General features: G+C 44.5%; 2 protein-coding genes, 1 long non-coding RNA gene and 1 pseudogene across 7 annotated transcripts; 1 reads left to right on the forward strand and 3 right to left on the reverse strand.

Annotated features, from left to right (window-relative positions):
• Positions 1 to 81,754: 81,754 nt before the first annotated feature.
• Positions 81,755 to 84,465, reverse strand: LOC142803190 (uncharacterized). Of its 4 annotated transcripts, none has more exons than XM_075888292.1 (3): positions 83,921 to 84,465; positions 83,204 to 83,248; positions 81,755 to 82,645 (listed from the first exon to the last, which is right to left on the reverse strand). In XM_075888292.1, exons 1-3 carry the CDS (start codon positions 84,000 to 84,002, stop codon positions 82,485 to 82,487), a joined length of 288 nt encoding a protein of 95 aa, XP_075744407.1. In that variant the 5' UTR covers positions 84,003 to 84,465; the 3' UTR covers positions 81,755 to 82,484. The 4 variants fall into 4 exon arrangements, with proteins under 4 accessions (XP_075744407.1, XP_075744405.1, XP_075744402.1 ...); XM_075888290.1 differs by having other exon boundaries at positions 81,755 to 82,651; XM_075888287.1 differs by having other exon boundaries at positions 83,204 to 83,326; positions 83,921 to 84,448.
• Positions 84,466 to 123,478: 39,013 nt separating this feature from the next.
• On the reverse strand, positions 123,479 to 761,251 carry LOC142769015 (uncharacterized). The gene is made up of 6 exons (XR_012885600.1): positions 760,602 to 761,251; positions 580,548 to 580,670; positions 412,396 to 412,466; positions 279,752 to 279,815; positions 124,338 to 124,401; positions 123,479 to 124,257 (listed from the first exon to the last, which is right to left on the reverse strand). It is a non-coding gene; the product is annotated as an uncharacterized LOC142769015 (long non-coding RNA).
• LOC142761791 (5-hydroxytryptamine receptor pseudogene) lies at positions 293,260 to 299,011 on the forward strand (annotated as a pseudogene). Its single transcript, XR_012894008.1, has one exon. The product of XR_012894008.1 is annotated as a 5-hydroxytryptamine receptor pseudogene (transcript).
• Positions 761,252 to 817,844: 56,593 nt separating the features above from the next.
• LOC142766113 (uncharacterized) lies at positions 817,845 to 818,846 on the reverse strand. Its single transcript, XM_075867964.1, has one exon. It carries the CDS (start codon positions 818,844 to 818,846, stop codon positions 817,845 to 817,847), a length of 1,002 nt encoding a protein of 333 aa, XP_075724079.1.
• Positions 818,847 to 937,500: the final 118,654 nt, after the last annotated feature.

A 937,500-nucleotide genomic window follows, 5' to 3' on the forward strand; every position in this document is an offset into this window, starting at 1 on the left:
CACTCTGTCCCGAGTTTCACTGTTATGGCTTTCTCCATCTCCCTCTCTCTTCTCGTGAGCTCGCTGACATGAATGATCGTTGTCGGCTTCGCACTTGGCACCGGAGTGCCGGACGTATATGGAAGAGGCTGTGGGCGTGAATCGGATGGGGTGAAGTAGCAAAAGATCGTTTTCAGGGCGAGGCAGCAAAAACAAGCGACAGTGAGAGAAATGCCGTTAGCCTCAAAAGTCACGCAAGGCATGTGCAGCAGCGGACAGTGAATTTAGAGTAATATACGCAGGGAAAAGCAGGCCCACACTAAAATGATCGTGAAAGAAAAATGAAGCTGCCCGTTTGTAATTTTTCCTGCTTCAGTATGTATGAGACATGCCAATGCTGAAACACTTCGGCTCAATATCCCGTCTATAACTATTGATGCCCGTTTGAAATCTCAGTTTTCTCGTATCCATAAACGACCATGTGGTCCTACCGGTCACCACAGGCACTGACATGTGATGTCATTGGTACGTAATGGTAAGAGAGGTTATCTACAGAGCATCAGCTTGCTTTTACTTCAAAACGATATTTTTATAGGAACCTAGGAGAAAAAAGAACAACACTGCAATTTCCGCGCTCTGAGCTGTGTACAGTGTGGATGTAAAGCGAGTGGTCTGCTTAGTTAAGCTTTCAGGTTCATCCGGGTTTTCTTCACGAGTTGCCTTCGGTCACTCGGTGCAACTTCCGAGTGTTTTCCTTGCTGGTGGCGTTAGCTTGTTTTACGGCGTGTGTTTGGGTGACTTAGTTTTCGCTATGCCTTTTGTGTGCGTTGTCGAACCGGGCCAAACAACTTGAAGAAGTTCAAACAACGTTCATGACGAATTTACGGCACCGCAATGTAAACAGTATGACGTTACGTACCTTGGTCAAATATGGCTCTGAAAATATCACTGCGTTGTCATGTATTGAGGAGGGAGGAAACTGTTCAGTGGCTGACCTAATGTGACGTAAACTGTACAGTTGAGGGAAACGTGAACTCGCGAATGAAATTTGTGCTTTTATAGCTTATAGATGAACCCAGACAAATGAAGAAGTCGAGGTGTAGTAGTGAATGAATGGCCAGAATTTAAATTCACGTGCAGTTGATAATTTAGGGAAAACGTTTTACCACCCCTTTATTCGATATTTCCTTATTTTTGTTTTGTTTTCTCTTTAATGAGTGTTTAATGTGGCACACTTTTGGCAAGATATCTTAATATTTATTCAAAGAGTCTGAAGCGCGCAATTTTTTTCTCACATTCAGCGCATATTATGAAAGTTAAGCGAACATTAAATCTACAAGATGTCTACCAACCGAAATAAAACGCGAACAAAGCACAAAGAAACCCCGAGAAGTGATCGACATGAGAAAGCGCAAAACATTACGTGAATTCAAAACTTAAAAGATAAACAAGCGTAAAACGAAGACCTGTCCCTTTCTGAAGTGGTCCTTTCAGCAAGGCCGCACGTGTTCAAGTGGGTGCCACAGTTCACCATAAAAGCGAGATCCTGCGCGAAACACGCCAGCATCATTCTTCGAGACCCCGAAGAGAATGTCTATACCATAAATTTGGAAAAATAAGGCCTGTTCTGATATAATTTCTTCTCATGTTTTACGTCTTGTATGCGTGCAAAACGTTTTAAACAGACGAATATTCAGGTAGTTTGGGTTTTCGTTCTCCATTTTTCAAACTACCCCACCTACTTTCTCAGTGCAGTGTGGCATACCGGTTCTTTTAAACTGGTCAACATTTCTGCCTGCCCGTTCTCTTTCGTTCTTCTGTTTCTTTGCAAAGCTGCAGATTGAGACCATGATGTAAAGTATCGCTTGCAATTAAAGTAGAGAAAGAAGTGGAAGGGGCAGACTAGAGTTCCTTAATCTGGAACTCCATGAAAGTGCTTTTACGACACCCACTGGCAACATTAAATCGAGCAGCATAGAATATATACGTGCCTTCGTTTTGTCAGATGTCTACATACTTTTTTTGTTCTTAAGTGTCACATAAAGCACTCACCTTCAACGAATTCGCGAGGCTGTTGACGCAAAATACCAGCGTCACTGATTTACGATGAATGACGGGTTCAGCACAATGTGCAGGACACTATTCACTTTTCACAAACAAAATGACCCCGGTCGACGGCTCTATACTGGGCCTGTGCGACCTCTCCGAAAGTTGGGGCCGCAAGAGCGCCTAATTCTTCTCCAACTACCGCGGTTTCCGGCTCGACGGAGGGCCTTCTGCGTCAGAACAAATTGCTCTCCCGAGAACGCGGAAACCTAAAGCGTAGAGGCATTCGTTCTTTCTAAATGCGATCGGTGCGGGTCGCATTAGAGAAGGGCCTCGGCACCGCAGCGTTGGTGGCGGTGCGCGTACGAACGTATGCACAGGCGCGTTGGTGCGTGCAGTTCGGGGTGTTGAGCTAACGTCGGTGTGAACGGGGTGGTTAGACGGAAGGAGCTCCAGCTGCATCGTGGGTTCTAACCCTCGGAAAGATGTAGAGGAGAAGGAGGGTGTGCTCGCGGCTCAAGAAGCCGCCAAAGCCATTAGAAGGGAGCGCGCTAGCGCCCAGCGGTTCTCGGCGAGGTGCCGCGCGCTCCGATACGCCTGCCCGGCCAAGCACTGCCACTGTGAAGCTGTAATGGCAAAATATAAAAAAGGGGAGCTGACCGAATCCGCTTGTGTAGTACATAGAGAAACTCAGGAAGGAGGGTAGAGAGGAAGAATGAAGAAAAGCGGCAGCAAGTTTGTAGAGTAAAAGCGCAGCGAGCTCCATCGTGTTTAAACCGAAGCCGCAAGCCATCGATCGTGACGGTGTCGCCCATGCTCGCAACTTGCGGTTTCTGAGTGACAGAGAAACAGAGAATTGGCGAAGGAAGCAACGCAAAGAAGATGAAAACGCAACAGCGGATGAAAGCTGAAGCGGGTCAGTTTTTTTAGGGGCGAAGCTCCTTAAGGCGTGCGTTTGTCGATCCTCCGTCGTTGTCGCACGTATAGCCACTCGGATGCGAGATGGAAAATGCCGGTAGTTAGAGTGTTACTAGATTGACGCTTCGTTCCACTCATCATCTTTCACTACGTGAATATGCTGTATTTTTTATGTATATGAACAGCGCACCATTGTGTTGAGAAGCCGAGCTTCAACGAAGGCTTGAAGAGGGCCGTTAGGTCGCTCAGCTGCAGTTCGCAAAATTATCCGTCTTCTGTTTCAAATAAAAAGCCAGTCACCTCTCTTGCGGTGCTACGTTTAGATAGAGGAATTCAATTGAGGTGTTCAGCGACAAAACTTCGATAAAATCAGTAATTGTGAAAGCGGCCTTGAAACTTTTTGTTTTTTCTTAAGCGGCCTTGCTGTTACCGGCGTTATTGAGCGGCCCCATATATGCATACATCGGCTGCATGGCGTTGCCTTTTCTACCAGTTCCAAAGACGCATTCGAATAAAAATAAAAATGGAGTTCAATAAGATGCAGTCGCACAGCGTTATGATATTTAGTTTTAGCTTCGCGTTTCCGTTTGTTTCGAAGGAGCGTGACTAGATGACGCAACTTCGCGACATATGACGTGACACGTTACCTGAGCACCGCACTGACGTTCTAATGGCCCTGTATACGAAAGGTACAACGAGCAGCGAAAGATCAACGCACAAAAATGACTTGTATATGCGTGGATATCATTTCGATTATTTTCAGCTGAGCTTCGCGTTGACGTTTTTTTTTTTGCTTTTGCAAACTCTCATTATATTTTACGCAGTATATGGCAAAGGACATGTATTGCGTCTAGAAGAAAATTTTTATTCAATAGTTTTAGGGAGTAAATGTGTATTTTCATACTTATATCTTGTTTACAGCTGGTTTAACATACACTTCATACTTCAATCTTGTTTACAGCTGGTTTAACATACACTACACTATTGGGCAAAAAAGTGTTCGCCAGGATACATTTCCGTTAGCGGATGGTCAAAAATTATATCATCATCATCATCATCAACATCATCATCATCATCATCATCATCATCATCATCATCATCATCATCCTGGCTACGTCCAGTGCAGGACAAAGGCCTCTCCCATGTTCCGCCAGTTAACCCGGTCCTGTGCTTGCTGCTGCCAATTTATACCCGCAAACGTCTCTGGGAATCCAGTTAGTTAGCCTTAATGACCAGTGGTTATTCTGTCTACGCGCTACATGCCCAGCCCATGTACGTTTCCTCTTCTTTATTTCAACTATGATATCTTTAACCCCCGTTTGTCCCCTAATCCACTCTGCTCTCTTCTTGTCTCTTAAGGTTACACCTACCATTTTTCTTTCCATTGCTCGCTGCGCCGTCCTCAATTTAGGCTGAACCTTCTTTGTAAGTCTCCAGGTTTCTGCTCCGTAGCTAAGTACCGGCAAGATACAGCTGTTATATACCTTCCTCTTGAGGGATAGTGGCAATCTACCTGTCATAATTTGAGAGTGCTTGCCGAATGTGCTCCACCCCATTCATTCTTATTCTTCTAGTTACTTTAATCTCGTGGTTCGGCTCTGTGGTTATTATTTGCCCTAAGTAGACATATTCTTTTACAACTTCAAGTGCACTATTATCTATCACGAAGCGCTGCTCTTTTCCGAGGTTGTTGTACATTACTTTCGTTTTCTGCAGATTCATTTTAAGACCCACCTTTCTGGTCTCCTTGTCTAACTCCGTAATCATAAGTTGCAATTCGTCCCCTGAGTTACGCAGCAATGCAATGTCATCGGCGAAGCGCAGGTTACTAAGGTATTCTCCATTAACTCTTATCCCTAACTGTTCCCATTCTAGGCTTCTGAAAACCTCCTGTAAGCACGCGGTAAATAGCATTGGAGAGATTGTGTCCCCCTGCCTTACACCCTTCTTGATTGGTATTCTGTTGCTTTCTTTATGAAGCACTATGGTAGCAGTTGATCCCCTGTTGATTTCTTCCAGAATGTTTATATATACTTCATCTACGCCCTGATTCCGCAGTGTCTGCATGACGGCTGATATTTCTACTGAATCAAACGCCTTCTCGTAATCTATGAAGGCTATGCATAGTGGTTGGTTATACTCTGAGCATTTCTCTATCGTCTGATTGACAGCATGAATGTGGTCAATTGTTGAGTAGCCTGTTCGAAATCCTGCTTGTTCCTTTGGTTGATTGAATTCTAATGTTTCTTTACTCTGTTAGAAATTACCTTTGTAAATAGCTTGTATACTACAGAGAGCAAACTGATCGGCCTGTATTTCTTCAAGTCCTCGTCATCTTTCATATGTATTAAGATGACGTTACACATGCATACGTCACATGCATACGTTAAAATATATATATATATATATATATATATATATATATATATATATAACGGACGAAGATGAAAAGTAAAGAGCCGACTGACCCATTAAGGGGAAACCCTTTCCTTACGCATGCCGTCACGAACCCCTCCCGCCACCACGGCGACAATCTTGGGTGGGCCGGCACACGTCGAGAACTGACCAGCACGGGATAAGAACCGGATGTGGACGTACACGGACATTTGGTTTCGTTCTCAGTGTTGACAGTGGTTCTTCCTCTTTTTTACTTTCTTTCTTTTTTCTCTTCCTTTTTTATTTTTTTTTCTTTTCGTCTTTTTTCTGCTCTTTTTTTTTCTTTTTTTTGTTCTCTCTCACTCTCGCAAACATCTTTCAAGGCGAAAGGGACGCGGAAGCAACGATGTTTGGAAATTCACGTTAGCATAACTCATCCCCTGATGAAGGGAGGGCCCCTCCCAAAACTGTTGGGAAATAAATATATTTATCCTGGTTGACAATGACAACGCTTACGTTGTGCCATATCCCATACCTTCACGAAGACTAACTGGCCCGTTGAAATATTACTCCCACTATATATATATATATATATATATATATATATATATATATATATATAAATATATATATATATATATATATATATATATATATATATATATATATATATACGTCACTTAATTGTCGCTAGCATATATATATATATATATATATATATATAGGTATGGGATATGGCACAACGGGAGCGTTGTCAACAACGATAAATATATTTATTTCCCAACAGTTTCGGGAGGGGTCCTCCCTTCATCAGGGGATGAGTTATACTGACATGAAGTTCCGAACTTCGTTGCTGCCGCGTCCCTCTCGCCTTGAAACATGTTTGCGAGAGTGAGAGGGAACTGAAAAAAAAGGGGGGGGGAGAAAAAAAAGAAAAAGAAAGAAAAGAAAGAAAGTAAAAAAGAGAGGAAGAACCACTCTCAACACTTCGATCTCAGTGTTGACAGTGGTTCTTCCTCTTTTTTACTTTCTTTCTTTTCTTTTTTTTCTTTTTTTCTCCCTCCCCTTTTTTCAGTTCCCTCTCACTCTCGCAAACATGTTTCAAGGCGAGAGGGACGCGGCAGCAATGAAGTTTGGAAATTCATGTCAGTATAACTCATCCCCTGATAAAAGGAGGACCCTCCCGAAACTGTTGGGAACTAAATATATTTATCCTTGTTGACAACGCTCCCGTTGTGCCATATGCCGTACCTTCACAAAGACTAACTGGCCCATTGAATTATTACTCCCACTATATATATATATATATATATATATATATATATATATATATATATATATATATATATATATATATATATATATATATGTATATATATATATATTTATATATATATATATATATATATATATTATATATATATATATATATATATATATATATATATATATATATATATATATATATATATATATATATATATATATATATATATATATATATATATATATATATATATATATATATATATATATATATATATATATATATATGCTAGCGACAACTGAGTGACGTTACCTACGAAGTCGTCCCGGATAGCCCAAACTGTACAAGGCGTCGCCAGCACCGACATGAACTTGTGCACGTAGTGCGCATTAAGCCATACGTCAGCGAGTGACTCTGCGGGGCACCGTCGCTTGTACAAAGTGACTTTATGCGTGAATCACTGGCTCAGCTATAGCATCGGGTGATGCTCTTTTAAGGGGAGGCAGGAAAAGGCCACGCTCGAAAGAGACAAAGAACGAAGACGATGTGCGCGTCAACAGTCTCACGGAAAGGGGCACTGAAGAAGACGACGTGCTTTTGTTTAGGTCTCTCGCTCTTGGTTTCTGCATAAAAACACACGCCGTCGGTTCACGGACTCAACGTCTCGGTGATCTATTAACGTTGAACCGCGACACTGGTGGAGGCACTGGGTAGAAAGCCTCCGATGCTCAACACCCCTTCTGGGAGCCGTTCATTAAGTCCCGACAGGCAGCCACCTGTTACGACACAAGTGCACCGCTTCAGTCGGCGGTTGCTAGGTCTCTCTCCTGAGCTTACCTCATTGGACGAAAATTCTACCAGGCAATACGTACCTCTGCCAATGGCCTCCACCAGCCAGCCACAGGTGATCCAAGGGGTACAAAGCAGCCCCGTTTCCAATCCAGCCCAGGTAACACTTCTTCAGCCACTTGTACCTGATCGCTTCAGTGGTGCCCAACATGAAGATGTTGACGATTTCCTTGAGCATCGCGAACGCGTTGCCGATATCAACCAGTGGAATTCTTAACAGAAGCTCGCCCGCACGTACTCCACTCTCGATGACAGCGCTCACACGTGGCTTGAGAATCGAGAAGGCCGTATATCGACATGGGATTAGTTTCGTCAGCAGCTGATTGACACCTTTGCTGGCGTCTACCGTGGAGATCGGGCTCAGAAGATGCTCGATTTAAGGCTTCAAAAACCTAACGAAACTGTGGCAATGTTTGCTGAAGACGTGACGCGCCTATGTAGTAGGGCTGATCCCAATATGTCCGAGGAAAAGAAGTTGGGCTTCCTTATGCGTGGTGTGAAAAAACAACTGTTCGCCGGACTTGTGCTCAATGCCCCAACTACCGTGGCCGATTTTATAAAAGAAGCCACTGCCATTGAGCGTGCTCTGCACCAAAGATCGAGGCAGTATGATCACTCGTTCACTACCACCCCGATCAACGCCACTTCAGTGACTCTGGACAAGCAGGGCTCCCTACGAGACTTCATCAGAGATATTGTCCGAGAAAAAATTCAGAAGCTTTGGACTCCTCCAGGGTATACACCAGTGACCGCCGTTGCCGCAGTCGTTCGTGACGAACTTGGGCACGCTTTTTATGCAGCTGATCTCAGTCGCGAGCAGCGTCAAATAAATTACGCCGACGCGGTCCACCGTCCACAACCCGTCCCGCCTATTACTTCATACTACCAGCCACCTACAGCCGCACCTTCTCGAAACCTTTGCAGGAGGCTTTCAGACGTCGGCCCATGTCTCCTACGTCTTCATACCAGCAGCCTTACTCACCACCACAAGAGGACATGGGACGCCCACAATTTCGCAGAACAGACGCTTGGCGCACTGTCGATCGGCGCCCTCTTTGCTTCAAATGTGGTGGTACCGGCCATATAGCTCGCTATTATTGGTACCGCGACACGTCGCTTCGCCCGTCCCGTCCAGGATACGACGATCGCCGTGCCAACGCCGACTACATTGTTCGCCATGACGACCCTGGTTTTCGAAAACCTCCAACAACGTGGTCTTCCTATCACGATGTGCTTCGTAATCACCAGCCCAATTGCACCCACAGGTCACGCTCTCCATCTCCTACTCAGACATCGTCACTGAATCAACGTACTTTTGCTGACCTTCGGAAAACAAGGTTGCCGAGCCCTTACCGGGGAAACTAAAGGCGTACACCTTTTGGGGTAAGGTTGCAGCTCGACCACAAGACGATAAAAAGTCCCCAGTACTACCGCTACAGAACGACTCGACGCCGACGAATATTAACAACGACGAAATGGTGAGCGCCGACCTCAATGTAATTATTGATGGAGAGCAAGTGACAGCCTTAGTCGATACGGGTGCTGATTTTTCCATAATAAGTGTCAAGCTGTCCGATCAACTTAGAAAAGTAAAAATACTATGGACAGGACCACATATAAGAACAGCGGGTGGTCAATTGCTGCTCCCTACTGAAAGATGAACAGCAAGAATCAGCATAGGAGATTCTTCTTTCGTCACGACTTTCATCGTTGTCCCCGAGTGCTGCAAAGATTTAATTATAGGAATGGATTTTCTCAGGGAGCATGGCGCAATAATGAACATCCCGGGCCGCGTGGTTTCATTTTACGAGAGTGCTCGTCTGACTGATCCTACATCACCAGAGCACAAATCCTTTCGTCTCAAAGACCACAATATAGTCGTGCCGCCTAGATCATGTATCAGGTTTCAGTAGCATGTGACGTACCATTTGATGGTGAAGGAGTCGCCGACCAACTAACCTCGCTGCTTTTCACTCAAGAAATTTCAGTACCAGGAGGAATAGTCAATGTCACCGAGGGCCGAACGAACTTGACGTTTACCAATTTCACCTCCGAGCGTGGCAATATATATATATATATATATATATATATATATATATATATATATATATATATATATATATATATATATATATATATATATATATATATATATATATATATATATATATATATATATATTTATTTATTTATTTATTTATATATATATAGTGGGCATTTCTTACATACTTATACTGTTCTTATCCCTGCATGATCATAATCACCATCATCCGCTTGCCTCTTCCTCATGGCATCATCATCGTCTTCGTCTGTGGACTGGCTCTGCCCGTCCCTTATGCGCGAGTATATATATATATATATATATATATATATATATATATATATATATATATATATATATATATATATATATATATATATATATACCATATTCGGCTACACGCGCACTTTGTTTTTTCAATCCAACACCACTCCTCCCGAATTGTTGAAGTCGAGAGAGAACTGAATACGTTGTTTATTTATTCAGCAATCTACCAGCTCCTTGCTTTCTGCGTCTCAGACCTCCTTGAATTGTTGGCGTTTCCTTCTCGCAGCTCACGCAGGAGCGGCATTCGCTTTTTTAAAGACATGTTCTGTTATATTTCACTCGATTCAGTCTCTTATCTTACGGTTACCGTCCCCTCAACAAATGTTGAAAGTGTGAACGGAGTAATGTAGCTCTGGAGCGATGCTTACGCAATGTTGTTGAACTGCCGAACATTAACAAGTTCATCCGGTGACAGTGACATTTTAAAGAGGGAAGTATATATATATATATATATATCAAGGACTCTAGTTTTGTGATCAGTTTTAATGATACAGAAATACCCGTAAGTTTCGCTGGTTTCCTAACTACACCTAACGTAACTTCTCCCCCTTAGACAGCGCAGTAGTATTCCTAGGTAATTATCGGTGCAAAGCAAAGATACGCTCATAAAGTGTAAAAGATGACGGGAACTCATGTTTTCCATTAGAATCTTTTCACTTGACGAATTTATTATTTTTATATATTAACATCCTAAGAACAATAACAATACAATCTCTGCTAATCACAAATCTAGCTGTAATATCCACTGAAAGGATTACCTGTTACATTCCTTGAGGTGCGGCACTTCCAAAGAGAGTTGGCAACTTCTTTTCTTCCCTATGGTGCACTTGAAACACAACACATTGTGATTATATTGTCGGTAGGGTGTTAACTATAGAAGGTCGGTAGTAGCTTTCCAGTGGGGTTAGTGGGGTTTCCAGTGGGTTTAACGAAAAAGGAAAAGCGTTACTTCAAGAAGATCCCTAAGCATTCAGTAACAAAAGCAAAGAGTTATTTAGTAATTCAGGCAAAGTGCACAGGTCCAGATATTATCATAACGAAACGAACACCCAAAGGTGTGTTCCGTTACTCGTAGCGTAACATCGATTACCGGGAGAAAAAGAAAAAGGAGGTACATTCTGCGGAAACGCCGATGGCGACGTTACGCCTGCTGTTAATACGCTGCTAAAGTGAACTGCGAACAAGATAAGAAAGTCGCTCAACCAACCCGTTTCAGTCATCTTTTGCAACATCGATGCGCAAACTATCTACGCAACTGGGAGCAAAAGAGAGAGAAAAAACAGAGATTAGAAAAAGTGAAAAAAGAAATAGCAGTGAGCAGGTTCCATAACCGTTCCGCCTTCTTCGTCTCGATTCTTTGATCATACTTTTTTTTGCTGCTTCTTTTTAAATCAAAAAGGCACGTCGACCATTTCACTGATCGCCTCGTTAACTACACGCTACTTCAGAAGGAGGAAATCGCCGCGCGACCGACCGTAAGATCGTTTCCGAAATCGTGCGACGAGCAGTTTGGATCAATATGACGATGTAAGTAAACACAAAGAGACGGTCCGCGACACGGACGAAAAAAAAAAGAGACCCTAATACCTCGATTCTGTAAATTGCGACTGACGACCGAAGGCACCGCCTCGCTCCTTACAATATATAGAGTTGGAGGTTCACATTTCATCCGTCTCGGCCACTTTATGAGAGCTGACTTCGCTTTGCTACCCTTTTCCCGTTCCCTTCGGTGTCCACTTTCAACGTACTACAGTATTTTTTTACCACGTTCTATGTGGTACCTTCGCTAAAGCGTGAGTAATGAAGTCGTTTGCAGGAACAAGATATGGCGTCGCTCAAGCACCGAAATGGCATCAGTAACTGGGGTTCCTTGTTTTTTTCTTTTGCTGCGAACGGACGGGCTCAGACAAATATGACAGTGGGTGCGTTCTATAAAGGGGCAAAAAGAGAGATTTGAAACGACTTATCTTGTCGAGTTCAAGCATTTCTATGCGTGCCGTAAGTCATGCAAACGTTTACTATGTTTCATGAGTAAATATGTACGTTCGATGTCCTAAAGAAAATGCAGTTAGTGATTTCTATTTCTCGCTTTACACGCCTTTGTCCACGTGAATTATAACATTTATATTGACATCTCGGCGGGGAACTGGCCTCTGTGAAATATCATTTGCAATAATGGCCTAGTTCACGGCCGAAACTTTAATAAAGACACTTTTTATTCGTGCGCAAAAAGCTTATTGCCGGCTGCAGCAACACTTTGTCCTTAACTGAGTATATTGTAATGAAGAGAAGAAGACACAACGACCATATGCTGCAAGTACCTACTGATGTCACTCTCGTCCTCTCGCTCGTCGAACGCGATAGCCAAAGCTCCATTGCCGCTCATTATCATTACGCTCGGCCATGACTGCGAGTGTGTGGAGCTACCGAACTTGTCTCTGGAGGGCGGCACTGGGAGTGCCATGGGGGTCTGTCATGAGTTCGCTGTGACTTGTCTTACAGAAATGGCATGTGCTCTAGAAGATGACACTGACTGTGTCGTGCTGGTCATCACAGGTCTCGTCCATGCCGGTAATGAATGCAGTCACTTGCAGAATACGGAGCTAGCGCGTGGAAGTGGCTCATGTGGAGTGGTCGTCTCCGTTGAAGGTCATCGTGACGACTACCCCTTCGTAGCTTAGAAGACATAACAGCGCATTTAGAACGCTACCATCACTAAGTGCGCTGAGCGGGGTCGTCGGTGCTGTTGGAGACACATGAAGGTGCAATGGCGTGTGCAACTAGACATCTGCTACATCGCTGAGCAGTTTTTGCGTGGAGAGTAGTTAGGCGAATCATGCTCCTGCGGTGTTTCTGTTGCGTGACTTGTCATCAAGTCGACCCGGCCAGGAGTTTTGTCATAAGCTGGAACCATAACCTACAGCGGCAGATCTTTTATGCCATCGTCCTTGGATAGGATGGGCACTTGCGATTTTTTTGTGGAGGTGGCACTTGGTAACAGGAGAGCGTTCGCAACCTTGGCCAATGGCTCTAATTGTGTCTGGAGTTGATGTGGCTCCTCACAATGGGCCAAACCAAGAGTGGTAGTGTTTGCTTCGTCACCAGCTAGTAGCGGATTACCCACACATTATGTGTCATGGAGGCAGTGAAGGGGGCATATTTCTGCGTTCCACTGCCTATGCTGTGCGTCTGGCAGGTGGTATCTACAGTTGACAATGAGTTGGCGGCGAGGTAGTTGCAGTCACTTGAATGTGGTTAAAAGACAATGATGCATCGGTTACACCATTCATGCCGGGACTGTTGACATACGCCACCACATTCTCGTCATGCCTTGGCAGCACCACGAAGACAGTCAATGGCGATAAGCCATTTGTGATACTCCGGCCAGGTATGGAGGCTGCCGAGGGAGTCGACGGTCTAAATCCGCACAAAAGCGGCGTCCTCAAAGACGTGAAACATTGATAGTTCATAATGAGCTGAGCGACGGTTCTCAGGTGGGCTGGCCTCAAGTTTTTGCGACGCGGCCGCAGCCAACAAGGCCTCTCAATAATCATAGCTTCACACGAGTCGGCAGGATGAAGACCTGGCAGCCACTTCATCAACCAGCCGTCACCATCGAATACCTCAGCAAGACGTAGTGACCGAATGTGGACCACACAACTGTTCATCCCAACTCTACATCATGACCAGCATCATGACAGCACCGTCAACTGACCTTGACATATACTAAGTACACCGAATCAGCGGACGACGGACCCTTACAGGACTGGTTCAACCTAATCGAGCTCCACGCCACCGCTGCATCCTGGTCGGAACGGAAGATGGTCACACACTTCAGCGACCACGTCACCGGTGAGGCATTCAAATTTTACCCCACCCACATCTTCGAGAACGATGAGTCTTGGAAAAAAGATTAAAGAAAAGTATTATTACCCGTTTCAAAGTATACGATAAAGCTCTGTCCACATCACATCAGCGGAATGCTTTCAACTCACCCATCACAGTTACGCGAAGTCTTCCCGCAGTAAGCCTATTTTCTAACCTCAGAGAAAATATACAACCATTGTATCATCATATGACCGTTCCGAAAAAATGTCACGCATTCGAACACCAACTGGTAACTCGCGCATCGCAATAAATAAGGTAAAACCTCCGAATACCGAAAGAAATTTAGACCATTTCGCCAAAAAACGGAACCTAAAGCCGGCTTTCCCAAGAGCTCTGAAATTGGCATGTTCAACGTGTTCACTGCACCACAACAGTTCAGATGTTACGGAACTTTCCGAATCCCTTCATGCTTCGTGTCACACACAAGGCCCAGACGGTTTCGAACGTGTGACGGCATTTACGCGTGACGAGCTGGTGAATCCGCACAATACCAGCCCACACCTTTACGTTCCGGACAAGAGTCTTTCCAGAGACATTCTCAGCTTAATCACGCTGCTAAAAAGAAAGACATATGCCATGAAAATCACCTCAAGCCATGTCTGTTGTGCTCTCATGGTAAAGCGATAACACACATGCGAGTCAAAGCACTGCAGAAATTTTGAATCCGCCAACGCTGGCACGTCGTCACCTGACAGAAGCATTTACAATCAATGATGACTCACAACCATCTTGGGAGCTTTCTCATCAGTCTGCCACGCTTCTTTCATCGTAGAGTATCGAGTACCAACTATCTACTGATCACATCATCGCACAAAGAAAAGGAAACTCATGTTCCTGAAAGATACCATCTGACAAACATTCGCAACAAAACGAGCAAATTCAACAAAGCCAACGCCGCGAACCCCAGGCACTACAGCGCTTACTCGAACAAAAACAGGAAACAAGCGAAACCTCATCACGAGTACACTTGTGGCTTAGTCAGAGACAACACCAATTAAAGAAGCAAAGACAAAGTCAATGCCTAAACCATAATAACAGAAAGCAACCTCGACAAAGTTTTCTGCACCAGTTCTCAAGGCCGTGTCTATGATTCAACAAAGTGAGAGAAGGCCACAGAAAGCTACGAAACAGACATGCAGCCCCCACGTGTACAATGAAGGAACACAAGCATCGTATCATCAGCTTCGGTTATCGCACATGCAGGCTGCAAGCACTCGTTCTGTCTCAGCCACGACACAGAAAGCAGCGTCTACGGCGGAGAACTCGGTGCCTACGACATCCGACTCTCAAATGCTACAAGGACTTCCACCCTTGTTCATTCCTCGCAAGAATTGCTGTGTCATCAATCATTTGTACCTTCAAGCCATCCTTCTGCTGGCCAGAACGCAACAGTCAACCTCGCCCACCGGAGTTGTTATATAATTCAGCGGATTGCTCCCTTGGCCTTGAAGATTTATTGAGATTGTAGAAATCTGTGCGGGACGTCAAACTGTGAATTTGGGCATTATTTTGATTATTATCTTCTTGAACTTGTTCGAACCAGTGCCATCTCTCGCGGTGAGCGGGAATCATGTGACGTATGATGGCATGGTTGGAGAAGCCGAGGAAGAGTAAGTGCTTAATGAAATAAACATGGCGTAAGAGCCAGGCCATGTGTCTCAATCTTCATAGCGTCACACGCATGTGACGTATAAAGCGATGGTTGGTAGAGGCCAAGAAGAAAGAATGAGATGGAAGAAACATGGGGTATGAGCCAGGCCCCGTCTCCCAGTCATCATAGCGCACGTGCGTGCGTGCGTGCGTGTTTGTGTGTGTGTGTGTGTGTGTGTGTGTGTATATTATGAATATGAGAAGTAGCTTTTTAGGTGTTATATTTTAGATAAACGTTTTGTGTTGCCTATAGGGCCCTTCCAACTTTACGCACCCAAGTGAAACTGTATTGAGCTAAATAGATTATATGACTGATTTCATCAAACACTGCAAAACGTCTTTTTTTAATCTTAAGGTTTTACTCTTTCCTGACTATGATATACTATTTATTTTTTGTTTTGTTTTTTGTTTTTGCCTTGGCGAGAAATTGCAATATTCAGCGTGTTCATCGTTTTTAATACCAAGTAAAAAAAATTTTCTCGAGTAATATATATAAACGTTTTGTGTTACTTCATTCAACGAATAAAATATTTCGGGAGCGAATGAAGCAAAAACATTGTCGGAATATTCTGACAAACTATTTTGGGCTCATATATTGCAGTTTAATTTTCGCAATGTAGCGGTTCAATTGAAAAAAAAAATGGCTCATACATAGTATAAATGTTCTTAAAACATGCAGAAAGTTTGAAAAGAGTAGCTACCGATTTAATGTAAAAAGCAATTTTATATCTGAAAAAACGACAAAGTTCTACGGCGCCTGCCTTTGCCTCACGTTTACTGGATAGTACTTTTCGGCAGCGAATAATACATTTCATGCAACTGCTTGTCACTTGTTTAAATAATATAGCTTTGTAGAATTTTGAGAAGTTCAATAATGATAATCCAAGAGAACTGTGTGTTTTATCTTGCATAACTGAAAGGCAGGTTGCATTCAAACACTTCATATTTCCAAGAGCGGAATTAGTATGCGGCCGATAGCCTGCAATAAAGTAGCGGGGCGTTGTGCTTGTCTTCCAATAATTATTGCTCATAGTCTTCTAATAATTATTGCTCATAGCCTTAACATTCAATACCGACATGTTTGATGTACAGTTTACCCATGCTGCTTTTAAGGCGTTTCAGACGTAGGTTTATGCGTGGATGCTTACGACTGGTGTGCATGATGAAATGCTGTATCCTACTTATACGCGTTAGAGAGAATTCGATATGGTCCCCATAAGTGACACTTCAGTGATATTTTTAAGGAGGCGCTTTAACATTTTCGTTCCCCTATTTCCTAATGATCTGAAGGTCTTCAAAAATTTTTAAATAAAAGCCCGACTGGTAAGGGTGATGTGCTATTAAAGTTTGCAACAGCTCGGAGCTATTAAAAATATGGATGAAAAGTATAAATGACAGACCGGAAATTGCGAATCGAAGTTCATTGCGAAAGCGACTACTTTTTCCCTTTGCCTCAGCCAGCGTTCGTCAACTGCCAAAGCTGAGAAAGCGGTTTATTGTGGACTTCACGATGCACGCCTTCTTAAAAACAAGTGTTCCCTGGTGGGATCGCAAAAATTGAAGTACGTCATTTCTGTCATCGATGTGACATCATAATAAGGGACGCGGGTAACTGAAGAAACTGAAAAAAAAAACTTCAGACAGAAACCAGGTCTGAAAATTGAACCCACTTGTTTTCTCGCAGTCATTTGTTTTACCATCATGTGTAAGAAAGAGAAAAAAAAGGAAGAGCCTGTCACACTGTGCCTGTCACACTAGTCACAGTCACAATATCGATATAAGCCATGAAAATTTATATCTATTACAAAAACGAGCTGTGCGATTAATTGAACTTCTACCTTTTCGTTCGCACACAGCCCCTTTTTTCGAAAAACATAGACTGCTAGTCATTAATAATATCCGATATAAAAAATTAGCAATGATTATATATCGTGAAGTTAAATCTAATCGAATTGAATTTTTCAGGAAGTATCACGAGCGTAACCACAGTCATAATTTACGACATATTAGTTTCAAGAAAGACACGCTTCGTACAAATTACGGTACACAAAAACTAACTTACCAAATTCCCCACTTTCTTAATGAACACCCCACTGTGATGGCATTAATTGAACAAAGTTCCTCCATTTATGTTTTCAAAAAGAAGATACACACATTCCTTCTAAAAACTCAAACAGATTCTCATACCTCTTTCGATTCATTTTATTTTATGTAACTTTTATGTGCTGCTGTGACTTTATGAATTTTTTTTTTTTGCTTTTGTCTGCCTGTTTGTTGTGCGTAAATAGTCTCTTATTATTTCTTTATGTGCTAATTCATAATTGCTGTTCATTTCTTTGTTAATACTGGCTTGATGTAAAAAAAAAAAAAAAAAAATTGTAAATGTTTTTTGATATTGTATGTATCTCAATTTCTCAATTTTTGTACTGCTATATATAACCTGTTTATGTATGTGTGTACATAGGGGGTTGGCGCTTTGTCAGGCTTTCTTTGCCTTTACGCCGATCCCCTAGGCAAACTGTGTACACGGGTTGTCTGAAATTAAATCAATAAAAAAAAAAAAAAAAAAAATGTGTGCAGGTCATTTGTAGCCTTTAGCCGAGGCATAGTGATTCTCACATGAAGGGAACTCAACTGAAGTGAATTAAAAAAAAGCGGTTTTTCTGCTGAGAGGCGCCGAAACGGCGACCTTTGGATAACGCGTCCCACGCTCCACTGCGTGAGCTACAGCAGAGCTGGTGTCCCGTGCACATTCTTGTGTATTTTTTTTTCTGTGCATTTAATTCAGGAAACTTTATCGAGAGCTGCTCGTAGACACGACGGCGAGTGTGGAACAAAGATTTTTTTCCCTTTCAGCTGGCGAGACGCAGCACGTAGCCTTATACAAGTTGTCATGAGCAATAAAAACCTGCATAAAAAAAGCAAAATGGCTGCCAACAAGTCTTAAAGAAAACCTTCGTGCTCATAAAAACTGCCCTGCAGCAGTAAAACATAGGCGAGAAATCGAAGCCTAATCCTGAACCAAGCACGCGTGTAATCCCTTATTACTTCACGTACGCACGTACGTACGCCCGAATAAGCAGTATTCTCAAGCAAAGAGCTTGGCACACTTGTTTCGCCATTATGTGTCAAACTAGATGAAGGCGACCCCGTGGATTACGCTAACTGCGTTCTTGTAACGCATTTGGCGTGGAGATAACTCTGTTTTTGGAGCTCCACATTTCTTATAGAAACATTGTTCAGCTAGTTCGGTGACGTTAAGCCACATTAAGTGTTGCCGTCCCTGCGTTGCGCCACGGCCTTGCATTTCGACGAACTTACGTAGTGAACGGCGCTACGGTGATTTATCACTCACGAAGTAATTTGTCACCTGACACGACGTAATACCTTCTTCTGACAAAGCGGTCTTACGTCTAGTTAGCGAAAGCTAATACTCTGAATGACTACCCCTTCTGGAAAGCGTAACTTTTTTACTGTAGCCCGCACGCTTCCCACTTTTATACTATGAATTATGTTTAAGACCAAAAACGAACTTACGAGACGACCGTAAATTCTGTGGTTAATCTGGCAAGTTATTTTAAGGAAAGCAGAACACGAATAATAAAGATGTTTTTTTTCTGCTAAAAGGGGCTCTACGAAAACTGTGGCTCATGCCTGTCAGCTAAATATCTCAGTGACCTATGGCCTTACGCATGCCGCTAAATGTTTTCAGCCATGGGAAAATGAAGAAATAACCATTCAACGTTATTACTTAGTTATTATTAGGCCACGTGTGTAATATCATGTTTAACCATGCTACATATGCTGAAACGCGAGGTTAATGCAAAAGTTTTTAACGAAATTTTTAACAACCATTGTTTACGAAGTGCAGGCGCTTCATATATTGAATTCCTCTTGACACAACTTTCCCGCATCACAACGAATATAACTTGCTGCTTCTTGCTTCGTTTTACTGAGGACTACTTTGCATAACAGCTGTACTTATTGTGCTTCGTTCTTAGGATAATGATGACCACATTATTCCTTCGCCTTTAATTATATGTACCATCAACACCGTTTTCTTTTGTGTGTAACTGTCATCGACCATCGACCACCTTTCGGAATAAATTTAAGTTTTGCTGGTGTGCGAACAGTGGGCGTTATTGGCAACGTTATCCAAAGTTATTTGAGAGGACAATTGAGCATTTTCTATACGTATGAAATGTCTAAACAAGTCACTGTAAAGCTTCAACCTATTTATTTATTTATTTATTTATTTTGGCATACTGTTGGCCCTTAGGCAATTACGATGGTGGGTTACCGTTATTACCAGCACAATACTACACAAAACAACCTTTTATTTATTAAGCAAGCTTACAAACAATGTTAACATAGCAAGAGTTACAACATAGCCCAATTAACATGGATATTTCAAGAAATGTCCTTCTTTCAAACGGAACTGAGTGAAATGCAGCCTTATAGCTTATTTAGACAGCGCGACAAGGTGTATGTTGAGCCAGAGACCACAGACACGGTGCATTACAACGTCCCGTTTTCTTTATCTGTTTTTTTTTGTCTGCTCCATTCGATTTGTTCAAACCATGCCGCAGCCATTCCGATTCGCCACAGTGCTGGAGTATGCAAGCAGCGTCGTGTGTTATACGTACAGCGGGTTCTCTTAAAAAAGAAAAAAAAAGAAAACAAGAATCGTGTCTTGGTCAAGTTGTAGCTTGTGTACTGATTGAAACTTCGAAATGGCATGCCACAATGACAGAACATTCGAAACCGTGGCGAGATTTTGGAGGCCTAGGAAGTAATACATATGTGTTTTTTCTTCTTTAGCCTAACATTCACCAGCCTCGGGGACGCACTTGAACTGCGTAAACATTTCTGAGATGTCTAGTCTGATTTGGTACACCTTGCGACCGTTTAACCATGGCTCGGTCGAGTAACGCGTGCCGGACGGCATTGCAAAGCAGTGAATACGAAAAAAACGACCTGCGTGCGCGGAAAGCGCAGGACATTCACAGCTAACGCCAGAAGAGCACAATTTTAAGAATACGTTGCAAACTGTTTCAGAGCTAATAATGCAAGTCACCTTGCTAGGGGCCCATTGTGACATATATTCGTGTGGTGGCTGATTACAATGAATTATGGCTGGACCGTTTTTAGCAGCTTTTAAGTATTCATCAAACCACTCGTAACGTGATTCATATTGTGCGACACCTTGTTACACTATTCGCATGCCGTGACGCCTTGTTGTTAGTTTGCTCTTCTACCACGGTATATTGCACCTGTTAACAAGTTTTCGACCGTACATAACGCTTGAATATGGGTTTGAAGCACCGAATCGTCGAGCACCGGCATCGCTAGGTGGTAGAATAGTGGGCTGTCATAGAGCAGACCCAGGTTCGAACCCGTTTTCATTTTGCATATTTTTCATTTCATTTTCATGCATACTATTCATTTTGTTTTCTTAATCCGCGTGATGGAGGTTACGGACTACCGGTGGCGGTAAGCAATTACGGCAACGTTGTTGCAATCTCGTAACAGCTTTCGCTGTGAAACTGTTTCGTGTTATTAAGGCTTCCTTCGAGATTGCAGCTAATTTATTGAGTGAAACCTGCCGGAGCGCCTTCTGGGGGCCCACGCTCTTACTGTTCCATTAGTGTACCGGTGGACAACAGGTGGCGATACTCCCAGGTTTGATTTGATTGACTGATATGTGGGGTTTAACGTGCCAAAACCACCATATGATTATGAGAGACGCCCTAGTGGAGGGCTCCAGAAATTTTTACCACCTGGGGTTCTTTAACGTGCACCCAAATCTGAGCACACGGGCCTACAGCATTTCCTCCTCCATCGGAAATGCAGCCGCCGCAGCCGGGATTTGATCCCGCGAACTGCGGGTCAGCAACCGAGTACCTTAGCCACTAGACCACCGCGGCAGGGCGATACTCCCAGATTTATAGAAAAGCACACAAACTTGTTAAAGCTAATGCTCGTTAAAAAACGTCGGATAGTAAAACTTTCTGACCATTCCCTCCCCCTACCCCTCACTCTAAGGTGTTTTTTCATAATCGTATTTTGGTTTTTGGATGGTTGTTTGATTAATATGTGGGGTTTAAAGCCCAAAACCACCATATGATTATGAGAGACGCCGTAGGGGAGGGCTCCGGAAATTTCGACCACCTGGTGATCTTTAAGGTTTTGGGACGGTAAATTTAAGATACTATTATATTGCCTTGTATATGCTGTGCTTGCTACGCAAGATACAGAGCGAAACCTTGCTTGGGCCAGTTGGTTCTTGATTATTTAGATTGATTTATAAGCGCAAAAAAGGGAACATTTAGAAAACACACACACACACACACACACACACACACACACACACACACACACACACACACACAGTGCAGTTTGTGTGTGTCTTTTCTAAAAGTTCCATCCTTTTTGCTTTGTGTGTCTTTTCTTAAACTGCCGTCTTTTTGTGCTGATAAATCTAAATACAGAGCAAAGTGAGCATCATTGACCAGTATATATGTTTATTTACTGCATAGGCATCTCAGAAGGCTGCCCCAAGCCACAATGGACAAATGGTGGCTTTGATGCCAACACAGGTAGACGAGCATATGTGACACCGGCTACTTCGATGCTTCTGCACAAACGATGGGAAAGTTTCAAAGCCCTTGCAGTGAAATATCCCAAGAACATTGCAACGTCGACCATTTTGATAACGTTGAAAGTGTGATGGGCTATGTTGCAGTCGCTCGCGAAGCATTTACAGTTGCTGCTTTTGAAGAGGAGACGTCTGCGATTCGTGATCATGCGCAGACCCTCAAATAACTGGCTTATTCCGGAAATGTAACGATGAAATTCAATATCGTGCCCGTTCGAAGTCTGCCCAAATTGAACCACGCGGTTAGAAAACTACGAAACTCGCAGAACAAAGAAACAATCGACAGTATTAGCCGCATGAAACCATAGCACATGCAACCTAAGCATATCTGTCGCGAGCTGAAAATTGGAAAGTGTTGTTGTGCCACTGAAGAGAAGTTAAAATAGGTTTACTCAGCTATACGTCTACAGGTTATATGCAACATTCATGTACTACATTAATAAGAACAGCAGACAAGACTGCCAAGGAAAGTATACGGGATGGTATTATTGGTAATTGTAGTGTAGACGGGAAGAAAAGTGGACAAAAAGATGACTTGCCGTTGGTAGTGACCAGCAGCTTCGGTGCCTGCCCACTGTAAGTCATCTTTTCGTCCACTTTCCTTCTCTTTACATTCCATTTGCTACTAAAAACATCCCCGTATCTAACGTGGTTGCTTGGGCGAGTTTGTACGACATAATTCACATAAAAAACAGCGCCAATAACGAGGGACAAGAAAAGAAGGAGACAGACAGCGGCCCTTCCTTCTTTTCTTGTCTCTCGTTATTGGCGCTGTTTTTTATGTGAATGCCCATCTACTTTTCTTACTTCACCAGCAATATGCCATGACGTCTTGCACGGAAATGATTTTATATATGAATTGTTTACATAGAATCTTGCGAGAAACGAGAGTGCTAGTGTTTTATTGCACTGGTGGCTAAAAGCGATCACAAGTGCAGAAAATTAGTATCACTGTGCACACTGCATGCACGTTAGCTTTCACGCAATAAAGAACTATTGTAGCCTGCTTATTGTGTTGCCCGTTGTCTATTCTGGACCTCGCATCACTTCAGTATTTGTGTTCTAAGAACAAACAAGCGAACGAACGAACTCCCAAACTGATTCGCCGACTAATCAACGAATGAGTCAACAAGAAACCACCAGTATAAATGCACACTTTTCCAGTATAAATGCACACGTCCCTTTCATCAGGTGAAAAAATAGACATTCAGAAAGAAAGAGCCACACAGTTTACACCTAATACATTCCTGTCACGCATATTTTTGCTCTCGGTGGTTCACTTGAAGGAAAGAACGAAATAATGTAAGTGAAGCTCACTCAAATTTGAATGGCGACGCACAACCAAATAAGGCGATGCATTCAGTCATACAACTGTGGCTGGAGAGCCACGGGGAACACGATAGCGTCATCGTCAGGCGCATGGCACCTGCAATCCCCGGCTCGCATTCCCTATGTGTACGCCCGAAGGAGATAGTTGCAGATATCAGTTATTTGAAAGACAAATTTATTTTTTTCTGTTTTTCGTTTCCTAGCTCTTTTTCCCTCCTGTTACCGCGAAGCTCATATTACACGCTTTTAGAAAGCTCCCGACAGTATAAACGGTGAACAAGCTTCGAAATACACACGAAGCTTTTTTGAACGTTCACTGATGTGAGGTGCCAGTGTAATCGGGAAACTGCGTCATGACAGAAAAAAAAAGGGGGGGGGGGATTGTCTGAAAGACTCGCATTCGGAACACCTCGCCAGAATAACTCGGTCTTCTACATCCTGCCTGCAGGATGCAACGCGCTAGCCTTGCCTTTTTTGATACCGACCTTGTTGATTATATGCTTTGTTTGGTCGCCCCACTCTCCTTTTTAACTTACACGTTTCTGGGCCTATCACACCGCGATCACCTGTGGTTTAGTTTGCGAGGTGTATTGAATATTTTTGGTAAGGCATTTGGGCGCCGGTATTTTAGACGGTAAATTCAATGTTTTCTTGTTCTTGTATGTAACGACGTGGAATAATAGGGCTGGGAAGCATCGGGTGCCCGAACGCAACTACTTCTATGCGCATTCGTCCACCCTAAAACTGTTAGTTTAGCTGTTGGAGATCTAAAACACGACAGTTACCAGCCCAGTATGGCTGCCCGAACCCATCCTTAAAATAGTCTATACCTGTGAGCAGCCAGCAATATTAGTAGCCGCCTTTGTGTTGAGAGCACGTTTGTTTGTTGCTGAAACGTAAGACCTGAAATAAAGGTTTTGAATATAGCAAGAATGGTTTGCAGTGTTGTGTACTTGATTTTGCTAGGTGTTCTTCAATAATTCTATCTCGCTGATCCACTGGTTGCGGGATCGAATACCGGCCACAGCGGCTGCATTTTCGATGGAGGCGAAAGTGCTCGACACCCATGCACCTACATATTTAGGTGCTCGTTAAAGAACCTCAGGTGGTCAAAATTTCCGGAGTCCTTCACCATGGCGTCTCTCATAGTCAAATCAGGGTTTTGCGCCACTAAACGCCATCAATTATTATCAGTAATTTCAATTTTATTGGCAGAGCAAAAAAGCTATGTCTGTGTTTGAGATAGCATTTGAAAAATCCTATTAGAAAAAACCTCATTGGGCTATGCGACTGATTACGACTCAATTGGCAACGTATCACTTTGCTTCGCTGCAAAAGACGTCGAAAGACGATAGTCTTTTATCTGGAGGCGCGGCATGAGATTTGGTGTCATGTGGCAGTGATGTGAAGAAACGACAATGTTTTTAGAACGCGTGCACACTGTTTAACACGTACGAATTGATTTTGCGACTCAAATATGCGTAATACTTTCTTCTCTATCGACAATGTTCACAATTATGAACACAGCCATCAGATGAAGAAGGGTGGAATTTGAGCACGGGCATAAACTTTCGCCTGGTGACTTAATCGTTGGACAGACATTAACACAGGCAGACTAAAATTTTTGCGTTGACGTATCCCAAGAAAGACTGTCGTCTTTAATATACGGTGAGTGCGGCACCATAAAATCACACGCAGTTTTACGAAAATACGTAAAAGTTAAAGATTAACTATAGCGGTCACTCATTATATGATGCGAGGTGTTCGAGATCAGGAGGAGGATAAAATAAAAAAAAACGAAGAGCGAACAGCCGCGCTCCCACTTGGCAATAGAATGCTGGGAGAAGTGCGTCGAGGGATTGAAGAGAAAAAAAACAACAATAGAAAATGTGTTGAGGATGCGTCAAATTCATGTTAGGAAGCCTGAAAACCACATGGAATTATGTTTAGTGCCTTTCACGACCTTTGTCTCACGCTAGAAAGAAGTGTGAGAGCACTGCAGCTGTTCAGTGAAGTTATACCACCACCTATAGACGAAGCTCTCCGACAGAAATGCGAGGATGTTTAGAGCTCTATCTGAGTCTTTGAAAACTGGTAAAACGAAGGCAAGTATTTTAATTAGGTTAACACCCTAAGCGCCTCATCAGAGAGCGTGCAGTAGAGAATATCGCGTGGGCTCACGCTAAGAAATAGAATCCAGTGGTCAAGTCGGATTAGAACCCAGGCAGTTTGCACGGCTATTGAGCCACGCCGTAAGCTCTTGAAGCTTCTTCGCAAAAAGATTGCACAGAAGGTGTACTGTCAGTCGTATGGCCACGTTAACCCACGTAACTGCACGATGTAACCATAGAAGAACACTAGACATAACACCAATAAACACATATAAACTGTGTAACGAGAGATCTTAGTTTAAAGCTGGCCACCTAGTACAGGAGGAATAATACCCGTGCCACACGGACAGAGAAAATTGCATTCACCTACTAATGCCTTCAGATTGAAGGTCATTCCCACGATGCCACACGGATGATCGAAATGGCATTCGCCAAAATGCCATTCGTCACCTAATGCCATCGCCAGAACTCATTCAACTGAGAAATACGTACTCTCGACGGTACAGCTGATATAGTAATTGTATAAAGCGACATTTGATTCGACTGGAAGAAAACTTTTCGCGTATTTTATTGAAACATTGCACTAATCACCTAAACAAGTACCCAAAAACTTATCTTCAGCTGGTAGACGCTGTAAAATAAATGCGACAGGCATCATTTTCTTTTTACCCTGCGGGTCTGACTAGCTGTGGCTTAAGTTGCTACATGGTCAATTGCAACGTCGTGCAACAAAGTAACGAATCAAATCAAACAGCAGCGTAATAAGCTTATTTATACATTTATTCATTATCTGATGTGTATGAAGCTTGTAAACACTCGTTAATTTTTTTATTGCTGGTCACCCAATGCTTACGAAGAAGTTGCTGCGATCGACATCATCAAGTCAAATGTCTTTCGCTTTGGACGTGTAGCAGCTCCGCCGAAAAAAAAAATGTCATTCGGGAACTGAATGCCTTCGCTACCGAATGTCATTTCATGGGTCTGTGTGGCACGAATATTAGCCATAATTTTTCACCATTATTGCCAGTCAGAACATCCGCATAGGGTGCATGCACGTAGGCGGACGTGCTGTCTTACAGACGCGTAGTGATATATTCGTTACTTCTCAACACAATCATGAATTACGCCAACACAATCATGAATTACACTTTTCAAGACCACTTGCTGAAGGTTCTCTGATGCAGCTTAGACCAGGCTCTAAAGCCACTCTTGCAGCTCAAAGGGACACTAAAGGCAGCTATTAAGTCGATGTTGGTTGTTGAAATAGCGGTCCAGAAACCTCGTAGTGTTACTTTTGTGCCAATGAAGTGCTTATTTTGAAACAACATCATGTTTTAGTGGTGCGCATCGAGTTAGCGTAGTTCAAATTCCCAGCCCAAGCCTAACGTCTCACGTCACTGTTGCTGTGCGCAATGTTGCCCGGCTTTACTGCGTGGCCGCCACACTAGTAGCAGCAGAACGAAAGCAGCAGGAGCCACAGCAGAAACAACGGTTTTCAGCAATTTTCTGTCATTGACTCCGAGATGGCAGACGTTATTGATTCACTTTGGGCCCACTAGATGGCACGACTTGTCCAGTTTAACCAGGCGAAAATTGAACTTTGATCCACTCGCACAATTCCTGATGGTAACGTCCGGTGGCTATTTTTTACAAGAATTAAATAGAAACGAACAAGCAGCGTTTTATTACGTCTCCTGATGGTCGGAAGGCTTTATTTAGTGCAGCTAGTTTGATTACTAGTAATTAACTGTAGGCGGTACCCCTGAAGTCATCGGGATAATTTTGCGAATGTCCTATCGTAACACATGTGTTGTCGTGCATTTACCTTGATTTCTTGGTAAGTAGGACACTGCAGGTGATAATATGATCGTTTTAGACGTTGTCATACATTGAGATTTCACTATGACTAAAATTGCTATTTGCCTTCAGTGTCCCTTTAACCACGCAGATTGGCTTTCACCTTACATAGCCGCTTTGGACAACAAATGAAAAAAAAAAACCTATGAGTTTTTGCTATGGTACGCAGCAGAAAGCACAGTTTATTGCGGTAATATGGAATAAACTGCACTTCTACATAGCCTGGTGATGCTTAAAACTTTGCAGTGTCTTCTGAAGGTTACCCTTTTCATTCAGCGAGTGATTGTAGAGACATAGCCTTTCTATTCTCGTTAACCCTGCGTTAGGTTTAGCATTACGCAATGGTTCACGTAAACACCACCACATAAACGTTACCTGTATTATCTTTATGAACATAAATACAACGCAATTGATCCGGTTACGCATGCGATATACTTAATACCTAGAGCAACATCACGATTCGGAGTATAAAACATAAAGCCATACGTTGTAATTCAATGTAGAAGCATTTCTGGACATGCTAGTCTATAAGGCACAATAAAACAAGTGTAACTCAATGACGCATTGTTGGGCTTCCTGAATGGCGCTTGACATTACCCAACCGCTCTTAAGCTACATTCACTGAATACTTTGCTCCTTTTGCAGCTTATCTCACATCAAAACCACATTGTTCACCTATGTCGCATGCACTCCCCTTATTCGGCGTCGTGAACCTGCAGTACCGAACGGCGCGCCCGTATCTGCGTGACAACGTGTTTCCTGAAAGGGAAGTGGTCGGCCTAGTGCTTTTATTTCGCGTTGGGAAAAGCGGCTGTTTTAAACTGCATAAGGTTTTATCCCCAGATAACTCTGTGTACGCAGGTCAAAAAGTGCTTTTACGAGGGTATTCTGTGCTTAACGGTCCGACAAATTTGAACGTTTCCTGGCCAAAGTACAATGGGTGCGCGTTTATATAGTGCACGAGGCGTGAAATCCTGCTCCGAATGTGAGTACGAATGGCGTTGGAAGGACGTGCACGTCTTTGCTTCATCTGAAGTAGCTTAGTGCAGCCAGTTCCAATTAAAGTACGCGGTAAACAACGTCTACATAGAAGAATGGTTAGTTGGGCAAGTTGATACTTACCCATAAGTGTACTGCGCAAAAGAACGGACAGAAACACGAAGTATAAAAAAAGGACATGCAAGCGCACACTATCAACTGAAGCTTTATTGCAAGACCAAGACAATAGATAAAGGCGAAAAAATGAATAGCGAAGAAGGGCAAAGGGGGAGGAGAAAAATGCACGAGGGGCCCAAACGACAAAACCTAGGCATCATCAGGAATAGCACGCACGTCATGCAAAACCTTGATAGGTCAACTGCTTATCGTGTGTGGTCACAGAAGTAAAGCTGACGCACAACTCAGACATCTTGTGAATATTCGCAGCCTCAATAAGCTCGCGCACTTTTTAGTTTTTAGGCCGAAATTGCACAGAAGTGTCATCAAAGAGCGGGACGCAGCCGCATTCCCTACAATGGGCTGGTAAATGAAAGTCCGAGTGGCCTTTCAGGGAATCAAAATGTGCTCGGGGTCTGACATTTAGACAGCGACCTGTCTGACCCACGTATGCACAATTGCATGACAAGGGTATGGAATAGACAACACCGGTGATACATCATACATAATTTTGAATCGGACTAACATTGCATGTATCTTGCGACTCGTCTATCTGCTTTGGCACACAAAGTGGATAACTTGTACCTGGCAGGAATAACCACTCGGACATCACATCTTGAAGCCACCTTTTTTAGGCGGTGGGTAAAACCGTGAACATATGAAAGAACAGCAAAATTATTATGCTTTGCCTTCTCATCCAAGTTGCAACCGACACTTGGGCCTCCTTTTATTTTCTTAATCAACTTTTCTCAGACCTTTTACAATACATCCCAAGGAAAGCCTGCTTGTCTAAGTTTTTGTACCTGCCGAGCAAAACTTTTTTCAACTAAATGAGTGCAGGATTTCTGCAGTGCAGGGCTAAAACAAGAGAGTGCAATTGCATTTTTAACCAATTTTGTATGACCCGATTTATAGTTCAGCATAGGTTTCACAGACCTAGGGGTGTAGCACCAACACACATGCGTGGGCGAGAACTGTAGCTGAAGAATAAAAATTGGATACATTGGTCCTTCAAGTATTCCGAATTGAACTTCAGGCATAAACCACACTGCTCGTTTCTGTTTAAAATACCTGCTGACATGTCTTCAGTTCCCTTGCAAAAAAAAAACAATGTAGTAATCGACATAATGGAAAACGACATAACTGAGGCCTGTAAAACCAGTTGGAGCACCCGATCACCTCTACTTAGAAAAATATCGCCTAAAACCGAAGTCACCTTCGATCCAATACGTACACCTTTCTTCTGCAGGTACATCACCTTGGAAATAATTTAATAAAGAATGCGCTTTACTTTTTCATAGTCATGTGTATGGTAGGATCCTAGGTTACGAATGCTTTCACGAAGAACCAAGTTGAATGAGGCCGTTGTATCCGAAAATTTGTTATTCAACTCCGGAAGGATTCATTTTACTGCAACTTTTTTTAAGGATACTTACGCTTTTGTAGTTCTAAATGACCTATATAGCTTAGCAACATTGTTATAATTGTAAGCTAACTTGTGCTAGCGTGGTAACGATGGAAAAAGTACGTGCTTAATGTGTTTTCTAAAACTAGCACGTTAACTATACTCTCGTTAGCATGAAGGGGCGTTCATTTCGGAATTCATAGTTTTTGTAAGCTTGTTTTCATTTTTTACAGGAATGTCTTCAAACTTTCACCATACGCCTACACAGCATGAACCTGACATCAGCAAAGTCCTGAACCCTTAACCACTCGGCCACCTCGCCGACACAAGTCCTGAACCCTGACTATTCTCTAAATTATGCAAAATGCAAAGATTCGCGATTCAGCTTTTCCCACTGGTGCTGCTTTCCGCTCTCGCATTATGCAGCTGGAATAGAGTAAACGAAAATAAACTCCAAAAACCCGCCGTTCAGCGTGTTTTAATATGCGCTCTCTGGTTGCCACACTTGTCATTTTGCTTTATGACGACGCCTTTCAAATATACTAGAAGATTCAGAGAGATGAGACTTCGTAGAAGTACACTTCACCTTTCTTCTTTTTCTTCCCCTATTCGCCGAATCATTTATAAAGTTGTTTTTTTTATTGTTTTGAGCGTTAGTGAACTCTCTACGCAATTTCGACTGCAGTACTTGTAAAAAATTGACTTTCCGGGCATGCAAACAGAGAAGAAGTGGGAATGCAGAGATGATGCAGGAATTATTGGAGCGAAAAAAAGGTATAACAAAGGCATTCATTTTTATGCCTTGATCATGCTATGTCTTATGCAAGACCGAGAAACATGGTCCAGCAGCAGCAAAAAGAACTTGCGCCTTTGTACTCATCTACTGGGATAGTACTAATAAATGACAATACTATAAGGATATGACAAAAAAGTCCAATAGTAATGGTTCATTTTGCCTTAAAGCGATATCTATAAATCAGTTTTCAGCAATTTTTTGGACGTGTGATCTATGGTTACGTACCAATAACTTGGCATTTACACTTACTTTACAGTTCAATTGGATTTAGAACATATTTGGCTTTCTGTTCGCGACCTACGCACATTAACTGGCTCTACATAGTCGACCACGACACTTCTTGAACTAAGTGACAAAAGCGCACTTCCGGAGCGTCCAACGTAAAGGCATCATTGTTTTGTAACTACAATAGTTTGATAATTTCCCCGTGTCATACAGGACACCCATGCCATAGACATCTAATAACAAAGTAGTAGGTTTAGCATGGCCAAATGACGTTGCGATTGCTATCAGCAACAAATTGCTGACATCTTTATAGGCGAATACGAAACAATCAATGCAGTGCGTGAATGGAACGTCTGTAACTTCCAGCCGTTAGGCAAAGAATACATACAAGTTATCTCCGGAATTTGATCACGGATGAAGTTTAGAAAGATAACCGAAAAATATTTGTTTAAAGTCATACTGCACAACATAGGTCAGCAAAAAAGGAGGACGCGGTCAGAAACACCCAGAAATACTGCTTGCGTTTTAGATCTTCTCGGACTCGCCCTCACCGAAATTTTCTGTGTTTAGAAAAAGTAGTTAACGATTTAGAGTACTAGTTGCTCTACTATGGAAGAGCTGTGTGCCGTCCCTGCTAAAACACACCCCTGTTGACCACCTTTCGAACTGCTGATGAATGTAATTTGTTTGTTCCACCGAACTCACTCTAACCTAAACTGATCAACATATTACTCACCCGGACTCAGTCACCACTTGATGAGTCAGCTCCTTAACCTAGGCTGAACAATGCTTCTTCCTGTAAACAAATGATATAAAATAATGTGGCAACACAAAACAAAGAAGGATAGTCATTTTTTCTTAGGCGTTTCTTAAGCTTAATAGATATGTTAAAAAGGGCAGCCATTGCCAAAAAATGCCGACAAAAAAGCTTCCATTCTTTTGTGTTCAAATAAAGAAAAGCTAATGTTAGTCATTGTCAAGCAAAATATATATCTTCAACTTCTAGAGATGCTGAGACGTCTTGACCATACGTCGACATACTTTAGGGCAATTGGGGATTATTTTTACCATTGCCATCATTTTCCTCACAGTTGTAGCCGTCTTTTATGCGCCGCGTTGCTAGTATAAAGGCGATGTTTATCTCATAAACTCGCACTTAACAGTTCGTTTATTTTGTTCCTTCTTTTCAATACTGCTTGAAACAGTCGTGTCAGCTCTGTCTGTAGACGTGCACAGAGGGATAAACTAACGATAACACATCAGCCAAACGTAAAGTCAATTTTTCAGACCAGCCTTCAAAGAGCCCGTTGTAAGTTCTACTGGGGCAACTGGAAGTCTATAGCCAAAAGTTGGCAACTGAAAAGAAATATTGCTAATTTTTGAGAAGGAAAGCGACTACTATGCTATCTTATTTTGTCGAGAAGCGAGTGGCCTTTGTGCAGATCTGAGATACAATATGTGTACTCTTTAGATTATGTGATACATTGTGTTCGCTAAATGGTGATGAAGAAGTATACCTCAGCTTTTGTAATAAGTTGGAAGCTTTAAACGACTGACTCAGTACGCAATTCACGTTGTGTGGTGCCTTGTTATTCTACTCTTCTACCACGCTATGTAATACACATATTAGCGTAATTTCTTGGTCAAAATGACGCCTGTATAGGGTATTTTTGTGAAGCCACCTCAAGAACCGGCATGGCTGTTCGTAGTATATTGGAGTGGCACACAAATGGCATAGGTTCAAATAGCACGCGACCCTGATGTTCTTTATTACTTTGCGTGACAGAGGTGTCAAACACCGATGGTGGCAGCGGACCACTAAAAGACCAAGACAATTTCTTGTGATCTCATAACAGCTTTAGCTGTAATGAATATAATTGGAAATATTCCGTATAATACCATGTTGCTTAATCTAAAGAAAAACGAAAGATAAGCAAGCTAACGCAATGCGTTAGCTTGCTTATCTTTCGTGAAAGTGACACTTATGAACGAAAATGAAGGCTTCGTAAACTAGGCTCTTGGATTTAGTGTGGGAATGCGTTCTGCGTTTTTTTAGCGCAAAAGAACGCCACTAGAGAGCAGACGGGACAAAGCTCTTTACCCTGTCGTCTACCTTGTAGTGTCGGTTCACGCTAGGAAACCACTAACAAGATGATCTTTATGCATTTGAGCCTGAAAGTCTCTTGAAGGGTTTTCAGCCCTGCTTTCGCACATTTGCCTCAGTTTTGACGTACAGATATGTTGCTTGTCATTATGTCTTGGAAATGGGGCTTCTGGGGTATGCTGATCTAGCGAAGCACGCTATAACCGACAAAGTTGTATCCAATGAGTTTATTGACCTAAAAAGAAAATGAAGGTTACAGATGAATTAAAAAATTCTGCTGTTTTTTAGGTTTTTTTCTTCTGGGTCGGTTCATTGAAAGTTCCAATATTTCGAATCGTTTCTTCATAAAATCTCTATAGAATCGATGTATTTTTGCATATTTTTCACATATTTCTGTAATAAGCTAAAATAAACATATAGATTCAATGTAATTACAAACAAAACGCTTGACTAGGGGTTTCAAGCCACTGTTCTAGCATTCATTCCACATTGTTGCCTAAAGTTCATTCACGAATCAGCCGAAGCACACACGGCTCTTTAGTTTCACGAAGCAGTGCCCAATGTAGAAGTTACCACTCTGCTACTACAGTCACACCTACGCGTTCTATTTAAAACATTGCATCGTTAAAGTCAGCAGTTTCAAGTTGTAAAATCTCTGCTCATTTCCTCGGTCAAACGCGCGGGTTAGTATGCGCAAGCTTATCAATTTCCTGTCCATGAAAATGCTATGTCGAATGGAAAAAAGGCCTCCTGTATAGGCTACAGCTTATCTTAACAGTAGCAGGCGCATTTCCCCACATAATCGTTGATGCTCCGGACTTCCATTGTTCACCAGTCACCCTCGCAAACCCAGAAGCGGCAATCCTTGGCACAAGCGAGTGTAGATAAATCGGGCGTCGATTCGATGTCGCTACGCCCGTCCGCTCTTTGGGGTCCCAATTTTCTGCTTTATTTTGCAATCCTGTAGCTTCCCGCATGTGCACAGATTTTTCGCTTTGTCAAGCCACCTATTCGCAGCCCGATTTTAGCGTTGTCAGTTTTTGTTTTGTTTTGATTCCTTGTGCGAACTGCTCAGTAGGTCCAACTCAGCCTGCCGGTTTTTTTTTTCTTTCTTCATCACTTTGTCGTCGTCTTCTGTTCTGGTTCGCCGAGCTTGCGTCCTCGAGAGGCGCGCTGCCATGCAACTCCCCCTCCCTCTTCACCTCCCTGATGATGGTCTTTCAGTGGGCGGCAGTAATCGCTGTTCATGTAAGAGCGAAGTACCTATCGATGGCCAAGATGCAGCCGCCTCATTGATCCGAACTCCGAAATAGAGCCACGCTGCCGTACGCCCAACCAATCAAGGTCAATTAGCGATTCCTTCTTCGCGTCCGATAATCTATAATGGCGTGCCTAAGCGAAGTTGCATCTACCTTGCGACTGTGCGCTTAGATGGTACTGTAACTCGAGGACGGAAATTCTAATCTACGCAGAAGTAAACGCCACAGCTAGAACGCCGAGTGGTACAGAGCATGTGTGGGCGCGCAGATCCATATTCAAAATCTGCGCATATACGACTACGTGAAGCGTATGCCCTCGGCACGCGCGGTTCTATTATGTTTGTGTCGTAAGTTTTCGAAAAGAGAAATTCATGTTAGAAGGGCGCGTGCAGACGCACCGAGACTTCATGAAAAACAGCCCATACCAATAACACGTGGTGTTACGGGATCGTTGCATATACTTGCTATAAAGTAATTGCGCTAGAGCGATAGCACTAATAAGAAGCCAAAATATGAGCTGGAGGTCGATGGAAGAAAGACGCAGAGTAAAATGACAAACTAACCAGTTTAAAGAATTGTTTACCGAATGTTTCGGTAGTGCACTACCATAACGTTGCTAACCTAACCTAACCTAACCTAACCTAACCTAACCTAACCTAACCGTTGTCATTTAGAATGCACCATGGTGCATTCTAAATGACAACGAAATATGATTCTTGTTCCACTTTTTGGTGAGTGACCAGAAATTTGTATAAACGTTTCAGGAATTCGCATAAAATATAGGAATACGTATAAACTTTTCGCACTAAGCAATGCAACGACACCAGTTACCACTGTGACAGCAGTAAATAATAACTATTTATATTCACAAACACTTTTACTATACCACTACTACTACTACTACTACCACTACTACTAGTAGCACTACTTATACTACTACTACTACTACTAAAAAGATAAAATAATGAAGTAACTTAGTCGAAACCCGAAAGGAAGAAAGGAGGAACAACAAGAGAGATGGCAGTCAAGACACGACCTATATAAACCGTATCGGGCCAAACAACTCTATGCTGCAGTGATAATCTACGTCATTCTCCTCGCTGGATGACAGGTGCATTAAGGCACACCAATCGAGGTGATTCGTAATGCAAAAAATGAGTTAACGGGGCTTTAAGGGCATACTAATACGTGGAACACTTGCACCAGCACTTGTATAAAAAAGTAAGGGGGGGGGGGGGGGGGCTAGTTTCACAAGTTAAAAAGAGTGCAGGAATAGACTACAGCCCATGCAAAAACAAGTTATCTCACTTCATTTCTACGTACATAGTATTTTCCAACGAATAGAGGCACAATAATTGAACAACAATAGCTTAAGGACCAACAGAGTGACAACTATTAGGAAGTTGACGTGCATGTATATTTAAGGAAAGCATTCCAGCATGCTTCGCCGTAAGTACCATGGATATCACTCGAGGGCTTAAAACCCGAAGTGGGAGCAGGAGTGTGGCAGTCGTTCAAGCCACTCCATGATTAAGTGCCCGGTCATGCTTAATCGCTGACGACATGACAGGCCGCGACAGCTAATTAAGAGCTCCGGTGCCCCCATGCTCAAAGGCTCGAGTTCAATTCTTCCGCCATGACGGACGCATTTAGATGTGAGCCGACTGCAAACAACCGCGTGTACACACATTTAGGCACCCGGTAAACACGGCCATGCAGTCACAATTATTCCGCGATTCCCCCCCCCCCTACAGTGCGCCTCGTAATTATATCATGGCTTAACCGCGTCAAGCTCCAGACGTTAGTTAATTCGTACCGTGGAGACAGGCACTGCGAATTAGGTGATTTGGTGCAGGATATTATTGCATTGCTATAGTGCAGCCCAGTTTGAGCATGAAGAAAAAATGCCACAGTGGAGAAGCCCTAGCTCATGGTGTTGTTTGTTTTTCTCTTTCTTCACTGTTGCACCTTTTCTTCATGCTCAAACTGACCTTTCCTATAGCAATACGCAGAGCAAGCACGTGTAGCTAGGAACAGAACTTTCATAAAACTTAAGGCAGTCTTACGATGCAAACCTTAGTCGAGAGCCAACAAATTCGGAGCCGCTCGTTCAAAATGGTCGCTCAGCACTTGCAGGTCAGTGAGCTCCAAGCTGGACAGTGGCGATTCCCACCACTTGACCGTGTGTGTTGGTGTTAGTCTCATTTGAGTGTGTGTAAGGTGTGGGGATGCTTTTAGCAGCCAAGGTAGTTCGAAAAAAAATTTCAAAATAAGGTTTATCTCCAACTAAAAAAAACGCTCTGAAAAAAGGAGGAAGCGTCAAAGGAGTGAAGAGGAAACTTGGGATAGGCAAAAATCGGATGTATGCACTAAGGGACAAAGAAGGCAAAATAACTACCAATATAGATGGGATTGTTAAAATAGCGGGGTGATTCCACGAGAGATCGACACGGGTCCAAAAGTTGATATTTTAGATTTCATTGAGTATAGATCCATCGCTAGGGGGCCGTATAGACCAACGTTACTAGATACTTTTCCAGTTGTCAAACTCCGCCGCGGCGCGTGACGCTTTTCCATTGAGCGCCGCGTGGGGGCGCGCGCGACACGATTGGCCCGGTTCGGTGAGAGGTGCAACCGCGAAGGAACCGGCCTGCGAGCGCAGAAGGCGACCGCATCGTTCTGCTCGAGTTGTTGTGCGCGTTTGCTTTTGTTTCCCGTGTATAGACGTAAAATGTCGATGACTGCTGTGACTGTGTAGTGAGAAGCAATGCCCCGTTGCTTTGTGACCGGCTGCAAAAGCGGCTACGACTCTGCGAAGAGCGCAGCTGAGAAGAGACTCTGAGATGAGACTGAACTCGTTGATTCTGTTGTCGTGCTCTACAAACTTGAAGTAGAAAACTCAGTTCCCCGAGTCGGCAAGGCAGTGACGTTGTCAAGCGACCTTTGTCTCTCAGTCATTGCGAATGGGCGGCTTGTACCGTCAACTGTGTACACAGGATGCTCGCACCTGGAGGTGAAGTCATTGAATGACCTAACACGCTTGCTGAGCTATGTGGAAAAGCTAAAGCCATGTCAGGGCTTTCCTGCCAAGCTTTACCCACAAATATCATCTTCGTCGGTAGCAAGTAAAGAGGGTGAGACTTGGCGACGCAAAACATGCACCACGCTGAGCTTGGATGCCACCTGCACAGAATGCAAAACGTTGGGTAGACTGTTTTTGATGCGCACGAAGAACTCCCAAGTGCGCAAACCCAGACCCAAGAGTAAGTGCATGAAAACGCTGCGCCGTAAAGTGATCCGAGCAACGCTCAAGAGAGAGAGGCTGAGCAAAGAGCTGGCTTCTATGGAAAAGCAACTTTGTAACGTGACTGAAGCTAAAATTGAAAGTGTGCTTCATGTTCTTCCTGCAAAGCAGCAACTTGCTTTTAAAACGGCGGTAATGGCAGCAAAGGCAAAAATGAAAAACGGAAGGCGTTATGACGACGAATGGCTGATGACATGCCTGTTGTTGCAAATTTCCAGCCCAAAAGCTTACACCTTGATATCAGACATGCAACTGTTGCCCCTTCCCACTAAAGCCCACTTGCGTCAAATAATCAGTGGCATCCCATGCAAGTACGGGTACAATGAAGTTGCGCTAAGTACAATTAAGGCGCACTTCCAGGGCAAGAGTCACATCAGAAGGTGCACCTGTGCTTGCTTCTGACAGCTACCTAACCGACTACAGGAGCTTCAAGCAAGGCAGCTTAAAGCATCCAACACAGAAGATGTTGACGTTTTTTAAAATAGTCAGCAAAGTAGTTTCAGCTTGTCTGGACAAGGAGGATCTCTGCGGGGACATATTTTGGAAAGTGTTGGAAGAGTTGGAGAAGCACCACCTTTCTCGACTCGGCTGTGACCAGCACAATTCAGCATTCACGTGCCAACTGCTGAACTTTTTTATCATCACCCGCATGCATTTCTTCTCGCGGGATGTGAACCGCCGCCTCGGAAGCAGCCAAAAAGTGGCAATAGCGAACAAAAAGGCCCGCCTGCTGTGAGCAATCAGGCAGCAGCCGAATAAGGTTCTTTGAATGTGTGTACGTTTGTGTTTTAAGTGTGTGCTGGCGCGTTACTTTGGCTCTTTGGATATGTGAAGCACTCCTGCTTGTGCGTAAAATAAATGTTTGTCAGGGCGTGCATACATTTCGTCGGCGTCCGCTGCTGAGCTAGGAGCCGGGCTGCTGCAAAGGTGAGTACGAGCGCTTTGAGTTGACGTTTTTCTCTTGTCCTCGCCGGTAGTTCACGCTTTCAAGAAGCAACTTGTTATACCAACTGCCACAAGCAACCACGCGTGCGAGTGGGCGTGATAGTGTGCGAAAATAATCTAGCTGTTACGAACCAACGTGCTGACGCACGTTCGCGATACGCGGTGCTTTCTTTATCGAAAGTTCGCGAGCAATACAAGCCGCCCAGTCTGCGTTTTCCGGTTTTCTGTATAATAGCAGGCAACTTGTCTCAAATAGAAGGAAAATGTTAGCCGAAAAAGCATGCAGAACCTATGAACAGCACCCGCTACTGCGCTGAACTGCAGGGGAAAGTTGCCTGTTCAGCTGCGCGCCGACGCGCTCGATCGGGCCGACCGTGGCGCGAGCGCCCCTGGCGGCAGTAAACAGAGAGGGGTCAAGTTTGTGCGGCGGTCCAGGCGGAGTTTGACAACTGGAAAAGTATCTAGTAACGTTGGTATAGACCAGACGCGTCTCGCATGGGCTCCTGCTTTTCGTGCTTTTTAACCCGAAACAAGGCCAGTGACGAACCCAAGAGTTTTACAGCCTCAGCCGCCAAGACACGAGGAATCGGCGGACACCAGCTTCTTTTGGGTGAGTGCATTCTGTCTCAAGATATAAGACTTAATTCCCGACAAGCGCGTCCAGTTTATTAAGCCTAACGCCAAGTTCGTTCCTGAGCAAAGCCGCGCGGCGCGTGCACAACGCGCTCAGGCCTTCCTGACGGCACGGCGCGAGCGCTCGCGCTCACCGTGGCGAAAAGCTTAGAATGAGCAGAGACGCAGCCGCAGCAAGCGAAATGCAAAGAAATCAGCAAGACGAAAGAAATACAAGGCAAACTGACCCAGTGGAGGCAAACAAAACAACAGAAAATTCGTGGACCTATGACGCTGGCAGTGGCAGAACAATTGCAACGGAAAGCGCTTGGATCACGAGAAATAAGAAAGACAAGAAGGCTGTCGCCAATCCAAGGTCACCGGCCAACCAACCCACAGAGCAGCCACCTATCAATGAGCAGACGCTAAAGTCATCACCAACGCAGCAACAACGCAGGCCCAAGATGCCACCTCTGCCGCTCGATGACTTCAAGATCGTCTACCGCCCGCAAGCAGGTCTTGACCTCGCCAAATGGAACACCGTCGCTGTCACGCATGCCATCGGCAGAGTGAGTGGACTATCACAGCAAGACTTTAACCACAAGGTACGCGTACAAGTCCAGAGAATGGAAAACCTAATCATAGCAGGCACCGCCGCCAAAGAAGACGCCAAGAAGCTGGTAAGCATCCAGAAAATACAGCTTGGAGGAAATTTTTACACTGTGAACGGCAACATCAGAACACCAGACGATGTCTCCAGAGGCGTCATCAGTGGCTTGATACCCGGTACGAGCACCGCAGAACTCATGGCTGGAATTCGCGCACCGGCAAGATACACAGTTCTTCATGCCCGAATGCTAGTTCAATCGACCGCGGCAGTCGTCTTCTTTGAAGGACCGCACGTTTCCTACTACATAATTTTCCAGAGCGTAGATTTCCGCTGCAGACCATATCGTAAATCAGTGCAGTATTGCCGAGCTTGTTGCAATACGGGTCACCGCCAGGACGTCTGTCCGAAACCTATCCCGGATTTCTGCTATAAATGTGGCAAGGCCGGACAAACGCAGGGACATGAATGCGCACCCATCTGCAAGATCTGCGGGGAAGGGCACGAAACAGCAAGTAAAGAATGCAAAAGGAGACTAAAGCCAAGTCCACCGCCCTTCAACGTAAGACAACAGCGCCTCAACAGGCTTCAAGAAATAGACAACAACTGGAACGCCAGCGGAGAAGAGTTCCCTGAGGTTAGCATATCGGCCGCTACCTCTAACAGTAACAATGAGGGCCGCGTCTCCACGCGCAGCAGTTCCAAGTCAAAATTGCGTTCGAGTTCGCGCTCCCACTCTCGCACGCGTTCCGTCTCTGCGCGCAGTAGATCCAAATCAATACTGCGTTCCAGTTCGCGCTCCCGCTCTCGCACGCGCTCGCGTTCCGTTAAACGTGCGAGCTACGCTGCCATGGCAAGTGGATCTAATGACCGCAGCAGCTTAACCTCCTCGAAGTCGGACACCTCATCCATACAGGGTCTCGAAGATAGACTGAAAAACCAGCAAGAAAAGCTCCAGAATCAGCACAGCCAACTGCAAAGCCAACAAACTCTCATAAATAAACTGCTTCAGAGTCAAAAACGACAACAAGAGCTCATTGACAAACTACTTGAAAAGTGCACGCATCAGCAAGGACATTCGGACAACGCAGAACAACAATATCAAGAACAAGCAAACTCAAGCACAGAGCCGGCAACGACGCTGACCAAGGTAGGCGTCCAAGCCCTAGTGAACGCAAGGTGCACGATATTCGAAGAATCTTTCATGAATAACATGCACGCCACGATGGAAAAGATTGTCCAGTCTGCAATAGAAAAAACAGCCTCAATGTTTGAACACAAGATCACTACGCTTAATGCCAAAATTGATGGAATTGCTGCGCAAGTCAACAATTTCATCGCGCACGTGAAGAAAACTTACGTAACCATGGCACAGTTCGACAGCTTGAACAACCCACGCCAAATGACTCGGAAGAAGGCACGAGCGAACAGTCACAATGCCTCTCGCTCAGTCTCGCCGAGTCGCGATGGCAGGCGTGACATCGAATCGATTGAAGATGGCAGTCCCTAACCATAAGTATAAGAACCAGCATTCAACTTTACGCATATGGCAATGGAACTGTCGGTCATACCGCCCTCGACACGCAAGCCTACAAGAATTCATCAAGCTTAACCAACCAGACATCATTGCACTTCAGGAAACCAACACGCAGAACGTACGACTGCAAGGCTACACGACCTGCGCACAAACCCATCGAACTGCCATACTTGTCAAGAAAGCACTTTCAACGCAAAAACACGAAATCGAGGACACTCAAATAGAGCATACCCTAATAGAGATTCTGCCGGAACGAAAGACGCAGCAAAGTCTTTTCATAACCAATATATACAGCCCCCCACGAGACCAACTACCAGACTTCGATCACTTCATACGAGAAATCAGGAAGCGCACAAATGGCCACCAGATCATGATAATGGGAGACTTTACCGCCTCTCACACGGCATGGGGCTATCATATCACCACGAGGAAGGGTTCTAGAGTGCACGATACTGCTCAACATCACAGACTAACCCTGTGGAACGACCCTCTTCAGAAGACGAGAATCGGGAACAGCGTCTCCAGGGATACAAATCCAGATCTTACATTTACGACGAACGTCACTAGGGCAGAGTGGAGTGTGCTACCGGAAACTTTAGGTAGTGATCATCACATCATCCAACTCTCCGTAGCGCACACTCGTAAACAGACCAAGACTGGAATAGCGCGGTTAACGGAATGGCAATACTTTAGGAATGACCTCGACGCTGAAACCATCATAATCGACATTGAAGACTGGTTTAAGAATGTGCTCAAAATAGCCGAACGCTACACTAAGGACATACAGCTTGACGTCTATACACCCGCCGTCGACGCGCATCTCCTCCACCTTTGGGAGGCTAGAAGAGGACTTCTAAAACGGTGGAAGCGGCAAAAACTAAACAGAAAGTTATGGAAACGCATTTCCCTCCTCACCGAGCAAGCTCAAGATTATGCGAACCGATTGGCCAGGCAGAACTGGCATGCTTTCTGCGACAAGCTGCAGGGGGCTCTGAGCACCAAGAAAACCTGGCATCTGCTACGCACACTTCTAGCCACGCAACCCTCCAAAGCAGCACAGAAGCAGCACCTTCAGAGGCTTATTCGAAACTACGCCGGTACAGAAGAACACCTCCTAGAAGAATTACAAAAGAAGCTCTGTGGCGATGCACCCACTAGGGCTTCAATTCACACCAATGAATACGCTGGCGCACCAAACACTGAACTCGACCGGCCCTTCAGCCTGGCTGAGCTGCACACAGCCCTAACGAAGTTGACAAGAAATACCAGCCCCGGAATAGACAGGATTGTCAACAAGCACTTACGCAACCTACCGCACCAGGCCACCACGGCTCTTCTCCGTTATTACAACGACTGCTGGGATAAAGGAGAGCTACCTGCGGTATGGAAGCACTCGGAAATCACCATGATCCCTAAGCCTAACAAACCAGTCGGCATCGAGAACCTACGCCCGATTTCTCTCACCTCGTGCGTGGGAAAGCTGTTCGAACACATGGTGCACGACCGCTTAACCCAGTACCTGGAAGATAGTGGACACCTACCGGACACCATGTTTGGCTTCAGGCAGCATCTTTCGACGCACGACGTGCTCTTACTACTCAAAGAAGACCTTCTTGATCACCTCACCCATCGAAGTAAGTACTCCATACTCGGAGTTGACGTCAAGGCGGCCTTCGATAACGTCAGCCACGACGCGATCCTCAACAACCTCGAAGGCGTTGGCTGCGGCATTAGAACCTACACGTATGTCAGAAACTTCCTGACAGACCGTACAGCAACTGTGGGCATATGCAACATCCGCAGCAAAAGCTTCCAACTACCGAAAAAAGGAACGCCGCAGGGTTCGGTCATCTCGCCGTTACTTTTCAATGTGGCTATGATCAATCTGCCAAAAATTCTCGACAAAATACCTGATTTACGGCACGCGATCTACGCTGATGACATCACGCTCTGGACCAGGGCTTCGAACACTGGGAGACAAGAGACCTGCCTACAAACCGCCGTAGATGCCATCGAACGGTATCTCAGAGACTGCGGTCTCTGCTGTGCCCCCGAGAAATCCGAGCACCTCGTCCTCAAAGCGAGAACAAGAGGCAGACCCCCTCTATACGACGAGCCCGACCCTAGCGTAACGCTGAAAGGGACCTTAATTCCAAAAGTCGAGACCCTGCGAGTGCTTGGAGTTCACATCTACAAGGATGGATCGGGAGCTGCCACCATACCGAGACTCCAACGGACACTATCACAACTCACGCACCTCGTCAAGAGGATCACGAATCAACGAAACGGACTCAAAGAGCACGACACGCTACGTAAATTGCAAGCCCTGTTCACCGGCCGCATTACGTACGGCACGCCGTACCTAAATTTGAAAACCGCTGAAATTGAAAAACTTAATATCATGATAAGAAAGGCCACTAAAGTAGCCCTGGGACTTCCGCCAATGGCCTCTACCACACGTCTCCTAAAGATGGGCGTCCACAACACGTGGCAAGAGCTCATTGAAGCGCATAGGAATAGTCAGCTGGAGAGGCTCAAGCTGACGCCCACGGGGAGGTCGGTGCTCCGGTACCTCAACTACAGCGACACGTTCATCGCCGATGCAGACCGGAAAAAGCGCATCCCGCTGTACTTTAGAGAGTCGCTGTCCATCGCACCTATTCCACGCAACATGCATCCTACTTTCCACAAAAGTAGACGCAAGGCTAGAGCTAACGCTATTCGACGAAAGTTCAAGCAAGACCCGGACGCCCGCTACACTGACGCAGCCAAGTATCCGCATAGAAACGCGTACGCTGTCAGCGTCGTCGATTCTCAAGGCCGAGAATTAGCGTCAGCCACAGTCAACGCACTCAATTCAGACGCCGCAGAAGAATCGGCAATCGCTCTAGCAACGATAACATGTACAGACGCCGCGGTGATTTTCACCGACTCACAAGCCCCCTGCAGGAATTTTGCTAAGGGCCGTATCTCATCCAATGCCATCAATATTTTGAAACGGCGAAGCACTCCACTCCCATACACTTGTGTATTATGGGTACCAGGACACGAGGGTCTGCAGGGAAATGAAGCGGCCCACGCCGCTGCCCGCGAGCACGTCAGCCGGGCTGCCCCCTGCCCACAGGACATTCGACCCGTCGTTGAAGAGACGGAAGTTGTTCAAAACACCTACTCGTCGTTACTCCAGCATTACAGGCTGGAGCGACGAGTATACCCTCCACCACACCCAAAACTTACAAAAGAGGAAAGCGTAATACTGAGACGCCTGCAATGCAGCACATACACACATGGGGCCCTAATGCACCGTCTCTACCCAACGAGATATAGCTCTATTTGTCCGCTTTGCAACGTACCGGACACCCTGGCGCACTTGCTTCTTGCATGCCAGTGTATTGCCAGACGTAACCTGCAACAACACACGACTGATAACGAAGCAGGACGGACGAACGAAGACCTAACCGAAACGTGGGAGGCGAAGCTCGCCCTCGAGGACTTGGAAGAGCAACAACAACTCGTCGCCAGGGCCAAGAGGGCAGTAGAAGCCAGAGGGTTCCTGGACTAAGGAGCCCTCCCACCTCAGGGTGACATCGGGCATTGCTCGGAACACTGTTTCAAAATAAACGTTTACTTCTCTCTCTCATTGAGTATATTATATTTCGTGCACCTCTCACCAGGTAGCCCGAAAGTCAACTTCGTTTTATGATTAACAGCATAACTTACGAGAAAAAAAATATCAAACTTCACCAACACGGAGGCACCAATTTCGTCACCTGTCATTTTCGAAAATTGCAGATTTTATAAAAAGACAAATATTTTTGTTTCAAGGAAGATATTTTTTACCTGAAATGCATGTCTAATGAAGAATGAATTCATACGATTTCAAGTTTGTAGACCTTAAGAAAATAGCTTTTAAAAATGTCTAATATTGTGAAACAAAATAATGCAACATGTTTTTCTATATTACTGTATAATGTTCTTCGGTTGTCTATTTACGAGATTTTAAGAAAAATCGAAGATGGGGTTTTTTATTATTCAAATTTCAGTGGAGTGCACTTTTGCCAATATGAGAACTTTGAGGCGTTATATAAAAATTTACATTTGCTCTACGGCAGCAATAATTTATGTACCTAATGAACACACTATATCCTTAAAACGTGTCAAGTTTGAAAACGCTGCTTGCATTACTTTCGGAGGGAAAAAATGGGGAATACGTAACTTATTTTAAACTGTCGCAAAATCAGACATTTTTAAAAGCTATTTTCTTAAGGTCTGCAAATTTGAAACCGTATGAATTCGTTCTTCATTAGACATGCATTTCAGGTAAAAAATATCTTCCTTGAAACAAAAATATTTGTCTTTTTATAAAATCTGCAATTTTCGAAAATCACAGGTGACGAAATTTGTGCCTCCGTGTTGGTGAAGTTTGACATTTTTTTTCTCGTAAGTTATGCTGTTAATCATAAAACGAAGTTGACTTTCGGGCTACCTGGTGAGAGGTGCACGAAATATAAACTCAATGAAATCTAAAATATCAACTTTTGGACCCGTGTCGATCTCTCGTGGAATCACCCAGCGGAGCAGTTTACAGAGATATATACAGTGGCCGGGAAAACCACGACCTTACTACTATAAGAACTAGCAGTAACCCATATGACACCCGACCAGTAATGACAGAAGAAGTCAGAAAAGTCTTGGAGAGCATGCAAAGAGGCAAAGCTGCTGGTGAGGATCAGGTAACATCAGATCTGCTGAAAGATGGCGGACAGATTGTGTTAGAAATACTAGCCACCCTATTTACGTGGTGTCTCCTTACGGGAAGAGTACCAGAGTCTTGGAAGAATGCTTACATAATCTTAATACATAAGAAAGGAGATGACAAGGACTTGACGAATTACAGGCCGATCAGCTTGCTCTCCTTAGTATACAAGCTCTTTACAAAGGTAATTGCTAACAGAGTTAAGAAAACATTAGAATTCAATCAACCAAGGGAACAAGCAGGATTTCAAACAGGCTACTCAACAATCGACCACATTCATACTATCAATAAGGTAATAGAGAAATGCTCAGAGTATAGCCAACCACTATACATAGCCTTCATAGATTACGAGAAGGCGTTTGATTCAGTAGAAATATCAGCATTCATGCAGACACTGCGGAATCAGGGCGTCGATGCAGCATATATAAACATCCTGGAAGAAATATACAGGGAATTAACTGCTGCCATAGTACTCTATAAAGAAAGCAACAGAATACCAATCAAGAAGGGTGTAAGGCAGGGGGATACAATCTCTCCAATGATATTTACCGCGTGTTTACAGAAGGTTTTCAGAGGCCTAGAATGGGAACAGTTAGGCATAAGAGTTAATGGAGAGTACCTTAGTAACCTGCGCTTCGCCGATGACATTGCATTGCTGAGTAACTCAGGGGATGAATTGCAACTCATGATTACGGAGTCAGACAAGGAGAGCAGAAAGGTGGGTCTTAAAATTGAACTGCAGACAACAAAAGTAATGTACAACAACCTCGAAAGAGAGCAGCGCTTCGGGATAGGCAATAGTCCACTTCAAGTTGTAAAAGACTATGTCTACTTAGGGCAGGTAATAACCGCGGAGCTGAACCACGAGAGTGAAGTAACTGGAAGCATAAGAATAGGGTGGAGCACAATTGGCAAGCACTCTCATATCATGACAGGTAGATTGCCACTATACCTCAAGAGGAAGGTATATAACAGCTGCATCTTGCTAGTACTTAGCTAGGGAGCAGAAACCTGGAGACTCACAAAGAGGGTTCAGCTTAAATTGAGGACAACGCAGCGAACAATGGGAAAAAATGGTAGGTGTAACCTTAAGAGAGAAGAAGAGAGCAGAGTGGATGGGACAAACGGGGGTTAAGGATATCATAGTTGAAATCAAAAAGAGGAAATGGACATGGGCCGGGCATGTAGTGCTTAGACAGGATAACCGCTGGTAATTAGGGGAACTAACTGGATTCTCAGAGAAGGCAAGCGGGTTAAGGGGAGAAAGAAGGTTAGGTGGGCAGATGAGATTAAGAAGTTTGCAGGTGTAAATAGGCAGCAGCAAGCACAAGACCGAGTTGACTGGCGGAACATGGGAGAGGCCTTTGTCCTGCAGTGAACGTAGTCAGGCTGATGATGATGATGATGATGACGATGACGATGATGATGATGATGATGATGATGATGAAAAAGATTACACGCAGCGATCCGACCCTGGTGCGAAGAAATGCGCGTGCTTCTCTCGAAGTAATGCATTGCAACAAAGCAGGCAAGCTGCGCGCAAGAGCTTGTAGTGTGTGCCACCCAGCATTATTCTGCCCGGCGGGGATCAAGAATTTCAGCTCCTACATTCCAGAACAACTTCGCAAGTCCATGGCATTTCGTCCTAAAATGTCGATGCACGCAGGCGCGCACCAATGTGCACCCATTCCATAGTGACGTGATGAGCAGGATCACCGGTAACTCCACCTACGCAGAGCATTGCCGAGTGCATGATTGGGACCGTGTTTTCAGGTCGGGGAGGTGATCGAATGCCACTCGATCTTCGGAGTTGGCCTCTCTGAAACTTGATTGTATTGTACTATAGGAAAAAATAGTCATGCGTTTACCTTTTACAGAGGGCTCATTTCCAACGTATATGACCTTTTAAAGAGACACTGTAACACCAAAAAAGCCGAAGGACAGTTTTTTTTCTTAGAATAAGCGTTTTTACAATAACTGCTTCTATGGCTCTTCTCAGCCGTGCAGAATGACACCAACTGTCTGGCCCCACGGGCTTACGGCTTGGCTAACTCGGAATCACGCTATCTCTAATAAGCCTATTGTCAAACTAGAAAGTTTTAACAAAAAATTTATGCGTCTGCAAACTTTTTCTTCTTAGTTTTTTGTAGGTAAATGACGACGTTGAAGATGGTGATAAAGCTAGTGATGAAATGCATCTTGTTGAACTATAACACACATGGAAGATTTTTTTATTTGCGTCATGACGAGTATGACGTCATTGATATAGCGATAGCGGCAAATGGCTGTTGCTAATTCTTTTTCAGGGTCAATGGTCAGCCCGTGTCACTGATGTGCTATAGCCTACGCTGAGTATATTAAAAAAATAACATATACCTTTTAGCCGGCAATTTTCAAGCATATATCAAAAGAAGCCTGTAAAGGATTGAGGACAAATTAAAAAAAACTGTAAAATTTGAAGAGGTCACCTGATTCAACAGTGTTCCTTGATGTACCATAATAGGAAGCTTGCTTAGATCGTGAAGCAAATGAGCAAATGCTGAAACCACAAGCTGCTCTGAAACATTGTCATCTAAATGTCTCACCGCATTAGCGTTGGCAAATGCGATGACTGAAGGTGAAAACAGAGATATACGGATGCAGGTGGAAACAGAAACGCCAAATACACACAAAAAAAGAACTTTTGATTTGAATGTTGCCCCTGCCAGTTCGTTGCCGATAGAAGGCTCCTTCCACGTGAAGACACGCTAATCGTTTCCGCATAGCTCCCATCATTAGGCATGCACTTTTTTTATTTTTTACGCATCAGGACAGCCTCGAATAAAAAGCAGCCATGCGTCATGCAGTTACAAAGGGACGCTGTGGCAAAATCAATCAAGTGCGGCGACCGTTAATAGAACAGCGCATATACTGAAAATGACCTCAAACCAAAACGTCGCTAACAAGCGCATGCCCACAGACTCGGGCATGCCAGCCCTATAGCGCATGAATTGCCCTCGCATTCCCACATGCGACGGTATTCGCGCGTCAACGCGTTAGCTTCTGCTGCTGCGCGCGCTTCCGACGGTGTGAGCCAACACCATCTAGAATTGCGTGAGCGCGGGCCCGCGTATGCGGTCGACGCGTCGGGCGCGGTCTCGACTGGCAAATATGTTCGCAGAGCGGTGCCGACAAAGAACCGCCAACGACGCACTCTCCGCTTTGTGCGAGCGATCATGCAGCACAAGCCGATGTTCATACCACAAAAAAGAAAAACGATGCCGCTGGCGTTGCTTGCGCGTAGCGGCGCATGTGGGCTGGTTCAACGGTAATTGCGTTGGACGATAATGGGAGTAATTGAGGGTTGGCCGCAAGAGAGGTTGGTTCGCGCTAATAGGCCACGCTACGGTGACTGGCCATGCGCCCAGCCTTAACGCGTTAATTACTACGCCGAAACGAGAGAAGGGAAGGGGTGCCCGCGAAAAATGGGAAATGTGGTTTACACACCTGGATGCAAGTTAAAAAAAGGAAAAAAGAAAATAATGTTTACGTTAGTCAAAGGATGGATATCGTCTATTCAGGATGAAGAGCCGAAAACAGGCTGCCGTTTCAACTCCGCTTTCCTGACAATATTGTACTGTGCTAAAAGCGTTCTCGTAATCACACTGATAACTCATAGTTCTCTCCTCGGCCTGCAGCAAAGCGGAGCCTGTGCGATGCGGAACACAAACTCGTGTTTGGCGTTTTTGCAGCTACCGACTTTTGACTAAAGTTCATGAATAACTATTTCGTGCATATCTGTGTGCGTGACTGTACGAGTTGTGCTCGTCTGCTAGCCAGAAGGTCGCGGGTCCTGGCCGCTGCACTTCGACGGAAACGAAATGCTGGAGGCCCGTGAACTGTGGAATGCCGGCGCGCGTTCAAGAACACCCGACAGTCAACATTTCCATAGCCCTTCACTACAGCGCACCTTATAATCTTATCAAGGTTTTGCCAAGCGAATCCCAAGATATTATTAATGACTGTGCGTCTCAATCGTGTGTGTTTGTGATCATTGTGTATACTATAGTCAATGCTCGACATGTCAAGTAGGGAGCGACGTGAATAACCTGGCTAACGTCTCCAGTTGCAGTAAAAGTTTGTTATGTGTGTGTGTTCTGGCGATGTAGGCCTATATACGGGTAGAGAAAAGCTTTGCACGAGCAGCATAACAGTACTTCGCAGCTATTCATGTGATCAGAGGATACGAAGCCGAGCATAATAGAGACCCGCTTTCTGCGGACTTACCACAGGTCTGCAGTTAAGGTGTCCTCGCCACCTCTGTGAAACAGGCCTCAGGCCTCTTTCACTTACCGTGTGGTCGGTCCGCTTGCCTACATTGCCCGGAGAGAGGGCAATGGGTTATGTAAAAAGATTTTTTTTGATTAGGTAGTATTAGGATCTTTTTGTTTCGTTCGTTTTTTATGCCGTGCTTCCGCAAGTGGAGATACAAAATATTGTGTTGGAGGGAATATTGATTGTTTCATGGTCCTGCGCTTGTCTTCTTGTTTTCTTCATCTTCAGTGTTTAGTTACTTTTTGTTGCGCCATTTCAAACTCATGAGGCATGGAAAAAAGAGACAAAAGGAAAGAGGTAGACACGGAGAGATGTAACAAAACCAAGCGAGCCAGTAAACTGTTGAACCCCTCAATAAAGAAGGCCCTCAGGAACGGAGTTATCACGGCAATGTCTAAATCCGGCCATCCCAGCGAACATCCATATAGATCAATGGATTAACCCCCCTCTCGAAAAAAAAGAAATTTAACAAAAGCAATCGCGCTAAATCGTGAGAATCAGCAACATTTTTTTTAACCACTTAGCCACTTGGAACCCTGAAATTCGAACATTGCAGCACCCCTCATTTGCCATGTCGGGCACACACGTTTTCACCAACAAGCTGATGTGAAACCCTTGCTGTTCACCATGGCTGTTTGTCCAGTGCTTCCACGTTCCGCGCGTCTGTCACCGTTAGTCCTGTGCTTCTGTCACCGAAGTTTGCAGTACTGACTTCGGGAGCAGTGAGCTTACCTTTTTTTTCATGATACACGATTGTCCTGTTAGTACGACAGTGTGCGCTTTTTTGTCCTTCATTTTTCTATGATTTGGACACGCGCATTTGATGTTTGAGAACTTCCCGTCTCAGTAACTTGAAACATCGTAGATGCTTCTGGAACCAGTGCGCATTTTAATGGTGACAGTCCCTTTAAATAAAGCTGAGGAGAACATACGGAAATGCCTACACTTTAAATAACACCCACGAGACGCTCATTCATTGGTATCGACTATTTTGGTCATTAGCGTTCTACGTAAGCTAATGGCTACAAGTATTTAACGGTAGAGGTCTAGTTCCTAATACATATATGCTGTACGAGGTTTCCGGCGCATTGCATACAGGTGCTGCCTCTGGTCTTGGAAGTAATTTCAAAAGCCAGTTTGTCCCGTCGCGATATCATCATTCTACAATGCCATGAAAAGAAGACAATTTTATTTGCCCGAGGAGGTTTAACAAGCTAGAAAAGAGACGACAGTGAAATATTGGTGGCAAAGCTGTTATGAAGTTCTCGAAACAGCTCGCCTTCATTTACCAGGCATTGACGCAGTGCGATTGAGGCTAAATCACTCATGTAGATGAACATCAAGATAGGATTTATTATAAATCCTTGTGGTACTCTTATATTGAAAGTTTTGGGGCCTGAGAGCACGCCTGAAACAGATACAACCTGAGTACGGTTAAGTAAATAACTAGAGATGAGTTTTTATGACGGGCCAGTTATACCGTAAGTGAGCTTGTTTAAAAGAATAACTTCTTTCTTTCTCCTTTTCTTCATTTTTTCTTTTCTTTCTTTCTTTTTTTTTTTCAAATCAAAGGCATTTCACTTTTTTCCATCTCTCTCGCTATTTGACGTCACAATGTCGGGCATGATCTCTGGGCAAAACATCAATAGGGTTGAGCATGCCCTTTACATTCAGCTTTATCAATCAATCTGTTACGACAAAGATAACAAAACCACTTCCTTGAAGTAATGCAGTATCGTAATGCAGTTGCAGTAATGCAGTAATGCAGTTGCAACTCGCTCACTGGGTCTTCTTACAGCTCCACTTTGAATAAATGTTCCCTGCGATGAAAAGCACTCACGAGTACGCATTTAGTGGTAACTAGAGTGAGAGAGTGGGGCCGACTCACTTCACTTCATTAAAAGATGCTCAGTAGATATGGCGCTTGGGGAGGTATAGCTGGACATCGAGGCGCAAGAAAAAGTAAAAGAAAACACTAACGTATTATTGCGAAATGCAGCCTATCAAGAAATATTGGCCAAAAATTGGGGCCTAATGAAACATCGACTAGAACTTGCGCACTTGAAATCGATGAAGACGACCTTGGTACTTTTTGCCCCCTTTCTCTTTACAGCACATAATGTTACGAACGGATTGCTTATTCGCATATTCGGTACGACGTAGTTTGTAAAGATTATAATGACAGTAAGAATGTTAACGTGCTCACGCAAAAACACGACGGCAGTTTAGCGTCTCGATTAATGACGGATAACATGACAATTCCAAAATATTACATGAAAATTCAATACTGTGTCCTTTTCTAGTACGTAATGGCTGAACTTTGTTAAGTGCAAAACAATTAGGTGTGTGTGCCACTAACTGCAGGACTAAATATATGTGGACGAAGCTTTATATCGCTGCAACGTGATCACGATGTATTTGCAATAATATTACAAGTAGTGAAAATTTTGCGATGCATTCATTAGTGATAAACAGTTGTTCTTTTTTTTGCGTCATAGTGAGAGCAAAGCCGGTGCAGTGGGTCTGGCTTAACGTATTAGAACATCTGTCGGCTTTTAGTACAGGTACTAAAAATGTTGACCCAGCAACTGTAGTCAATGGGGGGATACCTAAAGAACTCGGTCACGAAAATGAAATCGCATCACATGCAGTGAAGTGTTTGCCAAGTGCACAAGTGGTTTCTTCTCACTTGAATCAGTGCTACCATTGTATACACAAAAATAGGTGCATTGCACATGACAAACTGTTACAGTACACCTCGGACACAATAATAGCAATTTGTAGAATATGGCTGACTGTGAAACTTGTGAAGCTGGAACATCATAGATCTGCATACGTGTCATTATGCGGATCGCAAATAAGCAATACTACCGGTTGGATATCGCAGCTCAGAAAAGTGCCTATGATGAACCTCAATCAATTGTGCGTATGCCTGCAGGATTGCTCGCAGAGACAATCGCCCCGCACTGCACTCGATCAACTAAAAAAGAATCCTGCACGACAGACAAGACTACGTCGCAGAACAAGACTGTGCATGTGTATTATATATATATATATATATATATATATATATATATATATATATATATATATATATATATATATATATATTTCTTGTTTTGACTATTATTTTACTGCCTCTGTACACGATTGCAACCGGCTCCTCTCCCAGCAGATTAAACTCCCTGTTTTTTTTTCTTTCATCCATTTCTCTTTTTCTGAGTGATAGATCGTAGGAGACAATGCATGCATAGTTTTCAGGGACTGAAGTAGAGTTCCTGTAGTATCTTAAGATAAAATACGCAAATTGCGGACCTTTTTTACGCTGCATGTTAAGAATCGATTCAAGTGAACTACATTACCACAATTGGCTGCACGGATTGTAGTCAAGCTCCAAGAGTATTCTCTCGTCTGGCACAGTAAAGGTCAGGCTCACAAAACTTCCGTTTCGCGAATGTTATATATTTTGTTGAAAATCAGCGCACATGTTGCGTCCTCCCTTCTGCTGTGTTTGTGCCATTGTGCTCAGTATTACCTAATGTCTTACAAACAAGGCCGCATTTCTTCCGCTTAGTCTGCATTTGCGAACTTGCCGCACTTGTGATACGCGCAGTATCATGACTTGGTAAAACATTATTCGACGAATACTTCCGAAGTAGTACGCTGATTTGCAAATGCAGACCCGAATTACCGCAACTGCAGGGGAAAGCAATACTTCCCTCGCAATCATTCACCACTTTTCAAAATGAACCGCATCCATTTACATACTTCGTTGTGACTTTTTTTCACGAATACCTTATGCAAATGACAAGTATTGTAAAAATATCCTCATTAACTTGCATGGAGTGCAGTTCACATCGATTGCATTCATATGCGCCTAGGTGATAGGCAGGCTCGACATGCTGCGCTTGCTGTATTTTCATCTTGCGGCGCTGCGTCACGCCAACGGAGAAATTAGGTATCGACCGTGGCCCCGAGATGTCGTGCGTCATTAACACTTCTTTTTAATTCACACTTTGTGTTCTTCGCGTCTCTCATGAAATGTAAACAAACACAGTGTGCCAGGAGGGGACACCGCTGGCCTGATTTTCTTCGCCCTATCTAAGGTGTTCCGGCAATCAGCTCACGTGTGTTTGCTTGGGACGTGCCCCACCCGACCGGTTTCTCTCGGACTAACTGCTATGAGTGTTTCGTATCATGAGCGCACGTGCTTTGCCCCTCATCTCTTCTCGTCCAACTGTTGCCACTGCAATGTACAACCGGCATTTCATTACGCACTGTTTGCTTCCAATTCAACAAGTGTCTTAGTTTTACGTAAAGACTTCAGCTGGAAACAAATTAAACGCCATGGAGTGGCTTGTAATTTGTTTTAAGCTATAGTTGTTGAGCTGCTGACACATTAAGCAATATTCAGCGCGAAGTGACACATGGGTGAGAACGGACACAACACGCGCGCTAATGCGGGTGTTGTGTCCTACCTTCTCCTGTTTGTGTCACTGTGCGCTAAATATTGCCGATTATCTCACCAAAAAACTGAATTTCTTCCCTTCACACAGCAAAGTTGCCCAATTTCTTGACACTTAAAGTTGAGAAGTTTTCAGGCACACGTTAGCTCGCGTGTAGTGCCGCATGTTTTGTAGTGTGAAAACGCCACATGTATAGTATTACCCGCCGTTTTATAACGGCTTGCAGGATGCAGTTTTCAACACAAAACTGTTTTGTGCTTGGGTCCACCAAGACTTCTGTAGCGTATTTTCACCAGGGAAATGATGTAGAAGAAATCTACAGGATCAAATGGCGAAGAAAAAAATTCTGTCAGTTGAATTCAAAAACACGACTTCTCAGTCCACTGGAACACATGCCGGACGGGCCATCCACTGTCCTACGGACATTTGTTTCTTTATTGCAGCATGTAAGAATCCATGCACGATCGTCGCTCACCCTGGAGGTTTTACAAAGGCGTCTTTTATATCTCACGGTTTCCTCTGGGACTGTCTTTGGTTGGTGGGGTGGTGTCACCCTCTAGGAGCGGTAAATTGAAGTCATGGAACGTGATTGTGTCCGGTGCGATTAAATCCTGCGACACGTTGCTGCTAGTAGATCACCCCATTTGACGTGTTTGCAATTGCAGAACTACTTTAGTCATAAATCCCCTGAATAGCGTCGACCTCGCTTATAGCATGCATCCGTACCACAAATAGGTCTGCGACGCGCGTTTCCTTCACCTGGCCGTTAACTCCGCGTTTCCCACTTACGCCCTTCACGAGAAAAATCGAGGGTGGGCTACCGGGCCGACACGATACGCGTTGCGTTTCCATCCCATGTGGCCGTAGCTTTCAGTGTATTTATCATATCGCGAGATGGTGACCCTAGCGAAGTTCTGCGCTCAACCAGTAATGCTTTTGGCTGCCACACAACCTTTTCTAATAACGCTCTCCCCGTGAGCTGCCACAGCTATGATAATGGCTTTGTTGTGCGCTGTACGCGCCAGAAGAATCCAGCGAGAAGAACACGATGTTGACGCATCAAAGACGAAATGGTCGCGCCTCTTCCGGTTCGCGTTTACCAAAAAAGCTTAAGACAAAATATATACCTGGTGTTATAGCAGAAACAACGTCTGTCTGTCTGCTTTCACAGTTTGTTTGAATATGAACATTAGTCGCCGGGATAGAGATGTACGTACCATCAAGCGTCAATGCGGGATCTACGTTAAATGGTGCTATGGCTGCCAAGCGTCGTTACAAGTTCTTTTTTATCAATGTACAGTAAACACTTCACTAACTCCAATGACGGAGGGATGAAGCACATTTTTTTTGCTGACAAATGCTACATAATATTGCAAAACCAATCTAGAAAACTTTAGAGAGAACAAATCTGGTTTATTATACGGCTGATCTCCGCTCAAGTACCTTATAACATAGAAACATTGGAATGCAGCGCACAGGTGTAGTGAATATGGTGCTCCGATGTTAACCTTTTGGTCTCAAGGACAAATGCTGCACTTCGGTAGACGCGAAGAGGCTTGTGTGCTTAGATTTAGGTGCACGTAGCGGCAACTTCCGGAGTTCTCCACTACGGCGTCTCTCGCAGATATATGGTGGTTTCGGGTTTCGTGGTATTGTGCGTGCGCGCACGTGTGTGCGTGCGCGCACGTGTGTGTGTGTGTGTGTGTGTGTGTGTGTCAGTGTCTATCTTCTGTTCCGTGATTAGTTGACTTGCATTGACTTTCGAAGTGCAAATATTGGGGAGAGAATTTCTACCCCACACAGAGGCCTATTCAGAATAAACAAGTGCTCTCACCAAAGTCGTGACCTGTGTAAGCCAGAACTGTGACATCATGAGCATGCTCTCATGAACCGAACTCTGTTCACATAAGTTTGTAGGCTTCGCGAGATCGCAGAGGCATTTAAATATAATGTTGAGTTTTCACTGGAAACTAGGCTAACATGTGGCTATAAAGCGAATAGTTAGGTTTCGTTCATCCTACAATGCGGTATTGCTCTTCTCTTTTTTTCTTCTTAAGCTCGACAGTTGCACATATACATTTGAAGTCCGTTTTCTTATTTAAACTCCTGTGGAAATGCTCAAGATCTTTGGGCTGTTGTGTTATTTTGCTTTAACGCATATTGTGTTCTGCTGGATGACATACTTCGGGCCTTTCGCATTTTGGATTTTTCGAAATGGTATGTTTGGTTTTTCGAGTTAATTGAAATATATGATGTCATCATGAAAGCACCGACTCACTTCTACATATTATTTAGACAAAATTATTTTGCCTAAATAAGATGTAGAAAAATTTCTTCGTGGAATTTTTTCCTAGCGCAAAATTTTCTTTTGTTCAAACTTCTCAATTATGCACTATGTGTTCATTCCTTTTTTTACGTTTTGCAAGTAATAAGGCTAGCTGGCCGATGTGCCTGCATCATATGAAAGAAATATGCCCATCGAACACGCTGTGTAGATGGTTGCACGCGATAGTTTTATAGGCTAGCAACACGTTATGAATGCATTACTATGAGACTTGCCTCAAATATTCGCTGAGATACTTTCGCTGTATGTCGAGATACTTTTGCTGTATGTCGAGGCTGACATACTTTCGTTGTATGTCGACAAAATCAACAATGTCTTGGCGGCGTAATAGAAAGAATGACAAGTTGCGTAGGACAAAGAGTGTAATCGTTGAATAAAAATGTATCCAAAGCATTATTGCCATCACGACAGCAATGTTCTGGCTTATATTTACACATTAAAATATGGACCTTGAAAGGTCGTTGTTACTGCGCGGCATTGAAAATAAAAACGTAAGTGGTGAACTTGACTTAAGGCACATATTTCTGACAAGATGTAGTGGTGAACGCGATTAAGGTGAGTGGGCTGTTGTGTTTTGTAGAAGACAGTAATTATGGACGATGGTGGCCTAACCATCATGCAGTAATGAGAGCTGGCCCTCTGTCATTTAGGTTAAATTGGGTGTTAAAATCTCAACATCCTTGACGTCTTTCAAATTTGCTGAAATTTCGTACAGCACAAATTTCTCAGGACGCTCAACACGCTGCCACAATGTGTGCTGAAAAGTAGTCATCATGCACGAGAACGCATTGCATAAGTTATGACCGCGTTGCATAAAATTTCTCCCTTTCCCAACAAATGTGTTCTTTAGAGTAAAATTGCATAGCAAAGAAAAGGGAGTGCATGTCGCAAGAGAGTAATATTACGGCCAGGGGAGGAACGTGAACCTCAGCAAAACGCACGGTAATGCAGCATGGAAGAAAACACATTTTTGTGTGTGTGAAATTCTGATGCGTCGTATTAGGGTCTAAATGGAGCCTCGCAAAGGTGACCGACTTGGCAGAAGGCGGTCGTTCATAAAGCAAAAGCGTACGTCTGACATTTACGTCTCGCCATTACCCTCGAAATGCTCTGTCTTTGACCTTCATGACCCAGGCTAGTAACTCATGACACACACACACACACACACACACACACACGCACGCACACACACACACACACACACACACACACACACACACGCACACACACACACACACACACACACGCACACGCACACGCACACGCACACACACACACACACACACACAGACACACACACACACACACACTCGCACACACACACACACACACACAAACACACACACACAACACACAACACACACACAACACACACACAACACACACACAAACACACACAAACACACACGCGCGCGCGCATGCTCGCTTGTTTGCGAGCTCGGCCGTTATGAACATTAATCACTGCTAAAACGTTATTTGCATGCCCCCTTTTTTCTGGCATACCTCCTTTTTATCTATTTTCCACAGTTTTCTTCTCTTTTCCTGTCGTGATTTTTCTTACTAATGCAGCGTAGCAAATAAAAACTTGAGCTTCAGTCAAGACAACTGCAGTTTGCTGATATATGTATTTTCAGACACTAAATCAAACCGCAGCAATTCATAATGTTATTTGAATGTGAAAAGAAGTGAAGAATGCAAGCGCACATTTCTAATGAAGTATGAATTCAGTTTGTCTTGTATAGCTTGTTTTGTGCATCCTGCGCTATATGCACTTCCCAGTGTCATCATAGACCAGCACGAACTCACATTACTTCTTATTCTATAAACCGAAGATCTTCTTTTGAGTTTGCTTCACCACAATAAAACTATTTTAACAGTGGTGCAGTCTTCAAAGGCGGGTTCTTGCTGCAGAACGAGTAACGTGGTGCCTTGCAGGGCATGGTCGTCAAAGAGCCCGTGTCACAGAAAAGTCACCATTGACTTTGGCAGCGTTGACCATGCGAGAAAATTCAAATGGTTTCAATTAATAAAAACAAATGTTTGAGGAGGCATTTTTTCAGGTAATTTGCGCGGCACTCAAGTATTCAACTGCAGAGCCGCGCAATTGCCTGCAACTGCTAGGGGAAAAAAATACTGTTGTAATGTTGGGCAAGAATTTGCATTTGGAGATGCAATACTGCGTTGCAGAAATGTGCAATCGCAAAAGGGTGTCACAAATTATCGATTATGTTATGAGTGTCTCATTCACAGTCACAGCACGCACAAAATGTCACATACGTGGGTGTGCCTGTTGCCGTAGAATCGCGGAAGGGATACTTCGCAATCCAAATTGCAGCAGACGCCCTGTGTGAGTTCATAAAGACTGATGTCACGCGCAGAGCCATTTTTCTAATATCAAGATTCAGGCTTATGCCGAGAAAGAAATCACGTGAATGGCACCTGAAATCGCTATTGATTTCACTCTTAAAGGCCTTCAAACCGCACCGAGTTCAATCGTTTGGAAATTGTTTCTTTCTCGCCTTTACTACCCTTTCTAAGAGTGCTTATCCTTCTCGCCACTTAATATTTTTTTCGTGAAACGCGTGGAAAAGCTGCAATAAGTGTTTATTTTGCGCTTTTTGACTATACGATTGCTGTCTCTTCCTTGCGCAGTTGCAAACGTAGAAAACGAAGGGAAATTTGTTTATCACACACAACAGTCCTGCGAGACAAGGAAGAACGGGCGTGCGACTGCCCTAAAAGGCAATATATATGACATTTCAAAACAGATATCTCTCATTTGACTAGTGTATCGACCAATCGAAAGCTTATTTCATCCTGACGTCATGTGAGCAATCAGCTGACCTCATGAATAGGGTAGCGAAGACGGTAAATGCCAAGAGGGAATAACCAGCTTCTTTTTGGTATTTTTATAGGCTGTTTAGGGGCTGTTAAAAATTTAGGGTTCCATGCAGTTTTTTTTTTGCAATAAAGGTGCACGACGATGCACACAGTGGTTGCGGCGGCTGCATTTTTGATGGAGGCAAGAATGCTGTAGGCCCTTGTGCTCAGATTCGAGTGCATGTTGAAGAACACCAAGTTGTCAAAGTTTCCGAAGTCCTCCTCTACGGCGTCTCTTATAATTATATGGTGATTTTGGGACATTGAACTTCACACAATATTTTTACGTGGAAAGTGGGTTGGCACAGTGGACAAGCCACTAGACTATGAGTCATCCAGTGTAGAGCGCCAAGTTGAGACGCCTCTAGCCCGAAAAAAATGCACGTCTTGAGCAGCTCTAGTGAGCACGCTATTCTAGTAGCCACAGGCTATGTTCACACGCTCTAAACACCGAGAACAGTCTAGACGATTCCTTTCCAAATGTACAGTATTCATGCGAAGACACCTGCGTGATTGCTACAGTGTGCGAGAGCTTAGATTCTGGAATGCGTTAAACAAGCTTGTGTGCTCAGAAGCAATTGAAGTACGCTCCGAGAAACAGCATTTGGTATCACTCCAAGTATTACGAATCCGAAATATAGGCGACACGGCAAGCTGGTGTCCTCTGGATAATAACTTTGGCAGTCAGCTGGTAATACAACATGAGCAGACATCGGAATTTTTCATGCACTATACAGCTTTGCAGTCATTTAAACGCCATATAAAATTCGCCACAGCGGTTTGGTAGCTATTATTATTATCCGCGGGCCACCATTGAAAACGCAACTAGTCCATATGTGTTAATTTAGGTGTGCGTTCATAAACATAAGACGATCTAAGTTTCCTGAGCTCCTCACCATTGTGTCCGTCATACGCAAATTGATATTTAGGGATGTTAAGCTTCAATAAAGATTAGTGTATTATCAACACTATGTATAAGCTAAATTACACTGCAATAGGAGCATTGTTCTCTTATATAGTGTTTCTAAAATGTAGCTTGTTTGTTTGGAACCAGCTACTTCTTTTCAATAAATTATATGAGAAACAATCTTAGCGAATGCAACAAAACAAAACAGAGGACCACCATGGCACGATGCAGGCCAATGGAGGAACTTTATCCATTAAAGTGTGTTCAAAACAATTCAAGAAAATTTTGAAAAACTTAAAATCTCAAGACACGGGCTCTAGAATATGCCCATGACTTTGGGGTATAGGTTTTTAGAGCTGACAGAGCGAGAGACTACCAAATTACTGTGTTCAAGAGGCATTTATCCTTAGGTATGTTTAAACATGTTGTGGGTACTTAGGTGCGTATGAATGAACAGATGAGCTTTAGTAGGTTCTTCGCAACGTACTTTAGCACGTTGCGGGCAACTCCCACGTCGTAAAAGAAAGATTAAGCCTATTTGCTGCTTCGCGGGCCCGTTCAACTGCCCATAGCTGTTTTTTGAGTTCGAAGCTGGCAATAGCAACCCCGCCCCCTTTCAGGAAGGCGTGATGACTTCACACAGCGTAACGCAGGGCACGGCCAGAGCATGTGTTCCAAATTAGTTATACCATTGCAGAAGGAACATGTATTTTTAGGCTGTATTTCGGTATACATCTAGGGCAATAACGCGATGTTAGGTTACACTCCAAATAGAAGAAGCCTGAGTGTCAGAGATTGAGGTCAAGCTTTCTGCGTGGTGGTGAGTATTGTATGCTTATAATACAATACACGTTTCTTACTAAACAGCTGTCACACCCTTCTCTTTAAGCTACCTGTGTTACATAAATGATATGCCCCTGTTTCACATGTCATCATGTTTTGGGTCTATTTTTGAAACGTCTCGTTCAAAAAATTACCGTATTCAGCAACCAAGCGTGTAGTTGAAAGTGAAATCCGCAAATGTGCTTTCTTAAGCATCATCGCACCGTTAACATCACACGGAAAGAAACATCAACGTAGAGAATGTGAAAAGTTGGCCATCGCTCCTTTTCTTCGCTGCCTTTATTTTTTTCTGTATTGGTAAAGCACCAGAGTTTACTGCCTAAACACACCATTTCGGATATCTCTAGGTCCAGCCATTATGCAAAGGAGGCCCGGTAGTCGCATGTGATGATCGGTTAGCGGTTATCGCGTGGGCAACAGGCATTTCGCCATGCGCACCGAACTATGCCTGGGCCGGTGGTGTTCGGTTATTCACTGCGGTATATACTGTCTGATGGCTGCTTCGGAACTGCGCTGCGCGGAAGAAGTTTATCTAGGCCTTATGAGTATTCTGCGAAGGACATTCTTCATAGTTAATAATGGTTCCTGCGTATGTTCTAGGCACCTGGCTTCTGAGGAAAGGTTTCACCGCTTGACTACCTCGAGTTTCCCGATCGAGGTTTGCGTGGAAGTGGTGGTCCCGCATTGTTAACGCGTTCACATTTTGTTATAGATGGCAGTTCGATTCGAAACACCCTTTGAAGGCCGTACATTTATACAAGCAGGCTTACGCAGACGGCATTTTCTGACAAAAGTAGCTATGAGTTTTTAATTACTAGTTAACACGCTACCTGCATCGAATAAGTCAGCACTGTAACTTTAACACAGACGTAAAAAATTTTAAGGCTGGTAAGTGTTCAGTGATAAATTTAAAACTTTCGGTACGATTTACGTGAAAGACATTAGCACAATGAAGGTTAGTTGACCATAACTTTGTAAAACTCATTAATTCAAAATACGATGCCAGATATATATATTACGTCGTCAAAAACTAAATGAAGTAGCCAATTTTTGGTGTAAGGAGTAGGAAAGAAATAAATGTAAAGTGAGAAGATTGTCTAGCATCATCCCTTGAAAAATATGTGCGTTATAATACTACCGCACATAGAAACAAAGACAAAAAGCAGTTATAATTAGCGAAAGTATGTGAATCAAGATATTACTTCTTTCTATAAACAAACCAACTCGTTCGAGCAGGTCAATTTTTTCGACAATGCGCCTTTTCTTTATCCTTTTGTTGCACTCGCGAACTTCTCCACTTCTTGGTTTCAACACGCAATTTTTAAGTTCGTAACATTTAAGAGCGTCGGGCTGTCGTACGCTATCCTGTGCTGTAACATGCTGACGTTTTTGCCCAGCACGTCAAGGATAGCGAGAGTGCACTCGTGCCAAGAAAAATTATTCTTCCTCGTATTTTCCAAGCGCTCTGATGATGATAAAAGAGCGCTCACTCGCACAAAGGAGCAGTCTTCGAGTGTGTTGATTATGATTCCCTATTTTCATCAGCAAAAAAAAAAACAAGAACTAGTCCACTTGGCATAACGCAGAGAAAATCCCATATATGAAAAAGACACTACATGTGGGTCTTAACGTCTGAAAATCACCATTTGATTACGAGACTCTGTAGTAGAAGACTGCAGAAAAGTTTACTACCTTGGGTCCTTTAACGTGCTCCCAAATCTGAGCACACTATCCTACAGCATTATCGCCTCAATAAAAAATTCAGACGCTGCAGCTTGGATTCGATACTGCAACCTGCGGGTCAGAAGCCGGGTACCTTAGCAACTAGACCACCCCGGTCGGATCACATATAAAAAGAGATGAAAATGTTCAACATACATGAGATGGAAAGATAGAAAGAGAGAGAGTGAGAGAAAATTTGGCAGAAAAGTGAAAGAGCAAGAACAAAGAAATTGATAATGAGGGTAATGAGAGATATAAATAAAAATCAAATAAAGAAAATAAGACAGGTCAAAATGAATCAATCGTGAATTTATTGACCTAATTTTTGACTTCGCAACTTGCGCAGCTTGTAAATAGAGTCACACGTCTAGACAACATTTAGATCTCATATTTACATCTGCTCCGGATAACACGAAAACTTCAACCTATAACCTTCGGTTTATTGTAGACTTACTTCTGTCCCCTGCGTTCGAGATATCTGCATGTTCGCAAAACGTAGTACGAAAACATATTCACAACTACAGTAAAGCAATTTATGAAACCATTAACCACGGCCTTAAAATGTTTGTTATACTTTCTTTCTATCGTTCTCTTTTCGTTCAGTCACAGAAAACTGGTGTTTATTTGAACATAAACTAACCGAGTTTGTTCATGCTCACATACCACGCATCTCGCTTAGAGTAACAGTATCTAAACCATGGTTCTACAGATCGCTGAACGCTATGAAAAAAAACTAAACTGGCTGATCCCACGTACAGTGGGAATAGATGATAGGCAAAGCACAAGTTTGATATGTCACATTATAATCAGCACAACGTTATGATGTGGACGCAACTTATGCCACACGTGACTTCCATGTCATGATTATCATGCCTAGACGTGCTCTTTACCTCATTTGTATATTCACGTCACGTGATACCAAGTTTGGTATACGTGCAGCTAGAAAAACGGCTGCGAGCATGCTATGAGCGTTGTATATGTAGTCATTTTACATGACACGCATATCATCATTATTATGTTAAGACGTGTCCTTTACCTTCGTAACTCATTCACGTCATGTAATACCAAATTTTCTATATGTGAAACTAGCGAAATCATAAGCGTGGCATGTAGTCATGTTTTTACACGACACGCATCGCCCTTCAGTGGTGTAGTGAATAAGGTACTTGGCTGCTGACCCACAGGTCGCGGGATCAAATCCTGGCTGCGGCGGCTGCATTTTCGATGAAGCCGAAAATGCTGTAGGCCCATGTGGTCAGATTCGGGTGAATTTTAAAGAACCCCAGGTGGCCGAAAGCTGAAGAGCTTTCCACTACGCCGTATTTTATAATCATATAGTGGTTTTGGGATGTTAACCGTCACATATCAAATTAAATCATCACACAACACACATGTCATTATTATCATGTTTGCACCAGTCGTATACCCTCGTCATCCACGCGTCTTGTAACACCAAATTGGGTAAATGTAAAGCTGGCAAAACGGCCGCGCGTGCATCATGAGCGTGGCAAGTAGTCATTACTTACATGACATGCACGTCATGATGTACACGTAAAGGTCTGTCATGTATGTTAAGCATCCAGTCATATCATACCACGTGAGTTTTGCAACATATCATGTGAACGAAACCACTGCAAAAGCAGCAAGACCATGAAATATAAATCGTGACATTCGTCGCAATATTTGATGCTTTTCATGTTATAACTATTCAATTATGTTTGTCATACAGTCATGTCATCTCATACCAATTTTGGTATTGATACCATTATCCAAACAGCCAGGAGAGCTAAAAGTCGTAGGCGGCTAGATAGATAGATAGATAGATAGATAGATAGATAGATAGATAGATAGATAGATAGATAGATAGATAGATAGATAGATAGATAGATAGATAGATAGATAGATAGATAGATAGATAGATAGATAGATAGATAGATAGTTAGATACGGACGGACGGACGGACAGACAGACAGACGGACAGACAGACAGACGGACAGACAGACAGACAGACAGACAGACAGACAGACGCATTTAAAATGCCTGATGACAAATAGCAATAGGCCCACATGCTTTTTGTAAGCTTCACCACAGTAATTACGTTTGTGCGACAGAGCACGCTCTACAGGCACAAACTACCCCTGGTGTTTGGTCAACAAAGGCTGACTTGCACGCCTCCTTCGTTATTTGCATGCTTTGCGAAGAAAATGAGGAACTCTAAGCGTCAAAGGCATTCTATTGTTAACATACATTTACTGAACAGACAGACAGACAGAGCGACATACAGATAGACAGAACGACAGACAGACAGACAGACAGACAGACAGACAGACAGACAGACAGACAGACAGACAGACAGACAGACAGACGCATTTAAAATGCTAGATGACAAATAGCAATAGGCCCACATGCTGTTTGTAAGCTTGACCACAGTAATAAGTCTGTGCGACAGAGCACGCTCTACAGGCACAAACTACCCCCGGTGTTTGGTCAACAAAGGCCGACTTGCACGCCGCCTTCGTTATTTGCATGCTTTGCGAAGAAAATGAGGAACTCTAAGCATCAAAAGCCTTCTATTGTTAACATACATTTCCTGAACAGACAGAGAGACAGACAGAATGACATACAGACAGACAGAACGACAGACAGACAGACAGACAGACAGACAGACAGACAGACAGACAGACAGATAGATAGATAGATAGATAGATAGATAGATAGATAGATAGATAGATAGATAGATAGATAGATAGATAGATAGATAGATAGATAGATAGATAGATAGATAGATAGATAGATAGATAGATAGATAGATAGATAGATACGCTCAAAGTTGCTGAAGTTCGCTTCCGAATACTTTGAAATGCTTCGCATTTAACAACTTCTCAAGGCGGCAAAAGTCAGGGGCACTCTTTAAGCTCAGGCACAATATTGGTCTGCAGAAAAAAAGTACTCTCGCACCCTTCGTGACGCTAAATACAAGTTTATGCCTTGTGACCTCCAATCACTCATCAAAAAACAACAACAAACAGTTCTAAAAATTCATTCCCGCTCTTAACAACGTAGACGATAATTCCTTGGGGGATAGTGACGGGAGAAATATGGATTCCAACGATTGTGCCACCTTGTTTAATAATTATTACTAAGAAGGACCATTCCAACATTCCATCTGCAGAAGAAACTGATTACAGGCACATGTAAATCGTCATTACCGCGGGAATCTCAGCACTCATTAAACATATAAAAATTTTGACGCACGCAGGCGTCGATGGTATTAATACTGAAGTTCTTAAACAAACTATTGCATCTATTGCCATCACACTTGCCCACATCTTCAATCAATCACTGTCAAAAGGCGAGATATCACATGCAGAAAAATTTGGTGAAATAATACTTATATTCAAATCTGCCAACAAAGCTGATGTTTGTAATTGTCGCTCTATATTTCTAATTAGCGTGCCTTGTATACTGCTCCAACATGTCATTGCATGTATTATCGCTGAGCAACCTGAAGCTAACAATTTTTTTTATTGGAACCAATATGGGTTCATAAAATGTTTTCATGTGACACTCAACTAATGAAATTCATATATATATATTATTCACTTTATTCACCTAATCTCTAAACTATCGTATTTAAACGAAGATTCCTCTACTTTATTTTGGATCAGAAACTCTCTTTCAATCCGTAAGTAGTATATCATTGCTATCTCCTTCTCATATGCTCTAACAGGTGTAACCCCGGGTGTCCCCCAGGGTACTCAGTTGTGTTACCATCGCAACTACCTCTGTAAGAGACTGAATGAACTCTTAATTCACGCCATCTAGGTTAAGACATACGCGGGCCTTCAACGCTGACTCGCAGTGCGCACATACCGAAGGACTGAAGACGCACATTCCTCAAGCTCTGCTAACGTAAAATGAACCACTGCGTCCAACAGTGGCCGGGCCGGGGTGCGGGTGGGGGTTCGCACTATTCCACACTCCGAAATTTTTAAATTTTTCTGGCGTATTACACGGTGTTTCAACAATGGAGTGCAATAGTGTTTAAAAAAAAGCAGCAAAATACGCTATTTACTCGCTGTTATGGCAGTTGATTTTTCTGTACCGGCAGGCATCCTACTAGCCTTGAATACATAGTTAAGAACAGTAATTGGGAGAGTTAGGTTAATTACCTTTTTATTTAGTGCAGTTAGGCCATTAAGCAAAATGGGAGAATTGAAGTGTTTCATGTGAAGAACCGATTGCCGCTTTCAGGTTTTGGAAAAGTATCCTCTAGTAATGAGTGTGAAATGAAATTCTCCCCAATTAAGGGCCAAAACCGAAACCAAAACACGAATGAGCGAAACTGAAATGAGAGAGCGTGGTTACATCAACCATCAACAGACTTTGTTGTGTGAGTGTGTTGGCTGCGCTCGCAATTACAGCACGCATGACGCACATATGTTAACGAACGGGGGGAAACTGCACCCCAGTAACCGCTGTTTTGAACAGTCACGTCAGTGTAGTCAATTGCTTGTTGCGCTCATCGGTTTGTTGGTTGCGGCTTCACCGCAGAATTTAGCATTTTATTATTTTATGGTTATTACTAGAGGCCCCTTTTCCAAAATCCTAAAGTGGCAATGGGTTCTTCGTATCAATGACTTCCATTCTGTGATTTGACTTGACTGCCTACCTCCACTAATTAAAAATTGAATTAACTTAGGTTTCCTATTTACTGTTTCAAGTGCTGTCTTCAACCCTTCTAAGATGTCTGCCACTACATAAAAAGTAACTGCGAAGACAGCGAGGAAATAGCGTCTTTTGTCAATTTTTGAACAATATTGGACACATTTTTTGAAACACCGTGTATATACACGCACACATGCAGATGCACGCACAAACATACATGAAGTATGGTTGAACCCCCTGCCCCACCCCCACAAGAAATTTGTGGCTACGCCTCTGTTGTTCACAGGTACAACTTTTGCGTCGCGCGCAGCGCCACGAAAATCCCTCTTCCCATTTTTCTGCTCCGAGATGCCCTCTCAGCTCTTTGGGCAATGCCGACTATCATTCGTATGCTTCTTACTGCTCTTTCAAAAGATAGATAATTGTTGTCATCGATCACACGCTAAGCAGGGACTTCACCATCGAGATCTTCGACGGCTATCAGTGTTGCCTCTTATTTCACACCCGACACTACGTCGTTGTACAGCCCGGCGCAATACGTGAGCCACCCAGTGACCGAAGGACATGTATTTTCCTCTGACGTCGTCAGCATTCATAGAGACATGCACGGTCTTTCATCGGACCACCACAAGTTAAAAACATGAAATGAATGGCTCAACAGAAATATCTAACCAAACATCCGGTAATATCATGACAATGTACGTCACTACCACCTACTAAGACAGGAGCCGTGTGGCGTACACGCCCAAAACACTGCTACGCGACTACGACTCGACTCTCTCCTTTGTTCTATCAATAAGGACTGAAGGCCTCCAGCACGTTATGCGCAATACCTTATTTCCACGCTTATGCATGTGAGTGAGTGGACGGCAGTTTCCCAAGCTGCTTAGCGTTTAAAAGTCGCCGGAGAGCCCGATCTCACGCCACTGCTGGTGCGCAGCGTAAAATGCGCTATCAAGATCTATCGAAATATTTTAGCGTCGTATCCCCGTGATTGAGTTATATGGCTCTGGACTGGTGCCGGTTGTCGAGCCACATGAGCTTTCTTCTAATGTACTAAACAACAAAGTCGACACATGAGATTGCGCATACATATCTGCCAGAGCCTTACTATTATGGCCTGTGCCGTGCTGTTCTGCCCGTAATTCTCCAGGATGACTGTTTCGGAAGGGAAAAGCGTCACAGCTTGCTGAAGTAGAGAACGCTGCTCACGTAAAAAAAGACGATTCGGCAACATAAGTTTTGCGCTGGTTCTGTCATTGCTGGTCAGTCTCTAATAGTATAGTGTGTATTAAAAACTCTTAATTAAAATAAAAATAGCTTTCTTCATGCTTTCCAATATTTTCTTAAAAGTTATTCAGTTAACTGCTGATGCAGCAGTTAACTAAATAATTACTTGGCTCCCCTTTCTGTGTTGTTTAAATAATGGGTAGCGTAGTAAGAAATAATAAAACATTGAAAGCTTACTTGCTCCATCTTCAGAAACGAAACAGGCACTGCAGCAAAGATTCTGGGTGCAACGCTTTAGAGAAAAAACAAGCGACTGATCCTTCAGCAATCACGCACAAGTGATAATAGTTGCTGGAGTATAACATACCAGAACTACGATATGTTAATGAGGCGCGCCGCAGAGGAGGACTGGACTGGAAAACTATAGCCTACAGGCTGCACCACGTGCTTAGTGCGTAGCGGGCGTCTCTCATTCTATGTTGCGGCTGAGTGGAGTGCCTGAAATTTCAACCATCTGGGATTATTTTCACGTAAATATACACCTACATACAAGCATCTATATCTAATTGGCCCAGGACTCTCTACTATCTCGAAATGCTAGAGCCGTGGTCAAAGTTAAACCACTGTTCTTTGTAACGGCTGCCGGGCACCATGACGACGGACAGAAACTCTGTAAAAGCAAAAAGGAAAAAAAATAGAAAAAGTGTACTTAGGATTAGAACACCCGCCTCAAACTGACCAGGCGCGAGCTACAAGCTTGATCACTCAACCAACTCGGTTATAACGCTAGCCTGTCGTGTTGTGATGAGATTAGAGTTATCAGTGATACTATTTTCCAGTACGCGAGTCGACGCGACTCTAGTGCAAAAAAAACTCTATTTTGAAACATGTTTTTGTCCCGCATAAACAAGGTTGTGGGCTCAAATGAAAGGCTAGTTTTTGTACTACTTATATCTATGAGAGATTTGCAAGTCCCTATCTAGTTTTGTTAGACGGCCTTTGCTTGTCGCGAAAATCAAGTTGTGATTTCGGTTACTTTCATAGGGTTCCATTGTGTAAACTTTATTTTTGTCATGGTAACAAATTCAGAAGCCCCGACGTTAACGATGATGCATTTATTAGGTGAAGTACAGCGACTAGAACTTTTTCCTTTGAGAAATTTTGGAATTTTAGCCTCTGTGATTTTTAATCGTCGAAAAAACGACCCTGTATTTTTGAAAACGTGAGAACTTCCTGCTGTGGGCGCTAAGAGAGCTTATTAACGAGTGTACTTGAAAGCTAAATATGGTGTGCTATGGGTTTCTTGTTATTTTTAATTTACATCAATGACCTGTCATCCCATATCTCCTTTAGGACGATTAGATCATCTATCGCAAAAATATTTAATCGTCAGATGACCTCGCTTTTCAGGAAGACCAATATCGTATAACTAGTTGGGGCTCACACTGCCAAATGACGTCTAGTACTGATAAATACAAGCTAATGACCTTCAACGGCGGTATCATTACACTCTTGATAACTATCATGTGAGATGCACATCATCGTAACATGACCATAGCGTGCATCTTTCTCCCTTACTTTCATGGCTTACGTTTATTGACAAAAATTAATCGCAGGCCTCCCGCATTCTTGGCTACTTCAACCGTAACCTTCACGGTGCTCTAACATCGACCAAACCACTTGCATAACTTAGCTTTGTTCATCCTCAACTTTTATTCGCCTCATCAGTTTGGTCACCTGATCAGGCCTATCTCATGAATGGCCTTAAACGTGTGCGAAACTATACCAAGCTTTTCGTTACTAAATATTACAGCCTACACTCCAATATCACTCACATTAAATTTGTCTACACTTCAAAAGCTATTGGAGAAAAGCTACGCGGAAAGAGGACGCAAGAGAGGGCTCAGCTCGGCGTTATCAAATTCTCGTTTGAAAACATACACACAAAAAAGCTACTGAGGGAGCTGCAATGTAAAGCATTGTTTCGAAATAATATAAATGCGTGCTACCGAGAGATGACCCGGCAAATATGTGGCGAAGAACATATACACCACGTCAAAATTCACATTTTTTTTCATTTCCAGACGGTTTTTCGGCAACATTGCTTTTCCACCAGTCTCCTCTTCTACCAGACTCATTCCTTTCAAGAAGGGCCGAAAAGGCAAGCTATCGTTATCACTGCAGACGGGAATCACTTGCTTCTCCGAGTACAGCGGCTACTAGTCCTACGGCCTCTTTTGGGAACTCACCATTGTCAGCAAGTGCCACTTCCCCCCCCCCCCCAGTTTTTCTCCTCCAATTTATTCAATGCTTTCTTTGTTTTTTTCGCGCCTCCCTTTTTTTTACTCTTATCAAAGGGAGCGCGCGTAAGTCTTTTCGGAGAACTTAAGGCTTCCGCACGCCACCTGGGTGTACTCTGCTTCAAATATGCATGAACCTTGAGTGAGTACCGTCGTGTATTCTTCTACGGCCCCTGGCTCATATTTCTATTTGTAGTCTCACGTTGAGAAAGAACGAAAGAAAAAAAAGAAAGAAAGGAAGGAAGAAGGAAAGAATGAAAAAATGAAAGAAAAAGAGAGAGAAGAAATAACTTGGCTGGTGCGGAAAGAAAAAGTATTAGAAACGAAAAGTGACACAAGCTGTATACGTTAGGAAAAGAAGATGGAGGAAAAAGAGCACCATTTGGTGCTAGCTTCGGCGGAAGAGAGAAACAAAACAAACAACAGCGGAGAGCAATAACAATTTGCACAAATCGCACCCAAGCCTTTGTTGCGTGAACTGAGCCCGACGATGGCGTTTGTGTGCCATTGAGCCAATTGTTGCGACCATGACGTAGACGCATATAGAAGCCAGCTGCGAGAATCTCAAAGCCGCAGTTTCACTCTCGTTGAGTTTTAGCCCTTGAATGTGCACCTCTAGTGTTTCTGGAATATTCGAGAAGCAGTTTAACTTGAGAAAATTTTACACAAATGTTCATGTTAGTGACAAAAAAATATACACTCTAGATTCAACACGTCAATTCTCATCATAAAAAGCAGATTTCGTTGAGCCTCCTACTTTCACATGTCCCGGAGTTATTCGAATTGTTACCAGGCGAAGGAAACTGTTTGTTTGAGGGCATCAAATATTGTAACGCAATAGTTCATATAAGCACTAGCCTTATGGATAGTACTGGTGAGGTAAACTTGACCCTGAGAGAAATAAATAAAAGATGGTAGGAGGGCTTGTGGCTGAAAATAAGGGAGCATGAACAAAAATAGACAAGAAGTCCAAAAAGCAAGATTACTTAACCCATACAAAGCTAAGGCTACACAAAGCTAAGTTATACGTATATGTGAAAAAACAAAAACATAGTTCAGGTAAACAAGGCTAAGGCAGAACTGGGCTTCCCGGCTCACAGGTCATCGTCTAATTACAAACGATCCATACATCCATCCAGGTAGGCCGTTTCGTTTGACACCCAAGTGAATACGTAATTACCATTCCAACACGTATTACTGATACCACTTCTACTCCATTAGACTTGTTTATCACAAGTAGTACAGACAGTACGTTACAGGCAGGCGTCCTGCGGGCCCAGATAAGTGATCATTTGCCCATATATCTAGTCATAAAAAAACATAACCAATGTAAGGAGTCAAATCCTTCCTGCCGTTCACTTTCAACAAATTAATCCGCGAACGCTATCTTTATTTAGAGAGGAAATTAGAACTCTAAATTGGAACAACGTTCTATCTAGTTCTTCTGCTGATCCTGCTTATGATTGTTTTATTCATACTCTATGTTCTGTGTATAAAAACATTTTACTTCCAATGCTTTAAAGAGACGAAAACGGGCGCGCAAACCTTGGATTTCTTCCGTAATACTCAATATGATAAAAGAAAAAAAATAGCTTGTATCAAGAGTTTCTGATAAAGCGAGACCCGGATAAATTTAAAGCTTTTAAGTTATACAGAAATAAACTCACTAAACTACAAAAACAAGTTAAACGCGATTATCACTTCAAGATGTTTGACGGTGTCATCGATTCTAAGCAATTATGGAACAAACTTAATGCTATTATATCTACCAAACAAGTGTCTAATGATATTAGTGAGCTGGGAATCGAAAATAAAATATACAAGGGCGCAGTACTAGCAAACATATTTAACGAGTACTTTACCTCACTAGTTGACAGTAGTCATAATTGTGATTCATCAGGCTATTTGTTTCCTGCTTTAAATAATTCTGTGTTTGCTAATCCTACAGACGCGTAAAAAGTCATCAGCGTTTTTCAGCATTTCAAATCGAGTAAAAGCGAGGACATAGATGGCTTAAAATTAAAACCTATAATATACATTTTAGATCTCATATGCGCCTGCTTAGTACATATTTATAATCTCGTGTTCACCACTGGCCTGTTTCCTCAGAGAATGAAAAACGCTAAAGTAACGATTATATATGAGGGTGGGGACAAAAGCAATTTAGGAAACTACAGGACAAATTTCAATTTTACCAGTTTTCTCTAAGGGGTGTGGAAAACTTATTTTCATTCGGTTATCTAATTTCTTCAATAAACACAACATTATTACGCCGTCACAGTTCGGTTTTCAGTCAGGCCTCTCAACCGAAAGTGGCTTACTATACCAAAAGAAATTGATTTTAAGAAATATTGAAGCAAGAAAACTTACCCTAGGAATATTTCTAGATTTCTCGAAAGCTTTCGATAGAATAAACCATGAAATTATGCTAGAAAAACTTGACTGTTATGGAGTTAGCGGTACCATTTTAGCTTTAATTAGAAGCTACTTATCTAATAGGAAACAATGTGTATCAATCAATCGAGAGCTATCATGATCCATGAACGTTAAGAATGGTGCACCTCAAGGAAGCAATTTGAGACCACTATTATTTAATATTTTTTATCAACGATATTGTACAAATTGACAGCTCTGTGGAGTATTTAATCTACGCAGACGATACCAGTATATTTTTTTCTGGGGAAACGGCTGATGACCTCATTGTTTCTGCTAATGAAATACTAAATAAAATATATGCCTGGACTGTGGCAAATTCTTTACACATTAATTGCTCTAAAAGCAAGGCTGTACTGTTCCGTGCGAAAGCCAGGTCATCCGAAACGTCTCACAAACTAATACTTAATAACGTTGAAATTAAACTTTGTCAAACAGTTAAATCTCTCGGTTTCCATTTTCACGAACACATGGCATGAAATTACCATGCCGAACACATTAGTCACAAACTTTGTAAAGTTTCAGATGTGTTGCGTCGATGCCAGAGCATACTACATGTGAAACAAAAAAATATTAGTGTACAATGCTCTTCTTTTTTCACATTTACACTATTCCCATCTGGTGTGGCATACACGCTCTAAAGCATCTCTAAAGAACCTGGTCGTGTTTAAAAAAAAAATGCCTTGCGGTGCATTAAAGCTGTATCCTATAACGCACACACTGCTTCAATATTTGCAAAATACAGAATTTTAAGAATTACCCGTTATTACGAATACCAGCTTCTGTCATCTTTTAAACCAAAAATACGCAGAGGAAGTATCTTTTTACGCACCTTGGCCACCTTGCAACAAAATCCTGCCAGTCGCGTTACTCGGTGTACGGAGACTTGGCACGTACCTTGTCCTCGCACAAACTATGGATTTGAAACACTACGTTACCGCCTTCCAAGTGTGATGAACAAATGGAAACTAACAACTGATAATCTGCGTATATTTCGTAAACTGAAATGTTAAATCGGATGTGCTGATTGTGTTGTAAATCAATGTTGGGTGATTTGTGCAATGGTTATTCAGTTTTTATTCTTTCAAACATTGCTTTGTTATGAATATTTTTGTATCTATTTGATAGTTGTCATTCTATTATTTGCTCTCATGGGCCACATGCGTGTTTCCTTCTGTATTGTCGCTTTTCCGCTGCCTGTAATGTTTGTACTTTTTGTAAATTTGTAGTTTAGACATTTTCTGGGTGAAGGGGCTAGTCAAGCTGTGAAATGCAGCTTTTTCCCATCGCACCAAACCACGTATACAGTGTATTTTCGTGTACTTGTCACGTGGTTGAAGAAACTCGAACTCAAAATTAAATATTAAACAGAAAATTAAAAGAAATGATAATCCTGAAGTCAGCTATACTATTAGTGTATGCCGGAGGCCGCCTCTCGTGTTCTACAATATTATTGCAAGAAATTACTGCGGAAAAGCACGAGATAGGACGACATCTAGAGTAAATTGTTGGAAAACCACTCGTACTTATGTGTTTTTGTGTTGTCAGTGTCAGATTGTTTTTTTTCTTTTCACATATTAGCTGTGATAAAAAACTTCGCTTGTTATAAATTCGTCTCCAATGGCTGGACCAAATATATGTGCGGTGGTTGTCGTACAATCGATGATAGACCGATAGATAGACCGATAGATAGATAGATAGATAGATAGATAGATAGATAGATAGATAGATAGATAGATAGAAAGAAGCGAACCTAACTTTGCGACCAATCGGATGAGGTCGTTGTGACAGCAGCTTTAATTGTCACTTTTAATTACAACAAATGTGTGGTGTTCTGTGTTCGAAAGAAATACAACATTATCATTCTAGATGTGTAGAGCCACAAAAGTAAAACTAGAAGACCAGTTTTAGGTCACCGCATAATATTACACGTGTTGTGGGAAGTTAATTACGTTAATTAAGGCTATTGAAATAAAAATGACATGTTCAATAAAAGGTCAAGTTCCTGTATTGTGTAGGCATAGCACGATGCTAGGTATGTTAGTTTAGATGTTACTTTGACTAAGCGATATATCCGATAAACGATGAGGTGCCTGAACTTCACTCCATACATAGAAATAACACATAGGCAGTGACAAAAGTGACAGCTACGCTCGAGCTAGTATTGCATCGGACAACAGCAGAAAATAATGAAATGAGGAACGGAGAAAAATGCTGACAGAAACAGTGATGCTGAAGACCGTTGTGTTAGCAAAATCACAAAAATGTTTAATGTCCTTTTTACTACCTTGAAAAAAATGTCGAAAGCACTACTGCGTCTCAAGCATCGAAAAATGAAGAAAAAGTGTAGGATGAAGGGATTAGAATTTTAAAATGCGAGAATGACAAAATAGTAAGGCGCATTTTGGTTAAGGCGCCAATGTTAAGGCACGTAGAAAGGGCAACTGAAGAAAAAAAAAGAGCTAAAATTTAGGTTAGTGCCGTTCACTTAGAGGAAATGTGTGCAAATGTTCTTGTTGGCTTTTGAGTGATTTTTTACATCGCTTTCTTGCACTTGGAAATTTATTTTCTACAAACAAAGACTAAACAGCTGTCGATTGTAACTCGTTTTTTCGAATGCTGGCACAAATGGTTGCACGACTTTTTTTTTCTTGCGGTGTTGCATTAAATACGCATATGTGTAACAAAAGTATTTTGCTAAATCACAGCATTGCAGGCGGAGATGTGTCGAAAGATGATGTTTTACTAGAACAATCTAGAAAATGCTTACATTCTAGCTTACATAACTGCAATAACATACTTTTGCTTGGTGGCTTATGGGTATTTTTCTTATCTGCAGCTATGCGGTGGCGACGCTGCTTGGCTAGCGAAAAATCTCACAGAAACTCATTTTGTCATCCCATGATGTCTTCACCAGCGGGTAAGCATTATATATATATATATATATATATATATATATATATATATATATATATATATATATATATATATATATATATATATATATATATATATATATATATATATATATATATATTTAGTAAACTCACCTCGCGTCATCTTGCTGGTGCTCAAATGAACACGCTTAAATGCTGCCGAGCTCTGCGTACCGCCAGCGATAAAGGTGTGTATGAACAGCTCACTGTTAGTTTTCTGAGTAATCTTCACCATAAAACCAAGTGGTTAAGCACCGTACACTGCATATTCAGGGATCGCAAGTTCGATTGTTGGTGACGAAACGTTTTCTTATAGTCCTATAGTTTTTTTTTTAATATGAGTTCTTGTACATTATAACCATATCCATGACGGAAATGTGTCAGCGAGGTTTAGGAGAACATCAGCGTAAAAAAATATTACTAAATTAGTGTCTCAGACATATTAATGGAATTCAATATTGTAAGAAGAACCAGTCTCTGCTGTATGTTGCCGAATCGTGTACAACTTGTTCGTCCTTTTCACCGTTCGGATACTCCAAAACGTCAATTATTTGGCTCATGCGACTATTGGATAGCTTTCTGGGCCCGAATTCACAAAGCTTTCTCTTTGGCTACGCATTTTCTTAGCCAACTATTCTCTTATCTGGAGGGATTACTATAGCGCGGGTATGAATTTAACTTATTTGGCACTTAAGAGGGCAAGGAGGACAGACGATAGCCGATGAAACGACAAGGAAAGAAAGAAGTGTGTGCCGATAATATCAAGGTAGCACGCAAAGCGTCTAGCATCGAGAGTATACGATGATAGCCAATGATTTGCTGCATCTAAGTTTCAGTTCCACGAGCGTCTGCTACAGCGCTTACGGGATGCCGCGTACGTTGTAATAGACGTTTTGGTGGGCTGTGCAAAGCCAAGCACTCGCCTTTAATCAACGACTGTAGCTAAAAAAAATAATTGCTTCATGGCCTTAAGCCACCGAGCAATCCATGCACTATCTCGCCAAGTACAAGTAAACAACACTCCAGGTGCACCACATAAATGAAACCACACATAAATCGATGCATGCAATGTTTGAAAATGTGCCTTGAATGTCTTCCCTTATTTAAAGCGACCACTTACCTTACATTTCATTGAAGCTGCGCTGCTACTTAACTAATTCGGTGCTATCTAGCACGGTATAGTGGTGAACGTAAGGGTGTTTTGTACCTGTAGTCAAAGGTAGCCTTTGTTACAATATTTATTACAAGACACATGAGCGACTTTGGTGCCTGCAGACGAATTGTGCGGAAATAGATAACAGCTGTAATCAAATGAAATTGTGAGCGCAATTTCGCTGGTTCCATGCACCGCAGCATTTTTATAAAGCCGGAATGCGAGAACGTGCATACGCTTACGCTTAGGTATATGTCTACGTAAAATGAGGGAGACTCGTCGGGATGTGTCTCAGTGCTAATGCTTTTCACAAAACACGGTGCAAATATTTCGTCCAGTGTTGTTTGAGTGCGCAAACAAAGCAAGGGACGTGTATACGAGTCTTGAGGTCGAGAGACGTTATCACACGTGCGAAAAGGATGAAGAGAGAGAGAGAGAGAGAGAGAGAGAGAGACTCTCGTTTCGGCTTCGCGAAAGCTTGAAATTGATAGATAATAAAGACAATTTTCTGGCCCAGCAGACGTCAGGGAAAGTCTCCGCAAAGCAGCGTCGGACGCTTCGAGAGCATAAAAAAGAGGAGTACGCGTTATATGGGAGTGACAGCCACTCAGAAAGCGAGATGAAGTGTGACTGTCCTTAGATGTGAGAATCATTGCTAATTAGGAGAGTTGAGTTAATGAGCTAAAACTTTCCTAAATAACGATAATGGAAGCAAACTGAGCATTCATCCAGTGAAAGTGACACTAGTGACAGTGAACTCATAATAGTTGATTAGCGTTGTCACCGGCTGGTATATATTTTCATTTTCCTATTTATATTTGGCAAACTATGAGAAGGTAGCCTATGTTAGAGCCGGCTATCCCAACGTCATGACAGTAATGTACAAGAATAAATAGCGCACGGTTATAGTCACACGTGGCGGTTTCTATCTTCTAGTAACCTTGGGCAAACGCATTCTAACTATTTTTTCTATTTTTGACAAAGTTTCACCGGACGTTGTTGCATTTGGCTTCATTCGAAGGAATGACGATATATCAGCAATATGGCGAATGCAAGCACTGCTGCAGTGGACGAGTGGTTACAGCGCTCAACTACAATTCGAGGTACCTGGTTCGATTCGCAGAATCACTGAGCACTTTTTTTTTTTCAAGAGGTTGCCCGGCCTGACATTATGCGTGGTGGCGGGTACTAATTTTTTGAGTAGTAGGCTTTCGCACTTGCTTCTTTCACTCCCCTTTTGACCCAAAAGCGCTGTACTGTGCTCCTTCAAAAATTAAACAAGTCAGGGTTCATAATTTTTTCCTCCATTCTCTCTTATCGCAAAAGTGTTCAGTGCTGAAATACCAATTTTATACCTGGTATATTAATTTTCACGTGTTTGGATATTCGACCAGCAATCAGTCTTCACGGTGTTTTGAAGAAAATCTACACATGCAGTGAGCTAACTGCTTGCAGCCAAGTTGACTGCCTTTGTAGGGACACGCTTTCGTGCTAATTTGGTGGGCATCATCACATGCAGCAAGACCAAAGAGCACGGACAGTTAGAGCTGACGCGAACAGAGTGATTAGTTTGTGTCTTCTCTCCCGCTATTTGTCATGCTGCACGCTTCAGTGTAATGTCGCTGTGAATGGTTAAAATGAACTATAGCAGTTAATCGAGTTCTGCTGAGAGGGTCCCTACTGTCCAGAATGGAACAGAACAATGGCAATATAATTTGTGTGATAAAGAGATACCCTGCTTTTGGTTACTAGAATAAATTTCTAAACTGAAGTTTATTTTTTATTAACAACAGTTCCAGTGCAGATGAAAGGTGCATGGACAAAATTCGTGTATTCAGCTTGACTAGGTTTGTGACCTTAATTGTAATTGCGTACCGGTATCACCGTATGCATAAATATCACACACATATACAACGACGGGTGATAGCTTGCTTATCCTGATTGAAATTGAAAGGTTGAAATCGACATATTCAACCAATGCAATGTGTACGAGATATGCCATGTAGAGTAGCTATGCTCTAAACTAATCTTCGCAGGCTCGTTCCATTTTACCCAATTTCTTGCCCATGACTGTAGGTTGGTAAATAAAACAACTGCTTCGAACACACATATTCTGTGTAAGGTTACATTTATTTTTATGCAGTACAAAATAAATTGAAATATGTAATGGCTCAAAAGAGAAATAACTAGAAACAAATTCAGCCATATCATTACCAAACTTACTCACCAATGATAAATGGATTCTCATTTAAAAGATACACACATACATACATACATACATACATACATACATACATACATACATACATACATACATACATACATACATACATACATACATACATACATACATACATACATACATACATACATACATACATACATACATACATACATACATACATACATACATACATACATACATTCATATACGCACACACACATATACATATGTACACCCATACATACATACATACACACACTCAGGTGTAAATATTAAAATGAATGGCTATAAAACAACAATTCTAATAAACTCATTTTGAATATACTACACAAAGTAACTTACGAGAGAAATCCACCGGCACTGTTATGTCTGAGCACGGTGTTTCTCGAACCATCTCGCAAAAGCTTGATGCATGGTTTTCCGCTGATGCCCAGTGACAAGCACTCTTTATGAAAAACACTAGAATAAAGCCCTTGACAATGTCATGCTAAAGAAAAGGGCTGTGCATCAATATTTTGTATATGTCTGCAATATCACTCTGTTTATTTACATAGCTTGGCTCATTCACAACCCACTAACAAAGCATGTTAGGACACTTGGGCTGAAAGTTGGCACAGCGCGAGTAAATTCTAGACAATACATGAATAATACAATTATAAGCTACTAAGCTCCTTGGTGCAGTGTTTATATTGACAGCTATAGGTGCCATTTCGTTTCCCCAAAACATTTCTCAAAAGTAGAATCAACTTTATTTAGCTAAATGTTTCTATTCTGGTGCGTCGTGGTGGCTAAACGGTGGAAGTGACTTTTTCGGCCAAGAAAACAAGGACCAAATATTTTTCCAGTTCGTGAATTCACCCCATGCTAACATTGAGGCAGCTGGTAGGAGTGCTTTTGGAGAGAGGAAACCACCACTTTCCCACCAGTTGTGGCCTTGGGTAGCTACTTCACTTGGACAAAAATGATGAAAAACACTCCTCAAGAAGACTTCAAAGTTTGCACACCAACACAGTTCCCATACAGCTGTCTATTAGTCTGCTTGAAAAATATTGAGTTTACTGGTGGGCAAAGACTGTACCCTATGTGAGGTGATGCTCCAGTGCACTGCATGTATGTCTTGCTGCTGGCCTCAACTGCGATGTTGCTCAGCACATATGTGTAAAATAACAACTAATACTATGCTACTGCAAAGTAATTATGTGTCATTTGCATAAAACAGGGACCACAATAAAATAACATAACATTTGCCTTCACAACGTTCAAAAACTGTAAATAAATTTCCCCAGAATTTTCACAGTTCATGTGAGGATAGTAATATTGGTTGTATACACATTCTTACTTCCACTAACAAACTATTTTAAGATGCCAGATTCAATATTAGAGTATACCAGTACTTTTGTAGGGCTAAACAATTGTACAGGCACCTAGAAAAACACAAGTGAATGCATGCTATAGCTACATATAAAAATAAATACTTTTATTTCTAGTCTGAGTAGAGCTGCATAGATGATAAGTCACTTGCATTACATTATGAACAAACCTATCCGAGCAAAGTATACATTTAAAAAGTTACACTTACACAGGAGATAAGTAGACTGTTGAAGGACGGACAGGCAGTGGGATAATACCCAAGCACTAAAATCTACTGTTAAGATATACTAGGAGTAGTGATGATCCTCTTCCTTCCAAATAAAATAATCCACATAGATTCACTTCCCAGAGGTTATACACTCATGGCATCATTGGTGCTATACAAATGAGTGTACACTGAAGGATTACATCGACTAAGTACATGATTACTGCATCCATGGCTTTACTTCTTGTACTACAAAGAATGCAAACACAGTTACCATTGGCGACCATGGATGCTGTGATTTCTGGCATGTAAATGTAGAGACACGCAGGCACTTAACACACATGTTAAAAACTTCAGCTCAAAAATATTTGCCCACTAACACTACAGCAGCCTTTAAATTCGTGTCATAGCTTGGTATCTTCCATGCAAAAGTTAAATAATTTCGAATGCAAGCAAAGGAACTGCTGAATAATGCACTGCTAAGAAGTTAAGCAGCAGCTGCTCCTGACATCACAATGTGCTCTTTCTGCTGTTGTAAACTTTGAGCAGAAGAACAGTCACTGGCAGTCCCTTTATACTTGTTGGTCTTCTGTGCTCTGTTCTTGATACACTGTACATGACCGTGGAGCACCGAACCCCTTGTTACTGCTGGAACTTAGAAAAATACAGATCATTGTTACAACCATGCTATATGCAAGAGTGTATAGTTGTCAATTATGTGCTCATATTTACAGATATTGTATTTTCAGAAGCCAAGGACAAGCCTCAACACACACACACACACAAACAGTGAAGGCTGAAAATATATTTAATATGATACAAGAGCAAAACCACAATGTTATAGATGAAGGCATAAAACTTCTGACAGGCATAAAAAGCCAATAGAGTTTCTTTTATTTCGACTTTACACTAGTTGCGAGAAGTAGACCACAAATAAGTTCACTAAGAAACACAAGTTAGACTGCATTACAACACAACAGCCAATGTTGATAACTTTACGGCTGTCTAACATAGCCAGCTCACTATACCGCATATAGGAGCAAATGGGCAGTCTAGAAGACACAAAGAACTTGTGGATTATGAGTGTGCTTGTTACTGACATCTATTATTCTAAATGAAGAAAACCTTTCAAAAATGCACTTCATCAGGGGAAATAATCATACGCAACAAACACAACGGGCTCCTACAGGTGCCACCAACACTCACCATTATTGTTGATACCAGTGTCTTGCCGGATGGATATGCTGTGTCCTGCACAGAACACCAAAGGAGCGCTCCATGACTTGGATTGCATGTGTGCTAGCTGCATCGCTCTGCTGCTGAAATAGGCTAGCCACAGACAGAGAAATGATAAGCCATGGCTTTGAAACACACTGAACGTCACCTTTAGAAATCAACAATGCATACTTAGGTCAGGTACAATTTGTAGAAAAATATATATCACTATGCAATCGTGGTGAACATGTTCGGCTGAAACACAAGCAACAGCACTGAGAGATAAAAAGCTACATTAGGTAAAAGATGCAGTTACTGGCCCTATGTCATCTGAGGCTTCTTTCAATAGGTCTTTCACCTTGCAAGTTGTGAAAAGCCAGGCAATTTTCACCCACTTGCTATTTCCTTCCAGAGCACTTGATCCACAGAGGGAGTCACAAGCTCGAGAGCTCAATAAGGAATCAAAGTATTTGTGCTCGTTTCAAAGCACAAGCTTTTGAGTCTCAGATTATTGGAGTTTCATTCATAAGCTGCAGGCTTTCAGCTTTCAAAATTCTCAAGTATCTTGCAATTTAGTTCTGTAAATGTTGAATAAGAATTATGTGTAAGAGTATTACAGGTATCCACTGAAAGCAACCATGCTTGGGTTTTCAATTTGTGCACAGTAAGTGGTGTTCACGTAATCGTATGTATTAAAGAAAAACTAACCTTGCAGCCAGCCGTTAGGCAGTTTTGTGCCCTCGAAGCTCCCAAGCAGATTGCAGTCCTTCCAGATGAGGCTGCCATGCATGCTTCCACGCCAGATCCGCTGAATGATAACAGTCCGAGCAGTGACATAGGCTTGCACAGTTAGGGAGAACGTGTCCTTCCTATTTTTGTACAGGTGCGCCAAGTAATGATGAGGATTGATGTGCCAGAATGTGCAACCGATGCACCACAGGACCTTAACAAACCAATCTCTGCGATCTGTGAAGAGCCAAAAACGAGATATTTAAAAACAATCATTAAAGCACTCACTTCTAATACTTATTTGAGGAAGCTATCACTTCGTTAAAGTGACCAAAATCTGCTATAATCACTTTGAAATAAACTGAAGCCTCATGTAAAATTTACGTACCGCAATATATATGTCCTACTGAAGTTTAGTACTACCACAGTGGTAATCGTCTATAGAACTAATTTTCCAAAATAACATAAACTTTTTAAGTGCAACCTGGCTCCTGAAAATAAATTCACATTAACTTTCCAACTATCAAACGTGGTCAATCGACAGGCCCAACCTCATAATTAAACAAGAGCTCACTTGTACCAATTCACAAAAAACTTTTTATGTATTTGCTTCATAATATATGTATGTATATAACAGTAGTAGTAAATTTTTCATGCTTCAACTTACCATACAGAAACATTACATCTGATGGGCTTAAAAACTTGCACACGTTATAGAACTGCGTGAATTATAGTACCGGTAAAATTTAGTTCTGCAAGGTGAACTCACCGATGGCAGCATTTAGAAGCCGTCGGTGTCATAAGGAACCAAGTACGGCCAAGAGGCAAAGGGCATCTGCAGACTGGAAGCTGCCAATGACAGCAATGAAGGGCTGGCCAGGCGTGCACGTCCATTGATAAAGTGTAAGAACTGGCCATGACCGGCTGTTGTCAAGGCTCTAGTGCCGTGCAAAACGATGGCCAGACGAACTCGGAAACCTGTAGTTAGGCGATATTGGCCTACAACTTCATCCAAAGCAAGGCAGCGGTGAAATCTTTGCTTTTTTGGGGGGCTGGAGGGAAGCTTGACGTTCACGGGCTCTCGCTGCTACATAGAACTCTCAATTTGTTACCGAAGAACAGTCTAGGCGCGCTTCCATTAGGACTATGGTTCTCACAAAAAGGAGAAGTGACGGCTTAACAAACAAAAGCGCCAAGCTGCCGCACCACGACTTCGCAGGGCGAAACAGTTATCAACGCTGTCTTTCAATTTTCGGTCACACGAGCACAGCTTGTTCACAAGTCTTGGAACGTCAACACAGCAACACTGTTCACAATGAACATCGTTTTACTCTCGAACAGTACATTGCTCTCAGGTAAATAGAAGCGTACGGGCTAACTAGTGGCGAAGCAAAAACCGAGCGCGTAGTTCATACGTTTCCGTACGTACTTGGGGTCACTCAGGTAACGTGTCAAAACGCTGTCAATCCGAAATGTCGCACAGCACCAAACTGAGAGACTGGAAAGTCAAGCGAACGAACTGTTACCGGCACACAAACACACATTGCAGGCTTCTCGAGTGCTAGTTGCCGTCGATACATCGACGCCGATCCCCGCTTGATAACCACACCGACGCACAGGCTTCGCTGCGCTTCACCGTACACCATTGCACTGCCACAGCTTTCCGCACTGCTTACACGCACCGAAAGAGCTGCTGTAATCACAACACATCCGGTCAAACGCTGAAGTAACTCGTGCGAGAAGCGTTTGCTGAAAGTCGCACCGACCGATAGGCTGTTTACGACGCCATGTTGTTTTCGACAACTGCGCAGCACATAAGATGATAAGAGAGCTCTTAGAAAGTACTTGCACTATTTTCACGGCGTGACAAAATTTTCTCTTATGTGCGAGGGGGGTGATATGACGAACAGGACAGGCGTGCCAGATGAAAGAAGTGTTTTGGCAACGTCACGGAGTGAGCTGATGTAGAGGGTACTGCTTCACAACCAATCACAAGCTGTGCCTGTCGCCCGAGCCGTCGTCTGCTCACGTTTGTCGTCTGCTTCGATCAGAGCATGCGACAGGGGATTCGCCTTCGCAACGCTATTATTCTCAGGTCAAGTGGTCGCTACGTCGCACAAAATACATGTCAGTGGCTCGCTCTACTTTTGAATGATGTTCGTGCGCCAAGTTAAATGGCTGGCAATTGACGCAGGGATGAATTCAGCCAAGGTTTGCTCCAGAATCGTGAGGGTTTACATATTTTCGGTGTCATACAAAGTTACTAGGGTCATTTCATTCCGATTGCTTGCCATAATATCACGGTCCATATCGGTGTCTGAACAGTGAAGGTGAAGATGCATGATTTGTTTGTAGTTCCATGCGTAATCACGCACACCCCTAATACGTTTTGGTTTACAAAGTACGCTTTGTTCCAGATCGTCTCAAAGTGTATCGACAGCTGTATTTCAGAGATCGCAACCATTGGAGAGTTAGAGCCAATGAAAGTACACGAGAGCACAAAATTTAGGAACCACTCACTGAAAACTTCCTCTCTTTTTTATTTCCAATAGCGTGCAAAGAATGTGCTCCCATTAACCTCTTTGGTGGTAATTTCCACCAATGAGGCAAGAATCTCGAGCCGCACTTTTAATTGGATGAGATGGGGCGCAACACAACAACATAACAAATAAGGTTGATCCTATGCCATGTCGCGTTCGAATGCACCGACCATTCACGTATCACATTGGTTTTCATCCAACCACAAATCTTTACATGAGTAGTTTTATGCCATTGACGCCCAATAGAATTCTTCTATTACTGCGACTTCGAACTTATTGGACGATGGTGGTTGTCAACACCATCCACTGCGTACAAGGAAACAACACGCGAAGCTCAAAGCGCCGAAAGAAATAAAGCGCACCAGCAGTCATCAGGCAGCCCTTGATGGGCGTGAATTAACTCAAAACCAGCCAGGGCACCTAAGTATACCGCTGCGGCACAGGTTCTAAGTAGCCACATTGTTCCTAAGAGTGGTCCAGACCACTCTTGGGATTTTCTCTCAGCCATGCTGTTTTTACGCACAATTTCGCTTCGTGAATCCACTTACGAGCACTATTCGGTGACGTAAGCAAATATAGCAACTGCATCACCATCGCTGACATGTTCCCGGGCAGTCACAGCGCGCTTTATTTGCAGCGGCCGATGTGACAACTATGGCCTCTTACGACGTTTTTTCGTTTCGTGAATCGACTTACGCAAGAAAATTTCTCTTGCACAAAAATGTTTTCGTAAGTGAGTTTTGTGAATCCGGGCCCTGGTTATTTGCTTTGTAAAAAAACAGTTCATCCTGATTTCAAATCCCAGACCTGGATAAATTTCTTGTGCCCTAGGAAGCTTTTTATTACGATAGCACTTATAAGGACAGCCCTGCCGTGGTGGTCTAGTGGCTAAGGTACTGGGCGGCTGACCCGCAGGTCGCGGGATCGAATCCAAGATTCAGCGGCTGCATTTTTGATGGAGGCGAAAATACTGTAGGTCCATGTGCTCCAATTTGGGTGCAAGTTAAAAACCTGAGGTGGTCGAAATTTTCGCCGCCCTCCACTATGGCGCCTTTCATAATCTTATGGTGGTTTTGTGACGTTAAGCCTCACATATTAATCAATCGCATATATGGAGAGTCTCGGCTGGCTTTTTGCCAGGGCCACCACCATTGATCCCTCTATATATATATATATGTGTCTATAAAAACGAAAAAGCAAGAAAGAAATAATACAGAAAAATACTCCAGCGTGCGGAACCGAACGTTCGACCGCTGAATTGTGAGCACGAGGCATCAGCCACGAAGGAGCAACTCGTTCAGCATTCAAATAGCAAGCTATTTATCTTTACCACTAAGCGCTTGCTATACGGACATCTCGGGGGAACTATCGTGGTTTCAGCATTACCAGCGAGATGGCGCAATGAGCGCCTGGCGCCTGATCGTCACGACGCGGTGGCGTGCGCTCTTATCTCCCACGCGTAATTTGCCCCGCGGAGAGGGGACGCTCACGCTTGCGCTCGTTTATATCGCGGTGGCGACAATCGTACGCCTTGGGCTTCCGTGGTAGTTACCAGGCGTGGTAGTTACCAGGCGCACAATAGTGACTGCACTCGTTGCACAATTTCCATTTGTCAAAAGGGTGCGCTTTTGAGACACAGCGAAGTAACAACTGAGAGAATTTTTCGCGCCCATCTGTACCTGTGACTACGTTTTGTGCTTCATTTGTGCTTGAGAAACGCGGGGCACGTTTTGATTTGCTTGCCACTCTTCGCGTGGCTTTCCAATTTGTTGATAGCGCGTTCATTGCTTCGCCTTTGCGGCAAAGCTGTGACTTTTTTTCCTTTTGAAAAATTCGTACAAACTTTCTTGTGCGTTTGTGCTTCAAGGGTTTGAATGTCGAATTCTAACTTTCCCAAAAACCGTGTTTGAAATAACTCGATTGCAGTATGTCGCACACAACCCTCACTTTGTCAAGATGTTTCGCTATTACAGAAGCTGAAACACACAATGGCTTGGCAGTGCACAGAATGTTTGTCGCGAAAAATAATACGGAACGGGATCTTATAAACATTCAGTCCACCATATTTCAGACTATATGAGGTATTCTTGGAAAAGCTTGATATTTGAGCTGGAAAATAACCACTACTTCAGGGTTAGGAAGTTTGGGTATGAACTATGACTTTTGATATATAACATGGACGGCCGTAACACATTTGTGAGTTCTGCTTTATTTGAGCAACGCACCACTGCCATTTGTGTAAGGATTTTTCATGACGCTTTTCTGTATTGATCCCTTAGCGTAGCTTATAAATTACTGAAATCTAAGCCCTGTCTCACACCCTTTTTATTATGCACTCTTTAAGTCAGTGAGTTCTTTTCCTCTCATTTTCCACATCTTATATCGTGCCATTGGAGGGTAGCTAATCAAAAGCTTCTGTTCCAGTGAAAATGTCTGCCTTTTTCAGATATATATCTTCCTCATGAAACAAGGCCAAAGAAGTGATCGAGTTTGTTTCGCCACATGAAGGCTCTATAGGCAGTGGTGCACTCTTTACACGCAAATTTGTGCATAGCTGTGCGGCAACGTTCACGCACGTTTGAATGAGTGCATTTGTCGTTAAATATTCAACGTCGTTGTCGCTGTCATAATTGAAATCCACAGCGTCATCGGTTCACGAAAAGTCCCAATGGTTTGAAAGAAGTAAATGATCAGTGCGAACGACGCGACCTTTAAAGTACCGGTATTTATGGTAGCAGTTGGGGTAGTGCTGTTGATAATCTTCACGATGCTGATAATGCTGATAAAATCGTTACACCGTACGGCTTTCGTCTTCTATTTGTCTTAGGCGAATGTGCAAGAAAATTTTCAGTTTTGTGAAAGAGCTTCTACCTGATAAGGTTCAGTATTACCGGCAAAGAGTAACTTCGCAGTTCAAGCATATTTTTAGAGGGCAGCTCATAGGCTCCCATTCTTGCATTGAGTGGCGTCGCCGTTGGCATTGTTACCTATGGCGTAACCGACAGAGCAAACGGGAACAAAACAGAGCGAACGTGAAGTCTCTAAATATCTAAGCTCACCTTCCTCCTTGTCAGGCACGCCTTTCCCTTGGTAGCGGTTAGGGAGAAAATAGTATATTCTTCCTCCGTCGTAGCGCCTCATGCGCATGCAGGGCTGGAACGTACACTGCTGCAGGCTTCGTTTGTCGCAATGAAGCTGTACTCACTTCCCTCGGTTCACGACGGCTTCAACGCACAGAATGGTGTGCGTAACACTTGAATGCTGGTAGTTTCCGTGGCAACATGTAACAAGGGTTCAAGTGCTGCAACTGCGCATAGCCAATACTGCAAACGCTTTTGGCATTGCATAAACACGAATCTGCACTCAGAATTCGCATGAGCGAATTTTATTTTCAAAGCTAAGTTTGATTGTTCCCTTTATGTAGCATATGGTTAGGGCGTGCAAAATATGGCTAAAGCTGCCATGCTTTAACTGAACTCGGATACACAAACAAGCGTAAGTACAAACCTATGTATGTCAATGCTTGAGCATCCGTGTTTACTGAACATTTTCAACGATAGCTGAAAATGTTCAGGGACCAGTGAACACGTGAATTGTGAGCGATGCTATATCTAACTTTCCCGATAACCACATTTACTCTTCCTTTTAGTAATTTCACGGCTACTAGAAAGTAACTAATGTTATTTTTTTCTGTTTTTTATATGTGAGGTAGTCAACAACCTAAAACCAACACATTGCGTTAAGAAAGAATAAAGGTATTTTGTGGTTCTTTTCTGCTATAGATCTCCTTTGCCATTCAAGAGCCAGGCTTTCGGCTGATTCTACACAATCACTGCCGTCGGTGTTCTCGCTGTTAGAGGAGCAAGGAGTTCAATTAATCCCCACACCTCCCTAGGTAGTGACTGATTATGGCCATATATAAGATCCCTTTGAAATTTAGCTTTACGCAAGGGAACTCCAGCAGACCGACCATCCGCCTTCTTATCAGAATCCAGCACGCATTCACTTTCTCTACGTCTGCCGATTTAATTCTTTTTTTCTTTTTTCTCGTCAGCTTTATTTTCATCCGCCCCGGGCTAAATCAACGAGCTCGGAGACGAGCATTGAGCCCTCCTTTGGAATTATTCATTGCTCTTTTTCACTTCACGCTGTTTTATTATACTCATACGCTCAGATTATTTTATAGAGTATACGCTATTACGGCTGCGAGCCAGAACGATCGATGAGATTTAAATATTAAACAAGAAGGTGTTCAATATAGGATGAAGACATGGAGGGATTATGTACAAATTTGAAGTGAATAGGGGGACAAAAAATAGGCCGCGTGAATTGGAAATAAGTTTAGAACGATGGCACTTGTGAAACACGTGGCGAAAACTAAAAGTGTGCCAGAAGGTGAAAAATAAAGAAATGAAAATAAACGACGAAGAGATACGAGAGAGATGTACGCTATGACGTTTCGAATTAAAAATATCAAGGAAAGAATGCAAAGATAAGTTAGAGAAAAGAAGCGAAGCTGAAAGTTGGAAAACAGGACAGAAAAATAGCAATAAACGTTAGATGGTGGTGTTTTCCCAAAACTGAGCGATCGAGGACGACGGAAGCTCAGAAGAATACGGTTAATAACGTGAAGACCAGGGTCACACGCTGATGCTTATTTTGTTTCTCTGTTTCTTGTTAAGCGCATCCCCCCCCCCCCTTTTTTTTGCGCTTGCCTAGTCTCTTGGGAACCTGCCACTGCCCTATTGCTCTGACCTCCGATGCGGAAAAAATGACCAAAATAGACCTTGCACAATCAATCTTCTCCGAGGCAGATCGGTCCCTTGAGGTGGTCAATTACGGCGTCGTCATTACGGCAGATGAAAAAAAAAAGCCTGGTGACATTTCACCGTTACCTCGAGACTTTGCGACTGGTACGTGAAAAGGGCGGTATGTGAAGGCCATTCATTTGTCTCACCAGCCTTCATCTTGAGGAGTAGACGAAAACCAAATACACAAAAGAATGCCATAAGAGAGAAGTGGGGCAGACGAGATCACTATTTTTATTGTAAATAGGATTGGGATTGCTTTTTTGTTATGTTATTGACAAATAACTGAACCAAGCTGTTGAAAGCAATGGCGCGCATGCTTTGCGATATATTTAGCACAAAAGCGTTCTGTTCAAACGTAGTTGGTAAAGTGCGTGAAACCCTCTCGAGAAAAAAAAATAAATATGCGCCTTTGTGCAGCTCAATGGTTACAAAAGGTGACGAATGAAATTAATAGGTTTTACTTTGTCTCACCTTTAAGCTTCTTTGCCGTTCGTGATTATTTAGAGGCTTCAGCATAACTCGGAAGCACCATTATCAGACATTTATTTGCCAGCGCTCTCTATGCCAGTCCTCTCTGCATCACCAATGGAAATGGGGCAATCGCTCGAACGCGGGACATAGTGAAAATTCAACACAAAAGCTGAAATTTTCATTTGGAACCCCACAGTTGCAGCTCGCGACTTCTGCTGGAATAGCTATCCTAAACAGGCGCTCGCAGTCAAGCGCTGCGATTAACGGCTTCCGACCAGTGAGATCTGTACAATGTAGTAGAGAATATCGAAAATTCTCAACCACATAGTTTCCGAATGAGATACGGCATAAAGACTGAAGCTGACTAAGCATCTTTGTTGTGAAAGCACTTGTGAATCTCAGGTGAACATCGGACTTCTTTGTGTCACTCCTAAGGATTTGGGGACACGTATACGTAGCGCCAACTCTCGGCAACCGCAAGTACGCACAGCTGGAACTGAATGGGAAAGAACAGACACGTATCATTATTGTCAAAACGCAAAAAACTTATTGAAAATGACTCCCGGGTATAGACAGCACAGACTCACTGGAACAGTTTAGTAATGTTTGCAGTATTGTAAGACAAATACCACCTAATCACTGTCTAATAGAAACCCATGAAGCCGCATTCCAAATCGATAACCTTTCTGAGAAACTTCTGGATGGTAGTGTGATAGTGGAATGTTGACAGAATGTTGCAGTGTGTCTCTGCTGTATATAACCGGAAGTCATTTTTAGTAACTCTGATTTTTTGTAAGACGTGACTTTAGAGCCAACGTCCCATTCTGTGGCCGGGTATTGTTGCCATCGGCGGTAGGTGGCACTTTCCGCTCATGTCCCGTAATACTTGTGATGCTGGTAGCCATGGGTCAAAGGAACATCCTGCGCCTATTCGATCAGTCTGCCAACTGATAAATTTTTGGCGTCCACGAAGTGTTCACTCATGGTTAATAGAGCACCAATGCGTCGTCGGTTAGCAGTTACTGTAGAGCGCGTTTCCATAGGACATTTGAATATAAAAACGATCTCGTCGTCAACGCTAGTGTAACAAAGCTTGCGCAGCCAGGCTGACCTTTATAAAAGTTTCCACAAGCACGTCGATTCACCTCGATGGGTGCTTTATGAATGCCTGTCACGCTTCTACCATCAATCACCCACCCTTATAAAATGCGACCTTTCATGTCGTCCCCTCTAGGGCATGCCCGTTCGTAGTTGTTGTGAGCGTGAGTTTTCCTTCATTACCACTCATTATGTTTCTTTTGTATACCGAGAGGGCCCAATGTTATGTCTGCAGGCTTCCACTCTCAACTGGTGCGTGACGATTGATCTGTTTAGTACCTTGTAACGCCAAATGCTGCTCAAGAAAGACATGTTTGCGTGTGAGGGCGTTCTTTGTCAGGATAAACGCAAGACCTTTCACCAGCGGCTTCATGTAATAGATTCGGATATCTGAGTGGTCAGTGCGACTGGCTTCCTTCTTAACCTTGACTAGTTTCTTCTGAACATGATATATCCCAATGCCCCGCCGTGTTGGTCTAGTAGCTAAGGTTCTCGGCTGCTGACCCGCAGGCCGTGAGATCGAATCCCAGCTGCGGCAGCTGCATTTTCGATGGAGGCGAAAGTGCTGAGGCCCGTGTGCTCAGATTTGGGTGCACGTTAAAGAACCCCAGGTGGTCGAAATTTCCGGCGCCCTCCACTATTGCGTCTCTCCTAATCATATGGTGGTTTTGAGACGTTAAACATCACATATCAATCATATATCTCAATCGATGAAGAGGAAAACTGGTCGTGTTCACGTGCGCTATAATGTACGTGAACACGACCAGCTCTACACCACTACTTTCTAGGCTGAACCCCACTAATTTCACGTGAACCTGATATAGCCCAATTGATGAAGGTGAAAACTGGTCATGTTCACGTGAGCTATAGAGTACGTGAACACGACCAGCGCTATACCGCTACATTTTCTAGACCACTATACTTTGTCTACTTTGCCAACTACTTCGTCTCGCCCGCTATAGTGAGCCGAACAGAGTAGTAGTCTATACACAGTTTTATAAAGTGACCTCTATATCGGTACGTGGGCCACACGTTCCAAATATTTTCGTATAAATAAGGTCGAGTTGAGCTACGTGCCTGTAAAATCAACTCTTCTACGTCGAGTTGGTGCAAATGAAGCCATCGCACTAACATGACTTCAACTTAGAGTAATATTGTTGGTAAATTTTCATTTATTTGTGCCCCAGGGATTGCTTTCGCCACGTGATGAAATGGAGTTTGAGGATGAGAAGGTTGTCTTGCAATGAGAACATTGTAAAGGAGAGGACAAAAGTATAGATACACACATAACCATTTCTTAGAGAACAGGTTGGGGACACAACAACTTCAGCTCCACTTCTGAAATGCAATCTCTTGCTTGTTATCGCCAAAAAGTAAAGTTTGCTTGATCATCACACGCAATTATTACTGTGGGTTTACTACTAAACTTATCTCCGAGGCAAAGACTCCTCACTGCATTGACGTAGACGTCAGCAAGTCCTTCGCATTACGCTAAGCAAATGACTACTGGGCGTCTTAGTTATTGCGTGAAACAAGACGATTATACTACAGCACTCATGATCTGAAACGAAACAATTTAGGGATAAGCAATTCACTGACTTTCGTCTCTATCGCAGTTAGCTCGTGTCACAGTGGCGCAGTTTTCACCTTAGTGCTTACATCCGAGCCAACATGACCTTTTTCCGTAAAGAGACTCGTGGAAACGTGACGTCGTTATCTCTATTAACTGCGCATACAAATCGATCGTAATACCAAAACTTGTGTTGTCGCCTTTCAATCCGTGAGCCCCATACCTTTTGACTATCTTTCTTTTTTGTTGCACCAAAGCCGACACGGTAAAATGTTACACCTGTCCGTATCTAACCTGTCACTCGGAACACGTAGCAGCCGCGGCCGCCGACCAGGACTATGATACGGTCCGTTTACGCAGCTCGCATTCCCGATCAACAATTAGCTTAATTAAAGAAGGCCCCACGTTATAGCCTCCGCGATTGCGCAGTGCACCGCCCGACGCCTGCCCTCTGCCGTTCTTGTTGTATGCACCGTGCATGTCAATGGCTGCCTATAACCCGTTGAGAGATGCATGCACGCTCCCATTCTCACCTAACAGGCTGACTACTGCCAAGGTCAACCTAATTGGAACTATCTTTAGCCACTTCGTAAGCAGGGTGCTTGCAGTGCACAGAATGATGTGACCTGCAAATGAAAGCTTCGTACAGCAGGCTTTCGCGACCTTGTCAGTTGCACGTTATTGAGCGAGTGGGAGACAAGTGCACACCTAATACCAATCCCGTATCAGCATAAAGAATAGGCAACACCCCAAAAAAGAAAGTATAATACGCAGAAAGCTCGGCAGACATACGTCGAAAAGTCGTGTTTCACAAAAGCTTGGGTTTTCGCGTAGGAAATGATGTGGTAATAGCATCAGCGCGCTTTTTCCCTCTGATTTTAGACCATCGTGGTAGTGTTGTGCACTACATGTATTCACTTCAAGTTCTATTTAACGTCATACCTGAAGCATAGCAACACTCCTTTTCGAAAAGTTAACACAGATACAGACAAAAAAAGTTGGCACTCTACCCACTCTCATCATTGTGTTAAAGTAATTGCAGCTTAATAACACATATTCTACTGGTGCCCTAATTTGTCTCGGCCGAGAAAAGTGAACTGGACCTCGGCTGATGCTTTGAATGAGCATTAGCTTCATTTTCACTGTACGCCTTGTTTTGTATGACAATGAAACTGAAAACAATTCGTTATGTCAAAACGTTTACTCTGATAACATTTCCTGAGAAGTGATTTCGTATCTCTTAAAACATATATTTCGCTCTGAACTTCCACCACATTTGAAAAACTTTGAACGTAAGCGTCCTCTACACACCTGACGAGTCAGCAAAGTTGACTTATCAGTCTCTCGTGCTTTCTCAACACTGTTTTTTTTTCAGGTACGACATATATAGGTTAATGAATATATATTAAAGGTGAGCTTCAATTGTAAAAGGGAGTTTCACGTCTACTAAAAAAATAAAGATTAAAAACATTATCACAAACATGTGACTGCTACTGGTAATGCATACTGCTACTGGTAATGCATACTGGTAATGCATACAAAGCACGAGCCTTACCTATAAATAATAACGCAGTGTGCCACTTGAGTGATATCTCTCCTTTGTGTAAGTGCTGAATCGTTATACCCAAACTATTCCATTATTGTTGTCTCTTTTATTTGTTCTATTGGCAAGCTTTGTCAGCCGTTCCAGAGTTATCTCTGCACCCGCTATTGAATGCGTATTTCCTTCGCTATCATTGAGATTGTGACAAAAAAAAAACAAAAACACAGTGAATGTTTCTCTATAACACGGAAGTATGCAAAGGTGAATATATATGTATGTTGAGAGAGAGAGAGGGAGACACAAAGGGGAAAACCGATATGGTCGTGAAGGGGTCGAAAACGCAAAGCGAGTTTAAAGCTTTCGGCAACAGCAACAACATAATAAATATATTTCGTCAATTCGGTCGGTGAGCAGACTTTATATACGCGCTAGAATCCGGTCGAAAAATCACCTAAGCCTTCACTGTGCTGTCGCTGTTGCACCGAGGGTCTTGTATTTATTTCTCTCTCTTTCCCTCTCCTTTTCTATATATTATGAGAAAGCGCTTTATTCTTGGCGAGCTCAAGCTGGCACACACTGATGATATCTACAGATAAGGAAATTATACAAATGATGATGACACGTCCAATTGATAAAGAAGAGTCGGTGACTGCGCTCACACTAATTCCCCGTCACGCTGGAAGCGGCCTCCTGGCCGCGCGAGCGACAATATTAGAAATTGCGTCGGGTGTGCAGTTTCAGCCGAGAAACGTGCACATTTTCTCTCCCACGGCAACGGTGGTCGGAGGGAGCGTTAAGTGGTGAGATACGGTAATTAACGGGGGACGTTTGTTCAATCACCGTATAAGGCCTTATAAAATGACTGAATAATTTTTCACATAAGCCGGGCACACGCACGGGAGTCCACAGAAGAACTTCATCTCCTGGTGAAAAGGTGACAGCCCGGTGAGTTGAGCCCTAGCGAGACTTGCGAGCTTCCTGAGAGATGCCGGTGTTGATTCGGGCCAGATGACGGCAGTGCTCGAGGCGAGACAAAAATTGTGTGGATAAGGGGCTTGCTAAGGTAGCAGGAGCCGAAAGGAAGGAGACGTCCAGAGTTACACTTGGAGAGCGGCCATGGACCAGTAAATAGGGAGAAAAGCATGTGGTGCGTTGCGTAGCTGTATTGTAGGCGAACGTTCCGAAAGGCAAAATGGCGTCCCAGTTCGTGTGGTCCGGGTTAACGTACATGGCGATCATGTTCGAGAGGGTACGATGAAAGCGTTCCGTCAAGCCATTTGTTTGAGGATGATAAGTAGAAGTTGTTTTGTGGATGGTGTTGGCGGCGCGTAAAACCTCAGCAACAATAGAGGAAAGAAAGACCTTGCCGCGGTCACTGAGCAGAACACGTGAAGCTCCATAGCGTAAAAATATGTTACGCAGAAAAACATCAGCTACTTCAGTGGCTGTACCAGCGTGCAGTGAGGCGGTTTCCGCGAAACGAGTGAGGTGGTCAACAGCCGTTACAATTCAACGATTTCCATTGGAGGTCACGGAAAGGGGGCCGTACAAGTCTATCCCGACGACTTCGAATGGCAAAGCGGGACAAGGAAGAGGTTGGAGAAAGCCAGAAGGAGCAGTCGGGGTTCGTTTCCGCCGTTGACATAAGGCACTCGAAGAAACATATTTGGCAAACGCGGATGAGAGGCCAGGCCAGGTGAACCGACTGCGTATTTTGTTGTACGTTTTGTGATAGCCGAGATGCCCAGCAGCAGGATCATCGTGGAATCTCTCAAGAACTAGACATTGTAGACAACGTGGTATAACGGGGACCCATTTGTTTCCTTCAACGTGGTAATTATAGCGATGTAAAACACCATCGTGAAGCTTGAATTTTTTTAGTTGTCGGCGAAGTCGGGCGTTCGGAGGAGTGGATGTACCTTCTAAGCGTGCTATTATGGAGTGGCAGTAAGGGTCAACGCGTTGATGCGACACAAGGGTAGAAGGGCGGGCAGATCTTAGCCAACTGAGACCTGCGATGGGTTATGCTGCGGTGGAAATCGGTGACGGTGGGCTATTACGGTTGGGTAGAGGGCTGCGAGAGAGAGCATCAGCATCTTGGTGCTTCTTACCAGACCTGTAGATGCCATCAAAGTTGTGCTCTTGTAAACGAACCACCCAGTGGCCAAGACGACCCAATAAGTTCTTTAGCGACGAAAGCCAGCACAATGCGTTGTGGTCGGTGACGACTGTGAAGTGGCGGCCGTGGAGGTATGGATGAAATTTTTGTACCGCCCATACAACAGCAAGGCACTCTTCAGTTATTGTATAATTTTTCTCGGCAGCAGTCAAAGCACGACTGGCGTAAGCGATGACACGTTCGCGTGCGGTGTTGTCACGCTGCAGTAGAACGGAACCGAGACCATGACCACTGGCGTCAGTGTGAAGAATTGTGGGTGCACCTGGATCGAAATGACATAGTACCGGGTCGGATGTCAGGGCTTGCTTAAACGCCAGGAAAGCCTTTTCACAGTCTTCAGACCAGACGAATGCCGTGTTACTTGCGAGCAGTTGATGGAGCGGAGAGGCAAGCCTTGCGAAATTGCGTATGAAGCGCCTAAAGTAGGATGCCAAGCCGAGAAAACTGCGCAGGTCTTTTTGACGCAACGGACGGGGAAACTCGAGGACGGCGGCAAGCTTTTCAGGATCCGGTCGAATACCGTATTTGCTGACTAAGTGCCCTAGAACCTTGATCGTCTTGCTTGCGAAGGTGCATTTTTTCGTATTCAGCTGTAAACCAGCTTTTGCAAGAAAACCTAGGACTTCGAGACGTTGTAGATGTTGCGAAAAGGTAGACAAAAACACTATGATGTCGTCTAGGTAGCATAAGCAGGTTTTCCACTTCAGGCCACGCAGTACGCTGTCGATCATACGTTCGAAGGTAGCAGGCGCGTTACAAAGTCCGAAAGGCATTACGTTAAATTCATATAGCCCATCTGGGGTGGTAAAAGCCGTCTTCTCTTTGTCAGATTTGGACACAGGTATTTGCCAGTAGCCCGATCGCAGGTCAAGGCTCGAAAAATACTCTGCGCCATGCAAAGAATCTAGTGCGTCATCAATTCGTGGGAGAGGGTAAACATCTTTGCGCGTTATTTTGTTGAGTGCCCGGTAATCAACGCAAAAACGTACCGTTCCGTCTTTCTTTTGCACAAACACAACCGGCGAAGACCACGGACTTGAGGAAGGACGTATGATAATTCGTCGAAGTATGTCTGATACGTTTTCCTCGATTATCTTCCTTTCTGCGAGAGACACGCGGTATGGGCGCCGGTGAATTATTCGGGAGCCGTCAGTCTGAACTCGGTGAGTCACAGAAGTTGTCATACCAAGGACAGCGGAATGAACGTCAAACAAAGGGCGATGTCTGTTCAATAAATTCAGCAATTCTCGACTCTAGGCTGCTGTCTTATCAGGGCTTATTGTCACCGATAGAGGAGTGGGAGAGTTGAGTGGCGGCGTGCTTGGCTCTGGTAGGTCTTCTTGACTTGGAAGCGCAACAATTGCAACGGGATGCGGGTCAATAGCGCATGTGACTGTTGATCCACAGGGCAACAATAAGGGTTCGGGGTTCTGGTTTAACGCAGTAATAAAAGCAGACCCTTCAAAAAAAAACGAATAAGGCCTGGAATGATCAGAATGCCTCGATGTACCGTGTGGCCATAATGTAGTAGAAGCACGTCAACATCCACAATGTTGCTGCAATCAACGCTAATTACTTCTTCTTGGGATGGCCAAAGAACATAATCTGAAGTGGTGACGAGACGAATGCGCTGTTCGGGTTCCGATGCAGAAGAGTCGGTGGGATTGAGGTGGATGAGGCGCTGACGACAAGATATAGAAGCGCGTGCAGACGACAGAAAATCCCACCCCAAAATGAGTTCGTGGATGCACTCACGGAGAACTGCAACAGAAATATGATGACGAATACCGTCTATAAAAACGCGAACTGTATACTGGGCGAGTGGACGACAAATGGCGTTCGTCGCAGCACAGAGAGACGGGCCCGAATAAGGTGTTGTTACTTTGCGGAGACGGGAGCAAAGGTCAGAGCGAATAATGGAAATAGCAGCGCCAGTATCCACTAGAGCTTCGACGCGTATATCTTCGACTAACACTGTTAACAAGTTCGATGGTCTGTCTGGAGGAATCGCTGGCTGTCCGGTGGATGCAGTTTTCCCTCCTAAAACTGCATTGGGGAGTTTTCCGAGTGGGCATTCAGGACATTGGAGGCGGGTCGCAGAGGCGACACGGAACGGCGATTGGGAGATGGTGAGCGGCGGCGAGACTCACAGGAGTTCACAGGCAGACCACTACTGTGGGCTGGAGAGGGCGAACGCTGAAAAGAAGACCAGTAAGGCGTGCGCCGGTAGTGCGTGAGTGGACTGAAGCGTCCGCGTTCCTCTGGAGCGTAGCCACGTTGCTCGTCCTGTTGACGCCTTCGGCAAAAGCGAGATATATGGCCCCTATAGCCGCAATAATAACAGATTGGGCGTTGAGGACGTGGCATGGCGTATTATGGCTGTGGGCGCATCGGTGGTGACACCGACGCCACAGGTACATGTTCATTTGGTGTAGACGCTGGTATAGTGGTGGGTGCTGAGAGCGCCGCGACTTCTGCGCACGTTGGTACCTGACGAGGTCTGGATTCGGCGGAACAAGGTGAATGTGATGCAGATGCAATCTCTTGCCTAATGATGTCCCGCAAGTTGGTTGGAGCTGAGGCTAAAGTAGACGGTGGGGCACAGGAAGAGCAGTGCCCATGAAGCTCCTCACGAACGATGTCGCGGACCAGGGCACGGATGTCGAGGGCCACAGGAAGACGAATGTCCAAGGCATCATGGCAAAGACGAAGAGACTGAAGTTCTTCTAGTCTCTGGCATATGGTGACGACATCTTGAGTCGTGGTAGGGTTTTTCGACGCAAGGGCGTTGAATGCGATGGTATTTATGCCTTTGGTAATATGGCGTATTTGTTCGCTTTGAGGCATAGCTGAATTTACACGCTTGCACAAGGCAATAACATCCTCAATGTACGAGGTGTATGATTCACCCGCTAGCTGAAGGCGTTCAGCAAGCTTCTTTGTTGCTGCTTCGGCGCGGACACTGGGGGAACCGAAAATCTTACGGAGCTGCCGTGCGAATGTGTCCCAGTCGGGAAGATCTTAGAAGTGGTTCCCAAACCAGGTTTTTGCAACATCAGTTAGGTAGAAAGGGACCGTACGCAACTTGTGTAGAGTATCCCACCTGTTCAACTCGCTGACGAGGTCGTGGGTGTGTAGCCATTCTTCAACGTCATCCCCTTTGAGACCCGAGAATACTGGCGGATCACGCTGGTGCATGGCTGTGGATGGCCAGGGTCGAAGGCGGAGGCTGCACTAGGCTGGTGGTGTCGGATGGACCAGGATTGTCTTGAACTGCCATGGCAGGTGGTAGTAGACGACGACCACAGCGGAACTCCGGTGGTAACGTGCAAGAGGACTTGGGGATCGAGAAGCACCGTCCACCACTTATGAGGAAGAACTTTATTCGAGGCGAACTCGAGCTGGCACACACTGATGATGATATCTACAGATGAGGAAATTATACAAATGATGATGAAACGTCCAATTGATAAAAAAGAGTCGGTGACTGCGCTCACAACATATATATATATATATATATTGTTACGAGGTTGGTTGCTTCTGAGCGAGATGTATTTGCAGAGTAAAAACTACAGGCAAGAGACACAATGGCTGATTGGCCCAGTCGCGCGCCTGTCAGTCGCACCTCTTCCTTTTCTTCCTCTCCGTAGCAGGACCCCCGGGCGTTGGAGCGCCGTCTCGGCGAGAGTCCGGAGAAGTGCGACAGAAGTAGGGTTTCAAGCGCGAAACATGGACAATGTCAACTAGTGACGAACTTGGTGACGTATTGGAGTGCAATGGCGCTATCTCGTAGGTTACGTCGCTAACTTGACGTAAGACTAGGTAGGGTCCGGCGTATCGGGACAAAAGTTTTTCGGAGAGACCTACACGGCGACACGGTGACCAGAGGAGCACGTGGTCACCTGGGGCAAACGTTATATTTCGATGCCGGTGGTCGTAGCGGGCTTTTTGCATATCTTGTGACCTGGTGAGGCGAGACTGGGCAACTTGACGAGCCATGTGAGCCCGATCAATGGCTTCGCGCGCGTACTCGGAAGGAGATGGCACGAGAGGCAAGGTGGTTTCAAATGGCAATATGGGGTCGCGACCATATAAAAGATAAAAAGGCGAGAATCCCGCAGTGTCATGTCGAGAGGAGTTATATGCGAAGGTCACATAGGCCAACGTTGTATCCCAGTCTCGATGATCATCGGAGACGTACATCGAAAGCATCTCTGTGAGCGTGCGGTTGAGACGTTCAGTTAGGCCATTAGTTTGTGGGTGGTAGGCGGTAGATAGCTTATGGGCTGTAGCACACGATCGAAGGAGGTCATCGACAACTTTGGACAGGAAAGAGCGGCCGCGGTCCGTAAGCAGCTGTCGGGGTGCACCATGGTGTAAGATGACGTCATGAAGAAGAAAATCCGCGACGTCAGTGGCGCAACTGGTTGGCATGGCCTTTGTTATCGCGTAACGGGTCGCATAATCTGTGGCGACGGCAATCCATTTATTTCCTAGTGTCGTCGTCGGAAAAGGGCCAAGAAGGTCGAGTCCCACGCGATGAAATGGTTCAGAGGGGACTTCAATTGGGTGAAGATATCCAGCTGGCAGCAAAGAAGGTCTTTTCCGGCGCTGGCAGAGGTCGCAAGTGGCGACATATCGACGTACGCTGCGGTACAATCCAGGCCAGAAAAATCGACGTCGCACGCGGTCGTATGTGCGGGAAACGCCGAGGTGTCCCGCTGTTGGTGCGTCGTGAAGTTGTTGAAGTATGGCAGGCCGTAGATGACGAGGGATGACAAGCAGAAGCTCAGGGCCTTCAGTGGTGACGTTGCGGCGGTAGAGGATGCCGTCATGCAGCACGAACATACGGGATTCAGCGTCATGGCTGTCAGACTGGATGGCGTCGATGATAGTGCGCAATGACTCATCCCGTCGTTGTTCGATGCGCATATCGCTGACGTCTGTAAACGCGATTACTCTGCTCTCCAGGTCAGGCGCAACGGGATCAGGAGGATCTACCGGATATCGAGAAAGACAGTCTGCGTCCTTGTGCAAACGGCCAGACTTGTAGCTGACGCTAAACGAAAATTCCTGAAGCCTCAGAGCCCAGCGAGCCAGACGTCCAGTCGGGTCCTTCAGAGAAGTCAGCCAACAGAGGGCGTGGTGGTCCGTAACGACAGTGAAAATGCGACCATATAAATATGGCCGAAACTTGGCGACGGCCCAAACTAAAGCTAGACACTCTCTCTCGGTGATGGAATAATTCATCTCCTGGGGAGAAAGCAGGCGACTGGCGTAAGCTATCACGCACTGTCTACCGTGGTGCCGCTGAGCGAGAACTGCGCCGATACCGTGGCCACTGGCGTCGGTGCGAACCTCTGTGGCAGCAGAAGGATTAAAGTGGGCAAGTATGGGGGGCGTAGTTAGGTAGCCGATGAGAGCGGCGAACGCTTGAGCCTGCTCAGGGCCCCATGAGAATGTGGTATCCTTCTTCAGCAAATCTGTCAGTGGCCGGGCAACGTCAGCGAAGTTTTTCACAAAACGGCGAAAGTAGGAACATAAGCCGACGAAGCTACGGACGTCGGATGTAGAACGGGGCACTGGAAAGCTACGGACGACGCGGATCTTTTCGGGATCTGGTTGGACACCATCGGCGTTTACAATATGGCCCAGAATGGCAATCTGACGGTGACCAAATTGACACTTCTTGGAATTGAGTTGTAGCCCAGCTGTTCTGAAGACTGCGAGAATTGCAGCGAGACGGGTCAGGTGGCTATCGAAAGTAGATGAAAAGACTATCACATCGTCTAGGTAACAAAGACAAGTAGACCACTTGTAACCACGCAGGAGAGAGTCCATCATTCGTTCGAATGTGGCAGGGGCGTTACATAGTCCAAAAGGCATGACCTTAAACTGGTATAAACCATCTGGTGTAATGAAGGCCGTCTTCTCGCGGTCCATTTCATCGACAGAAATCTGCCAGTAGCCGGACCGGAGATCTATAGACGAGAAGTATGTAGCCCCGTGTAGGCAGTCCAACGCGTCATCGATGCGTGGTAGCGGGTACACGTCTTTTCGTGTGATCTTGTTTAGGTGGCGATAGTCAACGCAGAAGCGCCAGGTACCATCTTTTTTCTTCACAAGGACGACAGGGGAGGCCCAAGGACTACTTGATGGTTCTATGACACCTTTGTTGAGCATTTTGTCCACTTCTGCTTGGATAACTCTACGCTCAGTGGGGGAGACACGATAGGGGCGTCGGCGAATAGGACTGGCGTCACCAGTATTTATACGGTGCTGAACAGTGGATGTTTGCCCTAGAGGTCTGTCGTCGAAAGAAAAAATGTCGGTATATGACGCGAGAAGGCGATGGATGTCATTGGCTTGCGCAGGGTTGAGGTCGGGTGCAATCATCTTCGAGAAACGATCTGGCCGAGAACAGGTGCTGTTCGCTACTGGAGACTGAAGTAAATCAATCTCGGTGGTGAGCGCTGCTATTTCGAATTCGTCAGCATTAGATACGCTGGCCAAGAACATGCCACGAGGAAGCACTTGAGGGCACAAGCTGAAATTGAGAAGTGGAAGCGAGGTACAATTGTCAGTAACAGTCACAAGCGTATGGGGAATGGCAATGTTGCGGCTCAAGAGGACGTCGGCGAGAGGAAGGAGGACATATTGACCATCGGGAACTTGGGGCTGTGCGGTCAAAACGACGAAGGTGGCTGCCTGAGCTGACAGCCGCACATCCTGAAGAGAGCACAGGCGCGGCGGGGCAGTGGGGGGGTCAGCGACTATCTGAGGCAACTCTAGCTGAAGAACGCCTGTAGCACAATCGATCAGAGCAGAATGATTCGACAAGAAGTCCAGGCCTAGGATAATGTCATAAGGGCAGTGGTCAATCACGGCTAAAATGACAGAAGTAGTGTGGTCCTTTATACGTAAGCGGGCAGTGCACAGACCGAGAACCATCGGCGTGCCGCCATCGGCCACACGGAGCATTTGTGCAGCCGCTGGTGTCAGAACTTTCTTTAAACGTGTGCGTAGGCTTGAACTCATGACCGAAATGCTTGCGCCGGTGTCGACAAGTGCTTGTACAGGTTCGCCGTCTACTTTAACGTCTATTACACTTCGTCTGGTGGGAACGGAAAGAGGATTTGCTGCGGAAGTCGTCAATGCAGCACCACCTCCGGGGGCTGCATTTCTCAGTTTTCCGAGACAACGCGGCCGGAAGCCACGGGGGACGAGAAGCGCCGTGGCTGCGGCGAACGGGACGATGGGCGACGTGTTTGCGGCGATCGAGACTGGTGCCCACGTGGTGAAGGCGAGCGGCTGTACCAAGTGTTCCGAGAATGGTCAATGGCATTGGGCTCTTCGGCAGGTGGAAAGGTGCGGGCGGTATCGTCGAAACGGGTCATATTGGTCGTTGCGCGATGTGCCGAGGACCATGTGTTGCGGCAGTAACGGGCAATATGTCCAACGCGGTGGCAGTTGAAACATATAGGGCGGTCATCTGCAGTTCGCCACTCAGCCGGGTTGCGAGTACGTGGAGAAGACCGTCGGTCGGAGAAGGGCATCACGAAAGGGCGTTCGCTGACTCTAGGCGCGGTGACATGGCACACGGAATGCACTCCGATGTTTTCAAGCTCCCGGCGCACGATGGCTTGAACAAGAGGAACAGTAACAGGAGTGGCATCGGTACTGCGCGAATAGAACGCCGAGGGCGCCATAGCTTCCAGTTCACGACGAACAATGCGTGTAAGGTCTCCCGGCGGCGATGCACGTTGTGGTGTTGACTGGTCCTCGCAAGTAGATGTTGCAGCGGTGTTTGGGAGTCGAGCGAATGTTTGTAGAATGCGGCGACTTTTCACTTGCTCGAACTGACGACACTCTTTGATGATCGCGTCTACGGTGGAACAGCCCTTGCACATCAGGAGATTGAACGCGTCGTCGGCAATCCCTTTCAGAACATGTCCCACCTTGTCACCTTCTGTCATGTCGCTTTCGGCCTTTCGGCAGAGGGCCAGCACGTCTTGAATGTAAGCGAGGTATGACTCCGTAGGGGATTGGGCACGGCAGGCCAATTCCTTTTTGGCGGCGATCTTCCGACTGGCGGTTTTGCCAAACACCTCCCGCATCTTTGCTTTGCATTGGTCCCAGCTTGTGAGTTCTTCTTCATTGTTCTCATACCACACCTTGGCCGTGCCTCTCAAATAGAACAGCACATTAGCCAACTGAAGTGTGGGATCCCATCTGTTCGGCACACTCACTCGTTCAAACATGGCCAGCCAATCGTCAACGTCGACGCCATCGGTTCCGCAGAATGTACCGGGATCCTTGAGAGGCGTGAAAACGTACGGTTGCGACGCCATGTTCGTCGGAGACGCTGACGTTGACGCGGAGGGCTGAGCATTGGCCATGGCTGGAAGGGCGATGCGACGTCCGCTGCGGAGCTCCGTTGCCTGATGGTTACCCAGCACCTCTCACCAATATGTTACGAGGTTGGTTGCTTCTGAGCGAGATGTATTTGCAGAGTAAAAACTACAGGCAAGAGACACAATGGCTGATTGGCCCAGTCGCGCGCCTGTCAGTCGCACCTCTTCCTTTTCTTCCTCTCCGTAGCAATATATATATATATATATATATATATATATATATATATATATATATATATATATATATATATATATATATATATATATATATATATATATATATATATATATAATGCGATCTAACAGACAGTAATGCCAAGGTTTGTATAGGGAAAGTTATCAGAACAAATGGAAAGTAAATAAGGAGAAAGAAAAGTGGGTGAAAAAATAACCAGCCGTGAGCAGGAATCGAACCTATGACCTTTGAATAACGCGTTCGATGCTCTCTCTCTCTCCCTCTCTCTCTCTCTCTCTCTCTCTCTCTATATATATATATATATATATATATATATATATAGAGAGAGAGAGAGAGAGAGAGAGAGAGAGGGAGGGGAGAGAGAAAGCCTGGAGTAAACAGGAAGGTGGAACACCCATGCTGCAGTGAAAAAAAGAAGTGAAAACCTCTTCAGGGCTGAGAACTGTGGTTTCCTTGCGGGACCTGCTTAAAGGCAATTAGCGAGACTCATTAAGCTGCGTGCCCCGCCTTTTTAAGAGCGGTAACGAGCAATCACGGGTCCTTCTCACAGAATCGATCAAGCGCGGTGCTCTGGGCCGATGCTCATTATCGTGACACAGCTATCAAGCGGCGGAATAAGAATTAGCGACGAATCTAGGCTTTGTGCTTGAAATTAGTTGGTTTCCTGGTTGGTTGCCGGTTCATTTGTCTGGTGTAACCTATTACGAGGAACTGGCCACTATTGCCTGAAGGAAATTCAGACGAGCGTGTCCTCTTGGCGTGTGTTACAAGCATTTTTGAAGCAATCCTACTTTTGGAGTATTCAGTCAAGGCTAAAAGCTTGCTTTATTAGTTGCGAAAAGCGCTAGCTAGCAAATGCAACGGAATTTTAAGCTACGTATGCAGAAACGCTCTTTGACATGAACTTTAGTTGCCATCGCCTTCAATGTAGCACAAGCGCGTTTCAAACGCATGGACTGTCTTGAGGCTGTAGCAATTCAAGTTCAAGTCTACGACTGTTTCTGTATACGAGGGTAAGTCTGCTAATGAACTTACTACAAAACTTACTTGAGGTAATGCCTGAGCTAGCATCTATGGAGACCCCGAAACAGGTGGCTTGAGCCTGAGTTGGATTGCCGGTTTCTTCATGTATTCGCACACACTACATCTTTCTAGCTGTACATGTCTTTGACAATATCCGAAATATTTAAAAAAAACTTCGTTTCGGAAAAACGATATATTGCAGTGATTTTACGATGTAGCTTCTCCATCACCACTGTGGAAATTTTAAGGCCATCTGAATATGCCGTGTAAAGAGCATCAACATATTATAACAACTGATTGTAGTTTTATTAAAAACGAAGAAACTGTACATGAAAACACTTGGGTTGGCGTTTAATGTACATGGCCAAAAATAGTACTATCATCTATGCTTTACAAAGTTCTAAACATTTCTAATAAGACAGATCCGAGAAACGCACTTCTCGAGCATGAACGCTGAATATTCAATACCATTATTGCTTATTTCATCATCTATAGATAATCAGTTTTACTGTCGCACTCAATTGAGGGGTACTTCAAAAGCGCACCAAGCGCCGAACGAGATAGGCATCAACTGGTTCAAGTGCACCATTGATCGCGTGTATGAATTGCGCGCGCCTTTAAGTTTGCGTGACTGGACATGAACGCTCTCTAACTTTGGCACAAATTTTTGCATAATATATGTAAGCGTTGATGCCGAGAAGACACTTTATATCCCGCACGTAATTATGTGCATAATGTTATGATTCGCCAAGCTTAGCTCTATTACAAGGACGCAATGTCGATTGTTGATCAGCACTTGAAATTCTAAAACGGCCTAAACTGTAGGGAGATGTAAGTATGTACATCATCTTGAAAAGGCCGGCTAATGCTGTTCATTGGTTTCGTAAATAGCATAGCATTTAAGCTCTTCTATGAATGGAAGCGTACAGCAGTCCAGAAAAATTGCAGAATGTTTTCTGCAGCTGACGGTGCATTTGTCGGTGAACAGGGCTGAAAACTACTTCAATATTGTCATTGTAATAATGTTGATGTGGTGATGCATCGTCATTCACTTACATGCGTCATGCAGGTAAGATTAAGAGTAGTCTAATATAACCAACAAGCAATCTGCTCACTATTTTTGTAACCTGTGGTCGCCCTGATACTTCAGGCAATATAGATAAGACTCGCGTGATTTTCCGTGTTTACCAGGGACGCTGAGTTGCCGCTACGTCAATTCTCACTCTCACGACACTATATTATGCAATAAGAGAGATCCCCGTTTTCTTTTTCTCGGTGAGATTATGACAACGCAGCGTTATGGAGCTGACGAGGGCAGCAGTGATATTCAAACCTAAAGGAGTCTGAATTGGTTTGTGAAAGGGCCAAAGCCATAAAGATGCCAACTGGGTAGAAGGTGTAGAGAAAAGTAGACAAGGAGACAAAGGCAAGCAAAACCAGGGAGGTTAAGCAGACGCCCCACCGGTTTGCTATTCTTCGGGGGAGGAAGAGGGATAAAAGGAGTGATAACAGAGACAGACCTAGATAGAGATATGGACACAATACCATGGTGTACACCGTATACAAAACAAAGGTGGTAATGTGAAACAAGAACAGGGTGTGTGATCAACACCCCCACCAAATAGTACCGCCTATAGCATTGATTATTTTTACCCATAAAGAATGGGGTCATAAGGGCGCATAAGCTTTATACCACCTCTGTCAGTAATGTCGAATCAAACTGCAAAATTAAAGAAGCCTGTATTAGACGAACAGGAAAACGTTGCCGTAGACGTTCGATGTAAATGGCAAAAAATATTATTACCATGTGTGTTCGTGACGGTACCCTGGACGCTTACAATAAGATGAATCCGAGAAATAGACGCCTAAAGCATGAACATTTATTAATAAATGCAATTACCCCTAATTATTTTGTGTTTAGTTAAATTTTGTTATTTTCGTACTCCTTCGGGTGATATCATGACTCCCCAACCAAGCACCCAATCAGCTAGAAATCAGCTGACTCTACTGCGCCATCGATTGCATGCATGAATGGTGTGTGTCGGTTGACTTCCGTGGCTTGGAATGAGTGCTCTATAATTTTGGTAGAGAGGTTCACTTAGTATGTGTAATCATTTATCCAGTAAAGTTACCTTATGTACCGCACGCTCTTTATGTGTATCGTGTTAAGTATTCACTTTGCCTATAGCTGTGTTAAAATACATCACATTTTCGATTGCTGGTGTGCGCTAGAGTTCTACAGCTACCTGAAATGCAGTGTGAGTTAAGTAAACTCATACTCTCGACAATCGGACACAATGCTGTGTCCTTTACGTTTTTCGTCCTGCTGTCAGTGCTAGCTGTATCAATTGCCACAATGATCACGACAATCTTCACGAAAGACGCCCACTGATTCCGTAAACTACATGGCACATGGCTGGGTGCCTTTAACCATCCTCTTCCGAGTACAGAAGCGTAAGGCAATTTGGCGGAAAATAGAGAACCTCAAAGCTTCACTTTTAAGAGTTGAAAGCGATACCGATATGTTCTTCTTAGAGCATACTTCAACCACCTGGTGCCTACTTTTTTTTGTGTGTAACGTTACTCGAGCAGTTTGAATTGTCTATTACTACAATGTAATTGATAAAGTTGAAAGTGGTGTGTGTGATTGAAACGTTCGAATATGGCTCTATTCTGTGTAGTGGTTAACATGCTTTAAACCACTAGCTACCATTTGCGTGAATCTTTTCGAAGTTACTATGTACCCACTACGTGGTCTTAAGGGAATACTTGTGGTAACGTAAGTGCCTTTTGTGTCGGGCAGCCGGCTTTAAGCAACAAAGTCATCACGAAAATCCGATGTTCTGATGCCCGACCACTTGTACCACACAATACCACTGTGTGCACCACCCAATATCTCCACGCAATACTATGTGTTGTATTGTAAAGCCCATATAAAGAATGTCGCGTGTTTAAAGCTTGTAAGTTATTTTCACTGCATTTCCAAGCAGATGAAGTTATTTTTACTGTGTTTCAAAACAGAGCTGTAGCGGCGAGGTAGAACATCTGCTTGCCATGTAGATGGTCTGGATCGGATCAGAACTCATACCTGGAATTTTTTTGTTTATTCAGTTTGCATCTTTATTGCTGTTGTCGTCACGTACAACATGATGACTTCTCGCTCACAACTGACTAACCTGAAGCCGACATAGACGCCGATGCCGAAATTATTGCGAAACGAAATCATTAACGCTATCACGTTATAATTGCGCGATGATTGCGCCTGCTGGCCGTGTATACCTGCACTGATTAATTATTGTAGTTACGAATGGGCGCTCACTGATTTATCTTCAGCAAAACATTTGTGTTCTATAGAAAGGATAAATATTGGAGACTTCCCATTCTTCCTACGTCCACTGGGACAATGCAGGCAACAGATTATGCTTGCTTTATTTTGGTTTGTTCACGAGAGACGCCGAACGTTCTTGCGACAACATTTTTCCTTGCTAGTGACAGATTTGTGCGCTAATACATCACCACCGAAAAAAAAATCGGGGAGGCGTTCACCAGAAAAAAGGCGAGCCTTCTCTTTCATGATGCAACTAGGACAAATGAGCGCTACAAAGCTGGTAACCACACATGGGGTATTTTCACTTAAAATGATGTAATTCAACTTGCCAAAAATCATGCACCATAAGCATGTAAACTGGTTAAAAAGAATTACGGCATATTCACGGGGTGAATGATGATGAATGGGCGAAGCTCCGGAGGGATTCATCGGTAAACTGTGAATCTTCCGTGTAATTCGCCCAGTCGATCGTCATGTAAAGACGTGAGAAACGCTGTGTGTGTATATACACAAATCAACTTTTATTTGTTCTTAGACGATGGATGGCTTGCGATGTTTCTTGCCTCGCGCGCTCGCACATCGGGATTCTGTCTGCGAGCGCGCGCTGCTGCCGCCTTGCGCTCTCTCCGCTGTGCAGCCTTATCCATCCGGCGACTCCGAGCGCGCGCCAACAGCGAACGGATTTTATTACAACGCTCCCCCTAGCGTACGTCGCCGCACTAAATCGAACGATTGCCTTCAACCAATGACACGCGCCATATGTGACATCATTCCTATTTTATAAGATCTCGCGTCTTTCATCAACTACAAGTACCGCTTTCTAGTTTATAACATCTTGCATCTTTTCATCATCAGCTACAAGTACCACCATTTAGTAAACACTACAAGAACTAAACGAGAGGTGGCTACATACAGGAGACGGTACCGCCATCTAGTGAACACTGCAAGAACTAAACTAGAGGTGGCTACATACAGGGGACGGTACCGCCATCTAGTGAACACTGCAAGAACTAAACTAGAGGTGGCTACATACAGGGGATGGTACCGCCATCTAGTGAACACTGCAAGAACTAAACTAGAGGTGTCTACATACAGGCTACAGGGGACGCACAGCCCACGCCCTAAGGAGCTTCGCCCCTAAAAATACACTTTGCTGCAAAACCGTAGAGCACGAATGTTGAAGTGAAGGCACTGCATGGTGCTTATTCAACCCCTTCCCTCTGAAATACCCCCCCCCCCCTTCCTTAAATTCGAACGTTACCTTGTTTAATTTACTGACTGAGGAGGGAGCTATAAGGACACACAAGTCCTATACCACTGGTATCAAGAATGTTGAACCAAACTACATACTAGAACAGTCCACAATAGACGAATAAGACCCAAGGCTATATTCGTCATAGTTGAGCAAACTCATCCAGAATGTTTTTTGATATTCAGTTATCTAAGTTGTACGCTAAGAAAACGTCGGACAACATGGCGCATTTACGGAGTATTTCTGCCACACAACTCTATGCTCATCAGGCTTGCTCGTTTTTGGTTTCGTAAAAACCCCGTTGTCGCCACTTTCTATTAAGAGTGCATGTCGTGCTCACAACGCGCACCTCATTTGTGACCGCAAATAGCTGGGACCTTGGTTTTAAATAAAGCAAAGAAAATATGCGAAGTAGTTGACAACTGATGTTGTATGGAAAGAATAATGCCCCGATACATGATATAATTGCCAGATATACGCATATGGTAGCGTTTTACAATACCTAAGCACAATAATCCTTTTTTCACGGCGCTAAAGGTACGCGTACCCTCTGCTGAGAAAGTACGCAGGGTAGTAGGCAAAACAATTTCTTTAAACTTTCCTACAGTGCTTGTCTCATTGAAAAACTTTATTTATCTGGGTGTTGCGCACTGTGTTTTGTGTGCTATGTATGTTGTGCATTTTCCCGCTTGGCGTGTCCCCGTCATTCTTCTTCACGCTTTTTAAAAATAGCATGCTGGACATGCCACCGGAGAACCTCTCCTGCAGTGTTCATTATATGACCTTCCTTATCTTGCTCTCTCTTTCTCTCTTTTCCTTTTTCACTGAGCGCAGCTATGCCGTAATCTTGCACATTGCGAGTCGCAGGCAACGGAGGAAAGTGCCAACTTGCATAGGAACTTTCTTTGCACAGAACATTGTTCATAATAACAATATAACACTCGTTCAGTATGAATTCCTCGAGTGCGTTTCTCGCACTGTAGTGCCAAATTTAGGGATCAGCGTATCTGATCGTATCAACATTTTCATTACGATTCAAAAGAAAGCGCTGCACGTAAATTAGATAAAAAATTTGGCAGCATATCAACGGAGTGAATGACGGAGAGGGGGGCGAACCATTCGTCCGTCCATTCGTTCTTGCTTCCATCTGTCCATGCGTCCGTCTGTGTGACCGTCCTTGCGTCCATCCGCCCGTCCGTGCGTGCACCTGTTCGTGCGTCTGTCCCTGCATCCGACCATGCATCCGCTCCTGCGTCCGTTCATGCATCTGTCTGTGTGTCCGTTCGTCCATCTATTCAACACTCAAAGTACCACCATCTCGCATCTTTTCATCATATATTCCCCATATAAAAGCACCGCCATCCAGCGAACATTCCAAGGACTAAACGAGAGGTGGCACACGCACACTTTCTTACGGCTTGCGCTTCGGGTCTACTTCCCACCTTTAACCACCTCGAGTTCATGGTATATACTAGTTCACTGTATTCATAGCACTGCGGCCCAACGCTCGCTAAACCTTTCTAAAACCAAAGAGGTTACGCTCACCGAGTATAACGTAGCAACCTTTTCTGTCAGATAGTGCTCAATGTACATGCCAATGGCTGCTAATAGGGATCGCAGCGTGCGCGTTAACTAAAAGCCGAATGCTCCTGTCTCTCATTCCCCATTAGCAGCCATTGGCATGTACGTTGAGCACTATTTTTCATTGTTCAATAACGCACAGAAAAAATATCTCACTTGCACTACCTTGGAGATCAAAATTCTATACTTGTTACACACTACAACGGCTACGAGGGACAAATGTGTGTCGCTATAAGGAGCTTCGCCCCTAAAGAGTTACCTGCTTTGTTACGCTCAACGCAGCCATCAATTATTTAAAGAAGAGGCAGGTTTCTTTTACCCTTCAATTTTGAGCGTTCATCCAAACTTGACGTAGAGACCTTTGCCGATCTGGCTATGGCATACGCATATCATTGCATGAATATTCACGAAGTACGCTCTGTACTGCCCAAACGTTAACGGATGGATAAACCAAGGTCCTTGTTAAAATTTGTGTTCTCAAATGAAACGCTGTTTCGTTGAAAATAAATAACAGGGCATGCACGGTAATTCCGTGTTTCCTCCTCCCCATCACTCGCGACGGTATGCAAGCCATCAAATGAAAAAAATCCATATTTATTGAGACTAATTCTTGCCGTACAACATTTATCACGCTAAAATTAGGCATCTGCATAATCCTTCAACCTTAACGCGTATCCATTCCTTTCGTCTGTTCCTATGGGCTTCGTGCAACGCTCCATTCACGTCATCACCGAAATCAGCTGCCCGGGAACGCTGGATCATACAGGAAAGCGCTGAGTCAAACAAAATACATTTACCATGTTGAGTCTAGGGGGAGTAAAAATAATTAGCGTTGCCCGCAGTAAGTCACTCAAGCATGAGTCGCATAGCAGAGCTGGTGAGCTGGTGCTGGTTTGGCTAGGCTTTTAACTATCTCACCTCTTTTCATTCGCACCTCTTACAGTGATGTCGACTTTATTTATGTCTTTGTTTGTCTTGATCTATTTCTTTTGCTTTCTATCTGTTTCTCTTCTTTTCTTACTCTTTATATCTTTATTTCTCCTAGCCTCCATTCTCTCTATATTCCTTCCTTCCTCGCCTTTTCTCTCTCTTCCTTCTTCACTAAGTGTATTTTTCTCTCTGATTATCTCAATTTTTTCTTTCTTCTCTTTTTTTCTTCCTTTCTTTCTTTCTTTTTTCTTTTTCTTTCTCTCCCGTCGCTCTGTATCTTTTTTTTTCCACGCCATGTTTCACTCCCTCTCTTCCTCTGTTTAAATCCTTGCGAATACAGCGCACGTTATTAACACCAGACCGTGAAAGCTTTTCGGAGCTCTATATCACGGCGTCTCTCCTGATGTTTTCGTGGTTTTGGGACTTGAAACCCAAGATATTATAACCCGTTATACCTGCTTAGTATACAATACTACGCTTTTCAAAGCTATGATATGCTCCGCTACCACGTCTAGATAGCCAAGTAGTTATGACGCCCTTTTTGAGATTGTTGGTAGATGTATTTGGATCTCGTTTTGCAAGAAAAACGTTGTCGACAAACTTTTCTCCTCGACTTTCTCTGTCTTCATTTTTCTCGCTGTGTGATTGTTTTTTCGCCTCACCAAATTTTAGCTTTCCACGCCATGAAAATAGGCACACGTGTTCTGGAAGTGAATCACAAGTACGTCGGTTCATGATGATAATTCTCTGTTTACGACACACAAAAAACATCACGCATAAACCAACTGTTCTTTAAAAAGAAACATCAGACAACATTCTTACACAAATTTCCGACAGCAGCCTGCGTATACAATAAAAAATAAATAAATAAATAGACACAGAAAACATAAGAATTACTCCAGCTGATAACTAATACTCATTTCATAATTTTTCATGGCTAATACAAGGAAAGCACTAGAAAAACGTTGGAATAATTTTTATAATTACATTTTGTTATGAAAAGATATCATTATTCCTTGGTTTGACTGAAACAATAAGAGTAAATATATATAATTTGAAAGTAAATGAAGAAATACTGAATTTTTCGCCAGCGTACTTGCAATATTAGAATCGCTCGATCCGTTAGCAGCACAAACTTCAATAAAGCTTTCCTATTTTTTTTAGGCAAGAGCAGTTTTTAAAGCGATCTTTAACAGTTATTTGAAAGAGAGCATTCAATTGCATTTTGTTCGAGTCATTCTAACAGGTTCAGAAGTAGAAGTGGCTTCGCACTACTCGTACTAAGCCTTCCTTACACAAAATAGATTTAGACAGTCTATAGACTGTTTAAACACGTTTGTAAGAAATATGTCTGAATCTCTCTTTGTATGGCTGAAAAAAGCCTCTTTGTTCGGTCACCACTTTCTCCTTCTTTCTTCCTTTCTTTATTCCTTTGAATCTTTTATTGTTTTTCTGTAGTTTCTTTCTTTTTTTCTAATCCTATGTAGGTTTCTTCATATTTATTTATGGCTTTATTTATCTATCCGTATATTTCTTCTTGCTTCCCCTTTTTCAGTTTTAATACGTGATTTTTGCTTGCAGTAGGCCAAGCGATGGTGATAGCATGCAATCACAGCCCCCGACAGCCCAGGCCACAAAAGTACTTTGCACTTGAAAAGCAAACAGCCATCAGTGAGAGGCCTTCATTTTACAGAAAATGACGCAGCATTACTACTATCCCATTTCGTGGTTAATCATTCAGTTGTGTGAAGCACTTCATTGAACTGATTCATACAATAAGAATACCTTGATACAACTACATTGACCACTCACGAGATACAAGAGCTTACAACGTACTTTCCCTCAATAAAAAGGTAACAAGCTTGGCACGTAAAAAAAAGTTCCAAAAACAGCAATTCGTGTAGCGGGAAAAACATCCAAGAAATAGAGAAATGATTGATGTGATAAAATTTTCCAAGGAAAATAAATCCCATGAACGAAAAATGACAGAACAGGGAGGCACCAGAAAAAAAAAAACTATGCTACTATTTCATAGATGTCTGAATCTTTCTAGGGCACTCTGACGCCCGCACATTCAAGACAGAACTGACGTCTAAAAATCCCAATGCACTCTCTCAAATGGATATACCTGACATTGTGATAGAATATAAGCTTAGGACAAGAGGGCGCATCTTTTCGCGGGACAAAAAAACACAAACACGCCGGACAAAACTTTTTCTATTTTTGTCTCAGTGAATCCAATCGTTTTTTTTTTTTTGAGGAACTCGTATTTGCATCAGTGAATGCAGCATCTGATATGCATTGCTTTGCCATCATACTACGTTATTGTTTTATGTCTGTGCCTGTATGTATAGTCTGAAACCTCTGGTACCACGGGAGTTTCTCGCTTGAGTGCTCCAACAGATTCGCCCCGTCAGCCATCAGCAACAATGCGATGTTGTTAGCTTGTGTCGCCCTTATGGTTGTACGTTATTTACTTGAGTAACGACGCCGGATGATAAAAAGGGCTGTCAGTAACCTTGAAATAATGCGGCTGCGGAGAATGAAACAAAAAAAAAACATTTTTTGCCATTAGTTTGAAAATCAAAGCTTAAACTTTTTCTTTCTTAGCGGTAAATGTTCTTAAGACTTAGCCTTGTCTTTCATTGTGGTCATGGTATGAAACCATTGTGTAGGCGAAAGATAAAAAAAAAATTGGTCTTACGATAGACTTCAATGTAGACATAGGCGAATTATAAGGTAAAGAATCTCTGTTCCCAGCAAAAATAACCAATTGAGTACAGTATTAAGGCGTCAATCTTTAATAAAATGTGTTTTAGGCTTGTCAAGGAAACCTGTAACACAAAGGCACACGTCGGGAACTAAATTCTCGAACACATCACCCGTATTAAAATACGAAAAAATGACAGGCAGAGAAAGTTGGAAGCTTGCGATGGGAAAATTCGTGAGGCTTGAGGAAAAGAAGTTCAGTTGCCGAAACGTCAGCTTGACGCTACCCCCGTTTGCGGATTTTTTCCCCATTATTTAATGGTATCTTGCCACCGGTAAGATAGTGCGTTGAAGGACTCTTGTTTGCATCGAGGCAACTTATGGCTCTCTTTTATTGGAGTGCCTAGAGTGCTCCTATGCGATCACTGTTTTTTCTAAACATTCACTTTCGAGGCATATACTCCACTCTAGAGATTTCGCAAATGCTCTTTCAATTGTCTGAAACTACTGGAAGGCGAAATAAACTGAAATTTCTAATACACCTATGGCACTGAATTTACATTATGTATGGTTACTAACCAATATGATACCCAGAGTTTCGCCCACTCGTAATCATATAATTTTCCTAGATGCGTGGAACTTTTTCTTTTATTGCCTCTTTGTATTCATTAACACGAATGCTTATTAGCACGTCAAACGGGTGGCGCGATCTCTTTTTAAAAAATGTAAATCAACACAGCAACATTACACGCATTGTATTCCATTTGAAAGTTGCACAAAACAATATCATATGTGCCCAGAACCCCCATCCCCTTCCGCCCCCTCCAAAAATCGCAGGCTTTCTTACGCCATCACGTAAGACCAGTAGACAGGAAAAGCGATCTCTTCCGTTTTCTTCGTAGTCAATGTGTAGACCACGCCTGCCTCTCCCCTTCCTAAAGCTTTCAACACCTAACGTGCCTTTGCACTACTTCTGTGCTCGGCCCACCAAGCGACCATGCCATGCCATGACGTCGCCTTCTGACGTGACATCTGCGTTATGATGACGTCCTAAGCTTTTCAAGTGTGTGTCATCGTGATAGAATTACATGTTTACATTTTCAGTTGATGGTGCTTTCTTTGCGACATTATGGTTGAGACAAGAGAGAGACTGATAAAATGAAAACGTTTGGAGGTTTACCTGGAAAAAATAACCGGTTGGCTACTTTCTGTAAGACCTGGGAAATAGCGGTGCTAGCCTGGTATTCTGCCACTGACCCATGCCAGTGCTTGGAACTCATTTCTAAACTGGCTTTAGGCAGGCTTGATGTCAAGAAAGGAATCGTGTTAAGGTGAGTGATAAAGCGTTTTAGACCATCAAAGGAACAACCAGGCGTCACACAAGGCAAATTGCGTAACGAGTGGGTCATCCTATGTGCCAACCAATTAAAAACTTGTTCTTGATCACCTAATAAATGTGGCTTATACCCACTTTAGGCACAATTCTTTATCTTCGTCACCCACCAAAGGAAAAAATTGCACAAAATTTATATTAAGTGTGTTGCGGATACCACGCATCCGCAAGGAATGACGAAGTATAGCATAGTGAATGCTGTCCTATATACTACACAAAAATTGTGATTATTTAGGGCGTAGTGGTAACCCAGCAAGAGTGGTTGTAGTAGTTACCCAAAGAGTGTTTAGAAAAGGCTCTGAAAGGCTGCTGTGACTGTGGTGCGCGTTCCGCGCAGGCCTGGCGTTTATTTTTTTTTCTCGCAATGCATGATGGCAGTCGATTTCTTGCCTCCTTAATTTTTTTTGCTGTTGTTGTACAACCCGAATCGCTAAAAATCACGCGGAGCGTGTTGTTGAATTTCGCGGATGAGTAGTCAGCCAGTAATCTCTGACTCGGGCTCACTCTTACGCAGCGACAACACCTCGTGGCCTAGTCACAACCAAGCGCAGCGACATATCACAACGGTGCCTTCCCGATATTCACGCAGACCACGATGTACCGGTCGCATCGTTTCTCTTCTCGGCTGTCATTTCTTCGTTTGTTACGTCCACTATCACGTATTGTGGTCTTTCTCACTCTCCTTTTGCCACCTCCTTCCGACAACTCGTTCCCTATTCCACGCCACCTATACGATATAGGCACGACAATCCATCACATCGGGCAAGGCGTGCATGCAAAGCGAGAAGTTCGAGTGACATTGGGCACGCACGCCAATATTGGCGTGGGAACCGAACGACGCATGATGAGGATATTCGCTCGGAGAGAGTGACTGTATGTGGCGATGAAAAGGACACCACCCGTTGACAGCGAAGCCTAACCGACTGACATCAGCCGCTCATTCGAAGGCAGCCGTGCCTGTTGTCGCCTGTCGCGGTGCGCTTGCTTTTCTCCGCACTGAATTCATATCTTCTTTGTCATCTTTGCTGCAGTCGTCGACTGTCACGGCGTGCCTGACATCCGGACCAGATGCATGCAAGGCTCAATCTCTGGCTGTACAAGCCGGGACAGACAAAAAAAGAACGGTGTACGTTTCTTGTGGCGCTTTCTCTCTTTCCAAAACACTGGCCTCGTGTCAGCCGCGGACGTCTGACGTCGTGGTAGTCAGCTGTCTCCGGCAACGCCTCAGCTTATCGGCAACAAAGAAGTGTGGGCATGCTAGCGGTATACGTCAGGTGTATTTATGACGACACTTCTCGGAGGAAATAGAAGGCATTCTAGAAACTCAGAAAAAAAAAAAAACGACACGACAGTCCCAAGTGTAAGTAATCACCCATTGCGGCTGGACTCTCCTTGATAGAAAAGAGAAACATATACGTCTAATGCATGATATTGTAAATTTTGTTCGCGCGATTATACTGTGCTCACTGAGTTTGAACGCGTGATGCAATCCCACGCCAAATGGGGCAAAGTTTAGAAGGACATAGGCGATTATCTACGTTCCTACCTGAATAATGCGTTCCAGTTTTTGTTCCTTGGAGAAGAAACACATCGTTTGTCAAAGCAGCGTGCGAACGTTTGAATTGTTTAAGTATAACTGGGTCGAGTTTCGTCAATTCAACTTGAACGAATTTGGAGCGTGATTATGTTGAGCTGATCTCAACTCAGTGTTCTCGTGACGTGAAGGAAGACTAGCGCGACTCGCTTTTGAAACAAAGCAATGAGGCGACGCCTACGAATAGTTCTGCCACAACTTGTAGCGAACGCTTTGCCACAAATGCAAGAGTAGCTACACTAGCTTAAGCAATCTCAGCACAGATAATCTCTCGCCTAACATGTCTGTGATTTCCGAGGAGACGTTGCTGTTAAGCGCACAAACGAGCGTAGCGTTTGTCAAACCACGAAATTAGCCCCGGCATTCTCTGACCAATCCTTGATTTGTATTCTACAATATCTGTCGATTGTTGTAATGCAGAATTCGTGAGTACAATCGCTAGCGAGTGCCAGGGAAAGAATACAATAAAAAAGCAATAAATGCACTGTTTCTTAACGTCGATACCTAAATCATTTACGGTATTTTCCAATTATTTCTGATTTTTGTTGCGATTTTACGCACTGAATGCGAAAAAAAGTATACTGAATGCTAAACCAAAGCGTGCAATGAACGCATTATTCACATTTCGTCTGCTTTTCTTTGCTCATTTTCTTTGAGCGATTGAATTGATATGCGGAGGGACATCAGCCACTCCGAAACCTCGCAAAAGCAATTACAAATCTCGGCCGCAGCTTGATTTTGCAATTACCGAGATCAGACCCTTCCGGGGAGATCAAGCTAAAAACAAAGACCAAGGACAAAAACCACCTGGTTTTGAGAGTCAGCAAGCCAAAAGAAAAAAAAAACTAAGGATGGAATTAGGAAGAGTAAAATAATAGTGTATCGGAAAGGGGGAAACTTGCTCGAGAATGCCGCTGGCACGGAGGGCAAAGCGAAGTGGTTATACACCTTTTACTTTGATGTCTAGGAATAAAATGAAAAACAGCCTTTGTTTTTTTCAAGCGCTAGAGATGGCGAGGGAGTTTGAATGGAGACTGAGAAAACACAAATGTGTGATTGAGGGAGACGGCATCAAAAGAAAGGAGGACTTGCTGAAAGCACGTCATGGCTGCAATAAATCTAGCAACTAGGGAGGAACATGCGTGTCTAAGGGCTCTCAAAAGCGGACCATTCAAACGGGAAAGTACGTCTTAAGGTGACACAGATGAGAGTGCTTCATTCTATGTTTTCCGCATGTTAGCTTCCTTACACGGGATTGTTGCTACGAAGAGTGCACCTGCAGGTACCATGATAGTTCAACTTCGTAAACCAGTAGTTGAGAACGTTAAACAAGTTCTGTTAAAACCCGTTGTTTGATAGAATTGATTAATGTCAAAGTGATACGTGGTTGGGATAATAAATAAGGTAATATTTTTTTTACAGTCTACGTTTATGACACTTCAAGGTGAGGCTGGCAGGTGAGGACAACGGACGAAGGAAAAGCACAGTACAATATGCTTTGGACTTTCCCCTTTTATTGAACGCGTATATTTGCCCACGGTGGTAACGTAGTTGCGTTAGTCGGCTGCTGACGGAAAAGTCGTGGCTTTAATCTTGACTTTGGCGGTAGCATTTGAGGGGTTCGAAGTGTGAGAGCCCCGCATAACGTGCGGTACCAGCTCACATTAGGGAACAATGCATTTGTCTTATTTCCCGCAGCCCTACACGGTGGCGCGCCTTGTAATAGAATCGTCTTTTTGGTATGGGAAATCAGCGTTAGATTTTGATTTGCTAATATAAGAGAATCACAAAAAAGCAAACCTCAAATACATTGAAAATGAGGAACAAGGTAAAATGTCAAGTACATTTTCGGTTGCACGTCAATATGCCGCATCATGTAAACCCGAGCAAGTGATGACGTATGCCGATGATCACGGGCCACAGGAATGGTATCGTTAGCGAAGCGGCTATATTGACAAAAAAGTCAGTATATGAATATCCGAGGCATTTTTGCCTACACGTTTTTCCTTGCTGTCACCATCCCATCCGATCATCATCATAAAGCCTTACCCGATATGGGTTTCGCTCAGGTGCTTCGCAAGTCACACTCGACGCACCGCTCACCGACAATTACGCCATGGCGACTCGCCTGAAGCAGATACAAAGTGCCAGCTCCAGGTTGCGCTGCGGCCACGGCTTATACGATAAACAGAGACCAGTGTCCCCAAAAAGTGCTTATATTTGTTTTCGTTTTGTTTTTCAATGGGACGGCAGCGACGCGCTGAGCGTATAACCATTCTCCCCTCGCACACGTTCCACCCAGCCGTTCATTAAAAGCGTGAGATTGCGGCCGCGCGTTGTCGACGGTATCGGTCTGTTGGGAAACCTGACAGTACGTCCCGAGCGAGACGCTCATCTAATGAGTGTATTTTCGGCGCCCTAAATGAACCTGACGGGTGAACGTCGAGTGGTGGCCCGGTGGAGCTTGCACCGTGTGGAATGAGCTCCAGTGTGAGAAGAAAACAAAAAAAAAAGAACGAGGCTCAAACTACACACTTCGAAAAAACCTTCGTGTCTTCTTCTAAAAGGGTCACGTCCGCTTAGTCCTCATTCTCGCAAGTGCCTAAACCATTAAACAATAGATTTCATATGCCTCGCTTGTTTTTGCTACTATACCTTTTTGCTACAGTTTTGTCAAACCACTTTCTGCTTTTGTCACCCCATAGAATTCATTAAAATATGCCCAATTCTTCAAGAAAATTTGTATTGGGGCGTACATATGCAGCTAAAACACGAAAGTACAAATACATTATCTGTTCTATTCTGTTCCAAATTATTATCTGGACAGGTTGAAATTTATTTTACCTTTGCCGGTATACTTTTCTACTTTCTGTAGCCCAAAATGGTTGTTCGAACGAAGAGTGCGCCAATAAAGAAAAAAAAATAGTAAATAAAACAAAATGAGGAAAATAGCGAGGACATGACACCTCGTTAGCAAACAAACTTTCGGACGCTCTCACTTTTGTTACTAACAAATTACTGAATAGCACATCACTGAACACATCCCCTTGACCACGCCACCATCACAGGTGCTTTAGTGCTGTTTCCTCTTAGGAAGATTTCCAAAAACTTCCTTATTTTGCTAAACCTGCTACATGCATTATAAATTTTACATTATTTGAACGTCGAAATAGTTTTCCAGAGCCGGTCATTCAAGGTCTATTCGCTGTTCTATATAGGTAGTGTGATTGTGCGATGGCACCCATCAAGGTGCAATTGTACAATAGCAATACCTATATAAACATTCCGAGATAAATCTGTCTTGCGGGGAAGGAATTGGATTGGTCCCGAAATGTCGGGCTCTCCCCAAATTTGGCTTCAGCCATTTCACCCTCCTAAATCATACTGATTTACAACCTAAAACGCTTCCTGAACCAAAAGATGAGCTTGTGTAATAAGTAATATTACAACAATCTGTCACCAGAAACATTGCCTTTAAACGCTATTTAGAATTGGTTAGACCACCCTACAGTGCAACATGTTTTGCTGAATTAGCTTAATTCGTTTGGCAGGTGACTACAGATTGTGCATTTGAGGCGTCATTCTAGCGTTATAGAATAAACCGTAATGGCAGCTAGAGAAGCGCCGATGTTCGCTTTGTCCAGCTTAAATTTGTCTTTAGATTTGAAGTGTTTTATCCGGCACCTGCAAAATAGACCATCAAATATCATGTAACGAACAGTTCCGGGTCAACATTGCTTGCAAAAAACTTCTAGAATGCTCACCGCAAGTAGAGATGAACAGAATGCGCCACTTTACCATTTAGTCATTGATGAAGCCATGAAGGCACTGAAAAAGACGTCACAGAAAAAAGAAACGGTCGTATGAAAAACAAGCACTTCGTCGCAAAGTAGAGGGAACGTTAGAAAGGAGCAATTCATCGCACGTGATTCCTCAGAGTGTCAACAGTGCTAGGTTTGAATACTAGAAGATTCTACAAAGAAAAAAAAGTTAAAGAATGTAAAACAAATTATCCTAGGGTAATTATTAAACAAAATTATCCTCGAGGGTAATTTTTAGATCATCAGGGAAGAAATGTTTAAGCCAACCAAGATAATAATCTTGTTTTCGAAAAAGCACCACTTGGATGTATCATAACTATTTAGCTCATAATGAACACATGTGTTTTCTATATATGAATCTAGTTGACGAAACCATTACAATCGAAGTAGATGCATTTTGGAGAGAATAAATTCAAGCGCGCAACCTGACGAGGAAGGTAGACACACTGGAGCTAATTTGCAAGACTTTACTGAGGTCCACACTGCGTGCCATATTTATGTAACTTGTGGCCAGATGACTTGTAAGAGCAGTCATTCAGAAAATCAGTGACCAATTAATTTATGAAGACAATGCGAAAAGTATTATAGCAAAGGGAGGATATGAGAATTCTTTGAGTGACTACAGGCACATTTTCAATTTAACTTATCTTCACAAGACAAGCAACTGTTTATACGATGAAGATTGACAGAAAATACTACGTTCTTGATTGCTACCTATGCACAACAAAACTTCGTGTTGCAGACACTGAAGTCATTGTGTTTCCCATTCAACATTCGCTTTCCCACATGCTGTATTTATACGCTATGTCCGGGTCATATTATGGTGAAATATGCGGCACCTATTCAGTTCTTTTGTTACCGCGAGAAAATGGTTGTTTTTCATATGTCTCGAGAAGATCAATTTTGCCAATTTGAACAGTACTCCAGCACGCATTGAAGCAACCAAACTTTGCACAATGAAGAGGTTTTTCTAAAAAATATATTTTATATTGAAACCAAATATTAAAAAAGAAACATATAAGAAGTGTTGAATTTGTCGTCGCCAGCTGGTTAATAGTGCAATAAAAACACTTTACATGCAAAAATATTCCAAAGAAAGAAAATTCAGAATGTACAATTTGTAAATAAATGCCCCAGGAAACGTATAAAGAGTAGTGAATGTCGTACGAAAATGTTTCTGGTCACATAGACAAAGAAAATCAGACCCGATTTCTGCTTCGTTTCTCGTGCCATGCGTTGAAGCATTGCGTGGCTTTTGGTGAGACGCAAGTGTACTTGCACACTTTTTTCAGTAAATATTTGTCTTGCGATAAAAGTTTCTAGGTGTCTTACTATAGATGGACACCCGAGATGTGAATAACTCCTCTATAAATGAGATCTCTAATGAACTTCGGTATTTCGTCTAGAGTCACCTCTTCCCATAGGCCACCTCACATTGCATAGGTTGTCGTTCCAATATATGTATCCAGGCTTTTTTCTTTGCATTTTTGCGCATATTGTACGCAGTTCTAAAACGTTTCACACTGCTCCGTAGTAAGGGCCAGTATGTGCTCCGGGGACCTCCTTGTCATTAGGAGAAGCTCTGCAGTCAGCGCCAGCACACTGCGTCTCAGCGAAGTGTGGAGCACGCACGTAACCAGAGGGCATATAAGGCTGTGCACAAAGGTAAGAAGCTATAAGCGCTTTCGGCGGAATAGACAACTAAACAAAACAAACGCACGAAGGGCTGCGGATGTCTCAGGCTGACGCAAAACATCGTCGCCATAAAACTTGAAAGTGAGGTGCTCTCATCCTCGAACTTTAGGCTCGTCCTCACTCAGTTCAGGTGGGGTTGCAAGACATTTTCGAGCAGCGCGTGTGTTTTGCATAACTGATACGCACTCATGTGCGCATGACGACGACGTCATAGAACCACCTATTGGCACTAGATGTAACCCTGTGTGTCTGATATAACAATGCAAGCAAAATCAAAGCTGACGAAAACTGTCAAAGAACCCCACCTCCACAATTTAAACACTTGGTGAACCTTTGTAATTACTTTTTGTAGAGCAAATTTTGCCTGACTCCTAGGAAAACCTTTTTATTGATTATGTAGCACAAATTTCTGGCAATTATTACTGCTCAAGATAGTTCATATGAGAAGCTGAAACTGTAATTGAATATATGGCTTGCAAATGTTATTTTCATTGCAGAACCTCGATGTTACTGTAGCCTAATAGAGACGCACACGCACTTCTGTGAGGTTCGCCAGGCTAGCACACTTTTCCAACAATACACGCCCATTGGTTCGCACAATAGTCTGTCGAAAATTTATGTCGTCAAAGCGGGCAAGTTCAAATGAATTATGATAGGTTAGTGGCTGGACGCACGACCATTTTAACCACCACATATTGATGAACTAGAATTTACAGTCGCTCGTGACTAAGAGATCACAGAGGCTTGTCTCCTGCGTAAAATTCTGTGCGCGATACCGAGTGACTGAACACTTTGAACGAAAAAGGGCAAAAGTAAGGTTGCGGTTTAAAAACGTTTTATTATTAAATAAAATGAGGCGCTTTTCAACAGCTTCACCGCGAATTCAGAGTTCATGGTTGCTGGATGGTTTGCCAAATCCAGTAAGACTACGTCGATCTTGACATGCATGGTTTGTCTTCTCCCAAGAAATAATCTTACCAAAAACCAAAAATGTGCAGCAATGCACACTTTTAGCGTACCGTACACTAATCCCAAAGTCCCACTAACCCCCACTCCGGAAGAAGAAATTGTACATATATTGAAGTGCACAGGTAATTCCATGTTGAGAAAATACTTGATTGTTAGCATGGCAGCTTGGGAAAAAGTATGGGCAGTGCCGCTAACTATAAAGCGTAAAATGTAAGACACTGATACACTCCGGCGCGCTTCGAAATGCAAGTGTCACTATTTGATACCCGAGCTAACTTTTAATTTCTTCACAGCATTATCGCATAGATGCTTTGAAATAAAAGAGTATGAAAATGCTTTACAAAACTCTGTTGCGCAACTTCAATGATGAGATGCAGGAGTGCCGCATTCGTTCTCTTCACGTTTCGCAAGGTCTTTCTATTTACTGAAGCTAATATCGAATACGTTGTCGACGAAGTATGACAGCCAGATCACCAGCAATACTCAGGCCCAAACCACTTCGCTCATGGTTGAAAAATAGCTCTTTAGAGCCTTATCTTGAAACGCGGTGCGCAGTGCAAGGTGTAGTGAAAGGCAAGATTTAAATTGTGCTCTTACATCAGCTTTCATTGCCATCTTGCGGTTGTCTACATAAAAAAAAGTAAACGTGAATTTCCACTACCACTATCGAGGTTCGCTGAACGCACAAACTGAACGCCATATTCTTCAGCATACCGTCAATTTCCTTGAGCGTTTTTTTTTTGTCTCGTGCAAGAAGCGTCTACATTCTATATACGATGTATCCATACGTTCAGGAAAAAGCTTATTCACTTTTTGTCTCATCTCAGGAAGAATCAATCAGTCTTTCTTTTTGTGTTCATTGTATATTCCCTGCCTTCCTTGATGATTTCGCCCCTGTGTCTTCAAAAAGAAATAAAGAAAGTAAAAATGAGGTAACATTTTCAGCCTTCGTATTTAAAGAAACAAATACAATAAATAAATAGGTCGACGTTAGAGCGATACGTTTACCTAACAAGAAGTCTTGATGAAAGCTTCCTGCTCGTCATTACCTGTCCATTCATCTCACAGAGAGTGTTACTTTTTTGTTTTTTATAACCTTAGAGTGTGCGTTACGCAACCATCGAATCTGAGCATCGGCGCTGAACGAGTAGGCTTAAATAGCTCTATATAATAGTAGTAAACTACCTCCCAAATACTCTTACAGATGCACCCAAGTAAACTCAAATGCGACACCTAATTTCTTTTCTTCTTCGTCACTGTATCGATCACCCTCTCGCCTCCTCTTTCCCATCCCGTCAGAAGTTTTCTGCAGCTTGCACGGCCTCCTTGATTGGTGCTCTCTTGTGCTGCTCATGACGTCATCTGATGACATCATCACCGATCATTGTGGCACTATACCTCGCTGGTCACCTCTACTAGCCCTAACATTACGCCTGGAATAGCGCATTTGAAATCAGCCACCAGCAACAATACCATAAGCCCTCTTCTTTTTTAATGCGAAGCATTTTTAAGCGAACTTCGACGAGTTTGATCTCGTATCTATCTATCTATCTATCTATCTATCTATCTATCTATCTATCTATCTATCTATCTATCTATCTATCTATCTATCTATCTATCTATCTATCTATCTATCTATCTATCTATCTATCTATCTATCTATCTATCTATCCATCTATCTCTCTATCTATCTATCTATCTATCTATCCAATTACGTCTGGTTGCCCCCATGATCACCCGCTTCTCTTGGAGTGAACCAAAATTAGTATGGGAGGGTGAGATGGTTGAACAAAATTGACGTGCTAATAAAGACATGAATAATATGACGATTCCGTCGCTTACGTCGTCAAACACTTTCCACCAAACAGTTGTACATACCCATGGACGAGTATGTGCCACAGGTGATTGACAGTTATCCCAGGAACAGCGAGAAGACACATGCAAATTTTTAACGCATGAACGTTTAAAAAAAGCTGACATTGGCAGTGTTGACCGAAGGAATGCAAAGTATCTGTCAGGCTCCCAGCAGGAAATGAACCCCAGCATTCTGCTTGGTAATCAAGTATTCTACAACAGAGTGACACCAGGTCTCGGATATACTTTTGAAATAGACCCAAGTGTTCTTGAAACGTCAAATGTGGTTCTGGTGCTGGCTATCAAATTTTATAAGCTATACATATGTATATATTCCTATGATACAATCTTCACGACGGGTTACCTTCAATTTTCGGTGCGATTCGCTGAAGGCGATTTATGAAGCAGTGTCCACGGCTACCATCCTTGCGAGCAACAGCGCTTCATATCAGCTTATCGCTTCTGCAGTGCTAATGCTCCTGTTCCTGCTGGCATCGTTGTGCAGTAAGTGTACACCACTGGTGCTATAAACATCTGAAACTATTCAGCGTATGTTTGTGCGCGCAGCATTGCGTCATTTTATAACCTGTCGCTCAATGAAAAAATTTACATGGTCACCTTTTCTCCACATGCTTCGCATATTATCGATTTCCAAGGTACTTGAATCGGCCGAATTTTTTTTTTCTTTTAAGCTAACACCCTTCAATTTTAGGTGCCTCCACTTTATCGGTACATGTAAAAAGTGGCTTTCCTTACTGTGACGCAACATAAACACGCGCATTTCGCTTTGGTCTTTATAGATCGTTAAATGAAGTGACCGAAAAGCTTTTCTGGGTGCAACGCTTGCTGCTACTATCATAGTCTTGAAAGCACCGATCCGTGAAGAGTTGAGCCACACTACCAAGATCAGACAATCCAAGCAGTATTCACACGCAAAAATTGTACCACAGACTCCATGGACGACCGTTCAGCTGTATACGAATGCTCGCGCTAGGCAACAACCTCTAAGATAACGTATGATCACCCGATTTAAAATACCTTAACCATTGAAAGCCTCTGACATTTAAAGAGAAGTACGAAATGTGACCGGCTATGAGGCGCCTGCGTTTATAATTACAGCCAAGAATACCAACTTATATCATTTTCGCGCGTATGGTGCTGGTACATAAACTGAAAAAGTTCACTGCATTTTGCACACGAGTGCATCTGACAACATCAAAAAATTTTATTCTCGTGAAATGTTGTTAGCGCGCTTCAGCAACGCTGGTTTTCCATGCGATACGTAAGTACAGCAAGGTCGGCACGCAGCTTCATTTTCGCACAATAAATCGATTAACCATTTCGTTTTTCTTTTCAAGTTGCTCTCCGCAATGAACCTCTCGCGAGGCTAAAATATTCAGACAAACTTAAGCAATAACCACACCGTACGGTAAATATACAGGCGGTGCTTGCGTAGTTGCCATATGGTGAACCGATACAGCTAAGAGTGAGAGAGATAGAGAAAAGAAAAGGAAGGCCGAGGGGTTAACCAGATATTGGCATCTGGTTTGCTACCCATTACGGTGGGTGGGGAAATAGGGGCAAGAAAGAGAGGGTAGATAGAGAGAGAGAAAAAAAAAAACGCTCGTGCACTCATGAGAAAACAAAAACATACACAGGAAGGGCGTTCTGGCCACAACCGTTCAGAAAGGCTGGTCGATCGCAAAAAGTGCAGTAGCTCTTTCGGGTCCTTCTTCTGTGAAGTTGCATCTTGTCGATATTGTTGAATTCTTTCCTCCGTCAGAGGTTGATTATCTGATTGATTGATTAATTGATAATTGGGGTTTAACGTCCCAAAACCACCATATTATAATGAGAGACGCCGTAGTGGAGGACTCCGAAAATTTCGACCACCTGGGGTTCTTTAACGTGCCCCCAAATCAGCGTACATGGACCTATAACGTTTCCGCCTCTATCGGAAATGCAGCCGCCACAGCCGAGGTTGATTATCTAGTTTGCTGAGTTCCTTGCGAAGGCATAGTCATTGTCTACTATACTGTAGGCACTCACAAGGAACATGTTGGATCGTTTCTTCTTTGCCACAGTGGCCACAAGCTGCGGTGTCCGCCATACCAATGCGGAAATAGTAGGCGTTGGTAAACGCAACGCCCAACCACAGCCTACATAAAATTGTCTGGTCTGCTCGGCAAAGCCTCGAGGGGACTTGAAGACTTAACATAGGGTCAAGCGAGTACAGTCAAGCATGCTTGAAAAACGGCTGATTCCATTGGGATGTGGTTTGCTGACGAGCAAGCCAGAGGAGCTTTCGTGCAGCATCTGACGTAGTACACAATAAAAAAAAATAACGAGTAAAAAGGCTGTCTTTTTGTCCCACAACAATTATCGTCATCAGGCTTGCGTGCGCTTCCTTTCTTGAAAACTCGGCGCTGGCCACTTTCCTATCGAGAATGCTATGTAAGCCTGATAATGCGAATGTCAATCGTGACCGGAATGTACCAGGCGGGGGCGATAGCGCAAGGATGGAACACAATATAGATGACGATTATTGTTGTAGGACAAAACGACACCCTTTTTACTCGCTCTTTTTTTAGAATGTAGTATTTCACGACCATCTGCGTAGGCTGAGCGGGCAGCTTGATCGGCCCGTTCATTCCTGATGATTCCGCTGTGACTGGGTAACCACTGAAATGTAATTTGGTGCCTTTCCTCAGTCAGGTGGTGTAAAACCTCTGCTATCTCTAGTACTAGAGCTGCTCGTGCGGTCCACGGCGTAAGGCTGAGAGTAGAGACTGCAGTGCCGCTTTCAAGTCGCAGAAATAGTCCACTTGCCTGTAGGTTGATCAATAACAAATCGCAACGCGGTATGAAGCGCTGCCGATTCTGCTGCCGTTGATGTTGTTGCGCGGGTTGTCTTGAATCTATTCATCATGACCACCCTTGGTATCACGACTGCTCCGGTTGAGCTGTTCGGCTGAACCGATTCATCAGCCTATATATATATATATATATATATATATACATATATATATATACATATATATATATATATATATATATATATATATATATATATATATATATATATATATATATATATATATATATATATATATATATATATATATATATATATATATATATATATATATATATATATATATAGATAAAATAGATGATCAGAGTTTCTTCCGGCTACCGTAATAAAAGTTATAAACTTCGAGAATAGTGCAGTATAGGAAACAAAACAATAAAATATTTATTTATTGTGTTATTGTGGCCAGTAACAATGCCAGAATTACCCGCTCGTTTCCGGCGGCTCTCCGTCGCTCCTTTCTAGTTTCTCTCCTTCTTCTGCTTCTTGTTGTCTGTTGCTACCTCGTTCGCCCGCTTGTCTTTTTCTCTCTCTCTTTTTTTTGGAGGGTCTTTAAACTGTGAGGGTGACCCTCTGCTACGGGAACTTGTATCATTTCACTTACATCCTCCGAAGAAGGCTGGTCCACCAGCCGAAACTGTTAGGATTAAATAAATATTTTATTGTTTTGTTTCCTATACTGCACTATTCTCGAAGTTTATAACTATATATATATATATATATATATATATATATATAGATATATATATATATATATATATATATATATATATATATATATAGAATCTTGATATTTTTCATACAAAAGAAGTAGTGTGAGATGCTTATGAGCCAATGACAACAAAGTGGCTTTTTAATGGGCGCCAGGTATGGTAATATTAATAATTGGTTGAGCGAGGCACCATGGCGGAGTCACAGTTCTAGCGGCAGGAGAGAACGAAATTGTGATCGACTCGCCATGTGCGGTCACTGTTTTGCAGTAAGATGTGCGTGGTTGGTCCACTGGTAGAGAGGCTAGATGATGTCGAGGAGTTCGAATAAGGTGTCGTATATGTGGCTCCAGCACTTCAACATTGATGTGGGTCTTGATGAGGTGGTTCCTTGTGATGGCAATATTTGCCGCTGTTGATGCACTTTGGGGCAAGCCTAGACAAATCCGGAGTGCTTGAGCCTGGACACTTAGAAACATTCGTATACTTGTTTTACTTGCGTTGGTTAACGCTTGTAGGCTATACCAAAATGATCCAAGGAAAAAAAAAACCTGTATAGTTGCAACAAAGTGGCTGTGGACAATCCCTAGTTTTATTCAGCGAAGAACTTGAACAAATGGCAGATGCCTGTCAGCTGCCTTTTCATGTAAAATACATGTGGGCTCCATGAGAGGGCTCTGTTAATTATAACACCCAGGAACTTGTACGATCGGAGGTAGAGTATCATTTCGCTGTTTATTAGAACGCTGTAATTCTGCATTGTTTTGCGCGTAAATGTTACAAGTGCACATTTCTCAGAAGAAATTTCCACACCTCGTTTACGGAGGTAAATAGCAGCTTGAGTGGCCGCTCTCTGCATTCGCGCTCGCAGCTGTAGACGTGTTACTGCAGACGTCCGAACGTATATGTCATCCGCGTACATTGAAAATCTGACATTACTTGGCTAAAACACTCGATTTACTATACCAACTTGTCTTCACCTAGTAGGCGCATGCAAAATACCAATTATGGTCCTTGTCTTTTTATTTTCTTGTTATCTAATGGTTTTTTGGGACTATAATCACTCTAGCTGAGGAACCGACCTGTTCACATGCAATGGCGTGTTCACATACCTTAGGAGTGGTGAAGCGTGCCGCATCGAGATAAATACAGTACTACTCCTGCCTCAAACGTTGTGTTGAGGCTTCACAACATCAATAACACAAAAAGTCGTTCAAAAGAACGACGACCGCACACTGGCCTGGATATCTCCTCTTCTGCCCAGCCTCACGTTCCCGTTGATGGATGAGGCCGCTGAAATGGGTGGTGCACGTTTTTTTCTCTCTAAAAGTCGGGTTCCTTTCGCCGACAGCCAGTTTTTGCCGCATTCTCTGAATAACGGTGTGCATGCCCACTGTTTCTCCGTGCTTTACTTCTTTCTGAGAGCTCGTACAAGTGCGTGTGGTTGTGTTTGGACGAGGGGAGAGAAGAGGGGAAAGGGTGCAGACTGTGTGACGTAGTACATAAAACAGACGGGCTTCTAACCTCGAACATAATCTATAATGCGACCTTCACGATACTGCCTGCACGCGCAGAAAGGTCGAAAAAAAAAACAGTGCGGTTTTTTTTTCCTTTCGCTTCTTCGACTACTCTACTTCAGTGTTTATCCTCTACTGAAGGTGACGGGGAAGAGGGGGGGGGGAGTGAAACAAGACCCTGTTGTGGGGACCTGAAAGCGAGGCAAATGTTGGGTAGTGTGCGTGACAATGGTGACGGATGGATATCGCAGTGCATTCGTTTTGTTTTTATTGTTTTGCGAATATCTAGATGTATTTTTTTCTCGCTGGTCAAATAATAACAAACAGTGAACAGCCAGAGATTGAATGCGGAAGAAATGAAAAGAGAAGATGGCGCAAGCTAAACGGAAAAATGGAGAAGCCTGGCTTGCGAGAAAGCGGGCGAAACAAATGGAGCACCCCGCTCTCACATAGTTTGTTTTGCCCGGTCATCTTTACTTCTTTTCTTTTTTGCAGAGTATAGTTTGACCAGCTTCTGCAGTGACCGACGGCACATGGCGGCGGCCGCGCAATATATGTATGCGTTTATATGGCATACGGATCTGCCGTGGCTCGCAGTCGTTCTCCGGAAACTCCTGTTTTGTTTTTTTTTCTCTGTCCTTTTCGACTCTGCCAGTATATTTCGCACCATTTGTCACGGCCGCATATATACTTCATTGCGAGCGTGACACTCGCACTGAAGTTGTGCTATAGGGAAAGTTCCGAGGCATTTGTGTGTGTGTGTGTGTGTGTGTGTGTGTGTGCGTGTGCCTGTGCGTGTGCGTGTTTGTTTGTGTGTGTGTGTGTGTGTGCGCGTGTGCGTGTGCTTACGACCAATGTCGACGCATGTGGCACTCACAGCGTTCGTAACTGCGATGCAACGTGTGGCGGACATCGGCTTTTGGTTTTAAAACTTAATAATTATTTAGTATTTTAGAATATCCCTGGGAATATTACATTACGTCATATTATAACTCACACGCGTTATAAAGAGCCACTTATCTCCTTTCTCGTATCATCTCTCTACTTTGGAAACTGGATAGGTGTTGCCAAGTCTGCACAGTTATTAGCTGATGACGAAAAGGGGTGCGCACGTGAGAACGCACAAGCTAGGGGTCTCTATTATGAAAACGCCAACACCCAGCACTTGAATTAACAAAAATTTAGGTTTGGAAGTGATTTTAGCTAGTGACTGCTAGCCTTCGCTAATAGAAAATTCGCTGTGGCCTAAAGGTATGCCTGAGGGTGCGTAGGAAGAGGTGCGGTAATCTTATTGTAAAGCTTGTTTCTCTGTATGGTTACGCATCTCGAGTCGTGCGGCTAGTTTTTCCTCCATCACCCAAGCGCGCTGCTTCCCCTTGATTTTGTCCTGACAAAGTCTGGCTTCTTTTAAACAATCTAAATTACTCTCTATATCTGCCAACGCATCCCACGGAGCCACCAACCCTTCTACATGTAAGATGCAACGCTGGCTCCTTCTCTGTTTATAGAACGCGGTTTCACTAGCTCGTCCTCTGTTATGCAACGCGGTTTCACATTGTTATGCATCGCGGTTGACGTCATGCCAGATGGCATGGCGCGCAGCGCTGCTAGATGCGGTGGTTTCAAGGCAACGGTTCAGCTTGCGATGTGGTCACAGGTCACAGCAGAACGGTAAGAAAACGGTGACTGTAGGTTTTGCGACAATATTCACAGGCTCCGTCACGGATTCGCCTAAAATGATTCGGAGGCTAAAATGACTTCGGGTAGCACTTCTCTGACCACTACTATATTGATATTATTAATAATGACCATCATTTAGGAAGCTGCAAGTGTCTATTTCATAGAGCGCTTGTACCCTTGTCTCAAATTTTCTATTTGTTTTACCAGCAATTCTGGGAGCTGCCGCTCCCTCCTTGCGAGAATGGATGAAGAAGCTTCTCAGGATTTTCGAGGTGGACAACCGCTACGTCTGGCAGCGGCTAGGAAACGTGGGACCACCTCAAGTGACACAGCCAGCGAGGCAACGGAGCTCTATTCCGACGGTTTTGAGTCATCGGATGACGACTACATAGTCGTCATGAGCCGCAATGCAAAATGAAGACTGCTGCGAACATCGTCGACGACGTGTGTATCCACCGTGCAGGCTACCGCGCAGCGTTGGCCACACACTATACTCTTCATGGCTGTGGACCCTTCAGCCAACTTACGGCGGCTTAACAGGCAAGTCCTCTCTGCATACCTCGAAGGACTCGCTCCAAATGAGAATAAAGACGTCAGGATCAACTCACAGAAAAATGTTCTGGCAGTTGATGTTCTACACCGTAGTGCGCTGCAAAGCCTACAGAACATCTCGGAAATCGACAGAGTCACAGTTAAATCAGTGATTCCCACTGACTGTAAGGGCAGTGTTGGCGTCATTTATGACGTGGACATTTCCATTCCCTCTGACGATTTCCCAATCTTGATAAAGCCAACTACAGACGACATCCTCATCAAGCACACCACAAGGCTTGGTCAGTCACGATGCCTGAAGATTGTTTTTAAGGGAGACCGTCTTCCCCCACACGTCAAAGTTGGCCACGTTCGCCATCAGGTGCGTCCATACATACCGAAGCCCCTACATTGCTTCAGATGCTTCAAGATCAGACATGTAAAAGAAGTATGTACCAGCAATGTCGTGTGCCCGCGGTGTGCCGAACCTCATTCAGAAGACACCTGCCACGAAACTGCGTTCAAATGCTCCAATTGCCACGGCGCTCATAAAGCGTCGTCTAAATATTGCCCACGAGTGAGAAATGAACGCGCGGTGCTGAAACGCATGGTGCGCGACAATTCAACGCACAGGGAAGCCGCTGGTACTGTCAGGCAACATCGGCGTCACCACAGAAGATCATCACGCAACGTGACATCTGCCGATAGAGACCCGTCATCTCAAGCAAGAAGAACTGGCCCCCCATCGTCAAGCTCTGTGAAGACGGACACACCGAAAACAGAATCAGGGTCAAGACTCCCACCTCGTGAAGAGTGGCCATCACTTCCATGAACACAGCCTGTTTCAGAGGTGCATCAATCCCCGCCAACCTTGATTGCCAGGTCATCAACATGTCAGGTCATCAACTGAGGATTGCCAGGTCATCAACATGTTGCAGACCCTTATGAGCGCAATGCGCATGCTCCTAAGCAACATGAACACCCCATCAGCGCAGAGCGCACTCCAAGTGCTGGACACTTTGAGTCCGGTGCTTGCAGCTCCAAGGTAAAACGATGGCCCGCAACATGTTATCCTTTCGAGAGGGTGTCAAGAACGCATCTGTCCTTCAGTGGAATGCCAGAGGACTTAGGGCACGTATGTCCGAGTTCCGGCAATATGTACTCACGAACCAGTTCTCCATAATTGTGATTTGTGAACCGAACCTGTCAGCTCAGATGAGACTGTCTGGATGAGTGCTTTATGTCTTCTACCCACGGAGAGCGCAGCAAGGTCGTTGTGTTCATACGGCACGACTTAACTTTTGTTCATCACCCTGTACCCCCTGACGAAGAAAACCAGTACGTTTGCCTAACCGCAAAAAACAAGAAGACCACATTCACCATCATCGGAGCCTACATACATCCATCAAGTCGTCTAGACCATGAGCGCTTGCGCGGAATTTGGAATTCAACTTTCGAGCCATGCGTGATAACTGGTGACTTCAATGCCCACCAATACTTATGGGGAAGCTCCAGGGTCAACACTAGAGGTAGACAGTTAGTGTCTTTCGCTTCTGAATGTGAACTTATCCTCGTGAATGACGGCAGCTCTTCTTATCTGCGCGCATCGGCCTATAGCAGTTGCCTGGACCTCACTTTCGTCTCACGCTCGTTCACACGCAGAGTGCACTGGTTTTCGGATTTGGAAACAAGGGGTAGTGACCACATTCCAACATACCTGAAGATTGACTGCTTTCCAAGTGTCAAGTCCTCCAGAGCCGTCCAGTGCACCGATTGGCAAAAATACAAGTTATTCATGGAAAACTATGTTGGCGCCTCACCTTTCAACCTAGAGGACGCAATAAAGAGTGCCCTACAGTCAACGGCGCGTTCGCTTCCAGCGAGCTCATCTCGCACTGATATGGACATTGATCTCGAAGAAACTCCGAGCGATTTGTCGTCGTGCAGAACGACGTTATAGACGCAAGAGGTCACTTGATGATCTGAGAGTGGCCAGACGGACACAAAAGAAAATACATCGTCACATGGACAAGTTGGACAAGCAACGATGGGTATCTTTTGCGAGTCTTTGGATCCCAGAAAGCATCTGTCACTAATCGGGAGAACTGTCCGGGGTCTTCGTACAACCATTACTCAGCGCTACTCATTAAAATCTCTGGCACTTCACTTACGCTGCGAAGAGATTGATGGCGCAGATTCTTTCTGTCGAAGGATTGCCTGTGGCTCAAATTCCACTGGGACAAAGACGCCCGACTTTTCTGTATCCTCACGTGATCCCCGAATGGAGATTTTGTTTTCAATGGACAAACTAAAGGCTGCGCTTGCTTTGTGTAGACGTTCTTCAGCGCCAGGACCAGACGGCATCACTTACCGTGCTCTGTGTCACCTAGGAGATCAAGCTCTGCAGGCACTTTTGCAGCTGTACAACGACTCCTGGCAAACTGGCATGGTTCCACAGGAATGGAAGTCAAGTCGCCTGATTCCACTTCTCAAAGCCGGCAAGTCACCCTTGGACATTTCCTCGTACCGCCCGATTGTCCTCGCGAGCTGTGTGGGAAAAGTTATGGAAAGGATGATTTTAACGCGTCTGGACTGGTACTTATAGTTCTACAAAACATATCCAGATGCCATATCCGGGTTCCGACGTGGCCGCTCGTCAATTGACAATGTAGTTGACTCGGTGACATAAGTAGTACACCAGAAGGCCTGCAAACGGTTATCTGCTGCTCTGTTTCTTGACGTTAAAGGGGCATACGACAATGTCACCCACGAAGCCATTCTAAGCGCACTAGAAGGAGTGTGACTCGGTGGCAGGATATATACGTAGGTTCAGAGCTACCTACAGAATAGATCATTTCACGTGCAGGCAGAGAATGGCCCGACACCCGAGTATTACTGCAGCCGAGGAGTCCCGCAAGGCGGAGTGCTAAGCCCGACGCTGTTCAACCTAACACTCATTGAACTAGTTGGCAAGCAACCAAGCAGTGTACGACTTTCCATTTATGCTGATGACATCTGTGTGTGGACATCAGGTGTGACTCGACTTCAACTTCGCGCTCGACTTCAGAAGGCAGCATCAGTGACATCGTACCACTTACGCAAACAAGGGCTTGAAATCGCAAGTGAGAAGTGTGCAGTCATGGCTTTCACCAGAAAACCAATGTCCGCTTACGGCATATCAACTAACGGGCAGTTGGTGTCATGCAGCCGGAGTCACAGATACTTGGGAGTCGTAATCGACCGAAACCTGTCTTGGACATCACACGTAAACTACGTGAAAAAGCGGCTGACTGCCATTTGTCACTTATTCAGGTTTCTTGCTGGGAAAAGTTGGGGAATGTCTGTCGAGTCTATGTTACAGCTGTACAAGGTATTATTTACTGGATTCCTGCGGTATAGCTTACCTGTTATATCTAACACGTGCAAAACGAACCTGCGCACAATCCAAAATATTCAAGCCCAAGCGTTTAGGATATGCCTCGGTTTACCCCGATGTGCATCGACAGCTGAAACAATTGCCATTGCACAGGACTACTCGATCATGACGCACATCACCATTGAAACGATGCGTACGTACCTCAGGCAACATGCTAGGAATCCTTCCCACCACTTGGCAACCCTCGCTACTGAGAGGCCCCGCACGAAATTTAGTGCAATTGTCTGTGCTCATCGTGCGTCATTTACGTCAGGTTTTACGCCTGCTGAGAAACTGGTGTATCCTCCGTGGGGCCTGACACTTCCACAAGTACGTGTTTCTATTCCAGGAATACAGAAAAAATCAAATTTGCCTTCATCAGCCATAAAACAATTGAGCTTGAGCCACCTGCACGAAATGTACAAGAACCAAGTGCTCATATACACCGATGGTTCAACCAAAGCGTCTGGTTCTGGTGATGCGGTGGTGATTTTAGCTAGAGGAATCACTCTGCGAATCAAACTGTCACATGTAACTACGTCCACAGCGGCAGAACTTGCGGCTTTGCGTGGCGCCCTAGAGTACATCAAATCCCAAAGACCGAGTAAATGGGCTGTGTTTTCCGACTCAAAACCAGCCCTACAGAGCATGCAGTCAGTCCTTCGACGAGGTCGCCAAGAACAATTAACTTACGAAGTTGTCAAGCTTGTTCACCACGTCACAGAAACAGGCCATGAGGTCAAGTTTCAGTGGCTTCCTGGCCATTGTGGGATCAGTGGCAATGATTCCGCCGACAATGCCGCTCGCACATCGCACCAAGAAGAACACACCCTTCCGATTCCTTTGTCAAAGACTGACGCTGCAAAGCAACTTCGTCCCCTGGCACGTAGTCTGAGTCTGCAGGAGTGAAACACCCCAAGCATAACACATACGAGACTATACCAAATAAACCCTCGACTGGAACTTCGACCTCCATCCGGACTTCCTCGACGTGAAGCTTCACTTCTTTGTCGCCTTTGGTTGGGGGTTGCCTTTACAAAAGCATGTAGAGCCCTCATCGGATTGACTGACAATGCGGAATGCGCCGTCTGCTGCACCAAAGAAGACATCGACCATCTGATATGCCATTTTCCTCGATTTGCCTCTGAAAGACAGAAGCTTTCGGACGCATTGCGACAATTGAACGATCAGCCACTCTCTGCAGATGCTACTGGAATACCGTCATCGCCTTTCGTCGGCTCTCTGCCGCGGTGGTGTAGTGGCTAAGGTACTCGGCTGCTGACCCGCAGGGCGCGGGTTCGAATTCCGGCTACGGCGGCTGCATTTTCGATGGAGGCGGAAATGTTGTAGGCCCGTGTACTCAGATTTGGGTGCACGTTAAAGAGCCCCAGGTGGTCTAAATTTCCGGAGCCCTCCACTACGGCGTCTCTCATAATCATATAGTGGTTTTGGGACGTTAAACCCCACATATCAATCAATCAATCCTTTTGTCGGCTCAAAAAGCAGTCAAAGCGGTCTTGTGCTTTTTGAGGACTACAGGCCTATGTGACCACCTTAAACTTTTGTGTAGTGCCACCGCTGCATACGCGCCCGCCGATTGACTGACAATCCTCCTTTTTTTCTCTCTCTCTTTCTCTTCTCTTTCCTCTCTCTCTCATATTTATGCTCCCTTTTTATTCCCCCAGCGTAGGGTAGCAAACCGGGCATGTGCCTGGTTAACCTCCCTGCATTCCCTCTTGTTGTTTATCCCCCCTTTAGGAAGCTGGAGAAGTCATGTCAGAGGAAGCGCACTAGCTGTAGGAGTAAGATTGAAAGGTTGGGCGAGTAGAAATCGACCAGCACGTGGGAAACCAGCATACACGCAAGCGATATGTTCTAGGTGCCGATATTGCTCATAACTAATTATAGCGCAAAGCTTTGTGAAAGCTTAGAACAAAAAATTGACGTGATTTGAATAGATTCATTCTAAGAACTATCCAGAGATAAAAAAAATACGAAGGACACAAGAAGTGCACACAACACGCGCTGACCCCAGGGATTTTTTTAATCATAAATACACAAAAAAGTAAACAATAGACGTCATCGCATCACGTTACACATGCTTCAAATGAAAATAAATTTTCTGGCTCTAGACCATTAGTTAAACATGCGCAGAGCGAGTTCCGTGCCGAATTCTCTGGTGCAATGAACAAATATTCGTAATAAATGCGAAGCATTTCTTTCCCCATGTCACACAGGTCCCGTTAATTAGGGAGGCGATCGCCGGTATGATTCCTAGGGCCGAAGTATCGGCCCCCCGAACCGCACCACGAAAGCGTGGACAACTTAGAAGTGGTCCTTTTTGGCGCGCAAGCGGACGCCGGTTGTGGCCCAAAGAACAAGTCAGAGCCGAGAGTTGATAAACAAAACAGAGTTATATTCTCAGTAACAGCAGATCAAAAACAATACACAAGTATGCACACTCCACAATAGTTGAGTACAATATGTGTCCCTCCAAACAACGTGCTACACAGTACAATCAGCCACACTCGAAACAACGGACACTGACAACAATACGCACTACAATGCAGTCACATGCATTGAACAACCAAGACACTTCAAGACTAAAGATATATGAAACCTATTCAGTCCAAAGTTCTTGGAACAAAAGTCTGGATGATACTCTTCCGAGAATCACTCACTCAAAGTCCAGCATTGTCGTCGTTCCGCTGCCCTCAAAGTTTCTCATCCAGGAAACATTGCCGAAGTTTCTCTTCCAGGAAACCTGGCGTCTTCAATTGGCCACTCTCCAAGCTTCAAACTTCTTCGCCGAAAACACGTCGGCTTCTCACACGCAGCTGTTGCCACGCGTCTTCGCTCGATAGCGGTAAACACACACTCTTGCCTGTAGCTCGAGTCGTCACCCCTCAGGTGGAAATCATCTTCTTCTCCTGCTTTGTCTCTACGAACAAAACCTTCGCCGACTACACGGCGGAATCCCTACGCGCTCTGGCGCTAACTTTCGTCTTCTCCTTCGAAGTTTCTCTTCCAGGAAACCTCACGTCTTCTCCTGCTTTGTCCCTACGGACAAAACCTTCGCCGACTACACGGCGGGATACCCTACGCGCTCTGGCGCTAACTTCCGTCTTCTCCTCCGAAGTTTCTCTTCCAGGAAATCTCACGTCTTCTCCTGCTTCGTCCCTATGGACAAAACCTTCGCCGACTACACGGCGAGATACCCTACGCGCTCTGGCGCTAACTTCCGTCTTCTCCTGATCTCTCGTCTCGGCTGCTCGATTAAATACCTTCCGCGCGAGAATCCAGAAAGTTCTCATCATTTCGTCGGCGCGATGCGCAGCGAAGGCTGGGGGGGGGAAAGGTCGAGACGATACGAGGCCCGTCGGCGTCGGATGACTCAACCCAGCATTACCATGCCTCTTTCCTTCTAGAAATTTCGAGTGCTTGCTCGGCCGCCAATGTGGGGTGAGGAGGTTCGTCAGCGAGCCCACGCTTCCGAGGGAGAGAGTCGCGCGCCCGGGAGTCTTTAAATGTTTGTTTTCTTTTCTCTTTTTTTTTATCGTTGACCTCGCGGCGTCACTCCGGCGTTTCGACGCGAGAATTCGGCAGCACGCCCTTTTTGAGCGCTCGTTTTGTGACACTGCCCCCACTTTAAGAATATTATCTCATAATATTCAAGACCACACAAACGAGCGCGAACAGTCACCACACACTCTCACAGACTCTAACACAATCCGTCGCTCATGACACTTCACATTCACAATAGATCACTGAATACAATTTTACATTGTAATTCAATTCTACAACACATGAAATATAGCCACAGGTACATGATTGCAACACTCCATCACATATTCCAAACAATACAAATGTACAAAGTTCTCTCATTACAACAATAGTACAATACTCTACATCACATAACCGTAACAAACATTTTGACTCGCTCGACATACAGTTGTGACACAGAACAACAACCACATTAACTTAACATATAGCACTGTCAAACAGAATCCGGTTCGACCCCAGCACTTATCCTGTGTATTTCGAGCTGTACTTGCGTACTTTCTTGTGGTGCTCGCTCGGTCTCTTCCTATTGTTTTTGCTCGTTTTGTTCCGGCGAGCCCCTTCCAACGACGGTATCTGAGGTGGCGTCTCAGCCATCGTTGTCACTTCCGACACTGCTAACGGGTCATGACGCTCAACCGATCCTACTCGGTTATTCACCCGCTTGTTCACGTCCCGACGTTTGGCCTGGCTGGACAACTCCGTCACCTTTACACTGTCGGTCGGTTGAGGTCGTGCCGACGTAAGTCCAGCTGCCCGGCCCGTGAACTCATTCAACATGATCATCTTATCATTCATTGTCTCTTGCACTGCGGCTTCACCTTGGGCTCGAATGAGATCCGTCACGGGATGCTCTTCCACTGTATCTCGCGGCCGCTGGGTTGGCGAGGGCTCTATCTTCGGGTCTTCCCCAAAAAGTTCTGGATCATTTGGCCCTCGCGCCCCGTCGATGTTTCCGATGACGAGGTCGTACAGGGGGGTCGTCATGCATAAAGCAGTAACCTTCCCGCTGAAGTACGGGGTTTCCACCTCAGTTTCTGCTTCGGGAAGCATCCAAACCGTACGGTCAATTAGGCAAACCGGTTTCGTTTTGCCTGTTAAATCACTTTTCCGCACCAAATTTCTTCGCACGATAACAGTGAAGCTACTGGTATCTCTTAAAACCGTAATCTTTTTGTCCACAACTTTTCCAGGCAGCGTTGGCATTCCCTTCGAAACACCGGTTAACTGTTTTGTCATTACAGCACCCACAATAGGGATTTTGTCCCCATTTTTCAACTCTACAAATCTGTCGGTGACGGCATTATCCTCGGATTTCGGTGCTGCTAGCACACAGAATACCTGGTGAGTTTGACTCGCTCCGTTTCGACATGCGTCTGCTTTGTGCCCAGTCTGACCACACATAAAACATTTCACAACCGTGGGGCTCATGAAGTTAGTTCGGCAGTTTTTAGCACGGTGACCTACTCGGTTACACAGAAAACATCGCGGAATGCTCTCCGGTGCACGCATTTTTTCTTCGGGAGCCGATTTCTTCGAATCTTCAGGACACTCCTTCTTGACCCTGGCCAAATTAGTGCCACCTTGCGCTTCCAAGAATTGATCAGCTAATTCAAGCATGTCCTCAAGTGACTTAGCTTTCCTCTCTTTCAAGTACAGCGACAGGCTTGGGTGGCAACTAGTAAGAAATTGTTCTCTAATTAGGAGCTCTCTAAGTTCATCGTACTCCTGCGCTGTCCCTGAAAGTTCAATCAATCTGTCGAAATAATGGCAAAGTCGGGCGGCATACTGCGTAGTCATCTCCCCATCAGCTGGCTTTGCTGTCCGAAATCAATCCCGGAATCCTTCCACAGTAAATATAAATCGCTTCAGCAAAGCAGCTTTCACATTTGCATAGTTGGCTGCATCGGTCGGCGTCAGCCTGCCGTACACACTGAGCGCTTCACCACTCAAGCAAGTACTCAAAGCAGTTGCCCATTGATGTTCCGGCCAATTCTGGCTCCTTGCAATCGTCTTAAATCTATGAAGGTACGCGTCAAGGTCGTCCTTCCTCTCATCAAACGCTACGAGCAGCTTGCTTGGGTTCAAGCGGAAGCCGTGGTCTTCCCGTTCGCTGCTTTCAACTCTAGCTTGGACCGGAGTTTCACTTCGCTGTTGCAAACGGAGCCGCTCGAGTTCCATCTCGTGCTGTCACTGCCGTTCCCTTTCCTCTCTTTCTTCTTTCAGCTGTCGCTCTTTTGCCTCTCTTTCTTCTCTCACCCTTTCGGCTGCCAACTTTTCTCTCTCCAGCTACAACTTCAATTGCTGCTCTCTTTCTTCCTTCGCTCTCTCAGCTGCCAACCTCTCTCTCTCCACCGCCTCTTTCTCCTTCTGGCTTACCCACTTCCGCAGTTCGGCGACAGAAAGACCCATCTTCTAACCAAGAGCTACTAACTTTTTGAGATCCATGGTGTCTCGCAAATAAAACCTTGCCGCGTGCAAAAAGTATCTGCCTAAATCAGTCTATCGGAACAATCTCCTGCTTTTGTTAACGAGAACACTGAGCAACACACAAAATCGTTCCGATAGCACTATCAACAACTCGAGCCTCTTTCTCACTGCTTTGGACACACTGTGCACCAAAAGGTCCTATCGCGGACGCCAGAAAAATTGTCACACAGGTCCCGTTAATTCGGGAGGCGATTGCCGGGCTAATTCCAAGGGCCGAAGTATCGGCCCCCCGAACCGCACCACGAAAGCGTGGACAATTTAGAAGTGGTCCTTTTTGGCGTGCCAGCGGACGCCGGCTGTGGCCCAAAGAACAAGTCAGAGCCGAGAGTTGATAAACAAAACAGAATTATATTCTCAGTTACGGCAGATCAAAAACAATACACAAGTATGCACACTCCACAATAGTTGAATACAATATGTCTCCCTCCAAACAACGTACTACACAGTACAATCAGCCACACTCGAAACAACGGACCCTGACAACTATACGCAATACAATGCAGTCGCATGCATTGAACAACCAAGACACTTAAAGACTAAAGAGATAGGAAACCTATTCAGTCCAAAGTTTTTGGAACAAAAGTCTGGATGATACTCTTCTGAGAATCCCTCACTCAAAGTCCAGCGTTGTCGTCGTTCCGCTGCCCTCGAAGTTTCTCTTCCAGGAATCCTCGCGTCTTCAATTGGCCACTCTCCAAGCTTCAAACTTCTTCGCCGGAAACATGTCGGCTTCTCACACGCAGCTGTTGCCACGCGTCTTCGCTCGATAGCAGTAAACACACACTCTTGCCTGTAGCTCGAGTCGTCACCCCTCACGTGGAAATCACCTTCTTCTCCTGCTTTGTCTCTACGGACAAAACCTTCGCCGACTACACGGCGGAATCGCTACGCGATCTGGCGCTAACTTCCGTCTTCTCCTCCGAAGTTTCTCTTCCAGGAAACCTCACGTCCTCTCCTGCTTTGTCCCTACGGACAAAACCTTCGCCGACTACACGGCGGGATACCCTACGCGCTTTGGCGCTAACTTCCGTCTTCTCCTCCGAAGTTTCTCTTTCAGGAAACCTCACGTCTTCTCCTGCTTTGTCCCTACGGACAAAACCTTCGCCGACTACACGGCGGGATACCCTACGCGCTCTGGCGCTAACTTCCGTCTTCTCCTGATCTCTCGTCTTGGCTGCTCTATTAAATACCTTCCGCGCGAGATTCCAGAAAGTTCTTATCATTTCGTCAGCGCGATGCTCAGCGAAGGCTGGGGGGGGGAAAGGTCGAGACGATACGAGGGCCGTCGGCGTCGGATGACTCAAGCCAGAATTACCACGCTTCTTTCCTTCTAAAAATTTCGAGTGCTTGCTCGGCTACCGATGTGGGGTGAGGAAGTTCGTCGGCGAGCCCACGCTTCCGAGGGAGAGAGTCGCGCGCCCGGGAGTCTTTAAATGTTTGTTTTCTTTTCTCTTTTTTTATCGTTGACCTCGCGGCGTCACTCCGGCGTTTCGACGCGAGAATTCGGCGGCACGCCCTTTCTGAGCGCTCGTTTTGTTACACTCCACTACAGCACTTTTATCATCTATCTATCTATCTATCTATCTATCTATCTATCTATCTATCTATCAGTCTACGCGTGGCTGCTTCCGTGATCACGCGCATAACTTGGCGTGAAGAAGATTAGTATGGGATGGTAAGATGGCTTTACGAATATGACGCGCTAGTGAATACATGAGTAACGTCACAATCCCATCGCGTACATGGTCAAATACTTTCCGCCAAACAGCTGTACATACTCGCGGGTGGGTAAGTGCCACGGGCGATTCGCTCTTATTGCATACAAGGAAACACAGTGACACAGAGAAAAGAGGGAAAGAGTAAGCTGGCAACTGCCACCTGGAGGGCAACACACCTGCTCACTCTTTTGGGAGGAAGAAACCGAGGAAACGAATATAAGAGGGGAGAAACAAGAAAAAATTGGGAAGTAAAAAAATTAAGAAGACTCAGACAAGTAGAGTAAATAATTAAGAAAAATCTCACTATAAAAAGGTGGCCTGGTCCGCAGAGGTTGCTTGTGTCAATCGCCGCCAAATAAACACCAGATTATATATACAATGAGGGACTCGAAGCATTTCGTGGGGTCGTGGTGTCTGTACACTGGTAAGATCCACACGCCATCACCATGCATCGGGAATTGTTGTGAACGCCCGCGAAACCTGAAAGTCTGAGCTCATCATTTTTTAAATTGGCTTCTTGGAGAGCTACAATATCTGGTGAATTCTTCATTGCAAGGAGCATAAAAATGAGGTCAGCATGGCGCGGTTGAAGAGACCTGAAGTTCTATTGCAAGGCACGTGTGGACGGAGCTTGCGACGGGTGTTGATGTTGCTTTCAGTGAGTACTGTCAAGAAATAGAACGGGAGCCTCCAAAAGTTGTTTTGCGGCTAACGCTGCTGGCGTTTGACGACCGGCTACGATGGATCTGATGACGTTAACAAGCATCTTAAGCATGGTGAGAAGTTGGGCATCATCGTTAAATGGAGCCATTTCTTGCGCCTTGTTTACAGCATTTTCTACAGCAGACATGGCCTTGGCGGAAGCTAGTTCTGACACTTTATGAGGCGTGATCTTTGCGGAGGTTGTGTCCGACGGCTTTGATGGAAGCGCCAGCCACGATGTTGTCGAAATGCTGAAATTGCGCTTCCCTCCGCGCTTCAATTCACTCTGACTGTACTATTCATTGGAAGGGGAGTTGCATGCTGTGTTGTGCCATTTCCAGCTACTTGATGCGTTCTATGGCTAGGCATCTTTCTCCCGATGCCATCGTTTTAGCTTTTTCCTTCAGGACCTATCATTTTTCTGTTTAGCTTGGGACAATCTTTGTTTGTAGCCTAGTGTTCGCCATTACAGTTAGGGCAGCGAGATGTTGCACTTTAACAAATTTTTACGTTGCGATTCGCGCCACCTTTAGCGCAGGCCAATACACTTGTGCAGAAACCCAGTACAAGCTGAAGCTTGAGACATTTGCAGTATTGTAAAGGTTTTGGTATGAAAGGTCCGACCAGGCACCCCACTAGTTCTGCCTTTATGTGACTAGGTAGCTTTTCGCACCCGAAAAGAATCTTCACACACTTTGAAGAGCCAAACCTTCGAGTGTCGTATACACAACAGATGAGAAGATGGTGCAAATCCTGCTAGGTATATCTCAGCCTTGCAACGCCAATGCTTGGGCTCTTATTCCACATGGTGCTAATATGACAGCTGGTGTTATAGCAGATGTAGACCTAGATTTTTCAGACGGTGTTTTGAAAAGTATGATCGTTTGCACACCACGGTAAGCCCAAGAATGACGAAAACAGACATGGGTAACTTTAACGCGTTAGCGTTAAGAAAAAGCCGAGATTGGCTGCGTTGACCCGAGATATGTAAAATAAATGTCAGGCTCCCAGCAGGAATTGACCCCATTATTCTGCTTGGTAATAAAGTATTCTACCACAGAGCGACACCCGGCCTCGGATTTACTTTTCAAACACACACCAGTGTTCGTGAAACGTCAAACCTGGTTGCAGTGCTGGCTATTAGGTTTTATAGGCATTACACATGTACTCCTATGATACAACGATAAAGCCGGGTTAACTTCAATTTTATGTGCAATTCACTGAAGTTTATTCATGTAGCAGTGTCCACGGCTACCATACTCACGTGCATTAGCACTTCGTATCAGCTAATCACTTCTGGTGTTGCTAATAGATGCTGTCAGCATCGTTGTGCAATAAGAGCAAACAACTTATTATATGAACATCTGCAATCGTTTAACATATGTCTGTGCGCGCAACATTTGTATTCATATCTAGCTTCATCTGATAGCGTGTTGCTCAATAAAAAAATTCAACACGGTGACCTACCCTCAGCATGCTTCGCATAAACGCGAACTTTGGCATACATTTGCTTAATACAGCATTCGCTTTTTTAGCGTAATGAGTTGTGTGCTTTTGTTCACACGGGCGCACATTCCGCACTGACTGTTTGGGGAGGAAACAACGGTTTACACTCCACAGCCCTTGGAAACAATTTTGAAGTGATTTAAAAGCTTGTGTGCATTGTAAATACAGTGGTTATTTTTTGTTTTCCGCTGCTTTCAGTGGGTGCTGTCTTTTGCAGCTGTGATTTTTGGACTATAAATTTTTCGCATGCTATAGCAAATGTTCCGATCCTATTCTTGGCGTAGAAACTATGGTGGATATTGTGTACGCATGTTCTTTTTAGTCTGTACAATTACTGTATGAGAGCGTGGTTTCTTGTTTTATAAGCTCAGGATGGGTACAGAAGATATGAAGCGACACACATTACACGAACCCACGGTACCATGTGGAAAAAAAAACATCTTGCCGAAAAAATTATCGACGATTTCCACATAAGGAGAAAGAACGAAAGACATGTTAGCCAGTCATCGATGAAGCTTTGGAATCATCGTCATCATAAACATCATCATTACTATCAGCCTGGCAAGGACCACTGCAGGACAAAGGCATTTCCCGTGTTCCGCCAGTTAACTCGGTCCTGTGCTTGCTGCTGCCACTTTACAGCCGCAAACTTCCCAATTTAACCTACCCACCTAACTTTTGATGTACGTAGCAATGCACATAAAGTTGTAAAAGAGTACGTATACGTAGGACAGCTAGTAACCGCGGATCCGAAGCACGAGATTGAACTAACTAGACGAATAAGAATGGAAAGGAGCGCAATCAGCAAGCATTGTGAAATCATGACTGGTATATTGCCACTATACCTCAAGAGGAAGAGATATAACAGCTCCACCTTACTGCTACTTACCTATGGAGCAAAAACCTCGAGGATTACAAGGAGGATTCAACTTATGTTGAGGATGACGCGCCGAGCAATCGAAAGGAAAATGATAGGGGTAGTCTTAAGAGTCAAGAAGAAAGCAGAGTGGGTTAACAAACAAAGCGGTCTTAAAGATATTATTGTTCAAATAAAGAAGAAGAAATGAGCGTGGGCCGGGCATAGGTAGCGCGTGGGCAGGACAACCGCTGGTCATTAAGTGACAAGATTCCAAGAGAAGGCAACCGAGTGAAGGGGAGACAAAAAGCTTTGGAATGAAAAATGCCAAATGTGAATATTTGGTCAGCAGGTGAGGTAATCTGACACACAAACAAAAACAACTTGTGTTCTTGTTTAGATAAGAAACAAGAACAAGAAAAGTTTTTTTTTTCGTTTGGAGCTGATGTCACGTGACATGGTGCATTTTCTGTTTAGTTTTCTGTTGTATTTCTGAATACAAATCAGTTGGCAGTTAAAGCTTGTCATGTGCACCTCTGCCCTCCTTTGTCCTTTGTTTGATCGCTGTGCACCCCTAAGCCCTGTAATGAGTTCCCAGCATTCATCAACCTACTCGCTGCGCAATTCACACCCTGCGGCGTCATGTGGGATTCCATGCATCCGCCGCAGCAACATTAGCTCTGTCAACGTGACGTGACACCGGACATCGCGACCATATACGGTCTTTTTTCCTCAGAGACTTTTCACACGCGTGGCTCTGTGGTGGAATATTTGACTGGCCCCCATACTACCTCGATGCGAAGTCAGTTCGAACCCTTATTTTGTTTCTCTGATTTTTATCGCAGTCACGTGAGTTTTGATGCACACCTCATTTGTTTTTTTACGGCGAGCGTCTTTTGAGGCACTCAAGGCTTTATAGCCTTAATATGCACAGATTCGACAATAGCTCATGGCTCGTGGAATAAACAACTGGTGAGTTACTTTTTTTAGAGGGGAACGTTTTAAGGAGCCAGACAGACGTATGCTGTCATGGGCTCTAGTATGCAACATACATTATGCCGCCGTCGTCGCATGGCATAACGCTCCATGTGTAATGCTCTCAGAGAGCGCACGTTCCACACCATTAGGAAGTCTGACACCTCAACAGGGAACCCTTTTTTTAATAAATGAATATTAAGAGAGGTTGGTGACAATGCGTAGTGCCGGTTGCTCCTCTTCTCTTGCATAAAAATTGACATCGCATATTTGGTAGCAAACACAATGCTATACACAGATACTTAGCACAACACTTACGCAATGAGTCCACGTTTTTCAATACTGAAACGTGTCCACACCAGACAGAAACGTGTCCACACCACACCAAAATGTTTCCATGCCATACAGAGTTTGTGAAAACGCAAGTATTCATGCCAATTCACGTGTCCACACAAAACATGAAAGTTCTCTAAAATGGCAAAGGTGATGATGTAGTTTAAGTATTGAACTGTTTTTTACAAACGTTTGCTCAGAAATATTGTAATGAAACGGAAAAATATGGTTATGAAACATGTGACATAGAAAATCACGCAAAAAATCAAATAGAATGAAAAGAGAAAAAAGAATAGAAAGAAAAACAGAAAAATAGAAAAAGAAAGAATATGATGTAGAAACAAAAAGCAAGCTGGAGAAAAATAAAGTAGACTGCCTAGCTGCGCAATTTCCTTCGACTTGACTCTTTTATTGAGAAGCTGCTTAACCGGATCTTTCTTCTGTGAATTCGAGAACAGAGCTTTACCATTCTCCCACACAGACCGAGAGGTGGCTTGGATGCCACATCACTCTTCTTGTTGTGGTAGTTACCCAGACAGACACCCTTATCAATGCGATTTTTTTCTCTTTATTCAGTTTTTTTATTGGTAGGATATACGCATTAGCAGCATTGTCGTTCATATTCGGCGCACGGCGTTTGCTGAATTGCTCCACTGCTTGACGCTTATAAAGAGAGAAAATTGACGACGTCTCAACTTTCTTAATAACCGACTGTTTGCGTTCGACATCTCTTTTTTTGTGCCAGTTAGTATGGTCAGAAGAACTTTTCTGTACCTTAACAGGGACCCAAGGGAGATAAAGAGAAATATCCAGATGTTCATTAACACATCTTCTTGTTTGCCACCTAAAATTAGGACCCGTGTATCGTGAATCGCAAGAACAACTAATTGTGGGCGAAACCGATGTGCCCTAATTCAGCTTTGATATTGTATTATCAATGATGTCCTTTCTTCAGGTCTCATATAGGTATTGCGATGTTCCATAGTTTCTATTTCTTCTTATTTTCTCGTTTATTACTGCCAAGTGGACACTTTCCGTCATAGTACAAGAAAATTCAACGCATTTTTTCTCATCGTATTTTCGCTCCGTTTCAATAATGAACTTATTCCTGTGCGATTTGTGACACGAGTGTCGTATATACTACCTCTACATAAAAAAATTTGTCTAAAGTTAATCATCAAAACATCAGAGCCTGAGTCAGTAAAGACATCTTACACTAGAGTATTACTCCTAAGAGAAGCTTTCAGCTATAGACTTGTTGCTGGACATTCTATTATCCGAATTTGCTGGCCAATGGCAAAGAGTGCTTACAATTGTTAGTGTCGGCAGGGTTTTTTGTCAAAGGCAGAAAGGCGTCACAACTGGGAATCCACGCGCACTAAAGATTGGTCGAGTCCGAACGAACGTAAGCTTTGCTAGCAAAGCCTAAATGAATATTAAGCCATTACGTGCTTCTGACAACGGCTTGTCGATCGTTCCCGGCTTTACAAGGCTTAAATGTTAAGTAAACATTTCTCACAATCCAAGGTCTGGTGCCCTCAACAGTCAATATTATTTACATTAACATCTCCTTATCAGAACATTACCATCAAATATATTTGCAGTTCAAACATTGACAAGGCTTGACTGACTGGGGGCAAATATTCGTACACCAAGATTAAAAAAGGTGCAAGAACACGATACACAAATGAAGCATAGGTACACGAGGACGAACGCCGGGCTTGCAACACACCTTTCTTCACGTCGTCTCACGCATAAACACAGGCACGCGGTTACAGAAAAAAGCGAAAAGGACACGTATGACGCTTGCCTATATATGTGTGTACCCTTGACATTTTGTGTGACCACGTGTCTGTGTATATGCCTGAGCCGACGCGAATAAAGATATGTTGCGATTCCGGCACCCGTGCTCGTGTACCTACGCTTCGTTTGTGTATTGTGTTCTTGCGCCGTTTTTAATCATGAATCCACACCAGTTTGCTCAACTGTTCCTCAACATGACTCATAAACTATTTTCATTTCCTCTTTTCCTAATGCGTTTTGCATTTTTAGTTGGTTTAAAAAAGAAGTCAATATTCAAAAATGGGTTTTGGAGGTATCCTACACACTTCTGACATTTTTATGCTCTTACAGTGCACGTTGATATTACAAGAACTTAAGCAAAACGTAAAATGAAGCAAGGTTGGCTCGTGAATACAGTCCTGAAGGCGTGAGGCAGTCGTTTCGGTAGTGTAAAAAATAAAGGCACATTCATAAGAGAGTGTACGCAGACAGGATGGGTGCTGGCGTCCTGTCTACACCGACAGGGGCGCCGATATCCGGCTATAAAACCTACTCTGAGCCTCCTTTTGCATGATTAAGAGGGGTGGCCCCATATTCAACCCCCTCTCTGTACAAATGCCCATCCTTACAACTATGAACTCTCGAACACTTGGAACCAAGCTAGAGAGGCCTAACGTGGTATAGTGTGATAATAAATTACTACAACGTGGGAAGAAATTAGAATATCACACCAAGAACGACAAGCACTTCGATATATATGTATACTTTCAGCATACCACAACAGCACAAAGATTATTATTATTATTATTATTATTATTATTATTATTATTATTATTATTTGATTTGCAAACACGTATACACAAGGACGCAGAGGAAAGAGGATGAGAGCAAGCTGGCAACTGCCACCTGGAGGGGCACTACGCCTGTTCTCTCTTTCAGGAGGAGGAAAGAAACAGAGAAAACAAAGATTAGAGGGGAGAAAGAGGAAAGAACATCAGGAAGAGAAGAAAAAATTACGAAAACTTTGACAGAAATCAGTTGAAAGAAGAGAGAGAGTTTATAAACGGGCGGCCAGGTCCGTTTGGCTCATAAATGTTAGGGAAGCTCGGTGGGGCTGGTCGCGTCGGGAAGCACTACCACTCGGAAAGAGGTAGTCGTGTAGGGTCGTGCACTTGAGACCTAGGAATTTATATTCCTTAATGTGCAAAGACCGCTGCGTAGCAAATGTGGGACAGTGCACTACGACATGCTCAAGTGTTTCGCAGGAGCCACAAGCTGCGCACAGCGGGCTGTCCACACGCCCTTGACGGTGTAATCGTTCACGCACCAGCACAAGCCCACTCTTCGTTTGTACAACAGCGCTCGGGAACTACGAGGCAAGCTACGGCCACGAACACGGGGAGGGAACGATCCATTCGCCACACGCTGGTCTGGGTGCTGCTTTAAGAGGTGTTTGCGTTATAAGCGGACGAACGTTGCCCATCGTACATAGAATTCCCGGACAGTCACAGTCATCATGGTTGCATGACGAAGCAAGGCGATCTGCTTCTTCATTGCCCGCAATACCCATGTACAAAGGTACCCACTGTGCAGCTAGGCATACCTCACATGACAGAATATTGTTAATGGATTCCATGATGCTGCTCAGTTTAGGGCTGTCGGTCTCCTTGCTGGTGAGTCTGCTAAGGGCAACACGAGAGTCGGTGAGGATGACAACCTTCGATGCTGGTAACCTTTCTTGTACGTACTTAAGGGCGACATCAATCGCGGCTAGCTCGGCCGTCACCGCCGATGAGGGGTGTGGTATTTTCAACAACCGCCTGATATCGGTTGAAGGGCACAAGAAAGCTGCAGATGCGCTCAGGCCATCGCTGCGTACAGAAGCGTCCGTAAATTCTTTTGCATAGTCATCGAAGTTTTTAAATAAGTGTGAAAGGGCTAATTGGTATAGTTCCGAAACAGGTTGGTCACACTTTTTGCGTATTCCTGGAATTTACAGATGGGTAGGGAAGACACATGGTCTTTGCTCTGTCAATGTTGTCAAATGAATGGGTTCACCGGAATTGCCAGTAATGTCATTGAACAAAGCCGCCATTTTACCCGTTTGAGAAAGTGGGTGCTGTAACAGCCTGTTAAGAAGTGTCTTGCTATGTGGGCTCGGTTCAGACGCTCAATATGATGTAGCGCTCTCTGGTCATCTTGCAGCCTTAGCGGCGACTGGTGTGCTTCAGTCAGTAGTGGAATGGATTGTGCTTCACGAGGTAAGCCAAACAATACTCGGAGGGCAACACGATGATCCCGTTCCAGCTGAGACATTAAAGCAGGCGGCACATTCAAGACTGGCAAAGCATACATCACGCAAGGGAGTACAGCTGAATGGTAAACCTGTATTGCCATCTTCTGATCAATGCCCTCACCCCTATGTCAAAAGACAATGCCAGACATCGTTCCGTAACAATTTTATATGGACCTCCATGTGAGATGGATGAGTAAAAGTTTACCCTGGCCGAGCAGCGTCATGCACTTAGCCTCTGTTACAGTTGCACTGCACCAGGCGAAGATGGTGTTACGTACCAAGCCTTGCAAAACATTGATGAGGTCTTTCATCAAGTATCCTGGACGAATACAACAAAGTGTGGCAAAAAAGTCTGATTCCTGCTGAATGGAAATCGTCTGTGGTAAGCCAATTTCAAAGCCTGGTCGCCCTGCACAATTCCTGAAGTCATACCGGCCAATATCATAAATTCTAATATTACGAAGCTGATGTAACGTATGGTGCTGTTTCGTGTGGACGCCAGATTATAAAAGCTCACTTTCTTCCCTCATGTCATGAGCGAATTTTATTGCCACCATTCAGCTCTCGACAGCATAACAGATCTTGTATCATCGCTCTAATCTGCTCGAGCAAACAGAGATTTAGCATATGTTCTATTTCTTGACATACAGCAAGCGTTTGACTTGGTGCCACATAAGGCGATTATTTGTGTACCAAAGAATGGGGGAACTTTAGGTTGTCTGTTACACTTTCCCCTTGATTTTATATCTGAGCGCACAATGAAAGTGGGCATTGGAGTAGTACAGAGTCAACCTCGCGGTGTTAAATGTGGCGTCCCGCAAGGCAGCGTCTTGTCACCGCTTCTCTTTAACAGTGTACTTGCAGGACTTCCAGGCCGACTACCGCAAGAATGTGACTTTTGTATGGGCACAGGGATTTATTATCATGACATCGCACTCTGGGTCAGTGTCCGTCGCACCATGGTCCACGTCTTCCTGGTATATTACGGCGAGCTCTGAATGCAACTTCAGAATACTTGGTGGAAGTTTGCCCGCAGGTTTCACCTGCGAAGTCAGCTGCCATCGCGTATCATCCAAGGCAACGCGCTCTTCAAAGCCGCAGCAGGCTTTACCTCGGAGACACACCGAAACAGTTGGTACACCAACATCGCTACCAGGATCTAATAATCGATGATCGCCTTTCTTGGCACCCTGCTGTTAAAACTGTGAGGCGAAAAGCACTGCACAAAGATGGACGCTCGAAAAAAACACACGACAAGCGTGAACTAACAATCGTCATAGTTTTCCCGCGCTTTTTTTTTCATTAGAGGAACGCGCTGACAATATCCACAATGCGAAAACCGACGCTCTCTCTCTTTTTTTTTAAACTGTAGCACATGGATTGACCCCTCTGCGTCTCCTGCCAAGCGGTGGCGTCTGACACCTCGTGTGCTCAATGCTTTTTATTTTGTTATTTATGGGTGAAGCTTTTTACGGTGTAGGTATGTTTATCTTAACCCAGACGACACCCCACTAGTAATGATGGAAGAAGTCAGAAAATCTTTGGAGAGCATGCTAAGAGGCAAAGCTGCTGGTGAGGATCAGGTAACATCAGATCTGCTGAAAAATGGAGGACAGATTGCGTGAGAAAAACTAGCCACCCTGTTTACGAGAGGTCTCTTGGCGGGAAGAGTACCGGAGTCTTGGAAAAATGCTAACATCATCTTAATACGTAAGAAAGGAGATGAGAAGGACTTAAAGAATTACGGGCAGATCAGCTTGCTCTCTGCAGTATACAAGCTATTTAGAAAGATAATTGCTAACACAGTAAAGAAAACATTAGAATTCAATAAACCAAAGGAACAAGCAGGATTTTGGCCAGGCTACTCAACAATCGACCACATTCATACCATTAGTCAGGTAATAAAGAAATGCTCAGAATATAACCAACCACTACACATAGCCTTCATAGACTATGAGAAAGCGTTTGATTCAGTAGAAATATCAGCCTTCATGCAGACACTGCGAAATCAGGGCGTCGATGAAGTATATATAAATGTCCTTGAAGAAATCTGCAGGGAATCAACTGCTACCACAGTGCTTCATAAAAAAAGCAACAGCATACCAATCAAGAAGGGTGTAAGACTGAGGGACACAATCTCCCCAATGCTATTTACCGCGTGCTTACAGGAGGTTTTCAGAAGCCTAGAATGGGAGCAGTTGGGAATAAGAGTTAATGAAGAGTACCTTAGGTTACTGTGCTTCGCCGATGACATCGCATTGCTGAGTAACTCAGGGGACGAATCGCAACTCATGATTACGGAGTTAGACAAAGAGAGCAGAAAGGTGGGTCCTAAAATTAATCTACAGAAAATGAAAGTAATGTAAAACAACGTCGGAAAAGAGCAGCGCTTCGAGATAGGTAATAGTGCACTTCATGTTGTAAAAGACTATGTCTACTTAAGGCAGGTAATAACCACGCAGCCAAACCACGAGAGTGAAGTCACTAGAAGAACAAGAATTGGGTGGTGCACATTTGGCAAGCACTCTCAAACTATGGCAGGTAGATTGCCACTATACCTCAAGAGGAAGGTATATAACAGCTGTATCTTGCCGGTACTTAGCTATGGAGCAGAAACCTGGAGACTTACAAAGAGGGTTCAGCTTAAATTGACGACGACACAGCGAGCTATGGAAAGAAAAATGGTATGTGTAACCTTAAGAGACAAAAAGAGAGCAAAGTGAATTAGGGAACAAACGGGGGTTAAGTATATCATAGTTGAATAAGAAGAGAAAAGGGACATGGGCCGGGCATGTAGCGCGTAGACAGGATAACCGCTTGTCATTAAGGGTAACTAACTGGATTCCCAGAAAAGGCGAGCGTGTTAGGGTTAGACAGAAGGTTAGGTGGGCAGATGAGATTACGAAGTTTGCGGGTATAAATTGGCAGCAGCAAGCACAGGACCGGGTTAACTGGTGGAACATGGGAGAGGCCTTTGTCCTGCTGTGGACGTAGTCAGGCTGATGATGATGTCTCCCGTAGTTGTTTATCATAATATATGTATATATATATATATAATATATATAATATATTATATATAATATATATATATATATATATATAATATATATATATATATATATATATTAATATATATATATATATATAATATATATATATATTATATATATATATATATAATATATATATATATAATATATATATATATTATATATATATATATATATATTATATATAATATATTATATATATTATATATATATATATATACATATATTATGTATATATATATATATATATATATATATATATATATATATATAATAATATATATAATATATATATATATATTATATATATATTGTAATGACGAAAACCGAAACTGGAACTCTCTCTGGCACAGACTCGCATGCTAGGAAGGAAGAGGAGGAAGACGAAGTCAGAATAAGAACAGCCGGCCTGCAGCAAAGGCGTTGTCTCTTATTTCTCGTCGTTACAATGGCGCAGTCGACGAAGAAAACGGCTTACGTCTCGGTTTCGTCATCCAGAACGCCCGCCGACGTGCAGCCGCGGTAAGCGTCGCTTGAGGACGGCGTCAAGCCCTCCTCGGCAGCTGTTTACTGACACCACCGTTCGGGGACGGCGTCAAGGCCTCCTCGGCGGCTCCAGCACCCGTTACCGGTACCAGTTCACGATAAGGAACGCCGTCACGCTTCTTCGCTGATGGAACCCGCAAGGCGTCCGTCGCGGCCAGCATCGATCCCAGCACCGACGGATGGCGTCCAGGCCTCCGTTGTGGTTCCGGGAAACTTGTCCTGGGACGCGACACGGCGCGGCAACCATGCGCACGGGCCTCTCTCACCTAGGGATGGCGTACATGCCTCCTCCATACCTGGCAACCTGTCGGCGCTTCAAGCACCCACCGTGTACGGCGTCGAGGCCTACCCGGCGGCGCAAGACCGCTTCATCTACGCCACAGTACCAGGTCACAACTCATCACACGGGTTCCGCTTGCCTGGGAATGTCGTTGACGCTTCCAGCGCCCTGGAACCCATGTCCACGATTCCTACCACAGCTGGATTTCCAAGGGACGCCGTCCACGCGTCCTTGGTCAGCAATTGTACCACCTCGAGTACCGCAGTCACTGTATCCTCCGCAGAGGCGGGCCTTGGCTCTTCGTGCGGATCACACGACAGCGCAGCGGAGCTGCAGCATACCATCGCGCAACTCCGCGTCACGACCAACGCCCTCATAGCGTCGAGCTCCCAGCTATGTCCTGCCATCTTGCCAACATTGTGCGCACTCAATGCCATGTTGGCTGCGGCCGCCTCACAAAACTTCGAGGTAAGCTCGCCCGAGAACCGTCGCAATCTCGGGCGTTCTCTCACGGAGGTATCAGAGCAAGTGAACTGCTTGGCGTGGGCACATTTCGGAGTTTTGCCCGCAGTCCCGCCATCGCCGATTTCCTTCGAGCTACCGGAGTTTCGCGGCTTCCAGGACGATGCCAAGGAATGGGTGGCAACCGTCAACGCTGTCGGAGATCACGCAGCGTGGACGGACCAAAAGAAGTGGGGCATGGCCATAGACCGCCTTCGGAATGCTGCCGCGGCTTGGCATCGATACGAAGGCGTGCGGCAGACATCCTGGGTGGACTGGAGTGACAAGCTCATAGCTGCTTTTGGACGGAGTCACCATCACCTCTCCACGACCACCCAGTCTTACGCGACCGCTACCGAGAATAGATCCCAGAAGGAGACCACCCTCGCGGCTTCAGCTGTATTTTGCAGCTTCCCGACAGCCAATTTAACCACCTACCCTGGGACGAACAACCCTACAGTGTTGACCCTCACTTCGAAGCGCCATCTCCTGATATCACGTCAGTCTGTGGCCGAGTGTGCGGACGTCTGCCACACGCTAAGCGCCGCCTCCTTCAAAGTCACTGTCAGCAAAGACCTACCAGAGAAGGTAATACTTCCGGTTAGTGACAGGTCATCTGACAATGAAGGCTCTACTGCACGTGAAACTATAGGAATAAGCAGCTTGAGCATGAGTCCGACAAAGGCAGTGCTGCAAGAGCACGCGTTGCCTCTCAAGCTGCTTATTCCTATAGTTTCACGTGCAGTAGAGCCTTCATTGTCAGATGACCTGTCACTAACCGGAAGTATTACCTTCTCTGGTAGGTCTTTGCTGACAGTGACTTTGAAGGAGGCGGCGCTTAGCGTGTGGCAGACGTCCGCACACTCGGCCACAGACTGACGTGATATCAGGAGATGGCGCTTCGAAGTGAGGGTCAACACTGTAGGGTTGTTCGTCCCAGGGTAGGTGGTTAAATTGGCTGTCGGGAAGCTGCAAAATACAGCTGAAGCCGCGAGGGTGGTCTCCTTCTGGGATCTATTCTCGGTAGCGGTCGCGTAAGACTGGGTGGTCGTGGAGAGGTGATGGTGACTCCGTCCAAAAGCAGCTATGAGCTTGTCACTCCGTGTAATGACGAAAACCGAAACTGGAACTCTCTCTGGCACAGACTCGCATGCTAGGACGGAAGCAGAGGAAGACGAAGCAGAATAAGAACAGCCGGCCTGCAGCAAAGGCGTTGTGTCTTATTTCTCGTCCTTACAATGGCGCAGTCGACGAAGAAAACGGCTTACGTCTCGGTTTCGTCATCCAGAACGCCCGCCGACGTGCAGCCGCGGTAAGCGTCGCTTGAGGACGGCGTCAAGGCCTCCTCGCCGTCACGCTTCTTCGCTGATGGGACCCGCAAGGCGTCCGTCGCGGCCAGCATCGATCCCAGCACCGACGGATGGCGTCCAGGCCTCCGTTGTGGTTCCGGGAAACTTGTCCTGGGACGCGACACGTCGCGGCAACCATGCGCACGGGCCTCTCTCACCTAGGGATGGCGTACATGCCTCCTCCATACCTGGCAACCTGTCGGCGCTTCAAGCACCCACCGTGTACGGCGTCGAGGCCTACCCGGCGGCGCAAGACCGCTTCATCTACGCCACAGTACCAGGTCACAACTCATCACACGGGTTCCGCTTGCCTGGGAACGTCGTTGACGCTTCCAGCGCCCTGGAACCCATGTCCACGATTCCTACCACAGCTGGATTTCCAAGGGACGCCGTCCACGCGTCCTTGGTCAGCAATTGTACCACCTCGAGTACCGCAGTCACTGTATCCTCCGCAGAGGCGGGCCTTGGCTCTTCGTGCGGATCACACGACAGCGCAGCGGAGCTGCAGCATACCATCGCGCAACTCCGCGTCACGACCAACGCCCTCATAGCGTCGAGCTCCCAGCTATGTCCTGCCATCTTGCCAACATTGTGCGCACTCAATGCCATGTTGGCTGCGGCCGCCTCACAAAACTTCGAGGTAAGCTCGCCCGAGAACCGTCGCAATCTCGGGCGTTCTCTCACGGAGGTATCAGAGCAAGTGAACTGCTTGGCGTGGGCACATTTCGGAGTTCTGCCCGCCGTCCCGCCATCGCCGATTTCCTTCGCGCTACCGGAATTTCGCGGCTTCCAGGACGACGCCGAGGAATGGGTGGCAACCGTCAACGCTCTCGGAACGACTGAAGAGCAGAAGTGGGACATGGCCATAGATCGCCTGCGGGATGCTGCCGCAGCATGGCACAGGTACGAAGGCGTCAGGCAGCAGTCCTGGGCAGAATGGAGTGCAGCCCTGATTGCCGCTTTCGGACGGATTTCCTGTGACTCCAGCAAGTCCAGCTCGATCTTCCCCGAGGCCGAGGATGGAGCCCAGGCAGCGCCCCGCCTCGAGGCTGCAATCGTTCGTTGCAGCTCGTCAACGGAATGCTGCCAGGAGTTCCCTGCTGCTGACCCTGACCGAAGTGGCTGGAATCCTACACTACAGGTCCCGGACTCTGCATCGGTATTCGACCTGAAAATACCCCCACCAGACCTTCGTCCGGAGATACGGCCCTCGCGCTCGTCGTCTGAGGACATCGAGGCACTCAATCCTATTGTATTAGACACAACTGAACCCTACCAGACCACGATGGGGCCAACGCTGTTGACTTGGACAAGATGCCGCTAGCAGGAGATACAGACTCCTGCAAAGTGGCCGCGTTGGTTTAATCTCGTCGGTTTGAGCATCCTGTCGCAGTCGTGTTACAAATGCTGGAAATAGTCCACGCTGCACCGTCACCTGCTGCACTGAGCGTCGACGCCTGCGTTGCTTGCGGTGTGGCAAGGGGCGTCGGGGTGTCTTTGTAGTCATCTGAGAGCCGAGTTCAGGTTGCAGCTTGAGAGGCAACGCGTGCTCTTGCAGCACTGCCTTTGTCGGACTCATGCTCAAGCTGCTTATTCCTATAGTTTCACGTGCAGTAGAGCCTTCATTGTCAGATGACCTGTCACTAACCGGAAGTATTACCTTCTCTGGTAGGTCTTTGCTGACAGTGACTTTGAAGGAGGCGGCGCTTAGCGTGTGGCAGACGTCCGCACAATATATATAATATATATATATATATATATATATATATATATATATATATATATATATATATATATATATATATATATATATATATATATATATATATATATATATATATATATATATATATATATATATTCACACAAGGGGGAAGTGAATTAGAGACTAAATGAGAGCCAGCCAGAAGGAGAGACACATTGCAGACCCCCACACACACTGAGAAGTCATTTAAAATAAGTTGGTTCAAGGGGATGGAGAGGAGTAACTAATGGATAAAATAGGAAAGGTACAACCGCGAAATACAGCGTACGCACCAGCTCGCCTAACACCAGCTCGGATGTTTCTCACCGCACAAGTCTAGGTCCGAACAAGTCTTATCGAGGAACCAAGCGAATGTGATAAAACAGAATGCAAGAAGCTGCAGCATCGACAGTATCATGCAAGAGTTACCACCACCGCCACCAACCAAAGGGGTCATCGTGCGACAAGGGATGTGAGAAGGGCTTGTGCCGCCATGAAACCATATAGCGACGGAGTTCGCGGTGGCGCGAGATTAAGCCCACTCGCGCCACTGGTCCTTTAATTAATTTCCACTGCAGCCCCGATTTTTCCGGTCTGGCGAAGCTGTCTGCAATTTGTGATTGTGCGGGTGTGTGTGGCATCACAGAAACAAGCGTGCAGAGAGGCAATGCACCCACTCTGTTGGCGCGTGTTGTGTGTGCGCGTGTGTGCGCGTGTGTGCATTCGTGCATGATATATATATATATATATATATATATATATATATATATATATATAGAGAGAGAGAGAGAGAGAGAGAGAGAACTGGTAAAGACTCCCTGTATGGTTAAGTACAATTTCCTCGTGACAGCGTTAGAGCGCTCGTTTCGCAGAAAGTTTGTTCATGGCGTTGACGTCGCTGGTTGGGAGCTGAAAACCTGTGAAGTCCGTGAAAAAAACTTGAACACACACACACACACACACACATATATATATATATATATATATATATATATATATATATATATATATATATATATATATATATATATATATATATATATATATATATATACAAGAGCATGTGTTACACAAGAGCATGTGTGTTTTTGGGGGGTCTCGAATATTGACATATATAAGCGCGCGATTTTTATGCCCTGTATTCCCAGACGAAGGCCGGTCCCACGGTCGAAACGTCGGACTAAACTGTGCTGAAACGTTCGTTGTGTGTGAATTACTCCTTTTTCTATACTATCAGAGCCTGCGTGATACTTCCTATAATCCCTATATATATATATATATATATATATATATATATATATATATATATATATATATTCATCCGACAGAGACGCACCAATACATCGCGGTGGTCTACTTATACGCTTGACAAAATAAACTACCGACATACTAAATAGAGGGATGTTGTATAGTCCATGCCAGCCAGATGGTCGTGCTCAAAGCCATTACGATGTCAACACAATGGTTAGCAAACTAGACTGGGTCGAGGTAATCTAATTTGTCCCTCAGTCTGCAGAGCAAACAGTAGCCTACACATCGGCCTGCTACGAAGACTCAGATAGAGGCTCTCAGGTGGAGCAACGACAAAAAAGTGAATGTCTTAAAATCAGTAGTTACTTCGAAGGCACGATAGTAGGCGGTAGCGGAAAGAGTACATGAGTTTTCTGAACAAGTATTACTAGGGCTATTCTACTTTCTGACAAAAATAATGGAAGAATGAACGACTCCGTGCTCTTGCAGATGGCGCTGGTGAGCGCCATCTTCGTAGGCTATTGCTGAAAAAAGAAAAAAAAAACATAGATGAAATTGTTGTATCAAAGAATTTTCAAAAAAACACATGTACTAAAAAACTGCTGGAAGTAATCTTGGAACTCAAAACGCCGAAGAACGCGATTGTGGCTTTGGTGGCCTAGATTCTTCTTGTTTGCACTAGAGCTTTCGAGCAGTTGATCTATAATGGGGAACGGGTGTTTGCACTGCGCGTAATATGGCGGCTGACGCTGGTTGCTCAACGTGCAAGCCGTTATGAAACAAGAAAAAGAAACAAATCATGAAACAGGCCAGCCGGAGAGCACGGATTATCAGATTCACCATAATGGAGCTTCAGAAATATTAGATATTGACCAAACAAGTCACATTTAGGTTTTGATTTCTCAAGGGAAGCAGGAAAAAGAAAAACAATTGTTTTCACATAATCCGTTGTAGATGTAGGGTGCTTTTCAAAAAAGAACTGCGCCACCTATAGCGTTAGAATGGGTGGTGATAATTGAATTGCATGCCATATCCATATAGCTTGGAAGGTACATATAGAAGACGGACTATTGAGAAAACTAAGCTAAGCGTATGATAACCATAACAAAATTTATTTAATAAATGTAACTCTGATGTTGCAGTTAGCTCCGGCGATATAAGTATTTGAAAGAACATGAGAATATAATTGCACCAGTGCAGCCATCCTGCGTAACCCTTAACTTGGGTATTAGCTTATTATTGAGGTGATTGATCTGTTGATAGCGCACATAAGCTGCTCACTTCCCTTGCACGTAACATGCTCCCTGCATTCCGCTTATTGTTCAAAACATTAGTAAAAGCGTGCTGGTTCTCTTTTATTTGTTTCTGTCGCACATTTTCAGGACTGTGTGGTCGATAGGTAGACATAAGGTGCGAGCCAAAGCTCATGAGCTGCTCATCAAGTGTGACGGCTTAATGTTCTCCCATAGTAGAGTGCATAGTACTCTAAATTGTTGACCATTTTTTTCTAAACACACTGCACAATAAACTCAGTTGGAAGTTAGCGCTCGTATTCTTTGTGTTTATTTTTCGTCGTTCCAAGCTCGCGCTATAACATTCGTCATTAGCAGAAGATTTTGGAGAAACATGTTTTTTTTTTCGTGTCTGTATACACAGTCAGAAGAAAACGCCCTTGCGGCAACTGCATCCATATTTGAGCATATTCATGTTGAAGGGGCTCTTTATTTAGAGATTTACCCTAATGTCGGATCGTTATCACGACTGCTTTTAAAACATACGACTGTAGTTTTTTTTTCCGTGCTACCACGTTTCGAAGAACGATTGACGGTCGTTTTAAACAGAAGGTCTCATGCACATTGATGAAAGAGGAATGTCAGGTCATTTCAGCAGTCCTTCCTTCCGTTTTTTTTCCTTCCTTTCTTCCCCTCTTTGTTTCTTTCTTTCTTTCTTTTTTTTTTCTTTCTTCCTACTTTACTTCCTAATATGGAAAACGTACAGCACGTACATCTTCTTTACCTCCTTTTAAACAAATTGTGTTTTCTTTCTCATTTAATTCTCGCTGGGTGCCTCAGATCGTCTTGTTTGTTAGTTTCTCCTTCTTTTCGTATATTCTTCAATTTTGTGTTCCCTCTTTCACTATCTTTTGTCTTTGTAACTTCTCTCTTCTATTAACTCTTACTCCCCCTACTCTCTTCCCCAGCACAGGGTAGCTGAAAACTTCCTAACCTTCCTGTCCTTCTATGTGTTCATTTGTTCTTCCTCCCTTGTTATTTTGCAATCTTCGAATTAAATATTAGTTATAAAATATTTTTACAGGCCGTTGTTTCATTTACCAACATACAACAGTACATTTAGGTGATGTCTCGCCACCACTCCTTTCATTTATTCTATTCAGAGTTATGTCACTGTCTACGTTCACACTTTATTTACCATAACAGTAAAAACACACACAAAATTTAGAGCTCTCTCAGCCACTCGGCATATTGGAATTCTCGCACTTTAGCTAACACGGCCGGATGAATTACGAAACGTGTCGATCACAAAGTCACTACGTTCTAATGCGAAAATAGGTTTGGAAGTATAAAGGAACGGAAATGACGCATAAAATATATCCAGAAGGTAGTGACGTGCTTACTCTTTCTTTCACGAGATACATGCATCATTTATGCATTGAATGAGACCCCCTATCTGTTGTTCTTTCGAAACTTTTCTATGATGCCGGTATTCGTGGTGTAGCGGGAAATGTGTTGATGATCTCGATGTATGGATTGGAAGAGCGAAGTCAACCCCCCCCCCCCCCCCCCCCCCATAAAGGTTGAATGTAAACACGTGCTTCTTGAAGAGGTGAATTTCCACAGCACCAGCAGTTTCTTTTCAGCGGACTTTGGAGGATCAGTGGCTGAACGGTGGAAATCTTGAGTCCTAGGATAACATTGCTTCTTAAGGCTGGCTTGAAAGCCGCGAGGGTATCTTGCGAATCGATGAACGAATAAAGAACTAGAAATAAACACCGGAAAAATCAAAAAGCTAAGGTAATGTAAGCAAAAGTAGGAGTCGGACAGCGTGGTATCACCTTCATTGCTGCTATGATGGGCAAGTGGATTTTGCAGCGTGGATCAGGGATTTTCAATGCACAGTAAAGCTTTTACTAGGAATGCCACCATGGCGCAAGCCCAGGACTTCTGTAACGTCATGAAAACGCGTCACATGCACAAGGAGTTTTTATTGTGAGGACGGCCCCATAATTCTTACTCAGGTAATACTAATAAGCTATGAAATAAAAGCATCTCCTGGCCCCAGGAAATGCTGCCAGGGCTCTTTATTATATATATATATATATATATATATATATATATATGCAGAAGAATAATTTCGGTTGCCGCAAGGTTATAAATATGAAAGTAGATGCGCTTTCACATAACAACTGTTTATTGTGCCGACGTTTCGACGGGAACCCCGTCTGCCTTGAAAAAGACGGGGTTTCCGTCGAAAGTAGGCACATTATGTGAAAGCGCATCTACTTTCATATATATATATATATATATATATATATATATATATATATATATATATATATATATATATATATATATATTTATTTATATATATATATATATGATTTGTGAGGTTTAACGTCCCGAAACCACGGTATGATTATGATAGACGCCGTAGTGAAGGGCTCCGGAAATTTCGACCACCAGGGGTTCTTTAACGTGCACCCAAATCTGAGCCCACGGGTCTACAACATTTCCGCCTCCACCGGAGATGCAGCCGCCGCAGCCAGGATTTGATCATATATATATATATATATATATATATATATATATATATATATATATATATATATATATATATATATATATATTTATATATATTGACGCATGTCTCTATGTGGACGAAAACGATGATGGGAGATTCACTGGACACGAGGCAGTTGGTCTATATATATAGCTCACTCGAGAGCGAAGAAGACGATCTTGTGGCTCAGCTGTTTAGAACACGCTGCCTTCGTTGTCTCAAGTTGTACCTGTGTTTTGTTCACACGTTGTGCCGCGGCAATATATATATATATATATATATATATATATATATATATACGTGTGTGTGTGTGTGTGTGTGTGTGTGTGTGAGGAAAAGTAGTGTATACCTAAGGGCTCGTTTTAGATGCGGAGCATCTTATACTCGCGCCTTGTAGTGCGCCGTCCGCACCGCTTCTCGAACATTCGACAGCTGACGCGCGCGCATGCGCCGTCGCGCCGTCGCCCACTCTTCCACCATCTGTGCATTCCTTCCTCCTCTACACACCGCGCGCGCTTCACTCCTCCACCATCTGTGCACCCTTCCTCCTCTACACACCGCGTTCGACATCTACAATTCTCCTGATTCTCCAGTGGACGCGCATGTGGCGTCGCGCTTCGAGAATATTCAACAGCTGACAGTGCATGCGCCGTCGTGCTGTATATATACTCAAGGTCGGTGCTCGCTCGCTCAGTTGCCGCTCGTCGGTTGGTTTGTACGGCGCGTCGACGTCCAAGGTCGCGGTGAAATGAATTCCAACGAATCCACAAACACAATGATCGACGTCCCTTCGACCAGCGCCGCCCTTTCGCATACGTGTGTACGTGTTCACTCCTTTAACACCCCCTCCTACAACCACGTTAACCAATTTAGCCATCGACCCAAGTAAGTCGCAATTTAACACCCCATTTCACAACCACGTTAACCAATTTAGCCATCGACCCAAGTAAGTCGCACTTTAACACCCCGTTAACCAATTATATGGTCCGCATCCTCCTCAGTGTTCCCCCGAGGGAAGCTGCGGGCAATTTTTTTTTCGTATTAATGAGATCTAACAAACTATAACACCAAGGAAAGTATAGGGGAAGTTGTTAGACCAAATTGTAATGTTATTGTGAAGAAATAAAAGTGGGTACAAGATAACTTGCCTTGCGCAGGAATCAAGCCTGCGACCTTCGATGAGCACGTTCGATGCCTTACCACTGAGTTAACACGGCGGCGATCGCCCCAGTCATTTTATTGGGTATCTATGTCAATTTAAACGTGAGAGTGTAAGTAAGCGCCACGAGTAGCCATGGCGGCCAGTGTGGCACACTCTTTATGAGCCTGTTTGGCGTCACGTAACACGTGAACTTATTACTAATTGGCAGCTGACCAATAGTCCCTCGTACACAACCTAAAGACACCGAGTCTGCCAGTATGAGATCCTCGTTAATGAATAAGGGAATTAGGTGTTTAGGTAAGGGCTAGTTTTTTTGTGTTTCGACACAATATTAGTGAGATCTAACAGACAATTAAGCCAAGGAAAGTATAGGGGAAGTTATTAGAACAAATTGCAGTGTTATTGTGAAGAAACAAAAGTGGGTGCTTGGTGTACTAGGATAACATTATCGTTATTCGAAAGTTGCAGGTTTGGTTCCCGCCCACGGCAAGTTACTTTTTCACCCACTTTTCTTTGGAAGCTTTGGAACCGCTTTTGAAGCTTACGAAGTCTTCGGAAGCTTTGTAATATCAATTGGTTAGGCTGGTGTGGTCTGAGCTCCGGTGAAAGAAATACATTAACGAACTACCTTTATGATAGCCCTAGCAACCACATGTCAGAAAATTGTCTACAAATCTGCAATTTCTTCAGTAATCACCAGTTAGTTAAGCAGCACGATACTGATATACGAATGATAACACACGCGCAAGCAGACAGTCTCACCAGCGCGTGTTTATGAACGCACACATAAACGTATATATGATCACCAGCACGAGAAAGGACCATATTAGGCAAATCTGCCGGTCTATACCTTAGCATCTATAGGGTAAATATTTCATATTTTTGGAAAGAAATTGGCACACCAGTTTTCAGCAAACAGATAAATTGAGTGAAGTGAGCTGAAAGGTCTATGCTAAGTCACGGCCCCATAGGCAACAAATAGCGAAATAACTGGCATTCGCAGAAAAGCGAGCAAGCTTGAAGAGTCGGAGGAGTGGCTAGTACATAGAACAGGTGGTATAAGGAAAAGTAGGCTCCACACTCTTAAAGAGTGCCGTTCGCAAGCTGAACTTAATGGCGCATCTTCATTAAATGTTCTGAAAAACTGCGTAAGCTCCTTCTTATATACTTGTCGGCCCTTTTTCTCGTGGCTGTCCTATATGCAAATAAGCCTGACGGATGAGACTCCATTCCACCCTGTGTTCATGCATGAGTGCCTTGGTTAGTTCTTATTGTCGCAAAGGTTTCTTACACCAGCACACGCATGTCGTTCGATTCCTCCCTTTTTCACCCTTGAAATATTTTCCGCAGCCGCTCAGAATAGCAAGAGTTCGCGAACACACTTTCTTCCTATGTCGGTGTGAATTTTAGTGCTGGATGCCTATCACGTATTCCCACAAACATCTTGCCCAGTTACGGCCTTCATAAATTATCCAATGCCAACGCCATGCCGCCAAAGCAGATGCCACTACATAGAGCGTGTTGTTAGGCAGACTACAATGTTATGAAGACGGAGACAGTGTTCATATAAAATGAAGCAATGTTAGATTATCTTCTAACAAATTACAGCGCTAGAATTATAAATAATTTTGGACCATGTTCTTGCATGCTGTCCTATTTAGACGCCAACAAACTTTTCTGTTTTATCATTACTTTTATGAAAGGAAAATACACATATCTGCATATTTTTCTTAATCGCAACGATGACGAAGTTTTCTAGAAAAGTTTGAATTTCTTGCCAGAAAGGAGCAGCCCTCTGCAAAACATAGGGCAAGCCATTCTTTACACAATTACACCTAGATCCACAGGTCGACACTTTCCAACACCCAACCAGCCACTGTCCAATATTCTTCGCCATGTGGCTTCCTCGAAAAATTCAGGTTCTTCGAACATACGGCAGGAGGTTGAAGAAAATTACTCCTCCTCCCCATCCTTTTATTTAAAAAAACTCTTAGTAAACGCTGAAGGGTGATATGAAAACTACCAGCTCAGAGTCTTCACACCACTATTGTTTAGCTGTCTCAATTCGTTTCTCTTGAATTTAGGCTCTCCAATGTGACAAAATACTCAAAATCATTCCAAAGTTACCAAGCTATGGTTATTTGTGAAATACAAGCCTACATGAAAATTTGCAAGTTTATGTATGTTTGGCATTTAGATACCTAACATCACTACCCAAATTAACATATTGAATACATAGTTTCGTAAGAGCACTATCGCGGTAGTGAAGCTGACACTTGAGGCACATGTCTCGGATTAGCCAGGAATGCAGACATTGCATCATATGCCGAGGGTTTGCTATAGCAATAAAGAATATTGAAATCCCACGTGCTGGTGCTATAAGCGAAGTACATTGAATTGTACTGAAAAAACTTGCTTGAGCTGTACAGAAAGGAAATAATGTCGACGAATATGCATGCCGCGTCAGGTCTGATAGGTATTTTCTCCATCAGCAGATTGACGGGAAATCTCAACTGATTGGCCAATGTTTGAGCTCTAATTGCTTTGAATGGCTGTGTTGCGAAATGCTGTCAGAGAAATACGGCCCAAAAAAAAGAAAAAGTATTTAGAGAAACTGCAAGTTTCACTTATTCGCATCGATCAAATCTGAATAGAAGAAATGTGGCGGTGTGTCGAAAGGAATATTGTGAAATATTTGCGAAAGATGCATAGAAAAATAAAAATGGGTGCTCACACGCAATGAAACCACGTCATTCACTCAGTCTGAACTGGCATGAACACTTAAAAGAGCGAACAATCATTAAAAAACGTGGTTACTTCTTTATGGCGAACAGGCGAGAGAAATCGGTGAAGTTAAATTCAGTTGGGTTCCAATAAAAAATACGAGAACGTGTTGATAAAACAGTTCTATAAAATTTTGGACGCTTCTAGCATAAATTTACTGTTCCCAACAATTCAATTTCGTCGGCAAAACTTCGAAAGCGACAGTTTCCTTGTTCCAAAAAAGCAACAAAAAAAAGCACCACGCCACTCTTTTTCCAGTAGCTCTTTTAAGCCTAAGCCTATATGGCCGAGGAATTCCTCGTACATAATATATAGCCTTTCCGCAAAAAGCATCACTGCACTGTGTGTTTGGACTGGCGTTGTGTATGTTAGGCTCGCTTGTGTCGTTTTGCCCGCATCCGCCTTGCTTCCGGTTTGTGTTCCAGTTTTGTGCTTCCGCTCTGTACCTTTCCTTCATCTGATCAAAACTGAATTACAGCGCCCAAGAAAAAACGCTCTCGAGTGTTTTCGCTCTTTCGAAAGAAAAACAAATCGAAAGCGAATCAGGCTCTCAGAATAAACATACAAAAACCAGCCGCCGTAAGTGCGGCTTGCGTTGTTGGTTTGGAGAGAAGACAAACGCCTGTTTCTCTAGAGCGCCTAATGATCTTTCAGCATCTGCATGCGAGCTATAGGAAGCGAAATAGATAGTTAGAAAAGGACATACCACTAGGAATACACGTCCACAAACAGCAGTTTCTCTTATAGAAGGCTGAACGCCATTCGATATGTTCACGCCACGCGCGTACACTTGTACTGCTTAAAAGAGAATCGTTGATAGTCGATATCCAAAGCATGCACAATACGTATAAAACGGGCTAAGAAAAAACGCAAAATTGTGTACACTTACATTCGCACAAGCACACACACACACACACGCACGCACACACGTGTGCAGACGGGGCTCTGTTAATTTTAAAGTCTGGCGTAAACACCACGGCTCACGTCAATAATATGTAATCTAACGTAAACCTGAACCACCTCTCACAATAAAAGAAACTTGCGCACGTGTACTTACAGCAAAGTGCATGAGGCAGTGGTATAGGTATAGTCCAAATTGGTGCAGCGGAAAAGCTCACTGGATTTTCTTCAGACAATAAAACAGCAAAAGCACCCATCATAAGAGAAAAGAAAAACAGGCAAAGGTAAATAAAACAGATACATTTAAAAACTGTTCTGCTAAACTTAAAGAATAACTACAGTTTTGTCAGGACAAATAATAAAATATGAACGCGATGCTTAACTCAATATTCGTAGTTTCGTCAACTCTAAGCTCCTTTAACTAGTGACCAAGGCAGTGTGGTCACTTTTTCCCCCTTTCCTCATATCTTGTGTTTTCACACTTTTGCTATAATGAAACTTCCCCACCGGGAAAGCGATTGCTGAAATCGCAAGTTTTGCACACGCAGCAGTCGATATGTTGGGAACTCCACATGACAGTGCCGCTGCTTTGGTTTTGTGAATACTGGACCAATGTTTTTCTGTTCACAATAGCCAATCAGAAGCTCTGCAATTCATCAGACATGCACTTGCGTTCACCAGTATTCTTCTTCTTCTTAAGCGCGAGTTAAACTGGGTCTACCAAAAGAAAAGCGAGGAAATGGTCTTTACGCGGCTCGAAAACTGTCGACCATCAGCTTGCAAGCACTGTTATTAAGCTTGAAGAAAAAAATTTAAAAAAGAACTGTAAGGTTCTTGAATGACGACGCCCTCAAGTTTACCTGCTGCCAAGTTCCAAAATTCAAGCTGTTCTTTTTATAGAACATAATGATGAGGAAAAAAATAAAGGTTATCCAACAACTTCACGGCAAAAAAAAAAGTTGTTCCACGCCCACAGTGCAATCTGGCTCTTTTATTTGGGTACGGCCGAGGCTGGATATTAAGGTGTCATAATTCACCCGCTGAATAGTAGCTGATTTATGTGAGCATGGCGAGAGCAGAGAAAAAAGCTCAGTTCTCAAAGTGTTCAATTGGAGAGAGTGCAAGAAGCCTGAATAAAAAATGTTCACGCCATAATGCAGATATTTAGAATATTTGTAAGAATAAAAAAAAAAAAAGACATGTCTCGATAAGATAGCTTGGAACGAGAAATACTCATAGCGCAACATACGGTGTGGGTGAAGTTTTTTGTAATCACCATCATTGCGAAGAAGGCATTCAAATCTTAAATAAAACTCAGAAAGGATCACTGCATCACGCTTCAGGTCTAGTCCATGTAATCTAGTCTAAGGTTGCTGTGTAATAAACAATCGACAGTGTTTATACGCTACCGCAATACAAAAGTGGCCTTTGGCGTGGAGAGATGCAAAATACTGCAAATATTGAAATTTAAAGTTCTAGCGCTGTTGTTGCAACGAAGAATACCTGCACACGAGTACCAAAACGAGAACTGCTGGTACGCGCGTATGAAAAACAATTTCTCAGAGATCGAAAATAATGGAGTCGCTTGCGTATTTGGCCTCGATAATAAATACCAAGGGGAGTCTTTCTTCCCTTTTTTCTCCAACATCGCATTGCATCCATCCTTTATGGTTTTTAAAACGGAAATAATGAGAAAAGGCTCATTTCTTTTCTTTAAAATCGGATTACGGCGCGTTGCATCTCAAACATGTTCATGCGGCTAGAGTGACAAGGATATGACATTGTCGGCTTATCGACCACCTCAAAGACGTCGCACACAGACACAGATTCGAACAGGAGCTCCCCTTGCTGAATTAATGTTGTACATTTTTCCTTACCGATGATTAAGACTTGCAAATTGCGTCGGCAACGAACGAAACCCCCAACGAACTAATAGATGGATGGATGGTTGCAAAACTTTATGGCAAGCCCTAAGGTGTGCGACTTCGCATGCAGCGGGCCGCTATCGTTGTGGGACAGTCAAGCCAAGTCCGACTTCTGCATAGTGGTCCCTCTGGACAGAGTTTATTTTTTCACGACCGGTTTTATCTAGCAGCTTGTTGTACACAAAGCACATCAAATTTCCGTACTTACCAATAAACTGATGTGCGCACTAATATTAACAAATATTCACATCAAATCATCAAACCCAATTGTATACAATGTACAAACTTCTGTTATATATACCAGGTTTTCACTTTCCACAGTCCTGAATTGCACGCTCGACCCTCTTCAACGTCACTTTGGTTTCTATATTTCAACGCAACATCTGCGCCCTAAAATTATTAATAACATTCCACACCCCCCCTCCCTAAACAAAAAGTCATGAATGAAGCCATGCAAGATTTCACTTAAGCAACGACGAGCCTACTGCGGAAAAGCTATAATAGTACTATGTAAACGAAATATTAAAAACCATAAAATATTTATTCGGCCCTTCAGTGGTAATCACCTGAAATTTGCTTCTTGTCTCTTATAAAAATCTCATTAGCACTTTGCACCATGTAAACAGATATGGTGGATGATAAGACACGTAAGAACAGCCTACCTGACCAATATCAATTCGTAGACAGCACCTTGAGTGGATTATTCGTGCTTTGTACAGCAGTCTAGATGCTCTTTATAAAATTAAACGTCAGCGAAAAAAGTGCAGGAAGTGAGAGAGATAAACTTCCAGCCGAAAGACATGTAGCATAACCTGAAATTGAGTACCCAGCACTTGAGAAGTGGCAGGGTGACACATAGAGAGAGAGAGAGAGAGAGAGAGGATAAGGTTGAGTGAGAGGCAGGGAGGCCACCTATAAAGGTAAACAAAAATTACGACATATTCCCAAAAGGAAAGCCCAATGGAATGCAAAGCAGCAGCGTTTTGCACCGAAGCGATCGGCGTTTTTCACTCGTGCTTCGTCGGTGTCGTTGGTCTACCGCTGCCGACGCTGGCGTTTGGCTTCCCTGGCTCGCGCTTCGTCAATGTTGCAGGCGTGATGTCACCATTCTAGAACGCAATCAGCTCTGCTTACCCTCGCAACGCCGGTGACTGCCGGGTTAGGCCCATCGCAGCGTCGGATTTTTCAGCGGGTGAAGGAGCTTCGCTTTCCGGGGTCGTTTCAATCGCGGATAAACGAGCCGAAAGAGTGTCCACTCGGTGTGCTCTCAAACGTTGCTAGCGATGGAGCAGGTGAAGACGGAGACAGGTGACACGCGGTTAGCGCATGGTAAGCGAAGGAGAAAGTGACGTCACCGTGCACTGCGAGGGAAGGCGTGATCTATTTGGCACCGCTGCAACACCTGCAGCGAAGGGAGCGTGGTGTGGTGCGTTGGCACAAAGACATGGATGGACAGCGTTATACATTCTTGACAAAAAGCTGCTGCGCATGTAATATATAGAGAGAGTACGAAGATCGACAGACAGACAGACAGACAGACAGACAGAGAGACAGACAGAGAGACAGATAGATATATAGATAGATAGATAGATAGATAGATAGATAGATAGATAGATAGATAGATAGATAGATAGATAGATAGATAGATATGGCTGAATATTTGAGCTGCAACTTTGTTGTCGCTATTAGCAAGGCCGCTTTGAGTTGTGTAAGCTTGAATATTAAGCGAGTATATTGTGTTACTGACTTACGGCATGTACAGGAAGCTGCTATACTATTCTTCTTCTTTTTCACTTTGATTCGACTGCATTGAATTATGCCCAGATAATACTGCAGTCTTCCCGGACGTGCTCTGCATTAGGCTGAAATAACGGAAACTTGATAGTTCATCGACGATCTGTTCTAGATCATGAGCTGTTCCAGAGCTTACGCGAGTCAACGGGTGTATGCTGCAAAAAAATTCAACAAAAGCTGACACTCCACCTCATAAAAGTTCGGGAAAACTAGCAACTTCTTATCGATTGATAATAAAATAGTGATTGCCCCTAAGGCCTGCACATAATTATCCGTGATGTGAAAACGAAGTAAAGCAACAGGCTGCAGGTTAATTCAAGTAAGAATGCTGAAAATGGGCTGTCACTTTTTGTTGCAAGCAGAAAAAAGAAGAACGCATAAGATTGTACAGCTCTTTATCGCGGGACGACGGTGTCTTTCCCCTCGCAACAGAAAAAAAGCGAGAAATAAATCATGCGTACAAAGCGGACACAAAACGAAAAACCTGAAGGGATAAATTTTGATCGGAGAGAAAACTGTGGGTAGCTCGACTGGCAGCTGCCAAGAAACTCATGAAAAAAAACACCAAAAGTTATAAACCCTGAGACGTGTAAATGGCGGAACGTATCTTGAGCAGCCCCGTAAACGTAGAGTTGGGCTGCAAGAGTGGCAATCGATCATTGAGGAAAAAGGGAAGCGAGCCATCTTTTTTTGTCCGCTGTTGACGTCAAGTCATTAAAGATTGTTGCTTCGCGGCACCAAAGCGTGAAACAAACATCGTTTTAAGCTCATCCGTGAATGAAATAACAATCAAGAGAGCAGCACAAAGCCGGGCAATGTGCGCTGTATGTGTTGGTTGTTGATAGATGCGCGTCGTCTCTTCGTATGACGAAGTGAACAGAACGATACAAGAAAAAATTAAGTGCTTGTTTTTCTTTCGCTCTTTTCTTTTCTGTAAACACAACCTTAATCAACGCCAATAATGAGGCCAAGGAAACAATAGGCGAGGTCATTCGTAGTCGTTAACAAGGTTGTAACAAATTTGATATTTATAAATGTGAAGAGAACAAAAACGTAGAATGCGCAAGTTATCGCGGGCAAGCATCGTACCCACGAGCTTAGCATTGCGTGCCGGATTCTTTCCGTGTCTTGGTTTTGCTGTCTGTTTTCATAAATAACCACCATAGGTACTCCCAAAATGGTCGAAATGGGAGAGAAAGAGACAGAAATGGGGATAATTTAAATGCGTTAACCGTAATTAAAATGCAGTGGTGGTTAAGGGCTGTATGGGCACTCGCCTACAATGCGGGACGTATTGCTTTAGATTTCCATGCAGCGCCGCCAAGAACTCGTCGTGCTTTCTGTCGCAGTAACTCCAGGAACCACGGCCTGGCACTCATTCTTGGGTATATTCCATTATCAAAAAGGCTGCCTCCCCTTTATTAATGTGAAAGCGTGAAATGCCTCATCACTTGTGAAATTAGGCCATCAACGTCAGCGCCATGCGGCTTCGCAGACGAATGACGAAAAATAATCATCCTCTCGAAGTAAAGGCATGACGTCAGAGATGCCAAATTTAGTGACACCATTGTGAGGTCACCATACTATTATGAGGTCACCATTATGAGGCCACGTACCATCACCTGATGACGTCATCGCTGCATAACCTTGTCTCGTTGAATAGTTGCAATCATCGAGTCAGCGGTGATTGCACCACCACTTCGCTGGCTGTACAATACTACATCAGGCGAAGAAACCTATCGATAGGTAACGAGCAGGATCATTACATCGACTGAGAAAAAAAGGGATCGCTTTTATCTTCCAGTAGTCTCAAGTGAGGGCAATAAGAACCTTGAGAACATTTCCTCTTCCTCCCGTTTAATTCTTCACTCCAACTTTTTCTCCCCGAAAGACGCTGAACCGTCTGCCCTCGTGTTCTGTGAAATTGACGTTTTCTATCGCCTAAAATTAGGACTAACCATCCCCAGTTAGAGTGTGCCCATATTCACAAGTTTACTAGCAGCAATAAAAATTGGCCCCGTATCTCCATGTTACACTGCAAATGTCGTCAAAAGATGATAGTCTTGCGTCTGGAGAGAGTTAACAAAACGTTTATTTGATGTTCTGCGCAAGAAAATTGATGAATAGTATTTTGAAGGTGCTGCATTAGAGAGCCTTGAGTGTGCAGCAGAGGCTAAAGAGCGAATCAAGTCACGTCACATGTGAGACATGAGCGCTATCTTGCAGTTATCGTGAAAAACGAAGCGCGCGGCATGCGCGCCTGTCTGATAAGGTGTAAAACGCTAGGCGACGGGTAGGTGCCACCACCGTGTCGTTTTAGCAAACCGTTAAGAACACTTGCCTTTCTGTGCAAGCGTTGCATGGTCAGCGCAGCGTGATAAACGCTACGGTCCTTAGAATTACTTACGTATGCCATTTCTATAGAAATGACACATATACGTGATATATTACGTATGCCATTTCTATAAAAATGACACATATACGTGATATATTTTTTAATATATATTAATATATATTATACGTGACACCATAACAACACATGACGTGTTGTTATGGTGCCTCAGATATGCGCAATAATTGCTTTTTAATAGACAATCGCACAAGTATGCGCTTTGAACCTTGAGCAATATTGGTGAGCGCTGCGGATGAAATCCACCGTTTGAAGTATCGTTTGGTCACTTTCGTGTCGTTTAAAATACAGTTTTAAGGGCAGACAAACAGAAAACTGTACAGATAGACAGACCAAAATTTTTGCATGAAAGATCCTCAAAAAAGACTGCCGTCTTTAATAATGAAACTGACGTATCTATTTCTAAGAATCACGACACAGAAGGCCCGCCCCGGGGCTCTACCGAGGGCACATTTGTCTTTTTCATTTCTCTTTATCTAAATGTGACCACTTTGGTCAGGCGATCAACTAGGCAGCGCTATAGCGACTCAACTAAGGGGACCGCTTGCCGAGATCGAAAGACCGGGCCCGCTAATGGTAGAGAAATTTCTGTGCTTCATTCTTCGTGACGTGTTCTGTGATCGTTTTTATAACAATTTTCTTTCAGTACGTTTAATAGTACGCAGACATCGAGCATTTTATTTGCGATGCGGTCTGTATATGCAGCGAACCCTTGATTTCATGATCGTTCGTGGACCAGCGACAAATGCTGTCGAAACAAGGAAGCTTCGTTGCGATAAATGAATTACTCTCCATTATCTAAGGAAAACTACAACACAACAGACAGTTGGTAGTGACTGTACAAGTATTATGCACACAAGTTTATACAATACGTCTGTCTCCATTGAGCAGTCAGCGCTAAGCACAGGTCGTCAATCAATTTCGAACGAGGCAGCAATGTGTTTGCTTATGCCGTCAGATTAACGTGTGCCAGTACGCAGAGTGCATTGTGGGTACTTTATTCTGAGCAAATATTTGTTCTGTCCAACTCTTTTATTGTATATTGTTTTGATCCTACTCACCTTGTTTGGCAGAGGTTTTTATTTCGGTTTTTTTTTCGTACATACGAGCCATGCTACCAAAGTTGCTTGTATCCTGTTTGAGGTGGCCCTTGCATCTTACGATAATTTTTTTTTATAATTCTTATTCATACTAGAAATATATACAAAAATACATAGAATGTTGTTAAAAATGAAGGAAATTTTGAATGACCTTAATTGTTGTCTTATGTTGTTTAACGCTGCATCGGTCGATAATGAAACTGTCGAATTCAACAGACCGGTGAAAGAGTTTGAATTGTTTCCACAGCCCCACCTTTACTGAACGTATGTCATCGCGGCATCATCATAATCATAATCCGCAATATCACGATTGTCATCACTCAGTTTCTCTCCAATTGCCTACATTTATTTTACGTAGAGACCAGCATGAAAGCATCTCCTAATAAATATCTCACAGTGCTTCACTCAATAGAAATTAAACGCTTCATAAAGTATCGCTTGTAAACAATAGAATAATTTTTAAACATGTAGTTTAGTTTTTTTTTTTATCGCATTCTACGCACAATAACTCAAGCAGATATGAATACTCTGACTACTAAGTTTGGCAAAACATAACAACACTACGTAATTACAATGTTTATTTACACATTTTCATTTGATTATACTGCAGGAAGAAAAAAAACTTGAAAATACCTAAACGTATTAATTCTTGAAAAATAATGTAGTAAGTCTATCATGTGTGCAGTGATGTGCTCTTCTTTTTAGGAGCAGCGAGAGCTGTAGAGATGGGACTAGAACTATATTGTAAGTGTTCAGCGCCTGTGCAGTCTCTTCTTCAGCCCTTGTCTCTAGTTTTGCGCTGTTTTTAGATGACAAGCAGTTTAAGGAACAATCCAAAGAAACGGTGCATATTTTTTCTGTTTTCTCTATTTTAGGCTTTTATTTTTCTGACGAAGCCAACAGCAGAAACTGCGGGAAAGACAATTTGTGACCTGATATTGGCAATAACTAGCCTCTTTCATACCCTGGAAGACTAAAATAGAACGAAGGGATGAAGTAATGAAAGAAAACCACATGCCATCACACCTAAACACTGCCGTTTGTGAGTGAATCACGCAGTAATATATCACACTTTGCCCAGTTCACTTCATTTGAGAACCAGTGCAACACAGAAAGTGTTCACAGTTCACCTCATTTGAGAACACAATGCAAACAGAAAGTTGAAGCGTGAGGCCCGCGCACGTGCCAACTTTTCCCATAAGCGCTTGAGCACCCGTTGGGGCGCTAGTGGGCTTGAAAAAGGTCTATAAGATAGGAGTAGGCGTTCGTGAAGGTCACTCCAAGCCACAGGCGGCATAGAAGAGTCTTCTCAACTCGAGATATTCCTGAGGAAAGACGAAGCTGGAAATCGGGATCGAAGTTATGCAGGCACGCGTATGTGAATTCTGTCAAGCTTCACTGTACCAGTGTGAGATCACGCGCAAGCTGCGTCGGTCCTTGAGAACGGGATAGCTGTGTATTGAGCACCGTCGTGTGAAGATCTAGTGGCCTCATCTGCGCGGTCATTGCCATATATAGCGCAATGACCTGGTATCAACTGATACACTGTGCTGTGTTGTTTCTAGATTGCTTGGTGATGAAGAAGCCTTATTTCAGCTACTAACTGTTACTGACATGCTTTGGCCGCAAATAACACTCACACAAAGTAAAGAAACACTCAACGACAAGCACAAACAGCTTGTCGCTCGTGCTTGTCGGAGTGTTTCCTTACTTTGTGTGTGTGTTATTTGCGGCCAAAGCATGTCAGTAAGCAAGTACCAACTAGGCCAACAATCAGTATTGCTACTAACTGTTAATTAGGTCCATGGCAAAAAGATGACGTGAGACATTAAAAAGCTGCCTTCAAGTCCGAGAAGATGGACCATGATTCCGAAGGTTCTTCAACTTAAACTCCAGAGCTGCACGTGTGGCGGCGAGTGGGAGAGGGACTGTGACAGGTGGCCAATGAGGATCCGTGGAGCACCGTGACGTCACGTAAAAGGGAGGTGATGTCCGGGCAAGTTTGGACGCACTTCTCCGGACGGGGAAAACCAACGCATGACTTGCGCCACACACACATAAAAGGCCTGGCGGGGAAACCCCGGTGGCCATGGCCGCGAATCTCGAGCCACACAGGGCCAGCGCTCACGATAGCGCGGAAGCGAGGTTCCAAAAGGGAAGGGCCTGCTCAGATCTTACGCTTGCAGTAAAAAACGAACACAAATATGTATAGGTAATCATAGCCCAAAACGATTTTTTTTTGCTGCTCAATGTTTGTTTTGAATAATAGTTTTAACACAAAACTGTTTTATGCCGGGGTCCACCAAAAGATCCGTGACGTATTTCCGTCGCAGAAGTGGCATCGAAAAAGTACGCACGGTAAGAAGAGAAAAGAAAGTTTGGTCTATAGGGTTCGAACCCATAATCTTTGGGTCTACGACAAACGATGCCGGGCATGCTATCCACTGCATCATGTCCACACTTTTTGTTCTTCATTGCAGCATGTACATTCAAACAACATCAAGCAACAGTCATGTCTACTCACTCTATATGCATTAAAAAATGCGCCCTTTGTATCTACCACTGTCCTCTCACTACGTTCTTTATAAAGTGCAGTACTTCATCATGAGTGTTATGATAACCACGGTACCCGCCATTCGGACCTTCAGCGCGTCGTTGGTAAGCGTCCACCCTATTCAGCGCGTTCCAATAAAAAATTGCAATTTTATCAACGCCTTAACACACCTCCCCGATGGTGACGTTAGTTTTACCCCGGGCGTCGGCTTCGCTCATAGTTATTTGTCCCTTTAAAACAGCTCTGCAACGCCCACTGGTTTCATCTGGCTCACGGTGTCAGACACAAATAATTTATGTGGCTTTAACTTCGTGTTCCCCACATATAAGCTCGCCCCGTGAACAATCGCAGCCGGCAAAAGGAAAGACGTCACGTGCGTTGCGTTTTACAGCGAAAGCTGTTATGAGATAACTTTTCGGGTCACGCGCAGTTACATGTTGTCCGCCGCCATGTCACCGCCACCATCGCTGCCACCACTGCCACCACCACTGCGGTCCGTAACCACATCATGCGAAATTAGAAAAATATGGCAGCATATCCACGGAGTGAATGATGGAGAGTGGGGCGAAGCATCCGTCTGTCCATTCGTTCTAGCTTCCGTCCATCCATGCGTCCGTCTACGTAACCATCCATCCGTCCATCCACCCATCCGTGCATGCGTCTGTTCGTGCGTCTGCACGTCCATCTGTGCGTCCCTCCCTGCGTTCGTCCACGCATCCGCCCCCTGCGTCCATCTATGTGTTCATCCGTCCATGCAACCATTCGTGCGTCCGTCCACGCATCTGTCTGTGTGTCCATTTGTCCATCTAGTCAACCCCACAAGTACCGCCATCTCGCATCTTTTCATCATATATTCCGCATATAGAAGCACCTCCATCAAGAGACAATCCAAGGACTAAACGAGAGGTGGCACACGCACACTTTCTTACGGTTTGCGCTTCTTGTCTACTTCCCACCTTTAACCACCTCGAGTTCATGGTATATAGTAGTTCACGGTATTCATGGCACAGCGGCCCAACGCTCGCTAAACTTTTTCTAAACCAAGGAGGTTACGCCCAGCGAGTATAACGTAGGAACCCTTTTTTGTTAGATAGTGCTCAATGTACATGCCAATGGCTGCTAATGGGAATGAGAGACAGGACAAATCGGCTTTCAGTTAACACGCACGCTGCGAAGTTTTTATTGTTCAACAACACACAGGAGAAATCTCCCACCATGCAGCACTACCTCTCAGGTGAAAGCGTAAGACATGTTACGTACTACGACGAGGAACAAACAGGTGCCGCTTTAAGGAGTTTCGCCCCTAAATAACCTTGCACCAATGACAGAGTGGGGCTTGAATCCGGGTCTGCTGGGTACCAGCCCAATATTTTACCTCTGAGTTACGCCGGTGCTTGTAACTTGTCAAACTTGCCTTAGGCAAGCATGACCTAGCACCAATGGAACAGTGGGGCGCGAACCCAGGTCCGCTGGGTGCCAGCCTAGTATTCTATACCACTGAGCTACACCGGTTCTTGTGAGTTGTTGTCAAACTTGCCTTAGGCAGGCTTGATGTCGGGAAAGCCATCGTGTTAATACGACTTATACAGCGTTTTAGAACAGCGAAAGAACAGCCAGTCGTCGCACAATGCGTATAGCGTAACGAGTGGGCCGTCCAATGTTCCAACCCATTACAAAATATTGTCCTTGTTTCTCTATTAACTTTGGCACATACCCACTTCACCTTAAAGTCCTCATCGTCGTCAGCCACTGCATGGACAATTGGCACAAAATTTCTTGTAAGTGTTAAGCGGGTACAACGCTTCTCAGATGAATGACGAAAAATAGCATAGCAGTTGCCGGCCTACTACCGAAAAGCTTATTATTATTGCCCTTGTGGGCACCAAGCAAGTGTGCTTACAGTAGTTACCCAATGAGTGTTTTGAAAAGGCTCTAAAAAGCCGCTCTTCTAGCTTTCGCTGTGACTGTGCTGCGCCTACCACGCAGGCCTGGCATTATTTCTGTCTTTGGGCAGTGATATTTAATTGGAAAATGGTGTGACTAGACGACCTTAGCCCAAGTTCGGCTTCCGATTAGTCATGATCTCTGGCTGTTACTATGTTTTCTCTGGGTCGGCTCTCACCCTTAACAACTAGAGCTACCACAAGCATATAGGACCACAAGGGTTTGCTCAATCATAAATGATGGATGTAAGACATTGGGTTAGAGACGTAGATATTTCCACGTTAAGGAGTGCTATAGCTGTCAAACATCAAGAGACTTTGCGTAAGCTTTTTTCATCAATGTACAGTAAACATTAAACTTCTCTTATTTTCATATTTTATCGGTTCCTATGACGGAGGGATCAACCATGTTTTAGGGCCGAAGCTTCTTAGGCCATGGATTGTTCCCTCCTTCGTACGTCGTATGTAGTCACCTCTAGTTATTGGCTTGCTCAATAGATGGCGTTGTGCGTATACGTCCTTCGGAATAATATAACAAGATGGTGTTAGTGGTTTTCAAAAGATATCCATTTAGTGAATGATGACGAGTGAAATGAACCCTCTGTTCGAGTATCCATGAGTCCTACTGTCCATGCGTCCGTCCATACGTCCGTGCGCCCGTGCTTTTGTCCATCCATCCATGCGTCCGACTGTCTGTCGGTCTGCGCATCATTCGGCCCGTCCATCCATGCGTCCATCCACCCTTGCTTGCGTCTGTCCTTCCGTGCATCTGTCCGTCCTTCCATGCTTCCGTGCATTCGTCCATTCATCTGTCCATCCATCTGTCAGTTCATTCCTGCGTCCATGCTTCTGTGCGTCCTTTCGTGCATCCATTCTTCTGTCTGTCCGGACATCTGTTTGTTCTTGCTTGCATGCGTCCATCTATGCGTCCATCGATTCGTCCGTGCCTCTGTCCATCCATCCATGCGGTCGCACTGGTGGATGAACAGATGAACAGACGGACTGACACTTTGCCCCTCTCATCGTCATTCACTCCGTGGATATCCTGTGATTTCTTAGGTTTTTTTTTTGCACCAGAACTCATACAATTGCAGTGGTCGAGATGATATGACTCTTCACCCCTTCACAGAAATTTTATGCAGACAGTTAAGGGGTTCACTTTTCTCTTCTTTTCCCTTTAGGAATCACATAAGAATCACATAAGAAAGCTGACCAAATAAATTTGTGCAACTTCAAACGTACAGCGAAAAGTGAAAGAGTTGCGAGGGATGCTCCGGTCTTTCTCACAATGTAATATCGAACTTCTTGTTTGATTTCTTTTTGGAAAACGATCAAATTTTGGTTTTGAGGTCTTTTTTCGCGAAGTTGAACTTCTGTTTTTCGGCATGTATTCGCCTTGCGCATGGATCGTCGTTTAAAGTTTCTTCATGCCATTTCGTACAAACAACTAAAGTTGTGCGAGATTAAGGTTCGCAGCGTGCACTGCAATTGTACATGAAACGTGAAATATTGCACGACGCAAGAGCCCACTGAGGTCATGAAACTTGAGTAGCCAAAGAGGAGTCTCACAGCGCCTGTACCTAAAGTAGAATTGAAAAAATCACGTCTGTTCCTCGTTTTTGCTAATCCTGGCTTCACACGTAACGGGTTACTATATATAGTAAACAGTGACTCAGTTTAGGCTGATGAATTGCACCTCAATATTGCTAATGTCGCAAATTTCATCATCAGAGGTTCATTAATAAAGGAGAAAAACGACGTTGGAGTTTCGTGTTTAAATTTCACAGCGACATCTCCGTACGTGACGCCTCTGACTTCAAAATGTACTTTTCGTATTTTCCCGATCATAGCGCGATGAAATTTCGCCAAAATTCGCATGACCGGTCTATGATGCCCTGAGATAGCCGTATAATTTATTTCTACCATATACAGGCTACGTATAGAATAGTAATTTCTAATATATATATATATATATATATATATATATATATATATATATATATATATATATATATATATATATCAGTGGGAGTAATAATTCAATGGGCCAGTTAGTCTTCGTGAAGGTATGGGATATGGCACAACGGAAGCGTTGTCAACAAGGATAAATATATTTATTTCCCAACAGTTTCGGGAGGGGACCTCCCTTCATCAGGGGATGAGTTATACTGACATGAACTTCCTTGCTGCCGCGTCCCTCTCGCCTTGAAAGACGTTTGCGAGAGTGAGAGGGAACTGGAAGAAGGAAAAAAAGAGAGAAAAAAGACGAAAAAAGAAAGAAAAGAAAGAAAGTAAAAAAGAGGAAGAACCACTGTCAACACTGAGAACGAAGCCAACTGTCCGTCTACATCCACCTACGGTTCATATCACGTGCTGTTCATGTAGACGGACAGTTGGCTTCGTTCTCAGTGTTGAGAGTGGTTCTTCCTCTTTTTTACTTTCTTTCTTTTCTTTCTTTTTTCGTCTTTTTTCTCTCTTTTTTTCCTTCTTCCAGTTTCCTCTCACTCTCGCAAACGTCTTTCAAGGCGAGAGGGACGCGGCAGCAAGGAAGTTCATGTCAGTATAACTCATCCCCTGATGAAGGGAGGTCCCCTCCCGAAACTGTTGGGAAATAAATATATTTATCCTTGTTGACAACGCTCCCGTTGTGCCATATCCCATATATATATATATATATATATATATATATATATATATATATATATATATATATATATATATATATATATATATATATATGATAACCCCTGAACAACCCTATTATGCCTTGAGCGTTCATAAGACTTAAGCGGCGCGGCGCTACACTCGAACGTTATGAGAGGTGATTAAATTAGCGAACTCCACTCGTCGTTACGTCCCCGCCACCCGTAATAAGCGTTATTTTTACGCAAAGTGCATCTGACGCTGAAAACTACGATGGAAGATAAGTGTGACAAAGCTGAGAAAGAAAATGAAGCTTTTATACTTAAACGAGACATCGTCTGTTTATCACCCTATTTCGTTTAAAACCGAGAGAGCGTGTCGCGTCAGCACTAAGACTGAACAATAAAAAAGTACCGTAACAAGATTTCATCAGATATATAATTGCGTGCGTTGCTTGAACAGTATGGGTTACTCAAAATCCCAAGCCCAAACACTGCTGATGGTTAACCAGAGTGAAAGCTTTCTTAATCTTTTTCAGCTGCATCATTCGTGGTTTTACCATGGCAGAAACCAAGCACTAAGAAAAAGAAAAAAAGCGCTTAAAGACCACCTCCGAGGGGGATGTTTTCGGTGATCAATACTTTCGTGCATTCGCGCGTCGTATTGAGAAAAGAAAATTGCGTATTGACCGTTTGAGACCCAACGGAGCTGCCGGCCATTAAATAAAGTGGGCCGGTAGTTTGGAAACGCCCCAAGAAGGAAACATTTGGGAACATGGTACTGGCCCCCAGTCTCTAGCAACAGGCTTGGCTTTTGAAATGAAACTAACGCAGCAATAAAGAAGTTTCACACAAGAATTGCCTTTCTGGTTTTTGTTTTATTTATCGTTTCTTTTACACTGCCTGGTCATAGTAACATCACAGAGTGGTAAGTTATTGCAATAGAGTTTTCGGGAGTTCCACTCTTTTAGGCAGAGCATCGCGAACCACAAGCTATTCTCGCTTACTTAATCACAGTAAGCGAGCCTGGCATAGCTTTGCACACAGGAGAACACATAATCAGATTTTATAGGCTACTTTTTTTCGCAAAAGACATACACAAAAGCGTAGTGCAATGTTCTCGTATAAAGTTTTCGTATGATGTTTGTTGGCCGATTCGTGAGTGTTTGTATTTCAAGTAGAAGTACAACAAATTTATTGATTGGTATGTGGGGTTTAACGTCCCACAACCACCATATGATTATGAGAGACGCCGTAGTGGAGAGCTCAAGAAATTTCGACCACCTTGGGTTCTTTAACGTGCATCCAAACCTGAGCACACGGGCCTACAACGTTTCCGCCTTCATCGAAAATGCAGCCGCCGCAGCCGGGATACGAACCCGCGACCTGCGGGTCAGCAGCCGAGTACTTTAGCCAGTAGACCACCGTGGCAGGACAGAAGTACAACAAAGGTAAACGGCTTATCCTTCTGTTCATGTTAGTCGTGCTGATAATAAAACAGGCGGGAGGAGAAAATATGCGCAAGAAACTCGCACCGAAAGAATTCTTTATATAGCTGGTAGACTGATAAATGCGTTGATTGGTGCTCACATCCAAAGTAATAAATGCTTCATTGAGAGTGGCAGCGAGATCAAACTACAAACTACAATAACAAAAAAGCCCCCATTCCATTATAGGTTTTGTTAGTGAACGTAGTCGCCCAAGAAGAAACAAAAAGTCTTCAAAACATTTCTTAATAAACTAAAATGTTTGTTGTCATCGCTGTTACTATACGTAAGTAACAGTGAAAAAGGAGGTGAACGTTGCAAAAAAATTATTGGTATAACCAAATAATATCGAGATTCGTTACAGATTGCGAAAAAATTTACAGTGGAACATTTAGAAAGCAGAATGACGGTCTTAAATGTATTTTTTAATGTCTTTGAGATACAGCCCGTTACATCAAGTGTAAATCACCAGCACGTTACACCAAGTCGAAAAAACAATGCGTCATGCACTTTCATCACATTGCGGTTCATCTTTGATGGCAATGATTTAGTATTTTTGCTAAAAAAATGTTCACTCCGAGTTCTTGTCGAGTTCTTGCTCAAGTCACCGTCTATTTGTGTCGTGTTTGGGACGGACGAGCAACAGGTGATGCTAAGTTCGAATCGAATAGAAAATTTATAATAATAATTTCATACAAGTTCATTGGTATAACTAGGAAAAAATTTTTCAAAGGTCCCGGCAACACTAAATAAGCGAGTCATTTTATTCAATACTTCTGGAAATGTGAAATTCACTGATGTCATTGGGCATGGGGAGATGTAACTTTATGTCAACTAAACAAGCCAGATCAGTTCGGGGCTAGAGTGACACACGATGCCTATTTTTGAGATCAGAAGTGAATCACACGTAAACGATGACATTAGCCGGGTGTTTTGATTAGTTTTACACGACAAGTCACACGTATTGCTCATATGGTCCCAGTAACGCTAATGTGTGCCAAAAATTATAAACGTGCTGCTTATACTTCTTCAGGTAAAATTACTCCTGTTTAAAAAAAATAAATCTTGAAAACAATTAAGAAGCGATGCTAGGGGCACTGTAAAACTGCCATTTCTGTCACTACGAGACCACTGTTCTGGTATGAATCCATGGGACGCTTGAGGTGATTGTAAACGGCCCTTGACGTTAGCGAGATAGTGATATACGAAGGAAGGGGGAAAGAATTTTTTAAGAAATAGAAAGAACATAAAAGTTAGCTTCGCAATTGTTTGCAGCTAAGGTGCATCACACATGCAGTAGCTCACGAGAGAATGAAATAAGGAGGGATTAAAAAAATAGGCAGATCCCACACACAGTCGGAACCGATAATATGCGAAGCTCGAATGAGAAATGTTGATATGTCACTTTTAAATCAGCACAACGTTACGAGGTGGAGGTAAATGATGCCGTACATGACTTCCGTGTCATGATGATCATGTTTGCATGCGTCGTTTACCTTCGTCATCTATTCACGTCACGTGATACAAATTTTAGTATACGTGGAGGTAGCGAAACGGCCGTGAGCAGGCTTTGAGCGTGGTATGTTGCCATGTTCTTACATGACAAGCGTGTCAGGATTGTCATGTTTGCACTGGTGATATACTTCGCCATCCATTGAGGTCACGTAACATCGAATTTGGTATATGTGAAGCTAGCAAAACGGCCGCGAGCGCATCATGAGCGTAGCATGTCGTCATGTTGTTACAGGACACGCATCTCATGTTTATTATGTTTGAACCAGTATGATACCTTCGTCATCCATTCACGTCCCTTAATACGAAATTTGGTATAAGTGAAGCTAGCGAAACGGCCGCCATTGCATCATGAGCGTGCCATGTAGTCTTGTTGTTAGATGACACGCATGTCATGATTATCATGTTTGCACCAGTCACATACCTTCGTCATCCATTCACGTAATGTAATACCAAATTTGGTATATGTGACGCTAGCGAAACGGCCGCGAGCGCATCATGAGCGTGGCATGTGGCCATGTTGTTATATGACACGCATGTCATGGTTTTCATGTTAGGGTCTGTCACTTGCGTTCGCCATGCAATCATGACATACCATACCAGTTTTGCAATATACCACGTGAACGAAACCCCCGCCAGGGCTACTGGATCATAAAATGTAAATCATGGCATTCATGATATTCATGTCATGATTTTCATGTTACGTCTAGTCAAATATGTTCTTCATACAGCCAGCTCCTCTGCGGTAGTCTAGTGGCTAAGGTACTCGGCTGCTGACCCACAGGTCACGGGATTAAAATCCCGGCTGCAGTGGCTGCATTTCCGATGGAGGCAGAAATGCTGTAGGCCCGTGTGCTCCGATTTGGCTGCACGTTAAAGAACCTCAGGTGGTCGAAATTTCCGGAGCCCTCCACTACGGGGTCTCTCATAATCATATGGTGGTTTCGGGACGTTAAACCTAGCATATCACCATCTTCATACAGTCATGTTATGTCATACCAAGTTTGGTATCGATACCATTATCGAAACGGCCAGGAGAGCTAAAAGTCCTGGGTGGCTAGATAGATAGATAGATACGCTCAAAGACGCCGAAGTTCGCTAAGAAATGCTTCGCAGTTAAAACAGTAAAATATGAAGTAAAGATTGAAACAAAAGAAAAGATTGAGACACGGTGGCAGGTGTCCGAGGACGGGCCACCAACCAGTTAGAGCTACACGGCGTCAGGCGTTCGCAGACGACGGACTGATTGGCGACATGTACGCTGGCATCGGAGATAACGGACGACACAATCATTCAGCACGGAATAAATTAGGTCCAGAAAGAAAGTTGTTTTGGCGTCTATTGCTCCAGTTTTGAACGGTGAAGACCAGTCCCATGAGTTTCCGTGTTCCGATTTTCCTTTTTTTTTTCGTATAAGCATTTACACGCAGTCTAGCGCTAAATAGGGAAATCGAAATACTGCTGCTGGGCCCCCTTAGGTAGTGAAGTTAAAATACCCAAAACGTATCTCCATTATTGTCACCCTATCATAATAACCTAACTAGTTTATTAAAATCAGAACAAAACGAGCCCACGCATATATATACCTGCAAGCCTTGCATTTAACGAATAAAAGATTTCCTTTCCACACTCAGGGCTGCTCCAGCTCATTGGGATTTGGCGCTGATGCCATAGTTCCAGAAATACGTTTAAGCTGGTAAAAAACATTCCTTCCGGCTTGAAGTTTTATCTTCCACACCTCGCAGATTGCATAATCATCTCTGTTTTGCTCGCATGTACAGAAGCGGTCACGAATTCAATTCGTCGGCGCTTCCTTGTGTCAGTCGACTGGGGAATGCACTTCCGGATTCAAGTGTGTCACAAAAAAATCCTGATATCTTTTATCGACTCATCGTTTCGCATTAGTATGCATAAACTTGCTCAAATGTAAACATTTTTTTCTTTCTTTCTCCTCTTGTTATATATGTTTCGTTCGTTCTTATTTTTGAATTTATCATTTCTTTTCGCTAACTTCTTGTACTAGTTTTTTTTTTTTACTTTGAATCCTGCGGAGTTTACCAAATGTATCAGTTCATGTTCTCGGTGATTTGTTTGAAATGTATACGCATTGTTAGCCAATCTTTTAATGTGTTTATGAAGCTACGTGTGTACTTTTTAGACATGATTGATTGATTGATATGTGGGGTTTAAGGTCCCAAAACCACCATATGATTATAAGAGACGCCGTAATGGAGGGCTCCGGAAATTTCGACCACCTGGGGTTCTTTAACGTGCACCCAAATCTGAGCACACGGGCCTACAACATTTCCGCCTCCATCGGAAATGCAGCCGCCGCAGCCGGGATTTGAACCCGCGACCTGCGGGTCAGTAGCCGAGTACCTTAGCCACTAGACCACCGCAGCGGGGCTACTTTTTAGACATTTCTTCCTGTAAGATAATACGCATTCACCATGTGTGATGAATGGATGAATGGATGTGAAATTAAATTTCTTACCTTGAGGTGCACGACTCAACGTGCAGAGGGTCACTCCCACATTAGGACAGTCAGGCCAAGCCTGACCGCCGCACCGTCGGCCCTCTGGACTGCCCACAGGTGATCCCCGACACCAGGGCTCTTGATAGCAGATAACTACTTTTTATCATTCGATCGGTCCGTGCACCGCAACGACAGGCAACGCCAGAGCATGTGGTCCAGGCTAGCGAATTCGTTGCAGTGCCTGCAAGAGCTAATAGGATAAATGTGGGGATAAATTTTCTGCATTAGAGCCGGGCTAGGATACGAACCCGTCTAGAGTAGCCTGAGAGTCAAAGCCTGCGCTCGATTTAACTTATTGTAAGAGGATGGGGAAAGTCTGTCCTGCCGAGATAAAAGTACTAGGTGATTTCATTATAAGTGGTTGGTTGATCTTTGTTCTCCACAACTGCGGGCTGGCGGGAGACTTCTCTATGGTGTTCGCACATAGTGTGGGTGGTGATGCTTTTCCCCTCACATACTAGATGGTCAAGGCATCACCACTCACACCATGTGTGATGTTTTTTCTTGTATGTGATGCCCCCCACCCTCACTAAATGCCTTGAACTAGGCTTGTAAGGAATCTTTAAATGAAGGAATATATGTGAAAATCCAGATTACAACACAGCTTTTAATTCAAACTTAGTGTCCATTTCTCGCCGGACCTCTGTTTTGGTAATATTAGAAATTACGCAATGTTTATAGAAAAGATTGTTGTCTAATCTTGTCTCAAGTATAGATGAAGAAACTGGTACACCTATGCAGACAGCAGTGGAGTCATTGCGCGCTCTTCTGGCGAAAGAGATGACTGTCAGCAGAAGACTCGCCTCACCGCATAGCGGAGGTGTCAGTGCTCGAATTTAACGGCAACTCGACCGAGGCTGCTTCCAATGACTGAGGCATAGATTGCGTGGATGTCGCTCTTTTCGCAAATGTTCGATAGTGCAAACTCCCAGAGCCAGAGTGCACTGGCAGCCCCACCGCGGTGGTCTAGTGGCTAAGGTACTCGGCTGCGGACCCGCAGGTCGCGGGATTGAATCCCGGCGTCGGCGGCTGCATTTTCGATGGAGATGAAAATGCTGTATGCCTGTGTGCTTATATTTGGCTGCATGTTAAACAACCCCAGGTAGTCAAAATTTCCGGAACCCTCCCTCCACTGCGGCGTCTCTGGTAATCCAATGGTAGTTTTAGGACGTTGTACCCGACATATCAATCATTCAGACAGCCCTGGCCATCCTGTGTTTTTTATATGTGCTTTTCTTTGGAGTTTTACGGAATACACGCGTGTACGAGTAAAACACGAATGGTGTCTTTGACATGGTAGAGAGTTTTTTTCATGTGTGCAACGTAGACGTACTCCATGAAGTGTATGCTTGCTTTTTCTGTACTTGCGCTGCTCTACAAGGAGAGCTCTCGGGGAAATGTTTTATTACGTCTTGATAAAACTAGAACTAGAGTTGATATATTTTTTTAGAAACACAGGCTACCCTTACTAAAATCAGTTACTAAAATCACCCAGTTTGAGATCATAATGCCTTAGCTTTTTTTCGTTTTCTTTTTTTTTCGAGTGACGATATTGTGGGTAGAGGGTGAGCGTACAATGCAGGCACGCTATAGCAAGATGGCGTGGGTACTTTTTTATTTGTTTGTTTGTTTGTTTCTTTCTTTCTTTCTTTTTTTATGTTCGTTCATTTGTCGTTTCACAATACTCTAAGATTGTTCTGATTCATTTTTTTAGTTTTCCGAACCTCTCAAACAAGCACTGATTTCTAATATAAGTGTGCGTGTGTTTAGGCCCATTCAAGGACAATCTTCGTATTCGCTAGCTAAATAATATGTAGAATCTTTGAAAAATCGCACTTGTGTTCATCGGTGCGTCCAGAAACTGCGATGATTGGATGAAACAGAACAGTTTGGCCATCCTGTTGCAGTGCGCACCGGTGCAATTTGTTGAATGCGCCAGTAAACTTACACATGCTCACCATATTTCATGCATAACCACGAGGTGGGCGTATAGGAAATAACTGCTTTATAGTCGAGATGTTAAAATGCATGTGTCTCAATGTCCGTTTCTTCTTTCGCTTCATATTCTAGGTAACACCTGGAGGCGCCAGTCATCTGCTGAGGAGTAGCAGACGTGAGAAGGCAAGTTATTTATCCTTTGTATGTCAAGAATTGTAATTAACATGCCGAAATGCAGGCGCATTGGAGTCTGCGTTCTTTGAATCTGTATAATACATATATAGGCACAAACTGTGTCAGGGGGTGGCGGGTTCAATGTATGCATGCTGTATAAGAGTGAAACCTGAACCGCCGTCTGCAGCTCATGTGCGCCTCATTCAGTGCCTGTATAGTGGCACAGCACCACGTTAACGAACCTCAAACAGTATAAATCTTAATTTACTAACCGCCCCTTGTGTGACATGTCAATGGCTACCATCTGTCACCATTGAGATGTGAAAGTGAAATTAAGATAGAAAAAAACATTTGCTCGGAAAATGAAAAGTGAAAGTATGCCTAACACGTTTGCTTTCAATAGGACAATGAGAAAGAAGGAATTAAAACAATCAGGAATGTTGGAGAAAGTTAATGGACACATTTGCGATTCAGCACGAGCGTTACAAGACTGTAGTCGCTAAGTTAACGAGCTCTAATGACTTGGCTATAACAGAACTCTGGAGTGCTAAAATTACATTGGTAATTTGGGTAACGTAAACCATTCAAATAATCAAATTAAAACGACTTATACCTAAAACAGCCCCGAGTGATTGGGTGCTACCCATCATTTTCAGCGCAATGAGTGCTTGTTTTCTGGCTTTCTTCGAGCTTCATATTTATATACCATATAGAATGCAAATCAGCATCGCGAAGTGGAAGTGCCTATAATCCCCGCTGTGCCAGCATCCGTAGCGTATGCCTTACTTCAAAAACTGCTAGCATCGCGGAAAACGAGGTGCAGGTGGCCGAGGCCTTTTTTAGAGAAGCAGCGTTTCTGAAGTAGCTTTTCGTTGAACAGGGTCCGGGTATGCAATCAGGAAAGTTTTAGTCGTAACCGGAGTGCTTGAATGCCGCGTGGTAATGGCGAGTTTCAATTAGTGAAATGTTCACCCGCTGAGTTTTCGTATAGAGAGAAGCGCCGTTCGCACACGTGTAGCTGCCGCAGGCGTACCACGCATTGATTGGTCGATTTCGAGTGAGCGTGTTCTAGAAAAGCGGCGAGATAGGGCCTCTTACAATAGCGGCGCGTTTTCAAACATTTAACGCTTCTTGCGGTGTAATTCTGCTTCTGAGAGAAGCAGGAGAAGATGCAGCCGCTTTTGGGTGTAAAAAGATGTGTTGCCTCGTTCTTGAGCCTGAATGAGAATGAACAAGACGTTTCGCTCAACATACACTGCACCGAGTTTAATAAGGTTCTTGCATGCCGAACACGCTGGGAGGCGAAATTCATAGACTGAATTCGGGGTCAGACGTTTTCGCAAAGTTGACGAGCGTCACAAATGAATTAAACTGCCATGCAAGCACTACTGCGCTCTTTGAAGCTCAAAACAAGATAGGAGGCGCACAAACGTCCCTTTGATAATTGCGAGCATGTTTTCTTTTTCTCCCAAAGACAGTTTACCGTTTTGCTTTCGCTATCCTCTCTAATCTATTTCTCTCCTCTTGATTCATAGATTATAGTCTCTCGTCTATTCCAGTGCTCTTTTTTCGTGTAGGAAATTAGAAGCAGTTTTAACGCATGTTCAATGATCTGCACATGCATTTGCTTAGTGTAAGATGGTCACAAACGGTATATAGCTCATATTCGTCGCTCTAACAAATGCCACTGCCAATAACCTGTACGCTTAATTGACAAACTCCGTAAAAAGACTGTTGATTATGCGGCTTGTACGCCACGCTCCACGAAATAAGTTTCACTCAAACAGAATCTGAATGATAGCGCGGACCCAGAGCAAGCAATTCCTAGGTACACCGTATCTCAGAAACTCCACACGCAGGAAAAAAAATATTTTGTTCTCTTTCCCTTTCAGGGCGAATGATAACTTCATACAAGGCTCATGTACGCTCCTCAAACAGGAAACGCTTGCTTTACGACGCTCTGCGGTGAGGTACAGAAACGCTGCCACGCATGCATGGCGATCGAAAGCATTCAATTATGGCGTTCCCACTCTCTTGTATTTATGTGGAGTGGTGCGGAATTCCCGCAAAATATGTTTATATCAATTTCTTTTCCTTGTCACAAAACTGTACCGAATACATAGATCTCGTGCTTTACGTAGACTGCCGAGAGCCCCAAAGTGATTGGCGAGTTGATCAAGCTTCCATATATCGACTTCACAACGAACACAATCGAGGCTTGTCAGTTGTAGCGGAGTACGAGAATTCAAACAGCAGCACTCGTTTCAGCCCATTCTCATCCTACCAGAAAGCAGGCATTCTGAACAACCAGGCACCAGCGGGGAAGGGAGTCTTCTTGCAATCACGTGACCCGCAGGACGGAAAAAATGCGCCTTCGGTGTGCGTGCGTGATTGCGTTGATTGAAAAGTCGAAACACGGCCTGCTTTCAGGTTCACCTCGAATCTACCGTATACCTATGCGAGGGCTGGCTTCAGCCGACGGGAAAATCAATCTTTCGGTGAGCGCAGCTCATTTCGACCCAGCGCTTGCTTCTCCGGTGATCAAATCGGTGAATGCTTGGCACTGATGACGATGACGACTAAACGAAAGGAAAAAAAAGTGCGCCGTACGAGGTTGCCAGCCTCGGAAGTAATGACTATCAGCTTCGCTTAATAAAGGCCTGAAAATTGACGAAAGGTTTGTTGTATTCTTGTACAGCTGCATCTGGCCACTCTTAGTGGTGAAATGCATGTGGAAAAAAATTTCTTGTAACAGCTGATATTGGGATTCACAATGACATCGCGAATAATAATGTCGCAGGTTCGGCTCCTGCCAAAGGCAAGGTATCGATCACTTTGTCCACATTTTCTTTGTTTCCACTTTCGATCACCTCTAACAACATCTCCTGTGCTTTCCTTGCCCTTTTTACTTAACGAATAAAACTACCCCTTAAGTTTGCACTTCTTTCGTACGTTGTTTGTAAATTTTACACCTCATCTTGCTGTACAATCAGTAAACCAGACACACACGTGCATCAACAAAATGGTGAGCTAGTGATGCTTAGCGTTTTTTTTTCTTTTTTCCCACCGGGCACGCAGCGTATGACCCTAATTTCGCACTCTGATACGCTGTGTATGTCATAAGCGCTTAAAATAATTACCCCGACTTTGTTTTACAGTACTGATTGATATGTGGGGTTTAACGTCCAAAAACCACCATTTGATTATGAGAGACACCGTAGTGGAGGACCCCGGAAATTACGACCGCCTGCAGAAATTTCGACGTGCACCCAACTCTGAGCGCACGAATCTACAACATTCCCACCTCCATCAAAAATGCAGCCACCGCAGCTGGGGTTCGCGGGTCAGCAGCCGAGTACCTTAGCCACTATAGACCACCGCGGGGGGGGGGGGGGGGGAGCGCTCTTTCACAACGCTAATTTACCCCAAACGTTATGCCCGAAGCGTTCCACAATTGGTTTTGCCGCACTGAGACTGAAAAGTGGCCATCGTTGTAATCGCAATGTCTTCAATAAGCGCTTGCGGAGCTTCGCCATCAAAATTTAACAATTTAGTTTCGATCACAGTGTGTATTCACGAAGCATGCGAGGAAGCAGTACATGGCACATCAACTGCACGTCTGCGCATTATTTATGGCAACTCCCACAGCACTCTTCCCTTTTTGTATGCTCCATTTCCTTTCTTCAAGTTCAGAGTTGCAAAGCAGTCGCGCAGCTAGCCGAACTCGCTGCCTTTTTCTTCCTCCAACTATCCCGCACTGCAATGATGCTTCATCGTGTCCGTATGCTCTTAAAGTCGCGTCCGTACGCTCTTGAACATCGATTCCGAGTCGGGCTGCGTGCTTCTACAGCGGGACACCGGCGCAGACTGAAGCATTAGCACGCAATTTACGTCACGTGCCTACGATCAGTAATAGAGAGCAAATACTCAAGAACACATAAAAAAGGGTATAGAGCAGTGGTCGTGATATAGAACCTTTCCTTGGTCCTTGGTGCTTTTGCGCTGCGTTATGGGCCGAATACACACAAACCAATGTTGCACAATCTCGCCCTAGTCGCTACAGTGTACTCGTAACAATCGCGTTTTGCTACGCATCGCCACTTCACGTTCTTGACGGCACAACAGGGGAAACGAATTGGCCAAAAGACACGCTTTTGAACCACGCGAAGCAGTGGAGCTTGCTATTTTCACCAACGTGCTCGTTCATAAACTTAGAGCCTGAATTCAGCGTCCTTCGCGAATATGCGTAACGGCCCAGCCTCGCAAAAACGCTTGTAACTTGCACCGCTCACAGCTGTTTTCTTACTTTGCAAGAAACCGTTCTTCCGCATGACCAAGTCTTGCGCAACTGCGATCGTTTACTGCTGACGCAACGCGATCGTGTTAGATGAGGAAAGAGCGCGCGCGTTTACGAAAGACAAGTTATACGAGATTTCGGCCCAATCGCTCAGAAGTAATTGACTCCCCGGTTCAACGACCTCAGGCAGTGACGCGACAGAAAGGCTATAAATTTGCTACTGCACGGCTGCACAGACAGATGGGCTTGAGGTAGAAGCTAATATGCGCGAATGATAAAAATATAAGGTGGCAGAAGTTTAGACTAACTTCGACACTCGCCTGTTTACGAGTGGTAGTTCTACGACGAGAATTTTTTGATTCAAAGTTTGCCTGACATAATAATCCTCAGGGATGCGCCACTGAGTGGTGGTTTCTCGCAATAAATTGACTTTAATTTTCTTCCATATAACTCAAGCTTTGGCAACGAGTGTTTGGAGAGATTGCATTGAAAATTTGCTTTCTTGCATTTGAAGCGGAAACAAAAGCATTCTTACGAGCTTTATGAAGCTTCCAGCCTTAGTTTTCATTTTAGTATACTTCACAGATGAGCAAAATGTATTGACGGAAGCTCCTATTCCAGGATAGAAGTAAATTACGAGTGTGCGTGCCGTGGTCACACTTCGGGTAAACAAAAATAACGTATTCTGACACCCTTGTTTTATAGATTACTGCATAATACCTTGCTTAACGGTACTTTGATTTGAAAAGATTTTATATGTTCGGTATTCTGTATCGACATTGGCACCTTTCCCTGCATGCATCTGAAGAATACTTACCAGTGATAGCGTATATGTGCACAGGAGTAGATTAAGAATGACGTAGTGTATTAGATTTATTCTTAGACTTTTTATTGTGACGTCGGGCTACGTTTTGGTCCCGAAAAATTTCTATGCGATCTTATTTTCACGACAATGTGATGGCCCCATTTTATATCAGCGATTCAAAAGATTGTAGCTTTTTAAGCCTACCTGGTTGACAGATGTAAACACGATTAGGTTATATTCGGCTTCTTTTCTTATTTCGCAAATGCTTTCGTTGTGTTGCTGTGCTCATTAGATATATTCTTTACATGGCTTGCATATTTATGGCTAATTTTCTATAACAGCGTGTGACATTGGAATAAAACTGGCTATGTAAACTAAGTCAAACCAGCCGTGTTTTTGAGCCTATATATAAGCTTACTCAAGAAGGCTGAGAGTGTCTGTACACAAATATGCTTGCTTTGCCTCTGTGTACTGCTTATTCAAATTTGCATTTTGAGTTTAAAGTCGTATTGTTGTTCCGAATTATCTACTGAAAGGTAAACTAAAACCCCACCCCAGGAATGCGTAGTGCACGTAACAGGAGAATTTTCCCTCTGCGGCTCAATTGGAATTTGCTAGCGGCCTGGACGAAAAGAACTCTGCTTGCGAACTAGCTTTGCGTGCTAGGCGGCTGTGACACGACGGCCACTGCGCACAAAAGCACAGACAGGGAGCCAAATGGGAACAGTCTCTTCAAAGATGGAACCGACTGCAACGCTGTCTCTTTTCGGTGAAAGAGGCAGCTCGAAGTGGTGCCAACTCAAACGTAAAGATGGGCATCCATGCCAGCCGCGCCAGAGAGGTACCCTGTATGGCGCTGCTTTTGGCACGTGCCGTCCTAACGTGGATTGGTTCCCCGCTAACTAGAGATCCTCGTTGGCCCGGTAATCCGCTTAGTCACCCCCATTCCTCATCTCTGCAGTCGACCGTATCAGGCGTGCTGCCGACTCCGCTCAGCGTCTAGCGTTGCATTAACGGTGCCCTCGCTTCGCCCTCTCATGCTCCTCGGGTGTCCAGCCTCCCACGTCGCCAGATAGGAGGAAGAGCGATGACTTCTTGACGAGGCCTTAAGCGCCACAGAGATTCTGCGAGAGGACTCCTGGAAGATCTCGCCTCGAGAGTATACAGTTGACCGATGGCCGCCCGCTGACGTCTGCCCCTCTTCTTCCTCCACTTCCCCCCTTTCGTTTTTAGTCGACAATCATCTCGGCTTCTCCCTGGTGTGCTCACTGTTGCTTCAAGCTGCAGCCATTACACATCCGCCTTTTATGCCTCCGCATCCTGTTCGCGAAGTTTTGGGTTATGTTTGTGGTGCTTGCTTTTAAAGCTTAGCGAAGACACTTTTCCACCGTCCAGAACCACCAGCCGCCAACACGGACTCGTTCTTCATCGGTCGCACTTGGCTTGTACACTCAGACCATCATCCCGCTGCCCTTGATGCGTACATTTCACACATTCACTTGCAGGCAATGATATTGTTGTACGTGCAGTCAGGAGTAGCGTTTTATGACTGCCTCATGAAACCTATGAGAACATTCATGGCTTCGAACTGCTTTCAAGCGCGAAAGATTGAGACTCTTAACTGTTTCATAGAATCGTTTACCGAGCCCAGTGCTTCCCGTCGTTTTGTATGTTGACTATGTAGAAGGTTATTGACCACGTTCGTTGTATCCAGGTGCTTTACAAAAAAACAAACTTGACAGGAAGGACGCTTAAACAACGCTTGCGAGTCCCGATGGCAAACCATGCGAGTAATTCATGATGTAGCGAACAATATTAATAATCATCCAAGTGACAAAACAACTCAAGCTGAGCTGTAGCTATGTCGTGAGCCTAATTAAATTGAAGGACTTGGTAAGTAAAATTTGAAGGAGTGTCAATACTTTCCTTGGTGAGCCCCAAAAGTTCTTGGTTCAAGTTGTGTTTGGCCTCGCTGTGTACTGAGCATTGTTTTCCTTATTGTTAAAGCTGCTTATAGCAATACATACGAGCAACACAAGAGATGATAGTGGGGCAGAGCACAGGCGCAGATTTAAGCTACACATGTATACGATTTTAAAGAAATTAAAGCAGTTGTGGGTACCGCAAGCCGTAGCCTCTTCTTGCGGTGTCTTTTTTGCCCCTCAAGCATATTTAAAATGAGCATATACCAAGTAGGCCAGCAACAAATTCACTCAAGCTATATTTTTAACGTGTCTGCAATGCGTGTTTAAAGTTTTCAGGCTTTTCCGAAATTTCTTGAAAGCTTGAAAGAAAGAATCATAAGGCACAGCTGCCTGCTAATCTTGCAAGGCTCGTAGTGCTTTTTGTTTAAAATAAATGGTAGAGATGGAAAGTTAAGGAGGTGAATTATTTGAGGATAACTAGCTTGAATAAAGCTTTGGAATCAATAAAAACGTTTTGTTCATAGACTTATTAGGGAGCACTGTCCTGTGAAGCGTCGTTTAAAGCTGTGTATGAGATAAAGAGAGAGAGAGAGAGAAGGGGGAAGGCTGAAAGCGAAGTATAAAACAGGATGAGAGACCATCAGTATACCTTTAGCAGGTCACTACCCTCTCCCCTGAACGCCAAGGAGCACCTCTCTCCTCATGTAGATGATGTTACTGTATAGGCTATCTTTAGCTAAAAGTAGCATACTAACACAGATTTTGCAAAATTTGTGAGTGCCAGAAAACCCTCGAAATCAGTCGGACCAATTATCTCTGAATAATAATAATAATAATAATAATAATAATAATAATAATAATAATAATAATAATAATAATAATAATAATAATAATAATAATAATAATAATAATAATAATAATAATAACTTTTCTGAGGGTTTGCAAGCGGCAAGGCGTCCTATTAGGCCAATAACCTATTTATGTCCACCCATTCTGTTTTCTCCTGTTGTCAAGCGCCCCGACGTGATGGTCTAGTGGCTAAGGTAATCGGCTGCTGACCTGTAGGTCATGGGATTGAATCCCGGTGGCGGCACCTGCATTTCCGATGGAGGCGGGAATGCTGTAGGCCTGGGGGCTCGGATTTGAGTGCACGTTAAAGATCCTCTGGTGGTCGAAATTTTCGGAGCCTTTCACTACGACGTTTCTCTAATTATATGGTTGTTTTGGGACAGAGTGTTCAGAGTGTTCAGTCCAAGGGACTCCGAATTTGCCTCGGCTTGCCTCGTAGTGCGTCGACAATTGCTACTGTATAGCTATCGCCGGTGACCACCTCATCACGACACATATCGACGTTGAGGCACTCAGGACACATATAAGGCCTGCTGCTCGGACACCTTGCCACCACCTAGCCTCTTTACCAGCAGACAGACCACGTTCATCATTTTGCCAAACGGTCACCACATATCGCGATTTTTCGCCAACAGGCTTCACACCCGCCGCCACGCCTTCGACTTCTCCCTGGTGCCTGACTCAGGCTAACATCAGGCTAACTATACCTGGCATCCAGAAAAAAGCAGATATGTCGTCACCTGCTCTTAGACAGCTTGCTCTGCTATTGTTATACGAGACGTACCAAGGCTGTATACACGTATACACCGACGGCTCTGTTTTAAAGAAGAGTTCAACGGCATCATTTGGTATACCGATAAAGGACACGACAAGAAAATTCAAGACCTCCCACCTTACGACATCAACGGGAGCAGAGCTCACAGCTCTTCGTGCCGCATTGCAATGCATCAACGACCAACAGCCACAAAAATGGACAATTTTCAGTGACTCAAAGGCGGCACTGCAATCCCTTCTATCACCTTTACGCCACGGCCCGTACGAACAGCTGGTATATGAGATTGCAGAAAACACTCACCAACTCATTGAGGAAGAACATTAAATAGCCTTTCAATGGCTCCCAAGTCATTCTGGAATAATTGTTCAATAAACGGGCCGATCGAGCTGCCCGTTCTGCCCATACTGAAAGCGATGAAGTATCAATTCCGCTTTCCAGAACTGACGCTGCACGGAAACTCCGCATGCTTGCTCGCAAGCGCACCTCGTCACAATGAAACGAGTCACATTTCATCTATGCACGGTTAGGTACTTTGGACCCAACTCTTAGTCTTCGAATTCCTCCGGAATTACGCCGACGAGACTGTACTATGCTGTGCAGATTTATGGTTGGGCGTCGCATTTACCAATGCGTACGCGTTCCGCATAGGAATGGCTGAGACTGCTGCATGCGACCATTGTAGCAGTGATGAAACAACTTGGCACATTCTGTGTGAATGCCCAAAATACTGCTCGCAGAGACAGCCACTCTGCAATGCACTAGATGAACGGGACAACCAGCCTCTTCGGAAGAAAGAATCCTGCGCTGCCGACAGGACTTTATGTCGCAGAAGAAGGCTGTGAAGGCACTCCTGCGCTTCTTGCGTTCAACCGGCCTGTCCAAACGACTGTGATCGGAACTCCCTGAATGTGTGCGCATGTGGTTTTTTTCGAATTTATTTTTTATCTCTCTATTTCTATCCTTTTTCCGACCCTTTTCCCCACCCCCGTACAGGGTAGCAAACCAGTTCGTCTAAATTAACCTCCCTGTCTCTTCCTTTTATTTATTTCTCTCTCTCTCTCTTGTTTTGGGACGTTAAACCTAACGTATCAATCAACCAACCAATCAAGCAATCCTGTTGTCAAGCATTGAATAAGAAAAGAAAGCGAACGTGAATGGTTATACACAACCCTGTTTCAACTTATTATTTGCGACAACTAGGATGATATACCATAGTATCCGGCCAATTTTTTTTCACGACGTGACTCACAAAAAGGGCGCACGAATCAAGTCATTAGTACCAATCAAGTCGCTGTAAACAAAACGTTATTACGTGGTGCGATGCCCGGCGCGCTATTAATTGTCGTCGATAGCGGAGTTCAACCAGCCTTGCAGAACGCTGACGCGATGTGGAGAGAATCGCGTCTTCCGAGTGAGTTCGCGTATAAATGACATCAAGTCAATGCTGATCCGGCGATAAGTCAATCAGCATCAGCGGTGATTGCGAAGGGTATTAAGCCCTCCGCCCCGAAGCTCGGCTATCAGATGCTCACTCTCCCTCCCCCCCCCTGTTAACGTCAGTCTTTACCTTCGGTCGTCCAATGTGTAGTTGGTAACCCTGAGGCGAACGTTCTCGTCTTTTTGATAGGTCCTTTCAAGAGGTTCTACTTTTAAAAGGTGACTGAACTGTAGGTTGCGCTAATGAGTACAATGACTTGGGTCCGCTAGAGCAATCGCAACAACCTTGAGGGCACTTGTGTAATAACCAAGCCACGAATGACCCAGAAAGAGTGAATATTAATTGAGCACTCATAGACAGTAATGCAAACACGAGACATTTTGACTCAATGTTATTTGTAGTAAATGTAATGTAACCGTTATTTTGTCCGCCTTTTTTACGTCGCCCACCTCCAATGTAAAGTTTGATACGAAACATTTGAGGATGTAATAAATAAAAAATAAATAATATCTTACACTAATATACAACAGCGGGCATTGTTTTGCATGTGCGGTTGAAGCGCGTGTCAATGCAAACTTTTCCTGCGGAATTTATTTAAATCGTTCTGTTGTTCTTTAAGCTACGCAATCGCCTAATTGATTCTGAAGAGGAAGCGCGTTGCGTTTCGCTTTCTTGCAGCCTTTGCACTCTCCTGCTTTGTGATTATGGCGACCGTTTCTCTTGTTTTCTTCTGAAATTGAGGTTAAAAAGTGGTGGACATAAGGTTCACAGTGATGGCTCAACACGGGAGTAATTCTAAATAAATCTCCAAGTGTGATATTTTTTCCATGCTGAACGTAATTATGCAGCGATGAAGGTTATAATAATGGTTTACAGGACTGCGAGAAATAAGTCAATTTTGAATCGCATCATGTTCGTCCTTTGTCAGTTACGATTTTGTCGTAACCATCAAGAAAGGTAGTCATTAAAATGTATAAAAAATGCAAAGATTTTTTCGAGTTGATGAGTAAAATATTAGACGTGATTAAAGATATGTGGACATTTAACTTATGTTGTTTAAATGTCACGTTGATCCAAAATGATGCATTTCAGAACTATATCTCACCTCAACTTAGTGGAAACTATGGGCAACAGTTATTGCACAACTACTGGCTGCGCCTAATATACATGCAAAACATTCTGGGGTGGAGGCATAGCCAGAAAGTTTTTCGAAGGGGGCGGGGGGGGGGCAGAGTTTTTTTTTTTGTCGCACCTGGTACGCCAGTGTTCTAAGGCTTTACGTGGCAAAAGGCTAGCCTGATTAGCTCATTGTAGTGAGGGACTCGCGATAAATTTTCAGCGCATAGAGGATCTTTTATAGGCCGATAAAGCACTGTGAATCTTTTTGCGTTTTACTCGCGTTGATGCAGGTGCTGTCCGCCGTGGTGGCATAGGGGTTTCGGTGCTTGGCTGCAGACTCTAGTATCACGGGTTGGATCACAGGCCGTGGCTGTAACATTTCAATGGAGGTGATATGCTAGAGGCCTGTTTTAAGTGTGATGTCAGTACGAGCAAAAAAAAAACAAGTGGTTGAGAATTTTAGAGCCTTCCACTGCAGCGTGCCTCACGTTAATTCTGTGGCTCTGGTGCGTAAAAACCCAGATAGTGAATTGAGGCTTCTATGGTTGGGATCAAACCCAAATTTTTATATTGTTAAGCATGGCACCTGTGGTGTGCGAGGACACAGCAACTGGTGCTTTGACGTGGGCCATGGCCCCTAGCACTCGTGGTTAGGAGTTGACACTTTGACATACTTACACGTAAAACTTAGAAGCCTCAAGCTTTGCCACATGTAAAGTCAGTTACAACTTACGACCCCGGACCTCCGAAACGAACGCCGCAACCGGTCGTTTACACAACGCAAGATATAGTCGGGGACAGTTGGTGACAACGGAAATAGTCAGCGATAGTCGGTGAGTCAGAAATAGTCGGTGACAACGTCTTCTTCGGGACTCATGACATCAGTCCGGAATGCACTCCGTTCGGTGCAGGCTCGTTTGCTCCCACCTTTGGTGAGGAAATGATGCGGACTTCTTAAGTGGCATCCAAGTGTTTGTAGGTTGGTAGTCAGTCTGTCAGTACATAAACATTATTCAGGTTCTAAAGAACTACAGGTATACTGTGAGTCGCGCCCACGTTGGAGCCGGAAGACCATGGTCATCCGCCCGTTAGCGGGACCTTTGGACAGTGTTAGGGGCTCGAGGTCGATGATAGGTACGGCGGGTTTTCTTTAGGGTAGCTCGCTCCCCGCCGTCGTCCACATAGCCGATCTACACCAGTGAGGGGACGCGTTATAAAGGGTTATTTACATGATAGTTGAAGATGAAACGGTGAAAAAATTCAGCGATTATTTACATAAAGTCTTCGGCTTTTATAGCCCGTCGTCTCCTTACACGGAGGTTCGAAGATTGCGGTGACTACTCTTGCCGCAAATCAAGCGATGAAGTCTCAGTGGTCCACCCACCGGAGAGGGTGAAGAAATCGGGCCACTCGTGAGAATAAGAACGTGGGTGAAAATATCCAGTGGTTATCACGAGCGCACCACACAAAAGACGCACCTGGCCCACGCCTTCAAGACGTCGCATGGCGAGGTAGTATGGCCTGGTGGAGAAGAAAAGTTGTGCTCCTCCAGGATGATGGCCGCTGACACGAACGTCAGCAGCGGTCCAAGGCTGCGTTCTCCTGTGTTCCGGAACTTTCTCGAACATAGCTGTCCAGGTGCTCGTTTCCTGAGGACGGCCACAGCGACGCCTTCCCACGCTTCCGAACTGTCGGCGCTTTTGTGGCGACATCGCGTACTAGGCTGCAATAGCCGAGTCGAGAGGCACACTTCATGAAAACTGCCACAGTGGCGCCGTCTCACGCTGTCCGAACCCGATCCAACAAATGGTTGTTCGCAAAACTTGCGTCGTGTTCCACGTAACAGCACACTACGAGGCCTACCTAGAGGACAGCGTCGTGCTTTTCGCTTCCGCCTGGGTGCCGATATCGCGGAGAAAGGCTCACAGACTGGCTCCCGCACAATGGCGTCTGCTAAGACGAACTGCCGGGCCAATTGTAACAACAGTTCGTGGTTGTTTCTAGAGATCACCGCTTTTGAAGGCCTCCTCTAAGCTCTCTTGTTTATTAAAAGAAACGCGTAATAATGCAGAGCACTACCAAAGCAACTCACAATTCAACTTTATTGATATCAAATCCTATCTTTACAATTCTTCGCATTTTCGCAAATGTGTCCAATTTCGTTCTACAATTTATTGATGAAATACTTATTTTGCTTTTGCTGGTATGATCTTACGTAACACTAAAGGAGAAAGAAACACGCAATATTATCCAATCCCGTGTGCCAATGAAATTTTTGTGCAAGAAAAAAAAATATTAGTGCAGTGGGATCAAAGGCATTGGGGCCAAATGAATGTCCCCATGGGGAGAAACCAGAAGTGCTGCCCAAAGCCTTGAACATATTCATGTATGCAGATTACTGATGCATATGGACGTCCCACAAATCACTAGAAGTGATCGAACATCGGTTTCAACAAGGACTAAATGCAATAAGTAATTACCTCAAAGAGTAAGGCATGCAGATTTTTCACGCCAAATCTGTAGTTCTGCCATTCCCGAGAAAAACAGTAAAAAACTTGAAGCTTTTTGTGGATCGCCAGAGAATCGAAATCGCACGAAAGCATAGCTTCCTTGGCGTTACTTCAGATAGCCAACTCAGATGGAGTCAGCATGTTGCTGATCTAGAAAATCAAGTGAACTGCACTGTAAATGTTATACGTCGCATCGCGGGAACAAAATGGGGCGGTACATCAGCGTCTCTACTCCACGTCCATTGTACACTAATCCGACAGAAAACCGCCTACTCTGCGCCAGTTCTTCACATCTCTAAGACGTCGCTACACCGACTTCAGCTGTTACAAGCCCGAAGCTTACGCATATGTCTGGGGGTTCCACAGACAACATCAAGTTCTCTGACATAGGCTGAGGCAAGAGAACCCAACTTCATAGTAATTACAAATGTGGAGACATGTCGGCACCTCTTTCGTCTAGTCACGCAACACCCTTCCCATCCGCTCATATTCAACATCGTGAACCGCGCTGGAGCGCAAATACACCATGTGTACCAACAGTACATTTCCCGGCGTCCTGTGTCGACACATTGACCACTGGACCAAAACTACCCGCCATGGCTCCTTCAGCTACCAACTATTGAAGCGTCAATAGAAGGACTTCGCAGCAAACATGAAATGCCAATCGTTGCAGCACAGCAGCTGGCATCACATAATTTGTTCGACAGGTACCAAGGATACACTCACGTGTACACTGACGGCTCCGTCACCAAAGAGAGAGCGACATCAGCATTTATAATTCCGGAATTGCACGAAGAATATGCATGTCGGTTGGGCCACCTCTCCTCTTCAACAACGTCGGAGCTCGTAGCGATTTTGCTAGCCCTAAGCTTTATTAAACTGTTAACGACACCAAGAAAATGGGGTGGTAATTACAGACTCTCTGGCAGCACTGGCATGTGTTGAAAATGCCACATCAATACACATTGATGTGCGATAGTATACGCTATATTAAAAGAGCTCTCAGAACCTACGAAGTCGAGGCATCGAGTGGCATTTCAGTGGGTTTCCAGTCACTGCTAAATTAAGGGAAATGAAATGGTGGATGAGTTGACGAATACCGCTCATAATTCTACGCAAACGTGCCTCATTCCAGTATATCAATATGATGTAAATAGAATTTTAAGAACAACAAAACGTGAACTATGCCTGTCTACCTGGTTCACAGACAAAAGAAAGGAATCGATCCTATATTCTGTTGATCCTAATCTTGAATACCAATTAGACCGTGACCTCCCAAGACGTATCGACACAATCTTTCATCGCCTACGACTCGGAACTGCTTACACAAAGTACTTCCTACTTAGCATTCAGTGCGCAGCATCGTCAGCATGTTCATGCGGCCACGACGCCGAAAATACCTGTCACCTCTTGCTCGACTGTCCGAAACACGACGCACAACGAAAGTGACTAGAACAGGAACTGCGTAAGTTAGATCCCGAGCGGCCATTTGCGTTGAATAAAATACTAGGTCCATGGCCATCCCAAACAAATGGCAAAGCAATGGAGGCGCTGCAACAGTTCTTCGAGGAAACGAACATTTGTGACGGCTATTGGGTGGACAAAAGTTAAAAGTGAGCGAGGCGTCTACATGTTTGATCTGCTTATAGGAAAACTTTTGCTCTCGCCCATGTAGAGCTGTATATATGCTATTGATTTTTTTTATATTTTTTATTTGTACCAATCACGTAGAAAGGCGTAGCCGTCGCCAACTAACGGTGACAAAAAACTTCATTTATTTTCTATTTCAATAAAAGAAACAGAGAAGGTGGTGTTGACCGCAGTGATCGATCTATCCTAGAAAACTAAATTGCGGGTTACTGGTTCGATTCATGGTGGTCATACTTCGATGAGAGCTAAGCGCAATAACATCCTTGTATTTAAACTAACGTGCACAGAACCTCAGGTGGTCAGATTAATTCAGAGCTTTTAACTCTACGGCGTGCCTCATGATCCTATCGTCAAGGGGTTCTAAAGGTTCTAAAGGAGACCCAGTAACATTGACAATCTCATGCACTTAATCGTATAAGTTTACTGTCATAATATTCGATTCATAGCCATAGGTAAAATGAAATTCCGAAGCGTGAAATGTTGTTACATGAATACTAGCTCATGTCGTGCAGTGTAGTTTACCTAAATATCTTTAATGGGAACAGAGTGTGTTTTAAAAAGGACAAAACAAGAGACTGCTTGCTTTTTGAACCTGTAAATAACCCCTAGGTCCAAAAACTGTAATCAAGAAAAGTATGTGCAATTTTGTTTTGTGAACATGCTGCCGCAAGAATTTCGCGAATACGTGCGATATTAGAGAAGTTACAGAGACTAGAAAATCCGTTTCAACTGGTTTCAAAATTTCCCGCGGCCCCGCCACCCTTCTCCCTCACAGTAAGGAGAAGGCGTAGCCCGTCATCGTGGGTGGTTTAGATCAATCTACGAGCTGCGGGCTATGTGAAGTCACCGATCGGCGACTTTGCGTCCCTACGCGTGAAAGAATCGGTCGGGCGTAGGAAAAGAGCGCGGGAATTACTTTCCAAAATGGAGGGTCTGCGCGGCGCGCAGCGTTGTAATATTACAGAAAAATATTTGCCACGGTCTACTCTATCAATTACCTAGCTTCAAGGGGGTGTAAAAAAACGTCGGAGCCTCTTGATTGGCAATTTAAAACACAGCGCCTTTGAGCCTAATGAACAGTTTGCAATAATCTGCTAGGAGGCTTTCCTGTAAGGGTTGTTTCCAACCAAAAACACTCGTTCACTGACTGCTTTCCCCGCTCATTGTGTTTTGGCCTTTCCCCTTTTTGACATTTTGTTGTACTCGCGTGCCTTCGCTGCAATTCGCAGAGGTGCATTATGTTGTACTCACGTGCTGGAATTCGGAGACGTAAAAGCACAACGAGTGAGAAAAGCAGTCTGTGAGCGAGAGTTCTTAATTGCAAGACAAGCCTTACAGAAAAGCCGCCTTTCAGACTATTGCAAACTGTCCATAGAAGTCTCAATGGGAGAAAAAAAAAGAACGTCACCGATGCCATCGATTTGAGCACGTCATCAGGCTATTTTCATGCTGGTGCGACAATAGACCTGTAGTATGTTGATTCCAAAGAAAAAGAATGCGTGTCTGCTAATATAGGAGTCGTAGTTGTGGGCAATAATCCACGTTCGGCGCATATCTCTCAACAAATGGGCAGCCTGTGATGAAATACTCTACGTGAATAGCTTGTACGAGGCACTTCAAACAGTGCGTTTCGTTTTCAAAAACACAATCACATCGAATCACCACTCTACGGAGGCCTTCAGCTGGCTCGAAAATGAACACCTCAAACTCGACGCCGTATTCTCTGAGCTCCATCTTCATCACAACTATCTAGTGCTAGCTCGAACACATTTATTGAATGAGAACCCAACTCCGCGAAAGAAGTGCAGCAGCTCTGCCAAGGCCTTTTATCTGACTTTGTGGGCGCTATTCAAGACCACCGTCTTGCTTACAACAAAAGAAGGGGGTAAAATGAATAAAAAAGTTAAGCACGTGGTTGAATTGAAGACGTCGACGGCTTTGACGTTCTGTGGAAGCCATGAGAGCTTCCTTTCATGTGCCAGGAGCCCTTTAGTGTAATTTATGAGGGTTTTGTTTGAGAAACGTGTGTTGTGCAGCGGGGCCTCACGCGGCTGCCTCAGCTCACAGATGCAAATTATACGCATTTGTAGGTTAGTGACAAAGCCGAACAAACGGCAAGAAAATCGGCGCTGCGGCCGTCCCTTTCTGAAAGACTATGCTCCTCTATGGCCGACGCCTCCGCAGCCCATCTTGCGTCTAGCGCACGCGGCGCAGCAGTCATTGTTCCTCACGCTCGCCTCGAATCCTCGTAAAGCTCACCAACGGCTGGCGGCTTTCGTCTCTCCTATATGGGGTGTAAAGCTCGATGTAGATGACTATGTCTCCTGGCAGCTCCTGCTGCACGGGCGGGCTTTTTGGTTCCGCCCAGCCTTCCTAATGAGCGTTCCGGGTAATTACCACGCCGGGAAAGAAGGGCACGCGGGGAGGCTTGGCTGGGCATGCTTATGATGATTTCCCGTTACCAGTTTATGGTTCACTTTTCCTGTACTTGTTCTTTTGAACGACGCATGTTGGTTGGCACTGTGTGGGTGCACTTTTACTTGTTCTCAACCTCTTGCGTTAGTGCGTCGCGTTAGACCGTGTGGAGTCCGAGTGCGCTTCTTATGCTGCGTACTGCCTCCACTGTATACGCAGTTGCTGCTGCCCTACAAGTTCTATAGCCGGCGGCAGCCTGTTGAGGGAGATAATCAATGGAAGATGCCGCACGCATAGCCCAATGCAGGTTGCTGCGTCTGCCGACAATGCGCTGGTTCCCACAAAGAAAGGTGCGCACGTGGCAATGACTCTGCTAAGCTCCAGCGTCTTTGTACTTGTGCTCTTTAGTTCGCTGGAGGTGGGCTGTGTTTCGCGTGCCTAATTAAGGAAACATTTCTTCCTCTCACAATATTTCTCTCTACGCGTCTTTCCTGTTGACGCTTACCGGAGAAGATTGGAAGCTCAAAACGACAGACATTCGTTTTTATTGAGCCGCAGTAGATTGAGGACTTTATGCTCAGGGTTCCGCCAAACAAACGCTGCCAAGTCTTTGCGGTGCGCGTCTCGAAGAAACGTGACACTGCGTGTTAAAGAGTTAGGATTTATATCGCATTGTCGTTCAAGGCGTAAGAAAATACCAACATGACACGCATATTCTCAAGAGAGATTTGAAGGGTTTGATGTAGGTGTGTGTGCATACATTTCTAGTCAGTAGCAGGGCTAGAGACGACGAAAGTTAAATAAGAAGGTATGACAAGGCAGTTCAACATAGATATTTTAGGGGCGAAACTCCTTAAGGCATGGGTCTGTACATCCTCTTGTGTATGTAGTAGTAGGTAGCTACCGGTGGCACATACCCGCTCTAGAGCGGGTATGTGTTAAAGGGGTTGTTAGGTGGGGGATGGCGGTACTCAGGAGTGTTCACTAGATGGAGAAGCCCACATAAACGTACTGGAAGAATTCTACAAGGAATGCACAGCCGCCATTGTTCTTCATAAAGAAAGCGACCAAATCCCAGTAAAGAAGGGTGTAAGGCATGGAAACACGATCTCTCCAATGCTCTCCAACCACATGTTTACAGGAGGTTTTCAGGACCCAAGATTGAAATTGTGGTGGTTTGGGCTAGTTGGTATGATATGACGATAGTTATAGCGCGAGAACATAACGACGACAGAGAAACAAGGAGGAGACAAGCGATCATCTCCTTCTTGTGCTTTGTCATCGTTCTGTTCTCATGCTATAACTATCGTCCTAGATTGGGCATAGTTATTGATAAGAGTTAATGGAGAGTTTCTTGGTAACCTGTGAATTGCTGATGATAATGTCTTGATAAGTAATTCCTGGGGAGAAACCACAGCTTATGATTACTGTACTGAACGCGGAAAACAGAAGAGTAGGTGTGAAAACTAATATGCACAAAACTAATGTGCAGCAGTCTCGGTAAAAAAGACCACTTTGCGATAGGGGCAGTTACGCTGAAAGCTGTTAAGAAATATGTCTACTTAGGACAGGTAGTAACCACGCAGCCGAACCATAAGAGTGAAATAACTCTAATAATTGGGATATGGTGGATCACAATCACCAAGCATACTGAAATCATGAATGATAATTTTCCACTAACCCTGCAGAGGAGGGTATACAACAGCTGCATTTTGCCGGTACTTACTATACGAAGCAGAAACCTGTAGGCTTACAGAGAGTCTTCAGTCTGAATTAAAGGAAACGCAGCGAGGGATGCATAGAAAAAAGATACGTGTAACCTTAAGAGACAACAAGAGAAGAGGGTGGGTGAGGAAAGAAACCAGGTTTAAGGGTATCATAGTAGAAATCAAGAAGAAATGAACAAAGGCCGGGCACGTAGCACGCAAGCAGGATAACCGCTTGTCATTAAGGGTAACTGACGGGATTCCCAGTGAAATAAAACGCACGAAGGGGAGATAGAAGAACGGGTTGATTAGCGAATCATGAGAGAGCCTTGCAGTTCGTGTAGTCAGGTTGATAATAATGATGATCATGACTGAAACGCTGCTGTCATTTTTCCCGTGTGGGATTCATTTACGTGCACCTAAATCTAAGCACACAGACCTCAGGCATTTGACATCCAGAACCGCGATAGCCGCGACCATGTTTAAACTCACGACATTCGAGACGATTGCCGTAACCATTGCATTATACTACGGTTACTTATTCTAAATCTAAACTATAATCAGGAATTGAAAAATCGCAAAAATATGTCACTCTCGCAGCGAAAAAGCTTGGGCACGTTGGTGTGGGTGTGCCGTGTTTTCGAAATATTAGGCTTGACGCTCTTTAAATGTTGTGGCAGAGTGGCTAGAGAAAAAAGAGACTTTAACCGTCTCTGCTAGAGGACAGTGTAGGAAAGCGGTGTACTCGTTCAAGCGCTTTCGCTTGACTGCCGATATCACTGACCACGCCACTAGTGCTACATGAAGTCAGGCTTTGGACTAGTTGGTTTAGCATTATGAACTACAGGTCACCGGGGCCTTTGTCAAGCCGTTGCACGGCTTTTAGCCTTAGCGACCTTCCAGTTTTGTCCGGTAAATAAAATAAAGTTTGAAAGTTTAAAGCACAATTAGCCCAAATTCAACATGGAGACACAAAAAGGGGCACTGACAAGTGCTGATAGTGCCTCTTTTTTGTGTTCCCGTGTTGAATTTGCACTGTTCGTACTACATATAGTCATATGAAGTCAGAAAACAGGTTTTGGTGTGCCAGCGGCGAACGCCGTTAAAGCTGCAGAAATTGCCTCCAAAAGAGATCTTTGAACTCGCATTTTTAGGGAAAAAACACAATCCATAATCTAAGCAAACCTAAAGACTCATATCCCAAATGTAAGGCGAGATTCCTCCAGAGGTCGTAAGACCTCAGAACTTTATGGTGGTGGTCGGTCCACTTCGCTGCACCGCGTGGGAGTCATTTTCGTCCACTGTAACAGCTGTCTGGGCGCTTCAGTTTTCATATAGAGAAACAAGTTTTATTCGTATTTCTAATTCCTATCTTTTCTCGTTCTTTTCTTTATTTGTTACACTCGCGAGCTTTCCCTTTAAGATGAACGTAAGATGTACTTTCAATAACTCTGGGTTTCCTTGGCCAGCTGGCTCTGCACTACAGGCAAGCTGGCTCACCACTGCTCACCACCAGTGAACGAACTGCGTGCTGTAGGCGCTCTAATAGAACCGGCTATGAGTATTGGCTCCACGGAGTTTAACGGCCTAGAGCGATCCAGGCTGCCAGAGGCACCGTACTGAAGAGATCGGAAAGGAAATTGAGCTTGTGCTGTTTTTTTTTTTTTTGCAAGCACTGATGTCACACAGTTCGTGTTCCTCTAGCATTTCTTCTTCATTTAAGCGTGACCCCGGTGGCCTCACTCGAAGCCATGCTTTTCGTGTCATGACCGAGTGCCATAATTTCTCCCGCAACATGCCTAATATTACGTCCTGCGAATGCCACTAGAAAGTTGACGCGCGTCGTACTATCTTACTTTGAGTGGTGCAATGATTGCAAGTGTGCTTGTCACCCAGATGTTCTCTGCATCTTTTGTGAAGCCTATAAACGCAAAAACCGAACGAGGACCAAGAACCCACAAATTAGCAGGGCTGACTCCATCACGTAATATTGACAGGACTGATGTCATGGCATCAGCGTTGCTATAACAACACCATGGGGACTATCTCCTTCGTGCGCCATGATGCGCAGACAAAAAAGGTTGTACTCTATGAACGTAGGCGTTTTTACTGTGTGCATGTTGTATCAAATTATGGTGGTCGCAAGAGTGTTCTTTAAAAAAGGAAATGGCGAATACATCGATCTATTGGAAGGAAACCCAAAAAGACGTATAAGCAGCACAACGCTATGAACGCACAAAGCCAATCTTGCGGATTGTGTTTCTAAGACCCCTTCACCCTCTTCAAAAGAAAAAAAAACAATAAATACATATTTCGAACAGAGGGGAACTGCACGCACAACTGAAGAAAAGGCACTGCGTTTCGCAACTGTTATAAACTGGGTGAGGCATGTGATGGTGCGAGTTCTGTGCTGAACTTAGAAGAAGTGAATTGGAATTCCCCTTTATTGAGACTGAGCTTTCGCGTCGTCACGTCTGGACGTTAATAAAAGAAAACGCGGAAGTTTCATCAATGGTTTCCCCAATACCCTTCGGTGCTTTGTGGATTTCGATTTCCAGGCGTCATGTGCCCGCATTAGGACCGTATGAAGGCTCGCGGGAATTTCGGTGGCAAGCTCGAGGCATCAATTCCTAGACAAGGGTGCGGTAATGAAACTGCCTCCACACGGATCCAAAAGAATGCTTTTTTTCTGTGTTTTTACGCTTAGATTGGCTAAAGATAGAAGGAAGATCCTGTCCTGTGAGGTCTTGAGTTGCGGAGAAGATCGATAACAACGCCATTTGGCTAAAGTGAGTGAGAGAAATGCAGACCCAGATGTAAAAACCTTTGCCTGTCTTCTTGTCGCTTGCGAGACAAAACGGGAAGACTGAACACTACAGTTGCGTTGCCTTCAGAAAGGAAAGAAACAAGCTGGAAATAGAAAGTGAGATCAAAATAAGAAAACACGTAGCCACCCTTTGTCCATTCTGCGACCTTACATCAGAACGAAAAAATCCGCAAACAAATATTGTAAGCCGTAATCAGTCAGCCATAACGTGTGACGAGGCGGGGCGGCAGTTGACGCCACAGACTCTGCATTTTGCATCGCACAGACAGTTGCTACAAAACTCTCAGTATGCAATAAATGGCAACGTCAGGGCGTCGTATTTCAGCAAAGGCTAAACGTGGTAAGCCTTTAATTGTTTTTGTCTTTCGCATCGTTTTCATTACGATGTTTTGAACTAACCAGTGAAAATTAGCAGGCTAGAAACCTGCTTTCCAAGCCGACCTCTCCTCATTCTCCTAATTAAACATATTCTTCTTCTTCTTCAACCAACCAGCCAAAAATTTCACCCTAGAAAATGTTCTTCTACGTCGTGGCCCCGGCGCTGAAGCAGATTTCAAAGTTTCTGCAATATACAGGAATACCTCGCCCTTTTGAACAATTATTTTGCATTTTCCACAATCTCAAGAGAGATTTGCTATCGGTACGTATATATGACCTAATGTCTCGCTTCAATTTCGCCGCAGATAAATTTCACCACTTCAGAAAGATATATATTACTTTATTATCGTTGAACGAAATTCTGTCATAATGCACACAGGCTCTTTTTTCTAGAAAGTCTGGAACGAAAACCTCAAAAACCGCAGTTTTCTCGCTACAGGATCCATCTGTATAGATCTTTGTCCTCCAATTATGCCTTTTATCGAAGTTAACATGAATTTGTGGTTAGGCTGCTTTACTGCTGAACCGCAGGTCACGGAATCAAATTCGTGCAGCATTTTCGATGGAGGCAAGATTACATGAATCCTGGGTACTTAGATTTAGGTGCATGTTAAGAAAACCCTGGTGAATTAAATTTTTGAACCCCTTCCCAACGGCGCCTCTCATGATTATATCGTGGTTTTGTGACGTTAAATTTGAATAAATATTATTGTTTTATCAAAACAACAGAGCACCATTCGTATGCTACGTGCCGACTCTCTTAATTGCGTTGATTTTTTTTGCTCGAACTAATTATAACAGATGGTAATATATTTAACGAGAACATTCGGTGCAGCCAGAGAATGTCGGGTGGAAGCAAACGCACGCGTAGCGTGCTGCTCGAACTCCCGCCGTCGGGAAAGTTTGGTTAGTTTTACGTCCACGCGAAATCGTTATACGTGCAACCGGAGCAAATAGGGTGGGTTTCGAATTTCTACGAGAACATCCGATGATACACGCGACCCGCATACAGGCAGGCCGCTATCCAGACGATCGTGTAGGTCGCGCGAAATTGCAGTGCCCGCAGGGAACGACTCGCACGCCTTCTTCCCTTTCTTTGTTACCTCCGGGGAAACAAGCGGCTTTTAACCGTGTCGTTAAAAAAAAAAGCACCGCTATGGTGGCTCAGTATCAATGCGGGCTATCCGCCGACGCACCGACGAGTACGCTTTGTGCGGCGTCAAACGACTTCATCCCCGCAATGGCTTGCGTGTTTGTGGGACTTCGGTGTGTGCAAACGAGCCGCCCACGGTGACGATAGCGAATGGAGGAGCCGTTACTAGCAGCTGTCGAGTGATGGCTGCTTCGCATTTGCCCGCTTAGTTTGTGGAAATATAGGCGCACGTTAAACTGACAACGCCCGCTTTCCCACCCCGCCCGCATTCTTTGCAACGCTTGCTGGTAAAAAAACAAAAAAACAAAACAAAAAGTAAGCTTCACAACTGGAGTGAGACATTCATTTGAATGCGTACATCTGGTGGAAGAAGAAAAGAGAAAGAAACAAAAAGGAAATGCAGGGAGGTTTAGCAAGCTTTGACAAGGTTGTCTACACCATACATAAGCTGGGGAGAAGGGTATACGTAATAGAAAAGGTAGAAGAGAAAGAAAAATAGCAAAAACGCGAAGAATGATAATTTACTTGGTTTGAACACGCCTATTATTAACTTGCACTGTTAGGTCACAGGCGCTCGTGAAGTCCGGTCATCTTCAAGATGCACAAAAGGGCTTACGGGGCCTTGTGCATGTACATATGCGAAATTGTGATCCACCTTCCAAAGTACAAGGATCTCGTTTTACAAAAGTAGCCTTGCGTACATATGAGGGATCTTGGCTTCCCGTCCGTGTCACTGAGTCAGGTAGGACGGCCAGAGGAAAATATTGTCCTCCAGCGTCTCCTCACAACCGAATAAGGTACAAGTGTAAGTGTCCACGCTAAGATGCTGTCGTATTCTTTAGAAGCCTACATGGGAAAGGTCTATGGCTGGGCGTATTGGCGTAGTATAGTTCAAGTTGCATAGCTTAACAATTTGCTAGAGACACAAAGAATACATAAACACATACCACTCTGTCTCTTCTCGCTGCTTCTTACCTTCAAATATACAGTGGAATATGTGTTACTGTGTAAGCGCAGATGAATTGGTGAAGATGCGAGTAATAAAATATGATAATGTTTATATGTGCCACGCTCCTACGTATGATAGAGGCGCAGACACTCTCAAGACTGTGGAATGATCCGTCTAAACATTTAATAGCAGATATAGAGTAAAACAACGAAATTTAGGAGCTTTATCTAAACATCTCGAATGTTTTATAGCATGATAAATCAGACGCACACTAGTTGCAACAAAAATATCTGCTATCCGTGCTGCACCACGCTCTGGAAAGAGACTCAGAATACAGAGTGCATACAATAGATTGTGGCAAGTGATAAAAAAAGGTCACAATTTCGGCATAAGGCCGAAGTAATGAATGCGACAGCAACAAATGGGGCTGGTATATGAAGTATGGCCAGGAGATGATTTAGAAACCATTCGAAACGTAACATGGTCGATTGTGCTCGAATTTGAGAGTAATGCAGTAACCACAATATCTAAAGAGGTGTTACTCTGAATATTTGACTGTGTGACGCCCGACAGGAGGCGAAGTGCAAGTTCGGCATTGAGAAACGTGACAAGTGATTGGTTTTTACGTCGAAGTACAATACCGTTAGAGTCATCAGTAAATATCACCGGCAGATCCTGCAGGAACGCAAGACAAAAGCTGTGCAGGAAGAAGTTCACGACGTCAATCATAAAGGTTCTTGGTAAGATGTACACTGTTGCGATGACGAAGCTGTGCAATCTTTCAATGACGCAAGCGTCAGAACAACTCATCTGAGGCAGCGAGTTGAGTTGGCCCGTCTAAAGTGATAGTAGCTGCGCGGGTTTTGATAGGAGGCGGATTCACGGGCATGACACGCGCAGCCAATTCCCGAAGATTCCTGGGCTTGATGCAAGCAATTTTTGCTGTTTCTTCAGAGTGTAAGTGGTACCAGAGACATTTTGCAATGCTCCTTTCATCCAACTGAATGCGCTTCAGTGAACCCGCCTCCTCCATTGATCAAGCCATCGAATACGTCAATATCTAGAGAAACCCAAACATAGTACATGCCTTGCTCAAGAATGTTTTTTTGTAAGTTCATTGAGAGTAAGCCAGTGGAAAATGGTGTATATACATTGCTTGCCGTTATTGTGATAGACAGTACAAGCGGCGGGGCCTTGTTGGTTAATGCAGCTCACTAACGAGCGATAAGTCACTGGTTCGAATGTCTGATGGGCGCCCTAGAATTTTTTCTTTTGATCTATTTTTCTGGGTGGGACACACACACATGCACACACACACACACACACACACACACACACACACACACACACACACACACACACACATATATATATATATATATATATATACGTGGTTTATTTCGACGTTTCACCCAGAGTCGGGCTTTCATCAGGATTGAGGGTACAGTTTGTTGATGCTCAGCTTTAAGAAAAAACAATGAGAACATAAGGTGGACTTCCGTGGCCGCCCCTTTCACCCTTTTTCTTTTTTCCTCTTCCCTTCTTCCTCAATCTCTCTCCCGTTTTTACCTCCTTTTTTCTGACGTTCACCTTTAGGTTGTCCGCGGTCTGCTTATCCTTCCTTCCACTAACGTGTTGTTCCCGACCAGACGGCACCGCATGGCTCTGGCGGCTCAATGTGGGGGAAAAGAGCTTTTTTTAAGAAGTTTAAGCTTTTCACTATACTCAGCTCCTCGTGGACATCTCGTCGTTGAAAGAGGGGCGCCGTGCATTGCCGCAGAGACTGGCAAGCGTGTGCAACGTCAATTCTATCCCGCTTCTGTACTACGCATGCAGTAGGGGCCTCCCGATTGCGTACAAGGTTGTTGTTGGGCGTGTCACTCTTGGCAGAATTAATTGGATAGTAAGGTAAAAACAGAAACAGGCGACAGCTGTACTTAGGAAGAATAGTTATACTTGGAAGTATTTTCACTTGTCCAGTGCCCGTCGCAGCTGCAGTGCTGTGAACTCAGTTATTATTGTCATTATTACCGTCATTCTTTTCTAATGCTGTAAGTGCTGCAAGTGTACGCGGTATCTCTTTTATTCCTCTATCGAGGGTGTTAAATCGGTGGATGAGGTATGACTCTCGTTGTTCACGTTCTCGGTTTGATTTAAATCCTGCTTCTATGAGTGTTACTGATAGTTTCTCGAATGCATGGTCGGGAAGGTTGATATGTTTTGATAGAGGTAGTCTTATGGCTGATTTCGCATGGGCTATGTGGTTAATGAAACGAATCCTAAATGGTGTTTCTGTTTTTCCGATGTACTGCATACAGCACACGTTGCATTCGAGTAGGTATACCACGTTAGAACAATCGCATGTGTTTTCTCGTATGTCAATCGAAAACTTAGATTGTGTGCTGATTTTTTTGTCTGTTTCTCGAATTGTTTTACATACCAGACATCGTGACTTCAAAACTCAGCATCAATAATTAGGGACAAAGTATTGATTTGAGGGTGGACAAGTGTGTCTTTGAGGTTGCGTGGTCATCCGTAAACGCCACCTGGACTGGATGGAAATGCGTGTTTCATACGTTCACTTTGTTCCAGAATGTTGTAATGTCGTTCAAGGATTTTATTTACGTTGGAAAAGTTTGGGCTGTGTGTTAAGCAGAGGTTTGTTCGTTGCGGGTCTTCTTGCAACAAACAAACCTTTGCTTAACTTATAGCACGATCTGCCTATGTGCTATATATATATATATATATATATATATATATATATAGAGAGAGAGAGAGAGAGAGATGAAATAGATGATTAGAGTTTCTTCTGGCTACCGTAATATATATATATATATATATATATATATATATATATATATATATATATATATATATATGGTACATGACGGCAACGTCAAAATTCAGCCGAAAGTGGCCATATAATTGCTATCACAATAATTACAGAGTGACTGAAACGAAACTTGGTGACTTAAAAGGCCCTAAATATTGCAGTGGAGAATGCCCACCTATCAAAGTTTGTTGCCGCTAAAGGTCATGCCTTACCGTCACAATGACGTCCTAATCTCCAGTGGATGAAGTCGTTAAAGTGATGTCGTGAATGCTCTGACCGAATTCTCACATTTACATGGTCTGAATTTTAGACCACAAATTTTCTTCGCTATTCAGATTAAGTCATTTGTATGAACAGAAAATTCTATCTCTTGCTTCTCATTGCGTCTAGTTCCCTTCCACAGTGGTAATTAGCAGGTCATAACTTTCATTTCACACGACATCCTGGTTTGACTACTAAAATGAATATGTCTGGCTCAGGCTCTTGATCGCTGCCTACTTTGTGCAATATATTGCTGCGGTTGTTAGTGGGAGTGAGTGAGAGTTTATTAAAAGGCAGAGAGGTCGGCCTGAGCTAGTTCGCTCAAGCCTGCTTCTCTACACAGGGAATAAGGGAAGGGGGAAGGAAAGAGGAATGAAGGGTGATGATGGGGACATGAAGAAGTGGTGCATGTGTACAGTAGCCACTCATCGGCCATACCATGCTGTTGTCAGAGCTAGTGTATTAGTCAATGCAGGAACAGTGAAGAAAACTGATAGGACGTAACTTGGTACCACGAGAATCGTAACACGACACCGTAATTTGCCCACAATCGTAAAGAAAAAGCTTTTTTTTTCTTTTTGTCACTTGACACCAAGGCCCTTATCGCCATGGTCTCGCCGCCCCTGCACAGCGCACCGTGTACTGGAGCGTGGCTGCGGTTGGCGACAGCCACGCCTCAGCACCCGCTGGTCTCGCACTCTCAGCCGGGCTCTCCTCAAACAATCCATTAGCGAGATTCATTAAGGATTCGGCTTAGCGAAACACTCCACGCTGAACCGAGCAAACCGCGTTTCAGGAAATAGGCGAGGACGCACGGCTTCGAATTTCGGGACACAATTGATCGACCGTATACAGGGATTCTTCGGCACCGCCAACGAGCATGCTCGTTCAGATGACGGCTGCACGGAGGAGGATGGACGGAGACCTTTTGTCTGATGGGCGCAATTCCGTTGTTCAGCAGCAGTTTCCCCGATCGTTTCCCCAACTAGGCGCCGACAGAAAAGAGCAATCATGAAAGAGCGCCGGGAAGAAAGCGCTGGTTGCGTCAGTCGACGCTTTTCGACGTTTTCGATGCGGAGTTCGGGTGCTTAGCAAAGTTCGCACGTCACTGATTGCACGAAGAAATTCCATGTACGACAATAAAACCATGATGACCAAGGTCATTTAAGCAAATGTTACACACATACAACTGAGGTAAACTTGCATCGCGTGGTTGAACCTCTTCTGAATCGGAACTGCTTTGAACATAAACAGCCACGTAGTCGACAGCGACTTGGAACAAATGCGTGGCACTCCGTTAATGCCGTTATGAACATTGTGTTCTCCAAAGTTGCAGTCTCGAACAACTTGACGAGAACTCGTAATGATGACGCAATACGTATTCTACGCCATGCATTTGCCGCCCTTAAAAGTCGGCGTGTCCGTATTTCTAAATGATGCTTAGCAAGCTGCTTTGTAAAAAGCTGTAGTTGACGAAACATTTTTAGAATTATCCGTGTTTCTGGTGAGTGAGAGGCTTTTGTAGCTTCAGAATTTTTTATTTGCCCAGAGAATCAGTTCTTCTCACAAACGTATCGCGTGCAAGATATAGAGCTCAGGGCAATACTCTTTCGTTAAACTTGTGGTTACACAACAAGCTCGAGCCTTCTGACTTAGCTGCACCTTTGTACACTGTTTCTCGAATGACACACCATGCGTTAAGATCATCTGTAGATGCCTTCCGCTGTTATTCGATACTGACATTAAACTATGAGCCTTGCAAAACTGGGCGTCCGCGCACATTTTTAATCCTCTGTTTCTGTCTCTCCCCTCATGTGCAAAACAAGTTTCGATCTATCATTTAAGTGTGACTTTTTTGTTACAACTGTTACTTTTCATGTGATAGTAAGTATAATAAAGTATACTAAAATAAGAAGGATCCTGACATGTCCGTCAATTCTAAAGCTCACTGGATTAGCTGAGCGAATAAATTTCGACGTAGACAACAATTCCACTGCAAAGCCACTATCATCATCATCAATTTTTTTCACCCGTGTTCTAAAAAAGGAGAGCTCGCTCTTTGAAAACATTACCGTTACACAAAACGGTAATGTTTACAATCACCGTTACACAAAACGGTAATTAGAGTTGTCGTAACGGCCGTCCTGATGGAAGTTGCTTCTGCTTGTACTGCTCGCCATTTTGACGTAGCAGAACAAATGATTAACAGCATTTTTTTATGCAAACTAACAAGGATCGGAGACACTGAGGAGACTTATTTCGAATAGGAGGATACCTGAGAAGAGCTAAGGCTCTCGGCTCGCGAGCTTCGTAGAGAGCTATACTAACCACAAAGTTCGAACTTTATTCCTCTCACCCCTTCCCCCAGTGCAGGATGGCAAACCGCATGTGCGTCTGGGTGACCTCCCTGCCTTTCATTTTTCCCATCCTCCTCCTCCTCGATACTTTTGAAGCACGCTTCTGCTTATCAAGGGCACTCATGTCCCCTTTTGTGAGTGTCAGATAAAGCTCACGCTTTTTGGATTCCGGTGGATTGACAAGGTTACTCACACCCAGGCGTATTATACGTTTATGAAGACCAAGACACCCCATTTGAATTCATCGAAGGCTGCAGAACTCGCCCCTATACGTGCAGCACTAGAGTGTATCGTCGTTGAAAAACCTTCGCAAGCTTGGTCCACCTTCTCGGACTCGAAGGCAGCTTTTCAATGTCTTATGTGACCCTTTCGAAATGGACCTAAAGAGCAGATAGAGGCTGATATAAAGTTTCTTCACCACCCAGTAATAAAAAAACAGCAAAACATAGCGTATCAGTGAATACCAAGTCTTTGTGTTATATATGCAGAAGAGGCCACAAGATCTGCACATGACACCATTCTGAAGAAACGACGCCGCCACAAAAATTCGTTCGCCGGCATGTAACCTCATACTGGCCCCTTACAACTCGATGGAATTCGCAAACGCTCCCTCACATAACTTGAATCTCGATCTTAAGCTCTGTCTTACCTCGGGAATATTTCGAGCTGATAAGATACTTCTGTGCAGCCTTTAGCTTGGCGTGGCCTTCACGAACGCGTACTCATCTTTTATATGAAAGACCAGCACCTCTACTTGGAATAACTGCAGCTGCGAAAAAACAATCACCCATCTTTTGTGTGAATGTACCTATTCCAACGCGCCAAGAAAAGAAATTACTGAAGCTCTATATAGATTAGATGATAGCGTTTTGCCAGACCACAAGATTCTCGGTCATTGGACGAGTGTATCCTCATCCCAGCAGGCTTTGAAAGTTTTATCACATTTTTTTTGCCGTCAAGGTATTAGAGACGAATCTTAGTGCAACATTATCTTTAAATTTGTTTTTCCTCTTTCGCTGTTTTTTGTCCTCTCTCCGTTTGTAACATGTTATTTCTATCCTTTCCTACTCCGTTATCCCCTTCCGCAAAAGAGGGTAACCAGCCATTATGCAAACTGACTAACCTACCTGACCTTCCGTCTATTTCTTTTTCCTTCTCCTCTTGCAGAAGTGGAGGATCGCGAAGCTTTAAGGCTACCGTTTGTAGGCACTCTCACAATTCTAATATTTTTGTATATCTTAGGCTTGTTCTTCCTTTCTCAAGAAATATGAGTGTGCATTGTTTTTTATCTGAAGCGTTTGTTCATACACACCGCTTAAAAGACCCATCATCATTAGAAATAGTAAATCCTTAAGGTAGTTTTTTCACCTACTAGTACTATTACTACCATATTCATCAGGCTCACGAATCTGTAATGAGAATTCATGGGTGCTTTTGAGATAAGCATAACCATTTACAAAATATACAGCTTTGAAACTTAGTAAAAAACAAAAAAAAACAAAATACCAAATGCACTACAGGTCGTTATCGCCGGAAATATTATGTCTTTGAAGCCAGCTCAAAAACACTGCATGAATTCTTAATGGACTTTATAGATATTCCTAAAGTGGGAAGTTTAATGCTGAACGATGTTCTTTACATTACACTAGAACATACGAAGTAAGAATACACAGAACGATGCTGAAAGGTCGGGATATTGTAACGTTACTTTTTGCTGCATATTTTCTTGAAACAGCAGCGGGGCTATTAAGCATTCTCGGTAATCGGCTTAAGGCCTGAATTTTGAATTAGTGGCACGTCATCCTCGTAGCACTTGAATGCTTTCCAGTACAAAATGGAGAAGGCGCTGGGAGCTTAGTGTTAGGAAGACTTACTCACATTCTAGTAGCATTTTGAAAAATAAGGTGGAGTGCACAATTGTCATCCTCAAATATTTATTGTTTGAAAGCGTGAAACAGACAACTACCATATTTTGAAGCGGATACTTTTAGGCTCCCATAGCTTAGTCATTTCCACATCGCTACCGCATGTCGTGGCCTACGAGGCACCTTAGCTAGCCCAGCTGGTGCGTCAAACGACACAGAAAGTTTGAGGCCGCATTACCTAAGCCGAAAGCCACTACAGTAAGCGTGTGGCCTAATCAGGTTGTTACAATGACAAGTACACGTCGTCAGAGTAACTTGAGTCAGAGTAACTCGCAAGGCAGTAGTGGTGTAAAACGTTTTGCGGTTCTTCGCGATACACAGGGCATCCAAACTATCAGACACCATGAATTAAAGAAAAAAAGAACGGCGTCACGCAAAAGGAAACTAGTAGATATTGCTCCCAGTAAATTCAAGTATCCACCACTAATTTTCGCTACTGAAGTTCAATAAGTAAAATTCGTATTTATAAGTAAAATAGTACTGACATAATTATAAAAATTTCAGTAAGGTGTAGGACGTATGTAGGTATGTTCAAATCACATTAAGCAGCGTCATTTTTCTAGAGTGTACTAGTTCATGCTTATTTGCCTCACGTAAAGGAAGCCTGCACTCTCACCCGCAGATGACAGGAACGCCCTCAAATAAGCTTTTTTAAGCAACCGTTTTGCAAATTTTCCGATGAAAGAGACAGCATCTCGCACTTTGGAAAAGTGTACAGGTTGGGTGCGAGCATGCGTGGCCTCTATGCAGGCATTCATACCACTCCACTGGATGCAGCTATCACTATGCAGATCTCGCGGGTGACTGTTATATCTGATTACGTGGTGGTAACGCTGTTCTGATTACGGCCTGACTTTGTAAGACAAAAGCGGCGCGTTTTTAAAGACGATAGCCTTTGTTGAGGACCATTGACGCAAAAGTTTTGGTCTGTGTGTCTGTCTGTCTGTCTCTCTGTCTGTCTGTCTGCCTGTCTGTCTGTCTGTCTGTCTGTCTGTCTGTCTGTCTGTCTGTCTGTCTGTCTGTCTGTCTGTCTGTCTGTCTGTCTGTCTGTACACTTCTCTGTTCGTTCGCCCTTAACGATACCATAAACGGTACCAAAGTGGCCAAACGATACTCCAAATCACCGACCACATCCGCAGCCCCCACCAATATTGCTCAAGATTCAGCATTCATATTTGTGCGATTGTCAATTAAAAAGCAATTATTGCGCGTATCTGATGTACAATAAAAACACGTCAATATTCTGTATGTGGGTCTCTTACTAGAAAAAGCATACATAAGTAATTCTAAGGACCGTAGCGTTTATCACGTTGCCCTGATCATGCAACGCTTGGACGAACAGGCAAGTGTTTCCAACGATTTGCTAAGACGACACGGTGCTGGCACCCGTCTCTTTGAGTTCTACACCTTATCACCTCCGCAGCGGGCGCACAGGGCGCTCGCGCTTCGTTTCCCGAGATAACTGCCAGATAGCGCTCATGTCTCGCATGTGACGTGACTTGATGCCCTCGTTAGCCTCCGCTGCATGCTCGAGGCTTTCTAACGCAGCACCTCCGGTATACCATTCACCGATTCTTTTGCGCAGAACATCAAATAAGCGTTTTGTTTACTCTCTCCAGACGCAAGACTATCGCCTTTCGACGACATTTGAAGAGTAACTTGCAGATACGGGGCTAATGTTTTTTTTCGATAGGTGAACTTCGATAAAAAATGCAATTATATGTATTATTGGAAAGAAGTGTATATTTAAGGGCTCGTTCTTCCGTGTTTGACAGAATAATAATGATATCTAACAGACAATAATGCCCAGGAAAGTATAAGGGAAGGTAATAAACCTATATAATAGTAATGTATATGTGAAGATATAAAAGTGGTGAAAAGATACCTTGCCATGGGTAAGAACCGAACCTGCCACCTTCGAATAACGCGTTAGATGCTCTACCAACTGAGCTATATACCATGACGGCTGTTCCCCAAGCCACTTTATGGGGTATATATGTGAATTAAACGTGGGAGTGTCAATCAGCGCCACCAGTAGCCATGGCGGCGAATGTGGCACACTTTTTATGAGCCTGTTTAGCGTCTCGTTGGACGTGAACGTATTACGAGCGGGCAGCTGTACGTGGGATCTGCCGAATTTTTTAAATTGACAATCACACAAGTATGAACATCGATGCTTGAGCAATATTGGTGGGCGCCGAGGATGGAGTCGGCCGCTTGGGGTATCGTCTGGTGCCTTTTAGGGTACCGTTAGGGGCGGACAAACAGACAAATGGACTGACAGACAAAATTTTTTGCGTCGAAGGTCCCCAAAAAGACTCTTTAAAAAAATTCATGCCGTTTAGTTATCACATCACATGTCTGACAGTGCCCGACAGCAGAATATGGAGGAGTGCTTTATAATCTTCCACGCACACAGGGAGAACTTTGAACAAACAAGAACAATATTTGACAAGTCTGTCCACACTTCGAATAAACATACAGATTTTATCGACAGCTTTCGGAATCGGAAAGACGATGCAGTTGTATAGCATCAAGAACAGGCTGTCAGCCGAGGGAAGTTTTAGGAGATTCAGAATGACGAATATCTTAAATTTCCCCCTTGACATGTTTTTTTTTTCTCCACAAACATCCGGTGAATAATGCCAATGTTTGTCTTCCCGAATATTTGTTTGTTTATATGCTGGCGTAGTAGTAAGAGCTTCCCGCTAACCGCTTCACAAACCATGAACACACTGGTATAAACATCGGTGCCTTTCAAATAGCGTTGCGTGCACAGGTTTTCCATCGAAGAATTGAGCGGTTCTCATTGATTTTGTTTCTCGCCGCAGATGGTAAAAAATACACGTTCTAAGCAATCATGGAGGTTCAATAAATATATAAAAAAGGGTTTTAAAAATTGAAAAGTATAAGTAAAAGTAAAATTGAAAAGTAAAATTGAAAAGTAAATAATCCGGTATGCAAACAACAAGAATTTGGTTGCAATTGCTTTTTATATTTTAAAACTTCTTTGCGACGCACGTAAGGTTAGTTTGCATTGAGGTAAATGCGCAGATCACGCACTGCAATTAGCAGCAAAAAATAAATAAAATTTTCTAGCGTTACCTTTCTAGGACGCCACGTTGCCGCGTAAAAAAAGCGAGAGATATCAAAAACAAGAATAATAATCGTTTTAATTGTAAGACAATGCGGGACGTTTCTACATTAGGCGGGATTTTATTTATTAGCATTTTTTACGTTCACTGCGCAGCTATACAGAGAAAAAAATATATGGCAAGGAAGGTTCATAAAACAAGCTAGTTCTCGAAATATTAAAACGAGTCATGACGTAGAAGCGCGAACAGATAATCCATTCAGTCATGCGAATGAGCACAGCCACAAGATATAAAGAATGAAGTTAGCGTCAATGTTCTGACTGGTGAACAGATCTGTTCTTGAAATTCAGCAGATCCGACGCTCTGAGGTAAATTGTGGAATTGGTTCCGTGCCAAGCTGTCGGCGAGTAAATTGTCTGTGCTGCATTTTTTTTTTTGGGGGGGGGGGGGGCTTGAGCCAAGCCTTGCGAGGTGGATCGATGTGTTTTAGTACGTGTGGTGGTAGTGTGGACATCTTCGGCGTGCTTAGAATGTCTGACACATTGACATTTAGAGCGTGACTTGTGGTGCGCACTCATATTAGAGCACTCATATTATTCGTACGATTGAAAGGAAGAGCACTTTATAGTGTGATTATGTGATTATCACCCGTAACATTTGTTAGCGTACTCAGGCGAGGCCGAGCAACACTTGAATATAGCTTGCTTGATCAAAGGATTGAAAACGAAGTTTTCGTAAGCCTATCATAAAAGCGGAGACAATACTGGCACCACAATTAACGTAACGCGATGTGACGTCTTGTAGGTGTTCATTGCTTCGCTATAAACTTAGGTAGCGGGTACTGCAGACCCATTTGGCATTGCACTGGTGTTACAAAAACAAGAGGTCTTTATCCAAAACTTTCAGGCCAAGTCTGGCTCTTTCAAAAAGTATCTTACTGTCCCGCAGATTGCATGGAATATGTTCATACTGAGGTCTTGATTTTTTTTTAATTTTGTGGGTCAATGCAGCCATGGCCGATTTTTCTTAACGTCCTAGAAATTCAGCGATCAATGTCTGTTCTTCCCGTTACTGAGTGTTTGTTTAACTGTCAATCACTTGTTGCGTACACACGCTTACTGCGAGCCGTAGTATATGGGTATGTGCTCAGAAAATGCAGTTAAGTACATCATGTGTAAATATTGCAGATAATGCCACAGAAGAAGTAAAACGTATTTAAGACTGATTAAGGTAGATTTCTGTTGAGGGTAGCCTCGTGCTTGATAAAATGAACCACGAACGAAGTACTGAACTCAGGATATTTAGCCATGAATGCTTATATTTATGCAAAAGCCTCACATGTCGAGGGGTGAAACTCAAGAAACACAGATTACATCTGATAATCCCTGAATACATAGAGCTGGCTGTAGGTCATGTCTGAGGGCTGTTAAAAGACTTGACTGATCTTTACAATCTAGCGGATCTAATTGATGTCTACAACACTTTCAAGTGTTTCTCCTTCTTATCTCTTCTGCTGGTTTTCTTTCTGACCACACTCCTTTCTAGCCATGGGCAGGGTAACAAACCAGATAACTCGTAGTGCTATGGTAGCACTGACGGCGCTGGGGTGAACGCATGAATGAATGAATGGCTACTCTACCTTGCGCGGCCGTGTTCTAATCTTCTGCTTACTAATCATTAATTCAATCGGTCAAATATTTCCCTCATTATTGTGCATTATAAATAATAATTTGGTTCATCCTGGAACAACGGTCTTGTGTAAGATCATTGAAATGGCAAATAACAAATTAAGACAATGCTTTTCACTCACGAGAATAATATATTCCGCTAAAAAAAACCCAACGACACGGCTTCTGAGGTCATGGTTGCACAGGCGTAAACCTTATTAAGGTTGTTATATTCGCTTGAAGCGCACATTTTGCGTAAAGCCTGAGCTACGCAACCTCTAACAGGGACGGGCAATCCATGAAAGTCAGTATCAGAAGCCGTGTCAAGTGGTACGAGACTCCGGCAGAAACTTGACGGCTCGCTCGCAAAAGAACGTGCGCATGTCATATTACCGTGGACGCACTGCCATGTCAGCGAAGGGATTAGAACATTCGAAGGGTGCTTTGAGATCACTACTCTTAAGATAGACGAACGGTAAGCACTTCTTCTGGGTTGGGATTTTTTTAAGACAGGGAAACGGTATAAGGCAGGGCGAAACAAAAATTCATTCGTCATATCGAAGCAAACAATTCTCGAGGATATGTACCACGAAAATTGGGAAAGCTCTACTCCTTAAAAAAAATTAATGGTATTCTAGCTCCTTGTTTTAATGGTCCGGGCTGGCCCCGTATATGACCTTTTATTAATAATAATAATAATAATAATAATAATAATAATAATAATAATAATAATAATAATAATAATAATAATAATAATAATAATAATAATAATAATAATAATAATAATAATAATAATAATAATAATAATAATAATAACAATAATAATAATAATAATAACAATAATAATAATAATAATAATAATAATATATTAATAATAATAATAATAATATTAATGATAATATCAACTTAGTAGAAATAATGTAAAATAATTGTTGGGGTTTAGTCTACCAAAACCATCACGTGATTATGAGAAACACCCTAGTAAAAGGCTCTTGACATTTTGAGCGTCTGGTGTTCTTCAAATTGCATCTAAATCTAGATACACGAGTCGCAAGCATTTATGGCGCCCTCTAAAATAAGGCAACCACGATCACGATTCGATTTAACGGCCTGTGGATCGGCAGCAGAGCACCATCCTTTTTTGGGGGGGAGGGCTTTATACTTTCATCAGAGAGTCAAGGAAACCAAAATATAATTAACGTGTCTTTTTAAAGAGAGTCAATTTAATTGACAAATAAAGACGACCTGAAAGAGTAGCATATACTTCTCTTTATGTTTCTACTGCACCGCTTAGAACGAATTAAAAGGGTGTTCCACAGAGGCCTATGAAGGGTCTCTCTTTCTACCATTAAATAAGACACGGCACAAAGGATAGGCTGTATGGATCTCTTTGTCCACCTGTATCTTGCACGCGGCTCGATGGCTGCCTCACAACGAGCATAACCATAGAGTTACATAGTAAGCGTTTACTATGTTACTCTATGGCATAGCATTGCGCCGCTGAAATAGCACCGCTTTCTGGCCGTACGGAATGAAAATGAAATGCATATCTGAATGAAGCAGTAATCATGAGACTTGGGGTTTCCAGAGGTGAGTTTAAAAAAAGCTTTCTTACTAATCAACAGTCGCTACGCAAGGACGCTTTAAAGGTGTGAACTACGCGATGAAATAATCAAGAAACACTGTAAATATTTTCAGTTCGAGATACGGCAGTGAAAGCGCAAAATTTTCAGCAATAAGAAGTCAACAACTCAGTCATATTGTTTGCACTCTGGGAATAAAGAAGGCACTATTTATTGGTATTGCTACTGTTCACAATTCGATTTTTCTCTACCGATGACATTGTGTGGCGCATTGGCTACAAAATGCGTAAACACAATGTATGCTTTTATCCAGGTGCTCCTATCTTGATTGTTGTGGTTGAGATGAAAAATGAGGAAAAATCACACTGTTAAAGAAGATGTGGCGCAGGTACATCACGTCTGAACAAATGTGTTTCTGAGCGCATGAATCTAAAAGAAGCTATCCCTAGGGTTCTCTCCCTAATTTGGCAAAATATATGTATGCGAACATTGTTTACGACAGTCAGAGGGAACATTTTTCGTATTGAGGAACTCCGATCTAAGTGCAGCGAAATTCATTGATGAGTCTATATGCATAGGTTTGTGCTTCTTCCTTACATTGCGAGGGCAATTATTTTGCAAGTGAAGACGAGTTGCAGGTGCCTCGCATTAACTTCAAACAGTCCTTCTTTACAAAAAGGCACAACAACAAAAAAACGCTATTGGAAACTAAGGTAACTATAATACCTTCGTTACTGCTCTCAAGGAGTGAATGCACTTGTAAAGCAAACAAAGCACGCGTCATCCTTCCTAAAGATGCTTTTATTTGTAACATGTTAATGCATGTGCAACGAAAGTATGCATTTGTTTCTTTTCCGCCTTTTTATATAAGGCAGCAATGTACAATAAGTGTCCGCTTTTCACTCTCTGCCAACGTCGCTTTAGTTAATTAACATTGCTTTCTTGTGGCAAGTGCCAAATAATATATTAATGACGGAGGGAACAAACACAACAAACAAAATAGAGCATTCAAACAACATACTTGAGCAAACACTGATGAACTTTGCCAGGAGCGCTTAACAAGAACAAGAACAATAACGTGACGCAAGCGCTGAACATCGCAACCAGTCCGGGTGCATCTTGTTTGCTTCGCGATCTCATCGCTACACAGCGGAAGCTGCATCGCCGCGAGAGGAAGGCCGTCCTCACAAGGGCAAACTTAATCGGAAAAAATAACAGCGCCATCGGCACCAACAAGTAACAGCACAGTTGGGAAGGAAGCGAAGCGAAAAACAGAGGAGTGTCAACACGCCAGGGCAAACAGCGTGGAAGGTTCTTTCAGTTTCGTTTGGCTTGTGTTCCAGTGAAGCGGAAGTGTCCCCGCATTCAGAGGCTGAACTTCTGAAGCGAAAGAGGGTGACAACTTTTGTAGAGAAAGCTAAAACCAACATCAAACATTAGTCACATAACACATCTAAAATGGAAATTCATAGCCCGCCTTTATTTGTATTGATGCAAAGAGCTTTTGCGAACGTAAAGCAACAAGCTATCGTTTAAGCGGAAACTAATAGACTGGTAGTTTATTGTTTGGAATGCTGAAGTAGAAGTATAGTTTACAACAGACACAAGGTAATCGAAAATGCTACTACATTATATTGCGTCAAGCTTGCAATGTGTATGTCAGAAGTTTCAGAAGTTCACTTGTCGTAGCGATAATGTCATTGTGGCGATTACAGCCTTATTGACAAAGCTCTAATTCTTGAGTTTTCATGAAATATTTTCCCATTCTCGGTTTACCTATTCCCTCCAGTCTCTGTTTGCAGTAAGTAGCAAAAAAAAGGTATAACCCAGCTATCGCTTCTCAGTCGGAGAAAAGAGAAAAGAAAAAAGTTGGGAAAAAAAAAAGGGACGGGTATGCTATAGAACATTTCTTCTTTCGTTGGCATCCATAAATATTCGGTATAAAGGAAAAGAAAAGAAAGAAAGATTTGAAATCTTTATACGCACCCACAAGGAGGTTCGTGCGTAGATTTCGTTTATATGAAAAGACAAAGCTAGGGCGAACAAAAAAAAGCAGCTTTGTACCGCAAGAACGCGTTAAAAGAACTCGATTGCGAGATTACCGTGGCAGTTAGAGGTGTTCCTTCACCACTCATAATCTTTGAAAATGTGTTGTGAAGTTGCCACTCCAGAGTGGGAATCATTCCGGAATGATTACACGCTGCTTGCGCTGTTACGCCCAGCGCGAGCAGGACCGAAAGGAAGGAGAAAACAGTGCCAAAATGATTGATTGATATGGGGGGTTTAACGTCTCAAAACCACTCTATGATTATGAGAGACGCCGTAGTGGAGGGCTCCGGAAATTTGGACCACCTGGGGTTCTTTAACGTGCACCCAAATCTGAGCACACGGGCCTATATTTCCGCCTCCATCGGAAATGCAGCCGCCGCAGCCAGGATTCGAACCCGCGCCTTGTGGGTCAGCAGCCGAGTATCTTAGCCACTAGACCACCGCGGCGGGGCATAAACAGTGCCAAAAGAAAGGAGAAATATAAACATATTGTCACGTGGTCGTGACGTGGCCGAAGACAGGAGACTTCGTGTTGGGATTTAACTGTTTATTTGGGCGAACCTGTGCCCGGTAAACGGAAAGTCCAATTACAGCAGCAGTCTCGCACAGATAGCAGTCTCGGACTGATAGCGGTGAACGGAGCGTCGGCCTTCGATCAACAACTGACAAGCGGCGAAGTGCGTCGGCATTTATACTCCCACCGTCGAATGTTCTAGCGCTACGGCTGGCGGCGGCGTACGTTCCAGAACAATCTGTACCATTCGCACAGTGGGCGTGATCTTATCGAAATGATCTACTACAGTCCGGAACCCTCTCGAAAACTGCAGGCGCGGTTTGCGCTGAGAATCGTGTGGTGTTTTGGGACGATAACAAAAGCTTGGGAAATGGAACGTGGCAATATAGTCCGAAATACAAAACAGAACAGTGCGTTTCATAAGATGGCGAATAAAAGATAAAAAAATGAAAATTAGTGCAACAATGCAAAAATGTTGATTGATTGATTTGTGGGGTTTAACGTCCCAAAACCACCATTTGATTATGAGAGACGCCGTAGTGGAGGGCTCCGGAAATTTTGACCACCTGGGGTTCTTTAACGTGCACCCAAATCTGAGTACACGGGCCTACAACATTTCCGCCTCCATCGGAAATGCAGCCGCCGCAGCCGGGAATCGAACCCGCGACCTGCGGGTCAGCAGCCGAGTACCTTAGCCACTAGACCACCGCGGCGGGGCAACAATGCAAAAATGTTCTATGCATCGCTTTCTCTGGGGTACGAGCTGGCTACATGTCAATTTAATTGCACGCAGAAAGAAACATTCGCAGCATATTCACCCTTAATTACTCTGTCAGTATTTGCGTCTGCATTGGTATGAATGTCAATGCGAACATGTTCAAAATTACCCGTTCAGACCATCAACAGCACACCAAAGAAGTGTACCTACTCCAAGTTGCCGAATATTTACTAGAACTAACGGACAATATCGCCATGGAAAGCATGGGGGGATGTAATAAAAAGCAATTGTAACGTAAATGGGAAGAAAGAAAAGTGAAACAAAAGATAACTCACTACGGGAAGGGACCGAACAAGCGACCTTTGAATAGCGCGTCCAATGCCTTACGACTGAACTAAGGTGGCGGTAATACACCCGTCCACATTATAATGCGTACATGCGCACTTAAACGTCGGAGCGCTAGTCAGCGCCGCGTGTTGCTATTGCGGCGTCAATTATATTTAGGGCGATGCACTGAGCTGCCCGTTTCTGCGTTGAGCTGCATCATCATTGGCTTCCATGTTGTCGGCGTAACTGATGGAGGTCATGAAACACAGAGTCCGTAGATATCCCAAGCCTTAGCCTGTGAACTTTCATCTCTTTGTGTAGCTTATAAAATATTGAAACCCGAGTCATTCCTCTCAATTTTTTCCACCGCACATGCTTCTTTTTTGTCCATGCGTTTTCAATTGTATCACTTTCAATCTTTCTTTTTACCTTATTGCAGAGTATTGAACCAAAAGCTTCAATTACTGTCAGAGCCATTTCTTTTTTCTGATTTATATCGCTTTCAATGAACTAAGCAAAAAGATTGTTAAGTTTGTTTCACCTCAAGAGCACAATATAAGCAGCGGTGCATCTTTTACAGGTGCAATGTCGCGTTTCTGCACGGCGACGTCGGCGCTTACTAATGCGATAGCGTTGAAATGCACGTGTCGCGGAAAATGCCATGTCGGTGTCGATGTCGTCTTCCACGTCCGCGGAATTGTCTGTGCGGGGAAAAATTCTGATGGATGCAATTAATAAAATTAACAGCGTGGGTAGCGACTCACACGGCATCTCAAGTTCCGGCGTAGATGGTATTGCTAGAGGGGGGGGGGGGGGTTGCGCTGATGGTCGTGATGATGATGACAATGCTGTGATAAAACAGCCGAGCTCAATGGCTTTTGTCTTGAAGTAGTGTTAGGCGAATTCATAAATAACTTTGTGAGTTATTAGCAAGAGCTCCAATGTGATAAGGTTTCATTGACGTCTACAAAGAATAACTTTAAAGCTCAAGCTTGTCGTTAGCGCTCGGATTTTAGGCGTCTGCTATTGCTTTAAGCGCCGTCGCTGCTGGCGTTGTCATCCATGTCGGAGTAACCGATACAGCGACCGAAGATTATATCAGTAACGCGATCATTAGCCTCTGACCTCACTTTCTTGCTCTGTCATGCGTACTGGCCCCTCCGTCGAATATCATGCGGGAGCAGGGCTGCCACGTGCACCGTGGCTCGTTTCGCTCGTCGTTATGGGGCTGAAGGATTTCCCCCAAGAAAAGCATAGTAAACATAGTTTCACTTGGTCCGCAACGGCTGCAGTGCACAGAATGGTATGCGTAGCACACAAGTGCTGGCAGTGACCCTTGTGGCAATGTAACGAATGTTACATTGCTACAAGTGCGGATAGCCAAAATTTGAAACACATTTGGCGTTGCCTCAACATGAAGTCGGCTTCGGAATTCGCATTAACGTGTGTGGTAATCGTCAGCATTTTTTTCAAACACGTGGAAGTGATCTCTCGCTCCATTACAGACACACTTAGGAATTATCCCGACACGACAGAATAGTGAAGAACACTACCTCTCGGTTTTTGTCGAGCGGCCATGGTATGGACAGCTAGCAGCATTCTCATAGTAGGCTAATTATTATTCTGAATATTTACCCTTCATTATGAACAAGACCTTTCATGGTAGAGTGCATAGTACAAGAAAAGGTCACCCGTTTCTTTCTAAACACGGACCGATAAATGCTTCGCAATTGTTGTCAATTGCTACGTCGGACAATCAGGGACACTTACGCATAGCTATCTCGTAGAAGATAGTTTGGTGCTCGAAAGCATTCTCACTTCTCCTGCACGCGCGAGTATTCTCTTTGCAGAAGCACCGGCAGCCAACTGTGGCATTTCCGACTGGCAGACAAAGAAAGAGAGAGGAAGACTAGGAATATTACGGAGATGTTTACCGCAGCAAGTAATAACTTTTTCCTATGGAGCCGGAAATGGTGTAGGCTCGTGCACTCAGATTTTGGTGCACGTTAAGAAACCCCAGGTGGTCGAAATTTCCGGAGCCCTCCGCTACGGCGTCTCTCATAATCATATGGTGGTTTTGGGACGTTAAAACCCAGAAATCAATCATCAAGTAAAAACTTTGCTACCGTGTTCTTTGGCTGGGGAACGGAAACGTAAAATATTGAACGCTAGAAGTCTGCGCAAGCAAGCCAGCAAATATCATCTTAGTACAGAACAGCTACTGGGAGGAGGCGGATACAAATTTTCCTATAAAAACTTGAGGAGAAAGAGGGGCAAAAGAATGAAATGGCAAGGGTCAGACACGTTCCCAGTTCGCATTGGAGAAATAAACAAAGGTGCGAAAAGAGAGATGGGCAAAATCCCGCCCACGTTTGGGAAAGCATGTACTTTCTATGAGTAGAGCTACTAGTTAAGTATCTCTCACTATTTCGATCACAATGGGACACCAATTGCATTCACCATAATTCTCATTCATCATAACTACTCTCAGGAGCTCGAACGTAGGTAGGAGTGTTTGCTTAGTAATCGTACCCATTAAAAGCAAACTTTTTATCCCTTATTTTTCTTAAAACAGGTGACCCGACAGTAGCTGCATTTCTTATAGGCGTGAACACCGTGTTGTCATTCTCTTGTGTCATATCCATCTCGACCGCACTATATTTCTCGCGCGGAAAAATTACCAAACTTTGTTGTCTCTGAACATAGCGATACTGCCCCACCGTGGTGGTCTAGTGGCTAGGGTACTAGGTTGCTGACCCGCAGGTAGCGGGATCGAATCCCGGCACCAGCGGCTGCATTTCCGATGGAGGCGGAAATGATGTAGGCCCGTGTGCTCAGATTTGGGTTTACGTTAAAGAACCCCAGGTGGTCGAAATTTCTGGAGCCCTCCCTTATGGCGTCTCTCATAATCATATTGTTGTTTTGGGACGTTAAACCCCACAAATCAATCAATAAATCAACAAAGTGATACAGGCTTGAACGTTTCGCACAATTTCCCTACGTACTTTGAGAATGCGGGAAGTTAGAAAATGTTTATATGCAAACGTTGTTAGGACCGACCATCCGAATTGCGAAGCAAGTCTGGTTTTCTTCTTTTTTTTTTGCAACAATATCCACGGCTCGTCTCAGGCAATATTGCGGGGAGCACAGTGGTTCATAGAATTATTCCACAGTCTTGCGGCTAACTTCATCAGCTATTAAGATATTCCATTCGGTAATAGATTGTGAGAAAAAAGGGTGTTTAAACAAATCAGTTCTGCGGTTGTACCGCCGTACTTTAAATTTGTGATTATAACGAGAGGATGGATAATGTGCTGGTTTGAAATACTGTGATGGATTAAAGCCCGTTTTCATTTTAGAGATAAAATAGAATAGTTTCAGTCTTAGATTGCGTGTTCAATCTTGCAAGCATTGCCAATTAAGGTCTCTCCTTATACATCGAGAGGATTCACTACGGTGATACTTATCCAGACGAATCTTGCTGCGATTGACTGACTTCGCTCAAATGCATGAATATGTACTTTGTCAAACTGATCCCACACATGAAAGGCTTATTTGAGTATTGGTCAAACGTAGGCATAATAATCGGCCTGTTTCACCTCTTTAGTTACATGTTTAGGATTTCTTTGTAAAAAGCGAAGGGCACTTCCAGTTGTGCTGAGAACGCTGCACATGCGTTCTGGCTATTTCTTATACTTCGAAAATGGGACACCCAAGTACTTGTATTTGTCTTCTTTACTCATGACTTGATTGTTTAGCATGTATAATTTATAAACCTATTGAATCTCTTAGAAAAAGGGGTACGAAGACAGTTTTTAGTGTTTTGTACCATGTAAATATTTCTACACCATACGTTCATGTGAATAAAGTCATGCTGAAGTCATCCTGAAGCTTAAGTAAACAAAACACTGTATTCTGCCATCATTTGATGGTGTATTTCACATTCTGTGCAGTTTCTACATTAAAACTTGCTTGTAGAAAACAGAAAAAAATTTAATCGCGTTTGACATGTTCTTATATCTTTTTTTACCATTTGGGGTCATCAGAGTAGCTCAACCACATCAGTGGCACGTAGAACACGACATATGGTGATTGAGTCATCACGCGATCTTGATGACAAAACTCATCCTGGGGATAGCGGATGCTGCAATGAGAAGCTCTACTAAATCTTTCATTTCATTTCACTTTATTTTCAATTCCAACATGATAGAACAAAAAACTGTTTGGACCCATAGCCAAAGGCTAGAATAGGGTCCAACGATGCGGTACAAGATCACACAGTATCCAAACGATAGCACAAGGCAACAATAGCACATTTAGAAAAACAATAGAACAAGGCATTGAATCAGGATACAAGATGCTAAACATTGCGGATATAGTAAAAAAGGTTAGGCATTGTAACGACATGTATTGTCAGATACTCGAACTTGGGTAAGATAACAGAAACATCTTGCACTCGTGTACGCCAAAGACAGTTTCGAAACGGTGCGTGAGCTTTCTTCGGGGCTATATTTTCATACATAGGCTCATGCTCACTCTCTTTGGCGCTGTCGGTGCCAGCTGTATGACGTGGATGCCAGTGTCAAGACGTGCGCTAACGTAACATGTCCTCCGTGCCGTCCCACAAAGCTTATAGCTTCGAGTTCACCACTGGCTCCACTGCTCTCAACGAATTTGTGAAATATTTACGACAAATATTTAGTGAGGCAGTTAACTACGATGCAGAGGTTATTCGGTCATTAAACAAAGAAGTGGGTCGTCTGCGGGCGTGCTTATCGCGTGAGCAAACAAGGGGTGGGGGGACACTTATGATCGCTATGCTATTAGGGCAACGATCAGCGCGCGGCTGTTGCTCCCACAGCAGGCGGGAGCTTCTATAGGCTGCGCGTTTAATAGAAAAATATGATGCCAAGAGTGCACCTGGAGCAGTCGTCCACATATCGATGCCCTTTACTCAAAACAAAGGGCGATCAGTGGCTACACACGACGTATAGCGCTTAAAAGCAGCATGCGCTGCACACTGAAGGCGCTTCTCATCAATGTTGTCACTGCGCACGAGCCTTGTTGTGGTCATTAGCTGTGGCCGGGCCGCAGGAAACTTGGTTACTACTTCGGAAGTGCATGTTTACTACATTTGTTAATGCTCCTAAAAACTCTAACCTTGCTTAGTTAAACATTCAAATATGTTGCTCGGAGCCCTCCACTACGGCGTCTTTCATAATCATATGGTGGTTTTGGGACGTTAAACCCCACATATCAATCAATCGAATATGTTGCTATCGCATTGATTGCTTTCCCTTTTGGTGAAACTGTGACTTCTTCTCGCTGCATTGGCAAAAACGTAATATCGCTGTTGGAGCATGACCTTCCCTTCTCTGCACTCCCTCCCCTACCCCTATGGTAACTTCTCATGTGCACTACTACATGCACCATTCATGTCACTCATGCCGCTAACCGCAAACACCACAACGGCTGCTATCAGAATACCCGCTGCCTGGCTGACCCACGTCCGATGAGCAGGTAGCGGTTCGCGAGTCACATTAATCACTCGGCACTTGTGTTGAAGCAGGCCGGAGGGCGTAAAAAAAAACTTTTGAATATATATAGCGCATCACAGAGAGTCGTAATTGCATAGAATGTTAGCAGAGCGAACGCAATCAGGAAGTTAAACAAACACGGAGGGCAAAGATATTACAACGAGCGTAGGAGAAAACGCTGCACGCCAGCTATATAATAAAACAGCGCAGTGTGAGCCAAGCTTGCTCGAGAAACAGCGGAAGTGATTGGCAGAGCCGTCACACACTATTGTTACACGTAATGACAGCAGTGGCGACCCCATAGTGGAGACCAAGTACCACTGATAACCATTCGGTACGATCGCCTGCATGCCGTGCCATCGCACACCGAGAAACGCCACTGCACGATACTTGGGTGTTAGGTGCAGCATGGCAACGCGCGGGAAACGTACGCGTTAGCGCGGGTTATATATACTAAAGTAAAGTGTGGGATTGGGCTAGTTGGTAATCCATATAAAACTTCTAGGCGCGTAAAACTTCAGACAACTAACATAAGAGACAAGGACTGCGCTCGTCCTTGTCTCTTATGTTAGTTGTCTGAAGTTTTACGCGCCTAGAAGTTTTATATATATACTACGCGGCGCAATTACCAAGCACGGCCTCGAAAATCGCCGGAGCGCGGGATATGAAGCGAGCCCGGTGTAGTATGGCTGTATATGTATTCACCGTAGCCTCGGAACCCGGGGCGGGCCCGTCTCATCCCAGGGTTTGTGTGGTGCTCAGTGGGAGGCGGTATATGCGAGTGCTTTTCCACCACCGTTCCGCGTGTTCTTTTCTTGTTTTTGTTTTTTAAAGGCACACGCGAGGTCAGCCGTAGTGTATGCGCTGATGATTCGCGGAAAGTTCCTGACTGGAAGGACCTGGGCACCCTGATTGCGGAGGCGCAGCATGAAACTTGTACGCCCGACCTTGTGATTTTAAATGATGTTCCCGTCACGGAGGGCTTTTTTAGAGAATGAAGAACGAGACGGGAGGTTGAGTTGCACAAAAGTCATTAAAGTACGTCTCTGTTGATTCTCTGCAGTGTAGGTCGTTGACGTAGAGGTTCAGTGCCCAGACGTTTTAATCTGCATCGTGTGTGCGGCGTTCGAGCGGCCGTCAGCCTAAATGATTGCCCGGAGAAATCTAACCCCGCGATTGCTTTTCTTCTGGCGGGAAAAAGAAAGGAAACAAGTGACTGTATATTGAGAAGCTCGTTGGTCCCTGAATAGCTGACGTGTGTGAATACGAACCCGGGAATTCCTTCATATCCTTTAAATGATATTTATGTTACTGTAGCTTCTTCTCATGTTTACTTTGTTGAGCACGTTGAAACTTTCTAAACACATCAATGCGTACACTAAGCACGCATTTGAGGAGTACTCGCGAAGTATTATTACAATTTTTTCGCGTTCGTATAGTTTGCATGTTTTAGACACGCCATGTGCACGCGAAAAGGCACGAAAAAGATATCAGGGCAGAGCATGATTGCTGTAGAGTATGGCGAAATTGATGTTGCTGCTCTAACAGCTGATTGTTTACATGAATTAGTTTAGCCGCCACTGTCAAACACTTTCCGTCGTATAGCGGGCAGCGGTCATCAATTCGACAGTTTACACCAACGATGGTCCTTGTTGGGCTTTAAAAAAAGTGCTAGTAGAGTACCGTGAAACTATATGAGATAAAGCCAGAACAGCGGTCATCACTCTTTTCAAGTTGTTGGGGAAATCAAGAGAGACAAAGAAAGACAGGGTAGCCTGCTATAAATAAACCCCCGTGTCTATGAAAGATAAGATAAAGAAAACAATACACTGCACGTACGCGTGGTTTTTGTTGCTTCAAGCCTTCCTTTTTTTTTCGGAATCAGAATAGCTGTCTTCAAGGGCTCACACACAAGTGTGACAAAACCAATATCAGACTTCAGACTGCCCTGTGAAGCCAATTGTTAATCTATTCCTATCAGCTCAAGAGTGCTGCGAACATCACGTCGTTGATATAGGGCAACCTGTGATGTATTTTTAAATAAAAAAATAAATAAATAAATTGTCACTAGAGCTTGGTGACTGTTATTTTTTCCACTTTGCTACTGGAACATGAAAAACATCACAACTAATTATCCTAATATTCATTTTCAATCTTACGTTTGTTAAGTTCAGAAGTTCTCATTTCAACAAAGCACAAACACACATCACAGTGCTCACTTCAATGTAGTCCGCTCAAAATCTGTTGCTGGTCGAGGCAAACAGCGCAAAAAACGAAGACATAGCAAAATAAAGACCTTCCTTTACTCAATCTTTATTTTTTGCACTGTTTACTTCGACCAGCTCTGAATTGTTAGCAACTTGCCAGTTTTCAATAATGCAATATTTATCACAAAGTCGACCTAAGAGGATTACCCTAACGTAACTATTTGGTTCGTAATACGTCAATAGAGTTCCTTACATTAAAAAGTGTTCCTTTAGAAAATGTTTGCCCTTATTGACGTCTTGCTTCCTAATTTTGGCTGCGCCTGAAGTGTTCGACTACAAAAGACCTCAGGATTAGTGCAACGTAAGTCATGCTCGTTGGTTAATTAAGCATGGAACGTACACGGGAGAATGCTGACAGTTTATTCGCACAGAAACAGAGACTGCACTGTTGCAAAACGATTGGATACCGCTTGTGTGCTTAAGTTGCAAAAGCAACAAGTACACTGTGAGCAGCTATTAAAAAAACACTCGGAAAGATAATTTTTAACTCACCGCACCTAACTGTAATTTGCGGAACAATACAGCGTGTGCTAGAAGCAAGAGATGCAGGCTCCTTGCCTTTGTGATGTAGCAGGAGGTACCCTGTTCAATTGAATTTACGTTATGAGTATGTACGAGGAAGGCCACGCAATAAATACTTTATAATAAGATAGACCCACTCACACAAATAAGCAACACCTTAATTTTATGTAGCGGTCCCATGCTACCAATTTCCCACAGAGCAGGTGGCCTTCAAAACGACTGCGAACTTCGTTCTGCTGAGCACCACGCTAAAAATGCACTTGTACCTATTTATTCAGTAGCTGCCTGGCGGCAGCTATTCTATGCATCCCACAGCAGTGGCTGATGCTCAACTATTTCACAACGGCTGTGGTGAAAATGTCCTGCGTTTCTTGACCTCTTGCTTCCTAATTTCGGGAGCAGGAGAGCTGCCTTCAAGGGTCCATCTCAAACATTAAACAAAGGTTGACACGGAGGTCACGGAATTGAATCGCGGCCGTAGCGGCTGCATTTCTGACGGAGGTGAAAATGTTTGAGGCCAGTGTACTTACATTTAGAAGCACATTAAAAACCCCAGGTGATTTAAACTTCCATAACCTTCTTGTACGGAATTCCGCGTAACCAACTCATGGTTTCCGGATGTAAAACCTTAGCAGTAATTATCCGCGTGATAGTGTGGTGCCGTTTTCAATGAATGAACAAAGCTAACGCCATTAATACGATTCACACGTCAGATGAATGCTTTTCAAATGCTACTACTGTCATACCGGCCTACACATTACATATTCTGCTAGCTATAATTATAGAATGTTCTGTATAATCTGAGAAGTTGCCTGGCGGGAAGAAAAAAAATACTGCACCTTAATCGACAAAAAAGCTACAAATATCACGTTATAAAAAGGGTTCAATTAAAATGTTTCGCTGACTGTGAGTTTCTCTATTATATACAATACGTTTATTTACACTTTCACGACTGCTTTAGAAATCCGGACATCTGTGTTCATTCCTTATCGTAAAGTCTCTGTCACTGTCTCTTAAATCACTGAACCACGCCAAACTTACCATTTTCCTGCACTTTTTCATTCGTCACGCGCTTCGCCGTCATGTCTTTCAAGGGGTAGTCTTCGTCTAGCAAGGGGCATTCGTTCCGTTCCCCGAACATATACGCAGGCGTCCCAGTCACCCAGTCTTTTCCGTGGGAATGGGCGAGTGCTGCTTAAAGACTTGGCCATGGTTCAGGAGAACAGAAAGATCTTAACATCTTTGGTTGGAAGGGGAAGAGCCACAACATAATTTGCGAACATTCACTGTCCTTGTGCAACAGCAAGTTAGAAAGTAATGCGACTAAGTTTAAGGACGAAATTGTATCTCATGAACGAGTACTGTATGGGAGTTTTATTTTCTAGATTTTCTCTACCTAAACAGCTGTTATCTTTGTTACATCGAACGACACAAGCCAAGCACATGCGCAGCCAGGAAACCTGTTTGACCAGAGTGTTTCCCATTTCCGTATACGAACAGGTGGCAGTATTTTGTATCTAAAAGCAGTGGTTACGCCTGATTCAATTCGGATTACCACATCACCGTACTTCCACGCACTTCATTCGCCAACGCTAAGATTAGTTTCCTAACTAAGGGTCGAGTATCGCTTCTGAAGCGAGAGACTAAGTTACTGTACTTTCCCTTTCAGCTCACTAGTTGACTTCCTGCGTATCAGTTTCTTTCGTTGCTTCTTCAAGCCTAGGTAAATTCGATACCTTACCATCCTATGGTCACTACATCGTACCTTGCCAAGCATTTCCCCATCCTGCACGATTCCTACATGTAAACTCAGTATGAAATCTATTTAGTTCTGACTCCTGCCATTAGGCCTCCTCTATGTCCCCTTACAGTTCACTCGCTTTTGTTAAAAGGTACTTAAGATCCGTATAGTATTGCGTTCTGCAAATTGAGTTCTCTGAACTCCCCTCCGGATTCTAGTACCAATGCCATAAATACCCCACTGCCTGGTCTCCAGCCTGTTTCTCTCCTACATTGGCATTGAAGCCGCCCACCAGTATAATATAACGTTTTTTTTTTACCTCATTCATTGCAGATTCCACGTCACCATATAGAAGCTTTCAAGTAATACGTCATCATGGCTGCATGTATACCTGTACCACCTTTATTGTGTATTTCTTATTAAGTTTAATTATGATACCTGCCACTCTTTATTATTGTTAAATTATTCTTTTATGTTACCAGGTATACTTCTGTGAATAAGGACATCATAGTCGAAATCAAGGAAAAAGAAATGTTCATGGGCCGGGCACGTTGTACGAAGGCAAGATGAACGTTGGTCATTAAAATCACAGACTGAATTTCAAGAGAAGAGAAGCAGTTGAAGAGAAGACAGAACGTGAGGCGGGCAGATGAAAATAGAAAGTTCGTGGGTATAAAGCAGCAGCAGCAAGCACAGGACCGAGTTGATTGGCGGAACATCGGAGAGGCCTTTCTCCTGAAGGGGGCGTTGTCAGGCTGATGATAATTATGCTCGTCATGATGATGATTACGAACTCCATTACTCTGTGCCACACGTGCCAGCATAGGTGCACTGGTATCACCAGGAATTAATTTTATACACCTGCGCCGATATGACAATGTAAGCGGGTGAGCTAGTAATGAAAAGTAACATTTATTTGTATGTATTGGTGCCATTGTTAGGGGTACGAGCGTGAGTTCCAGACTACGTATTACTATGCAAACGCTAAATTGGTTATGGGGGAATTCGACCAATTGTGGTTATTCTTTCAGGTTAACCACCTGAAAATACAACTGCGTGTTGCTGTGTACAGTAATAAAAGATAGCATAAAACTGATTCTGCTTTCACGCATGGTAATGTACGTACGCAAGCTTTGTAGTATAGCAACACTGAATGTTCTGAGTTATTCGTACTATAGGTTTTGCACTATGTCGTTATGAAATTTCTTGCCTTCCATTATTCTTTCCTTCTATGTTTCTCCTTCTTGAAAGGGCAGGCAGCCGTTGCACTTCTTCGAGTGGCAGCTGCCAGCCTCTTCCCTCCGTATATTTATGTGTTCTTGTGTTCTGTGTATTCAATTCAAATAATAATAATAATAATAATAATAATAATAATAATAATAATAATAATAATAATAATAATAATAATAATAATAATAATAATAATAATAATAATAATAATAATAATAAACCTTTTACAAGGTCCAATGCTTGCGCTCATGTGGAGATAATCATATGGTTAACTTCCTGATGACCAAACCAATTATTCATAATATTAGTATTAACATGACTCGAAATATCTGAGCGTACCATTGAACGTGTTATGCTATTTCTGTACAGTGCATTTCAGCTTCGTGGACGGTGCAAGTACGCTGCGCAGCTGCTAAGAAAATGCTGTCGAAATAACGCGTACTATAGCTTCTTGAAAGCCCCCAAGTACTTCATAGCGCTGCGCTAAGCGCACCACGCATCCGAGCATGGCACACAGCGCAATCAGCCCTTTCATTATAAGCTTCCAGTGATGGCCACCATTTCGGTTAAACGCACTCTATTGTCCAGAGAAAGAGAATTCTCGTCGCGCGCACAGTTGGTGTTACCCGCAAAGTTTGAGCGAGCCGCGACATCACATCCGCGAACACTCCGCATTAAAGCATAACGTGTTGCCCAAACTTGGAAGTGGAGTTGAGGGGCGCTGAAGGTATAGGTGTCTTGTGGTGACTTTCCACGAATCCACATTTACCTCATGTCTCCTTACATGCTGCGTGATGCTATATCGCATGTTTAGCGATGCGGCCACCTGTCCCCACCAGTGAAGCAGGCCGCTTCAGTTAAGTCATTGCTAGCCCAAATAGAGAAGTCTTTTTCCTCGCTTTCATCCCTTCCGGTCCAATAAGACGCAGGCATATATAGCGTGCCCGGTACGCCGTTCCATCGAAACAGCTCAGGACGGACAGCGCGGCAAACGAGTGGAGCGTGAAAGGCGAAGAAGGCGTTAGGCCGAGGCCTTAGGCCGAAGAAGATTCGTGGCCTCCTCTTCTGAGCTTTAGATCGTCAGCACGGTGCTTAGTAAGCCTCACGACTCCTCGAAGTTTTGGCCCTTCAGTGAAGATGCTTCTTGCGTGCCACGAGAATTTGCACCGTAGGCAGGGAATACAGACGGAAGAAGCTCCCCCCCCCCCCTCGTGAAACGCTGTTCGGATATCCATGCATGACAAGCTGAGCCTACCCCGTCTTGATGTTTTTATTTTTCTCAGCATTCCTGGGGAGTATTACACTAGCTTATATCACTGTTTGTTTTTTGTTGCCACACTCGTAGTCTGTGCTATAAGCTGTAGAAGTAAGCATCGAGGGTATAACCTCTAAGCTGTCTTTCATCACAGCCCTGCCTTGCTTGGAGTAGCGGCTTCGGTGTGTGGTAAATCAATGTGATTTCATTTCAGAAAGTGTAAGAACGCTCGTGTACTTCACTTTGGGTACGCCTTCAGAAAACCAAGAGAGAGAAAGAGAGATACAACTTTATTTTAAGAAATCAGTCAATCGCGTGATGATTGCTCATCACCCGTAGCTGTCAGCCGGAATCCCTTTAGACACGGGAGCAGCAATGGCTTGACTATGATGTCTTGCTGGACGGTGGGGTCTGGGCTTCATAGCAGGGCCTTTCACGACTGTACAGCGTATGAACCATTGTTCTGATTCAGACATGTCCACACCATGCAGATGGAATTTGCGATCCCATCACAAAATTAGCACTGATACCGGAGAACTTCTCGGTGCCATCTATTGTAGAGTACCCAGTTTGGAAGAAAAACTTGCGTCAATTAAAGATCAAAATTAATCACTTGTTGATAATCAAACTGCATCTTTTTAGCATCTTTATTTACTGCATAACTGACACTTATCTTACACCAGCATGCAGGACACATAATTACAGCGCCAAAAGCCGCACAACGCACCAGGAGCAAAGACTCGTGAAGGAAATGATACCCTACGGTACAGGCATATATCACACCGAACTGGAACTTCATTTGCATGTTCATTTGTGTTCGCGATAACGTTCACGAAGTTGTAATATTGCGCCATCGTTTTCGCTATTCCTGCTACATAAAAAAACTGTATTTGACATCATCGCAACGTCGTATATTCTGTCTCATTGGCTGATATTTCAATAACAACAAAAATAAAGGGCAGCTCTCACAAATGAAGTTTCACTATACCACTTGGCGATGTTGCCACTTTTCTGAACTGCTTCGGGCACGAATAGGTGAACAAATTTAGGACATACACAATATTTCAAAATGCAAACCACATTTGGTCGCCCCTAACCTGCGGCGTTCGCTTACTCAGTTTCCCCTCTCGTATAACAAACCAAGCACATAAGTTTAAAACGAAGTGAACCAGAGCTCTTAGTGCTGGAACGAAAGTAACAGCAGCTTTTATTTCCTTCTCGGGGACAGTCATATTTCACGTTGTTCGATGTATCTGGTCCTGCCCTGGTGGGAGATATAAAAACAGCCACCGTGATGTAGTAATTGTGCGAGTTCTAGGTCAGGTCATTATAACGTCCTGTTGTCTTTTTATTCAGTTCCATTTTTGTTCTCTAGACTTTTGCGGGCAACTTGGTCGTTCGCAAATCGATTATCACATCTTAGCTTACTTCGTGTTTTCCGGGTTCCTTTTCTTTCTTGGTTTGAAGCTAACAGCCTTTCTTTTTTCTATAAGAGATCTGTTTGTGCGTTTTATTAGTTCAAACACGATTGATTTCGCTGCGCATTCAACTCTGGTTTAAGTGGAGGTCTCCCGTTTCGTTCTTTTTTTTTATGCGTGTTGATACATTCGACGAAGATTAGAAGAAACTGTCGCTTGTGAGTTCGTTTTGCCCTTTGCTGTCTGCTTTTGCTAGCATTACGTTCAGCGTAAGAGAAGCTGTGATTGACTAATATGGGCAATTCTAGATCTCGGGCTTTTCTACTAAAAGCAAACCTTCGCCCTTGACCGCTAGAACTTTGTAAATGGTGTTTACCGCAACAGCGTGTGGCTTGCGCTATTTCATCATTGAGATGCAGGCGACTCGGGTGAACGGTTCCCTGCACACCGTTACGCGTAGCTTCAAAAGGTATGGCTCAATGGGAGTGGTGCAGTGACAGTGAAGGAGAACAATAAAGAAGGGAGTTGCAGTGCTAGAGTAAAGCAGTGAAAATGATAGGAACAAATTGAAGTGTTTTACGAATTAAGGCTAGAAATTATAGCTTTTGCGGATTCGATCTCACGTAACTCAGGCGAAACGCTGGTTCAGCGTGATACGGCCACTGCAGGGATCGAAATGGTTTTAACGCGATAGCATTAAAGAGCTTGTTTCACAGAAATTATGGCATAGGTGTCGGCGCCCTTGGTTGTGAGTGAACGAAACAACGAGAACGATGCAACAGAATAACAGTTGATAAAAAAGAACCATCGGGCATTGATCCAGGGTTCTTTGAGTCTGAGTGGGGATTGAACCCGGGTCATTTGCGTGGCAAGTGCATGTTTTACCACACAGCCTCACCTCTTCTCATAAAAAGAGTAAAAAGAACTGCTTGAAAATGCAGTGGAAACAGCTTTTATGCAAAACAAACACACGCGTCCTGTATACATTCTTCACAATGCAACTTAAAATATTGCAGTTGTAATGCGTGGTAAAAGCGTTCATTGCCAATGAGCTGCAGGCAACGCACGTGTCGCAATGTTGTCGCATGGACGCTCCGTGCGACAAAAATGTCTTACTGTTTTCGTAGCTGCTTCAGCCGCGTTCGTTCCCATTGCTTGAACTCGCGCGTGGAGCGTACAACTCGTTCGGCGGCGTTGTCAAGTTAGGCCTGATACGAAGCATGACGGCAACGACAACGCAAGTACCTACTGAGAGCCGTTATATGATTGCTAGTGGAATAAAACAAAACTACCTTCATTCGTTGCTCGAAACTAGTTGTAGTAGTTCGAAAAGAATCAGCAAGCCTAGTATTGGTAACTTCGGCTCAGTTTGCATGCAGTAGTGGCGGAGACTTGCGACTCCCTCTATGGAAATTGCATAAACGGTGCGTTTCAGTGCGCTCAAGCTTACATGTATGCACATTTTCGTGCTGTCAACTAACATTTCTGCGGTGCTGCTGTAGCACGTCAGCTAAAGGAATTGGTCGGTACCTTGATCGTTCCTTCTTCCAAAGGTATAATTTAGGCAGACATTGACCACTAGCTGCTGTAAAACTAGGAGGCGCGCTGAGCTAGTAAGCCTTGTTCAAGCAGGCTGTTATATTTTGCTTTGAAAAGATGCTGCTTTATACAGCTCTGAATCTGCTGCATAAATGCTGGGTATTTTGTCCAGCAAATGAAATTATGTGTTAGAGCATTTACCTGTGTAATAACAATGATATTAAAGAAAGGACATATACGTAGACGGCAAAGTGACGTGTAACAGCTTTTTACGTAATTCTGATGCTTGAAAGTGTTCCAAATACATTTCATATTTTATGCATATTACCACTAAGTGGTTAATAAATTCTAACAGCGTGAAGCGAGTGAAAAAATCATTTCAAATGTTGCTATGGTAGGGTACTCATAAACAACAACGACTAACAATACAACAAGTAAAAATTATGAAATGGGGAGGCCACCACAGAAGGGCATAATGTTCACGATGCTTGAAAAGTTCCAAACGACATAAGTAGGCACGCAAGCGAGATATTTATTCAGACATCCAATAGATTATGTACTTAACTTCATCACAGCTCACGGTCTTCCCGAGAAAGAAAGTTGGAGTCATAATCACTTTATAAATAATAAAAGGGAAAGACGATTGACCTCCATAACATTCTAATGGGATTCTTTTTAGCCTGAAAATATTAAACATAATTTTTTCAGAACTGTATGAGCGCGCCTGCCCGGTGTGTGGTGGCTCACCATTGCTACACATTTTGTAAGAATTCCTAGCCCGACATAAAATTTACATGCCTCTTTAGGTCAGTAAAGAATCTGACCCGGAGGTACCACTTGCACTCTATAGGTCGCGTCAGGCAGGCGTCAGTAGCCAGTGGAACCCTGAACTTAGGGCGTCCCCCATGGAGCTCACGACACTTTATCCCAAACCCTTGCCAATTAAGTTACTCTCTCTACATATTCATTAGTTTTGGGCATGTCACCATCAAAAATGTTTACCGCGATTTGCCATGCGTGCGCCCAAATGTCGTTTCTCGACCTTAAACGAGACAACTACTAAATTTTCCCAGCGGATCACGCGCTCTTGGACACCTACAACTATGAACTGTAACAGTTAGAAGTTTGGTTGACTTCTTTGGACTATGACCAAAGCGAGATTTTTCAAACACTATCACTTTCACTCGCATCTACAAATGTAGTGAAGTGCACATTCCTGAACGCCCAGCGAGAGCCAAAATGGCGTCGTGTCTTGCGCTGCGGTAGCGCCATTTCTGTAGGCGATACATAGGTAATTCATTCATATTTCTGCGACGTGCTTGGCTTAAGCAAAGCCGTGCAAACATAATACATTGCAGTATTGAAGGTGGTTTTGAGCTACTAACGCTCTAAGGCTAATAGAAAGGAAAATTGAATAAGTTTTGTACTAAACGTAATAGGAGAATCTACAACGCACTGGACCTTGGTTACGCCCTGCCCAAAGCACCGCTATTGTACATTAGAAGCACAATCCCAACAGAAAATCTGTTTGTAGCCCGTTAATGCGTGAGTTCAAATCAATTTACTGAACACTGCAGACATGTGCACGAAGCCGTTTACGTGGGAAACGAAAAGCGGCTAAATTCAAGCAGTGGGCGTTAGTAAAAAGGTATCAGATTTTTCTTCTCAGCGACATAAGATCTCGGTTAAGTCTGATATATAGATTCGCTTTTCAGCCGCGCATTGCAGAAGGCTTTCAGAAAGAGCTTCTGAAAAATCTGGTTTTACACACAAGCTTCAACCGAGAATAGAAGCTTCGTTTCTAAGCTAATAACGTAGCGCGTCTTCTGAAAAAAAATCATGTTTCGCGCAAGCTTAGACCGAGAATGGAAGCATCGTTTCAAAAATAATAATGTTGCGCGTAAAAATTGTGAGACACAGGACAAGGGAAGGGACAAAGGGAAGCGCAAACTTCCAACAAAACTTATTTCGAAGAGCGCACTTATATATAATCATGAAATGCAAAAAAAACAGACAAAATATTCTGAAACCTACAGTTGCCATACGCGAAAATATGCAACCTTAGGAAGGAGACTTCTTCTTGACAAAGCCCGAAAGAGCGAGTGCTGAGACAGTTAAGCCTTAATTTACAAATCGTCTCTTCCTCGATATTCTGCCTTTTTTGTGTTTTAAACAACAATCAACGTTCTACGAAAAAGTGGTTTGCGGCCACACATGCTGCAATGCAGTGCCGAAAAACCATCGCGACAGTTACTGATGTTGCAAGCACGCTCACAGAGCTGGTCATTAATACAGCGGCCAATTTCCCCTTTGTAGTGCTTTCCGCATGAAATAGGTATCCGATAAATTATGTTCTCTGCACACGTGACAAGAGGGTATTGTGCCTTTTCGAACAATAAACCAGTACGTCAACTTTTTCGGGGAAGAAAAAAAAAACCCTTTACAATGACCCGCTCCTCGGCCTCTTTCAAGTTGGAGATTACATGTAGATAAGGAACTACAGAAAGCTTCTGAGGCCTTACTGGCTCAACCTGGGGGAGGGCTTGTTTCGGGTCTCAAGGCGCTTGAAAAAATTTTCCGCGACAGAAACCTGTATGTGAGAGGGGTAGCCAGCACTGTTCGGAAATGTTATGGTTCCAAGATTGTGAATACACTCTTCTACGCAACTAAGATTATTAATGAGGCAGGTTCTGGTGTATCGTCCAGTAACACTTTAGAATTTTTATTATTTTATTTGAAACCTACCTATGTCCAAAGAACGTTAAGTTTCATTTTCAATAAAAAGGGCATATGTATCGGGTAATGTGTGGTTCTAATCTTAGGTGACTTGTTTTAGAACCGTTACAGGTGACTTCTGTTACAACCGAATCCTGCGCATTTTATGGCGATAGCAATTATTTGAACACTCTGGGCTGGATTGCGCCGCCGGCGTCGGCGTCATGCACCGTATATGCATACGTATCTATATATATTAAAGCGCAGGAAAGAAAAAATCCAAAAAAAGACTCCGGCGCACGGAATCGAAAGTGGAACCTCCGCGTAGTGATTGCGAGGTGTTAACCACTGAACCACCGAGGGCTACCCCTTTCAACGCTCAAACGGCAAGCTATTTATATCTACCACTTACCGCTGTCGGCGGGCATCTAAGGGGGGGGGGGGGACTATTATGTTTTCAGCATTATCAGCAATGTGGCACAGTGAGCGCACGGCGGCTGTCATCTCTCACACAAGGGCATTATCAAGGCATGAAGAATTTGTAGATGAGGGTATAACTGAGTCCGCACTCCCCCTCTCGGGATTTTTCGAGAATTGTGCTTCCTAAGATTGTGGATTTTCACGTATGGCATTGCGGTCTTCAAAACAGTTTTGTCTGTTTTCTCGCATTTTGTGAGTATATATATATGAACGCTCTTCTAATATAGTTTGCCAGAAGTTATCGCTCCCCTTTGTCCCTTCCCTTGTCCCATGTCTCACAATTTATACGCTACACGTTATTAGTTATGTATTACCAACACTATACCGAACTTCATACTCTTTTCGTTTCGATAGGAGCTGGAGTTACTGATGTGTTTACTGTGTAATACTACCAGTACATACAGAGCTATTAACATGCATCTGCAGCGAGAGTATTCCACTCGCATGCAGGCACGCAAACGCACCCACCACACACAACCACCCGCCCTCAACTCTCCCTCCCCCCCCCCCCCCCCCACACAAACGGAAATACCAACGAACGGCTACAAAAACATGGTGGAGATGCCAGCAGTTCAGCCTGTTCCATTTATTTTATTCCTACGACTAACGAGTACATGTAATTTTTCCGGCGACCGCGTGACTATCAGCCGAAAAAAGTACCAGAGCGAAAGTGTGAAGCCTCGCACCTCTCAAAGGGCTCAAAGCTGCCTATTTGACGGGAACTCGTGGCTGCTGGAGGCAATATATGAGCGAGTCTTTTCATCTTCGCAGCAGAATATCACACTCCGGAGCGCCTAAGTACTGTTCCTGCTTGAGGCACGACACACAAATAAATTGCCTCCGGCAAAATAAGAAATGTCGTCTCGCCGGTGTTATATAAGAGGAATGTGTACCGGAAAATTCTGTCAAACAGCACACAGGCATAAGTATTGCGGTCGAGGTGCTTTAGAACACATGGGTCTTCCCGCGGAATGAATGAATGCATAAAGAAAGAACACACTATACTGCTAGTATGTAACTAGGCTAGGATTAGCGATGCGGTAGGTATATGTAGGACACAGCATGAAATGCAAAAAAAGAGAGGCAAGGAAGAATTAAGTGTATGAAGCAAGTATCTGGAAGAAAGTTGGTTTGCTACATTAAGTAGGCGGCCAGTTTTACGATTCATTAATATTAAACGTTCACTTGATACTTCGCGCTGGCCTCCGGCTGTTTCATCACCGCTGTTTTCTTTTACGCAGTGTACCAAGTTTATGAAGTACAATCTTGGCCAATCGTGCAGCGTAAATATGAGGAGAGGATGAGTAGAATTAAAAGAAGAAAATAGAAGGGGGAAGTAGACACAAAGCGCATGCACTCAAGCACTGCTGTTCATACAGCAGCGACCATGGCACTTTATAATTGTTTATAAAGGCTTCATTAGCACACTGACATTTCTCCACTGCTACGGCTAATGAGCTCGCCATTCTCCGTCCTTCTTGGTGTCAGCAGAATTGACAGCTTGTATTAGTGATCATCTGCCAAAAACATATATTTCATAGGTTTCACGATTATTCAAAATTAAGGGAACCGATAGCTTAGAATGACGTACTTTTGAAGTTACAAACAGTGGGGAACTGTGAGATGTGAGACACAATAATGAACATTTTATATCCCAAACTCGACTGTTCTTTGTTGTTGAGTTGCTTCTTTGCTTTGTAGAAAACTCGGTCTGCTCTTCTGCGAAACCATCGCGCACCATCTCTGTGAGCTTCTTCGTTTTCACAGTCAACAATCAGTCCTCTCGGTTGTACCAGATCAGCACCCCACTTTTCCCTCTCTCACAACAAACGAATTTCCAAGGTTCCGACCTCTTGAGACTTCAACGTGAGCCGTAAGAGAGACTGTGATTTATTTTCCAAGAAATGTCCGACGCAATGACACATTGAGATGGTCAGTTAGTATTGTTGTGTGTTATTTTGATTGGAAAGGCCGTAGTCGTACTGACTTTGCACCGCATTCATTCACGCTTCTCTTGTGCTGTTTTTCTTGCTTTTTCACAAGCACAGGGTAGCTAATTAAAGATTGCTTCTGGTTCACGTTTTCTTCTTCTCTTTACCTTTCTCTTTCTCACTTCTCCCTCCCCCTAAGCTCTTAACATTCATTAATATCATACTAAGCGACAAAATCTGCAACTGAAGAGGCAGTTTCTCAACAAAGAAAAAAATCACAATTCTCAAGCTGTCGTAACGTAATCTAAAAACTATACTTGGGATACGATGTAAATGTTAGAGCATTACAAGTTTTCTGAGAATGGCTTAATGTTTCTGCACATAACGTACATCATGACGTCATACGCCTGATTGGATAGCCTCGGTCAACGGTTCGCTTCTTTGTTTGTTGATGCCTTCTTATGTAGGCTATTTGCTGACATGAAATTCAATAAAATACCACGTGCACTACCATGTCTCTGCCACACTACGCAAATGCTTCGCACCGAACGACTTTTCTTAGTAGAAAAATTGCCACAGTTTTTAAATACTGATTTTTTTTCTTTTGCTAGAGGCTCGGCAGTATCATATTCTCTTACGCGCTTGGTCCCACAAGCAGGAAGCCACTCAGATATCGTACGCAAATATTGACCCTTACGTGGCCCGTGTTTTTCTTTGGCTGATAAAATTTGTTTAGAAACATGCAGATACTACGCCTTCTACGGATAGGGCTCCTCTAAAACTTTACAAAGCAAGCCCACCATCACAAAAACGCGAAACGATGGAGCTGTAGGCAGCTCATGACGCGTTGCAAGGAAATTGCGAATCAGTACGCTGAATTCGGAGGTGGGACTTGGCGGCCTGCATTGCTGCTGGGTATGTCAACAACACGCCACCGACTCGCGCTGTTCTCTAGTAAACCATGCCTGCTGGGTTTATGTCCAAATCGCAGTATTCGTGCTTGATACGCCAGGAGAATCGCAAACACTCGGCGACGGAGGCTCGCACTACCATCATTCATAGTGGTCATATTGTATTCCTTCGAGACCCTTGGCCGCACTTCGAGTTGAACTCGTTGAAGCTCGGGTGAGTTAGCGTATTGACTGAAGAAAGATAAATACAACGCTGGAGTTGTTTTGAAACTGCTCAGTGTCACGAAGTTACTACGATGCCTCACTAAAACCCACGCGAGTATTGAAATTACGTGGTGCAGCAGTGCCGGACAGTTCCCATCTGTGGCACTGGTAAGTAGTTATGGCAATGTGCACTACGAATTTCACTGCTAACAAACAAGTCCGAAGACACATTATAACTAGCATTGCAGACCAACAGCACTGCAGACCAGGTTTCCAGACCAACTATGTAATGTGGGGCGGTGGTTGTCGAAAACTTTCTAGACACACCTCTGCTGCTTTGTATTCTCACTGAAATGCTGGGTCTTCTCAGAAAATTCATGATGATCTCCTCTCTCTTTGCTAGTGGTATCATATTTCCGAAAAACTACACAGTGCCTCGAATACAAAATCAGCTTCGTCGCCTGAAAAGGTGGTGCCACAACCTGGTTAGTTTAATCTGGGGGCGTTTAATCTGCATAAAGGCACATAAAGAGGTTTACAATCATATCCTATTATTTCCTAGTCTTTTGTGGTGGTTTAACTGGCGTGGAAAATGATCTCATTTTGCTGATCAGCGAGTACTTTATCATTAGTGGCAATCATTACAAGTTAACGACACTGTGATGTTTGAAACCTGGTAACTTGATGAACAAGCTACCAGCAAGCTCAATAACCTGAGACAATGACACCTTCACAGTTGTGCTGAAATGACCCCATTACAGAAAAAATATGAACACTAAGCCCTGTAGGTTACATCTATTACATAATATGCATGCATGCCAACTTCTGAGACGCAGGTGGCTAAGCTAAGACGTTTGTTCTACAAAACTGTCAGCCCAATTGTCCCCTTAGCCTAAATATGACCGATTCCCAGACATGAATGTTGCGCATTTCAAGAAGTTCATTAAACCTGTGAGGAGTGTTTCAAAATAATGAGCAGCATGCTAAAGTATGAAAAATATAAGAGAAGGCACTGTTTTTACTTTACGCGATAAGCTAGCTATGTCTTTTTAATATACTCGCCAGAGCACCGTTTACGGTATTATACGAGATATTTCAACTATGACATAGGTAATAATCAGGCAAAGTGCAGAAATTCAATTGCATACGTGCACACATACATGACGTATAATGTCAACGGAGCTATTGTGCTGAGAAAGAGACCACATAAAAAAACACGGGGCGCCCTGTCCTTTTTCTGTGGCCCCCGTCTTTTCAGCGCTGTGCCGTCAGTGAAAGTAACCGACCTACTCGCCCAAGAGTACCGTCTTTGACGTATAAGATATTTATTTTTGAATTAATGATATCTACATATATATAAATGTCAACGCCTTTTGCAGAGGTGTGCCTTCGCAAGTGAAAAAAAATCACAGCATATCCACGGAGTGAATGATGATGAGTGGGGCGAAGCGCTGGAGGGTTTTATCGCTAAAATGTTAACCATCAGCGAATATTGCCCACTACAGCATCAAAGACGTGACAAACAGTTTACGTATTTATACAAGAAATTTTATTATTGGTAAGTGGTAGCTGTACGTCGCTTCCGTTTCCCCTTCATTATAACGGCTTTATGGTCGGTGAAATGATGGATCGGGGATTGGGCGGAGCGGGATGTTTGCGAGGACGAAGTAGTGGGCAGTTTGCAAAGGTGGACTTATAGGCGGTCACGTAGAAACAAGGCATAGACAAAGTGGGAAAATTTATAGTTCTCTATTGCGCTCCTGCATACAAGTACACGACCATCTTGCTGGCCATCATATTGGCTACTTCTCAATAGTATTGTCTTTATGGTGGCTGAAGTGGTTGATCGGTGATGGTGTGTAGTGCAATGTTTGCAAGTTGGCTACGTACACCAATGGAGTAACGACAGACCCACACCCTAAGGAGTTCGCCCCTAAATGTTCACGATGCTGTAACGGCTTCAGCCGTAGTTTCCCAGGGATGTACAGATGCGTGTTCTGGACATCTATGACATTAAATGAATATAAAATGTGCATAGAAATGTTTTCGCTGTGTCAGTAAAGTTGGAACTTAGAAGTGCCCAAAAAAGAGACGCAATATTTTTTTCATATTAGCAAATTGTTCTTTCCAAATACCAATATCTCCAAGCTTCACCACGAGAACACGCTTCGTAAGGCAAAAAAAAAGCAGGAAAATGGAACATGTCAGTCACCGCTCTTCAAGAGTTCCGCACCAATCACTATGAGGTCACCGACTTTCATAGCATTTGCTAAAGCTTACGTAACTTTTATTTAAAAAATGTTACACTGTTGTCTGAGTGAACCGCGAGACTTAAGATAGCCAAATTTCAGAAAATATTTGAAGTATCCGAGAGAAGCTGTCAATACTTCACTGTGAAATAAAGAAGAATAAAATTTAGCTTTGATTTTCTCTTCTATTACTCAACCTGTGGTAGCGAAATCACCAACAGAAAATTTTCCAGACAACTTTTTTTTCAGTCTAGACCATATTTCAACGATAAAAAGCGGAGCTCACACTTTTTTCCTCAAGAAATATGTTTTCTTCTTGAGGCTTATATAGGCTCAGACTAACACAAAATTTTCCTAAACAGGACTCGCACGGACTAAGACTCATTCAATTTTCGCTCAACCGGACTCACCGCGACTCAAATTCACCAAATTATTACAGACCCGGCGTCACCCAGACTCAAAATCACGGCCATATGTAAGATCTGCGTGAGTATGAATGAGTTTAATCAACAGGGAGTGCGCCGACTTATTGTCTAGACTGATTAATGTTTTTTTCACTCAACATTTTTCTTGTAACGGAACCGAAAATTAATTTCGGTGGAGCGAGAAAAAAAGAAGAGTACAGGCCTTGGAGGCGAGATTCCGCTGCCCATATAGATTTAATCTCGTGGACGTGTACAGAGCCCCACATTCGGCTTTCAGCACGTTATTCATCCGCCCCATCGCAGATTGAATTCGATAGATTGGCAGCGCACACTGGTCGACATGACTGGTCATCACGGAAACTTAAAATTTAGGACAAGTACCCGAACTGCAGAGAATGCTTAAATTTGTCCCGCGGCGGCAGAGTGGTGAAGATATAGGGCGCATGTTTAAGTTACGCATGTACAGCTGCTAATTTCTGTAGTCTTGCATCGTCAGAGCTGTAAACAGAACGTTCAAAGTGGATTTTATTTTCTTGCTTGATGACGCACCGGACCACTTTTTTATAATGCTATTAACTGCGTTATACCATTTTTATTTTGCATCCTGACATGTTGAGAATAAAATGTCTCCACTTTATTTGTAACACTGTATTGTAAGAATGCGTTTTAGACAATAGCAAAACGAATGCGAAGCAAAAATATGTACACAGAAAAAATTTATCAAGTTACATGCTATAGAAAACCATCGAAAAGTGACGGTGTAAGAGCCAGAGTGTCTGGGTTTGGCTAGTGAGATTGCGTAATGTGAAAAATCTGCCAATGACTTAAAAATGTGCTTGCTTACACACCATCGTCATTGCTATCATAACTTTGGGCATTATGATCATCTTCATCATCAATTCCTTCGATTTATTCATTTAAGCACTCCTCCCTCTCATCACATTACCAGCATGACAACTCCTTCACCTCTTCTGCCTACTACATTACTATCTACTGCTGTTACTACCACTACTATACTATTACTTAGAAAATGACGTAACAGGGTAATAGCGTACACTATGATAGTTTCCTTGCAGAACAAAAACATTTCAGCGTCTAAATGGGGTCGACACGCAATTAAATTCAGAAATACTCAAAGAAAACCAATTTTGTTTCTAGGACATCAATATTTCGAAGCCTATGTAGTACCGACATCAAATCAAACATGGAAAGCGGCCATCATTAGCAATGGTAAAGTGCGCAACGTTCATTTGTAACTATTGACAGGCGCTCATAATTCCGCTTTGACAGCACTGCGCATTTCTATGGTAATGACTGGACGGTGTGCAAAATACTATTTATAAAGCTTGCCGCTGTGCGCACTTAAATTGACGCCTATTGTACAGCACGGTTCACTCTTAGAATGAACACGCGAGTCTGTGGCCGGTGGTCTGCAGAGCGCTAACTGCTGGCGAGATTTTGAAATACGACGCATGCGCATTGCTTCATCAAAGTGTTGCGCGCCCCGCATCGTCTGCTACTTTGCCCACGCACTCGGCCTGCGCTAGCAAGCCATGAGCCCTCGCGCTTTTTCCTACTTGTAGCTCTTTTCTATTGCACGCATCTCCACGAAGTGAATAATGACGAATGGGCAAAGCTAGGTTTTGAAGTTTTTAATGTCTACGTTTAAATCGCCGTCTAGCATGAATTGTCTGTACTTGTAGCTGTTTTCTATTGTTCCGTCACAATTATGACTGATATTAGGGTATTGTTAAAACATTTTTGTGTCTCACACATGTTACTCGAGCGTTGTCCCATATAGTGTGAGTTTGGTGACAAAGTGGCAGTTTGACAAAAAGAGTCGACGACAAAGTGTGGTCCTAACGTCCCTAACGTCTAAATTGAAGATCTAGTATATGGGGTTAGAGGCGTTGTATACTGCTCTGTCACAATTATGATTCATGTTAGTTTATTCTTAATCTATTTTGAGCCTCACATATGTTTCGACTATACCGTGAACGTTTCCCGAGCTTTTCCTGTATATTGAGAAGTGACTGACATAAAGTGTGTCGACGACAAAGCTAGGTCCCAAGATCCTAATGCCTACATTTAAGTCGCCCACTGATGCAAAGGGTGTGTGCTTGCGGATATTTCGCAATAACCTGGCACAATTATAATTCATATCAGTCTATTGTTGAAGCTTCTTTTGTGTCTCGCATTACCCGTACGTCACGCGAGCGTTGCCCCATGTAATGTAGCCATGACATATGAACAACAGAGCCCCGACGCGGTGGTCTGGTGGCTAAGGTACTCGGCTGCTAACCCGCAGGTCACGGGTTCGATTCCCGGCTGCGGTGGCTGCATTTCCGATGGAGGTGGAAATGTTGTAGGCCCGTGTGCTCAGATTTTGGTGCACGATTTCGGGACGTTAAATCCCACATATCAATCAATCAATCAATCAATCGATCGATCGATCGATCAATCAGATGAAAAACAAACAAGCTTTGCCCCTAAAAGCTCTCGCGTTTGCTCTATTCACTGTCACCTCGGTAAAACGTTTCACTATCTCGTGTACAGTCTACTGCGAGATTGTCAAACGTTGATAGCGAGAAGTGACCAACCGAGGCCACGGGGCAGCGAGAACTGCGAAAATGAGCACCGGAAAGGGCACTCCACGTACTACCTTCTTCTTTTGAGCTGGGGTCCAGTGCGACAGCCGAGAAATTTTCCGATGACCGCGGAGGAGAAATGAAAATAAATAATAAAGGAACTAAATGAGAAAGGGTGGATATCCAGGCAATGTGGGAGGAGGAATGAAAATAAAAGTCAAAGTTTTGCCACAAGGGCGAAGCAATAAACGCGACAGCAGCAAATTGGAAGGTCACGTGCAGAATGGAGCAGATCGAGACGTGCCCCACGTTTCTCCCTCAAAAATTGACGCACGAAACGTACTCACAGGTTCAGAAGAACGCAAATAAGCGTCTCATTTGTTACTTCGCTGTGTATGAGAAGCGCGCTTTTTTGGCAAAAGGAGGCTGTGCAACGATTGCTGTGACCTTTGTGCACCCGTACCTACAAAAGAACTGTCCCGACGAAACCCATAGGCTAGCCAAGACGTACGATTCTCCCCACTGCAAGATGAGGGCGCGCGAACGAGCGTACATATCCTTATTCTCTCCGCGGGCCAAAACACGCGTGAAAGACGAAAGCCGCCCCGTGCTCACTGCGCCATCTCGCTGATAATGCTGAAAACACGATAGTCCCCACCCCACCCCCCGAGATACCCGCTCACACGGTAAGTGGTAGATATAAAATAGCTTGCCGTTTGAACGGTGAAGAAGATACCTCTCTGTGGCTTAGTGGTTAACGCCTCGCAGTAACGACGCAAAGGTCCGACGTTTGATTCCGCGCGCCAGAGTCTATTAAAGACGACAGTCGTTCTTGGGGACCTTCGACACGAAATTTTTTGTCTGTCTGTCTGTCTGTCTGTCTGTCTGTACATTTGTTTGTACATTTGTCTGTTTGTCCACTTTGAACGGCATCGGGTACTTGAAACGGCCGACCCCATCCACAGCGCCCATCTATGTTGCTCAAGGTTGAGTGTTCATGCTTGTGCAATTGTCAATTAAAAGCAAATATTGCGCATGTCTGGGGCACCATAACAACACGTATACATTCTGCATGTGCGTCTCTTACTATAATCCGCCGCGGTGGTCTAGTGGCTAAAGTACTCAGCTGCTGACCCGCAGGTCACGTGTCCCGGCTGCAGCGGCTGCCTTTCTGATGGAGGCGGAAATGTTGTAGGCTCGTGTGCTCATTTTGGGTGCCCGTTGAAGAATCCCAGGTGGTAAAAATTTTCGGAGCCCTCCACTACGGCGTCTCTCAAATTTATATGGTGGTTTTGGGACGTTAAACCCCAAATATCAATCAATCAATCAATCAATCTCTTACTAGAAGAGGCATACATATGTAATTTTAAGGACCGTAGCGCTTATCACACGGCACTAACCATGCAACGCTTGCACGGAAAGGCGAGTGCCTCCAACGCTTTGCTAAAACGAAACGGCGGTGGCACCTACCCGTCGCCTTGCGTTCTACACCTTATCACTTCTGAGATGGGCGCGCACACCCGTCTCAGAGTCACGCGTTTTGTTTTGTAAGGCAACTGCCAGATGGCGCCTATGTCTCACGTGTGACGTGACTTGATGTGCTCATTCGCCTCCGCTGCACGCTCGAGGCACTCTAACGCAGCGCCTCCAGAATACCATTCACCGATTTTCTTGCGGTAAACATCAAATAAATGTCTTCACACGCAAGACTCTCTCTCCACACTCTCTCCACACGCAAGACTATGGTTTTTCGACGCAGATTACATGCAGATACGTGGCCAACTTTTTATCTGGATTTTTTTTCTTTCTTGCGTTTTCATATATATAGATACGTATACATATACGGTGCATGTCGTCGACGTCGCCGCCCACGCCGACACCGGCGGCAAAATGCAGCCGAGAGTGTCCATGTAACTGCTATCACAATAAAAACAGAAAATGACAAAAGACATTTTCCCGCCCGCATGACGATAGCTTTTATATGTTGATGTAGTTAATCGCAAGGGAGAAAAGTCGCTGAGAAGTTCGACTGAAAATGAGGTTTTTTCTGCGTGGTACCAGAGGCGTAGCAAAATGAATTTGTCGACCTTCCTGCCTGGGCATTACCGTCCATAGAAGGCCAATAGAAATTTAAGCATGTATGTACTATATATATATATATATATATATATATATATATATATATATATATATATATACGCTTCTCCGTGATATTTTGTGCCTTCTTGCTTTAATTAAAAAGAATGTTTAGTTACATTCCCTTTTCTATTTCACAACGGCTGCTGGAGGCAAAGTACTGTACGTAGGTGTGCTCATATCTGGGGGCACGCGAAAAAATCCCACGTGGTCAAAATTTCCGGGGCTCTTCATTAGAGTGTCTCTTATCATCACATGGAGATTTTGGGACGGTAAACCCAAGATATGATCATCTATTGTACAACGAGCTATCCATCTCTCAAATGAAAGCGACCAGCTGTAAGAAAGTGATTCAGATGAAAATCCAAATCTAGGTCAGTATTGACCTTCGTCGTCACTTATTCGGAGACACTATGATCTATGGCCTCAAGTATTCAAAATGAATCCATCGAAGAGCACAAGACTTTCTTGTCTTACGTCTTGTTGCACCTAGAGCCATCGTTTTGAGAGAAAATAACAGGTAACTTGTACCAGGAATATACGGAAGTTTGCAAGGAAGTGCTGATCACGCGACAAGAATAAGCTTGAATTTCATGCTTCCACATTGAAAGAAGTCGTAATATCGACAATAAATATTGCAGACAAAACGCCCCCACCACTGTAGGTTTATCCAACAAAGCCCATGTTATTGTGCCGATACGACGTTGTTGTCCAATCATTTCTGACATGAAGGCGCCTGGTCATTGTCTCAATGAGGAACGTTGGCGTGAGACGGCTAGTATTGGACGGGGCGACTTAAGTTATTAATTATAGTTTCCTGTATGGTCACCTGGGTTTATCGTACAAGCAGTGTAAAAACAGTGCAATAACAACAAAACGAGAAGGAAGGCTGAAATAAAATACCAATATTTCAAAAACATTATTGAAAAGCGATATCATAGATAATGTAAACATACCCGCGTATCGCAACACTGAAAGGCGTTAAAACGAGAAGCTGTCACAAGGCGTCGACACTGGACACAGAGAGTAGCCCATTACAGTGACAACTGTGCAATAAGGAACAAGGCATATAAAAAAACACAAAAGACGAGCGCTGACTTACAAGTGCAGTTGATTTCCGAACCAAAACAAAGTATAAATAAAACAGCACGTGAACAAAGATAGCAGGCCAATATTTGCAAAAAAAATCAACATGTGACATCAGCCTACATCACTTTCGGTAGTCACTCACGTGGAACAAATAGTGAACTTGTGTGTCCATCAAAGCAATGGATGGTATGCTCACGCAGTTATTGCCATGTCTCGAAACTTCTGCAGCCTCGGTTATCTCAAGCGTTCATTGAGAACCACATCGCTCCACCACTCGAAATCTTTTAAACAGCGCTGTGCACTCAGGAGTGTCACACAGGCTGCAAATTCTGCGCTTGGCTGTACTTCTTCCTATCCGTTGTCCCTTATTGCGATGTTGTCAGTATAACGGACCACCAAATTGCCCAAAAACTCGCACTCTTAAGATAGACCAATTTGAAAAGATTCGTTTCCGTGCTTCCAGCTAAATGCAGTTCGTGGGAGTGATCTCAGCCTAATTTTTATCTCTTTCCCGCGCTCCCGTTCACAACCATACGTGTTGGGTAACATCTGCAACTCTCTCTCTTTCGCACTTAAGACGATCAATGCGTGACAACACGTACCTTGCACCACCGTTGCATCACTTTTTGTTTTCTCAACTTTGACCTGACCGACGATCACCCTGATCGAGGTCGGCACAATACCGGACCCATGTGTGCGAGATGGCGAGCCACGCATGAAAGAAAAAAAAAGAAAGGAAAGGGGAACGCATTAGATTGCCTGGGGAAGCTACCGGGGTGCCTAATAGATAGGAGCCTCGCCGAGCCGTAATTGATCGGTTCAAGTAGATTGACGCCTCGCGGGACGGAATTGCCTGCAGCTCCACCGCGATAACCACGGCGTTTCGCTTTTCCTTAGTTATTGGAACAGCATAGGAGAGGTGGGTGGGAGCAGCGTGGCCGTATCTTGCTGTCACGTGTGAGGTATGGGATCAAAGGTTCCATGGTGGCCCCTTAGGCACTGCTACTAACTCATTTTTGTGTCGACGGCTGACGAGTCGTGCAGAAACCTTCGCGGCCTCAGCCACCTGTCGGCTTTTCATATTCACTGCGGTTTTGGTTTTTACTCCATCTCGTTGATCGAACATTTCAGTAATAACGGAGAAAATGTGGCGAACCTAACAAAGATGAAGAACAAACTGATGTCGATAATGAAGTATGAGGACAAGATAGAAAAATAAAAGAGGGGGAGGGGTGGACTGCCACGGAATCGTGTGTAGCTATAGCTGTGCAGTCTTTCTATCTGCGTGCTCCCGTAGCGTGTATCTTGTAAAACAAGCCCGGCCGAACTGAGCAGGAGTATATTTTAATTGGTGAACCTAATCAGATTTGACCGAGCGAGAGAACCGCGCTGGATGCGCATCGCACTTCCCTCTAACTAAATGAGTCAGTCGCAGATGCCTTCGCATTAAGAAGTTGGAGATAAAGCGGAGAGGATGGTACAGGGGGAAGTGGGTGGCGTATCGTATACAGGTAAGCGCTAGAAGATAACTCAACCGAGCAGCGCCCACCTGTACTTGGCGCGATCAGTGCACCAGTACACGGCGGCGAAGCCCTCACGACTCGCTCGCAGCCTCTGGGAGGCTCTATAGCCACCGCAAAAAAAAAAAAAAAACTATTTGCTCCCGATTCTTGTTTCATTATTCGCACATGTCGTCTTCAGGCTCTCTACGCCCGCTTGTTCTTTTGTTGCACTTTTTGCGAATTTCATCTTCTGTGCCAAATTATTCTCGCCTTTGTTCACCAGCCGTTCCTTTTTCCTATTTACCAGCTCACGTGCTTGAGAAAGATCTTCCGCTGGCTTTGGTGTACCGCCACCGTCTGATCCCAGTGCGGAGCAGGCAAATCCGATGGACGGCCAAGAAAGAAAAACGAAGGGCTCAGCGAATTTCTAATCACTCTGAATTCTGCGCCCTTGCTTGTTGTGAACCTTTTCTCTTTTATATTTTCATTATTTTCCCTGACTAGCTCACCACCCTATGGCAAGATAGAGGCGGTGCCAGATAGCGATGTGGAGCCAGTAATGAGAACACCTGCGGTACGCCGACGAAGCTCACTGGACAGACGAGCTTGAAGCCGAGGAAAAGAATTGATTTTTTTGGTGCGTATCTGGAAGTGGGCGAGGCCAGTGACGCGGCAGAGCGTGTCAGAGACGGCGAAAGTGTATTGGAGCGCAAAGGGTCGGAGAAGGTGGTGGCGGGTCTTCGTGGTACCGGGCTTGCTTGAGCGTATATGTGCGGTCACTCGAAAAACGAAAGAGAATGCTTGTGTGAGTGTGTGTGTGTGTAAGCGTGTAAGGACGCAATGAAGAAAAAGGAAGAGGGAGTATAAAGGCCAGGAATTCCCCAGCGAGTTGGGCTCGCGGTCTCATTTCAAGCTTGAAGCAACGGCGAACATTGAGGTTGGCAGCTTTCGGACTCCAGACGGCGACTTGGGCAGACGTGGTGCTTTTGCTGTCTCGCGTTGGCGGCTCGTAGCCTACACTCGAGGGGTTATTGAGGCCTTCAGAATCTCCACGTTTAGAATTAAGGCGTGCACAAAGAGAAGCCACTGTTTGAGGTTGATGGTCAACAGTGCAGGTGGCGTGGAATGTTAGTGCACGTTTTCTTCACACTTGGCTCTCCTGAGAATGTCAGCTATCGGTGGATCCCGCCGCACTGGTGTTTTTGATTCGGCGTCGTTAATTACCGACTGCTCTATCCTCTCACCAAGTCCTCTTTCGTGGAACTGTGTTTGCTCCCTAGGACTATCTGGCGTGGGATGTTCAACGAACCTGTCTCTACTAGCTCCGTAGAAAAATATGTATGGTAACTAATTACTTCAAAAGCCCTGTGTGCCCGTTATCAGATGCTTTGTTCACACCTCATTTGGTGTTTTGTGGTATGCTTAAGGACAAAAAGCTTCACTGTTCAAACAGTCTAGAGGTACATCCTCTCGCAAAATGTACTTACGAGGTAACCGGCTTAAATGTATGAACTTGTGGACTCTAGATAACGTGCTGTATTACCATTTCGCGAGGTAATGGCAGGTATTTTATAGCATTTAGTACAGGACACTTATGTAAAAAACAGTAAAAGTAGGACGACAGGGCTTCAAAATGCCGGCGCGTTTACTGAACAGAACAGTTGCTGACTGCCACTATCTATCGGCGCTGATGGAACAACATTCGACCAAAATAACTTCACTGCCTATTTGGTGTCAACTTGCTGACGTAATAAACAATTGTCTGGCTTGACGTTCTTTGATGACGTAGGAGCGCTGTAAATAGCCCAATAGATTTGAAGCGGACCGCAAAGTTGTTGCTGGAGATATACACCACTGATGTTATATAGACAGAAGACGTTTTATTTAAGTGCGGGCGTGGGACAATACTGTATAATTGTTTAAAATTCGTAGCAGTCTAGTAGTTCAAAATAAACACCATGTAAACACGTTTCACGCAAACCCTTTAAATGCCTATCATTGTAGAGTCTAAATGATAAAAAAGAGAACATGACGCGAGAATATTGAGGCAAACAGTAAAAGAAAACAGGTCCTGTATTCGCATGTTACACTGCAAATTTTGTCGAAAGACGAGAGTATTGCGTGTGGAGAGAGGGAACAAAACATTTATTTCATGTTCTGCGTAGGAAAATCCGTGAGTGGTATTCTGAAGGCGCTGCGTTAGAGTGCCTCGAGCATGCTGCGGAAGCGAACGAGCGTACAAAGTCACGTCACACGTGAGACACAAGTGCTATCTGGCAGTTATCTTGGAAAACGAAACGCGCGCGCTGTGCACGTCCGCTTAGGAGGTGATAAGGGGTAGAATGCAAAGTGACGGGTAGGTGCCACCACCGTGTCGTCTTAGCGAAGCGTTGGAAACACTTGCCTTTTTGTCCAAGCGTTGCATGCTCAGGGCAACGTGATAAACGCTACAGTTTTTAGAATCACCTATATATTTTTTTCCAGTAGAAGACGCACATACAGATTATATACGTGTTGTTATAGTGGCTTAGATATGCGCAATAATTGCTTTTAATTGACAATCGCACATGTATGAACGCTGAAGGTTGAGCAACATTGGTGGGTGCTGCGGATGGGGTTGGCCGTTTGGGGCAGCGGCTGGTGAAGTTTACCATACCCAGTACTGTTAGAATAGACAAACAGACAAAGCTACAGACAGACAGACCGAATTGTTTGCGTCGAAGTTCCCCAAGAAAGGCTATCGTCTGTAAAAAACTAATGTAGCATACAGACAATTTACCAGCAGTCTAGCACTTATTTCAATGTATGGCCCATTCACAACCAAAATATGCGTAATTCGGCAAGTTTTTTTAGAAATCTTATAGTTCGCCTATACAGACAACTTGCATTTATTACGAACATTTGCCATGCACGTAAATTCAAAGTACCGCTAAAAATAAAAATAAAACATGAACAAACAATATTCTGGGCCACCCTGTAGGGCTAAAACAGCAAGAAGACAATCCATGCTGAGAATGCTGCGTATAGCTCATATCGCGGCACCGTTCACAATCAAATATTGAATCAATGCTCAAGCAGCGCCAGGTGTCGGCCCACAGCTTAGAAGTAAACGCATTACAAGTTTCTTACAAACATTTTCGATGAATATAAATCTCATGGGTCTCGACAAGTCAAACAAAAACTAAGCAAGAATATTCGTGTTAACATTGAAGGATAGAGGAGGCACGAAAAAGTGTCACGCCTCTCAACCTTGTTGAGGAGAGTAGACTGAACAGCAGAGAGATTATGCGAGTAGCAAAACAGAAGAGGGGAGCAGGTATTTGGAGGCGTCTGTTGAGACACAACAACGGCGTAGGCGAGGAGCCAATGCTTTACGCCAATTTCTGGACAGGACCTTTAAGTGCGGTTCCTTGTCCCAGCTCAATGGCATTCTTACGAGCCACTTCGGAGGGCCATCATGCACTATGCTGAAAGCAGCGCTAGCTGATAACGCCATCCATCAATGCCCGGCTCACCGCCAAGAATGCTATCGGAGACACCCCTGAGAAGATGCGCCGCATTCGCAACACATAATGCTCAAGCATGACTACCGCGTCGAGACAGCGACTCGTGGAGATCAATACGATCGAGACTTCGGTATCCACCCCCTCCCCCCTAACGTTTTCCCTTTCTTTCTGGCCAGTAGACCCGGAAGTATGAATTGAATACGCTTCAGTGTCAGGGTTGCGAACAAAGTGGGAGCCGTGAAAAACAACACCCACTCGTTATGGCGCGATCACCGTAAGCAGTGGCGTGGTCATACGCGCATCGCATGGCATGAATGTCACTTGAAGAGGATGGGCGTTCACTGCCCATTCAGTTTGTTTTGAACGGGAGTTGGGAGAATGTGCGGATGGAGTTGACGGCTGTCAGAGTCTGTTGATATATTGAGCGCTGATGGTCACACTTGTTCACGGAGCGAAGGCGAATGGGCACACAAGGTGATACTCTGGCGAGAAGCCTTCGTTGTTGTACGAGGTTTGTCACCTCTAATAATAGACGTGAAATATAGGCAAGGTTGGTAAGGTTTGTTTCGAAAAAAAAATAAAGCCCCTACCAATGAGAATATTTGTCAAGCTTCTGTGGTGTTTGCGGTTTAACATCTCCCGCTTATTGTTTCGTTCTTGAAAGAGAAGGAGAACTGAATGGGGGGCAGAGAAACTTTCTACGCTGAGCTAGGAGAAGGTAAAAAAGCATGAAGAAGGAGCACAAAAAATAACTAACATATCAAAAAGGAAAGAGTAGGAGCACGGCACTGCAGTTCCCCCATTACGTCAATGCTATGCAATGACATCAATACAAGCTTAACTGTTTTCCAGTGCGAGGGAAATTCAGGTCAGCGTTTTTTTTTTAACTGTATGATCTGGCAGGTGGCTGCCGTCAAATGCTTCACAAGAACACCTAAACAGCCTCACATAAACACACTTTGCAAGACGACAGAATGATTTTTTCCTCACTAACCATCACTACCAATCCAACAGGCGTTCTCTCCTCCTCATTACTTATTCCTCAACAGCTCGTGTAAATTGTCAGCACTAAGTGCCGAACCCATCAAGCTTTCACTCTTCTCGTCCACGCACTGTTATGAACACTTTAACTGGTTGCATGGCAAAGCAGTGTAAGGAAAAAACATCGTGTATATAGACAATTCGAGAGGATAAGCACTATATAGACGTCACGCGAATAACTGTTTTTGCGTCATGAAGAGCTCCACAAAGACGACAAATGCCAGGACAGAAAAGGGTACTCATTTTGTGTTGTGTGTGTGTGGGGGGGGGGGGGGGGAAGGAGGGCGTTCCTTCGGAACCTGGTGATGCATGGGAAAAGCGGGGCTTTAAAAGATATGGTTAGCATTCATTCCGGCATTGTTTTTGTCTGAACTGTGATTACAAGGTATTCTAAAGCATCCATACATCAATGCTAGGGATATTTTCCCATCAGGGCATTCAAAAAGACGTCTTCTACACGGAATATTTGCGTTTTTTATTGTCAGGGTATTTACTAAGCGGAATTCTAGAACAATACAGTAGCTTTCTAACCACAAGGCTCTTGTGAGTAATTTAAGGCCGATCTGCAAAAACATATCTGTCAAGAATCTCTGGAGGCAATTTCATGCCCTCCTAGGGTATTATGTAATAACACGAATGATTTCCAGGCACAAGGAAATGAAGGCAACTAAAACAAACGCATCGCACTCTTTGTCTGCCACCCATAATCCATTCGCGCTATATTGACATAACATCATACCATCGAATAAGAACCAGCCGATTTTTTTCATCACTCCTAAGAACTATAAAGCATCGGTGGTACACCTACTGGTGAAGGTATGTTTGCTCAACTTGCCCTAGAGACAAGGCGAGAATAAAATTAACATCTTGACGGCACTCGGTAAGGGTGCTAGTGTGCGCATGGTGGAAATTTCGTAGTAAACTTGGTGTCTGAACGCCATGAAAAAGTAAACTTGGTCCATTGTGTGTTCTTTTTTCTCGTTTTCTCCTGCGCTAAATGACTGCCTAGTGACTACAAGCAGGGTTGCAATCAGTTTTCACACCAGGTAAATATTGGTACTATTGTTCACAGTGGTGTTCGAAAGCACGCAGGTGTTGTTTAGCTAGCCATGCCAACGTTAACAAGAAAGCCGGCACCGCGACTATATTCCACCAAGGGGGACTTCTGGGACGAGAGAGAGAGATAAAGATGCAAGGAAAGGCAGGGAGGTTAACCAGACGCACATCCGGTTTGCTACCCTGCACTGGGGAAGACATAAAGGGGAGAAAAGAGGTTGCAGAAAGATGAGAAGGTAGACACAATCACGAGCACACTCAGGGAGCACACATAGTCTACAGGCGGTCGCTCAGGTTTGTTGACTTAAGGTAAAGTAGCAGTGCTTTAGTTGCTTTCTGCGCAACTGAGGCAGATGCCCAAGGTCCTAGTATCTTCTGCACACAAAATGGTAGGGGGTCAAGTCGATTCAAAACCATTCGGAGCTGGCATCGCTGTGTGTCGTAGCAAGCGCAGCTGCACAGGACGTGTTCGATGGTCTCTTCAGCTCCGCAGTAGTCGCATGTAGGAGTGTCTGCCATACCAATGCGAAAGGAGTACACCTTTGTAAATGCAACACCCAACCAAAGGCGGCATAACAGTGTCGCATCGGAGCGGGAAAGTTGTGATGGTAGCTTTAGCTTGAGCGAAGGATCCAGTTCACAAAATTGACACCTTTGGAAGCTGGTAGACGACCAGAACGTGCGTGTGAGATCTCGAGCCAGCAGGTAAAGTTGTCTTGCTGCATCATTCCTTGATAGAGGAATTGGGACTACACGGGTTTCTTCATGGGCTGAGCGAAGTCACTATTAGTTTGAACGAGGTGATCGATGTAAGTTGCTTACGAATCCCAGGTCAGAGGACCTGCTGCTGGTAAGTAGCCACGATTTTATTGGTATATATGGAGTTGTGCTTTGTGACTTTTATGTAAGAAGCTCTTCAATAAGTACAGTATATCAAGTTGCAAGCTTCAAAAGAGGTTCAGGTGATCAAATTGTGCTCATGATGGTAAATGGAGCCGTCATTTACACGATTTTCCTTACAAGAACAACAATAACATATTATGACAACGGACAACAACGCCATTAATAGGAAGATGGTGATAGTGGTAGTGATAGCGAAAACGACTATGACCGTGATGGCATGATGAATGTGGTAGTGTCATTGTGACGGGGCACAAAACAGGTGCACGTAAAGGGTTTTAATGACGTAGTGAAAATGATGCGTTGTCAAATGATGGCCAAAACTGACAACTACTCCAATAATAATCCGTGCAGTTAGAATGAATGTCACACTTTGCCTGAGCTGTTCTGCATGTTTAATTTGTTACAAGATTATTTACGTCAATGTCGACTACTGACTATCACATCAAACGTTTATGGTTTACATCACTATTCTACTGGTTCTCTAAATTCCTGATATTTACTTCGCATCATCTCTAGTTATATCGTGGAAATATTCTCCAATGTGCCACTGTGCACATATTTTCTACAACAGCTCAGCGCAGAAGAATAGCTGCTCAAGGTAATAAATAATAATCTAAGTTTAGAAAAATAGTTCCTACGGATCTTCCAGTTCAGCAAAGCTATATGCAGCACTATGTTGAAGGTTGCTAAGATGTGGAAACTTGTTGTGACAACTTAACACATCCAAATATCATGACATCTCTGTCGCTGACTGAAGAAAGAAGGCTTTGCTACACGGCAGCGATTGCAGTGTTGAGCGAACAAGAAAACAGAAATTATACCTTTATTTTTCTACAAAAAAAAGCGCTGTCACCGAGAAAAGGCCAAACGACCCTAACGACCTTGTAAATATCTTGAAGAAACCTTGTAGTTAGCGTTTCTTTCTGCGATAGCGGTTTGCGGCGTTTACTACTGTGACAACCGAAAGTATGCTTCTGCGTATACATCGCCCAAATAAATTTCGACTCTTTCGCTGATTGGCAAGTTGGTGAAGTGAGATTGCCTTTTATTGCCACAGTGGCCGAGTGAACGTAACGCAGTGGTCGTTATTGATTGCGCAATGATCAGGGTTGGCAACTTGCGTTGTACCGCGTAATAGATCAAATTTAAAAGGAGTGCCCTTCAAAGGTAGGTGCCGCTGCTGTTCATGGACTTTCTGACGTCAAACGGTATATAATCATAAGAGAGGTCTACAATACTACATAAATTTTTTTCACGTTAAAAATTCGGATTAGGGAACTTTTTTTTTGCCCTTTCATACTCCTTTCTTTATTTTTTAGATTTTTTTCTGTTTAGCTGAACCATCGCGGAATTCGGCAACAAAATTTTATGACGACTATAATGTAACTGCTCCTCATAATTTTTAGATAAAAAAAGCTTCGATGCGTGTACATACCATAATTTTTAGTTTTTTTTATGTATATAAAAATGCACGGACATCAGGCACTCAAAATCCCGAGCAAGTGCCCCTTACGGTCATAGATGGAGGTGAAGAGGGAGGGGGACCTGCTCGCTCAGGGAGAAAAAATTCGGCAGCAAAAGAGCCTCTAAGAATAAACAGGCACACACGTGGTTCTAATGAAACGCTTTATTGCATTTCCATTCACTCTCGCTGGGCAAATAAGAGCAGTGAGTGAAACAGCGGTAGCGATGGCAGAAGAAGAAGCCGCATATCTGATATCTCCCGAAGAAGAGAGGGGGCGCCTGCTCGGGTAGAGGCGCTTGCTCAGGATTTAACGGTATGGGAAAATGTTGTTCGTAAATACATGTCAATATGTATGTTCGAATTTATAGAGGGGAATATGTGCACACGTTTCATATGCGTAGACTCGGATACAGAAGTGTGTATAATGTGTATCGTATTTTTTTCTCAGTTTACGCGCATGATGTGTACTTGTTGTCAAGCCAACGGGGCAGGAACCCCGTCAAGTTGCTTTTGTACAGCTATTGGTTCCTTGCTCTCATACTATTTAAATTTATATTTCTTTGAAATAGAAGGAAATGCCAAAAAATCTTGAAACTTGGAACTGAAAAATTCGAATCGCAATAATTCTGTTTCTAGTCGCCTTTGTTTTACCTCCAATGTAGGGCAGCGAACCAGATATTCACAAAAGTAACCTCCATACTGTTCTTTTCTTTGATTCCTTTCTATCAAATAGGTGCCGAGAAAAATGGTATCGCAATAAAATGCGCATCGTAAAATGTCTTCTTTTGAGAGACGCACGTATTCCGGTTTTCTTGTTAAATATATAATAAACTAAAACACGTGTAGAAAGACACGCAAGTGCGAACTTGCTTGTGGTCACCCACATAAACTTTGACGAAGTATTTTTGCACAGCTCTCCTCCCGTACCTGAGACAGGCCTTCAAGTCTTCCCGGCGAGTAGCGAACTTGAAATCTAGGCCCGAAAACGCGGTTCAGTGGTTCGAAAAGAAGCCCGGTGATAAGCACGCTGATGCATAAAACATACAACTCAACTCCGATCTATCGGAAAGAGCACTCGATATATCTACACCGCAGGAAACGCCGGCTCATACAGCATTTCCAGCTGCTTCTGGGAAGGGCCTGTAAACGTCGAGCATTTTATGTTATTATTTTTTTGCGGCTTGCGACGCAGCTCGCGGAGATGCCTTAAGAAATGCTTGAGATGGATGCGCGTTTCATTGATTTAATGCGTTACTCGACCATGGCATGGCATGAATTATTCATCTTGGAGCGGATAAGTTGCCGCATCCATCAAGGTGCGTTTTTTCGATGTTGGAGTGGGCGCCGCGTAGCGTCGATTTTCGCTTCTGTTATCTCCCCGATCTAAATACTGGCCCATTAGACTGACACGGGAGGCGCCTGGGTGCGTAAACAGAGTGAAAAAACCAGAAAATTGCGGTTTATCAAGGCTTTATATCTCTACTTTGCTTGTTGCGCTCATGGTTTGTGTTAAGGTCTACTTAAGTTCGACCTAACGTCGAACTCAGAGCCATCGTGCAGTATTCCAAATGCTTCAGGAAGATGTTTTTAAACACAGGTTTTTGACAGCAAGTAAATCAGTCAAGGAGCCTGGGAAACCTTACGAACGAATGGTGACGACTGCAGTAAACTTTGTGAATGTCACTTCCTGAAATAGCGGCCTCCAAGTATTTTATTTCCTAACTGTTCGACACAGTAATACCATGGACTGTACTAGTTTTTGCGACACTTTATAGAACGACACCCTTAACCAGCTAACTATAGAATGTTATGCGATGGCACAAAATAACCTTGGCTTATCACGATTCCGCTAAGTCAACATTATCAGCTCTATTGAATATCCCCCACGCTTACCTCATTATTATTGTCTCACAGGTGTAATTTTACTATGTTAATATTGTAAGTTGATATGGCAATGGGATGATTGATACGTGAGCGAAAGGAAGCGACGTTGAACATAACCACCAGTTCAGAACTGGGCTAGAGAACAACAATCTCGCTGACACAATGGAAGTGTTTTTAGAGTGAAGAGCTTTCACTTTGATAGTTCAAGTTCCGCATTTCCGTTACTTCTTCTCCTGACATCGAGTTCACCTCGCTTTACACTTGAGTACTTGTGTCTTTCAGATGTCATTGATCATCACATTTAGCTTGGTTTTGAACTTCCTGCACTACACCCAAATGTGTTCGAGACAAAGTGTTCGAGCGAAATGGTGAAGTCTAGCACAAAGCCTCAGACCAGCGAATCAACATTAGCCCTTCGAGATCGCGCCTTTCGAGGGCTGGTGGCCAAAAATAACGGCATATTCGAGCAGCGCTTTGGCATATCTGCTTTATCTGCTTGAACACTTGATAAATGAATCAGATTCTCACCTGATTGATGACGTCTACGTCTTTCGCGAGCGAGACCATTCGAAGCAAGTTGAATAAATCACGTGTCGTGTCTGAAAATAAATCGAAGTGGCACGCTCCATGCTAATGAAGCATCAGCGGCCGCAACGATTAGCCCAGACAAAGCTTGCTGCAAACACGGTGTCAGCCAAATATCTGCTAATTGGATCACTACGAACGTGCACATATAGAAGAAAGAAAAGTTTCCAAGCAAACCATCGTCACCTATTAGTGCAGAAACACTGCTTACCTGTAATAAGTGGCGGAAATACACAAAGTAGGCTGTACTCATGTTGGAAGTCGACATCTCAAGGCTGCATAAAAGAAGCAAGAAACAAAAAAATATACTCATGCGAATCAAAAGCGGGGGCATAACCCCAATACTGACGCTTCGAATGGTGGACCGAATTAACAGCGAGCGAGTTGAGTGATTACACCAGTGTTTTTTTTATTTTTTAGTAGTAGTGGTAATTTATTTTATTTATTGAAATGCAAGAAAAAAATGCTTCTGCAAAAGTCTTTTCATGCGCACGACAAAGGCCTCTGCAGTTGTAGTTTACTACAGATACGCAATTTTTGTTTTTGCAGTTACAAACAAGCAAAGCATAATACACTTACGTAGTGGAGATATGCAAGTCATACGCATAAAAAGAGACAAAAAATATGCAGGAACAATACTGAATACATCGTATACCATAATGAAACGACACACTATCCGAACACAAGTGAATATGTCACAGCCCAATTGTACCTACGCTTTCTACACAATATAGATTAGCCATGATAACTTATTTCTCTTTTATCAAACTTTTTTCAATTTGTTTTTAAATGTCTTTAAACTGATGTCAAACTGCACGCCATTTTAAAATTCATTACCCATTTGCGTTAATTTGTAATGCAGCGTATGTTTTCCACAACTTGTCCTGGTTCTTGGTAAACTGTTTATGTTTTTTTTTAGCAGGGTAACGTTAGTCATTTCCGTTTTGCTTACACCACTTGTTTTGGTGTACCACTTGAAGCAGTTTAAAATATAATATTTAGTTTGCTTTTAGCACTTCACGTTTATGAAATAGCACTGAAGTGCGCAAATGGTTCCATCTACCCTGGTAATTTTCGTAACAGTGAAACATTTCCTTTCTCGCATTATAAGTTTGTTATATTTTTTCACTGTTGTCGTACCCCATGCTGGTACGCAGTAACAAAGCCTCGAACGTAATAGGGCTTTGTACTTTTTTTCAGCCACAGAGGAATGAGGGAACCAATTCTGTACATGCATCCAACCGTTGCCAAAAGTTTTTAACTAAATGATTATTGTGCACGTTCCAAGTTATGCCTTGACTAAACAGTACCCCAAGAAATTTTTTTATGTTTTTTCTTGTTTTATAGTGTTCCTATCGAAGCTTACCTTCATGTCATATTTGACATACCTATTTACTGGTCGAAATATATTACATCTCCACTTCTTTGCATTCAACTGTAGTTTGTTCGGTTTAAGTCAGTTTAAGAGTGGCGTACTGTATACATTTTTTTCTAGTTCTTTAGAGTGATTTGAGATAAAAAAATCACTTGATGTCGTCTGCATACAATAATAGGCTCTGGTGAGACGGATATACATACGATATTGTCATGTCGCTCCAGGGGGTGTCGACAAGGTTTATTGACGTCTAAGCAACAGGGCTCTAACCAAGCGCGTCGGTTGGGCTTGTTTGCCAGAGTGGGGGCCCACGCGCACTTCTTTCTTCTGTGTCGTGTGAGCCTTCACCTTGGCATACGACCCACTACTAGAGGTAGGTGGCAATATGAATTACATAAAGCAAAACAAGCGAAAGGCCCAGTATAGAGAGAGAGAGAGATAAAGATGCAAGGAAAGCCAGGGAAGTTAACCAGACGCACATCCGGTTTGCTACCCTGCACTGGGGAAGGGATAAAGGGGAGAAAAGAGGTTGCAAAGAGATGAGAAGGTACACACAATCACGAGCACACTCGGGGAGCACACACAGTCTACACGCGGTCACTCAGGTTTGTTGACTTTAGGTAAATTAGCAGTGCTTTACTTGCTTTCTGCGCAACTGAGGCAGAAGCCCAAGGTCCTAGTATCTCAAGCACACAAAATGGTCCGGGGTTAAGTTGATTCAAAATCATCCGGAGCTGGCATCGCTGTGTGTCGTAGCAAGCGCAGCTGCACAGGACGTGTTCGATAGTCTCTTCAGCTCCGCAGTAGTCGCATGTAGGAGTGTCTGCCATACCAATGCGAAAGGAGTACACCTTTGTAAATGCAACACCCAACCAAAGGCGGCATAACAGTGTCGCATCGGAGCGGGTAAGTTGTGATGGTAGCTTTAGCTTGAGCGAAGGATCCAGTTCATAAAATTGACACCTTTGGAAGCTGGTAGACGACCAGAACGTGCGTGTGAGATCTCGAGCCAGCAGGTAAGTTGTCTTGCTGCATCATTCCTTGATAGAGGAATCGGGACTGCACGGTTTCCTTCATGGGCTGAGCGGGCTGCATCATCGGCTAATTGATTTCCGGTAATTTTATGGATTAAGCTACCCTTGCAACTTATGATAATATCGGTTATGTGAAATCAAGTTCATCTATTCAATTACTGCACAACGACCAATAAGAAAAGGCAGAGGTGTAAAACCCAGCTTGGCATGACCTGGTTACATTTTCAAAAAGATAAAATATAGTGCAAGAAAACGATGACGAAAGATTGAAGGTTTTGCTCCAGGCAAACGCTGCACTATTTTAAGACTAACCAACCCGACTGTTACTTTTGAAGGTCGAAAACTAACTGTGCTACTAATTTCGCGTCCATTGGGAGCCGATGGCTAATATGTTCTTGCAGCCGGCAGCACCACTATATATGCTCCTTTTCATGCTTCCATGCACATGCACAACTCGTAAGCCAAGAACATGTGGTAAAATCATGTCATTGGTTTTTTCATTTATGCGGAATGCTATGCTTGTGCTGATCAGCAAGATGCAGACACCGACAGCTCGAAGCGTGTTGCAACTTCTTGACAGCATCACTTCAGTTCTCGTAAGCCTTCAGAATCCTGCTGCTTGAGAACGCAAGCTGCACATTCATGGCTTCACCATCGGCAAGATTTTAGGTGTATGGAACCGCGCATACACGTTAATGCGACGAATGTGCTCAATTGATTAAGACACGGATGTGACTCACCGTCGGTGATGTTAAGCACATAACTGCCGTTTTGTCAACGGCATGAGTGATATTCCTCTTCCTCTCTCTCTCTCTCTAACATTTATTCCCTTACCCCTCCACACCAGGCTACCAGGCTCAATCATAGTTAACCTCCCTGCATTTTTTTCATCCTTATTCTCTCTCTCTCTCTGAATGCTTGACGGTGCCACATAAATGAATAGTTGCTCGTATATAAAGTGTGTTCATAATAAAGAGGTGCGAAATGTTGTAACAGCATGACCTTTAACATAGAGACTCTTGCCGCTAAGACACAACGTAGTGAGACATGTGGGGAATAAAGTAGCAGTCGTTGCCATGAATCAGGGCATGTGAGGGTGACCGCATGCGCAGGAGAGAGCAGATGTTCATATAAAGAGCACCGCAAAATTGATGCGAGAGCGCATGGGAGGAATGGTGGCGTTCGCATCTCAAAGTTTGACGATTAAGCGATGCGTTATGTTGTCGTAAGCTTTATAACGCATAGCTTAATCGTCAAACTTCGCGACAGAGTTCCACAAAAACACTTCATCGGATTCACTGCATCACATCGAAAGCAGCTGGAGCTCGTACACATGTAGCTCGACAGCTAGTCCACACAGTTCTGCAGCCAAGAATTTTATTCCAGGCGCAATTTTAACGGTTAACTTTAGCCCAGTTGGCACAGTTTGAGACTATTAACTGTGATGCTATGCGCGCAATACCAGCGTTACCTCGCATCACTCCCATGCCAACTTTACAGGAGCACGCCCAGCTTAACACAATCGCAGAGCTGGTTACGCGAAGAGAAAAACTCGTGAAATCAAAAGGCAACTTATACCGGTTGTTGCTGCGTTGCATGCTCACTTTCAACATGGCTCTCGCATTGACAACCAGCCCGAGTCTATGCCTCCCTGAGAATTCACAACCATCACATCTAATAAAACAACAAAGTTACGGCGCTCCCAAACACCATCTACAATTGGCGAACGCTCCATCATCGAGGCCCCATGCGCTAACACCTGCAAACTATACACAGATGCTGCTATTCTACAAGACGGCGGAAAGACATCATTTCTGAGTAGTATACGCATACTTTTGTCGGAGGCAACCAGCGTTATCTATCTACGGAAGCCACTCCTCTTGTGATAGAGCTTCAACCTATCCACGACGCAATCCAGGATGCTACCTCCAAGCTGCCCACAATTAGGCAGATGGACGTATACACTGATTTCTTAGGAGCTATTAAGGAGCTCAAGAAAGTACTCAAGGCAATGGAGATCTGCGAAGCGATTCATAAGCGGAACCATAATACGGCTACTTGCGTAAAAGTACATTGGATTCAAGGCCATGCTGCGAACCCACACAACATTGCTGCTGACCAGCAGGCGCACTGCCCTCCAGACATAGACTTTCCAGCCATTCCCCTTTCACCTCAGCCCCTAAACTTACTCCATACCCGTAAATATGTTCTCCGGCAGGATACACGTGCTCTCATTCCACTGTGTGTCTGCTCTCTCCCCCCTCACCTTTCTAGAGAAGAGGAAGTTGTGCTTAGGAGGCTTCGGGCAGGGGTGGCCCTTACACCGGCCGTTATATCGTCATGAAACTGGTCACCTTTACGAGTTGGTGATACGTGCTCGTATTGTCCCACTCCTGCAATGCAAGCAGATATATACCACCTTTTACGGACATGTAAAGGGTTGCAGCCAGAACGCTCCCGTCACCTCGCTCAAGCCGGCCTTCACCACAGCGACACAGCCAATTACAACCGCTGGATACATGAAAACAGATTCCACAAGACAATACTTCACTTCATACACAACACCGGCCTAACAGCACACATTTACCACAAAAATATTATGCCTCAAAGGCAAGTCTTCGACGCAAGAAAAAAAGAAAGCGATGCGTTATCCCATTTCTCGAAGCAAAAGGTGTTAAACCGGCCGTAATTTAGCGCATTTGACCACCTTGCGTCTAATTGACTGAAAAAAAGCATCTAAAAGCAAAACGCTTAACTCGGACGGCTATCTCAAAAACGTTGTGAAAGACTGGGGCTCTTCTCGGCCGCGAAAATTATGGGAACAAGGCATCCTTCAGATGATTCATCACTCAGATCGTTGCATGCTATCGGGTACCATAGTGTGAACTTTAGATAAAGTTTTCATTTACAGCTGCAGTGTCATCTGGTACATTTTCATTTGAACAGCCCTTGTATTAGAAAACACCCTCAAACGATCTATGATGAGGGGTTGCTTATGGCCGCGGTCGAGTGGTGGTTCCACATGGACGCTGTCTTGTGCTGTATTGTGTCGCGTACCTATACTTTAATATTAATATTTGTGTTTCGACGCCCCAAAACACCGACAATATTATGAGGAATTCCGCATCGGAAAGCTTCAGAAATTCAGGCCAGCTGGGTTTCTTTAAAATACACTGAAATCTAGCAGTAATCTGGCAGTAATCATTCTGCCTTCATTGAAATCCAACTGCAGCAGTCAGGATCAAACTCGTGAACTTCGGAACAGCAGCAGGGCACAGTAGTCACCGCACCACCGTGGTGGGCTTGTACTTGCTGATTGTACGTTCACTTCATGGTATTTTTGCGGTGCTACATGAACAGAAGGTGTGCGAAGATCCTGTTTTCATTTTTAGGGTCTTGAACTAATTGTAACGTCTGTTTTTTTTTTTATCCCTGTGGTCGGCTGGGGTGCTTACTCAAGAAAATTCGACAAGTTTTAGCGTTCTGGACACCTGTATTTTACGGATATTTGCATAGCTCTAATTTGTTTCAGAATAAAACAACAGCAAACTACTGTCATGCTTACCTTACTATTGCTACCTGTGATACAGTAGTGCGGTGACACAAGCTTTTTGTGTGTGTGTGTTGCCACACAAATGCGCACTCAATCTTGGCTATCGCAAAAATATTTTCTCTCCAGTGCAGCAGTGCCTTATCTTTGTTCACTTCATCAAACATCCGTCGGCGAAAACAAACCAAAATTGTTTCGTCGGGGGGGGGGGGGGAGAAACACAGTGTTTCCCATTGAACAGCGTCGGAAGGGACTTCGGAAGCGAGAGGGAAACAAGAATAAAATCCGTTTGGCTTATTTCGATTTCGAAGAAACATCGTTTTGTCCTTCGTTTCTTGTTTTTGTCGTAACTGTTGTTGCGTACCCGCTTCGCAGTGTGCGAGAACGCCGGGAGCAGAACGCGGCCGGCACACTCCAGAGACACAGTAAATAGTGGCCCGGCGCCCAAGATAGCTATTTTTCCGGCACTGTGAGCATGGCCAGTCGGAGGCTCACCCTCCGTTTTCTGTCTCGCTCGAAGCAGAACAATTGTATATAGAGGAAACAGTGAGCTTCAGAGGACAACACAACACAAAAACAACAAACTTCTATGTTATTTCAAAAAAAAAAGTGGGAAACAGAGAAACGATTTGTTCTAGCTCGTGAAGTGGCCTCATGTTTACGTTTGCCCTGGACCGTTTGTTGCGGCAAAATAAAGCGCATCACCTAAAAACAAATACCATGCTTATATGATGGGACGCATCTATTCCTAAACAATTTGTTCGAGGCCATTTGTTCAATATTTAATTTGAAAATAGAATTTTCGTTAATTGGGCTTAACTGAGAGTATATTTCTTTATGTCTTCGCAGTATGACCTATAGGTGTAACGCCTTGACCAAAGCCATCCGATGGACCTATTGAATTGTTGAGCTCTCGGAGCTATTCCAAGGACTTTAAGGTTACTGTTTTTTTTTTCATGACGACACTAAACGACAAAATGAGTACGTATAAAGTTTGGTTTCATTTTTGTGAACCGAAATGCAGGTTATGGCTGAAGGACAAAGACCTTTTATTAGGTACTTTAATGGCTTATTTTTCGCTGCACAAAATCAGCGCTCGTACATCATGCTGACTTTATCAAGGTATAAAGTGTTCTTATCTTACCATCAGAGATAATTTCTACAGCCTTTTCTTGCAAAATTGTTGCAACTTTTTACGTATGAATGACCCGCAAGATACTAATAAATTTGAGATTTATATTAGACTGATACATTTAGATTGGTTATCAAGGTAGCAGCACTAACAAGGTTTGTGTACATATACACCTTTCTGAAAGCGTTAGAAATAGTTTCGGTCTTTGTGCCATGAATGCGTCAATATAGGCTTGTTTAAGCTCGTGCCATAAGTAGCAAGTATGATATCGTGTTTTGATGCTTCAACTACTGTGATTAGGCAATGTATTGTGCCCCTGTCCTCACACATTACTCCTGCTGAAATCTATAGGGGCTTTGTAAATAAATAATTAAATAGGTAAAATGAATAAATATGTAAACATACCAGTTCTGCGCACAAACGAAGCTTGATGTGCGCAATACGAGTCCGGATTGAACGTTCTTCACGCTAAGCATACCTTGTGATCCTTAATAGGGTATTTCTTATCCAACCCTGAAAATAGCAACCGATTACCCTGTGGCTTCACTACGTCTTTTTGAGAAAGCTTGCAGGACTCTGACATCATTTCAACTTTGTATCATTGTGCTCTTCTTGATATGTGATGTTTAGCGTTCCAAAAGCACCATCAGATTATGAGAGATGCTGTAGTGGGGGGCTCCGGAAATTTCGACCACCTGGTGTTCTTTATCTTTAACGTGCACTCAAACCTCAGCACACGTGCTTACAGCAGTCTCGCTTTCATCGAAAATGCAGCCGAGTACCTTAGCCACTATAGACTACCACGGTGGGGTGGTTGTCCTCTTCTAATAAATGAATGAATGTATCATCAAATCGAAGCATTACTGCCCCATTTATAGGAGTGCCTTGGGTATGTCCCCATCCTACACACGGAGGACTCGAAGCATGAGATCATTGTTGTTTACTTGTCTCCGCCTCGGCTTTTTTCTTCTTTTAGGTGTTTCAGTGGACAAACTACGTTATTAACGTTAGTTAATGCAATTTGGATATGTTCTAAACGTAGGGGCATGAAATATGTATACAATTTTTCATGCACTGAAGGATATGTTGCTATAGGAGGCTTCAGGTGCAGGCGACCATTAGAACGGCTGTCAATTAACGCAATAGCGCTAGAGAGCTCGTGTCGCAGAAATTGCGCCAGCGGTGTCGGCACCATTGGTTGTGAGCTAAAAATCGAGAAAGAAGCAAATAAAATAAACCATAACATTCTTGGTACCATTGAAGATCGAACCCGGGCCATTCGTCTGGCAAATGAGGTGCCCTACCACTGAGGCACAATATTACTAGCAGCTACTTTGGGGAAAAAACACTATACAGAAATGCCACGTAATGGAAGGAGTCTCATTAACACATTTTGTTCTACAGGTGGCACGACAAAACGAGCCCATACAGCGATATGTAGGTGCATTTAAAAAGCCATCAAATTTCGTCGAAAAAGGCCGAGATAGTGCAACCATCGCGGCTAAGAACTCGCAGGAACTTTCAAAACTTCTCTAAAAATAAACAACTATCTCCATCTAGCGGAAAACATCTAATTCATTTCCAGAGGCGTTCATCAAGAAAACAGCAAACGCTAAATAACGCGCTGCCTCCTATGAACAATAGTGAGACTCTTTACAGCCTCCGAGATGGCGAGCACACGGTGTGTATCTTGGAGGCCATGTGACTCTTGCTTAAGATCAAAAACCGGTGTGTACCAGTCGCACGCTCACCCACTTGTGTGTGTGTGTGTGTGTGTGTGTGTGTGTGTGTGTATAGGTGTGTGTGTGTGTGCGTGTGCGTGTGCGTGTGTGCGTGTGTGTGTGTGTGTGTGTGTGTGTGTGTGTGTGTGTGTGTGTGTGTGTGTGTGTGTGTGTGTGTGTGTGTGTGTGTGTGTGTGTGTGTGTGTGTGTGTGGATTTCGCTATCGCGTTCAACTCTTCAAAACGAAGCTAAAGGGTCCCCCATTTTTTATTTGTTACATTGATACTCAACAAAAAGAGCTAGAGGAGTAAAAAATGAAGGCAGCTTCGCCCTACGGGCAAGCGGAGTTGGGCCGCCCCGCCGCGGTAGTCTAGTGGCTAAGGTACTCGGCTAATGACCCGCAGGTCGCGGGTTCGAATCCCGGCTGCGGTGGCTGCATTTCCGATGGAGGCGGAAATGTTGTAGGCCCGTGTGCTCAGATTTGGGTGCACGTTAAAGAACCCCAGGTGGTCGAAATTTCCGGAGCCCTCCACTACGGCGCCTCTCATAATCATATGGTGGTTTTGGAACGTTAAACCCCACATATCAATCAAAGCGGAGCTAGGCAGTATACTTTGTTTCTTATAGGTTTTTCTCTCTTTTCTGTCTTTTTTTAAATGCGAAGCATTTCTTGGCGAACTTCGGCGACTTTGAGCGTATCTATCTATCTATCTATCTATCTATCTATCTATCTATCTATCTATCTATCTATCTATCCATCTATCTAGCCGCTTACGACTTTAGCTCTCCTGGCCGTTTCATTCATGATATCAATACCAAACTTCGTGTGGCATAACATGACTGTATGAAAAATATATTCGACTAGTCATAACAAGAAAATCATGACATGTATGTCATGAAAGTCATGATTCACAATTCATGATCTTGCAGCTCTCGCGGTGGTTTCGTTCACATGACATGTTGCAAAACTCGTATGGTATCACATGACTGCATGGTGAAAGCAAGCGACAGACCCTAACGTAGAAATCAAGACATGCATGTCATGTAACAACATGATTACATGCCACGCTCATGATGCGCTCGCGGCCATTTCCCTAGTGTCACATACACCAAGTTCGGTATTACAGTACTTGAATGGATGACAAAGGTATGTGACTGGTGCGAATATGATAATCATGAGATACGTGTTATGTAACAACCTGACTACACGCCACGCACATGATGCGCTGGCGGCCGTTTCGCTAGCTTCCCATGTACCAAACTCGATATTACGTGACGTGAACGGACGACATAGGTAAATGACATATCCAAACAGGATAATCATGATATGCGAGTCATGTAACATGACTACATGCCAAACTCATGGTGCGCTCGCGGCCGTTTCGCTAGCTTCACATATGCCAAATTTTGTATTACGTGACGTCAATGAATGACGAAGGTATGTGACTAGCGCAAAAATGATTATTATGAGATGCGTGCCATGTGAGAACATAACTACATACTACAGTCAAGGTACCAATACGTTTCGACGTGACGCGGTGTGCGTGCTCGCTGGCGTTCATTTCGTCGCGTCACGCTGGTCTTGCGACGCCAGGCGCCGGTCTTGCCATATACTCACAGGCGTGTGCACCCTTCATCCCTCTTTTCTTCCACCCCTCCCCTTATCCCCTGTGTAGAGTAGCAGGCTAGAGCGAACTAGCTCAGGCCAACCTCTCTGCCTTCTAATAAATTCTCACTCACAGGCGTGTGCCGTGCTGCGTTGCTTTGACGCATGCGCGTTTGATCGCGTTCGGCGTCCCTTCGTCACGAAAAAAGGGACACGCAGTGTTGTCTGGGTAACGCATCGGCGCGAAAAGCAGCGTGGTACAAACATGATAATTCTGACAGTCGTGTTATGTAAAATATGACAACATACCACGCTCATAGCGTGCTCGCGGCCATTTTGCTAGCTCCACGTACACTAAATTTGGTATCACGTGACGTGAATGGACAACGAAGGTAAGCGACACATTCAAACATGATAATCATGACAAGTAAGTCATGTACGGCATCATTTACCTCCACCTCGTGACATTATGCTGATTTTAAAGTTACATATTAACCTTCCTCATTCGTGCTTCGCATATTGTCGATTCCCACTGTACGTGGGATCTGCCAATTGTTTTTCACTGTATACTTATACTTCCTTCTTACTCTCCATTGGTTTCTTTTTCTTGATATATCTAATTTTCTTCCTATTCTTGCATTTCCTTTTTCTTTTTTCTACTTTCTTGCTTGCTCGCTTTCTTTTAGTTATTTTTGTAGTTGATGTGGTCTTTGTTACTCCAGTTGACGATCGAATGCGACAACATACGACAGTCCGGGTAGCTAGCGTGCTCCGCACTTACAAGGCCAGAGGAAACTAGTACTTCCAGCCCGGTGCTAAGTTGTGACCATATTTACTATTTAAAATATCTGCAATATGACAATACGCTCATATAGGTTGCAGTAGTTGCGCAGATGCGTCGGTATACGAGCCAATTAAATATGGAATGGCTTCTTTCGGATGTCCTGATGATGGCCGTGTAGTGGATTACCGCAGGCGCATGCGGGTATGCCCTGGCCATTTAGGTCAGCAACTGCCTTGCCTGAGCTTCCCTCGCAACGTCATGACGTATTTTTATCCCTTGCTCAACAGATCGGTGCCTCTCAGATACGGAAGACAATGCCCCGCAGATTCCTTATGGGAAGTAGTATAGGGGCTCTTTCCGAAAACGCAATCGGTTACAGGAACTAATGCGGAAGGTTTCTTTTTTGGAATTCTTGAAGAGCGTTGCTTTCACAATTGCAGTTTGGTGATTAGTCAGCAAGGAGGGGGCCCGCACGCCGCGAGGCTCTGCCTGTACCATCAGAAGTTTTCTGAACAAAATTGCAGTGTGATAGTTTGTGCGTCGCTGATTTTTTTTTTACTTCCGCTGAGCTGCGCTTTCGTCACGTATGCTGGTACGTTGGCACGGAGATGCTCGCCTGGCTGGATCCTTCGCGCGATTTTTCCTTCCATCCCTTGTCTCTTTTTGTGACCAGAAGTGCCACAGACAAATATCAACACTATCCCACAGGCATACAGCCTTTCGATTGCCTTGGCTTGCTACAAGGCGGTGAGGGCACTTTGCAAATGAAATTAGCAGGTTCTCGTGCATTTTTCATTCCCTTGTTTTTTTGTCTTTTTTTCGCGTACGTGAGTACGCAAAAAAAGAAACAAAAAGAAGAAACAAAAAACACGTGAACTGCTGCCACGGAAAGTTCCACGCATGCGAAAGCGTCTATTTGCCTCAGGTTACCTTTGTCGCCTTCCCTGTGTACTCAAGCGACCTGGGCAATTATAATATTCATGGGACGGTTCTTTTACTGTTGTAATCTTCAATCTTGGATGTCCTGATGCAACTTTTTCTTTCATGCCCCTCTATGGTTAAATGCATACACACCTTCTCCTGGTGTTTCTTATCCGCTTGTTGTATGACACGAACAGCTGGCAAAAACAAATTTTGGTTCTTTGTAAGTTTTTTTAACCTTTGCAGATGACTAAGCTGATGTACATTGAATGAGAGGCGAAAGAGAAACACTAAGGCTTACCTAGTATCGCATGTATAGAAAAAGTATGCGAGAAAGAATTCAAGTGAACAATACTAAAAGTCATCAACTTTTCGGGTTATCCGGACAAAGGCGTCATTTAATATTTTTCTCTTCGTTACTAGAAAGGCTATCATTCTAATATCAGTAGGATGCTTTTTTTATTTGTCGCACTCTGAAAGAAGGCTATGCAGATAAATTATGACCGAGTTAATCAATTATATATATGCAAACTAGATTCACACATTTATTGGATATGCGGTGCCTCAAGTATTAGCAAGCTCCGTAGGATATGCTTGTCTTCTTTAGTAGTGCTCTGAAAGAAAGCCTTGCATATGAATTGTGATAAATATTATTGGTTGGCCCATTCCACAAAATAAGCACACGAAAAATAACTTTGTTGATGAAAGACACAGAGTGCTCGTAAGTCGAAAAAGATCGCTTTGTGAAACCTTTTGACTCTAATTATGTATCTTTAAGTAAAGCTGTCATAACTCAGTGGATTGCACTGCAATCGAAGTTATGATTTTTTTTTCTTAGTGTGCTCAAGAGGTTAATCAGAAGTGCTGAAGCCAGGATGAGTTGGTCATCCATGGACTTGGCTTGTATTAGCGCGGTAGATATAAGAAGAAAATACAGCTTTCCTTCTTAGATGTACCGCACTATTATAAGCTGAGTATTAGGATATATTGTACCGCGCTAACACAAGCTAAGTCCATTGATATTGAGTTCTGTCGGGTCTTGTACGTAACTCTATTATGCCACCTACTTGTCATAGCAAGTTTATCATATGTCTCCTTTCATATAGGCTCAGTTCCCGTCACCTTCGGCTGCTCTCTTCAAGCATGGTAGTGCCACACTCTTTGATAGGAAAACAGAAATGCTAGCGTACCATGATTCATTTCGTTCAAGTTCATACGGCCCCTGCGCCCAAAAGGGGCACACAAACCTACACTAAAGTAACTCAAACAGCTAGTTTGGATACAATAAAGAATGTATTGCTCCATGCATAGCCCCACTTTCTGTGCTAATAACTGAAAATATGGTAGAGTAATCAGAAGCACAAATTAACAGACGCCTGTAGATAATGGTATTTGAAAATGACGAATATCCCTTCTCACTTGCTCTGCAAGCACTTCCTAGAATTCGCATATGTGATAACATGTGAACATTATTGTGCAGTATCCTTCTTATAATGTTTTCGACGGTATGAGTGCTCAATTTAACCGTGCTTCTTCCTTGCTATTTTTTTTTTACATTTCAGGAGCAGTTCAGGACATGAATGGATATGCCAATGCTGCAGTGGACACCAACGCCCGTAGGAACTTACTGAAGAGAGCCAACTGCCGACGTAAAACTTTGTTTTTGGGAACGGAAACGCCGTGTGGAAACGATAATTCATCGTGAGGAAAAGCGACGGAAAAGACATTCGTGAGAGTAGAAGTCAATACGAGAGGTGGCCATGAGCGTCAGAATTGCTCCGGTCACCACTGAGTGGCCAGCGGTGCTTGTGGGCGCCAACCCGCACTATGCCAGCGTGCTCGTCGAGGGTGACGACACCGGCCACCAGGACAACTGGAGCAGCGCTCAACAAGACCCGTGGGTGGCGAACGACACGACCAGCATGCAAGCCAATCTCAGCCAGTCCTGGCACGAAAACCTTCCGGTTGTAATAACCGTCTCCCTGCTTCTCTGCTTGGTGATCATAGCCACCGTGATCGGCAACATCTTCGTCATCGCAGCCATCATCTGGGAGCGCAACCTGCGTACCGTCAGCAACTACCTGGTGCTCTCGTTGGCCGTTGCAGACTTGATGGTGGCTTGCCTGGTGATGCCACTGGGTGCCGTTTACGAGGTGACGCGCGAGTGGAGAATGCCACCGGAGCTGTGCGACGTGTGGACGTGCTGCGATGTGCTGTGCTGCACCGCGTCCATCTTACACTTGCTCGCGATCGCTGTGGACCGGTACTGGGCGGTGACCATCGTGGACTACATGCGGCAGCGGGACGTTCGGAAGGTGGGCATCATGATCTTCTTGGTGTGGAGCGTGGCCTTCGTAGTGTCTATAGCACCGATCTTCGGCTGGAAGGACAAGGACTCGCGCAGCCGTGTCCTGCACGAGAAGAAGTGCCTGGTGAGTCAGGACGCCGCGTACCAGGTGTTCGCCACGTGCTCCAGCTTCTACGTGCCGCTCATCATGATCCTGCTGCTGTACTGGCGCATCTTCAAAGTGGCCCGCCAGAGGATTCGCCACAAGCCCGGAGCCAAGGCAGTGCTCATAGTTCACAAAGAACCGTCGACGTCGTCCGCCGTGGCTTCCAACGAGAACACGCCTCAGCACAATGCTACCGTCGCGAGCTCACCCGTGCGCAACAGCAGTAATCAGTCGTCGCCCAGCAACGGTATGAACAAAGCCATGCATGGTGGCATCGGCCGCCTTCTCGTGCTCACGAAGCGCGAGAAGAAGCACGTCGAGGAGACGATTGAGTCTCGGCGGGAGCGCAAGGCAGCCAAGACGGTGGCCATCATCACCGGCGTGTTCGTCATGTGCTGGCTGCCCTTCTTCGTCATGGCGCTCGTCATGCCACTGTGCGAGACGTGCGACCCCGGAAAGCTGGTGTTCAGTTTCTTTCTGTGGCTGGGCTACGCGAACTCGATGATAAACCCGATAATATATACCATATTCAGTCCTGACTTTCGCAACGCCTTTAATAGAATACTGTGTGGCAAGAAGCCGCCCATGAGATGACAGGAATGAGATTGCAGATTTGCAGCGGTTACACTGTTGGTTTTTTATCAAGCTTCAGGCCACTCTTGGTGACCTCTATATATGAAAAAAAATTATAACACGTTAACGCATTTTCGCCATCACTTCTGTCAAAGATATTTTTGTATTGACCCGCTAGAACAGAGTTTAAGTAACACTGCACATTTGCTTTCGCTTTTGTGCTTTTCTCGAACCACACAGCTTCAGTTAGCCAAGCCCGGAATGTATTTCATGTGGGTGTCGGGTGGCTTCTTCATGTAAACTATAGTAAGACACTACCCCTATCCCGTAACGAAGCAAAATTGCTAACGCGTCCTTTAATGCATGTGGCTTTAGCCTTTGGGGCTCTGGCGAAAGTCACAGACACTCCACGTAAAGGGTAACTTTGACTTGCCCAAAATCCTGTTGCCTCACACCGGAATCCTGTTGCAAATATCAGCAGGTTCAGATTAGTATATCAGGTCAACAGTATAAAGGGTGCTCAGCTTCCTTGATATAACTTTTAGGTTAGAATTCTTCTGTAGTGATTGCGTTAAACCTGGTGCCAAACACAGCAGAAATGCCCTTGGCAGACTATTCTGCAAGTTTTGTGGGAGGTTCCTACAGCGCATGGGGCTCTGCGCTGTTTGTTAGCCTCCTTCAACGCGCCTTTCTCATTCGCTCAAGCGCAGCGCTTATCACTAAGCACATTCTCTTCATCGACACCTACTCTTCAAACTTGATTACCGCTTTTTGCTTGCATTGCATCGCTGGTTGTTAAAATTTCTGAAGTTTTTGTGAGGGTGTTCATTCATTTGGAGAGTGTATTTTCCGAAGCCACAAAGGCTTCTCCACCAACTCGTCAAGAAGCGCACATGGGCAAGCCTATAAGAAAAAGTGACGAACTCGTTCAGGGGCTGCTTCGAATTTGTCAAGGGACAATGAATCACGTCGTTTACCACGTGCTGGCTCTTCGCCTCACTGACATCAGCGAACGCAGTCAAACTTCCAGAGAAGTGTCCCAGCTCCTCATCAATGTACAGTATATTCATTGTGATATTATCGGACGTCTAGTGTTTGAGTGACAGAAAAAAATGTCTACGTCTTGTCATGCCCAATATGACTGTCACCGTGTAGCAGTTGCACTTTCGGTGATTCGCATTTTGTTGTATAACAATGTCACTGGTTAACCATATGTGTGTTGAGCATCTGTATTTTTCATGTTTTTGTCGCTATGAACTCGCATATTGTACTCACTCTTCTAAAGGTACTAATGTGATACGTTGCCTAACCATACACCTTTTTTTCGGGTGTCCTCGATGTCCCATGCCCTCGTCAATGCATGCATTTGCCCTCTCTAAATCTACTGAGCCCTACGAAGCCGACGTATATAAAAAGCAAGAGCATCGTTTCTCGTGGAGGTAAGTTTTTTTCCAGCAGATGTTAAAAACCCGTACGACGACAGCTTTCGTTATAAGCACACTCGGAATGTGTGTAAGAGAAATTATTTTATAAGGTATGCTGGCATTGTACGCCTAATGATGTCCTTATTATTCTTTAGGAGTGCTAGACTGATAGGTACAAATTCACTGGTATCTAGAACACCCATGCCACCTAATAATGCAAGGATAAGAAACATAAAAAAATAAATTTAGGCGTATGCAACGGTTGAGTGTGCCGTTGCTTACAGAACCGCGGCAAACAATGTGGGTGTTCTTTTCTCATTGAAAAATGAGGAGCTCCTAAACATTTGAACATGAAGACGAAACTGTTCACACAAAAGTCAAGAATTTTCCGCAATGCAATCAGCTAAATCAAACTTTAAAAAACATAGGACATAAGGTACAGTTCTCGGCGAATGAATTATGAGACTCCAAGCGAGTGGTTCTTGGCGGTAAGGGGACGGTGACAGCGAGAGGGCTTTTAAGGGGTGGTTACTGTATACGGAAATTCAGTCTGTGGTGCGCGGTGGACTGCTACAGTCCTTCGAACACATACGGCAAACCAGTCTGTGGTTCGCGGTGGACTGCTGCAGTCCTTTGGAACACGCGCCCGCCACCAGCTCCAGTGGTCTCACGTGGCATGGCCGTGATCGCAGCGCAGTATTATTGCGATAGCAATTACATCACCAGCGAGAGAGCGTGAACAGCGCGCATTAGAGGCGCTTTAGTTACCCCGCTCCTTGCGATAGGCGCTCTTCCTACCTTTAATACCTGTGCTTTGCCCTACGATGTGTGTTCACCCGTGTGCACGATTATAGAGTGATGGGGGCGGTTTTGTACGCCATCTCTTCACCGCTATGCTTGGAGTTACAAATCGCACAAATGTAACTTCACTCGCTGCAGCAACCACATTTGCGAGGAAAACTGACCACTTCGAAAGTCACTGCAGTTTGCGCTCGTCCAATGCGTGTTCTTTTTGGGGCGTCCTTTGTGTTTGACAAGGGCGCTCAACATTTCAAGCTGCCTTGTTGTACTTCGCTTGGCATTCCAAGTACATTCATTTGCTTCTCGCATGTGGTGACAATGGGACTTTTTTTCTGGGTAAGGGGGACACACCATGGCAAGCAATGATATGCTGGTACCACCAAGAAGCGAGACTGATCGGTTGCCTACCGAATGCAAGGACCACATGTCACGAACAGCGTCACGCTCCTCATCAACCTTCCCGCCTTCAGCGACGTTCTCCGAGTGTCATGTTTCAATTGCCGAGTACCGTACTTTTAGAAGCTAGCATAGCACAGCACAGCTAGTTTTACGTATTATATTAAGCGCAAATTGAAAAATAAAACATTAGGATATCAAGGTGCTTGCCTCAGTAATATTAACATAGTTTTTTCTATGCCACGCTAAGAGTTTCCTCCGCACAAGCTTTATTACCAATGCGATGTTCATAAGAAACAAAAGCTGTTACGCCTCCCGTATAGAGAAGGCGCTCTTTCACGTCAATATTTTAATTTCTTGTAGACAGTCTTCTTATCTGTCGAAGCATCACGCCGCGTACACAGTAACGTGTGATATTCGTTGCATTATTGAAATGACGATTTCCCATCCCTTGCTATACAAGACACTCGCTTCAAGTAGTGTCTCAATGTAGCTGCATGCTTTAAACTGGCAGCTTTCCTATGTAAGTGCTTGAAGGCGTCAGCAGAGCAGGTACGCGTAGGAGCCGAATGGTGGCATGTCCAACAGTAAATACTCAAACCTCTCCATCAGCATCCCGTATCAGACTTAGCGTCGACCATCCTGTTCGTTGTGCTCCAAGTTGGTTACCTACATTTATCCCCTCAAGACTCCCGCTGTCTTCCTGCATAGTAAGAGCCTGTTGACAAAGTGTTTCCCTGAAAAAAAAAAAGAGCGCGCTTAGCAAAGTGAGCAGTACCTAAGTAGCAAGACTGCCAAGGCTTTTCGCTCAAGAAATTTCAAAGCAGTCGTGCTATGTAAAGTTGGCATTGTCATTGTACAGTAACATATAGCTGTTCGTGGTTGTCAGTCTCTTCGTGTGGGTGTGAGAATGAGTGTGCCAATGGATGTGTTGTACGCCAATTTATCGTCCCCTTTGACTGTGCTGCTCCCTGAATCTTCAGTGTACATGCTCAACTGACCATATTTATTTTTCGGTGAAACACACTAAACGAGCAGCATTTAGAAGCGTGTTTGTGGTAGCGGGAATGTGCAAGCAACATAGAAGCTGACATGACTGCTTTCTTAGAAAGTAGGCGGGATACCAATACTGAAAATGTTTCAATAAAAAAGAAGCATTAAGTTCGGCCCGTTTTACCACGAGAATTACCTTGCTTGTAAGTTTACTGTCTGCCCTCCAAATGATGATATTCACAAGGAACGTCATGTGGTGACAAAAAATCGAGTGATCGTAAAACAAAGCGGTAATGAACATGACAAATAATAAAGCTTAGAAACGCGCGGATGATATTATTTAAAGTTTTTAAGCAAAAAAAGATGAAACTATGAGATAAAGAGAAATGAAATGAAGTAACCGGAAAAGTAACTCGACGTCGATGTGTACCGAACCGACAACCATTGATTTGAATGATGTGGATTCGGTACCCACCTGCGCCGAGTAATGTTAGTTGTGTTATGTTTATGTGATTTATTATGTTAGCTATTCTATGACAATGACACATTATATTGGCACAGTGTGTTTTATGTGCCCTCTCATTGACATAAAAAGTGCAAGGACCTCTAGATTAAAAGGAGAAACACGTTTTGGTGTAAGATAGTGAAAGGGTACTTTTTGCAACTTTTCTATGAATATTTAAAGGTAGTGTGGCAGTTTTTTTAGTTTGTCAAGCTCATAGCGTCTTTTTGGGGAGTGGGGGGGGGGGGGGGGGAGAGAGAGAAAAACTATTTATTGAATGAAGCTTGTGAGGGAAGCTGGGAGGGTCCGTTATTCCAGCAGGAACCCTATGGCTTGGACAGCCCACCGAGCTCGAGCGACGAGTTGACGCTGCTCGACCAGGTCTGGCTGAGAGATCGCAGCCTCCCACGCTTTGCTGAGGGGGGGAGTAAAGTTCTTTACAGCGCTCAAGGCGCAAACAGTGTCATGGCGTGCCATTTCCTACTATTATCGCGATGGAGGTCTGTACGAGGTTTTGGTTAATCGGTGTTAAAGATGGACGCATACAGCAACATGAACAGGAACCGACGAACAGGAGTGGATAGTGCGTTTGAACCTTTTGGTTATCACTGGCTCTTGTACCATTGACGGTTATTTCATGGTATTCCAAATGTCTTTGCGTTGCGTACTCTGCTTCATCTCGTGTTTTGTTATTCTGTGTCCCATGATAAATTGTGTATTTTTTTTCTTTGATTGCGATACGTGTATCACTAAATGCACACATCTTTGTGTAGCAGCATGTGCGTTTTAATGAAGCAGGTTTTTTCAGGTGTCGGAGCGATGGGGAATAATAGAAGCATGCGACTGTTCAAGGCGCTGAAGTCTGACTGCCTAAACTCATTTTGTTAGAAAAGAGCATGTACGGCACCGGTTCTATTCCCAGGATTGGCGGACAACTGTATGTAGCGGCGCTTCTCAGCAGATAGCAACGATGTACTGTCATAGCTGACTGAGAATTAGTTGGAAAAATCAAACCTCTTGAAAAAAGCTTCGATTTTCATATGGCAGATACTGAGTGGAAAGTTTTCGTCAAATTGCAGCATCGCTTTACAAAGGACGCGATTACATGTGTTTTACAAATTATGTGTGGTGTGCACTTATCTGAGTGGTGTGGACATATTCCTGTATTGAAAAACTTGGGCTGAGTGCGTAAGTGTTGCGCTATGTATAGCCTTTTGTGTGTTATCTAATATGCGGTGTCAACTTTTGCGCAAGAGAAGACGAGTAGCCGGTGCCACGCCTTGGCACCAACCTCTCCTTAAATGCACTTAACAAAAAATAAAGTCATGACTTACAAGAAATATTAAGCACCGCCCATTTGAAATACACGGGGCCCCATTGTAATATATAAGACAACATGGGAAGCGTCAAGTTTTGTATAGGGACACTCTCATTTGACTAGATTATTCAAATAAGACTCTGATGTATAGAACCGGGAGGCATTTTCGATAACAACCTTTTTTCGCCAGATATTATTTCTCTACGCCAATTTTTCATTCAATTAGGGCCAGCCTCCATTTTTTTCAACAAAATACGGTGTTCCTTGTTCATGCAGACAAATCCTGGTGATATTTTTGCGCGATATTACCGGTATAATTAGATGTCAGTGATTAAACCATAAGATATAGTGGTAATACGTGATGTGCCATCGCTATTGCTTCAGTTTCGTACAAATCAAGGTAACGACAGCTTGCCTCGAGGTGCCGAAAGGTCACGCGTGAAAGGGTTCATGCAACAGAGTGACTTTCTGAATAACTTGTTGCAAGATTATAGTCGGTACATGGTGCGAAGCGTGATTGCCACTGAATTACCGAACGCAGTTTTATCAGTGGTAAGAACGATTATGGCTCCCCCTAAAAAATATGCGAATGGTCGGATATTGACCAAATATGTGGAATATTTGTTTGTAAGACGAGCTGTGTTCCACATATTTTCCACTCGGAAGGAGATCTTCGCTATTCCCACTTTCGTTTCACTTTCGGGGTAATTGTAGAGGTTCTTTTTGGCAAGGACGTCGGAAGGTATTGTCTTCTTTTGGTTGCGTAATACTCAAGTTGTTAATAAACTCTCCCGAGTAAGCACGTACGTATTTAATTGTTGAACTTCTTATTGCTTTTATATATGAATGTCAGTGTATGGCAGATTGGTATGGTAGAGTCGCATGTATAATGATGACATGTAGAATGAGCATGTAAAATGCAGGATACCGAGATCTCTTTTCAGTTCTTACAATTTGGAAAAAGATATATCGTAATCACAGCCATTGAGGCTGACAGATGAAGTCACATCTGTTAAGCGTACAATTTCTGGTAAGTCACATTGTCAAAAAAAATCATGCGTTTATTTTACATGTAATGATGCGGCAAATTATAGGTTTTGTGATTCTCTACACTTGTTAACTTCTCATACGTTAGTGCTAGGGGTCTGACACTGAGCAGTATTGCCCACGAAGATTCCATGACAAATTTTTTTAAAACGGCCGTTGTAATAGGGAGATACGTTTACCTCGGTGATCTTTACTATTTCCACAGACAACAGCGCGGGCCAGATCGGGATACATGTGTAAATAGGGTAATTGAAATTGTATAACGTTGCCTGTGTGAGTGACTTGAAGATTACTTATTGTTACAGTAAATCTTTGTTGTTACAGAGTGTGCATAACACGATTGTTACCTACAATATCTTGGTCGAGGTCATTAACAATACCTTGACACATATCGATATCTGCTTGTGTATATTAATACATACGTGTGTAAATTAATACATACAACACAAGGTTCCCGAGCTTCAATTTCGTGCGTAGCATTTGGGTTTTATTGTTGCGGTTAAAAGAACAAGGTGGTGTGTACAAATGCTGGATCTGCGGAATATATAATTACATATATCTTCGGTATATTCATTCATGAATAAATATTATTCTGCCTGTTGAATTACAAAATACAGTTCCTGTTTTATTTAAACTTCATGATTGCGAAAGCGTATGAAATGATATTTTTATACTGGCTGCCGAGGTCCGTGCAAAATGATTGTCAGTTGTGCCTTGACAGCACCGCACTTCCAAGCAATTGATATATACCGACTGTTTTCGCATCTTTCATGACAGCCGGTTTTCGTATCGCAAATCATGATATTAGTAGCACGAAGGCTGGCCACTGGCCGGATCACAAAATTGCTTGAACAACGAAAAGTTATTGTGTGAGACACATTGACGAATATATAAGAGAGACAATAGGATGAGGAAAAGGCAGGGAGGCTAATATGAAGTTGGAGCGTATGGTTTGCTATTTTGAACTAAGGGAAAGAGGAATGGGGAATAAAGATGAGAAAGAAAGCGAAAAGTGAAATAGACGCGCGAAAAAAGGAAAAAAAAAGTGAGCGGGGGGCTATAGCCTATTCACAAGGGCACTATCACGCAAAAAATTCAATAAGGCCTTCACTATTCTTCTGTGTGAAGACAGATCATGACGGCTTTCAAACACTGACTGTTCTGACAAGGGTATGTCGTTATGCGGGCTGTCTTTGCCCGCTGTAACGGGGGAGTGACAGAGAAGGTGCTCAATTGTTTCATCGCTGCTGCAATGATCGCAAGCAACACTGTCGTCTATGCCGATTCAGAAGGCAAAATCTTCAGTGAAAGCGACACCAAGCCACAGTCCGCAAAGCACCATTGTGTGATGTCAAGAAAGTCCGGACAGTGGCCGAAGTTGACGAGACGGGTCCAGCCAATGCAGCTGCGTGTGCCGTAAGCACTCAGCGTTTCACAGAAATTTTACTTTGTCATTAGCATTTTTTTTTCAAATTTTCATTGCATATACTATATGCGGATATCAGTATGTGCTAGAGAGACGATTCCACGCACCACAATATCAATAACAAGGCTAGTTACAATGTTTGTTCGCTGGTGCAACCGTCCCACGACAAGACATGGCCGTTCTTTGGAATTGGTTGTGCGGCTGATGGCGAGCCATTAGAAGAACAAACTGCTTATGGAAGTAGAACTATAGTAATTGGAAAATCCGCAGCTCTCACTACGTATACTCGCACTTTGTAGTTCCTGTTTCTTTGAGCTGTACCTTACACAATACGTTGTCGGATGCCTTGTTAATTTGCATTATACATCAACGAAGCTTGTATAAGTGATATGGGCTATCGTCCTCTTTCAGATATATAAATGGATTATTAGCGGTAACTACAGCTAATATCATGCGTAAACAGATTCATTGACCTCGGAAATTCATGCATTTTGACACCAGTAATGTCTCCATTGCTCGCACATTGCAAGGGCTGTAACGCGGATCTTGTGGTACTTGCACTCTTTCGCGACCCACCATGTTAGTATAGCAGTTCGCGTGTCGTACATAGGCATGAGTTCAAGGTATACGCCCTGCACACGGGACTTCATGTTAACCCCTTAAAACATCCTTGGCTCTTTCCCTAACCTAAGTAAACATGATTGATCTATCTATTCTATATTTATGAACACTTCCGGGTGCAAGCCGTGGTGGCTTTGGCTCGGAGCACTCGGGCAAAAACCACGGTGGAGGAGGAGTTACGAGATATAATGCTGACCGAAAGGTTGTGTGATTGAATGCCGGCCACGGAGGCCGCATTTCTTATGGAAGCAAATCTGCTTGAGACTCATGCACTTAGATTTTAGGTCAGTGTTCAAAAGCCCCTGGTGGTCCAAATTTCTGGAGCCTGCCACCACGGCGTCCTTACTAATTATATCATGGTTCTGGGGACATTATACTCCAACAGTTATTATCAATATTATTACTCTCTCGTAACCAGTAACTTTTCTTTTCAAATGAACTGACCACCACTTATTTTTGATTTCCCAACAATCTGGGTATCGAGAGGGGTTGCAGCTTACGCATACTACGTTTCATTAGCTGATATGCGAATGGTAAGTTACTATGTGCTTTAGCACAGCAGTCGAGCACTGAGTAGTTGTACAGTCGTGATATAGAAAAAATACCGCAGCTTGCTTGAACCAGAGGCCTAACGCTAAAGTGACAGTGGAGCTGAAAGACATCTTTTGAAGCCCTGGCTGAAGCTGTTTAGCTAATTATTGTTATTGTTCTCTTTTTTTCGTTATAGTGAGTAAGCATTGGTAACAGACGCTGCATTAATTTCAACCAGCGCTTAAAGAGCGCTTGACGGTCGCGAAACCTGGTGTGCTAAACGAGACACGCAATGCTAAAGAGGAGACGCAAGACGTGGGAAAGAATAGTGTTTACTTTTCTCCGCATCAAGTGTGACAACAGTGCAGTGTACCTGAACCATTCAGTGAATACCACCGTGCATAGACTATCTCCATTCTAGCTCCCTGTAAAAAAAGACTATAACTTCTGGCTCATCATTATGGTAGTTTACTGTCACGTGGCAAGTTTTAAGTGATTTTTTTTGGGAACGTATCTACTAGCTGTACGTTTATTTTGCGTCCAGTGAGTTGTGTTACGCGATTAACATGTCACGTGGCAAACGCCACGTTATTTTTTTGGCGGAGCCCGAGACATGGCTAGTGTTACATCATTTTGGCGAGAACTTGACACGTGACTTTCATTACGTGATTTTAGGATGCGTGATCTATAATGACTTCCGTCACGTGCCTAGTGTTAGGCAATCTTGGTATGAAAACGTTTTACGTTTTGTTTGTATTTTTTTTCTTTTTCAATTCTTTCAATTCATTTCTCTTTCTTTCTTTTTCCTCTTTCTTTTTGTTTTTATCTATTTAATTTCTCTCCTTCTCTCTCAGTATGTTCAGTCTATCGCTTTCATAATTATTGCAACCTACGCCAACTCAGCGCACGTGTACTTGCAGTGAAGGAGGAGATCAAGAACAGAGGAAAGCCCACAGATGCCTTGCGCCTTGCGCATCCTTTTGCTCTCGTATAAACGACTAGATTACGTGGATTCATTTTTCTCTGTTTGCGTCACGCAATGATGCGAAAAGCTTAAACAGCTGAGTCGTTAAAGCAAAAGAATGAATGTCGAACGCACGAAATGAAATACGGAAAACGAGCTTTAGTAGAAACTTGTATGAAACTCAGTGTCCTCTGAAATTAAATTTAGTTCATCAGTACAATACAAAAATTTTAACGCATTGTCTTGGTGCCTTATTAAGTGCCTCGATGTAGCGCTAAATTGTCAGGCAACTCACTAAGGAACAGAAATATATTATGGCAGTAGGTGGACTAAAAGCTTACCAAGCTGATGATCGGCTCCTGCAGACGTATATTCCATCAGTTAAGTGACACCCTGAGACTATCAATTAATACTAACTCCCCGGTTTTTTTTTTTTGCTTCCCAATGACTTCGGAAGTTCTATCTGATGGCGAGCTTTCATACTCGGACATGGTAAAGTTAATTTCAAGAGAAAGTCAGAGTTCCTATGTATAAATATTTCTAATTGGTGCGAGAATGGTATAAAAAACCACCGCCCCAGCACTCTATACAAATAGGTAACCAACGAAACCTGAAACGTGTGGCTCCGGTGTTTACAAGTGGGTTCAACCCGATGTGAAACTGAAGCCTTTCGCAATTATTGGTTATATGATCGTGCTTCTTAGTGAGTTTAGACACACGTTTGGCTTGGGTTTACCACTGTGTTTATTTCACATGCCACACATTGTGCTTCGCTTTGTGGAGGTCATGGAGAAAAGTAGTGAGCGGTTGAATTCAATCCACAATGCGCTCATCATAGTAGTTACTCTCGAACCAGAAGCGGTCACAGACGTCACAGCGGAAGCCAAAGTGCCGCTGGAGAAACTCCCGCCGAAAGCGGGTGTTCCCCGCGAACGCGCTGCCGCAGTCATCACATTGACGCCTCAACAACGCGTTGTTCCAAGTGTTTGACAACACTAGCTGACACGGCGGCGTGGAAGCGAGAGTCGGATGGCCTCTAAGATACACGCCGCGCGCTGGCTATCTCGGAGGCCATAAAGAGTCTCTCAATGCCTCACAGATGACAGAAGATTATCTAGCGTTTGCTGTTTGCTTGATCAATGCCTCTGGAAAGCCATGATATGTTTTCCGCTAGATGGACATAGTTGTCCATTTTTAGAGCTGTTTGAAAGTTCCTGTGTGTTTTAGCGGCGATGGCTGTGCTACCCCGGCCTTTTTCGCCGTAGTTTGATGGCCTCCCAAATGCGCCTACAAATCACCGAATGGGCTCGTTTTCGTCGTGACACCTGTCGAACAAAATGCGTTAAGAAGACTCTCTCCACTACATGGCATTTATGTAGTGTTTTTTCCCAAATCAGCTGTAAGTAACAATGTGGCCTTGTGGTAGAACACCTGCTTGCCACGCGAACAGCCGGCTCTGATCCTTAACCGAAAATATTATTGTTTATTTTTTGCTTTATTTATCGATCTCTTGTTCACGGACGATTTTCCGCTCACAACCAACGGGACCAACGCTTATGGCGGAATTTTAGCGGCACGAGCTCTCTAGCACTATCGCGCTAAAATGCGCCCGTCACCGGGACTTGCATTCCGGTTCACGATTTAGCGCAGCTCGAAAAGCAGCTGGATCATCGTTACGCAGTTGCTGCCAGCACTCGGCCTCCTGGTCCTGCTTTTGTGCCCGGACTGGCGCAGCGAATCCGAGCTCTCTCGCGTTTCCACTGTCGGCGCTCTTCTAGAGTTGTCCGTGGCATACTCATGTGAAATGATTTAGAAGGGACTGATGCGTGCATGCTCGGCGCCACGACTGCGACGGGATGAACGACGTCACTCACAACGTAGCCAATGGCGCGCTTGCTTTGGTACGATGCTTCAAACGACGGAACTGAACACAGGCAACGGAGACCACTCGTGGCACCACTGCAAAAATTTTTGTTTCTCCTAGTCCTATACAGCTTTGGCTGTAAGAGTTGCCACCTGATAGTGTGCGCACATTTAGCCTAAAACATGTGTCTGCTATAACAACTTAATTATCTTATGTAAATTAAGAGTAGTAAACCTCAGCCAACTGATAGCTATGATTACCTCGCATCTAGCCAACATAGCAGTGTACGGCTGCGTACCTTGGAGCCTGATCTCCAACTACGTATCCCGTACAGCCTACTACAACGTGAATGTACCTGACGGTAGTTAAAGCGCGAGAACAGAACGATCACAAAGAGACAAGATGGAGACTTCTTGCATTTTTGTCATCGTCTTCTTGTTTCTTGTCTCTTTGTCAAGAAGGACAACCGCCACACTTCTGATTTACTATACCCTTCTGGACCGTCTGTAGCTTGGAGTGGCCTTCTGAAATGCCTGATCATTTATTATTTAAATGTCTGATACACCGTTATGTGAGGTCTGCGGGCGCAGCAAAACAATCATGCACCTCTTCTGTGGCTGTGCCCACTTCAACCGCGAAAGAGCGGCCTTTTCAGCTGCACTAAAGCAGCTGGACAACTGCACTCTCATGGAGAACAAATCACTAGGACCCTGACCTACCCTGTCTTCAGCACGAGTCGCTCTGAAAGCGTTGTGGCGGGTCCTTCAAAGAACCAGACTTTAGAAAAACTGTGACTGTTCTTATATATTGCTACTTTATAATACTTGAACGGTGCTGTAGTCGTGACTTTGTCTTGTTTCTTTCGTCACCTGCAGTAACAAACTCTTCTTCTCTTTCACTTTTTCACACCCTTTTCCCCACCTTACGTACAGAGTACAAAACTGGAAGCTTCCTCTAGTTGATCTCTCTCTCTCTCTCTCTTTCCTTTACGTTTTTTTTCGCTCTCTTTGAAGATGTTCGTAATCTGCAAGTAAATGTGGTAACTGAACTCAGTAAGATGTAGTCCCATATTGTGAACATCATGTTCTTCTGAGCAAGGTGGATGGACAAGGGTCCAAAACTCACTGTTCTCTATAAAAAAAGCAAGTGTCGATTTATCATAGAAGCCGTCAACTGGAAGCTGAGGGCCCCAGCGAGTCCTTACAGGTTATTCCCGCAGGGCCTCATTAAAGCTCTTTGTCTGTCTGTCCACCGATTTAGCAGCAAACACGAAAAACATTTGTCGACATATATCTCGAGGTGCTGCCCCAAAGAGGCTTATTTTAAACCTCCTTGTGCTGGTCCGTTTAGGACGTATTTTTGCTAGACTACGAACCATGGCAATAGTATTCAAAGCGATTTAAATGCCACGAGTGGGAAAGCAGGCACCGTATATTAATAGCGTATGAACAAAATCAGGACGGCAGGCCACTATTGTTCTCAAAGCTCATCAATCGTTTCCATAGTTATAGCGCGAGAACAAAACGACGACACAGAGACAAGAGGGACACGGAAGACACGAGGGCTCGTGTCTTTCGCGTCCCTCTTGTCTCTGTGTCGTCGTTTTGTTCTCGAGCTATAGCTATCGTCATGCCATACCAACTAGCCCAAGCTGCCACACTCATCAATCGTCTCAAGGCGTGGCTTGTACGAGAGAAGCCACAAGCACTGTGAAGGTGCTCACTTACACCATTGCGTCGGCTGCTTGTTTTACTTTGAATTGCAACAAAATGTGAGGCCCACGCAATTCTGTTCTTGCTGTTTCTGCAGGCGCAAGCCCTGACAACGCTTGGTGCGTTTTGGGGCGCATCGTCCCTGATAGCAGTCCCAGTGGTGTGACGTCTTTTACTGTGCTAATAGTCCATGACCCTCACCATCCTCCCTAAGGGGCGCGCTCTTGGGGATCTAATACGCATATAAAGGCAGCACACCACAGAAAACACTAAAACTACACAACACCACCACTCGCATGGTTGGGTATAACGCCTCGTATGTATTGACTGGACTGGGGCACGTCATGCGCACTTTCCCTTGCGTTCGCAGGACTTGTTGATGCGTCTGCGTATTGTGGTCCTCCGACTCTGGCACGGAGGAAGGCTGGGAAAGAATTTCGCTTGTGAAGGCTGCACGCACGGGCTGAGTGACAAACATTTCAAGCTCGTCTCCTGATTTCATGGCGCTCCAAACTATATCTTGGTTCCGCTTGTAACTGACCGATTTCAGAAATTCTTCAGATACAGCGCTTTTCAAAGGGCACGTAACAGATTCTATTGATTAACCACAATTTCCTGTGTGCTCTTATGAGAGGCCCATTAAACGTGTTCTACTCCTCATTATAAGGCATGTGCCTGTGACGCATGGATCACTGTTTCATAGCAACTACCGTCCACGGACTATTGGATAAATGAACTCTATGTTATCAGGTTCAACAAGCACATCCGTTGGGCACCTTAAGTTCATGAGCTATGTCAGGAACACAATTCTAATCCACCAATACCCTGTGAACCTCTTCTACATTAAGGGTAGAAGTCTGATAACGTTTGCTTCAGACAACGAGCTGCGCTTGTTAAATGATGGCAGCCCAACATTTTTACGTGGCCCTGGATACAGCAGTTGCCTTGACTTGGCTTTTGTTTCTCGAGGTCTCGTCAGATGTGCCGGATGGTTTGCGGACATAGAAAAACATGGGAGGGACCACATTTCCACATATGTCAAGATCAGAGGATTATCACCTTGCAAGGTACGCGAAACTATCCAAAGAGTGGACTGGACCAAGTTTGAATCTCTCATGGAAGAACGCTGTCAAGAGAACACCTCATTTGACTTAGAAGAGGTGATCAAGTCCACAGTGCAAGACACAGTGTGCACGCTCACATGCTCTTCGAGAGTAACCAATTTTGATGTGGAATTAGAATGACTTCGGGCTCTCCGACGGCGTGCGGCACGAAGGTACCGACGCACGAAAGCAATCGACGATTTACGAATCGCTAGACGTCTTCAGAAGAAAATACAACGCCGCATAGACAAGCTAGAGTCACAACACTGGGCAGCCTTCTGCGCTTCGTTAGATCCTCGCAAGCCTTTATCACACTTGTGGAGGACAATAAGAGGGCTCCGGACATCTCCCATTCAGCGGTCTCTATTCAAGACTCTAGCCCTCTCTCAACAGAGATCGGAGGTGGACGTGGCAGAAGAGTTCTGTGCCAACTTATCTGGTCAACTCACAGATCCCAACATCTCCACGCTCTCACGTGGTAGCACGACATCATACGATCACCACATGGACCAATTTTTTTCTATTCATGAGCTCAAAGCAGCACTGGCTTTGTGTAGACGGACATCAGCAGCCGGGCCTGATGGAATAACATACAGAGCACTGTGTCACCTTGGTGAGTGTGCGAGGAGTGCCCTCCTCGAGATATACAACGACTCGTGGCGAGCGGGCACCCTCCCAGTTAACTGGAATACCAGCTATTTGGTTCCATTACTGAAGCCTCGCAAGTCACCATTGGTGCTCACATCATACCGCCCGATTGCACTGGCTAGTTGCTTGGGCAAAGTGATGGAGAGGATGGTGATTGGACGGCTAGAATGGTTCCTGGAGCATCACAACATCTACCCGGACGCTATGACGGGATTTCGCCGTGGCCGGTCATGAATTGATAGCGTCATAGACCTGGTCAGCTACGTGCAACACGAAAAAGGCCGTAAGCGTCTCTGCGCTTCTTTATTTCTTGATGTTAAAGGGGCGTACGATAACGTCACACATGAAGCTGTCCTCACCGCTCTCAAGGAGGTAGGAGTGGGTGGTCGGATGTTTCAGTGGCTAGGCAGCTATCTCTCTGAGCGATCCTTTTTCGTGAGAACCGAGGATGGTGACACTTCGCTACATTACAGCCACCGTGGTGTTCCCCAGGGTGGCATACTTAGCCCTGTACTATTCAACCTGACGTTAATAGCTCTCAATGAGCATCTGCCAAGTACTGTCAGATTGTCAATGTACGCGGACGACATCTGCGTTTGGTCGTCTGCAGTAACACGTCTACAGCTGCGAGCGCCACTTCAGAGAGCTTCCACTCAAGTTGCTATTTACCTCCGTCAACGAGATCTGGAAATTTCCTCTGAGAAATGTGCACTAGTGGCATTTACGCGCAAACCAATGCATAACTGCAGCGTTCTGATAAACAGCGAAAGAATACGTCACCTCCAATCATACAAGTTCCTAGGTGTTATAATTGACAGAGACCTCTCATGGAGCCCACATGTATCATACATGAAAAGCCGATTGACAGGCATCTGTCATTTGTTCAAGTTCTTCGCTGAAAAGAACTGGGGAATGTCCACAACTGCTACGTTGCGAATATACAGGATTCTTTTCCTAGGATTCCTTCGGTACAGCCTACCTGTGTTAACCAACGCAAGTAAAACAAGCATACGAATGCTTCAAAGTGTCCAGGCTCAAGCACTCCGGATATGTTTAGGCTTGCCCCAAAGTGCGTCAACAGCGGCAACTATCGCCATCACAAGGGACAACCTCATCAAGACCCACATTAATGTGGAAGTGCTGAGGACACATATACGACACCTTGCTCGAACCCCTCGACATCACCTAGCCTCTCTACCAGTGGTCTGACCATGCACATCTTACTGCAAAACAGTGACCGCACATGGTGAGTCGATTCCAACTTCGTTCTCTCCTGCCGCTAGACCTGTGACTCCGCCATGGTGCCTCGCTCAACCAATGATTACTATTAACATACCTGGCGTCCAGAAGAAGGCCAATTTGTCGTCACCGGCTCTTAAACAGCTCACACTACTTCTCTTGTATGAGAAATATCAAGACTCCACACATATCTACACTGACGAATTGGTTCAGCCGGACAGCTCTACAGGAGCAATAGTGATATCAAGGTTGGCCACAACAATTAAATTCAAGACATCCCACGCAACAACATCAACGGCAGCAGAATTGGCAGCACTTCGTGCCGCGTTGCAATTTGTAGTTGATCAACCTACACGCAAGTGGACTATTTTCTGCGACTCGAAGGCGGCACTTCAGTCTCTACTATCAGCCTTACGCCGTGGACCACACGAGCAGCCGGTACTAGAGATAGCAGAGGTTATACACCACCTGACTGAGAAAGGGCACCAAATTACACTTCAGTGGTTGCCCAGTCACTGTGGAATCATCGGCAATGAACGGGCCGATCAAGCTGCCCGCTCAGCCCACACAGAAGATCATAAACTGCGACTTCCACTTTCCAGGACAGATTCTGCCCGAAAGCTCCGCAGACTTGCTCGCCAGCAAACTACATCGCAATGGAATCAGCCACACTTCAAGCATGCCCGACTGTACTCGCTTGACCCTACGCTAAGTGTCCCGTCGAGGCTTCGCCGAGCAGACCAGACCCTGTAATGTAGGCTGTGGTTGGGCGTTCTTTTACCAACGCCTACGCTTTCCGCATTGGGATGGCCGACACCGCAGCCGGTGGTCACTGTGGCAAAGAGGAAACCATTCAACATATTCTTTGTGAGTGCCTAGCGTATAGTAAACAACGACTATGCCTTCGCAAGGAACTCAACAAATTAGATGATCAACCTCTGTCGGAGCAGGGAATTCTGCAGTATCGTCAGGATGCGACTTCATAGAAGAGGGCCCTGAAAGCGCTACTAAACTTTTTTCGATCGACTGGCTTTACTGAACGGTTGTAGCTAGGACGCCCTTCCTGTGTGTGTTTTCGTTTTTTTTTTTATGAGTGCGCGTGCATTTTTTTTTCTCTATCTAACCCCTCTTTCTTGCCCCTACTTCCCCGCCCCAAGCGCTGGGTAGCAAACCAGATGCCAATATCTGGTTAACCTCTCGGCCTTTCCTTTCTCTCTCTCTCTCTCTCTTTCTCTCCTACATTATCGCAGTGTCGAGAATCTACGGGGTGCCAGTTACTCAGTGGTAAACCAATTTTACTCTGTCGTCGCTAACCTGACATGTGTCACGCACTGTGCAGCCAGTTATGGAACGACTTCAAACGTTAGCACGTATGTGCACATGAAACTTACCTCAGACCATGCACTGACTTCCTCATAAGGCCCCTAGAAGGCACTTTGAAGGATGAGTAAAGCACGAGAAGAGCTCCGCTGCAGCACACGTCTCATGCACCACAATGTGCCTTGTGTCACTCTTACAAAACACCCTAAAGAGTCATCGTCAGATGGTGTCTACCAGATTGTACTTCTCAGAAGAAGTGGATGCGGAATGGTGTTTGACGTAAATAATGTTGTTAAATCTCTCTCTCTCTCTCCCGACAAGGACAGTTGTTGGTCCACCATCTGCGCATGATGAGGAATACATCGCGAGACATGTTGCGGTGGTGTGAACATATCATTTGCAACTAAATTAAGTATGGCCCGATGATAGGAATTTTAGTATACTATGCATCTATTGCAACTATATCAAGCCTAACTAAATGAGCTATTCACAGAAGCAATTTAATTCCACGTGTGCCTTGGTGGAATAGTCCTGGATTGAGTTTGCGACGCGAAGGTTGCAGGTTCGATCCCAGACGTGGTGGTCGCATTTTCATGGAAGCGAAATAGCAGAAGCCCATGTACTGTGCAATGTGATTGTATGTTAAAGAACATCAGATGATGGAAGTTTCCAGAGCTATCCACTACAGCGTCTCTCACAATCATCCCGCGGTTTTAAGACGTAAAATACCTGATATTATTATTATTAATTCATTCCCGAAAGGAATGGTTCTATGAATGAGGTTGGAACCGAGGGGGTGACGTTGAACAGAATGTCATCTAACGTTGCCGTTTGAGAGAACGCTTTTACTAAGTTTATTCATTTATTTAAATGTCTCATACACAGGTCATTTCTGGAGGAATTCGGCGTCAGGACTCCAAAAACATTTCACTACCGTTCACGAGAATAACTAACATCTATAGAACGTGACTTTGAAGTAAAGAGTTTTAGTTCAATGGCTATGTTTCAGGAAATGGTGGCCGCACCCAAAAAAAAGAAGTGCTAAAGAACTTTACGTCACAGTTGCTTATCTGATCAAAACGTTATTAATCGTTATACTCTAGAAAATTACGCATCACTTGTAAAATACAAAGCTAAGTTCCTCGTGAAGCCAAGGACAGCTAGCGAAAGGTCAGCGTGCTGCTTGTTTGAAAACCATGATCACGGGTATAGATGCAGCGTGTGAACTAATCTACTTTTTCACACTCTGTACACGCAAACTCACATCATTCCTTTAAGGAAGATTGGTCAGTTCAACCATAACAGTCGCTCTAATAAGAGGGAAGATAAATTACGAAAACATAACGTAACCAATTTGCATAATGCTTTTTTCTGAGTATATAGGCACGTAGAACAACTGCCCCATTTTCAATTGGTCTGACACTTGTGTTGGACGCACGGCACGCATAAACCAATTAGATGAACATGCTGCAGGTATAGCAGTTTCAATGTTGCAAAATTTTGCAATGTTGCAATGTTGCAAAGTGAGGCAGATGTTTCATTCTTCACGGTGTAGTTATACTTTTTCCTTCTTAATAATACACATGCCCGATTGAGGCCACCTTGCTAATATTTATCATTTTGATGCACCAACAACAGCAGCAAACACTCAGCTGGCTTTTTAAGCAGTCGACAAATGCTTCCGCCGTTCAGTACACCTTGAAAAAATTTTGGAAATACAACTTCTTTAACTTGCCAGAAAAAAAAACCTTATGGAATCGACTGTTTATTTCCTTTGGATACGGAGAAACCCACGTCAATTTCTTGTCATAACGAAAGCACGGTAGATATATCAAACAGATTGAGAGAAGGGGAAAGTAGAGAGGCTAACTAGGCACTGATATCCGGTATGCTACACAGCACTTGTGTGGGGAAGGGGGAGATTGGGAGCAGAGGTGAAGAGGAAAACAGAAGTTTTGAATGAATAGCCAATACAAAAGGAAATACATGAAGAAAAAGACGGAAGTACAAAGAAGATAGCCAGTGGAGAGAGAAGAAAAAGGCATAAGTACAGGTTGGGGTTAGCCAGTAGAAAAGAAAAAAGAGGAAGATAAAAAGCGAAGTACATGGAGGGTAGCTAGTATTGAAAGAGAGGGAGGAAGAGACAGACGAGAGTACATGTATGATAGCCAGTATAGAGATTGAGGAATGAAAAGAAGGAAGTGCAGGGAGGACACCCCGTAGAAATTCAGAATTAGAGTTCAGGGAAAGAAGCCGGTAGAAAAGAAAGAAGAAGGAAGCGAAAGATGAAAGTACGAGGAGTATATCCAGTAAAAAGAAAGAGGAAGATATAAAGGGAAGCATAGAGAGGATAGCAAGTAAAGAAAGAGATGGAGGACAAGAACAAGAGAGCAGGCAGGGAGGTTAACCAGGGACATGCCCGTGTTGCTACCCTACGCTGGAGGGATGGGAAGGGGGAGTATAAAGATGAGAGAGAGAGAGAGAAAAGAGAAGAGAAAGAGGCAAGAGAATTGTCAGTCAATGGGCTGACGCATATGCAGCGGTGGCTCTAAAGAAAAGGTGAAGGCGTTCACATATATCTGTAGTCCTCAAAAAGCGCAAAACGGCTTTGACTGCCTTTTGGGCCGACGAAGGATGATTACGGTGCTCCTGCAGCATTTGCACAGAGAGTGGCCGATCGTTCAATTGTCACAATGTGTCAGAAAGCTATTGTCTCTCAGAAGCAAATCGAGAGCAACGGCATAGCAGACGGTCGACGTATTCTTCGGTGCCGCAGACGTCGCATTCCGCACTGTCGGTCAATCCAATGAGGGTTGTATATGCTTTTGTGAAGGCAAGCCCTAACCAAAGCCGAAAAAGAAGCGAAGCTTACGTCGACTAAGCGCCCAAGGGGGTCGAAGTTCCAGTCGAGTATTTATTTGGTAGAGTATCGTATAGTCTTATGCTTGGGGAAAGAGATATACAGCATTAACACGGGAGAATGTAGAATACCTATGTGGACGCCTAATAAAACGTGCCATATTCCACACATTCTGTCTGCGACTCAACCACTTCCACGACTGCTCCTCCTTCAGAAACGCCCCTATCTCCGTTTGACACATGCTGCCGTGATTAATAATCGCACTACCCTCGCACGTCCGGCCGACAAGGATACCGCTTCACTTGGTCTCCAGGGGCAAGCCGTGAGCCTCGAGCTGCGATTAACTGCTGCACGAAGCACGTCGAGAGATAGAGGTAAGAAAAAATGAAGCGAAGGACGATGTGGATGGAGTGCACGTACGCCCGCGACGGGCGACAAGAAGAGGAACCAGGACTCGGAGAGGGAGCGTAAGGACGGAAAAGGAAGCAGCGATAACAGTCACGTCTCGGCACGCCACTCAAGGAACCAAAAGCTCGGCGGCGTCTTCCGAGAGGATACGCTGGCATCACCGAGCACACTCCGTATCCACATGATTAAAGACTAGAGATACGGGACGTCGGGCCTCTCGTAAACGGGTGATGGGACGCCTATAAAGCGTGAAGAACTCATTGAGGCTTCCCGTCTATCCCCTATAGCTCAAAGGAAAGTAGGATCGGTTGCAGAGAACAACAGCAAGAACAACAACTACAAAAAAATCATCAAGTCATAGAATCTGCTGGCGAAAAGTCAACTTGTTCCTCTCTTTTTTCCTTTCATAAGCTGCTCTTTGGGTAAACTTTAATAGAATACCTGGGGATGATATTGCGAATTAGCGGGGACTTCGATATGTAATACTGATACTGATGAAGCAGTGGAAACAAGAGACAGCTCTGACCAGCAATGGTGGTTAACACGTACTGAGCATAATGGAAAAAAATATTGCAGTGGTTTAGCTTGGCTATGCCAGGATATACGTAGCGTTAGCAAAGACTCAGCTGATTATTCTTAGCGTTCCTGGTTGTCTAGATTGTGTAGGATTAGCTTGATTGTCACGCTTATTGCACTCACATTCAAACGGATTGTTTACGAAGTGCGTATGGAAGGTCTGAGCCACTCTGGCGCTTTCGCCGAGTTCCGCAGTATATTCAGTCGACCGGCCAGCCTTCACGTTATCGATGGCGTTCCGTTGTTGCTGCAGAAATGGTCGGGCCGTCGTTCAGCCTCCGGGTGACGCCGCTTTGCTAGACGTTCGTCCCTTTGCTCCAGTGTATACGCAGCACGTTTAGCCTTCCACACTGGTAAACACCAGTCAGGAGCGCAGCGGCTCCTGCGCAGTGTCAGACGGCGACTGCACAGCGAGGGCGTGCCGGCGCCAGTGCGTCAACCCACGGCTACGACGTCAATGCTCAGGAGTGCAAAGACCGGTGGCGGCGGAGTGCGCGAGAGGTGCCGGATACGGTGGCTCCGGTGCGCAAGTTGTGTGACATCACTGATCGTTGAGCATGCGTAGCACGGCTCTTCATGTGCCGCGCGGAACGGGATTGGCTATGCCAGATTAGCTAACGCTACAAAGCCTAACTGGTTCCTCTTTCTAGGAACTGGTATAACACTAAAATAAAAGGCGTCTTAATAGAGGTAGCTTAGCGTTTATTGGGCATTGTTTCACCACAAAGGCGAACGGATTAATAGTACCGCAAAAAATTGTGAACACAAGTGAAGAACGGCACGCAGCTCGAAACTTGACGCACGTACTTGAAGCAGAAAGTACGCACAAAATAAGCATACAAAAGATCAGCGTGGATGAACACCTGTCCCTGCTTAATTGATGAGAACTAACAGGCAATAATGCCATGGATGGTATACGGGCTGTTATTAGAAGTAACTGTAGTTTAAATGTCAAGAAAAAAAAGTCGATGTAAAGATAACTTCCTACCGGCAGGATCCGAACCTGCGAGCTTCGTACAACACTTCCGATGCTCTACCGCTGAGGTACGGTCCCATCCGAGCTTGTTCATATGACTACAAGTGCCCCCCCCCCCCCAAAAAAAAAGACGGCTGAATTTTCAGTCGACACTGCAGGAATCGAACACAGTACGTACCGGAGAGGATCACTCCCTCACTCACTCACTTCAAACGGTAGCACGGATAATTGGACTATTTGTTATTGGTTGATCTTATAACTGAATAAGGACGCACTCACAGACACGTACAATAAAAAAAGAAAATTACACAGACCAAGAGCGCTTACTCGCAACTAAAGTTTATTCGAAAAAAAGGTAGGTATATATGTATCACTTCTGTTACATTCTTATCTGAGCTGAGGCACGTGTTTTATAGCCACATTTTTGTTTCTTGTTGTTTCACCTGCCAATTCATGTGACAGAAGTGATATATATGTGCCTACTTTTCTTGCGAATAAAGTTTAGTTGTGTATCGGCGCACTTGGTCTGTGCAATTTTCTGTTCTAGTGTCCCTGTCTGTGTGCGAGCCCTTATTCAGTTAAAAGATGAACACTTCACACAGGCTCTTTTTTCGGAGCTGGGTCTCATACTTCTGCTGTGAAATGCCTAATCGCATTCTACATTTTCTTTCTCACGCTTTTGCCTTCGGTGCGCAAAGATATTTATATGGGCTGTATTTTTCACGAAAACGATGTGACTAAACAATCCTCAATATTTTTTGCCACTTAAATGTTGAATTCATGGCCTCTAAGTACATTTTCTAAAAATATGTGCTTAGATTCTAATTATTTTTACTTAGTCATGGTCAAAAAATTAAGTTCGGAGCTACGCAACAGAACTGAACCACACTGGTATGGCCACCTTTGTGTCGCAATAAAGGGCTTTTTTTGTTATAATCTCCTGAAATAAGGAGAATATTGGCACGCTACAAAGTTTCAGGTGCACTAGACATTTCAAACAATAAAAAACACTTTTCTCTGAGTTGGGCAGATCAGTTTTCCGTTAACTGAACTAACATCCATTGCGCAGGTTCACGGCAGAGCTCGTTTGTATACGACAGGCGCTCACTTCCAATCAAAGGTTATTCTGCAGTTGAAACTGATCTACGCATAAAATTAAAGCCATAAAAAACGGAATTACAGTATAGCGACTGCGCGTGGGAGAGCGGGGATCGTTATATATGCAGTTACGCAAGTTCTCTCGCCGAGAAATTCAATGAACACCACTGAGGACGCTTACAACCGCGCTTCGCAATCATGGACTTTCCTGTGGCATCAGGTGCGCTATTATCAGATCGCTGTGCTGACAACAGCAGAGCCTCGAAGCTTCCATTCATAGCGAGCAAAAGTACTGAAATCAAGTTGCTGCCACAGCTTTATTTTACTTCGTTCACGTCTTCACTACCAGGCACTTGCTGTCTGGTTAAGCTCCCTGCCTTTCTTTATACCATCTCTCTCTCTTTCTCTCTCTGACCTGATTGTTGACGCACGGCTCGGTTCCTTCTACGTACGTATGTCCTTTCTAAAATAAACTTAGGACACGATGATTCATGACACTAGAAAGTTGGACAATCTTTTTTTTTCATACATTGTACGGCGCGTCATTTTGGTTGAAGATTTTACGTAATGCGCGTGGCGCACCTTTCACATACCCCATATCGTATATTTCGCAAGATGAACAAGGCAGCTGACAGCTGACGTTGCATTTTTCTGCCTGAAGGAAACGTGGTAGCTTACGCGTAAAATGACCGGGTCTTGTTAAAGGCAGTTTTTTATTTTTTTATGCGCTTGTTTTGAGACACAGGAATGTTCAAGTGACATCAAGTGATATCTTCAACGAGAGGATGGGTAAATAGGCCATGTATAATGCGAAGAACTGGAAAGATAAGGGACAAGTAAATCACTGCGCCTGTGGAAGCAGGTGCATTCAAGCAAATGTTATAGATAGCTTGCACATAACGTCGGGGTCGCAGCTTGATAACCTACTGGTTCACAAACGTGGCAGTTTGGACGGCGTAGAGGGAGCATATTTACATCGCACTTGACCTGCTTCAGTATAATAACGATGCAGCCAGTATTTTGTCGGCATCTGGCTGTCAATAACGAAAGAACTTGCAAGTGCGGTAACGATAGCAGTAACGCGTGACATCGCAAACCTTTTTTGTGCCCGGTGGTTTGCCAGTAGAGTGATTTCAGTGACGTCAGTGGAAGTCATCTCTAGGTCCACACACATTGTAATGGTACACACAAAGGGTTCTTATGAAAAAATGATGAAAAAACATATATATATATATATATATATATATATATATATATATATATATATATATATATATATATATATATATATATATAATTTCTCATTTTTTACAGGAGCTTTCCCTCATCTCTAACATTGAAAGGCTGCGTAAATGCAGAAATTTATTCTCTTTGTTGCCGTGGTTTGAGAAGTATTTCGTAGGTCTAGCGGCAGTGTTCATTAAAGTTCATAGCATTCCTAAGCTTGATGGCCATGTCATTTTCGGCTCGCAGCTCCTCGTTTGCACATAATACAAACACCATGTCACGTAGCGCGGCCTACACGAACAGGCCGTTCGGCTTTTCCCGGTGCTAACTACAGCCGTCCCCTAAAAGAGTCCTATACTGCTGACGTAGCAGCTGTCTTCTGGTGTTTCGACGAGTGCTTGGCGCAGCGCTTTCTGGGGAAACAGTTTGGCTCATTTACAGGACTGCGTTACGGATTGTTACTTTTGTATCTCTTCCAAATAGAGTAGAAAACCACAACCACTAAAACTTCCACCCTTGCCTCACCGCTTCTTCTTTTCGGGAAAGTTTTTTGTGTCGATTTCAAAAGAAAATGGGCCACAGAGGCGTTCGAACGAAAACAATCTGAAAAACTGTGCAGCGAAAAACAATGGTTCTTCATAAGGCCTGAACACAAAATATCATGTCTCTCTTTTTCGTTATTTTTTCTCCCAAGTAGACCAAAATGCGATTGGCCTGGTCATAGAAAGAGCCGTTACCCGGACGAAAGAAATGCAAGTCGTCTGAGACATCTCATTGACGTAGATAGCATTATGAAGAAATTCAACAAGGTACACAAAGTTGCAACAAGGCAGCTTAGCTTGAAATATTTCCATTGGGATGGGTTTTCTTAGTTAGAGACGCAGCAAAGAGCCTTGAAATGTCGCTAGACGATTTTTCTAAATGACTGACCAGAATTTGAAGGAATCCTCTGCAGCAACCCGTTCTAAGAGTCCTGCCGCAACGGCCATTCCCCGCCTTCGGAAATGAGATGCTCGCTGAAAGCTATGGCGCGAGAGACCAAGGAAACAACTATACATAGGCAAGAAGCTGCCAAAAAAGCAAACTCTATAGCTTACGCATAAATGCGCTCTGAAAGTTCAAGAAATGGTCCGACTCAGTCTATAGCTATATGAAAACTGTTCGAGATCGAAAGTTGAGAAACGCGGAGAAATATATGAGGAAAATGAAAAGCAAAGGTGGTGGCCCTGGAGGCCACCTAGAATCACAATGCAGAAAAAAAGGGTAAAAAACGCAGCCAATCTTTAAGTAAAAAGCAACAAAAATGAAACATGAAAAAAAATGAAAGGCTCCTTAACCTAAACTTCAAGCTGTGGAAAATTGTCCATGAGTAAACTGGCAGGATGGTTGACAAGTAGAAAACGTGAAATTTGCTCTGATAACCTGTTCAGCCGGACGAGAGAGTCCTTTTTGAGCAGCTGCCATAGTGCTTCAAGGACAGCACCTCGAAACGCTATATATGGACACGGTGTAATGATCTACAAATGCTCCAGGATTTCTCCAAAGTGCATTTGTAATATATCGACTCTAACTTTCGTTTTTGTTTGCCATCAAACGATGCAAATGTGCTGACTTGTATGTGACATTTAAGAATGTATGTCTTAACATGAAAGGTGGCCCTGAATTGGAGAAAAGTTGAAACTATCACTTATTCCCACTTGATAAAGGTACTTGCCATGTCGAAAGGGGCTATCGAAGTTCCTGATCCTTTTGCGGAAGAAGTCCTAGACTGTCACATTAGCTGGGGCTGCTCAAAGCATCCCCAACACCGTACGCACACAGAAATAACACCAATGTGCATGTACGTGCTCTTGTCCAGCTCTGACCTGGGCGACCAGCAAGTGCAGTTCACCCAGGTCTAAAGGGTGGCCAAGGACAGTGGGGTACTCAACTGAGACTCCTCCCATAAGAATCACCTATACTTCAATAAATTTCTATCTATCTATCTATCTATCTATCTATCTATCTATCTATCTATCTATCTAACTATCTATCTATCTATCTATCTATCTATCTATCTATCTATCTATCTATCTATCTATCTATCTATCTATCTATCTATCTATCTATCTATCTATCTATCTATCTATCTATCTGTCTATCTATCTTCATCTTGATATCAAGCTCGTGGGGAGCAAGGTTTCCCTAAGCAGGCTTAAGCACAAGCGCGGTAAAAGTAATTTTTTTATCAGGCAGTTTTTTTACGCAGCACAGTACGCAGCACTTTACGCAGCACATCCTCTCTCACGGTCTCTTCTCCTATTAGCAGCCGCGATACACTCTACTATTATTCAACACAGTGGTTGACGAGCCACGGTAGCTCGTTTGTAGAAAATTGGAAGCGTTATTCGAAGGTCGCACGTTTGGTTACTGTAGGTGGCAAGCTGTATTAAACACGAAGCAATCATTAGCGAAGTTCGGTGATTTTGAGCGTATCTATCTTTCTGTTTATTTTTCTATTTAGTCGCTTACGTTTGGGAGCTCTCGTGGTCACTGCCTTAATTTGGCGTGAACTAAAATTAGCATAGGAGAGTAAGATGGTTTGACGAATATGACGCGCTGGTCAAGACATTATTAATGTGACAATCCCGTCGCGTACATTGTCAAACACTTCCCGCTAGACAGTGGCACATACCCATGGGCGGTTATGTGCCGCTGGTATGCGGGTATGTGAAACAGGTGATTGACACTTAGTATCTACCGAGGAACGACGAGAACACACATGGGCAATTTTAACGCGCAAGCAGTAAATAAAAACCTGACATCGGTAGCGTCGACCCGACGAATCAAACCCAAGCATTCTGCGTGACAAAGAAGCATTTTACCACAGGGTTACACCAGGTCTCAGAAATACTTTTCAGATACGCGCTAATCTTCGTGAAACGTCAGTACTGCTTGCAGTGTTGCCTACCCAATTTTATTGACATTACATATGTATTGGTGTGAAACAGTCACCAAGTCGGGTTAACGTAAATTATTATTAGTTGCCATGCACTGAAGTGGATTTATATAGCCGTTTCCAGCGCCAGCATCCTCGCGAGCATCAGCGCTTCATATCAGCTTTGGGTGTTGCTAACACGCACGTTCCAGTTGACATCGTTGCGCAAGTGCAAGCAACTGGTTGTATGAACATTTGCGACTCTTCAATATATGTCTGTGCGCGCCACATTCGCACATATATTTAGCGTCACTTCATGACGTGTCACTCAATAAAAAATGCAACATGATCACCTTCCCTCCGCATGCTTCGCATAACGTCGATTCCCAGGTACGTGGGATCTGCCGAACTTGTTTCGTTCACTTTTCTTTCTTCTCATTTATATTACAATTACTTCTAATAACAAACGCTATTATTTCCTTGGCGTAATTGATAGTTCTCGTATGTATTTTGTCTAACAATGAAAACACGCCCTTATATTTTAACTTCTTTCTTTGTTTAATTTAGAAGCCTGCAGGCTTCTAGCAACTTCGTAATAATGACCAAAGAGTCAAGCAGTCACTGCAAGCAGATCCCGCACCTCGTATGAATTGGTTACATGTAAAGAAGCCGGCGAATAATTGTATACGCCAAATTCCCTTGGCTTGAGGCAAGTGTTACGATCTGCCTCAAAGTATACAGTAGTTACCCTCCTATCGTGCGTGTACGAAGAACAACTGCTGCACTGTCGTCCACTGCTCACTACTGCACGGTATACCTGTTAGTTCAAGCACACGAATAAACAGAAAGGAAGAGAGGACGAGCACCTTCTTGCAACTAAACGATTTATTAGAAAGGGAAGAATATACACTCAGGCAATCACAAAACAACGCATGCGTGTGCAGGCAAAAAGTACACCCATGGCACCTCGAGAACACAGGGTAAAAGAAGGAAGATTATCACGGAACACAATCTAGAAAAGCTAACTATTGCTCACAAAACTTATTAGAAAAGCTAACTATGCTCACAAAAACTTATTCTAGGATTGAATTTGCTCTGCGAGCATGGAGCAGTTACTAACTTTCGCGACCTGCTAATGACGTTTTCTGACGACCATACGCCCAGACAAGAAGGTACTCCTGCGCAGATCACAGCACTTAGAATTCCTGGTGGCACCATTGCCCTTCCACCGTGAGCCGATATATTGGGAACTGTGGAGAGCGACGGCGATAACAAGAGTTGTGGTATTGCCGAAACTTGGCTCTCGGTGCTCTTGGCTCGGCCAATATGTCCCGCGTGGAGTATCGTTCGACTGAAACGTCGGATGGCTCAGCTTTTTTCTACGGATTTCAGCGACGAGTACCAACACTTGGCAAAGCAAACAGCGATCACAAACTTCAAAGACATTGATGACAAGGCATGGTATTATATTGCTCCGATCTCCATGCACTGCCGCCGAATGCAACACTGGATTGGCCAGCCCAGTTGACGTGAACTGCCAGCTATCCCCCGCGCAAAAGGAGTAGATACACATGTATAGTGACTTTTTTGCGTCCGCTTGAAAAATCAAGCAGAGACCAACCATCAAGCACCGCATTGTGGTTGCTGGTGTGGCTATGCAACTTTACAAACATTACCTATATACCCCGGTAACACAGCCGTCATGTCGGGTTATCGTCAATTGTAGTTAGGTGCCGTTCACTGAAGTTGATTCGTGTTGCAGTGTCCAGGACTACCACCCTCGCGAGCACCACCGGTCCATATCAGTTTATCAATTTTCGTGTTTATCATATTCATGTTGTTGTTGCCACCGTGATGCAACTGTAAAAAACTGCTTATATAACACTTCTTATGTGGTTATAAAAGGGAAAAGAAGAGAAAAATGAACCCCGTAACTCTCTGCATCTGGTGCGACACCTCAACAGTAGCTCACAAAGAATGGGGATAAGGAGGGATTAAAAGGATACGATTAAAAGGTAAATAGAGAGAGAGAGAGGCACAGGGACAGGGAGCGACGGAAGTAAAGAGACGATAGGAAAGATGAAACACGGTCGCAGGAGTCCGAGGACAGGGTACCACTGGCGAGAGCTCTTGTCGGCAACAGGAGATGGCATAGGGCTAATCCAGTCGGCCAGAGCAACGCTGTCGTCATTGTCGGGGACCGGCGCCAGGAGGTGGCGTAGGACCAACCCAGTCTGCCAGAGCTCCACTGTCGTCGGAGATCTCGAGGACACAACAGGTCGGCACGGAATCCAGTGATCGAGTGTATATAAAAGATATGCGGCTTTTTAACGTATGTTTGTGTGAGCATTTGTAGATATATTCAGCGCCCTTTCGTAATGTTTCGCTCAAAAATAGTTACAACGCAGTCACCATCCATCTGCACGCTTCGCATACCATCGAGTCCCAAGGTATGGGCAATCTGCCGAATTTTTGTTTTACGTAGTAATCACAAAATACTATAAATATTTGAAGCAGTGCAGTTCCGACAAATGTAGTGGCTTCTCTTGCGCTACAGATGAACAGTGCAAAGTATTTATTACGTGCCAGTGAAGCATTCTTCTGAAAGATCAAAAGAATGTGAGCTTTCTTGTCTATATCAACCCGTTCCTCCTGCTCCCCCGCACGTGGGGAACGAAGTTTAAGCTGAAATTAGTTTTCATAGTCGACTTTTGACTATCATACTGTGCTATCCAACGCAAAATTGAGTGTTATCGACAGTTTTTATCTATCATCGATAGTTCGATAGCTACTCAAACATTCATAGTATCAATACTGATATCGATAGTTCTGCATTCCTAATCTGTGTACACGGTTCTCGCGACAAAAGTGTTGATATTTTCACTTTATTTTTATCATTGAGCACCGCGTAGACTTTTTCTTATCCGAAAGTGATGCTTCAGTTTTGGCTAGGCGACACGCACTGATGGAAAGAATAGTATTTGTGCATTGATGTATGCATCGTTTCGATAGGAATGGCGTCTGCCGCTCACTCCAGATAGCTGTAGCCCCACGCCTCCATCGAATTCCGAGGCACTGTGCTAGAATTGGCCGTCACTGTAATTCTCTCCGCGCAACCATGGCAATCTAGAGGGACGGGGTTCCCGCCAACAGCGGCACCCCAGAAGAGAGATGAGAGTGCAAATGTAGGGACAACAGCGAGGCGGACAAAGAGCGATGAAAGCAAAGGCGTCAAAAGGTCCGTCGCGGAATGTGGGCCGCGTTAGCAGCCTTATACATATACGCGGCCACGCCAAGAAGAGCACGATCCTATTCCCTGTTGAACAATTTGTGCATGACCTCGAAGATAGGCCAATCGGCCCATGCCAACTCATTCGCCGTCATCGTCTCGCAGTTTTATTGTTACGCTTTATGGTCTCACCTGCATTGTGCTTTCTATAGATTTTGGTTTCCGCTGTGGTCATGCAGCTCACTTTCATGGCAGTTGTGTACTTCCTACGAAGCAATTAGTGCATTGTACTGCATATGTTCGTGTGGTGTTGCACTCTAACTACGTTCTTATACCTGTCCGCAATACCATCGGTTCGAGAAAAGAATATCCTAAGTTACATTATACTGTAAGTAAAGGTGTTCAATAGTGAAAGCGGGAAGATTCAGGATTATATATTGCGCGTAGGGATATAAGAATATGAAGCTTTGAAGTGCGAAATGAATTCCAATAATGAAGGTCTTGTGAGAATCAAGTACTTTTCGAATACTTTCAAATGCGAGCGGTGATACAACTACGGAGCTTAGCAAAGAAAATTTGTTTTCCAAAATGCACTTCTGAGAAATGGTGTTTTACTGCAAATTATTTGCTGAAAGTTTAGTAACTGCACAAAGCTAGTGCGCTAAGTACCTTATGAGCAGCTATTTAGTGTTATACCAAAGGATAGATAGCTGGTTTGTTTGAATGGGGAGCAGCGACACTGCTTCAGCATGTCATCTTTCTTTTCGAATAAGAAGAACAGCAACTGAATAAGCATCTCAATGCCAAAGTGGTCATCTAAAGTTAAATTCTCTAAGACTGCTTTCTCAGTTGGGCAAAGCAATGACGAAAATCGGCAACACTTTCATTTCCGGTGCCTCACTTTGCGAGAACAATGCATACATTCTGGCTTTTGTCATCCTAACTATGTCTTTTTATTTTCAACTCCTCCCCATCAGTCTCGGGGATTTTGTTCAGTATAATTTCGATGCTCTATCAAAGATACATGCTGGGTCTTATATACATTGTGATTTCATGCTCGAAACAATACAGTTGAATACCAGCATAGAATTGGCAAAAGTGAGCTAGAGGTATGCAATGCGGTAACTATATACTACTGATTTGACCATTTGCACATGAAGTGGTGCAAAATTTGCTGCCATCATAATATTTTACAGCCAATTTGTTAGCTTGTGGTTTTCGAGTATTGCACTCAATAAAGGTGTCTTGTGAACATAATCGAACACCGAAATAATTGAACCAAATATTCGCTCAGCTCTAGTGTTGTTGGCTAGGTTGTGTAGTAAATGTTGTGGTTCATGACAGGGAACTTTTGCAACTTCGGCTGTGTAACAGCGTAAAGACTATCGCAGGTAAGTGCGCTAAACGCTGACAAGTTAATACGAATACTTCATGATTACAGAGGTGTGAGATATATATGAACAAGGAGGAGGAGAATAAAAATGGTAGGTCAGAGATGTTAGCCAGTTCTCAGACCAGCTGGCCACCCTGTGCTGGAGAAGAGAGTGAGAGGATTGAGCAATGACTAAAAAAAAGGTTGGTAAAACAAGGAGAAGAATAAAAAACACAAAAAACAATACATTAGACGACACTGCCTAAAACCTGTCTTTGAGTCTTGTTCGTGAAAAACGCTACTACGCTTTCAAATCTTTTCCTGCTGAGGACGTTGTCGGCCAGTGTTCTAAGACCATTTCCTTCCACAATGCGCAATGGTCAAGTCTGCCTACCACTCTTGACAGTTCTTGTCTTGCTGCATTAAAGCAAGGACTCTCAAACAGAAGACGGCTGATTGGCAGTTATCCCATGATGGACTACTGGCTAATTCGATTTGAAAAAAGTAAGCCTTCGTGAAGGCCACCCCGAAGCATAGACGGCGCTGGTGCGTCTCCTCAGTTCTAGTTAATCTCGGTGAAAAATGGAGCTGTATGTTAGGGTCCAACTTGTGAAGACATGCGTTGGTAAATTCCATCGAGTTCAACTGTGTGAGTGGCAATGCACGTGTACGCGATCGAAGCCTTGCAGCGGCGCCCCTTCTTGATAGCGGTATAGCTTCGCAATAGAGAGTATCATGAGCAGATCGTGCGGATTCTTATGCGCTGTTATTTTCCTAGATACCGCAATGGCCTGGTATCCACTGATAGAGTATACCTTGTGCTGCTTCTCTACAGCTCAACAATAAAGCATTGTTACGTCAGCGACTTACTGTTTGTTTGGTCCACAGTGATATGGTAACCTAGTGTACTTGATGGCTGTTTTGTAATTGGTGAAGATTGACCATGCCTTTGGCGGTTTTTCAACTACGAACTCTAGAGTAGCACGCATTGCGGTGAATTCTGCAGCCACCGATGACGTCGAATGCGATGTTTTGAATCTTATAGTGACAGCTATCTAATGCAAGAGTCATCTGCTATAGTGCAGGACTTAAAGTGCAACTTGAACATAAGAAAAAAGCGCCGCGAGCAATGATGCGAATGCGGGTGCTTTATACTAAGCTACCACGTGACAACAAGCTCTGTTGAAGTGATTGAGGTGGAAAACTACAGAAAAAAGGTGCTTGCACGCTTCATTCACATATACTGGCACCATTCAACGACGTTACAAAAAACTGCTCGCTTGTTCAAACAGCCCTAAGCCGTGAGGATAGTTTTCTCAACTTACGCGGAAACCGTTTTCCGGAAGAAGTACACTTAAAATACCAAATAACAAAACTATGTCATTCCAAGACAACTTTCTTATACTTCCATATAGGGTAAATCAAGCCGAAAGAGAAATTGGAGAAAAGATCACTGATGTAGGACAGATTTTATAGACCAACTGACTCCCGACGCCTACGTTCCTGATTTTCGCCCACGATGCTTAACCATTGAAGGCGGTAATGTTGGTAATTCATCACAAAGCAAGCACAGCGCCTTCTTTAGGTCATTGTTTCTTGTATGTCTGCTTTCGCACTGTGCTTGTATTACCTATAATATCCAAAACCCACTTGATCCCTTCTTTCCTGATCGCGTTTCTATAGTAACTGAAGATTACCATATTTTCACGCGACGATGATGACGTTTAAGCAGCTGCCGGCGTGTTGAGTACGAAACTCTTTATTCGGACGAACTCGCGCGGTGTACATGAAAAGTTGGTGCACAAATTCACTGTAAACTGACAGCAGCGAGAACAGTTATCGTCTGCAGTGTTATTTGATCTGTGGTAAAGTGCGTTGCCGTTTGTACATGTGGCATCGAACATCGGAGTCTGATAGCTGGTGGCTGCATTAATTCCAAATAAACTCGTGTTCGCATTTGTGCGCTCAAGCCTATCGGAAGATGCTGATATAATCTGGAAAGCTCTCATACGTTGGGGCAAGGTTTGCGCTAGATGGTGGTTATACGTGTAACGAACTGGTTGCATAAAAATACCAGGCGTGCGTAGTGATATCATGCCTTATTATGATTGTACGTAAAATTACTATGTACAGTGTTTGTTTATTGAAAATTATTTGTGATTTTGCTGGTACTACTTAATTTACCAAAAAAACAACAAAAAATCATTTATTCAATCTGGTTCCTATGTTAGGCACATTAATAATGAGAAGTGGCGTTATATATGCCTACATAAGACCGATAATTGCGTCCTATTTGAGCTTATTTACAGTACAATCCTAGAGCATGGAAGGTTCCCAACTAAACTAATTGAGTTAACAAAATGCTCGCAATGAAACATTTTTTTCGTGTGTATTTGTGCACACAGTACCATATGATGTAAACACTCTAACATTACGGAAAGTGATTTGGAAATGCACCAAGTCTGCTGGCAGGACCAAAAGCAGCCCACCATGATCGCTTTTTGTACTGAGTTAGTCTCTCTCCGGAATGTGAACATTCAACACGACGCTGCTTTCTTTATGAAGCTACGAGTAGTGCCTGCTAAACAACGGTGTATCTCTGTTCTCTGGAGAAGAAAATATGAGACGACTAAACATTCCTAGCCCAAGCTCTCCGCATTCCCTCGCGCTCGAACCACAAACGCAAACTTTCACATGTAAATTGGCCGACTGCTCACCACTTATTATATCCTTGGGGTTTGCCTATTGCGATGTAGTTTTGTTATTCAGTTTGTCATTCTCCGAGCTTGAACATCAGTATACGTGACGTCAGGGAAATACACGCAGCAATGTTTGAGCGAAGAAAGCAGGAAAAATAAAAGGCACCCGCAAAAACCATCCCCTTGGGGAAACCGGGAGAATGGCGCCAACTCTTAAACACTGCATGATAGAGATGACGAAATCGACAATTTTGACGGGGATAATTGTCATGATTATGACTTCAGGGTCTTCGCGAGATTGAACAAACTTGTTTTCTTGTGTGTAAAGTGACAAAGTAAAATTATGTTTCAAAACTTAGAAACGTGACTTGAATTTCTTCGAAACTACGTAATTCAGTCTTTCCCTACATCATTTGATCTGGTAAAAATGTTTGGCGTGAGCGTATAGTTCTCTTAAATGATCATTCAAAGATGAATTTATCAAATGCAGAAACTCGCAGAAACTTGTCCTGCTATAGTGCTTAAACGTTCCAGTTTCAAGGACAACAATTCATTCATTGATATGTGGCGTTTAACGTCCCAAAACCACCATATGATTATGAGAGACCCGTAGTGGAGGGCTCCGGAAATTTCGACCACCTTCGGTTTATTACGGGCACCCAAATCTGAGCACACAGCCCTACAACACTTCCGCCTCCGTCGGAAATGCAGCCGCTGCAGCCGGGATTCAATCCTGCGACCTGCGGGTCAGCAGCCGAATACTTTAGCCACTAGACCACCGTGGTGGGGTAGTTTCAAGGACAACAAAAAAGGGAGCTGTAATCCGACTGCACAAAGTGGAATCCTTCTAAAACATGAAGAGCGCAGGGGTCGTCTTGCCAGTGGCTCGAAATTTACAAGCTCTAATACGACTGCCTGACGAAAAACAAGAGTGAACCGCTATCCTATTCGAACGTGACAAGCATTTGTGGGCTGTCTCTTTTTCTCTCCTTGCGGAATATAAGTCCCGTCTAGATGACACTGTGACGTTTCTTCCAGAGTGCATCGTAGGAGTAGAATAGACTTCAAAAACCAGCCCTTGAATAGATGAAGTTGAATGACTGCTCCACATCGACACGTTCCGACGAAGCTCGCCCACTACTGCTACGTTGTGGTGCACGTTTCGCATCACTTAACAGTGTATGCTTAACCGGATGAGTAGGAATATAATGCTAGATTTGTGCTAAGAATTCTGAAAATACGAGAAATAAATTGTTCTCAGGCATGAAGTCAAATACCCGACACAAGTACAAAGCATAGCAAGCGCAATTAGTGCAAAATTGTGATTGATTCCTTTGATATAGGAGTCGGTATAACACTGGAAAGTGAGACATGTCTTCAGAGAAGTAGTTTATTGTTTATTGCACACTGATGTATAATATATATTGGTGTAATATATATTGGCTACAACGCTCTTGGACCTTTACGCACTCACGTTGAAGCATGGTGACACTTCTCAATCATGACAAACAACGACTCGGGACTGTAATACATTTTCCCGGGATACTGCTTTGAACGCACCGGAGCATCGCGCAAATCACACAACAACTACAGGCGTTACAAATCATGAAAGTGAAACCGAGGGGGTTTAGGCTAAATCATTTTGTAAACAGCCTGCCAACTGCAGCAATGGATGCATCATTTACGGGTTGATGATAATCCTGCCAATGCGCTTGGCATGCGGCGTCGTGTTGACGAGCAACGCCCAGCTGGTAGGTCGCATTGGTGAAGGTGCGTTCTTTTGCACCCTTACTTCGGAGTGTGTAGGGCAGGCAGCCGAGTCACGATGCGCTCAACTTCGCAAATGCGAGAGTCAATGTTCTCAGCTTGAGCACGAACACGCGAAGGACTACCGCTCCCCTCTGTCGTGTCCATCGCTGCGCCAAGCTCACTTGCGCGACAACGCCCGTCGGTGCCGTTGACTTTCGGTGGCGCTTAATGCAGCAGTTTTTGTAGCAAAATGTAGAGTTGGGCTAGTTGGCTGGTATTCATAGTGTAACAGCGCGGAGTTCCCGTAGTCTGGGCTAGTCGGTTCTTCAGACTCGTACCACTAGACGGCGGTGAAAAACCGTTGCTGCATATGAAAGCTCCACACGCTAGCACAACACGCAAGACAAAGCACTTAACTGTGTCGTCACCCAGTAAAAGCGCTCGGGGGGTTCAAGGTTAGCTTCAGAAACATGAATGGAGCTAATCGCGGAGGCCACGCTCGGCCATGCTGAGTAAAGGGACTTTCATGCTGAGTAGTTCAAACATCACCTAGCTGGCGTTGGTAGGGCGTCCTGATGCAAGCGTCTCTTGGGATGCTGGCTTCCAGGCACCGTAACGTTGTGTTGAGGTACCTGAGCCTTCTCTGAGGGTAGTCCTTAATGTCATATCCCACTTCTCTGTTCGTGCGCAGCGGTATTATCCCGAGAAACCAAGAGTGCATGCAAAGAGACAAATGTAACATACATAGGGCGTGTCCTAATACTCTTCGTGTACGTGCTGGTGGTGCAGTCTTTTAAGCGACCGGTATCTATCACCAGATATATAGGCCGAGGAGTCTTGAGCTAGACTCTCGAATTTCCGGAATTTGCAAAGCCTTTTCCTTTTGCTTATTTCATTACATTCCGTTCATGTAAGTTTTAAAAACGTTATATTGTCGCGTAGGAATTTGCACAGAGCTTTTGTCGCCTTCTGTCGCAATGTCTTCTCTCGGGCACTTGACAGAATAGTGTAGAGACATTTGGCTGTAGTCGATGCGCGCAAGAACGGACGCCAGTGACTGTCTCTGGATGTGATACAACGGACTGCAGTCACACACGATGTGGTGTAGCACCTCTTCGCAATGACAGGCATCGAATAGAGCGTTGTCGGCCATTTCTATGACAAAGGAATAAGATTTCGTAATTGTCACTTCTAAGTACATCAGGGAAGTACTGATGAACGCCAGCGTAAAGCAAATCCATGTTGAAAAGTGCCTGTACCTGTCATATCAAATAAACGACGCACTCTCATTTTTAGAACTTGACTTAGCAGTCGTGGCTGTGTTAGACGAGAAGAGCCACGTGTTTTGTGGCAGGTTCTGCCTCCTCTGGGAGCTGGGGTGGAAAACAAATAGTTGTGAAGGTGTCAAGTTTCAACCACGTTCCTCCGATGAAGTTGCAATTCCCAATGCTTACGTCCTACCAGTCCAAAACGTGTTTTTCCCTCAACCTTCTGGCTCTCTCTGTTCGTCCAACGTGGCCTGTTCTTTTTTATTTGGCTCGAGCCAAGCGAGCAAGTGCAGGGCAGTATGTTCAATAGCGTAAAACCATCCTTCCAGCAGTGCGTGTGGTTGCACGCTTTTGACTCTGCATCGTAGTTCACTCGGCGTCAATAAGGAACTTTATCACACCAGTTAAACAACCGATAACTTGGCACACTAACCTTAGGCCCATTCACGTTGACACTTTATTGACGATATTGAGCTTTAGGCTAAACGTGTAGTTCTGGTACTTTCTCGGGATGTTACCACAAGCTTTGATGCTACCAAAATATGCTGCCATAACGAGAAGGTTTGCTTTCTGAATAGAGCTTCCCAGGTGCGCGCATGAAGAAGATGGGTATAAGGGAGTGACTGCGCCTCTTTAACGTATGGCTCCGCTCTTAGGGGGGATTCATACTTTTTCTCAGTCGGTTCTTTTATATGCCTTAGGTTAAAAAGCATGGTTATGACCTAGTAGAAGTTTGTGAATAATGGCGGCTGAGAACCACTGACACAGCATTCTGACTGCTTACTTGGTATCTTTACTCACGAAAAGACAGGAACCTAGCGTAGGGCAACTTCGGTAGCTCACAATTGTTTCAATTTCATCCTATTGCTATATAGCAAATGTATGGATCAGTCTTCGGCATCACCGGGCCGCCATCGCTGTAATGTTACATATGAAATCTAAATAACCCCGCCGCGCATCGCATGAAAGAACGCTGGTCAGCGGGGGGGGGGGGGGTAGTTGTGTTGCTTGAGTGACCATGCCCTTCGATCTTAAGGGCGTGGTCGCAATAGCTGACGTTTGTGCTGCCTTCTGCCTTGGCAGACATCAGCAACCAGCTCGTATACTCTTCGACAGGTTGTGCTCTCGTAGCTTCGCGATAAAAAGAAAGAGTGCGCGAAAAGAGCTTCTCTCCATCTAAGTCACGTATTCGCGTACACCAGCGTTTTGTAGAATTAAGCAAAATTGAATGCAGAAGACTTAGTTGCTAGCCTTAATTTTATAGCGTTACAATTCGTTTCTACCGCATTCAGTGCTTCGTACTAGCGGCGAAACAGACGTTTTTCATTTTGTTTAAATCGATTCTCGAGTATGTTGCCTTCGGTGCTCGACAAACCAGCGGGAGATGGGTGCGGGGGGGGGGGGGGGGGGGGTTGTTCAAAAAAAGCATTGCTCCTCCTTTCCATTATAATGAACCCTGAACACCTAAGTAGATGCCACATTCTTAAGTGGAATACGCACCACATCATTTTGTCCCAAACAGACAAGCAATGTGGACGTTAAAACAAGCAAAAGTAGTTCAACGAACAACTAACGGTTATCTTTAAAGTCTGTTGACAGTATTTGTTTAGACAGTGCAGCAAATAAAAGCAATTCATGCCGCCGTAAAATTAAGAAGGAATGATTGTGAATGAGTTAGTAATAATAAAGAAGGTCCCTTCCCAGTTTGACATAGTGTGTCGTAAAACGCACTTCAACTGTGAGAAAAAAAAGTGAGCAGAAGTATAAAAAAAGTAATGAATTGATTATTCAGCAAGAGCAGTTATGTAACGCTCAAACTTTTCTGTAAGTTTATGTTTTCTGTAAGTTTAAAATTATAGTACCCCTACATAAATGATTTCAAGCTGTAAAATTGACTTGGCAAGGTAAATGAACATATTCAACTATTTGGTATTATGTGGTGAAGGGGTATTCTTGAACAGAAGAGAACAGGCGTTTAAAGTCGCCACACGAAAAAGGATCACTGTACCAATCTAAAATTTCGTATGCTGCATCAAGAAGACGTAATGCACGCAAAAACTGTGCTGTCTAAAGTGCAACCTTTAAGAACGCGGATCTTGTGAATGGATCGCGAGATGACGAACCTGTTTTGGCTGGTACTGGTGGTGTTACTACAGCGCAAATAGCAATCAACCTGGATCACCGAGAAATGAATCCACGCGAGTTCATTGACACAATCGTTGTGCGCTTGCTTCGGCAATAATGGTCGGCACGATGATAGAGCAGGGACAAATGAGAGATGCATTCTTCAACACCGTTTTTCTCCCACCGTAAGAATGTGTACAGGCCCAACTAAAACCGAGGCCTCGTGTTTTCGAAGTTCATTTTTCTTGAAAATTAGGGCATCCTTTTTCATTTTTTTGTGTACCTTCTGGGAGAGAATTCAGCATTTCTTGGAGTTCATTTTTCGCAAATCACCGATTCTCCGAAATGCGCTCTTTCATTTTGTCTTATAAGTAGATGCAATGTGCACTTATTCATTTTATTTGCAATAAGAACGCGTTGCATTGATACTGATAATTGTGTTTCTCCCTCATTCGATTTTTCTCACTTCCAGTTAAGTTACTCTGTTGATAATCTGTTGACGTGCACTGCTGTAAATTACCCAAATTGTACCTTTGGAAGTACTATGGATGTCAGGAGCTAGTCAAGCTGCCTCTCATCTTTTTCTCCCAGTTTCCTTCAACTTCTTGATAGAAAATAAGCCATTCCTAATAATAATAATAATAATAATAATAATAATAATAATAATAATAATAATAATAATAATAATAATAATAATAATAATAATAATAATAATAATAATAATAATAATAATAATAATAATAATAATAATAATAATAATAATAATAATATTAATAATAATAATAATAATAATAATCTTTATTGTCATCTTGAGTTGTACAAAAAAAATAACAGGCCTGTCAAAACCAGACGGTGGCTTGGAGGACTTGGCCCGGCACATCGGCAAACGAGAGATGACATACATATCGAAAAGCTTTTCATTTAAACAATCAGAGAAAGAATACATGTAACTCATTTACACTGCATTTAAAAAAAATAACAATCTAAAATCAAATTAGCGGAAGCAATACTACCTAAACAGCAGAAATGTGAAGATAAGTATTGAAAAACTTTAAACAGATTTTACCCATAATGCGATAACTGATGCAGCATTAAAGATACCTTAGGCTCTTTCGCGGACTGCTTTAGTCATTGCCGAAAAAACACTGTCGGGGATGTCATTAGAAACAGTAGTGACATAGACCTTTCTAGTAGCTTTGCCATATCGTGTTTTGACGAATGGTACAGAAAAGCGGGAAGTTTTTCTAAATATAAGAGGGGCAATGCATTCGTTTTTGAACTGAGAGCCTCAGAAATGCTGTAATACAACAGTTTGGTTAAAGGACGCTTTGAAAGACGGCAGGCGAAGTAGAGAAAATAAATTTACATTGTATGTTGAGGAACGATTGTACACAATAGATTTCAACATACTTTTTAAAATATTGCCAACCCGACGCTGCCATCGCGAAAAACAGAAAGCAATTAAAGTGATGCCATATCGTAGGATACTATACGCAAGAGCAAGCATGATGGTCACTTTAATATTGGTGCGTACAATCGATCTAGTGTTGAAGAGTAACCACGAGATTTTTTGTAGTCTGTCACAAATGTAAGCCAAATGATCATTCCAGGACAGGGCGCTATCGAAAAACACACCAAGATATTTTATGGAATTAACATATTCAATGAGAGTACTCTTACAGGAGGCGCAATCAAGGGCACGAAGAAGTAGGGGTGCATTCGTAACCATTGCTTTCAATGGATATTTAAAGAAAATTGATTCCGTTTTTTTTCTAATTAATCACCAGGCAAATATCCGTAAGCCATGACGCAGCCTCACAAACACTGTCTTGTAGTAGTGACAACGCTTTATTGTAGCATACATGTTTAGTTAACAGAACAGTGTCGTCTGCATACTGAAATACAAGTCATTTTGGAACGGCGGCAGTAAAATCATTTATGAATAAATTAAATAACAGAGGAGATAAAAAGGATCCCTGTGGTACACTAGCTTTCAAGGGAAGCCTGTTACTGGAAGGTATCTGATTGTGTAACCGCACTACCTGGGAACAATCAGAAAGATAATTTTTAAGAAAGTTGTATAACGGACCCCTAAAGCCAAGAAAAAATATTTTTTCAAGCAATATAGAGTGCTTGACGGTGTCAAATGCTTTAGAGATATCAAGAAATAAAGCACAGGCAAAGAGGTTATGTTCCAAAGCATCATTAAGTTCATCGGAAAATTCTTCAAGTAGATCAATTGTGCCATGACCTGCGACAAAACCGAACTGACGGCTTGAAATGAGCGAAAATTTATCTACAAAGCAAGTCATGCATTGCAATAAGAATTTCTCAATTATTTGGGATGAGATAGGTAAAACTGAAATGGGTCGGTAACTGTCAACTCTATCTTTTTTCCACCTTTAAATAGTGGCTTTACATTTGCTGTTTTTAAGTCTCATGGGAGAGAAGCCGTCACCAGGAATCCATTAAGCATGAGAAGCAGAATTTCTGATAATGCCTCCAGATTCCGCTGCAGCAAAGATACAGAGATATCGTCAATACCTGCTGGTTTCTGCCTTTTGAAGCCGGAAACTATTCTACCGAGGTCGTCTAACATAATAATAATAATAATAATAATAATAATAATAATAATAATAATAATAATAATAATAATAATAATAATAATAATAATAATAATAATAATAATAATAATAATAATAATAATAATAATAATAATAATAATAATAATAATAATAATAATAATAATAATAATAATTTCATTTTTATTATTATTCTAATAAATACTCTAATATCCTAAATGCAATGACAGCTGAACACGAACAAATGCCAGCAGAATAGGTGCAGTTTAGATTTATAGGAGCTTTGTACGCACAGCGACACAAAAGCTTGTTGTTATAGACGCAAGCAAGCATAAATTGCAAGGTTACTACCAATGATGGAGGTTCACTCCTTTGAAATCATTATTCTCCACTTTGCAAATAACCATTTACCGCTGAAAACGTCATTTTAAATTCGTAGTTTCTTGAATAAATGCGAACGTTCAAACTTTTCATCGGTGAGTGTTTCAATTTGTTTTTCGGATAAATCCGAAAACATGAATTGTTACCTGTAACCCACGAAGCTTCACACCAAGTACCTATGCTCCTGTAGCTTTCGCCATATTGCTTTTGTTCTTGTTGTTAAGTGCCATCTAATTGCCGGCAAGTTCTGCTGACCCCATTAGTATAGGAACGCATGTGGGCAGCGAATAATACCAATTCATCGAGTTTGTCTACACTTTTTTGCGTGTCCTACTGGAAGCCATTTGATTGAGTGTAGTGCATGCACGTGGGAGCTGCCCGCAACACAGTGATTTTTGTTTTGGAGGACGAAGTAAAAGTTTATCCAATCCAATTTAATCATTTCGCTCACGCGCAGCATTTTCTTCTCTGAACTTCGCTTTCGGCAAACACCAATTTTCGCTGCAGCCAACTGGAATCTCGCATGACATGACTTATAGTAGAGAAATATTGTTTCAGTATTATCATCTCGACAGAACATTCAGGATAGATCTCTCAAGTGGCAAACATATATATCCGCTTGTTAATGCGCGGAAACAGAAACTGCTTTGCAGGTGAACAGCTAACTTTAAGGAACGTGCCATGTGGCTTATTGGTACGAAGTGATAAAAATTCTCTGCACACCAAAGACAAAACAATGTGTTACAATAAAGCGTTTAAAAGTTCACTACCGTCCACATCTTCAATATTCATTTTCTTCTTTCTCAGAATAATTCTAGGCCACTGTCGGGGATGAAACTGTTTCATGTTCCCATTGAGAATAAGTTAATATATTAAAGATTAACTCAGCTTTACTTTAAAAAAAAAGCTGGATTCACTATAGAATCCGCGGAGCAAAAAAAAATGAAAACCGCGAAAGGAACAAACAGTTCGAATAATTGCTTCACATCTTAGAGAACTCACACGTAACATCAAAGGTTACTCATATTTGTTGTCAGCATGTTTTTGTCCAAAATAGGAACATTGAATGCACTTAGCAGTTTATTATCGACGACAAAAAAGTTACTAAACCGAAAATGTCAAGGCGATGCTTTTGACAATCAATCAAAGAATTATGCAAGAAATTTCATGATTTCCTACGAAAGGTAAACTTTCGTTGAGTAATGTTTTCTATTGTAAGAATAGTGAAAGTGGCAGTATTGTCCCTAATAAGCATTGCCTGTTTTTCGGCTTTATTTTACCATGTCAAAACGTGAACATGACGATAATATTGCTATGCCACGTTTGTACACCTAAGCATGCTTCGTAAAGCACTGCATTCCTTCATCGTAAAATTACCTACGCATTTATAATCTGAATGATGAGTTATGCTCAATGTCAAAAGATATGCGCCCGTGTTCACTCAGTCGAGGCGGTAGATCAACGGACGTTCTAAAGCTCGTTGCAAGAGTCTTTAGGAATACCCTCTTAAGAGGTATTATTTGTTTCTTTCAGTACCTGCACGTACCTTTCCTTTTATTTGGGCTCTGCACACTTTGATAAAATTCCTCGACAAATTGGCTAAAATGTTATTTTGTTCTCTCTGAAACTAACAAATTTCATTCATTGTCTTAATAAGTTAATTTTACGTGCGTGTCTTCAAAACGAGCTCAATATATTCCACCATAGAAGAAACCAATTGGGAGTAACTTTCACGTACAGTCTGTTCTTGAGCATTAGACGTCACTTCCAAACATTCGCAGCAGTTGCCTGGGCTGCCAACCTTAGTGAGCTTCGAATTACGGACGAGTTCTCCGAGAATCGCAAGGGATAAAATTTGATTAAGAAATTATAGGGACCAAAGAAAGGCAACTTGTTTGAATAAAGACCGTAAGAGATCGATGGAAATATTCAAAAGGTACAATTTACGAGGCCACGTAGATATCAAACTAAAATTGCGTTGCGTCCTTTTCATTTTAATGCAGTGGGTTCAAGTAACAAGAGGAGGAAAGATGACTCTGATATAAAGAATGAGTTTTCAAAACTGAAAATTGTCTAAATACGTTCGCGTTTTTTATATTGCCAATAAGTTACACAGCGTAGGCCAAAATCAATAAATTTGAAATACTTTTGAAGTTGCTTGGTCATGATTTAAGTGCTGGCTCTCCCTTTTGAACTCACCTAATATTAGTTAAATGAGCCACATTAAAATTACCCTAAAGCTGGGAGTGTTGATAGGTACGAGGCATCAGAGGGAATAATTCCTCGAATTGAGCTAGCCATGTGGCTATCTACTCACCTTTAACATTACTATTAGCCTTTCCTAGGTTGAAAGGTGAGCATCTTCGAAAGATACATGTCTGGCTACCAGATACCAGATACAAGCGAGCGAGCGCGAACGGTACATACAGGTTTTTTATCTAAACCAAGAGTCGCATGGAATTCAAGATACACGCCACGCACTCGCCATCTTGGAGGCCATAAAAAGTCACACAATTTCTCACAGATAGCAGCACAATATCTAGCGTTTGCTGCTTGCTTGATCAACGCCTCTGGAGAGGCATGATATGTTTTCTGCTAGATAGACATGGTAGTCCATTTTTAGAGCTGTTTGAAAGTTCCTGTGTGTTTTTAGCGGTGATGGCTGCAGTAACCCGGCCTGTTTCGACGTATTTCGGGGCTTCCTAAATGCGCCTACAAATCACCGAATAGGCTCATTTTCGTCGTGACACCTGTCGAACAAAATGCAATAAAGCAGCCCTGATACTCTTTTCCAAGTATTCATGAAATTAATTCACTAGTAGAGCTTATTGCCTTACGAACACAACGCCGCGAAAAAATTTAAGAATCCGTCCAGTGCACGTGGAGTTACAATGATTTGTAGCGTGCTGCAATTGCATTGTCTCTTCTATCGTCCCGACGAAAGCGGTGGAAGTGAAGCCGGGAGGGGCGGCATGGCAAAGAAACTACCGTGCCTCGTGACCTTGAGCACTTTTTTCTTCTTCAAATGCGCGGCTTTTTCAGCGTGATCGCGTGCGGAGGCGTGGATAAGTAGCAGCCTCCTGCGGCGATCTCTGTAATTTTCTTTTTTCGCTCACAGACACACAGACGATTTTTCGCTCGCTACCAACGGGACTGACGCCGACAGCGGGATTTCTGCGACACGAGCTCTCTAACGCTATCGCGTTAAAGCTTCGACTTTGAACTGACCCGACGTTTCGGGACCGATTCGGTCCCTTCTTCGGGGGTGACGGCTCGGCCGGCTCTGAAGCTCGCGATTCTTCTTGGTGGTGTCTCCCTCTCCATCGTCCTTCTTTCCCCCGTTGTTGTATCTGCGGTGTTTCACATTGACACTCACGTCCACTCAAACGCAGTATCGTTCATACAGCATTGCAGTATTTTTTAACAGCGGCGTAACTTACGTTAGAGAACGCTTTCACCTCCCCCCCCCTCCCCCCAGTTTTTCTTGAAAAGCTCTCAATAAACATCACCCATGTTGTCATCAATCTCAAGAAAAACGTCCTTACCGGTTTTCAACCACTCATAACTCATATTCAAAGGTACTATATGAAAAGGTGTCAAGAAGAGCCCTGATTATGTGACGTATTCGTGTGAGAGAGCACTGAAACCATAGTCGACAAAGTTGATTCTGGGATACGGGACTAATGAGTCGACTCATTACGACTCACATAGACTTGAATGAAGCCGTGAGTGGGAGCTTGAGTGAGAACGGATGAGTAAAGTTTAGGTGAGTGTGAGTCCGACTGAGTCCACCTCTGAAAAATGTTGCCAAGTCTGAGTCTGAGTGAGCGCTAATCGCAAAATATATTGCATCAGTGAGATTGAGTAAGCTTCACAATTATTGCCGGCCTGTGGTGGTGCCTGACACACCTCCTCCTGCTGAGCGGTATCATTTTGCCGGCGTCGTTGGCCTATGGTGTCACGCGTCGCTGAACTAATGACTCAAAGGTTTAAGGATCAAAGACCAGCCGTGGCGCCAGCATTTTGGTGGATGCCAAATGCAAGAGGGCGGTATAATAGCATCAGGTGCACGTTAAAGAACACCTGATGAGTAATATTTCTTGGACTTCCAACTCCGGCGTCCCTCATCATCACATCGCGGTTTCAAAACATAACCCCTTCCCGCCGCCCCTCCACCCAGTATCACATATTTTGACTTCGCGTCTGCTGCCTGCCCAATACTTGCTTCCGCAGTGTGCATCCAACACACTCTGCATACCTGTAACCACCTCTTTCACTGTTTGTGTCCACGTCTTCCGCTTTAGAACTCTCTCTCTCTTGCAAACATATTAGCACAAAATTGCTTTATGCCGGGGTGCACCCCACCGTTTTTTTACGTATTTCCGTCCTGGATTCAGCGTTGCAAATTTTGTAAAGATGAGAGAAAAAATTGAACAAAAAGCTGTGTTAATTGCTATCTAGGCCATAAAATTAATCATTAACGTGGAGGTCAGTCTTCTGATGGAGATGTGCCACCAGGTGTCCACGAGGATGCTTCCACCTTAAACGGTTCTGTAGCTGCCAAGCGCAAATAGACTACGTGCGAGCTCTCATATGTCAATCCATAATAAACACTCAACTACTTGTATGACAACACATCTCACATTCCTGTTCCTTTCGTGTTCCTTTGACGGAGGGATCAGACATAATTTTTCTGGCATCGCGTTTTTTTAGACAGCGAATGAGAACAAATCGGTTACGTTACAACAGCGACACTGATTTTATTATTGTCATACCTGAATCACGACTCGCATGACCAGCTGTTAGGTGAAGTTGCGCAAATAATGTAACGTTTTACGCTTTCGAACAAAGCGACTCCTACCGAGGCCTAACCGTTTAAATTATAGCATCTAACAATAGTGCAAAAAGATGTTCGCCGTCGTGCAGTTAAGGTGCTTGGTTGCTGACTCATATGTCGCGGGTTCGATCTTTGATTTCGATGAAGGCAAAAAGCTAAAATTCCGTGCACATTGTGGTGTCAGGGATTGTTAAGGAACACCGACCAGATGGTAAAAATTTGCAGTTCGCTTCGTTGTGGCGTGCCTCACAATCATATTGTGGTTTTGGAAAGTAAAATCTAACAAATTAAAGCTCATACAGAGACGTAACACAAAGAAAAGACTAAGACTCAAATGATGCTACAAATCAATGCCCAAATAAGTATAAACGTAATTAGACAACAAAAATAAGGAGACATGAAAATGAAGAGCGCAATTTTCTATCTGAAGGTTCCCAAGCATGAACCTCCGTTTCGTTGAATGGCCGCAGATAATCAAACATTAGTAAGAATTAAAAAAGGTGAATGTAAAAACACTAGAATATCAATGAGCCATCCATAACCCGATTGTTCGAAAATTTATATTTATTGAAGTTTTAAAAAAAGAAATTTACGCCTATTTCTGTTTCTAGCATTCAAGAAATTCTTGGTAGCAACTAACCATTCAATAATTACAAGTTGCGACACACTTCAATTGCATGGTAATAATAAAAGCACTTCCCGCGTAGTACTATCATTAAACTGAGGTGCGGTTGTTGACAAGTATGTTGCTTTCGCAGTGAGTTCAGTTAACAAAAAGACCTTGCTTTTTAAGCTATGCGAACTAAGCTATGGGACTAACTTGGTTTTGTGGCTTTAGTGTTTCTTACTTGGCCAACTGCAGTTAGCAACGTCTATTAGGTGCGTGCCTCCACATTCGAGTACGGGTCGATAAGGAGTTAGACCCAAGCTAGCTGCGGGGAAAGGCAACGTTTTGACGGGAAACTCGATAAACTAGTTTCCCATCCTCAATCGATTGCATTGTTCGTTCATACGTTATTCCCTTTGGGCAGCCGATACCTCACCGCTGCTTCTGTATGATAAAACTTGGTCTCATTACGTTCGGCTTAAACTTAAATCCCGCTTGACGTACACCGTGCAGTACTCTTCCCGTAATAATTCGGCCTATCCTTACTAGAAGAGGTCAAAATACAATTCTATTTTTCAAATGATTTTCTCTCGGTATTAAACATTTCTTACGAACCACACCCCGAAAAAAACTTTCCTTCCCTGTTTCACACTTTTAACAATGTTTACACTCGGTCACATTCAAGTTCAATCAGGACATAAATTTTCAGTTCTCACTGGCACGTATACATAAGAGGGAGCCAATAGTACATAAGAAAATGAAGCCGCACTATGCTATATTATCACAAAATCTGCCCTGTCAAGCTAGTAGCTATTCACACGAACACTCTTTCAATCAACGTGGTAGCAGTTATATTTCAAGGCCAGGGCACTTCACAGCTAGATCACAAGATGACCCGCAATTGAAATGGCCAGATGTGCATGAACTCTAAATTTTCGATGGGCGTAATGAGACGTGGTAATATTAGATCTTACTTTTTGTCAGCCCAGATCGAAGACCTGTTTCTTTCTCTGATTACGTGTTTTAAAAATTGTCCCCACTCACAGCTGGTGTGCACCAAAGAAATGATGAATAGGCCTAAACAAATGATAGTTAAGGATTATAATATTTAAACCTACCAGCTTTGGGTCCGCAGAAAGTGTCACGACCACTAAGCAACGCACATACGCTTGCCCAACAGGAATTGGCTACAAGCTCAGAAAGAGTTTATAGCGTTGCAAACAAATAGAGGCGTTGCTACACTCACGGCAGCATTCATTGAGGTCTTGTAAGTAGTCCCTCGTCAATGTTCCACCAAGAAACGTCTTTCATAACCATGTTGGAGATGCCGCTGACCTTGTCCGAACAAAATAAAATATTTACTTAAAATACTTTGTTATGAGGTTTGAAGAACAGTTCAATAAACATTATGAATTCAAAAGCATTTCCTTAACTCACGCTCGCTTAGGTATGTTTTGCACTACTGCAGCAGGTTCTGCCACAGCAACTGAAACTAGCTCTGTGATGCCCGAAAATTTCTGTTCTGAGCACGCCAACTTTTACATTGGCAATACGATGTAATAATCGTCTTGATCCTTCACAAAATTTTTCAAGGTATCATTACTGGTATAAAACTTTGAGAATTAAGTTTCCAAAAGAAGCGATATGCAGCAAGAGCCGAAGACGCAACATCGCCCTAAGGCGTGTTTCTGGCTAAGGTGTTGTAAAGATTTCACATTATAATAAAAGACGCCATGGTGGACCTTGAACGAAATGCAATATAGCGTGCCGATGACATACTCCTTGTAAAGTTTAGGACACCAGGAGGTTTACACCAACGAAGCGATGAACGCACGCTAAATAAATTGCGCGAAGTCTGATGTGAAGAACCGAATCTTTTCGCACTAGAGGCAACAACAAACGCGGCCACTCAATATAAGTGATTCATCACACCCAGGAGGAAGAAAATTTTTAACAGAGCTTGAAACAGTTCTAAAGGTCTTGCTGTCGTCATCATTTTATAATTTCTGATACTGAAGCGGATATCAAGAAACACCAGCCTCTATACAGCACAATAGATTATGAAAGACTTCTGCAAGAAGCCACATCATGTTTTTTTGCGCATTTATTAAGCATGCACAAGGTTTGGCTTTCCAGAAAACTTAGCTATGGTGTTGTCGTATGTTTATTTTATAATCGGTTTCCGATTGCGAAACAGAAAATCTTCCCTGAATTAAAAGGCAAAAAAATAAGGTAGCGATTAGACACGATATCACCTTGTAGGTACGCGCTCTGGCTTTGCGAAATTATATCCCAGCTTTCACCTCATCTTGGTTCTTTTTCTGTCACGAACCATGTGTTAAAAAAAAATCGAAGACGAAAGAGATGATGAACTGAGCTTCGAATTCATGCGCTGCAGCAGCAACCTTTTTTTTACATTGCGCTAAATTAATTTCACAGTCAGAACAAGGTAATCATATTCCCCTAGTCTAGAAAGCCTAAAGGTATTGACTTGCATTAACCACCGGCTTCTTGGCCAATCCCCCTTAGTGGGTGAGAGCCACAAAAGAAAGAAAAGGGCAAGCAAGCAAGCAAGCAACCTATGAAGTCAGGCTGCGGTTTATTGCAAATCAACCTCTTTTTCTATGCAACGGGAGGCTTGAGTTTCTATACCATGAGCCAGAAGCAAGGACAAAGGGAAAGGTTAGGAAATGCACGTCCGCTTTACTGCCCTTCACCGGGGAAAGGAATGAAGAGTCGAAAAGAGAGACAAAATAACTTACAGGGATAAAGGGAATCACAATCACATTTGGGTGAGTACACTCACCTTTGGCCAGAGAAATATGACGATTTTAAGAATTTAAGTACAGCTTTCATCGCTTTCCATACCCTCGGCGCACATTTTGAATACCTCAAAGTGTTGTTTCCAGAAACAAAAATGTCTCCAGTCTACTTTGTCAAAAAACAACTGGCGGGGACATTTATCACTGTGAGTCATAGCGAGCGCAGCTACACAGAATATGTTCTCCGGCGTCATTGGTTCGGTATGAGTCGTATGTATCCGCAAAGCCGATGCGAAATTAGTGCACATTTGAGAATGCGAAACCCATTCAAAGGCAGCATAACAGCATCGCATCGAAACAGAAAATTCTTTACGGTAACTGTACCTTTATGAAGAATCTATGTTATGTAGGTGACACCATAATCATAAGCCTAACTACGCCCACTGAAGCACAAAGTCCTCTCCCATGTTTCACCAGTCAACTCGAGAGGCACTGGAACCGATACCCAGCACCTTCACCAGTTTGCCACGATGAATCACAGGTACTGGGAGGGTTTATTAAACCACCGAGTAGCTAGCTCTACAATGATGTGTCAGTCGTGGCTGGCTCTCGAGCGGAGAAGAAGCACGCGATCTTCTTTTTTCCTCAAGATTGAGAGCCGCTCTTGCAGTCGACCCACTACGTGTGGGTGGCAGTATTGTGCTGGCTGCTGCCACTTTAGACACAAACTTCCTAATCTTTCTACCCACCTGAACTTTCTGTCTCCCCCTCACCCGCTTGCCTTCTCTAGGACTACAGTCAGTTACCCTTATTCACCAGCACTTATCCCGCCTACACACTACGTGACCAGCCCATGTTGATTTCTTTTTCTTCATTTCAACTTTGATATACTTAACACTGGTTTGTTCCGTGACACACTCTGTTCTCGTCTCTTCTCTTATGGCTACACCTATCATTTTTCCTTAAATCGCTTGCTGCATCGTCCGCAATTTAAGCTGAACACTCTGTGTAGGCCTCCACGTTTCTGCTCCGTAGGTAAGTACCATTACGATGCTGCCGCTATACCAACTGTTTCAACAAATGTGTAAATATTTTCTAAAAATCAATAAAAGGCGCAATTCACTCGCTGTCTTCGAAATTGCTTTTTCTATAGCGGCAGGCATCTTCAGAGAGCTGAAGATCTTATTCGGAATGATAAATAATAAAGCTAAAATACTTAACTTTTAAATAATAGAGTGAAGGACTTAAGTTAAAGAGATAATTGAAGTCCTTTATGCGAAAAAACGATTGCCACTTTGAGATTTCGGAGAAACAGTCTGTAGTAATAACTGCGAAATAATGAAATTCCAACCAAGTCTGCAGTGATAACGAAACCAAAACATGAACCACATCATAGAAATCACAATTAAACTTTGCCGCGGGATATGTCGGAGCACGGATGTGCTAGAAAAATTATTCGAAGTGTAAGTGTGTAGAAACGTGACTGCCTCCAACTTTTCAATGCATACACGCCTGCTAGCAGCATTCATTGGAAAGTCAATTATAAAATCTCAGTTATTTGGGACACTTACAACCCTAATGATTTTCTACCTTCATGTCCCCCTGGGTACATTGTGGATCTGCGAAGGTGGTTCACACGTCCTTCTCAGTGCTGTGTTTTAAGAATACCATAAAACTTAGCATTGAACACCCGGTATATCTGTTGTTTGGGAAGTATGCAACAAACTAGAAAATTAGAGAAGGCGTGATATAAGTCGTTTTGCAGAGCTATAAAGCGGGTTAATTGGTGTTCACGTAGCCACCGGTGGCACATACCCGCTCTAGCAATGTTCTTAAAAAGAGCGCTAAGTGAACAGACACACAACAAAGAACGCACAATACAGGACACGTGACGTAGAGCATAGTACAGGACGTATTGTGATCGACGTTACGGCTCCTGTTTTTTTTTATTTCTGTTTGGTACTGCTTTGTGTTCCCTTGAAGCACCTTTTAGGACGCAGTGAGAATGGACACATACACGTGCGTTTTAAATCCATATTTTAAGGAAACAGCCTTTGCGTGTGCAGTTTTCACGGGAATTCACCAGATAAACACACAAAGTTAGGGACCTAATTTGCTGCCACATATGCCACAAATCGACCAGACAAAATTTCTGGAGGGTATCAACTTGTTTTGCAAACATAAACCACTACGACATATGAAGATATGAGGTTTTTCGGATTGTGAACTGTTGTTTCTTTCATAAACGTTGATATCGCAGTAGAGTTCCAGCACGATACGCACAGTTATAAACGGGCCCCTGTTAAGGTCAACACGGCTCAGCATGGCCGCGCTCCTCGAAACGGCAGTGTGCCGGCACAGCCGCGCATCGAAGCGCAGTGAGGCATGCGTACACGCACCCACGGGACAGCGTTTGCGTTGGCTGCTACATCGCTTGAGCACGACACTGCGTAGTAGCCATGCACCGGTCTTGCTTGTCTATAGTACAGCAAGAGCGGCATGCTCGTGTGCGCCTGCGCCGCTTCGATTCGATGCGCGGCCGCGCTGGCCTCACTGGCGCTCCGCAAAGCGCTGCCACGCGGAGCCGTGTTCACCTTAACAGGGGCCGTTTATAATTGTACGCATCGTGCTGGAACTCTACTGCGATATCAACGTTTGATGAAAGAAACAACAGTTCACATTGCGAAAAAGCTCATATTTTCATTAGTCGTAGTGGTTTATGTATGCAAAACAAGGTAATACCCTCCAGCAATTTTGTCTGATCGATTTGAAGTGCTGAGCTTTGCTGCTTGAAACATTCAACACTTTCCGTGCAAAAAAAAAAAAACAACAATAAACTAGGACAACGTGAAATCATCAAATAATAAAGTAATACTCAACGATGCTCAGGAATGCTGGGACTATCTGCTTCAATGCACCAACATCTTGACACCTGATGGGCAGTTCTTACAAGACTCCTTCTTCAACAATTCGTTTTCATGAGCTTTTTAGCCTTGTTTTTTTTTCATTCGACGTGAATCGGTTTCCAACTGCAATGCACTTCATAAATGTTATTATCGTCACTGTCATCATCATCATATCATTGTGATCGTCACTATCGTTATCGTCTTTCTAAATGGTGCCCTCTCAAGAAGAAAATCCTCTATCAGCGGTCTCCTATTACCACTTTTTCAGGACATCTTACTCCAAGTTATCATTATCGAAAATTAGTTTCACCTTGACGTCGCGTCTATTGCAGGAGGCAAAAGAACCATCAAGATATCGTTTGCAGACTTCTCTAGTTCCTGTTAACGTGTGCTGGTCAAGACGTAAAGAAAACAAGATCGAAAGTTTCGCGTTACATGGCGTCATAAAAACTGGGTGATATCGTTGTTCACTAGAGAATAAGACGTATTAGTTAACGATATTAAAAGCAGAGTTTTGGTTTGTCCCTCTAGTGTGACCTATTTGTCTGTGAGAGCGTTTTCTATCACAGCGGTTTCAAAGTGAAAATTTCCCTCATCAGGAGGCTTCCTTCTAGTTGCAGTCTTTAGTAAAGGGAGAAAAGAATCCATGGCAGCGCCATGTCATCAAACGAGGCTGGTAAATGGGTCATGTTCCTTCTCCGTGAACGATGCATGGGCGCGATTTACCTTTTCCGGTATCGCCTTCTGTTCAAGCACGTCCATCACTTTTTCGAACTTTCTTTTCTAGTCTACAATTCAACCATTCATTCTGCTAAACTTACTTACAGTGGTACGCACCAAATATTCTACACTGCTGCTTGAGGGGCTTCATGGCAAGAGTGTCATAAGATGTCCTCCTAGTGTCAGCAACAGTTGCGCATTTCACCAAAGCCCTAATGGGAAGGTGGGTAGAAGGGGCGGGGGTTCACTTAAAAAGTAATTTTTAGGTGCAGAACAGGAACACTCACAAAATAAAGAACACGAACAATGGCACGCTTCGTTCGGGAAACCCGTTATTGTCGAGGTCGAGAGTCGGCAAAGTGATTCGACGCCTTGAGCGCGGTGGAAGTGCTCTTATGTCTTGCCATGCAGTTGCGTTTTGCGCTGGCTATGGTAAAAAAAGCTGCTTAGGCAACAAATGCTTGGCAGAGATTTCAAGACAACGGGAACTGCTCTAGCATTTGTCGTCGAGATAAAGACACGAATGTCGCAGAATGAATAAAACATACATTAAAAAATGTATTTCAAGAGAGGACTGGGTGTGTCAATTTTCCGGGTCTCCGTTTGATTGCGCTACAATTTGTGCCCGCTCCTCGAGTCTCCGCTGGTCCTCGAAAGCTAGGCCCGATAAAGCCTACTCCACTTAAAAAACTCTTCTACTCCGCAAGACCGCAAGCGCGAGTGGACAGAGAAAAGAAGAAGGCGGAGATCAGTTGCAGTATTCGCCATGAACACCATGTCGTTGCAACAGTCTACTTTGATGTAATTATATTTCTGATGGGTGCTTCCAACTAGGTTGACCATATTTCTTATAAAGTTCCTGAAGACATTTGAAAAGAAAACGGACGTTAGTTTTTCAACCAATTCCACCGCCGTGCTACATTGCATCCGAGGAGCACCATCGCATCGACAACCGTTTGTCGGCAACAGCGTGTCAGAAACTCAACAAATTTTTGGCACAACTCGAGGGCGACATTGTCCTGGCGCAGATGATCCCACCGATTATCTTACATGAAGCACATCATTGGAATTCCTGAACCACGACGAACTCTGGAGGCAAGGTCCATCCTGGTTAAGAGAAGAGGCAGCAACAAGGTGGACGAACACGTTGAATGCACCAGGTGGCGAAACAGAGTTGAGCGAGTTCGTCATGCATGTTTTATATGTCAAAACATTAGGGACGATTTTGGACCTAGGACGATAATAAAATACTCGAATCTCACAAGGGTAGTGCAAATTACAGCGTGGGTTTTTATAGTCATTCAGAACTGTCTAAGCACCAGCTTTCGAGAGAAATCATCCAGCATAAGAGACAAGAACATGAACAAAGCTGAAGACTATTGGTTTAAGGTAGTGCAACAAGCAGTATACGTAGGAGCGATTGACGACCTCGAGAAAGATAAATCGCTAAATCAACAGTTGAGGGTCATGACGCTCCACCCGTTTCTCGATGCGGAAAGGCAACTGCGCGTAAGAGGCAGGCTACAGTTAACTCAAGAAACAGAGAGAATGAAGCATCTTGTACTTTTGCCTCCACTTCATGACTACTTCACTTAACTTGTAGTAGGCGACTCTCATCGGCGAGTTCGTCGTGGAGATGTACAAGACACGCTTACAGAAGTTAAGAGAGAACTTTTTGAGAGCTCGCGGCAGACAGGCCGTGAAGAAAGTAATTGTTGAATGCAATGCATGTGCGAAGTATAGAGCCAAAACAGCGAGAGCCACTGTGGAACCCTTACCAAGAGATAGAGTGTGTCGCTCCGATCCTTTTCTGACTGTGGGAATAAATTTCACCGGTTCGCTGCACGTGAAAATGGACGTATCTTCTTTGAAGAGTTACACAGCGCTTTTTACGTGCGTTGCCACGAGCGCTATACACTTCGAACTGATCTCCAGTGTAACAGCCGACGGCTTCCTGCTAGCCTTTTGAAAGTTGACCTTACGTTGTACATTACGAGCTTTTATATATACGGACAATGCGCCAACCTCCAACAAGACTTCGAAAGAAACCGCTTATTTATCGAGCACATTATTCAACGGCGAATTTCAAGAATATTGCTCTCAAAGATAGGTTCAATGAAAGTTAATGTCAGAAAGGGCTGCATGGCGTGGAGGCTTCTGGGAAAGAATGATAAGAACACTCAAGTCCGCCCTACAAAAGATTCTCGATCAGCAACGGCTCGTGTCTGAAGAGTTGACCACAATTATGTGTGAGCTACAAGTCATAATCAGTTTCAGGCCTCTCACACACTTGTCCTCATCACCATAAGAAGTACTGTCCTCAGCACATTTCTTGACTGGCAAAACAATCACTGCAATTCCCGACCACAAACAAGATATTGACATTTTAAGGTCAAAGGCAACACTTACAAAAAGGTGAAATCTCCGCGATTAACTAATTGAGAACTTTTGGAGAAGACAGAGCAAGAAGTGTTTTCTAAGGTTCTATTCTGCACACCACGTCAATGTTCAAGCTCAAAAATCTGACAGTGTTAAACAGGATGACTTAGTGCTCGTATATGAAGATAAAGCATCGCAGCAACTTCAACACTCTGAAACTGGGCAGCTGAATGACTTGCCGCAAGCTGTCAGTTCCTACCCTACTGCTTAACAGAACACTGTAATCAAGAATCGAAAAAAAATACGGTGGTGATACAACGGCTTTGAGAACTGTAGGAATTCTGCTACCAACTTCAACCGGCATCCCAGCTACCCGGTTTGCAGTGTACCTGGCTGCAAAGCACATCGTGATGTTCAGTGGTGGTGTTTTTTGTAGTATTTTATTCACTGTTGCTCCTCGGTCGCAAAAGTCTTATTCGATCAGGAAATGAACACTTGGGAGAAAAGGTCCCGGTGATTGCGATGTTGATGGCGAAATTGAGCAGAAGAGCTATATGGCCCTGAGCGGCCATGGTAGCCTAAAGGTACATTTTATGCTGCCATGGAAGACGACGACAAAGTGAACGCTTAGCAGATCGCTATTTCAGTAGGTGCTCTCTTTTTTCATCTAATTATAAGTGAACTTCGTGAATATTACATTCATGTCCGTCGGTGATGGACGTGGACCTCCAAGGACATTCGCCAGATACGGCGGCGTTGCCGGTGGCCGCATCCAGGAAGCGTACGGGACTCTACAGCGACTACGACAGCGAGGGCACTCTTGTTTACTCAATGAGCAGCGAAGAGCCTACTGACGACGACGATTTTAAGCTGGTGCTGAGCCGTAAATCGAAGAGGCGGAACGTCACAACATCTTCGTCATCGAGTACGTTGAACGACAGAGTGCCAAGGAGACCCGTGACAAACACTACCCTTTTTGTCCCTGAGGTACCGAACGGTAACATGAAGCGCCTCAACAGGCAATCTGTTTCGGTGATGCTTGAAGGACTCATGCCAAACGAGATCACAGACATCGGAGTGAACACGCGTAAGAACGTATTGGCCATCGACGTTTTACATACTGCGGCACTTAATATACTGCGCAGCGTCAACGAGCTGGGGGGAATGAAAGTTCGTTCCTACATTCCTTTAAGCTCTATCGTCGTCACTGGATTCATCTACGATGTGGATACTGCCATTCCCAGCTCCGACTTCGATGTTCTGGTCAAACCGGCAAATGAAGCCAGCGTCAGCGCAAAAGTTGTCCGTTTGAGAAACCCACGCTGCTTGAAGATCATGTTCAAGGGCGACTGTCTTCCTTCACACGTAAAGGTGGGCCATTTTCGGTATTCTGTGTGACCTTTCGTTCCGAAGCCCTTAAGCGTCAAAGTGCATAAAGCTGGGTCACGTGAGAAGCGTATGCGAAAATAGGGCGGTGTGTCCTCGTTGCGTGGAAGCCCTTTCTGCGGATGACTGCGAAGCAACTACCCTCAAATACTCGAATTGTCATGGGTCACATGCAGCTTCGTCAAAAGAATGCCCCAAAATCCAAAGCGAAATAGCGGTATTAAAACAAATGGTCAGAGACAATTTGTCACATCGAGAGGCTGCCAGGACCGTCCGAAAGATGCGTCAGCGTCACCGCAGTTCATCAAAGAATGCCGCAGACGCTGCATCGACAGCGCCACTCCACCACCCTTCTCTTCCACCGCCCTTGCCTCCCAGACCGAAGGCAGCAGCACGGTCAACAAACCAACGAACAGCAATGTTGCAGATGAATCAGTTTGGCCTTCATTGCCGAAATCACAGCCACCTGCAAATTCCAAGCGCACATCGACAATCACATCGCTCCAGCCAGCCGCTGACAAGCTGCCTTAGGAGGACACAGAAGTCATCAGAATGTTACGAACACTGCTGGATGTCATGCGAAAGCTGTGCAGCAGCCTGAAGTCTCCACTCGCTCAGAGTGCACCACAAGTACTGGATGCTCGAAGTCCAGTATTTGCAATTCTCCAGTAGCAACCATGGCTCGACCAATTTTCTCCTTCCGCAACGAGGTCCGACAAGCGTCGATACTGCAGTGGAACACGAGAGGCCTGAGATCCCGCATCTCTTCATTCCATCAGTATATATTCATGAATCGTATTTCTATAATAGTTATATGTGAACCAAACGTGCAACAACCTCCTAAACTATCAGGATATGAACCTTTCGTTTCTTCAACGTGCGAGGAACGCAGCAAGATGGTTGTTTACATTCGCACAGATTTCACATCTGTGCATCACGCAGTTCAACCGCATGATGACAATCAATATGTCTGCTTACGTGTTAAAAAGAAAAACGTGTCATTCACACTCATAGGTGTCTACGTATCACCATACAGACAGTTTGAACAAGACCGACTACGAGACATACTGACAACAACTACGGACCCGTGGGTTATAACTGGAGACTTCAACGCACATGACTTAATCTGGGGTAGTTCGACGATCAACGCTAAAGGAAGAAACCTCGTGTCAATCGCCTCCAAGCACGACCTATGTTTCTTAAATGATGGCAGTCCTACATATCTGCGGGGCTTTACGTACAGCAGTTGCCTCGATTTAACTCTGGTATCCAGAAACTTCCGTTCGCAAGTGCACTGGTTTTCAGACATCGAAACGCATGGGAGTGACCACATTCCAACCTATATGCGAATAAGGGGTCTTACGATCTCCTCTCCTAGGACCACAATAGAAAGAATTGATTGGTCCGAATTTGAGCAACTCATAAAAAATACATGCCGTGAAGACCCTGACCAGAACATGGAGGATGTCTTCAAAGAGGCAATGAGGGAAGCTTCCTGTCTCCTCCCTTTCACCGGCAAGGGTCCAGATTTCGACGTTGAACTGGAAAAACTGTGTGCACTTCGCCGAAGGGCGGAAAGGACATACAGACGGACAAAAGCAATGTGTGACTTGAGGCTGGCACGACGCATACAGAAAAAAGTCCAACGACGTTTAGACAAACTTGAACAGGAACGCTGCAAATCATTCTGCGAATCATTGGATTCCCGAAAGCCGTTGTCCAGCGTCTGGAGCACTATTCGTGGCCTGCGCTCAACTCCCCAACAAAGACATCCTTTCATGGCTTTAGCCTTACATTTAGGCCGCACCCCACTTGAAGTAGCAAATGAGTTTTGTACGCGAATCGCTCGTGTGTACGCCTTGTCCGCTGGCACCGCTAAGAGTGTTATCCTTCAACCCCGCATCTCCGAAATGAACAATCTTTTCACTATAGAAGAACTTGACGCATCTTTGGCGGCTTTCCGACGACCATCTTCACCAGGACCCGATGGCATCACCTACGCCACTCTAGCCAGCCTTAAACAGGAGGCCAGGGGACAGTTGTTATGCTGTTACATGAACATGCTGGGCATTGTTCCCCAGAATTGGAAGATAAGTCGACTTGTGCTACTACTCAAACCAGGAAAGCCACCATTTGATTTGAATCATTTCACCCTATTTTCCTCGCAAGTTGCGTAGGAAAAGTCATGGAAAGGATGATACTTAGACGCCTAGAATGGTACTTCAAGCGCTACAACGTATACTCAAACTGCATGACGGGTTTTCGGCGAGGTAGGTCATTTCTTGACAACGTGATTGATCTCACAATATTTATCCAACAACAGAAGAGCCTCAAGTGCATACCACTGGCACTCTTCCTCGACATCAAAAGTTCTTATGATAACGTAACACATAAAGCCATCCTAGACTCGTTGGAAGCTGCCGAAATCGGTGGTTGGATGTTCCAATGGATCCAGGATTATTTGACAAGAAGGTCATTTTTTGTACAAACCTCAGATGGACCAACCACCAATTACTATGCCTCCCGTGGCGTCCTTCAAGGCGCCGTAATAAGTCCCACCTTATTTAACCTCGCGATGGTAGGCCTTCGTGAAATTTTGCCAAGTACTATCCTCATATCTATATATGCTGACGATATTTGTCTATGGACTTCGGCTGTAACTCGTCTACAAGTACGTGCAAGAGTCCAGCAGGCTGCCACCCTGACATGCTCATATCTCCGCAAGCAAGGTCTTTCCGTCTCAACAGAGAAATGTGCATTGGTTGCGTTTACTCGCCGAGCCATGACACAATACCCTGTTAAAATCAATAGACAAAATATTCCATACCAGAAGAACCATCGCTTCCAGGGTATGATTGTTGACAGGGACCTTTCGTGGAGTACCCACTCCAATCACCTGAAGAGAAGGCTAACTTTCATCGTCCATATAATGCGGTTTCTCTGTGGAAAATCTTGGAGCACATTAATGAGGTCAATGATGCAGCTATACAGGGCACTGTTTCCGGGATTTTTGCGCTACAGCTTGCCGTTACTGGCAAGTACGTGCAAGACGAACATACGCACCCTCGAAAGTCTGCAAGGACAAGCACTAAGTGTGTGCTTAGGAATGCCGCGATGAACCTCAACCTACGGGGCAATTATTATCGCAAGAGAACATCCAATTCAAACATACATCACTGATAATTTGAGAGCCCACATAAGACACCTCTACCGAGTTCCTGGTGACCATGTTGCAGTGTTGCCACTTCAAAGACCACAAGCGATGTTTTCAAAGATTATTTCTGCCCATAGAGAATGCCTTCCTTTTGGCTTCACTCTAGCAAGAACACCGGCGTCACTTCTGTGGTGCCTACAACAACCACAGGTGTGCCTCACTATTCCGAGAATAACGAACAAGAGCCGTCATTCAACAGTGGTCCTACGACAATTGACGTTGTCTCTACTGAACGAAAAATTCCGCCAGAGGACCCACATTTACACCGATGGATCGGTCTCGGCTGACAGCTATACAGGCGCTGTGGTCATCCCGATGTACAAGGTCACTATAAAGTTCAAACTGTCGCGTAGGACAACATCCACAGCAGCGGAGCATGCCGCCTTACGTGCTGCTATACTTTATGTCGCAGAAGCCCTGCCTCAAAAATGGGCTGTGTTCTGCGGCTTCAAGGCCTCCCTTCAGAGCTTGCAATCAGCTTTACGACAAAGGGTGAATCAACACCTAGTGAATGAAATAAGAGAAGTGCTTCACGAAGTTATATCGAAAGGACATGACGTAGTGTTCCAGTGGTTACCAGGACATTGTGGTATTGTCAGTAACGACCTTGCTGATAATGCTGCCCGATCCGCCCACGCAGACGCCCAGACAACCCCAATTCCATTGTCGAGAACCGACGATGCAAGGGGCCTTCACTCGTTCGCTAACACCATGTCGAAAACTTGGCTGAGTGACCCCCATGTCGGGAACCGCCGCCTACACAAATTGGGCCCATCGAGAAAGCTTCAAGTTCTATCGGACCTCTCCCGCCAGGATGCAACTTTACTTTGTCGCCTGTGGTTAGGAGTCGGTTTTAAGAAGGCGTACTCCTTTTGCGTAGGAATGGCGGATAGCTCCCTATGTGAATCATGCGACACTGACAAGACAATAAAACATCTACTGTGTTCATGTGAACCTTTTGCGAGCAAACGCAACTTGCTACGCGAAACGTTAGAGACACTAGACAGTAAACCTTTTTCCGAAGGGAAGATCCTTCGTTCATGGCTCTACGCATCGCAGGCCAGCAAAGCGAAGCGGTAATTGCTAAGTTTTCTAAAGACGACCGACCGGACTACGCGACCACTTATAAGCGTGCAATGGACAAGGTTACATCTACACACACGTTGCCCTACACTTCTCTCTCTCTCTCTTTTCCTTTAATCCGCTCACTTCTTCCCCCAGTGCAGGGTAGCAAACCGGACGTGCGTCTGATTGGCCTCCCTGCCTTTCATTTCTTCAGTTCCTCCTCCTTATGCTGTCATATTCGTTAAAGATAATTTAAGGAGGGAACGCTACGGTTATCTACAAAAGGTGGGATCACATAGATGAAGGTCCATACAACACACACACACACACACACACAGAGGTGCACGCATACATACACTCAAGCGAACACATGAACTGAGATTAAGATACATTCTTTACCCTTGCATTGTAGAAGGATATGCATTGCCTCAAATGTGGCTTGAAATGTACGGATAGTGGTGAAACGGCATAGAAATAGCTGAAAGAAAATTAAATGTGCGAGTGATTGCGAAATATGAGCCGACCTTAGCTACGCTCTCGTCGGGAACGACAAGAGCGTAGCATCCGCAAAAACATCTTGCTTGCCCTTGTCCTGCCGGTTGACGAGCTCATAATTTTCTTACAAGTTAAATGTGTGTTCTTTGGAAATACTCTGGAAAATTGGGGAGCTGGAGCATATAAAGCAACATACTAAGCGGGAAGAGCTCCTGACGAAACTACAAAACATTCCAGAAGAGTTTCTGTTCTCACAAGAAAAAAAATGTCTCGCATGTGTTTATGATTTGCGTTACATTAGGTTGAGCTTTAATTTGAACCATACCGTTTGGTCGGCTTCTATACAGGCGGCGTTCATGATGGTTTTATTTTCATTTTGTTTCAGAAAAGACATTTTGCTAGATATATTTACTTTAGTTCCGCATAAATGTACCTCTTGGTGTTACAACTTTGATTGTTAATAACGAATTTCAGACAGACGTATTGGAGCATTGTCTTCTCACATCATGAATGTCATTCCTTTGTAATCAATGTGAGTGGCCTAGCATTGAAACTGAACTTGAACCAGCTATGGATAAAATGCTGAAGTGTTAAGCGCAGGTGAAAGTTTACACATACTCTAAGAAAACAAGAAAGAGAAAGAAAAAATTGAAACTTTCCAGAGTCTCCTACGTACTTGCTTCAAGGGGCTCTGCTACATTTTTGTAACTGCCTTATGTAGCGCTATAGTGCAAGTACTACTAATCGCAAAAACGAGCACAGAATAATATATGAAAATTGGTGCAAAATGCTACTGTTACCAGCCTTCAACATTCAAAACTCCAGCTAAGGACGCCAAAAAACGTTCGCTCTTGCATTTCACTCTCTCGATGACGTCAAAGGTCGTTTAAAATCACTATGCTCCTTTTATAGATCCATACGGGCAAATTTGTTCGTGCTCGTCGATAGATGGGCGAATGGATGGATGGGTATGCTGGGAGCATCCCCTTTTCAAACGTGGTGGTGACAAGTGTTGCACCGGCTCAAGAAATTTAAGAATTGTTTCCTTTTTTAAGTTGACCTCATGCATTAATTGTCTATTTCAAATAAATCTATCTTGCTATAAGCAGCAGAAAAAAAATGGCTGATCCCACGTACACGGAAAATCGATGATATTCGAAGCACCAATGAGAAAGCCTGATATGTCACTGTGCTCGCCTGTTGACCCGCAGGCCGCGTGATCGAATCCGGGCTGCAGGGGTTGCATTTTCGATGGAGGTCAAAATGCTGCGGAGCGTGTGCTCGGATTTGTGCGCACGTTCAAGAAGTACAGGTGGTTGAAATTTCCGGAGCCCTTCTTGACAGAGTCTTCCATGTTCAAATTTTGGTTTTGGGATGTAAAAACCCACATATCAATCAATAAATCATGTTATTACGCAGTCGTTAGTGCCATTGTCGACTAGGGGACGCTTCTAGCCATAGAAGAGGTTGAAGTGCCTCGGTCTTGAAACCGATTATGTCGCTCTTGCCTTAGGGCGTCTGTAACAGCAACTCTACGCGTATCGATTTGGTGGAGGTGCTGGGTGCGTTTCTATGGAAGTCGGAGCAGGATCTCCGCAGCGGACCTTACATCGGTTCCACTGCTATGGATAACGACAGCGTACCGGCCCCTCAGGCACCAGTGCAATACGTCATCGCTCTGTTCCGTGACCCGTGAATCTACACCGGCACTGACAAGGTAGACGCCGATGAGTTGCTGTCGATGTTCAGGCGCGTTGTCAACAGGTACACGTGGGACGCAACACTAATGCTGGTGAACGTGACATTCTACTTCGGCGAAAAGGCGTGGCTTGAGACACACGAAGCTGTACTCAATGGTTAGTACAACTGTAACGAGAGGCTACGAGATATTTTCGGGAGAACAATCGGACACTAAGCAGAAGCCCAGAAGGAGCTCGCGTCTCGTGCCCAGACGTCCACGGAATTCCACATTTTTTACATTCATGATCTTCTGGCATTTAGCGGAAAAGCCAATGACAACACGCTGGAGGCTGATAGGGTAGGACACAATATGAAGGGCATCGCCGACGATGCATTGAACTTCTTGCTATATAAGAGCTACACAACAATTAACTGCCTCACCAAGAAGTGCCGCATCTTTGAGCAAGCGAAAGGCAAGCGCATCGTGCAACGCTTTGACCAGCTTCCTAATACGGCTCTGACCTCGTCCTGTGATGAAGCAGCACCGCTGCATCAATCAGCCTCACAAAGTTCGACGAAAGCCGTACGTCGCGAACTTCAGGCTATGGCTCCGAGCTGTCGTGGTTCCCACACGCATGGCGACCAGACAGTCTCGATCATTCAAACTGTTCGCCGAAAGATTTGCAGATCCCACGTGGAGTGGGAATCGACGATATGCGAAGCATGAATGAGAAACGTCGATACGTCACTTTAAAATCGGCACATTGTTACGAGGTGAAGATAATTGGTGCCGTGCATGACTTCCGCGTCATGATTATCATGTTTGGATGTGTTGTTTGCCTTCGTTATCTACCCACGTCACATGATACTAAATTTAGTATATGTGAAGCTAGCGAAATAGCCACGAGCACGCTATAAGCAGGGTATGTTGTCATGTTCTTACATGACACGCGTGTCAGGATTATCATGTTCTACCAGTCATATACTTTTCCTCATCCATTGACGTCACGTAACACAAAATTTGGTATATGTGGAGCTAGCAAAATGGCCGCGAGCGCATCATGAAGGGCCCAATATACTTCCCTGTAGCGTTCACGCGCGTGGTCACCGGGCACAGCGACGCTACGTTAGCAAAGCGCGAGCACTATATAGTCTCACGCCAGGCGCGACCAGCGTCCGTCGGCACGGCCCGACGGCAACCAGCGCGAAATGCGACATGCTGCATTTCGCGCCTGTGCGTTACCCAGACAACACTGCGTCTCCCACTTTTCGTGACGGAGGGATGCTGGACGCGCTGAAACGCGCATGCTTCAAACCAACGCAGCGCAGCGCGCGCCTGCGAGCATATGGCAGGAGCGGCGCCTGGTGTGGCAACGCCGGCATGACGCGACGAAATGAACACCGGCGACAACGCGCACCGCGTCATGTCGAAATGTATTGGCGTCTAGAATGTGGCATGTAGTCATGTTCTCACATGACACACATCTCATGATTATTGTGTTTGCACCAGTCACATACCTTCGTCATCCATTGGCGTCACGTAATACCAAGTTTGGCATGTGTGAAGCTAGCGAAACGCCCGAGAGCGCATCATGAGTGTGGCATGCAGTCATATTGTTACATGACACGCATGCCATGATTATCATGTTTGCATGTGTCATTTTTCTATGTCGTCCGTTCGCGTCCCACAATACCGAGTTTGGTATATGTCAAGCGAGCGAGACCGCCGTGAGCGCATCATGAGCGTAGCATGTAGTAATGTTATTACATGACACGCATCTGATGTTTATTATGTTTGCACCAGTATCATACCTTCGTATTCCATTCACGCCCTGTAATACCAAATTTGGCATAAGTGACGCTAGCGAAACTGCCGCGAGCGCATCATGAGCGTGGCATTTAGTCATGTTGTTACATGACACGAACGTCATGATTTTCATGTTAGGGTCTGTCGCTTGTGTTTGTAATGCAGTCATGTCATGCCGTACCAGTTTTCAACATGCCATATCAATGAAACCACCGCAAGAGCTGCAGGACCATGAAATGTAAATTATGACATGACATACATGCCATGATTTTTATGTTATGACTAGTCAAATATGTTCTTTATACAGTCATTTTATGCCATACCAAATTTGGTATTGGTACCATTATCTAAACGGCCAGGAGAGATGAAAGTCGTAGGCGGCTATACAGATAGATAGATAGATAGATAGATAGATAGATAGATAGATAGATAGATAGATAGATAGATAGATAGATAGATAGATAGATAGATAGATAGATAGATAGATAGATAGATAGATAGAAACGCTAAATGTCGCCGAAATTCGCTAAGAAATGCTTCGCATTTAATAGGACAGCATTTCCTCCTAAGGCAAACTCAACCACATTCTACCATCACGACGCCATTGTTCGCGCGGTGACAGCTCGTCGCGTTGCCCGTGATCGAGTTCTGGCATCTCAGGATAACCAAATTCGCAATTACGATAGTCACTACCACGACGTGAGTTTCAGTCCTGGCTCCCTGGTCTTGCTCTGGCTGCCTTCGCGTCGCATTCGCTTGAGTGAAAATCTCCTGCTCTGCTATATAGAGCCTTACCAGGTTCATAGCCGAGTTACCGAAGTCACTTACGAGATATCGCCGCTAAGCCCCAAGCCTTTGTCCACCTCACCAGCTTCTGAGACTGTGCTTGTTTCCCGACTAAATTCCTTCGTTAAGTTTACCGATTCGATGCACTGAGAGGATGCTTTTGCCGCCGGGTGTAAATGTTACCTTGGTGTTGGTGCCAGTGTCGACTAGAGGACGCTTCTAGCCGTGTAAGAGGTTGAAGTATCTCGGGCTCAGAACTGATTGTGTCGCACTTGCCTTAGGATGCCTGGAACTGCAACTGCAACTCCACGCTTATCAATAAGTATCTTTAAAATCAGTATGTACGCAGTACCCAGTAAACGCAAGTAGAGATGTTATGCGCGTTCATATATCTAGATAAAATGCGAGTGGGTTGTTTATAGTCGCGTACACACCGCACTACTAATGTTTGCAACACCAGAAACAGGCGCGGAAGGCTGATATGTTGTAAATCAAGCTTGCGAACTGACCTCAAGCGCACCATGACTGTGACATGTAAGGCATGCCGTACATGACATGCATGTCGTGATTCGAATGTTAGGATTTTGATTCATGTTCCCAATAAGTGACGTCACTCAATGCGTACAAAGATAAGCTAGCGAGCCGGCTGCAAGTGCACAATAAGCGCGGCATGTAAATTTTGCCATACGTGACTTCCATGTCATGAATAACTTGTTTGCGCCTGGCATTTGTGTTCTTCGTTCATTCACGTCATCTAATACCAATTTTGGTATATGTGAAGCTATCAAGATGGCCATGAGCGCGCTATAAGCGTAGCATGTAGTCATGTTTCTCATGGCACGCATGCCATGATTATCATGTTTGGGAGCGTGATTTACTCTCATCGTCTATTCACGTCAAGTAATACCAAGTTTGGTCTATGTGAAGCTAGCGAAACAGCCGCGAGTGCATCATGAGCATGGTGTGTAGTCAAGTTCTTACATGAGACGCATGTCGTGAATATCCTGGTCACAGCAGTCTTGTACCTTTGTCATTTATTCACCTCACGTGACACCAATATTCGTATATGTGAAGCTAGCAAAACGGCCGCGAGCCCACTGTGAGCGTAGCATGTAGTGATGTTTTATAAGACAGGCATGTCATGATTTCCCAGTTAGGGCCTGTCACTTATGTTCGCCATGCAGGCATGTCATACTATACCATATTTTCAATTTCTGATGGGAACTAAACCACAGCAAGAGCAGCCAGACCATGACGTGTAAATCAGGACATTAATGACATACTTCTCATGACTTTCATGTTATGACTAGTCAATTACGCTTCTCATACAGTCTTGTTATGCCGCACCAAGTTTGATGTAGATTTCATTATCGAAACGGCCAGGAGAGCTAATGTCATAGGTGGCTGGATAGATAGATATAGACAGACTCGGTAAAAGTCGACTAAGTTCACCAAGAAAGGCGTCGCCTTTAAGAAACGAAAATTCATAGCCGAAATCTGAGCCCTTATGGCAGAGTCTTTTTTTTATTTCTCACTACGTCTATGTCTTTATTCTTCATTCTTCTTTTTTTCTTTTTTATTCTGTCTTCATTTGATCACTATTTTTGTTCATTCACTATTGTTTACGCCCACCATTATTCTAACCGTATCTTGCTTAATTCTATCATAGGCGTGTTCAACTTTCTATTGTCGGCCCTGAATTCAAGTCTTCATTTGGGCTCGTGCTCAAGCGTACACCTGGTTGCATATCTCCACTCAATCAGAACATGCTTCATCATTTCTATATTTTGCCAATAGCGTATCATGGTGACAATTGTGCAACGCAACTAGCGTCAATTTCGAATTGTTTTCAAATTTTTAAAATTAAACAGAGAAATCGTTTTCTATATCAGTAAGGATTAGTAGTACCTTTATGATTTTTAGCGCACAATAGCGTGGCCTCACTGAGAGCACATAAGCATTACATGTCAGTTGCCACGTCTTACCAATGACCTACCAATGTCGGCCCTAGCACGTAATAGAACGTCAATCCCGAACTCAGAAATACTTTGTGCGTGTCGCTCTAGTTCCGAACTAATAAGGCTTCCCCCTCGAAATTAAATTATTACAGTCATATTTTTTTACGTTACCACTTGCTCGATGGGATTAGTGTATTTTACAGTTCTAAAGGAAGCAATGGAACGACACGCTCAATTTGTGTCACAGGGCTACTTTCAGGCTACTCAAAGGAGAAATCTCGGAGGATCGAGGGAATCACCAGCTTTTTCGCCTAATCCTGGTCTTGAATGAACTAGGTGGTCACCACACATATAGAGGAGCGATGAGGTCACGTGGTGACATTATCACGTGGCGTCATAGTGAAGTCGGAATGGCGTTGTGCTGACGCCTAAAATTTTAATGTTTTTTGATGTTATGATGATGTAATTAGGTGACGTCAATGTGTGAATCCTTCACGGGATGACTTCACCTAATTGATACAAGATATAATGCATCGTTTGCGTTGACTATACTGACGCTCATTTTGCGCGTTTCAATGGGCATGTTATGTTTGTGCCATAAAACAAAAGAGAAAAAGAAAAGACGCCATTCAAGGGAAATCAATATATTAGGCATATAGAGACCCAGTACACATGCTAGAGCTTATGCGCAGCAAAATTTTATGTAGTATGTCACCATACAGATATAGGTGTGATTGTTGATTTGATGCAACAATCAGCCGTGCTGACAAAATACATTGCGTCAGCACACGACCATGAATCCTGAAATTAGAATTGGAGGAGCGCATAGTTGCACCGACATCTGGGTTAGATCCCACCACTTTATATCTGATATTTATTTTATTCGGGAATCAGTCGGCAAGGTTGAAGCATTTTCAATTGCCAGCGGAGATCTACAGCGCATTGAAAGTGAAAGAGAGAGATATCGAAGGGATATGACAAAGTGTTGCCCATTAACAATCTTAGTATGATTTAGTATGCTATTCTATCTAAAGGTTTAAGGTGGAACTCAAAGATCAGATGAATATAAATGTTTGCACTGCGAATGCATGCACACTGTCTCTAAGACTTGTGTCGTGGTTGAGGGGCAATGAAATGGTGATACAGCTTTGTGGATTTCAAAGACCACAGCGATACCTTTGCCACATTGCATATTGTCTACGCCTAAACCTTCAATCACACGATGTTCTCTCAAACGCATTTGCGAATTTTATGAAGGAAGGAAAGGTAGAAAGGGTAAAAACTTTGCCCTGTATATGCATTTTAATCTGCTAATGTCGTCGAAAGACGATAGTATTGCATCTGGAGAGATTGAACAAAACGTTTATTTGATGTGCGCAAGAAAATCGGTGAATAGTATTCTGGAGGCGCTGCGTTAGAGTGCCTCAAGCGTGCAGTGGAGGCAAACGAGCACACAAAGTCACGTCACACGTGAGACACGAGCGCTATCTGGCAGTTACCTTGGAAAACAAAACGCGTGGCTCTGATACGGGCATGCGCGCCCGTCTGAGAGGTGATAAGGTGTAGAAAGCAAGGCGACTTGTAGGTGCCACCACCTGTGTCGTCTTAGCAAAGCGACGGGAACACTTCCCTTTTCGTGCAAGCGTTACATGAATAGCGCCGCGTGATAAACGCTGCGGTCCTTAGAATAACCTATGTGTGCATTTTCTTGTAAAAGACGCACATAAAGAATATATGCGTGTTGTTATGGTGCCTCAGGTATGCGCGATAATTGCTTTTTAATTGACAATCGCACAAGTATATAACGCTGAATCTTGAGCAACATTGGTGGGTGCTGCGCATGGGGTCTGCCGTTTGGAATATCTGCTGGTGCCGTTTAAAGCGCCCAGTACCGTTAGGGTGGACAAACAGACAAATACACACACAAAGACAGACCAAAGTTTTTGCGTCGAAGGTGCCCTAGAAATACTATCGTCTTTAATAAATGCTGTACACGGGTCAGCTTCACTAGATATAGTACATATGGTCCCTGTCTAATTGCAGCATACTCCAGTACCTGACACCCGCCTCCTAAAGTAACCGTACACTCTGAAATGGTTTGCGACTACAGTTTCTTCTCTTCTAAAATGAGTGCAATATTAAGAATAATCACGAACATTCTACACTTATAAATGTAATAATTTATTCTTTCCTATGCGAAGGTGTGAAGTAGATCACTGAATTATTGAATTTCAAATTTTCGTTTTTTGAACATCGCCCTTTAATTTTGCGTTTATAACCCAATTAGTGCAGAACGATTTCAAGCTATTTTCAACGTGGTGAAAACCATGAGGTGTAAACAAACCAAACTTTTACGTAGCAAGACATATTTCGGTTTGTAATTGCATTATCATTAGAAAAGACTGCGTTTGTTTAGCACGCGTTCATTCATCACAATAATTCATACGCTAATCAATATTGGCATAAACGTAATTGACATTCAATTTTTTATTAAATAACTTTTGATAATTTTTATGACAAAACAGCACAGAAGCTTTCATGCAGACGCAATGATCCGCTTCGATCTGAACTCGCTCTTTTTACTTGTCCACTCTCCTGACAGCAATAAACAAACAGTAGAATAGGCAATAATTTTGTATTGTCTCGCGCTACCGACAGAGTTATCTGCTTATTCAACCATTTCTGCTAAGTCTTGACAATGTCACATGAATCTAGGCAGTGCTGTCGGAGAGTCAGGATATCAATATAACGCAAACACAAGCGCTGGTTCATGTCGCACGGCCCATACAGCTCACGACGGCAACTTCATAATTTCGACGCGAAAGAAACCAGCGTCAACGTATGCTGCCATGTTGAGATTTTCCCTTCACTACCCTTGATGCGCCTCGCCAAGAGCATTATATAGGTTGCTGCCGTGCGCCCAGTCTATAAAGTTTTCTGCAATACATACTAGAGAAAACTCTAGCGCTAAGACCGTTCAGCCACTATGGGAAAGATGGGTATTTCAAGGACTTGCCTGATCGTCGTACTAGCGGCTTCAAACACGATTATTGCTTGGTTTATTGTTGTGTTCTGGCACTTAACTTGTAAGACTAAAACAGTCAAGTTGGTGACGTGACATTGCTGAACGTTCGCTGATATTTGTCTAGCGACAAAACGGCTACAAGCAAAACGGACCCAAACGAATACGAAGGAACGAAGCAGAGACAAATCCATGTATTACTTGTAATTTCCATGCTGGTGTAAGCGCCGTGCATTGCAGCTCCCATAAACACTAACGCTATAGTTCCCTCTCTTGTAGCATAAAGAAACGATGGCGCGATCTACTCACCCAACGTACTACGGCAATGGACACCCAACTGGGACGCCGAACAGAAGATGACGCGGCGCGGATGAGTAAATTGTGAGGGGTGTATATATTAGCTACGTAGACCCGTAACTAACACAGTGCAGCGACCATCTTGTGAGATCAAGTATATATTTTGCATACTTGTCCACTTCCAACCATCGCGCCCAGCCCCATTCCCTCCTTAGATAACTGGAATTCACTTGTCTGTTTAAGGGCTCATTTTTTTTTTTTGTTAGAGATAGTATTATTTAGAACTAGCAGAAAATAATACCAACAGAATATAGGGGACGTTATAGTAGTAATTGTAAAGTAGACGTGAACAAAGAAAACTGCGCGAAAAGATAACTTGCCTCCAGCTGGGTCTACACCTGCGACCTCTAAATAACGCCTCCGTTATTCGAAGGTCGCCGGCTCCCAGTCCATACACGGTCACGCCACCACGATTCATAGGTGTAATTGGATAAACAAGATGCTTACTACCCTACTGGATGACAAAGCAGCTTTACTACAATTTAGTTTATTCGCGTGTACATTACTGCGTTTGTTTGCGGCTCAACAACAAAAAGAAATGCCCCGCCGCGGTGGTCTAGTGGCTAAGGCACTCGGCTGCTGACCCGCAGGTCGCGGGATCGAATCCTGGCTGTGGCGGCTGCATTTCCGGTGGAGGCGGAAATGTTGTAGGCCCGTGTGCTCAGATTTGGGTGCACGTTAAAGAACCCCAGGTGGTCTAAATTTCCGGAGCCCTCCACTACGGCGTCTCTCATAATCATATGGTGGTTTTGGGACGTTAAACCCCACATATCAATCAACAAGAAGAAATAAAGTTGGTATCCGCTGACTAGAAAACAAAATATGCTGCGTATTATTATTAAATACCACGTCGAACGCCTTGCGCCCATTTTTTCATAAGCATTGTATCTTAACAAATCAATATGTCTTAATATAAAGCTGGCGACAGTTATTTACGATGAAATAAAATCTAACGCCTATGTATACATTTACCGAAACTTACCTCAGAAAACAACAAATGAAGAAATTCAGAGAAACCAGTCATTAGAGTGAGAGAATTTGTACTAAGTATCAAACACTAAGGCTAGTACACTTTTTTTTGTCGTTTTTAATGTCATATAGCATGGCCATCAGCATATTAGGCAAAAGTAGATCATCAGCAATTTTCAAAAAAAATTATGATTATCTATTGACGCTGCAAGCATTATATGTATTTTTTACTATTTGCTGTATAAAATTTGCGCATCTCGTGTACTTTACTGTAATACATGTGTCCGAATTCTTTCAAACCACGCATAATTCTGTTGACTTATTCGCAAGTTTTCACTTGTTTCACTGGTGTTCATAAAGGCAGTTTTTGTTTTTAAATGTTTTTTTGCCTTTAGAGTTTTTTTACTAGTGTTCAATTATTGCTTCTTCCCGCTCTTTTTTTTTTCTCTGTTTATCTGCGGTTATTTTATTTTCTCTGCATTTATTTTTGTATTCATGCTTTAACTTTAGGTAATTACCTATTTTCACAGTGTATAGTTTTCATGCATTCACATTCTAGATATTAATGCTCTATTGCCAATATATATATATATATATATATATATATATATATATATATTTATATATATATATATATATATATATATATACACTGAGTGTTGTGCAATATAGTGTACAGGGCAGGGCGGTGCTTTGTGCTTTGTCAGGCATTCAGTTGCTTTTTCATCACCCCTTCCCCCATCAACCTCTTCATACATGAATGATGTATGTTTTCGAATATGAATCAACTTCAAATTTCAATGAAAGAAAAAATCCCTGTGAACACACGCTTCATTCTGGTGTTCTATTGAACCCCACGACAGAGGAATCAGCCTTTTTGCTGTTGTTTTTGTTTATGTATAATTGCATTCGTGTGCTGAGAATCCTTGGGCATATGAGCACGTAGTTAGTCCCAAGGAGATGAATAATAATAAGCCCATACCAACACTGATGCTCGGACACATACAAAAAAGCCACTTGACTTTTCTCGAGTTTAGCCACACCACGGTACCACGCATTAAGTCGGAAAACGAAGACAGACTACGCATTCGTGCCAGAAAATGTAGGCGCTTAAGTCGCCATTTTGTTTTCTTCATTGAATGAGAAACGGAACGTTGCACTATGAAGAACCCATTGTCGAGTATCACAAGCAGCATGTAATGACCGGACCTCATTTAATATATTTTATCGGTCCCGAAAGTATTGGACAGGCAATATAGAGAGCGAGAGAGGTTAAATCGAAAAAGATACACCGTGAAGTGCTCTTAGCGGGTACGACGGAAAAAAGGTTGATAAGCAAGAGCGCAATCGTTGTTTCCATTCTGCCAGCATTCGTGGACACTCAGGTGGGCGTACTCTCTCTGCACTTAGGGATCCCAGCGGAACGACGCCTGTCCACTTAATACCGAGGTCCTTCCGAAGTAATACGCCCTGCGCCAGAAACAGCACCCCGAGGGTATTGACGTTCACTTCGCAGCAGAATCCGAGCCAAGAGAGAGACAAGCTAGCGACGCAATGAAACCGAGGGGCACTAAGTCAATATAGAGAATATAAACATAACTTAACGATACATCGTCCTAATCCGTCTACCTGGTGCGATGCTATATGAGCTCGCCGCTGAATTTATGAACAAATCTTACTTTTCTGTCACGGTTTTAAGTGTATAGATCGGTTAAAGAAGCAGCACATCCGAGCGCGATTGAGTGTTCATATCGGGAGCAGAGATATTCAGGGGGGGGGGGGGTGGACTTCATTTCCGGAAGTCGGTACGGGATGCTGCTCTTGTAACGAGGGCCCATAGTCCTTGGAAAAGGAAAAGCAAAGAAACTCGCCAAACACGAGCATGACAGGATCGTGGACCGCTGGTGAAATTACAGGCTTTCATATAGTGCTTCGGGGAGGCAAGATGAGCGTCGTCTGTACTACCCCCCTGCCCTTCCAACCCTTGACTGGCGGACAATTTCTGAATATTCTCATATACCACACTGAAGAAGGTGAGTAGCATTGGAGGAAGCGATCTCCCTTTTTTTATAAGGCTGTGCTATCATCAGCAATGTGTGTAACAGGAAATGACATTCTGTTCGCAGGGTTATGCGTCTGCGACGGCATTTGCCGAACTCCCCCTTCCTAGCCCTTTTGTTTTCTCAGCGAGTGAATTCGCTGCTCGAAAATCACTAACTTTTGTGTCATATGAAACAGCCTTAAGATGTTGTGGCCTCTCTCAAATCTCGCAGCAATCATGTGATCGCGTCGGGGAACGAGATTCTGCAGACGAGTGATGAACCCGCGTGGCGTGCTCAAACAGGAGTTTGGGACGGCTAACAGCAATAGAAACTACACCAAACTTAAATTGTTTGCTTCACTTGCAAGGGCGCGTTAACATCCGGCAAGGTGCCCGTGATGAACGGAGCTTTACGCCGCCCCATAAGCTGCTTCACATGGTTCTCTTTAGCGGGATATTGTGTAATTTTTAGATGCGAAGCAGCCCTTGGAGGAATTCAATTTAGCGTGCGTGCAGCGTAAGCACCCTTACTGCGCATGCGCCAACTCTCTCCATGCCACGTGAGAGCGAGAAGGTAGGAGGACCTTTTTTTTACGTGAGGGGCGTGATGAGGTAAGGTAAAGAGGGCGGCAGCATGAGAGCTGCCTCCACTCCACACACTAGCCAACATATGTGGCTGCGCAATAGCCAACATCCCTCTCCCCAGATTACCCCTCTTTGTTTGTATAAAGGCTCGCGTTACGTCGTACACACGCTCAGTTTGAGCCGGCTGTGCAAGTGTCAAGAGTTAAAACGTCAAGGTCTAAGAACTACTTTGATGCCTGATACTTTGACGTGCCGAAGCGCAGCGTAAACGTCGGCAAGCGCACTCCGAGCCCCAGGCTAGGGGACTAGCGGAAACGGCAACGTCAGCGGGAAACTGTTACGTATGAAACGCGAGCTACACATGCCTAAACGCTAGGCTTGTGCGAATTGTGAATTTCAGGTTCGAAGCGAATTCGAAGCGAATAGTGGTTCTGATCGAATAATTTCGAATTGAATTCGAATGGTATATAAGACATATGAAAAAAAAAGAAATATTTATTATGACCTAATTAACCTACGCAATATTTCGTTTGAAGTGAAACAGGGGCTCTATGCAAATGCCTTTTTTTCGTTCAAAGGAAGTCGAAACAACCTTGAGTAGTAGTTTCGGTAGGATGCGAGTTATAACCTGTAAGGTACTCAACATTTTAATATTTATTATACTTGGAACATATATGTCGTCATACCAATCTAACAAAACGAAGAATTGATTTGAGGGTAGCATGTTCCTTTAAAGGGGCCCTGCAACACTTTTTCAAGTAGCCATGGAGCCAGTAAACATGCTTGCTGCCTCGCAAATTTACCGGCGCAAAGTTTCTAGAATTCCTCCAGTGCGAGCAAAGTTCGAAAAATTTGTCGCACGCTGCAATTGCATTCTCTCCTCATCCCGACGAAATAGCAGGAAGGCGTCTCTCATAATCATATAGTGGTTTTGGGACGTTAAACCCCACATATCAATCGGAATAGCAGGAAGCTAAGCAGGGAGGAATGTCACGGCAAAAGAAAATACATCACACACACCTCATGAACTTGAGCACCTATTTTTTTTTACTTAGGATTCGCGGCTTTTCAGTGGGATCGCGCACGTACTCATGGACAAGCGGCGGTCTCCTGCAGCGGCCTCGGTAACGACGAGCACGCCATGCTCAAATTAGCCAATGGCTACGACAAGTGATTTTTGAGCTTGTAGTGTCATTTGATAAGGAAAGAAAGCAACTATTAGCTTTGAAAATTTATTGTGAATTACAGGCCACGTGTTGCACTATAACATTTGCTTGCGCATTCTCGGTAGCCTCGACTACCGATCGGCAGTGTTTTCTGACCACGTTTGATTAGTGTTGCCAAGCCCCTTTCATGATGATAAGGGCGCGAAAAAAACGACACACAACAGAGAAGAATTACACGGGACGACGCGCTACTAGCAACTGGAATATTTTATTCAGGAAACATCATTTATACCGCAGTGACATCAAATTTAACCCAACGAATCGACCAAAAACTAAAAATACATGCTCAGCATGCCTATAAGTAACGTTGCAGATAGGCTATCTCCCCTTCCTGCAGACTGATAGAGGGGTGGCTGATGCAATCAGGCCCCTCCCTCTGGATAAAGAGGGCTTCTATAATCTCCCTCTCCGCTGAGCCCCTGTGCCTGTAGATTACAGTTGTCTGCTCAAATGCCGGCTTACAGTTACCCTGATCGCATCCTCTGCAATGCATCGCCAGATGCGTGAACGGCCTTCCTATTAAAGAGCTGCTGTGCTCTCGCAACCGCACGTTGAGGCATCTACCAGTTTGCCCTATGTATGCCTTGCCGCACGACAGTGGTATTCTATATACAACACCACGTGCGCAAGGAACGAACTGCCTTACGTGCTTAATGGCACATCCTCTTTTTTCACACTGTTTTGGCCTACCTGTCTTCTTACCCACCGCTGAGCAGATGCGGCCCACCTTGTTTTCTGCGGAGAACACGAGATCCACCCCATACCTCGAAGCCACTCTCTTAAGGCCGTGCGAAAGCCAGTGGATATACGGGATTTTTGACACTCTTTTTCCTCCCTGCGGGACATTCTTGTCTAGGCCTGTCCCAGGCCGTTGCTTAATGGACTTTTTTATTTTTTTTTTGGGGTGGATCTCGTGTTCTCCGCAGAAAACAAGGTGGGCCGCATCTGCTCAGCGGTGGGTAAGAAGACAGGTAGGCCAAAACAGTGTGAAAAAAGAGGATGTGCCATTAAGCACGTAAGGCAGTTCGTTCCTTGCGCACGTGGTGTTGTATATAGAATACCACTGTCGTGCGGCAAGGCATACATAGGGCAAACTGGTAGATGCCTCAACGTGCGGTTGCGAGAGCACAGCAGCTCTTTAATAGGAAGGCCGTTCACGCATCTGGCGATGCATTGCAGAGGATGCGATCAGGGTAACTGTAAGCCGGCATTTGAGCAGACAACTGTAATCTACAGGCACAGGGGCTCAGCGGAGAGGGAGATTATAGAAGCCCTCTTTATCCAGAGGGAGGGGCCTGATTGCATCAGCCACCCCTCTATCAGTCTGCAGGAAGGGGAGATAGCCTATCTGCAACGTTACTTATAGGCATGCTGAGCATGTATTTTTAGTTTTTGGTCGATTCGTTGGGTTAAATTTGATGTCACTGCGGTATAAATGGTGTTTCCTGAATAAAATATTCCAGTTGCTAGTAGCGCGTCGTCCCGTGTACTTCTTCTCTGTTGTGTGTCGTTTTTTTCGCGCCCTTATCATCATGAACCAGCACCAACTCGCCCAACTTTTTACTTTACCAAGCCCCTTTAAATTTGATGGGAGGCTTCACGGCAAAGCGAATTTTTTTTGGATAGGTGTTTTCACAACTTGGCACTTCTACATTGCAGTGAAACTATTTTTACAGGCGCTAACATGCAGATTAATATACACCCATTCGTTCATTGTGAAGACTGCGAAAATATTCAATAATTGAAATTCGAATCGAAGTGAATTCGAATATTGAACTCTTCGTTCGAATATTCGAACCATTTGAATACTCGCACAAGCCTATTAAACGCAACAGGAGCGTCAGCGAGCGAACCCCGTCGTACGCAACGCTGACGTCGAAGCCAAGCGTCAGCGTCCAGCCAACGCGTCGGCTGCGGACAGACGACGCGATTTCAATGCATGACAGTGCAGAACGCTTCGCTGGACAACATCACCGCCCGGGATTCGACGGTGCCGACGCCCAGTTCCAGCTCGAATTTCTCGACCGGAGCTTCGGGCAACCATCTCCCGGGTGCACAACGCATTTGCATCGGTTTCGTGCCTACGTTAGTTTGTGTATATAGGCCACACTTTTAGACAATGGGGTGCTCAACCAACTTTGCGACATTACGAAAGCAAATAAGTGCATTTGGTTTACAGCGTCTGTTTTCTACAAGGATACTGGAGCTGTATGGCCATCCTCATGGACAGACAGGGCGGCATCATGAGCGTGGTCATTAAAAAGTGTGCCACAATGTAATTGGAGGCATTGGAATGGAACGTCATGCACATTCTAAAAAGCTTGTTGAAGTACTTTTTTATTTCGTTGCCTAAATGATTGTGCATCCTTCATTGTGATGCTGCAGACTTTGAAAAGATTCCTTGGCGTCGGAGAAGACAACTGACTTTTGAGGCTGGGCTTCCGAAATATAACGAATAGCAGCTCGTGAGGTTTCAAGCTCCATTTCTGTTGATGCCGTCCTGTGAGACAATGTGAAGCTAATCGCCATTTTGGCAGGCCAGTGTATTGAAAGCACGTCCACATTTGTCGACTAAGGCCGATCCATTATTGCATATGTGCGTCTTTTTGCCTTATCTTTTTTGGTTGTGCTAAAGAAGAAGCCTCAAGTACATAGAAAAAGATGGCACATTAAACATGTAGATGTGCTTCACATAAGGCTATATAACATTACAGTCTCTCACAATATAGCATAAAACGCAGCACAATATATAATAACAGTAACGTTAAAATAGAACGAATATTAAAAGCAATAATGAAACAAGCGATATGGTTATCAACAAAAATATGTGTTTTTGCTTCTGTTGTGCGTTTCTGCAAAGCTTATTGTTGTTTTTGGGTCAAGCTATTTCTTTAAACAGAATGACTTGTTAAATGTAGTTAGAATTATTTTATACGGAAGCCTCGCTGTTGGGTCATGTGGAAACTTCAGATGGCCGTGCGATAATACGTTCAACTGCAAAATGTTCTGACAGACCCTACGCATCGTGGAAATAAAACCCATGCGATGATTTCGGTGAGTAGCAGCGTGTGTCACATTTTTGGCTTTGAGTTAAGTATTACGAGATGTATCAGTGTAATCGTGTGAACATGAAAGTTTTATGCATAATATGAACTTAGTATGTACTACGACTGCGCTGTGAAGGTCATGGTATAGGTTATGCTTCAAGATAACTCGTGCGTTCTTGTTATTTGTATCACTTTCTACCTAATAATCCTCGTGGCAATCGAATTTCTTGTTGCGTAAGCTACCATAGAGGTTATTCGGCATCCATATTCGCAAACTATTTCACATGATACAAATATATACGAAAACCTTTATGTATATACCTGTTATCTTTGTAGAACATCTCTAGCAATCATGTATGGTTTTGAAGGCTTGTTGAAACATAACACAAGACAAAAACTCACAGTTCCTGTGTCGTTTTGGTCATTCAAAAAAGTCGTTGGTAAATCTCAGTTTTAAGAAAAGAGATCATAATTATTGTGGCTAACAAAGTAAACGAGCCCATATTAACACAACTTGAAGTCCCTTGAGGAAGTATTAAACATGTGTAGACTTTTGTGTCTATGTCTCGGAAGTTGCTCTCTCGACGTGTGGGACATGTGCTCTAAGATGATGGCAAAGTGGCAAAGGATGCCACTCTGTCTTAAAATAGCATAGTGACACAACGAGTATCAATAACGTTCATCCTCCCAGTGACGTGTCGGCAATGCTGCGAGGTGCGTTCACTAACAGATTCCCCTCACTTTTTTCCCCCGTTGTAACAGCCCTATTTTTAAAATGCCCAGAGGTTGCTATCGTTTTCATTTACTCAAGACTTTTCGTGATAAAGGGAGAAAGAATAAACGTTTACTGGTATATCAAGAAAACTGAGCACCAAGACAAAAGAGAGAGAGGAAAAAGTTCACCCTCCCCCCCTTGAGGGACCTGTGGAGGAGACCAGTCTGGCGGTCCATTAACAATTAATCAGAGCTCGCCTCAAACTATTATGTTAAATTGGACGAAGTGGTTTTGAAGTGTTGGTCATCTGTAATCTACACGTGCTTTACACGAGAAAAATTGAATATATGTGGCGTGCTCCACTGCTTCACAAAAACACAGGAGTGCTGAAATCGTGCGAAGTTTTCATCTTTGGTTTGTGTGGAATCTACTTGGCGTAAGGCAACAAACAGCTTTTAGTATTTTGTTTAAGTGATAGTGTACCCAAACCACTATTGAGGAATGCAAAGAAGTAGTCCTGCAGCAGGATACGCAACCGTGTACATCCCTAACCAATTTCGCGTAAGTTTAAACTCCTTAACTTCGTTCTGCCAGTGAGAGAGTGTCAACCTGCATGTAACCGTGCGGAGCAGCCCTCGATCTCGTAAGCACTGAAAGTTCGCTAAACTTCGTCTCGCCTCTGTATTTGCGGCACGTCACAAGAACGCGGCTATAGCGTAAGAAGACATTCCCACACGAGAGTCAAGTCCGCGCACCGAACATTCGAGCAGGCCTCCCAGCGTTGTCGCTTGACCGCGCAATTATCGAACCACATGAATGCGTGCCAACCACTGCATGCACCCAGCTGACCATTACACCAATTGCGTTCTCGGTCAGGCACCGCGGCGCCCGGCCGAGAGAGCCGAAGCGTGGTGACCTCCTGGCTTTGCCAGCATCGTTGTGTTCTTCCTGGCGTTTAATTATCTCTTTCACAGGCGAACTCTCCGTATGTGACCAGCCCCCCGCAAGCCGTGTAAAGTGACTGAATGGGCGTAGGAGGAATTCGATAATCTCTCTAAAATTTGAGCCTCCCGGCAGCCGTAGTGGACGCGGGAGCTGCGTGGTGAGATCAGTGTGCCGCTTGCCAAGGGCCGCCCATCGTTGTGGCAGTAGGGTTAGTTTGTTGCATAGCCGAGTTAAGGGTTTATGTAGTTCAAAAAGTGCATATGTTAAGTAACCCTTCTCCTGCCGGCAAAAGGTGGTCCAGTGTAGCTTGTGTACATATCTGACTGACGTACTTCTTTCTTTCTTTCTTTCTTTCTTTCTTTCTTTCTTTCTTTCTTTCTTTCTTTCTTTCTTTCTTTCTTTCTTTCTTTCTTTCTTTCTTTCTTTCTTTCTTTCTTTCTTTCTTTCTTTCTTTCTTTCTTTCTTTCTTTCTATCTTTCTTTCTTTCTTTGTAACCCCTTTTTTTTTCTTTTTTCTTTCTTTCCTATTTCTTTCTCTCTTTCTTTCAGCTTTACAAGAGTTGAATAATGAGTAATCTGTTGTATAGTCATTAATATCTACACCCGGAAGAGTGTACGTGTGTGTAAGCTCTTTTCAATGGCACTCAGTGAAAGCCTTCCGAAGGGTTCTGTTCACCGACAAAGAAGATATGTTCATAGTTGGATGTATGTTGTCACAGAAAACCGTATCCATTTAGAGGAGTGGCCTACAAACTGAAGCGGCACCCACTAGCACGCCTAAATGGTTCTCAACGCATCTGCCAACAGAATTTTGTTAGGTGGTATGATAAGGAGTAGCATTTGCTGCAATTTGTTAGTGGTAAATGCAGTTATAGTTCACTATTTGCAAGTGATCGTAACACAGCTATTTTTCTGTTAGAGCATTACGACCTCAAATGTGCTACATCTTTGATCGGCCTTGAGCTACGGCATCGGTAATGTATGTAACTACAGCTACAATAGTGCTACGCTGTAACAGCGAACGTCCAGGTATCAAGAGTTACCATGTTGTTTTACCGTAATATTCCGAGGATATTTAAACGGTACACGGGACAATATTGCCGCATTCAACCTGCAGAGTTGCAGATGAAAGAGTATGGTTGAATGTGCTCAATAAGAGCAAGCAGCATATTAAAGTGGTGAAATAGACAAGGCTCATAGGCTGCAGAAACCAGGACAATCATTTTATAGCCATGCATAACAAAAGCACTAAACAGAACGAGTACTAACGCAAATATTTTCATATAACGAGGAAAAGGGGGAGAAGTACCCTTCTCCTGCCTTGGAGAAGTCCAGTTCATCTTGGTGTTCGAGTGTCTTGATAATGATATTAGGTGCGGACATTACTGCCATGGCCAGGGAAACACGAAAACCAAAACCACGTATACGAATTGGAAAAGGAAGCAAGCTATAGCAATACAAAGGGATAGGTAAAAAAGAAAAACTTAAGGAAAAGAATATAAATAAACAAAGCTAAAAATTGAAAAAAAAAACTGGAAAAGATTGGGGTAGGAAAGAGAGAAAGAAATAAAGAGAAAACTGAAGGGAAACAAAAAAAGGCTGCCATGCTGTGCCCTTCTTGCGGCTTGACACCGCTTGCTCAAGTCCCAATTTTTTTTTTGTAACGCTGCCCCCCTTCCCTCCCAAAAAACACGTAAACACGCCAAATCGAGTGGCCCTGTCATATTTTTTTGCTTCAGTTCAGTTCGCTCACGCTGGCTTTTCGTTCACGGGAACGTTTGTATAAAATATAAAAGACGTTCTCCTTCACATTGCAAATATTCAGAAAAAAAAGTGGCCCCCTTAAAGGGTCCACATAATCAGTTCTATCGAATGCAGGCATCAGCATATAATGATTGGTCACGAACATGGCAAAAAAGCGGAGAACAAAATGCAAACAAAACAAAATCTTTAGTGAAAACTAAATAAGGCACCATTCTTCCTTTGGAAAAACTTTGCAACACGTTCTGCCAGGAAACAACAAATTATAGAAGCGACAAAAAACGTAATAAAGTAACAATAAAGTCTGAAGGACGGACCAGCATACGCACAATACGTCTTCCTTCCCAATACCTTATCGTCGATTGCCTTTACCAGAGTTTTCAGCAGCGATCAACATCTACACGATTCGTTCTCAGCAAATTTTGTGCTCGGTATCACGTAAATTCAATAAATAGTTCGCGTGACCTTGCAGCCGCCGTTGACGTCATCACATCAGAACATTTTACAACTTCTCAGTCACAAGAACAATTCAGATCGCGAGCAATTCCGATCACCGCTGACCTCTTTAAAAAGTGCCCGCGGTGTGACACAGGCGTGGAAATAAGCGTTTTATGCTGAAGTTGTGAGGAAATACGCGTGAGAAAATAAGCGTCTCATTCTGAGGAGTGATCACTCCTTTGGATCTTTTGCTACTCTCCATTGGTACCCTCTCCCAAAGCCGCTTTGCCCTCTCGCTAAGCGCCGCTCCTCAATCTGGCGTGGCTCCATCCCTCCGTGAACAGCATTTGTTGGCGAACGGCTGCTACTGTTCCAATCCGTGCTTATACGAATCGTGCCGCTATGCGCCCTGCCTTACGGGCTACAGTAGCTGAATCGCAAACAAGCGCGCGGATGCTGGCAAATTGATGAACAACAAGCAGTGGGGACAGCTGCTTGAAGACTAACCAGAAGTCCTTGTTCTTTCTCAACCAATCACAGCCTATTCGTGCTGCGCATCACATATTCTCTTGCCAATGTCATTCGGAGGCCCAAAAGGCCCGAAGAAGAGGGGCAGTTGTTTCTTGAAGATTCGGCGCACCGCAAAGTGTGAAGAGAAACATCCATGGCGACGGCTCTCTGCACACAAAGCTCGTGTTTTTTTAAATGTTTGAAAAAATCGAGGTGGTTTAAAAGTGCTTTAAAAACATTGTCTACACTGAATGTGAGACTCGGAAAATAATAACACAGCCAACCTTTTCATCCTAACAGTCACTCTTACCGAATTGCAAGAAAACCTCAGCTAGCTAAAACCAGTGCATTTGCGCGATTTTCCTTTGTTATTTATGTTTACTTCACGGCAGGCACTCTCCCTCGTTTACTGCTCATAGTAATACTTGTTAAGTACTGTCGTGAGTTAATAACACTGATGAAGGAATTATTCCAGAAGCTCAGCTACGGTAGAGCTATCGTCTCGCTTCAGAAGTTTTCACGTTTTGTAATGTAGAGCGTATAACGCGTTGGAGCTTTATTTGTTCTTTCTTTCCGAGCAACTAGAACCCACAAAGAAGAAGCACCACACGTGCTGTCTTTTTCATCTCAAACATATGCGTATTCCTGAAGAAGGTAACATTTCACTCATTGTGAGGCATACTTTTAGAATGAACGATATGCACCTTGTTTACAGCCACGCAGTTTTAAAAAATACCGCGAACTCGGAGCCAGCCGTCTGTTTCCGACTATGCTTGTGCACATACACACACAAAAAAAGATCTCACATAGGCATCTCTGATCACGTGCTTAGAAACGAGAAACAAATTCCTTCTCGCTATATACCGAAGACTACTGAAAAGTCCGGGCCGTGTAATCAATTTCTCGACCTACTTAGTGTTGGTGGAATCTTGGAGAAGCTCGTGTATATGGCCACCAATGGCTCATTTTTACGTGCCTCTGCCTTCGCATTCGCGTAATGTGCGTACGAGGTCGTAGACTCAGTTTTATTATAACCGCGAAGGTGACGTGAGTGCATGAATGAAGACCGGCAGAACAGTAAAAAGAAAGAAAAACAAATGGAACAGCGAGAGCTACTACCTACCCGCCTTACATCTTTTTCAGGTTGCAACCTCGAAAGATGACCCACATTCGTTTTGTACATTCGCTTCTTCAACTTTTCCGCCACTGCTTCATTTTATTTACAACTTCATGAGCAAAGAACGCCAAGTCACCCAGGAGCTCGCTTTCACCTTCGGTTGAGGAATCACCGTGCGCATATCTTTCTCTTGTTACTTTTTTTCCACCGATGGAGAACGGCTTCGTACGAACGCGATTCTGGGCCTTTATGTTTCTATCGGCAATGAGGATATTGCGGCAGACGGCAAGTGATGTATGAGCCAATATATTCGTTCACACGAGGCGAGCCTGAAGCCGGATATAGGCACGCCAGAAATGATTGCGAAGCTCCAGTGCCACCAATCTCGCATTACGTTTTTTTTTTTGCCTTTTGAAGCTGACCTTGGTGGACTTTAAATTTATCGAGCCACGTATACTAATTTCAAGTGTGCTGCATAGCAGCAAGGCCAATCGTTTTTATTGTTGTTTGCCTTCGCTGCAAAATGAATGAGCTTTAAAGTCATTTGTGCGAGGGTTACGGTCGACCGGATGTTTTTGTGCCTGCGAGGTAGATTTAAATAGAGAGCAACGCGCCTGATATACCGGTGAAAGTGAATTTGCATTAGAAGCACGTGTGAGTAGCCTGCAGGAAAATCCACGACGTAGCATGTACTTTAAATCTTCAAAGGTTACGTCCAAAAAAGAGCACATGTGTCGAGATCTTTCAAAATTCACAAAGCTACGCAGGGTAAATAAAGATAACTAAAACACAAACGGTGTCTGTCCAGCATTATTGCCAACATTAGGCTTTAAATGACATAACACTTTTTTGTTTTTGCGGAAAGATACACACAGACAAAATAATAAATTGACATCATAAACAACAGTAAAACTGACTGGCAGGCGTGACTTAAGATTTAATTGAATAGTTGGTTTCATTAGGCGTGAAAACTACGAAGGCCTGAATTACGTGTTTATGTGCCTGCGTAAGTGTGTGTCACACATGTTCCAGGAAATTTTTCGGGCAGTCGGCAGCCCGCCTGGTAGGGCGACGCTTCAGGTGTGAATTTAGTTGGAGATGCAAGCTCCCAAACGAGTTGAGTTTCGGTTGCCTGCGGGCAGATTTAGAATTCAGCCAAGCCATTCCACAGAAGTATCTACTGCACCTCCATCGAGAGAGAAAAAAAACATGGACGTGTTTTTGTAGCTGCACGATGTAACCATGCTTTGTGCGAATCAAGAATGAAAAAAGGGCAATGGTAACGTTGCCAAGGGGTGAGGAGGTGGCATTCCGGGCACGTTATCATCATCATCATCATCATCAGCCTGACTACGTCCACTGCAGGACAAAGGCCTCTCCCATCTTCCGCCAGTTAGCCCGGTCCTGTGCTTGCTGCTGCCAATTTGCGTGCCCCTACTGAAATGTTTTTGTCGTCTTAGGTATACAAAGCACAGAGTGACGCTTGACAAAATATGCCTGCGCTGCCACTATTTTAGATGAAGGATGCTGCCCCCCCCCCCCCCACTAGAAAAATTCTGCCTTTGCCCCTGACTTATGGTAACGTTGTATTGAAAAAAAAACATACTTTAAGGTACTGCAAGGGTTTCAGGCAAAATCTGGAGTCTGTTAACGATTATGACCAGTATGGACACACAACAAAATAAGAAACAGATGACTCAGTGCCCAAAGTGGGTCAAGTATTAGGAAAAGACCGGTTGGTTAGTGTTTGCATGATGGCGGAGTAGTGTGGAATGCCCAAAGCAATTGTTCGCTGTGTTTTGATGAAGTGTCTTCTAATGAGGAAAGTCTGTGGAAAAGGTGGGCGAAACATCTTTACAATTGTGTTCAAGGAGGAGCCAAACCACACTGAAGGTCTCCGAGCTTCACGCCAAAATTGGTCTGGCAATGCTTCTTCGGCCCCTGTGCGCGGTCTCCATATGGCATCACCTAATTTTTTTGCACACAATATATTAAAAAAAAACGCTGAAAAGAACTCTCCATGAGACACTGATGTCGGTAAGAGCATCTTCAATATTCTGTACGAGAACGTTCTTGTTGACGGCTCTGAGCTTTCCTTTCATGACAGAGTGAAACGTTGGCTATGGCGCATTTAACCAGGGGTCGATTCCTTTGATAAGTTCAGAAAAGTTTGCGAGCTGATATTGAACAAATTTTTCATAAAACAGAACTCACAACAGCCTTCGGGACAGACCTTGTACATCATAGGTTTGATGTGTACGCTGATTATTTGATGTGTACGCTGATTATTTGATGTGTACGCTGATTTTGATACCGCATCGCAATAACAGACAGACGCCCACTGAGCACGATTTCAAATTATTGTTGAATCGTGTTAGAGTTATGCCCGCCATGCTCTCCAGACACCGACTTTATGCTTTCCAGCGCAAGGAAGGTACTTCACGAAGTTTTACCTCAAGCCATTGGAGTAGAGAATATGGATGTCTTAAATTGCATGTAACTTAACAAAGTTTATTATTTTGTAAATGTCAGGCACATTTGACTGTCCGACTTCCTAGGCTAATGATCTATCCAGCGTAAGTTTTGACCGAAACATTCTCTTTCGAACCAACTAAAACGTGCGGGGGTTCGTTGAATTCCTACCCATAGTTTGCGAGATGCGGTTCGCCCTTGCCCGAAGGTTGCCAGCTGCGAAAGTTGCCGTTCTTTTTTATTAATTTCTAACCATAGATGTTGGCTCGCAAATAAAGCGTCATTTACTGCTGAGGTCTTGAAGAGGTTGAATATATCATTGGTAACTAATAATTCAGTTTTCTCCTATTTCTATAATTTTCTTCTATTTATTCGAAATAAGTTTGATAATAGGCAAGAAACTGACGTCAGCGTTTATTTTGTGAAAGTCACCGCATATCCATGATGTGAATGATGACGAGTGAGTCGAAGCGTATGGATGGACGCACAGATGAACGCACGAACAGATGGACGGATGGACGCATGGTTGTATGCATGGACGGACGCATGTACTACCGAAAGCATGGACGCATGAACGGACTTAAGGAAACACGAATGGAATGACGGACTGACGGACGTACGGATGCACGGACGCACACACACTTTGCCCCACTCATCATCATTCACTCCGTGGATAGGCTGTGACACCGTTTTTAATGACAGGCAATGCAATGCAACTGGCTACTACGACGACTAAAACGACACGAGACATATGACCCACGACGTAAAAAGCTACGCTTCTAAAGAAGAAAGCAGTGTGCAAAAAACAGGGGTTGTTTTTCTTTCGAGTACAGAATGCTAGCGATCTACTAAACGTACTTTTCAGGCAGCCTCTGATTATAAGAGCAGTAATGTTCCGCACGTGTGGAGCTCTCTTTGAGTGGCGTCGCTCATCCAAGGAGCAATTTGAGAGAGAGCACTGTGCGACACTCTTAAAACATTTCGACACCGCTTCCACCGCAGCCGGCTTGTGAAGTTCGCACGCAAGAGAGCGCTCTCTGCCTGTCATGCCTTTTTAAATCAAGAAAACTGCGGTAGGCGCATCGCAATTTTTTCATGAGCAGGCTAAGTCAGTGCACTGTTCGAAATTACTTTAAAGAGACAGCTATTGCTCTCAGAGGTACATTGGTTACTGTGCTTAGTGGTTAGTGTGTTCAGTTGTTACATTGCGCAGTGGTCAAAGAGACTGCCTTGGTACTATAGTATGGCGGTCCTTGCCTGCTGACCCTAAAGCCGTGAGTTCCAGCCTAGCCGCGAAAATTACATTTTCATGACGGCGAAATGATAGAGGCCACTCACTGTCACAAGATGAACCATAATACATCTACTTGTGTAGAATTACATTGAATTCAAGGCCATGCTGCGAAACCTCACAACATTGCTGCTGACCAGCAGGCGCAGCGCCATCCAAACATGTGCCTTAATCCCGGCCATTCCCCTGCCACCTCAGCTCCTTAACTTACTCGATACCCGTAAAAATGTTTTCGGCAGGATACACGTGTTCTCATTTTACCGTGTGTCTGCTCTCTCCCCCCTCACCTTACTAGGGCGGAGAAAGTTGTGCTTAGGAGGCTTCGGGCAGGGGTGGTCCTTACACCGGCCGTTATATTATTATGGAATTGGTCACATTTACGAATTGGTGATACGTGTCTATATTTTCTCACTTCAGCGATGCAAGCAGATGCATACCACCTCATTTGGACATGTAAAGGGTTGCAGCCAGAACGCTCCCGTCACCTTTTTCAAGTCGGCCTTCGCTACAGTGACACAGACAGTTGAAACCGCTGGATACATGACAACACATTCCACAAGACACTACTTCACTTCATACACAACACTGGCCTAACGGCGCACATTTAACATACTCGCAAAAATATTATGCCTTAAAGGCAAGTCTTTGTCGCAATAAAATAAAAGTCCCGAATCGTTAAGACATCCGCAGCCATTGCTCAATGCGGCATGGTTCAGTCATACCATGACTATGGTACGTGAAAACGCAAGTAAAATAAAGTTATAACACAGTTCTACTTCTACGGGCGAGGTTACCAGGCGAATTCTACAAACACGCGGCCTGTGGCCTAGTGATACTAAGTTTAAGGTCTCAGCTTAAATGACCGTCATGGCAATTTAGATTCCACAGAGGCTTCCTCAAATATGCTAATGCTTTTAGATTTGAGTCCAAGTTTAATAAGCCCTATATGGTACGGAATAATCCTAATCTTACTACCACGTGCCTTGGAACAATATTGCACCAAGATAGAGGACGATAGAGGCACTAGAGGAATACTGACGTAGAAGACGTAGTGGCTGGAATAGGGTGGCTTGTTAGTCGGTTGCTCCGACGCCCGTAAAATTTACCTTGCCGTGTAAATATTTAGAGATACAACTTTTGTTGAACGTGTTGTTCTTAGGCTGCTGGCGAAGATGTGGATTTGATTTGTCCAATCACAAAATAAAACTTTTTTGTTTTTTTCTCAAGTGGGACTCTACCAAATTCCAAGCATTCAGTACGCACTCGTTGTGATAGTTTTGTCACAATCCATCGATATCACGTGGGCAAGTAGGCATCCAAGTTTTTTTTTAATACTACGACATCCTGAAGCAAAAAATCGCTTACCGTAGCTTCCTATAAATAAAGTATTATTAATTAATGTTTTTGATGATTATATACACATTAACAAAGAAAATATTCATAGAGTAGGCTGACAACTGTTGAGTAGTCGGGTACAACTCTTGCTTGCTTTTTCGAGAGGAAGGAGTACATCGAGGCAAATGAAGACAGAAAGAAAGAAAGAGCAACTGAACTTGCAATATAATCTAATGACAGAAAGGGAGATAATGAAGAGTGCTGTAGCCTAAGTTATGCTTGGTGAGAGGTAGGATTATTCTTATTGTTTAGCTTGGTTCTTTGTATGATTACGCTTCTCGATAAGGGCGGCTCCTTCTTCCGCCATCTCCTCGGCTCGCTTCCTCCTATTCGTTTCGTTCCGATAACGAAGCCTGGCTTCATTCATTCTCTCCGAATCAATCTCCATACCGGCTTACGAAACCCACAGAGCCACCTCTTCTATGAGTACACGATGCAATGCTGGCTTCTCCTCTGTTGTTGCATCGTGGTTCAGCAGCTCCACCTCTGACGTCACGCCACATCTCGTGAACTAAGCCGTTGCCTAGACAACAGCTGAGCGCACGGTACGGCCACCGGCAACAGTAAAACCGCGAGAATACGGTCAACGTAGCTCTAGGTAGAAAACAGGTAGTAACACAGAAACCTGTTTACAAACGCGAGTGAAAATGAATTTGGTTCCTGAAATTCAGAAATTATTGATCAGCCTTCTCAAATTTAGCAGCACACCGTAAGCAGAGATTCATGGAAATTCGAAAGGTAAGCGTATATTCTTCCATTAGTGGTGCCCACTGCGCAACGAATGCTGGACACTTTATACTAACGTTTTTAAGTGTTTTATTGCAACCAAATTACATCACGCAATAAAGAAACCAGCACAGCATGCTGATATGTTAAGAACATGAAAGAGGTGATGTGAAGTGAAGGTCTAGGAATAAAAGATTCTGAAGTGATGAAAACAACAACCAAACCACAAAAATACATCATGGAATTTGTTCTCAAAGTATCACACTCGTAAAAAAAACGTAATGCTACTTCTTTCAGGAAGTAAAGTGCTGTCACAACAATCACTACGTAAATAGTATATGCAGGTAGTAGATCACAGACATTTACAAACTTTGTTATACGTCTGAGGTAATAAAAGAACAGCAATATGAAGTAAGACGGTCATAAACATAGTAACGGGTCCCGTTACTACCTTTTTACTACCTTTTTTTTTAAAGGTCATATTATCAGTGAATTGGCAAACACATGAGGGTCATGCAATGTTTTTGTGTATTTTTAATCTATTACAACAATTTTTATATAAATACGGGTGTTGATGCACGACAGGAATGATCTTAGTATGGCTGTTGATGAAATATTTTTTGTTGTTTACGCTACTAAGGGTAACACAAACTTCTACCATAATCAAGAACGGATGCCTCTGCAAGGTTTTAATCACTTGCACGAGAACTGACGCTCGCTGAGTGGAAGTGAACGGCATTTACCAATACCGGTCTCCCTAATTTGGACTCACACATACAGCTTCATCTTCCGTCGGGAGTAACGAGATCTGAAGAGGCCCTCTCCGTGCCGTCTGTGGCTCGGGGTGGCCTTTACGAATGAGTATTCATTTCGAATCGGAATTTCCAGCAGCCTGACATGTGAAAGCGCTGGTTGCGCGGAGACAATTGCCCACCTTCTCTGCTAGCGCCCTCGCTTCATTGTACCAAGAAAAATAACTTTCGGAAGTTTTAGATGGACTACAGTATCGCTAATTGTCGGAAGAAGTTTTAGGACACTGGCCGAGACCATCCTCGCCACGCAAGACATTGAGACCATTGATGCGCTTCTTGCGGGAATGTAGTCTCAGAGAAGACTGTAAGCAGTGTCGTCGATCGTACTGTTATTCTTTTTTTTTCTTTTTTTCTTTTAACATCTTGTTTCTGTCACATTTAATTTAGCATACTCCCTTATCCCGCCAAGAGTGGCCAGCTGGTCTGAGAAATGGCAACTTCCCAGTTCTTTCCTCTTCTCCTACTCCTCCTCTGAAGTACAACGTAAGCGAAGTTCAACAGAATCAACACATGTTTTAGACACTCAGATAATTTGCATTGTTGGTATTATCCTGGTTCTCATCTTTATTGCTGGTTCCTTAAAGTATTCGCCGCGTCATAGTAGGCTCCTAGTCACATCGTGAATATGAGAATGCCGTGAGATATATTTGCAGGAAAAGGCTGCGCTGCAAAGTTTAGGACAAAAAACTAGAATGGCACAGAGAAAGCCACAAAGGCCACATTGGCAATTTAAGAGCAAATACGCTACTATTTGATATTATGATACCATCAGCACAAAATAGGCCTATTGCTTTCTTGCAATAATCTGGCTGTTGCTTTTTTTGTTGCGCTTTCCATGTGCAGTCCAGTTTTTTGTCCTCAACTTTGCAGCGCAGCCTTTTCCTGCAGTATGTTCCAACTGGCCCCCACACAAGTTTTTCTGAGATATATTTATTGAGATCAAATGGACAGAACAGGCATTGATGTTAAAAAAGAAAACATATGGTACACTATGTCTGCATTTCTAGCTGTAGTGTAGTAATTATCGCATAATTTGAAGTTATTCCAAGCAGAAAAAAAAACACCCTTTACACCTGTGGCATCCAATTCCGCATTTCAAAGTTTGTCCCTCCGCATTTCAATACTATTCTCGTAATTTTAAGGATTGAATTACCACCCTACCAATTAAACAATTATAACAGCACCTAACCAACGTATTCCGCAACAATCAGAAAGTTGTGGGTTTATACTGTAGGGCCACCCACGTCATGAATAGTCGAGTGATTGATATCGTGCCATATTTATAAAAATCAGCCCTATAATCAATGCTAGTGAATAATTGTACTTGAGGCACACCAGTGCTACAAACTCTGGAGTTTAAAAGCACAGCACAGTGCGTTTCAGGCGTTTGGGTATAGGGCTCTCTCCAGTGCTCACTGAGCAAAAGAATCGTTGTTTCTCTTTTCCTATTTGCTACATGCACAGAAACGAATACGAATGTTGCTTTTTTTCAGAAAAAAAATCATTTAATTCGATTTCCTCCGAATTGGTGCATGAGCGGCTCCCTTTGTGTTTTTTGTCGCTACACCGAACGAATGTGTACTTACCGCCATTGAAAGAATCTTCCACCCGAGTAAGCGGTTTCTTGCTCGGCGAATCGGCACGGTTCAGCCAGTATCGACCACAAGCAGCTTTGTGGTCACGGGTTTCAACGCAGCGGCTTCCTATGGTGCTTGGCGTTGTGTGATATTGGATGAAAGTGCCTTTTTGTGTTTTTTTAAGATGGCAGGGTTAAAGACGAGAAAAAGGGAGGCGCAGGTCACGTCTGATATTTTAGTAGCGGTTTCTCGGACTTACATATTTGCTTAGTTTTACTCAAAGAGCCCACAATGGAGCATCGGTATACCCTATTCTATGTTTTGTTCACAGGAACCGTATATTTCACAAGAAAAAAAGGCAAACACTTTTAAGTGGTGGAAGCACTATTGTTGAGCTGTGGATTTATTTTGCGCTGATGCCATTATAAAACCAAATAGTCTCGTATTTGCTCTTAAATTTTCAAATGTTGTCTTTGTGGTCAATATTTAAAGAACTAATTCCTTAGGTATAAGTTTAGTATGTCGGGCACTTTGTAGAATAACTGAAAACCAGTTAATAGGCTGCTGTGATAAAAACATTAGGAATACTAAAGATTACACAAGAACGCATTGTGGTAAATTTCCGGGTTGCTATGCCGTATTAGGCAAAAGTTCAAAAGAGCATGCAGGTTTGTGCATGCTTTTTTTGAATTTTCGTGCAATGAGGGATAGCTTCAGCCAGTATTTGTCATTGCCTTTTATGCGTGCAGTCCAGGGACGAATATTTCACACCTGTGCTTACATGATCGGCGCGACCATGCTTTTATTTTTGTGTTGCGTAATTGTGCCGATATTTTGATGCCGTCTGGTTATTCATAACACATAGAAGCATAACAGTCACTGTAAACTGGTCAAAATCTCCGCCTTTCCTCTTTATTGAGTCTTTCACAGAGGCAAAAACAGCCAGTGGGCAGGGGGGCCACCTATCACAACCTCCATGCCTCAGGTACGGTCGAAAAGCCGTTTACTTGCAACTTGGACTTTGCTTAAATAATCTATACATGGTACAAACATAGCAAGCCAGTGAGCCACCTGTGATTGTTAATTTCAATAAGTAACTATACAAAACAGCTAACAGAGATGAGTCACCTTTATCCTTCATGTCACTGAGTAAATAAACTCTGACGAAAAGGTTGGTTCCGTTGCAACCAGCTACTTCAGTACACGTCTTAGATCTACAACTGCAATGTTATTTTACAATATTTAGAAAACGTGTTTTAAAAAAACATGAATGCTCCGAACCTACACGCTTGAGAAAAAAGAACAGGCGAAAGGGAGCCTGTTGAGGAAGCTTGGAACAGAAGCTGCCGTTCAAAACGGCAAGACCAACTTTAGTAAAGCTTTTTGATGAGGATGAATAATAACCATTTTTAAGAAATATAAAATTCATATACCAACATTATGGGTTGATCTTATCTGCTTTTATAAAGAGCATTCGTGTAAGAAGCTTGCCTGAAGGTAAACGCGGCTGTAGGCAATGCAGCGTATGGGTAGAAGTGCGAACCAACTGGTGCAAAATAGCCTAGACTGAGAATAAAAGAACATCATAAATTACATGATTGTGCTTTGTGTACTCTATGGGGAGAAAGAAAGAGATATATAAAGCGTCAAATGCAAAGAATTTGGCAACGGAAGAACCTTGTGGTTAAGTAATTTTTAAGGAACGATTCTCGGGTTTAAAACAGTGCTTTCCTGTTTCGTATAACTTAGCACGATATATGTAACAGCCAACCAACACGCTATATTCATTCTCCGCACTCAGTATGATCACTGCTTAAGCGGGCTTCAGTGCTACCATCAGCACCTTTTAGGGACAAAGCTCCTTAAAGCGGCACTCGTTCGTCCCTCGTAGTCGTAGTCGTAGTGTGTAACAACTGTTACATTTTGACCTGCAAGGGGGTGCGGGTGGGAGATTTCTCCTGTGCTTTGTTGAGCAATAAAAAGTTCGCGGCGTGCGCGTTAACTTAAAGCCGAATGCTTCTGTCTCTCATTCCCCATTAACAGCCATTGGTATGTTCCAGTAAGATTCGTTAGTAGAAGTAGAAGTGTTAAAAGCTGACTTCTGCTGTCTCTCATTCTCAGTGGCAGCCATTGTTTACCTCCAAAGTAGTGCCTGGTGAGATTTCTCCTGTGCGTTAATAAACAATAAAATTTTTTTTGTTCAAAACGCCGTCGATTGATGAAATAAACCACAAAAGACGACAGATGTTTTCTAAAAGCAAAACGAAACGACTCCAGATGTTTCTAAAGCAAAACAAAAAGAAGACGCCAGCTGCTTAACGTAAGACGCCAGGTGTTTTCTAAAGCAATAGTTTTATAATCAAAACCATATCAATACAGGCTTGTAGTTTCCGATGCTCGTTGCCGTCGGTGTGTGCTCGTATGGATAAGGATGCCGAAAGGCGGACGCGCAGGGCAGTGGCGGCGCGCGCTCGCAGACAGGACCTTGAAGTGAGAGCACGCGAGGCAGAAGCGCGCCGGGAAGCTGTGCGACGTCGCCGCCAAGATCCTGCTCTACGGGAAAAAGAAGCCACGTCAGCAAGGAAGCTTCGGCAAGATACCGCCGTACAGGAACAAAAAGCTGCAACGGCACGTCAGCGTCGGCAAGATCCTGCTGTACGGGAACAAGAAGCTACATCAGCAAGGCAGCGTCGGCAGGATCCCGCCGTACGTGAACAAGAAGATGCAGCGGCACGTCAGCGTCGGCAAGATCCGTCCGTACGGGAACAAGAGGTCACATCAGCAAGGCAGCGTCGGCAAGATTCTGCTGTGCGGGAACAAGAAACCACATCAGCAAGGCAGCGTCGGTAAGAACCCGCCGTACGTGAACAAGAAGCTGCAGCAGCATGTTCGCGTCGGCAAGATCCTGCTGTACGGGAACAAGAAACCACATCAACAAGGAAGCGTCGGCAAGATCCCGCCGTACGTGAACAAGAAGCTGCAGCGGCACGTCAGCGTCGGCAAGATCCTGCTGTACGGGAACAAGAAGCTACATCAGCGAGGCAGCGTCGGCAGGATCCCGCCGTACGTGAACAAGAAGCTGCAGCGGCACGTCAGCGTCGGCAAGATCCTGCTGTACGGGAACAAGAAGCTACATCAGCAAGGCAGCGTCGGCAGGATCCCGCCGTACGTGAACAAGAAGCTGCAGCGGCACGTCAGCGTCGGCAAGATCCGTCCGTACGGGAACAAGAGGCCACATCAGCAAGGCAGCGTCGGCAAGATTCTGCTGTGCGGGAACAAGAAACCACATCAGCAAGGCAGCGTCGGTAAGACGGTAAGAACCCGCCGTACGTGAACAAGAAGCTGCAGCAGCATGTTCGCGTCGGCAAGATCCTGCTGTACGGAAACAAGAAACCACATCAACAAGGCAGCGTCGGCAAGATCCCGCCGTACGTGAACAAGAAGCTGCAGTGGCACGTCAGCGTCGGCAAGATCCTTCCGTACGGGAACGAGAGGCCGAAGCAGCACGTCAACCTCGCGAAGCACATCTTGAAAACGTTCGACAATGGGAAGTGGCAAGGAAGCGCGCATATCTCCAGGCGAATTAACGGAAGAAAATTTCAAGGTATAACTTTCACGAGCTTCGCCCAATCTCATCATCGTTCACCTCATGAATCTGCCGTCAATTTTTTTTCTAGGGTGCACAATGCACAGTGAAAGGAAAATGTGTGCCAGCCGTAGGCTTTCATGGTTAGAATTTCGTTAGGTGGATTCACAACTAGGTTTGCGACACGTGCACAACTTTTTTCTGAGCTGTATTCACTTAAAGCTTATTACGTCAGTTGACATACGCGTCGTATGCAGCAAGTTCCGTCAGGTTGTTTCCCCGTCAGCTGTTGTCTCGTATAGTTGGAGTGGCATTCACCAACTTTCCTGCGCGACATTGGAGCCAGCGTAACGTTTACAAAATTGATTGATTGACATGCGGGGTTTAACGTCCCGAAACCACCATATGATTATGAGAGCCACCGTAGAAGAGGGCTTTGGAAATTTCGACCACCTGGTGTTCTTTAACGTGCACCCAAATCTGAGCACATGGGCCTACAACATTTCCGCCTCCATTGGAAGTGCAGCTGCCGCAGCCGGGATTCGTTCCCGCGACCTGCGGGTCAGCAGCCGAGTACCTTAGCTACTATAGCACCGTGGCAGGGTAAAGTTTACAAAATATTTAGGTAGTTTATGCACATATTCCCTATTGAAAACATCCATCATATAAATCGTTGAGTATTGCTGGATGGATGGATGGTAAAGATTTATTTTGTCAGTAAGCAACTGCGGTTGATTCTGTGTTAGATGGCCACCGACCCAAGGTTGGCGGGGACTTTTGTGGCCCACTCCATGACCCTTAGCTGAACGACTGGGTCTGAGCTGGTCAGCACGGCCTCCCAGTGCTCAAGAGAGGGATCACGCATAATATCCACCGGCGGCGGCCTTATGCTACATTCCCAAAGTATGTGATCATATGTTGCCACAGCCTGACACCATTTTCATTGCGGCTTTATCTCCTCCGGGTACATTTTGTTCAACACGAAAGGGTTGCAAAAGGGTGCGACAGTGCGTAATCGAACCTGCCACCCTCGCATTTTTAACTGAGCTCGCTAACCACTGCACCACGCTGACAGATGGCAACTTCGTTGTTAAAGAAGTAGTCAACTCACAAAGTCACTGTTCACCTTCAGTTCTGTTTGTCGCTTACTCGAGATGGACGGGATCGGCACCTGCTACTAAAATTTGCACATTTGAAAGACACGAACAACTGCTGCCTGTAACGATTACCACTGCGACAATGGCAACAGCGCGATGATTTTTTTCGTTACAATTTACAACTGCAAGAAAAAAAAAGCACCTCAAGTGGACTGAGGAGCAGGTAGAGTTTATCGGAGGTTACTGCTATATTTAATATGCGTTTCTCGCTCCTTCCAAAGGGCGATATCTGTTAAGGCTTTATTACGCTTCTATGCTGATTCGATAGATACGTCCACGCAGTTGATTGTGTTGTTTATCACGCAACGCACAGCGCAGTCGTGCCAGCGCATGGCTGTTGCTCTGCCGTTAGGAACTACAAAATAGCGGCTTGGCCAAAATGAATGCAGTGCGCCAGAAACATTAAGCTGTCACATTAGTTCAGTAAGCATACGAATCGAAGAGTCTATGTTCGCGCATAAAAGCCAGTGAAGTGCCGGCAAGTGTGACCGGTGGCTGTCGGTGAGGGGACACGTACATTAGGTGGAAATGCTGCAAGCGCGTCGCATTGATGTTTGTAGTTTCTTGCGCGGACACCGTACACAATAAAAAAAGGCTTCATTTAGGTTAAATGATCCCACAGAGTGCTTTATTGTCATTTTTACTCGTCAAAACTGCGTATTCTGAAGCCCAGAAATCCCCGCAGCGGTGGTTTAAAGGCTAAGCTACTCGGCTGCTGACCCGCAGGTCGTAGGATCGATTCCCGGCTGCGGCGGCTGCATTTCCGATGGAGGCAGAAATGTTGTAGGCCCGTGTGCTCAGATTTGGGTGCACGTTAAAGAACCCTAGGTGGTCGAAATTTCCGGAGCCCTCCACTACGGCGTCTCTCATAGTGATATAGTGGTTTGGGGACGTAAAACCCCACGAATCAATCAATCAAGCCCAGAAGTGCCGATAACGTTGTACGGGCTCGGTCGATATGGCTAACCTTCGGTGGAAATCATCGTGGTAAAACAGAAGAGTGAAAGTCAAATTTGCCGGGGCTAATCTAGACGCATGTCGAAAGTGAAAGATTATGCATATTGACACGCCTTTTGTTAAATTAAAAGTACGGCTCAAGCAATAGTTTGCAAGAATCGCCATAGTTGCGTTTCTAGCGTGGCGACATCAAGTGACCGCTGTGTTCTTCTCTATCATTGAAAGGGGCAATTGTGAACTGGAGCTCATTTATTTGTCGACAACTGCGCGCCGATGTAAAGCATTTATTGTCACTGTTCACAGTGACCCCTTTAGTCTTCTAAACATCACAACAAAGAAACACATCGTGAATGTCAAACTGATTTAAGTACGTGCGCTAAATGTAAACATATGCCCAGCCGAATATTCTAGGCTTCACAAAATTGAAGCGTTGTTGACACCACAGGAATAAAAAAATAAACGTGCGAGAAAGCGTTAATGAGTAGCGTTGGTTTCTTTGGGCCGTAAACATATATCTCTGCGCGTTCGAGAATTAAACACTAGAAATCAGTGATTTCACATACTGTCATGTGCTTTTTCATCATGCCACAATTATCCACCAAGTTTCCATCACGCCACCGTCATCACGCCACCTTGCTCACCGAGCCAACACGTTTTGCCTCGCCATCATCAGCTGGCATTTTCCACCGTCACCACTATTGGCTGGCCGCCACCACCACCATAACCTGCCTTAATTTTTTTCACTCTCGCCGTCATCAGCCATTATGCCCACTACAGTTTCCATCATATCCACTGATATTTCCACCATATTCACCAACGATTCCAGCATCTACCAACCCAGAATATTCAATAAGGTTGCTATATAAATTCGCCCATTTCTCTTAATTATAATATTTTAGGCTTTATTACTTCAAAATAACGCAGCTTTGAGTGTCGCCATCTTATTTACGGCCTGCATTAGTGTTTTACTGTGAGCCTATCACTGCCCATAAGATAGATGGACGAAGAACTCTAGGGCATAAAGCGCTTCGTACGCGTAATTAAAAGTAAAAAAAAGTCTAAGAATACAAAAAACGTTTTCTTGACGCAACAAAAGTTTTGTGATTTGCTCTTCTGGAGAAATTACTTCCGGACTTGTTTCAGCACTCCTTCGACTCCTGTTTCACATTTGTTTTCAAATTTTGCAAAAAGTTTGCCAGTTATGCGAACTGCATTTGTGAACGATATTTCTCTGACATGTGTCTGTGGTAGCAGATACTCTGTGGTCGGGACTACCTCATTGCATGACGACAACAAAACAAGCAAATATTGAAAATAACAACACGCATTTTTTTTTACTGTATACTGCCACCTATGACTCCATAGAACTCTCTTGCCCAGATGCCCTACGTCCTAGGCATTCTTAGCGAGCCAGACTGGTGATCTTTCCTTGTACATTCTTAGTAATTTGCGATAGTTCCCGAGGACGTGCCACATTGCCAGGGAGTGCAAAAAAAACATTATGTGAAGAGAGTTGCTCATTTAAGAGAAAATCACTAAGGAGGTTGCCTATTAGGCTCTCTAAAGCGCTTGTTCGTTCGAGTGCACGAGCTATTACGGCAAGCATTCTTACTTCTTTTAAAAGAGCTTCGAGAAGGGTGCGTGCGAGAGGACGATATAAAATGAGCACCCTTAGAGAACTCGAAGGGTCAATCAAGCAGCACAGCTAACGCGCCCCCATAAAGCAGCATGCTTCACGTATTTGTTTCTTTCGTTGTGCTATTTCCTTGCTCTCTTTTTTAAGGTCATTGTGCCGTCATCCTCTTTGATCCGGCGCTGAAAAGTCATTAGCTGCGTATCTCTAATGATGAAAAAAGAATGGTTATTGAATTTTAAGGCCCAAAAGCGGCGAGTAGATATGTTCTTGAGTTCCAAGTAAACTTAGGAAAACCTGTCGAACAGCAATTTTCACATTAGTCACGCCGTCGTTGGTAATCGCTGCACGCTTCATTACAACGGCGCTGAGCGACAAAGGCCCTCTCCTTAAAAGGAGGCTTGGGATTCACTTAGGTTTTTTTTCTGGGAAAAAAATTGAGCCAACGTCTTCTTGCCACCCAAGCCCAACTTTTTTTTCTTTTTTGTCTTTTTCGGTGCTCCTGAAATTAGCGTTACAATGTCTTAGCTCTTGACGCTATCGCATGAAAACCTCCGCACTAGAGGCCCATTGTGATGGCACGATATTAGGCAGGCATGTAGCCGATCGCTGGGAAGTTACTAATATGAAATTTTTATGCGCCTAAGTGGTGCTGGCTAAATACTTGCACTGAGCTCCCGCCACACAGCAGAGCAGATGGGTAGGCTTCTTTTGTAGAACAACCATCATGAGCGAAACACAACTGTGTGGATGGACGCATTATCATTTAAAAGCAGTATTTTAAGCAGTCTGCATAGCTGGAAAGATGGTGTATTAATTAGCAGTAGGCCCCAATTCTCTCACGCAATACTTGGAACTGTTTCGTCATGAAATATCTCATAAAACTATGAAACATTGTTTAGGTTATCTACAGAGTGAAGAAAATATCCAAACAATTGTTGTTTAGGGTGATATGTCGGGGTTGCATAACAGTTTTTACGTGTGCACTATCAGTTATCCTGTTCTTAAGCAAAGAGGTTTGGTTGTGTTGTTCAACACAAAGGAATGGATAACCAGCAAAACACTCCAATCTTTCATACAGACATATAATATCTCTTGATTGGCACTGTGCATCATTGTGATCAGCCTTTCCTTGCGGCACTACATGACGAAGGCCTTTCGCAATGGCCTTCATTCCAGAATTTTTTGCGCAAGATAATCGCATTTTATGTCTGCAAACTTCTTGGCACCCCACCTAACCCGTCGCCGTATTCGGCAGCAATCGTAATTCATTCGTATTGATTGCGACATTTTAAGTCGCCACTTTTTTTCTGCACTTTTTCTTGCAGGTCCTCTCCAGGTCATTTGCTTTTAGTTAAATGGGCCCTTGAACAGTTTTTAGCATGGTCAGAAAGTGCTGCCGATAGGTAGTGGACGCCACCGAGAATACGCGAGCAAAACTATATAGTGCGACACGCTGTCCGAAATTAGCAATTGATTCATAAAATTAGAAAAAAAATCATTTGCACGTAAGTTCTACAAAGGATGTCATATACTGAAACGGCCGCGTTATATACCCCACGGAACGGTCATGGTCCAATTTGAACACTCCGAACTGCATAATTACACCGACCGCCACGGGAGCCCATCACAAACCCGCGTGCTCAATCGCTATAACACTGAGTGGGAGCAAACCGTTAAAAAAAGAAAATGTTCGATGTCACTACGTGAACGTGTAACAGCTTCTTTCGCCAGCTCTATCCTTGACTGCTTAGCTGGGAGAGCGCTCATCGACACGAGAGAAGAGAAAAAGCAGTTACAGCGTGCGACGAATCTCTGGGACTCCACTCTTACCTGACGAATAGAAAACATTTATTGAGATAGCGTATATTTGGACACTCTCGGCTGAATTTCGCCGCCTCCGTCGACGTCAATGTCGACGTTGGTGACAACCGTCACTCACCGTATACGCATCTCTATATACAAAAAAATTGGTTCCATTTCTGCATGTTTCACTGCAAATGTCACCGAAAGACGATATTCTTGCGTCTGGAGAGAGTGAACAAAACGTTTATTTGATGTTCTGTGCCAGAAAATTGGTTAATTGTATTCCGGAGGCGCTGCGTTAGAGTCTCGATCCGTGCAGCGAAGGCGAACGAGCGCATCGAAGCACATTAGACACGAGCGCTGTCTGGCAGTTATCTTCGAAAACGAAGGAAGGCGAGCGCACCTGTCTCAGAGGCGGTAAGGTATAGAACGCAAAGCGACGGGCAGGTGACACCACAGTGTCGTTTTAGCTATTCAGGGGGCTTTAGTTTAGCAAAGCGCTGGAAACACTTGCCCTTTTGTGCATCATGTTGCATTGTCAGCGCAGCGTAATAACCTCGCAGGTCCTAAGAATTACTTTTGTATGCCTTTTCTAGTATAATGACTTACATACAAAAGCCCCGCCGTGGTGGTCTAGTGGCTAAGGTACTCGGCTGCTGACCCGCAGGTCGCGGGTTCGATTCCCGGCTGCGGCGGCTGCATTTCCGATGGAGGCGGAAATGTTGTAGGCCCGTGTGCTCAGATTTGGGCGCACGTTAAAGAACCCCAGGTGGTCAAAATTTCCGGAGCCCTCCACTACGGCATCTCTCATAATCATATGGTGGTTTTGGGACGTTAAACCCCACAAATCAATCAAAACTTACATACAAAATATTGACATGTTGTTATGGGGCCTCAGGTATGCGCAATAACTGCTTTTTAATTGACAATCGCATAAGTATGAACGCTGACACTTGAGCAATATTAGTGGGTGCTGCGGATTGAATCGACCGTTTGAGGCCGTTTGGAGTATCGTTACGGCAGACAAAGAGACAAATGTACAGATAGAAAGACACACAGACATACAAAAATTTTTCCGTTGAAGTTCCTCAAGAAGGACTATCATCTTTATTAAATCAGAAAAAGACTCATGCACGCGGAATCGAACATCAGACCTCCTACTCGCGATTGCGTGACATAGGCCACTGAGCTACCAAGGAGCACCTCCTTCAATGTTTAAACGGCAAGCTATGTATATCTAACACTTACGGCTGCCGATGAAGATCTCGAGGGAACTGTCGTGTTTTCAGCAATACCATCGAGATGGCGCAATGAGCGAGTGTCGTCAGATTGTCACCATGCGGCGACGCACGCTGATGTGTTCATCTCCCACGCGTACTTTGCCCCATTGAGGGAGAGGGTGAAGACGCTCACGCATGCGCGCGCTTATTTCGTGGTGGAGAGAATGGTTCTGTTGTAATTACATGGCGCACAATGAAGACTGTAGCCGCTGCACACTCTCTCCTTGCGAAAAGGGTGTGCTTCTGAGACACAGCGAACGAAGAACTGAGGCACTTATTCTCATTCATCTGTACCTGTGAGTACGTTTGAACACGGGACAGGTTTTAATCATGATGAGCACGTTTTGTGCGTGATGAGCACCGGACAGGTTTTAATCTATTTGCCACTCTTCGCGTGACAATACACTTTTTTCGCTAGCGCATTCATTCCTTCACCTTAGCGGCAAAGCTGTGACTTTTTTTCATTACGCCCATTTATCAGGCAATACCTGTTTTACTGATTCCGTTTGATGGCTGCTTGAAAAACTATTGCAGGGTATCATTGACATTTAAAATGATATCGACTAATACTGTTTGCCCACTCTGTTTCTTTTTTCGCGCTCATAAAAGTACACATATGTTTATTCGTTCGAGTGAGCATTGATGATTCTCTGGCTTTTTCTGGTGTTTCTTATTTTCCTGCTTTTCACCTATATTTTAGAACCGGCAAAACCCATCGTTTGCTCACTTACCTTTATGGTGACATTGATATGTTACTGGTCATCAGTTGAGAGTCTCTACATTAATGCGCCAATACATCCACATTCTTTGGTGGATTTTCAGAACGTGAGTCAGCTTTCCTCTTAATATTTCGCTTGGACGCACATACTCTTCACAAAAATAAAAGGTCTTGTTGTCCATGAAAAATCTTGTATTTACGTGGACCGACTAGCATAATCTGTGGTTTTCTTGCATCTTGATCAGCATATTCCTCGTAAACCCTAGTTCCACGCTTCCTCAATTCAATTCTTGAAACACTTTTTGTTAAAATTTGTAACCATGGTTCTGAAGGGTACGATGTCGTATGTGAACCATGCATTGCTAGAATATGATTCGTCAATATTTATACTCAATATTTACTATTATATTCATTTAAATACTTCTGTTGAGAAGGAGTGAATAACAATGAATACTTTCTCTCGCCTCGGTGGAGCTTTTTCGCGTTAAGAATTTTCGGAGAATGTTTTCTGTAATAGCGTGTTATTTCCTCATGAAAACTAACGAAGGTGTAGCCGCATGATGACCGGATGTAGTCGATGTCATCATTGAGTCAAGAAGAATAACTGCAGCCTAAGTCGACCCAATCTTTACTAATCCAACTGCATGGAGGAGCTCTAATACAAGTATTGCATGGTGTACAAGTGTGTTCAAACGAGCATCCCTATAGTTACACATCCTATAGTTTTAGTTTACACTTTAAGTTGACATGACAAATGAAAGTTCAGTGTTCTTTACACACAGCACGTCCAGAATACTGTGTGTAGTGTTCATCAGGAAATTTTTGTCATTAAAAGTCTCGTACAATGATTGATTGGTAGTAGTGAAGGTGGTAATGAGCATAGCGAATGGCACAATGCAATGTGGAGCCATTAAAAAAACTGTCTACACCAACCTCCCTGGCTCTTCTGTATTGTGTCACAAAAACGCGTACCATGTAAAGTGTATAACCTTGCAGTGGTTTTTCTGGAAAGTGCATAGAAATTTTTAAAACAAAAATTTTCTCTCCGCGTTCTGTCTTCTTCGATCAGTGACATGAATGCCCACAACATTGGTCAGTGCCGTTGAAAATCGATAACTGAAACAGCGTGCGCTTTTTGCAGGATTCATCAAATTTTGTTTATAATAAAATTAATATCTTAGTGGTCGTTTGAGGCACGCACACATAATTTTGTTGTTACCATGAGTGGTGGTGGACGCTGTGCCCCCGTTTCTCCGCCGTATGCAGGCAGGCATGCCGGCAAGCAAACACACCACCGGCAGCACCAACGGGCGGCTATTTGAACGCGTGAGAAAAAAAGCGAAAATTAGACTCCGTCGCAACCTGAAGCAGTCTAAAATACATAAAAAACAATTTCAAGTTATACGTGTTTGTTTTAAACAAACGAAACTTGCCTGCAAAGATTTCTCGTTATACCAATGAAATGTCAAGATTAACCACTTTTGCTGTTGGGTGACGCTAGTGGTCACTTTTTATGAACTTTCAACATTGAGTTTTAACTATACTTTTTTTCCTAGCATAAAACATGCTTGTTGCCGCTGATGTGATGAAGAATCGCTTTATTTGCGCCACAATTAGAGAAAGATTTCCGAGCGGTAACTAGTCGGTCTAAATAGTGCGCTGGCCTGCTTAAAGGGGCCTTGTTAAGGTCACCCACCTAATAATTTGTGGTTATTTTTGAACAAAAAAGGGGTAGGGAGTCGTTAGCCAATTTTTCTAATCACAGAAAGTCTAATTGTGTATTTAAATTATGAAAAATTCATTTTCAGGTAATATGTATTCGTGAAATGAGCTGTGTAAGTGGCCGGCTATGAACCCTGCCCACCACCAACGATTGAAACGTTTTATGGCGTGTGTGACATTATGTGCTTCACTTAGTGGAGCAGTCGTCCTCTACCTAAGTTTCAGCCACTGGAAATACTGCAATTTCCAATATCGCATTTAAGAAAAGTGGTAATAGCTTCATTGTACTTCCCGCCGCTGAGAAGGAAACAAAATCGTTGGCTGGAATATAGACGCTCGCAAAGTAAATTGCGTTATTGCTAGAGAGTGTGCCAATGTTGTGAGACTCTCGGGCCACTCATGCGTTTTTAAAAGGGCTCGCTATAAACTATTACATTGACTAAAAGCACCGTAATTTCAACAGCTTGCTTGTAAACACCCAAGCAATAGGCCACATCACACAGATTATGAGCGAAAATTGAGTGTCGTGGTTCCTAAACCTAAAGCTTAGTACACATGTTGATGATTCGGCTAATTAACCTCTACTTCACATTTCTCTGTTGAATGAAGTATTTATATATTGGTCACCAGTGCCTGGCCTCCGGTTGAGACACATTTCACATTTATTTTTCGAAGCGATTTCAAACGTCTGCCGCTCATCTTGGCTGTTGACAAAGTACTGCTGCCACCTCCCTTCTACGCAAGACTGTTCCATGAACTGTGGTGAGTGAACATAGAGACAATTTTCATACCATTTGATGACTCATTTTCAACTTTTTCTGTAGCAAATACATGGCTCATAGTGTACAGACCATTTTTTCCTATGTTGTATTTTTCATGACATTCAGCCAGCAGAATTCTTATCTGGTAAAGTACATGTTTAGAGCGACGAATGCATGAAGTTAATGCATTCGATATCAGTGCAATATTAAGATCCAACTGTACATCATCATAGTTTAGTAACGTAAAAATTGCTGCATGATGACGGTAGCGTTACGTCAATAGACGGACGACGTTTAAGTGAGAATGCTCTCACGATCGCAATACTGAATCACGGTGACGAGCCAGCAGACAGGTTAGCGTGATGCAGGGAAGTAAAGTATGACGAGAGTCAGTAGGCGTAATCTGAATTATACACAGCCTGAATTGTATAGCAGAGAAAGTTTACGTGATGAAGATGCTGGAGTGAACATTTAGACAAGAATGCCTGTTTCCGTCACGGTGACAACTGCTGGCCTGACGGAGCAGATGCTGCGAGAATGCCCCTGGTCTCTTGAAAATTTTGTAAGTCCAAGGTTACTCAAGTCATTTTTATAGTGAACAAACAGAATTGAAGAATCTTGGCCAGACAAACCAAATGATGCAACCACCTAAGCATTCTGAATTTAAGCGCTTGGTAGATCCTTCGGTTAATATTTGATACGTATTTTGGCCTAAAGCTGGGTCTTCCTAAGAGCGCGAATATAAGCGCAGTTTGATTGCTGATTAAATGATTGTTCGGTGAAGTAGTGAATTCATGGCAGTGCCTCTGTCAAAATTACTGAGAGAACTTATGGTTTCAGTTGAAACTAGGTGCTAAAGTTACTATCGCCATATAAAAAAGGCACATTAAACGTTTTAAAGTATTTTCCTTCTTCGAACATCATTCTAAAACTGCTAATAAACGCATATTTTTTTTTCCCTGTAAGACAGGGCATCCTAAACAAAATCTTCATTTAATGGCCCCCTTCAGCAGAAACCGCTTTATGACCACAATAACCATTTGTCACTCCATGTTCTTCGCCTAAAAGAGAATGCCTAAAAAGGAGAGAAAAAATGCTATGCGCAATTTTCCCCATAGACAATTAGAAACAGCCGTTGTAGTTTTCGTACAGATTTGACCTTAACATTGTGTCATGTGAAAGCTGACTAGTAATTATGTTTGTATACGCAGTCCCTGCTTTATTATTGAATGCTAATCACATTACTCAGTTTGTGATTAGTTTATGCGCATATTACGTTACTCAGCACGTCATAATCTTCTCGCATCTCAGATGAATACATTCAGCACAAAGAATTTTCATTAGGCCGCAGCGCAAGAGAATTACGAAGTGTGGTTGTGACACTATGATTCCGCATATACTAACGTTTGTCACAGTTTTCACTAAATGCCTACAGATGTCCTGTTCCAAAACCTTTGTTGTCTTGACCACTTCAACAGACGTTGAATATGTTAGAAATTATCTGGTGGGTGTCTTGGGACAGCTAAAGATGATGACAGACAACTAGCATGGTGGACTTCTAGGACCCTTATTGAAACGTGGTGGTTCGCAGAGCACCACTCAAGATTTAAAACAAATTGTGAGATATAAATACCAGCCTTATTATACTTTCAAGCCTTTTGGTTTTCTTCGCACTTCCACACATGTGATGTACCCAGGAACCAACGTTCTACGGGATCTTGTTTTCGTTGAATAACGCGTGGTATTTCACTATTGTTTTAGAAGCCTAAATTGATCAAGAAAAACCTAAAGAAGAACCGAGTTTTTAGACATGGCTGGCCTACTTTATTCAAGCACACCTAGCTTTACTCTTGTTTTCAGTATTTTTATTCTTTCACGTGTTAGTAAAACTAGTACGCAAGCAAAGAAAAATGAAAGAGGGCAGCAGTGAGACATTCTCGTAAATAAACAAAAATAAAAGTGGGTTGAGAACCTGTTGTAGCTGATGTTTCTCGGTCCACTGTCTGCAGTAATTTCTATCTAACAGAAATTATTGAACTAAAAAGGCAGCTCTAATGCTATCGCGGACGTCCACAGCATTAGAGAAAACAAAATATTGTTACATCATGGGATCGACAAAAACACTTAAGTTTTCTGCCGCTGAAAGTTGTATGATTTATAGCTTTATAGAGAACATCAAATTTCTGCAGAGCCCTGCTCTCCAAAGCATTGTCTTAAAGCGCGACATATTAGCAAAAGGGCACTTCGAAGGCCCAGGCTCTGCTTTTCGATAGTTACTTCTGATACATTCATGAACATTGCATTCGCGAAATGAAAGCCTTTTAATAACTATATATTTTACAGAAGGGCTAGGTTAAGCTAGGCAATTATAATGAACTTCACGGAAACAGGCTAGCAAAACTAATTTACTATTATGAACCTACGCTAGAACAGCTAGACGAGAGAAATGAGGAAGGCAGCAGTTAGGCTACCAAATTGCTGCGAAGTCAAGGCGGCGAGCCGTGAACACCGGGTACGTACTACGACAAAGTACTACTGCGATATACGGCAAAGACAGCGGCGGCAACAAAAACACTCCGAAGCGATGGAAGTCCTGTGCCAACGACGATTGGCCCGCGTATTTAGGACCGATGCGAAAGTTTGGTTTCAGTGCGAGCTTCTGTCTCTGCAGTTTGTACATCTGTGTCGTGTATGGGGCTGCCTGTAGTTTGGTTCAATTGAACCTCTATGCGCCAAAAATGAACGTAGCAGTAACCTAGCATCACGTCGATGATGCAGAGCAACAACCCATGTGCAACCTAGAAACAACCGGAGTTCTCAGGAAATGCAAATAGAAACAACCTAGAAGCATCTAGATTGGTCTTCATAATCACACAGTTTGGTTGGTTCAAGGCTTGCGCGGCTCAATGCAAGCCTGACCAGTTTTATTGGGTGCAATTGTTATAGTATTTTTTTAGAGTTCCTTTAGCAGAGCCAGGGTGTTTTATATACATTTTTCCCTAATGGCACCAAAACGCACCTAATGGCACCATTTACCTTAAGGTATCAAACAATACCTCAAACGGCCAACACCATCCGCAGCGCCCCATGATATTGCTCAAGTTTCAGCGTTCATACTTGCGCGATTGTCAATTAAAAAGCAATTGCGCATATCTTAGGCACCATAACAACATGTCGATGTTTTGTATGAGTTTCCTTATACTAGAGAAGGCACACACAAGTAATTTTAAGGCCCGTAGTGTTTATCACGCCGCACTGAAAGTGCAACGCGATGCTCAAAAAGGCAAGTGTTTCCAACGCTTCGCTAAGACGACACGGGGGTGGCACCTGCTCATCGCTTTGCCTTTTACACCTCTTCGCCTCCGAGACAGGCGCGCGTTTTTGTTCGCGGGTGCGCACTCCTTCCTTCCTTTTAGAAAACAACTGCCAGATGGCGCTCGTGTCTGACGTGCCTCGATGCGCTCGTTTGCCTTCGCTGCAAGGATCGAGTCTCTCTAATTCAGTGCTTCCAAGATACAATTAATCGATTTTCTAGCGCAGAACATCAAATAAACGTTTTGTTCACTCTCCCCACACGCACGACTATCGTCTTTTGATGACATTTGCAGTGAAACATGCAGATACGGGGCCATTTTTTTTGTTGTGATGAAAGTATGAGAACGTTGATTTATAGTCGTGATCACTGTATTGCATACATCATTATTTCGGTAGCTTAGGTGTGACCGGTGCCTCACTCGTGTGCGAACATCTCTTATATGACGCCACAAAAACAGTCCTAATCACAGGCAAAAACGACTACCGTGCTTCTTCAAGCTATGAGAAGTTATACAACTTATCAATATAAGAGTTGAAGTTTGTTTGTAGATTTCTTATGTAAAAAGCTTTGAGTCCATTGCTTTCGTCCACCGTCAACTACCATAATCGAGCATAATAACCGGAGGTCCTTCGTCGTAATGGTGCTTACTAAGGTGAAAGGTTTATACCCCCCCGTCAAACGCGAAATCTGGCTGTCGGGGTTTCACGGCGTCCGGGATGACTGTTGCAAAACATGTGATGACGTGATCAGTTCACCAGGTGGCGTCACAACGAAGAGAGAGATCAGCCGATTTTGCGGCATCCTTACGGCGTCATTCTGCATGGCGTAACTGTGGGGTCATGTGATGCATCATATGAGAACACCATCGCATGACATCATAGCTTTGTCAATAATGTTACGATCTCGGAGGCAACGCAAAACTATGCAGGCGCCTGGGGTCTTCGAGACAGCACAAAACCACGCCAGTTGCACAAGGCGCACGGTGGCGGAGAAAGATCAATATATTGACTGCAAAAAAAGAAAAAGAAATGATTGCCCTTTCGCGTAAATATTTGATGCTGTGAGTTTTTTAGTGGACATATAAGACTGAGTGTGCAACGAGTTCTCTTCCAAGCAAGCAAGAAACCACTGAATCGTCATGCGTTTGACTACCCTGAACTGGTATTCAACGAAAGCAGTCAATCACAAGAACAAATGAGTGCCTACTCCGGCCAGGACAAAAAGCCGGCATGGAATTGCTGGTCAGGATTTCCACACGCCGCTACTGCCATGAACGTCTTGCCATAAGTCATAGAGGTTTCGGATCTTCTCGAAGCGAAGTAGTGTAGAAGGTAGTTTAAGCCGGAATAAATGAGCAGTACGTGAAGCATACAACCCTTATCACCCCCATGCCTCGACTGCATCCTACATTATTATAGAAAACATTCCACCTAAATGGTGGATTATGGCACTTGTTGACGTGGCTCTGGCTTGTTTTGGCTTGTTCAGGTCCCCACACGAAAGCCACTTTTTTAGTAGTCCCGTGAGCGGGCGTGCGACGTCAGCGAAATTCCACACAAATCTACAAAAGTAAGAACAAATGCCCATAAAGCTTCGAACGTCATTCGCAGAATTCTGCTTAGGGAAATTCTTGATGGCGCGGATTTTCTCATGATCACGACGAACGCCAGAGGAATCGACAAGGGGTCTAAGGACAGCGAGGTGGCGGCAGCCGAAGTGACATTTCAAAGAGTTTAATTGAAACCCTGCTTTGCGGAAAACCAAAAGAATTGTTGAGAGACGCTCGAGGTGAGTTTTCAAAGTCGGCAAAAAAACAATGACGTCATCAAGGAAGCATAAGCAGATCGACCACTTAAAACCGTGAAGGAGAGCATCCATCATTCGTTCGAATGTAGCCGGGGAATTGCATAACCCGAACGGCATTACTTTAAACTGATATAGCCCGTGGGAAGTTTTAAATGCTGTTTTTTCACGGTCCAGGTCATCAACTGATATCTGCCAGTACCCGGAATGAAGGTCGATGGAGGAGAAATATTTTCCTCCACTAAGGCAGTCAAGAGCGTCATCTATCCATAGCATAGGATACACGTCTTTTTTGTTACTTTGTTAAGATATTCTGTAGTCAATACAGAAGCACCAGCTGTTATAGTTTTTTTCTGAAGAGCACAACGGGCGAAGCCCAAGGACTTAAATAAGGTTCAATGATGTGTCGGGCAAGCATCCTGTCGACTTCTAGCTGGATCGCGTGGCGCTCGGTGGAAGAAACCCGATAGGGCCGCCGGTGTGCTGGATTTGCATCGCCGGTGTTGATCCGATGCTTTACGACGGTCGTTTGACCTAGGGGCCAGTCATGGAAATCAAATACGTCTTGATACGACGCAAGACGGCCACGAAGCGCAGACAAATGCTCCGCCAGGAGATCACATGTGATCATTTTAGTTATGCAATCTAGTGTACAGCCCGACTGAAGACTGGCAGATTATGGTGTATCCTCTGTTAAGGCGGAGATATGGTAGTCGCCGGCTGGGGGCAAGGGTTGCCAGGGATATCCCTCGTGGCAGCACTTCAGACCACAGTCCAAAGTTCACAATAGGGAGACATGCCGCGTTGTCCTGCATAGTGATTATCGTGTGAGGGAACCCAACTTTGAGCGAACAGAGGATGGTAGCATTAGGGGACAAGACATAATCGCCGCCAGCCACAGGTGGATGAGAGGAGCCGTCGATATACGCCATAGCTCGACAAGATAGGCAACAGTCAGTGGAGCATGAAATTAGCGGCGCAGGATCAGGAGGGTCAACCATGCGGTAGGACGAGCTGAAAAACAGCAGCAAAATGGTCATCGAGGGCGAATTGCTCGGACAGAAAACCGAGTCCCAAAATGACGTCATGTGGGCAGTGGTACAGTACGTAAAACAGAACAGTAGTATGATGTCCAGTAATAGTGACTGCACTCTCGGTTACTCGGACTACAGTGATCGGAGCAGGAATGAACACTTTCGTGTGTCGAGCACAAAGGCTGGAGTTCATGACTGATATGTGCGCGCTTTTGTCAGTGAGTGCTGCTACAGAAGTACAGTCAACATTTACTTTAATCAAGTTGTTGTGTCTGGGTACCATGTGCAGAGAAATTTTGGGTCGGGTCGTCAAGGCAGGCACACTTCTAGCAGCTGCGCCCGTCTGTTTTCGAAGGACTTGCGGTAGGAGGGGGAGGGGGAGCGTCGTCGGTTAGTTGAGCGGGAGATGCGTCCGGAGGGCGACCGGGAGTGGTTCGGTTGGGCGGCTCTGGATGGCGAAGCATCGTCTTGTTAAACGTGGGTCGGTATCCAGGAACCAGCAGGTGGGCGCCGGGTGTTGGCATAATGTGACCATGGCTGCCAATTTAAGGAAGTGCGGCAATGACGTGAAATATGGCCGACTCGGCCACAGTTGAAGCAGATCGGCCTGTCATTGGAAGTTCGCCAATGTGCCGAGTTCCGGTAACGTGGGTGCTCGTTAGGTCCTTGGGACATAATAGGTGTAATGGGCAGTCGGTACTCAGGTCGGTTAATGGGGCATAGCATCTGAAGTCCGCCATATGGCACACATCACTCTGAATAAAAGAAATTGTGGCGCGATAGTCGTCGGGGGCTCGGACTTCGAGATGCTGCGTCGGGGGCTCGGACTTCGAGTCGTCGGGGGCTCGGACTTCGAGATGAATGATGATTTCAAAAGTAGAGATGCTGCCTTGATTTCGCGGCGCACGATAAACACAATATTGTCAGAAGCAGCACAGGCTGGTGGCAAACGGGCATCCTCGCAGGTAGATGTTGAAGCTGTGTTGGAAAGACGCAAAAAGTGTGGAGTAATACGACGACTTTTTCCTTCACCCAAGCGTCGGCATTCATTAGTAACGTCATCCATGGTCGATGAGTTTACAAACACGAGGAGAGTGAAGGCGCCATCTGCGATGCCTTTGAGGATGTGCACGACCTTTTCAGATTCCAGCATCTTGTCGTCAACCTTTCGGCAGAGGGCGAGCATATATGTTCTATGTACGTAACGTATGCAGGACTGGAGTCGGCAGGCTAGTTCCTTTTAAGCAGCACGATGACGCCCAATGGGCTTGCCGGAGAGATTGATGAGTTTCTGTCTGCAGATGCCCAAACTCATGATCTCTTCCAAACTGTAGCCGTGCCATCAAGGTAGAAAAGAATATTGGCCAACATGAGCGTCGGATTCCAGTTGTACAGAGCACTCACCCGTTCATACAGCTGAAGCCATTCCTCCACGTCAGTGCTGTCACTTCCCGAAAAGATGCCTGGGTCACGCGGTGGTGTCAGGATGACGGTGTGATTAGTAGTGGCTGGATGCGGTGCTGTTGGTTGGTGCATAGTTGGACAAGGCACCCTTGGGGTGGTCTCCGAAGAACAGTCATTCTCGTCTTGAATAGGCATCGCAGAGGCAGCAGGGGAACGTTCGCTTCGTAAAATCGTCATGGATGTTAACTGTGAGAAGACCCAGCCCCTCCGCCAAAACGTTACGGGGAAAAGGCGCCTGAAAAATATATTTAATTTCGATAAACAGGCGGGCATACAATATAGAGCCCAGTCTGCCCAAGCTCGCACTGAACATCGTTTTCTTTCTTACCATGTTAATCTCTGTCGCCCCGTAGCAATATCATAACCATAATGTTGATTATTGAATACAGGCCTAAGTAAGAACCAAGAAAAAATAGGAGTTGAGTACGAACGCCCATATTTGTTGGTGGTTTATATTTTTTGTTGTACTGCGAAGTACACATGCATGGTATGTTCTGCAAGCCCATGTCTGTGTCCTCCTGCTAATTACAATTTCTGCAAACTGGCTGCGCAGTTTAAAGAGTGCGAAACGGTTTCCATGCCAAATACTGCCACCTTGCACCTTCGGCAACAAGAACTTCACCATGAGAACGACCAAGAAGTACACGTTTCACACTGCACACAACATAAGTCTGTCCATCACGCTTTCTAGAGTATTTCATTTATATTTTCAAGAAACCATCCATGAGAGTGCACTATTTGCTAAAGTGTGTGCTGCAGACAACTTGCCGCAAAAAGACATGAAACGAATTCGTAAAAGCACGTGACTGCGTTCCTATATTTGTTCATACATTGATTATTTTTCTTTTTGGTGCATGTCAAGAATTCTTCTCAGTAGCTTTTTTTCTACATATTTCTTCAAGCCACAAGTTCTCATTCAGCGCAACATCTCGAGTTGTTGTGCTGATCGCGTGGTCACCTATTTAAAAGTCGCGCGAAGATTCCAAGACTTTATAACACGAAAAACGAACGACGCAAGCTACACACACACGCAAACGCCACACACACACCGACACACCGACACACACACACACACACACACACACACACACACACACACACACTCACACACACACACACAAACACACACACAAAGCTATCTTGCAGCATCTGGAGTAAAGTAAATTTGATTAGATGGCCGCCACTCTGAACCGAGACGTGAGCGAAATAAATTTTGCTTTCACTTCAACAAACGCCGTTGTATTGTAGAGCCGGGTGCAGAAAAGAAGTATGGAGTGCATTAAAATATGTCAAGACACTTCCGAGAAAGTAAACTGGCTTAGAATTCAGTGTCGCAGTTATTTTATTTCCACAGCTGGAACTCATATACGCCACAATCTAGAAGGCTATTTTTCATACATTTGGAGACAGCAACGTAGCATCTGTGGGGGGCGTAAAAATTAAACAGAGAAAAGAAAACAAGAAGCTTGAAAGCGACTATGACTCACAGTATTATTGCGGACCATAGAGGGCTGCCGTCACAGTTTGTTGGATTTTTCAGTCAGAAGCCCTAGTTGCCCTGTAACGTAAAAAGATATGTCGAGGTCAACTTCGGTAAAATAAAGTTTGAAAAATTGACTATTTATTTATCTGGCTGTATCACAATTTCGTAAGAATCAAATTTGAACATTTAAGCAGGGGAGGGACCCTAAGGGCTTCGTTATAATCAAGGTGAGGGCAAAAAATCTTCGAAAAAGATAGCCGTGCAAAAACTACGTAAAAACATGGTTGATCCCTGCACAGTAGGAAATAATAAAACGCGAAAGTGAAACATGTCATAACAAAAGTAATTGAAGGTTCCTTGTGCATTTATTGCACGATATCTGCTAGCGTTGTTGGCTGAACACTAATTTGACGTGGATAAACTTAAGTTCAGGCCTCGAGGCACTTGTTAATCTTCGACTATTAACGTAAGTGATCAAGACTAAATTTCGTGGTAGCAAAGCATGCGCACGGAACGTGACTGTGCCATACTGTAATGTTTTATTGGTTTAAACATTTTTAAAGGATCTTAAGATATGTACTTTTGAACGCAGAGATTTAAGTTAAACTTCGGCAGGTGTTTTATACAACCATTTATTTACGATTGCGTAATGAAACCAACAGCAGCATAGCAAAACCAACACCAGAAGTGGTAAGTTTATGTGTAACGCTTGCGATTGCGAGAATGGTACGCGTGTTGACGGCACCGTCGGTGAAATTGAAGTTAATCCTAATAACTCTTTTACAGAGAAGTAAATATATGATGGTTATAAAAGAAATGCGCAACCTTGCATCCAAAAGTGACTTTTTATCAACGTTTTGTCGCAAATGGTCTTTTTCTAACACAGGTGAGAGACCTGGTGTCATGCTTTAAGGTAGAGTATTGCCACGAGCACAACAGCTTGTATTACGCAGTATTGTAGCTCGCTGAATTGTATGTGCCGGTTTCGAAAATGTCAATGAAGATTAGCACGAAAAAAAGAGACGACGAGTTCATTTCCTTTGTTAGTTGTCGGACAAGTCTGACGCCCTGCTGACCTACAGTTACAGGTTTCTGCCGTGTTATAACGTGACGTTTTCTTGTGGAGGTGCTGGGTAGCAGTTGTAGCGCATGCATGGTTTCTGGAGCGTTCTGGAAGGGAGCCGAAGTGAGGCGGTAAGCCTAATTTTCGCCGATTGCGCCAAAGATCACCTGAAACTTCTATAGCGTCACTGCTTATTTCGGGAGGGTCTTCGCATCGGTCTCGCGGCATAGGATGCCACACTATAACGAGACAACATATACTTGAGTGCCACGCACAATGCTTGCGTTCGATTCATGCTGTGACCCTGATGTTTATTCCTTGCACTCGTTCAGTCGACGCTGCTGATGTTGCCTTTTCTTAACCTTCTTGCACTTAAATTGCCTGTGTCGGCCTACACTACTCCTGCGTAGATATGAACTGTCAAAGACATGTGGGGCATACCGACATACCGCGGTTTTGGTGTACGGGTATGTGCCACACGTGTCTGGAGGAAAGAGTTCGACGACGTACGCAGCGGCCCTTTTCGTTCTTATTGTTATTAACTGCTAGTCATATTTGTCGAACCTTCTTACACCCCCAAACCAATTTCGGTCTTCCCGAAATTAGGGAGGCAATCACTAATGTATCCGGAAGTCGACGTATAAATAGATAGATAGATAGATAAATAGATAGATAGATAGATAGATAGATGGATAGATAGATAGACAGATAGATACATAGATAGATAGATAGACAGACAGACAGACAGACAGACAGACAGACAGACAGACAGACAGACAGACAGACAGGCAGGCAGGCAGGCAGGCAGACAGACAGACAGACAGACAGACAGACAGACAGACAGACAGACAGACAGACAGACAGACAGACAGACAGACAGACAGACAGACAGACAGACAGACAGACAGACAGACAGATAGACAGATAGATAGATAGATAGATAGATAGATAGATAGATAGATAGATAGATAGATAGATAGATAGATAGATAGATAGATAGATAGATAGATAGATAGATAGATAGATAGATAAAATGCTCAGAGTGCGTGTAAAAACGCTTCGCTTCTAAAATAAAGGAAACGATTCCCCCCCCCCCCCCAAAAAGAAAAAGGTGTTGGCCAGACAAATCCTTGCGGCCTGTCAAGAAGTCATCATTATAATGACTGCTTGAGTGCCACGGAAATTTGGCAGATTTTACTGAACGCAACTTCTACTACAAATGAAAAAGGATACAGAAAGGCACGCACGTTACCATATTTGTGCCACAATCACATGATACTTCGTGATTATAAAAGATGGTGGCTATGGAATTTTTTTGATATGTGAATTTTAACGTCCGAAAACCACCTCATGACTATGAGAGACGCCGTAGTGAAAAGCTTCGGGGAGATAGACCACTTCGGATTTTTCGCGTGCACTTGAGGCTGAACAGACGGGCCTACAGCATTCTCGCCTCCATCTAAAATGCATCTGCCACAGCCGGGATTCCAATCTTTCACCTGCGGGTCAGCAGCCGAGTACCTTAGCCACTAGACACCCGCAGCGGGGCGTGTGGCTATACTACCACCTCCAGATTTAATAAGGGTGTCCAGTAAAGCATCCTGATAGAACATATCAGAAGTATTTGCAAAACATAGAAAGTTCTTAGCGTTGTGAAGGGAAAGCCATTAGCTTCGCGATTTTGTCAGTGTCTGTGAAGCGGATCTTGTTCAACTCATTGTCTCTATACTCTTCCTCTGACTACTGTTCGACCAACTCCTGCGTAAGGTAGCAAACGGGATGCTAATTTTGCGTTAGCTTCCTGACTTTTACATTCACCTTTTTTTGCTCCCTGGGTACAATAGATGGACAAAATTTAGTTTCTCCAAGCCATATATATATTTTTTTCTTTAAAAGTTACCCTTTCACCAGATCCACAGAAAATCTCGTGGCCAACAGCTGCCTTTCATCCAGTCACGACACCAAAGCAAGCGAGCAGCCTAAATGGCCCATGTTCACAAATGACTTTCAATGTGGTGCGTGGGGCTTGCGTGTTCAGATCTCAACAATGCGGTCAGTGGTGCAAAAACCGGCGTATTGTTCTCCTAGAGTGGAAGCAGAAAATGGCGAAGCACTTTTTTACACTCCGTTGCTGTCCGGTTGATTTTGTCATTTTACAACGACATGCACTACAGAAAATAGAAAAAAAAGTACGTGTGTTCATCTTTCTGGCCGCTGTGGCTTAGCTTTCTAACGTAGTTAGAAATTTAACCAAAAGGAGCGCGAAAAGTATTAAATTTATAGCAATGCGAAGGAAGAATTGGTGAGAAGACAGTAACACAGGCGAGTTGCATTGATCGGCGTTTGCTGGTGTACTTACAAGTGATACGGGAAAAACTAAATTGACTTTTTCCCGAAGATCCCGAATTCCGAAATGACTTTTTCCTGAAGTTTTGTAATTTTTAAAGGCTTTTAAATCAGACAGAAGTTCTAAAAAACGACAGATCGTTTTTCTTCTCGCTTTCGCTGCTTTTTCTACAAGCACGCTTGCCAGGTCGAAAAGAGAAAAAAAAAGCCATAGGAGCAGCCAAGTTCAGGCAAAAGTGGTAAAAATAGCCGCAAGTAGCCACACACGAGAAAAAAACAAACAAGTGCGATGTTTCTACTCAAATGGCTAAATGTAACAGCATTTCTGTAGAAATGTAAATAACGGCAGCATGATCCTTTTAAAACGACCATTGCTGAGAATAAACTTGTTGCAAGAACACTTTTTTGCAGGCTAGATTATTCTAGTCATCGTACTTGTGACGTACAAAGCAGGCATAAAAGAAGGAAACATAATGAGCTGCGCCCTTTGTTGTTTTATTTTTCGGCTAACCTTTCTTCGGGCTGGCGCACAATACATCAAGTTCAATGTGAATGAAGCGTGCATTATTTTTTTTTACTTTAGCAATAATGTATCGCAGGATGACGACTTTTGCGCATGCAGTTACCGAAGTGACCTCCTCTTCATTTGAATAATAATAATAATAATAATAATAATAATAATAATAATAATAATATTAATAATAATAATAATAATAATAATAACAATTCACACCATGCTCGGATTACAGCCTAGATACTTGTCTTTTCCACAATGATTTTTCATGCAATCACGAAGTCTTAGCAGCTATTGTTCCCGTGTGCGAGACCGTACTGACTTCTAAGGAAGAGCACCGACAATTAGTTGGACACCAGGTTTGCAGTATTGATGAGTGCACAGCTGTTTCGAACGTCTTTTTCTCTTCTAATTGCCTTTTCAAGTTACGTAGCACAATGTGTGGTCTGCGAAATGAGGCCCCAATAAACAAATTTCTTCCGCGCCTCAACCACGTACTCAAAAGCCTTTTATTTTGTGCAATACAAGTGCCAAAGCGAATTTTAGAAAGCTGAAAACGTGCCTTAGTCATGTTTTGGCACCACATACTCAAAACCAGCCGGCTACGGCGTCACAACATCGTGACAAATCGGCTCGTGTCGAGGCAGTCAGAAACTAGCCAGAAAAATAGCCAGGCAGTCCAGACGTCTTTTTTGCCGCCCCGGGCCTAAAAACATTGCCAAATCGGTGCAATATAGCTAAAACTGGCAACACTGCCTGTAGGCGCTACCTTCCCTCACCACTTTTTTTACTAAAACACACGGGCAATGTGAAAACTCAAAACTAGGTGTTGAGCTGATCAAGATTTTATGATTTTTGACAACGCGTTGTTATTTGCGCTTGCTTAGTCAAAAACGCACAAAACCTAGTAAGTCAGTTGGTCACGCAGGATAGTCATGCGAGGCAAAAGAAAACGGGCCTGTGGCTGCACGGCAGAGCAGCTTAGGAGACATTTATAGAATGATAAACCTCGTATAGGCACCAATAGAGTGCGCATTTCCTCATGACGTCACTCGAACAGATTGCTGGCGTTATGAATTGCGCTGAAGAGATGGCAGGCGCTAGCAGGGAAAAACAACGTTCTGTTTAGGGGCTACGCTCCTTCAGATCGAGGCTCGTTCGCTGGCGTGTGCTGTAGCCATGATGAGGATGATGAAAATAATAATCATGGATGACTGGATTGTGTAGTATGTGACGTCTCGATATGTCGTATGCATTTCGCCCGTCTGAAAACAACCAACGACCACCAGAAGAAAGTGCACAGACCTCGCCTTTGTTCACTTCAGGCTAGATCTTTACCACTCAAGCAGTAATAATAAAGGCAAAATGAAATTCACCACTCAACAATGCCAATCATTTAGGACGAATAAACATTATGCATAACTCTAAGCTCATTTACATGCTTGAGTGGTCAATGTCATGACTGATTTACAGTAACACTAAACGATCTCACTGCTTCGCCCACTCATCATCATTCACATCGTGAATATGCCGTTATTTTATTTTATTTTCTGATATCGTTTAGAAACCTCACTCTCTTCAAGCTTAGAAATTTCACTGAATTCTTTGAATTTCAATTTCCATTTTGTACTCGGGCCGATTGCAGGGCAGTCAACGAATACTGGCCCACCAAACTAGTGATGTAGGCATAAGGTACTAAATATTAGGTAACCCAACAAAACAGTGAAACAACTTTTTTCATAAGGCGTACGTAGCACTGACTGGTAAAAAGACGCCGCAATACTATTTGCCGACGGTGAATAAAGTGAACTTGACAAGGTGAGGTTTACGATAAAAGAAATGAGCCACTGTAGAAAAAGCCATGCACAGCCAGACTACTTGTGTACTGAATAGAACGGAAAGCTTGTGCGATATAGCGAAAAGCTTCGATGACGTAATGAGTGACACGGAAAAGAAAGGTGCAATCACCTCATTAGGTTTTATAAGAACTGGACATAGCCGTCAGCTCTGTGTGTCCTTCGATCTCTAACTAAAATTCATATTCAATGAAGACATCGCTCAAGTTCATACTACTTGTCTCCTCAGAGAGCTTTAATTGTCCGGGACATCCTTAGCTATAAGCTTCATAAGCTCTGGTATCCCTTTATAGGCTGCTCTGTTTATTTTGTTCGCCCCATACTTCTCAGTCTAAAAAGAGCGTAGGAGCTAGGGTGCGCAACCAGCTTGAGGGCCTCTGTACTAAAGCTCCATGTTGTCTAGATTGTTTGCTATGTTGGACGTAGACCAACTAGTCCAGTAAATCATCTATGTAAAATTGAAAAACCTTCGTCCTGAATTTTAAATTTTTTGGCTAACTAAACCGATAAATCACATCTGCTTTTTCGAAATCCAAATAATACTTTCACGCTATATCAAAGCAAAAAGGAAATAGAAAAAGAACTGTTGATACCTTGAGCACATGTTAGGACCATAATAATTTGCGCAAAGAAGTTTATGGATTCTCAGATCACGATTCCTCAAGCACTGTTCACGTCTCAAAATTTCTCCCACTTAGGTTACCTTTATGATTCTCGTGGTGAGTTTTTATTCAGAAAACTCAATCACACAACTAAACTTTACTAGATCAGCCATAAAGGTGAAGGAACGACGTATTTCTACTGTTGGGTTTAGTAAACGCTCGTAAGTTTTTCGTCGCCTTGACCCTTACCTGGTGCTTACGTACGTCCAACTTTGGTTCAACGCCCGTTAGCCCGCACTAGAAAACACGTATGAAAACACGTGCAAGTTTACACAGCACAATTTTTCCTAAAGTTGTAGAATTCGCTTGCTCGTTTATTGTCTCCATACAGTCATTCAATCGCAAGAAATTCTACCGCAGTATAATAAAAAAGTAATCATGGTACTAATTTGCACATTTTTTTAAATTCAGGTACGAGTATTTTGCAGCACGGCTACGCTCCCCATACCTTTGCGTGAACCGTGCCAATTACTGGTCAAAACCGTTGTGCGGGCGGGCACAGTTTTCGTTCGAGATTTACCGCTACGCATTAGCCTTTTCGCTCCCATTAAGCTAATGAACCGCTTTGCGTACGTTAGAGACTACGATGTCTTCGTAGTAACGGGCAACTGTCATTTTCTTTAATGAACCATAAACTCAAATAAGGGGGACGTCTCTCGTCCTAGTGTCCTTGGTGGAATCATTGATTAGACGCAAGTGCTTGTTACGAAGCTTCACCGCTATGCTGCGCACTTATTTCAGCTTTGCCCGGGGCAAATGAGTTGGACCGCAAGCACCGTACGCTGATTGCGTGTGTTAAATTGGAAGTTTGAGCGCATTGGTGCTTCGCCATCATGCGTTAAGTGTCACCAATCTGACAGTGTTAGTTACCTACATATTATCATTTCAAATAGATGACACACGAAAAAAAAACGCGTTGGGACTAGTTTTGTTGTGTATATTTAGTCTTTTGGCGATTAGACGGCCACTTGGTCGTGATACGTTTAGACATTTATTGTATGATATCTAGCAAAAATTTCACTTGAGAGTGAACGCTAGTGTTCTTTTCTTCTTCTTTTTCGTCCACCATTCCCATGTGAGCTGCACCTTACTTTATGCAAGCTTCTGGTTAATTGCATGCCGGACTTAGTACATGTAATACAGCATGCTCTATATTCGTTTTATGAATATTTGGTTAGAACCTTGTCTAACACTCCCCATACCCTCGGAATGTGGCGTATATCTGATCTGAAAACGCCTGAAACATGCCCAACCTGAAACGCAAGTGCAGCAATTACTCCTAACATGAAGGCGGCATCAGCCATGCTGCTGTGTAAGATCTGCACCAATCTATTTATGCAGCAGTATTGTATAACCTTCAATCTTTTTCAATTATTTACTCACTGTCTCAAATATGAGTTATCATCACCGTCTTCATCATTATCGGTCAATATGTAACGATCCCCACAATTCAATGCGCTTTTCTTTCAAGGAATCAGGACCGGTTTGCATATGTATCTTGGAGAATCTTCCAATCCACATCATCTTGCAAATGTCTATATTTCGGCTCATCTCCATGCAGTAGCGACAGTCACGGTGTCATCGATGTTATAACAACGAAATATGATCACTTTTTTACAACGAAGCGGCATATGACTTCAGGTTCTTTTTGGCGGATCACGTCCGTGGAGAATAGGACGCGTATGACGGGAATCCCTCACGCCCGTCTCAACAGGTTCAGCTCACCCTCTCGCCATGGATCTCTCGCCACAACCCGAGTGTCGGGATTCTTGGCGGTGGCACTTCCCACTAGTCTTTGTGCCTATTTGTATTGCGACGTGGATAACGTGATAGCGCTGTCATGAAGAGTTGCCCTGTGAAATCGCTAGAGGGCGGACGCGTGTTGTTTGCTCGAAGCAAGAGTGCAAACTGATGCAGTTGAACGCACCCGGAAGTGCACCTGGGCACGAGCATACCTTGAAGACGCTGACGCAGAATGTACAACTGCAGCCGCCTGGGTAGCGGAGCGGCTCAGAAAATTTTGATTGCTTCATTTCAAATCTACTCCGTGGAGTTAAAAATGTGCCTATAAACAAGCAACCTTCTTAGTGAATCGGGTGCCACAGATTTTAATGGCATTCGTGATGTTTGTAGGAGTACGTATCTGCATCCACGGTCAAGCCATACAGAAGCAACTGTAGGGCAGAGTGTGCAGATTTCCCACCAAAACCGTTGTGCGATGTGTTTTGTCATGATTGTCCCGTAGTCGGAAGAATTGCTCCCTCCTAGTCGGAGGCCATAATGACATTTCTCCGGAGAGCTTTATACAGAGCCGAACGTGACGTTCTATTTGTATTTATTAGGCAGTATATCTGCTCAAATGTACGCGGAGGCCACTTTTTTTCCGGAAAAGAAGGGGAACAGGCACAGTAAACGTTATTGATGTATGCTTTAATGGCCTCCGAAAATTCAGGTCAGCAATTTTGTTTATGACCTGTGGAAAATATAGGATATCGTGAAATGGCTTTCAGAAAGAAATAATTCTGCGTTCCAGAACTATAGTTTCTGTCAAGACGTTATTGTCACCGTAACATGAGTTATCCAACGACACAATGACAGACAGACAGACAGACAGACAGACAGACAGACAGACAGACAGACAGACAGACAGACAGACAGACAGACAGACAGACAGACAGACAGACAGACAGACAGACAGAAAGACAGACAGACAGACAGACAGACAGACAGACAGACAGACAGACAGACAGATAGATAGATAGATAGATAGATAGATAGATAGATAGATAGATAGATAGATAGATAGATAGATAGATAGATAGATAGATAGATAGATAGATAGATAGATAGATAGATAGATAGATAGATAGATAGATAGATAGAGACGGTCAAAATTACTGAAGTGCGCTAAGAAATGTTTCGCGTTTAAAAATATCCTGGAGGGATTTGAAGAAGTTCACGTTCGGGCGTGATCCGTACTGTGGCTTACAACCGCTTCCACTGGCCTGGTCCTGCCTGTTTTGTGCGGCGTTATGTCAACACTTGCGAAATTTGTCAGCACCGTATGAAGCGATCAAGACATCTTGCCAGTTATCTTCAGCCTATTGACATTCTATCGGAGCCTTTTTTTTTCTTGTTTTAGTCAGTTTGGATCTTCTCGGTCTATTTCCTACATCCACTTCAGGCAGCAAGTGGGTCGCTGCTGCTACCACTTACGCGACCCGCTGCGCAATTACCGGAGCTCTGCCAAGAAGTTGCGCTACGGACGTCACTGCTTTTTTGCTGCGAGACCTTATTCTGGTGCTTGGTGCCCCATGACAACTGCTGACAGACCTAGGTCGGGTTACTGCTCCACCCATCATAAGCTCACGACCTCGCACTACCTCCATGACAACTGCTGACAGACCTAGGTCGGGTTACTGCTCCACCCATCATAAGCTCACGACCTCGCACTACCTCCATACAAACGGGCTTACAGGACGTTGAAACCATACTCTGACAGACATGCTTTCACAATACGTGTCGACCGACCACCATGACTGGGACCTTGCACTGCTGTACGTGAAGGTCGCGCACAACTCCTCCCGCCATGACGCTGCTGGTTATCACCTTTTAAATGCAAAGCATTTCTTAGCGAGCTTCGACGACTTTGGGCGTATCTATGATTTATCTATCAATATATCCAGCCACTTAAGTTTGGGTGCTGCTATGGCCGCCACCTTAACTTGGCGTCAACGAAAATTAGCATAGTTTGAGAAATATAACACTCTGGTTAAGACACTAATAATGTCACAATCTTGTTGCGTATATCGTCAAACACTTCCCGCCAGACAGTGGCACATACCCATGGGCGGGGATATGCACTAGTATGCGGGTATGAATAAAATGTGGGGTTTAGCGGCCCAAAACCAGCATATGTATATGAGAGACACCGTAGTGGATGGCTCCGGAAATTTCGACGACGTGGGGTTCTTTACCGTGCACTCAACTCTGAGCACACAAGCCCACAGCATTTTGGCCTCTATTAAAATTGCAGCCACCGCAGCCGAAATTCGATCCCGCGACTTGCGGGGTATGCGGGCATGTGCCACAGGTGATTCACACTTAGTATCTACCCAGTAACGATGAAAACAGATATAGGCTATTTTAACGCGTAAGGCTTAAAAGTTACCCGACATTGGTAGCATCGACCCGACGAATACAAAGAATAAATGTCAGGGTCCCAGCTGGAATGAAACTTAAGCAATCTGCGTGGCAATGAAGCATTTCAGCACAGATATACGCCAGGTCTCAGAACTATATTTCAAATAGACGATAATCTTCATTAAAGATCAATAGTTGTTGCACTGCTGCCTTCTCAATTTTATACTCATTACATATGTACTCCTTCGATACAGCCGTCACGTCGGGTTAGCGTCCGTTTTAGTTAGTTGCCATGCACTGAAGTTGATTTATGTAGCAGTGTTCAGGGCCAGCATCCTCGCGAGCATCAACGTTTTATATAAGCTTCTAGTGTTCTTAATACGCATGTTCCAGTTGGCATCGTTGCGCAGGGGCAACCAGCGGGTTATACAAACATCAGCAACTCTTCAACACATGTTTGTGCGTGCAACGTTTGTACATATATTTAGCGTAAATGCATGATGTATCGCTCAATAAAAAATTGCAACACAGTCACCTTCTCTGCGCATGCTTTGTATGATGTCGATTCTTAGGTACGTGGAATTTGCCTAATTTTTCTTTACCTTTTATTTGGGTGAAAACCAACGTTCCCACTGGATACGTATTTTCCGGTTACTGCTGGGTTGACCACCGTATGCATTCGCAATGCTACTGCTCGCGCTGACCACGTCCGTCCGCTTGCACACAACAAATAGACGGCTTTTGCAGAAACGCAGAAGCACCGTTACGACGATTGATATCACGAAGAACAATTTCCAGCGGGTTCCCACATTCTCTTCTGGTTCACAACGCGATGTGTCTGCCTCTATAAGAAGCTATTTTCGTGGTTCATGGGCCCATACCATGTGCTTCAACAAGTAACAGACGTTACTTGTTGAAGCACATGGTATGAAGCACATGGATAATCGTACAACCTCGTCGGCTCCGCTACCTCGTGACATAGTCCACGTATCAAGGCTCAAGTGCTACCCCTCTTCTCGTACTGTGGCCCCATATATGCGCCGGGTGAGTGCTTTTGCCACCGGAGGTTGTGCGGCTGTGTCGTTTTCACAAATATTCTCACTGTATACGCATACGATGTCACCAGATTTCTGTGGAACACGCTCGGATTTCTACACAACCGTCTTCACCGTCAGCACCAATACCTATGACATTATATTCCATCTAGGTTATACAGATCTGAGACAACCGTTCTCTGCCGTAGGTGGCTTGGGGCGTCTTACCCAAACGCCTTTGCTTGCCGCATCGGATGGACAGACAATGCTGCGTGGGATCATTGCGGAGGTGATGAAACCATCAAATATATTTTGTGTCCGAGTCCTCAGTACAACTGTTAGAGACCGTGCATGCCTGCAGTGTTTGCAAGTCTCTACGACCAGCTGCTTTCCAAAAAATTAATTTTGGAATACTGTAAAGATCGTGCTTCACCCTAAAAAGCGACGAAGGCCCTCTTGAAGTTTCTGCGATCGATTCGCCTCGTTGAACATTTGACGTTTCAGTGTGTTCGTGTGTGTTTTCACTTCCGTCCCTCTCTCGTTCACTCATTCCCTTTTCCTTCCTTTTCCTGCCTCCTATTTCCCCTTCTCCAGTGCAGGGTATCAAACCAGACACTTGCTTTCCGGTTAACCTTTCTGCCTTTCTTCGTACCACAGCTCTCTCTCTTTCTCTCTCTTAGTGTATAGTGTCCCAGATCCAGAAAGGTGTCGAGAAGGGAGCTGAAAAACTTGACGTGCGGGCGTGAGCTGTAGTGTGGATTACGAGTGACTTGGTGTCATTTCCGCGTAACAATATTGTCGCTATACATTAAGACTGAGGCCGTATTGAACAGTTTGAAAACCAGTAGCAGTTCAGTCTTTTTTAATACCGCGAGCCAGGGCGTTCTTCTTCTTTCTCGTTACTGCCTTCTGTAAAAAAAACCGTACAGATGCGCCTCTGCGCTGTCGTTTTTGTCTTCCTCGTAGCACAAACGTGACAATTTGAAGACTCGACAAGTTTTGAGTGTATAAACACCCATATACACGATGTTTTTTTATTTACATATTGAGGAAATCGTACACACTAGAATACACACAAGATGCAGTCATCTTGTTACATGTTTCAGAGTGGGTGTCAACACCACCCACACGGAAAAAGGGGGGACGCACGGACAGTCGCGTTCCCCCAACGCCTTTGAATAGCAACCATGGCTGCGTCCCGCAAGTTTGTCGGCAGACGCATCGTCTGGCAATGGAACTGTAGGGGCTTCAAAAACAAAAAAGCTACAATGGTGCAATATATGAAAACTCTCTCGAAAAGCAAACTTCCCGACGTGATTGCTTTGCAAGAACCTTTCGACCGGGCTCAGTTACCAAGCTATGTGACAGGTGGCTCTCCGTGTGAATGCACGCGGAAGGACATAAAGGTGTGTACCCTAGTTAAGAGAGGGACGGCCTTTATCTACCTTTCACTTGATATCAGCGAGGAGTCGGACATAGACCACAACCTTATTGAGGTCGTGCCTGCATCGGAAACCAGAAGACCAGCCTATTCGTGCTTAACGTCTACAGCCCCTCTTCAAAAAGGGGCCTCACGCACAACTTTGGTGCCCTTTTTCGCGAAGCGATGGCGAAGGCTGCCTCCAGTCCCCTCTTAATCTGCGGAGACTTCAATGCACCGCACGCGCAATGGGGATGTGGAGCCAACTCGCCCAAAGGGAAGAGGCTAGCCGAACCGATGGACGAGCTTGGCTTGGTTCTACTCAATGAACCGGCGTCACAATCTCGGATTGGACAGGGCGCGTGGCGCGACACGTCCCCTGATCTCTCCATTTGGTCAGACGTGGGCGCGATCGCCTGGTCGAACACCTTTGATGATCTGGGGAGCGACCACAGAGTCCTGTGCATGAAAATGGGAGAAGATAGAGGCAAAATGAAAGGCTGCCAAAAAGCGAGAGTCGTGGACTGGGACAAGTTTCGAAAGCAAAGAGAACGAGAGAAGCAGGAAGGGCCGATTGAGGATATCGGGGAATGGTGCAGGGAACTACTCGCGGACGTAGAAAAAGCTACAAAAGAAATAGAATGGCCAGACAGGCGAAAAGAGCCTGAAGGTGGCGACAGGCCCTGCGGAAGCGCCGACGACAGCGTTCCCGAGCCGTCCAGGGTGGACGGCCGTCTTGCGCATCTTGTAGAGGCCAAGAAATCTATGCAGCGAAGAGCGAGTCAGTAGAAACTGAACAGGAAGATACGCAAGAAGATTGCCGAGATCAACCGAGAGATTGAGGCCCACTGCGTTCGACTGTGCGAACAGGAATGGCAGGAGCTGTGCGATACGATGGACGGAAACATAAGGGCCGGGCGCACATGGAAGATTCTCAGGCGCCTGCTGGATCCAACCAGCACGACAACGGCGACTAGTGTCTAGATGACCAAGCTGAGACACAAGAACAAAGACGACCCGCAGGCCTTCGTGGAGAAGATCATCCAGACGCACCTCACTCGCCCAGCAGGCGAGAGTCACATGGAATACTGTGGGGCTCCCAACGAGAAACTTGACGCGGAATTTTCCATGCAGGAAATTAGAGCAGTCCTCCAGCTACTGAAGTCTGAATCGGCACCCAGTCCTGACAAAATCACCAACCGAATTCTGAGGAACCTGAATGATGACGCCATCGAGAAACTACGTCAGTATATCAACGCATGCTGGAAGGAAGGCCGTATTCCTCAAGAATGGAAGGCAGCGGATGTCATACTAATACCCAAGCCAGGTTAACCGCTTTAGGTTCGAAATATGAGGCCGGTATCTCGGACGTCCTGCGTCGGGATAGTCATGGAGCACGCCTGCCTCAACAGGGTGACGACAATTCTCGAGAAGCGGGATGCCTTTGGCACTCACTTCATCGGCTTCCGCAAAGGACTTTCGACGCAGGATGCTATGCTGCAAATCAAGGAACAGGTCATTAACGCACCAAGCACGCACGTGCGCGCCCTGCTCTGGTTATACCTCAAAAGCGCCTTCGATACAGTAAAACATACTGCCATCTTGGACAAGATCAGCCAACTAGGTCTTGGTTCAAGGTTTCACCAATACGTCAACAGCTGACCGGACGCAAGGCGACGGTGAAAGTCGACGGTGCCCCACCACGAACAGTTGACATGGGGGGTGCGGGTACGCCACAGGGCTCGGTGCTCTCTCTCATGCTTTTCAACCTCATCATGATCGGACTACCGGACCGTCTCGACGTAATAGAGGGCACCAATCACACAATCTACGCAGACGACGTGACCGTGTGGACCACAGCGAATACGAGCGTTGGTGAAATGCAAGAGAGAAAGCAGCAGGCCGTCCGGGTCATGGAGCGGCACCTCGAAGGCACGGGACGCGTCTGCTCTCCCGATAAATCGGAAATACTCCTGCATAGACCACGCAAGAAAGGACCTCACCCACAGGCTGTACTGGACACCCGTTGCTTGGGCATCCGCGTCATGACGAAGGAGGGGACGCAAATATCAACGGTGTCCAAAATACCAGTGCTCGGCCTGCGGCTGGAAGAGAACGGTGCGAACCACGAGCTGGTAGCATGACTGCAAAATAAACTGGCCGCCGCAACGCACCTTGTGGTTCGGGTAGCGAAAAAAAGAAAAGGGCTAAAGGAACACAACGTGACGAAGTTAATACATGCGTATGCGCTGAGCCACATAGCGTATGTCGCCGCGTATGCCGACTGGAACAGAAGCGAAACCGAGAAGCTGAACGCGGCAATTCGTCGAGCGTTCAAGGTAGACCTGGGTGTGCCCCAGTACACGGAATCCCGTCGGCTTCTGGAGCTGGATGTGCACAACACCCTCGACGAGATAGCAGAAGCGCAGAGGATCGCGCAGCTCGAGAGGTTGTCTGGCACAAGAATGGTAAGACGCATTCTCGATCTGCTTGGGATTCGATATCACGAGGCGCGTGGACTGAAGGAAACGTTGCTACCGGAAGTCAGGGACGCCATACTGACAGAAAACATCCCCAGCAAAATGCACCCCGTTCACCACTTGCAACGGCGCAAATGCAGAGCTGCAGCAATCCTGAAGGCACATGGAAGCCAAGAGGGTGACCTGTTTGTCGATGCGGCCAGGTATCTACTGTCAGCCGGCGGCGGCTATGGGGGACGCTCGGAACCCCCACCGCTACCCGTGAACGAGCGAGGTGAAGTCGAGGCACTAACACTACCACCACTGCTACTGCTACGACAACGACTGCAGAGACAGCGGCAACATCAACAGCGAGTCCGGTCAGCGGCGGAGGGACTTGCGTTTTCTATGGCGGTCCTGGATACAACAGGAAAGGTTCGGGTCACGGCATCAGCACGGCTGCCATCATCCAAAGCTGCAGAAGAAATGGTTATAGCCTTAGCGGTACTCCACAGTGCTGCAGACGACAGCCTGATTATTAGCGATTCTAAATAAGCGATTCGGAGCTATATTAAAGGTTGGGTGTCCGAGGAGGTGGCACGCATGCCTAACGCCAGAGCTGGGGACTTCGCGTCAGGCAAGATTACTGACAAGGCTCTCAAGTGGTTTCCCGCTCACGTGGGGGACAGCGGAACTATCAACAACAACAGCCGTAAAACTAGCAGAAAGAACGCCAACAGCCAAAGACTAACCGGCATCTTACCCAACCATAACGAGCGCGCCCACCTCGTAGCGAGGCAACTTACCCGCCGCGACGCAGCCACCAAGGGAGCAGCCGCCACCGTGGTTGAGAGGAGCACCGGCCGAGGCACGGTGGTGGCCACAGTCACTGGCAATGCCGAAATTACCACCCCCCCCCCCCACGTCCGTTGCTGCAGCAACTGAAGTTGGTGCAGAAGAGGCGAGACAGCAGAGGTGCGCCGACTGCTATGGAGAAGAATTTCCTGCCACGTACCACTACGTGCTTGCGCACTATAGGAAAGACAGGAAGAAATTTCCGCAACCCCACGTGTGCCTGGACTGGTCGCAGGCGGTGGACCTGAGAAGGCTGCAGACGGGCACGTTCACCAACCCCTACCATCTGCACCGCTTATGGCCCACGCTGCACCCGTCGCCTGGCTTCCCGTGGTGCGCGCACGAACGGGCCGATATTGCACATATACCTTGGCAATGCGAAAGAGATGAAGATAGGCCACGAGAAAGGATGACGTCAACTGAGGGACCAACCGAAATGGGGCACCTTGCTGAGCGATGGCAAGCCGCCCTTCTCAGCGAGGTCCTCGAAGACCAGGTGTGGGCCGTCCAGCGGGCCAGGGCCGTTGCCGAGGACCTCAAAAGGAAAGATGTTCCTCGAACGATGTGTCCCTGGCAGCCTAGCCCCGGGCACAGCAACAACCGTTGGGCAAATAAATTATATTCAACTCAACTCAACATTGGTGACAACGGACAGCCTTGTTTCACAGACAAGTTAAGAAACACGAGCTTTAAAATATAGCTGTTAACAATTAAATGAGTTGAACAGTCATTGTTGCGAATGCAGTCAAAAAGGACTTGCTCTACTTGGAAATTCAGTGAAAGTAGCCTTCATTCTTCCAAACACACGCGTACCCTATACATGCTTCATAGTGCGACATGAAATGTTGCAGCACTAATGCGTGTTACAAGCGGCCGTTGCAAGCGGAAGTGAGAATATGCGACCATCACAATAACTCCATGGTTTAATGCCACTTACCCACTACAAAAGGCACACACGCTACTGCACCCATTTTTTTAAGGCCACGTAGTGAGTCATAGCAAGTTAGAAAAGGTTCCGTGCGCTAAGTGTTTGAAGTACGCACTGAGAACGGGATATCACTATCGCTTTCAACTGCTAAAGGCGAAGCTTCAGGGTCTGCTAATTTTTTGGTCAGAAAAGCAGGTTGCAGTGAACGTGTTCTGATACAGCGAATCTCGTTATTTATAAACACAACGGGCCATCCAGACCACAGGTAGACCATGTCAAACACACGTCCAGATGTGCGTTTACTGTTGTCAATGCGATAAAGGTACCGGGGAAGGACGGGCTTATAGCATGGCCATCTTCGGCGCTTTCATCGCGAAAGGAAATATTTCTGGATGCTTCACCTCTTTTCGAGGACATTCTAGTGGCGCTGGTCATGAAACTTTTAATTGGGAAGCGTTTTTTAGCGAACTTCGGTGACTGTGAACGTATCTATCTATCTATATATCTATCTATCTATCTATCTATCTATCTATCTATCTATCTATCTATCTATCTATCTATCTATCTATCTATCTATCTATCTATCTATCTATCTATCTATCTATCTATCTATCTATCTATCTATCTATCTATCTATCTATCTATCTATCTATCTATCTATCCACCTCTTTTAGCTCTCCTGGCCATTTCGATAATGATATCGATACCAAACTTGGTATGACATAACATGACTGTATGAAGAACATGTTTGAGTAGTCATAACATGAAAACCATGACATCTATGCCATGAATGTCATGATTTACATTTTATGGTCCTGCCGCTCTTGCGGTGGTTTACTTCACGTGGCATGTTTCAAAACTGGAGTGGTATGGCATGATTGCATGGCGAACACAAGCGACAGACCCTAACGTGAAACTCATGACATGTGTGTCATGTGGCAACATGACAACAAGCCAGTTCATGATGCGCTGGCGGCCGTTTCGCTAGCTTCACTTATACCAAATTTGGCAATATGGGACGTGAATGGATGACGAAGGTATGATACTGGTGTAAACATGATAAACATGAGATGCGCGTCATGTAACACCAAGACTGCATGCTACGCTCACGATGCGCTCGAGGCCGTTTCGGAAGCTTCACATGAATCAAACTCGGTTTTTCGCGACGCGAACGAACGACATAGGTAATGACACATCCAAACATGATAATCACGACAATCGTGTCATGTAACAACATGGCTACAAGCTACACTGATGATGCGCTCGCGGCCGTTTCGCTAGCTTCACATATGTCCAACTTGGAATTATAACGTGACGGCAATGGATGACGAAGGTATGTGACTGGCGCAAACATGATAATCATGGGATGCGTGTCATGTGAGAACATGCCTACATGCCAAAGTCAAGGCACCAATACATTTTGACGTGACGCGGTGGGCGTACTCACCGGCGTTCACTTCGTCGCGTCACGCCAGCTTTGCCACGCCAGGTGCCGGTCCTGCCGTGTACTCGCAGGCGTGCGGCGCACTGCGTTGCTTTGACGCATGCGCGTTTCAGCGCGTCCGGCGTCCCTTCGTCATGAAAAGAGGGAGACGCAGTGTTGTCTGGGAACGAATCGGCACAAAATGCAGCATGTCGCATTTCGCGTCGGTTGCCGTCGGGCCGCGCTGACGGATGCTGGTCGCGCCTGGCGTTAGACTATATAGAGTGTTCACGGTTTCCTAACAGAGCATGGCACTGCCAGCGTGCGCGCGCATCAACGCTACATCGGAGTATATTGAGCCCTTCATGATGTGCTCGAAGCCATTTCGCTAGCTCCACATATACTAAATTCGGTATCACGTGACGTGACTAGATGACGAATGTATACGACACATCCAAACATGATAATAATGACACGGAAGTCATGTATCATTTGCGTCCACCTCGTAATGTTGTGCTGATTTTAAATTGACATATCAACATTTTTCAATCGTGCTTCGCATATCACCGATTCCCACTGTACGTGCGATCTGCCATTTTTTTTTCTTTCGACAAGCAAAAACATTGCTCTGACAGCGACAGCCATATCAGATGACTAGGTGAGACAATGTTATTGGCATGCCAAAGTGTAGAGAAAAAAAAGAAAAGCAACGTCAATACGTCAGTTTATTAAATATGCTTGTGGTTTTAAACCTGCTTGAGTTGCACTCACCAAGAAAGCTGTCAAAACTGCGGAGTAGGTAATCACCCGGCGTCTGGCGGCGCTAGATTTCGCACGCAAGCCCGTGTGGGTCTTCAAACGAGTAGCCTGTTCTGCAGCCATGGCGACCAGAAAGCTTTCATTTAGGATGCAGTTGCAGGCTTTCCACTTCTCCTTCCTTTTCCTCCTGATATCGTTCCTACCGTCTTTCTTATTCCTTGCCATACTGCTCTACACACGTTTATGCATTGCACTACCCTCCCTCTCACATCTCTCCTGAAAATCTCTCCCATGTTCCAGTGTTACAGACTGCGTACGCAGTACTTGAGCCTTGCATTAACCTACAACTCTTTGTACTACAGCAGAAAAATTCAGGAGTACTTCCCGATCAGGGGAAAGGGGCAAGAGATGCTTGGTACTGCTCTTCCTTCCATCCTTCCTTATCACCTCTCTTCCTCTGTCTCTTTCTTTTTTTCTTTCTTTCTTTCGTTCTTTCTTCCTTTTCTTCTTTCTTTCTTCCTTTATTTCTTTCCTTGTTTCTTTATTTATTGTTTTCTTCCTTCCTTCCTGTCTTTCTTTCTTCCACACTTCCTTCCTTCATTTCTTTGTGTCTTCTTTCTTTCCCTCTTTTTTTATTTTGTCTTCTTTCTCTTCTAGGTAGTAGCCATCTCCCTAATGCTGTTTTCGGGGCTGAATCTACACGACATCTTACATGTTTCCTGCATTTGTCAGCTTGTATGCATGGTTCACTGAAAGGACCATCCCGGCGATATGTACACGTAGTTCGAGAATTCCATTTTCTTGAAGTCAGAGTTTTCCGGAAATGTGCCATGCGTGGCACGGACCTTGCACGTTGTCCAGCAGATGGCATTTATTCAGCCAGCCCGAGATATTGCAATAATGCGTCCACAGCGAGTGTGCTGCATCAGTTTTTTTATTATTGTTGTTGGTAATTGCAATCATATGCGTCAGTGACGGCCTTTCGATAAAAAAAACTGTTTAATATCCGGTGTTGCGATACAAAGTATAAGAAGAAAAAAGCATGGGTTTATGAGTTAGTATTCAAAGCACTCCCTTTGATGCAGCGAGCATCCGAGTTCAATCCAAGACCCGGCAAGAAAATTTGTGGTTTTTTTGTAACAAAATCGTTATGGTCGTGGTTTGCCGTGTGTCGTAGACACGAAGCTATCTCCCCGTACTGAACCAGAACGTCCTCAAGGAAGGTTCTTTTTTTCTGTGTGTGTGTGAGGAGGTTTTGTCGGTACATGACCAGCTACCCAGTCATTATAAGCTTACCTTAAACATTAACAGGTTGATTTTAATCGTAAATCTTGTCAACATTAAACGTAATATGACATCGGTTAGATAATAAAGTGGATGACCAATATTACTGTCTACTGTGCTGTTTCATCAAAAATACTTGCCAAAAACATCACTTAGAAAGCCCAGATAAATATAACACGAGTGAATATCAAACGTTTACTGACGAGGAACTCTGCAATAACCTATATAGTGCCACCTCCCAGATCCTATTTTACCTTCGCGTAAATATTATGCTAATTAACCTACGCTAATCAAATATGATTATATTTTACATGCGAAGCATTTCGTAGCGAACTTCGGTGACTTTGAGCATATCTATCTATCTATCTATCTATCTATCTATCTATCTATCTATCTATCTATCTATCTATCTATCTATCTATCTATCTATCTATCTATCTATCTATCTATCTATCTATCTTGCCACTTACGATTGAGTGCTCTCGTGGTCATCCCCTTCACTTCGCGTGAACCAAAACGAGCATGGGAGGGTAGGATGGTTTGACGAATATGCCATGCTGGTGAAGACAAATACTGTCACCATCATGTCGCTCAAGTGGTCTAATACTTCCCGCCAGACAGTGACACATACCCATGGGCGAGTATGTGCCACTCGAATGCGGGTATGTGCCACAGGCCATTGACATTTAGTATCTACCCAGGAACGACGAGAACACACATGGGCATTTTTAAAACGCGACCATTAGCAAATACCCGACATCGGCAGCGTCGAGCCAACGAATGCAAATAACAAATGTCAGGATCCCAGGTGGAATCGAACCCGAGCATTCTGCGTAGCGATGAAGCATTTGCCCACGAAGCAACCCCAGGTCTCGGGACTACGTTTTGAATAGACAGAATCTTCGTGAAACGTCAATTGTGGTTGCACCTAACATTTTAAACATTACATATTTACTCCTTCAATACAGCCGTCACGTCGGGTTAACGTCCATTGTGGTTAGTCGCCATGTGCTGAAGTTGATTTATGTAGCAGTGTCCAGGGCCAGCATATTCGTGAGCAACTGCGCTTCATATTAGCTTCTGGTGTTGATGATACGCGTTTTCCAGTTGTCATCGTTACGCAAGTGCGAAAAACTTGTTCTATGAACATCTGCGACTCTTCAACATAAGTCTCTATGTGCAAAATATGTACATATATTTAGCATCATTTCATAATGAATCGCTAAATAAAAAAAAATTGCAACATGTCACCTTCCCCAAGCATGCTTGCACAACGTCGATTCCCTGGTATGTGAGATATATAGAACTTTTAAAAATACATCTCACAACACACATAGATTTTAAGGGCCATAAACAAGCAGTGAGCGGCACTGTTATTCTTGTCATTTTAAGTGTAGAAGTATGTTGTTTCTTGCACACTCAAAAAGAAACAAAGGGTGATGCCCGCGTACCAACTACAGAGCTCCACAAGGTGCGCTAATTTCGTTTTATGCAGAGGTAATGTACCACGAGATCGATACGTCGGCTTTCTCTTCCCATTACATGCTTGAGTGTTACGAGAGGCCATTTTCAACCATACTACACACGTGCGCGCCCTTCGGATAGTAATTGAGGGCCTGGCACGCGCAGTCAGCTTGACATTATAGGGCAGGATCGATAACAAGCATACTCTCTTTTTATTTATCGGTGGCCTATTAATGCTCAGCGCGATAAGCAGCAAGCTTTCTATCCAAGGTCTATGTAGTTATTTGTTTTTCATGGTTAGTATAACAATGTTTAGCGAGTTATGTATGCGGAGTTTGTTAACCCGAAGCAAAGAAATTTTTAACGACGGAACGTCATTGGACATAGTAGAGGCCAGCATATGTGACGTAGTAATACAGCAAAGAAACAGCAGGTACTGAAGAGCGCAGGGTTTGAAGCATGTTTGTCATCTTAGTGGGTAAATGTACTTACTTGGTGCATTTGCGATTACTTGAGTTATTATTTAGTTAGCACTCATCAGTATGTCTACCACAAATAAAGCTAGGTGTCTTGAATACACATCTAACTTGGTCAAAAAGCACATTCGCAGTCAAAGTCGTGCACTGTTTCCTTAACGCTTCTTCTTGCGCCTATCCGTAGCGTGCTGCACTCAATAGCAAACCTGGTGGCCAGCCAACTAGGCATTTTCTATTAAAGTTAGATCATCTTTTTGAAGCCAATAGTCTTCTAAGCGTTCGTCCTAGTCATACCCCCCCCCCCTTTGCGAGAAAAACGAGAAAAAAAAGTTAATAAGCATGGAGCCTTCTAGCTTTATTTTGCCTATTAGCGTTCAAAAGTGTTTTATGAACCTGCCCCACCACGCATGACAATACCGTAATGAGGATAAACCGAACGGCGGAACAATAGGGGAAAACACTAAATGTTATGACCTATGTTTAAATTTTTAAGGAGCAGGTTGAAAGCAATCCCCACTGACATCAATTGCCAGTGCATTTGCTAATGACAAATGGTACCGCGAATTGAACGAAACATATATCTTTATTTGAAGTACTGCCACTCTTTTACCCGAAAAGGATGATTACTTCATCATAAGCCCTCGAGTGCGCAGCGACAAACTGTATCGCCACTCCTTTCTCGACCTTTTTGGTTCATGCAGGCTAACTTTTCTGTTTTGCGAACACTACAGTAGCATAAAAAGTAAAATTTTGTCTTTTTTATCAATAGTTCTCACACAATACGAGGTCCAAGACTGTGATGTGATGAGCCCTCTGGAGAAAAAACATTGGTCTATGAATGTCTGTTTTCTCATTTTCTTCCGTGTCTCCGTTTTCGTTTACACTGTCACAAAAATATGACGCTTGTGCATACAAAGGTTTGGTTCCACCCGCTTCGTGGCATTTCTAGACTGGATGGTTCTACGTTTGGCCAGGTAATGAATTTTTGCTGAAGGGACCTGTGTTTTCGAGTTCCTATGTAGAAACACTATTAAGTACCGAGCGCATGGTAGCAAAGCTCTTTCGTATACGTTTGCTTTGAAACCGCCACCGAACATTCATTATGAAGCAAGCAGGAACTTTCCTTGACTATTAAATATACTGGGAGGCGCTCCTGCCGCTTGTGAATGATCGTTCTAGTGCTATTACGGCAATAGCAGGCACTGGCACTCAGCGCAACATGTGGGCCAGCTTGCGACACTCTAATATGCAGCGTGGAAAATCTCTTCATAGCTAGCACGGCAGCCCGTGAGACAGCGTATCCTTACACGGGAAGCATGTCATACCTTAAGACTGCAAATGGCATAATCGGCTACTCAAGACGGGCTTTGCCAGCTGGCTATGGGCATAGGAAATCGTTACCGGAAATAATGCAAAAGAAAACATAGAGGCAACTCTTATTCGTGGCGCGATGCAGGAGTGTTCCTTGAAGTAAAGAGACCTCCCGAAAGGATCCTGTAAGCTCATTTTCAATAACAAGTGACAGTAAAAAACGCTCCATGCTCTTGGTATTTGTTCACACCTTTAAGCGCAATGACCAGTGATCTCGCGTACGGCACCTATTTATAGATGACTTCAATAAAAACCACATCATTCTCAATGACAATGAAACTTCTTATTATGATTTCATTGGCATGCACGGATACACGCGCACACATAGAAAAGAGGTAGAAATGAAGCTGGAGCTTGCCACCTGTAGGGGCAGAACATCTACAGGTGGCAATGTGACCCTCCACACACCAGAACCTAGGATTAAAACTTTCGACGCCGAGAGGTTGCCTATACAGGCAAAGAACTCTGAGAGATACAAACCACCACACTACATAAGCTGTCGACTCGTTGTCAAGAAAATTACCGAGAAACGTGCGACTGCTGCGCTAACATGGGACTATTGTCCCTATACTAGCCTCTCTTCACTCCAGAACAGAAACTACAGATGAATGGAGACACACTTACACCCTCGCATCAACTTCCACATGAATAACCAAAATTTACAGTGACAATTTCTGGTTGGCAAAGATTTGTGGCCAACCACTTTGTGGATACCTTGACATAAACGTTAAGTAAGCAAGAATATTCACGGAAACGAGATGTCTGCTCACAAGATGCTAGTTCGTCAAGATGTTGTCGCAGCCATTAGGCACTTGAATATGCACCCTTAAGAAACGCGCTATAACTTCAACAGTCTTGTTTTCAAAAACAATTGCTACAGAAACGAGATATAAAACAAATATGTAACCAAGAAGAGCAGTTCATCATAACATCATGAACGAAATTGTTATCCGACTCGGTGAATGTGAAGCTGAAGATTTCTCAAAATTTTCTTTCACAATGTCCCTATATTAGCGGTTGCACTAATTGTAAAAATGTAATAGATTTTTGGCAGCTCCAAGAAAAACCCAAGAGAGAAGAAAAGCGCAGAGGTTAACTAGAACGGGGCATTCGGTTTGCTAAACCTCAATTTTGCCATCCGCGAGCGAGTGACAGGGTGTTAAGAAGAAAGGCTGCATTTGCCCGTAATTGGTTCTCATGCGAGAACTTTCTATCAATCAAGAAAAGAGAAATTTGGACATAGAGAACGCACATGCGCAATCGCAAATCGATGAACAATCACCGCTTACTATTATTAGCTGGCCGTACCACAAGCAGCGAGCTCGGCTATACAGCCATTTGCTCTAGGGAAAGCAGATAACATAATGGATGTGTAGGGAAGAGGGTTGCGGGTACAAAAAACGAAGATTGTTGAGCAGAGAAGAATCACAGAACGCAAATAGAAGTGATCATTGCAATGATTTTTGTTTTGGCTGCGTTCAAAAGATTTTTCGATTTATCTTAACACACTTCTTACTTGTTTGAGCAAAAACGTCAAAAAAGTTGTTCCGCAGTCGCTGTAGTGGATAAAGAATTTCGCCGAGGAGCACCCCTCGATTTCCCAGAGAGCTTTGTTCAATTGTTAGGCGGGACCACACGCTGCATCATTCTCTTTCGTGGCTGTTGTCATTTAGTTCGGTGCACTATAGGTATTAGTGAATTTGTCTGCCTCACCTGTACACTAGACGCATAAAAACTGCAGTCGTACCTCATGCACTAAGTACTGCTCTGCGGAGTATCAGGTGCAATAATCATGCGCAGGTACTCACACTAAAGCCATGTGATGCCTCTACCTCGTCACAAAAAAAATACATGGAAATGGCTGGCTCTGCCATAATGTACATTTAGTGAAAGCATGAAATGACCCCCGTAGCGAATGATCTGCGTTAGAGATGATAGTAGTAACAATCATTATGCGCGGCCGCGACGCGACGCAACTTTACGAAGCCTGAAACAGGGTCTGTTGAAGTGAACTTCAATGCACGCTTCGTGCCGGCCTAATGCTTCCGCGCCGCGCCTCACGTTGCCGGTGTTGTCAAGCAGCCTGAGTCCAAACTCATGTCGTGCAACCCAATGGCCGCTGGCGTTGACTAGAGCACAGAGAACCTTGTGTAAGTGCCACAAGGCAACAATAAATTGTTTCATGCACCGTATCCACCTTTGCAAGGTCGCTATTGAAAATTACAAGTGAAGCTTCAGCGTGATGAAACTTCAGTTGTGTAGCGAAAAAATGGCAGATCCCACGTACAGTTGGAATCGATAATATGCGAAGCACCAATGAAAAACGTTGATATGTCACTTTAAAATCCGCACAACGTTACGAGGTGGAGGCAAATGTTGCCGTACATGAATTTCGTGTCACGATTAATATGTTTGGATGTGTCGTTTACCTTTTCAGCTATTCACGACACGTGATACATGTGGAGTACATGTGGAGCTAGCGAAATGGCCGTGAGCACGCTATGAGCGTGGTATGTTGTCATGTTCTTACATGACACGCGTGTCAGGAATATTATGTTTGCACTAGTCGTATATTTCGTCATCCATTTACGTCATCCATGTGTGCCTTGTGAGATTATGACTACATGCCACTGTCAAGGCGCCGACACATTTCGACTTGACGTAGAGCGCGTGCTCGCGACGTTGATTTTGTTGCGTCACGCCAGGCGCAGGTCCGGCCATATACTCGCAGGCGCCCGCCGCGCTGCGTTGCTATGACGCATGCACGTTTCGGCGCGTCCGGCGTCCCTGCGTCACGAAAGGAGGGTGACCAAGTGTTGTCTGGGTAACGCATCGGCGCGACATACAGCATGCCACATTTCACGCCGGTTGCCGTCGGGCCGCGTCGACGACGCTTTTCGCGCTGGTCGCGCCTGCATGGCGTCAGACTATAGAGCGCTCGCGTTGTGCTAACGTAGCGTCGATGTGCCCACCTTGCGCGCGCGTCAACGCTACATTGGAATAAATTGGCCCTTCATGATGTGCTCGCGGCCGTTTTGCGAGCTCCACATATGCCAAATTTGGTGTTACATGACAGCAATGGATGACGAAATATATGACTGGTGCAAACATGATAGTCCTGACACGCGTGTCATGTAAGAACATGACAACATACCATGCTCATGGAGTTCTTGCGGCCGTTTCGCTAGCCCCACATATACTAAATTTGGTATCACATGATGTGAATAGATGACCAATGTAAACAGCACATCCAAACATGATAATCATGAAACGGAATCATGTACGGCAACATTTACCACCACCTGGTAACTTTGGGCTGATTTTAAAGTGAGATACTAATATTTCTAATTTGTGCTTCGCAAATCATGTATGCCCACTGTACGTGGGATCTGCCAATATTTTTCTCGAGGCAGCCGCTAGTATTTTGTGACTTTGTGGTAGAATACCTGCTTGCCACCCGGACGGCCCGGTTTTGATCCTCAATAAGACCAAAGAATATATTTATTTTATTTTCTTCTCTCCCAATTTTTTGCTCAAGGACAATTTTTCGCTCATAACCAACGTTGCCTACGCCGACGACGGAATTTCTGTGCTACGAGCTCTCTAACGCTATCGCGCTAAAATAGCCTTCTTCAGAACCATGACGTCTCCAACCGCGAGAACAGTAGCCGGGCAGGCCATCCACTGAGCCCCGATCATATACTCAGGAAGTTATACAAACGCGTCTTTTACATCTAACACCCTCATCACACAGTGATTTTTTGCGGGGTCGCCCTCTTATAGCGGTAAGAAGTAATACACCATGACTGCTGTGACCGTATGCTCGTGTGCTCAGATTTGGGTGCACTCCAGAGGGTCAAATTTCCACAGCCGTCCACTACAGTGTCTCTCATAATCATATGGTGCTTTTGGGACGTTAAACCTCACATATCGAACTTCAGTGGCCTCCACGACAAGCGCCTGAACGCCTCCATGCTAGGCGTTCGTCCGATCAGGCGAGTTTTCGTAAACAGAAGTGAAATTTGTCGACATTTTAACGCATCGCAAGGTGGCGACCTTGGCTTAAGCATCGGCCTCCCCACTTTTTAGCCTCATCCATCACATTGAAAATAGCTTTGCGATGCACACCTAACTCTCCTGACTGCAACAGCTTGTTCCACGTTAAAGTTTGCCCCGAGTATACATATAGGCTTCTCTTAGAGAAGACCCGACAGACGTTGCATCTGGCCCTGGTGTTCAACTTGTTACCATGCGGCAGGATGTCAGTCTTACCGCAAGTTGTGTATACATTCAACGGTGCTCTTATGGCTGTCACTTTCTCCGATTACATTTTCACCGTTTACTACTACATCTACCACAACGGTTTGTTTAATCCTGAGCATGGACGCTAACCACGGGGATGCAGATGTACCACCAATTGTCAACGTGGGTGTATTTGCGTTAAACAGGGCTATGGCTGGCAAACAGCAATTAACATTGTGCAAGCTCTCACCTATCATTGTACCGTATAAGCAATGAACAACTTCTGAAGGACACGTTTCACTTTCGTATTATACCTATTCTAATCACGGAGGAATCAAGCGTTTTGTTTCCTGTTTTTTATACTTCCGGCATTTAATGAATACGACATTGTTTAAAGAGGCATGTCATCTCTTTTTGGGGATCAATATACTATTTTATGAGAGTAGATTACCCAGAATAGAGTTAATGTGACTTTTTTAGAGATTAATATAAGTGTCATGTAAGGACCGCCCAAAATAAGTCACGCATACTCTTTCCCTCAGATGGGAGTCTCAGCAACCTATAGTGATACCTTGAAGTTTGCCGCAATAGACATAATTGTAAACAAATCTCATAATTATCCGGATCACCTACATAAGGGGAGAATACTCGTCCTCCATTCGGCCGTGACGCAAATGCCCCGTCCTCCACGAAGATGTCACGGTCTTCAATTTCCCGTACGCCTGTCGTGCACTCTTCGAAATCACGAGTTATGAACTCAAGTCACGCTTCGTCATCGATCACTGATTCTATAATATGCCACCAATTGTGTGCCGCGTTTTGGCGCTGCTCGCGACATCGCGCCATTTGTAGCAATCGTCATATGGCGTGCTTGCTCGCTCTCAGGCTTTCTTTAAATTCTCTTTCTTCCTTTCGCGGAGCGTAGGTTCTGCCATTACCACCTTTTCTGTATTTGCCCTACCCTTCCTCGAACTTTCAGAACCGGAAAAGGGGAGTGGGGGGAGGGGGGTATAGAGACCTTGACACAGCTTGAGTCAAGGGAGCTGCAGGGAGGATTTCGTCGTCGTCATGATTGTGCTAATCAGGGCACGAACCCGCTGCCACGATCGATCTGGGTACGGGCAACGTGACAATTTCGGAAACTTACGGCCGCGCAATACCGCTTTCGAAAGTGTGATACCGAAAAAAAAGAAATGACTAAAAAGTACCTAAAAATGTGAAAAAAAGGGTAACGATATCGAATTTCGGATCAGTCTTTGGATTCTCCTATCTGGGCTTGTTCCTATTGTCGTATTAATAAAAAAAGTTCTTAAAAAGTGAAGGCAGCATGCTGACCCCAATTTGCCTGCACCCACATGATCGTTTTAGCGTGTACTACAAGTTTTGGCTTTAGCACGCGCTGCACTCCACCCTTGTTTTCCATGGCTATGCAGTGGAACATAAGAAGATGCTATATAGAAACCTTCAATCCTCTTTTTCATTACAAGTGAATACTCTTCATCGAAGGATACCCATGAACATGCGTATACGTTTTTGCAGACAGGAAAGTGTTCTTGACAATGAAATAAGTAGAATATAAGATATATAACTTAAAATTAAGAAGACATATTCATTCAGACTTCAATATACAGCTGTATTCGCAGTTGAATCTTAATAGTATCCCTCTGTTTTTATCCGCGATAACACCCCGGAGTATGCAGTAATATGGGTAACGCTCTACACCACACACACACACACACACACACACACACACGCACGCACACACACACACACACACACACACGCACGCACAAACACACACACACGCACACACACACACACACGCACACACAAATGAGAATGGTTTCAGCGCAGTGCAAGTGCACACCAGACAAACTGAACACGAATAAAAACGTTACACTTTCTGTTTTTATTTTGGAATGCGACTTCAACTCTTGGCCTTCAGAACTGATTCCGAATGGCGCATTAACTACCCAAGAGCAAGCACTAAGACGCGTTTAGGAATATTACTCGTTTAAACGATGGGTGCGTTTTCACGTACGGTGATAAATTGTCGCCGTGTATTGGTTGTGCTATTCGCATTGACAAGAATATTTGGCACCATTCCATTGGTTGTTGTTGGTGGTAACAACTTTATTAATAACTCAGCGAATTCGCAGCCTGGGCGTAGCAGTCCGCGAGGAGGACCGAAGACACTGCCTCCTCGCCGCCTTGCGGACTTTCAGGATGACCCACAGTTGATCTTAGAGGCACGTTGGAGCTGTGAAACGCAGCCGTCCACAGCGGGGTTGAGGAAAAAGTAAATTGTTTGGTGTACACTTAAGAAGCGCCATGTTTTGTACGCAGAAATTACTAACTTAGCGAGTCGATACAAATGCCGTTCATATAATTGTTTGCGCTAATATTCATTTTTCTACTGTGAAAAACGTATCGGATAGACGTTCTGATCTCACGAAGCACAACACAAACGTACTAAACACGTTGGCTACAGTCCACCTGCTTATGAGAACCGCAGAGACACTGAGATCTTCACTTATAAACAAGCAAATACTCAAATATCACCAACATTACTTATCGTCTTAAATAAATATATCTCATGTACCGTGTTTCAGTGCAGTGTAATAGTTATACCATGTCGGTTTCGCAATTTGTAGTGTGTCTAGAGGTCGAAGGTTTGAGTCCCACTTAGTTTTTTTTAATATTTAACATGTTCCTTTTTTGTCGTAGTGCTCCTATTTCAGCAACCTTACAATTAGCGTGTTAGAAAATCTATATTAAACTGTCGAAAATTGAGATTTCGACCCAAGTTCTGCTAGTTTTTTTTTCGTGAGATGCACTGCTACTCTCTTGAGTGGGGTCACGCTACTCTGCTTCGGGCAGCATTATGTTACGCTGTTGAGGGGAAGTGCTTTGACTCATTCTGGGGGATCACTTTACTCTGCCTCAACAAGATGCGATTGACTCTAGAGAAGCGAGTGAAATATGGGAAAAAAAACTCTCCCGAATAGAGTGACCAACACTCTCATTTTTAGAGTGTAGCCGCTGGTACGCATTTACTGAAAGCATGCTCTTGAAGCGTATAAGCTCTAAATAGGTTACCGATCTACATTTATTCGTCTCACTAACTGTCACTGAAAGCGTGAACGTGCCTTCAGAGGGATTACTAAGAACATTTGACTTTTCACTTAAGCTGCGGAAATTACGCCATCGCGCCTCACCAATTCCATCTGGTCTTGCGCAAAGTGGCTATTCTCTTCTGTGTGGAGAAATTGCGTCAGTCTGGTGGAACCAATCATGGTGGAAGCAAAAGCTTGCGTCGGCGTCCCGAAGCGTGTCAACGTCTATTAGGTCCTGTCAGGGAGCGCTTAACTGGAGCTGGCTGCCTTTCAATAAATGGAAGCCCTATATTGCCCGTAATTAACCGCGTAGCGATGGTCCCAAAATGAAAATGGAAGCAGTAGGGGAACAGAAAGTTAGGAAACATGGAGCCGTGAATGAAGGATAATAATAATAATGAATATAATAATAATAATAATAATAATAATAATAATAATAATAATAATAATAATAATAATAATAATAATAATAATAATAATAATAATAATAATAATAATAAAATATCCGCATTGGTCAGCTCTTTGTGCGCTCTTTCCGTACTTCTCTCTCGTTTTTCCTACAGCTTGCACTGCAAGTCGAGTTTTTCAAGCCAGCTTTATTTTTTCCTTCCGAAAAACGGCATCAAGAAAACGAGCACAGGCAGCAAATAAAAGCAAACTTATGTAGCTCTGCAACCTAAACGATCGGCTGTAAAGTCTGCTGTGGCCACATGGGGTGAGACGATGTCATTTCCACAGAAAGTGCTTGAGGGTACTGTCGTGCGCTCAGTCGGCGGCGCAGCGTGAAAAATCTTTACACCTGTGCGGTGCCACCAGAAGCCGTCGCCGGGAGAAGGGGCTGTCTAGTGGGAATCGCTAGCTGAGAGCCGGTAAGCAGTTCTAGCTGCAGTCCTGTGGTAATGCCGCTGGGTGTGCTGATTGTGATAGGCTCGCTTGTTATTTGGCTGCACAGCTGAACAGGACCGGGGATCCTGGGCGGTGCCGTTTTGGTGGCGAAGCACCTTATGTTGTATGCTTGCCTGTTGTATGCTTGCCTGTTGGTCTACATAGATGATGTTAACAGTGATGGCCATGAGGAATGCGCACGTTTCAGACCACATATTCTCTTTCCGCCGTAAATGAAAACGAAGGCGAACACGCTCTCCCGTGAGATAGGCAATGACAACGCAGCCAATAGGCTAACCGAGAGGCAAGAGCTCGCGGCATCGGCAAAACGGCAACTCCAACAACGAGTGGCTACGTCGGACTTGAGGGTGCGGGAAGCAGCGGCTCAAGGGCTGAACACACATTGTATATACTGTACATACGCATTGTCACTCGCTTACATGCGCGAGCTCTGTGCCTTTTCTTTAGGCAATTTGGAAATATCCCTGCTTGTCTCGACAAAAAATGTTATGAATTACCCATGTCCTGCAGAGTATCGCTATATAATCGATGCTTCACCAATATATTTCACCATTGACATACCAATGCAATTTTCAAATGACGCTGCATACAGAAACGCAGATACTGGATTTCTGGGATACTGTCGTGGTACTCTTGTATCTAAACCCCGTACATAACTGATATGTTGCATGAAAATTCAAAAAATTGCTCTAAGAATAGACGTGCCTTCATATTTGAGAAACAGTGAAAACCCAAAATGGGCTGTTCAACAACCTTTATCTCCCTTCCACATGACGGCAGCTGCGCAAGTAAAGAGATCTCTATTCTGAGGAAAGGCTGCATGTGCATTTCTGTTCTCGTTGTGTCCTAATTCTGCTGGTGACAAACATACCGAGAAACAAACCACTTTACTTAGTTCGAGAGAGGCCATACAGAGGACCTACTATGTATGTCTCTACACGGCCGCTGGCTAAGTCTTAGTCAGAACATGAAGCCCGTACCTCTTCGCTCGTTCACAGGCCCTCTGAACAGGCCCTCTGCGCTCGTCCTCGTATTTTGTGTTACTTCTCGGAAGTTATTGCACTGAGAAGTTCAATAATGCATTACCGACTAGCTCAATCCCACACTTTTTCTCTGGACAGCTCAGAGCTGGTCGCCATCCCTGTGGTTTGTGATGGTTGTACGCTACACTAAACCTAAAGACGTTCACATAGGTCCGTAGTCCTCTAAAAACGCAAGATGGCTTTGACTACCTTTTGAGCCGACAAAAGATGAGGACGGTGGCCCATGAGCATCTGCACGGACAGTGGCTCATTGTCCGATTGTCCCAACGTGTCCGAAAGCTTTTGTCTTACAGAAGCAAATTGAAGTCAGTGGCATAGCAGAGAGTCGATGCCTTCGGGGCCGCAGACGTCGCATACCGCACTGTCGGTCACTCTAATGAGAGTATTATATGCTTTTGCGAAGGCAAACCCCAACCAAAGGTTACAAAGAAGCGACGATACACGTTGATGAAGTCCGGATGGAGGTCGAATAACCAGTTGAGGGTTCATTACATCCTCAGGAAGCCCCTAGGAGGTTGGACCACGCCTAGAGCGTGCGGAGCATGCTAGTTGTGATCACTGGAACTTATGATGAGCGAAGAGAAAACTGTCTCTATCCCCTTTATAATGCGATGTGATCCAAGAAGAGCATCTTTTGCTTGCGGGAGACACTGACTCTGGTAAACGTTTTAGCGGAATTACAATAGCCAGATGATAACTGTAGATTAGGGTCAGTGGGTGAAGTGCAGAAAAAGAGTGCCACGCAAACTTAGATAATTAATACCATTTGTCGCCAACTAATGGAAGTGTAGATGTGTTTTTTAATCAAAGCATAATACCTGGTTTTGTCGCAAATGCTCCTGTAATATTCACACGCTTCCTTCCGGTTCCAAAGAAATGAATGGTCATTTAATAAAAAAATGTTCATTCCTGTTTAAATACTCTCACTCCTTAATGTTGTCAAAGTAGAAGAGAGATATCCAGCATGTAAAAAGAGATCGTAGCAACAATTGTTTGAAGTTGTTTCAAGATTCTTTTAATAAACACATGACTTATTATATGGTGTAGCCGGTGGTGATCTGTGTATAAGTTTTTCCACTCTCAAGAAACGAAACAACGCTCTGAAACTCTTCTGGTTGACTTCAAGGCGGACTTCAAGCAATGTCGTATTCATCTTTCGTTTGTGCTAGTTCCTTCGCTGTTCTTTTCTTTTTCGTCCCATCTCTTGCCTATAGGCTTTGATGGCCCTTGACATTTTGCTCAGCATTGAACAGGCAGCCAGTCTGAAAACTGGCTGATCTCTCTGTATCTTGATCTCTTTTTTTTATCCTCCGATGCTCTCAGAATAAAAGTGGAACATAATTCTGCTGTTTAATTTCCGCTAACATAGAGTGAGTGTTTTCTTGAAAATTCCATCCAGAAAGAAGTGAAAAATCGACTACATAGAAAAGCACGAGCGTTTATTTTGTCTCTTCTATAGAGCCAAAAGAGGAGTGTAGCAAAGGCACAGAGGTGCGCTCAAAACTTTCTACTTTTAACACTCTCAATAGCAATTAGGCAAACAGTTCAAGTGTGCACAGTGAATGCCCAAGCAATATTTATTCTCAATTTTCTGCGCCTACAAGTTGTTAGTACGACATTTTTATTTTGTTTTCACTATTTGCTGAGTCTTCAATCTTGTGACTCAGCACTGAAAGAGAGAGACAGCGACAATGTGCTGCATAAACTAAACAACTACAAAAATGGCTGGCGTTGGGTAATACCGATACAATGCCTAGCTAGGAAACAATCGATTACTCAGGGTGAGTAAATCCGCCTAGCTGCCTCTAACAACTTTGAAGTTCGCGGGCGTGGCTTTGCTTTACCGCTTTCTTCCAGACAGACACAGAAACACCACAACGAAAATAAAAGAGTTGCAAGAAAAGCGACATGCAAACTGTGCCGACAGTAACAAACACAAACATGCACGATGCTGTGACCGAAGCATGGTCAGCCACTTTTGGACAGCGGCAAAACACTGATTGAAGTGAGACGGCGGGGCTGTACAAGTGGGAGATGTCAGCGCGCACTTTCGAACACTCATTCTTCAGAGTGCCCACGTTATTATTTTTCTATGGCACCCTGATGCTTTGTTCTTATAAAGTATTTCTCATATTTTAACTCTCCCGTTTCCCTTTGTATTGCAGCGTTGATTAATGAAGCACTGCAACAGGTGAACTCTCTTATGGTTAAATGCACTGAGGATCGAACAAATCAGCAAAAAAAAGTTTGGCAGATCCCACGTATTGTGAGAATTGATGATATGCGAAGCACGAATGAAAAATGTTGATATGTCACTTTAAAATAGGCACAACGTTATGAGGTGGAGGTAAATGATGCCGTACATGGCTTCCGTGTCATTATTATTGTATTTGGATGTATCGTTTACCTTCGTCAACTATTCACGTCACGTGATACAAAATTTAGTGTATGTTGAGCTAGCGAAACGGCCGCGAGCACGCCATGAGCATGGTATGTTGTCATGTTCTTACATGACACGCGTGTCAGGATTATTATGCTTGTACCAGTCATATATATCGTCATCTATTGACGTCACGTAAGACCAAATTTGGTAAATGTGCAGCTAGCAAAATGACCATGAGCGCGTCATGAAGGGTACAATATACTCCAATGTACCGTTGACGCGCGCGCAGGCTGGGCACAGCGACGCTACGTTGGCAAAACGCGAGCACTCTGTAGTCTGACGCCAGGCGTGACTATAGCGTCCGTCGGCGTGGCCCGATGGCAACCGACGCGAAATGCGACATGCTGCGTTTCGCTCTGATGTGTTACCCAGACAACACTGCGTCTCCCTCTTTTCGTGACGGAGCGATGCCGGTTGCACTGAAACGCGCATTGTTAAGGGTCGAAGAGGAAGTTGCTGATGGCATCCTACCGCTGCCACCAGTTGTTGCGAATGGGTGTCTACCCGGTCTCTTGTGGTAGCGTGGTGTAACCGGGTGGAGGAAACGAACGCTGACAAGAAGAGGATACGAAAAACAAACATGTTTATGGCACTATTTATACATATTTACAGCAAAGAAAGGTTAGGGGTTTCCCAAACCGCGAGCGTGGTGGTTGAACCATTACATGGTTCAGAGTGACGTCCAGCACTCTGCGGCGTCATTTTAGGCCCTGTCGGGCTCCTCCTCTTTGAGTGGAACACCAATCACACACACACAACAGTTGAGAGGGGACGAGCATGCACGGTCTACGTAAACGTCCAACATTGAGTCGTGATCACTGCACTGCACGGTGGCGCCAGCGGTGCTTTTCCTCATCGTGTGTGTGCCGCTAGTCGAGAAGTCCCAAGCTCCTGACAGCATACATCAATGGGTCCGCCGATCTGTTCGCTCAATTAGCGGGGCGATTTGCGGCGGCCGCCACGGTCTCTTCCAAGGATGATGCTGTTTTTGTTGTCCTCTCTAGAATGGTTTACGGCGTCGTGGCAATACGACGTTTCTTCCTCCGGCTAGCAGGGACAATGCCTGGCGGGCATAGGCAGCCGGCCGGTCGGCTACTTGATTGAGGATTAAAAGGAGCACCGCTCCCCCGTCAGCTCTGGCGCCGGTCACAACAGCTTCCCCCTCCCTAGAGGAGTCGCCGAGGTCATCAGGCACCACTGCTGCTCGAAGGGACGACGCAAGAGTCCGCATTTCAAAGTCAGGAACTCTACGTTGCTTGCCGCATGGTCTGGGTAATTGCTGAAATCTTCGACAGCGTCTGGCAGACTGGGCACCGAAGGGGCTGAGAGCCCCCACAGTCGAACGCCATGCACAATAGCGTCTGCCCAGACGAATAGCCGCGCCAAACGTAACAGCATACGTCAAAGCAACGCAGTGCGGCGCACGCCTGCGAGTATATGGCAGGACCGGCGCCTGGCGGGGCCACGCCGTGGAGTGAGACGACGAAACGAACACCGGCGCGCATGCGCGCGGTGTCACGTCGAATTGTATTGGAGCCTTGACTGTGGCATATGTAGTCATGTTTTCATATGACACACATCTCATGATTATCATGTTTGCACCAGTCACATACCTTCGTCATCCATTGACGTGCCGTAATACCAAATTTTGTATATGTGACGCTAGCGAAGTGGCCGTGAGCGCATCATGAGCGTGGCATGTAGTCATGTTGTTACATGATACGCATATCATAATTTTTATGTTAGGGTCTGTCGCTTGTGCTTGCCATGCAATCATGTCATACCATCCCTATTGCAAGAACAGCGTGATGTCAGTACGTTTTTTAGCACTGGTACACGTAGGAGACACTGGTAAACGCTTGCAATCACCAGCACTTCGCTGGGCGCACTGGGAAAAAGCTGTGTCGCACTGGTAGGGGCACTGGCTCAACCGCTGTGATGCTGGTGCGCACTTCGTAGCGCTGGAAGCACTGGAATTTTCACTGGCAAGCGCTGGTGAATACTGGAACACGCACTGTTTCTACCAGCGCAGCGTGCACCCAATTGTAGGGTTTGCCGTGGTATGTTTCGGTGTCGTTAAATATAAAACGCTTAATTCGACGCACGGAGAGATGCTACCCTAACAGATACCGAGCATACGTAATTTTTGCGGTGCACGTACGTATCACAGCAATTATAGTGCACCTTTTTCGCATATGCCCCCCCGTATACCGGCCAAATTCGCATCATCCGTGTATTGCTGTAACGATTCCAAGTTGCATTGTTTGTAAGCCTGTAACAACATGACTACATGCTATGTTCATGATGTGCTCGCAGCCGTTTCGCTAGCTTCACATGTACCAAACTAGGTATTACGCGATGCGAACGGATCACATAGGTAAATGACACATCCAAACATGATAATCATGACATGCGTGTCATGTAAGAACATTACTACATGCCACACTCATTATGCGCTCACGGCCGTTTCGATATGGCTTCACATATGCCAAATTTGGTATTACAGGACACTCAATGGGTGACGAAGGTATCTAATGTGACTGGTGTAAACATGATAATTATGAGATGGGCGTCATGTGAGAACATGACTACATGCACCAGTGAAGGCGCCAATACATTTCGACTGACGCGGTGCGCGTGATCACCGGCATTCATTTCGTTGAGTCACGCGGGCCTTGCCACGCCTGGCGCCGGTCCTGCCATATATTCGCGGGCGCGCGCTGCGCCGCTTTGCTTTGACGCATGCGCGTTTCAGCGCGTCTGGCGTCTCTTCGTCACGAAAAGAGGGAGACGCAGCGTTGTCTGGGTAACGCATCGGCGCGAAATGCAGCATGTCTCACATCACGTCGGTTGCCGTCGGGCCGCGCCGACGGACGCTGGTCGCGCCGGTCACGCCTGGCGACAGACTATAAAGTGCTCGCGTTTTGCTAACGTAGCATCGCTGTGCCTAGCGTGCGCGTGGGTCAACGCTGCATTGGAGTATATTGGGCCCTTCGTGATGCGCTTGAGGCCATTTTGCTAGCTCCACATATACCAAATATGGTGTTACGTGACGTCAATGGATGACAAAACAGATGACTGGTGCGAACATGAGAATCCTGACACGCGTGTCATATAATAACATGACAAAATACCACGCTCATAATGTGCTCGCGGGCCTTTCGCTAGCTCCGCATATACTAAATGTGGTGTCATGTGCTGTGAATAGATGACGAAGCTAAACGACACATCTGAACATGATAACTATGATACGGAAGTCTTGCGGACTAACTGTGATGAAGTACCACCAATGCTTAGAAGTTTGCCTCGTATTCCTCAAAAAGCTGTGGATTGCCTGCACATCCCTCCATCAGCTGAAGAGGTTAAGGCGGCACTGAAATCTATGAAACGTGGAATGAGCCTAGGGCCAGACGGTTTTCCTATTGAGTTTTACTTGACATTTTGGAATGAGATTGGTGCTACCTTTACCGCGGTTATACGGCGATGCTACGAGAACGGTGTCTTTCCATCTACTTTTCGAGATGGACGCATTATGCTTATTCCAAAAGGTGATGCTTCCTCTGTTATTCCTGAAGATTTCAGACCTATCACGATCCTCAACGTTGACTATAAGATATTCGCGGCGGTAACCGTTCCACGTTCGAGGGGTCTGTTGAACACCCTGGTAAATCATTACCAGACTTCATTAGTTCTTGGACGAGAAATACACAGGTTGTCATTTGCCACACGTGATATATTAGGCTATACTTTGTCGCGATCTGCGCGTGGTATCCTTGTGTCTTTGGAACGGGAAAAAGCGTTTGACCGACTAGAGCACGTGTATATCCTTAATGTGCTCACAGCCCTCGGCTTTTCTCATTCGTTTTTGGAGTGAGTGATGATGAAGAAGAAACTTTATTTAATTAGCAGAAAGGTCCTCTTCCCTTTTCAGGTGCGAGAGGAGAAGGGAGGACCAAACCTAGACGACGGCCATGATCCCATGGGCCCTGGCGGCGTCTTCGGCCTGCCGTATTAAACGGGCTTGTAATTGAGAGTCAGAGCTGAGGAGCGCGGCATCCCATCCACTCCCGTCTGGAAATTCGCCTCTCATGGGGGCCTGCGGGCATGCCCATAAAATGTGGTTCAAGTTCGCCCTGTTGTGGCAAAATTTACATTTGTCCGAATGAAGTTCCGGCACGCAGCGGTTCATTGTTACCGGACTAGGAAACGTGTGAGTCTGGAGTAGGCGCCACGCCACCGCCTGTCCTTTGTTCAATGACGAGTGTGCGGGAGGATAAATTTTCCTGCTTAGACTGAAATACTGTGTAATATCTCTGTAAGTGGTCATCCGCTCCAATCTCTCATCGTCCTCCCCGTTCGACCAGGGCAATCCAGAGGCTCGGTCTGTAAGTCCTCGAGCTGTCTGGTGTGCAGCCTCATTGCCGGGCAAGGAGGAGTGAGCGGGTGCCCAGACTATTTCTATGGTTCGTTGGTCTTTGCATCCAACCAATATTCTTGAAGCTATTTGGGATATTCGCCCTCGTGCAAAGTTTCTCACAGCCGTCTGCGAGTCGCTAACAATGAGTGAAGTCGAGGTGGACGCTATGGCCATTGCAATAGCTGCTTCCTCCACCTCTTCTGCAAAGCTTGTTCTCACCGAGCCGCTGACCTTATGATTTCCCTTGTAGTCCACTACTGCTATAGTCATGTTGTCATTTCCTTTGTATTTAGCCGCATCTACGTATGTTGTTTCCGGTAAATCTTTTACGTTGTTATGTATATTTTTCGCTCTTTCAGCTCTCCTTGCTTTGTGATGTTCGGGGTGCATGTTTTTTGGAATCGGTAAGATTACTAAACATTTCCTGATTTCATACGGGATATCCTTTTTGGTGCCAAATTGATTTGCGTAGTTTATACCCAGTTCCTCTAGTATAGCTCTACCTGTTTTACTCTGCGTTAGTCTTTCATATTGTGCGATTCTTTGAGCTTCTATAAGCTCTTCTGATGTGTTGTGAAGCCCTAATTGAAGTAATTTATCATTAGATGTAGTAATAGGAAGTCCGATCGCCTGTTTGAAAACTCGTCTAATGATTCTGTCAATTTTTTCTCTCTCGGCCACTTGCAGTCTGAGGTACGGAATCACATATACAATACGACTGATAACAAAAGCCTGTACCAGTCTTATCATATTATTTTCCTTCATACCATAGTGCCGGTTTGCAATTCGTTTAAGTAGACGCATAGTTTGCTGCGCACTGGTTTCAAGTATTGCAATCGCCTCTCCGTTGTGCCCGTTTGAGCTGATTCGGAGTCCCAGAATTCTTATGCTTTCGACCGTAGGTATTTGCGTTTTTCCAACAAAGACTTTAATGTTAGGTTTTTCCTGGATGCTTTTCCGACCCCTACATGTCGGGTTATAGAAGAGAAGTTCCAATTTTTCGGGTGAACATTGTAATCCTGTATGGATGGCATATTCTTCTACAACATTCACTGCTGTCTGTAAAGTTTCCTCTATGTATCCGTCACTACCCTGTGCTATTCATAAGGTAATGTCATCTGCATAGAGGCTATGGTGGAGTCCTGGAATTTCCTTCAGTCTGGTAGGGAGACCTATCATGGCCACGTTAAAAAGAAAGGGGGATAGGACTGAGCCTTGCGGCGTACCTCTGCTGCCCAGACTAAACTCTTGGGATTCTGCTTCGCCTAGTATTATTCTTGCAGTCCAGTCAGTTAAAAAGTCTTTTATATAATTGTATACTCTTTTTCCTACCCCTAACGCTTGAATATTGGCAAGTATAGCTTTATGGGTTGTATTATCGAATGCCCTTTTAAGATCTAGGCCAACTATTACCTTTGTGTCGTGTGTATTGAGACCCGAATCAATTATTTGTTGTTTAATCTTAAGCATAATGTCCTTTTAGACAGTTTCGCTCTGAAGCCTACCATCGTATGAGGAAAGAGCTCATTGTCTTCCATATAATTTGACAGGCGAGTTAGGGTGACATGCTTTAATAACTTTCCTATGCAGGACGTCAGGGAAATAGGCCTAAGATTATCAAGATCTAGTTTCTTGCCTGGCTTGGGAATCATTATGATTGTTGCCGTTTTCCATTGCTTGGGTATCTTACCTTTTTCCCAACACTTGGTCATATATTCGGTGAGGGCTGTGATAGATTTATCATCTAAGTTTCTGAGCGTTTTATTCGTGATCCCATCGGGGCCCGGGGCTGATGTTGTGCTCAGTTTCATTAGTTTCGATCGTACCTCGGCCTCTAATATGGGTCGGTCTAGGGAATCGTTTTCTTTACCTTTGTACGAGCTTAATTGCTCTTTGGTTGTATCCCCAATGTATCTCTGTCTGATTTCCTCAATCAGTTATTTCTCCGTGCCTTTGTATTTACGGACAAGTCTAATAAAGCTTTGTTGTTGTGCTGTCTTGCTCGCTTCCGAGTCTATCAGACATCTTAACAGGTTACATGTTTTAGAGAGACTTATTTGTTTTTCCATCGCATCACACTTTTCCTTCCATTGTTGTCTGCATAGTTGCTCCGCGTACTTCTCAATATCTTTACTGAGGGTGGCTATCCTTTTTCTAAGGCGTTTGTTGTGTTTTTGTGTTTTCCACCGTTTTTCTAGGCTCTTTTTTGCCTCCCACATATGTAGGAGCTTACTGTCTGTGCTTCCTAGTCCTTCTGTTTTTGGTATGGTCTTAGTTGCGATTTGAATATTTTGCTTAAGGTTCCCTAGCCATTCATCTAAGTCTTCGATGACATCGCATGCTTCCTTCTCTCTGATTTTTCTAAAGCTATCCGATTCAACCATCCTTAATTATTTGCCTCCTCTTTACGTGGACCTGCTTTAAATGTGGGGAATCGTTTTCTTTACCTTTGTACGAGCTTAATTGCTCTTTGGTTGTATCCCCAATGTATCTCTGTCTGATTTCTTCAATCAGTTATTTCTCCGTGCCTTTGTATTTACGGACAAGTCTAATAAAGCTTTGTTGTTGTGCTGTCTTGCTCGCTTCCGAGTCTATCAGACATCTTAACAGGTTACATGTTTTAGAGAGACTTATTTGTTTTTCCATCGCATCACACTTTTCCTTCCATTGTTGTCTGCATAGTTGCTCCGCGTACTTCTCAATATCTTTACTGAGGGTGGCTATCCTTTTTCTAAGGCGTTTGTTGTGTTTTTGTGTTTTCCACCGTTTTTCTAGGCTCTTTTTTGCCTCCCACATATGTAGGAGCTTACTGTCTGTGCTTCCTAGTCCTTCTGTTTTTGGTATGGTCTTAGTTGCGATTTGAATATTTTGCTTAAGGTTCCCTAGCCATTCATCTAAGTCTTCGATGACATCGCATGCTTCCTTCTCTCTGATTTTTCTAAAGCTATCCGATTCAACCATCCTTAATTATTTGCCTCCTCTTTACGTGGACCTGCTTTAAATGTGGTCTCAATTATATAGTGGTCACTGCCCATATTTTTTTGTGTATTAAGCCAATAAGGTTCGATGATATTCTTAGTAAACGTGAGATCAGGAGACGTGTCTTTGGATACGCTGTTTCTAATCCTAGTTGGGAAAAGGGGGTCGGTTATTAACGTAAGGCCCTCCTGTTGGGCGTCAATTCAGAGATTTCTACCTTTGATGTTTTCTTTGTCATAACCCCATGCCGGATGCAACGCGTTGAAATCTCCTACTATAACCAATGCTTGATTTTTAGTAATGCTGATCGTTTTTCTCAAAATTGACCTAAATTTTGTTTTTTGTCTAGGGCGGCTATAGACAATTAATATGAATAGACTTTCACCACTCTTCTGCGATGAAACTAACTCAACAAGAACATGATCGACATCGCAGATTTCTGTATCATGTTCTATCACCGTGAGCTTTCTTCGCACGAGGGTTGTTACGGACGTTTTTTCATCAGGGGTACCATAGGATTTGTAATTCAACAATTTAGCCATTCCTCCAGTTTCCTGTAAGGTGATGACTGCTGGTGCCTCCTTTCCATTTAGGAACTGTTGTAAGTTACTCCGTTTCCGGCGATACCCACGACAGTTCCACTGCCAAATTTTATACTGATTACGTCGTGCCATGTCTAGTCGTCCCTTGCGATTTAGATTACTTCGGTCGTAGTCGGCCGGTTGTAGGGTTTAGTAGTAGTTTTAACCGGGCCTGCTCCTATAGACCTCAAATCTGTTTGCGTGTTCTCCACCAGCGTTAGTCGATTTTCTATGCTATCTATTTTTTGTTTTATTTCTACGAGCTGCAGCTGCAATCCTGCGAATTGTTGTTGCATTACCTTAGTAAGTTCTCCGAGCATATTCTCGACTTTCTTTTCCAGGGGTTTTGAGAGGTCTTCATTTTCTACAGGAGATATTTCCTCTGCTCTTCGTTTCGCTGCGTGCACTCCTGACTCCTGTGCAGGCGCTGGAGTTAAAATTCGACTACACGATGCTATGGAGCTACTTGACTCGCGCAGCTGATTTTGCCTGAGTTTAGCGTTCTCTTTCTTTAGTTGTTTTATTTCGTCCCTCTGTTTCGCGTTTTCACGAGTGAGTTGCTCTAGCATTTTCTTAATATGGTTTAGCTCTTGACGTAGGGTGGACCCTTCTGCCACAACCTCAGGCAAACTCCCAGACCGGAGAGACTCCCCTGATACCTCGCCCACCCAGCTCACCATTTGTTGACTGCCCCGACCGCTGCCAGGACCCTCGTGAGACTGTCCTTGTCTTGGATTTGGCCCGCGACGTGGATCTGTGCTGACGAGTAGACCTTGATCTGGATGTGGATCTGGGTTCGTGTTGAGTCCCTTCTCTTCCCCCTTCGGCGAGTCGCGAGAAGGAGTTGGAATGATCTCTGCGTCGTCCCCCTCTGTCCTTGGTGGCGTTGCCATTCTCCTCCGTTGAATTTTCTGGTGGATACCCTTTCCTCCATGCCTATGTTGCTCTAGTGTTCGACAAAATCTTCATTTCTCTTTGTTCATCGCCTTGTTGTTGTTCCTTTTCCCACCATCTTTCTTCAAAAGGTACGGGGTCCTAAACCGTTCTTTGCATTTTTTGTCCCCTGTAAGATGACCTTTCCCGCAAAGGCTACACCTAAGGACGCACTGGTGGTTTTCAGTTGGATTGAGCTCCCCACAACCACGGCATTTCTTGCTGTAAGGCTGCGGGCAGACATCCGCCCGATGTCCAATTCGACCACACGTAGTGCATGTTTCATATTGCTTCTTGTATAGGAAGCACCTATATTCGGCACCACGGTGGTATACAAAATACGGCACAAACAACCCTTCGAAATCAATGACCACTGAGTCCGTAAGTCCCATACGTCGTGCATGTAGAGTCGTCGGGTTCCTCTGATTGACCAACCTTTTTTCTATGTCTTCTTGATTATCATACTTCGGTATTCCGTGGATAACCCCTTTGGATGTGTTTTCTGGTGTTGTTACATAAGCGGCTGTAGAATAGCTCTTGTCATTGATAATAATTTCCTTGATGTTGCTGTATTCCTTCGCATCGGCCAGACTAGGTGTGCTCATGATCATGGTATTTTGTCGCATGTTGATTCTGAAAGTATCTTCCCCAGCGATGTCAGGCTGTACTTTTGCCGCTCGTAGAACACAGTCTCTTATGAGCGCTAGACTCTGTCGCGTCAAGTCCAGACCTCCTCCTGGGCGTATTACAACCTTGTAATCGTCTTCTGGTAGTTGCGGTTCTTTTGGCACTGGCCGGCGATGCAAAAATTTCTTCACTCTCCGAGACGCCTCCATGGACGCACCTTCCGCGTTCGTGGCTGGTTCCGCGTTTCTCTTGTCTTTTGCCTTCTTGCGTCGTTCATGGGCCACAACCCATCTTTGAGCGTCGTACTCTCCGGGAGACAGCGTCTCCCCCTCAACTTCCACAACATCCATTTCGCAGGCTTCGAACAAGCCGGGGGCCTGGCTTGTCGCTTAGTTGCCAGCGCGTCAATGGCACTGCGTCGGCACTGCGATGGCGTAGCTAGGGCGACGCCGTTGTGGGAACTTGAAAGAAGTGTCACGGCTCAAAAAAAGTAGGCCCACCTGGTATATCCTGGCATCGGACGAATCGGGTGATCGTCTGGCGACAGCTGTGATGGTCTTGAATCCCGTGGTTGTCCTTATTCAGCCGCAAAAGTGAAAAACTGGCAGAGCCCATTCGAAAGGCGTCCGAGTGGCTCAGCCCCCTAGCGGCCAATCCCTTGGAGTGAGTGAGTAAAAACTTTATTGAACATGTCCGGCGTCATTGAGCGGGGTGGGGCTACAAGCACCCCGGCCTAGGTGACGGCCTCGAGTCCTTGGACCCGGGTGGCATCCTGGGCTTGCCGGACGGCCCACAGTTGATCGGCAAGGTCGTGGCTGAGCAGAGCCGCCTCCCATCGCGCCTCGCGGTTCGAGACTGCCATGTCTACCGGGTTCGTAGGGGACTGCTGTGCGTTACCGGTACACTTCCACAGCATGTGCTGCAGCGTCGCTCTGGGTCCGCACGCCTACACGCGTTGGACGTATAAATGCCTGGGTAGCAGAGGCGAAGGATCACCGGATTCGGGTACGTGTGTGTCTGTAGTTGTCTCCAGGCAACCTGCTGTTTCTTGTTTAGTTTAGCGTGGGGTGGTGGATATTTGCATCTGTTCAGTCTGTAGTGTTGCGTGATGTCTCTGAAAGTGGTCGTTTGCGTTCCCCCCACGTTCATTCCCGCATCGCTGTCGAAGTGTGCGAGACATCGGGACTGTCGGCAGGCGTCGCAGCTCGGTGTGTAAGTCCTCGAGCCGCGGCGTGGGCAGTCGCGTTGCCCGCAAGCGGAGGGTCCGTGTGGGCGGGGGTCCATACGAGGAAACTGTCGTTTTTGCGGCAGATGTTGCGTTCGTGAATTTGGAGAATGCGGGCCGCTTCGCGGGAGATCCGGCCGCTGGCGTAGTTGCGCATCGCCGCCTGCGAGTCGCCTATTATCATCTCGGCGTCCGTGGTGGCTATCGCGAGGGCTATGGCAGCTTCTTCGGCCGCCTCCGTGTCTTCCGTGCCTATCGTCGCACTCGTGACGCAAGTACCTACATGATCCGTGATTGCGACCGCGAAGCCGCGGTGGCAGTCGTAACGGGCTGCGTCCACGTAAACTGTGTCTTTGCTATTGCCGAATTTCTTTTCAAGGTATTGGGCGCGCCTGTTGCGCCGACCGATGTGATGTGTTGGGTGCATGTTCTTAGGCAACGGCATAACGACGATGCGCTCGCGAATACGTCTGGGTATCCCGACCTTTTCGCCGCGCTGCGTATGGTAGTTGATACCCAGTGTCTCGAGAATGTGTCGACCAGTTCTGGTATTCGCCAGACGTTCGTACTGGGCGATGTTGTGTGCTTCGATTATATCATCTAGAGTATTGTGCAACCCCAGCTCGAGAAATTTTTCCGTGCTGGTATTGGCCGGTAATCCGATTGCGCGTTTGTACGCCTTGCGGATGAGACAATCTAGTTTGGTGCGTTCAGTCGCTTGCCACTTGAGGTAGGAGGCAACGTACGTTATATGGTTCATAGCGAAAGCATGTACCAGGCGAATGGTGTTGCTTTCCTTCATTCCGCTATGCCGATTTGTTATTCGTTTCAGCAACCGGATTGTTTCATTGACCGCGCCCTCTAGTCTGCGAACGGTTTCGCCGTTGTGGCCGTTGGCGGACAGGCGCAAGCCCAGTACCCTAATGGTGTTAACTTGTGGGATGACAGCGCCGTCTCATGTGCGTACATTAACTTCTCTATATGCGCACTCGAATGCGGAATCGGCGTTCTTGGGTTTACGGCCCCTGCGCGATGGTCTATAGAGCAGGAGCTCCGATTTAGCTGCGGAACATTCGAGGCCAGTGTCGCGAAGGTAGTCCTGCACCACGTCGACGGCTTCCTGCAGCGTTTGCTCTACGTGGCCGTCATTTCCCTCGGCAACCCAGAGGGTGATATCATCGGCGTACAAGCTATGGTGGAGGCCTTCTATCTCAGCGAGTTGTCGTGGTAATCCGACAAGCACGAGGTTAAAGAGCATGGGCGAGATTACGGAGCCCTGTGGCGTGCCCGTACAACCCATGTATATGTCCTGCGATTCTAGTTCGCCGATCGCTAATCGGGCCCGGCGGCCCGTAAGAAAATCCCGTACGTAGCTGTACGTTCTCTCGCCAAGTCCCAACGCTCGTATATTTTCAAGTATCGCAGCATGGCTAACGTTGTCGAACGCCTTTTTGAGGTCGAGCCCGAGTATCGCTTTGGTGGATCGTGTGGGATTGTCTACGATATCGTGCTTGAGTTGAAGCATAACGTCCTATGTGGAAAGGTTACGACGGAACCCCAGCATCGTGTGTGGGAGCATGTTTCGGTCCTCGAGGTCGTTGGTAAGGCGAGCGAGAACCACATGTTCCATGACCTTACCAACGCAGGACGTCAGGGATATCGGTCGAAGGTTGTCAATCTGTACTCGTTTGCCCGGTTTGGGGATCATAATTATGCGCGCCGTTTTCCACGAGTTCGGTATAGCGCCCGCATTCCAGCACTCGTTCATGTAAGCCGTCAGTTGTTCTATCGACTCATCGTCCAGGTTACGTAGCGCTTTGTTGGTTATCCCGTCCGGGCATGGCGCCGACTTTGTGTTCAGCCTGTGCAGCACCGCCCTCACCTCTGCAACGCTGAAGTCCTCGTCTAGCTCCGCGTTACCCTCACCCTCCCAGGCGTATGCCGAGTGCGCGAGGGGGCTACGTGACTGAAAGTAACGGCTTCGCACGTCATCTAGAAAGTCCGCGTGGGTGCCTTTGTAGTCGTGCAGCAACTTGTTAAGCTTATGTGCGTGCAATGTTTTCGTCTCCTCTGGATCCAAGAGGTGCCGGAGGGGATGCCACGTCTTGGCCCGTCCCAGCTGGTTCTCCATCCCATTGCAGATCTCTTCCCATTGCGTTTTGCATACCTGTAACGCGTGCTCTTCCATGTCCCTGCTTAGCCGTGCTATGCGTCCGCGCAGCGTTCGATTGTGGCGTTGACGCTTCCACCTGTCTTGCAGGCTGCGCTTGGCTTCCCACATGTGTAGGAGTTTGCTGTCTACCACTTCGAGCTGGGCTTCTGGCGGAACCTCCCGCGTCGCCGTTTCTAAATACCCCTTGAGCGTCGCAGTCCAGCTATCTATATCCTCAATAGCCGCATTGCCACGATTCTGCTCTTTCCGGACTTTGCGAAACGCGTCCCAATCCACCAGCCGGTGGTTCTTGCCCTTGGTATCTTCCCGATGAACGCGGTGGTGAGGTTCAGCGTCGACCTGGATCTCGATCACTGAGTGATCGCTACCCAGGTCCTCCTGTGTATTGTGCCATCGCGCGCTAGCAACGTTCTTGGTAAATGTGAGGTCGGGTTAGGTGTCTGCACATACGCTGTTACCCCTGCGCGTAGGCGCGGAAGGGTCTGTGATGAGCTCGAGGCCCTCATTCTGCGCATCGTCCCAAAGGCGCTTACCTTTTGGCGTTTTGTAGCCGTACCCCCACGCCGCGTGGGGCGCGTTGAAGTCGCCCGCGATGAGCAAGGGCCCGTCGGCAGCTGCCTCGCGCGCCTCTCTCAGTAACGTGCTAAAGCGGTGTCTGGCTTTGGGTCTGCTATACACGTTCAGCACAAACAGGCTGGGGCCGCGCCCTTTCGTCGGAATGAGCTCTATGAATACATGCGGTATGCTAACGTTCATAAGTTCGCGTTGCGCCACGGTGAGGTTGCGTCGCACTAGCGTTGCAGCGGCCGGTGGGGCTCCCGTGGTCACAGCTTCGTCTATAGATTTGTACCCCGCCAGCTTGACCGGCTCATTGGTTTCCTGCAATAGTATTACGTCCGGTCGTTGCCGGCTACGTAAGAATTGTTGGAGAAGCGCCCGTTTCCTCCTGTACCCCCTGCAGTTCCACTGCCAGATAGTGAACGTGTTTCGTGTGTTATGCTGTTGTGGGCGTTGTGTTTGTGTGGTTTCGTGTCGAGCCATGGTGACTGTACGTGTTATGGTTTGCCGTCCGGCTGATCCTGCGCCTCTTCGTCGGGTAACGGCCTAAAGTACGGTTTCCCAGTCGTTCGTACTGGGCGACCCACTGCGGCCGGAAGTCGCATTTCGATATTGTCTATGCGCGTTTGCAGCGTCGCGACCATTTTTGTGAGCTGAGATATTGCAATGCTCAACTGTTCGGTTTGTGCGGTTTGCTGAGCGATTGCGTTGTTAAGTTGCGCGGTTTGCTCCGCGTGTTGGGTCATCATCGCGTCTACCTTGTCGTCGAGTCTATCGACTCGTTCGCGGAGTTTCTCCTCACGTTTCTGCGATTTGACGTCGAATTGTTCCGGGTCAAGTGCCTTACGTTTGGTGGGTGCGGGGTGCGCGTCTCTAGCCTCCATGACTTCCTCCACTCTCTCGGCTGTACTAGCAGCCGCGTCGGCTGCGACGGGTTTAATTGGAGGAGGAGGAGGAAAGGGAACTGTCGGGGCCTCCCCCTTCAACGTGGCAATTTCGTTTATTAACCTTGCATTTTCCTGCTTTAGTTCTTGGAATAATGATTCGAATTGATCCAATCGTTTCTGCACTAGACTTTCTGGGTCGCTGTTGCGTTTGTAAGCAGAGGTGCCACGTCTGTCTACATCTGGGTTTCTATCAATGGCAGTCTCGGTTCGCGTTAGCGGTGCGCTGGGCGCGCGTCCGGAGGCGACGTCCACCCACCTCAATTTATGGGGGTCAACCTCTCCTCCTCCTTTGGCTGCCGCTGTGTGGTTGGCTCGGGCCGTCGACGTGCTGCGAGGCTTCGCTGAACGGGGTCGGGAGACGCTGCGAGAGCGGGCTCGAGAACGAGTACGGGAGCGAGTGCGGCTCCGCGCGCGGGTCTCCCTCGAGGCCGATCGACTGTTGCCGCGACGTCGTCTCGGTGCGTGGCGCCGTTCGTAGCCCTCCTCCCCGTCGTTGACGGTGCTGCTACTGCTGTAAGCGGCCTCAGCCTCCTCGCGCAATCTGCGTTCCCACTGTCGGCGCTTGACTAGGTAGGGCGTCTTGTACTTAGCTTTGCACTCGCGGTCTCCGGTGAGGTGACCCTTTCCGCACAGTTGGCACACCGGCTCGCACCGATGATCATCGGGTGGGTTACCGCATCCGCACCCACGGCACTTCTTGTCGTTCGGGTTGGGGCACACGTCGGCACTGTCTCCCAGACGACCACACTAGTAGCACATATCGATATGTTTCTTGTAAAGAGTGCACCTTATCACCATCCCGCCGTAGTTCACGTAACGAGGCACGTAGTAGCCGTCGAAAATGATTATCACGTTGGTCGTGTTTCCCATGCGCTTGGCATGCAGGACGTTCGGGTTGCGGTGGTTAACCAGACTTCTCACGACGTCCGCCGGCTTTTCGTCTAGCGATATGCCCCTGATGAGACCTTTGGACGTGTTCTCCGGAGCCGCTCTGTAGGCACTCGCTTCGAACTCACGGTCGCCAATTCGCAGCTTGCAAATGCCTCCATATTGTCTAGCGCGATCTTCTGACGGCGTGCTTACCACAATAACGTTTTGTCGCTCATTGAGACAGACGCTGTCCTCCTCGGCTACCTCACGCCCCACCCCTGCAGCGTTGCGTATGCAGCAGTGGACGCGGTCCTTCTGGTAGTGGGATACGTTGAAGCCATCCCGGGGTCGCACGATGATCTTGTAGTCATCCGTTGGCAGGTTGGGCATTCGGCTCGTCATGGTGATCTTCCGCACGTACTGCGTCGCTTTCTGAATAAACGCCGCCTTCTCGGTAGACGCTGGCGTTGCTTGCTGGTTCTTCGCTGGGTCGGCATCTCCACCCGCCTTCTTGGTGTTTCGTTTGATCTCGCACCATCCCTGCTCTTTTCCGAACTCTGTCGGCGATATCTCCTCCCCTTCGACTTCCATGAATTCCATTTCGGGCGCCGGTGCAGCTGATGGGGCACCCGCTTGCTCCGATGACTTGTCAGGCCTGCCGTGCCTTGTCTACTGGCTTGACTGTCGTGCCAGCGTGGCGGTACGGGCAATCTTCGAAAAGTGACCGAAACACGGGCTCACCTGCTCAAATGGTATCGGGAGAGACTGCAGGACTTTTGCAGTCACTTGGGAATACTCTGAACTGAATGGCTGGAAAGAAATCGCCGAAAACTATAGAAAATCTGCGGAGCCGATGCGACGCGCGTCCGCACACCGTGGCCCCCTAGCGGCCAATCCCTCGTTTTTAAAAATACATACACTGGTCTGAAAAACACACTAGTTCTGGATGGCTGGGAAAGTGCCGCCTTTTCCATAACACGTGGGGTTCGTCAGAGATGTCCATTGTCTCCTGTGCTATTTGTCCTCAACCTTAAGCCATACTTCCGTGCTCTTGACGCGGATTCACGTGTCCGGGGTCTTGCGCTTTCTGGTAGCGGTGTCGTGAAAGTCACAGCTTTCGCTGATGATATAACCTTGTACCTTTCAGATGAAGATAGCCTTTCACGCAGCCTGCGTGTATTTTCCCAGTACGGCGACATTTCAGGTGCAGCGTTGAACATGTCCAAATTCCGGTATTTATTCATTGGCTCTCCAAACTCCAGCCTTAGCGCCGGCTTTCCCATTCAGCCGGCCGCGTCCCGTTGTACTTAAGGTATTTTATACTTCCACTACGGCATTTGCGAATCCGTTTGGTTAAACGCTTTTGAAGAAGTAAGACTGAAAATTCGGGATGCAAAGGATTTTGGCTTCCCTCTTATTGAGCGGAGGTACCTTGTGCAGAATGTAGTTTGCAACAACGCTCTCTGCGATGTCTGTCATTGCGAAGAAACGCTACACCACATCCTGTGTGACTGTCCGTTGTATGAAATCCAGAGACAGTCACTGGCATCCGCTTTTGCGCGCATCGACAACAGCCAAATGTCTGTGGACACTATTCTGTCAAGTGCTCGAGAGAAGACACTGCAACAGAAGGCGACAAAAGCTCTGTTGAAATTCCTACGTGACACGGACTTGAACAAGCGACTGTAACAGCAACGTCACACACCGCGAAAAACAAGACTGGACTATGACTGAGTGTGCGCGCGTGTGCTGCCGAATGTGCTGTGTTTCTCTCTTCCCTCTCTGCTCTCTATCTTTCATCTCCCCCCATCCCTCTCCCATGCGCAGGGTAGCAAACCGACTGCCTATAGGCTGGTTAACCTCCCTGCCGTTCTTTTCCCCCTGTTTTTCTTTCTTGCGGTCGCATTTGGTACCTTTCTCACGTCGTGCAACCATCTTTACGTATCGTGCGATCACTGCAGTCTGCTTTGTGTTCCTTTTTTTGGTCAGGCGGCACTGAGTTGGTCTCTCGTGCGGCACTGGGACAGCAGCGTTCTCAGGGAGGCTTTGCTTTCCCTTCAGTGTCCATGCGCTGTCGGCTGCTGGCACTGCGCTTCCTTTTGCGCCTGGTGCAAGGGCAGGAATCTCCCGCACGAACGCTTGCATATTACTTTCTGGGTACTCACCTTCAGCATTTGATGCCTAATGTGCAACTTAACAGGGGGCCGCAGTCAATAACACTTCCTGCGTTTTATGCAACAACTGTTGCATTTTTTCGCCATGTCAAGTCGAGCTGTCCTGGCATAGATGTTTTGAACAACCACATATTTGAGATAACTGCTGCTTTGTTACTTCCATTGGTCCCGCCAGACCGCCGTGTTCGCTCTAGACGGGTGTCTTGGAGCCCGTTAACGGCTTCTTTTCAGCCTGGACACCTCCGGGACTTGATGTGGCGCCTGGGATGGGGTGTGCTTGCCACTCTCGACCACCTCGAAAAGTGGAGATTGGTCCAGTCAGCAACATGTCCGAACTGCTCCCTTCGGGAAACAAATCAGCATTTTCTGAGGCATTATATCATTGCTTGCGTTTTTTGGAGAGCCGTACATGCCGGATTTCGCCTACTTAGAGTAAATCGCTTCGTTTCTTCTGGGCGTTGTTCGCGAGGCCGCTTCGCTTGTCTTCTCATTGTTGCCGGCTCTTTCTGCCTATGGCGCAACCGCTGCGAGGCGATTGCAGCGGGCTGCCGCCGCCGCGCGGTCTACCCGATCCTAGAACGATTGTACTCGGAGCTGCTGTCTGTTTTGTCCAAGGAGCTCTTCTTCCTCGGTGAAGAGGAATTTCTTCGGCACTGGTCTTGCCCTTTTGTGTCGGTCTGTGACGGACGAGTGAAACTTGTCTTTCGGCCGGCCTAGTATTGGTAGGCTGATGTGTCAATGCGCCGGCAGAAATGGCATGCTAACATGTAAATATGCCAATTGTACATATTCATGTTTTATTTGTGTCTCTTGTTTACCTTGAAGTATTTTTTGTGGTTGTGTTTGTGTGAACCACCGAATGTACATGTTCTTTCAACGTCATTTCATATCCATGTTCATGTGAATCACGTCTGTTTTGTCATCATCGTTAGAGTATGTCTAAGAAGGAAATGTTCTGTTGACTGTTATTGACGTCTGCGGCAATAAATTTTTTCTAAACAATAGTCGATTTACGACAATTCTCTCATATCAAGGCCAGCCCCCCGTAGGGGTCACAGTTGCAGAACTAGCAAACGTAGTCAGAATACTACCCCATTCTGCTCCTGGTCCTGATGGCATGACGACGTTGGTGATAAAATCAATACATAAAATATACCCAGTTGGCCTACTCGAAATGAATAATCACTCACTTATAAGCTCTTGTATTCCACTCGATTGTAAATGGCAAAAGTCATTTTTATATTAAAGAAAGCAAGACACTGGGTTAAGCTTAGCTAATATCAGGCTCGTTGCGCTTACATCGAAGCTTGTAAAACTCGTCAAAGGAACTTTATTTAAAGGTATAAATTGCTCGATGTCGGAAAAATTGACACTGATCCCATATCAAATTGGATTCAGACGCCGTTGCTCCATTTGGTGAGCACACGTTGATCTGGAAAGTAGACTTCAGCTTGCTCGATATCAGAAACAATATTCCGCTTTGGTAACCTTAGATATCATGAAAGATTATGCTAACGTGGAGCATGTGAAACTGCTCGATTCGCTTCAGAACTTAGGACTGCCTCAATGCTTTGTTGACACGCATGTCATGTTTATCACGTTTGCACCAGTATCATACCTTAGTCACCCATTCACGTCTTATAATGCTAAATTCAGTACAAGTGAAGCTAGCGAAACAGCCGCCAGCGTATCATAAGCGTGGCATATATTCATGTTGTTACATGACACGCAGCTCACGGTTATCTTGTTTGCATCAGTGAAATACTTTCGTCATCCATTCACGTACCGTAATACTAAATTTGGTATATGTAACGCTAGTGAAACAGCCGCAAGCGCATCATGAGCGTGGCATGTAGTCATGTTGCAACATGACACGCATGTCGTAATTATCGCTTCAGGGTCTGTCGCTTGTGCTCGACATGCAATCATGTCTTATATACCAGTTTCGCAACATGCCATGTGAACGAAACCACCACAAGAGCTGCAGGACTATGAAATGTAAATCATGATATTCAAGACATACATATCATGATTTTCATGTTATGTCTAGTAAGTTATGTTCTTCATACAGTCACTTTATGCCATATCAAGTTTGGTATTGATAATTATCGAAACGGCCAGAAGAGCTAATAATCGTAGGCGGCTAGATAGATAGATAGATAGATAGATAGATAGATAGATAGATAGATAGATAGATAGATAGATAGATAGATAGATAGATAGATAGATATGCTCAAAGTTGCCGAAGCTCGCTAAGAAATGCTTCGCATTTAATAACAATCTAGGTTGCACTTTCGTTGAAAAGCAAGCACGTCAGATAGCGAGAAGAAATTTGTTTCCTGGAGGCACAAAACATCACAACTTGCAGCACGGGCGACACTAAATCACTTCAGCCTTCTTTGCCGGACTGCGAAAAGCCTGAACGTTCAATGAAACAATATGCACTGTAGTAGCCATAATGAAAAGTAAAGACTAACCTGGACGCACAGTTCAAGACGGTGTCTTGGAAAGTGTCCAGGGGATGGTGACCTGGAAAGTGTCCAGGAGGGACCCTGCAGAAGAGGGTTGAGTTTTTGGACCGCTGGGGTTCACCACGGCCATCACTGCGTTCATCACAGCAAAAGCTGGAAGTGTGTGCTCGCTTGGTTTCACGTTGAGCTCCCATGTCGACGTCGAAATCGGCAAGGCTAGACAACCCGATGCTACTATTCAGTCCCAGGCTGAAGCCGTCTTCCGAAGACGTGTCCTGTGGAGGTAGAGACTGAGCCGCCGGCAAGCTTGGATTCAGATCCTTGATGCTTAAAACACTGTCCACGTCTTGGCAGGCTGGTGTAGGCACCTTTTTGTGGGCGATTTTTTTACGTGTACGACGCGATGTTGAAGTGGTCGGAGCAGCAGCAATAGAAAAGGCTGTGGTATTTTCGGCACTGTTTTCTGAAATAACAGGGATCGTAGGGTCAACTCCAACAACAGCAGCCTGAGAACTGGGGTCACTTGTGCGCTGAGCATCAAGTGGCGCCAGAGAAGAGATGCCGACGCCGTTTGCAGGAGGAGGAGGAGAAAAACTTTATTCATCCCAAGAGGGAAAGGTGCGGTAGTGGAGTGTCAGGGGAGCCTACCCAGCGTAGGTCTCCGCTACCCACTTGGCGCGATCCAAGATCTGGTCCTGGACCTCGGGCGCCAAGCTGCATATAGCAGCCTCCCACTGCTCTTTACTATTAATGTGTAGAGAATCGGATGGTGGGTTTCGAGTACACCCCAACATGATATGGTCTAGGTTGGCTGTTTGTTTACAGAAAATGCACAAAGGGAAGGGGTATATCGCAGGGGGTACAAGATGGCGAAAAGATGGGGTAGGAAACGTACGGGTCTGTAACTGGCGCCATAGTATTTCATGGTAGCGCGAAGCTCCATGATGTAAGGGTGGGGTATATAGTGCGCTGTAGGCGGTAGTGATTTGTTATATCGTGGAAGGTCAAAAGACGATCTCTCGCGCTGTAAAAATGCCGCGTGGTCTAAGGTGCCATCAGAGGCATGTGCTAGGCCGGTCATTCCTCAAGCACAGGTATGAGCCGCCTCATTGCACTCAACCACGCATGCGCGGGCGTCCATATGAGAGCAACGTCTTGCGTGGGAGGATGTTTCTTAAGAATTGAAAGGGCAGTTGATGAGATGCGACCTGCGCTGAAGTTGTGTATGGCTGTTTTGGAGTCACTTACAATCATAGTGATATTGGGGATGGCTAGACCTAAAGCGATGGCAGCATCCTCTGCCTCCTCCGAAGAGTTTACAGTGATGGATGCCGTTGTGAGCACCTTGCCGTTATAATCGACAGCGGAGAGGGCATAGCATGAGGAGGATGTGTATTCTGCCGCATCGACATAGAACACGTCATTGGCTCCATGCAATTTTTTCTGAAGAGCAAAAGCTCTTCATATTCTGCGCTTAGTGTGATATGTTGGATGCATGTTTTTAGGAAGGGTTGGTACGAGTAATTATTTGTGTATGTTTTGGGGAATGTTGTATTTAGCATTGGTGAGTGAGGTGAAGTTAATTCGGGTAGACGATAAAATGTGGCGACCTGCGCTAGTGGTCGCGAGCCTTGCGTATTGAGCTGTTAATTGGGCTTCACGGATTTCACATAGGGTATTTATGACTCCTGTCTGGTGGAGTAGTGTGTTAGAGGTATTGATTGCAATGCCTAGCGCGTATTTGTGCGGAAGAGGGTGTTGACCGATTCCTCCTCTGCTAATTTAAGGTGAACGTAAGGGAGGGTATTAGTAATTTTACTAATCACAAAAGCTTGTATTACACGAAGTAACTCTGACTCTCAGAGCCCTCCATTTTTCCCTGAGATTCTTCTTATCATTCCTAGGGTGTTTTCAATGGTATTGCGTAAAGCTTCGAGTGTGTACGTATTAAGTCGGTTGTTCTGGATAAATAAACCAAGCACACGAATGCCTGATACTCTAGGAATGAGGCACCCATTGATGTGAACTTCGATCATTGGAACGTGTTTGTTCCGACGCTGAGTTGGTAGGAGGAGTAACTCTGATTTAGTTGGGGTACAATAGAGATTCATCTGAGATGTAAGTGCTGCTATTATATCTACAGCTGTTTGTAGGGTGTCTTGAATGTGTCCATCTGAGCCTCCTTTAACCCATAAGGGGATATAATTGGCATAGATGGAGAAGTTCAAGTCAGGGATACGTTGAAGAGCGTTGGGTATAGGTAGCATAGCCAGGTTAAAAAGGATTGGAGAGAGCACTGACCCTTGAGGTGTTCCGAAGCTGGCTAGTGTATAGGGTGAGGAGTGTTCTGGTCCTAATGTTAATGTAGCTGGGCGGTTTGTAGAAAGCTTTTGATCTAAGAGTAGATTTTAGCGCCACAAGAAATGCAGTTGAGGCCAGCATATATAGCTGAGTGGGCTACGTTATTGAATGCTCCATGTATGTCCTGACCAAGGAATGCCTGAGTATCCTCGCTCTGGTTAGGAGTTATGATGTCGTGTTGAAGGCGAAGCATCGCATCTTGCGCTGAAAATGAGGGTCTAAAAACAATCATTTCTTGAGGCAGTAGTCCATTATCCTCCACGTCTCTCGGGAGGCGTGCAAGCACAACATGCTCCACAGTCTTTCCGAGACACGGTGTAAGGAAATGAGCCTCAGATTTTCTTCCAACGGATCTTTGTTCGGTTAAGTATAAATATGACTCTGGCATCTTTCCACAAGGGTGGAAGGGTGCCCGTGTCAAAACAGTCGTTAGAGTACTCAGTCAAAGCTTTAATAGAAATAGGGTCAAGATGTCTAAGTAATTTGCTGTTAACGCTGTCGGGGCCTGAAGCCGACGTGGTACGGAGTGTTGCGAGGGCGTACCAAACTTTCGCTTCCGTTATCGGCGCATCTAATGACTCATTAGGTTTATCTGTGTAAGATGGCGTAGAGTCCTTACGTATTTGAGGTAAATGCAACGTGCGGAGGTTATCCAAGAGCTGTCCTAAATGGTCACTGTGCTTGTGTAACAGTTTAGTGATAGCGTAAAAATGTCATGCGCGAGAGGTGCTGGGGTCTAGCAGATGTCTAAGAAGTTGCCACGTCCGTTTATTACTGAGGTGGTCATGCGTTCCTTCACAAAGCTGACCCCATTGTTGCGCCGAAAATTGAGTCGTGTATCGCTCGATTTGTTGGTCTAGCTTCACTATCCTAATGCGGAGTTTTCTGTTGTGGCGCTGGTGTTTCCACCATCACAGAAGTGACTGTTTTGCTTCGCACATATGGAGAAGCTTGGAGTCAAGAGCAGCTATCGGGGTGTCTGGGGGTAGAGTTTTCGTGTGAATTTGAACATCTTTTTGAAGCTGTTGAGTCCGCTCGGTAAGGTCTGCAATACATGAGGGAGCAGTGCTGTTGTTGGTCTCTCTAAATTTGTCCCATTCTGTGAACATCAGTGGTTTAGGTGCAATGGGTCTGTGTTTTAGTTGTAAAGTAATGCTAATAATCTAATGATCACTGAAAATATTAGTTTGGGTGTTAGTCCAAAACATTGTGGGGGCATTGTGAGTGAGGGTAAGATTGGGGGATGTATCTTTATTCACACTGTTTCCCAAATGAGTAGGCTCTACCGGGTCGTTGTGCAGTGTAAAACGATGTGCCTGAATATGGGACCAGAGGGCTTTACCTTTCTGTGCAGATGCGGTGTAACCCCACGCTGGAAGGGAGGCCTTGAAATCCCCCACTATGAGGAGGGTGTGTGTGCCTGCCGAGGATGTAGCTTGGGCAAATAGGGAATCGAAGTGGTGCCTTTGCTCTTGTGGTCTACTATGACGTTGAGAATGTATAAGAATGGTGAGTTAAGTTTGTCAGGTAGTATTTGGAGAAAGTCGTGCTCAATGTCGATGTCAGAAAATTTTGAATAGGTAACTGTAGGTACTTCTGAGTTAAGACAGCAGTGTTTCGTTTAGTATCAGCCGGGTTTTGATGCGTTCTATAACCTGGCAGCTGCGCTACACCATTTGTTTCTTGTAACGCAATGATTGGGGGAGAGGTAATTTGTGAGTTGACGTACTACAGGAGGTTTGCCTTTTTTTCGGCGAAACCCCCTGAAGGTCCATTGCCATACGCAAAGTTCAGTATGGTTACGAGGAGCCATTTTCGCTTGGTTGATTTGGCTTAGGTTGGTCAAGCTCTGGATGGTTAGCGTGGACCATGTCGATCCACTGCGTGACTCTATGTAGGGTTTGTTGCATCGGTAACATGGCTTGTTGTATCGAGGCCACGGACTCATGTAGCTTCTGCAAGGAAGCTGTGGAGAAGGTAATAAAATTGTTTAGTTTTTCCTCAAGTTTGGTTACTTTTTCTTTCTCTTCGTCAACCTTCTCTAGTTTCGCTTCGACTGGGTCTACTGGCTCATCGAATGACAATGTGGGAGTCGAGACTTTTGTTTTTGAGCTTTCGCGCAGGTGGTTGAGCGGAGTGCCTAGCTATAGGGGTGGTTGAGAGAGGAGCAGATGCTGGTGAGATAGGTGTAGGGGTGAAAGGTGAGGCGGGGAGGTGTGGGGAGGTAGATGGTTATTTGAAGGACTGAAGCTCTAGGTGTAGTTTTGAATTTTCTGCCCTCGATTTAGCCATCTCATCCTGAAATAGTTTGAGCTGCTTTTGAATGGAGCTTTCAGGGGAGGCTACATCAGCCCAGCTAAGCTCGTGTCTAGGGCCAGTCCGAGGACTGGGGTCTTGATTAATGCTTTTGTTGCGGCTTCGGCTGCGGTTGCGACTTTTTCGACTTTGCTTTCTTGTGATACTGGGTCAGCGTCCTCTGGGGGCGTTCTTAAAAGATGGGCTTGAGTCGAGGAATGGAGCTGCATCTTGCTAAAAAGTTGAGGGTGCGTGATTTGGTTTGGGCTTGTAGAGCTGTGGGCACTGGGGCGAGCCGGTGGGGTGGTCACTGTTGCACACCGCACACTTAGGTTCACATTCATGATCAAGGAGTGGGTTCAGATTGCTACACATTGGACATAAAGGCTGAGGGGCGACTGGGCATACGTCTGGTCTGTGGCCAAGCTTGCGGCAGAGATTACAGGCTTCCGTCTTATGACGATAGGGTACGCATCTGGTAATGCCACCCTGATAACTTATGTAGAAAGGCACGCACGTACCTCTGAAGGTGACCAAGATGGACGTTGTAGAACCCATGCGACGTCCGGTCAGGATGAGGCCTAGTCTGTCATAGTCCAATAAACTTGACAAGATGATTTCAGATGTGTGTTCCATAGGAATATTACGGATGATCCCTCGACAGGTACTCGATGGATCGGTAATGTGGGGGACCACTTCAAAGCTGCGCTCGTCCATCTTGATGGATTTGATACGGTGGTATGCTTCGGTGCTTGCCGAGTCCGGTGTGCTTATAAGTAGAATGTTGCTTACAGAGTTGATGCGGCATTGGTCATGTAGGGAGCTTTTGAGCGCTGCCGCTTTTAGGACGGAATGTATGAGCTTCGGAAGTGGAGTGCCACCACAGTTGAGGCCTCCACGTATTCCCAGCACTATATTGTAGTCGTCCGCTGGAAGTGGAGGGGGTCTAGGGGCACTGCCACGAGTCAATGAGACAGCTTTCTGTGACTCTTCTTGCGAAGTGTTGATGGCAGGCGTCAATTTCTTCGGAGATGAAGCGGGCTTTCTGGTCCTGGCATACACTTGACGCCAGCTGCCTTCATAATTGTCAAGAGCTTCGGCGGAGGGAAGCCCCTCTCCCTCTGCTTCGTGGATGGCCATGTTGGTAGGCCTAGCCGGAAGGCCTAGCCGGTAGGCCCACCGAGGTAGTCGAACGCTGCCGAAAATTCGATCTTCGTGGATGCGAACTGCAAAGCACTCACTTGAAATCACTTCAGATGATGCGGTCTTTTCTGTAGAAAGCTTCACAATTGTTCAAGTTGCCATTGAATGACTTAGGCCGCGTTCACACTGAGCATTCCGGCCGCCGAAAGTGCTTCGAATCCGGTTCGGCGGCGGCGAGATCCGCCGAAAGGGCCTTCTCCGCGCCGATCGCTCTCGGACTGATGTTTGCGGCGTCTGCCGCCGAATCGGTCACCGTGGACCAATAGGAGCGCTAATCAAGGAATTTTGAAAAATGGCGGCCAAGCACAACTCACTCGTTATGCTGCAGTGCACGTAACTGAATGTTGAAACCAACGGGATTTTAACCTACTCTGTGCCTACTTCGCCTCCGTATTTCGTGAAAGAGGTGACCGAGCTTGCTGTTGGCGTGACCGAGCTTGTTGCGGTCTTGCAAAGCAAAACGAACCCACCAACGCCGCTGGTATCGGTGGTTTTTCTGCTCTTCGTGCATTTCAAGACAGCCACTTGCCAGCAAAGTAAGCAGTACTGTCTTTTCTTGCTTCTTGCGTACGAGAATTGTCGAAGTATACACCACTGGATAGCGTAGTAGCGTTTGCGAGCCGCGACAACAACCGAGTGACAGCGCATTCATCCCGCGTTCGCCCCGTAGTAGTTGGCATATTCGTCGGCGCGGGGCGCGTCCAGTGCGAACGACGCTGTGTTTTGGCGGCAGGGAAATTTCGGTCGCTGTAGAAAGTGAATGTTTCAGTGTGAACTAGGCATCAAAGAGGCAGAAACAGGAGTTTTGCCGGAGCGCTTACGAAACGTGGGCGCTCCCGGGGGTCTAAGGCGCGTCTCCTCCCGTTTGCAGGGCAGTGTGATGCGTCTTTCGAAGCGCACAAACCGCGTTCCAGTGAGTACGCCACGTCGCCCACTCATCGAACCACTGGTGACAGTGAGAACCTTGCCATATGGTGATACCGCTTGGAGAAGAGCTTCATTTGAGACGAACGATGGCAGGAACAGGCAGGCGACGTTGGTCCCTTGAGGGCCAACGGGGACGAGTTGAACACGCTCGCCGCCAATCACCAGGCAGCCCGCATGGACGATTAGAGAAATGGAGGCCATGCTCATCACGGTGACTTGAATGTTTTGAGTTCCCTGGTGAGGCCGACTATTCAGGTCGTCACATCAACGACGGTCTCAGCACTACCCCCCTGTAGGGACAACAACGTCGAAGACAAGTGCCTTCGAAGGCGTCCAAGACGCGATGGGCACCTCGACTCCTACTGACGGACGCCCCTGACGTAGAACGCACAGGGACATCCTTAGCACTTGCAAACCCGAGTCAGGAGTCGACGTGAGGCGTCCGCACTCGTCAGCGCTCGCAGCGTCGGACGCTAGATGTGTGTATGAAACTTCTCACGAGTTACGCCTGCTTGGTTATAGCTACGACTAGTTTTGATTTGAATCCTCCGTGCTAAATCTGCATACATTCCAGACTTGAGCTGCCTATTTTGAATACGGTAAGGTGTCCCCACACAAAGCATTCTTCTGCATAAAACCATTTGTGTTTCTGTTTTACCTTTAAGCAAACAACCACAACGAACGAAAAATTCTTCAAATAGTGCCGGTTAATAGGGTGCCAGGAATTCGTCCCCAAAGAGCAGGATTTAACAAAAGGAGCTCTGATAGTTATATCAGGGAACCCGCAACGAATGAAAAACTGAATGCATGTAATAAAACTTCACGCACAATATGCCGCAAGGTTTATTTGGCCTCTTTGGTGCAATCGATGAGATGCGCAAGGATAGATGTTTATTGAAACTTTCAGGTAACACACGAACGTTCTTTTTCGCTGGAATAAGCACGATACCTTTCATACTCTTCCCAGCATTCGAGAGCGTAAAACCAGCGTAGAAACTAAACTGGCATTAACATTGGGAGATCCTTACGCTTTGCCTTTCACAGTTGAACGCGATAGCGATTTCCTGTCCCTAGTGCGTACTCTACTTCAATCCGTTTGGCCTACGGGACGGCTTTATGCTCTCCCATGGTATAATGCTCTAAATCAGTAACCACTTTTCCAAAATACACTTCAAACACTTATTGCAGGAATTATTTTCCAACTTGCTAAGTGCCCGCTAAGAGGCCTTGAGGGGAAGAGGCGTGGTACGGTTTGTGCCTTTTGTTGTGGGTGACAGGCTTTAAAACCTGAAGTAATTATGATAATCACATGCTCTGACGCCCGGTGGAAATGTACGCTTGTACCATTTCCTATTACTGCAATATCTTGTGCTGCATTGAGAAGCGTTATTAGAGCAGTAGTGTTTGTAAATAATAAAAGTTGCTTTCACTGGATTTCCATATATGACACTGTTCACGTACTCGAGAAAATACTTGCTAGAACACCCGCTTCCCACGCTAACAACCCGTGTTCAGTCCCAACTAGGACCCATATATGTTTATTAATTTTCTTCATTGCATCGTTCTCAAATTTTCGGTCACAAACAAGGTGGTGATGTTTCGCTCACAACCGACTACGCCAATGGCGCCACAAAAGCGGACGCCAAAATTTCAATGAAACGAGCTCTTTAACGCTCTCGTGTTAAACTTTCAGCAATGTCTAAACATTTCTGATGTGTAAAATCCTCCGTGCTGGTGTCCTGAAGAGGGCTACCATTTCAATACCTGGAAATTCAAGGAAGGCTTTACCGAAAGTGTTCTTCACATTTGTTTTGCAGAGCAAAGGAAGGGCATTCGTAATATTATGGTATTTTGGAATATCATCCTCTGTGGTTGTACAGTGGTTACGTCCCTCGGCTTCTTCGATCCCGTCCAAGACAATCGCATTTTCAATGCAAGCGGAAATACTAGGGACCCGCATACGTAAATTGAAATACACGTTATTGAAACATAGGTGATAGACAACTTTGCAGACCTCCACTACAGCATGCGTTGTTACCATATTGTAATTGTGATGTTTAAGACCTAGCAAATTAAATGTTTACTTAATATGTACCCGGAAACGACATCTAATAAACGATGACCCGATGAACGAGTTTCTAATAATAAGGATCCGCCGATTATTATCTAAGGTAGCAAGCTATTACAAAATATTCAAATAAAATATTAAGAAATTATTGCTGCTTCAACGCCGAACTTTTTGCTTCTTAAATAAAAACAAGACCCCTTTTCGAAATGTTTTATTCAGTGACATACGAAGTTCAATTTTTTTAAGCTACCATAGATAATTTCGCCATAGTGAACAGATATTTCTCGCTTAATTCACCTTTATCTCTCATTGTTTAATATCTCTATCGTTTTTATACTAGCTCAGGGCCTTGACAATCCATGCATGAACAAAGAGAAGAAATCTACAGTGATTACACAGCTACCGTATAGTTTTTCATAAAGAAATTGACAGGACCCCGAAAAAGAAGGGTACAAGGCAGGGAGACACGATCTCTCCAAGGCTATTCACCAAGTGTTTACAGCAGGTTTTCAGGGCCCTAGATTTAGAAGAGCTAGCGATAAGAGTTAATGGAGAGTATCGTAGTAACTTGTGATTCGCTGATGACATTACCTTCAAGAGTAACTCAATGGACAAATTATAGCTCATAATAACTGAACTGGACACGAAAGCAGAAGAGTAGGTCTGAACATTAATTTGCACAACACTTACGTGATGTTGAACAGTCTCGGAAGAAAACAGCGCTTTGCATTAGGTGGACAAACGCTGGAAGTTGTAAAAGAATATGTCTATACTTGGGACAAGTAGCAACCGTGGAACCTAACCATGAGAGTGAAATAACTAGAAGAATAGGGATGTGGTGGATCGCATTCAGAAAGCAATCTCAAATCATGAATGGTGATCTGCCACTTACCCTGATGAGGAAGGAATGTATATATAAGAGCTTCATCTTGCCGTTACTTACAGAGCACAAACCTGGAGGCTTACAAAAAGTGTGCAGCTTGAAGTGAGGACGACGCAGAGAGTGATGGAAAAAAAATGATAGGCGCAACCTAAAGAAACAAGAAGAGAGCAGAATGTGTTAGGGAACAGACCTGGGTTAAGGTTATGTTAGTTGAAACCAAGAAGGAGAAATGGACGTGGGTCGGGCACGTAGCCCGTAGGCAGGATAAGCACTCGTCATTAAAGGTAACTGATTGGATTCCCAGAGAAGACAAACGCACGAAGGGGAGACAGAATTTGAGGTGGGCAGAAGAGATTAAAAAGTTAGCAAGTATCACGTGGCAGCAGACATCCCAAGACCGGGTGGATTACCGAATCATGGGAGAGGCATTTGCCCTGCAGTGGGCATAGTCAGGCTGATAATTACGGTAATGATTCGCTTAAAATTCTACCAGGCTCTCTTTTAATTTATTTACTCTATAGGACCTACCGTGGGCATTACAAAGGGGGGAGCATAAAATTTCGTGTAAAGTGCAATAGAAACAAAATAAGGTAAAAAAAGAAACAGTGAAAGAAAAATAGAAATTTCTAGCAGTACACTCCTCATCAATCGACATCAAAGTACTGTATTCCTTTCGTTATACAAGAATTACACGCACATTGTTTGCTTTGAATATACAGGCATTGAGACAACATGATTGGGACACACATTTTTCGTGTTCCGAATAATCGCGAATACTTATAGGCTAAGATGTACTTATAAAAACGCCCCATTTACAGCATTTTTAAATACTGCCTGGTTAGTTATTTCAGCTATGTTACTGGGGAGACGATTCCAATCTCAGATAGCTCGGTGTAAGCATAAAAACTGCAATAAGTTAGAGCGTGCAAAAGGTTGCTCAACCTAAAATTTGTGATTGATACGTGGAAAAACATTTTTTTGTGCGTAGGATGTGTGCTTGAGAGAACGTACTTGGTTAATGAAAAAGCTGATGAAAAAAGGCTAACAGGCATATTTTTTTCTAGTCTGCAAGGAGGTGAGACCAAGTTCATACTTTATTTTTGTGAAGCTGGATTGCTGTGAATATTTACCAGAAATAAGACGCGCTGCCTTATTTTTGCAAAGATTCCAGTTTGTTGATAAGATACTTGTGGTGTGGGCTTCATATAAAAAAGGCGTACTCAAGTTTTGGGCGGAATATGGTAGTGTATGCATGAAGTTTATTGCTACTGTCAGCCTGACGAAGCGTACGACGGAAGAAGCCGAGTGTTTTGAATGCCGCAGAAACAACAAAATCCACATTATTTTACCAAGGCAAATCGGTGAAGAGATGAATACCTAGATATTTAAAGAATGCTGTGCTTTCTAAGGCTTCATCATTATTAATCTAAGTTTCCTCTGTAGTTTGGCTGGAGGTGTTAAATCTCATAAGCTTAGTTTTAGTAGTATTCGCGCCCATTTGCCATTGTGAACACCATCTTTCAATTGTATACAAGTCGTCTTGTAGCTTAGCAAAGTCATCCTTACCTCTTATCAGTCGGTACAAAACGCAGTCATCTGCATATAGCCGGATTTGTGAATGTATACCTTGATTAGTATCGCAATATTATTAACAACGGCTTGCCGTCGGTTGTTTAAACATTCTTTGACCCAGTTGAGTACTTTTTCATCAATGTTAATCAGCTAATTTTGTATAGTAGGCAGTTATGGGGCACGCGGTCAAATGCTTTTGTGAAATCAATAAAAATGGCATATGTTTGTATAACTTCGAAAGGTAGAGATTTATCTCTGTAGTTAACTCAAAAAGCTGCTGTTCATATGATCAGCCACGTTGAAAGCCATGTTAGTAGGAAAAATAAGGAAAAAAAAACTTGTAATTTACGGCATGAATTGAGACGATAAGACATCTTCAAATAGTTTGCACACAACAGATGTTAGTATTATGGGCCTGTAGTTGGTTAGTTTGTTCTTGTCACCACTTTTGTATATTGGTATCATATGGGCTAATTTCCAGTCGTCTGGAATTGTGCCAGTGCTAAGAGACGGTTGAAACAGTAGTGCAAGTATGAGAGCGTGTTTTGTTTTGTCAGTTTTAGTACATTTGTAGAAATACCATCAGGACCTGTACTAGAAAAAGATTTTGAACGCTCGATGGTTTTAACAATACCGTCACAGGTTACAGTAACACTGTTGAAATGTTGGCAAACTGTCTCGACACATCCAGAGGTTTTGCCTCATTGAATACACTGCTAAAAGTCAATAAAGCCATCAGCAACATCACTTGCATCAATTTCAGCACCAGACTCAGCGTCAAACAATGGTATATCTTTGGAAGATGCTGGAGAAGTGACATTCCAATTTTTTTTATCTATTTTTAGGAATTGGGATAGATGTTCATTTAAAATGTTGTATTTGCCGCCTCAATTTCTTGTGCACATTCTTTCGAGAACGGGAAGTATTCTGATCGAGCTTCGCAGGATTTAGCGCGCGTTGCTTTTATAAACAAGCGCTTCTTTTTAATCAAGCCTCACCTATAGTCTCTCGGGTGAACAATGGCTTGTCTCCTGTATCATAGATTCATCTTTTTGGAACGTATCTCTTGCGCAGCCGTAACAGTTCCTCTCGAAAAGGGATCCAGTTGTCTTGCACAGAACATGTTCTATTTATTTCTATAAATAACAAATTAAACTCAAAGAGCTCCGAGCTGAAGCTTTCAGCGTCAGCTCTAAAATCATAAATCTCCGTTTTGTCGCAGTTTTTTCACAGTTTGTGCATTGAAGGTACAATGTATAACACGATGGTCGCTGGTGCGCTCTAGAATATCTGTACAAAAACACGTTCATGGTGTGTTGTTAGCAACAGGTGAACTATTGCATCACCACGTGTGGGTGTTTGAATTATTTGAGATAACTGAAAATATTCTAAAAGGTTGGTGAAATCTCCACATTCGTGTGTACGTCGTGTGCTAGGTGAGCTTAAACACCACTGTATACCTGGAAAGTTAAAGAGAGAGAGAGAGAGAGATAAAGATGCAAGGAAAGGCAGGGAGGTTAACCAGACGCACATCCGGTTTGCTACCCTGCACTGGAAAAGGGATGAAGGGGAGAAAAGAGGTGGCAGGGAGATAATAAGGTACACACAATCACGAGCACACTCGGGGGAGCCCACACAGTCTACAGGCGGTCGCTCAAGTTTGTTGACTTTAAGTAAAGTATGAGTGCTTTAGTCACTTTCTGCGCAACTGAGGCAGACGCCCAAGGTCCTAGAATCTTTTGCACACAAAAATGTCTGGAGTCAAGTTGATTCAAAACCATCCGGAGCTGGCATCGCTGTGTGTCGTAGCAAGCGCAGCTGCACAGAACGTGTTCAATGGTCTCTTCAGCTCTGCAGTAGTCGCATGTAGGAGTGTCTGCCATACCAATCCGAAAGGAGTACACCTCTGTGAATGCAACGCCCAACCAAAGGCGACATAACAGTGTCGCATCGGAGCGGGAAAATTGTGATGGTAGCTTTATCTTGAGCGAAGGATCCAGTTCATAAAATTGACACCTTTGGAAGCTGGTAGACGACGAAAACGTGCGTGTGAGATCTCGAGCCAGCAGGTAAAGTTGTCTTGCTGCATCATTCCTTGATAGAGGAATCGGGACTACACGGGTACCTTCATTGGCTGAGTGGGTTGCATCATCGGCCAATTGATTTCCGGTAATACCGATGTGTCCAGGCAGCCGTTTATATATAATATCATGCCCTTGTGCTAGAGCCTCATGATAGCAATGTCTTATTTCATGTACCAATTGTTCATGATTCCTCCTACGCATGGCAGACTGCAAACTCTGAAGTGCTGCCTTCGAATCACAGAATATGACCAATTTTCCTAGACGCTCTTGAACGAGATATTGTAAAGCAGCCCTTATAGCAGCAAGCTCTGATGCCGTAGATGTAGTCATATGCGACAACCTAAATTTGATTGTCATTGCTGCAGCTGAAATTACAGCGGCACCTGATGAGCTGCTGGACGAGACGGACCTATCAGTGTATATCTGTGTTCGGTCCAAGTACAACTCATGTAATAATAGCAGTGTTGCTTGCTTCAATGCTGCTCTGGAGTGATTGCTTTTTTTGATACCCGGAATTTCTACACGTACTAGCGGCTTGTCGAGGCACCACAAAGGACATGCCATTCTCGTAGCTGGCGTATATCCTGATGGAATGCTGTTTAGGTGCTTGGCTATGACGTCTGAAAACGTAGCACGTGGTCTTCCGGAGGGTAAAAGGGCCAAGTGGTGGTCGGGGACACGGCTAGCATGTCGAATGAGTGCTCAGAGGCAATCCACAACTCTATATGTCCTGACCGGATGGTCTTTGGCAAGCATGATTATGGCATAAGTAGAAGCGCATCGGGGCAGTCCTAGGCAGATACGCAGCGCCTGACCCTACAAACTCTCCAATGAATGAGTATTGGATTTGCAAGTGTTAGTCAGTACCGGCAAGCTGTAGCGCAATAGACCCAGAAATAGGCCCTGTACAGCTGTAGCATGGAGGCCACAGAAGTTCCCCATGCTTTCCCGCACATGAATTTCATTATATGCACAATAGATAGCAGTCTCTTCTTCAAGTACGCACAATGCGGGCTCCACAAAAGACTTCTGTCGATTATTATGCCCAGGAAACGATGCATCCGTGCATGTTTGACACTCTGCCAATTGATGTAAACGGGGTATGGCGTCATTGGTTTGCGTGAAAACGCCATCAACGCGCACTTCACAGTTGATATAGTTAGGCCTTGTTTCTGAAGGTAGGCTGTTGTGAGGGTTGCCGCCCGCTGTATTCGTGCACGCACCTGAGGGCGAGTAACTGCCGCACTCCAGAGGCAAATATCATCGGCGTATATGGATAGGCACACCGACTTTGGCAGAACCTTCACCAGAGCAATGAGGGCAAGATTGAACAATGTGAGGCTTAAAACACCTCCCTGAGGTACTCCACAGTAGGTGTAGTGTTCAGCAGTTGTACCCTCATCTGTTTGCACAAAGAAACCCCTGCCAGTTATATAATCTTTTATCCATTGAAACATTCGTCCACCAATGCCCATTGCTGCGAGAGAAGTGAGGATGGCATCATGAGCTACATTATCATATGCACCTTTCACGTCAAGAAAGAGTGCCACTGATATGCGCTTGCGACTTTTTTCTTGCTGAACAAACGTCGATAAGTCAAGTACACAGTCGATGGAGGAGCGGCCCCGACGAAAGCCTGCCATGCAAGAAAAGTATTTGGTGTATCGTTCCAAGTACTACTCGAGACGAAATTGACCCTTTCTTTCCATCACTTTTCCGAGGCAGCTTGCGAGGGCAATAGCGCGATACGCTGTCAAGTCCAATGGGGATTTTCCCGATTTCAGAAGTGGTATTAATCGACTTATTTTCCATTCTCGGGGAACACTGCCGCTGAGCCAGGATTTGTTGAAGCATGTTAAAAGTTCTCTTCTTGCTTTTTGTCTAAAGTGTCCCAACGCACTATAAGTAATACCATCATGACCTGGCGATGACGTGCACTTTGAAGCGATTAACGCACCTTCCAGTTCTTCCATGGTGAATGGAATGTCCATTTCTTGTAATCGCGTCTCAGGAACGATCACGGCGTCGATGCTGTCGTTCATAATATTCCGGGCAACTCTCGTGCAAAATTCTTCAGCCACCTCGAGTTCTGTTTTTCCATGATAGAGTGCCAAAGCTTTAAAAGGGTGCCGTTGTTGCGGAGAGGAGCGAAGACCACGAACTGTTCTCTAGATATATGAAAGCGGTTTATGAGGGTCTAGAGATTCGCAGAATGCTTTCCAGCGTTCGCTTTCCAGCTTGTAAATGCGCCGTTGAATCTTTTTCTGGGGCCGTATTGCTTCCCTCAGGTCGTAAATTGGTCTTGTGCGTCTGTATCGTCGTTCAGCACGCCTTCGTATAGCTCGTAATCTTTCCAGTTCGATGTCGAACTGTGTTATTTTAGACGAAAATGGTAATTTACATTCGGACGCTTGCATAGCTTCCGCGACGGTATTTTGCAGGCTGCAGGCAAGTCCTTCTTGGCAAGCGTCCTCAACACGCGATGTAAACATCGACCAGTCAGTGCCAATTACAATACCGGAAGAGAAATTTTTTATGATACCATCGATTGTCACGTAGGTGGGTATGTGATCACTCCCGTGAGTCTCAATATTGCAAAACCATTTAACTTTGTGAGAGAAGCACCGCAATACCAATGTCAGGTCAAGGCAACTGCCATACGTGACACCCCGCAGATATGTTGAGGTACCATCGTTCATGATAGAAAGTTCGTGTTCGGAAGTGAATGTAACAATGTTCCGGCCCCTGGCATTCATCCTAGTGCTCCCCCAAAGCATGTGATGGGCGTTGAAGTCACCGGTGATGATCCAAGGCCCATCGGTCTTCATTAGGATGTCTTTTAATCTGTCGCAGTCAAATCGCGATTACGGAGATATATATCCACCAATAAGCGTGAACGAAACTGCATTCTTCTTTACACGAAGACACACGTACTGATTGTCGTAATTTGAACTTATTGGGTGGGAAAGATAAGTCAAGTCCGTGCGAATGTAAACAATTACTTTGCTTCGTTCTTCGCAAGTGGCTGAACGAAAAGCTTCATAACGGGACAATCTATAAGGCGTTGATACGTTTGGTTCACATATGACAAGTATAGGAAATTGATTAGGCCGAACCAATTGGCGAAAGTCCGAGATACGGGACTTCATGCCTCTGGCATTCCACTGAAAAATTGACGCACTTTTACCTTCAGCTCGGAAGATGAGATTTTGTTGAGCAATTGTGCTTGTACGACGTTAGCAAGAACTGGATTCAGTGCATCCAGTACTTGCAGTGCACTCTTAGCAGACGGAGATTGTATGCTGCTCAGTAGCGTGCGAATTGTGGTAAATAATGATTGCACGATTGCAGTCACTTGCCTGTCTTGGTTGGAAAGATCTCGAACCGGGATCGCGGACTGGCCGTCATGAAACTCCTTCGGTTCGCTTGATGCTGCTTCCCTTTGAAGTGCAGGCCACTCTGTCGCAGTTAGGGTATGCTCACTGGCTTTGTCCTTTACAGCCTTTCCCACAGCATGTGGTCTGGGAGGCAAAGGAGGTGGTACTTATGAGGGATCTGGCAGACGTGTCGAGGAGGTAGCGGGCGTCCTTGAAGGCCGACGTCGACGTGAACGACGCCTTCTGACTTTAGCTGCGGCTTCTCGATGAGATGAGTGATCGTGCACCATTTCCTTCAAGATGGCAATTTCCTTTTGAATCCGCGGGCAGTCCTTCGATGTGGCCTCATGGGATCCATTGCAATTAGAGCATTTTTTGACAATTGCGACGCACTTATCCGCTTCATAGGGCTTGGCGCAGCGGTGGCATACCACCGAATTCTCGCAGACGCTGCTCACATGTCCAAGTTTCATGAATTTACGGCACTGGAGAGGCTTTGGAATGAAAGGCCCCACAGCATGTCTGAAGTATCCCACCTTCACATGAGAGGGGAGTGATGTGCTCTTAAACGAAATCTTCACACAGCGAGACTTGCCTAGCCGAGTGATATCAACAATTAAAGTATCAGTTGTTGACTTGACAAGAAATTGTAAGTTATTATTGGAAATAGCCACATCTATGTCGTAGATCACGCTGGTTACTTTATCACATCCCAAGAAAACATGCGAGCGCACCTGATTGCCGTCCAAGTCCGTTACACTGCGCAGAACGCCCAACGCGCTTGCGTGCTAAACGTCAACAGCCAGTATATTCTTTCTGGCGTTCACTCTCATGTCCGTGATCTCATTTGGCACGAGCGCTTCCAGAGACCTCGACACAGACTGTCTGTTTAGGCGTTTCATGCTGACGGTAGGAACTGCAGGCAGAAACAGGATGGTATAAGTGTTCGATTTTGGCGCTTCACTTACAGTTTGAATAGTTGAGGATTAGGATGTCCTCATGTTCCTCCTCTTCGCTTTGCGTCAGCACAGGTTGGAAACCGTCGTCTGAAAAGTCATCACTGCTGAGATAGTAAGCATGAGTATATTCACTGTCACTGTCACTCGCTTGTCCCATCCGCTTCCTGGAGGCGGCCGCCGCTGACGCCGCTGGTGCCGGCAGGCGCCCGGGGTGGTCTACATCCATCCCCTCCAAGTGAGCAGCGCAAACCGATCAACAGACTTAAATTACCACTGAAATTTGCCGGAGTTAGCAGAAGTAGCTCCTATTCAAAACACACTTCTTCGTCTTCCCCCTGGAAAGTTAAAATCACCGGCTAAAATGATAGGGCAGCTGTTATACTTGGTCCAAGACTCCTTTCAGTTCCTCAGAAAATTTTTCTAGGTAGTTGGGCAGCCTATATCATGCTTCGATAACTAGAGTTACAGTTGGTAAAAACATGCAACCCAAACAATTTCATGAATACTTTGCGTAAGTATCTCTTTAACCTTGATATGCTTTCTAATGGTTATTACGAGACCACCACCTTTTTTTCACGCGGTCTTTACAAAAGATACTAAAGAACTTTCATATTTGTAGTTCGCAGTTGTTATTTTGGGTGTTAAGCGTGTTCCGGTTCCGATTATGACGTCTGCAATACCTGCGTGAATGAATGAAGCGAGATTATTTTGTTTGTTAAGAAGGCTACAAAAATTGTTGCCTAAATTAAAGAAACTTTAGGTACTCTGATCTCCTTTTTTTTGTTCGTTGCGACTGCAACAAACGTTATCTTCTCGTTGGGTGCCTTCGACGACGTTTTCCGCAGAATATTTGTACCGATACGTTTTCCTGCCTTTTCGTAACTTATCAAATGATAGCTTGAACCTTTCACCGGGCTGACAGTTCGTCCGAGAAAAATCAGGAAGTTTCTTGCGCGCTAACTGTACACGAAAGAAAAAATCCTCGTCTATCCAATCTCCAAATGATTTTAATTTTTTTTTTGCTTGTAGGGCTTAGCCAGAACACTGACATTGGTCTTGTAGTTTAGAAAATTTTCTATTACTTAGCGGTGCTGTCCTTGCTTGCGAGACTCAATCCGCTGCGCACGTTCAATATCCGTTATCTTGAGACCAGGGTGGTCTTTGCAAAAGTTGGCAAGGACGACTTGAGAAGCCTCGTAGTATTCTTTTTCACCCTCAGGCAAGCCTTTAAATATCAAATTTTTCCTGCGCATTTCATTGTTTATGTAGTCAACGAGTTCAACTAATTTTGTGTACTTTTTACTTGAGAAGGTTGAAATATCGCCTTTGATGTCTTGGACACAGGATTTAAGTTCAGATAATCCTGTGACATTATCTACTGAATTTTCTAGCGAGAATTCTGCTTTCGAGGGGCGTTTTTTGATGTCGGTTATGTCCAGCAGGATGTCCTTCATTTTACAGTTGACTTCTTATTAGAATTTTCCCGTGCATCTTCAGCATCCTTTAGGACTTTAATAACCTTATGCATCTTGTCAGGGCCTGGGTTTGTTCGACATCACCACAACCTATTAGAAGATGAAAAATAGAAAGCACGAGAAAAATCATCCGCCCTCTCGGGCACCACGCAGCTATGAAACCAGTGGCTGTCTGTAAACGAAAACCTTCATGCGGACTGCACAATAGTCGGCGACTGTGGCTACCGATGCGCGCTCGATATGTAACAATTTCAAAACCCATATTTTACTGGGTTTGGGACTTGCGGCGAGCAATTTGATACCGTTCACAATGTTATGAACCAACACTTACCTAAAAAGACATGAAAGCGATGTCTAGTGATGTTCACAAATGCCGCGAATTCCAACGGTGCACAGTCTACAGGAACTTTTGTAGTAGAATTGCATGCAGCTAGTTCCGGGGTGGCCAAATCCTGTGAGGCTCAGTAGTCAATTCAAGCGCCGTCGGTGTCAATATCAGTTGATAACTGTGACGATTCACCGTTTTCGGTGTCGCGAGGCACAAGATCCCGACAGCTTCAGCGCTGATGCCTAAAAAGACAGAAGAGCGATGTTTGGCGTTGTTCACAAATGCCGCGAATCCCAGCGGTGCACAGTTAACAGGGCTTTTTGTAGTAGAATTGTATCCAACTAGTGCCGAGGCGGGCAAATCACGTGAGGCTGAGTAGTCAATCCAAGCGCCACCGGTGTCAATAGCAGTTGATAACTGTGACGATTCACCGTTCTCAGCGATGCGATGATCACCGCTGCGACGCAAGGCACAAGATCCCGACAGGTTCAGCGCTCATGCCTAAAAAGACAGAAGAGCGAAGTTTATCGCTGTTCACAAATGTCTAAAATCCCCGAGATTCTTAGGTCCAGCTCCGAAAATTGCGGTTGCATTTCACAAGGGTTGACGTGGAAAAATGCGAGCACATTTGTGTTAGAAAAGGGCTGCTGGTCAAAGATAACGATACATTCGACCCTGCGACCAGCCTATGATGGTGGTTTTACAACGTAAGATACCACAATACCACCTTGCAGTGATTATTGTGGTTTCTTATACTTTTACGAATATCTCGTGGCTCGGGTCGCATGAATAATGAAGCAACAAACTGTTACTGACCCGTTGTTCTAGCATGTTGATATTACACACGTACCACAAAGAAAAGGCAGATCTGGCGTACCAGTGTTGTGCGAAGCCCGCACCGATAAATTAGCTACGTGGTAATCTTGTAATTAGCGTTACGTTACGAGGTGAATAGATTTAGTACTAAGCAAACTTATACAAGAATTTATTGCCCATTCCCATACGTAGAACACGTGGAAATGTAAAAACCAGCTGTTTATAGTTCCCAAACCGTGTTACTACTAACGTGCGCACTGCCAGCACTAGCAGCGGTAGGCTGAAACGTTGTTCTCGTGCAGATCATGGTTACGCGCACACATTTCAAGAATGCGTGTCCACCCGCCATGTGTGTCCGTATTTCAGGAATGCGCGTCCAATAGGCGGTCAACACTTCTTTAACCTGTGGAAACATCAATGTGAAAAGTCAGCAACAGCAGAGGAACTAGAGTTGTTACTATATTAATCCGTGATTGCGGCGTTGAGGGGCCAACGCATACTTCAGAATGCCGTGTTGGTAAGGTGTTGAAAATTGTTGCAGTTACTCATGAAGAAGTCGCCATTGATATCTCCGTTCGTCGTCGTGGGCACGAGGTTGCGGAAGGCCCTGTGCACAACTAAAACGCATTTCATGCACTCTATGAACCAGTTGTTTTCTTTTGAGACATCCTTAATAAAGTCACTGGCAAAGATTAGGGCATGCTCTTCTCCCCGTTGTGATTGCTGGGAGGAGTTAGACCGGTTGTGGCGCAATAGCTAACGAACTTAGATAAAAAGCTTCTCAAGGAGTTTCAGGAACTAAGGGGCTCAGGTAAATGGCAGCGAGCGCCATATCGCTGCAGCTGTTACTTATGAGCGTAGCACATTCGTCGCTGATTCAGCTGCTCGCCTCAGTGTCTGCGGCGTCGAAGATCGATGCCGTGTGCTGCCATTAGTATTAAAGTTAAACATTTCTGTATTCTTATATATGGCCCCAACGGTTTATATGCAATGAGGCTGCTTGCTGTGGACGAGGCACTCCAATTCCCTCTTGTATATAGGCCGCTCACCGTTCTGGGGTAGATATAAATTGCCAATCATCTGTGGCGCATAGCGATGTACGGTGGGCTGTGTTACACGTGTGTGTTTTAAAGCTGTCTGGAAGAAGGGTATTATGACGTCAGCAATTCAATTTTTACGGTACTCATGCAGAGACCACAAAATCATGTTACTCAAACTCAATTACCCTAAAAGTATAAGAAGTTCGATCGTTTCCTCGCCACCGTGCAGAGTCATCAGCGGTCGAAGATTTGGCTCTTAAAAGTGTGTGAATATTTTTTTTTCGGGTGCGAAAAGCTACCTTGTCCCATAAAGGTGGGATTATTGCGTTATTGCGGTACCTGGTCCTACCTTTCATACCAAAGCCTCTACAATGCCGCAAAAGTCTCAAGCTTGGACATATGCAGAGTTCGTGCACAAGTGTTGTGGTGCATGCTAAATGTGGTGCAAATCAAAACGTACAATTGTGTGACAGCGCAAAATCTCGCTGCCATAACTGTAATGGCGAACACTTGGCAACAAAACATTTGTCTGTTGGGATACATTTAAGAGTGTCCCAAACTTAGGAAGAAATGAAAGGTCCTGAAAGAGAAAGCTGAACCGATGGCATCACGAGCAAAGGCGTAGCCATAGTACCCATCAACTAGCTGGAAACAGCACAACTGAACATGGCACCTGCCCGTCCTAAGAATAGTACAGTCAGAGTGTACACTCTTCCTAACACCCATACCCAGTGAGATGGCTGGGACGCACACAGTGTGCTAAAAAAATGCACAAGCATTCGTTTCAGTTTTATGGCGTCTTCTGGCTAGCCGGATTTCTACACTTCTACAAACGAAACACGAATGAAGCCAGTGATGTAGGTTCACACGTTAGTAGTTGTAAACATAATAAATATTCTCTAAACGTAATTTACAAATGCGAAAACTGTGCCACAAGAAAAGAAAGTGGGAGAAGGAGAAGGGGGGCTTCACGTTTCACCACCACGTGACCATTTATAAAAAAGCTTATAACGTTAGTACTATGCGCACACCAACGTTTTCCAGGGTCATATAATGAACTTGCCGCTTGTGTATATGGTGCTGCCGTGAGATGGCTGCCCACATGTGTAGGTTACAAAAAAAAAACAAATTTCAACACCTCCTAACCCCAACTTCGCTACTCAAAGCTTGAGGTGATAGCCCTTTAACTCGACTTCAAGGTTAACTTTTTTTTATCGAGGTTTTGCTTAGAGATATCAGTGTATGAAGCTCGTGTTGAATGTTTGGTCTGGACCTCTCTTGCGTCCTTTGGCCCTTATAGCTCTACTTGGTGCGGAGCAACTCTGTTGGAAGAGTATTTGCTTGTTCAGTTGAGTATAGCAAACATTCATGCCTTGCATGCACTGTTGCAAACGAGTTTTTTTTAACCGCTCTTCAGGTAATCAACATTCAACCTCAAACGAGATGCGATATTTTATTGTCTTCTTAGTGTGGCTGGCCGCCTTTCCTGCCAGTTTTATATAGTTTTGTAAATGGATAGGCAAGATACTTGAGCTCTCAAACGTCTGTTGTGTTTCGCGTTTGTTATAAACTCTGCTAGATAATGACCGCAATTTTTTAACGCGATAGCGCTAAAGGGATTGTTTCGCTGAATTCCGGTGTCGGCAGCACCGTCAATGTCTGCGTGGGCGTCGTTGTTTGTGCGAGAAACATCATCTCAGCCGTGACCAAAAATTACGAAAGGTACAAATGAAATAAATTGCAAAGTTTTCCAGGTTCCATCGGAGATCAAACCACATGTTGTCGGCGTACAAATCAGGGCTTCTACCAGAGATCCACCTTATCTGTTGAAGCTGCTATAAAAAAAACTCTATATGATTGTCGTATTGTCGAAAGAGTTCCCTTAAGGCATTATGTATTATGTGGCAGAAGCCAATTGATTCGTGCCAGCTGTTAAAGATGTGAATTGAGCAAAGAGTGTTTATTATTAAGACACACCCATTACAAAGCATCTAACATATTCAATCATCAACATCAGCAAACAAAAAGTCCAACAATGTGAACAAGTGCGTAGGGTCGCTGTGTTGCCCTATGGGCGCGTTATGGGCTTCTTTTTGCCCATTGTAAGCTGGAATAATCTTGATATAGTGGGCACTTAACAAGACTTGCACTGAGGACCAAATCATATTAGCAGTTCAGAAGGCGTTGCGCACAAGGCCTGATTCCGCTATCGCGATCGACACTTGAAGGAAAAGTTCAAGTGTCCTTCAGTTTCTATTGTAATATCCATTACGAGTAGCACCCACAAAAATATAATAATAATATTAGTGGGACAACGCAGCTGATTCATTTAGGATCGAATACGACCTCGAGCTTATTATCATTAACTTTTGACAACGGCATGTAATTGACAGGTTTGGGTACTTGGTCACGTTAGACAATTCAAAGCAAACACACTGGTTTGCGAGGTTAGCCGCACAGGCTGGTTCATTCATGCGTAACTGCTGTTTACTTATGTGGTTTAGTTAATTGCATTGTACTGTCAAAACACCTAATTGTGATGTAGGCTCAGAAACGAAACAAAACCTGCAAGACAAGAAAGAGGACGCACTAGCGGCGAAAGCACGCGTGCCAGTGTTCGAAGCAGAGCAGTCATCGAGGAAGTTCTGGGCATGATGTCTGATCCGGAGAATTCATAGACATACTCGGCGTGCTCTTCCGTCCCTGGAATCCAGTTGGGTGACTGACCCAGAGACCAGGTGGTGTGCTGCGGATCCGGCTACCATCCCTTATAGCTGGGCAACTGACGGACGAGGCCTGCAGTCTGGCTGGGTGACTGGCCCGTGGTTCAAACAAGGTGCCGCGTTACCGCCGCCTTCCACAGTGGCTGCGAGTTCCGGTCAGCTGTGGGAAACTGCTCCGGCTGTCGTTCCAGGTGGCTGGCATGACCCTGTGGAGCTGCCGGACGAGCGTGGTGGCTGGTAAGCTACTGCTACTGCTTGTGGAACACAGCCGTGCTGTGGCCTGGGTTGATTCAGGCTGAGGACACCAGCGAGTCTGAGGCACACCGTCCAAGGGAGCGGTGACCGAGAAGCCACGGGCAAGCACGGCGTGAGACTTCTAATTAAGGTGCGCATTTAGTAAGGACTGCACAGGACAGCCTAACTTTCGTTATGTGCCATTACCAATTGCATGGTAATGCACATAAGTGTAAATATATTTGTGTTTGAGCATGTGCACTCGTGAATCGATCAGATTCCTTGGCTGGCGGTCCTGGGCCCAACAAAAACCTTGACAATACATCACAACCTAGCGAGCCTGCCAGGATACCACTGCTAAAAGCCTCGAAGGAAAATATCGTACCTCGAGCGCACCCTCACAGTAGTCGGTCCGATTATAGATACCGGGAAGTTAACCGCTGTTGGCATACAACCAAGGTGTCTCAGCTTTTCGGTAGCAGGCTAATATCGCTGATTGTGGAGTTGAAAAGGCAGGAAACGAAGGAAAATAATCATTCGTGCGTGGTGCTCATGCGAGACAAAGCATGAACGGACTTCCGACTGCATGGCAGACTGGTGTTTAAAATTGATGTTTTAGTGGGGGGGGACTTAATTAGTCATTACCATTCAAAAAAATATTCGTTTCATAAACCCAGGGAACAAGACATATTTAGTTTATAAATTTCTAGGTGCTTAATCAGAATGCTATATAATGCTAAGTCGTTCAATTCATGTCAACCCATTTCGTTTAAACCTAGTTTAGGCGAATTTATGTTCCAGGAAAGTTGATGGTCGTCTCATTTTAAATCTACTTTTTTAACATTGTCAGAGAATGCTGCAGATCAGTACTCGAGGCACCTGAGAACATATTATAACAGTATTATGTTTGGAATTCAAAAAACATTTCAGAAAAATAACCAAGAATTCTTTCCTTGTTCCTTTCGTAAAACATGCAATATACCCGAAAAAGCTTCAATGTATCCAAATTCACGGCAATTGGGTAATTTGAGTATTTTGAGGTGCGTAGTTACTGTGGCCATCAAGGGAGGCTGCCACATGCCCATTGCCTCTCCGGCGATTGCTCTGAAAGTACGCCACACGTTCGAAAAAACAAAAAAAGAAAGCTCAAAGTCATGACGGATGCGTGACGTAACATTTTCGCCGTTCATTTTCCTCACTGTTTCTTCACTATCACATTTGTAGAAACGAGGAAGGAAGGAAGACAATTGCAGCGGGCGAAGGATATTTGTAACCGCCTTGTACGTAACAAATGCCAAACTTTTTTTGCATCTGCCGATACGTGAGGTGGTAAACGTTTGTGATGAAGACATCCGTTGCTCACTACAAAAGTTATTGCAGGACTGGAGCTAAGATTGATGCTATTTAAGTACATATAGCGATTAATTCTAGCACGCTATTGTGACGCAAGAAACTCAAAGACGTTCTTTTTTTGTTTTGTGAGGGCTTAATTTTCTCTTTTTCTGTCTGAGTAAGGTGCGGTGAGAATTGTTTATAATGGCGCCTTTGACAATTGAATAGAACACACAAGGCATTTCATTATCTCTTTACATTTGCATGAATCGCATGTAAATGTTATGATAAGTCAAGGCATGTAAGTGTGCTATTTAGGGTTGAGGAAATTGTAATTTTTTTCAGGCGGAGCAATATTCGAATGAAATGGCACCGTATTATAGTGGGCTGGAGTACCCATTGCTGTCTCAAATTGCTTAGAACGACTTAATGTACTTTGCCATCACGACTGACTGCTGTAAGCAGCACAGTACGTTCTACATTAGCCGGTCATAACAATGCACACCAACACTCATTTGCAGCAGTCAATATAGGGCCAACTTTATTAAAATTTTCGGTCATATTGAATTATCTGCAAATATTTTTAAAACGTACAGTAAGGACCACCTACTGAATTTCCTGAATTCAAGGGTAGCTATGGGTTTGAAACAGGATGTGCTCACGTATAAAGCTGCATGTGTGAGCCCAGGGACGGCGTTCGCCAATACAGGGTTCTTTAGCGTATGAGTGGATGCGACCACACGTTTTTTTTGTATACACTTCACTGCAATTACTACGCACGTTTTATGACAAGAAATTCAACGCGTGGTTTGGATCACTGGAGCCTAACAATTTAGCTCAATTCAACATGGTATACTGGTGCCTAGTTAGAGTGAGGGTTGCTGGTGGCACGACTGTTTTTTAAAATAGTGGAGTGACCGAATAAAAAGGACCACATTCCTAAGAAACAAAGGCGAATACCAATATAATATAGCGCAATTATTGTATATTCACAGCCACGAGAGTAAACGCTTTGTTGCCGACAACAAACAAATAAAAAGAGAAATAAATGATGCCCACGTGAGTGCGAGGGCACGTACGTATTAGGTTTCACATCCATGAAAATTATTAAGACCCTCTGGAGCAAGATTGCATCCGAGTTTTAGTGGTCCTTGCGAAATGTTGTAAATATTGAATGTACGTGTGGAAGGGGGGAGGGGATATTGTACGCAGGCGTAAATAGGTTCCTCAGTATACCACTGCTATTGCCACAGCCACTCATGTTTAGACGAAACACGCCGAGATTTCAATTTAATCTCCACGTCGCGTGTATGAGGGAAAAAATCTTTAGAAACCACGTTCAGTCGGACGGAGAAAGATTTAATTAAAAACTTTCGCATTTGCACACTCCACTGTTCACTAATGAAACTCAATTTTCGCATACGCGTGTTTTACAGTGGCATTAGGAAGATAGCAAGAAGCGTGATTAGGATATGTGCAAATACTCAATGTTCGTGCGCCAATATTCCAGAAGAGTGGAGCAAACACGAAGAAAGATGGTTGTATTATGAATCAGGGTGTAATCGTGAGTAATAAGCCACCTAATCAACGATTATATTTTGTATAAGCCTGCTTAGAAACTTATATTATCGCTTGAAAGCTCTAGGCTACAGCGAAGACACGTCCGTCCCTTTCATTCATCCAGTTATGTCTTATTTCTTGATACTTCACAGCTCGCCGTGCATTGGTCGCGCGATCAACTGCTCGCTTCGCGGAAGGCAGCGTGGATCAATGGAAACAGTACGCAGAGTGTCCGAAAGCCCTGCGTGATAGGATTCGCTTCCAACGTCCACAACTTCGTAAGTTCTTTCGTTACTGCGGGCCGACACGAAGCAGGAATTCGTAGCCTTGTGCTGAAAATCCGTTTCCTCTGTTTCACGTCGCCGATTCACACTCTGAGCACGCTGCGTTTCGTATCGACCTACTTCACGAAAACCGTGCAAGAGCTGGGTGTTTCTAAAGGGATATACTTTTATGAAACCGAGAAGGCTCACTGGCATGCGGAATTCTCGAAAGGAAGGTTTTATGTACGTCTCTTTCCTGCGGTGAAAGGCAAATTAATGCTACTAATCTCGAGTGCAACACTCCATCGCGATCATTCTTGTCAGTGCTACACGGTGTAATGGTCTTCGGTGAGGTTGACTTTGTCATCGACTTCGGAAAACCAAGCTGTGAAAGTCAAAACGAACAGTGCTGTAGACGGCCAAACATGTTACCCATAGCGCTTATATTTCACGCACGATCGTCATTTCTGATAGCAAGAATTTTCACCAATATTCTGATACGCAATAGCTAACACGGTCTCACGGAAAAAGAACCTAGATGATTTCTAAGAAAAAGTAGCAGTTCGAGTAATTTTCAATAGATGGTTAGGCAAAAATAGAATTGAAAATTCAGTGTTTTCACTGCGCCTAGAATTATTTCGGCCTGCATAGCAAGTTTGTACAAATTTTCATATAACATCTAAAATGAAGAATTCTACTGTAGAGTGGGAGATTCATTTTACCTAACACGCATTTAACCATGAGAAACAGCTGCATTTGTAACTTAAGATCGCCGAACTCCAATAATTCCTCATGTCTTGTAATGGTATTTCTTTCAATGAGTAAGTCTCGCGCTTCGTTCCCGATATTATTATTATTGCCATTACTAATGTTGCCACATTACAGTGGGTTGAAAAATGTTAGTTCGACAATTTTTTTAGATTCGAACTTCAGCAAACTTAAGATAGCAAAAGATAGCTGTTTTTTAATTAGGATAACTTATACCACCACTGTGACAATTTTTTGTGTGTCCTTCACAAAATTCATATTCATTAATATTTCAGAAGTATTCGCGTTATGACAAGGGTTACCAATGAGTCCATAAAATTTCTAAAAAAGAATTGCAGAAGTAGTTTTTTGTGCGTTAGTCACCTTGTAAGCATACTGATTTTTTTCATCACGAAAGTGCTTTATGCCAGAGTCAACCAAGACTTTAGTAATGCATATTCATCGCGGAAATGACCTTCAAATGTGGGCATGATCAGAAAAGAAAAGAAAAACGTTCTGCCAACAGTAACCTAACCCACGACCTCTGGGTCCACGACAACAGATTCAGGTATGCCATCTACGGTGCCATGGTCACATACTTTGTATGCTTTAGCTTCTTCATGCACAGAACTCTATTTTTTGCTGCAAACAGAGTTTTGTTGAAAAAACGGGAAAATCTTTTGCAGAAAATGATTTTCTCGCAAGGAACAGTTTACAACATTAGTTCAAAACATGTAAGGGGGGTCACCTGAGGTGACCACCTTGCAGTAAAGGTCTACAGGTCACTTTAGGTGGAAATTCACCTCTTCATTTTTTATAATTTTCAGCATGAGCTACTAATTCATCATGCTCTATGACACTATCAACATTGAAGGAACATGCACACACCTATATATTTATAAAGATATCTCAAGTACACCATTGAGCGAGCCTTGTGGACGATGGAAGCCGGAAGAAAGCAAACGTTACATTTCACACAGAAATCCAAAACCAGTAGCGTCATCTCTGTCAAAAGCTTTCAAATATTCGTCATTCCAAACCCAACACACGAGGCTCACGTGCACATGTTTTAAGAGAGAAAAATGAAAAAAGGTGGTTACCTGGGGTGACTACCATGCAGGGAAGAGTTAAAAAATATGCCTTCTGAATCCACCGTTGTTCTCTCACAACGTTCTTTGTAAAGTTCTGTAATACATCATGATCCTGGCTATTGCGATTAGACTCCGCGACAACTTTTCTTGGCGTTGAAGCGATGGCTACAAAAGCAAATCACGCGCATCCTACCGCCAGTGAAGGTAGTTTCTTATTAACACACATGTTTTCAACGTGAAATATAAAAGGTTCTTTTTTATTTTCTGTGGAGAGCTATACTTGAGACAAGATGGAGCTCCAAGCAGTAAGATATTTGTATCTCCTTTAAAGGGGTCGTGAAACGCTGGCTGTAAAAGGACAATGCGAAACCACCGGCATTCACACGCACTAACTGGGTGACGTCATCATAAGTAATGCTTTGCCAATCGAGGAACGCGGAACTCTTCGGTACTCGCAAGCGCATGCGATTGGGACCCCCATCAGCGTCTTTGCCATAAGCAATCGGCACTAATTCGAACTCTTTAGGTGACGTCATCATAAGCAACGTTCTTGTGGGACGCGTATTGCGTATGGCAGACGCCAATGAGCATTTTTTGCGCGCACTCGATATGCTGTAGAGTTCTGTGTTTCTTGATAGGCAAAGCATTGCAACTCCACTTGATTGATTGATTGATTGATTGATTGAAAGCTTTGTTGAAATATTTACAATATTCTCTTGCTTGTTAGATTCAGCACCATGGAAAATAATTGGGCGAATGATACAGTTAGTGCGTGTGGCTGCCGGCCGATGGTGCCGCATTGTCGTTGTAAAGCGTCTGTTTCACGACCCTTTTAATTTATTCGGTATGATGTAGCATTCAAAAACGCGCGAAAATTTCCTCCTTTTTACGTGTATTTCAAACGCAAAGCGGCATTTGTGCCTACATAAAACGCTGATAGTGTTCCCCCGTAACTTTACACAGCCTTACAAGACACGCGTAGAATCGGACTACTTCACGAAGTGCTACATGTGCACGTGTTTTGTTTCTGTAGCTTTCCCTTCAATGCCAAGAAAATTTGTGGCCGAGTGTAGTTCCTTTAACGCGTCATTGCTAAGCGTCCATATCGTTCGGCGCATTTGCGACAGAAGACGTGAACTTTTGTCAACGCCCTAACACATCCCCAGGTGCCGACCTTACCCCAAGCGTCATCGTCTCTCATAGCAATGGCTCATAGCATCCATCTCTACCAGAAATAGCTATGCGACGGCCGGTGGTTTAAGGTGTTCCCAATCATATACTATCCTAAAATTATATATAGGTGACACTGGCGCAGCGATTGTTCAGCGACCATGGGAGTTATGGGTATGACATGGATTGGCCTTGTCTTTGTGCTTGCGGGCGGTGAATCACACTTGTGTCTTCGTTTATTGCTGTGTTTTGGTTTTGTTTCAATTTAAAACACAAATCATTTTGAACTTCGTGAGTTGAATGGAATTGGCGATCCTAAATGATGAACGAGGTAAAGCACACCTGCCAAAAATTTGCCGAATGTTGTTTTGCGATAAAGCAGCTTCAAGTCACGCGAAGTCAGAAGGAACGTAAAGTACAAAATGTAGACAGATACATGTACTACCAGCGATTCCCACGCTTGCTGAAGCCCATGCATTGCAGCCTACATAGACACTAGCGCCAGAGTTCCCTCTTGTGCAAGTTTAGAAACTTTGATGTTCCCAATCAAGGTGAACCAGCGAATAACGGTGGCCTGCCGAAGGAAAAACAAGATGCGCATTGCGTTTCCTTTTTGTAGAACAGTGGTGCGCAACACTCCTTAACATGGCGCGAACAGGTGGCCTTGGCCCAAGTTAAGCGTGCAATCATTCACGCTATCTGGTTGCCACATCCCTTTCTTCGGCTCTGCTCTCTACCACAAGCATCTTGACCACAACGGTTTGCTTAATCATTGATGATGGCCATACGTCAGCCGTCGGGATGGAGGTGTATTAATTAGCGTCAACGTGGATGCGTCCACCCTAAGTGGTTTTGTATATAGCTGTCAAACAGCAATAGACACTGCGCAAGTTCTCTTATATAATTGTCCATTAAACAGTAAACTACTTCTGGAAGGACATGTTTCACTTTCGTGTTCTACCAATTTCTACGATTGAGCGATCAACTATGATTTGTTTTGCTATTTTTGTGCATATTGCTGACAAAAATGGCAAAAGTTTTCTTAATCAAAAAATTGTTTTCTCATGCCTAATACGACACAAAGTGATTCTTAGAGCAGCAAATTCACTCAGCAAACGGACCTAGACGTCATTTAGGGAGCGCTTGGCCGACAGGATCTTTTTCATGAGAATACGAAAAGTAACAATAGTTGCCAGCTGCTCCACATTTATATCTTTCGATGACAGAAGCATTTCAAGATTCCCTCCTAAACATTCCGACTGAAGTATGTTTTACAGCCCCGCCACGGTGGTCTAGTGGCTAAAGTACTCGGCTGCTGACCCGCAGATCGCGGGATCAAATCCCGGCTGTGGCGGCTGCATTTCCGATGGAGGCGGAAATGTTGTAGGCCCGTGTGCTCAGATTTGGGTGCACGTTAAAGAACCCCAGGTGGTCAAAATTTTCGAATCCCTTCACTACGGCGTCTCTCATAATATTATGGTGGTTTTGGGACGTTAAACCACACAAATCGATCAATCAATTATGTTTTACAGAGAAAGCTGTTATCAGATCACAACTAGGGTCAAGCGCAGTTGTTCACCACCGCCGCCACTGGTGTCCGTAACCAGATCACGCAAAATGAAGAAAAAAAAAGCTTAACACCAAAAACACAGCGGCGCTCGAAACCCGGGTCTGCTGGGTACCAGCCCACTATTCTACCACTGAGCTACGCCGGTGCTTGTGACTTGTTGGCAAACTTGCCTTAGGCAGGCTTGCTGTCGGGAAAACAATCGCGTCAATACATGTTATAAAGCGTTTTAAAACAGTGACAGAACAAGTAGTCGTCACACGATGCGAATAGCGTAACGAGTGGGCCATCCAAACCATTGCAAAAGCTTGTTCTTGTCATCGCAATAACTGTGGCGCATACCCACTTCAGCCATAATTCCTCATCGTCGTCAGCCGCCGCATGGACAATTGGCACAAAATTCCTTGCGAGTGTTTAGCAGATGCAACACTTCTCAGAAGAATGACAAGAAATAGCACAGCCCATATATTATTCTTATCAATCCCGTAACGGGTACCCAGCAAGTGTGCTTGCAGCAGTTACATTAAGAGTGTTTTGAAAAGGCTCTGAAAGGCCGCTGTTCTAGCTTTTCGCTGCGACTGTGCTGTGCCTTCCGCGCCGGTTTGACGTTTTTTGTGCCTTTTACACAATGTTCCACTATGCCTATAGATAATGTTTCAAAACTTTTAAAAAATAACTGAAACATTCAGACGACATTTATAAGTCATACCCTGCTCAATGGCGTCGGGAGTGTAAAGCCACATCAAGCTCAGTTACGCCTGCTTTTCTGTTGCCTTATGCTTGTGCTTAAACTGGTTTATTAATGGTATAATTAACAAAAAATATAGATGTGGACACTGGGAGCCTCCTACCTCCTGGTACTTCACAGCTCTTGGTAATTAGTATTCTTGGCAGGTAAGGGAGAGGGGGACATATCAAACAACTCCACGGCTCCCTCCTCAGGAGACAATTACTCGCTGCTCCCCAGTTTTTGGAGCGATACTGCACTTCATTCTATCTTCATGGAGGTGAAGTGCTACAGGCCTGTTCACTGCCATAGTCAGTGCCCGTTAGAAAACCCCAGATGGTCGAGACTTTTGGAGCACTGTACTACACGGTGCGCCTCGTAGTTGTATTGTGCTTTTGACACGTAAAGCCTTACAAATTAGCAAAAAAATGGCAGCATATCCACGGACTGAATGATGGGGAGTGGGGTGAAGCATTCGTCCGTCCATTCGTTCTTGCTTCCGTCCGTTCCTGCGTACGTCTGTGTAACCGTCCATGCGTCCATCTACCCGTCCATGCGTGCGTCTGTTCGTGCGTCTGTCCCTGCGTTCGTCCATGCATCCGCGCCTGCGTCCGTTCATGCGTCCATCCATGCATCTGTCTGTGTGCCCCTTCGTTCATCTATTCAGCACTCCAAGTACCACCATCTCGCATCTTTTCATCATATATTCTCCATACAGAGGCACCGCCATCCAGCGGATATTTCAAGGACTAAATGGGAGCTGGCACATGCACATTTTCATAGGGCTTGCGCTTCGGGTTTACTTCCCACCTTTAACCACCTCGAGTTCATGGTATATACTAGTTCACTGTATTCATGGCTACGCGCCCCAACGCTCGCTAAACCTTTCTAAAACCAAGGAGGTTACACCCAGCGAGTATAACGTATCAACCCTTTCTTGTCAGATAGTGCTCAATGTACATGCCAATAGCTGCTAATGGGGATCGCAGCGTGCGCGTTACCTAAAGGCCGAATGCTCCTGTCTCTCATTCCCCCTTAGCAGCCCTTAACATGTGCATTGAGCACTATATTTTAATGTTCAACAACGCACAGAAGAAATCTCTCGCCGGAACCACCTTGGAGGTCAAAATCGTAAGGACCGTTATTTCGGGTATGTGCCACTGGTGGTTACGTACTACTAGGGATGCACAAGCCATGCCATAAGGAGCTTCGCCCTCTAATAATATCGAGAAGAAGAATGATAAACAACCGATCAATTGAGCATTCTTGTAACGTGCCCTGGAACACCCACGGAGTCTTAGTGCATCTGCTGAAAAAATAAAACAATACAAATAAACAATACAACACTAGACTCTTCACCAAATTCATATGAAAAGATAGAAATCAGAGACAAATTATAAATCACAGCAAAATTGGAAGAATTTAACGACTAGATGAGAGTCATGAAAAGGAAGTGAAAACAAGGGGAATGAATATTCGTGTCAAGTAACAACATGACTACATGCCACACTTAGAACGAGCTCACGGCCGTTTCGCTAGCTTCACATATACCAAGTCTGTAATTACGGAACGTGAATGGACGACGAAGGTATGTGACTGGTGCCAACGTGATAATCATCAGATGCTTGTCATGTAACAACATAACTACATACCACGCTCATGATGCGCTCGCGGCCGATTCACTAGCTTCTTATGTACGGAATTCGCTATTACGCGACGCGAATGGACGACATAGGCAAATGGCACGTCGTCATGGCAAATGGCAAATGGCACATAAGCAAATGGCCCTTATCACGCAGTGGCGAGGAGGAGAGGATCATACGCCTTGGCTGGCCTCGGGCTTTACGTGGAACGACTCTGCTGTAGTTACCGGGCGCACAAAGGTCACTTCAATCATTGCGGCCTCCGTTCGGGAAAAGCGCATGCTTTTCAGACTTAGCGAAGTAAAAAATAAGACGCTTATTCGCGTGCATCCGTACCTGTGACTACGTTTCATGCGTTATTTGTGCACGAGAAACACGGGGCACGTTTCACTCTGCTTTCCATTCTGAGCGTTACCTTTCAAACTGTTGCTATCGCGTTCATTGCTTCGCCTTTGAGGCAAAGCAGTGACTTTCAACAACAACGACAACAACAACAACAACAACAACAGCAACAACAACAACAACAACAATAATAATAATAATAATAATAATAATAATAATAATAATAATAATAATGTTATTATTGTTATTATTGTTACCTGAATGATGCTTTGGAACATAACATGTTTGCCTATGCTTTATTTCTTGATATCTCTAAAGCATTTGACACCGTAAACCACTGTACATTGCTTGAAAAAATTTATTTTCTTGGCTTTAGGGGTCCGTTCTACGACTTTCTTAAAAATTATCTTTCTGGTCGTTCCCAGGTAGTGCGGTTACACAAACAGTTACCTTTCAGTAATAGGCTTTCCTTGAAAGCTGGTGTACCACAGGGATCCATTTTATCTTCTCTTTTATTTAATATATTCAGAAATGATTTTACTGCTGCTGTTCCAAAATATCTTGTATTTCAGTATGCAGACGACACTGTTCTGTTAACGAAACATGTATGTTACAATAAAGAGTTGTCACTACTACAAGACAGTGTTTATGAGGCTGCGTCTGGGTTTACAGATATTTGCCTGGTGATTAATCAGAAAACCAAAATAATTGGCTTTAAAAATCCATTGAAAGCAATGGTTACGAATGCACCCCTACATTTTCATGCCTATGATTGCGCCTCCTGTTAGTGTGCTCCCATTGAATATGTTAATTCTATAATATATCTTGGTGTATTCTTCGATAGTGTGATGTACCTTAAAAATGCGAGCATAGCAGACGACAGCGCCACATCACCTGGAAGATGAGAAAAATGAAGAGGCATTGCAGCGCGCCCATTGAAAAAAAAGAAGAGGAGACGCTCGCGGAGAACGAAGCCGTTCGGACGCCGGCAAGACGACGCAAGGGAGCCTAGGGCGAACCCGCAACTACGCGCGAGGTTCGAAAGGCCGGGTTCCTGTCCTCGAGCCATTGACGTCCTCGGGGCACGGCGTGTTGGCGTGGCCAGCACGAGTTCTCGGTGAGTGGTCCTGTGGACATCTCCGGTACGGCGAGCGCCCTCGAAAGACCGGAGCTGCTGACCACGTCCACCGAGCCGACGTCGCTGACAGTGTGCGGCTACGCCTAGACCTGGTGATGCCCTCGACAGTGGTATGCTGACCTGGCACCCAAGCGACGACTGCATCCGAGCACGCAACGGGTCCCACTTCGAGGCACCGGCCTACGGCACAGACTGTGAGACTGGTTACTCTTTTCTTTTGTGTGTGAACCACGCGCGTGTACGACTTACAGTACTGTACGCGCAAAAGTTTTTTTTTTGTTCATCCAATATAACTCCCGTTTGTTTTCCTCACTGTCTCCATCTTCCTCGCGTCACACGCCTTGCTATGTGACGAACCTAACACCCGACATATCTGGCGTCCGCGAGACAGGACTACTCTTGTTACATCTAAGGAGAGTACCACATCGCATATGCGTGTGTGACGGTCGATGATGGAGGCAGATAAGCTGACGGCGATCGGAAAGGAATTGGGGTTAAGTGGATCAGCACTAAAAGAATGGATGGACCAAGAACGCGCACGCGAAAAAGAGGCACGTGACGCTCGTCTGGCTGAACGAAATTCCGCGAAAGAAGCCGAGGCAGAGGCAGTCGCTAGATTACAAGCAGAGAAAGAAGTTCTTGAGCTCAAGTTAAAGTTGCATCAGTTAGGTGCAACAGCAGGTAGCACAACTACTGGGCAGCTTACCGAGGGTACGCCCGTAGGCACCACGCAGAGCTACCAAAGTCCACATAAACTCATCCCAGCCTTTAACGAGGAACGCGATGAGCTGGACGCATATATACAGCGATTTGAGCGCGTCGCTACTAGTCAAGACTGGCCGCAAGACTAATGGGCCCTATCACTAAGCCTTTGCTTGACCGGAGAGGCCTTGAGTGTAGTTGGTAGGATGGCACCAGAACATGCCACGGACTACGTAACGTTGAAGAAAACGCTACTACAACGCTTTAGGTTCACAGAAGAAGGCTATCGGACAAAGTTTCGATCAGCCAAACCAGATAATTCTGAAACGGGCACGCAGTTTGCCGGGCGTCTATTAGGTTATTTTGACCATTGGCAAGAAATGGCCAAGACAGACCGGACCTACGATGCTCTGCGAGACAAAATTGTCTCGGAGCAGTTTCTCGCGCAATACCATGAGAAACTCGCTGTGTTTCTTAAGGAAAGAAACTGTGAAAACCTTGAAAAACTTGCGGAGGCTACAGACCACTACTTGGAGGCCCAGGGGTTGATTAACCTTGGCAAATGTAAAGGCGATATCCTGAGGAAGCCTCCAGGTCAAACTCGAACGTCTGAGCGGCAAGATGACAAAGAGAGACCGCAGTGTTTCTTTTGCAACAAAAAGGGTCACAGAGCAGCTGATTGCTGGACCAACACAAAGGGCCCAGGTACAAAGCCACCCTTTTGTGGAAAAGGCCGCCGCACTGGGCATAAAACAGCTGACTGCTCCAAAAGGGCCAACAGCGTTGAGAAGGCCTCATGCTCTTTTCAACAAAGAGATGGAGCCAAGATAATTAATTCAGAGTCGCAGGCTTCCCTTTGTGTTCCTTATAGTCCGGAGGGCGCAGAAACGCGCCCAGCCAAGCTGAAGGAAAAATCGATGCCCATGGGCGAAGGTGTACTCGAAGGATATCCCGCAACAGTACTGCGAGATACCGGATGCGATTCAATCATTGTCAAAAGGTCTCTTGTGGCGGATAGCAAGCTGACTGGAAAGATTTCCTCGATTTACCTCCTGGACGGACGGTTGATGAAGCTGCCTGAAGCACACGTGGAAATTTTTTCACCGTTCTTCACTGGCAAAACTCGAGCCCTTTGTATGGATACTCCTTTATATGATGTTGTCTTGGGAAATGTGGAAAGTGTTCGAGATGCTCACAATCCTGATAACGATTGGAAGAGCCGTCTTTACACCCAGAACACTGCAGAAGAGTACTCTGGCGCGAAAAAATTCGGTTCTGCACACGGACCCTTGTATGCAAAGACTTCAACATCGGCTGCAAGGAAAACACGTTGCAAGACAAAAGTTGCTGCAGTAAACCGAAAGGCAGGAAATCCACATCTACTTCCGGCTCCAGTTATAAACCCCTTAGACATCAGCCCACAGGACTTTAAAACCAAACAGGAGGAAGACAGCAGCCTGCGGAAATGCTTCGAAGCCGTCAACAAAGAGGTCAAGACCAGGTTTGCTAAAATATTGTCCTTCACGAAGAATGGTATCCTCTATCGCAAGTACACCCTTCACTCTAAGAGGCAGGTGAATCAGCTTGTGGTACCAAGGTGCCTCCGACAATTTGTTATGAAAATGGCCCACGAAGGCATCCTTTCGGGCCATCAGGGAATTAAACGAACTACCGACCGGGTACTCGAAGAGTTCTACTGGCCAGGGGTTCAGTCAGACATCACACGATTTGTTAAATCGTGTGATATATGTCAAAGAACTATTCCCAAGCATTTGGTGGGTCGTGTACCTCTCGGCAACACTCCTATAATTGACACCCCTTTCAAGAGAGTAGCCATTGATATTGTGGGTTCATTATCACCGATGTCAGAGGGCGGAAACAAGTACGCACTGACAATGGTGGACATGGCAACACGTTATCCCGATGCTGTAGCACTGCCGAGAATTGAGACGGAGAAAGTCGCTGAGGCACTTCTGGAGATGTTTTCTCGTGTAGGTGTCCCACGGGAGATAATCAGTGACAGAGGCACGTCATTCTCGTCACGCCTAATGAAGGAGCTAAGCCGACTTCTCTCCTTCAAACAATTGCCAACAACCCCATATCATCCCATGGCTAATGGCCTTGTAGAGAGGTTCAACGGTACCGTGAAACAAATGGTAAGAAGAATGTGTCAGGAGTGTCCGAAGAAATGGGACCGGTACCTGGCGCCCTTACTCTTCGCTTATCGCGAAGTTCCCCAGTCGAGCTTAGGCTTCTCCCTGTTCGACTTGCTCTACGGCCGTTACGTCAGAGGTCCCCTGGCGATATTGAAAGAAATATGGGCCGCTGATCATCTTGATGATGATTTAAAACATCCTACGGGTACGTAGTCGAACTGCGGAATCGTCTTGAAGACACCTGCCGTCTAGCAAAGGAGGAGCTTCAGAAAGCGAAGCTAGTACAAAAGAAACATTATGACCAAAAGGCCAGACCACGTCAATTATCCCCTGGAGACAAAGTTCTGCTTCTGCTTCCATCGGATACCAACAAATTGGTTCTGACGTGGAAGGGACCCTTTCATATCATTGAGAAGAGAAACGATGTCGACTATTTAATTGACCTCGGTACCAGAAGCACGCTATTCCATATAAACCTACTGAAGAAGTATGAGGAATGGCCGCCTGCACCACCGCATGAAGCATCAGCTGTTTGCCAGGCGGATGACACCGAAAGCGACGAGCTACCATGCGTTCCATTCCAACGAAAGTACTACTGCACCCAGTCTCATACGCAAGCCGTATACTGCAACCATGCGAAGCTGCTTACTCTACAGTGGAGCGAGCGGCCCTGCTTTTACGTGGTCGGTCCAGAAACTTCATGTCGTCTTATTCGGACGCACATTCATTCTACATAGGGACCACAAACCGCTTGTGTACATCACGTCAGCCAAGCATGTGAACAGCTGCGTGTTATGGTGGAGACTCATCTTTATGGAAGTGCTTAGATTACATGAGCCGTTTGCAACTCCGTGAGCAACGTCTGCATAAAGAATCGATGCTCAGTGGTATTAAAAGCTTTAGATGTAAACCTGACAGCGCAATACAAGTATCATGATGCTTTAGTTTTGTGACTTGTTTCTTTTTTTTCCTGGTGTGTACTTTTGTGACCGAATGTGCCGAGTGTGCGGGGCTCGGAACTGCTATAGTGTGCAGTGGTGCTTACGTGTGTGTTTCCGACTGCGAACCAACGTGCCCCAGTGCCCTCAAGTTCTTCTACCGGAAGAACTTTCTTAAGGGGGGGGGGGGTGATGTGATGTACCTTAAAAATGCGAGCATAGCAGACGACAGCGCCACATCACCTGGAAGATGAGAAAAATGAAGAGGCATTGCAGCGCGCCCATTGAAAAAAAAAGAAGAGGAGACGCTCGTGGAGAACGAAGCCGTTCGGACGCCGGCTAGACGACGCAAGGGAGCCTAGGGCGAACCCGCAACTACGCGCGAGGTTCGAAAGGCCGGGTTCCTGTCCTCGAGCCATTGACGTCCTCGGGGCACGGCGTGTTGGCGTGGCCAGCACGAGTTCTCGGTGAGTGGTCCTGTGGACATCTCCGGTACGGCGAGCGCCCTCGAAAGACCGGAGCTGCTGACCACGTCCACCGAGCCGACGTCGCTGACAGTGTGCGGCTACGCCTAGACCTGGTGATGCCCTCGACAGTGGTATGCTGACCTGGCACCCAAGCGACGACTGCATCCGAGCACGCAACGGGTCCCACTTCGAGGCACCGGCCTACGGCACAGACTGTGAGACTGGTTACTCTTTTCTTTTGTGTGTGAACCACGCGCGTGTAGGACTTACAGTACTGTACGCGCAATAGTTTTTTTTGTTCATCCAATATAACTCCCGTTTGTTTTCCTCACTGTCTCCATCTTCCTGGTGTCACACGCCTTGCTATGTGACGAACCTAACACACGACAGATAGCAACCTGTCTTGGAATGATCATTTGGCCTATATTTGTGACAGACTACGACAAATGTCGTGGTTACTTTTCAACATTACATCATTTGCACCCACTAATATAAAAGTGACAATCATGCTTGCTCTTGCGTGTAGTATCCTACGATATTGCATCACTTTATTTGCTTTCCGTTCTTCGTGATGGCAGCATCGGGTTGACAACATTTTAAAAAGTATGTTGAAATCTATTGTGTATAATTGTTCTTCAACAGACAATGTAAATTTATTTTCTCTACTTCGCCTGCCATCTTTTGAAGCATCCTTTAGCCAAACTGTTGTATTACGGCATTTCTGGGTCTCTCAGTTCAAAAACGAATGCATTACCCCTCGTATATTTAGAAAATACTGCTCGCTTTTCTGTACCATTCGTCAAAACACGATATGGCAAAGCTACTACAAAGGTCTATGTCCCTTCTGTTTTTAATGACATCCCCGACAGTGTTTTTTTGGCAATGACTAAACGCAGTCTGCGAAGGAGCCTATGGTTTCTTTAATGCTGCATTAGTTTTCACATTATTATTTTTTCTAGTTTCTTGCATACTTGGTATAATCTGTTTGAAATTTTTCAGTGTTTGTCTTCAAATTTCTGCTGTTTAGGTAGTATTGCTTCAGCTAATTTGATTCTCGATTGTTATTGTGTTTATGTGTGGCGTAAATGAGTTACATGTATTCTTTCTCTGATTGTTTATATGAAAAGCTTTTCAATATATATGTCATCTCTCGTCTGCCGATGTGCCGGGCCGAGTCCTCCAAGCCACTGTCTGGCATTGACAGGCCTGTTATTCGTTTGTACAAATCAAGATGACAATAAAGATTATTATTATTATTATTATTATAACTATTATTAATATTTTTATTATTATTATTATTATTATTATTATTATTATTATTATTATCATCCTACCTTTTAATTCTCACTTATGTAAATTTGCAAATTCTGCATGTTAGCCAGAGAGAATTGATCATTACAAGCACCTGCCATCTTCCTTCACACAGATAATGTTAACTTTCATAATCTTGATGTGTTTCACAGTCTACGACATTGTTTTTATCGGAACTTTGCAATGTCTGAACATTGTTGTATACAATGTACACATTTTTTCTTTTTCCGTTTTTGAGAAAGTCTTCCAAGTAGTTGCGTGAATTTTATATAATTTTTAACTCACATTCCCTGATTCTCATCTTGTATTTATGCGTCCCATATCATGCTGATTTCCGTCTGGATGTCTTCATTGTTTCTTTTTGATTTCGCTCAAGAGAGTCTGCATTGTATTGTTTATTTGTATCGTTTTATTTTTTTATGCTCCTGCACTGTGACCTGAAGTTTTTTTTAAAGTACGTTAAATAAATGATTTATTTATGGGTATATCATAATTATAATAATAATAATAATTATTATTATTATTATTATTATTATTATTATTATTATTATTATTATTATTATTATTATTATTATTATTATTATTATTATTATTATTATTATTATTATTATTATTATTGCCGTTTTTGTTGTAGTTTTTTGTGAGGAATTAAGGTGCATCTCACAACAAGTGCTTCATTAGCAACCTCGTCCTCTTTCCACAATACACCAGCCATCTTATTACAAACAGGACAACTTTACCTCGTTTTCCATTAGGTTCACTTAACCTCTAAATAATTTATTGCACATATAAGCGAGGACACAGAAGATTTCGCTATGGCGTCGTCGTATATGCTTGTCCCTTCAGCGTGCCTTGAGCTCTTAATGGACAGTAAGTTATTGTGACGTTGAAGCCAGCATTCGCCGTTAATTATCTTTCCCCAGATTTCATCACCTCAGCGCGAGACATGCGAGACGGCGGCGTAGCAGGCAGTCCCCGTACGCCGCATTAGGACAAGGGGAGTCTTTATTACTCGTTCTTTGCTGTCCCCTTCGACCGGAATAATGCATCCCAGCAACGAGATCTGGCCAAGGCATTTAGTGCAAGGACCTCTTCCTGAGCGACGTGGCATGGTGGTCACAAAAGGAGGCATAACCTTTAGCTTTGCTTATCGCTGGCCATTTTCGTAATATCGAGGCAGTAAATTTGCTTCAGATGTAGAGAGAGACGAGAATCAATATTCCTTAATGTCACAAATTTTAGAGAAAGGCATTCGAGGAATTATTATTAACATGGAGGTACGCGTGCCTGCACCTAAGTCGTTTTCTTCGCCATCGGTCGTACGAAACTATGGCATACAAAAAAATATTCCTATAAAATGAGGTGCCTTTATGGAACCGAGAGAGCCAATGTAATTAGTTATCCGAGAAGTTGCATTCTTATTATTTTTGGGTTCGATGGCACTGGAGTAACCAGAAGGGGAGGGGGGAGGGAGAGAAAGAACGGTATGGTAGTGCACGGTGGAGCCACGCCACAGAAAGTTTACGATTTCCCGTGTTTATGTATACACGCGCAAACATACATAAAGATTGTGTTTTTTTGTTTGCCCTCCTTTCTGAAAAATTCTAGCTGCATTCCCGTTTGGTGGTATTCAAAAGGTCCCTCTCTTTCTTGTGGCTGTGTCCGACTATTTCGTTACGTGACAGCTGCCTCCACTTTACTGACACCGTCTCATAAGTGTAAATGATCTTCACTCTGCGGACAAATAATAGTATGCCCTTCTGAAGCATAGGCGGGACGCACTTTAGGATTTAGGAATAAACCTCTTGATAAGGGTAAAAAAGTGTTTGTACAGCTCAGTAACCGGAATGAAAAAGCGCTTGCTGATGCTACGAATGTAAAAAAAAAAAACAAATGCGCCAGCTTCGTGCCTGTCGTGCTAGGCCAAAAAGAAGAGTGAAGCTGGGTGGCCTTCTTTGTTTGTATATATATATATATATATATATATATATATATATATACGCTTTTATTGAGAGGGAAATCAGAACAGTGGGTTATGGCTGCATAATTAGCACAGACCGTGGCAAAACTGAAGCACCTCGTCCAAGGTACGCGTGAAAGGAATTTGCGTGTGAACAGAATTTGCCGCACATATTTATCACTTAGGAACGCGCACTTCCTGTATTCAAATCACTGCTTTTCTAATGAGTTTTCTGCATGGTGCCTTTAGGAAGTAGTTACGCAGCGCTTGGAGTACAATGTCACATTAAGTTATGCGCAGAATAGTTTGCTCTATCACAAGATAGAGCAAACGTGTCAAAGTTGTGAGTTAGCTCTTTCGCGTGGGTCCAGAAAATGCCGATTAGGGCTTACCAGTTCTGCGCCACGCTTAACTTTACGCGTTTTGTGAATGCATATAGTTAAAGTTACTGCACTATAGTTTGAGTAGCTTAATCCAAGCGATATGGACGAGTCCACGCAACGGCCGGTGCAATACGAGGTATACGAAACGCCCAATGAACCGATGCAATCCGGGGCTCTGCGTTACCAGATTGAGAGTGTAATTTTATCTGTGTCTGATCCTTACTGACTTGGAATATGGGTTAGCTTCTTAAGCGTCCTAGCGTATGCCTGCAATACACTTTAGAAGAGTACTATAGTGCACATGTAGAGCTTCATAGCGGGGGGGGGGGGGGGTAGCGAATTGCTAGTTATTAGTTACCAGGCGATCCCTTTAATTGCTCAGTCATGAAAGCTACCCTGCAGACACGTTTCGCGATCTAAAAGCGCCACTGTGAAGTCCTCGTTTCTTCGCATTACCTTCGATACGGCGCTGGTGACTCGCCTGTGCGTGCTAACGCTTAGAATCACTTCGTTATGCCTAGATTTACATACAGCTGCAGATCTAACTTTTCAAAAAGTTATTAAGCGCTGGTACTTACAGCAAACACGTACTAAGTGCAGTGGTTACTAACTATTTGAACCGGTAATACCTTTCTTTTTCCTGTTTATTAGCTGCACTCGTAGAAAGTTGACTACGAACAAATAAATAGCAACTTCAGTGCTTAAACGTACTTTTTTGGGCAGTTACTAACCTTCTGCCACCTCTTTACAACCAAAATCGCTTCACATTTAGCATCTGCGACCGTTATCAACATTTTCTATTTGTTTATTCAACCATCTTTAGCAAAACAAACTGCAAGTGTTTTGCCCCGCCGCGGTGGTCTAGTGGCTAAGGTACTCGGCTGCTGACCCGCAGGTCGTGGGTTAGAATGCCGGCTGCGGAAGCTGCATTTACGATGGAGGCGGAAATGTTGTAGGCCCGTGTGCTCAGATTTGGGTGCACGTTAAAGAACCCCAGGTAGTCGAAATTTTCGGAGCCCTCCCCTACGGCGTCTCTCATAATCGTATGGTGGTTTTGGGACGTTAAACACCACATATCAACTGCAAGTGTTTTGGCAGTGCTATCAGCCGGCACTACCTTTTTGGGGTGTTACTAACTTTTGCTACTGTTTGTTAAACAATTAAAATTAGAGTTGACGACCAATAGTGTACGAAGTTATAAGTCGAAATATGTCGACGTTTAATGTTTGAGCGGAAACTGGCGGCGAATATGTCCACGGCTTAAGCAGACGCCCACTATTTTGTAACTCGTCTAGGTCGTTGCATATTATGTCTTACGGTGGTAGTTTTATTGAAAATTAGCCTGCCACATTGATTTTTTTGCTACTATTGATTAAAAGTATTGTGGTACGTCCCTGAGCACACATAAGCAGCAGTAGTGGATGAAACTTTTATTCAATACTGGTAATTGTTTTTAAAATATAGGCATTCGCAGGTACAAGACGTGCTCTTTGAAAGTACACCTCTGAATACTCCTAAGGTCGCCTAATTATTAAGTACCTAAAATGAGTCACGCAGTGTAGTAGTTGCTACATATGTGTATTGCTCTCGTTTAAGAATCTGCATACATAATTATCCGTAGTTTGTGTTCCAATATTGGCCTTGTGAATTTTACCGGTATTAACAATTTAGAGAGAACATAACAAGTTAGTAACAGCTGCAACCTGTTTTTCTTACTTTTTAATACCTATTGTTAATAAAGGCTAGGATTGTACAACTCGGTATTCGCTGCTAGTAGTGAAAAGTGTAGTCACACGTACTGGCTTTGCCATTTCTATCCGCAGACTTGTGACATACGTGGTAAGCCGTTACAACCCGAAGTTAACAACCACTGCTGCCATATTTTGAAAAGTGTAGTAGCAACGACGATTGCACTTGTCTCCTGGCATCATAATTCACGTCCAGGTTTACACAAGTAAGCTCATAGTATCATCATATTGATCTTTTTCGTATGTATTGTAATCTTTTTTTATCCGTATGTGAAATCAGCGTTCCGAGGAACATCACAAATAACCATAATCCGAGGACGTTTAAAATGAAGGTGGATGTGTAAATGTGCGCAACGTAATAGCATTTTCAGAATTTGCTTCGCTGAAGCCTAACTACCGTTAAAGTTTAAGCGACTTTTCAAAACTTCGTCAATAGGCCTAACAAGTTCGAGCAGTGAGTTTCGCATGGTAAGTAATGCGCTGCAACATTTGATGTCATAAAATTAGGCAGTACACTTACAGTAGCAACGCTCCAGCGGCGATTACTCAATGTTAGTCTGACACACCACTGCTTGATGGGAACTTATGATTTTATCCTGCATTGCTGCAAATTACTTGCATAAATTGAGCAAAATAACTACAATATGAATTGTGGTGGCGTTCTCGAGCAATCCTTAACTAAGTCGTAATGTAATGCATTCCTACATGCACGTTCATTTAACACCAACTTAGTATAACTTCAAACTGATAGAAAAACGCCTATGAATGATAGCCGACGGGCTAACCAAAGTCATTCTAATCACACAAACCTTGAGTCAACTCTAATGGAGCTACGAAACTGGCGCACATTTTCTAGAATACGACCCAAAAAGTGGTCGCCATCACGAGCCCTGACTAAACGCTTGATTTAAGCACCTAGCTATTTTTTAGCACATCCAGCTGCCTGGAAATATACTGCACCTTGCCGGTTGGACGCGAAAAAAAAGGTAACACTTTATTGAGCTTCCTTACTACAATGCACAACGCCCTTTACTCGAAAGCAGGGAATTAAATTCATTTGACACGGCGACGTTTTCCTCTGTCTCCTTCTCTTTCATTAAAACACTGAACTACACTGCCTAGCCAGAAGATACTTTGTGTCATTTTAGGTTTCAAAGCAGCCTTAGCCCATACAAGATCATTGAGTAAGTGGCATCAGAGACGTGGTTCACGCCAGCACGTCGTATATATCTCACTTTCAAGCCAACTCATTGTAATTCAGAGCACATATATAACGGTAAAGCTGTTAATCTTCAGACTGCTCACACTAGCTTTTTCTTTCGATATAGACAGCCCAAGACTGAAACGGCCTTCCTCTTCACGTCGTGGGCAGCTCTAGTATAACCAAAGTCAAGTCAGCGACCAAGCATGTACAGTTTAACACGTAGTTACAGCCCACCACACATATACAATGCCTTCACAGGGGCCCTTGAAGTGTCACAAATAAATGAATAAACGGACATATCGGCCACACTCTGCGCAACTCGTATATAGATTACGCAATTTCGCATATATACTATCCCAGATTCGCGCGACCTGCGTGCTTATAATGTATAAGACGCGATCTTTCATCTTCGCACTGTAGCTGCGATTAATAACGTGAAAGCGCTGTTACATGCTCACTTGGCCGGGAGGTTTCTACTGCTGTGGGTGCAAGGACGGGTCGGCTACGGGAGGCGATTAACCTGCTCCATGCAATAATGTCGCCTTATCGAAAGACAAGCTGAGCGCGTAAGCATCGAGGCCCGTGACATGTGACGGCAGGTGGGCGGGTAAAGATAGGAAGGACTCGGCAGGAAAGTCGGGGTGCTTCGGAGCCAATCTAAAAGCGAAATGGCTCTGCGTCGTTCGTCCGTGAGATGACAGTTCCTCCCATCCCGTCTCTTGGGTCTTCTATATACGCGTGGTTAAGGACCTCAGATCGGTCCAGTGCACCGTTTGAGTAGCAAGACAATGTGTCATTATGCGGGATGTTATTGCACCTCTATTCTAAAAAAAAAGTACTTAAGACAAAGCAACAAAGGCGAGACCAGGTAAGAAGAATAAGGCGGAGTATACACTGTATCCATTCTACTGAGCTTGTGTCATGGGCTCTCGCTTTTTCATTTTCTTTGTGTGGGCGACTGCGGACCCGATATTGCGATTTTCCAGGACACAGTGATGTCTGATGACACTGCATAGTATGAATCGCACGCTGTGGCTTTGCGGAGACTTGAATATTGCTTGTGTATGTATTTACTCATACCTAGTTGTCCTATGAAAAGAAAAACGTTATAGAAGAATTGAAACAGAGGCCAAATGGGGATGGAATACGCTCTGCCTTAATATGTCTCACTGCCATAATGCCATGATACGGCCTTTTTTTCGGCTTTAATATAAGCGTGATATGCAGCTACGTGGCCTCTATTGTGGTTTCGGACGCTGCAACATAATGGTAAGAAATTCTGTTTGCATACTAAGCGGCGTGCTTTCCTTTGTGACTACCCACCTTTCGAAGCAATGCATACCATTTAAGCAACCGCCGGTCTCCTGTTTATAAAGCTATTTGTCTTATGGCCCGAAAACTTAACGACGACAACGTTCACAGAGTAGGTCACACGGCTGCGTTAAGTCAAAGAAAAAATTTTGTTTTCATGCGCTTTTTTGCGTTTTTATTGATTGATTGAATAATTTGTGAGGTTTAACGTCCCAAAACCACTATATGATTATGAGACACGCCGTAGTGGAGGGCTCCGGAAATTTAGACCACCTAGGGTTCTTTAACGTGCACCCAAATCTGAGTACACGGGCCTACAACATTTCCGCCTCCATCGGAAATGCAGCCGCCGCAGCTGGGATTTGATCCCGCGACCTGCGGTTTTTTGCGTTTTAAATGTAAGTATATGCACACGACACTGTAAGAAGAAAATCATAAGTATAACAGACTCTCGATGCTCAAAGGAATGCAAACCTCAATTCAGCCACGGCTCTGTGAGCCATGTTAACACCACAGTTCTTTATGCGTTCATCATTGAATTTGGGAGAGTCTACCAAAATTCTATGAAGCAACTGTAAAAAAAAAACAACATAAGGCATGATATACTGTTGAGGTAATATTTCGTCATCGAGTCTATCTCACCTCTCTAGAGGTACCGCTTTAACCTTCAGGATGTTGTGCAAGCGTAACAACGCTGCAGTAGTTCGAAAAAGTAACCAAAACAGGTGTCGAAAAACGTGTTGAAGTAGGTGATTTTTTTACCTTGGAGTGGCTGCTGGACAAACTTTCATATATTTAACAAGCACGCTGATATGAAGGCAAAATACACTCAGAAAATATTAGTTCAATCGGTTTTGATTACAAAGCATTCTGGCTTTTGCTACAGCGATGACTCATGACTGACGTAGAAGTTATCACAATATGCACAAGTTGAACAAAACCAGAGTTCTGCAACGGTGAGGAAATTTTCACAGAAAGAAATAGAAAAACAACTATTTATCACCGTGGCAGCTGATAGAACGAAACAATATACATATGCAACGTTATAGTTTACCCGTAAACTTCAAAACCACGTGGGCTTTGTTTTACACAAGCTCCTTAATGATACTAAATGAAAACATTGGTTTTTCCGTGCAAGACGAGATTTTGTTACAACCTTATTCTTAGACCAGAGTGTGCTCCAACTTTCACGCAACGTTAAAGAAAACAAAACAAAAGCATTTAGGCCAGAAGAATTAACAAACGCTGCATTTAGTAATAACAAATATAAGAGACATGCTCAAAAAAGTAAATTCGAGAAATATGCTGGCTCTTGTGGCCTGCCCTAATGGCACCCAATATTTCACTGTGGCAACTTATTGATTGATTGATTGATTGATTTGTAGGGTTTAACGTTCTAAAACTGTGGCAACATATTATTTCATATGACTGGTGTATTTATTCATTTATATATGACACAAGAAAATAAAAACATAATTTTTCATGATTAAACTCCCTCCGACCAACTAAATGCCATGAAGCTGACATAACATTAATTAAGGCGGAAATTTATGACTTCAACTAAGCACTCATGACCTAGCCGCCACGCCTAAAAACGGAACTAACAGGGTCTACCTTGAAAGGAAATTTGTTACCACGTTGCGCGCGTTGAGAAGCGGCTGCGCAGTTCTTCTATTTTCACTATACCACACGCGCAAGCCCTAAAGAGAAAAAAGCGATGTCCGAATACAAGTTAAGTGTCCCGCAATGCGTTAATTCACGGCGGGAAGATGAAAACGTATCGTTCTATCACTTGCCGAAGGATGCAGACAACGCGCGATGGAGAACGGCGCAAGTCAGAATCTTACACATTGGAAAGAAGGTGACGGACACGGTAGTTACTTCTATTCATTTCGCTCACGACTATTTAGTTCCGTTCGGCGAGTACATCATTATTTAGCGTGTCTGCATTCTTATCAATATTTAGGCTTCTAACCGCTTTCAGAAATTTGTTGCGTTACGTGTGTCACTGTATTTTTTCGAATATGCTTGATTTCTGTGCAAGTCGTAGCGCTAACCATTTTCAAATTAAACTGCTATACTTCCCCTCCCAGCATTTTTTTATTAATTCGAATGTGCGTAAATACACGCCCACAAACGCACACGCGAGAGTCACTTGTGCATAACGTGCGTTCAAGTATGTTCGTCCGTAGATATATACTCCCACATTCCTTCACCATGTTTCCTTAGCGCTCCGTTAAACTGTAAGTAATTCTCAGCTCAAGTTCGCGCCTGCGATGTTCGAGAAGCTTAAAGGGAAGCTGAAGGGATTTTAGAATTCAATCAAATTTCGTGTTTAGGAAGGACAGACATTATTGTTGATGATTTCATAATTGTTTTCGTGGTCCTAGCAGCAGGAGCTTCAGAACAAGCGAAATGAAAGCTTGTCTTGCTCCGCCCCCGCGAGCGCGCTGAAAGCATGGGTGTGAAAAAACATATGTCATCTTCGTTTCCTCTGCCGCAGAGCAAGTGTGCTTTTTCATCATAACCACGCCAACCGTGACTAAGTCATAACGTGCCGTTGCCGGAACTAATCAAAAAGGCCACACTTCAGCAGTGCTGCTGTTGCAGATGACGTGGCATGCCGAGAATGACGTCACCGTGTTCGTTCGGCGTCTCAAGAAGCCCAACAGCCACATCCACTGTTTTTTCACCAAAAAGTGATATTGGCGTTCGCTTTCGAGAACTCTCACATCGCTTTTATAATTCAGCAGGGATAAACGGTCCTTACAAGCTCTTATGTCATTTTTTTTTTAGAAAAGTGCTTCAGCTTCCCTTTAGGAACTGTATAGTCGGTCATTTTCTTAAGATTACGGACACTACGTGAACATAACAGATTATTCTGGAACCTACGTGGGCGCCAGCAATAACGCTGTAGTATTCAATGGCACATGCATAAATGCCAACGCGTTTCACCAGTTGTGAGCTCATCGACAGCCGACACTCTGTTCGCCAAAATCCGTGCCAGTGTGTATCGCTTCACTCTGACTTTCTGCTCACCGGCCACAAGTTCGGCCAAGTAAACAGTTTCATCTTCGACCTACACTCTACCCCCTTCGTTAACGTCACGACCCCATTATAATAGCATGCTTGTGCATTCGTGGCATGCGTAATGTGCGTGAATACGTCTGCAAAAAGCGAGTGTTGCGAAGCACACGACCTTATTGTATAAAAATTTGACACTCCTATTGCAATCGAAATTACGATTTGCCGTATCTCAAGATACACTGGTTAAGGTATAGCTCTGTTTATAATCGAGGGAACGGCATGCGTATATTTAGCTTATGACTGGACAACGGGTACACGTAATTCACAGCATGAGTCACAGCGTAATTACTCCGAAAACTGTTGAGGCCTTGCCTGTAGCAGTGAAGCAAAGCAGTGCAAAAGTGCTAGCCCCGTTTGGAAAGGCATGCTACACATGAGCAGCTGCATTCTTCAACATTGGGCTCGCTAGACATGTTTTTCAACTTAAAGTAATTCTGATGGCGTTCCCCGAAGAGGCTCGATGTTCACGCGCACAGCGGCATTATTACCGCTGCTTCGCTGGCGAACTCTTTTATGACAATGATAATGAGACGGTCAGAGGCCACCTACTTTTCGCCTTCGACGAAGCAATGCAATCCGACGCCACATTCAAGAAACTTTAGCACAGCGCCAAGCGAAAGTGCCACATTGACCCTGCTAAGCACAGCCATTCTAATTTTTAACCAGTGTTGCTAGCACCCGAAGCGTTCTCTAGAATTGTGAATAGCAAAGCAGGCAGAGTTATTAAAAAATTAAGCTGTGTTCTGTTTTAAAAGAGTTTACAAACAAATGCCAATAATTTATATATTAAAAATGTACCCAAACTTCCTAGTTTAAATCGTCATTTCTAAATGTTACTCTGGCTAATGACGATTGCAATAACAAACACAGATTAGAACTTCTATGCTTCAAATGAATGATTTCATGGCAATTGTTTCACACAAGACCGTATACTCACTAGATAGTTTAGCGATACAATATCAAAAGAAAGCAGAACATAAGCAAACTGCCATAACATTTTGTGGCCATGGAGACCGGAACTGCTGTAATGAAACCTCCCATACTACAGGTAACCTTCCTTTTAGTAGTCTACAAATGCAATTGTGAGGCAAAACACCAAGGGACGAAATGATAATTATTTGAAATTCTGCAACCCCGGACAACATTCTCATTGAACACCTTGACTAACAAAATTAAAATTTCATGAAAAATTCCATCTCACTCTTCAAGGCCAAGCGTCGAGGGACGCTTTAATTGTGATAAAGTAGTGCAGCAAATGTCACTTAGAAAAGCCCTGCGTAGCAAGCAAATGGCTTCACTCACAATGTTCTGACAGAAACGCCACACAGCCCTCTATTGGAATGCTGTTAGCACCAGCGATTCAACTCAACAGTAACCTACTTTTATATGCACATGAAGATTAGTTTGGTTCTTCCTTTAAAACTTTTCCGAATGCATTACAGTACGCGCATTAACTAACCATCCCTTAAAGATAACAATAAGTACCCCAGCCGCGGACTCTTACCGATCTTTAGCAAAATAAGGAGTATGGCTTGTTTGTCTAAAGTTCCTTTAGTAAAGATCGCTGTGTTCTTATCTTAAGGCGGGGAAACCTTAAAAAAACTTTGACATTGATAGAAGTAGCGTAGAAATCTTCAATCATGCAGGCCCCTGGTGTTCCAGAAACGCCGTTGCTATGTGCATTAAGACTACATCAGCCGCAGAGCTCTCTTTTTCAGTCGCCTGTCCTCGCATCTCTGCGGCCTAGCTGCAATATTATGAAACAGGGCATGCTCTTTAGCTTTGAACAGCATTACGAAAAGCGAGAAATAAACTAAATATCAAGAAAAGTGAGCTTCACAAACCTTTTTGCAGATTCTACTGAATCTGGTATATGCTGCAACCGTAGCATTTTGTCCCAGAGACGCGTTGCGATGGAGTCGCTATTATGTACTTTTTATCAAAAACGTTCGCCTTATATCTACCTTATAAACATTTCCACTTTTGAACAGATACTCCGTGGTCATGGCATGTGACGTCTTGTTTTTTTTTTACATCACAATTGTCAAGGGCTCAAATATGCTACAACGTAGGGTTAACATAAATGACGATATTTTTAATCGATAAAATGCTTTATACAACGTGAACAGTGTACGTAAGTTACACTAACACCTGTATATTTATGCCCTGTGTTGGCATCACACATTCTTTGCGGCTGAACAAATATTTCTGGGGCAATACTTAAAAGACATGTACGGTGACGTACGTTCACCATAGACTGTCAATATTTCTTAGAAAATTGGTAGTATAGGTGGTTGAATTTGTGAAAATGTCGATTTGCTGTCAGTGCCAGTTGAATAACTGATATCTGCTGGAATGGTGGAGCCTAATGTAAAGGTGAAGTTTGGCAATATTTGCCCTGTAACGCTGAAGCTGAGCACACAACAGAGAACAGTTTGTGGACATGATACATTGTAGTCACAGGGAATTCGTAAAATGAATCCTGTATATCAGTTGCGGTTTTTTTTCGAGGGGAGGGGGTGAACTATAATTTATGTATGTTCATGCATACGTTGGTATGTGTGTGAGTGAAACAGAAAAAATTCACTTGTCAAACTGAAAAATTTTCCTGATTGCGTTTGAAACACCAGACCGATATATATATAAATATATATCACGTCACTACATACAGTCGTCCAGGTGACTTGGCACTCACCTCTCTCCTAATTTATAATTCGTTTCTGCAACATCAAGTCAAATTAGGAGCAACGTTATTTGATGTAAAGTTAATATGCAAGGCATCAAGTCCTGCAGGCTAACAGCGGCGTTACGAGTTTTGCCGCATTTGAGAAGTTAAAAAGCAATTTATGCACGAATACAGCGGTATTGATCATTTATCGAGAACAATAGCAAAAGTTCTCATTGAGTGTGTTCGACATTACTGAAACCCATAAAGGCAAGTTACCACTACAGCGAATTCCATATAGGCTGACATTATTATAAAAAAACACAAATGAACATGACTGTTAAGACATTTTCATTAGTCACACTTACGCTACGCACAAAAAGAAGAGTGAAGAACACTCTTGTTTTCTAAAGCATGGACCATCATTAGTGCTAAATTATGCAAAGTGATAGACGTCTGGAGATGTTAGACCAACTTTGATCCTCGACCCATGTCATGTTTATATAATTTTTCTATAGATGGTTGGTTAAACCATGTTTCTTGGTTAAACCGCTGACTTGCTTCGCGATCAAGATAAAAAGAGTCATTACGTGTACACGGAAGACGGTTTGCAGTAATAGACTTTGGAAGTAAGGGTGAGCACTGAACGTGGAAAAAGCTGCAAGGTTATCTGTGCAGTATAACCATTACATGGCAGAAAAAGCAACAAGCAAGCCAATCAACAAAATGTCGTAGCACCTACATCTTCCCTGCCTATTCCTTAAAGCTTCCGGAATGAGCTCTCTTGGTAGTCCTGCTTGATCACATAAGACAGTCTTCTCTGATTATGCGCGCTATTCAAGAAATTCGTAGTGCTAAAATAAAAAAAATTGTGCCCTTTGCTTTGCTTCGTGTCAGCACACACGCGAAAATTGTTTATATTCATGGGGAATCACACCACACTTTATAAGTGTATATTAATATTATAGGTTCCGGATTTAACCCGCGACCTGCGGGTGAGCAGCCGAGTACCTTAGCCACTAGACCACCGCGGCGGGGCCATTGCTGCTTTTACAAGTTTTATATCTTGATTTCCGTTCTATTGGGCAAATGTTCTGTACAGTTAAAATAAAATTCCTTTACCACAAAAAATAGTGTTTAAATGTAAGGTCAGTAATGACTTATACGCGCTAGCGCTGAAGAGAAGACGAGGGTTGAAAAGTCTAGACCTAGCCTGATTAGCCATGTTGAATTGATATGTATAGATAGCACAGTGATCTATAGATGTTTTCAAATTGTTCACGTCTTTGATCGCTGTGTCGTTTTCTACGCTAATGAACACGAATCCAAACAAAAACTTACTAGCCCAATCTAATGCTCTTAGTTATGGCAGTTGCTTGAACGTTGCACTGAACTAGTTCCCGAAGGTGAGCTGCATTGATGAAACGGTGGGGGCATACCAAAGGCCCCAAAAAGCGTCAGTAGAAAGTCAAGGCTTATTCCAGATTACTATGACTGCAAATAATAAAAGACAAGTAAAATAAGCAGTACTAGCCATCATAAAAAATCTAGAATATATAAAAATGTCACCGAAATTAGAAGCTTCTGTGACAGCGAACTACATGAGGTTGGTAAGTTATGCAGTGAATTAAGGCTTCCCTCTCTCCGTCGTGGTAGTATGGCCCCCAGATGAGCTGCCATTCCCACAACACACGTCCGTGGTTCTCCCTGTAGTCTAGGAAACTTCATGGCACTTTCATGAGGCTTCATCTTCAGGTTAAAGAGTTTTTTCTTGCACCAGTAATGAGTTCCTGAGTGACTCCGTGGAAGATAAAGAAAAACTAATATGCTCGCGGTAGGTAATATCATTGCTCGCTGCAAAGCTTATCAGCCGCAACAGCTAGAAACACTCAATGATGACATGCTGCGCCGCTACAGGCGGGGCAACACAGTCTGGCGCACACGCTTACTTTCCCGTCCTTGAAGCGAAGACGATCTAATTTTGGGAGCACGCGTTGAGAGCATGAGACAATTTCCTAACATGTCTGAGTCTAAAAGACCGCCACTATAATGCTTGGAGACGCCCTGGCATGCATGCTCGTCAGTAAAAGCGTTGCGAAATTTTGGAGTTGTCGCAGTCAACTTCACAATCATTTGGGCTGAAGTCCTCCTCCCTTTTCTCGGTTGAGGCAGTTCTCTTTAAATTATGCGCAATTATGCGCAGTTCACTTTAAATTATGCTCATTGCCATGCTTGCGGTGTAGCTCACTGCGATTTCATACGTAAGAAAAAAAATCACAATATCACCACAGTGCGAAGAACCAAATGCGATAACAACCAACTGTAATGTTGTATGAAGCAATTAACGCGGACTCGCTCTCTGGATTCCGTGCCGACCGGTTGTGCCCCCGCAATCTCCGATGACAGTGCAGCTCTGGCCAACTGGCTCACCATACGCCATCTCCTGCTGACGACTAGAGTTCTCGCTGAGGGGTGCCCCTTCCTCGGACCTCTGCAACCGTGTCCATCGTTCCTTTCTTCTTCTTCATTCTGGGTGCCACAGTCCCTGCGCCTCGCTCTCTCCTTCCCCCTCTCTATCTCTATGCCTTTAATCTTATCCTTTTAATTTCTCCTTACCCCCATCTCTCGTGAGCTACTGTTGAGGTGTCGCACTCTGATGCAGACACCTATGGGGCTCACTTTTATCTTCTTCGCTCTTTTAAGAATCACATAAGTAATTAACGCTAGCAGCTAAGTTTTTCGGATCCGACTACGCTTACCTGTGCAAAACAACGCTGCCATAGAATACGGCTGCTTAAAAGTGGTTTCTTTGCAGACTCTTCGCGTTGATAGCACAGCGTGCTAATAACCTACTCACTCTTTCGACACATGCGGGACGATTCCTATATTCCTGCTCAGCAATCAGCGGCAGGCCTCACAGTGGGATGACGTTATCGCAGCGCCATCCATGCGGCCGACATGGGACAGCTTGTTCATCTCTGCTTGGGCCATGCTCGGTGCCTCCGCTAGCGCGTTTACATATGGATGATGCGCCAAAGTATGTCATTGACTTGGTTTTTACACGAAACATGATGTCAATGACGATAGCTGAAACTCTTCAGGGACGTCTATATAACTGCAATCGCAATGAAAATGCGAATAGTGCTTTCTTCATTACAGGGTATTGTAAAAGGCACCGCTTATAGCAGTCTGTCCCTCTCAACCCACAAAAACGTTCAAAAGAGTTGGCGAGAAAAGGTTCTGGTAAACGTTATCGCGATTCTGCGGAGGCCTCTCCATGTTGTAGTCTAGATGTCCCTAAGAGAGTTGTAGGCAGTTTTCACCAATTTATTATTCAGCTTCTTTGTTGATTTCGCAAACACTTAACAAAAGAATAGGTGTGCACTATAATAAATAAAAAGTACTGTGAACTATAATAGCATGCACCTTTAGCCAGACCTTCGAATGTGGCAAGTCAGGGTTCACCAAAAACTAAGTTGGCAATTTTTTTTCTACCTTACATTGTACTCTGCTCTTAATTGTAAAGTTCACCAACCACTACCTCCATTTCAAGAAAATTTGGAAGCAATTTCATCGGAAACCAACGGAAGCTTGCGGACAACTGTTCCAGTACCAGTTACTGCGCCGTGCAGTGCACTTTTAAAGCAAAGGTATGTTAGTCTGCCCTGTGCCATTGTAATCGTCGTCGTCGTAGTTGTAGTACTAAACGTAGTAGTAGTATAAGTAGTAGTAGTGGTGGTAATAACAATAGTAGTAGTAATATATAAGTATATACCAGAAGTAATAAAAGTAGTATGCTAGGGACGTAATGCCGGTCTATAGACTAGAGGAGGGGGTTGATAAGCAGTAAATTAAATGAAATGCGACAACGAAGATGGTGCTCGAAGTGATGATGATGATGATGATGATGATGACGATTAGCTTCTACACGAAATACTGTCAACGCCATTCACACTTTTTTTGTTACTATATTTAGAAACACACACTACTTGTAGTAAACAATGGCCCTGCTACTGGGCGTGATGCATGGAGCGAACATTTGGCAGCATTCTGGCAACGCCATTGGCAAATAACGAAGCTTGAAGTGTTCACTGAAACGGCACAGCTTGAGCCTGCAGGACACTTGACCTTGCTTCGTCGAATCAAGTGCGCGGGTGTGTATTTCAAATCTTGCGGCGTATTAAACACAACACGTGATCTCAGTGGCGAATCACATACACTCTCACCCTCAATGCTTTCCTATCCTTTTGCACGTCGTAAAACTGGCAGACTTTTGTTGTTGTTGTTACTTTGGCGTTGTATATATACGCCAGGACTGAGTGGTGAGGGGTGGTTCGTAGACGTTTTGTTTACTCGTAGTAAGCATGAAGCAGGGCTAGCGAAATTCAACCTTTTTAAGTAACGCTATCATTATATATGCATCTAGTTATATTTCGCTATTAAAGTACCAAACTTACAATTGTCATTTTTGATGGAAGCCAAAAGGCTGTTGGCCCATGTGCTCAGAATTGGGTACACGTTAAAGAGCTTCAGGTGGTCGAAATTTGCGAGCCCTTCATTACGGCGCCTCTAATATTCATATAAATGTTTCGGGACGTCAAACTTCCCACATCAATAGAATCAAATCGAACTTACAATTGTCAAAAACTTTGAAGTACCAATATCCATATCATATCAGGTCTATTATTGAAGATCTGGCATACATTATCAAAAAAAGTTTATGCCCTCAAAGGCCAGGGAACACGAGGGTAACCGAATGAGATGCTTCCTTTTTTTTTGCGAGGTGCAGCACAGGCGTCGCGAAATCCGCCCCAACAAATGCTCGTCACTATTTTTTTCTTATTTCCGAGATATACTATGTGTTTCATGCTTCGAGTCAGTGGAACGGGAAAAACCTCAATCATGATGACGATGTAAGCTCACTTTGCCTGATTAGAGCCGGTTTATTAGCCAGACATTCAAACAGGAATGCATAATACGGGCACCGCAAATGCAGAAAACGAGTGCGTTTTTCGATGGATCTTGTGATACAGAAAAGGTGATTCGCGTGGCGTATACAAAGAACACAAACTGTCGATCTGTCTGTAAAGAGAAGGAATATTAGTTGTTAATTGGCTGCTACAGTGCTTTGTCGTGCAGTCGCTCTCGTGTTCTTCCTACTTTCGCAGTTACTATATGGTGCGCAATCAACCACTTTCGCGTAGTCATGTATACGTTGGATACTGTGCAAAAGAAGATATGAGCGTATAGCCGACAAGCGTGAAAGCCTGGTAGGATGAATGCCTAATTCGGTCTTAGTAGACGGGGCTTTGAAAAAATAAGGGTGGAGAGGAATATACCACCCGTAGAAAGAGTTAGAAGGGCGTCTTTCAAGTCGGAGTGGTTTCAGGGCCCTCAACAATTGCGAGCTCTACTTTACAGGGTTGAGAATGGTGCTGAAATTTTCTCGTTCTAGTATTGTTCTCCGGCCTCCCAAATGGGCGTTCAGTTTTCCTTTTTAGGAGCGGAGCTCAGATCGGGGTAAATCGTTGGGTGTTCTCTAAAACTCTCCGCACCTTCAGTTATCAATAACCAAGCCTCAGATGTGCACCACCCGGGTTTAACCAATCCTAGCCGCGCATGCGCTTAGGGACAGCCGTGAGAAAGCCACGCTCGGGGGCGGAGACAGTTTGGCGTACCGAGCTTGCCCTGTGTGGCGCGAGCCGAGAACCAGTGACGAACACTCCGCGCTTCTACCGGTGGCGCCACATATAGCCAGGTTTGAGCGTTAGTTTCTGGCACTGGGGTTCTGATGACCTTGCATGATCTGCAAGAACCGATGGTTTGACTCTACCCTGTCTACGTCACAGAAAGACTTTGCAACTGACAAGAATGCCACGTTAAGCTTTTTAAATAAACCAGCTTCGCTGTTTCTTAAGCTTGACACGGCTAGTGTAAACGTCTTTTTTGTACCTGTATGCTGTATCTTCTGCTTAACAAATCCAAATGCGAAAATATGTTCACATATCCTGTAGCAGAGAGAGGCTGTGCTTCTGTACTATTTTCACAGAAGCGAAGGACTGCGATCCGGTTCCATGTGGTCTGCTTGTCTATTTTATTTTTATTTTTCTTATTTTTCTGCGTTACACACAAGAAGGGTCGGCACTATATAGATTCCGTATAGTGACGCGAATCTTAGCAAGACAGGAACCCCACAGCTGTATTTGTACAAGTCATTTCCTGGCCTTTAGCCTTCCTGTACATCTTTTATTTTTAATGTTTTTTGCATATGGAGCGCATAGCCTTACGTGAAAATTTTCAGCCCAGCCTTCCTTTTTTCTCTCTCTTTTCTCTCTGCAGCCAAAAGGTGTGCGGCGTATGTTTAATGAGGTACGCCCCACTTTAGAGACAGCGGACAGGTGTGTTTCGAGCCGATCATACCGACTTCTTCTATTTATCTTCTATTTATTAAACTACAAGTGCATACGCAGAACACTGTGTTTTCCTGACTTTTGATTTAATAATGAGTGGTCATAGTGGCTAGAAGATTATGTGTTCAATCACCTCGTGTAATCGAAACCAAACGGAACTGGTTGGCAACGGCTAGAATGGGTTATGATTGGCTTACTACTCCTTTACTCCACATGACTCTAGCCACCAGCTTATTAAAGTGAGGGCTAGTTTTAGCGAAATGATGGTAAAAGCGGCACGAAACTGAATAGTGTTGGAGATACGCAGGGTAAAGAACAACGATGCGTTCATTGAGCATCCCTACAATGATTCAGTTGTCTTTCAATTTTGCAAGAATACACATTAATTTTTAGTAACATCTCGCACATCAAAATTCAGCGCCAAAGGAGTTTTAAAGCTGTTTAATAAATTATTTGTATGAAAAATAGGTCTACGTACACTGTGTTATGTATTTCACAAGTCTGCGGCCTATTGCATAAACATAGACAACAGCCGAGTTTTGTCCTGTCTGATATCATATTTTTAATCTCCTATGCTGTTTATCGTAAAACATCCTTTCATCAATTGGATAATAACACGAGAAGGCAGTATCTTTTAGAATTTACTTTAAAGAACGGCGTTCAGCAGCCCCCTACACCAATGCTTCTCCAATCATGTTTTCTTGACGTATACAAACTACGACATTCCTCTGGGGCTAAGCGCGCGAAAGTTGAACGGGCATTGATGTTTCTGCAGCAGCAATAAGAGATTTCACAAGAGACTACACTGCCGTAGGAATGGTGAAGGTAATCAACTACGAAGAAAAGGCCAGGAGAGATGAGGTTGAGCTGAAGTCGAGCTAGAGTGACAAGCGGGCGAAACTCCTGCTTTCAAGAGTTCAACTTCCACATATCTTGACAGCTGTCAGAGTTCTTTGCCACCTTTGGCACTTCCGATGTTGCCCTTACTATTTTAAGTGTTCAAAAAATCAGTTTTTTTGAGAGCGTCAGGCTCACTTTAAATTCGTGTTATCACTGTTTTTCCTGCACAGCTCTGATGAAGAAATGCACTGCTGATCCATAGGAAAAACATTGTTAACGCGATAGCGTTAAAGAGATAGTTTAACACTAGTGTAAATTAAGGTGGTGTCGCTGGTTCCCAGCGAAAAACTGGTGTAAGTTGTTGGCGATAGTTTGAAGCGAATGCACAAAAAATACTAATAAATCCTGCATACTGCAGATGACAATCGAAGCCAGACATTCTGCGTAGCAAGCAGGGGCTGTTCCACAGCGGAATCACACCAGTGCTTCAAGCTTCTTATTAAAAAAAGCTCTATAAAACGCCACGCAATGGAAATAGTCTCTTTAACACATGCAGTATTCCACAGCCCCAGGCTTCAAAACATGAGAACTGGTGAACAGGGTGATTGCACGAGATATTGAACAAGCTTGGCCGGAAGGTATTTTTGGTTTGTCTGGTTTTCTATATGTTATGTAAGTATATTCGAGGTGCATAGAACGAAAAATTTTATTTTCATAAACTGATCTCGGCGCGTGCAAAAAATATTCGAAAGGGGCGGCACGTGCGTCTCGGCATTGCTTGCCACTACATTTTCCGATTTCGCAGGCGAAATAAACGCACCGTCTAAACGTTCCGTCAATGTTTTTTTCTTGTTTTAGAACGCATCACAGTGAATCATATTCATGTGCTTTTTAAGTTGTCCGCATAACCAAAGAATACTAAAAAAATTGAAATCTCTGTCAAAAGGAATAAAAAAGAAGTTCTGTGTCCTTGATGCGCCTTGACGAATGTATTATTTGACGTGAAAATTTCTACAAAGTGTCAATATAGAGGATTATTCTTTAAACATTCTTGCAAAAGATTGATTTCCCAGACGCAGCGTGATACAAAATATAAAATGTGTTATAGAAGCAAGTCTTTTTTTCTTTCATAAAAGCTTATTTTCGAAAAAGAAACTAATAAAAACCCTAGTTCCTGTTTTCACTAAATTTTTTTGTCGAAAGCCACTTTAGTCACTCAATACATTGTTTCAATATTATATCCCCTCATTTTCTTTCTTTCCTAAATACAGTAGGCCGAAGTAGACCTTGCTGATTGTGCTTGGTTCATGACCCTTGAAAACACACTGGTTTTTATGAGCCTGAATTCTACGGAAGCCGCCAATTCCAGTTTTTCGCAGCAGCAGAACAACCTAATTCTGACAAAATTTTCACAATTTTAACGAACCGCTCTCTAGAATGATAATGCGTGCCCAGTTTGCAGCCTACAACGTTAACTTACGCCAACATTATTTGGTTGTCAAGACCGTCCCAAGGCCACGAGAAGATTTTTTTGGATGACCTTGCCGAAACCACCAAGCCACATGTAGTACAGCCTATGTAGTTGGCGCCACTAAAGCCTTATCCGAAACTGCTGGCTTCCATAATGAGCTCGTGTGCCTTTGTTGAGGTGCTCTTTCACTGCTTATGTCTCTTGCACCACGTAAAGAAAATACGGGGACCTACAGACAGTAGCGCAACGCACAACGTACCTAAATAAGCTTTTGGAGACATCACCTCAGCTATCTACCGAGTCGGTGATATTGTTTCCCGTTATGACCTCTTCCACGTTGCTCGCAGATAACTTCTTCATGTATAACTTCAACCCCGGCGTTCCGGCTGTTTGAAAATGTTTGGGGAGCATTCTTGCAACGCAAACCCACCAGGTCATTATGATTGATTGATTGATTGATTGATTAATTTATATGTGGAGTTTAACGTCCCAAAACCACCATATGATTATGAGAGGCGCTGTAGCGGAGGGCCCCAGAAATTTCGACCAAGTGGGAATCTTTAACGTGCTCCGAAATCACGTCATTATGAGAGACGCTGCAGCGAAGAGCTCTGGAAATTTCGACCACCTGTTGTTTATCAACGTGCAGCTAAACCTGAAAACCCTTGCCTCTACCACTTTGCCACCGTAGAACTGCGGCCTTAACGGCTGGGATAGAGTACTACACAAGGACACCGGTGGCACGCGACGGATTTTGTCCTTCGACACATTTTCTTTATTTCTTTATTCATATACCATAAAGGCTAATTTGGGCATTACATAAGGGCGGGTAGTTACAATATGGCAGGGTTATTTGCAAAACAGAAATATTTACACAGAACACGAAAAAAATAGTAAAAAGGTAAACGCAGCGAAAGTCAAGAAACGAGAAGTTCGCACCAAAGAAGACGTAGTAATGCAATGCAGCACTCAGTATGGCATTAAACGAGGTGTGCGATAACTGATGAAATATTGGTACTAGACTAAAAAAACAAAGCCGCAAAATGTTACGGTTCTACATTCCACATCTCCATTAATTTGCTAACAAACGTGTCGTGATCACGCACAGTTACAACATCGCTTGGTAGTTTATTCTAATCATAAATCGCAAGAAACAATGGCGAGTCACGAAGGAAGTTATTACGGGCAAACATGGATCGTATTTTGTAAGCATGATCCACACGTAGAAAAATGCGATGAGCTGGTTTCATCTGTGAATGTAAGAAAAATGACTAACTGAAATAAAGCCTGTGGAAATGAGACAGCACTGCGACAAGCCCACGTAATCCTAGAGTACGTAACGTCAATGACGTTTTAATGGCTGTTATGTATATAGCCTTCTTTGTCCCTTAGTGCATACATCCAATTTTTTTCTATCCCAAGTTTTCTCTTCACTGCTTTGACGCTTCCTCCGTTTTTCAGAGCGTGTTCGATTCTCTCCATGTTATACCTTCTTACATCGCATACCTTACGCCAATTAATCAACTTAGAAAGATCTGCCAGTTCTATTTTGTCTATTGTACTTGAGACTTTCATCATTTGACTCTTTTTAATGAGATTCTTCGTTTCCTGGGAAAGCTTGCCAGTGTCCTGTCTAACTACCCTGCCTCGAGCTTCCCTTGAACACTTCGTAATGATACTCGTCAGATTATCATTCATTGTATCTACGCTAAGGTTGGTTTTTTCACTAAGAGCCGAGTAGCTGTTCTTAAGCAAGACTGAATTCCTGTACTTTCCCGGTCAATGCTAGCTCATTTATTGGCTTCTCACGTATCAGTTTCTGTCGTCCCTTCTTCAAGTCTAGGCAAATTCGAGACCGTACCATTCTATGGTCACTGCATCGTACCTTGCCAACCAATTCCACATTCTGCACGAAGCCTGGGTGTGCACTCATTATAAAGTCTATTTTGTTCTTACTCAGTTAAAATAGCCGAGGAGTTTTACAGAGATCTGTACAGTAGCAGGGACAACCACGACCTTAGTAATATAAGAACTAGCAGTAACCCAGATGACACTCCACCAGTAATGATAATAGAAGTCAGAAAAGCTTTGGAGAACACGCAAAGAGGCAAAGCTGCTGGTGAGGATCAGGTAACATCCGATCTGCTGAAAGATGGAGGACAAATTGTGTTGGAAAAACTAGCCACCCTGTTCACAAGGTGTCTCCTGAGGGGAAGAGTACCAGAGTCTTGGAAGAATGCTAACATCATCTTTTCATTTGTTTTATTTACCCGCAGGGCCATATGGCATTATAGAGGAGAGAGGAAATAAAGTTTACAAGGAAAAGGAAAAAACAGCATGAAAATATACAGCATAGAAAATACATATTATACAGCAGAATGTACAGCAGAGAAATTACAGCATGTGAATAAACAATGCAACAAACACATAAATAAAAAAGTAAAGAAAAACTCCTGATTATACAATAGTAGCTGTGCAACGACGGTGAACATAATGCAATATTGAGTAACGTTTAGCTCATACAATACTGAGTAATGTTTGACGGAAAATATTGTTATTAGTAATAGTGACGATGTCTTCGGGAAGGTGGTTCCAATCTACTGATGTACGAGGTATAAATAATCGATAAAAACACTGGGAGTTGCAGGATGCAATTCCAACCTTATGACGATGGTTGATGCGATGGGATATTACTGAGGATTGAGGATTAATTGGCTATGTAGGGTGGGATGATGGAATAATTTGTGAAATGTACTCAAACGAGATATTTTTCGACGGGATGCAAGAGAAGGAAGGCCTAGGCTGGATTTCATTGAACTGATACTGGCGATGCGATTGTAGTTAGAAAGTATGAAACGGGTGGAGTTATTCTGTACGCGCTCAAGTGAAGTAACCAGGTTATCGTGGTAAGGATCCCACACTGATGATGCATATTCAAGTTTGGAACGTATTAATGTTTTGTACAACACAAGTTTCAGTGCAGAAGGTGCTTTTAAAAAGTTACGACGTATGTAGCCTAACATGCGATTAGCATTATTAGTAATGTATGCATGTGGGGTGCCCAAAATAAGTTAGATGTCATAAGAATGCCCAGGTAATTATACGAGGAGACTGGATCAAGTGGGACGTTGCTTAAGTAGTATTTTGGTGGGGGTTTAGCAGATCTAGTTACGCGCATTACCTTACATTTAGCGATGTTTAAGTCCATTTGCCATGTGCTTCACGAAGCTGCTACTGTGTGAAGGTCAGATTGGAGGCTTAAACTGTCATTATTACTGATTATTTCACAATAAAACGCAGTCATCTGCAAAAACATGAATGTTAGAAGAAAGTGAACACGTGAGGTCATTATTACAAATTAGAAACAAAAGTGTACCAAGAACTGACCCTTGCGGTACACCTGAGTGGACCGCAGCAGATGACGAACTGTGATTGTTAGCAGTAACGTATTGAACACGGTTAAACAAAAACACTCAATCCATTTGAGTAAACTATTGTCAATATTTAGTAGGCTCAGTTTGAAGAGTAGTAGTTGGTGACAGACTTTATCGAAAGCCTTACTGAAGTCAAAAAAATGCAATCAGCACATTAGAACGGTTTAAAATCTGATGCAGTTTGTGAGTGAAATATATGGGCTGTGTTTCACATGAAAAATGTTTGCGAAAATCATGTTGTGCTGGTGTAAAAAAAAGAATTCGATTCAAGGAAGGTAATGAGGTTCGTGAAAGTGACATGTTCTAATAATTTACAGGAAGTGCTTGTTAACGAAATAGGACGATAATTTTTCGGAGAGTGTTTCTTACCAGACTTAAAGAGTGGGACCACCCTCCCGATTTTCCATTGTGTAGGAATGGTTGATGTATATAAGGAATGTTGAAAGATTTTTGTTAGTATCACTGAACTGCAGGTAACGGTGCTTTTCGGAAATTTGGTACCAATATTGTCATGGCCAGGGGATGAGTGAATGGGCAAGTTATCTATGAGTTTAGCGATACCGGAATCATCAATGGAAATTGGTGGCATGGCAATACATTGAAGTTTTGCACATGGGGTTGGATGACGTTATCAACTCGAGAAAAGTTGTTTTTAAAAGTGTCATTAAGTAGATCGGCGCACATGTCAGTAGGAACTGGATTGTCAAAATCATCTACTTGAACTATGCTGTTATCTGGTAAAGGGTTAATTAAGCGCCAAAATTTACGCACATTACTTGCAAGCATATCTGAGAGAGTTCGAGAAAGGAAATGTATTTTAAAAGATTTTAAGGCGGTAAGGTAAGCCTTGTGCACTGCTTTGTAAATCGCCCAACGGTCTTCAGAAGGCGCTAGTTTTGCTGATCTGTAAAGTAGTTTTTTACGGTTAGATAGGCGTTTGATGTAGGTGTTGTATCATGGTGTCTGGTGATTAGAAATGATGGTTTGGTTAGGAATGTATTTCTTAGTAAGTTAGTTACTTTTGCAGTAAAAATATCCCAGTTCGATCGGACAGAGCGGTCACTGAACTTGATAAAAAAGGAAGCAACGAAGTTCGACAGTTCGTCATTAATGGCATCAAAATTTGCATTACTGTAATCGGCTATGAGTTTTTTAACTTTGGTTCGTTTTGGGGGTGGCATTTTAAGGTGAAAAGCAAGCAGAGAATGATCACTGTTACCAGGCATATAGGTGATTTCAGAGGCTAGATCAGCCGAGTTGGTCAAGATTAGGTCAAGGGTACTTGAAGTGGTACTGGTTATTCTTGTAGGTTGGGTCACCAGTTGACACAGGCCAAAAACTCCCAAGCATTTCCCCGAGGGTGAACATGGTTAAGTGCGAATACACGGGGTGATGTTATGAGGGGTATTTATTAATTCGCACTATTATATTTATTAATCACACTATGGTGCTTTTATGGTGTAATGGTTCCTGGGAATCGCAATTTGATCACACGGGGGAGTTTACGTTAACTCACTGGCGAATGCCAACGGATTTTAACTTTACTCCCCCTCACGACCCGCTCTCGACGGGAGACTGAGAGAGAAGGCGGGCGCGCGAGAGAGAAGGGTGCGCGCGCAGCTGCAGCGAGCGAGGAGAGCGGAGGAGCGAGCGAAAGGGGAGGGGGTATAAGGCGCGTTACTGACACCGATATCAGCGTCGCGTCCGTGGCTTATTCGGTAGAGCGTCGCGCTGCGGCCCGCCAAGTCCTCTTTCTTTTAAAGATAGAGAGAAGACTGCGGACGCCGCCGATGGTGGTGGATGGTTTGGGGTCGCTTATAAAGTGTATTCACACATAAAACAGAACACATATCTACGAAATACTTGGCCTGTGCTGAAAAAGGTGATAAGCTTGGTGGATCAGTGTTTCAATTTAAGTTGGGCAGGTTAAAATCACCTAGTAGAAACAGAGGAATCGTGGAGTTCACTTATGAACGTTTCCGAAGATGAAGGCGACCGATAGCATACCCCCTAGGATAATTTTTAAGTGACGAATTGTTAGCAGAACCCATACTATTTCAATGTCGTAATTAATAATTATGTATGACGATGGAAGACATTTTGATATAGCTAAGAGCACGCCTCCCCCTTGGCGCACTGTGCGATCACAGCGATAAATAGTAAAGTTTTGCGCATTATCAAACAATTCATTGTCATGGGTATTTGAAGAAAGCCACGTTTCAGTAAGTGCAATCACATGAGCGCCGCACGAATCTATCGCGGATGTTAAGGAGTCAGACTTGTTAGCAATGCTTCTTGTGTTTGAATAAAGGAAGGATAGATTAGTTGGAGAAGCAGGTAATAGACCATCTCCCCTTTTGTTTCCCTATTGTGAACTGTTTGTAGGTTAATGTAGAGCGTGGCCTGCATAAGAAGCTTGTAATTGCGATTCTTCGACGATGCCAAGGTAAGTATTGTAGATATAACACTTGCCGTTACCTAGCATCTTATTGTAGCGAAGTTTAAAGGATGCAGAATCAGGCTTATTGTTACGAAATTGTTAGCTTTTAGCGGGCGAGGTGGGTGGTTGCTGAAAAATCTTCCGATACACCGATGTTTCTTTGCTTTAATTGGCCTCGGAGCGAAAAAAGTTGCTCTTCAGATTTGAAGTCAGTAAGCTTGACAATTATCGGGTGGCACTTGGTAGGAGAAAAGGAACGTAGCCTGTGTGCCTTCTCAATCGTGCTGCCTGTGAAGGTACTTAAAACTGACCTTATTTCAGAGGTTAGTTTGGCTTCTGTCTCCAGCCATGTTTCTTTGGAATCGGAAAAACCATAGAAGAAAAGATTGTTTCGCCGTGAGTGATCTTCCAAGTCATCGAGTCATCACTGGAGTTAAAAATTGCGTGCTTCGAGGTTGTTGACCGAAGCATGCACTTCAGACAGCTCTTCATTAACTTTCTCGAGGACTTCATATTTTTGCTTGAGGTCGTCGAGGCGCTTTTGTACGGCGATAATGTTTGCCTCTATGTTCTTCTGGCCACATTTAATTGACTTCATATCAGCTGCTAATTTGTTCTGGACCTTTGCACTTTGTAATGATCTCGTATGAATATCCTCGATCAATTAAAAAAAACAGGCATTTGATCGGTTGGGTTTTCAGGCAGAGATTCGATATCTAACAGATTTTCTGAGCGCGTAGTTGGTTCCGGGTTTTTTTCAATGTCACCAGAGCGTAACCAATGCAATGCCACTTAAAAACAGCCTAATACAATTTCACATAACATTTGTAGACACGGGAACACTAGCAGAAAGGCGTCATCTGATTTTGTAGCAAATAGTGGTAATGGTTTACACACCTGCATGTTCAAGAGTAGATTAGGAAAACTTGACGTGATACTGTTCCCTTGTCCGCTGAAAGAAGGTTGGTGAAAGCAGCAGCTTAAGTTCTTCTCTGGGTGTGATGTCAGGGTCGATGCCGTTGTAGCCCGTATTCCGCAGCCGAAGAAAGCTTAGCGGGCAAGTGCACATGCCCGGAGTCGATACTGGACGAAAGCACTATCGGTACCATCGGCGCAGCAGGTGCGGTTATCGGGCTGGCAAAGGCAACCGCTGACCACGATAGCATCTTAATACGTAAGAAAGGAGATGACAAGGACTTGAATAATTACAGGCCGATCAGCTTGCTCTCTGTAGTATACAAGCTATTTACAAAGGTAATTGCGAACAGAGTAAAGAAAACATTAGAATTCAATCAACCAAAGGAACAAGCAGAATTTCGAACAGGCTACTCAACAATCGAACACATTCATACTATCAATCAGGTAATATAGAAATGTTCAGAATATAACCAACGACTATACATAGCCTTCATAGATTATGAGAAGGCGTTTGATTCAGTAGAAATAGCATCCATCATGCAGACACAGCGGAATCAGGGTGTCAATGAAGAATATATAAATACCCTGGAAGAAATCTACAGGGGAATAGCTGCTACCATAGTGCTTCATAAAGAAAGCCACAGGATACCAATCAAGAAGGGTGTAAGGCAGGGGGACACAATCTCCCCAATGCTATTTAGCGCGTGCTTACATGATGTTTTCAGGAACCTAGAATGGGAACAGTTAGGGATAAGAGTTAATGGAGAGTATCTTAGTAACCTGCACTTCACTGGTGACATTCCATTGCTGAGTAATTCAGGGGACGAATTGCAACTTACGATTACGGATTTAGACAAGGAGAGCAGAAAGGTAGGTCTCAAAAGTAATCTACAGAAAACAAAAGTAATGTACAACAACCTCGGAAGAGAGCAGAGCTTCGAGATAGGTAATAGTGCACTTGAAGTTGTAAAAGACTATGTCTACTTAAGACAGGTAATAACCGCTGAGCCGAACCACGAAATTGAGATAACTAGAAAAATAAAAATGGGGTGGAACACATTTGGCAAGCACTCTCAAAAATACGACCGGTAGATTGCCACTATCCCTCAAGAGAAGGGTATATAACAGCTGTATCTTGCCGGTACTTAGCTACGGAGCAGAAACCTGGAGAATCACAAAGAGGGTTCAGCTTAAATTGAGGATGACGCAGCGAGCAATGGGAAGAAAAATGGTAGGTGTAACCTTAAGAGACAAGAAGAGAGCGGAGTGGATTAGGGAACAAACAGGGGTTAAGGATATCATAGTTGAAATCAAGAAGAGAAAATGGACATGAGCCGGGCATGTAGCGCGTAGACAGGATAACCACTGGTCATTAAGGGTAACTAACTGAATTCTCAGAGAGGGCAAGCGAGTTAGGGGGAGACAGAAGGTTAGGTGGGCAGATTGCGGGTATAAATTGGCAGCAGCAAGCACAGGACCGGGTTAACTGGCGGAACATGGGAGAGGCCTTTGTCCTGCAGTGGACGTAGTCAGGCTGATGATGATGATGATGATGTATATAGCCGACTATTCCTGTAATAAAGTGGGCTGCTTTGTTTTGAATGGCCTCAAGTTTATGAATAAGCATTGCTGGTTTGTATTCCAAATAAGGGCGATGTATTCCATTTTCGAGCGAACTAAGGTTGTTTATGCGAGAAGTTTGGTGGACTGGTTAGCAGAGTGCAAAATTCGTTTAATGAATACTAGCGCTCTTAAATCCTTGCTGGCTATCGCCTCAACGTCAGCATTATATGAGAGGTTGTGTGGAAGATGAACTCCTAAGCATTTTATTATGGTCACATTTTAGACTAGCCTAATGTTTATCATGTAAAAATGCAGCTCAGGTTTCATAGTTCTGGAAAATAAATATACTTCGTTTTTGAAACGTTAATTTCATTTGACATTGGAAGCACCCGCGGATAATTTCGTTCATGTCAGACTACCGCACACTCATATCAATATAACTAGTAATTTGTCGGTAAATAACACAATCGCCTGCAAAAAGTGTGACTGGGGATGACAAATGGTTACTTATATCATTACCGTAAATTAGAAATAGGATTGGCTCTAGCCTGGTGTCTCTAGGAACACCTGATTTTACCTTACGAATAGAGACAAGGTATTACTAATAAAAACAGACTGATAGCGATCAGACAAGGAATTAGCAATCCATTTACAGATATTAGGATTGATGTTGAGGGCGCTCAGATTCCTATTTAGGCGGTTATGGGGAAGCTTGTCAAAATCTATAAAGAGACTATCAATGTCTGTTTTATAATGTATCGCTTCATGAATAACGGTTATTAGTTTGAATAGTTGAGTTTAGCATGAAAGGCCACGTTGGAAACCATACTGACTTGGTAAGAAGAACTTGTTTGTGGTTATATGTCATAACTGCAGATGATATATTGTGCTCTAATTGTTTACATGGTATGCTCATTAGTGAAATTGGTCTATAGTTACTGAACGTATAGGGGTCACCTGATTTAAAGATCGGAGTAATGTGGGAAATTTTCCAGGCGTCTGGTACGCTACCACTATCAACACATTGCTGAAAAAAAAAAGAAGCTAGAATGTGAGAAACAACAGGCTTTGTTATTCTTGGCATTTTGATGCAGATACCGTCCGGGCCGGGTGCCGAATCGTTTAGGTGCATTTCAATAGCTCGGTAAATACGTTGGTGTGAAATCATTCATGACCAAATTGTTCATGACCGAATCTAGAGTCGTGAAGTAAGCGTCAGACGGAATCGGATTTTCTTCTGTAAGGAAAGGGGGGAGGGGGCGCACATAAGGAAGGGGGGTGCACACATTATATCCTAAAATGGGAAACCACGAGGAGTCACTGCAGTGTCGTAGGTCATGCGACAGAACGAGTGTGACGATGTTCAGTACAAACGTCTCGTCTTGGTATAGCTGTTCACTCTACACAATGATTTGATATATGTGGTTCAACGTCCCAAAACCACGATATGATTATGAGAGACGCCGTAGTGGAGGACTCCGGAAATTTCGACCACCTGGGGTTCTTTAACGTGCACTCAAGTCTGAGCACACGGGCCTACTACATTTCCGCCTCCATCGGAAATGCACCCGCCGCAGCCGGAATCCGATTCCGCGACCTGCGGGTCAGCAGTCGAGTACCTCAGCTACTAGAACACCACGGCGGGGCAACACTATACACAATGCATGGAGCTCGTAGCTTAGACCGATTATTCTGTGCCGACCATTTACGCGTTCACAACAAGACTACTAAGGGAAAACATTTCATCACGTAAACGTTCTGAATGTTGCGTCTCACGGAAGCTACTGCTAGAGCCTCAGGCTATTCGTCGTACCGACGAGGTTTGGCAACCCTGTTTTAGCGCCTTAAAGAAATCATCTCTTTATCTACCTAGAAGCGCTATCAAATAATACCTTTCTGAGTTGTAAATCTAAGTAAAATTGTTCGAGTGCTACAAGAAGTGTCCGGTTCTGTTTTCAGTCCGACAATATAAAACAGAAAATACGTTCCCTGTAAATTGCATAATAGGAGACAAAAGTAAATCTTTCCGAGTTTATGCCAATCGTTGCCTGCTATTTTACTTCTTTATTTAAGAAACAACGTAAGAACTCGCAAGCCGAAAGGTGTTATCGCAGCACGGAAGACACGCGTTCAGCAAAGCTCTTTTGACCCACTGTATTTCGTGAACAAAGAAAATCCATGTATTGAGTGACATAAACGGACTTCAGTAAAACATGTTCGACTATATTGAGATAGTGTTTTAATTTATTATGTTTTTGGATAATGAACTTTGTTCTTTGAAAAATGACTCGCTTCTTTAACTTTGTTTTTCTTCCATCATGCTGCTTCTAGAAAAACAAGCTTCTGCAGAAATTCTCGAAAAATTGTATTCTCAATGTCACAACTTTTTTAAAGTTTTTTTTTTGCGTGAACTAAGTAATGCGCCAAGGCGTACCAAAAATAGCAAACGTATTTTCTTTTAGTGTAACCGAGTTTGCCACTTTTTGAGAATTATTTGGTTTGCCAGACAACATAAATAAAGCGTGGATGTAATTAACTGCATTGCGTATTGAATCAACAAGAAAAAACTTTCGACACAACGTTCACAGTGCGCATTGAATTCACCTGCCAAATCGGAAAATGTTGCGACAAAACCAAGCGAGACGTGCGCCTCGCGTGCCTCCCCCCCCCCCTTCCCCTTCAAACACTTTTTCGGCATGCTGGGATCTGTGTTTTTTTTTTTTTGAATAAAGTTTTCGGTTCCGTGCACCTCCAATATACTATCGTAACACATAAAAATCCCACAAAACAAGAATATCGTCCCGCGGACACGCAAGTTCTACGTCTCGCGGAATCGCCCAACTGAGGGAGTGGTTTAAAGCAGTCCACTCATTACACCTGAGTGTGCCACTCCGCAGGTGCACGTGCGTGCTTCCTTCCTTGTGGACGTGTAGGGGCCACTCCACCAATTTTCAAAAGGAAGAATGTTGGCATATTTGCGGTACGTCACAAATATATTTGCGGTAAGTCTTCTAGAATAGTTTGGAAAGACACAATAATACGCGCGCAAGCGTTGCTTCCCTTAGGGCAATATTGAAGGAGATTAGCACAGAGGCTGATCACGTCATCACTGTATACACACTGGAAGGCCCAAGCATTTGCTATTTTTTTCTCTTTCTCCAATATAAAACCTTGTATAAATGTACCCACATACACTTTCCAAAAAAATGTGGCACATACCAGGGGGTGGGTATGTGCATACCTTCATAAGGTATATGTAAAAAAAGTAAATATGAGATGTGTTTTCAAATGCGAAGCAATTTATTGCATAGGGTGGGCATTTTGAGTATCTATCTATCTATCTATCTATCTATCTATCTATCTATCTATCTATCTATCTATCTATCTATCTATCTATCTATCTATCTATCTATCTATCCGCTTCGTCTCGGTGCTCTTGAGCCTCTTAACCTGCCGTAAAGGAAAAACATATTACGGGAGGGCAAAATGGCTTATCGAATACGACTCGCTCGTCATGACATGAATAATGTCACAATCCCCTTGCTTACGTAGTCAAACACTTTCCGAAAAACACTGGCACATACCAGGTGGCAGGTATTTGTCACTGGCATGCGAATATGTGCCACAAGGGTTTGACAGTTTACATCTACCAAGGAATAGTGATCCCACCTATAGGTAATTTTAACGCTTGATCGTTCAGAAAAAGCGGGCATCGGCAGCATTGACGGGAAGAATGCAATGAATAAATGTCATTGTCGCAGCAGAAACCGGAGCCTAGCATTCTGAGTGGAAATCAAGTATTCTACTATAGAGCCGCGCCATGTCTTGGAACTACCTTTCAAATATACCCTAATGATCGTGAAACGCCCAATGCGGTTGCAGTGCTGGCTTTTTAATTTTATAAACATTACATATGCGCTCTTACGATACAGTAAGAGCGCATATGGAACACTTTATCAAGTAACCATGGACATGATTCACTGGAAGAGCGTATTGCCTCACGAATTCACTGCCGTAAAATTTTAATTATCTTTCCAGTGCGGTAGGTGTTACAAAGGTTTGTCGCATGCCACAATTGCATTCTCTCTTCTCCCGTCTCGTCGAAAGGACTGGAAGCTAAACAGGGAGCGATGGCAGTGCCACGGAAAAACTTTAGGCGCGACTCGTGATTTTAGCACTTTTTTTTTCGATTGCGTGGCTTTGTCAGTGTAATCGCACGCTCACGCTGGATAGTAGTGGCCTCCCGAGGCAATCTCTGTAAGAAGGAAGCTTGTCATGTTCTAATTAGCCAATGGCGGAAGGATGAGCTTTTTGCGAGCAATTACGTGGCTTATTTCATGATTTATTTTTGGGCCTATTCCATGATGAGAGAAGAGAAACAATTTTAAACTGACAGATAATTTATTTTGAAGTTGAGGCCGCGTGCTGTGTTATAATATTTGGCTCGCGTGTTGTCGGGAGCCTCTACAACCGATCGGCAGCGTTTTCTGACCATGCTCAAAGGTGTTGCAGGGTCCTTGTAATATGAATTGTAGTCAGGTGTCATCCACTCAAGTTCATGTATGTAGCAGCGTCCAGGGCTACGATCCTGGAGAACAGCAGCGCTTTATATCAGCTTACCACTCCTGGTGTTATTAATATCCATGTTGTTGTTGGCATCGTTACTCAAATGAAAAGAACTCACGATATAAAACTTATACTGTTTACCGTGTGTGTGTGTGTGTGTGTGCGTGCATTTGTGCTTATCTTTAGCGCAAATTTACAGCATTTCACGCAATAAAAAAATACAACACAGTCGGCTTGTATGCACATGCTTCCCGTAACATCGATTTCTAGTGTAGGGTTCTGCCGAAGTTTTAACACAGTTGAATGAATGAAGTAAAATCCTAATAAACGCGTTTAATTTCTTGACGATCATCAATCTGCAAGCACCTAAAAATCTAAACAACAGCACACCTGTTGCAGTTGGCTGTAAAAGATATGAATTATCTTATCATAATGGTATGCGCCGTCGATATTGTGCAATTCCCACTGCTCAACGCTCTTATCTCAACTGACGTGTCTATTCATATCCCATAAGCCCACTAATATATCACAGTGTGTCTTCATCCTACTGGTCTGTCTGTGCCTATAAATGGCATTTTCGAACGTTTATTCATTCACAACAGCAAAGGCTGGAAGTGTACCTTTTGCGCCCACTGCCTTTGGATGCTGCGGGAGCAGTAAATTAAGTTAGCACATTGTCTATTAGTAGACCTGCTTCACCTCCGAAAGAGCAGCCATCTGAACCGTATTTCCCAAACAGAGCAACTGCCCTCTGACAGAACACAATATTCAAAGGTAATGGCCTACACACAGACTCCCTTGCAAGCCGCTATTGGGCCGTAGCTGTAGACAAAACTGTACCTATTGGCTGACAAGTGGATGCGTAGTTCTCGTACAGTGACCGTGGAATCACACCATAATCTCATGACACACTCTTCTTTTATTCCTTCACGTCACCTCCCCTTCACGAATACAGGGTAGCCAACCAGAAACTTTCACTGCTTAAATTCCTCGTGCTTATTTTCCCTTTCTCTCTAAACCTTTTTAAGGTATTGGTCCCACCTTCCCTTCTTGTTGGCAGAAATAGAACGTAGGTACTCGAAAAGCAACGATGTGTGAAATTGATGTATCGCGTCACTATGAATGACTATGAATGGGTCTTTTCGTTTTCTGAAAAAAAAAATCTCGCTATAGTAGTCTGCCCTTGTGTCAAGATCATCGTTCTATAAACGGCTGCAGCACTTGACGTGTGAGTGAAGAATGAAACGATGACGCCGGCTAATTTCATAAGGGCATGCATGAACCTGTTATAGGAAGCTTTCACTTTAATATATTAAGGAAAGTACACACCTCTTACTTTCACCACTGCCAGTAGGTGTTCGCACAAAGACGCACTAATCTGAAAAATTAGGTATATCTATTGTCCCTCACTATTGATTAGGTGATTCTTCGTCATAATTGATTCACTCAAGGAAAACTTTGTGGTCTACTCAAAGATTTGTTAATGTCATTAAAATAGTCTGATATTGACGCAGCAATATCAAAAAAGATGAAAATTATTGTATGGATCGATACAACGTGCTTTACCACGGACGAGTGCCAAGCGAAATCAAACACTAGAGTGCCGGTCGGGAGGTAGCATATTTTAATAAATGCTTCAGCGCCGGACATTTAAGGTGGATAGTTGACGATAACGTGTGAGATTGGTGCTTGAAGAGCGACCTTAGAATACAGATGAAAAACAAGGCTTGATACGTTTTGCAAAGTGTAGCTTCTGCAGAATTTACTTCAGCGAATACCTAAACATTCTCTTTATTTCTTTCACAGTGGCCTCTTGTGACAAAAGCTTTCAATATTGCTTATACCAGTTTCTCTCTGTAATATACAATCTTTATCGTTTGCATTATTAAGCCACAGTTTTGGAATTGTGCGCTCAACCGAGCCAGATGGTAATGCTTTCTGCGGAACCTCGTAATACTACGAACATTCGCCAAACAAACGCATGTTACCTTTCTTTACGTACTCTCATGCGTTAGCGGCAATCCTAAGCGCTCGAACGCTCAAATGTTACTTCTCTGACACTTTGTATCAAAAGCACTTTTTTCAGTAGAACAAAAAGAATGCTTTTATGTCTAATAAAAAGCTTTAGCTCATACCACCTGTCTCAAAACAAGGGAATAGATAAACCATTTTGTTCTGCATTCACAGAGAATACAATAGTTCCATTCTTACTTCGAAACCATATGTAGTGTTCTTGTTCTACTACATTTCCATATCAATTGAATAATACACACCGAAGTTACGAAGCAAATACGTTTTTTTTTTGTATTTCGCATGGGTGTTCTATGCAGACACGGTGTACAGACGCAAAATACTGCTTTGCCGTGACTCGACAAGAGAGGATCTGTTCTTACAGGCGTGCCACAAAACGTGTCTCGTACTGACTGTTGTTATTGCACTCTTTTATTGTTCAGAAATATTTGTCAAATAGAATACATTAAGGTTCGAATTGTCCTTATTCTCGAAGCTTGAGGAGGGAGTCACAATGACCTTATGGGGTGAAGCTCCTTACGCCATGGGTCGTGCGTTCCGTGTTTGTAGTAATAGCCACCTCTTGTTTAGTCTTAATAATGTCGGCTGGATGGCGGTACTTGTATTGATAAATATATGAAGAAAAGATGCGATATGGCGGTACTTGGAGTGTTCACTAGATGGATGGACGAATTGACAGACAAACACATAGATAGACGTCTGAACACACGGACGGACATACGGATGGCCGCATGAATGGATTATCACACGGATGGAGGAGCGAACGTACGGAAGCGCGGACGGACTGGCGGACGCTACGCTCCACTCATCATCATTTACTCCAGAAACATGCGGTGACTTTTTATTCAAAGAGAAACAAAACGAAAGAGGTATACAAAGAGTCGTAAGCAGAAGAGTTATCTCTTCTTTGCCACATTGCAGGTGCAGCGGCATGCCTCAACCAAAGCTCGTGATGCCCAAGAATGGATCCTAAAAAAAGAAGGTCTGAAATACTATCAAATAACAAAAATAACCGAAAATCAGTAACAATGTTTACCCTAAATGGAAGGATCATTTACCAGCTACTGCAATATTGTAAAGATGCAATATTAGACTGCTAAACTGCCTTCCGTTAGGTCCCTGAAAACGATGGTGTTGGGTGTCTGTATCTGTCATAATTTACTCAAGCACTACACATAAGCATTGCTGATCCTATTATTAGTCCAACCGCACCAGGTAGACACTCCGCCCGTCTCATACACTTATCAATAATCACTCAAAGAAACAAGAACGTACACTTTTTAAATTTTTTTAGAAAACTCTTGTGTGCCTCTTTTCACATTCCTCCCGCACATGTCATTCAGGAGTAAAAAAAAAATTGAATTCGCTATGCGGTCATACCGATCACACTTTTTCATGACAATTACATTTTCGTTTTAGAAATATAGTGGTGCTGGTCCAGTTCTTCAATGAAAACATATCATCTCTGTGCAGCACAGCGAAGACTTGTAGTTTATTTTCATTTTTGCATATTATTCTGCTCACATTATGAGGACCGTCTGTCTACTCAGAAACGTAACACATAATTGGAAGCTAGTTATTGCACATTCAAAGTCAATGGAATAGAAAAAAGAATAAATATTCTTTATTGTTTTTCAGATCACGCGTACAGGCAGCGCAGTGAAATAAGGTAAAGCACTAAAAAGCCAGGGTTATCCCACCAGAGATGACACGGAACGTGCTCAGAAACATAAGTTCACTTACGAAACGTCGGCCAGACTTTCAGAGGCACATACTTATATATACTGCACACTGCTTCCATATTCGGCCCCCCGCACTTACAGTTAATTGCGATGTCGTTGGAGGAAATACTTCCCAAGATCGATCATGCACACTTCTTTTGAGGACCAATACCATAAATGACGCCGGAATATATTACACTCAACAGATAACATGTTTTCTTATTCACTCCCACCGGTAGTTAGCTCCCAAAGTGACGACCATGCTGCCAGAAGAATGTTTCTAGAGCCCACTCGAAAACGTGACTTTAACTTGTATGCGTCCGCTGAGCTCGAGAATTCAACTTTCATTTACAGCCACAGCATCCGCATTCTGATAGGGTAGAACACATCCATGTATTTTTATGGAAACTCACGTTAGAGAACACAGGGTGTTAAAAATTATAGTGTAGTACCGAATACATTTACGTACTTATTAGAAACACGATGGCTGTAGTAGATGAAAACCAAGAATAGTGTCATCTTTTATATTTTGATGAGTGTTTACTGCACGAACCGCAAATAAAAGACTGGCAGATCCTATTAACAGTGGTAATAGATGATACGCGAAGCATGAATGATAAATGTTGATATGTCACTTCAAAGAGAGAGAGATTAAGATGCAAGGAAAAGTAGGGAGGTTAACCAGACGCACATCCGGTTTGCTTCCCTGCACTGGGGAAGGGATGAAGGGGAGAAAAGAGGTTGCAGAGAGATGAGAAGGTACACACAATCACGAGCACACTCGGGGAGCACACACAGTCTACAGGCGGTTGCTCAGATTTGTTGAATTTAAGTCAAGTAGCAGTGCTTTAGTCGCTTTCTGCGCAACTGAGGCAGATGCCCAAGGTCCTAGTATCTTCTGCACACAAAATGTCCGGGGTCAAGTTCATTCAAAACCATCCGGAGCTGGCATCGCTGTGTGTCGTAGCAAGCGCAGCTGCACAGGGCGTGTTCGATGGTCTCTTCAGCTCCGCAGTAGTCGCATGTAGGAGTGTCTGCCATACCAATCCGAAAGGAGTACACCTTTGTGAATGCAACACCCAACCAAAGGCGGCATAACAGTGTCGCATCGGAGCGAGAAAGTTGTGATGGTAGCTTTATATTGAGCGAAAGATCCAGTTCATAAAATTTACACCTTTGGAAGCTGGTAGACGACCAGAACGTGCGTGTGAGATCTCGAGCCAGCAGGTAAAGTTGTCTTGCTGCATCATTCCTTTATAGAGGAATCGGGACTACACGAGTACCTTCAAGGGCTGAGCGGGCTGCATCATCGGCTAATTGATTTCCGGTAATACCGATATGTCCAGGCAGCCATTGATATATAATATCATGCCCTCGTGCTAGAGCTTCATGATGGCAATGTCTTATTTCTTGTACCAGTTGGTCATGACTCCTCCTACGCATGGCAGACTGCAAACTCTGAAGCGCAGCCTTCGAATCACAGAATATGACCCATTTTCCTGGACGTTCTTGAACGAGATATTGTAAAGCAGCCCTTATAGCAGCAAGCTCTGATGCCGTAGATGTAGTCACATGCAACAACTAAAATTTGATTGTCATTGCTGTAGCCGGAATTACAGCGGCACCTGATGAGCTGCTGGACGAGACGGACCCATCAGTATATCTGCATTCGGTCCAAGTACAACTCATGTAATAATAGGAGTGTTGCTTGCTTCAATGCTACTCTGGAGTGATTGCTTTTCTTATTGATACCCGGACTTTGTAGACGTACTTGCAGCTGGTCGAGGCACCACAAAGGACATGCCATTCTCGTAGCTAGCGTATATCCTGATGGAATGCTGTTTAGGTGCTTGGCTATGACGTCTGCAAACTTAGCACGTGGTCTTCCGGAGGGTAGAAGGGCCAAGTGGTGGTCAGGGACACGGCCAGCATGTCGAATGTGCGCTCTGAGGCACTCCACAACTCTATATGTCCTGACCGGATGGTTTTGGCAAGCATGATTGTGGTATAAGTCGAAGCGCATCGGGGCAGTCCTAAGCACATACGCAGTGCCTGACCCTGCAAACTCTCCAATGAATGAGTATTGGATTTGCAAGTGTTAGTCAGTACCGGCAAGCTGTAGCGCAATAGACCCAGAAATAGGTCCCTATACAGCTGTAGCATGGAGGCCCCAGAAGTTCCCCATGCTTTCCCGCACATGAATTTCATTATATGCACAATATATAGCAGTCTCTTCTTCGAGTACGCACAATGCGTGCTCCACGAAAGACTTCTGTCGATTATTATGTCCAGGAAACGATGCGCCCGTGCATAATTGACACTCTGCCCATTGATGTAAACAGGGTATGGCGTCATTGGTTTGCGTGTAAACGCCATCAACACGCACTTCACAGTTGATATAGTTAGGCCTTGTTTCTGAAGGTAGGCTGTTGTGAGGGTTGCTGCCCGCTGTATTCGTGCACGCACCTGAGGGCGAGTACCTGCAGCACTCCAGAGGTAAATATCATCAGCGTATATGGATAGGCACACCGACTTTGGCAGAACCTTCACCAGACCAATGAGGGCAACATTGAACAATGTGGGGCTTAAAATACCTCCCTGAGGTACTCCGCAGTAGGTGTAATGTTCAGCAGTTGTACCCTCATATGTTTGCACAAAGAAACCCCTGCCAGTTATGTAATCTTTTATCCATTGAAACATTCGTCCACCAATGCCCAATGCTGCGAGAGAGGTGAGGATGGCATCGTGAGCTACGTTATCATATGCACCCTTCACGTCAAGAAATAGTGCCACTGATATGCTCTTGCGACTTTTTTTTTGCTGAACAAATGTCGATAAGTCAAGGACACAGTCGATGGAGGAGCGGCCCCGACGAAAGCCTGCCATGCAAGAAGGGTATTTGGTGTATCGTTCCAAGTACCACTCTAGACGAAATAGAACCATTCTTTCCATCACTTTTTCGAGGAAGCTTGCGAGGGCAATAGGGCGATACGCTGTCAAGTCCAATGGTGATTTTCCCGATTTCAAAAGTGGTATTAATCGACTTATTTTCCATTCTCGGGGAACACTGCCCCTGAGTCAGGAGTTGAAGCATGTTAAAAGTTCTTTTCTGGCTTTTTGTCCAAGGTGTCCCAACGCACTATAAGTAATACCATCAGGACCTGGCGATGACATGCGCTTAGAAGCGACTAACGCACCTTCCAGTTCTTCCATGGTGAATGGAATGTCTATTTCTGGTAATCGCGTCTTAGGAAGATCACGGCATCGATGCTCTCGTTCATAATATTCCCGGCAATTCTCGTGCAAAATTCTTCAGCCACCTCGAGTTCTGTTTTTCCATAATGGAGTGCCAAAGCTTTAAAAGGGCGCCGTTGTTGCGGAGAGGAGCGAAGACCACGAACTGTTCTCCACATATATGACAGCGGTTTATTAGGGTCTAGAGATTCGCAGAATGCTTTCCAGCGTTCGCTCTCCAGCTTGTAAATGCGTCGCTGAATCTTTTTCTGGAGCCGTCTTGCTTCCCTCAGATCGTAAATTGATCTTGTGCGTCTGTATCGTCGTTCAGCACGCCATCGTATAGCTCGTAATCTTTCCAGTTTGATGTCAAACTGTGTTATTTTAGACGAAAATGGTAATTCACATTTGGACGCCTGCATAGCTTCCGCTATGGTATTTTCCAGGCTGCAGGCGAGCCTTTCTTGGCCAGCATTCTCAACACGCGATGAAACATCGACCAGTAAGTGCCAATTACAACACCGGAAGAGAAATTTTTTATGATACCATCGATCGTCACGTAGGTGGGTATGTGATCACTCCCATGAGTCTCAATATCACAAAACCATTTAACTTTGTGTGAGAAGCCCGTTTAACGCTAGAACCATATCTAGTGAGAGAAGTCTAGCTGTACTATTCGAGGAGCTAGAGGGTGCTAAATGGGATATAATAGGGCTCAGTGAGGTTAGGAGGACAGATGAGGCCTATACGGTGCTACAGATTGGGCACGTCCTTTGCTATCGGGGCTTGCCAGGCAGAAGAGAACTGGGAGTGGGGTTCCTAATTCACAGAAACATAGCCGGCAACATAGAGGAATACTATAGCTATAATGAAAGGGTGGTAGGTATCGTAAGTAAACTGAATAAAAGATACAAGATGAAGGTAGTACAGGCTAACGCGCCTACATCCAGCCATGATGACGCTTCAGTTGAAAGCTTCTATGAAGACGTGGAATCGGCAATGAGTAAGGTAAAAACACAGTATACAATAGTGATAGGCGACTTTAATGCAAAGGAATGGAAGAAGCAGGCTGGAGACCAGGCAGTAGGAGATTATGGCACCGGCACTAGAAGCGCCAGAGGAGAGCTACTAGTAGAATTCGCAGAACGCAATAATTTACAGATTTTGAATACCTTCTACCGAAAGCGAGACATGGAGTGGACATGTCTCGACAACCGAGTGGACAAACGAGTGGACATGGAGGAGCCCTAATGGCGAAAATAAGAACAAAATAGGCTTTAAATGACTGCACACCCAGGAATCGTGCAGGATCTGGAAGTGGTTGGCAAGGTACGATGCAGTGACCATAGAATGGTAGAGTCTCGAATTCACGTAGACTTGAAGAAGGAACGACAGAAACTGATACGCAAGAAGCCAATCAATGAGCTAGCACTGAGAGGGAAAGTACAGGAATTCAGAGTGTCGCTGCAGAACAGGTACTCGGCGCTTAGTGAGGAAACTAACCTTAGCGTAGATACAATCAATGATAATCTGACGAGTATCATTACGGAGTGTGCAGTGGAAGTTGGAGGCAGGGTAGTTAGACAGGACACTGGCAAGCTTTCCCAGGAAACAAAGAACCTAATTAAGAAGCGTCAAATCATAAAAGTCTAAAGTACAACAGACAATATAGAACTGGCAGAGCTTTCGAAGTTGATTAATACACGTAAGCTATCCGATGTAAGAAGGTATAACATGGAAAAAATTGAACACGCTCTGAAAAACGGAGGAAGCGTCAAAGCAGTGAAGAGCAAACTTGGGATAGGCAAAAGTCGGATGTATGCGCTAAGGGACAAAGAAGGCAAAATAACTACCAATATGGATAGGATAGTTAAAATAGCGGAGGAGTTTTACACAGATCTGTACAGTAGCCGAGACAACCACGACCTTAATACTAGAAGAACTAGCAGTAACCCAGATGACACACCACCAGTAATGATAGAAGTCAGAAAAGCTTTGGAGAGCATCCAAAGAGGCAAAGCTGCTGGTGAGGATAAGGTAACATCAGATCTGCTGAAAGATGGAGGACAGATTGTGTTAGAAAAACTAGCCACCCTGTTTACGAGGTGTCTCCTGACGGGAAGAGTACCGGAGTCTTGGAAGAACGCCAACATCATCTTAATACATAAGAAAGGAGATGACAAGGACTTGAAGAATTACAGGCCGATCAGCTTGCTCTCTGTAGTATACAAGCTATTTACAAAGGTAATTGCTAACACAGTAAAGAAAACAGTAGAATACAATCAACCAAAGGAACAAGCAGGATTTCGAACAGGCTACTCGACAATTGATCACATTCATACTAACAATCAGGTAATAGAGAAATGCTCAGAGTATAACCAGCCACTATACATAGCCTTCATAGATTACGAGAAGGCGTTTGATTCAGTAGAAATATCAGCCGTCATGCAGACACTGCGGAATCAGGGCGTAGATGAAGTATATATAAACATTCTGGAAGAAATCTACAGGGGATCAACTGCTACCATAGTACTTCATAAAGAAAGCAACAGAATACCAATAAAGAAGGGTGTAAGACAGGGGGACACAATCTCCCCAATGCTATTTACCGCGTGCTTACAGGAGGTTTTCAGAAGCCTAGAATAGGAACAGTTAGGGATAAGAGTTAATGGAGAGTACCTTAGTAACCTGCGCTTCGCCGATGACATTGCATTGCTGAGTAACTCAGGGTACGAACTGCAACTCATGATTACGGAATTAGACAAGGAGAGCATAAAGGTGGGTCTTAAAATTGATCTGCAGAAAACGAAAGTAATGTACAACAACCTCGGAAAGGAGCAGCGCTTGGAGATAGGTAATAGTGCACTTGAAGTTGTAAAAGACTATGTCTACTTAGAGCAGGTAATAACTGCAGAGCCGAACCGCGAGATTGAAGTAACTAGAAAAATAAGAATGGGGTGGAGCACATTCGGCAAGCACTCTCAAATTATGACAGGTAGATAGCTACTATCCCTCAAGAGAAAGGTATATAACAGCTGTATCTTACAAAGAGGGTTACAGCTGTATCTTACAAAGAGACTTACAAAGAGGGTTCAGCTTAAATTGAGGACGACGCCGCGAGCAATGAAAAAAAAATGGTAGGTGTAACCTTAAGAGACAAGAAGAGAGCAGAGTGGATTAGGGGACAAACGGGGGTTGAGGATATCATAGTTGAAATATAGAAGAGGAAACGAACATGGGCCGGGCATGTAGCGCGTAGACAGGATAACCGATGGTCATTAAGGGTAACTAACTGGATTCCCAGAGAAGGGCAGCGGGTTAGGGGGAGACAAACGGTTAGGTGGGCAAATGAGATTAAGAAGTTTGCGGGTATAAATTGGAAGCCGCAAGCACAGGACCGGGTTAACTGGCAGAACATGGGAGAGGCCTTTGTCCTGCAGGGGACGTAGTCAGGCTGATGATGATGATGATGATGATGATGATGATGATGATGATTATGATGAGAAGCACCGTGACACCAATGTCAGGTCAGGGTAACTGCCTTACGTGAGACCCAGCAGATATATTGGGGTACCATCGTTCATGATGGAAAGGTCATAGTCGGAAGCGAATGTAACAATGTTCCGGCCCCTGGCATTCATCCTCGTGCTCCCCCAAAGCATGTGATGGGCGTTGAAGTCACCGGTGATGATCCAAGACCCATCGGTCTTCATTAGGATGTCTTTTAATCTGTCGCAGTCAAATCGCGATGACGGAGACATATATCTACCAATAAGCGTGAACGAAACTGCATTCTTCTTTACACGAAGACACACGTACTGATTGTCTTCATTTGAACTTATTGGGTGCGAAAAATAAGTCAAGTCTGTGCGAATGTAAACAATTACTTTGCTTCGTTCTTCGCAAGCGGCTGAACAAAAAACTTCATAACCGGACAATATATAAGGCGTTGATACGTTATGTTCACATATGACAAGTATAGGGAATTGATTGGCCCGAACAAATTCGCGAAAGTCCAAGATACGGGACTTCATGCCTCTGGCATTCCACTGAAAAATCGACGCACTTTTAACTTCAGTGCGGAAGATGAGATTTTGTTGAGCCATTGTGCTTATACGACGTTAGCAAGAACTGGATTCAGTGCATCCAGTACTTGCAGTGCACTCTTAGCAGACGGAGATTGTATGCTGCTCAGTAGCGTGCGAATTGTGGCAATGAATGATTGCACGATTGCAGTCACTTGCCTGTCTTGGTTGGAAAGATCTCGAACTGGGGTCGCGGACTGGCCGTCATGAAACTCCTTCGGTTCGCTTGATGCTGCTTCCCTTTGAAGAGCAGGCCACTCTGTCGCAGTTAGGGTATGCTCACTGGCTTTGTCCTTTACAGCCTTTCTCACAGCATGTGGTCTGGGAGGCAAAGGAGGTGGTACTGATGAGGGATCTGGCAGACGTGTCGAGGAGGTAGCGGGCGTCCTTGAAGACCGACGTCAACGTGAACGACGCCTTCTGACTTTAGCTGCGGCTTCTCGATGAGATGAGTGATCGTGCACCATTTCCTTCAAGATGGCAATTTTCTTTTGAATCCGCGGGCAGTCCTTCGATGTGGCCTCATGGGATCCATTGCAATTAGAGCATTTTTTGACAGTTGCGACGCACTTATCCGCTTCATGGGGCTTGGCGCAGCGGTGGCATACCACCGAATTCTCGCAGACGCTGCTCACATGTCCAAGTTTCATGAATTTACGGCACTGGAGAGGCTTTGGAATGAAAGGCCTCACAGCATGTCTGAAGTATCCCACCTTCACATGAGAGGGGAGTGATGTGCTCTTAAACGCAATATTCACACAGCGAGACTTGCCTAGCCGGTTTACATCAACAATTGGAGTATCAGTTGTTGACTTGACAAGAAATTGTAAGTTATTAATTATTGAAAATTGCCACATCTATGTCATAGATCACACCGGTTACTACATCACATGTCACTTCAATATCAGCACAAAGTTACGAGGTGCAGGTAAATGATGCCGTACATAACTTACGTGTCTAGATTATCATGTTTGGTTGTGTCGTTTACTATTGTCATTATTCCCGTCAGATGATACCAAAATTAGTATATATGGAGCTAGCAAAACGGCCGCGAGCACGCTATGAGCGGCGTGGTATTTTGTCAGGTTCTTACATGGCACACGTGTCAGGATTATCATGTTTGCACCAGTCATATATTAAAAAATCCATTGACGTCACGTGACACCCAATTTGGTATAAGCGGAGCTAACAAAACGACCACGAGTGCATCATGAAGGGCTCAATATACTCCAATGTAGCGATGAGGCGCGCGCACGCTGGGTACAGTGGCACTACATTAGCAAAACGTGAGCACTCTAGCCTGAGGCCATAAGCGCGACCAGCGCGACCAGCGTCCGTCGGCACGGCCCGACGACAACCGGCGCAATATGCGACATGCTGCATTTCGCGCCGATGCCCTAAAAAAACATTATTCTATGCCGATGCGTTACCGAGCCAAAACAGCGTCTCCCTTTTTTTGTGACGGAATACGCTGGACGTGCTTAAACGCGCATGCGTTAAAGCAATGAAGCACGGCACGCGCCTGCAAGTATATGGCAGGACCGGCGCCTGGCGTGGCAATGCCGGTGTGACGCGACGAAATGAACGCCGGCGAGCACGCGCACCGCATCATGTAGAATTGTATTGGCGCCTTGATTGTGGCATGTAGTCATGTTCTCACATGACACGCATCTCATGATTATTATGTTTGCACCAGTCACATACCTTCGTGATCCATTCACGTACCGTAATACCAAATTTGGTATATGTGACGCTAGCGAAATGGCCGGGATTGCATCATGAGCGTGTCATGTAATCATGTTGTTACATGACACGCATGTCATTATTTTCATGTTAGGGTCTGTCGGTTGTGTTCGCCATGCAATCATGTTATACCATACCAGTGTTGCAACATGTCAAATGACCGAAACCACCATAAGAGCTGCAGGACAATCAAATGTAAACCATGGCACTCATGACATACATATAATTTTTTTCATGTTATGACTAGTCAAGTATGTTCTCCATACAGTCATGTTATGCCATACGAAGTTTGTTATTGATACTAATATCGAAAGGGCCAGGAGAGCTAAAAGTCGTAGGTGGCTAGATAGATAGATAGATAGATAGATAGATAGATAGATAGATAGATAGATAGATAGATAGATAGATAGATAGATAGATAGATAGATAGATAGATAGATATATAGATATATAGATAGATAGATAGATAGATAGATAGATACCCTCAAAGTTGCCGAAGTTAGCTAAAAAATGCTTCAATTTTAAAACCTATGCAGGCAGCAACACGTCGCGGACAAGTAACCAAATATGGGTATTGGTATCACGTTAAGGTAATGTTCAAACAATATGTTCTAGATATTGTAACATGGAAGACCCACCTGGAACACCTGACTGAGTTAACAAATGTACAATTAGAGTTTATTATATTACACATTGAAGGCTTGCTTTCAGCGAAAGCGTGGTCATGTGAGCTTATACATGACTGCGTAATACGCAATGCATGATCCTGCCTCTCGTGTCACCGGAGAACACGACCGCACTGCAAGAACGAGACGAATGAGCGCCATCCGCTTTGTCGGTGTTCATTACGACGCATTAAGCAACAGAGTGAACAAATGATCTGAAGTGGACACATGTTTTTTAATGTGCGCCGTCTGGAGCAGCAACGTGCATTACATTACGCTAATGTAAGCCGGATACAAGCCCCTCTCTAGTATAACGAGAAGGCCTCTCTGAAATACGCTCCTAACATAATGGGCTAACAATGGGCAAGTATGCATGTCCCAACAAGTTAGTCACACCATGCCCCGTATAGAGTTTATAGTTAAAAACTGAGCTACAACGTCAGGCATGCTAGCCTTGACCATAATTATGCATTATCATGATTACTGTGCAAAGCTAGCTTTTTTTATGTGTGGCATAGATACTATACTAATGCAGTACATGAACATAAGAATACATTGGAAAGTAAGACAAATCGAGTCTGATACAGATTAAGTAGATGGGTGTCCCTAACTTATTTTCGGAGGCTATCCCGTGGATTCTCACATGTAACGTTAAAGCTAGTTAGCAAAACTCTGGGTAGCTGTCTAAGCAATAAAAGCCGTTTATGATACTCTATGTATGTTTAGCAGTCGTAGGATTTAATTATTTCGAACATGCTAAATACTGCCGTAGTAGTGTTGCTGTCAGGCTAACTGGTACATGACTCAAGTACAATTGATGGCCTAAGTACTCGGGCAAGGACGAAGGAACACAGACGCTGACAAGCGCAAAATGGCGAATAACATTTGATCTTCCAGCAGCTCTGCTTCACAGCACTCAGGCATGTGCAAAACAGCAAAATGTAAACACTCACAACTATAGCAACATCTCTTAATCAAATTCTACCATCCAGACCACAATACTGATTCAGAATAATGATCACAGAAGGAACGCTGACACAACAATTACCATATTTTTGTATGTACATAGCCTCAGCCACTTTCCGAGACACCTTTTTTTTATCTCTTCTGCGAAATGCATGTGTTGCCAACAGTGGTGTGCGCATGCATTCCTTGCAATGATGCGTCAATTGAAGTCCTGTCCCATTTTTGATAGACAAGACGTTCTCTGCTAAAACTGGATTAATGCGACGGACGAAATCCCAATTCAATCCCGGAGGTCTTGTGCTACATCACCATATCACCTCTTTCTTCGCTTCTCGTCCGGTCCGCGGGGAGTAATTCGTATAATGGCCGAGACACAAATCGCACATGGGAGAACTTGGGATTTTCGTCGAAATATACAAAACTCCTGGAGGCAAAACGCCTTCTGCCGGCAAACACGGTTCTTTCCAATTCAATCAGAGTCACTTGTAAAGTTCGGGATAACTGACGAATATAGTAAACTAGAACCATACTGGCGAGTATACTCGGCGACGACTTTTTATTAGTTTAGTGGATCGTCTCCACATGTAGCACAATGCGAAGTCATCCGATTCAGCACGCACCTACTAACGCCATGAAAAATGACGGAGGCGTACCGTCACCGTTTCATGTAGATGTAGATACCGCTTAGCCTTTGAAGTACACGTATAAAGGCGGGACTTTCTCACGAGTCTGAAAATGCTGCAAGAGAGAGAGAGAGAGAAATAAATAGAGAGGAAGGCAGGGAGGTTAACGAAGCTTGGCTCGGTTGGCTACCCTACACTTCGGGTGGGGGAAAAGGAGAATAATAGAACGGAAAGAGACAGAAAAGATGAGGAGTAAGAAAAAGAAGCATAAATAGTCAGCTCGAGACTACACAGCACGGCCTCGCACAGTTCTTTCACAAGCGGTCGTGAAGTTTGGTGGTCCTTAAAAAGTACAAGCATTGCGCAGAGGTGGTGTCGTACCCAATGAAGTGAAAATGCTGCAAAGTTAACTAAATAAAATTGATTTCACGGTGTGGGTGGCGTCTCGTCTCAAATAGCTCCACGTAAAAAAACTGAAGCAAGAACTTTTATACTTCACGTTCAAAATATGAGTGCTATTGAGGAACTGCTTTTAGTGGCCGTGGGATGCACGTGATTTGGCTCTGTAGCCTTCATGTCAATGTCGAGAAAAGTGTTCGCCGAGTGTTGCTTATTGTAAAGCTGGTTTCGCATCGCAAGAGATCGCTTGGTAAGCCACAGCTTAACCCAGATAATTATGTTGTATTGAAGTAGTCCACTCTCATTTTGTCGTCTACTGCATCGTCGAAAGCCACCGAGGCAAGGCCCGCGGCTGCTTGCTCAGTCGCCTATGACCCCGGGGGACAAGGTATAGCCGATCCATCCCCGCCATCGTCCGCTTATCTCCGAAGGCATGTGAACGCGAGCCGTGGATAGATCCGAACACGTTACATGTCACGCGACTTATCCGTCTGCGATCACGTTCGTCGTGTGAATATCTGATCTCAAAATCGTCCCAAAACCACAATATGATTATAGAGACAAGTCGTAGTGAAGGGCTCCGGAAATTTCGACCACCTGGGATTCTTTAACGTGCACTCATGTCTGAGCACACGGGCCTACAACATTTCCGCCTCCATCGGAAATGCAGCCGCCGCAGCCGGGATTTGATCCCGCGACCTACGGGTCAGAAGCCGAGTACCTTAGTCACTAGACCACCGCGGCGGGGCGTGTGAATAGCGGGTTAGTTGTGAATAATGCACGTGCCAGTTTGGTCAATGTTTTTCTGGCCGTCGCTCAGAGGAGCCGTGTATACTCAACACCAGTTCCGTAATTTGAACTTGAAGGCATTATTACTGTAAGTATATTTTTCATAGGTATTAGAAATTGACCATATGCAGTGAACATATTTAGCATTATTGGTAATGTTAATTTTAATAATATTATTCATATTATTTTTATCAATTGTAATAGGATTAATATTATTTTCTCCAGAATAAACAGACTACAATATTTATTAACTGAACGCTTTCACATTTCTTTGCATGACGATAACTGCGCATGTTTTTTCCAGAATTTAGGTCATGCTCTAAAACTGATGTTTCTAATTACTGCTCAATTTCTCTACTGTGTGCCGCATCAATAATGTTTGAGCTAGTTTTTCACAATATATAATATCTTCGCGTCAAAAATAGAGGATTTCTAATGAACACGGATTTCTCGCTAGCCGCTCAACTACCACAACTCATAACGTAGGACGTAAAAACTGTAGGTGTAATCGATTGGCAGATTTGGATCGAGTGGCTGACGAGCTCTGCGCTGGAGCACTCTGGCGGAGAGAACAGGAAAGAATCCACCTATGGAACGCATGCACTTCCTCTGGAGGAAATGGCAGGGTAATAATGGAATACGATATGCGCGTCTCTCTTGTCGCATGCGTCGGCGCACTGCGTACAGCGACTCTACGCCAGGCCTGTGGAAACATGCCACAGGCCTTTTAAATTCTTGGAAAAGGTTTTAGCGGATACCACGCTTCTCAGAAGAATGACGAAAAATAGCATATCGAATGCCGGCCTACTAGCCAAAAGAATATTCTTGATGTCCTAGTGTGTATCAAACAAGTTTGCTTGCAGTAGTTACCGAATAATGTTTTAGAAAAGGCTATGAAAGGCCGCTCTTCTAGCTTTCGCTGTGACGTGCTGCGCCTTTCTAGCAGGCTTGGCGTTTATTCTGAAGATTGTCTGTATTTTATTGTTTATTTGAAGTGTTTGATTTCTGCGTGCACCGGCATAAAGATATTACGTTTGCTCCTGGGCAAACTAAATATTTCAATGATTGATTGATAGACCAATTATGCACTGATTTATGGATTGTTTAGGTATTCTACACCGCTTTAATACCATGCAGAAGGTGAATGTCGAAAATCGACAGGCGCCCGCCTGAAAGAGAAGAAAACAGAAGGAAAACAAAGCAATAAAGAAACAGATTTCTCTCAAGTATTTCTGCTTTTATGAGCTCTGCGCCATGTTTTTTCTTCCGCTGTCGTGAAGCTTTGCGATCTGACGGTATGTAATCCCCCCCCCCCCCACCCCGAGCATTGGTTTTATTTTCTTTTTTGTCCAAGTGAATCTAAGTGCAAAGCAAACCTATACGACAAAGCAAAAAAGATACACAAAACGTCGAAGGATTACCATACGTGCTGAGCCGTCGATAAACACGGCCTTTGCATTTACAAGCCCTTTTCAGTCCCGCACTAAAAGGTTCTATTTGGAGCTTTCATCTTTCGCTGCTTTATAACCCCGGGCACTACAGAAGACAAACAAAGGAAAGCCGTTGATAGCTTTGAATCCCAGCGGTGATCGTGTGCGCATCGAAGATTTCCTCTTCCCACTCGATGCAATGCATTTTGCAACAACTACAACCAACCGGTCCCTCAAAGCAGTTCAAGATGAAAGTATAAAGAGCAGAGAAGAAACAGTTTTGAATGTCTGATGCATCGTGTGTTGCGTGCGCCTACGCTTCGAGTATAGGTTTGGTTCTTCATCACCTCTACCTTACTTCACTCCCTTTGGTCTCCACACTCTCTTCGTGACTCGGACTGTACCGTGAGAGGTGACGCCAAAAACAGCATGAGCAGCAGAAAGAGCCGATCGACGCTACTGCATCCCCGTCACAAGATGCTATAATGGATTTAGCTCACTTGTTTCCAAAATGACCAATCTTCCTTAGTATGAGGCCCTCGGGCACGCAAGTTCTTGTTTTCGCTCAACTAGTCGTCAACACACATGTACATTTGTTCTCCCTGCTCGCGCTGTTGCAGTGAAAAGAAACTCGGCAATTTTGTCAGCTGTATCTGCTGTTAAACCTAAAACAATTCAATAGTTTACTACGTTGTACAGATTCATGTAAACTAACTAAACTTTACTCTTTAAGACCATACTTTCATAGAGGGACGAATGCACTGTTGTATACGCTACCATGGATAAAACTGCATTTTCTCTCTTTACTAGGCGTGCTTGCTATTTCTGTCGCATATCTGTTCATTTTAACATTGCAAAAAGACCCTTGCTTCGTGCACCCTAGTTTTCAATGCGATCGCGTTAAATAGCTTGTTTCACGAAAATTACGATGTCAACGTCGGCGTCAATGTCGGCGTTGGCGTCGTTGGTTGTAAGCGAAAAGCTATTGTCAAGTTCTCCAGCAAAAAATCGCGATAGATGTAAATAAAATAATATTAAAAATGAATGATGCCATCTGCATGGCAAGCAGGATTCCACCACAGAACCACAGCTTTGCTTCAAACTACGTCGGAAAAAAGATCCCTCTGTGAATGTCGCACGACAAACGGAACTTCCTCAACACATGTAAGGTAAGGTGGGACAAAATAGACAGACATATAGTCACATTTATTCTGGCCCAGAAAATCTTTGCCCCAATTTAGAGGGGCAAAACTGTGGGCCACTCCAACGTTGCGACAGGAAGACCAAGCCATACCGCCGCATTGGGGGCCTTCTCGACAGTCCGGAGTTGGTCAAACCAGTTGTGCTTTTGAAAAAAAGAATAAAACTCTTTCTCTGTCAATCTGTGGTTCGTGTGGTGCTGCAAAGAGGGGTACTCCAGAACATGAGCTTAAACTCAATAACTGCCACACAGTCGTGACTTAGAGGGGAGACCTCCATGTACCTGCAGAACGCGGAGAGTGTTGGATATGACTTCGTCTGCAGCAGATGAAGAGTGACGACCTGGTGACCTGGGGCCTCACAATATTTCCATGCGGGCAAGTGTAAAGCCCTGCAATTCATCTGGTAGTGGCTAGTGATCCTGTTGAAAGCAGAAATAATGCCTCTCAAACGGGGTGGGTTGGCGTTTAAACAGACCGGACCAAGCCCGTCACCAGCCCCACCCGGCACACCGGTGTCCCAAAGCCCGGCGCGGACAGCAAGACCTCGCACCATCGCATGGGACAACTCACTAACGTTAACCAGCCTACCCACTATGGTGCCCTCTTGCGCCGGGAACTATGTAATGACGTGATGATTAATCACGCTTCCCTGAAGAGCTCCAGCAACCTCCTCACAGACCGCTTCAGTCGAGAAACTCTAGGGGCTGACCTGCAGTCCGTAATAATTTCCGTCCTGTCTGACTTGAGAAGCGTCAGAGCAATGACCAGCAGCTTCGCCTTGGAAGCCAGAAGCCAATGATTGGCACGACCTATAATACCAGGCCCTTTATCTCTCTCTCTCTCTCTCTCTATATATATATATATATATATATATATATATATATATATATATATATATATATATACGTTTCCAACACAGTGACTGAAGTCGCCTTCGTACTGGGCAGCGTCTAAAGGCCATGAATCAGCTTCGTGCACGCGAGCTATTCTAATGCCAGTATTGAAAATCCGATGCACGTTCAAAACCATAATAGCCTACCACACATGATTTGAAAGTTTAGCGCTCCTGTCTTTTATTGTGGTCTAATTTATCGCAATCTTAGCCAGGATACCACTTCCCGTCGCAGAAGTCGAGAGTCTGGCAATATGTGTGGTCTGCTGTGCTTCGATCAGTTTCTTTAATGGGTTGTGAATGCCGAGGTTCGCTAAGTTCTCTGTGCTTGTGCGCATTGGGAGCGCTATGAATCGTTTAATAATCTTCCTGGTGAGCGTGTTCAGCTTGTTAATTTTGTGTTTTTGTCATCTGTGCATAAGGATGACTTAATTCACATGGCTCAATAAACACTTGAAAAATCCTCATGAGATTATCTTCCTTAAGTTCTCTTTTCCTGTTATAAACCTTGGTGATAAGTGTGATTACCCCTGCTGCATACCTTGTAGGTTTATCTATAGTACGATCTTGCTGACCGTTAGCTTCAATAATCATGCCTAGCATCGGGAGATAAGGAACTCTGAATATCTCATAACCAGATGACATTTACACTTTAATATTTAGCTCCTCGGGAGGCCTCCACCCTCTAGGATTGGGTCCCCTTTTAGCTGGGTGATACAGTACACTCTCATTTAGAAGGTGAGAGTCGGAGACACAGGTTTCTGACGTGTTTCTCTACGCAATGCACTGCGTCTTGTATTGTGTCTTTCACATAACCGTCCGACCCGCCATAGCACCATATGGTGATGTTGTTTGAATATATTGCGGAGCCAATACCCGGCATCCGTTCAAGCTCGACGGCCAAGACCTGCATTGGTACGTCAAACAGTAGCAGTGAGATAACTGACCCCTGTGGTATATCCCGTTGCTTAAGATCGTAAGGCTCTAACCTAAGGTCATCCAATTTCGTGGCCCTCCAGCCTCCAAGAAAGGACTGTACAACAAATGTGTAAAACTTTTCCTCCATATCAAGGCAGGAGATACGAGTCTAGAATACATCTATCGGACAAATTGTCGAATGCTTTCGGCAAAATGCGACACAAATTCGAAAAGAGGGGATGCGTATTTTTTATTTCACTAGCTACCAATAAACGTCAATGCAGAAACTTCTCTCTGGGCTTCAGGTGTTTTTTACATAAATATGATAATGCTGCCACTAGAGCACTGCACTGACCCGGCCCAGCCCACGGGCCGGGTAACAAATTGTTGATTTGGGTTCGGGTGGGCTTAGCCTCGTGGTATTTGCGCTCGGGTCAGGCCCGTAGTAAGCCCGGTTCTTGTACATATCGGTATACGAGAGTGCGTATGCTGTTTGACTTTGTTGTTTGAACTTATCGTTTGAACTTATCATAATATTTTGACAACTGAAAGCTGACGCCTTCAGAAATGAGACCTTCTGAAGCAGTAGAATATGCTCTATCCGCGTGCGAATTCCATTGACACGGGCGCTAGCCCTGTTGAAAGTTGGATTCTTTGCCTTCTATCTTTCTTTCGCCACTATAGTAGCCACTTTCGCCATTTTTTTTTCTCTTTATGCCACACATCTCATTCTCCTCCATTGTAGCTGCCAATAGCTGCAAGCCTTCAACCACAACCGAGGGCCACAGGCACTCGGACTTCACTCCAGTATTTGCACCGAGGCTTTCGGCCATCGGTGATAAAGCAACCGATTCTCCCGCTTCCCGTCCATTCTCGGCGTCACTCTCCATGTCGAACGGGGTGGGGCGTTCGTCAAGAAGCGCTGAAAAAGCCACCAGCTGATCAACACAAACGCTCAAGTATACAGTTATTTTGGAATCTCTTAATTTGTTTTTGTTTTAAGACAAACTTTTAAAAGTTGGAAGGTTCCTACACGAAGACGACCACAGAGGCATCTTCAGGAAAGAGCGAAGGCGGTGGCTTGCTAGCAAATGGGTGCTGCTTGCTTTGACAGATCCATGGTAGTGTGGGGTTGGCGAATCGGGGAAGAAGGGTGGGTCAAAGAACTTTCCTGTTCTGAGCGTGAAAATGTACTGTACGTCGGAGAGAGTCACCTGTTGCGGAGTGGACACGACAGCTTCAATTTTTAAAACGCTGCCCAGCCTGGCGTATTCCTCTCGGAAGCAGCGGGAAGGCGTTCTTTTTTCGTTTTCTTTTTTCGTTGATTTGTGCAATAAGTCAAATTTGCAAGAGACTTGATACTTCTACTCAACAGGCCCTACGCATATTCAACCTATAAAGACCCAGACTACAAGTGTCGGCCATTTTTTCTTACTTTATGTGGTCTACGTAGACGAGAAGCTAGCTATGACTTCATTTACCCCTTGTATTTCTTTGTAATTATTTCTTTGTAGCTAACCAAAGTGTATACACAGTACCCGCGCACGTCAGGACACTAAAAGAAGTTCTTAGAACACCAGCATATATTTTGTGTGCGATAGGTATCTTCGCAATGACCGAAGTTGGGACAGCGCCTAGTTTATGCTCAAAGCGTAATTGGATGAAATCGGCTGGTCAGGGCTGGGCCCAAACCTTTCAGGCTGGGGCTCGGTACGGGCCACATTTAAAACACCAGTACGTGCTCGAGCGGGTGGGAGCACGCCCTTTTCGGGCTGAACAAGACCCAAGACGGAAAAAAAATGTCCCGTGCACTTGTCTAGTTGACAGTTCGAAAATTTATTATAATAACAAATAAGAAATACACCACATATCTCACTTTTCCCCAAGCCCCAAACCAGATGAGAAAAACGAAACAGTCGGGGAAAAAATTTCATCTCTTCTGTTGCTGCAGTACACGCACTTGAAGTTCACTCCGTGGGTTTTATTGCACGCAGTATTTACAAGCCCAGTACTTGCACTCCAGGAACTGAGTCCAGGCAGACCATGGCACTGTGTTGCTTCAAAACGCTTTGCAGATGAAACACCGTCAATCTTTCTTTTGCCAGTTTTGTTGAATGCTTGCCCTTGATTAGATTGATAAACGACTGAAAACTAGCTATTTTATGACGCGTCTTCTTCGCTTACTGTTGTTTTCATGCAGAAATCCATGGGCGTTTCGGGGATTTCAACTTCGCCAGTCGGGACTTGTGGGGTGATAAACTTCAGATTTTCTAGCGCTTGTCAATTTTAAAATTTCGGCGTAAGCAAAATGTCTTCTAAAGTCGACAATTCTCAGAATTTTGTGTGAACGAATTTAGCTGAAAAATCTTTCAATTGTTTATGCGCTTCTTTTATAGCATACTCAAGAGCACGGGACAGCTTCAATACAGGATCATTAGAGTGTAGTCTGTCCTCAATGCAATCAGTGCCTTTTCATGTCGTTATCCTCCCAGGAAGCTTTATTTGATATTCTCTTGAATGTTCGAACTCTCCTATACAAATGAATATAATATATATTTAGTTTATAGAAATGGTTTCCTAAGACACTCTCTAAGGCAACTTCATGTCACTTTGTCCCGTTTTGCTCCATGTACATTATCGAATTCCGGGAAAATTCTGCTTTTGGGGCACCAAATCAACTAAACTAACATTTCATGTTATGTACTAGAAGCATAAACGAGCATAATAAACACCTACGTTCTTGTAATAACGCCGCAACAGCTTCGTATATATATGAATGTTTGGTCGAACAGAATTTCATCCCCTTTTTGAAGAGGTCACTAACACACTGACATCAGCCGCGTAATTTTTCCCGCGTGAGTGCTGTGAGATATCATCGGCATTCGCACATGACAACGTGAACAGGCTCCAAAACCTATCGCTAGAATAAAGAAAGAAAAGAAGGTGCCTTTTGTATTAGCTACAAAGGTCAGCAAATCAAAATGTCACATTTTGCCCCGCGTCTTAGTTTGCCCCGCCTTAGACTAATATTATTTGGCAGAAGCGTAGAATTGCGCCAGGAGTGAGAACATGTGAACGGCACATCGAGTTGGTGTTTAAAGGCCCACCCTTCACAAAGTACTCTGATATATTTTATGATCATCAGAAACAGAATCAACAACAAACTGAGCAGCTGCATAGGTTGGGTTGTTGACTTATGAACGCGTAGTCGGCCGTTGAGTGATTCGCAAATGGAATAATTATGGAGTAGTGGTCAGGGTGCAATTACATTTACAGTAGCCACTATAGTATAGTGTGAAACAGCTGATGTTACGTGCGCAAATGTTTGTATCCTGAAGGCATGTTCGAGTCACGCACCGAGATCAGGAGCTAGGCTAGCGCATGGGGTCTGACTACGCTGTCATTTTCAACTTTTGAAGTCGAAGCCGAAGCATCCTGCAAGCTTTTCGTTTAGCACAAAAGTGCCCTCTCTTCTGTTCTGTTTATTCGTGCGCTTGAACTGACCGTTATACCACAAAAAAAGTGCGTTGTGCCAGGGAATTCACCAAGACTTGAGAGACGTACATTCTAAAAAAAATTCCACGCCTAATGTCGCGCTAAACTGTGAATTCGAACGTGATGCGCATTTAAACGAGTTGTGGATGACGTTTAGAGCACCATGCAACCAAAAGTAAGCATACCATTCCTTCCGGTCGGCGTGAGGGCAAGTCTGCATGCCGTGGTTCTGTCATGTGCAAGCGTGAGTGAGCTGTGTGCGTGTGTGCAGCGGATATCAAACGCTCACGATTCGCCATCATTACCATTGAAACGGGGTGTTGAACCAGCAAGAGTTGACTCGGCGAACAAATGCTTTATTGAGCGCAAGGGCTAACTGATCGCAAGCCTGCGATCACAGCGTCTTCTTCTTTTGCTATATTCGAGCTCCATGTCCACTGCCCTCGTTACAATCACTCCGGGTGATGAGGGAGTCATACTGGCGACCTAAGGACAGGTGTACACAGAAGGGTCATGGTTTGGCTTAGGCCAAGAGATGTGTACGATTTCTTGTCCCCGACGGCGCTTGTCCGGAGATGCATCCAGCGGCTCGACCAGGTAGTTGACAGGGGATGTTTGGCGTACAACTCGATAAGGGTCATGGTACCTGGACGAAAGCTTGTGGGAGAGTCCTGGAGGAGTAAAAGTAATCCATAACCACACCAGTGAGTTCGGAGCAAAGCCCATAGGCGTGGTTGACGCGTCGTGGCGATGTTTTTGGCGCGTCTGGTCATGTGACGTGAACGCACGAGCAAGCTTCCGACATTCTTCAGCGTGTGCTGCTGCTCGAGAAACGGTAGTCATCTCTGAAGGGTCCGGTCGATAAGGAAGAATAGTAATCATTGTTGATGATGGCTCGCGTCCATAAAGAAGAAAGGCGAAAATCCAGTGGTGCTTTGCGTTGCAGTGTTGTAAGCATGTGTCACAAAAGGCAGTATGCTATCCCAATTTGACTGGTCGGATGAAGCGTACTTGGCCAGCATATCCCCGAGTGTACGATTAAAATGCTCTGTCATCCCATTAGTTTGCGGATGATAGGCTGTGGTAGTGCGGTGTACGATGCGACACTCGCTCAACAACGCTTTGATAGCATCGGAGAGAAAAACGCGGCCGCGGTCGCTTAGTAACTCTCGAGGTGCTCCATGCCTTAAAACCAGGTTTTGCAGTATAAAACACGCAACGTCTTTTGCGGTAGCAGAAGGTAACGCAGCTGTTTCAGCGTACCGCGTTAGGTGGTCGATATCGACAATGACCCAGCGGTTGCTACTCGAAGTATAGGGAAGCGGACCGTAAAGGTCGATTCCGACACGATCGAAAGCTCGTGCCGGACATGGCAACGGCTGCAAGGGACCTGTGGCATGCTGAGTGGGCATTTTGCGTCGCTGGCACGTAAGGCAAGACCTTACGTAACAGCGAACGAAATGGTACATACGGCGCCATTAGTACCGCAGCTGCAAGCGAGTGTATGTTTTTAACACACCAGCGTGGCCACATTGCGGATCTTCGTGGAACGGGGCACAGATGTCAGAGCGCAGATGTCGGGGAATGACGAGCAACCACTTACGACCCATCAAGGTGTAGTTTCGGCGGTAAAGCAGGTTATCCCGAATAGCGAAGTGTCCTGCTTGACGGCGAAGCGTCCTGGAAACTGGAGCGGGCGTCCGGTTTGAGAGCATGTTAAAAAGAGAAGAAATCTAAGCATCTTTGCGTTGCTCGGAAGGCATGTCCGAAATGCTGATGGCCAAGGCAGCACTGGTGGAGATAGGCAAGCCGACAGGCTCTGAAGCCAATGGCAAACGTGACAAAGCATCGGCGTCGGAATGCTTACGGCCAGAACGGTAGAAAACACGGATATCGAACTCCTGTAACCGCAATGCCCAACGAGCGAGCCGACCATTAGGGTCTTTTAGTGAAGATAACCAGCAAAGCGCATGGTGGTCTGTTACAATATCAAACGGACGTCCATATAAATAAGACCGAAATTTTCCGATTGCGCAAATAATGGCAAGGCACTCCTTTTCAGTTACACTGTAATTCTTCTCGGCTTTACTGAGGGTGCGGCTGGCATAGGCAACGACGTACTCGTCAAAGCCATCCTTGCGTTGGGCCAGTATAGCCCCTAGCCTGACACCACTAGCGTCTGTATGAAGCTCCGTTGGAGCAGACGGTTCGAAATGTCGGAGTATGGGAGGCGGGGTGAGGAGCCGTCGGAGTTCCTGAAATGCATCATCACACGCCTGCGACCATGCTGACAAATCAGAACTTCCGGCAAGAAGATTGGTCAAGGGGGCGATAATGGAGGCGAAAGTGCGGACGTAGCGCCGGAAGTAAGAACATAGGCCGATGAAGCTTCGAAGCTCTTTGATGGTGGTTGGCTTTGGGAACGCCGCGACTGCATTAAGTTCCGTAGGGTCCGAGAGAATGCCGTCCTTAGAAACAACATGGCCGAGAATTACAAGCTTGCGAGCGCCGAAGTGGCATTTCTTCAAGTTAAGTTGAAGTCCCGCCGTGGAAAGGCCCGTAAGAACTTGCTCGAGGCGGCTGAGGTGGGTCGCAAAGTCGCTTGAAAATACCACAATGTCGTCCAAATAACAGAGGCACGTTTTCCATTTCAGACCTCGCAAGATGGTATCCATAATCTTTTCGAAAGTGGCAGGCGCATTGCAGAGGCCAAAGGGCATAACGGTGAATTCATATAGTCCATCCGGTGTTACAAAGGCTGTCTTCGGGCGGTCACCCACTGTCATGGGCACCTGCCAGTAGCCGGAGCCTAAATCTAACAAAGAAAAGAACTCTGCACCTTGTAGGCAGTCCAGAGAATCATCGATGCGCGGCAGAGGGTATACGTCTTTGCGCGTTATCTTGTTGAGTCGGCGGTAGTCAACGTAGAAACGGATGGATCCGTCTTTTTTCTTGACGAGAACAACCGATGAAGCCCAGGGACTGTTGGAGGGCTCGATGATGCCACGTTTCAACATGTCGTCCACTTGTTCGTTGATGACACGGCGTTCAGCAGATGACACACGGTACGGACGCTGTCTTAGCGGGGCTTGTTGACCGGTGTCAGTACGGTGAACGACCGCAGAGGTTCTGCCTAAGCCTGACTGGTCACGATCGAATGAAGAGCGAAAGCGGAGTAAAAGATTTATAATCTCTTCGCGCTGAGTTGGTGCGAGCTCAGAGTCGATGGCATCCGAGAATACGTCGAGAACATCATTACGCGTGTTGGTAGGAGTGACAGCACAAATTGGGAGCGAAACCGTAGAATCGGGTATAGTAGCCGGAAGAATGCACTCGTAAGGTTCGTAGCTTCCCAGGCATTCTCCACGTAGTAGGGATGACGGGCTGTCCGAGGGATTGCACACATAAAGAGCAGCGTGACCGTTGCGAAAAACGACGACGGCAAACGGAAGCATAATATTTCGACGGCACGCAGATGGGACCGATGGAATAAACAACACAGGCGATTTCGGGGGAGAGGCACACGACACCGAGACAACAACAGCTGAGAAAGGCGCAATGTCAACGTCAGAAGCAGCAAACACTCTACACGAAGCACCATCGTCGGGGTCATAGCACGGCACAGACAACGCGAGTTCAGAACGAGCACAGTCGACCAAAGCAGAATTTGACGAAAGAAAGTCCCATTCAAGGATAACGTCATGCGAAGAACGGAATAAAACTACAAATGAGACGACGTACATTGCACCTTGAATGACGACTCGTGCAGTGCACAAAGCTGAAGGCTGATTATGATGGGACGTAGCTGTCTGCAAAGATGGGTCGGTAACTTGCGTGGTCAATTTCTTCAAGTTTCGGCACAGTTTTTCGCTAATTACAGATACGGCAGCTCCAGTGTCAACAAGTCCGTGCACCTTAATGCCATCAAAATAGAGTTTGATTTCGTTCGGGGGACCGCAGTTAGGCCTTGAAATTTTTGCTGCCAACGCAGTTCTTGCCTCCGGAACTGCGCCCGTCAGTTTTCCCCTCGCGGTGGGCTGTTGCGACGTAACATTGGAGAAATAGATCTGCCATGAGGAGAGGGCGGACGGCTTGAGCCGGATGGGCGGTGACCGGTACGTTCGTCTAGAGGTGGATCGGCAGGAACGGGATATCGCGGCTGAGTGGGCATGTAGTGTGAGGCCCCTGCAATTTCATGAGAAGGGAAGCTGTGACGGCGGCAGTGACGAGCTATGTGGCCTGGGATGCCACATGAAAAACATATTGGCCGATTATCCGGAGTGCGCCATTGGCTGACGGTAGGGGCACTTGTCGCTGAATAAGGTGCCGGAAACGGTCGTGCAGGCGGCGGCTTCATATAAACGTTCCGAGTTGTCTCGTATACAGCTGGAGACGGAACAGTCAACGGGCGGGCAGGTGGCGTCGACGAATAAACGTGGCGAGTTGCTTCGTAGATAGCCGAAGACAAGGGAGCGCGTGGCCGAGCAGCAGCGGCTGCATATGTTAGTGGTGCGGTAACAGATGGTGGAGCCTGAGCTGGTGGCAATGCTTCGGCAACTTGCGATTCAATGACCTGGCGAAGCGAAGGTCATAAGGGTGTCATCGGCTCAGTAGTTCTGGTGATTATAGATAGCTACCAGGCGACCTCCTCGCGTATTAATTGCTTTATGAGTGGCATTAAAGCAGAGTGGTCGGCAGTGTCATGGCAATAGTCGAGGAATGAGAGGTCCGCGGTGTCTTGAGCAGCGCAACATGTGGAAGCACGTTGCCTACGCAGCTCATCATAACTTTGGCAGAGCTGAATTACCTCGGCGACCGTCTTGGGACACTTCGCAGCAAGCATTTGAAATGCACCGTCGTCGATTCCTTTCATTATGTTTTTTTATCTTGCCTGCCTCATCCAGAGTCGGGTTGACGAGCTGGCAGAGGAAGAGCACATCTTCGATGTAGCTCGTGAAAGTCTCATCTGTTCTCTGTATTCTGCCACGCAAGCGCTGTTCAGCACGAAGGCGGCGGACAGCAGGACGTCCAAAGACTTCCGAAAGGGTTTTTGCCAATTCCGACCAGGTACTGAAATCACTTTGATGATTCCTGTACCATAGTTTCGCCACGTCAGTCAGGTAAAAATTCACATTTGTGAGCTTATCGGCTGCGTTCCACTTATTGTACGCGCTCACCAGTTCATACTCGGCACCCCAGTTGTCCACATCTTGGTCCTCTGTGCCACCAAATATGGGGGGGGGGTCGCGCTGCCGGAGAGCGCCAGCGCAGAAGACAGGTATGGGTGCGATACCTGGAGTGGCGGCCTGATACGGTCCCGGATCAGTCATCGCAGAAGACAGGTATGGGTGCGATACCTGGAGTGGCGGCCCGATACGGTCCCGGATCAGTCATCGCAGAAGGTGGTTGGAGTGTGCGGCTACGAAGTTCCAGGGTGAGGACCAGATGTATCCCAGCACTTCCACTACTTGATACGGGGTGTTGAACCAGTAGGAGTTGACTCGGCGAACGAAAGCTTTATTGAGCGCAAGGGCTAACTGAACGCAAGCCTGCGATCACAGCAAGTCTTCTTCCTTTTCTATATTCGAGCTCCATGCCCACTGCCCTCGTTACATCATGTTCGCTGAACAACCGAAGCGCCAGAGCCCCCTCTAGTAAATTTTAGGAAACTTTATGGATGTAACCTCTTTAGATAACACCCCACGCTCCCAGCTCATGCTCGGCTCGCGAAAAATTGATGACTGTCAACATAGAAGGCTCAGCGCGCGTTCCTTTGCCCTCTAATGGGGCAGTGGTATTCAATAACTCTATCATGCCGTGAGTAGGTGACCATAGCTGAAGTTTGGCGTACAATCATCAGCCACACTCCCCCCTTGTGGCTGTCCAACCACTTTCTTTGGTTTTCCTCTCACCATTCACCTACCACAGGCATCCACGACCTCAAGGACATCAATAGTCAGTCATTAATCATGGACGTTACTGACGTTAGTGATACATATTGGTATCGATATGTATCACTAAGTTTCAACGTGGATGCATTTGCGTTAAACGATGCTTTAGCTGTCAGACAAAAACGGCCATTGTATTAGCTGTCTTATATCAACGTACTGAACATAATAAACTATTTCTGCAAAAAGACGTTCCTTTTTCGTGTTACACCTTTTCTTAAGATGGAGAAATCAACACTGTTCATTTTTTCTTTATTTTGCGTTTGAAGTATCTCTCCTACTCAGAACTCGTTTGCGTACCAAGTCTTTGTCGAAACTTAGCAATATCATTGCTTATCTAGGTAAGCATCTTTAATTTAAACGCCAACTTGTGAGGGCTTTCCTGATTTAATGCGAAATGTCTCGAGTTGGTTTAGGTAACTTTATTTATTATTACTTATTTTGTTGCGCTGTATTGTGCCCAAAATACATCCTCTGTTTTGCGTGCTCCAAGAGCATGAAAACTAACAAGAGGTATGTGTTGTGTAAGCACATTGTCGTGCAAGACACCGACTCATTTTTCTGTTTTAGATGATCTATGGTTACACGTAGTATAGAGAAATCAAATGTGCCTTTAATAACACCTGAAAAAGCAACAAATGAAGAAGTTATCAAAAACTTAAAGAAAAACAAAGCGGTCATTGCGAATTGTTGCGAAATCACCACAACAAAACACACGTACGTTTGTAATGCGAACGCTCGCCCGCACTGTTAAACATTTAAGTATATAACTAAGACCGAAGTCTACCCATGCTAATCTGCCATCATGAATAAAGAACTGATGTTTTTATATCTGCTTAAACGGAATCCTGACCAAAAGTATAGTTATTTTTATTCCAGGTACAAGGCAAATGCACATTTTGATATTGTGGGTCGACGTGCTGCTTCACGCTTAAGTATAAACGCCTATCTCACGCATATATACTTTGTGCACATATAAGCAGTGCATATACTGAAAGCAGTTATATACATTGTTGCTGCAACATGCCAGTAAGCGAAATAAAAAATCTTCCTGTCCGCCTTAGTAATAAATTGAAGCCACTTGAAGTTTTGTTGATGTGAGCCCAGGTTGAAAAGAAGTGGTAAATAAATAATGCAACCTGGCGTGCTTTACCTGCTTCATAAAACAGGGGTGTTTCTTTTTATCTTTCCATTCTCTTTAGTTCCTTGAATACGTTGGCTGGCAACATAAAGAGGGCGTGATCGTACACCAAGAAAGAGAGAGAGAGAGAGAAAAACTCGTGACTAACGAACTTCGGCTACGAAAATTGCGGAATATTTACCCTCTTTTTGCCCCCACGGGCAGAACGAAAAACTGAAAGAAAACGCTTTTCGTCCACGAAGTTCATTATTCATTAGCTTCTCTCTCTCTTTCTCTTGATGTACGATCACGCCCTCGTAAAGTTGTCGGCCAACAAGGGCGGCGTTCACATTTTTTCTTTGTCGTTTCATATTTGCTGGAGCAATGGTTTCCCTTCTCCACTTCTGCCTTTTGTTCGTTCATGTGGCTGCAACTTTTATACAGCTATTTTACAGCGTTTTCTTGTTGTTGTACTTGTACTGTTGTTCTATGGTGCCCTTGTCGAGTGTCTTTATAAAATGCTCAACCTTTTGAGGCATGCAAAGTGTTCAAGAAAGGGAGGCGTAATTTAACCGGCATATATTTTGGATGCGCTTCACAGTAATTAGTAAGAAGTGCCGAGGAAGTAAAAAAGAAAATGATGGTGACGAAAGATCACATTCTTCACGCGCTTCGCATCACATATGCTGAGCTAGAACGGTGTTTACTTCATCAGCATAAAGCAGCAGTTGTTGCTGCAATATGAAGGTGTGATTCAGTAACTTTAAATAAAAATACCATAGCCAGGCTTACACGAACGTGTGGGTGCAGATACGTAGTAATTCAAGTTCGAGTGTAGAGTACCCAGTACTCTAAATTGTTAGCCACAGTTTCTAAACACACAGTTCGAGTGTTTTGGAGACTTCTAGCATTTTTTCAAGATGCCGGTTTCTGTAAGTATTGCACTCCAGAGGTACAATGTACGCATTGACGGAGCGAATGTCACTAAACAAAAAAATGATTTTTACGAAATTCCTAAAGTTAACAATTACACAGATTCACGTGCGCCGCAACGGCCACCAGCGTACCATTGCTTCTTCACTGCGTCACCCTCTTTGATTAAAATTCATTATTGACACCTGAAATGAAACAGTGACAAATCGTAAGATTACAAAAAAGTTATCGTATCGTATTATTGGTTGGATTAAATCACGTTTCGCAGTTCCAACACGCGCCGTACCATAGCAGCGCCTGAACCGCTTCGATGCCCACGCGCGGAGGAGGTTCCCCCAATTGTTTTTCCTCTCCCTATATCAAAGTTTCGCAGAAGCTTCATGACCAGTAAAAGTATTGAAGGACTCTGGTGATACTACGTGATACAAGCGTACATTGGCATCAGGCGTCAGAACATGGGAATACCATAACAACTTGGTGGTTTAAAGTAGACCACCAAACCAATTACAAAAAGACACACACGTTACTGCGTGTATTTCTTAAGAGGACATAGTGGGTGCACAGCAAGATTCAAAACATTTCACGCGCTTAGTTACTAGTTGTTTAAAATATGCTACCCAATAAACATAATGTAGTCATAAGCGAAAACTTCAATGACACAAGCCATTTTAAACTTTATCGATTACGTGGTAGTTATCCACACTTTTAACTTTCAGGTTAACAACATACAATAAAAAGTATACACTAAGTGGTTGAAAACGCATCAGGGATAGGATATAGCTATTGCGTTCAGCGTTAGGGTTTCCCCAGAGTGATAAAGTGTGAGAAAGTGCAATATCAAAGAGTGAGCATCAAAGAGTGAGAAAGTGTCATACATTAGGCCCATGCCAAGGCGTTTGAAATTTTTACATTTCGCGTCTGATAATGCCTCCCTTTTCTTAATTTCCGGGTCTAACTCTCTAAAGGAAATTTTTCCTTTAACTTAATTCCTTTAGATGCACACAGAGGTCCTCACGGCATTGAATAAAAATTTGGGTACGTTCCTTGCAGAATGAGATAATATAAGACCTAAATTACATATGTACACAGTGCCTGAACATTTAAAAACACGAATGAATAATTGTGTAAAAGATCGGTAATACAAAGTCTGTTAATTAGGAGTTACAGTTAATTCAAAATGACACCCTGGTCTCAGCACAGCCCTTTATATTCATCTTTACATTCATCTTTACCACCCAATTTACTCATTACATTCATCTGCGTAAAACAAGCGCAGTGATTGACTTACACGTATGTTGTGATTGTAAAGGTTGCATTTCTGCCGATATTGGTGTGTTGGTCACATGGCCAAGTAAGGCAATGCTTGCCTTTAGCTGTGCACCCTTGGACAATTTCTTCATTGTTCTTAACAAACTGAAAAACACATAACGTAAATTTGTATTATGTTAAGCCTGCCATGCAATTGAAAGTAATTTGAAAGCACCAATATATTCATGTATTTTGGCATTAAGGCTTACTGCTCACGTGACTGCATGTCGTTGCCTGTTTTTGGTGTGTCACTGACTCACCAGTAAATTCAGTTCACTGGTAGAGCGTGGACCTAATTTACAAACTCCCCAGCTACAAACATGTAGTATAGCCTGATTTGCGGCAGCGAGTCCAGAGGTGGCTTCCCTGGACTCTATTCGCACCGAGTGGCACAATTCTCGTTCATTCTTTCAATGGTCTTCCGATTCGAACTCCGCTTATTTCGAGCAATTTTATAGTACCCTTCGAATTCAAATCAAGCACCTTTTATTGTACGACTAGAAGTGTAGGTAAACATGAGATAACCTTAGCAAAAAAACTCAGCTGTAGTTATAGAACGCTTAAGATGCACTGATTTACAATATTAAGACAGAGATATAGAGAATAAGATTGAGTGAGAGGCATGGAGGTTAACCAGAAAAAAATTTCTGGTTTGCTACCACGCACTAGAAAAGGGAAATGGACATGAAAAGGCAACGTGGTAAAATGGACGGAAAGGAATAGAAAACGCACACACACTCAAGCACGAGAATGCCACCTGTTGTTTTATAATAATAATAATAATATAAAATACTACTACTACTACTAATAATAATAATAAGAAGAATAATATAACAGTAAGAAGAAGAAGAAGACTATGTGGCAAACGACACGATTTGTGCAAGTAATCCTACTGAGTTTCCCTAGCTCTATCACTTGACTGTCTTCTGGTACCTTTCCTTAATCCTTCACTCCATTGTCGAAATAACTTTCTTGAAGGCGTAGATTGTGAATTATATCTCATTTCTGCTGTTATTGAAGTTCGATTTATTGTGAACAAACTAACGTTAAGTGGTTGCAGATGTTCAAGCAGCACTGTATTTTTTAGGTAATCCCTAATACCATTTATGATTCATTGATAATGCTAAATAATTGCAGCGCATAATATATCTGAAAGTGCTCACTGTCTCTCCGCGCACGACGCCCTTAGCAAGCAGCAAGTGGTGGCCTGACGCCTCCTTCAAACAAACACGCATCCGTACGCAGTGTCCTGCAGCCGCTACTGCCCGAATCAATATTGAGACACGCCTAGCTTACGCAAGAGCAGGTCACAGTTTGTTCTTTCTGTGTCCTTGTCTTTATTTGCAGACACCAGTTTACCTTGATGTAATTTGTCTTTAAGAGGCAAAGAAGGACGAATCCCACTTCATTCAGACCCTCCTGGGATGAAAAAAAAATCATGGATCGATGATGTATCCTCTTTTCCCGACAAAGCATTGGATTGTTTTTCGTCTGTAACGTCAAGGCATAATTAGGTACCACACAGCTAATTAGATGGCACACACCTCTGCCACCAAGCACACAACCATAGACTTTTCCTTTATTTCACACTAGGCCCGTAGTGAACCTTGCTGATGTCGTCATACCCTACACGGTACTGCTTGCAGAAAATCAATGTATACCACAGCTGAACGAATATTTCTCGTTAGTGCCTGTTCGTGCCTGTTTGCACGTGTCCCTGTTTGTTCTTCCTGTACCCCCGTCTTCATTAGCGCACACGAGTTTACCTTGAAGTATGAACCAACTTACCCAGCTACAAGTTTTATTGATGCAAATAACTACATGGTTGATATGATGATTGGCAGACAACTTTAGCAGTTCTCATGTTATGTGCCGCAGATGTGAAGTCCCACACACCTTGCGACACGTAGTCCAGTAGCGCATGGCACATCAGTAGACACGTCATCTGCAGACGCCAAGACAGCTCCAAATGAGGACAGCTGATTTAACTGCAAGGTGAACACTCCAACTCGGCACACTTTTACACCACTACAGAAAAATAGGAGGTAAAGCATTCACGTGATGGTCCAAAAATGGCCTAGGTAACTACGCAACGTGAGCTAAGGAGGCCTCTCACATCATAGGCTTCAAAGAAAAAGAAAACTTGCCAGCTATTGTGAACCAGGTCGGTTCTAAAATTGCCTTTTTTTGAGGAAGCGTTATCTTAACCGGAACATTTATCAGCCAGAAAAGAAGAGAAAGAATATTGAAGCACGATCATCTTTCTATCCCACACCTGCTTCTTTCTGGCTTGTGTGTTCAACACCTGATTTCACCTCAATACTGCTTTATTAAGGCAAATAAGTTATACTTCTCGCTAGCGAAGATGCCTTGCGATATTTGTCGAGACCAGACGATGCTCTGTAATATCTTACCGGCAGTGGCATGAACGTCAGTTGTGGGCAACTAACGTTCAGTTGTGGGCAATAAAGTCTATGCAATAAAATTTGGTCAAAACTAATGTCATGTTCAAGTAAACGAATGTGTACTCGTGTGCAAAGAAAATACCGTACATCGTCGCCAGAGACGTCCCTTTCTGACGATGTGGTGACGGTATCGGAAGTAGTAGCCATGCTCAGTCAGAGGTAGGCCACGTGAGGCTTTAATGCTACAAAACGTGTAGCAATAATTGCAACATAATTGCAAGAAACAATGAGAGATTGTGAGTTTACGGTTTTTATCCTGGGCAGTCGTGCTGGGCAAATTCCAGCTTCGCCATTCACTTTCGAGCCAATGTCGTGAAACAAAAACAAGAAATCACCAAAAGCCACTAATTGTCTTCAAACTTTGCCAACAAAGTCGGTACTCTAGAGATGCGCAGCATGTATAGTAATGAAACTTGCCAATTTAGTAGGGTGCCGTAAAATGCAGTACCATTCATAAATTTTTAAGTTTATTGTCGTTTTTTTAATGCTAGCCGTATCGCGCGCTTCACCATGGGAGTTTTCGGTGCGCCCAATTCTCTGTCTAGCCGTGACATTGGCTTGGCGCCAGGGTTACCACCAGTTAGGAATGAAACGCCATCCTTTCATCACTGTCCACCAGACTCAAAAGTGCAAGTGTGATAATTCTCGCGCATAAAGCTGACGCTACACAACCGTCTAGGTGCAGTTTCATAAGGCTGCATCAAAAATCAGACTTCTTGGTCTGCCCAAAAAGTATGCTAATAACAAAATGAAGTACATATCGACATTGGTGGTACTACAGCAGTGAAAAAGTCAGCAAGCTATTCAGAATAGGTTGAGCTGTATGGCCGGAACAAGTGGCTCAACTGTCGTATAGCCATCTCAGAAGCGAAAGCTCAGAGAAGCCAACACCACCGTCTCGCGCACGCAAAGCATTTTGACTACTTACATTTTTTAGGATGTTGCTGTAGGATGTGCCAGTTTTTCAAAAGTATAGGTGAATTGAGAAGATACACACGAGAACCAGGATACAAATGCTGGATCGCACGTAGGGGGGCGGTAATTGGTGGTACTGGAGAGAAAAAAAATTAGAAAATGATGTAGCTCGTTTGTTAGCAATCCACAAATCCATCGAGACCTAAGCCGAAAATCACCAAAAATTCGACATATACCCATTTATCATTCTAGGTTGCTACGAGTGTCCCAAGTTTTGCAAAAAATACAAGAAGTTGCCCCCAGTGGCAACCGTTGACAAATTCATAAGAGACCATGTTACCTTTTTGTACCATTTTCGGGAAGACATTCAGCAAGATACCCCATCATACAGTTAGTTACCCCCTTCACCTCAATACTTCTTCTTGTGTAAATAGGGACACATTCACCATGGTGATACTTTTAAAAAGGGATATGCATAACGATAGGTTTCAAAACAGGTACAGAACAAGTTTGGCCCTTCGTTCCCATCCACCAGTGTAGGATAGCAAGATGGACGCACGTCTCCGTTATCGTTCTGCCTTTCCTTCCTCTTCATCCCAATCTTCTTCCTCTTTGGCGCTATGCACTAAAACTGATACAGCAGCTGGGACATGTGTTGATTTTGTTTCATTTCCAGTGCAGCCCAATTCACAGGAAGTTCGGCACGACACGCTTACGCAGATATTCCGGCTTCTCTCTTCATCACCTCCATATTGGCTAATTTGTTATGGTGCATGCTTTAAAAGAAAATTCGGCTTCATGTGATGGTTCGATGATTCGGCTTCATGATTCGGCTTTATGTAATATTACCTTCATGTGATATTAAGTGCCCTAATATAGGCTCTTGCTACAGACATTGTCACTCTCGTTTCACCTCAATAATGCCTTACTTGCAGCATTGCGTCGTTCAACCCAAAGTCTTTGAAAGTTCGCTTCACCTGAATAACACTATAGCTGCAGTGGTGCATACTCTACAGCTAAAAGTTCCACTGATGATTGTTGAAGTTCTGCGGTAATAACTGTAGGTGAACCAGCTGAGCCACGGCCTCACCGATAAACTGTGGGGCCGTCCGGTACGCCAAGGCTTGTGCCAGTGTTCAAGGACTCGAAGCTTTCTCCCCGGCCGGAGTGCCTAAGGGAGCGTGTGGGGCGTAAGGTCCCACTTCTGAAGTGCCGGATTAATTTAGAATAAAATTTCTGGTATCCTACTCTTTTGTTATTAGCACTTAATCCATATTTTATCATTCTTTAGGGAATGTAAAAAGGTACTGGTATTTATAACAATCAATCCCTTACGCAAATTTAAAAAACTATATTTCTATAAATAACGAATATGTAAGGACTGGTATCATTACTGGCCGCCTAGAGAATTGTTAGTGCAAAATAGGGCTAGGTGCGTATTTTTATGACGTTTCTGTAAAAATGTCATAACTCTAAATGTGAATGTCACATTTTTTTCACTGATGGTGGCGGGTGTAACTGTCCCCCCTCCCCCTCCGTCTACTGTTTTAGCTTTGGGGCTCTTTGTGTATTACCAATATTGTACCCACTTTTCTGTAATACAGTATAGTTTATGTTGAATATTACTTAACATTAAGTGAACAGCGTGTTCCACATGTAAAATATTTGTTTTGTCAGAAAACACATAGTGATTTGACAAGCAACATATCTTGCTTGTGGCATAACTTCTGCCTTGAAACACACGTGTAAATAATTATTGGTGAGTTACTTTCACATTGATAGTTCTGAAAAATGGGTTCAGATATTGCACAACATGCCATTTTTTAATGTTCATAAAATGTTTAGCGAAATAGCCTGTGGAATGTGTAGGGCATTCCTCTTCACCACGACGTGGTTGTGGACCAATCGTATACTATCGTTCTCAATATTTGTCCTTGCTGTCCAGATCTGAATATTGCTTACAACGAGAATTGGGCACAAAGCAGCCCAACCACTGAACACGAGAAACTTGCTCGGAAAGTAACAGATAAGCTGAGTAGCACAAAGGTCGCGCGATACTAATCCACCAACACGAGCTTTGATTCCAGGTTGCCAAGGACTTGCTGTCGTATAGTGCCCCTGCTACATAGGTGTCAGTATATTTAGTGTTCATTGCCTTGTCTGTCCTTTATCTCACATCTTTATACTCGCCTTTCTCAATCTCCCAGCGAAGAGTATCACACCGGGCATGTATGTGGTTAATCTCCATGCCTTCTTTTGTGTTGTCTTTTCTTTCTCTTTTGCTGAAATAAACGCTACATTGTTTATTAAGAGACCAGTACAGGGGCTGGACGTCGTGGCTAAAATACAGTCATTGTTCACACCGTATAAATGCTTTCCTTTCCTGTTCATTCCATATAGAGTACCGCCTTATCAGCCCGTTTGTTTCTCAACGTAAACATGGCATTCATAACGTAGTGGGTCAGTGTGCGGCCGCGATCGCACGTTTTAGTTCTCCAAGAAAATTGTCTATAAAGTTTTATAGACGCGCCAACGATGCCAGCGAGCAAGACCGGAACCATTCGCATGCTGGCGAAGCCCTCGCGGACCAACACGAAAGTTCAGAAGCCCCACCGCTGCTGCCTTCGTTTCTCTGTGAACATTATCTGTCGCCGAGTTTAACAGATTAAACTGTACGAGCATCAATGGCGTTGTATAAGCATGTAAACCAATGCACATAGGCAATCAATTTTAAAAGTGTGAAAATTATCGTCGACGACACCTCTCGAAGACGTAAAAACTTGAAAGTTAGTGACCTTATCTTTCATTTGCCAAGCAGCTTTTTCGACCTGATGGTCAATAATACACATTGTTTTTATATGCCTCAATTTGACCCGGGTAATGCTTCGGTTATTCTTTTAAGCAGCCCTGAAGTGTAAATCTCTTTCACATATATTTAGGCCTCTCTCAACTTCAGAGTTATGGGCGTTGGTCACGCTCCATTATCGATTATCCCGATAAATAATGTGTCTCCGCACTGTCTTCATTGCTACGTGAGACGACATGGCGTGCGGCTTGACCTCTTTTGCCGTTTCAGCCTCCCATGAACTTTCGCACTAGCACTCTACTTTTTGTTTTGTTTGTACTCGAAACTCAGTGGCCTTGTCATGATAGGCAAGAGCGCAGAGCACGAGCTGCTTCACTCGTGGCTTCAATCGCGACTGTCATCGGTACATGTGATTCCCAATGTAGCCGTGAAAGTAAAATGAAACCAAGCGTGCCATCAGTAATTTGAAAACTTCAATACGCACTTGTGTTCGAAATTGCAGAAATGTCCGAGATCCTCAAGAATCACAAGTATTATATCGTGTTCTGCCATTACACCAGTTCAGTTCTAGAGCTTGCTTTTCAAGGTAAATGTAACAAATTCGAGTTCATAAAGGTAAATTATTTAGCGTGATGCTTCTCCTTTTACGAGCAGTCAGCTGTGGCCGTTGTTTTGACCATCGAGAAAGTACACTAGGGCCTATAAAAGAAAAGAACCCTTATGAAGAAAGTATACTTGCGTTACCATGTAATTGGCTAAAGATGATGACTTGGAAACTCTGAATTTCAGCTGCTAACGCGTTCTATAGAATATTTGATGGGCTGGTGCCGTACGATGACACATGGTTTTGTATGAAACTCGTATGTTGTGCATCATTACCGCTGCTATAGCTACTGCATACCTGTAGAGGCAATCGGATAATTCCACAATGAGTCAAGGCATAAAAATCACGGTCAAGTAATGTCAACCTGACTATTGTACTTCTACATTATATTATATCGTTGCTGTTCATTTCTACTTCAATGTTTCTCTTGTCAATACTAGAAAGTGAGACAAGATAAGAGGATAGTCGTAAGAATTTGAGCGTCAGATAAATGACGCCTTAATAAACGTACTTTGGACAATGTGGCATCTACTTATAGTGCATTCGTTTCACCTGTTCATTATGCAGTACTGCTTATACAAAGTTAACAGCATAAAATTATTGAATAATATTGTATAAGTTCGCAACGAAATGTGACCACTGAAGAGGAAGCCTGTGTTCTTATATAGTATACGTGGTGCCAAATACGACCTTTTAACGCAGTCCTACCTCCATTGTTTTATTTTATTTTCACGTGCTGCGTGAATATGCATTCTTCTAAAAAACTGTACAAATATAAAACCTAATTAAATAATACAACAAATTACCGCCAAAACAACAAAAATGTGAAGAGCAAAGTGACGTATCCGGAATCTCATCTTGAGAGTACGTGTTCATGGGGCAATTTGTTTACTGTCCATTGGAAAACTCATTATTTTGCTTCACGTTATCTTACATATATAAGTCAGTTTTATATTAGGTACTGCCATTCGTTAGCGGCTGCAACATTCCAGCCGAGAACATATATTGCAGTGAATGTCACCCTGCACTCACGTTACCTGTTATACTTTTTTATAAACCGAGTGCTCTCCCGCTCAAGTATAAGTACAATACATTCGTCTCGCCAAGCAGATACAATTTAAAGAAGACGTACTGGGAAATCAAAATATAGTTGCATATTTTCGTACCCTCGCGTATATGCATGGTGTATTCTTCAAACCTCGCGAGCCAGCAATAACCATGGTAGTTTTCTACAATTTAGCGTAACCTTAGTTGCACTTTAAAACATGTGAAAAGTTCTGATTTTGTAGTTTTATTTGCAATACCAAAATATTCGAGCCATATTGGGGATTTCAGGGTTTCTTACTTTCTTCAGAATTGAGCTCCTAGCTCGTATTGTTTTTTAAATCGCAAGAACTCCCAATATGTCTTACGTGGAACACCCTTTCATTCATTTCCCGAAGAAAAAAAAACATGAACAAAGCCAAAATTATTGGTTCTCTTCTGGTTCAGCGCACTGCCGTCACACAAAGCAAAAGCAGGGGGAAAATAGGTTTACACAGTGAACTACAATTGCCACCTTTTGTTTTATATTTTTCTCTAACAGCCTGCGGCTAATATCGATTATCTTCTATGCCATACATCAGTCTGAAACATTCGTAAGACCACTACTTCTGTGCTAGCACGAATAAAAAGTGGTCAGGCACGAGAATACGGTGCATGCCAAAACTGCCAGAGAAGAGAAACTAGACAAAAAAATATGAACAAAAAGCTGCGACACTGCACATTGTCTCTGCTCTTCTATCTGTGGGACAGGGCTTCCACAGCAATTAACCGCCCCCATTAAGCTACACATCATTCCTCTTTCTTTGGAAAGTGCCAGGTACGATTTGTGTTTGTGTCTTGAAGAATACAGATTCATTACACAGGCAATGTAAAAAAAAAGTATAACCATTCAACTCTGAAAAAAAAAAAGAAATTGTACAGACAAGTGGGTTTATTTTCAAGCATCTTATTTCTGTGTTGATAAGATTCAAATTTATTTTTAGCATCTAAGCATGTCTCGCCAGTGCTACGACACTGTTAAAAATTTATGCGCAATGTAAGGGTTTATTAAAAGGGCATTTATTAGAAATGCGCTGGTATCTGTACTTATTTCAATGAAAACAACTGCTATGCTTCGCGTTAAGACTATTTTTAAAGGAAATTGAAACAGGATACTTCACATAACAATGAATTTGCAATTTACAAAGCATTGCGAAATAACGTACGTAAAAACACAACGGGTTTATGAGAGACAACTTAGAGTAGGCGACCCCGAGCTAGCCTTGACAACAGTGGAAAAAGTTTTGGAAGAATAGACGCGAATGCTACGACTCCTTTAGGAGGCATGCCGTAATGTTGGACTCCAAAATAATCCTGGCCACCTAAAGCTCGTTAACATGCGCCAAGATTTAAGTACGTGGGTATTAAAGAATTTCGCTGGACGCTATTAAAAGCAGTGCCCTTGTCCTACTGGTGGAGCTCACTATACCATTAAGATGAACGCTCTGCTCGGATGCAAGTATTTGGTTTCTTGCGTTTGATGAAGTCAAACAAACTGAAGATTTCCTTTTTTGCCCATTTGTGAAACAACAGCAAACAGCAGGAAGACAATACCATAACTTGGGGTTTTCTATTAAGAGAGATGACGTCATAGAGCGCTCCGGAAATTTTAAACATGTGGTGTTCTTTGGGTGACCGGGCTTTGACAGTGCTCAAGACACGGGCGTCAAGCATTTGGCCTCCATCACAATGCGACTGCCGTGGCTGCGTCAGCAGCCTGATTGATTGATTTGTGGGGTTTAACCTCCCAAAACCACTATATGATTATGAGAGACGCCGTAGTGGAGGGCTCCGGAAATTTAGACCACCTGGGGTTCTTTAACGTGCACCCAAATCTGAGCACACGGGCCTACAACATTTCCGCCTCCATCGGAAATGCAGGGCGTCAGCAGCCTGCAGCCCACCTTCGGTGCACAGCCGGGCATCATGAGCACTACTTCACCACGACGAAAACAATAAAACGAAAATAAATCTGCCGTTCTAGAAACAAAACAAGCAAATAGTAATTATAAACAACTTTATTAAGACAGCTGATAATTTTCTAAGTCCATTCTATCATCATCCATTCCATTATCTGTACAGTTTTGGTGACTTCTATTACTCCCGCTCCCTTTCATGCTTTCTCAAAATCTAACGTTAACAAAACCACATCATCATCCTACATTGCTGATATCAGATGTCACTGTTTAGTTTTCTTTTCTCGTAGTTTATTTTTACTCTCTTTCACCATGGTAATTATCTGAAAACTACTTAGGAGAGTTGAATTACCTCTATTTTTTATGTTGTCTCATTTCAGTTTTTGTTGCTGCTTTCTGCCAATGTTTTTTTTTTTTTAAGAAGAACTCCTTTTTCGTTTCTACCTGCGATGTATTTCATTACCTGTTTTCTGTACCACTGTTTGCTGCATCATTTAATATTTTTTATACTCACTACTGTAGAAGGTCCCGATTCAGTCTCTGACTATGGGACATCCTTCTGTATACACACATTTTTGTAGTTGATTCGATGACAAAATAAAACCATTTCTGATTTCTGAATTAAGTGGCGAGGGCTGTCAGGCCATGCTTGGTCGCCAACTCTTCAGCGCGTTTGATGGCCCGGAGATGGGTGTCCAGGCTTGTAGTCGTGAGGATTTTCTCCAAGGCCTCACTTGAAAGTTACTGTCCTAGGAAGTTTGGTGGGGGAGGGTCCTTGCTGCATCCCCAGATGATGTGGTCCAAGGGTGCAGCTTGTGTCTTGCAAAGGGTGCACGTATGAGAGACACCTTAGAGTAGGCGACCCCGGCTGTATATAGGTGTCTGTATATGTACGGGAAGGAAATGAGTTCGTTAGAAGCCACCGCCGAGTGATTTGTTGAGCTTTGTTTAGTTGCGCTCGCCGCGTCTCTCTGAAAAAAGCAACTAGGAAGCACAACGTTAATTTCAATTTCTATACGGCTTTGAAAGAGAGGCTACTTTCTTTTTAGTTGCTTGATACGGAGCGGGAACGCCATGCCTTAACTTGCAGAGATAATTATGGCCTACAAGCTCAGGGGCAAAATTTTGTTGAGGTACTTTTTTTCGCAGCTGCATCACTTGAAAATTTTAATCCCAAAGCAAACTGCAAAGAACCAGAACAGGACAAAAAGTTTTTATCGAATTCGCTTATCGAATAAGTCGTAAAGAGAAATCAAAAACTTATGGCGACCGCTAGGGTTGCGACATATTAGCGATCTCTCTTTCTCACTGTGACACACTTACGAAAAAGCCCTCGCATGGCTACCAATGTATGAACGGATGAAAACGCACACTTATACAGCCCCCCGCACGCAGGCGTAAATTATGCGCAACAAATGGGAAGTCGTAGATCCCAGGGATTGATATTATGGAGCAGTCAAAACACTCCAACCTAATTGTATTCTTGAAGCTGTCATCTTGAAAAGAGCTGGAAAATGTTGCTCGTGTGTTATTCGTGGAGGTACAGTGCTACTGATATACGTTTTCTTAAGATACTTCTTTTAGGTTGAGGAAACATGCTTAAGAACGACGAGGGTGAAATCGTGAAACCATATTTTTCTCATGTGCTGTATGAAAGATATCAAAGCAACTGTTGTAATTGCGCAGTTGAAGCTTTCTGTGTAGAAACACATGACTAGTGCGCAAGGTTGTTAATGAAACATAACTAAAGTTGTAATTTTCAATACCACCAATCATTATGCCGAAATATTTTATTATCAGTTTATCTTACAGCTAGGTTGAGCCATTAGTCTTTTAGCTTTGCCGTGTTACTATGCTTTTTCGCCATCTTGCTACGTCTACCTACTTAAATTACGAGTCATCTGCTTTTTGTATGGCCCTGCCTATTGAAAATCAAACGCGATATAGAAGCTTTTTTTCTCGCATATTGGAAGCCTTCCCAAGCTTGCGGCAATCAAATGCTTCGTTGAGAAATCTTTGCTCCAGATTATGATTAACGGTATCTTCTACTCTTCCTAATGCTGCTCTTTTTGCTGTGAATAGTCTACTATGGAACCGGAAATTTAAAACAAAATTAGGGTTATTACACACTATAAGCATACGGCTGTCCAGCAGAATAACCACATAGCACGTATGAAAGAGCTATAGCATAGTGAAAGACACAATGGCGAAAATTCTCGCTTATAATTGCTTCTAACTGGAGATAATATAGATCTACATTTGCATTTGGTTGGGTCTCAGACAGTAGTAAAAGTCAAGTAGTATATTATTACATCAGCAGGAAACGTAAGAAAATGGTTGTTGGCATAATACAAGAGATACATTAGTGGATATCGCCCATAAGCAATCTAACCTTTCCCTACAGGTGAACATAATATTTATGCACAGATGACTTAATGAAAGTGCTCTAAAAATGTACAGATTGAACTAACCTATGCAAATTTATAAAAGTCGATTGTGCAGAAGCGTTTTTTTTAATTGTAAATTGTGGCAACAAATTAATAAGGTGAAGTCTATAGACCCGTCTTTTATATTTCAGTTGTTTGGCACACTGGCAGCTTTTCTTTTTGCGCATTTTCTGCTTTGAGTTGATGCTCGCGCTAGCACAAGAGGGTGCTCACACAAATGGAAGAAAAATATGGGCGGACAGCATTCGCATTCAGTCTCACTGCTTCTCATTCAACGCGGATGTATATAAACAACAAATAAACAGAAAGTCAGCATTTCCTCTAGAAAATCAACACACTCCACCAAAACAAACAAATATCTAAGGGGGTGCATGCTCCAAACAAAAGGATGAACCACGAATTATTACGCTAATGTATATATATATATATATATATATATATATATATATATATATATATATATATATATATATATATATTTATTTATTTACTGTCCCAGTGCCTAAGTGCCGCGCTAGCCGCCTTACGATACCTATAGACGGCAACCTGCTCTCATTGGAGAAGGCTTGCCAGATTCACGCGCCTTAATAACACGCCGAATGTACAACCAAAAGAAAGGTGTTGCCGCCAGCTGCTGGAATCAGTGACACAACCTGATGGGCCGCACTTCTGTCATGCACGCGTAAACCCTGACAAAAGATATCCTATGTCAATGCTGTTAGACACCACCAGGGGCGACCGCATTTCGACATCATGCGCATTTCTTTCTTTTTGTATCAGCATTTCAGAAGCTTGCGTTTTTTTTTTCGAGAAGAACCGCTATTTGCGTGTCGCATTCTCCTCGCCTTATTGTGTTCCTCTCGTGGTTCAGAAACCACGGGTTTCCTTTCCACGTACTCCATTTCTTCCGACCGCGACAATGTCATCGCATCGACAGAAGGTTGACAAGTGCTCGCACGTGTGTGGGTAACAAGGAGGCGCCCCTGTCGTATGCTTGATGCGGCATGAGGATTCGCCCAGAGTGTGTGCGCGTGGCCTACTAAGCAGATTCCTCGCGTGACAGCGAGGCAGTGATATGCTGTCGTGGCGTTATTTTGTGACGGCATCCTCTCGTCGCGCGTCGTTAGGCCGGCTGAGACCTTTTCGGGTGATCTTTATGCACAGCGGCTCTTATATTTTCTCCATGCTCTTTGTGGTGCTTGCTCTCGCCAGTGCCAGGCTGCTGGTGACACTCGGGGCTGCCATAGACGGAAGACGCGGCAGCAGCTACATTTTCTTTTTTATCGATGTACAAACAGAGGTGTTGATGGTTCGCATAGGTGGTGCGGCTTCCGACTGATCAGATTATCACCTACCGAGGTCTGTGGTTGCCGCTCTCGTTGCACTTCGACTGCTATATCTTTCACTATATATCCAGGTTCACCCATTAAAAAGTTTCATCTTTATCGGCTGTTTTTTTTTCTTTCAGTTCACCGTCACAACCACGTGACAATATTATAAAACAAAGACTGCCCGAGCACTCTGCACAGATGATTAACCAGCGAATCCCAAACGAACTACCCCGGTGTTTGTCAATCCGTTATTCATAGGTCTCTGTGTACTTTCTTTCCTTCGTCCTTGTTTCTTGCGCTCACAAAAATACACAATGTACAAACAAGCTCGCATCGCTACCCTCGTCAGGTTCATTAAAGGCTTTCTCAATTATTGGCTTCGCCCATCCAAAGTATTAATTGACCTCCTTTTCACCTATGTGTTCACTTTTTCATTTTTATAGGACCGATGGTGAGTAGGGGTGCTTGTCCAATTTTCGTCGTCCATATCCGAAGGCAGTTTCTACATGCATGGCATGGATAAAACTTGATCTCGTTCAGCCGAATACAGCCCCGCCGCATAAAAAAACATTTGAAGAATTGAAACTACAACACAAAATAGCACCTAACGAGAAGCTCTTGCAAGCAATTAATTTCTCATTAAGAGGACAACATTTGACAGAAAAGCAATAAATAGAATATATAGCTGCAAGTATATTTTCCCTAAAAAGCTGCCATATACGAACTATTACATCGCTGGCAGCCAATGATACGAGTATTACGACGTACCGTTAGGGTACAAATAAAAAATGCCGCCATATCCACGAAGTGAATGATGATGAGTGGGCGAAGCTCCGGAGGTAAACCTGGTAAACCTTGAATCCTCCGTACATTTTGCCCACTCGATTTTATTGCAACGCTCCCCCTAGCCTACGTCGCCGCACTATATCGAACGATGACACGCGCCATATGTGGCATCATTCCTATTTTATAACACCTCGCATCTTTCATAATCAACTACACGTACCGCCGTCTAGTTTATAACATCTTGCATCTTTTGGACGGACGGACGGACGGACAGACGGACGGATGGACGGACGGACGGACGGACGCACGGACGGGCGGACGGACGTACACACGGACGGATGGATGGATGGATGGATGGATGGATGGATGGACGGACGTACGGACGGACGGACGGATGGACGGATGGACGGATGGATATGGCTGTACCCTTTAGATCGGGCGGTGGCTAGCGTAATACTTAGAACTGAACGAGAGGTGGCTACATACAGGGGACGCACAACCCACGCCTTAAGGAGCTTCGCTCCTAAAAGTTTAGCCAGCATCATAACATAAACTTTGCTGTCAGTGTAGCGGCAATCCTAATGCCAATGAAAGATTATCTGTGAACATGTTCATGTGCAATTAGAAAAGCAAACAATGCTCCTGTAAAAATTTATGACCCATGACATGATTTGGAGCACAGACAAAAGTGAACTAGGTTCAAAAGAAAACACGAGAACGTCAAGCTTAATTCGCTACGTTGCACTGACTTGAAAAATCTGGAAAGTGGACGTAAGGAGACGTGAATATTATTCAACTCTCCGACTTTACACTGGCGCCTTACCCGACGCATCCCGTCTACTCAGTTTACCTTGTACCCCGCCCGCGTCTTCTCAATCCGCCTTTCTCCTGGGCTTCACTTTAACGCATACCGTCATCGACATTATGTCGATCATTTGAGTGCCGCGGCTGTTCCACAGAACTGGGTCTCCTCGGACACAATTACACTGACGCGACACTACTTGCCCGGGGTGCGCCAGATGTCAGCGCTGCGAACCGCACTTGTATGACGTAAGTTAGAGAATTCACGTTATTTCGAGTCGTGGGGCCACTTAGGAACCACCGTCGTGGTTTAAAACTCGGCAAACAAGCAGTTCAATTGGTTATCTTGTGTGTATTGGCTACCAACATTGTTCTAATAACTATGGGTGTCTGCTTTTAACGCACGTTTTAAAAGCACAGCGCTTTGTTTCTTAAAATTGCGGCCGCTTGTCTCTGCGGCGAGTTCTTCGCAATGATGGAGTACTGTTCTGTGCCTCTATATGATCACCCACCCGTTTAAAGGGCGTTAGCTTTCACCACTGTACTAAGGAGCCGAAGCTGAGGAAGAAGTGTATAGTCAAACAAAGAGAGAAAGCGCCCTACGCCTTCATCGACCGCGTGCAGCAATCAATTCGCTCACCGATACTTTTGCTATACCCGCCTTACGCTCTACTTTTCGGTAAACTTGCAACCATGTTTTAGCGCCTCACCAGTTCTTCAGCCAATCATTGCACGCGTACTACAGGTGTACTAGACTTACACCAGTTGAGATGTCGTCCCTATATCTACCGCCAAGGCCCCTGGATATGCAGTCGAAGACGCAGCCTCCGAATTCCCTCAGGTAAGCGGGCTTCGTGAGCGCAGCTCAGCGGCGCAGGACATCTGACACTACCGCTTCATTTGGTTAGTGTACGCACACATATACCTAGTTTACTGGTCAAGATAAGTGCGCGCCTTGCCTCTGCCTACCATAAACTCATAAGCGAAACCCGCTGTCGCTGTTTAGTGCGCATTCACTAAAGGTTGTCACATCATCTCTGCGGCCCTGTGCGCGGTATATACAGTCAGCGACAACTATGTATTATATTCTGATGCCCGAGTGACAGCGTTGTGCGGTATTAATATCAATGCCTGCATGATGTATAGTTATCACTGAACAAGTATGACTTAGACAAACTACAGTCATTTGCATTGGCACCAGGGGGTACATTAACGTAGAACTTGCCCCCTTCCTGAGTCACACCAGCACCCGCCCTTCAAGACTCCTCTTAGTGCAGTACGACAAAAACTTGCGCCCTTCTGACTATACAAGGGCAATCGAAGCACGATTATCCCAAGTTTGGTAATTTGATGCAGCTTTGCATTTTTATCAGATTCCATGAACAGTGGATTGACTGCTGAAGCAGCAATTTAAATGGCAGTAATTATCTTCAGTAATTATTTGACGTGTTGTTTGTAAATGCCAGAGAAATCACGCACGAATTTCACACATATCCTCGTCTTCACTGTCATTTTCATTGCACTGCATAAATAACTATCCTATAGGAAAGCGCAGGCGTGCCCTTCTCTTGAGGATTGTTGTGAAAGTTAATGCCTTTTCTTTTGGGTGGACGAATCACACCGAGGCACGCAGCAGTACTTCATCATTGCGCAGCACTTGATCGCCACTGGGACGTTGTGTGGCGGGTTCACAAGACCCCGTGTTTGCAAGACGAGACCTGCGACGGTGATGCAATCTCCATTGACGGCATTGGCTGCGCACATTCAACAACGTGGTCTGCGTCGTACACCACCGCGCCATCGTTGAGCCACCGCGACGTTCCGCTATCTGTATCTACATGCTTGTTGATGCTGCAGAAAGGCACACTTGTTGATATTTTGAAACACCCGAAATAATTTGTATCGCACGGCGCAAGCTGCACACGACGTGAGTGAGTGAGTGTGAGTGATAATTTATTAAAAGGCTGAGAGGTCGGCCTGAGCTAGTTCCCTCTAGCCTGCTGTCGGTGGCATCGGCCTGCTCATCGGCATCTATGAGGTTCCTTGGCCCTGTCCATTGGGCTGCAACTAAACAAACTCACAACTGCACTCGAGAACATTCCTTGTCGACTTTGGTTGACGTTGACCATCGCGAGGCTTCTCGTACGACAAAGCTCCCGCCAGAAGCAGATGACACGCACGCAGGAGCAGCGGCTGCTGCCGCGCTTTTCAGAACGAAGTCCACAAACTGACGTCACACGTGAGAGGGCGCCACTTCAAGTCCAAAATCTCGAGGCCATACGAGAAGCGTGTCTTCTAACATTATGCATCCGCCGCTGGAGAAGGATTGGGGGGGGAGGGGAGGGGATCACCGACAAGTGTCTCGGAAGGCGGCAAAAACAAAAAAAAATCTTCCGTTGCTCAAGTGTATTGGCGGCGCTCAAGCTGGCCCACCACTCGTTAAAAGCCGAAGCACCGCGGCTAGCCGGCCATCGCGATGGGGTATCGGCCTGTACTGTCGAGGTGCCCCGAGAGAGCTTCGGGACTCGACGGTAATGGTTGCTTCTCGGGCGCCTAATGAAGCTCATGATGTCCACTGAGCGAACCTTACGAAGTCGAAGAAAGCCTTGTGTGCGAGGGCGAGATAAGAAAAGGAGCTGTATAATATATCTGCCAAGACACTTGGGCCCCCATCTTCTCAGAAGGTCACAGCCCTTTGAGATCTGCCCTTCTCCTGCGTCTGGACGATCGCTGGCCTTAAGTAGATTTATATATGATCCCGTAACGCAGGTTTCTATTGCCTACTAAAACTGAAGTCTTTGCCTTTCCCTTCCCTCAGTTGCAGTCTTTTGGTATTTGTGTCACTGGTGCCTGAGTTCCTAACTACGCTTCGAGAACACGGCGGCAAAAAGAGGATTAGGTTATGCCTAACTATTCAAGAAAACTCGGTATCGCGCATTCGGGTTGCCTCACAGAGCGCGTTTGGCAGCTGTCGTTCTGGAGTTCGTCGAACCGAGGCTGATCCCATCTGGCTATAAAATAACACGGCTGCACAGCGCTCTCCTTCGCTTCGACGCAGTCTTTCTTTTGACTCAGTCTCTCTTTTGACCTCGTCTATATACTCTGCTGCTGCACACTGTTTTAATGAGCCTAGGTAGAAGAGACTATTCGAATCATGATTCGGACAGTGTGGCAACACATGAGTCAGCGTTAGTGCGGCAGTAAAGCATTACGTGCCGAGAGTGCAGGTCTAGCGAAGGAAAATATTAATATGTATGGATTGGTTTATTTTATAGTGTATTCAACTATATGTTTGCTTTACGCGTCTATCCTTGCCGTATGTTACCACCCGCCATGACACGGTGAATACTACGACGGAACAAGCAATAACACTGTCAAAATGCAAGGCCTTGATTTCTTTTGTAGTGTACACTAAAGGCATCTTTAGTGTTTGGAAGATTTATCTTTTATAGTAAGCATAACGTTTAAGGCACATGTAAATTAAGCCTATTTTGGCAAGGCCGTAGCGAGCATGACGCTTTATGCGACTTTTTTTTCATTAACAAAACGTGATTATACGAACGCCTGAGAGGTTTCTATCTAAATGCACCAGTGCGCAGAAATATGCTTCTCAACAAGTACCAGGCCGATAAGAGTATATTCCTTGTAGATATAGGTGTTACTTCAAGTTGAGTGGCTGCGCGAGGGGAAATAAATGCTAAATGTTAAGAATTTCCTTGCGTACCACAGGCACTTTCAACATCTATCTAGGTATCTATCTCTCAAGTCTATCTGTCTGTCTAGTCGCTCACGTCTAGGTGCTCTATCACGTACTTAACGCCCAAGGTGAACCAAAATTAGTATGGGAGGGTTAGAAGGATCGACGAATATTACTCGCTGGTCTGAACATTGTTTACTTCACATTCCCATCGCGCACGTCGCCAAACCATTTCCATCAAACATGTGACACATGTTCGCTGGCGGCCATGTGCCACAAGTATGCGGCTGTGTGTCACAGGTGATTGATAACTTATATACCCAGCAATGGGCGAGAACAGACATGGGAAATTTAACAAGTGAGCGTGAAGAAATGTTGACGCGAGCACCATCGACCCGACGAATGCAAATAATAAATATCAGGGTCCCAACAAGAATCGAACCCCAGCATTCTGCGTGACAATCAAGTATTTTACCACTCAATCACGCCAGGTCTCGTAACTACGTTTCAAATTGGCCGTAATGTTAACGAAACGTCAACTGTTGTAGCAGTGCTTGCTATCCGATTTCATAAACACTACTTATGTACTCCTATGATACAGCAACGGGTGAGCGTTAACTGTAGTTGAGAGTTATCAACTAAGGTAAAATTTTTTAGCTTTTTCCGGGGCTACCATCCTCGCTGAAGCAAGCTCTACATATTAGTTTATCCTTTCTGGTGTTTCTAATCCACGCGTTGATGTTGGCATTACTACGCAACAGGAAACTTCTGGTTATAAAAACATATACGACTGTTCAACACACGTCTGTGCGTACACCACTCGTACAAATTGTAACTTCGTTTTGTCACGTTTAACGCAACGAAACAATTACAATAGTCACTTTCCCTCCACTTGCTTCCCATAACGTCGTTTCCAAAGGCACGCGGAATCTGCAAAATTTCTATTCTTATAAACAGCGAGGAAGTTTTTCGTCACTGTAGGTCGGTGGCTTTCGTAGCCCAGAAAGTCGTCAGATATTGCCCGTCCTCTGCCTGCTCTACCACACTTCCCAGGTCTTCAAGGCTATGTGTTGTCAACACTGCCTCTATTGTTTTTTGTTTTTGTTTAGCCTGATGGTGTACTGAAGATTCATCTCGATTGTTTTGAGCGTCATGCGGTCATTGTCAGAACATGCGTTGTGGACCGAGCGACGCATCACAAAATCAACCTAATTATGAATTTTTGGTGGAGTTCTATCTGTACTTAATAATTGCGTTGATATTTTGTTCATTAGTACTGTACAAAAAATATATTTAAAAGCTTCTTATGCTCGCGCCTTCTCCGGCGGAGGTGGCCGGCACCCGGCATGTGCACCATCGTTAGGACTCTACACTTCTTCGGTCGCCAATCACGGCGTCGTTTCGGGGATTCTAACAATGCTCACTAGATTGCGCGCCACCACCCAAGGCGTCGAGGTTTAGGGGCAGTGAAGGCAAAATAGACTTTAAACGCGTGGAAATATTAAGGAGGAGGTTAACTGATTGGCGGCTACAATAAAGGCACGAGTGAAATTCAATCCTTAAACACTGGTAGTACTTAACTTTATGGCTAGGTGGCGGAGCCGCCGCCCGACTCAAAGGACACAGCCGCATTCATTCATTCATTCATTCATTCATTCATTCATTCATTCATTCATTCATTCATTCATTCGTTCGTTCGTTCGTTGGTGTTTCATGGCAAACGCGCTCGCCTACTCGCGACTACGTCCACTTCGTTCTCGTTGCTTCATAGGCGTGGCAGCGCTTGATACGTTTCTACGATGAGTGTTGCGCACAGGTATTGATATCTTTCCAAGCCCGCTCACCTGCCTGCTCTCCACTTCGTTGAAGAACGCCCAATAGCTCCACGCCTGCGATTTACGAGCGTTAGGCATTTGACTAATGGCAGCGGCCGGTACGAAATAAAAATGCACGTGGTTAACGTGTGGATCAACGTGGCGAACAGGGTGCAGTGCTGGCCATCAACGAACACGCTGCCTTCAACGTACACATCATGAACCGGCTCGTTAACAAGCCTCACTATAAAAAAAAAGCCTCACCAAGAAACGCCCCGTGCCCCTCCGATCAAGTCCTCTAACATCATTCAATTCTTTATATACACCATCAACTTACTTCACAAGACACTTACTTGTGAAAAGAAAAGTGAGTGTCTGTTTTATTTTTTTTATATTACCCTACAATATCTTAGAACCAAATATTAGTAGGTTACCAGTTACAGTCTGGCATTAGGTAATTCCTTGCAAATTGTTTGCCGTAAATGGCCTACGTGTCAGAACCTCGAGATGAATATGAAACGAGCTGTAGTGAAGAACTCGGCAAATTTCGACACTATATATATATATATATATATATATATATATATATATATATATATATATATATATATATAGGCTATGTGGGGTTTAGCATCAACGGCAAAGCACCGTACCACGCGGCTCTTAAAAGTCACTTTATTAGCTGGTATTTACTTCTATCGAATATGGCACGATTTACAAAGAGACAACCCTAAGCCAAGACATTTCAAGTAAAGCAAATTATATATGTGAAAAAAATATTGTCGTCAAACCATTTGAAGCATGCAGCCCGATAGAAGTTAACACATATTTCACTGACATGTATGTTTGGAAATAATGAAACACTCGTCCTCGTACGACGTGTCTCAAACACCCTGTAGACAAAGTTTTTTTAGCTTGTGAAATCCATACAAATCCTTGTTCCTTGCTAAAAAATAAAGCCTCGTGCTATAAAAATATGGACTACAATCATGTCTTTTAGGAAGAGTGCTCCGATGCGCCGGCTTTCGCAGAATTTCTTTGCGAGGGGTTTTACCGGCAGATTCCTCTTGAAGCGTGTGCAAGCCATTTTGTAAACCGAATCAGCAATCCCCTTACATTATGTGCTATGTAAACGGGATAAGACCATTCTACGAGGTCTCATGGGATTCTACGAGAAACTGCACGATGATTTTGACACCTGGTTCCGTTGGTAGAAGGGATATTGCTCGGTGTCCAAAGACGTCTTCAGCGCATGGTGCTGTTATATCACCTTCTTGGCCTATTCGTACTTAACTTCGGTTATGTGTGGGCCTGCTTGGTAGCAGTAAGCTACGCAGTGTCACGTAGGCCTTTTCTTCTATGATGGTAATGAAAACTTCAAGATCCTCTTTCACAATAACTTTCGCAAATAACTCAAACCCTTCTAGGTAGACGTCGATGTCAAGGGAGTCCGGGTAGAACTACAGCAGCTTCCGGAAAGTGGGGGCTGCCACGTGATACCATCCGCGTGGCCATTGTTATATAGGAAGACGCCGATATTCTAAAGCCGTTTATTGCATCTAGTGCTAGAAAGAAAAATGACGTGGCACAGCTTGGTCATCGAGCTTTTAACAAGATAAGAGCGCCAAAAAGCATGCGCGTGGATGTTGTACGCATTGAACAGCAACAGGGCAGACAACATCACAGACACGTTCCTCGCGATTACAACAATATCTATCTTCAGATACCTCTTAAAGCGTTTGCTAGTCGTTAATTGAAGCGAATCCACATTTGCCCTATGACATTATATCCGTGATTAAAGAAGACTCTTGCGAAAATCGCGCACAGCACGTGCCACTCACAGAAATCACGTTGAAAGGGTAATACTACAACGGTCAAGCATCCTCTGCCCCAGACGCGCAAAAGTCATTTATAAAAAAAATATCTGGCCGTGCAAACCCACTAATTACATAGACAGGCTAATAGCAGCGATATTTTTCTGGTTCATTTGGCTGTGATACCATCCTTGAGACATTAATAATTGGCTAAGTGGGCAGTGATTATATCGACCAAACCGTCCTTTGTCTTTATGGAAAATTAACCAGCATTTAGACAGAGAGGGCGCCGGTGTGTGTCATCAAGTGCTCATTATGGGTACAAGTAAGCAAATTGAAATAGGAAGAAAACATCACAAATCATGATAATCACTCGTATATGTCATGCAAAAGTTATTCTAGTTATTTCCGGCGCTGCATCGCTATTAAGTTGTACTATAGCCGCTAGGAAAGGGCTGCATCCTACAATTTAGCTTTAATGGCTTTAATGCGGGCAGCGCAATTTCCGCCACTTTGAGTAATGCTAATGAATTGTTTATGATGGGTGCGCGGAGTTTTTAAACAAAACTAAAATTTAGGTTGAAAGAAAGGGCACGGTGGCCGTGCGTTTTAATGTTAGGGTGGCAAGTTACGCCATTTTTCAGGGCCTTTTTAGATGTCGTTAATATAGCTTTTTCTAATGAATAATAATGTATATTTTTCACGAGCCCTTGTGGACATTCCGGCTTACGTATGCCATTATTTTTTCTACCTTTTGAGTAGTTTGCTTAGAAACTAGTAGATCAAAAATAAAACAAGCAGTATTAGTTTATAGATGTAAACCTAGAAGAAAAAATGCCCGCATGGTTGTCATCCATATTGCCACACTATTAGCACCGATGCTAACGGTTATTTATTCGCGCAAGTTTACCTAAATGACAACAAGCAATTCAAAATTTCACAGATTCCACGGACCTTGGAAATCGACCAATTGCGAAGCATGCGAATTGAAGGCGACGGTGTTTAATTCTTTATTCAATTCAGCAAGACGTAAAGATGTGGCGTAAATGTATGCACTAATCCACGCAAACAAGCGTTCAACGGCTGCATATGCTTTATATTAGCAGTTGTTTGGAGTTCCTTAACGATGTCAATAGTAACATGGATACTAACAATACCAGAAGCGATAAGCTCCTATAAAGTGCTGCTGTTAGCACTGGAGCGCTCGAGAATGCGAGCCCTTAAGACTGCTACACAAATCAGCTCCCGCGGAAGGCGCCTCACTAGAATTCACGTTAACCCGACATGACGGCTGTGTCATAGGAGTACATATGTAATGTTTATAAAACTAGATACTCAATACTGCAACGACATTTGACGTTACAGAAACATCAGGGTCTATTTGAAGGGCATATGCAAGGCCTGGTGTGGCTCTGTGGTAGAATACTTGATTGCAACCCTGGGTGCTTGGGTTCGATTTATGTTGGGACTCTGATGTTTGTCGAGTTTATGCTGCCGATGTCCATATAAATATTTAAAGGTCTCGCATATAAACTACCCATGTCTGTTTGTTGTCGTCATTTCTATCCACATATCAACAGACAATACCATGTGGCCCATACCCGCATACCCGCGGCACATACCTGCCCCCGGGTATGTGCCGCGGTTTTTTTTTTTGGAAAGTGTTTGACGAAGTACGCAACGAGATTGTGCTTTCATCAGTCATGTCATGACCAGCGAGTCGTGTAGGTCAAAACAACTTCCCCTACCGTTCTAATTTTGGTGTACACCCTTAGTTAGGACGTTGATCATGAGGGCACCGAGACGCAGATAGATAGATAGATAGATAGATAGATAGATAGATAGATAGATAGATAGATAGATATATAGATAGATAGATAGATAGATAGATAGATAGATAGATAGATAGATAGATAGATAGATAGATAGATAGATAGATAGATAGATAGATAGATAGATAGATAGATAGATTTTAAAAGTGCTTGCAGTATGCTAAGAAATGCTTCGCATGTAAAAGTTGTGAAGCCAAACTTTCCGAAGAGGAGCTCGCTCGGCAAAACGCCTTGAAAAAGTATAAATTGGAAGTGCATAAAAACTAAAACCGAATGGAGAAGGCTCTCTCTGGTGAAAATCTCTGTGTTTAAAAACGTTGGTAAATGATTCGGAGCATGAGGTACTCTACTATGGGAGAGAATACAGCCGTTCCGTGGGCCTCACACCTGATGAGGCTGTGGTGACAAGAAGTATGCCTTGAACGATAAGTCCACGCGACACGTTTAGCTAATCTGTTTAGAAAAAGCGGGTAAAGATTGAGAGTACAAGTACTTTGCTATAGGACACCGTAAAGTTGTTCCGTGCGCCTCCACTTTGATGAGGCCCCTTTGAAAAAAATTACGCTGTGAACGAGTTCACGACGAGCTGTTCCAGCAGACTTTTAGGTTCAAGCGTTGCCGCAGATCGTACATAAAAATTGTGATCATCATGAACCGGCTGGTAGTTGATCACTGCCCAAACATTCTGTACAGGTGGTTAACAAGCGAAGCTGAAACGTGCCAAGCACTCTGCTGTGACACAGGCTTGTGAAACCTAGTGAAAGTGCTCCATATTTCTTTTTTTATGTAAAAAAGAGGCTGTTAGAAACTTTACTTGTCTGCCTGATATAAACTAATACGTCATTGCAGTCGACTTCAATATCCGGTTAGGTACAAAAGGGCGGTGGTACAGCGAGTACTGAATTCGAGCGCACGTTTAGTGGCGACGAGCCATCTGTGACCCTGTGACCTAATGACGACTAATAAATGAAACATTTAGATTGTGGGTTCATGGGTCTGTGACTGCGGAAAGTTTGCTCGCCAATATTGGGAAATCGCTCATGGCCGGACTTCGTCAACACGTTCGTCGCATAATGAATATCTTGTATTAAGGCGCTGACAATGTTGGCGTAAGCTTAGCATATTTATTAAAACCTCTAATTGTGACGAAGTCAGCCATCTGCCGCCAGTACAAGAGTGATCTATGTTCATAAAATATTTATAGCTGTTATTTTTTGGTAACACACCTGCCTCATTCCCCTCTTATCAAATAATCTTTTTTTACATTATTGCTTTCATTGTTCGTACTTCTTGCTATCTAAAGCAGTTTTAGGCTTTTCATGAGCCGCATGTTGAAAGACATCCTTTGGATTATTTAATTTGGGCATCATGTTCACGGCTTTAATAGTACCCAAAGCAATGTGACTTACTCCGAGCTTTCCGACTTGCCATATAAGCCGTTCCTGCTGATGACGAAAAAACAACAACAATAACAACAACAACTACTACTACTACTACTACTACTACTACAACACTACCACTAATGCCACCACAACCACCACCAACAACAAAATTTTGGAGTTTCTACGGACCTTGGATCTGAACAATACGAGATGCATGCATCTCAAAGCTTGCTGTGGGGTGATTTGAAAATGAATATAACGTTACGCGAAATTTCTACGTTTGTTTACTGACCACTGCCTTTATTCGCAGGTAAATGTAGTGTTCAGTAAACTTATGCCAAACTTTCATACGTATTTACATATCTGAAAAGCATGTAAATGGGAGAACTGGTTATTCATGGTTGATTGATTGATATGTGGGGTTTAACGTCCCAAAACCACCATATGTATATGGGAGACGCCGTAGTGGAGGGCTCCGGAAATTTCGACCAGCTGGGATTCTTTAACGTGCACCCTAATCTGAGCACATGGGCCTACAACATTTCTACCTCCATCAGAAATGCAGCCTCCGGAGCCGGGATTCGAACCCGTGACCTGTGGGTCAGAAGCCGAGTACCTTAGCCACTATACCACCAAGGCTGGGCGGTTATTTATAGTTACGTAACGAGAATATCGCTAGAGTAACTACTACCCACACCAATTGTGGTAGTTTGAAATATTTTTTTAGCGCGAAAGCATTAAAGATTCCGTTTTCCATAAATTCCGTCGTAAAACCGATGCGATCAGGTGGAAGTCGTGGAGTCGAAGGAGGGTGAAGTGAACTATGCGACTCGCTTTGTGGAGGACGGCAAAACAAATATCCGGCAGGAATTCCTGGTGCTGTAGTGCCTTTCGAATTAGCTTTGCATGGATGCATGCATGCATTGTTGTGGCACCCGCTGGTGGGGCAATTTGCAATTCATTTATGGAGGTGTAAGAATGTGAGAAAAAGAGCACGATACCCACTTTCTCCTGTCTTGAACCCACGCAGTGTCTGTATATTTACTAGGCACGCCATTCGTCGACGCATAAAGTTGTATTTTGTGGTCGTTTTTTATACGTAATTTCTCGTTTCATTGTGTATCTTATTTAAATGCAATGGCGTTTCATTCCTTTGTCGCACCATGAAAGTGTAGGTGACTTGTTCGAAGTGCGCGAATAGCAGAGTGCGTACAATAATTGAGCATCATGTATGCGAATATAAATTTAGGTTTTCTATACGAAAATGTCATGAGTTGAAAAAAATATTTTTGTATTCGCAAGTTCAATCGCCTATAGGGGGCGCACACGGTAGTTCAATATTGCGCCCACAGAGAGTATCGGTTAAGGTCGGAGTCGCTGAGCACATATGTGGCCTGCACTGTTTTTTTTTTCTTGCTTTGTGATGGCTCTACCTTTTTTGCAGTCGCTTATTATGCGTGACTTATCGGATACGGTGCCTCGAAGAGATCCTGAATTCCAAACACGTCATTTGTTGAGGCGTGAAGGTCTGTAGGCGATATTTTTGACACATTTTTGAAAAACGTCACAGCTTTGGTGCAAAGGCAAATCAATGAGCGCGATAGCAACAATTAGGAAGGTCAGTGCCTAATGGCAAGCAAATCAAAACGTGTCCCGCGTTTCTCACGCAAAAATGAGGCACGAAACTCAATCACAGGTACAGATTAACGCAATTAAGCGTCTTAGTTGTTGCTTTACTGTGTCTGAAAAACGCACCCTTTTCGCAAACGAAGACTCTGAAACGACTGCAGCGACATTTGTGCGTCCAGTAACTACAACAGAAATGCGCTAGTGAAATTCCAACGCCAGCCAAGACGTACATGCACATGCTATGAACGCCGCTGCCCCTTCGCTACTCCAATACACTATGAAAAATTTACGCTGGCGGCCGCGGAGCGGCGGGACCGTCTAGGGAACTTGCGAATAATTTATTGCTTCTTAAAAAAACCACTATCCGCATCCTCGAGATGTTGTTGTCTTAGTCGCCAACAATAAATCATCAAGCCTATTTCAGTTTTCCTACGAAGGAAAAGAAATACTATTAGCGAAAAGCAATCTTAAGGTCACTTCTGTAAGCGTTCTCATTTTTGAAGGGCAAACAAGGTGACCAGTATCTCTAAATCATATTGCTATACATTTTCTCTGCAGAGTGTAAAACTAGAGAGACTGCAAGATTTTGGATGAGTGAGAAGACAAGAATAACTTGCACACCATAGGCGTAACAGACATTACAACCCATAGTGGGCAGCGCACAAAAGGAAACACACAAGAGAAGGAATCAGGACAAGCGCTGGACAAGCGCTCTTGTGTGTTTCCTTTTGTGCGCTGCCCACTATGGATAAGTTCCAACTCGCCCGCCTTTCGGTGCTACAACAGACATTACAAACCGCTACTACTGGGGTAAGCATAACATGTGGTTGCAAAAACGATACCTTACTTTTTTTCGCAAATTTAGCAGCGAGTAGTGTTCGCAGTGTACATAACCTTCTATGACGTATACTGAATAATGGCAGCACTAACCGGATTTCGAAGGCCACAGTTGCCATTGAAGCAGTTGAGCATGTAGATGACGTTTTGACAATCGCGGTGAAGTTACTGAGAACAAAGGTCTGGGTATCGAGGGTCAATGAGGCAGCATTGATAGATAATACTGCATTACGCTAAGAAGTCCCCGAACATTTCCTCTCAACTTTTTCACTCAATTTTTTCACTTCTCAATTTTCTTCCCTAAGAGACGTGTTTCTGTCGAACGGTGAATTTATTCAGGAGAACTTGTCGCGATGTTAATTTTTTACCTGAATGTTGCTTTACTGGAAACAGACACATAACTTCGCAGTTTTTTATATATGCTCTCACACTTCACACCACAAAAAACGGACTCCTCACGCGCGGGTGTTCAAAGCGAACACCGAGTAAGCTTGATGTCTTGCATAGGTGGTAAAGCTTTACTGTGCCTGTAAGTACGCTAAAAAAGCACAATGCGCTGTAACGCAAGAAAAGAATCTGTTTAATACAGATGGAAGGCATTACTGTCCTGCTGGCTCTGAAGAAGCTCTCAATGTTTTCGGCTTAGTAATCAAGTCGCCAGGATCACAGGGGAGACAAACAGATTACATCTCGTCGCAGGTGCGTTGCGTGAACATTCAACTCCACTGGGAAATCTGCGCAGCCACAGCGCTCACTGTTGTGTCCACGCTGCCTAGTAATATGAGGTTGGTGCATCGACTTGTTTAGCGGCGGGCGCTCGTACGTCGAGTTTTGTTGTCTCCCGAACCAGATTTGCATGCCAAAATTAACCCTAACTTCACGCCCATGTGAAGGTAATATTAGATTAAAGCGGAAAACAGTAAAAAAAGGACAATGTTAGGCCGTACAGAGTTTCTCCGGGGAACATTGCACTAAAACTTGCAGCGTAGAAGCCGGTGAAAAAACGTTTAAGCTAGGAACTGCGTTGGTCTGCCGTGGAGAGGGGTAACCATGAAGTTTAGCTCAACCCTTCCGAGCATTAATAAGTAGTTTAGGAGCGAAGATGCGCATACATTCCGTATAAGCAATAATTCTGTGTAACCTAGCCAACGCACCCGAATTTCTCGAATTACTTATTTTTTTCCGACGCCGATGAACAGAGCAGCATGGCTGACGAACACAGTACCCAAGAAACGTGCGCAAGCCGGGTGCTGGATGCAGCCAATACGATTGCGCTGTAGTTTGTCAATATTTGTACAAGGATCAACATTTCTGGTTCCAGTATATGTGCTGGGATTGTAAAAAAAAAAGTTTCGTCGAACAGTGTTGCGAGAGACAGCAGAGATTGCACGCAATTGAGGTGCCTGCTCTTGTTTGAACCTATCAGCTTTACTTGTGTTCACGCTAACAGCCCCTGTTCTCTTCGCTACTATTCTTAAGGTTTATCCCCTACTTCCCCTGCATCCTCCACAATCGCATAGGTTTTCATTGCTCAACTATTGTGGTTCTGTTAGGCTATTTCTTGCATAACTTGTCAACATGCAACTGGCAGTCTGTAGTAGATGTGCAAGTTATCTTTGCTGCTGGGTTTACTTATGCCTTCGTTATTAGTATTTTTATTTTATTTGTATTATTTTTGCACTGTGTAATACGTTATTCACGTTCATTTATTGCGTGTGTTGTATGCGTGGCTTCGAAAAAAAAATGCCAGGTCTGTATCGTGTATGTTCGTGCCGCACAGTGTAATATTACGCCCGACACCCAATCAACCATGGTGTCACGTTGGCGTCGATATCCCTCAGTACGGCGGAAAGTCGTACTTGAGCGCGTACGATGCCCATTCTAACTTTCCGGAAGTGGAACAACTCCAGGATACATCGGCAGCGACGACTGTCATAAGACTGCAATCAATCTTTGCTAGGTATGGCATACTCCTAGAGGTATGCACACACAATGGCCCACAGTTTTCAAGTCGAGAGTTCGCCGTTTTTGCGAAAGACTACGACTTTAAGCATACAGCATCAAGTCCAAGGTTTCCCCAATTTAATGGCCTGGCCGTAAATGCGTACAAATTGTTAAAAGAATTATGAAAAACAATTAAAGGAAAAAATTACTTTTGGATGAGCCTTTTCAGCTACAGGTCCAGCCCACTGGAAGACGGGAGATCCCCAGCGGAGCTGCTCTAAGGTCGAGAACTGAGGGCGCTCATACCAGACTTCAACAAGGGCTCCCGAACAGCCGTTTGGAAGCATGGACAAGCGCAACCCAAGCGTCGGTCTCTTGCACCGTTGACCATATGGCAAGTGGAGCGAGTGCAGGTGAACACCTGGGAAACAACGGCTAAAGTTCTTAGCCAGATGCAGCCGAGATCATACGCTGTCATCACCGAGAAGGGCAACGTTCTGCGACAGAACCGCCAACACCTCTTGCCAACAGCGGAATCCTTTGACGACACGGAAGACTCTTCAGACGAAGAGAGCACAAGTGATGACGTCGCCAACCACCAGCAGTTTACAACTGATAGTGCAAGCTCTGTGACGGTAAGTCCTATAGACTCAGACGGAGTGCCCGAAACCGAAGACCACCGCAGAGACTGGGTTGCGGGAATAACATTGAGCAAGTTACGGAAACGGCACTGCAGAGATCTGAGTGTATTTTTCGTGGTTTCGTTTTTTGATTCTTTTTATTGAAGAAAGAAAGATGTATCGTGTATGTTCGTGCCACACAGTGTAATCGTGTTTACATGCAAGTCTGATAAAACACGAGCTTTGAGCGTACACGAGCCATGCTATGACGTCACTGCGCATCCACTGTGGCACAGCGTTATCGCGGGACCTTTTTTTCTTGTTTGGAATACATAAAAGGCAGCGTTTAATAAACTGGGGGTTCTTTGTAGCGTTGAACTCGGCTTATATGTGCCACCTACTACACATGCATGAAACAAAGCCTGCGTGCCTATAAAAATAAATTTTGGGTAGTAGGCTGGCATTCGCTATGGTTTTTTCGCCATTCTTCTGAGAGGCGTAGTATTCCCTGAACGCTTGCGAGGAATTCCGTGCCAATTGTTCATGCAGTAGCTGACGACGATGACGAATTATAGCTGAAGTGGGTAACTGCCACAGTTAATAGGGGAAGGAGAACAAACTTCGGTAATAAGTTGGAGCTTTGGTCGGCCCACTGGTTACGCTATTCACATTGTGCAATGACTGGTTGTTTTTTTCGCTGTTTTAAAACGCTTCGTAAGTCGTATTAATGCGATTGCTTTCCCGACATCAAGCCTGCCTCTAAGGCAAGTTTGCCAACAAGTCACAAGCACCGTCGTATTTCACTCGTAGAATACTGGCACCCAGCAGACCCGGGTTTCGCGCCCCACTGTGTCTAGTTGCTAGTTTTTTTTTAACTTTTCGCGATGTGGTTACGGACACCGGCGGCTGTGGCAGCGGCGGCGGCGGACAACTGCGCGTGACCCGAGTCATCATCTCATAACAGCTTTCGCTGTAAAAAAAAAAAGGCAGTGGCTGGGGTTGGTCAATCAGTGCGATGCTTTAGTTTTAATTCAGAATCAGATAGCGTGAGACAACAGCCCGCGCTCATTCGTTTTGGCTAAAGTGGCGTATTGTGCGTCTTCTTTGCCTCTCTCATAATCATGTGGTTTTGGGATGCAAAACTAGCGATATTATTATTTTTCCTCCTTACACCATATACCTTTCTTTTAACACCCAGGGGGTCTGAAATGCTAGTAATGACCAATAGCTTGAAAGTGTACTGCACAATATTGGGTGAGCATTGCCTCTGTCAGACTTACGGAATATGCCATGTGAGCGAAACAACCATAAGATCATCAAGACCAATGCATGTAAATTATGACAGTCATAATATACATGTTATGATTTTCATCTCATGACTAGACAGGTATGCTCGTCATACAGTCATGCTATGCCATGCCAACTTTGGTATAGATCTCACTATGGAAACGGCCAGATGGTGCTTTACGTCTGAAAGCCGCGATATGATTATGAGATGCGCCGTAGCGGCGGGCTCCGGAAATTTCTGTCGTATGGTGTTTTTTTAACATGCACTGACACCATGATATACATGAGCCTGTCCCATTTTGCCTCCACCGCAATGTAACGGCCGCCGCCAGACTCGAACGCACGACCTTCGGGCCAGTAGCCTAGCACTCTAGGCACTGATGCACCATGGCGCACTTGCTTGTCTCACGTCCTTCCCGTTCGTATTGGCAGCGGCGCCTGGCGTCATCGAAAACACACAGCGACTGCCCAATGGGTATCCAACTGAACTAGTTGATTCAAGGCTAACGCTGCTTTGAGTGGCGGAAGGGAGCAGATGTTCTCAGATCCACCAAGCTTCACAATTACCACGGTGTGAAGAAAGAGAAATTTCCATCGTGGCTTTCATGCTATCTAACACTTACAAATTTAGTTTTCTGGCGTAATGAATGCCTAGAGTTCCCGCTAAATTTTTCTCACTTTGTGACCTATTTCTAAATATTTTCACTGCTATTTACCTATTAGAAAAACAATGAACTTCAACTAGAATGTTCCAGGTAAGTAACCTGTCTTTGGAAGTGAAGTCCCCTAACCATGGAGCGATCTGTGTGTCTTCGTTTATATTTCGCAATGAAGTAATGCTAATACTTTCTGCGACCTATTTCCATTTTTAATTGCCCTTTTACGCACACAAAAATGTAAGTTTTTCCATGTCCAAAGTATTCAAAATTCATCTTTAGCACACACGTTCCGAAGTGCATTACTTTAGAGCCTAAACAATCACACACTCTGCTGCCATGTTACAGCGGCTTGTCATGTCCATCTCGCTTTCTTGAAGAAATGGTGGGTGACTAATTTCAAAGCATGATATGCTGAAAAGTTTTGTGAGCCTTGCCAGTTTGACATCTTCTCTCGGTGGGACTAAAGCTGAATGAAGAAGAGCTTCAAAGTACTCAACTTTTACAAGTAGACTCGACTGAGTTTTGTATAAAGAGGCCCCCTTTTTTCCGGAGCACTATGCTAAAATCACGGTGAGGAAGGTGTGTACAAGTGAAACGAGACTGTACATTAGAAGTGTGGCAGTTTGGGCTTGTTGGTATGACATGACCATAGTTATAGTGCGAGAACAGAACGACGACAAAGGGACAAGAAGGAGCTTGTCTCCTTCGTGTCCATTTGTCGTCGTTCTGTTCTCGCGCTATAATTATCGTCGAGACTACACTCCCGGTTTGTCGGCTACCTGGACACAAAAGTGCTGCAGCGATCAGGAGCCAGGTGTTATTCGAAGCATCGTTTTCTGCACAGACTGTGTAACGAGCCACTAATGCTAAGAAGTGTGCACAACAAAGTAACTGCTATGAATATTGTTGTTGTTGTTGTTGTTGTTGTTGTTGTTGTGTTTGTTGTTGTTGTTGTTGTTGTTGTTGTTGTTGTTGTTGTTGTTGTTGTTGTTGTTGTTGTTGTTGTTGTTGTTGTTGTTGTTGACACTTTTAATATCAAAGCCACATACGCCTCGTGATGCTAAAAATTAGGTGTGATCAGGAAACCGCAATATAATACCGCGGTAGCTCTAAAGTGCTAGCTGCATGTTCGTTCGACGTTTGCGGCGTTCACGTGACTCAACTTGTACTAACTTCTATGAAATCACGACGTACAAATGTCATGCGAAGGAGGGGCCAACTCTGGATTGTACAGTTGGTCAAGAAAGAACGCAAGCTCCCCAGAATTCTCAACCAGCATCAAATTATTTTGACGTAAGTTTTTTTTTTAGCCGCGGATATGAAGTCGACAAAATACGCAAGATCAAAAGCAAAAAAAAATGACAGATCTCACATACAGTGGGAATCCGTAATATGCGAAGCACAAATGAGAAAAGTTGGTATGTTATGCCGCACATCACTTCCATGTCACGATTATTATGTTCGCGCCTGGCGTTTGTGTTCGTCGTCCATTCAGGTCACGTTATACCAAATTGGTATATTTGAAGCTATCGAAATGGCCGTGAGCGCATCATGAGCGTGGTGTGTAGTCATGTTCTTACATGACACGCATGTCGTGATTATCTTGTTTGTACGTGTCATTTACCTTCGTCGTCCGTTCTCATCCAATAAAGGCGCCCTGAAACACTTTTTGAGCATGGTCAGAGAACGCTGCTGGTCGGTAGTAGAGGCTCCCAACAACACGCGAGCCCAATAATATAGCGAAGCACGCGGCCTGGAATTCACATTCAATTATCAAAGTCAGCTAAAAATTCCTTTCTCTTCTCTCGACCAATCATGGATCAAGCCCAAAAATTACTCGTATTAAGCCCATCTATCAACCATTGGCTGATTTGAATATGGCATACTTGGTCGTTACAAAGATTGCCGTGGCAGGCCGCTACTTATCCACGCGTGCGCACGCGATCGCACTGAAAAACCCGCGCATTCAAAGAAAAAAAAGAAAGAAGTGCTCAAGGTCAGGAGGCGCGCGTGATGTTTCTTGTTTGCCCCTCCCATCCCTCCCTGCTGAGCTTCCAGCGCCTGCTCCGGGACGAGAGAAGAGAAAATGCGATTGCAGCGTGTTACGAATCTTTTTAACTCCGCTCGTACTGGACAGATTCTTAAAATTTTTGCAGCGTTATTTTTTTTTGAGGCAATACGCTTTTTCAGTGAGTATTTTCATGGTTACTCAAAAGAGCCTTTCAGGGCCTCTTTAATACCAAATTCGGTATATACAAATATAGCGAAGCGATCGTGATCGCGACATAACGTGGCATGTAGCCGTGAATTACTTGACATGCATATCATGATTTTCACGTTCAGGGCCTGTCAGTTGTGTACGCCATGCAGTAATGTCTTACCATATTACTTTTGGAATATGCCATGTGAGCGAAACCACCGCAAGAGCATCAACACCTTGATATGTAAATCATGACAGTCATGATATACAAGTCATGATTTTCATCTTATGACTAGTCACTTATGCTCGTCATACAGTCATGTTATGCCATACCAACTTCGGTATGGATCACACTATGGAAACAGTCACGAGGGCTAAAAGTAGTACGCGGCTAGATAGATAGACAGATACGGCACATATTGCCGAAGTTTGCAAAGAGATGCTTCACATTTAATAGCCACTCACGACCCGCCCCTGACTGCCAGAGAATGGACTTGGTTGTCGAAATATGTCGGGGGCTTATTCTAAAAGCAAACTTTGAAGCGATTTATCAGAAAATTACCTTGATACGTACTAGCCTGTTGCAGGCCTTAGCAAGGACTTTTTTCGGTGGGGCAGCACTTGTTGAAGCCGTTAAAAAACCTGTGTCTTCCTTATTCATTGTTGGCAAAACACCTTGGTACATCCAAATATGCTGATTTACTGGGCCAGATTGCATCTCTTGTTTTGTTGTGAGCCCGATTTATGTCTGTGTTAATCGCTTATTGTGTAATTTTTGCCAACTCTTTACGATTCCGTTTGTCGTCTTGGTACCACGTTCTTCTTCTCAGGTACCCTTTATCGTGGTCGTTCACGCTGAACAGGAGTGACAACATAGTAAACCACAAGTTTGATTCCTCCAGCCGTCACGACTTGTTGATTTATTCATATCCGTATGAATAAATATTGAAACATAACGCTAATATCTGGACTTTATTTTATGCGACATGACACTACGTACAACACACATATTTTTATTGGTTAAACTTATAGAGGCATGTAATTCATAATAACCTCACCGGAATTCACAGACCATCTTACCACGCTTTTTGTATTACTCTGCTAGAAATTGTTTTGGCGAGTGTGAATAAATACAATGCTAAAACTGAGCTAATGTTTTTCTTTTAAGTTTCTAGGCATAAAGGTAAGTATTAGTGTAGCTGCTTAAAAAGAGTACTTTACTATTTCCGGCAGTAGTCGAGCAAAATAGAACATGGGTATATGGATTAAGATATTATAGCCATACAGTCACTTGATCAGCATAGGAGTATCACCGGCAAAGATCGCCTGCCTCCCTAAGAACAAGCGGTGTGATCCTTCACAAGAGAGCGCTTTCACTTTTGTTAAGGTGGTCACGGGGCTATCTTCAAGCACGCTGACTCTGACCCCCCCCCCCCCCAAGACAGTCGCCCCGTCTCTCTAAAGAGAGTCGCATACGTGACAAGTCAGATCCATCTGAAAAGAGTCAGTCAGGTACATACTCTCACTTCTTTTTTTAAGTGCACCTCCCGCATGAACGCGCCAATAAAAATTCAGTCCTCGATCTTTGGCGGCTGCGAAACAATTGAACACAGCGGCGATCACATCTGCGACGCAACAGAGGGTGCCAAAATTTCTCCGTACGAACAGGCCACCATAGGAATCTGAACTTGGCAACTTTTTAATGCCAGAAGTTCCTACAGCGACGCCAGTCTAGCTATGCTATTCGAGGAACTATAGTGAGTGTTAAATGGGATGTGATAGAGTTAAGTGAGGTTAGGAGGACAGATGAGGTCTATACACTGCTACGGAATGGACACGTCATTTGCTTTCATGGCTTAGCTGACGAAAGAGAACTGGGTGCGGTGTTCCTTATCCACGTAAATATAGCTGTTAACATAGATGATAATACAGAATTATTGCAAGGGTGGCAGCTATCGTGAGTAGACTAATAAGAAATAGAATATGAAAGTGGTACAGGCCTATGCACCTACATCCAGCGGTGAGGACGTGTTAGTTGAAGGCTTGTATGAAGACGTGGAATCAGCAATGAGTAAGGTAGAAACCGAGTATATTATACTCGTGGGCGACTTCAATGCTAAGACAAGAAAAAGCGGGCTGGAGACCAGGCAGTAGGATATTATTGCATCGACACTTGAAATGCCTGGGGAACGTTATTAGTATAACTCGTAGAAAGCATTTACGGATCTTGAATACCTTCTACTGACACACGATTGAACTGTAAGTGTGCATAGAGCAGCCCTAATGGCGAAAGTAAGAACGAAACGTACTTTATGCTGAGTGCTCAACCAGACACTGTGAAAGATATGGAAGTGCTTCGTAAGCTACAATGCAATGACTATAGAATAAAAAGGTCTCCAATTCGCCTATGATTCAGAAATTAACGACAGAAACTTATACGATCAATCGATAAGGTAGCACTGAAAGTGCAAGTACAGCAATTCAAAGGTTCGCTTTAGAACAGATACTAGGTTCTTATCGAGGAAACCAGCTTTAGTGTTGACGCAATGACAAACAATCTGACGCCACGCCGCAGTAGTCTAGTGGCTAAGGTACTCGGCTAAGGTACTCGGTAATCATCCGGTATTCGAACCTGCGACCCGTAGGTCGCAGGTTCGAATCCCAGCTGAGGCGGCTGCATTTCCGATGGAGGCGGAAATGTTGTAGGCCCGTGTGCTCAGATTTGGGTGCACGATAAAGAACCCCCGGTGGTCAAAATTTCTGGAGCCCTCCACTACGGCGTCTCTCAAAATCATATGGTGGTTTTGAGACGTTAAACCCCACATATCAATCAAACAATCTGACAAGTATCATTGCAATTGTGCAGCGGAAGTCAGAGGTAGGGTAGTTAAACAGGACAATAGCAAACTTTCCCTGGGGACGAAGCACCTCATCAAGAAACGTCCACGCATGAAAGCTTCAAACGCAACAGACAAGATGGAACTCGCAAATCTTCCGAAGTTGATTACTACGCACAAGGTATTCGATGTAAGAAGGTGCAACGTGTAGAGTACTGAACATGCTCTAAAGAACGGAGGAATCGTCAAAAAGGTGAAGAGGAAGCTTAGGGTAGGCAAAAACGAGATGTATTAAATAAGGGACAAGGAAGGCGAGGTAACTACCCATATGGATAACATAGTAAAGTAGCAGTGGAGTTTTACAGAGATCTGTGGAATAGCCACGACAACCACGAACATGATGTGAGAACTAGCAGTACCCCATGGTACATCCCACAAGTAATGATAGAAAAATCAGGAAAGTCTTGAGTGAATCAAAGGCGCAAAGCTGCTGGTGAGGATCAGGTAACATCAGACCTGCTGACAGATGGAGGACAGATTGTGTTAGAAAAACTGGCCACGCTGTTTACGAAGTGTCTCTTGACGGGGAGTGTACCAGAATCATGGAAGAATGCTTACAACATCTCAATCCACCAGAAAGAGGATGACAAGGAATTTCAGAATTACAGGCCGATCAGCTCGCTCTCATCGTATAGAAGGCTTTTACAAGGACAGTTGCTAACAAAACACAATAAATTTACATCAACCACTGGATCAAGCAGGACTTCTCACAGGCTACCGAACAATTGACCACATTCATATTATCAATCAGGTAATAGAAAAATGCTCTGACAACAGCCAACTACTATACACAGCCTTCATAGATTACCAGAAGGCGTTTGATTCAGTAGAAATATCAGCAGTCATGCAGACACTGCGGAGTCGGGAGCGTCAACGAAGCATATAAAAACACTCTGGAAGATATCTACTGCGAATCAACTGCCACTAAAGTGATCCTTAAAGTCACAGGATTCAAAAAATAATGGTCAAAGACAAAGGTGTACAACCTTCTCAGTGCTGTTTACCGCGTGCCTACGGGAAGTGTTGAGATGCCTAGAATAGGAAGAGTTAGAGGTACGAGTTAATGAAGAGTACTTTAGTAACCTGCGCTTTCCCGACGACATTGCATTGCTGAGTGTTTCAGGGGACGAATCGCCATTCATGATTACTAAATTTTACATGCACAGCAGAAAAGTACGTCTCGAAAGTTACCTACAGAAAGCAAAAGTAATTTACAACAACTTGAGAAGAGAACAACGCTTCGAGAAAGTTAGCAGTGTACTTGATGTTGTAAAGGAATACGCTTATTTAAGACAGGTAGTAGCCGCAGAATCAAACCACAACATTGAAGCAACTAGAAGAGTTAGAATTGAATGGAGCACCTTTGGCGAGCATTCCTAAATTATGAATTGTAGATTGACACTATCTCTCAGGATGAAGATATTTACCAGCGGCTTTTAACTGGTACTTGCCAAGAAAGCAAAAACCTGAAGTATCACAGAAAGGGTTAAACTTAAATAGAGCACAACGCAGCGAGTGATTGAAAGGAAAATCATAGGTATACAATTAAGAGACAAGAAAAAAATCAGAGTGGATACGCGTACAAACCAGCGTAAAGAAATCACCATTGGTATTAAGAAAATTCGGCAGATGGCACGTAGCTGGTAATCGACGTTTTGCGAAGCATGCGCATAAAAGGCGACCCTGTTGCAATTTTTTATTGAGCTACACGTCCTGAAATGACGCTAAATATATTTATGAATGTTGCACGCACAGGAATATGTTGAAGAGTTGCAGATGTTTATATAACCAGCTCTTTGCACTTGCGCACCGATGCCAATGGAAATATGCGGATTAGCAACACCAGAAGCTCATGTGAAGCGCTGATGCTCGTGAAGATGCTGGCCATGCTACGCACATAGACACTGCTACGCAAATAGATTTTAGCGCATGGCACATAACCACAATTGACGATAACCCGACGTGACGGCTGTATCAAAGGAGTACATATGTAATGTTTATGAAATTGGTAGGGAGCACTGGCACCACTATTGGTGTTTCAGCGATATTCGCGTCTATTTAAAAGTAGTTCCGAGACATGGCGTAGCTCTGTGGTAGAATGCTTGACTGCCGCGCAGAATTCTTGGGTACAATTCCTGCTGGGAACCTGAAATTTATTCTTTGCATTTGTCGGGGGGTAAACGCTGCCTATGTCAGGTTTTACTTAACACTAATATCTATTCTATGCCTTCGTTCATTCGACGCTACCAATGTCGGGTATTGCTAAACGCTCACGCGTTAAAATTGCCCATGTGTGTTCTCGTCGTTCTTGGGTCGATACTAAGTGTCAATCACCTGTGACACATACCCGCATAGTAGTGGCACATACCCGCCCATGGGTATGTGCCACTGTCTGGCGGGCAGTGTTTGACGACGTACGCGACGGGATTGTGACATTATTCATGGCTTGATTAGTGTGTCTCATTCGTTAAACCATGTTACCATCCCATGCTAATTTTGGTTCACGCCAAATTAAGGGGGTGACCACGAGAGCACCCAAACGTAAACGGCTAGATAGATAGATAGATAGATAGATAGATAGATAGATAGATAGATAGATAGATAGATAGATAGATAGATAGATAGATAGATAGATAGATAGATAGATAGATAGATAGATAGATAGATAGATAGATAGATAGATAGATAGATAGATACGCTCAAAGTCGCCGAAGTTCGCTAAGAAATGCTTCGCATTTAGAAGAAATGGACATGGGCCGCGCACGTAGCACGTAGGCAGGATAACCACTGGTCGTTATTGGTAACTGACTGGACTTCAATAGAAGGCAAGCGGGTGAACAGGAGACAGAAAGCCAGGTGGACAGATGAGATTACAAATCACAATGATGGAAGGACAATCGCCCGAGGGGCTTGTTTTAAGGCGAAAGCTGTTATGAGATCAAAACTCGGCTTTCGCGCCGCACCATAGCTGTTCACTGCCGCCAGTGTCCGAAACCACATCGTACCGACTCAGCAAAAAGTCCTAGTACCAGTGGCTCAGTGTTGCTCGAACCATGGTCCGCTAGGGGCCAGCCCAGTATTCTACCATTGAGCCACACCGGTGCTTGGGACTTCTTGGCAACCTAGCCTTGGAGATGCTTTGATACCGGGAAAGGAATCGCGTTAGTACGACTTATAAAGTGTTTTAAAGCAGTGAAAGAACTAGCAGTCGTCGCACAATGCGAATATTGTAACGAGTGGGCCGTCCAATGCTTCAATGTTTCACAAAAGCTTGTTCTTATTCAGCTATTTAACTGTGGTGCAATCCCACTTCAGAATAATTTCTCATTGTTGTCTTATGCCCCTGCATGAACAATTGGCACAGAATTCCCCGCAATAGTTTAACAGATGCTATGCTTTTCAGAAGAATGACAAAAAATAGCATAGCGATTGCCGGCCTACTACGCAAAAGTTTATTATTAATGCCGTAGTGATGATTGATATGTGGGGTATAACGTGCCAAAACATTTATATGATTATGAGAGACGCCATAGTGGAGTGCTCCGCAAATTTCGACCACCTGCGGTTCTTTAACGTGCACCCAAACCTGAGCACACGGGCCTACAACATTTCCGCCTCCATCGGAAATGCAGCCGCCTCAGCCGTGATTTGAACCCGCGACCTACGCGTTAGTAGCCGAGTACCTTAGTCACTAGACGGCCGCGGCGGGGCAATGCCGTAGTGGGTATCATGCAAGTGTGCTTGCAATAGTTAACCAATGAGTGTTTATATAGAAAAGGCTCTGAAAGGCCGTTTTTCTATCTTTCGCTGTGACTGTGCTGCGCTGGGCCTTTCACACAGGCCTGGATTTTTTACACAGCTAAATTAACCGTCAGACTATTACGCGACCAAGATAGGGAACAATATTTGCGGTTTCTTAACTTTAGTGCAATCATTCGCAATTAAGCTGAAGTGCATTAAAGCGGGCGAGAAACAAGGTTTTCCGTCAGTGGAATATGAATCCACAAACTTTCGTTTGAACTCAGCCTCAACAAGCATGCCGCACATGCTTGACGTTCATCTGTTTTGTTGCTGTGCAGTAGCGTTCCCGTAGTTTTTATTGTTGTTGGTAGAAATAACGAGCATAAGGCCTGGTTCGGGGTGATGCAGCAGAATCACATACGACACATATGCCATCAGAAAGTCTCAACAATGTGAACTAAAACAATGCACAGGTTAGAGGAAAAGATCAAACAGAGAGCAGACTAACGCCATCGAGCTCTAAAAAGCGAGAAAACAATTTCATAGCTCAGTAAACGCGGGGGCACGCACTTGTCAACAAAGAGCGTGAAATCGACCATCAGCGCGTGTGGCCTGCTCACAAGGCCACGCAGATTTGCAGCCTATATGCTCCAAGAGGTTTTTCGCAGACGAGAAAACACGAACAAGACGCCATTGGTAAAAGCGCGAAAGTTGAAAACAATAAAAGAGAGAGACAGAAAGAACGTGAAGCTTGCCAGTGTCACTTAAGAGCGGAATTCAATTTGGTACCGGAATTCAGTTTGCAGGAGCGCTGAAAGGATCACCCATGGCCTTCGCATCGTCCTCACCTTAGGCGAACAACCTGATAGCGAAGGCCCATAAAAAAAAAAGACTCGTTTTTTTTCTCTGCTGTTGTATTCTTTGAGCTTCTCTTGCTTACTTTTATTCCGGCCGCATCCTGTTGATCTTTCTCACTTTTCCTATTTTTAATATTTGCCTATTTTCTGACACTCTCAGCTACTTCTGCTTTCTTGTTTCGAGTGGCCGCTTCTCGAGAAAAATCTGGCATGCGTGATTTTCTTTGTGCTCTACTGGCGGTGACAGCTGCGTGCTAACCCAAGCGTATAAGGCGCCGGTTCTAGGAGCTTTGTGAATACAGCTAAAAGACAGAATGCGACTAAAATGACACTAAGACGAGAAATTGATAAATACGCAAAAAGGAAACCATGCATAAGAAAAGGCAGATCAATTTATTATTATTCGGGAATAGGGCATGCGCCAGAGAAAAAGCTTCACCAGTTTGTTTGAGCCTGTTGTGTGTAGTGCTTCTCGTAGAAAAAGTATGCTTCACTGAAGCATGGCCTCAATCGAAGGCTTCATGTTCGAGGGACGCAGGTGGATTGTGGAACGCTACGCAGAAGTGCTGAGATTTCTGTCTCATCGCAACTCGTACGAAATAATCGCGAAATTAGGAAATGAAAACAGGCGAGAATCAAGAGTAACCATGCACGCTTGATTGAACATTGTGCCTGAATGAAAGAAAAATTATTTGGCAAAACATACAAAAGGTGTCTGCTTCAAATTTTGAATTTTATAGGTAACTTTATTCAACGCAGTTTGAAGAGAATACAGCACGATGAAGTTAAATTAGTCACAACATTATGGGAGGCTAGCTGGTCCCCAGCTAAAATCTAGGATAATAAATCTTTACCAGAAAAGAGTATGCACACACACAAAAGGAAAGAACTGGTAATTTCACTTCTTTCCCTAATAATAACAATAATGTTCAGGGTTTAACCTCACAAAACCTTGATACGGTAATTAGGAAAGCCGTAGAAGAGAGCTGCGGAAAGTTCGACCACCTGGCGTTTTCAACGGGCACTGATATTGCACAAAACACGAGCTCCAGCATTTATCTTCCATCGCGTTGTGACCAACGTGGAGGAGATCGAACACATGACCTTCGGCTATTGTTATACACCATCGTAGCGGACCCATTTGACCCGTTTCTGTGAGTCCCGACTTATAACGCACATGACCTTCAGATACACATAACTTCTCTTTAGAAGTCAATATTCTCGTGGCAGAGAGTCATGGGGCTATATAAAAAGATCCCATGTCGCTTTAAAGGCAGTCATTCATGGCAAATCAGGACTGACTGTAAAGAGTAGCACACTTATCCTTTTTTTCTTTGTTCTAATGTACAAAGAAGCCAATGAGGCAGACCAAGAGCTTATTTTCCTTTGGTAATTGTTACTTCAAGTTCTTGTTCTAGTCACGCTGTTTCATGCTGAGTTCTCAGTTATAAAAGCTTGTTTTTCCCCTTTCATTATGTTTCATTTACGACTGGCTATTCAGAACGCCGTTTCACTTAATATTAGTGAATTTAAATACGCGTAGCAAGGTCGTGGACGCTGAATATTGTTTGCTTACACCAAAGAACAAGGAAGATCGCAAAATAAAAAGAAAAGTGAAAGAAGGAAAAAAAGAACCCGATGTGCGAGCAACAAGCATCATGGTTTAAGCTGCAGGAACGACTTAAACCGATTCGAGTCGTGAATTATTTAGGGCAGAGTCTTTCACACTCGATCAGGAATGAGTAAGCATCAGACAGACGACGAAAGCGGCGTATGCGATCGCGCTTGTGTTGTTGTTGTTTCGCCATCTTGACTTCAGCTTCCTCTGATTCTTCCTGTATATTTTGTAAATGTACTTCGGTCATTCACTCTCTCGACCCCGTGACATTTGTTTTGCCTCGGGCTAACCACATGGTGTGAACAGTGAGCTGCGGCTTGTACTGAACCCTACTGTCACTTGCTGGAGTCGTACCTAACAGATCAAGAATTGCTTCTTCTGCGCTTATGCACTGTCACATGCTTGAAGTCTTTGTTGTTTCTAACCCCTCGGTACACCCCAATTTGTGGAAGTGTGCCAGAAGCCCCAGAACGCGTGGAGTGAATGGTCGATTATCTCTATGCAGAAGTTCGGGCTAGTAGGGGATAACTGAATTTTGTCATCTTAGCATCTACAAAGCAACATCATTACAAATAAGAAACAGATATACAGGAGGGACGCTGGCCCGCTTACTGTCGTTTTTCTGCTTTAGCGCAGCGCGGTGGAAGTGGGGCATGGTTAAAAGATTCATTATTAGAACTTTAGTGGGCGGCCTTCACGTTCACATTGGATGCTCAAGTGTTTACACTAAATACTACGTAATTGGAGAGCCAAACGCACTTAGTGTGAATTATAGATAGATAATGTAATATTTCACGCAATAGTTCACAAACTTCTTCACTCTGAGTCAGCTCTTGAAGATGGTGTTTTATGATGTGTGCGGGCACTCATTTAGGCGGGGACGGGGGTGGGTTATGAAACAGTTTTTGGAATAAAGAAACATTTGATGAAATCACCCGCGAAAAAAAAACTCTTGCAATAGCTGGTATACTATTGCTCGTGAAAATTTTGAGGGATCCAACGTCTCAACTACACACACCGAAAAACATGGAACCAAACTAATGAGATCAAACAAATTGCCTGTGTGTTCAAGCTTTGTATCATCAGGCTCGTATCTTCTCTTGTATACGACAATTAACGAACTTTAAAAAAAATTCACAGATACAACGCCTTCTCAGAATCATTCTCACTCGAAGCCATGAGCGAGAAATTGTCTATCCTCTTGAGGTGCATATTATGATGCACTTTCTATGAATTTGCCAAGTTCAGCTTCCCCAAACCACAATTTAAATAGTACATTCCGAGAAAATGAAATGAATCTGCTGTTTTGTGTTAGTTCCTGTGTTTATTTCGATTGAGCATGAAATTAAATATTTCTTCAATCTACAGTGAGTCACCCTCACTTTTGACGGGGAAAGCATGTAACCATAAGCTCTCAGTGCGTGTGTAATTAGATTGTTTGTTCGCATTCACTCCGAGGAAAAAAGTAATACTATTTATGCTGATTGTCACAATAAAATGGTGAACTAAAAATGATGTCCCGAATGGCTGTGTATATGCCCAGCAATCTGGGACATCGACTAGTGCGGAAAGCCCGACCCCAAGGGGAAGTGCTTCGCGTTACGCTAAAGGGGGCGTTCTTCAAAAAAGTATTACTAAACAATGCCTGATTTTTCGCTAATTACACTTCAGGCACTTAATGCTGACAACGTCCTTATGCTGTAAGCCCTGATTAGTTCTAAGTGGCCGGCTATATTTTTTTTCAAGAGACACTTTTCTCTACTATTGAAAATGTATGGGATGATTATTGAGAAGTTAATTTAAGCGCAACGATAAGTTATTCGCTGATTACACTATAGTGGAATGTACGGTAGGATAACTTGTTTTTGTGCTTGCAATTTTGTGCAATTAGGCTGCGGGTTTTTCTTGTTTTTCTGAAGAGCTTTCCCAAATCAATAGTGCAGGAAAGCAACATTACAGGCGTAAACGAATCACCTGTAGGTATGTTGTTGAGAAAGTGGATGTTGATCATGTGAAACCTCAGCAAAAGTCTGCAGATGTGATGCACATTATAATGCAAAGCATGAAAGTCTGTACGCCACGTGGTGTTAGAAACGGTGAACTAAAAACGATGTCCCAAAGTTATGGGTATGGGCGAACGGGCATTATTCCTAACTGCGGTTCTCACTTCCGGTTGAAATAATGGTAGCCCTTCTCTGTCAGTGACACCACTTGTAATGTCACCTAGATAATTTCAGGCCTGCTCCCTGTTTCTGCCACGGGTTCTGAAGCCACTCTGTTTATACCAGCATGTTTCACTGCACATACCTGCCTACGCTTGCTCTTGTCGCTCGAAGGACATGAATTGCCAAGCCTGACGAACGTTTTTGCGGCGTGCTGTTGTGCTTGATTGATATGTGAAGTTTAACGTCCCAAAACCACCATATGATTATGAGAGACGCCGTAGTGGAGGGCTCCGGAAATTTCGACCACCTGGGGTTCTTTAACGTGCACCCAAATCTGAGCACACGAGCTTACAACATTTCCTCCTACCTCAGAAATGCAGCCACCACAGCCTGGATTCGAACCCGCGACCTGCTGGTCCGCCGCCAGATACCTTAGCCCATAGGCCACCGCGGCGAGGCCTGTGCTGGAGTGCTTGTTGGCGACTCGGGAAGACCGTGTTTTTCGGTGTCTGATCTGCCGCGTGGATATATGTTGCGCTTTGTGCACTGCCTATTCGCAATGTGCACGACTGCAAATCGGAACGGTTGGTGGATGCTGCGTGGGGAATTTCCTCCGACTAATAAACCATGGTTGCGAGTGTTATCTCTTCCTAAGGACAACCGAAGAACGAAATCAGAGCTTGTCATTTGTCGAGATGAAATCGATATCTGTTTTCTTCATGACCAAATGGCACGTGTGCCAATACTACGTATTTCGAAGTCGTTTCGATGACACCACCTTCTGAAAGTTCTGGAATTAAAATAGTAAACGCGTGTGGAAGTACATTTTCAGAAAACGCTTTTTTTTTCAGCGTCGGTAAACATTTTTCTATGGGCAATCAGCAGCGCGGACTTCTTGCATTACCTCGGTTTACTTGGTTGAGAGAGAAGGAAGAAATGTTGTTGCATTGCTTAGTGTATCAGTATTGTGCATCCTAGTATATTTTTGCTGTTGTTCCAAAATTGTTATTGCGGTGTTATAATTCTGCGCCAGTCTCGCCAGCACCTTTGTTTCATGTTTCCTTGAAAATTGGATGCATGTAGACACTTACGGCTGATGATTGATATGTGGGGTTTAACGTCCCAAAACCAGCATATGATTATGAGAGATGCCGTAGTGGAGGGCTCCGGAAATTTCGACCACCTGGGGTTCTTTAACGTGCGCCCAAATCTGAGCACACGGGCCTACAAACACTTACGGCAAAACGCTTTCCGAAATGGTTTTCATAAGTGTGAACTGTAGTTCAAGCTGAAATATTTAAAAGCCGCTCCCACTACCAGTACTGGCAGTTCAGCAGACGTGCCCCCGGGGACTACAGGGTTTATATAGACCCAGTACTAACATTTTTCCCAGGCCCTAAGTTACATAAGCGAATACCCAGCAGTGCGAAGTGGTCATAGCAAAAGAAGAAACACCGCTCCTTGAGTTGGTCTCAAAAGATTTTTCTGCAACAAAATATTTTGTTTGCACAATGGTCATCACCCTAATTGGTGCTCAATGACATACTTGTGATAGCAATACACAATCTCCTCAATTACTATTCGTGTCTATGAAGACAGGTGTTCAAAACAGTGTAATAAGAGTGCAGAAGCTTCGAAAAGTATAAGAAATACTTTTTCTTCTTGTTTTAGATAATGTTTGAGTGTGCCTGTGTGTGAGTAAGTAAATAAAACATGAATGAAATTTTCCTTGTGCATTTCTTCACTTTGTAGGGCCACCACGTCTTGCTCTTATATATCGACCACAAGTTCGACAGCACACAATCTTTCTTACTTTTTCGTAGAATAATTGGCTAACAAGAAATCTCCAAACACTTTCAAGCGTAATACAATACTTAAACCAGTGCCTTTTTTTTACACAAACAGCCGTAAAAAAGCTGTCAAGCAAGCAAAACTCCCCGCGAACGCCTTAACTTCTAACGGGAGACGAATGTGACAAAGGGTTCACAGCCTCCCATACGCTTGCTCACTCTGCCAAAAAAAAAAAAGAGACGTCACGGCGGCATTGAGCAGGCCTGAAAATATTCTTCCAGGTTGCATTGGCTGAGTCCAGTGACCACAAAAGGCTGTGACGCACGTCGGACTGAACATCGTCTCTCGCGCTGACGTGCCACGCAAGCACTAGCAAAACAAACGCGCCGACAATTGTCATCCGCCGAATCCGCGAGTGGTGCAGCAACCGATGCTTTGCCGGTACGCGCACGTTGCGGAGGTCAATCACTTCGCAACACATCTGCCGGGACGTCACTACAACTTTCGTTACCCTTCCTATAGAGCTACCTACGTCAGTGTTGGGCGCGCTAGCAATGGGTCTTAATGCGGAAAATTAGCGTTTAGCTACACTTTGGAAGATAATTAAAATATATTGTAAGCGTGTGCTGTGTCCGACCCCGCCTTCGTGAGGAGTGTCACTGAATGCGAAGACAACTCGCAACAGGTTTATTATAGCCTGGAAGTTTGGTGTCATCACCCTTTTCTGGTAAATTCTGAGTGCCGTATCTTGTTGGGGCAAAGCTAACCGCGTTAAAAGATTTTACTGCCCGCAGTTGTAGCAGCTTAACGTTCGTTATGTATTCCCACATCTAGTGGTGGTGCGTGATTGCTACGCACACTACTTTTTGCATTGCATACATGTGAAACCTTGAGAAATGTCATGCGAAACGCCAACAGCCCCGTTAAGACGTACGCGAGGCCAGCCGCAGTGCAGCTGCCAGCTTTGCGTGCGCACAAGCTACATGAACGATGTGCCTGCATGCGTAACGGAGAAACAAAGCGAGCTTTTCGTTCGCGGTATAAACAGAGTGTGTACTAGGAGCCAAAGACTCGGTGTTCGTTTTCATTCATCCTCGGTTGTCCTCGTTCGTGCCCGTTAGCTCTATCGTTTATGCCGACCACGCCATGCCGATGGCGACGCAGCTGAATGCTGGAACGATTACTTATGAGCTCCGTTCTAGAAATATCTACTGATAATAATAACACTTTATTTCACCATTTTCACACTTCAAGTCAAGTTTCTTGAGTTGAACTCCTTGAATTTTGACCTCTGTTGCTCGCAGACACACTGAATGCATGTAGGCATTACGGGAAGAGAAAAGGGTGAACTCAGCAATATAAAAGGCGATGTGCTTTTAATCTTTTCTTCCGAATTCGCGCTATACCACACATTCTACCAAAGTGAAAGCGAAGGAGCCGGCATCCCTCGACGTCAGCACAGTGGCTGCAAAGATCTTTCGCCTTCTAAGGATCAAAATACTAGTCGACGAGGTAGTTTAGCTCAAAACTCAAGATAAGCGCGATAAGAGCACTGTACGTGAAAGGCTGAGAAAAGTTGAACTTTCTTCACTTAGAGAATCGACGAAATCGAAGGAGCAAAGTATACGGAGTTCCGCAGGCTCTCCTTGCAGTGATCCGCAGTGCGTTTTTAGCAGCAGGAAAGGCTTCCGGTGAATGGAAATTGCGTACTGAGCGCCGAGGAACCGATAGCGCCGTTCCCCATTAAAGACACTGAAAGCGTACCCTTGTTTCGCAATGCGGATCGGTGGAAGCGATAGGAAGGGGCACTATTCGCAACTCTCCAGCTGTTAGCTTAGCTTCTTCAGAGAAACTTACTTGAGTTTACCTTGTGGTCAATAGTAACTTCACACAGATTCATGGCTGTTTCAAGTGAAGTCGTTTTGCACGCCCATTTCGGGAGCGCCAGATAATCCGAGCTCGAGGCTTACTACGCAGATATTTTAGGTTCGGCATTCTAGAACGCTCTTCCGACTCGCATTGCCCCTTTGGATGCATAAATCAGACGGCCGCATCGATTAATGGCAGAAGTGTTCGATGCAGTTCAGTGATGTCACAGAGCCATTAATCAGAAGCACCTTCTTTTGTTTACATCTGGTAGTATGTTCAACTCGGTCATTTAGACGAAATGACTTAAGCCGGAGTTTGCTTGAGAGTGTGGTGGTATGATCAATAAGGACTGCAAGTCCCGTGGCGGCCTTCATTAGAAACACGAAAAGTGATTTTTTAGTAGAGGTCACAGAGAATAGCTCCATATACGAGGTCGCATTTTAATTAAGCGAGCGGAATTATGCTGCTATCTTCATCTAAAGGAATACTAAAGAGCAAACGATTTTTATCGTATTTATGAAGTGCAATTTCAATATACTGAGATGCATCACTTTTACTGTGGTATGCGACGCTTGGTAAGTGACAGAACATGCCAAAAAAATAATATAAACGCTACATTCCTTAGAGTTACTTGCGTGTGCCTTTTCTAGTATAGAGGAAGATATTTAAAACAAAGAAGACTTGTTGTGGCGCCTTAGATATGTGCAATAATTGCTTTTAAATTGACAATCGCACAACTATCAACGCTAAACCTGAGCAATATTGGTGGGCGCTGCGGATGGGGTTGGCCGTTTGGTGCCGTTTGAGATATCGTTAGGGCGGGCGGGCGGGTGGACGGACGGACGGACAGACAGACAGACAGACAGACAGACAGACAGACAGACAGACAGACAGACCAAAATTTTTCCGTCGAAGGTCCCCAAGAAAGACTATCGTCTTCAATAAACACGTGTGGAGACGCCGCCTTGAGATTCCCACACCAAACACCATGTCGTCATAGATTTCGAAGGCTTCTGCTAGCTGGATTCTATATGCGTAGCTTTTAATCGACAAAAATGAAGTACATTTTTACGTGTGAATGCCATTGATCTGTCATACGAAGTTTCAAAATATTTCATCGAGCCAATGTCGTGAGAGTACGAAACCTAAATCCTGAAATTTTGACGTTTCGCGATGGGATATCTGCGCGAGATTTAAAAATGGAACTTTAATCAGGACATCTTCCGCTAATAGTGGACTAAGAATAGTGAAATTATAGCGAAACATATGGCTAATAATAGTGAAACATGTGAAATTAGAGTTCTCAGAGTTTAGTTCATCAATCTAAACCAAGTCATTGTTTCTCTCTAGTGTCTCTGAGTAAAGCTGCTATGGAGGCTAGTTGGTATGAATGCATGGCTTATTCGCGACGCCAGGCTCCAGACGAAATGACCACCAACGGAGATCCACACGGGTTGAACCCTGTACTAGCTGTTTTATTTTTGTGCCACAAATCTCTATAAGTATGACACGAAGAAAGATAACAAAGAAAAACCAAAAGAACGGCAAAAACAACACAGTACGTGTTCTACATCAGTTCCAGCGTCACCATCTACGAAAGGTTACCGCAAGGACTTCATATAGTTTTTATCATCATCATCATCATCATCATCAGCCTGTATACGTCTACTACAGGACGAAGGCCTCTCCCATGATCCGCCAGTCAACTCGGTTCTTTGCTTGCTGCTGCCAATTTATACCCGCAAACTTCTTAACATCATCTGCCCACCTAACCTTCTGTCTCCCTCTAACCCGCTTGCCTTCTCTAAGAATCCAGTTAGTTATTCTTAATGACCAGAGGTTATCCTGTCTAAGTGCTACATGTCCATTTCCTCTTCTTGATTTCAACTATGATATCCCTAACTCTTGTTTGTTACCTAATTCCCTCTGCTTTCTTCTGGTCTCTTAAGGTTACACCTACCATTTTCCTTTACATTGCTCGCTGCGTCGTCCTCAATTTATGCTGAACCCTCTTTGTAAGTCTCCAGAGTAGCATTGAAGCAAGCAACACTGCTATTATTACATGAGTTGTACTTAGACCGAACGCAGATATACACTGATGGGTCCGTCTCGTCCAGCAGCTCATCAGGTGCCGCTGTAATTCCGGCTGCAGAAATAACAATCAAGTTTAAGTTGTCGCATATGACTACATCTACGACATCAGAGCTTGCTGCTATAAGGGCTGCTTTACAATATCTCGTTCAAGAACGTCCAGGAAAACGGGTCACATTCTGTGATTCGAAGGCAGCGCTTCAGAGTTTGCAGTCTGCCATGCGTAGGAGGAGTCATGACCAACTGGTACAAGAAATAAGACATTGCCATCATGAAGCTCTAGCACGAGGGCATGATATTATATATCAATGGCTGCCTGGACATATCGGTATTACCGGAAATCAATTAGCCGACGATGCAGCCCGCTCAGCCCATGAAGAAACCCGTGTAGTCCCGATTCCTCTATCAAGGAATGATGCAGCAAGACAACTTTACCTGCTGGCTCGAGATCTCACACGCACGTTCTGGTCCTCTACCAGCTTCCAAAGGTGTCAATTTTATGAACTGGATCCTTCGCTCAAGCTAAAGCTACCATCACAACTTTCCCGCTCCGATGCGACACTGTTATGCCGCCGTTGGTTGGGTGTTGCATTTACAAAGGTGTACTCCTTTCGCATTGGTATGGCAGACACTCCTACATGCGACTACTGCGGAGCTGAAGAGACCATCGAACACGTCCTGTGCAGCTGCGCTTGCTACGACACACAGCGATGCCAGCTCCGGATGGTTTTGAATCGACTTGACCCCGGACCATTTTGTGTGCAGAAGATACTAGGACCTTGGGCATCTGCCTCAGTTGCGCAGAAAGCAACTAAAGCACTGCTACTCTACCTTAAGTCAACAAACCTGAGCGACCGCCTGTAGACTGTGTGTGCTCCCCGAGTGTGCTCGTGATTGTGTGTACCTTCTCATCTTTCTGCAACCTCTTTTCTCCCCTTTATCCCTTCCCCAGTGCAGGGTAGCAAACCGGATGTGCGTCTGGTTAACCTCTCTGCCTTTCCTTGCATCTTTATCTCTCTCTCTCTCTCTTTGTAAGTCTCCAGGTTTCTGCTCCGTATGTAAGTACCGGAAAGATGCAGCTGCTATAAACCTTTCTCTTGAGGGATAGTGGCAATGTGCCTGTCATGGTGTAGTTTTTATAGCTGCCTTTAAACATTCCATTTCGTTCTGAGATGTGTATTAATCCAATAACAACAATATATTTTTTGGATTTGACGTCCCCAATCAAGTTGTGATAACGAGAGACGCGGTAGTAGAGGGCTCCGGAAGCTTTTGACCAGCTGCGATTCTTTGACGTGGACCTAAATGGAGGTACACGGGCCGCAAGTGTTCTCGTCTCCATCAAAACTGCACCCGCCGCGGCCGGGATTCAATCCCTCGACCTGTGGGTCGACAATATAGTGCCATAGCTGCTACCAGATTATTCTGGTGGGATACATTGAGCTAAGGCGACATGCACATGTATAAATTTAAAAGATCGCCAGGCATGTGCAGGACGAGCACCACAGTCACAGCGAAATCATGAGGAGCGCCCTTTAAATGGCCCCTGAAGCACTTTTTCCAGTAACCACGGAATGAATTCACTGGAAGAGATTATTGCCTCACAAATTCAACTCCTTAAAAATATTCGAAATCTGTCTAGTGCGATTGAAGGGACACGCAGGCTGCAATTAGATTCTATCTTCTCTCGTGTTGACGAAAGCGCTGGAAGCTAAGCAGGAAAAGTTGGCAGTGGTTTAAAAAAAAACGTTACGTGCACCTCGTGACATTCAGCACTTTGTTCTTTTATCTTTTTCTTTCATCAAATGCGTAACTTTTTCAGTGTGCTCTTGCGCATGCACGGTGGACAAATCGTGGCCTCCCGCGGAGATCTCCGTAACGACCAAGCACGTCAAGTTCAAATCAGGCAATGGCCGATAGATTAGTTCTTTAGGAGCTGTTTTTGAGCGTCTTCGTGATTTGTCGAGGAAAGAGAAAGCAATTTTTATTGACTTTGACAATTCATTTTGAATTCCAGTTCATGTGTTGTGCTATATTAATTGACTCGCGTGTTGTCGAGAGCCTCTACTTCCGATCGGCATCATTTTCTTGGTCTGCTCAAAGTGATGCAGTGCCCCTTTAAGAATCTTTTCTAAGTACTCTATGAGTAAATGCTAGAAGCAACCTACTTGCTGGGTACCCACTACATCATAAATTATCATAATGTCTTTGTAGTAGGCCGACAATCACCATGCTTTTCTTCGTCATTCTTCGGAGAAGCGTGGTATCCGCTGAACACTTGCAACAAATTTTGTGTTGTTGCATTGAATGACTGACAACGATCAAAAATTACGCCTGAAGTGGGTATGTGCTACCGTAAATAGGTGATGAAGAAGAAGCCTTTGTAATGTATTGGAGCATTGGATACTTGTTACACGATTGCCATTCTGGGGCTCCAGGCTGTTCCTTTGCTGTCTCGAAACGCATTATTACTCATATTAGCGCGATTCCTTTTCCGAAATCAAGCCTGCCTAAGGCAAGTTTGCGAACGTGTCCCAAGAAACGGCGTGGATCAGCGGTAGAGTAAAGGGCTGGTACGCAGTGCTCGTGGGTTTGAATCCGACTATGTCGCCACATGTCTTTAGTGCTTTTAATTTGACTTTTTTTTCTCTTTGGTGTGGTGGTGATTACGGACACCAGTGGCGGCGGCGGACAACTATGGCGCTGCGCGTGACCCGTGTTGTGATCCCATAACAGCTTTCGCTGTAAGAAGCCACCGATGTTTGATCACACGCGTGCTTTAACGCTTTTGTGCCCGAGAAAGATTAATAACATTTTGCACCGAGTGCAGGGTGCAAACACTTTACAGGAATGAGTGAACAATGAACATGCTTATTTATGTTTTTAAGTCGTGTAATAAAACACTGGACTATCTGGCCTATGTTTTTTTTTTGTTGCAAGAATGTGCAACGTGCCACGCAACACCATGTGCCATGCACAAACCTATTTTTATGCCTGACGCCGCAAAACATTACCCTTCCCTTCTCTGTGTCTCTCTTTTCTTTTGACCACTTTGTATAGTTTTGGCTGTGGCAATAAAACAGGGATTATCACAATAGCTTAATCCGGATGTGCGAATGCATTGCCACGCGATCACGGACCCATTTCTTCATACTTCATAAGTGTCACAAGGTCACGGGTCTCACACAAAGTTTAAATTTATTAAATGTGAAGCAGCTCTTTGACTAGCCTGTGAAATGCTGTCCCTCCTTCCGCGCCGCACTCCCCTGGCCACAGGTGTTGGGGCAGTGCCAAGTAGGTGACGCCTACCCTCGCAGTGTGCACGCGTTGGAGACACTCTCTACCCTGCCTGTCACCACTCGCCGCATGTGACACACACAAAACTGTCTCTTCCCTCCCACTCTCTCACCTAAACAACACCGTCTGCTAGTAACTCTGCACAATCGCTCACTGGTCACCCCATATATGTATACACACTGGATCGCGCATATGGAATTCAGTCAAGCGCGTCTTTACTAAGCTTTCGCTTGATGAGCGCCAGCGCCAACGTCGCCGCCAGTGTAAGCGTTTCCGCCCGCTGCTTCGCTTCTACACTTAGTTCTCTTTAGCGGGAGATAATTCAATTTAATGGTCCTATACTAATCCATTTCAAGATGTCGCTGGTGAGGTCACCAGGTAGAGGGAAATGACACAAAATCAAGAGGAGCGCGCTTGCCGCGGAAGTCTCCTTTCTCCCTTCGCATGGAAGCGGAATTCGCTCGTGGCTTCTTTCAGGTCCGCTGGCCGCTTGGGCGATACGGCCAATCGTAAAATTTTTATGGCGTTTTACAAAATATTATTATGACGCCCACCATAGTTGGAGGTTCTGGATTCACTTTGACCACTATGAGTGTTGTTTAACGTAAACCTTATATTCTGGGCACGCAGCAATTCTTTGCCTTTCGTTTCCATCAAAATGCATCTGGCGTGGAGGGGTATTGAGCTCGCGTCCTCATGCCTAGCAGCACGACACCTGTACTTGCCAAGCTAGCACGGCAGGAGATAAAACAAAACAAAAAAGAGAAAAACTTCGGAAGTCTCAATACAGAGGTGAAACATGTCATCGCTAAGTGAAAAGAACTTTAGCGTTTCATTTGGGAACGTTAGAAAGATGTTCTAACCATATGAACCCACAACCTACATGTATAAGCGTTAACGCGGCGTGTTGGCGTTACGCACCACGCAAGGCAGTCTTTCTGTGCAGATTAAACAGTCTTCTTTTAGCAATTAGTATATAGCCTTACAACTTTATCGGTCTTCTCAGCTTTGGCCTGATGAGCACCGTAAGTATAATTTCGGGTGTCACGCACCGGCAGTGCACGAATTGTGTGCATAGCATTGCTGATGCGTTCGTTTGAAACGCCAGTCTACTTGTCAAAAAAAGAACAGTCTTTGCGTGAGATCCGGTCATGCACCGGTAGTTTTAATTCCCAAAGGTACGCGAAATGAGAATGACAGTGCGTTAATACGTGGTGTATTGGCATGTAATGACGTCGCACTACTGTAGTTTAATTACCTACCACACTGGCACTGGCAGCTGGAAAACTGCGTCACGTTTTGGCGAACGGGGCTAATACTGTTCCCCAACCAGTTATATTTGTCCCCCATTAATGCTGCTCTGTAATAAGTTGCTGCAGAGGCGGCAAATTGCTTGCAACCTCGGTGAGATCTTTATTCCGATAACAATTATATGGACACTCCAGGCGCAGTCGTCCATGAGGTTTCGTATGAAGTTCAAGGATGATTACATTGCCCATTTGAGTCGTATGCTTAGTAAGCGAATGATAGCGTGCGAGGGCAGTTGACGATCGCTGTTCAAGCGTAGAAGAAACTCGCCTGCTGCTTCTATCGGGCATCTTCGAGAGGGACGGCATGGCTCCGGCAAGAACTGAAGTGGTACTTCCACCACCCGGGCGGGATCACGGGCTCCATATATTTTCAAAGGGATGAGCATGGCGACAAGGGGGCTTATACTTTTCATACATGCTGCGTTCTTACTGCTGTTCCTGTTCAAGCGATACATGGCACAAACTACGCTTGTTTTTTTGTCCTATTATGTCCTATCTTGTCTTGTTATGTTCGTGTACGGAAGTTTGAGATACCCATCTGGAAGCGCTATCGGCAGAGAAATGACAGTACCACAAGAATAAACACTATAAAAGCCTACTGAGAGGGAAAACAAATTTATGTTCGCCTTATTATTCATTGAGTGGTATCTCGTTAATTTTTATTTAGTTTTTATAATGAAGCAGGAGCGCTGGTGTCATTGTGGTGGCACGGGTTACTCCTTCTTACTTAGCAGACAAATATACGTTGTAAGAAAGATAATATGGTCATAAAATGCAATGGAGTAGAACATGCGATGACAAAGTACCGCACAGTCGAACACCACATGACAGTTCTGATACGCCTAATAGTTTCATATGTATACAATTATATCAATAGGAAAGGTCAGTTCACACTTACACATATGATCAGGCATAAAATCAAACGTGCTATCTCCACATTGCATGGTTTCATTAGCATAAGGGGAAAGGTAACATTTGTACAGTGGGTTAATATTTTCGTAAGATATTTGATTCATCAAGAAACTTCTTGAAGGTGACCAGCACTTTTTTCTTAAGGCCAACAGTTGGTCATGGACGTAGTATTTTCCTCACAGTGATTGATTGATATGTGGGGTTTAACGCCCCAAAACCACCATATGATTATGAGAGACGACGTAGTGGAGGGCTCCGGAAATTTCGACCACCTGGGGTTCTTTAACGTGCACCCAAATCTGAGCACACGGGCCTACAACATTTCAGCCTCCATCGGAAATGCAGCAGCCGCAGCCGGGATTTGAACCCACGACCTGCGGGTCAGCAGCCAAGTACCCTAGCCACTAGACCACCACGGCGGGGCTCGTCACAGTGAAAGACCTCCTATTTAAATCTAGCAAACTCCATGAATACGCATAGTTTTATGCAATGTTCTATTAAACATAAGTTCAAACATTTAGACTTATCATCCAATACCTTGTCTTTGGTGAGGCTACTGGTCATCTTTATGAGGCGTAGACGGATTTCAGTGCACAAAATTGGAAGACTCATTGCTCTGTCGTAACTGTGTGCTCTATTGGTAGCGGTATGTGAAGCAGGGTTTTTCAAATGCTGCAAAGACTGGTATTCACTGGAATGAGGTCATGTGGTTAATTGCTTTTGCTGTTGCAGGCTATTTTATGCTCTCATATAATAGGAAAGCGTTTAGCGAACTTTTTCTATCACTCTGCAGCGACGCTGTAGAGCGCCTGAGAATCGCTAAAATGACCCATTTTCGCACCTTCTTCATGATGGTATGAAGCGCAACGCGAATTGAATTACAACAGTCCCGCAGCAGTAGAAGCCGTCACTTGGCATAAATTAAATGTCTGCTTTACTGCCACGTATGGAATGGCAAAAGCTAAAGAGAAGGAATTTGCATTACAAGAACCATCTCTATACACGTGAATATACCGTGTATATAGGGTATAGAACTGGAATGGTGCAAGCTGCTGCGCGAATATTATGATTATGTCTCTTTTAGATCATATTCCCTCGACCAACAGCTGTATCTTAAGTCTCGGCAGCATGCAACGAGGGATATCGTTATGTACTCTGCTTAACGCGTATCTCAACAATAATGTTCTATGTTCTTGAACGATATTATATAGCTTATATTTATTTGTTTCTACAAGTGTGAGATTGAATGAATGCGTCTTGTGTTCAGTTACATTTCCGTAAATATGGCGACAAGTTTCGACCATTCCGGAAAATTGCGGATGACTTGCTTCAGCGATTACCAGAGAACTCGAGGTCGCCTGTGGAACTTCCTTTGGCCTCGATGCAATAACCTCTGACAATCCTCCTCGTAAGTTTGCTATAACACTTGGAGAGTAGGAGCCGAATAAGAAATAATTTCCTTTATTATCGCGTTATGTACTTGCAGTCGTGAAAAGTCTGATTCTGAAGGGACTAACGGAGTTCCGACGTAAAACACGACGCAACTTTTGAGAGGCAAGTACTGTACAACTTGCAAACTGTGGGCATGTAATTGTAATTCCCTGTCTGGTTATTAGCCAAAAGAGTTCGTGAGCAACGTCTGTTTGCGGGGTGTTGAGGGCTATGGCAAGAGCTCGGAAAAGATTGCTTTGGATAAAGGGCTAGCGCTGATGTATCGGACGACCACCACAATTCTGGAAACCGGAATGAAAAAGCTCAGCGACGAGCAGTATTTTCGCCATCGTCTTCCATCTAGTTCCTCTAAGCGACGCTGTGATGTTGCGTGATTTTTGCGTTAATCTTGTGTTCCCATACTTTCGTGATGCGACGGTAATCTAGGACTGCTCATTATACGATTGCTCTTAAGCATTTGTTTTCCTCAGCAAATGCAGAATGACAGAATTTGCCCAATATATTTGTAAATATTTCTAGCTTTCGTTTTTTGCTTAATGCATCCGTTATGCGATGACGAAAGTGCTCCCAGTTAGTATATTTTAAGTAGCATTGAGTCTTCGCACCCTGCATTAGCCGATGTTTTACTAGAATCGGGAAGTGACCACTGTCATGCGGTCCTATTTTCGTTGATCATTGAGAACTCTTAATAAGGTCATGTGAGCATATTGTGACATCTATACAGCTGGAGGAATGGTACACCCTCTTAGAAACATTGAAAAGCTGTCAATTAGCCCTCGACAACATTTCCGTGAGAATCGGTATGTTCACTGTCCCAGATTACATCATGTGCGTTAAAGCGCCCACAAACCAGCACACCCGTGTCCGCAATATGAAACACATTCGCCAGGCTGTCTAAAGTTATTTTGCTGTAGAAGCTTGTAGATAAAGTTTTATCGTAGTGGCACTTTTATTTCTAGAAGACATTTTACATGCCACAAACTCTGATGTATCTTAGTCCCTTGACTGTATTAAATAGGACGGCAGCTCTCTTCTGACGCATAGCATCGCTCTGCTGTTATCAGTTCTGCGCGATGATATATCACGTAGTTGGACAGCCGGAAATAATCTTGCACGCTGTCTTGTGTTTGAGAACGAGTAGTTTACGAAAATGAGCTGACTCATTACGAAGGTAATTAGCATTCCTTTGATATATGAAGGCATTGCTATAGCGACTGATGTAAGCCTGCCATGAAGTCCAGTCGTTCCGCGTGAACAGAGGTGGGAGCTGGTATGCCAGCGTTCCTTCTGTGTCGTCTGCAAAGCATCTTCTATCGATGAGTAGAGTGGCAAGATTAGGAGTCAAGCCTTTTGTTCCAGCATCCTATGCGAGAAACGTCAGCAAAATACGTCATGTCCACTTCAATACACCAAAGAGCAACTAGTTGATTTTCTGAAAAGCTTAGGTGAGACATCTGACAGACGTTATTTTTAATAAAGTTGCTCTCTCTCTCTCTCTCTCTCTCTCTCTCTCTCATAGGAATTCAACGTGGTAATTATTCTGACCGCAGTGAAAGGCTCAATATGCTCATAGATGGGCGAAGTAATCTCTTAGCCTTCTGACACCATCACTGAAGTATATATCTACGCTTAAACGCACTTTTCTAACCTATTTTTTTCTAACCGTCTGTATACTTCTGAAAGCCATTTGTTTGGCGATGATAGGACGAGCGAGCACAGAAGTTACGGAGCAGACATATTGCAGGAAACCAATATGAATGTGTTTGTTTTCTTCCGTCGGTACGATTCCATCAGCCGTGAGAAAACTGCCGCACAAATAGATTATAAGTAATTGAAAGGTCAGGGTTGCTCGCCTAGTCAGTTCACTCCATTCACACGTGCGATACAATATTGAGTTTCGCCCGTGCAACGCTAACGGAGCAATACAGCGAGTCTGGGGAATCAGCATTTCCACAGAAGAAACAGAGTACAAAGATGTGGCTCCTTCCAGGGACGCCATGTAATGAACCAGGGGCGACACAGCTTAGACGCAAGCTTTTCCCTCTGTTGAGAACAAATGCCAGCAGCGCACGGTATATGAGAGCGTTGAACCCGGTTGAGACCGGAAAATACCAGCCTTTCCCGAAGCACGCGTGATTATTACTATTTCGCGGAACTTAGCGGAAGCTTTGGTGTCGTAAGGGCTTCGTTATTGTTGAGTATACTGAGAAAGTGTTTCGGTACCGGAAAGAAGGCAGCGTAATTATTCTGCGAAATGCACCATAGTGCTCTCTTTATTGAACAAGAACCAGAATCGCTGACTAGAAAGCAGGAATACTGATCGAGACGATGAGTTCCGTTAATTTCATTTGAAGACCCTGCTGTTGAGCGAGACATCGCCAGGCTCTTTCAATACTTTTCCGTGGCGCTGAGTGTGTTTTTTGGGGCGGAGGTGGGGAGTTCAAAAACTTTCTTTTAAGCCACGGTGGAGAGGCTGGAGGTCATATTTCATAAGACACTGTTTCGATGCTCCCTGACGTTCACTAAAGAGAACTCTAACAATACACTTAAAGCGTGTACCCAGCAAAGGGCCCGCTGTATACGAATATATCCTAGGCTCTCATTAGATATGCTAACACAAAATGCAAAAAAAAAGGAATATTAAGAAGAAACTCCTCTTTTCACGAAAACATTTTGTGAATACCTTAACGTGGGCGGTTACCGACGTTGAATAGACTCAAGCTAAAGTCTTTTTCTTCGCAATAAAAAACAAGTAACCCCTTTTATCAAGAGTAGTGTTAATAAGCGTATCAGCCAGGAGGGTGTAAGGGAAAGCGCGAGCCCCCCCCCACCCCCCCCACTTTCGACATTGGTCACTCTTGGCTTCCCGCTGGGGAAACCAACAAGAAAGGCGAAGTTTTTTGTTGCAACAGTAATCACTCAATTCTGTTCTTACATGAGAAGACAAATGTTACGAGGCTATGCTACCACATAGTTAAACTTTGCCAACATTTCGGCTTTGATGATTTTTTTTGTAGGCTCTTTGCGGCGCGGGTCTCCTATTAGACGCTTTCGCGTCTTGTGCTCTAGTATCGCATAGGAGGCAAGGGCTGAACAGGGGCCCTATAATAATTCATCACTTGTTCAAGCTTTTATTCTGCAGGCACTTGTTGATGCTATTACGGATGGGAACGAGCAAACTTTTTAAAGACCGGTCAAAGCATTCGCTGCTTCTGGAAAAGTTTTCTTTCAAAAGAGTATATCATCACCGCTACTCTGTCGAAGCTGTTGCGAGTTGATGAGTTTGGTGAATCGTTTTTGATGTTTTAGTTTTCCGTAATGAAACGCCGAAAATTGTTCCCGCTTTAGTCTGCTAAATCTGATCAGCCTTACTTATGGTAACTTGGAGCCTTAGCGGCGGCTTCTAAGGTGATCAAGAATGAAGTAGTGCACTCGAGCTCAGTAAGAAGCTGAGCTTTTAAGGTTGCCCCACAACGTGACCCACCGGACCAGGGAGAAGGCGAAAGACAGCGGTTCTTTGAACTATGGAGGCTCAGATGAGAGTCGGGATAGTTAGTATTCACTCAATTTGTACGATCTTTTACAGCTCGAAGTACACCTCGGACAGCAAAAAGCACACACGTGCAGCGCTGCTTATTTCTCTCTAATCCTCTTTCTCTCAGCAAGTGTGAACTCGCAGAAATGTATAGGCGAACAAACTACTGAACACCGTTATGTGGCAAGTGGGAATATCTTATTTTACTCATATTTCATCTCACCATCTGCTATAAGTTGCCGCTGCTTATGTGATTTGGCAGCTAGCCTACTTGAATTACATTTAGAAGGAGAAGCTTCCCGGCTTCGCGACGCCATGTAAAAAACAGATGATTTTGTGGCACACAAAAACTTCATGTGGCGAGAACCAATGGAAAAGAAAATGCCGTATTGAAAATAGTTTATTCTCATATTTTTGTACGTGGTCGTGCATAAGTGGTCATTACGTGGTGGATCATTTTGATAATGACGATTGATATGTGGGATTTAATGTCCCGAAACCACCATATTATTATTATTAGACGCCGTAGCAAAGGAATCCGAAAATTTCGACCACCTGCGCTTCTTTAACGTGCACTCAAATAACAGCAAATGGGCCTACAACATTTCCGCCTCTATCGGAAATGCAGCCGCCGTAGCCGGGATTCGATCCCGCGACCTGCGGGTCAGCAGCCGAGTGCCTTAGCCACTAGACCACCACGGCGGGGCATGGATCGTTTCCGCGTCATTTGTTGCCTCGCATAACAAGCTGGTGCTGTGTGCATGATAAAGACTGTTTATACTAGTCATATGCAGCTAACAACCATTTCGAAAGGAAGCAACGAGGGACAGTTTACCGTTATAATCGCCCACATTTTGTTGTTTCAAAGAAAAATTTTGTTTACACGATTTGTATTGGCGTATTTATGCAGGGGCCTGGCGGCTCTTAAGAAATTGTAATACAAGTATGATGAGTGTAAAAAATATAGTATGCGCCTCACAATACAAATTATACATTTTGAAATAGAAGGGTAAAGAAGGTGAAAATAGGTTAATAACAGTAACATAACAATAGCAATAATAATTCACAGCACGATGTCAACTAGCGACATACAGCGTTCTGTACTGGTGCAAGTGGGTGGGAAAATGTGATGTCATCCAGATGTCGTAAATCTGCGCGAAACAGTATGACCTAGCGTTTTGTAGATACAAGTGCGAAGGTTAGGTTAGTTTGGGTTATGTTAGTTTAAGCAAGGTAGGGTCGTGAAACCACCAAAAACGACGCCATCTAACGAGATAGTGTTGTTCTCTTGCGAGTACGATACTGCGATATCATGTGAAATTTGTGAAAGCACACAAAACAATGTGAACTAGTCAGAGACTGCGTTTTATGTCGTTGCAACTACGAAACTGCTATAATATGCAAATATCGGGAAAGTGCATGTAAGCATCGTGAAATCTCACGAAACGATGTGAACTGTGTCAGATATGTCAATGTCAGATACAGCATTTTTTGCAGTAAAATAAAAAATAATAATAATAATAATATATTATTATTATTATTATTATTATTATTATTATTATTATTATTATTATTATTATTATTATTATTATTATTATTATTATTATTATTATTATTATTAATAATCATGTCTTTGTGCAAGACTTCCTTTTCAGAACGTCCCAGATGTTTAGTGCATTCAAGGAAGTTGAAACAACAGCAAACACAGTAAAATGACAGAGACCAACGGGAAAGAAACGAAAACTTCTTGGTGAGAAGCGCTATCGACAGCACAGTCACACCTGTGTCACCTTTTTGTCAATGCAATAGGTCTCGCATATTTCACGAGCTCGTTAACCACCTCAGCGACTTAGTATTCAGCACTGATCAAACGTAGCTTGACAGCCCCATACGAAGCTGTGCGCGGCTACGTCGTAGCCGACAGTACCCACAATTAAATCGCAGAGTTAACGGACGCAGTCCCTTACATGCTGCCTGGTTAGCCCGATGTAGTAGATTTAAAAAGGTAGATTTAAAGAACTGCGTTATGGAAGCATTGAATAAACTTTTTCATGCTAAAGTGCTCTTTGACTCACGTGTGTAAGCCCATACGTACGTGCATCCGTCCGAATGCACCGCAACGTGTTCCCCTCACCGCGGGTGTTGGAGCGGTGACATTTAGGTCACACTGCAGCGGCATGTTGATATCATGCTTTCCTCGCACGCTTCCCTCGCAGGTGCGCACTGACGTCCCTTTCTCCCTCGCCCGCAGCACGCTCACCGCAGCGCCCACAGCTGCCGGCTCCTCCGCCCGCTCGCAATATACCTCTCTCCCGCTTCACCCTCTCCAGCACACGGAACACTCAATCCCACGTTAAGTGGAAACACTCTTTCGGCTGATTCATCTAAGATGAAACTTACACAATACCCAGCCTGCCTCCCGTGTCTGCGTTTCAAAGAAACGTTGACTCGAGTAACCCTTACACCGAGTACGCTTCAAACCGTTCTACAAACCGGGTCAACATCGTGCGCACCGCTGCTGCTTCGCATCCCATCAGGGTGCCTTTTGAGGACATGCTTCATACTTTCGGTAGTGTCTTATTATATAGAGTATGTGTGTGTGTGTTGGTGTTTCTCTCTTACTTATTTTTTAACTCTCCCTTTCTGTTTCAACCCCCTATTCCCCAGCCCCAGTGTAGGGTAGCATACCGGATACTAGCATCTGGTTAACCTCCCTGCCTTCCTTTTTTCTCGTTTCTCTCTCTCTTTGTTTGCGTGTGTGCGTGGGTGGGTGTGTCTGTGGGCTTGGTGTGCATGTCCTACGTATTGAATAAGGTTCTGTTTCATTGGAAGTAAGCGCTCGGTATATTTCTGTCATGGTGCATTCCCCGGTGTTTGGTGCAGTGTCTTCTTTTTTTTATTTTGAATATGCACCAAACGGCCCAAGTAAGCACTCCATAATATCCGTGTATATATGCGAAATACACATTCCTGTTTCTTCTAGGTAGGCATTCCGGTACATAATCAATGAAGCCTTTTTTTTATTTTTTTAAAAACAAAGTCCTTATCGTAACATAGTACCAGGGTTTTTCCCGATCTCCCGCAAACCGGCCCAAGGGGAAGATACTTATATATCAGGTTTATGGTATTCTTTATGGAGGAAATGACCACTTTTAATAAGCAAATTTTGATCACGGCTACGTCACTTTATTGCCTACAAAACTTTCAAACATCGATGTTAATGGGTAATAACAATTGCTCTTTGTGTGACACGAATACGTCTGTGCGTCGCGAAACACCAAAATATAACATGCAATAGACTAAACAGAACAGTTATGTGGTCCCAAAGGCTGTTATGACAAGTAATCTTGTGTAGTAGCTTCAGGTTGCAAACGAACGCCATATAAAGTACCTTAATGCCTCGATTGCGTATTTTAACGCTTCAGTAAGAACGAAAACATCGCGAGCGATCAACAAAACATGCGTCATTACAGCTCAGTTGCGTTTATTCAGTAAATATCAGGTGCCAAAAAAACTCTGCAAAAGAAAATATAGCCGGTATGAAGGTAGCGTGAAGTGTTTGCACTACATTAACCATTAAAGAAATTTTTCGTTAGTTATTCAGCCCTATTTTGGACAAAATACGACAGATATCAAATGGGAATCTATAAGTGGTATATATAGTTGCTTCATCTATATTCCCCAACATTGCATGTAAACCATTACGAAACATACTTTCTGGAGTATCACACTATGCTAAAATTCTCATTATGCAATTAATATAAAACGGACCTTTTCGTATGAAGGAAGGATATACATGTACTATGTAACTAAGTTCTAAAACCACAACTTGAGCCGCGAAAAACCTATTTGCATTCGCAAACGTGATTCTTGCCAACATTTTTCCTTTGTCTCTTTCCATATTGAAACTAGTAATTCTGGTATATATATTTTTTTCTAATACGACGAGACCATCTCTGTGGTGTTCACAGAAAAAAGTACTGATCAATTATTGCGTTCTTTTGACAGTGAATGATTGATGATACCTACAACGACACTTTCACAGTGAGCTCGGTTGTGAAAGTGCAAGCGCTGTGCCCCATATACCCGACTTATACAACCGTCTTGCCTAATGAGTCGGAAAATTTTTTCTTCTACACGGTGACCGTTACTAAGTGCGCCAGCAAAAGTTACATGGTGAATAGCAGTTTCCTAAAGCCAAACGCCCACACTTAAGTGATTCTTTGAACTCAAAGGGCTTAAAATGCGAGCAAAAGCCTACATAGGAGCGTTACAGACAGCCTCCCCTATTGAGAAGTGAGGTAACACTGCAGTAAAGGCACTATTCTAAGTATATATTGCGGATATAGTGTGGTACTAACTTTTAAGCCTTTATGAATACTTATGTGAGGGATCATAAGTTCGGCATTAACGAGCTGTGATGTACTGTTTACCCCAGTACTGCGAAGCATTAGGCAAAAGTACTAAAAACACAGTGACAATCTAAGAGAGCTGTATAGCCACCGTAATGTAGCTTGTGCAACGTTCTGCGTAACTTTTCTATGCCCTCTCAGACAGGCTAGGTTAATATTTTATGTCTTATATTGTAGAACGTTTATTAACTTTCAGTGAAGCTGATACGTTGCGTTATACATCAGGCGCCCTATGGTAAGTGCATTTGGTTTCTGGGCATTAAGTGTTGCGCACGGTGTCAGTGTGTATAACGTTGCGAAAAAGTGTTTCATTACAGCGAGTTAACGATCCCCTTGTTCAAATCCGCTTAAGCGTTTTGGTCCACCATAGCTAACATCGCAAGCCCATTATGGTGTTTACTGCTACTCTCCAGCGCTACTCACTGCTTTGACAGAACTGTTTGAACAACGCGCTGTAATAGACATGAGCTTTTATGTTAGAGTTATTTTTACGTAATGCACATAATACTGCGTGATCACCCTTTTCCAAAAAAGCCAATGTGGCAATCGTGACGACGTCAAATTGCATACTCCTCCCTGATTACAGTGAACAAGCATGTATTATGAACGGTTAGGGAGGTGAACGTGGCGCAACAGGACACACTCACTTAACCTATAGACACACACACACACACACACACACACACACACACACACACACATATATATATATATATATATATATATATATATATATATATATATATATATAGCTAAACACTATTTGCGAAGGCAAATTTTGAATATTCTAAGTGTGCTGCAGAATGGCTGAAAATAAAAAAATAAAATATAAAAGCTTATCTACTACCACACACAAGAAAAGCTACCAGGCCTAGCCTTCCCCCTCGATGATATGCTATTTCTTCTTAGAGGAAAGGAAATTTTCAACAATGTTCAAAATGAATACAGCGGGTGAGAAGGCTATGGCTTAGGCAATTATGTATAGAGGACTTCATAATTTGTGAAATGAATTTTGTATGCAATGTGTAATAAAAAGTTAACATAGTGAAAAAAACCATTACGCTACAAGGAACACAATACTTGCCTCGGCTAATTACTGATTGGTTGTACTAAAATTTTTAGTGAAAATGATAAGTGAATAATAGGTGTTTACAACCCAAAATAGTAATATGGCCATAAGAGACGCCATATAGTAGAGGGCTCCATGAATTTCGACTATCCGGTGTTCTTTACTAGGCCCTTACATCAAGCTACATTGTGCTCTAGCCTCCCCCCCCCCCCAATCTTCCCTTCCGAAATGCAGCCGCTGAGACCAAGATTCGACCGCCCGACGAGCGGGTTAAGTACCATAATACCTTGACCACCGTGGTGGGTAAAACGTTTCAAAATGTTTACAGATAAAGCCCAGCTAAAAGAAGTTTACAGTGCATCGTTGATGAAATTTGATGACCAAATTATTATAGTGTGGTAAAGTAGCCTCCTTACAAATATTTGGAGAAAGAGTGGGCACAAGTAAACAAATAAAACTGGCAAATATTCCATGTGGAGCATAGTGGGCATTGATTGCTGTCTTTGTATATCTGTGGTATTGTAAAAATAGCGTTAACTTAGGCAAAAAAAAGTGGATGAAAGAATCACTTATTCCGCCTGTAGATCGAACACCGCAACCTTCAAATTACGCCTCTGATATTTTACAAATTCAACTAAGATGTAAAATGTTTCACCGTCCATTTCGTCGTACATTTATGCAAGTATTAATAATTATATACAAGCAAGATAAGAATGTCTAGCACACAGGTCGTTACAGATGAAACCACAGCACAATATATTTGCAATCGAAAAGATTGATCAGATATATAGATATAGAGGAATTGATGATGTGAGGAAAGCTCTTGCATAGAGAAAGCACTAGACTGCATCGCTTGTATTAAGACCCGACTAAGCCAAGCATCTCAAGAGTCTGTTTTCAGGTCACTATCGTATAGCTTTGCTGGGGTGAGATGAAAGCCATCGGCCACTTTCGGAAGCCATCGGCCACTTTCGGGAGATGACAGTGATCATATCAATCACTGTCATATCATCTGTCATATCATAGGCGATGCTTGATACGATTGCTGCTGTCCGTTCAAGCACGGCTATGTGATCGGTGTCCTTTGTTACGTGCATGATCTGGGCTCGGAGCACAGAAAGTCGTGGTACCATGCAGGTTTGGTTCAGAAATATTCAATGAAGAAATATACAGGTTGCCTCTTCTACCAGCTAAGCAACCGATTGCATTAACTAGTGAGACGCTGTTAATAAACTGCCACTGCACCATGCCGCACTTATGTATACACCTTACTTCAGGGATGAAAAAAAAAATCGTAAACATGAGTTGTGTGCTTCAGGCAACGTTTCGACAAGCCTTCTCCAAGGCTAGAACTGACTTCCTTACCGCTAGCGGGTATATGCTTCGCACCTTTCACACCAGTCTGAGGGAAAAGGCAATTGTGAATACGGGGCCAAACACTTTGTGCACCTTTCGCCGCCGCTTCATGGGCTCTCAGTGAGGATCCTCTTGCCAGCGTTTCCGCGCACTTCTGCTTTGCGGGTGCTCACTGCAGCGCATGCCGGAGCCGCTTTTCGAGCCCTCCGCTCCACCGTCTTGGTTGCTCATACGCGAAGCACACAGACTGCGGGCGAAAGAAGAAGCTTGCCTATAGAAGCGTGCCTATAGCGGTCTCCTATCACCGTAGAGCACGCATCGAAGGGAAGCGAGGTCAGTACTAGCGGCGCGAGTGACATATAGTGCCATCGTCATTAAAACAATGGTGGCTAGTACAGCTACTACTACGCCGGACAAGCCTACGTCTTAAGGAGCTACGCTCCTAAAAGGGAAGCGGAAACATGTAGAAGATAGAAGCGGAGGAGAGGGTGTGGTGTAGACTTTCCTCTGATCCACGGTTGACAGAAAAAGCACCACTTAACAACGACAGCCTTAAAATTCCTAGTTGAGGGGCTTACTACTCGTTTGTCATATTTGTGCATGGACCACATCGAATGGATTCGAGAGCCCTGCTGGTATACCTGCTGGTATGTGTATACCTGCTGGCTGGAATGTATAGTAGTTGTGAAGGCGTGAGTCTCTTAGGGACCGGAAGTTTGACTGAAGTATGTAGAGCTTTCTGCCAGTGAAGCTGTGCCCTGCTACATTGAAATGCTGTGCCACTGTTTTCGGAAGTTTATTTGCCGCGTTACCACTGATGATTGACATATGCAAACTAATCATGTATAAGACGGTATCTACATAACACAAATCACTGTTCTTGTGCCACAAAGTGCTTCAGAAAGACAATGCATGCCAGGCGAAAATAACACGTTTGTTTGGCGTATTTTCACAGGCTGCAGTGAGGGGTCATTCAAGAAAGAGCAGAAACGTCATGCATTGAGCTGACAGGCACCTAGTGACCCACTCTAATGATTTGGGCACCTGCAGTCAAAAGCCTGAGTCTGCTTCATTAAAGCCCAAAATGATAATCAGTTGGCTGAACCTATCAAGACGAAGGTTATATGTGATCAATTTGAAAAATGTGTATTCCTAGCCCCCTGATGCTGTTACATAAATAACTGTGTTTTTTTTTTCTTTTGTCGGTTGTCAAAGTGAGCGTAGTTGAAAGAGATATAATTGATGGAAGCTTGAAAAACAACGAGAGGGCGGAGTCTTTCAGGGAACAGATGCTTGCTTGAAACATCTCAGTCGAACTAAAGAAAAAGAAATGGCAGTGGGCAAAACACATAGGGGGAACACTGAAGGGTAGTAGTAACACACTATATTACGATAGAAGGCTAGTGGGTGAAAGGAGGCAGAAAATTCAGCTGGCGAATTAAATTTAGAAGTCTTTGCGGATATTGTGGGCGTAGCAAGCATTTGATCAGTTAAACGTGTCCTTGCCCCACAGTGGGCGCAGCCAGGCTGATGATGATGTGTGCCCTGCGGAGGCCTAGTCTCACAAGTGTAAAATTATATAGGTTATGTTCACAGTTCTCAATAAAAAAACTAAAATTGTACCATGTGTGTCTTTTCATCTCTTTTTTTCCTCCCACTTTCAGCGCATTGCGATTTACGTTGTATCAATGGCTGCTGTGGATGCACTGTGCACTGAGACGCATTGAAGTACACCGCCGGTAAGGTTTTTATAGCGTAGGGAAAGCTTCAAATAGGAAACACCCCATCTGCGTTCTTGTATTTCTGTGCTTGTAACAAATTTCACTCTGAAAAGTGTCACAGTCAGCGGTGAAAAGTGTCAAAGCCGGCGCTTTTCCGGCTTTAAGAAACCAAAGCCGGAAACATCAACCACAAGTATGCACGAGCAGGTTGTAGAAACAGAATGACGTGAAAACGTGAAGTTATTGCTGACCAGCCGTAAATATTGTGCGATCTATAAGGTGTCATGTAAAGTGCCTCATGCTACAGGTTGTGACGGTCGTTTGCAGAAACCAGGCTTTGAGTGGCACATGCGCTGCTTCGACAGCGTTGGGGGGTGCGGTCCACGACGCTGGCGGGCATTCATTGACACTTGGTGAATGCGGCATCATGGATCCACGTTTTCAACGTGCCACGGACCGGCATATCACTTCATAAACAGTGACGTCAAGTCACGTGCCTCATCGCATGGCTATAAAAGCACCCGACAAGCTGTACTTCACCAGTGCGCAAGGCAGCAGCGAGCCCGGTAACATGCTGAGCAATCCTTTTTGCCTCATGCTACAGGTCAGTATTTACACGTGAACTCGTGGTTGTCGGGTAGATAACCTGTTTTTACTGCTGCTGCCCTACCCACTGTGTGTCAATTATTTTTTGTCTAGCATAGTTAGTCCACTAATCGGACATTTTTTGGTTCGGGGAGACGTAGAGGCGAATCCTGGTCCTTCAGAGAACGACCTCTCACAAAAACTGCTAAACGACCAAAGTAAAATCCTTACAACTATACAGGAAATACAAATAACGCAAAACTAGATGCAAAATAAGCTATCAAAGTTAACAGAACGAACTGATGATATTGAACGACGGTTGAGTATAGTTTGAGTTTGCGGAGCTCTAAGGTTGATGGCATCGAATCATCAATAGCACCTTTTGAGGAACAATTTGCTAAGGTTACTGAACGTGTTAATGATTTAGAAAACAGAAGCAAGAGAAATAACCAAATAATGTATGGCTTGCATGAAGCTAAACCTCAGACAACACAAGACTTAGAACGGAAAGTAAAAGACGAAGTATTTTGTGAAAAACTAGAAATAAATGTTACCGGCATTGAAAGGGGCCACAGGCATGAAAGAAAAAGCGAAAATAAAATCCGTCCTGTGATTCTTAACTTTCTTGACTACAGAAAAAAACGTGCTCTGCTTAAAGCATCGCACAAATTAAATGGTAGTGAATTGTCACTAACTTAAGACTTCTTTAGGCGTGTACGGGACACTTGAAGGCTTTTATAGGAGAGTTCTCAGAAGGAAAGGCAGAACAACATGAAAGTGAGATTGGTTTACGATAAGTTCAGCATTGACAGAACTTTGGTTGGGATGTCGAAAAAGGGTCCCGTCAGAAGGTGCAGAAATTATGTCCTCATAAATGACGGCCTAAACCCAAGCGTAACCGTTTAGGAATACTTAATGTGAATTGTAGCGGTGTTTCAAACAAGCGTACTGAGTTGAAATGAATGAAATGAATTTAATTTGGACCAGGCTCTTTGTACTTCAGCCCTAAGGTATGTGGTCTCAGTTCAGGTATCCATAGCTCGCTGCCACGGCTCGAGCCCGGTTCACCAATTGTAGCTGGTTGTCAGGGTCTTGCGTCACCAGCTAAGCCTCCCACTGGTCTTCAAATGCTCCCTCTTTATCCGTTTCTTTCGCTTCGTTTGCGTTTGCACTTAGCGGTGACCACTGTGGTATGTCCGGATTGTTGCGACACTCCAGCACCATGTGATGTATAGTGTTGCGCGTGTCTGAAGGGCAAACTTGCAGTTCAGCCTGAACGTTCCTGGATACATAGCGTGCATCAATGTTCCGTGCGGGTAAGTTCCGACTTGTGGTCTTCTCCATGACACCGCTTGTTCCCTACTCAGACTCTTGTGTGCTGGCGGGTACTACTTCCTCTGCTTCCTGTAGCGTGCCCAAATATCTGCGTACTTCTTCGGTATGCGCTCATGCTCGTCGTGACAGTCGCCGGTACGTGATCCCAGCGTGTCGGAGATGGCTCGGTGTGCATTATCTCAAGCTGCGGCGTGTGCCACCTGGTTCCCCGCGAGAAACTCATGTCCTGGTGTCCAAAGAATGGTTATTTTGTCCACCTTGGTGCTTTTTAGGACATGTAGTGCTGCCTTTCCAATCATTCCTTTCATGTATCTTCTACACTCCTCTTGCGAAAATGTAACCAAGTAGCCCGCGTATTCTTGCATGCAGCGATGGCCAGGGCTATGCCCAGTTCATTCGCTGTACTCGCCTCCTTGGCACGTATGGATGCTGCTCTCAACTCTTTGCCGCTTTCGTCGACCACGCTTATAGTAAAACGGTCGTTTGTAAGCTAAGCCGCTGCGTCTATGTATCTGACATTTTCTTCACTGCTGTTGGTGAGTTGTAGTATCTGCTTAAGCAGTTTAATCCCGGCTTGCCTTCTTCCTCTGTCGTATTCGGGATGCATGTTCCTTGGTATACTGCCTATATGTAAGTTATTTCTGATCTTTGTACGGAATACGCTGAGGTACGTGCTTATCATCGTCGATGCGGTAACCCAAATCCTGGACCAGGCCTCTACCCTTATTCGGCAGCTGCAGCCGGAATTCTTTTATCGTATAACCCAGATATTGACATCCTGAAAGAAACATGGTTACACGAAGAAATAAATGATAGCGAGTTCATTACACTCGGCTATGGCACGTTAAAAAAGGACAGGGCAGGCAGGGGCAGCGGTGTCGCCATCCGATTCAAGACGAGCATCAAGCTGATAAAAATGCCTGATTTCGTAGATGTTGAACGCATCTTTTGTAACGCCTACCATGGAAATGTTAGATATATTACAGTTGCTCTGTACAGACCTCCTAGCCATGATGTTCACGTTTTTTTTTTGTTCTTTAAAGCACTTCATGAGCGAGCATATCAAACCAAGTGACCGTATTATTATTTCGGGAGATTTTAGCCTGCCAAACGTTAATTGGGCAATGATGTCGCTCAATAATGATAAAGACAGTTTAGGAGAAGCCAAGGTTGACATTTCCTTTTTTTTTTACTTGACACAATTAGTTGATACATATACCAGAAAACAGAGTTATTCCGAATCAATTCTGGATCTTTTCTTTGTAAGTGAGAACCTAAATGGTCAATCAGTGTGCGATGTATTTCCCGGTATATCGGATCACGAGGCTATTTTAATAACAATAAATAGTATGAACTGGAAAGGCACTTGTAACTCGGCCAGTCTCCGGAACTTTTCCAGAGCTGATGTTTTTTCCATTACACACACGCTTTCATTCTACTTAAATTTTTTTGTGATTCAAAGGGCGTTTATATGTCCAGAATTTGTGAGATCGCTTCAAGTATTTATTAATGACTGTACTGAAAGGTGTGTACTAACTATTGTTGAAAAAAGAAAAAAAAATCTCTGGCTTACTCGGGAGACACTGAGATTGAAAAAGCAGCGAGAGGTTAAAAAAAAACAGAATGAAAAAGATAGAATGTGTTTCACCCGGTGAAAGACTGAACTTCTATCTTTCATCCAAGCTCCGCATCCAACTATCTGCTGATAAGCAACGTCACGGTGAAGTATCACTGCCTAAATTCATCATGGCGTCTCCAGAGAAATTTTGGCGGGAAGTGCCACCACAGTATCAGCGCTTCGATGAATTCGAAAATAATGGTATTCACTTGCAAGATGAAGAAATATTTGCTAACTCGTTAAATGAGCGTTTGCAGTCCATTTTTACCTGTGATGATGGTGTGTTACCTGTTATGGAAAACTCTTTACTCGACATTTCTGAAGTGTTAATAAGTGAGCAGAGGATCTTGCAAATGCTTTTAAAGCCTAATGAAAAGAAAAGTTCAGGCCCTGAAGATATACCCAACGCTTTCCTTAAAAGATATGCTTAATGAATTGCAAAATACTTGCACATTGTGTTTTTTTGCGTTTAATAGAAGACGGCCAACTCCCAAATGACTGGAGAACAGCCAGAGTGATACCACTTCATAAAAGCGGTGCCAAACAGTGTATAGAAATTTACCGACCCATATCTTTACCGTCTAGCAGCTGCAAAAAAGTTAGAGCGCATTATACATAAACACAACGGGGAATTTTCAGATGCAAATAAAATCTTCACATAATGTCAGCATGGATTTCGGAAAGTGTACTCAACTTGTACACAACTAGAAGCTACTATTCACGATTTTTCTGTGTCAGTGAATAATGTTAAACAAACTAATGCCATTTTCATGGACTTTTCGAAAGCTTTCGATAAAGTATCACACAGTGAATTTATATTTAAGTTACGTTGTCCGCTTAGAAACCCCCGTCTGGTTAATTGCATTTCAGCGCATCTAAACAATCGCCATCAGTTTGCTGCATTTAAAAGTCATCAATCTAACCACCTGCCTGTGCAATCAGGTGTCCCGCAGGAGTCAGTCGTAGGGCCACTCATATATATATATATATATATATATATATATATATATATATATATATATATATATATATATATATATATATATATATATATATATATATATATAGTAAAAGAAATCTCTGTAAAAATAGAATTGTACGCGGACGACTATGTTCTTTTTGCAGAGGTTAACGATCAATCGGACCAGGCACTCTTAAACAATAATTTGCAGCGTGTTGCTTCATCATGTTATCAATGGCAGATATTTATAAACTTCAACAAGACTGTTTTCATGCGGATAACATTATTATTGCCATCTTCCTGTACATAAATCTTATCATGTATTTTTGTTCATGCATTGTATCTATCTCACCCTGATAAAACTCCTGAAGGAGTGCAGTATAAATAAATAAATAAATAAATAAGTAAATAAATAAATAAATAAATAAATAATAAATAAAAGGGAATACTGATGGGCTCAGGCAGATGCAATTTAGCCTCGCCATATCAATCGGCGCGCTTTAGAGAAATATTTGACAAGCTCAATTAAGCCTTGTATAAACATAATAAATGCAAGCCAGTGTCTAGCGCTTGGCCTTACGTAATCCACACAGAAGTCACGTCGCATGACAGTTCACCCAAAACGCACTTCAGTGCTAATGTGGCTCGCATGTTGCCTGTCATGCCCCATCCTTTTTAGTTATTCAGGCGAAGCTCCAAGTGGGTCCGAAAAAAACTATTGGTTTTTCAGGCTTCCAAATGACGTAAAAGAAGCGAACGCCAAATCAGCAAAGAATAAGAAAAAGGAATAGCCTACATTCGAGGAGATCTTCTGCAGAACAGAGAACGACGTTGTTCTCTAATCCACAATTGTTCTAGTGATTCTTCAGGACTCACAAATTGTGATGGCGGCTGTTCTGGCTGTGTTGTAATGAGTAAACGAGAATCTTTTTCATACTTTACATTAAACGTTTCGTGTTTTAATTGCGATGGGAGTGATAATAATTAGTAACAGCTTCAGATATTCGCGAAAAGCTAAAAGAAGGCCTTATTTATCTGATTGCGAGTAAAAGGATCGTGAGGCGGGTCTACACTTTTTATTCTTTTGGTTTGCTATAGCTCCAAGATATCCTTATTTAGTGTTAAGCGTCTCATTGTTGCTTCGTGGAAGTGTTACAACAGTGTTTCAACAGTCATTGCGCACGTGTGCGTCTTTTGCAAGAGGCCGCTCCCAAGTGTTGGCTATTTCAGCATTGCGGCCTGTTACGGAACACTTTAACGGGGATCACAAATGCAAGCAAAAATGGTGAGAATCGCACTAACGCGTGCCTCTCTTCCTGACGACAATGCGCCGCTGCCTACGTCAGCCTTTCATTCCTGCGTAGCTTCATTGCTTTTAATGTCGATTGAGTGGCCCGGTACGACGTAGCTCAGTCGCTTTTGTATCACTAGGGATCTTTGGCGAGTAGGTGCTGGAAAGGATGGTGCCTGCCTAATTAAGAAAAGCACACTCATTTACGTAGACTATTTATTCTGTCTCTACTCCGTAAGCCCGATAGAACATATCAGACAGCGGAGACGCGATTCTCTCAACGCAGTCGTAATCCTCCCTCCTCTAAGTACACTGCACTCTTTTTATATTGCGTCAGATATACTTGCGAAGCACAACGCAAGGTACTAACCACTATACGATCACGGCGAAGCAGTACTGCATAAAACAGGCCTGTCTGATCATCCATCAATGTTATTTTATCCTGGATTCCTTAGGAAGCCTCATTATGTTTTTCACTGATCACAAACATTTTGCATACAATATTGATACAAAACAGCCGCTAAACACGGCTGCATGAAAGAGGAGGACGAAGTGATTTTTCGTTGGATGCTGGTCTGGCGCCATCTTGCTCGTCGAGTTCTGTGCGCTGTAAATAGATCATTCAACAAGTTACTCGTAACATCATTGGTGGAGGTGGACGATCCCCGTACCTCAATGGAGACGCGCAGCGGTCGCACCATCGGCGACCTTTCGACTGCTTCGACTACTGGTACTTCCTCCACGCCGCCAGTACCTGATGGTGATTACATGGTGGCCCCGATTCCTGCCGTAATGCTTACGCATGGGGTTGCTGTGCCGCATATGATTCTGACGATTAAGAGAAACGGCACCTTCCTTCCATTGGTCAACTTTTCACTCACCACCCAAGTTCTGCCACAGGGTATCTCTCTGGCCAAAATTACTGCTCTCCAAGATGAGCATGTCGAGCCCTTCAGAGTTGACGATTGCTGCAGCTCAGTCAGTGGTTCCACTCCATCACGTTCTTGGGGCGCCGACATCGAGCGAATGGTGTCATCGGAACTCACGTCTGAGCAAGCTGCAGCGCTTTGCCACGTTCTTGAGGGCTATCGTACCATTTTCGACTTTGACAACAACTCTTTAGGCCAAACGACCATTGTCCCCCATCGCATAAATACTTGCCATGCAAACCTCTTCACCGACGCCCCTACCGTGTGTCTGCGTTGGAGCGTGCAATATTACAACATGAAGTCGGCAAAATGCTTGCGAAAAACATTATCGAGCCTTCATGCAGCCTCTGGGCTTCTCCAGTCGTCCTTGTTAAAAATAAAGATGGAACATGGCGCTTTTGTGTCGATTACCGTCACCTTAACAAAATTACCAAAAAAGACGTTTATCCTTTACCACGCATCGACGACGCCCTCGACTGCCTGTACGGCGCCACTTATTTTTCAACTATTGACCTTCGGTCAGGGTACTGGCAGATAGCCGTCGACGAGATGGACCGCGAGAAGACCACATTCATGACTCCTGATGGTTTTTATCAGTTTAAGGTGATGCCCTTTAGACTCTGCAATGCACCAGCCACATTTGAAAGAATGATGGACTCATTGCTCCAAGGGTTGAAATGGTCCACCTGCTTGTGTTACCTTCAAGATGTTACTGTCTTTTCGCCCACATTCGACTCGCATCTTGATCGTTTGTCAGCTATTCTGGACGTTTTTCGTCGAGCCGGACTCCAGCTTAGCGCCTCCAAGTGCCGCTTCGCTCATCGTCAAATTTCCGTGCTCGGTCACCTTGTCGATGCCCAAGGCGTGCGTCCAGGCCCAGAAAAAATTCGCGCAGTCACGAGCTTTCCCGTTTCGAAGACCACAAATGATGTCCGAAGTTTTGTGGGGTTGTGCTCTTATTTCAGACGCTTTGTTAACGACTTTGCGACCATTGCACGCCCACTCACAGACCTCTTGAAGAAAGACGCCTCGTTTACCTGGGTCCATGACAAGCATCATCGTTTTCGCAACTTACGACACTGCTTACAACGCCACCAATCTTGGCTCACTTCGATCCATTATCCCCAACCGAGGTGCACACGGACGCCAGTGGACACGGCATAGGAGCTGTGCTATTGCAGCAACAACGCGGACACGACCGTGTTATAGCCTACGCAAGTCGACTGCTATCTCCAGCCGAGCGCAACTATTACATAAGAGCGCGAGTGCCTCGCCCTTGTATGGGCAGTCGTCAAGTTTCGCCCATACCTGTACGGGCGCTCATTCCGTGTTGTCACGGATCATCACGCGCTCTGCTGGCTAGCCTCCCTGAAGGACCCCACGGGACGTCTCACTCGCTGGGCTCTACGCCTTCAAGAATACACGTTCTCTGTAATGTACAAAACAGGGCGATTACATCAGGATGCGGATTGTTTATCCCGCTACCCTGTTGACGAAGCAACCGATACTGACGCTATCACGGACGTTTTTAGGAGCGAAGCTCCTTAAGGCGTGGGCTGTGCGTCCCCTGTATGTAGCCACCTCTCGTTCAGTTCTTGCAGTGTTCACTAGATGGTGGTACTTGTAGCTGACGGCATTAAGTATTACGCTAGCCACCGCCCGATCTAAAGGGTACAGCCATATCCATCCGTCCATCCGTCCATCCATCCATCCATCCGTCCGTCCGTCCGTCCGTCCGTCCGTCCGTCCGTCCGTCCATCCATCCATCCGTCCGTCCGTCCGTCCGTCCGTCCCATCCATCCGTCCGTCCGTCCGTCCGTCCGTCCGTCCGTCCATCCATCCATCCATCCATCCATCCAAAAGATGCAAGATGTTAAAAACTAGACGGCGGTACGTGTAGTTGATTATGAAAGATGCGAGGTGTTATAAAATAGGATTGATGCCACATATGGCGCGTGTCATCGTTCGATATAGTGCGGCGACGTACGCTAGGGGGAGCGTTGCAATAAAATCGAGTGGGCAAAATGTACGGAGGATTCATGGTTTACCAGGTTTACCTCCGGAGCTTCGCCCACTCATCATCATTCACTTCGTGGATGTGGCGGCACTTTTTTCCGTGTCGCAGCTGTTAAACATTGACGAAGAGCAACGTCGGGATGCTTCTTTACGAGCCATCATTGACAAACTGGAGTCCACGCCTCGCGACCCGTCCCTACGAATGTTTTTGGTGAAAGACGGGATCCTATATCGCCGTAACCTTGATTCCTTCGGATCAGACTTACTTCCTGTCATCCCAGGGCACCTGCGTTCCACTGTCCTGCATCAACTTCATGACGCTCTCATGACGGGCCATTTGGGCGTTTCTCGCACATGCGATCGGGTACGACGTCGGTTTTTTTGGCCCGGACTTGCCCGCTCTTTTCGACGCTATGTCGCCGCTTGTGAGCCCTGTCAGCGTCGCAAAACGCCGTCTGCCCTCCCAGCCGGCTACCTTCAGCCGATCGACGTTCCCAACGAGCCTTTATTTCGAGTTGGTCTCGACCTGTTGGGCCCTTTTCCACTCTCCACAACCGGAAATAAATGGATTGCTGTTGCCACGTACTACGCGACGCGGTACGCAAACACACGAGCACTCCCGACCAGCTGCGCTACCGACGTTGCAGACTTTCTGCTGTACGACATAATATCAGTGCACGGTGCTCCCCGTCAACTTCTCACCGACTGTGGCCGCACGTTCTTATCAGCTGTCGTTCATGAAATCCTGAGGTCTTGTCATACCAAGCACAAATTTACTACTTCGTACCATCCCCAGTCAAATGGCTTCACGGAGCGCCTTAACAGGACCCTAACCGATATGCTTGCCAAATACGTTGCGCCAGACCACCATGATTGGGACATTCATTTGCCGTATGTGACGTTCGCCTACAATTCATCTCGTCACAACACTGCCGGCCATTCGCCCTTCTATCTACTATATGGCCGGGACCCAACTCTACCCTTAGACACTTTACTACCTGCGGCCACTGATTATGCTGGGGAAGCCATTGCCCGCGCCGACCACGCGCGCCAAGTCGCCCGTAACCGTCTACAGGCTTCACAGGTGCGCCAACAACAGCTCTACGATTCTCACCATAGGGACGTGCACTTTTCTCCGGGTTCTCTCGTGCTCCTCTGGTCACCAACTCGGCGTGTGGGACTGTCTGAAAAACTGTTGTCGCCATACACTGGACCATTCCGCATCGTTCGCCAAGTGACAGACGTCACGTACGAGATTGTTCTAACCGATCCAACAAAGTCATCGTCAGCTCCGAGCGACACCGTTCACGTGGCTCGGCTAAAGCCATATTACCCCCCTTCGACATCATCTGCGTACATTTAGCACCGGGACGGTGCTTCTACCGCCGGGGGTTATGATACAAAACAACCGCTAAACACGGCTGCATAAAAGAGGAGGACGAAGTGAGTTTTCGTTGGATGCTGGTCTGGCGCCATCTTGCTCGTCGAGTTCTGTGCGCTGTAAATAGATCATTAAACAAGTTGCTCGTAACATTATTGCCGTTCCGCTGCGCTTTGGTTACCAAATATTATATAAAAAACTGATGGATACGTAAATAAAGACACGACAGCAACGAGCTCGTGTGCCATGGCAAATATGTGAGCGCATTAATGCGGTTGTGCAACTATTCCAATGATAAACAAAATACTTAGCACTTCAATGAGACATTTTCTTTCTTTTTTTCACAGCCTCAGGATAATTCGAGCCTTGCTACGACTTTCAGAGTAGTGTAGGGAGATTTTAGTGCTTGCGACCCATACATTGTTTTTTTCATGCCGGCTAATTTGACAGAAATCTTATTGCTACGGTAGCTTTCACTTATAAGTCACCACTTTATTTAGGCTTGCATACACAAGACGCGTAAAGATCACTGAGAGCTGAAGAGATCGAATGAGGTGGCCGTTTCTGTGTCTGGTGGTCGCAAGGTTTGCGTATTACAGCAAGCTTGCACTAGCTATAGGAGACGAACAAGACCTCCTACGTGTGCTTTCGGCTACCATCGGCGAGCTTTAGTCCGGCTGACAACGGGTCAACTACTAAACAAATACCCTCTTTTAAAAGCTCAAGTGACACAAAAGAAACCTGAAACAAACAAAAATATACCTAAAATTATAACGATTGGTTTCAGTTTCGGCAAAATGCCTTTGATATAATTTAATGTGGGCCACGTAAAAACGAATCAAATGTTGTTAAGTTGATCATTTGTTATTCCCAAAGAAGATTTATAGTCCTTGTACGTGGCCAGATATAACCTAGAAAGGAAAAATACAGATGAGTATAATATTTATGCGTTGAACATTGTGACAAGGACGATAAATTGATAACGCGTTTCAGGGACAAGAAACGGCAATCAAGCTAGTTTTAGATGAATACATATGATCGCATATTGTGCGGTTTCGTTTCAAAGCTCAAGCTTTTAATAGAAAATACGGCGGAACTGAACAAAGCAGAACTGCACGCTCTCTCTCTCACACACACACACACACACACAAACATACACACACACACACACAAACACACACACACACACACACAGACAGAAGCAAGCAAGCACACATACCATGAACATAATTGAACAAACACACATGAGCACACTGAAAACAAACACACGCACATGCACACAAGCCGACAAACACGCGTGATAGTGCACGTTGGTATTTTTGAGTTTTTTCTGGCGCACTTTTTTTCTATTCTCCAGTCCTTAATAATGAAAGAATAATGAAGCAACAAAAGAAGCAGCAGAAAAGGTGGGATAGAGGCTGTCCAAATTTTGCACAGCAAGAGCTTCCGTCAGCTCTCGTCTCACTCTGTTTTCTGAGGCGGTTTTTAACTTCCTCCATTATTTTTCCTAGTGCACAGCGTAGCACACCGGTTATAACAAATTGGTTAAACTTCCTACCTTTCTTTTCTTTCACACTTTCATTCCTTGATCTTATGTTGAGCTCGAAGAATTAGCCATAAGCGATTTTCTAGCTTAATGTCCGAAAGTCCAAATGAAGAGGCCCAAAAGCTTTGAAGAAGACTCGTGACGAGCGTCGTAACGAGCATGTCCCGAAGAAGAGTTGGGCCATTAGCTGAATGCTTCCTACATAAGACAGCCAAATAGTGAGTTCACGGTTTCACAAAGAATAAGTGTATTATTCACCATAATAGGGAAGAATGTTTCATTTAGGGATTTGCCAGAGCTGATATTCATGTCATGTGGCGTATAGTGCAGCTCCGAAAACTCAATAGTGTACATGGCAGTTCGGCATCATTTTCTATTTAAGCCATATAATTTGTTTGGTGGAGTCAGATTGCTCTAAGGTACCGAGAGCCAACACTCATCGCTTTTTGTTACTAGTTCAATATCAGTAACAAATAAACTCAGCACCCGAAGCACATCTTCTTCACCTTCTGTACTGAAACGAAACAAAGTACGCGGCATGTCGTTCTAACTCATTGTAGCGCTGAAACAACTAATTGCGATAGGCAGAGTGTCACTCTTGTGCTTACGAATGGAAAAATTCACAAAAATTGGCTCGAACGTGCCAAAACCCGTTATTTTACCAAGGCATGACAAGCCCAAGTATTGTATAGCAAAGTGACCCGGCAATATCAATTAAACAGCAGGCTGGGATATTGAGATATGAGTAAGTGCCTGCGCAATGAGGTACCCGAGGAAGAGCCCCCACAGACAGTCAATTTCTGCCAATTATACACAACTATACTATGCATGCTTTTCTTGGAGGGTAATTTTCACGCCTTTTGTCACGTGTCATTTTTACACGCATCATTGCAGAACTCTTTATATCATCTCAGTAGTATAGAACTCTGACTCACAGAAAGAATAATGAAAGCATTCACACAATGCCATGGAACACTAAATGACGACTCCTTTGGCTGCCAAGAGTAAAATTCGAAGAGGTCGCGAGGTCTGAGTACATTGAAGACACTGAAAAAAAAAGGGAATATATTTTGTGTTCGATCACCAGTGCCACACAAGCTTGAGATGTGTTTATTTCCTTCTGTGGTTGAGTCATTTTTCCTTCACACGTCGTCACTACTGCCGTACTTTTCAATAAACTCAAACTCAAACTCAAACTCAAATGGTAATATATTGAATGATTTCTATAAAGAAAACCAACACCCACACTGCTATATCTGCGACACTACAACAGAAATCGCTTCAAATAACAAGGTTCACGACACAAGCACGTTTGACGAGATGATGACACTTAAGAAAGACCAAGAACTGACAGACGCACATACTTGTATTTCAGACTATTTTCTGAAAACATACGTATGACAGTAATAGTTTTTTTTACACGGAAACAGATGCCAAGGGGGATACGAAGTGCTGGTCTTGGTATCACTCGAAAGCGACTATATATGACAACATCAAAAGGTAGCACAAGAAAGTTGTTGACAGCATTTGAAGCCAGGAATATTGATTTCTAAAAAAACGGGAGTTCATTGACTACGTGAAATGTTTCTCTTGAGCCTTCGTGAGTCTTTGCGGAAAGGTCTATGCGATGTTGGACAGACATTGAAACGCTTTCAAGAGCCCAGAACCTACGTCTTGGTAAAAGAGTCAGTGCCTGAATCTACTGTTTATTTCGGGCCGACATCAGGAGCAAGCATTGATTCCTCGAGCATTCCTAAAGCTAGGAAACAGAGCTTTAACAAAAATTTTAAAACAACGTGGTAGTCTAGAGTCATGGCGGTTTGAGCTAGTTTTAGTAGACGCACTCGTCTTCTTCTTGTCCCTTTGTCGTCGTTCTGTTCTTGCGCTATAACGAACGTAGTAGCATGTGCGTGCTCTCTGCCTGGATGTACCTCCCTCTGTTTTGTCGTCCTTGGACCTCGCCATCCTCCGTCTGGCAGTGCACAGCAGTGAATCAATGTTTTTTATCTTGTTACCCTTCCGGTCTTCACCTCTGTTGTATGTGTGTATGTATAATTGATTGATATGTGGGGTTTAACGTCCCAAAACCACCATATGATTATGAGAGACGCCGTAGTGGAGGGCTCGTCGACCTTTTGGGGTTATTTAGTATGTATGTATGTATGTATGTATGTATGTATGTATGTATGTATGTATGTATGTATGTATGTATGTATGTATGTATGTATGTATGTATGTATGTATGTATGTATGTATGTATGTATGTATGTATGTATGTATGTATGTAGAGTAGTGACACGGAATAAGCAAGCCTTTTATATGGACGTTCTCTGGGGCGAGTTCGTTCATTTTGAGGCCACGCGCATGCCGTCTGGGAGGTCAAAGGGGGTAGCACGAGGCTTGCCCCATACTCTTGGTTCGTCGAACTTGTCCCGTCATTGTTTGAAAAGCAGGGCTATGGAAACGCACATTTTGGACAATGGTGGAGACTGAAGGCCTCTGATGTGGCATTTCCAGAACTGTTCATTTGTCATCTATAGTCCTGGAAACCCAGACAAAAAACACATCACCCATTTTTTTAAATAATCTACTATGAAGCATATCTCTTGAATCCTACTACCCCCTCTCTCCCTCGTGAAGGGTACAAGGGTAAACTACGATACGAAGAAACTTTTTCCCGTAATTTTAAGAGGCAGCCCGGCACACCATTTGACCAAGGTAGCCCGTTTTTACTCCTATGCATTCGTACATGAAGGAGTGTGCCAGTATTCTAAAGTTTAAAACATTGAATCGCGTTGCGCTTCCAATTTCACGTTCAAATTTGAGCAGAGTCTATTTGTGAACGCAAATATTTCTCATATGGTCCACGAATATTTTAAAGTCTAAGGCAAACCGAACTGACCTCGTAATACGAGCAAAAGCACAAATAAATGTTATCCTGGGGAGCATACGTCATATATATGAACTTATATAGCTTACGGGGTGAAACGACCTACCTTACTCGGGGAGCCATGCTGTGAAAAGTTTTAAGCATGAAAGAAACAGAGAGAGACAAAGGAAAGGGAATGATGTCAACTAGGGGCACACGATATCTGACCCTACTTGAGCAACGGGAAGAAAAGGATAGAGAAAAGAAGGAAAAGAGAAGACTTATATGTGCGAGCACACGGCAGCGTTCGCTGCGCATACCCGGAAGGTCACCAACTGAGAAGTATTTTAAGGTTCTGTTCGTCTGAGATTGGCTTAGCTGAAGAAGACTACAATCCGTGACGATAACAATGGTTTGCATGGACTGGCTCCAACGTATCTAGAACTTGCAGCTCGTTTCAACGCAGTTCCCGGGTCGGCATCGCTGATAACGTCGGTGATTGTGAGGAATAAACTATGTTTGTCCGTGACCGAAAATTCGAGAAAGATGCCAATAAAATAAATTTTAAAAATTGGCAGACGTACCTTGGGAATTTATGTTATGCGAAAATAAAGGCTTATGAATGTGTTGTAATTTTTTATTGAGCGAACCATTACAAAATCATGCTGGGTATATGTACAAATGTTGTACGTGCAGACATAAGTTAAGCAGTCGCATGTTTACTGCTTGTGTTTTTACAGCTGAAGTACTAAAAGGTATACAGTGAACTAAGGGAACAACGAAGACAAGCGCTTGTCCTCCTTGTTTTCTTAGTTCATTGTGTTCATTTTTGCGCTTCAGCTGTAAAAAACATGAATACCAACTAGCCCACTCCCACAACTTGCTTCGGTATGTTTACTGTTGCGAAATGAGGCCAGTAGCAACGCGGGTATTAGCAACACCAGAAGCGGTAAGCTGATAGGAAGCACTGAGGCTCGCAAGGATGGTAGCCCTGGACACTGCTACATAAATAACTGCAACGCATGGTGCCTAATTACAAATGTCGTAACCGACGTGACGACTGTATGAGAGGAGTACGTATGTGCTGGCTAAAAGATTGCATGGCCAGGGCTGCAATCCCACTTGACGTTACACGAACATGACGGCCTACTTTAAAAACACTTCTGAGACCTGGCGTGGCTCTGTGGTACAATACTTTATTACCACGCAGAATGCTGAGGGTCGATTTCTGCTGGGGTTATGATATTTAGTCTGTGCATTCGTTGGGCTAACACTGCCGATGCCAGCTTTTACAGGCGAAGCTTCTTAGGGCATACCTAGTTGGCATCAATTACACCTCACAAAAGCCAAACCGAAACTGAACACCTGCGCAAAAAAAAAAACATATGTGTCGACCTTACGAGGGTTGTTTACAAAAACAACAGCACAATATATTATCATCCACGCCGTCCATGCATCTGTCCGCCAGTCCATGTATCTGTCTGCCTGTCCATTCGTGCATCCATGATTCTGTCCGTTTATCTGTCTATCCTTTATACTAGTCAGCGACTTCAACGTAGGCATTATGGACCTTAGGACCTACAGCTTCGCACGCTCATCGTCATTCACTTCGTAGAGACGCACTGACTTTTTTCTTAACGCTTTAAAATTAAAATTACCAATGTCTGTTCGCACGGTTCCTTCATTGATATAAACTATCAACGAATATCACTATCAATGAAACTATCACTATCACTATCAATATCACTATCACTATCAAATATCACTATAATATCGTTAAATCACTAAAAATCACTAAATCACTAAATCACTAAATATCACTAAATATTACTATCACTATCAATGAAACTATCAATGAATAGCCGTCACTGCATCCCTAATTGACGCTTCACGAACATTACAGTCCATTTGTAAAGCAGTTACGAGGCCTGGCGTGACCTGTCGGTAAAACACTTGGTTGCCACGCAGAATGCCGGGGTTGGATTTGAGTGGGAACCAGACATTTTTTGTTTACATTCGTCTGGTCAACGCCGCCGATGTCAGTTTTCAGGAGCGAAGCCCTCTTAACCCAGCCGTGTCCCACGTCAGGCATAAACTGCAGTAGCTCCCGAGCTATATATCGGACGGCGTTGTCTCATGGAAGTACATACGAACTGCACTGGACTGAGGAAATTCTAGATGGCGCTGTACCACTACTCTCCAAATGGCTGCTGTGTGGGCTGTGCATGGGTGCGCGAAAAACGATCACCTTTCTCAGTTTTCTGGATCGGCGTCCTTCGTGTGGGATCGTTGGTGGGGCATGGACGAAGAGGAGTGGCGGGCGCGGAGGGCGGCAGCGGCTCATGCTCGTCCCCGCCTGAATGCGCGGGTAACGAGCACCTCTCTCAGTTTCCTGAATTGTCACCGTACGTGCCGCGGCGGGTCGTGCTCATTGCCACACAGGAAACCAGACAAACGCGCAGATAGAAGCTAAGACCGAAGCACAGAGGTGCGCATAAACCGACGGATAGACTGATGGATGGACGAACAGACGAAGGACGGGCCCACGGACGAACGCATGGAGAACGTACGCAAGAGTGGACGGACGAACTCACGGACGGACACGTGGACAGACGGATGGATGGACGGAAGGAAGCTTCGCTCTGCTTGTTGTCATTCGCTCTGTTATTTTGCTTTGGAGCGAAGATCCTTGCGCCGCGAGTCAAGCGTTTGCGATGTATGTAGTAGTAGTCGTCGTAGTAGTAGGTAGCCACCTCTTCGGTCGGACTGGAGGAGCGGCACCCGCGCAAAATTGAGGAGGAAACCCACGCAGGTTAATCATATATAAAAAGATAGTTGTTTCTGTTGAAATAACCGATAGAGAAGAGTATCGGGGACATACTGTATGAAATTTGCCTTCAAAAGTATGCTTACTAAAAAAACTAGTAACAGAAGCCTGCACTCTGAGCACCCTCTCACCTGAAAATGTTGGCACTTTACACTCGCTGGGTGTAACCTCCATGGTTTCATCAATGTTTAGAAAGGATTAGAGTGCCTCGATGCGCACGCCCCCACGTAGAGTGCTGTCAGCCTTTGAAAGAACAGTTTCCGCCTCCTCGGCCATGGCGGCAGCATGGCCGCCATTTTGACTCCGCTCAGTCGTTTCTGCGTGTTCGCTGCGCCCAGATAGTTGTGCCGGCGATCGCTTTTCTCCAGTTTTATGCGCTCGCTACCGTCCCCATGGCGGGTATTGCGTGCCATAGGGCACTAATCATTGCAGAAACTCTGGAAGCTGTATCGTTTCCCAAAAGACCCGAAATGAAGGCCTTTTAAACAGTTAATATCAAACATGACAAATGGCATCCGACAAACAGATCATCCATTCGGAGCGTAAGTTCCCAGCCGGTATTTCTAATGGACATGAACGCATAACTTGTGCTGGCATCGATTTTAAGAAATGGACACGCTAACCGCTGTATGCTTGATTCTCATGTGCATGAATCGTGTATTTTACTTCGTAAACATTGCTTCCTGCTCTTGGTTAGTATACTATATCTCCCTTTTATTATTCGGGTTCACTATTTGCAATGTGAATTTTATTATGAAATATACATTACACGTGTTTCTCTGCAGATAATATTCTTGTTTTTCTCGTAATATTATTTGTGGAAATTGGCGTTCCGGAATCACCATATGATCACGAAAGACGCGGTATACATTGGAGAACTTCAGAACTTTTGAGCAGGTGTTCTGATGTAACTTGAAGCTAAGTTTAAGAACTCCGGCATTTCATCTCCATCGAAATGGGGCCACTGCGGCTGGAGTTTGATTACCGATCTTTCAAGCTTCAAAACCCTCACAAAGCCACGCAGGTTTTCTTCTTTCTACGTTCTTTTCTTCGGTTTAGGTATGCCTTCTATGCAGGTGTGGCGCCCTTTGCAAGAATGTGTGCAGTTCAAATTTTTTTCATTGTTTCTGTACTTCAAGTTTTCTTTTCGTCCCGTCTGGAATCATTACGCAATTATTGTTTTTTATCATTTACGACCATTGCGAAGCGACTAGTGGCAGTCCTCAGTATATTCTGCCATAAAATGTATAATTTGAATTGCTTCTGTCGGCACTGCAATAATGCGCAAAAAAAATTATTTGCACACTGAGGAAGGAGAAAGTAGGTAACTTTATTTACAGAAAGGCAGAGAGGTCGGCCTGAGCGATAGCTTGCTCTAGCCTGCTACTCTACACTGGGGGAAGGGAAAGGGGAAAAGAAAGATTAATGAATGACGATGGTGAGATAGAGCGGTGAGTATGTAGTGTTCTTTCTAGTTGAGACACATTTCATAGCCGCGCACATAGTCCAGTTGTTTCCAAAAAAGTTATAACTGCTCTTGTGACCGCAGTTGCACTGTTGGTGTCTGGCCAAGGGCCCAACATGGTCTCATCAGTTAATGACCTACTGCGATATAGTTCAGTAGAAGAAATCAGTGTTTGTCGTTCACGTGCGTATGCTGGGCAGACACAAAATATGTGTTCAAGTGTTTCTGGCACACCACAGTGTTCACAATTAGGACCGGTGTCACTGCGACCGATGATATGTGCGTAACGTCTGGTGTACGCTACACCAAGACGAATGCGGTGGATCATACTTTTGTGTTGCCGTTTCAATTTAGGGGGCATGCGGAATCTCATTTCCGGGTCCCATTTGTGAAGTCGCTGGTGTTGCCGTTCCGGTTTGGTCCAGTGCTGAAGTGTGTAGCTGTGCATCACGCAGCGAAGCAGGGCGTTCGTGTCAGCTCGTGAAAACGCAATGCGTACTTCAGGGGCACTGCTTAAGGCATTTTTAGCTTCAGCGTCTGCCTCTTCGTTTCCCATCACGCCGCAATGAGCGGGAATCCACTGGAAAGTTATAAGATGACCATTTGTTGAAGCAACCTGAATAAGTTCTGTGATTTCTATTGCCAAGCTGTAATACGGACCTTGCTTTATGATGCAATTAATGGTTTGCAAAGCGGGTTTGGCATCACAGAAAATCGTCCAGGCTCGAGGTCGCTCTCCGGAAATGAATCTTATTGCCTCCCAGATAGCGACAAGCTCTGCGGCAGTTGATGTGGTTTTATGGTCCACTTTGAATCGTCGAGCGATATCCATGTCTGGGATGACAAAGGCTGCGGCGGAGGTGTTTAGCGTGGTGGATCCGTCGGTGTACACGTGCAGAGAATCACTGTACGTTGTGTAAATGTGATATAGGGTCAGCTGTCTGAGGCCAACAGAAGAAATGAGCGACTTCTTCGTGATTCCAGGTATCGTAAATGAAACAGGTGGTTTAGGCAGGATATTTGCACACTGGATGATAATTGGGGGGAATGGCAGGCGTTTACACACGCACAAACACAGTCCAGATTTAAACTCTTTTAGCACGCATTATTATTTAAATAAAGTTTTATTTATTTTAATGTAAGCTATCAATGCTTATACAGAAGTGCTAATGCAAACTGTACTCGCGAAGCGTCTATACAAATAAGAGGCATGAAGACAATCAGGGCACCACTATGTAAAGTGGTCACGCTATGTCGCAAAAAAAAACAAAAAAAACAAGTAAATTTGCGCGGCGAGTAGATCGTGGAGAATTTGTTAATGCAATAATAAAGGCGTCCGCCTCAACGGCAAAGTGGTCTCGAGGCTCATGGTTTTGATATAGGCCGCGGTGGTCTCATTTTTAATGACATAAAACACCAGTGGCCCATGTACTAGGTCTGTGCAGGTAAAAAAAAACAGATTGTCGAAATTGCTGCAGTTCTGCTATTAGGCGTGGTTTTAGAACGTAAACCCCCAGATAATAACTTACGCTAATAAACCAAGCGTATAAACTACAACACCGATATGCCATCTAAGATGCGAAACAGTAATGGAAACACTCAATAACTTGTGCATGCACTCGTGAGAGAAGAAGAAAAACTGCACATCTAGAAAAATTAACTGCAGGCACAGGCAAAAAAAACATACACTGCGCGTATGCAAAGTACGTCTTACGACATATTACACAGTATTGTACTCGTCATTCTGGTAAGGACTCAAGGTGAAACGAAGTACCGTTGAAACTGTGGGCACGAATTCCGTACAAGTAATGTCAGCAATAATACTGATAAAGAAGTCTTCCTGTCATCCTAGCAGGATATATTTGCACAACACTGTCCCTCAGCCTTTTATCATGTGTACAATACGTGGGATGCCATTCAAAATAAACGAGTACATTGTTCTTAACTATAGCAAAGTAAGACAATCGCGCTTAGTTATAATTTCACAAATATAAATTGCGTTTGTTGGGATACACTCCTGCCAACATGTGTATAGGCACTTTCGGCGATTCTTTATGTATTTGCATACTAGGACCTTGGGCATCTGCCTCAGTTGCGCAGAAAGCAACTAAAGCACTGCTAATTTACCTAAAGTCAACAAACTTGAGCGACCGCCTGTAGACTGTGTGTGCTCCCCGAGTGTGCTCGTGATTGTGTGTACCTTCTCATCTCTCTGCAACCTCTTTTCTCCCCTTTATCCCTTCCCCAGTGCAGGGTAGCAAACCGGATGCGCATCTGGTTAACCTCCCTGCCTTTCCTTGCATCTTTATCTCTCTCTCTCTTTATCTATTTGGAATGCATTGTTCAAAGGGTAATTAAGTAAGAATTTAGAATCCCCTTTGTGGTATTCAGCGGAGGGAGCAGGATTCGTTTTCAACATAACAGAGTCAGCGTCTGCCGCTAGCACATAACTCATGCGCCAGCCGCCAGCTTACAAGAAATATGCGCTCCCTGCTTGCATTTAGGCAAAATTAACTCAAAAAATGTTCAAGCTACAATCCGCAATGCTGCCTGGTGTATTAGGACACCACACGAGCGTCACGTAGCGCGGTTCGCACACTGCCAAGTTGTGGTGGCGAGGCGCAATGGCGGCGGTCCAGCAGACGACGTGGCGCTCCTCACCCTAAGCGGAGGGTGCGGTCATCAAGACACCTCAGCGAGGGTTTGGCCGCAGTGCCAGGTGCTAACAGTGGTGAAAAGTGGGAACTAGACACGAAGCGCAGGCCGTAAGAGAGTGCGCGCGTACTGCTCCTCCAGTCCGGCCGTGCCACCTCTTGTTTAGTCCTCGGAACGTGCGCTGGATGGTAGTACTTCTATATAATGACTATATGATGAGAAGATGCGAAATGAGTGTACTTGAAGTGTTCACTAGAAGGATGGACGGATGAACGGACAGATGCACGGACGCACGGACAGACGGATGAATAAATGGACGAACGCAGGGACGGGCGCACGCATGAACGAACGGACGGCTGGATGCACAGATGAACGGACGGACGCACAGATTTCCAAACGAACGAACGCATGGACGGACGCAAGGACGGACGCGCGCATAGACGAACACACGCATTGACGCATAGACGGATGGATGCATGGACGGACGCACGAACGGGTGGATGGACAGTTGCAAAGACAGCCGGACTGAAGCATGGACGAACTGATGGATGCTTCGGCCCACTCATCATGATGCACTCCATGGACGCTGTGATTTTTTCTTAACGCTTCCGCGTTAAAATTACGCATGGGGGTTCTCCCCGTTCCTTGGTAGATAAGAAGTATCAATGACCTGTGGCACATACCTGCCCGTGAGTATGCGCAACTGTCTAGCAGAAGAGTGACGACGCAGGTGAGGGGATTGGGGCATTATTCATATCATGAACCGTGAGTCGTATTCGTCAAGCTATCTTACCCTCCCCCAATACTAATATTGGTTTACCGCAAGTTAAGAAGTGGATCGCGAGAGCACACGGCATAGGTGGCTCAATAGACAGACAGACAGACAGACAGACAGACAGACAGACAGACAGACAGACAGACAGACAGACAGATAGACAGATAGACAGATAGATAGATAGATAGATAGATAGATAGATAGATAGATAGATAGATAGATAGATAGATAGATAGATAGATAGATAGATAGATAGATCTGTGATAGGGTCAGTGACTTTCGCTGGTTTAAATACATCTTTGCGCTGAGACTCATCCTAGAAAGAACCTAGCATCACCTAACCTTCTTGGCTAAAACCAAGGAGATTTAAAAAATAATTGCTGGAGCGGAAACTCTCGCAATGCCTTGCCAGCAAAAGTGAAGCCAGCTTTTGCCACTGCCAAGATGTCGGCAACATGTTGTTCCTTTCTGGTAGTGCCCACTTAAGACGTGTTTACAGTAAAGAGACACGACACCTATTTTGGTCTGTGGGCTGTTTTTTAGGAGTGCCTTTTCTCTTGTCGTCGGCCTATGTACACTGCAAAGACACAAACAGTCCGCCGGTGGCCCCTCGAAGACCCCGCCCGCGTGTTGTCGTGCTCACAGTATTTTGTTGGCCAATTCTGTAGTCACATTGTGGGCACACGCAGCGACAATGTCTAAACTTGCACACCTGCACCTCCTTTTCAGCCATGCTCCCTGCTCTGCCACTGTCCTTCTCCAGCTACACGGCGCAGCCCCCGCCATAATCTATGGTAACAAGAGGTGGGGGTGGGGGGTGGACACAATAGGGAAGCGAAGAAAAGACTTCCGTTTGGTTCACGCGCTGCCTTTTCAGACATCGCGGAAGCCTCGGAGAGGGCAATGTTGACTTTTCCAAGATTGCCCATTTCGTTGTCGTTTGAAAGAAAGACATGGGGCAAATTTTCGCCCAGCCACCGATCTCCCGAAGACACGCCGAAAACAGTTCTGCGCATGTGTTTTTCTGGTGTTTTCGGTCTCTAACCATGTTGCTTGATATGTGTGGTTTAACGTCTCAAAACCACCATATGATTATGAGAGGCGCCGTAGTGGAGGGCTCCGGAAATTTCTACCACTGGGGGTTCTTTAACGTTGGCCCGAATCTGAGACCACTGGCCTACAACATTTCCGCCTCTATTGGGAACGCAGCCCCGCCGTGGTGGTCTAGTGTCTAATGTACTCGGCTGCTGACCCGCAGGTTGCGGGATTAAATCCCGGCTGTGGTGGCTGCATTTCCAATGTAGGCGGAAATGTAGGCCCATGTGCTCAGATTCGGTGCACGTTAAAGAACACCAGGTGGTCGAAATTTCCGGAGCCCTCCACTACGGCGTCTCTCATAATCATACGGTGGTTTTCGGACATTAAACCCCACATATCAAATATCAAATCCATTGGAAATGCAGCCGCCGTGGCCGGGATTCGATCCCGCGACCTGCGGGTTAGCAGCCGAGTACCTTAGCCACTAGACCACCACGGCGGGGCTCTCATCATGTTACACTACGATGAATTGATATTTTTTGAGGTGTCGCCGTCGTCGTCGGCCTAGTGTGACCATAGTGTCTGGCGACTTTGTCGACTCGTCGGCCGATGGCTTGCGTCTGCCTCGTGTTCTCGTCGGGGTCATGTCAGTGTCATGCCTTTAGTGTGATCACGTCCTTGGACATCATCTGGCTTTGATATGTAAAAGTAAATGCTACATTTGTTCTATATCAAAAGATAGTTGTTCTTGATGAAATAACACACATAGACAATTATGTGCAACTGAATCTTCAAAGAACTTTGCCTCCACTTAGAGACCTACTAGGGAAAACTAGCAACACTAGGATGCACTTGGAGCACTATGTGACCCGAAAAAGCTTGCACATCTCATTCGTTGGGCGTGCGCGCGCTCCTCTCGCACGTCAAACTATCAAAGTGTTCACTTTTGAAGTTCTTTAGGGACGGCTTACCGCTCTCTCATGGTTGAGTACCGAGTACTCGAAATTGTTAAACATTTTTTTCTAATCAACTAAATGGAGATACTTTATCGCGCCTCTAGTACGCTGGCCGTTAGAGCTGCCACCTTGCCATAGTCACGGCTTCACTCCTGGGCAATGATTTCAACTCCAGCAATTTTTTTTAAACCTCCTTAGCTAAAGCTTGGCTCCAAACGAGAAGACACCTCATTGTACTTCAGCATCACTTCACTGCTTGAAGCTTTGCGCGAGGTATTGGACGCTTCGCCACATTTAATGGCGTAGCTCTTAGGCACTCGATCTGCGTTGAGAAGCGTCACCACCATCGTAACCCACAGAAAGAACAAGGACTGAAGAGAGCGAACGCGGAGCGCAGTTTCGAGGTAGTGCTGGTGGTGGTCGCCGTCGTCGTCGTAGTTGTATTATAATAATAGTAGTGGTGTAATAGTCTTATATATAGTATAGTAGTATAATATTATTATATTATAGTAGTACTATATTAGTAGTATAGTATAGTATTAGGTATTATAGTATAGTATAGTGTTGTTGTTGTTGAAGGAGAAGAAATAGGAACTAATTTTTGTCTGCCTATAGTTGATTGATATAAAAAGTTTAACGTCCCAAAACCACCATATGATTATGAAAGACGCTGTTGTGAATGGTTCCGGAAATTTTGACCACCTGGGGTTCTTTCATCATCATCATCATAACCATCATCTTCACCACCACCAGCCCGACTACTTACACTGCAGGACAATGGCCTCTACCATGTTCCGCCAGATAAGTCAGTCCTGTGCTTGCTGCTGCCAATTTATACCCGCAAACTTCTTTATCTCATCTGCCCACCTAACCTTCCGTCTCCCCCTAACTCGCTTGCCTTCTCTGGGAATTCAGTTAGTTACCCTTAATGACTAGCGGTTATCCTGTCTACGCACTACATGCCCGGCCCATGCCCATTTCCTCTTCTCAATTTCAACTATTATATCCCTAAATACGGCGTTGGCGTAGTAGTTAGAGCATCCGCCTCGCATGCAAAAGATCCGTGGTTCGAATCCCGGTGCTGCGTAAATTCTAACCGGATAATTGATGATAAATGTGTGGGGTTTAACGTCCCAAAACCACCATATGATTATAAGAGACGCTGTAGTAGAGGGCTTTGGAAATTTCGACCACCTCGGGTTCTTTAACGTGCACCCAAATCTGAGCACACGGGAGTACAACACTTCCGCCTCCATCGGAAATGCTCCCAACCTGATAAAAAAAAACCGCGTGGTGATGGAACTGCATTACGAGGCCTGGGGTGCGGCCGCACCGATAACCACCGCCGGTAACGCACTCCCTCACCAGAGAAGGATTGGCCACCCTGGTGCAGTATCTGGCCCCTACCTCCCACATGCATACGTCAATTAACTCACGGCCCTCAGGTGCCAGCAGCTGTGAAGCAACTGACTACGGCGGTTCTCAGATCAGCAAAGCAGCAAAGGGTGCTAAGTGTCTCTGGATCCATACAGGCCGCAATTGGAACCTAAACTTGGCAACGTTAAACGCTAGAACCATATCTAGTGAGGGAAGTCTAGCTGTACTATTCGTGGAGATAGAGGGGGTTAAATAGGATATATTAGGGCTCAGTGAGGTTAGGAAGACAAATGAAGCCTATACGGTGCTGCAGAATGGGCACGTCCTTTGCTATCGGGGCTTGGCTGACAGAACAAAACTGGGAGTGGGGTTCCTAATTCACAGAAACATTGCTGGTGACACAGAGGAATACTATAACATTAATGAACGGGTGGTAGGTATTGTAAATAAACTCAAAAGAGATACAAGATGAAGGTGGTACAGGCTTACGCGTCTACATCCAGCCATGATGACGCTTCAGTTGAAAGCTTACATGGAATCGGCAATGAGTAAGGTAAAAACACAGTATACTATACTGAAGGGAGACTTTAATGCAAAGGTAAAGAAGAAGCAGGCTGCAGATCAGGCCGTAGGAGATTATGGCATTGGTACTAGAAACGCCAGAAGAGAGCTACTAGTAGAATTCGCAGAACGCAATAATTTACGAATTTTGAATACCTTCTACTGAAAACGAGGAAACCGTAAGTAGACAGAGAGGGGCCCTAATAGCGAAAATAACAACGAAATAGACTTTATAATGAGTGCAGACCCAGGCATCGTGCAGGATGTGGAAGTGCTAAGCAAGGTACGATGCAGTTACCATAGAATGGTACGGTCTCGAATTCGCCTAGAGTTGAAGAAGGAACGACTGAAACTGATATGCAAGAAGCCAATCAATAAGCTAGCCCTGAGAGGGAGAGTAGAGGAATTCAGAGTCTCACTTCAGAATAGGCACTCTGCTCTTATCGAGGAAACCAGCCTTAGCGTTGACGCAATGAATGATAATCTGACGAGTATCATTACGGAGTGTGCAGTGGAAGTTGGAGGCAGGGTAGTTAGACAGGACACTGGCAAGCTTTTCGAGCGAACGAAGAATCTCATAAAGAAGCGTCAAAGCATGAAAGTCTTAAGTACAACAAACAAAATAGAACTGGCAGAGCTTTCGAAGTTGATTAATAGGCGTAAGGTATCCGATGCAAGCAGATATAACATGGAGAGAATTGAACACGCTCTGAAAAACGGAAAAAGCGTCAAAGCAGTGAAGAGGAAACTTGGGATAGGCAAAAATCGGATGTATGCACTAAGGGACAAAGAAGGCAAAATAACTACCAATATGGATAGGGTAGTTAAAATAGCGGAGGAGTTTTACAGTGATCTGTACAGTAGCCGGGACAACCACGACCCTAATACTATAAGAACTAGCAGTAACCAAGATGACACCCCACCAGTAATAATAGAAGAAGTCAGGAAAGCTTTGGAGAGCATGCAAAGAGGCAAAGGTGCTGGTGAGGACCAGGTAACATCAGATCTGCTGAAAGATGGAGGACAGATTGTGGTAGAAAAACAAGCGACCCTGTTTACGATGTTTGTCCTGACGGGAAGCGTACCAGAGCCTTGGAAGAATGCTAACATTATCTTAATACTGTAGAAATGAGATGACAAGGACTTGAATAATTACAGGCCGATCAGCTTTTTCTCTGTAGCATACAAGCTATTTACAAAAGTAATTGCTAACAGAGTAAATAAAACATTAGAATTCAATCAACCAAAGGAACAAGCAGGATTTCGATCAGGCTACTCAACAATCGACCACATTCATACTATCAATCAGGTAATACAGAAATGCTCAGAATATAACCTACCACTATGCATAGCCTTCGTAGATTACGAGAAGGCGTTTGATTCAGCAGAAATATCAGCTGTCATGCAGACACTGCGAAATCAGGGCGTCGATGAAGTATATATAAACATCCTGGAAGAAATCTACAGGGGAACAACTGCTACCATAGTGCTTCACAAAGAAAATAACAGAATACAAATCAAGAAGGGTGTAGGGCAGGGGGACAAAATCTCCCCAATGCTATTTACCGCGTGCTTACAGGAGGTTTTCAGAAGCCTAGAATGGGAACAGTTCGAGATCAGAGTTAATGGAGAGTACCTTAGTAGCCTGAGCTTCACCGATGACATTGCATTGCTGGGGTTCTTTGCGTGCACCCAAATCTGAGAACACGGTCTTACAACATTTCCACCTCCATCGGAAATGCAGCCGCCACAGCCGGGATTCGATCCCGTGACCTGCGGGTCAGCAGTTGACTACCTTAGCCAGTATACCACCACGGAGAGGCTTTGTCTGCCTAGTTGGCGGCAGGGCTAAGTTCCTTGTGGGGAATGGCGTAAGGTTGTAAAACAATAGCAGAAAGCGAAGTACATGAAAGAAGAAGCACTCACCGGATACGAGTGAAGAAAGAGAAGAGATGGGAAAGATGGGGAAACGGGCGAAAGAGTTCGAGAACAGAGTGCCGCTCGGCGAGAGCTACACGGTGTCCGATTATTGCGGAATGCAAGCCTATTGGCGAGAGCTACGCAGGTGTTGAAGATCGTGGATGACACAACTGTTCAGCACGGAATCTACCACGTGAGTCCCCAGTGGACGCTAATAAACGGCGACATCGAGAGTATTCTGAGGAGGGGAGAAAGACATTGATTGATTGATATTTGGGGTTTAACGTCCTAAAACCTCCATATGAATATGAGAGACGCCGTAGGGGAGCGCTCCGGAAATTTCGACCACCTGGGGTTCTTCAACATGTACCCAAATCTGCGCACACGGGGAGAGAATGACATTCGCCAAACGACAGGTTCCACGGCAGCCACCGGCGCCACTACAGTACTGTACGACACCATGCACCAGCTGTCGTGGAACGCGCACACACGCTGCCTGAAGTAGTGCTACTCTCCGTCTGTGGCGGTTCATGTCAATTGAATGGGCTTCACGATATCTCCCGTGTCATTCACGCTGCTCACTCCGTTCTCCTCGCAATATGAACTATGTACATCTGTAAAAAACTGGCAGATCCCTCGTACAGTGGGAATCGATGATTTGCGAAGCACGATTGAGAAATGTTGATATGCCACTTTAAAATTAGCGCAATGTTACTATGTGGAGGTAAATGATGCCGTACATGGCTTCGGTGTTATGATTATCATGTTTGGATGTGTTGTTTACTTTCGTCCTCTATACGCTTCGCGTGATACCAAACTCAGCATACGGGGAGCTAGCGAAACGGTCATGTGCACGCTATGAGCGTGGTGTGTTGTCATGTTCTTACATGACACACGTGTCAGGATTATCACGTTTACGCCAGTCATATATTCATCATTCATTGACGTCACGGAACACCAAATGTGGTATGTGTGGAGCTAGAAAAATGGCCGCGAGCGCATTATGAAGGGCCCAATATACTCCAATGTAGCGTTGACGCGTGCGCATGCTGGGCACAGCGACGCAACGTTAGCAAAACGCGAGCACTCTATAGTCTGACGCCAGGTGCGACCATCGTCCGTCGGCGTGGCCCGACGGCAATCGGAGCGAAATGCGACATGCTGCATTTCGCGCCGATGCGTTATCCGGACAACACTGCGTCTCCCTCATTTCGTGCTGGAGGGACGCCGGACGCGCTGAAACGAGCATGTGTCAAAGCAACACAGCGAGGTGCGCGCCTGCGAGTATATGGAAGGACCGGCGCCTGGTGTGGCAACGCCAGCGTGACGTGACGAGATGAACGCCTTCGAGCACGCGCACCGCGTCACGTCGAAATGTATTCGCGCCTTGACTGTGGCATGTAGTCGTGTTCTCACATGACACGCATCTCATGATTATCATGTTTGCACCAGTCACATACCTTCGTCATCAATTCGCGTACTGTAATGCCAAATTCGGTATATGGGACGCTAGCGAAACAGCCGCGAGCGCATCATGAGCGTGGCATGCAGTCATGTTGTTACATAACACGCATGCCTTGATTTTAATGTTAGGGTCTGTCGTTTGTGTTCGCCATGCAATCATGTCATACCACACCAGTTTTGCAACATGCCATGTGGAAAAAACCACCGCAAGTGTTGCAGGACCACGAAATGTAACTCAAGGCATTCATGACATACATATCATGATTTTCATGTTATGACTAGTCATGTATGTTTTTCATACAGTCATGTTATGCCATACCAAGTTTGGTATTGACACCATTATCGAAACGGCCAGGAGAGCTAAAAGTCGTAGACAGACAGACAGACAGACAGACAGACAGACAGACAGACAGACAGACAGACAGACAGATAGATAGATAGATAGATAGATAGATAGATAGATAGATAGATAGATAGATAGATAGATAGATAGATAGATAGATAGATAGATAGATAGATAGATAGATAGATAGATAGATAGATAGATAGATAGATAGATAGATAGATACGCCCAAAATTGCTAAAGTTCGCTAAGAAATGCTTCGCATTTAAAAATATTTTTAGCCAGTTCTTTCTGAGCAATGAGTGGCCCAACTGGTGGACGGGCGTCGTTTGTCGTTGCTGCTAAACGAGGTGCCAGAGACGAGGCTTAGTGCCACCAACGCCAGAATCCAGGAGCCTGCCACTCCAGCAGAAGCGTTTGCCTCAGCTGTCGCGAAATCAAAACACTTTGACAGCTCTGCTCATAATTAAGCATTAGGCAGTATCATAATTGTTTTTGAATTTCATTCATTCATTCATTCGTATGATTATGACAAATCAGTGTTTTTTTTTGCAGATCTTGCCCCGTGTTTGGGGATAACTTCCGAGCATATGTTTAAGCTGCACCATTCTAAGCATTTTCTTTATTTTTTACTCCTTTGCTTAAAAGAAACAAACGTGAATTAGATTTTTTTTCCTTGAGGTAAAGTGATTGCGTTGCCAACTAAAAAAGTTACTTTGAATAGGCAGATGAAATTTGATATGACCAGATTTAGCACGAAGGATTTTTCAAGATGATTCAATCTGGGTGTGCATTGTTTAAACTGACTCTATGCGGAAGTTCAAATAAGCGTCCTCGTTTTACTAGAGTACAATGTACTCTCAATCGTTGAATCTTTGTTTTAAATTATTTCAAAGGCATACTTTGCCAACCAATGTGAGGTACAGCCACCAGTGTAGCTGAGACAAAGAGAAACATACATAAAGGGCGGGCACTCCCCAGGGCCCTGCGGCCAAGTTACTGCGCAGCTTTTAGCGCCATGAGTGGCTGGTCAGACCCGATAATGTCTAAATAAATTATCAAAGCTTTTTTTTCGATGCTGTGATTCGAACCCGTGCCCTCATGCTCCAAAAACGAATGTCTCTCCATTAGGCTACACACCTTTTCGTGCACGAAAGGAATACATCCACAGTACATCTAAACAACATGATTATGTACACTTTGTGTAAAATAAATGCAGAAAAACAACACTTTCTATTAAAACTCTACAGATTTTCGTGGTAAAGCATTAAACGTCCTCATTGGGCCACGTTGTAAAGCGGATGTGGAAAATTGCACAAATAAATAAATTTCTTTGCAAAAACTTGATGCTAAATTATGTTTTCGTTGACCCCCTGAGGCGGCCATTATATGCCGTGACAGAAGAGTGGAAGCAAGCATGGTCGCATCATCTAGCGGTTGGTCAGAGCCTATCTTGCTGGGCCGCGAGGAGGCTCGAGTGGCCACTCTTTATATAGTATGTTTCTCTATGGTTGAGGAGGCACTACACGTATTCTGCGCTTGCTGAATTACCAGGTAACGATATATGCCAATCAAACTATAGCTATACATGTATAATGACGCTTTCATGTCAATCCACTGCCTCAGGGTGCCTCAACACAATGGCGACTATAGCTATAGCCAAAGACCACCTCGTGCAGACCCATATTGAAATTGAAGCTTTAAAGACACACATAAGGCATGTGGACCGGACACCCCATCACCACCTAGCCTCTCTACCAGCGGATAGACCTCATACTTCCTTTCGTCGAACAATAACTGCACATGGTCACTCTCTACAAACTGGTTTTACACCCGCGGCGAGACCTTCAGTTCCTCCATGGTGCCTCAAACAGCCAGTCATCAACCTGACAATACCAGGCATCAAAAAAAAAACGAGATTTCTCAATACCAGCCCTCAAGCAGCTCGCCTTACTTCTGCTGTACGAGAAGCACCAAGACTGCACCCACGTCTACACCGACGGCTCCGTCCTGCCAAACAGCTCAGCTGCGGCAGTCGTTATTCCAACGCACGCCACAACCATCAAATTCAGAACAGCTCATGCAACCACAACAACGGCAGGAGAGCTTGCAGCGCTTCGCGCTGCGCTTTGTTTCATTAACGACCAAAGAACACAACGGTGGACGATTTTCTGCGACTGCAAGGCGGCACTGCAGTCACTTCTGTCAAATCTACGCCGTGGTCCACATGAGCAGTTGGTATTTGAAACAGCAGAAATGCTACACCATATAACAGAAAAAGGGCACCACGTTATATTTCAGTGGTTGCCAAGCCACTGTGGAATTATCGGTAACGAACGAGCTGATCAAGCTGCCCGTTCAGCCCATACAGAAGACAACAACTAGTCAGTACCTCTCTCAAGGACGGACGCTGCTAGGAGGCTCCGCATGCTCGCTCGCCAACGCTCCATGGCTCTTTGGAATGAGCCTCCTTTTACGCATGCAAGATTACGATCCCTTGATCCAACGTTAAGCATAAAGCTTCCAACGAAAATTCGACGAGGCGACGCTACTGCTCTGTGCAGACTATGGTTGGGAGTCGCGTTTACTCGTGCGTACGCGTTCCGCATAGGTATGACCGAGACCGCCGACTGTGCACACTGCGGAGATGAAGAAACCATTGGACATATCCTGTGTGACTGCCCGAAACACAACCTGAAAAGACAACAGCTTTCCAATAAACTAAACAGGTTAGATGACCAGCCGCTGTCAGAAGAAAGTATACTGCGCCATGGTCATGACTCATCGTAACAGAAGAAAGCCGTGCAAGCGCTACTGGACTTCTGCGAACTACTGGCCTGTGGAAACGCCTCTGAGTGGACTGATTTTGTGTGTGCGTGTGTGTCGGTGTTTTTCTCTTATTTAACTCTTACTTTCTCTTTCAACCCCCTATTTCCCAACTCCAGTGTAGGGTAGCATACCGGATACTAGCATCTGCTCAACCTCTCTGCCTTCCTTTTTTTCTCGTTTCTCTCTCTTTCTCTCTCATGTCAATCCACAGCTACTGAAATTTCTTACCAATCCCAAGGCCCTTGAATAAACTTAAGGTGGAACCTAAGATGCTGCATCAAACTCTGAAATTGACTATCGGTTTTTCGAGTTTTTATGCATGTATGTATGTATGTATGTATGTATGTATGTATGTATGTATGTATGTATGTATGCATGTATGTATGTATGTATGTATGTATGTATGTATCTCTAGAGTGCGGCGCGCACCGTGCATTTTAAGCACATGCTCTGTATCTTCATTACGATAACATCGCTTGGTGCTTCCGTGGCGATTGCACAAGTGACACCATGTGCTTATTGTGGCAATCCAGTGAGCACGCACTAGAAGCTAGCGAACGAGCACGTTGTCGGGCAAAAAGGACACGCGTGTGAAGTGTACACACTCGAGCATCGCAAGCAGCCACCAGAAGGCAGCGTGGTAAGTGTCGCCGCGTGCTCCCATGCTCTTCCATATTTGTACCGCCACTGCACGTACAAGTAATGACGTACGTATCAATGTATGTTTCTAGATATATTCTCTGTCTACATGTATGTGAGTCTGTATGTGTATGCGCGTCTGCGCGTAAGAGAGCGAGAGAGAGAAGTAGATTTATTTTTGCCGGGACACTATTAGATCCGCAACAGATATTATTCGAGAAAAATGTAACAATATGTGACAAAATGCATTTAATAAAAGTTTAAAAAAATTCAGAGTCCATAAAAAGCATGGACGTGCAGGCGGACACACGGTCAGGTGGACGAACGGATAGAAAAACATACGGACGCAAGGACGGACTCACAGATGAACAGACGGACGGATAGATGGATGGCAGAACAGACGGAAGCACACCCAGCACGGATGGTTCTTGTGTCTTTCATCATTCACTACATCATTCCTCCGCTCTTCATCATTCACTACATGGATATGGTGTAAAAACCACTAACGCCATCTGGCTATATCATTCCCAAGTACATATACAATCAACGCCATCTCTTGAGCAGCTCATAAAATAGAGGTGGCTACATACTGCTACGACTACTACTACCTAAATGATGGAACGACCAACAACCTAAAGAGCTTCTCTTCTAAAGTCATGACAGCTGGGCACTAGAGCTGGTAGGCCTGCTTCGTTTCTCTTCATTTTTCTCCCTTTTTTTTCTCGCCTTTAATCAGCGAAGCTAACAAGTCATTTCTTTTCTGACAAAACAAGGAATAAAACAATCATCAGCAGAAATGGGTTTGTGCCTTGAAACTTGGGCTAATCACTCTACTTACCACCGGTCCATTAAAATAAATAAAAATAGACAAGTTACCCTAACAACAAATGACTGCTAAGCCACAGCGGCAAGTAGAAGACTTTAGTACGTACGAGACAATACAAGGGAACGGGAGAAGAAACGGCAGCTGCGAAAGCACCCCGAAGTGATCGCCTTCATGCCCTCGTATGCGACTACAAGACAGCACCTTGCCATACATCTTAGTCCTTTCTATTAGATGCGAAGCGATCTTTGAATCACGTAACGCCGTCCGTACGTGCGTCCGCACGAACGCGACGCAACGCGTTCCCCTCGCTGCAGGTGTTAGAGCTATGCTTGGTAGGTATCACGCAGCTGCGCGCTGACGTCACACAGCACGCTCACCGCAGCGCCCCCAACTGCCGGCTCCTCCGCCCACTCGAAACACTTCTCTCTCTACATCACCCTCTTTACCGCCCACAATGCTCGAGCGCACGCCGAGTAGAAACACTCTTTCGACTCGTATATCTGCGATGAAACTGTCACTAAACCCAACCCGCTTCCCGTGTCTTTGCGCTTCAAAGAAACGTTTACATGAGTAAAAGATACACCGAGTTTCGCTTCAAACCATTCTCCCAGCACCCGCATCGACGCCTGTTTCAGCCGGATCAACGGTGTGCGCATCGCTTCTTCGCATTTGTTATCCGCACGGTTGCCTTGGGGGAGATAACCTGTAATGTCTTTACATCCCCTTCCCCATCTCCAAATGCAGTAATTGGTGTCGCCCCCCCCCAACGGGAAGGAGATAATAGCATCCTTCTGGGGGCAAAGCTTCTTAGGCCGTGGGTTTGTTTGTCCTAGCTGATATGTGACCACCTAATTAGATGACTCACTCAGCAGGTGTGGATGAATGGACGTACAGACAGACGTACAGACAGACAGACAGACAGACAGACAGACAGACAGACAGACAGACAGACAGACAGACAGACAGACAGACAGACAGATAGATAGATAGATAGATAGATAGATAGATAGATAGATAGATAGATAGATAGATAGATAGATAGATAGATAGATAGATAGATAGATAGATAGATAGATAGATAGATAGATAGATAGATAGATAGATAGATAGATAGATAGATAGACAGACAGACAGACAGACAGACAGACAGACAGACAGACAGACAGACAGACAGACAGACAGACAGCCGAACTATGGATGCATGAACGGACGATTCACGGTTTCCTGATAAAACCCTCCGAAGCTTCACATCTTTCATCATCATTCACTCCGCGAATACGCTGCAATTTTTAAAGAAGATCGTCTTTCTTGGGGAAATTCAAGGCAAAAATTTTAGTCTGTCTGTCTGTCTGTCTGTCTGTCTGTCTGTCTGTCCGCCCTTATTGGTACCCTAGAAGGCACCAAACCATACCCCAAACGGCCGACCCCATTCGCAGAGCCCACCAATATTGCTCAAGATTCAGCGTTCATACTTATGCGATCGTCAATTAAAAAGCAGTTATTGCGCATATCTGAGGCACCATAATAACACGTCAATATTTTCTATGTGCGTCTTTTACTAAAAAAACATACAAAAGTAATTATAAGAACCATAGAATTTATCACGCTGTGCTGACCATGCATTGCTTCCACGAAAACGCAAATGTTTCGAACGCTTTGCTAAGACGACATGGTGGTGGCACCTACCCGTCGCCTTGCGCTATACACCTAATGACCTCCGAGACGGGTGCGCAAGCCGCGCGATTCGTTTCCTTAGATAACTGCCAGATATCGCTCACGTCTCACATGTGACGTGACTTGATGTGCTCTTTCACCTCCGCTGCACGCTCGAGGCACTCTAACGCAGTGCCTCCACAATACCACTCACCGATTCTCTTGCGCAGAACATAAAAGTTTCTTTCAACCTCTTCAGACGCAAGACTATCGTCTTTTGACGACATTTGCAGTGTAACATGCAAATGTCTTCAGGGCAAACTTTTTCTATAGTTCTATTTTCTCAGGCCACACTCTCTCTCTTTCACAATAGGCGAAAGCATTTGCTGAAGCGACGCAAGTGCTAGCCGACAATGACGTGGCTGTATCTTTACGAGAGCAGTGACCATTCGGTTACAGCACACTTTCCGTCTTTCCGTCTATGCAGCATGAACAACCATGCCGTGACTGATAGTCAGGGGTTTGTGTCGAACAAGTTTGTGCTTAAAATCAACGTGGAAATAATCTACCACCACCACCACCAAGGTAAAGTCTATAGCATCAACCTAGAATAACATAGAAACAAGCTGCATTGACTATATGTAAGGCCTGCCCCACCAGGGTGGTCTAATGTTTATGGTACTCGGCTGCTGACCCGCAGGTCGTGGGATCAAATCTCGGCTGTGGCGGCTGCATTTTCGATAGAGGCGGAAACGTTGTAGGCCCGTGTACTCAGATTTGGGTGCAAGTTAAAGAACCCCCGGGGGTCGAAATTTCCGGAGCCCTCCACTATGGCATCTCTTATAATCATATGGTGGTTTTGGGACGTTAAACACCACAAATCAATCAATCAATTATATGTAAGGCCTGAAAAAACCAAGAACGAGTAAAATTGGTCTTTAGATTTGTCTACATTAGTTGTTTTAGGCGTTGTGCGGCTTAGCGCAACAATCGCCAATTTTCTCTCCTTTTCCTTACGTTTCCCACTGATTTTTTTGCCTTTTTTGTTATATATTGTATTTTTATATTTTTCCCCGTTCTCAATTTTTCTATTTTGTCTTTCTTCTAATTGTTTTTTTTCATTTGTGTATTTCTTGCCTGCTCTTACCTTCGCCTCTTCCTTTTGCTACTAAATATGTTGCCTGTCATAGTTTGTGCATCCTACGCCAGACAAATCGGTGATTGAACTCACAGATCAAAGCGAAATATGAAAAGTATGAAGAGTGCATGTACAGGTTCAAAGTGATTATAGGTTTCTGTTCGTTCTCGACAGACTAACGGTTTACTTAAACCAGCTGTGCAGTTCATACTTCTCTCCGTGGACGAGAATGCTGCTTCTGTTGTGGCGCACAATACTATATATTATGCAGAAGGAAGGAAGTATTATGAGAAAAGAAAGAAAAAGAAAGGTACGATGATCGTGAAATTACCCACTGCGAATTCTATTGGCAACTGGTTAGGTGTTCTGATTTAAGAAAAAGTTGAGCCTATAACAATATGAGAGTTACACGCATGCATGTACCATTGCATACCACAGTTTATTTTCACCAACTCTCTTTCTAGTGAGCACGTGTGCCAGTTTTTTTAATAATGAAGGAAGAGTTCAGGTTGAAAAAGAGAGCATTTGTATATGTTTGAGTTGCTGCATCGATGCCTGGATCTCAAAGACGAGGTCCATGTAATTGTTTCACGAGGTTGTCACTTTAGTGGGTTGAGTTGCGATATATAGTAACGCGATGTTTCCTATCATGCGTCTGGGTGTTCTCTGTCGCGGTGCGAGGAGCGTCTGATTCGGGGGCACGAACGGCAGGGTCTTCTCGGAGGCGATGTCTATAGTTTAGAATTAAGCGCCCCTCGCTTCCGAGTTCTCTCAGCGGCGGCCAGGAGCTTCAGCTCCGGCAGGGCGCACTATCGGATCTTGTCGGCGACAGCGCTTTACTTGTGTTTGGGCGGCGCGCACCTCTGCGTTCTCGCGAAGGAGGCGTTCAGCTGTGGTTACAGTGGCTTGTTCAGCAGCATCTGCCGAAGGCGCACTTGCCTTAGTTGTACTTGCACTGGCATTAGTTGCACTAGCATTAAGAACTGGCTGAGACTATATTGTACATAAACTCGCTTTAACACGTCTCGTTCAAAGCTGTGGAATTTCAACCATCCCGCGTCTTCCTTCGTTGCCATGTCTTGTGGCGATGCTCCGTTTTAGATCGACGCTCAAACTGCTGTACATGCTAGTGTGCTTTCCCATTTCCTGTGACACCAACTCAATAGCGCGGTAACGCCAGAGACGTCGACAACGTTTACAGCAGAAACGGGCCTACAACCCATAGCTGCGCTCTAAACGGCAGAAAGCAGGAAGGCTAACCAGGCAGCAGTCCGATTCACTACCTTATCCTGGGAGTAAGAAAAAAAGGAAGTGGAGTGATGAGAAGGGCAGGGAGGAGTAAAGATGAGTGAAAAGAGAAAAGAAAATATCAATAAATGTGCTGAGACGCATGCAGTATCGACACTACAAAATAGTCTAAGAGGCGTTTGCAAAGGTCCATAGTTTTTAAAAAGCAAAAAAAAAATGATCTTGCTACCATGTTTGTCGACAAGTGACGAGCAGTAGCATCTGCTCAGATTGCTGCTAATTGTCTGTCCAATGGTGGCACTGCATCAGAAAGCACTCATATACTTAAGGCAAATCAAGGGCCATGGCACAGCATCTATCTATGTCTTTCTCAGTGCCACTGATCTGGCATGCACTTCTATCGGTCACTCCAATTATTGTTGGAAAGACCGACAGTGTGGCGTACACTCCATACACTCCAAAGAAATACACTCCAATTAATGTGCATGACTTCGTTAAGGCAACCCCAATCAAGTGCTGACAGAGAAGCGAAGCTTCACCTCGATGAAGTCCTGATGAAGGTCTGAGTTGCAGCGGAGAGTTTACTTGGTGGAGTTTCGTATGTCTTATATTTGCCGAGGCAGCATCGATCCTAGAAACAAAATCGCAATGGTGGTTTCTTCTTAATCGAATGGGCTAGCTACATTGTCCGTGAAGACATTGCTTCTAGTGCCGCAATGTCCAGGTAGCCCCTGAAAGTCAACGCTACGGCTTTTGTCTTTGACACGGTGATCAATATTGAGAATTTATAAGGTAAGGTGTTCGTGGCATCCGCATTTTAGAGCTGACAGCACGCACAAAAATGTCGCTGTCGAGTTGGAGAAAACAGCCCATTTGCTCGCTTTTTCAGAATCGGTGTGCTTTAGGATAAAACGTAGAGTAATAAATTGCGAAGGCCTTAGATGATATTACGCGTAACATTTCAAGTCTTAGAGTTTTTTTTTTTTCCTGCTGGCATCACGATGATGCCAGAAAGACTGAACACCATTGTCGGATCATCAGTGCAGATGTGCACGTGGTTACAATAGGTATCTTGGGAGAAAAGTGTAGACATCATTGTTTCACTGTTGAAGCAGGTAAAGATGATTTCTGCCGCCATCCAGAAATTGTTACATTTAAAAACAGTGGGGAAACGCTCGACGTTATAAACGCATTAGGGCATAGTTATCTGGGAAAGTGCAAGGATGACAAGGTAATGGGTCATGGATGTGAAGATGCCTGCATCTATCTATCTATCTATCTATCTATCTATCTATCTATCTATCTATCTATCTATCTATCTATCTATCTATCTATCTATCTATCTATCTATCTATCTATCTATCTATCTATCTATCTATCTATCTATCTATCTATCTATCTATCTATCTATCTATCTATCTATCTATCTATCTATCTATCTATCTATCTATCTATCTATCTATCTATCTATCTATCTATCTATCTATCTATCTATCTATCTATCTATCTATCTATCTATCTATCTATCTATCTATCTATCTATCTATCTATCTAGCTAGCTAGCTAGCTAGCTAGCTAGCTAGCTAGCGTGTTAGCTATCTTAAACCGTCTACGCCTGCGTGCTCTCGTGATCACCTCGTTAAGTTGGTGACGACCGAAATTGCTGTAACATGGTAGGATGTTTTGAAAAAAAAATTGGCAGGTCGCACGTACAGCGGGAATCGATGATATGCGAAGCACGAATGAAGAAGGGTGATAGGTCACTTTAAAATCAGCACAACGTAAGAGGCGGAGGTAAATTATGCCGTACATGACTTTCATGTCATGATTATCAAGTTCGGGTGTTTTATTTACCTTCGTCATCTATTAACATCACCTGATACCAACTTTAGTTTATATGGAGCTAGCGAAACGGGCGCAAGCGTGCTACGAGCGTAGCATGTAGTCATGTTTTACATCAAATCCATATCACGACTATCATATCTGGACGTGTCGTTTACACTCATCGTCCATTCACATCACGTAATACCAAATTTGGTATATGAAAAACTAGTGAAATGGCCGCGAAAACACAATGTGCGTAGCATATAGTCATGTTTTACATGAAACGCATAATATAATTATCATGTTTAGACGTGTCATTTATTTTCGTCATCTATTCACATCCCGTGATGCTAAATTTGGTGCATGTGGAGCTAGCACAACGGCGGCGAGCGCGTCATAAAGGGCCCAATATACTCTGACGCAACGTTGACGCACGCGCAGGCAGGCCGCAGCGACGTCACGCTGGCAAAACGTTGATTGATTGATATGTGGGGTTTAACGTCCCAAAACCACTATATGATTATGAGAGACGCCGTAGTGGAAGGCTCCGGAAATTAAGACCACCTGGGGTTCTTTAACGTGCACCCAAATGTGAGCACACGGGCCTACAACAACTGGCAAAACGTTAGCACTCTATATTGTGACGCAAGGCGTGACCAGCGTCCGTCGGTGCGGCCCGATGGCAACCGGCGCAAAATGCGACATGCTGCATTTCGCTCTGACGACGTTACTTAGACCGCACCACGTCTGCCTCTCTTCGTGACAGGGGGACGCCGTGTGCGCTCAAATACTCATGCGTCAAAGTAACGCAGCGTGGCGCGTGCCTGCGAGAATTTGGCATGCAGATTCAGAATGAAGGTGAGTGGGCAGATCCAGTGATCTCTAATAGGGGGATATCGGCACCTGGCGGGGCATTGCCGGCGTGACGCAATAAATCATACACCAGCACTCAAGTGTTCCCGCTCACGTCGAAGTGTATTGGCGCCTTGAGTATGGCGTGTATTATTGTTCTTACACGACACGCATGTCATGATTATCATGTCACATACCTTCAACATTCATTCACGAGACGTAATACCGAATTTCGGCATATGTGAACGTAGCGAAATGGCCGCCAGCGCATCATGAATGTGGGACGTAGTCATAACGTTGCATAACATGCATGTCATGATTATCATGTTTGGACGTGTCAATTACCTATGTTGTCCATTCGCATCACGTAATACTGAATTCGGTACATGTGAAGCTTGCAAAACAGCCGCGAGTGCATCATGAGCGTAGCATGTAGCCATGATTTTACATGATACACATCTCATGAATATCATGTTTGCACCAGTCTCATACCTTCGTCATCCATTCACGTCCCGCAACGCTGAATGTGTATCATGAGAAGCTAGTGAAACGGCTGCGAGCGCATCATAAGCATGGGATGTAGTCATGTTGTTACATGACACGCATTTTATGATTATCATGCTTGCTCCAGTCACATACCTTCGTCATCCATTTACTTCCCGTAATAAAAAATTCGGTATATGCAAAGCTAGCGAAACGACCGCGAGCACATAACAACTGTGGCATGTAGTCATGTTGTCACATGACACGCATGTCCTTATTTTGATGTTGGGGCCTGTCGCTTGTGTTCGCCATGCAGCCATGTCACACCAAACCAGTTTTGCAACATAACATGTGAATGAAACCACCATATTGTCACGGGGTCGTGACGTGGCCGAAGACAGGAGACTTGGTGTTGGGATTTAACTGTTTATTTGGGCGAACCTGTGCCCGGTAAACGGAAAGTCTAATTACAGCAGCAGTCTCGCACAGATAGCAGTCTCGGACTGATAGCGGCGAACGGAGCGTCGGCCTTCGATCAACAACTGACAAGCGGCGAAGCGCGTCGGCATTTATACTCTTGCCGTCGAATGTTCTAGCATTATCGCTGGCGGTGGCGTAGGTTCCAGAACAATCTGTACGGTTCGCACAGTGGGCGTGATCTTATCGAAATGATCTACTACAGTCCGGAACCTTCTCAAAAATTGTAGGCGCGGTTTGCGCTGAGAATCGTGTGGTGTTTTCGGACGAGAACAAAAACTCGGGAAATGAAACGTGGCATTGCCCCCCTTTGAAAAAAGGCATCGTCGCGATGCTTTACCTAAAGGTGAAGGTACAATAATAATGCAATAAAGTACAATGAATAAATACAAGAAGTACAACAATAATACAAAAAAACACTGTTTCAGTTTGTTAACGCGCATGAAACGGCTTGAGGCGCACGACATGGACGACTTCAGGTCGCGATCGGCGTCGTTGAGAGTTCGTGATGCCGTCGGGGACAACCTCGTAATCAAGTGGGTCGAGACGTCGAACCACCCTGTACGGTCCGAAGTACCGTCGCGGAAGCTTTTCACTTAGTCCACGTCGGCGTATCGGCGTCCACACCCAAACACGTTCACCGGGCTGGTATTCCACGAAGCGTCGTCGAAGGTTGTAACGGTGGCTGTCGGTCGTCTGTTGATTCTTGATACGGAGACGCGCAAGTTGTCGGGCTTCTTCGGCGCGTTGAAGGTACTCGCTCACATCGAGGTTTTCTTCGTCGGTGACGTTGGGTAACATGGCATCGAGCGTCGTTGCCGGGCTCCTTCCGTAGACCAATTTGTATGAAGATATCTGCGTCGTCTCCTGCACCGCCGTGTTGTATGCGAAAGTCCCGTACGGAAGAATGGCGTCCCACGTCTTGTGTTTGACATCGACGTACATTGACAGCATGTCGGCGATCGTCTTGTTAAGTCGCTCAGTGAGGCCGTTGGTCTGTGGGTGGTACGCCGTCGTCCGGCGGTGGTTTGTTTGGCTGTATGCCAAGATCGCTTGAGTTAAGTCGGCAGTGAATGCCGTTCTTCTGCCGGTGATAAGGACCTCCGGGGCGCCGTGACGTAGGACGATATTTTCGACGAAGAACTTAGCTACCTCGGATGCACTGCCTTTTGGCAGGGCTTTTGTCTCGGCGTAGCGGGTGAGGTAGTCGGTAGCTACCACGATCCACTTGTTTCCGAAAGCCGACGTCGGGAACGGCCCCAGTAGGTCCATACCAATCTGCTGGAAAGGTTCGCAAGGTGGATCAATTGGCTGCAGAAGTCCCGCTGGCCTTGTCGGCGGTGTCTTGCGTCGCTAGCAGTCCCGGCATGTCCTCACATAACGAGTGACGTTGGTGGTAAGACGTGGCCAGTAGTACCTTTCTTGTATCCTCGCGAGCGTGCGATAAACACCGAGGTGCCCTGCCGTCGGATCGTCGTGCAGGGCCTGCAGGAGTTCTGGTCGCAGAGCTGAAGGCACCACAAGGAGGTACTTAGCTCGAAGCGGTGAAAAGTATTTCTTTTGTAGAAGACCGTTTCATAGAAAGAACGACGCCAGTGCGCGCTTGAATACCTTCGGGACTTCGGCGGTCCTGCCTTCGAGGTATTCTATTAGGGCCTTAAGTTCCGGGTAGGCCCGCTGCCGTTCAGCGAAGTCGTCGGTACTTATCGTTCCCAAGAAGTAGTCGTCATCCGGGTCGTCGGGTAGCGGTTGGTCGACAGGCGCGCGAGAGAGACAGACGGCGTCGGAGTGTTTTTGCCGGACTTGTAAATGACAGTAATGTCATATTCTTGAAGTCTCAGGCTCCATCGTGCGAGGCGACCTGAAGGGTCCTTCAAGTTGGCTAGCCAACACAAGGCATGGTGGTCGCTCACAACTTTGAAGGGCCTGCCGTAGAGGTAGGGGCGAAATTTCGACGTATCCCAGATGAGGGCGAGGCACTCCTTTTCTGTTGTGGAATAATTTGCTTCTGCTTTGGATAATGATTGGCTGGCGTAACTAATAACCCTTTCAAGTCCGTCAGCCCTCTGCACAAGAACGGCGCCAAGACCTACGCTGCTTGCGTCAGTATGTATTTCTGTCTCGGCGAATTCGTCGAAATGGGCAAGTAACAGAGGCGTCTGGAGGCGATGTTTAGACTCCTGAAAAGCGTGTTCCTGTGGCGTTTCCCACTTGAACTCCACGTCGGCCTTGGTAAGGTTAGTGAGAGGATCGGCGATGCGGGCGAAGTTTTTCACAAACCGCCTATAATAGGCGCACAGGCCCAGAAACCGGCGCACGGCTTTCTTGTCAGTGGGCGGCGGGAAGTCGGCGATGGCGGCTGTTTTCCGTGGATCGGGACGAACTCCAGACTTGCTGATAACGTGCCCCAGAAACAAGAGCTCCTCGTACGCAAATATGCACTTTTCTGGCTTCAGTGTGAGTCCGGAAGTCTTGATAGCTTGAAGTACAGCTTCAAGGCGCCGAAGATGCTCATCGAAACTCGAGGAAAACACGACGACGTCGTCCAAGTACACAAGGCTAGTCTGCCACTTCAATCCTGCCAGTACTGTATCCATAACGCGTTGAAAAGTTGCAGGCGCTGAGCAAAGCCCGAAGGGCATCACCTTAAACTCGAAGAGGCCGTCCGGTGTTATAAACGCCGTCTTCTCTCGGTCTCTTTCGTCGACTTCGATTTGCCAATAGCCAGTCTTGAGGTCCATTGACGAAAAGTACTTGGCGTTATGGAGCCGATCAAGTGCGTCGTCTATACGTGGGAGAGGATACACGTCCTTTCTTGTGATTTTGTTCAGGCGGCGATAATCGACGCAGAAACGTAGGGTCCCATCCTTTTTCTTCACTAACACCACGGGGATGCCCATGGGCTCTTGTACGGCTGGATAATAATGTCATCCCGCAGCATTTCATCAACTTGTCTCTTCATGGCCTCAGGTTCTCGCGTCGAAACCCTGTACGGACTCTGACGGAGTGGTCTGGCATTTTCTTCGGTTATGATGCGATGTTTCGTGATTGGGGTCGGCCGAATTTTCGATGACGACGTAAAGCAATCTTCGTATTGCAGGATCAGGGCCTTGAGCTGTTCTTGCTTATCGTTCGGAAGTCTGGGATTGATGTTGAAAGCTATGGGAGGGGCTTGGTTCCTCTGAACAGGTTCCGCAGAATCGGCGAGGGCGAAAGCACTGGTGGCTTCGACAATTTCTTCGATGTATGCGACCGTTCTTCCTTTGTTCACAAGTTTGTACTCATTGGTGAAATTCATGAGCATAACCGTTGCTTTGCCTCTCCGCAGCTCTGCAATTCCTCTTGCGACGCAGATATTTCGGGTGACCAACAGATGCTGACTGCCTTCAACGACGCCTTTGAAGTCAGGTGATTTAGGAGCGCCGACTGAAATAATGACGCTTGAGCGAGGCGGAATGGTGACTTGTTCTTCCAGCACATTCAAGGCATGGTGTCCTGACGGCGTGCGCGGCGGTAGTGCTTCTTCTGTGCATAACGTTATCGACTTTGTGTTTAGGTTGATGACAGCACCATGGAGGCATAAGAAGTCCATGCCAAGGATGACATCTCTCGAGCAACGCTGTAGGACTACGAAGTCTGTAGGATAAATACGGCCGTTAATGGTGACTCTCGCTGTGCAGATTCCTGCAGGCGTTACGAGATGACCTCCGGCTGTGCGGATTTCAGGGCCTTTCCAAGCTGTCCTAACTTTCTTTAACTTTGCGGTGAACGACCCACTGATGACAGAATAGTCGGCTCCAGTATCGACGAGAGCGGTCACACTGTGGCCGTCGATAAGAACGTCGAGGTCGCTAGTTCGCCGTCTCGCATTAGAGCTAGGGCGTTTCGTCGGGCACGGCTGCGTCAGCTTGTTCCACTACTTCCATGTTGCATCGTCAGGCCACCTTCGGTAAGTGAGTGTTCGCCGTCAGGGCTTTGCCTGGTTGGCATTGTGTTCGGAAAGCTCCGTCGCGGCGTCGTCGTCGTCGGAGGATCTTCGGTAGTTCGTCGCACAGCAACCGCACCTCCACCGGTTGCTGCCCTTAGTTTCCCGGATACGGGCTAGGAGACCGGCCCCGCGTTGGGCCAGAGTACTGCCGGTGGTGCGGTGACGTGCGGCGGCTGGGCGACGGCGAACGCGAAGGGCTTCGTGGTGTCCACCGAGTTCCTGTCAGGTAGTCAGCGATGTCACGTGGTCGTTCTCCTGGCTGTGGACGCGGTGCATTGACGGCGAAGCCACGCAGTCCTATCTGTCGGTACTGGCAACGGCGGTATGTGTGTCCGGCCTCGCCGCAGTGGTAGCAGAGCGGGTGATGATCAGGGGTGCGCCAGACGTCAGTCTTCCTCGGTGCACTGCGATGGGCCGCTGGCGAACGGTATGACGTCGGGGGGGGGGGGCGGCGGTGGCGTCTGTAGAAGGAAGTGCGACGGGGCGGCGTTTTGGCGTGGACAGGGAGGAGCGTTGTGGCGCAAAGCAGCGGCGTAGCTCATAGCTTCCGGCTCGGGCAGCGGTTGGTGGGGAATTTGAAGCGATTGCCGAACTTCTTCTCGCAAAATGTCGGCGATTGAATCCACTTGAGGCTGCGCCGAAGGCAACAGCTTGCGCAGCTCTTCCCACACGATCGCTCGGATCGTTTCACGCAGGTCTCCGGAGTTACTGGCTTGAGCAGCAGCGCAGTCCGCAGTCAGGCGACGATTATACTGTCTGGTGCGCATGTCCAGGGTCTTTTCGATAGTGGTCGCTTCGGCTACAAATTCTTGGACGGTTTTCGGTGGGCTTCTCATCAGTCCCGCGAAGAGCTCCTGTTTGACCCCTCGCATGAGGAAACGAACTTTTTTCTCCTCAGGCATGTCTGGGTCAGCGTGACGGAATAGTCGCGTCATTTCTTCTATGAAAATGGCGACATTTTTATTTGGTAGCTGAACCCGGGTCTCTAATAAAGCAGCGGCCCTCTCTTTGTGAGCGATCGCGAACGTTTGCAGGAATGCGCCGCAGAAAACATCCCACGTTCGGAGCGTGGACTCCCGATTTTCGAGCCAAGTCCTTGCGTTGTCTTCCAAATAGAAGAACACACGACGCAGCTTTTCGTCATGGTCCCAGTGGTTGAGGGCGGCAACACGGTCGTATGTTTCTAGCCAGGACTCCGGGTCTTCGAACGATGACCCATGTAAAATTGGTGGTTCCCTGGGTTGATGCATGACCATCGTGGGCTGGGACGCTGCGGTTGTCATTGTCGCTGCAGTAGCGGTCATGGCCTTGGTCTTCCGCGCCTTGTCTTGTAGAAGCCCGTACTCCGGTGGTAGCCCTTGCTGTCGGCGGCTTGTTCGCTGCTCCTGGTTGGCGTTGGTGTCTTCTCCGCGACGTGGGCTGGGTTCACGGCTTGACGGAGGCGTGCGGTACATGAACGAAGCAGCACCTCCACCAGATGTCACGGGGTCGTGACGTGGCCGAAGACAGGAGACTTCGTGTTGGGATTTAAGTGTTTATTTGGGCGAACCTGTGCCCGGTAAACGGGAAGTCCAATTACAGCAGCAGTCTCACACAGATAGCAGTCTCGGACTGATAGCGGCGAACGGAGCGCCGGCCTTTGATCAACAACTGACAAGCGGCGAAGCGCGTCGGCATTTATACTCTTGCCGTCGAATGTTCTAGCGTTATCGCTGGCGGTGGCGTAGGTTCCAGAACAATCTGTACCGGTCGCACAGTGGGCGTGATCTTATCGAAATGATCTACTACAGTCTGGAACCTTCTCGAAAACTGCAGGCGCGGTTTTCGCTGAAAATCGTGTGGTGTTTTGGGACGATAACAAAAACTTGGGAAATGGAACGTGGCAATATGAGCAGCAAGACTTTGACATGTAAATTGCCACTTATGACATAGATATCCTGATTTTCATGTTATGACTAGTCAAATATGTTCGTCATACAGTCATGTTATATCATACCAAGTTTGGCATTGATACCATTATTTTAACGGCCAGGAGAGCTGAAAGTCATAGTCGGCTAGATATATATATATATATATATATATATATATATATATATATATATATATATATATATATATATAGATAGATAGATATATAGATATATAGACAGACAGACAGACAGACAGACAGATAGATAGATAGATAGATAGATAGATAGATAGATAGATAGATAGATAGATAGAAAGAAACGCCCAAAGTCACCTAAGTTTGCTAAGAAATGCCTCGCATTTAATATTTTCTGGACATGTCTTGAATGATACGAAATCCAGTTCGTGCGTAAGTAGATCTGAACTGCGAATCACCCGTGCGGCGCATACCACGTACCGTGGCATTCAGGTATTTACAGATATCTGGAGGAAAAGGTACGTCGCCTAACCGTTTCCTTTAAATATTTGGGCCGTGGTATGCGGCACTTGTGCTGACTTCCCATCTCCCTCACACGGAAAGAACAGACATTTGTTATTTAAACGTGGCAGGGGTAAGAATAGAAGACATCGGCGATGTTCATCGGACAAAGGCCAAGAATGAATATCAACATCCTAACGAGTGTTTAAACGAAGCATTCGGCATGGCAGTCAGATATCCTACCACAGAGCCATTCAAGTTCTTGAAAATGCTTTGAAACGATTGTGCAGGTGTAATACCGGCAGAATGTCTATTTTATTTGCAGTGCAGGCTATCTGAATTTCTAAAGAATTCATAAACACTACATATGCGTTCCGATTACGCAATGCTCATGTCGGGTTAACGTTAATTGTGGCGTCGGTTCTACGTTTATAGCAGAATTTAAACATCGTGTTTTTCTCTGCATGATTAAACAAGCTCTAACAAAGCATTGCGTGATCATGGATGAATACGCTAACAAAAGCTAGATATGGTATTGAAACTGTCGCGCCATAAAGTGCACTGCGTTTCCATATTACTGCGTTCAGTGGTCTAACGTGACTGCTGACGTTATGTACGAGCATGAGATACCCTGCAAACGCCAGTGTCCTCGACGTCCCTCGTGAGCCCATGATGTGGACGCAACCAACACGCTTACGAAAACACGGGGATCCATATCGTAACGTATGGCTGGCAGCCAAAAATAAACCAGTGGCAATTACTTGCTGTACGCTTCGCGTGAATGCGTTTTCGGCAAAAAGCGCGATCTTCCCAACCTAATCTTTCTCGTATGTTCACTTACATTATCACGTCATGGCACTCCGTTTCTCCAATTCATTACGGAAACAAGGTATTACGAATCACAACGTCTGAGTACAATTAACTATTTCTTTTTCCTTGAACACTCCCAAGAAGACACCAGAAAATGTTTTCACCGACTGCATTTAGAAATTTTGAACTACTGTTTGTTTGAGAAAGTGCGTTTTTTTTTCTGCTGAGAACTCCTCTCGTCTTACGAACTCCTTCTTCACTATGTCACCAAATCTTTTCCACTGGTGACAAATTTATCCTCAAATAAGCTGAAGGGGCATTTGGAGGGCATCCAGCTGCTATGTAGAACACACAAATAGAAAGAAAAAGAGAGAAAAAGGTGAAAGAAGGAACAGTGGAGTAAGAGTGCAGTAAAGGTGAAAGGAATAGAGAAAAACATCCAATGAAGCCTGCTTTCTTTGACAAAATTCAGTACGACGCCAAGTACTTCTCGGGGGAAAAGTTGGCGGGAAGATTCGGATTATGATTACAAGAAATGAGCTATTCCCTGCCTTAATAGTGGTGTACTGGCCTTCTGAGCATGAATTATTCACTCTGGGAGGTCGAATGGACTGCCTTGACCAAATGCCTACATTTGGAGGGCATGGGCGGCCGATGAACTATTGCAAAAGTTGGGTTGTTTTTTCGGCCGGTGAGGCGATGCGCTTTCATAACAGGTGCCGCACAAGACTTCGAAGAAACAGAAAATGTAATGATGATCGTTTCCCTGGCCTGCTGATTCCTAACGAGCAGTGTGACGACTAAAAGCATGTGTGCAATTGTGAACATATTAAAACCTATTAAAGTTTGGATCGAACATCTTGTGAATATTACTAAGCTTAAGCCATGAAGGCCCTAGGCAGGATGACCTACTAACATTGTTGTAGCTCTCTAATCAACCGCATTACATACGTTGCAGCCTTGAACTGTTGGCAGCAACATGAAAACACAAGGCTATTGATTTGCAAGAGTATCAAAAGTGCGCTAGTGGTCTCCTTGTGCACTCGCAAGGAACACATTATGCAACGTGGTATTCAGAACACGTTGGAAGCGAAGCGATCATCGAGGCAGAGCATACGGCTCAGACGGCCAGGCTCTCCTCGTCCCTCGTGGCCATCTTAGTCGGCCAAAGTTATAGTGCAGTTCTAGCAGGTGAATGTAAACACAGTCTCACAAAGGAGCAGAGGGCTCATCTACTACGTCCTTTCCGTTTACGAGCAACGTGCACCCGCACTGAAATACAGGGGGGTGGATGGCCAGGGGTAAAGAAATGCCCAAAGGTGTTCGTAAAAAGCCGTAGTTTGCGTTTCGCAAACGTCGCTGCACAGTATACTGTCAATCAGCCGGCTTCTCAGCCGTTACATTCGTTACCACAGGTACTGCTCTTTCTTATGGTTCTGCCGAGAACAGAACTCCAGGTAACGTTCGGCAGCACCGCTAATGAGCTAATTGATGTGACCTGCCCATTTCTAAGACATCTTATTTCGAGTTAAAGAAGAAAGGGCATTCTTTTTCTCAAAGAAAGCTGCCCGGTGGGTTGCCCATTGTTGCTAGCTGTACTTCATATACCACAACTATTTGTCACTCTCGCATCTACTGCTACGGTCATGCAGTGAAAGTTCGATTTGTTTGGTATTTTACTGAAAAAGATCCACAAATTGAGTTTCGTTGACATGATTTTTTGCGGATCAATTGTCAATATAAGGACGCCTGAATTGTAGTCGGGATGAGAGATCATGCGTAGCTGAGAAGATCCGAAATTTGAGATAGTAGGTGACACCACACAATATCGTTAGGCGAAGGAAAGTGGACATTTAAGAGCTTGTTTTTTTGAAACACATTGTTAAGGAGAACTAACTTAGAGAGATTCCACGGGAAGTAAAGCGGATGTCAGCAATCCTAATTGTAAAGTAAATAGCCAGATAGAAAAGTGGACGAAATAATAGCTTGCCGCTGGCAAGGACCGCTCCTGGTACCATCGAAAGCTCAGTGCCTGCCGGTGGCAAGTTCCCTTTTAAGTTCGGACAAAAAGGTGTTTTGAAACATGAAATCATTACAAGAATCGAATTGGTGGATACCTTCAAAGTTTACTACGTCGTTGGACAATGACTGGCGATATCCCACTCCTGTGTTCGTAGTTTCCCAGCACAGCAAAAAGTGTTGTTGAATTCAGCACGTGTTTTAGGCTGAGTGTTTAAAGTGACATTGGTCGTAAACTGGCAGATCCCACGTACAGTGGCAATCAATGACATGAGAAGCACCAATGAGAAATGTTGATATGTCACATTAAAATCAGTACAACGTTACGAGGCAGAGGCAAATGATGCCGTACATGACTTTCGTGTCTTAATTATCATGTTTCGATGTATCGTTCACCTTCGCAATCAATTCACGTCACGTGATACCAAGTTTAGTATATGTTGAGCTAGCTTGATTGATTGATTGATTTGTGTGGTTTAACGGCCCAAAACCACCATATTATTATGAGAGACGCCGTAGTGAAGGGCTCTGGAAATTTCGACCACCTGGGGTTCTCTAACGTGCACCCAAATCTGAGTACATGGGCCTACAACATTTCCGCCTCCATCAGAAATACAGCCGCTACAGCCGGGATTTGATCCCGCGACCTGCGGGTCAGCAGCCGAGTACCTTAGCCACTAGACCACCGTGGCGGGGCTATGTGGAGCTAGCGAAAATCGCCGCGAGCACGCTATGAGCGTAATATGTTATCATGTTCTTACATGAGACGCGTGTCAGAATTATTATGTTTGAACAAGCCATATATCTCGCCATTCATTGACGCCACGTAACACCAAATTTGGTATATGTGGAGCTAGCAAAACGGCCGTGAGTGCATCAAGAAGGGCTTAATATAATCAAATGTAGCGTCGACGTGGACGCACGCTTGGCACAGCGACGCTACGTTAGCAAAATGCGGGCACTCTATAGTCTGACGCCAGGCGGGACCAGCGTCCGTCGGCGTGGCCCGACGGCAACCGGCGCGAAATGCGACATGTTGCATTTCGTGTCGATGCGTTACCCACACAACACTGCGTCTCCCTTTTAGGGGCGAAACTCCTTATAACGGCAACCGTTTGTCTCCCGTAGTATGTAACAAGTATAACATTTTGACCTCCAAGGTGGTGCCGGTGAGAGACTTCTTCTGTGCGTTGTTGAACAATAAAAAATAGTGCTCAATGTACATGTCAATGGCTGCTAATAGGGAATGAGAGACAGGAGCATTCGGCTTTTAGTTAACGCGCAGGCTGCGATCACCATTAGCAGCCATTACCCATGTACATTGAGCACTATCTGACTGAAAAAGTTTGCTACGTCATACTCACTGGGCGTAACCTCCTTGGTTTTCGAAAGGTTTAGCGAGCGTTCGGCCGCAGCGCCATGAATACAGTGAACTAGTATATACCATGAACTCGAGGTGGTTAAAGGTGGGAAGTGGACCCGAAGTGCAAGCCGTAAGAAAGTGTGCATGTGCCACCTCTCGTTTAGTCCTTGGAATGTCCGCTGGATGGGGGTGCTTCTATATGGGGAATATATGATGAAAAGATGCGAGATGGTGGTACTTGGAGTGTTGAATAGATGGACGAACGGACACATAGACAGATGCATGGATGGACGCATAAACGGACGCAGTGGCGGCTGCATGGACGAACGCAGGGACGGACGCACGAACAGACGCATGCACGGACGGGCTGATGGACGCATGGATGGTCACACTGACGGACGCATGGACGGACGGAAGAAAGAACGAATGGAAGGACTAATTCTTCGCCCCACTCTCCATCATTCACTCCGTGGATATGCTGCCATTTTTTTTTCGTGACGGAGGCACGCCGGATGCGCTGAAACGCGCATGCGTCAAAGCAACGGAGTGCGGCGCACGCCTCCTAGTATATGGCAGTACCGGTAGCGTATTTGGAATTGCTGGGCCCGCTTCGCACGAAAGAGGGAAAAGGAAGAGTGCAAGGAGGACGCCAGCGCCAGCGTCAGGATTGCTCGCACGCTATTGGTTCCTCTATACAGGGGACGTGCACGCCTAGATAGATATGGGGGGTTTAACGTCCCAAAACCACCATATGATTATGAGAGACGTCGTAGTGGAGGGCTCCGGAAATTTCGACCACCTGGGGTTCTTTAACGTGCACCCAAATCTGAGCACACGGGCCTACAACATTTCCGCCTCCATCGGAAATGCAGCCGCCGCAGCCGGGATTCGAGCCCGCGACATGCGGGTCAGCAGCCGAGTACCTTAGCCACTAGACCACCACGGCGGGGCGACGTGCACGCCTGTAGGTGACGTGCTGCTCACGCATGCACCCACCCGCGATGGAATGTGCGGAATTTTTCCGGCTGTTCCATCGTAAGGAAGCACCCACAACCTGCCGCCACACTCTTTCTCTCACTTTCCATTCTGCCTTTCTGCGTCTCTCTTTCCCTCTCCCTGCAAGAGCTGAGCCGAAACGTGCTACCTGAAAGAGTTGTAGAAGAGTGTCTTGTTTGTTTTGTTTTTTATTCAATCAACCACTACATCATACGTGCCACTGTTGGCGTGACCAACGCTCATGTGCGAATTAAAGTTCGAAATTACCATCTAACGTTCAATCACATCCATCGCACTTCTGTCACACACCGTACTAGTTCCAACTGCCCTTGCAGAAACGCGATTCCGACTGTCAAGGCAGACGCCCAGAGGCTCACGGCTGAATTAGACGCCCACAGATCAAACGTGAAGCGTGTTTCGGTCAACGACGCAGCTCCGAATGACATGGAAGCCTCGCGCACATTTACGTGCGAAATAGACGCCAGTTCGGCCGGCCCGTCTGACGTGAAGTGCCTCCTCGTCGACCTCTGCACGGACGGATGCGCACGAGTGACTCGCCAGCTACAGCAAAGCAACTAATAGGACGATCCACGTCGTATTAGTTGCATTGCTGCTGTCTATGCAGAAGGCGTCACGGAGGCACTTCACGTTAACAGTCGGAACCTCTTCGCTCATAGAAACCATCACCGTGCTATCGCCATCTTATTGAAATTCACTCGCTGGCGCCCTCACCTCACGGTAGCGATCCATACAAGACACCGAAGGGGCGAGGGTGCTTCGGCACGATGGAACAGCCGTAAACACTTCTCTATGTTTCCGTGACTCCGCGATGACAGTGACTGCCGGCGTGTCATTGGGAGATCGGCGGCTGAGCGAAAATTCGCCCCATGTTTTTGCTTCGAATGACCACGAAGCTGGCAATCTTGGGGGAGTTAACACTGCCCCCTGTGAGGCTTCCGCGGCGTTTGAATAGGCAGCTCGAGCTCCCAACTGAAGTCTTTTCTTCGCTACCTTATTGTGTAACCCAGACCCCGTCCCTCGTTACTACGAATTATAGCGGGGGCTGCGCCGCTTAGCCGGAGAGGGTCTATAGGTCCGTTCGATCCGCCTGCACCACGTGAATCAGTTCATGGGGTGCTGGACTTTGCCATTTGTTTCAGTGGTGCAGCTTTAGCGACCTCTGAATCCTGTCATTCGTTTCAAAAGGTGCAGAAGAGGTGCAGCACTAGTTCACGATTTTCGTGCACCTCCTACGCTGATGGTGCCGGCTTGGTGCATCCGTACATGCAACTGAGCAGATGACGCAGCACTTAGGCGTATGCGCCGTATCTGCCTCTACTAACGCTGTGTGTTTTGCCAAGATGTTTGCGCCTCATAAATTGCCTGCATGTGCGGTTCGCCATCGTTCAGTGTTAGCTGAACGGTGTAAATTACGCCAACAGAAATAAGGTCTGCACCTTGTTGGCACATCGTCATTTGTTTCGGGGGTCGCGCTGTACCTGCACCGCTGAACGAACGCTGCACAATTTCTGAACTTCCCGTGCGCAGCCGTGAACCAGTTCCAATTGGTGCAGGTGAATCGAACGAACCTTATGGCAGAGCGGGGAGCATGGCTGAAAATGAGGTGCAGGTGTGCAAGTTTAGCCGGTGTCGCTGCGTCACCAGCACGCGCGTCACCAGCACGTCACCTCCAGAGGCGAACCAATAGCGCGCGAGCAATCCTGAGGCTGGCACGGGCGTCCTCCTTGCACTCTTTCTTTTCCCTCTTTCGTGCGATGCGGGGCCAGCAATTCCAAATACGCGCACCAGTGCCTGGCGTGGCAACGCCAACGTGACGAGACGAAATGAACGCCGGCGAGCACGCGCACCGCGTCACGTCGAAATGTATAGGCGCCTTGACTGTGCCATGTAGTCACGTTATCACATGACATGCATCTCATGATTATCATGTTTGCACCACTCACATACCTTCGTCGTTTGTCGGCGTCCCGTATTATTAAATTTGGCATATGTGAGGCTTGCGAAACGACCATGAGCGCATCATCAGTGTGGAATGTAGTCATGTTACATGACACGCATATCGTGATTATCATGTTTGGATGTGTCATTTACCTATGTCGTCCATTCGCGTCGCGTAATACCGAGTTTGGTACAAGTGAACCTAGCGAAAATGGCCGCAGGCGCATCATGACCGTTGCATGTAGTCATGTTGTTACATGACACGCATCTCATGTTTATCTTGTTTGCCCCAGTATCATACATTTCTCATTCATTCACGTCCCGTAATACCAAATTTGGTACTAGTGAAGCTAGAGAAACGGCCACCAGCGCCTCATGAGCGTGACATGTAGTCATTTTGTTACATGACACGCATCTCTTGATTATCACGCTTGCACCAGTCATATACCTTCGTCATCCATTCACGTACTGTAATACGAAATGTGGTATATGTGACGCTAGCGCAAAGGCTGCGAGCGCCTCATGAGCGTGGCATGTAGTCATTTTGTTACATGACACGCATGTCATGTTTATCATGTTAGAGTCTGTCGCTTGTGTTCCCCATAGAATCATGCCATACCATACCAGTTTTGCAACATGCCATATGAACGAACTACTACACAAAAGCTGCAGAAACACGGAATGTGAATCATGACATTCGTGACATTGATATCACGATTTTCACGTTATGACTAGTCAAATATGTTCTTCATACATTCATGTTAGGCCATACAAAATTTGGTATTGATACCATTATCGAAACGGCCAGGAGAGCTAAAAGTCGTAGGCGGCTAGATAGACAGACAGATACGCTTAAAGTCGGCGAAGCTCGCTAAGAAATGGTTCGCATTTAAGAATTCAGGATGTTTGAATTTCGCCTCCAAAAGCAGGTCGTGGTAGCACAATGAGCCTCGTCTGCATCGCCTCTTAGCTGCTAACCTGCTTCAGTTCTCGGTGAATGCCTCAACCACGCCTCGAGGAAATGGCATGGCATCGTCCGTTTCAAAGAAACAATAGAATGCGCAATGTAAGCACAATTGCTAAGTGCCCACTATGCCACAAGTATTTCTTTTGCAAATCATCAAATGGACTACTACGCATCCGTGTAGGCCAAGATGCGAGCGTGCGTAGTGTTTACCTTTGTTGATGGTTTAGCTGCTGGTGATGATTAAATATGTTTGAGCGCTTTGCAACAAGTGGACATTTATAACTTCAACTCATTACCGAATTCACATCTTTTGACATGTGACACAATGAGGCTTCTGCCATGCAAGAAGACATCATGCGTTCAGGAAGCTCCTCCCACTACATGAAATTCAGATAGGTTTTTTTAAGCCGCTTCAACAGGTGTCGTGGCTCTGTGATAGAACGCCTGGTTGCTACGCAGATGGGTTGGGTTCAATTCCCTGCTGCACTCGGATTAACTATTCATTTTGTTTGCGTCTTCCTTCATTCTCATACCATGGGAAAGATGATTTAGTTCTTTCAAACGACGTCCATGCCGAAGAAAGGATTTTTGCGCAACCAGCTTCTTATAAATATCACGCTAAAATTTGCTCGTTTTTGGAAGTGCAGAAACGATAGCAGCTGCTGCTGAATAGAAAACCATATAATAAATGAAAACAAATTACAGGGCACCAAGTATATGTGGTAATGCAGCTGCAAACTAAAGCGTTACACCTGGCATTACGCATCAACGTTTTCTTTTTCACACACTTGTATAGAGTCGAAAAGAGCAGAACAATAGAAGAGTAAGAAGCTTCGCTCGAAATATGTTACTATAACTTTCACAGCTTCAAAACGATACAAAGTTAAGCTGCTTAATATCTTTTTCGAATCCTGCCAATGTGCTGGCTAGCGCTGCCGGTGCAGTTTTACTGCCCCTCACTGAAAACTTCTATTCTTTTTCACTTTGGTCTAATTGCCTTTAACAGTGCCCAGAACGAATGAGGTGAGTATTTGCACCATAAGTAAAGTCTAGAGGAGAAGCACAAATGACAAGTCAAAGAATTTTGACCATCCGCTGCTGCTGCTTCAAGGTTTAGAGCGTCGCAACGCTGCTTTCCTTTTCGTATTTGAACTTGTTTCGCAACGGGTGCAGCGGCACTCGGCAAATGATTGCTGGAGAAGTTGATAAATGAAGTTTCTCTTCAGTTAATTTGAGTTCATTTGAAAAGAGACACATTAAAATGATCAATGGACATTTGTGAAAGTAGAGTGCATTAGACGAAATTATTCGTCTAATGTTCGTGCAGTTCCCCCTTATTAACGTAGCTGGTATACTTGGTGTTTTAAGAATTTTGTTCAAACTTTCCAACAATTCATAAATTCAATATTGCTCACTGCTTCAGAGCCGAAGCTTCTGTTGGGGTGGACATATTGAAACAATTAAAAACAGTCGTGGGGGCAGCAACAACTAAAGTTGAATTTAACTTTTAATTAGGCTAGTTCGATGCTTATGTCAAAAGGGAGAATTCCAGTTCACCATGCGAGGAACTCATCCCTGCTTTCCTATATAGAAAAAGCAGTCTGTAGTAAATATTTAGAAGTAATGAAATTGAACGAAATTGAAAGACGACCGCCGAAGGTCGCGAGTTTGAACCTAACCGGAACGGTATCAATTGCATGAAAGCGGTCATTATGCTCGGTGATGTCAGTGCATGATATAGAACATGAGATGGTGGAAATTTCCCGAGTCCTCACCATCTGCGCGCTCGATAACCATATCATGGTTATCGCACGTATGTCCGAAAATATTATTGGCATGTCTTGAACCCCACTAAAACCAGAAATACATGGTTTGTAGTGAGGACGGATCATCGGCTAAACTCATCCCACACTTTTAATTACATGAAACACAAAGTTTCGACAATACCTGAGGCTCAATGCGCTATAAATATGGGTATGAAGTTCTTTCAAGGTGAAATACATGGTATGCATCAAATCGGCGCACACACACACACACACACACACACACACACACACACACACACACACACACACACACACACACACACACACACACACACACACACACACACACACACACACACACACACACACACACACACACACACACACACACACAAAAGAACTATGAAGGCACACATTCGCGTATAGTGCAGTTTAAAAGAAGAAAGTACAACTGCTTCATAACGTAACGCAACTGCTTCGTAACGTAAATATTGCGTTACCGTTTCTGTTCTATCTCGTTCTGGTCAAATACGAAACAAAACAGTGCGGGAAAAAAACTCTAACTATAGGTGGTAGACTTGCCCAAATGTCAGCTAGCTTGTAGATACTATAACGTGAAAATAAAACGAGGCGTGATATTTAAGAGTTGTATATACGCTGTTGCGTGATTTATGATTGATTGATATATGGGGTTTACCTCCCAAAACCACCATATGCTTATGAGAGAGGCCGTAATGAAGGGCGCTGGGAATTTCGACCACCTACACTCAGAAAAAAAGTTAGTAATCAGTTAGTAAACGCGTGTGTTTACTAGTTTTCTGAGTATTTTACTACTTTCGTGGCATACTTTTACTAGCCACCAGTTGGTGCACGTTATAGCTTTAGCCATTACTAACCAGAAAACCGTTCTTGGTGCTTTAGGGGCGAAGCTCCTTAAAGCGGCACACGTTCATCACTTGTCGTAGTCGTAGTGCGTAACCAGTTTTACGTTTTGACCTGCAAAGTGGTAGCAGTGGGAGATTTCTCCTGAGCGTTGTTGAACAATAAAAAATTCACAGCGTGAGTGTTAACTAAAAGCCGAATTCTCCAGTCCCTCATTCCCCATTAGCAGTCAATGGCATGTACATTGAGCACTATCTTACAAGAAAGGGTTGCTACGTTATACTCGCTGGGCGTAACCTTCTTGGTTTTAGAAAGGTTTAGCGAGCGTTGGGCCGCAGTGCCATGAATACAGTGAACTAGTATATACGATGAACTCGAGGTGGTTAAAGATGGGAAGTAGACACGAAGCAAAAGCCGAATTCTCCTGTCTCTCATTCCCCATTTGCAGCCATTGGCATGTACATTGAGCATCATCTGACAAAAAAGGGTTGCTACGTTACACTCGCTGGGCGTAACCTCCTTGGCTTAAGAAATATTTAGCGAGCGTTGGGCCGCAGTGCCATGAATGTTAACTAGTATATACCATGAACTCGAGGTAGTTAAAGGTGGGAAGTAGACACGAAGCGCAAGCTTTAAGAAAGTGTGCGTGTGCCACCTCTCGTTTAGTCCTTGGAATGTCCGCTAGATGGCGGTGCTTGTATATGCGGCATATATGATGAAAAGATGTGAGATGGTGGTACCTGGAGTGTTGACTAGATGGACGAATGGACACACAGACACATGCATTGACGGACGCACGGATGGCTGCACGGACAGATGGACGCATGAACGGACGCAAGGGTGGATGCATGGATGAACGCAAGGACGGACGCACGAACAAACGCACGCGCGCACGGGCGGATGGACGCATGGACGATCACATAGACGGAGGCATGGACAGACGGAAGCAAGAACAAATGGACGGACGGATGCTTTGCGCCACTCTCCATTATTTACCACATAGATAGGCTGTCATTTTTTTAACTAGGCAACTTCTAAGTTACCTGCAATGCCAGATCGGTCGTACATGTCCCAGTACATGTTGCCGTAATGGTGAGATCCTAAGCAAAATTTAGGCAAGTTGTAATTATACTGAACACCTTGAAAAAAAGTTTCGTTCTACGTAATGATACACACATAAGTAAATAAAAGGGCACATGACGATGCATAGAAAACAACAAAAATTTTATAAATTCTGTGACTGCTAACCTGTACGGGGAGTGCGGCTCTAAAGCAGGGGTAAATATAGTCTTCAGTCTTCTGCTTCGGTAGAATTTTGCTATGATCAAGTCTTCAAGATTTACTTGTGCGGACGGCTTTATGCTCTCCCATAGTAGAGTACCTAGTACACTAAATCGTTTCCCGCTTTTTTCAAAAAAAAAAAAAAAACTTGTGCGTACATTTGCATGCTTGTTGTCATGATCCGCTCATATGAGTTCTCATACTGTCACGAGCGTACAATCTTAGAGAAACACTTACATAAAGACTGGACACTCCCGTAGGGCCCTGCGGGCCAGCTACTGCGCTGCTTTCAGCGCGACGAGTGGCTGGTCAGACCCGATAATGTCTTCAGCATAAATAAAGTAACCAAAAATTTTCTTTCCGATGCTGGGATTTGAACTCGTACCCTCTCGCTCCGAAAGTGACTGTCTTTACCACTAGGCTACACACGCATGCTTCCAAAAAGGGAATACATGTACAGTACATCTAAACTACATGAATGTGCCTCTTTGTGCAAAACAAATGCAGAAAGACAACGCTTTCTTGTTATAATCCATTGTTTTTGTTGCAAGGCAATAAATGTCCTCAGTGGGACTTGATGTTGAGCGGACATAGAAGATTGCACGAAGTAATAAAATTTCTAAACAAATATGATGCCGAACTTCGGTATTCAATGTCCTCTTTAGGAGGCTATTACATGCCTTAAGAAGAGAGTAAAAGCGAGGATGGTTACGCCGTCTAGCGGTTGGTTAGACCCATTCTGGCTGGGCCGCGAAAAGGCTCCAGTGGCCACTCTTTATATAGAAAATTTCTCCGTGATATACTTATGTAAGTATAAAAATTATATGCTCACAGGATCATACATATGTGAATCTGACTTGATCATATTATCATGTCTCCAATTCTCTATAATTATAGTGCTGTGATGCGCACTAACCCCAGTATAGTTAAAAGACGTAATTAAAAGCCATTCATGACGTATTTAAGGGCCATGTCAATTTCGTTTTTCTTATCCTTTAATCTTGTAAGGAATCATATTTATATGGCCACGCACACAAAAATTCAACAGAATTGGCGTAAACATATATTTGCGCGGGTACACTAACAATTTAGTAATGAGCTATCCACTCGAATTGGCAATATTCATTTACTAACTAGGTAGTAATTTTAATGACCCCAACAACGTAGTGCTTTTACCCAGCCCAGCCTGTTAGCATTTGAGCTAGTGTTTGTTACAAGCATAACGAGGTAGTGCCTTTCACTAGGGCTACTTTTACTAGCTGCATTTACTAGCTACTTAGTGAATTCTGTGACAAGTAAAATGCTAGTACTCAGTGAATATACCAACTTTTTTTTCTAAGAGTGTGGGGTTCTTTAGAGTGCCCCAAATCTGAGCACACGGGCCTACAGCATTTTCGCCTCCATCGAAAGTTCTGCTGCCTCAGCCGGGATTCGACCCCGTGACCGGCGGGTCAGCAGCCGAGTGCCTCAGAGACTAGACCGCCGCGGCGGGGCTTACGATAAGGCGTATAGCATCGATAAAGTTCGAGGAGAGTACGCACAGCAGACAGAACAGCCAGCTTCTTTGTTGCCTTCAGTGCGCAGAATGTCCGCTTTTTTTTATATGTGACCTACGTAGCTATGTTACCATGGAAAAAACTATGCGTACACAGAAAGGCATGAAAGGGCAGAAATCTAAGTGTATTTGGCCAAGACGCTCAGCGGAAAACCGAAATATTCGTTTGCTTTTCTAAAGAGACTCAATCATCAGATATGCAGTTTCGCGTGACAGGCTTTGAACTTTCTACTCTGTCGTGGTCAGTATGCCTAGCATACGTTTCATTTTTGCGCATCGGAAGATCCGTGGGAAGGAACGCGCCTAAGTCGGAGATCCGTAAACACCGTATGCTATAGTCAGGTTCTGACTAAGTAAACTGACTGGGCAAGTGTTCCCGGAAGTACCGCGCGTATTCCAAGAGCTGAGATCACTTCCTTTATACGTGCTACAAAGTTCGACCCGGCTGGCTGCTCAAAACAATGAACAAACAGATAAAACGTCTGCCTGGCTGTGTACTCAGGGAGGAGACTTGTCTCATCTTGAGCTTTTTTTGAGGGAAACCTTTAGAAGCACTGAACTCACGCCTTCTTCATTTACTATAATTTATTTTCGTCTGCATTTTTTTCCGCGGTGAGACTTCTGCATTCATATATGCTTCTGTGGCTACGCGGATGTGCGCCATTTTCTGGTGTTGACATTGGTTATGTCAACTATTCTTTTTAACCATGATATTCATCAAATTAATGTTGGGGATGATGAGTGATGTGACGAAGCGCATAAGCATTTTAAATGCGAAGCATTTGTTGGTGAACTTCGGCGACTTTGAGCGTATCTATCTATCTATCTATCTATCTATCTATCTATCTATCTATCTATCTATCTATCTATCTATCTATCTATCTATCTATCTATCTATCTATCTATCTATCTATCTATCTATCTATCTATCCGCCTACGTTTGGGTGTTCTTGAGGTCACCTGATTTACTTGGCGTGAACCAGAATTAGCATGAAAGGGTAAGATGGTTTGACGAATAGGACGCGATTGTCAAGACATTAATAATGTCACAATCTCGTCGCGTACGTCGTCAAACATTTCCCGCCAGACAGTGGCACATATTCAAGGGCGGGTATGTGCCGCTGGTATGCGGGTATGTGCCGCAGGGGATTGAAACTTGGTATCTGTTCAGGAACGACGAGAACACACATGAACAATTTGAACTCACGAGTTTTAAGAAATAACCAACGTCGGTAGAGTCAACCCGACGAGTTCCAACTGGAATCGAACCCAAGCATTCTGGGTGCAATGAAGCATTTTACCACAGAGCTACGCCGCAGGTCTCGGAACTACTTCTCAAATAGACACTAATCTTCGTAAAAAGTTAATAGCGGTGTCAGTGCTGCCTACCCAATCTTATAAATATTACATATGTACTCCTTTGATACAGCCGTCACGCCGGGTTAACGTCAATTGTGGTTAGTTGCCATGCGCTGAAGTGGATTTATGTAGCAGTGTCCAGGGCAAGCATCTTGGCGATGATCAGTGCTTCGTATTAGCTTCTGGTGTTGCTAACACGCATGTTCCAGTTGTAATCGGTGCGCAAGTGCAAGCAACTGGTTATATAAACACCTGCAACTCTTCAACATATGTCTGTGTGTCCGACACTTGTACATTATTCAGGATCATTTCATGACGTTTCATGAAATGACCCTCGCTCAATAAAAAAAAATGCAACACGGTCACCTTTCTTCCGCATGCTTCGTATAACGTGGATTCCCAGGTACGTGAGATCCGCCGGTTTTTTGGTGACATTTCATAAAATGTTGCAGCCATTTTTGAGAACGCTTTTGAATGCACGCGCCGGTGAAGCATAGATGGTCTCACGAGACTGCCATGAAATTACGTCGACGTTTCACGTTTCAGGCTATTGCATCGTTTTATTAACCACGGCGAAAAAAAGATGACGGCAATGACGACTGGTGCCATGTTCACGTCACGCAATATTGATACTGAATGACCTTGAGGGGCAGCAGTGTATTTTAAAAACGCTGTCAGGTATCACTTATTGTGATGGCACACTCTTCGTTCTTGTCACAGCCCTTTGTGGGTGATCTTTGCCGATTAAGTCAATAAATGATGCGTAACACGGCGTGTCGGTAGTAAAACTGACTCACCCATTATAAGGTTCGGATGCCTACAGATGTGGTGCTTTTCGGTGGAACATTGGTTAGGGTACCCGGCTGCTGATTCGATAGTGGCGGGTTCTATGTCGGCCTTAGCGGACGCAATAAAATGGAGGCAAAATGGTGAATGCCAGTGTACTGTGTGATATCAGTGCACGTTCGAGAACACTGGATGGTTCAAATTTACGGCGCTCTTCACTACGGCGTTTCTTACAACGGTATCATGGTTTTTGGGCTCAAAACTCAATTATTATTATTATTATTATTATTATTATTATTATTATTATTATTATTATATTATTATTATTATTATTATTATTATTATTATTATTATTATTATTATTATTATTATTATTATTATTATTATTATTAATGTCATGAGAAGGGTGTTCGATACAAATGTAGGTATTATAGGTGTAAATGAACAGCTTCAGTTTTAAAGTTCGTACACTAGAGCTAGCTAAGAGCAACAACAGGGTGCTTAGAGCAGGAAGTGGGTTTACGCTTACTCAATGAGTAATAAAAAATATGCATATTAGATGCGTCAAGAGGTGTGATGTTTGCATTCGTGTAGTGAGACCGCTACTTGCATATAAAAAGTTGGGAAGAGAAAGCCAACCGTCTCTATAGGTGACCTCAAAGTCTAACGTTGAGAAAAATACAAATTTGGTGTCAACAAGAGGCCGTGTTATTTCAAGGGGCAACAAATGACTGCGAGTGCGAATAGAAGACAATGGCACTGAAAAAATCTCGCTTTTTGCGCACAATGCAACGTGACATGTTTTCGTGTTTCTTCTAATTATTATTCGTTACCAAAACACAAATGTACAAAAAACAAATGCGATGCTTCATGAGTAGAAAGCTGATTAGGCTACGCAAAGAAAACGTGTTGTTAAGTATTACAAATACAGATGACCAACAAGTTTAAAGATATTGACAACTCCGTAACGTGCCTCGGGCCTGGCCTGAGGCACGTTACGGAGGTGTCAGTACCTTCGTTTCTCCCTTCACTTTTGGATTTGATGCACAAAGCAAATTCGCCAATGTGTTTTCAATACTACTACTACGGGTAATAGGACATTTCAAAAGTGACCAAAAAGTGGAGCAATGATTTTTGTTTCTTTTACTCTTTAGCGCATTTTTAAATAAAATCATTTTTATGAAGATTTTGTGCACTACTGTTCGCGGCTCGCCGCACCATGTGTAATTTTTCTGCGTCCTCTTACCTGCAGCTTTTCGCCATTTTTTTTCCTAATATTTGAAATTACATGGGACACCTTTCTCCTTTGATTACCTCTACTAATGTTGGCTGACATCAACTTTACATTAGTAGGCAGTGTTGCGAAATTTTCGCACTTCAAATGGCTACAGAAATACATCTCAAAGGCGCATGCTCGTGTAAGTGATGTCGTATACCTCAGAGAACGCATTGGTGCATTGAAATTGTGCTAGCAAGAGTATGGAAAAAATGTTTAGAAAAGCCCGTGGATTTCACGTACCTTAGGAATTGATGTTACGTGAAGCAGGCGCATGCAAGCTGACTGTGTTATAATTTTTTATTAAGCGAAACGTTACAAAAGTGCGCTAGAGATATGGACAAGAGAACGCATACAAAACGCTGAACAGGTGCATACATTTTATACCCCCGATCGCTTGCAAGATCGTAACGGTGCCAACAGCAACATCGATATTAGAAACACTAGAAAGGGTAAGCTTATATAAAGCGCTGTTGCTCGCGAGCATCGTTGTCCGAAACACTGCTACATAAATAAAATTAAGTGGACGACACCTGACCACCATAAATGTTAACCTGTTACTCCCGCTCCTGCTTACAGCCACAGCTAGAGGCTAGCAGTACTGTATAAATAAATAAAAAATATTGGCAGATCCCACATTCAGTGGGAATCAATAATATGCGAAGTACGAATAAGAAATGCTGATATGTCACTTTAAAATAAGCACAACGTTATGAGGTGGAGGTAAATGATCCCGTACATAACTTTCGTGTCATGACTATCATGTTTAGATATGTCGTCTACCTTCGTCATCTCGTCACGTCACGTGATACAAAATTAAGCATATGTGTTGGTAGCGAAATGGCCGTCAGCACGCTATTAGCATGGTATGTTGTCATGTTCTTACATGACACGCGTGTCAGGATTATCATTTTGCACCAGTCATGTATTTTGTCATACATTGACGTCACGTAACACCAAATTTGGTGTATGTGGAGCCAGCAAAACGGCCATGAGCGCATCATGAAGGGCCCAGTACACTCCAATGTAGCGTTGACGAGTGCGCATGCTGAGAACAGTGACGCTACTTTAGCGAAACGCGAGCACTGCAAGTCTGACACCAGGCGGGACCAGCATCGGTCAGCGCGGCCCGACGACAACCGGCACAAAATGCGACATGCTACATTTCGCACCGATACGTTACCCAGACAACGCTGCGTCTCCCTCTTTTCTTACGCAGGAACGCCGGACGCGATGAAACGCGCATGCGTCAAAGCAACGCAGCGCGGCGCGCACCTGCGAGTGCATGGCAGGAGCGGTGCCTGGCGTGGTAACGCCGGCGTGACGCGACGAAAGGAACGCCGGCAAGAACGCACACGGCGTCACGTCGAAATGTATTGGCGCCTTGACTGTGACATGCAGTCATGTTCTCACATGACAAGATTATCGTGTTTGCACCAGTCCTGTACATTCGTCATCCATTTGGCATATGTGAAGCTAGCGAAACGGCCGCGAGTGCATCATCAGTGTGGCATGTAGTCATGTTGTTACATAACATGCATCTCGTGATTGATTGTTTGATATGTGGGGTTTAACGTCCCAAATCCACCATATGATTATGAGAGACGCCGTAGTGGAAGGCTCCAGAGCTTTCGACCACCTGGGGTTCCTAAACGTGCACCCAAATCTGAGCACACGGGTCTACAACATTCCCGCCTCTATCGGAAATGCAGCCGCCTCAGCCGGGATTCAAGCCCACTACCTGCGGGTCAGCAGCCGAGTACTTTAGCCACTAGACCACCGTGGTGGGACCGTACGTCGTGATTATCATGTTTAGATGTGTCATTTATTTATACCGTTCGTTCGCGTCGCGTAATACCAAGTTTGGTACATGTGACGCTAGTGGAACGGCTGCGAGCGCATCACGTGTGTGGCATGTAGTCATGGTGTTACATGAAACGCATTTCAAGATTTTCATATTAGGGTCTGTCGGTTGTGTTCGCCATGCAATCATGCCGTGCCATATGAGTTTTGCAACATGCCATGTGAACGAAACGACCGCAAGAGCTCCAGGACCATGAAATGTAAGTCATGACATTCGCGACATACATGTCATGATTTTCATGTTATGACTAGTCGAATATGTTCCTCATACAGTCATGTTATGGCATACCAAGCTTGGTATCAATACCGTTATCGAACAGCCACGAGAACTAGAAGTCGTAGGTGGCTAGATAGATAGATAGATAGATAGATAGATAGATAGATAGATAGATAGATAGATAGATAGATAGATAGATAGATAGATAGATAGATAGATAGATAGATAGATAGATAGATAGATAGATAGATAGATACGCTCAATGTCGCTGAAGTTTGCCAAGAAATACTTCGCATTTAATAAACTGATGCCTGGATTCAGCAACAGTGCGATAAATAGAAGCCAGTACATACAAAGAAGCTATGTTATTCTGTGAACCGGAGAACAGTAGAGAATTCTTACAACTGTGCACTAGTCTATCCTATAAGAGCTAACTGCAACAGTCAGTTCCTTTTCACGACTCCTGTAGAACATCTGCTTAGAAACCTGTTGACATACATCGATGGTTGCAAAGTGACGTGTCAAGAGGCATCCAGGCAAGGCAATCTGTGTCAGCCTACCAGTGCAAAATACTAAAGCGTTACTATTTCGAATGGTGATCTGAGCCTTCAAAACGATGAGACGAATAAGGAAAATTTACAAGCCAGTACAAAAGTGATAACTCGCGACTTTTATAAAGGGTCGAGAGCGCATGTAAGAGCTGAAACCCCCCAGTGAGGTCTGAACTGGAGATTTTTGTTCAGCCACAATACAGTGAGCAGCCTGCATCACTCTTTTTCCAGAACTCCTACCAGTATACATATGACGATTTAGAACACCCCTTATTCCTCCACACGTGATTTTTTTATATTTACATAAAGAACAATGCAGACCAACTCTCCCAATAACTAGATTGTATGTACAACTATTCCATAGTCCACCTGAATGCAAGTAATTTCGTCATAACATAACAGCGTGCACTACGAAACATGCACCTTCGAAAGTACGTATATTACAACCGTGACAGGTAAAATAGACCGAATTCAGAACAACACTCTAAAAGCTTTTAGTTCAGCTGCAAGTCCATTTTGTATTTTCCTTTACCAGTGCATTAGGAACCCAGGGTTTAGCCCTTAGAAGTACAATGCATTCTTTTATGGATGTTACTGCTACCAGACTATTTTATTACTATCTATGGCTTGCGTTCCTGGCTAATGGCGAAGTGCATCTACGTGTTGTTATGTCATTTCTGCAGTCGCCATTACGAAGTATGACACACCTGTATGCACAGCCAAACTTTACATCTACGAAGTCGAAAGCATTGCACCACATGGTGGACTTCCATAAGAAAAAAGTCTCTTTTGATTGCTTTTAGACCTTGAGTCCAACGAGTCACACTGAACTGCAGACGTGTGTTTAGCCAGGTCAATTTAGTCTGGTGTTTTTTCATGACGCCATGGGTGCAATGCAGTATGCTCTTAGCTTCTCGGGCAGACGAGTTTGCTCCCAACTCGCTTGCGGTGGCCGTGGCATAAAGACAGTGGGAAGCGCGTGATGGCAGCGTTGATGAAATGGCTACCCGAACTCGCGTGGCGTCGGACACGCGTATGGGACATTTGTGGAGGGCCCCGAAGAAACATTGCGCGCCAGCACGTCAGCGCAGCCACTCACTCAACATTTTCGCAGTGCGGCGACGTCAGCGTGATTGTCGTGCTGTATTTTTGCCAACTCAACATGTGCCTCCCACAGTCTTGTTCGTGGTCGTATGTCCTCTTTTGCACAAGTTCTTTTGTTTCACCTGCAGCATGGAAATTCCCACTCTCGAAGGTAGTAAGGCTACACACGCAGCACTCTTGTGCTGCTGGTTTCGCTTTCATGAAGTGTTATGGATAAATGTAAGGACAAGTGGTCACCAGGAGCGCTCGCATCTTGTCAGCAGCGTGGCTGTGATTGGATACGTCGTGAGCACGGTGGAAGGAAGGAAGGAAAATAGGAGGAAAAGAACGGCAGGGAGGTTAACCAGCCTATAGGCAGCCTGCTTGCTACCCTGCGCATGGGAGGGGGATAGGGGAGATGAAAGATAGAGAGGAAAGAGGGATAAACCCAGCACATTCGGCAGCACACGCGCGCACACTCAGTCATAGTCCAATCTTGTCTTTCGCGGTGTGAGACATTGCTGTTACAGCCGCTTGTTCAAGTCCATGTCGCGTAGGTATTTCAAGACAGGTTTTGTCGCCGTCTGTTGCAATGTCTTCTCTCGGCCACTTGACAGAATAGTGCCCACGGACATTAGGATATTGTCTATGTGCGCAAGAACGGAGGCCCGTGACTGTCTCTGATGTCATAAAACGGACAGTCGCACATGAAGTGGTGTAGCATCTCTTCGGAATGACAGGCATCACTGAGAGCGTTGTAGGCCATTCCTATGACAAAGGAATAAGATTTTGTTAATGCCACCCCTAGCCATCAGCAATGAAGAAGTGTGGCTTCTCTTCGGTTGAGCCCAGTCGGCATGCGGAGAGTCATCAAAGGGGACAGGTGGTGTTGACGATTCGTCTTGTTGCTTGGTGGGCACCATAGTGAAAACGTGATTTCACGCGCAATTCGTCGAAGGTTACTGGCTGCATCAGTCCGTGAAAGTCGTATGGCTTCTTCTCGAGTTAATTGAAGAGCTGCCCGCGCGCCAGTATCGGCATGTTCGTTCCTTATGACGCCGAAGTTACTTGGCAGTCACTGAAACGTCACATGATGCGCTTTCTCGTGTGAAGTGTGGAGAAGGCATCGAATTTCGAAAAGAAGCTGTTCGTACGGCCCGCGACGCAGTGCTGAGAGCACAGATTGTAGGGCAGCCCTTGAGTCACTGAAAATCGACCATTGTTGCAGGTGTTTCCAAATGACCACACAAAATTCAGCGCGTAAAGCGGCTGGTTCTGCTGCTGTAGATGCCGTGAAGTGGTCAGTCCAAAAGCTGATGGTAACACCTCTTGCTGAGACAACAACAGCACCTGACGAACACTGGCGGTTCGTGAAGCCATCGGTATATATATGTACACTGTCTGAATATTTTTAGTGCAAAAGAAGAAGAGAGAGTTGTTTCAGCACGGGCGATGAAAGTTCAAATTTTCTCCGGATCCCTGGTACACTAAGATGCGGGTCAAATAAGACACCAAGGGGGTACCGATGATTTACATGCAGGAGTGAAGCCCGATGGAAGTGTCTAGTTGTACTTCACAATCATTTTAGCGAATGATGCTTAGCGCCTCTCTGAAAGCAACAGTGCAAGGTGATGACAGGAAGCACGTGCGAAGTGTCTGATGTGCGTTCACAGGAGTTCTACAACAATGTGAGTTTGTATCGAATAGTCACCAGCAATTGCGGTTGTTGCCTCTGTTGACGTACATCTGGGCAGACCAAGGTGCACTCTCCAGTACTTGTGGTTGTATTGCCTGTAGAACACTAACAATGGTCCTGCAGATATTCTTAGCACGGGCAAGCTATATCTCAGGAAACCGAAAAACGGGGCCGTGTAGAGTTCCATCATTGCGTCTACTGACATCTCCCACGTCTTTCCTGCCAGGAACGTGAACGATTGGGAAATAGCTGTCCGGCGCTTCTTCATATAGGCCACATGCGTACTCCAACAGAGGTCCCTATCAATAATGATGCCCAGAAACCGGTGGGTTCTGGCGTAAGAGATTGGTCACCCGCAGATTGAGATGACATAAGGGGTCATTGCTTTGCGAGTGAAGGCCACCAACGCGCATTTTTCTGGTGATATGCTGAGGCCATGTTTTAACAAGTAGTTGGCAATTATAGTTGCTGCTCTTTGAAGCCGGGAACGTATCTGAGGACGTGTGGCTGCCGAAGTCCAGACACAGATGTCTTCTGCGTATATTGAGATTTTAATGGTACTTGGCAAGTATTCAGCAAGACCAATGAGGCCAAGATTTAATCGCGTCGGTCTAAGAACTCCGCCTTGAAGAACACCCTTGGAAGTACAGAGTCGCATAGATGGGCCATCTTCTGTTAACACAAAGAATGATCTTGCCGCCAGGTAACTCGAAATCCACTGAAAGACTCGACCACCAAGGCCAACAACCGCAAGAGCCCCCAAAATGGCCTTATGTAGCACATTATCATACGCGCCTTTTGCATCTAGAACAAAGCTGTAGATAGTCGCTTACGGGATCTTTCGTGCTGAACGTACATAACTAGATTAACGACATTGTCAATGGAAGAGCGGTCGCGTCAGAAACCAGCCACGGAATTTGGATAAATCTTGTAGTATTTTAAATAACACTTCAGGCGGCCTAGTATGATACATTCCATTATCTTCCCTACGCAGCTGGCCTGTGCTATTGGGCGGTATGAGGCGAGTTTGAGTGAGAATTCGCCCTGCTTCAAGATGGGCAACAAGCGGATTACTTTCCAATCGTAAGTAACATTGTCATCCTGCGACGAGATGTTGTTACGGCTCAACAGTTCTCTGCTTGCACCTTCCCCAAGGTTGCACAAGGCTCTGTACGGTATATCATCTGGGCCCGGAGAAGTTGAACGCCTGCAGAGAGATAGTGCAGCCTCGAGCTCCTTCATTGTAAAAGGGAGGTCCATGTGGTAGTCACGGGAACGGGGGACGTTACTTCTCACTGGATAATCTGGACGAGTGGCTTGGTTGGCGATCGGCGCACAAAGATCTTATGCGACATCGATGTCTTGCCTCCCTTGAAATAGCGCTGGTGCTTTGAATGGAAAACGCTGTTTTGAGTAGCCATCTTCCTAGTTGAGAGATTCAAGCACTGGACTTAGGGCGTTCAATACTCCAAGTGCGCTTCGAGCAGATGCTGTCTTCATGTCGACTAATATCGCTCGGATGGCTTCTATTAGGGAACGCAGCACCAAGATCACTTGACAATCTGTTTTAGGCAAATCTTCCATGGTTGGAGAAGGCTCTGGTGTGGCCGCAACCTCCTGAGGCTCCTTGGCAGAAGAGCGGGTTGGGAGCGTGGGCCATTCTTCCAGAGAAGGAGGCTTCTCCGCTTCTTTCGTAGAAGTGGTGGGTCCTTTCGCGGCGCTACTGGGTGGAACCGCTAAAGAGTGGGAACTAGCATTTCGGGAATGTGCCTTCTTTTGAACACTTTCAATGATGATGACGTGGACGCCAACAGCGGACTACTTCGGCTGCCTCCCTGTGTGTCGAGTTGTCTCGGGCCACTTGCTCAATTTGGATTCGAGGACAGTCTTTCGATGAGGCAGCGGGAGGATCACTGCAGTCGCCGCACTTCAGAGTAGTCGCCCGACAGGCGTCTTCGGCATGAGCTTCAGCGCAACGGGGACACAGTCGTGGGTTGGGGCATACGCCCTTGACGTCTCCTAGCCTGAAGCACTGATGACATTGAAGTGGCTTTTGGATTAGTGGTCAAACCAAATGTAGGAAACGTCCAACCTTAACGTAGGACGGTATGCAATCTCCCTTCAAAAACACTTTTACGCAACGCGTATTTCTAAGGCGCCGCTCTTGCGTAATGACAGTTCCCTCGTTTGCAGGCTTGATGAGGGTAGGCAAGTCAATGTCGATGTCACAAATTACACCGGCAATTGATTTATCATCTATCGGGATAAAGGGGCGCATTTTAATACCGCCTAGCTGAGTCATTTGCTGCAGCTGTCTTAGCACACTCACATCGTGCACGTATATGGCAGGAATATTCTTCCTTAGGTTTACTCTTACGTCCTTAATCTGATCTGGCACCACACATTCCAGAGCAACGGAAAGGGCTTGCCTGTCCAGAAGTCATAGGTTGCTTGAAGGACCTTCCGGCATGAAGATGATGACGTGCGGCCAGCGCGCAGGCCTTGACTGTTGCTGATGCTGATGTATTCTCAGTCCTTCTCATCGCCCTCTTACCCCGGACAGGTATGAAGCTGTCATCGGATATGTCGTCATTCGACATAGAATACAAATTAGTGTCTTCAGCGTCACTGAGGGAACCAGCTCGCTTCCTTGTGGTTGATGGGTGGAATTGAATAGAAGACATTGGGTGGTTTAGAATCACGTTCGCAGTTGTTGCGTTGTTGCGGGTGTTGCTTTAGTTGCGGGCGCCATATGAGCTTTAGAATAGAGTTTAGCATTTAGTGTGCTATTGCTATTCTTAATCTTAGAATAACGTTTGCTGCTCCTACAAAAAAGTCTAGGGGCTTTCACCTTGATCGCAAACTCAAATGCGTAAAAGCTACACACAGCACTTCCCGGGTTCCCGGCGAAAAATAACGTAGAATATGCCACAGGAGAGAAAAAAATCATTGCATATACATAAAATGATTGGTGAGGAGTGATCGAAGCAAAGGGATGGGTGAGTGTTATCTACAATGAACATTGTATTTAACTGTACAGCTTATAACATTATACTGCTGATTATTCATTCACTTTAGGTTGAGTTTCACAGACCACAACCATGGTATCACTACGAGGTCCACCACAGATAGAAACTCCGTTTTTTTTTATCTTCAGGGTTTACTAAGACACAAATATAAGGATAAATGCGTTGCTTTTAAGTTCCACGTAGCCATTGAAGACGTGTCTTCTCAAGCCGGCCGCAGCGATAAAATTTAGTACCCCAGGGCTGCGACAGGAAAAAAAAATCACGGAATATACACGAAGTGAAAGATGATGAGTGAGCGAAGCAGTGGGATCTTTCGGTGTTACCGTAACTCTTTCGTGAAATCGACAACTAACTGGGGTAAATATGTTGTGTTAGTTGCGATTTTTATGCCTTCTTTATTACTGCTTTGTGGTACCGCATCTAGCCTGAGGTTGGCAAAAATGAGGTCTGTGCACGTTATCGTGGTGGTTGTTGGCTGTTTCAAGTCATGCGAAATGCATCGTAGAGGATATCGAGATGACAAATCTGTACAAGCCAGTCGTGGTCCGTGATAATCATCGCCATCAGCGTCATCTTCATGACGTGTATAGTGGGTGCCTTGAATGTGCTGTGCGGTGATGGCAGAAAAGAAATGTGCGGTGTGGAACGTGCTTGTGTTTTATCGTGATCAGCGTAATCGTCATGGCATATAGTGGGTACCTTGCATGTGCTGCGCCGTAATGGCAGAAAGAGAATATGTGGTCTGTAACGCATTTTACTTCATCGGCATGGTCAATGAGGGACCACGGTGGACATGGCTGGACCCTAAAAAGCTTCGCCCCTGATTGTTCTGTCACTCTGGATGACAAATTATTGAAGAAAACTCGCCAACAGAAGCAGTTCACAATGAAACCTTCCCCTAGAAACATCGACGTTGTGTACCCTACGACCCAACGAAAGGCCCGTGCTCAAGCTTTTCACAAATAGTACGATTTGATTTGATGGGTGGAGTTTAACGTCCCAAAACCACCATATGATTTAGAGAGACGCCGTAGTGGAGAGCTCCGGAAATTTCAACCACCTGGGGTTCTTTATAACATGTGCCCAAATCTGAGCACACGGGCCTACAGCATTTTCGCCTCCATCGGAAATGCAGTCGCCGCAGCCAGAATTCGATCCCGGAACCTGAAGGTCAGCGGCAGTGTGCCTTAACCACTAGACCACCGCGACGGGGACATACAGTACGTTTCTGAAGAGGTCGCCGCATGGGTGTATGTACCTTGCACGGGCGGCAACTTGGCAGTAGCAGTCGCTGGTCACCCACTTCAGCCCATCGCAACTCTCCGCCTTCCTTCTGTATCAAACCCGGAATTCTTGCCGGAAGCGGTGCAGGAGATCACCACGGACCTGCCGCCACATCATGAAACTACATCAATTCATGAACGTATAACGCAGTGGGGTCGTGCGGGGACCGTGGGGCGTACATGGCGGAGTATCTCGGTCAACGAACTTTTATCTCATAATCCTTCTCATAAGAATAGTAACTTCGGTAAAGAAATGCTGGCCCCCTTTCAGCATACACAGAAAAAAAGTTTTCATCAATAGCCATATATTCTGGCAAAATTAAAACAAATTCTTCAGTTCTGACTGAGAGAACATCGCGCCTGACAAAAAAATAAAGGAGGGGCCCTGACCATTCAAGGCAGTGAAACTCTAGCACAGGTCAGAACCTTGGTAAAATCAACCATCCCGGAAGTTTTCTGAGAATGCTAATCAAATAAATGCGTTATTCATAAAGATGTTCAGAGATTATTTTTATGCAGCCACTTTATGTTTTATAGAGACATATTAGAAACAGATGGCGAACGAAAAAGCACCAGCTATACTTCTTTCCTCTAGTATAAGTCGCGCAACATCATCTATAGTTTAGTATGTATGCATTTTCAAGCTCAAGCGTATTTTAGGTGCGAAACGGTTCCATAAAGTGTGCACATATGGACACGTTTATCGCAGTAATAACAGTAACGATGGTATCTTTTGTTTCAAATTCAAGATATTGGTACATGATAAATCAGTGGAGGGCTGCGGGAATTCAGACCACCTAAGGTTCTTTAAAGGGCCTATAACCAACACCGCATTCAAATGTGAAGCAGTAGTCTTTCTCTCTTCACCACTCTTTCTACAAGTGGTATATTCTCCCTTGTTAATTTTTTTTCATAAAACGTGGTGCATCTTTGCACAAAACGTTCATTGATACGTGGGGTTTAACGTCCCAAAACCACAATATGATTATGAGAGCCGTCGTAATGGAGGGCTCCGGAAATTTCGACCACCTGGGGTTCTTTAACGTGCACCCAAATCTGAGCACAGGGGCCTACAACATTTCCGCCTGCATCGGAAATGCAGCCACCACAGCCGGGATTTGAACCCGCGACCTGTGGGTTAGCAGCCGAGTACCTTAGCCACTAGACCACCACGGCGGGGCTGCACTAAACGTTCAGCTAGTCAGTATTTTGCCAGTTTCGGCTAACGCTGCTTTCTCTCCTTGCACAGTTGCAAATGCCGAAAACAAAGCGATATAGGTTTATCACGCACGATAGTCATGCCAGGAAAGAAGAATGGGCATGCGACTGCATGAAAAAGCGGAATAGGATACAATTCACACAAACACATCTCACGTAAATCGCCCGATCGAGAGCCTAATTCATCCTGACTACTCAAGCAAACTGCAGGTGTCATGAATCGCGGCTCAAAGGCGAGATATACAGAGAGAGAATAACGCACTTGTTCTTCGTATTTTGAGAGGTTGTTTAGGGGCCCTTCATTGTGCACCGAAATCTAAACTCACGCACCTCCAGCCCTCGGGGTAAATCGAAATGCCGCCTCCACCTCTGACCTTCGAGTCAGCAGACACGTGTCATAAACACAAGAGTACGTGTTATATTTAGCACACACATTATATGCATTAGGACGGAAGCGCAAATGGGCAGGCACTTTACAAGAGGAACACCTATCTTAATGAATTGGTGCCACCAGGCTCGAACTACCTTTTCTCTCTTTCTAAGCTATGCGAGACTGCATCTTGCAAAATATTCTTATTTTGAGAAACTACCCCAGTTAAGCAATATGGAGGTTTCTCCTCACTTTTCTGGCTTCTGGTTCCACGAAGGAAATCTCAAGAGGAGAAAGCGTGCAAAAACTAGATGATGAATTAGCAAACATATTTAATTTCTCTTGCGTGCGAAGTTTCACTACTGTGTCTCGCGTTACCTGAAAATATTAGTATGCTAAGGCCTCTCAGGAAAGTAAACTGGACATTACTCTTTTATGTGTTTGGGCAAATCTGCGTGTTTTTGTGTGTCCATTCTTTTTATTTTTCGTAGAGATAGTAAAGCGAACGGTGAGAGAGAGAAAGAAAGAAAGACAGAGAGATAAGTGGAGAAGCAGTAGAGCAAGTAGGCAGGCTCAATTTCCTCACTTCTCTTGCGACGTTACGAGATTTCAATCAAGTAGGCGCGATGCTATCTAACGTGGCGCTTAGTGAGCACCGAAACAAGTGTAGGATATTAGGGTGCCTCCAAAAAGACTAACAATAATATTCTGTTTCTTTACTTTTTCTACATTACCTTCACCCGTTGCTCTACTAGCAGCGTCATCATTTTCTCAGAAATCAAAGAGTGTTGCAAGAGATAAAGGCCTATTTTTATTAGTAGTGAAGTAAAAACATTATTGAAACGAACGTTTAGCAAAGGATATTTATGCTTATGGATACGTCATTTGGTACCCTCGAATGGTTTGAAGTATATACAGCTCAACTCATCAAGCAAAAATTTTCAATACTGCTAGACGATGATTTTGGTTGATATGTTTTTGCCTTTAAACAAAACTCTCGTGATGAAAAAGTAGATAAGGCTATGCTCTCAAAAAGTATTTGCGTTCCTCATTATGGCTTTTTACATATGGGTCATCATGCTGTTGGCAAACAGGACACGCAGATGGGGCCTCAACATTTAGGTCACAATGATGACAATTGTAGATATCTTAGATAGCGTATCCGCAAGGCATCCCTACTTAGGTATAGAAACCAAGGGCACGGGGTACCAAGATACGACGAAGCAGGGAGAAGCAGAGCGACGACAAAAAACGTTTGCCGTGGAATGCGACCAAGTTAGCAGCCTATATGTGCCAGCAAGGCAAGAAGCACAATACCATTCCCCGGTGAACGATTCATGCCCGATCAGGAAACTCGGTCAATATCACTCTGGTTCTGTCGGCCGCGTCCCACATAACCTTCGCTCGTTCATCCTGCTCCTTTCTGCTGTCACTCGATCGAGCCTCGGAAGAAATATATGCCACCAGTGCTCTATCTTGTCTTGTTTCTGTTTTTTATTGTGCGCATAAAAACGTAAAGCAAGTGTAGCTGCAGTTCCCGTTAAATTTTCAAGGTGTAAGCTTCAGATGGTTCATCTAATGTCGAAATTGATGGTCGCTGTAGACCATCCTTCTGCGGCGGCGGCATTAACAAGAATGATGCAAAAGATCACCGTCACATGTTGGCATCAGCATGTGATGTCATCATGACGTCTAAATCTTGTAAAGTAACGCGACTTTATAAGATCACGTCAACACATGACATAACTGCTTGTGCAAAGTTGAACCGTTCACGGAGGCCCTGCAGAAACAGACGGCATGCACAAAGCTCAACATGGCTGTGTTACAATAGTCATCGTAAACGGGTAAATAGACAGCTAAATGGACGGCGGCCATCTTAAGTCCTATTACAATTCTCACGTAGCCGGCAAAATAGACAGCTCCAAGAAGACCGCATCTTAGACAAATACGATGCAGGCTACTTTGCTGTCTAAACAAGATGGCGGCTCAGCAAATCGCTTAGATAGATCGGATATCGCCAGAATGGTCGTCTGCACACAAGCAGACGCTTTCCCAGACGGTCAATGTGAGTAACGTTTATTTTTTTTTTATTTCTTCACGAAATAAGCCAGAAAATACAGGTGTTACGTTTGTTTATTTTAGCTTTTTCTTCTCGACGCGAGGTGATGCATTGTCGCGTAAAAGCCGTCTAAATGTGTTCCAATTCTCGGACAGCATGGGCTCGATGCTGTCTTCTAAGCAGTCTTCGTAGACTGTCTACGGGCTGTCTAAGAATCGGAACACAGCCCATGTTGGTGATCCTCGGAGCAGTGCGAAAAAAACCGTTAGGTGCAGAATGTGCTTGGAGGGGGGTGGTGGTGGACAAAATACATGCACTGATGTGAACAAGAAAAAGAAGAAAAAGAATGTGGCTTTTGTTTTCGACTTGCGAATGACTAAGAATCCCTGCGATTCTTTTATGAACAATAGATTTCGACAAGTGCGCAGTTCACTAAAAGGGTACAGAAACTATTTAGTGCTGTTTGCGCTGAACGCCAGTGCCAGCAATGCAACGTGATCAAAGAAACACACCTGTCCTGTCGTAAGAACGGCACTTTCTTTTATTTGTTTTTCAGAGTTAAACGCTATAATTAAAAGTTCCATGAAAGTCCCGATGTCGTATAACCTACTGCACAAAAAAACATCATATACAGGCGCTGATACTACTTCTTAAGAATGTTGAGATGCTATAATAAAGCTTCCAATATTTCATTTTAGGCCGCTATGAGACAACTGGGGCTGACACCTCCATGTTTTTATATGTGTGTGTTCCCTGCAAATACTTCTATTATAGAACATAGGTCTATGGTATCATGGATCAAGACTCCTTGTTTGATGCTTTATACGAATCAGAAAAGGAGACAAAAGAGGCTGGGTCCCGTCTATATTATGAGCAAAAAATTGGTTTTGCAATGGTGGCGACTTTCCCAATGTCTATAACACCAATCTCTACGCTTCAGATCTAGGTTTACTAACTTCGATTGTAGAGAACGACACGGTCTGCTTGAAATCTGACTACTTAAGCAATGTATCAAAAACGCACATGAAAGGGAAGATACGCTCGGCAGATTTTGTGGCTGATAGTTGGCTCTTCCACTATGTTCTCTCTTCGACGACTGCTCTCCGTTCGGTGCCCAGTTCACGAACTTCCCTAACCATCTCCCAATCTTTACGTCTCCCTCGATATCTTTTTTTAATTCCTCTTTATCTCCTTCTATGTGATCTACTGCTGAGGTGCCGCACTTTAATGCAGTTGCACGGCTCACGCCCGTCCCTTATCATTGGGATATACGCAACGCTAGTGGCAAAAGCCAATGTCACTTCTCTTCGTCGAATTCCTGCTTCGTATAATCAAAGTAGAGTATTAATATATTCTGGTCGGAAAGTCACATTAAAATTGAGAGAATGTAGGACCATTTATTATCAAGCTTTCTTTTATTTATACAGCTTCCCATACGTATCTGTTATATCGTTTGCACGACACCTTAAGAAGAGGCGGCGTCCGTATGGTAATTCAGATGCCATACTAAATCATGTTAGGCTTAGAAAAAGCCTAGCTGACAATATTCTGTCAGAGGCAAAGCTCCCTAAATTAAGGCGGCGGGTCGTGCATTTTTCGTATATAGTAGCCACCTCTCATTTTAGTCCCTGGAACGTCTGCTGGATGGCAGTAATTGTGTATGGTGAATCTGTGATGAAAAGATGCTAGAGGGGGGTACTTGGAGTGTTCACTAGATGAACCGGTGGACGGACAGACATGCAGATAGACGGACATGCGGGTAGGTGGATAGCCAGACAGACAGCGACAGACAGACAGATGGACGGATGAACATACATACAGACGGACATACAGATGAACGGACAGACATAAAAATATACGGACGCAAAGACAGACATACACACGAACGGACAGACATACAAATATACGGACGCAAAGACAGACATACAGACGAACAGACAGACATAGAGACGAACGGACAGACAAACAAATGTACGGTCGCAAAGACAGATGGACGGACTGATCGACGGCTGGGTGGACGGATACACGAATGGACAGCCAGACAGACAGACAGTTAGACAGATGGATGGACATTCATACAGACAAATGGACTGACGCACAGACAGACAGACAGACAGACAGACAGATAGATAGATAGATAGATAGATAAAAAAATAAATAAATAAATAAAGATAGATAGATAGATAGATAGATAGATAGATAGATAGATAGATAGATAGATAGATAGATAGATAGATAGATAGATAGATAGATAGATAGATAGATAGATAGATAGATAGATAGATAGATAGATAGATAGATAGATAGATAGATAGATAGATAGATACTCGCAAAGTCGCCGAAGTTCGCTCTTAAATGCTTCGAATTTAAAACAGAGTATACTATATGTTGGTGGGCGACTTCACTGCTAAAGTATGGAAAAAAGACAATCCAGGCCAAGTCACAGGGGATTATGGCATCGACACTAGAAATTCCAGAGGAGAGTTATTGGTGGAATTCATAGAACGCATTCACGGATCTTGAATACCTTCCACTAAAAACGAATGAAGTATGTCTGGACAAAGAGCAGCCATAATGGTGACAGTAAAAATGAAATACACTTCATATTGGGTGCAAACCGTGGCCTCGTGAATAATGTGGAAGCGCTTGGCGAGGTACGATGCAGTGACCATAAAATGGCAAGGTCTCGAATTCACATAAACTTGAAAAATTGATTAAAGAAACTGATACGCGGTGAGCCACTCAATGAGGTAGCACTGAGAAGTAAAGTACAGGAATTCAGAGACTCGCTTTAGAACAGATACTGGGCTTTTGTCGAGAAAACCGGCATAGTGTAGACGCAATGAGCGTTAACCTGACGAGTATCAAGGATTGTGAAGTGTAATTCGGAAGTAGGGCAGTCAGACAGGCCAATGGCAAGCTGTCCTAAGGTATGAAGAACTTTATGAAGAAACGCCAACGCGTGAAAACCTCGAACGAAGAAGGCAAGATCGAACTCACAAAACTTTCGAAGTTAAATAATAAGCGTGAGTCATTCTGTGTATAAAGTAACAACATGGAGAGAATTCAACATATTCTAAAGGACGGAGGAAGTGTCAAAGCTGTCAAAAGGAAACTTTGGATAGGGAAAAGCAACATGTATGAACTAAGGATCAAGGAAGGCAAAGTAACTACCAATATGACTGGGATAGCTAAAGTAGGAGAAAGGTTTTCCAGGGATTTGTAGAGTAGCTAGAACCACCCTGACCATGATGTAAAAACTAGCAGTACACTTAGGGATATTTCACCTGTAATGACAAAAGTAGTCAGCAAAGCCCTGGAGAGATGCAAAAAAGCTGAGCTGCTGCTGAGAGTTACGTAACATCAGATGTGCTGGCAGTGCTGACAGACGGAGGACAGATTGTGTTAGAGAAACTGGCCGCGCAGTTTACGGTGTGTCCTGAAGGGCAGAGTACCAGAATCTTGAAACAATGCTGGCATCTGAATCCGTAAAAAAGCATATGACAAGGACTCTTAATTGGAATCAGAGGCCGATCAGCTCACTCTCCGTCTTATAGAAGCTATTTACAAAGGTAATTGCTAACAGAATCAGGACAACATTAGAATTAGATCATCCAAAGAATTAAGCATGATTTCGTACAGGCTACTCAAACATTCCTACATACATGGTATCAATCAAGTGATACAGGAATGCTGAGAATACAGCGAACCACAATACACAGCCTTCGTAAATTCAGAGAAAGCATTTGCTGCAGTAGAGATATCCGCAGTCACGCAGACACTGCGTAACAACGGCATTGAGCAAGCATATATAAACATCCTGAAAGATACAGCGGATCAACTTCCGCCGTTCAGTTCTATAAAAAAAAAAAACGTCAGAATACTAATAAAGAAGGGTGTATGACAAGAGCATATTGTCTTCCCAAAGCTATTTACCACGTGTTTACAAGAGGTTTTCAGAGGCCGAGAATAGAAAGAGTTAGAGATATGAATCAATAAAAATTACCTTAGTACCCTGGGCTTCGCCGATTACATCGCGTTGCTGAGTAACCCAGGGGACGAATTTCAATTCCTGACCACTGAATTAGACAAGCAGAGTGGAAAGGTAGGTCTTAAATGAATCTGCAGAAAATGAAAGTAAAGTACAACAACCTCGGAAGAAAACAGCACTTCGATATATGTAATACAGTGCTTTAAGTTGTAAAAGACTACGTCTACTTAGGACAAGTAATAACCACGGAGCCCAACCAGGAGGTTGAGGTTACTAGAAGAATAACAACAAAGTGGAGCACACTCGGCAAGCACTCTCAAATCATGACTGGTAGATTGCCACTATCCCTCAACGGCAAGTATATCACCCTTATCTCTAGAGTAAATAACTCTGAGGAGCGCACTCGCAGATCCAGTCTTGTATTATTTGGTCTAAAGGACTGCGCTAATGTAACGTGAGCCCAGTCGAAACAACCAGCAATCGACATATGCAGCGAGAGCTTTGGTGTGCCGATAACACCAAAAAACACAAAAAAGTGCTCACAGAATAGGGCGTTTGCCCTGCCAAGAGCAGACCAGTAATCGTACGCTTAACGAATTGGAAAGACACAGTACGTGTACTCGCATGTGCCAGAAACCTCAGAGGGTCACAAAACAGCATCAGCAAAGATCTCTCCGGGAACACGCCTCACACGCAAAAATGGCTGAGTTTGCCAAAGCGAAAAACTGGCATATCCCACGTACTGTGGGAATCGATGTTATGCGAAGCACAAATTAGGAAGGGTGATAAGTCAATTTAAAATCAGCACATCGTTAAGATGTGGAGGTAAATTATGTCGTACATGACTTCCATGTCATGATTATTATGTTTGGGCGTTTAATTTACCTTCGTCATCTATTGACATCATCTGATACCATCTTTGGTATATATGGAGCTAGTGAAACGGCCGTGAGTGTACTATGAGCGTAGCATGTACTTATGTTTGACATGAAATTCATATGATGATTATCATATTTGCACGTCTCATTTACATTCACAGCCCATTCACGTCGTGTTTTACCAAATTAGGTATATGTGGAACTAGCCAAACGGCCGCGAGAACGCTATGAGCGTAGCATGTAGTCATGTTTTACATGAAAGGCATTTTAGGATTATCAGGTTTGGACGTGTCATTTACCTTCGTCGTCTATTCACTTCCTGTTATACCGAATTTGGTGCATGTGGAGCTAGCGCAACGACGGCAAGCGCGTCATGAAGGGCCCAATATACTCCGACGCAACGTTGACAGGCTGGGCACAGCGACGCCACGCTAGCAACACACCAGCACTCTATAGTGTGACGCCAGGCACGACTGGCGCGACCAGCATCCGTCGGCGCGGCCCAGTGCCAACCGGCTCGAAATGCGGCATGCTGCAATTCGCACCGATGACGTTATTTGGACAGCACCACGTATGCCTCTCTTCGTGACGGAGAAACGTCGTGTGCACTCAAACGCGCATGCGTCAAAGGAAGGCAGTGCGGCACACGCCTGCGAGTTCATGGCATGTGGATTCACAATGAAGGTCAGTGGGCAGATCTACTGATCTGTACTTGGGGGATATCGGCGCCTGGCGTGGCATCGCCGGTGTGACGCGATAAAATGAATGCCGGCGCGTGCACGCTGGCTCATGTCGAAGTGTATTGACGCCTTGAACGCGGCGTGTATTAATGTTATTACATAACACGCATCCCATGATTATCATGTTTGCACGAGTCACATACCTCCGTCATCTATTCATGGGATGTAATACTAAATTTTGTCACAGGTGAAGGTAGCGAAACTGCCGCAAGCGCCTCATGAGTGTGGGACGTAGTCATGTTGTTACATGACACGCACGTCGTGATTACCACGTTTAGACGTGTCATTTACCTATGTCGTCCGCTCGCGTCACGTAATACCGAATTTGATGTATGTGAAGTTAGCGAAACGGCCGCGAGCGTATCATGAGCGTAGCATGTAGTCATGCTTTTACATGACACGCATCTCAAGATTATGATGTTTGCATCAGTCACACACCTTCGTCATCCATTCATGTCCCGTAATACCGAAATTCGTTCACGAGAAGCTAACGAAGCGGCCGCGAGCGCATCATGAGCACGGCATCTAGTCATTTTTCATGACACGCATGTCATGATTCTGATATTAGGGTCTGTCGCTTGTCTTCGCCATACAGTCATGTCATACCATACTAGTTTTGCAACAATCGTGTGAATTATACCACTGCAAGACCAGCAGCGGTATAGATAGATAGATAGATAGATAGATAGATAGATAGATAGATAGATAGATAGATAGATAGATAGATAGATAGATAGATAGATAGATAGATAGATAGATAGATAGATAGATAGATAGATAGATAGATAGATAGATAGATAGATAGATAGATAGATAGATAGATAGATAGATAGATAGATAGATACGCGCAACGTCACCGAAGTTCGCCGAGAAATGCATCGCATTTAAAACAAGCCGATAAAACTATTACAAAAAGCTTATCATGGATGGTGCCATGTATGTGTACGATGAAAACACAGACAGCAGGGAGTTTCAGAATACCGTTTGCAAGCGCTGCGGGCGTTGCGGGCGAAGCTGGCGCCATAGGGGTTTTAAAATAGCGTTTTCCCTGCTGTGGACCGCAACGCACGATCGCAGTGACACCGTAGCCTCAAAACCAGCGCTTGCGGACCACATGCGGGCCGCCATCACCGCACGCGATTTCGCATTTTTTGCGTGTGGTCCGCGAATGCGAACGCCGACTCGCGTTACGACGCATGCGCAGTGGACAGCGGCCGCACCGCAAGGGCTTGCGGTGCGCTATTCTAAATCTCCCTAGTGTCGTTCCAGGACATCGTAGCTACGCGTTCCGAACACATTTCGGCATCACGGATGCCATGCACTCTTTTACATTCTCCTGCTAACACTTGTCCCGTTCAACTCATTTACGCCAATATAAATGTGTCATACGTAAACGAGACCAAATACTACACATAATAGAAACTACCGAGTGCGAGTTCGGCGTTCTAACCGAAGCTTGGTTGAATGAGTCAATCTCCGATGCCGAGTTGACAATCTATTTCCCTGGTTTTAATGTCTTTCGTTGAGACCGCGTTGGTAAGCGGGGTGGTGGTATGCGCATAGCCACTCTCAGCAGATTGTTATGGAGCATTATAGAAATTTCATGCAGTTTGGGGGTACTGTTTGTATCCTGCAAAGCACGTTTTTCGCACCATTATGGGTATGTGTTACCGCCCACCTGATGAATACCGGTTGTTTGTTGCTGAATATCATGACGTTTTCAACTCGATTCGCGGCTCTTATTTTAATGTTCCCATTATGCTTCTTAGAGATTTCAACTTTCCTGGAATAAACTGGTACGATCTGTCTGAATTTGTTCAAATGTTTTCCGGAAAGTGAGTTTGTAAGTTTCTGCTTAACATTTCGATTTTCCCAACTTGTTGCACTCCTACGAGAGAAACTGATCGCTCATAATGTATCCTCAACCTTTTACTAACGTCCCACCCAGAAACTGTTTTATCCATCACCAAATTGGCTAGGATAAGTAACCATACATGTTATATTATATGCCACACTACAGTTTCATACGGAAAGGTTAAAAAGTAGTAAAGAAAACACTCACAATTTAAGATAAAGGTAACTACGTAGCCAACAAGGAACTTGGAGCCTTTTACAGTAGGTTTTCTGTAGATTTTCTACAACGCCCAGTCGAAACAAACTGGTGTCTTTTCAGAAACAAAGTACATGATCCCATTCGTACTCACATTCCTACCATACCGGTAACAGAGTGAACACAAACACCATGGCTTAGTGTGGCACTGATGCGTCTAAAAACAAAAGAACCAGCATTACTGGTCAGCAAAATTATAAAGACAGTGCATGCTTGGTAAAGACACCGCGTCACCGAAAAAGTCTACGATTTACTTAACGCAAAATCCAAACGCAAGTTCTTTGCTTCAATGTCACCAACCATGATAAACACTAACCCCAAGGAATTTTGGAAATGTATTAACCCAAGCAAATCTAAAACAATATCACTGTGTAACGAACATCAAGAAGCCGTCCCGCCACATGACACTGAACGTATATTGAACGCCGTTTTTAGCTCAGTTTGCACCAGTGAACCTGGTGTCTCTGACTGAATGCCCCGTGATGCAGGATATCACCTTTGAGGCTGCTCGTATCGCTGCCTTGATTGACAGCCTGAAGCTGACATCATCAAATAACCAGTGTCAATATTTCTTGCATATACCAGCAATCGCTTTCCAGTAGTGCTCTCCCACAGGATTGGAAGGTGGGGAAAGTCATCCCGGTGCCGTAAAAAGGTAACCCAGAATCACCTAAAAACTATCCTCCCATTTGGCTAACGAGTGTATGTTCGTAAATAATAGAGCGCATTCTTCAACCAAATATAGCGAATTTTTTTTAGTTCTGTCAATTTCTTTTATTCCAGTCAGCATGGCTTCCAGAGGGATCTTACCTGTGACACTCAACTGACTCTCTTCATTAACGACATCAGTTCCAGCCTTGATACTAATACCCCCGCTAACGCGCTATTTTGGACTTCGAAAAAGCTTTTGATAAAGTACCCCACAACCACCTATTTTTAGAACTGTCCCGACTAAACCTTCATGATCTTGGTTTTCAACAGATACGTGATTTTCTGTCCAACCGCCAACAATTTGTATACGTCAACAAACACTCTTCTTCTCTCGCACCTGTTACATCCGGGGTTCTTCAGAGCACAGTTCTCAGAACCCTGCTCTTTCTCATTTATATTAACGATATTTTAACTCACATTTCTTTAAGAGTTCAATTATTTGCTGACAATTGCCCGCTATAACGCACTATAACAATAATAATGACGTTTTTTGCTTACAATCTGACCTCAGGAAAATTGAAGATTGGTGTCAAAAGTGGCTCATGTCAATAAAGCATCAAAAACCTCTCTGCTCACTTTTAATCGAAAGAAGTCATACCCTGCTCACGAATATATCATATATAACACTACATTATTGTTAACACGTACAAGTATTTGGGAATTAATCTCACTTCTGACCTATCATGACACACTCACATAACCAGCATAACAAATTCTGCTAATCACGTTCTTGGTTTCTCGCGCCGTAATATCTGATTAGCACACCATTCAATCAAACTTCTAACCTACTGCTCTTTAGTGAGGCTGAGACTTGAATAGACATGTGCCCTGTGGAACCCCTACCAACATAACCCCATTACCATGATTGAATCAGTGCAGAGCCGTGCCATACGTTTCAATTTTTTGGACTATTGTTATAACTGTAGTACATAGAAACTGAAATTCAAAGAAAATCTTCCCAGTCTTACATCACGCCGTCGAGTCTCCCGCCTCACTCTTTTTCACAAATACTTTTACAAATTAGCCCAAGCTGTCCTCATTGTTCCCGCACCCATCGCCACTCAAGATGGACCAACCACGAAAAGATCGTATACCCCCCTCAAGCTCACACTGTCTCCCATGCATCCTCCTTTTAAATGCGAAGCATTGCGAACTTCAGTGACTTTGAGCGTATCTATCTATCTATCTATCTATCTATCTATCTATCTATCTATCTATCTATCTATCTATCTATCTATCTATCTATCTATCTATCTATCTATCTATCTATCTATCTATCTATCTATCTATCTATCTATCTATCTATCTATCTATCTATCTATCTATCTATCTATCTATCTATCTATCTATCCGCCTATGACTTTTAGCTGTCCTGGCCATTCGGATAATGGTATCGATACCAAACTTGGTATGGCATAACACGACTGTATGAAGAACATATTTGACTATTCACAACATGAAAATTATGACATATCATGAATGTCATGATTTACATTCCATAGTACTGCAGCTCTTGCGGTGATTTCGTTAACATGACATGTTGCAAAACTGGTATGGTATGACATGATTGCATGGCGAACACAAGTGACAGACCCTTACATGAAAATCATGACATGCGTGTCATGTAACAACATGAGTACATAATACGCTCATCATGCGCTCACGGCCATTTCGCTAGCTTCACATGTGCCAAATTCGGTATTACGTGACGCGAACGCGAATGACACATCAAAACATTATAATCATGACATGCGTGTCATGTAACAACATCACTACATTCCACACTCATGATGCGCTCGCGGCAGTTTCGCTAGCTTCACATATGCCAAATTTGTTATTACGTGACGTCAATGGATGACGAAGGAGTGTGATTGGTGCAAATATGATAATCATGAGATGCGTACTTTGTGACAAAATGACTACATGCCACAGTCAAGGTGCCAATACACTTCCCTTCAACGGCATTCGTTTCGTCGCGTCATGCCGCCGTTGCCACGCCAGGCATCGGTCCTGCCGTATACTCGCAGGCGCGCGCAGCGCTGCGTTACTTTGACGCATGCGCGTTTCAGTGCGTCCGGCGGCCCTCCCTCACGATAATAGGCAGACATTTGGGTAACGCATCGGCGCGAGACGCAGCATGTCGCATTTCGTGCAGGTTCTCATCAGGCCTCGCCGATGGACGCTGGTCGCCTTGGTCACGCCTGGCGTGATACTATTATAGAGTTATCGCGTTTCGCTAACGTATAGCGTAGCTGTGTCCAGCATGCACTCGCGTCAACGTCACTTTGGGGTATGTTGGGCCTTTCATGATGCACTCACGGTCGTTTGGCTAGCTCTTCATATACAAATTTGGTGTTACATGGCGTCAATGGATGACGAAGGTATATTACTGGTGCGAGCATGATAATCTTGACACGCGTGTCATGTAAAACTAGACAACCTACCACGCTCATAGCGTGCTCGCGTCGATTTCGCCAGCTCATCATATACTAAATTTGGCATCACGTGATGTGATTAGATAAAAAAGGTAAACGACACATCCAAACATGATAAATATGACATGAAAGGCGTGTATGGCTTAATTTACCTCCACGTCGTAACGTTGTGGCGATTTAAAAGTGGCATAGCAACACTCGTCATTCGTGCTTCGCATACCAGGGATTCCCACTGCACGTGCGATCCGCCAATTTTTTTTTTCAATCCGACATCAAGGGACTAGAATGGCCTTCCCACCAAAGCAGTGCTTCTATGTGACCCCACCATGTTCAAACGTATCATAGAAGAACTGATGTTGTAGATATGACCACATCTCATGTAAAACCCCTTCTTTAAAGGACCTCTGTGGTATGGTAACTGAAATAAAGAATAAACGGCTGCATCTAGCCTGTGCTTACCTACGGAGCAGAAATTTGGGGGCTTACAAAAAGGGTTCAGCTTAAATTGAAGGTGACGCAGCGAGCGATGGAAAGCTAAATCATAGGTGTAGCCTCAAGAGGGAAGAAGAGAGCAGAGTGGATCAGAGAACAAACTGGGGTTAAGGACATCATAGTTGAATTCGAGAAAAGAAATGGACATGGGATGACCGTGTAGCGCGTAGGCAGGATAACCGCTGGCCATTAAGGATAACTGACTGATTCCCAGAGAAGGCAAGCGGGTTAGCAGAAGGCAAAGTTAGGTGAGCATGAGATTACGAAGTTTGCAGGTATAAATTGGCAGCAGCAAGCACGTGACATGCGGAAGACTGCCTCATACGGAAAACTCTAAAAGTAGCCGTAGGGCTACCAATTAGCACAAGCACGGTCAAAACTGCTACAATTACGTCTGCACAATACCGCCAATCGGCTTATTGAGGTGTGACATGTGGCCCAACATTAAGACACGAGCAGAAGCACATACCCTAGGGCGACTAGGCACAACCTATGGCACAGAACACGGCCTCAAGGTGGACGTCCCAGGAGAGACAAGGAAGAAAGTAATGCTGCCCATGCCGAAATACATGCACTCCGAACGCAATAAGGGCAGACTGGAAACCAGAACAGAGGAAATACACAAAACTTTCAGTAATGTCAAAAACGCCTGGCCTACGCAGAACGTGCGGCACAGTCACAGTTAAAGCTAGAAGAGCAGCCTTTCAGAGCATTTTCTAAACCCTCTTCGAGTAACTGCGACAAGCACACTGATGGGTGCCTACTATCTCACGATCATAATTCTCGTGCAGTGGGCCAGTATTCACTAAGCTATTTTTCGTCATTCTTATGAGAAGCGTGGTATCCACTCTACACTTGTTTAGGAACTTTGTGCAATTTTTATGCATTCGCTGACGACGATGAAGAAACATTCCTGAAGTGGCTATTCGCCACAGTTATTAGGTGATCAAGAAAAAAGTTTTCTAATTCGTTGGAGCAATGGAAGACCCACTTCTTACGCCATTTGCATTGTGTGACGCCTGCGCTGTTCCTTTGACGTTCTAAAACGCTTTATTATTGATATAAACGTGATTAATTTTCCCACATCAAGGCTGCCTAATGCCAGTTTTCAAACAAGTGCTAAACACAGGCGTGGCTCACTCAGTGATAGAATACTGGGCTGGTACGCAGGGCACCCGGATTTCATTTCCATTCTGCCTCTGGGGCTTTTCGTAATTACTGAGTTTTTTCTTTCGATAATGATTACCGACATTAGCGGCGGTGGACAACTTACGGCGCCGTGCGTGACCCGTGTTCTGATCTCGTAACAGCTTTCGCTAAAAACGCACTTTTCGTAGAGACTGCTTGATACAAGCGCAGACTAGGGTTACGGCAACGGTAACCGATAGCAATAAACGGTGTACGACGTGCGCGACGATACTTACCACAAGTACCCAGATAGCGGAAGAGGTATATATATATATATATATATATATATATATATATATATATATATATATGGTGTTGTGATATTCAATGGATCCGGTGGAAAATGCAGTATAAAAAGAGGTCGACAAACGTGCGAAAAAACACTAGTTTTACTAACGTTTCGGCAGGTGGGCCTGCCTTCGTCGGAGTGAATGGTTACACATGGCACACAGGGCACATATATAAGCCGCTTCTTTGCGTATCACACGGCTAAGTCATTATCAGTAGTATAGGAAACAAGATTATATATCACCAAAGTTACGTGGCTATAGTGTATGTACAGCTGAAAACGCGTATCATTATACAATAGTGAATTGGCACGTGTTAGATACCCTACAACTTGTATGGAATGAAACAGGTCAGCAAAATAACAAACTGCGCACGCAGTAGCTCACTTGGTCATACGTTCTGCGGGATAAACACAGCCTAAAAACATTCAGTAAGCCTTTAAAAAAGAAAAAGAAGTTTAGAGAGATAAACAAAATCACAAAGCAGGCAGAGCAAAATGAATGCGAGTAAATGGTGAAGCGACAAAGGCCACCTACATTATGTAGGTAATATTTGACAATAGGCCAACATCGTGCGAAGAATATACACTTGTCAGTAAAAAAAAAAAGCGATTTACTAAGGCAATATGCAAGTAAGCGTACCCGGGCTCTCGTTCATGCCGGCAGATAGTGTTATGAATTTATGAATTAAAAATGACTCTTTTACCCACCTGCCGAAACGTTAGTAAAACTAGTGTTTTTTCGCACGTTTGTTGACCTCTTTTTATACTATATATATATATATATATATATATATATATATATATATATATATATATATATATATATATATATATATATATATATATATATATATATATATACATTTCTTGAAAGTCTTCCTGGATTCGGGTAGACTTATAAGTCACCAGAAGAAGCGAACGAGCAAACGAAAAACGATGCTTTATTGCCAACGTTACGGCCGGGGACCGGCCTTCGTCAGGGCATACGTCATACGTGACGTATGCCCTGAAGAAGGCCGGTTCCCGGCCGTAACGTTGGCAATAAAGCATCGTTTTTCGTTTGCTCATTCGCTTCTTCTGGTGACATATATATATATATATATATATATATATATATATATATATATATATATATATATATATATATATATATATATATATATATATATATATATATATATATATATATATATATATATATATATATATATATATATATTTATATATATATATACATAGTCATCGTATTCGCAGTAGCTCCGACAAACACAGTCGTAATAGTCAGAGAATCTTAAACAGCAGTAAGAAATTTGCCGACAGCCGCATCTCTCCGGATACACTATACGCATTCTCCTTGCAGTGCGTCAAGCACGCAAACGAAATACATGCATTACATCAACTCTCGCTAACTTCCTCGCGGAGGACAGCAACCACGGGGCTGTACATGACGCAGCTCAAGAGCTTGCCGACCGAGCTGCACTCTCAAGTGCCGCCCCAGCATCTTCCGGTGATGACGGTGTGATAGACGAGTGGGAGTGGGAACGCAAGACGACCCGGAACAATGACATTAAAGAGGGGCATATGCCCGCCCCCTCCTCAAAAATTAACTAACAAAAGCGTCAAATTGCATCGGGTACAAACTAGAACGTCTGCGATTCTTGCACTCTCACGCATTATACATCCCGATGTATACGAAACGGACAAGTGCAAGCGTTGCGACTCCACAGGGACTTTGGAGCATATGTTAGAGGGATGCCAAGGGATTAGTGCCCATAACAAGTACGCAACCTATAGTGATAGCTTTCGTGTGGATTGGGAAGCCGCACTGCTCAATCTTGCCCTCGAAGATCATATGTGGGCTGTCCAGCGGGCTGAGGAAGCCGCCAGGATTCAGTGACTTCTGGTCGTAACCTAGACGGGGCTATTGGATCATCCCACCAACTCGCTGGACCTTCAATAAAGTTCTTTCCTCCTCTTCTTTCCCTAGCATTCATTATGCAATAAAGTTGCTTTACAGAACTGCTTTCGCCATCACTCACCACAGCAGCACGCATGAGCTCTCATAAATAAATAAAGGAATTATTGAGAAGTACTGTTTTTTACAGCTCTGTAAGCTGTAGAAACTTGATAACTCAGTGACGGCTTTGATTAGGCCACATATTGTAACATTTCAAAAGTATTTACAATATTCCTACCTTCAATAAAAAATCAAAAATTCCTAGGAATTGTTGAAAACTCTCAGATCAAGGGATAAATTCATAGGTTTGGCCTCACTGTACAGCATATTAAGACAGCTGCAAGCAGCTGTCGCAATAAAAGACAAATAAAAAATAAAAACAAGAGACAGGGAGGTTAACCTAGAATAACTGGTTTGCTACACTGCACAGGGGTAGGAAAATAAGGGCGTGAAAGATGATAGAGATAGACAGAGATAAAATGAATTAGAAAAAAATAGACATGCACACACATGCAGGGCGTTCCGATCCCAGTCATTTGAATTGACCGGTTGAACGCAGGGAGCGCCGGAGCACCTTCACAGCCTTCTTCGGCGACGAAAAAGTGCTGTCGGTGGTGCGGTATACTTTCTTCCGAGAGAGTCTTGTTGTTCAGTTGGTCTAGTGTATTGCAGTTTCTGCGAGCAGTGCTGTGGGCGTTCGCCCAGGGCATGCCAAGTTGTTTCGTCACTGCTGTAGTAGTCAGATGCTGAAGTGTCCGGCATATATATAACTATCAATACCAGTTCATCCCTCTGGAACTGGCAAAAATCACATCCAAACTCGGATAAAGAATTATGAAGACGATAACTTATAAACATCAATTGTGTAGAGATGCTAACGTGTCACTGGTTTCGGAAAAAAAAAAACAAGAGCGTCTCGGCCTAGTTTATGGAATATTATGTCACAAATATTCAGCCAATATTAGTATGTCATTCAAAATTATGAACAGATAGTTTTCTAAGTCTATTTACAACGCGTGCGAGAGACTGCCTGTACTTTAGACATCAGATCAACGGTACTTCCGGGCCAATGAAAGCCGTATATACGAATCACCTGGCATTCATTCGCTGCACAGTTCCCTAAGCTCCTGCGTGTCCTTTCTTATCTCTTCTTTCTTGCTCTTTTCTTTTCACAAGATGAACGGATATTTTCTATCATTTCCTGTTCTTTTGCTGTGCGTATCTGACATGTTTCGCGATTAGGTATCTTCGCTTCCGTGGCACCCTTCTTACGGTTCTAATTACGGAGCACCTTTGGGGCCAGGGCTGTCTTCGTCTGTCTAATGGCAGCGTAGCTGGAGGTCATGCACTACTATACAGCTCCTATAGCAAAACATGGCCATGTAGATTAACGTATATATAGCAACTACAAAGATAGAGAAGTGAGGTTCAGGAGGAGGCAAAGGACGAAGGAGGTATAATATAGGCAAATAGAGGGATGCCAGTTAGATGTTGGAGTCATGAAGGTAGTCAAGGTGAAAGGAGAATCAGTGGCGCAAAAGGTAGGGCGGAAGCGGACGTGAAGCATAGCTATACGCAAGCGGTGAGGTGTAGTTACGACGTCTACAGCTTCCGTGGCGCTAAATGCTAACTTCGGCGACTTTTTGAAGTAACTTGGCCTAAATAATATTTTGCTGGGTACGTTCGCTGGGTACATTCGCTGGGTACATTCGCTGGGTACATTCCTTTAAGTGAAATTACTAGCCGTTTTATCGTACAATTTGTCCCTTGACAAGATTATAGTGATTGATGGAGTTTATAACCGCCAAACAACGCTATGGTTATGAAAACGCCGTATTGGAGGGCTCAGAAAATTTGTCTCACCAGGGGTTTTATAACGTGCACCGAATTCTAATTACACAGTCGCCATGACAGGACTTTCTCGGGAACATAAAAGCACCAGTAAGTTAGCTTGGTCTGCAAACCTCGAGAGTCGACCTCTATAAGAGCACGGACGTCAAAATTCAGCTTTTTGCTTGGTGTGACGTGAATGACCAAGCCCACGAGAGCTTCGAAATTGTGCTGCTTAGCAAAACCACGCCCTGAAAACTTAACTGCAACATTTTTTAAGAGGCTACTGTCGGTTTATAGTATACCCTGACGACACACACCGTATTAAGTTTAGCATCGGGCGCTCGAGTTAGTTATTACGACGTTTCTATGGAAGCTCGGCTTCATGGCTTCGTTGGTGACGCAAAATCGGCTCTTTTGTGTGGTTTAGAATTTTTTGTCGCAGTAAAAAGCCCTCTCGTGAACAAAGTAGGGAGAATTGATAGTGCAGCTTCACCTTACGCTCGCGTCAATATCTGCAAGCACGCATGCGAAAGTTTATTTAATCGAGAAATTTACTTAGAATCATGACTTCCAAAGCTTCACACTTGCTCAGAAACGGCTCCGAGATCTCTATCACAGTGTCGACTCCGCGTTACAAGTTGGTGGTAAGACGCTTGCCTCCCTTTTTTTTAAGAAGTGGCTTCTATGAATCAATCAATGAACAATATAATAATTAAAATAAAAGATAATAATGAACCAATCAATTCATTTCTTTTTGATTACGCGTAGTACACGACTAAACGATCAAGAACTTGACGAGGTCCCCATTCAAATGAAACGCTTGGAATATGGAATTTTCAGACGCCACAATTGCGAGCGTTTGGCAAATGCCTTAAGCGAAACATCCCACGCTGAAGCGCGCACTCTTTTGTGATGGTATGAAGGCGAAAAGTCAATATCTTGAAAACACTAGCTGTCTCCTGCTGTTTACCTCCACGACACATTCCTTTTTTTTATTTCCTAGTACTTCGCATCCAAAGACAAGGTATGAGATTTGAAACCGTGACATCAATTCCATGGGCAAGCAGAAGTTTACTGTTCTTGCTTTATAAACCAAGAAAGCAGAGATAGAAAAGCTTAAGATCTCTGGCAGCAACAACTGCATTGAAAGTTAAGTGGCTGCTGTTGTGTGACATGGCCGTGCTATCTAAGCCTGTGCCATGGGCTGTGCAACTCCTGCAAGTGATTGGTTAGGATGTTGCTACAATATCACAAGCTGAACCCGGAGCTCTTCCTTGGAGAATTTACGTGCCCTGAAATGCGATAGCTATCTTTCTTTGTGTTCTTAGCCAATACATATATGACATCGCGACCTACAATTCCCGTTTCGTACGATGGTGCACGTCACCGTGAAATCGCTCGGTTAGGAAGCTATAGCAACGCGGGAAAACCAGTTTGTGGCGATAGACTGCGTGTGCAATCCACCTCACGTTCGCCGGCAGGTACCGAAAGTATGACCGGGCTACTCCAATAAACGTCACTCTGAAACCTCCAGGGAAGGTTTTGTCAAGCGAGGAGCAGCCGTGCCAAGCGTGGTTCCAGACGCTGCAAATGTCTATGAAGTGTCGTTTTTTGTCTGAAAGAAGGTTAGACATTTCCATTCATGTCAACACAGCACCATGAAACTGTAATGAAGGTTGTTTGTGTTTTATTCTTCTTCACAGGCACATAGAATTCGCGCTTCTATGTCTGTGAAATAGCATCAGACAATGCGTGGCTTGTGTAAACGTCCAACAAGCTAGGTGTCCGCCGTCTCATCCTTGTCGACGCAAGATAAACCGTAAGCATTCAGCGAAGAAAAGGCAGCGTTTTTCTGCCACTTACTAAAAGGTAAACGAATTTTTTTTTCCAGATGCTGCTCGACGTAGATACATTTTTTACCTTTTTCCTCCAGAAACTTCGATGATGATGATGATGATGATGATGATGATTATGTGTGGTGTTTTATGGCGCAAAAGCTGATTGATGGTCAAAGAGCGCCATTTCAGTGACTAGAGATGTGGACAATGATATGGTGCGTGGCTGTATGGTGCGTGGCCTTAAAGTTCCTCGCGATAACGCGGGTAACAACATCAGTATTAAAATCATGACCGTGGCATGATATGTATGGTAAAAATGGCTGACAAAAGGTTTTCATAATAAAAGCATGTGTAAAAATATTTGGCACTAGCACAAGTGCCTCATCAGCGCCCTTGTGTCCAAGGGCTGTGAGGCAAGTGCTTTTCAATGTAGACACTGCAGCAGCAACTTCTCTTGAGGGGTCGCGCTACGCAATGCCTGGATATATGACATGGTAGAAGCGTACACCTCTTGAAAAAGCTAGCAACGATTTATGAGTGAAAAGTTGTTCCCTACCGACGGAAATTGCAGGGTGTAATGGTATATGTTATCTGTAGGGTAATGAAAAGTGTTGTCTTCTTAGAGTGTCTAATTGTTCACACTGGATTAAAATGTGAAGAACTGTTAGTGCTTCACCACATCTGTCACACAATCGTAGATCGCCACCGGACAAAAGATATGAGTGTGTCGTGAATGTGTGTCCTATCCTGAGCCTCGTTAGCATTACCTCTGTACCACGTGATTTTGATACTGGCGGCCAATGACCAAGGTGTGGCTTAATAACGTGTAGTTTGCTTTGTGTGTGCCTACCCCGTTTGCTCTGCCAGTAGTCCCTGAGGTTTCGTTTGAGAGACGGCTTAAAATCAAGGTCTCGAGAAACTTCAAACTATTGGCAAGTTTTATTGGAGATCAAGTCAAGAAACCTGACATGCTATGCTACTTTTTAACAGTAATCTCTTATTGTAAAATTTTCACAACAACAGAGGACAATAACTTCACCTCCAATAATCACCACGCGAAACGAGCTTGTGTCCGAGATAAAAGACCGGCAAGCACTGATTTGACTTTAGTCCTTTAGGCAATCCGTGAGCGTCCACTCTAACGTATTCCTTTCAACCTCATTGCCCCACACACTCCAGAACACTGTACTGAAATGTTAAAACAGTAGACTGCGTTGCTCTAATGAAGTATACATCCTCCCTGAGCTCCTACTAATGGCGACGGTATTTTGGTACGAAGAAAGTATTATCATGCTGCGTGGTGAGCACTATTCAAGTCCCACAAATCATTGTAGCAAGGTTGTGTGGGTGATCGGAGGTGAAGATAGGCACTTCCATTATCACGTGTACTTTATTGATTTATGCCGCATTTTTTGGTCCATGCCGTCCAGCCTCTTGAACTCTCTCCTGCCGAAAATATCAACCTCAGAAATAATGGGCAAACTGGAAGATTAAAAGCCTACGAAACCTAAGGAAGCATATACGCCTGATCCTAGACTATAAAGGTCATGATTCAAATTGTAATTCCTACATGATTCATGGTAATGTTGCCAATGTTTGAACGGTTCGTTTGGTTGTACCAGCAGGCTGTTCAGAGATGCCACACAAATCTAAATATAACAACAAATGAGTCTTTAGTTCGAGATCTCAAGACAGGAGTTGCATAAATTGTCAAATAAAACGGATTTATTCTCTTTTATATGTTGAGTAATTAGCCCAATTTTTATGTTTTTCATGACATTCACAAAGTAGCACGGAGATTTGTGCGAAGCGACCTTTTAATGCGATGGTGTTCAAGAGCCATTTCACCCAATTTCGGCTTCAGCATTAGCATAGTGTCGGCGTGGGCATTGTTGGCCATTAGTGAAAAATGTTCATCTTGTGCGTGGCACGAAAATGAAGAACCATTCAATTAATACCAGAAATAATAAAATTTCCTTGTCTGAGTCAGGAACGAACCCAGTACGCTTGCGTGGCAAGCAAGTTTCCTACCACACAGCCACGCCTCTGCTTAGAGATAGTTAAAATGGCTTCATCGGCTTGAAAATGCACTGAAAATCACGTTCATGTTTTACAAACAAACAGGTCTTCTATATGCGCTTGTCATTACAACATCTAATATTGTAGTAATATTGCGTCGTGCAAGCGTGCATTGTCACCGGGTGTTGAAGCATGTGTATATGATTACGACTTCGTGGTGTAAAGCGGGCCACCCATTACATAAGGCATACATGTTACTCCACGTGTTCCCTTAAGACCACGCAGTGGGTGCACAGCAAGCGTGAGGAAAATTCACTAACTTAATTGCTCATGGTTTAATTAAAGCATTCTAGACTTTACACAGAATGCAGTCATATGTTATAGTTTCGATAACAAAAGCCCATTTAGCTTTATCAACTAAACTGAAGTAATTGGCAAGTGCAACTTTTCGTGTAACATCATACATTAAAAAGTACGCACCAAGTGGTTGAAGTATAGACGCACTAGGGACAGAATATTGTTATCGCTTTCAGCTTTTAAAGGCGAAGCTTAAGGATCCCCCAGTTTCATGACTGTCAATCGCTTCAGCGCGAACTTTGAAGTTAGAACACAGCACACACTATGGTATGAGCCGTATGCAGATGTTTGCCAACACAGAGCTCGTACGACGACGCGTGACCACACCAGTACCATCAACGTAAGCACTTGCTCAATAAGTGATGCAGCCCAACTTCCAGTTTCGAACGCGTAGCGTGACGTCTCGCTCAAATCCATGATCTTACCATGTAATATAACGTCTCTTATTATGACTCCTCGCCCGACATGATATCTGAATATGCTCCTTTTCTAAAGCATTCACAAATGAAGGGTTCTGACCATGCGGTAGAACCCTTAATTGTCACAAAGAATGTGTTTGGTTCCGACCCAAACGCAGAATTTTATTTCGTACACCGATCGGAAAGTATCAATGGCGAATCACGATGATGTCACATTGCTTTAAACCAGAACTCGTGAACGCTTTCAGGTTAGCGCACAACTTTTCCGCGTTTTATATATACATGAAAATAAGGGGAGCCTTTCCAACGTTTTATGTGTATTAGCAAATAGGGGAGCATGGCTCTACTTTTTCAATCGCCAAGTAAGCTCATGCTTGATTTTAGCAGTAACTTGTAAAACAATGTTTATTTTTTGCTCGCTTTCTTTTTGATCACGCGTACAAGAAAATAACGTGAAAATCCCTGAACTACAAGGAGAGGTACGAAAAAGATTTTTGATATCAGTCATTTACAGGGTAAGGTAAACACAACAATGCATTGCGTTCATTTTTTTGAACCACTTTTTGTACGTTTTCTGCACTCTGTACCAGTTCAATGAAAGACCAAAAAGCAATACACAATCATTTTCAATCTAATCCAACCAACATGCGAAGTTTGTCGATCATTCATTTATATAATCTACCGTATTGACGTAATGTATTCCTTCATAGTATTGCATACTGCAGTTGACATGGTGTACTCATGGTGGAGGTTGCTGGGTCTTCCTCGCAGCAAGTTAGAAACTTGTACGTCAGCATCTAGCTGAATATGCTGAATCGGTACTGAAAAACAAATGCACGCAAAAGACAAATCATGGAACCGAGAGATGACTCTATGTGAGGTTATGCTGAGAACTCCTGATAGTCGGTTGATGCCTTCTTACAATATAGCTGAAGACACTCTGATGGATAGGTTCCCCATTTCTTGAGAATGGAGGCACGGATTGGTCATTTGAAGCCGATATATAGGTCTAAGAAACCATGCCCAAAACAACACCCACCTCGTCTGTGCTATGTTTACTCAAATATCTAACCTTACGATGGAAAACATTCCCCGTGGTGTTAGGGCAGGTCTTTCGTCTTTCGCGCTTTTTTCCACCAATATGTCCTACCAATATGCCCAAGCAACCACTTTATTCATTGTACCTAGTGGTGGCCCATATTCATGCCGCCCCAGAAATTTCGCTACTCGTCCCGAACTCGTCCCGAATGCTACTCGTCCCGAATGTTACTCGTCCCGAACTACACGAGCAGCTATTATTCGAAGTGAGACGTCTTTTTCATACATGCCAAAAGAAAGGGCACCATCTGACGTTGCAACAACTGCGACCTCACACAGAAAGAACCCATACCGCTTTCAAGTTTAGACAGTACCAGCAGACTTCGAGTACTTACACAGCAGATCACGCCCCTTCTATGGCGCACACCTAGCAACTTGATCAAACATATGAATGGTGAACACCACCCTTTCAATATGATTCATTTCTGGGTGATATCTGGACTCGACTTAAGAGAGGCTACTTTGTTTCATGGCCTCTAGCTGGCGGTGGCATTCTGAAAACCTGCATAATAAAGTCCGCTTGGGAATAGACTAAAATGATCTTTGCGACATCAATTGTTTTAAGAAGAGGTTGCGAAACCTTCTGTGAGACTGTACATGATGGTGCGTTTAGATGTAGCTCCTGGCACCACCTATAACAAATTTCGACAACAGACCAACGTTTCTGGAAGCCATTCTTGCTGTCATCGGCAAAAAAATATCGCAAACGAAGGTGACACAGGCATAACTTAGATTTTAAAAATAAATGGATTTGTAAGGTGGCTGTGACAGTAATGTCCCGTCCCACGCAAAAATGACGGGCTGCGAGTGTACAGGTATGTTGTGCTTTGAGTCGTCTTCCTCTCGCTTTCCTCTCCATATTTTGGTCTCCCCTTGCGCTGGATAGCAATCGGATTGTCCTAAACTGTATGGCTAACCTATCTGCATTTCCTTCTTTATATTTTTTTTGCTATGATCATCAAGTCGCGCTAAAACTGGACTGTTTTCACAACATAAAATTTGACTCAACGCTACAAGCTTAATAAAAAAAAGCAATCATCGCTTTAACTCAAAACGCAACAAAGGGACAAGACAGCAACCACTGTTTCCGCGATAACATAGGAATCTCAGCTTGATGGGTCTTTTCCTCCAGCGTCAAAGGCAAGCGGATTTCACCCAACAAGTGAGCTTGATTGAGAAAGAAAAAAAAAAACACCTTTTGCACGGTTTGAGAACGGCCAGCTGACACAACAAGCGTGTTTTGTTTTCCCGAGGAAGCGACAATCCTCTCGGGAGCGCGAAATCAATGTCGAATAGAATTTCGCCGAAGGCGATGGGCGGCTGCGAAGGTAGACATGCCCGACTTAATCCTCGCTTTTGCCACTTTCGAGCCTCGACCGAAGACAAAAAGAGCTTCTCACGTTCATTTCATTCGCCCTCGGCTTCTTTCGACATGGTGTGTATGTGCGTCCACGGTCTTTCTTGCCGTATGTCCAGAACACGTATGAACGGCTCGAAAACAGTGCACCACTCGTAGTTCATAGAATGACATTCCTCGTAAAGTGGTCTAAGCCGCTCAGAAACTTTTTCCTCGCGCTAACGAGTATGTGTGGCGTGGCAAGACTCGCCTTCCGGAAACGGAACTACAGACAATTGTTCCAGTTTCAACGAAATACACAATTCCTGTGATTTTCCTAAGTACACTCAGGGACTGGAACGCTTGACTGAAATAACTGTTTTTGTCTCAAGTATACGTAGGCCTGATTCTGGAAACAGTTGTCGAGCGCATTATCTCTGCTATTTCAGTAGAGCAGCGTGAAATTTCGCTTTCGATTGATTTCGTATTCTTTCGGTTTTGGGCTAACCAATTAATTCAAAGAGTTCACTGTCTTTGCGTCAAAAAACTGGACATGTGCAATTTTTAAACATAGAAGCAGAATACAGGAAGACTTATAATTTTGTCGTCATGGCGCACTGACGTTAACAATTCAAAGACAAAACCACATGCATTGATAAACAGTCATGGTAGTTTTGTACTTCCGAAAAAAATGGCGTTTTTATTTACAGCGAAATTTAGTTTTGGGCCAACTGTTGGTCGTTGTTGATAAAACCATGCGACTGCTCAACTAGATAACTACTGGGATCTTCAAGTATGGTATGGCATGGTGAAATTTCTTCAGGTCCTGAAGCTCAACGCTTTGATTGATGCAGGCGGCTCCCACGTAGCGAAATTGTAGAAATTTTTATACCCTCAAAATAGTAAAAAATGTTTATGTATAAGCTCTCATCAAATATTTGTTATACGAGACCCACAACAGTCAATGCGTCGTTGAATGCATGTCATCTGCACCGTTACGAACGGCTTCGATTGTGTTTTTTTTACTGGCATTACTTTAGCGAAACGTTTAATTTGTTTTTAAATTTGTCGTACTAACAGCTGTGGAAATGTGCCACATATCCAACTAGCCCACTTTTCTTTCTTCACATTTACATTACTATTCGGCCTAATAACCTCCCCTATACTTTCTTTGGCATTATTGTCTGTTAGATATAATTATTATTGTGTCAAAGCATGGAAAAACAAGCCCTTATGTCTACACTTCTTTCCCTTATATATATATATATATATATATATATATAATAATACTATTATTACTATTATAAAAATACTGTTATTATTGTTAATATTATCGCGAGTCTTACGTTCCAAAACCACGATTATGAGCAATACCGTAGTGGTATGGCAGCCCTCGTAATCATTAAAGAACACCATTTGGTGTTGTTTAATGTGCACTGAAATCGCACAGCACACGAGTATCTACAATTTCAGCTCCACCAAAATTCCACGTCGCGGCCAGGGTCGCACCCGTAACATTTTGACCAGCGGCAAATCACTGTAACAACTGTACCCCTGATGCGGGCGAAATATCGAGAGAGTGTGGTGAATAAATAGTCAAGCATGTCTGAACTATATTGAGGCGAAAGTTTAGCGCTGCATTATTTTTCTTTGCTCTAACAAACGTCTTACAAAAAAAATGTTCCAAGAAGAAAAAAGATCAAATCTCCGCGTTTTCGCGCATCATGTGCACAGTTCAAAGTCGAGTATCGGTTCGCCATATTGGCCGCAGAGGGATGCGGAGGCAAACAGAAAACCTACGTGACCTGGTTGCTACCCTAATTTTGGCTATATTTCCTCCTTTCTAATTTTTTAGAGTGAAATGTCACACACATGTGCTATGTTATTTTTGTTTTTGCCTCGGGGGCCTCCACAAAAGTATGCGCATTGGAGACCCTCAAGGCTACTTTTACGGCAATAATTCCCGTGGCGAAGCGCTTGCGAATTTCCATGCGCCGTAGAGAGTTAAGAGCAAAAGATAAAAGAGTGCCGAGGAGCGCGCGTAGCACCCATCACCCGAGAAGTGACTCGTACGTAAACAGTAACAAAACAAAGCTAATTCGCCACTGGTCGCCGTTGAAATGGAAGTGGACGTGAGTGAAATAATTGAGGCATTTTCCTGAGCCTTCCGCATTCAAACAGCGATGTGTGTACAAAACAGAACAAAAAACGCAACTCTTGTCGACTCGAGTCTGCACACGTCTATAAACAGTGCGTGATAACTTCGGTTGAGAAGAGTTTTACGACGTTATACATTGAAGTTGGCTGGGCAGCGGTGATAAATTTTCGCTTATGACTTTGGCTGTTCCTGACAGCAAAGAAAGTTTTGACCACACGTGCTGTATATAGAATGAAAGATGGCAACAAAGTAATGCGTGTGCTTGAGCTCCGGTTTATTGAACTGGGGGCATTGATACTAGCGTCCGAACTTTTCGGGAAGCGCATGAAAGTTTGTTTTTTTTACGCTTGGGTTACTTTCTTCACTCGGATGCACAAGTATTGCAGAATTGCGAGTAGGCATCGATGTGCGTTCAGATTCAATGAGTTCTTCATACGGCTTACCTCCCCTTCTCTGAATTGGTAGAAGTTTACGCTGTGTACGTACCAAGACGTAGTACAACGAAAGCTTGTACTTCAACTCTTCAAAACGCTAGGGGGGGGAGGTTAAAATGCACATAGGATTTTGAATCCGCAAATAGCCTCCACCTGGCATGCTCGTATTATAAGCCGAGAGTGATAGCACCTAAAAAAGGATGTGAAACTAATATATGCGAGTACATAGGACAATTTACCTAAATAAAAAATATAGCAAGACCTAATGTGACTCCTTACGACAAACATGTACTTTTCAGGCACACGAAATTGTGAAGATTTTCCTTCTCAACGATATAAATATATCATTTCGAGCTGTAGTGGCCACGCATAAATTCGTTAGCAAGGTGAAGTTCTTTTCTGCTAATAGAGATGTGATCATCGTTTGTAAATGAATTACGAATAAATTAATAAATACGTAATGATTGTTAAGAAAGAAATAATGCAGTAAATGAAAGGGAATGCAAGCTATGTTGTTAAAGCAGGATTGGTGCTCCCGAAAACTCATGCAGCAAAAGTATGCAGTACATTGCAAGCCAAGAATTCCAAACTTCTCTCGCTTGATCTGAGAAAGAACTTAAATGGGGCATGTCAGTACTTTATGATCTCCCTTATTTTTGTTTGCCGTAACGGCGAATGCGTGTGGCTGGAAGCAATTTGTCACTAGTTTTTTTTTCTACAGTGTGTCAATCGCAAAAACACTCCGGCTGCTTTAATGACCCGTGACTCAAATAACGCCATATCATTTGAGAGCGATGTTGTCGACGTCGTCAGCTTCTCCTACACATGCAACGTTATTCTTTCATCTAAAGCTTACGTAAGCCTATGCCGCGACTGCTGGACCAGCAGAAATAAGTGGTTATTGTATAATATGTCCTCATCACATTACGCTACTTGCTTGTCAATAAGCAGGGAAAAAAACTGAAAGTTAGGCGTGGGGGAGAAGCTTTTTAGTGAAAGGAAGACAGATGTTTTCGAAAGCGCACTGATTGGGCGTAGCATTTTGTGACTCGAAATCTGTTCAAGTGAAGAAATTAGACGAGGCCTTCAGCTCGGGTCAGGTGTAATGCAATCGCACAACGTTTCAATAAACGTGTCAAGAGCAAATTGGTGGATGTCATCATAGCGACCCGATTCAAGCCGTCGAGGTCATGTAGACGAAGTGAGGAACCTGAAAGCAGGCACCCACACCAGAGAAAATTTCCCACACTCCTTGCGCCATTACTATATGTTGTCACATATCTAGCCGCATCTAGATGCTAAAGCGGATGCGGCTGATATTTCAGAAGCATTTCAGAGTATACTTTATTTTATGTTTATATACTTGTAAAGCCTGTAATAGGTTCCGTACACCAACCTGCAAAATTAACTTTTTTAACAAATTAGGTTCCAAGTATAATAACATTCATGTTGAAATGTAGTTAAGAGCGTTTCCAGATTGTAGTTATTATTCGCTGTTTCATGTTTGCTTTACGCACAATGTTTCTACAAATCCATCGTCAGAAGCTGACTGTGACGTGAGAGCATTTAGGAGCCTCTTTTGGAAATCTTGATTTTGAGCGAAAACTCAGCGTTGTCCTTGAGGCAAAATTTGAAATAAACGCAAATAAAGCAATGTTAAAAATCAAGCAATCAAAAAAAAATGGCCCCGTATTCGCATGCAATCTGCAAATGTCGTCGAAAGACGATAGTCATGGAGAGAGCCAACAATTAATTTGATGTTCTGCGCAAGAAAATCGGTAGATTGTGTTTTGGAGGCGCTGCGTTAGAGTTACTCGAGCGTGCAGCGGAGGCGAACGAGCGCATCAAGTCACGTCACACGTGAGACATGAGCGCCACCTGGCAGTCTTCTTGGGAATCGAAGAGCGTGGCTTCGAGACGGGTGTGTGCGCCCGTCTCAGAGGTTATAAGGTGAGGAACGCAAGGCGACGGGTAGGTGCCACCACCATCGCTTCTTAGCAAAGCGTTGGAAACACTCCTTTTCGTGCAAGCGTTGCATGATCAGCGCAGCGCGATAAGCACTACGGTCCTTAAAATTACTTACGTATGCATTTTTTAGTAAGAGATGCACATGGAGAATATATACGTGTTGTATGTTGCCGCAGGCTTGCGCAATAGTTGCTTATTAATTGACAATTGCACAAGTATAAACGCTAAATCTTGAGCAACATTGTTGGGCGCTGTGAATGGGGTCGGCTGTTTCAAGTACCCGGTGCCGTTAAGTGTGGACAAACAGACAAATGTACAGAGACGGACAGACAGACCAAAGTTTTTGCGTCGAATGTCCCGAAGAAAGACTATCGTCTTTAAAAAAACTCCGAGTATCAACTGACCCCGGGACATCTAGGTAGTGAGCGGGTGCTCTGCAGCAAAATCATGCCCGTGCTTGAAACATTCGGGGAAAACCTCTATAAGAATGTCACGTAATGCAAGGAAGGTTCTTGACGCATCTAATATCGCACGTAAAAAGCTTAAAGTCCCACTAGTCGCCACACTACTTGAATCACACACCTATTGGTTGATTTAGAGTCATACCCATTACAACCCATACAGGCATCAATAAATATAATTGCAGTAGCACCGATAGTTGGGCTAGTTGGTATCCGTTCATCTTTTAAGTGAATGAGGTTGCACACATAGACACGGACACTAGACCAAAAATTGTACACTACATAACCGCCACGCGCAAATAAAGTTTATTCGAAAGAAACGTAGGTACATAGAAGTCACTTCTTTCACATGACATTGTAGATAAAAACATCAAAAAACACAAATAGTGCTATAAAACACGTGGCTAATATCAGACCCTCAGAGTGATGATGAGGTATGAAAATTCGTTTCCTGATAACGTGATGGACGGTGTGCTTACACGTTTCCTCCCACTTCTCCTAATGTGAAACGCTTCTATCAGCTCTCTGGTGGTCATGTGTGAGTATTTAGATAAAGCAATTGCATCACAAAAAAGGGGTTGCAACCGCACGAGCTACAATGTTTCGGCAAATGGGAACTATCTTTTGTGTGCAACAATTTGATATGTTCTTGCAACCTGGTGTTGAGACATCTTCCCATTTGGCCTATGTAGATGTTACCACAGGACATGGGTACCAAATATACAACGCCTGTTTCAGACTTTACATACGATTGTTCATGATTCACGTCGCCTCCTTGTCATTTTTGAACATTTGCGTTTAGCGCTAGTTTTCTGGCTCTTCGGCTACATAGCTTGGCGGAAAATTCTAGCCCAACGTCACATCGATTCGCAATGTTTTATACCATGTGACAGCTTGAGCATGTAAAAGATAACAGAGGGCTTTTTGTACCATGTGACAGCTTGTTCAATTAAGGGATCTGTTAGGGTGCTATCTGGGTAAACACCCAGAGAGGGCCACCAGAAAGCTGACACAGGCGTTTCGCATTAGAAGAAGTGGGAAGAAATGCGTAAGCACACCCTCCATCACGTTAACAGAAAACGAATTTTCATGCCTCATCAGCACTCTGAGGGTCTGATCTGAGCCACCTGTTTTATAGCCCCAGTTGTAGTTCTTGATGTTTTTACCTGCCAGGTCATGTGACAAAAGTGATATACATGTACCTACCTTTATTTCAAATAAACTTAAGTTGCGTGTGTTGCTTATGTTGTGTGCATTTTCTTGTCGTAGTGTCCGTGTATCTGTGTGCACCTTTATTCAGTTAAAATATTAAATATGATGTTTAGCAGCATCCGATCAACCAAGTGTAAAGCTGCAAAAGTGTTCGTGTTGCCTTACGAACACGTAAGAGGTACAGTGAGTGCACTTCAACAATTCGCAAAAAGAAGAATTGTGGCGTAGTGGACACTTCACAATTCCACTTACACTAGGTATCCTATACAACAGCTTTAAATGGTCAATTTTACGCGCACGCACAGAGGTTCCTTTCCTCTCGGTGCGGTTGACGTTTTTACGAGAAGCAAAGCCTAGATTGAGGGGGTCATGTGAACGTGGCATGATTACTCTATGACTTTAAACTCTTGAAGCTGCAATAATTATCAAAACTAATAGGCATTGCCTGTGGATTCTAGTTGGTGCGGCGTCTAAAAAAAACGAGCCCTTATATGCACGCTTTAGTTTTGTGTTGAAGGAAAAGCTTAAGAGTGCACCACGTTTTCTGCACAATTTATTGCGCCTTGCGGAGCCTTGCTACGATAAGCAGAGCGCCACGAGCAGAGTCGAAACGCAGTAGCACGGATAATTGGGCTAGTTGGTATTGGAGTGCAATACCAACTGCACGGTTGAAACAATATAGCAGATCGTTGGACATAAAACATAGTTCACACTTGCCCAAACATTGCAGGTCATGTGGTTGCAGCCCCTTCATCTGTCATGCTATTGTTTTATCAAACATCCAGATCGGACCACCAGGGAGCTAATAGAGGCGTTTTACATCAGAAGAAGTGGAAAGAAATGTGTAAGCGAAGCCTCAATCACGTAAACAGAAAAAGAATTTTCAGATCTCATAAGCACTCTGAGGATCTGATGTGAGCCACATGTTTTATAGCCCCCTTTTGTGTTTTCTGCCGTTTCACCTGCCGCGTCCAGTGATAAAAGCAATATATATGCACCTGCCTTTTATTTCGAATAAACTTTAGTTGGAAGTAGGTGCTCTTGGTCTAAGCGATTTCCTGTTCTGTTGTGCGTGGCTGTGTGCGTGCCCTTATTCAGTTAAAACAGTCGGAACGCTTTTTATACTTGAGTAAACGTAAACATGGTAGTGAAGTTTTCATAGAGACTATGTGTTAAAAAAAACGGTGGTTCATAATATGCGCATGGCTCATAATAACAAAAAACATTACGCCACACCAAGTAAAAATAACAGAAAACATGACGTCATACAAGCCATCAATGACGCCAAGCTTGTTTCATACGGTTTTGTAAAAAAGCAAGCCGAATAGTAATATTCCCATCTCCTATTTAGGTCCGAGTTTGAAGTTACCTTGGCGTTGAATGTTTAAAAGGGCAGTCGTTGTGTGTTTTACGCAGTGTTAGCTTTTTAGACTGATGTTCTTACCAAGCACGAAGTCACCCTAAGTGGTAAATAAATGGAATTGGCGTGTACCATCATACAACCTTCGTTTATGATGTGAAAAGTTATAATACTCTATATACCTGAGCTTATCCTAAACTTGAGCTGTTATTGCTGCATCAGGATGTAGGTGTCAGTTATGAATAAGATGAAACATGAAATCAGCATCATAAGCACTATGAACACCCGGAAACTTCGGGAATAGCATAATGATAACATGTGATCAACATCGTTGTGAACACAAGAATTCAGTACCAGAGCGACAAGAAAACGTTCAAATATATTCTACGACGTCAGACACACAGAAGAGGAATTTCAGAATTTGAGCATCGCCCTACACTTTTGTCCCCTTTTTAAGCGAAGTGCGGAGTGCTTTAGTGACTCGGCTTGTCATCTGAAGTCTCATGTCATCGCTTGCCGTAGCGCCTAGAGCTAACTAGCTTTTATAGCGCAGCATAACCACGAATAGTACAACACAGCAAGGGCGTTCAAAATAGAATGTGAAAAGCAGGGAAAGGAGGGAACAGCTTAGACTAGATAACCGAGGTGGAGGAGGGTAAAAAGGAGGAGAGGGCAAGACATAGCATAACCACACACCGTACAGTTAGTATAGTATATTGACCCGTGGTCGTGAAGGAATCAAGAAGCAATAAAAAGGGCGAAGGTTCACCAGAATGAATTTCGGTTGGCTACTCTAGACTGGGGGAGTAGGCAAGGATTGATTGATATGTAGGGTTTAACGTCCCAAAGCCACCATATGACTATGAGAGACACTGTAGTGGAGGGCTCTTGAAGTTTCGATCACCTGGGGTTTTTTAACGTGCACGCAAATCTGAGCACACGGGCCTACGACATTTCCGCCTCCATCGGAAATGCAGCCGCCGCAGCCGGGAGTCGATCCCGCGACCTGCGGGTCAGCAGCCGTGTACCTTAGCCACCAGACCACCACGGCGGGGCGAGAGTAGGCAAGAGCACAAGAAAGATGAGCAAGGTAGAGGAGGGGAGGGAAGGAAAAGAATAAAGAAAAAGAGAGACAGTAAATTCACTTCAGCGTGTAGAACTCCATCGCGAGTCACAGGCGTTCACACAAAGCCGTCGTCCTCAAAAAGCACAAGAGGGCTTTCACTACACCGTGGGTTGTCGAAAGATGCGGACGGCACTGTAATAACACCTGCACCGAAAGAGACCGATCATCCTGTCGCCCGTAATGCGTTGATGATATATGTTGTTTAATGGCGCAAGGGCCATTGATGGCCAAAGAGCGCAAGGAACTGGTATCGGATGAGAGCAATGATTATGGTAAATGGCTGTAAAAAGGCCTAAAATTCTGCGCTCTAAAGATGCGTAAGACATATATTTATTAAAATCATGAAAGTGAAGTGAAGCATGCCTGGTGAGAATGAGTCTTTAGCTATCATGACATCATAAAATAGGAGCGTTATATTAGCACCGATTTCTCGCCAGCGCCCTTGGTCCCAAGGACTGGGAGACAGGTGCTCTTTTGGATGTAGCATCCGCAGCAGCAGCCTCCTTTCAGAGGCCGTGCTACCGATCACTTGAGCAGATAACATGGAAAGTATTTACTTTCTTTAAGAATGCATTCAATGCATTATATTTAAAAAGAGGTTCGCGACCAATAAACATAGCTGGCTGAAGGGATATGTGTTTCTTGTACGCGCCCGCAATGCGTTGCCAAGTTACTTGTTTCTGAGGCAAATCGAGGACAGTGACACAGCGGGTGTTCTATATTTCCGATGGTGCCGCAAACATCACATGCCGCATTGTAAGCCACTTCGATTAACATGGTCTATAATTTGAACACGTGATCGTGAAAACATACTCTTCTATGCATGGCTATAGGCTGCACTATGCATAAATACACATATACATCCCAATATTCAGGGGTAAGAATAGGAAGCGAGTGTGAGAGAAAAATCTGTGAAAGTAACAAGGAAAAACAGAGAGGCCTGGACACCACTGCATCCAAAAAGGGTTTCCTTCCCCGCATTGGACACCGAGGCAGCTACACGATTGTAACGCCAGCACACGCTCAACCGGGAGCGCCAGCGTCGCTGAAAGCCAATAACATCACTGCTTTGCATTATCTACAGCTTTCACGTTGAGTGGAACTATGTTAACGTTTTTTTCCTTTATTTGCAATAAGGTGGAAATGATATACAGTTATGTTTACGGTCAACGTGTATTGAGGTAGATACGAGCAGTTTGAAAATTTTCCACTACAGAACAGGTGTTCTTCGGGCAACTTCAAGCAGACCACTAAGCAGACCAGGCACTAGGACCATGTCAACGACGCATCCTTGTGAATCTGTCGCGAATGCGAATAACCTGGCTTTAAAATTTAAAAGCTTTTGCTTTCCAGGCGAGACACAATGCGCTCAATACACTTTACTAGACCTTGACTAAGTGATCAATCAAGCAACAAATCAATCGATACGTACCGTAATTCGTGCGTACTCGCTTATGGCGTCGTTCCCATTGTTCAGAGACAAGTGGTTACCACTCGGGGCCAATTGCGTCGTCCCTTCCGTGGCCGCTGTCGTATGAAGTCTGCTCAAGGTGACGCTTTCACGATATTCATAAATCGCTGAACTTAACACGTTCACTCACGAAAAAACACACCACGGGTGATAGCGCAGTCAGCAAGCGCAACCTTGGTTCCTTATCGAGAAGACGTAGGTGGCCCGGCGTACGCGGTGTTGCAACAGCACCCTTGCACAGCAGACCGTTTCCGTGGGTATCGAGGCAAACGCTCGGTGTTAAATGATATCCACATCGTGTCGTTGCCCGCTGGACACTGTTCTTAACACTATCACCAACAATGAAAGGCAACTGACTACTCGGCGAATGAAAAAAGTTATAGTCTCACCCCTATAGTTCAGACAATGCATTCAAGTACGGAACACCAAAATACGCGAAGGGGCATGTCGTCACATACCGATTTATCGAGGCTGTCTTTCCATGCACCGCGTCACAAATGCTTCTTTGAGAGGGCGCTAAGGAAGTGTTTTTTTTTTTCAATAATATTTAATTGAACACTTTCATAGGTTCATGGGGCATTTCACCTACGGAATAATTGTTTGGGAAATAAGTGTCATTTCTAGAACATAACGATTTCTTCGCCCTTGAATAAAACCTGGTTCTTAACTACCAGTGGTTGTTCCTTCCACACATGATCGTGCTTCAAACGCATCACCCTTAACTCGCCATGCTGATGTCACTGGCAATAACTTCCGAACCACTATTCACCCGAACTTCCGCGATCTATTTAAACAGACCTTGCCCTCCGCGGGTAAGAGAGTTCCACTGCTCGGTCAGGTAAACCATGCGGCATGCAAAGAAAGTACGTACTTCCGAAGGAAAAGCAACGCATCGTCAATCAAGGCTTGTCGCTGTATGAGAGCGGCAACGTGGCAGGTACGAGCAGGTCTAGAGTACGCGACGAAAGAAAGGAATTAGAAGAAAGTATCATCAAATTATATCGATCGTACAATTTGCTACAAAAAGTGGGCGAAAAATTGGCACACCCTTAAGCTTCGCCTTTTAAGACTTGAAAGCGACAGCAAAATCCAGCCCCTTGTACGCCCTTTAACCGCTAAGTGCATACTTATTAATATGTTTTTTTACACATATATCACGCTTGCACACGCGTGCGCCCACGCGTTTGTGGGTGTGCGCGTGTGCAAGCGCGACATATCTATAGTAATGCAGTGACAGTGAATGGTACATATAGATTTTTGATCTAAACCTAGAGTCGCATGGCCTCCAAGATACACGCCACGCACTCGCCATCTCGGAGCCCATAAACAGTCTAAAAATGCCTCACGGATAGCAGCACGTTATCTAGCGTTTGCTTTTCACTTGATCAACGCCTTTGGAAAGGCATGATATGTTTTCCGATAGACGGACAAAGTTGTCAATTTTTATAGCTGTTTCAAAGTTCCTGTGTATTTTTAGCGGCAATGGCTGCACGATCCCGGCCTTTTTCGACGTAGTTTCATGGGCTCCCAAATTCGGCTACAAATCGCCGAATGGGCTAATTTTCGTCGTGACACCTGTCGAACAGAATGCGTTAGGGAGACTCCTTCTACTACATGGCATTTATGTAGCGTTTTTTTTTTTTTCGAAGAAGCTGCAAGTAACATCGTGGCTTTGTGGTAGGACGCCTGCTTGCCACGGGAGCGGCCCGGGTTTGATCCTCAATGGTACCGAAAATTTTATTCTTTATTTTTTTGCTTTTTTTCTTGATTTTTGTTCATGAACGATTTTTCGCTCATGACCAATGGTGCCGACGCCAATGGCGGAATTTTTGCGACATGAGCTCTCTAACGCTATTGCGTTAAAACCTATTGACCGAGGCATCAACAACCACCACCTTGTGATTGAAGCGCGACTTGGGGAGGACGGCAGAGAAAGTAAACAAAAAACTGCAGACCATATTTTTTTTCAAGTACTGATAATAATATATATGCCAATGTAAACTACAAATTTACTTAACGCTTTATCTGACACTTGGCTAAATAGTTGACTGTCTTTTTTTTTTGGTGCAACGCCATAAATGGAGACTTATGCCGGCAGTGTACTACGAGCGATTGTTTTTACCTCGGCGCATTGACGGATCAGTGAGGCATCGCTCAATGTCGCACGGTGGTTTCGTGCGTACCTTGCGTTTTTTATATTTATTTGCTGACGTCTGTTTACTGGCATGACATTGCAGAGCTGAACTATCTCACAGAATATATGAATAGCTCCTCCTGTGACAGCCGAATGCCTTCGCTGGTGCACGGTCAGTGTACCCTTCCCTTTCTTGGCGGCGTTATGCACATGGCCCGAAAGCGCATGGCTGCTGTCTCACTGCAGTGTTTTTACATAATTGGGCAACGTGAGTTTTCACACTATTTTGTTAGTGAGCAATTGTGTTCCAATAAATTCATCTGCAAAAGGTTTAAGTGTATATTGTAATTGCATTATTTGGCTAATAAAACAACCCTGCTTCTTTCTTCGTGCTCTTTCTTTTCACTTGCGCACGCACTGGGCGAGCCCAAACGGCACAATAAAATCGCGTATTAGTCAAAAGGCATGTACAACGTCAGCAATGAAGAAAATTTTCTATTTCCCTTGATGTAAGGCAAATAACCGACGTCACTTGTGGTTGCGGTGGTGGCATCCTACTTTACTTTTTTTATATTTAACGTGCTGTTAGTTGTCCCCATCATACCTAAATGGCGACGGTGGCAACGAGCCGCCTGCTGCATGTATGGGCTTCTATGAAAGTTACGCTATCAGTGTACATATACATTGAAGTGACCACGACGAGATACTTCAGATCATACTGAGCAGGATGCACCGGGTTCGGCGAGCTTCACTGTATCTCAATATTTGCGCGGCCAAACGCAATCTAGCTCCTTTTTTTATATACAAGCATTTTGCGTTGAATTTAGCACTTAATGAGTTCATTGCATGCTGCGTTGGCACATCGGTGGTCTGCGGTTAGCGAAAGACCCACGAGGCAGCAGTACTACAGGTTTATCGTCGAGTGCATGCCACGAAACTTATATCACTTGAGGACATCGTGGCTACAAAAAGCGTCGAGCGGTAATCATGTGATCGTGAGTGTTCAAACCAGTTCAAACGTCTTTGGTGGGCACCTCGGCGCTTTGTTCGTTGTTCATGCATTTTGTTGTTTCCTTCTTTCTATCCCTCTATCAATTCTATTTTCCTAAAACCTTTCCTCTAGAATAGCATAGCAAACTGGACGTCCGTCTGGTTGACCTTCCTGCCTTTTCTTTCGCTTCCTTCTTCTCCTCCTCCGTGGCACGTCGACGAAGACGTGGCGCAGTTTTCGTACACGATGATCTATCACTGTTCATTTGGCACTTTGCATACGTTAGGAGTCGCCGTAGTCACGTGCTGCCTCCAGCGCCAATGCAGCCACGTCAGCAAACTTGACGGGATACAGAACCGGAGGACGCAAGCCCCGCAAATCCACTGCGCCGTGCTTTGGTGCTTCGCCTGAGGCATTCTCTGTTCCATTTCCTTTCAAGGGACACTAATTTGTTAGCAGCCGTCAGGAAAGTGCAGCGTTAGCACGTGTGCTTATTTTCTCCAGACGTCGTGTATCCACAGTTGACGAGCCCATTGAGCAAAACTGAGCGCGTTTAGCACGGGCCTTTTTCCTCAACGATCACAGCTTATCACCCTTGGGTTAGTACGGAAGCCATCTCGGTGGAAGTTAGGAAGAGGTGACACTGTTGATTGCACTGTCACGGCCACTGAATGAAGAAGCCATTATTGTTTTGGTGTTCAGCAATATATGAAAAAAGCGACTGACACAAAATGAACTTCCGTCGAGAATGCCTCACGCCGACACAGTGGGACAGATGAGCGATCAGTGGTCCTATCGTGGAGCAATGCCTTATTTCTCATGCTATGTTATTCTTATAATCCACCACTCGTGGCTGGCTGATTGCGTTTACAACGCGGACGGACTGTTATCCCTGGCCAAGCGCAAAAAGTCGCCAGTGTATGCAAGTTATCAGGAGTTCTACGTCAACGGTGATGACTTACGACACCCGAAAAAAAGTCAACAAGCCCCTGTGCGCCGTCTTAATATTGTGCGTATATACGCTTCGATTGGCGTTATCACGTACCCATAGGCCGCATCTCTATGGCAGGGAAATCCTGGAGGCCTGGTTGCTTCCATTTATGTTCACGTTCAATGAACTCTGGTGGTCGAAATTTCGGAAGCCCTCCACTATGGCGTCTCTCACAATGATCACAGGCCTTCTAGACGTAAAGCTTAAAGAAATATTATTACCTGATACTTATAAAAACCAGCGAAGAACATTTAATGCACCTCTGCTGCTACTCGCTTGGCTACCCTTTAGGTGAACACAGGATTATGGCAGTAGTAAACCAGGGGTAACTTTATAGTGCCTTGTAAACTCCTCCACAGAAATATACAAAACAGTGAGAACAACTCCACTGTGAGCCCTAAAAGTGGAACCATTTTTGGGCGCTAAAATGTACGAAACTAAAAAAAAATCACTTTGCTTGGAATACCACGTCTCAGTTCTTCGCTCTTATGCGCTCTTCATCTGCTTCACTTTTTCACCATACGCCCTCACTCCCGAGAACGTCTGGCATTCGATCTGCATTCACGTCACAAGCGCCAGTCCTCTACGCTCTCGGTGCGAAGAAGAGAAGAAGAGCTCGGCAAACCGTGGCTTGGATAATACTCACGTCACGTCTACACTCGAGCCGCGCAGCTGGCAAGCACATCAGCTTCGTCTCGTGCTATATAGTCCTTGAGTCGGCGGCGTGTTTACAAAGCAATCCAAGAATACTGCGAGACGAGAGCAAAGAAAAAAAAGTGGGCAAGGCAGAACACCCACATATCCGACAAGGCTTACAGAAACGCACAATATGCCTTGTCCAGATCTCACCTGTTACTATAAGATAGGGCTCCCGGCCGTTTCGGGTTCGTAGATTTTCATACAATTTTATGTTTCTTTTTTGTGAAGTTATGCGTCACTGGTTAAGTGCTTTTGCAACATTCAGGTGATGCGATAAACGCAAACTTGAATCGTAGTGTAAATTTTTATAAGAGAGAGAGAATCACTACAAGTACCTGTTTACATATCACAAATTGCACATAATACGGTAAGAAGAAAACAAACAGAACGAAATCGATATTACAAACAAAAAAGCAATATTTCGAATTGCATGTGTCTTAGTTTCTTTTTGGGACCTTCTCAGACAACAAAACATTTCTCACTTAGCTAACTAGGGCCACTCACCCAAAAGAGCCAAAAATGCCAAAAACATTTCTTCATTCCCTCCAGTATACCAATGGGTTGTCTCCATTGCCGCACTTCGCTTGCAATACGTAAATTTTCTCATCATGCAGCTGCTTTTCTTGCAACACGCAGTAGATGGGAGGTAGGTGAAGGTGTGGAACATGGGGACGCCAGCAGGGTGTCTTCCTTTGTAGTAGCTGAGCCTCTAAATAAGGAACATATATTTTTCACACTATAGCGTTTTTTTTGTCATCTTAACAGCATAGGAAAAACAGTTCATTAAAAAAATGAAGAAAAAACTCTACACCTGAATTATACAAAGAAGTACACTACAATTAGGCATTACACTCCAAAATTATTCATTGCCAATGTACACTTGAACTGTACAAAGAAGTACACTACAATTAGGCATTACACTCCAAAATTATTCATTGCCAATGTTGGGCAAATATATTTTTGATTTTAAAAAGATAGAAGAAAGAAAGAAAAGAGAAAAGGACAGAAAGAAAGAAGGAAACAAAGAAAGAAAGCTGTAGACCACTTACCTAGATTGGTTTCTGGACACCCAACCTTGAATGGATCTCGGTGTGAGCAATAGATCTATGAACGGTCGCGATGCCATCCCTGTCAATAGCACACCCGAGACGCTCACTCTGCTTACGTTCTCGGCACATCAAAAGATGACTGCGTACATGGAAATAGAAGAAAAAGAAGACACTTGTGAATTCTTGTTTGTTCTTACGCGCCCAAACAGCTTATTTTTACCAGAATGCATGTGAGTTCAATTTCGAACGGAAAAAAATATACGATGCCTTCGCATGATGTAATGTGATGCGATGCAATCACCGAGTATACTTCAGAAGATGGGCTCGACCTCCATAAAAATGAATTTGCTTGAATAGCCCTTTTTATTTTTGTTTATATCACAAGCTATATTTTTCATTTCGATTCCTGGCTTTTTATCGGCGCTGATGCACCAATTTACAGAACTTTTTTTTTATTTTTTCTTAGCTTGAGATTTCAACTACGAACAGATTTAGAAGATTTACATAAGGGCTACAAAGACTCACCGATAAAATTGAGCGGCATTACTTATTTTCAGACTGAAGTGAGTGCATGTAAGCTCTGCTAAATAAATTCAATTATACTAAAAAGATAATCAGCTGGTGAACAGCGGACAGCAAGTCTTTTTTTCTTTATCGCTAGGAAACTGACAATATCATTCATAAAGCCAATACACGATGGGAACTCATGAAAGCGGTGACATATTTTTGGTTATTTTTGCAAAGCTGAGGCAACAAAAAACTGAAGTAGTTTTAACGAAAGAAAAAAAAAGGTTGGCGAAAAACTAGTCGCTGCAGATGGGACACAATGCCACACCTTTTCATCGTGATAGAACAGTGCTTACAGTGTTTGGATGCTGATCCGAAGCCCATCTTCGAAGCACAATATTGCTATCATTTTGATAATTGATTTACTCACTCCCTGTCCATAGTCGCGATATTTGTGTGACGCTTCTAACTACTACTACTACTTCGAATACCGCCCCGCCGCGGTGGTCTAGTGGCTAAGGTACTCGGCTGCTGACCCGCAGGGCGCGGGTTCGAATCCCGGCTGCGGCGGCTGCATTTCCGATGGAGGCGGAAATGTTGTAGGCCCGTGTGCTCAGATTTGGGTGCACGTTAAAGAACCCCAGGTGGTCTAAATTTCCGGAGCCCTCCACTACGGCGTCTCTCATAATCATATAGTGGTTTTGGGACGTTAAACCCCACATATCAATCAATCGAATACCACTGCTTCTGTTCCTCTTCCAACTACCACTACTACTACTACTACTGAGTACTGCTGCTGACCTGCTGCCACCCCTACTACTGCTACAGCTTGGACTACGACTGCGCATGATAGAGCAAGACAGCTTCGCTGTAAAATTTTCAACAACGAAACCATTCCATTTGCATTAGGACAAGGGCAATGAAGAAAGGCGGGAAAAAATCACAGAATATCCACGGAGTGAATGATGATGAGAGGGGCGAAGCGTCAGGACTCTAGATGGAGGTACAGGCGGACTGACAGATAAACGGAAGCACGAACAGACGCACAAATGGACGGACGCACGGACAGATCACGGACGGGTGGATGGAAGCACGGACAGAGAGATGGACGGATGGACAGAAGCACAGAAGTACTGCCATCTAGTTTTATAACATCTTTTAATCTACTACAAGTACCACCATCTAGTGAACACTCGGAAAACTATACTAGAGGTGGCTACATACTACCTTCATCCGAGGATGTAATGACCCACATCCTAGGAAGCTTCGCTTCTAAAACAGTGGCACATACTCATGGGAGGGTATGTGCCACTGGTATGCAGGTATGTGCAGCGGGTTATGGCTACATACTACATACATCGGAGGATGTACAGACCCATGCCCTAAGGAGCTTCGTTCCTAAAAATTCTACGTGGTTTCCCATGTAGTTGAGCAACTAAATTTAAGGGGCTTCCCAACACTTCTTTAAATTGTTACAAATTCAAATTCAATTTTTTTACTAGACAAAACTACATGATCGCCAATTCTAAAAGTGGTGCCGATCGGTAGGTTCGAAAAACACGTAGGTCAAATACAGTAGCACACAAAGCCACCTGCAATTAGCAATTATTTGATTACTTCTGCTAAAAATGGTTGTTTTTTCTTTTTTATTCACAAATGATGTCATAAACCCAATTGACCGCGCCAAAAACTCGAAGTCCATGGCCACTGATTGATTTGAGCATCATAAACTGCACAGTTACCGAGGCTGCCACGGGATGCCATCTTGTGCCCACGGGCTCACTAGCGATAAACGTAAATACGCAACTTTTTGCTTCTTGAGGACCTCCCCCAGACTTCTTGTGAAGGGAATGTCGGCAGGAGCTCCTAGGCAAGCTGGCGGACTGGCCTGTTAGTGTTGCGGTCCCCTGGGCTCACACCTAGCACACATCGTACCTGGCTCGTTTATTCCAGGTCACATTTCTTAATGATAGTAAAGTTTATTCCTCCTGCTTCTCAAACTGAATGTATTCCGCGTATTCGTCAAAAACGAGAAAACAATCAGATCATATCCACGGAGTGAAAATGAGGAGTGTGGCGAAGCGTCTGTCTGTCTGTCTGTCTGTCTGTCTGTCTGTCTGTCTGTCTGTCTGTCCGTCTGTCTGTCTGTCTGTCTGTCTGCTTCTATCACACACGAGCATGCATCGGACGTGCCGACGAATGGGTGGATGGACCGACACTGCACCCCACTCATCACCAATCCCTCCGTGGATATGGTGAGAATTTCTTATCATAACGGCGTTATCTATCCTATTTACCATCAACTATACGAAAACCACTTACGTCCTTTCGCGAAATTATTTCCGAGCACATATCCGCCCAATGTCATCTAGTGAGCGATTCTTAAATCCAACTAGAAGTGGTTACTACAACATACTACTATGAAGGAGGGAAGCTTTGCTCCTAAATCAAAGGGCTCAATGTAATTACACACGCTGAGCACCGAACGCATGTTCTTCCCTCTTTGTCGTTCCTTCTGTGCGTCGTTTTGAGTGCGTTCCTTTGTACGTAAAGGAAGAAAAAGCACTAGAAGCGTGCTACAAATCCCTGTAACTTTGCTCATAGTCCACCGATTTGGAAAATTCTTTCCGATGTATATTCGTAACGAAATGGTTCTCTTGACGAACGCATTCGATGATTACTTCAAAAAGCTGTGCAGGGCCCTCTAAGACAGAGAAGTAAGACATAGAGGAACCGAATGTGCTGTTCATCATGAGGACGCTGAACGCGAGCTCATTGCAGTTTGATTACGAGCTCACAGCAAGCTTCCGAGGCATGAACGTTATTTTACATTCACCATCCTTCACTTGCGATGAACTGCAGTTCTAAATATGGCCCTGGGTTTCGTCAATCTCGCTCGAGAACCCATGACCTTTTCCGGTCGTAGGCGCGTCATACATCTCTGCTTGTCCCTTTGTGTGCTGCTGATTGAGTTCCAGAACGTTTTTTATCATTTGCTCGGCTGCTTCTCATTTTTTTTAGTTTTAGTTTTCCACACTTACTCGTTTCAGCTACATTGCTGCATACTTGTCTTCTTATGTAAGCACAAAAGTAATCCCTCTGTGATGAAAACTGATGGTCTCGGCTACAGAGGTTGATCCTTGCAGCTTTCGCATTCCTTGAAAAGCTTTAGCATTGATTCAGCCTCTATCTTTTTTTGTTTTAGATGTAAAAACAAGTTTTACTGAGAAAAAGCAAACGTTTATTCTAAATACATAGCGGAAATACATGGAACGCTTTGGCAGCTGATTCGCTACTTCTTGCTATTCATCTCTCTTCTCACCGTCTCAATTAATCTTCGTTCGACCGACGTCCGCTTCACTGGCACTGGTATAGAGAGCGAGCGTTCTTGCACTAAAAGAAGTTTTAGGCTTGAGACTTTACGCTCAACCGTAGAAAGCTCGTGCGGGAAAAGAATGTCAGGTTGTGGACAAGAACCTCAAATCTGTGGCACGCACCCACATTTGAGGAAAAAAGTGTACATTGATTTCATTGTTAAACACAATGTAAATGAAAACTAACAGACAATAACGGCCAGGAATGTTCAGGGGACGTATTAAAAGTAATGCAATGTAAATGTGAAAACGCCAAATCAGAAGAAAAAATAACTTGCCGCTGGCAGGCACCAAACTAGTGACCTTCGAATAACGCTTCTTATGCTCAACCACTGAGCTACGGAGTCGGTCATCCTTCCACCCGCTTTATATGGTATAAATGTGCACCTAAACGTGGAAGGTTCTGACAGTGCCATAAAAGGCAAACATTCGCTTCATTTTTCGTGTGGCTCACAAGTGTATCTTCTTACCGTGACGCGTATGAAACTCTCTTTTTTTCTTTTTTTTTGCTGTGGCTTTGGTACTGCGCATATCCCACAGGGCGTGTGGACTACAGTGGTTGAAATGTGATTGTCAACAAAGCACTCGGTACTGGCTCTAGTCTGGTCGTCTTGTTTTTGCGGTGTCCGAAACCGCCATTTTCCTTTAAAGCATACAATAGACTCCACCTGACGTTTGTTAAGTTCCGACACAACGCAGCACTGACAAGATACATCCAATAAACACACACCCGCCAAGTGTGACGCCTCAAGGGCAAGCCTTATCCCACTGAAAAAAGCATCCGTAGATTTATTAACAACATCATAACGACAAAGCGACAGCGGAGCTCAGGGAAAGCCACAGTGATGGGATGCCAAGTGAGGAATAACTATGGTATAGTAAGGCCTACCATCTGATGACCTACCATGTCAAGCCCCCATTCCTCCTGCCAGATTTCTTCACTCCCCCTCACCACTAGACCACCTTCACATCTCCTTCTTTCCTCCCACGTCCCCCCACCTCTATTCCCCTCCCTCGCCTACACACATCTGTTTTTAAAATGGCGGTTAAGCGGCCTTGTTGGTACGTACACTTGGCTATTTGAAAGAGCGCTGAAACGGAAAACAATAGACAGGCCTCGGCAAAAAAAAAACGGGGGGGCGGTATAGTTTATTGTTGCTTTAATGTAGACAAACAGACAGACAAAGAACTTTAGTGATTCGCTTTAATGTAGAACGCAATTCTCTTCGTGCGCCTTTGGCGGCGGCGCTGCGAACGACACTGCGATGACAAAATTCGGGGCATTCGGCTTTTGTCGTCTTCTCTCTTCTGGCTAAAACATCTGCGCTGTGATTATAGTTGGCTCGCAAAGCATTACTCTCATCGGTTATTAGCCGTATTTTCTTCGGGCGTTAGTTTAACACATGGCTACTAGCATGATGGAGGTCAAAAAAAGTCCCAGCATATGCACGAAGTGAATGATGATGAGTGGGGTGAAGCGCTGGAGGATTTTGTCACTAAACCGTGAACCATCCACGAATATCACCCACTACGTACAAATATGTGACAAACACTGTATATGGTTATACAAGAAATTTTATTATTCGTGAGTGGTAGCTATACGTCGCTTCTGTTCCCCTTTCATTATAATACCTGTATGATCACAGAAGTGGGGGATCGATGATGGGGCGTGTTGGAATGTTTGCAAGGACGAAGTAGTGGGCAGTTTGCAAAGGTGGAACGATATGCGATCACGTACAAACAAGGAATGTCCATAGAGGGACAATCTATTATTCTTTAACGTGCACCTGTATACAAGCACACGACCATCTTGCATTTTATATTGACTGCTCTTTAACAGTATTTCCTTTATAGTCAGTGAAGTGGTGGATCGGTGATGGGGCGTAGTGGAATGTTTGCCAGGACAAAGCAGTGGGCAGTTGGCAAAGGTGGAACGGTAGGCAGGTGGTCACGCACGTACATACATACATACATACATACATACATACATACATACATACATACATACATACATACATGCATGCATGCATGCATGCATGCATGCATACATACATACATACATACATACATACATACATACATACATACAGACATACATACAAGGGATGAACAGACCCACGCCTTTAGGAGCTTCGCCCCTCAATCGTTTATTTTTAATGTACCTTCCCCATTACCCACTGCCATCATGGTCTGACTCATGCCCCTCGGTCGGTTGTTTAACTCAGTCGGCTGGGCGGTGTTAAAATATCTTACCTAGGAGCGCGAATGCCCCAGCAAGCGAGTTAATTAGAACAAACGTCGCTTTGCAACCAAAGGGTGGATAAAATTAGGGTTCATTTCTAAACATGGCGTCGTATCAGCCGCACTTGAGTTGAACAAAATACACCATTTCCTCTCAACTACAGTCATGTTCAGATCTGTTAAAAAATGGCAGCATATCCACGGAGTGAATAATGGAGAGTGGGGCGAAGAATTCGTCCGTCCATTCGTTCTTGCTTCCGTCCGTCCATGCGTCCGTCAGTGTGACCGTTCATGCGTCCATCAGCCCGTCTGTGCGTGCGTCTGTTCGTGCGTCCGTCCCTGCGTTCGTCCATGCAGCCGCCCCTGCGTCCGTTCATGCGTTCATCCATGCATCTGTCTTTGTGTCCGTTCGTCCATCTATTCAACACTCCAAGTACCACCATCTCGCATCTTTTCATCATATATTCTCCATATAGAAGCACCGTCATTCAGCGGACATTCCAAGGACTAAACGAGAGGTGGCACACGCACACTTTGTTACGGCTTGCGCTTCGGGTCTACTTCCCACCTTTAACCACCTCGAGTTCATGGTATATACTAGTTCACTGTATTCATGGCACTGCGGCCGAACGCTCGCTAAACCTTTCTAAAGCTAAGGAGGTTACACCCAGCGAGTATAACGTAGCAACCCTTTCTTGTCAGATAGTGCTCAATGTACATGCCAACAGCTGCTAATGGTGATCGCAGCCTGCGCGTTAACTAAAAGCCGAATGCTCCTTTCTCTCATTCCCCATTAGCAGCCATTGACATGTACATTGAGCACTATTTTTTATTGTTCAACAACGCACAGAAGAAGTCTCTCACCGGCACCACCTTGGAGGTCAAAATGTTATACTTGTTACAAACTACGGGGGACGAACGGGTGCCGCTATAAGGAGTTTCGCCCCTAAAAATCTCTTGCCGACTAAACGAAAGTGCTAAATCAACAGACAAATGCGTTATTGCCGGCAACAAGCGTGGATTTGACGAGTTCGCACTGCATACTACAGCTTGTTAGGAACCCTTCATGTGTTGGCTTTTTGTGTGTGTTTTTTTAAACTTAGGTGGAGCGCGCATGAAGGCTACCTACAGCTTGTCAGACGCACCATCGGCGTTGAATGGAACGCGAACGGGGTTGCGCGTCTCGTGATTAGAGACAGAAACTTTCATTCCAGTCGCAGTTCATGCGGAACGCCCATGCTTTCGATCACGCAATCTAGCCTGACGGGATGTCCGAAGTTCTCATTGTTGATGACTCGATGGTGGCCACATACTGTTGCTAATGCTTGGACCCACGCGCTCCACTGTATGTTAATCATTTCACGGCTAAAGTGCAGATTGGTAAAAAGTAGCTGTCATTTGGTATCCAACGCACGCTGCGCTAGAGGGTAATGAGAAGGTAGACGGTATAGATCGCTGAATCAATATCCGAGTACCGATAGTGACTCTCAAAGCTGGATGCAGCCAACGCAGCCCGGTTGGCGCTGCGTCGGCTTGCTCTAGCTGCGCTCGAAATAACTGGGCGCGAAGCGCTGTCAATTAGTGGCCCAAGAAAAAAAAGCGAAAATGGTGTTCGCAGACAACCAAATTGAAGCAGCGCTGTCCGCATCGCTATCCTCGTTATACAGTTTGAGAGAATGGTTTCGTACACATGTTGATGTGGCACTCAACAAGTTTGTTTCAATTTAATACAATGTGCACGAAATGTCACAAAACTCAAACATGAAGACGAAGAGCTTTCAGTCGTGGTCGGTATGCTGGCATACAGCTTGTTTACTACCTTGCGACGAATGAACTGTCACTTGAGGACAATTGTTTAACGAACAACAAATATCGTTCCATATGTGATGGGTGGGCGGCAGTGAGCAAGGAAGTGGTGCGGAGCTCGTTTCGGGCAAATTAGACAAGTCTGGCGTCATCTTCCCATTGAAAATGAAGCCACGGCCTCACGAAAGTGGCGGTTTTCACAATCCTTTTATGCAGAAGAAATCACAATATTTACGTGTTTGTTAGGAACTTGAAAGTTTGTTGATCTAAGAAAAATTTCTGCATTGTTATTTTTCACAATTTTGATGATTTCGAATTCGGCTAACATGGGCATTTTGCCTGTTCTGTGAAATCCTAATGATCCTCTACTGCATTGCCTACAACAATCTTATCACTCTCTTTAGGAATTTTACCATCGTAGACCGACGATCCTATACGGCCTTCGTTCTAAGGGACAGCCCATTTCTCTCACATAGCCGAGTACATCGTACTGCAAATCTAAAAAAAAACATTTGTTGTCATTACGCGTTGATTGTTGGGTTTTTTCGCCACGCGTATGAAGTCTGATGGCTCAATCTCTTATTGATGCACGGGACGGCTTTATTCTCTCCCGTAGTGAAGTAAGAAGTACTCTAAACTGTTTGTCATTTTCCCAAACACAGATTCTCACGTGAAAGCGCGTGCTATGCTCTAAAGTATTCATAATTTATTCTAAGTGAATTTTAAAACTTTAACAGCTTATTGCTACCCCGTAGTAGAGTATGTCATGCTCTAAATCATCCAACATTTGTTCCAAACAGTTTTCAGACTAAGATATTAGCTATGATCTTCGGCTTAGATTTTAGCTAGTGTTTGAGGGCGTCCTTAGCTGGCCGGCGCCCATCATGGCAAGCCAACCAACCAAGTAGGCGTTAGCCTTCGATGTCATCATCCCTGAGAGAGCAAGTTATGAGGACATCGTTAGCTCAAGGTCTTCAGTTGTAGGAGTCGAACAGGTGTACCATGTACAGCACTTTGGAGGCCGTAATAATTGAGACCCCACTAACAGTGAAGCCGCTCTGGCTGAAATCATTGACGCGTCTCACCTAAACATCAGAGGTGAGCACGTTGATGTCGTACATCTAAGCCCCAAGTCACTCAACAAGTCCCCATCCTGTTCCAGCCATGCCGATGCGCCAGTGAGGTCCTCGCGCAAGCATTGTCCCTTTACGACAAGGTGCTGCACAACTGCAGATGGCTCATGGGCTCACACAGAACCGTGACCTTTGAGACGTGATACTTCCGAATATAAATGAAGACCTCGTCGATGCGCCCAACTACCTCAAAGTCACAGGGCATCGTGCAACCTGTGGCTATAAAGGAATCCAGTGGGCGTGCCATCCATGTAAGTGGCCACTTCAAAATGATGCGCGTGGCAACCTTGGATGTGGACCACTTCGGATAGGGTCACAGTGGTCACTTCCGCATGAATTGCACAGCTCGCGCTTGTGGGAGGTGCTGCAATTACGGCCACGACGGGAAGGGCTGTTTGCTGCCGTGTCACCGCTGTGGCGACTCTCATGCCCCCGTCATCAAAGAGGCAATGAGGGAAGCTTCCTGTCTCCTCCCGTTCACCGGCAAGCGTTCAGATTTCGACGTTGAACTGGAAAAACTTTGCGCGCTTCGCCGAAGGGCGGAAAGAAGATACAGGCAGACGAAAGCAATATGCGACTTGAGGCTGTCACGACGCATACAGAAAAAAGTCGAACGACGTTTAGACAAACTTGAACAGGAACGCTGGAAATCATTCTGCGAATCATTGGATCCCCGAAAGCCGTTGTCACGCATCTGGAGCACTATTCGTGGCCTGCACTCGACTCCCCAACAAAGACATCCTTTCATGGCTTTAGCCCTACATTCAGGCCACAGTCAACTTGAAGTGGCAAATGAGTTTTGTACGCGAATCGCTGGTGTGTCCGCCTTGTCCGCTGGCACCATTAGGAGTGTTATCCCTGAACCCCGCATCTACGAAATGGACAATCTTTTCACTATAGAAGAACTTGACCCATCTTTGGCGGCTTCCCGACGATCATCTTCACCAGGACCCGATGGCATCACCTACGCCGCTCTAGCCAACCTTCAACAGGAGGCAAGGGGACAGTTGTTAAGCTATTACAACCACTCATGGCTGGCGGGCAATGTTCCCCAGGATTGGAAGATAAGTCGACTTGTGCCAATACTTAAAGCAGGAAAGTCACCATTTGATTTGACATCATTTTGCCCTGTTGCCCTCGCAAGTTGCGTAGGAAAAGTTATGGAAAGGATGATACTTACACGCCTAGAATGGTACCTCGAGCGCTACAACATATACCCAAACTGCATGACGGGTTTTCGGTGAGGTAGGTCATCCCTTGACAACGTGATTGATCTCACAACATTTATCCAGCAACAGAAGAGCCTCAAGCGCATACCACTGGCACTCTTCCTCGACGTCAAAGGGGCTTATGATAACGTAACACATAAAGCCATCCTAGACTCGTTGGAAGCTGTTAGAATCGGTGGTCGGATGTTCCAATGGATCCAGGATTATTTGACGAGAAGGTCCTTTTTTGTAAAAACCTCAGATGGACCTACCACCAGTTACTATACCTCCCGTGGCGTCCCTCAGGGCGCCGTATAAAGTCCCACTCTATTTAACCTCGTGATGGTAGGACTTCGTGAAATTTTGCCAAGTACTATTCTCATATCCATATATGCTGACGATATTTGTCTATGTACTTCGGCTGTAACTCGTCTACAAGTACGTGCAAGAGTCCAGCTGGCTGACACCCTGACATGCTCATATCTCCACAAGCAAGGTCTTTCCGTCTCAACGGAGAAATGTGCATTTGTTGCGTTTACTCGCAGAGCCATGACACAATACCCCGTTACCATCAATGGACAAAATATTCCATACCAGAAGAACCATCGCTTCCTGGGTGTGATGATTGACAAGGACCTTTCGTGGAGTGCCCACTGCAAATACCTGAAGAGAAGACTAACTTCCAACGTCCATATAGTGCGGTTTCTCTGCGGAAAATCTTGGGGCGCATCGATAAGGTCAATGAGGCAGCTATACAGGGCACTGTTTCTGGGATTTTTGCGCTACAGCTTGCCGTTACTGGCAAGTACGTGCAAGACGAACATCCGCACTCTCGAAAGTCTGCAAGGACAAGCACTACGCGTGTGCTTAGGATTGCTGCGATGCACCTCAACCTACGGGGCAATTATGATCGCAAGAGAGCATCCAATTTGAACATACATCACCACTGACAATTTGAGAGCCCACATAAGACACCTCTGCCGAGTTCCTGGTCACCATGTTGCAGTGTTGCCACTTCAAAGACCACACGCGATGTTTTCAAAGATTATTTCTGCACATAGAGAATGCCTTCCTTTTGGCTTCACTCCAGCAACAAGACCAGCGTCACCCCCGGGGTGCCTACAACAACCACTGGTGTGCCTCACTATTCCGGGAATAACGAACAAGAGCCATCATTCAACAGTGGTCCTACGACAGGTGACATTGTCGCTACTCAACGAAAAATACGGCCAGAGGACCCACATTTACACCGATGGATCGGTCTCGGCTGACAGCTTCACAGGTGCTGTTGTCATCCCGGCGTACCAGGTCACTATAAAGCTCAAACTGTCGCATAGGACAACATCCACAGCAGCGGAGCTTGCCGCCTTACGTGCTGCTATACTTTATATCGCGGAAGCCCGACCTCAAAAATGGGCTGTGTTCTGCGACTCCAAGGCATCCCTTCAGAGCTTGCAATCAGCTTTACGACAGAGGGAGCATCAACAACTAGTGAATGAAATAAGAGAAGTGATTCACGATGTTTTATCGAAAGGACATGACTTGGTGTTCCAGTGGTTACCGGGACATTGTGGTGGTGTCGGTAATGACCTTGCTGATAATGCTGCCCGATCCGCCCTCACGGAGGCCCAGACAACCCCAATTCCATTGTCGAGAACCGACGCTTCACTCGTTCGCTAACACCATGACGGAAACTTGGCTGAGTGGCCCCAGTGTCAGGAACCGCCGCCTACACAAATTGGACCCGTCGAGAAAGCCTAAAGTTCTATCGGACCTCTCCCACCAGGATGCAACTTTACTGTGCCGCCTGTGGTTAGGAGTAGCTTTTACAAAGGCGTACTCCTTTCGCATAGGAATGGCGAATAGCTCCCGATGTGAATCGTGCGACACTGACGAGACAATCGAACATCTACTGTGTTCATGTGAACGTTTTGCGAGCGATCGCAACTTGCTACGCGAAACGTTAGAGACACTAGACAGTAGACCTTTTTCGGAAGAGAAGATACTTGGCTCATGGCTCTATGCGTCGCTGGCCAGCAAAGCGACGCGGGCATTGCTAAGTTTTCTAAAGACGATCGGACTACGCGACCGCTTATAAGCGTGCAATGGACAAGGTCACATCTACACACACGTTGCCCTTCACTTCTCTCTCTCTTCTCCTTTAATCCCCTCACCCCTTCCCCCAGTGCAGGGTAGCAAACCGGACGTACGTCTGGTTGACCTCTCTGCCTTTATTTCTTCCCTTCCTCCTCCTTCTCCTCCTCCTCCTCCTGTCATCTGAGGCCATCGTACTTGAAGGTGGCATTGAATAGTTTTTCGCCACCTCAACCAGGAACACCTACTAAGAACAAAGGCGATGGTTCGTCAATGCCAGCCCCTGACACCTGGCAGAACCAAGCTGCGTGATTTACGACGCCACACCAAACACCCACTGCGTCTCCTGCCAGCCCAGACTCGGCAATGCCTCGTGGCCCGGAGGATATATCTAGTGGCTCCTATTCAGTGCTAATTCCAACGAAAATAGAGGTCGAGCCCTCGCCAGACGAGGTACCTCTTGGCAAACGCGTCACAGATAACTACTTGTTATCTGACGCTTATCACAAGGCTGCTCAAACTTCCCCAAGCACTTCCCCAAGTCCTCGTGACGTTGAGGAGACGCTGTCCCTAGACGACAAAGCCTCCATCTATGAGGACTGTAACGCCACCACGAGCGAGACGCCCCTGCGAACACGCAAATGCAGAACCCCGGCGACGTCGGCCGGGGCAGTTTAGACGCGTTGTATCCCCCTCACTAAAAAGCACGAGACCAAGCACCACCAGATATTCAGCAGTGACTCTGAAACTTCTGGCCGAGACAGAAATCCTCTGCGTACTCAACTTGACCTCAGAAGCACCATGCTTCCGGTGGATCACTTGGACTCAGCCGCTTGCGGAGCACCCGCTTCCACGTCTGGTAGAACTGTGTATCATCTTGTATTGAAGTCAGTTTTACTGAATGTCATTGAACGTTCAAGGTTTTCGCAGAGTGGCAAAGAGGGCTGAGGTACTTAGTGAAGCCCGTGCTCCAAATTGTGATGTTGTGTGCCAAGAAGAAACTAATTTCTTCTCGCTATCGGATGTTCTGGGTTTTAAACGAAAGTACAACTTGGTTTGTTATTTCTCTTCCGCTACAACTCATTTTACGCCTGTACGCAGTATTCTAACAGGGTTTTATTGAGGGGTCACCATATTTTTTATTGGGGTGGGAGTAGGACTGCATCTACATTTCTGTTACGTTTAGAATACTGTATTGCTGAATACACGTGAGCTTTTACTGACCAGAGTGGCGACACTCCTACCCCGCGAGACCTCAGTCCCGCGCACAATGGGGTCGAATACGTCTCACGGAATTGCTTGCCGACCCTCCTTAGCGGTGTTTCCAAAGGAACATTATTTCGATAATAAATGTTTGCTGCAGACCCTGCGCCCACAGAGCCAGGGCTAATAGTATTCTCGAAAAGACTGTGCACTGTGCTGGCTGACAACCTCTTGTCATCATGGGGGACTTCAATTCCCAGCATCAGGCGTGGAGCTACCTCGTCAATACAAAGAAGGGTAAGGGAACATGGCACAGGGCAACTGAGGAAGATCTTACTCTGATAACCAATAATGACTTCGCGACCAGAAGAAAGAACTGGGTATGCCTAGGTAATACCCCGATCTCAGTTTTGTCAGGAGTCTGAAATATGTCAAATGGGCAAACACAGCTAAGGACCTCGTTATCGATTACTGTATCATCGAAGCGGTCATTGAGGTGGCCCGTAACAAGGCGAAAACCTTTAAGTTCCCGGACTGGGACTTCCTCTAAGCCAACCACTCCGAGCGTGCCTTACCTCGGATACAGTGTCTAGAATAGGGAAGTGCGATGTGATGAACGCGCCGGCTCGCGCGTTACGCCTTGGCAGGAAACCGCCAGGTGGCACTGGCACACGTTTGCACGTCACCCAAGGCGGCGATACGCGAGGCGACGGGAATCAACCACGCGTGCGGGCAATGTGAAACGTTTAAAATATATTTTGTTGCCCGTGCATAGCCCCAAATGGCGACCAAGAAATTATGGTAATTAGCTTCTGGAATTAGAGTATACCTACGTGGTTTCGCGACTGAACTGAAATATTGATAGTGTGCCGAAAGTGAGTGCGTGATGGCACTGAAACATTTTATCGTTACGAAGTGGTAGAAGAGTCGAACGATCAACTCAGTTGTGAGCCAATTCTCGCAACACCTTTCATGGTGAACCGTCATTTCCTGAAGCACTAATCTGTAACTAAAGCCCCAACATTGGTATTGTCAAACTCAGAGACGAAAATCACGAGTGGTATCTGGACGAAAACCTTTTACTTTTCTGCATACAGGTCATGCAACGCATTCACGAACAGTGACTCACTATCTGTTTACAACAATGCATTCTTAATAACTGCTCGCGCGTCTTTTTCCATCACCAAGAAGAAAAGCGCTCACAAGCGCCCCACAAAACATTGGGGATCAAGCCAAGGTGACGCGTCTGAGCTTCAGGTACTTCCTCTTTTCAGGAGAAGATGCTCGCTCCTTTTGGAGTGCCTTTGTGTAAAAACGCAACTGGGTGAGCAGAAAAAAGTTGTCACTTGATAGGTAAGGCTCGCACCATGTTGTGCGCAGCATATAGTGTGATTTCTTTTTTCAAGCAGGAAACAAGCTCGTTCAGGCTGTCACTGTGAAGCTAATTTTGCTAAACCACTTTGAAAAAGTGATTTCAAGGGCGTCTACAAATGCGAAGAGCTTCAAATAAAGACCTACCCATAGGCGTCCACACGAGGGGGCAAAGGGGGTGGGCGCCCCCCCCCCCCTTAGTCGCCTGGGAGGGGGGGCGCTAAATGTGCTTTATTGACTAGGCATCAGGGCACTCTTTTAGTCGTCTAAAAGGGGGGCGCAAGATCTGCCTCATACATGATTTATTATGGATGAGGCACCCTGCAATGAACCTTCGCCCCTGAACGGCAAGATGCCTATGGGCCTACCCCTTTCAATGCGGATAATTTCGCCATTCAAAGTGTGTTCGAAGTGCCGGAAGATGTACCTCTCGTAGAAGTGCAGCTCGCACACAGCCGAGTTTTCTTGAAGCAGCTTGTAAACACGCGGGATTGCTGTCCGCCACTACGCAAACAGAGCTTCTGCCGAACAACGCATGCTTCTTTTTAGCTGACTTTTAGCTTGTAGTGCACCTTGGACCGAAGCAATGATTTTGTTTTAGTGCCGTGAGAGTCTATACAGAAGCATTGGTGTCAGAGCACCACCACAATAAAAAAAACGATGAGCGCGCCCGACGAAACGGCCGGAAGCGTGCAAACAACGTATAAACGACTGCGCGTGCCCCCACGCGGCTCATCCTCAGAGGCTTCAGTGCACTCCGTAGGCACCGCTTGCCGCTCATCAGACTTCCCTACTCTAGCCACTGTACCTCGACTGTGGACCTAGACTCTTGGCGTGAAGGGTTAAAAGAAGATAAGATTAGCACCATCATAGAGGTGACAAGTGATCTGGAGGTGAACATAAGGAACGGTGGGCTTGCGCATCTTTTGAAAGCTGAGCAGGCACTGCTGGCAACATGGAATATTCAGTGCCACAACAGAAAACTAAGCATAAAAATATTCGAAATCAACAAAACAGTAGAGGTTTATTGTAAGGTCCTGTGCAAGCAGCACTGGAATGAGTTCTGTGCCTCTGTAGAGGCTCAGCTAGAAACTGTATAGCTGGAGGCTCCTCAAGCACTTTCTGAATGATGGCAAAATTAAATCGAATGAGCATAGACCGTTGGTGAAAGATGTTCATATCGCCACCGACTCGACTTCTAATGAGGCGATGACGAAACAGCTCATAAACAAGTACCAGGCCACCACCAACGATCTGGTTTTCCCTCAGTTTGCAAATTACGAATGACGTGACGTGCCATCGATGGACGAGGACTTCACCATGGCCAAGGTTAAGCAAGTTCTCTCATCTCTTAACGGCAGATCTACCCCTGGGCGCAACGGGCTAACCAACAAAATGTTCAAGCATCTCGACGATGACTGCAACAAATTTCTTACAAACAAAATCAACAAAATCTGGCGAAATGGTTTCACTCCTGGAAAACGACCTGCACAGTACTGATAACAAAGCCGGGTAAGGTGCCAAGTATCGAGAACCTCAGAAGCTAATCTCACTGACGTCGTGCGTTGGCAAGGTGTCCGAGTACGTCATGTTCAACCTTCTCGCTTAACACCTCGAGTCTAACGAATGCTGCACGCACAATATGATTGACTTTCGGTCAGGACGCTTGACTCAGGACGCCTTGAAGCTGATGAAGCACCGTCATTGAATCCGGCTTCACCAACATGAACGCAATTCTCGGCTTGGACCTAGAAAAAGCTTTTGACAACGTAACATATTCATTTACTCTGAAGACCTTGGCTCAGTGTCACGTCGGGAAAAGGGCGTACAATTTTGAGCGCTGCTTTCTTTTCTCGAGGTCCATAATATTCATGACAGATAGGTTTTTACACAGAATAAGAGACAGAGAAATATAGAGGAAAGGCAGAGAGGTTAACCAAGCTTGGTTCCGTTGGCTACCGCTCACTTGGGGTGGGGAAAAGAGGGAATATTAGAAAGGAAACAGACCGAAAATAAGAGTAGTAAAAAAAAGACGAATGAACAGTCAGCTCGAGAGCATGGTCTCACGCTGTTTTTTTTTTTCGCAAGCGCTTGTGAAGTCCGGTGGTACTCAAGAAGTACAAAAGGGCTTTTGTGACTTTGCGCGTGGATCTCTTTGGAGGTAGCATAGATCTCTTTGTGAGGCAGCTTCTTACCCATCGAAAAACATGACCTCCAAGTTCAGCTGCTTCTAGAGCATTAAAAACAGCCTCATAAGTCACCTTGTCATAAACAACATTCATGTCTAAGAACAGAGCTACCGACAGCCGCTTCATAGCTCTCTGTTGCTGAACAGAGGTCACTAAGTCAATGACGCTATCGATTGAAGAGCGACCTCATTGAAAGCTAGTCATACCATCAGAATAGATGTTATAATGCTCCAGGTACCATTCCATGCGTGTAAACAGCATTCTCTCCATCACCTTGCTCACGCAGCGTACTAGTGCTCTAGGACGGTATGATGCCAGATTCAACGAAGACTTTCAGGGCTTCAACAAAGACACCAGGCAACTGCACTTCCACGCACCAGGCACTATAACATCGTGCCAATACTTATTGAAAAAGTCGAGGAAACAGCGTTGTGCCTTCGGGCACGGGTGACGTAGGGCAGCATAGGTCACTAAGTTCTGACCTGGGGACGGTGAGTGCCTGCATGTGTTCAATGTTGCATGAAGTTCTTCCATAGTGAATGCAACGTCCACTTGCTGCGACTAAAACGTGTGACTGAAACGTCCTGTGGCAATAGGTTGATCGGTATAGAGATGTCGCTGGCGATCTTTGCATAAAATTCACCAGAAACATCAAGCTGTGAGTGACGTTGATGTAGCGCCAGAGCACCGAAGGGTTGAGGCTGTTGCGGATTCGAGTGAATACCTCGAAGAGTCCTTCATACGGCAGACAAAGGCTTTAGGGGGTCTAGCGAGTCACAAAAACTCTTCCATCGTTGTTTGTGGAATTTGTGCATTCGACGCTTGATTTGTTTCTGAATGCGTCCGGATTCTCTGAGGTCATTGATTTCGTGCGTCTGTATCGTCGTTCGCCACGCCGGCGGACAGCTTGAAGTTGCTCCAACTCTTGGTCGAGTCCAGTACGTCTCTATTATTTCCAACATATCTTCGTAAAAGTCTTCATCGCACAACAAATCACTTCTTCAATGGATTCCGATGGTCCATGCATGCACTAGGCCTCCACTGATATCTGACACTTTTCCCAGTTAATAAGTCTTGAGTGTCCAGGGGAAAGGGAATCGCCCAGACTTCTTACTGTCACGTACGTGGGAATATGGTCACTGCCGTGGGTTTCAATATCTGCGAAGCATTGGACTTTCGGGACAATACTATGGTAAACTAATGTAATGTCCATGCAACTGCTATAATTTACTCCTCGGAGATAAAAGGGCTTCCGTCATTCAGCACCTGAAGTCCATGCTGTGATGCAAGATCAACTAGGTTCATGCCTTTTCGATTTGTCCTGGTTCTTCCCCACAGTCGATGATGGGAGTTAAAGTCACCCATCAATATCCAAGTTGCTGGAGTCGTTGCAAATCTATCATTTAATATATGTTGATCAAGTCGACGTGATGGCGCTATATATGTGCCTATCAGCGTATACGAGAACTACTTGTTTGCAACATATGGACACACGTAGTGCTTTCTTGTGTGAGACTCTACTATTTGGCGGACACAAGTGAGTTCTTTACGAATATACACAGAAACTTCACTTCGCTCAATGCACAATGAAGGAACGAATGATACTTAGCCCGATATTCAAGGTATTTTTGAAAAATATGGTTTAAAAAAGATGGTGATGGGAAAGTTATTCTCGAAAATGAACTGTCTAAACTCAGTTATTCTTGACTGTAGACCTCTGGCGTTCCACTGAATTATGAAAGCACGCTTGAATTCTAGTCGGTAAGGCTGATGCGGTCTATGGTGAGCCATCTTGTTACTGAAAGCCGGCAAAAATTGGTTCTAGTATGTATAAGACTTGCAGCGCGCATTTTGCGGCAGGGATCTGTAGACTAGCCAAGAGAGTCCTGATAACAATCATGAACAACCTCAATACACATATAAACTTGTACCTCTTGGGCGGATAGACCGCCTGCTGGGGGCGTAGTCGTTGTTGACTGTTGATTGGGTTGTTTCGTAGGCACGTGTACCCGCGGTAAAGCGGGCCAGTCAGTCAGATGTTCTCTTTTGCACGACAGTGTCTTTAGGCATCTCTGAACGTACAGCACATGGTGGCGGGGGCGGGGGAGGTTGCTGTGGTTGGGGCAGCGTTGGTGGTGGCGGTGTAAAAGAAGGCACGTTTGGCACAAGATAGCCCTTTTTTTTTCTGCGAACACCGCCATCGACGGTAACGCCATCGTTGAACAACCGTTACCGCTTCCTTTCGTGAGGATCCGTCTTTCACCATTTGCCTCAGCAGGCTTTTCTCTTTCTTGAGTTATGGGCAGTCTTTGGATGAGGTCTTACGGTTTCCGCTGCTGTTGCTGCATTTTAGGAGTGTTTCTTGGCAAGCCTCTGCTTTGTGGGGTTCGGTGCAACGTGGGCATACTTGCTTGTTGTTACACACAGCACTAACATGTCCCGGTTTTACACAGTTGTGGCACTGTAGTGGCCTTGGGATGTATGGTCGGACAACGTGACGAAAGTGAGCAACCTTCACATGTGATGCAATGCAATAACCTCTGAAAGTCACCTTGGTGCAACGAGATTCACCAAGCCGGCATACTTGCAATATGTCCGTTGCCTCAGTAGCTGGCTTTAGCAGCACAGGAATGTGTGCGCTCGATATGGAAACATCACCTTCATAAATGACGCCGTCGTCATGTCACTATCTTGCGGAATGTTAGCACTCAGATTGATGCCTCCAAGCTCCGTGAGAGTTCGCAAGGTATGTAACGCAGCCGGGTGCTCATCATCTATGGCCAAAATACTCTTTCATGGGTTGAGTCAACTATCCTGTATCTCATTAGGCCCAATAGCTACGAGACGCGCCGATATCTCTTGCCTATTTATGTTCTTAAGGTTGATTGGAGAGTCAACAGGAACAAAAAGTATGGTATGGCGTTCCGAACGGCATGCAGCCTTCATGGTAGAGATGCTAGCTGACGAAGACGCACCAACCATTCTCCTTTTAGGTTTACGCTTCACTGCAGGGATAAAATTGACGTCGCTGTCTGCACTACTCGCCGAGTACAGTTCAGTGTTGTCACTGGGGCTGTCGTCATCTCGGCTGTTGTGATTCCTTCAGTTTCCCGTAGAAGGCGACGCCAATTTCGGACTGCGTACTGTGGAGTATGGATTCATCGCCGCCCACATTAGAGCAATAATTCTCGGAAAATGCGTAAATTGACAAGTAAAACACAAAACTAAATGAGCAGCGTTCGGCAGAGAAACACTTTATGGTCGTCCCACTTCACAGGAAATTTCCATTGGATCAAAGAGACGCCTTTCGAAGTGGTGATATTCCAGACGCTCTTCAATATTTGCATGATCAACCTATCGCGGGCCTTGAATAAGGCACCGAACATTAACCACACAATCTCTGCCGATGACATCATCATCTGGTACCACAGCGGATGTGAGGGTCAGATCGAAAGCACTTTGCAAAAGGCTATCGATCTGAAGGAGCACTTTCGCATCGCTACTGGCCCATGATGCTCGCCCGCTAAGTCCGAGCTCTTACTCTCCAGGCCCAAGGTGGTTCTCACCAGTCCCGGAAGCCAACAACAGAGAGCCACATCAGAATATATTGTCTCCCCAGTTCCGCGCGTGGACAATTTCAGAGTCCTCGGAATGTATATCGAGTCGAATGAAGCCAACGAAGCCGCCATCAAGCGAAGCAATGTACAAAGTCACGGCTGTGGTCGGGCTGCTTTGAATACAAGTGAGCTGTAACGCCTTGTCCAGCACATTTCATTACTGGATGCGCATAGTGTCATGCACGGAAATACTTTTTTAGCATTGTGGCGTGGACCATCCTACCATCCTCCAGCAGAATCGACCAGGCCTATAGTTCAGGTGCTTCAGGGGCATTTGTCTCCGATTTACATGTTCCATCTATCCCACCATTTCCTGTGTACATCTCTGACCATCACCCGATTCTCTTCAAGTTAGAAATTACATGCATCTTTTTTCGGAGAAAGTATGGCGTCTTGATGTTCGCACCCTTCAGGACACCTTTTCTCGGGCAGATTTGTCACCTGCAGTACGTGTGTAATTCGCTGCGTAAACGCAGTGGCGTCTGCACTGCTCAGTTGAAGGGTGTTCGCTTCGTCATCGCACGCTGAAGAGCTGACCGATACTGAAGCAAAGTTACGCATCACCTTGCGCGCCGAAAAACCGCGGCTCCCCTGGTGCGAGCTCAGCAGCGTGAACTACGTCAATGCTTCCAGCGCTTGACTGCTGCCTTAAATCTGGCGATGGCCGCTGGTGTTGCAGTCGCAGCCCCTGTGCAGATCCTGCGATGCTACGTTATGCGAAGCAATTGTTTATTCGGCCAGTCTCAGGTATGTGTTTCTACGGCTACGCAGATACCACATGCGCAGCCACTGCCTACTACAGATTGATCTCTTACCTTGGCGCATTGCGAAGCGATGTTAAGTTCGGCGATGCGGCGAAACTGTGATTTAATACCGCCCATGCTTAGAGGTTTGCCCCGTGTTCTTGCACAAGCTTCCGATTGCCTGCACGTCCCTCCATTAACCGAAGAGGTAAAGGCGGCACTGCCATCTATGAAACGTGAAATGGCCCATGGGCCAGATGGTTTTCCAGTTGAGACTTACATCACATTTCAGGGGTGAAGCTTCTTAGGCCGTGGGTCACTCCCTCCTTCGTATGCAGTATATAGTCAGCTGTAGATTATGACTTGCTCAATACATGGCGTTTTGTTTATATGGCCTTGGGGATTATATAACAAGATGGCGTGAGCGGATTTCACAGCATATCCCCGGAGTGAATGATGATCAGTAGGGCGAAGCGTCCATTTGTTAGTCCGTCCGCGTGGCCAACTGTTCATGCCTCCATCAGTTGACCTATCCATTCATCCGTCCGTGCTTCCGTGCTTCCGTACGTCAGTCTATTCATCTGTTCCTTCTTCTGTCCGTCCATCTGTCTGGTCGTGCTTCTGTCCGGTCATCTAACCATTTGTTTGTCCGTTCATACTTCCGTTCATTTGTGCCTCCGTTAGTCTGTCCATGCAACCGTCCATTCTTCTGTTTGTCCGTCCGTCCGTGCATCCGCTATCCGTGCGTCCATCCATCCGTGCTGTCATCTGTTTGTCCGTGCGTCTGTGCATGCATCCATCAGCTCTTCCATGCGTCCGTGCCTCTGTCCCACCGTCCGTCCGTATGCACGCAATGTTGGATGGACACGCGCACGAACGGACGCTTAGCCCCACACATCATAATCGACTCCATGAGTAGTCTGTGATTTTTATGACCTTGGTTTTGTTTTTACAGTGGTTATCCGGCAATGTTTCGAGGAAGGTGTTTCCCCATCTAGTTTAAAAAGTGGCCACATTGTACTTATCACACTACTTCTGTTAGTCCCGAAGATATGAGACCTATCACACCCCTTGACGTTGACTGCAAAGCATTCTCGACGGTAACTGTTCAATTTTTGAGGACTCCGTTAAACACCTTGATGCGTCATCACCACGGTTCTTCAACGCCTGGATGAAAAATAGACAACTTGTCCTTTACCACCACTGATAACATAGCCTGTACTCTGTCCTGGTCTTCACGTGCTGTCCTTAAGTCTTTAAAGAAAAAGAAGGTATTTTACCTACAAGAAGCTCATGAAGCGCTCGCGGCCGTTTCTCTAGCTGCTTATATACCAAATTTACTCTTAGGTGACATAAATGGATGACGAAGGTATGTGACTGGTGCAAACATGAATATTATGAGATGCGTGTCGTATAAGAATATGACTTCATGCCACAGTCAAGGCACCAATACATTTTGACGTGACCCGGTGTGCGTGCTCACCGGCGTTCATTTCGTCGCGTCGCGCTAGGGTTGCGACGCCCGGCGCTGGTCCTGCCATATGCTCGCAGGCACGCGCCGCGCGGCGTCGCTTTGACGCATGCGCGTTTTAACGCGTACGGCATCCCTCCGTCAAGAAAAGAGGGAGACGCAGTGTTGTCTGGGTAACGCATTGGCGCGAAATGCAGAACGTCGCAATTAGCACCGGTTGCCGTCGGGTCCCGCCGACGAACGCTGGTCGCACCTGGCGTCAAACTATTGAGTGCTCACGTTTTGCTAACGTAGTGTCGCTGTGCCCAGCGTGCGCGCGCGTCAACGCTACATTGGAGTTTGTTCGGTCCTTCATGATGCGCTCGCGGCCGTTTTGCTAGCTCCACATATACCAAATTTGGTGTTACGTGACGTCTATGGATGCCGAATCATACGACTGGTGCAAACATGATAATCCTGACACGCATGGTATGTAAGAACATGACAACATACCACGCTTGAAGCGCGCTCGCGGCCGTTGCGTTAGCACCACGTTTAATAAATTTGGTTTAACGTGACGTGAGTAGATGACGAAGGTAAATGACACATCGAAACATAATAACCATAACACGGAAGTCATGTGTGGCGTCATTTACCTCCTCGTCGTAACGTTGTGTTGTTTTTAAAGTGATTGTGTTGATTTTAAACGTTTCTCATTCGTGCTTCGCATCTCATCGTTTTCCTCTTTACTTGGGATCTGCCAATTTTTTCTGAATAGTTGGGAAAGTGCTGCCTTTTCTATTACACTTGGGGTCCGTCAGAGTTGTTTATTGTGTCCTGTGCTATTTGACCCCAGCCTTGAGTCATGTTTGTATGCTCCAGAACTGGTTTCGCCTATCCTGGATCTTGCCCTTCCGGGAAGCAGTGTCGTAAAAGTCACTGCATTTTCCGACGGCATAACCCTGCACCTAACAGATGAAAATAGTCTTTCAAACATCCTGCGTTTATTCTTTCTGTATGGTGTCATTTCAGGTGCAGTCCAGAACATGAAAAAAATCGGCAGATCTCACGTACAGTGAGAATAAATGATATGCGAAACACGAATGAAGAAGTGTGATAGGTCACTTTTAATTCAGCACAACAATGACAGGCCGAGGTAAATTACACCATACATGACTTCCATGTCATGATTGTCATGTTCTGACGTTTCCTTTACCTTCGTCCTCTATTACGTCACCTGATACCAACTTTGGAATATATCGAGCTAGCGAAACAGCCGTGAGCGTGCTATGAGCGTAGCATGTAGTCATGTTTTACACGAAATCCATACCATGATTATCATATTTGGACAGGTGATTTACATTCATCGCTCATTCACGTCATGTAATACCAAATTTGATAAAGGTGGAACTAGTGAAACGGCCGCGAGAACGCTATGAGCGTAGATTGTAGTCATGTTTTACATGATACGCATATTATGATTATAAAGCTTGGACTTGTGAATTACCTTCGTCACGTAGTCACTTCCCGTGATAGCAAGTTTGGTACATGTGAAGCTAGCGCAACGGTAGCGAGCGCGACATGAAGGGCCCAATATACTCCGACGCAACGTTGACGCACGCGCAGGTTGTGTGCAGTGACGCCACGCTAGCAAAACAAGAGCACTCTATAACGTGACGCCAGGCACGACCAGCGCGACCAGCGTCGGTCGGCGTGGCCTGATGGCAACCGGCGCGAAATGCGACATGCTGCATTTTGCGCCGACATGGGGGCTGGGGGAGCGCCGTATGCGCTCAACGCGCATGCGTCAAAGCATCGCAGCGCAGCGCGCGTCTGCGAGTATATAGCATGCAGATTCACAATGAAGATCACTGGGCAGATCCACTGATCTCTACGATATCGGCGCCTGGCGTGGCATCGCCGGCGTAACGCGATAAAACAAATGCCCGGCGCGCACGCGCGACGTCTTACGTCAAAGTGAATCGGTGCCTAGAGTGTGGCGTGTATTAATCTTCTTACATGACACGCATCTCATGATTATCATGTTTGCACCAGTCACATTCCTTCGTCATTCATTCACGTGATGTAATACCTGATTTCGGCATATGTGAAAGTAGAGAAATGGCCGAGAGCACATCATAAGTGTGGGACGTATTCATGTTGTTACATGGTACGCATGTCATGATCATCATGTTTGGACGTGTCATTCACCTATGTCGTCCGTTCACGTCACGTAATGATGAATTTGGAACATGTGAAGCTAGCGAAACGGCCGCGAGCTCATCATGAGTGTGGCATGTAGTGATGTTGTTACATAACACGCGTACCGTGATTTTGATGTTAGGCTCGGTCGCTTGTGTTCGCCATGCAGTCATGTCATATATCATTCGAGTTTTGCAACATATCATGTGAATGAAACCGCCGCAAGAGCAGCAAGACCATGACATGTGTATCATAACATTCATGACATACATGTCAGGATTTACATGTTATGACTAGTCAGTTATGTTCGTAATGCAATCACCTTATATCATACCAAGTTTGTTATTGATACCATTATCCAAATGGCCATGACAGCTGAAAGTCGTAGGCGGATAGATAGATAGATAGATAGATAGATAGATAGATAGATAGGTAGATAGATAAATAGATAGATAGATAGATAGATATAGATAGATATAGATAGATAGATAGATAGATAGATAGATAGATAGATAGATAGATAGATAGATAGATAGATAGATAGATAGATAGATAGATAGATAGATAGAGATACGCTCAAAGTGGCCTAAGTTCACCAAGAAGTGCTTCGCTTTCACACCGGGATCCTTAAAGTGCATCTTAGCAGAGACGGACAGCCAGTAACAATTCCTTCGTTTTATACAGCCGATGTCGCATTTGATCGCCATGCCTTGTCGACGTGCCCTGAGGTAGATGTGTTGAATAATGATATTGTTGACACCACAGTTGTTTTGTTGCTCCCGTTAGTTCCTCCGGCCTACCACACTCGCTTTGGTCATGTGCCTTCGAGCGCACTAAAGTCATCATTTCTGCGTTGCTGCCTCCGGGACTTCATGTGGCGGCTGACGTGGGTGTTTGTTTGCTACCCTTGGCGATCTCAAACGGTGTCGAATCGTGCATTTAACATCATGCTCCAACTCCTCTCTACGGAAAAAAAACAGCATGTTCCGAGGCTATGTGTTATTCCTCATCTTTTTTTGGAGGGCCATGCATGCTCGACTTCGCGATATCGCATTAAACCACCTCGTTTCATGACAGCGTTGTTGTCGAGGCCACTTTATTTGCCTTCTTGTGGCTGCTGGTGCTTACTGTGTTTAGCGCAATCATTGCGAGGTGGTTGCAGCAGGCCTTCACCGTCGCACTCTCTTCCCGATCTGGAGCTAGTGTACACAGAGCTCCAGATCGGGAAGAGAGTGCGAATCTTCTTTCTCGGTGAAGAAGAATTCAGCACTGGACCTGCCCTTTTGTTTTCGTTTGTGAGAGACACGTGAAGCTTAGCTTCCGGCCTGCCTGGTTTTTGTAGGCTGCTTGTTGTTCGGTACTGGTAGTAATGCCATATGAATGCATGAAATGTACATATTGACGATTATTTTGTATTTTTCGTTCGCCATGTAGTGTACAGATGTATACGCATCTTTTCGCAACAAAATTTGCAGTGTATGTGCATGTTCCTTTTTCTTGAAATGTTATTTATGTCCACTCCCTGCGAGAATAAATTACTTTGAACAAAGTGATTTACACTGGTTTATTACAGATACATCTCATTATAATTTTTCAGATGTGAAAGCTTTGTATTTGTTTATGTTAGTATGACTACTGAAAATCTGTTTCGCCTTCTCCCGGGCAACTGTGAACGAATTATAAAAGGTGAATTTATCAACAAAGCTATAATTATATGCTGCGCAAGGAAACACGAGAAAACGTGTCTATATTTGATAGCGCCGTCATGCATACCCTTTTTCTTCATGCTCCAAACCTTGTCATTGTCTCGGGAAAATTCCAAGTTCTTATGACGCGCGTGCACGTTCAGCAGCAGAAAGCTTGAAAATAATCAGTGGTTGTGACCCATAACGACCACTTCATTTATTTTAATGACATCACACAAAGTTATCTGTAAGCTGAGGTTCCCGAACTACAAAACTACTTAACCGAAGAAGCAGGCTTCGCAAACAAACACAAGCAGCACGCTGTAAAAAAAACATGGCGCTACGATGTAACAACGGAAGCTGAAGCCTAAGCGCTGCTGTCAGTGATCAAAGGGACTCTCACAAATAATTATGAGCGTGCTTAAACTATAGAAAAGTCATGATAAGAAGTCCTCGCCATAGATGTGGGTTTATTAGAATACACCAACTCCAACGAAAGAGAACCATGTGGGGATGTGAAGCAGCGCTTGGTGATAACTTGTGTTTTTTCATTGTTGTTCTATTTGTATATTTTTGTGTATGTTTCATTTGTGTGTGAAGTTGTTTAATTGTTTTACCACTCATGTTACCCGTTCCCCCTCCATCGTACGTATTTCAGCGTATGTATTCGTTGCACCGCAAAGTGAACGCCAAGCGTTTACACTGTGCACTGCCTCAATAGTCTCGGGTTGTTGGGCTCAGCGCTTCTGTTTCGATCCATCTTCGCGTTGCCTCGCCGCCTGGGGGTCTTCAGCTCGATGTTTTCGTTGCGCTTCGACTTCGCATTGACTCGCAGCTTGAAGATTCGCTTGCCGGCGTTGCCATTTACGTTTGCTTCGCGAGGTGGAAGTTGTGAATCCACTTGCTGGCGTTGCCGTTTACGTTCTGCGTATGGAGCCCTCGTCTGCTCGGCGGTGGTGCTTACGGTGCCTGCGCTGCTTACGCTAATGCCTTGACATCTTGTGTCACAATCACAGCTTGCGTTATTGATGCCGCTACAATTGGCGTCAACGTTGACGAACATAGTGCCATTGTGAAGGATAGTGCAACAGTAGCAATAGCAGTATCGGGTGCGTGCCGCAATATATAGAGTGCACAGCAGTTGCGGAGAGAGAGAAATGGGAGACGAGAAACGAATTAGAGGCACTGCTCCCGCTACCTCCACCGGAGGAGGAGTAGATGGTGGAGAGTTGGTGAACGCGCAGTTGGGGAGTGGGTGAATGAGTGAAGGATGGACACAGCCATGAGGGACAGCTGCTTCGCATCTATAATTACTGGCGAGCAGGCGACCACAGGTGCAATGAGTGCTGAGCGTGCTCCTGACGGCCATTCCGCTCCACTTCGTGAAGCACTTTGTTCGGACACCCAGTGCAAATTGTTTGATGAACTTTCCAACTGGTGTTTCAATAGCTAGAGTGGGAACGGCCGGCTGGCAGTGTCCAGAAGCCTTCGCGTAGCGAGCGCACGCAGGCAGAGCGGTGCCCGAGTCTAACACCCTCTCAGCTCTTTTCCCTCGATTTCGTTTACCTATCCTTAGTACAATAGACTATACTTTCGTCTACGCTTCAGTTACACTGTTCTGTCCCTCAGTGTACCTGATCCCGAGATTAAATCTTGGACTTGACCAATTTCTGTAGGCCATACCCTATAGGGTAGCTTTCAACAGCTTCTTCATTTTTTTTAGAAACCAGGTGAGTCGTGGGCCTCATCCAATGTATGTGGCACGAATAGCGGCAAAAATTGCTGTGTTGAAGTCAACTCGGCTTATGACGGTCTTGTTGTGAAAAAGAGTACCATGCGGAAATAGAACATCATATCAAAACCGTAGAAACAGGACGACCCTTCTGAAAAACAACAGAAAGAAACATTGAACTCTGCAACTTCCCTCGAAACTTCATGATCCACCCTTGATCTCTCAACAAACGTGGCAACAGGGTGCGCCACGCCGAAGTTGTTTACCATTTTGCGCTGTTCGGGAACATAAAAAAGGTCACATCGAAAGTTCCATTTGGAATCTCCTCTATCAAACAGAGCTTCAAACGCCGCTTATTCCCCAAGGGAAATGTCGAACTTTCGTCGAATGATGCGAGAAAAGACAGAAATTGTATAAACATATAAACAAAGAAGTTCTCAAGTTAACCAAAATTTTGACACGTAACGCTATCATATTAAAATGGAAACTTTTGTTCTCGCGAAGAAGCGGGCACTAACGCTTACCCTGGCGGCTTCGCTAACGCTGGTTCTCATCGCGGCGTCGCGCAGTCGAGAAACCTAAGGAGGCGCAAAGCACGCAGTGATGGACTGGTGTTTCAACATGCCAATCACTGCTATTGGGCAGTCAGAGACAGAAGACCCTGATTGTACACAAATACCTGATGTCCACTTTTCGCTAACGCGCACGATGTCCATTTGTTGCTGAACAATGCACAGGAGAAATCTTCCAATGGCAGGCCCGTGTGCTCAGATTTGGGTGCATGTTAAAGAACCCCAGGTGGTCGAAATTTCCGGAGCCCTCCACTACGGTGTCTCTCATAATCATGTGGTGGTTTTGGAACGTTGAGCCCCCCATGTCATCATCATCAATCTTCCACTGGCACTAACTTGGAGTTCAGCATCGAGTTTCTTATTTACGGAGTGACAAGTGAAAAGTTGCGTAGCGGGAGCAGTCAGTTTGTTTTCATAAAAAAATTCGCTAGCGGACGCTGCTCGCGTCAGCTTTTAGAAGCGAGAGAGGGCGAGCGTAGTTGAGGTAAAAGTGGAAGAGGGGGCACACATGCGCAATATTGGTGTGAAGGTGGCGGGGAGGAATGCCTAGAGGAGAGGGGGAACATGCATAGGTTATAGCAAGGACTCCCTGCGTTGGCTTTGCGATGTTAGAGAGGGGAAGAATAAAAAAGAAAAGGGGGGAGGTGAGCACGCGCAATGTATTAATAATTGATATGTGGGGTTTACCGTCCCAAAGGCACCACATGATTATGAAAGACGCCATAGTGGAGTGCTCCGGAAATTTTGACCACCTGGGGTTATTTAACGTGCACCCGAATTTCAGCCCACTGGCCTAGAGCATTTTCTTCTCCGTTGCAAATGCAGCCGCCGCAGCCGGGATTCGATCCCACGACCTAGGGGTCAGCAGCCGAGTACCTTAGCCACTAGAAAACCTCAGTGGAGCCATGCGCAATGGAGGCGCTGACGCCACTGGGAGGGATACCTATAGGAGAGAGGGGGTGAACGAGCACAAGCAGGTGGTAGGAGAGAAGTGCGGAGAGTAACGCACAGCTGAGCTGTTGGAGATAGGGAAGGAGGGGAGTTGCGCATGCGTAGTGTGTCTGAACGCTGCCGACGCCGCGAAACATGGGCGCAAGCAAAAGATGCTTCGCATCTAAAGCATTTCCATAATAGCAGGACAGATCTGAGAAAAATAGCATTGTGGCCCATAATGCGGTGTGATTTTCGCAATGTCGTGGTCTAACAAAAGCTATGGCTTATGTACTGTTGCATAGCCTTATTTGTCAGCAAGTCGCTCACAAATTTTCAAAAAAGTAGTTAATCTTTTATTGGGAGACGAAAATATTCAATCCGGTTATTTACATAGTAGTAGAAAGTCTACCTTTGGCTCACATTCACGGTATACCACATCAGCGCGAAGTTCCAGCCGGTGCTTTTCGGCAGTGAATAATGATGTCATACAACAGCTTCTCACCATTTTTAGCAAAACTTCTGTACAAAACGTGAAAAAAATATTCGGCAGATCCCACGTACCTGGGAATCGACGTTATGCGCAGCATGCGGAGGGAAGGAGACCATGTTGCAATTTTTAAATGCGAAGCGTTTCTCGGCAAACTTCGGTGACTTTGAGCATATCTATCTATCTATCTATCTATCTAGCTATCTAGCTATCTATCTATCTATCTATCTATCTATCTATCTATCTATCTATCTATCTATCTATCTATCTATCTATCTATCTATCTATCTATCCGCCTACGACTTTTAGCTCTCCTGGCCGTTTCGATAATGGTATCGATACCAACATTAGTTCGATATAACATCTTTGTATGACGAAAATAACTGACTAGTTATAACATAAAAATCATCACATGTATGTCATAAAAGTCATCCTTTACATGTCATGGTCTTACTGCTCTTGCGGTGGTTTTATTTGCATGGTATGTAGCAAAACTGGTATGGTATGACATGGCATGGTATGGTATGAGGATCGTACGCCTTGGCTGGCCTCGGGCTTTACATGGAACGATTCTGCTGTAGTTGCCGAGCACACAAAGATCACTGCAATCATTGCAGTCTCCGTTCGCGAAAAGCGCGTGCTTTTCAGACTCAACGAAGTAGCAACTGAGACATTTATTCGCGTTAATCTGTACCTGTGAGTACGTTTTGTGCGTCATATGTGCGTGAGAAAAGCGAGGCACGTTTCGATTTGCTTGCCATTTTGCGCGTGACCTTCCAATTTGTTGCTATCACGTTCATTGCTTCGCCTCTGTGGCAAAGCTGTGACTTTTCTATTAGGCGACACGTCATGAATTGACGCCTAATATATGTACAATTGTTGCATGCCCAGACATATGTTGAGTAGTTGCAGATGTTTATATAATCAGTTGTTTGCACTTGCGCATGGATGCCAACTCTAACATGCGTAATAACAACACCAGAAGCTGGTGTGAAGCGCTGATGCTCGCGAGTATGCTCATCCTGGACGCAGCTACATGAATCAACTTCAGTGCATGGGAACTAAACACAATTGACGTTAACCCGACGTGACGGCTGTATCAAAGGTTACGTATGCAATGTTTTTTTTAATTGGGTAGGCAGAACGGCAACCGCTATTGACGCTTAACGTAGATTAGCGCCCATTTGAAAATCAGTTCCGAGACCTGGTGTAGCTCTGTGTTAAAATGCTTCATTGCTGCGCAGAATTCTTGGGTTTGATTCCAATTGGGACCATGAGATTTATTATTTGCATTAGTCGGGTCGACGCTGCAGATGTCGGGTATTTCTTAACGCTCGCTCGTTAAAATTGCCCGTGTATCATCTCATCGTTCCTGGGTAATTACCAAGTGTTAGTCACCTGTGGCACATACCCGCATCCAAGCGGTGCATACGCGTTCGTGGGTATGTGCCACTGTCGGGCGAGAAGTATTTGACGACGTACGCAACGGGATTGTGACATTATTCATGTCTTGACCAGCGCGTCACATTCGTCAAACCATGTTACCATACCATGCTTATTTTGGTTCACGCCAAGTTATGGAGGTGACCACGAGAGCACCCAATTTTAAATGGATAGATAGATAGATAGATAGATAGATAGATAGATAGATAGATAGATAGATAGATAGATAGATAGATAGATAGATAGATACGCTCCAAGACGCCGAAGGTTGCTGAAAAATGCTTCGCATTAAAAGGGCAAATAGCGCTTATATCATGGAGTGGTATCTTCATCCTTGGACCATCAAAGGGAGGTTATGTTTAATCGCTTCTTAGCCCCATGGGGTTGAGTTGTAATGCCGTCGATGGCCGTCCATACAGTACGGGGGCGTTGTGTTGTGCTTCTGATAATTATTACGCTTGGTCTTGGCCGGGTGTATTTGATACGGAATGGCATGTGTGTGTGTGTGGGGGGGGGGGTGGGGGGGGTGAGGGGGTTGAAGGAGTTACTGCGTGTTTTGTCGTAGAAGTGTGAGGTGTGTCCATTCACCTACACTTCGTTTATGAAGTCGACGCCTGACTGATAAATGGCAGCCTGTGACCAAAGACATTGCGTAAATACACCATGACACATAATGTTAACAGATGATATTATGTACAACATATTTAAAATCAGTTTTAAAGTGCTTCTCACAACCCTGATCGCGAGACGTGCCTTTGGTTTTAGGGGCGAAGCTCTGTACGGTGTTGGTCATTCCCTCGTAGTAGTAGTATACGTTGTAGTAGTAGTCATGTTTTGTTAGCTTTATTAGTTGTTCACTAGATGGCGTTATGAGTATATGTCCTTCGAATATCACTGCATATTATCATATATATTCTGAAATAACATGATATATTATGATATAACATCACTACAGGGCATTAGTGGTTTTTGTATAGAAATACCAACATATTCATAGAGTGAACGATAATGAGTGGTGTGAAGCGTCCATCCATCTGTCTGCCAGTCTGTCCGTGAAAGCCTGATGGATGTCTCTGAAACCAAAACTATGACTCAGTGCTACATATTTATCTTCAAATATTTCGTCGTGCGCTCGAGCAAATGGGCTTTCCGGCCAAGGTAATTGGGTCGCTAACTAATTGCTACAAAAATACAAGATGTGAATGTTTTCTCTCAGCTCTCTTTACATGAATGCATGCATCTGTTGGTGTATTCGTTATAATTATGTCGTAGACTACGAGCGTCTCGCATCACCGGCATCGGCAAGTATGCACACTGAGAGGGCACCGAGACGCTCTTCAAGAGAATTGGAGAGAATGCCCGGAAGGCTTTGATCTCCAACCTTAAAGAGTTGGAATGTCCAACTTCGAACAATATATCCATCTCTTTGTGCTTCCGGAGAAGTTCATCGAGCTCAAGTTTTTCTACACTTCGATTCGTGTTACATTTTCTTCGAGAAGAACGAGTTTAAAGTATATTGTCGACTCACAAAGTTGCTACATGCGCTGTTCCTGTTAGATACGACCTTCGACGGTAGGCTGTAGCACTTTACTCATGCACTGTGTTTGATGTGACCTGACACGGTGAGCTTTCCCGCATAAATATTCTGCTCTCTCTGTTCCGTGCTCTCTCTCATGCTGTAATGTATGCAGACGTACTGCTGAAGCCATACACCGCCACTTTAAGATGTATTATAGTGGCGACGTCTCCGTATGATAGAAAAGAATATTTTCAGAATAAGCAAAAAGAAAAAAAACGTCTAGGTATATATTGTGCCATCAACAATACTCAGAAACAAACAAGCCGAAGAAGTGGCTTATATACTATGTAGTCACTTCATAAAATAATGACTAAGATTTTACGGTGCTTACCTGTACGGCAGCATCAGTTTGTGCAAATGAACAGGAATTTGTACAGGGTGTATTTTCTAGCACTTAAGTTAGAGTTTCATGCTCAGCCCATGCTACCGCAGCACAATTCTTTGCAACGGTTGCGCATTCATGCAACCTATGAACCAATTCACTGTTAAAAACAGAGGAGAGTTAACAGCTGATACAATCATCACATAGCATGTGTAATGTTTAGAGTAATGATGAGTAGAAATTCCAGACATTCAAGCTGCACTTCCAGATACATCATGGCCCCTCAATTGTTACTTATAAAGAGGCGGCATGTCAAACCGTTCCTCTTAAAATGACGTATGCACAGTGGTAAGCCACAAGTCTTAACCACACATTACCAACTATTCTCAAGGTATCAAGCAGCAAGACCTAGAAATCGACACATAAAACACTACCGCTGTTATTAAAGTGTTTGTGTAATTCCACATTTCTTACACTGCTTACATTTGAGTTGCTTTGTATCATTATTCCTCAGCAAGTCTGCAACTACAATCAATATATTGTAGTGGAGCATACGCACCAACGCGTATGCGCCTTCGGAAGACAACAAAAAGCCCGTGCTCTGCTTGCGCGAGAGTTTGTGCCGCCATTGCCAGACTGGCCGTACGCCCACTTTCCGTTGCGACCTCGTTGCGACTTCTCGGCTCGAATAAACGTCATCACATTTGGTGGAGGCTGCTGAGATCCCCTAGAAGACCTGGAGCTCCGCTCTCGCAAGTTGCCTGAAAGACTACCGCCAAACATGACTGACGCAGTCGCCAACCAGCCCGTCCCAGCCCAGCCAGCACCATCGGCTGCCCCGTCTACCTGCCCCGGCGCTACTCGCCAGCGGGACCCACCAATCTTCAGCGGAAGTGGTGAGCAAGACGTCGAAGACTGGCTGTCCTTGTACGAACGCGTAAGCGTCAGCAACAAATGGGACGACGACTCTAAACTCGCTTACGTTATCTTTTACTTGGCAGACGTAGCTAAGCTTTGGTTTACCAACCGCGAAACCGCCATCGCCAACTGGTCCTCCTTTAAGACCCTCGTAACAGAAGCGTTCGGCCGACCAGAGGTCCGCAAGCTCCGCGCTGACCAGCGTCTGCGCCACAGAGCCCAGCAGCCTGGCGAAACGTTTACGAGTTACATTGAGGATGTGCTCGACCTCTGCAAGCGTGTTAACCCATCTATGCCCGAAGAAGAGAAAATTCGGCAGATTCTCAAGGGTATTGAGGATGGCGCATTCCAGATGTTGCTAGCGAAAAGCCCGACCTCGGTGGCGATCCTCGTAAGCCTGTGCCAGAGCTTCGATGAATTACGCCGTCAGCGTTCCATCGCCCGACAGGGTGTCTCACCACCAGATTCAATCTCGGCTATCGCACTCGCAAATGTCAACGTTCGCCAAGAAAGTCTGTCCAACCAGATCAAAGACTTCATCAGGGAGGAAGTCGCCCGACAGCTTTCCCTGCTGCCGCATAGCGACGCGCCCACCGCAAGTCTGCCTTCGACACTGCAGCAGGCCATACGCACTGAAATTTGCGATGTCCTACCTACAGTGCAGGCCCCTTACGCATGCACTTCAGCAGCATCTAATCTCTCAGCTGTCAGCTACGCACCACCTGCACCATCTTCACCTCTCAGCTACGCCGCTGTGGTTGCGCGACCCCCACCGCATCCAGTATCCTTATCGGCTCCACCTCCTCCGGCAGCGCCTCCGGTTTACAGGCCCTCACCTCGCTTTTTCCGTCCATCTAATGAGTGGCGCACCCATGACAACCGTCCTATCTGCTTCGCGTGTGGCATCGCTGGACACATTGCACGCTACTGCCGCCGCCGTCCCACACCTGCGTACGCCTCCTTTGGAGCTCCTACCTATGCGTCGCAGCAGGCCACTACGTCTGCATACGAACAGAGGCACTCTGACTCGGATCGTCGCCCATCGACCTCTCGTTTCCCATCTCCTCGTCGCCGATCGCCATCTCCTATGCGTCGTAGACCACCTCCTGAGGAGGGAAACTAATCAGTGCAGTTCCAGAGGCAAGAACTGCAGCTTCTGCGCAATTATCAAGGCCTCCATTTTCGCCGCGAAATGTTGTTGATGTCAATGTTGAGGGAGTCGCCACACAAGCGTTAATTGATACTGGGGCCGCCGTTTCTGTGATGAACGCAAAATTTTGTCACAAACTGAAGAAAGTGACCACATCTCTCTGTGGCATCGTGCTGTCCACGGCTAGCGCGCAACGCATACAGCCCTCGTCTGTGTGTACGGCGCGCGTCGTCATCCAAGACGTTTTGTACATCGTCCAATTTTTTGTACTACCATCTTGCTCTTATGACCTCATCCTGGGTTGGGATTTCTTATCAGGTCATGAAGCTATCATCGATTGTTGCCGTGCGGAAGTGTCCCTAGTGCCAAGTTGTGAATTTCCACCACCCGACCATTCACCACTGCTCTCCAAACTCATCGCTGACGACGACATCACCTTGCCTCCGGAAGCTTCAGTCCCTATTAGCCTTTCATGTGTGGCGCAACCTGACGCCACAGTGGTGTTTACGCCATCCCCTGTTTTTACTGAACGCAAGGGCATCGTGCTCCCATTTGCCGTTCTTACGATTGCGTCTGGTTTAACCGTAATGCTGGTTACCAACCACTGCAACTACCCCGTTGGCTTGCTTCGTGGTGAAACGTTAGGATATGTGCAACCTGTCGACCATATCAATGATATTATTCTTCCCGACGAAACGCCATGTCAGATTACCGCAATTACTCAGGCGTCTGAGCCATCAAGCTCACCAGCCTTCGACAATGCTATTGACGCAGACCTTCCCCTCTCGCATCGCAGCCAACTTGTTGCTCTCCTTAACAAGTTTCGCTCTTCTTTCGACTTTCAGAAACCTGCTTTGGGTCGCACCACGACTGTCACTCATACTATTGACACCGGCTCACATTCGCCTCTGCGACAGCGTCCTTACCGCGTTTCTGCCGAAGAGCGCCGCGTCATTACGGAGCAAGTAGATGACATGCTTAAACGTGGAGTCATACAGCCTTCTCAAAGCGCTTGGTCGTCACCCGTGGTTCTGGTAAAGAAAAAAGATGGCACCGTTCGATTTTGCGTGGACTATCGCCGCTTAAACAAGATTACAAAGAAAGACGTCTACCCGCTACCACGAATAGACGATGCTCTTGACTGTTTACAAGGCGCCGAGTACTTCACATCCTTGGATCTGCGTTCTGGGTATTGGCAGGTGCCAATGGCTGAATGTGATCGCCCTAAAACCGCCTTTGTAACGCCGGATGGCCTGTATGAGTTCAAAGTCATGCCATTTGGGCTCTGCAACGCGCCTGCGACGTTTGAACGCATGATAGATACCATATTGCGGGCCCACAAGTGGAAAACTTGCTTGTGTTACCTAGATGACATCGTAGTCTTTTCAGCTGATTTCCCGACACATCTTCGTCGTCTCCACGAGATTCTGACGTGTCTAGCTTCTGCAGGCCTACAACTTAACACCAAGAAGTGCCACTTCGCAGCCCGAAAACTAACCATCTTGGGACACGTCATCACAAAAGACGGTGTTCTTCCGGACCCCGATAAGCTTCGAGCTGTCGCTGACTTTCCAATGCCCACATCACTGAAAGCCCTAAGAAGTTTCGTTGGTCTTTGCTCTTACTTTCGTCGCTTCGTGCGCAACTTCGCGACCATCATTGCACCTCTGACTAGTCTACTTTCCAACAGCAAAGGTATATCTGCATGGTCACCTGCATGTGACGACGCATTTCACCAGCTGCGCCGCCTGCTGACCTCGCCACCTATTCTTCGCCACTACGACCCCACTGCTGCCACAGAAGTTCACACTGATGCAAGCGGCGTTGGTCTTGGCGCAGTTTTGGCACAACGGAAAGGCACTAAAACCGAATACGTAGTCGCTTATGCAAGTCGCGCTCTTAAGAAGGCTGAATTGAATTACTCCGTGACAGAGAAGGAGTGTTTGGCCATAATCTGGGCGCTTACGAAGTTTCGCCCGTACCTTTACGGCCGTCCTTTCGACGTGGTCACAGACCACCACGCTCTATGTTGGCTGTCCTCCTTGAAAGACCCGTCCGGACGTCTCGGCCGTTGGGCACTTCGATTGCAGGAATACGACATCCGTGTCGTATATCGTTCCGGCCGCAAGCATGCGGACGCCGATGCACTTTCCCGATCGCCATTAACACCAGATGTGGCTTCTCTGTCACCCCCTTTTACCACCTTGTCACCACTCGAAAGCACTGACATGCTTTCGGAGCAGCGTAAAGACCCATACCTTGCCTTGTTAGTCGACTACCTTACCGATCCGTCTTCTGTCCCTTCCACGAGAGCGCTGCGCCGGCAAGCAGCCCACTTTGCCTTACGTGACAACATTCTGTACCGCCGCAACTACACGCCTGGTGGTCGGAAGTGGCTCCTTGCTGTCCCAACTCATATGCGCTCTGACATCTGCATGAATTTCCATGCAGATCCCCAAAGTGCTCACGCAGGTGTCCTGAAAACCTACGAAAGGCTGCGCCAACGCTATTACTGGCGAGGAATGTATCGTTTTGTGCACAAATACGTTCAGTCTTGCACCACTTGCCAACAGAACAAAACACCTCCGCGGCACCTTACTGGCATGTTACAGCCGCTCCCGTGCCCGGCTCGCCCATTCGACCGCGTGGGTATAGACCTCTATGGCCCCCTCCCATATAGCAGCTCTGGAAACCGGTGGATTATTGTCGGAGTCGACCATCTGACACGCTACGCTGAGACTGCAGCTCTACCGGCAGCGACCGCCCACGAAGTTGCACTCTTCATTCTCCGCAGCTTCATTCTACGCCATGGTGCTCCGCGGGAATTACTCAGTGATAGGGGTCGAGTGTTCCTGTCGGAGGTCATTCAAGCTATCCTCGCTGAATGCAACATTATCCACCGTAAATCTACCGCATACCATCCACAGACAAATGGTCTTACTGAGCGGTTCAACCGCACACTTGGCGACATGCTGAGGATGTACACCGCCTCCGACAACACTAACTGGGACGCTGTATTGCCCTTTGTTACCTTCGCTTATAACACCGCGACGCAAGCGACTACCGGTTTTTCCCCGTTCTTTCTATTGTACGGCCGCGAACCTTCCCACCCACTCGACACTATACTACCGTACCGCCCTGATGCATCTGAGTGCTCCCCGCTTTCGGAAGTCGCCAGATACGCTGAAGACTGCCGTCAGTTGGCTCGGTCTCTGACAAGTGAGGCTCAAGGTCTACAAAAGACTCGGCACGACGACGCTCACCGCATAGCTCCTACATTTCGTGCTGGCTCCCTTGTGTGGCTTTGGGTGCCCCCGCACGTTCCTGGCCTGTCTTCTAAACTTCTGGCCCGGTACCATGGTCCGTACCGTGTCATTGACGCGACCTCCCCGGTGAATTACATCATCGAGCCGTTGACACAATCACCAGATTTGCGCCGTCGAGGACGCGAGACCGTACACGTCGACCGTCTCAAGCCCTACTACGACCCCCTCATTGTGCCTACTCCCTGAGTCGCCAGGATGGCTACCCTTCACCCCGGGGGTATTGTAGTGGAGCATACGCACCAACGCGTATGCGCCTTCGGAAGACAACAAAAAGCCCGTGCTCTGCTTGCGCGAGAGTTTGTGCCGCCATTGCCAGACTGGCCGTACGCCCACTTTCCGTTGCGACCTCGTTGCGACTTCTCGGCTCGAATAAACGTCATCACAATATGTACTTTTCTTCGTATGGGAAGACGCGATACTATATGCAACAGGGTCTATTGCTTATAAGCCTGTATCAATTACTGCCTTTCTGCTTGTTTAATTGCTTTTTACTTGTATTGATACCTGCTTTCACTTTTATCTCTGCGTCCTATTTCAGCCTTGTCATTAGTCCTAAAAGGTGGACAGCACCTAGTGCAGCTGCAGCGACTGCGTTTCTTTTGCTGTCTCTCCATTTTTCACCACCATATCAGTCTGGAGAAAAATAAAGACACTGAACGCACCGATTCAACATAAAATGTGGTTGATGCATGCCGCATTGAAAAAGCTAGCCGGTAGAACAGCATCTTCTTTCCTACATACCAAGTTAACTGGACAGCAACCGGGCTGCCGGTAAAATCTAAATGCGAAATAATAAATAAATCGCACACCAGAGCAGGCCACTCTCGCTCTTTCTGCGCGAAAGTTATGAATACCACCGCCCTCATCCTATGCCTGCTTTCTAACTACTACAATGTTACATAGCAGCAGAGCCAAGAAAATTTAACTAATTTACTTGGAGGTGTACTGTACTGATTTACACATTATTGAAACGCTCTGGAGGAGTGGGTTAGACAAGACGAAGTTGTTATAAAAACTATATTTGGGTCTAGTATTGAATAGGTGTCCTCCCTAGTTCAGGCCCCTATTGGCTTATGCCATGGTCTTTGCCCAGCCGACCCGGGCTTCTAGGACACCCGGTCTGGGTTACACAGGGCCGTCTTCCAACATTCTTTTTCAAAATTATTGAAGACGTTGCCTGTTTTTGAGGCATCACGCTGGCACTCTCATGACCAGGTGGTACACTCTAACCATATTTACGTCGCATAGATGTTGACGAGGTCTACTAGTCAGGGTCGACTTCGAAGAGTATAGGCCGATTGTAAGCGGCCTCAAGGTGTTTAGGTGGCCTTGCTAACGCAGCCTAGCGCAATTGAGGATCTGAAAAATTATATTTTTTTTTACTCTCAGGTCTGTGGTTTTTTGAAGTATTTCAGTGCATGTGCTGACGTACGTCGACCAACCTAGAATGATTGGAGGCCCGGAACTAAAAGGAGGGGGGTACTGGGCTAAAGGAGCTTAGGCAGTGACATGAGCGAGCTCATTGCAAAATGCCTTTCGCGCTCACTTTGACGCGATTTCCCACTGGGTTACACCCAAAGTTGTAGTGATAATGGAGTCGCTATATGAATTTCCTAACACAATTTTAGCGAGTATTGTCGTGGTTACGTAGTAATTAGCGTTTAAGCTAGAGAGCAGCAACAGACCTGTTCCCGGCTGCGTGCGCTACGTGCACGCCCCAATGACTTTTGCAATTTCCATTTATTTCTTTTCTTTCTTCTTTTATTTTTGTTTTTTTTTTGCCCCTGAAGGAAGTGGAGTAGGAGCTTGGTGACAGGCTAACAAATGTACTTGTGGTGTCCTCTTCAGTGTTTGTGCACTCTGGAATTGCACAAAAATCTGAATTCATTGCACGTTTTTGTGGCACCAGAATGAAATAAGTATGGAATCGATCGAATTTTTCATTGAAGGAAGTGGGAATAGAATCACAACATTTTCCGAAAACGGAGCACATATTCGTGGACGTGCTCTTTTTAAAACTACAAACATTAGGAAGTCAGACCTCCTAACTATACAATACAGCAGTTATTTAAAAATGTTTTGCAAATTACCAGCATGAAACGTTTATAAGTAATGCACATACCATAATTTTGTCTTTGTATTGACTCTGCTGCTCTGCAATTTTTTTTCTTTATTCTTTGCGTAACAACGGTTCTATACCATGGTATTGATCTTGCGAACAATGGCGGCGCCACCATACCCTCCCTCAACCTTGTGATCCCCCCCTCCTCCTCGGTGGCGCCTCAGCCACCTGCTGTATTCCCACCCTTCACTATGTTTTTGCTTTTGCCACCGTCGTCAATTCGGATTCATATTCGAAAAAGCTCTCCTCTAAGTTATGATGCGTATTGACACTGGTGCTATGCTTGTATCTACTGCAAGCGTTCGTATACCGGGGGGTCGCTCCCTGGATTTCGTGCCGACCGGTTGTGCGCCCGCGCGCTCCGCGCGCTCGCGACCTTCGGCGTCATCGTAGCTCTGGCCGACTGGGCTGGCCCTACGTCACCTCCTGTCGCCGGCTGTCTTCGGTGACAGCGCAGCTCTGACCTACTGGACCTGCTCTACGCCATCTACAGACGCCGACAACATCTCTCGCAAGTGTACCCCGTCCTCGGACTCCAGTGACCGTTCTTCCATCTTTCCTGTCTCTCCTATCCCCTCAGTTTGTTGTTGCTTCTTCTTTCTCTTTCCTATACCTTTACCTCTACCCTTTTATCCCTCCTTACCCCCATCCCTATGTGAGCTCTGTGGCGGTGTCGCTCACTGAAGCAGACAATAACGGGGCTCACTTTTCTCTTCCTTTCTCTTAAGAACCACTCCGCGTTCGTATACCAGCTTGTGCGCCGTTTCACCACATGTTACCCTTTCCTCATTTTTTTTGCAATAATGTTCCCTCTGCCTACACACATAGGCGCCTTTGCCCAAAACTCTCTGGCAAAGGTCTGTATGTCAGCGCCGCACACATTCGTACACGATGAACTCTGGGCTTTGCGTGCGATGAACTTGTACAATATGAACCATACAGAATGAGACATAATAGTATTTTGAAAGCATGGGTTCGGGTTGCCAGCCAATGCAGGCGACCCCACGTTACCAAGACAGCACCTCCCCAAATCCCTACGTGACGATTCGCTGAGTCGCCATCTTAACATTAACGCATTTAAGCTTAAGCAATACTAAAACATCACCATTCGTTCAAACATGCTTCCTTAGAAAGAAAAGTCTGCAAATTTAATAACTAAATACTAATCGTCAACTCATCACAAAAAGCACTACCTTCCTAGTAAGTGAAGGTAGTAAGACGGAGGGTACTGAAACTTGCTAGTTTGCTAAGTAGCTCGTGAATAGTACTGACGCGAATTCTTAATACACTCAGCGAATTGTCAGTTAATGCACGCTAATATGTGCATGTATATTGCCTTATCAAGATGATTCTATTACAAAAGTATACATATTATAATAAGTGATGCCATTATCTACGTATAATAATTAGTTGTCACTTATTACTCCGTCTAATAACCATAGTGAATTCGCATAATAGCAACATACATAAATAAATGAGCAATTCACAGATCAGGAGATACACTTATACGCACACATGAAATATCGAGACGTAGCCGGTATCCACTATTGCAGTAGCAGCCGTTTCAAGGCTATTTATGCGCCTACTTCAAGATAGCACACCGCGTACTGGTTAGCATCCTTAAAATTTAGAACAATTGTGGACGTTTTCTACTTATCACTGTCTACTCTTCTATTTGCGTATATGTGTGCCATAGCTTAGCGCGATTGTTTTTATTCCACGGTAATCGACAAAATTAGGATTGGATAAGAATACGATTCAAATGAGAGTACCTATGTCCCCTGCGCTTCGCTGACAGCATCGCACTGCTGTGTAACTCAGGGGACGAGTTGCAATTCATGAATAATAAATTATACAAGAAGAACAGAAAGCTAAGTCTTAAAGTTAGTCTGCAGAAAACGAATGTAGTTTACAACAACCTCGCAAGAGAACAGCGCTTTGAGTTAAGTAGCAGTACCCTTGAGTTTGTAAAGAAGTACGTCTACTTAGGACAGGCAGCAACCGCGAAACCAAACCCAGAGATTCAAGTAACCAGAAGTATAGTAATGTGGAGGAGAATATTCGGCAGACATTCTCTAATTATGAATGGTAGATTTCCACTATCCCTTAAGAGAAAGGTATTTAACAGTTGCATCTTACAGGTACCTACCTACGGAACAGAAACTTGGAGGATTACAAAGAGAGTTAAACTTGAGTTGAGGGCGACACAGAGAGCAATGGAAAAGAAAACAATAAGTGTAACCCTATGGGACAAGGAGATAGCAGAGTATATCAGGTAACAAACGGGTATTGAAGGCATCATAGTCGAAATCAAGAAGAAGAAATGGTCGTTGTGCCACGTAACGCGAAGGCAAGATAACCACTGGTCATTAAAAATCACAGACTATATTAAAGATCACAGACAAAGAGAAGGCAAGCGGGTGGGAGAAAACAGAAGGTCAAGTGGGCAGATGAGATTAGGCAGTTTATGGGTATAAAGTGGCAGCAGCAAGCACAGGACTGAGGTGACTGGTGGTACATGGTAGAGGCCTTTGTCCTGCAATAGGCGTAGTGAGGATGATGTAATTTTTTTAAGAGTGTCACGATTACTGCAAGATATACAGCGGTGTTTACAATAAATATCGAGCTTATGTCCCTCAGTAATTACCTAGTTGAAAAGACCAAGAAAGCATTCTTCGTTAGTAACGGCAAAAGTTTCAAGCCTTACTGGCTGCTGGCTGTAGTAAAAAGATGCTGCGAAGATGAAATACACTCGAAACAAGTAAACACATACGTTGCTAACTGTTTACTTACTTCCTTTTCTAAGGTTGTGCTGACTATTCAATACCATTGGTAGCGGGAAAAGTGTCCCTTTGAGAACTAGTAGTGTGGTGGTGTACTGAGCGAAATAAGTCACCAAGCTACTCTCCCTCGACCGGGGTAACGTGTTTTGTGTACATTTGCAGTTCCTAATACATCTGATCGCATCATCTTGATGTGGCGCTCATTTTTAGGTCGATAAAGCGATAAACATGCCTTTCCTACGTTGAGGATTTGTAGGAATTGAGGAGGCCTGCCGGCCATTTTCCAAGTGCTAACGGGCTAACTTTTTTTCAATCTGAGCATTTGAAACGAATGTACTAGACGCCAGTTGCAATTCCCCGGACTGGAATCGGAATAAAATGGACGCGCCCATTCAGCAACACTGGCCCTCTAACACGCTCTGCCGGAACCTCAATTTCCTTGAGTGAGTCACGTTGCGTGCCGCGTCTCCGGTGCGTGAGCCAAGCGACTCCTCTTCGGTTTATCAAAACACACGAAGATGCGCGGAAAACGCTACAGCTGGAGTACGTGCCATCGTTGCGGAGACCATTCGCCGCTGCTACTTGTACACGTCGCCGTCTCTGTTATCACTTTTCTGACTCATTCTGCGTGGCACTGCAGTGCTTTAACGCTATGGTATACCTTATATTAATGGCGAAAAAGTCGTAAGCTAGAGATGAGCTAGAGCTGACCTTTCTAAGAGCAAATTTGACTCATTGCAGAACGCGCTTGCCTTCCTTGCTGTCGCAGCCTTCAGGAAGAGAAGTTCGCTCGGCGAAACGTCAGATGCAGCACAGCTCCTGTTCAGAAGTTTTCGTGACAAGATTCCGTCTTTTCTTGGATCCAGTCTCTTTTCACTTCACCTGTTGAAATGAGGCTCTGTCTCTCTAACCGCATTCGGCGTTCAATGGACCGTTTTCATAATTCGGAAGTGAGCTTCTCTGCACTGCATATCAGAAAAAGTAATGGTGGCAGCTCTCGTGCCTTAAGCGAAGACGTGGTCTACGTTGAACGTGCGGCGGCTTCCCCATGATTAGTGTTTATATCAAAAGAGGCGAGTGAACATATTTCATGTCATTGCGCAAGCAAATCGCACTTGAAGAAAATTTTTGCACTAAATGACATGGCGAGATTAGTTGTTCAAAATAACGGCGTTATCCTTAAATTTCTATTTTATCTGCCGTATCCTTATGAAATCAACATGCAGACACAAAATAGAACGTATGAAAGTAGACAATTTTTGGCGGCAGCTCTAAATAAAGTGTCATCCTGGCAGTTGACTTGCTGGCCGAAAGTTTCATTTCACTGAGAAGACTAATGGAACTCTACAAGGTTTAGTTTTGCCGACTGTGAATATTTACTGCAAATTAAATCAAGGCACGTGTGGTGGAATTCTTGAAAAAAAGAACATGTGCAAAAAATACGTTTTGTCGATGACAGCAAAAAATGGCGTAACTGTTTTTTTTTATGAACAAAGACATGCGGTCCTACACCCGACCGTGATGCTGACCTTGGCCGCCTCCAGTGGTCTGGGGTAAGGAAGACTCGAGGCAACAACGATTGGCGTTGCTAGCAGCATAAATTCCTCATGGTTCCAGAAGACAAGATGTGGAAGACAAGATGTTGCGGACGGCTTCGAGATCACTCGAAGCCGTCCCGTGGCCACTGCAAGACAGGGCGAAACTCGGGCCTACACACATAGAGTTTGCTAAATACACACCAAAGGGTACTCTGGCACTAGTCTATATGGGAGCTGCAATGCAAGGCGCTTCAGCCATCATGGGAATTATGTGTTTAGCGAAGGTTTGCCTAGCCTTCGTACTTTACGTTTGTTCTGGCTTCACGTGGCTTGAAGCTGCTTTGTCACGAAACAACATTCGGCAAATGTTAAGCCATTATGCTTCAGCACTCTAATCATTTAGGCTTACCCCTTCAAGTCGGATCACAAAGTTCAAAACAGTTTCTTCTTTCATTCGAAACAAAACCAGAACACAGCAATTAACGATGCCACAAGTGCGTTCGCCACCCACCTGCACAAAGACTTAGAAAATCAAAGCCATACCCATGATTCTCACTGTCGCTGAACGATCGCAGCGCCAGAGGCTCCTCTAGTTAATTTTAGTAAACTCGATTCTTACACCAGACGGTGTTGCTGGTGAACGAGCATCGTTTTTTGAGTGCTCCATGCACTTGATTTTGAGACTTTAGGCCAAGCGAAGCCGTCCACTCCGACTCTTGACCTCCACTAAGAACTAGGGTATACGCCCGACCATACTGCTCGCTGAGAAGCTCTTCCCGCTTTCCACCTCGAGGGGACGCCACCGTGGTAACTCCCTCTCTCTTCACGTGCCACCCTCTAGAGCCAATCCCGAGATTCATCTTGTTTTGTTTTTTTCAATGCGAAGCATTTTTTAGCAAATTTTGGCGACTTTGAGCGTATCTGTTTATCTATCTAACCGCCTACGACCTTTAGCTCTCCTGGCCGTTTCGATAATGGTATCGATACCAAACTTGGTATGGCATAACATGACTGTATGGAAAACATATTCGAGTAGTCATAAGATGAAAATCAAGACATGTATGTCATGGATGTCATGATATACATTTCATGGTGCTGCAGCTCTTGCGGTGGTTTCGTTCGCATGGTTTGTTGCAAAACTGGTATGGTATGACGTAATTGCATGCTGCACACAAGCGACTGACTCTAACATGAAAATCATGACATGCGTATCATATAACAACATGACAACATGCCACGCTCATGATGCGCTCGCGGCCGTTTTGCTAGGGTCACATATACCAAATTTGGTATTACGGTACGTGAATGGATGGCGAAGGTGTGTGACTGGTGCAAACATAATAATCATGAGATGCGTGTCATGCAGCAACATGGCTACATGCCACTTCATGATGCGCTGGCGGCCATTTCGCTAGCTTCCCTTATACCAAATTTCGTATTACGAGACGTGAATGGATAACGAAGGCATAATAATGGTCCAAACATGATAAACATGAGATGCGTGTCATGTAACAACAGGACTACATGCTACGCTCATGATGCGCTCACAGCCGTTTCACAAACATCACATATGCCAATTTTGTATTACGTGACGTCAATGGATGACGAAGGTATGTGACTAGAGCAAACATGATAATCATGAGATTTGTGTCACGTGAGAACATGACTACAGACCACAGTCAAGGCGCCAACACATTTCGACGTGATGCGGTGCGCGTGCTCACCAGCGTTCATTACGTCATGTCCCGCCGGCGTTGCAAGGCAAGGCGCCGGTCTTGCCATATACTCGCAAGTGCGTGCCGCGCTGCGTTGCTTTGAAGCATGCGCGTTTTAACGGGTCCCGCGTCCCTTCGTCACGAAAAGAGGAAAACGCAGTCTTGTCTGGGTAACGCATCGGTGCGAAATGCAGCATGTCGCATTTCGCGCAGGTTGCCGTCGGGCCGCACCGACGGACGCTGGTCGCGCCGGTCACACCAGGAATCAGACTGGACTGTAGAATGCTCGCATTTTGCTAACGTAGCATCGCTGTGCTCAACCTGCGCGCGCGTCATCACTACATTGGAGTATAATGAGCCCTTGATGATGCGTTCGCGGCTGTTTTGCTATATCCAAATATACCAAATTTCGTGTTAGGTGACGTCAATGGATGACGAAAGTGTATGACTGGTGCACACACGATAATGCTGACATGCGTGCCATTTTAGAAAATGACAACATACCACGCTCATAGCGTCCTCTCCGCCATTTTGCTAGCTCCAGATATACTAAATGTGGTATCACGTGACATGAATAGATGACGAAAGTGAACGACACATCCAAACATGAAAATCATGACACGTAGGCGATGTACGGCATCATTCAGCTCCGCCTCGTAAGATTGCGCTAATTTTATAGTGACATAACAACCTTCCTCATTTTTGCTTCGCATATCATCGATTCCCAATGTACGTGGAATCTGTCAATTTTTTGCTGGTTCACATGCTGAACCCTTTCGCCGTCTTCTGTGACACCCCTTCTAGATGACTTCTTCGTCCAATCTTGTCATGTCCTCGATGCGACACCAGAAATCACTCGCATAGTGATCCATCACAGCATCTTAGCCAGCGAATGATTATCAGTTTCCTCAAGAAATAAATAGAAAAACATCGCAGCGTGTTTCATTTTGCCAAGTGTAAGAAAGAATGCTATCAATGATAGAACTACGTTAAACACAAAAGCTGCGGGCTCCTTTACCGCCAAGCTTTGCCCCTTGCCTCTGATCTCAGCCTGGCCTTTAATATAGGTTGGGCAGGCCATGTACTGTGGTTTAAGTGTTTACTGTTAATATAACCTTCAATGTCTGGGCGAAGGTTGCTCTTGTACACGAAAGACGATTTACTTATTGAATTCCACTGTACCTCTATATTGGTTTGATGGTTTAGAGAAGTGACGTTACGAGCGGGTTGATCCCGGCGGCAGCAGAAGCCTTCCGGTGGAGGCGAAACCCAAGGGGCCCGAATTCCGTGTGATGTCAATGCCTGTAAACAACGCCAGATGGTTGAACTCTTCCGAGCCCTCCACTGAGGCGTATCTCCTAATCATGCCATGTTTTGCAAATGTAAAATCCAAGATAGTAAATGTACTTAGCTCACAACAAGCAATTATTGCCCACACCAAGTTCTATAGATCAGGCCTCCCTAAGTTCTGGCTGCATAAGGCTAATCGTGGCTATTACATTAAACGCGAAGCATTTCTTGGCGAACTTCAGCGACTAAGAGCGTATCTGTCTGTCTGTCTGTCTGTCTGTCTGTCTGTCTGTCTGTCTGTCTGTCTGTCTGTCTGTACGTCTGTCTAGCCGCCTAAGACTTTTAGCTCTCTTGGACGTTTCAATAATGCTTTTGATACTAAATTTGGTATAGCATAACATAATTATATGAAGAAGATATTTGATTGCTCGTAACATGAAAATTATGACATGTATGTCATGAATGTCATCATTTACATTTCATGGTCCTGAAGCACGGTGGTTTCGTTCACATGGCATGTTGCAAAACTGGTATGGTATGGCATCACTGCACGGCAAACACAAGCGAATGACCCTTACATGAAAATCATGTCATGCGTGTCATGTAACAACATGACTACATGCCACAATCATGATGTGCTCGTGGCTGTTTTGCTAGCTCTGCATATACGAATTTTGATATTACGGGACGTGAATGGATTATGAAGGTATGTGATTGGTGCAAACATGATAATCATGAGATGCGTGCCATGTAAGAACTATAATACACCCCACACCCAAGGCGCCAATACACTTCAACGGCGTTCGTTTCATCGCGTCACGCTGGCGATGCCACGCCAGCCGCCGAGACCCCCTAGTAGAATTCAGTGAATCTGCCCACTGACCTTCATTGTCGATCTGCATGCCATATAGACGCATACGCAGGCACGGCCGGACTCGACGCTCCTTCCGCACGCTCCTTACGGCCTTCTCAATACCGGCGCCGCACATATATTTTTTTCTGACGCGTAGAGGGCAGCACCACCTCACTGTAAGCTCCGCCGGCTCCCCGCGTCGCCGACGGCTCCCCGCGTCGCCGACTGCGACTTTTCTTGACTGCGTTCGATGACCTCGGGTAAACAATGCATCAGACACGCTCAGGCACCCTAACTGCACTAGCGTAGCCATGGTTTATTGTTGCGTGCCACTGTGTAAGTCACAGCAAGGGAAGACACCGGGTGTGTCGTACCACCAATTTCCTAGCGATGAGGAACTGTGTTCGAAGTGGAGGAAAAATGTTTCACGTGAAAACCTCGTCATCAATGACAAGTCCGCATCGACTGTAGTGTGCAGCAAACACTTCACGGAAAATGACTATGTTCCCCGATATCGTATCCGGAAACTGCGTCCAGGAGTCGTGCCCACGGTCTTCGATCAGAATCCTTCGTATATGGTCCCGGCTACGAAGAGGCCGCGTAAAGAACTTGCAGCGCGTGGCCCCTCAGCCACCTCGGCTCCTCGACAGCCGATGAAACGGAAAGCGGAGTCATCGCCGTCTACCTACGGGGAGTAGATACATCGTGAAGCTCGTCAGTGAGTTTGAGTGTGACGCTTGTGTTACGATGCTGACGACTACGAACAAATCTGATCCTTTGTATGTTCTGTTGCACAGCCAAGACAAAAGTGCACTCCACTACCCAAACCGTATGTTTTTGACACTGTTGGACAACATTGTTACTTTCTTTGAAAAAGCTGCTAGCAAACTTCCGCGTACAAAAGTGCGTGAAGTTCTGCAACTTCTGGTTACCCCACACCACGAACAATCACCCGTCCTCCTCTGCCCAGAGGGTGTAGACAGCAGCCACGCAAGGCGCACAGCTCGTTTAATTGCGGACAAATTCATCAGACTTCTTCTCGTTAACTACACCAAGATGGTGAGCGATAGAAATGAAAAACCACTTGCGTATGTGCACAAGCCGTCTAGAAAATATTTCAGACTGTGTTGAGTATGTCATGGAGGTTCGCTTTATTTGTACCATGCATTTGTGTTTGTGTTAATTTGTATTGCTAGCGTGGGTTTGAAAAAAAAGGTAGTTGTGCTCACCTCGCACAGGAATTGTTTTTTTATTTAGGTTCTAGTCCACCTTACGACAAAATAAATATTGCTTTTTCTCTCTGAATTTTGTGCGCTGTAATGGATTACTGTTGCTTCTGACAACACGCGTGTGCGAAAATCCGGGAAAGCTGCCGGAATGGTTGCGACTGGGTAAGCGGTGCTCTCAGAGGTCGACTATACCATTCTAACCTCATCACATGCAACGACCGAGCTGTATTGTGTGGATAAAACGTTCATCTTCAAGAATTCAGGCGCCGCAGTTGGTTCTGTTCCTCGTACTCAGCGCTGTTATGATGCCCATAGCGCTGTGGCGCGCACAATGCGCCCGTGAACGCGCTTGGAGGCGGCGGAGCATGGATGGATGGATGGATGGATGGATATGGCTGTACCCTTTAGGTCGGCCGGTGGCTAGCGCCACCAAGCCGTAATACTTAATGAACTGAAAACTACATTTATTTTTTTCCTTAAAAAGTGAGTTTGAGGATTCGAACTTTGCAGTAAAGAGTTTAATTTTCACTCGTGCCTTGACTTCAGCCACCAATCAGATAAGCTCCTTCTAGTTAGGTCTACTTGCTTAAAGTCTATTTTGCCCTCCCGGTCCCTAAACCCCAGTGCTTTGAAAAACTCTGCGCCATCATCCTGAACTATAGGGTGAAACCCTTTACAGAACATTATCAAGTGTTCGGCAGTTTCTTCTTCCTCTCCACACGCACTGCATACTGTGTCTATCCCTTCGTATTTGGCCCGATATGTCTTGGTTCGCAGTACTCCCGTCCTTGCCTCAAACAGTAGAGAACTACCCCGAGTATTATCATGGATTCTTTCCTTGGCAATTTCCTGCTTAAAATTTCGATAGATCTCTAGTGCGGACTTCTTAATCATGCCCATTTTCCACATGTCAGTCTCCATTTCCTTCACTTTCTTCTTAACCGATACTTCTTTTTGGTTTGACCACCTGCTGTTTTCTAAGTATTTACCAGTCAACTTCCTGGTTCGCTTCCTCCATTTTGTATCGACATTCTTCATGTACAAGTAGCTGAAAACGTTCCTAGCCCAACGCTCCTCCTTCATTTCTCTCAATCGCTTCTCAAATTTTATCCTGCTGCTAGCTTCCCTGCCCTCAAATGATGTCCATCCCATATCACCTTGTACTCCCTGATTTGGTGTATTCCCGTGAGCTCCTAAAGCAAGCCTACCTATTTCACCTTGCTTAATTTCTAATCTTGCTTGAACTTCTGATCTCATGCACAAGACCGTATTGCCGAACGTCCGATCAGGAACCATGAGCCCTTTCCTTAATCCTCTCACAACATCATACCTATTGTAATTCCACAGTGCCCTATTTTTCATCACTGCTGCATTCCTGTTACCTTTAGTCGTCACGTATATTTCGTGTTCCCTCAGGTACTCGGTCCCATTGCTTATCCATACGCCCAGATATTTGTATTTATCTGTTATCTCTAGCGTGACCTCCTGTGTCCTAAGCTCACTACCTTCGTTGTCATTGAAAATCATGACTGCTGATTTTTTCTTACTAAATCTAAAATCTAACCTATCTCCCTCATTACCGCAGATGTCCATCAATCTTTGAATATCTTCCTTGTTGTTGGCCATTAGCACTATATCATCTGCGTACACTAATGCTGGTAGTGCCTGATCAATAGGTTTTCCTTGTTTGACTAAAGAGAGGTTGATGCCCAGCCCACTTCCTTCTAATTTTACCTCTAATCCTTGTAGGTACATCATGAATAATAAGGGTGACAGGGGGCACCTCTGCCTAAGCCGCCGTTTTACCTCTGCAGGCTTGGATACATGTTTTTCCCACTTTATAACTACCTTGTTACCTTTATAGATACCCTTTAAAAGATTAGCGACTACATGTTCTACGCCTAGTGTGTCCAGTATTCCCCACAATTCCTCTTGAACCACGCTATCGTATGCTCCCTTGATATCCAAGAATGCTAGCCACAGGGGCCTGTGTTCTTTTTCTGCTATTTCGATGCACTGCATCAGTGAGAACAGATTGTCTTCCAACCTCCTGTGTTTCCGAAACCCATTCTGCAGTTCCCCCAGCCCCCCCTCATCTTCTATCCATGCCTGCAGTCTTTCCTTTATAATCTGCATCGCCAGCCTGTACACCACTGATGTCACTGTTATAGGACGGTAGTTGTTTATGTCAGCTTTGTCCCCCTTTCCTTCATAGATCATGCTCATCCTGCTAAGTTTCCATCCATCGGGAACTTCACCATCGATTATTATTTTGCTCACTGCCTTTCTATAAGCCTGCTTAGACTTCGGACCTAATGTCTTTATCAGCCTAATTGCAATGCCATCTGGGCCTGTTGATGTACTACTAGGAACCCTTTTCTCAGCCCTTTCCCACTCTCGTTGTGAAAATGGAGCCATTGCATCACTTGATTTGTCCTTGTCTATTGTGGTGCATAAAGTGCCATTTGTTGAAATTTTCCTGTCCCCTTGTTTTCTATATATTCAATAGCTTCGTCCCCTTCTAGCCTGGCACCTTGGGCTGTAGTTATAAAACTCTGCTCTAGGCTCGTCTCATTTCTTAGGGAGTTTAGATGGTTCCGAAATTTCTCATCTGCCTTTCTATCTTTTGTATGTACTTCTGCCAGCCACTGAGCTCCCTTTCTTCTAATCTTTTCATTGATCAGAAGGGATGCAGCCCTTCTACAGCTTAGAAAGGTTTCCCATTTTTTTTCAACACCATCTGTCGGTTCACCCCGCTGCTTACCATGTCTGTGTTCCCTAGAGGCTTCCTGACGTTTTGCTATGGCTCTCTTAACTTCCTCATCTCACGAACTTTTGGGTTTGTGTCTTCTTTTCCGGGGTGACTGGTTACGCGTCTTAGCAAGCTCTAGATCAAAGAGTCTAATTAGATTCGTGTATGTCCACACTGTCTTATTATCCTCCGTGATTACTTTCTCGATTTGTTTAGTGGCTATTTCAATTTGCCTTTCTGATTAAAAATTTTCCTGTAGTTGCTCATCTTGTCTCCTTCCCACTTTCACTGCTCTTCCAAAACTTAGATTGATACGTTTGTGATCACTACCCAGACTTCTGGAGCCACCTTCATATATGTGCATTCCCCTGAGCTTATCATACATCCTATGTGACATCAGTGCATAATCTATCGTCGACTGCAGCCTTCCCACCTCCAATGTTATTTGCCCTTCACACTTCTCGGTACTGTTGCAAATGATCAAATCAAGCCTTTCACACATATCCATGATCATGTTGTCTGTCGGGTCGGTATACCCAACTATATCTTCTATGTGCGCATTCATGTCTCCTAGTATAATTATCTCGCGCTCTCTTCCTAACTCCTGAATCTCCTTTGATATCCTGAATGTCCTTTGAGCAACAGTGATATAGCAGAGCCACCCCGAACTTGCGGCGGCAGGCAGCAAAACGTCCCAATGCGAAGGCCGTAAGGGGAGCGCCGGAGAAGGAGTCGAGTCCGGCCGTGACGCAGGACACGGTGCGTCTCTTTGACGCATGCGCGTTTGAGCGCACACGGCGTCCCTCCGCCAAGAAGAGAGACAGATGCGGAGCAGCCTATGTAACGTCGTCGGCACGAAATGCAGCATGTCGCAGTTCACGCCAGTAGCGACCTGGCCGTGCCGACAGACGCTGGTCGCGCCGGTCACGCCTGGCGTCACACTATAGAGTGCTCGTCTTTTGCCCCCCGCAGGGGCGCCTGCGCAAGTAGGCGTTTGTTGTGTAGCGACACCACGGACCCGAGCTAACGGGGGAGTTTCGGCTCCCTCCCACGCCTAGCCGTGCGTGGCTTTGCCGTGTCCGGGGAAAAGGGGATCCTGGGGGTTGAGCTGACGCTGGGTGATTGGACCTTTAAGGCCCCCCGGCAGAGGCAACGCACCCCTTTGGCCCCGGCTTCACGTAGACGGCACCCCTGGGCTTACCCACCCAGGGAAAATTGGCAGTCGCCTTTTCCTATCTCTCTCTTCCTACATCTTCGTCTTTATCTCTCGCTTTTTATCTGTCCTGTCATCTTCTCTTTTGCATTTACTTCCGAATTTCCTGGCGGCGAGGGTTAACCCTGTGTAGTTACCCAAGCTTGGGTAGTTATATTCGGTTATAGCGGCGATGCATGGCTGGCGTCTCCAAGTGTTCAATAGTCAACCTTGTAGCGTCCTCTTGGGCTCGGTGGTGGGTGGCCACCATCGCCGCCGAACTTTATTGTATTTGATGGCAAAAGCTTTTCCCTCCCTTCCTGATCGCTCCCTAAAAAGGTGGCGCACTGAAGATACTTTCCTTGCTAACACACCAAAGCCGACATTCCCAAAGTACCATGTAATCCACAGTCAAAACGAAAACAAGACAGTCCGAACCATTTCACCTTTCCTCGTTTCCAAAACTCTCACAGAAGCAATAGGCCCAGGTTATAAAGTGACAAAGATGGGAAGTGGCGATCTTCTTCTGGAGGTTCGTGACAAAGCTCAGTATGAAAAGCTGTCTAAGCTTGTAGCCTTTGGGGAAACCCCTGTTTCGGTGGGCCCACACAGGTCCATGAACACTGTCCGGGGTGTCATTTCTGATGATGATCTTACTGAGCTTTCTGAAAGTGAGCTGCTCGAAGGTTGGCAGGACCAGAACGTGGTCAAAGTCCAACGAATAACAATAAGGCGCAACAACAAACTGACCCCTACAAAGCATGTAATAATTACCTTCGGAACAAGTGACCTACCAGAATCCATCGAAACCGGCTATTGTAAGCTTCGTGTAAGACCATACATTCCCAACCCTCGTCGATGTTTCAAGTGCCAACGTTTCGGTCATGGATCGCAGAGTTGCAGAGGGCGTGCCACTTGCGCAAAGTGCGCATCCATTGAACACATATCGGACAACTGCACCTCAGAAACAACCCATTGTTCGAACTGTGAAGGAGATCACGCTGCCTACTCCCGATCATGTCCCGCATGGAAAAAAGAGAAACAAATAGTAGAACTTAAGGTTAAATTCAATCTCACATTCCAAGAAGCACGCCAACGTTTCGCAATACACAACCCATTTTATCCCTCCTTTGCAGATGTGACGCGCCGGGGCGCCGCGCCACATGCCTCGGCACCCGCGAATGTCACACAGTGTGTGGCCGCGGTCGTTCCGCCAGCGCCCCCAGCTGGAGCAGCCTGTACTGCTCCGCCACCTAACAAACAGGGCCGGCAGACCCCGGTGTCTGCCGAACCTGGGACCACTGCAGGCGCAGTTAGGTCCAAAAGTTCAGTGAATGTGCCTGCCCAGCAGGCACCATCCACCACTTCCCAAGAGGTGATGGATACAAGTTCCGCTCCTCCGGCGTCTCAGACGCCGAAGGATAGGCGCAACTCCTTGGAGCGCGCCAAAAAAGAAAAACCTCGAATCACAGGGCCCTCTAAAGGCCCTGTAAACTAACGCAACACCTCTGTACACACAGCACCACACTACATTAAAATGACACAAATACTGCAGTGGAACGTCAGAGGACTATTGAGAAACCTGGACGATATCCATGAACTTTTACACAAACATACACCTAAGGCGCTGTGCGTACAAGAGACACACCTGAAACCTAAACACACCAACTTTTTACGTCATTACGTTATCTTTCGGAAAGACCGGAATGATGCCATTGTGCCATCCGGTGGTGTTGCCATTATAGTCAATCAAGGGATTGCATGCACACACCTACCACTACAAACATCCCTCGAGGATGTTCGAGGCTGTTCGAGCAGTTCTTTTGAATAAGCTCGTCACCATCTGCTCTCTCTTTACATACCTCCGCAACACCGTCTTGAAAAGCATGAACTCGAGTCCCTCATAGAGGAACTTCCAGAACCTTATATCCTTCTTGGAGATTTCAATGCACATAGCAATCTATGGGGTGACTCTCGCTGCGATGCTCGAGGTCACCTGATTGAACAGGTCCTGTTTTCTTCCGGTGCGTGCCTGCTGAATCGGAAAGAGCCAACATATTACAACATCGCTAACAATACGTACTCAGCAATAGACCTCAGCATAATATCCCCACCACTCCTGCCTCTACTTAAATGGGAAGTCATTAATGATCCATATGGTAGTGACCGTTTTCCTATCGTTATTAGCACATCAATAACAAATACATGTCCTGCACAAGTTCCCAAATGGCTCACCGACAAAGCCAATTGGGAAAAGTTTCAAAAAATGACTTTATTATCTTGGACTGACATGGCGGCATTGAGCATAGAGGATGCTGTATGCTACTTCACAGCTTTCTTGGTTGATGCAGCAACAAAATGTATTCCCCAAACATGTGGACCGTCAAGCAAACGACGAGTACCATGGTGGAATAATGAGTGCCGTGATGCTCGAAAAAAACAAAATAAGGCATGGAGGTTGCTTAGATACTCGCCCACAGCCGAGAATCTTGTAAACTTTAAAAACGTCAAGTCGCAAGCAAGGAGGACGCGCCGACAGGCGAAAAGAGAAAGTTGGCACAAATTTGTGTCGGGCATTAACTCATACACAGATGAGTCGAGAGTCTGGAGTATGGTTGGTAAGGTGGCAGGACGAGGAGCACATTCTCTTCCTCTAGTGAACACCCAAGGGGAGAGTTTGGAAGACCAGGCAAACACTCTCGGAGCACACTTTGAACAGGTCTCCAGCTCAACACACTATAGTGAAGCGTTCCGACGATACAAAACCGCAATAGAAAAACAGAGATTAGAGCGCAAGCCCAGAACACATGAGGCATACAACGAACCTTTCTGTTTGGCTGAACTGCAGGCCTCACTTGCCTGCTGCAATAAATCTGCCCCAGGCCCAGACCGTGTGGCATATGAAATGTTGAAACACCTGCCCACTGAAACCCAGAAAGCTCTCCTCTCTCTCTATAATGCGATATGGTCTTCTGGCGAGCTACCCTCAGCCTGGAAGGAAGCTATCATTATCCCGATTCTAAAACAAGGCAAGGACCCGGCCTCAGTTTCCAGCTACAGGCCAATAGCATTAACCAGTTGTATTTGCAAAGTCTTTGAAAAAATGATTAACAGGCGCCTGATGCACTTCCTTGAAATTAGTGGCCTACTTGACCCATACCAGTGTGGGTTTCGAGAGGCTCGGTCCACCACTGACCACCTTGTCCGCATCGAAGCACAAATTCGCGATGCTTTTGTTCATAAGCAATTTTTTCTGTCTGTGTTCCTCGATATGGAAAAGGCATATGACACTGCATGGCGCTTCGGCATATTGCGAGACCTGTCACATTTAGGTGTGCGGGGTAGAATGCTGACAGTTATCGAAAGCTACCTGTCCAACCGTACATTCCGTGTCCAAGTTGGCACCGTCTTATCTCGAGTATTTGTCCAAGAAACAGGAGTGCCACAAGGAGGTGTATTGAGCTGCACACTTTTCATAGTTAAAATGAATTCCTTGCACCTGTCTCTCCCACGAAATATTTTTTACTGCATATATGTCGATGATGTGCAGATTGGTTACAAATAGTGCAACATCTCAATGTGCCAACGTCAAGTTCAACTAGGGTTGAACAAGGTATCTCAATGGGCAAACGAGAATGGTTTTATACTCAACGCGCAAAAGAGCACTTGTGTCTTGTTCAGCCGAAAGAGGGGCCTCCATCCTGACCCCGACATTGACCTGCATGGTCAACCTCTGTCAGTGAAGACCGAGCACAAGTTTCTTGGTCTCATATTAGACACTAAGCTAACCTTCATCCCACACATCAAGTATTTAAGAGACAGGTGCTTAAAAACAATGGACATTTTGAAAGTGTTGTCACGCACTACATGAGGTAGCGACAAGAAATGTTTAATTAACTTATATAAAAGCCTCGTACGCACACGCCTAGATTACGGTGCTATAATTTATCAGTCGGCAACACCATCAGCCTTGAAAATTCTCGACCCTGTCCACTATCTAGGCATTCGCCTCTCTACGGGTGCTTTCCACACCAGCCCTGTGGAGAGCCTGTACGTGGATTCGAATGAATTGTCGCTCCACCTACAAAGATGTTCCCTGTCCTTTTTGTACTTTTTGAAGGTGAAGGCAGACAAGAAACACCCTTCCCATTTCATAATTAATGATTTGTCTTGTTCTGGCTTGTTCGAGAACCGTCCTTCGTTTAGGCAGCCCTACGCGCTGCGTGTAAGGAGCCTGGCCGAAGAAATAGGTGTGCCTCTTCTTGAACCCAGCTTGATGGCTCCTGCAACATATCTGCCACCGTGGCAGTGGCAGCTTATAGACTGTGATATCTCTTTTGTTGATGTCACAAAGCACGCACCACTTGCACACATACATACATACTTCCTAGAACTACAACATAAATACACATGCCCTGAGTTCTTTACCGATGCGTCAAAGTCAAACACTTCTGTGTCATATGCAGCGGTAGGCCAATCCTTTTCCGAGGCTGGCGTTCTTCATCCTAATGCAAGCATTTTCACAGGAGAAGCTTTCGCAATATTGGCGGTCATAAAACACATTAAACAGATAAAATTACAAAAGGCGGTAATATACACAGATTCCCTAAGCCTGGTCAAAGCCCTGAAAACTCCTAAAAAACACAAGAACCCCGTGCTGGTGTCACTCTACTCACTTCTGTGCACACTCTACACATCAAAACAGCATGTCGTTGTCTGCTGGGTTCCAGGGCACCGTGAAATACAAGGAAACGTTTTGGCCGACAATCTGGCTGCTTGCGCCAATGTCACTACTGCCAATGCATCAACACCAGTCCCTGCACTTGACTTAAAACCTTTTATAAAACGAAAGCTCACGGAGTATTGGCAGAGGATGTGGGATAAACACACAGATAATAAACCCCATGCTATTAAACCGCAACTAGGTTATTGGCCGCCACTATCAAAATCACGACACACAGAAGTAATACTAACAAGGCTTAGAACAGGACACACACATTCCACACACTCATTTCTTCTGTCTTCCGGTGATCCACCATATTGTAAGAGATGTGGAGACCCCCTTACGGTTCTCCACATTCTCGTCCAGTGCAATGAGCTAGATGCTCTAAGAAAAAAGTACTTTTTACTGCCCTACAGACAGCAGCTCCCTCTACACCCTGGGATGCTCATCGGTAGGGATCCGCTTTTTAAACAGCAAACACTTTTTACGTTTTTAAAAGATGTGCAAAGCTTTCACCCGATATTTCGAGGTCACCCGTAGCACGACCTCTATAGTGTGGTCGTGGCTGCAGTGACTATATCTTCATCATGGTTTTATTATCATGACATTTTGCCATCAGCTATCACCACACATATGGCACGCCACTGTCATAATTTTATTACTTTCATGTTTTAACCCGCGTTAGAGCGACGAATTTTAAGGCCCCTTTACAGCCACGCACCATATCATTGTTCATATCTGTAGTCAATTGAAATGGCGCTCTTTGGCCATCAATTGGCCCTTGCGCCACTAAAATCTACTCATCATCATCATCATCGTCTTTTGCCAGCGTTGCGTCGCTGCACCCAGCCTGCGCGTGCGTCAACGTTGCATCAGGGTATATTGCTCTCTTCATTATGCGCTCGCCGCTATTGCGCTAGGTCCACATCTACCGAATTTGGTATCACGGGAAGTGAATAGACGACGAAGGTAAAGGACACGTCCAAACTTGATAATCGTAACTTGCGTTTCATGTAAAACATGACTACATGCTACGCTCATATTGTTCTCGCGGCCATTTCCATAGTTCCACATATACTGAATTAGGCATTAGGTGAAATGAATGGACAATGAATGTATATGACACGTCTAAATATGATAATCATGATTAGGGATTCATGTAAAACATGACTACATGCTACGCTCATACCACGCTGGCAGCCGTTTCGCTAGCTTCATATATATCAAAGTAGGTATTGGTGACGGTAATGGATGACGAAGGTAAATAGGACGTACAAACACGATAATCATGACGGGGAAGTCATGCAGGGCATAATTTACATCCACGTCTTAAGGTTGTGCTTGATTTATTGTGACATATCAACTTTCCTCATTCGTGCTTCGCATAACATCGATTCCCACTGTACGTGAGATCCGCCACTTTTTTTTCTATTCGCTTTGTGCCTTCTTCCCTTCGGAGCATGAGAAAAAGATATTATAAAGAGAGAACGTCAGGGCTATCAAGCAGCACCCTAGCATCGCGTTTGCTGCCCTACAAAAAAAGGAAAATGACCAAGGTTCAAAGAAGGGTCATCTCCTCGATGGAATTCGTAAGCTTACGCAAAATAAGACGCACGTTTTCACGTGGTTACAAAGGCGAGTAAGGAAAATTGAGACTCGCAATGAAAGAAACGGAGAATAGGTATAGTATCTGAGGGATAAAAAGTCCTGGGTAAACCTGATATCTGTGGAAAGGTGTTGGCACTTCGGAGCGCAAGATAAAGAACATAAAAGAGAAGTACTAAACAGGGTGATTGTTTTGTGCTTCTCTTGTTTCTTGTATGTTTTGTGCTCCTAAGTGCCAAAGTGGAACAATCCAAACTCCTCCAAAGATCTGTGCTTCTACATCTGTGGATTGAATGCTTCGATTCTTAGGGCATGGGTCAGGTGACGCTTCAGCACAATTACTGTTGCTCGCCTGCATTGAAGAACGTGCCTCCGTGTTGACATTGTTTACGCTGAGTGGTCAGAACAAAATAAAATGTCCGAAATGCTTGCTCCCCCCACATGCAGGCGTGGCTTCCTCCGATATATAGCGCTTGTAAGACTTTCATCTCGTTGAATTCCACCATGTACAAAAAGAATGAAGTACATGCGTCAATGCAGTTTGATCACGTTTAACACTTTGGTGTTTCATAAACATTTATTTGCTCTGTATAACTACGACTGTGGTTGAATTTGGGATATGACGTTATCTTCCTGGACACAGAAATGCTATTGCCACGATAAGCTTTTCTGCCCCGGTTTATGGAAGCCCTCGGAACCGCAGTGCTTACCGTTTCGTCTGAAGTTAAATTGCCGGCAACGCGAAGGCAGCAAACAAAACTTGAAGTTGTGGCGTATTCATACAATGAAATTCTTTAATTTGGAGAAAGCGAATAGACCACTGTGCAGAACCTCGTGTGCAGCAAATTTAAACGCTTTGTAGAAAGTGCGAAGATTACGTAGTCCCGGTTGTTATGTTCATCCAGCCACAAGCCATTTCGTGCGGCAATAAAGCAACTTTCTCAGTGATATTTGCAAGGAAGAACGCCAAGATATGGGTCGTTTGCTCGAGAAAATTACCCAGGGGAAGCATTTCTACGGTTACAAGGGTTGAAGGAATTGTCGGCTCGCAGCTCACCACAGCACGCTTTATCCGCTGAGACGCTGTTCCCCGCGTGTCGCTAATTGCCTCGGAAGCTGCGACACGCACGGTAACTCGTAAAAATCTAAAGCGGCCTAGTCAGTACCGTGCTCAGTTATAGAAAAAAGCATGCATTCATTTAATAAAATTTGAAGTGTAATAAATATGTGTTTGTGGGTCAGTACACGAAAGTAAGAAGCACTATTTAAAGCAACGTTAAGACTCAACTGGAAAGAAGCGTATATTTCAAGGCTTGTTTTCTTCAGTAGACACTATATTACGGAGAACTAACCGACAAGAAGAAGTTATTAAAAATAGTGGCAAAGTAAGTGTGAAGAAAAAGAAGTGGACGTAAAGATTTATGAGCCGGTAGAAACGAAAACCTGCGACCTTCGATAACGTGTCGCAAGTACGGTCCCTGCCGGCGGTGCGTTAGCTTTTTGTGAACTTTCCTTGCTTGACATTTAAAATACAATTACTCCTAATTATATGCCAAATAATTTATTCGGCGTCACTGCCTCTTTGTCTCATTATCAAAACTAAGAGCTGTCATGTAAGGCCTCAAGCCATAGCAAGGTTTATTCTTCAAACTCACTGACTATGCATGTAAGCCTGCGTTTCCTATCGTGACAGAAATTATTTCCTCAACCTTGAACCTATTAAGACTTGTGCGTCTACATGAGGATTCATTATTATTGGGGTCGACTATACTTGCAACAGCTACAGCGAACTAAAACAACTACCTTCGTAACACGAGACCCCATCAAAGCGACATTTCACCTGGCATCGACGAACAAGGCCAGCACATATTTGTTTCAATACGTTCACATCGTGTTATGCGCGAAAATACAGCGTACTTCATTAGCACCAATATTCTTATCGGAACGAAGTTCTGAACAATCATTGAATGTGAAATTTTGTAACAATTAAATTTAACACTACTCAGCGCCTTTCAAGAACACATCAGGTGGCATAACCACTGCCTCAATTCGGTAACGTAGAAAGCGGTCGTCGTTGTTACTGTTTGCAGTCACCAATTTGCAACACAGAATGTGAGATAGACGTCATACGGATGCTCTTTCATAGAGTAAAATGCGAAAACACCTTTGTTCTGATTTATGCATGAAAGCTTATCAAATCAAGCGACACACAAAACCTTGTCAGATTGCCCGACGTCGGAAATTAGTGCGTAGTTTAGTCTGTTCTCTCCTCTTATTACACGAAACAAAGTTCCTAAAAGTATCGATGACTTAGTAGACACCCAGAAAGTGTAGTATACACAGTTAATCAAGTCTCGGCCAGCCATCTAGGAAACTCAACGAAAAAAGATCTATTTTTCCCCCTATGGAGCACTTGTTGCAGACCTTCAAGAGTGCAGTTGGTATAGGGATAATATGTACTAATTAATGTCAATAGTGAGCTTGTTAGTCAGAAGCAAGAATAGGAGTCAGATCTGAAGCATTCCACTGGAAGTAGAGTGGGTCTATTTGGGTATCATCGATTATTAGGGTTGTGAGCGATACTTCGAGTGACACTAACTAAACGCACACAAAAGCCTCCGGCTCATAAAGACCTCCCTTGACGTGATGCCATCCTGTGGCGCAAGCTTCAGACAGGTGTCTTTTCCAACCCCTGGCTTTATAGCAAGGTATACCCACACCTCGTGACACCAAACTGTAAATGCTGCTCGCAATCGGCCACCCTCAAACACATGGCATTGACGTTCCCACAGTACGCTGACGCTTTTCACACAGAAGATACGTGGGAGTCCCTTCTGCGTATCACTGACTCGGCACAGCAACGCCAGGTAATCTCACGCGCATTGGAGGCCGCGGAGTCCCAAGGGATCCCAGCTGACCTCCTCTTAGCAGCGTAACTGACCTCTCGGACTGTCCACTCTTTCCGTAGTAATGAAGCTTTGATCATCATTATGACCCACCACGATGGTCTAGCGGCTAAGGCACTTGGCTGCTGACCCGCATGTCGCGGGATTGAATCCCGGCTGCGGCGGCTCCATTTTCGGAGGCGAATATGCTGTAGGCCCGTGTGCTTAAGTTTAGGTACAAGTTAACGAACCCCAAGAGGTAGATTTTTCCGGAATGCTCCACTACAGCGTCTCTCATTATCATGAGGTTGTTTTCTAATGTTAAAACCAAATATCAATAATCGAACTATAAAGGCATTTCTCTGCCTTTTGCTTGAAGTTTTTCAGTGCCTTCATTCGTGTGCGGATACCGAATGACACTTTCTTATTATATAAGGGTGTAATTACGGCAAGATAACTGTACAGTTTACTGCACGAAGGAATGTTCTGTATTTCATATATTTATTGACACAGCACAACATTTCATCAGTGCGATGGATGAATGGATTGATCATTTTTATTAGGTCATTGCGAAAGCGCTTTAGCATTTTGCGGGCCACTCCCAGGTCCGAACAGAAATACTGATTCTCTTTGCGGCGTCATGGGTAAATAAAACAAAAAAACATACAGCGACACCTCTGCCTTTTACCCACAGTCGCTTCTTTTATTCATATTAGTTAGGCTGATCTTTAGCCCTTCCATAATAATTATTGGAGTGCCCCTAATAATTTATGGTTTAGGAATGTAAAGTCCATTACAAAAATAATAGTAATAACAAAATAATAATAGTATTTATTATTATTATTATTATTATTATTATTATTATTATTATTATTATTATTATTATTATTATTATTATTATTATTATTATTATTATTATTATTATTATTATTATTATTATTATTATTATTATTATTATTATTGGAGTTTACATTCTAAAACAACAAAATATTATGAGGCCTCCAATACTTGTTATTGGCGAGCAAAGTGTCAGCATAATACAGTGTCCCCTAGCTTCTTCGGAGGACCGACCAAGTTAGGGGACACACAAGGTTAGCTAGCCACCAGTGCGCATGCGCAAAATGCAATCTAATCTTCTGTTCTTGGGCTCGCGTTGTTTCAAGACCCAGAAATAATAAATGGCGGCATATCCACGGAGTGAATGATGGAGAGTGAGGCGTAGCATTCGTACGTTCATTCGTTCTTGCTTCCGTTCATCCATGCGTGCGTCTGTGTGACCGTCCATGTGTTCATCCACCCATCCGTGCGTGCGTCTGTTCATGCGTCCGTCCCTGCGTTCATCCATGCAGCCGCCCCTGCGTCTGCTCATGCGTCCGTCCATGCATCTGTCTGTGTGTCCGTTCGTACACCTATTCAACACTCCAAGTACCACCATCTCGCATCTTTTCATCATATATTTCTCATATAGAAGCACCGTCACTCAGCAAACATTCCAAGGACTGAACGAGAGGAGGCACACGCACACTTTCTTACGGCTTGCGCTTCGTGTATACTTCCCACCTTTAACCACCTCGATTTCATGGTATATACTAGTTCAATGAATTCATGGCACAGCGGCCCAACGCTAGTTAAACCTTTCTAAAACCAAGGTGGTTACGCCCAGCGAGTATAACGTAGCAACCCTTTCTTGTCAGATAGTGCTCAATGTACATGCCGATGGCTGCTAAGGGGAATGAGAGACCAAAGAATTCGGCTTTTAGTTAACGCGCACGCTGCGAATTTATTTTTCAGCAACGCACATACGAAATCTCCCCACCGGCACCACCTTGGAGGTCAAAATGTAAGACTGGCTACACAATACTACTACGACTACGAGGGACGAACGGGTGCCGCTATAAGAAGCTTCGTCCCTAAAAAAAAAAAAAAACTACCGCTAGACTCGAGCGATACGACGCCAACGCAGTTTGACCAACGGCGCTCCCGATGACGCAATGGCCGCGTGTCACCTATTTTATTTTGCCACATGTGTTGTACCGAGCGTTTGACACAATGCCACCTGCGTTTGATCGAAGTCTCAAATGACAATGCTCCTCCGAACACAAGAGCAGCCTACCTAGCTAACGCACCTACCAGCGGGGCAACGACTTTTAAAGCACGCCCTTCGCCATCTCATGGGTTAGAGTGAACACTCTGAACTTTTCCCAGATTTGCATACCGCTAGAGGTAAGTGGTGTATATAGGTATGGTGGGCACGCCTTAATTGAGTTCCTGTTGAGAACGGCGGCATCTTGAAGTGAAGTGCGCTACGCAACGAGGCACTGCAGGTTTGAATCCCCATTTGCGCGTGCACGTTACGTTTTTTTTTCTGCAAATTCATTAGTGCATATAATTTTTATATACATACATATACCAGATATGACCCACGAAAACAACAAAAACATGGTGACAGTGTTGGTATAACTGCTATCGCCAAACTGCGAACAAGAACGGAAATATTGCGTGATCATTCGCGCTGCGTGTTCACTTTGTTTTACAGGTGATCGCAGAACAAAGAAAAACTTAACAAACGTTAATCGCCGCTTGCTTGATATAAAGTCCCCGGAAAAGGCGAACTCGAATAGACTGCACTGGAGGTGCCATGCTGAACAAATATCGGTGCTGATGGGCTCCTAGATTAAAACCTCCTTCACCTAGGCAGTCCTAGCTCTTATTCGTCTATTCCAGGGCTCTCAAGTGCAGCTCACTTAACGGGTATTATTCTTAAAACTTCCCTCCAGCATTGGCCATGACACAGCGACCGAAGTAAGAGCGCAGGAGGCATAGTTTGTAAGAAATGTCAATTAATGTTGCCTTTTGAAAGACATTTCTCCTATCTCATATATGAGTATTGTCTGAAAGGTGCTTGCCACCAAAATTAAAACAATGTATCGACCTCCACAACAACTAAAATCTGGGCGCCGTTTCTAAAACACAAGAGCATTGGTTCACGGGTACGCACCAATGCATATTCATCACAGGGGTTCTCTCATGAGAGAAATATTTGAGATTTTATAATGCCCGTCCGTGTAGCTAAAGAACGTAATTCAAGTATGTTCCGCAAGCGGTCCAGCAGCCACGTGCTTGAGAATCCTGATCTATTTTTTTCTCTTCTCTATCTCTTTTTGTGTATAGCTTTTTGTCTCCGTTCATTTTTATGATATATTTATCTCTATCTTTATCTCTTTAATTATTAATTGTTGGATCTCAACGTTCCAAAAGCACCACATGAATATGGCGACGCCTTTATGGAAGACTCTGGAAGGTTGGACGTACTGAAGTTCATTACCGAGCCCGTAAGCTTTATTGCATGTAGTACGTGAACGGGCCTCAAGCACTTTTGCTTTTATCGAAAATGCGGCTCTATCGAAATACTGAGCGATCGAAAACAGTTTCCAGGTCGCATGCTTGCGGAAGTGTTCCAAGAAATAATAAATTGGCGAAGTGACGGAAAGGTGGCATTGATACAATAGAAAAAGCAGATGCGACTGCTTAACGTTCGCTACCTGTTGCCTGAACAGTGTCCTCTATAGAAACGATCAATGGAGCGTCTGTGATCTCACTCTGAAATGAAATGCTGCTGTATGCGGACTGAGAAAACACCAATGTTGCTGACATCTCAGAAGCTGCGACGGGAAATTTTGAAGCTTGGGTGTTTGGATCAGTAAGCTGGAAGGTGGCATAAATAATTTCCGAAATAACACATTGCTTCTAGTTATGCATGCTGACAATAAAAAACATGTGAGCCACCAACTTTGAAGGAATTATAAGTCAGATTAAATTAGCCTGGCAATGAGAGAATTTTCAACTCATAACAAAACAAGCCAACGAAGATGAACACGAGTGCTATATAATGCATACAAATAAATAGTATTTTGCCAACTTCTTCTCTCAGAAAGGCAAGCAATTGCTTCAAGGAGTTCCTCTCTTGCAGGCTTTTGAGAAACTTGAGATGATGCGATTGCACTCTGAGGTCGCAAGGGTGTAGCACACACGAGGCCACCAGGCATCTGCAGATTTGCTGCACACCCACATATTATCGACGAGTAAGGGCACATAGGTGCCTCCTAAGCAACCAGCATCGCAGAGAACTGCTGCCGTAATCACCACTGGGCTGCCTATAAAGCAAGAGACACACGGACACGTTTCCATTCTCCCTACCATCTTCTTCTCTTCTCTGAACGTACGCTATTATGGCTCGAGTAGTTTAAACAAGGTTCTCTACTTGTGCTCACTCTTTTCACTTGACGTTAGGTTAGCGCATAGCACCAATCATGAGCTACTGAAGGAGGAATTCAAACAAAAGGTCACGCAAAAGATGAACGAAAACGATGACAAAAGCTTTCACCAATGATTACGACACTGCCTAACGCAGATTCTCAGTTGAGCATCACATTGGGGCGAGGCCAACTGTGCATGAATTTCAGGCTTTTTGCAAAGTATTGACTACACCACAAATAATAGTTTCTTTTGAAGTAGGACAGCACCCACTAAGCCATTTCTAGTCTTTATGCAGATTATATGCAAATACGGAGTTCACCCGTATTTGCCTCGAAAGCGCCAACTTGATTGGTGAAGGGCGATACTGGCACTATAGACGAGAACATAGCGAGCTCTAAGCCGAAAATTCTGTCATCTGGTAACACGCAGCTCGTTTATCGCAACTATGGACACTTCATAGCAGTCAGTTCTCTGTGTCAGTAGAACATGTCGCTACAACAGCAAAAACGATGACAGCCAAGGTTCCAATGCCGCCATGCCGAAGTTGAAGGACGATAAAGCATTATTCTTCAACAACGATGTGGCTTGAAGGCAGCACATTTTTGCGCACCAAATAAGTTTCCCCTTCAATAGGCTGTCCGGTTGAAAGATATAGGCAGCCAGAAAGATTCAGGCAGCCAATAAACGCACGTAGTCGAGAGCTCCTATATATGTAGCGTAAAAAATGACATAAGTTGAAGGTTTAGTAATATACTATTTTACTTCTTAATTGTCACACTTGGCCCATTGCCCATGAACACTCGTAAAGGCATAATAAAACGTGAGTCTAAGACATGTGTTTTATAATTATAAGCAGCTAACTGTAGAACATAATTAAAAAGAACACGGTGCCATAGCAAGGTTGTGTTGACAAAAAAGACGGGGCCATCGCATTATACGAACTTTCCACACGACTTCACAGTTGGTCAGCACAGTTTTTCAGTTATAAGACAAAGTAACGAAGCTGTAGAGACGCGTAATAACTAACCAAGCGTCCTTACGTCGATTACCCTTTGAACTGAGAGCTCAAACAAGTTGCGTGGGTTGCCTCACAAAACAACGGAACGACGTTGGTGAGATAAAGTTGCACGCCCATGACATGAACTTTCAGAAATGAAGAGATAAGAGTTTCGTGGAAGCGAAAGTTTGTAATGGAGGAGGCGTGCACGTTTGTCGCTAACGCTATCAGACATGCTTCAAGTGTGACGCCTGTCACGACAGTTTCGTAAGTCGACCGAAGCGTTGGACAGGCTGCATGGCCGCTTTCGTGCGAACTTGGTGACACTGCAGTTTATAGAAGCTGAAACTTTGCGGCAGTCTTATAACCAGTCGACTGAGTCATGAGCTGTGTTCCCGTTCGCGTCATTAATGCATCATGACGATGCCAACGATCATCATTTGCTCTTGCAGCTTGTTGTACGCTGCAGGTCGAGGAGCAATCGCGAACCCAGAGGTTGATCACTCTCGAAGAAATCTCTTAATAAAAGAAAAATATTTTAGTTCAGAGAAACCTCTCAAGTTCCTTCAATAGAAAAGAAGTATGCGCATCTCATAGCTACTATAATAAAGTAATCAGGATGCGATAGGATAGAAAGGTGAGATAGTTGGTATTTCATGATTTGGCAGAACAATCACGGTGCACTACTGAAAAAGAGTTGCAAAACAAGACTGCACTTTTGCCTATGCGCAAAAGAATTGTACTTTTATCGGGTTATGTAAATTATTAGCAAAGCCGCACGGCGTTTGCGAAGGTGTCAATGCCAAACACTACAGTATAGATACACATCATTGACGATGCATTTGTTTGGAACAACAGTGAATCTCTACTAATTTCGTAGTGAAAAAAAGTAGCCACCTGCAACAAAAAAACATGGCACATCATTTGCCCAGAAAGAACGGCCACACAACTAGTTTCATGACACTTATGTACTGTAGTAAGGCAGCATCTCTGTCGTAGTTGAAATAGAGAAGATTTGATTGCCATTTTAGAAACCTAGCCCATTGGTACTTTTCCAGTAAGCTGTTCATTTTCTGAAGTAGAAAAGATACATGCCCAAAATTACTGCATCTTTTTTAAACGCTAGACCCCTGATAAAAGTTAGTGTGTTCTTATCACAGTGCCATTTGTGCCATATAATGTTTTATCATGAGTCCCTGAACTTGAGCAAGTTTTGTCAGCTGCTTGAAGAATAGCTCATTGGCTTCGATACCGAGAGAGAAAAACTGAAGAAAAAACAGGGAGTTGAACCAAAGGAAATATATGATGGGCTACCCTGCAGTTGGGAAAGAAAAACGGAGTGCGAAAAATTGAAAGACCACAGAGGAATCTGTGGCGACAATGCAAAGTCGTGGCAACAGCACTGTTCAAGTAGCACACACCACATAATAAGTGAATAGTCAGAACTCGCCATTCATTCTAGTTTCCCTTAGAAACCAACATTACGTCTGTATAGCGGTAGAATTACTGTCGTGTAGGTCCCTGTATGCCCCACAAGTATCTCTTGTAATGGGAAGTGGTTGTATAGCTGGCCTAGTGTGGCGAGAGGGTTGCTTTTTTGGAGTCAAAGTGATTGCATTTGCAGAGCAGGTCCGCCACTCTTTTCCTAGGTCTGCAGAGTCCGCATAATGGGCTACGACCGTTCCAATAATAAGTGAATAAGCATGCTATAATGTTACCTATAATTCCATAATACCGCAAGGCCAGAGGGAGAAGTAGAGTAGAGTTAAAGCACATTGTTTAAGATCAGGATCTGAGGTATGAGGGCGTAAGTTTGTACGAAACGTAGACTTCACAGCTCGAATGTTTAACTACGGGCTGACACACAAAGAGCCTTTGGTGCGTTAGATCTTAACATGAGAATGATTACACTGTGGACGCCGTCGCGGGTAGATTCAGCAGACGATCAGGCTTGAAGATTTCCTCGAGTGGTACAGTGAGTCTTAGAAGCTTTTTTTCAATAACAACTGCTATGTATGTACCTGTGAGGGAACCCAATTCACTAAGATGTTGACAAAACAGAACATCATGGCGAAAAAAATATTAAACGTGGCATTCCATCCTCTACAAAAACGTCGTTTTCTCTCTCCCTCACTGTAAGCGTCTTGGCCTATGATGGTTCCCGAGAAAAATCCGGAGTTCGCATTGACAATGAACATCTTTATTACTAAGATCGAATCACTGTAACTTGCTCAAGACTTGTAAAAGGCGATGGCAACATTGCTAAATAGGGCGGCGTACTATTCCTACTAAGTATAAATTCAGTTCCTTATTCTCACTCACCAAACTTGACTATTATCTAGTTGGTCCCATTTTACACTGTTTAATAAGACAGACGAGTTGAAGGTTAGTTATACATGTGCCACACGGGACCTTTTGAAAGATATCCAGTCAATTGCCATCGAAATGTTACTACTTTGTCGACTCAATAGAGTTGTCGAGCTGCTACATGGCAGGGTTGCTATCCTTAGGCTGCTAGCGCGTCGATGTGAACTCTTTAACTGCCTCATTTTTGTCAACACACACTCATCAAGTGAGGGGCCCATGGGACGGCCTAGTGCTCTCCCATAGTAGAGTACCAAGTGCTCTAAGTCATTTACCGTCTTTTTTAACTCGGCAGTTTCCTGGCATCTATATCCGAACGGCTGCATATGAAGAGTTTCACGGCATCCTGAATTCGTTGACGGCGTCATTTTGTGTCGACTCGGATTCATCACGTATGAGGCCCACGGGACAACTTTATGCTCTCCAAAGGTAGAGTACATAGTGCTATAAGTCGTCAACCACTTGTTCTAAAAACACACGGCAGTTTAGAATGGCCGTTTTGTGGTTCAGGCGTTCATCGCGAAAACTGTGTGACGCTTGCGAGCCTTGTATTCAAGAAATTGTTTATTCATAGTTCTTGATGCATATTAAGCCTTACGTTGGTGAGAAGCGAAACTCTGGCAAGCAATAAACAGCGAGACAGCACGCTGAAGATAAAAACGAGGTTAAGGTCGAGAGTACGTGCATTTACACATTTCAAGTAGCAAGAATGCTCTGATGAAAAACTCACAGTCCTCACATACACTGTTTTCAAAAAATAATGGTTAGTAGCCTTTTTTATAATCATGTTTATAATCGCGTGTGCCAGTCAAACAAGTAGACTGTGAACGAGAGGACAGGCTCGCGCCATCCCCGAATCTCTCACTCAATGGCCATCGAAGTTTAAGAGGTGTTGTGGAGTGCTTTCTCGACTCGACAGACCCAATGGCCTTCGAATACGCCCGTGTGGAAGCGCGTGCTTGACAATTAGGTCAATAGACCATTGGTTAAATGGCCTTGCAAACACCCGTGTGACATTAGTATAAAATATCAAAGGTTTCAAGACCTTTCAACTGTAGTCAAGTCACTACAACGTTCACGTGCTCCCAATAACCACCATGCAGTATGTTCCACTTTCGGCAGTTCTTGGTGGAGTTCTCGTCTTTGTGAAGTCGGTGAAAACCGGAAGCACCTGTGGACAAAAAATAGATTTTTACATTGCAGGCATAAAGAATAGCATGACAAATACAATAAAGCAGACAGACGCATTACAGCTAACAAATGCTCAAGATCCCAACTGTTCACGCCGCAGTATGAAAACACAACTGCACTAATGGTAAAGGAGTTTATATGAGTCCTGGTATTTCACTCTTAGAACGACCATTAGGGTTGGCCTTTCAAGCGTTTATAGGAAAGAAGCTTGCAATTAGCAACAAGATAGCATAGCTGTAAGAACTATCGAAGAAAACATTGAACAGTCTATTCAGGCAAGCACCGAGACTCTCTTGCCCATGAGCTAGGGTAGAAGTGCCAGAGTTTGCAAACCTCAACCTGCAAATAAATTGCAGTGACGTTATGGCATGGAGCCAGGGAACGTGAAATCTTTCTGTATAGAAGCATCTGCCTAGTAAATAGGTAAAGCCACCAGAACGAGGGAATTAATTCCTCTGGGTAATAGAGAATTGCAACGACCCACAAATACACAGAGATAAAACTGTAAGTAAAAATCATAGCATGCTCCAGTCGGCAGTGAATGGGTCGTAACATTCTTTGCGCCAAAGCATCTCACGGAGCACTCTAAGAACCCGAAGGAGTTTGCCAAAACACAGTGAACTCCCTAACTCGCCCCAAACAGACATTGAACAGTTTTTTGCGGAGTCCACTTGCGATACCTAAATGCAACGCTATATTTAAATGGGGAGACGATGACGAAGTGCCAGCGTTGCAGAATGGCGAATGTTTGAGTTCCGAGGTGTTTTGTGAATAATTTTCACTTCACCTGCCAAGCGAGGTCTCCTGCTGGTGTACGGTGGAGGTGGAGCCCTATGAAAGACTAGCAGACATCAGAGTGATTACGGGTGCTTCTTTTAGGGAGTGCTACAGTTTCGATAGTGGAACTGACAGCGATGGCAGCGTACTATCAGCGTCAAATGAAACCCGAACAGTGGCCAGCCTTCGCAATGGCACAGTGCGCGCCGTCCACTTGTCACTACGAACAGGCACGCATATATGCGCAAAGCAGCTGAACAGGATGCGCGCGCCTGTCCATTAGGATAAATGGAAAGCACGCACTACACTATCGCGAAGGTTTGCCTCTGTTTGGGTTTCATTTGACGCTGATAGTGCACTAATGCGTCAACAGTGAAACATCTGGGTACGCCATCTTCAAGCTTGTGAAGAGCCGCAAGGAAAAGAGACAATTTTTCATTTGACGCTCATAGTACACTTATACGTCAACAGTGAAACATTCAGGGACGACATCTTCGAGGTTGTGAAGAGCCGCAAGGAAAAAAGGCAATTTTTTAGCATGTCACCCAAATTTAGTATGTCTACCATACGATCTTTGCAGAATACCGAGGTACCAACCATCCTCTTCATGCCAGTTCTAGCTAGTCACAACATGAGGTGCCTCATCCGGCAAGCCGTCTCTTTACAACTAAAGGCACTGGTGCCGAACTAAGTAAAAGAAATCAGAGTGAATGTAGCCGCAGGAACATCCTAGCAATTGACGTCAATTGAGTGACAGCGCAAGACAGATTACGTGAAGTTACGGAACTTTGTGGTATGAAAGTCCACTTTGATATATCGCTGGAGAAAGAAGTAAGCACTGGGTAATAGATGATGTTGACAAAGCCATTTAGAACTCGGACTTACCAGTCTTGATCAAGCCGGATACAGAAAATATCATTATTGGAAGTATATGTCATATTGTAACATCACGATGCCTAAGGATTACATTCAAGGGCGAATCGCTCCCTTCACACGTAAAAGTGAACCACATACGACACGCAGTTCACCCTTTTGTGCCGAAACTGCTTCAGTGTTGAAAGCACATAAAGTTAGTTCACGTAAGTTGTGTGTGCACCAAGTCTACTATTTGTTCCCGATGCACTGGACACCACAACAGGAACACGTGCCAGGCCACAACACTGAAGTGCTCAAATTTCAATAAAGAAAATAGGGCTAGAGATGACATCTAACACTGAGAAGCAAGTGTATCCATTACGCTATGACGGCCCTGTCACTGGCGCTGCACCAAAACCTCCAAAACCTTGTCGCCTCGTCAGGCACATCCCCAACCAGCTCCACCTGTTTCACTCGGGCCAAGCGCTGTCGGTTCTAAGAACAAACGTGCTTCAGCTAGCAGTAGAGCTGACGCTTCAGTCTTACTACCCAGTCCGAGCACAGCCGTCTCAAAGGACCGGGACGCCTCTACCAGCAATGCAGCTGATGCTTGGCCCGAACTTCCGAAGATAGATGCGCCTGATAAGAGGCATCAGACTTTGACAGTGAGAGACACTTCATCGGTACCCCATAACCTGACGTACGAAGAAGGACAAGTTATCGGCATGGTCAGTACCCTGACCAGTGCTATGCGCGTGCTGCTAAGCAAGACGCATACATCGACAGCTCAAAAAGTGTTGCAACTGCTTGACACCATCACTACAGTTCTCACAAGCCTTCAGAAGTCTGCTGCTTGAGAACGCAAGCGGCACCATATTGCTTCACCATCAGCAAGATTTCGAGCGCATTGGACCACGCATAGAAGTCACGTAATGCAACGAATGTGCTCATTTTATTATGACATGCGCACGACTCACCGTCAGTGATATTAGGCACAGAACTGCCATTATGTCGACGGCATCACTGACCTTTCTTTCCCCCTCCCTCTCTAGGTTTCACACTCATTACCCCTTCCCCTGCGCAAAGTAGCCTACCGGACTCAGCAATGGTTGATCTCCCTGCCTTTCTTTCATCCTTATTTGTTTCTGTTGAAGACATGAAGCCCCCTGCTGAATACTTTCCGCAGTTCTATGAAGCCATCATAGAAGGAAGGCCGACGCCAGACAGGTTCTGAATAATGCGCTGGTGTAACGCTGGCAATAACTTTGTCGACGGTCTTCCTCGTTTTGTGTACGAGTACAAAGCAGTAGAATATATATCTGTGAGATAAAAAGAATAGCTTCAACCAGTTCCTGGCATACAATCACGAAGAATCGAAGGAAATGTCTAAAAAGCTAAACTTTCTTGAAAAAATACGTTGCGTTTCCCTCTAGCATTGTGTTACAAACGTGTGAATTACCATTTAGTGGGGAGAAAAGATGGGTATATTAAAGGCTAGTTTTTTTCTTAGACGCAATGTGAAAAAAACTAAGCAATAATGACAAAAGTATAGTGAATGCTATTAGCAGTTGTTCTATTGTAAATCTAAATAAAGTAAAAAGGACAAAGAGATGACGATGCCGGCAGGAACCAAACCAGCGGCCTTCAAATATAGCGTCCGATTCTCTATACCATTGAGCTACGCAGGAGGTCATCCTCCCGTCCACATTATGGCACTTATATGTGCATTCAAAACTAGAAGTGTTGTTGAGCGCCAATTGCTCCCATATCGGCGAGTGTCAAAAACTTACTCTTTGCTCCCTGTTGGCGCCACGTAGCACATGACCTGTTTACGATCAAAGTCACCATCCATAGCCACGATTCACAAAACATTGATTACCATGGCATATGGCATCCGCCGGTTTCCTTTTTCCCTTTCATTACCTTTTCTCCATCTTTAGGAATTCGAAAAAATTTATATGAATAATAATATCTGTATATCGGCGAGTTCCGTGTCAAACAACAGCTGACGCGTGCTAACCTTAATTCAAAATTTCTCTCTCGTTGCCTGATTGGTTGGTACCTAAGTTCCAACCGTCATCTTGCTATAAAGCATTGAAGCTCAAAGCGTCCAATGAAAAGAATGTTCTCCTATTTGAAACTCAGCTGTTCAAAGGAATTACGGCGAATGTTTTTGGCAGAGCTGTCCTAGCTTTTCAAATAATTATTTCAGTAATTTATAAATACGGCAGTGCACAGTAGACTCTAAAAAATCCCATAATACTGTCAAGACAGATTCTAGTGGGGTATGGCAATGCGTAAAATATATCCAAATGAAGGTTAGCTTGTGTGTCCAAATTACCTAATTTATCACGCAAACGAATTCTATATAGTGGCTACCGCACCTTCATGCTGGGCACTGATAGCGTTAGCGGTACCAAAAGTACATTATTTCACGCAACATAAGTGTACCTAAATACGGGGCAAATATTGCTACAATTTCTGCACAAGTTGACTGCACTGTTGACAGATTGGCGGTACAATGACGGTGGCGGCAAATGCTTATCACCGTTAGCCTAGACTTTCTGTGTAAAGCGACATAATTCACGAATTTACTCGAACGTTACCTTACTTTCGGATATTTGAATTTTCCCTCCCAAAGCATATCGCAGACCCAGAACTCCACAAAAGCTATCGATTCTTTAAAAAACGCCTTTTCAAATGGAAATAAAATGGTGTCGCGATATTTTTGAGCTTTAAAAACGTATTTTGTGTATACCAAAGGCAGGCTTCAATCCTCTACTGACACAATTGTTTCTGTTTTTTTTAGCAAAACAGTTATTGGAACCAAAAATACCGAAGGTATTGTGTGATGCTACTGTATGAAGAAACTGCAAAAGCTGCATAACTGACATGTGACACGTACTCTGTCTCATCATCCAAGCTTGAATAAACACCTTATTATCATGGGTAAAGCAACGATGGCTCCGTAAATCCACCTTACAAAAGCAAGGAGCCAGTGACATCTCCTGCATGCATCAGGTCAAATTCAATGAAATACCAAAAGAAAACATATCATCAGAATTTTGTCTGCACCTAATAACAGTCTACATGGCGCGAGCTGCCCCCTGGCGCGAGCTGCCCGGCAAGAACACTACGTAAGCAACCCGAGATTTTTTCTCTCTCCTTGTCTTCGAAAGCACTTTACATCTGAGCTCTTTGTGACGCGTTACGAAAGGTACTCGTCCTTTTTAGATAGAAGTAGAAATTAAGGTGTACACAAGCTCTCATTTTCTCGTGCATTCTGTTTGCTTAAGAAAGATGTTGAGTTTCTCGCACTTTTAGGAAACACAACGATCGTTGGCAAGGACCATCACCGGCACAATGAGCTTGACAGGCAAAGACGGCTGCGTGAACGGTAAACAAGACATTATTTCGATGAAGAGGCTGCTAAGGAACTGCTCTTAGAGCCCCGTGAACGAAAGCTATGTATTCTGCCATCGTGACAGCACTGTATTGAAGCGAGTTCAAAGTGAGGACAGACGGTAACGTGAACCTCGAAAGGAAGGCCGTGACGGCACCCTTGTTTTTTCCTTCTAATTCTACTCAGTGCTCTTCCATCCTATGTAACACTTTTTTTTCTGTTGTTGGAGTTGTTTCGAAATTATTGAGTTCTATACGGTGAAACAAATAAAGTTTTTTCATTCCAAAAATAAAGTTTTTTTCATTCCATATACGGTGAAACCACAACTGATGTTTAAGACACATCGTTGTAGGGGACATTTAATTCATTTCAGCCCGTAGGCTTTTTGACGTGTACCAGTGTCTCAAATCAGCTGGACAGAAGTGATTTCACTGTCGAGAAATTATTGGAACCATGGCACTGCCCATCCATACCCTAAAGGCAACGAAAGCGCTGTTGCGTTTTCTCAAAGACACCGGCCTGTTTCATCGTTCGTGATGTGAAACTGTTACGCGTCGGCCCAGTCAGTGGCCTTTTTTCTCCTCCTCTATAAATTTCTTTCCCCATTTCCCCTTCCCCAGTGCAGGGTAGCCTACCGAGGCTCAGCCCTGGTTAACCTCCCTGCCTTTCTTCTTATGTTCCCTCTCTCTCTCTATCTAGTTATATGACTGCTGATGAAAGTAAAGTAGCTTTCGGAGCTGGTTCGTACGACTACATTAGTTTTGATGCTGCAAAAATATACCTAAGAAAAGAGTAATAGAGGACAGATAGACGGTGATCAGTATACCCCATGTGTGGCATTGCTTCTCCTCCGTACTTTACTATTTGTTAACGTGATCTGTGATGAAGCACTCTGATTTTCTTGCATCTCGTCTTACCAAAACGCGGGGAAATGCGAGAAGAATCATTTCTATGAGAGCTAAAAGCATTGACAGTTTATTTATTTTAATTATTTTACGCCGGCGTCCACCACGGCTCCGCTGAGATATTTTCGTCGCAGTTATGACGTAGTAAACTACATACTAGGAGATTGCAAAGAAAAAACGAGACCGAAATGTTCTGTATCTGGGCGTCGAACCAGCGACCTCTCACTTTGCAGTGCGTGACGTAAGTCACTAAGGCACGGAACGAGCCTTACCAAACTTGCTAACGGCAAGTCATCTATATACCCCGTGTAGCTTTGCCAGCCCTCTAAGCTTCTCAAGTTAACAACGTTTTTTTTTTTTAATCGGAAGTGAGATGGCCCAGCAGCTAGGCCCGCGGTGGGTAGTTACTGTAGCATATAAAGTAACTCCAGCGTTGGTTAGAGTGACTGTAGCGTTGGGCGCCTGTCACATTTCTTTGAGCGCGTGCCTACGCGGGGCATGGTCTCTCCTGCGCGAGTTCGTATCGTATGAGACTCGGGATACAGAAGAGCGCGAATGTCACTTCGCTCGCTACCACGGCCGTGCTAACGAAAGGAGCACGCTGCTCACTTACGATGAGATAACAATTGTGACAACAGTTCGCACTCCTCTTTTGTATACCTGAACGTTCCTTTCGTGCGTCTTTCTGTTTGAGTAGCAAGCTTCAAGTGTCGTGCTGAGATAGCTGTTTTCCGTGCTCGTGCTTGGTATGCTCATTTCGTGCGCGCTTTCTGGATGGGTTGCACACTGTAAGTTTCGAGCTGCTTGCCGTTCTTCGATTTAAATTGAAATTTCTTGCGGTAGCATTCATTCCTTCGTCCTTGTGTCAAAACAATGCAGAATATACACCTAGTTACCTCGCTGAAGACACGTCTCACTTTCGTGTTATACGTATTCTTAAAGAGAGGCATCAGTCTTGTTTTTTCTTTCTTTCGTCTTTCTTCATTGCTTTCCTTTTACCAAGGCGCCTACATCTGGACGCCCTCGTAGCCGTCTTCTTACTGGTATAATGTAACCAATATTGGAACAAAAAAACACGAGTATATGACGAGCATGGTTCACAAAAATAGCGTGATTATTCTGTTGCGCGCACGGTGAGACCCTTTTCTCTAGTGACATGTTGCACACACCAGCATGCGATGGTACATGTATGCAGGTGCGCGCTTGTGACATGAACAGCGACAATATTGAAACGCGCTAGCAAAGATTCGACGAAAAGGAGGAAGAGGCTCGACTGGCTCGCGAGCGACGCTGTGGATCCTTTGCTGAGCTACACCTCTGCATTACCCATCTTGTAAATAAACGCGTTCCATCGTCACAATTGTGGTGGAAGGTGCTGGGTAAGCTAGCTACTACAAAGTGATACCGGAGAGGCACCGTCCCCTAACGACGGAACTGCTACACGAGCTTCGCCGCAGCCGCCGACTAGCGGGCTTGGCACCATTACCTCAAGAAATGTGCTCGGACGGAGACAACCAGCAACCAGCCGCAAGGACGTCGCCCTACCACTACAGGGAGCCGCGAACCTTCACAGGGAAACCCGGCGATGACGTGGACGAATGACTAAGCCACTATCAGCGGGTGAGCCGTTCGAACGGTTGGAATGCGGCTAGACAGCTGTCTCACGTGTGGCTCTTCCTCGATTTCACGGCGCTGGTATGGTTTGAGAACCATGAAGACACATTGACAACCTGGGACCAGTTTGTGGAGGAAATTAAGAAATGCTTTGGAGACCCACCAACGAAGAAGAAACGTGCCGAGCAGATGTTGTCGCAGAGGGCTCAAGTCACCGGCGAGACATGCAGAATCTACATTGAAGAGATTCTGAAGTTGTGCAAGTCGGTGGATGCCCACATGACGGAAGAAGACAAAGTGAGCCATATACTCAAGGGCATCGCCGATGACGTCTACCACTTCCTCATTGGCAAGGAGAGCCTGGAATACGTGGCCGACGTGATTAACCACTGCCGAACCTTCGAGGCTCTTAAAACTCGTCGCATCACATCGAAGTTCGGACGTCTGGCCAACGTCACGATTGTTGCCACCGTCGATGTCTGCCAGAATTCTCTACCTGCCGACCTTTCCTCCACCATTTGTCAGATTGTACGGCAGGAACTGCGTCGCCATGTCTCCGTTCCCATGCAAGCTGGAGACCCGCAGTGTGATACACTATCCCCAAGCATCAATGCTGCGAGTTTCGACGAGCGCAGTTACTCCACCCGCAGTCCACGGCTGAGGGCTCCGCCACCACAGGCTACTTACATCGAGTCGTCTTATGCGCCCCACAGCAGTTATAGCTAGGACAGCCAACCGCCTCCGTTTGTGTCCGAGTGGCAACAGTTCCCTGAGCATCCTCTCCACACCGCAGCGTTCAATGTGCCTCGGGAACGCCCCGTGTGCTACCAGTGCGGTGTTCGCGGACATATCGCCCGGTTTTGCCCATCGCGACGTCGCCCATGCATGACGTTTTCTGACCGACCAGCGATGCTTGCACGGCGAAGCCAACAGCCCGATTACGCCTACTGGCCTTCGGATTCATCTGCCCAGAAGCACGGGCACCGGCCGAACATCCGCAGTGACTCGCCTGCCTCTGTGAGGTGCTTGACGCCACCTACTACGCGCCAGCGACGATCCTTATCTCCCGTCCCCGGCCGCGGCTTTCCTCTCCGCCACCGGGAAACTAGCCGGCGCGGCCGATGGAGGCGAGGTCGCTGGACGTACCGCTTTGCACACAAGTATGCCTCCATTAGTTAACATGCTTCACAACAAGGTTCATGTATTCATTGACGATGTTCCCACGATGGCTCTGGTAGACACCGGTGCAACAGTTTCTGTAATGAGTTTAGTTTTCAAGGAGAGACTTGGCCGCAAGATTATGTTTTCTTTGAATAAATCTTCTACTTTTCGAGCAGTCAGCGGCGCGGCTTTGTGTCCAGTAGGTGTGTACACTGTGTCTGTTCGTGTTGCTGGTAAAGCGTTCAAGGCAGAATTCACAGTGCTCGCTCATTCCACGCATGACGTTATCCTTGGAATTGACTTCTTGCAAGAGTGCCGTGCGACTGTCGACTGCGGGGCAGGCGAGGTTCTGTTGTCCGCCCTCGCCCAGCAGCCTCAGCGTAGCGGAGACGACAACCTCGTTGTAGTTAAAGACACTATTCTACCAGCATGGTCTACTGCCAGCGTGCCCGTTGCTGCTTCGAATGCCGACTCGAGTTTCAGTTCTCCTGATATTGTGACGGAGCCGTTGCCTTTGCCTTGCATAAAGAAAAACATCTTTCTGCCGCGCTGCGTTGTGTCTCTCACCGAGGGAAAAACTAAATTATGGGTAGTTAACTGCTCATCCGAGTCTGTTGTACTACCAGAGGGAATGCGCCTTGCCATGTTTGAAGGGCAGTGCAGTATCTGCATAGGAGCTCTCAGCAATGCGGCAAATTCGGACTATGCTGATGTATCCGGCACGGAATACGAATTTTATAAGATGGTTAGCAAGTCTATTCCCTCGCATAAGCGCAAAATGTTGGTTACACTGCTGGCCAGGCACGCTAAAGTATTTGATTTTGCACGGAAGTCGCATAGACCTCAGACGCCCAGCACACGCACTCGTCACAAGATCGACACCGGATCTGCGCACCCCCTCAGACAGAAACCTTATCGAGTTCCCGCTTAAGAGCGCCAAGTAATTTCAGAGCAAGTCAGCGAGATGCTAACCTCTGGCGTAATTCAAGAATCGTCAAGACCCTGGCCGCGCCTGTCATCTTGGTCAAGAAAAAAAATGGGTCCTGGAGGTTCTGCGTTGACTACCGACGTCTCAACTTTATAACTAAGAAGGACGTGTACCCGCTTCCTCGCATCGATGACGTCATCGACTGCCTGCATTCAGCGTCCTATTTTTCATCGGTGGACTTGCGATCCGGGTATTGGCAGATCCCCATGGATCCGGCTGACAAAGAAAAGACGGCCTTTGTTACACCCGACGGTCTGTTTGAGTTTAATGTTATGCCATTCGGCTTGTGTAATGGCTCCGCCACATTTGAAAGATATACGGACACCGTTTTACGTGGCCTCAAATGGGAAATTTGCCTGTGTTACCTGGACGATGTGGTGATTTGTGGCCGAACATTTGAAGAACATAATCATAGCCTTGACCTTGTTCTAACCTGTCTCGAGGAAGCTGCGCTTACACTGAATTAAAAAAAATGTCGCTTTGGAGAACGTGAAACCTCGGTTCTGGGACACCTGGTGGATAAAAATGGCGTGAGACCGGACCCGCAGAAAGTCGCCGCTGTCAGCAACTTCAAGCAGCCGCAGTCCCCCAGGGAGTTGCGTAGCTTCCTGGGACTGTGTTCTTACTTTCGTCGATTTGTTCCGAATTTCGCTGATAAAGCACAACCACTGACTGACTTGCTGCAAAAGGATGTCCCTTTCCACTGGACACCGGATTGCGAAGCAGCCTTTAAGCAGCTTCGGTTCATACTGACTTCAGGACCGGTACTACGCCATTTCGATCCTTCTGCTGAAACGGAAATTCACACAGATGCCAGTGGGATCGGCCTTGGTGCAGTGCTCGTTCAGCGCCATGACAATGCTGAACACGTGGTCGCTTACGCGAGTCGTTCGTTGAGCAAGGCAGAACGAAATTACACAGTCACAGAACAGGAGTGCCTCGCAGTCGTTTTCGCCGTGCACAAGTTTCGCCCATACATCTACGGCCGTCGCTTCTCGGTAATCACCGACCATCATTCTCTATGCTGGTTGGTAGGCCTCCGAGACCCATCTGGACGACTGGCACGATGGGCTTTGCGCTTACAGGTGTTCGACTTCACAGTACGCTACAAGAGCGGTAACCGGCACGCAGACGCCGACTGCCTATCGCGCCTTCCTCTACCGACGACTGAGTGCGACGCTGACAACTTCGACCAGTATATCGGTGCTATTGCCTCTGAGTTCCCTGATCTCGTGACTTTCCGGACAACCCAACAAGAGGACCGCTCCTTAGATTCTCTGTTCGCCTTCGCAAATGAACACGCAAACCCAAGCTCTTTTGTGGTTCATGACGGCGTCCTTTACAAGAAGAATTATTCCGGACAAGGTGCCCGTCTGCTTCTAGTTGTTCCACGCACTTTACGGGCTCACGTCTTTCGGGCCTTACACGACGACGCAACCTGCGGCCACATGGGCTTCACCAGAACGCGTCAACGAATGCAGCAAAGGTTCTATTGGCCCAAGATGCGACGCGACACGGAAAAATGCGTTGCTGGATGCGTACAATGCCAACGACACAAACGTCCCACGGCTACGCCGCCAGGACTTCTCCATCCTGTTCCACCTCCTAACTCTCCCTTCGAGACTGTTGGTGTCAATCTGCTCGGTCCTTTTCCACGACCGAGCAATAACAATCGATGGGTCGTCGTCTGTGTTGACCACCTAACGCGCTACGCAGAAACTGCTGCAATACCTGCTGCAACGGCCATGCACGTGTCGCAGTTTATGCTTTGCTGTATAATTCTCCGCCATGGTCCTCCACGCGTTGTCATTAGCGACCACGGACGTCAGTTCGTTGCCGACGTCGTTGAAGAGATCCTGCGTCTGTCTGTCTGCCATTTCCGCCATGCCACACCATATCACCCGAAGACCAATAGTCTCGTAGAGCGCACGAACCGGACTCTCACGAACATGCTGTCTATTTATGTTGAGTCTAAGCACAAAAACTGGGACGAAGTGCTACCTTACATCACTTACGCGTACAATACCGCGAAGCATGAGACTACAGGTTACTCTGCATTTTACTTGCTGTACGCTCGCTCCCCACGATTTTTTCTCGACACTATACTACCTTTTACGCTAGACGTGGAAACCTCTATAGCCGAGACGCTCTGTCGCGCAGAAGCCCGTCGCATCGCACGCCTCCGAACCTTGGCATCCAAGCAGCGTTCTAAGAAACGTCACGACACCTGCCATCCCTCCGTATCTTATAGTAAGGGCGATCTTGTGTGGTTATGGACACCAGTCCGCACACGTGGTTTGTGCCAGAAGTTCTTGGCTCACTATTCCGGTCCATTCGTCATTCTTGACCGCCTCAGCGACGTCACGTACGTAATCTCGAGCGTCACAAGCAATGGTCGCCGCTCTAGCAAAACACAACTGACACACGTTGCGCGCCTTAAACCGTGCCACCATCAACCATCTGAGTGACTCGCCCAGAGGGCATCGTCTACGAACCGGGAAGTAAAACGCGCTAGCGAAGATTCGACGAAGAGGAGGAGAGAGGCTCGACTGGCTCGCGAGCGATGCTGTGGATCCTTCGCTGAGCTACACCTCTGCATTACCCACCTTGTAAATAAACGCGTTCCATCGTCACAATATATTTAAAAAAACCTAACGCGACAGCTCTAAACAACCCATGTCACCAAGATTTCTGCACCGATGTCGGCAGCGTCATCGATGAGCGAAAAATCTTCTTGTAGCGAATAAAAATGAATGGCCAGAGCCCCGCAGTCAATTCCAGGCTTTTTTCATCGCACTTTATATATACATATATATATATATATATATATATATATATATATATATATATATATATATATATATATATATATATATATATATATATATATATATATATATATATATATATATATATGTTTACAATACTGTAAGTTCCTATTGAGACCATAGCAGGTGGACACTCTGTACTGATGCTATCATTGCTAATCATACTAAAATAAACTGTAATACAGAACATAAAAGCAATATCAGCCTGGCACTTTGTACACTTGCAATATTTACACAACATCATAAACAAAATACAATTCATACAAAATGGCAACAATTAACAATAAGGCCACTTACAATAAGGCCGCTTACATGGTTGTTTACCTAACATATAAGTAGTAAATGCTGGTTTCATTACCATTGTCATTGGGTATATATATTGTGCTCAAGAGCCACATCGATACTTAAACTGCTTTGAAAAAACAAAGCGCAATAGAAACTCGCTGCTGCGACAACTATAATTGCGATTGTAGTGTTGGCAATCTGCTTTTACAAAAACGTGATACAATTTACATATTTACTCCAGTGAATCGAAAGATTACAGTCAGACGTTGCCTGGTTAAGCCGAGAACAGCTACGTGTGATAGGAAGATATATCTTAAGCATTGCACTTCGTATGAAGAGAGTGACGTGTTTTCTGTGACGTCATGAACAATGTTCAGCCAGAACATCAGCTGCCCTTTACACGCATGTATAATCTACATGCCTTGCAAGTCTACGATATCCGCACAATATACTCGTGCCATTTGATCAGAAAGGTCGGTCCACCTCAATTTGCTGTCATGGTACACACAAGCAACACAGTAGCACGCTCGCGAATTGCACCGGGAGAGACTGATCAGGTTTTCTTATCTTCTGCCAACTCCTAGCCGCCACTTCTGTGAAGGATCTCGCGCGCTCGTAGGCATAAGAGAAAAGAGTGCGCAAAGCGAACGACAAATTTCTGCAACTCCACTTGTTTTTCAAGGACTGGAAACATTTTTGCGACAATTTATGGATGAGACAATAAACTCTTTTACTGAACGAATTCCGCAGTTACTTAAGAAGTGGTTGAGGATGCGTTCGAAAAGACTTGTTTCAACTACGCGCTGTGCATGCAAATTGCGCTTCTTTTGAGTGCGCGGATCATAGGCGCTCACTCCTGTAGTGTGCGGCGTTGTTGTCACCATCGATGGCGTAATCGGTGGACATGAAAAACTTAACAGACATGAGAATATAAAAGGAAAGAAACGCGAAGATCCAATGGCATTTGAACCTGGGTCCCAATGCCTACCAGAGAGCCACGTTTTTTTCCTTGATTACTGGTTTCTTAACACGCCACATGCATCAATAGCGACCAATTCTTACAATAATACCTATCCTTGCTTGCAAAAGCACTATATAGGCATCACTTCAATCTATGTAAGATAGCGTGGCAAAAAAGTAAACTGATAACCAGTCACCACACAATGCTAATTGCACAACAAGAGCATTGGCTTGGTGCTTCCCGCGCCCTACAAAGTGTTCAACCGAGATTCTTCATCGTCATCAGCCACATGCAACATCAACAAAATGTACATAGTCTACAGATGTGTATCGAGTACTTCGCTTCTCCACAAGCGACAATGAATGGCGTGCTCTCCGGTTCATGAAAATTATGATTATTTGCGTAGTCATTACTTTGCTTTTAGCATAGTTGGCCCATCCGCAAAAACGAAGCTGCACTCAGGATTCGTGTGAAGCGGTATCGCAATCATCCATGATTTTTTTAGGAACGAAGATCCACAGGCCTACACCCCACCGTCACTGCGTCGTCGAAGCTCCTTCCTGCTGCATGTCCACTCGGATCCTTCTCCCACCTACCTCACTATCGCTCTTCGAATCTGCCCACTAACTTCAAACCAATCAACGCACCCTCTATTTAACAATGCCAGTCAGATACGCCTGATCCAGCCACTAACCACCCTCTCCTCTAGCTTTTCCCTGCTCTCGCCAATCACCTAGCCTACGCGTGTGATTTACTGTCATGAGGGAGGGAGCCACATCATGCAGTGCCTCATGGCGGAAATCATACGATGTAATTTTTCGTCTAGTTGTGTACAGATCCGTGGGGCCGCATCTTGCATTCTGCGTGTTCACTATGTTGGCGATCTCGCTGGCTCCGTAAAAGATACGATGTTTCGAGATAGCGTGTCGCCATTTGTGGCGCTATTCGGGCAACCGAAGAGAAAACTGCACTGCAACGCTACTACATGTGCCGCGACGTGACGCGGTGGCAGCGTAGCTTTAACCCTAAAAAAAAGGAGCACGAAGGAACAAATCTAGTTGATGTACGATATTGTAGGGGAAAGTAGTCTATCACATCTCCGGGAGAAAGCGCTCGGAAGCACGTGTGGCGAAAGCAGCGCGACACCTCATGCAGCGTCGCATCACGATCATTTACTGAACTAAGGCGGACCGACGGCTCCCGTTGATGAACGCGTGTTTGCAATGGCATTGAAAGAAATAAAGGAGGCATTGAACTGGTGAACACGCGGAATCACCACATCGCCCTGTTGTCCACCCAGTGGTTGTCCGTTGCGTGTGCTGCTGGCTTGCGCTGCGCTGCGCATGCTTCACTCTCCCTCACTCATCAGTGGCTTCCGCTATTGAGCGCAACAAAGGATCTCCCCATCCGCTCCCGACCATACCATCTTCTCAAAAAACAGCGGCTAGATTCAGCGCAGAGTCGGTGACGTCCAATTTCTAAGGAGCCCCTCTCATGAGTTATATTTCTACAGAAAACTTCTTGTTCTTTATCTAGTTATTGCTGCTGTAATCAACGAAGTGGGTTAGTGAGCGAAACGTTTCGATGTATTAATAGTAACTATGATTCAAGCTCTCAAAATGTTCGACATTTTCCCTTTTTATTGGAGCCCTGAACCGACTTCCGGGTTTTAGGAGGTTCTCGGAATCTCTGTCCAATTAAGACAACAGCGAACGTTTTCACCGTAGCGTCATGTTATGGATGTCCATGTCCCTGTTGGGCCAAGTCCTTAAGTAGAAAATTCGCACTCCCCCACCGCCCCATTCTTTTGCTTGTTTCTACCAGGTTCTCTTTTGTTGCAGTGTTAGGAGTCACGTGTGCGCTGTTTTACTGTCTCAGCGGAGCAGAGAACATCAACCTAAATAGCGGGGTTCCAGAAAAAGCCAGAGTTGGAGTTTCGGACAGATAAGAGGATTACCTGGCAGTCTCTCAAAAATACTTTATAAATAATCGTGAAATTTTGGCATGTCTTTGTCTGGAACCTGTATGTATTGACAGTCACTCGATAGAAAAATAACGAAGATAAAAGTAATAACACTTCACATTGAACTCTGGCCTACATAATTTGAAAGAGCAATACTCGGTCGCATAGCCGCTTAAACAAGCACGTCTTGTTCCTCAAAAATGCTTGAAGTGCATATTAGAAAGTCCAGTTCCAATCCATCATAGGAAAACATTATCAATTGGTAGGGTGAGGTGTTGGGCTTATAATACAACTCGGGATGCGACGATTGTTGTCTCTAATATATTCATGCGCATATTTCTAAATGAAGCCGCCTCAGGGGCAGCATGGGACATAAAAGAGTATTTACAGACTATTGCAAATTATAAACACACATTACTTTCACAAATCAAAAGAAGCAAAGTCAACACTCGGGCTCTTTCGGTCAATAGGTAAGTACATTAAATACCATGTCTCTACGTCTGCTTGCTTCTCATTTTAGTGACGCGCTATATCCCGTCACTAAAACTACCAAGGTTTGTCCTCTCAAGTCTATGAATGCTAAATCACTATTTAGTGTGCATTCTACTGCGTCAGCTGTCATGACTGGCCGTTTTACTGTACCATACAATACGGTGTAATTGGTATTTATTTTATGATACACAAAAGCGAGAAATAGCATTAGGATAACCTTTTTTGTGTATGTGAGTATTTTAGGGTTTTTATGATGGTGACTGATAGATTGATATGTGTGTTTTGACGTCCAAAAACCGCCATGTAGTGACTTCGACAAAACGGCATAAAATTGAAAATGGAAGCTCGAGTTGAAAAAAATGCATGAACGAGAGTTGTGTGCTAGCCGACGTTTTCAGCCAGTGGGCTTATCTTCTAAAAGGCTACAACTTTAGGTCCTAATCTTGAAGGAGACAAGTCCACTTTTTTCAAACGTCCTCTCGAGTACACAAACCCTTGCTATGAATTTTCTTGTTCGGTTACCTCAAAAGACACATGATAAAAGATAATGAAGACCATGACCACTACCAACTCTTACAAAACACATAGGACATGCGTGCTCTCATGCCTCTTTGCTTCTGCTCTCTACTTTAGATGGAACACAAATGGAAGTTGCCCCTCTTCGGGATGACATGTACATGACCTTCTTCGTCTTTCACCACACAAAGTGAGAACTCCGCGTAATTTATCTGCTCATTTTGTAAGTTACATGGGTTTTGCGTCATGAGACCACAATGATGTTATGAGGTGGTCTTGAAGATTCCACTCTAAGGGCTCTTTTGAGTTCCTCTAAATTGAGCACCTAGGCATCTAACACTTCGCCTTCATCGCTTAGTGGCCGTCGTGGCTTGATTTTCATCCCGCAACATTCCGGTCACCAGGATCCAGTTTACAACGCATGCCACTGAGCATCCTGTGCATAGGTCACGTGGATTAACTGATTTGCCTTATCCTTTTCAAACGGATGCTTTTGGGTAGCCCGCGTATGTGTACAGGGGCGATTGACACAAGTCATACAGCGTGTATAGATGCAAGAGTATGGACTGAGCAGTCATAATACGACGATATGTTCCGCACAAACATTGTCTACCTTATTCATGAAGTCGTGCGTGTGCTTATGTGCGAACATATTGTGAAAAACTTCTGTGATTACCAACAAGTAGGTATGATGACCTTGCTATCAAAACCACGACCTAGAAGGTCGTGCCCTTTTAACATTATAGCGTTAAAGAGCTCGTTTCGCCGGAATTCATGTAAATCATGTGATGCCCAGATTGAGCATCTTCGTGTAATGTGCCGTTGACCTTATTTACCAGGACTACAGTGGTTTACATTTGCGTCCAGCTACATCAAATTACCCGCAGGTCGCGGGATCGAATCTCGGCTGTGGTGGCTGCATTTTCGTTGGAGGCGAAAATGCTGTAGGCCCGTGTGCTCATATTTGGGTGCACGTTAAAGAAGGCCAGGTGGTCGAAATTTCTGGAGCCCTTCACTTCAGCGTCTCTCATTATCATATGGTGGTCTTGGCACGTTAAACCTCACAAATCGATTGATCGACCGATTGATCGAGCCCCATCAAATTACTTATCTTTGCCGGGTTCGTACTTGGCGCGGTAACCGAGCGAGACAGTTACCGAGTGCGATACAAGTTATAATATCACTGAGCAAGTGGCAAGGAGAGTGATGGCACACGCCGAAAACAAGTCTGTCTACACGCGCTGCGCCCGAATCAAATTTCACAAGATAAGAAAGGAAAAAAAGACAAATAAACAAAACAATTATTCTGAACAGTTTTCTCAATTTTTCCACTTGCAAAGACTCTTAAAAGGGAGTAAATGCGAACATCAACATTAACCTCACTCTGTTGAAACAGATCATCTGATGCTCCACAACCTCAACGAGCACACATGCTCCCTGAAACCGAACGTAGCGATGAGTTTCTGGAGCCTGCTTAGGCATGTTGTACGCATCACCAGGCATATAACTTCGACGTCCAATCAACCTCGCCCTTTTTTCTCTCATTCTCACGCTTTCTGAATGTACGTTCCTGGTGTATTGTGATGTATCCTCCTGCTCTATACATGAAGGACGAATATACGCGAAATGTTCTAAGAAATGTCTTACGTAATTTTTCCTACATCAGTGTTCTAGTTGCTCACCAATGTTAGCAGCAGGTCACACTTAACACTAAGCAGCCCCTTCATCTTTGTTCATATTTTTATTACAGTTTCGTTCATTCTATTTGGCATCGAGCATGCACACCCAAAGCAATCTCGAGGAAGCGCCGCTCGGCCTAGTATATTCCAGACGATTGCCTGCAGCCCTCAACTATTTCGTGTTTCTGTGGCCCAACCAAAAAGAAGCTAAAGATATCTCGGGAAGTTCACAGCAGCCTAGAACTTCAGTGCGTTTGTCGGTCTTCGAATCTTTCTAATGCGTTCAGGACAGCGGATTGGTTAAAGCAAGAGAGGTGCGATACGCGTGTCTAGATCGCAATTATTTCACTTCTGAATTCATATAGGTCGCACTCTGCATATAGAAAATACATTGGTTCTTATAGTACGAAGACTTCCCGTGCTTTTTCTGACTTCCCGTGACGAGAAACGGCAGCTATCGCGCTCGAGCGAAGCCAATCACTACGGGCGGTGAAATTTGCATGAATATTTTTTTTCCTCGCTAAAGGTGAACTAAAGACCTAAGAGCTGCGCTCGCCAATAAAAGTAAAAATAAACAGCCGAAAAAGTTCTAAGTTGAATAAGCAAAAAACAAAGGGTAAATGCACCAGGTTCATTCGGTTCACGTTTTCGAGCCGATTCTTAAAACCCGCCTTGGGCTTGCTGCAGGCTATCTTCCATTGCGGTCATTTTTCATGAAGCCGTTGTGAGTTTGCGGAAATAAAGCGAGCTTTTCGGTGCTCCCCGAGATGCGTAACTGACGCGGAGATACGCTGATCCAAGAAAATTTATTGGTGGTGCGTTTGGGAAATTGTCTGACTTTGCACCCTGGTTCAATTTGTGATCTGACGTTGAATTAAAGTCAAGCGGCCATTCGTTATGTTTCGCACAAGCGGAGCCATTCCTAGTGTCATGCGTTATTAAAAAACGTGCTGTTAGAAATTTATCATAAGTGTTGCACGAATCAAGGCACGTTCGTCTCTTCAAGATGGCTCTTGATTTCGTTGTGTTAGGAGCATTGTGCAACGCATTACACGGATCACCGCCAGAAGCTAGAATTTCGGAAATTACCCTCAATTGTCTTACTAAAAAATATACCTCATCTTTACCTACTGGTCCTGCTCAAAATATGGTTCGTCACGTGGCATATTGATTGATTGATATGTGGGGTTTAACGTCCCAAAACCACCATTTGATTATGAGAGACGCCGTAGCGGAGGGCTCCGGAAATTTTGACCACCTGGTGTTCTTTAACGTGCACCCAAATCTGAGTACACGGGCCTACAACATTTCCGCCTCCATCGGAAATGCAGCCGCCACAGCCGGGATTCAAACCCGCGACCTGCGGGCCAGCAGCCGAGTACCTTAGCCACTAGACCACCGCGGCAGGGCAAAATTACCCTCAATTGTCTTACTAAAAAAATATACCTCATCTTTACCTACTGGTCCTGCTCAAAATATGGTTCGTCACGTGGCATATTGATTGATTGATATGGGGTGTTTAACGTCCCAAAACCACCATTTGATTATGAGAGACGCCGTAGTGGAGGGCTCGGGAAATTTTGACCACCTGGGGTTCTTTAACGTGCACCCAAATCTGAGCACATGGGCCTACGACATTTCCGCCTCCTTCGGAAATGCAGCCGCCACAGCCGGGATTCGAACCCGCGACCTGTAGGCCAGCAGCCGAGTACCTTAGCCACTAGACCACCGTGGCGGGGCGTCACGTGGCCTATACTTATCCTACACTGAGCAGTATATTTTCATACAGTTTTGAACTGCGAGTAAGCTCTACGGGTGAAATTGTATGCGATAAGCAAAGCAATCGTACCTTGAGCCATCGTAACACAAGATGGCCCATCGTACCATCTGAACAATGTTGGAGTTTTATCATCATCATCATCATCTTCTGGGAAAGGTTGACGATTTAGAAAATAGGAGTAGAAAAAATAACTTGATTCTGTACGGTATCGATGAAGACCCGTCTGAAACACCCGAAGAACTTGTCGAGAAGATAAAAACGAATATTTTCGAAGAGAAGCTTAAAATCTCGGTGAGCAGTATCGAAAGGTGCCACAGACTTGGCAAAAAGAACGAGAAAGCTCGCCCGGTTATAATTAAGCTTCTAGATTATCGTGACAAGGTGAAGATTTTGAAGTCGTGTCCAAATTAAAAGGAACCCCGTTTTCGGTCTCGGAAGATTTTTCTAAGAGAGTGCGGGAAATTCGGAAAAAGCTCGGGCAGAGTTCTGCAGAAGAAAGAGAAGCTGGTAGTAAGGTCAAAATGATTTTTGATAAGCTAAGCATTGACAAGAAAACATACAGATGGGACGAAAAAAAAGGCAAGCGTTATAAGGTTTCTGGAAATTCCGAATGACTTCATAACAAAACGAAATCGCCTTTCATTAACTTAAACGTAAATTGCCGCAGCATTGTCAACAAATCAGTCCAGCTTGAGGGCCTCATACTGTCGCACGATGCCGATGTAGCCGTACTTACTGAAACGTGGTTAAGCAGTGAAATGTTTGATAGCGAATTTGTCCCAAAAGACTATAACGTGTTCCGCAAGGACCGCGACCGAAGAGGAGGAGGAGTTGCGATACTTTTCAAGAACTCATTACATCCGCAACGATTGCCTGATATATTAGAAGTTGAGGGCATATTTTGCAAAGTCTATATAGGCAAAGTTCGTTATGTTATAGGTGCGGTTTATCGTCCCCCGAACTCTTCTGATAGTGTTCTGGATAAGCTTAGAACCTACCTGCGGGAAAATATAAAGCCACATGACAAACTCATCTTGTCAGGAGATTTTAACTTGCCTAATATTGACTGGGAAAATTTTTCTTCTCATTCTACTAGCAATGCTAATCACGAAATGCTAGATATTGTTTTTTGTTCGATTTACTGCAGGTTGTTAAAGAATACACTAGAGAACTAAATGGTTCAAAATTTATCTTGGACTTATTCTTTTTGAGTGGCTCAATCCAAAACACGGCAATATGTGAAGTTATCAGTGGTATTTCGGATCACAGGGCAGTTTTGCTAACTTTTTTAGATATGTGTGCTGACCGCTGCTGTACAAAAACTTCCTTTCCGAATTTTTCCCGAGCTGACGATGAATCCATTCTGGATATCCTTGATTTTCATTACGATGATTTTAAACACTCGGGTAGCAATGTGAATGATCTGTGGTTTACTTTTAAAGATATTGTCTTTGAATGCGTGAAGCGTTTCATACCGAAAATCGTTAAAAAAACTGAATGCCGGAACCCCTGGATTACAAGAGAAACGCTACATTTACAGCGAAAACTTAAACGAATAAAAAGCAAAAAAGCGAAATCTCATGATAAAGCTGCTTATACACCGCTGATAGCTAACCTGTCGGGCGAACCTAAACTGCAAATTGCGCGCGACAAGGAAAGATACCACGAAACATCGCTTCCAACTTTTATCAAAACGTCACCCGAGAAATTTTGGAGGCTGATCACGCCAACATCTCGCTCGATTGACTCATTCACGATAAGCGGCCAAAGAACATGCAATGAAGAAATAGTTTGTTCCGCCTTCAACAACCACTTCAAATCTGTTTTTACTTGTGATAACGGCATCCTTCCTGATTTTTCAATATCGCTCCCACCTATTCCAGACTTAGTCATTTCCGAGAATGGCATTTTAAACCTACTGCTGAATCTGGATGTTAAAAAATCAACCGGGTCAGATGGCATTCCAAATGCCTTCTTGAAGCGCTATGCAGAATGGTGTTCCCACTATTTGTTTATTTTGTATACCCATTCGTTGAATGAGGGCCAACTGCCAGATGACTGGAAGATCGCCAAAATTAAGCCTTTACACAAAGCGGGAGACAAGTCATCTATTCCGAATTACCGACCGATTTCTCTTATATCAACATCATGTAAAATTCTAGAACACATTATTCATAAACATATAATTACCTTCCTTAATTCTCTTAAAGTATCAACAAATGTTCAACATGGGTTCAGGCGGGGCTTTTCAACGAATACTCAATTAGTAGAAATTACGCATGACTTTGCTCAAGCAATTAACGAAGGGAAGCAGACGGATGCCATATTTATGGATTTTCAAAAAGCCTTCGATAGAGTTTCACATGCTAAATTACTTCACAAATTAACTTGTATTCTACAAAACAAAAAGATCCTTGACTGGATAACAGCATATCTAACAAACAGGCGTCAATTTGTTACGGTAAAAAATACATCTTCTAAACACGCCCCTGTAAACTCAGGCGTTCCTCAAGGATCCGTCCTTAGGCCTCTTTTTTTTCTGTTATATGTAAATGATATCGTCACTGACTTTTCTGTTCACATTAGGTTGTACGCCGACGACTGTGTCTTATATGAAAAGATCACCTCAGTTGACGATCAAATTAAACTAAATCGGAACTTTCTAAAAGTAATTTCATGGTGTGACAAATGGCAGATGCCTGTTAATTTCGCTAAAACAGTTTTTATGAGAATTACCCTTAAAAAAGACCCTCTTTTGTTCCAGTACTCCACCAACAATACAATTCGGTCAGAAGTAACTCAATATAAGTACCTTGGTCTCTGGATTACAAAAAATCTATCCTGGTCAAAGCACATAGATTTTGTAGTAGCTAAATCTCTCCGTAAACTTTTTTTCCTAAGGCGTTGTTTAAGATCAACCACACCAAGTATTCGTCTCCTCGCTTACAATGCCATTATCCGTCCTATACTGGAGTATGCTGTGGTCATATGGGACCCGTTCACTCAGACTGATATCCAAAAACTTGAAAGGGTGCAAAAAAAGGTTCTTAGGTTCATTTATAACTCGTACGGTCTTACTTCAATTACAAAACTTCTCTTGAAAAGCAAATTTCCAAACATTCCGGACCAAAATCGAATATTCCGCTTAAAATTTCTTTTCCAGTTAATAAAAGGTCACTATGCAGTTGACACATCACATATCATTCACTTTTCATTGGGTTACGGAACAAGACAGAGACACAATCTTACTATCTCTCCATTGATGCAACGAACAAATTGTTTCAAATATTCTTTTTTTCCGAGGACTGTCGTGTATTGGAACAATCTACATAACGATGTTGTTACCCTAAATACATTGTCTGCATTTGAAGAGTCATTGCAGAAATGATTGTTATCTATGTTTGTACCTTGCTTTTCGCTGATTCTCTTGTCTCGAAGAATCACTGCAGCTATCAGTTACATTAGTTTGTATTACATTTGTTTTTGATTGTTTGTTTGCCTGTTTCCACTGATGTTTATGTTTATGTTTTGTACCACCCCTGCTATGATCTTGTAAAAGATCGCAGTATCAATAAATAAATAAATAAAAAATCGTCATCATCAGCCTGACTACGTCCACTGCAGGACAAAGGCCTCTCCCATGTTGCGCCAGTGAACTCGGTCTTGTGCTTGCTGCTGCGAATTTATACCCACTAAATTCTTCTTAATCTCATTTGCCCACCTAACCCTCTGTGTCCCCCTAACCCGCTTACCTTCTCTAGGAATCCAGTTAGTTCCCCTAATGCCCAGCGGCTATCCTGTCTACGTGCTACAATTCCGACCCATGTCCATTTCCTCTTTTTGATTTCAACTATGATACCCTTAACCCCGGTTTGTTCCCTTATCCACTCTGCTCTCTTCTCTTCTGTTAAGATTACACCTATCATTTTCATTTCCATTGCTCGCTGCATCGTCCTCAGTTTAAGCTGAACCTTCTTTGTTTATCTCCAGGTTTCTGCTCTGTAGCTAAGTACCGGCAAGATGCAGCTGCTTTATACCTTCCACTTGAGGGATAGTGGCAATCTACCTGTCATGATTTGAGAGGGCTTGCTAAATGTGCACCACCCCATTCCTATTCTTCTAGTTACTTCAGTCTCGTGGTTCGGCTTTGTGGTTATTACCTGTTCTAAGTAGACACAGTCTTTTACAACTTCAAGTGCACTATTACCTATCTCGAAGCGCTACTTCTTCCGAAGTCGCTGTACAATACTTTCATTTTCTAGAGATTAATTTTCCCACCTACTTTTCTGCTCTCCTCGTCCAACTCCGCAATCATGAGTTTCAATTCGTCCCCTGAGTTACTCAGCAATGCAATGTCATCGGAGATGTAGGAGATTGTGGGGAGCTAATTTCTAACGGAGTTACTTTTTCATAACCCGTACTCTACAAGAAGAAATACCGAGGAGTATCCAGGTCGAAGTGCAAATATCGACATGACTTGCAAACTTGACCAACATGTTTTTGACCTGTCCGACCCCATAAAGCCTGCTATTTTCATTCCGGTCGTGGCGGTAGCATTTTGATGGAGGTGCTACGATATGATTCCGTGTGCCATGTGATATTGTTCCACTTTCAAAGAGGCCAGGTGGGAAAATAAAACAAAATACGTGGTGTCTCATTGTGTAACAAAATCGATTTTATAATTTTCTGGGGCTTTCTTAGGCAGCGGTATATAGAGAAGTGGAAGTTCGGGAATTCAGCCACTTCTGTGAAACGGTGTGAGTTTTTATGAACAAGCGTACGCGTCCAATATATTCGGGACTGACACTTTTGTTGCAGCACCGTAATGTCAGCAGTATTTCAACGGCATATATAATGAAGGGTTGATATATATGTCAAGTTGCATTTTTCCTGGTCAAAAAATAACACTCGTCATAGTTGACACCAGCAGTGTAAAACAATAACCCATGTATGTGGTTTTGATTTTCCTGTGGTCACCGAAGTAGTTACGACAGTTCCCACGTTTTTAAAATCAATGTTTGTGACGATACCTGTACAAGTTGGCCATGACGCTGAAGCCGAAACAGTGCTCGGCCGCTGACCTGAAAATCGCCTGTTCGATCCCGGTCGCAGCGGCCGCATTTCGATGTAGGCAAAAAACTGAAATCCCGTGTATTGCACGACGTTAGTGCACGTTAAAAAGAATCAGATCATTAAAGTTTCCGGAGCTCTCAAGTAATGCTTCTCTAATAATCATATTATAGTTTTCGGACGTAAGACCCCAGTAATACCATTACCAATAATAATATCAGGTCAGATTTGTACAGTTCTTACTTTATGCATGCAGCCCCTTGTTACTTAGATTTGCACTTGGTTGGTTGGTCTTCTTCTATTAGCTTGCGCGAATGAATAGTTATGGTTCATTCAATATTATTTTCGTGTAATGTGCACTGGACCCGTTTTAGATTCCGTTAGCTTTTTTTTATATCCGTATTCCTCAACAGATGTGTTAGAAGTAAAAAAATTGATTGCTCAATCAATTGTTTTACTTTTTAAAAATATTCAATGCAATGGAAAAAATTGAAGACAAACCGGGAAGAAAACAAAGAAACTGCACTGGAGCTGCTCAAATAAGGTTTTTTTTGGCAGTTCACAAAAAGAAAGACCTGTGGAGTAGCAAGAGGTAGGTGGTACAGAGCGCGGTGACTAGCACTCGTCGTATATATATATATATATATATATATATATATATATATATAAAACCTTTTGTAGCGTGGTTTTCACCCAACTTAGACTTTCTTTAAATGAATTTATTAAAAATCGCACAACGTTGATACTTGTGATCGATTGATTTGAGTGCATAACGCAACTTCAGAATTCATAGTTTTTATTGCTTTAAAGAAAGAACGTCACACTAATATCATTCGTCAGGCCCCGATGCGCGTAAAGTATGTAAGAAGACCTTTGTTGGTGACTGGAGTACGTACATGCTGAGAATAACGGACCCCTGAGGGCGACCATCTTACACTTTAGGCTTGGCGGACCACCACAATTAGTTTACTGGCCAAACTAGCTGAGCACGACCAAGTTCGATGCAGTAGAAATCACACAGACATTGTGTAATGAATGGTTAGATAAGCTCTAATCTACCCGTGATGCCATGAGAGAGGGAGTGGGTGCTGCTGAGAGTCATCTCCACCTCGAAAGTGAACGCTCTGACTAGAAGCAAATATTGAAAGAAATTATGGTAGATAGAAAGAATACCATGCTGTTCAAGGGTGCAGACTGTGCGTTTATTAGGGTTCACCTTTCTTATAATTTTTAAATACAGTTTCGGTGCGAGCTTTTCTTCACATGAAAAATCGATTCTCTGCAAGTGTGAAAGGAAGACATAAAAAACTATTTCAGAGCAACTCCGCGGGCCAGAGGTCTCATCGCAGGAAAAAAACTGTTGTTTAAAATATTTGCAATTTTCGCAATTACGATTTTCAGTGAAATTGAAAAGGACATTTTTTTTTCTTCTGAAAGGAGAATACTTTTATCGTGTTCGCCCCCGCGGGCTTCACTTGCCATATGCTGTGTGCCCTGTGCAAAAAGTTGTCGACTAAATCACTCTCGCATTGCAGTTTGCTAGCATTCTATTTAGGTAGATGGTAGAACCACCGACCAACAAAGACGATAGACACGGTTCTATTTCGAAAGTTGGAGGCATCTTTTTCGTAGCTGTAAAATGTTGTCCGATATCCATACGCATTTTCTTTATATTACCATGCTGCAAACTAGGTGAACGGAAATCTCTTTAACTGCGGAGCTGTTTACACCGAGTATTGGTGCGTGACGGGTGAACAAATATGTTTCTTTTCATGAAGCGGCATTCTCTCGGTTTCGTCCTCATTTGCTTCCCTCTTAAGCATGTGCACTCAGGTACATGCTTAAGGCGCTTATCAAACGTCATCATCATCATCATCATCATCATCATCAGCCTGACTACGTCCACTGCAGGACGAAGGCCTCTCCCATGTTCCGCCAGTTAACCCGGTCCTGTGCTTGCTGCTGCCAATTTATACCCGCAAACTTCTTAATCTCATCTGCCCACCTAGTCTTCTCTCTCCCCCTAACCCGCTTCCTTTCTCTGGGAATCCAGTCAGTTACCCTTAATGACCAGCGGTTATCCTGTCTACGCACTACATGCCCTGCCCATGTCCATTTCTTCTTCTTGATTTCAGCTATGATATCCTTAACCCCCGTTTGTTCCCTAATCCATTCTGCTCTCTTCTTGTCTCTTAAGGTTACACCTACCATTTTTCTTTCCATTGCTCGCTGCGTCGTCCTCAATTTAAGCTGAACCCTCTTTGTAAGTCTCCAGGTTTCTGCTTCGTAGCTAAGTACCGGCAAGATACAGCTGTTATATACCTTCCTCTTGAGGGATAGTGGCAATCTACCTGTCATAATTTGAGAGTGCTTGCCGAATGTGCTCCACCCCATTCTTATTCTTCTAGTTACTTCAATCTCGTGGTTCGGCTCTGCGGTTATTACCTGCCCTAAGTAGACATAGTCTTTTACAACTTTAAGTGCACTATTACGTATCTCGAAGCGCTGCTCCTTGCCGAGGTTGTTGTACATTACTTTCGTTTTCTGCAGATTAATTTTAAGACCCACCTTTCTGCTCTCCTTGTCTAACTCCGTAATCATGAGTTGCAATTCGTCCCCTGAGTTACTCAGCAATGCAATGTCATCGGCGAAGCGCAGGTTACTAAGGTATTCTCCATTGACTCTTATTCCTAACTGTTCCCATTCTAGGCTTCTGAAAACCTCCTGTAAGCATGCGGTAAATAGCATTGGGGAAATTGTGTCCCCCTGCCTTACACCCTTCTTGATTGGTATTCTGTTGCTTTCTTTATGAAGCACTATGGTAGCAGTTGATCCCCTGTAAATTTCTTCCAGAATGTTTATATATACTTCATCTACGCCCTGATTCCGCAGTGTTTGCATGACGGCTGATATCTCTACTGAATCAAACGCCTTCTCGTAATCTATGAAGGCTATGTATAGTGGTTGGTTATACTCTGAGCATTTCTCTATTACCTGATTGATAGTATGAATGTGGTCAATTGTTGAGTAGCCTGTTCGGAATCCTGCTTGTTCCTTTGGTTGATTGAATACTAATGTTTTCTTTACACTGTTAGCAATTACCTTTGTAAATAGCTTGTATACTACAGAGAGCAAGCTGATCGGCCTGTAATTCTTCAAGTCCTTGTCATCTCCTTTCTTATGTATTAAGATGATGTTAGCGTTCTTCCAAGACTCTGGTACTCTTCCCGTCAGGAGACACCTCGTTAACAGGGTGGCTAGTTTTTCTAACACAATCTGTCCTCCATCTTTCAGCAGATCTGATGTTATCTGATCCTCACCAGCAGCTTTGCCTCTTTGCATGCTCTCCAAAGCTTTTCTGACTTCTTCTATCATTACTGGTGGGGTGTAATCTGGGTTACTGCTAGTTCTTATAGTATTAAGGTCGTGGTTGTCTCGGCTACTGTAGAGATCTCTGTAAAACTCCTCCGCTATTTTAACTATCCTATCCATATTGGTAGTTATTTTGCCTTCTTTGTCCCTTAGTGCATACATCCGACTTTTGCCTATCCCAAGTTTCCTCTTCAATGCTTTGACACTTCCTCCGTTTTTCAGAGCGTGTTCAATTCTCTCCATGTTATACCTTCTTACATCGCATACCTTACGTCTATTAATCAACTTCGAAAGCTCTGCCAGTTCTATTTTGTCTGTTGTGCTTGACAATTTCATGATTTGACGCTTCTTAATTAGGTTCTTCGTTTCCTGGGAAAGCTTGCCAGTGTCCTGTCTTACTACCCTGCCTCCAACTTCCACTGCACACTCCGTAATGATACTCGTCAGATTATCGTTCATTGTATCTACGCTAAGGTTGGTTTCGTCACTAAGAGCCGAGTACCTGTTCTGCAGCGACACTCTACCAAACGTGAAATGTAATAACTCCTACAAGTGGCAGAACGAGGACAAACAAAACCTGAGGAATGAAGGTGAGAAAATCTAACGCGTGCTCCTTTGCAGATAATTACAACTGTTCGCATATGTAGCGAAACGTGTAGTGTAGCCCTATTAGTAAACAAAAATTTAAAAAAAACGTTGCCTTATGTGCTTGAAGAGCTGTCAATAATTCTTCGTCCTAATGAGCCTTTTTCTCAGTGTCGTAGAAATGTAGCCAAATCATTTAGAGCAAGTCAAGCAGAGTTCACCTGCTGTAACTGTTTAACAATTGTGGTACAGCCATGCCGGATCATGGTCATACACCAAACTATCTCTGTGTGCCTTTCCTGGATGTCCCCATAATAGACGTTAAATCTCTTAAATTGGAGATAAACAAGCCTAAGGTAATGAAAAAAACTCCCAAGCATTTCCCCGAGGGTGAACATGGTTAAGTGCGAATACACGGGGTGATGCTATGAGGGGTATTTATTAATTCGCACTATTATATTTATTAATCATACTATGGTGCCTTTATGGTGTAATGGTTCCTGGGAATCGCAATTTGATCACACGGGGGAGTTTACGTTAACTCACTGGCGAATGCCAACGGATTTTAACTTTATTCCCCTCACGACCCGCTCTCGACGGGAGACTGAGAGAGAAGGTGGGCGCGCGAGAGAGAGGGGTGCGGAGGAGCGAGCGAAGGGGGAGGGGGTATAAGGCGCGTTACTGACACCGATATCAGCGTCGCGTCCGTGCCTTATTCGGTAGAGCGTCGCGCTGCAGCCCGCCAAGTCCTCTTTCTTTTAAAGATAGAGAGAAGACTGCGGACGCCGCCGATGGCGGTGGACAGTTTGGGATCGCTTATAAAGTGTATTCTCACTTAAAAGTGTCTTATACAACTAGAAATGACGTCGTATTATGATGACGTTATATCCTCTCGTTGAACAAGTGCTTCAGACATCTGAAGACGCCTTGAGGTGGCACGTCAGCTCGAGTGATTTATCCTCAATAAATGTAGGTGTTCTTATTTGTAACATTTTTCCTTTACAATGCAATGTTTAGGCTACAGCGCAGTTTTAAGGCTCATAATAAGATAACTTACAACCCAATTTTAGGGCTCAGAATGATATAACTTTCGTTAGGCGTACTTGTCCGAGCCATTACCTAATAAATGCAACTGTCAATGAAGCTAAAGGTGGTACAACGGACATTATTCGTAAGTTTTAATGGGAGTAAAGTACTTATTGCATAAATGGTATAGAAATCATATCGGTCAAATTGAACCTTCTGGTGGTAGAGACAGAACGTATAATACTGGCATGACGCGTCTTATCGTCTAAAGATTCAGCAACAGCGACAGTCTTTTTGCATTGGGTGATTATGTTTGTGAATTTCTAGGCGGATTAGCCGGCACCCATAACCGCCAAGATGGTGAGGGTATAACACTCTTTTGTTGCAGCAGGCATTCTGAAACGCATGAAGTAATGAAGAGCTGGAAGCTCTCCAATAAACCCTCACATACTACCTGAACTAGAAGGTCTGCCAGAGCGGAACCCATGCTGTGAATGAGCGAGCGAAATAGGGCTGAATGATCGGTGGCTTGTTTCTTTTGTTGGACACATCATAGCAAAAAACGTTTTTGCAATAAAGGAAACCTTTCTAGAGACTGGGCCATAAAAATAATGTCCTCTATGCAAAACAAACATAATTTGCTCCCTAAAGAGTAAACGTCACCACAGGATTGTGAGTGAAATCTTCCAGCTAATTTGGTCCCACACTCAATACAAAGGTCGTTGTGGTTATGGCACTGGCACCTAACCACCCACTGCTGGTTTATGCTCATTGTTTACTACCTAAAGCTCGGAAAACTCCTCCATGGTGATTACGATGATGATGATGATAATAGTAATAATAAAAGAAAACATTCCCAAGCAAACATTGTACAGTATATACGACAGTGAAACCACGAAAATGCAGACAACGTTGAATCGTGAAAAAGTTTGCTGGAAAGAAAACAAGAAAGAGAATTTGCGAGTTTCAAAAATGGTCTACACACTAAATGACGTGCTAAATAATTGAGACAGCTTATGATTTGCATTGGGACATAAATAATGAGAAATCTGGCTGATGCCCCATTACTGAAATATTTTGTATAATTTTATTTATTTGACTCTGCTACACCGCATATCTCTATAAGGTTATGGGTCTTCTCAATGATTAAACGTTCTCCAAACATCTTCAGTCTTCCATGCTGCTGTTTATTCACTGGGAAGGTTGAGACACTCATTCCTGATTATGAAAGTTCTCTCAATGTATTTTCTATGGTTTCATACTAAATTGTTCATGAGTACTGCCGAAAGAAAATCTAACTACGCGGCCCAAGCTTGGCTACAAACGCGAAGCTCATTCCTCAGTGTTACCCAACCACATCAAAATGGCATCGGGGTTCAGCTTACAAAGAAACTAAAAAACATACAGAGTGTACTACTGACCGACGTTGTCTACATGAAATACAAAGGAAATTGGTCGCTAAGAAATTTGTTCGTCTTTTGTTCCCGCTCTGGTACACGTATAAACCCCAAAATTGGCTGTTTTCAAAGACGACGGTATACACATACACGTGCACTATAAGTTTCCTGCATTTTCCTTAGTTAGTTCTACCAGCATGTTCGTTTTCACAAAAGTCTATTTTCTACAATCCAATCTACATAGCTTTACAGGATCATCTTTCCTGGGACCTACACCTGAGAACTTTCTCTGGGTGAAAAGCAACATTAACTTTCGAATTCCCCGACTCGCTTCGCTGATGCGCTGAGTTTCCCATGACATGTTGAAATTGCAGGAAAATCTTTCTTGTTGGTGCAGCCTTGCACTCATCGGAACAAAAGCTAAAGAGATATGGATTCTTCAATCAAGACGATTATTCTCTCCGCCTGTGGGAAGGACTTTCGAAATAGTAGACCACCCTTCCAACCTTGTCATTGTCTATCCATCTCTGCAATGGCCAACTCGGGTTGACTTGTCTGAATTACAAGCACAAGATTTGCGTAGGCATGTGGCTCCTTTGGCAGAGATATGCATAAATCTGATGCAGCTGTTGTAACAACTTTGCATTTTGTCGGGCTACACAATACAGTCTTGTGTGACACGGCATTCGAAGAAACAGACAGACAGACAGACAGACAGACAGACAGACAGACAGACAGACAGACAGACAGACAGACAGACAAAGAACTTTACTGGGTCCTGAGAAACGCTACTCTTTTAGAGTAACGTCGCGGGCCACTGTCACGTAAGAACGAGGAGGCCTAGCTTCACCGCCACATCGTGGGCTCTCTGGACATCGCGTAGTTGTTGGTAGAAACTCTAAACTTCGTAAGGCAGAATCCCGATTCTCTTCTGTGAGCCGACTTGAGCCCCGTAACGAGGGGCACTGACAGAGCTTATGTGCTAAGTCATTAGGCTCACCACAATCAAGACAAGTAGAGTCAAAAGCCTATGAGGAGACCATACTGAGGAAAGATAGGCTTGGATAGGACCTGGTGTGGGGCATTCTAAACGTGATGGTCTGGGGTCTTGCTGTGCGGAGGACAAAATGACCACCTACTCAACTGGTAGTGTTTAGCCACTTCACTAAATGTAAGTAAGGCGTCCGTGAACATCTCACTGCCAACCTGCGGACCTACCTCTTCTCCAGCGCGGAGGGTTAGTGCGCGTGCCCGGGAGTGAGCAGTGTCATTCAGGTTTACTACAGATTCCAGTAGGAGTTCGAGATATGCAGCAACTCAGGGAATGGTATGTGGAGAAAGTGTTCTATTTTCAAGTAGTTTAAACACTTCAGCACAGACGGAACCAGAGGCGAAGGCCTTGACTGCTGACCTTGAGTCGGTGAAAATTTGCGATCTAAAGTCATCCAAAAGGGCAAGGGCTACAGCAAACTCTTCGGCTCGTGAGGAAGTAGAGTCCCTTACTGACGCAGCATTGATAACAGAACCCGTGTGTTTGACGGAAAAAACAGACAACTTAGCTGAGCGACCATACCGAGCGGCATCAATAAAACACAACAAACGAGGATCGTTCCTGCTCTTCTGCTCTTCAGAAGTGTGATGAGCCTAACCCGGCGCCTGCCTAGGTTGTGAAGAGGATGGACGTTTCACGGATATGGCGAGACCTGGATGGCAGTACGCTGTTCATCCGGCAGTTGAAGATGGCGATCCCCTACAAGCGACGGACTGGGACCTAAAAGGGACAGAATCTTCTTACCAGCTGGCGTAGACGACAGGCGCATTAGCTGTGCAGTCTCTTGGGCTTCAATGATCTCATCTAGGGTGTTATGAACTCCTAGCTGCATAAGCAGTTCAATGCTTGTCCGCACGGCGATTCCCAACACCCTCTTTATGTTTTTTTATTACCGTAGTTTCCCGCTTCTTCTTTTTGAATCCATACCAAGAGTGCATGGCAGCAAGGTACGTTAAATGACTCATGAAGTATGCATGAAAGAGCCTAGTATATTGTCCTCTTTGAGTTCCCCCTTCTGTTGAAAACCCTATTAATGAACGTGACCATGTTCTTGGTCTTGATTAAAACATTAGCGCTGGTTTGTTCGCTGTACCCGTGCGACTCCATCATCATGCCCAGCACTCTAATAGCGTCGACTCTCGGAATGGGGGCGCCACTTCCGGTGTGAAGTACAATGTATACCTCTGATAAAGGCCTTCAGTTTTTTGGCCTGGCTTCTTTTCTACTCGGCCTGTATAAAAGAAGCTCCGATTTACTCGAGGAACGCCTCAGCCCTGTGCCAGCAAGGAAGAGCTCCGTCTGATCGACGGCTTCCTGGAGTACAGTTTCGACTTCTCCTTCGCTACCTCCGGGACACCAGATGGTAATATCAGCAGCGTATCGAAGAAACAGAGCCGAAAACATTCCAACATTGATGTGTGCGTCAGAGCAGACGTTTACGTAAGCGAGCTTCGTTATTTCTTTGTAAATTTTTGTAAATGGTAAAAAAAAACAATGACACAGTATATAGCACCACAAGATGCGAATAGCAGTTCAGAATACCATAGCTCGTGTCAGCAAGAAAGTAAAGAAAATTAAAATAGCGTGTCTTTGGTTTGGAGGAACGCTGTTAAAGCGACGGTGAAGCTGGCTGGCACCAAGGTAGTGCTAGCTGCGGCTAGTTTGCTGAATGTTCCAATCTTTTAAATGCGAAGCATTTCTTAGCAAACTTGGGTGACTCAGAGCACATCTATCTATCTATCTATCTATCTATCTATCTATCTATCTATCTATCTATCTATCTATCTATCTATCTATCTATCTATCTATCTATCTATCTATCTATCTATCTATCTATCTATCTATCTATCTATCTATCTATCTATCTATATTGCCGCTTACGTTTAAGTGATCTCGTGGTCACCCCCTGAACTTGGCGTAAACAAAAATTAGCATGGGACGGTAAGATAGTTTGACGAAAATAACGCACTGGTCGAGACTAGAATGATGCCACAATCCCATCGCGTACGTCGTCAAACACTTCCCGCCAGACATTGGCACATACCCATGGGCGGGTAGTGCCACTTGTATGCGGGTGTTTTCCACAGGTGATTGATAGTTAGTATTTACCCAAAAACGACGAGAACACACATGAGCAATTGTGACGCGCGACCTTTGAGAAATATTCGACATCGGTAGTGTCGACCCGACGAATGCAAAGAATAATTGTCAGGGTTCTAGCAGGAATTGAACCTTTTCCTTCTGTGTGTAAATGAAGCATTTCACCACAGAGCTACGCCAGGTCTCGGTACTACTTTTCACTTTGACGCTAATCTTCATGAAACGTCATTAGTGCCTTCATTGCTGCCTGCCTAACTTCATAAATATTACATATGTACTCCTTTGATGCAGCCGTTATGTCGGGTTAACGTCAATTGTGGTTAATTACCATGCGCTGAAATTTATTTTTGTAGCAGTGTCCAGGGCCAGCATCTTCGTGAGCATATCAGCGGTTTATAGCAGCTTCTGGTGTTGTTAATACGCATGTTCTAGATAGCATATTTGCGCCAATGCAAACAGCTGGTTACATAAACATCTGAAACTCTTAACATATCTCTGTGCGTGCAACACTTGTACATATATTTAGCGTCATTTCAAGGTGCGTGGCTCAATAAAAAAATTGCAACAAGGTCACCTTCTCTCCGCATGCTTCGCATGACGTCGATTTCCAGTTACGTTGGACCTGCCAAGTGTTTTCTTTTTTTTCCTCTATTTTGTGATCTCTTTATTTCTTTTTGTGTCTTTTTTGGTTTCATTTATTTCTAATACTTTCTTTCTCAGTATCTCTATTTCTTTCTTCTCGGTCTTTTCATCATTTTTAGTCTTTCTCTTCTAAGTCTTTTATTCTCTCGTTCCCTCCTACTTTTTTTTTCTGTCTTTCATTCTCACTATTCCTCTTTGTTTTTATGGGATGGTTTGCTCTCTCCCTTTTCCTCACAGTCCCATCTGTCTAGCTCACCCTTAATTTTGTTCACCGCGTTATCGCTATACTATACCATACGAGGCTATGTGGCAGAGTTCTAAGATTTCGATCAGCGGTAGGCGAAGTCGGCATGTTGAGCCGCTTGTACCACCGTCACTCTGCCAAGGCTCCATGAAGCTCCGAGCTCACCACCGCCCCCTGTGATCACATGACAAATGGCACAGCGGCTGCAAAGCTGACTACAAACATTGCGCTTCGGGGAGTCTCCAGCGTGTTCACGAGGGAGGCTTCCAAACGCTACTGCCACAAACACAGTTCAACTATTTTACTTAGCAGCTACGAGCTTAGCGATTCTTGCAAAAGTAATTTTCTCACTTTTCAGCCCCTGACCCGCATGTCGCGGGTTCGAATTCCAGCTGCGGCGGCTGCATTTTCGATGGAGGCGGAAATGGTGTAGACCCGTGTGTTGAGATTTGGAGCACGTTAAAGAACCCCAGGTGGTCATAATTTCCGGAGCCCTCCACTACGGCGTCTCTCACATACATATGGTGGTTTTGGGACGTTAAACCCCCCATATCATCATCATCGCTTTACAGCCTTTCGTTTTGCTTGCCTTGCTTCTTCTGTCAGCTGTCCACTTGCTTCTAGAAAAAAGTGGTTTGCACCCCTACAAAAATGTTTTGAAGTAAACGATGAATTTTGAAAATGAACAAAAATGTATACACTTCTAAACTGCAAAGAAGAAAGTTTTGTTTTTCAAATTCTACCTTACCTTATGCCCAGCTACGTTTTTCAAAAAAATACATACATGGGGATTAGAAAGCAAGCATGTGCATCACTCGCTTTTAGTGCGTAGGAGTACGTATTACACACAATAGTTTGCATTGGTATTACCGCTGCTTCTAGCTCTACTGGAATTCTCAAAATATGTGAATTGGTTGTCGTGCAAGGCGTGGCAAAGGAACAGAAATACACAAACTGCGCGAGCCATTTATTCTCTAATATATTTGCTTCTATTCCAAAGTTGACAAGGTAAAAACAGGAATGCTTCGTTAGTGAGGAGAGGGCAAAAATATAACACGGCTATGAATAATATTGCAACCCCGCTGAAGTTAAACAGAGAAATGTACATACAGTCTTTGCGCATAAATTTGCTTTACGAGAAAGCAACATAAACAATTTTTTTGCCAATTGCCTATGGCCGACAGACACCATCTCAAAATGTGGTGAGCTTATACAGCCTAAAAAAACTTCTCCAGCCTATGGGGAGTTTTTTTTCTGAAGCACTCGTATGTGATAGCATAATTTGTGCGATGGTAACGTGGTTAGCAACATTGCAGAAGTACTTTGCCCCGCTTTTGCTGTTTTGTGTTGGATTTTCGCTTAAAGTCCTTATACAATGAAGTACATTTCGGAGATGTGATAATAATTGAAACGTCGAAAATATCATTTGATTAGTTTAATGTATAATTTCTTTCTCAAGGCACTTTTGCTATTCGAAATACTAGAATAGCCCAAAACACTGCAACTATTAAAATCTGCACAAAGGCATACGGAGTTATGCTAAATTTTAATAACTTTCACGCACGAATTGACAAAATAGATTCCATTGCTATCCCCCCTCATCGCACTTATGCAAATGGGTCAATATTCAATTGCAGCGGTCACAGGATTGTCTTATTTATGAAGTCGATTATGGTGTTGCCACAGAGCACCAAAATTAAATTCATTGAAACAGCGCACTGAAAGCAACGGGAACCCATTGCAAAATTGAAAAGATTTTTTTAAACAAAAGGAAGCCCAATCAAGTTCTGTTTTAACTCACAATAAAGCACCTACAGTTAATAATCTAGCGATCAATTGTCACTTCTTGAATTGGCAGTGCTGCTTGCGACTATTGCGGCAGCGATGAAACGATAGAGCACGTTCTGTCACATCCCTTGTTACAGCGTGTAAAGACAGAAGCTAGCTGTTGCGCTAGCTCGTCTTGACGAGAGACCCTTGTCAGAACAGTCAGTGCTTGACAGGTGACATATTATGTCTTCGCACAGAAAATCAGTGAATGCCTCATTGAACTTTTTGCGTCGTAGTGGCCTATTCAATAGGCTATAGCACCTCAGCTCAATGTTTTTCTTTTCTCTTTCGCGCGTCTATTTTGCTTTCTTTCCCATAATTATTCCCTAATCTCCCTTCTCTTAGTGCAGGGTAGCAAAGCGGATGCTCCAGTTTCCTGTATAATCAACTTGTGGTGCACCAAGCTTACATTTTACTGTCATGTTAGAGAGAAAACACAGGTTTTTGTCATTACTGTAAGAAAATATTATTATTTTTATGTTCTAATAAATTTTTTCTAGGTTGTCAACATTCGAACTAGCTTCTAACTTTAAAGTCAGATATTCACAGACTCTTATTGTGTTTCCAGTCAGGTGTGTGTGTGTGTGTGTGTGTGTGTGTGTGTGTGTGTGTGTGTGTGTGTGTGTGTGTGTTTTAGGGAGGAGGGAAGTGAGAGATGAATATAACATTGTTTTGATGCGATTCATTATCTCTCATTTCGCGCCAACCATATATGAAATGTATAGACCTTACACAACATTGTCGCTATCTTTCGATGGTTTGACGAAACTAGAGATTTTCTAGTTTGATCAAACTAGAGATTCTCTAGTTTTACGAAACTAGAGAAACTAGCCATGTTTGAGGTCTGTGTACGATTCATATTGCAGCCACTACTATGACTTCTGCTCTGTATTTTTTATCAGAAATAAATCCCTCCCAAGTAGTTCAAATAAAGGCAAAGAAGCAGAAACCCCTAATAATCACATGGAGCAAAATGACAACCCTCAGCCACCCAAGAGAAAGGCTCCGACAGTTATCAGCCGAACCGAATATCAACATACCGACCTAGGGCAGAAATTAACGGAAACGTAAAGTGTACGCAAAGATCAGGCAGAAGCCATTGGTAATCTTACGTTGGCAATCTTGACCATAATTTCGAGGCTTGACAAACTCAGAAACGACGTAGCGACATTATAGGTCTGAGGGTAGCCAAACTCCAGCCAGTTACTTCTGCAGGAGCCCCCACAATTGCCGTAGCATCTAATCAATTCAAAATTACCGCTACAAGCCCAGCGGCAGTATCGAGGGTCACTCAATTCACCTCTCCTCAGTCTTCCACCCCACCACCAGGCCAAAATGGGGGACCGTGGTAAAAAAAGTGAGCTGACGATTTGGCAGTGTAATTGCAGGAGTTCCACCACGAATAAACACCTGTCCTGAAAGAACACATTAAAACATATTGAAACCAGGCGTAATAATGTTACAAGAAACCCACGAATAAGCTAACCTTCCCAGTTATAAATCGATTGGTCCCTCTTCTGGGGAGAACCACGTGCTGTGACAACATTGGTCAGGAAAGGCTTAGCGGTCGTTAGTAATGACATATATGTAGCGCAAATAGAACAGGTACTCATAAAAATTATACCCAAGAGCAAGAAGCACTCCAGCACGTTCATTATTATTCTATACAACAACTCTGCACACATACGACAGCGCTTCCTGCTTGATTGATTGATATATGGGGTTTAACGTCCCAAAACCACCATATGATTATGAGAGACGTCGTAGTGGAGGGCTCCGGACATTTCGTCCACCTTGGGTTCTTTAACGTGCACCCAAACATGAGCACACGGGCCTACAACATTTCCGCCTCCATCGGAAATGTAGCCGCCGCCGCCAAAATTCGAACCCGCGATCTGCGGCTCAGCAGCCGAGTACCTTAGCCACTAGACCACCGCGGCCGGGCGACAGCGCTTCCTAACCCTATACAAAAGGGCCGCTGATTTTGCGGGATCACGCCCTTTGCTGATCGGAGGAGACTTTAAGGCGGCGCACGGAGCATGAGGTTATACCTACACAAGACGCAACAGCAGGGCTCTATCACGCCCACAAGAAAGGGAACCAGGCTTGCAAAAGACACAACACCTGATCTAACGTTAGTGAAGAACGCGGGATCATCCATTTGGGAAAACACGTTCGAAGACCTTGCTAGCGACCACAGAATTCTCGAAATAAATTACTGGAGACTTCAGAAGTCGATACCATCAAAACGGTGAAATAGACGGACTAGGATAAGTTCCGTCAGAACAGAACCGCAATGAGTCACAGCCCAGCACGGACATCAAACACTGGGCCGAAAAAGTTATGGCTGATGTCAAAGATTTTACGAAGACAGTGACGCCAGAAGTTCCCGTCAATAAGATACACACCCACTTGGTTCACATGTGGGAGCCTAAACCATTAAACAGACCGGGTGGAAATTGAAGAAAATTGCCGGACCCTTAGTAAGCAGCATTAGGACAAAATCTGCAACACCATGGACGGAGAGATTGACAACGGTAACCGTGGCCCCTGCTCCTGCACCTGACCAAGAACAAGTCAAACCAAAGGGACACCGTGCACAGGATAATTCACACACACGCCAATGAGGAACAAGAAATTCTTTCGGAGCTCTTCGACAGATACGCACCTCAAACCCGGCTATTCCACACGGGGAATACACGGGAAAGCCCAGCCCCTCTCTGGACAGGGACTTTGACGAGGCGGAAATCTAGGCTGCTTTGCAAAAGGTCAACAAGAAATCGGCCCCGGGACCGGACGGCGTAACAAATAAGGCCCTTCGTAACTTGGACAACGAGACCATCTCCGAATTCTCTCAACTGGCGGCGTCATAGGGGTCCTTGCGATTGCTATCAGGGATGTAAGGAATTGTGTTTGATCTAAATGAGGCATCGCCATGCATTCACTTTCAAAAGTGATGGTGCGCTTTGGGGATCAAGACTATTGCAATCAGCGCATCGAGATATGGCTATTAGGTCGTGATTTGACAGACGCGTATCGCGTCAAGTGGGATACGAGTTAGCTTGGCCAGCGTGGCAGCGCCATTTTCTCGATTGCGATCGATGCATCCAATCTTCATCAGCGTTGATCGCAATTAAAACCGTGGGACAACGGTATAAGATGTTATTTTATCGCAACGTAATAAACTTGTAATTACGCGCACGGTAGTGTGGGCATGTGCAAGTAGCCAAGATACAGCTGTGAAGCTCGTGCACGAAGCCGGTTTTTTGGCGTCTGCAAGCGCGCGGCGTAAGAACTGTCGCATTGCAGAACGACCCGAAACATTGTTCCCTGATGAGCGCCTGTAATGTCATATTCCGCACGTGTCCAGAATGGCGGACGTAAACAGGGCGTTAATTGGCAGCAGTAACCAGAGCAACGGGAGCACGTGCTGCTTCTCGTAAGCCGTGAGGGCAGCTACCAATACGGAGGTTAGTTTTCCTACGGACCTTTTTTTCATATAGTAATATGTGAAGTTTAACGTCCCAAAATGACCTTATGACTATGAGAAACGCCGCACTAGAAGGCTCCGGAAATTTTGACAAACATTGTTCTTCAACGTTCACCCAAATCTGAGCACACGGAAAACCTTTTTGCGGGATCCCAATTTCCTTCGTCTGAGCAATATGGCAAACTGAAACGTGGTGGTATTAGCATTTTCGTCAGCAGCCAGACGTTGGCACGTACGCCCCGTATGTGCACATTCGCCACGAACTTAGACTTTACCATGACGGCGATACAAGCAGAGATCGTTTGATGGCAACACATTTTCCACAAGGTCTATAGCTCTAAAATTCGGCAGTTCTCACGCACCTTGGGAATCAACGTTATGTGAAGCTTGCGGAGGGAAGGTGGTGATGTTTTAATTACCGAAACGTTATGAAGTGGCGCTAAACATCTGTAGAAGACTTGTACGCACAGACATATGTTGAAAAGTCGCATTGTTTCAAAAATTTGGTGAGCGCTTGAGCTGCGCCTGCAAGAATAGAGCATGATATCCCCCTCAACTCCGTGTTCGTCACCTTCAACGCTGCCTCAAAGAAAGGTGCATTTAGGCGCGTAACATTGACCGTGTAAAGATAACCTAGAATGCATAGACAAGTGCAGTCGGGAATCACCCACTGTGTCATTATTCTTTCTTTTTCTGGTTGGTCTACCCACCAAACAACCGTAAATTTGAGTTCCAGGATCTGGCATGGTTCAGCCGTAAGTCGAACACCTACCTGGCACGTGAAAGCCATCGATTCGGCTCCTACGCAGACCACAGATTTCTTTTATTAATTTATTTTTGCGTCTTTATCTTGTTCCGTCTCACGCACAACTCCAATTTTTGACTCGCAGCCAATGACGCTGACACCGGAATTTTTCCTAAATGAGCACTTTATCGCTAAACGGAATAGTGTTAATGTGATTGCACCATCTATTCTATAGGAAGCATGGGCCGCTTGCTTTAAACATGAGCTAAGGAGCCCATCTGTGAGGTCAATAAAAAGTGTTATTCTATTCGTGGATAATAAACACCACTGTCGTCACAATTTTAGCGCGTTCACCACATGGAAGCGACGCATGCACGAGCATGAAAGAGCAGTCAATCTTATTGACAGAAACATCTATTAGACGCCATATAAACACTTTGCATCAACGCGCACAAAATATGCCCGAAAACATTACGCTTTAAACTCTTACCTGTGCCCGCGTCATATACACAAGTTTTTTGGGCTTTGTATTTCTCACTCAAAATTGGTACGCGCCTTCTCATTACATAGAGGACTCACTCCAGTAGAACTGCTAATAAGACCATTTTCAAAGACAGCTTTTAGCTAATAAAACTTACTACCAGACAATTCATAGTGTCTGCTTCTTTTTAGAAGCATCAAAACTTGGCATAATTCATTTAGCCACGTGGTAGTGCTGCCCTTTCTTTACAATCGCACCAACCCTCAACCGGGGAATTGCACAAGTAGTATATGCAGCTCGCAGATTCCTCCACGTTTCCATATGCCACCAGAGTTCTGTCTGATCTGAACATCCTGGGGGAATGAAAATCCCGCCGTCGCGAAATCAAATTCACGACTAGAAAAGTAACTACCGTACATCTGTGTTCTTTTTTATACTGGTTACATAGCCGTGTATTCTACGAGACATCTGTTCTCCTGGTTGAGTTCTCTTTACAAATGTTTGGGACTAAAGGCAAAAGACCAGGGTATTAGAAGTTTCGCAGACGGCGGTGCAAATTTACTCCGTGGAATGGAAGCCTTAATCCTTCTTTGAAATGAAGCTCGTATATATTCAGTAAGAGGCGGGACAAGTAAAGGGTAGGCTTGCGCAACGGAGCAATCTGCCAAGTATTTTTGGGGGGCGTGCCATTTGAAAGTTTTGTTCGTGTAAACATGACATGTGCGGTCGGATAAAACAAATTTTGAAAGAACTTTCAGAAATTGCGAAGAAGCAGATTTAAGGGTGCTGCAAGACCTAATGAAACTATTGCCTATAGTGGGTATTTGGAGGAATATTGCCCCTTGAAAGACACGATTAGCGTTTTCTTTGCGGCTTGTTTCTACAAGATGCCCAAAGATTACAGAGTCTCTTAACAGTTGCCCTAAATGTCTTGCGGCTATGTTGTCATGTGGCTATATTAGCGCGAGCTCTGCATCACGCGAACGCGCATAGACTTTTAACACGAAAGCACTTGGCGAATCGTTCCTTGCGAGTCGCTCGCGAAAAGCTTCGTCATGTTAATGGGGACATCTTGATGTTCGACCTACCCGTAAACGGTCATCATGGTAAACAGGTATATGCCACAGAAAAGGAATACGCCCCACTGCTCATCATTGGGCAATTAAAAGTGAGGACGGGAAGAATGGGCCCAACGAACAGCCGCGAAGCAACGACGGCGATTCGAAGACTCCCTCTACGTACAAAGAGAGAATACTAGAGAACGGAAACGGCAACTGTTGCTGCGAACAGACCCTGAAGTGATGGAACGCATACGCCAACGACGCCGTTCCCGCAAATCTATGAGAAGTGTGAAATCTTGGTTTCTGAGAAGTGTGAAAGCACGAGTTGTTGTCTTGAGAGTATGGACATCTGTGCCGTACCTGTGATTGCCTATGCTTTAACTCGAACCTGTTTGCACTGAGAATTGACATACAAAACTACCAATCACCACATACTTACAGCCTAGCCACAACCCATAAAATCAACCCACAGAACCGGTCTCACCTGGTTAAGGCCTAGACAAAACCTTTAGAAGCAAAGAGATTTGTCTTCAGAGTCCTTCAATATCGCAGTTTTAAGCATTGCGCGGCTTAGCGGAAGCTTCAAAATTTTTTAATAACTTTTGCGATAGGTTGGACGCTAAGAAATATGACCACGTTTACTGATGTTACGCTAACCGTATAACCTAACGGGAAGTTTAGCATATTACTGGTAAAGAAAGTACGAACAACATAGCTATATCAATCCTGCGTGAGCTTGTCGTTGCCACTGCAACTCCGACGTTATATGCATAATTTCTTCTGCTGCCGTCAGTGGTCAGCGTCCAACATAAAAGAATTATTGAAGATAAGTGGGAGCCTTGTAGGTAAGATGACCAGCATATTTGAACTTGAATAGCTTACGGTAAATATTGGTATGATTAGTATTGTTACTTGTTTGATGGCGTCCAAGATAGCCACAGTGGTGCCGTACCCTTTCTATTATACTTCCATACTTTTAATGCACCGCATTGAAAACTTGGGAGGTTTCTTTATAAATGTAAATATGAAAAGTTTTTATAAAAGAAGTTTTCTTTCGTAGCTAAAAGTGTTGTGCAAGGTAGTGATTGTTTCACATAAATATTTGTCTGTTTTCTCTGCCTATTAGGTGCTCTATGAAAAATACATAATTTTCCATCAATAACCAAGCGATAACGTAAAGGTGAACAACGTTTTCCACAGAAGTGGCACATACTTATACATCTTACATCATTAAAATATATTAGTATGTGCTAACTCCAATTGTCGTTATTAACTGATTACCAAGGTTTCATATGGCGGCTGTGAACTTGTCAACCTGTATTAAACCGCAGCTTCTTTTTTCCCAGTGCTTTCTTTTTGTACGACAGAATGAAAGTAAACTTGACTTGACAATATATGCGTAGAGTGGTGAACTTCAACACACACACACAAAGAATATGACGGATTGTAGGTGACATGTAGAAGAACGGCAACTTTGAAGTTATCAACAACACTACATACTGTTTCACACTTTTATTAGCGAGTATCTATGAACAATGAAATAAAAAGTGACGTCTTGAACAGGAAAGAAAATAGAGGGAAAAAAACGACAGGGAGGTTAACCAGCCTATAGGCAGCCGGTTTGCTACCCTGCGCATGGGAGAGGGATGGGGGAGATGAAAGATAGAAAGCAGAGAGGGAAGAGAGAAACACAGCACATTCAGCAGCACACGCGCGCACACTCATTGTCCAGTCTTGTCTTTCGCGGTGTGTGACATTGCTGTTAAAGTCGCTTGTTCAAGTCCGTGTCGCGTAGCAATTTCAGCAGAGCTTTTGTCACCTTCTGTTGCAATGCATTCTCTCGGGAACTTGACAGAATAGTGTCCACAGATATTTGGCGGTTGTCGATGCGCGCAAAAGTGGACGCCAGTGACTTTCTCTGGATTTGATACAACGGACAGTCACACAGGATGTGGTGTAGAGTCTCTTCGCAAAGACAGGCATCGCAGAGGGCGTTGTCGGCCATTCCTATGACAAAGGAATAAGATTTTGTAAATGCCACTCTTAGCCATAGGCGATGAAGAAGGGTGGCTTCTTTTCGGTCGAGTCCAGTGGGCATGCGGAGAGCCATCAAAAAGGACAGGTGGTGTTGACGATTTGTATCGATGCTCGGTGGGCACCATAGTGAAAACGTGATTTCACGCGCAAGTCGTCGAAGATTACTGGCAGCATCGGTCCGCGAAAGTGGTATGGCTTCTTCTCGTGTTCCTTCAAGGGCTGCCAGCGCGGCAGTATCGGCATGTTCGTTTCCTATGATGCCGCAGTGACTTGGCAGCCATTGAAGCGTCACATGATGCCCTTTCTCGTGTGAAGTGTGGAGAACGTATCGAATTTCGAAAACAAGCTGTTCGTATGGCCCGCGACGCGGAGCTGAGAGCACAGATTGTAGGGCAGCCCTTGAGTCGCTGAAAATCGACCATTGTTGCGGTGGTTCCCGATTGACCACACAGAGTGCAGCGCGCAAAGCAGCTAGTTCCGCTGCTGTAGATGCCGTGGAGTAGTCAGTCTTAAAGCTGATGGTAACACCTCTTGCTGGGACATCTACTGACCCTGACGAACACTGGCGGTTCGTGGAACCATCGGTGTATACATGTATGCTGTCTGAATATTTCTCGTGCAAAAGAAGAAGAGACAGTTGTTTCAGCACGGGTAACAAAATCTCAGATTTCCTCCGGATCCCTGGTACGCTAAGATGCACTGTGGGTCGAATAAGACACCAAGGTGGTATAGATTGTTTAGATGCAGGAGTGAAGCCCGAGGGAAGTTTATCGTTGTATTTCACAATCATTTTGGCGAACGATGCTTGGCGCCTCTCTGAAGGCAACAGTGCATGCAAGGTGATGACAGGGAGCACGTGCTAAGTGTCTGATGTGCGTTCTCAGGACTTGTACAACAACGTGAGTTTGTATCGGGTAGTCACCAGCAATTGCAATTGTGGCTTCCGTTGACGTACATCTGGGCAGACCCAAGCACACTTTCAGCGCTTGGGCTTGTACTGCCTGTAGAACACGAACATTGGTCTTGCATGTATTGCTAAGCACGGGCAAGCTATATCTGAGGAAACCGAGAAACAGGGTTCTGTAGAGCTCCAACATTGCGTCTACTGACATCCCCACGTCTTTCCTGTAAGGAACTTGAACAGTTGCGAAATAGCGGTCAAGCGCTTCTTCATATAGGCCACATGCGGACTCCAACAGAGGTCTCTATCAATAATGATGCCTAGAAACCGGTGGGTTTCGGCGTAAGAAATCGGTCGCCCGCAGATTGAGATGGCATAAAGGGTCATTGCTTTGCGGGTGAAGGCCACCAGCGCGCACCTTTCTGGTGATACGCTGAGACCTCGTTTTAACAAGTAGTTGGCAATCATAGTTGCTGCTTTTTGAAGCTGGGAACGTATCTGTGGGCGTGTGACTGCCGAAGTCCAGACACAGATGTCGGCAAGTATTCAGCAAGGCCAATTAGGGCAAGATTGAATAGCGTGGGTCTAAGAACTCCGCCTTGAGGAACACCCCTGGAAGTATAGCTTCGCGTAGTTGGGCCATCTTCTGTTAACACAAAGAATGATCTGGCAGCCAGGTAACTCCAAATCCACCGAAAGACTCGACCACCAAGGCCAACCACCTCAAGAGCACCCAAAATGGCTTCATGTAATACATTGTCATAGGCGCCTTTCACATCTAGCAACAAAGCTGCAGATAGTCGCTTACGGGATCTTTCGTGCTGAACGTACAAAACTAGATCAACGACATTGTCAATAGAAGAGCGGTCGCGTCGGAAACCAGCCATTAAATTCGGATAAATCTTGTAGTATTCAAGATACCACTCCAGGAGGCCAAGTATCATCCGTTCCATTATCTTTCGTACGCAGCTGGCCAGTGGTATTGGGCGGTATGAGGTGAGTTCGAGTGGGTATTTGCCCTGCTTCAAGATGGGTAACAAGCGGGTCACTTTCCAGTCATCAGGAACACTGCCATCCTGCCACAAGATGTTGTAAAGGCTCAACAGTTCTCTCCTTGCACCTTCCCCAAGGTTGCACAAGGCTCGGTACGGAATGCCATCTGAAACCGGATAAGTTGAACGCCTGCAGAGAGTGAGTGCCACCTCGAGCTCCTCCGTTGTAAAAGGGCGGTCCATGTGGTAGTCACGGGAACGGGGGACGTCACCTCTGACAGGAGAATCTAGACGTGTGGCTTGGTTGGTGATCTGCGCACAGAAATCTTCTGCGACATCGATGTCTTGCCTCCTTTGAAATAGCGCGAGCGCTTTGAACGGAAAGCGCTGTTCCGTAGGGTGACGCAGACCTTGCACCGTTTTCCAAATGTGTGAGAGTGGCTTGCGAGGGTCTAGTGACTGGAAAAACGTTGTCCATTGTTCCGACGCTAATCTATCCATGAAACGCGGAATCTTCTTTTGCATCCTCCTGGCTGCCCTAAGATCGTGAATTGATTTTGTACGCCGATACTGACGCTCCGCCCGGCGTCGCAGTGCTCGGAGTCGCTCCAACTCTATATCAAAGTCGTTTCGTGTGGAAGATATTGTCATTGTGCGAGTAGCGTTTTGCATTGTGCTCTTAATTGTATGCTCTAACCCAGATCGTAGGCCATCGCTGCAAGCACCTTTCATGTCAGATTTGAAGTTGGTCCATTGGACTGCTCGAATAGTCGTCCATGGACCATAACTAGACAAGCCATTGCTGTTAAGGTAGATTGAAATGTGATCACTTCCTCGAGTCTCAACATCTGGAAACCACTTGACGTATCTCGCGAGGGAGTTGGAGACAAAGGCAAGGTCGAGACAGCTGCCGTATGTCACCCCTCGAAGAAACGTGGGGCTGCCGTCGTTCTGGAGAGTAAGGCCATAGTTGTAGGCAATGTTTGCTAACCTGCGTCCTTTTGCATTTGTCCGCGTACTTCCCCATGCGTGATTGTGCGCATTGAAATCACCTATGATGACCCATGGTGCAGGTCACCCTCTCAAAATATCCGCTAATCTCCTGGAATCGAGATTATTCGACGGTGGTATATAAACGTCTATGAGAGTAAACCTGAGTTTGTTCTTTTTCACACTGATGCAGACATACTGATTGTCATCGTGAGGTGCAATTGGTTGCACAACATACGTCAGTTCACGACGAACAAAGACGATGATTTTGCTGCACGCACCGTTCGTTGAAGACATGACAGCTTCGTACCCCGACATTCTTTTTGGTTTCGCCAAATTGGGTTCACAAATGACGATGATTGGAAACACGTTGGTAAACACAAACTGACGAAAATCTGAAAGGCGTGATTTTAGTCCTCTGGCGTTCCATTGGATGACGGATGCAGCCTTGACTTCTTTACGGAAGGATGAGGTGTGAGTAGCCATCTTGCTAGTTGAGAGATTCAAGCACTGAGCTTAGAGCGTCCAATAGTGCAAGTGCGCTTCGAGCAGATAGTGTCTTCATGTCGACTTATATCGCTCGGATGGCTTCTATGAGAGAACGCAGCACTGAGATCACTTGACGATCAGTTTTAGGCAAATCTTCCATGGCTGGAGACGGCTCTGGTGTGGCCACAGCCTGCACAGGTTCCTTGTCAGAAGAGCGCGTCGGGAGCGTGGGTTATTCCTCCAGAGAAGGAGGCTTCTCTGATTCTTTCGTAGAAGTGGTGGGCCCTTTAGCGGCGCTAATGGATGTAACCGCTAAAGAGTGGGAAGGAGCGTCTCGGGAATGTGCCTTCTTTGAAGGCTTTCGATGATGCCGACGTCGACGCCGACGCCGGACCACTTCGGCTGCCTCCCGGTGTGTCGAGTTGTCTCGCGCCATTTGTCTGAGAACCGCGCGCTCCTTTTGGATTCGAGGACAGTCTTTCGACGAGGCAGCATGAGGACCGCTACAGTTGGCGCACTTCAGAGTAGTCGCCCGACAGGCGTCTTCAGCATGAGGTTCAGCGCAGCGGGGACACAGTCGTAGGTTGGGGTATAGGCCCTTGACGTGTCCTAGCCTGAAGCACTGATGACATTGCAGTGGCTTTTCGATGAATGGTCGAACCGCAAGTCGGAAATGTCCAACTTTAACGTGGGACGGTATGCAATCTCCCTTGAAAAACACTTTTACGCAGCGCGTATTTCCAAGGCGCCGCATTTGCGTAATGACAGTTCTCTCGTTTGCAGGCTTGATGAGGGTAGACAATTCAGCATTAGGAATGGCGATGTCGATGTCATAAATTACACCGGCAATTGATTTATTATTCATCGGGATAAAAGGGCGCATTTTAGTGCCACCTAGCTCAGTCATTTGCTGCAGCTGTCCTAGCGCACTCACATCGTGGACGTCTATGGCGAAAATGTTCTTCCTTGAGTTTACTCGTACGTCCTTAATTTGACGTGGCACCGCACATTCGAGAGTAACGGAAAGGGCTTGCCTGTTCAGAAGCCGTTGGTTGCTTGATGGATCTTCGGGCATGAAGATGATGACGTGCGGCCAGCGCGCAGGCCTTGACTGCACAGTCGCTGTGCTTGCAGAAGCTAATGCTGATGTATTCGCCGTCCTTCTCTTCGCCCTCTTACCCTGGACAGGAATAAAGCTGCCATCGGATGTGTCGTCTTCCGACATAGAATAGAGATCGGTGTCCTCAGTGTCACTGGGAGAGCCAGCTCGCTTCCTTGTGGTTGACGGGTGTGAGGACCTGTGACCAGGCGGGCCTCTGGCATGCTCCACGGCCATCACCGCAAGACGGGGAGGCGAGGCACCTCAAAAGACCGATGATTTCACTAAAAAAATACAGAGTGCAAAAACAAGCGTTCTTCTAAAAAGACACTTCTTCTTCTTCCCCGTCTTGAACAGAAATTCTTAGAACTAGTGTTTGAAAAATTGCGTCCTTAAATTCTTCAATAGAAGTGAAATTCGATATTTGCTAACTGTCTACATTATTATACGATTTTGTTTCATGGCAGATTTCTGAAAAAGACTAGAGGCTTTATTAGAGCAGCAGATATAGAAATGAAAAGAACTGGTGTTTCAGTTAAAAAAGACAACCGATCAGGTCTTATACGGGATCTGAGGTCTTTCTTGCGAATACTCCGTTTGCGCTAAAAGAGGCAAAAAATAAGCAATTTTAGGGGTGCTGAACAAAAACTGAATGCAAAACCAAAACGGAAAAACTGAAGAACGCACGCGAGCTTGCTAGGATATATCAAGTATTAATCAAATTAGTGGGCAGTGTGTGTGTATACTTACAGAATCAGTGCAACAAGTTCTATACGAAAGACAAAAAAAGCGAAGCGTGAGCACAGTGAATACCACTTTCAACATCGCCTTAAAATCTTCTAAAACCCATTCTGCGTCAATGATGACACGTTGGCATCAAAAAGTTTCCCTGAAACGTCTAAGGAAACGACGCTGCAAAAGAAATGTGTCCTTGTTTTTTAACCAAAAATTGCTCTTGAAGAGATGCGCCCACTCGACGAACACTGTCCAAATGGCCTCGAAAACATTCCCGGCATTTTCGCGCCCAGACTCACACACAGATATATACTGTCTAGTTTTCGTTAGGGTATTGAGAGTGGCGCAAAGAATATACAAAGCGACACGATTAGATCTGTGCAAATCTCTCATGGCCCCACATGATCAACAAACTGTGTGACCGCTTGCTTTTGACGCATTGAAACTGAGAATGAAACCATGAGCAGAAAGGCTGAAGGCAATATAACTTTTGTGCTTTTTTGTTTATCACTCAACGAAAATTGAAAGTGTGCTTTTTTATCTCTGTCATTTTGCCCACTTTACTTGGTTTGTATGACTTCATTATCTTGTAGACGCAATTTGGTAGAACATCATCAAACATAGAACGCATCCGCTTATCACAATATCGTTCCATTCACCCACAAATAATCTTTCTAGGTCTTGCGTTTTGCTGCATGATGTCCCATATGTTCGCAAGCGTTTTAAAACGAACCGTTCTTTCTTACTACTCAGTGAACGGGTTATCTTGCGCAGCGCTAGTGCATTTGAACAAATATAATGGAAGAATTCTGGAAATTGAAAGGACACTTCAGAGTTCAGAATTTACGTTTCGCATTTTTTAATTCAAAATGTCTTTCCTGAACTTCTTTCACAGCTTCAATTATTTTGAGAACGTGTTCTTAGCCTCAACATCCCACATAGCTCATTCGATAGACCCTTTCATAGGATAATATTGTACCGAGATTGTTCAAACAAAACTACGCTGCTTAAAACGAAGTAGATTGAAAAAATAAATAGGACGATGGAACAAGAATAAACATTGGCACAACAGAGAAAGCTGTGTAATCATAGATGAAACAATGTTTTTTCCCATCTGCTAACTGGAAGTAAGTTGCGAAGAAATAATGTTATCGCGATTTGAATTACCGGGTTCTAAGATGAGAGGTATTCAAAATGTAGAGTGCTATGCATGGACAACGCTATGGTAGAAACTTTACGACCACTCCCTACGGCATGCCACTATGATCACCTCCAGGTATGGACCAGTACACCCCACTTTATGATAGTTAAACTGGTGTCTGGACGGGTGAGCCCATACTTTAAAGGATAAAACAGCGCTAAATGACGGAATACAAGTCATATTGCAACTGTGTGGCGTCTGTGTTTATCCGTGCGCGTTTTCATCTGTTCCGTATTCACTCGGTGTTTAATCCTTCCCAAGATAAAGAAGTGGTGTGCTCCAGGCCACAAATTTGCGCAACCGAATTCCCTTCCTTACCCCTCCACATGCGCAGCTTCAAGTGTATGAGCATGTTGGCGCATATATATTAAAAATGGTGCGGTTAATGTGTAAGTGACTTGTGCTCAACCGTAAAAAAATAGTATCAATATAATAAACCAGCACATGCTCTTTTCGTTATGTACCCAGTAAACTTGAGTAAACTGTTACGCTAACAGCAAGCTATGTTCTGTTTCGCAAAACTTATTATGTCGGTTTGCGCCTAAGCGATTAGGCATGCCCCACTTCTGAGTCCACCAGGTATGAGCGTTAAAGGAAATACTCAGTTCTGGAATGCAGTTCTGGAATGCGAAAAACATGAAACACGCGAAATAACGAGAAAAAGAAAGAAAAAGAGAACAAAAAGAAGAGAGCAAGAAGACTGAGGGAAAGCATTATAAAGAAAGAAAACAGAGAGTGAGGCAGAAAATAAATATTTAGACAAAAAAAGAGAAAGGAAGCACTCGAAAGAAATAGCAAGACTGAGAGAGAGAAAAAAAGGGGGGAAAAGAGATGAAAATTAAAAAGAAATAAGGAAGGTCATCCAGCTCCGCTCTTTTATGAGGCTTGGCACCACTAGCGTGAAGCTGCCATAACATCGTCTTTCATACCTGACACAAACCAAAACGTGCATGAAAGCATATAGCATATGACGAGCACGTTGAACAGGTCATTGTATGAATAGCGTCAGATACTGGTCGCGAATGTCACGAAACACTTTCTGTATCGTGTAGCACATACCCACATACCGCGGCTCAAGGAATGCGGGTATGAACCACCGGTGATCAGGGTTTGGCATCAAATCGAGAAAGGCATAACATACTTTCTAAACTTCAAGCGATCGCGTAACGGAGCTCGCACCGCAGGGCGGAGGAGGCATTTGTAGCGTTGTTGATGAGAGAAACATAGGAGAAACCGAAAGACAGAAAATTACGATGAGAGCCAGAATGAAACCAGGGCAGCCCCGCCGCGGTGGTCTAGTGGCTAAGGTACTCGGCTGCTGACCCGCAGGTCACGGGTTCAAATCCCGGCTGCGGCGGCTGCATTTCCGATGGAGGCGGAAATGTTGTAGGACCGTGTGCTCAGATTTGGGTGCACGTTAAAGAACCCCAGGTGGTCGAAATTTCCGGAGCCCTTCACTACGGCGTCTCTCATAATCATATGGTGGTTTTGGGACGTTAAACCCCACATATCAATCATCAATGGAACCAGGACATAAGCATGCGCACAGTTCCCCTTTAAGGGGGGGGGGGGGTTCGTCAGAGTGGGCCACTCTGCCTACGATATCAATGTGTCGGGCTGGCCTTACTCTTCTGGCCCTGTCCCTATCTCACGCTTTTGAACCCAGGCTTTCTACGTAGTAGTTCAGTACTCTCCCGCAGAGCCATGTTACTGCTTCAAACTGCTTATGGAAAAAAAGTCCCAACTTTGCTGTAAGCGAAACGCAATGAAAATGCAAGCGCAACGCTTTGCATTTTCTTCAACAAATTTGAAGAAAATGCAAAGAACGGCAGGAAGATCAAAACGTGTAGCGCGCTGCTCAAGCTCAAAAGAGGCACGAAAAGAACCCACACAGCACGGGCACGTACTAACAACGTTCACCGCTCGATACCAAACACTCTACTCACACAAAAACGCAATGAAACATACGTACAGGTACACACAAGGCAAGCACGAACTAACAAGTGTCACAGTTGTTACTTCACTGTTTTGAATAGCGCTCTTCTTTCGCAAACGAGCCCTCTGCAGCGAGCGAGGCGACTTTTGTGCACTCTGCGAACTAAACGCAAACATTTCAACCAAAGCATATGAGGTACAAGCTGCCTGCACAAGAAGATAAACGCGAGCGAATGAGCGCACGTACGGGCACGGGCGACTAGCCCCCATGGCAATGTGCGCACTGACGCATCGCAATAAGTGGGGTGTCGAGCCCGCACTTAGCGCCACCTCACTGGCAAGCAAGGAGCACGCTGACAGTCCGCCGAGAGGTCGGCGTACCACCTGCGGTAAATGATGTGTACATATAAAGAGATCACCACCCGTATACTGAAAGACGTGCGCAACTGTGGCTGGACGGTTTGCATCGCGCGCTGTGGAGTTATAGGTCACTGGTTCGATTCTTTGCGTAGGAAAACAGTTTAAGGGAAGGCTTCCTATGCAGTGGGTCGTGCATCCTCGATGTATGTAGTATCGGTACTTGTATTAATAGTAGTAGTAGTGATTGTAGTAGTAGTAGGTAGCCACTTCTACGGCCGGGCAAGAGGAGCAGCACGCGCGCACTCTTTTCTAGTGTGGGGGAAACCAGCACACGATAATTATGTATAAAAATATAGTATTTTCTGATAAAATACCTTACAGATACGAGTATTGGTGACTTAATCGCCAATGAAATTTGCCTGAAATTTGATGCTTCCAAAAAAAAAAACTGTATCAGAAGAACGCACTTGAGCACTATCTGACCAGAAAGGGTAGCCATGTGAAACTCACTAGGCCTAACCTCCTTGGTTTTAGCAAGGTTTAGCGAGGGTTGGGCCGCAGTGCCATGAATATAATTAACTAGTGTATTGCCATGAACTAGCAGTGGTGAAAGGTGGGAAGTAGACATCAGGCGCAGGCCGTAGGTTACTGCGTGAGTGACACCTCTCGTTCAGTCCTTGGAGTGTTCGCTGGATGGCAGTACTTCTATATGCAGGTTATGTGATGAAAAGATGCAAGATAGTGGTACTTGGAGTGTTCACTAGATAGACGAACGAATAGATGGACGAACAGACAGACAGATGCACGGAAGGACGCACGGGTGGAAGGTCTGACGCTTCGACCCACTATGATCATGCACACCGGGATATGCTGTGAATATATATATATATATATATATATATATATAATATTACGTTGAAAAATGTGTTTACGCTGTGGCGTAACGGTAGACTTGAAGGTGTGGTGCACCGGAGGCCTATCTCTATCTAGCCGAACGTCCTCTATCTGCCTGTTCCCCGCTACCCAGAGGCTTATACCCAAATCACATATGCAGTAACATTTCCCAACACGCAGACGAAGCCCACCGGGCCAGTTAAAGAGTCTCTCTGGAAATATAGCGCTTCAGACGTGCTATATTTACAAGTTCAGTCTTTGCAGACCGTCGGCCATTTGAATGAAGACGTGCTACGCGGTAAGTTAAATCACTTATACGGTCTAGAACAGCATAAGTTCCCGAACAGTGCGCCGGCAATTTTTCACACAACCCACGTTTTCTATTTGGCGCCCCCAGCAGCACGAGGTCTCCGCAATTATACGTCACGTGTCTACATTGACGGTCAAAACGCGTCTTCGAGTTATCTTGCGAAGCTGTGCAGGTAATCAAGACGTCGGGTTTTTTCTGCACGGCAGACGATATCGGATATCCCGGAATCATGGTAATCCAAAAACTGGAAGACGGTACCCAGGGTATGACGAGGCGGCCATGAATACACAAAAAAAAACAACGGACTATAGCTAATAGTTTCATGCTTTGTGGTGTTAAATGCGTAAGTGATGAAAGGTAGCACGCCGTCCCAGTTCTTGTGATCTGCTGCAACATACATAGAGAGCATGTTCGTGAGAGTCCTGTTAGTTCGTTCCGTCAGGCCATTTTTTTGGAGATGAATGGCGTAGAGTGCCAAAAGCTTGAAGCGCGTAGACGAAGCATCTATTCCACCACGCCTGCAGTGAATTGTCGCCCACCATCACTGATAACAATTTTAGGAGGTCCATGTCGTTGAACCACAAAGCGCAGCATTGAATAAACACACGTCAGCTGCAGTTGCCGATGGTATAGCAGCTGTCTCGCAGTACCGTGTTAAGTGATCGGTACATACGACTATCCAGCGATCACCATTACAAGACCTCGAAAAGGGCTTTAGAAGGTCAACCCCAACTTGCTTGATCGAATGGAGTTCTAGGGGGTGGAATAAAATGTAGTTGCCCTGAAGGAGCACTGGTAGGGCACTTGCGGCGTTGGCACTCGTTGCAACTAGAGACGTAGTGTTCCATAGTCTGGCGCATTTTCGGCCACGAAAATCTTTCTTGAAGCCGGCAAAGAGTTTTCGCTGTGCCTAGATGGCCGGACGTTGCGTCATAATGCATGGCCTGCAAGAAAGAAACGCGAAGACTCTTCGGAACCACGAGAATATATTGTAAGCCAGTAGTACCATAGTTCTTTTTGTACAGAAGCCCGTCGCGCATGCAGAAGCGAGTCGCCGATGATCTTGACTCGGTAGGAAGGAGCTCCTGTATGGTGCGGTCTCTTTACTACTCAATCTTAAAGACATTGGTATCAGGAAATGGCAGGTTCAATGGCGTGATGTAGGTGTCGAAGTTGCCCGCGTAACAGTCCGTTGATAGAAACGGTAGTCGCGAAAGGCAATCTGCATCAGCGTGACGAAGACCACTTTTATAGGAAACCGTGAAGTCCTATTCCTGCAGACGGAGTGGCCAACGCGCTAGTCGACCGGATGGGTCACGCAGATTGACCAACCAGCAGAGAGATTGATGATCTGTCACGATGGTAAAGGGGCGTCCGTACAGGTAGAACCGGAAGCACTGCACTGCGAAGACTACTGCGAGGCATTCTTGCTCTGTGACGGTGTAGTTACATTCGGACTTGCTTAGCGAGCGACTTGCATACGCAACGACATGTTCTTTGCTATCTAAGCGTACCGACACCGCCAGCGTCAGTGTAAAGTTCTGTGGGAGCCAGAGGATCGAAGTGTCGAAGAATCGGATGGGATGTCAAAAGGAATTTCAGCTCAGAAAAAGTTGGCGCACATTCTGGAGTCCAGTCAAATGGCACGCCTTTCTGAAGCAGGCACGTGAGTGGGTGCGCGATATTGGCAAATTCAGGGATGAAGTGACGGAAGTATAAGCAGAGGCCCAAAAAGCTGCGTAGTTCTTTCGCTGCGTGAGGTTGCTTGAACGCCTCACGGCAGCTGCCTTCGAGGGATCCGGCCGTATGCCTTCTTTGTTCACCAAGTGTCCAAGGGTGATTGTTTGGCGCTCTCCGAAACGACATTTCTTTGAGTTGAGTACCAAGAGTGCTTTGCTTAAGCAGTTCAGCCCGAGGTTGAGGCGTGTGTTGTGCTGACAGAAAGTGCGCCCGAAAAATCACAACATCGTCCAGATAACACCCACATACTTCCCACTTCAAACCACGCAGAATGTTGTCTATGAAGCGCTCAAACGTTGCAGGCACATTGCATAGTCCAAATAGCATCACATTGAATTCAAAAAGTCCATCTGGTGTAACAAATTCCGTTTTCTCTTTGTCTTCCTCGTGCATTGGAATTCGCCAATACCCTGACCTCCAATCAACAGACGAAAAGTAGGAGGATGATGAAAGACAGTCTATTGCATCATCAATACGTGGTATTGGGTAAACGTCCTTTTCATATGCAGTAAAAAGCATATATATATATATATATATATATATATATATATATATATATATATATATATATATATATATATATATATATATATATATGTGTGTGTGTGTGTGTGTGTGTGTTTGTGTGTGTGTGTGTGTGTGCGCTTCTATGACGTTCTGTCGCAATAAAATACGTAATGTATATCGGCAACGTGAACTGTAGTAGCAGCATTTGCTATCAGCTTTTGTAACTCTGTAAGGAACATTACATATTAACTCCTATAACTTACTCATTGCCTGACCCGGAAGAATACGCCGGATGATATGCACAGCATCACACAGTAACAAGTCATTCATTTTGATAAAGCCAACATCTCTGCTTTAAATTAAACAACGTACCGACACTACGTTCGGCGATAAGATGCATTTGGGCGTCACTAAAGTCGGCGCTCCTGGAAGCCTACGATCACTCCCGTAGCCAAAATGGCAAAGAAAACAACGGTGCTATGATCCGCTTACACCTACGAATGGTTGCCCCTGCAAAAAGGCGCATTTCTGGCCTTTCAGCAATGGGTGATTCTTCCTCCACCAAAAAAAAAAATTATTTTTGTAGTCTTGCCAACGAAATACACATCACTTTTTAAAATGCCCAAAGTAGCCGGTGGAACTGCTAATGCTACGCTTGAAGCGATAAAAATACGCTATATCGGGAACTACTTGCCTACTACCTCGCATGATATAGAACCCAAGAATAAATGGGATCTCTCGGTGTTTTCGTTATAAGAAGATAGGGTATTTAAAAATTAAGTAATTGTCCTGTAGTTCTTCATTCAAAGCATTTAAATGGTTGCCGTTTATGGTGTTACTACAGTTAGAACAACCGAAATAAATTTAGACACCAAAGCCTTCCAAGTTCGCGTTGTACAACTTCGCAAGACTATAGCGCACTTTTACGTTTTGTTTGTTTGTTACTCTTTACAGGCCTGGGTGAGCGCTATTTGCCGCATGACGCTTTGCTCGCCCACCAAGGACACAGTGATGTACTTCTTACCTTCCTATGGCGTGACACTACCTTGGTTTCCTGCTCCAAAGATCAATGCAGACCAGAGGAAGAAATGTGTTAAGCTACCGACCCCTCACCCGTTTGCAGATGGTTCCGCAATCGTTTCCTACTATTGCTTGTTCTTCGTTACAGCGACTGTGAATCTGCAAAGGGCAGATCTGCTTATGCCAATCTTTCTTAATAGTTTTCTCTTTTGTCTTGCACAACAAAGAAATAAACCAGAAACCAAACACGACCGTTGCCATCATGGCCCCTGGGGCAGCTTGTCACCGAATAGAGTGATTCGGGTATCGTCTCACTATACCAAAGACCTGTCAAAGCTTGGACTTCCTTCAACTATGAGAGCGAGGGTAAGTGTGAGCATTGCTTTCTTTCAAGCATATGCGCCAGCACTGAAGCTTGCTACCTCCCTGAAGATCCTCATTGCTGAAAAGCAGAAGCAAGCTCCCTTGTAATAAGTATCATTCAAAAATACATGCAAACAGACAATGAGCAAAATGTAGAAAACAGAAGGCAACCACTGCTAACACGATGGGATTGTTTTCTGCTATGTCCTCACCCTGCATATCTTGCCTTGCTACAGTGCCTGCACAGGGGCTCTACCCAAAACGACGCAATGAAGCTTTCATTTTTGCTTAAGTATTTGGTTGCACTCAGTCGGCAATGAATAAAGGTGCGACAAGAATAGCATCAAGCGATATTTTAGCAGCGAATCCCTGGAGCCGCCCACGTAAGTTACATACGCTGCGTAGCGCACTCTCAAAGTGGTAAGCAAATGCCCGTTTTGCCCACAAGAAAACCTTTTTTGAGGTTGTCTTAGATTCTTTCTGTTTTTGTTTTTTTTTTACTTAGGTAGCAAGTTCACTGTTTCTGACCGTACCACTGACACGTTTATCTCATTTCTTTCTTCGCTGCTGCCCCTAGCATCGGCACATTGCATGCTGTACAATTCGCGTTGCTCTCCGCATTGCTCTCCACGATGCTTATCGGCTGCACCATTAAAATGCTGGAGGCATCCAAAGATGTGCAATTTAAACAGCTTGCATGGAAATACTATATACCCACTCATAAGTTGAGTTGCATTTTTTGCTGTAGTAGGTATTTAGCAAAGAGGGAAGACACTTCGTCACCAATCGGCCACTCTGCACGTCACTCTGTATGGGTAATATTTAGGAATACATCACTTAAGGTGTGACAAGGCCACCCCGATTGAAAGGATGGCACGCTTCTGACAACTGAAACATTTTATTCAAAACGCATGTTTATATAACAGAATTACGGTAGTTCCCCGCCAAGACGACCAATAGCAGACAGTTACCTCAAGCAGCACGTCAGCTGCTAGCACGTATCGTTCAAAGAACACTATCTCTGTTTTGTTGTTCATGTAAACTGATGGAAGAGTGGCTTATTTCAAAACTATGAAGGTTACAAGTTATGACAACTCTAGCAACTGGTCAATACTCTTCTAGCTGCTGCTTCTACAAGGCAAAATAAGGGCACCCTCACCGCACCACTTTCAAGAGAGAGAGAAAGAGATAAATAAACGTCACGAGGGAAGACAGGCATGTAAAGCAGACGATAAATATCCGGTTTGATATTCAGCACTGAAATATGGATAAGGAGAAACTTAAAAGTATACAAAGAGCACGAAGGAGTAAACGATACAGTTAGTGCATAACTCAAAGCGGCGATCCGATGGTGAGCGTTTGATTATGCCCTCTATGGCCCGTATTCACAAACACTCCGCGACTCAAAACTTGGCCTCAAGAGACCTTTGAGACTCTTTGCGTTGCAGAAATATGAACCCGACTCAGTCCTCAGGTATCCCTTGAGATCGAGTTTCAAATTGGGGAGCATTCGCGAATGCAGGCCTATGTTTTGCATTGGGTTTTGTTGTCTTAGCTAGAGTAAAGATACTCAATGAAACTCAAGTAACTCCTATTCGATAAGAGCACATAAATACACGTCTTTACTGACCTTAATTAAAACTCTAATAGTTTCTTTTTGAGAAGAACACATAAATATACATCTAGACAGACCCAAATTAGCACAGAGGTATTGGTACTACTCAAGGTAAACGAAAAAATAAAATATCTGAAAATTGTGTTTATTGGTTGTGGTTCTGTTTTTACAAGTGTCGCACTTATACATTACGCACTCATGCCTCATACGCGGCAACATTATAAGGATAATGGTTAGGTAACGCAACTGTAATCCATAGATGAATACAAGTCGACGAACTGGGTATAAAAAAGACAAATAAAGAACCAACGGTTTTTTAATTTTATGCAGCGAGAAAAATCTCTTTGCTTCTGTTCAAAAATAACAAAATTATTGTTTTGCAGGTTTAATAAACGAAATGCTGCAAATAAACAAGTAAATTATTGAATGCCACTACACTAACAGGCCATTGTTAGGCGGAAGGCAGGAGTGTAGTGAAAATTATAAAGAAATATACGCATCAGCAAGGAAACATGATATCTAGGTCAAGTTTCTAAAAACAAAGAATAGGGTCACTGCACGAATTGCACATAATAATTTCTAAACCATTAACCCGCCACTGTGGTCTAGTAATCACTTTGCTCTCGACTGCTATCCCACAGGTCGTGAGATCGAATCCAGGCTGCAGGAGCTGCCTTTTTCGATGAAGGCGAAAATGTTAGAGGCTCGTGTGCTTAAATGGTGGTCAAAATTGCCGGAGCTCTACACTACAGTGTCCCTCATATATATATGCTGGTTACGGGACGTTGAAATCAAACAATTATTATTATATTCACCAGTCATTATTCACCACTCACTTATACTACTACTACTAGTAGTATTAGTACTACTCCTACTACTGATATTACTATAATGCCAAGCACGATAGCACACAGTAGCTAAGGCAGCTTCGATGGGAAAATGTGTACATATAAATAAGCAGAAGCACAGGGTGCAGTATAACAGAAGCTCGTGTTAGAATAATGCTGCAGAAAAACAGAGCCCCGAAAGACTGATACAGAGGCGTCAGAGGCAGTCGTACATAGAGTGAGCATATGAGTCCTCTTCCTGACCTTGAGCTCAAGAGCTCGGCGCAACTTAGCTGTCGTCAGTGCTATCTCGCGGCTTAGGCTTCCTAATAGGCACCAATCCGATCTCGTCGCAACGTTAACGCAGTCCCGGAAGGCAGCCCGACTCAGCGAGCCAGATAGAGCCGATTCTGGTGGGGAAGGAATAGAGGGTAAAGAGCGGATTTCCCGGAAACGAGCGGCTCTCGTTAGCCGGCTTCGTGGAAGCATACGTTGCGTACGCGCACTCCGTATGCTCTTAGGCGCATACTACCCAAAGCTTGTGGCTTAAAGATGGCACCGTTCTTGCAGCCCTTTCTGTTATGCTGATATACCCCTTCCTTTCATCACAAAAGAAGAAATCAACACCCCTCACGTTTCTGAGGAATTCGTCTTGACGCGACTGTAAACCAAAGTTCGCATGGTGGTTACTAGAGAGGCCGCTCCTTGAGCTTATTGTACACCATTTTACACTAGTAAAATAGGTGTGTGGTATAATAACACGGCAAGGAATTGGTCAAGCCTCAGGAGCTTCCTTGCACGCACGATGGTGGCGAGGCTCAAGAACAACTGTAAGGTGCTGCCTCAGCATAACATTAACGGATTCTGAAGGCGCAATCCGAAAAAGACGTTTCACTTACTTAGATACACATCCTATCTGGAAGTGGCCAGCACCGAAAAAAATTGTAAGATGCTGGAACTTTGCCTTCAAAATTAGATCGCGATAGCGTAATCGAGTATGGTGCGCAACCGCTTGTGAACTGCCAGTCTGCTTCGGTTCTCTGTGCAAGCTTCAACTGGGCCGTAAGGAAACTAATAACTGTACGCATAGCGTTGCCTGTTTCAGAGTATCCCTGAACGCTTTTTGCGAACAGATTATTTAGTGCCAACTATGTCCTAATTGTTCCTTTTGCGCACCAGTGAAAGGCCCACTACGCCTACATAGGGCAACACGCGAACCTACACAACATCGAGTTTTCTAAAATGAACTAGAAAGCCCTCTGGCGCTGCGATCGTTCATCGACCAAGGCAATTATGGGTAGTACACGAATTTTTTTAGTCTTCGTGCTTGCGAGCCTCGAACGCACTTGGGTTTTGGTTTTGGTTCGAATGATAGAACGAATGGTTGTGAACTTGATGGGCAAACTTGAAATGGTAAGCCCAAAAGTTTGAGGTAGTGAAGAACAACTGCTGAACATTTGCTGATTTTTGTTTCGTAACAAAGCAGCTCTAAGTCAGGCGAAGCGAATTGGAGCCGAAATCGTGCAGATTATACAAATCCGAATACTGCCCATCATTCCGATGCTCGCTGAAGTGCCTTGCGTTGCAGCTCGCATAGACACTAGCTCCAGAGCTCCTTCTAGTGTATTTATAGAAAACTCTATCTTTCCCAATCGTTCAATTGGTTGATGGTGGGGCTGGTGATGACGATCAAATATGTCTGAGAGCGTCCTAATTGGTCGTCATTCAAAAGAACAACTTGTTGCTCAATTCACATCCTTTGACGCCTTGAGCGATTCCATGCTTCAGCCAGGCAATATATACAATTCTTAAGGAGATTTCCACTACTTGACATTCATATAGTGTTTAATCCCAAAATATTTTCAACAAATATGGTGGCTCTGTGGTAGAAAAGCTCCTTTCAACGCAGATGACCTGAATTAGATAGTCAATCGGAACCAGAAATTTTTTGTTTATTTTATTTGCAGGTTTCGTGATTTTTCCGGCATGAACACGACGATATTTTGTTGAAAACCAACAATGCCGACAGCGACACAGACACCGATACTCACTGCAGCAATAAAGCCGACGCCAGAATTTGCGCGAAACGAGCTCTTTAAAGCTACTGCGTTTAAAAAGTCTGTAGATTGCGCAACTGTAAATTGCGTTGGAGCAATGCTATCAATCTTAAAGAAGCTTAAGTGACTATGTGCAGTATTTTTGGACGCACTTGACAAACAACGACACACTAAAGGACATACAGAACCGACATACGGAAACAATGAAGGGTTTTCTTGAATGCTTTAGTTGTGGCTAACTATGTCTTTCCTTTTCAAGCTCAACAAGAAACAAAATGTGCTAAGCCAACTTCCCTAAGAAATGACATTGCCAGACTGTCAACAGATTTGCGATGCATTGCGTTGTTTCTACGGCGCTCATGCGAAACGCATGATTTCATGGTACGGATTTCTCTCTCAACTGCTGAGTTTTCATGTAATTTGCATGCATTATTTGTATGCCGGGTTTAAGACTGCGTCTTCATACCACTTTAATTCAAATGCGAAGCACTTCTTAGGAAATTGAAGGCACATTGCACGTTTCTATCTACGTATCTATGAATTTATTTAGCCACCTACGTCTGGGTGCTGTCGTCTTCACCTCCTTAACTTGGTGTCGACCATAATTGGTATAACAAAGTAACAGCGTTTGACAAATGTGACTGTCATGTGAAAACATGAATAATGAGAAAATTCTGTCACGTATGTCGTCAAACCATTTCCTCGAGAAGTGTGGCACATGCCCGTATACCACGGGCCATGGTATGAGGGAATTTGCCATAGGTAATTGGCAGTTTTTGTCCATCAAGCAACGATCAGAACATACATTGGTAATTTAAATGCCAGAGCGATAAGGAAAAAAAGACATCAATAGCGTTTACCCGATAAGCACAAACAGAAAGTATTAGGGTCCCAGCAGAAATTAAACCCGATTATTTTTGTAGAAATGAAGTATTCTACCACAGCGCCACGCCAGGTTTCGGAACTGGCCTAGAAAAGTACCGTATGCAGGCGTAATTTTAGCGAAGTGTGAATTGTGGTTCCAATGCTGGCTATGTAATTATTTACACATAATATATGTACTTCTATGATAAATTAATCATGTCGGGTTACCGTAAATCGTACTTAAGCGCCGTCTAATGAAGTTATTCAGCATAGCACTATCCAGTGCTACCTTCCTCGCTAGCACAGGCGCTTCATATCAAAGTACCGCTCTTGGTATTGGTAATGCCCCTCTTGATGTTGGCATTGTTACGCGTCTCTAGACAAGTGGTTATATAAAACATATGAGACTGTTCGAAATATGTCTGTACGTACACCATTTTCATATCTTCAGCGTCATTTTGTAACACTTCACTGAATAAAGAAATTGCTCTGCAGTCATTCCTGTGCACGCTTCGCATAACGGCAATTCTCGTAGTGATTTGCCATTTTTTTTTATTGGGAAGTATTGGGCTGTTTAGTTCACGAACTGAAAGCTTTAAAATATTTCAATGCTGTCTAAACCATTCCAGTGCCTTTTACTACTAAAAACAGGAAACCAATTAAAGTATTCAGATTTCAAGCGAGATACTTGTCGCAATTTATCCTCTTTTTAGTTTCTTCTTCCTGCAGAACACACGTCCACTGCACGTTGTTGCTGATTCAGTGGTGAGCAGTGGTTTTAACTTGTCTGTGTGCGTGTGTTTGTGCGTGCGTGTGTGTGCGCGCGTGCATGCGTGAGCGTGTGTGTGTATGTATGTGTGTGGGTGTGTGTGTGCGTGCGTGCGTGCGTGGGCGTGGGCGTGTGTGTGTGTGTGTGTGTGTGCGTGCATGTGCGTGTGTGTGTGCGTGTGTGTGTGTGTGCGTGCGTCCGAGCGTGTGTGTGAGTGTGTGTGTGTGTGTGTGCGTGTGCGTGTGTGTGCGTGTGTGTGTGCGCACGTGCGTGCGTGCGTGCGTGAGCGTGTGTGTGTGTGCGTGCGTGGGTGTGTGTGTGTGTGTATGTGTGTGTGTGCGTACATGCGTGCGTGTAGGTGTGTTGTGTGTATGTGTGTGTGTGCGTACATGCGTGCGTGTAGGTGTTGTGTGTGTGTGTGTGTGTGTGTGTGCGTGCGTGCGTGCGTGGGCGTGTGTGTGTGTGCGCGGGATTGTGTGTGTGTGTGTGTGTGTGTGTGCGTGCGTGTGTGTGAGTGTGTGTGTGCGCGCGTGCGTGGGCGCGTGTGTGTGCGTGCGTGCGTGAGCGTGTGTGTGTATGTATGTGTGTGGGTGGGTGTGTGTGTGCGTGCGTGCGTGTGCGTGTGTGTATGTGTGTGTGTGTGATTGTGTGTGTGCGCGCGTGCGTGTGCGTTTGTGTGCATGGGCGCGTGTGTGTGCGTGTGTGTGTGTGCGTGCGTGCGTGCGTGTGTGTGATTGTGTGTGTGTGTGTGCGTGCGTGCGTGCGTGCGTGTGTGTGATTGTGTGTGTGTGTGTGTGTGCGTGAGCGTGTGTGTGGGTGTGCGTGTGTGTATGTGCGCGCGCGTGCGTGGGCGTGGGCGTGTGTGTGTGTGTGTGTGCGTACTTGCATGTGTGTGTGTGTGTGTGCGTGTGTGTGTGTGTGTGTGTGTGTGTGTGTGTGCGCGCTCAGACTTCAACAATTCGCTCCAGCAATGCCGTCACATTGTTGCACTTTTTTTAGTTTTTGCAGAACGTGCCAGATTGTTTGAGAATAAAGGTGGTCAAACATAATACAATAATAATGAGAAGCTCTGTTTCCTTTCAAAAGTCAACTGCGCCAAGAAAGGCGTACTACGTGTGCGCAAAAAAAAGCAGCGAACCACACAACGTTTTCTCTGCTATGCCTTTCGCAAGCTTTCTTTGGAGACTCCGCAGCACACAATAAGGCAACAACAGCACTGTCTTCAAAGTGCTCGACGTAAAAAAAAAGCATAGTAGTGTTTCTATGCGGCACGCTATTTCGTTTATCTAGAGCATTTTTATGTAAGATATTATACCTTGTTCTTCCGCTGCCAACAATGGTTCAGTATCGGTTCTTATCTTACATGCCCAGATAGTGAATACTATAGATTTGCGAGATCACACCCTTTTATACTTAACAACCCTTGCAACAACTATTTTCTTTGTATTAACTAAGTTTTCGAAAATTTCAGTATATTAATAGCACATTTAGGTTCTTCATTGCACACACTTGACTGATTGATTGATATGTGAAGTTTAACGCCCTAAAACTACCGTATGATTAAGAGAAGCGCCGTAGTGTAGGGCTCCGGAAATTTCGACCACCTGCGATTTTTTAACGTGCACTCAAGTCTGAGCACACGGGCCTGCAGCATTTCTGCCTCCATCGAAAATGCAGCCGCCACCACCAAGATTCGATCCCGTGACTTACGGGTCAAAAGTCGAGTATTAGCCACTTTACCACCGCGGTGGGGCCTCATTGCATTTATTTCCGTTCAATGTTGCTAACCGGCATTTCTTCAAGTTTCTCTGTGTTTACTGAATAGTTTTACTGAAGCAAGACGTATAAACGCGGGAATTAGTTCTACATGAAAATTTTTAGGCCCAGTAAAATGCTCAACTACAACAGAAAATTACCACGTAAGCGACAGGTGCCCATACGAAGCAACCATTGAGCAAAGCGGTATGCAAAAGAAACCAGCAGCAGATAACGAAAACAGAGCAGACCTCGAAAAACTTGTGAGTGGCCTCGCACGGTGTTTGCCAAACGTCGAAACTTCTTAGACACACCGGGAAGACCGGCAGGCAGAGATGGTCTCTTGGTCTCTTCAACAAACAGAATAGTTGTGCCAAATTGAATTTCGCCTTCGATTGGCACTCGAGAAGCTTTTATCACGAAAGGACGCCTGCCTCAAAATTTGTCTGCCCACTCGGTCCTTGCCGTGCACTCATTTTTAAGAAACGAATTCATTGCAGGCACATTCTCTTTCGTTCCCCTTGCGGATGTTCGAGTTCCGTAAACCTTGAACGCTGCGAGCGGAAAACTGGACGAGAGCCGTTTAGAATACATTGATAAGTGAGGAAAGAGTTTTTACGAAATATGGCTGCGGGCCGTTCAGTTTGGTAAGTGGGGTAATTAAAATACCCTAGTGGCATAAAAGCCGAAATAGGTTGTTAGTAGGCCTCGGAAGTTTGGTGAATACACGTATGCAATTGACAAGACGGAATGCCGTGATAATTCGAAGTTGGTAGCATAAACAGCTTAGCACAGCTTCGCACAAGTGATTTGATGTCTGAAGCAGGAGCCAAGCGAGGCAGCCTTTAATTTTATGCTCAATTGAACTTCGATTTCTTTCTCTCTTTCTTTCTATTTTCCTGTGTTTGTTCTATATCTTGTCTTTATTTCTTTCTATGTCTTCTTTTGTCTTTTTTTCTATATCGACTTTCTTTCAATGTCTCTTTCTAAACCTTTCCATTTGTGTTTTCATATATACTATCTCTTGTTCTATTTGTATCTCTTTGTTTTCTGAGATAAGCTTACCCTTCTACCCTCCTTCTTTCCGAACTTTTCATCCTAACAATACTCCTTCTCACACTCACTACCTTTCCACTGCCCTTGTTGTGCTATACTACACAAGGCAATGGTGTTATGCTGTTCTAGCACGCCCGGGGGTCAAAATGCCCGCGTTTGGTTCAGGGATGCAATGGTTCAAATCCTACATCATAGGGACACTTCTTTATCAACATTCTTCTAACTTTTTTGTGTCTTTTTTCCTTTCTTCCTCTTTTTCTCTAGTCGCTTATTCAGGCATCAGAGTTTATTAATGGCGCATATGTCTTGTGAGAGATGCAGAAGACGAAGAAGTCGCAGAGAGTCCATGCAGGATCATGATAACATTTGTTCACAAATAACGAACTGACTGAAGCAGAGCCACTGTTGAAGCTCATCAATCTGCAAAAACAAATGAAATTAGAGACGTATTTGACAAAATCAAACAAGCGAAACAGAATGAAAGAAGCACCACAGCTTCAAAAATACAAACTCAGTGAAAAATCAACAACTGAATGATACCGTAAGCGTCATCCTTTTTCAACACTAACTCAAAACATAGTTATCACCATTACTATTCGGCTGATGTGTGAAGACCACTGCTAAGAACAACCGGCCTTCAGCGCAAGGTCAAGTGGCTGACGTTCACTGCCATCGGAGCTGCTGGTGCCAGACTCAGTTTCATTGAATGATAGATATGTGGGGTTTAACGTCCCAAAAACACCATATGATTATGATAGACGGCGTAGTGGAGGGCTCCGAAAATTTAGACCACCTGGGGTTCTTTAACGTGCACCTAAATCTGAGTACACGGGCCTACAACATTTCCGCCTTCATCGTAAATGCAGCCGCCGCAGCCGGGATTCAGACTCGGTTTCAATGTGGGGTTGTTAGCTAAGATTGAGTGGTCTCCGTTCTGAGCTTTATTTTAAAGTATCTAGTTGACTGCCATTGCTTTTGAATTTACCCAAACTGTTGTGCTTACGTCGACCAATTCTTCTGGCCAAGTGCCATCCGTCTGGTCGGAACCACTGTCACCTAATGAGTTTCCGTTCGAGTTATTCTTTCGCAGTGGGGTCAGCAACATTCATGTCGCAAGGTGCCTAAAAATTGAGGTCTCACCAGGCTCACGAACCCTCAGGCTGTCCAAAAAGAATTGAAAGCCACATCTAACCACTTTCACACCAGCACTGACGTGTGCCAATTTGGACAACGTGGCATAGTGGGTAGGTCACTGGAGCAGACCTGTATGCAGGATATGCTTTAGTGTACTTCGTTCGCGTCAACCCCGGTGAATGCTTTCATTTCGCCTCGCATCGCGTGTACGAAAGGCCTCGTAAGGGGCGTCGATTCCAAACTGAGTCCAGAAGAGACCCTAGACAGGCTTTCGGGAGCAGACGTTATTTCCGTTTACCGTTGCAGTCGCCTGATTAATAACAAGAACATACCAACCAAATCTGTCTTTGCTACATTTGTGGGCACAACTTGCTGGTCAAAAATAAAGCTATGGCCTCTTATTTTTTGCAGCTCCTCGCTTCCCGTTCAGTCCGATGTATAAGCTGCTGGAGATTTGGCCATAGTGCGAGAGGATGCAAGTCAAATTTTCATTGCCGCTTCTGCGCCAAAAGCCACTCCTTAAGTGAATGCTCAGCAACATCAGAAAAATGCTGCCTTTGTGGAGGGAGTCACTCCACAGACCATTCCAAATGCTCTGCTTGCTCCAAGGAAACATCAATCCTAGAAATTATACACCACCGCCGCTGCTCGCGCAGGGAAACTATTGACAAAATGAAAGGCAGGGCCTTCGGATATTCTGCTGCAGCAGTACGACACATTTTATTCTAGACTCCAAGCTTTCACAAGTAATTGACTTTGCCGTAAAAAAGGCAATGGCTAAGGCAATGGATAAGTTTATATCTAATTTCAGTGACTGTTTAACGCAAATCCTTTCAACTGAGACGGCGCAAGAAGTGCAATCTCAGGCTCCTACAGTTCCTCAACAATCAGACACCATCAACGCCATTCAACTACATGGCATAATGCTGGATAAACTGTCTGAATGTGTACGTAAAGCTGAGCAACCTGTTCCACAGATGCAGTCACGCCGTTGTACGCCTCAGCCAAGCACAAGTAATGCTACAGATATAGAAATTCACATCCGAGCTCATAAACGTATACGACCACCTATCTCTGTGCGCCTAAAGCCAAAAACTAAAAAGAATGAGTTGATTGCAAGAAAAGATGCCATGAAGGGCAAGGCATGTGCCTCTGCGTTGGGCTCAGCACCATGGGCCAAGTAAAGGTACTTAGTTGAACTGCAGTTCTATATTCACCACCTGAACCGACTTGCATTACCTCTCTAACCAACTTAACACCGATATTATAATTCTACAAGAAACTTGGCTTACAGCTGATAAAAATTATTATTTTACAGAATTTCGTTCTTTTCGATTAGATCATTCACATATGGTGGTGATTTAATGATATTAGTATCAAGTAAATTATGTCATAGGGCGAAAATTGTTTTCGGGATGTCGGACCCTGATCGTGAAATAATAGCATTAGATTTGTACCTTTCATGATGCCATCCTTTTTCAATCATGAATTGTTATTTCCCCCCTGGTGTACAAAGGACAAGCGGCCTTAGCAGCGCTTTGACAGCCAGTCAAAACGAAACAGCGCTCACAGGTTATTTTATTTCTCATCATTTGTCTTGGGGGAGAAAGACAGACCTGTGTGGTAGACGGCTGTAAGAGTGTACCATTCACAAAAGTTTGTGGTGTATAAATAAAGAACACGTAACATTTCCGCTAGGTCAGAATCAATCAGTGTTAGATTTGAGATTTTGTACCAGTGCGATTAATGTGTTGTCATGATCCGTGGTTGACTCTCCAACTAACAGCGACAATCTTCCCGTATTGTTTTACATTGTATGTTCAATACAACTTTGGAGCAGCAACCTCCAGTATATGTCAACCATAAGAAATTTAAAACCTGTCTGTGTTCGGCCATTGCAAAACTTCAGAATGACAATGGCCAGAAAATTGCATCTAAGATCAGCTCCACACTAGAGGGATGTCGGCAAAATTCAGAGTTTGTTATTCCATCGAGTAAACGGCCATCAACTCGTTGGTGGACTGATAAATGTACGCGCGATTACAAAAGGCAGAAAGCTGCTTGGAAGAAGCTTCTGCATAATCAATGCCCAATAAATTGGAAAGACTACTAGTTTTTTTGCCGGCGTATTTAAACGCACTGTTAAATTCACGAAAGTAGTATATGATTGTCGAGAGTTTGTTTATCTTGCCAAATCAAACAATAGGTGTGCTTTGTTCGCCTATCTGCGGTCAAGAAAGGTACTGCCAACACCTTTACCTTTAGAATCAGGTATCTTAGCGCTGCAAGAGATGAATGGCCTCACTGGAAGAGATAGCTAAAGGTTTAGAACGTCGCTTTAGTACAAATCTGCTGACTATTCACAACATGCAGGAATCTATGCATGAATTTATAATGCATCTCTTAACTGGAGCCAACACATTGAACTTATAGCTGGTTAACGTGAACGAGCAGCCCGCTTGTTACGTAGGATAAGCAAATAGCGAATAGGCATGAGGAGAGATACACTAGTAATGATATATCAAATGTATGTTCGTCCTATTCTCGAATTTGGATGCGTGCTTTTCTCTAGTGTTCCAGCCTACGAAATTCGGCCTCTCATTCTTTTAGTAAGAGAATAGTTACGCTTATCTCTTGGCCTACCCTAAATGGTTGCTAACTGCGTTTCATACCTAGAATCGAGAGTTTCTTCTGTTTCGTGCAGGTTTTGTATCTTGACCAAGAGACGTTTTTAAGAATTTATGAGTCACCAATCCAGCAGTCGGAGACAGTTTTCATATCCTCTCCGGAATTCTTTTCGGTGCTACATTGCCACGGTTTGACACCACACAAATTATATTTGTACAACGTTTACCGGACCCGCTGATTGTGTGTATCTACGAGATAAAGCACGCTATTGATAATTCACTCCATGTGGATATTCCATTTGACGACATATTCCCTAATAATCCAAAGTTACTCCCTAATCCCACTCTAAAGGCTTTACTGCAAGAACACTTGCAGAGCATCAGAACAAGTGTAAATATTGCTACCGATGCATCATAGTGTGAAGAAAAGTCAGATTTTGATATATTCAGCCGGAACTTAGATCGGTCCTATTCGGTCCGACTATCTGATTTCATACCCGTTTTTTTGTGGCTGAGTTTTTGGCAGTGGTACTGGCCTTACGAAAGTTAAACGCGGAAATTTCATCGGCTGTTATAATTACAGATTCTTTGTCTCTTTGCACTGCGCTTTCTGTTGGTGCTGAATTACACATAATAAAGGCGTTTCGTTCATTAATACCCGCAAATTTGAGAAAAGTTAGATTAGCTTGGGTGCCGGTTCATAAAGGGTTGTTCCTAAATGAAATGGCTGATCCTATAGCAAAGTCATCAATCATTGGGCCAATTTTACCGTGTTTTCTACCATTCGCCTATGTAACAGCGGCGCGATTTGGCAAGGGTATCATTATATAAAGCTCCGCAGGTACATCCCTCACAAATTCGACAGAATATCTGCACTTCGTTTCATTTGATTTCGTTTTGTTCCTTAAAAACCCCCACTTGGGGGTGTTACCTAAGGGGTGAATATATATATATATATATATATATATATATATATATATATATATATATATATATATATATATATATATATATATATATATATATATATATATATATATATATATGTGTGTGTGTGTGTGTGACGCTACGATGACTGGGTGACGTGGCCTGGCTCATACGCCAGTTTATTCCCATTCTGACTTCTTCATTCTCTGCTTCTACAAACCATCCAAACCATCATATGTCACATGATTTCCCCTGCCCCCGAAGGAAGACATGAGTTACAACTCACAAACAAGAAAAAAGTAAACAAGGAGTAGCTTAAAAGTCACAAATGTCAAAATAAAGGGGTAGTTTCACAAGTATCAAAATGCACGCGTTGTCTTCTTCGTGGCTAAGACTTGAGGGGAGAGTGCAGCAGTCCGGTGATATCAATAAGAGATCTGGCGGGCGAGGCTGATGGTTGCGTCCTGAATAACACAAGAATGCTTTGCACATGGAAATAGCGGAAATTGCAGCCGGCATTCTTATGAAGAACAAATGAGGCTCGAACACCTTGCAGAATCGACAGTTAGGGATATCGTAGGCATCGAATTCTTCGTCGTGGCACAGGCCGAGCAGGCAGCTTGCGTGCGCGTTGATCGAGGTTAAATGGGCGCTGCCTGTGTTTCTGCCATGTACAAGGCGTGCTTTTGTGGCTTTTGGAGATTTTTCTATGGCGATGTCGCAGATGTTTTGATCGAAAACACATTCTCGATCTTTGGTGGAGAATGTATCCACGACGACGGGCCTTTTTGCAATATTCTTTAAGCCTTAAGAGTGCACTCAATGACATTTTCTTTCATCGTTGACAATGTTGAAGTATACGTTGACGTTGTAGTTTCTTGGTTTCATCAACTTGCTTATGGTGTGACATTGACCGCGGTGCGACAGGAATCTTAGCGAGTTCTCTGCAGGCTTCTACGACGCCAACCAATGCAACTGTTTCCGGCGCAAAATAATGTGCCGGGTTTCGTGCACTTGAATCTTCTGTATTTATAAACCGTTGATTGGTTGCCTGAAGAGTACTTATGTCATCAGAAGTCGCACCTGTGGTTTTGTCTTCATTATAGACATTGAAGTTGTATACTGGATTCACGTCGCTTCGATCTTGGGATTGATGAACACTCGACGCTTCTGCAGAACAACACATTTATTCACAAGATGCTGATTGTGAATGCTTCTGTCTTTGTGGAACTGCTGAGCTGAATACTTTGAAGAAATGAGATTTCTGTGAACATTCGTTGTCTGGTTTGCTTTCGTGTGGATTTACTAACTCGTCATGCGTAAATGCCGTCACGCATCCGAAGCCGTGTGGGCCATGTCTGTGACACGAAGCATCAACTGATTTGGGTTGTTCAGGAACACGTGCAGTGTTATGGTGCCGTAAACACAATGGAAATGGCGATTTGATCGCCCGTAAAAAATCTTACTGTAAGTTCAGTCTTTTGGAAAAATGGTCTACATTCCTATTGGCATACGGCGGCATTACCTTCTCTGCTGCGACTTGCAAGTCCCTAGTTGGTGTTGTAATGCGTGAAGTGTATTCGGACGAGTCATATAATGGTACAATGGTAGAATATTTACTCTCAAGTCTTGTTTGGGAAATACGCTTACTGCGGGAAGAATTCGCGTAACTGTGATGGTTGAGTTGAAAAGCCTTCAGCTGATGAGGTATGGACAGGTCTTCATCGTATTCTTTGAAACGGCTGATCACTTCTTCTTTGATCTTTTTCCAAGACTCATGGTTTTCGAAGATGTGGGTGAGGTAAAACTTGAATGCCTCACCTGAGAAGTAGTCAGTGAAGTTTATGATAATATCCTGTTCCGACCAGGATGCAGCGGTGGAGTGGAGCTCGAAAAGGTTGAACCAGTACTGTGCGGGTCCGTCGTCCTCTGATCCGGTGTACCTTGGGATGTCAAGGTTGTCTGATGGTGCTGTCATGACGCTGGTCTTAATGTAGTGTTGAGATGTACTTTTGTGGTCCACGTTCGGTCACTGCGTCTTGCTGAGACGTTCGAAGATGGTGGCCGGTTGACGAAGTGGCCGCCAGGCCTTCATCCAGTCGACTCGTGTGACGCTACGGTGACTGGGTGATGTGGCCTGGCTTATACGCCATGTTTATTCCCATTCTCACTTCTTCCTTCTCTGCTTCTACAAACCATCCAACCCATCATATATATATATATATATATATATATATATGTGTGACGTATGAAGGTAGCGATGGTTGGTAGAAGCCGAGAAGGAAGAAGTGCTTATAAAATAAACATGGGGTATGAGCCAGGCCACGTCGCCCATTCATCATAGCGTCACACGAGTCGACAGGATGAAGACCTCGCAACCACTTCATTGCCCGGCCATCATCATCGAGGACCTCATGTCACACCAGTCCCGTTAATTAGGGAGGCGATCGCCGGGCTAATTCCAAGTGTCGAAGTATCGGCCCCCCGAACCGCACCACAAAAGCGTGGACAGTTTAGAAGTGGTCCTTTTTGGCGCGCCAGCGGACGCCGGCTGTGGTCCAAAAGAACAAGTCAGAGCCGAGAGTTGATAAACAAACAAAATTATATTCTCATTAACGGCAGATCAAAAACAATACACACGTATGTACACTCCACAATAGTTACATACAATACGTCACCAATCAAACAACGTACTACACAGTACAATCAGCCACACTCAAAACAACGGACATAGACAACGAACGATACGCTCTACAATGCAGTCGCATGCATTGAACAACCAAGACACTTAAAGACTAAAGAGATAGAAACCTATCCAGTCCAAAGTTCTTGGAACAAAAGTCTGGATGATACTCTTCCGAGAATCACTCACTCAAAGTCCAGCGTTGTTGTCGTTCCGCGCCCTCGAAGTTTCTCTTCCAGGAAACCTCGCGCCTTCAATTGGCCACTCTCCAAGCTTCAAACTTCTTCGCCGGAAACACGTCGGCTTCACACCCGCAGCTGTTGCCACGCGTCTTCGCTCGATAGCGGTAAACAAACGCTCTTGCCTGTAGCTCGAGCCTTCACCCCTCAGGTGGAAATCCTCTTCATCTCCTGCTTCGTCCCTACGGACAAACCTTCGCCGACTACACGGCGGGATCCCTACGCACTCTGGTGCTAAATTCCGTCTTCTCCTGCTCTCTCGTCTCGGCCGCTCGATTAAATACCTTCCGCGCCACATTCTAGAAAGTTCTTGTCATTTCGTCGGCCCGATACGCAGCGAAGGCTGGGGAGAGGCGCGAGACTGTACGGGGGCCGTCCCCGACAGATGAGTCAACCCGGCATACACGCCCATTTCCTTCTGGAACGTTCCAGTGCTTGCCCGGCTGCCGCTGTGGGGTGAGGAGGTTCATCGGCGAAGCCACGCTTCCGAGAGGAGAGGCGTCGCGCGCCCGGGGAGCCTTGGATGCTTGTTTTCTCTTTTCTTTTTTTTCGTTGACCTCGCCGCGTCTCTCTGGGCGCGTTATCGCAAGCATTTGGCGGCGCGCCCGTTTTTAGCGCTCGTTGTGTGACACTGCCCCCCACTTTAAGAATATTATCTCATAATATTCAAAACCACACAAACGAGCGCGAACAGTCACCACACACTCTGAAAGACTGTAACACAAACCGTCGCTCATGACACTTCACATTCGCAATAGATCGCTCCATACAATCTTACATTGTAGTTCAATTACACAACACATGAAATATAACCACAGGCACATGACTATAACACTTCATCACACATTTCAAACAATACAAATGCATAAAGTTCTCTCATTACCACAATTATACAACACTATACATCACACCACAGCACAGACACTTCGACACTTGTGACACAGGATAACACAACATTAACACAACATATGGCACTCAGCACTGCCAAACATATTATGATACGACCTGAGCACCTATCCTGTGTATTTCGAGCTGCGCATGCGTCTTTTCTTGTGGTGCTCACTCGATTTCTTCTTGTTTTTCCTTGTTCTTTTTCGGTGAGCCTTCTCCAACGACGGGGTCTGAGGCGGCGTCTCAGCCATCGTTGTCACTTCTGACACTGTTAACGGGTGATAACGCTCAACCGATCCTGTCACCCGCTTGTTCACGTCCCGACATTTGGCCTGGCTGGCCAACTCCGTCTTCTTTGCACTGTCGGTCGGTTGAGGTCGTGCTGACGTAAGTCCAATTGCCCGGCCCGTGAACTCGTTCAACACGATCATCTTATCATTCATAGTCCCTTGCACCGCGGATTCACCTTGGGCTCGAGTGATACCCGTCACGGGATGCTCCTCCACTGTATCTCGCGGCCGCTGGGTTGGCGAGGGCTCTATCTTCGGGTCTTCCCCCAAACGTTCTGGATCATTCGGCCCTCGCGCCCCGTCGATGTTTCCGATGACAAGGTCATACAGGGGGGTCGTCATGCATAAAGCAGTAACCTTCCCGCTGAAGTACGGGGTTTCAACCTCAATCTCTGCTTCGGGAAGCATCCGAACTGTACGGTCAATTAGGCAAACCGGTTTCATTTTGCCTGTTAACTCACTTTCCCGTACCAAATTTTTCCGCACGATAAAAGTGGAGCTGCCGGTATCCCTTAACACTGTAACCTTTTTGTCCGCAACTTTTCCAGGCAGCGTTGGCATTCCCTTCGTAACACCGGTTGGCTGTTTTGACATTACAGCAGCCACAATAGGAATTTTCTCCCCATTCTTCAACTCTACGAATCCATCGGTGACGGCATTATTATCAGATTTCGGTGCCGCTTGCACACAAGATACCTGGTGAGATTGACTCACTCCGTTCCGACAAGCATCTGCTTTGTGCCCAGTCTGACCACACTTAAAACATTTTACTGCCGTAGGGCTCGTAAAGATCGTTCGACAGTTTTTCGCGCGATGACCCACTCGGTTGCACAGAAAACATCGCGGAATGCTCTCTGGTGCACGCTTCTTTTCTTCGGGAGCCAATTTCTTCGAATCATCGGGACAATCCATCTTGACCTTGGCCAAATTAGTTCCACCTTGCGCTTCCAAGAATTGATCAGCCAATTCAAGCATTCCTTCAAGTGACTCAGCCTTCCTCTCTTTCAAATACAGCGACAGGCTTGGGTGGCAACTAGTAAGAAATTGTTCTCTAATTAGGAGCTCTCTAAGTTCATCGTACTCCTGCGCTGTCCCTGAAAGTTCAATCCATCTGTCGAAATAATGGCAAAGTCGGGCGGCATACTGCGTAGCCGTCTCCCCATCAGCTGGCTTTCCTGTCCGGAATCTGTCCCGGAATCCTTCCACGGTAAATCTAAATCGCTTCAGCAAAGCAGCTTTCACCTTTGCATAGTTGGCTGCATCGGTCGGCGTCAGCCTACCGTACACACTGAGCGCTTCACCACTCAAGCAAGTACTCAAAGCAGTTGCCCATTGATGTTCCGGCCAATTCTGGCTCTTCGCAATGGTCTCAAATTGGTGAAGGTACGCGTCAAGGTCGTCCTTCCTTTCATCAAACGCCACGAGCAACTTGCTTGGGTTCAAGCGGAAGCCATGATCCTCCCGTTCGCTGCTTTCAACTCTAGGTTGGACGGGAGATTCACTTCGCTGTTGCAAACGGAGCCGCTCGAGTTCAATTTCGTGCTGCCGCTGCCGTTCCCTTTCAGCCATCTCCGCTTCTCTTTCTTCTTTCAGCTGTCGCTCCCTCGCTTCTCTTTCTTCTCTCGCCCTTTCGGCTGCCAACTTCTCTCTCTCCAGCTCCAATTTCAATTGCTGCTCTCTTTCTTCTTTCGCTCTCTCAGCTGCCAACCTCTCTCGCTCCAACTCAGCTGCTTTTTCTTCCTTGGCTCTCTCAGCTGCCAACCTATCTCTCTCCACCGCCTCTTTCTCCTTCTGGCTTACCCACTTCCGTAGTTCGGCGCCAGAAAGACCCATCTTCTCACCAAGAGCGACTAACTTTTCGAGATCCATTGTGTCTCGCAACTCGCAAATAAAACCTTGCCGCGTGCAAAAAGTATCTGCCTAAATTAGTCTATCGGAACACTCCCCTGCACTCGTTAACGAGAACACTGCACAACACACAAAATCGTTCCGATAGCACTATCAACAACTCGAGGCTCTTTCTCACTACTTTGGACACACTGTGCACCAAAAGGTCCTGTGTCGCGGACGCCAGATTAATTGTCACACCAGTCCCGTTAATTAGGGAGGCGATCGCCGGGCTAATTCCAAGGGTCGAAGTATCGGCCCCCCGAACCGCACCACAAAAGCGTGGACAATTTAGAAGTGGTCCTTTTTGGCGCGCCAGCGGACGCCGGCTGTGGTCCAAAAGAACAAGTCAGAGCCGAGAGTTGATAAACAAACAAAATTATATTCTCATTAACGGCAGATCAAAAACAATACACACGTATGTACACTCCACAATAGTTACATACAATACGTCACCAATCAAACAACGTACTACACAGTACAATCAGCCACACTCAAAACAACGGACATAGACAACGAACGATACGCTCTACAATGCAGTCGCATGCATTGAACAACCAAGACACTTAAAGACTAAAGAGATAGAAACCTATCCAGTCCAAAGTTCTTGGAACAAAAGTCTGGATGATACTCTTCCGAGAATCACTCACTCAAAGTCCAGCGTTGTTGTCGTTCCGCGCCCTCGAAGTTTCTCTTCCAGGAAACCTCGCGCCTTCAATTGGCCACTCTCCAAGCTTCAAACTTCTTCGCCGGAAACACGTCGGCTTCACACCCGCAGCTGTTGCCACGCGTCTTCGCTCGATAGCGGTAAACACACGCTCTTGCCTGTAGCTCGAGCCTTCACCCCTCAGGTGGAAATCCTCTTCATCTCCTGCTTCGTTCCTACGGACAAACCTTCGCCGACTACACGGCGGGATCCCTACGCACTCTGGCGCTAAATTCCGTCTTCTCCTGCTCTCTCGTCTCGGCCGCTCGATTAAATACCTTCCGCGCCACATTCTAGAAAGTTCTTGTCATTTCGTCGGCCCGATACGCAGCGAAGGCTGGGGAGAGGTGCGAGACTGTACGGGGGCCGTCCCCGACAGATGAGTCAACCCGGCATACACGCCTATTTCCTTCTGGAACGTTCCAGTGCTTGCCCGGCCGCCGCTGTGGGGTGAGGAGGTTCATCGGCGAAGCCACGCTTCCGAGAGGAGAGGCGTCGCGCGCCCGGGGAGCCTTGGATGCTTGTTTTCTCTTTTCTTTTTTTTTCGTTGACCTCGCCGCGTCTCTCTGGGCGCGTTATCGCAAGCATTTGGCGGCGCGCCCGTTTTTAGCGCTCGTTCTGTGACACCTCAGCGAGACGCAGTCACCGAACGTGGACCACAAAAGTACATCCCAACTCTACACCAAGACCAGCATCATGACAGCACCATCAGACGACCTTGACATCCCCAAGTACACCGGATCAGCGGACGACGGACGCGTACAGGACTGGTTCAACCTTTTCGAGCTCCACGCTACCGCTGCATCGTGGTCGGAACGGGAGATGGTTACGAACTTCAGCGACTACGTCACCGGTGAGGCATTTAAATTTTACCTAATTCACATATTCGAGAACGACGAGTCATGGCAAAAAATCAAAGAGGAGATGATTACCCGTTTTAGCGACTATGACCAAGACCTACTCATCGCCAACCATTTAGAGACAACCGCACTCTATCGTCGATTTCCTAAGCAGTCCTCAACCATTCGAAAGTCCAGCGCACATCGACAACTGCCTCAAGACGAAGTGGCACATGAGTTTACACACAGAAGGCCATGCGTATATTGGGAAAAACCCAACCGTCAAGCGCGCCTCCCTTCTGCGCGAAAGACGGCATTTCCTAAGTCATCACTTCAGCATATGACACGAGACGTTGCTCAACCACCCGATGCCCTTCACCCTTCGTCTCGCATACGTGGTACACCACCTGGGTTTTCGTCACGCGGTTCTTCAAGCGCTCCTAACGCTCCCCACTTGTCTTATAAGGACACCTTGCTCATGGTAGACCAGCTGACGCATGGAGAAAATACCGAACAACGCCATGACTACTCGAAGAGTGAAAATCCTGGTTTTACATCACTTGGCTCTTTCATCGCTCACAACGCTCACCTTACGCCTCACTCGCCCACTACGGTTGGGATAGAGCTGCGGAACTCCGAATATACTCAGCCAAGCCTTGGGCCAACAGTCCTCATTCATGCATCAGAACAGCTTATTTCCCAAGGGGCGGACACAGAGAAACAGCCCCAAGTAAAATCTTACCAAACCAATCCTCTCGCAGTGTCGCCGTCGAGTTCCCAGCCACCTGAGAGCCCAATCAACACAGCAGGCTCGGAAGGATCATCTTTCAAGCACTTCCCTGTGCCAGGAACGTCCATTAAGAATGTCGTTGCAAGAGCCTCAGCAGATTTTTCTGTCAATTCTGGCACACTATCTCCATTGCCTGACACGAATCGCGACATCCTAACAAGCATCGACTATTTACTGATCAAGTCACCATGCAAAGAAAAGCATACAAATGTTCCTGAAAGATGCCCATCTGACCAACTTTCGCAAAAAGACGAGCAATTTCAGCAAAGGCAACACCACAAACTCCAGGAACTACAACGGACGCACCAACAAGGACGACGAAGCAAAGCAAGCGCCTTAAAACAAATTCAAGAAGCAAGGCATCTTCGCATAAGGGATCGGCGCCAGAAACGCATTTGGCACAAAAGATCAAGACTGCGTCTAAGATTACAGCTCCGAAACCTCAGGAAACACCGAACAAGACAAGAAGTCACCAGTTCCACCACGCAAGGATTCAGACACCATCCCATTAGTTTACGACAACGAGCACGCGCGCAGCAAAGACAGCGACACCGAAGACCGATCTACTGCAACGCTTTCAAACAGCGTCCACTCTTTGCAATAATGCCAGCTATTTCATCAGTCTCCACGTCCAAAGCATTCTTGTGTTATCCAGGACGCTACCATCAGACTCGCCCGCCAGATCTCTCATTGATATCATCGGACTGCCACACTCTCCCCTCACGTCTTAGCGACGAAGAAGAAAACACGTGCATTTTAAAATTTGTGAGACCACCTTGTTATTTTGACATTGGTGACTTCCAAGCCACTCCTTGTTTACTTTTTCTTGTTTGTAAGCTGTAACTCATGCCTTCTTTCGGGGGGAGGGGGAATCATGTGACGTATGAAGGTAGCGATGGTTGGTAGAAGCCGAGAAGGAAGAAGTGCTTATAAAATAAACATGGGGTATGAGCCAGGTCACGTCGCCCATTCATCATAGCGTCACATATATATATATATATATATATATATATAACACAAGCAACCACATATGTTAATTACGCGACAGGTATTGGGCTATACTTTGCAGGCATAAAGTCGGGCAGGTAGTGGCGGCAGTGCAGTGGGAAAGGTCGTTCCATTCAGCAAATGCACGTGAGATGAAGGAGGCGAAAAATGTCGTGGTGCGGCTGCGTGGTTTGGCGACTGGAAAAGCATGGCCACTTATTATATCCCTGGCGCATATCCAGTAGTGCCACACGTAAACTAGAAGTCACAAAACAAGGCTGCACTGTAGGATGCCGAAACTAAATTTCCACCATCACAGGTCTAGTCGGGCTCTTTTTCCAATGTGTGCTTTCTGTGGCGAGCCAGAAACTATGGATCATTACTTTTTGACATGTAGGCGATTTACTACAGCTCGCAAATCCAAGTTAGAAAATCCTTTACGTGCTATTAGAATGAACTTATTCACGCCCGTGATTCTCTCCTTTGGAGCCTCTCTTTCTGGGTTTGACAGTGAAAAATTATCTGAATGAAACCAAAGACCAACGAACTAATATTAATATTCTTCTGTATGAAGAAGTGCATAACTTTTCTCTTTTTTAAGTTAGGTTTTGATTAAGTCACTATCTATTACTAATACTAAATATTTATAGAAGGTACACCACAGTGATAAAAATAATTTTGTTTTAAATTTTAAAGCTTTAATTTCACAAGTTCCTTAACTCTAAAATTGAATAATACTTTGTAAGACCACTCAATTATTGGCCGATCCCCCATGATGGGTATGAGCCACAAGTGAAGGTCAACAGTCACAACAACAAGATGAAACCAGGTTCAGCGGGTGTCGTAGTGCCAGCTCGGTGGGCTCAAAGAGTTACACAAGAAAATTCTAGCTTTCAATAAACTAGAGCTTCTTTATCGCTTAACTGCATTTCGATAAATATGTTTGAAATTCGAAGCATTGCAGACGTAAAAGTAGAAGTATTTTATTAGTGCTCTGTTTCGCCTGTAAAGGGTGCACTGCTGCACATGCTATCATAGAGCGGAGAAGCCAACCACGAATGATATCAGTAGAAGGTGAGTTACATCTATAAAGAAAACACCATCAATAATCTTAGAATTATGAGAACCCCTGACGCATAAATTCGTATATGACTTAACAGTGAATTATTTTCAGCTAAGAGAATCTTCTTAAGTCTGTAACGGGAATTATCACCATCGTGAACCAACATCCCTACTCCACGCCCTCCTTCCCTATTTCTTCGTCTTTTTTCCTCCCAAAAAAACGTGAGGCAATTTCTTCGGCCTGGGATACACTACTTTGATTGACGAGAAAACAGGCATACAGAGAGAGAAAAGTGGAAAAAACAAACGGGAAAGAAAAACTGAAGAAAACAGATGATAATGAAAAGAAAAAGTGTACACTTACCTTGTAAGATGGAAGTTGTCATCACAAAATTTTGTTGCCGCATAACCTCCCTCAATTTTCACTTGCACAGATCCGGTTTATGAACTCCCCTATGTGCATTTACTGTAATCAAGATGAAACCATTAGTAATTTTTATTATATTGTCGCCGTTTCCACTTATTCAGGAAAAGCACACTAGCCCCAACTCCTAAAAAACTGGGCTTACATTTATCAGAACCTGCTCTTCTTTCATTTGGAGCCTCTACACTGAGTTACAGCCACAGGGATGTTTTATTCGCTATTCAGGAATACATCACTGCGACTAAACGATTTTCTTGCTGAATTCTCGCTTCACTGCTTTTCTTTTCCTCCTTTTTTCTCTTCAAGTTCGCAATTGGCACTTGAAATTACTAATGAATACCTACTGCTTTTAGGAACGAAGCAAAGCAGAAAGTATCGAACAAATTCACCTTATAATTGACCAATTCCCTCCTTTGTGTACGAGCCATTTGCAGAGGAAAACAACAACAACGGGATAGGAAACAACGAGGCTGACTGATGTTACGGGATTTACCTTGGCATTCTTAGCTGAAGCTAGGTCTTTCCTTCCGTAGACAAAACAGAGTTAGGCGAATGCCCGTGACAGACCATGCAAGAATGTTCAAACTGCAATGCTGGAAAAAACGTGGAAAGATAGGTGGGCACCCATGGTAGAAGCTAGGAGCTTTTGTCGTTCGGGATCGGCTTTCGCGGCGAGAAATCCCGACGTGGTAGCTGTTGGTGCGCGTGGCTGACAAGGAGTGACGTGGAGCATTTTTTGCAGACACCCGGCGTTTTCCCTCGAGCCTCACGAACTTTCTCGTGGGTATGCCTTGGCTAAAACGAAGTTCTTGGCGAAGCAAGACTAGAAACCTCGTACACACGAACCGGAGCCGAGCTTCTTAACCTCTCGGCTAACCAGGTGCCCTAGCAGAGCATAGCGTAGTCTTACATAGCAAAACATAGCAAAATGTGGCAAGGGAAAGTAAGGGTTTTAAGCAGAGAAGTGATGGTGTGATGGAAGAAAGGAGAAGGAGAGAAAGAAAAGCGTGTGTATGGTATGAAAGAACTTCATTTAGGTCCGTCAGGGCGTGATAAAGACGTAGCGAGCTGCTCCCACGTCGGGAAAAATAGGCTGAACCCCTCCTCCACCTCGTGGGCCCGTTGAACTACCCTATCTGCATCCCTAAATTTGTACTGCGTAGCGCAGCATCCCATTTAAACGGTATAAGGTTTCAAATCCGTAACGCAGGGCACCACCGCAGCAAGTGCAAAAAAGAAGAAAATTAGAGATAGAGAGAACAAACAGAGAGAAATAAGGAAAGACAGCGAACAAAAGAGAGAGAGAGAGAGTAAGAGGGATAGGGAGAAAAGAAAGTCAAGAGCGAGAGAAAGCAATAAATTAAGAAGTTATTAAATGTAAATAAAACACTAGAATTCTTTGTTAACTTCATTGTTGTGTAATTATTTGTGTACTTTAAAATGCAGCCTATAATAAAGTTTTACTTGAAACTAGAATAAGCGCGTAGCACGGTTGACCAAACGGTTCTTTCAGAATTCGCACACTTTACGAGGTAGTGGCACCCTCACCGGCGTTGCACGAGTCTCAGCCGTATGTTGCAGAAGCGTTATCCGCAATTTAAGATAAAAATATTGCAATGATTTCTTTTTTATTCTTCTTTTTTATACTGTTTGAGACCTTGCCACAGTTCATTTTTGTTTTCTGCATGAACCGACCACTGTCTGACCATGCGGCACGAGTATGTGGGTGGAGGACAAGCTAGGCCTCTAAAGTTCTTCGAATTTAAAAGATAGCTGGAATAGCCGAGTGTAGGATTTATTTTTTCCGAACTTGCCAAGAATTAAGACTGATTCTTTTCGGCAAACTAACGCCTGGCTCGAGCCTCGTGACAGAAACCATCCCGTCTCCAAGACATTCACCCAAAGGAAGACATCTTTGATGCTTGACGTTTAAGCAAATACAATTTCATGTACAAAATTATTTACAAAGCAAACAGAGGATGGCCCACATTGGCCTACAGCAGCAATGCCAGAGTATAGTCGGCCACCTTTTCTCGTAGCAAAAAATGTTATGGCCCTTTTAACGTTCGTTTTACACGCTGTTTCCGCAGAATCATTTCTCGTCCTGTTGTCATTGTTACTGGCCACTACTCCGATAAGCGCGTCCGTGGAAGAAGGGGAGAGTTGAGTTCAGCCGTCCAGACCCCTCCAGCTCAGGAATGTGAATCCTAAAAAGGTGGGAGAAAGGGTAGGTCATGCAGAGCGCAACTATGCATATAGAATGACAAGAGAGGGGAAAGGGAGAAATCAGAGGATGGAAAGGTAGTAAGGGATGAGGGTGGTAATTTCGGCTTGTTCGTATAGTAGCAGGATAATACATGGTAGTGCCAACTGAGGACATGGACAAAAGAAGGCACATTCAAAACAACGCAGCACTAACTTTCAACAACCGTTTATTACTCACTGATCTCGCTGGTATATGTACCCTCATAACATCATGCCTACATATACGGAGTGGCCAGTGCAGTTGTGCAGCTCGAGCAGTGTGTTTTTACTAGCGTACGCTGCCTGTGCTGGCCTTGCGAGGCGAGAGATGATTTAGCAATGCTCAATTGTTATTTCACCCTTATTATTCTCAATTATCCGCTTGTCCTGCAAACGACCCGGGCTCGATCGAAACTGTGACCCAGGATTTGTATCATTTATTTTATTTGCATCGTTCTTAATTTTTCGATCACGCATAAGTTGATCCTTCGCTCGCACGATGCCGACACCGCCACCGACGCCAGAATTTCTGCGAAACAAGCTCTTTAACGCTGTCTCCTTCATAACGACAACATTTTAAAATGCAGTTTCTCGAACTGACATGAGAAGGCATCAGACATACTTTTTTACCTAAAAAACGTTTAAGGGGGAAAGCTTCTTACACGAAGTTTTTCTTTTATCACGTTTTTGCGTCAAATGATTGGCGAACCCCCTGGGAGCGTAGGAAACATACCGGTAATTGTGAGTGCGCCCTGAAAAATTAATTACAGCATGTTTTTAAAAGCTAGTTTCGGTTCCTACAGTACCTTGACGTCACGACATGGTACTAGGAGCGCCACCGGATGGTAGTTCGTGCACGTGCAAATTTTCGTGACATATTCTCGTCCACGCTTCGCTTCTTCGGTCGTCTGCTGCACGCCCCATCTGTGACAACTTTCGCGGCAGTGGGCACAATGTTAGAATGGCATGACTTCTTAAGGCGCAGGTTCTTCGTCGACAATGCGAAGTCGGTCAGCAGCTGCATGTTGTGCCTGTACGCGTCCTAAATAAAGTGGAGAAAACAGAGAAAACTCCGCTTGGTTGGCGTCCAGTCTCCGCAATGGCACACCAAGTCGGCCCACGCTTGTCACAGTGCTGAATCGGAATTGAATCGGTACAACTTGCACATATTACGGGGTTTTAGAATAACGTTTGCAGGTGTTGCGGGCATTGCGGGCATAGCGGGTGCCATATGAGTTTGAGAATAGCGTTCGCTGTCCCCAAAGAAAAGTCCAGAGACTTTCGCCCCGACCGCAACCTAAATGCACGGAAGATACACAGAGCACTTCGCGGGCCTCGCGGGCCGCGATCGCCACACGCTATTTCGGATGTACTGCGGGTCGGCCGCGAACGTGAATGCGATTCTCGTTACGGAGCATGCGCCATGGCAGCGACCGCACCGCAAGAGCTCGCGGTGCGCTACTCTAAAACTCCCTATAAAGTGCTTTTAGCCGCATACTTCTTCACTGTAACGTGTTGCCTGATACCGATTTGTGTTTACCGTTACCAGAACGCATGTTTTTCAACGTGTTGCTTCCCCAGAAGTTAACGCTTAGGTACATACGTAAACGTTTACCTTTACGATTTTGCAAACCATAACTGGTGATGGTAACTGCATTCAAACTATATTTAAATTGGAGAGGATTGATTCATCACTATGGCAAGATCACAAGACATTTTCACGGTATCCTCCTATGCGCAAAAATGCGCAGAAAAAATACAACGTCACTGCAAGGATGGTGTCAACATCTTGAGACACTTTGTGCAACCACAGCCATGAACACTTTGGCTTACGCGTATTGTTGTTTAGGTGAAAATAATTAAAAAGGTATCTCAATCGTAATAACGCCAAAGCACGGTTTTGGCACGACACATGCATTGCACAATGGTTCTGCAATAACACTTTTGTGATTGCTTGGTTCATTTCAATCCTGCAAGATGGATCCACCTATCCTACCTCTCAGGGGCTTGCACGTTTACAGGTTCGATGTTCTAGGCCAGTATGACCACTTATAGCTTTGGTATTCTGGCCTAAACAAGGTAATCGCTGATGGCGCTCGCACTACGGCTTATTTCGACTCGACGGCTGGAGTTTCTGCAATGCTTATATCGTGAGTTCCTCCCAACGAAGGCTCTTTTGCGAGATCGGGCCTGATACGTAAAGCCTGTCTGGCGGGCAGATCACGTTATTCAAAAGTTTACGTTCTGCAAAGATCCATGCATGCGCATATTCTCTGGTAGAACGGTAACGTATAGAAGTGTACGCGGAAGCTGAAAGACCCAATTGTCCCACGTTTCACCGGCGAAAGACCATCCACAGGGCAAAATAATAGGGTCATGACGACCTATTCCAAATCAAACGATTTATTTGCCTTCTTCAAGAAGTAATCTTGTATTCACGTGCGCGTACACTATTCCAGATTCAGATAGCTCGCTTCACAGAGACACTGGATGACAGTGACAGCACGGCCTAACGGCGCAAGTAGACGATCAAGAGCTGCCATTTTTTGTGTTTTGGTGCTTGATATTATCACAACTTGCCAGACTGCTGCGTGAAGTCACCAGGATTAGTACTGTACCTTGACGTCAAAGAAGAGTTGATTTTGATGGGTGTGCTGCGAGAAATGGTACTTTATTATCAAAATAAAGTATCTTATTAGGATTTGCTGATCATCATACTTGCAGTGAGTCGTCTCTGTATAGAGGAGAATTGTATGGCAGAGCAAACTCGCCGCCAAAAAAGAGGTGTCAATACTTTTTTAAGGCATGCGTCGTGCGTTTTCTGTATGTAGTAGCCACTTCTCGTATTGGCCTTTGAAATGTCCGCTGGGTGGTGGCACTTGTATATAATGATTATATTATAAGAAAATGCGAAATGGCGGTACTTGGAGTATTCTCTGGATGGGTGGACGGACGGATGGATGGACAGAGAGACAGACAGACAGACGGACATGTGGCCAGACGAATGGACAGACATAGAGAAAGACAGACAACAGACAGAAATATGGGCGGACGAACCGACGGACAGGCAGACGAAGGGATGGACGGACATACAAATATACGGATATGCTGACATACAGACAAACAGGTGGACGTACAGACGAACAGATAGGGCAGACAGACAAACAGATGGACGGACACACAGACGGACGGACGTATGGACAGATGGGCGAACCAACAGACAGGCGGACGGACGGATGGATGGCCATACATACAGACAGCCAGACGTGTCGATGGACAGACAGACAGACAGACAGACAGACAGACAGACAGACAGACAGACAGATGATTGGACGGATGGACAGACGCGGCCAGCGAATGATTCACAGTTTGCGGATAAAACCCTTCGAAGCTTCGCCCCACTCATCATCATTCACTGCGTCGATATGCTGTAATTTTAATGACAGTGCCAAGAGCCACGTTTTTGTTGTTGTTGGAAGTATTCAGGTCGTCAATGTCTAGGTGCCTTGATGATTCAGGCATGAATTACAGCCACATTCATATAATACAATAGCGTTCTGCTGCGAATTCGTGAAATATTTCCTCTCGCCGACAGAGAAGAAGTTATGGGAGATCACACCCATCAGCAAGCAAACATGAAACTCTTCTGAACTGATACGGCAGAAAGAAAAACAAAAGAAAAGAAAGAAGCTGCCTGACGGCTTTCTATGGCAGACTCCTAAGGCAAGTGCCAGCAGGGTTCTAATGAGTCGCATCTCGCTATGCAGCCTTGTTTCTATGGAGAAGCGGGTCAAGGCAATCGGGCACGGCGGTGGCCCCGCGTCTACAGAGATGAATCCGAAACGCCGCGTAGCTATGGAGACGAGCTTCTCGCCACTTGGCATTTGCTATTCGCGTCCTAGAAGTAAGGGCCTGCCGGACTACATAATTCTCGGGATGCTCATAAATAGGAGGAGCACAAGGAACTCAAAGAGACACGGCGCACGTAGTATCTAATGAAGCCGTATGCAGTGACTGCCCGGGTGGTATTGTTTTGTCAGGAGGGGCGACTGCTCGTTTTGTTTTTCGCGATACCAATGAAAAGAGGTTGAGGGAAAAGTATTTTCGTGGACGATGTCGTCCGGCAGCTCAGCGCTGTTGGCTGCGAGCGAATATTGAGAATTGAATTGACAAGAAGTCTTGAGTGGGATGCCTTGAACATCGAATTACAGTATTACAGTAATGTCGTAACACTATGGCCGCAACTTTTGCGAGACAAATCAAGCGATTATCTTTGGCAGGTGTCGGTAGCTAAGTGCCTGTTGAATAGTATACGTATGCGGGGACGACCGCAGACCAATGGTGAACCCGATGCTGGGAAAACCATTGTGATTAAGTATGTACATCAAATTTTACACCAGTTGCAAAATATAGCCCTGAGAGTAAATGTCCGCGCGGTGTTCTCTGCTCCAGAAAAACTAAGCCGTCTATGTAAGCTTACAAACCCCAAAAAAGAGGTGCAACCCACTTGTGGAAAGAAGCATGTAACTAAGTCTGTTGAATGCACCCTAGCTGTCGTGTACATGTCCCTGCTGTCGTGTGGCGCGGTGTACATTGGGAAGACTGGTAGGTGTATTAGGAACCGCTTGCGTGAGTACTCTTGCAATATAAAAAACAAAATTTCTCCTGGTGGTTTCCTGGCTATGCATTGTAAGACGTGTGGATGCACTCCATTCTTTGATCAGTGTGTCATCTTGAGCTGCAGTCGTAACCAGTTGACATGGAAAATTATTGAGGCGAACGCTATCGCAAGATGTGCGAAGCGGTGTGTGAGTACGCCGTCTGTGGCCTCATCTCAAAAAGAGCTCAAGTTTCTAGAGCGCGTGCTGTGAAACACTCATGTATGAAATTGTTAACTTGAAATCAGTACACAACTAGGTTTTTTGATAGTGTGATGTGCCACACGTCTACGGTTCTGTCATGTGTGTGCCGTCACGTGGAATGAGCTATATAATATGTTGTAATGGTACGCAATAAAAAAAAAAAAGTTGGAAGCTGGCGCTCACACTGTCGTCAATTTTTTTCCCCTTCTTTACTGCATGGTATATTTTCTTCGTACTCAAACTGAGCTGCGCTTAAGCAATATCATTTCCCAATAATCTCAGCCAGGCCTATAGCAACAGCAAGGCGGTGTCATTTGCAAGCACAGTTAAACGGTAATTGATGGGCTTGATGGTCATTGATGGTCATTGATCTCACTAAGTTTCAAGACACGTACCTTGTTACAGTGGGGCTCGAACCCGGCTCAGCTGCGTGCCTGCCAAGTATGCTCCCACTGAGCCACGCCGATGCTCGGGACTTGTTCACGAACTTGTTTTAAGCAGGTTTGATGTCGGGAAAATAATCGTGTTATTATGAGTAATAAAGCATTTTACAACAACAAAAGAACAACCAAGCGTCCCACAATGCCAATAGCGTAATTAGTGGGTCATCCAATGTTCCAACCTATAAAAAAAGCTTGTTTTCAAACGCATAATAACTTTGGCACATACCCACATCATTCATAATTTCTCATCGTCGTCAGCCACTGCATAAACAATCTGACAAAATCGCTTGCAAGTGTTTAGTGGATACCACGCTTCTAAGATTCGCGAAGGATAAAAGAGCGAATGACTGCTACCCAGAAATTATCAATATTATTGCCTTAGTGGGTGCCTAGCAAATGTGCCTGCAGCAGTTTCCCAATGAGCGTGTAGAAAAGGTTCTGAAAGGCTGCTCCTCCAGCTTTCGATGTGACTATGCTGCGTCTTCCGCGCAGGCTTGTAGTTTTGAATTGACTGGTCAAGTTGATTGCACCTATAGCCACAACTCTCGAACATGTGTGCGTGTGCGTGTGCGTTGATTGATTTGTGGGGTTTAACGTCCCAAAACCACCATATGATTATGAGAGATGCCGTAGTGGAGGGCTCCGGAAATTTTGACCACCTGGGGTTCTTTAACGTGCACCCAAATCTCAGCACACGGGCCTCGACATTTCCGCCTCCATCGGAAACGCAGCCGCCGCAGCGGGTATTTGAAACCGCGACCTGCGGGTCAGCAGCCGAGTACCTTAGCCACTAGACCACCGCGGCGGGGCGTGTGCGTGTGCGTGCGTGCGCGCGCGCGTGTGTGTGTGTGTGTGTGTGTGTGTGTGTGTGCGTGTGTGTGTGTGTGTGTGTGTGTGCGTGTGTGTGTGTGTGTGTGTGTGTGTGTGCGCTTTTTCCGCCCCCTATATGTAAAAATAACTAAAAGAAAAAAGGGGGGTAGCCCGTACCACCAGGAGGTATAACGGGCTCAAGCCAATCTAACATAAATGAAGAGGGAAAACTTCCCAACTTTTTATTTTTATTTGAAAAAGCCAATTAGTTAAAAAAACATGGGTAAAACCTAGTGAGTGCAGCATGAAACTGTAATAAATAAACTAGTTAGCTTCTCAGGAATGAGCAGGTCGATATGCAGCAGCAGTGTATTTCCCCCACTTGAGTTTTTGGAGTTCGTGTGTGTGTGTGTGTGCGTGTGTGTGTGTGTTTCGTGGGTGGTGTGTGTGTTTGTGTGTGTGTGTGCGTGTGCGTGTGCGTGTGCGTGTGCGTGCGTGTGTGTGTGTGTGTGTGTTTATTTTAAATGCATTGTCGTTGAATGCAGAAAGTCCAAAAACAAACAACGAAGTGGGATGCGAGTCAGTGGTCTTGAGGATGGGTAAACGTTGATGAGGATGTTAGGTAGCAGTGGCCTCTGTGATGTCGAAGCCCATTTCTTCACCAGGAGTGTGTGTGTGTGTGTGTGTGTGTGTGTGTGTGTGTGTGTGTGTGTGTGTGTGTGTGTGTGTGTGTGTGTGTGTGTGCGTGTTTATTTTAAATGCATTGTCGTTGAATGCAGAAAGTCCAAAAACAAACAACGAAGTGGGATGCGAGCCAGTGGTCTTGAGGATGGGTAAACGTTGATGAGGATGGTAGCAGTGGCCTCTGTGATGTCGAAGCCCATTTCTTCACCAGGAGTCATGTAGCCAGGCACGTCGGGCTGTCGTTCCAACCAGCGATGCAGCAGGGAACCTTGGGCAGCCTGTTTGCCGCTGCGAAAAAAAAAGAGGGGGGGGGGCAGGATTAGGTACTTGCGCAAGCGTTGCGAATCCTATGGTTCGAGTACTTAGGGAAAATGGAGCAGTGATGCTATCGTTATCAGTCGCCGAGGTTTTCCCCCACCTTTGTTGGCATAACTGCGACTGTAATCGAGAGCACTCACGCAAAAGTTGTGATAGGGAGGTGATTCGGAGTATGAAGCGACGTCCTGATAAAGTGTTGGTAGCTAATACGTGTCATGTGGATGTCATAGAAACAGAGTTGCGCATGACAGTCACTAACTGAAGTAGATACGCGCGAGATTTTCTATTGGTCAATAGCCCATAACAATGCGCAGGTAGTGTTGTATCACTTTTGGGCACACGTAAATGGGTCACAATGTGTTGCGGGTTCGGGCATTCATTAAAGTAGTGTTGTTCGCTCAAGCAAGGTGCACCGCACATACACCTGTCCGATGCAGTTATATTGAATCGATGAAGCTAATACTGAAAGTGTCCGTGACCAGATAATAAGTGTGTTAGGTTTTTAGGAGGCGGGAATCATTGAGGAATTTTGTACGGACTTGTGATCCAATGAAATAGCGTTGTCTCAGGTCCCTCAGTCTGCCAATGGGTGTGCAAATATGAATTCAAGATTTTATGAAACTGAGTTCGTACTGACCGAATAGATATTTTGGCGTAACGCACGAAGCCTGATTTCCCTCCTAATGCAGCTGCAGCGTCAGCTAGCTCATTTCCCAAAATTCCCATATGGCCAGGTACATGAAACATTTTTATAATTTTGCCTGACGAGAATATATGGTTAAGAAGCAGCTTAATGTTCAGAATTCTTTCATCGTTATCAGTGAGACTTGAAAGCTTCATTAGAAGCGATAGACAGTCTGTGTAAATGTGGGCTGGCGTGTTAAAGTTGTTTGTAAAAACGAAATGAAGGGCTTCTTAGAATGCTATTACTTCCGTGTCGTATGCGCTTGAAGCGTTGCGGATCTGAAATTTTCTAACAGTTATGATTTTTCCATCCTTTGTCAAAGCAATATATGCCGCACCCACCGCGTAGGACGTGTATGAGCCGTCAGTGTATACGTGGATGGCTTTTGTTTTGAAAATAACCGTTTCTTGTGATGGTGAGAGTTTAGTGAAAGTAAGTTTATATTTTTTACTGGGGTGATGAGCCCACGGACTGCATGAATATAGTATGTCAGCCGGTTTGAATGTTTTTACACCATAATAAGTTACGTTCCGGAGTATAAATAAGGAAAATTCTGCAGATTGTCTGTCCAACTCTAGTGGTAACGGAGGCGCGTTAGCGAGAATCTGTAGGGATGACGTACGTGTGGTGTAAAATGCACCTGTTAAGAAAATTAAGACGGTTCGCTGAACTGATAAAACTCGCGCCCTAATGAATTTTGATGGGAACATAGGCCACCATACCGGAGATGCATACGTGAGAGAGGGCAATATCACTTGACGGTAGAGTCGTCTAATGAGTGTACTTTTTAATGAACGGTGCGATTTAACAAATTCGAGGAGCCGGGACGTGCCCCGCCGCGGTGGTCTAGTGGCTAAGGTACTCGGCTGCTGACCCGCAGGGCACGGGTTCGAATCCCGGCTGCGGCGGCTGCATTTCCGATGGAGGCGGAAATGTTGTAGGCCCGTGTGCTCAGATTTGGGCGCACGTTAAAGAACCCCAGGTGGTCTAAATTTCCGGAGCCCTCCACTACGGCGTCTCTCATAATCATATGGTGGTTTTGGGACGTTAAACCCCACATATCAATCGAGGAGCCGGGACGTGGACACTTCAGCCTTTCCTTTAATATAGTCAATGTGGGCATGAAAATTTAAAGAGAGGTCAAATAATACGCCTAGAATCTTAATTTCTTTCTTGTGTTTGAAAAAAATGCCATCCATGCGGATAGATGGGCAGCGTTTTGATGTACTCACGTGTTCGTTATTAAAGAACACGAAGAACGACTTCTCGGCGTTTACGGTAACTTTTTGTTCTCGTGCCCAACCAGATACCAAAGCCAGGACATGCTCAGCCTTTGCTTGTAATCAGAGTCTTGACTTATCTGTGATAACAATGATGGTATCATCCGCGTACGCCTGTATGTGTACGTCGGGTGGCACGGGAAGATTGAGTAAGCTGTATATTACTATGTTCCACAGAAGCGGACTGATAGGGGATTCTTGCGGGCTGCCAATCGTTGTACGAACTGTCTCTTCTGCAACGTTGGTTGAAAAAGTTACAGTGCGGTTTGATAAAAAGGATTTGAGTAGAAAGTACAAGTTTTGTGGACACCTGTGCTTGCGTAAAAATTTCAAGACTGCAGGGTGCCAAACACTATCGAATGCTCCTACAAAATCAAGAGATATGAGTATGGTAGGAAGTTTGGCTGCCTTGTATGCAGCCAATTTGCTTCGCAGTGTGTATAGTGCTAAAGTAGCAATTTTATTGTGCGTGAAACCGTATTGATTATTGTGAAGAAGATTATTATTGTGCAGGAAATAATACAGACGAGCATTTAAGAGTCTTTCTAATACTTTACTGAATACAGAGTTCATAACTATTGGTCTATATGCATTAGGCGAATTGAGCGGACGTCCTGGCTTTGGTATGAATATTACTTTCCCTCTTCTCCAAGCCTGTGGGAAGTGTCCGATTCTTAAGGCGGTATTGAAGATAAAATAGAAAAATTGAGGATGGTATTCAAATAATCCTTTAATGAACGAGTAGGTTAATCCGTTGGGTCCAGGGGCAGAGTGTGAGTTACCCTGTTTCATCGCGCACTCTATCTCAGATATTGTAAAAGGAGGGTCAAAAGTATGCCACGGGTAAGGACTAGCCGCAATGTTACGCATGATAGTGTGGTGCATGCTATCTTCAGAACAGCTGTCCACTACTACCAATATATCGAGTAGTAGCCGGGCGGACGCCATTACAGAAGCTGTGCGAGTGCCGTTAGGTAAATCTAGAGGAGGAAGAAAAGTTACTTGGTGGTGTTTTTGAAATGCGGTTTTGAAAACATCACCATATAAACATTTCTTAGTGAGAAAGTCACAAATGTCTTTATCAAACGATGATTTTGCTTTCCTGATTTTGTCCTTGTAGGCTGAGAATGCATTAACGTACAATTTGCGATACATGTCTCGAAGAACGGGGTCAGCTGTTCGCTGGTATCGTCGTCGCATAGCCCGAACACGCTTACGTTCAATAGTCAATTCTGGTGTCCACCAACCATTACCTAAATTACTACGCGATGTTATGCGTCTTGAGTAACGTTGGCTTAAAGCAGAGTATATCGCATAAAACTTGTCTATAACCATGTTTAGGGCTTCAGGTGACCCACTGTTGCAGCCGAGTATCTTTGTGAACCAAGTATCGTCCTTTAATTTGTTAAGAATTTTCGTTCTTCCTAGATTAGTCAATCGTTTAGCACTGCTGGTATGTGCTTGCGAGAACGAGAATTCAATGTAGTTGTGGTCCGAGAGAGTAGGAATTTGGAGAACCTTCCAATTGTAAGCATCGCGAGTGAGGTCATGCGAAACCATGGTTAAATCTATCCATGAATCTGCATACGGAGTTGTGAAAGTTGGAGGGGAGTTGGGGTTGTTCAATATGACTAAGTCATTCGCCGTCACGAATTGGACTACTTGAGAGCCTCGAACATCCCCTATAGCTGGCCCCCACATTCTATGCTTAGAATTGAAATCTCCGGCTATGATGACAGTACAATCTGTAATCAATGAAACTACACATTGCAACTCATCCAGAACTGGGTCAATAGGTCTTTGCGGCGGTGCATACACAGCAATCAGTATTAATGTTTGGTCAAGGCTTTCACACTTTACTGCAACAATCAAATCTGTTACGTGTAAAGGGAAAAAGTCCAAATTAGTGTTGTGCACTAGAAGCATGACGCGAGTATTGTTTAGTGCGTGGAACTTTGTTATGGTGTGTGGTATGCCTTGAACAGTGCCTGCGCGGATGTGCGGGTCACACACGAAGGCGAAATTGAAGTGTTGTTGCGTCATGTGTTCTATCAATAATTTTGTGGCATCACGTGTATGGTCTAGATTAGCCTGTAAAAATTTTAAGTTATTGCTGTGAGTCATGATAGGTCTGATCAATTTTAAATAACAAGCGCAACGCCTGTCCTAAAACAAAAATGCGAAAAGCTGTAAGGAGCCTTTTTTCATGTATTGCAGTGTGACCCGCGCAACCAGCAAATATCTTGAGGAAAGAAATATCGTGTAATTTTGTGGGATGTGTAGTTACTTGTAAGTGTGTGTCATATAATGTAATTTCGTGTATGAATATGCCGTAATTAGAAGAATAGCGGCAAAAGCAGCGACCTCCATGTGATCCATATAAATGAGTCGAAAAGGATGCGGGCACTAATGCAGGAAATCGTAAATAACACTGCACGTTATAGAGGCCGCTGCGTCCTTCTTTGATGTACACGCCTCCTGGATTATCCATAGTCTGTTCTGGCCTTCATGCGGGCGACACGTTCTCGTAATATAGGACACATTTCGTGTCCAGTTGGATGAGAACTAGGTCTTGCGACCTTTTGGCATTCGTTGCAAACAATTCCTGGATCGTTCGTTCTAAGAGTGCATGCTTCGCCAAGATGTGTACCCGTGCACTTCGTACACACCACTTTGTCAGGTTCGTTGGCGACAGGACAGGACTTTCTTGTATGGCCGTACGTTGCACAATATGTGCACAATGGCACATGAAAGTCCTCACTCACGCTACATGCTGTCCAACCGAGAAGAACTCGTTCCTGAGCAAGCAGTGAGCGACAGGTGGAAGGATCCACTTCGAGCACATGTGTGAAGTTGCCCGATCGCTCCTTGTACGATACTGCCACTCGGCATGTGGTCGGGTCTAAATGTAGGTTCGGATTGCGCATGTTTAGCTGTGAGATGATGTTGGCGGCTGGAATATCGGAGTCTACACCAGTGAGTTTGACGCGAGGTTTTCGTTTTTGGGGCAATCGGACTGACAATGACATGCTTGTGATTGCGTTCTTTTCAAGTGCATTTTTTAACCTAGTAATAGCGTTATGGTCGTTTGTTAATATTGTTAATCCATGACGTGTCTTTCTGATAGTCAGTTTGCCAATGTTTTCCCTAATAGGGTCAATGTTTGACTTAATAATCTTCGTGACCTCATTGGCAGGATTGGTAGACGGAATGAGTGGGGTTAGAAACATAATATGTTCATGCTCTCGCCTGGTTGTATGCGTTGTGTGTTGGTCAGCGATTTCAGACCAGTGCGATGGCAGTACAGGGTGAGAAGAAGTCTCAGGCCAAACGGGCGGGACCGCGGTAGGACGCACCGTGCTCCGCGCGGTTGCCGCCGCATAAGTCACGGCCGTTTGGACAGGCCGAGGAGCCGAGAGTGCCGCACCGAGAGAAGCCGAATGTCTCGACAGGGCCAACTGGTGACGAAGTTCGTCCATTCGCCCACCCTGGTTTTCTGCAATTGCTCGGATATCAGCACACTCCTGTACAATTTGTCGGAGCAAACCAATGATCTGGGACCTATGGGTATTAGGTACCTTACATG

Source organism: Rhipicephalus microplus, chromosome 1 (assembly GCF_043290135.1).
Source record: "Rhipicephalus microplus isolate Deutch F79 chromosome 1, USDA_Rmic, whole genome shotgun sequence".
NCBI classification, from domain to species: domain Eukaryota; kingdom Metazoa; phylum Arthropoda; class Arachnida; order Ixodida; family Ixodidae; genus Rhipicephalus; species Rhipicephalus microplus.

Coding starts and splice junctions, on each gene's coding strand:
- LOC142803190 (XM_075888284.1), bottom strand. CDS start 84,002: ATGCATGGCAGCCTCATCTGGAAGGACTGCAATCTGCTTGGGAGCTTC. Junction 83,327..83,920: donor GCCTAACGGCTGGCTGCAAG/GTTAGTTTTTCT, acceptor GTCTGTGGCTAG/CCTATTTCAGCAGCAGAGCG. Junction 82,652..83,203: donor CACTGGTATCAACAATAATG/GTGAGTGTTGGT, acceptor TATTTTTCTAAG/TTCCAGCAGTAACAAGGGGT.
- LOC142766113 (XM_075867964.1), bottom strand. CDS start 818,846: ATGATTTTCAATGACAACGAAGGTAGTGAGCTTAGGACACAGGAGGTC.